The 1,153,433-nt window shown below is 41.7% G+C and overlaps 3 protein-coding genes and 2 long non-coding RNA genes across 11 annotated transcripts in view; 3 read left to right on the top strand and 2 right to left on the bottom strand.

Moving 5' to 3' along the window:
* The window catches only part of LOC138848771 (uncharacterized), a 16,174-nt gene extending 5,127 nt beyond the window's left edge, over positions 1-11,047 (bottom strand). The window contains exons 1-2 of the long non-coding RNA XR_011386835.1: positions 10,934-11,047; positions 1-1,332 (exon numbers count right to left, since the gene is read on the bottom strand). The exon at positions 1-1,332 is cut by the window's left edge and continues 5,127 nt beyond it. This is a non-coding gene — a long non-coding RNA (uncharacterized lncRNA). The remainder of the gene's footprint in view (positions 1,333-10,933) is intronic.
* Positions 11,048-287,489: 276,442 nt separating this feature from the next.
* LOC138848774 (uncharacterized) lies at positions 287,490-419,801 on the bottom strand. 2 transcript variants are annotated; one of them, XR_011386839.1, is made up of 4 exons: positions 419,678-419,801; positions 419,126-419,177; positions 417,530-417,599; positions 287,490-287,628 (listed from the first exon to the last, which is right to left on the bottom strand). It is a non-coding gene; the product is annotated as an uncharacterized lncRNA (long non-coding RNA). The 2 variants fall into 2 exon arrangements; XR_011386838.1 differs by lacking the exon at positions 287,490-287,628 and adding an exon at positions 386,604-386,740.
* A 202-nt stretch (positions 419,802-420,003) lies between these two features.
* On the top strand, positions 420,004-481,114 carry BOD1L1 (biorientation of chromosomes in cell division 1 like 1). Of its 2 annotated transcripts, XM_051830055.2 has the most exons (27): positions 420,004-420,372; positions 427,300-427,424; positions 431,268-431,458; positions 432,639-433,253; positions 435,013-435,162; positions 437,898-438,064; positions 439,416-439,527; positions 440,083-440,221; positions 442,602-442,674; positions 444,971-451,055; positions 453,604-453,668; positions 455,431-455,515; positions 459,601-459,626; positions 460,802-460,862; positions 462,135-462,205; positions 464,133-464,205; positions 465,414-465,493; positions 466,823-466,904; positions 467,222-467,295; positions 468,561-468,636; positions 468,727-468,758; positions 469,780-469,825; positions 472,391-472,440; positions 472,536-472,620; positions 473,029-473,182; positions 476,046-476,186; positions 479,719-481,114. In XM_051830055.2, exons 1-27 carry the CDS (start codon positions 420,136-420,138, stop codon positions 479,834-479,836), a joined length of 9,213 nt encoding a protein of 3,070 aa, XP_051686015.1. In that variant the 5' UTR covers positions 420,004-420,135; the 3' UTR covers positions 479,837-481,114. The 2 variants fall into 2 exon arrangements, with proteins under 2 accessions (XP_051686015.1, XP_051686023.1); XM_051830063.2 differs by lacking the exon at positions 476,046-476,186.
* A 19,355-nt stretch (positions 481,115-500,469) lies between these two features.
* On the top strand, positions 500,470-504,406 carry NKX3-2 (NK3 homeobox 2). Its single transcript, XM_002709360.4, has 2 exons — positions 500,470-501,495; positions 502,736-504,406. The coding sequence occupies exons 1-2, from the start codon at positions 501,030-501,032 to the stop codon at positions 503,269-503,271; spliced, it is 1,002 nt and encodes a 333-aa protein (XP_002709406.1). The 5' UTR covers positions 500,470-501,029; the 3' UTR covers positions 503,272-504,406.
* Positions 504,407-550,596: 46,190 nt separating this feature from the next.
* On the top strand, positions 550,597-1,105,774 carry RAB28 (RAB28, member RAS oncogene family). 5 transcript variants are annotated; one of them, XR_007912998.2, is made up of 9 exons: positions 550,603-550,914; positions 555,273-555,369; positions 560,687-560,775; positions 579,898-580,027; positions 658,904-659,007; positions 669,886-669,963; positions 767,377-767,503; positions 1,105,318-1,105,443; positions 1,105,526-1,105,774. XR_007912998.2 is itself a non-coding variant. In XM_002709359.5 (8 exons), exons 1-7 carry the CDS (start codon positions 550,840-550,842, stop codon positions 680,191-680,193), a joined length of 663 nt encoding a protein of 220 aa, XP_002709405.1. In that variant the 5' UTR covers positions 550,597-550,839; the 3' UTR covers positions 680,194-680,198; positions 681,442-682,404. The 5 variants fall into 5 exon arrangements, 4 of the variants coding, with proteins under 4 accessions (XP_002709405.1, XP_051685996.1, XP_008272451.1 ...); XM_002709359.5 differs by lacking the exons at positions 767,377-767,503; positions 1,105,318-1,105,443; positions 1,105,526-1,105,774 and adding exons at positions 680,104-680,198; positions 681,442-682,404 and having other exon boundaries at positions 550,597-550,914; XM_051830036.1 differs by lacking the exons at positions 1,105,318-1,105,443; positions 1,105,526-1,105,774 and adding an exon at positions 893,547-893,566.
* Positions 1,105,775-1,153,433: the final 47,659 nt, after the last annotated feature.

Raw genomic sequence — 1,153,433 nt, 5'->3', positions numbered from 1 at the left:
TCTCCCAGCGCCATATTGTGGGAGAGCAGATGCATAGAATAAGTCTTAATTCGAGTAACTTAGTCTAGTCCGAGTTGCTCCCCACAACTAACACCAGGCGGCGTGGGGGTCTGCCGCCTCCTGCGACCCGCTGAGGCACAAAGCTGTCCGAATCCCAGGCTGATGGATGTGGAGCCCGAGAGGCCGGCAGGACCCACCCGCTGTGCGGCTCTGATGTCAGCACGCGGGTGACAGCGCCTCGGGGATCTGTTCCGCAGGTGTCCTTGGTCTTCCTAATCAGCGGCTTGGTCATCCTGGGCTACGCGGCCGCCTGCAGCGGCCAGGGCACCTACCAGGGCGTGGTGCGAGGGCCGTGCGGCCCCGCGGTCGGGAAGCTGTGCGAGGCCTGTTTCATCGCCAACCTGCTCATGATCTCCGTGGCCTTCCTCCGGGTGACCGGGGACCAGCTGGAGAAGTGTGAGTGCCTGTAGCCGGGGCCCCGAGGGCGAGTGGGAAGTGGAGTGCCAGGTGGAGCCCTAGGGGGCAGCCTGAGCTCCCAGCGGGGTGGGGGAGGATGGGAGTGACGCGAGGGCGTGGGAAAGGGCCCGCGACTGCGGCTGGCGTCTCGTGGAGAACCTGCTGCCCAGATGGGGAGGTGCAGCAGCTCCCGGGAGAGACCCAGTCACAGCTCTCCTGCTGGGACGGCGGGGCTGCCCTAGCTGCGCGAGGCCCGTGTGCACACGTTCCCCACACATGGCAAGTGTCGGCTGCGCTGTCTCTGATGCCTGGCGTGCAGGTTCTCGGTCGATGGCCGGTTTCCGAGATGCCTTCTTGGTCTCTGCTTGAATGGCCCGGTGGTCGGAGCGCAGGCAGTCTGAGACCTGGGCCCTGGCTGAGGAGGGAGCTGCACTAGCGGCCCACGGGCTTTACTGAGGAGGAGTTCCGGAGGCTGAACATCAACGCGGCCAAGTCCAGCTTCCTTCCCGAAGACGAGAAGCAGGAGCTTCTTGATCAGCTCTACAAAGCCTATGGGCTGCCCCCACCGGCCTCTGCGGGACAAGCAGGGCAGGACCCCTGAAGAGGCCACGGCACCTCTATGAGCTCCCACCCTGGGGGTGGGGTCTTCAGCAGCGACCCCGCCTCATTCCTTCCAGGAAGTCTATGAGTTCAAGGGCCAGCTGCCAAGGCTCCGGATGCCAGTGCCCGCTTCGTGCACACACATACCTCGGCGTGGCTGCATCTCTCCTTGGATCGTCCTGGGCTGGGGACCAGGGCTCTTGCCAGTGGCGGGGATGGAAGCGCTGCCCAAGGCAACTCAGGCTGACACCTGGTACTCAATAAAGGGGCCGGTGGCTGGAAAAAAAAAAAAAAAAAAAAGCTATGCCACAGCACCAGCCTCACACAATTATTTTCAAAACAGGAGGTAAGTCCACCAAAATTTGGGTTATGTTAGAATTATCCAGAGAAATAGGACTAATGTTAATATGTTGAGGGGTAGAGGGAAGAGAGAGAGAGAGAGGTATTACTGTAAGGAATTGTTTCACAGAATAATGTACAATGGTGATTCTAGATTTGTAGTGCAGGCTCAAGGCTCAGGAAATTAATGCTGTAGTTCCAGTCTGAAGGCTAACAGCTGGGGACCCAAGAAAGCTAAGGGTATAGTGGAGGTCCAGAGGCCACCTCACCTGCAGGGAATTCTCTCTTGCTCAGGGAGGCTGAATTTTTTGGTTCTAGTTGGGACTTAAGGTAACTGGATTAGCCTACTTCTATTACAGAGGTTATCTGCTTTGCTTACTGCCTATTTAAATATTAACTTCATAAACGATAATAATAATGTTTGATGAACTATCTGGGCATCTTGTAGCCTAGCCATGTTGACACATAAAATTAAGCACCATAGGGACTTACAATATAAATGAGCTAATTGGCTAGGGAAATGTTGTGGTTCAGTGGGTTAAGCCAACACTTGGGACACACACATCCCATACAGGAAGGGCTGGGATCAAGTCCCTCATTTCCTTCCAATTCATTTTCTTTCTAAGGTACATTCTGAGATGCAGCAAATGATGGCCAAGTACTTGGGCGCCTGTCATCAGTGCGGGAGACCAAGATGAACTTCATAGCTTCTGACTTGGGCCTGGCTGAGCCCCACTGTTGCAGACATTTGAAGAGTAATCCAGAAGATTCTCCCTGTGTGTGTGTGTGTGTGTGTGTGTGTTTCCCTTTCAAATTATAAACTTGAAAAAAAAAGGCTCCGAGGAAGATTACCAAGTCAGGGAGGCAGGGCAGGTAAGACATAAAGAGTATATGGAAGGCAAATGTAAGATACAGAAAGTGTGTGTATGTGTGTGTGCACACGCATGTGCGTTGGTGCTTCTCTTAAGGTATTACATATTATCAAGAAGCTAATGCTGAGGGCCAATGTTGTGGTATAGGGGATAAAGCCACCACCTGGGACATTAGCATCCCATATGGGCACCAGTTTGAGTCCCAGCTTCTCCATTTCTGGTCTAGCTCCCCGTTATTGTGCCTGGGAAAGCAGCAAAAGATGGACAAAGTTCCTGGGCCCTTGCACCCACTTGAGAGACCCAGAAGTTCCTGGCTCCTGGCTTTGCTGACACATCTCTGGTTGTTGTGGCCATTTGAGGAGTGAACCAGAGGATGGAAAAGCTCTGTGTGTGTGTGTGTGTGTGTCTCCCTCTCTGTATGTAACTCTTCCTTTCAAATAAATAAGTAAATCTTAAAAAAAAAAAAAGTTTAATGCTCTCTCAACTGAGATGAAAGTTTCCAAAGAATTGCAATCACAAATGAATCCAGCGGAATCTTCCACTCAATGCAGAAATACTACCTACTAATTGCACAGTTCCTAGCTCCTTCCAAATATCTATAGTAAACAGTAAGAACAATGTACCAAGGAGCCATCTCGGGCCAACTTTGAGTAGTACTAGTTAATAAAAACTTTTTTTTGAAAGACAGAGTTAGACAGTGAGAGAGAGAGAGAGACAGAGAGAAAGGTCTTCCTTTTCCTTTGGTTCACCCCTCAAATGGCTGCTATGGCTGGCACGCTGAGCCGATTCAAAGCCAGGAGCCAGGTGCTTCCTCCTGGTCTCCCATGCAGGTGCAGGGCCCAAGGACTTGGGTCATCCTCCACTGCCTTCCTGTGCCACAGCAGAGAGCTGGACTGGAAGAGGAGCAACTGGGACAGAATCAGATGCCCCAACCAGGACTAGAACCCGGGGTGCCAGCACCGCAGGCAGAGGATTAGCCTATTGAGCCAGGGCGCCAGCCAATAAAAACTTGTTTTGAACGTTGAATGCAGCTCTACTTTTATGTGATTTCTACTTTTATCTGTCTTCTAGTACCATGAAATGCTTGTTCATTTAATGAATAAATATTGCTCTCCATAGCTCCTTTGAGCCCCTTTCCACAAACAACTACTGTTATTTTCATTCTCTTCCTTCAGCACTACAGTCACCCAGTCCGCCATCCTCCAGGCTCATCTCCACTCTTCCTTACTGATCACTTCAAGGAACAAAAGTGCAGAGTCCATAGTTACACAGGAAACTGTGTAGAGAGGCTCAAGGAAACATCATTAGAGGAAGCAATGACCTGAATAGGTCTTGCTCAGAAATACTCTCCCAACTAGAAAGGACTGACAGAAGGAGGACTGAGATGTAGGAAGATGGCAACCCCTTGGGAAGGAGCCTCATTCCTACCAAAATGTCTTTTATAACAGGGCTTTAGGATAATTATGAATAGTTTTTGAGGGCTGCTGAAGCCTATCTAACAGGCATGTTGTAAGGATTAGTGGCATGTCAAATGGGACACACAAAGAACTGTATCCAACATGAAGAAACCACAAATAAATGTTAAAGAAAAGCAAATGAGAGAGAAAATATAGATGTCCACCAGCCACAGGCAATACCATGTCTGGTTTCACTTACACTGGTCTTTGCTCTTCATAGAGACTGTCACCAAATAATGATGAATGTTTATGTTGCTTCCTATTTGTTAAATCTCTTCCTATGGCATTAGTTTTTCCGGTCTTCCCCTTTCTTTCTCCTTTATTCCTCTCTGTAAATATTCACTCAGTATCAACCATACACCAAGTACTGTGTAAGGTCATGGTGAGGTCCAAAGGGACTTGAGTAATGAACAATGAATTCTTAAAAACCTGGAGAGCAAATGAGAGTAAAAGGTAGGATGTGATAAACTGGAAGGAGTTTATTCTTTTACTGACACGTGATAAATCAAACTCAACAAACAGAAGGAGTGTTCTTTATATCTGAAAGCATGGTTGTAGTCACATTTTACACCCTTTCAAACATAAAGGGAAAGATTTGAAGGTTTTTTATGAAGTCAGAGAAATAGAGAAATTTTTTGTAGTAAATTTATTGGCACATAAATTTATAAAATCATCTGGAAAATGTAGTTGGCTTAACAATAATATTTATTATGTCACAATTCCTGGGTCCTCTGGCCCAGAGTCTCTCACAGACTTCAATCAAAGTGATGAGCTGGGCTCCATTCCTGATGTGGCTCGACTGGGGAAGTGTCTGCTTCCAAGCTCACTCACACGACTTGAAAAGGACTCAGTTCCTTGTGAGATGCATTCCTGAGGATCTCAATTCCTGGCTTACTGTAGGCCAAAGGCCCCTTCTCATGCATCTCTCAGTGTGGCTGCTGGCTTTTTCTGGACAAGAAGGTAGGGGAATTCTGGCGAGATGCAACCATACATGTTTTGGTTGGAGCAAGTCACTAGGTCAAGCCCACACTCAAGGGAATGAACTACATAAGTACAAGAATATCAAGACATGGAGATCATTCAAGGCCATTTTAGAAATTTGCCGACTACAGTCCACTGAAAAGCACCATATGAGAGCAAGTACTTACTTCCTGTTGTAAGACTGCCTGATGGCATTTTCCATGGAAATCAAGAGTAACTTCCATGATTTTTCTATCCCTCTCATATTCTTGCTCTGACTCTCTGTATTCTCTTTAAGAAGTAGAGAGATATTTTAAAATGTAAGTATCTGGCATCTAAAATCAGAAATGCATTTAACTTCAATGGCTTATATCTTGAAGATATGGATTGCAGACACAGCATGTACTTATTTGACCATAAATTTATGGTTTTCCTAGTTTCTTTCTTCTACAATTATCATGGAATTCAGAGATTCCAGAAACAAATAAGAAAAAACAGAAACTTTCCAAAATCATCACATATACACACACACACACACACACACACACTTAAGGAGATTTATTACAGATATATATTATATGTATAAAGATAGATACGGGCTGGCACTGTGGCGCAGAGTGTTAAAGCCCTGGCCTGAAGCACCGGCATCCCATATGGCGCCAGTTCTAGTCCCAGCTGCTCCTCTTCTGACCGAGCTCTCTACTATGGTCTGGGATAGCAGTAGAAGATAGCCCAAGTCCTTGCGCCCCTGCACCCACATGGGAGACCCGGAAGAAGCTCCTGGATCCTGGCTTCAGATCAGCGCAGCTCCAGCCATTTTGGCCTTTTGGAGAGTGAACCATCGGATGGAAGATCTCTCTCTCTCTGTCTCTACCTCTCTCTGTAACTCTGTCCTTCAAATAAATAAAATAAATCTTTAAAAAATAAATAAAGACAACTAGAAAGATAGATAAATATCAGGTGGTGGTGGTAAAGAATTGGTAGCAATTAGTAAGGCACGAACTTTTAAATAAAATCATTTTCCCTACACTTCAGCTTTCTAGAAATCAGGCATTTTAAACATTTAAAAAGATCTCAGGTCTTTGCTGTGGCATAGTAGGCTAGACTTCTGCCTGCGATGCCAGCATCCCATGTGGGTGCTGTTCAAGTCCACCTGCTCCTCTTCCGACCCAGCTGCCTACTATGACCTGGGAAGAGAGTGGACGATGTCCGGGTGCTTGGGCCCCTGCACCCGCATTGGAAACTGGAGGAAGCTCCTGGCTTCTGGCTTCAGATCTCAGCCCAGATCTGGCCATTGCAGCTGTCTGGGGAATGAGCCAGTGGATGGAAGACCTTTCTCTCTGTCGCTCCCTCTCTCTCTCTGTGACACTACCTCTCAAATAAATAAATAATATTTTAAAATAAAATCAGATCTCGATAATGTATAAATAAGAAATTGATAGGATCTGGCCAGCGTCCCGGCTCAATAGGCTAATCCTCCGCCTGCGGCACCAGCACCACAGGTTCTAGTCCCGGTCAGGGCGCCGGATTCTGTCCCAGTTGCCCATCTTCTAGGCCAGCTCTCCGCTGTGGCCGGGAGTACAGTCCTTGGGCCCTGCACCCCAGGGAGACCAGGAGTAGCACCTAGCTCCTGGCTTTGGATCAGCGCAGCGTGTTGACCGCAGCGCGCCGGCCACGGCGCGCCAGCTGGGGCAGCCATTGGAGGGTGAACCAATGGCAAAAGGAAGACCTTTCTCTCTGTCTCTCTCTCTCACTGTCCACTCTGCCTGTCAAAAAAATAAAATAAAATAAAATAAAGAAATTGATATGATCTTAAATCACTGTTTGGATTTGGTGGAATACAAAATAAAGGATGAATTGAAATCTGAGACCAAAAGTTTAGAATGTGTCAACTGTCATGTGAATAAATTTTGAATTTATTTGGATGATGATGAAATATCACTGAAGAATTTGAGACTTCTGAGACTAATAGAATGGATGGGAGAGAGATGAATGAGAATAGAGACAGAGGGATCAATTGAGATGGCTTCCATTTAATTAGGACCAGAAGAAAGGAAGGTGCATGTTATACTCTAGTCATTGTAAAGGAATTTTTATATAGTAAGCTATCTCTTCCTCAATAACCCTATGAGGTTGACTCAATTATTATAATCTTCACATTTTACAGATGAGATTTTAAAAACAAAACATAAAAAGTTAAGTAGTTTCCTCAAGTAATAAGGCTAATAATGATAGATTCAGAATTCCAACTCTAGAACCTGCACTCTTTGCCTAATTCTATGAACCACACTAGGCAGCCCAATTCTAGAAATCACAGTCTTTGCCACTAACCCATGGTAAGTTCTAGCAGTGACAATGAAAATGAGACAGAACATAGAGACTGGTTAAGACACAAGCATGCAAAAGGGGATCTTGGTTGAATCTCATGTTTCTAGGATAGATGTCTTAGAGAATTTTGGTGTTTCATTACCTAAGAGACTATAGGGAAGGAAAAGACTTTGCTAGGTACATAAGAAGGAAATAAAACATTTAGTCTGGAAATTCGAGTCGCCTTCAAGACATGAGGTAGAGATGTTGAAAAAGGAAGCTTGGTATACAAAACTAGGCATCTAGAGTGATTCCACCTCAAAATAATACCTGATCAGAACGGCATAAATTGGCTAGCTACTCCTCAACACTGTTCTTTCATCCTGGGCACACTCTAGACTACATTTTCAGGATTCTTCCCTCTGGATTCATATTGGCCCTGTGACTAAATGATAGCCATTAGCATAAGAGCAGAAGTGACAGGTACATCTTCAGAGCTGACACATGAAAACTCTCCCTCTAGGCCGGCGCCCCGGCTCAAAAGGCTAATCCTCCGCCTAGCAGCGCTGGCACACAGGGTTCTAGTCCCGGTCGGGGTGCCGGATTATTTCCCAGTTGCCCCTCTTCCAGGCCAGCTCTCTGCTGTGGCCCAGAAGGGCAGTGGAGGATAGCCCAAGTGCTTGGGCCCTGCACCCCATGGGAGACCAGGAGAAGTACCTGGCTCCTGCCATTGAATTAGCGTGGTGCGCTGGCCGCAGCGCACCAGCCATGGCGGCCATTGAAGGGTGAACCAATGGCAAAAGGAAGACCTTTCTCTCTCTCTCTCTCACTATCCACTCTGCCTGTCAAAAAAAAAAAAAAAAAAAAAGGAAAAAAAAAAAAAAAAGAAAAAAAAAAAAAGAAAACTCTCCCTTATCAGATCCTCAATACACCTTCTAAGGTAAACATGGAGGCAGAATGTCAAAGATGGTAGACACTCAAGATGAGTGATCCATGACTTACCACATGGAGGAGAGTCATCACTCAGTTAGGGATAATTAGGGATGCTAGACTGTATATTTTATGGAAGTGAGAAGTAAACTTTTTTCTTGAGATTTGGGTTCTGTCTCTTCAACTAGTGCCAGCCTAACAACAACAAAAAGTATCACTGAGGCAGAATGTAAACAGAAAATTTGTAAACATGTCTGGACTCACTGACATATAAAGAATGTGAAGTGAGAATTATTTTGCTTTATATGGAACTGGATTCCAAGCAAGTCGACAAAGAGCTAGAGAAGTCTCATGTGCAGAGGCCAGGTAAGTTCCTAGGTTGGTCCACGCAAGTGTAATACCCTAGCGAATTTATCACAGTTCATTGTCTGGCCTTCAAATCCACAAGCAAAAGCTCTTGACGTGTGTTAGAACTGAAATTCCAACTGTTCTGTCAGAATCCAGAGCCTGATGGGTCATCTTATCTTGGTGCCTGTTTTTGAATCTTATAAATAAATCTTTTTGTTCTGAATGAATTCTTGCCAAGTAATCTTTTGAATATGATGCAGTTCTACTTAGCAAGTCTATATAGAGAGAAAGTGCTGATAATCATATATCAGTGTGTTCTATAGCATGGTTATAGTCCTCTTTGTGAACAAATGAGCATCAGGTTGATAACACTGACATCATGGTTTATGTACATATTTTATGGCAACAATGAATGCATCTTGTAGCTTTGGTGTGAGAATAAACTGAAATTCTATATGTAAAAACACCCAGCCAAAGGCTGATGAAGGGCATTGTTGCAAGTTAAATTGCTGCTTGGGACATTCCTTGCATTCCTTATTAGAGTGACTGAGATCAAGTTCAGCCTCCACTCCCAATCCAGCTCCCTGTTAATATGCCTTGGAAGCAGCAGAAGATGGATCAAGAACTTGTGCCCCTGCAACCCACATGAGAGACTTGACTGGAGTTTTTGACTTCTGGCTTCTGCCTGGCCCAGTCCCAGCTGTTTTGGCCAATTGGGGTTGAACTAGATTGAAGATCTTTCTGTTTCTGTCTGTCTATCTCATTCTCTCTCTCTCTCTCTCTCTCTCTCTCTCTCTCTCTCATTCTGCCTTTCAAATAAAAAATAAACATTCCTTAAAAGTCTGGTGAAAAATATTTATTAACATTTATCAGCCAATATTAAGATGATAACTAATATCATTATTTTTTACCCATCTCCCCAAGGTACATGTGTAGGACCTCATTATCCTCCAATGAAGACCAGACTTTACTAGGATCTTCTAAACGTGTGTGCCTCCTTTATGATGGACATATTTCTTCTTAGGTATGCTAATAATTTTAGCCAATGTCAAGGAGAGTGACTTGCATGAAAAACTCTGCAGCCATAAAAAATTATACAAATGTATATTTGTTATTTTAAACTAACATTTTTGTACTGTGGAAGAATTATCTTCTGCTCTTAATTATGATATAATTCTCTAATATTTCAGTTAAATGAACATGAATTTCATAATCCAAATTAATAAGAAAAATAAACTCTGATCTGTATTTATTGGGACAGTTGGGAGCTGATAATGTGTGTTTCTAAGAAACTTGGTATATAAATAGAATACACAGCAAAGACTGTGAACTATCACTTTACCTGGAAACTATTCAACGGAAATATTAATACATAATAAGACATTGTTCGTGATAGGCATTGGGTTTTGCAACTCAAGTTTAATTTTTCCTTGTCACGATCCTATGACATTCATTCAATCATTACCTCAAATTTATGAATGATGTATCTGGGAGCACAGAGAAGTTGGGTACACTCACAGCTCACCAGTGGCAACAGCTGTCTGAGATCAGAACTCACCCAATGCCCCCATGCTGCTGACTTCTCAGTAAGGAACTGGTGATATATTGTAAGTCACATGGTCAATTTAAAACTGTCATCAATTTTATTCCCAACCTTCTTTAGTCTGGCTTCATCTTTGAAATGGACAACCATAGCTTTAGAAGTAGGAAAAGAAAGACAAAGGGAATGATGAAGAAAAGCTAAAAGAATAGGAGGAAAGACTTGCAGAGCTGTCTGATTTTTCAGAAAGAAAAGACCCCCTTTAGTCTCCAGTAGTCACACTACTCTTATGTTGTCAACTGGAAGCATTCCTTACGTTTCATGGAAGTACAAAAAAGGACAAATAAGTGAAAGGCAAAATTTGCAGACCTGAGAGCTGCTATGAATTAGGTGAAATAACTTTCCCCATTGAAATGCCAACACAATTTTTTCATTAGTTATTCATAAAATATTTGTTGAGGCCAGGAAATAGAAAGAAGAGAGACCTTTGAGAGGCTCCCTGCCCTTTGCAGAAACTCAGATATCTCTGTGGGATGTGGACAGTCACAGAAGTGTGTGCAAAGGGGAAATAGAACAGAAGAGGAGGAACACAAAGAAAGGGGCCCTAGGACATCCTCAGGAAAGACTGCAACATCTGAAGAAGATCTGAAATGAACCAGGATTTCAGCAAGAGGCACAGATCTCTACTCCAGGAGAGCTATGAACTGAAACATCAAAGAGCATGCCAGTTACATACCACACAGAAAGAAGGCAAATGTGTCAGAAATTCAAGTAACCCCACCTGGAATGTTAACTGACTATTCCAAGATGAGTCATTTAAATCATTGCAAAATTTACCCTCCCAGGCAGTAAAATGAGAATCATAATTCCATATATTATATGATTATTCTGAAGGATAAATGCGCATATGTGAATTGTCCATGAAATTACAGCAATAATTCTGATTGCATATCCCTCACACAATATATGCTGGACACGCATCCTGGCTGAGACCCACAATGCAGCTATGAGTAGCAGTACCTCAGCTGGCACAGAGGATGCTGAAATTGCCTGTCAAAGAAGCTGATCTCTGGCTTTGCAGGTGAAAAGCTAAGAAAGGCCGCAGAAGGTCAGCAAGGTGTTACCTGGGACTCTCATTCTCCAGCAAACTCTCTCAGAGGCAGAGCCATAAATCAACCCCAGCCTGGAAAACTTGCTGTTTAGGAGCCTGGAGGCTGCTTTTTCTCTTTGCAAGCCAGTTTACCCCGTGGACATGGCAATAAGTTACTGATTTCTATTGGTGTGGGGCCAGTTCTTATGACCTTTCACACAGCAGGGGGCACTGGCCTGGAGGAGATTGTGCATCGATGGGAGAAATTCTGGGCCAAGATGCAGGAAATGAGTTCAAATAAATAACCTCCAGAGTTCCGCTTTCTCCTTTGGGATAGAAATCCAAGCAACCTTAGCCTGGTGCTGTCTGGACCTTGCACTCTTCCTGGCCCTGTCTCCAACCTCGCCCTTTCACACCATCCTGCTGAAATGACTTTCAGGTCCTCACACATCTACCTCGCTTTCACACTTCCAAATATTTGCGTGCATGGAACACCTCCCTCTGTTCAACACTTCAGTTAATTAAATTCCGTGTGCCCTTCCAAAAAGCACTTGGCTCAAACTTAATCTCGCCTCCAGGAAGTTTCCATGGCCATTCCCTGGCCACTTGGATGTGGATGCCACAGCTCTCGGCTTCATAATCACTCCACAAATATTAGGCCATCACATCACTGACAAGCCCTGCATAGTTGTGGTTCTCTGTGGGTATTAACTCTCATATCATATCATTGTCTTACAATCACATGTCTGTCTGCCTTTCTCACTTCAATATATGTTCCTTGATGGCAGGAATCAGGTGCTGTTCATCTCAGTGACTTCCGTTACCCATAGAATGCATGAAATATATTTTTGCCAACTGCATAAAGGGATAGATAGAAGGAAAGAAGGGAGGGAAAGAAGTAAAGGGTCAGAGGGCAAAAGAAAGGCAGGGAGAGAAGAGGTAAGGAGAGGAAGGGGGAAGAAGAAGGAAGGAGGGTGGGCACCGTGGCATAGCAGGTAAAGCCACCGCCTGCAGTTCTGGCATCCCACATGGGCGCTGGCTCAAGCTCCAGCTGCTCCACTTCCACTCCAGATCCCTGATAATGCATCTGGGAAAGCAACAGAAGATGGCCCAAATGTTTGGGCCTCTGCACCCACGTGGGAGACCCGGAAGAAGCTCCTGGCTCCTGGCTCCTGGCTCCTGGCTTCGGATAGCTCATCCCCAGCTGTTATGGCCGTTTGGAGAATAAACCAGTGGATGGAGGGTCTCTATCTCTCTCTCTCCCCCTCTCTCTCCCCCACACACTCTGTAACTCTGCATTTCAAATTATATATATGTGTGCGTGTATATACATTATATACATTATATATAATGCCTCTTATGTATATATACATAATATATATTATGTATGTTATATATAATGTATATATAATGCCTCTTTATATATATATACACTATTTATACATATATAAAATGCCTCTTTCTCCAAATCTCTATCTCCCCCCTCCTCCTTCCAGCTGCCAACATGAGAGTTTTATTTGATTTTCCTGTCTGTCTCTTCTTATTGGAATAATCTACAACTTGCATATGGGTGATACTGCACTGAGCTTTCTAGAGCTTATTGTTTGCTCTAAACAGACACCTTTGTAGACACCTTTTGGTAGGATATTATAGAGAGTGCAGTTTGTACCTCTCCAGACATCTGTTTAATCCCGCTCTGCTACTTAAAATCTCTGTGATGTTAGTAAAGTTATCTTGCATATGTGCCTCACTTTTCTCATCAAACAATATTTATTACACCCACTTTGAAAGTAAGAATAGAGGATATGAGGAATGTTTGAGATGTAGGGGGACTTTTATTAGGACGAAAAACCATCCACAGATCTGTCCACTCACGGAGTTATTATGAAGTTTTTTTCTCAATTTCTTCACTTCTTGACAACTTAAGGAAGTTTTATAAGTAAACATTGTAAAAATGTCTCCTGTTTCTTGCCATCACACACCTAGGAAACTAATAAAATTAAACCCACGCTTTACTCAACTTATGACTCCCTTAGCTTTAATATTTCCTGCTAAATGGATCTTTTAAAAGTCCTTGGGAAAAATATTTGTATTAAATATGCCAAGAAAATAAACATAAATCTACAAAATAACAAGAGTAAATTCAAATTAGTGAGAAAAACATCAACTTCAACATAAACAAACAGGCAATGCGCATTCAATTCATGCAAGAGGACAGGTAATCAGCAGTGAGTTCCCTCCAATCTTCCTTAAAAACTTAGTTCCACTTTCCCTCACTTTCTGACCTTTAGAAACATTTAATTTCTCGCAATCTCAGTTTCTCCATGCATAAAATAGATTCCACAGTAATATCCTCATGAGAGAGTTGTGGGGAGGATTAAATAATTCATATTATACCCATGACCAACTGCCTCACTTCTATGAAAAAGCTACCATTTATTGGACATATACTACAATCTGGACTCTATCATTTATTGGACATATACTACAATCTGGACAGTTGATCATACTAAATGTCCAATTATAGCTTTTGATTTTTTGTAGAAATGGTAAAGTTTCCTCATATTCAAAAATAGTGTGGTGGTTGTTTTATATGTTAACTTGGCAGATTACTTAATGCCTAGGTAGTTCTTAAATCATTATTGCTGAGTTTGTCTATGAGGATGTTTCAAGAAGAGATTCAGCACTTAAATCAGTAAACCGAGTAGAACAGATGTGTTCTTACCAATGTGTATGGGTATCATGTAAGCCCTGGAGAGCTCAGATAGAACAGAAAGTGGAAGAATGGTGAATTCACACTCTCCCCTCTTGAGCTAGGACATTCATCTTCAGTCTTCTACACAAAGACATGGGAGCCTCTGGTTTTTGAAATGTTGTACTCAGACTCAGTTACACCATCTCCGAATTTCTGTAGCTTGTAGACAGCATAACTAGGGCCTTCTAGCCCCTGTGATACCATAATAAATCTCCTATAGAAGAATACTTTTAAAACATTACAAAAAATGGAACTAAAAATAAGTTTAATATTGGGATGGCAATATCTGCTTTTTTCACTTTCCAGTTTCAATAAATGATGGGTTTTTAATTGGATTTCCTCATTTTAGTTGTTAAGCCCCTTGAGCCACTGTATGGAAAGATCAATGAGGCAGAAAATCAACAAAGAAACAACAGAGCTCTTTGACACCATGGACCAATGGTCCTAAATGATATCTACAAAGCTGTTCATCCCACAGTTGCAGAATACACATTCTTCTCAAAAGTGCATGGAACTTTATCTAGGATATATCATATGCTAAGCTATAAAGCAAGTCTCAGCAAATTCAAAAAATAGGAAGCATATATGAAAGCATATCATATATCTGTTCTAACTACAATACAATGAAGCTGGACATTAACAACTCAAGAATCTCTAGAACCTCCGCAGATATGTGGAGATTGAACAACATACTCCTGAATGAACAGTGGGTCACAGAAGAAATGAAAAGAGAAATCCAGAAGTTTCTAAAAATTAATGAAACTGAAATCAAACACAAAACATCAGAGAAATGAAGAGGTAGTTTTTTGAAAAAATGAACAAAATGGATATACCACTGGCAAAAAAAGAGGGGGGAGCCCCAAACTAATAAATTAAGAAATGAAAAGGGAAATGTAACAACAGATACTACAGGAATAAAAATAATCATTAGTGCCAGGGATTCCAATACAATCCCATCAAGATTGCATGTACCAATGCCACCTCACTAGTCCAAATGATCAATTTCAATTCACAATTGATCAAATTGATAGGTCTAAGAGTCAAAAGGATCACACAAACAAGACTAGTGTCTATGAATACTAACTGATAGAATAAAAAAGGGAGAGAACGATCCAACATGGGAAGTGGGATACACAGCAGACCCATAGAATGGCAGATGTCCTAAAGAGCACTCTGGCCTCAGAAATCAGTCCTTAAGGCACTCGGATCTGGCTGAAGAGCCCGTGAGAGTATTTTAGGCATGGGAAGCCAAGATATTCTGGCAAAAAAATAAAAAAAAACCAACCACCTAAATGAAAGATCTCTGCAAGTGAGATCCCTGTAGAAAGAATGGACCAGCAAAGAAGGAGGTACCTTTCTCTGAAGGGAGAACTTCCACTTTGACTATGACCTTGTCTAAATAAGATCGAAGTCAGCGAACTCAAAAGGCTTCCATAGCCTTGGAAACTCATGACTAGAGCCTAGGGAGATTTCTGATGCCATAAACAAGAGTGTCAAATTGTTAAATCAACAATAAGAGTCACTGTGTACTTACTCCTTATGTGGGATCTCTGTCCTTAATGTGTTGTCCAATGTGAAGTAATGCTATAACTAATACTGAAACAGTATTTTACACTTTATGTTCTATGTGGGTGCAAACTGATGAAATCTTTACTTAATATATACTCAATCAATCTTCTGCATATAAAGAGAATTGAAAATGAATCTTTATGTGAATGGAATGGGAGAGGGAGCGGGAGATGGGAGGGTTGCGGGTGGGAGGGAAGTTATGGGGGGGGGGAGCCATTGTAATCTATCAACTGTACTTTGGAAAATTATATTTACTAAATAAAAGTTTAAAAAAAAAAGAAAGAAAGTGCTGGTTCAACACAGACCTTTTCTGGGCAAAAGCAGAAAATGCTTAACACTGCTAAGTTTTTTTGTAACCACATTCTTTGACATTGAATTACATGCAGAGTCATTTCATTTTGTGTAGGGCAAATTATTCTGATAACAACATGATTACAATTAAATATGTATACTGAACGAAAAAAAAAGGAATGACCAGGAAGAGATGCATGCCAATAAACCTGGAAACCTAAAAGTAATGGACAAAACATTGAAGAAGAAAAATAGTTAAGACATGGAAGCAATCCAGATATCAATCAGCTAAAGACTGGATAAAGAAATTTTGGTATATATAGGCTATGGAGTACTCACAGAAGTAAAAAAGTGAAGTCATGTTGTTTGCAACAAAATGGATGAAACTGGAAACCATTATACTTAATAAAATAAACCAGTCCCCAAAAGACAAACACCACATATTTTCCCTGATCTGTGATAACTGAGTACCTATCTATTAGAGTGAAATTGACTTGTAGAGATTCTATGATTTTTAACAGCCCTTGTCTCAAATGTTGAGGAACAGTGCTTTTTTTATATATACACTATTTGTTGAACTCTTTACTTACTGTAGGGTTAATCATATGAATATAAAGTTAACTGATAATACATATTTGTAAAAATTAAGAATGGTGCTGGCACCGCGGCTCAATAGGCTAATCCTCCACCTAGTGGCGCCGGCACACCAGGTTCTAGTCCAGGTTGGGGCGCCAGATTCTGTCCTGGTTGCTCCTCTTCCAGGCCAGCTCTCTGCTGTGGCCCGGGAGTGCAATGGAGGATGGCCCAAGTGCTTGGGCCCTGCACCCCATGGGAGACCAGGAGAAGCACCTGGCTCCTGCCTTCGGATCAGCACGTGTGCGCCGGCCACAGCGCGCCAGCCGTGGCGGCCATTGGAGGGTGAACCAATGGCAAAAGGAAGACCTTTCTCTCGGTCTCTCTCTCTCACTATCCACTCTGCCTGTCAAAAAAATGTTAATATTGGTAACAGGAGAATAAGGAGAAATAAGGGTGAGAACATGGATGTGAGGAAGGGTAGGGTGGGAAGTGTCACTATGTTCGTGATTCTGTATATAGGAAATCCATGAAATTTGCATGCCTTAAGTAAAATTTTAAAATAATAAAAAGGGAAAACAAAAAGAAGCTAAGTTTGTCATAAAAATATATGAAGTGCCTGAATAGTTTTCTCATAATATACATTTTCCATAAAATTTTTGAAATCCCTTGTCTATCTATCATACATACACATCTTTATTTGGTTTCTCTGGAGAATCCCAAATGATACAGATAAATAACATAAAATAATAGTGAGATGACATTGATATTAACTACATTAGCAAAAATTTTTTAAAGTGATGATACTTGGGGCCAGCATTGTGGCACAGTGGGTTAACCCACTGTCTGCAATGCTGGCATCCCATATGAGTGTTGTTCAAGTCACAGTTATTCTACTTCTGATCCACCTTGCTGCTAATGCACCTGGGAAAGCAATGGAAAATGGCCCAATTCTTGGGCCTTTGCATTCACTTGGGAGACCCAAATGGAGTTCCAGGCTCCTGGCTTTAGCCTAGCCCAACCCTTGCCATTGTGGTCCTTTGGGGTGTAAACCAGCAGATGGAAGATATCTCTCTGTCTCTCTCTATCTCTATCTCTCCTTCAAATAAATAATCTTAAAAAAGAATGATTTTACCCTTTGCTGATAGTGTTTGGGAAACCATTCTGCTTATAGTTTTTTGAGAAAAGGACAAATGACTATTAGAGTTATGCAGAAAATATAAGAAATACTTATAACTGTTTATCAGAAATGTACTTCTCATTATGTATCCCAAAACACAATTGTCTAGCTCTCCTGAGGACTCTAGAGTGGCTTCAAATCATCGTTCAAAGGCAGCAATCCAAAAGGAAAAAGGTTTCAAATAAAATGAATTCTAATTAAGCAATAACTGACATAAAATTGAAAAATGCAGGTAGCCTAAATATCTAACAGAGTGCAAAGATTTTTTAAAATAGATCATTCACTTTAAAAATGCTTTGTGATTTAAAAAAAAATCACTAAGAAGAGTTCATTCTAACACAAAAATTGAAATAGCTGGAGGAGGAGTAGAAGAAAGCTAATGTTTTAACATTTATTGCTGATTATTTGTCATACATTGAGCTGAGCACAAATATGAAGCAGGGGGAACACTGTGTTATCCACTACATGCATTAAACAGAATTTAATACACTATCTGTGTATCCATCAGCATTATAACTCCAACCAAACTCTTCATATTCATGGTCAAGGATGATAAGAAATCTTTTAAAAATTTTTAAACTTTATTTCCTGACATAGAAAGGTGAATTATTTTCTTTATTTCTTCAATTTCTTTTTTGTTTCTTTGGTATTGGTTTTGTTATAAAAGAAAATTATACCCTGTTCTGAGAAAAAATTTGTAATAAAACACCATAATTTCCAGTCTGAAAGAGTGCAACCTAAGGGTTTTCCAGTTTCCAAAAAATGTTTCATACACAGATTGTTGAAAATAAATTATTTCATATTAAACCTTCCTTTTGTTGTTGTTATTTTTTAATTAATAGAAATAGACCAAATCCCAGGCTCCAAATGGAGGCTAAGAAAAATCCCCCAGATTCTACTCTCTTCCAACTGATTCCACAGTTAAGAGGGTTCCTTTTAAAATACAAGGGTACATCAAAAAGTTCATGAAAGGTAATTAAAAGAATCAGCATATTTTGTTGTAATTTTTTTCATAACAGATGGAAAATGCATATTATGAACGAATGCACAGATTTCAAATTTTTGGTACTAAAACTCATAATATTAATTCCATTATTCCATGAACTCTTTGAAGGACACTCCTGTAAACAGGATGATGCCACTCCCCTGACAGAAGCCATAAGTAACAGCAACAGTCATGTATAAAGTTTTTACTATGGATCAGATACAGTTCTAGGACCTTGACCTGTATTAGCATTTTAATCACTTTAACTGTTCTCTCCTCTAATTTATTTTTTAGTTGACAACCAAAAATTGTAGATGTTTATGATACATGTTTTTAAATATGTATACATTGTGAAATGGCTAAATCAACTTAATTAACATATGCACCTCTTCACATACTTACTTTTTGTAGTAAAAACACTTAAAATCTACTCTCAAAAGCTTTCAATAATATAATACATGGTGACCGGCTATATTTGCCATGATATATCTGTTCAATTTATTCCTCTTCTCTGGCTGAAATCCTGTACTCTTTGACCAGCATATCTGATCTCTCTCTTCCCACTCACATTCCCTGTAAACTACCACTCTTCTCTCTGATTCTGAGAGTTCACCTTTTTCGGATTTCACATATATGTGAAACCACGCAGTTAAGTGCCAGATTCACTTAACTTAAAATAATGTCCTCCAGTTTCAGCCATGTTATTGCAAATGGCCAAAATGTGTTCTTTTTAAAGTATCTTGATATACATTTCACTTATACACTGATGAACATTTATGCTGATTCCATCCTTTGGTTATTGTGAGTAGTGCTACAGTGAACATGGATGTGCAACTATCTTTTCAGCATTTGCATTCTTTTTTTTATTATTATTTTTTGCCAGACAGAGTTAGACAGTGAGAGAGAGAGAGTTATAGACAGTGAGAGAGAGACAGAGAGAAAGGTCTTCCTTCCGTTGGTTCACTCCCCTAATGGCCGCCACGGCCGGCGCTGTGCCAATCCAAAGCCAGGAGCCGGGTACTTCCTCCCAGTCTCCCATGCAGGTGCAGGGACCCAAGCACTTGGGCCATCCTCCGCTGCCTTCCCGGGCCACAGCAGAGAGCTGGACTGGAAGAGGAGCAACCGGGACTAGCACGCGGTGCTCCAACTGGGACTAGAACCTGGGGTACCAGCGCCACAGGTGGAGGATTAGCCAAGTGAGCCATGGTGCCAGCCAGTATTTGCATTCTATTCCCCGTGGATATATAGCCAGTAGTGGGATTACTGGGTCACCTTGCAGTTCTATTTTTAACTTTTTGAGAGGCCTCCATACCATATTCAATAGGGCCTCCACTGATTTATTTATTTATTTGTGCACCAACAGTGCACAAAGATTTTACCTTCTCCATGTTCAACCAATATGTCATCGTCTGTCTTTTATAACTGCAATTTTAATGGATGTGAGGTGACATTCATTGTGGTATTAATTTGCATTTTCCTGATGATTAGTGATAGTAATTTTTTTCTTTACCTATTAGTCACTTCTTGTATTTCTTGTCTTTTGGTTGTTTGCTCACTTTTTAAGTTGGATTATTTGTTTTTATTTTTCTGCTATTAGTTTCTTATATATTTTGAATATTATTAGATCAGTGTTTTCTCCCATTCTATAAATTGTTTCTTCATCCTATTGTTTCCTGACTTCAAAATACATTACAAAGCTACAGTAAATATAACAGTATAATAATGGCATAAAAAATAGACCAGTGGAACAGCACAGAGGCCAAAAATAAATCTAACCCTTTATGATCAACTGTCTTTTGATAAAGCTGTCAAACACACACCATATCTTCAAAAATAGTGAGGGGACAATTAGCCATCCATATACAGAATAAAAACTTAAATCTGTGGTTCACACCACACAAGATTATCCACTTAAAAAGAGCTAAGACATAAATATAACACCTGAAATTGTAAACATGCTAGAAGAAAACTTACAGGGAGGCTGGCACCGTGGCTCAATAGGCTAATCCTCTTCCTTGTGGCGCCGGCACACCCAGTTCTAGTCCCGGTCAGGGCACCGGATTCTGTCCCTGTTGCCCCCCTTCCAGGCCAGCTCTCTGCTATGGCCCGGGAGTGCAGTGGAGGATGGCCCAAGTACTTGGGCCCTGCACCCAAATGGGAGACCAGGAGAAGCACCTGGCTCCTGCCTTCGGAACAGCGTGATGCACCGGCCACAGCGCACCGGCCGTGGCAGCCATTGGAGGGTGAACCAACGGCAAAAGGAAGACCTTTCTCTCTGTCTCTCTCTCTCTCTCTCACTGTCTACTCTGCCTGTCAAAAATAAAATAAATAAATAAATTAAAAAAAAAACTTAGAGGGAAAGATCTATAACATTGGTCTGTGTAATGACATTTTTTTGGCTATTACTGCAAAAACACAGACAACAAAAGATAAATGGGATAAATGTGCATCTGTACAACCAAGTAACAAACAGCCTATTAACTCTTTTAATCTTTACACAACCCAAAATGGCAGATACCATCATTACCACATTATTACATTTCAGAAAATAAGACATAAAGAGGTTAAAAAATTGACACAAAATCAACCAAATAATCTTGCCAGGTATGGAATTCTAAATATACAAAGGACAGCTAAGTTTGAGAGACTCAGACTGAAATTCAGAGATTGCTAGTAAGGGAAAGGCCATGAGCAGAGCTGTGTAGAAAGGCACATTGTACCATCGGTGGTTGGTAGACAGGTATTAAAGGACTGAAACATCCGTTATGAGATGCATTCAGGAGGCCTACTTTCCCACGTACCAGAAATAATTTTCTACTGTTCTCATTTTTAAAGTGTCTTTAGGCTGGCGCGGCGGCTCACTAGGCTAATCCTCCGCCTAGCGGCGCCGGCACACCGGGTTCTAGTCCCGGTCGGGGCGCCGGATTCTGTCCCGGTTGCCCCTCTTCCAGGCCAGCCCTCTGCTGTGGCCAGGGAGTGCAGTGGAGGATGGCCCAGGTGCTTGGGCCCTGCACCCCATGGGAGACCAGGAAAAGCACCTGGCTCCTGGCTCCTGCCATCGGATCAGCGCGGTGCGCCGGCCGCAGCGCGCCAGCCGCGGCGGCCATTGGAGGGTGAACCAACGGCAAAGGAAGACCTTTCTCTCTGTCTCTCTCTCTCACTGTCCACTCTGCCTGTCAAAAAAAAAAAAAAAAAAAAAAAAAAAAAAAAAGAAATAAAGTGTCTTTAAAAATAAATCTGTTAATAAGATGGATAAGGAGAAAGGTCAACTTGACGCTAACTTCCACAGAAGCTATATGTGTATAATTTTCAAGAGGCTGCACCCACATTTATGGATAAGAAATTTTGTGGTACTAGTTCTGGGAATTACTTCTGTTTACTGAAACATGATAATTGGCAAAGGAGCATTGCATGAAAGCTGCTCTAAACAGGACTGTCAGGGGAACAGCCCTTGCAATTATGGCTTTTGTAGATAAAGGGTACATACTCAAAGACGCCATTGTGAAAATTCAGATGAAGGGGTTGACTTAGTGAAATAATAACTGTTAATTTCTATTTTCCTCTGTCTGCATGAATGAGGCATTTCATTAAGTCAAATTACCTTCACTAACTCCCACATATGCCAATCACGCGTATGCACACGTGTGCATGCCCACACACACACACACACAGAGCCTTTTTATATGTCTATTTTCACAGCTGCTCATTTAGAAGAGTATTTACACACAAAATAAATCCATTTCTACCTGGAAAGAACTATACTATACTTCCTTTCATCCCACACCCCCACCATTGTGTAGTATTAACTAGTTTCTTAATTAAGAGCCTATTCTGTGTTACATTGTGGTGTGATTTAGATCGGTATGAATTCCATTCCTGGCTCCATCAAAGGGAGGCATGCTCACCCTGGTCCTCAGTCCCTCACCATACAGCTGGAATAATAACATGGAAAGGAACAGAAATTGGTTATAAGGACTGCGCAACTCTCACCTCAAGGATGGAGATTTTCACATTTACAGCTGCTTGAATGAAGAGATCATATCTTCTGGCTTGGAGACTGGCTTGGCTACAACACCTGCTCCTGCGGAAGATTTTCTTCTGGACTGCACATTTGTTTAGCCAGTCAGCCTTAGCACGTTCCTGAAAAGAGCACCTGTTAAAATTGCCAGATTCTGAGCCCCGAGGGCTGAACACAGACCAAGAAGTCTTCTGCGAGCCCTCAAATCTCTTTCTCAGAAATGGAACTAGCGAGAGAGTTGGGTCATACCTTGGGTGCATCATTAAGGGGTTACCACCCGCTCCCAGGTCCTTCCATGTTGTACTATGAGTATCCTCAGTCACCTTACTTTACTCCCAGTCATGGCCTTTCTGCGGACCATGGAATTTCTACTCTTGGGTTGTGTTTCTCGCTGCCGCACTGACTGCTGTGGGGGAACACACTGCTGTGTACCACTTTCCTCTGTAGTGTTCTTCCTCATTCCCAAACGGTTCAGCTGAACTTCTAGCAGTTTATTTTATTATTATTATTATTATTATTTTGACAGGCAGAGTGGACAGTGAGAGAGAGAGACAGAGAGAATGGTCTTCCTTTTGCTGTTGGTTCACCCTCCAATGGCCGCCGCGGCAAGCGCGCTGCAACCAGCGCACCGCGCTGATCCGATGGCAGGAGCCAGGTACTTATCCTGGTCTCCCATGGGGTGCAGGGCCCAAGCACCTGGGCCATCCTCCACTGCACTCCCTGGCCACAGCAGAGAGCTGGCCTGGAAGAGGGGCAACCGGGACAGAATCCGGTGCGCCGACCGGGACTAGAACCCGGTGTGCCGGTGCCGCAAGGCGGAGCATTAGCCTAGTGAGCCGCGGCGCCGGCCTACTTCTAGCAGTTTAATGTACATCTTAAGCAAATTTCTTGTCTTCTCTTTCACTATTAGAGCTTTCAGTGTTTTCTAGATATGAGGGTCTTCCTTTGTTTTGATTGATGACTTCAGAGCTTTCTGGGGGCAACATAAACTTCTAACTAGTCTGGAAGATAGACATCAGATCAAGCTCAGTGTTAGGGTAATTTTTCTGAAACATTTTTCCTCATCACAGCTATTCCCTGGGCCAGCTGTCTAATACATGCATTCTCAATGGTGGCAATATTTCAAGGGTGTCAATATCCTCAAGGAAAATGTTTAGACATTTTTTACTTTCTTGACCCATGGTATTTTAGCACCACATATGTACTACGTACCAGTTTATGTTGTCAGAAAGAGATGAACTTTGGAGGGTTATAAACTATTGTAATATTTAATCTTTTACCCTCACCACTCCATGTATCACCCTTAGGGGTGATGTTACCACATAGAGAATACCTGAAAAATGGAACTGAGCCGGGGAGATGATACTCAGACAGACAATATGCTGTTGGGATCCTCGTAAGAGATTCTCTTGGCTGACCACGGGTTTAGTGATCAGCTTCAATAGGTCTGGAGAAACTCAGCACTCAAGAAGGTATGAGGAAGATCATGGGGTCTTCACTTTCTGCCACTTTCCACCAGTCTCAAAGTCCCATGTGGGTTTCCCTGGTTTCTCTCTCCATAGGTCAAAAGGATTGTTCAGTAAGCGTTGCTCTACATTTTTCTCTTGATGTAGCTAAACTATTAAGAAAGTTGGGAATTCATTCTCCCATTTGCTTTATTCCTGGATCTGATGTGAGATGATGATTTCACATGCCTAAGTCTGTTAAGTGAACCTAAATAAAATGTCCTAAAGTTTAGAATTAAGGCAGAGAACATTAGCAAAGCTCACTTGGCTGTAGATCTAAAAGCGCATTTGTCAATAATTTACTAGTAGTGAAACCACCAATTTGGTCTCCATGTTTCCCATGCCTTATTTTTGTCACTTAATTCTAAATATAAGAGAGGAAAAAAAGGCTGTTATTTGTCTGTCCTCTAACACTAACACAGTTTCATTGTGTTGGCTGTTAGCCTCTAAAATTAAACACATCATGGGTTTAATCATTACATATTTTCTGAATAATTAATGGATAGTTGATGAATCAAATATTTCTGTGAATGTTGAACTATCATTAAAAAGTATTTAATCCAACCTTGGCCTGAGTTAAATTTGATGCATGTGGTTGAATATGTCATTTTCACTGCTCGGGTCCTTGGATTCTACATGTGAGACATGAAGAGGTCATGTCTGTGTCTTCTGAAGGCGAATTCAGCTTTGCCATTCTAGGATACTGGGACATGGCTGTGTAGATAAGAAATGAACACAATGTTCAAAGATATGAAGTGTCGGGCAAGGAAAGGATTCTACGGCATGTCCATGGTCCCGAATCATAATTGGTCATTAGAGCAATATTGTTTTGTCTCAGCCTCTCAGAACCTGAGTCACAGTCTTTCAAACTTCCCTGGAATCCTGACAGAACTAAGTTAAGAGAACAGGGTTGGAGGGAAAAGATGAATGAGAGAGGGAAGGATGGAGAGAGAAAGAGGATTAGGTAGATACAGAGATGATCAGAGAGAGGGAAGCAGTGAGATATAGGGAGTCAGACATGAAAAGAAACAGAGTTGGAGAGAGAGAGATTGAGGAAGAGAGAATCACAGAGAAACCAAGAAATATCAAACAGACTCACACAAGAAACAGGAAGGGACAAAAAGAAGGAAGAGACAGAAAGTCAAAACTGGAAAGAACGAGAAGTAAAAAAAGAGCCGCAGAAAGAATCAGAGAGACAGAAACAAAGGGGCCCAGAGGTGGATGCAAACGGAAAGAAGGGCTCAGGAGTTGCTGATGAGACATAACCACACAGATTTCCAGGGAGGAAATACACAAGACATTGTTTCAAATCTGTTCAAATGACCACCCTTACCAAGATTTTCCCATTAGGTACACTGCTTGGATGGGGTGGAGGCCTTGGCTCCTTCCTGTCTCTCTCCTTCTCCAGGGCTCTGCTTATGTACAACAGACAAAGTTATTTGAGTCCTGGGTGTCATTAAATGCTCTCTTGCCTTCATTTACAGTGTGCTGGAACATGATGTTCCTCCGGATATTGCGTGTGGGAGAGTCCCCGCAGCTAAAAATAGCAGGGACTGCCAGCCATCCTCTTGAAACCGTGGCACAGCCAAGAGTGGGAGCGTATTCACACTTGAAACTCATGAGTTTGCAACTTCTACTTGATAGGCTCAATATGCCAACACCAAACAAATCCACCCTAGCTCAAAAGCGTTCTTGTCCCAGGCTGGCTTCTCAGAAAGCAGTTGCTTAAGTATGAAACTCAGAGCCTGGTGAAGATTCCACACACTGCAGGTTTTTACAGACTTGTAGATTCCATTCAAAGTTCCCAGGAGTTCTTTGAGAGTGGGTGGGTTTCTTCTTTCATCTTGACTTCTCCAGACTTCAGAGGTTCACAATTTGAAGAGCAGGATAAATTGATGGCCTCAGGCTGTGATTCAGCATAAGCATCAGAGCAAGCACTGCTTTTCGTTGTTTGCTTTTTTCCCCATGTTCTTTTCCAAACTTTCCTTTCCATTCAGGCATTCAGGCATCCATACTCTTATAGGGTGTGTGTAGCTCCAAACCACCTTCTATGTTTTGACTTGTACAGACCTGTGTATCTGTGAATAGATTGTACTTCTCTGCATGAACTGTCGCAATCTTGCAAAAGCAGTACTGCTGTAAGCATTATACTTTACATGGAATACATTGTATATCAGTAATAAAAGTGCCCAGCAGGGACCTGACACTTAGTAGGTGCTCAATGAATATTGTGAAGACAGTAATGAGTTTGTGCTTTCATTTTCTCACTCTTTCTTGAAACAACAAATGGCCAGTGAGTGGGGTCACATGGAGAGCTTCAGGGTTTCCTACAACAAGCAAGAACATGCATATTCCCTTCTGCCTTTCTGTGAGTATGCCCATAGAAGACTTGGATCACGCGGGGAACTCCCAGGATAAAGTGGAAGAGCTACTTGAATTGGAATTGGAATCTGGAGACCTGGATAAGAACGCTTGAGTCGGCACATTTGTAACTTGAGAGATCTCAATTTCATCTTCTCTAGAGTAGCAGTAACAAAATCTACCTTCCTTAACTCTCAAGAGAGTCAAATGAGCTAACACTGGGAAAGATTTTAATAAATGGTAAGAATTTAATCCTCTACATTTATTTTAGGTTTCTTTATTATCATTAACTCAGAGGCAAATTGAAATTAGTTCATTTTAAGCTCCACAGAGAAGAGTGTCTGGCTACATAATCGACTCTTAATCAATATTTATTGAATGGGAAATGGTCCTGATCCCCTCCCTGTCTCTCTCTCTTCTACCTCTGCCTTCTGCTGGCTTCCTGATTTTCCACTTTGTCTTTTTTTCTCAGTCCACACCCTGACTCCTTGGCCTAGAGGACAAAGAGTTGCCACTTTTATCAACATCTCACTGCTCCATTAGACAAGGATAGTACTTAACCTCTGAGCTCATCAACGTCACTGTCTCTGGAACTGCTAGGATTTTGACCACAATAACTTCCTTACTTCAAACTCATATCTTCACATGAAATCAATGCTGCACTCCAAAAAGAATAATCTCTGCTCAACCAGCCATGAAAAAAGAAGAAATTTCTAACCTACATCGATAGCAGAGAATCATTTTGTCCCTGGCATCTTGGAGAAGGAGTGAGAGGCTGGCACCAACAGGGAGGGATGCAGTTGAAGTCACTTGATAAGTCTCCATGCTGTGTGAATAGTGTCCATTCCAGTCCTTTTGAACTCACACTTGGAGCTCAGAAGTCACTGTGTGATGGCCGGCGCTGTGGCTCAATAGGCTAATCCTCCCTCCGCCTGCGGCACCGGATTCTGTCCCGGTTGCTCCTCTTCCAGTCCAGCTCTCTGATATGGCCCGGGAGTGCAGTGGAGGATGGCCCAGGTCCTTGGGCCCTGCACCCGCATGGGAGACCAGGATAAGCCCCTGGCTCCTGGTTTCGGATCAGCAAGGTGCGCTGGCCACAGCGCGCCGGCCACAGTGACCATTGGAGGGTGAACCAACGGCAAAGGAAGACCTTTCTCTCTGTCTCTCTCTCACTGTCCACTCTGCCTGTCAAAAAAAAAAAAAAGTCACTGTGTGAAACTAATACCAGCAATGCGCTACCTGTAAGGATGAGGAGACCTTCTGAATATCTGCAACATTCCTAAGGAAAAGTGGCATTGGTTTTGTTTTCTCTGAGTACTTTTCATGCTACACCCTAAGAATAAAAGCAGCTTCAAAATTCAGGGTACATTTAAGTCCAAATTTTCAAACCTTTGCTGTTAATCCTTTTTTAATTGGCATGGAATGCATTCCCAATTATTAATGGAAAGTGTACTTTTTGGAGTTTAATTAAATGCTCAAATCACATTTCTACCATTAAAAATGTTTTTTTCCTAATGAGCTGTTTACTCTGCTGATAACTATAGAGTAGACGACGAACGAAGAGATTCAAAAACAGCTCCAAATACTCACAAAGAAATAGCTTTGCTATTGATAAAAATAATAACCTCATGTACAGCAGGGGGTGGTAAGAAAGCCTAAATTTATTGCTGCTGTGTTGAATGCGCAAATGTCACTTCCTTAAAGAGGGAAAATTAGTTTTTAAGCCTGGTTTAGCAGCCAAAATCTCTGGCTGTCTGCATAATATTGGATTTTTCAAGGCTTCTATGATGCCCTGGGGTGGGGTGTTTTGCATGCAAATTGCAAATTATATAAGGCTGAAGAAATTATATAAGGGAAAAATGAAGACTGAGTTCTCATCCTTTTTCTTCATTCCCTTTTCAACCTTTCTGGTCCTTCAACATCAACTACTGTTTATTGGGCACTTGTCTCGCAGGTACTCTTACATCATTTAGAACCCAGGACAAGGTTTCACAAGAAGCAGAGCTATCCAGTTTCTGTCAGTGAATAAACTGAGGCCCAGAGAGTTTAGACTCAGCCACTCACAAGGAAGAGGCTTTGCTCATTGCTCTACAAGGGGCTTCTCAGACTTGGGCATGGATCAGACTCCCCAGGAGACCTTATTAAAATTCAGATTGCCCAGCCCCACCCAGGCTGTACGCTTCAATATGTCCCAGGTGCATCCCAAAAGTGTGCATTTCCAACATGCTCCCAGGTCATGCCACTACTGCCAGTCAGAGGACTACATTTTGGAAATCACTGCTGTACATTTTTCTGCCTTTTCCTCCAATTCTTAGATCTTTGATCTATAGGGGTTTCCAAGATGTCATTTCATCCATGACTTTGGTCTCAGATTGATAACATATCCGTCATGTATATTTTATGTAAGTCATTAGAGAATCGTTCAGGGCAGTGGAGGGAGGGAATGTCTTTCCCAGAGCCAGGTGGGAAGGACCAAGTTATTCTCATTTCTCACCAGGGTGAAGGTTATCAAGCAGGACACATTTAAAGCATGGATTCACCTCAGTATCTAATTGTACACTCTGTTCCTGTCCTGTGGGCCAGTCCTCAACTGGAAGCAAGCTGCTTATTAGAGCCAGTCCCTATCAGACGCCAAGATCAAGACACATCACTGATGATGGAGGCCGAAGGCAAGAAGAATTCCTGAGTTAGGCGAATTCCTGAGTTAGGCGTGGGCCTCAACTTCTCCAAGGCCTCAGCCCCTCCAGAAGAGGCCATGTGGGTGACTCACAGTCATGATGACAGTCCATCAGGGCTGAAAGGAGCCATCATCACTTCATTTTATACTTGTATATACTTCTTGCAATACCTTGTGAACTAATTCTTTAGTAATACAATAACATTGCTTTCCTTGTATATTTGCATGTACAAAAAAAGTGAATAGAACAAAGGGCTTAGATGTGTCAATGTAAACATTTAAAATAAGATGACTTGTGTACCCCTGTTGTCACATTTCTTCACTTACATCAATTTAAATGGACTGTCAGACGAGTGGCCTGAGCCCTTTCACTCTGCATTTGAGAGACTCTGACCATGGTACCTGCAAGTGCACAGAAGCAGTACTTCACAAAACAGCATTTGCCAAAGCACAAATCTGAGGAGAGTTTCAGGGAGCTCCTGGGCATGTGTTTAGCCTGCCCCTCTCTGGGACAGCCCCACTCTACTGAGAGAATCAGGAGGAACAGGACCTCTGCATTGCCTGACGAAGAAAGCAGGGAGCCCCAGCTACCATTCTCCTGAAATCTGTGCTCCACACTGTGCCAGGATTTCTGCAGTAAAACCAACATCTGAGCATTTCCTGCCCCTGTAGGATCCTGTATTGGGACACTGATCCGGCATAAAGCTTCATCCCTGGGCACAGCTTTCAAGTCCAAGTATACCCACAGGCAAGAGCTGAGGCCAGGTTTCTCATCAAATTGTCATTGATTGACAGCACTGGATTTGATTGGAAGCCATCTCTAGGTTTTTATGAAAAGATACAGTGTATAAAGTCAGAGGGAAGGAGGAAAACAGCATTACCTTTTAAGATTCCACCTACATTGTTTGGATAGGATGACAAGGAGGAAGGGGGCAGTTCAAATCTAATCACCATGGAAACATAGGTGCTTTTCTCTGCATCGTACACTTTTAATAAAGCCCCAATACATGTCTTTCTCACTGAATTTAAACTTGCACATTTAAATAAAATCTAATCCCTAGACCTAAGGTTGCTCAGTCTGGAACATGAGCCACATAGAAACCAGAGGAATAAGGGCATTTTTCAGAAAACACACAGCTGGGAAGGTCCAAATCTGGCATAGGCCCTAGTTCACTCATGTTTTAAAGGCTGTCCTCTCTATTTTTTTAAGATTTATTCATTTAGTTGAAAGACAGAGTTCACTTCCCAGATGGCCACAATGGACAGGGCTTGGCCTGGCCAAAGGCAGGAGCCAGGAGCTTCTTCCAGGTCTCCCACATGGCTACAGGGGCCCAAGCACTTGGTCCATGTTCTGCTGCTTTCCCAAACACATTATTAGGGAGCTGGATCAGAAGTGGAGCAGCTAGGACTTGAACGGGCACTCACATGGGATGCCAGCACAGCAGGCGGTGGCCTTACTACCACTGCACCACAGCGCCAGCTCCAAGGCTTTGCTCCTTAATCCTCATCACCTGTGTACATGGGCTGCACAGGAGACAATCCTGTCAAGTGTATCCAGAAAGCCATAATCTTGGACTACGCTTCCCAGGTTCACAGCAAGACTGGCACCCTGAACTCACTGTTGAACACAGGCAATCTTTTCTTATAGTTTAGGCTTCAGACTCCTTAACCTCTAGTATCTTTCCAGCTCAGAAATTCTGATTCAATAATAAAACATTCATCTTTCTTCATCCTTTCAGCCTTCACAGTTGGAATATAAGGAAAATATATTGATTTTTTAAATTAACTCTTGCAAACCTAAAGTAATACTTAATTCTAATTTATTTCCACCTCTCTGCTGTTCTCCTTCATGTTCTTCCTCTGTCTGCTCTTCATTTTCCTGCATCTGGCTCCTCTTTTCCATTCCCCCTCCTTTCCCTTCCACAGACAGCCAGCATCTTCTGTCGCTCCCTGCTACCAGATGGCTGTGGACAGAAAAACTTGGGCAAATGTCACAAGTCTGCCAGGTGGCAGCAGGGCCAGCTTGGACTGGAGTGGATGATTTCTCTCATAGTTCTTGAGACTGCAAGTCCAAGATCAAGGTGCTGTCAGTGTTGCTTCCTGGTGAACCCTTCTCTCTTCCTACATGGTAGGCTGCTGCTGCCTATTCACTGTGTCTTCACGGGGCTGTTCCCCTGTACCCTGAGGTTAGCGGAGTCTACAGTGTCTTCCTGTTTTTATCAGAACACTGATTTTGGTGCTGATGTTGTTGCACAGTGGGTAAAGTTGCTGCATACAATGCCAGCATCCAATATAGGCACTAATTCAAGTCTCAGCATCTCTGCTTCTGATCTAGCTCTCTGCTATTGTGCCTGGGAAAGCAGCAGAAGATGGCCCAAGTGCTTGGGCCCCGGAACCCACGTGGGAAATCTGGATGGAGTTACAGGCTCCTGGCTTTGGCCTAGACCAGCCTCATATATCAAAGCTGTTTGGGGAGTGAACCAGAGTATGGAAGATTCTCTGTCTCTCTCCCTCTCTCTCTCTCTCTCTCCATCCCTCTATCCCTCTCTCTGTTTCTTCTCCTCTCTCTGTAGTCTGTCTTTCAAATAAATAATTTTTTTAAAAAAGAGCATTGGTCATATCAGATTAGGATTCCACCCTCTTGATATCACTTAACCTTTGCTATTTTCTTAAGCTCTGTATCTCAAAACATGGTCACAGTGGTTAGGACTTCAACATATGAATGTGGGCAAGGGTATTCAGTTCCATCCGTGGGAGTTATCCACATCAAATCATGGATCCCTATGGGCCTCTCATCTCACATATAAAATGGGAAATTTGGGTCAAATGCTCTTATTCATAGGCCAGAGAGCAATGTGCATCTGTGAATGGTAAATCCTATCACAGAAAATAAATCACATTGGGTTGTGCTTTGCACATGACAGCATGAAGGGAACAGAATGGTTTTCCTGTCATGGGCCTGAGATACTCTGAGGCACAACCTGGTAAAATCCTGAGATTGGCAGGCAGAAGCTTAAAGGAGAGTACAAGGACCAGTGAAGATACAGTTATGGAACAAATTAACTAAAAACTTAAAAAAAACTGCATGCTGAAGTGAATTTTACTGCTTTCAATAAATTCAAATTTTTTGGCAGAATTCAATTCCTTATGATTATATGATTGATGCCCCATTATCTTGTTCTTTTCTGTCTTCCAGGACAGTGAGAAAAACATCTCTTTGATGTTTGGTCTTCTTTTTAAAGAATTCATCCATTGAATTATTCCATGACCACCCAAGGTAATATTCCACTTGATTCAAAGAGAGCCAACTAGTAACCTGTTCACAGGACAACTATGCCATCATCCTTCCAGATCCAGTCAGATTTCAGGGGAACTTCTCCATCTGCAGTGCAACAATATGACGGCAAAGGAGATGGAGAATTTTATACTGACAATAAAATGCCCTGGACTAAAAGAAACGCAAGCACTTTTGTTCCCAGTTCATTAACCAGAGTAGATACATGACCCATCCAACCATATGACAACCAGGAAGTAGCAAGATAAACCTGGAAATATTTGACAGCCAACTCAAAAGACTATTACAAAGAGTACAAAGTTTGTCTTTCACTTCTGGATCCCTAGAACTTACTGAAACATTATCAATAAATGTGGACGTCCAAAAAGAACCCTTCCAACGACCTTCTTTTCCTCCCTTCTATCCTGAAAGTTGGAAAAACATCAGTTCCTTCACCCATGTTTTTGTGATTGTTTTGTATTTATTAATGGCCTGAAAAAAGCATGGTTACTGCAATCAAGGAAAACAAACACACATTTTAGACATAAAAAAGTATAAAATATTCCAGTGCTACTATGATAAAGTGAAACCATGGATTTCTAGTATGTATGTGACACCTAAAATATTCTCTTTAGTTAGTCCTTTGAGTCTTTGGGTCCTGTCCCTTTGCCTACGTGTTATTTTCTAATAATCCTTAAAAAAAAGAGAGATATTAAAGTAGAGTTTAAAATTAGGTGTGGCGTAAGTTGAACACTCATAGCAACAATTTTCATTTGCCATATAAGAAAATCCCCTTGGTAAAACAAGTTCAGAGCATTCCCTACATTTTAGTAGTTTTTAATCTTGCTGTCAGCATGATTCAGACAAACTTCAGAGCAATACTGCACAAACAGCTCATTCAAACAGCCATAGCCTGGAATGATGCATTTGGGAGGAACAATGAGCAGACTGAGGCTGCATTAGTCTTTTCTAAAACCTCTGATTTAAAATAGAACATTGTAGTTAATCCACCTATTTTTGTGCCAAAAATGTGTCTAACTAAACTTCATCAGTGACTTCAGTTTGATTATTCACATAGAGTTAGAAATTTTAAACACAGTTGTCAGATTAACAAATTTTAACACCCTGTAGAATCAAACAAAGTTCAGTAACAGGAAAGCAGAGACATAAAAAGTTATCCTCTCTACTACAAATAGCCAAGGGTCCGGTCTGTCATTGGAGAAGTCCAATTCCTGTTCCATAAATAGGCATGAAGATGATAACAAGTGCTACTGAGAAGACCTGGATGGCTAGGGCCATGCCCTTGGTACCAAGGCTGCAGACATCAGTGTCAAATCCAAAGTTCTGGATGACACTAGTTCAAGGGTACTTAGGTATTTGAATTTTAAGACTTAGAGACCTCAGATTTGGTTTAAGGGAAGTAGGGAGAGAGGAGTCAGGTCAATAAAAAGTAAGGCGTCTGAGTGAGAAACACAGGCCAGGCTTATATGACATGCACATAAAAGCCCCAGAGTAGGTTCTCACTTATCACTCCATGTAGCAAGGCCAAACCAGTTGTAGGTAGGCTAGAGTGTCTAATCTAGCAGATGTAGACAAAGGAGGACAGATTGACACAGACAAAAACCAGTCCATTTTGGAGCAGGATCCAATAATTTGACAAAGAACCAGGAAGGCAGTCAACAGCTGAGTACATAAGGAAGACAAACAAAATGACACAAGGACCCTATGATATTAAGAGGAAATACAACCAGGTACGCTACAGGAATTAGTGTCCACGTGGAAATAAATCCAATAAAGTCTGAGGATGGAACCCCATAGATGCACAGGAAACAAACGAACATGGTGGTGTTGGGGATAGCAAATTAGATGAGAGAGGAAGATGTGGGGGATCCTCAGAGTATGGCAGGCTCTCCATGCATGCACAGAGTACATGCTCAATAAATATTTTTAATAAAAGATAGCCAGGAGGATCCAAGATGGCTGGATAGGATCTAGCCAGGAGGATCCAAGATGGCTGGATAGGATATAGCCAGGAGGATCCAAGATGGCTGGATAGGATATAGCCACACTAACATAAACTGCACTGGATATGAAATGAACTAACGGAGGACTACACTTCCAGGGGTCTGGCTAACAGAAGCGTTCTGTGAAGAAGAGAAAAACAACAACAAAAGCTCCATGGGACAAGAGAAGAGAAGCTAGAGACACCGCTGCAGTCAGCCATGGGGCACTGCCAGCCGCTGCTGTGAGCCGCCATCCTGCCACCTCACAGTGGGAAGGAGTCACTGCGTGCCCCGCCGCTGACAGTGTTAGCTCAGAGGGAATTCCACAGTCACCCACCGACTTCTACCTCAGCCTGGAGAGCTGCCTTGGACCTGAGAAACAGCTGGGCTTGGAGCAGTGAAGCCAGGTTGCGTTCCTTCCCCTCCCCCACTGCAAAGAGCATCGAACTCAGCGTTGAAAAGCTACACAGCATCTCTCTATTCTGCTCTTACCAGCATCATAGTCAGAGTAAGCGCAATGTGCGGGGCAAAGGACAGATCCCTGCATCCCAGAACTGCGATAGTTCTGGGGAATTGGCTCCTGAGCTATACTCACACATTCTGTGTGAGCCTGGGGGATTCACCTAAGCTGCTGGGGCTAACACCAGAAGCAGCTCATAAAAAATCCACCCCCTGGATCATGTGCACCCTGTGACTATGGGGGCCTTGCACGCTGTAACTGTGGGAATTCCGCGGCTGCACGATAAGGCAAGGCTGTAGCTGGATCGCTCAGCAGCCACTGGGTCAGGCACCAGGGGCTTAGAGCTCTTTGATTGCTTGGGGTGGGTCGTTGCAGAGGGATCTGTGCTCACTCTGAGCACTGCACAGATCCTTTGTGAAGTTCATGTGGCAGCTCAGGTGAGTGTTGCACCCACAGCAGGCTAATCCCTTGCACTGATCACCTTTCAACTGAAGAGGTAAGGATTGGATTAAGCCAACAGTGGTGATCATACCCTACTCCCTGCTGACAACAGAGGAGATCTACCATGCCCAATTTGGGTTTCACCCTGGATACTCACCCCACCTGGAGCACTGACCAGAGATCCCTGGCCACATCCAATACACACCTTTGGGTGTTCACGAAAGAGCAGACACTCCGCTAGCCCCGGAGTTATGATCCAAAGATAAAATCCATCACAGGAAAAATCAAAAAGTGTTTCCACAAATGCCTAAAATTAAATGCAGAAATTCGAGAAACAGACTAAGGAAGGCAACATAAATCGCAAAAGATTACAACAACATGTTCATTTTTAGAGTGTGGTTAAAGCCCTGGCCTGAAGTGCTGGCATCCCATATGGGCACCAGGTTCTAGTCCTGGTTGCTCCTCTTCCAGTCCAGCTCTCTGCTGTGGCTCGGGAAGGCAGTGGAGGATGGCCCAAGTGCTTGGGCCCCTGCACTCTCGTGGGAGACCAAGAGGAAGCAACTGACTCCTGGCTTCAGATCAGTGTAGTTCTGGCCATGGCAGACATTTTTGGGGGGAGGGTGAACCAATGGAAGGAAGACCTTTCTCTCTGTCTCTCTCTCTCACTGTCTAACTCTATCTGTCAAACAAACAAACAAAAAAGAAATATTAGAAATGAACAATGCAATATGTCAAATAAAAAAGTACAATGAAAAGCCTTAACAACAGACTTGGTGAAGCAGAAGAAATAATATCTGAGCTAGAAGATAAATATTTGGAAATATCAATCAGACCAAAAGAAGAACAAGGAGGAGGAGGAAGAGGAAGACGAGAAGGAGGTGGAGGAGGAGGAGGAAGAGGAAGAGAAAGAAGAGGAAGAAGAAGGAGGAGGAGGATAGAAGGAGAAGAAATTAGAAAACTTGAAAACAAAGTTTGAATTTATGGTATACTTTCAAACGGCCCAACTTAGGGGTCTTAGGAGGTCCTAAATGTGTGGAAAGAGAGAACGGATTAGACGGCCTATTCAGTGAAATAATTACAGAAAACCCCCCTAATTTGGAGAAAGACAGGATGTCTCCTTACAGACATGACCAGAAAAGATCTTCACCATGACACATTGTAGTCAAACTTTCAACAGTAAAACATGAAGATTCTAAAATGTGCAAAATAGAAAAGCCAGATTACTTTCAGAGGATCTCCAATTCGAGTCACAGAAGATTACTCATAAGAAATCCTACAACATAGGAAAGAATAGAGAAATAGAATCCAAGTATTAAAAGAAAAAATTGTCAACTCAGAATACTATTCACTGCAAGGCTCTCACTTATGAATGAAAGTGAAATAAAGACACTCTATAACAAACAGAAATTGAATTTGTCACCACATGTCCAGCCTTATAAATGATGCTTAACAATGTACTGCACACACAGAAGCACAGAAAGTTAGTCATCATTATGGCACAATGTGAAGGCAAAAAATTTCCCAGTAAAGGTACAAAGGAAAAATGGAGCAAACTATAGGAATATTTATGGAAACATGGCAGGGCCAAGTCATTACTTATCAATCAATACTAACATTGAATATAAATGGCCTAATTCTCCAATTAAAAAACAGAAACTGGCAGAATGGATTTAAAAATAAGACCCAAATAGTGAGGGCGCGCACCAATAGTCCGGGAAAATTTAGTTTAATAAAAGGGGAGTTACGGTAGCCTCAGAAAAAAGAACCAGGAAAATATTGCAGAGGAAACTCTTCTGGATCCAGTGGCCGTGAATCGGAGGACCTACTGGGAGAACAAGGTCGCCCACCGTGCAGAAGCCGAGCCGCGGGACCGAGCCGCGGGACCGAGCCGCGGAAGCCGAGCCGCGGGACCGAGCTGCGCAAGCTGCAGGCTCTGCACACCAGTGCTCGAAGGGGAGTGAGTGCCACACAGACAACAGCGGGGAGACTTGGGACGTCCAGGGCTCCGAGTCCACACATCGGTGCTGGAAGGGGAGCGGACCTGCGTGGAAAGTGTGGGAGCCCACAGTTTGGGACACCAGCGGCAGACTCAACACACCAGCGCTGGAACGTGAGGTGAGCCGAACCTCAATAGCCCAAGACACCGGCAGGCAAGCAGAGAGAGGAGACTAGAGGGAACGACCCCGGGGGGGGGGGGGGAACTTCACCAGGCTACCTGGAAGAGAGAGAGAGGAAAAAAAAAAAGGTGACTGGTACGGACACGGGTTTCTCTCTCTCCGCTCACCTCTCAAGGGCGAGCAAGACAAAGAGCAGGCGCCATCTTGGACATACGTCATAAGCAGAGCGACCTCAGGTCTGCACCGGCCCTGAGCCTAGCAGAAAAACCTGACTCTGGGCGGGGCGAATTAACAGGAGATTAGGACCTAGTAAATTTGTGGTGCTACTGAACTGAGACTGTGAAAAAAGAGACGGTGGGGGAAAGAACTCACGGAATTCACGTGAGCACTCTCCAGAGACGCTACAATTCCGTAACTTTGGCAACCCAGTGGGAGACTGAAGGAGAATTTGAGCCCACTCTGAGGGCCAAACAGATTCCCTGTGTGGTCCTTGGGAAAGAGCTTCTGATCTCTGGCTCCTGCGGGTATATCATTTGCCTGCTAACTACCTCCAACGTCGTTCAGCTGTGCAGAATAACTTCCCTTTTGAATCAAAAAAAGAGAGAGAGAGAGAGAGAGAGGTTTACCATGCCTAACCTGGGAGTGTCACCTTTGGCACACCAAACAGAGCTCTCAGGCCACACCCATCTCAAGCCCTAAGGCTCCATCAAAAACAGATAGTCCACTTAATCTAGAGTCATAGTATAACAAGAAAAAGCACCACAGTGAAGAAACCAAATATCTCCAATATGCCAAATAACAAATGCAAAAACCAAGGTAATAAAAACAAGGAAGTCACCATGAAGCCCTCAAATGAAAAAGACACCCCAATTCAAGATTATGAGGATGATGACATAGAAGAAATGCAAGAAGCAGACCTCAAAAAATTGATAAGAACATTAAGAAGTTCTCAAAAACAAATTCTTGAACTACAGAAATCCTTAATGGACAAGATAGAAAATCTCTCTCGTGAAAATGAAATATTAAGGAGGAATCAAAATGAAACGAAACAACTAGTACAACAGGAAACTGGGATAGTGACTGAAGTAAAGAATTAAATAGATCAAATGAAAAACACAATAGAGAGCCTTACAAACAGAATGGGTGAAGCAGAAGAGAGAATATCGGACTTAGAAGACAGAAAACAGGAAAGGATACAGTCAAACCAAAGAAAAGAAGAGGAAATTAGAAATCTAAAACATATTGTCGGGAATCTTCAAGATACTATTAAAAAACCCAACATTCGGGTTCTAGGAGTTCCTGAAGGCATGGAGAGGGAGAAAGGATTAGAAGGCCTTTTTAGTGAGATATTAGCAGAAAATTTCCCAGGTTTGGAGAAGGACAGAGAAATACTAGTACAGGAAGCTCACAGAACCCCTAATAACCACGACCAAAAGAGATCCTCACCACGACACGTTGTAATTAAACTCTCCACAGTGAAACATAAAGAAAAGATCCTAAAATGTGCAAGAGAGAAACGTCAGATTACTCTCAGAGGATCTCCAATTAGACTCACAGCTGACTTCTCATCAGAATCCCTACAAGCTAGGAGGGAATGGCGAGATATAGCCCAGGTATTAAGAGAAAACAACTGCTAGCCCAGAATATTATATCCTGCAAAGCTATCATTTGTGAATGAAGGTGAAATAAAGACTTTTCATAACAAACAGAAATTGAAAGAATTTGTTGCCACTCGACCAGCCCTGCAAAAGATGCTTAAAGATGTGTTACACACAGAAACAAAGAAACACGGTCATCAATATGAAAGAAGGTAAAGGAAGGAAACCAAGGAAGGAAACCTCACAGCAAAAGATCACAGGGAATTCAAAGCATATATTAGAACTTCTCTTTGGCAAATGGCAGGGCAAAGTTACCACTTATCATTAGTCACATTGAACGTGAATGGCCTGAACTGTCCAGTTAAAAGACACCAATTGGCTGATTGGGTTAAGGAACAAAACCCATCTATTTGCTGCTTACAAGAAACACATCTTTCCAACAAAGATCCATACAGACTGAAAGTGAAAGGCTGGAAAAAGATATATCATGCCAACAGAAATGAAAAAAAGAGCGGGCGTAGCCATCTTAATACCAGACTCCATAAACTTTACCACAAAAACCGTTAAGAGAGACAAAGAGGGACACTACATAATGATTAAGGGATCAATTCAACAGGAAGATATAACGATTATCAATGTATATGCACCTAACTACAGGGCACCGGTTTATCTAAAAGATTTGTTAACGGACTTAAAGGGAGACTTAGACCCCAATACAATAGTACTGGGGGACTTCAATACTCCACTCTCAGAAATAGACAGATCAATAGGACAGAAGATCAACAAGGATACAGTAGATTTAAACGACACTATAGCCCAAATGGATCTAACAGATATATACAGAACTTTCAATCCTACAGCTAAAGATTTTACATTCTTCTCAGCAGTACATGGAACCTTCTCTAGGATTGACCACATACTAGGCCATAAAGCAAGTCTCAGCAAATTCAAAAGAATTAGAATCATACCATGCAGCTTCTCAGACCATAAAGGAATGAAGTTGGAAATTAGCAACTCAGGAATCCCTAGAGCATACGCAAACACATGGAGATTGAACAACATGCTCCTGAATGAACAATGGGTCATAGAAGAAATCAAAAGAAAAATCAAAAACTTTCTGGAAGTAAATGAGGATAACAGCACAACATATCAAAACTTATGGGATACAGCAAAAGCAGTGTTAAGAGGGAAGTTTATATCAATAGGTGCCTACATCAAGAAATTGGAAAGGCACCACATAGATGAGCTTTCAATTCACCTCAAGGATCTAGAAAACCTACAGCAAACCAGACCCAAATCTAGTAGGAGAAGAGAAATAATTAAAATCAGAGAAGAAATTAACAGGATTGAATCAAGAAAAACATTACAAAAAATCAGCCAAACGAGGAGCTGGTTTTTTGAAAAAATAAACAAAATTGACACCCCATTGGCCCAACTAACTAAAAAAAGAAGAGAAAAGACCCAAATCAATAAAATCAGAGATGAAAAAGGAAACGTAACAACAGACACCACAGAAATAAAAAGAATCATCAGAAATTACTACAAGGACTTGTATGCCAGTAAACAGGGAAACCTATCAGAAATGGATAGATTCCTGGACACATGCAACCTACCTAAATTGAACCAGGAAGACATCGAAAACCTAAACAGACCCATAACTGAGACAGAAATTCATACAGTAATAAAGGCCCTCCCAACAAAGAAAAGTCCAGGACCAGATGGATTCACTGCTGAATTCTACCAGACATTTAAAGAAGAACTAACTCTAATTCTTCTCAAACTATTCAGAACAATCGAAGAAGAGGGAATCCTCCCAAATTCTTTCTATGAAGCCAGCATCACCTTAATTCCTAAGCCAGAAAAAGATGCAGCACTGAAAGAGAATTACAGACCAATATCCTTGATGAACATAGATGCAAAAATCCTCAATAAAATTTTCGCCAATAGAATGCAACAACACATCAGAAAGATCATCCACCCAGACCAAGTGGGATTTATCCCTGGTATGCAGGGATGGTTTAATGTGCGCAAGACAATCAATGTGATACACCACATTAACAGACTGCAGAAGAAAAACCATATGATTATATCAATAGATGCCGAGAAAGCATTTGATAAAAAACAACACCCGTTCATGATGAAAACTCTAAGCAAACTGGGTTTGGAAGGAACATTCCTCAATACAATCAAAGCAATCTATGAAAAACCCACAGCCAACATCCTATTGAATGGGGAAAAGCTGGAAGCATTTCCACTGAGATCTGGTACCAGACAGGGATGTCCACTCTCACCACTGCTATTCAATATAGTGCTGGAGGTTCTAGCCAGAGCTATTAGGCAAGAAAAAGAAATTAAAGGGATACAAATTGGGAAGGAAGAACTCAAACTACCCCTCTTTGCAGATGACATGATTCTTTATTTAGGGGACCCAAAGAACTCTACTAAGAGACTATTGGAACTCATAGAAGAGTTTAGCAAAGTAGCAGGGTATAAAATCAATGCACAAAAATCAACAGCCTTTGTATACACAGACAATGCCATGGCTGAGGAAGAACTTCTAAGATCAATCCCATTCACAATAGCTACAAAAACAATCAAATACCTTGGAATAAACTTAACCAAGGACATTAAAGATCTCTGCGATGAAAATTACAAAACCTTAAAGAAAGAAATAGAAGAGGATACCAAGAAATGGAAAAATCTTCCATGCTCATGGATTGGAAGAATCAATATCATCAAAATGTCCATTCTCCCAAAAGCAATTTATAAATTCAATGCAATACCAATCAAGATACTGAAGACCTTCTTCTCAGATCTGGAAAAAATGGTGCTGAAATTTATATGGAGTCACAAGAGACCTCGAATAGCTAAAGCAATCTTGTACAACAAAAACAAAGCCGGAGGCATCACAATACCAGATTTCAGGACATACTCCAGGGCAGTTGTAATCAAAACAGCATGGTACTGATACAGAAACAGATGGATAGACCAATGGAACAGAATTGAAACACCAGAAATCAACCCAAACATCTACAGCCAACTTATATTTGATCAAGGATCTAAAACTAATTCCTGGAGCAAGGACAGTCTATTCAATAAATGGTGCTGGGAAAATTGGATTTCCACGTGCAGAAGCATGAAGCAAGACCCCTACCTTACACCTTACACAAAAATCCACTCAACATGGATTAAAGACCTAAATCTACGACCTGACACCATCAAGTTACTAGAGAACATTGGAGAAACCCTTCAAGATATTGGCACAGGCAAAGAGTTTCTGGAAAAGACCCGGGAGGCACAGACAGTCAAAGCCAAAATCAACTATTGGGATTGCATCAAATTGAGAAGTTTCTGTACTGCAAAAGAAACAGGAGAGTGAAGAGACAACTGACAGAATGGGAAAAAATATTTGCAGACTATGCAACAGATAAAGGGTTAATAATCAGAATCTACAAAGAGATCAAGAAACTCCACAAAAACAAAACCAACAACCCACTTAAGAGATGGGCCAAGGACCTCAATAGACATTTTTCAAGAGAGGAAATCCAAATGGCCAACAGGCACATGAAAAAATGTTCAAGGTCACTAGCAATCAGGGAAATGCAAATCAAAACCACAATGAGGTTTCACCTCACCCCGGTTAGAATGGCTCACATTCAGAAATCTACCAACAACAGATGCTGGAGAGGATGTGGGGAAAAAGGGACACTAACCCACTGTTGGTGGGAATGCAAACTGGTCAAGCCACTATGGAAGTCAGTCTGGAGATCCCTCAAAAACCTGAAGATAACCCTACCGTTCGACCCAGCCATCCCATTCCTTGGAATTTACCCAAAGGAATTTAAATTGGCAAACAAAAAAGCGGTCTGCAGCCTAATGTTTATTGCAGCTCAATTCACAATAGCTAAGACCTGGAACCAACCTAAATGCCCATCAACGGTAGACTGGATAAAGAAATTATGGGATATGTACTCTTTAGAATACTATACCGCAGTAAGAAACAATGAAATCCAGTCATTTGCAACAAATTGGAGGAATCTGGAACACATCATGCTGAGTGAAATAAGCCAGTCCCAAAGGGACAAATACCATATGCACTCCCTGATCGGTGACAACTGATTGAACACCAAAAAGGAAACCTCCTGAAGTGAAATGGACACTATGGGAAATGGTGACTTGATCAGCATAGCCCTGTTAATGAACAACTTAATACATTATCCCTCTTAGTAGTTTTTTTGTCTGTTCTACTTAATATGACTGGTTTAATTCTGTAATTAATACACAGTTATTCTTAAGTGTTAAAAATTAACTGAAATGTGATCCCTGTTAAACATAAGAGTGGGAATAAGAGAGGGAAGAGATGTATAATATGGGACATGCTCAAGCTGACTTGCCCCAAATGGTAGAGTTAAAAACATACCAGGGGATTCCAATTCAATCCCATCAGGGTGGCATGTACCAATGCCATCTCACTATTCCAAGTGATCAATTTCAGTTCACAATTGATCATAATGAAAGGACTAAGAGTCAAAGGGAGCACATAAACAAGTCTAGTACCTGCTAACACTAACCGATGGAATAAATAAAGGGGAGAGTGATCCAACATGGGAAGTGAGATACTCAGCAGACTCATAGAATGGCAGATGTCCTAAATAACACTCTGGCCTCAGAATCAGTCCTAAAGGCATTCGGATCTGGCTGGAAAGCCCATGAGAGTATTTCAGGCATGGAAAGCCAAGACACTCTGGCGAAAGATCTCTGTGAGTGAGATCCCAGTGGAAAGAACAGGTCTTCAAAGAAGGAGGTACCTTTCTCTGAAGGGAGGAGAGAACCTCCACTTTGACTATGACCTTGTCTAAACAAGATAAGAATCGGAGAACTCAGAGGGCTTCCATAGCCTTGGAAACTCATGACTGGAGCATAGGGAGACTACTGATGCCATAGACAGGAGTGTCAATTGGTAAAGTCAACAACAGGAGTCACTGTGCACTTACTCCTCATGTAGGATCTCTGTCCTTAATGTGCTGTGTATTGAGATTTAATGCTATAACGAGTACTCAAACAATATATTTCACTTTGTGTTTCTATGGGGGTGCAAACTGTTGAAATCTTTACTTAATGTATACTAAACTGATCCTCTGTAAAAAAAAAAAAAAAAAAAAAAAAAGAAAAGAAAAGAAATTCTCAACTCCCAACTTGACTCTCACTGGGATTAAACATGACAATAGGTCTGATCTGATTTCATCATCATTTAAAAAAATCATCTATTATTTTTCACTTTATGTTTCTGTGTGGGAGCAAACTGTTGAAATCCTTACTTAATGTATACTAAGCTGATCTTCTGTATATTAAGATAATCGAAAATGAATCTTGATGTGAATGGAAGGGGAGAGGGAGTGGGAAAGGGGAGGGTAGTGGGTGGGAGGGACGGTATGTGGGGGAAGCCATTGTAATCCATAAATCGTACTTTGGAAATTTATATTCATTAAATAAAAGTTAAAAAAAAATAAAAATAAGACCCAACTATTTCCTGCCTACAAGATATGCACCTCACCAGACACACACATATTGAAATTGAAAGGATGGAAAAGACATTCCATGCTAATGTAAAGCAAAAATGAGGAGGTATAATTATCTTAAAAGCAGACAAAGAAGACTTTAACAACAACAAAAAAACTGTTACAAGAGACAAAGAAGGGCACTATGTAATGATTAAGGAATTAATTCAACAGGAAGATGTGATGACAATAAATGTATATTGCACCCAATTACAGGGCACCTGGCTATTTAAAAGCAATGTTAACAGGTCTAAAGGGAGACATAGACTCCAGTACAATAGTACTGGGGGACTTCAACACCCCACTTTAATCAATGGACAGATCAACTAGACAGAAAATCAGCAAAGAAATAATAAAGCTAATCAACACAGTGGACCAAAAGGATCTTACAGATATCTACAGAACATTTCATTCCACAGTTGCAGAATATGCATTATTTTCATCAGTGCATGGAACTTTCTCTAGGATTGACTATAAGCTATGCCATAAAGGAAGTCTCAATGAAATAAAAAAAAATAGAAATCATATAATACATCTTTTCTGACCACAATAAAATGTAGTTGAAATGTAACAACTCTGAATCTATAGAAAATAGGCAAACACATGGATATTGGAAAACATGCTCATTAATGAACAGTGGCTCATAGAACAAGTCAAAAGAGAAATACTAAATTCCTGGAAACAAGTTAAGTTTACAAAACAACATATCAAAACTTGTGGGATATAGCAAGAGCAGTGTCAAGAGGGACGTTTATAGCAATTAGCACTTACATCAAGAAATTAGAAAGGCATCATGCATCTCAAGACCTAGGAAAACAACCACAAACCAAACCCAAAATTAGTAGCAGAGAAACAATTAAAATTAAAGAAGAATAGACAAAATTGAAACCAAAAAACTACAAAACATCAGTGAAATGAAGAGCTGATTTGTTGAAGAAATAAACAAAATTGATATAATACTGTTTCAACTAACCTACAAAATGGGAAAAACCCAAATTAATAAAATTAGAGATGAAAATGGAGCTACAACAATAGGTACCACAGAAATAAAAACAATTATCAAGAATTATCTCTAAAAAGTCGTATGCCAACAAACTGGAAAACCTGGAAGAAATGGATAGATTCCTGGACACACAATCTACCAAAATTGTGTCAAGAAGACACAAAACCTAAACACACCAATAACCAAGATGGAGATTTAATCTGTATTAAGACTCTCCCAACAAACAAAAGCCCTGGACTGGATGGTCTCACTGCTGAATTCTATCAGACTTTTAAAGAACTATTTCCACTTCTTCTCATGCTATTCAAAACAATTCAAAGGAGAGAATCCTCCCAAACTCCCTCCGCAAGATCTGGATCACCTTAATTCTAAAACCAGCAAAAGATACAACAAAAGAACTACAGACCAATATCCCTGATGAACATAGATGCAAAAATCTTCAACAAAATACTAGCTAATCGAATCCAACAACATATCAGAAAGACCATTGATCCAGACCAAGTGGGATTCCACTTAAAGACTACTGGAACTCATGAAAGAGTCTGGTAAAGTTGCAGGATATAAAATTAACACACAAAAAATAGCTCTTGTATACACATACAATGCCATGGCTGATAAAAAACTTTCTAAGATAAATCTCATTCACAATAGCTACCAAAAAAAAAACTGTCTTGCGTAAATTTAACCAATAAGAGAAAGTTCTCTACAATAAAAATGGCAAAACATTAAAGAAAAAATACAATAAAATGCAAAATTGAAAAAATATCCATATTCATAAATTGGAAGAATTAATATCAAAGAAGTGTCCACATTATGAAAGCAATTTACACATTCAATGTGATTGCAATCAAAATACCAAAGATGTTCTTCTCATATCTAGAAAAAATGATGCGAACATTCACAGGGGAACACAAGAGACCCCTAATAGTTCAAGCATTCCTCAATAACAAAAACAAAGTTGGAGGCATCACAAACCCAGATTTCAAGACAAACTACAGTTACAGTGAAAAAACCTGAGACTGTCACAAAAATAGACATGCAGATCTTTGGAACAGAATAGAAACTCCAGAAATCACTGCACGTATCTATAAGCAACTAATCTGACAAATCAGCTCTTAAGGCATTCAGATCCAGCTGAAAAGCCCATGAGAGTATTTTAGGCATGGAAATCCAAGACACTCTGGCAAAAAAAAAAAAAAAAAAAAAAAAAAAAAAAACCAAAAAATGACCTAAATGAAAGATCTCTGCGAGTGAGATTCCACTAGAAAGAACAGGTCATCACAGAAGGAGGTACCTTTTTCTGAAGGGAGGAGAGAACTTCCACTCTGACTACGACCTTGTCTAAATATGATCAGAGTCAGCAAACTCAAAAGGCCTCCATAGCCTTGGCAACTCATGACAAGACCCAAAGGTGATTACTGATGCCATAAACAAGAGTGTCAATTTGTTAAGTCAACAACAGGAGTCACTGTGCACTTACTCCTCATGTAGGATCTCTGTCCTTAATGTGCTGTACATTGTGATTTAATGCTATAACTAGTACTCAAAAAGTATTTTTCACTTTGTGTTTCTGTGTGGGTGCAAACTGTTGAAATCTTTACTTAATATATGCTAAACTGATCTTCTGTATATAAAGAGAATCGAAAATGAATCTTGATGTGAATGGAAGGGGAGAGGGAGTGGGAAAGGGGAGGGTTGCAGGCAGGAGGGAAGTTATGGGAGGGGGAAGCCATTGTAATCCATAAGCAGTACTTTGGAAATTTATATTCATTAAATAAAAAGAGCTAAAATAAATCTCTGGATAAAAGACAGTCTGTTTAACAAATTGTATTGGGAAAATCAATTTTCATATGCAGAAGTATGAAACGAGACCCCTACCTTACACTTTATACAAAAGTCAACTGAAAATGGATCAAGGATAAATCTCCTGCCTGATACCGTCAGATTACTATAGGAAAACTTTGGGGAGATTGCAATACAATCATATAGGCAAAGTCTCAGAAAAGTCCCCAGAAACACAGGCAATCAAATCAAAACTAGACAAATGTACTTACATCAAGCTGATGATCTTCTTCCCTGCTAAGGAAACACTCAGCAAAGTGAAGTGGCAACTGACAGAATGGGAGAAAATGTTTGCAAACTATGCAACTGATAAAGGATAAATATCCAGAATTCATACAAAGCTCAAGCAATTCAACAACAGCAAAACAATCTAGTTAAGAAATGGGCAAAGGACTTGAACAGGCATTTTTCAAAAGCAGAAATTCAAATTGCAAACACACGCATGAAAAAATGATCAGCATCACTAGCTATCAGGGAAATGCAAATCAAAACCACAGTGAGGTTTTACCTCACCCCAGTTAGAATGGCCCTCATACAGAAATCAACAAACAGGGGTTGGTGCTATGGCGTAGTGAATAAAGCTGCAGCCTACAGTGATTGGTATTCCATATGGGCACCAGTTCAAGTCCCAGCTGCTCCACTTCTGATCTGGCTCCCTGCTAATGTGCCTGTGAAAGCAGTGAAAGATGCCCAAGTCCTTGGGCCCTTGCACCTGCATGGGAGACCCAGAAAAAGCTCCTGACTACTGGCTTTGGATTAACCCAGCTCCAGCCATTTAGGGAGGGAACCAGTGGTTAGAAGATATCTCTCTCTCTCTCCTCTCTCTCTCTCTCTCTGTCTCTGTCTCATTCTCTCTCTCTCTCTGCCTTTCTAGAAGTCTGCCTATCAATTAAATAAATATTTTTTTTAAAAGAAATCAACAAGCCGGCGCCGTGGCTCAATAGGCTAATCCTCCACCTTGCGGCACCGGCACACCGGGTTCTAGTCCCGGTCGGGGCGCTGGATTCTGTCCCGGTTGCCCCTCTTCCAGGCCAGCTCTCTGCTATGGCCAGGGAGTGCAGTGGAGGATGGCCCAGGTGCTTGGGCCCTGCACCCCATGGGAGACCAGGAAAAGCACCTGGATCCTGGCTCCTGCCATCGGATCAGCGCGGTGCGCCGGCTGCAGCGGCGGCCATTGGAGGGTGATCCAACGGCAAAGGAAGACCTTTCTCTCTGTCTCTCTCTCTCACTGTCCACTCTGCCTGTCAAAAAAAAAAAAAAAGAAATCAACAAATAATAAATGTTGGTGAGGATATGTGGAGAAAAATTTACCCTAACCCATTGTTGGAGGGAATGTAAACTAATACAGTTATTGTGGAAGACAGTACAGAGATACCTCAGAAATCTGAATATACACCTACCATATAACCCAGCCATCCCACTTCTGGGAATTTACCCAAACAAAATGAAATCAGCATATGAAAAAGTTACAGTACCCCCATGTTTATTGCAGTTCAATTCATAATAGCTAATATACAGAATCCACCCAAATACCCATGAACTGAAGACTGGATAAAGAAATTGTGATACATAATATGAAATACTACTCAGCCATAAAAAGTAATGAAATCCTATGTTTCGCAACAAAATGGATGCAAATAGCAACCATTAAACTTAGTGCAATAAGCCAGTACAGTCCCAAAAAGACAAATACCATATGTTTTCCCTGACCTGTGGTAACTAATAGAGTACCAAAAATGTAATGTATAAGAATGAAATATGAACTTGACACTCAAATCTGAAGATTGTTATAGCCCTTGTCTCTACATTGAGGAATAGTGTTTTTTTTTTCTTCTTACTATATGTTGAATCCTTTAATTAGTGTAGGGTTTACCTTATGAGTATAAAGTAAACTGAAAGTAGGTCATTGTAAAAAATTAAGATATGGAACAAAGAGGAAGGATAAGGAAGGTGGGAGCATGGGTGGGAGGGAAAGTAAAATGGGGAGTATCACTATGTTCTTAAATCTGTATTTATAAAATACATGAAATTTGTTCACCTAAAATATTTTTAAAATTAATTAAAAGAAACAAAAAATAATAAGTGAGGTCTCCTAAGGGCACAGTGCAAAGAAGGAAAAAGAAAACCAAGGTCTGAATCTTAGAGGAAGATGAGTCCATAACAGAAAATGAAGGTGTTCCAAGCTGGCAGGGGAGGAATTGTGCAGCATAACATTCAAAGAGTTTACTACATTTTAGGTTTTTTTAAAGATGTATTTATTTATTTGAAAGTCAAAGTTACACAGAGAGAGAAGAGACAGAGAGAGAGACAGAGAGAGAGAGGTCTTCCATCCGATGGTTCACTTCCCAATTGGCCGCAACGGCTGGACCTGTGCTGATCCAAAGCCAGGAGACAGGAGCTTCCTCCGGGTCTCCCACTTGGGTGCAGGGGCCAAGCACTTGGGCCATCTTCTATTGCTTTCCCAGGCCATAGCAGAGAGCTGGATCAGAAGTGGAGCAGCCAAGAATTGAACAAGCACCCATATGGGATGCCAGCACTTCAGGTCAGGGCATTAACCCACTGCGCCACAGCGCCAGCCCCTACATTTTAGATTAAAAACAAACAGCCGGCGCTGCGGCCCAATAGGCTATCTATCCTCCACCTGCGGCGCTGGCACACCGGGTTCTAGTCCTGATCGGGCGCTGGATTCTGTCCCGGTTGCCCCTCTTCAGGCCAGCTCTCTGCTGTGGCCAGGGAGTGCAGTGGAGGATGGCCCAAGTCCTTGGGCCCTGCACCCCATGGGAGACCAGGAGAAGTACCTGGCTCCTGCCATCGGATCAGCATGGTGCACCAGCCGCAGCGCACCGGTGGCCATTGGAGGGTGAACCTGTCTCTCTCTCTCACTGTCCACTCTGCCTGTCAAAAAAAAAAAAAAAAAAAAAAAAAAAAAAAAAAAAAAAAAAAAGGGCCGGCGCCGCGGCTCACTAGGCTAATCCTCCACCTTGCGGCGCCGGCACACCGGGTTCTAGTCCCGGTCGGGGCGCTGGATTCTGTCCCGGTTGCCCCTCTTCCAGGCCAGCTCTCTGCTGTGGCCAGGGAGTGCAGTGGAGGATGGCCCAGGTGCTTGGGCCCTGCACCCCATGGGAGACCAGGAGAAGCACCTGGCTCCTGGCTTCCAATCGGCGCAGCGCGCCAGCCGTGGCGGCCATTGGAGGGTGAACCAACGGCAAAGGAATACCTTTCTCTCTGTCTCTCTCTCTCTCTCTCTCTCACTGTCCACTCTGCCTGACAAAAAAAAAAAAAAAGCAAAAAAGCAGTGTCTGCTTCCTACAAGCAACAGAAGTACACTAAGTTGAGCATGGACTCCCTCCTGGGTGAATGTTCCACAGAAATGGCTACATCAGACAACGACAAAAATACTCATGGTAATGTTAGTCCTAATAACAAAGTACACATCAATAATAGAAAAGAAGACACATTGCAAAAGATCCCTGAATGCCAGCCTCCCATAAGGTACCAGTTCAAGTCCCAGCTGTTCCACTTCTGATCCAGATCTCTGCTAATGCACCTGGGAAAGTGGAAGATGGTCCAAGTCCTTGGGCCACTGCTCCCATGTGGAAGACCTGGCAGAAGCTCCTAGCTCCTGGCTTCAGATCAGCCCAGGTCTGGTCACTGCGGCCATTTGGGGGGGGGGGGTGAACCAGGAGATGGAAGATCTCTCTCTCTGTCTCTCTCTCTCTCTCTCTCACACACACACACACACACACTGCCTCTAACTCCGACTTTCAAATAAATAAATAAATCTTTTAAAAAAAAGGTGGGGGGGGGCGGCGTCTGAGACTGCACATCCTAAAAAGGGCATCCATGTTCCCAGCACTGCTGGATTCCCAGTAGAAAACCTCCGAAGCAGCAGCAATGTCTTGATTCAGCAGGGTGGTACAGGCATGGTGGACCAGCAAGAGCTTGAGCAACTATGGGCTAGACAGTTCTGGTGGTACTTGACAGGTGTTTTCTTGCAGGAATGATCTCCACAATGTTGAAAGGAAAGACCTTTCATTCTTATTCCCTTGTAAATAATCCATCCTTTACCAAAAACAGGCCATATACAATTTCTTTTGTTCTCAGTTATCAAATGTTTCCAGGGATCTCAGATGCGAGTTTGTCAATCATCATCGCCAGTAGAATTCAAACCCACATCTGATGTTGACCCTTAAACCTCAATTTAATTTACTTCTATTTTACTAATTGCTAATTCAGAAGCAAAACAAGCAAACTGTTATTAACTCCCTGTGATGGACATGGTGGTGCAAGAGGTTAAGCAGCTTCCTGGAATACCTGCATCCCAGAGCGGAGTGTTGGGGTGAATTCTGGCTACTCTGTTTCTGGTCCGGCTTCCTACTAATGAATTCTGGAAGGCAGAAGGTGATGGTTCAAGTGCTTGGGCCCCGCCCATTGTGGCTATTGCAGCTATCTGGGGAGTGAACCAGCTGATTGAAGATCTCTCTCCCTTTCTATCACTCTCACTCCATTCCTCTGCCTTTCATGTAGATTTGAACAAACTTTAAAAAAAAAGAACTCCTCATGTTCAGACTATTTTTAAAGCCCTGGGCCATGTGACCCAATATGAGGGAGAAGAAGGGAGCTCTGGATAGGAACATGAAATGAACTAAATCTATAAGAGAGAATCTGGGCCATATAAAAATTGTCATTTAAACCATCAAGCCCTATAGAGATAAAGCCACCTTAGATCCCATTTGAACCAGTATTGATATCTTAGGGGAATTATCTGAAGTTGGTTTGGGGTGATGGAGGACTACTTTTAGCAACAATAGTTGTAGATACAAAGATGAGATTATAGAATCCAACACCGCAGCACTAACCAAGTACTTATCCATAAATACTAGCAAATTCTTACACACAGTACTGCAAAGAGTAGTGCAAAACAAAAATAGAATTCAAGAAGCATGGAGTTTAGTAAAGCAAACTAAATTTTCTTGAATTCCCAACTTTACTATCTACAACTAAAATCTGGGACCAGTAAAAGCTTTGTATAAACATGGTTAGTTGAAAAGCAATTTGGCTGTGATTTCAAAGCCTTGATTCATTGATGAGAAAATTACTACATCTAAGAAAGACTGGATTACAGGTGTCTCCTTTTTGCTGATGTCCTTGATCTACATTTCTTGGCTCTTCCCCCAGCACTCACATACCTGACTTGCACTCCAGCCGTAAGGAACTGTGGCTTGATGAATAAACCACCCTCTCATCCTAGCTCCTTTGCTTATGCTGCTCTTGATTTTCTAGTCCTTGTGCCTGGACTACTCGAGTGTCCCTCCAAACTCAGTCTGAGAGTTTTCTAATTTAAATTTCCTGATCCTCCAGAATATTGACGAGTCTCTTCTAGAGGGTTTTGTCACTACTCTCTGAACATATTTCCATCCTTGATTATTGATGTTTATCTGTCTTGCCCACATGGAGTTGTGAGCTCTTCAAGGGCCTAGACTGTAAAAACATTTCAAGCCACAATGTTAAGAATAACATCTGACTCATTAGTAAATGCACAGTGAATATTTTTGGGATATGACCAATTTTTGAACAGGATATTGCTTCTAAACTTATGCAGATGATTAGTTCCCAATGTCATAAATCAACTGTCTTAAAATGATGGATCCAGTTATGGTTTTAGGAGTCCTTAGGTCACTGGAGATGTACCATTGGAAGGTGGTAGTCTCATGAACAGACTGGTTAGGAAGCCTGAATAGGGTCTAGCCACACTGGGCTTCCTGGCTCACTGTGTGACACTTTCATGCATGCTGTGCCGTCCTCTGGCATAACTTATGGTTCCACCAATGAGACCCGCTGGGGTTCACAAAAGATCTCAAAAAGTGGGATCCAAAGTAGACCTCTTTCTCTCCTAAGTAGCTTAGGTATTTCACTGTAAAAATAAAAAGCTGGCTAGCATAATATCTAAATAAAAGAATAAATAAAAATTCACTGAAGAGGAGTTCCTAAAATCCTTCATATTACAGTTGTAGGAAAATGTTTTAGTGACCTTTGGATTTGTTCTGATCATTATCTCATTCATGCTTTAAATGTGCACACAGTTCCTCAAAGTTGTCATTATGGACCTAAAGCTTCATTTCCTATGAAAACCAAAAGGAAGAATAGATTGACCACAATACTTTTGTTTGTTAAGACCACATTTGTTATTCATAGATATACTTTCTTCCTATGAGTTTTTGTTTTCTTTCAACTATGATACAAATCATAATTAGAACCTGAGATCTTCCAAATTACAAACGATATGGATCAGTAAGGTTGAACCCCAACAAGCAGAGGAAGAGAATTCAACTGCTGAGGACACTGCCCTAAGAGGTAAATCTAGCTTTTCACAATTCCTGTGTTGCTATATAATTGGAACTTTCTGAAGCTGTGTATAAGCAATTAAGAAGCAGAAAAAAAAAATGCTATGCTGTGTACAACTTCTGCAAGGTTCTTCCAACCATTTCTTCATCAAAGAGTCCACTGCCTTTGGGGTCTAGCCAATCTTGCACACACCCCAGGAGACATAAGTTTCATCATGGAATCAGTCAATAATGCGTCCCAAGGTTCAGAACCTCAATCTATACCCAAGGTCCAAGGAACAATTTCCTGTGACTCTCACGACTTCCATTTACTTTTGAGTTGGGAATCAGAGAACTAAGTTCAAGCTCTTTCTAAACTTATGTTCTCAGAATAATTTTCTGTCACATACAGATCCACTGTCTAAATGCTTTCTTTAAAATAATGCTTTCTTCTACTGTTAAATTTTGAAATGTGAAAGGTTATTTCCTAATTAGCGAAACCATTAGAATGATACAGCTGAGAAAATAACACAGAAGGGAAGAAAACCTCAATAATTTTCTTTTTTCTCACAGAAAATCACCTTCATATTTATGTTTGACTAACACTTAAATGAGAATGAGTTTGCATCTATGATCTCACTCCCTCTGGAGCAAGAGAGTAGGAAATAGATTATAAAATATATCCACAAAAGTAATAGCGATGCAGTGTGTTTAAGTAGATTTCAGAATTAGTAACATGCTTTCACATTTTCTTTTCATTGGCCTTCCACAACAGTCATATAGGAACTGGCAAGGCAGGTAAGCAAAATAACTTCCTGGAAAGAGCTTTAAGATTAGTCTAGCTTGATCAGCCCTCACCCTGACTGTTGATGAGCAACTTAATATGTTATCCCTCTTAGTATTTTTTTTTGTTTGTTCTACTTAATACTTTTGGTTGAATACTGTAATCAATACACAATTCTTCTTAAGTGCTGAAACTTAACTGAAAAGTGATCGCTGTTAAATATAAGAGTGGGAATAAGAGAGGGAAGAGATGTGCAATTCGGGACATGCTCAAGCTGACTTACCTCAAACGGTAGAGTTAGAAACATACCACGGGATTCCAATTCAATCCCATCAAGGTGGTATGTACCAATGCTATCTCACTAGTCCCAGTGATCAATTTCAGTTCACAATTCATCATAATGATAGGACTAAGAACCAAAGGGATCACATAAACAAGACTAGTGTCTGCAAATACTAGCTGATAGAATAAAAAAGGGAGAGAATGATCCAACATGGGAAGTGAGATACACAGCAGACCCATAGAATGGCAGATGTCCTAAACAGCACTCTGGCCTCATAATCAGCCCTTAAGGCATGCGGATCCAGCTGAAAAGCCCATGAGAGTATTTCAGGCATGGAAAGCCAAGACACTCTGGGGGAAAAAAAAAAAAAAAAAACTAAATGAAAGATCTCCATGAGTGAGATCCCAGTGGAAAGAACGGGTCATCCAAGAAGGAGGTACCTTTCTCTGAAGGGAGGAGAGAACTTCCACTTTGACCATGGCCTTGTCTAAATATGATCAGTCGGTGAACTCAGGGGGCTTCCATAGCCTTGGCAGCTCATGACAAGAGCCTAGGGTGATTACTGAGGCCCCTAAACAAGAGTGTCAACTTGTTAAGCCAACCACAGGAGTCACTGTGCACTTACTCCTCATGTAGGATCTCTGTCCTTAGTGTGCTGTACATTGAGATTTAATGCTATAACTAGTACTGAAACAGTATTTTTCACTTTATGTTTCTGTGTGGGAGCAAACTGTTGAAATCTTTACTTAATGTATGCTAAACTGATCTTTATATAAAGAGAATCGAAAATGAATCATAATGTGAATGGAAGGGGAGAGGGAGTGGGATAGGAGAGGGTTGCGGGTGGGAGGGAAGTTATGGGGGGGGAACCATTGTAATCCATAAGCTGTACTTTGGAAATTTATATTCATTAAATAAAAGTTAAAAAAAAAAAGTGTGGTAGTATTCCTTAGCTTTGTGATCTTTATCTGGTGATTAACATGCCATGAATTTGCTTATAACTAAGATAAAGACATGAATTTTATTTTTGCATCATGTGCTCATAAGCATTTACTGAATATCTAACATGTCACAGGTGCCCATATGGATTTCAGGCTACAGGTTATATATGATGAAAAGTGAGAAAAAAAACACTTTCATAAAACTAATATGGATAGTAAATGAATTAACCTACGTGAAATGCCCATTATATGATAGTTTCTCATTAAACATGATGATTCCCTACAACTCTATTTTATAGTTGAAGGTACTAAATCCAAAATAGCTGCATGATTTTTTTTCTTTTTCACTTAGTAGTAAAGTGACCAAAAAAAGTACTTTAAACTAGAAATGTCAGTACTGGCATAGAAGTGAAACATCAGCCAGGGTTTCATAAGATTTCCTAAGGATGTAACTAGTGGTCATTCACACACAGTTCCTATTCCTAGTGGGGAAAGGGAAGGGTGTGGGGCAAGAGGTCTGCCCAACAAAAGCTGTAGTTGTAGAAAACACAACTTTGCCAAAGGCCTTCTGAAGCAGGAAGGATTCAGAAAGAACGAAGCCTTAAGACACACTCTCCTCATCTCCAATCTCCTACTGCCAACTCCCATTGATCAAACTTAACAAAACCCACAGAGCAAGGGATCCCTGGAACTGCAACCCATAGAACTCTGCCTCATAAACTGCAGAAAAGTATTGAGGAAGGAAGAATCTGTTTTTCTGCCCCAGTAATCCATGCCCTTTTGAGTGCTAACAACATTGATCCTCTCTCAAATCCCTCTCAGTACTGACATGTGACTTAGAATCCACAATCCATGATCTGCATTAAGTTATTTGGGTGCAGTCTGTAGTGTAAGAGAACCATAAATTAAGTCAGTTATCTGTTCCCCAACACACAGTTGGGACACAGAACAAGATAATTATAATGAATACATTTTAAAAGGAGAGGACACAAGGGACCTAGTAGTCACTTGTCCATAGCAGTTCTGAAATCTGGTGAGGCACATGTCAAGACTTGCATTCTAGGATCAGGGGATTTTTCTTGTGTCTTACTGTGCCATCACTTTGAGCTCAACTGGTTTAGAGTTCTCAGTTCTCAAGGGCTAATGCCTCTATCAGAGACTGTATCTACAGCAGCATTCAAGAGGAAGCTGAGACTGGTACCAGGACACTGGGTTCTTCTTACCAATGAAACTATGTGTACAAAAGGAAGATGTTAATCAGACTAGAGTGACTGATCCTATCATAAGGACACTAGCTAACAATAATTTAACACAGGGAGGAGTATGTCTGGAACAGAAACTCTTTTGGGGTGCTTCCTATACTACTGTTTCCTGTGATAAAAGTTAACGTGTGTTGGAGGGGGAGGAGTGGGCAGTGACTAAGAGGCCACTTGAAAAATCCACCTCCAGTGTCAGCATGCATGGGCTTGAATCCTGACTCTGCATCTGGTCCCAGTTAAGCTGCTACTTAAGACAGCAGCATCCCATATCAGAGTGTTGGTTCAAGATCTGGCTGTTCTACTTCTAATCCAGCACCCTGCTAATGTGCCTGGGAAAGCAACAAGTGATGGCTCAGATACTTAGGCCCCTGCCACGCCTGTGGGAGTTCCAGATGAAATTCTTGGTCCCTGGCTTCAGGATGCCCAGTCCTGGCTATTGTGGCCATTTGGGGAATGCAACAGCAGGTAGACTATTTCTCTATATCACTCTCTGTCCCTTCATTCTCGGTCACTCAGCCTTTCAAATAAAATAAATAAATAATCTTAAGAAAATTATGAGAGGCTGGTGCTGTGGTGCAGTAGGTTAATGCCCCAGCCTGCAATGCCAGCATCCCATATGGGCGCCAGTTCAAGTCCTGGCCGCTCCACTTCGATTCAGCTCTCTGCTGTGGCATGGGAAAGCAGTAGAAGGTGGCCCAAGTGCTTGGGCCCCTGCTACAGCGTGGGAGACCCAGAGGAAGCTCCCAGCTCCTGGCTTCAGATCAGCTCAGCTCGAGCCATTGCAGTCATTTGAGGAGTGAACCAGCAGATGGAAGGCATCTCCCTCCCTCTCTCTCTCTCTCTCTCTCTCTCTCTGTAACTCTGTCCTTCAAATGAATATAAAATAAATAAATCTTAAAAAAAAAAGACTGAGCACTTTATCCAGGATAAACAAAGGATAGAGTTTTGTACATCTGATTTTGAGGATTACTTAACTGTAATAGCGATAGCTCCATGTCCTAAAGTAGGAACATAATTTCGCTTTTAAGTATCAATAGGTTAATTAAATACTTGATATTAGTAATGACAGATGTTAATAACTAAATATTTTAAACAGCTAATATCTAAATATACATTAAAGTACTGTCTTTCTGACTGGTGGCCTAAGAAACTAGATTTATTAATGGTTACTACAAATCTTAAAGGATCTTTTGTTCCATAACTTAATGATGGTTCTCGTTGAGAAATGTGTGTGTGTGTGTGTGTGTGTACTAGTGCACTTGCATCACAAAATCTGACATACAGCAGTGGTCAATAAATGTTTTGAATTGAATTGAGTTGATTGATTGATAATATTTTAAGTTCAAGAAAAGAGTGGAATGTTCATCAGATTTGGATTCAAGGTACATCATGTATCAATTCCAGGCCAACTGTTAAAGCACTAATCAGATACACTATAGTGATTAAACAAATGCACTATACAGACAGATGGTTTGGGTTTAATTCTTACATTATCTCTTTACCAGGTTTTTTTCGAATGGGGCAAGTCTCTCTGCATGTTCTGTCCCACTTCCTAATCTATATAAATATGATAATAATTTATTCATCTCTAAAGCTGTCATGGGGGTTGAATGATTTAGATCCCAAAAGTGTTCAGAATAGTGCCCTGCATGTGGTGAGTGTCCACACCTGTGTATATTTTAAATCATATAATAATCCTCAGTCTCAATTTCTTCATTTATAAAAATGATAATCATTATACAACCTCCTACAGCTATCAAAAATGCACAAACAGTAAATGCAGAAACGGCTATGGCCGGCACTGCGGCGTAGCAGGTAAAGCTGCCGCCTGCAGTGCCGGCATCCCATTTAGGCGCCAGTTTGAGTCCTGGCTGCTCCACTTCCAATCTAGCTCTCTGCTATGGCATGGGAAAACAGTAGAAGATAGCCCAAGTCCTTGGGTCCCTGCACCCACATGGGAGATCCGGAGGAAGCTCCTGGCTCCTGGCTTCAGATTGTCTCAACTCCGGCCATTGTGGCCATATGGGAAGTGAACCAGCGGATGGAAGACCGCTCTCTCTCTGCCTCTCCTTCTCTTTCTGTGTAACTCTGACTTTCAAGTAAAATAATAAATAAATCTTAAAAAAAAAGAAAGGTCTTAGCACAAAGTAGCTCACAAGAGATTTTTAATTATTTTCCCTCTCAACTTTCCTCTCTGCTCCACTTCTTCCACTCATCAACATACACCTTGCAGCATTTTGGCCACACAAAAAAGGAAAGTCTATACATATTAAGGTTATCTTAAGGATAAACTGAGAAAAAAATAAATATATGTGCATATATATATGTACACATAGACACATGCAAGGGTACTTCCAAAAGTTTGTGGAAATGGAATTAAAAGATGATTTTATGTTGGTGCAAAACTGTGAAAGCCATGCATATAAGGATTATTCAAAAAGATCATGGAAAATGTGTAGTGGGAAAAAACATGGATATTAGAAGCCAAGTTCTGATCATGTCACTCATCCGTTCCAAGCTCCTCAGGGTCTTCACTTTGGATAAGAGTAGGACGTACAGTCCTCAAAGATTGTCTTCTATAGCCTTCTGCAATCTGGAAAATTGTCAGCCCTTGTTCCAAGCATTTCTGCATAAAAACTGAAATATCTGTTATTCTCCAAATGTGGGCTGGACTCCACAAGATTGCTCTGAATTTTCCCCCCCTCTAGAAAATCTACTATTTGAATTCTTGTCAATATCACAGTTAGAAGATTCAAGTTTCCATTTATTTGTTCCCATTGTGCTTGGCTCATGCCACTATTCTAAAAGGAATTATACTCTATCTGGGATTAAAACGTAAAGAGATATTTCCCCCTAGTTATTGAACTATTCCTTGAGAGTGATCATGATAATATTTCACTCATTTGCATACATTATGTTTAATAAATATTTCTTCTATGAATTGATAAATGAATGAATGGTCTTGAAGAGAAATATCCTGTATAATAAATAGGTTTGTTTGGGGGGTGAAAATTTAAAATCATAAATTAAACAATTTAGGAATTTGTTTTTAAAAAGCTAAGGTCTAATATGTTTTCCCCATTCTGGGGTACCTAATACTACCTAAAATGTAATCTATTGGAGTGAAATTGACATTTTGAGATGTGATAATCATTTACAGCCCTTGTCTCTACTGTTAAGGGACAGTGTGTTTTTTCTTCATACTATTTATTGAAGTCTTTACCTAGTATAGGGGTACTCTATGAATGTAAAGTAAACTGAAAATAGATCTTTGCAAAAATTATGAGTGGTAATAGAAGAAGGAGGAGGAAGAAGGGTGAGAGTGCAGGTGGGAGAGTAGGGTGGGAAGTATCACCATATTCCTAAATCTGTATACATGAAATTTGTATACCTTAAATAAAATTTTAAATAAATAAATAAATAAAAACATATTTGCAATAAAATTTCTCAAACAACTAAAAAAGATAAGCGCTAGAGCCTGTACCAAATGCAATCAAAGGCAAAGGAATGCAATTGAAAAAAATAACTGATAAAGCAAAAGCTTTAAATTTGTTTTTAGATTTTCCAGTTGCAACTTGACTATTATGGACAGATAGATAAACAATCACTGTCAACCTTGATAAGGAGTAAAGGCTGGCTAAATATAGCAATCTTAACGGGATTACACTATGTAAACAGTATTGATTTTTTTTTGTTTATATTAGAGTAAATCACCATAAGAAAATAGCCTTCCAAGTCAATGGTTCTAATTTAAAGCCTAATTATTTTAATTATTCCCCAAAGCAACCACATTCTATTCTATTCCAGTATCCTAGGAAAGTGCACTGCGCCTGTGTGCATGCACATTGCACTAGAATTCCAAACTAAACCACTAAAGGTTGCAGCTCATCATCCTCTGCTTATGGGATCCCTATTAAGATCGAACCTCTGTGTTCTCACAGAAGCACCTCCTCAGCTTCTCTTTGGGAACACTTCCTGTCACTACCACAGGTTGGACTCAACATCTGCACTAGTGTCATCATTTGTTCAAATGAGGCACCACAACAGCAACAGGCCTGTACAAACTGTATGGCATATTGAGGAACCCCAGCTTGAGTTTAAATTGGGACAGATATGCATGAGCTGATGGGTGTACTGAAAGAAACCAACCACCAGACAGATATTTTCACTTAAGCATTTGGGGGCAGGGCCAAGAGAGAATGTCCTTTGTAATCAATTATTCGTCACATGACCTTATGCATTTGTGCCAGTCTTACAAACAGAGTGATTACCCACAATGAGCCCCTGAGACCAGGGATAGCATTATCACGGAGGTACCTAGTGGAGGTGATGTGAGTGAGGCCTCCATGTGGAACTCAAGGTGCTCTGATGCCTGAGGCAGGATCAAGTGCTCCCTTCTGAACTCTCATAAAGCTCAGCTCACAGCTTTGGGAGAGGCGGCAGCTTGCTGGAGTCCTCAGCTGTAGCAGGGTGAAGTGAGGCCCCTTTGCTTTCTCCAGAGCCAGCATTAACAATAAGCAACCAAAGCAGATGAATAAGAAAAGAAGAGCCAGAGAGCTCTAATGACACAAAATTCTGAGGTCCCGAGAATGCACAGGTGACTGAAAGTCATTACCTCCACAATAACTTCAGTTTTATTTACATGAATCCTGCAGAAATTCTTCACATAGGAGGAGTTGGGGGCTGGTGTTGTGGCTCAGCAGGTTAAGCTTCGGACTGCAATGCTGGCACCCCGTATGAGCACTGTTTGAATCCCAGACACTCAATGTCTTATCCATCTCCCTGCTAATGTGTCTAGGAAAGCAGTGCAAGATGGCTGGAGTCAGTAGGCGCTGCCACACATGTGGGAGAAATGGATGGAGCTCCAGGCTCTTGGGTTCAGCTTGGCCCAGCCCTGACTGTTAAACTATTTGATGAGTAAACCAGTAGATAGAAAATCTTTTTCTCTCTCTCCCTCTCTCTGTAACTCTTTGAAAAACAAAATTTTTTTAAAAAGAGCAGTTGAGGCCGGCTCCATGGCTCAATAGGCTAATCCTCCACCTGCGGCGCCAGCACACAGGGTTCTAGTCCCGGTCAGGGCGCCAGATTCTGTCCCAGTTGCTCCTCTTCCAGGCCAGCTCTCTGCTGTGGCCCGGGAGTGCAGTGGAGGATGGCCCAAGTGCTTGGGTCCTGCACCCCATGGGAGACCAAGATAAACACCTGGCTCCTGGCTTCGGATCAGCACGGTGTGCCGGCCCCAGCACGCTGGCAGCAGCGGCCAATGGGGGGTGAACCAACAGAAAAAGAAGACCTTTCTCTCTGTCTCTCTCTCTCACTGTCCACTCTGCCTGTCAAAAAAAAAAAAAAAAAAAAAAAAAAAAAAAAAAAAAGAATAGTTCAAGTAAACCTTGTTCTGAAGAAGATAAAAGAAATATTCCCTTATTTGTTTCAAGGGCATTTGGAACACTGGAGTTGGAATTTTAAGCAGCACTGAGGAAGACAGTGAGGAAAGTTACAAGGATAGTCCAGCCAGTTAGGCTGCAGGAAGAATTCCTAGTGTTCAAAGTTAACCAAAAAGCAGGAAAGCTTCCTTGGGCAGTAGCAGGCTCACTCTTCCCAGGTTCATGTAAGTGAAGAGGTACATCCATCAACAATGTTGAGCTAAACTTTAGGTCAGGTTGAAAACAACTAGGTGTTGTACGGAAGTAGAAGAGACTAAAATTGTATGATATCAAAAAGGAGAAATAAGAATAGTCAGTTGAAGCTACTTTTTCTCATTAGAAAGAACTTACTGCCAATACAGCAGGTGGTCCCACAAATTGATAAAATGGCTCTTTGTCACCAGAGAGGCCCAAGCACAGTTTAGCTGACTATATAATATAGTTGCTTTGCTCTGGATAAAATTAGAAAAATACCTATGTGCATATTCAAATATTTTCTCAAAAGCTAAACTTTCTCATCAAGCAGAACTACTTATTAGGTGCTACTAATAAGACTTACATCATAATTACTATATAAATATACTAATTTCTCTCTTATAATTCTATGATATAAGTACTCGTATTATTACTATTCCCATTTTACAGAGAAATTAAGTAACTTGCCCTAGCTCTCAAAGCCAATACCAACATCCTGCCCAGCAGTCCCGGGCACACTCTCCTTGCTCTGAATTACCACATTGACTAGCAAGTAGGATAGGGAATCAGAGCTCACTCATTCAACCTTGATAATCTTGAAGTAACAACAACATCCTCCCAACAACCTTGAGGTACCTCCAAATTTCCAAAGCACTGTACAGCACAATTGGGAAAAATCACTGAACTAAAAGGACTATAAAGTCTTTTCTAATTCTACTTTCTTTCTATGTGGTGAAAATCCTGGATGTGCAGCTCAGAGGACATGGGCTCTGTTAAGTGAAATGAATTTATTCTCCTCTGTATCAGAACACGTGTCCCAGGAGGGGTAGTCCCTCAACAGAGAGCAGGCTTTGGCCTGGTTACAGAGAGCGCCACATTCATTGCACATGGCCCTTCTATTCATGGCTTTCCAACAAATATGAACAGATCTCACAGAAAAAGCTCTCTTTGTCTTTTGGAACACATGAGCAAAAAGGAAGGAAGGGAGGCAGGCAGGGAGGGAATGAGGGAAGGACAAAAGAGAGGAAGGGGAAAAGAGGCAGGAGGATGGAGGGAGGGAGGGGGAGGAGGAAGAAGAAGGAAGGAGAAGAAGAAAGGAAGGGAGGGATGGGGGAAGGGGGTAGGATAGAGAAGGGAAAGAGAGGGAGAGCACAAAGAAAGACAAAACATAATGATGTGAGCTTCTGAATGTTAAATGCCAGCTCCCCTAAGTGGGTAGAGAAAGCAGACTTCCCTTACATAACACTCTTAACCAGAATAGTTGGTCCCCTTATTCTACTCTCTCTTCTGTCATTTGCCAGAACTGGAAAGACACATGAGCCAAGGATCTTAAAAAGAATCCAAACTTTATTCCAAAGCCACCATATGCTAGGTTTGAAACCAAACTCTCTAGCATATGTGCCCAACAGCAACTGAATTCAAACAATTACACGGAAGCATCAGACACAGAATGGTTTCATGCATTTGTCTTCAGCAATGTCTAAGCTTTGAAAATCCAGCCAGCTTTCCTTGGTCCTCCTTAGGGCAGTTCTCAGTTCATGGACCCTGGGGCTACAATGCTTTAAACTCTCCAGGAATTTCTTACAAATTAATACAACACACCCACTCTACCAATAATAAACACATTAGAGAAAACAACGCAGGTCTGATAGCTGAAAGCAGGGGATTTCAAAGACTATCAGATAGCTTCATATTTCAAATGAGGATATTAAACTCCTAGGGAACAGACATGATCAGCACTTGCACTCTTGGTCTCTAATTCAGTGTTTGGGTAGATTTTTCTCCCCCTCATTTTTCCAAGTTACATAGAAGTTTTTCCAGAACACTGCAAGTCTCCTATTTTCTTTAATCCCTCCATCTCTTATAAGCTCACAAAAGATTTAGTTAATGTTGCTGATTAGCCTTATGTTCAATCTACTTTGAGATAAGACAAAAACTTACAACTGGTCCATTTGCTCTGAGATGGATTTTATCGTAAAGGAATATCTAATGATTGTTCATTTTTGGTTACCAATTCTGTTAAAGGTCGAAAAACTTTCCCAAGATAAACAGGAAATTCTCTGTCCTGCCTACTCCACGGAGGTGGAAAGGGGGACTGATGCCTGCTTACATTTACTCGGCAAGCAGCTCCAGGCAGAGCTGACTATCCTCTCCCTACCCGTGGGCTTCTGATGCACACTCTCTCTCCCTCCCTCTCATGTTCTAATGCTCTGTTCTCTGTCTCCATATCCATAGTTTACTGGTATAAATATTTCAATTCATATTGGAACAGAAGGGTGGATTTAGGCTTTCAGTGTGCATGTGTGTGTTTGTGTATATGTATGTGTATGTGTGTTTCTTAACACCTAAACCCTCTTTTCAGATGAACTGATGTATAGAATTTACAATGATGTTGATAGAGATACAACTGATAATAATAACAGAAAAGACTCACACAGTTTTCGATCAGTTTTTCCAGTGCTTTTCCAAATACAACCAAGGTAACTGTGAAAAATGATGTGTTTATAAAATAAATAATGGCACTACCCATTTTAATCCATATAGTTAGAAAAATATCCATGAATTCTATTGATATGATAAATGAAGCACACATAAATATGTAAATGTGGGATAAGAGATAGAATTTCAGTTTAACAATGTAGATAGTAAGAGGTAAATCTAGAATCACCACTACACAAATACAAGGCAAAAATGAATCAGACATGGTACACAATTCACAGTCTGAAATATGAGGAGAAAAAGGATTTGCCAAATCTCAGTGTCTTGTCCAAGAAATTTGTTCACAACAAAGGGAAATATAAGAACTTTACAATAGAGAAACTTGGCAAACAGCTTAAACAATGAAGCAGCCAGAGTAGGCACTACCAGTGACAAGATATATCAATATCATGCACCCTGGATATGGCCTGCTGAGAAGGATGCCACGTTGTGTTTGTGGCATTCTCAGCAAATATACAGAACTTCAGCCCAATACATTGCACAAAACCAAGTTGTGGGACATTTTACAAAGTAGTTGACCATTACCCTTTACAAATGTCAAGATAGGGAAAGACAAGGAAAGAATGAAAAACTGTAACAGACTAGAGGTAACTAAGGAGCAGAGACATCTAATTGCCTTGGAATATCCTGAACTGAGTCCTAGCATAAATATATTATTTAAAAATTCAGTGACTGTTGATAAAAGTCCATAATTTATTTAATAATATTCTATCAATGTTGAGTTCTAGTCTTGATCATTGCACCAAGTCATATAGGATGCTTATATTAAGGAAAACAGGGTAAGGTATATAAAAAGAAGCGCCTATACCACTTCTGCAATTTTTCTCTATATCTAAAATTATGTTAAAATGGAACATTCATTGTTTTTGTAAAGCATGCAACTTTAATTTCCATTCTGCTCTTTTATCTTGCATGCATTATCTGGTACCACTGTCCTGTGGTGGAATAAGGCCATGCCAAGATGGCCACTGGCAAGTGAGCATCAATTACTCAGGAAATGGCTTCAGAACCCACCTGGCAAAGGAGCCTGCCTGGCAACAGGCAGTAATTGGTTACGGCATAAAACACCCCTTGACTGGATTGGCTGCCTCGGCTATATAAGCTTCTGCACCAACTGGAATAAACAAGTCTGCGAGCTGCTCACCTCTAGCCCACTTTCACCCAACTCCCAGTGACTGTGTTGTGACTCTGTGCCTCTTTCCCCCACTGCGCTTCTCCTCCTCAGAACAAATCCACAGCAACACTGGCCCTTGTCATAATATTAATAAAATGATAAACAAACCCAACATGGATTCCCTGGAGAATTAAAAACAAAAAGTAGGGGCTGACACTGTGCAATAGTGGCTAAAGCCTTCACCTGTGGTGCCAGCATCCCATATGGGCACCAGTTCAAGTCCTGGCTGCTCCTCCTCTGATCCAGCTCTCTGTGATGGCCTGAGAAAGCAGTAGAAGATGGCCCAAGTGCTTGGGCCCCTGCACCCACGTGGGAGACCCAGAAGAAGCTCCTGGCTTCTGGCTTCCTATTGGCCCATCTCCAGCCTCTGCAGCCGTTTGGAAAGTGAACCAGCGGATGAAAGACCTCTCTTTGTTGCTGCCTCTCTCTGTCTGTAACTCTACCTCTCAAAATAAATAATAAAACATTTTTTAAAAAGAACAAAAAGTAATAATAAAGAATATCAATGGGTAGGTTCTTGTTACAACAGTTAAGACCCAACCCACCCTGCTTTGGATACCTGCATTGCATATTAGAGTGCCTGGTTCAAGTCGGGGCTCCACTGCTTCCGATCTAGCTTCCTGTTAATGTGCACCCTGGGAGATAGCAAATGATGGCTCAAGTAGTTTGGTCCCTGTCACGCATGTAGGAGAGTCAGACTGAATTCTTATCTCCTGATTTCAGCCTGCCCCTACCCTGTCTGTTGTGAGCATTTGGAGAGGAAGCCAGCAAATGAAAGTTATCTTTCTTTTACTTCTCCATGTCTCTGACCCCACCACCTATCTCCCTTCCTCCCTCCCTTCTTCTCTCCCTTTCTATCTCTTTCAAATAAAGTGAAAAGAAATAATAATTTTCAATGTCAATGTCAAAAAGAGTCATTCAAATTGTTCACTCAAATTGCCATGAAGGAAAATGAAATAAGTATACACTATCCTCTAAGCCTCAGTTTCTACATCAATATAATTACAGCACCAATGTCTGTATGCAAAGCAAGAATTTAATCTTGATAAATAAGTTGTGCTTTGGAATTTGGTGTTTTCTATAACATTTGTTTGCTTCTGGAAATAACTATAAGGGCATTTTAACTGTTCATCCACTAAACCTCTTTTTTTATTATTATGCATTGACTTCATCAGCAACACTCTTTACCAACAATATTTTCCAGGAATATAATCCTTGTGTTGGCAAGAGTCATCATTTCCAGAAAGATGGAGTAGCACATGCAGATGGGTTGTTTCTATGATAAGCTACATTTAGGACCACTTTGTATAAAGAGGTTTTATGCATGCATAACGGAAACTGAACTGCAAGTTCTTAGAAAGAGCCCCAGAATATCCCATAAGGACTGAAAACCTTATGATTACTGTGTTCAATGAGTGCCTGATAGATCCCAGAGACATGCTGGATGTTTGACTATTATTATTATAGTTATTATCATATGCACCTTTGAGATAGCTGTCATTGTACCCTTTTTAAAAAGAGAGAGAATGTTGAGATTCAGTTTTTACATAACTAATATGTGGTAGGCACCAAGAGATAAACCCTACTATCTCTGTTTGCAAAGCCACACAAATCTCTTCCTTGTAAGAGGAATCCCAAGACATCAAGAGTCTCATTAGAGAAGACTTGATCATGTGAAAGCCTTAAAAATATCCAGAGACCTCCTATATGAAAATAAGGATTTTTTTTGTCCTGGATGTGACATAATTATCAGAGCACTGGCTGTTCTCTAGCTATTGTGCCAATGAGCAGTTCTTCTTCCTGTCCAGGAAATCCCAAGTGATCAAGAAAGCAAATAAAACTAGCCTTGCAGGAGGTGACATTTGAGCACAGTTTTGAGAAATGGGTTAAACAGCCAGAAAAGAATTTTCCTGCAGAGAAAACAACACATACAAAGGTGCTGAGGCATGAGTGGGAAAGAATTGCAAATAGAATAATATGAATAGAGTTAATGGACACCTTAAATAGTGATGATACACACATGAGAAACAGAAAGAGCCCAATCACAAATTGTATCTTCCTAGAACTTGTAATCTAAACAGCAAGACTTCTACATACAAAGCAGATGATTTAAAATGAGCAGTAGAACCCATTTCCTGATGTACTACAAATGGCCTTTTAGGCATTTTCCTCCTCCTGAACCTCTTAGCCCATTTCCACCTTTACACCACAAAGAAACTCATTTTCAAAAACAAAAGAAAAAATAAAATCTGCTTACCTGTTATTATTGGTTTAAAAACCCATGGTTGTGTGAGCATTTTGCCAAGTAGTGAATACACCAGTTAAGATGCCCATGACCCACATCAGAATACCTGGGTTTTATGCCAGTTCCAGTTCCTGATTCCATCTTTCTGCTACTGCAGCCCCTGGAAGGCATCAGTGATGGTTTATAAAGGGTTTTTGTGGGAAACCTGGATTGAGATTCCAGCTCTTGGCTTCAACCCAACCTTGCCATTACAAACATTTGGGGAGTGGACCAGTGAATGAGAACACTACTTCTCTGTCTTTTTCATTCTCTTCTCTCCTCTCTCTCTCTCTCTCTCTTTCACATAAATAAATATTTTTAAAACCCAATAGTATATTTTCTATTTCTAAGTGAAAATAGCATCTAAAAGTGTTATTAAATCTTATTAAATCTCTTAATATAGGAGCCTGATTCAGATGAGATTTGCCAATTTTTTCTTGTGAGAGAAGACTACTAGGGCATCATACCCATGTGTTGTGTCACCTTCATCAGTGACAGAGCATCAAGCTGTTGGAAATGGGATTGCTATTTATCACAGACTACTCTGTCTTAGGCACTAAACATAATAACCGAATATTAGCTGAATGTTCTCTGCCATGTACAAGGCTAACTGCTCACAAGGATGTCCACACTTAATCTTCATAACTACCTCAAGAAGGTTCTAGAGTTATCATAATCCATTTCAAAGAAGAAAATGAGGCATATAATGGTTAAATAACCTGGACAAGGAAACTCATGAGTAAGCAGTAGAACCAAGAATTTATCTCAAGTGTATCTACCATCATAGCTGCTTGTGTAATCCATTTGAAAGGTTATGATGTTGTTAATGATTATGTGGAGGCAGAGGTGTGATGTTTGCCTTCCCAGACCTCATCCATTCTCTACAAAATTAAAGATGAATTATTACAAATGGGCTTTACTACAGCCCCCATTCAATTGTGTTATGGGTACAAAATGTGATCAGTTAGGGGCATCCATGAGTAAAGTTTTCAAAGTACAGAACATGGTGCAGCTCATTTTCCTGGTGGGAAGAGGCCATAAGAATCTGTCTGGTTGTATAAATCCTGAGACTTCATGTTGGACAGGAAAGTTAGATCTCCTGCCTCCCAAAGCTATGTCAGGACATGTACTGTGGGGAAGCCAACTAAATACAGAACGAAAGAAACATTTCAGGTGAAAACCTTAGTTCTGTTTATCTTCCATAGACTGTCCTACCTTCACATGCTTGTACCCATCCAATGTTGTCTTAATATTTTCAGAGTTTGAGAAACTTGTTTATGATAGATAGCAGGTTAGCAGCTGATCAAGTGCTCCAAAAGGTTTTTCTAGTTCCTTGTCCAGTATTCTAATGTTTCTGCCCCCCTGGTTGAATCTCAAATCAGATTCCTAGGGCATCTTACCAGATAATTGCTTGAAATAGTTCCATAAAGCAGGGTTGATACAATGGGTTAGCAAGTTTTTGGATCATATAGAGCAGACTTTGACAATCCACAGTGCTAAACATAGAGGTGTGACCATGAACTGGGGTGACTTGAAGACAGACTGTGAAGCAGCACTGTCCAGTTGCTTTGCACACAACATTTGTGAAATGCTGTGTTGAACGGAGTTCTTGGTTACAAACAGCAGAGCCTGACTCTGGAGAAGTGAAAATAGTGTATTGAATTTAAGCCAGTCTCCAACCTCATCTCCTTTGGCTCAGATTGGGACCAAAAATGGCAGCTACCATTGATGTAAACCTTTTTATCCTCCAAAGCATGGCCACAGAGATCCAGCTGTGGGATTAAAAGTCCTGAGTTCCAGGAACATCTTGGTCACTAATCAATTGTCTTGGAAATTATTTAATCTCTCTCGAGTTTACACTCTGCACTTGCAGGTAGAGATAGCAAACCCCAATCTGTCCTTGCAAAGGGTTGCTGTGAAAAGCAAGGGGAATGGATATTTAAATGGTCTCTAAAATCCTCATATGCTGTAAAATACTAAACCCTAATGTTTCGTCACTACTGGAAGGTGATACAGCACATGGAAAAATAGTCTCTTTAAACATATGAGCTGAGGGCCAAACACTGTCCCTGCTTGTTACCACTTCATTAACTTTGAAACAGCCTGACTGACTCCTTTATAACTTGAAGCTAAGAATGTGTATCTCACAGAATGGATGTAAAAAAATCAAGGTGATGCAATATGCAATGCAAAGTGCCTGAAAGAAGAAAATGGCAGATAAGGATAATCAACATAAGTGCTTACAATAATATATATCACACTCCTCTCCCCTTAGCTCACCGATCCATACTAACCTTCTCACCATCACAATGAATCATGTATGATTTCAAAACACCTCTTGAATTATTGTTTGGAACTGCTAATTAAAACTTCGTTTACATTTTTGTCTCTGTTGTTGTTGACAGGCCATTTCTAATCATCTCTCTGACTGAGCTCACTTTAACTCCAGCCAAGAAAGCTCACAATCTTTCAAAAATCTCTGCCCTCCCGTGTGTCAGCTGCAGCAATCAAGTGATTCCCGAGGATTCTGAGTACTTGCTGAAGCGTAAGGCATCCGACCTTGTCAGAAGCCCCTGGGCTTTTGCAGCACTTCTGCTTGTCTCTGCACGCAGCCCTCAGTGGAAAAGTACTGCCCAGACCTTGTGAATTATTAATCTCTTCATGAAATCAAATACCCACTAGATAAAAAGAAGTCAGGCCCCACAGTGAGGATCCGAGGGAAAAACCAAGAGCCAGTGATATACTTTTGACCACAATCAGGATTTCCCCTCCAGGGTAAAGGACAATGTCACTCATTCTCGGCTCCCTCCTGCTTAAAACTCTCTAGAGGCACTAAGTTAAAACACTTCTGCTTTCTTTGTGGGACTGGTATGTAACAGAAGGCATTAAATGACCCCCAACCTTCAGTCGATAATGCCACCCAACTTTAAATGAGTTTATGTTTTGAGTTCAGGGGAACTGGAGCATAAAAAGGGTCCAAGGTCTTTCTGCTTTCCCATCATGGACCGTGCACTGAATCTGGCAAGATCAAAACCCACTGGCGGGTAGAAAGCTATTGACATGGAAAATTCCAGTAGTGAAAGGTCCGGAGAAAACGCATCTGTCATATTCCACGTTACTTGGCAAGGCTTTGAACAAAGTTCTTGGTAAGGATAACCTCTGAAACAATGGATTTATTTTTAAGACAGAGAGAAAATAGCATGATAGAATGATCATAGCTCAAGAGATCTGAACTCTGGAATGTGGAGCTTTCTTTCAAAAGTACTTGCTGAACACAGAAACACTGGAATATACAGATAGACCTCCCCACCCCCAGTGAGAAACAATCTACCATTTATGCAAAGCCTGGTACCCATCAGGTACTTTGTCAGGTGATTTATTCATCATATTTAATTTACCCTCACAACAACTAAAGAATATATGAAAGTTTCCCCCTTTTGTTTTTGGGGAAATTGATGTTTATTAAGATATGCATTGACCAAGCTCACCAGAACTGAAATTCAAAGCCAGGTTTATCTGGACTCAAAACACTTAAGAAACATGTAATTTAGCAGAAGCATCCAATGAGCAGAGTCAATGCCAAAGCAATGCGTATTTAGCAAGACATAATTAAACATGTAATAACCAGAGAGCTGTGCAATCAAAAGAAGTGGGAAGGTAGCCGGATGACCAACTGCACCAGATTGTCCATAACTGGGGGATTTCTTCAGATGCATTTTTTTAGTTCTAAAATTAGAGCAGTTTGGGATAAACTGAGACAATTGTCTTAGGAGTAAGTAAGGGTCAAGAACTGACAGGCAGTTTGTATGAAAGAGAAAAGTCTGGTCTTTGTCCTATGAAGAAGAAGATGATTGATCTGGAGAGAAGATTTTTCCAGAAAGGAGGGAATGGTAGAGAGAAAGAGAGCTCTGGCTGTTGCATCAGTAGTGAGCTGGAGTTGGTGAGATGGGCATCTTAGAGACCTGGAATGAACAAAGATTGCGAACAGGGATATAAAGGAAGAAAATGAAAAAAAACGATACTTTGAAGTTCTAAGACTGTGATTCTAAGATTTGATATTCCCAGTAAAATATAAATAGTGCAGAAGTCTAAACTACACATGGATGAAATAGACTAGAATATTTAATATAATATATAACATCTATCTATTATGGGTTTAATTTTGCCTTCTCTCCACCCCACTAAAAGATACATGCTTAAGTCCTAACACTCAGCACCTCAGAATGTGACCTTATTTGAAAATAGGGTTCTTACAGTTGTAGTTATTTAAGATGAGGTCAAATCAGCATAGAGTGGATCCCCAACCCAGTAGCACTAGTGTTATTATGACAACCATATGAAGACAGAGACTCATAGGCAAAAACTCCATGTGGTGATGAAGGCAGAAACTGCAGTGGTGTAGTCACAGCCAAGGAATGCCAAAGGTTTCCAGAAAGCCAGCAGAAGTTAGGAAGAGGAATGAGTCTTCTATGCGTTTTGGAAGAAACGTGGCCTTGCCAACATCTTGATAAAGGACTTTGAGCCTCCAGAGGTATACAATAAGAAATTTCTATTGTCTTAATACAACCATTTTATACTTTAGGGCAGCCCTGGAAATTGCTATACTGGACAAAGTACTTTCAACCTAGGTTTTTCTTCAAACAGACAGGACAGAGACAGGGCATAACATAAATACCCTTCTGAGAAACTTCTGAGAAGCAGGCATAAACCAAGTACTCTCTGGGGACTCTTCAGTGAAACATCACAACAGTCCTATAAAAATGCAGGTCACAGGTGACAAACAGAGGCTGCTGCCACCCGTACACAGGCAGGAACAGCTGACCCAGGGCTTCACTCATGACTCTCTGACATTAAACAAACTCTTAGCCTCTCTTCCCTTGGATTTCCTCAAATGAGTGGCAAGGAAGCCAAGGCAGAAGGCAAGATAAAACTGAAAACTGGCAGAGCCCAGAGCAGTTTACAAACACGAGAAAACACAACCTTGAGGGTTCTGCGATAGGAATGCAGGCAGAAAGAAGAAAGGCTTCTTGCCTCTGCGGTTCTGAGTCACTACAATGTGCTTGGTGTCCTTATCCACAGGACTTCTCTTTGAGCTCTGCCACACTGGGGCGGGGGTGAAGGAGGCTCAGAGAGACTTGAGAGTGAGGAAATCTTCAGAAGCCTCCGGGGCCTTACAGGGAAGACACTTTCTGAAGTTAATTGCTTTCTGGATGAACATCTGATTAGAAATATCATTTGTAAGCTCCACCTGCCACGGATGTCTTCTGTTTCTAAAATGAATGTTCAAAGAATGTTAAAATCCTAATATATATCTTCATCTACCATGAAAAACAGAATGACGACTATTTTGAGCCTAAGGAAGGCGGGATCTAGTCACGGAATTCATCATTATCCTTATGCAATCTAGGAGAACTGGGAACAGATTGGATGAGAAATCTCAAAGGAAAACATGCTGCCTGCAGAGTTAGCCTGAGTCATTGCTCCAAGTGAGAAGCTGGGTTTAAATCAGGAATCATATTTAACATTTCAACCACGGGCCCCTCACTCAGACAATGAGTCTGTTATCTTCAGAAATGAACTAGTAGATTTCTGACTGTGTGTTAGATGTATGTACGTATTGCAATATTCACCATCTAGTGGAAAGGCACAGGGGTCTGTGGCCAGGAAAGCAGGTTCCAATCTCCACTATGTGACGTAGGTAAGTCACTTTCCTCTTTGTCTCAGTTTCCTCATCCATGAAATGGAACTTTTTTTACTCATGTGTGATTACCACCTCATTGCTTTCCCTTCCCTGTCACTCCCTGCATCTTCTCACTTCCATTCCTGTCAACTCCACATTTCTACTGTTGTGATGAAGATGTAAGTCCAGCTCTTGGTGAATGGACTCAGACAGGACACAGGAAAGCCCCCACAATCTAGTGCTGAGCCCTAAATGAGTACATGGGAAGACAGCAGGGTATTAAGAGTTGGCTTTTTGAAACTTCATTCATTCATTCATGCATGCATGCATTCCTTTCACTGAGCACCAACTACGTGTCTCAATGCAGTGCTAAACTTCAGGCTAAGAGAATAAAATATCATCGCTGGCCACTGGGAACCATAGTCCTGGTAAAGAGAGAGAAATAGGTAGTTAATTATAACTGAATGTGATAGACAAGAAAACACTCAAGGTATTACGGAATCACGGCTTAGTGGGCTTCATACTATCCTATTAAGTTATGAAAAGCTTCCCAGAAGGGGCTGGAGAAGAGTGTAGAAAGAATATTCTAGAAATAAAGAGTCAAGAGCATAGACAAATGTTTATGTAGTGAAGCATATCTTCAATTCAAAGTTTTAAGGCTTGTGGCTGCATCAGGGAACAAAGGGTCAAAGGACAGAAACCCTGATGAACTTTTAAGAAAATGATTGATTTATCATTCATGATCTGCAAGCTGAGATGAGAGGGTTGTAAGCTCTATGCCAGTGCTGTGTATCTACTGTGAGTTATAATTCCATGTCCCCAAGCATGAAAGGCATCACTTGAAAGAATGATGAGAGCCACGTGTGAAGCTCCAGAAAAGCTGAACCAAAGTGCAGGAACTACAGAGAAGCAGAATGTTTGATAGCCAGTGTTGTTAAATTAGCAGTTAAGACACTGGTTAGAATGCTGGGTTGGATCCCCAGCTGCTCCTGACTCTGACTTCCTGCTAATGCACACCCCTGGAAACTGTATCAAAGCTCAAGCACTTGGGTTCCTGCCACTCACGTGGGAGGCCTGGATTGAGTTTCTAGATCCCAGCTTCTGCTCCTTCATCATCAGTCATTCAGGGAGCAGTCTAGAAAATGGAAGCCCTCTCAATCAATCAAGTAATCAATATCCCTCCCTCTCAAATAAATAAATATATATGTTATTTTAAATGGAAGAGGACATTCTGGGGCCACAGTAAATTCCCCTCTATTGACTGTTCTACTACTAGTTGCTCAACAAGTTCTACAGTTGGACAACATAAGCTTTAACGCTACTGCGAAACCAGTGAGGCTTAATTTATGTTCATGTTTCCTCCTGGTGGGCATCAGCTGAGTCATCTATAAAAGAGCACGTGAGAACAAACTGGTGTTATTTTTGAGAGTTTTCACCAGCAACCCTTTTTAATAATTCCTTTCTTTCCCTAGTAGTCCACCATCAGCCGGTCTTTTGAAATTTTCTATCCATTAGACAACTTTTGTTTATCAAACAATGTTAAACTTCATATTTGAGCTGGACAAACCAAACAACAGTACAGTGATTTGATAAGTATTTCTGGACATGGAAAATACCTTCAAGTCTACCAACTAGGAACTCAAGATTGGAAACATCCAAATAAAACAATCTCCAGTGTCCCCTCTAATAATGAATCTGTGGCTCTAGGGCTAGAATTATAAAAAAAAAAAAAAAAAAAGATGGAGTGAAATTGGATCCTTACAAGCTTCTTAAGACGTATTCAGAGAAAAGAAAGCAAAGGTGAATTCATACTACAGTGGGAAAGGGAAGCCTTTAAGAAAGAATCTGTGGAAACAGTCTAGTGTGTTTAAGAAGCATGAAGTACTCTGGGTAGAGCATGGGCTGTATGAATGTGCAGCTCTGGGTTAGAGTCAGGTGCTGCTATTCACAGACTTTGGTTAAAGGACAAGCACTTTACCACTCAGAAATTTGTTTCCTCCTCTGCATTTTGGGTCAATGATCCTTAACGTGAAAGTGCCGTTGCAAAGATTAAATGAAACAGTCTAAGTAAAGCAACTAACTATGCCTGCTATGCAGTATGTTTGCAAAGAACAGTAGTGATTACAACAAAGACAGCAGTGCTTTAATCTGAAGGTTTGGATGCCAAGGAGAAGTTTAATTTGTTTACTGTGAGGAAAGATACAAGTCTTTATTGCTCTAATGACAGTTAGATGACTTTAGAAGCTGCCTAGGGATAGTATGCCATTGTCATTGTAGATAATAAACGCAGAAGTGAGAGGAGAATTAATGAGGAAACCAGACAAATCCAAAATGCTGGACCATCATCCGTCTGCACTGCATCAATGCAGGGGAAGGAAAGGATGACGTAAGTGTTTATTTCTAACTCTCCCTTTCTGAGAATGCTGAGTGTTTTCAGTCTGGCTACTGCTAGAACAGCTCCCAACACACCTGGACTCCAAACAGCACTCTTCTTAAATCTGTGTGTTTTATTATTGCTATTGGCTTGGATTCCTAAAGCAGCTATGTGCTTGATTATGTTCTTGGTACATGAGTAGGAAAATAATAGCATTATACTTCCCAAGAACCAGCAAATATGACAGAGAGTATCCTCCAAAGAGTTAAACCAGAAAATCAGTATAGTTACAATGAGATGGGCAGTCACTTCTCGAGTTGGCCCTGAGCCAGAATGATGAGGGCTAACCTCAAATGAAGATATTAAACCATTTAGATGAAAGTGGTTTTTTTGTTTAAAAGGAAGATGACTGGCATGGAAATACAGAAACTAAGAACCACAAAGGCAGTGGGCTCAGTGTGATACAAGCCTGTCCAAGGTCATGTGTCTTACACGATATGCTGGGATCTATAGTGACTGCTAATCACCTTGAGAACAAATCCCTAAACTGCTTGCTGGGTCCCTGAAACTCACATGAGTGAACTTCAATACATCTCATTCCCACCCCTCTCAGTTCCACTTTAAACCTGGTCATATTGCTGCTTTTAAAATGGCTAAATTTTTGTTCTGGGATTTTCTTTTTCCAAATTTTACATGGCTTCCCCTAACCTGACCCCTTACTTCATTGCTCAAATTTAAGTTAGCCTTCCCTGACTATGTATTTAAAATCCACCAAACAGAGGGCCTGAGACAAAGGATGGGTTTGCAACTTGTGAAATGACCAGGCATTTTTCTGAGACTCTTGAACAAGAGAGCCAACAAATACCATTTCTGGGATGGCTGGTTGCTAAAGTTGAGAGAGAAGTACTCTGCACAGCATAAAACTGGAGAAGTATTCTGCCTCAGTGAAGGCAATGCTGTAGTAATAGCTCCTGGATCAGGAAGAAATCATCCAGGAGAAGCTTATTTTTTTTCAGAGAAGCTTTCAAAGTCATGAGTCTAGCTTGCCAAAGCAAGTGAATACTTTGTAGGATACTCACTTGCTTTGTCTTTTAAATGCATGTAGCAAAAAACTTTAAATTGGTTTTCCCCTAATCCTCAATTTGTGAGATCTTGATCTTACCAATGGATGTTTATGAAATCATTGACCTTGAAGAAGAGCAGTGGGGGCCGGCGCCGCGGCTCACTAGGCTAATCCTCTGCCTTGCAGGGCCGGCACACCGGGTTCTAGTCCTGGTCAGGGCGTCATATTCTGTCCCGGTTGCTCCTCTTCCAGGCCAGCTCTCTGCTGTGGCCAGGGAGTGCAGTGGAGGATGGCCCAAGTGCTTGGGCCCTGCACCCCATGGGAGACCAGGAGAAGTACCTGGCTCCTGCCATCGGATCAGCGCGGTGCGCTGGCCGCAGCACGCCGGCTGCAGCGGCCATTGGAGGGTGAACCAATGGCAAAGGAAGACCTTTCTCTCTGTCTCTGTCTCTCACTGTCCACTCTGCCTGTCAAAAAAAAAAAAAAAAAAAAAGCAGTGGCTCTGTTTCATTTCCATTCAGCAAAAGCATCCCAAATCGGAGAGTGCAGATACCACACTATTCCAAGATGCCACTTTACTCCCAAATCCAGTAAATGCTCTTTTGTCTGATTTCATTCTCACCAAGCAAGAATCTGATCATAACTTGACCACCCATGTAAGCCTGTTAGGAAAAGAGAGAACTAGACACGTGGACAATGAAACTTGTGCTTTCATGTGTGTATGTTTGTGCTTTTAGTACCACAGCAAGAAACTGCCCTGCAGACTCTGGTGGGGCAGGGAACTTCAGGTCTTTGGGTCCTTACATTAGGGAAGAATGGAAATAGAGAGTGGAGTAACAACTTTTGATTTCAGCAGTTGGGACCTTCTCATGAGCATCTGGTTCTAACATGGGAGAAATGTGAAGAATATCCTCCCAATACTCCATAGTTATCCTGGAAATGGCTTTGTTGGAAGAAAAAGAATGCATAATGAAAAAAAAAGTCATAAGCTAGGTATTACAGATCTCACTTGATAATTGAATGAGGTAAGTTTCAGAAAGTGCTTACAACCATGAGGCCAGTAGAAGATAGGTCTGAAATTGAAATTTGAGTCTTCAAGTATAAAGCTGTTTTGACAAGACCAAGTCACTCTGCAGCCATGAGAGTGCTTAAATATTACACAAAGTTATAATCCATGTACTATTTCAAACATGACCACCTTCAGCATGAAGCAACTCATCTTAGGTTCCAGTGACCAATGTCCAATCCTGAAGATTCTAATTGTTCTTAGGCAGAGCTAAGCACTTACCCAGGCTTTCTTGTGGCAGGTGCTTATGGGTTCTACCAGTGTGAATGGAACTGCAAGGAGCATGGAAAGCTGCACCAAGAGAAGAGGCTTCAATTAAGACAGACATGGAAAACAAAGAAAGGAAAGGTGTAGTTATTTGAAACAGGCTGTGGACAAGATTAAGAAATAGCAAGCTGCTTACTCTACTTAAAGAATAAGGCAGATGGACGACGCTGCAGCTCACTAGGCTAATCCTCAGCCTACGGTGCCGGCACCCCAGGTTCTAGTCCCAGTCGGGGTGCCGGAGTCTGTCCCAGTTGCTCCTCTTCCAATCCAGCTCTCTGCTATGGCCCAGGAGTGCAGTGGAGGATGGCCCAGGTGCTTGGGCCCTGCACCCTCATAGGAGACCAGGAGGAAGCAACTGGCTCCTGGCTTCGGATCAACGTGGTGCGCCAGCAGCAGCGGCCACTGGGGGGTGACCCAATGGAAAAGGAAGACCTTTCTGTCTCTCTCTCTCACTGTTCACTCTGCCTGTCAAAATAATAATAATAATAATAATAAGGTAGAGTTTCCAGGGGGAAGTGAAGGAGAAAATGATGACCACCTCAGGAATGAAAACAGAATGATGAATCATTGAGAGTCCAGGTACACTCCAGAGAGAAGAGAGGAGCTAACCACCAAGAACCAAACTCAAACAACTTGGAAGTTCTAGTACCTTATTTGCTTCCTCTCTGCTGGCATTCTCAGTATTTCCATCATTTCAAAATATTTACCTCATAAGAGAGCCTAAGGGCTTATCTTGAGCAGCACAAACACAAGGAGCTAAAGAGACTCCTACTGATTGTGAAAGTAAAGCAGTGAGTGGAAGCCGTTTGAAGCAGATCAGGAAGGCACATTATCTCTGGGGCTGGGACCTGCAATAAGCAGCCTAAAAGAGCACAGGAAGGAGATCTGACTTGAGAACGAGCCCTGGAATATTCAGTAGATGGGCAAAGGAGCTCCCAGATACTAAAAAGAACTCTTGCCAGTACACCTCCTAGGACCACCGGAGAGCTCAAAGGAGATAAAATGTACAGAATCACTACCCATGTGTTCCGATGAGATTCTCTCCTGAGCTCTGGGCTGGGGCCTTGGGAATCCTGCCACTGAACTCCTACCTCTGAATGCCTGTGCTCTGTTTTTTAACCCAGCCTTCCGAAAGACTTTCATCTGTGTTTCTGGGCTCAGCCTATTGCTGTAGCACAGCCTCATTGGCTGTGTAATGAGTCTATTGAGGTCTCAGAGTGTCCTGAAGGAAACCTCTGGCCTGCTGCTTCCTCTTTAAGGAGGAGGGCTTGGAATCTAAGTCCGCATTAAGTATGAATCAAGCCTTGTGTTTGTGTCTGGTGTGCACATGCGTGAAATCCACCTCCATATCACTTGTTCCTGGAGGGGATTTTCTGTCTGTATTACACCTGCAGAACACCATCCTCTCTTCTCTGGCAAGCCTGGATATTATGATTAATATTTTAAGCCTCCCAGGTTCCGCTTTCCCTACTTTCAAAAGTGCCTGAATGTTGAACTTTTAAAAAATGTATTTATCTCCCATCCAGACTGCTGAGGAGGAATTGCAAGTAGAAGGCACAGCCACAGGGGCCTCAACAAATCCAGGCAAATCTTCAAATTGCTTCTGCAGTCATCGGGGTTTTCTTTCATTAGCATCTCAGATGCTACTTCTCTCCTGCTGACCTTCATTTTGCAAGAGAAGGGAGAACGGTTTTAAGAGGGCATTATATCTTTTCCTTCCAAAATGTAGACTTGAAATGGATGGCCAGTGTTCTCAGCTCAGTTCAGAGAAAAATGCATCTGTCTTCCCCTCCAGTCAGGACACCACCATCTCCCTCAGCTCAGCCCCCAGGAGATGATTCTGACTTCTCACTCTCCTAAGCTCCCTCCCCCTGTCCAAGAAGCACGGAAGCAGCTTCCCCTACGAGGCTTCTTGCATTCACCTCACGGATGGCTGCAGTCACCTGGTTATCTCCCAATCTGCAGCCTGCTTACAGCACGGCTCCTTTGCCCAGGAAGCAGAAGGAGCCTTAGATATGAAAGCAGGGAGAACTGACTACACCCCAGCATCTGGAACCCGACTGCTTATGTTCAAATTCAGCTCCAACACTAATTCCTGACTAATTGCAGTCCTAGGAGATTGAGGCAAGCACCCTAATAACTAAGCTTTGGTTTCTTTACCTAGAAAGCCAGTTATGGTAGTAATAGTCAACAAACAATAAAGAGTAAATAAGTACTAAATGAGAGTACAGGGAAGACTCACACATCACAAAACACATGCACTATATTACACAAATCTATGGTGTGCATCTATTACATAAGTTACTGGAGTTAGGAACTCTGTGGTGCACAAAATTACTCTTTAAGTTTCCTTCCATCTCTAAATCCACAAGTGTTGATCCCAATAATAGAGCACTACTTATTGAGCAAGCATGTCTGTGTTGGGCAGTAGAGACACAAAGAATGAGCAGCAGTGTTTGATTTTGTGGTGTTCGCTTGTTCTGAGTTACACAAACCCACAGTTTCAAGAAAAGCTCTGGTCGTGACCTCCACTTGGCCAGTAGCCAGGAGAACGGAAGCGCTTCCTTCTCGGGGGTGAAGTACGCTGTGTCATTGCCACAAATACTGAATGCTTGCAGCCAAAAACTCTATTGTTACAGCATGTACTTCTTCCCCCACCGGCCTCTACTGAACACCACTTGCCTTGGTTGGGTTGAATCAGACATCTCTAGGTGTTAACAATGTATTCTGTTGTATTGGAAGGTTGAGAGGTGTAAATAGCAGGTTATGTCCTCCTTCAAAGAGCAGTGCTACAGAGTAGAATAATGACAGGACTTGTAAGCCCAGAACCCAGTGCCCATCGTGACACTGACTCTATACATTTTGGCAACGTGTTTTACCCATTTGAGCCCATGACCTCACTGGTAAACGTGGAGCTAATTCCATCTGCTTATCAACAGTATTCTGAGAAATAAATGAGGCAATGTGTATGAAAATATGTTTCTAAAGTATAAACCTTTTAACATTAGTTTCAGAGCAGGGCACAAAGAGGAAGCTAAAGAAAATTGGGGGAAAGCACAAAATAAAAAAGGAGTGAAATGAAAGATCTCTGCCAGTGAGATCCCAGTGGAAAGAATGAGCCATCAAAGAAGGAGGTACCTTTCTCTGAAGGGAAGAGAGAACTTCCACTTTGACTATGACCTTGTCTAAATAAGATTGAAGTTGGTGAACTCAAAAGGCTTCCATAGCCTTGGCAACTCATGACAAGAGCCTAGGGTGATTACTGACGCCATAAACAAGAGTGTCAATTGTTAAGTCAACAACAGGAGTCACTGTGCACTTACTCCTCATGTAGGATCTCTGTCCCTTAATGTATTGTACAATGTGAATTAATACTATAACTAATACTCAAACAGTACTTTACACTTGGTGTTTTTGTGTGGGTGCAAACTGTTGAAATTTTTACTTAATATATACTAAATTGATCTTCTGTATATAAAGATAATTGAAAATGAATCTTGATGTGAATGGAATGGGAGAGGGAGCGGGAGATGGGAGGGTTGTGGGTGGGAGGGAAGTTATGGGGGGGGGGACCACTCTAATCCAAAAGCTGCACTTTGGGAATTTATATCTATTAAATAAATGTTAAAATTTAAAAAAAAAGGAGTGAAGATAGAAAGAAAGACAAAATACCCTGTGGTAGTTTTAAAAACAACAAAATAGAGAAACAACTGTACATCTCAAGCAGGAAAAGAGCACAGACGAGTAATGTAATCAGGTTTTCGTTTACTACTTGTTTCTTAATATAGTGACTAGTTAAGGTGGATTTGGGATGGTGAATACCTGACTTAAAGAAACTAGCTAAATACTCATCATAATAGCCAATAATATTAAACAAAAATATAGTGGGACAAGAATAAAGAGAAACACCCTCTAGGAAGAAGCTTTCACGAATAACTTCCGGATTTCCCACTGGCACGGCTGCATGGGTTAGGCATAATTTGAGTGGAATAGGAAATGTTCAGGAAAAGAAGGTTTAGGGAGGAAATAATGAATGCTGCTCTGGGCATTTTGTGATGCTGTTGGGCAGCCAGCTAAAGAAGTCAGCAGGCAGCTGCATGCAGCAGTCTGAAGCTGATAAACACAAATGGTGAATTGATAGGAAGGAAATGACAGAGGTAAAGCCCCCGGTAATTGTGTAAGGTAAGAATCATGAAAACGAGTTGAAGACAGAGCCCTGAAGAACTTCAAGATGTTTACATTCTTACAAAAAGTTACTGGTCAAAGGTATTGTGTTCATGTGCAATTGTTAATTATAGCTTAGAAGCACCAGTTCTGAGCCAGACTGAGTGGGCTCTAATCCCAGCTCCACCATTTATCGGTTTGAGCAATCAGTTCACTCTCTGAACCTCAGCTCTCCCATATGTAACATAGGAATATAATAGGAAGTACCTGTCATGAGGACCAAATGAGATAATGATGGTGAAGTGGTTAGCCCTGTGCTATTTCTTATACGTGCACACATAAATATTGAGTCAGTGTTAGATGTTTAGGGAACTTTGGGGGAAAGATTCTACTGGTTTGTATTTTAAGATCTCTGTTCTCTGAATGTGAATTGTTTGCCAGACCCCCAGTGGAGGAAAGGACCACAGAAAGAGTCTATGCTAATTCCTTCCAAGTGAGTCATACAGCTCCCAGCAACCTCCTCCCTTTTCCCATCCTTCATCCCACATTCTCCATGCAAGGGTTTACAGTGTTCTTGGTCTCTGTGTGTGCTGCTTTTAAGGCTCCTGGTGATATCATGCAGAGCTGCAGGTAAGAGTGTCTGCTGCCCATCATTAGGGGGTCTCTACCTAGATGCCCATCAGAATCCTGATCCTAGAGAACTAAACTGTCAGACCCTTCCATCCAGACCACTCAGCCTCTACAATCTCTGCTATGTTCATCTCTGAGCCAGCTGCCATTTCCTGCAAGCAATGGTCACATTGTCATTATCTGTGATTCCCAACACCTCCAGGATTGGAGGATTCATTTATTCATTCATTCATTCATGCATGCAAAGAAACTATTTGAGTTTCCGTTATGAGACAGACACTGAGAGGCGTTAGAGATAGTGAGGTGGATAAAATTTGCCCTTAATAGTTTATCATACGATAATCAGCAAGATACATAAGTAAAGTAATAAGATAATTCCAAAGTGTTCTGTAGAGTGAATGTCTGTGCCTTCGTGAATCATATACTGAAACAAAAATCTCAAATGTGATAGAAGCAAAGTATGGACACTTAGATTAGGTAACACTCTTATGAATGGGACAGTTAACTTTCTAAAAGAGACCCTAGAGACCTCCCATTCCCTCTGCTCACATGAGGAGACAACATGACAACAACTGATCATGAACCAGAAAATGGACCCTCATGAAACAATGAGTCTGCCAACTTGATCTTGGACTTTTCCAGCCTGCAGAACTGTGAACCACAGATTTCCATTGTTTATAAGCCACCCAGTCTATGGTAGCTTGTTAGTCACTCAGATGGATTAGCACAATAGCGACAAATGTGATGAAGAAAACAAATGAGCGATGTGAGAGCATTGGCTAAGTCTGACATGCATCTTTGACACAGTGACATTTAACTGAAACCTGGACCTTAAAATGTGAGTAGAGGGTGGGGATAAAGACTAGATTTTCTTATCTGAGCAATTATCAAAACCAGGCACGTTGCTGGATATCTTCCTGCATTTAGACCTCTCATTTGCAACTCTCTTTTTTTCCATTTTGATTTACACACCCCCAACAAAAGAAATGGTCTCCTCTCCCTTTCCTGTGAGCTACAGAGAAGAGGATGCTCTGAATTAGGTGATAGATTTTTCTGTTTCTGCCATTCTAGGTGCCTCCACATTTCAAGGTGTTTGATGAGTGAGAACACGAGTTTCAAAAAAACTACCAAATAGAACATGAACTAGATGAATTTCTTCCTCTAAACTAAAATCCACAGTAGCAGCAACTAGTTAGAAATAACCTAATAACCTCTCAGATCTGTGCCTGGATTGACAGTTTGCAAAGTGCCTTTGTAGACTTGAGTACACTTTAGTCCCACAAACACTGTGTAAAAATAGCACTTTATCTGATTTACAGGTGAGGAAGCTGATGCCTGGAGAAGTCATGTAACTTTCCAAGTATATACTTGCAAGTGCTGAAAGTAAGATCTGAAGCCATTGCCCAACTCCCTTTGGATCTGCTTTCTATCATTGCTATCCCATGGCTTCTGATACAGTCCTGGGTTCATTTATGACACGGAATCTGCCTTACCTGGCTACCATTGGCTCTTATTCATCTGTAGTATTCCCCACACTAGAGTGAAAATTGACAGCACTGCTTTTCTGGCTCACTCAATGTGCTGAACGCTGAGCTGAGCTTATTTTTCCACATCTCTAGAGTATATATGATAGGAACCTGCCCAGTCTACTTCTACCGAATGCCTCTACTCTTCTAGAAACTCTTCCTAATATTTCTTTCCTGCCTCAAAGTGCATGAAGCTGAGCTCCATAAAGCTGGTTCTGTGTGCCCCTCCCAGCACTGGTCTGGAGAATGCCGCAGCCATGCTACTGGTGCTGGCATTGCCACTGTTGCGACCTCCTACTTCATGCCCCACCCCCAGGTGCCATGGCATCAGTGCAAGTTATCCTGTGGTGGGTAGAATCCTGTTTCTTTCTTATATTACTTCATTTAGGCCTCCTATAAGCTCTCTGACACGATCCCACTCTCAGCATCTCCATATGATACATGAGCAAGCAAAGACTCAATGAAGTTAAAACATTTACTCAAATTCACACAATAAGTAAGCAGTAGATTGTAGATTTAAACCCACGACTATCTGAAAACCAAGTCCACATGCTTAACCCCTATAATCATATGATACTGTGTTTTATAGCAAAAAAATTAATGTCTTGGCTTCATCCTTCTGCAAACTTGGAATTTCCTAAATAATAAGAGTAATAAATACTATGAGAGTATTTTGCTATTCATTACAAATTCCTTTGGCCACACCTGAATTTAATTAGGCATTTTTTAGAATGTCCCTAGACAAACACTGGATGGGGGCTAGTGGCCAGAGGAACCACCATGTAATTAAAAGATCAGAATTTGGCCTTACCCCCTGACATTAGAGGAGGGAAGAGTGGATGGAGGTTGAGTAGACCACTAATCACCAATGATTTAATCAACCATGCCTACATAATACAACATTTATAAACACAACATGAGTAGGTTCAAAGAGCATCCAGGTTGTTGTACAGTTGGAGGTGATGGGAGGGGGGTAGAGACAGCATCGATGTTCCATGTACATTCTTTTTGTTTTTTTTTTTTAAAGATTAATTTGTTTGAAAGTCAGAGTTACACAGAGAGAGAAGGAGAGGCAGAGAGAGAAAGCGTCTTCCATCCACTGGGTTCACTCCCCAGTTGGCTGCAACAGCTAGAGTTTTGCCGATCTGAAGCCAGGAACCAGGAGGTTCTCCCAGGTCTCCCACATTGGTGCAGGGCCCAAGGACTTGGGCCATCTTATTCTGTTTTCCCAGGCTATAGCAGAAATCTGGAATGGAAGTGGAGCAGCCAGGACTTGAATCGGCGCCCATATGGGATACCAGCGCTGCTGGCAGCAGTTTTACCCACTATGCCACAGCGTCAGCCCCTCCATGCACATTTTCTATCCTTAGCCTGTACCTCTCTTTCATTTGGCAATTTCTGTATTGTATCTTTTTATAATAGACTGGTAACGTAGGAACAGACATTCAGCTTAGCTGTTAAGACTTCATTGAAGATGCCCATCTCCCATAATGGAATCCCCGGTTTCAATGCCTGTTTCTGGCTCAAGACTCCAACTTCCTGCTAGTGCAGACCCTGGGAGACAGCAGTAATGGCTCAACTAATTGGGTCCCTGCCCAATGTGGGAGACCTACATTGAGTTCCTGGCTCCAGGCTTCAGCCCAGCTCAGGCCCAGCCATTGTTGGCATTTGGGGAGTAAGACAGCAGATGGGCACTTTCTCCAACTGTATCTGTTCTTTGAATGAATGAATAAAAATGTAAAAAGATAAATAAATAAGCTGATAACCCAGTAAGTGAGCTGTTTCTGTGACTTCTGGGAACCATTCTAGCAAATGATAGAACCTGAGGAATGAGTCATAGAAGCTTATATTTGGTAACCAAGTCAGACAGACGTTGTGGGTTACCTGAGGACCCACCCCTTAAAATTGGTGTTTGAAGTGGGTGCAGCCTTGTAGGATTGATCTCTTAATCTGTAAGATCTGATGTCCAGGTAGATAGCATCAAAACTGAGTTAAATCATAGGACTGTTAAGAAATGGAGAATCCCTTGGTACAGAAAAAAAAAAAAAAAAAAAAAAAAAAAACATATTTGTTGACCAGAAGTAAAGTTGTAATTATGGGAAAGAAACAGTGTTTGTTTCCTTTGCCACTCCTTTAAAGGAAAGCATTCATTTCAGCGGATGGATGTGGCCATATGTGCTAATCCGTAGACACAGAAGTTTCTGGTCTCCAGCTTCTGTTTAATCTTCTCAGCAGTGTCAAGTACACGATACATTTAAAAAGTGGTCAAAATGGTGAATTTTTTTTTTATTTTTTGACAGGCAGAGTGGACAGTGAGAGAGAGAGAGAGAGACAGAGAGAAAGGTCTGCCTTTTGCCGTTGGTTCACCCTCCAATGGCCGCTGCAGCCGGCGCGCTGCAGCCGGCGCACCGCGCTGATCCAATGGCAGGAGCCAGGTACTTCTCCTGGTCTCCCATGGGGTGCAGGGCCCAAGCACTTGGGCCATCCTCCACTGCACTCCCTGGCCACAGCAGAGAGCTGGCCTGGAAGAGGGGCAACCGGGACAGAATCCAGCGCCCCAACCGGGACTAGAACCTGGTGTCCCGGTGCCACAAGGCGGAGGATTAGCCTAGTGAGCCAAGGCACCGGCCAAAATGGTGAATTTTATATTGAATATTTATAGCAATTAATAATAAAATTAAAACATAAACATAAAAACCTAGGTTCTTACATCATCCCCAGCTCTGTGGCATGGACCCTATTACCTCCTTATGGTTTGGTGTGTCTTCATTTCTCCTGTTTCTGTTTTATATTCTTTTCTTTTATATGTTGATGGGGTAAAATGTGATGCTGTGATACACATTATACTTGGTGAAATCTTCTAACTCTAGTTCCTAAAGGTGTAGAAGAAGTACTTCTTCCTGTCTGCATAATCCTTCCTTGCCCTTTCAAATAGGAGAATTTATCCTCCCTGCATTTCCCACTTCCCACTTTCCATCAGGAAGTGAGACTTCCCTTCTTAGAGGGATAGATAGTGGGTCTCTCATCCTCTTCTGGCTCACCCTTTCTGTTACCATAACTCTATCTCCGTCTTCTCTAACTTGAACTTCATCTCCCATCGGGTCACACATAAGATATCCCCTACATCTTACTTCTTGGGTTATGATTTTTCCAGGTTCTACACTGGTTGGATTTGTCCACTTCAGCCATGGTATCAAGCTCTGTTGTCTGACTCAAGTTCGACCAGCAATAAAATTGACTTCCTTATAATCACTATCCTGCTCTTAGGGCTATTTTTCAATTGGTTAAAAACCTATAGAAGGGCATTGCTGATTAATTAGTGCCTTCAAACTAAACCCAAAGGTCCAAAGACAGTGTCTTCTTGTTTCGTGTCAACCTTGAATAACATGGTCCCCACAAACTGTAGTATGTGTGTTTTACATATTATTCAGTAATTGTGCAGGTGGTTGTTCACAATGTGAGCATGATTTGAAGACAGCATCTCAGTGCTACCATTTTAGGGCCCCCTCACAGCACTAAGCTCTGTATCAGGTGCAGAGTAGAGCTTGTGCCTGTTGATTGACTGATGGTCATTAGAACCCAAAAGAGAAATGACTCTAAACACTGACTATTTGAGTCATTCTTGGCTTGATCAGATGTCACCCTGGGTTTATGAAAGCATGATAAGGACAGAAAGAGTTGGGGACTGAAATATTCATCTAAATTTGACGGATTTCAATATCAAACATGTGACAAATTGTCCACCATTCTCAGTCCTCATTTTCGTATCTGTAAAATCAGTCTGCAGTAATGTCTAAGCTCCCTTCTACTCATACACTAACTTAATTGTATGATTCAATTGTATTTAAGTCTAGTATTTAAGAGATTAACACAGAGACATTGCACCCTTTCTTTCCCACTAACTCCTGTCTGCAGAAGTATCCAGAAAGTATTTTCTTTTTTGTAGGTCTGTGAAGGACCCATCACTCCATCAGGCTGTTGATCCATGATATCAAACTCCTGTCCAATTATTCCCCCAGTGGCTTTTTAAATCAATATGGAATGGTCCTGACCCAGTGTGAAGGAGGTTGAAATTGACAGCATAAGTGTGCCAGTGGAAGGTGGCCTGAGGAGTGCTCTTGATTATCAAAACAAGCAAAGATGTTCCTTTCACCAAGCTATCAAAAATAAATGTAAGCCAGGGTTGTTTTTGAAGAAATACCATCCAGCTCTAACCTGTTCATCCTCACATTCCACTGCCCTTCCCTGGCTTGGCTGCTCACCGCAGGCAGATTAAGCTGCCGTGGGTTATAAGCTGTCAGGCTCTGTATTTAAATATTCTCACCAAGCTCAGTTCAAGGTCCAGGTCAGTCCATGGTATTAAGTTAAGTACATTGGGAAATACATTATCTTTTGGGTCACAGGGGTACAATTCAGTGAACAGCAACAGGATTTCCTGGTTGATAGATGATTCCACAAGAGGCTATAACTTGCCTGCCCTAGAAATAATAGCAATAATCCCCTACATTCATATTCCGCGTTGGAGCCTGTGGAGGGTTTTCACATCCATTATCTCTTAGGACTTTCTCAGGGGAGTCAGCCCAGTGCAGGAGAGAGGGCAGAGCACAAGCAGCCAGTGAGACATAAGCTCCATATGGATAAGTCACATTGCCTCCAGAGCAGTCTGAGTTCATTAACTATGTTCAGGAATGGCAGTGGTTTCTGCCTTGTAGAGGAATCATGGAGATCCAATGAGGTGATATGCAGGTACATTTTAAAAACTACCATGGAAAAGAACCTATCAGAAGTGCTCTACAGGAGCAAAATGTTAAAAAATCATAAAAATAAGCCCTAATTTACCTGCCAAAAATATTTTTTAAAAAACCTAGCAGAGCTAAAAATCAAATTTTTCTTATGATTGGTATTCATTCAGTGGGTACATCTGCATGATACTTGTTAAAGCTCAATCTCTAGCTTCTATGGAACTTGGAAAAGTAAGAGGTATATATGTACAGAGATGCAGCTACAGCTGTGACTTTAATGGAGAGGAAAGGTCTAGCAGACGTTGAATAACAATGAAGACAACTGACAGGATGCCAATAAGGGGATCCAGAGGAAAAAGATTATACTGGATTGTGTTACTGATGCAAAAGAGCTATCAATGATCAGTGTTCCACAATGCAGCAGCTTCTAAACTTACCTTCTACCTAATCCTGACTACCACTCCACAGGTATTGTCATCATGATCACTGTCACCCACATTTTAGGGAAGAGATAATTGAGGCTTAGGAAGATTAAGTCTGGTGTCCAACACTAATAAGTTCTCTGAGCATGAGCTCACAATATGTGTCTGAACCCCATCCTAAAGGTATTGTCTGCTGACTTGTTCTATGCAGTTTTCTTTCCAAGCAAGCAGAGAATAGAAGAGTGCTATGGTTAAAACCATAGGCTCCCCACCCCCTGAGCCCCCAATCCAGTAGTTAATTTCCCAGAGTGTCACTAATATCACTAAGGGGATGAAAACTTAACCCAATTATGGAGTTTAAAGGAGGGTCTTTGGGATTCAATTTGATTGGATGGGGTCATTAGGGTGAGGCTCATGATTCAATCTTCCTCATTTTATAGGAGACTACATAGGCATAGAAAGTCACACATATTCCTTGTGTTTTACCAAGTGAAGCTCTGCACCACCTCAGAACTCGGCCAGCACAGACACCATCAGCAGAGGCCAAACCAATAGGCCCACCTGGTTTTGGACAGTGAACCTCCACAATCATGAGCCAAAATAAATCCCTTTTAAAGTCAGACTGCTTAAGTATTTTGTTATAGGTTGAAAAATTAATGTACACCAAAATAATTTTTTGGACCCTTATGACCCAGAGACAGAAAATATGAAGAAACTAGTTTCAGGAGAAGGTCACAACAGGGATAAACTATAAATAAGTATCTTTGGAGATACTGAGGAGTCCATTCTGGCTAGAGAGGTCTATGGCAATGAGCTACTCATTACCAGAATTTCTGACAGCATTTTGAGTCCAAGCTTCCTAGATCTAGACTGAATACACGGGTAACTTCTTAAGAGTCTCTCATCGCCAGAGCCGTGGCTCACTAGGCTAATCCTCCACCTGTGGTGCTGGCACCCAGGGTTCTAGTCCCGGTTGGGGTGCCGGATTCTGTCCCGGTTGCTCCTCTTCCAGTCCAGCTCTCTGCTGTGGCCTGGGAAGGCAGTGGAAGATGGCCCAAGTGCTTAGGCCCCTGCACCCTCATGGGAGACCAGGAGGAAGCATCTGTCTCCTGGCTTCAGATCAGCACAGTGCCTGGCCGTAGCAGCCATTTGGGGAGGTGAACCAATGGAAGGAAGACCTTTCTCTTTGTCTCTCTCTCTGTCTAACTCTACCTGTCAAATAAATAAAAAAAGAGTCTCTCCTCAAAGAACATGCAACCTTTTGTCTCTGCAGATCTCTGTGCAATTGTTTCAATAGCTCTATTGGTTCCACTGCCTCCAAATCTGCTCCAGGCTGAGCCTCAATGCAGGTTGGAACCATATATAGAGTAAGCACTTGATTATTCATTTCATGGTGACTGAGACCATTCTACACTTCAGGAGTACTCTGGTTTGGTTTCTATCTTCACCTTGAGGGTGGAGTAGCAAGCTCATATCCCAGTGGTAGCAGGCCCAGGATCCCCCACTGAAAAATGTGAAGTAGGAGAAGTTCCTAGCCAACATCTTGTCGCTTGTAGAAGTGAAATCTTGGAGATCAGGACAGGAGGGTGCTCTAGACACACAAAGTTTTGCTATTAGCTACAATGTTGTGCTGAGCCTCTTAGGAAAAAAAAAAGACCCAATGTTATCTTGTCCTAAGAATAGAAAGATGAAATTTTCTATTATACTTCATAAACTTGGCAATAGACTGTCTTCTAAGCTCGAGTGAGAGAAGAGAAAGTTCAAGGATAAATGTATGCTCATGCACACTCAGGTCCATGGTGTGTTTCTGTGTGTGCCTTATGAGTGTATATGTTAAAAAGAAAAGCTCCCAGAGTGCTTGCCATCACTGTCTGCAACACCTGCATTACTTTGTGAGTTACCTCAATAGCACCATCAAGGAAGCTAGAGTGAATTCAGTCTTTAAATGGCTACTCGCAGAAGGCAACTCTTGAGATGTCTGATGTCCCTCCCACGAAAGAACCACAAAGGCCAGACCATGTTCAATGGGAAGGGCTTCAGACTTCTCTCCTCAATCAGAGAAATGTCAAAAATTGGAGGAACGGTGCTTTTTTTTCTTCTTCTTCTTACTGTCTGTTGAACTCTTTACTCGGTGCAGAGTTAATCTTATGAGTATGAAGTAAACTGAAAGTAGATCATTGTAAAAATTAAGTGAGGAAATAAGAGAGGAAGGAGGAGAAAGGGTGAGGGCACGGATGGGAGGGAGGGTAGGGCGGGAAATATCGCTATGTTCCTTAACGTGTACATGTGAGTTACGTGAAGTTTGGGATTAAACTTAAAATTAAATAAATAGATTTTTAAAGTGTAGACATTTTAAAATCACTGCAATTTATTCTCTGACTGCACACATCACACTATTCAAATTTCCACATGAAAATCGCCCTCATCCTCTCCTAAGACTCCTCCTATTATTATTGCAACAGGCTCAAGCTCCAAGCTCAGGATCTAATCACCAAATTTCTCTAAAATGTAAATGACACTTTCCCCAACTATCTCATATGACTATGCTAATGATCATGTTAAATATATATATATATATATATATGGCCACATACACAATTTATACCATGCATAAAATCATGAAGCCTTTTACAAAGGGGAAGTACAAATTATACATAGACCACCTCCATTCATGTAATTTTCATGTCTCCTTCCAAGTAATTAATTTTATGGAAATTTGCAATCCTATTTCAACTGCTTGCTCCCCTCCCTGCACAGGCAAATCACATCCCTAGTGCTCTTGGGAATATTGGGCAAACACTCTCACCACAAATTATGCTAAGTTAAATTAACATTAAACATTGTATGACAAATGCATCAACCAAAAGATGTTTATAGGTGCTGAGATTTGCTGAGCTACCTCCGAATGCTAATATCTTTAACCTTAATCATTGATTTCTTGTTCTGAGATGGCATTTAAGACATTCAAATGTGCCTTGAGGTGGGGATTTGGTGCAGGAGTTAAGATGTTGCTTTAAAGTAAACAAATACATCTTCAGAGAAAAAAAACACTGCTTGAGATGCCTGTATCCCACATTGGAAACCCTGGGTTCAAGTCCTAGTTTCACTTCCTACTCAGCTTCCTGCGAATGCACACCCTGGGAGGCAGTAGGTGATGGCACAAATACTTGGGTCCCTGCCACTCACACAGAAGACCCAGATTAAATTCTGATTCCTGGACTCATCCTGACCCAGCCCTGGATTTGTAGACATTTGGAGAGTGAACCAGTAGATGGAAGATTTATCAATCTATCTACACACCTTTCTATCTATCATTTCTATATCTCTCTGCTTTTCAAACAAAATAATTAAACAGAAAATTGATTTAGAAATGACTCTGCTTCTGAGTTAGCCCTCCAAGCACTTCGGGAACTTTATTACATTTTGCCGAGTTGAAGCAGTAGTCAAGGAAACATCTCCTATGGAACAAAATGGCTGATTATTTCCTCCAACATCTATCCCTTTGTCTTTTTTTTTAATGATTTATTTATTTGCTTGAGAGGCAGAGTTCCAGACAATGAGAGGGAGAGACAGAGATGTCTTCCATCCACTGGTTTACTCCCTAAATGGCTGCAATGGCCAGAGCTGGGCAAATCTAAGGCCAGGAGCCAGGAGCTTCTTCTAGGTCTCCTATGTGGGTGAAGGGGCCCAAGCACTTGGGCCATCTTCCACTGCTTTCTCAGGCCATCAACAGGGAGCCAGATTGGAAGTGGAACAGATGGGACTCGAACTGGCACCCAAATGGGATGCAGGCACTGCAGGCAGACACTAACCTACTATACCACAATGCCAGCCCCTCTCCTTTTCTTCTAAATAATAAAGATTTTAGCTGGATACACCAAGACCATTCAGTTATAAGAGTTTGTTTCCTAAATTCTCTTGAAGCAAAGTATATCTATGTGACTATATTCCGATCAATAATGTATGAATGTAAATAATGTATGAATGGAAGTTCTGAGTTAGAAGTTTTGGATCAATCTTTGACATATAATGAGTGTACACACTCTTTCTCTTCTCTTCTTCTTAATGGCTGGAATATGGGTATCATAGTGGGAACTACAGTAGCCACATTAGATCACAAGGTAAAAACTGCATATTGAAGATGGTAGTGTATATAGGTCTATTTTCCATTGCTATAACAAAATACCTGATGCTGTTATATATCAGGGAAATAATTTATTTGGCTCACAGTTCTGGAGATTCAACAGCATGACGCCAACATCTACTGGCCTCTGGCTTGGATCCCTTTGGTTGTGTCACATCACAGTCAATGATATCATGGTAGAAGCATTTGTGAGAGGGTGAATTCCCATGGCAAGACAAGAGGCCAGAAACAGGGAGAAGCAGTCTTGCTCTGTTATAACCACCCATCAAGAGAACTAACCAGCTCCCAAAGAACTTCCTTCATCTCTTCTGAATGCAACGTCCCCAATAATCTAAGCACCTCCCACAGGACTCCACCTCTTAAAGGTTCCACCACCTCCCAACATTGACACACTGGGGACCAGGCTTCCAACATACGGGAGACAAACTCAAACCATATACAAACCATAACCAGCAGCACTAGGAGAGTCCATCTCAGCTTGATTTGCTATGATAGACTGCTTATATTCATATACTTAGATAGTTATCTAAAAGATAAAGCAGCAAAGAGTACATGAACTGAGACACTCTCAGACCCGGGCTCATATCACGACACAAACAGGCCCAGCATGGTCCCTACTTTGAATCCTTGTACTATGACCTATTACCATCCTGCCCTGCAGGAAGTCATGAATCACCTACTGGCTGCTGCCTGCACGATGCATACTTCACCTGACCCACCTCTGCCACAAATCTCTCATATCCCCTAGAGAGACTTAACACTCTCTGTTGATAAATACTTTGCTTCTAGTCTCTGCAGGCCTCTAATTCCTCCAAGGACCTATTGGCAAAAATATTTACAACTGGAAAGTTCCAGGCAATGAGCAATCAGAATGGATGCCATGATAAACTACCAGCTCAGCCACTGTCCTCCACAGGAGTACAGCCACCCGATGCATACCTGCTGGCCCCTGCAGATGTTCTCTCCTGCTTTCCATCCAGTTCAGCTTGCCAGCCCCATCCCTCTACATATTCCAACACTGTAGCAGAGACTTGCTATAAACAGAAAAAAAGGAGACATTGCAATTAAACAATTGATATCGTCCCTAATATCAAAGGGTTTTTGACCTTAGAGAGGATTCAAAGGGCAGGAAATCTCTTCTGGATTTTCATATAAATCCATGGAGTCTGCAGGTGCATCTTAGCATGACTGCATGCAGGCTTGTTACAGACCACTGAGTATTCCCCTTGCAATCTTGGTTTTAAATTCTGCCTTAGAATGCACCAGAAAATCACCCTGTGGCCAAAAGCAATCTTGCAATTAGCAAAATACTTCAATATTCAAGTGGGAGTAGTGTTTGCACAAATGAAGCACATTGATATGCCAAGCAGAGATAGTAACAGACAAACAAGGAGACCAGCTTTGTCAGAAATGGTGATTTCAGCCTCAGTGTCAGGACAGCTGTTTTGAGTCCCTCAGTTCACTCCAACTAAGTATTTACCAACTGCTTTTCCCACTGCAGGTGCTGAATCCACCAGGTGTTAGGCAAGGGTGACTGAGATGAGGTCCCAGCTATGAATCCCAGCAGATGGGTAAACAAAAATGTCTATCATTCTGTGAAATTCCCACGATGGGAGATGTGTAGGCAATTTCAGGGGGACAAAGATGAGATGGTGATCACCTCTTCCTGGCCCCCGGCTTCTTAGAAACAGCCAAGAAGGCGGCACTCGAGTCAGCTCCTAAAGGATGAATCGAGGCCCGGGAGTGCAGTGGAGGATGGCCCAAGTGCATGGGCCCTGCACCGCATGGGAGACCAGGAGAAGCACCTGGCTCCTGCCATTGCATCAGCGCGGTGCGCAGGCCACAGCGCACCGGCTGCAGCGGACATTGAGGGGTGAACCAACGGAAAAAGGAAGACCTTTCTCTCTGTCTCTCTCTCTCTCACTGTCCACTCTACCTATAAAAATAAATAAATAAATAAAATTTTAAAAAGTATGAATCAGGGTGCACCAGGCAGGCAAAGCATGGGAAGCACCAGGTGAGGGGACCACAGAGGTAAAGATGACACAAACAGGAAAAGGCCAGGTGTAGGGGAGGAGACCCTGTAGGTGTGGTTCTCCAAGAGGATTAAAGAAACTACCATGCCATCAAGCACCAAGGATACATCAAATGTTTAGGGGAGAAGCTGGGCTTTAAGACTTTGTGAAAAACTCTCCATGGGGTGCTAGTGTGCAACCAGGGTTTAAACCAAGGTCAGTGGTGTGTGTGTGTGTGTGTGTGTGTGTGAAGAACACTTAAGATCTGCTCTCTTAGCAAATTTCAAGTAGAGCATGTATTTTTACTAATTATTTTCACCAGACTGTACGTTAAGTCTTCAGAACCTATCCGTCTTGTTACTGAAGGTCTGTCCTCTTTGACGAACATCTCCCTTTTCCTCCTAAACCAAGTAAATACTATTCTACTCTTCAATTTTATGAGTTTGACTTTTTAGATTCTGCATACAAGTGAGATCATGTAATATTTGTCTTACTGTGTTTGGCTTCATTCACTGAGCATAATGTGCTCCGGGTTCATCCACTCTGTTCCATATAGAAAATAGCTGGCCTGTATGTATATATGTATGTATGTGTGTGCGTATACACACAAAAGTGCATAAGGTAGGGTCCAGGGGACACCAGATGGGAACATCCAGTTGTCCCTCTCAGGAGAGTCATGGAGACTGCACTTGTTTCTCCCAGCATCTTAAAAACATATAATATTTATGTATAGATTATACCTAAATAAAGCTCAAAAACAAAAAAAACAAGATCAAGAAAGGCTCTGGAAATCATCCTGAGGAACAATGCTGCCCTTCAGGCAGTGGCACTCCCAGGTAAACCTGTCTCCCTCATCAGCAAATATTAGAAGGTAAAACTCTGTGCAGGGTTGTGTGGTATCATGCTGCCTGTGGATAGCAGACGGTGGCTGAATCATTCATTTCTTGAGGGAAAAAATGAGTTTTCTCAGTTATACATGAAGACAAATTTCCCTTACCCCAAGCCTTGTGAAACTGCCTTATTCTAGCAGTGAAATCTATACATTTTAGACTGGCCTAAAATGTACATTTTCCTGCTATATATTAGTCAATTCTTTATCCTCTCCTAAGATGGCAGAGTTCCTGTGGATGAGAGCCATTAAAATGCACAGCTGGCATGCCTCTCAGAGAACTTACTCTGTGTGCGTGTAGCTTAGCATGGGGGCTAGAGTAATTGCTATTTGCATGATCTCAGGAGATAGAGCCTAGAATTCATTGCAGATGTAGAATGAGGGCTGGGACTAGAAAGCCTCTTTTGCTTTTATCCTAGGTCTGGTCCGACTTCAAGAGGGACCAAGAACAAGAACGCAGTGGAAGCAAGAACCAAAACGTGGAATTGAACTCAGAACCTCCATCTCAACCGCTATGCTTACCCTTTCCACTTTCTCTGAGAAAACTGACACAACAGTGGGCATACAGCAAAAAAAAAAGATGGGAGTGAGGAGGGTTGAAGAGTGAGGAGGGTTGAAGAGAAGAGATAGAGAAGAAAGGAAAGCAGGAGAATGCAAGAGAGGGAGACACTGCAAAGATGGTTTATTTCACAAAAAATTCCACTTTGCTCTTGGAGTATGTATGTGCCAGGACAGAAGGTATTCAGGGCTGAGTCCCAGGCTGTACCCTGATGCTTACTGGGCAAAGCAAGGAAGGAAGGAAGGTGTACTGCCTGCTGGGCTCACGCTCCCTTCCCATTTGGAAAGTCACTTCCATCCCATACCTACGTCCCACTCTTGGCCACTTCCTCCAGTGCTTCCTACTTTCACTTTTGGAGGGAATGCCTCCCAGTTAGTCCTCCACTGATCCTCGCCCCAGTGTGGCAGAGAGGAGCTGTAGGAACACAGGCACTCAGGCAGTCCCCAAGGCCATCCTCAAAGCAGCTAGGCTCACAGTTGTGGTCTGTCACAGAGGAAAGGTTACAGATGGAAATCAGTCCCATCAAAAGGTGAGTATGGCAGGGTCCAGGGAGACTGGGAACTTCCAGTTGTTCCTCCCAGGGTCTTCCCAGAGTCCCTCTCAGAGTCATGGAGACTAAACTTGTTTCTCCTAGCGATGGTGTATTGCAACACGCATTACAACTGAAAACCAAGGAAGGAAGTTTGTCTAAACCTTGGTGTCGAGGATTTTTTGTCGGGAATGGTGTCGTAGGTCTGACTTGCTGCCCACAGGACTTCCCTTAGTCTTCAGACTCTCAGGAGGTCAAGTGGATACTGCATGGCCCACAACCCCCATGATAAATCACATTGTTAGCACACAGAGGACATTCCCAGGACTTAGATGTTATCCCCCAAGGAGCCAGCCAAGGACCAAAGCTTTCTTTGCCCAAGGTTAATCCTTAAAGCACAGAATGGATTCCTTCCTGGAGCTGAGTCCGAAGAGCTTACAGCCTACTGCTACTGCTTCTTGGCTCAGTGGCCAGAGCAAGTTCCCCCCAGCTCTCTGGGCCTCCTCTGTTTCAGTTGTCTAACACATGGAAAACACTTCAGCTAACTGTTGAGAAGCCAGATGTCACCAGCATATTATACACCATAAAAGTAGTAACAAATGGTTACACTGTGCCTCAATCCAAAATAAACTGGAGGTTATTATTGGTGGGGGGGAAGGCATAGAAATTGCTATATCTGAGGTGTGTGCTTCAACTGAGAGAAATACCATTCCCATAGGAATAAGCATTTCATTCAACAGGCATTTGTGGGGTAGCCATAGGGACCAAGTACTGGAGAGGCAGAGATGAGAGGGATACATACATTTCTGAAAATGTTGCTATGATTTTGGAACCAGTATATGGAAGACTGTTGGCATACACATTTGTTCAGGTCCAAGGATGGGGGAAGCCACAAGTCCCCCAAACTTCCCAAAACCCAGTCAGCTTCTCTCAACAGACATACCTCTTTGTTGGGCCTAGTATGCTGAAATCATCTATCAGATACCAATGCTATTTAGCCCTTTAACTACAGCTTTTTAAAGTTACCCTACACAATGTAACATCATTATATACTCTCACTTTCTGATGTGGTTAGCATATTGCTATCACTTGGCATATGTCAACAGGGAATCAGACAAGTTGGGAGAGGCATTTTAAACACACCTTGCTCCATTGCATATGTTTTGAAGGCTTCTGAGTTATAAACTTAAAAGTAGAACTTTTTCAGCACCAGCACTGTGGCATAGTGGGTAAAGCCACCACCTGCAGTGCCAGCATCCCATATGAGCACCAATTCAAGTCCCAGCTGCTCCACTTCTGATATAGTTCTCTGCTATGGCCTGGGAAAGGAAAGATGGCCCAAGTGCTTGGGCCCCTGCACCCAAGTGGCGGACCTGGAAGAAGCGCTCAGCTCCTGGCTTTGGATAGACTCAGTTGCAGCCATTGTGGCCATCTGGGGAATGAACCAGCGGATTGAAGATCGCTCTCTCTCTCTCTCTCTCTCTCTCTCTGCCTCTGCCTATCTGTAACTCTGCCTTTCAAATAAAATAAATAAATCTTTTTTAAAAAGTAGAATTTTTTCTCCAGTGTTTTATATTTCATTAAACTCCCCTGTGTATTTCATTAAACTCCCAGTGTTCTATATTTCATCACTACTCCCCTGTGGTACTTATTCATGGATCCAGTGAATTTTTACTGAGCATATACTATGTGATATCAGGATTGTAGGCAGTAGTAAAAAGATCAATGAACAAACAGAGGTTTAAAATACCTGCCTTTGTGGAACTTACACTCTACTGGCTTTGGAAGTTATGAACTAAGCACCAGTCACTGTGAGACTCTTGACCAAACCCCTCTGCGCCTGTTTCATCACTTTGAAATGGAGCTAATAATACCAGTCTCCTAAGGTTATTGTACAATAAGCTAAGATACCACCATTAAACATCGAGAACAATTTTGGCTTACAGAAACCACCAGAAGTATCTTTCAGTCCTCTTTCCATTCTGTCATTCACCTGCAGGACACCGTGCTATCTCGGTCATAAAACCAAGGGAAGATAAAGGCACTAGTAGGTGGTAGAATAATTAGAGGCAATGCATGCTTATAATTAACAAACTCAAAACCAACTCTGGGATGAATATTTAGCCTAGCAGTTAAGATATCAGTTAAGATGCCCACATCTCATATAGGAATGCTTGGGTTCAAGCTGTCTGCAGCTCCTGACCTCCAACCTCTTGCCAATGCCAACTATGAGAGGCAGCCATGGTTGTTCAAGTATTTATGTCCCTGAAACACATAAGGGAGACCTGGATTGAGTTTTTACTTCCCAGCTTTGGGCCTGCCTATCCCCTAGCCATTGAAGGCCTCTGAGGAATGAACTCAAATTTGCTGATGGAAGCACTTTCTCTCTCTCTCTTTTTCTCTTTCCCTCTCTCCCTTAAAATATATACTAATTCTTTTTACAAAATAGGATCAAACTCTGGCATTTTAGCCAGATTACCTCTTACTTTATATTTCCCACATACAACCCACACTAATTTAAAGAAGACGCTATGACCCAAAGGGAAGTATGCCAGGCCTTGGTCAAGAGACCTGATTTTAGTCTTAGCTCCTCACACAACAGCATCTCACTCACTACGTGTCTGAATTTGCTAAACTGCAAAACGATGGCCTGACTTGCTCAGTGTTCTCAATCTGGGCTACGTATTCCCATTCCTTAGGGAACTCTTATAACAAATGGCTGTCCAGAAAATTCAGTCAGAATCCCTGGAGGGATTTTGTAGTGGTCCCATTGCTGTGAAATCTGTACTGAGAAACCTGGACTCCATTTTCAGCTGTAATATCCTAGGACTGAACTTGTAACTCAAAGGCCTGCAGAGGCCTAGCAGGTCATGTAAGTTCATGAAGCCAGGTTGACCCATCTTCCAGAGATGAGGGTGGTGAGGGCACTGCAGACAGGTGTACCTCGTTGGTAAGGACAGCAGGAGGATCACTGATGCACTGACTCCCTGTGGAAGGGGGCTGAGGTTCAGGGTTGCAGATATTTCTCCATAAAAAAAGAAGCTTAAGATTCTGGGTGTGTGTGTGTGTGTGTGTGTGTGCGTCCAAGAATGTGTATGCACCCACACAAAGTCTCCAAAAGGTAAAGCGGTGGCCGAAGTGCTGACCATGGGTGCTGACTCCCATTGTCCAAGACTTGGAACACAAAGGCCAAGGCAAAAATTAGGCTTTAGAGATCCCTATTCTTTATTCCTATTACCTTTATTTCCTTGCTGACCCCCCTCCAAGAACTATTTTAGATATTTACTCCCTGTCAGCATCCAGTAAATTATTTTTGTTTGGTAATTATAAATTTCCAAAGTACAGTTTATGGATTACATTGGCTTCCCCCCCCCATAATTTCCCTCCCACTCGCACCCCTCCCATCTCCGTTCCCTCTCCCATTCCATTCACATCAAGATTCATTTTCAATTATCTTTATATACAGAAGATCAATTCAGTATATATTAAGTAAACATTTCATCAGTTTGCACCAACACAGAAACACAAAGTGTAAAAATACTGTTTCAGTACTAGTTATAGCATTACTTCACATTAGACAACACAGTAAGGACAGATCCCACATGAGAAGTAAGTACACAGTGACTCCGGTTTTTCACTTAACAATTTGACACTCTTGTTTATGGCATCAGTAATCTCCCTAGGCTCTAGTCATGAGTTGCCGAGCCTATGGAAGCTTTTTGGGTTCGCCAACTTCAATCTTATTCCGACAGGGTCATAGTCAAGGTGGAAGTTCTCTCCTCCCTTCAGAGAAAGGTACCTCCTTCTTTGATGACCCGTTCTTTCCAATGGGATCTCACGCACAGAGATCTTTCATTTAGGTCTTCTTTTTTATTTTCCCAGAGTGTCTTGGCTTTCCATGCCTGTAATACTCTCATGGGCTCTTCAGCAAGAATCGAATGCCTTAAGGGCTGATTCTGAGGCCAGAGTGCTATTTAGGACATCTGCCATTCTATGAGTCTGCTGTGTATCCCACTTCCCATGTTGGATCATTCTCTCCCTTTTTGATTCTATCAGTTAGTATTAGCAGACACTAGTCTTGTTTGTGTGATCCCTTTGACTCTTAGACCTATCAGTGTGATCAACTGTGAACTGAAATTGATCACTTGGACTAGTGAGATGGCATTGGTACATGCCACCTTGATGGGATTGTATTGGGGTCCCCTGGCATGATTCTAACTCCACCATTTGGGGCATGTCCGATTGAGCATGTCCCAAAGTGTACATCTCCTCCCTCTCTTATTCCCACTCTTATATTTAACAGGGATCACTTTTCAGTTAAAATTTAAACACCTAAGAATAATTGTGTGTTAATTACAGAGTTCAACCAATAGTACTAGAACAAAAAAATACTAAAATGGATATAGTATTACATTGTACATCAACAGTCAGAACAAGAGCTCATCAAGTCACTGTTTCTCATAGTGTCCATTTCAGTTTGACAGGTTTCTGCTTTGGTGCTCAGCTAGTTGTTGCCGATCAGGGAGAACATATGATATTTGTCCCTTTGGGACTGGCTTATTTCACTCAGCATGATGTTTTCCAGATTCCTCCATTTTGTTGCAAATGACCGGGTTTCATTGTTTTTGACTGCTATATAGTATTCTAGAGTACATGTCCCATAATTTCTTTATCCAGTCTACTGTTGATGGGCATTTGGGTTGGTTCCAGGTCTTAGCTATTGTGAATTGAGCTGCAATAAACATGGAGGTGCAGACAGCTTTTTTGTTTGTCAATTTAATTTCCTTTGGGTAAATTCCAATAGTGGGATGGCGGGGTTGTATGGTAGGGTTACATTCAGGTTTCTGAGGAATCTCCAGACTGACGTCCATAGTGGCTTAACCAGTTTGCATTCCCACCAATAGTGGGTTAGTGTCCCTTTTTCCCCACATCCTCTCCAGCATCTGTTGCTGGTAGATTTCTGAATGTGAGCCATTCTAACTGGGGTGAGGTGAAATCTCATTGTGGTTTTGATTTGCATTTCCCTGATTGCTAGTGATCTTGAACATTTGTTCATGTTTCTGTTGGCCATTTTGAGATCCTCTTCTGAAAAATGTCTGTTGAGGTCCTTGGCCCATCTCTTAAGTGGGTTGTTTGTTTTGATGTTGTGGAGTTTCTTGATTTCTTGGTAGATTCTGGTTATCAACCCTTTATCAGTTGCAAAGTGCAAATATGTTTCCCATTCTGTCGGTGAAGAGGCCTTCACTTTCCTGAGTATTTCTTTTGAAGTACAGAAACTTTTCAATTTGATGCAATCCCAAATGTTAATTTTGGCTTGGACTGCCTGTGCTTCTGGGGTCTTTTCCAAGAAGTCTTTGCCAGTACCTATATCTTGCAGGGTTTCTCCAATATTCTCTAATATTCTCTAATAATTTGATAGTGTCAGTCATAGATTTAGATCTTTAATCCATGTTGAGTGAATTTTTGTGTAAGGTGAAAGGTAGGGGTCTTGCTTCATGATTCTGCACGTGGAAATCCAATTTTCCCAGCACCATTTATTGAATAGACTGACCTTGCTCCAGGAATTGGTTTTGGATCCTTGATCAAATATAAGTTGGCTGTAGATGTTTCGATTGATTTCTGGTGTTTCTATTCTGTTCCATTGGTCTATCCATCTGTTTCTGTACCAGTACCATGCTGTTTTGATTACAACTGCCCTGTAGCATGTCCTGAAATCTGGTATTGTGATGCCTCCGGCTTTGTTTTTGTTGTACAAGATTGCTTTAGCTATTCGAGGTCTCCTGTGCCTCCATATGAATTTCAGCACCATTTTTTCCAGATCTGAGAAGAAGGTCTTCGGTATTTTGATTGGTATTTCATTGAATGTATAAATTGCTTTTGGGAGAATGGGTATTTTGATGATATTGATTCTTCCAATCCATGAGCATGGAAGATTTTTCCATTTCTTGGTATCCTCTTCTATTTCTTTCTTTAAGGTTTTGTAATTCTCATCGTAGAGACCTTAACATCCTTGGTTAAGTTTATTCCAAGGTATTTGATTGTTTTTGTAGCTATTGTGAATGGGATTGATCTTAGAAGTTCTTCCTCAGCCATGGCATTGCCTGTGTATACAAAGGCTGTTGATTTTTGTGCACTGATTTTATACCCTGCTACTTTGTCAAACTCTTCTATGAGTTCCAATAGTCTCTTAGTAGAGTTCTTTGGGTCCCCTAAATAAAGAATCATATCATCTGCAAAGAGGGATAGTTTGAGTTCTTCCTTCCCAATTTGTATCCCTTTAATTTCTTTTTCTTGCCTAATAGCTCTGGCTAAAACTTCCAGAACTATATTGAATAGCAGTGGTGAGAGTGGGCATCCATGTCTGGTACCAGATCTCAGTGGAAATGCTTCCAACTTTTCCCCATTCAATAGGATGTTGGCCGTGGGTTTTTCATAAATGGCTTTGATTGTATTGAGGAATGTTCCTTCCATACCCAGTTTGCTTAGAGTTTTCATCATGAACGGGTGTTGTATTTTATCAAATGTTTATCTTCGTCTATTGAGATAATCATATGGTTTTTCTTTTGCAGTCTGTTAATGGGTGTGTCACATTGATTGTCTTGCGCACATTAAACCATCCCTGCATACCAGGGATAAATCCCACTTGGTCTGGGTGGATGATCTTTCTGATGTGTTGTTGCATTCTATTGGAGAGAATTGTATTGAGGATTTTTGCATCTATGTTCATCAGGGAAATTGGTCTGTAATTCTCTTTCAATGCTGCATCTTTTTCCAGCTTAGGAATTAAGGTGATGCTGGCTTCATAAAAAGAATTTGGGAAGATTCCCTCTTTTTCGATTGTTCTGAATAGTTTGAGAAAAAATGGGATTAGTTCTTCTTTAAATGTCTGGTGGAATTCAGCAGTGAATCCATCTGGTCCTGGGCTTTTCTTTGTTGGGAGGGCCTTTATTACTGTTTCAATTTCTGTCTCAGTTATGGGTCTGTTTAGGTTTTCGATGTCTTCCTGGTTCAATTTAGGTAGTTTACAGATTGCATGTGTTTAGGAATCTATCCATTTCTGATAGGTTTCCCTGTTTGCTGGCATACAAGTCCTTGTAGTAATTTCTGATGATTCTTTTTATTTCTGTGGTGTCTGTTGTTATGTTTCCTTTTTCATCTCTGATTTCATTGATTTGGGTCTTTTCTCTTCTTTTTTTAGTTAGTTGGGCCAATAGCATGTCAACTTTGTTTATTTTTTCAAAAACCAGCTCCTCGTTTGGCTGATTTTTTGTAATGTTTTTTTGGATTCATTCCTGTTGATTTCATCTCTGATATTAATTATTTCCCTTCTCCTACTAGATTTGGGTCTGGTTTGCTGCAGATTTTCTAGATCCTTGAGATGCAGTGAAAGCTCATCTATTTGGTGCCTTTCCAATTTCTTGATGTAGGCACCTATTGATATAAACTTTCCTCTTAACACTGCTTTTGCTGTATCCCATAAGTTTTGGTATGTTGTGAAATTATCCCCCATTTACTTCCAGAAAATTTTTTATTTCTCTTTTAATTTCTTCTATGGCCCATTGTTCATTCAGGAGAATGTTGCTCAATCTCCCTGTGTTTGCAGATGTTCTAGGGATTCCTGAATTGCTAATTTCCAACTTCATTCCTTTATGGTCTGAGAAGCTGCATGGTATGATTCTAATTCTTTTGAATTTGCTGAGACTTGCTTTATGGCCTAGTATGTGGTCAATCCTAGAGAAGGTTCCATGTACTGCTGAGAAGAATGTAAATGCTTTATGTGTAGGATGAAAATTTCTGTAGATATCTGTTAGATCCATTTGGGCTATAGTGTCGTTTAAGTCTACTGTCTCCTTGTTGATCTTCTGTCCTGTTGATCTGTCTATTTCTGAGAGTGGAGTATTGAAGTCCCCCAGTACTATTGTATTGGGGTCTAAGTCTCCCTTTAAGTCCCTTAACAAATCTTTTAAATAAACCGGTGCCCTGTAATTAGGTGCATATACATTGATAATCGTTATATCTTCCTGTTGAATTGATCCCTTAATCATTATATAGTGCCCCTCTTTGTCTCTCCTAACAGTTTTTGTGTTAAAGTTTATATTGTCTGATATTAAGATGGCTACGCCCACTCTTTTTTCATTTCTGTTGGCATGGTATATCTTTTTCCAACCTTTCACTTTCAGTCTATATACATCTTTGTTGGAAAGATGTGTTTCTTGTAAGCAGCAAATAGATGGGTTTTGTTCCTTAACCCAATCAGCCAATCGGTGTCTTTTACCTGGACAGTTCAGGCCATTAACGTTCAATGTGACTATTGATAAGTGGTAACTTTGCCCTGCCATTTGCCAAAGATAAGTTCTAATATATGCTTTGAATTCCCTGTGATCTTTTGCTGTGAGGTTTCCTTCCTTTACCTTCTTTCACATTGATGGCCGTGTTTCTGTGTTTCTGTGTGCAACACATCTTTAAGCATCTTTTGCAGGGCTGGACGTGTGGTGACAAATTCTTTCAATTTCTGTTTGCTGTGAAAGGTCTTTATTTCACCTTCATTCAAAAATGAGAGCTTTTCAGGATATAATATTCTGGGCTGGCAGTTTTTCTTAGTACCTTGGCTATGTCTCGCCATTCTCTTCTAGCTTGTAGGGTTTCTGATGAGAAATCTGCTGTGAGTCTAATTGGAGATCCTCTGAGTTTAATCTGACGTTTCCCTCTTGCACATTTTAGGATCTTTTCTTTATGTTTCACTGTGGTGAGTTTGATTACAACGTGTCGTGGTGAGGATCTCTTTTGGTCATGTTTATTAGGGGTTCTATGAGCTTCCTGTACTAGGATGTCTCTGTCCTTCTCCAAACCTGGGAAATTTTCTGCTAGTATCTCACTAAAAAGGCCTTCTAATCCTTTCTCCCTCTCCATGCCTTCAGGAACTCCTAGAACCCGAATGTTGGGTTTTTTAATAGTATCCTGTTGATTCCCGACAATATGTTTTAGATTTCTAATTTCCTCTTCTTTTCTTTGGTTTGACTGTATACTTTCCTGTTCTCTGTCTTCTAAGTCCGATATTCTCTCTTCTGCTTCACCCATTCTGTTTGTAAGGCTCTCTACTGTGTTTGTCATTTGATCTATTGAATTCTTCACTTCATTATGATTTCTCGTCACTATCACAGTTTCCTGTTCTACTAGTTGTTTCATTTCATTTTGATTCCTCCTTAATATTTCATTTTCGTGTGATAGATTTTCTATCTTGTCCATTAAGGATTTCTGTTCATGAATTTGTTTTTAAGAACCTCTTAATGTTCTTATCAATTTTTTGAGATCTGCTTCTTGCATTTCTTCTATCTCATCATCTTCATAATCTTGAATTGGGGTGTCTTTTTCATTTGGGGGCATCATAGTGTCTTCCTTGTTCTTGTTACCTTGGTTTTTGCATTTGTTGTTTGGCATATTCTTTGGTTTCCTCGGTGTGGTGTTTTTTCTCGTTATACTGTGACTCTAGATTAAATGGACTGCTGCTTTTGATGGCTCCTTAGAGGCTGTGATGGGTGTGGCCAGAGAGCTCTGTTTGGTTCTTCAGGGTTAAGGGTGTGCCAAAGGTGACTCACCCAGATTGTTCTCTCGCTCGCTCTCTCTCTCTCTCTCTCTTTTTTTTTTTTTTTTTTTTTTGACTTAGTTGGGAAGTAATTCCACACAGCTGAGTGGAATTGAGCGTAGTTGATGTATGAAATCTGGCCACTGTGGGTATTCGTCTGCTCTACCCCTGGGACCACACAAAGAGTTCATGCAGCCCTCACTGTAGTCTCAAATTTCTCCGCAGTCTCTCACGGGGTTGCCAAGGTTACCAAGTTTGTGTACTCAGTGAGTTCTCTCACCCCCCCCGTCAGATTTTCACAGTCTCAGTTCGTTAGCTCCACACTTTCACTAGGCCCTAACCTCCTGTTATTTCTCCCCACCCGAGTAAGGTTTTTCTGCTTGGCTAATGGCGGGCGCCGCTTTACATACGGAAAATGGCGCTTACTCTTTGTCTTGCTCGGCTTTGTAAGGTGAGTGGAGAGAGAGGCTAATGTCCGTGCCAGTTCCCCTTATTTACTCATTTTTTTCTCTCCTCCAGTCAGCCTGATGAACTTTCCCCAGTGGGGCTTCAGGCCTCGTTCCCTCTAGGCTCTTTCTGCCTTTCCCCGCCAATGTCTCGGGTTACCAAGGTTTTTGTCTCACCTCCCCTTCCGCAGCTGGGCTTCCATGCAGTGGGTGACCTTGCTCTCCTCGTAGGTCCTCCATGTCATATCCACTAGATCCGGAAGAGTTTCCTCTGCAATTTTTTCCTGAGCCTTTTCCTGAGGCTACAGTAACTCCACTTCTATTAAACTATCTTTTCCCAGACTATCAGTGCGCGCCCTCACTATTCCGCCATCTTGGCTCCGCCTCAAAGTTGGTCAGCATCCAGTAAATTTTAATATCAAGAGATGCTATGTATTAATTAAAGTATCCTATGTGCTTTATTTATATAAAAAGTGCTATTATTTCACACATATACACACATGCACTGCCAAGGGTCAACTTCTGCAATCTTGTTTGTGTTGAAAATGCATGGCTTCAGAAAGGAGCTGAGAACTCCCAGGCTGTCTCCAGAGCTTGTGTAAGTTTGACCTGGCTATAAGTTCCCCATTATGTCCACTTCCATTTTTGACACCCTGTCCCCACTTGCTCATAGCCAGAGATCAGAAAGGAAGCAAAAGTCCCCAACTCATCTCAACTGGGCACAATCCTGAAATGCCACTCTAGTTACTTCCACGTGACCCTTGAGCATGGCCACAATGTCTCTGGGCCTACCTCCCAACTCAACCTCTCCTCTGGCCCATGCCTGCTTCATTCTTCTCCCTCCCACAGATGTGGACCCCAAGAATCCCCTACATCAATATCCTACACACAGGACTCCATTGTCAGTATCTGCTTCCCAGGAAACCAGAACTACCACAAGTGATCATCCAAAGGTGATGCAGTGTTATGGTTGGCATTGTTATGGCTGGCAAAGGATGAACCACTGGCACAGAAAGCTATCAACTGAGTTTGCAGCTCGGATTTCAGGTAGTCTGGTTCATACCAGCAAGACAGCAGATTTCCTGGTAACACTCAAATATGAAAGTGATCACTCGAGGAAGCGCTCACAATTCTGAGCCAACCAGAGACCTGGACTCGGATGATGCTCCTATTCAGGTACTTCTGTCTTTTTGTTTCTGTAATCTATCCAGCCCTTTCTGATTCTGGTTGGAGAAAGTGGGCCTACCTCCTTCACACCTCATGCTGCCTTGGTTCTCCAAGGCCTTAGGCTGTGGAACCATGTCTCCCCTCCCTGACACTGAGTAATGTACAAAGAAAACAGACTTATTGGGCTGAAAATTCTGGAATCAGGGAAGTCCCAAATGGGGCAGCTGCCTCCATCAAAGGCTTTATGCTGCATCATAAGATGCAAACAGCAACCCATGGCAAGAGTGCATTTGAGAGTGATGGATACAGGAGAGAGAGGGTTTGTGCAGTAGAAGAAGAAAGAGTGAGCTGAGAAAGCTGAACTCAGTTTCCAACATCTCTCTGTGGAGTCTCAACTCACGCCCAAGAGACAGGCATTAATCCTTTTGGAGGGGGGAGCCCCCACGACCTAAGTATCTCCCCACCTCTGAAGAGTTCCACCACCTCCCTGTTCCTTGGGAACCAGGCTTCCAGCATATGAACCTTTAGGGGATAACCAAACCCATACCCCTGAGTAGACAATTCCCCTCACTTCTTGACCAAAGAGATTTCAGGCCTTTGATGCAACCCTCCCCAGCTCAGTGTCTATTGCCTTGTGTGGTTGTCCATTCCCATACCCTTCTCAGGAGGCCGGCCTCCAAAGAAACATGCTGTGCTCAATCAATCCCAGAGATCATGAGTACTGGTGGGCGGGTGTTGTCCTACCTAGGCCATCTCTCATCTGACCTGCTATTTTCTGTCTGCCATGCCAGCCCTACTCAGAAACACTTTGATTAAAGTACAGGACAGGGGCTGGTGCTGTGGTGCACTAGGTTAATCCTCCACCTGCAGTGCCAGCATCCCATATGAGCACCAGTTCTAGTCCCAGTTGCTCCTCTTCAGTCCAGCTCTCTGCTGTGGCCTGGGAAAGCAGTAGAGGATGGCCCAGGTTCTTCGGCCCTTGCACCTGCATGGGAGACCAGGAAGAAGCACCTGGCTCCTGGCTTCGGATTGGCACAGCTCTGGCCATTGCAGCCATTTGGGGAAAGAACCAACGGAAGGAAGACCTTTCTTCCTGTCTCTCACTGTCTGTAACTCTACCTGTCAAATAAATAAATAAAATCTTAAAAAAAAAAAGTGCAGGACAGAATATGAGCCACTTTAACATTTAGAGTTTTTCTGCCAAACTCACTACTTTTTGACTGCGATGTTCCTTGAACTTGAACTTTTAATTTTTAAGCAGGCACCCAGCATGTGGATATATTATTTTATTCCTATTGTGTCTGTCAGGGGCTTTTTAAAAAAGCAGCAGGGAAGACCAAATCATAGGCTTAACTTTGAAAAGGGTCATGCAAATGGCTCATTGACACATCTCCCAGGCCATCAGAGCTGGGAGTCCAGCTCCAACAGAGCCTGAAAATGAAATGTCCAGCACTCCAGGTCTGGGGCTGTGAGCTACCTCTTCCCCCGAGCTTGGTAATCAAGTCACTCCGTAAGCCAAGCCTCTGTCTTTCTATACCAATTTGCTCATCCTGAGGATAAGGAAGGAGAAGAAACATTTCAGCCCCTGATTCCCTCCAGGTGTGACTGTTGATAACACTCCTGGCCCGGATTTAACAACGTGGGCTGTCCATTATTCACTGGCACTCATTATACATCTGTGGTTATGGTGCCCAGGAATGAAAAGGAAGGCTGCATTTTGCAAACACACTGGCATTAGTTTCACTTTTGCTGTGTCCTTTGCAAATTTATTAATTTCTTGAGAATAATTTATCTTCTATATACTCATATATTAATAATATCTGAGATTTTATGTGTGGCATTGAAAAGATTAAATAAGCTAATGCATGCAAACTGTCTAGAAATGTCTTATTGACTGATAGCTCTAGGAGTGGAGGTGATGGAGCTGGTGTTAAAATGACATAGAAATAATGAGGTGTTTGAGTTCTTTTTCCCCCTTAGACAGCAAGTCTTTTTTAAATCCTTGGATCTTGTTTGACCCCAGGGAATGAGGCCAACCTAAAAGCAAACTTGTCCATAAGCCCTCCCTTTGGGATTACAGTTTTCCTGTTGAGTCAGCCCTAGGACTCTGGTTCCTGTTTCCTATTGCCTTATGAGGACCTACAAAATTACCGGACGTTTCCGAGAAGGAAGTAGTCCAAACAGCATCCAGAGATTCAACCTAAAATACTCCCATAATGTCATGAAAGCACCTTACAAAATCTGTCAGACACAAAAAATAGCAAAGAGCTCCACTCCTTTTTGGCTCCTGGAAGGGTTCTGTCTCTCCTCTGGGTCTGAGTTTGTAGATAATCATTCTATCTCCTCTGGATATTGTTAACATTGCTTGGTCTGAAAGCAACAAACAAAACATTAATGAGACCCTATTGCTCCCAGTGCCAGCCAGTCCCCATCATTCACAGTCTGATGTGTAACTCATAAGAAAACCATATGGGGTTAGGATTATTATTATTCTCATCCCAATTTCCATATTGAAAAAAAAAACAAGACTCAGAGTCACAAAGTAAATACCTCCCAAGGGGATGTCAAAATGTTTATTCCAATCTCAGCCCTTAATTTAAAATCCAATATTCTTTCTGTGATATCACATTGCTTCCCAATCTTGTTTCTCTCAAATCTCTTTCACATTGTTTTCACAGGGCTTGAAAGTAGAAAGCCCTGCATGGTGCAATAGATGGGCATTATCACATGCCAGATAGGAAATTCGTTGTTAAGAATTGCCAAAAAATATAGTACTTTTTCAAGACAGGACAGGTACAAAGTTTACAAAAGGAGAAAAAAAGGTTAATTAAAAGGCAAATGAGTTTTGTTTCCTTGTCAAAACATAGCCTCACCTCTTTCCAACCTTTTGACCTCATATCCTTTACCAGCACTTGGATTCCTACTTCATTCCTTTGGTTATCTATCTCTCTTCTCCTCCTCTCCCAAGTCTTAATTAAGTTACAAGCATCAGATACCCAACTCAGAATAAAAGCAGTGAAAATGGAATGCCTTAGCTCACACAACTAGGAAGTTTTGGCATGGAGAGGACCTGGGATCTGTCTTTTTCCTATTGTCTCATCTCGTCCTGGAATCATCTGCTGAAAGATTCTACTCATATTCCTACCTGCATAGCTCAACCCACACCTTCCTAATTTTGCAAAGCCAGTGGAAAAAGTACTCTGCTCATCAGGTCTCGTGCACACAACTAGAGCTACCCACCTGCAGCCAATCATTCTACCCAGACAGAGAAACATGCTCTCTCTTTACCTGGGAGAAAGGACAGGATTATTTCTACATGCCATCAATATCATGTGGATTGAAGGAGAGGTTCACTGAAGAAATAGAAGAAAAGATTGGAAAGCAGGCTGAATACACACCATAATGTGACTAACACTGTCTGTCTCAGTAATAAAATAGGACAGTTTCTAGATCTGCCCACCTTATCTAACTGCCCTGAAATTCTCAAAGATGTTATCATGGGTGAGATATAGAAATGTTTTCTCTGAAGTGCCAAGTAGTCTAGATGATATTCTGGCACCATTCTATTCCCTGGGTGTTCTTCCTGGCCTACCAATCCTCTGTGCTAGGTGTCAACACTTGTAAGCCTTATTCCTACAGTCCTTAAGTAAGGTGTTACCAGGTAATTATTACCCCTTATTGGACTCCAATGTCAGTCTACAGGATATGGGTTCTGTGGTGTCCTGCTGCTTACACATGAAACTGACAGAGAGGGATATATCTTTAATTTTTATTTGAAAAAAAATGTAAGACATATAAATATTGTTCATGTTTATGGGGTACATTGTCATGTTTTACTACATGTATACATTATGCAATGTCCAATCAGGGCAAATGTATTTATCCTTCATGCATTTTATATTTCTTTAGAGTGAAAATATCCTAAAATCCTCTCTTTTTTAATAGAGCAATGTACAGTAAATTAGCATTATATGTCTTTATCCTACTATGCAATAGAACTCCAGAATTCTTACTCCTCTCTATCCCGTAGAGAGCTTTCTTGATGGTAAGCAATAACCACACCATGTTGCTCTGGCCTCTGTTTCATCTTCTGTTTTAAACTAATCACAAAGTGTTTGGCTTACCATTTAAGTCACCTGTTAAAGTGCCTGTGTTTGAATTCTGTCTCCACTCATAAATCCATCTTCCTGTTAATGTAGACTCTGAGAGGCAGCAGTGATGACTTAAGTAATTAGGTTTCTGACACCATGTGGTGACCTGGATTGAGTTCCCATCTCCTGGCTTTGGTGTGGTCCAGCCCCAGCTGTTGTGGGCATCTGGAAGTGAATCAGCAGATGGAAGATCTATGTCTGTCTGTCTGTCTTTCTCTCTCTCATGAATTTTTTTAAAATTTCATTTTAAAAACAATATGAAGGTAGAAAGACTCCAGTTTCATTGCTAGTCCCCAAAACTTCCACTGTATTTCCAGGAAACCTTGTCCCTGCTTTCCCAAATAGGCAGGTCCACTACATTGGGATACTGCATTGAGGAACATCAAGGGGCAACCACATTGAGCCAGAATTTCTGGGGGTTTTCTTAGTGTCAAGATTGTACTGAGCTTTTCAAACCCAAATCAACTCTTCAATGTTATAAAGGCTCCAGGCTTCCATTCAAGTCAGTTTTCCAAACACTTACTGCACCTGGGTAAATAACTAAAGTCTAATTTTTCTGGATCATGAGTTTTATGTTATTAGTGTTGGAAGCTCAAAGACATCTCCAAAATCGGTGCAGAGGGGAGGTCAAAGAAATACCTCTTTGGACACTGTGCCAGTTGAATGCTCATTTCCATACCAATGTTGGCCATGCAAAAGCTCCAGCGACATCATCCAATATATGCAAATACACGTTGGGAAAATGGAAATGTATGTAAATGACACAGAGGTTACGTTGGCCTATTAACATCACAAATCCCCATTTACAGCCCACTTTTAATTTAAGTGATCTTTCTGTTAGGGGGACCACTTATGAAGTTAATCTGGAGTGAAATCACAGCATGTCAATTAGAATGGTGTGACAGCAAGACCACCATCAACTGGTAACTCCTAGCAGATGTCTTGATTAGGCTTCTCAGTGGCAGACTGACCGACAACACTGTGAAAGTCATTTTCAAGTTTGCATCGGAGGCCTCTCTTCTCCTTCAAACTCTTTCCCTTTTTCTCTTTTCTGTTTAAATCCTAGCTATTAAGAGGTTTCCCCTTTGTGCATTTTCCCCAAAACCTTGATTCTTTTTCTCTTTTCTTTTTACTGTGAGTAAAAGTGTTCCAGGAAGAATAGTCCAACCCTTGGGGTTGGGGGCACTATAAACCTTAATTTGAAGTTTTTTGTTTTGTATTAAATATTTCTTTGAAATTTGTGTTTTCTTCCTTCAAGATAGCCAGGCTTATTTTCCTGTAAAAATGTTTGGTTTTTTTTTAAGTTGTATGCTATCCACAACAACCAGAGCTATGCTATCCTGTGTCGCCAACTGCTCTTGGCTCACGACATACAAGGAGTGTTGGGGACAGGCTTCACAGAGCTCAAACGGAAAGTGCAGCTTTAATGTAAAGAAAGTTTTGAACCATTCAAACCCGAGTTCAAAACCAGACACAGCTGTTTTTTAATAGTAGTTGTTCAAGTTTCCTTTTCTTTAAAAAAATGTAATTTCTCTGTAGAAATAAATACTTTGTGATTAAGAAATGCCTTAGCAAATTTAAGTGCTATCAAATAAAGTAAGTATTTTATTTTTTCTCTTGGAGAAGGCAGAATGAAATGCCATGTTTAGACTCTCATGAGAAATGTAGGATAGAAGTATCTCCTGTCACAGACCAGGGGTCAGAAAATATTTACTGCAAAGCATTGGTAGTGAATATTTTTAGCTCAGCAGACCATACTATCTTTGTTGCAACTACTCAATTCTGCCATGTATCACAAAAATAGCCATAGACAATGTTAAATGAATGGGTGCAGATCATTGGTTCCAATAAATCTCAAATTACAAAAAGGGGTGGCAAGTTGGATTTAGCCATTATAGAGTAGTCAGACCACTGTGTAAACTACTCAACTGTTACAACCTTGACATAACGTTAGGGATACTTAAACTGCTGCTTTTAACTTTTGAAGTTAAGAAAACAGACAAAATTAATTTAAGTTTAAAAATATGTCAATGAAAGCACAATCCAAAGCATGTAGCAGATGATCGCCAGATTTTGATGACAAGTAAGATGATATGCAGCCTCCCGACTAAAAAACTGATCACCAAACATGTTGTATTGGCCTCGGCCATGGCTAGTGTAAGGATTCAGGGATATCTGTGGATGAAAGATTCACACAACATAGGCTCATCTAATGGCAAGGAGAGACAGTTGGTCAGGCAAAGGCTTGGCACGCCCATGACCTTGGCTAGGTCACTAATTCATTCTCCCCTACAGAAGATGCTAATGATAATAGAATATGACTGTTTCTCCTGTGTCCTGAGATAGAGGTAGAAAATGCTATATCAGGAGAAAAAGCAACGGTCTTAACCTCCCTATAGTGGCAAAGGGTCCAATATAAACCACATGCAGCTACACGCTGAAACAGAAAGTGTAAACTTTGGAGACCGAGATCCAAATTCAAATGTCAGTTTTGTCACTGGATTTTTTTTTCTTTTTGACAGGCAGAGTTAGACAGTGAGAGAGACAGAGAGAAAGGTCTTCCTTCCATTGGTTCACCCCCCAACTGGGTTGATTTTTTCAAACCCCGCAAACTTCCATTTTCATGAGTTGGGCATGCCAGCTGACAACGGAGAGGCACACCATGAGCTCCACAATGTTCACTTTCCTACTTCTGCATCCCTTTCCCCAACAAGGCTCAAAGTGAGACCTCTGCACTGCTCTCAGCCAGACACCCGTTTCCCCTGTTAATAAAGGAGAGTTCATGGCTCCTGCCCAGATGTGGAATCACACTATTGCTCTCATGCCTACTGTCTCTCGCTCCTTTTGTTACTGTGCCATTTTACCTTGAATTGTTAGCTAGGGCTCTGTGCCTTCCTTCCTCTCCCACTTTGCTTTAAAGTCATGATCAATTCTTCTCAAACATGATTGTCATAATCATAGCCGACTATCACAGAAACACCTCCCTCACCATAATGCACTGCTTCAAGTCTAGCTCTGTGTTTACAATTGTTGATTTTCTTTATCCTGCTGTAGCCAGCACTTAAGACCCTCATTGCTACATGTTTGCATTTCTATCTGTGTAAGTGTCTCATTGGTCTACTTAAAGGCACATACACATACACACATATATCCTTCATCTAATTATCAGAGACTTGGTTTGGAAAATAAAATATTACATGTTAAATAAGTAATCAGCAAACAAGATTTGAGGGAAGTGAGTTAATATATTAAATATATTAAGAAATTGCAACATTTTCAAGCATAGTGGAAAGTAGATTTTAGTAGTAGCCTCTTGACATTTTAAATTCTAATTGTTTCTAATCTATTCATTAAAGCAAATCAAATAAGACTTGCTTTAGAATTTTTGCCTCTCCTAGTTCATTTACAGCACAAGATAAAAGCTTGCTGTCTGAGAACACATGTTCAAGGTTGATAACATATGAGATCATCAAAAAGTTTGTGAAAATACATATTATGAAAAAAACTATGCATGGTTTTTCAAAAATGTTTTAACCAAAATAAATCTATCTTTCAATTTCATTTTCCATAAATTTTTGGAAGCCCCCTTCAAACACATTGACCATCCCTAATCCAAAATCTAAAATTCCCAAATACTAAAACTTTTGAGCACTGACATGATGCTCAAAAATTTCACTTTCAGATTAAGGATGATCAACCAGTCAGGTATATGCAAATTTTCTCAAATACTCACACCTCAGAAATTGGGAACACTTCGGTTCAAAGCATTTCCAGTAAGGTACACTCAGGCTGCACAAGCATGCTATGGTATGCATACTTGTCTCCTCAAAAACTCATGTTGAAATGTAGTTACCATTGCAGTAATGCTGGGAAATGAGGCCTAAAAAGAAGTCCCTAGGTCATGAGGGCACCCTCCTCAGGAATAAGGGTTTGATGCTGCTCCTGCAGGAGTGGGGGGGTTATCAGGAGACTGAGTTTGTGATAAAAGTAGGTCTGGTACCTCCCTAATCCCTCTCACTCCTGCCATATGGCGCCTTTGGCCATAACTGACACAGATAAAGGCCCTCCACAAATGTGACCAGTCAGGCTTGGACTTCCCAGCCACTAAAACCATGGGTGATAGATTCATTTTGCTTATAAAGGTTTGTGACTTTGGGTGACTGCAACAGAAAACAAACTAAAATAAAGCATAAATTTGAACATATTGATCTAAAAGCCTAATGTACAAAAGAGAATTCCTCAGCTAGGATGTGAGCTTAGTTGACTAAACATTCAAATTGAATATTTGAAGGTTCACACTTGTGCTCAGAAATACCTAGGATATGTGTCAGTATCCACTGAATCTGTTTTTAACGATTTGTTTGTTTATTTATTTATTTATTTGAAAGGCAGAGACAGAGAGATCATCTTCCATCTGCTGGTTCACTCTCCAAATGGCCACAAGGGCCAAAGCTGGGCAGATGTGAAGCCAGGAGCCAGGAGCTTTTTCTGGGTCTCGCTGTAGGTGCAGGGACCCAAGTACTTGGGCCATCTGCGGCTGCTTTCCCAGGCACATTAGCAGGGAGCCAGATGTGAAGTAGTGCAGCCGGGACTCAAACCTGAGCTACACGCTGCAGCTTTACCCACTTTGCCACAGTGCCGGCCCTGCACTCAATTCTTAGAAATGATTATTATCCTGAGCAGAACTGGAAACAACTGTAGCTGAGCAAACCTCAACAAAACAGCCCCTTCTAGTCCTGCTGCCTCAACTCAATCCTTCTCTCAGACATTCTTCCTGGGGCTAGAATTATCCTTATAAATGTCCAATCTGATCTTGTTATTTCCAGAAATAATATACTTCAATGGACTTAATTATAGGCAGCAAAACATTCATACTGCTTGGAATGATTATATAAAGCATCATTATCCCAGCCCATATTTCTAACCTCACTTCCTTTATGGGTAGAGTTGCCAGACTTAGCACAACAGAAAGAGTCTGATTAACAATGTTTTGTACATGTCTGTCCCATGTAACATGTGGGCATACTTTAAAATTGCTCTTTATTCATTGAAATTCAAATGGAATTAGGTGTACTGCATTTTACCTATAATCCAGCCAGACTAAACGCTCTTACAGTTTCCTAAACACACTCTTCTTTCTCCATTATGAGTTTGTGAGAGTAGAATCTCGCACCCAATTCCACATCTTTGATGTTGATCTCTAATAAGAAGTTGTTGAAGGAAGAAAGAGAGGGAAGGAAGGAAACGTGGGGCGAGGGAGGGAAAACACAAACGTGACAGAGTTGAATTTTACTCAGAGGAGGAGGTACTTTGTGTCCCTTTTGTTGAGCTTCTGAGGCTTCGCCAACACGCACCTTGAAATGCATTCGGTAGGGGCAGGTGTTTCGACTGGTGGCTAAGCCCCTCCTTAAGACGCCTCCAATCCATATTGGAGTGTCTGAGTTCTAGTCCCAGCTCTGCTCCTGGGTCTGGCTTCCTGCTAATGCATACCCTGGGAGGCTACAAGTGATGGCTCAATAGTTTGGGACCCACTACCCACATTGGAGATCTAATGGAGTTTCCAGGTCATTGCTTTCTTCTGGTTCCTCCTGGCTATTTGGGGGATTTCAAGAGTGAAGCAGCAGATGAGAACTAACTCTTTATCTCTCACTCTATTTCTCTTCCCTTGTCTCTCAGAAAAAAAAATCTTATTGAGGGGCTGGCATTGTGGTGTAGTGGGTAAAACTGCTGCCTATAATGCCAGCATCACATATGGGCACCTGTTCGTGTCCCGGCTGCTCCACTTCCAGTTCAGTTCTCTGCTAACATCCTGGGGAAAGCAGCAGCAGATGACAGAAATGCCTGGGCCCCTGCTGCTCATGTGGGAGATCTGGAAGAAGCTTCTGGCTGCTGGCTTTGGGCAGGCCCAACCCCAGTCACTGTGCCCGTCTGGGGAGTAAACTAGCAGATGGAAGTTCTCTTCCTCTCTGTCTCTCCTTCTCTGTAACTCTGTCTTTCAAATAAATAAATACATAAATAAGTAAATCTTTTTAAAAAATCTTATTGAATCCACACTTTGTAGCATTTCAAACTGTTCTTCATAGTTAAAAATAGCAAGACTCATTACAGTCTATGAATAAAGAAGAAAGAAGCCATCCTTCTTTCACTGGCCCCTACCCCCTGCATTTAAAGGTACATGTCCATGAAGCTCAGCAAAAGAAACGCTTGACCCCATCAAAAGGGTCAGGAAAGAATATCCAGGGAAGTTTACAAGTAGAACATTTTTACCTTACGGAGACTATAACCCTGTCAGATTTAAATATACATATTCTCTCTCCCTCACCCCAATTTTTCCCTCTCCTTTTCTCCCTGCATTTCTTCCTTCTTCCTCTTTATTTCTTCAACAACTACTTATTTTCTGTCAACAAAAGCAATTCCTACTCTTCTGGCATAGTTTCTTGTAGTCTGAATAATGTGTATGTTTCTAATTTCGATATGGCATGTTAAACTTAAACATGGCTATTTTTAGAACCAAGTCATTTCTTTCTGTAATTTTTAAGACTTTTTAAAAACAATTATAATCAAGCATATAACTAATGATAAGCAGAAATAGTTACTTTTATTTATAACTTTCACTTTTTCTATGTATTTTAATGTGCTTGAAATAATGGCATGCACAATGTTTTTAAGCATAAAGAACTCAGACATGTTCATAATTTCTACATGGAAGATAAAATTAAGAATGGCTTAATGACAGATAATATCTGCCAGTGGGTGGTTTATTTTGAAAAACTCAGGCTCTTCCTGGGTTTCACAAAAATTTTAAGGATGCAGAAAATGCCACAATTCTGTGGTACTGGAAATTGTCATATGTCACTCTCTGCAAGCACCGCTTTTGTAGAGAAGAAAGTGGATTGTTTTTCTTTATTAATTTTTCTGAGTGATATCTTCAAACACTTTGAATTTTAGCAAGCATTACCAAGTGCTTGAACAGGATAGTCAGAATTATTATTTAAAATGGATATCAGCCATGCACGCAGATCCCATCTGAATGGTGAAATAGAAGATTCCGTAAAGTTGCCCTGGAGAGTGGGAGGAAGAGAACAGTGATGGCATTCCACCAGGGCCACGCCTCTCCCACGGGCACACAACTCTGCACCACAATTGCACACTGAGAGTGGTCCCAGTTCAGAGAAGGACCCCCCAGGTCCTGTCCTTTCTCATTCTTGGTCTTTCCATTTGCGGTTTATACTTGCGACATGGAATATGACTTCAAATCATTCCCTGCCCTTCACCTTCCCCAGCTGGTAGATGGGAAGTCAATTGAGTCAGCTTATCAGAGAATGACTTTTTCATTCAGAAGTCTACTTGGAGTTAAATTCTTGTTGCACAATATTACTGTTCCACTTAAGGATCCTGCAGATGCAATTCCATTCAAAGAGATTCAGGGTTGCGGAAGGAAAGCCTTCTTGAGTTCCACTGCTTTCTAAGTAACTGGTAGACAGGGAAGGAAGGGGGTTGTTCTGAGTCGTTTGTTTTATTTATGCCTGTCTGTTTCCTTGTGGGTTTCTTTTGTCCTTACCTTTAGATCAAACTTTACACCAGAGTAATTCAACATCAAAAAATAGCCTAGCAAAAGCTACTTGAAAATAATATGACAAAACTAAGAACATCCACAGCATCATTGTTCATAGTCAAAAAGAGAAATAAATGTGTATTAATGATGGGATGAATTATAGCAGGTCTACACAAAAACACTCTTTTAAGCACTTTCAAATCTTGCATAAAGTCTCATGCCCTAACAAGAAGAAACAATTACAGTGTATTGCTAAATGAAAAAAAACAAGCTCCAGACCTGTTTTCTGTGATTCTATTTTTGTCTAGAAAACTAACATATATTTACAAGTGCTAGTAAATGCAGAGAGAAAATCATCAAGGCTGTTCAGGAGCTATTAACACTTTTACCTCTGGAGAACAAGATAGATGAGGCAAGGAGAAACTTTTATTGTATTATACCCTTCTGGGGTGTGCAAATATTTCATCATTTTTGTAATTAAAAAGGAAAAGCATGTACAATTGTGTGTCTCACTCATATTTTTGTTCATGTTTGTTGCTTGTTTTGCTGAAATTACTTCTGTTTTTAAGAACCAATTCGGACATATACACATGAGTCTTTCTTCAGTAGCAAATTTTTACTAAGTGTGTCATTATTGTTTTTTCTTCCTCAAGTAGAAACACTTGGGATTCCTGAATTAAAGCTTTTGACTCACTCATTTTTGCAAACATGCTCTCTCACCAATTTTGTCTATGTTCCACACTTTCTAAAAGAGTTGCAAAATTTGTCCCTTATATCACAATTTGATATTCCATAATCTTAGTTATGTTCTTGCCTGCTTCATAATGCTAACATAATTCTGCTGTTGCATTTTAATTTCCTAGAAAAATTTCCTAATTTTACACAGTTCCTTCTACATGTCACATTGTTCTTTTTTGTGACATTCATCCTACTTCAAAGATACTTTTGTATTCCATCCTAACATGCCAAATTATTTCCTAAAAAAAAAAATAGAAATCCAGGACCAGCATTATGACATAGCCCAGTGGCACCAGCTTTCTATCTGGGTGCTTGCTCCTATCCTGGCTGCTCCACTTCTGATCCAAATCCATAGACAAGTATTTGGCCCCTGCTACCCACATGGGAGGTTCAAATAAAGCTCCTGGCTTCCGCCTGGCCCAGCACTGACTGTTGCAGCCATCTGGGGAGTGAACCAGCAGATTAAAGATCTCTCTCTCTCTCTCTCTCTCTCTCTCCATCTCTCCCTGTCTCTCTATAACTCTGATTTTCAAAATAAATAAGTGAAACCTTAGAAAGAATTTCCTTCATCAGGTAATTGCCAAGGGCTCGCTCTGCCTATGAGTTCCCATGAAAATCTTTGATAGCCATTTCAGTAGACCAAAATGGAATTCTGTCTAATTATTTCTGGTTTTCTGACAATGTGAACATTTGATAAATATGGAAGTAACCATCAGCCATGTCACCCTGCCAACACACACACATACACACACACACACACACACACACACAACCTTCCTAGTCCTCCCTCAAACAATGTACAGGAACTACCCTTTTCTGTGTCATGAAGACACTCCAATCTTAGCCACGTCAGAAAAATGGCTGTCACTGAAGAAATAAAATAAATATTGAAGGGCCAAGGGATCACAACTCTGCCTCTTATAAAATGGAAAATCCACCCAGGATTTCTACAAAGAATGAGGAAAGGAAACACCACCTGCCCAGAGGAGGAACAGGAGTTCTCAGACTGCTTGAAGTGGTTAGCACCATTTTTAAAGTAAAATTGGGCCAACACTATAAAACGAATATAACACAAATACAACTAAAATCCAGTTTTTCAGTTTCATTTGAACCATAGAAATATTCAGCAAGTCCATTTCTGCACTTTTGCAGATAATAATAGAGTGTTGAGTAAAGCAAACCCTCTCCAGTTTCCTTCTCTAATTTTTCAATCCCTTAGATGTTTGAGCTTTCATCCTTGGTATAAACTTATACTTGCTTTCTGTGACCACCCTAAAAAATCATCTACAAACTCAGTATCTTAAAACAATGGAAATGTATTCCCTTGTAACTCCAGAGGTCAAAAATCTAAAACCGAGTAGTCAATAGGTCCTTACTTCCTCTGAAGTCTCCAGGGTCAAATCCTTCCTTGGCTCTCTAGGTTCCAGCAACTCCTAAAATTCATTGATTTGTGGCCATATGACCCCAATGTCTGCTTCTGTATTCACATGGCCATCTTCTCTCTGTCTTTGCATGTGCTTTTGTGTCTCTTATGAGCATACTCTCATTGGATTTAGGACTCACCTTAATCCATTATGATCTCATTGTGATCATTTTGGGGGGTTAGTGGTCCATTGGTACTTTTTATTATTAACTTATACATGAAAATTGTACACCAAAAAAGGGAAAGATATTCCTTGCTCATAGATTAGAAGAATTAATATAATTGAGAGTTTATTTGGAGGTTCTAGCAGGGGAGTGCAGCTACTCGTTTACCCTTGACTGAAGACCAGTCCTCCTCTAGTGGGAAAGGTCATCCTCTTCAACTGAGCACGCAGCTTCACGAGGGATGCACATGGGGTGGTGAGGGAGGAAGCCGACACCCCCCTAGACAGATCAGTCGAATCAACACTGGTGATCAATGGGGTGACAAATGTCACAGCCAGATTGCACTCACATCCAGAATTAATATAATTGAAATGTCTATACTATCTAAAACAATCTATGGATTCAATGAAATATCTATCAAAATGCCAAAGATATTCTTTACAGAATTAGAATAAAATTCATGTGAAATCAGAAATAGACACAGTTATCACTAACAAAACAAAAAAATGAAAAAAATCATGCTACAGGCATCACAATATCTGCGTTCCAAGCATCCTACAAAGTTACAGTGAATAAAGCAGCATAATACTGACATAAAAACCACACATAGGTCAATGGAACGGAACAGAGGGCCAAGAAATTAATCCATGTATATGCAGACAAATTATTTTTGACGAAACTGCTCAGGCCATACATTGGAGAAAAGATGATCTTCAGCTGATAGCACTGGCAAAATGGGATGGATGTATGTAGCAGAATAAAATTAGATTAGTTAGATCTTTACCTCTCACAATATACAAAACTCAATTCTGATCAACTCAAGATGGATCAAAGACCTACATTTAACAGCTGAGACTATGAAGTTGTTAGAATAAAATGCAGAGGAAGCACTTCAAGACATTGGTGTAGATGGGTTATGACTTCTTGAATAAAATCCTCCAAAGCACAGGCAACAAAAGCGAATGTGCAGAACCTTCTACACATTAAGGGAAACCATCAGTAGCATGAAGAGAAATCTGACAGAATGGGAAAAAATATTTGCAAGCTACTTGTCTGACAAAGGATTAATATCTAGAACATATCAGCAACTCAAAAAATTCAGCAACAACAACAACAACAAAAACAAGAAATGCAGTTAAGAAATGGACAAAGGATCTCGATAGACAATTCTCAAAAGAAGAAATACAAGTGGCTGACAAATATATATACATATATATATATATATATATATATAAATAAAACTGCTCAACCTCACTAGCCATCAAGAAAATGCAAACCAAAACCGCAACGAGATATCAGCTCACCCATATCAGAATGGCTGTTATCCAAAAGATGGAGATTAACGTATGCTGGCAAGAATGTAGAGAAAGGGGAGCTCTCATACACTGTTGGTGGGAATTTGAATTAGTCCAGATGATGCTACGATACAGGTATATTGGGAATATTCAAAGTAGGGCAAACATATCTATCCTTTATTAGTTATACCTTCAGAGAAAACTGATTTCTAAGTAAGGTTACATGCTGAGGTTCTGAGTGCACATGAATTTCTACCAGTGAGTTCAATCAGGATTGTGCCTCCCAAGGGATATACAATCCAGGGAGTACACAGTGAAAGAAGGATAGTGGTCCCTTCTTCCTATTTCCCATAGAACATCTCCTCCTCAGCAAAACACCATACCCATGGAATGCACTTCTCTGTTGGCATTAAGGTTAGCAGAAAGTCCTTGCAGCTCTGTCCTTCAGTGCATTGACATCCAAGTTTATGACCGTGTTTGGAGTTTACATCTTCTTCTAAGCCTCCATGGGCACTTTACTGCACATTACGGAGAAGCTGTCCCAGAGGCTGTTAGCAGACGCCATTTTAAACTGGCAGTCAATGAATCAAGTTTATAAGCTGCAATTTAGACAACAAGGAAAGGATGAAGCTTTTCCCCCTTCAAGTAAATTCCTCATTTCCTCCGCACTCCCTCAGCTCCAACTCCTCCTCTCAAACCATCAATCAGTCCAATGGGTGACTTGAGAGTGACATGCGAAGAAAGATGGAGTTGCCATGTGAATCCAGAGCAACAGATTTGATGAGACTGAGTGAGACATCACACCCCAGCTGCCGAGATCCTCTGATGCTGAGCTCTGGAGACTGCATTTGTTAGTGCTGATTAAATAATGAAAACAGTTTCAGGTTAGGAAATGTTAGTAATCAGTACAACACAATAGCTATTGTCACTGATTTGTATATTTAATGAGAAAAACTAATTACTAGATATTCATTACTATATTATGGTTAATATAGTTTAACAAATGTGGGGAATGAATGCCTTTTTAAAACAAAAGGAAGTCTTACTCCTAGGAAGATGACAGGGAGGGGAACAGAAGAAAGAGAAAATACTTAAAATTTCCAAAGCTCAACTGTGGAAACTGAGGTATATAGCAGCAGAATGACTCACCCGAAGTCACTCAGTTAACTGGTAATAAAAATAGAGCTATAACCCAGGCATTCAGACTTCCAATTCACTATTGTATCTAGAAATAACTCAGTTAAATCATTTTAAGTAAGTTGAGAATACTTCCTTTTCTATATTAATTCCATTAATTCATATATTACTTTGTAATTTCCAAGCATTCTGTTAAAATTTTTAGAAGATGCATGCTTTGATCCCCCCCCACCCCCAGTAATCCTCTGATATGGAAACAGGAGGTGTTACTCTGCCATGCTATAGGGAAGGAAATGGAACATCGAACTTGCTACCTTGACACACTCATTTGGTGGACACTACTCACCTATCCTGGATTCAGCCCTCAGAAACCAAAACAGGTTGTGCAATCCAGAGAAAGAGCTACAATTGACTGGTTAACAGTCTAAGGAGCAGAACACCAGTGGATCCGAGGGGACAGGGAAGCAGAGGAGAAGTGGGTGAAGAGAAAGTAGAAATTGGAGGAGGCTTTGTGCTTGAGCTGAAACTAAGGAGCAGATGCTCGCCAGGTGGAGAGCATGAGAACTGACGCTCCAGCTGGAGGAAGAGAACTACCAAGGTCAGAGGACAGAGACGTGTGACACAGCAGAGTCTCACGGGACATCTGGGAGCGGCATGAGCAAGGGAGATCTTGGAAGACATGGACATGATATTCTTGAGGCTCTTCTATGCGAAGGTGAATTCAGATCCCACCTACTGGGCAGGCAAGCTGGTGAGAGGTTTTGAGAGAGTGTGGGTCTTCTCTGAAGGGAGAGGAAAACATCCTCTTTGCTTATGGCTGTGTCCAAATAATGATGGAGTCTATGGTCACAAAAGGCCTCCATAGCCCTGGCAGCTCACGACAAGAGCCTCAGTTGATCACTGATGTCATGAAAAAAGAGTGTTAATTGTTAAAGGAACAACAGTAGTCAATGTGCACTTGCTCCCCAGGTAGGACCTCTATCCACATTGAATTGCAATATGAGAATCAATAGCAAATTCTCTCCCCAAACTGTACTCTATAGATTGTGTGTGGACGTGGGGGCAAATTGTTGAACTCTATGATTAGTATAGAGATGGTCCTCTATATATAAAGTCATACTAAAAATGATCTATAACGAAGAAGGAGATGGGAGAGGGAATGGAAGGTGTGAAGGGAACGGGGTGGGGGGGCATGAGAGAAAGAACCACTATATTCCTAAACTTTTATCTATGTAAAGTGCATACGTTAAATAAAAATAATAATAATTAAAAAAAAAAGAGAGAGTGAGGCCGGCGCCCTGACTCACTTGGTTAATCCTCCACCTGCGGTGCCAGCATCCCATATGGGCACTGGGTCCTAGTCCCGGTTGCTCCTCTTCCAGTCCAGCTCTCTGCTGTGGCCCAGGAGGGCACTGGAGGATGGCTCAACTGCTTGGGCCCCTGTACCCACATGGGAGACCAGGAGGAAGCACCTGGCTCCCGGCTTTGGATTGGTGCAGTGCCGGCCGTGGAGGCTACTTGGGGGTTAAACCAATGGAGGGAAGATCTTTCTCTCTGTCTCTCTCTCACACTGTCTGTAATTTTACCTGTTAAATAAATTTTAAAAATAAAAAAATTTAAAAAAAATTAAAAAAAGAGAGAATGTGATGACCATGGAAGACAGTTTGGAGATTCCTCAAGAACCTGAATATAGCCCTACCACATGATCCACCTATCCCACTCCTCAGAATTTACCCAAAGGAAATTAAATTGGCAAATAAAATAGCTACCTGCACCTCAATGTTTATTGCAGCTCAATTCACAATAGCTAAGATATGGGATCAACTTAAATGCCCATCAACAGAAGACTGGATAAAGAAATTATGGGATTTGTACTCTATAGAATACTATACAGCAGTAAAAAGCAATGAAATCCGCTAACTTGCAACAAAATGGAGGAATCTGGAAAACATCATGCTGAGTGACATAAGCCAGTCCCAAATGGACAAATATCATCTGTTCTCCCTGATCAGTGACAACTAACTGAGCACCTAAAAGGAAACCTATAGAAGTGAAACTTACACTATAAGAAACAATGACTTGATCAGCCCTTGTCCTGACTGTCGAGGAACAGTTTACTAATTTATACTTTTTAGTATTTTCTTGTTCTACGTCATACCATTGGTTAAACTCTTTAATTAACACATAATTATTCTTAGGTGTTTAAACTTAACTTAAAATTGACCCCTGTTAAAAATAAGAGTGGGAATAATAGAGGGAGGAGATGCACAGTTTGGCACATGCTCACTCGGACTTACCTCTAATGGTAGAGCTAGAAACGTGCCAGGGGATTCCAAATCCCATTAAGGTGGCAGGTACCAATGCCATCTTACTAGTCAAAGTGATCAGTTTTGGTTCATAATTGATCATAAAGATAGGATTAAGTGTCAAAAGGGTCACATAAACAAGACTAGTGTCTGCTAATACTAACTGATAGAATCAAAAAGGGAGAGAACGATCCAACATGGGAAGTGGGATACACAGCAGACTCACAGAATGGCAGATGCCCTAAACAGCACTCTGGCCTCAGAATCAGCCCTTAAGGCATTCGGATCCAGCGAAAAAGCCCATGAGAGTTTCTCAGGCATGGAAAACCAAGACACTGGCAAAAAAAAAAAAACCACCTAAATGAAAGATATCTGTGAGTGAGATCCCAGCAGAAAGAACAGCCCATCAAAGAAGGAGCTACCTTTCTCTGAAGGGAGGAGAGAACTTCCACTTTGATTATGGCCTTGTCTAAATAAGATCAGAGTTGGTGAACTCAAGAGGCTTCCATAGCCTTGGCAGCTCATGACAAGAGCCTCGGGTGATTACTGACACCATAAATAAGAGTGTCAATTGTTAAATCAACAACGGGAGTCACTGTGCACTTACTCCCCACATAGGAGCTCAGTGTAATGTGTTGTACTATGTGAATTAACGGTAAAACTAGTATTCAAACAGTACTTTATACTTTGTGTGTCTGTGTGGGTGCAAACTGTTGAAATCTTTACTTAGTATATAATAAGTTGATCTTCTGTATTAAAAATAATTAAAAATGAATCTTGATGAAGAATGGGATGGGAGAGGGAGTAGGAGATGGGATGGTTGCAGGTGGGAGAGTGGTTATGGGGGGAAAAACTGCTATAATCCAAAATTTATATTTATTAAATAAAAATTTTAAACATATACATACAGTACATATATATATATATATATATATCATGGAATAAAAAAAAGAGAACATTATAATGTTAAATAAAAAAAAAGAGAGAGTGTGTGACAAGATCAGATTGTGATTTATAAAAATAAGTCTGCAGGGCCGGTGCTGTGGCATAGTAGGTAAAGCCACGGCCTGCAGTGCCGGCAACCCATATGGGTGCTGGTTGAGTCTCTGCTGCTCCACTTCCGATCCAGCTCTCTGCTATGGACTGGAAAAGCAGTGGAAGATGGCCCAAGTCCTTGGGCTCCTGTACCCATGTGGGAGACCTGGAAGAAGCTCCTGGCTCCTGGCTTCAGATCAATCCAGCTCTGGCCATTGTAGCCATTTGGGAAGTGAACCAGTGAATAGAAGACTTTCTCCCTCTCTCTGTTTCTCTGTCTCTCTGTTTCTCTCTCTCTCTCTCTCTCTCTCTCTCTCTCTCTGCCTCTGCCTCTCTGTAGCTTTGCCTTTCAAGTAAATAAATGAATCTTTACAAAAAAGTCTGCAAAGTAATGCCTTTCAATTCAAATATCCCACAGACTTAGGCAGACAACAAAAAAAAGTGTTTAAAGAATATTGTAAGAGAGAGGGCAAGATTATGACAAACTAAAGTGAAATGATGCATCTGAGCTAAAAGGAATGGCTACTGTTCAGCATCGCCCTGTTGTTGCTTGGTGTCAGCCTGTGTGGTCAGCTCATTCAGATTTTCAAAAAGGAACAGAGAATATGGATTTTTATGTGAAGTCATCTTAGTTTTCAATTTTGACATCTTATTCCACAATGTTATAAACAAGAAAGAAAAATGAAATTCATCTGCAGATACATTCAACCAACAAACAACAATTTTTTCATTTGACTTGGATACAATACAAAAGTCTAGAGGAAGGGAAATCAGTCAGAAATCTATTTCAAAAGTGTAAATCTAAGGCAAGGCAGTAAGGAATGGAAAGAATGGAGAGAGTGATTATTAAAAGACAGAATCAAAAAGCAGGGGTCATGGGGCAGTGGGTTAAGCCGCTGCTTGGGACTCCTGCATCCCGTATTAAAGTGCCAGGATTTGAGTCCCACATTCACTTCCAATTCAGCTTACTGCTAATGTGCCTCATGGGATGTAGCAGGTGATGGCTCCAGTACTTGAGTTCCTGCCGCTCATGTGGGAGATCTAGGTAGAGTTCCTAGCTCCTGTCTTTCTCCTAACACAGCCCTGGCTGATGCAAGCATTTGGTGAGTAAAACAATACATGAAATATTTTCCCACTCACAGGATTTCTTACTCTTCTCTCTCTCTCTCTCCCATCCCCCACCTGCCCCATTTGTTCTCTCACTATGCTTTTTATGTTTTTTTAAATTTTTATTTATTTGACAGGTAGAGTTATAGACAGTGAGAGAGAGAGACAGAGAGAAAGGTCTTCCTTCAGTTGGTTCACCCCCAAGATGGCCACCATGGCCGGGGCTGTGCCGATCCGAAGCCAGGAGCTAGGTGCTTCCTCCTGGTCTCCCATGCGGGTGCAGGACCCAAGCACTTGGGCCATCCTCCACTGCCCTTCCGGGCGACAGCAAAGAGCTGGACTGGAAGAGGAGCAACCAGGACTAGAACTAGGCACCCATATGGGATGCTGGCACCACAGGCAGAGGATTAAGCAAGTGAGCCACGGCGCCAGCCCCCAACTATGCTTTTTAAAACAATAAGAATAAATAAACATTAAAAATAGAATCAAAATCTCCACCAAGTGTTAGATGGAGCCACTTGGCCAGGCATTTGTACTCCGGGCTGTGATTTGGTCTCTTATTGTCATGAGTGTGGGGTGGTTTCTACATTTTTGTTTTTAACATGGAAAGGAGACACAAAGATTGGATTCTAAAACACAACCTTCCAATACCATACAAAATTGTCTTCCTCAAAGCCTTTCAAGTACAGAATGGTGCTGAGCGACTCTGGTTTGGGTCCAGAGTCAAATTGAGAAAGAAGACAAGAGTTCTCTTTGCTTCTCTGCTTCAGCCCCTGAAGTATTAAGTTAACAGTGAATATTCTTGACCATTAAAAAAAATGGTTTGTCTCCTTTCCCTAACTATGCTGTCTCTCTGATTTAAGTACTTTTCACCTGTGAATGGTTACTCCTAAACCATATTCAGTCCTATAAAAGGCACTAAATTAAAGACTGCTGCTTTGGCTCTGTTTTAGTGAAGTGATTTCCAAAAGTGATTCAGATTAATCCTCCCTTACAGAACCAGTGAAATTCACCTCAAATGTCACCTGTTTACTGTGATTTCCCCTAAAATCCACCTCCTCAGCTTAGGTGGCCCATGTCCCAGGAAACCAGAAGGCTCCACACTAGCCCCAGATTGGACCAGTGCTCCTTGACTGTGTAAATCACCATCATCTGTCACCATTTAACTGACTTCCACTTCTGAAAACCTATGATACATGCTTCACTTAGCAGCCAGAATAGTCTTCTTAAAAAATTAATCAGATCACATCACCATCATTGCCCAACTGAAATTATCCACTGGACTTCCTTCTCAGTCAGAATAAAATCTAATTGACTTTACATGATTTACCAAACCCTGAATTGTCTAATTCTATCTACAGCATCAGCCACTCTTGTCCACTTCTTTTTTTTTTTTGACAGGCAGAGTGGACAGTGAGAGAGACAGAGAGAAAGGTCTTCCTTTGCCGTTGGTTCACCCTCCAATGGCCACCGCAGCCGGCGCGCTGCAGCCGGCGCACCGCACTGATCCGATGGCAGGAGCCAGGTACTTCTCCTGGTCTCCCATGGGGTGCAGGGCCCAAGCACTTGGGCCATCCTCCACTGCACTCCCTGGCCACAGCAGAGAGCTGGCCTGGAAGAAGGGGCAACTGGGACAGAATCTGGTACCCCGATGGGGACTAGAACCCGGTGTGCCGGCGCTGCAAGGCAGAGGATTAGCCTAGTGAGCCGCGGCACTGGCTCTTGTCCACTTCTAATTTCATTCAAATCACAATGACCTTATGCGGGACCTTCAGATATCACCACAGGGCCTTTTCACTTGCTCTCTGCATCTCGTTTTTCAACGAACATTAACCAAGATACATTAATTGTGTTTCCCGGACTCTGGGCTGTATTCTGGGGCCAAATTCTATATAAAGAACATTTTCAAGAAATCCTGCAGTCCAGTGAAAGATGAAGGTGAAAACAGAAATCAGTGCTGTGATAGACATGTGTACAGGGCTCCGGGAGAAGCTTACTCAGCCAAGCTTTTCTCACCCTTCTGATCTTGGGTTAAATGTCATCTCTGCAGATAGGCCACCCCCCACCCCTCACCCAAATGCCAACTCTCCAGTGTTACTTCCTTTACAGCTGGATTTCTTGGTTTACATTTGTGGCAGCAATTGGAATCTCCTTGCAGATCTGCAAATGCAAGAACATAGTTGTCCAAGAGTGCCTGCTGTTGCTTCTGCAATCCCTCCACACACACGATCTGACACCACACTTCCTGTGGGCTGTTCCTACCTGCTGACTAAGTACAGCAGGGACACTAAGGCTGCCCATGTATAGTGGAAATGGGATCCTGTGATGGACAGCACTGACTTGGGGACGCCCGCCCTGGTCAGCTTCGCTGAAACTTTAGTAGGCTTCACAGCAGTCGGAGATTTTTGCCACCCGCCCTTGTTTCTTCACCTCTTTCCTCCATGGATGCAAACCAGCATGGAAGTCTGACAGCTCCATCAGACTCTCCAGCATCCTCCCAGAGTTCCCTCCCACATCTGTCTTACATCTGATTTCCCAGAACCCAAATTAACACAATATTTATCGGAATCCCTTTGTCTATCTCTGTGTTTTTTTCTCATTGTTGATTAAGTCTTTCTAATAAACTCTTATCTCCTTCAGGCAAAAAGTCTTGTCAGGCTTATTCACTGGCATGTTCACAGCACCCAGGACCATGCTGGCATAGCACAGGTGTTCATCAATATTTATCTGCTCGAGTAATACTCTCCTGGAACCCTGTACATATGTCTATCACTGCATGGATGTATTATATTAGAATTACTGGCGTTTCCATCTTCATCTCTCACTGGACTGCAGGATTTCTTGTAAGCATTCCTTGTATAGCAGTGGATCCCAGTATATAACCCAGAACCTGGGACACACAATTAATTTACCTCAATCAACATTGATTGAATTGAGATGCAACTGCCTCCTTCTTTGCTTACTCCCTCATAATCTAAACGCCCCTCACATTCCAGACAGCACAGTAGTATTCTTATCCACCCTCCATAATACAATCTACCTGCCCCAAGCAGTTCTTCCTCCTATGTTCTACACCTCTGTGAATGCACTCAACAAGCATTATCCCAGATTCCCCTGAATTCTTTCACTCTGTCACTCATTCTACCTCCTTCCAGCATTGCAGGGCTCCCAAATGATCACCAGGCCTCTCCTATTCACCTCCTAAACACCTATACATTTAATGTCTTTGTCTCCATTCTATTGTCTCTACTCTGATCTAAGCCACTATCATCTTTTGTATGACCAACTCAAGACAGCCTCTTCATAGATTCCTCTTCCTCCACGTTTGCATTCTTCTCATTCATTCCCCTCCCAGAAGTCAACTGTCCTTCCTAAAATGTATTCTTCTCAGTTTGTACCCTGCTTAAAGTCCTCCAAGTCTCACTGGATTGGTGAGGAGGCCTCTCTGTGCCTTCTGTCCAGAAGCACCCACCCTTTCCTGGGTCCACCCTCACTGCATACACACTCCCTCATCTTATAGCTGCAGGGAGTAATTTTCTGTGTCCCAAATACACATCCCTCTTCACTGGACAACTGTGTTCCCTAATCGCCCCAGTCTCCATCATGCTAACTCCTGCTGTTGTCACTTCCTCCAAGAAGCCATCTGCAGACAAGTCCAGTCTAGATAAAACTATTTTCCTTTAAATTTCTAAGGGAATCCAAACTATTTCCATGATGATTTTTATTGCACTGGCTTATTCAGTTGTCTGTCCCCTACCTAACTGTGTGACCCTTGCTTCTAAAACAAAGATTTGACAAAGTCAGTCCATTGCATTCAGGCTTTTAAGGATCCCCTCATTATCTTCAGATATAGGAGTATCCAAGTCCATCTCTAGCCCCGTTTCTCCATGCCCCCATAAACTCTCACCATTCCTAGCCACAAACAGCCTCACCCATATGGCACCAGCTCACATTCTTAGCACACCCTGCTTCTTTTGCCTGAACGACCTTTCCTCCCGTTCCTTCTGGTCAACTAGCCTCTGTCCTTCAGTACCCACCTTGAGTATCCTCTCTTCCATGAAGTCTTTCTGGTCTCTCTTTTATAGGAAGAATTGATCGCCTCTTCCACTGTGGCCCCATGGTATCTGTACAACATTCTATTATTTGCTTCATGGTATATCTATATGTTTTTCAAGGGTAGGGACAAGGTCTTATTCATCATTCTTTCTCCAGTGCCTGCTATGTACAGAAAAGGTGTTCAATACATATTCATTAAATGAACAAATGAATAAACAACTCTAGCTGTTCTTTGGGGACCTACAAAGTTCACCTCTGCAGTTATTGTCCCTTCTATGAACATCAAAAATCAGATGGCCTTATTTTCCAAGCACTGTACAGACATAACTATGCAATCTTTCTTAGTAAGTTCTAAGCATTTGAGGAGCAGGGACAAAGCCTTACAATTTCTTTGTCTCTCCCTCCATGCCTTGCTCATAGAAGGAGTGCAATATACTTCTGCTGATTGATTGTTATTGCTAGATCTACTATTCTTTTTTGATTCTTCAACTTATTGAAAAAATTTAAAAGGAAATCTTTCTCAGAAATCTAATAACTAAAATCACAAAATGTTCTTTTCTAAAAATAACACATCCCCAAAACACTCAAGGCAGAGCACATGTTTTCTCCTCTCCCATTAATGAGAGAAAGATGCTACTTCTTCCGTTTTAATTTTCCCTGCATCATGTCTGTGTTGCCTGGAGATGTGTGGCTGTTGTTTCAAGAAGGATCAAATGACAACGGAAGATGGATGGTCTCCCTGATTAAAAGGTGGCACTCACATACATCAGCTTCCTTCAAATCCAAGAAGGGGAGGGTGGTTTCACAGCTGGTGCCTGCTTCGAGGACATGCATCCCTGGGACCAGCTGAGGCTGACATTCGCTTAAGACCCCTAGTGCACTGTCACTTAAAGCCAAATCAAAGCCTCCATAAAGGGCTGAGAATTTGTCACTGATTGACTCAGGGAGCATCCTTTGAGAGACAAAGAATTTGCATAGCACATTCAGACTGACTTGCTTCCAAATCCCAGCTCTGACAGCTACAAGGTGTATGACCCTGGCCAAGTTCCATTGTCTCTCCAAACTTCAGTGATGTCATTTGGAGAATGGGGATGATAAGATCACACCTAATACAGTTACTGACGTGATGGAAGGAGATAATCCAATGTGTTTAGCTCACCTGTCATTTAGCACTCATTAACAGGAGCTTGTTGTCATCAAATAGCCAGAACCACTTCTGCATTGAGAGCCACATGTTGTTGAACACGTAGTCAGCTACAGCCTGTGCTTGTGGTCTCTGTATCAATTTCTTTACTTATAAATAAAATCACAGCTCTTCAAACAAATATTTTCCTCACCTGATAGTTAGAAAGCTTCATTTCCAGTTTACCCAATACCACAAAATTACAGACCAGCCCTTTGTGAAAGAATTAATTTCCCCTTTTCACATTCTTATGCCTCTGTTTTCTATCTGAGCAAGGATAAGAGGTCATCAGGATCCTGAGCCCCATCCAGCTCCCACAAATTCCACAGTGACTTACGGCTTGGGGCAGACTGGCAAATCAATTCTTACAAATAGGTAAAGACAGTTTAGGTGTTAGCCCCTCAGATATTCCCACTCCACAGCAGAATTCCCACTCCAGAGCAGAAAACTCTTCCCACCATCAATGCCAACAGGAGACAGCTGGCTTCTGCACACACACCATATTCTTTTTCCCAAGAACAACACTTGCCTTCAGTTTCCACTGACAAAAAGGATGGCCATGCCCTGTCTCATCTCCACTGGACTCAACCAGTAGATAAAGGGTGACAGTCACTGGCCCGTCTCCCCATAACAAATCTAAGCTTTCCTTCTTCCCTCCCACTTAATATTCCCATCTATCCAGCACTGTGGGCTATTAATGTTCCTCATTCAATCCTAAATCCATTAAGTCAGCTTCCTCCTGAGAGAACTATGTAAGAGCTACAAAAGGCCTTGAGTTACCTTTAGAGGCCATCATAATGTATCCAACACTAGCTCTATGGCTGTGATCTTGTACAGCTGAAGGTGAGGGACCCAGCAGTGTCTCAAGCAGTTTATGTGCCAAGGGCCCTAAAGAAACGGATCCGAACATACTCTCCCTTTGGAGCCAGGGCCGAAGTGGAAATCCCAACAACCCTCTCCAGTGAACAGAAAGAGACACCAGCTTACTCCAATGAGGACATGGTGCCTTTGGCCCCTGGAACCTTACGGCCTCAGTAGGAAGACAGCAGCAACAGATAGGCTAGTCAGGCAGGTCTAAGATATAAAATCAAAGTCCCTACCCAGCCTGCAGAGACAAGAAAGGGGAGGGGATGGGGTTTCACTCAGCACCCAACAGACTGAGCGAGACACCTAAGGTGGCTTCCTGCCACAGGTAAGCAGGGGCTGCCTGCATCAGACCAAAAAAACCACTGCACAAATTTGGTTTCTATAGAACCACTGGTGGCATTTCCTGCCCTGTCTACCCATGGGATGTATCTGGGACTTGTTAAATACATTTTGGTACAATGTTGAACAAATGTACAACATAGCTTTCTGAGGGTTGCTAGACTAGGGACTACTGTCCCTACCCAGCATACTGTCACTTCTGAACTAGATAAAATTGTGTCTGACAAAGAGGTACATTCAATTCTTAACCTCTAATATCTGTGGATGTGACCTTATTTGGATATAGAGTCTTGTAGATGTAAGTAAGAGGAAAACATACTAGATTAAGATGTCCAATGATATGTGTTCATATAAGAAGGGGAAAATTTAGACAGAAATGCAAAGACACACACAGCAAAAAGAAAATCATGTGACAGTGGAGGAAGAGACTGGAACTATATACCTACAAGCCAAGGAAACCAAGGACTGCTGGCCACCACCAGGAGCATGGAAGAAGCATGAAGAAGCCATCTCTTGAGTTTTTGAAGAGAATGCAGCCCTGCCTTTAAAAAAAAAAGATTTATTTATTTATTTGAAAGTCAGAGTTACACAGAGAGAGGAGGCAGAGAGAGAGAGAGAGGTCTTCCATCCGATGGTTCACTCCCCAGATGGCCACAGTGGCCGGAGCTGTGCTAATCCAAAGCCAGAAGCCAGGAGCTTCTTCTTGGTCTCCCACGTGGGTGCACCGGCCCAAGGACTTGGGCAATCTTCTACTGCTTTCCCAGGCCATAACAGAGAGATGGATCGGAAGTGGAGCAGCTGGGTCTCGAACCAGCGCCCATATGGGATGCCAGCGCTTCAGACCAGGGAGTGCCACAGTGCTGGCCCCAGTCCTGCCTTAATACCTTAATTTCAAGCTTTTGACATCTATAACTGTGAGAGAGTAAACTTCTGTTTGTTTGTTTCTTGATACCTTCTAACTTAATGGTAATTTTTTGTGGCTGTCTCAGCAAACTAATACAGTACTTACTCCTATCCCCTTTCAAAGAGCTAAGTACCATCCAGCCATGATTTGTGCTGCTCTCAGTTCTCTTCCTGATGTTGGAATCTTCGAGCAATCATGAACACAAAACTCAATGGCACATGGCTGCTGGAAAATTCAGCTAAAATGCTGGAGGCTCCACAGGACCTCTCTTTCAAGCAATACATGAAAGAAGAGAGAGGATAGAAACCATGGGCTCCTGGAGTCTCTTTTCTAGAATGTGGAAAAGTACATTTTTCCCTAATATTTTTGTAAAAAAATGTATTTTTGTAAGCAGGCAAATTTCCCAACAATGAACTGTATTTCAGACATAACATTCTCTAGATGCATAAATAGCTCATTCTTTTTCAGTACAATAACCAATCACCATGGTCTGTTAATCTCATCTGCTTCTCAGGAGAAGAGAAAACCAGCTCATGTAAGTGACAGAAGGTCTCACTACCTCCCTTCTCTGAAAAACTGATTTGTTTACAGGGGCCTGCCTTGCAAGATCCTGGAAACGTCCTAAGAGGAGAACAGTTCCTTTTTGTCTTTAATCTATGGCATCCAGTGTTGGGTATGTCTTGTAGACACGGAGAAAATCAGGGATTGGAGGGGTGAAAGCAGAAGAGTCCTTCCAACTGGCAGGATCTGAAACTCAAAGGTCACCTGCTCCATCCTCTCCCACGAAAGTCAGTGAAGACATGGGAAGACGCTTCCTCTGAACTTATACATCATTTCACATTAATTAAAGGTCAAATCGCCCTTACAGCTCATCCATATCAAATCACCCATACAGCTCATCCTAACCAGCTGATGTTTAAAAATTCTTTCCCTTCGAGGAGACAAGGTAAGATGAGAACAGATATTGTCCACATCTACTTATTTCCAGCACATTTACTGTCAATAAACACTCTTGCAGTGTCTTCTGCTCTCTTAGGTCTCTGAAGAGCGCTTTGCTGCCTCTCTACACCGTCTGTATGCTTCCTTCCCAACAGGATTCCTGGAGGTCCCCCAAATTCCCTCTAAATAGCTCTCCTGGCACTCATCCTGCTGAGAATGACACCTGCGGAGTGGGATGTAGCCCCCTATCCTGACTGCAACCAGAGTCTCTGCTTGGTGATGGAAGGGGGCTTCGAGAGAGTAGCTTGGGTCCTCCAAAGCAGCGCACCTTGGAAAAAGCTTTCTTCCAGCCGGGCAAGCAGTGAGACTCGAGGAACTGTCCAGAAGTGAAGTCCTCTTTCATTGTGCCATTTAGATTTTCCAGAGAATATCAGCCTAATAGAATTGACTGAGTCATCTTTAGGCAAATATTTTATACTGGCTTGGCTAAACTAGTAGCAATTAAAGGACAGGGAACCAAGAACTGAAAAGAGAAAAGAAAAGAATGCAGAAATTCTATAAATAAGCAGCAGCTCTAGAAATTTAGCCTCAGGAAGGAGCAAGGAACCGCATTTCTATCTCCTGAAAGAAGCCTGGATGTGAATAGGGGCCAGGGGTGACATTAATAAAGATCGCAATGTACACGCACATCACACACACTTGCACAAAGCTTTTCCTAACTCAAACACCCAGATTGCTTGGATCTCTGAAGTCCAGAAGGCAAGGGTCAGCCCAGTGACTTGGCAAGGAAGCAGGAGCATTGAGACTGGAGGAAATGTAAATGGAACCACTGAGAGCAAGTGAGAGCGTCACTGAAGATCCCCACCACTCTGCATCACACTGTCACCATGAGGGTGACATCAAGGCGCCAGGGAGGGCTGGGAAGGCCATTTCTGAATGACCTTCATCTAGGTCAGTTCATCTACTAAATGTGTTGAAAGGGCAACTTTCTTACCTATTAAAAGAATTTTCGTTGGATTGCATGAGACAAAGGTTGCTAGAGGCCAAACAGATTATCCTAGTTGGGATGAGAATTCAGATTATCATAGTTCTCCCTCAACTACTGAAGGTGCAGGGCTTGCTAACAGGAGGAAATGGGGCAACAACAAGTTGAAGTGTGTGCTGGGTGGATCAAGGTGTGTATAGAACCGAACACCTGAAGAGCAGGTGGTCTTATTATGCAATTTCAGGTAAAATAGTATTTATTGAAATTGAGAAGAATTTCTCTTGAGTCTCTAGAAGAGCATTCAGTGAAAACTTGAGATTCATGGTGGGGGAGGTAAAAAATGCCCTTAAAGGGGAATCAGAACTGTATTCATCTTCCATGTATGGCAAAGTATGTTCCTGCACAAGCAAAGGTCTCTGTGCCTATTTGTCCTAACTATAACAGTGTGTGTGTGTGTGTGTGTGTGTGTGTGTGTGTGTGCAAGGTCCTGCTTTATGCTAGTGCAATACTTTGGAAAAATTAAATTTCCTTCATCAACATACTGACATTCCCCACTCTCTGCAGCCTGGGGGAGCACTTGGAGGCGTCATCCTGACTCCCAGGTCTGGCAAGGAGTACTTTCCTCCATACCCGCCTTTACAGGTTACCTCAGGAAAGTTACTCACCCTCTCTGGGCCTCACTTTCTTTATTTGCAGCAGTAACTACCTTCAGGGTTGGCACAAGAATCTAGGAAGGTTCTTCATGTAAATCGTTTCGCACAGGCACCAAGTCCTGAAAAGGGCTAAACAAATGTTCTTCTTGCAACAAGTATCTTCATTCTTGTTATGATCATGGCAGCGATTACTCTCCTGGCATTTTATGTTTCCATATCACCACATGTTCCACCAGATTGGAGTTGTCTGTTTACTTTCTGGAATCTCTCACTAAATGCAGAACTATATGAAATCAGGGACTGGACTGTCTCATTCTTCACTGTTCCCCAGTTCTCTTCTGAACACATGGCTCATGTACATCAGGTGCTCAGTCCTTGCCCTGTGTTCTAAATGAAGGGTTTAAAATAGTTCCTCTCAACCATGGCTGCACATCTGAGTCACCTAGGTATGTTTTAAAATCTTGATATTCAGCTTCATCTCTTAAATTCTGATTTAAGCATTCAAGGTTGTGGTCCTGGCCTTCACAGCTTTTAAAGACTCCCCAGGACCTGCTGCTCTCTGAATTCAGTTCATTGGAATATAGTCTCCAAGATCAGCCAGGCCAGTGGTGGCTTTCTCTGTTACAGCAAAGCCATTATTTTCCACAACAAAATACTGGGTAGGAACCTATTATAGACAAGAGACTGAAGCTGCATCCCTTTGGTAGAGGTGAGGACGAAGGTCTCCAAAGCTCTCCCTCCAGCTGCATGGCCATGGGGACACAATGAGAAGGTCTCCCCTAAGTCCTGAGTGGCATCTTCTCACTGAACAATGCTGTAAGCCTAGCTGACTCCCCATGGGACCATAACCATCCTCGCCCTTACCCTGGCTGAATACAGATCACAACTGTGGGTTTTATTTTAGCAGGATTCAGGCACTATCAGCTCTCAGTGAAGAAGCCTTCCCAGGCCTTGCAAGAGGCAAGAGAGAAAACAATGCCTAAAATATATAAATAATTCAAGTCCAAGTTTATTCACGATGCTGTGTTTTCTCCAGGCAGTGGTTTGTATAATCTCTTACACTGGCAGTCAGGCTGCCTCTGTCGCATTTATTACTGCAGACAACCCGTTAGAAGCTGTTTTGATTTATGCATGTGCATTCTATTATGGAGGTAAGTTTATAGCACACTGTGGTTTCTACTGCTGATATCATAGGAGGAGAAAAAAAAGACTATGGAGGAAAGAGCAGGGGTAGTTATTTCTGTCAGTTCAGAGGGCAGCAAAGGAAATGGGTTTACAACCTTTAATAAAATATTTGATGGGTTCCAGGGAACACAGATAGCACAAACACTCATGTGCAACAGTGTATGTTTATTATATCATTATATCTGCATTGGACAACAAATGTTTATCAAGCATCTACTAAGTGCCAGCTTGCTCTCCTAGGTCATGGAGACACATTGACGAATCTATCACAGAGTCTCTGCCCTTTTTTTTTGTCTCTGCTCTTTTCATATACTCTTACAAACAGGCTCCCAGTGAAAATGATGCTACCACTATCTTTGGCTCCTTAGTAACATTTAGCACAGGTCTGACACATGGAGCACACTCAAAATATGTTGAGTGAATGAGTGAATCCAAGGTGAGAAGTAAGTAACGTTACATGGCCAGGTCATTTTTCATTTACCTCTCTTTACAACAAAACTAGATAAGAAAAACCACACAATAGGCAGTGTAGTATAGTGGCTAAAGCCACTCCCTGCAACGCCAGCATCCCATGTGGGCATCAGTTTGTGTCCTGGCTGCTCCACTTCCAATACAGCTCTCTGCTAATGGTCTGAGAAAAGCAGAGGAAGATGGCCTAAGTGTTTGGGCCTCAGCCACCCACATTGAGGATCTAGAAGAAGCTCCTGGCTTCAGCCTGGCCCAGTCCTGGCTGTTGCAGCAATCTGTGGAGTAAACAGCAGATAGAATATCTCTTTCCCTCTCTGTTTCTCCCTGTCTCTCTGCAGTTCTGACTTTCAAATAAATAAATAAACCTAAAAAGAAAAACTACACAAAACTTCATGCAACAATAAGAATTTATTATCTGTATTAAGCATTTATCTGGGATGAATCTAGGATGTATCCAGATAGACCAGCTTATCTTTTCTGATCTCAATCATACAGCGCAGAAATTGCTCATTGTTGTCCACTGATCAGATCAGGCCTCTGCTGGGTCAAATGGGGTGAATCAGCCCTGCTCCATGTCCTTCTCATCCCCCAAGAAGCTACAACCCAGCATGTCCTTATGGCCATGACAGAGAACAGAGAGGAAGTAGAAAAAGACAATCCTCTTGAGATCTAGACCCGGGGCTGGAAAACTCTTACTTCTTACGTGTTCTACTTGCTGAAAGAAGTCAGAAATCCTGCCCAGATTTAAGATATGCATAAAGGATTCCATCTTTAGTGAGAGGATCTGCAAAGTCATATAGCAGAAGATAAAGTTAAAGGGATTGAAATCCACCATTGCAATCTGCCACAGGCATGCAGCAAATTAGCAGAACATTGTAATTGAAACCAACATCTCCCTTAAGTCTACTACCTTTTCTATTATCCAGGAATACTTATACCTGGCCATGAAACAATGTATTTGGTGAATTAAAGAAGGATGGAAGTGTGTGTGAAAAGAATTCAGTGCGTCCTAACTGTCCTCCCCTCTTTAAATCCTGAAGTCTTCACCAAGGCCACACCTAGAGTGGACATCTGTCTCCTATCCCTTACACTATTTCTTCCTAATCCTTTCTTAACCCATCCCCTTAGGACACAGGACATGCTTATAGTAAAATATGATAAATATGTATCCACCATGTCTTGAGAGCTGACCACATGCCAGGACCTTTGCTAAAGAAATTTGCACGTATTATCTGACTTTTTAAAAAACTTTGTTCTTCCGAATCCAGGGTCCATGCTATGCTTTGCTAGGACTTCCCTTCCTTAAACCTGGAGAGTCTACTTCACTACACTCTGCCATTCACCTTGGGAAATGATGACCACTTTCTCACAGCAAAAGGGTCATGATCTTCTGCCCTGCCTCCTCTTATCACACAGAAGAAAGGAAGGATCAAAGCTCCCACAACATCTTAGATTATTTTCCTCAAGGAACAAAGAATTGAGTGATGGAAGAGAAAAGTTATTGAGCTCTTATTTTGTACAATTTCTACCAGCTCCCACCAGAACATCTGGAGCTTTGTTAGAGCAAATGCAAATGAGACTATAGATTGCAATCCTCTTCGGATCACTTACATTCAACATAGCACATGCTATAATTTGCTCACACTAGGACCAAAAATTCTTGCAATTCCTGTTGTTGAAAGGAGCCTGGTTCTATGCCACAAGGAAATTATGAGAATCCTATTGACACTCTTGCAAAAGCATCAATTCCCTACAGCAGCAGCTTGATGTGCACCAACGGGGGAGTGTTTCTGTGGTGAGGAATGGTAGCTCATCCCAAAATTAAACTCTGCAAGAACACTGCATTCCCCATACACTGATTGTCCAATCCAGGCCTAAACTCTTCAACGTAGTGTCCAGTCTCCCTCCTCACTTCCATTTGACATTTACTCTCAAAGAACAAGGACCAAATGGAAACCTACCACTTGCTCCAATGGTTTGCAAGCCTGCAGAACACTGGTGAAAGCTGGATTTGACACCATAACTCAGATTTGACATCCTGGGATGAGCAAGCTCAGAAATGCTGTAGAAGAAAAAAGCTATACAGCTAGTCACCAACTAGACTCTTGGCATATTTAGCTAGATGATTGTATTGGTGAGAATGACAGGCCTGCTTAGTGGGCATAAACTTACTTTGGTAAAGGACAGAGTCCCCACTAGTGGATGCTTGCTACCTTGGAGAAAGAATGAAGGAAGCCTGCTATGTAAGCACAAAGAAGGTTGGGGACTGGGATCCTGTCTTTAAGGCACAGTGATATCATGCACTAATAAATATATCTCTGTGAGGGTCAGCCCCAGATCACTCAGGCTGTCAATCCCCCCTCCCTTGAGACAGTGTGAGTGCCAGGGTGGGAAGAGGAACACAAGCTTCCTCTTGGCATTCACTACATGGGGTAGATGGCAGAAGTCACCTAATCTTTAGGTGCTGCATATGAAGAACAGACATCTGCATGTCTCATCTCAACAAAGCCAAGCAGAGATTGATATCTTTGAGCACTAGTCAAAAACTCAGCAGAGCATATTAGAAAGTGGACAGGAAGATGCTAAAAAGATTGAGAGAGTGAGCCGATTTGCTGTAACCTTTGCCTCGTGGGAAGCCACCCTGTCTCCCAGGCACAGCTGCAATGTAGGGGGGCAGCATGTGTGCATGAGACAATTCAGAGGCACAGCCAAAGGAGCAGATGCTAAATGCATCCTCAGAACAAGGCAGTAGCTGAGGTGTGAGCCAAACGGGAGGCACAGGACCAGAAAAGGGAGGGAGGAGACCACCAGAGAGGACAAAAGGGAGGCAGTGGTGGGGACTCACTTGACACTGGCCATCTTCCCTTGCAGGTGGACTTCTGTCTCTCTGAGAGGGCTCAGGCCAGGGTGGGATGGACAGATTCCAAGGGAGGCTTAATGGCTTGCTCATTTTGGTTTCTTTGTTCTCTAAAGGCACGTACAGCCACATTAGTATGCTCAGCAAAGGGCCTCTCTTTGTTGTGGCAGGTGCTGCAGGAATTCAGAACAGCTGATGTTTCATAAAATCATGAGCCTGCAGAGAGCCCTGGGAGGTCAGAAAACCCAAGCCCCTGCCCCCCACATCTGGTCTGTTGGTGCAATGGTGCGGCAGCTCAGAAGTATTCTAAAATCATGTTTATTGTACTTCATCTTCTTATTTGAAGAGGGATACACTTTCACTGGAGGAAAATTGGAGCATGCAATAAAGCAGAGAGAAGAAAGCAAAAACAATTTCTAATCTTACCACCCACTGAAAGCCACTGTTAACATTTCAGTAGATGACCTACAGTGTTCTTGCTCTCTCACTCTCTATCTATCCCTTCCCCTACTATGGGTTATGAGTGTGAGATGTGTGTATGTGTGTGATTAACAAATGCACAAATGATAAATGAGACTTCTCCTATTACTCCAGAATTTAAAATGGCACTCACCCAACAGGAGTAAAAGAGCCATTTGGGTATTTATAACATCATTTGTGCACCATACAAAATTATCCACTTGAAAATTAGCCTGCTGTAGATTCATTGAATTTCAAGTCCCACTTGCAGTTGCCTTTGCACTGTCTGGCCAAATGATTTTGTGGGTCTTATATGGTCTGGGGGCCGGACTTTCCCCACCCCTGCATGTAAACAATGAGACATTAAGTACCATGCATTCTAAATGCAAACATCTTGCTCAAGGGTTGCCAAGAGGTGTCTGATTCAGGAACTCCACTTCTGGGTATTTATCCAAAGGAACTGAAATCAATATCCAGTTCACTGAAGTATTATAATATACTAGACATGGAAACGATCTAAATATTCATTGATGGCTGCATGGGTAAGAAATGGTGGAATATGCATACAGCGGAATATGATTCAGCCTTTGCAAAGAAGGAAACTGCCATTTGTGACAACATGGATAGACCTGTAAAGCATTATACCACATGAAATAAGCAGGCCCAGAAAGATAAATGCTAAAGATGGCACTCTTATATGGAATCTAAAATAGTCATAGTAACCAAGAATAAAACAGTGATTGCCAGAGGCTGAAAGAAGAAATGGAAAGATGTTGGCCAAAGGGAACAACATTTCAGATGTGCAAGAGATATAAGTTATGGGGGCCAGTGCTGAGGCAAAAGGTTAAGGCCACCGCCTGCAGTGCTGGCATCCCACATGGGCACCAGTTCATATCCTGGCTGCTCTGCTTCAGATCTAGCTCTCTGCTATGGCCTGGGAAAGTATTAGAATTTGGTCCAAGTCCTTGGGCCCCTGCACCCTCATAGGAGAACCGGAGAAAGCTCCTGGCTCCTGGCACCTGGCTTTGGATTAGCCCAGCTCTGGCCATTTGGGAAATGAACCAGTAGATAGAAGACCTCTCTCCCTCCTCCCTCCTCCTCTGCCTCTGCTTCTCTGCCTTTAAAATAAATAAATCTTTTTTAAAAAGAAAAGAAATATAAGTTCTGAATCTCTTTCAGATACAGCACAGTGTCTGTAGCTAACAATACTGAACTAAATTCTTCAAAACAGCTAAGAGAGTAGATCTGATGCCAAGTCCTGCACTATCAAAAAATGCTTATATCAATAGTAATAACAAAGGGAGCAAGAGGAAACTTTGGCCTTGATGGTGGTGACCTCTTTACAGGTATATACTTACCAAGTTGTATACATTCAATGTGTACAGGTTTTTACATGGCAATTATGGCAGAGTACGTGGTTTTCTAAAAAATGGCTGTGCTTTCAACCACCATCCAGCAATAGCACAGCCCACACGTCCCTCTGTAAGGAAGATTTGAGAGATGAGAAAGAGGCGATGTGTATTGACTGAGGACAAATGCTGGGCGTCAGCTTATCTGAGAGTTAAGCAGGGAGTCTCCGAGATTTGTCTCACAGACATTGAGAGCCCTCTCACAAAGGGAACACTGACTCATTTCCTGGCTGGGCACCTAAGCAGACAGTGGCTTTGTTGATTTGCTCTGCTCCCCCCTAGGCTGGAAACACACACACACACACACACACACACATGTAATAAATATTCATATACTTTTTTAAAAAAAAATCCTGACAAAGTAAGCTGCATCCACAAGGAACTTTATATTTTCACACCCCAATTTCCCTCTCTGATCTTGTGACCCTCCCTTCTCATCACCCGCCTGAAATCTCAGGCAATCCGCATCATTGCTCCACTCACTTTCACATATAACAGAATTCAGGTGAGCTCAGAGTCTGTTGTCCCATTGGACACCCCTCCCCTCCCCACAGTCCTCACCTGCCTCACGCTAGAGAACAGAGTGAGGAAGGGCACAGTGCTTTCCAGCTCAGTGTCTCCACTCTGATTTGCATCCAGAATCACATCGTTTCTCACTTTTCTGTTTAGGACTCTCATGAGATTACAGGATGTATTGACTTTGTAATATCTCAGCTTAGCTAAATGAGGACTCAGTTCCCAGAGGTTCAACTCTGTGAGTTCCCATGTTGGAGATCCTACAACAAAAAGCAAACATGAGTCATAGAAGTATCCAGGGAAGCAGCAATCACTTTTCACACCTTCAGTCTTGGTGTAAGGTGTGTAGAGTAGCAGACACTCGGGCAGGGCATACACATTGTCACTGATATGCCAAATCGTCTTGCTGGTACGGAGCAGCACCTAAGCTCATAGCTCCTCTAGCACTCTCTGTGTTTATTCCTTCAGCTTCTCCAGGTCCTGGGTCAGGTGCATGTGTAGTTCCGTGGCAAAGGATACCAGTTTCCCCTTCAGGTTATCACATCTTCAAGGTTCAGGGTAGTAGGAGAAAAAGGTTCCAGACCATTCTTGTGAAATCCAGTGTTATCCTTGCTCTCTACACTTCCTGCCCATCTATTCCCCAAAAGCTGACCTTGGTGATCTCAGGCCCAGCACTAGACACAGAGTATAGCCTTCTATGGATCCTCCACCTGCTTCCACAACAGCGTAAGATTTAACCCCTCATTCTACCTCTCACAGTGGTTCTGCTTCTCCATTGGCCTTGGCACTCAGTGACTCCACAGACTGATCATCAGGTGTGACTGTCTAAGCCACTGACTTCCTATTCACTTCTGTTTTGTCTCATTTAGTCACCTCATCTATCCAGGAAATCCTCTTCTCCAAAATCCTATCAGGTAGCCCATGGCTAATTCTCTTCCATAGGGTTCACTTCCAGACGACTAGGAGCACACACGCGTTTATATCCACCAAATTCTTCAACTACATTCTATTCTAAAGCAGTCCTGGATAAATATTTTCAACCCTAGATAAGGTACCAGTACATGTGTTCCCCAACTGCCAAGGTAAACATATCAAGTTGTCCAGCTGGTTTTCTTTGGCAAATCATTGTTGTTTAGCAATGACACCCTCCTGACAAGGTAGAGGTTATTTTTCCACCCAAGTTAATGTTGAGGTAGTCCCTGTGACATGCTTTGGCCAAAATGATATTGGTAAAGAGAGCACTGTGATGATTCTCTACAAAGATTTTTAAAAGATAGCATATTTTTCCACTAATTCTCTCATTTCTGTCATCATCATAAAAACAAGATCCCTAGAAACCTCTGGTTCAGAATGAGACACACAATAGACATATGCCCAACGTGTAGCTAGCAACAAGCCTAATCAAACCAGTTTGAAATGCAGCTGCACGGAAGAGCACAGCTTAGATCATCCAAATTGTAGTCAACCTACAAACACTTATTGTTAAAAACTAGTGAGACCTGGAAGATTGTTATAGCATTACTATGATGACAGCTGACTAGTACACTTAATTTATAGTGAGGAAGAAGAATTTTCCCCCAATAATTCTCTCCAAAGCACTTTCTCACATATCAATCCATCTAACACTCCTTAACATCCTTTAAAGAAAAAAGTGATGAGTGAATGCCAAGAAATTCAGCTCTATGTCCCTTACGAGTGCCTCACTGATGACTTGGCACATCATTTGCATAATCTAGAACATCCAAGCACTTATTGCTTAGTTTGAGAACTGAAGTGAAACCTGAGATAATAGAACAAGGCTCATTTACTGTTCTATTTAAACATACATGCACACCATGTGGATCAGACTGTACATATAATTTGCAACCTGCTTTCTTTCATTTAAAAGCATATTTTAACAGCTTTCTATGTCAATTGTATCTGTTTTTATATAATCACTTAGAAAAAAAATCAAGTATATATGAGCATCAGTGGAATAAGAGGAGTGGCAGGATGGCACCACTGGGCCTTCTCCCACCTGATCGTATAGTTTACCTGGTCATTCTGAATGCTCTGGTAAACTGGCAGAGCCTCAGTGCCACCCAGTGAGGCCACATGTCTAGCAAGGACTGGAGCTGTGCTACTTTTGGACTCTTTTTGTATTCCCTTTGTGGCTAAGACTATTTCGGCATGTACACATACTAAGCAAATAAGTGAAATAAGCCAGTCCCAAAAAGTCAAATATATGTTCTCTCTGATATGTGGAAGTTAATATAGAATATAAAAATGTGTAAGACTGAAACTGACATCTTATGATTTGATTCTTGTTAGTAGCCCTTGTCTATATTCCTATGGAACAGTGATCTTTCTACTTTTTACTTGTTGAACAGGGTGGGTATGCAGTGGGCAGGCATATAGGTTAAAATCGATTAGGGTTGTGAGCTGGAAGACCACGCCTTCACCACGCCCCGTGTGTCCTCATCCCCCTACCTGGCCACACCTGGGTGCCCACCAGCCAATCAGGTTGATTAACCACTCCTCTTTGGAAGTGGGTTAAAAGCCTAGGGCACAGTGTGCCCCGCGGTTCTTTTTCCCTGGCCTCTTGCTAGGAAGGGGCTTGCTGTAGCCCTGTGCCTCCAGGGCGTATGGCCTTCAGGCCATGTGCTCTAGGCTTCCTGGCCTACATGCTCTTCCACCTGGCTGGTTCCTGGTGCTTGGTATGAATCCCTAATTACCTCTCACTCTCCTATGCATCTTTCTCACTAAATAAAAGCTTAAAACGTACCATGCTGCCTCATTTATCTGTGCCGGTATTTAGAATTCTTCCCTAAATATTAGGCAAGAACCCTCTTGGGCTTATTAATATCGGGGATTTAGTAATAAGCCCATGGTGAAATCGTAAGGCACCTCAAATTCCGGTAGTGCATGTGGCACACCGGATAGCATTTCTAGGGAACTTTAAGGGGCCACAATTCAGTGTAAATTTTAGGGGGTCTTGTCCGATTTCAGACAGGGTTGTATTAAGCCTGTGATTATAAAGTAAACTAAAAGTATATTATTGCAAAAAATTAAAGAATAAAGAAAGGAAGGAAGAAGGGGAACTGAAGGAGGGATGGAAGTATGCTTATCTTCTTAGAATTATATCTATGAAATATATGAATCTGTTCTCTTTATATTAATAAAAAATTTTAAAAAGAAATGAATTCTATTAAATTCAGTTGAATAAATACATTGACTTGAGCCACAGAGTAAAAAAATAGAAAGCTGCTACAGGAACCAGGGTGACTCCAACGTGAATGCTCCACCAAAAAAAAAAAAAAAAAAAAAAAAAAGTGGCACAAGAAGTTTCTAAGCATAATTTTTTTCTTTTACTTTAAACAAAACATAGAAGTTGGTCAAGAAAAGCTTTCTCCAAATGTTTAGAGGTTTCTCCTCTTATCCCATGCCAGGCAAAGGATCTAAAAAGCTCTAAAGAGATCTTCAATAGAAAAAAAGTTATGATACATGGTTTCTTTTGCTGAAAGAACGAAGTTAATCTTGATCTTTAACGAACATGATAAATGCAGTTGCAATAATCTTTTCATTGTTCCAATATTTTCCCTCCTTTTTCATTCTACCACTCCAAAGAAAAGCATTTGCCTTGCTTTTTCCCCCAAATATCCGGTCTCCCTACCTTTGTCCTTGATTTTGTTCCAACTCTGCAGGGGTATTCAGGAGCATCTACATGAAAATGCATGGCTATTCTCAAAGGATTTCTTCTAAGCCTACGTATAATTGGCCATAAAGCATCCCAGAACTCTCTTGAGTGAATGTTAATAAGCATAATATGGGTAGAATTAATGGCCTCTCATGCTTACCTTTCAACACTAATCTTCAGAAACAGTCATAGGGAAGCACAAAGCTCCCCTCAACAGCTACTACACGATTATGGGAATGTTAATAATAATTGCTAACAAATGATCGACTACATAAGCTGGACATGGTACTATCATTTAACTCATGCCCAATAACACTCTATGAGAGATGCTGTTAGTATCTATACTTACAACCAAATAAATGGAATCAGCAGGGTATGCCAACTTCCTTAGGGCCCCAATATGGGAAGTGAGGGAGCCAACTATCCTGCTTTTGCTCCTGACTCCAAGATCCACACTCACATTTTTTGCCTCAAACTCTCTCTCCCAGAGACAGAGAGAAAATATGAGCTATTATTAATTAAGCACTAATTTGCCTGTAGCTTATAGATACAGTGAATATGAATTTATTTCACACTAGCATCCAGGAAATGCTGCATCATTTTATTTATCTGAATCTAATAAGTCTACCTGTGAGCCCCCAGTTAGAACAGAGTGGTAGGAAGTCCAAAACGCCATCAATATTGGGGGCTGCTCTTATCTAGTGTTGAACAAGTACTAAACCATACTTCTGGCCTAGAACATATGGGGATGAGCCCAGAGTCATGATTTTGCCTACGTTACCCCTAAACTCTATGGCCCAGTGCCTGGAATATGTGGATTTGTAACTGGCCACATCCAAGCTAGGAGAATACACACAAATATAGCCAAAGTATCTACCTTTTTTTCCAAATCCTCAACCCCTTTTCTCCTCAAAGTCAGAGAAGGGGCCAACAATGGCCAACAACAGTGTGTGAGCCAGTGTTTGGGAGTCATTCTGGAGTTGGTGCTTAGGAACCACTACCTTCTGCCATGGTGACCTGATAGAACTCTCTCAGGAGGCTGAACATACCAACGAATCCCAGTCTGCCATGGAGAGGAAAGAAAAATATGTGCTGAGCAGCTACACCTTGCTGGACACTACCACACCCTGCTTTAATTCCCCTACCCAAGTGAAAGGTAAAAATTATCATAATTAGTAATTAAGAAAAATAAATTATCATAGAAGCTTTTTTTAAAGGATTTACTTTATTTATTTGAAAGAATTAGAGAGAGAGGTAGAACTAGAGAGAGAGGTCTTCCATCTGCTGGCTCACTCCCCAAATGACTGCAATAGCCAGAGCTGAGCTGATCTGAAGCCAGGATCCTGCAGCCAGGAGCTTCTTCTGGGTCTCCCACACAGGTACAGGGGCCGGAATGACTTGAGATATCTTCTACTGCTTTCCCAGGCCATAGCAGAAAGCTGGATCGGAAATGGAGCAGCCGGGATTTGAACCAGTGCCCATGTGGGATGTAGACCGGAGCTTTAACCTGCTGCGCCACAGCACTGGCCCCAGAGAAGCTTTTTAAATTGTTTATTTATTTATGTTATCCACTTGAAAGAAAAGTTTTCATCTTCTAGTTTCCTCCCTAAATTCTTGTAACAGCTGGTGCTGGGCCAAGCCAAAGCCAAGAACTCGGAACTCAATCCAGGTTTTCCATGTGAGCAACAAGGACCCAACCACTTGAAGTATCACCTGCTGTGCCCCATGGTGTGCATCAGTAGGAAACTGGATCTGGAGCAGAGTCAGGATTCTAACCTAGGCATGTTAATAAGGGATGAGAGTGTCCCAAGCTTTAGCTTAACCACTGTGCCAAACACATACCCCTAGAGAAATATCTTTAAAGTCCCCAAATTATTCCACTAACACACTCTTTGGAGATAACTTAATAATAATTATAATTTCTTGAACTCTCACTCTGTAGCAAGGCACTGCACACAACACTTCATATCCATTAGTTCCCATAATAGCTCGGTAACCTATTTCATAATTCCCACCTCAGAGATGACAACCTCTGAGCTCAGAAAAGCCAAATCCTTTGCCCAAGGCCATACATCTGGGGCATGATGGAGCCTGGAACCTCTGAATCCTGATTCTTAAACATGGCATAGCACAATCCCTCCCTACACATTTAAAACAGAGGTGCAGCCCCTACAGGTCTGGGACTGTGAGAAAGAAAATGGGTAAAATAGGCAGAGAGAAGAGCCAGGAATGCCAGCTGGTGTTTCTGATGTTCCCTTGGCCTTACTGCTGAGTACTTTGCAGGAGTGAGTCACAGGACAGAAGTGCAGAGGTCTTGACTGCTTGGCTTTGCAAACCCTACATTGTAGAATGAGAATAATTATTAGTCATCTGTTGAACCCTGTGAGGATGGTAGCTTAGTCACTCAATCAGTATTATAGATCATGCATTCCTAAGCCTCTGGGTAGAGCCGCAAGCCACCTACAGAATCTTTAATCAACTTCCCAGACTCCCTGGGCTGGGATGGGGTGGGAGAGGCACTGCAAACAGCCTCTCCAGAAACTACACAGCCTTCTTATTAAGAGACAGATACATTTTGTCAATAGCATTGTGGGAGTCAGTCAGCAAAATGACTGCTTTCAACAATTTCTGCTTTCAACAACCCACATTCTCTTCAAATTGCCTTCCCAGCAAGATAAGTCACTCTAAGTAGTTTTAAGTTCCCCTTAGGGAGCAAGAGGTTCATCTCAACTCTGGTGAGCATTTAGGAGAGATGCTATAAACGTAAGAAAGATAGAAGAACAAACCACAGCAGGCATGTACATGGGTAAAGGTGCTGAAGTCTAACAAAAATTATATGAACACACACTTACACACATCTCTTAACTAACTTCATGGAAAATGGGAGTTTTGGCCATCTGGTGAGCCATTCATTCATTTGGTTTCTCATTTTGAATTCTAAGTGTGGAGCTACTGAAATGAGTAAGACGGAGTTGGTATTATTGGGGACTCCAAATTTAGTAGGGATACAGACAATACTTATACAATAAAATCAAAGAATCCATTGTGATAGCTCTCATGAAAGACCACTCCAGTCAGGTGGAAGTGGTAGGAAGAGGATCAGAAAGACTTTCTCAAGGATATAAGAGCAAAGCCAAATCTTTCTCAAATCATGAACCACACAAAGCACTCACTACTAATGTGACACCTTGACATTCCAGATCAGCTGAGTCCATGCTCGCTGTTTCACTCACATATTGCATCCGTAAGATGCTTTGAGCATTAAATAACAGAAAACCAACCACCAATTCACTTGAACAACAAATAAGAAATATCTCGTACAGCTGTTGTTAAGTTTAATTAAAAGAAATGAAAAGCTCGCAAGAAAAAAATAGTTCAGAGAGCCTTTAGAGGTAGTTTATCGACAAAAAGACATGATTCCAGACAGTTTTTCCATTATTCTACTCTGAAATCTTCAACAAATTTTCATAACTCCCTTCTGTATCACAAGATTGCTGCTATAGTTTCAGGCATCGCATGTAGACAATACAATATCCAGCAAAAGATGCAACTGTCTTTATAAATAAGCAAATCATTCCCAGAAGCCCCCTAACAGGTTTCTCTTCATATCCTATTGGTCAAATTAGGACATTATGAATAGAGGCTCTTCCCTTTACCCAGCCAACCAAAGGAAGACTTGGAAAACACAGAGGGAGGAACATTGGTTGAGTTGCTGGTTCATTTTGTTGGTATATTGGATGTGGGATATATGAGGAAGAAACATACTAAGTCTCATGCAAAACAAACTCTTGTCATCAGAAATTCTGATTCAGCCCTATCTCTGAATTGAGTGACTGGCATATCATTCTGTGATTGGGACTCCTACAAATGCTAATGTTGGTACAACAGAATATTTATGCTAAAAATGACATAGACACACTGATTGTAGAGGGCTATAAACAGCTTTTTCATTTACAGACTCTGTGCTTTGTGCACTTGCTGCCTCCTCTGTGAAATGGTCTTCCTACCTGCAGCTTGGGGCAATATCACATGCTTCCCTAGGGTCCCTCCAGCTCTGAACGTCATGTTTCTTCCTGGCCCCATCAGCCATGATTTTTTTCTGCATACATGATGCAGGTTCATAATGCTCCTTGTCACCAACAACTCATGATGGTTCATCTTTTCGTATTTTAACAAAGTAACTAGAATATGGATTCTTTAGTCCACAGGACAGATACCAAACTGCTGACATTCAAAAAAAAAGGAGGGGCCAGCGCCCTGGCTCACTTGGTTAATCCTTTGCCTGCAGCCCCGGCATCCCATATGGGTGCTGAGTTCTAGTCCTGGTTGCTCCTCTTCCAGTCCAGCTCTCTGCTGTGGCCCAGGAGAGCAATGGAGGATGGCCCAAGTGTTTGGAATCCTGCACCCCATGGGAGACCAGGAGAAGCACCTGGCTCCTGGCTTCGATCAGTGCAGTGCTGGCCGTAGTGGCCATTTGGGGAGTGAACCAATAGAAGGAAGACCTTTCTCTCTGTCTCTCTCTCACTGTCTATGACTCTACCTGTCAAATAAAAAATAAAAAAAGGAAGGAAGGAAGGAAGGAAGGAAGGAAGGAAGGAAGGAAAAAGGAAATGAAGTGAGGGAGGGAGAGAAAGGGAGGAAAGACAGAGGGAGGGAGGGAGACAGGAAAGGAAGGAGGAATGGAGGAAGGAAAGGGAAATTGGCTTAAGATGAAAAAATTCAAAGGCACATATGACTAATTTAGTAGTACCATTCTTGGAAATTTATCCTATAGAAATTATTTAAACTTGCAGAGAATCCATAAACACAAAATTCTCATCAAAATTTTATTTATCAGCATGAAAAGTGCAAAATATTTTTGTACCCAATTCTAAGGTCTTGTTTATATGAAGTGGTGTATATCCAATTGATGGATTACAATCATGAAGAATATCTTTGAAGACCTTATAACATGAAAAATATATCTTATAATATTCAGTGAAAACGTTACTAAATTTTATTCACAGTACAGTTATGTAAATCAAACAATTTAACTATTTAGAAGGCGAAGACATAAGACTGAAAGAAAAGAGACCCAACTGTGCATTATATTTGTTTTAGGAAGTTACTCAAAGGTCAATTCTTTTTCATTCTATTTTTTGCATTTTCTAAAATGTTTATAATTAATATGCATTGTTTTTATAAGAGAGAAAGAACAAAAATCGCTGATGGATTGTTTGATTGATTATCTTATTAACTCAATTCTACCTATAATTAATCCATATTATAGTTGGAAACAGCAGTAAATTCAGGTGTTAAAGAAGGAACCTCATGGACATAGCTTGGTATCCTAAATCTTGTTTCACCAGATTAAGTTTACTTCCCAATCCACACTTCTCTCTCTCCCTCTCTGTCTCTCTCTGTCTCTCTCTCTCTCTCGTTCAAAAGGCAATGTTGCACAACTCGTTGCAGAACACAGCTTGGCTCTGCTGCCCTCTGCTCTGCTATCCAATTTTGTGCCCCAGTGTTCCTTGCTTCTTTCCTTTCATACCTCTCTGGCAGCCAGTGTTGAAAAGCTCAACCCAAACATTTCAGATCTTCCTGCGTGGTCTTAGGCAAATTATTCTGCTTCCCATAGCTCCATTTTCCACAGCTCTAAAGAATAAAATTAATAATCTCCATCTTGCTTTTTCTCATTAATATTACACAAAAGGATCTGTTAAGTATCTGACACATAGTACACATACGCACACAAATCCAAGAGAACTTAAGAAGGTTAACAGAGAATGAAATCGAAAGACCCATATATTTTGGTGCCAAAATATTTAAATCTGTGCATAGATTTTTGTCCTAATATACATTTCGCATGAATTTTTTGAAGACCCTCATATAAATGGTAACTACAATTTTGTTTTCTCTAAGTCCTGCTACCCTTAACCTGTAGCTTGGTCGGTGTGTGATGCATTAAAAAAATCACTTAATTCATGTTCATTGGATTAATAGATGTCACGTGGCAGATGAGAACCTATGGCTGTATGATTTTAGATGACTTATCTTCACAAGAAAGCACAAAGTAAGGAAAGAGTTGAAACAGAGAACTTCCTTTTTACATAAAGAAAGAGCTTTATCAACTTTGATCAAAAAGGATCTTTGGAAAACTGCCTACAGGCATCTCTGTAAGTATTCACATACAAAGAAAAGAATATCAGAAAATAAGATGGAAAACTTTCTTATCCTTTTCCTCCCCACTCCCACACCAAGCCCCTATCTCAAAAGGAGAATTTTGTTGTGTTTATAAATGAGCTTTTGCGCTTTTTCAAAAGTCAGCTAGATACCAATGTGTCCCCACAGCTGAATAAGCACAATTAAGATGAAAGATGTGTCCTGGGGGCAGCAAAAACTGCGATCCAACTGCCCTCCAGCTTGTGTAACTTCTCTTGTTTGGTGAGAAGGGAGGGAGCTGAGTGTCTGCTAGCCTGCGTTATATGGATCAGCAGCCTCAAAGTTCAGGCAGCAACACTGGAGGACCTCACTGCATTGCATCTTGTTCACTCGGAAACTTCACGGTTACAAAGGTGGTTAAGGTCTTTTGGCTTAGCCGTCTAGAGAAACCAACCGGATCCACAGGCACAGAGAGTAAATCTCTTTCTCAGTCTTCAGAAGCTTGAAGCAACTCCATAGCATAAATAAACTTTCTTAAAATAAATACAAGTAAAATACTGTGTAAGCCACATCACCTTATTAGTAGATGCTTCCAAGAAAGGTGTCCAACAGTACAGTGAGTTGAGGTGAGATCCAAGAGCACTTTAACATTTGTGGAACATCTTTTGGTTTGGTGAAAAGAAGTGTACTTGATAAATTTGCCTCCAAATCCATTAAATTATTCATTCCATCCTTCAACAAACACTCAACGGTGAACTACTTTTCACTTGCCTTTTCATTTATTCATTCAACAAACATTTACTGAGCACAGAGTGGATACCATGTACTATCCTGAGTGTCATGAAGATTATAAATAATAAGTGCTTGTGTTTGCTGGATGATTATGGTATGCCGGAGATTGGCTGGGCTCACACAGATGATTAGTACTAGAGTCTAGATTGTATCTAGCCTAGAGCCTAACACCAGGTCTCATGCCTTTGACCTCATGCCATATAGATTCTTAAAGATGGAAGACTGATGTGAAGATCCAAATCCTGGCCTCAGGAAGCTTAGGTAGCAGCAGAGCTGAAGTGCCTTAAAAGAGGCTCGGGAGAAAGAATCACAGACATTAAGAGAAGGAAGACATAATATCTGATTCGCTGAAGAAGGAGTGAGGTTCTTTGGAAATGATGGAAGTTGAGATCACTCACAATACGGACAAGCAGAAGTGAGTAAGCATCACTGGGCAGAAAAGGGATTCTATGCTAAAGAAACAGAAAACTAAAAAAGAATGGATACAAGAGGTATAAAGGAGAGAGCTGGGAGCTTAGTTTGGTGGAGGATATATGTAGATGAAGAGCAATAGTCGGGGGGGGAGCTTGACTGGGAAGCTGAGGCAAGTATATAAGTTATATTAATTTTTAAAGATTTATTTATTTTATTTGAGAGGCAGAAGAGAAAGAGAGAGGTCTTCCATCCACTGGTTCACTCCCCAAATGGCCACAACAGCCAGAGCTAAGCCAGTCTGAAGCCAGGAACCTGGAGCTTCTGCCAGGTCTCCCACACAGGTGTAGGGGGCCAAGCACTTAAGCCATCTTCTGATGTTTTTCCAGTCCATAGCAGAGAGCTGGATTGGAAATAGAGCAGCAGGGACTCAAATTGACAACCATATGGGATGCTGGCACTGCAGGTGGTGGCTTTGCCTACTATGCCACAGTGCCGGCCCCAGTGATACTAATTTTTATGATTAGCTTCCCAAGTAATATTGATTCCAGTAAAATATATCCTGCAAGAAGTTGCTGGTACTCGTTGAGGCTATTTGCTTCATCAAAGTGAGTTGTAAGACATAGTTCCTGAGTGAGAAGGGTCTTCATCTGAAATTCTAGCTAACAAATTCCAGCAAGACAGTGATTGTGGACTCCAAATTATCTTTCCATCTCGGGAAAACGGCAGCTCTGTAAGTTTGGAAAAGAAATTTGAGGAAATGCTCCTCTTTCTCAATGAAAGATTTGCCTACAACATCAGTCCCAAGGTAAACGTTTATCGGGTTCATTTCTAGAGCAAAAAACAGCAAGTGTGCTGTACTCACAATGGGTATCCAGCTTACTCTCTTCTTGCTTTGTACACATGGGGCACTGTTTGACCCTTCCTAGAGTTTTTATGTGGGGACTAGTGGACACTGCTCAAAGTGTCAGAGTTTCCTTTATCAACGTACATGAAAGAACTGGCCTTTGAGTTTGTTCAACATGGGTCAGTCCCCAGTGGGCCCTGTGCTGTCCAGTTCATGCTCCCACTTTACAGGAGGAAAGGGGAATGCCAATGGTGGGGGAGTTGCACATCCATAATATGATCTACAACTGATGGTCAGCCTGTGTAAAGAAGACTGAAAGGTATAGACAGCAGAGGACGAGAGGTGTGTTTAAATATTTAAAATATGAACAAATATAAAGAAGGATTCCATGTGACTCTGAAGGACAGAAACTGATCAGTCAACTGAAATTGACCTGCATTGTGTACTAGGCAATGTGACAAATAATTATGCATATAATATAAATTCCCACAAAAAAAAAACAGAATATACTACAGACATTAAAATTCTCATTTTTCAGCCAAAAATCTCCGTTATCCAGGGGTATCAGATACAGTGGGAAACTCACTTGAGTTTCTAATAATTGATGGAGTTGGAACTTAAACCCACATCAGCTTAACTCTAATTTTGAGCTCCACAGGCTGCACTCTTATATATCATGCCTCAAGACTCCTTTCTGTTAATTACCAACGAGAACTGATAGGGATGAACTACAGGGAGACAAACCTTAGCTCAACATAAGTAACCCTGTCATTCTTCACTGAATGGCTTTGCGCAGGAATATATCTATTCTCTAGATTTTACGTTTCTCTTTGCAAAAAAGGGGGTACTACAAATCACCCTATTACACTACTTCTATCAGTAAATCTCTGTAATCTGTAAGATTCCATTGGATAAAGCATCCTAGTTCCCTTATGTGAGGCACTTACCATCCTAGTAGCTCTTTGTAACTATTAGACTCCGTTAGGAACAGCAGAACCCTCTCTACAAGATATTCACACACCTCCATTGTATGGTTCCTCCTCCCTCACCTTCCACCCACCTAAACTCCCATATTCTCTTCCAGCTCTACCAAACCCCCTGCTAGTCACCAAATGAATGGCCAGAACTCTTAGGCTTCACACTTTTTATTTCTCCACTTGGATGAAGCTGGTGTTTGGCCTTCCTATAAGCTGAAATTCTGAAATATGTATCAGTGTTTACTTGGCATCAATGGAGTTCAAATACTTTTCTATTCAATATAATGTTAAGTACATGGATTCTTTTTTAGGTCAGTAAATAGTGAGTCAATTATAACCACACCTTCTTCTTTAAGATCTTTCTAAAATTAGCACCTCTGCTGCAAGTATATTACTGATCAAGGAAACTAAACATGTTCTAGAGAAAATGGAGAAGGGCATTTACACCACATAGACCATTGCAAGTAATGGGAAATAGCTCCAGGCTACAAGGTTTTCCTCACAGACATCTCTTCTCAGTCAAAGCAATGCAGCATCTTCTTCCAGGTTGCCCCCTGGTCCCACTCCACAACACAGCTCTCCTGGTTCTGTTCCTTTCTAATGCAGAGCAATGAACTCTAACTTCTACCCCAAATGTGCCTTCCCTTTCTTCTTTATATATATATATATATATATATATATATATATATATGTATGTATATATTGACAGGCAGAGTGGACAGTGAGATAGAGAGACAGATATTTTTCGGGCACCAAAAGCTGCTGTATTAAAGCTGAAGATTGTGTTTATGACTGTCAAAAACGAATTCTAGTTTTTTATAATGTAGTAAATTCAGACTAAGGTTTTATTATATTCTTCAAGTAAGAGAGAGACCAGTTTACAATCCTTCAAAACGACAGGAACCATAGGTAAAACCTAGGTCAATTGACACCTTACTCCAATTTAATTTACAGGTATTTTGTGCCCTTCGTAGAGTAGAGCCTTGGTTAACTGCCCAACCGTCCTGTATGTTTGTTTGTATCTGCACCTGGGAAGATTCTGCTCTCACCACAGACTGAGATGAAGGAAGTACTGTTTCTCTGTGAATCCCATCCTGGTCATGCCTCATCCCTAACCACCCGCCAAGCCTCCCTTCATTGTTCTCCAATTTTCATACGAATTCAGAATCTAATAGTATCAGATGCAATTATTGTTATTTATCAATTTATCTGTCTCTCTTCCCCCACTAGACTGTAATAAAGATTTTGTCTAATCTATCTCTGCCTCTGCATAGTCCTAGAATGAAGACTGAAACACAGTCTGCTTTAAAGTGTTTGTTGTATTAAACTGAACAATTAAGTCTTTGTCTACCGTTATTTAAACACATGCATGTATTTAAATAAATATATGTGTGTGTATGTATGTATGCGTGGGTGTGTGTGTGGGTGTGTGTGTGTGTAGTTTCTCTCAAGGTCTTAATTCTAGGCCAACTTGATGCAAAATGACTTTGAAGGCAAAGCGTGCACAGTGTTCCCAGTGTGAACTAGAGGAAAGGAAGCTGGTCGTGACCCAATACTGAGCACAGAATTCTCTGTAGGTGGGAGAAATACGAAAGTGAGAAAATAGGAGGTGATTTGTAAGGGAAAATGAAGCACGCAGCAAGTTAAATTCCCCAAGGTTCCTAAACTGGTAGTTAATTGAATCCAGTGTTCCAAGACCTTAATTTCAAACAAGGTCTTTGGGAGAAACAGTAAGTCGCTCTCCCTCAGGCAAAATGAAAGCCTTTTTCCTTAACTCTGAGTCTTAACAAAGCTCCCACTTCTGCCTTAATCCTTGTGCACCAGTCTGAGGCCTCGCTGGGGAGCTTTGGAAGGCAATTTCTGAGCTTCACTTCCTCCTGTCTGTCCCACACCCCACCCAGTTTAGGTGTCCTGTCATTTAAAGCTGTCGGCATAAAAGCACCAAGTCACCGGCTCTGATTGCTCCTGAGCTGATCCAGGACAGAGGTGGTCCCAGTGCAGAGAGAGAGCAGGGACTAACTAACTGCGTTTCACTTCTGTGCAATGTAGCTTGCTTAATAGCTAAATACAAAGCACTCGGAGAGAGAGACAGTGTTCCTCTATGACAGGCTTCATCTCAGGTCAGAAAAGAGATAGGCCCCATTCTCGGAAACCAAGGCTCAGCAAACAATTCCTGGAATTTACGGCCTTTGCTTCCAGCCACTTCCCTTGTGTGACCTATAGCCCTTTACGTTTGAAATGCACCAGTGAGATGCACAGATTTAGGTAGTTGCCATGTAGAGAATAAGGAAGTAGCCTATGGGTGGTGACATGTGTACTTGTTTGTTAGAGAGTACAAAGTTGCTGGGGCAAGGGGAGAGGGGGTCTTTTGCCCCAACACCGCAGCTCCGCTATGTGTGTGGGTAAAGGCCCAGCCGGCTGGAATAAACCCTCTGCTTTTGCATCCGTGACTGCCATTCGTGTATTATTTGGGAATCAGGACACAACACCAGGTCTTGATTTGAACCCAGGGTCCAGAATCAATCTTTCATTGCAACTTCCTTTGACTGTACTATCATTCCTAAGGTGCCTTAGTGTAACCTCATTCATTCAAAGGTAGATATCTACTGAATGCTTACTACATGTTAAGGCTGAAAAATACACAGAAAAATAGTAATAATAATAATACGGTTTGGGGCATATTATACACTGTAATAAAAATTAGATAAGAAGACAAAAGTCTGCATCATTCTCTACATCATTTAATCCCCCACAAAACCCTGTGGGGTAGCTACTGTAGGATGCTCACTTCACAGATAAGCAAACAAGGGGCAGGAAGGAAATGACGTTCTGAGTAGATTAGGAATATCTGGTTGGCAAGGAACAGAAAAATCAACCCAACATGGCTCAAGAGATGTACTGATTTCTGACCAGGAACAAAAGAGGAAGCATTGCCGCAATTGAGGTTAGTGATTTTACACCTGCATTATTTCCTCTTTTTTTAAGATTTATTTATTCATTCATTTGAAAGTCAGAGTTACACAGAGCAAGAAGGAAAGGTCAAGAGAGAGAGAGAAAGAGAGAGAGGTTTTCTGTCTGCTGATTCACTCCCCAAATGGCTGCAACAGCCAGAACTGGCCAGGCTGAAGCCAGGAGCTTTTCCCAGCTCTCCCATGTGGGTGCAGGGGCCCAAGGACCTAGGCCATCTGCCACTGCTTTCCCAGTCCATAGCAGAGAGCTGGATTGGAAGTGGAGCAGCCAGGTCTCAAACTGGCACCCATATGGGATGATGGCACTGCAGGCAGCGGCTTTCCCTGCTACACCACAGCCCTGGCCCCTGACATAACCTTTTTAAAAATATTGTTTGATTTTGACCTTCCCGTTTAAATGGACAACTGGGGAGTCATAAATTCACCAATGCACCCTGGCCCCAGGTAAGCACAGATCATTCATAGGATCACAGCGTTCCTTGTTTTGAAAGAACTCACCAATGAGATGGAGATGCCATTTTCCAAAGTATGTAACCTGTTATACAGTGGCCTGTAGTCACAGTTCAGGGACACTATATGTAGTGCTAACACTCTCTTTACTTTTTGGACTTATGCATACTTACATTTCTTTGACAAAAATAACATAGTCAGATCTTCTATTGCATGTAACCTTTTCCACTTTGCAGAGTCATAAATATTTTCTAGTCCTTTTTCGGGGGGGGGGGGTGTTTGCAGTTATTTCATTTCTTTTCTTTTTTTTTTTTTTTTTTTTGACAGAGTTAGTGAGAGAGACAGAGAGAAAGGTCTTCCATTGGTTCACCCCCCAAATGGCTGCTATGGCCGGCGCTGCGCCGATCCGAAGCCAGGAGCCAGGTGCTTCCTCCTGGTCTCCCATGCAGGTGCAGGGGCCCAAGCACTTGGGCCATCCTCCACTGCCTTCCCGGGCCACAGCAGAGAACTGGAGTGGAAGAGGAGCAACCAGGAGTAGAACCCGGCGCCCATATGGGATGCCGGCACCGCTGGCAGAGGATTAACCTAGTGAGCCACTTTTGTTTAATAAATATAATTTTCAAAAGTACATCTTTTGGATTATAGCGGCTTTTCCCCCCATAACCTCCCTCCCACCCACATCTATCCCATCTCCCACTCCCTCTCCCATCCCACTTTTCACCAAGATTCATTTTCAATTATCTTTATACACAGAAGATCAACTTAGTATATACTAAGTAGATTTCAGCAGTTTGTACCCACAGATACACAGAGTATAAAGTATTGTTTGAGTACTAGTTTTACCGTTAATTCACATAAGACAACACATTAAGGACAGAGATCCTACACGGGAAGTAAGTGCACAGTGACTCCCATTGTTGATTTAACAATTGACACTCTTATTTCCAACTCCACACCCCGCCAGCCCTGGCCACTCACCATAGCCCTAAAGCCCAAGCCTCAGAGCTGCAGTGAGGCTACAGACATTCCGAAGGATTCATCCAGTAGCGTAATCTGAAGGAAGAGCCCAAGATCCGACTCTTTGCGCCTGTGTACGTTTCCTTGTGCTGCCATAACGAAGTGCCACAAAACTGATGGCTTACAACAACAGAAGTTTATTTTCTCACCATTCTGGAGGGTAGATATTCAGACTGAAGACATCAGTAAGGCCATATTTCCTCTGGTGGTTCTCTAAAAGGATATTTCCTAGCCTCTTCCCGGCTTCCAAGAGTTACGATCATTCCATGTTCCCTAGAGTGCCCTCATTCATTCAAAAGTATAGACCTACACTTTGCTGTTCCTTGCCTTGTAAATATACCATTCCCATCTTTCCAACTGTGCATGTGTGCATGTGTCGTGTGCCTCTCTGTCTCTTCTCTCTCTATAAAGACAAAAAATCATATTGGATTCAGGGCTCACCCTACTCTGTTACGACTTCATGTTAATCTGATTACATCTACAAAGATCCTCTTTTCAAATAAAGTCACAAGTCCCACAGTTGAGGACTGAACTTTTTCTGGGGTAAGGTGATTATACCTCCAGCATTTTCTTATTTTAAGACCAAGAAAATCTCTCCTGGAAGCTTCCTAGACAACTTACATCTCATTGGGCAGAAATGCATGTGCCCAACCTAAGTCAATTATTATCAGAGAGAATGGGTACAACTATGATCAGTTAGATTTATCAAGACCTGTCCCAGAGTTTGGGAGGATGGAATAATCTCCTCAAAGCTACACACCAATGGGACAGCAGAATACAAATCTGAACATCTTTAAGGAAGAAAAATTAGAGAAAATCTGACATCTCCAGGAAAAGCAATCAATACGTACCTGTGACACATGCCTCAAGCCCCACATGCCACTCAATTCTAGAGCCTGAGGTCTATGAATTCTCAAACCTCTATGTGGGCATCTATTATAGCACCATTCCTTATTTTCTGAAAGTCACTGTCCCTTGAGATTTACAGATATCTTCTCACTTAACCCACAACACAGTCCAAGAGGAACACACCATGATCAATTCTATTTTAGAAATGATAAAACATGAGGCATCAGGGTCGGCGCTGTGGCATAGTGGGTAAAGCCACTGCCTGCAGTGCCAGCACCCAATATGGGCGCCAGTTCAAGACCCAGCTGCTCCACTTCTTATCCAGCTCTCTGTTGTGGCCTGGGAAAGCAGTAGAAGATGGCTGAAGGCCTTGGGCCCCTGCACCTGTGTAGGAGACCCAGAAGAATCTCCTGGCTCCTGGCTTCAGATTGGTGCAGCTCCGGCTGTTGTGGCCAATTGGGGAGTGAACCAATGGATGGAAGACCTCTCTCTCTCTCTCTCTCTCTCTCTCTCTCTGCCTCTCCTTCTCTTGGTGTAACTCTGACTTTTAAATAAATAAATAGATCTTTAAAAAAAAACCTGAGGCATCAAGGTTTGGGGTACACAGCTCTTGGAGACAGATACTTATTAAATACAGCAGTCTACACCACCAGGCTATAAGTAACTCAAGGCAAGAGACTACATCAGACTCATTTTTGATTTTTGTGATCCCAAAACCTAGTGCCATGCCTAGTAGAAAAAAAAAAAAAAAAAAAAAAAAAAAAAAACAACTTGGTGAATGTTTGCTACATGAAAAACCTGGCCTTTTTAGGAGGATGCTTGAATTACAGGGTTTTTTTTTATTATTATTATTTTATTTATTTGAAAGGTAGAGTTACAGACAGGGAAAGGGAAAGTGAGACAGAGAGGTTTTCCATCCACTGGTTCACTCCCCAAATAGCCACAATGGCCAGAGCTGGGCCTATCCAAAGCCAGGTGCCAGGAGCTTCTCCCATATGGGTGTAGGGGCCCAGGTGCTTGGGCTTCCTTCTAGTGCTTTCCCAGGCCATAGCAGAGAGCTGGATCAAAAGAGGAGCAGCTGAGACTAGAAGCAGTGCCCATATGGGCTGCCAGCACCACAGGCAGAGGATTAACTTACTGCACCACAGCCCGGGCCCCTGAATTCCAGTTTCTGCAAAGCATTACTGTCAGTCATCAGGTCCATCATCATGAGTTCACATCCTTCTTTGGCCATCTAAATGGAGCTTTGTTCTTTTGATCACTAGAAATTAATTACAAGGTGAGGCCATTTGCTCATTTTGGGCTTTCTTGAGCCTAAAATACTTCACCTCTCTCAGAAATGAGCAGCTGGCTGTTTTTCTTGGGGAGTGAATGCTGCTGTGGTTTATTTATTTATTTTTTTATTTTTATTTTTTGACAGGCAGAGTGGACAGTGAGAGAGAGAGAGAGAGAGAGAGAGAGAAAGGTCTTCCTTTTTGCCGTTGGTTCACCCTCCAATGGCCACCGTGGCCGGCGCACTGCGGCCGGCGCACGGCGCTGATCCGATGGCAGGAGCCAGGTGCTTCTCCTGGTCTCCTATGGAGTGCAGGGCCCAAGGACTTGGGCCATCCTCCACTGCACTCCCTGGCCACAGCAGAGAGCTGGCCTGGAAGAGGGGCAACCGTGACAGAATCCGGTGCCCCGACCGGGACTAAAACCCAGTGTGCTGGCACCGCAAGGCGGAGGATTAGCCTAGTGAGCCACGGCGCTGGCCTGGATTATGTTTTAATCATCTTCATCTGTAAAACTTGAAGCTGGGAAATCAGGTCCTCCTAGGGTTTACTGTAGGTATACCATCTCTGTTTCTCTCCTTGTTTATATGCCTGTTTACATTTGAATATTTATAGATTTCAGTGGTGACAATGAAGTAGGGACAGTGAGTTCAAATTAAGCTTCTTCTGGATATTTTGCTTTAAAATTGCTTTCAAATTCACTATATTTATTTTGGGTTAGCACAGTGTCATAAGAGTACAGATTTTCCCAGTAGTAAATATCAAGAAATTGGAAAATGATAGGCTTATCCAAAGTTACTCAGCTAACTAGTGACAAATTCAGGCCTGAAGTCTGGCATTTAATTCCTATTTGGTGCCCTAGAACCTGGCAGCTCAGTATGCAGAACCTTTCAGCTCACTGTACTCACCTTCCCCAGTGGTGGGAGAATCTTTTTTTTTTTTTTCAGACAGGCAGAGTTAGGCAGTGAGAGAGAGAGACAGAAAGGTCTTCCTTTTCCGTTGGTTCACCCCCCCAAATGGCTGCTACGGCTGGCGCTGCACCAGTCCAAAGCCAGGAGCCAGGTGCTTCCTCCTGGTCTCCCATGCAGGTGCAGGGGCCCAAGCACTTGAGCCATCATCCACTGCCTTCCCCCGGCCACAGCAGAGAGCTGGACTGGAAGAGAATCAACAGGGAGTAGAACCCGGTGCCCTTATGGGATGCCGGCACCGCAGGCAGAGGATTAACCAAGTGAGCCACAGTGCCAGCCTGTGGGAGAATCCTAACTTAACAGCCATCCAAAGAAGATGAAACAGAACAGATTAAATTGTTAATTTTGATAAAAAATTATTTTTCTGTTTTAGAATAAGCTATAATTCAGCCACAAAGAATCAAGGATAACAAGAGAACATTTAAAAGCAAAGTTGCCCAAAAGACAATCGGTTGCTTTGAGAGACAATGAGCTGCCTATCATAGAAAATATTCAAGCACAGGCTAAATGAACTCCTTATGGCACTGTTCCAATCAGGCTTTGGAAAAGAATTAGCCTCAATCTCCAGGGAAATACTATATGCACAAAGGTAATTTGAGTTTGAGTTTGTGTGGAGGCCTTTTTCCTGACAATGAACATCAACAAACACTAAACTTTGAAGTAAAAGACATAACATCATTTACATTATCACGCACCCCTCAAAATTAAATACTTAGGTATGAGTCTAACAAAATAAGTGTAAGATCTATGTAGGGAAAACTACAAAATCCCTCTACAAAGAATAAAAAAGAAATCAAGGATCAAAATAAAGAAAGATTTCACCTTCAGGGAGACTCAGTATTGTTAAGGCATCTATTCTTCCCAACTTGATCTAAAGATTCATCACAATTGTACAGAAAATATCAACAAGTTACTATGGATCACAAAATAATCCACACACAATACTGAAGAAGAGCCACACGTGAGGACTGACAGTACATATCTTCAAGACTTATTATAAAGCTACAGAAAACAACTTACTACAGTTTTGGAAAAATAATTAGCAAGCAAACTAATTGAACAAGATAGACATCCCAGAAATGTACCCAAAAATCAGTCAACTGATTTTTGACCAAGGAGCAAAGGTTGTTTCGTGAAAAGTCATCTTTTCAATAGATGATGCTGGAACAATTGGACATGTACATGCAAAAATAAATGCAAGGGCACTTCAAAAAGTTCGTGGGAAATGGAATGAAAAGATAATTTTATTTTGGTGCCAAAATTGAAATCTATATACAGTTTCCTAATAATATTCATTTTCCATGAACATTTTGAAGATCCCTCCTATCTGGTTCACAAGCCTCATGCCTTTTACAGAAATTAACTCAAAATTGATCACAGATCTAGGTGTCAAATGCAATGCTACAATACTAGCATAGGAGAAAATCTAGGTGACTGCTCTACTTGAATATTATTTGGCTCCAAATCTACATAGAACTTTAAACATCAAATTTCATGGTACTAAAAGGATGGAAACTCAGTCCATTTATGGTGCTTAGGAGATGTGCCTAAAGTGAGGTCCCCAGGTCAAGTGGAGCATGTCCTCGGAAGGCAATTCTTGCAAAGAGGGTATAAAAGCCTGAACTGAATTGGGCCCCACATCTCCCACTCTTCTTCCTGACTCTGCATGGGCTCCTTCCTAGGCATGAGTTCTGCCATTGCCATCCACAGCTCCCTCCAGATTCCAAACCAGTGGGATCACCTGATCTTGTACTTGAACCTCTGAAACTCTGAGTTTAATAAACCTTTTCTCTTTACAAATTTCATTGTCTCGGTATTTAGTTGTAACAACAAAAAGCAGATGAACACAGAAACCTGGAGTCTGGTGATGACTTGGATAAAACTGCAACAGTATAATCAATGAAAGAACCAATTGACAAACTGGACTTCATTAACATTGAAAACTTTCTTTGGGCAGAGTTTGGCCTAGTGGTTAAGGCATCGCTTTAACATGGACCAGTCCAACAACTGTCTCACTGATGCTTTTGTCATGGCTGTGGCCAACCTGGTTATTATCATACCTTCATCTTCTCTATCCTGGGCCTCTGGGTTACAGGCATCACGCACTGCTGCAGTGAGAAGTAAGGCCAGCTCCTTGAGGGTCCCAGCCCTGGGGCGGTAACAAAACCCAGATACACAAACCTTAAAGGTTCTGCAAAGACCAGGTTTACTCATCTCAGCCTCAGCTGTACTTGCAATTCTTTACTTTCCTCTATAGATAAATATAGAGATAACATGTCTTTTTTAAAAATTTCCTATTACCTTTAGAGGCAGTTAAGAGCAAGATTAGACCCTAACTGGGGACATATCATCTCTCATCTGTAAAATTTTGTAAAAAATGATACCTACAGCCTATGGAAGTTGATATATATCTGTATATATCATATAGATATTGTAAAGGGCTTAAAACAGTTGCTGGCATGTTATTATTAGATCTTGACTATTAAAAACCAAGAAGTTATCTGTCAAGGGGATTGCCTAGGAAAGTGATCACTTAGGAATTATTGGGCATCTTGGTTTCATTTGTTTATCTAGTTTTGCTCCCAGCATTCTGAGGTAAGAATTGACAAATTAATATACTGAGCCCCTGCTATGGTCAATCACAAAAATAATATCTCACACAAACCACAGATTTAAATTTCTGTATATTTTTCTCGTTTGGCTCAGGAAGCCATAGAAGTAAATCTGGGGGCCGCCGCCATGGCACACTAGGTTAATCCTTCACCTGCGGCGCTGGCATCCCATATGGGCATCAGTTCTAGTCCCGGTTGCAACTCTTCCAGGCCAGCTCTCTGCTGTGGCCCGGGAGTGCAGTGGAGGATGGCCTAAGTGCTTGGGCCCTGCACCCGCATGGGAGACCAGGAGAAGCACCTGGCTCCCGGCTTCAGATCAGTGCAGCTGCAGCCGTTGCGGCCACTTGGGGAGTGAAACAACAGAAGTAAGACCTTTCTCTATGTCTCTCTCTCTCTCTCTCTCTCTTTCTCTCTCTCACTGTCTGTAACTCTGCCTGTCAAAAAAATAAATAAAATCTTCTTTTAAAAAAAATCACTTTAAAGGCCCACATTTCACATGAGATTGCCTGGATAAAAATCCTGGCTCTGCTTCTGATTCCAGCTTCTTCTTATGTCACCCCAGGAGACAGCAAGAGATGGTTTAAATGGTTTGGATCCCACTACCCACATGGGAAAACTGGATTATGTTCCTGGCCCCCAGCTTTGGGTATCCCCAATCCTGGCAATTATAGGCATTTTGGGGAGTCAATCAGTTAATGGGAATTCTTTCCCCCCTCCCTCGTGTGTGTGTGTGTCCCAAATAAAATAAAAATAAATTTCTGCTTTATAAAAAATACTCTTAAGAAAATAAAATGATGAACCACAGGGTAAGAAAAAAAAATCTACAAAACATCTATCTGATAAAGAAAGATTTATAGCCAAAATATACAAAGAGCCTTTAAGCTTTGATAATAAGAAAATAAACCACCCAATTTAAAATAAACAAAAGATCTAAACAGACATCTGACCAAAGAAAATGTTCACATAGCAAGTAAGTATATATTTTAAAAGTATATTAGGTCATAAATGAGAGCATCAGCAGAAGTATATAAGACAACTCAATATACTTATGAAAATGGCTAAAATTTCAAATGCTAACAGCACAACACAAAATGCTAGCAAGGGTGTGGGACAACAGGAACTCTAACTCATTTCTGGTAGAGACACAAATGGTACAATCACATAGGAAGACACGTTTCCAGTTTCTTACAAAACTAAAGATACTCTTACCACACAACTCAGCAGTCACGCTCCTAAGTGTTTTCTCAAATGCTCCGGAAACTTAAGTTTGTTCAAAAACATGTGCATGAATGTTGATAGCTTTATTCATAACTGCCAAAAGCTGGAAGCAACCACACTGTTTCCAGTCAGCGAGTAGATAAAGGGACTTGTGGCATCTATACAATGAATATTACACAATGATTAAAAGAAAAGACTCAGAAGACCCTCAAACACAAATTTTTAAGTACAAGAAGTGAGTTATAAAGTTTGTGATTGACTTTATGGCATACTGGAAAAGGCAAAATGAAATAGATAGTAAAAAGTTCAGAGGCTTCCAGGAGTTCAAGGGTAGGGGTAACACAGGCAGTGAAACTATCCTATGTGCAATGATGGAGACGTGACAATATGCATTGGCCAAAACTCACAGAACCACTCCACAGATAGTGAACCCTTGTGGAAACCACAGTTTTCAGTTAGTAATTGCAGTCACATGGGGTCCTCAGTTTTAAGAATTTAGCACTCTCATGAGAAATATCAGTAACCCTAAAGACACCGGAGAGGGAGAGGGTGGTGGGTGTGATCGAGGGTGCTCCAGCCGCAACTGCCTGCACACATTTGGAAAGCTTGACAGCCAGAAACATGTGCCTGGCACTTGAAAGCTGCCGGGAATTCTTCTGCTGCTTCTGATGGGGAGGCTTGAATCGCTCGATGAGGGAAGACAGAGCCTTTGCTTGTAGGAAAATGCTCGCAAGTCATTTTAATTAGACAGAGATAAAGGAAGATCCTCTCCTGAAACAGAGAGGCCCAAGACAACAATAAATCAGTCATGTCTGTGAGCTGTCGTTCTCTCCCACAGCCTCCAGACAGCCAAGGAGCCAAGGGCGGGGGACTAGGTTAGGAGAAATCTACTGATCCACTCCACTCCCCAAAAGGATGTTAAACTGGGCATGGCAGCTGGGAGACTGGCCAAGGCTAAGAAGGAAACAGTAGCATGGGGACCCCTGGGGAGGGTGTTGAGCTAAGGACACTAGAAGCAGCCATTTTGGTAATATTCCCCTGCACTGTAATTCCTTACTCAGGCCACAAGCCTTCAACAGTATTTTATAAATGGCACTGTAGTGAATTAAAGGTCAGACCTGGCTGGTTCATGTTTAAGGAAAAAGCAGTATGGAGGAAAACACTTGAGGAAGCCAGAGGCGACCTAGAAATTCTCAAGTTCCAGAAAGGAGCAAAGCTCTGTCATGAAGCAAGTGTTTGTATCCACCCCCTGTCTCCCCCTCCCCGCCAAAAAACTCATGCTGAAATCCTAAACTGCAAGATGATAATATAAGGAAGTGGAGCCTTCAGGAGGTGGCTAGGTGAGGCTCTCATACGTGGCATGTGTGCCCTTATGAGAGCCACCCCAGAGAACCCTCTCAACCTCTTTCCACCCATGAGGCACCATAAGAAGTCACGTGTAATGAAGAGGCTCTCACCAGAGCCCAAATCTGCTGGCACACGGATCTCAGCTGGCAGCCTCCCAAGCTAGGAGCCTTTTTTTTTTTTCTTTTATGGGCGATGACCTGCGGTGGCAGACACTGATGATCCCCCAAGGCCGGACTCTCAGACCTGCTCTAACGGACAGGCGTGGCATGGCCATTAATAGCAGAGGGCCCCTCTGCACTCAGAGAGACCTGGGTTCTTTCCAGCCACCGAACTGCCGGTGCCGACTTACCCAGTAAGACTTTCAATGGCTTAAATTGTAGTGGAAGTAACAAATACCCACATTTATCATACAGCAGCCTGGAGGAGGGCTGGGGAGAGAGTGAGACAGAAAGGGCTAGGGCCCAGGGGAGGCCTCTGCCCACGGGCCTGTTCCTCAAAGCTTGGTTCCTGCCCCCAGCACTGAGGGGGGGGCACCAGGACAGGCTGGAGGGTGCCCAGACTACCCTACTTTGTGGTGGCAGCCCTAACCAACAGACAGCCTGAGCTTAAGGAAGGCAGTTAGGTCTCTGCGGGTTCTGGAAAGGAGGAGAGGCACTGTGAGTGGAGGGGACAGGGGAGTCCTTGGCACACCCTGACAATGAGAGGATTGCTAGGGGAAGGGACACTGACCTGGCAGGGACCAAGGCGAGGAAACATGTCACAGAATGACCCATTCTGTAAAAAGGAAGCTCCATCTTCAAAGGTCATTTAACACTTTTTGGTCAGTTTGGTAATAAAAAAGGACCTTGTGAAAATTTTAGAACCAGTTTTCCATCCAGATGACCACATGCACACACGCATTCACTCACAAAAGGTCACACATCTCTATGCTTAACTCACTTTTACAAACGCTCACACACACACACACATTCTCACAAATATGCATAGAATCACACACACCACTCTCACACACATGTACACTCACTCCCACATTCTCACACACTCACACATGCTCTCATGAATGCACATATCACACACATACATACACCACTCTCGCACACCCACTCACAAACACCACTAAAACACACCACTCACAACCACACACTCTCATTCACACACAATTCACACATACACACACACACACACACTCTCTCTCACTCATGCACACAATCACACACACATAATCACACACTCTCCCTCATGCTCACACACACTCTCAGTCACACATTCACATGCTGCCTAGGTCTTGCTGTGCGGCCGCTCAAGGAATTCCAAAGTACATCTGGTTCACTCTGAAGTTATTTTTCCTTCCCAGGCTTGAACGTGAAATTGTGTTTTCATATTTCTTTCAGTCCAAGTCCTGTGGATCTGGTTAATAAGATTCAGACTTTCATTCTTTCCATCTCAGGAGCTGAAGAGAGAAATCTCCAGGGGTCAGCCCTGCTTGAATTCTCAGCAGATCCGACAATGGAAAAGTTCAAACATCATGGCCTCCAGTCATTTTCTAAAACAAACAAAACCAAAGCAGGCCTGGTAGGCTCTTTCATGACTTACATGACTAAAATCCTCTTCGTCTCATTTTTTCTTGATTTTTTTGTCCTCCCTCCTCCACACATTCTTCAAAAAACCCGTGAGTCATGTGTACACTTAGAACTCCACTGATGAGTTCCTGCATATCAGTGTGAAATGTCAGGAAGTAAATTAAGTTAAAGTCCTGGCTGGGAAGATAAGTAGAGGTGGAGAGCTGCAAGAGCTGCCTTTTGAGGTCTGCCTTCCCCAGAGGAGAGAAGTAGCGGGATTCTGGGGCAGCTATCAAAGACAAAGCTATGGTGGGGGCAGGAGGACTGTCAGAGAGGATGTGGGCGGGTGGGGCAGAGCCAAAGCCAGCAGCGGCTCCACTCAGGGTGGAGGGAGCTGAGGCAGGCAGCGATTCTGGGGTCTAGCGTGGCTGAGGCACAGTCTCTGCAGCCATTGCAGTGCTATTACTCAACACCGTGTGTTGCCCCACAACGGCCTTGCCTTACCTGAGAACGAGCTGTTTTCTGTTAATCCCATTTCCTTCGCAGTCATTTCAAGTGGAATCTGCCCACTCTCAATGCATCCCCCTCTGTGTTCCACAGAGCTGTGGTCAGCACACAGGCTCCCAGTGTCTCTGCCAATTGCATTATGCTCCTAACATCAAAGCCCCTCTCCTTTTTTGGCTCAGGTCCCCCAGCGACACCAGACTCTGTCTCCACCACTGTTATCACAAATCACCACTTAGTTATTACTCATCCTGGGATGGCCTCATGACAACAGCGATATCTCACCCACAGATTCCCTTGCATCCCGCATCACCACAAGTGGCTTCAATGTCCATCATAGTTCAGCTCTATCATGGCCAGACTCCCCCTTAACACCTCACCTCTCCTCACTTTGATTCAATTCAAATTCACTCATCTGCACTCATCAACCAACAGTAATGATCAATATCTGCCACCACTATGCTGTGTTCCAGGGGCTCTGAAACTGACATGAATGAAACCTTGGCCTTTTAAATATTTATAGACTAGAGAGACTGAGGGTTCAAAGGAGAGGGACACAAAGAAACTCAATCTGGTAGGAAGGATGGAACAGCAAGGATACCCTCAGCAGAAAGGCAGGATCTACAATGTTGAGAGGGTGAAGATTCTGTCAGGGCCATAGCAGAAGCCCATCAGCAACTAGAGGTGAAACAAGAGGTCTTCAATTCCAGTAGAAGGTAGGAGACTAGTATTAGCTATCTTATGTCTCATAAACTCTGTTGGGGCTTAAGTCCAGTTTTCAAATGATTATCAACCAGAAACCAGAGCAGAAAGCCAATCATAAATAAGGGATCTTAGTTATCAGTATAGCCTGGCATCTAAGGCTATGTTGGCTCCTGACAAGTGCTCAGAAGAGGTTGTCCAAACAGAACTCAACTATCATGAATGTGACAAGCATGATAAGGGATAGAGGAAAAGGCTACAGGACAACCGATGGGAAACAAAGCAGTAAGACTGATTACCTGTGTGGACACGGCTTTCAGGGCCACGTGTAGCTGAAACTTCAGGTGGGAGGTATGCCTAGGACAACCAAGGTGATCACAGCGTCAGCCTCGCTCTGAAACAGTGTGCAGCACACCAAGAAGAAGCTGCAACAGAATCAAATCCATCCTCCTTCTAAAGTCTCTTAGCCTTCTTTGATCGTGACTTCCTGAAATGTGGACCATACATTCTAGAACCGGGACCACCCTCCACAGCCTAGGCTGGCACCAGAGACCACAGACACACAGTCTTCAAAAGAGACCAGAGGAGTCAGGACTTTCCTATTATCCTTGAAATCCCAATAAAATTGAAATCTGTATAGACAAACCAAAGTATTCTCATTCTCTACTCAAATTACAACAGCCTCAGCGTGCTCACACTGGTCATGCAGAGCAGAAACTAGGATTGGAGGTTATGTGCGCATTTGATTAAATTCAAATGGGGAAGTGAATCAAATATTTATTATTAAGTAGAGTTTGCCTGACAAAATCTTTCAAAACATGTTGTATTTTGCGAGGAGTTAATAAAAGAGGCTTCTTGTGCAGAAAGGTTGGAAATCATTTGACAAGGAGCAAGAAAAAGCTTGTGTATTTCATCAGCTCATTATGTGGGGCCAGCGGCATTTCGTTCCCTGCCAGAGGAGGTGCCGGTGATGTGTGCTAATCCCAGGCTGTTATTTGGGACCACGTGGCCTTGGACAGGGGGAGCTGGCTTACAAATCAAGCATTTATCCTGCCTGCTTGGTACAAAGTGGATCAGAGGGCAACTAAAGAGTTAATAAGGGAGATCTCTGTTCAGAAGAATTGAGCTGTAATATTTGTCCATGATTCTCCACATTCTTTAGTAAGAGGCACAATATTTAGATACTAATAAGCCTGGTTTGAAACCAAGATCCCCCACTTATTATGTATATAACTTTGGACAAATGTATTACATGCAGTTGTAAGGGCCAAAAGTGCCAAGAAATAGTGGCTTTAAAAACTAGGATTTTTCTTGTTTAATAAGAAGTTGAAGGAAGACCTTTCTCTCTGTATCTCTCTCTCTCTCTAACTCTGCCTGTCCAAAAAAAAAAAAAAAGAAGAAGAAGAAGAAGAAGTTGGGTACAGTAATCACAGTAATCTTGAGATGTAACAGTTTCTTAAGGGTGACATAAAGGAATTGGGCTCCAGTGCAGTTTCTACTCCACCACCTGAACATGCACAAAAGTTCATCATCTTCGTGTCATGATCACTGCTACCCCTCCAGCCATTACATCCATATTCCTTCATGTAGGAAGGAGAATGAACAAAGATAAGAAAACATGTACCAACAGAATCTCTCTTTCTTTAATCAGGAGAACATTGGCTTACTTTGAAGCCTCATTCAGTGGCTTTCTATTTATCTTCATAGGCTCATTTCAAGGACAGTCTGAATTTTTAAAAAATTCATTGAAATTTAAAAAATTGTTAAGTATATAAATACAAATATTTCTTCAAATAGAAACAAACATTTTAAAATTTAAAAGTAGCAAATTCTATTGATGCTTATCAAATATATTTTAATTAGTTAAGTTGCTTTTGTTATAAACATAATTAAATTAAAAGTTAAATTAGTTGAAGAGATGAGGGCAGGCAGGGAAAGAAAGAAGGGAGTGAGGAAGGAGAATAAATGAGTGATGAAGGAAGAAAAGTAGGAAGGAAAATCTCATTTATGATTTTTGCAGTCCTGAAAATTTGTGATTAAAAGAAAAATTAGGCAAACCTTGATTCTGCCTTTTCTACATGTATCTGAAGGTATTCAAAGAATTAAGGAGGGAAATCTCTCTTTACAGAAGTGTTCCAACTTTTAAAAAATGAAGAAAGACAAAATTAGAAACTCAAATCTTAAAAACCTTAATCAAATTAATGGATCCAGGAGTGATCATGAATGGCTGCTAAAATCACAGAAAGAATCCTTTAGACATGAGAGAAAATGTTGCACCTTCTAAAGATCATAGTATTCTTTTTTTTTTATTTGACAGGTAGAGATATAGATAGTGAGAGAGAGAGAGAGAGAGAGAAAGGTCTTCCTTCCATTGGTTCACCCCCCAAATGGCTGCTATGGCTGGAAATGCACCAATCTGAAGCCAGGAGCCAGGTGCTTCTTCCTGGTCTCCCAAGCGGGTGCAGGAGCCCAAGGTCCTGGGCCATCCTCCACTGCCTTCCCGGGCCACAGCAGAGAGCTGGACTCGAAGAGGAGCAACTGGGAGTAGAACCTGGCACCCATATGGGATGCCAGCACCACAGGCGGAGGATTAACCAAGTGAGCCACGGTGTCGGCCCCTAGATCATAGTATTCTTGCCCAGAACGCCAACATGAATCTATCAAGCTTCAAGATCTAACTGTCAATATGTAGGAAATACAGGAGCAGGTTAATGGTACAGGGATTCAGTTAGCAAAATCCAGAGCATAGAAATGATTACAGCTCAAATAAGTAATTTTTTAAAACAAATAAATTGCAAAGAAGAAAGATGAACAGAGGGGAAATAAGAAGATTTTTTAAAAAAAACTTGAGCCACATCCAATCTTTGCAATGTATGAAAATTATTTGACTACTGTTAGAAAAAAGCTATTTAAAAAGTATAAGTGGAAAATGTGAATAGTGACTCAATTATTTCTTTATTGTAAATAACAATTTTAATTATTTAGGTATAGAAATAGTATCTATTTACTTAAAGAGTACTTACCTATGAAATACATGAAGAAATGCATATGAATTATATTGTACATTTTATGATGGCTGGGATCTGCTCCAATATAATCCAGCCAGAAGTGCCAAGTGGATGGAGGCACAGATAATATAAAATTGTCCCTGAGTTGATAATTGCTGAAACTAGATCATAGATACATAGGAATTTGTTATACTATTATTTCTGGTTTCTTTTTTGTAGGTTTAAGATCGTCCATAATTTTTAAAATATCACCCAACCTCAGAAAGAATAGCATTAGACAAAAATACCATTGAACTTAAAGTGAAGAAAAACCTTGTACGGCTACAATTTCTTCCCAGTGTCCTAGTGAGGAGTGATGAGCTGATATCAGAACTAGAGGACGGAAGGTCTCTTTGCCTATCCCAAATCAGTTTTGATAGCTTTAATGGAGGAGATCCAAGATGGTTGAAGAGGGAGAAGCTGCACTGGCCTTAACCACAGGATCCCAGAAAAACTAAAGAAAACTACATTCCCAGGGGACTGATGGCACAACATTTCCAGTGGACATTGGATAGACCAGAACAGAGACTCCGTGGAGCAACAAGGAGAGAGAGCAGACGAAGTACTGCCTGCTACGCTGTCAGCCACTCCTGTAGCCACGTAGCCAGATGCCAGCCAGCAAGCCCCATCGTGTCAGAGTAAGCTGAGAGGAGGCGGCCATGGCCCCCATCACTGGCAGCTTTAACAGAGAGGGAATTCCACGGTCCCCACGGGCATCAAGTTCAGCCTAGGGCGTGAGCAGGGGGTTCTGATAAATACTTTGCTCTAGGAAGGGAGGCCACATTGCCTGCCTTCCCACACTCAATTTGCTGTGGTGGAGATGGGGAACCGCAGATACAAACATTTTGGTAGTAATCTGTTCAGTCCAAAATCAGCAACATAGACAACTGCCAATGCTTGAAAAGTTTCTTTTTCTGCCCCCATCTCTTTTCCAAGCAATTCCAAGGGAATTGATATTAAATTAAAACAGACAACCTCCATTTTCTTTCAAGAGAGATTTATGACCACTGTCTACAGAGTTTCCAGCCATGAGATGAACTGTAAAGCAAAATGTTTTAAAATAATATATTTAAAGCAAAGCAATGTTATGTACAATTAATGTAAAAATGATCAGAAGTGATAGTTGCTGAGTAAAAGTAAAAGCAGAGACGAGGGAGCTATCAGAGTAACAGCATCTCAAGAAGCAGCAACCTGACAGCAAGAAGCACAAATCAACACAGCAATCAGGCATATTCATGACTTCATGACTCTCTGTTCTTAATCAGACATCTGCAAGCGGAGCTCAAGCCTCTTTGCCACTGGTCAGGGCAGGCCCTTAAGATTCCACCCTGATGCCCCTTCAGCCTCCGTGAGCTTCTCCTCACCCCACCCCAACACTCACTATTTCACCAACACCCCGAACCCCAGCCCAACCCCTCCCCTTATCCAGGACTTCTCCCTCTTCCTAGAATACCCATGACCTACCCTGGCTAGGGTAAAGCTTGCTAACGCTCAGTTTCCCACGCACATGCAAGGTCCTTGGAACCACCTCTCCCAGGGTGTTTTCCAACCAGATACAGGGCATTTTCCTCTGACTTCCAACAAAAGAGAAAGTAAAATTCTGCAGTAGCTCTCCAGCCAACCCGAAACAACCCCCGATCCCATTTACCCAAGGACACTGTGTCAGCACACTGTTTATTCCAGGTGCTGGGGAGATGACAGAGAACAAGACAGACCATCCCTGCGTTAAGAGGTACTCCAAAATCAGGGTTCTCAACCAGGGGCAATTCTTCCCCAGGGGACATTTGGCAATGTCTAGAAACATATTTTATTGTCATGTCTGGGAAGAGTGCTACTGGCATCTAGTGGGTAGATGCCAGGGCTGCTGTCATACAACCTAAAACTCACAGGACAGCCCCCACCACTAAGAATTAACTGGCCCCAAAATGTCAGCAGTGCCAAAGTTGAAAGGTTTGCACTAAATAGACAAATAAATAAATAGGATCATTTTAGGGACTAGTAAGAGCCATGACACAAATAAACAGGGGTATGTGCTGGAGTTGGGGGGAGGGATGGGGATGTCTCTCTAAATTTCAGCAAAACCTACTGGAGAGAAGAGTGAATGCTTTCTAACCCTGGGTGGAGCCTGCAGAAACTAAGACTGTAACAAGCCAGGCTGTCCAAGCACCTGCTGCTCAGTGGGTGTCATCTGCAATAACACCGTATGAAACTGAATTCTCACCTTGTGCTCAGGACTGGCTCAGAGATCCATTCTATTCACCATCTCACTGAACCCATCTCTTAATGTGAATTTCTCATTCTCCCAAATTGAAATTAACTTAGGAACATGGATGGGATTTTATTCTTCTTTAAAGAAATCTGCAAAGTCATGCACACAAATGAATGAATGAGAATGAATGATCTCTGCAGGGCAGGATGAGAAGTTCAGGAGCTGAGCTCTGCCTGCCCAAGGAGACTTAGGGTAGTCTATTGTGTCACAGGGTTGCTGTAGCAAAATGACACAAACTGGGTGGATTAAAACAGCAGAAGTTATTTTCTCACAGTTCTGGAGAGAAGTTCAAACTCAAGGTGTGACCAGGACCCTGCTCCTTTGGAGATTCTAGATAGAATTCTTCCTTGCATCTTGCAGCCTCCCACTGTGGCTCACAGTTTTCAACGTGCCTTGAATCCCAGCTGCATCTTGAATCCCAGAGCCTTTGCCTCTGTTGTCACATGGTCTTCCTCCTGTGTGTCTCTGCCTCTTCACATAAGTACACCTGTCATACTGGACAACAGCCCACCTTAAGGACCTTATCTCAGCCTGATTACATCTGCAAAGACCCTATTTTCAAATAAGGTCACATTTATGGATATCAGGAGTAATGACTTCAACATATAATTTTGGAGGACACAATTCTTCATCTAGTAGATAGAAGGGATGGGTTGGAAGGCCACTACCCTCTATACCAAAAGCAGTTCAGCAGCAGTGAGAGCCACACCAGCCAACCCCCACCCAAATAAAAGGGGCTGTGAAGCCCTTAATAAGATTAGAGCCGCTGCAGAGAGGAGGCAGTGCCAGAACTCTGGGTTCTATGGTCTTCATGGTGCAGCCTACTGGTGCAAGTAGAAGCCACAATTTCCTTGGCATTCATCTGTCTTCTCTGGTTCCTTACACAAGAAATGGAAGATGTCAATAAACCCTTCACTTTCCCAGGTCCATGCAGGGACTGAGCACCATCTCACACACTCATCTCATGTGAGCCATCCACTAACCTGTAAGAAGGCAGAACCAGGACCAAGGCCCCTCTCCCAAAGGTTCAGATGCCTCTTCCATCAGGTGTCAATTGCAGCACTTATCCTCACTTGCTGGGCTAGGAGCCCCTGACGCCATGGATGAAAAATATCTGACACATAGTGAGGTCTCAGTAATCTTTCATCAGTAAACCAGTAACCTTCTTAGCATTAATGTAACCTAAGTTTCTCCTTCTGAACACACAGTTTCCTCTACTTTTAAATACATGCCCAAGTCCTCATCCTCCATGTTTCTTTAGGAAAGACAGGGCCTTCCTCATGTCCATGCAACTTCCCTGGTTGAGAAGGAATTTTTGGGCTGTGTGTGTGTGTGTGTGCATTGTGTGTAGCCTCCTGGTAGTGGCCCGTCATCTCCAGTTCCAAGTACCTCCTCTCCAGTTCCTCCAGCCTAACTGGATATCTCATTGATGTTCTTGCTGGCTGATTTCTGGTCTGCCTCTACATTTCTTCAACTCAGACATGGACAGAGCCTCCCACCACCATCTCATTTCTAAAATCACCCAAACACAAAGCTGCCCTCCCAAGTAATCACTGTATTGGTGCCACAAAGCTATGACTCCAATCCTCCAAATGGCCCTCTCCCTACACCCCAATCACCAGGCTCCAAGCATCATCCTTATCCAGCTCTTTGACTTCAACCATCCAAGTTTCTAAGATACTCATGAAGTACCTGAAAAAAAAACTATTTTTTATTACAAAGAACAATTTTAGATCCCCTTGATCAATCTCTCTATCCCAAAGTAGGCCCAGGAGCCTTATCTTTTATAGTAAAAGGCTCATTGAATAATAAAAAAGCATGGATTCCACCATGGTCCTGAGAATGCAGAAATGACATGTTATATAAAGAGACTCTTTCTTCTCACCACGTATAGTAGATCCTTAATGCCTATTGGTTTCTCAAATGCAGACTGGGAAAGTATGGCCAGAGAGGTTAGTTGACTTGTCAAAGAACTGAGCGATTGAACATACGTGAAGCATTGACATATCTGTAGCAAAGGTCAGGAAAGTGGCTCCCCTGGACCAGAACCCAGAACCCAGAGCTGCTGACCAAGCGCCAGCTGGGCTCTGAGTGCCTGGAAATTTGAGGAGGAAACTTCCTTTCCTGAAAGGGCTAAAGCTCCCAGCTCATGGAGGAACTGCTGTGCCAAGAGCTGTCTCTTCCTGGTCTTGTGCTGTTCATCCACACGACATTGAGACTCCCACCTTAGACTCCCACCTTGAGTTCTACTTTTCTATGAACCACCTTTGAACTAAACTGCCTACTCATCACTGCTAACAGTTTTCACCACATGTGTTAGAATCCAGCAACAGAAGCAGACATTGGCCACCTAAGATTTAAGAGTTTTAAAGGATATTGACAACTAGTAGAATTTTAGGGAAAGCTGAAGGCCCAGGCTCGGAGATGCACAGCCAAGAGATATCCCTCAAAAAGTAGACTATGAAGGAACTCTGGAGCTTCGTGGTGAAATAGAGTGAAGGTGGAATTAGCTGAGAAGATGACAGCCTAGAAGACTGAGAACCAGGTGGGACCAAGAAAGAAGTGATGAGAGTCTGAACTAAGTCAGATGTTACCGAGATGGACAGACATGAACAGACTCAAAAGGCAGAGGCCTGCACTGTGGTGCAGCGGGTTAACTCCCTGGCCTAAAGCACTGGCATCCCAAATGGGCGCCGGTTCGAGTCCCGGCTGCTCCTCTTCCGATCCAGCTCTCTGCTATGGCCTGGGAAAGCAGTGGAAGATGGCCCAAGTCCTTGGGCCCCTGCACCCGCGTGGGAGACCTGGAAGAAGCTCCTGGCTCCTGGCTTCGGATTGGCATAGCTCCGGCCACTGTGGCCATCTGGGGAGTGACCAGCAGATGGAAGCCCTCTCTCTGTGTCTCTACCTCTCTCTGTAACTGTCTTTCAAATAAATAAAATAAATCTTTAAAAAAAAGGCAATTGGAAGGGCAAATTGACATTTACAGACTAATTAGATGGACTTAGGGAACAGAAGATTCTAAATGATGCTCTAGTGGCTAGCAAGGTAACGAGATGAATGTTGGTGCCACTGACAACAGAGAAGGCATCTGGAGAAACAGAGACGGAGCTGGCTGGCAGAAGGAGGGATGAGGGAAGTCCAGTGTATACTGGGGCATCAGTCCCTCCAAGGATGTCCATCAGTGAGTGGGCTGGGGCTAAAGGGACATTCCAGGAAGGAATCAGAACAAGTGTTTACAGACTGCCCAAGGAGAGATTATAGATAACAAAAATGAATCCCCCCTCCATGCCACTGTGGCTGGAAGTCTTTGACTCTGGTAAATCTTATTAAATCCCACACACACACACACACACACACAAAAAGAATCAAGGGCAGGGTTGCAGCAACAGACTTGTACTAGTCTGCTTGGGATTTCCTGGGTTTATAACTAAAAGTCTCTGGTCATAGAAAACCCCCCAGCCTTAGACAAGTCTGAATCTACCATGCAAGGCAGAAGAAATGACATGAGAGAAAGAGGATTTGCCCTGGTCTTCTAACTGGTTGGTTGCAAAATCATGGCTGGAACCTAGATTTCCTAACTTCCAAGCCATTGATTGCACTCTCGTCATCCTCTGCCAGACAAGAGCTAAACTGAATGAAAATATTAGAAAGGTATAAATGTCCAAATCCTAAATTCTTGACCCACTAGTTATAAGACTTTAGACAAGCTAATTATTCCCTCTGAACCTGAACTTCCTTACCTAAAAATCAAAAGCAATATACATATACTCTCTAATATCTGGATGAAATATAGAATCAAGTGAAAACAGATGTGGTAGGCATTTAGCAGTGGTTAGGCAATTCCTTGGGATGTGCATATCAGTATGCCTAAGTTTGAGTCCCAACTTTTCTACTACCTCCAACTTCCTGATGATGGGCATCCTTGGAGGCAGCAGGTTATGGCTCGAGTAGTTGTGGTCCCTGGCACCCATGTGAGAGACCTGGATTGAGTTCCTGCCTTCTGGCTTCAGCCTGGCCCAGTCCTGATAGTTGTGAGCACTGGGAGAATAAACCAGCAGGTGAGAGATTCATTCTCTCTCTCTCTCTCTCTCTCTCTCCCTCTCTCTCTCTCTCCCTCTCTCCCTCTCTCCCTCTCTCTCTCTCTCCTTTTAAAGTAAATAACAAATCTGAACAAAATAAAAATAAAAACACAGAGTCAGCCAAAAGCATGGATTCTGCCAGTAAGCTGACAAGAGCAGAAAAAAGCTATGGATAAGTGGGCCTCTACCCTGATTTTAAGATCAAATCCCAAATCTCAAGAGTGCTAAATCTCCCACAGCCCAGCCCTCACACTAGTCAGAAGACTTTAACCCTCGCGAAAGTGTCTTCACCAATCCTTTGGGGAAAAAATGGTCCCACTACAAAACTGTCTGGAGTAAAATATATTTCCTCCAGAAAATGCTGGTGGATTTATCACCACTGGGTCATTCATCTGTTAAAAAGCAGAATGGCATTTATTGCCAATTGCTGTGTATGGGAAAAAAGAAACGGAGAGCCTAATAAGCTTGGTTAATTTTTTTCTTTTATTGCTCCAGCAACTGCATTAAATACTCCATCTGCTTTTCTTACACACTTTGGAGACTATTCTGAACTTCCCAAGTACCACCCAGAAGGAGCCAGCCCACCATGTGCTGCTGCTTTAGGAAGAGGTTGTGAGAACCACCCAAGGAATCCTCCCTGCTGGGGTGGGGAGTGGAAGTGGGGAAGTGGGCCTTGGACCACTGAACAGTTCACAAAATCGAAGCTGTAACTTAAAAATCAGGGCCAGCTTCATGGTGCATTAGGTTAAACTGCCATTTGCAATACCAGCATCCCATATGGGAGCAACAGTTTGAGTCCCAGCTGTTCCATTTCCAATCCGACTTCCTGTTAATGTGCCCAGGAAGGCAGCAGAAGATGGCCCCAATCCTTGGGCCCCTGCCACTCACATGCGAGGCCAGGATGGAGTTCCAGAGTCCGGCCATCTGGGGAGGGAACCAGCAGATGGAAGAGCTCTCTCTCTCTCTCTCTTTCACTCTCTGTCACTCTGCCTTTCAAAGAAAATACAATATATCTTCTTAAGACAGTAAAATAAAAATAACGGTCTATCAGTAGATGGGTAAGTTATGTGCAGTGATGTGGCTAAAATGTTTAAAACTATGCCAGGTTTTCGCTGTTTTTAAGGCACGTAGAACAGCAGAGCCATGTTCCAAAGGTAAGGGCTGTGCAGTCAGATTGAGATCTTCAGCCCCAATAAACTTTTTTTAAAGATTTATTTATTTATTTGAAAGTCAGAGTTACACAAAGAGAGGAGAGACAGAGAGAGAGAGAGAGAGAGAGAGAGAGAGAGAGAGAAGTCCTCCATCCGATGGTTCACTTCCCAAATGGCCGCAATGGTTGGAGCTGTGCCAATCTGAAGCCAGGAGCCAGGAGCTTCTTCCAGGTCTCCTACACAGGTGCAGAGGCCCAAAGACTTGGGCCATCTTCTACTGTTTTCCCAGGCCATAGCAGGAAGCTGGATCAGAAGTGGAGCAGCCAGGTCTTGAACCGGTGCCTATATGGGATGCTGGCGCTTCAGGCCAGGGCATTAATCCACTACACCACAGCACCCCCCCCCCAATACACTTTAACTGCATGGATGCAGTGAAAATTTGGGAACACCTGAAAGACATATTCCAAGCTCATCACTCCATCCCATTGCATAACACACACACACACACCCTGATGCCCCCTGCAAATTTCACTTATTAACTGCGTAAGGAAGCAAGAGTATTTGCTATAGATCATACACTGCTCTCTCAGGGGCATGATGCTGAGCAAACAGCACCTCAAACACCTATTTTTCAAGCCCTTCTCTAAGATGTAAGTGACCTTCCTGGCCAAGGCTGTCCAAAAGAACTTCCAGAGTTGATAGGATTATTAATAATCTGCACCATTCAGTAGAGTGGCCATTTGCCATGTGTGGCAAATGTACACTTGAAATGGAGTTCAGGGTACTGGAGTACTGAATTTTAATTTTGTATAATTCTCTTTTTAAGATTATTTATTTAAAATGCAGAAATATAGAGAGAGAAGGGAGAGAGAGAGAGAGAATCTTCTATCTGCTGGTTCACTCCCCAATGGCCACAGTGGCCGGAGCTGGGCCAGGCTGAAGCCAGGAGCCAGGAGCTTCTTCCCAGTCTGACATGGGTGTGAAGTAGGCAGGCACACAGGCTAAAATTGATTAGATTTGTGAGCTGGAAGACCACGCCTTCGCCACGCCCCTATGTGACCTCACACCCTACCTGATACCCCCACCACACCCCCATGTGACATCAGGCTCTACCTGACCATACCTGAGCGCCCACCTGACCACAAGCCACTTCCCTGTGGAAGTGTCGCAAAAGGCTCGCTGGCGCTCTCTCTCTCTCTCTCTCTCTCTCTCTCTCTCTGCCTCTGCTTTGCTGCCAGTGATAAGCAGTGGATAGCAGCTCAAGGCGCTTGCTGCACGTGGCTTTGCCTGCTTTCTGAGTGGTATGGATGCTACCCTAGTTTCTGGACTTTCCCCTCTCTCCAACCTGAACTAAACCCTCACTTTCCTAGATACCTCTCGCACTAAATAAAAGCTTTAAACGTACCATGCTGCCTCGTTCGTCTGTGCCGGTATTTAGAATTCTTCTCTAAATATTATGCAAGAACCCTCCTGGGCTTACTAATATTGGGGATCTATTAGTAAGCATATGGAGAAATCATATGGCACCCCAAATTCCGGCAGCACATGTGACACCCCAGATAGCACTTCTGGGGAACTTTAAAGGGCCACATTTCTGTACAAATTTTAGGGGGTCATGTCTGATTTCAAGTGTACAGGCCCAAGCACTTGGGCCATCTTCTGCTGCTTTCCCAGGTGCATTAGCAAGGAACTGGATCAGAAGTAGAGCAGCTGTGACTTAAACTGGGGCCCATATGGGATGCCTATTAGCCATCACAAGGCACACCAAACACTGGAGTAAGAGACAGGGTTTATTGGTGAAAACTAGCAGACCTGAGGGAAGGGCAAAGAGGGAAAAGGGAGAGAAGAGTGTAAGAGAGAGAGAGAGAGAGACAAAGAGAAGAGAGACGAGAGGAGGAGAGGAGCCAAGAGAGCAGGAGAGAAGATCCAAGAGAGCACGTGTTCAGGAACAAGCCCTTTTAAAACTTTGCCCGAAGGCGGGCAGGGAAGCAGGAACAGCAAGAATCCCATTAGGATGTGGGTGGAGCTTGACAACAGCAGTTGGGCCATGTGGCCACCTGGCTTCCAGCAATGGCAATGGGGGCTAGAGCTTAGGATGTAAAGCAAGGTGTAGATCGCGCCACAGATAAAACTGCACAATGCCTGCACCGCAAACAGAGGCTTAACCTTCTATGCCACAGTGCCAGGCCCTGTATAATTAATAATGGCTAGTGGCTATCATATTAGCACAAACAAAGCCTGTTGGAGACCTTCACCCTTCACCTGGAAAGTGGTGATGCAAAATACATACTGTGTAAGGTTGTTTTGAGGATCACAGTGAAGCACTATAACTGACGGTCTGTGCCCCTCACCCTTTACCCAGTAAGTAGTCAGTTACCAAGAATACAATAAAATGGGACGCATCATGGATTCATCTTCACTTGGCCCTAGAGTCTGTGCTTCGAGGCATATTAACTGGGGGTGTCAGGCGACATAAGGACTCTGATCAGCACTTGTCCTGAGGCCATGGAAAAGTAATCCATCTTTTAGAGAATTTTTCCATTGGTGGCCAAGAATGTTCTGCATGAGGAAACCTATTAACTGCTTCATGCGAGTGAATATTTACAGGAAGGCAGAAAATGCTGACTTTAGCTAAGGAAAATGCTCCTCTATGGAGTTTTACGGCTGATTAATGCCCCAGAATTTCATTGAAGGGATTTATAGATAAAGGTTACTAACTAACTACTCAAGCATACTTTTAAACATATTTTCACAAACTTGATGCTCTGTTCAACATGTGGCATGAAGCTTCCAAGAGGCGAAAGGAGAGCTCTTCTACTGAACCATTGCATAAAATCAACACTCCATGGTTTTCAGCACTCAGAGGATTTCACAAAGTCTAAGACGCTCAGTCTCATGAGAACTTCCAGGGTCATCTCATCCCATGCCCTCCAGTGCTGACATCCACCCAACACACTGGTTCCAGCTGGAACAACTCCTGTGATGGGGGCTATCCCTGTGTCCTGAGGCAGCTCTTTTCATTTCAGGAACTTGCGCCATCATCAGAAAGAGCTTTCCTTAATAGTCAGGGATTCCAATGGAATTTGGGGTGTAAAATACTTGTTTTCTTCCCCAAAACTTTATCTTTAGCAAGAACACATAGGCTGCCCGCCTTCCTTTGGAAGCTCCAAATTTACTATGAGAATAGCAAGGAAGTTCCTCCAGAGCTCACAGCTTATTATGAAAACAAGTTATCTGCCCCACCCTTAGCAGGCCAGACAGGATGGAGAATTGTAAATGGGGTCTTTTGATGGTTTTTGTCTCCTCCTGGTAACCAATTGCCAATCTGATCCTTAAGCTTTTATTTCCTTCGAAATTGTACTTAAAGCCGACTGCCACCAGTCCCCTTTGGGTTTTCCTCTCTTGGAAGCCCCCCTCCATACCACTCTGGCTGGAGATCCTTTATTCTAATACTTTTTTTTTTTTTTGACAGGCTGAGTGGACAGTGAGAGAAAGAGAGAAAGGTCTTCCTTTGCCATTGGTTCACCCTCCAATGGCCGCCACAGCCAGCGTGCTGCTACCGGCGCACCGCGATGATCCGATGGCAGGAGCCAGGTACTTCTCCTGGTCTCCCATGGGGTGCAGGGCCCAAGGACTTGGGCCATCCTCCACTGCACTACCGGGCCACAGCAGAGAGCTGGACTGGAAGGGGGGCAACCAGGACAGAATCCGGCGCCCCGACCAGGACTAGAACCTGGTGTGCCGGCGCCGCAAGGCGGAGGATTAGCCTAGTGAGCCGCAGAGCCGGCCCTTTATTCTAATACTTTTAAATCTTAAAAAAAAAAAAAAAAAAAAAAAGAGCTTCCCATGGTACAGGATGCTCCAGTGAATACCATGGTATCTTAGGAGAGTTTGGGGCTCCGCTATTTTCAACTCTGTGAAACATCAAACATGGATTTTAAAGCTGTAATGCACTGTTGCTGGGAAGACTCAGCTAGCTGGAAAAGCAGAGTGGTATGATCTGTTCATTCCATCCCCTTCCTCTGGCTCTGCTTCCACAGCTCTGGTGTGCCCAGATGATTGATAATTTCTCTGCACCCATCCCCACAAGGGTAATAGTGGTAGCTGCAGCAGTGCAAGGAGTCCCACAACTACTGTGAGAACATTAATTTTACTGCTATCATTATCCCTAATTCCTCTTCCACAGACTTGTAAATATGTGAATGTGTGCCATGCCACTTAATCAAGCTCAGTAGCCTTATTTACTTCCTCATCTGTCATCTGTTAGAGGTTGCTGCACCTTATGGTCTCCATGATTGAACAAGAATGGCTTGGTGTGCCAATGGATGGCTGACCCATGGAACTGCAGCATTAATGATGTCTAGAAGTTGGCCATCACTCCAGCCTCACTTCCCATGACGGTAATGATATTGGTGCTGCCAGTGGTGACATCCCAACTAACATGATAGAATTGATTTTTGAGGCCAACTATCAAATACTTAGTGAAGAAAATTACATTTAATCTTCACAGCAATAGAATAAGGTAGATATTGTTATGATTACCTACATTTGATAGACAATTGAGCAGAGAAGTTAAATAATTTCCCCAATGAGAATACAAGTGAGCTGAAAATAATCTAGACAAATGAACCTCAGATTTTATGCTGTTTTCCTCTACCTAGTAGAACTGTTGGGAGTACAGGCTCTTGAAGCAGCCAGGAGGAGCTCATCAAAGGCAGAGAGACTGGCAAGAGATTATTATATAGTGACAGTCCCAGTGAAAGCAAAGAGACCTTGTGTTAGCCGTCACAAAACACACCGAACACTGGAGTAAGGAAAAGGGTTTATTGGGGAAAACTCAGTAGACCAGAGGGAAGGGGTGAAGAGGGAAAAAGAGAGAAGGAGACTGTAAGAGAGAGACACAGAGAGGAGAGAGAAGAGAGAGGAGAGGAGGAGAGGAGCCAAGAGAGAAGAACCAAGAGAGCATGTGTTCAGGAACAGGCCCTTTTAAAACTTTGCCCAAGGGCAGGCAGGGAAGCAGGAGCAGCGAATCCCATTAGGATGGGGGTGGAGCTTGACCACAGAGGTTGGGCCATGTGGCCACCTGGCTAAAACTGTGCCAGTTTCCTGACACCTTGAGCTGAAAGTGGAGAGAAAAAGGATAGGATTCATCAAACTTGAAAGACAGAATTCACAAGACTTGGTATTTTCTTGGATGTGGGATGGTTGAAACTTTCTCTAAAAGAAGGAAAGAGGAAAGAACAGTAAGACCAATGTCCATCAGAATTAACAATGAAGCTCTTGCAAATTTGCAAAATGCTAGAAAATAAAGTCAACGGACAAAACAATGTCAGTGCTTTTTAAAGAGGAAAGATAATCACCTTCATAATAATCAATTTGAAAAAAAGAATAAGTTTGGTCATTGGAATCACCAGAATGAATCATGCATGTGAAGATTCTTCCCAGAGACACAGCTTCAACCTCTCTATCTCCAACTTCTATAACATGCTTTTTCAGCTGACAGTCCTTTTGCTTTATAGAATGCTCCCTTCCAAATAAAGCTGCCATGTCTTCTGCTCCAGAGGCCTCTTTTTCTCACTTCTAAATCTGGTCCAGTCTTCTCCATTCCAGTTCAGGCTCCAGCATTTCATTTAGGTTTCTCAGAACCATGAATATACATCCTCATTCTGGGATTCTGCATTCTGTGTGTCTGTCCCAAATTCTTTAATCAGTTAGAGCAGCTATCATTTATTGAGTACCTACAAGGGCATAAGCAATGCTTGAGCACTTTGCATGTATCGAACATTTACTCTTTTCCTGACTCTGTGAGGCAGATGCTAGTACCATCGCCATTTTTACAGGCAGAAGCAGAAATCAAGGAACTTGCCAAGTGGGAAATAGTTAGGCCAAGATGTGAATGCCAGCAACTGGATGCCAGAATCTATAATTTAAAGTATTTTTAGTTCAGTTCTATAAGTCTTTATTGAGTTCCTGTTGTGTGCTGTTTTACCTGTGAGAGGCTATACTTTTTACTTTAAGGCAAAGTAATAATGCATCATAGTAAATCAGAACTCAGGTCAACTAATTGAGTTTCCAAATTATATAGGGTAGCTGATACTAAATGAGGACAATGAACTCTCTCATGTCACTCTATCATGACAAAGCCTGATTCAAACCTCGGTCTCGCACATCATTGCTCCTTCAAAGATAAGATGCAATACATGAAAACACTTTGTACCTTACTACAAATGTATGATACATTTATTATTGTTAATACTGTTGCTATCCCACTAGGACAAATGGTTTTCACACCATAGGTGGCTGACAGACATGTTTAGGCTATATAAAGTGGACTTAGGATATAATTTAAGACTCAAGGTCTTGGGTAAGAAAGACCTTTTTGGAAATATATATGAAAGACATTTTTGCAGGGCCAACATCCCATTAGTCCTTCAAATCATTAATCATATTTTGTGCTTAAAGTCAACCCAATGCCTTTGCCTGTAAACTCTTAATAGATTGGAAACAGGTGACCTTCCTCCCTGACTCTCCTTCAGGAGCCAAGTACTTGGGGAAAACTACAGTGGATTAGCTCCTCAGGCACAGGCCTGAAGTGCACCATGGAATCACGCAAGTGTGTCCTAGGAGCTCCTGCCTCACGCTAAAGAATCAGCAGAGAAACTAGACTAAAACTTCATAGAAACAGAAACCTGAGGTTCCCTGGGGCCTATGTGTGCAGTGAACAAACTGAGAGTTGAAGATGTGGAAATCAAACTCACATGATACAACTCCAAAATTCTGGAGCATTAATCAAATGTTTTTATGCTATTGTTACAGTTTCATCATGGCGGAAGAATAATCAATGGCAACTTCAAACTCAAATCTATGGAACCACTATCTTTTGTTCAGAATTGGACTGAGTGTCTTGAGATTCTGTAGAAATATTTGACATGATTTCTGCTGCTAAGAGTATCTATACCACCATTAACATGAGAAATGTTATGCAAAACATCTAAGGATCCTTTCAATTCTTGCGTGATTCTGATACATCTTGAACCTCAATCCCTCACTCCCCTGAAAAAATGGAGTAATATTAGTAACTAGTCATAAGACTGTTGTGTAGATCGAATGAGTTTGCGTATCTAAATCCTAAGTTCAGCATCAGGCATGTCATAAGCACTCTGATTGTTCATTACATCTCTATCTATTGGAAAACTACATCTGACAAAGAATCAATGTGCCCAGAGGCAGGGCAGGCAACAATGAGAGAGTAGGTCAGAAGCTGAAGACTGGTTGTACTGACATGCCAGATGGGGTACTTCTTCCCTTGGCTCCCTCAGGATTGCAAAAACAATCCTCCAGCTATTCTGGCAGTACTGGAAATGGGCAATCTACTCAAGCCGCATAGTATAGGTAGCTGTTTGGATGTAATAATCTGTTTTTAATCTTGTGTGTAAATGAATACAGAGGTTAGTCAGTGGGTGCATATTAATCTAAAATAAGTGAATACATTTGAATTAATCAGATCTTCAGTCTATGTAAATTGATGATTTATAATGATATTAGCACAAATTGCAACAATAAATCATCTTAAAATTAGATCCAGTGCTCCTTAAGGCTGCAAGGACTCTGGAGATTTGAACATAACTTTGAGACAAGTTTAACATGTAGATTAGTCTGGCTGTAGCTTGGCGGCAGAAGCAAGGTACAAGAACAGAGGGCAGTGTTGAACCACAGTCTATGAAGGGGTGATGGTAACAGGACCTGCCAGGTCATAAAAATAAGAAAAGAGCAAGATAAACTCAGTGAAACAAGACACATCATGCATTTCACGGGTCCTTTTCTGATTTCACACAGAAGACTTTGAACTTCACGTCTACAGGGATTAAATTAAGGCAGCTTGATGAGGAAGAAGGGTACAGGTTTTAACTGGCTCTTCCACTTGTTGGTAGTCTTGGGCAAAATAACTTTGCTACAGTTGGTGGTTTCATCTGAAAAATGTACTTTATCATCCCAAACTTGAATTAATGTTACAAGAATTAATAAGATTGGAAGTAAAGCGAAAATCTCAGTTCATGAAAAACCAACTAGCAAATAAGAGAATGGAGTCATACTGCCTGGTTACAAATCCTGGCATTACTATTTGATAGCTAGGAGATTATGGAAAAATTACTAAATCTCTCTGAGCTGCAGCTTTCTGCCTTATGAAAATAGGGATAAAAATAGCACTGCTCTCTTAGGGTTGGTGTGAGGATTAAATGCAAACTCACAGTCCCTTTAACTACAGAGAAACTTGGCAAGCACCAGCTATTAATGTAAATGTTTGTTGTTAATGTTATCTTGCTTCCTGGGTAGTGATATTGTAAAACTGGCTTACACAGAAGGAAAGGAAAGATGGAGGAACTAGGCAGAATCTACGAAGAAAAAAGAGGAGGAGGAAGAAAGCAACTCTGTGGGGGAGACAAATATGTGGCATCCAGGTCCCAGTTTCTTTCTCCTTTGTGCAAGAAGACATTGATAATCACACAGAGCACCTCCCCTGCTAATCCTAGATTTAACCTTGATTATTTTTGTCTTACATACAAAATTAAAGAACTACCTGTACAGAGGATTATCTGACAGCAAGGAACTGAACACTACTTTGCAAAATAAAGAATAAGGGGCCAGGAAATCTTTGAACTTGCTCTCCTGAGAGTGGGAACCGTGTAAAGAAAGATTGTGGTTTGTGATTAGCCTTAAAATGAATCAGAAAACTTGCCCTGGGTACAAACCTATAATTCTTTTTTTTTTTATTTAATGAACATAAATTTCCAAAGTACAGCTTATGGGATTACAATAACTCCCCCCCCCATAACTTCCCTCCCACTCACAACACTCCCCTCTCCCACTCCCTCTTCCCTTCCATTCACATCAAGATTAATTTTCAATTATCTTTATATACAGAAGATAAATTTAGCATATATTAAGTAAAGATTTCAACAGTTTGCACCCACACAGAAACACAAAGTGTAAAATACTATTTGAGTACTAGTTACAGCATTAATTAAACACCTAAGAGCAATTGTGTATTAATTACAGAGTTCAACCAATAGTTTTAAGTAGAACATAAAAAATGCTAAAAGGGTAACGTATTAAGCTTTTTTCTTTTTTTTGTTTGTTATATAGTTTTTTTTATTTAATAATGTGAATTTACAAAGTGCAACTTTTGTATTGTTGTGGCTCCCTCCCCCCAACCTCCCTCCCTCCCATGGCCCTCCCCTCTCCCTCTCCCACTCCCTCTCCCATCCCGCCCTTCATCGAGTTTCATTTTCAATTACCTTCATATACTGAAGATCAACTTAGTATATACTAAGCAAGGATTTCAACAGGCTGTACTCACACAACAGCACAAGGTATAGGGTATTGTTCGACTAGTAGCGTTGTTTTTAAGTTTCATAGTAAAACACATTAAGGACAGAGATCCTACATGGGGAGCATGTACCCAGTGACTCCCGTTGTTGATTTAACAATTGGCACTCTTATTTATGACAACAGCAATCACCCGAGACTCTTGCTATGAGCTGTCTAGGCTATGGAAGCCCCTTGAGTTCACTGACTCTGAACTTGTTTAGTCAAGGCCATATCACAGTGGAGGTTCCTTCCTCCCTTCAGAGAAAGGCTCCTCTCTCCTTGATGGCCTGATCCTTCTGCTGGGGTCTTGTTCACAAGGATCTTTCATTTAGATTGTTTTTTGCCACCGTGTCATGGCTTTCCATGCCTGTGAGACTCTCATGGACCTTTTAGCCAGATCCGAATGTCCCAAGGGACAAACCTATAATTCTTAGCCATAACTGCTTAGAAATAAAAGTGCCAAGGCTCTGGGATCAACTCAGAATTTTTGATTATCTGACCAATGACATCATTTTGGAACCTTCAGAAGAAAATCCCACAGTGGATATAAAACCCTGTTTCACAATGATCATGAGTAGAAGAAATAGATAAAAAATAAACTGTGGCAAGAAGTTATCATGGGGCCGGCACTGTAGCATAGAGGGTAAAGCTGCCACCTGCAGTACCAGAATCCCATATGGGCACCAGTTCAAGTCCCAGCTGTTCCATTTCTGATCTAGCTCTCTGTTATGGCCTGGGAAAGCAGTAGAAGATGACCCAAGTCTTTGTGCCCCTGCACCCTCATGGGAAACCCAGAAGAAGCTTCTGGCTCCTGGCTTCAGATCAGCTCAGCTCGGGCAGTTACAGGCACTTGGGAAGTAAACCAACAGATGAAAGACCTCTCTCTCTCTCTCTCTCTTCCTCTGCCTTTCCCTCTCTCTCTCTCTCTCTCTCTCTGCCTCTGCCTCACTGTAACTCTTTCAAGTAAATAAATAAAATCTTTTTAAAAAAGTTATCATTAACTACAAATATGTGACCCAGAAGAAAATAATGTCCATAACAAAGTGGTTAGTTTTTCTATATCCCAAACCCTTGGGAGAATTGCTTCAGTATCTTCTTCCATAACATCTGCACAAATTCACTGTGTACAGACAGTTCTCTGACCTTATATATAAAACAAAAATGATCAAGGTCAAGGGTAGGGGTAGCAGGTATGTAGTTATCAATGTTATTTTCTTAGTAATGGTAGTGTCTGTCATTCATAAGCCCCTCAGACCACACCTGAATTTCTGCTAACTGATGACTAAGGATGGAGGCTGGTCTTATTGAAAAGACCAACATTTTGATTATAGGGTGGGGCTTTTGAGCCACACAATATACCAGCCAAGAGAGGGAAGGGGGTTGGAGGTTGAGTTTAAACAAGTGGCAGTGATTCAGTCAATCTTGCTGAAGTAGTGAATCTCCAGTAAAAACTGTGAACATGAAAGCTTTTTGGAGTTTCCTAGTTGTTGAACACACTGATACTCAGTCTAGAGAATCTGTAAGGTGTCAGTCATACCAATATAGCATACAATTTAAAATCTGAGCTCTGATGTTACAAAAGGAAATTAGTTATGCATTAAACTTTACAATGAGTGAGCTACTCTTCATTACCTGTGTACACTTTAGAAAGCCCATTTCCTCTTTTTTTTTTTTTTTTTTTTTTTTTTTTTTTTGACAGGCAGAGTAGACAGTGAGAGAGAGAGAGACAGAGAGAAAGGTCTTCCTTTGCCGTTGGTTCATCCCTCAATGGCCACTGCGGCTGGTGCGCTATGGCCGGCGCACCACGCTGATCCGAAGCCAGGAGCCAGGTGCCTCTCCTGGTCTCCCATGCGGATGCAGGGCCCAAGGACTTGGGCCATCTTCCACTGCACTCCTGGGCCACAGCAGAGAGCTGGACTGGAAGGGGAGCAACCGGGACAGAATCCAGCGCCCCAGTGGGGACTAGAACCCAGTGTGCCGGCACCGCAGGCAGAGGATTAGCCTATTGAGCCGCGGCATTGGCCCCATTTTTCTCTTATAAGTGAAAATTTTCTTCTCTTTCTCTCTCTATCTCATCACTACTCTTTATTTTAATTACATGTTGATTGAATATGTTAATTGTACAAACTTTCTTGGTAATTCAATCTAAAACAAACAAACAAACAAACAAACAAAAAACTGCGCACTTATATCTGCCTCAAGTTTCCCCTATAGCAACTAACACTAATAAGCCTATCAGAGCCGTGAAGCCCTCTGACTCCCATATCAGACAGACATCAGGTAGAAAGAACCTAGTTCTAAATCAACCTCCAAGACTCAACTGAGCCACTCTGGTGTCTTTTCTCTCCAGTGGCGCTAAGGGGTCTTCATACAGAGATGGTAAAGAACTGGGCTATTTTGGAATCAACCATAACAGCCAACACTTTTTCAGTATCAATAATATGCTAGAATTGTTGTCAAGTAATTTTCTGGTATTAATATAAAGCAGTGTTATTAGGATTTTGCAGACCAAGACACTTGGGCTTAGACAACCTAAGTAAATTGCCAAAGTTTGGACAACTAATGAGATAAATAGAACCTGAGTTTCAAACAAAAATCACTTGACTTTAGACCTTATGCTCTTAATCCAAAATTATATAGATTTAATTGCTCATATTCTATTTTTTTAACTTTTATTTAATGAATATAAATTTCCAAAGTACAGCTTTTGGATTACAGTGGCTTTTCCCCCCATAACCTCCCATCCACCCACAACCCTCCCCTCTCCCACTACCTCTCCCCTTCTATTCACATCAAGATTCATTTTCAATTATCTTTATATACAGAAGATAAATTTAGCATATATTAAGTAAAGATTTAAACAGTTTACAACCACACAGAAACACAAAGTGAAAACTACTGTTTGAGTACTAGTTATAGCATTAATTCACATTGAACAACACATTAAGGACAGGGATCCTACATAAGGAGTAAGTACATTGTTGACGTAACAAATTGACACTCTTGTTTATGGCATCAGTAATCACCCTAGGCTCTAGTCATGAGTTGCCAAGGCTATAGAGGCCTTTTGAGTTCACCGACTCCAATTTTATTTAGACAAGGTCATGTTCAAAGTGGAAGTTCTCTCCTCCCTTCTTTGATGACCTGTTCTTTCCACTGGGATCTCACTCACAGAGATCTTTCATATAGGTTTTTTGTTTTTTTTTTTTTTCCAGAGTGTCTTGGCTTTCCATTCCTAAAATACTCTCATGGGCTCTTCAGCCACATCTGAATGCCTTAAGGGCTGATTCTGAGGCCAGAGTGCTGTTTAGGACATCTGCCATTCTGAGTCTGCTGTGTATCTCGCTTCCCATGTTGGATTGTTCTCTCCCTTTATTATCTTTCAGTTAGTATTTGCAGACAGTAGTCTTGTTTATGTGCTCCCTTTGACTCTTAGTCCTATCATTATGATTGTGAACAGAAATTGATCACTTTGACTAGTGAGATGTCATTGGTATATGCCACCTTGATGAGATTGAATTGGAATCCCCTGGCACATTTCTAACTCTACCACTTGGGGCAAGTCTCATTGAGCATGTACCAAATTGTATATCTCCTCCCTCTCATTCCCACTCTTATTTTTAACAGGGATCACTTTTCAGTTAAAATTTAAACACTTAAGAATAATTGTGTATTAATTACAGAATTCAACCAATAGTATTAAGTAGAACAACAAAAATACTAAAAGGGATAAAGTATTAAGTTGTTCATCAACAGTCAGGACAAGGGCTGATCAAGTCACTGTTTCTCATCGTGTCCATTTCACTTCAACAGGTTTCCCCTTTGGTGCTTGGTTAGTTGTCAACAATGGGAGAACATATGATATTTATCTCTTTGGGACTGGCTTATTTCACTCAGCATGATGTTTTCCAGATTTCTCCATTTTGTTGCAATTGACCAGACTTCATTGTTTTTTCCTGCTGTGTAGTACTCTATAGAGTACATGTCCCATAATTTCTTTATCCAGTCTACTGTTGATGGGCATTTGGGTTGGTTCCAGATCTTAGCTATTGTGAATTGAGCTGCAATAAACATTAAGGTGCAGACAGCTTTTTTATTTGCCAATTTAATTTCCTTTGGGTAAATTCCAAGGAGTGGGATGTCTGGGTTGTATGGTAGGGTTATATTCAGGTTTCTGAGGAATCTCCAGACTGACTTCCATAGTGGCTTTACCAATTTGCATTCCCACCAACGGTGGGTTAGTGTCCCTTTTTCCCCACATCCTCACCAGCATCTGTTGTTGGTAGATTTCTGTATGTGATAATTGCTCATATTCTGATAAGCTAGAAAGTTAGCCAAATCTCAGTCATGAGGCATTTGACATTGAGATGCACAATTATTCTGTAATATAATTCTCCTTAGGCTACAGAATTGGTTATATTTATCCAAACGGCTTGATTTTGAATTCTAATTCAACCACTTATTAAATGTGGTTAGCTGGGGTCTGTCACTTCACCATTCTATCTTAATTTTCTCATGTATAAAAGGGAATAAAGCTAAAATATCTACTTTAAAGATGTATTGTATAAATTAAATGATGAAATAATTAGTAATTACTATAATTATACATATATATGTATATATGTAAGACTTATATGAATGGCTAATATTTAATTAGAGATTCTTATGTGCCAAGCACTATTCAAGCTATTTTTCATAAATTATCTCATTTAATTCTCACAAGGGCCTATGGAGATATACCATTGTTCTTTCAGTTTACATACAAGCAGACTGGAATAGTAACAGTTTAATCAACTTTCCTTAGCTTGCAGAGCTAATGAATGGCAGATTTAGGATTTAATGGGGCAATTTGCTTCCAGATATCTACCTCTCCATCAAGAAAGGTCTGATTGCCAACAGCAATGATGTTTTGTGTGGTTGATGTTGTATTTTTCCAGGGAAGTTCCTCAAGGATGGTGTCCTCGTCAGTGCTCAATCTCATGGTTCATTGGCCCCTTGTTAGTGAAAGAACAATCAGAACAGGGTAAGGAGCTTGAGGACTCTCATTTCCTAAGGAGGAGAGCTCCTACCCAGGCTGTTTCTCTCACTGCAGATCAGAAACAAACAACTCTCAAGAGACCACTTGTGAGGCCCTAAACTGGGTCTTCTGGCAGGGAGCTGAGGAGGCACTCAACACACTGTCATGTCCCTGAAGTATTCGCTGCTTCTACAAAAATTGATCTGAATGAGTTCGAACAAATAAACTGAGTTGGTAGAAGCAAAAAAATAGTCAATATGGATGTAGAATAGTGATTATTAGAAAATGAGAAAGGGGAATAGAGGGATGTTGGATAACAGGTACCAAAACACAGATAGAAGGAACTTGTCTATGAGTTATATACAGCACAACAGGATAGCTGTTGTACACAATAACCTATCATATATTTCATGAATAAGAGAAGACAGGAGCTCAAAGCTCTAAAGTATTATATTCTGTAAGTAAGAACAAGGAAAAGGATATGCTAATTACATTGGCTTGATCAGTACATGCTGTGTACATGTGTCAAAAAAATCACACTGTACTCCATAAATATATACAATCTTATATGCCCATCAAAAATGAAAAGGAAGACAATATCAATACCTTTTACCAATAAGTTTAAAAGCTTAGAATGCATAGGCAAACTCATTAAAGGTACAGTTTACCAAAACTGGCATTGAAACAAATAAAACATTTGAATATTCTTTCATCTATTAAAGGAATTTAATCTAAAAGTAAAAAACTTTCTACAAAAAAAAAAAAAAAACCACTTCAGTCCAAGAGAACATAAATAAGGAGTTCCAAATATAAAAATAAAATACAATGCTAAACTTGCACCATGTCTTTCCAGGAATAGAAAAGTGATACTTATGTTATCATATTGTCATAACCTCAATCCTAAAATCTGTCAATGAAATTACACAGTGTTCATACACACACAAACACATACACACACAGACAGGTCACTTGTCACATACTGAGAAAGGCATCATGAGACAATTTCATCCTCATCAGAGAGTGTATTTAACTAAACTAGATGATGTAGCCTATTATACACCTAGGATATATTGTATACACTATTTAGGCTACAAAACAGGGCAGTATGTTACTATACTGAATATTGAAGGCAACTATAACACAATAGTATATGTAACTAATTTGCATTTTTTGAAAACTACTTATATGTGTGAATTTGAAAAAGGTTCACACTACAATAAACTTATCTTTCAATTCACTTTTCCATGAACTTTTTAAAATCCCTCACATATTCCTTATTACTCTACTTTTTCACAGCAAACACTAACTACTTCATATCGATGGGGATTTTTTAAAAATAAAGTTTATGAAAAGCATTTTGGGAGAGTAAGGGCTTGAAGCAAATTATAAGTGAAATAACGCCATGGCATGGAGAAATATTTTGTATAAAAATGATTTGAATTTGATCCTTGTACCTGGGCACAGGAAGGGAGAGCGGAATCTAAGTCTGCAAGATACTCAGCAGGGCCCACAGCTCTCAGCCAGCCAGAGAAACCCCAGTAGCAAAATGACGTATTTTATTTTATTTTATTTTATTTTATTTTTTTTTTTTTTTTGACAGGCAGAGTGGACAGAGAGAGAGACAGAGAGAGAAAGGTCTTCCTTTTGCCGTTGGTTCACCCTCCAATGGCCGCCGCTGCAGCCGGCGCACCGCGCTGATCCTGGCAGGAGCCAGGAGCCAGGTGCTTTTCCTGGTCTCCCATGGGGTGCAGGGCCCAAGCACCTGGGCCATCCTCCACTGCACTCCCTGGCCATAGCAGAGAGCTGGCCTGGAAGAGGGGCAACCGGGACAGAATCCGGCGCCCCGACCGGGACTAGAACCCGGTGTGCCGGCGCCGCAAGGTGGAGGATTAGCCTATTGAGCCACGGCGCCGGCCGAAAATGACGTATTTTAACCCAATACCCCAAGCTAAAGGTTGTGCTCCAGTCTTCTATCGCTCTTCTTCTCTGCCCTGTTTCCAACTCCTTCCTCTATGCTGCATCTTAGTCAACTTCATTTCCCTCCCAGATCTCCTGTGTTTTGCCCCTCAGGAGTAAAATACATTCTGCCATATTACTTTCAATTACCATTTAATAATTTATGAAATTACTAAGCATCATACCTGCAGTATTTCAGTCAGGCCCCATTACATTGTAATGAGGTTTGATTTAACATGGTCATTATAAATGCTGCTAAAGGTTAATCGGGGAAAAAAAAGTTTCATTTCAATGCCTTTGACTTCAATCATTTAGGAATAAAATAAGCATCTGTCAGTAAGCATAGGCCCTCCTTTTCTTGTAACAGTGTGGGATTATTCCCCTCACAAAAATTTAGAGGAATATAAAGCATCATGATCTGGCAGAAAGTCAACCTGTGAGCGGCGTGGCTTACAGCAAAACTTCCCAAGGACTGTACCCCAGACATTTCAGGAAGAATAACTACTTGTTGAGCAAGACTGTCTTTCCGGAAGCAGAATGCAGTGCATTCCTGATCTTCACCCACTAAACGGCTACAGCCTCCCAACCATGGCTGCGACCAAAAATAGCCTCGCAAATTTTCAAATGTCCTCTGGGGGGCAGCACTCTTCCCAGTTTGTTACTACTGGTTTAAAACATTGAGCACTGATTTAAAGTCTTGTTTATGCTAAATCAATTTTTCTGTTGTTGCAACAGAAGAAAAGCTAACTGTGATCTCAACCATCCTTTAAGGAGAGTGGATACTCTGTTTTCGGGGCCCCTTTGATAATGTGCTGGGGCCAGCATAGACCATCTCCCAAGAGTTGATTGTGCACATCTATTCCCAGCTTTACTTTCAGTGACCTCTTGTTGATGGTTTGAAATTGACCATTGTAGGGCTGGCACTGAGGCTCAGTAGGCTAATCCTCCACCTTGCGGCGCCAGGACACCGGATTCTAGTCCCAGTCCGGGCACCGGATTCTGTCCCGGTTGCTCCTCTTCCTGTCCAGCTCTCTGCTGTGGCCAGGGAGTGCAGTGGAGGATGGCCCAAGTGCTTGGGCCCTGCACCCCATGGGAGACCAGGATAAGTACCTGGCTCCTGCCATCGGATCAGCGCAGTGCGCCGGCCACAGCGCGCCGGCTGCGGCGGCCATTGGAGGGTGAACCAATGGCAAAAGGAAGACATCTCTCTCTGTCTCTCTCTCTCACTGTCCACTCTGCCTGTCAAAAAAAAAAAAAAAAAGAAAGAAATTGACCATTGTAGAAATTTTGGGAGAGCCAGTTGTCAGTCATTCACTGTTGCTCTTTATGGATGTGATTTAAAAAGTTACATCCACAGGTGTATCAGGACAGATAAGAACACATGCAGGACAGTGTGATCACAACTCAACTAGGAAGCCAGAGAGAGACTGGATGGAGCCAGGCTCAGGCTTTTAGAACAATGCTCTCATGAGAAATAACCAAGGCCCCATAAGAAATACCATCTTTTAAAGATTTATTTATTTGAGAGGCAAAGTTATAGACAGAGCGAGAGAGAGACAGAGAGAGAAAGGTCTTCCTTCTACTGCTTCACACCCGAAATGTCTACAATGGTCAGAGCTGTATCAACCAAAAACCAGGAACCAGGAGCTTCTTCCAGTTCTCCCACCTGGGCCTCAAGCACTTGAGCCATCACCCACTGCTTTCCCAGGTCATCAGCAGGGAGCTGGATTGGAAGTGGAACAGCCAGGACAGGAACCAGCACCCATTTGGGGTGCCCATGCTGCAGGCAGAGGCTTAACCTACTATTGCACAGTACCGGCCTGAGAAATAGCTTAATCCCTTTCAAGGTCATGCCCCCAGTGGATGCACCACCTCCTAAAGGCCCACCACCTCCCAATATCACCACTCTGTGGACCAGCACATGGCCTCTTGTGGTACAAATCACATCCAATCCATAGCACAGGCAGGCTTGAATTCTTCCACATTATGAAAAGAGTTTGTAGATCTTAAGGAAACAATGGAAAAATATAGATTTGAAAGCAGGGATTGAGGAAAGGAATAATGTATAGAAAATTACAGCCTTACTCTGTTGGGAACACCAATCTTCAACAAGTTCTTCTTAACTAAAAATAAATGGTTGAATTCTAGCTGAATATGAGTCGATTTGCTCATTTAACAAATATTTCTTGGGCACTCACCAAGTGTCAAGTACCATTATTGGCACTAAATAGACACATTCAGACTGTACACAAAACTGCAGAAATTTGAGACAGAGGGGAACTATGGGAGGTAAATTCCAGAGAATATAAACTCTGTGGTGGATAATTCTAAACATTTCCTAGGAATCAGTGGCGTTCTAAGAAAATTTTTCATGGATATGAAAAAGTAAGGCATGAAATTTCATATGGAAAAGGTGAATTCTTCTGAGACTTAGTGAAGGTGAAGAATCCAATTTCTTGATTTCTGAAACTGAATTGCTTCTGTTCCCTCCATACTTAAAATAGTATCCCTTTGCTCTTAATCCCGGCACTTGGGAGACACTGATCTCAGGGGAATACCTGGATAGGGAAGAGTCTAGAGGCCATGTAACATGAATATGCTGCCCTTGGAGAAGCTCTGGGGAACATGATATCTGTCTTCAAATGTTTGACAGCTGTCAGATTAAAGATAAATTAGATGTTTCCTCTCTACCTCTAAGGATAAGAATAAAACCATTGAACAGAAATAACAGAGTGGCAGATTCAGTCTCAGTAAGAGAAAAACTTTCTAGCAGTCAAGCTGACTGGCATAAGAGAAACTATATGGCACCTCTACTACACTATGCCAATAAGAGAAAATCCCAGAAACTTTATGGCCTCTGGTGTCTTCCCATGACCCTTATGGTTCCTGTGTGATATACTGGCTCCAACACCTTCCATTCCTGCTTTACATTTAATGTTCAACAAAGACTGCACTGCTTGTAGTCTGACACATATGAAGCTTTGTATTCTCTCAGTGCCTTGCTTTGGTCTGAAATGTTCTCTTTTCTCCTTATGATTGATTGCTATTCCTCTTGTGCCTCAAGACTGCCAATACCTTTAAAGCACTGATTGGGCATGCCCCTCTTCTCTGCCCCCATAGCAACCTCTCGACCTCTGCATCCTTGCCTTCTGTACACACACAAATAAAGTTTCTGAGAATGTTTCTATTACAGCAGTGGTCAAAAATAGTTGCATGTTCTCATCTCATTTGAGTTCTTCAAGGAATAGTCTTTATTAAAATAGGCACATGCAAAATGCACTAAGGCAGCCTTTAGTAACACTCCCAGATAGACAGGCGTCTTCCAGAGCAACTGAACCTGAGTTAGGAAACACACAGAACTGCCTACTGAGACATGTATTTCACACGTCTTTAAATTCTGTGGCTGGGTGGGTATTGAGGCATAGTGAGTTAAGCCACCACTTGGAATATCCATGTCCCATATCAAAAGTAGAGTTCAAGTCCCAGCCTACTCTGCTTCTCATTCAGCTAATGCACCTGGGAAACATAAAATTATGGCTCAAGTATTTGAGTTCTTACCACCCATGTAGGAGATCCAAATGGAGTTCTTGTCCCCTGATTTCAGCCTGGCCCTGTCCCGATTGCAAAGATTCTCTCTCTCTCTCTCTCTCTCTCTCTCTGTGTGTGTGTGTGTGTGTGTGTGTGTGTGTGATGCTGCCTTTCAAACAAAAAAATAAATATTTAAATTCTATGGCTGGGGGAAAAAGTGATGGCTTCAAATATGAACCCCAATTCAAACTCATGAGAATGGATACTTCAAATTGCAATTGTTGGCTTAAAATTGATTTACTCTTCATAAGAACAACTTTTAAACATAGTTGAGAAACATTCTTAATCAGCACTCAGTAAGATGAGCTGGTTCTATTAAACTTACCTGATTCCTTCCTTCTCTCTCCTAAGTTAGTGAATTGGTGAAAGGCAGAGAACTTGAATGCTACGTTCATGCCTATATCTCCCCTAACGGAGCTGGGGAGGATGGAATTCAAGTAACTGGCCTGTGACCCATTTCTCTCCCAGTCATCAGGACAACACGTAGGGAAAGAAAAAGGAAGAAATTCAATTTAATCTACTATGAACATGCTGTACCTTCTGGCAAATTAAGTTATGCTTCGTTGAAGAGGACAATTATTTATGGAATATTCTTAACAAGATGTCCCCAACTTAGCATCATTTGTGGTAGGCAGCTTAGAATCTGTGGGTATATGAGGCTTACCTTCCCACAGCATGCTGTATACAATACACAACTGTCTGCGGTATCATATGGAGATGCTTCTGAACACAAATGCTCTCACAGAGACAGTAACCATAATCTTCCTTTGCAGACTTTCTGTATTTTGCTAGGCTGAGTGTTCCATATGTGATGCCGGAAGGAAACGCCTGAAAAGTCACAAAGAATGTCCCAGACTTCTCCTTTATTCACCTATGCCACTTTATTTTAAGTATCCATGAAAATATTGGTAGGACTTAATATTGGGTAAAATCTCTGATTTATATAAATCTGATGGGACAATCCAATCTTATATTAGCTCACTAGTAGAGTACCTGCGTCAATAAGCATTGGTTAAACCAAATACTCCTTGGAGCCGGCACTGTGACGTAGCAGGTAAAACCTCCACCTGCAGTGTTGGCATCCCATATGGGTGCTGGTTCGAGACCCAGGTGCTTCACTTCTGATCCAGCTCTCTGCTACAGCCTGGGAAAGCAGTGGAAGATTGACCAAGGCCTTGAGGCACTGCACTCACATGCGAAGACCCAGAGGAAGCTCCTGGCTCCTGGCTTCAGATCAGCACAGCTCCAGCTGTTGCAGCCAATTGGGGAGTGAACCAGTGGATGGAAGACCTCTCTCTCTCTCTCTCTCTCTCTGCCTCTACTTTTTCTCCCTGTATAACTCTGACTTTCCAATAAATAAGTAAATCTTTAAACAAAATACCCAGATAGAATGTGCCTTTTTGTGAGTTAGTGTTCATTGCTAGAATTATTACAACTAAAGCTTGAAACAATCTTTCATGTTTCTACCATACCATGTAGCATGGTTCTATGTTTGAGGGTAGTTTAAACTACACTAAACTTTAAAGGCCTCTAACATTAACATTCAATGGCATAATAATTAATCTTTAAGGTTTCACTCTCACTCACCCCAGCCTCAACTCAGACCCAAGTTAAACGTTAGGAAAACTATAACAACACAAAACTCAATTTACCTGGTTCCTGTTACTGCAGTGTGTTCTGTGAGATAGACCCCAAAATGGCTGACTCTTAATAGCCATTTTAAGATATTTTTAATATAATGTTTTTACAATCCTTATAATAATCATGTGATGTTATGAAGAGGAGAAGATTCTAATTATTTGGGAAACAGAAAATGAAATTTTTCCAAGCTCATACAGCTAATGTTTGCTAGAAGTGAGCCTTAAACACAAGTCTTTGGCCTCTAGAAGAGATGCTTTTTCCATTATACCTACTGCTTTTGCTGAGCAAGGGCCCAAAGCCACGCCTGGGGTGGCCAATAAGTACAACAGAGTGCAGGGAGCTGCAAGTGCAATGAGAGGGGCACAAGGCCCCAGGAATCAGACGCACCTCCTTCAAGCCATCACATCCTTGGGACCTGTGAACTCTTGGCCTATTATGGAAGACATTCTTCCATTGTCTTGCAGAATCACTCCTAGCTTTCTGTTAAAATGATTGTTTTACTAATCTCCTTATCAATCCATCATTTGTTGACACCTTTCATGTCCTTTTCCAAAATATTTTCTCATTATTTAACATAAGGATAGGCTAAGAAGTTCTTAAATCTTAATTCTGCCAACTTTTTGGTTAATATTTCTATGTTTAAATTATTTCTGCCTTCTTGCATTTTGCTATAACAGTCAATAGGAATCAAGCCACTCCTCCAAAACTTTGCTTAGCAATTTCCCAAGCTAAAAATCCAATTTCACTGCTTGTATATTCTGCCTTCCATGAAACACTAGGACATACATAAACATAATTTGTTAGGTCCATGTGTGTGAAAGGAGCCAAACAAGAAGTTCATATGGGAAGAAACAGAGCAGCCTTTGTAGCTTGCTTTGGAAGCAGCCCACCCACCGTTTATACAACAAAAAGTACTGCCCCTTGTAGGAGGGTCCCAGCCTTCCTCCCAGAGACATCCCAGGAGAAACTTCTTAGACTTGTGCTCTAAGGGTTATTTTATCTGATTATACTGTGTAATAAAGCCTTAGTATTAATTTCTTGCCCAGTAAGCCTTTTGCCCCATTAATACCCCAAAAGAAGAGGGAGAGGGAAGGAAAGAAAGCAGGAAGTGGTCCCCACACCCATATAAACCTCAATCTAAATGTAGACTGGGCATTTGGTTTCTTTGCTAAGTTGCTCATTAGTCCTTTCAGTATGCCATCTCATTAAACTTTGCTAGCTCGCTTACCACTACTCTCTGTCTGATATCTGAAATTTGTTACTTACAGGAGGACAAGAGCTTCTATTCCAGCCATCTCTAGTTCAAACACACACACACACACATACACACACACACACACAAAGCCTTTTTTTTTTTTTTGCTACTTTGTAAAAAGAATGGCCTTCCTTCCCACTGTCCAATAACATGTTCCTCATTCCAGCTGAGACCTAATCTGAATGGTCTTTACTATCCATATTCCTACTAACATTCTGTCCAGGATTATTTAGATATTCTTGAAGAACATTGAGGCCCTTTATATGTCCTCTCCTTCTGGGCCCTCACCAGAATCCTAACCAGCCATTCATGGCAATATAGTCTTTTGCCAGCATAAACTTCAAAACTCATCTAGTCTCTACCCATCATCCAATTCCAAAATAGCATCTTATTCTCAGTACCAATTCTGTCTTAGTCAGTTTGAGTTGCTGTTGAAAAAAGAAAGAAAGAAAACATCTAATGTGATCTGGGTGCCTGAATAAAGGTGAGGAGCTGAGAGTCGAACTCATGTATGATTTTAAAACTCCATACTAGTTATTATAAGAATGTTATAAAATAGGAAAAAATCTAACTCCCTGTCTCCCTGTCTCCTTGAGATATTTACAGCCTTATGAACATGTAGGGCTTTTAATATGTGATATGTGTTATCTAAAAGTTTTTCTATCTTGGAAGTAAGGAATATGATTATGGGTTCTAAATAATGTTTAAATCAAAGCTAAAAGGAACTTCTCCATTTAACTCATGCAGAAATCACTCCTTAATTAGAAAGCCAATGAAGCTATGATCACAACTAAATTCCAAAAATATAACACAGATACAAAGATAGGCATATTGCAGATGGTCTTTAATCCTTGGGTTTATTAATAATTAAATTTTGTTAGACTCTAAGTAGGGCAATAATTGAATGACTTTGATTTTTTTCCAAGATCCATGCAACTGTACCAAGTGTTTGCTAGACAAATTTTAACCAAAGTTTTACGGTCTTCATCAGTGAACTACAGATTAAAATATCTGTTGGATTTTCTATGAAAAAAAGAATTCCATCTCTCCACTAAGATCTAATCTTGCTTTCTCCCTGGATACAAAGCAAATCTGAATTTCCCAGGCTCTTTTGAAATTCAGTATGGTCTCATGACTGGGTTTTGAGTCTATGGATTGTAGATGGAAGTGGTATGTGCTATGTCAAGACTCGACCCATAAAAATGTCCAGACTCTTCCATATTCTTCTCCTTCCCATGAGTAGAAGGCTATAATGAAATTAAGGTTGCCTTGGAAGGCAATGTTTTCAAGAAGAAGGAGCTGTTGTCACCCTGAATCCCAAAAAGACTACATAGAGCAGAAATTTTCTCCTTACCACCAACCACCAACCACCTCTGCTATCCTAGAATATCCCTGCTAGGCTCTTAGGTAAAAAGAAAACAAGTCTTTCTTATGTTTGAGTTACACATTTTAGGCTTCTTTCATGCAGCAATTTATCCCACATAACCTAATATAAATGATATTACTCTGCTCGTATAGATTTTTCAGTATCATTATTCTATAGTCAGCTCCCTAGCAGTTTAATATTTGTGACATATGTCAACTTCAAAGTCAACCTGTTTATTTAAATAATAAGTTACTCACAATAGTAAAACTCTTTCTGTACTACCACTCTACAATTTCTCTTAAACTATAACTTCTACCATGTTAATTCTAAATCAAGAAAATTCAGTGGTTCCTAACACTAGCTATAGCAACTTTGGATAAACAAATTGGTTGAATCCTGTGGAAAGAGGCAGTGTATAGAATCGGTTGATTCAGCCAAGCAAACTGAGATCTGGAGAGGTAGATAATACTGTATATAGGAGCCCATCCTTTTTAGTCTGTCTAGCTTTATAGTGCATTCTTAGAGAAAGAAGCACTACTGAAATTTTAAAATTATGGTAATTTGGAACGCCAATGGGTATGGATTTCTAGCCTCTGCTACTATAATCTACTCCAAATACCACTTTCACATTACACTTTGTAAAACATTATTTTATTCTGCTGGTCCCAAACTCAAGAACTTCAAGTGTCCATTCCATAATCTAGCCCTACTCTGCCCTGAATCTTACTTGCCACCATTCCCCTCAGTTTCATCTTTATTTTTACCACACCCCATAAATCTTAATAGCAAGCACTTCCCTAGTACTCCACATTCACCAATCTCAGTTCTTATTGCCCTTGGAATACCTGAAATGCACTCTTCTCTATTCCTCTGTCCCATCTGAGTCACATTTAGGTCTATTCCACCTGTATCATCATGGTAGCTTATGCTAAAATCTCCAGACCACAACAATTTCTGAAATTTGTGGTTCTTCAAGTGAACTCTACCTGACAGATACATCATTGTTCTCTACTTGGTTTCACATTTTTCCCCTTCAGAATTGTCTATTCTGGATTTTGAATTCTACAAGAGAAAATTCTCCACACTACAGGATATCAAAGTTATCAAGGGAGTGATATTCAAGTTATATCAAGGGAAAATCAAGTTATCAAGAGAGTGAGATTCTAGTACTAGCCCTTTTACTGACTGAACTTAGGAATGTTACTTGAAATCTCAGGTCCTCAGAGAAGTGAATTCTAATGAACTATTCAACTATGGCTTGCAGTAGGTATACTGACTGATTGAGCCTCTGCTGAATGTCAAGTGTGATTCTAGGTTCTAAGGGTTCCCTAACAGCTGTCATGATCTAGATGAAGTTTCTTTAGGGAAGTAGTAAGTTCCCCTCTTATTGATAGCATCCAAACAGAAGTTAAAAGAGGTATTAGTGCAATTATGTTGTATCAATGATTCCTATAGCCAGAATAGACTTCAATAATCCTGTCAGTGATTAGGGTTCTACTCAGCTTTCCTATACTCTGGAGTTCTGACCAATAAGATATAGACACAAGGGCCAGTTCTCAAATAGGAAGGAAGCTATCGATTCATGTATTGTGGTAGTAATTCCAAGCAACTACCACAAACTATGACAGGACAGATGCTTAAACTACAAGAACATTCCATTCTCAAGTTTTAGAGGCTTAAGTCCAAGATCAAGGTGCTGACAGATTTCAGTCCTGGTAAGGGGCTTCCTCCTGGCTTGCAGATGGGCATAATCTCCTCTCACCACGGAGAAAAAGAAAACTTTCTTCTTTCTTCTTATTCTTATAAGAGCTTGAATCCCATCCTAGGAGTCCCTGCCTCATAATTACTTTCCAATTACTTTCCTAATTACTTTCCAATGCCACCACCTCCAAATACTATAGAACTGGGAATTGAGGTTCTAACAAAGGAATTAGCATGGGCAATAAAATCAGTTCATAGCATGCATTGATTAATTAACACAAATAAGTTATTATTGCATTATGTATTGTTAGAATTATATATAATTAAACGCAAATACAAAAATTAATAGCCATGAATATATCAGAGATCTGATAAAACACGGACATGTCTGGTCTTAAGACCACCCTTCCCACCTAGCAAACATATCATGATAGAGATGCATGGGGCAGGTGCAGAGTAGGAGGCAAGCCTGGAGAGCAGAGATTGGATGATCCTTCCCAACCAGCTGCCTGTGCAGGGCCAGTCTCCTCATACCTGCAGCCTTCTAGTCAGGTACAGAATAGAGAGACAGAGACCTGTGGTACCGCTCCATGGAGAAATTGCTTCTACTACCTAGTCTAGACCCAGAAAGGCACCCCCAATCCATCGAGTCATGCCTTCTCTCCTGGCATGGAGGCACAGTGTCCCATGTGTTCCTTCTCCCTGGGGTCACAGGAGACAGGGAGAGGTCACTCCCAGAAGTGTGCGGCATGAAATTTTCTTCTAACGTCTACACAGTTTATTCAAGTGTTTGAAGACCTTTGTATTAAAGTGCATATGGTGCAACACAAGATATTCATAGCACTTCCCCAACACTGCTATATTCCATTTTTCCCTTTTCATGATGACCCCCTTTAGAAATGTCCCAAAATCTTATTTTTTGCCAATTTTAGTCATAGGATACTTTTTATAATGTAAATTTTGTTTTATTGTTTATAAATTACAGTTATAAATAATTATAGTTCACTCAAAAAAGAGTGCTAAAATATAATAATAAGTTTTCCTCTACAGTAGAATCTAGCAAAACAGAGAGCCTTTAGAACCCTTCAAACCATCATACCATCTACATGCCAAAATGTGAGCCCCACATAGAAAGGTGCCTCCATTACTATACACAGTTCATAGATACGGTCCCAAACGACATAAAGGAACCTTCCTGAAGCTATTCTGTCTTCATAACTCATTTAGCATCTGGTCTTATCCTATGCAGTTCTCTGTTTCTAACTTCACACCTAATGCCATATAGTTCTGAATCTCCTGCCACCTCTGCCACCCAGAGCTTGTAAAACACCCCTCACCCAGACCCAGCACTCTCAGTCACAAATGTCTTCCATCACCCTGTCCTATACTTGAGAGAGGCTCCCACTATGTGAACCAGGTCAAGTCTGCTGGCCTCATCATTGCTAAACAGTCAAGGAGTGAGAAATAACTAGACCTTAAGCCGCCTTTTTATTTAAAATGCAAACAATAATAGCAATGTAAACATTTACATTAACTACTTGCTATGAGCTAATCTCATACTAATGAATTCATGTGCATTATGTTCTTTGAACGACACAGTCTCTAAGGTAAATACTTCTATTATCAGCCCTATTTTATAATCAGAAAACTAGGGTTCTGAGAGGTTGTGATTTGGGCCAAGGGACCACAGCAAATAAGGGACATTATAGCCTGAATTTATCCCATGTCTTCTGACTTTAGACCCCAAGCCTTACTCCTTTGGCTAAGGTGGATGCTAATCCCTCCCTTGGCTCCTCACCTTTGCTAAGGTGGTGATATGACTTCACAATGTAGTTTAAGCCATGCCTGAAGAATTTTGAAACCCTCTCCTTCCTGATCTGCCATTGATTCTGAGTTTTTGTTCTCCTTCAAATACTGGACTGTGTCTTTGCACATCAAATGGGCATAGCCCAGAAGTGGTAGAGGGGCAGTTTCTGGCTCCAAAGTTTGGGGGACCCTCTACAAGTCATGCAACCTCTATGATTTTTACCTTCTCATCTACAAAATGGGCACAACTCCACCAGCTTCAGCCTTCCCAGCCAGTTTTCCAGAACTGCACGGTGGGGGTCCATCCAGATACTGCACACAAGAGCGTCATGAAGAAGCAAAACAACCAAACCAAGACACAGTGCTCAAGGCCCTCAGTCTTTCTTCTAGTGGGCACCAGAACCACATGGACAGCTTGTGAGACTCGGCTTTTCTCCAGGAGCTGGAGAGTGAATAAAAGTTTCTCCCAGGTTCCTGGCTACTGTGACTGCAGCTGGTCCCTGGACCACATTTTGAGAACTACCATCCTATCCTACCCCTGCCCTGGACAGACTGTCCCAGGTGTTTTCCCAAAGCTTCCACAGTCATCTCCGCTCTATGCTAAGGAGGTGATGGTGCAGGCTGAATTTCAGTCCCCATTGGTTATTTCAGGAGCATCATAAACACAAAAAGGAAATTGCCCTTTCTTTCTCAGGGAAGTTACTTACACCCTATCAGGCTCTTGATGGGATAGTAGGGGATGGGGGAACGATGCTAACCTGGAGGGCTCTAAGAGGACCGTGCACAAAGGAGGAAGAGATGGTCAAGTGGCACCCCAGCAGGCTGCAGGCAGGAAGAATCATGAGTCAAAGTCAAAGCCATGCTGTCTGCTGAGACAGTGTTGGGACAGAGCAGATCCCAAGGCTATGGTTAGCAGTTCTGTGAGAGGCCCTCTTATCCACAAGAAGAAATGCACGCAGTGTACTCTGGGTAAACCTCTGGGGAGTAGAGTAGCCCAGCTCTCCTGACAGGCTGATGGGAGATTTTCCTTCTCATGGCAAGCGAGCCATTCTCCCCTGATGCTTTCTTGAGTGTGGCTGTGGCTGATAACAGTGTAATTTCCCTTGGAAAATGTCCTTTCCTTCTCTCTCTTTCATTCACCATACTATACCCCCTAATGGAGAGAGATACAGACAGAGAGAAAAATGAAAAGCAATCTTCCACAATGTTCTTTAGCTGTCTCATGCTGATGAGTCTAGCGTACTAAGTAAGAGTCCAGGTGTAGCCTCTCACCTGCCGCAGTCACCTGCCCACATGTAGGATGCTGTGGCCACTAACGACAAAGGCACCTGGGCAGCCTTTTTCACCCTGTTGGGCACCAAACTGCCATAATCGCGGGTAAAGTCCCTTTTCCCCATAGTTGTAGCACACCAGTCAGTGGGGCAGAAACACCCTGAAGTCACCTAGAGGCAGTGGCTGGCCCCCATATCTCTGTGGGAAAGGGTAAGGTGCAGGTCCTTCTGCCCCTGCCCCATCTTCTTGATATTCTGCCTGTGAAGTTCTCCCAAGTATTCCTCCACCCCCATCCCTGGTCACAGAACAGTCTGGTCTCCTCAGATATGCAAGTGACTCATTTTCCATCCATCAGAGATGAGACTTAAATAAATAAAAAGGTACTTCGTGGGGCGGCTGGGCCTAATGATAAGCAATTATAGGAAGCCAAATGAAGGCAGTGCGTTGTGCTGGGCCTGTGAAATTGGTTAAGCAAAAAGAATAATGGCCCGTTTCAGTGATTCATCCCTTCGCTCATTTCAGAGGGAGCATTGTCTCAGTTAAGTGATGCAATTAATATGAAAATGAGGGAATCATTGTTTAAGGAGATGAGGATAGAGTGGGGAGGGGGCCAGGATGCCACAGTGGGGAAGAATGAGGACCACTGAGATGGAAATTTGCATAGGTCAGTAGCAATGTGATGTCTTAAAACGCATTCAAAGCTTAGCTTGCATTGTAATACCTTGCCATTAAATTCTCATTATGGTGACCAGTGTCCAACACAATTCAATTTTTCAGAATGTTAATGATAAAAAGTTAATTATGCTAAGGTGAAAACCTTTTGTACTGGGCCCTAGAATAACACACAGAAAGGGCACTGTGAGTCACTTCAGACACTGCAGGTAAAGTCAGGGAGGCTTAATCTACTGTTTTATTAACCATAACATGATTTGCAGGTTGATTTTTTTGTGAGCATTGCAGATCTTTTGTAACGAAGTCAAGAGTGATAAATAGGGTGTTTGTGTCTCTCCACTTTATTTTCTTCCTAGGCTCTCTGACGGTGTTTTTCCACTCAGTAGTTTCTGAACTCTATCCAGTTGATATCTGTGGACAAGGGATAGGAAGAGAACAGGGAACTTGTGGGGATCAAGAACCATCTGGCTGGCTTCTGGTGGTGTCCCTGGGCATAGTGTTCCATACTGCAGAACACCATGCAGAGGGGACTGGGCAGGATCCAGATCCTGCCCAGGATCATGTCTAACTTCTCTCACTTCTCTGCTCTGTGTCCTTGAGCCAGTTCCCCAACCATGCAGAAGTTCAACACCATTTCACAAAACTACAACACCACATTCCTTACAGGAATTGTTGTGAGGACTTTGTATCAGCATAGTACATTGTAGCCAGTTCCCCAACCATGCAGAAGTTCAACACCATTTCACAAAACTACAACACCACATTCCTTACAGGAATTGTTGTGAGGACTTTGTGTCAGCATAGTACACTGTAGCACACTACAGTGACTTAGTGAGACTAAGTCAAAGCTGGTTAAGCTGACTCTTGTGATGCTGGTATCCTATATCTGACCGCCAGTTGGAGTCTCAGATGCTCTGCTTCTAATCCAGTTCTCTGTTAAAGTATCTGGGAAGGCAGTGGAGGATGTCCAAGTGCTTAGGCCCCTACCACCCACAGCAGAGACCTGGATGGAGTTCCAGGCTCCTGGCAGCCATTGTGACCATTTTAGGAGTGAACCAAGATCTCTCTCTCTCTCTCTCTCTCTCTCTCTCTCTGTTTCTCTCTCATGCTGCCTTTCAAATAAATAAATAAATGTCTTTTAGAAAGGAAACAGTATAGTATTTGCATATAACCTTTGTATGTACACCCTTCTGTATTCTTCAAATCATCTCTATATTGCTTACAACACCTAACACAATATAAACACTATGTAAATACACTGTATTACTTGGGGAATAACGACAAGGGAAAGTCTGGATGTGTTCAGCACAGGTGATTTCTTCCCCCCTCCCCGATATTTTCTATTCAAAATTGGTTGAATCCAAGGATGCATAACCATTGCATACGCAGGGCCAAATGCACTGTGTTTCACACCAGGTTGGGGGAAGAGGAAACTGTTATCAATGTCATCATTATTATGGTGCTAGCAAATACTTTCATCCATAGGGGATATGCAATGTCTCATTTTCCTTTCCATGCTAAATCTCTATTTCATTTTTTAAGAATTATTTTATTTATTTGAAATACAGAGTTACAGAGAGAGGTAGAGACAGAGAGAGAGGGCTTCCATCTGCTGGTTCACTCCCTAGATGGCCACAATGGCCAGAGCTGCACCAATCTGAAGCCAGGAGACAGGAGCTTCTTCTGGGTCCCCCATGTAGGTGCAGGGGCCCAAGGACTTGGGCCATCTTTCACTGCTATCCCAGGCCACAGCAGAGAGCTGGATCAGAAGAGGAGCAGCCGGGTCTCAAACCGGTGCCCAAATGGGATGCCAGCACTTCAGGCCAGGGCTTTAACCTGCTGCTGCTTTCTTTATAAACCAGAGGGTGAATCTTAATTTTTAGAGTCCAACAAGATAGAAAAGTAACAAAGATTGATGGTTTCCTCAATCCCACTCAACACTGGAAACCCCCAAAATCTCATATTCTAGCATAAGAACCGAGAGAATGCAAAGCAAAAGGGTTTAGGTCCTCTACAGGTGTAGTCGAAGGGCAGACAGAAAGCATCCCAGAGAAGACGTCCAGAGCAAACCACTGCAAGCCCACAGGCAGTAGAGTAGCATCAGAACAGCACCCTGGCAGGCTGAAAGAGTAGTCGTAGTCAGAGTGCTAACAATGACAGCAGTGCTCATCGTAAAGGGAGATGTGCTCCTTGACATTATTTTTGGACTTTTGATAGTGCAACTGACCTCCACAGTCACCCACACTAAGTACAACAAAGCAAGGGTTATATTGCTGCTTCCTTAGGAGAAAAGCACCATTTATAATTCTGATACTTGATGAGTATACAAAAGACTCCAAGATGCCTACCCTGGTGTACTGTTTTATCTATCTCTGAGGTGAAATATTTAATACTACGAAGCAACATTCCCAGCAGATCTTATTCTGAATATACTCAGATGAGGTTACATGCAGTTGGCTACATTGTGTTTGGACATCAGGAAAATGCCAGGACCTGGATAACAATAGATCAAAGAGAGAAGGAAGGAATATGAAAGTAGAGTGAAAAAAAGATTCTTTACACAGGAGGAAGAAGGTGTGTTCAACAAATAGGCAGTTTGGGGACATGCTGAGAATAAATAAGGAGATATGCGAACATGGTACCAGTAAAAAAAAAAAAAAAAACAAGACACAGGAAACCAAAAGCATGGCTGGGGGACCATCAGAGAATAGAGAAAAGTCAATACAGGAAGAACACAGGAATCAAAGCCTCCTGCCCTGGTCTGGAAGCACCTTTGTGTTTCCTGCAGGGACAATAAACACCCATGAATTCGCTTGACAGCTTCAGAAACTCATGACTAAGGGAATTACCCAAAAATAGTAGTCCCTCTCTTATGAATGAATCTAGGCCACCTTCAGCCAACTTGACTCATTTTATGGATCAAACACTCTGAACGATCCACAACATTCTAACATTCTACCCCCGTTGCTCCTGTGCACGACTTAGCATACAAATCACTTGGGAAGCCAGCGAAAGTGAATATTCCCAGATGGAAGTTCCAGAGTCACACCACAGGAATCAGTATTTTCAGTAAGTACTCCACAAGGAGAAGAAGATACCTGTAGGACACAAGCAGTTTGAAGAATGGCTGTTCTATAGAGAACAAAGCAGTTTATTTCTCCACAAGTCCAATACTAAGTGTACGCTCTTGACTGTTAACTTGCCTGAAATTTTGGCCTTTTCTATCAACAAATGTATTGGTTAAATAAGTGTCAATTGAGCAAATAGATTTTTGGCATTTCAATGAAATACCTAAGACTAGCTACTTGTGATGGAAGAAAGTTTGTTTTGTCTCATGGTTTAAAAGATTCACCGTCCATCAGCAGGTGGGCTCCCCCAGTTGGGCTATCTGGTGTGTGTGGAGGAATAATCACATAGGGAGCCAGGAGGCAGAGAAAGCAGCTAGATCCAACTTGGCTTTACAGCCAAACTTTCCCAAGAACTACCTTCTGAGACATGCTCCACAGTGATCCAAACCTACCTCCAAAACATCCTAATTTCATTAAGTTCCAATCTTTCATAGTACCATTGGTTTATGACTTTGGGATTCAAACCCTGCATGAGTTCAGGAGCCATGTCTCATTCAAATTATAATCTTGATGGTACACAATGAGCATAAGTGAAAAATGACACCTCAAAGACTTGAAAATGTAGGCTAGTAAGGGCCTGGACAGTACAAAGCAAGCAAAACAAGCCCTGTAAAGATGCATAGAAATAGAGAAGAAAGGGGCTGTTGATTTTGAAATCCAAGATCAAGGAAGACTTCATAAAGGAGATTGCATTTGAACTGAGCCTTTAAGAATGATCAGAAGATAAATAACAGTTAAAAAGGAAAAAAAAATACTCCGTGCTGAAGGACTGGTACAAGCAAATGCAGGGAGAGCTAATAAAGTGGAAGGCATACTTGGCTAATGATAACTATTCCAGTACTAGAACATCTAGGATGCACCACCTGGGACAGATTATCAAAGGCCTTGAGCATCTTATGAGGATATTGGACTATTTTCGATAGGCTGTATAGAGACATTAAAGATTTTTAAGGATGAAAGAGACATATTTTAAACCTTATTTTAGGAAGATGATTCTACCACAGTATGAATCAAAAGTTAAATAGACAAAGGACTAGATGTGGGAACACCATTTTGCTGTTATTATAGTGATGCAAAAGGCCCAAACTAGGACAAGAGTACTGGGGGAGGGAATGTGACAACTCCAAGTCCAGTTATTCCACTTAGCATATGCATGACCTTGGTCAAAGGAGTTAAACGCTCAGTCTCAAGTCTCTCCTTCTGTAAAACGAGGTTAATTTATCTGCTAGGTCTCCTTCCCAGAATTATTATGGGATATGGAATTATGGAAATCATGCAAAGTATGCTATAACTATAAGGAATATTGAGATTAGTGAGGATGATGTGGTGTCTACCAAAGGCAGGGCAAGTTTTGGAGACAACTGTGAGATCAGCAAAGCTGGGGGAGGAAGGCCAATTTGACCCTTGGGTAAAGTTCTTTCACTCCCAGGCTGCTTGAAGCTCTTATTAGGATGCTTCACACACAATTCAGACAAACCCTAAAGCAACTGCCCCAGATTTTTCTTAGCTGTTTTTGACTTCATGCTAGCCTTTTAGAACACTAGTGTATCTCAGATCACAGGTTTTCCCAACAGGCACATATTTCAACAGCTGGGCACATTTAGAAAGTAGCAGAAAAATCCACATCTTACCTAAAGCTTAATGTCTACAGGCAAATGAGTGGATGGTACAGATTTCCTTATTAAGCAAATGAGTCATCTTCCCTGACAGGAGAAAAGGAGTTGGTACAAAATATAGATCCTTGGGGACAGACTTGAGGTATTATACTGAATGTATATTTCATCCTTTTCTGCCAGGCAAAGGTGGCTGTAGGAGATAGCATTATTCAGCCTTTAAATGAGGTACCTGGCTTCAGCATGAGACTTTCAAGGTCTTAAGCAGGAAGCTTCATGGAATTCTCCACCCGCATTTGATTCATCTTTTCTTTCTCGTCTTTCCCCAAGACGCTCCCCCAATCCTTCTCCAAAGTTCCAATCTCGATGACCCATTTGCACATAAACATCTTGCAGAAATCTCAGGTTCCAAACATCCCAAACCATGATTTTTTTCATCCCAAACCTTCTTCTCTTCCTGTTGGAGCTCTGAAAGGTCCACCAGCAACCCACTCCCCCAGATCAGAGTTTACCTCTGCCTTCTGTGCTTATGCTCAAACTCCACCTGGCATCAGATCACGACAGTTCCTGAGGCTGATCCCAAGGCTGCATGGACAACGGGAGTCATGTCTAAACCAAGACTGAGGAGTCGTGACTCCCATCCCATTACCCTTTTCCTGCCATGGCCCAGAAACTTCTGGCTAACCTCAGTGTGAAGAGAAAGGTCAAGAAGGAACAAACTGGGCTCTGACCAGCCCTGAATCAGGACATGATACTAAAACTGAGAATGCAAAGTAGCCAGGCAGTGGTCTAGTGACTTACTGAGAGACCAGAAGGGTAGGATATTATTTAGGATCCTTATATTCCCCGACAATGATATTTGATGGACTTATAACCAGTTATAAGCTCCCTGCCTTGTGCTCTGCATTGTTAATTGTACTTACTCAGTTTTACAGTTGCTAAATTATAATAAATGCTATAGCTGTAGAAGAAAAGGAAGGATTTATGTGTGTTCTATTCTAGGCTGTGCAATATAAAGTGACATTTGAAGCGTTAAAAGCACTCGTGAGAAAGCCAACACTATTCTCCCTCACTCACAGTCCTCAGTTCTCTGGATGAGAGATCCTTGGCTAAGGAGAAAGCCAGGACACCCATCTCATTCTGCAACAAGTGTGACAGAGTTCCAATGTGCTGCTAAAGCAGTTTATGAGTGTAGGACAGATCAAAATGGTTTTCTCAGCCACCTCAAGGAGTCCTAGTTCTTCCTAGCTACTCAAACCCTACTAAGAGAGACCTACCTTCAAAGACCAAAATCATCATCATCATCATCATCACCATCACTTTTCTCCAACATGCTATGTGATTTTTGAGAGTTATAGCCTCAAACATCCATTTTCTGATATGTGACATGCGAGTTATAACAAATCCTACCTCCATAACACAGGGCCTCACCAACAGGAAGCACTCAATTCACAGTAGCTCTTGGTGGCACTAACCAAGTACGTCAAGCCAAACATTACCCCAATTCAAATCACCTACCAACCAAAGGACTGCTACTGAAGTCCAATTTCTGTCTTTCAGGAAAGTCTCATCCATTTGTATTAGGATAGGAGAGTGAAAAAAACCAAGACATTTGCTCCTCAGAGAGAAACCTCCCCACTGCATACAGGAAATTATCCTTGCATTGCCAGCCCCAGGAGAGCCAATCGTCCCTCCAATAATGATGCTGCTATAAACAGATAAGCACAGCATGTATGCACACAGACAATAACACTGAAAAAATGTCTTGGGAGCTATAAGAATCTTCCTCATGAGAGATCCTGTACTTTCGTTTTAGAAGAAACAGATCAGACATTTCAGCTAAGGGGTGAAGTCACGAGAATTATGATAAACTAAAAATAGATACTTTCTTGGGTGCCTTCTAAAGAATATGGATTTTTTTATTATCATTTGATTTATTTACATAAGGGGAACAAATTTCATATATACAGTTCTAAGAACATAATGATACTTCCCATCCTACTCTCCCTCCCTCCCTCACTTGTGATTATAAAGTAAATTAAAAGTATGCAATTGCAAAAATTAAAAGAAAAATAAGAAAGGAAGCAGGAGGGGGGAAGAAGATGGATTTTTATTTTTTTTTAAGATTTGTTTATTTTAAAGGCAGAGTTACAGAGAGACAGAGGGAGTAACGGAGAGAGAGAGAGAAAGAGAAAGAGATCTTCCATCCACAGGTTCACTCCCCAAATAGCCACAACAGCCAAGGCTGAGCCAGGCCAAAGCCAGAAGCCAGAAGCTTCTTCCAGGTTTCCCAAGTGAGTGGCAGGGACCCAAGCACTTGGGCCATCTTCAGCTGCTTTTCAGGCACATGAGCAGGGAGTTGGATAGGGAGTGGAGCAGCCAGGGCACAAACCAGAACCTGCATGGGATGCTGGCACTGCAACGCTAGCCCCAGAAGATGGATCTTTAAAGAGCAAAAGAGGAGAAGGGAGGGGAGGAGAACAGGGGAGGGGAAGGGAAGAAAAGAAAAAGTAAGCAAATGGAAGGACAGATCTTCTAGCCAGAGGAGCTTTGTTATGTTGAATTCCTAGTTGCTCTTGGCCCCATAGATCAGGCAACACAATCTGGGAAGGAAGAACTTAGCTGCTTAGTAGAGATTAAGTTGGAGTTTCTTCAAAGAAAACCCAGGAAGAAGCACTGAGGTTTCGCCCTGGATGGTGAGCAGAGCAGGAGGCCCACAGGTGGTGGGCATTCAGAGGATGTGAGTGCCTCTAGTATTTCAACACCCTGGTCCAGTCACTGCTTATATCTGCCTGCAGTTCCTACCAGTGAACAATGTAGAGGAGAGGGACTAAAGTGAAATCTACAAAATACGCAATGAGGTTAAGTTAAAGCAAGTTTAATAAGGTCTTTTCATTTTAAGTGATCAATAACAATTGATAAACTAATACTTTGATTGTTCATCCATTCTAAAACACACACATGTTTTCTATTTTGCTGTCTCTGAAGTCACAGTATTCTTAAAACAGAGGACATGTTAGTGTTCACTGGAAATACTACGGTTTTCCCTCTTTCTTGGAGATAAGGGGAAGAATCAAGTGTCTTACAATCAGTGGTGTCTCAAACTCAATTACATGTGGTGGGTGCTTCGATAGCCATGCCAGTGACTTCAACTCTCCAAACCATATTTCACATGTCCCGGAGTCATCACAGTCCTTAGGATTGAGGTGTTGGGTTCCAGGACAGCAAAGTCAGGATCTATCAATTCTTCTTAACTGACATCTCTCAGGGTTCAGAAAGTTTCTTATCTAATCTCTTTCATGTAATAGAATGTAGCAAAAAGTCAAACGTGATTTTACCTGACACATTTGCCACAGCTGATTAGCCAATAACAATGTACTTGTACAATTTCTTATGCTGTAAATATTTTTAATTGTCCCACCCTCTTTTTTTATTTTTTATTTTTTATTTTTTTGACAGGCAGAGTGGACAGTGAGAGAGAGAGACAGAGAGGAAGGTCTTCCTTTGCCATTGGTTCACCCTCCAATGGCTGCCGCAGCCTGCGCTGCAGCCGGCGCACCGCGCTGATCCGATGGCAGGAGCCAGGTACTTATCCTGGTCTCCCATGGGGTGCAGGGCCCAAGGACTTGGGCCATCCTCCACTGCATTCCCTGGCCACAGCAGAGAGCTGGCCTGGAAGAGGGGCAACCGAGACAGAATCCGGTGCCCCGACCGGGACTAGAACCCGGTGTGCCGGCACTGCAAGGAGGATTAGCTTAGTGAGCCGCTGCACCGGCCCAGAATTGTCCCACCCTCTTATCACCAAGGCAATTCAGAGCACTATACCTCTGTACACAAAGACTTTCATATCCCATTAGATTATGTCCTCCCTCTGAGAGACTCATTGTCCATTCTACCCATTTGATTAAGTCTAGGAGAAAGGAAATTTACATGATTTTGATTCCACATTTTTTTCAAAGAAGAAACTCAAGTTTCAATTTTAAAGATTCATTTATTTGAGAGGCAGAGTTAAACACAGAAAGAGAGAGACAGAGATCTTCCATCTGCTAGTTCACTCCCCAGATGGCCACAACAGCTGGAGCTGAGCTGATCCAAAGCCAGGAGCTTCTTCCTGGTCTCCCAAGTGGGTTCAGGCACCCAAGCATCTGGGCCATCTTCCACTGCTTTCCCAGGCCATCAGCTGAGAGCTGGATCGGATGAGAAACAGCTAGGACATATGGGATGCTGATACCACAAGCAGAGGCATAAGATACTATGTCACAGCTCTGGCCCAAAATTCAAGTTTTCTAACTCCATTTTATCTTAGTGGAGATTCTGCCTAGCAAAATATTCAATACAAGGTCTTTAGTAGTATGGTAAGCATGGCACAATGAGATCCTTACTCAATGATGCTATAGGTCCTTTGTATAAATTCACACAGATTAACACATACACACATGCATTACACATACACATGCACACACATGCTTGATATAAAAGATCATAATTTTTTGGGTGGGAGGGTGTTGTGGTATAGCCGAAAAGCTGCCACCTGCAACAACAGCATTCCATATGAGCACCAGTTGTTATGCCAGGTGCTCCACTTCCAATCCAGCCCCCTGCTAATGACCTGGGAGAACCATCAGAAGATGGCCCAAGTCCTTGGGCTCCTGCTACCCACATGGGAGACCTGGAAGAAGCTCTTGGCTCCTGGTTTTGGTCTGGCCCAGCTCTAGCCTTTGTAGCCATCTGGGGAGTGGACGAGATAATGGAAGAACTCTCTCTCTCTCTTCATCTCTCCCTCTCTCTGTAACTTTTTCAAATAAATAAATAAATCTATTTGAAAACAATCATGATTTTGTATCTAGGTAGACGTGGAATCAAACTCTCAGTGTGTGTGATTGAGGGAATAGCTGGCATCCGTATTGCATAAGCATCAACCAGAAGTTCAAGAAGATGTAACGCATGGATGAAGGAGGCTACCTGGACCTTGTTGTTTAAGTGAATGAAATAAAACTGGCAGCACAGGAACACACGGACCACTTGCTGTGTGCCGACACTCACAGCCGATATCACCAACACTCCTGACACTCCTTCCAAGGAGGTTCTGCTGTCCAAGAGGTCAGGTGCCCAGTGTCATGAGATCGGCAAACACCAGGGCTGAGATTCGGTGCCAGGACCATCCACTGCCAAAGCCCTGGCTCTGTGTTTTCTGCTAAGCTGCCTCCCACTGCCAGGCTTTGTCTTCACTTCCCACCCTGACTGAGCTCTCCAGCTTGCTGGCTTGAGCACTGCTTCTGAGAATGAACTAGCAGCACTGGGATCTCCAGGTGATGAGTCACCTTCCCGCTTCCCATCTGACCTTGTGTTCTCCACTCAAGGCTGACAGGTAGCGGCAGTCCTCCCTTCTGAAAATGTCACTGAGCCATCGACGCAGAGAAAAGGCGATGCTGACATTCTGCTTTTCCTGTGACTCCCAGGAGAACATTTAATCCCTGTGACCTTGTGGCTATTTAAAAAGAGCCGATCACCAGACCTTGTCAGTCAGTGACAGCCAGCATTTTGTCTAATGAGCCTGAGGGTGCGCACGGCTTGCAGTGGGAAAGGGTAACATCTGGCCCGTGTTTAAAAAGCAAGTGGGATTTCTCAGTGAGTACTATTCATCAACAGTCCTCCAAGGCACATTTTCCCTGTGTTGTTGTTTATAGGCTAAACAGATCCCAAGCACAGATATTCGAAATCTACATTGTCCTAATGATGAGCTAGCGAGATTTCTACCAAAGAACTGGAAGACCCTCTCTCAATTTTATGTTTCTGACATCAAAAATTAAATATTGCAGTATCATTAAGAAATATTTTTAAAAGCCATCAACATTATTACCACATTTTTTTATATTTGTTTGCATTTGTTTACATCATTCAATCCTATCCTCTCAAAATCATTCCCATTTTAGAGATGGAAAAACTGAAACTAAGAGAGCCAGGACTGGGCTGTACTGAGAATTGTGTGTCACCTGCCTGTGATGAGGGTATGTTAGAAACAGAGTTTATAGACACTGGAAATTGTTGTTAAAATGCATTAACATTGCATTTTCCAGTAATTTATTTTTACTGCATTTCACCAAAATATCCACCCACAGTGGATTGGAAATTAAAGCATGGTGTGTCCATCACCACGGATGGTTTCAGAAGCACTGTTTCAGAAATACTGTCACTATATAATGAGAGTCAAATGGGTGGGATGAAAATGGATTCCAATGTTTCTAAGTTGATGTTAAATGATTATTCACCAAACTGGTTTAGGTCCAGCATGGCTACTGCTCCCAGTCTTCTATGTTATTTGAAGTTCTAAAAATGTGTTAGCTCCATAAGGGTGGTGTCTTTTTTATTACCACGTCTCCATTGAAACAGTACCCAAAACTAAGTAGGTGCTTAAAAAACATTATTAGGTCCTTGGGGGGAAGATGGCGGAATAGAGAGGGAGGGAGCACAGCGAAGGTCCACTAAGGGAAGGTTCAAAGAGGGATGAAAATTTGTAGTTTTTAAGCCCTTCCTCAAACTGGGGTGTTGGGGTGGACACGCGGGGAGGACGCGGACGCCTGGGACTCAGGACACCAGCAGGAGCGTGTACGCACCAGCGCTGGAGGCCGAGGTGAGACGGGGCACTCGCCCAGCACCGCGGCACAGCTGCCGCCGCCCCTCCCCCAACACATCCTGGGACGGACACTGGGACATGCACGACTGAGTGGGAGAGGAAATAGAGAACGGGAACAGAGTGAGTGGCGCAGGCGGTGAGAGTGCACGATTCAGGGACACTAATTGAGAGACTGAGTAAGCCAGTGTCTCTTGGCGCCTCCCCGGAGCCCCGGCGGGCGGGAAGCAGCCATTTTGTTTGTTTACATTCGGGCTTAAAGGAGACCTATCTTTGCCTCCACACTAACCTTCGGAGGCGGAGCCCAAAGGTGGAGCTGAGGGTGCTCTAGGGAGGGCAGCCCAAAGTCCTGAGACCCGACTACTCAAGTTACTGAATAACGCCTCCTGGTGGGGAAAAAGCACAGGATCCAGAGCTGCAGTGGGCAGAGAGCAGCCACCCTGTCTGTTTACCTGCGGGCTGTGTAGAGCAGCCTGGTTACACTAAATATTGGTAGAGACTCACAGCAGCCTATAGTAGAGGGAAATCAACCTGAAAAATCACCCAGACAGAATGCCAAAAAACAAAACCAAAAACCAAAAAAACATAGAAGATAATATAAATTTGCCAATGGAGCAGGCTAAACCAACAGAGGCAGAAGAAGAAGAAGTTGAAAACATGCCAGAAAAAGAATTCAGAAAATTAATAATCAGAATACTTAGAAATAATGAGAAACAGTGTCAAGAGCTGAATGAAAAACAAGCCCAAGGATTAGAGATCTTAAAGAGAAGCCAGAATGAGATACTAGAACTGAAAAACTCAATTGACCATATAAAAAACACCGTGGAATCCCTCGGAAATCGAACAGATGAAATAGAAGACCGAATATCAGAATTCGAAGACAAACTTCCAGAAATAATACAGTCAGTTCAATCGCAGGAAGAAGAAATTAAAAAATTAAAAAACACGGTCGGAGACCTACAAGATTCAATCAAACGGTGTAATGTTCGGATAATAGGAGTCCCTGAGGGGGTGGAAAGAGAGAATGGATTAGACGGTGTCTTCAACAAAATAATATCAGAAAACTTTAAACAAAGGCAGCTGGATAACAACACACAAATACAACAGATAACCAGGACCCCAAACAGAGTAGACCAGAAGAGAAATTCACCACGACACATTGTGGCAACACTCAGTTCAGTGACACACAAAGAACAAATCCTAAAATGTGCCAGAGAAAAGCGACAAATCACATTCAGGGGTAAGTCAATCAGACTCACCCCAGACTTCTCATCGCAAACACTACAGGCAAGGAGACAATGGCATGATATATTCCAAGTGTTAAAAGACAAACAATGCCAACCTAGAATACTATATCCTGCAAAGCTATCATTTGTGAATGAAGGGGAAATAAAGATCTTCCACGACAAACAGAAACTGAAAGAATTTGTATCCACGCGTCCAACCCTACAACACTTGCTCAAAGACGTGCTGCACACAGAAATACAAAAACAAGAACTTCACTGCAAAAAAAAAGCGAATGTAGAGTAACCCACAAACAAAGTTCAAAATACATAAACAGCTCGTTACAGGAAACATGAAGGGAAAAAGACAGTACTTAACAGTAATCACATTGAATGTGAATGGTCTTAATTCCACGACAAAGAGGCACAGACTAGCAGATTGGATAAAACAAGAGGATCCAACTATATGCTGCCTTCAGGAGACACACCTCATCAGCAAAGATGCACGCAGACTGAAAGTGAAAGGATGGAAAAAGATACTCCAAGCTAATGGAAATCAAAAAAGAGCTGGTGTGGCCATCCTAATATCAGACAAAATAGACTTTAACATAAAAACTATTAAAAGAGACAGAGAAGGGCACTATATAATGATTAAAGGATCTATCCAACAGGAAGACATTACTATTATAAATGTATACGCACCTAATTACAGGGCGCCTGGCTACCTGAAAGAATTACTAAAGGATTTAAAGGGAGATATAGACTCAAATACAATAGTAACAGGGGACTTCAACACCCCACTCTCACCAATGGACAGATCAACCAGACAGAAATTCAACAAGGAAACAACTGAGCTAATTGACGCCATAGACCAAATAGACCTAATAGATATCTTCAGAACCCTCCACCCCACAGACACAGAGTTCACGTATTTCTCCCCAGTACATGGAACATTCTCTAGGATTGACCATATACTAGGCCATAAAGGGAGCCTCAACAAGTTCAAAAAAATTGAAACTATACCATGCAGCTTCTCAGACCATAGTGCAGTGAAACTTGAAATCAACAACCCAAGAATCTCTACACCATATGCAAATATATGGAGAATGGACAACATGATCCTAAATGAACAGTGGGTCATCGAAGAAATTAAAAGAGAAATCAAAAGATTTCTAGAAACAAATGAAAATGATAACACAACCTATCAAAACCTGTGGGACACAGCAAAAGCAGTGCTAAGAGGAAAGTTTATAGCAATTAGTGCCTACATCAAGAAGCTGGAAAGGAACCAAACAAATGAACTCTCTATGCACCTCAAGGAACTAGAAAAACAGCAGCAAATCAAGCCCAAATCCAAAAGGAGGAAAGAAATACTAAAGATCAGAGAAGAAATAAACAGAATTGAAACCAAAAAAAACAATACAAAAGATCAACAAAACCAGGAGCTGGTTCTTTGAAAAAATAAACAAAATTGACACACCATTGGCCCAACTAACCAAAAAAAGGAGAGAGAAGACCCAAATCTGTAAAATCAAAGATAGTAATGGAAATGTAACAACTGACACAATAGAAATAAAAAGAATCATCAGAAACTACTACAAAGAGATGTATGCTAACAAATTGGGGAACCTGGAAGAAATGGATAGATTCCTGGACAAATGCAACCTTCCTAAACTGAGCCGTGAAGATATAGAAAATCTAAACAGACCCATAACCATGGAAGAAATAGAATCAGTAATAAACGCACTACCGAAAAAGAAGAGCCCAGGACCGGATGGCTTCACTGCCGAATTTTACCAGGCATTTAGAGAACAACTAACCCCAGTTCTTCTCAAATTATTCCAAACGATTGAAAGAGAGGGAATCCTCCCAAATTCCTTCTACGAAGCCAATATCACCTTAATTCCTAAGCCCGGAAAAGACACAGCAGAGAAAGAAAACTACAGACCTATCTCCCTGATGAACATAGATTCAAAAATACTCAATAAAATTCTGGCAAACCGAATCCAACTACACATCAGAAAGATCATTCACCCGGACCAAGTGGGATTTATCCCTGGTATGCAGGGATGGTTCAATATTCGAAAGTCAATCAACGTAATCCAGCACATTAACAAATTGAGAAACAAAAATTATATGGTTATCTCAATAGATGCAGAGAAAGCATTTGACAAAATACAACACCCCTTCATGATGAAAACCCTAAGCAAATTGGGGTTAGAAGGAACATTCCTCAACACAATTAAGGCAATCTATGATAAACCAAAGGCCAGCATCATATTGAATGGGGAAAAGTTGGAGGCATTTCCATTGAGAACTGGCACCAGACAGGGATGCCCACTCTCACCATTGCTATTCAATATAGTCCTAGAAGTCTTAGCCAGAGCCATCAGGCAAGAAAAAGAAATAAAAGGGATACAAATGGGAAAGGAGGAAGTCAAACTATCCCTGTTTGCAGATGACATGATACTATATATAGAGGACCCAATAAACTCCTATAAGAGGCTACTGAAACTCATAGAAGAGTTTGGTAAAGTAGCAGGATACAAAGTCAACGCTCAGAAATCAACAGCCTTTGTATACACAGACAATGCCAGGGCCGAGGAAGAACTACTAAGATCAATCCCATTCACAATAGCCACAAAAACAATAAAGTACCTTGGAATAAATTTAACCAAGGAGGTCAAAGACCTCTATGATGAAAATTACAAAACACTAAAGAAAGAAATAGAAGACGACAGAAAAAAATGGAAAAACCTGCCATGCTCATGGATTGGAAGAATCAATATCATCAAAATGTCCATTCTCCCAAAAGCAATTTACAAGTTCAATGCAATACCAATCAAAATACCAAAGTCATTCTTCAAAGACCTAGAAAAAACGATGCTGAAATTCATATGGAGAAACAGGAGACCCAGAATAGCTAAAGCAATCCTTTACAATAAAAACAAGGCCGGAGGCATCACAATTCCAGACTTCAAAGCATACTACAGGGCAGTTATAATCAAAACAGCCTGGTACTGGTACAAAAACAGATGGATAGACCAATGGAACAGAATAGAATCACCGGAGATCAATCCAAACATCTATAACCAACTCATATATGACAAAGGACCTAAAACCAACCCCTGGAACAAGGACAGCCTCTTCAACAAATGGTGCTGGGAAAACTGGATGTCCACATGCCGCAGTATGAAGCAAGACCCCTACCTTACACCTTATACAAAAATCCACTCAACATGGATCAAAGAACTAGAGTTGCGGCACGACACCATGAAACTAATTGAGAGCATAGGGGAAACCCTCCAAGATATCGGAATAGGCGAAGAATTCCTGGAGAAGACCCCACAGGCACGGGTAATCAAAGATAAAATAAACAAATGGGATTACCTAAAATTGAAGAGTTTCTTAACAGCAAAGGAAACAGTCAGGAAAGCGAAGAGGCAACCAACAGAATGGGAGACGTTATTCGCAAACTACACAACAGATAAAGGATTAACAACTAGAATCTACACAATGATCAAAAAACACCACAGAATCAAAACAAACAACCCAATAAAAAAATGGGCCAAGGACCTTAACAGGCATTTTTCAAAAGAGGAAATCCAAATGGCCAACAGGCACATGAAAAAATGCTCAGGATCCCTAGCCATCAGGGAAATGCAGATCAAAACCACAATGAGATACCACCTCACTCCGGTTAGATTGGCTTACATACAGAAATCAACCAACAACAGATGCTGGCGAGGATGTGGAGAAAAGGGGACACTAATCCACTGTTGGTGGGAATGCAAGCTGGTAAAGCCACTATGGAAGACAGTCTGGAGAGTCCTCAGAAACCTGAACATAGCACTACCACAGGACCCAGCCATCCCACTCCTTGGAATATACCCAAATGGAATTAAAGGGGTGAAAAAAGCCATTTGCACCTCAATATTTGTTGCAGCTCAATTCGCAATAGCTAAGACATGGAATCAACCTAAATGTCCATCAACGGATGACTGGATAAAGAAACTATGGGATATGTACTCTATGGAACACTATACAGCAGTAAAAAACAACGAAATCCGGGCATTCACAACAAAATGGAGGAAGCTGGAAAACATCATGCTGAGTGAAATAAGCCAGTCCAAAAGGGATAAATATCACATGTTCTCCCTGATTGATGGCAACTAAACGAGCACCTAAAATGATACCCATTGAAGTGAAATGGACACTATGAGAGACAATGACATGAGCAGCCCTTGTCTAGACTGTTGAGGAAAAACTTACTATTTTGTTCCTTTAGTATTTTTGTTGTTGTTGTTGTTGCTCGGTATGCTCTACACAAGACCACTGGTTGAACTCTGCAATCAATGCACAACCATTCTTAAGCGTTTAAAAATTAATAGGAAATTGATCTCTGTGGAACATGGGAGTGGGAATAAGAGAGGGAGGAGATATATAGGACGGCACATACTCAATCAGACCTACCTCCAATGGTGGAACTGGAAATGTGCCAGGGGATTTCAACTCAATCTTACCAAGGAGGCAGGCACCAATGCCAGCACACTTGGTAAAGAGACAAATATAAATACACAACTGATCCAAGAGATAGGGTAAGTGTCGAAGAGAGTACACAAATAAGACCAGTGTAAGCAAATAATGAAAGATAGAATCAAAAGGGTTGAGAATGATCCTGCGGGGGAAGCAGGTCACACAGCAGACTCATAGAATGGCAAATGCCCAAAACAGCACTCCTGCCTCAGAATCAACCCTTGGGACATTCGGATCTGACTAAAAGGTCCATGAGAGTCTCGCAGGCATGGAAAGCCATGACACGGTGGCAAAAAAAACAATCTAAATGAAGGATCCTGGCGAACAACACTCCAGCAGAAGGATCAGGCCATCAAGGAGAGAGGCGCCTTTCTCTGAAGGGAGGAAGGAACCTCCACTGTGATATGGCCTTGACTAAACAAATACAGAGTTGGTGAACTCAAGGGGCCTCCATAGCCTAGACAGCTCATAGCAAGAGTCTCGGGTGATTGCTGACGTCATAAATAAGAGTGCCAATTGTTAAATCAACAACGGAGTCACTGGGTTCATGCTCCCCTCGCAGGATCTCTGTCCTTAATATGTTTATCTATGAAACTCAAAAACAACACTACTAGTCGAACAATACCCTATACCTGGTTCGGTTGTGTGAGTGCAACCTGTTGAAATCCCTGCTTAGTATAGACTAAATTGATCTTCGGTATATGAAGGTAACCGAAAATGAAACGTGATGAAGGGGGGAGAGGGGAGAGGAAGTGGGTGAGGGGAGGGCCATGGGAGGGAGGGAGGTTGGGGGGAAGCCACAACAATGCAAAAGATGCATTTTATATTCTACTTAAAACTATTGGTTGAGCTATGTAATTAATACACAATTACTCTTAGGTGTTTAATTAATGCTATAACTAGTACTCAAATAGTATTTTACACTTTATGTTTCTGTGTGGGAGCAAAATGTGGTAATCTTTACTTAACATACGCTAAATTGATCTTCTGTATATAAAGATAATTGAAAATTAATTGTGATGTGAAAGGGAAGGGAAGAGGGAGTGGGAGAGGGGAGCATTGTGGATGGGAGGGAAGACACGGGCGGGGGGGGGGGGGGAGGCTATTGTGGTCCATAAGCTGTACTTTGGAAATTTATGCTCATTAAATAAATTAAAAAAAAAAAAAACATTATTAGGTACGTGAGCAAATGAACAACTTCTGATGAGCAGACATTGAAGATTTTACCTATGTCAAAGGCTCAAAATTCCTGTGAGCTCACATTTTCATAAGAAAGAAAAATAGAAAAAACGGCAGGATGATTAAGATTGCAAAAGTACTAATGAAGGGCTGAAGCTGGGTGTGGTAAACCAAAAAATAACTACCCCCAAAGATGTCCACGTCTTATTCCCCAGACCCCAAAAATAGGATATAGGGCAAAGGAGACATAAGTTTGAGGACGGTATTAACACTGCTGAGCATTTGATCTTGACACGGGAGGTTATCCAGAGTTGTCCGGAGAGGCCCAGTATAACCAAAAGAGTCCCTAAAAGCAGAAGAACGGAATAGGAGTTTTAGCCTAGTGGTTATGATACTCACATCCCATGTCAAACTGCTGCATTCAATTCCCGGCTCTGGCTTCCGACTCCAGCTTCTCACCAATGCAGACCCTGGGAGACAGTGGTAATGACTCAAGTGACTGGGTTCCTGTCATGCGTGTGGGATACCTGGATTGAGTCCCTGGCTTCTGGCTTTAGCTAATCTCAGCACTGATCATTACAAGTATTTGGGTGGGATATCTCTGTCTCTGTCTCTCAAATACATAAAAATTATAAATATTTTTTAAGAGGAAGAGGGAGGCAAAGTCCAAGGGAGACATGACTACAGAGAAAAGACTGGAGATGCAAGGAAGATGGAGGGAGAATCCATGAGCCAAGCGATCCAAGCAGCCTCTGGGAATTGAAAGGGTAAGAAAATAGATTCTCCATTAAAAAAGGCAATGCAGTTCCTGAAACCTTGATTTTAGCCTGGTGAGGCCCATGTTGGACTTTTTACTTAATACTATCGGTTAAACTCTTTAATTAACACACAATTATTCTTAGGTGTTTAAATTTAACTGAAAAGTGAACCCTGTTAAATATAAGAGTGGGAATAAGAGAGGGAGGAGATGTACAGTTCGTCCGTCACATGCTAACTCGGACTTACCCCTAATGCTAGAGCTACAAATGTGCCAGAGGATTGCAAAGCCCATTAAGGTGGCAGGTACCGATGCCATCTTACTAGTCAAAGAGATCAGTTTAAGTTCATAATTGATCATAAAGATATGATTAAGTGTCAAAGCGATCACATAAACAAGACTAGTGTCTGCTAACACTAACTGATAGAATTAAAAAGGAGAGAATGATCCAACATGGAAAACAGGATACATAGCAGACTCATAGAATGGCAGAGGCCCTAAACAGCATTCTGGCCTCAGAATGAGCCCTTATGGCATTTAGATCCGGCTAAAAATCCCATAATAGTTTCTCAGGCATGGGAAGCCAAGACACTGTGGCAAAAATAAATAAATAAATAAACCTAAATGAAAGTTCTCTGTGAGTGAGATCCCAGTGGAAAGAATGGCCATGAAAGAAGGAGGTACCTTTCTCTGAAGGGAGGAGAGAACTTCCACTTTGGTTATGGCCTTGTCTAAATAAGATCAGAGTTGGTGAACTCAAGGGGCTTCTATAGCCTTGGCAGCTCATGACAAGAGCCTCGGGTGATTACTGGCATCATAAATAAGAGTGTCAATTGTTCAATCAACAACAGGAGTCACTGTGCACTTACTCCCCATGTAGGATCTCTGTCCTTAATGTGTTGTAATATGCAAATTAACGGTATAACTAGTACTCAAACAGTACTTTGTACTTTGTGTTTCTGTGTGGGTGCGAACTGTTGAAATCTTTACTTAGTATATACTAAGTTGATCTTCTGTATATAAAGATAATTGAAAATTAATCTTGATGAAGAATGGGATGGGAGAGGGAGTGGAAGATGGGATGGTTGCAGGTGGGAAAGAGGTTATGGGGGAAGAGCCACTATAATCCAACAGTTGTACTTTGGAAATTTATATTTATTAAATAAAAGTTTAAAAAAGAAAATAAAACAAGTTTGTGTTAATTTGAACATGACGTTGTTTGTAGTAATTCAGCCATAGAAAACTCAAATGCTGAATGATAATAGAAGAGGTAAGACAAAGGCTCCTATAGTGGTCTCTAAAATATGACAGTTCAGTAAAATAATTAAATAAACATAGGGTGGGGAGTATCACTATGTTCCTACATCTGTATATATGAAATACATGAAATTTGTATACCTTAAGTAAAATTAAGAAAAGAAAAGAAAAAAAGAAACACAAGAGCCAACCTCAATGGTACTGAGAAAGGATTCCTGACTGAAAACAGAAGTAGAAATTACTGCACGATGAAGGACTTCTTGACATATTCCAGGAACAGAAAGAAGACCTGAAAGGCTGAGTTAAGGGAGAGAGAAAGAGAGAGGGAGAGAGAGAGAGATGACTGCACCGTTTTACAGTATTAGTAGCAGTGTAGGAGGGTTCTAACTTTTCCACATCCTTACCAACACTTGTTATGCGCCATCTTTTTTTTATTTTATTTAATAAATATAAATTTCCAAAGTACAACTTTTAGATTATAGTGGCTTTTTACCCCTATAACCTCCCTCCCACCTGCAACCATCCCATCTCCCACTCTCTCTCACATCCCATTCTTCATCAAGATTCATTTTCAATTTTCTTTATAATCAGAAGATCAACTTAGTATATACTAAGTAAAGATTTCAACAGTTCGCACCCACACAGAAACACAAAGTACAAAGTACTGTTTGAGTACTAGTTTTACCGTTAATTCGCATAGTACAACACATTAAGGACAGAGATCCTACATGGGGAGTAAGTGCACAGTGACTCCCGTTGTTGATTGAACAATTGACACTCTTATTTATGATGCCAGTAATCACCCAAGGCTCTTGTCATGAGCTTCCAAGGCTATAGAAGCCTCTGAGTTCACCAGATCTTTTTTATTACAATCATTCTCATGGATGTGAAGTAGTATTTCATTGTGGTTTGATTTCTATTTGCCTAATGATTCAGGATGTCGAGCATAATTTCTTTTTTTTTTTTAAAGATTTATTGATTTACTTGAAAGTCAGAGTTACACAGAGAGAGGAGAGGCAGAGAGAGAGAGAGAGAGAGAGAGAGAGACTGGTCTTCCATCAGCTGGTTCCCTCCCCAATTGGCCGCAATGGCCAGAGCTTTGCCAATCTGAAGCCAGGAGCTTCTTCCAGGTCTCCCACATGGGTGCAGGGGACCAAGTACTTGGGCCATCTTCCACTGCTTTCCCAGGCCATAGCAGAGAGCTGGATTGGAAGTGGAGAAGTCGGGGCTAGAATGGGTCCCCATATGGGATGCCGGCACTGCAGGTAGTGGCTTTACCCAATATGCAGAGCATTTGCCCCTGGAGCATCTTTTCATATGCTTATTAGCTATTGCTATGTCTTCTTTGGAGAAATATCTATTCAAATTCTTTTCCCAGTTTTTTATTGAATTATTTGCCATGTTGTTATCACTCTGTGAGTACTACTATCTATGTATTCTAGTTACCAGTCCATTATCAAATATATGACTTGCACATATTTTCTCCCCTGCATTTGGGTTGTCTTTCTATTTTCTGGGTGGTATTCTTCGAGGCACAAATTTTTTTTTTAATTTCAGTGAAATCCAACTCAACAATATTATCTTTCATCACTTGCCATTTTAATACAATATCTAAGAAATCATTACATAAACCAAGATCATGCAAATCTATACTAATCTTTCCCTCTAGAAGTTTAATAGTTTTAGCCTATACATTCAAGTATATGATCTACCCTGAGTTAATATTTGCATATGGTATGAGGTAAATCTCCAATTATATTCTTTGGCACATGGATATGCAGTTCCAACATTGGTGAAGAGATAGATAACATCTTAATGCCATTAAGTCAGAATCAATAACACCATTCTGAGTCATATCAGAGCATGAAACAAAACAATAAACCAATAATACTGTGTTTCAGTAATGTAAGTTCTTTCTAATGTGGCCTTAAGATCTCTTTCTGGGGGCTAGTGCTGTGACGCAGCAGGTAATGCCCTTGCCTGAAGTGCCAGCATCCCATATGGGTGCTGGTTCAAGACCCAGCTGCTCCTCTTCCGATTCAGCTCTCTACTACAGCCTGGGAAAGCAGTGGAAGATGGCCCAAGTCCTAGGACCCCTGTACCCATGTGGGAGACCCAGAAGAAGCTCCTGGCTCTTGGCTTTGGATCAGCACAGCTCCGGCATTGCTGCCATCTGAGGAGTGAACCAGCAGATGGAAGAGCTCTCTGTCTCTACCTCTCTCTGCAACTCTTTCAAATAAATAAAATAAATCTTAAAAAATATAAGATCTCTTTCTGAAGAGTGTATGGTCTTGCCCTGGTGGGGCTCCAGTGGAAATATTCATGGATGGTTACACTGTTCCATTCACGGATACTGCTTTATCCTAGTCAGCAGCCTAATGTCTAAGTGTCCGACTCATAACCAGGTGTCCTTAACACAGGACACTTGTTTATTCTGGCAGTGTCCTTGTGGCTCTTGTTTGACTCATACTGAGTTGGTTCCTAACAAGATAGCCACTTTTTCGGAGAGTCCTGATTAGGAAAGAAGTTAGAATCAGAGATATGAGTCTGGTGGTACAGAGAGGAATCACCACACAGGGCATGTGAAACAACAAGGAATATTTCACTACTTACAGATCTCAGAAGAAGGCAGCACGTTTCACAGGGCCTGTAAGAATGGGGGAACCATTGGGATGCATGTACTTAGCCAGCAGGTGAGAAAAGGGTGGGAAGACCTGTGGACCAAAGCCTTTATTGGGGTGCAAGGAGTTATTCAAGCAGGTTCTCCACGGTGGGTTTAAAGGAAGCCAGCACAGTTCCAGAGGTTCACACTATGACTGACCGATGGTCACTGTGGCATGTCTGTACAATCCATGCAGGGCACAAGGGTCATAGAATGTTCTGTGTACGTTGTGTCTGTCCCACTGGGAGGCAGGTATATCTAGATTGAGCACACTGAGTAACTGGCAGGGTGTGCAGAACTAGAAACTGTGTCAAGGGTGACTCAGCCCAACTTCTCATATGAAAAAGTTGAACTTATGTTTAAAATGGACGCCCAGAAAACAAAATTATAAAAAATTTACTGCATATTGATTCAACTTCATGTAAAATTTTGAATGCTTTTACATTGGGCTTTTGCATTAACCTGAATTATTTAATATTGCATTAAAACATTATTTATCCTGGTTACTGAGTTTTTGGAACACTTTTACTCTTTTCATCTAAGGCAGATATCTACTCATCTCACCCTACTCACAACCCTGCTGACTCCTTTGCTTAGCACACCATGCATTCCAAACCCTCACTCCACTAACCACTCCAGCCTACCTGTCAACCCAGCATGCCTCAGCATTTACCACTTTACCAAACAACACAGATTTATTCACATTTCCCTGTATACCTCATACTGTGTCAAGTGTCTGTCATTTGGATCACATACTCAACTTGGTCTGGAATATAATTTTTTTTTGCCCATTTCCTTCCCATCCTACAAGATTAGGCATCAACTTGTCCAGAAAGACTTCCTTACATCTCCAGTTTGAGATGGGTACGCCTCATCTATGCTCCCAAATACCCTGCTTGTCTGCAACAAAGCTTTACCGCACTGTAAAACGAGTATTTATCACTTGTCTTCTCTGCCTCTGGATTGGAGCTCTTTGCCCCTTTATCCACCTGGACATATTTTCAGGTCCCAAAACAGTGCATAGAACATGGCAGATGAGTACACAGATGTTTAACAGTTCATCTAGATGGGAGTATGACTGAGAGAAAGCAGCCCCATTTTCCTAAAGTGAACGGAGAGGATTGCTCACAGAATCTTCATGGGAATGTGATATGAGCTAAATGTCTAGACTTTGTTGGAGTTCCTGGGACAAAAGCAACCTCCCAAGACCTCATTAGAGGGACAGCCCCAGGAATAGAAGGGTAATAGAGCAATTTAATAACTGGAACTGGTGCTAGAGGCTCACAGGTAAGGCAGGGAAACAGCTCAACAGGGAGCAAAACATTTGGGAAAATCCCCCACTGGTCACACTTTATTAATTCACTTACCAGTCAGCCCATCAACATTCATGGTGCATATTTTGGACACTGGGCTGGACCCAAAATTTAGGAGAGAAAGATCATAACCTTGCCCTACATAAACTTGTGGTGAATTAAATTGCTGCAAATTTATTGTGGGCAAGGTGGCCTTTCAAGAAAACAGAAGTGGTGATGACAAAGTTGGGCCCTCAATAGTCTTGCTTTATTCTTCCATCTACCCTTCAACTCTACTCCCCACCTTTTCCCTTTCTGCTGTATCCCAGGGGGCTAAAGCCCTTGAATCTCACCATTGGGCTTCTCTGACCACTGACTTCCACCTTCATTTGGTCAATGCTGTCCACCAGCAAGGGAATGGGAAGAGGAAAGTAAATGTGTAGCAGCTATTACTATTGTTTTGGGGTTCTCAATAGCCAGTTTTGTCCTAAGTGAAAAGATCTCTTAAGAGGCCTGTTCCAAGGCCAGTGTTGTGGTGCAGCAGGTTAAGTAAACCACTATCTGCAATGCAGGTATCCCATACGTATGCTGATTAGAGTCTTGGCTGCTCCACTTCCAATCCATCTCCTTGCTAATGTTTCTGGGAACACATCAGAAGATGGCCCAAGTCCTTGGGCTCCTGCACCCACATGGGAGACCTGGAAGAGGCTCTGGCTCCTGGCTTCAGTCTGGCCTGGCTCTGGCTGTTGTGGCCATTTGGAGAGTGAACCAGCAGATGGATGATTGCTCTCTCTCTTATTGGGCCTTTCAAATAAATAAAATAAATCTTTTTTTTAAAAAAAAAGGTCTGTTCTACTCAGCCCCCACTCTTGCCTGGTTATTCCCTCTCCAGCCTGGGCCTACAGTCGTCACTCAATCTCATGGTCGTCTGACATTGTACCATTCTTTGTGGTTTCCCTTTCTGCTCCCATCTTTGTGAATAGTCTTTTATTAAATTCTTCTCAAATTATCCAAATATGAATGTACCATCTGTTTCTCAACTGGGACCTTGTCTGATACAAGGAGCTCCTAGGAAAGATGTGAAAGGAAACTGATAAACAGGGGATGAAAGGAAGAATCTCTTTGGATACATGAGTGAATACATTCGGCTGCCCGTTGGGAAAGAGGGAAGTGGGAAAAAGTCAAAGCCAGCTGCCATGGGTTTGTTGGCATTTGTGCCCAGGAGGCTGGCATTTTGCAGAGGGCTGAATAAGACCAGAAACCTCAGGAAAGAGTCAGCTGATGCACCTCAAGTATGAAAAGGAAAGGGAAATGAGATTGTTCCTCAAGAGTGTCAATATATATCAACAAAGAAAATGAAACAAACTGAACTCAGCCAAGTAATTTTAATGGAATGAAATGGTTTCTGGAACTATAAATGTCACCGGACACCTGACATAGCTACAAGTTCTCTTGGTATTTCCAGGTGGGAATATCCACCTTATAGAGAGGCTTTCATCGAGCTCTTATCTAGGATTGCACTCACGAGACTCCAGTCCCTCTTTTCAATTACATCTCCTTCAAACTCCTTAAAATGTTATGTTGTTTCTGCTGTTTTTGCCATCAAGGGGAAAGAAGGAAGGAAGAAAAACAGGGAAGGAAGGCAGGCAGGAAGGATGATTGGATGGAGGGAAAAAGGGAGGGAGGGAGGGAGAAATAGAATTTCATTATATTCTTAACATGGTATCTATGAACTACATTGAATCTGTTCTCTTTGTATTAATATCACAGTAACACAAAAAAATAAATAAATTAAATATAGATGCTAATCAGGTACAGAGCATTTAACAAGCTGATTTCATGTTGAAAACTGGCACTGGGGTATCTATTATTGTCCCCATCTTCTGTATGCCTTGATAGCATGGGTCAGGGAGGATGGAACACTTTGAGCATCTAAACCCAGAAAGCTATGGTCAAACCTTTGGCTTGGGAAGAAGTTCTGGAGGCTTCTAGGCAGCCCCCACCCACCAGTCCCTGGAAACACACAGACCCCCTGGACCTCTGTGGACTAGGCTGCCCACTGAAATAATTACAGTTTGAGCAGCCCTTGTGCCAATCTTAAATTGTCCCTTTCTTGAACAATGAATTGCTTGACCAAACTTCATGATTTTACTTTCATTCATCCACTTTCTAAAATATTATTTACTAATTTTTAATGAACAAAAGAAGTCATGTACATATTATTTTGAAATATGTATGCTTTGTGAAATGGTTGAATTAAAGCTAAACAACATATGTGTTACCTCACATACTTACCATTCTTTGTGGTGAGATACTGTAATCCATTTTCAGTTTCATAAGCTGACACTGGCTCATTGTTCTTCTTGACTGATTCTGTTAGTTACTGTATTTGCTACCTGTCAGACTACAGCAATTGGCAAATCTGATAAGCAGGTGTGACCCAAGTGACTGATAAAAATGTTAAATAGACAGGCTGAGGAGTTGTTCAGTCCCATCTGGTTATTCTCCTTTTAAAACTCACTTGTTCTTTTCTCTTTAATTGCAGAACCCAAACTGCAAGCTCCGTGGCAGGCTTGGTCTCAACCGTGCATGAGAGACCACAGTTCTTACCCCTCCATCATTCAAATCTCTGCTTCTGACAACATAGGCTGAGATCTAAATATTCCCCCAGAACTTTACAGCGCATGTTACTGTCAGGTAAATCATCTCAATCATTTTTTTTTTTTTATTCTGGAGATACTAAGCCACATGCACCCACCATACTAGTTTTCTTTTGGACCTGAGTATAGGACAGTTGGGTCCCATTCAGTTCTGCCTCATGCTCAGATGACTATTGAGATCCATGAGGCTCCTTTAACAAGGGATCAGACACAACCTCACATTACCTGACTTATCTAGCTCTCTGGCACTGTCCTTTCCTACTTCTATCTTAACACATTGATTGAAGCAGCATAAACAGCTTCTGGATTTCCCCGAGAGAGACACTGCATAAGGAGCAATGTCTTCAGCATGGGAAATTTCAGACTAACAGCAATGTCCACATCCCTGAGCCACTCATACTCAGGCAAATATCCCCAAAACAGAGGCTTCAGCTGGGGCATAGCAGAGGCATAGTGGAGGCATAAGTGAGCAAGACCCATGGCATATGTGTTTTGGAGTAAGAGAAGAAAGGACTAGTAGAGAGATTATCTGTGAGAGCTGCAGAAGAGAGGAAAAGTGAAATATGATGTGTAGAGTGTGGTTCTGAGTGACTGAGTAAAGGGTTTCATTTCTCAAGACGGGGGCGCACTCCTGGGGCAGGTTTGTAAGCAAAGTGCAATAGGATGCTGAGGAGTTTATCTTGCCCTAGTATGCAGATGTTAGCAGTACAAAGATGCTTTTATTATCCCCAATTTACTGATGAGAAAACAGGTTCAGCAGATTAGAAAAGCAGGACTTATTTCCAAACCAGGCCAGATCCACTTCACTTCACTATACCTCCCCACCGCAGAGGTGAAGCAAGTAGCAAATGGGGACGGCAGGCTGTCAACCCGTCATGATCACTAAGCAAGGACCTTATCTGAACCCACAGAATCTAGGGAATGCATGAGGTGTGCCCATCTCTGTCTGGCAGCTGGGTGCACTGCAAGCCCAGGTTGGTTACATTTCCCAAGTCAAGCCACCAGTTCACACCATCATCTCTAGGTCACTTCCATTGCCTTTGCTACCTAATTTATGTCTGTGAAGACAAAATGGGTGCACAGGCTCCCACACATCCTGGGGCAGGTGCACAATTTACAGAGCACTGCTCGGCCTCCTGTGAAGGACAAACAACAGGGTTTGAGCACCTGCCAAAGTCGAGGAGGGCAGCTTGAATACAGAAACGCAGCTCCGTCCAAGAGCATGTCTGAGAAGCAAAGGCATCCACTGACTCCTGAATTCTCAAGGCCAGATAAATACAAAGGAAGATAATGTGATGGTCAGGCTGCCTGGTGTAGGAGAAAGAGCCACTAAAGGAGGGTTGTATAAGTAGCATTTATATTGGAAGCCTGAGGAGAATGTTATCAATGCCACCCTCTTCCTGATTATTGACATCCTGAGACCCAATCAATCTTGTCCTTTGAAAAGCAGCATTGCCTCTGGCAAGAAACATATTTAACAAATACCTAAGCATGTGAAGGCAGGAAATAACAATATGGATTTGTGGAAAGAATCAGAGGAAATGCACTTTCCTTGGCCTGTAATGACTTCTCTCCAACCTCACACACTTAAGTTCCTGCTCCTTTTTCAAGAACATTTCAAGGATTCCCTCTTCCAGGAAGCCCTCCTTCATTCCCTCAGACAGAGCAGCCTTCCATCTCTGAATATTGTCTTGTTATCTCCTACACTGGCTCTTGAGCTCCTGGGTGACAGAGACTCTTTCACTCTACTGATCTATTAAATTCTTTATTTTTAATATTTCATTTTGATTTCTCTTTAAAATCTTAATTTCATGGAAAATATTTTCATTCATGTCATGTATGGATTTCTTTAATTTGTGGATTTGCTTCTGATTACTTCTATATAATCCTAATATCAATTTTTTTGAATTCCATTTCCAGCATTTCTTCATTCTATTCATCTTCACCTTCTAGTATTGAAGTCTTGTTGTGTTCCTTTGGGGGTGTCAAGTTGTCTTCCATATTCTTTTTTTTTTGTGACAGGCTGAGTTAGAGAGAGAGAGAGACAGAGAGAAAGGTCTTCCTTCCATTGGTTCACCCCACAAATGGCTGCTACAGCTGGCACGCTGTGGCCGGTACACTGTGCCAGTCCTAAGCCAGGAGCCAGGTTCTTCCTCCTGGTCTCCCATGTGGGTGCAGGGCCCAAGCACTTGGGCCATCCTCCACTGTCTTCCCAGGCCACAGCAGAGAGCTGGACTGGAAGAGGAGCAACCAGGACAGAACCAGCGCCCCAACGGGGACTAGAATCCGGGGTGCCAGCACTGCAGGTGGAGGATTAGCCAAGTGAGCCACAGTGCCAGCCTCCATACTCTTGTTTATTGAATTTCTGTATTTATTTGTGGGCATTTTTGGAGATAATTGTTGGGGTTTTTTTTTTCTCCCACTCTGATGGCTTTTATCTTGGACTTCTTCTGTGGCTTAGTGGAGTGTCTCCTCTTTCAGTGAATACCTAGAAGTGTGTTCTGGGTGTGGCCAGAGAGCTCCGTTTAGTGCTCCAAGGTGAGGGGAGTGTCTAAAATGTCACCCAAGCTGGGCATGGTAAATCTCCTCTTTTTTTTTTTTTTTTTAAATCAGAGTGGAGGGTTTGATCAACTCTGTTGGTGTAGTCTCATGCTCACCATCTCTACTCCAATGAGAACAATGCCTGAGTGCTAGCCTCACTGGGTGAAATATTCCTCTGGGCTATCACAAAAACCACACAAATGATCTGTACAGTCTTCAGCGTGAGCACATCCTGCAGCAGTGATCCTCACCAAGCAATCAGGGAGGCCTGAATGTGTGGATCTGCCCAGAAACCCTGCCGCACCCTGCACTCTCCCATGCAAGCATGGTGTTTTCACAGTCCCAGCACACAAGTTATGAGTGCCCAACCTCCTGTCAATCCTTCTAGCCAGATTCAAGTGTCTTCTCTCAGCTGGTTACTGGTTGTGCCCACAAGCTGGCACATCTGTTACATAGGTCCAAAATTTCACCCACCCTCTCTCAGCTAGTTATAGGATGCTGGTGCTAAAGCAATTTTGTACAACAAAAACAAAGCTGGAGGCATCACAATACCAGATTTCAGGACATACTACTTTCCATGCAACTTCCCACAAGCACTAGGTCATATACAAGTCCAGCTCACACTTGAGTTACTTGCACTTCATCCTAGATACAATGGCAGCTAGAATTTTAATAGCATTTACTGTATTTCTGTGACTTTTCTAAATATCTTACATTTTATCTTCAAAACAATCTATGATGTTCCAGTAGACTTCCTTTTTTTTTTTTCATGAGAAACTGAGGCACACAGATATCCTTTGAATGAAGATTGGGCATGCTATACTGTGTTCAGAAGAGTTCACACCATTGTGAAAATAAATATATCATCCTAAGGGTTTTGTCTTTCCCAATTTTGGATATCAAGGGAGAGAAAGGTTCTGATATCAAGAACTTATACCTTATAAGACCAGGTTTAAATCAACAGAATAAAGGAATGCTCCTCCTTCTCTGAGCTCTCTGTCTTTAATTAAAATACTGATGGATCTAAACAGATTGGAAAAAAGTAGGAGAAATTGGCCCTTGCATTAGGAAAGTGTGCAAAGATGGAGCCAAGGCAGAGAGAAATCCTGTATGGAATTTAGGGCTTGTTGGGCTGCAGATATTTTGTGGAAAAAAAAAGAGGCATTCTCTAGAGCTAATTCCCTTCTGTTAGCTGAGATCCCAGTTAGTCATTCTTCCCTGTCTCATTTGTACCATAGGGAATGAAGGAGTGGATTTAGATACACTCTAGAAACCTGTGTAAAAGCAAAATTTATAATCTCCAAAGCCAGCAATAATGAAAGGTCAAAATGGAAGGTGTGTCTCAAGGGTAAGACAGAACCCTCCCTCAACTTTGAGGAGCTTCTCCATCCATTGCTATCGAAAGTGAATGAGGATTAGATTCCATCAAAGGATCTGGTACATTTCTTTACCTGTCCAAAGGTGACTGTCTCCCATAGGTTGGTGAAAAATGGAGATTCTTTTCAGCCAAATTTGAAGGCTACAGTGGGTCAGATAGTTGGGGTCCCAAGAGAAGGAAGGCAAATAAATTAAACTCCTTCATCTGGAAAATAAATACCAAATGGCAAGTGACAGTGTACACTGCCTGAGTGACTAGAGGAGGCTTAGTTCTTTAATTATTGCCTCATGTTTCCCTGTGGAGATAAAGAGCAAGTTGGTGGAGAGAGATAATCAGGACACAAAATGCTCCATCTCCTCAGTTTATTTTACTTGCTAAAATAATAATAATAATAATAATAATAATAATAAATTTCCTTTAAGTATCCAGTTGTGGTTTTGTTTAAAAGGAGGGGGAGGGAGAATAGAGACAATATTTTTATCTTTACTTCTGTTCACAACAGATCCACAGAGATTTAATAATCATTCAGTGTGAGATTGTGTTCAATACTGTGGCTATCAAGCCCAATGGCATGCAGTCTGCTCCAAAAGAACTATACCTGTCTTCCCTTCAACATTTCCACAACACACATTCACACACTTTTAAAACATTTTATATCTCAAATGAATTTTTAGATGCCTTCATATACCATATCCAGCATTAAGAGTCTATGATTTCACCAAAATTCACCTGTGTTCTTTTGGAAGGTTATGTCTAGCAATCTTCTGTGTTTACAATGGGAAAATGTATTTATTAAGAAGTAGTTTGTCTACCTATTTTCTATTTAAAGTTTCCAACAAGAATTTCTTTCAGGAAATAACCTAAGTGCTTACACTGAGTCAATAAAAAGTAAGTCCAAAATGTATAAATTCATTCAATAATCATTTATATAGTAAGTGTCTGCTATGCGCCCGGCATTATTTGGCACAATAGGAATATCACAGTAAGCAAAATGTTTTAAAAATTCCCAACCCCTATTTAGCAAAAATTCTAATGCAAAAGTGAAGTCAAAATAAAATTTACTGGACCGGTGCCACGGCTCAATAGGCTAATCCTCCGCCTGCGGTGCTGGCACACCAGGTTCTAGTCCCAGTCAGGGCACCGGATTCTGTCCCGGTCGCTCCTCTTCCAGGCCAGCTCTCTGCTGTGGCCAGGGAAGGCAGTGGAGGATGGCCCAAGTGCTTGGGTCCTGCACCCGCATGGGAGAACAGGATAATTACCTGGCTCCTGGCTTTGGATCAGCGTGGTGCGCTGGCCGCAGCGACAATTGGGGGGAGAACCAATGGCAAAGGAAGACCTTTCTCTCTGTCTCTCTCTCTCTCACTGTCCACTCTGCCTGTCAAAAATAAAATAAAATAAAATTCACCAAAAAAAAGAAGAGTAATTATATTGTACATCACACGATTGCAACTGCTACAGGGAGAAGTAAAACCAGAGAAAAGAGGTTGCTCTAAGGATATGTGGGGGAACGATAGGGGCGAGCTATAACTGACAGTGGTCAGCCTGGGATTCATGGAGAAGGTGCTGGTTCAAGGAGAGCGTGATCCAGATGGATATCATTCAAAGGTGAGCATTCTAAGCAAGGATTGGACTACCAAAACCTGCCTAAAGCACCTGGAGGGACAGTCAGTCAGTGGAGCCAGATAAGCTCCAAGCAGAGAGTTGTATGTAAGGTGGAGCTGCTGAGGGAAAGATGCTGCAGGGTATGCTGGAAGGACATCCGAGGGAAATGGAGCGCCTTGGAGGGTTTTAAACCATGGAGTGGCATGATAAGGAAAATGTCATCCTTCCTAGCCTGTGTACTTTTATTTAGCCCACCTATAGGGCATCCAGGAGGCTTCGCAGAATATTGAAAACACATGAAGTGGCCTCTAGTACCCCCTCTAGGCAACAGGAAATGATCCAAGAACCCAAGATTGGTGCCAGTATTCATTTCACAAAGGAGAAAATGAAAATCTAGAATGGGCAATAGACCAGTTTATGGCCATCTTAAGAGTTAGGCATAAGCCCCAGATTGGACACAGGGCTCCTTTCCCATGCTTTGAGCCACTAACCAAAGTGAGCATACAAGAAGAAAACACTTTTGGGTGTATGAATTTTAATTCTTCAGTTCTCCATTGTGGACCAAGCACGGTATTCAATGCTTCACCAGCATGACTGCCATCATTCAGAGGTTGATCTTCCTGATGCATACAAAAGGGATTGAGACCCCCAGGTTTGCTGCACACAACAAGTATACAAGAGAACCAGGGTTCAGACTCAGGCTCTCCACCCAATTTAACAGGGTTCATAAAAGGACTGGACCCAACCTCTTACGTTTTATATTTCTGCATCACGACACTCAGCATCCCTCCTTTCTTATGACTCTTGCTGACTCTTCCTCAAAAGCTTTTGCATAAAATCGAGTTAGAAATTAATGTCATCATCTGAAAGACTTGCTAGACGGACCTCAATCAGCTTTTTATAACAGATGGGAAATGATCGTTTCCAAGGCCCTGCTCAAGGCAACCCGTGCTGGGAAGCTTTGTCTGCTGCCCTCCTCAAGGGCAAGAAATTGTTCCCAATTCTAAGCCATCATAGCTGTGAGTGCGCAGTGATAACAATCTTCCTTTACAGAGCCCTTGCTGTGGGCCAGGCACTTCAAATTGATCATCTCTAACCTTCTCAGCAACCCCTTGAGGCAAGGGCAAGCATTATCTCTCCTACAAATGAGTAAGTTCATGGAGTCTCAAGGAAGTTCGATAATTTGCCCAATGTCCCACAGCTATGAAGTGACAAAACTTCACTCCAAACAGCATTGCAAGCTCCTTCTGTTGTGCTGACAGCAGAACACCTTAACTGTGACGTAAGTGCCAGGAAAGCAAGAAGTACCTCTCTCTCAGTCACCCAGAACCCCCAACACCTGGGCCCCACAGGGGATGCTCTGTGAATTTGCTGAATGAATGAATGACCTCCCTGCTAAGGTTCACATTCCTAATCCCTGAAACATTGATTCTGCCTAAAGGTTGAACTACATAACAAAGGAAGAAGTGCTTATGAGTGACAAATGCCTAATGGTTATTGCAAATTTGAGAAGCTATGATTTGACCTTCTGTTGCTGTTATGTCCATGCCTTTCCTCTCCTAAGAACCTGCAAATAAGTGACGATCTTTGGTGAAATATGGTGTCACTCTGCAGTCTGATGAATAGCAATAAAGAAGTTTTTTCTTGGGAGAAATGATATGAAAGGAATACAAGAATTGAACCAGAATAAGTGTGCAACCCTTGAAGAGCTCTGTGTGTCCTATTATATCTGGCCCTTTAAAAAAAAGTGATTGTTTTCAATAGCCTAAACTCCTCTCCAAGTTCAGGATGTTAGCCCTACAGATCTTTCTCCTTCAGTTCCAGTGTCAGCTGGCTGGCAAAAAACAACTATAAAAATCAATATGCTACCTGCTGGATGGGGAGAGACTGCACAACAGAGGATAATGTCCCCCAGGAAGAGAGGAGAGGAGATAAAGGGGATTGATCGAGGGCATTTTAGGGCAGTCCTTTCAGTACAGCCAGGGAGGGCTCCAAGCCTGCAGGAGGGTAGGCTGCCATTCTAGCAGCATATGACCCCTGGGAGGGCTTTCTCCCAGAAGACTTTGGACTGATGAGTCTGCCAGGGCTAGTCTTTGAGACTCCAATTGCCTTCCTGTCATATCCATCCCCCGCTCTTGGCCCGCTTTCCTCTCCAAAATCATATTGCCAGCTTCCACATTTTCTCTGAATTATCTCTCTGAAAACCTGTTTGTGCAGAGGGACCCAGAATTCTCAGTCCCCACCCACCAACCACCCTTCAGTACTCCTGCAAAGGACAAGCACAGGTTCCACTGCTGCCTCCTGCAGGTAAATATGGGGAACTCAGAGCAGTCCCCACTCTCCAAGGTTTCTGTCTGTGGAGCTGCACCTGCTGGGTGCCTCTGGCTGCTGTTCCACATTGAATCTCTGCAGCACCCTTTGTACGCCACATCTTCTCCCCTCTGGAGCCATCTTCGCTGAATTTCAATTGTTTATCTCCTCTAACTAGGTTTTTTTTTTAACATATGCCCAGGATTTGTATTAACCGGGTATGCTAGCACATGCACAGAAATGACCATCGTAAAGAGACTCATTTACCCAAAATCACACAAATGGGGCAAGAGGCAGAAAGGGGAGGGGGAGCTGTGGGCAAGAGCCCTTTGCATGGTTTCCACAGGGACAGGTGAGGCAGATGAGCTGGTTTTAATCATTTCAGCAGACAGGCTGTCCCCAGTTCTCTGTACCTGGGCCTGTGTGATTACCACAGAGGAACAGTGACCGGAGAAAGGAGACAGTGGGAGGGATGGCTCAGGATTGGTGATTTGCATCTGAAAGAACTGCTCACAGCCAGTGGTTTGTTATCTTTTTTTTAAAAGATTTTATTTATTTATTTGACAAGTAGAGTTACAAACAGTGAGAGAGAGACAGAGAAAGGTTTTCCTTCCATTGGTTCACTCCCCAGATGGCTGCAAAGGCCGGAGCTACGCCGATCTGAAGCCAGGAGGCAGGTGCTTCCTCCAGGTCTCCCATGTGGGTGCAGGGGCCCAAGCAGTTGGGACATCCTCCACTGCCTTCCCAGGCCACAGAAAAGAGCTGGACTGGAAGAGGAGCAACCGGGACTAGAACCGATGCCCATATGGGATGCCGGCACCGCAAGCGGAGGATTAACCTAGTGCACCATAGTGCTGGTCCCTTGTTTGTTGTCTTTAGGAATTAGCAAGTCCTAGAAGGGGCAGTCTCACCAGGATCAACAAGATCCTAAGATGGAAAAATACAGAAAAAAAAGACCAATCAATAAAACCCCACACACTCTCAAGAGCATCCTAGAAAGGCCAGTGTCAGACACGTGAGCACCTTAGTGTAGCAAATTTTTAAATATCTGCACAACATTAACCTACACAAAATGCTTACAGTGGTGGCAGAGAAGCCTCTTCTTCCAGGAAGCCCTCCTTTACAAACTCTTCCTTGCCTCATTGGTGCTGAATGAGCTGCTCCTTTCTCAGAGTACCCTGCCAGTGTTTCTAACTAGCACTTAGTCCAGGTGGTTTAAGAACCGTGACAGGGCTGGTGCTGTGGTGTAGCAGGTAAAAGCCGTCGCCTGCAGTGCCAGCATCCCATAGGGGTGCTGGTTCAGGTCCCAGCTGCTCCACTTCCAATCCAGCTCTCGGCTATGGCCTGGGAAAGCACTAGAGGAAAGCCCAAGTCACTGGGTCCCTGTACCTGCGTGGGAGACCCCAGGGGAGGCTCCTGGCTCCTGGCTTCATATTGGCCCAGCTCCAGTTGTTGCTGAAATTTGGAGAGTGAACCAATGGATGGAAGACCTCTCTCTCTCTATCTCTCTCTGTCTCTGCCTCTCCATAACTTTTTCTTTCAAATAAATAAATAAATAAATCCTTAATATAATAATAAAAAATAAAGCCACTACCCTGCAGTGCTGGCTCATTCAAGTCCTACTGCTCCACTTCCCCTGGCTGCTGCAACCGGGAAAGCAGCAGAAGACGGCTCAAGTGCTTGAGCTTCTGCCACCCATGAGGGAGACCAGGAAGAAGCCCCTGGGTTCAGATGGGCCTAGTTCAGGCCAGTGTAGCCATTTGGGGAATGAACCAGTGGGTGGAAGGTCTCTCTATATGGCTCTCCCTTTCTCTTTCTCTGTAACACATAAATAAATAAATAAATACATACATACATACATACATGCATCTTAGAAGAAGAAGCAGCAGCAGCAGCTGCTGCCAGTGACTTGTGGGTTACCACATTTGATCAGAATGTCCTCAAAGGCAAGACCAGAAGCTGACATGGTAACCAGAATACTGAGGATTTGTAATGAACATGAACCGTGTTCAAGGAAAATTAGCTAGGAACCCTTGTTCCAAGACTCAGGGCTGAATGCTGAGGTCAGATCAGGACCACTGCTAGCCCGTATAGTCTCTCTGTGTGAATTAGAAAAGAATTTGTCTTCTTCAAATTAAAAAAGAGAGCTAGTCATTTGGCACTTTGGTTAAGACAGTGCTTAGGATGCCAACATCCATACTGGAGTGCCTGGTTCAAATCCAGGCTCTTCTACTTCTGACCCAGCTTCCTGCTAACAGGTACACTTGGAGGCAGCAAATGACAGCTCAGCTTCTTGGGTCCCTGCCAGCCATGTAGGAAATCTGGATTGCACTCCAGGCTTCTGGATTAAGTCTAGCCCAGTCCTGGGTATCATGGGCATCTGAGGAATAAATCAGCAGATAGAAGATCTCTTTCTTTCTCTCCCCCCCTCTCTGTTTCTCTCTTTTTCTTTCTCTTTCTCTCCTCATCTTAAGCAAGATGAAAATACAGATTTTAATAAAGAAACTACTACTACTGGACAATTGTAGAAGCCTGACTCTGCTCGGTAGAGCTTTCTAGAGCACGTTGGTAAAGCTGTCTGTACACAACCACCCTCTCTCACATAGCCTTTGGATACATGCTCTGTTTCCTCATTTGTAGCTTGGAGGAGGAATGCCTACTCTATAGCCTTCGTGTAAGAAGTAAATAAAGTGACATCTGTAATGCCCCTGGAACAAGCAGGTAGTAACAGAAATAGTAACAGTTATGATTGTTTCTGTCATCAGGGGCCCAAAACTCGTCTCTTCTTTGCAAGTATTCTGTTAGCTACTTACTGTGGAAACCTTCACCACCAATATACCTAGCTTGCCACGGGACAGATCTACTTCTCTAACCCAAGTGCACGACAATCAGTGAAAACTTCTCACCATCAAACCAGTCCTTTGAACCCACCGTTGCTGGGGGCTTTACCCATGGGGTTGGGGTTCAGAGCCAGAAGAACAATCTCTGTCCTGGGAATTGCCCTTCACTGTTGGGTAGATGCTTCCTGAGACCCTGGAGCCATGCACCCACTGTACAGAGCCCAGAGGACAAAGAGCAACCAGACCCACTCAGCATCCCTGTACACTTTGCTCGGGTGACAGGAAGAAAGCGCCAGCTAGGTGGGAAAAACAAGAGGAATTCATTTGGGCATGATTCTGCAGGCCAGCAATGCAAACTCAAGACATCAGTAGTACTGCACTTGCTTGGAAGTCTCTGGGGAATGACCCTTCTCCTCTCCTCCTGGCTTCACTGGTTGCATCGAATCTTCGGCATCCCTTGGCTTGCAGTTGCCTCCACCCAGTTCCTGCCTGCATCCTCACATGGCCTGCATGTCTGTGTCTTTAAGCCTCCACACTGTGTTCTCATCTCTGTGGCTCTGTGTGAATTTCCCTCTTCTGTTAGCACACTAGCCACTGGGTTTTGGCCTTCCCTTATCAAGGATGAACTCTTATGGTGGGAACTTGATCACTCCTGCAAAGGTCCTATTGACAAATAGGATTATCTTCACAGGTGCTGGGGGTTAGACCTTCATGTATTTGGGGGAAACACAAATAAAAACACAATTGTCCCCCAAGACTTATTCTTCAGCTAATCAGAAGAGGAAGACATATCTATAAACAACCTGAAATACTTCTTTTTTAAGACCAATATTTGGAGAGAGTTTTGGTACAAAAATCTTAATAAGTTATTAAAAATGCTATGTATTTTGTCTGACTTCTTCCTTACCTCTGCACCCTCTCTTGGGTCAGATGTACTTTCAGCCATGGCTAGCAGAAGCAGCTCTGTGTTCATAGAGACTGCTAATGAAGGTCACAGTGAAAATCATGACAAAGAGCTAATTATGTCTCAAATCTTGCCAGTAATGCTCAGAAAAGAAACATCAATTCTGTTTTATAAAAGCATCTCAAATAAGTGCAGTGTAGGGAAACCAAAAGTCCACTTACAAAACAACTAGAAATGCAAACATTAAACTACACTGCAGTGACTGTCACGGACAAGGCAATGTGTTTGTCATCTTGGTTACCTTTGCTTTGAGCAAGCACATGGACAGACCACATTTCACAGCCTTCATCACCGTGAGGTGAAACTATAGCAGCAAGTTTGTATAAAAAACTGTGGGTGGACGTGATACACACCTCATTCACGCCCAGCTCCTGAGCACTCTTTCATGACCTTTCACCTCTGATCTGTACAGAGGACCCTGGGGAGGACCAAAAAGTCCCCAGGAAATGGCAAGTCCACTCTAGGGAAAAGGCCTGTGTCCTTCAGTGACTGCTGAAACACAGCAGATCGATGGTTACAGACAGAGGCCTACACTGATTGGAACTGTGTCAGGAAAAAAACCCTTATGGGATGAACCATTGGGAGAGGAGAGTTACTTTTCTGAGAGGACTTCAAAATGGCCATGGGAAAGCAGAATTTAAGATGTTTATTTAGGTGCAAAAAAGTTAAAAATCCATGCATAGTTTTTTCATGATATGCACTTCCCATGACCTTTTACATAACCCTCATTTGCATGGATTTCAAAAATTTTTGCACCAAATAAACATCTTTTTATTCCATTTTTCCACAAACATTTAGAAGTACAATGAAAGACTCATTAGCACCAGCTGGAGAATTGTGGCCTCCCTAGAAGAGACAGTGGTGTGGGATGAAGTCAAAGGATGGAGTTAATTGGAGGAAAGAAGGCCGTGGCTGTGGAGTTCATGCTTACATTTTGATGTGGACCAGATGTAGGCCTAATGCTCAGGAGCCACTTCAGAGAGACTGGGAAGTTAGAAGCTGATGGTGGGAGATAAAAGGGAAACAGTTCACTCCAATGGGGCAGTGGTGCAGGTGGAATGGGCAGGAAGTATCCTCAGACAGATAAGGAGAGAGCGAGCCTATGTCCTAGAAAAGGGAACGTGAGCAGAGAAATTGAGATTTAAGGCAACAGGCAAGAAAGAGCAATTGGAGATGACTGAGTAAGTGAACAACCTCATACTAGCAGTGCATAAAAAAGACTGAAGTGCAAACGGACTTGAGGCAGATGGAGGTGAGAAATGCAATTAGGAGGCTATTGCAATGGTACCCCTAAGGCTAAGGTGCAGGGGTAGAGGAAGGCACCAGGGGAGATAACATCGATAGTAGCTTTGTGTTGGGACACATATGGGGTGTCAGGTAATTTATAGACATTACATAACTTAATCTTCAAAACAGGGGCTATGGCCCTACTGGACAATTGAGGAAACTGAGACATAAATAGATTTATAAGGCTACTACATGAGAAAATACCTGAGCTGGGACTTAAACTCAGGCATTTGATTGCACAGCCACTCTCATAGTCACTATGTGGAGATAAAGGTGGTTCCAAAAGACCTTCAGGGATCCTAACAGATTGATCCCATTTACACCTTTCTCAACTTACCACCCACCCTACACCCCTCCTTCCTGTTCCCACAGGACAATGTGAGCTTGAGTGACAATTTCTGAATCATCCCTATTACCCTCAAAGCATCTGCCTATGATCACATAATATATCCTTTTCAGCAAATGCTAAAAATGCAGTAAAAATGTAAATTCCTTCCTGGCCAGGCTGCTCAAGGCCAGAAGCACAGGTGCACCATTAACTCTGAGCAGTGCCTTGACAGGAGCACGGATTTCAGGTACAAAGCATCTCCAGGGAATACGCTGCTCTCAAGTGAGAGGGAAATGGGAAGTCCTGCTACTGTGGTCAAATAGGGAGCAAATAATTTAGAAATTTAGTTCAGAGTTCTCCCTGGGTTATATTTCTCAGACCTAGCTGCAATGTCAAAAATCACCTGAAGAGCATCTAAAAATATAGCTATACCCAAGACTCATTCCAGACCAGGCAAATCAGAATTTTGGGGATTGAGGGGCTAGTGTTGTGGGGCAATGGGTTAAGCTGCCTCTTGTGGTACCAGCATCCCATATCAGAGTGTGTTCAAGTCCCAGCCATTCCACTTCTGATCCAGCTCCCTGTTAACATAGCTGGGAAAGCAGTGGACGATGGTCCAAGTGCTTGGACCCCTGCCACCTACATAGCAGACCCAGGCTCCTAGCTTTGACCTGACCCAGCTCTAATGGCTGCAGCCATTTGGGGAGTGAACCAGCAGATGAAAGATCTGTATATGATGTGTGTGAGTGTGTGTGTGACCATATGTTTAGAGCTCTTCCTTGGAATTCTAAAGCAGAGTGAGAGGTGAGAGGCTTTGAACTTTGGGCAACATTGAGCTGTTTTCCATGGCTCATTCCACAATATCAATTTAGGCAAAGTATACTGAGCATTTCTCTGTGCTAAAAACTATTGTGTTAAGGAGAGACTGAGGTAAATAGCATGATCTTACCCTTAAGGGTTGTACCAAGGAATTAATGAAGTCATGGAGTTTTAGAGTTGGGTAAGTGTTAGGACAAAGTTGAGCACAGAACGCCATGGAGACATGAAATGGGACACCAGTCTGGGGATCAGAAAGGGCTTTGAATAAGAATCAACTCCTGAACTATGTATCAAAAGAGGGACCGGACAGGCACGTGGCCTAGCAGTTAAGATGCTGATTAGAATGAGTGCATCCCACAATTGGAGGACTTGGATTTGATCTCCGGTTCCCTCTCCTGACTTCAACTTTCTGTTAGTGCAAACTCTATGAGGCAACAGTGATGGTTCAAGAGACTGGGCTCCTGCCACTTACATGGGAGACCTTCAACCCCCAGCTGTTTGGGCATTTGACATAGGGAATGAAGCAGTAGCTAGGATATGTCTCTCTCTCTCTTGCTCACTCTTTCTCTGCCTCTCAAATAAATAAATACTTTTAAAAAAAAGGAATAAAAATAAACCAGTAAACATAGTCTTTGAAAATTGGTTATTATGCAAAAAAGTCTGAATTTCAATTTTTGACATCAAAATGAACTCAAGTTTTAATTCCATTTTCCATAAATCTTCTGAGAACAGCTCATGCGAAAGAGAGGTAGGAGAGTCCACATAAAGCACTGAGCAGCCTAAAGACAGTCAGGCCAGCAGAAGCACTTACTGCATATGAGAAGACTGCACACTGTGGAAGGCAGGGGTGTCCCTTAGGAACCAGATGTAGCAAGGTGAGCCGGGTTTCTGCTGGAGGGTGGCCAGCACCTTTGACATAGTGTCAGGGATCAAGAAATCCAAGTGGGAAGACTTATGTTGTTATTCTCTACATATTTATTATACCAATAGCTATCATTTAGTTCCCACTTAGCATGCATCAGACTCCTTTCTGAGCACTTCATCTTCATAAATTCAGTCATTCAAAATGCATTTATTGGCTATCTACTGCTGTGGGCCACAACCTCTTGTAGGTACAGATAAAACAGCAGTGAAAAATTGAAAGTCTCTCTCCTGGTAGGGTTTACATTTCAGTGGAAAAGAAACAACTGTCAAAATAAATATAATAGTGACTTAAATGCTGATGGGTATAATTGCAAAACCAAAAGAGAGAAAGAGAATAGGGGGTATGGAGGTGCATGGGCTTTGATGTGTCAACTTGTCAAAGCTACCATCCTGTTTCCCCATGAAGCATTAATCCAGATGTTACCATCAAAGTGAGTTGTAGATATGATTGAAGTCCAAAACACCTCAATTGACTTTAAGTAAAGGGTGCATCCTAGCTGGTCAGTGTAGAATGCATACAATCAGTTGAAAGGCCTTAAGAATAGAGCTAAGGTTCCTTGATAAAGAAGAAATTCCACCAATGGACTGCAGCACTTGCCTGCTGTTTTTGAGTTTCAGCCTCCAGTTTCTTATTGCTACCTGGTAAATTTGCCAGCTTACATAACCAGACCCACAATTGCATAAGCCAATTCCTTCAATAAATCTCTTCATGTGCTCATGTTTCCCATGTTGAATCTGACTGATTTAGGGGGAAGTTGTCATTGAAAATAGGGGAGTCCAGATGGACCTCACTGAGAAGATCTGAGGAAATCCCTAAAGGAGATAAATAAATGAATGAGTGAGTGAACAAATGTCATGCAGACATGAGGGAATGAGTGGAAAGACAAAGCAGCAAGTGCGTCATTCCATTTATTACTCTAGACAGGGCAGGTGTTTAGGTTGTCAGTTAAGACCCCTCAGAACCACATCAGAGTGCCTTGGTTCTATTCCAAGTTCTAGCTCTTGATTCCAGCTTCTGATTAACACAGGAAGGAAGCAGTGATGGTTCAACTACTGGATTCCTGCCACCCATGTGAGAGACTTAGATTGAGTCCTGCTTCAGCCTGGCCAATCTTGGCCATTGCAAGCACTTGAGAATTTGAGGAGTGAACCAGTAGATGGGATCAAGTGCTCGCTCACTCTCTCTCTCTCTTTCTCTCTCTCCCAACCCAAATAATTTTTGAAGAAGATTTATTTTATTTATTTGAAAGGCAGAGTGACAGAGAGAGAAAGGGAGAGGCCTTCCATCCGCTGGTTACTCCCCAAATGACTGCAATGGCTAGGGCTGAGCCAGGCAAATCCAGGAGCCAGAAGCTTCTTCCAGGTCTCCCACATGGGTGCAGGGGCCTAAGGACCTGGGCCATCCTCCGCTGCTTTCCCAGGTGCATTAGCAGGGAGCTGGATCAGAAATGGAGCAGCCAGGACTCAAACTGGCATCCATACCAGGTGTCAGTGCTGCAGCTTGACCCACTACACCACAACGCGGGCCCCTCAAATAATTTTTAAAGCCCTCATTACAACATTAAGAAGAGGGAACTAGCATTATTGTCAAGAATTGTGATATTTTTGCCAGCTAACAAATCAACCTGCCACATAGAGATGCTGGCAGAATATGTGAGACTGCTGGGTCAGAAGTAAAGGGGGTTATTACTCATGGCGCAGCATTCAGCGTGAGCTTCATGTCCACATCATTTCTTCCTGCTCCCCACCAAATCCCACAGCGACAATAATGCAGGTGTGCTCATGTTAGGACTATGCACACTGTGTCCCAGCTAGGAAATCGGAGTTTAGGAAAGCTCACATTTTTATAATGAAAAAACTGGAAAATCCATCCAACCTTTGCCCCAGGAGACTTTATTACATAAGTCAAGAAACAAACCTTCCCTCTCTACTTCCAAGAGATTCTATGCTTTCCAGGCTGTTTGCTACACAATTGCATGTGTACCTGAAAAAGAGGTCTAGAAAGAAAGCTGTTCACAAGACTGACAAAAACATGAGTGACCGTTGGGGAATTATCTCCCATATCGCAGATGAGAAAAGTAAGACACAAACAGGATAATCTGCCTGCACTACACAACTACTGAAATCATCTGACTTCTCGTCACTCAGACCAAACACCATAAGCCCAGAGACATCTTTGGTAAACCCCTAGATATCCAGAGCCTAGAAAATTGTCAGGCACTTAAGTCAGCACTTCCAAAATAGGTACCGAATGAATAGAAAAATATCTGCAAGTGTTCATGTACAACACAGAACACAGTAAGAGTGATCTTTGCTTCCATGAAACAGAGTTCATACAGAAAGTCTGGTATTAGAAAAATGTTTAAATAAATTATTATATCATCACAATTGTGATAAATCTTTAAAGGAGCATCTAAGAGCATGTGTGTATGTGTGTGTGTGTGTGTAACTCAACCATATGCCCACATCCCTCAGAACCGTTAGTGTCAAGAAGAAATGAAATCAGCTATGTATAATTGACCAGGAAAAGACAGCAAAACAGGCAGAAATGCAACAAATCATCCACAGATTACTTGGTGCCATCAAATTTACTTTCTTACTTGTTTCTCATCACACCTTTGTGACATAAGCATATTTATAGGGTGGGAATTATCTCTGTTTCACATCTGGGAAACTGAGGTTTTGAGAAATGCTGTCATGGTTATTTGCATTCACAGCCAGGTTGGCACCTGGACACACTCTGAGAGACTGGACTTTAGATACAAGCAGTAACAGCTTCTGTAAGTCTCTGGCTGGAAAATGTCTGTCTTCCGCTCTGCCTGAACTCTCTTAAAGGAAAAAAAGATCCTTTTACTCTGTTTAAGGATGATGTCTACACTCCAAGTGGTCATTTTTATAATGTCCTTCTTTAAACTTATTTGTAGAAACACATGAATTACAGGGTTTTCTTTTCCATCCTAAGAACAGAGGCATATTTGATGAGTGAAAGGTCACTTTAGCATAAGAAAAGTGAACTTAGTACTACCATAGTTATACCCAATACAGAGCTGTTTACATTACATGAAAACTGCAAGCTCTGTGATCTTAAGAAGTCTTTGGACTTCCTGAGCCACTGTCTCCCCATTCTCTAAAGGGAGAACTTGAAGTAAACCTCTAAGCTCCCTTTCTGCTCTATTATTCTTTCACAAATGAAAGGAAGCCCTTGAAAACCTTATTTGTCCGTGTTTGCTAAATGTTCTCCCTTCTTTCCAATATTCGTGTGACAGCCATATAAAATATTACTCTCTACAATAGGCCAGACCACTAAAGGGAAAAGGACTTTGTACTTCCTGGCATCACTACTATGAATTCTTTATAGTGATACAGCTTTTGTAATACAAGGAACTGTTAAATTCAAGAACATTTTAACAAAATAATTGTCATGAAATAAGAGGATCAATGATCAGTGAGATGAGCTAGGGCAGAGAGAGGGAGAGGATACATCATGCAGGGTCTTACAGACTGTGATTAAAATGTGGATATTACACTACAAACCATTGGAAGCACATGTGAAGTATTTAAATTCTGCTTTCCATTGAACTCTGCATTATAAACACTATTTTGGTTGCTTCAGTTGGGGAGTGACTGAGCTGAAGGAAGTGCTGGAATCCATGTTGGAAGAGGTAGAAAAAGTCTTTGGGGACAAATGCATGGAGTCTGCTTGTGTGGATCAACCTGACAAGAATCCTTAGAATAAGGGGTGAGCATTTGGCACAGCAGTTAAGACACAATTAGGATGTCTGAATCCCATATCAGAGTGCCTGGCTTCAAGTCCTAGCTCTTCTCCCAATTCCAGCTTCCTGCTAATGTGTACCCTGGGAGGCAGCAAGTGATGGATCAAGTATTTGAGTCCCTGGTACCTACATGGCAGAGTTTGATTGAGTTCCTGACTCTTGACTGCAGCCTGATCCAGCCCAGGTGTTGTGAACATCTGAAGAGTGAATCAACAGATGGAAGATCTCTCTCTTTCTCCCTCTCTCTCTCTCTCTTTCAAATAAATAAAAATGAATTAATTAATTTGTTTACCTTTTTTAAAAGAATTCTGAGAATGTATGGCGATGCCTACGCAGCAACAAGAGAGTCAAGAGATGTTTGAAAGTTCCTGGGAAATATCCAAACCTAAATGACAGATTGAGGAAATACAGAAAGGCAGAAATGCATAACAGAGTAGAAGCCAATGGAAGAGATCAGATCTAGGAATGAAATTCAGAGCAAATGTGGTAAGATTTGCCTGTGATCAGAAGAGCACAGCAAAATGAAGATGAGAACAGATGGGGGTGAGAATTATTTGTTGATCTACCAGGAGGGAAGGGGCTTCATCTTTCCCATATGTAGAGTTGTAGACATTCACCACCCTAATTAATCCAGGGAGAAGCCTGGGATCCTTATCTCACTATGCATATAAGGAAACTGAAGTTCAAATTGATTTAAGTGATCTGTATGAAATCTTACAAAATGTTAATAATAGAACCATTATCCAAATCCAAGTATTTAGTCTCTAAACACAGCTTCTTTCCTCCTTCTCATCCTTTCCTCTTCCTCCCCCTCCTCCTCCTCTTTTTGTTGTTATCTCTCTCTCCCTCTGTCTCTATCTCTCTCATAATCCCCTCCCTCTCTCTCTCTCTCTCTCTTTCTCTTTCCCTTTCCCTCTGTCTTCTCGTTCTTTCTTCCTGCCCTCTTCCCTGCTGTTTCTTTTTTGAATGCTGGTCAGGCCCTTTAGCAAATCAATCTTGGAATTAGTGTACTGAAACCCTTTGGCACACACTTCTCAGCCTAGATTTTATATGCTATCAAAAGGCAGATTTGCTAGCAGATGAAACTGAAGACATCTTGAGGCTTATGCCTCAGTTGTTTGTAGTTAGGAACCTCTCAAGTCTTTGATTTTAAAATATGTTTCCTTTTTTTATTTTCATTTTGTTGACAATTTCTATTTAAACCGTTTTCCCTCTGATTGCTCCAGAATAACTACTTTGGAGGTTAAAGAATGCATTTGCCAAGGCAGGAACATAATTGGAACTTCCTGAGTTCAAGGCTTTACCCTCATCTACAAACTTTTCTATATTTGAATTCACTTATACTTGACATCTCTAGGGTTTGGATTTTTTCCCCCCAAAGGCCATGTTTTAGAAATTTAATCTCCAATGCAACAGTGTTGAGCACTGGGGCTAGTAAGAGGTGATTAGGTCATGAGGGCTCTGCCTTCAGAATGCATTAATGTTGTTCTCGTGGGGGAAGGTTAGTTATTCCAAGACTGGGCTTGTTATAAAGGAGAGTTCTACGCCCCTCTTATTCTTTCCCTCTCACCTTCTCTTGATCTTCCACCTTCCAACACAGGATGATGAAGCATGAAAGCCCTTACCAGATGTAGGCATCATGCTCTTAAACTTCCCAAACTCCAAAACCCTGAGCCAAATGAATTTCAACTCATTCAAAATTACCCAGTCACAGGTACTCTGCTTTCATAACACAAAATGGACTAGGCATCAAAATCACATTCTTTTTCTAAGAAAAGGGATTTCAAATAACCTTTACGAAAGGATCATAAGCAATGGGCATTAATTCATCCAAAAGTCTTTCAAAATAAGTAAGAACATATAAATTAATAAACATCTAAATGGATAAGAATCATTTAGCTTACACATTAACAGAAATCTTCCAGAAAATAAACAAAAGGTTTAAAAGCTATAATACACCAAGTTCCAACTACCTCATTAGAATAAAATAATATAGAAGCCCAATTCACTTTGGATGCTTAAGTGGAAACCTTTGGTACAAATAAATTATTTCTGTAAAAATATATCTGCTTCATTGCACTAAATACTACTTGTGAGGCCCAAAATGTTAATGATGCTCTCAGCCACATCTAATAACACGCATGAAAATCACAGTGTTGTTTAAATAAAAATGGAGAACTATTACCAGTGCTGAAAACTGCACAATGGAAGGGAAAGAACAAGAGGTAGGTCAGCTTTGGGTGCAGGTTCCAGCACACCACATTTCAGCTACGTGACTTTGTGTACTTTGAATGTCATCAGTAATGTGGCTTTGTGCACATGATTTGACATCAATGAATCCATTTCCTCACTTTCTAAATAAGGGGGATGAATATAATAAACTCTACCTTAGGACCATAGGAGGGTCATGTAACAGTGACCAACCTGGTGAATGTCATCCAGTAAGCACTACACATTATTTCTCCCAAACCTTTACCCTTTCTGCATCCTTGTATTGCTGCTCAATCAACTTTGAACTCATAAGCATTCTGCAAGGTGAAGCACCTGACTTGGGAAGGCTGCATTTCCTATTGTCCCATTGTTTTCCTATGCCCCAGTCCCATCTTCAGGTGCCTACATTTGAATCACAAAATCACATACAACATGGAGAGAACTCAGAGCTGGTACTGTTATTTGTTTGTTGGGGGGTTTTTTACTGACGAGGAGACTAGATTCCAAATAAGAAGAGCTATCAGCTCAATGGCCCTTGTCTAATTAGCATAATTTCTTAATGCTATATTCCCATGACTAAACATGAGGTGAAGACGACATATTGTGAAATGTACAGTACGTCCTCTGTTACTTAGGCAAGTTCACAGGGACAGAGCAGGTAATGATTAGAGAGCTCACTTGGTAGAAAACAGCCAATATCTGATCATCATTCAATGCTTATTTAATTTCCCTCCAGCACAAAACACTGCTGGAGGTGCTGAACTGAGCAGCTTAAAATAAGCATAGTCATAAGTCCAGGAGATCTGACAAATATCTAATCATTAAAATACCAATGAGGATGTGTGATGCAGCAAAGTCAACACGACTCATTGAAAAAGGAAAATAGAATGTTACTGTAAACAGTATATACAATACTTGTCTTCTTTAAGAAAAAAAATAACTTTAATCCTGAGCTCAACAAGATTAAAGTTATGTGTACCTAGTTCTATACAGAGTGTTGTAGATGAATAAAAGGAAGACAAAGTTGTATAGCATTGCCAGTGACTTCAAGGACTTTATGATCAGTTGAAAAGATAAAACACAGCCTTGAAAACCAGTTAATGATGCAATAGATACTAAAAATATGGTTGCCGAAGTGAACTGAGTGGGAAGCTGCATGGTTAGTCAATCAACAAGCAATAAACTTTTTAGCAGCTAAAGCATGCAAGGCACAATATTAATTCTAGAAATAAAAGAATGAAAAAGTGTTACCTTTGTCTTCAAGGTGATGACACTATGTTGAGAGATGCAGATAAACAGACAATTGCACTAAAATAGAGGCTACAATAATAGAAATGCATACACTGCATTGTGATAGGCACAAAAAGAGTGGCGCCTACCATCAAGTGGGGGGCCAACTCTGAAAAGTCTCATGAAAGAAATATGACACTAAATAGCAAACATAATATATTGAAAGACCTCAGATAAGAGTGAGAGCCTTCCATATGTGGAAGTTCACAGGAGTTTAGAAGAGTCAGCTTGTCGGATTTGAAAGGCCACTCTTCTAGGGAGAAAATGTTTGAGGATTTGGTTGGCTGGTTGTGTTCGAGAAAATTTCAAAATCTTGCCTTCACATATATAAAAAAAATGCAGAATAAGACAAAGTATAGACTTTATACCATAAACTATAGGGTAGAGAAGAATGGATGACAGAACTGCTTTCCCACTGTAATGGAGACAAAAGTCTAATAATTTGGAAGGAAGAGATAGATGTTATGTGTAGACCCCAAATCAGAATCAAGAATAAGAACACTGACATCAGCAACAGATACCAACTCCGAAAGTAGAAGACAGCAAACAAAAAGGCACAGGAACCATTAGGTACCCTCCCACCAACCCCAGGAGACACATTGCTCCCCTTGGAAATCAAGATCAGCCTGAAAGAGAGTGGGAGGAAGAGTCTTAAATTGACCAAGCTGACATTCTGAAATGACCAAGTTCAAATCCGGAAGCAAGCAAGTTGCCATGAAATCCCAAGAGATGTGTTTCCACCCTAAACAGAAACAGGGGTTCCTGATAAAATTGGAAATAAAGATACAGGATTATTGAAGAGTATGGAGGAAGGAGAGTTACATTCATGCACATCTGAGTGATGCAAGTTGACCCTGGTCAGGGCTCTCTAAGTAGAGAGGTGCCCATGATACAAATATAGTGTATGCTTAAATCACTTTGATATTACCAGAGCATCAGATCTGGTGTGAGACATCAGGAGAGGTATGAGAGGTGCCAGTAAAGGAGTTCGAACTTTGCTTTCTTTGAGAACACTTCACAAGTGGCTGTTTATACATGGGGTTCAAGGGAATTAAAATCCAGGCAGAGGGATAGGCATTTGAAGTAGCAACTAAGATGCCACTTAGACACTTAGAATGCTTGCATCCTAAACTGGAGCATCTCTGGGTTCCAGTCCTGGTGTCATTTCTTATTACAGCTTCCTGATAATGCACACCCTGGGAGGCAGTAGGTGATGGCTCAAGTTATTGAATCTTTGCCACCACATTGAGACCCAGATTGATTTCTTAGTTCCCAGCTTCAGCCTGGCCCAAGACTAACTATTGCAACTCAGGAGTCAAACAGAAATCCTCTCTCTCTCTCTCTCTCTCTCTCTCTCTCTCTCAAATAAAAACAGGGAAAATTATTTTAAGAGCCCATGTACAGAACCTCTTTGGGGAGGAAGTGAAATGTACACTGAGCTTTCATTGTGTCAACAAAGGAACAGAGTAGGAAGTTCATGCAGAAATGTCCCAGAAGGAAGGAAGCTACAGGATGACCAGTCAGGACATCAAAGAGGGGAGTAAAGGAAAGGGATGCAGTGTTTGCCAAAAGCTTAATCTAGGATCCATAAAAACACCGTTCATGTCCAGACTGACAAACTCCTGCTTCTGTAGGTGAAGTTTTATTGAAATAGAGTCATGTCCATCCATTTCCATATTGTCTGTGGCCACTTTCACTGGAAGGGCAGAGTAGAAAAGGCATAGCAGAGACCAAAAGTCTTGAAAAGTGGAAGATACTTGCTATGTGGCCCTTGACAGAAAACATTCACAGCCTTCTATTTTAGATCCACCATTTCAAAGATCACATGTCAACTTTGCTACCTGATCTTTGGATTTTGAGAACATAAGTCCATGGTAAAAATCAGGTAGAAAGGTGGAGTGGATAAATGGATGTGTCAACAATAGGGAGATCAAGATCCAGGGATCTACACAGACAGATGAGCAGACCTGGCTTTAAGAATCTGTATTAACTTTTATGAGTATAAGAAATTGAATAATATGATCTAGAATTTATGGTTTTTATGGACATCAGATCTTGATATGAGGCTAAAAGATGTATCTAGTTTTAAAATTTAGCTTATTTCAAAGATATTAAATCTTGGTGCCGGAGCTGTGGCACAGCGGGTTAATGCCCTGGCATGAAGCGCCGACATCCCTTATGGGTGCCAGTTCAAGACCTGGCTGCTCCACTTCCGATCCATCTCTCTGCTATGGCCTGGGAAAGCAGTAGAAGATGGCCCAAGTCCTTGGGCCCCTGTACCCACATGGAAGATCTGGAAGAAGCTCCTGTCTCCTGGCTTCGGATTGGCACAGTTCTGGCTGTTACAGCCAATTGGGGAGTGAACCATCGGTTGGAAGACCTCTCTCTCTGCCTCTCCTCTCTCTGTGTAACTCTGTCTTTCAAATAAATAAATAAATAAATCTTTTTTAAAAAAAAACTAAAGTGTTATTTGAAAAAGTAGCTTTAAAAAAAGATATCTTAAAATGCTATAGACCCTTGGAAAACCCAGTGATGGTAGCTCTAGAATAACACAAATCTGAGGAAACATCCATGATTTGGGACTTAATTAAACCATAGAACGTACATGGCACATCTTCCTGAATTATCTATTTTACTAGAGAAGTGTGGCAAAGCCTTACTTTTATACTGAAACATATAGGGGTACAACAATGAGTAAAATATAAAGTTGTATGAACTTTGAACTTAAAACAGAAGACTTCAAGTGAAGTCTGAGCTATTCCCCCAGATCCTATCAGCCCTCCTGTCCAGGATAAGAGTGAACTATAATTTCTGTAAATCTCCTCTTTGGACCCTTTCCTCATAAGGCTATGCTTTCACCACTCACCTCCACTATAGCCAGAGTCCCACCTCTGAGCTTTACTTTCATCTTGTGCCCCAAGGAGTTAAGAGCAGACACAAGATCCAGTCTAACAAAACACACTGCTGCTTTTGAAGTGCATCCTATTAGAGGTTTTGGTGTATCATCCAGAGATTAGCTTGAATGTGTTTGCATGCAAAGCCTCATGTGGAAATTTCCACATGGGGAAAATCTTACCTGCCTTGAGGGACTGGTGTGTTCCTTTCTGAGCCTAAAATGTGTGATGAACATTAACATGCTGGTACACATCACATTACATGTGACCTTACAAGTCAACACAAGCACAACCCACTCTTCTCATTTTCCCCTTTGTTGCCTGATGCCTAAATGCCTCTAATGACCCTGACAACCCATAGTACCTTGAGTACCTTACTCCAGGTACTTAGTAGACTGTGTTGACACTGAGGGATACTCACCCAATACCTACCCCAATTTTATTAAGGTATCCACCCCAGTATTGGCCTTAGATCCTGATTAGTCTAACAGTACCTGTAACTCTCCTGACTGCTAATTTCTCAAGTGGAGGGCAAGGGACCTAAGTAGGTGACATCAATATTCTTGGGGAAGGGATTTCTCTCCCCTTCCAGGGTACCCAATCCTTCCTTCTTCTCTTTTCTTCTTTTTCCTCTCTCTTTCCTCTTCCTCCTCCTCCTACACCCCCCTTTTCTCTTCCTTTGTCTGCCTCTCTCTCCCTCCCTCTCTCCCTCTCTCTCAAAATGACCATGGAAGAATGAACTTACAGGGAGCCAACTAGGTGAGTGCGTGCACACACACACACACATGCTGTTACATACAAGAAAGGAAAACAAAAGAATCACAGAAAAGAGGCCCAGAACCCACTTTAGTTTTGACCTTTCCAGCCAATGAGTTAATATTTTTTGTTGTTTAACCACATTGAGTTGGAGTTTTCGTTACGGCCATCAGGACTTTCACTGGAACAAAAACTCCTAATAAACATCTCTCATGTACGCTAATGCCATTAAAATTTCCTAAAAAACTACCTTAAGGGAAGTACTCTGTCACAGTAGGCTAAGCCTCCACCTGAGAGACCAACATCCTATATGGGCACCAGTTCATATCCCAGCTGCTCCTCTTCCAATCCAGCTCTCTCCTTATGGCCTGGGAAAGCAGTAGAAGATGGTTCAAGTGCTTGGGCCCCTCTACCTGTGTGGGAGACCCGGAAGAAGCTCTTGGCTCTGGCTTTGGATTGGTCAAGCTCCAGCCATTGTGGCCATTTGGGGAGTGAACCAGCTGATGAAAAACATTTCTTTCTCTCCCTCTATCTGTAACTCTACCTCTTAAATAAACAAAATCTTTAAAAAAAATCTTCTGCATATCATATCATATCCCCTGAGACAGACATTTTTGCGGACCGTGCTTCCATCATAACCAATTCTTCATTCCTATCCCCAGTTTGCCTGAACCAGCCCAAAGCTCCCAAAAGACTGATATTGGAGAATACAAGTACATGCATGCTGGTGTATGCACCAGAAGAAATGAAAATCACCCCTTATCTAAACTAAAAATATTTCATTTGTTGGTCTTGTTTGGGTGCTAAAAATTGTTAGACTGGGGCCAGTACTGTGGCCCAGCGGGTTAACGCCCTGGCCTGAGCGCCAGCATCCCATATGGACACCAGTTTGAGACCTGGCTGCTCCACTTCCGATCCAGCTCTCTGCTATGGCCTTGGAAAGCAGTGGAAGATGGCCCAAGTCCTTGGGCCCCTGCACTCACGTGGGAGACTTGGAAGAAGCTCCTGACTCCTGGCTTCAGAACAGTGCAACTCCGGCCATAGTGAACCAGCCGATGGAAGACCTCTCTTTCTCTCTCTCTCTCTCTCTGCCTCTCCTCTCTGTGTAACTCTGACTTTCAAATACATGAATAAATTTTAAAAAAATTGTTGTTGGATCAAATGAATGAATGTTTCTGTAATAGGAGCATTTTAAGGACTCAGTGGTCATGAGGAGGCAGTTAGCACTTTGGTGTTTCCATCTTCATACAGCGGTGGGATGAACCTGCTGCTATTCAGTTCTCTTCCATGTCCTCCAGACAGGAGGACCTCGTCACAAGCCACCCAGGAGGAAGCCAGTGTGCCAGGGATGGGACACGGGCTTACAGACTGAAAGAAAAGAGGAAAGGGACTAGAAGCAGGGTTATTTTCACCTGAAAAAGGACACATTCTAAGATCAGAGCATCAGTGTGAGAAAGCTGTGCTCAGGGGACCACAGGAAGGAAAAGGAGGGAAAATCAATTCCAGGGACGTCCTTTGATGAGGAGCATTGGGAGCTTCTGGGAGTGCAGTCCCTGAGATCAAAGCAGAGGCCTGAAGAAGGGCCGAGTCTCCATGAAAGGCAGCTGCATTGTCAGGGATTAAGAGCTGGACTGAGATTCAGAATGTGTGGATATAAATTCTGAGTTTACCACTTAGTTGCCCTGTGATCTTAGACAAGTGTCCTTAGCTAAGCCTTTAATAAGTCTTGGTTTCCTAATCTATAGAAGTCATGGTGGGGTTTGAACAATACGCATGAACTGTCTTTGTGATTAAGTCACAATCCGCAAATGTTAGCAGGTCCAGTGCAGAAGCAGCCAAGACAGTGACCCGGATTTGGCCCCTGGGTCAAGACTGTGGGTCCTTCTGTTAGTCTCTAATCCCTCCAATGTGCCCTCCAGCTGTCCCTCTCAGGCCTCACTGGTTGACCTTCACAGCCTCATCTCTGTGTTCCCTCTGTCTTCCTTGATTTTAATTTCTGTCACATTTCACTTAGTCTCTTTCTTATTTATGAATAAGTGCTCTCTCCTGAGCTCCCCATGGGCAGCAAGATGAGGCCCAGGCCCAGGTTTCACTCACAGATGTCACCACAATGGTTCTTGTGATGACTTTGGACGATGGTAAGGCCCTAAGAGTGGTGTCTACTTTTGTTGGTTTTCAGAACCTATCTAGAGAGAATATTGCACTTCAACTTCACTTGAGGGGGCTGAATGTTATTACAAAGACAATCAGGGGAGATAGGAGTCAGAAACAATAGGAACACATCCATGTGTGAGACCCTAGTGGGTAAATGCCCAAAGAATAAATTTATTCAAAGGAAGCCCTTAGTTGCTTGAGTTACCACATAGTCACATTTCTCACACTAAATACTGCCCTAAAAATCTACTTTGTCTCCCACTGAGATCAAAAGGTCTTGGGAAGGCAGAAAATCAAGTGATTTTGTGATCATTCTTCTACCACTCACAAGCTCTCCAGCCACATGAAAATTATTTGACATCTGTGAGTTTGTTTTCTTACCTGTAAAATGGGGATACCAAAAACATCTCCTTCCTAGAGTTCTCGTGAGGATTAAGTGAAATGGAGCGCGTAGAGATCTTGGTACAGAGCTGATTGAGAGAACACACACAGTGCCTGTCAGGGAGCTACCATCACCAGCATTGCTATGTCTGGAGCTACTGATGGTGCCAGGCATGAGGCTTTGTTAGGAGCCTTTGATGAGCACTTTGGCATCTTCAACCCTGCCATCCAGTTTCCTGGGCAGGTTCTCCCAGCAGTCACTGATTATTCACCCTCACTTCTATGATAATGATATTGAATTTACCCACTACTGCCAGCCTCCTCCTGCTGGGGTCAGCCGTGGAATTAATTAATGACTCAAGCAGACAATTTCTCTATCTCATAGGAGCCTCCTGAATGGAAATTTGAATAAAGGTGAGATCTTCAGGCCCAAGGTTGACAGCCACTGATCCCTTTTTCAGATCTTGTTTTCTTAGGGCTACTTCTGCATATTGTTGCCTTTTTGATCAAATTACCAGCACATTGAGGGTAGCACTTACCCAGCAATTTTCCTCTCCAAAGCAATGTAAAAGTCCCAAGTCCATCTGTCTGTTCAGTGAATATTCCATCTTTAATAAAAACAAGTTTCAGGCACCAACTTCAAAAGCTGATGCAGGCAAAACTCCTCCCGGGAAGCAGGTGCACCCCATGCATATTAATGTGTAAAAATCAGAACTGGGAGGCAGGGAGGAGACTTCAAAGGCTCGGGATGTGCTGTCAGAAGATAAAGATTCCCTTTGGAGATCCTGACTTTGGGCAAGTGATTCAACCTCTGAGTCTCAGTTGCCTGATGTGTGAAATGGGGATGATAAATATGCCTCACTTATATCACAGTTTGTTGGGAGGATTAAGTGAGATATTAGCTGGGAAAATGATTTATTATAATATGTGGGTGATAAGCATTCATCATTACTTTCCAAAGGGATCATTTTTATCCAAATATTGGCCCTTGTCAATAAACCCAGAGGTGTGTCTCTTCCACTTCTCAACCAAAATGTTTCCAAGGTCCCTGCTGCTTCAAAGAAAAAGGAGAAGGGAAAACTGTGTCATTGCACATTTACTAAGCAGAAATCATAATTGACTTTGATCACAGACTGAATTCTGCACTATGCTGAAGAACTTACATAATCCTCAGAGCAGCTCCCGGAGACAGGCCATATTATCATCTCCATTTTACAGATGAGGGAGCTGAGGCACGAACGGGTTTAATGCCTTGCCTGTGTTTATTCAGTTAGGAGAGGAAGAGCCAATTTTCTTAACCAACAGTTCTCAATATCTGATCCAGGAATCACCAGGGATATTTCAGGGAAGTAAGTGAGACCAACACTATTTTCATCATAATACTAAATCGTTATTTGCCTTTTTTCCCTCTCATTCTCTAACAAGCATACCCTGAGGTTATCCAGAGCCTCAATGACATGTGATATTGCAACAGACTGCACAAAGAAGAAACACATAGGAAAATCCTCCTGTCTTCATTTACCTTATTACTTGCTGTAGGGGGCAGGCATTGGGCACCATGGTTAACATGCCTCTTGGGGGTGCCCACATTCCACATGGCAGTACCTAGGTATGAATCCCAGCTCCACTCCTGATCCCAAGCTTCCTGTTAATGTGCACCCTGGGAGACAACAGGTGATGTCTTAAACACTTGAGTCCTTGTCACCCATGAGGAGACCCAGACTGGCTTTTGGGCTCCTGGATTTGGCCTGGCTCAGGCCCAACAGTCATGGGTATTTGGGGAGTGAACAAGTAGATGCGAGAGTTCTGTCTGTCTGTCTCTCTACATTTTAAATAAATAAATAAAATAAAAATTTTAAGCATTACTTATTTTATCATGCAGTGCATTTGACTGTTATTTTTAATGGATTAATACTTTCTAAAATTCCACTTTAATTTTTAATATGGCAAAGTATCAAAATATCCAGAATTGTAATAACTGTAAACAGAAGTTCTTTGAGGTTCTCAAAATGGTTTAAGGGCTTATAGTGACCTTGACAGTTAAATGTTCAACAGTGACTGCCCTAAGCTACATGCAGCAGCTATATTACTACTGCTAATCTTTCATGAACAAACTAGAAATAAGGAGAAATAGAGTTAGCATCACAATAATAAACTAAAAATGATAATATAGATGACTAATTATTAATCCTTACAACAGCTGTATTATTATGTCCAAGTTTTTGATAAAGAAATTGCAGTTTAAAGAAGTTTAGTGAGTTATTCAAGTCACAGCTCATAATAAAAGGTTTCAATAAATAAGAATAATGAGGCCTAGAAGTGACTCATAGTCTAATTTTTTCAATTTATTGTTACTCTCCTACACTTAAATGCTGCCAGACAATTCTACTGGTATAAAACTCAGCAACTAAATTATATATTTAAAAGACCACAGAAACTACAGTTCACAAAATTCTTTTTCTATATATTTATTTATTTACTGGAGACATAGAGTTACAGACAGACAGAGGGAGAGACAGAGAGAGAGGTCCTCTATTTACTGGTTCACTCCCCAAACAGCCGCAATTGCCGGAGCTTTGTCAGGAACAAGAACTTCTTCCTGGTCTCCCACATGGGTGCTGGGGCCCAGGCACTCAGGCCATACTCTACTACCTCCCCAGACCATAGCAGAGAGCTGAATCGAAAGAGGAGCAGCCAGGACTAGAACTGGTGCCATGTGGGAGGCCAGCGCTGCAGGCGGAGGATTAACCTACTTCATCACAGCACCAGCCACTCACAAAATTCTAAAAAGTTGCTTTTAATGGCCGGCGCCGTGGCTCAATAGGCTAATCCTCCGCCTTGCGGCGCCGGCACCCCGGGTTCTAGTCCCAGTCAGGGCACCAGATTCTGTCCCGGTTGCCCCTCTTCCAGGCCAGCTCTCTGCTATGGCCCAGGAGTGCAGTGGAGGATGGCCCAAGTGCTTGGGCCCTGCACCCTCATGGGAGACCAGGAGAAGCACCTGACTCCTGCCTTTGGATCAGCACAATGTGCTGGCTATGGCGGCCATTGGAGGGTGAACCAACGGCAAAAAGGAAAACCTTTCTCTCTGTCTCTCTCTCTCTCACTGTCCACTCTGCCTGTCAAAAAAAAAAAAAAAAAAAAAAAAAAGTTGCTTTTAAGGTCAAAAGATGCAGGGGATTAAGCCACCACCTGCAGTGCCAGAATCCCATATAAACAAACACTTGTTCTAGTCCTGGCTGCTCCATTTCTGATTCAGCTCCCTGCTAATGCACCGGGGAAGGCAGGAGAAGAAGGCCCAAGTGCTTGGGCCCTGCCACAAAACTTGGAAACCTAACCAGATAGAGTTCCGGGGTCACAGCTTCAGCCTGGCCCACTCCTGGCTGATGTGGCCATTTGGAGAGTAAACCAGTAGATGGAAAATCTCTCTCTCTCTCTAACTCTGACTTTCAAATAAATAAGTAAATCTTTTTTAAAAAAAATTCTTTTAAATCGCTTCTTTTAGGATCTACATTGTGTTAAAGATTGCACACATTGTTTCTGACTACCCTAAGAGAGGGTCCCACCAAATTCCCTACAAAATGAAGATCAGATGCCATCCCCACGGTGAACCTGATGTTTTGCCACTGCAGAATATAGGCAACACTGTCCCTTCCCCACCATCCCTCCCCTGCACTCGAAGTTCCAATTCTTCTAGGAGTCCAAGGGTATTTGTCACTGGTCATGATAATTTTGCTCAACTTGATGAATGGCTAGTCCTGAGGAAGTCAGGTGACCCAGTCCCAGCAGATACCATGGAAAGCCACTCAGTTGGACTTTCAAGAAACCACTAATTTCAGTGGGAGAAAAAGTAGATTTGAGCTATAATGTTTTTCCTACTTGCAATACAACAAATACCTAGAGGTTTGAAGTTTTCTTGAAACAATGAGGACACTATGGGAAGAAAAAGAAGAAAAGGATTTATAGTATCTTCATACTATAGAATCAGAACCAGCAAGTGAGACAAATAAAACTCCTATTTCTTTAATTACCTTCATTTTGTTACTTGAAGCTCAGTGTACTGCCAAATGATAAAAAAGGTTTTCCAGAAACTACAGGAATATTTCCACATACAGCAGAAATATCTTTGCCAAAAATAGATCCAGACATGACAGATGTTAGAATTAGAAGACAACACTTTGAAGTAGCTAATATAAACATGTTCATGGACTTACAAGAAAATATTAAAATGACATGGAGAGAAATTAAAATGAATTAAGAAAAACTAAAGTACAATGCTGAAATAAACATAGAAGTACAGATGTCTCTTTGACATATTGATTTTATTTTCTTTGGATATGTACATAGTATCAGGATTGCTGATTCCGATGGCAGTCCTATTTCTAACACTTTCAGAAACCTCCATACTGTTCTCCATAATGGCTGTACTAATTTACATTAGCACCAATTCCCCCACATTTTTGACCTCAAAAATGTAAATTTTATGAGTCAATTTGAAAAATGAATATACATATTTTAAAAAGATGAAGAAAATGTTGGTGTTTGCCCTAGTGATTAGGATGATGGTTATGCCTGCATCCCTTATTAGAATACCTGGGTTTGATTTCTGCCTCTGGCTCCTGACTCCAGCTTCCTAATGATGCAAAGACCCTGGGAGACGGTGGTGATGGTGCAAGAAATTGTGTTCCTGATACCCATGTGAATGACATGAATTGAGTTCCTGGCTTCTGACTACAACCTGGCCCAGCCCTAACTGTTGTAGGCATTTGGGGAGTGAACTAGAGGATAGGGGCTCTCTCTGTCTCTGTATCTCTCTGTCTCTCAAATAAAAAAATGAATTAATAAATAAACAATTAAAAAAAGAACAAAAGGAGCCTTCTATAACTGGATAAAAACAATATTGGAAATAAAAAATGTACTGCATATTAGATTTTTTTCTGAAAATTAGTTACAGGAACTACCCATATTTAACCACAACCACATATTTAATACAACCAGAGTATAAAAAATGGAGAGGGAAGAGAAGAACGTTTAAAGAAATGGCTGAAACTGAATTCAAACCTGATTTAAAAAAAAAATAAGTACAGTCAGTCAAAAAGATCAAGGAGTATGTGGCAAAATAAAAACAAAGAAGACCATACCAAGGCATATGATAATCAAACTGCTAAAAAATAGTGATAAAGAGAAAAATCCTAAAAGAAGCTATAAGCAAAACTGCCACATTATTTTCAGAAAAACAAAGTTGAAACTGACTACGGTTAGAATGGCTCACATTCAGAAATCTACCAACAACAGATACTGGAGAGGATGTGGGGAAAAAGGGACACTAACCCACTATTGGTGGGAATGCAAACTGGTTAAGCCACTATGGAAGTCAGTCTGCAGATTCCTCAGAAACCTGAATATAACCCTACCATTCAACCCAGCCATCCCACTCCTCGGAATTTACCCAAAGGAAATTAAATTGGCAAACAAAAAAGCAGTCTGCACATTAATGTTTATTGCAGCTCAATTCACAATAGCTAAGACCTGGAACCAACCCAAATGCCCATCAACAGTAGACTGGATAAAGAAACTATGGGACAGGTACTCTATAGAATACTATACAGCAGTCAAAAACAACGAAACCCAGTCATTTGCAACAAGATGGAGGAATTTGGAAAACATCATGCTGAGTGAATTAAGCCAGTCCCAAAGGGACAAATATCATATGTTCTCCCTGATCGGTGACAACTAACTGAGCACCAAAGGGGAAACTTGTTGAAGTGAAATGGACACTATGAGAAACAGTGACTTGATCAGCTCTTGTCCTGACTGTTGATGTACAATGTAATACTTAATCCATTTTAGTATTTTTTTTTTGTTCTAGTACCATTGGTTGGACTCTGTAATTAACACACAATTATTCTTAGGTGTTTAAATTTTAACTGAAAAGTGACCCCTGTTAGGAATTTGGAAAACATTATCCTGAGTGAAATAAGCCAATCCCAAAGGGACAAATACCACTTGTTCTCCTTGATAGGTGACAACTAACCGAGCACCAAAAAGGAAACCTGTTAAAGTGAAATGAACACTATGAGAAACGGTGACTTGATCAGCCCTCACCCTGACTGTTGATGAGCAGCTTAATATGTTATCCCTCTTAGTATTTTTTGTGTTTGTTCTACTTAATACTTTTGGTTGAATACTGTAACCAATACACAATTCTTCTTCAGTGCTGAAACTTAACTGAAAAGTGTTTGCTGTTAAATATGAGTGGGAATAAGAGAGGGAAGAGATGTGCAATTTGGGACATGCTCAAGCTGACTTACCTCAAACAGTAGAGTTAGAAACATACCAGGGGATTCGAATTCAATCCCATCGAGGTGGCATGTACCAATGCCATCTCACTAGTCCCAGTGATCAATTTCTGTTCACAATTGATCATAATGATAGGACTAAGAACCAAAGGGATCACATAAACAAGAATAGTGTCTGCAAATACTAGCTGATAGAATCAAAAAGGGAGAGAATGATCCAACATGGGAAGTGAGATACACAGCAGACCCATAGAATGGCAAATGTCCTAACAGCACTCTGGCCTCATAATCAGCCCTAAAGGCATGCGGATCCAGCTGAAATGCCCATGAGAGTATTTCAGGAATGGAAAGCCAAGACACTCTGGGGGAAAAAAAAAAAACCTAAATGAAAGATCTCCGCGAGTGAGATCCCAGTGGAAAGAACGGGTCATCCAAGAAGGAGGTACCTTTCTCTGAAGGGAGGAAAGAACTTCCACTTTGACCATGGCCTTGTCTAAAAATGATCAGAGTCGGTGAACTCAGGGGGCTTCCATAGCCTTGGCAGCTCATGACAAGAGCCTAGGGTGATTACTGATGCCATAAACAAGAGTGTCAATTTGTTAAGTCAACAACAGGAGTCACTGTGCACTTACTCCTCATGTAGGATCTTTGTCCTTAGTGTGCTGTACATTGAGATTTAATGCTATAACTAGTACTCAAACAGTATTTTTCACTTTATGTTTCTGTGTGGGAGCAAACTGTTGAAATCTTTACTTAATGTATGCTAAACTGATCTGTATATAAAGAGAATCAAAAATGAATCTTGATGTGAATGGAAGGGGAGAGGGAGTGAATAAGGGGAGGGTTGTGGGTTGGAGGGACGTTATGGGGGGGAAGCCATTGTAATCAATATTCTGTACTTCGGAAATTTATATTCATTAAATAAAAGTTTAAAAAAAAGAAACTGACTAATAATTTAATATCATAAGCAATGCAAGACAAAAAAACAATAAAATATTTTAACGTGCTGGAAGAATAAAATATATTATTCTATACCCAGTGAAAATATCTTTGAAAAATAAAGAGTGATACACAGCAGACTCATAGAATGGCAGATGTCCTAAATAGCACTCTGGCCTCAGAATCAGCCTTAAGACGTTTGGATCTGGCTGAAGAGCCCATGAGAGTATTTTAGGCATGGAAAGCCAAGACACTCTGGGAAAAAAAAAAAAAGAAGACCTAAATGAAAGATCTCTGTGAATGAGATCCCAGAGGAAAGAACGGGCCATCAAAGAAGGAGGTACCTTTCTCTGAAGAGAGGAGAGAACTTCCACTTTGACTATGACCCTGTCAGAATAAGATCGAAGTCGGTGAACTCAAAAGGCTTCCATAGCCTTGCCAACTCATGACTAGAGCCTAGGGAGATTACTGATGCCATAAACAAGAGTGTCAAATTGTTAAGTCAACAACAGGAGTCACTGTGTACTTACTCCTCATGTGGGATCTGTCCTTAATGTGTTGTCCAATGTGAAGTAATGCTATAACTAGGACTGAAACAGTATTTTACACTTTGTGTTTCTGTTTGGGTGCAAACTGATGAAATCTTACTTAATATATACTAAATCAATCTTCTGTATATAAAGATAATTGAAAATGAATCTTGCTGTGAATGGAATGGGAGAGGGAGCAGGAGATGGGAGGTGTGCGAGTGGGAGGGAAATTATGGGGGGGAAAGCCAATGTAATCCATAAACTGTACTTTGGAAATTTATATTTACTAAATAAAAAAGCAATACACAGGGAAAAAAAAGAAAAATAAAGAGTGATTGAAAATGTTTTCAGATAAGCAAAAATTTTTTAAAGAAAAATATTATGAGATATCCATAATATACTAAAGGAAGTTCTTCAAATAAAATAAAAGTGATACCAAATGTTAACATGGGCTTACTCAAAAAGAAAATTGGGAGAGTTTAAATTATAAATGTCTGTATAAAGGAAAAAAGGTTTTTCCTTGAATTTCAAATCCTTGAAAACAAATAGTATGAATGATGTATCACAGAGTTTATAATATGCATTTTAATAGTAGTATATCCTGGGAGTGAACAGAAGTAGACTGTTACAAAAAATCTTAAAATCATAAAAGAATATATACAACAGAAATACTCATACTAGGGAAACTGGAGTGAGTAAATTAATAACAGACAAAAAGTTCAGCTATTGTGAATTGAGCTGCAATAAACATTAGGCTGCAGACCACTTTTCAGGAAAAGGAATTGGACAGTCCTTGTGATAAAGAGGGACATTTCATAATAACAAAAGTCTCAATTTATCAAGACCAAAAAATCCTAAATGCACAGGCATGTAGTAGAGAGAGCATCAAAATACATGAAATAAAAGCTGATTGAACTGAAAGGAGAAATGGGCAGATTCTCAATTATAGCTGGAAATTTCTTCTGGTAGTTGAAAAATTAGAATAGGCTCATAGAAGACTTAACATTTCCCTTCACCTTGATCTAATTGACAGGTACACAAGCAACAAATGCAAGCAACAAAACAACAAAATCAAAACAACAAAAGAATATAGTAATTTTCAAGTGCATATGGAAAATTAGCTAAGCTATACAATATGCTAGATATATCTTATTTTTAAAAAACAATATATTTCAAAGGGTAAGAATCATACAATCCATTTTCTGATTACAACTCAAAGGAGCTAAAAATCAAAAAGCAGAAAGATACCAAGAAAAATCCCAAATAAACTGGAAGAAGCAATTCAGTGCAACATAATCCATTTTTCAAGGAAAATTAAAAAATATAGTCAGTCCTTGATATCCATAGGGAATTGGCTTCAGGTCCCCCCTGGATACCAAAATCTATAGATGCTCAAATTGCTTGTATAAAGGGATGTATTTGCTATAACCTGTGCAAATCTTCCTGTACACTTTAAATCATATCTATATTACTTAGGATACCTAACACAATGCAAATGTTACATAAATAGTTGTTATAGTGTATTGTTTAGGGAAGAATAATGATAAAAATCTGTAAATGGTATAGATGCAATGTACTTTTAAAAATATTTTCAATCATCATGAAGGCAGCACCTGCAAGCACCTGCATATACAGAGGGAACTGATTTCAGAATGAATGAAACAGCCTGCATCAAAACTTATGGGATACAAATAAAGCCATACTTAGAGGAAATTTTATAACCGTAAATGCTCCCCCTGACAATTTTTAATGTTCAAAATCAATTATCTTAGCTTCTATCTCAAGAAGCTAGAAAAATAAGAACTAAAATCCAAAGTACAAAAAATAAGTAATAAAAGGTATAAATCAATGAAATAAAAAGCACACAAACAATAAAGAGAAATCAATGAAACCAGAAGTTGGTTGTTTTTTAAAAGATCAATATAAAGGATAAACCTCTAGCTAGATTGATCAAGAAAAAAAGACCAAAATATCAAAATAAAATATCACTGCATATTCTCTGGAAACTAAAACACACAGTATCATAACCTTATTAGTGACAAATACAACAAATTTGACATTGTGGTTGAAACAAATTCATCAAAAGACCACACCCAACAAGAAGTTTACCAAACCTGACATAAGAATAAAAACAAAATCAAAATAACTAAATATCTCTTAAAGGCTATAAGTTTTAATTAAAACCATTGGGTAAGGATGTCCTCCAGATTCAGACAACTTCACTAGTGAATTCTACCGAGCATTTTGAAAATACTACCAATCTAACTCCAACACTTTCGACAAAAAGAGTAAAAGGGATTACATTTCAACTCGTCTATTTTTTTTAATTTTTTTAACTTTTATTTAATGAATATAAATTTCCAAAGTACAGCTTATGGATTACAATGGCTTCCCCCCCCATAACTTCCCTTCCACCCGCAACCCTCCCATTTCCCGCTCCCTCTCCCCTTCCATTTACATCAAGATTCATTTTCAATTCTCTTTATATACAGAATATCAGTTTATCATACATTAAGTAAAGATTTCAACAGTTTGCACCCACATAGAAACACAAAGTGAAAAATACTGTTTCAGTACTAGTTATAGCATTAAATCACAATGTATAGCACATTAAGGACAGAGATCCTACATGAGGAGTAAGTGCACAGTGACTCCTGTTGTTGACTTAACAAATTGACACTCTTGTTTATGGCATCAGTAATCACCCTAGGCTCTTGTCATGAGTTGGCAAGGCTATGGAAGCCTTTTGAGTTCACCGACCAATTTCTGTTCACAATTGATCATAATGATAGGACTAAGAGTCAAAGGGATCACATAAACAAGACTAGTGTGTGCAAATACGAACCGATAGAATAAAAAAGGGAGAGAACGATCCAACATGGGAAGCGAGATACACAGCAGACTCATAGAATGGCAGATGTCCTAAACAGCACTCTGGCCTCAGAATCAGCCCTTAAGGCATGCGGATCCAGCTGAAAAGCCCATGAGAGTATTTCAGGCATGGAAAGCCAAGACACTCTGTGAAAAAAAAAAAAAAATGACCTAAATGAAAGATCTCGGTGAGTGAGATCCCAGTGGAAAGAATGGGTCATCAAAGAAGGAGGTACCTTTCTCTGAAGGGAGGAGAGAACTTCCAATTCATCTATTGAGGGGAGCGTTACTCTGAGAAAACTGCTGTTTCATAAACAGAGATGCAGCAATCCTTTATAAAATGTGTGCAAATGAGATATCACAAGAATCTCAAAGCGTAATCCAAAATAAACAAGGACAAAGAAAGTTAGAAAATACAGTCACCCTTTGGTCTCTACAGAGGATTGGTTCCTGGGCCCCCTCACATACCAAATTCTGTGAATACTCAAGTCCCTTACATAAAATGGCACAGCTGTTTGCCTACAACTTATGCACATCCTTCTGTAATACTTTAAATCATTTCTGGAACACTTACAATGTCTTGCACAACATAAAGTCTGTGTAAATAGTTGTTATATTGTATTATTTAGGGAGGAAAGACCAAAAACTCTGTGAATAGTCGATATAGATTCTAACAACATACAAAAAGAATTTTACAACATGATTTATCCAAGAAATTAAAAAATGGCTCAGTATAAGAAAATCAATCAACATAATTTGCCCTATTAATGAACGAGAATGAAAGCCACATGGTCATTTCAATACAGTGGGAGTTGACAAAATCCAACATTCTTTCATGATTGAAAATAAAAGCTCTTAGGGGGCCAGCACTGTGTACATTGACTTGAGCTGCCACCTGCAGCACCAGCATCCCATATTGTCGCTCCCCCTCTTCGCGGAGGAACGACACTGGACCCTGTGCTGTTCTTTTGTCTGCTCGGCCCTTCCCGGGTTGGCTGCCGATCCTTCCACCTCCGTGGAAGGGCGATTCCCCCTGCCACTTTCCCCACTTCCACGGGGGAGCGGCACACCGCTGGCCGGCTCTCTCGGGGGCTGCTCAGATGTTATCCGGATGTTCCCCTTAGATGTTCCTGGTGCATATTGTCTCTCTCCTCCTTTATAGTCCTCTTCCACCAATCCCAACTCTGCTACCCACACGCCGAGCACACTGCTCTCCTCCAATCAGGAGCAGGTCCTGCAGTTTATTGGTTGAACTGGAGGCAGCTGCGTAGAAGCTGTTTACTCCTCTCCCAGCGCCATATTGTGGGAGAGCAGATGCATAGAATTAGTCTTAATTCGAGTAACAGTCTAGTCCGAGTTGCTCCCCACACCATATGAGTCCTAACTGCTCCACTTTTGATCCAGCTCCCTGCTGATGTGCCTGGGAAAGCATTGGAGGACCACCCAAGTGCTTGGGCCCCTGTACCCACATGGGAGACCTGGAAGAAGTTCCTGGCTTCTAGCTTCAGCCGTTGTAGCCATTTCAGGAATGAACCAGTGGATGGAAGATCTCTCTCTCACTCTCTCTCTCTCTCTGTGTAATTATGACTTATAAATAAATAAAATAAATATTAAAAAGGAAAGATTATTTTTTTGACAGGCAGAGTGGACAGTGAGAGAGAGAGACAGAGAGAAAGGTTTTCCTTTTGCCATTTGTTCACCCTCCAATGGTCGCTGCGGCTGGCGCACCGCACCTATACGAAGGTAGGAGCCAGGTACTTATCCTGGTCTGCTATGGGGTGCAGGGCCCAAGGACTCGGGCCATCGTCCACTGCACTCCCTGGCCACAGCAGAGAGCTGGCCTGGAAGAGGGGCAACCAGGACAGAATCCGGTACCCCAACCAGGACTAGAACCCAGTGTGCCGGCGCTGCAAGGCAGAGGATTAGCCTACTGAGCCACGGCGCCGGCCAGGAAAGATTATTTTTTAAAAAAGGAAAGAAAAGAGCTCAACAAACAAAGAATAAAAAGAAATGACATCAACCTGATCAAAGGCATCCATGAAAAACACACATCATCTAACATCACACTGAATAGTGAGACTTAGGGCCCTTTCCTACAAGAACAGGAATAACACACGTATGTTCAGTTCTCCCGCTTTCATTTTAGCATTGTCCTGAGGCACTACCAGAAAAATTAAGCAAGAACAGAAATAAAAGACATCCAGAATAAAAAAGAAATAAAACTATCTCTCTTCACAGATGACATCATTGTGTATAGAGAAAATCATAAGAAATCCATAAAGAAACTATTTGAACTAATGAGTTCAGCATGGTTGCATAATATAAAGCCATTTATTAACAAAGCCTGGGATGGCTAGAAATATTGTCTCACCTTAGGAAAACTATCCAACCTCATGGTGTCTCTGCGTCTTCATCAGTAAAATGAGACTTTACCTGCTTCCCTGGCTTAGGTGGGAGCAACAAGATGATACATGCAGAAGTTCCTGATTCAGTGCCTGATTTATCATAAATTCCCAAAACCTTTAAATCCTCCTTACATTTATCATCAGGCTCATTGCTTTGCCTATTTAAGATGAGGATTAATATTAGCACTTTTATGATATGCAACAGACTAGAATAGCTGGGTTATCTCACATTTATACATCAAGATAAAATAAACTAATCTAAAATAGTCCATCACTGAATATCTAGCTGAACTAGATGAGAGTGGATATTGCATTTTAAGTCTTATCCTCTTTCCTGTCCCCACCTCCACGTGGTCCTCACCACACTCCACTAAAGAATCCAATTAAACATCCTCAGCCCCAAATTTTGAGGATAACAAGGTGAAGGAAGGAGGACAAACATAAAGGATAAAGGAATTTTAAGCTCTACAATCTGCTCCCATTAACAGCACTCACTGTACTCTAATACCCAGGAGAACAGAGCTGCTGCCATCAATTAGGCTTCCTCTTCTCCAAGAAAAAAGGAAGAAAACGAACGAACGAATGGAGGGAAGGGGGGAGGTCGGGTAAAGGAAGAAGGAAAAGGAGGGAACCAAGGGAGAAAACCTGATTTTAAAAGAGAAAACTTGGGCCTGCACTGTGGCACAGTGGGCTAAGCCTCTGCCTGTGGCACTGACATCCCATATGGGTACCAGTTCATGGCCCAGGTGTTCCTCTTCCAATCCAGCTCCCTGATATGGCATGGGAAAGCAGCAGAAGATGGTCCAAGTGCTTGGGTTCCTGCACCCACATGGGAGACCTGGAAGAAGCTCTTGGCTTCTGGCCCAGCCATGGCCATTGCAGCCATTTGGGGAGTGGATGGAAGACCTTTCTCTCTGATTGTAACTCTGCCTGTCAGATAAATTGTAAATAATAAAGTAAAAAATAAAAGAAACCTCCACAACATGGGTCAAAAAGAAAATGGAGCTTGGGGCTGGCACAGTGGGTTAATGCCTTGGTCTGAAGCACTGGCATCCCATATGGGTGCCGGTTCGAGACCTGGCTGCTCCACTTTCAATCCAGCTCTCTGCTATGGCCTGGGAAAACAGTAGAAGATGGCCCAAGGCTTTGGGCCTCTGCACCCAAGTGGGAGACCCAAAAGAAGCTTCTGGCTTCTGGCTTCGGATCGGCGCAGTTCCGGCCATTGTGGCCAATTGGGGAGTGAACTGGCGGATGGAAGACTCCCCTCCCCCACCTCTCCTCTCTCTGTAACTCTGACTTTCAAATAAATAAATAAATCTTAAAAAAAGAAAGAAAATGGAGCTTAAACTCACACAAAGGGGCCAGAGGCACAGGTACAGTATGGCATTATTGGAGAAACCGAGAAGAATGATATCAAGGGTCTCTTCCCTCTGTTTTCTTCCAAGCCCTAGGTTCTCTTTTTATTTTTTTTATTTAGTAAATATAAATTTCCAAAGTACAGCTTATGGATTACAATAGCTTCCCCCCCCCCCATAATTTCCCTCCCACTTGCACCCCTCCCATCTCCCACTCCCTCTCCCATTCCATTCACATCAAGATTCATTTTCAATTATCTTTATATACAGAATATCGATTTAGTATATATTAAGTAAAGATTTCATTAGTTTGCACTCACACAGAAGCACAAAGTGTAAAATACTGTTTCAGTCCTAGTTATAGTATTACTTCACATTGGACTCCCACATGAGAAGTAAGTACACAGTGACTCCTGTTGTTGACTTAACAATTTGACATTCTTGTTTATGGTGTCAGTAATCTCCCTAGGCTCTAGTCCTAAATAGCACTCTGGCCTCAGAATCAGCCCTTAAGGCATTCAGATAAGGTTCTCTTTCATCTGCATCACCCACTAACATCTAAAGGATCACACAGGATTAGAAGACAGAGGCACAGGAAAGAACAGAGCAGCCTGAGCTATCCTCAACTTAAAGTCTCATATTGAAGGGTCTCAGCTACCTCATATGACCAACCCAACTCTCAGAGAGATTTGGGACCAAAACTCAAACTAATGACAATTGTGTATTTTACTAGGATGCCTCCAGCTATAGGTTCAATTGGATCCTCCTTAAAATATTAATAACCTGACTCCCAGTACCTCTGAAAGTGACCTTATTTGGAAATAAGTTTTGGCAGATGATTAAGTTAAGATGAGACCATTAGGATGGGCCCTAATCCAGTATGACTGATACCCATATAAAAAAGAGAAATTGAGACAGATATGGACATTCATGCAGGGAGAACACTTTGTGAAGATAAAGGCAGAAATCAAGGTGCTATTTCCACAAGCTGAGGAATACCACAGATTGTCAGCACACCACCATCAATGAGAAGAAAGGCATGGAGCAAATGCTCTCTCACAGCCCTGAGAAGACACCAACCCTGCTGACACCCCTAATCTCCATTCTGTGAGACCATCAGTTTCTGTTGCTGAAGTCATGCAATGTGGAGTGACTTCTTCCAGAAGCAAGAGGAAAATAATACACATTTTGTGGTTAGCAAGACAAGAATTGTATAAAAACCGCATGCATTGCTCAGAAATTACGGCTGGGTGTCTGAACCCCTTCTTTTCCGACTTGGGGATGGTGCTGTGGTGGAGTGGGTAAAGCCACCACAGTGCCGGCATCCCATACGGGCACCAGTTGGAGTCTCAGTTGCTCCGTTTTTGATATAGATCACTGCTAATGTGCCTGGGAATGTAGCAAAAGATGACCCCTGTACCCATTTGGGCCCCTGCACCCACATGGGAGACTTGGAAGAAGCTCCTGGACCCTGGATTTGTATCAGCCCAGCTCTACGGATGGAATCTCTCTCTCTCTCCTTGTCTATTTGTAACTCTGCCTTTCAAATAAATAAATAAATCTTTTAAAAAATCCTGTGTATGAAGGTAGTTGTGAATGTGCTAAGCATCCAAATCCCGTTTCAGTCACTGTGGCTATGTCTATGTGACAGCAAACACTTGACAGGGAGTAGTCATGTCTAGTGCCATGCATGCTGGTGTTCCACTTTCCTTTGGGTGTTGGCCCTACATCTTCCTTTCCAGTCTCAGTGGAGGGGCACCACCTCTGCAGCAAGCATCAAGCAGACAGTGGGGTCTACACTGTGGGGGTGCACTGGTTGTTTCACTAATGTAAGAGTCACTGGCCCCCCAACCCCATAGCACAGTCACTTTCCAAATCCCAAATGTTTGCTTCTTGCCCAACTTAGAGAGGATCTCAAGACCCTTCAGTGGAGGCCATGGAGTTCTCACCCTGCCCAGCTGTGTAGACAAACACCATAGTGGGGGTGGGACCAAGACTATTACTGCTACTTGGAAATACCTGCCTCTTGCAGATCCAGCTTTAATCTTCTTCTGACATCCTAGTACTGGCAGATCCTGCAGAAAGTAGATATCAGAGTTACTACTGTGAGGAGACAAAATAATGAGAACAGTTCTACCAAAGATAATGAAATATCACATAATGTCTGCATTTTACCATTGAGTTAAATGCATCCTTAGAAAACTGAATGTAATAAAATCTCAAGACATTTTTGGAAATTATTATGCTTCTAGTAACTTTGTGTGAATTTTTATACAAAGACTGCTCTATGAGTTATATAAAATGTTACAAAAAAGGAAAAAAATAATAATAATATTCTGGGGCCTGGTACTATGGCACAGCAAGCTAAGCTGGCATCCCACATCAGAGTGCCAGTGCAAGCTCCAGCTGCTCCACTTCTGATCCAGTTCCCTACTCATGTGCCTGGAAAAGCAGTTGAGGATGGTCCAAGTGTGTTGGCCCCTGTCACCCATGTGGCATACCTGAATGGATCTCTGAACTCCTGGTTTAAGCCTGGGCCAGCCCTGGCCATTGACCATTTACAGAGTGAACCAGTGGATGGAAGATGGTAGACTTTTCTCTTTCCTTCTCTCTCTCTCTCTCTCTCCCTCTCTCTCTCTATATATATATACAATATGTATATAATTTGTGTGTGATATAGATATGTATATATAGAGGGATTTCTCTGCCTTTCACGTAAAGAAATAAATCTTACAAATCAAAAACAGGCCGGCACCGCGGCTCAGTAGGCTAATCCTCCACTTAGTGGCGCCGGCACACCGGGTTCTAGTCCAGGTCGGGGCGCCGGATTCTGTCCTGGTTGCCCCTCTTCCAGGTCAGCTCTCTGCTGTGGCCCGGAAAGGCAGCGAGGATGGCCCAAGTGCTTGGGCCCTGCACCCCATGGGAGACCAGGAGAAGCACCTGGCTCCTGGCTTCGGATCAGCGCGGTGTGCCGGCCGCAGCGCGCCAGCCGTGGCGGCCATTGGAGGGTGAACCAATGGCAAAAGGAAGACCTTTCTCTCTGTCTCTCTCTCTCACTGTCCACTCTGACTGTCAAAAAAAATAATAATAATATTCTGATCCACCTATCTCTCCTCTTTGAACCTGGACCAGCTCCCTCAATCCCCATCCTGAGAGGCATTCACATCTCAGAGAGGGATGTGAACTCCAGTGGTTCAACTCAAGTCCTGTTCTCTGAGGTCAGCCGGTCCCTAGCTGTCACCTGGGTCCTTCCACTCTCCAGCGTGGTGACTTTGAATAGCCCTTTCTGTCTCTGTTTCTAGTATAGTAGGGCCTGTTTCACGGTTTCTTCAGGATGCACAGCAGTATCTGAGGCACAGCTGGTGCTCGTTGAGTGTGTGTTTAACACATGCTTCAGTGAGCCAGAACTCTTCTGCACAATCCATTACCAATTCCTTCTCCATGCTCTCATTGCCCTTATCTAAGGGCGTAGCCCAGTATCTCAGTTTTAGGATTTCTTTTTGATACTCCTATTTGGAAAAACCTTTATCTTGCCCTTCTGACTTTGAATTATTACCTACCACACTGTTCCTCCTTACATGGCATTTGGGGGGTTCTGACTTCTCCTATGCCTGGCACCAACCTAAAACACTTCCTCTGGACCTGCCCAGAGTCCCTCTGCGAAGCTTCTAAGGGAGAGATTCTGATGATGCTGATGTACTGCCCAGCCCTACTCAGGGAAGCCTAGCCACCATGGAAAATGCCATCAGAACAGTCATGTAAATACTGTCTGTGGAGGTGGGCCCAGAAAATGGAAAGATGAGTAGATGTGCATGCTGGTAGGTTTGTAGCAAGTGGATTATATAATCCATTTCACTAACTAATCTGAGGTTCAGAACTTCTGACGCTGGTCAGAGCATAACAAGCCTTGGATCAAAGTGTTCCAATTGTCATGCTTTGGCAAGCACATTGCAGAGATGTAATTGTGCATCAGCCTGCTTTGATGAGCCAGAGGCTGCACCTCCCTCGCCAAAGGCCTTGTCAGAGCAGATAACGGACGAACTCCTGTAGACCGGGGCTGTATGAGTCACCTTGGGGAAATCAAGACCCCAGCTGCTGAAAGGAACAATTTCAAAACTGAGAGTTGGCTGGAGACAATTTTGTGCACAACAGAAAGAATCTGTGCCTGTTCAGAGCAAATCAGAGCTTTGTGCGAGCCTGCCTAGGCTGTCCCCAGCTGGAGGAGACTACCCCACATGGCACATTTAGAAATGTCTGGAGACACACTGGTTTGTCACAACTGGGAATAGGCGTGTTATTGGAACCTAGTGGGTAGAAGCCTGAATGCTGCTCAACCATGCACAGAGGAGCCCTGCAGAGCAGCTGATGCAGCCTGCAGTGTCAGCAGCACTGCCGTTGGGAAACCGTCCTAGAAGGAAGCACCACATGATTTACAAAGCTGGCAAGAGGCAGGTGCTCCTAACTTCCCATCACCAGGCACCAGTCTGACTGGTTATCTCTTTATCTGGGAGTGCCATTAATTAAGAGAACGGACCTCTGCGTTTTAATCAAAGCTACTTCACTGGCCAGCACGGGCAACTATAAACTGGGTCTGGTCATATAACTTGCCTGGCCAAGTTGTTGAAAGACTAAGTGGACAATAAGAAATAGTGCAAGTAAAGTGCTTCATCAAGGACCCAGCAATTAACGAAGTTAACTTTGACTTTGCTCACTCACTGCTTTACTTTATTTATTGCTATTTTTAGGATTTTCACTGTTTTTGCCATTCTCCTAGCTGGGAAGCCATCCTCCCTGCACCCACCCACCTGTGATCCTTCACTTATACCCTCCAAGTTCAGTTTCAATGTCATTTCCTCCAGAAAACTCCCCAGACCTGCAAATAGGGGTCACTTGGACCCTGTTATGAGTTCACCGGCATGTCATTCACCACTGTGTTCACTAATTGCCTCATTAATCTGCCAGCTCCTACATGACAGAGACACATCCTACCACCTGTGTGCCCTCATTCCATTCACAGTGAATATTTCTTAAATATTCTTAATCTGTCTTTATCACAGTTGTTATCATATCTTATATCAGATGGTGTAAGGGTTGTCCTTTACTCATTTGGTTTGTTGCATAAACATTGGCCCCTCCAATAGTCTGAGTTCCTCTCTGGAAGTAAATGTCTCATAGGAGTTGACGATGGGTCCAAGGATCTGCAAAGACTTCCTACCAGATGGGGCTGGGTAGCAAGAATTCCAGAATAGATACTCTGATGAGAAGGAATGAAGACCCTTACCCTCATAGTTTTGGATACAGTATGACAGTCTCAGGAAGTCATTCCATGCAGCCTAAAACTTTTATGGGCTCTGCATTAAAGACAGTTGCAATTTCTGGACCTCATGTCCTTTCTACTTAACTGTCTACCTATGGAAAGGAATAAGAAATCTGCTACCCATCTTACAAACACAGAATTAACCTCTGTGCCCAATGATAAAGCTTCGGGATGGAATGGCAAGGAACCAATGTTTCCTCTGGACAAGCTGATAGTTTTCCAACTCCTTCATCATCCTATAAAGAAGATGTTCCATAACAAAAATTCTCAAATTTTCAAAATGAGAAATTCTAAAAAACAAAAGTGAAATGAAGCAAATGCTGCTGATTATCTGGAGTTAGTGTTTAATATTCAGAGAAAATAATTATTCCATTGACTTTCAAAGCAACCGTCATCAAACTTGTAGGGTGTGGGTGTAGACATCATAACGAGCAAATGGAGCCAACACTGGCACAAAGGAATGTGGGGGTTCAAAGAGGAGCTTGGGAAGCAGAGTGAGGAGAAGCTTTCTGAAAAGGGTATGACTACCACTGTTCTTTGTTCATTTTCAAAATTTTTTATTGGGGGAAATTACATTTAAAAGGATAGAGAGACTAATGTAAGAAAAATATATGCACATTTCCAGCTTTCAATAGTTATCAATTCATGTTGAATCTTGTTTTATTAATCTCCTCTCCATTCTCTTATCCCATAAATTTTTGAAGTATATAAGGCATAGTGTTTCACTTATAAACATTTCAGTACATGTCCCTCAATGAGAGGACCAGTATTTCATGTGAGAGACACAGACAAACAGAGAGCCAGAGACAGAGCTCCCATCCACTGGTTCATTCCCCAGATATAACAGTTCCAACAGGGGCCGCAGCCAGGAACCAGAAACTCAATCCAGGTCTCCCACGTGGATGACAGAGACACAATTACTTGAGCCATCCTTGCTACCTCCCAGGATCTCCACTGGCAAGAAGCTGGAATGAGAGCTGCAGCTATGCCTTGAACCCCAGTATTAATAAAAAATGCAGGCATCTTAGACACTAGGCCAAGTGCCCACGAGAAGAGGGCTTTTTAAAAAAAGAATATTCACAGTACCATTATTATTTCTAAAAAGTTAATGCTATGTGAGTTCATTTTTTGTCACTGTAGTGAAATATCTGATACTGGGTGATTATCAAGAAAATAGGTTTATTTCATTCCCGGTTATGGAAGCTCAAAGACAAGGGGCCTGATCTGGTGAGAACCTCATGGCAGAAGACAATGGGAGGGGCATGTGTGAGCAGGAGAGATCACATGGTGAGGCAGGAAGACGGCGAGCAATTCAGGGGCGAGGCTCTGTCTTCTCCCAGATAACTCTCTTGAGAATTAACTTAAGGGTCCCATGAACTTTCTTAGTCCTTCCCAGGGGCATGGCCCCAGTGACCTAAGCAATTCCCACTAGGCCTTGCTTCATAAAGTTATCACCCACCACTGTACTGTCACAAGGGGAACAAAACTTACAACTCATGAGACTTTGGGAGACAAATCACATCCACCTCACAGCATGATAACTCCACCTTATTATCAAATATCCAGTCTGTTCAAAGTTGCTTGCCTTATTGCAATAGTGTCTCTTAATTTTTATAGGTTCCCTCAAGAAGCCTTTTGTTTTCCCTTATAATTTATTTGTTAAAGTAATGTGCAGTTTTTGGGTAGAGTTTGCCACATTCTGGATTTTGCCAAGTGCATGGCCTGGTGTTGTTTAATGTGTTCCTCTATCCATTGTGTTTCCTAGAAACTGTTAAGCATACTTATAGAACTGATTACATTGTTTCATTTTTGTCAATGTTTGTTATGGTGAGCTTCCTAAAGGAATCACCTGATATCTGATTACCCCCATTCACATGGTGATTGATCAATGGGTTTCAGTGTTGGCAGTTTCATATCATTCATAAGGTTTCATACAAGCATTTTCACCTATTATTATTGATGATTATTATCTGTACTTGTATCTATTATTTCATTAGGAGTTTCAAAGTAGCAACATTACAATTCAAATTTTCCTCCTTAATTTATCATCAAGAATGCTTTTATAGGCTGGCGCCACGGCTCACTAGGCTAATCCTCCGCCTGTGGCACCAGTACTCCGGGTTCTAGTCCCGGTCGGGGCGCTGGTTCTGTCCCAGTTGCTCCTCTTCCAGTCCAGCTCTCTGCTGTGGCCCGGGAAGGCAGTGGAGGATGGCCCAGGTGCTTGGGCCCTACACTCGCATGGGAGACCAGGAGGAAGCACCTGGCTCCTGGCTTCGGATCGGCGCAGCACCAGCTGTAGCGGCCATTTGGGGGTGAACCAACGGAATGAAGATCTTTCTCTATGTCTCTCTCTCTCACTGTCTAACTCTGCCAGTCAAAAAAAAAAAAAAAGACTGCTTTTATAAAGAAAAACTTCCTGAGGTAGGCATTTACTTTAGCAATTACGATGCCATTTAGGATACCCAAGACCACACCAGAGTCCCAGCGTTTGAGTCCCAGCTCCAGGTGCAGCTCCTGATTCCAGCTTCCTGCTACTACAGGCTCTGTGGAGCAGCAGTGGTGGCTCAAGTAGCTGATTCTTGCCATCTACACGGGAGACCTAGATCTAGTTTACTCCTAGTTTTAGCACAGGTCGTTCTCCACCATTGCTGATATTTAGGGAGTGAATCAGCAGGCGGGCTCTTGTTTCTCTCTCTCTCTTCTCTCTCTTTCTTTTTCTACAACACAGTAAACACATAAAATTGAAAAAAACAATGTTCCCACACAAACTATTTGGTTGCCCCGAAGTAAAGTTTTCCCAGAAAAGACAGGGAGGATGCTTCATCGTCCCTTTGTCTCTCAGTAATTGATAGGATTCCTAGAATCCTCTAAAAGAACCCTTTTTTCTTTGGTTAAAATATTATCATGAGCTCTAAGATTTTTAAAATATTTGATATATTTCAATAGAGTAAAGCTATTATTCTTTTTTAAGTTTAAATGTTCCATCGTTAGCACTGAAAGAAATTTCACATTGCTCCTGAATCAATTTAACACAGATCCAATGGCTTTGGATAGCTTCCTTGTTTCTGTGACCAGATATTCCAGACTCACCTTACTCAACTCCTGTCCCACATCTACAATCATCCGTTCTCCAAAGAAGCCCGTTCTTTAGTAAGAAATCGTATTGGATGCCACACAACTTGGATGTGAGGGATCTTCATTGCTCTTGATTTGATTCTTATTCCCTGGAATTTTTCAGGGAATAGAACTATTTTTTTTCTTTTTAACAGAAAATATAGCAGGGATTCATTCTATTTGTATCAATTCTTAACAACATTGGAATTATTATTTATTCAGTGCGTATGTGTGTATATTTCTGTGTACATACATATTTCTGTTTCTATGTGACAACAGGGACATGGCAGAGAAGTGCATTCAATAGCTTTTCATCACTATGAAAATAACGAAAGCAGCCTACTTTATAAACAAAGAGGTCTGTTTTGGCTCATGGTTTCAAAGGATCACAGCCCAAGCTCAGGTGTTCCCCACTAGTTCTTGTGATGTTGCTCTTGCTAGTAGAGTCCTAAAGTGGCACAGAGCATCATATGGAAATAGACAGGGGGTGTGCAGTAAAGTCTTTCTTTATAAAGAAAGTCCACAGATGTCAATCACAGGGGCTCCACCCTAAGAACCTAATCAAATTTAATCACTTCCCAAAGGCCCTACACCTAGATTAAGTTTCCATCCTTTCAGTATCATTAAGATTTTTAAGGACTAAATTCCTGCATGATGGAAGTGGGCCAGCAATAGGAGAGATACTTACAGAGGAGACCTGGAGAAAGAACAAGGAAAGTGAGAGATAGAAGAGATTCAAGGAGCTAGGAAACCTTCACATAGAATACTCTTTGGATCCAAAACTGTGGGACTTGTGCACAAGACATAAAGATCAGTTTTAAAGATTTATTTTATTTATTTTGAAAGGCAGAGAGATGGAGAGAGGCAAAGATGGAGAAAAGGGGATCTTCCATCCATTGCTTCACTGTCTAAATGACAGCAGTGGTCAGGGCTAGGCCAAGCCATTGTCAGGAGCCTGGAACTCCTCCCAGGTCTCCCACATGAGTGCAGGTTTCCAAGTACTTGGACCATCTTCCTTTGCTTTCCCAGGCACATTAGCAGCAAGATGAATCAAAAGAAAAGCAGCCATGACTTGAATCAGTGCTCCAATATTAGATCCAGCATCACAGGCAGAAGTTTAACCCACTGTGCCATGACTCCAGACCAAGGTAAAGATGTTTAAATACCAGTTAACAACTTCCTGACAATCATAAACTATTACCACATTCCTTGGCTACCCCCCCCCAAAACAGTAGACCTTTGTATAGCATGATATGTACTAAGCATTGATCTAAGTGGTTACTGTATAATCTCATTGGATCTCACAACAACATTCAGAGATAGGTGTTATTATTTCCATCTTATAAAAGAGAAAATGGAAGGAAGTACAGAGTGGTTAAGTCACTTTCTGCAGGTGAAATTATTAGTGAATAGCAGAACCAAGATCCAACCGCCCAGGCATCTTGGCTTTAGAGTCTTACCACAACTTGGATTTTCCAGTGCTCCCCTTTCCCAAATCATGTATGTGTGAGGTGTGTGTGTGTGAGAGAGAGAGAGAGAGAATATCTGCATATCTTCATATCCTCTCAGGATAGGATATTAAAGAAAAATATGAAGATATGTAGATATTAACACAGACACATGCACACCTCACACATACATGATTTGGGAAAGGGGAGCACTGGAAGACCCAAGTCACAAATATCTCATTGTAAAATGGGATTAGGAAATCCATGAGGTTTCTACACAAATCAACACCACTTAGAATTGTAGAAAAACATATGAAGAATGAAGACTAGAACTAAAACTTTCCATTGAAATAGATAAATGACAGATAGAGAGATAATAGAGAGATAAATAGATGTATACTTCGAAATGTTCATAGAAAATGAATATTATAAAAAGACCTGACATGGATTTCAAGCATTTTTTGCACCAAAATAAAATTATATTTTAATTCTATTCCCCCGTAAACATTTATGAAGTACCTTTGTAAATAGTTATAGAGATACGTACATAATTTACTTATTCTTCCAACCATCTATTCATTCACTCTTCATTCCACAATGTAGACACTGAGTTGGGCTAAATCAGTAACTTTGCAATACCACTTGCCTAGGAAATCCATGAATTCAGAATCATGTAGTCCAAAATTTTGCAATGCCACTAGCTTTAAGGAACTCCATGTGACAGAGACAATGGGTAACTTGTCTTGAATATGGGACCCAGGCTGTCCCCTCTCAAGATATACCACTAGTGGTATCTGTAAGGCTTTCCTTATAAACAAAGAATTCAATACAATTTTCTCACTACAATGAGCTGAAAATAGTCCATTTGAACCAAGTCATCTCAACCTAATGGGTGAGGGGAGGAAATCCCTAATGCAAGCCAGAGCAGGTGCAGGAAGCCATCCACTTCCTTCCTTCTTCCCAAAAGACCAGTCATCACAGCTTCACAGTCAGGATGCCGGCAAAGCAGGGCCTACAGCTGGGCAGCCCTTGTGCCAAGAGTGTGTAAACCCAAATGGAAGCTGGAAGGAAAAGGAAGGCAGCCCTAGCACATCAATCCTCCTACTTGCTCCCCATTGGAGTTGGATCTGGGGAAAGCAGACGTAAAAACATCACCAGCTGGTGTGTTTCCTGCCAGGGACACCAGCCACAGCCTTGCTTGCCCCTAGACACACGAGTACAGCAAACAGCATCCATCTGTAGCTCTGCTCCTTTTGTTTCCCAGAGATCCTAGGTAGCAGATAAGAACAAATCAGTGTTTTGGAGGCCCAACAGGTCCTGACTGCTGCTTCAGTGCCACAGAGAAGATAAACAAGGGACTGACAGTCAACAGCTGAAGCCTCATTACACCTGTAGATCCAACTAGGAAATAAAGGAATGCTCCTCTGGCACCATTCCCACCGTGTCTGCCCTCAGCAGCTCCCTCACCTGCTTCCCTGCTCACACTGGTGCTGACAGCAGCTCGCACAGGTCAGCTGAGCTTCCAGGACAAAGAGGATGTTCCTGGCAAGGAAAGGCCAAGACAGACCAAGCTTGCCTAGCAGAGCTAGAGGCAGACTGAGAAAGACTCTCCCATGCTGCCTTGAGCTCTCATCCTTGTTAAGTTCTGTGGTTTCTTTGACCCTTCATCTCACTCTGAGGAACCGCACTCTCTTATCTGATCTTTACTAGCCCATCATGAAACGGGCAACAAGAAAGACAGGTGACGTGACAGAATTATCTTCTTTTTACAATTCATCCATGCCTCATGTCTCTTTGTGTCTCTCTTCTCCTATGTTCACATACTGTCAGCCTCTTGGCATGCCAAAACCACTTTTCCTGCAGTTCTCCAAGGATTACAAATAGCAAGGTAAAAGAGAATCACAATGCGTGCCCTACCTACTGCACCCAACTCAACTGAGCAAGCCTTTTAAAGCACCAATCCAAGTGCAAAGCAAAATGAAGAACGGGGATCAGCCTGTCCTCAGACCAACTGAGAATTAGATATATTCACAGACGTGAAGAATCCAATGCATTCACCAGTCATTCATGGTCACTCATGCTGCAAGCACTTACTAGCATCTCTCATTTTTTTTATTCATTTGACAGATAGAGTTAGACAGTGAGAGAGACAGAGAGAAAGGTCTTCCTTCTGTTGCTTCACTCCCCAAATGGCCACTAGAGCCGGAGCTACGCCAATCCAAAGCCAGGAGCTAGGAGCTTCCTCCTGGTCTCCCGTGCCAGGGCAGGGGCTCAAGCACTTGAGCCATCCTCCACTGCCTTCCTGGGCCACATCAGAGAGCTGGACTGGAAGAGGAGCAACTGGGACCAGAACCTGGTGCCCACATGGGATGCTGGTGCTGCAGGCAGAGGATTAACCAAGTGAGCCACGGCACTGGCCCCCACTAGCATACCTTATTAAAAAGAGAAATCTTGGGGCCAGCACTGTAGCATAGCAGGTAAAGCCGCCATCTGCAGTACCAGCATCCCATATGGGTGCTGGTTCGAGTCCCAGCTGTTCAACTTCCTATCCAGCTCTCTGCTATGGTCTGGGAAAGCAGTAGAAGATGGCCCAAATCTTTGGGACCCTGCATCCCTGTGGGAGACCCAGAGGAAGCTCCAGGCTCCTGGCTTCAGATTGGCTCAGCTCCGGCTGTTACAGCCATTTGGTGAGTGAACCAGTGGATGGGAGACATCTCTCTCTCTCTCTCTCTCTCTCTCTCTCTCTCTCTTTCTCTCTCTCCCTCCCTCCCTCTCTGTAACTCTGCCTTTCAAATAAATAAACAAATATTTATAAACAAGAGAGAGAAATCCTGAGGTGCAGCAGTCTAAGCTGTCATTTGCAACATCAGTATCCCATATCAAAGAGCTGATTTGAGTCTTGGATGCCCCAGCAGATGATAGTCCAAGTTCTTGGGACCCTGTCACCCATGTAAGAGACCCTGATGGAGCTCCAGGCTCCTGGCTTTGTTTGGCCCAGACTTAACCAATGAAGTCATTTGGAGTATAAACCAGCAGATGCAGGATCTTTCTCTCTCTCTTTCTCCCTCTATGACTGCTTTCAAATAAGTAAATAAATAAATAAATAAATAAGAGAAATATTTTTAAGGAAAAATAATTCTCTATTGTGGCACCAATGAAGAAATGAAGATAGGTAAATTTGTTACTAACATGAAAATTTGGATTTGATATTGATCCAATATACATCAAGTATTGTTCCAATATATACAAAGTACTTTTATATAGAGCTGCATATTATATCATGTGAGGGACATAGAATTATTAAGTTATTGATTGAGTTCTTAAGATATATAAAAATCCAGTGGAGAAACATACACCAATAACACTAATATCAAAACTGGGTATGCTCAAGAATAGGGGAGAAGAGACAGCTGTAATTTACTGAACTGCTACTATGTCCCTGGTACTTTACATATTTGATTTGTAAGGTGTTCTTCAGCAATATTTACTGGCCACATAATTTATGCTATGGAGCTAGTGATGTGGTCTTAAGAGGGATGCAATGTGATGAAAATTAGTCCTGAGGGAAGTGTAGAGCAGAGAAGCCATCTAACCCCAATTTAGGGGATTAAATAAGACTTCCAAAAAAAAGAGACTTTGAAGCTGAGACCTGAAGAATGAGTCACCCAAACAAATCATAGCCAAAGATGTGCTAAGTCCCAAAGGCATGAGAGTTTAAGGTCATCCCTTAATAAAAGAAGAAGATGAAGTTCAAAGGTTATGTAGCTTCCCTAAGCTCAAACAGCTGATGAGTGACACAATGGGATTTGGATCTGGTCTGAGTTCCTTCTACCTATAAAGGTTAATAACAGAAGGAGAGAAATGGATTTCTGTTAGGGAGAACAGGGAAGGCTTTGATAAATTGGGTTTTGAAATACAGGGCAGAGGTAGAAGGAAGTGGACTTAAAAGGAGAGGTGACTGACAAGCAAAGGGAGTCTCATCCGCCCAGGGAATCATGGTTTGACTAGAATGTGGCATGATCTAAGGGTTGGGATGAAGTGTCTTGGAAGATTGTTGGAAAGAAATATTTTAGACAGAAAGATCCATCAGTCAAGTGGAAGATACTTAATTCCCACCAGCAGGATCACTAAGTCCATACGCAGCTGGACATTTTAAGTGGCAGGCAAAAGGCGAAGGTAAAATGCTGAGGACTGCAGTATAAGGCCAGAGGAGCCCTGTCATGGGAGGCTGTCTTAGTTCATCCTCTGTTGCTGTAATGGAATATCGTGCACTGGGTAGTTTATAAATAACAGAGACTGTTCGCATCTATTGTTCAGGAGACTGGAGAGTATGAGTGTGGCACTGGTCTCTGGAGAGGGCCTCCTGGTACATCGCCAAATGGTGGAGGGCATCCATCACCTTATAGAGAAAAAGAACGCTGGTTTGTGTCTTTCTTCCTCTTCTTATAAACCCAATAATAACCTTATGACCTTACCTAACCCTAATCACCTTCCAATGGCCGCATCTTCAAATACCATTAGCATATGAATTTGGGGAGCAAGTTTGCAATATGAACTTTCAGAGGACAGATTCAAACCATAGCAGGAGCATCCCTCTTATCTGAGGTGAATAACCACAGAAATTAAAATGTGTCCAAGGAAAGAGTGCATATAGTCCACTCTCAGGGTGCTGAGAGCTAATAGTAGACTATCACTCCAGAATGACTTGCAATGGTCCACATATTAGCCTGCCCCTCCTTCTTTCCTTCCTGTGTTCCATTCTTCCCTTCCTTCACACCAAAAGCATATTTGTATCTTGTTGCTTCTTGGGAAAAACAAAGCCATTTGAATAAGAGTTTTACAACAAAGTCATCAAGAAAACATATTTCAGGGTCCGGCATTGTGGCATAGTGGGTAAAGAGGCCATCTGCAATGCCGGTATCCTATATGGGTGCTGGTTCATATGTGAGATGTTCTAATTTATATGGGACAGTCTGCTAATGGCCTAGGATAAATAGCACAGAAGATTATCCAAGGGTTTCAGCCTCTACCACCCACATGGGAGACCTGGACTTCTTGGAAAAGACCTTGGAGGCACAGGCAGTCAAAGCCAAAATTAACAATTGGGATTACATCAAATTGAGAAGTTTCTGTACTACAAAAGAAAGAGTCATGAAAGTGAAGAAGCAACTGACAGAATGGAAAAAAAAAATTGCAAACTATGCAACTGATAAAGGGTTGATAACCAGAATCTACAAAGAGATCAAGAAACTCCACAACATCAAAACAAACAACCCACTTAAGAGATGGGCCAAGGACCTCAATAGACATTTTTCAAAAGAGCAAATCCAAATGGCCACCAGCACATGAAAAAATGTTCAGGATCACTAGCAATCAGGGAAATGCAAATCAAAACCACAATGAGGTTTCATCTCACCCTGGTTAGAATGGCTCACATTCAGAAATCTACCAACAACAGATGCTGGCGAGGATGTGGGGAAAAGGGACACTAACTCACTGTTGGTGGGAAAGCAAACTGGTCAAGCCACTATGGAAGTCAGTTTGGAGATTCCTCAGAAACCTGAATATAACCCTACCATACAACCCAACCATCCCACTCCTTGGAATTTACCCAGAGGAAATTAAACTGGCAAATAATAGAGCTGTCTGCACATTAATGTTTATTGCAGCTCAATTCACAATAGCTAAGACCTGGAACCAACCTAAATGCCCATCAACAGTAGACTGAATAAAGAAATTATGGGACATGTACTCTATAGAATACTATACAGCAGTCAAAAACAATGAAACCCAGTCATTTGCAACAAAATGGAGGAATCTGGAACACATCATGCTGAGTGAAATAAGCCAGTCCCAAAGGGACAAATATCGTATGTTCTCCCTGATTGGTGACAACCGAGCACCAAAAAGGAAACCTGTTGAAGTGAAATGGACACTACAAGAAACAATGACTTGATCAGCCTTTGTCCTGACTGTTGATGAACAACTTAATACTTGACCCCTTTGAGTATTTTTTTGTTCTACTTAATATATCGGTTGAACTATTTAATTAACACAATTATTCTTAGGTGTTTAAATTTAACTTAAAATTGATCCCTGTTCAATATAAGAGTGGGAATAAGAGAGGGAGGAGACATACAATTTGGGACATGCTCAATCAGAACTACCCCTAACGGTAGAGTTAGAAACGTGCCAGGGGATTCCAATACAATCCCACCAAGGTGGCATGTACCAATGCCATCTCACTAGTCAAAGTGATCAGTTTCAGTTCACAATTGATCATAATGATAGGACTAAGAGTCAAAGGGATCACATAAACAAGAATAGTGTCTGCTAATACTAACTGATAGAATTAAAAAGGAGAAAAATGATCCAACATGGGAAGTGGGATACACAGCAGACTCATAGAATTGCAGATGTTCTAAACAGCACTCTGGCCTCAGAATCAGCCCTTAAGACGTTCGGATCTGGCTGAAGAGCCCATGAGAGTATTTTAGGCATGGAAAGCCAAGACACTCTGGGGGAAAAAAATGCCCTAAATGAAAGATCTCTGTGAGTGAGATCACAGAGGAAAGAACGGGCCATCAAAGAAGGAGGTATCTTTCTCTGAAGGGAGGAGAGAACTTCCACTTTGACTATGGCCTTGTCTAAATAAGATCAAAGTTGGCATACTCAAAAAGCTTCCATAGCCTTGGCAACTAATGACAAGAGCCTTGGGTGATTACTGACACCATAAACAAGAGTGCCAATTGTTAAGTCAACAACAGGAGTCACTGTGCACTTACTTCCCATGTAGGAGCTCTGTCCCCATGTAGGATCTTTGTCCTTAATGTGTTGTACAATGTGAATTAACGGTATAACTAGTATTCAAACAGTACTTTATATTTTGTGTTTTTGTGTGGGTGCAAACTGCTGAAATCTTTACTTAGTATATACTAAATTGATCTTCTGTATACAAAGATAATTGAAAATGAATCTTGATGTGAATGGAATGGGAGAGGGAGCAGGAGATGGGATGATTGTGGGTGGGAGGGAGGTTATGGGGGGAAAAAGCCACTGTAATCCAAAAGCTGTACTTTGGAAATTTTTTATTAAATAAAAGTTTAAAAAAGAAGCTCCTGGCTCCTGGCCCCTGGCTTTGGCCTGGGTTAGCCCTTTCCAGGTGGCCATCTGGGGAGTGAACCATGGATTGAAGCTGTCTCTCCAACTCTCACTCTCTGTTACCCTTAATTTCAAATAAACTTTAAAAATGTTTTTTAAAAAAAAAGAAAAAGAAAACATTGTTTTAGAACATGTGTTGTATTTCTAATGATTTTGTCTGACTACCAAATATCAAATAATAAATTAATGAAAACATTTAAACTCATTGCTTCAAATTCAGCAAACTAATTAATGAGAGAATTCTTAATAATACAAGGAAGGAGTTTGTTTTTGTTCCCTGTTATGATCTGTTGTTGTCTCATTTTTATAATCTTTAGCAAAATCAAGTTTCATGTGAAAGAAAAGTTGCAGGTAGCCCAAAACCACTGATAGGAAGGTAAGAATCCAGGAGGCTCAATGGCAGAGCAAGAATTGTTAGCAGTGACAAACCAACCCTCCTCAATAGCAGAATAATGGAATTTTGCATGGCCTGGCCTTTGGACTTGGCAGACCCATGGATCCCACCAAGCTCTATGATCTTGGTAAGTTATTTCTTTTTTTTTCTTTCAACTTCAGGTTTTTCTTTAACTTTTATTTAATGAATATAAATTTCCAAAGTACAGCTTATGGATTACAATGGCTCCCCCCCCCATAACTTCCCTCCCACCCACAACCCTCCCCTTTCCCTCTTCCTCCCCCCTTCCATTCACATCAAGATTCATTTTTGATTCTCTTTATATACAGAAGATCAGTTTAGCATATATTAAGTAAAGATTTCAACAGTTTGCACCCACATAGAAACACAAAGTAAAAAATACTGTTTGAGTACTAGTTATAGCATTAAATCACAATGTACAGCACATTAAGGACAGAGATCCTACATGAGGAGTAAGTGCACAGTGACTCCTGTTGTTGACTTAACAAATTGACACTCTTGTTTATGGCCTCAGTAATCACCCTAGGTTCTTGTCATGAGTCGCCAAGGCTATGGAAGCCTTTTGAGTTCACCAACTCTAATCATATTTAGACAAGGTCATAGTCATAGTGGAAGTTCTCTCCTCCCTTCAGAGAAAGGTACCTCCTTCTTTGATGACCTGTTCTTTTCACTGGGATCTCACTCGCAGAGATCTTTCATGTAGGGTGTTTTTTGTTTGTTTGTTTGTTTTGTTTTGTTTTGTTTTGTTTTTTGCCAGAGTGTTTTGGCTTTTCATGCCTATAATACTCTCACGGGCTTTTCAGCCAGATCCGCATGCCTTAAGGGCTGATTCTGAGGCCAGAGTGCTGTTCAGGATATTTCTATCTTGGTGTCATCAAAAGATGGTAATCCTGCTTCATATTCTCTTTGCAAAATTGTTGTAAGTATTAAATAAGATGGTGTATAGAAATCCCTAGCTCAGAGCCTGCAACATGATGGTGTTCAACAATAGAGCCCTCCCCCATAGTCTCCCTCCCACATTCATTTTCCCTCCCTCTACAGGATTTGATATGTATCTATGTTACATGACATTTATAACACTGCATTTTAATGTTCTGATAACTGGTCTATCTGTCCCACTAGATATGAGCCATTTGAGAATACAAATCAAGTCATACATTTACATCTGCTAATGATGTAGTGACTAGTAATTGCTCAACTAGTCATTTCTCATGATTGTGTTTAAAAGCTCTATTCAGTTAAGTATTTAAAACTGATTCATGACCCAATGTATAACTTGGTGATAAACGCTGTGGAACAGACTTATTGGAAGTGTTAAAGTTCACAGGGTAAGAAAAGTATGAGGCAGAGACCATCAGGGAGTTCTGTGGAGGAGGCAAGACCTAAAAGGGGGCTGGAAGACAGAGCAGTCCTCAGTGGAATGATGGACATCACTTTACAAACAATAAAAATGAGTGGAAGTGTAGAAGCAGAGTTGACCATGTCACATTTAAGAGACAGGAAGACTACTGATACAGTATGATGTGTTCAGAGCCAAGCAAGATTGTTTGCACTTGATGTAGTGGGGATAGAGAACCATGAAGGGTGTACCAGGAAGGAAGTGACTTGATGTTACTGATATTTAAACAAGGCCAACGGATTTAAAACCTCCAATATTGAAGAAAGGACATTCCTTGAAAAGATTTGGACTTTCAGGGCTGGCACTGTGGCATAGTGGGTAAAGCTGCTACCTGCAATGCCGGCATCCCATATAGGCCAGTTCAAGTCCCAGCTGCTCCACTTCTAATCCAGCTCTGCTATGGCCTGGGAAAGCAGTAGAAGATGGCCCTAGTCCTTGGGTATGCACCTGCATGGGAGACCCGGAGGAAGCTCCTAGCTCCTGGCTTTGGGTCAGCTCAGCTCCGGCTGCATCATCTGGGGAGTGAACCAGTGGATGGAAGTCCTCTCTCTCTCTCTGTCTCTCTCTCTCTGCCCTGCCTCTCTATAATTCTGACTTTCAAATAAATAAATAAAATCTTATAAAAAAAAAAAGATTTGGACTGTGCCTGGTATTGTTGGGGAAAGAAGCTCATGGACAGGAAGTGAGAGTATCAAAGTGTGCTGCACAAAAGGTTAGTTAGTCCTGGGAGGTCAGTTCCCATCGCAGTGGAGCTGTGTTCCCAGAGAGAGACTGAGCCAAGGGTCACCGAGTACTAACCACCCATCCCTGTGTCTTGGTGGATCAGGCAGTCGAGAGGCAGTGCTGAGAAGCGTCACTAATGAGTTCAATGGCAGCCTAGAAGGATGCTGTTCTGGAGCTTGGGTCTTTACAAAAAAGAATGACCAGGAGGTGGAGCCAAGATGGCGGAATAGTGAGGGCACGCACCGATAGTCCGGGAAAATTTAGTTTAATAAAAGGGGAGTTACGGTAGCCTCAGAAAAAAGAACCAGGAAAATATTGCAGAGGAAACTCTTCTAGATCGAGTGGCCGTGAATCCGAGGACCTACTGGGAGAACAAGGTCGCCCACCGCGCGGATTAAAGACCTAAATCTACGACCTGACACCATCAAGTTACTAGAGAACATTGGAGAAACCCTTCAAGATATTGGCACAGGAAAAGAGTTTCTGGAAAAGACCCGGGAGGCACAGGCAGTCAAAGCCAAAATCAACTATTGGGATTGCATCAAATTGAGAAGTTTCTGTACTGCAAAAGAAACAGTCAGGAGAGTGAAGAGACAACCGACAGAATGGGAAAAAATATTTGCAAACTATGCAACAGATAAAGGGTTAATAACCAGAATCTACAAAGAGATCAAGAAACTCCACAAAAACAAAACCAACAACCCACTTAAGAGATGGGCCAAGGACCTCAATAGACATTTTTCAAAAGAGGAAATCCAAATGGCCACCAGCACATGAAAAAATGTTCAAGGTCATTAGCAATCAGGGAAATGCAAATCAAAACCACAATGAGGTTTCACCTCACCCCGGTTAGAATGGCTCACATGCAGAAATCTACCAACAACAGATGCTGGCGAGGATGTGGGGGAAAAGGGACACTAACCCACTGTTGGTGGGAATGCAAACTGGTCAAGCCACTATGGAAGTCAGTCTGCAGATTCCTCAGAAACCTGAAGATAACCCTACCGTTCGACCCATTCATCCCACTCCTTGGAATTTACCCAAAGGAATTTAAATTGGCAAACAAAAAAGCAGTCTGCAGCCTAATGTTTATTGCAGCTCAATTCACAATAGCTAAGACCTGGAACCAACCTAAATGCCCATCAACAGTAGACTGGATAAAGAAATTATGGGATATGTACTCTTTAGAATACTATAAGGCAGTAAGAAACAACGAAATCCAGTCATTTGCAACAAAATGGAGGAATCTGGAACACATCATGCTGAGTGAAATAAGCCAGTCCCAAAGGGACAAATACCATATGTTCTCCCTGATCGGTGACAACTGACTGAACACCAAAAAGGAAACCTCCTGAAGTGAAACGGACACTATGGGAAACGGTGACTTGATCAGCATAGCCCTGACTGTTAATGAACAACTTAATACATTATCCCTCTTAGTAGTTTTTTTTGTCTGTTCTACTTAATATGACTGGTTTAATTCTGTAATTAATACACAGTTATTCTTAAGTGTTAAAAATTAACTGAAATGTAAGCCGGCGCCGTGGCTCACTAGGCTAATCCTTCACCTTGCGGCGCCGGCACACCGGGTTCTAGTCCCGGTTGGGGCGCCGGATTCTGTCCCGGTTGCCCCTCTTCCAGGCCAGCTCTCTGCTGTGGCCAGGGAGTGCAGTGGAGGATGGCCCAGGTGCTTGGGCCCTGCACCCCATGGGAGACCAGGAAAAGCACCTGGCTCCTGGCTCCTGCCACCAGATCAGCGCGGTGCGCCAGCCGCAGCGCGCCGGCCGCGGCGGCCATTGGAGGGTGAACCAACGGCAAAGGAAGACCTTTCTCTCTGTCTCTCTCTCTCACTGTCCACTCTGCCTGTCCAAAAAAAAAAAAAAAAAAAGTTCCAGACAGGAAATATTTAAAAAAAAAAAATTTAACTGAAATGTGATCCCTGTTAAAAATAAGAGTGGGAATAAGAGAGGGAAGAGATGTATAATATGGGACATGCTCAAGCTGACTTGCCCCAAATGGTAGAGTTAGAAACATAACAGGGGATTCCAATTCAATCCCATCAAGGTGGCATGTACCAATGCCATCTCACTATTCCAAGTGATCAATTTCAGTTCACAATTGATCATAATGAAAGGACTAAGAGTCAAAGGGAGCACATAAACAAGTCTAGTACTTGCTAACACTAACCGATAGAATTAATAAAGGGGAGAGTGATCCAACATGGGAAGTGAGATACTCAGCAGACTCATAGAATGGCAGATGTCCTAAATAGCACTCTGGCCTCAGAATCAGCCCTAAAGGCATTCGGATCTGGCTGAAAAGCCCATGAGAGTATTTCAGGCATGGAAAGCCAAGACACTCTGGCAAAAGATCTCTGCGAGTGAGATCCCAGTGGAAAGAACAGGTCTTCAAAGAAGGAGGTACCTTTCTCTGAAGGGAGGAGAGAACCTCCACTTTGACTATGACCTTGTCTAAACAAGATAAGAATCGGAGAACTCAGAGGGCTTCCATAGCCTTGGAAACTCATGACTGGAGCATAGGGAGACTACTGATGCCATAGACAGGAGTGTCAATTGGTAAAGTCAACAACAGGAGTCACGGTGCACTTACTCCTCATGTAGGATCTCTGTCCTTAATGTGCTGTGTATTGAGATTTAATGCTATAACGAGTACTCAAACAATATATTTCACTTTGTGTTTCTATGGGGGTGCAAACTGTTGAAATCTTTACTTAATGTATACTAAACTGATCCTCTGTAAAAAAAAAAAAAAAAAAAAAAAAAAAAAGAAAGAAATTATCAACTCCCAACTTGACTCTCACTGGGATTAAACATGATAATAGGTCTGATCTGATTTCATCATCATTTAAAAAAATCATCTATTATTTTTCACTTTATGTTTCTGTGTGGGAGCAAACTGTTGAAATCCTCACTTAATGTATACTAAGCTGATCTTCTGTATATTAAGATAATCGAAAATGAATCTTGATGTGAATGGAAGGGGAGAGGGAGTGGGAAAGGGGAGGGTAGTGGGTGGGAGGGATGGTATGGGGGGGAAGCCATTGTAATCCATAAATCGTACTTTGGAAATTTATATTCATTAAATAAAAGTTAAAAAAAAATTTTAAAAAATAAAATAAAATAAAATAATACCAAATGTTGTAATGGATGGAACTGTTTGGGAAACAATTTGAGTTCCACTGAGCACGTTTGGATAAACTATGGCCTCAGCTTACAATATACATTCTCAGATTGTCTTTCTAGAAAACCCTTATTTATGCTTTAAAACCCTAGATATCATCCACTTCCTGAAACCTCCTCATCTTATCAGATGCAAAATTCAATCAGCTCTTCTTTTGTGCTACCTGTACAAAATTATGTCATCTGTGTTTATATTTCTCAGCTTAGGAACCCCTAGGAAGCAAGAAATGTTTCTTCTCCCTGCCCCAGTGCTTAACACATGACAATAATGTACTTAATAAATGCGATCCCATTCTCCCACATCCTTTTGTGTACCACTGTGTCCTCCATGGCAGTGACAGGTTGTGGTGTGGCACTTTCACCTAGGAAGCACCAGGCACTGCTTCGTTTCTTGCTCTTTCAGCTTCTCGTATTTCAGCACTCACTGCATTGATGCATTTTCATGGGATTCAACCCAAAAGCCAAATCAAACAATCAAGGAAACCAGTGCAGATTTGGAATGGAAAATCAATCAAAAATATCTCACTCTTGAGTAATTTCAAATTGCAAAGCCAGTTTTTATTTTAAACTGACATTGAATTCTTAACTCTACTGATCCCTGTGGAGATATTTGCCACGCATGACTTGGGTGAAGGTGACTGCCTACAACAGATTAAGAGGTTCATTTGGTGTTTGGCAGCTTCCTGACCTATGCCTCCTGTCCCTCATTCACTAGGGACTTTGTATTGAGTGGCAGATGCAGACAAAGCAACAGTGACTTGGTTGTGCTGCAGCTGCAGCCTGTGTCATTTGGCTACGTTTACAGTCATCCCAGCTGCAGTCAGTCAGAAGATACCACACATGGGGAACAATAGTTGCTTTTCCAAGCCAATATGTGAGGGCATAATAAAAAGAAGATTACAGAAGAAGCAGTGAGGTAGATCTCCATCTCCACTACTGTGCAGCACTGTAAAATTCCCTTAATAAAATGACCTTCCTGGACCTCACTATCCTTGACTGGAGAGCAATACCCACCTGCCTATTTCCCCAGGATGAGAAGAGGTATTAAGGATTAACTGGAATGGTGAATTTCAACTCCAAGTTTCTATACAAACACTAGTAATAGCCAGCATTTTTTAACATTTTATATGTGCTAGAAATTATTCTAAATGCTTATATTTGTTTTAATTTAATCATACCAGCAATCCTATGATCTCAATAATATTAGTCCCATTTTAAATTTTAAAGTACTTGCTTAGGTGACAAAGCCAGAAATGCAAAATGTAATATCTGAGTCCAGGCTGATAACCACAGTTATACACTGAACATTTAAGGAATTGTTCTTCTATTGCTTTAGATTTGCTTTACAGGCTATACAGCAGACTCATAGAACGACAAACGCCCTATACAGAACTCTGAACTCAGAATCAGCCATTAAGTCATTTTGATCTGGCTGAAAAGCTCCCGAGAGAATTTCAGGCATGGAAAGCAAAGACACAGTGGCAAAAAATGATCTACATGAAGGATCTCTGTGAATGAGATCCCAGTGGAAAGAAGGGGCCATCAAAGAAGGATATACTTTTCTCTGAAGGGAGGAGAGAATTTCCACATTGTGTATGGCCCTGTCTAAATATGGATGGAGTTTGTGGACTCAAAAGGCTTCCATTCAGGATACACAGCACACTCATAGGATGGCAGATGCCCTAAACAGCATTCTGGCCTCAGAATCAGCCCTTAAGGCATTCAGATCCAGCTAAGAAGCCCATAGGAGTTTCTCAGGCATGAAAAGCCAAGACACTGTGGCAAAAAATGACCTAAATGAAAGATCTCTGTGAGTTGAGATCCCAGGGAAAGAAAGGGCCATCAAAGAAGGAGGTACCTTTCTCTGAAGGGAGGAGAGAAGTTCCACATTTATTATGGCCTTGTCTAAAAAAGGTCAGAGCTTGTGAATTCAAGAGACTCTCATAGCCTTGGCAGCTCATGACAAGAGCATTGAGTGATTACTGACGCCATAAACAAGAGTGTCAATTGTTAAATCTACAACGGAAGTCACTGTGCACTTACTCCCCATGTAGGAGCTCTGTCCTTAATGTGTTGTACTATGCGAATTAATGGTAAAACTAGTACTCAAACAGTACTTTATACTTTGTGTATCTGTTGGGTGCAAACTGTTTAAATCTTTACTTAGTATATACTAAGTTGATCTTCTGTATATAAAGACAATTGAAAATGAATCTTGATGAAGAATGGGATGGGAGAGGGAGTGGGAGATGGGATGGTTGCAGGTGGGAGGGAGGTTATGGGGGGAAGAACTGCTATAATCCAAAAGTTATACTTTCAAAAATTATATTTATTAAATAAAAGTTTTTTAAAAAGGCTCCATAGTCTTGGAAGCTCATGACAAGAGCCTTGGGTGATCACTGACATCATAAATAAGAGTTTCAATTGTTAAATCAATAACAGGAGTCACTGTGCACTTACTTCCCATGTAGGACCTCTGTGTCTAATGAGTTGTACTATGAGAATTAACAGTAAAACTTGTCTTCAAACAGTACTTTATATTTTGTATGTCTGTGTGGGTGTGAACTGTTGAAATCTTTACTTAGCATAGAGTTGATCTTCTGTATATAAAGATAATTAAAAATGAATCTCAATGAAGAATGGGTTGGGAGAGGGAGTAGGATGTGGGATGGGGTGGGAGTGGGAGGGCGGGTACTGGGGGAAGAACTGCTATGTTTCTAAAGCTGTACCTATGAAATTTGTATTCATTAAATAAAAGATTTCTTAAAAAAAAGATTTGCTTTAATAATATCCATCACATGAAGAAATCAGTACTTTGCCCATGCCTCTATAAAAGCACTTTCCACTGTGTTAAAATTTGTTTTTATATGCCTGTCTCCTCCATTATGCTGTGAGTTCCTTGAGAGTGGGAACAATGTTATGCTTATCTGTAGTAGTTCCAATGCTGCATACAGGATCTGGCATATTGTAGGTGGACACATCACTCTCTAGAGATGTGTGTTGGATATATAGATACGAGGAAGAGAAAGAGTAAAAGGTAAGTAGATAAAATAGATGGATGGATAGATGGATAGATGAATAGATACAACAATGAAATAGTTGTATGGCCAGTTGGGTGGGTAAGTAGGTAGAGGGATGAGTGGATGGTTGGGTACATTTGTGGATGGGTCGGTTAGTAGGTGATAGATGGAAGGATGGGTGAGTGGGTAGGTTCAGGGATAAGGTGGATGGGTATACGCGGGTGGATGAGTAGTAGAGGGCATGTTAATGTATTGGTAGGTGGGAAGATGAATAGAAGGATGAGTAGGTGGGTGAGTTGATGATTAGATGAATCACAATTCTGAGTTATAGTCATTTCTATATTTATTTTGAGATTACAGTTGTATTTATTTTTTACCCTCACTGAGTTTGCCAATCATCTTAAATTTTTTTTCTCTCTTAAATTGTTCAAAACCAATTTACTATCTCACAGTTCAAAAAATCCATAAATTTTAAAAGAACACAGGAATGGTGTTGATTCAGTAACAGAGAAAGGACTGATGGGCTGATTTTAATTTTTTTCCTGCATTTTAGGTATATCTATGTTTGACTTCTCTTAGCACTTCGAGAATGAGAACTGTATTTTGAACTGTTTTGACTCCGTGACATATTTGCTACAACACAGAAACAGACAAGCAATAAATGTCAAGTCAAACTAGTGAGTCAGCCAGGCCCCTAGCCCCCGCATGTGCCCTCTTTTCCCACCACACCCAGCAGGCATTTCCTGTGTATGCTCTTTCCCTCCTTTCTAGAGAGAATGTGCTGGCAGTCAGTCATTCTCTAGTGCAAACATAAGCAGTATATGAACTTGACCTTGACTTTTATATTTCAAGATTTTCCTTTCTAATAGAATAATTCTTGACTTGAGGCATCACCAAATCGCCCTTTTGGGAAGCATCCCAGAGAGTTGCTCCAAAAACTCCAGTCTGCCAAAATAAAGTACAATAGATCTGGAAATGGAATGGTTTAAAAAAAAGTGTGTAGATCTCCATTTTTTCCACCAGCATAAGCTTATCTTTGTTTTCATTTCTCCATGAGCTTTTTTTCAATAAAATTACATATTTTAGGATTTTTTCTTTATTTTTAATTTTCAACAGATTCAATATAATTCACAGACACAACTCCAAGAATATAATGATACTCCTCTCCTACCTTTCTCCCTCCTACGTTTCAGTTCTCTCCCTCCCTCCTTCCCTACTTCTCTCTTTCCATTCCTCTTCCTCCAGTCTTTGAGAAAACACACTTCCAATTCACATCACAGTAAAAAGGCTCAATGCTTCACCAAACAACCTGTTCAATAAGCAAAAAGCCCCCAGTCTAGTGGGAATACACTCAAGAGCTATAATCAACAATGGAATGGAAAAACAACAATTTCACCCATATACAGCAAACTTTAGAGCAATCACAGATCACCAAAACTATAGTAGTAAAACCTTCTCAGACACTGGCTTGAAAAAGGCACAAAACAAAGTTCCACAAAACTGATACACATAGGCATTTCTTCTTTTTGTTTTTGTTTTTTTTTACTTTTTTAATTTTAGTGCTCACATATAAAGGAGAACATTTGACATTTGTCTTCTTATTTCACTCAACACAATGTCCTTCAGCTGCATCAATTTTTATGTGAATGATAGAATTTCATTCTTTTTTAGAGCTGAGTAGTATTCCATTGTGTGTATATACCACATTTTCTTTATCCATTCATCTAATGATTGCCACCTTGGCTGATTCCATATTTTGGCTATTATGAACAGTGCTGCTATAAATATGATGAATCAGGTATCTCTTTGATATATTGTGTTCATGTCTTTTAGGTATATACTCAATAGTGGGATTGCTGCATCATATGGCAAGTCTATTCGTAGTTTGTTAAGAAACTCCACATTGGTTTCCATGGTGACTGCACTAATTTACATTCCTACCAACAGTTTGTGTTACTCTTTCTGTACTTCCTTGCTCTGTTATGCACTGTCTTTTTGATTTTAGCCATGCTGACAGAGTAAGGTGATATCTCATTGTGGTTTTGATTTGTATTCCCCTGATGGCCACTGATGTTGGGCATTTTTTTCATATATTTGTCAGCCATTTATGTTTCTTCTTTTGAGAACTGTCTGTTGAGATTCTTTGCTCATTTCTTAACCATATTGTTTGTCTCTGTTGAGTTTTTTAAGGTGTTGATACCTTCTGGATATTAATCTTTTGTCGGATAGGTAGCTTGAGTATATTTTTCCCTATTCTGTTGGATGTCTCATTCTATTGACAATTTCCTTTGATATACAGAAGTGTCTGAGTTTGATATTATCCCAATTGTTTATTTTTGCTTTTGTTGCCTTTCTTTTGGGGGTCCTGTCCAAGCCATCCCCTGCATGAATGTCTTAGAGTGCTTCTCCTATATTTTCTTCCGGTAACTTAATAGTGTCAGATCTTAAATTCGAGCCTTTGGTCCATCATGAGTTTATTTTTGTATATGATGATAGGTGTGGCTCTAATTTCATTGTTCTACATACATACATCCAGCTTTGCCAGCACCATTTGTTAGAGAGGTTATCCTTACTCCCAAGTATGATTTGAGTACTTTTGCCAAAAGTCAGTTGTTTCTTTGTACATGGATTAATTTATGGGGTTTCTGTTCTGTACCACTGACCTATGTGTCATTTTTTATGCCAGCACCATGCTGTTTTAATTACTGTAGCTTCACAGTATGTTTTGAAGTCAGGTATGTGATGCAACCAGTTTAATTGTTCTTGCTCAGGATCACCTTGGCTATTCTGGGTCCTATGTGACCCCATATAAATTTTAGAATTGTTTTTTCTAATTCTGTAAAGAATGTCATTGTTATTTTCATAGAGATTGCATTGAATCTGTAGACTGCTTTAGGTGGCATAGACATTTTAATGATATTGACCCTTCCAATCCATGAGTAAGGAATATCTTTCCCTATTTTGTGAACTTAATGATTTCTTTCATCAAGGCTTGATCATTTTAACTGTAGAGATCTTTCACTTTTTTGGTTAAATTTAGTCCTAAATATTTCATTTTTGTGGCTATTGTTAATGGAATTTCTTTCTTGATTTCCAGTGAGTTTATCATTACCATTTTAAAAAGCTACTTTTTTGTACATTTATTTCATAACTTGCAATTTTGCTGAGTTGGTGTATCAGTTTTAAAAACTTTTTGGTGGGGATCAGCGCTGTGGCATAGCAGGTAAAACCTCCATCTGTAGTGCCAATATCCTATGTGGGCATCAATTCAAGTCCTGACTGCTCCACTTCTGATCGAGGTCCCTGCTAATGTGCCTGGGAAAGCAGTGGACCATGGCCCAAGTGCTTGGGTCCCTGCACCCATGTGGAAGACCCGGAAGAAGCTCCTAGCTCCTGGCTTCAGACCAGCCCAGCTCTGATCATTGCAGTTGTTTGAGGAGTGAACCAGCAGATGGAAGACCTCTCCTCTCTCTCTCTCCCTCTCTCTCTCTAGCTCTGCCTTTTGAATAAATAAATAAATCTTTAAAAAAAAAAAAAAGCTTTTTGGTGGAGTGTTTAGGCTTTTTCATGTACAAAATCATATCATCTGAAAACATGTAGAATTTTACTTCCTCTTTTCCAATTTTGATGCCCTTTATTTCTGTTCTGTAACTGTTCTTGCTAAAATTTCCAGTACTATATTGAATAAGAGCGGTGAAAGTGGACATCCTTATCTTGTTCCAAATTTGAAGGGAAATACTTGTGGCTTTTTCCCATTCAGTATAATGTTGGCTGTTGGTTTCCCATATATAGCTTTTATAATTTTGAGGAATGTTCCTTCTATACCTGATTTGTTGAGTTTTTTTTTTATCACGAAGGGGAGTTTAAACTTATCAAATGCTTTCTCTGCATCTACTGAGATGACAATATGGTTTTTCATTCTATTGACATGATTTATGATGTTTATTGATTTGCAAATGTGGAACCATCCTTGAATTTCTAGGTTAAATCCCACTTGATCATGATGTATGATCTTTTTAATGTGGTTTTAGATTTGATTTGCTAGTATTTTACTGAGAATCTTTGCATCTATGTTCATTAAGGATATAGGTGTGCAGTTTTTGTGCTGTGTCTTTGGTTTTGGTATCAGAGTAAAGCTGGCCTCATTAAAAAAGAATAAATTTATCTTTTAATTCTATTTTTACACATTGTTTCATTTTTTAAGTTGAAAGACACAGAGACAGAGACATATAAAGAGATCTTCCATCCACTGGTCTACTCCCCAAAATGCCTACAATACCCAGGGCTGGGGCAGGCTGAAGCCAAGAGCTTGGAACCCAATCCATGTCTCCCACATGGGTGGCAGGGACACACTAATCGAGGCATCATCTGTTGCCTCTCAGTATGAATTAGCAGGAATATGGATCAGAAGCAGAGGAGCCAGGACTCAAGCCAGCGACTCTGACATGAGATGTGGGCGTCCCAAGTGGTGATTTAACTACTGTGCCACTCACTTGAACTTCTTTTTGAGAGGGAGAAAAGAGAGTGCACACTCCAATTCTGTCTCCCAATATCCATAATAGCAAAACCAAACCAGAGCTGAAGACAGGAGCCAAGAATTCAATCCAAATCTCCCACATGGGTGGCAAGGACCCAATTATATGAGCCATCACCACTGCCTTCCAAAATCTACATTATTGGGAATCTAGAACCAAGAGGCAGAGCCAGGCATCAAACCCAGGTATTCCTATGTGGGTCACAGGCATCCCAACCAGTGTCTAAACCACTAGGCTAAATTCTGGCCCTCTGTAAACTTTTGAAGTAGCTTAGTATGACCCTGAAGATGAAGCTTCAAACTTCTCATGAGAAGACCAGGCTCCTTTTTTCCTTTCTCTTTTGTCGTCTTCTATTGAGACGCCTGGTGCTAAACCTTATTATCCTCAGTTTCTTCCAAGGGTAGAAAGGGTAGAGGGAGAAAACAAGGCTACCGGTGCAGAATGGGAGGGAAGAACAGTAGAAGAAGCCAGATAAATAAATTACTTTTATTTACTAATGTCCCAGTCATATTTTTCCTTTTTAACTTACATATAGTAATTGTGCATCTTTATGCAATATCAGGTGATAATTCAATACATGTATACAATGTGTAATGATCACTATGAGTAATTAGCATTTCCATTACATCATTGCTCTGTGTTTGGAATCTTCAAACTCCTTTCCTCCAGTTCTTTATGAATGGCTGCGACAGCCAGATCTGAGCCAGGTGGAAGCCAGAAACTAGGAACTCCCTCCTGGTCTCCCACGTGAGTGGCAGGGGCCCAAGCATTTGAGCCATCCTCTGCTGCTTTGCCAGGCACATTAATAGGGAGCTGGATCAGAAGTTAAACAGCTGGGACACAAACTGGCACTCATATGGGCTGGCAGTGTTGCTAGCTGCGGCTTACCCTGCTGCATCAGAGTGGCTATATGCTGCACATCGATGCTGAGTCTGAGACTCATGGAACAGTATTTCCAGCTTACCACCTGCTGCTACCTTTTAACGTCTGCCATGGGTGGCACCAGAGGGAAATTGAGAGGGTAGAGGGAAAGAAGGCAATGCTTCTTCCTGTTTTATCTTTCTTCTTGTGTCCCACAAGCAAAAACGTATTCCCCAAGCACCTTCAGACAGTACCAGCTCCCATTGCTAGTTTTTTTCTCACATTCTCAAGATTAGCCTCATTACGGTCTCTCAGAGGCAAAGCACCAGCACCACAGACCTGAGGCCTGGGCCTCTCCTCTAGCTTCTGGGTTCTGATATCCCCAACCTCCCTTCCCCAGTTACTATCCCAGTGTTACCTCAGCATTTCTTTTTGACCATTTTAGTTAACCACTCCCTAGTTAACTGATTCTGCATGTTAAGTTCTCCTTATTAAAATATAAGTGGGGCCAGCGCCGTGGCTCACTTGGTTAATCCTCCGCCTGTGGCGCTGGCATCCTGGTTGCTCCTCTTCCAGTCCAGCTCTCTGCTATGGCCTGGGAGGGCAGTGGAGGATGGCCCAAGTGCTTGGGCCCTGCACCCACATGAGAGACTGGAAGGAAGTACCTGGCTCCTGGTTTCAGATCGGCGTAGCACCAGCCATAGCGGCCATTAGGGGAATGAACCAACGGAAAGAAGACCTTTCTCTGTCTCTCTCTCTCTCACTGTCTAACTCTGCCTGGTAAAAAAATAATATAATAACAAAATATGAGTTAGAGCTTCGGCCTTCCTGAATAAACCCAGATATGCAGCTTACTATGTGCTCTGCAAAGCTTTTTACATGTACAGCTGTGCACCACATAGTGACAGTTCAGCCAACAACAGGCTGCACATATTGTGGTAGTCCCACAAGATCATGTTGCCCACTGATGTCCTAGCCATTTTAATTAATTTTTGTGAGCATACTCTATGATGTGTGCACAACAATGAAGTCTCCATGACAATGAGTGCCCCAAATCATATCCCTGTGGTTAAGTCATGCATGACTGTAGTTGTATTTGCTCTTTACAGAAACCCTACAGAGAGGTAATCCTAAGACACAGAGAGAGTAAGTTCTTACTCAAGCTCATACAAGCTTGTATTGGCATGCCAAAATCTTCTAACCTCAATGCAGTCTTGTCTAAAAACATCTATTTGCGTGAAACCACTAGTTCTTAGAGTGAATTTATATCCTAGGTGCCAGGGCCCTTTTTAGAAACACAGCTGTTTACAAAGCTGCCTGAACAAAGGAATGCAGCATTCTCCCCTCTACCCACAGATGGCAATCAGGTGTAGGTCCATTGCCAATGGATGACTACAAAATAAGAGTGAGACACAAGTGTCTGGAGACCACTTAAGAACAACACAGTTATTTCCCACCTACACAGCTACAAGGAATCAAATTCCAACTGAGAAACGATTATGTCTTTCCCCAGAGTTTCTGATGAAAAAAGAAAATAATGCCCATTGCGTTGGCTGGAAGCCACCCAGACCATAATGTTTTCTTTTTCCTCATGATAGATAGCACATCTTCTCTTCCCTGCTGTCAGTCTCTCTTCTTTTTGTGCATCTCTGTAACTCATGGTCTCCTTTAGCCACTCTGTTCCTTTATTATTTCATCTTCCCTTCTCTCTGTTATATAAGAAAAATAAAGTCCTAGACACAGCTAAATCTTTTGAGAGAGAGATTCAGTCAACTTTTTGAACTTTACACACACAAAAAAAATATATTCCCAATATCAACTTTCTCATCTAAAAGTTACCTGTAATCAACCTCCTGAAACCCCAGTAATTCCTCCTATCTGGTTTGCTGGTGATTGAAAGAATTGTGCTGGGTGTGAAATGACAAAGTTACTCTCAGGCAGAGCTATGTCCCTTGAGAGGTTTGTTGTGAATTTCCTTGACAGAATGAACTATGATGAGCCACAGATTGTTTTTTACTATGTTGTATGTCATTTCCATTTTTAAAGATTAAATAATAATAGTAATACATCTCACATGTCTCTCTCTATTAGCTTGCTATTATATTTCTTTTGAAATTCAACCATCATTTCTTTTTAAGAATTTTATTTAAGGTATACAAATTTAATGTATTTCATATATACAGAATCAGGAACATAGTGATACTTTCCACCCTACCCTCCCTCCCACACACACTCCCATCCTTCTCTTCCTCCTTCTCCTACTCCCATTCTTATTTTTTACAAAGATCTATCTTCTGTTAACTTAATATTCATAGGATTAACCCTACATTAAGTAGAGTTCAACAAACAGTATGAAGAAAATAGAAAATAACAACAAAAAACACTTTTCCTCAACAATCGAGACAAGGGCTGTTCAAAGTCATCACATTTCAAAGTGTCAGTTTCGCTTCTATAGAATACCTTTTGGGTACTCTATTAGTTACCACAGATCAGGGAAAACATATAGTATTTGTCTTTTTGAACTGGCTTATTTCACTAAGTATAATGGTCTCCAGTTGCATCCATTTTGTTGCAAACAACAGGATTTCATTTTTTTACTACTATGTAGTATGGTGTATATACACCATAATTTCTTTATCTAGTCTTCAGTTGATGGACATCTGGGTTGATGCCATATCTTAGGTACTGTGAAATGAGCCACAATAAACATGGGACACAGATCACTCTTTCATTTGCTGGTGTCTTTTGGTTTGGAAAGATTTCCAGTAATGAGATGGCAGAGTCATAAGGTAAGTCTATATTCAGATTTCTGAGGCATCTCTATACTATCTTCCACGGTGGCTGCACTAGTTTGCTTGCCCACAACAGTGGATTAGGGTATCTTTTTCCCTACATTCTCACCAGCGTTTATTGTTTTTTGATTTTTGTATGAGAACCATTCTAGCAGGAGTGAGGTAAAACCTCATTGTAGTTTTGATTGGCCTTTTCCTGATGGCTAGTGATCCTGAGCATTTTTTCATGTGTCTGTTGGCCATTTGAATTTCCTCTTTTGAAAAATGCATGTTCAAGTCCTTTTCCCCTTTCAGAACTGACTTTTTCATTTTGTTGTTGTTGAGTTTCTTGAGCTTTTTATAGGTTCTGGATATTAATCCTTTATCAGTTGCATAGTCAGCCATCATTTTTAACCATGCTGAAATTCTTAAATGTGGCATTTTAGTTAATATGATTTTTTCTAAGTGTAGTCCAAGAAACACCAATTTTAGGTTGTGGCCCACTGATATCCTTATGAAGGTAGAAAACAGTACCAAAATTTTTCTTGAAGGAGCCTATAATAAGCTAGCAATCTGTCATATCTCAGTGGGTACCCGCTGTTGTCAGGTCCATTCTGAGAGGGTCTTGTCAATAACACCAGCTAAATTACAGTTAACTCCCTATCAATGCAGAGGACATCTAGAGCCCTATGAAGGATGCAGAGGAGCCAGAGCGCTGGCATAGTAGGCTAAGCTGCTGCTCCTGGCACCAGAATCCCATATGGGCGCCAGTTCATATCCTGGCTGCTCCTCTTCTGATACAGCTCTCTGCCTGGGATGGCAGTAGAAGCTGGCCCAACTGGTTAGGCCCCTGTACATGCATGGGAACCCCGGAAGAAGCTCCTGGCTCCTGGCTTCAGATCAGCTCAGCTCCAGCCTTTGTGGCCATTTGGGAATGAACTAGTGGATGAAAGACCTTTATCTCTGTCTCTCCCTCTCTCTATCTGTAACTCTACCTCTCAAGTAAATAAATAAATTCTTTTAAAAAATAAAACAATGCAGAGAGCCCAATATAACGGAAATAACATCAACTTAGAAGTGAAGCCCAGGTCTGTACTTTGCTTAGCCACTCAGGGTTTCATCTATCTCATTTTATAAAATGTATATCATTCCTACTTCCTGGAGTTAGTATGAGGGAGTCATTAACAATGATAATACACACAATAATGACAATCATAGCATTAGATACACCTGGTGAGCACATTTTGTCCATACTCCTTTTCCTCACATTGGGTATTATTTGGCACTTCTTATCTTACATATGAGGAAACTGAATCTTAGCTACCTAATTAAGTTTCCCAAGGTTCCAGAAACAGTAGGAAATCAAACCAAGTTTGAGCCCAGTTATCTAATCCCAAAGTAACAGTTTTTCTGCACACCATGCTGCTATCCATCAAACGAGTAGATGCATAACAGACAGGCAGAATGGTGATCAACACGAAGCCTTTCTCCAGGGTTCCTTGAATTATATCATATATCCCCTTTAACATGACATACATGGCAAGGAAAGGATATGGAAGAGAAGTTTGAGTACAATGTCAATATCAGGGAGACAGTTTCATACAATGTGGGGAGTTGGAGTCTCCAGAAAGATTTTGGTTAAAAAAATAGTCTGAATCTTTACTTAATGTATACTAAACTGATCTTCTGTATATAAAGAAAATTGAAAATGAATCTTGATACGAATGGAAGGGGAGAGAGAGTGGGAAAGGGGAGTGTTGCAGGTGGGAGGGAAGTCATTGGTGGGGGAAGCCAATGTAATCCATAAGGTGTACTTTGGAAATCTATATTAATTAAATAAAAGTTAAAAAAATAGTCTGCTCTCACTTATCAGCATGCAGCACCCAAGTACATCTTGGTACAGTGCTATGGTGTTGCAGTTTGAGAATGTCAATGTATGCTTTCTTACCCTGAAGATTCTGGTCCACTGGGAAGTAGAATCAGGAAGTAGGCAGAAATTATAATACAGTATTAGCTTTGTTGCTGTTAAAGCTGCGTTGTAGAATGCTGTTTGAACCCAAAGTCAAAATGGGCTTTTAAAATTACTTACCCCCTTCTATCTCCCACATTCCCCAAGATTCTATTGCCAGCTAGAAATGAGATTAGACTGCACAAGAATAATTTTCAAAACTTCAAACTTGATGCTAATTTTTCCTTAAAAGGGAAGAAATTTTGTGGAATTTACTATTGTATGAGCCAAGATAGCTCCAATGGAAAGGGGAGATTTTCCCTCTATTTATAGTAATACAATATTATAATATGTGTACAGACCTATTTATTAAGGCAAAGAAGTGTCCTTTATTTGGGGAACGTTGTAACTAAATAGACTTACCTAGGAAGGTAACTTCCATTTGTAACATTGTTTCAATGGGAAAATATATCCCACCTTCCAAACAACCCACTCTGCCAAGGTTGGAAATTCAATCCATGTATCAGTATAAATAAAGCACAATATCTTCAGAGTACATACTATCTCTTAAGACAGGACAGCTTCAAAATTCTCACTTTTAAATGAAACAAAACTAAGCCCAATGCTAAATTCTAGGGACCATGATAATGATGAGGAAACATCCAAATCCTGTTGAATCGTTTCCCCTTTGTCATCTTCTCTGTATATAACAGCTTCTACTTATGCTGTCTTCTTTCCAAAAACCCAATCGTTTAGGATGCATTCTGTTAGTGCACTGTGAAGCTAAGTGCTTACAAAAGCCAGGGAGAGAATTTACCAAGTAATTCCCCCAAAGAGCTAATTTACTATGCTCTACTTTCAGAGATCAGCATCCTTATTTTGGCTCACTGCAGAATGCCTTTCATTTATTTCTGCCTCACTTGTGTACACGAGAAACTTGTCTCAGTTTGCAATTTGATTGCCTTAACTGAACAACTCTTCATTCAATTGAGAATCCACACAGTTCCAGGATCTATCTTAGTAATTGGCAATACTGTTTCTGCTTGTTGATTTCAAAATCCTTGTAGATGATCCACCCAATACCCTGAATTCTTTGACTTTCTCCCTTATAATAATTGTGTCCTCCAGCCCTTCAGCTTCACGAGGATCCAGTCCTTGGATCTTTTACCTAAAATATCTTATTTTTTTTTTATTTGACAGGTAGAGTCATAGACAGTGAGAGAGAGAGACAGAGAGAAAGGTCTTCCTTCTGTTGGTTCACTCCCCAGATGGCCGCCACAGCCGGCGTTGTGCCCTTCCGAAGCCAGGAGCCAGGTGCTTCTTCCTAGTCTCCCACGTGGGTGCAGGGGCCCAAGCACTTGGGCATCCTCCACTCCCTCCTGGGCCACAGCAGAGAGCTGGAACAGGAAGAGGAACAACCGGGACTAGAACTGGTGCCTATATGGGATGCCAGCACCACAGGCAGAGGATTAACTAAGTGAGCCATGGTGCCAACCCCCAAAATATCTTATTTTTAAAAAGATTTATTTATTTATATGAGAGGTAGCGTTACTGGGTGGGGGAGTGAGACAAATAGAGAGGCTTCCATCTGCTAGTCCACTCCCCAAATGGCCACAATGGCTGGAGCTAGGTCGATCTGAAGCCAGGAGCCAGGAGCTTCTTCTGGGTCTTCCATGTGGGTGCAGGGGCCCAAGCACTTGGGCCATCTTCCACTGCTTTCTCAGGCCCTCGCAGAGAGCTGGATTGCAAGAAAACCAGTCAGGCCACAGTTGGCACACATATGGGATGCCAGCATCACAGGGGTAGGCTTAACCTACTATGCCACAGTGCCAGCCCTACATTACCTTATTTGTACTTATTCCAATCTCATGACTTCAAATATTCAAAGACTCAGTTATAACTTCTGTAATTTATCCTTTTATTAGTTTAGGGCATTATAACAATTTGGCCTTAAATTGTGTTGTGGATGGGTTGCGTCATCTTCTCTGTAAACATATTGTCATGAAATATGTATCTTTTTTCATGTTTAACATGCTCCTGTTTTTTTTTTAACTTTTATTTAATGAATATAAATTTCCAAAGTACAGCTTATGGATTATAATGGCTTCCCCCCACCCATAACTTCCCTCCCACCCACAACCCTCCCCTCTCCCACTCCCTCTCCCTTTCCAATGAAATATGTATTATAAACACAGGCATGAGACAGTAAATCATTGCCTTTGGACAACTTAATCTAGCTCACCAAGACCTAGGATCCCTCTAAACTACTATTTTGTTATTCATATGTTATCAGTATCAAAACTAGTTATAGGAGTAAGCGTTTGATCTAGTAGTTAAAACAATGATAAAGATGCCCAGGTTCCATATTGAAGCACCTGGGTTTGACTCCCAGCTCCAGCTCCTGATTCCAGCTTCCTATCAGTGCAGAGTCTGGGAGACAGTAGCAGTGGCTCAAGCAATTATGTTTCTGCCACTCATGTGGTAGACCTGAATTAGGTCCTCAGCTCCCAGCTTGGGAGCCTTGACTTCTGCAAGCATTTGGAGTGTGATCCACCAGATGAGAGCTCTTTTTCTGTGTCTATCTGTCTCTCTCTTTCTGTCTCTCTGATTCTCAAACAGTTATAATTTCTCACAAACTCACTAATTTATTTCTTCTGTCTAGATCTATTTATCTAGACCAGAGTCTCTCGATATTTTTTAATCCAAGACTCGTTTTGACTAACATCCCCCCTTCTCTCTCTCTCTCTCTCTCTCTCTCTCTCACACACACACACACACACACACACAATTTTGATGAGGAAGCTCCTCCTCTTCCCAACAGAAGGCTCACTCCTTCTCATCACAGCACTAGATTATGGCTGCTTGAAGGACCCAACACTGATATTTCCCTATACCCATCTCCTCTCCCCACAGACCTAGAACAGGACTGAACACTTAATAAACACTTGATTTATTTCTTCCAGTTGATTTAATAAAGCAGGAGAAAATATTGGCTGAAGTTAATATTAACTTGCTCAAATTTCTGATTCACTGTTTTCCAATCTCCAGAGGAAATATTTGTCCTAACACTTCCCACCACTCAACTATAGAAGCAAAGAGCCCTAAGAATCCTTTTGCAGTATAAATATCTTCACATTAAATGCAGTTTTGCAGAAACAAGTTAACTGACTAGAAATGTTCAGGAAGGTTGTATTAAATGTTTTCATAACAGAGGTTTATAAGGCATCTTTATGGGTGAAAAAGGTTAATGTTTATTGCCTCAGGTATGTGTAATTTACATAATTTATCTCAATACTCCCAACACCTTCTTTAGATAGCTATTATTATCCCCATTACACAGATGAAAAAAATCAATGAAGAATGATTATTGAGTGGCTTAAAACTGAAGGTCATATCCCACCAAGTAGTTAAGCCCAAGTATCTGAAGCCTGAGTCCAGTGTAATGTCTGTTATGTACAAACTATTGGCAACTGTGGAAAGGCTACATGGTCTGGAACTATCACTTGATCTCTTTGGTCTTCAGCTTTCCCATATGTAAAACAGGGAATATAATACTATTGGCAGCATAGAATATGCAGATCACAAGAGTCACTGCAAACAAGCTGTTTAAGCCAGCATCTGGCGTATAGTTAAAACAGAAGGACAAATTGGTCATCACACATCTTGGCCTCTATTGTTTTCTGCAGAAGGCATTTCCATGTTCTCAGGACAGCAAGGAGATACTTCATACATTCATGGGACATTGAGCTCCGACAATGATGGGAAAGCAGCAAGTAAACAGCCTGTGACCAGGCGTCCGCTGTAACAAGCTGCTTTAGATTCCCCATGAAAAGGGCTTTCCACGTGTGGTGATATCCAATGCCTACTTCCATAACCCATTTATTATTCTAACTTCTAAAAGTGTGCTCCCAGCACCAGAGGCCTTGAAAACCCACAGAGTGAAACCCCAGCCTTGAGCTATCACAAAAGCAAGACTTAACCGTCAGGATTCACATCCAACCTTGATTCTGGGGAAATCAAAGAATTGGAGGTATCTTTGTGATTGTATTGCAACAAAACCACCTCTATGTTGTTGAGGAGGAGACTGAGGCTCTGAGAGGGGAAGTGCTAGTATCTCAAGCCATCCCCTCAACACCTCTGTGAGTTGAGAGCACCCTCTTCATCTTACATAACTCCCTGCTTCCTGGTACGTACCCTGTGTTCCAACTAGTTCAAATGTGTGAGCCCCCAAACAGGCCACATCCTCACCCCCATGCCCCTCTTTCTTGCATGCACTATCAGCACAGAATACTTCTGTTTTTAGTGTCTACCACGCTATCTGCAACTCATCTTTCCAGCTCAACTCCAGCCCCACTTAATTCTCACCTGAATTCTAGCAACAATCTCAGCTGATCTTGCTGCTTCTGTGCTAGTCTTCCTGGCTTCCAGAATCTTGTAGTTTAATACAAACTAGATTATGACACTCTTCTGCTTAAAGTCTCCAGTGGCTTCCAGACACACTTCAGATAAAACTCAAACAAGATTCCACAGGACCTGGGACTGTCTACTTCTCTGCCTTTACTTTGTACCACCCCCATGTTCCATCCACAAGCGCTTTTCTTCTGTTCCACAAACATGCAAGGTCATGCCAGGGACACTGGGGACTTTGCCTCTGATTCTCTTAGCTGGAAACCCTTCCCTAGGTCTTCAATATATCAGATGGAACCCTCTTCTTGTCATTCAATCTTCAGCCAAATGTCCCTGTTTCAGATTCTTCCCATCACCACGTAGTTATTTTAACCTCCCTTTACCCTGAGTACTTCTGTTGTAAATATTTTCAACTCTTTGAATTTGTTATGCTGGCACATTTACTGCCTGTCCTTCCCCTCATTTGGTAGAAAATCTCTGCTCTATTTGGGAAGGAATATGGTCTTGTTTGCTGATAATCTTCAGAATCTAGCAAGTGCCTACATGGAGTTGGTGATAAATATTTACTAAATTACGGGAGAAACCACATGCAACCCAACAGGGCAACCCCTAAAAGTATTTTTTGCTTCTAAGATTTACTTATTTGTTTACTTATTCATTTACTTAAGAAGAGAGTGGCAGAAAGACAGATGGACACACACACACATCAGAGGGGGGGGGGGGATTTTCCATTCATTGGTTCATGCCCCAAATGGCCACAATGGCCAGGGTTGGCCTAGGCTGAAACCAGGAACTAGGAATTCCATCTGGCTCTCCTACATGGTTGGCAGGGGCCCGAGCACTTAAACCATCATCTACTGCTTTCCCAGGCATGCTATCAGGGAGCTGAATTGGAAGCAGAGCAGTCAGGACTCCAACTGATGCTCTGATGTAGTATTCCCATGTTGCAAGCAGCTTAGCCCACTGTGCATAACAGCCCTCCACCAAGGTGCTACTAAAACGGCAGTTAATATGTTTTCCAGTTTCCCTCTAATCCCCTGGGATCTACCGTCAGCTGTGGTTGCACGTAGTAGTCCCCAAACATTGGTGTCATAATATGCTCATCAATCTCCTGCAACGCTTGTCTTGAAATGACTCACAGGTCTCCCTATTATATTTTATCTGAGTATTTGCTTAGAATCTGCTTGCCACACTGGGATTTAAGCTCAAAAACTGCACAGATGAAATCTTGCTTTTGGTAAAAGATGCTGATGATCCCAATATCAATGTGTCCCATGTCCTCTTGTATTGACAAAGCAAAGCCCTCATCTAAGTTGGGAAGGGAACAGCCCCCTGGGCAGGGAGTCAGGGATCTCAGGGTCTCTTTTGCCCTCAGGGGTAACTAGGATGTTCATTCCATGTCTCATCTACCTTATCTTCTAAAGTGCATTGGATGCTCTCTGAGGTTCCACCAATGCTAGATTTAACATTAATCCTTCAGGAAACACAAACACCTGAGCCACGCCTTGGTGCGGCACTGTCAAGGTGCTATAAAGACAGCCTTGGAAAACACAATAACCACCTCTCTGCCTTTAGGGATTGTACATGATTCTCTAGAGCAAAAACTATTTAATTCCCAAAAGGTTTCATTTTTCCTATGGAATGTTTTAAATATGAGAGAATTTCTTATATCTTCCACTCTAGGGCGAGACTTCTAATATTTATCTTCCAGCCTCACACTCTTCTTCCTGCCAGGAATAAAAGAAGCCCCACCCGCTGTGTTGTCTCCTGTCCCAGCCAGGTGTTAATCCACCCAGTGTTTGGGCTTCTCTGTGTTCTTTCCTTTCCTCCAAACACCCCAAACTAGTGAGGGGAGGAGCCAACAGCACAAGTGAAGCTGCCATGTGTCACTTAAGAAACTATATGGTGTAGGGCCCAGGACCTGAATTAATGCTCACTCTGCCACCCTCTTGACAGGAGGTCTCATAACCTCCCTGGCCCTGGTTTCCTGGTCCATAAAATAGAATGTGGACAGGCACTGGGCATGCAGTTAAGACATAGCTTAGAACACCGACATCCCATACTGGAGTGCATAGATTCAAGTCCCAGCCTCACTTCAGATTTCAGCTTCCTGGGAGGTACCAGAGATGACTTAAGTACCCGGGTTCCTATTAACCATATGGGATCCCCAGATTGAGTTCCAGTCTCCTGGTTTCAACCTGGCCCAACCCTGGCTATTACAGGCATATGAGGCGTGAAGGAGCAGATGAAAGATTTGTCTGTTTATCTACCTATCTCCATCCCTATCTGTCTGCCTTTCAAATCAAATGAAAACCAATAAATAAAAAAGTTTTTAAATTGGATGTGGTGGCTATGAGAATGTACCTCTGAGACCACTTCAAGTAGAGGAACTGACAGGGGCCACAGCCTTGCCATCTGCAGTCTATCACCAATTTGCACCACCAGCAATTCAAGTCTGAGTGTGGCAAGGGCATGTCTGGGAAAGGCAGGCTCGTGTCTTGGCAATGTGGGACTCCTCTGACCACTAACTTTAGCCTACAGACTCTCCATTTGCTTTGATGAAACTTTCTTCAAATGGCATAGTTGCCTAATACTTTTCCCACTCACACATTTTTCCTCATGTGCTCATGGTCTAGTGGTTTCCCCAGCCTCTGCTTCTCCTTCCTCATTTTCTCTCAGGAACAGTTTGCCTAATCAATCTGCACTAACTACAGGCAGACAGAGATGTCCATCAACTGATTCACTCCCTAAATACTTGGAAAATCCAGGACAGAGCTAGGCAAGCCAGGAGCCCAGAATTCAATCTCATTCTCCATGTGGGTGGCAGGAAACCAACTACCTGAACCGTCATCTGCTGCCTCCCAGAACATGCATTATCATCAGATTGGAAACAGAGAAGCCACGACCCGAGTCAGGCACTGTGATATGGGATGCAGGAGACTCAAACAGCATCTTAATTGTTGCACCAAAAGCCAATTCCTTATACTAACCATGCCACTTGAGTCCCACATTGCCAATACACTAACATATCACACTAACTTCTTGAATTAACACACCGAGACAAGATTTTTTATCTTCCCTTCTCTGTGTTGTTGTGAAAATGTCAGTGAAAATGTTTTATAAATTATAAAGCGTTAGATGAAGGAGACAGTGTCATTTAGTCACTTAAGAAACATGTGCTGTGAACTGGGCCCTAGAAAAAGGATCTGGAGACAGAGGAATGATGATGCCCTCTGCAGGCAGCTGCAGGCTGCAGGGACCCTCCAGATACCTCATGGCCTTGCCCTCAGATAACAATATCTTAGATCATCGTTGTGGAGGGGAAACGGCGGGGTTGGGGGAGAGGAACACTGAGTAAGAGGAAGATGAAGGAAAGAGGGAAGAAGGCAGCAGCCATCATGGCAAGGGACTGTGAGTGTTAGATGGTGGCTACACAAGTGTAGGTGAGAGTTTTCTACACTGGGCTCAAATGCAGTAGGGTGCTGTACTCCTGCCGGAGCCCTGCAGCTTGGCTTGTTGAGATGCAGTGGCTGTAGTGCTTCTTCAACTCTTGTCACCATTTTGTGGCCCAGAATATCCAGCTGGAGAATTTTCCGGAATCGAAACGATTATAAAGCCCAAGCAGATGGAGAGCTGATTGCAGTGGACACAAAAGGCTGCTCACAGTTTCCATTTGTAGACAAAACCATTATTTTTAACAGATCGCTGCCAGAGTTTGATGAATCTGGTACTCTTTGCACCCTGTGCTTTGCAGAAAGCCCTGTGGCTCTAGCAAACAGTTGCAGAAAGCTATTTTTATACATTTGTTTATGTTGAAGGCATCGGCTCAGAGAATTTCATATTCACTTATGGTTAATCTCTAAACTGCTATTAATGAACAGTTCCCAACCCTGAAAATTGGACTTCAGTATAAATGACGGTGTGATCATCTTTTATTTAAAATATTACTGCACCCCATCCTTCTATGTCAAGGCCCAGCTTGTTTATGGGAGGGCTTGATTACATAATTACATATTAGAAATCATTTGTAAGGAAAATTGATTGGTGTATTTACAGCAAGGATCTCACCAGAAATAACCCTGTCTCAAGCTGCAGAAGCAAAGCACCAGGTTGAAAATGGCACAACAACTTCAGGAGGTTGTCACCACCCTGTTTATTTTTCATCACAGGAAGGATTAATTGCCCGTAGGGCAATGAGGGACAAAACTGTCAGCTTTGAACAACTGTGCTCCACAAATCAAGTTTTAGATTGCATAATGGGCTACTGTAAGGAGTGTTCAACAAATATCTCTAAGATGCATGTTTAAGCTCCAACCATGCTAGTAACTTGTATGCAACCTGCTTGCCCTCTTTAGACCTGCATCCTATATCAGCAAGTAGGAATGTAACTGTGGGTTCCTAAGGGTAAAACATGAACAGTGTCCCCCAAAGGGGCATGGGCTGTGAATAGAATTTCAAGGCACAGATGAACATCACTCGAGACTGGGTAACTGATGGATTATAGGTGGCTGACTATCACTTGGCAGTCCCTCCCTGATGCTGATAAGAGCACTGAGAGAGAGGCCACTCAGCTTCTAGACAGTCCCAGCATTCATGGGCTGTGGCTCACTGCTCCTACCATGCTTCCTGTCTGCATCTTCCTCTCTTCAATTTGTGGCCTCTTCTTTGATTTTTCATTATTTCTCACAACCAGAAACTTTGTTTTACAAAAAAGCAAGACCAAGTCTTTCTGTGGCATGTATTTGCAGCCTTTGTTCCTAGTCCTGCAGAAGACGATTTGTGTCTTTTTTGTGAGTTGAGAATGAGGAAAGCCACAGGACCAGTCCATGGAAACAAAATAATAGTAATAATAACAACAATAATAGTGAACCCTGTTATTCCAACAGCATTGGAAGAATTTCTCTTTTGAGAAACAAATTGCATAAATAGAGGAGTGTCATAAATATTGAAATGCTTATTTAATTTTAAAAGATTTTTAATTAACTTTTACTTTGCTTTTTTTCTCATTCCTGGAGTTATTCAGATTCATCATGTGAAAGAAAGGAAATGCATATGAACAAAAGAGTAAGAAGAGGAGGAGAGGACAAAAGGAAGGAAGGAAGAAAAGAATAAAAGAGAGGGAGGAAAGATATAATCATCCCTAATCCATCTTCACAATCCCCACACCCAAAAGAGAACAATCATTAGCATTTTAGAACAACTTCTTACTTTCTTTTCTGAAGAGTATAATGTAAATTTCAAGAATGGAATCACACTGCACATATTTGCACCACTAGCTGCACTTCTATTGAAGTGAAATGGACACTATGAGAGACAATGACATGAGCAGCCCTTGTCTAGACTGTTGAGGAAAAACTTACTATTTTGTTCCTTTAGTATTTTTGTTGTTGTTGTTGTTGCTCAGTATGCTCTACACAAGACCACTGGTTGAACTCTGCAATCAATGCACAACCATTCTTAAGCGTTTAAAAATTAACAGGAAATTGATCTCTGTGGAACATGGGAGTGGGAATAAGAGAGGGAGGAGATATATAGGACGGCACATACTCACTCAGACCTACCTCCAATGGTGGAACTGGAAATGTGCCAGGGGATTTCAACTCAACCTTACCAAGGAGGCAGGTACCAATGCCAGCACACTTGGTAAAGAGACAAATATAAATACACAACTGATCCAAAAGATAGGGTAAGTGTCGAAGAGATTACACAAATAAGACCAGTGTAAGCAAATAATGAAAGATAGAATCAAAAGGGTTGAGAATGATCCTGCGGGGGAAGCAGGTCACACAGCAGACTCATAGAATGGCAAATGCCCAAAACAGCACTCCTGCCTCAGAATCAACCCTTGGGACATTCGGATCTGACTAAAAGGTCCATGAGAGTCTCGCAGGCATGGAAAGCCATGACACGGTGGCAAAAAACAATCTAAATGAAGGATCCTGGTGAACAACACCCCAGCAGAAGGATCAGGCCATCAAGGAGAGAGGCGCCTTTCTCTGAAGGGAGGAAGGAACCTCCACTGTGATACGGCCTTGACTAAACAAATTCAGAGCTGGTGAACTCAAGGGGCTTCCATAGCCTAGACAGCTCATATCAAGAGTCTCGGGTGATTGCTGACGTCATAAATAAGAGTGCCAATTGTTAAATCAACAACGGGGGTCACTGGGTTCATGCTCCCCCCGCAGGATCTCTGTCCTTAGTATGTTTATCTATGAAACTCAAAAACAACACTACTAGTCGAACAATACCCTATACCTGGTTTGGTTGTGTGAGTGCAACCTGTTGAAATCCCTGCTTAGTATATACTAAATTGATCTTCGGTATATGAAGGTAACTGAAAATGAAACGTGATGAAGGGCGGGATGGGAGAGGAAGTGGGTGAGGGGAGGGCCACGGGAGGGAGGGAGGTCGGGGGGAAGCCACAACAATACAAAAGATGCATTTTATATTCTACTTAAAACTATTGGTTGAGCTCTGTAATTAATACACAATTACTCTTAGGTGTTTAATCAATGCTATAACTAGTACTCAAATAGTATTTTACACTTTGTGTTTCTGTGTAGGAGCAAAATGTGGTAATCTTTACTTAACATGCGCTAAATTGATCTTCTGTATATAAAGATAATTGAAAATTAATCGTGATGTGAAGGGGAAGGGGAGAGGGAGTGGGAGAGGGGAGCGTTGTGGATGGGAGGGAAGACACGGCGGAGGGGCGGAGGCTATTATGGTCCATAAGCTGTACTTTGGAAATTTATGCTCATTAAATAAATTTAAAAAAAAAAAGATTCATTCATTTATTCTGAGAGTTACAGAGTGGGGGAGGGGGGCAGAGAGAGGGATCCTCCATCCACTGGTCCACTTCCCAGCTGGCTGCAATGGCCAACACTGGGACAGGCCAAAGCCAAGATCCAGGAGCCTCCCCTAGGACCCCTGCATGAGTTGCAGGGGCCCAAGCACTCAGGCCATCCTCTGCTGCCTTCCCAGGACACTGGAAGGGAAGTGGAGCAGCTGGGACATGCACCAGCACCCATATGGGATGCCAGTGTCACAGGCGGCAGCTTTACCCGCTATGTCACAACACCAGCCTCCACAAAACACATTTCTAATCTGTCACATTGCCCATATTAGAACCCCAGTGTCCCCTTTCCTTGATAAGAGAAAGCCCTGATTCTTTTTGTTTCCTCCAGAGAAATCTTTTATTTAATGAATATAAAGTTCATGCATTTCTTAAGTACAACTTTACGAATATGATGCTTCCCACCATGCCCACCCTCCCACTCACACTACCACCCCTCTTCCTCCCTCTCCTATTCCCAGTCTTATTTTATACTAAGATCTATTTTCAATTAAGTTTATGCACAAACGATTGTCTATAGTAAGAAAAGAGTTCATCAATTTGTATGAAAAAAGAAGAAAAAAAAGAAGAAAACTGTTTCTCAACAGTTCAGACAAGGGCTGTTCAAAGTCATTGCATCTCGTGGCTGGCACTGTGGCATAGCAGGTAAAGCCGCTGCTGCACCATATGGGTACCAGTTCGAGTCCCAACTGCTCCACCTCCAATCCAGCTCTCTGCTATGGCCTGGAAAAGCAGTGGAGGATGGCTCAGGTGCCCAAACCCCTGCACCCACATGGGAGACCTGGAGGAACCTCCTGTCTCCTGGCTTCAGATTGGTGTGGCTCCAGCAGTTGCAGCCATTTGGGGAGTGAACTGGCAGATGGAAGACCCCTCTTACTTTCTCTCTCTCTCTCTCTGCCTCTGCCTCTCTGCAACTCTGCCTTTCAAATAAAATAAATAAATATTTTTAAAAGACCAAAAAAAAAGTCATTGCATCTTGAAGTTAATTTCACTTCTTTTTTTTTAAAAAAAACTTACTTAACTTTAAAGAAGCACCCAAGAATGATACTTCTTTTGTGAGCACTTAGACATAACTGTAGCTTATGAAACATAAGAGTATCCTCCACTTAATACATTAAAAGAAAGTAAATCTTTGGGAACAATTTTAGTCATTAATTAAAGAGGCACCTAAGAAAACAAGTAATGGAGTTGGACACTTTGGCCTAAATAAAATTTATGAGAAATAAGTATATCCTCCACTTAGTACACTAAAATGGAATAAATCTTTGAAAACAAGTTGTATTGCTAACTCTCCTCTCTGAGGGCAGAGGTCCTGCATGGGAGGTTAGTGCACAGTGACTCTTGTTATTAATTTAACAATTAACACTTTTACGTATGACCTCAGTGATCACCCAGGACCCTTGACATGAGCTGATTAGGACATAGAAGCCTTTAGAATACAGATTCATGCATTTTGTTGCAAATGACCAGATTTTTTTTTGCCCCTGTGTATTATTCCATAATTTCTTTGTCAAGTCTGATCTACCTATCTTTCTCATTCTGTATGCTTATTACCAGCAGAGTCTGGAATGAAGGAAACTGAACAAATGGTCATAGGATGGGATTTTCAAAGCTACAACAGTCATATACAATATTGGTGCTTAATAAATGTTTGTGAATTGAATTGTATTAGATTGAATTGAACTGAACTGAACTGGCCTTGTGATGTCCAACAGTAGAATTGGATAAATCGCTACCTCTTTACTTCCAGTTTTAACCTTAATGATCTTACTGATGTCCAATGATGAATGAGCACAGCACCAAGTTTCCCCTTCATCACCTCCCAAACTGAAAATGCTGACACTTTTTGTGCCCTGTTGATTCTTCTCCTTCTTACAAAGAACAAGGTCAGATGCGATTTACTCGCAGTGGTTGTATTGATCTTCATTTTAAAATGCAATTGGATCTTCCTCTTGCAGGTAAGTTGTCATTGACTTTTACTTGGAAAGACAGATACTGACCATGCAGGAAGCGGAGACTCAGTATTCAGTTGTGACCAGCCCAGTAAGCTGAGATTTTTATGCACTCGGAACTAACTTTCATTCTGGGCTCTTTCATGTCATTGCCAATGCACAGATTTGCACCATGAGAAAAGGGATATTAAATTATTTCAACTTTCATATGAAATAAAATCTGCATCATTTTCAAGCTCATTATTTTTATTATAAGCCATATATGTAAGCACAACAAAGAACAGTGAGGACAAGCGCTATCTGAACAATCAAACCCAGGTGGAGTAAACTACCTTGGAGCAAGGCTGTTCAGTTTTAAATTAAAGTACATTCATAAGCATTATCTTTGAGAATATCTTTTCAAGAGCAATATATTCATCTTTTCTCACAGAAGGAGAACCCAAGACTCAGAGGCAAAAAGGACTAAATTAGGATGGCAGATTACAGGGTGATATTTTGCGCTAGACTAGGGAAAAACAGTAAGGAAAGAACTGTGGGAAGTGCACTCTCAGGAGAACTGGAGAGAAAACTGCACTGGAGGTCCTACAAGAGGAAGAGGAATGCCACGGACCTGTGTGGAGAGCACGGATGCACAGCATGACGTGAACACAGCTGCAGCAGCCAAGAGCCAGAGTGGACGGCAGTTTGGAGATGGAGGTGAGGCCTGACTGAAGCAACCTGTGGTGATACAGCTGGAGGGAGGACATGGCGGAGTCCAGACTGCAGCCCTGAGGCCTGGCGGTTGCTAACACTTGGCCATGGACCCAGTGGAAGTAGAGGGGCACATTTATCTCACCTCTACTCCCCCACAACAGCTGCCAGGCTGAGAAAGGCTGGGCACCACTTTGGGTTTCGGTGGAAACCTTTGTGCACACACACACACACAGCAACTGGCTGAAACAGATCATCTTCTCAGCAATGCTGGCAGCAGTGGCTGGCAGGGAGCAGCATTTGGCCAGTGGCCCTTGTATACACATGTGACCCAAAGATTCTAGCAGAGAGAACAGTCCACACTGACTCTGAGCCTGCTGAGAAATGGCTGGGCAACTGTGTAGGACAGTGAGGCACCTGCAGCTTCCCAGGATCAAGACACCTAGGTGGAACTGTCTCGGGGAACACCTGCCTCTCTGCTGACTGGATAGGCTGGCAGTAGAGAGAGAAAACTCTGGACCCAGCGACTGCAGGAGCCTTGTGTGCTGAAACAACAGGGACTCAGTGGTTACATGAGAAGGTACAGGGTGTACCTGGGTATTGAGATCTACCACACCCAATTTGGGTTTTACCCTGAATACTCAACCCAGGACACTGACCAGAGCTGGACCACTGTTCCAGCTGGAACACTGACCAGAGATCCCTGGCCATGCCCACCACACACCCCTTGGTATTCACCAAAGTGCAGACATTCCATTAAGCCACAGAGCTGTAGCTGAAAGATAAAAACCATCAGAGGAAAAAAAATCAACTCCATAAATGTATAAAAACAAAGAAATTTAAGAAACAAGACTAAGGAAGACACCATGACCCCCCTCCCTCAAGGAACACAACAACATTTCAATATTAGAATGCAAAGATGAAGAGATTAAAAAAATGCCAGAAATGGAATCTAAAAAATTAATCACTGGATTACACAAAAGCAATCATAAGTAAATACATGAACTAAAGAAAACCATAAATTACATGAATAAAAATTTTTCCCATAAAATTTAAATTTTAAAAAATCAAAATGAAATATTAGAAATGAAGAATGCAATAGATCAAATAAAAATGAGTTGGAAAGCCTTAATAGCAAACAAAAATAGAAGGTGAAGTCAGAAAATCTCCCAGTAAAAGTACAAAAGAAATCCAAAGCAAACAATGGGAATATTTATGGAAAAATGGCAGGACCAAGTTCTTACTTATCAATAGTCACTTTGAATGTAAATTGCCCCAACTCTCCAGTTAAAAGATAAATACTGGCTGAATGAATTAAAAAATATGACCCATCTATTTGCCCTTCAGTGGTTAAATAAACTGTGGTACACTGATACCATGGCATACTACTTAGCAATAAAAATGAATGAGCTATTACCACACACAGCAACCCAGATGACTCTTCATAGCATTACACTGAGTGAAAAAGTCAATCCCAAAAGGTTGAACACTGTGTTATACCATTTATATAATATTCTTTAAATGATAAAATTATAGAAATGGAGAACATGTTAGTGATTGTCAGGATTTCTGTCAAAGTAGTAGAGAAATGAGTGTGACTATAAAAGATGAACAGGAAGAATCCTTGTGATGGAATATTCTATACCCATGACAATCTTAGTTGTGGTGTCGTACTATAATTTTGCAAGATAATAACATTGGGGGAAGGTGAGAAAAATCATAACAGAATCTTTCCATGAATTTCTTAGAACTGAACATGAATCAAAAATTATCTCAAATTAGAATGTCTAATTTTAAAAGTAGAACTTGGAAAAGAAGCCTGAAAACAGAATAGTAATCTGGAGGATGTCAAAGGGCTTAGCCTTCTGCTGATGATATAGACCACTTCTTGCCACCTCTACATCAATTTAGTTTTCTCTAAATGAAACCAATGGATGAAACAACGCTGCTTTTGCCTTTTAACAACACACAGAATGTCAATGGTTTATACTTGTTTCTTTTGCCCACTTTACTCCTTTATTCACTGTTCTCCCAGTAAGCTTCACCTTTGACTAGAGAAAAAATTTGTGTATCTCCTGCATAACACATTACCTACACACACCAAGTACAATCGATCGTTTCCCTCTTGCACCACCTCTCTGTGCTTCTAGATGTGTGTTATCTTTTGATGATGTCTTACATCACGTCTCTGTTCTCCCCTTACTTGTCCCAAGAGAGGATTTTTTAATATCAACCAATAAAATCTCTTTAAAGAGGTGATGGATGTGGTCTGCACACTATTCAGATTCCCTTTATCAAGAAAATTGCACATTCCTCCTCTGCCCATCCTCCAATGCTGAGAGTTTTGTTGTTGACAGCTTGCAGGTGAGTCTTTCTCCCTGTCACGCTTGGCAGAGGTGAGTGTCTTGCCATGAATTAGTCCTCTCTCAAGAACCTCAGGAAATGTGGGAGTACAAAGACAATTGTACAATGTACAATTCTAAAGGGTCATCTGAGCTCTAAAACTCTCTATGGGATCATCTGAGACCTCTATTACAAGTGTGCTGACTTCTCCCTATGGCCAATTTTGCTTTTCTCATTTCCTATCTGGTGGTGTTGCAAAAATCACTCTTCGATAAACTCCCTACTCATAAAACTGTACCCTAGACTATTTTCCAGGGAACCCAAGCCAAGACAGTTAGCTCTATTAGTGATCTAAAGAAGAGATTCTAAATGGAATCTTGGGTCTGGATCACTTGTCAGTTGAATGAAAATGAGGACTCCACAACAATTGGTAGATGAAGCACTAATAGCCTTCAGTAATAGCTACAATTGTGACTATTTTCACTGTTGGAAAACTGAGATGGAACACTGGTGAATGGGAATAAACTAACAGGGCCAGTATCTCAAGTGTTGTAGATGTTCAGGAAAATCAATAATTTCAAGGACTGTGAAAGTGGATGGCTTTTTCTGGGAATTACTGATGCATTGGAAAAATATAATGAAAGATCAAATATGATAAATCAAAAATTAAATCAAAGTGCAAAAGCCAGAAAGCCTCCTTAGCAGTATGTATAGAAACTACTCACCTTCTACAGCCAGAGAAAAGGATAAAACCAATGATCAGACCCAGGATTTAAATAGAGTGGTAATGGAGTCTCCCCCCACCTCAAAAAAAAAAAAAAAAAAAAGACTGAATTCTCAACCCTGACAAATCTGCTTCAGCAAGGCCAGAGTTCTGATTAAAAAGGAGATGCTGATGGAGACAGGTGTCAATGCACTCACACATCTTGAATCCCTAGGGTCCCCTGACCCCTCTTTGCCTGAAGAAGTTGCCCATTACTCCATGTTAGAGCCTAAGGCTCCTTCTCTCGCTTAAAAATTATGCAAAATGGAAAGCTAAGACACTGTGGCAAAAAATGTCCTACATGAAGGACCTCTGTGGGTGAGACCCCGGTGGAAAGTAGTGGTCAAGAAAGAAGGATGTATTTTTCTCTTAAGGGAGAAGAGAACTTCCACTTTGCTTTTGACCTTGTCTAAATACTGGAGGAATTTGTGCATTCAGAAGGCTTCCATAGCCTTGGCAGCGCATGTCAAAAGCCTCAGGTGATCACGGACATCATACTTAATAGAGTGTTAATTGTTAAATTAATAGTAGGAATTACTGTGTACTAACTTCCCCTGAAGGAGCTCTGTCCTCAAAGAGCTGGATTATGAGAGTTAATAGTAAAACTTGTTCTCAAAGATTTACTTTGTTTTAATGTATTAAGTGGAGAATAATTCTTATGTCTCATAAGCTACGGTTATGCCTGTGTGCTTGCAAAAGATGTATCATTCATGAGTTCTTCTTCAAAGTTAATTAAGTTTCTCAAAAAAAAGAATGATTTTATATATATATATATTAAAAACCTTACAAAGGGTTACTTTTATTGAATTAAAAAGTTTTTTTTTTCCTTATTGTAAAAATAATCCTTCCAGTGTTCTATTGCACAATAGGGTAACAATAGTTAACAACAACATATTGTATATTTCTAAATAGCTAGAAGAGAACCATATACGGACTAAGAAATTAGCCAAGAGGAAACTTAAAGCATCCCATGACCACAAGGTTCTGGAAAATGAGAGGAATTTTAAAGAAGCAATCTGATGCTTACACTCTGTTGGACAAGTTTAGGTTAGAGCACACAATAACAAGCCAGAGGTAGTAAAAACTCCTGGAGATGCTTTAGAGAAACTTTCCTTATACGGCATTTAAAATAAACCAACTGAATGACTAATTTGATACTGTGATATATTAAGATAATCAGCTTCCCTGATTCTGAGGCTTTGGGACACAGACTGAGCCACACTTCAGGCATTCCAGAGTCTCCAGGGTGCAGACAGCCTGGCAGGGCACTTCTCAACCTCCATAATCACGTGGGCCACCTCTCCTAATAGATCCCTTCTCATATTTCAGCTGATATAGATATATTCTATTGATTCTTTTTCTCTGCAGAACACTGACCAATATACAGCATCTCTTTCTTTTGGTGGCTCCTAAGTTACATCCTTTAGAATAAATCAGTAATGGCAAGCAAGGTGCTTTCCTGAACTCTGTGAACCATTCTAATAAATTATAAACCCGAGAAAGGGGCCATAGGAACTTCCAACTGTATAGCCAGACATTTGTGACCAGTGTCTGAAATGAGGGCAGTCTTGTACAACTTATCCTCTGTGACCCCTTAACAATGGGGTATGCACTAAAATCTGGATTGTATCGGAATTGAATTAATCATTGGACACCTAGTTGGCATCTAGAAAGTTAGAGAATTGATCAGTGTGGGGGAAAAGTTTAGTGTCAAAAAATTTATGAGTGAAAACAAGATATCAGTAACTATGTAATTTAGGTTATTAAACTAAATTAATTAATTAGCTTTGATGTTAAATAATACAGAAATAAGGGGCCAACACTGTGGCATAGCAGGTAAGTCCACTGCCTGCAGTGCCAGCATCCCATATGGGCACCAGTTTGAGTCCCAGCTGCTCTAATTCTGATCCAGATTCTGCTATGGCCTGGGAAAGCAGTGGAAGATGGACCAGAAGAATCTTTTGGCTCCTGGCTTCAGATCAGCCCAGCTTCAGCTACTGCAGCCATTTGGGGAGTGAACCAGCAGATGGAAGACCTCTCTCTCTCTCCCCCTACCTCTGCCTCTATCTGTAACTCTGCTCTCAAATAAAATAAATCTTTTTTAAAAAAAATGATAATATAGAAATAAAGATTGTAACATGAGACAAGGAATGCATTTACTCTAACACAATAGGAGGAAGATTCATATGTTACCTCTCAGAATCTTACACTACTTGTACTACTTAAATGCTTCACCATGAAAATTTTATTACACTATTTTTAAATAGAAATATTAATTTTTAAAAAAAGAACCAATATATCTGAACTTGTAATTAAAGACTAAAATTTTGAGTATCCTTGGGAAATAATTAGACTGAGCAAACTGATTTCAAGAAATCAAGTAACCAGCTGCCACTATCCTTGATAGATAAGCATTGTCTATAAGAATTATTGCTACTCAACATGACCACTGAGAATCACAGAATGAAACAAGAGAAGGTCTTGAAGCCAGTGCCATGGATCAATAGGCTAATCCTCCACCTTGCGGCGCCGGCACACTGGGTTCTAGTTCCGGTCGGGGCACCGGATTCTGTCCCAGTTGCCCCTCTTCCACGCCAGCTCTCTGCTGTGGCCCGGGAGTGCAGTGGAAGATGGCCCAAGTACTTGGGCCCTGCACCCGCATGGGAGACCAGGAGAAACACCTGGCTCCTGCTTCGGATCAGCGTGATGCGCTGGCCACAGCGTTCTGGCTGCAGCGGCCATTGGAGGGTGAACCAACAGCAAAAGGAAGACCTTTCTCTCTGTCTCTCTCACTATCCACTCTGCCTGTCCAAAAAGAAAAAAAAGAGAAGGTCTTGGCCATATTCTATGACGCACAATGGTCTGACGAACACAAAGCTCTCACATGACAGTGTCTCCATCTGGAAACACGATGTGGATGACTATCTCATGATGTAATATGGACTATTTCCAAATTTTCATCAATAATGGGGAAATAGTGTTTCTTCAAAAAGAGAGATGATATTGGCAGTTTTACAAAATCCAACCAGGTGACATTGTGGAGAATGTCATCTTCTTTCAGAGTCCTGATTACAATAAAAATGGAATTTGAAAAGGGTTATGATTCACAGAACCAATGAACTTACTATGCCATGCTTATTGGTTAAGTCTCCAAACAGGATCAGCAAGGGGTAGCAGAAATGCCAACAAATTTAGGATCACAAGAGCTAGCAAGTCTCAAGTACACTAAATAACATTTCATTAAGTCACTCATTTCAATCCTCAATTTTTCCCATCTACCAAAAAAGTAAAAGATGATAACAAAATTTCAGTTTAGGTAACTTAGGTATTAATTAGGAAAAAAAGTCCAAAATTCATGACCACCTACAGAATGAGTCAGATCACAAACACACAGACACACACACTTTGCAACAGAATGTTGCAGTACTTTTAGACTCCATAAAATATGCTTACGGACTCTGGATGAAATTCTCTGCCTAACATCATATCATTTTATTGGATAATCAATGAAATGCATTGATCATAACAACATATTGATACTTCCAAGTAGCAAATGACACATTATAAACTCTTACCATTTGTTACCCCTTAGGGATCAACCATCTCCTCATTTTATATACCCAAATAACTGCTAGTCAAACATCATCTTCCCTAGTATACATTGCTGATAAAGGTAGAGTCTGGATTTGAATTCAAATCTGTTCAGCTACAAATCTATTTATTTTCAATGTCTTCTTTCCATCTCACCCTCAGTATACTCTGTCAAATTTCTATCTAATTAAATTGAGTTGCAATGCAAAATCTCAAAAGGAACAATTTTCACGTACTCCCATACTTATAGTAAAAGTAATGCCCCTCCTTTTTTCATTGAGTGAGGGAAGTGATTTTGACTAATCACGGATGATGCTCATGGACAAGGAGAGATCTTACATCTTAGAAGGATATTTCTGTTGGCAGTATAGAGGAGGATTTAAAAGAGTAGAGTTGAAAAGTTGAACTGCACAATAAAACTGGATGACAATATGTCAAGCATTGTAGGTTTTAGAGTAGGAGGCAAGTGGTGAGGAAACGTAAGAATGAAAAAATTACAGTCCCTGGGGCCATCACTGTGGCATAGCGGATAAAGCCACCACCTGCAGTGCCGGCATCTCATATGGGCACCAGTTCAAGTTCCAGCTGCTCCACTTCCTATCTGTCTCTCTGCTATGACCTGGGAAAGCAGTAGAAGATGGCCTAAGTCCTTGGGCCCCTGCACCCTCAGGGGAGACCTAAAAATCTCCTGGCTTTGGATTGATGCAGCTCCAGCCATTGCAGCCAATAGGGAAGTGAACCAGAGGATGAAAGACCTCTCTCTCTCTCTCTCTCTCTCTGCCTCTCCTTCTCTCTGTGTGTAACTCTTTCAAATAAATAAATAAATCTTTATAAATAAATAAATGGCAATCCCTAACTTCAAGGTATCTGCTGAATGGCAATGGAAAGATGTATACAAGACAATAAACAAATCATAATTGTTATAAATTAGGTATATGTCACTAATTAATATACAAACAAAAACATTTTTATTTCATTGTTATTAATATAAAGAGAACAGAGTTTATGCGTTCCATAGATACAGTTCCAAGACAATCACATTTCCCTCATTCCCTTACTCCCCTCCCCCAATTCCACTTCCTCACTCTTGTCTCCTCAGTTTTTGCAAGGACATAATTTCAATCCACTCTATATTCACAGGCTTAATTCACCATTAATCATAATATTCAACAAGTAAAAAGTAGGAAGACCACAGTTCCACAGACACATAAACAATGGCTAAAAATGACAATCGTGTCCCTAAGTGACTGTTCCATACCTACACATTTTTGGTATTCTATATTAACTGTCACATATCAAAGAAAACACATTTATCTTTTTGAGACTGACTTATTTCACTAAGCATAATGATTTCCATTTCATCCATTTTGTTGCAAAAGATTTGGCTTCATTTTTTTTGGCTGAGCAATATTCCATAGTGTATATATACCACATTTTTTTAAATCCAGTCATTCCTTGATGGACATCTGGATTTATTCCATATCTTGGCTATTGTGATTTAGGCTGCAATAAACATAGGGGTAGAAATAACTCTTTCTTACGCTGATTTCATTTCATTTGAGTAAATACCCAGGAGTGGGATGGCTGGGTCATATGGTAAATCTATTTTTAGATATCTGAGGAATCACCATACTGTCTTTCATAATGGTTGTACCCAGTCTATATTCCCACCAACAGTGGATTAGGGTACCTTTCCCCCACATTCTCACCAGCATTTATTAGTTTTTGATTTTTGGATGATAGCCATTCTAACTGGGGTAAGGTGAAACTAACTGTGGCTTTTATTTGGATTTCCCTGATGGCAAGTGATTCCGAGCATTTTTTCATATGTCCGTTGGCCATTTGTATTTCATCTTTTGAAAATTGCCTGCTCATTTCCTTTGCCCATTTCTTAACCAGATTATTTGTTTTATTGTTGCTGGGTTTCTTGAGTGCTTTGTAGATTCGGGATATTAATCCTTTATTAGTTGCATAGTTTGAAAATATTTTCTCCCATTCTATTGGTTACCTCTTCACCTTGTTGTTTCTTTTGCAGTGCAGAAATTCCTTAGCTTGATATAATCCCATGTGTTGATATTTATCTTTATTGCTTGTGGTTCTGGTGCCTTTTCCAAGAAGTCTTTACCTATGCCAATGTTTTACAGAGTCTCCCCAATGTTTTCCTCTAGTAACTTGATGGTATCAGGTTCATCAAATAAGCATCTTTGATCCATTTTGAGTGGATTTTTCTATAAGGTGTAAAGTAAGGCTCATTCCATATTTCTGCATGTATAGATAAAATTTTCCCAGCACTATTTGTTGAACAGACTATCCTTTCTCCAGGGATTGATTTCAGTTTGTTTGTCAAAGATTAGTTGGTTGTAGGTATGTGGATTAATTTCTGGGGTTTCTATTCTGATCCACTGGTCTACATGTCTATCTTTTGTCAGTACCAGGCTGCTTTGATTATAACTGTCCTCTAGTATGTCTTGAAATCTGGTAGTGTGATGCCTCTAGCTTTGTTTTTGTTGTTTAAAATTGCTTTAGCTATTTGGGGTCTCTTGTATTTTCATATGAATTTTAGCATCATTTTTTTTAGATCTAAGAAGAATGTCATTGACATTTTGATTGGGATGACATTGAATCTGTAAATTGCTTTTGGTCGTATGGACATTTTCATGATATTAATTCTTCCAAACCATGAACATGGAATGGAGATTTTTCTTTTTTGTGTTTTCTTATATTTCTTTAATGTTTTGTAATTTTCATTGTAGAAGTCTTTCACATCACTGGCTAAAGCTGTTCCAAGGTATTTAAATTTTTTGTAGCTATTGTGTATGAACTGATCTTAGAAGATCTTTCTCAGTTATGACATTGCCTGTGTATATAAATGCTATTGACTTTTGTGTGTTGATTTCACATCCTGCAACTCTACCTAACTCTCTTATGAGTTCCAATAATTTCTTAGTGGAGTCTCTTGGTTCTCCTATACATAGAATCATGTCCTTTGCAAACAGGGATAATTTGACTACCTCCTTTCCAATTTGTATCTCTCACACAAAGATGGAAATGGTTAATATGTAAAACACCTTCAGTTAATCTCAAATTATGAAATTATGAAAAAATACATATGAATTTCAAAAACTTTTGCACCACAATAGACATAATATTTTAATTTCATATTTTCATGAAGTGTTTGAAGTTTCCTGGTATTTCACTTTTCATACTTTTCCTTCCTTGTGCTCTGCCAATATCCTACAGCAAAGTAAAAGGTAAAGAGAACAAGGCTCTGTGATAGATGGATGGCATATTGTTATGTCATACATTTAGCATATCTCCTCAATCCATACCTCCAGGAGACATCATTGATTAATTATATCCCTCTGTGCGTTCCAAATGTGAGCTCAGATACCTTCTCAACAAGATATCACAGGAATCTACCACAAGTTGATTGAGCTGGCTTCCAAGTTAAAATCTATGTGCCTCCCCAGAGAACTGGACTTAAATAGGCAGCTGTTTGAAGATGACTACATTGGAAGGGGAAAGAAGACAGATTTCCCCTCTTTTGTTTCAGCTGGCATTGTAATAAGTAGTCACAAATTAGAACATGATTTAGGAATATCTGTCTGTCAGAAATTAGAAAAAAGTCTCCTTTCTCTATCCCAGATGGAACTACTAAGTAAATATCCATATAGAACCTCATGGGCACTTTCAGTGGCTTTGTCACTATGAATTGAACCCAAAGACTAACGGCTTATGAAACTATTTGGTTACTCGAGGGCAACTAGGTATAAGAACAAAAAGAGGTGGGTGGGGCATTGTGCTGGCAGCCTGTATCAGAGTACCAGAGTTCAAATCTTGGCTATGCAGCTTCTGATCCAGCCCCGTTAATGTGCCTGGGAAGACAGCAGAAAATAAGCCACCCATATGGGGATCCAAATAGAGTTCCTAGCTCCTGGCCTTGTGTTAACAGCCCAAACGTCACAGCCATTTGGGGAGCAAATCAACGGATAGAAGATCTCTCTGTCCCGTCTGTCCCTCTCTCTTTGTCACACTGCCTTCCAAATTTAAAAAAGGGGAGGGAATGATCTTGGCACTAAAGATGACTCAAACAAACCCACTTTAAAGTCTCTTTGCCCTTGTTCCAGAGGGAATCGTAGATTTTTTAAATTGTATGAGTGTAAGGCAAAGGAGCGGGGGGCACTGTTAATGGTTTCTCTCAGGCTACACTACCCTCTAGGAATCACCAGGAATATTTTCCCAGAGAAGGGGAAAATTCCATTTTGCCACTTCCAGGAGCTGCATGTGTAATCCTGCTAGGAATTCTATGAAGTCGGCAGAAGGATTCCCATTTAACAGGTGAGAGGAACCAGAGAGAAGTCTACTTCAGTCATCTTCCCAGAGATGCTGAACTGGGTGGCAGGACCAGGGTATGATGCTAGATCCATCCACTGGCAAGTGTATGCCCGGCTAATGACATCATTTCTTTTGTACCTAGAACAATACGTTGGTGATTCCCATCAGGGAGGCCTCTCTGAATGCTGGGCCATGAAAAGGAGACCAACCAGTGGTTGGTAGTTGGTGACTTTGTGAGGGAAAGGAAAGGGGAAACCCAAGATTCAGCTTCAAGAACAAGTACTTGTCAGCTCCCAGTTCTGGTGAAGGCCAAGGTGCTCTTTATTCACTTTCACCCTCGAAGACCTACATTCTGATTCATTGTGTTTCTGGACCAGTCACATCTAATGTTGGCTTTCTTTTACAACACAGGGCCAAACAACTCTTTGTGGCAGAACAGAAGTTGCAGCCAATATAATCCTATTTGGTTAATACCCTTATCTGCATGGCTAGCAAGGCCTTCCTGAAAGGACTGATGACTGGCCATGTGCCATCACACCCTTCTATGGACAATAGTTAAGCTAAAATGAAATGAAAGAAAATACAGGAATTTTCTTATTTACCTATCATCCACCCCTTGTCAAAAACAGACTTTGGTCCAGATAGAAAATGGTATCAGCTGGAATAGCATGAAAATTGGAATATATTCCATGGTTTTGAGTTATAGAGAATCCAGGGCAGGTGATTTATGCCTAAATCATTGATGAGGTTTCAAGCAGAAAAGAATTTGAGGGGAAGTAAATTAATCAACCCAGTACAACAAGAAGTGTTGATTCCTTTCTTTGTAATGGCAGGAAATGGAGAGATGATGAGGCTCACAATGTGTATTAAAGTCAGGTTTCTTAAACATTATTGACAGGTCAACGAATTCTTCAACTCTAGTGCCTTCTTGGAGACATCTTGTCACTCAGTGCTGCATACTTTGTGGTACCTGAAACAATCACCCCAATTTGATATCCCAGGAATGATTCTGGCAGTGTCTTGTCTTGCGTTTGCTGCAGAAATATGTACTCTGCCAGGAACACCCTGGGGTTCTAGGATAAACAAATCTCACACACTCTTTATTATATCAATTGCCTTAACTAGACTCTAAGTGCCTCCAGGGCAGAAACCCCATCTGATTAAAGACTGATGTTGAGCTCCCTCTCAGCAAGTGCTCACCAGCCATTTTTGGATTAAATACATGAAAAACTACCAATAACAGAAAGATGCTAACATTCCTGAGAATTCGCCATGTTCTAGGCAACATCTAACAAAAACCTAATGAAAGCCTCATTATGTTATTTTCAAATATTTTGATAGGCACATTTTTTAAAAAGTAAAAAGAGCAGGTAAAACAAATAATTTTATCTACCCAATATATCTAAAATATTATAATTTCAATTTAATATATTCAAAACACTGTGGTTTCAATATTTGTTTAATTCTTAATGAGACATTTTGCATTCTGTTTTTCATACCAAGAGTTAAAAATCCAGTATCTTATATTTATAGTAGATGCCAATTTATCACATTTTAAGTGCTAGTAGCTACATGTGTCTACTGATTACCACATCAGACAGTGAAGTCCTCAGCAATATAAATACTTCATATTTAAACATCATGCCAATCTATAAGATAATATTATTACATATATATATGTCTCCATCTTTCAGATGAAGAAATTGAGGTAGAGAGAGGTTGTACAATTTACTCAATATAACAGAACTAATTATTGCCAAAACAAGGATTCAAATGTAAGCATTTTTATAGGACCCATGCTCTAAACTGCTGTATTATATTGTATTTTGCCACCCTACTGGGTAGGTGGATGGGGAGATGAATATAAAGTTCTTTTGATGTTATTCCTTATATTTTAGATTCTTTATTCACTTCTCTCTGGTCCTTCCCCTCCAACACACACAAACATACACTGTTGCATTTGACCAACATTTTTCAACCATCTTCAATATACTTTCCACTAAATTGCATCAGAACACCTACACCTCTCAGTTCCCCAGACCCTACCCTTACATAATTCTTTTTTATTATGTCAAGAGGGGCTCAGCAATTATGCTAGATTGGAATTTTGATGCCTATTAAAGCAGTGTTCAGAACCTTGGCAAATATTAGGTCACCTAGAGTTTTTAAAACACCATGTCTGCTGACATCATAAATAAATGTGTAAATTGTTAAATCAACAACAGGAGTCACTGTGCAATAGTTCTCCATGTAGGACCTCTGTCCTTAACGTGTTGTACTATGTGAATTAATGGTAAAACTAATCTTCAAACAGTACTTTATACTTTGTGTGTCTGTATGGGTGCAAAATGTTGAAATCTTTACTCAGTATACAGTTGATCTTCTTTATATAAAGATAATTAAAAATGAATCTTAATGAAGAATGGGATTGGAGAAGCAGTAGGATATGGGATGGTTTGTCAGTGGGAGGGGGATTATAGGGGGAAGAATTGCTATAATCCAAAAGTTGTACTTGTGAAATTTATATTTATTAAATAAAAGTTTTCTATTTAAAAAAAACACCATGTCTGGACTGCATCCACAAAAATCCTCATAGAACTGATCTGGGATGGGACCTGAGCACCAATAGTTTTAAATACAGAACCGAGGTTCAAAATCCAGCACTGGAGTTTGAGGTCCACTATCAGCCATGTTTTTCTGCTCCTGGCCAGTTTGACTAATTATGGATGATAATGTTTAGAAGAATCTAGAGGAATGAATTTAAAGCTGTGGAGCTCCCAGTGTCCAGCTAGTCAATCGGTACAACATACCAAACTGAAAGTAACAAACCTTTACTCACTTACTACAGCACTTTGGGCAAGAGGCAGAAAGAGGTGCTGGCTCCTTGGTATCCACTTTTGCCTCTCAGATTGGCACTGGGCAATGGTCAGATAGATGCAATATTGATGGGGTAAATTATGTCACCACTGAGGAGCACTGAACACAAGGCTCCTACCTCCCATGGACATATCATCTGGGCAGAGAGGGGGCAGGGCTAGGAGTAGAAGGATAGTGAGTGGGCTCATCCTCAGTCAAGGCTCTGATAAAAAGGCTTCTAAATGCTGGTGCCTGTCTTGGAATGCATATTTGTGAATGAGCACGGCTGGCCCTGGATGCTGAGTCCTTGACTTTATCTCCCTGAAAAACAACTGCAATGCATGGGCTATGCATCAAGCCTGATGTGGGGAGGGTAGCCTCCCACCGAGAGGCTGCCAAGAAATTTTGTATTGCCTGTGGTTGGGTCTAAGATCACCCAGGACACTGACCTGGAGAAGGTTCCCTCAAAAATATCTATCATGTTTATAACTGTGTTGGGAATCGTGAGTCATCTGTGCAGCCTCAATTCTCTAATTGAGTCTGTTCTGAAAGGCAAGCCAGCCCCTGACTGCAGTGGCTGGGTGAAGCTCAACACCAGTGACCCACTTCAAGACCCTGCTTGCTTTCAGGCATGGAAAGCCAAGACGCTGTGGCAAATAATGTCCTACATGAAGGATCTCTGTGAGTGAGACCCCAGTGGAAAGAAGTGGTCATCAAAGAAGGATATACTTTTCTCTGAAGAAAGGAGAGAACTTCCACTTTACTTATGGCCTTGTCTAAATACTGACGGAGCTTGTGGATTCAAAAGGCTTCCATAGTCTTAGCAGCTCATGTCAAGAGCCTCGAATGATCACTGACATCATACACAAGAGTGTTAATTGTTAAATTAACAACAGGAGTCACTGTGCACTTACTTCCCATGTAAGACTTCTGTCCTCAATGAGTTGCATTATGAGAGTTAATTATAAAACTAGTTCTCAAACAGTTTGTGTGTGTATGTGTGTGTGTGAGTATGTGTGTGTAAATTATTGAGATCTTTACTTAGTATAGAGTTGGTCTTCTGTGTATAAAGTTAATTGAAAATGAATCTTAATGGAGAATTGGACTGGAAAGGGGAGAGGAAGGAGGAGGTGGGGTGGGAGTTGGGGTGGGAGTGTGGGTATGGTGGGAAGAATCACTATATTCCTAAAGTTGTACTTATGAAATGCATGAAGTTTATATTCCTTAAATAAAATGTATTTGGGAAAAATAAATAAATAAACAAAATTTAAAAATAATGTTTGGGGGCTGGTGCTATGGCTCAGCATGTTAAGCCGTGGTCTGCAATGCTGGCATCCCATATGGGTGCCTGTTCAAGTCCCACTGCTCCACTTTCAATCCAGCTCCTTGCTAATGTGCCTGGGAAAGCAGTGGCAGATGGCCCATTTCCCCAGGTCCCTACCACCTACATGGGGGACCTGGAAGAAGCTCCTGGCTCCTGGCTTCAGCCTGGCCCAGCCTAGGTCATTGTGGTCATTTGGAGAGTGAACCAGCATATGGAAAATCTCTCAGTCTCTCCTTCTCTCTCTGTAACTCTGCCTTTCAAATCAATAAATCTTTTAAAAAAAATAACCTGCTTGCCTTCAAAAGGGACTTCTTCACTACATGCTTCCTTCAATAATCGGGACTCTCAGTTCTTCCACCTTCTCCAAATACTCAATAGGGCTTCTCTTTTCAGTTAAAAATGGCAGAAACCCAATTTAAACCAGATTAAGTCACAAAGGAAGTTCTCTTCTCAAGGAACCAAGCGATCAGATTAAAGACAGGGTTGACTCTAAACATGCTCAAACAGATACAAAGATTCAAAAACATCACAAGGAATTTTTCTTTCTGAAATACTTTTGTTTAGTTTTCTGTGATGGGGGCTTCAGCTTCAGTAGGTTCTTTCTGGAAGGCATCAAAGACAACCATCAGCAGCCCAGGTTCAAACTTTCTCACAGCTAGCAGTCTTCGGAAAGAGTGCTGATCTTTATCCACCAGGGACAACAGCAAATCCAAATGCCATAATTGGCTTTTTGAGGGTCACATGACCATCCCTAGACCAATCATAGTGGAAGGTGGAGAGAGTCACATCATTTCCTATCCCACCAGAAACACATAGAGAGAAGGAGGAGAGTTCCCAGAAGAGATACAGAGGATAGAAAAGGATCAACTGAAAAGCATGCTCTTAAAACTGAATATGGGCCGGCGCCACGGCTCAATAGGCTAATCCTCCACTTGCAGCACACCGGGTTCTAGTCCCGGTCGGGGCGCCGGATTCTGTCCCAGTTGCCCCTCTTCCAGGCCAGCTCTCTGCTGTGGCCCGGGAGTGCAGTGAAGGATGGCCCAAGTTCTTGGGTCTTGCACCCCATGGGAGACCAGGATAAGCACCTGGCTCCTAGCTTCAGATCAGCACAGTGCGCCGGCTGCGGCGGCCATTGGAGGGTGAACCAACAGCAAAAGGAAGACCTTTCTCTCTGTTTCTCTCTCTCTCTCTCACTGTCCACTCTGCCTGTCAAAAAAAAAAAACTGAATATGAGGAAATAACTGAAAACTTGGTGGTTCCTGTAGACTTTTAAATTTTTATTTATTTATTTGAAATGCAGAGAAACACAGACAAACTTATAGAAAGGTCTCCCATCCTCTGGTTCATTCTTCAAATTCTCTCTTCAGCTGGGACTGGGCCAGGACAAACCCAGGAGGTGGGAACACAATCTGGTCCTACCATAAGGGTGGCAGGAATCCAATTACTTGATCCACTATCTGCCACCTCCTAGGATGTGCATTAACAGGAAACTGAAATCAAGAATGGAGCTGGGGCTCAAACCCAGTTGCTCCAATTTGGCATACAGGTGTCTCAACCAGTGTCAACCGCTGCACTGAATGCTAGCCCCTGAAAGCTTGCTTTTTAAAAAGCTGCAGTATTTGCAGATTCTGTGTTCTTGAAGAACATAAGCCACTGCAAAAAAAAAAAAAAAAAAAAAAAAAAAAAAAAAAAAAAAAAAAAACCTGTTCGCCATTACAGAATATTTTAATGGGGTTAAATTCATTTATTCAAAATTTCTGAGAAGAAAGAGGAATTTCTTGTTTAGGACTCACTAAAGATGTAGGCCTTATGTCTGTAATTTTACAGAAATTGTCTCCCAGAAGCCCCAGAAACACCATCAGGCATGCTGGGAAAACTGGAGCCCAAAACCCAGAGCTAGCAGGTAGCATAATAGTTCTTGCACACTAAATCCATTCTCTTAAAAAAACTTGGTATTGCAAACTGTGTTTGCACAACACACTCACGTCTGTTATCTCATAGAATTATCTGACTAATCAAGGAAACAAGTCAGGCACTATGAACATCATACCAGTCACTCAGGAGAGAGTACACAACATTCCTGGCTCCTGTTTTCCAATGGTTTCTCATGGAAATAAACAACATGCTTTCTATGTAGCTTCCCTCATTCCCCACTTATCTCCCCTGGAATCTCCCTGGAGGACCTAGGAGACCTTCTGCATTCCTACACAACTAGTGTTCAACTTGCCTATAAGACCAACTGACTTCATAATAGCACTTGGTGCTTCCATTTTGCTTCTATTCCTCAAGGGAGGAAATATTGGGAAATGGAAAGAATTTGGTCTGTATAATCAAAGAAATGGCTTGAATCTTGTTGAGTATAATTTTAAGCACATAGCAGGTGTAATGATATGTTCTTTCCTTCCCCCAACAGGACAGTCAAATCCAGAGGCAATGTAGTGAGAGGAAACTTGAACTAGAAGCCAGGAAATTTGTATGCAGTCCTTACTCTGCCACTAATTTACTCTGTGACCTTGTTAAGGTAACATAGCCTCAACATTCCTTGGCTCCCTCATTCTTCAATTGAGAATAATGATGCCAGTCTAGCTTACTTCTAGCCTATCATGAGGAGTAAACAAATGAATGTTCATGAATTCAGGATGAAAAGTATAAAGAGCTACGCAAATATTAGGGCTCACCTTAGACTATACTCCTCATCAATAATCTCCAGGACAGCCTTGGGCGATCATAAAGGCTTCAGAAAGAAATGCAGAGTGACCATCACATTTTACAAGGTCACTGTGGTGCTGTGGGCATTGACAAGCCTGAAGAACAGGGAGGTTAAACACCAAGGAAATTCTTCATGCTACAGATTCTTGTCAGCAGAACTGAGCAGAACGCCAAGTCACAGACGGTTCTCTGAAAGCCTGATTAACTCCCTGATCAACGCTTTGAAGTAATTTAGAGGAGTCATTGCAAACCATGGACTCTTCAGAGTTTGACTAGAAAGAAAACCTCAGAAGTCATAAATCTAAATACTTCATTTTCCAGTTGAGGAAACTTAAGCCCAGATTCAGAGTTAAATTCAAAGCCATATTTCTTTCTACTATGCAAGCATTTCCTTGTGAAAGAAATAAGGAATGAAGATTCTCCAAGTCTCAGAATACCTTGTTTAAGCAGGGCTGTACTGCATAAAGTCCCTAGGGGTTGCACATCCACAGGATTTAGAAATTTGGAAGAAAAGTGGGCAGTTACATAGAGAGCATAATCTATAAAATTAGCACAGCATTGAGGCACTTCAAATGAAAGTCACCACAAAAAATGTCCATCTTAAATTAAGGGAATAGCATATTTCACATTATAGTACATCTTGCAAGGCTTCCATTAAATTTCAAAGCTGCCCTGTTTGGTTAAAAAGAACTTTGATTTTTCTGAAATGATCAACTCCAGGGCTTTAAAATTCCAAAGATATTTTTAATATAGTCATGCAAGTTTTCTCACAGAAGAGATGCCACAAGAAGGAAGGAAGACAGAGAAAGTAGGTCTTAACTCAGTAAGAAGCTGAGAGTCATGTTTTTCTTTCTTGGTTGAAATATTATGTTTTCAGATGCTAAGAAGGGGGTGTTCACCCAAACAAATGTAGCTGGCAGAGGGCAAGCTATAAAATCTGTGTGCATACAACAGTGGAATGATGGAGTTAAGCCACCCTTTTCCTATCTACAAGGCAAACACTTCCAACACCAGCCAACAAGACCTGGGCAGTGGGAAATATGCCCCAAATATACACAAATGAGGTGCCCTTGGATACCTTCTGTCATGATTTGAACTGTGTCCCTATAAAAAGACATAACTGAAATCCTAACTACTAGTCCCCTATAATGTGTCTCTATTTGGAAATAAGGTCATTGCAGAGGTAATGAATTAAGATGAGGTCAATGGGGCTGGCGCCATGGCGTAGCGGGTAAAGCCACTGCCTTTAGTGCCATCATCCACTATGGGGGCTGGTTCAAGTCCTGGCTGCTCCACTCCCAATCCAGCTCTCTTCCACGGCCTGGGAAAGCAGTAGAAGATGTCCCAAGTGTTTGGCCCACTGCAGCCATGTGGTAGACCCGGAAGAAGCTCCTGGCTACTGGCTTCCAATCAGCAAAGTACCAGCCATTGTGGCCATTGGGTAGTGAACCATCGGATGGAAGACCTCTCTCTCTCTCTCTCTCTCTCTCTCTCCCTGCCTCTGCCTCTGCCTCTCTGTAACTCTGACTTTCAAATAAAATAAATAAATCTTAAAAGAAAAAAAGATGAGGTCAAACCAGAATGGAGCAAACTCTTAATGTAATATGACTGATGTCCTTTGTCCTTATAAAAAGAGACAGCAATTCTCGTGAAGACATCCATGAGACTATAGAAGCAGACATCAAGGTGATGCAGTTGCAAGCCAGGACATGCTCAGCGTTACTGGCAACAGCAGAAGCCAAGGAAAAAGAATGGGACAAGTTTTCCCCTGCAGACTTCAGAGGGGACAATGATGTTGCTGGCATCTTGCTTTCAGATTTACAGTTTCCAGAATCATGAGAGAACAGAATGCTCTTATTTGAAGCCACCCTGTCTGGGATCTTTGTTATGGAGGCTTTAGGAAAATAATACTTTCCAAAGGAAGTACAAAGGGGAAGAATACAAGCTGCACTCATACCCAGGTTGGTCACAGGACTGCAGGAAGAATGAAGCAGGATGGCCACCTCTGCTGACCTGGCATCATAAAAATAATTAGTACATTGCCACAAGGTGCTCCTGGAAGGTGATTCAGACACTACTGCTGTTCAGCCAGAAAGAACAGCACAGAGTGGCCAGCCAAGCTGCTAACGCATCGCTTTGCAAGGAAACTACTGTGTTTATGAGCAGATATTACTCCAAATTGTTCTCCACAGCTCAGAACTGCTTTACTGCACATGGTAAACCTATATTTGGTTCACAGAGAATAGCCTCAGGTGTGGAATGAAGGTCAAGTCAGTTCAGCTGAGTGGATGTGACAGCTACAATGTGGTTCCAAAATCCCAGGCCAGTCAATCTGCCCACCTGGAACCACGAAGCTCCATGGCGCAGCTGCCCAGAGGCAGACCATTGTCCAGGAAGCCAGTGTGCAGAAGCCAGGCCCTCAAAGTCAGTAACTGGAACTCCACATGCCTACAAGCATGGAGAGAGTAAAAAGTTATTTGCCTGGCTCGAAATATCAAGATAAGACTCTAAAACTTGAAATCCAGCTCCACACCAAACTCTACTAATTAAAGACTCTGTTTCCTTAATTTAAATCCAGGAATTTTTGTTTCATCTATATTAGCTAGCTATGTGCATAAAGGATCCCACATGACTATCATTCTCCTTTTCATTTTCTGTTCCTTACTATGAAGGTAGCATTGGCCTTGAATGTAGGAAGGAGAGGGCAAGACAAATGGGGCAAACGATGGTCCTGGCTACCACTTGTGAACTGCTCTGACACTCCAGAGAGCTTGTCAAATGCTTCAGATGCATTATGTTTTTCAACCCTAGCCCAGGCCTATCATCCAGGGCTGATTATAACCCCAGAATTACAGAGGAAGAAATGGAAGCTCAGGTAACTTACAAAAATTATCTGTCCAGAGTCACACAGCAAGTTAGAGTAAGGAAACATCTTATTGGCCCTCAAATCCACACTTCCCCACTGTGCTGCCTACATGTCCAAAAAAATGCCAAGAAAAAAGGGGGGAAGGGAGTGAGGGAGAGAGGGATGTAGAGCAAAAGAGAAAGAATTAAAAAAAATAGAAACCACAAACAGGGTTGCTGAGCACAGCCCGTGGGGTCCAGGTGGTAATATAAGGCAGGCAACACAAACCATCAGCTTTAAAATGAGTTTGGTGGCAAAGGGGGGAAGCATAGAACAGAGCAGATCCTGCCCCGGGTGTGGGAACAGGAGAAGGGCAAAGGAAGTCACTAGATAACAATGCTAATTAAATCAGCACAATCTGAGTCTAGAACTCCCTTGTGAGGGTCTGTGACTTAGGGAGAGAAAAATCAAGTGAGAGCTTTGAACAAAGAGCAAGTCATTTAGGATTGTTAGAGATCGCTCCTGTCCCCTTTGGGACATACAAAATATCCCCCTCGCCTGTTTTTAAATAAAAAATGAGGAACTTATGTCATAAATGGATAAGCAAATTATGATATACCCATAGATCAGACATGTATGCCCCATTTCAGAATAATTTCAAGATAATGCTAGCAAGAGAATGTTAAGCATAGAAAACGGGTTTCACATGACAATAGATCTGATCTGATTTCATCATCATTTAAAAAATCATCTATTATTTTTCACTTTATGTTTCTGTGGGAGCAAACTGTTGAAATCTTTACTTAATGTATGCTAAACTGATCTTCTATATATAAAGAGAATCGAAAATGAATCTTTATGTGAATGGAAGGGGAGAGGGAATGGGAAAGGAGAGGGTTGAGGGTGGGAGGGACGTTATGGGGGGGAAGCATTGTTTTTTTTTTTGTTGTTGTTGTTGTTGTTTTTTATCTTTTATTTAATGAATATAAATTTCCAAAGTACGACTCATGGGTTACAATGGCTTCCCCCCCATACCGTCCCTCCCACCCACAACCCTCCCCTTTCCCACTCCCTCTCCCCTTCCATTCACATCAAGATTCATTTTCGATTATCTTAATATACAGAAGATCAGCTTAGTATACCTTAAGTAAGGATTTCAACAGTTTGCTCCCACACAGAAACATAAAGTGAAAAATATTAGATGATTTTTTTAAATGATGATGAAATCAGATCAGACCTATTGTCATGTTTAATCCCAGTGAGAGTCAAGTTGGGAATTGATAATTTCTTTTTTTTTTTTTTTTTTTACAGAAGATCAGTTTAGTGTACATTAAGTAAAGATTTCAATCGTTTGCACCCCCATAGAAACACAAAGTGAAATATACTGTTTGAGTACTCGTTATAGCATTAAGCCTCAGTGTACAGCACATTAAGGACAGAGATCCTACATGAGGAGTAAGTGCACAGTGACTCCTGTTGTTGACTTTACAAATTGACACTCCCGTTTATGGCATCAGTAATCTCCCTATGCACCAGTCATGAGTTTCCAAGGCTATGGAAGCCCCTTGAGTTCTCCGACTCTTATCTTGTTTAGACACGGTCATAGTCAAAGTGGAGGTTCTCTCCTCCCTTCAGAGAAAGGCACCTGGGGGGAAGCCATTGTAATCCATAAGTTGTACTTTGGAAATTTATATTCATTAAATAAAAGTTAAAAAAAAAAAGAAAACGGGTTTCAAATGTTCCTCCACAATAGAATACTGCTTCGTTAAAATAAAGGTAATTTCTGTTAGTTCAAATGGAGAAGAGATTAGAGGAGAATATATCCAAATTGTCCATAGTGGTTATCTCAGAAATAGTTTTTTTTAACAGAAAGCTTTTTAAATATTTTTTAAAATTTTTATATCTTTTTAAAAATATGGATTAAATATATTTAATATATTTTAAATACATTTTACAAGGTAAAACTTTATAGCATAAAATGGTGATCAGTATTTTAAAATATTTTTGGAAAATACTAAGTCAGAATCTTGAGTGGTGAATGCAAGAGCTGTGTTCCCATTCTGTCTCTGCTTCAAAACCCTTCCCCACCAATGCCTTGGTTTCCTCATCCATAAAATGCAGGTCTTGCTCTTAATATCTAGGGTTGAGTATTTCCATTACATAAGCGGCCAAATAGTGACTGTGAGAGGAAGAAGTGCAGAAGGAATTGTAGGGTGAAGGAGTAGGAAGAAATCCAATAGAGAAGAATAAAGAGGAAGCTAAGAAGGGAGGGATCCAGGCAGACGGTTGTAAGCTCAGAGATTTAGATGACTTAGTGACTGCTTGGTGTCCATCAGGGCACAGCCCTTTGTACCTTCGATTATTCACAGGTACTCATCTGCTTTAATTATTAAACCTTTAAACTTCTCATTGAGCGGTTTCCCCACACAAGTCCACCAGGATAGACATTAATCTCTATGCTAAAGCAGGAGTGACCATAGGAATGTGAGGAAATCTAACTGAAATCTTTACCTAGTGCCTTCGGCCAGAAATGACTCACCCTTGAAATAAAGCAATTATTTGCGTTATCTACCCACTTCACCTTTAGCCCTTGGTTTATGTGGAAAACAATTTAGTTGAAAATGGTACTGATTAACTTCATTCCAACAAACACTGCCAGGTCCTTTCTCTCCAGACCCTCAAGCACTAAGGTCTTGTGGACAAAACCTTCCTCCTCTTCAAACTGACAGTCCAGGTACTCAATATTCCTAGAGGCACAAAGTGGGAAACAGATGTTTCTACTCCGCTATCACAATTGGGATCTTCATTTTCTGCCTCTCACGTCCCCCACAGAATCCAGCTGTTTGAAACACAGAACATACTCAATCATTCACTCTAGGACAATCATAGTGTGGTTTTTTTTTGTTTGTTTTTTTTTTTTTTTTTTTTTTTGACAGGCAGAGTGGACAGTGAGAGAGAGAGACAGAGAGAAAGGTCTTCCTTTGCCGTTGGTTCACCCTCCAATGGCCGCCGCAGCCGGCGCGCTGCGGCCAGCGCACCGCGCTGATCCAATGGCAGGAGCCAGGATCCAGGTGCTTTTCCTGGTCTCCCATGGGGTGCAGGGCCCAAGCACCTGGGCCATCCTCCACTGCACTCCCTGGCCACAGCAGAGAGCTGGCCTGGAAGAGGGGCAACCGGGACAGAATCCAGCGCCCCGACAGGGACTAGAACCCGGTGTGCCGGCGCCGCAAGGCGGAGGATTAGCCTAGTGAGCCGCGGCGCCGGCCCACTCTAGGACAATCATAGTGTTTGAAGCCTAGAATACTTCATAGGAAACCGCAAGGCCATCAGAATCAGGGAATAAGGTGTCCAGATCTTTAGTTAGGAAGCATAGGAGGGCTGGACTGCTGTATGATCAGGAGAGCATTTTCAATTCCTTACTTGAACAGGCCACTTTAGAGTCTACAACCATACCCTGGAGTGCAGAACTGCAATGTTTTCCTAAATTTACAAGGACCATGCAGATTTACACGTTGTATTCAAGAGGCTTAAATTTGAATTCCCTTCTGGTATAATTATGCCTACTTCTGTAGGAGACATTGAAGTGGTTGAGAAAACTGCCTCTCAGGCCAGATTGCCTGTGTTCAGATTCTGACTCTGGCTTATACTAGTGTCTTAGCCTCTCTGTGCCTCAATTTCCTCTCTGCTAAATATGAATGATGGAATGATAAGGCTATCATGAAATTCAAATAAGCTCTTTACCTAGTCTCTGACACAATTCCTGAAATTATTTTAAAGGAAAAGGAGTAATTACTAACCCTTTATTTGATAACAGATATGCCCAGTGGTCTGAATATTTATGTCTCCCTGCCCAAAATTCTTACGTTGAAATCCCAACTCCAATTTGACAGTATTTAGAGGTGGAATATTTAAGTGGTGGTAAGATATGAGGGCAGAGCTGTAATGAACTGGAATTACAAAATAAGCCGAAGGGAACTTGTTCACCCCTTCCACCAAGTCATGATTTCAGCAGTCTGAAATCCGGAAGAGGGGACTCATCAGAATTTGACTATGCATATTTTGGACTTTGAAGCCTCCAGAACTGAAAGAAATAAAATTCTGGTTTTTTTTTTTTATAAGCTGCAAGGTTTATGGAATTTTGTGATAGCAGCCCAAATGACTGAAGGCAATGTGCTCATAACTTAGCCCTCTTCCTGGTTTCTCAAGAATACTTTTCAGGCTAGTCAGCTGTTTGTTATTTGCATCAGAAGATGCCTGAGCCCTAATGCCTTTGAAAAGGAGAATGGACACGTGAAGCACATTCATACAATGAAAAACTATTCAACAACTTAAAAAAATAACTACTGCTACATGCAACAATAGGGCTGAACTCACACAAATATGGTACTACATGACACAAGCCAGGTACAAAATGCAACAGAATATCTGTTCCCATCAAATGCAATTCAGTAAAAAGCAACATTAATCAGGGTTGACTGAAGTAAAGAACCATGGGGACTTGGGTGACCAACTGTTCCAAGGACTCTCTCAGTTTGGGAACTAAAAGTTCCACACTCCAGGAAATCCCTCAGTCTCAGGCAACCCAGTATCAGGCAAACTGTGACGATGGCTAACTTAGAGATTGTAGTAGAAGAGGAGGCTGGAGACCAGGAAGGGTCTCAGGGGAGTCACGGATGCAGGACAACTGGAAATATAGAACTTGATTAAGGAGCTGGTTGGATGCTGTACACATGTGTAAAATTCACTACAACTGCATTAAAAAGATTTGGTCACTCCTTCAAGCTGTGGGTCTGGTCCCAGCAATCCCAGGACTGACATATTCCAGTGCCTCATGGATGTTAAGTTGCTACTGGGACAGTAGCAAATAGAAGAATAACATATCTTCTCCTTTGCTTCTATACCACTTAGGTTATTTTGATTGAGGGACTAATGTCAATCAAATGCATCCGTCACAGGCATTCAATTTAGTGAGCTTTGACAATTGCAGGATCCCATATAATTTCCACAGAAACAAGACGCAGAATGTTTTTCATCCCCTCAGGGTTCCCTTTGCTGGTGTATCTGTTCTCATCACTGTGAAAAGCCAACGAAGGTTTATCTGTTCAATTCCTTTATGTGGATGGGGTCAGATTCCTAGCTGGTAGGTAAATTGCCTTCCTGTAAGGGACTTCTCCAACTCCAGCTATAAGCTCAAACAGTGCCTTGTAATTTTCTATCTAAAACCAAGCAAACTCCATTCCAATTCTGTCTGTCCCTGAACTATTGAGTTTTATCTCTCCAGGCTCTGTTGACCTTCTGAGAGTTTTTATATGTTTTCTTATATCTTTTTCCTCCACTTATTTATTGAAGTACCAGTTTCTCAGAATAGAATGTGTAGGTCCTTTTATAGCTTGTACAGCAACTTATATATTGGGTATCTGATGAGAGGACTGTAAACTTGGAAAATTGTAGTTCTACTGCTTGATACCTGCTGTAGTATTTTTGGGTCCGATTCCCTATCCTATCATAGATTATTAATGTTTGTACCTTAAAATTCATAGTTCTTGACCAATGGCATGTATTATATGCCCTATATAACATTTCCATACTATTCTAAACTTGTATCAAATTCATTAACATGGATAAAGGAGAAATGCTTTTTAGAAATGTTAACGAAAATTAAGGTAGAATTTACATATGATACAGTGGATGGATGTTAAAGGTATACTTCAATGAACTTTGTAAATGTATATACCCATGTCAGTCAAGGCATAGACCATCTCATCATTCCAGAAAGTTTCATCTTGCCCATTCCAGTCAGTTGCATCCCAAGAGACAACAATAGTTCTAGTCTCTATTCCCACAGTTCTGTTTAACTCAATCTACAAAACATGTAAGCGAAATCATATAATATGTCTTCTTTTGTCTCTAGTATTACTCATGCAACATAATTTTTCTGCTCCCCCCAAAGAAAGCTTTAATTTAGGAATACAAACTTCATGCATTTCATAAGTACAAACTTTAGGAATATAGTGATTCTTCCCATCATTCCCGCCCTCTCACCCACACGCCATCCCTCCTCCTCTTCCCTCTCCCATTCCCAGTCCCAGCGTCCACTAAGATCCATTTTCAATGAACTTTATACACAGAAGACCAACTCTATACTAAGCAAGGAGTTCAACAATTTGCACAAAAAAAACTTGTTCCTCAACAGTCAAGATAAGGGCTGTTCAAAGTCATTGCATCTCAAAGTTAATTTCACTTTTTTTTAAGAAACTTAATTAACTTTAAAGAAGCACCCAAGAATGATTCATCTTTTGTGAGCACTTAGACATAACTATAACTTAAGGGACATATGAATATTCTCCACCTAATATATTAAAAGAAAGTAAGTTCTTGAGAACAAGTTGTATCATTAATTAAGGAAGCACCTAAAAAAAAAACAAGCAATGGAGCTGGACACTCAGGCATAACTAAAACTTATGTGACATAAAAATATCCTCTACTTAATGCACTAAAACAAAATAAATCTTTGAGAACAAATTTTACTGTTAACTCTCATAATAAAACTCTTTGAGGACAGAGGTCCTGCATGAGAAATTAGTTCACAGTGACTCCTATTGTTAATTTAACAATTAACACTCTTATCAACATAATGTTTCTTAAGATTAATCTATGTTGTTTAGTGTATCAACAATTTGTTACTTTATATTGCTGAGTAGTATTCCATTATTCGAATATACAATTTGTTTATTCTTCTTTAGATAGCTCTTCTGATTGCTTTCCGTTTACAGCCATTATTAATAAAGCTGCTATAAACATTATTATAAAAATGTGCATTATAAAATTATTTATAATAGCAAAGAACTATAAATGACTTAAGTATCCAACATTAAGGAATTGGTTAAACTAGTACTAAAATAATAGCCTGAAAAAAACTATGTAATCATTCAAAATTAAATTTTCTTCTTTTTTTTTTTTTTTAATTTTATTTGACAGGTAGAGTTACAGACAGTGTGAGAGAGAGAGCAGGGAGAGAAAGGTCTTCCTTCCATTGGTTCACTCCCCAAATGGCCGCCACAGCCGGTGCTGCACCAATCCAAACCCAGGAGCCAGGCGCTTCCTCCCAGTCTCCTACACAGGTGCAGGGGCCCAAACACCTGGGCCATCCTCCACTGCCATCCTGGGCCACAGCAGAGAGCCGGACTGGAAGAGGAGCAACCAGGACTAGAACCCAGTGCCCATGTGGGATGCCAGCACCACAGGCGGAGGATTAACCAAGTGAGCCACGGCACCAGCTCCTCAAAATTACATTTTCTAAGAATTTGTTATGGGATAGAAATGTTTATAATAGAAAGTTAAGGGGGAAAGTACAGTGTAAAATTATTTTTGGATGATATTCTCAACATACATAAATTCATAAGTATTTTAATGAAAATGCACAACTAATGGGAAAAAAATAAATGCAGCCAGAAAAGAATTATAACCTGGTTTCCACTATTAATAAGCAGAGCCATTTTTCCAGATGATGAAGAACACGCCAGGTTCTGTTGTTCTGGATATTTGTCAATCTCTGTGCCTGAGCAGGTTAAAAATAAATCATTCCCGGGTATTTCCATGTGCTCGCCAAGTGACTTAGCATAAATGTGAAAGACACCCATACTAATTTATCCAAAAAGGAGGGAGACACAGACAAGAGTGTGATGAAAAGATACGTGAAAATCTGTCCATCTCACTCCAACTTTGATACGATTTCTTCATTCAGACTCTCATTAGTTTTTGCCCTTCTAACTGGTCCTTGCCATCAATCTCATCACACCTCCAGCCTCCATACCACTGACAATGTGATCTCTCTCCACCATTCTCTGGTCAGGGAACCTACTATGTGAGCCTGAGATGGCTTCCTCATCTCTGCAGGATGATTCCCACACTCAAATACGCCAACCACAGGTTTCCCTGAGCAGCATCTATCTCTCCACCCAAGTGCTCCCTGCTGTCAGTCTGCACATCATGCCTTGGACAACTCGAGGTCTGCAGATCTTACATTTGCAGCTGCTTTTCCCTCTGCCTGAAATTTGTTTCATTACCTATCCTTCTAGTTAATTCCATATCACCATGGATTAGCTTAAACATCACCTCTTCCAAACTCTGCAAACAACTGTGAGTAAGCAGCTCATGTCTCCTCGTCTTGTACCTCTGCAGTCCTCTGCCAAAGCGTCTTCAGTGCTTCTGTGTCCTCCAGATCCAGAGGGCATCATTCACAACTGTCCCGCACCCTCCTAAAGTCCCACATGGCAAACTTTTCACTTACGGACATGCTCATAAGTGAAGCCCTCTCCTTTGCCTGTATGTCTTCTCTGGATCTGATCCTCCTTTTGCCCCGTCAAGCTAATACCATTTGCAAACTCTATGCTTTGGAATTTAAATGTTTTCATTTTTCCGGTAGTTCTTAAGTTAAACTTCCCCTGGGCCAGTGCCACTGATTTCACTGGAGCCATATCCAACGAGGACAGACAGCACTGTCATACGGATGATCTGAGCCTCAGTTCTTCCATCAGAGGAAAATAGAGTAGGTTCCCAAAAAGGTCTGGGGGCAGCAGACATTTAACCTAGTGGTTAAAATGCCCTTGTACCATTTTGGAATACCTGTGTTCAATTCCCAGCTCTGGGTCCTGACTGAAACTTCCTGATTGGATTCCAGCCCCCCACATGGGAGATCTTGATTGAGTTCCCAACTCCCACTTCCATCCCAGGACCAGCCCTGACCATTACAGACTTTTGGGGAGCGAAGCAATCTATGGGAGCTCTTCTTGTGTGTCTCTGTGTGTGTCTATCTGTCCCTGTGTGTGTGTGTGTGTGTGTGTGTAACTTGAATAAGTAAAAAAAAAAAAAAATGTTTAAAGAAGGTTTGGGAGCCAGCATCCCATGTCAGAATTCTGGTTGGAGTCCTAACTCTTGCACTCCTGATCCAGTTTCCTACTAATGTGCCTGGAAGGAGGCAGATGTTGGCGCAAATTTTTGGGCCCCTGTCACCATGTGAGAGACTAGGATAGACTCCTAGCTCCCAATGTCTACCTGGCCAAGATCCTGCTGTTGCAGGCCTTTAAGGAGTAAACTAGCAGGTGAAAGTATCTCTATCCCTCTCTTCTCTTTTTGTGTTATTCTGCCTTTCAAATAAATAAATAACAAATTTCTTTAAAAAAGAAGGGTTTGGCATAGTATGTCTTCAGCACTGCCATCCTGTAGGAAGGGCCACTGTTTCTACTTCTTTAAAACTTCTCCCTCTCCCCAAATTGTCTAAGTTATATGTATATATAATAGTTACATAATGCATTTGAGGTGAATGTATTTATAAGTTAATTACTGATTTGGAACTAAAAAAAACATTTTTAATTGAGAGGCATTCATTCTTAAGGTCACAAACAAAAATTTAAGCAAAAGTTTATCTATGCATAAGTTATTTGTGTTGAGATTATTTTTAGCACAATTTCTAAAAACCTGAGAAAAGTTGCTAAACAAAAACCTAGAAGAATCAATCACATTATTACCCATTTTTGTGCCAAAAATGAACAGACACAATCCTTCTGGTAGGAACAATCTCTGCCAGATTAGGTTGTAATTTTTCTTAGATTTGGTGCTGCAGAAACCAATCTAGTTCCAGAGACATAAGGACAATAGTCTCCCAAAATCTTAAATGAAAAGCAGAAGGCCCATAGGACAGAGGAGGATGGGAGAGCTGGTTAGAAGGAAACTTGGGCCTTTTGCCACTGGATGTAGAAAGGCGTCATCTTGCACTCTCGACCTTACTCCTGCAGCAACCCTGAGGCTGAGGCTTTCTGGGACAGCCCACAGCCCAGGAGAATCAATCTGCCTCACTGAATTTTTCTTCATTTGAAAAATAAATAAATAAACTTTCCCTTGTGAAACCAAATAACTTGTCTCTTGCTTTGGAGTTCACATACTGCCAGTTAATCAGAGGTGGCTAAGATGTCTGCCCCTGGATCCTTGCTTGGTCAAGCTTCAGATCATATTTGGTTCTTAATCTTTCATCATAAATTTGTTCTTCTGGCCTTTTAATCACTCTTATTACTTTGTTCTGAACTGGTTCCAGGGTAATAAATCAATTAAGAAATGTTTACAAAGTGCTTTAAGTGATAACAGGGAAGAAGGAAGGAGGGAAATATCATTATAGTCTTAGAATTGTATCTACAAACTATTCTGAATCTGTTAAAAACTAGTTTAAACATTTTATAAAGGGAAAAAATATGTGGGTAAAAGCAGTACAATATAGAACTAGAGCAAATCATTCAAAAGTTAATTTGGGGAGCAGGTGCTGGCCATCGGTTAAGAAGTTCATGTTCCCAGTGCCTGGGGTTTGAGTCCTGGCTCCACTACCAATTCTAGCCTCCTTCTATTGCACTCTCTGCAAGGCAGTGGCTATGGCTCAAGTAACTGGATTCCTGCCACCCATATGAGAGACTTGGATTGGATTATTGGTTTTCAGTTGTCACCTGGCGCAGCCCTAGCATTGTGGATATTTGGGGAGTGAATCAAAAGACAGAAGTGCTACTCTCTCTCTCCCCCTCCCTCTCTCCCTCCTTCCTTCACTTCCTCACTCCCTTTGCTTCTCAAATAAATGAAACTTTTTAAATGAATTTGGCACTCCAGATGTGATCTTTGTATGCATGGGGTTTTTTCCCGATAAATTGTACACTAGTCTTACTGATGTGGATTAACCCATTTCTCCTTTGATATTTCTTTTATTTTGTAGAAGCAAAAGCAAAATATATTTCTTTAAGATTGTTGTTTAGGGCCAGCGCCGTGGCTCAATAGGCTAATCCTCTGCTTGCAGCGCCAACACTGGGTTCTAGTTCCAGTTGGGGCGCCAGATTCTGTCCCGGTTGCCCCTCTTCCAGGCAAGCTCTCTGTTATGGCCCAGGAGTGCAGTGGAGGATGGCCCAAGTCCTTGGGCCCTGCACCTGCATGGGAGACCAGGAGAAGCACCTGGCTGCTGGCTTCGGATCAGTGCAGTGTGCCGGCTGTGCACCAGCCGCAGCGGCCACTAGAGGGTGAACCAACAGCAAAAGGAAGACCTTTCTCTCTGTCTCTCTCTCTCTCTCTCACTGTCCACTCTGCCTGTCAAAAAAAAAAAAAAAGAAGAAGATTCTTGTTCAGGCTGAAGGATAAGGACAGTCTTATTTTTATAGCAGAGGAGATTGAATTTGATAAAAGAACTTTATGATGTCCAAAAGAAGAGAACAAAGAAATTTTCAGTGAAAGGAGACTGTGGAGTTTCCACTGATGGAGATTTTCAGGAAAACAAACAAGCAAATAAATAAATAAATAAAATTGAATCCTCCTGAATTTTAAGATCAAGGACGACAAATAGACTTCAACTTAAGAGCCGATTCTAATCAACGGGTATTGTGTGCCCGTTAAACTGCTTTTTCAAAGACTTTGGATGCTGTGTTCTCACTCAGTGTGAAAGCATCACGATCAGTTAACAATGTCCTGAGAATGAAGGAGGCAGTTGGAGCCATGCATGTCGCCTCTTTGCCATTAGACATTAGACAACCTGAAGGCAAAACATATAGGTAATAGTCTGGCACAAAGAAGGCATTTCTCTGCTCAAAAAGATTCCAGATTTTGATTAAAACAACCTCACAGTATGCTCTACATTCAGTACAGGATAGTAGCCTGTCAGCCAATATTAGCTGCCTGCCTACTCTCTGAAGAGAGCTATGTTAAGCTCTTGAAAGTGAGAACAGAATAGTTTGCAACTGTTCTTACCCTATATTTACAAGTGTTTGCCTTGAGTTCTCTTAGTCTAAACTCATGAATTTTTCAACAAGTATTGTGCCTACAAAGTGCCAGGTTACACACTATGAGCTGGATATAACTGATAATGTGATATATATGATCCTTGACTCCTGAAGTTTAGATCTTCATGAAAGACAAGAGGTAGGTAGGGACTCCCTTTTAAATATGAGAATACTAGTAGTCAAGATGTGTATGTCCCATATCAAAGTACCTGGATTCAATTTTTGCCTCTAACTCCTAACTCCAGCTTCCTGCTAATACACACCCTAGGAGGCAATGTTGATGGCTCAAGCAGCTGCATGCCTGTCTCCCAAGTGGAAGATCTAGATGAGTTCCCAGCTCCTAGTTTTGGCTTCAGCCCAGCCCTGGCCATTTTGAGCATTTGGAAAGCAAACCAACAAATGGGAGCTCTCTCTCCTCCTCTCTCTCATAATAAATAATTTTAATTAAAATAAGTAAATAAATATGAGAAATTCATTCTTAATTATGTATATAACTTACCAGTGAGGAAAAATAACACATGCAAAAACAAACGCTCCCGCCAAAGGCTCCTGGTATAATTGCTCTTTCTGGCTTACTTTTGGGCTCCACTTCATTGTTTCTTGTAACCCCTTATCTCAGACCGGCAGCCTCCTGATTCTACCAATGATCTGCTTATCTCCTGGATGCTGTTGACCTCTGGGGCTCCATCTAATGCGTGAGGACTTCCTAAAGATGTCCTCCATCCCATAGGCCCTGGTAACTCATTCAGAGACTGGCACCCTGAGTCTGAAATAGAGAAGAGGGCTTCATAAATAATCTAGAAGCAAGCCAGACTTTCATGGTAGATAAACTTTACTGAGGTGGAGAAGACAGGGAAAAGGCACTGCAGGTAGAGGAAGAAGAAATAGCCTTGAACAGCCTGACGAGGCAGAACGCCATAAAAGGAGTGAGTTCAGGGAATAATGGGAAGATAGGCTTTGTTAATCCAAAGGAAATCCAAAATATTTATTTAAAGTTCATGTACCAAGTACTTTCCGGAGAATCATTTCGCTCATTAATCCTTATGACAATCCTCTTTCTACATAAGGTAAATAATACTCCTCATAATCAAGTGAGTGGCAGGCTAGTCAGGTGCAAGGTCATAGGCCAATAAGTGCCAGAGGAAGAATTCTTGCTCAAGTCTTTCTATCTCTACACCAACAGCTCCCTCTGCTCAGAACAAGCACAGAGGGATATGCGTATCTACTCAATACACAAGAGAATAAAATTTGTGGAAAAAGTAAAAATAGGGTCGGAGGAAAAAAAAGACAATCTTTACTAATTTGGCAACACTGCTTTTACCTGCCTTTGCCTGGTGTGCTGAGAGAAGATTCTGGGAGCAGACTTTTGTCGACAAATCCAAACTTTCTATTTGCCAGTGTAAAGAATATCCCAGATTGCTTCTACTTTGAGGGATGTTAAAGACCTGGTGATGGGTTCCTCATAGCTCCTCTATTTTCTCCTGCTGCATTTTTTGTATAGCTATATTTCCCCTATTCCTTTGTCTTTTTATGAAAATACAGCTTGTTGACTTCTTAATATCCACAGCCTCTCCTTAATCCTTGTTACAGACTCTCAAACTCATTCACTTACATCCACTCTACTCAGTAAAGCCAAGTGCATCATAGAAGACAGGATGTACTCGTAGCCTCAGCAGGTGACTACTGCTTGATCTAAGCCAAGTATGGTAGTTCTATTGTCATTAGCAGTACCAACTTGAGCATGATCACATAATACAGTCAGGTCAATGAAACATGCACGTTAATCTGCTGGGAAAATTCTAGCACAGAGCTCTTCACTCCTGAGGGGATACACAGAAAAAATGGTCTCAGCTTCCACTGGATATTATTCTATTTGTGATTCCTGGAACTGTGGCAGCCATGTTGGAAAGATAAGGGGACCAGGGTGAGGATAGATCATCCTTGTCAACGTGACAGTGTTGCTCTTGTCTGGTGTGTGAAGTGTTAAGAAGAGGCTCACTGCTGATTCACTGTGTGTCAAAAGTTTTCCTTAGGTGGTCCTGCAGCTAAGAACTTCTGAAGCAGAATATGGGCTACAGAAGAATGAGACAGAAGGAACACAATGTGAACATTATTAAATGGGCACTATGAAATATCCACTGAAAGAGGAAAAAATAATGGAATTTTTAAATTTGGGGGGTGTTAAATGTTGCGCCTTGGATAAAACACCATTCAGAAACTGGGACACAGAGATTATAGCTTTAATAGCATTAAAGCCAGTCAAAAGGGAATGAGTCACAGCCTGGGACACAGCTGTTATTTGCATATTTGTTGATTTTGTGTAAAGCCTTCACTCTAGAACAGAGGTCAGTGAACTAGTTCCATAGGGCCAAATCAAGCTCACTGCTTGTTTTTGAAAATAGTTTTATTACAACACTGTTAAACTCCTTTTGTTTACCTATTGTCTGGTTCTGAATTGGTAGCAGGAACAAAAATGAGGACAGCTGTCCCAAAACAGCCAGGACCTGATTAATAACTGACAGTTTATCTCATTTTTCTTCCTGCTTCCAACTTAGAAACACAAAAGGTCAAATACACACCCCTGACCAATCACACAGGATGTCTTATCTCCAGCCACTCCAGGCTAACAGTTTCCAGTCAGAGCAAGCCTGTAGGTTTCCCTTTTTTCTATTATGAAGCTTTCCCACTCATCTGACTGCCTTTGAGTCTCTGCTGAAACACAAGTGACAGTGGTTGAATTCCTTGAAACAGAAAGCTCTGAAGAAATGGGCTTTGCTTGTTCTCATTTGTTTGGTTTTCGTTTATGTCTATAGACCTGGGAGTTAAAGGATCTGAATCCTAATCCTGGGTCTGCCACACATTCCATATGTGACATTGAAAAACTCAATACCTGTTTTAAAACAATTATAGGGCCAGACATTGGAGTGGCAGCTAAGATGCCACTTGGAGTGCCCATATCCCGTACTGGAGTGCTGGGGTCCAGTTTTGGCTTTGCTCCATGCTAAGGAACACCCTGAGCACCAGCAGGTGATTACTCAGGTGGTTAGGTCCCTGCCACCTACAAGTGAGAGGGACCAGCTAGAGCTCCAGGCTCCTGGCTTCAGTCTCACCCAGTCCCAGCTGTTGTAGGAACTTGCACAGCAACCCAGCAGATGGGAGATATCTGTGTTTCTCTTTTTCTCTCTCTCTCTTCCCCTCTCCCGCTACCACCTCTCTCTCTCTCTCTCTGCCTTTCAACCACATTGGATTTTTTTTTAATAGTAGAGAGCATCCTTGAACATACTAATTTGGGGCCACTTATGCTGCAATGGCGATATTATTGCCATACCTGAACAATGAGTAAGCACAGAGGCAGCTCTGAGAAAGAAGCAATGGATGCATGGGACTCATATATCTAGTGAATGCCTACTATTGTTTAGCTAATAATTAATTATCTTTGACCACATTTAATAATGTCATTAAGACAATATTTCCCCTAAATCCACAAATTTCCTTCCCAAGCAAAGCTTTAAGCTACTCATTTCAAAATATGGACAAGTATTTCTTTGAAAATTCAAATTCAATTTCAGAAATGGCTCATCTGTTAAGGTAATGTTTTAATGGATCTGGATTCAAACAGAGCCCTTGACTTAAGCTCTCTTTTCTAAGGTTTCCATTAGTGAAATGATTTGAGCTGTTACAAAACACAGTCTAGTTTGTTCCAAGGATGCTTAGAGATTTCCACTAATGATCCACTTCTGAATGTTCTGAATGTCTTTCATCTTTTATAGAATACTTACTTGACTTATGTTGTGCAAAATAAAACACAAGTTGTACAGAACTTTCACTTTTAGTCTCACCAAGTGCTGTAAGTAATGCAGCTGTACTGGACAGCTCTACTGTCTATGCGCATTCAATAAATGTCCTTGTGTAAGTCCTTAAAATGTATATTGTTAAGGGACAGGCATGGTTGTACTGCAGGCTAAGTTTCTGCTTGGGATGCCCACTTCTCATACTGGAGTGCCTGTTCAGGTCCCAGCACCTCCACTACAGGTCCAGCTTTCTGCTAGTGCATCTGTGGAGTTATCAAATGATGGCTCAAGTGCTGGGGCTCCTACCATCCACATAGGTAACCATATGAAGTTCTTGGCTCCTAGCTTCAGCTGGCGGTTGCAGGCATTAGGAGAATAAACCATAGAAGATAACTCTCCCTCATTCTCTCTCTTTCCAGCTTTCAAGTAGATAAAAATCAATGAATATGTACACATTTTTAATGATAATTTTTAAAACAGTCCTTTTTTATTTAATAAATGTGAATTTACAAAGTGCAACTTTTGTATTACTGCGGCTTCCTCCCCCCACAACCTCCCTCCCTCCTGCAGCCCTCCCCTCTCCCACTCCCTCTCCCATCCCACTCTTCATCGAGTTTCATTTTTAATTACCTTCATATACTGAAGATCAACTTAGTATATACTAAGCAAGGATTTCAACACACTGCACTCACACAACCACACAAGGTATAGAGTATTGTTCAACTAATAGTGTTATCTTTAACTCTCATAGTAAAACACGTTAAGGACAGAGATCCTATGTGGGGAGCATGTACCCAGTGATTCCTGTTGTTGATTTAACAATTGGCACTCTTATTTATGACATCAGCAATCACCCGAGGCTCTTGCCATGAGCTGTGTAGGCTATGGAAGCCCCTTGAGTTTACCAACTCTGAACTTGTTTAGTCAAGGCCATATCACAGTGGAGGTTCCTTCCTCCCTTCAGAGAAAGGCACCTCCCTCCTTGATGGCCCGTTCCTTCCACTGGGGTCTTGTTCACCAGGATCTTTCATTTAGGTTGTTTTTGCCACCGTGTCTTGGCTTTCCATGCCTGTGAGACTCTCATGGCCCTTTTAGCCAGATCCGAATGCCCCAACGGTTGATTCTGAGGCTGGAGTGCTGTTTGGGGTGTTTGCCATTCTATGAGTCTGCTGTGTGTCCTGCTTCCCCCGCAGAATCATTCTCTCCCTTTTAATTCTATCCTTCATTATTTGCAGACACTGGTCTTATTTGCGAAATCTCTTTGACACTTACCCTATCTTTTTGATCGGTTATGTACTTATACTTATCACTTTACCAAGTGAGCTGGCATTGGTACATGCCTCTTTGGTAAGATTGAGTTGAAATCCCCTGGCACATTTCTAGCTCTACCATTGGAGGTGAGTCCGAGTGAGCATGTGCCAACCTGTATATCCCTCCCTCTCTTATTCCCATTCTTATATTTAACAGGGACCACTTTTCTAAAACAGTCCTTTAAAGCTTTAGGTTTCATGTGCAAAAAAAAAGTAATTTTAGGTGATTTTTTTCTTTTGATTTTCAGCTCTAATGCAAAGCTAATGTAAAATTGACAGGATCCCAGACTTTCCTTCTTTGCATAAGTTGAAAAGGACATTGGACAGTGCTGGGAGTCCTGGTTTCCAGTCTGGAACTCACACCTGACTATCTTAGTAAGCCCCAGAAAATAACATCACCATTTTGGAACCTTATTTCTTTTTCATACGCTAAGGTTAGATGCAAACTAAAAGTCTATGGTCAATTAGCTCCATGAATTTTAAGTACAAGTGAAAAATGACATTGTCCTGATGCTCACTGAATGGCTTCCATTTTGGAAAAGGCCTAAGCTTGTGGAATTTCAATAAGATTCACTTCAAGCAAGGAGCATTGAATTCAGAGTAGAATCTAGAAAGTCTTTGTTTTTCCTTTTTTTATTTTTTGGTTCAATTTTTTATTATAATTATTTTAATTAACTTCCCTGCAGGTGGCATTCCTGTCGTGTGACAGGTAAAGTCTACATTCCTGTTTCAGGTCCTTGCCTTCTACCTAGAGAATCCTTCAAAGTATAGACACATATACATTACACAGGGTAATAAAGTTTATTTAAAAGGTATGAGAAGCATGCACACACATGGCCATAGTTGAAAAGTGGAGTGGGCCAGAAAGGGAGACATATGGGGCAGGGAAATTCAGAGGCAGTGCTTCAGCACTCTGTCTCATTAAGTGCCCTAGCTCGTCCTTCTCTGCCAGAGAGAGAGCCCCTCCCATCTGCCAACCTCTTCTGAGGTTGGAAGGGGAGTAGTTACATGGTACCTCCCCCAGCTCCCAGGTGAAGGAAGATACCAACAGGTAGGCAGATAGGATTACATAGGATGGAGGAGGTGTGGATTTCAGTTCATGGTCCTCATCTACCTGCCTTATCCCACATCATTCTCAGACTCAACAATGTTTTATAAACATCATCAGCAAAGACCATCATGATTCAATGATTTTAAAGCTCATTGAGGGGATAGTCTTGACTCGGCCATTCATTAAGCAAGAACTGAGTTCAGTGTTGGGAAATGGAGTAAGACACAGCCCCACCAGAGTCCACAGGAATGGGAGAGAAGTGATTTGCAAATGAATAGACCACTGATGTGTGATCTTGCTGGAAAAGAAGAGGGTATAGTCTTGCTATTATCAGAGGCAGGGCAGTAGTTACCAGCAAGAAGCCTATATTCCTGGATTCCTACATTCAAATTCCCACTCTGCCTCTGTGTGATTTTTGAGAGCTATCTAAATACCCTATGTAGATTTTTCTTATCTGTAAAGCAAGGATAGGGGCCGGCACTATGGCATAGCGGGTAAAGCCGCCGCCTGCAGGCTGGCATCCCATATGGGCGCCGGTTCGAGTCCTGGCTGCTCCACTTCCTATACAGCTATGGCCTGGGATAGCAGTAGAGAATGGCCTAGGTCCTTGGGCAACCTGCACCTGCATGGGGAGACCCAGAAGAAGCTCCTGGCTGCTGGCTTTGGATCAGCACATCTCTGACCGTTGCAACCAGTTGAGAAGTGAACCAACAGTTAGAAGACCTCTCTCTCTCTCTTTCTCTGTCTGTCTCTCCTTCTCTCTGTGTGTAACTTTGACTTTCAAATAAATAAATTAATTAAAAAAAAGGATAATAGTAGAATCTACTTCATGGAACTTTCAGAGGATTAAATAGTCAACATATGTAAACCACTTCATACAGTGCCCATAAAATTCTCAAGTATTAGTCTTTTAATAATATTTGTTTATTCATTTATTCATTCATTCATTTGAAAGGCAGAGTGATGGGGGGAGAGAGAGAGAGAGAGAGAGAGAGAGAGATCTTTCATCTGCTGACTCACTCCCCAAATGTCCACATCAGGCCTGGGCCAGACAGAATCCAGGAGCTAAGAACTCCATCTGAGTCTCTGGATGGCAGGAGCAGTGGCAGAAACTCCAGTAGTTTGAGCCACTAACTACTGTTTTCCAGGCTCATTAGCAGAAAGCTGGATCAGAAGCAGAATATCCGGGACTTGAACTGGCACTCTGATATGGGATGCTAAAACTGCTGTACCACAATGCCTGCCCCAAGAATTAATAATTCTTAACTATCTATTGAGCATTGTCTGAACAATAATCGTCACTGAGGTAGGTGTCCTTATTCCCATTTTACAAACAAAGTAAAACTTGAACACCTTAGACAATCCCATGATTCATATTGGTCAGCTTGCGTCTTTCCTCGAGTGTTAGTGCTAAAATGTATACTGTACAATATCTGGAGATTATGAAGACAATGCATACCTTTGTTTTATTTTACCATTGTATGCTACTATTTCACATTATAATCCTTGGCTTTACATTTCCTAAGGTATAGTTATTGGAGAGCTATACTTTCAAAATAAAAGCAATGCAAATATTTTTGCTTCCTACAATAGAAATAACAAAACACTAGGAGGTTTACCTAACTGTGCAACAGTCTAAATTAATAATGAGGAAACAAAACAGCTGCCATTTATATGAGGATATAACAAGCATAAATAACGGAACATGCGAATCACAACCAACAGACTGCCCTGAAGAACAGCGTCTGAAGATCCTTTTTGGGAATACTCACTGCCTGGATGTAGCCATGCTCTGAGTTTTGTGGGGTTGCCCTGACTTCTAGCTGAACCCCGATTCCAGCTTCTACAAATTCCACAACTGGAGAATTTAAATGTTTAAATGCCAAAATTGAATATCCCTTCATGATTCACTTAAAAAACAGAAGTGCATGGCATTCATTTGTGGCAAAGGAGGAAGGAAAAGAAGGCAAAAAGGCCAACAGAATTTTGTATCATCCACCAATATGAACTGAAGAAAAAATGCTCTTTTTCTGGTTTAATTTTTCAAAGTCCAGGGTACAAACCTGATTATGTTTGTCTTTTCTTCAGTGGTGTTCATAAACTGTGTGAGGCCATGGTCACACCAAATGGTGAAATCCCATCTGACTTTATCTTAAGATTCCTGTCACTTCCACTTCACTGACCATTGAGCAGCTCCTAACTGGGGTCAGAGTGGAAGTTCCTCTTTCATGGTCCCCTCTGGGGTGATAGTGTCAGTAAAGTAAGACAAAGGCATGTCCTGCCTTTCCACTATCACCAGGTAAAACTTGCAGCAGGTGTCTGGAGTCTTGAAGTGAGTCCTTGTTAGTGCAGTATCCTACCACTGAGCTACTTTGGGACCTGCGCAAGAAAGACACCAGCCCATTCAGAGGTGCTCACCACTCTTGTTACACCGTTAAGAGCTTCTGTGTATCCTGATTTGTGTACTAGCCAAAGCTCTGTTGTCACATTCCCTGTCTACTCCCTCCAGTTTCTATGAGTTTGCCTGGTCTGTCTCTTTTGGCTGTTAATACAAATAATCTCCCCAAGTAATAGATATATCCCTTTGTGTTAGTTCATATCAATATTAATTCCAGCCTAATTCTTGGCAACTCCAAAATAGCATGCCTACCATCTTCTGCCATTAGTTTATTTTATTTCTTATGCTGTGCTCATTTGTATGAAGAATCTGAGACCATAATTCTGATCCTCCTCTAAAATTGTTGTTTGTTATAAGTCCCCGGACACATTCTGCACTTCCATCCTTCTCTCTTGTCAGACTTACTAGTATCCAAAGCAATTATTTTCATTAATGTTCCTCCCTACCCATCTGCATTAGATCCCTAGGGCTGTTGAAAGGAAGTTCTACAAGCCTGGAGGCTTAAAATGACAAAAAAAAAAAATTGTTGTCTCACAGTTCTGGATGCAGGAGTGTAAATGAGGGTACCAGCTAGTTTGAGTCCTTCTTCAGGCTCTGAGAGACAATCACTTTCACACCCAGGCTTCTGATAGCTGCCAGAACTCTTTGGTGCTGCTTGGCTCACAGATGCACCCCTCCAATCCCTGACTGCCCCCTCATACATTGTTCACTTTGTGTCTTTGTGTCTTCACAGAGCCTTCTTATGCGTACACCAGTCATAGGACCCAGGGCTACCCTAACTTTATTAGTTTCTAGTTCTTAATGAACTTAATCTGCAAAGACCTTATTTCCAAATAAATCACATTCACAGGAACAAGGAGTAAGACTCCAATATATCTTCTGGGTAGATATTCAACCCGCAACACAGCCATATTCACTTCAGTTTCCTGCATTTTTGATCAGCTGAACTTCAGAAAAAATAACTTGTTCTTCATCACCATCTCCTCCTTTACTCAGAATGTGACACGCCCCACTGTCACAGCCAGCCTTCCCCTTCACACACCTACCTCTCCATTCCAAGATCAAAGTGTTTTTTTTTTCAGAAGAGACAATGAAAACCAACTTGTGCACTCAATTTCTCCAGTTTTCTGGAGACCCTTCCCTGAAGGTGCTAGTCCTCCACATGTAATTAGAAGCAACTGATAATAAGTAAGTCATAATCCATTTTCTGTTGCCATAACTGAATACCACAACCAGAGTAATTTATAAAGAATAAGTTTATTTGGTTCAAACTCTGGAGGCTGGGAAGTCCAAGGGCAACAGCTTCTGGCCAGGCTTTAGCCATTCATGAGAGTGAGTCCTTCATGACCTAAATACCTCTCAGTAGGCTCCACCTCTCAACACTATTTGATTAGGGGTTAAGTTTCCAATGCATGAGCTTTGGGCAACACATTCAAACAATCGCAGTGTAGTAAGTTCTTGGTCACCCCCAGATATACCCATTATGAAAAAGACATGCTCCATTTAGTCAGGGTGAGTGGTAAGAATGAAGACTTAATTGGGCAGACCTGGACATAGATAAATCTTTTTCTGTACTACCAATGGTGTAAACTTAAATGAGATACCAAGCCTCATTTTTGCCTCAGATTTCACACTCACAAAATGCAGTGACTGACAATACCACTCACAAGATTGTTGTGAAAGTTAAGATTATGTGAAATGCTTAGTGTGATATATTTTATGGGCTGAATTGTGTGCCTCCCACAAATTCCTACGTGGAAGTCTTCACTCCAACACTTCAGACTATGAAAGAAGTGATTAGGTTATAATGAGGCTGTTAGCGTCAATCCTAATCCAACCTGGTTAGTATCTATATAAGAAGAAGAAATTTGAACACACAGGAAACCCAGGGGTGTCCACACAGAGGGAAGAGCATGTGAGGACATAAAGAGAAGGCAGCTATCTAAAAGTCAAAGAGAGAAGCCTCATGAGAAGTCAGACTTGACTCTGCCTTAGTCTGGCCTTGTCACCTCCAGAATTATCAACAAATAAATTTCTGTTGTTTTAGCCACCCCATCTGTCTTCTTTGATATAGCAGCTTTTGTTACCAGAAAACTAACACAGGGTACAATACCTAAAAATGCTGGATTGCATCAACTATTATTGTTTTGAGTACTAAGATTAGAACTTTTGCTGGACCTGTACCTCCCAAGATGGCAGCCATTGGCCACACATGCATACCATACACTTGACAGGTAAATACTGATAAAGAATGGGATGGAAGAGGGAGTACGAGATGGGATGGTTTGCGGGTGGGAGGGTGGTTATAAGGGGAAAAACCACCATAATCCAAAAGTTGTACTTTCGAAATTTGTGGAAGGAAGGAAGGAAGGAAGGAAGGAAGGAAGGAAGGAAGGAAGGAAGGAAAATACTGTTACATGTAAAGTCCATAAAGGATTTCAAAGGCTTAACATAAACATGTAAATAATCTCATTCATAGCTTTTTTGGCTATGAATGTACTTTGTGTACACTGAGCTAAATTGGATATATTATTAAAAGGAATCCCATGTGGTTCTTTTTTTCTAGTGGGGTTAATAGAACATCTGAAATGGCTGGAGTGGCTGGCATCCTATTTCCGATAAGCAGCACTGCTCTAAAGTCTTTAGTGGAAGTGATCCACAGCTCCACTCTTGACCCCAGGGCCAACAACAATGTTCTCTTCTCTGCAGTTCTTGGAAAACCTCCCTCTTGTACCAAATATGGTGAAAGGTGCAGAAGCAGTGATATTTAAGACATTCAGAGATGAAACACAGCTCCTGCACTGACTTGTCATACGATCTGAAAATAGTAACACAACTTCTCTGAGCCTCCAGGTTCCCCTCCTATAAGTGAGAAGATGCACACTACTTCAAAGGTGAAGACACATGCGAAGTTTTCATACTGTCCCTGGCACACAGTGGGTGCAGGCTATAGGATAAATGCTTTCATTCTCATGAAATTTGTATGTTGAAATCTTAACCCCAATGTGATGGTATTAGGAGGTAGGATCATTAAGAGAGGATAAGAGCCTCATGAATTATATTAGTGCCTTTTATGAAAGAACCCAGAGGGCTCCTTCACCTCTTCTACCATGTAAAGTTAGAGAAGGAATTCATCACGCATGAACCTTGAAGCGGGCCTTTCCCAGACACCAAACCTGCCAGCACACTGTCCTGGACTTCCCAGCTTCTAGAACAGCGACATGTGCATTTCTATTGTTTATAAGCCAACCGTCCTATTGTATTCTTATCATCCTGCACAGGCTAAAACAGTGTGCAATAAAAGTTGGCTCCTATTGCTAACCTCCTGAGACACAAAAGGTCCCTTTATGCTCTGTGACAATGCATCAGGTAAAAACTCCTCCTGATGAGATCAGGTAGAAAGACAAGGAGAGGCCCATGCTCTGAACATAGACCTCAAGCTTATCTGAAACCTCACTGGGCTCCATTGCTTTACTGTGACCTTTTTCACTTATCTTAGCTCAGGTGGTTCTGGTCTTTGAGCTGTACTTCCTTCTTCCATCAGAATCCAAACATTTTCAAGACTTGGCTAAAATTCTACCACCTTGATGAAAACTTCCACTGGGAATCATCTACCCTTTCTTGCCACAACCCATGATCCAGAAGCAGAGTCCAGATCTCCCTCAATTTGCTTTCCATGTGTTGCTGAGCAGAGCCCAGCAGATAAAAATCTTCGTGGGATGAAGTAAAGTGAACGTAAAACTGCAGCCTGGAGTTCAGATGGAAGTATGCCAAGACATTGTCTGCTTAGGAAATGGCTTTACATTTGAAAATTTGGCAAAATCAAAACAGGAAATCCTTACAACTTGAATTTCAAATTCAATTATGTTCATAGGAATGAAACTCTCCCAACTCTTCCAAGAAACATCTTCCAGGCATCCTGGGGAAAAGGCACCTCCACCAGTGACCCAATCCTCAGTCTCTTCTGAGTGAGGAAGAAATCAACTAGTACTTGAGAGGAATCATGGGGGCAACCAGAGCCTTGGTAATGTCTGAGGAGCTAGAGATCCAGAGCTGAAATTGTTTCCAACAGCAATTCAGACAAAAACTAAAGAAATGTTAGGTTTTGTCAGAAACAAGCTGTGAGTCTCCAAAATTCAGCAGGTACTGCTCACAAGCATACACTGAGGTCCTGGGGACCCAACCTAAAGGCGGGAAGACACTGTGCATCATGGATAAGAGCTAGTTCCCATAACTACATGGCCTGCACTCAAATCTCAGCCCCAATGTTTACAGACTGTGAAAACTTGGACAAGTTACTCTTTCTGGACCTGTTTCCGTTTGCCCATAAATAGAGTCTTACAAATGAATATTAACTGTCATTTTCATGTACTAGACATTATGTCAAATGTGTTTCATGCACTGCATGACGGGATTAAAGAAGTTAATGTATATAAAGTGCCTGATTCAGAACCTGGTTGCTGTGGTCTATGTTTATGTCCTAAAATTGTGTTGAAATTCTAGCCTCCAAGAGTGTTAGGAAGTGGTGTTTCTGTAAGGTGTTTAGACTGCAGGGAAGTCCTCATACTGGGATTAGTGCCCTTACATAAGGGGCCCAAGAGAGGTCCCCACTTCTCCCACATGAGGATTTAGTGAGAAGCCACCATCTTATGAACCAGAGAGCAGCCCTTATCAGCCACCAAATCTGATGGCACCTTGATCATGGGCTTTCCACCCTCCTGAAATTTAAAAAATGAATTTATAAGCTATGCAATTTGTGGTATTTTCAGAACCAACGGCAAAAGGAAGACCTTTCTCTCTGTCTCTCTCTCTCACTGTCCACTCTGCCTGTCAAAAAATAAATAAAAAATTAGCACCGTGAAGTAAGGTGTTGCTATAACAAACACCTACTAATATGGAAGCAGCTTTAGAACTGGTATGGGTAGATGCTAAAGAACTTTGGAGGTACATGCTAACAATCACACTTCTATGAGCAGACTGTGAAATGTGACTTTTTAAAAGGGTACAGAAAGAAAAGGGGAATACTATAAGAGAGCTTGAAACTTCTTAAAGAATACTGAAGTGGTCATGAACAGAATGTTGGTGGAAATATGTACAGTAAGGGCCATTGTGATGAAGTTTCAAACATAAATGAGAAATCTGCTATTGGAAACTGGAGTAAAAGCTAGTTGTCTTGTAAAATGGCAAAGAACTTGGCTGAACTGTGCTTGTGTCCTTTTTATGGAAGTAGAAAGTATGAATGAAGGAATTTCTCAAAAAAAAAAAAAGGTGAAAGTGCAGCATGGCTCTCTCTTGCATGCTCATGGTAAATACAAAAAGATAAAAATGGTTTAAAGATAGGGAATCAGAACTTAAAGATGTGAAAAATTCAGTCTATCCATATTGGGAAAAAAACAAGTGTATTCAAGAAAAAGCAGAGGTTGCCCCAAGTGATCTTTTGATAAAAAGATTCCTATAGATTGTCTAGGACTTGTTGTCAAGTCAATGGGCGAGTAACCCTGTACACATTCCAAAAGTCATTAGGGCTGCCCCTACTCTTAGGCTCAGAGTTCCAGGGCCTGGAGGACAGAATAATTTCAAAGACAAGGCTGCAGGCACCCATAGGACATTGGTACTGGCTTTCTGACACCTCCTTACATTGCAGCACAGTACTCCTCAGCCACAGCATTTATGGTTCCATTTGACCCACATTTGATACAGGCCATAGTGGCCACTCATTAGAAGGCTCAGATAATAAACCTTGGCAATATTCATGAGGTGCCATTTCTGCCAGCACCCAAAGTGCCTGAGCCATGGGGCATAGCCCCTTCAACCTGGATTATCAGGAGTGCAACTTCTTAGGGCCTCAGGCACGTTACCCACAGCAGGGCTCCCTAAAGCAATGGAGGCAGGACCTAGAGGCAAAGCCTTGAACCAAAGATTACTCACAGGTCTGAAGTTATCTCCCTTTTGGGATGCTTGTCCTTGCCTATCTCACCATCATGTTATGAAAATGCATAAGCTTGAGGCTAGCACTGTGGCATAGTGGGTAAAGCCGTCACCTACTAGCCGGCATTCCATATGAGCACCAATTCAACTCCCAGCTGCTCCACTTCCAATCTAGCTCTCTGTTATGGCCTGGGAAAGCAGTAGAGATGGCCCAAGTCCTTAAGCCCCTGAACCCACGTGGGAAGACCCTGAGGAAGCTTCTGCTCCTGGCTTCAGATCAGAGCAGCTCCAGCTATTGCAGCCAACTGGGGACTGAACCAGCAGATGGAAGACCTCTCTCTCTCTGCCTCTCCTTCTCTCTGTGTAACTCTTTCAAATAAATAAATAAATCTTAAAAAAAAGAATGCATAAGCTGATTGATTTCATAGGCTCACAACTGGAGAGAAATATGTCTCAGAATGAACTGTATCTTGAGTCTCATTCGTATTTCATATCTAAATAATATCACATTTAGATAAAGCTTTTGACTTAGACTTTACAGTTGATATTGAAATGAGACTGTTGGGGCTACTGGGTAGAATTAATGTGGTTTGCATGTGAGAATGACATGAATTTTGGGGAATCAGGGCTGAATGCTATGGCCTGAATATACCCTCCCAAAATTCATATATTGAAATTCTAGGCTCCCAAGGTGATGGTATTAGGAGGTGGTACCTTTGAGAGTTGATACTGAGTCATGGGGAAAGAACTCTTACAAATGGGATTAATAACCTTATAAAAGAGGCCCAGGAGAGACCCTTGGTCCCTTCTACTGTGTGAGGACACAGTAAGAAGGTGTCATCAAAGAGGCCCACAACAGACATTGAAACTACCAGAACCTTTTTCTTGGTCTTTTTAGTCTCTAACTGTGAGAATGAATTTCTGTTGTTTATAGTTACCCAATCTAGGTATTTTGGTATAGCAGCCTGAACAAATTAGACATTGGCATAGTGTACATTATAACAAGTCATGTGATCCACATCAGATTGCCTGGGTTTGATTCCTGGCTCTGGTTCCTGACTCCAACTTCCTGCCAAAGCTGACCCTGGGAGGCAGCAGTGATGGTGCAAGTAACTGTACTCCTACCACCCACACAGGACACTCGGACAGTATCCCCAGCTCCTGACTCTGGTGCCAGCCCAGTGCTGGCTGATGCAGATTTGTGAGGAGTGAAACCAGCAGACAGGAGGGCTCTCTCGCTTGCTCTTTGCCTGTCTCTCCCTCTCTCCCTCTCTGCTTCTCTCAAAAAGACAAAAAATTTTAAAAAGGTAATTGTGGTTGTGGCCTTGTTTTTGTTGTTAAGAAAGACATCTTGGGGCCAGCATTGTGGTATAGCAGGTAAAGCCACCACCTATGACACCAACATCCCATATAGGCACTAGTTCAAGTCCTGGGTACTCTACTTCAGATCCAGCTTCTACTAATGGCCTGGGAAAAGCAGTGGAGGACAGCCCAAGTGCCTGCACCCCTGCACTCATGTGGGAGACCTACAAGAAGTTCCTGGCTCCAGGCTTCAGCCTGACCCAGCCCCAGCCACTGAGGCCATCTGGGTAGTAAACTAACAGATAGAAGATCTCTCTTTCTGTCTCCTCCTCTCTCTCTGTAACTCTTGACTTTCAAATAAATAAATCTTCAAAAAAAAAAAAAAAGACATTGCCATAGTCTGTGGACATATGGTTAACAAGTTTTCATTATCAGAAAGCTGAAGCATCAGCTTTGTCCTTGACCAACCGTATGACCTTTGCTAACCTTCTGAGGCATCTAGCCTCTGTTTCTCTGATCTCTCAAACATGCATAACAAGCTTTGTATTACAAGGTTGCTGGTGACCTCCTGTGGAATACTGAATGTGAAAGGCTGTGAAACTTGCTGTGTTGTGTGTGCGTATGAATGAGATTCTTCTCATTTCTGCCTCCATCAGAGTGAACAGCACGACTTAATGTTTAAAAGAAGAGAAGAAATATCCCCTGCCTCCCTAGGGGTAAAAACACTGTCACATCATATGCAGGAGGTCCAAGCCTTGTACCCTTCAAAATCAGGGGACACCAATAAGCTGCATCCTAGGAAGGTCAACACAGAAGTAAGTAGACCAGATGTATTTAGCCAAATTGTCACCTCTAGGAGCTGTCACGCCACTCTGGCTTTGTGGAAAGCATCTAGGTAGAAGGTAGCTGTAATACAACAAAAACATTGTGGCCTTCACCAAACAATGGTGGGTGAGGGTAGGGCAAGCCAAAGGCAAAGCATGGGTTCTAGAGACACATAAAAGTACACACATCTGGCCCCTGCTTAAATGTCACCTCCCATGGTTCTTCTTTCTTAACCATGCTGTTTACAATAATTCACCCTTACTGGTAAATTTCTAGCTTTCTTTCTCATTTTCTTTGTATAAGAGGTAATAATTATGCAGATCTTGTAGTATGGAGTAGGAATTAAATGCATGATACAGCTAAATGTTTAGAACAGCATGCTGTATATAGTATTCAATAAATATTGGCTAGTATTGTTGAATTACTATTTCATTCTAGCATTAATAAAATTCTGAGAGTGTTTTCTTGGTTATCTATTTACATAGTTGCTATCTGACTAGATTTTTAACCTCTATAAGAAAAGGCTTAGGTTACATCTTCACTAATCACTTAATACATATCAACTAGTTGGATGAATGAGTGATTCAATGAATGAAGAAAGCAGAGGGCAACCACCCTACTCAATAGACTGCTTGTCTCCTGTATCCCAAGAGTAGGATACAGTATCACTGGGATGCAGTTACTTATCAGAATTTTAGGCATGAAGAAATAGTGACATTGATAAAACTGAGTGATTTGTCCACACAAGAATGGGGATAAGCAGAAGATTAACACTGAACCAAAAGCTGACTCCACGCCAAACACTAGGTGCTCATTGATGTACCCAGCCTTCTGGTCATTCATTCCACAAATATGCATTAAGTTCCTGCTCTGAACCATCTATTTGGCTCCCCAGCCCTGACCTCTAATCCTGAATCGCATCCCACTATATTGCAATATCAGTAAATCCATAAGAAAGCAAGACTTGAAGCAGACCTCACAGTGAGGAAACCGCATGTAACCGACCCCCACTGGCAGGCCCAAGGCCCTGGGTCTTTCCTCCCTCTGACACTTGATTTCCTCTTGGATAACTATCATAGCCAGAAAGAAATTATCCTCAAGGCCAGGATATCTGGGTCCAAGCGCAGCTTGCAGCTTTGTTTGTTCCGGTGAGGGTGTGATAATCGCCACCACAACCAAGATTTGCTGTCCATGACTTACCATTCATTTCCTAATCAGTCATCACATTCTGATCTAGTTTAATGCTGACCCATCGTATTCCATGCCACATTCCACAGCAGAAGCTGCTGCTTTTATTGTGGGAAAGCAATCAGCTCTCTGCAGACCACATGGGAACTAAGGATTTTCTCCCTTGTTACATAGCAGTTACCATTTTGTTCAAAGCTTGTTTCCCTCCTCTTCTGTGCTCTATCCCTCCACGGTACCAAGAAGACCTCAGTTACTTGAAGACTGAAGTAGCTCAATATCTAGGCTACTATCCAGCTTAGTGCACTGCCCTTTTTCCCTCACCCACCTTAAAATCACTCCCCATCACCACCACCACACACACAGCACAAGGCAAGCATGTACGTGAACATGTGACCTTAGACAGTTCACATCTTTCTAAGCTTCCATTTCATCAACTGTAAAAGGAGGGCTCAATTATCCCTTTCTATTCAAAACTGCACAATTCCAACTTCTCCATAGAGTTGGAATTATAAAATGTCCACTACAGGCTCCCCATTTTTCAATCATTTTAGTGCCATTGATGTGGGCAAGGGGTGTACTAATTTTCACTCCAGACTCTTATCTTGCACAAAAACAAGCATTCTAAGTGCTGACATGCATAATGTGTACAAAGTGATAACAAATTTTATTCAAAAGCTGAAGAAGTGAACACACCTATACACGTGAATATGGGTTGCCCCACATGGAGAAATACCCTTCATGAATGGGCAGTGGGCCAGAACATCACCTAAAAGGAGGAGGGGCGGGGAAGGAAGGAGAGGGCCCCTGAACAGTTCCTCCAGCCAGGTCTACAGTGGAAGAGAGAGGAAGAAAGACAGAGAAAGAGCTTCTCCCAGTTGTTGGCCTCCTTTATGAGGTGGGGAGTGGAAGCCACCTGGTGAATTAAATGGAGCCTCTACAAGTTTCATGTGGAGCTCAATATCCACATTTTCATGGCTTCCCCCGACAGGTCCGATGAAGCAGATGCATCCCTGGAAAGAAGAAGTTTTGGTTGATAAGTAGGATAGAATTACATGGGGGCTTGTGGCTTCCAGCTCAGCAGAACTAACTAGCTGCCTGACTATCCCGCTTAACCATTGGCATCATTTTTGTCACTTCTCCATGCCACTATCTTATTAATGACTCAACTATTTTTCTTTACATTGACTTTTTTAAAACTTAAATACATATATTTAAAAGATACTCTTTTTTTTTTTTTTTTTTTTTGGACAGGCAGAGTGGACGGTGAGAGAGAGAGACAGAGACAGAGAGAAAGGTCTTCCTTTACCGTTGGTTCACCCTCCAATGGCCGCTGTGGCCGGCGCACCACGCTGATCTGAAGCCAGGAGCCAGGTGCTTCTCCTGGTCTCCCATGCGGGTGCAGGGCCCAAGAACTTGGGCCATCCTCCACTGCACTCCCGGGCCACAGCAGAGAGCTGGAGTGGAAGAGGGGCAACCGGGGCAGAATCCAGTACCCCGACCGGGACTAGAACCCCGGGGTGCTGGCGCCGCAGGTGGAGGATTAGCCCTATTGAGCCGCAGCACCGGCCAAAGATACTTTTCTCAAGGGGCCAGCTCCATGGCTCACTTGGTTAATCCTCTGCCTGTGGCGCCAGCATCCCATATGGGTGCTGGGTTCTAGTCCTGGTTGCTCCTCTTCCAGTCTAGCTCTCTGCTGTGGCCCGGGAGGGCAGAGGAGGATGGCTCAAGTGCTTGGGCCCCTGCACCCACATGGGAGACCAGGAAGAAGTGTCTGGCTCCTGGCTTCGGATCGGCACAGCACCAGCCATAGCGGCCATTTGAGGAGTGAACCAATGGAAAAGGAAGACCTTTCTCTCTCTCTCTCTCTCTCTCTCTCTCTCTCTAACTCTACCTGTCAAATAAATTTAAAAATAAACAAATAAAATACACTTTCCTCACCACCATAAACAGAAAACAGTAATTATTTGCCATAAAAATAATCACCCCTAGAGGAAAATAAAACAGCATCAAGTAATTCTGGGTGGCATCGCAGGCCTGCCCAAGGATGCAGGTGGCTGTGGGTCCCTCTGTTGAAATGGTGGCATAGCAAGAGTTAAGACATGCTGACGTCCTACTAGCATCAAAGGAGACCCTACTCAGAATTGAAAGGGGCCACAGTCTGGCAAGGGGCATCACTGTTATTTAATAAAGAACCTGGTGCCACCCAAGATCATCCCCAAGAAATGCCTTTATTATGGTTCTTGAGTCTGTCTTGTAATTAGTTTATCCAATGCCCCAAATTGCCACTGCTGACTTTTTTCCATCATCTTCACCTGCAGGCATTACCAGGAAGATAGGATGAAAAAAACAGCAATACCCAGAAACACACAAACTCACAGCACAAAATGCTTCAAACCAGTTTCTTGATCAGCATAGTGCCTTCCCAGGCACTTCCCCAAGTCTGCATCTCTAGGAATCTCTGACCTTGAGCTGTTCCTGTGTTGCTGCCTTTTCCATCAGAACTGCTACACTTATAGAACAATGGTCAGCTTCCACTGAGCATTTGGGGAGCTCTTGAAACAGCTTTTCTTTCTTACATTTCTCTCTCTGTAGGCACAGTGTGGAGTGGGGAGCAGGTGCTATGCCCTTGTAAGAAAGCAGGTCTAAAGACTGGTTGGTGGAAAGAAACTGTCTTCTGATTATTTAGTGTGGTGTAGGGAGGAAATGTTTAGATGTTTCAGCCTTGAATGCAATCTGGCTTCCAACTTCAATTCTATCATTTTCTAGCAACGTGAAGCTGTGCAAGTTGTTCAGTCCCTTGAAGCTTAGCAAAATGGCTCTAGTGACACACACTTCGCCATGGTGTTGTGAGGACAGAAGGAGTTACAGCAGGCACAGTGCCAGGTGCATAGATAAACACTCAGCCAATGCTATGCCTCTTCCTCTTTTGCCTTTTTTCTACTTTGGCAGGTCCAAAATCCACTCTTTTTGTTTGTTTGGTTGGTTGTTTGTTTTGCCTTCCAAATTTTGAGTCTCATCTGCAAAATGGAAAACTAAGCTGTGAATTTCCATAATTTGAGTTTTGTTTTCTGTGACTTGATGATGGCAAGTGATGTATGGGAACTGAGTGGAATGACAAGGAGGGACAGAGAGAAGAGGGAAGAAGGACTTTACATCAGCAAACTCAATAATCAGCTCCTTTTGAAAAATCATTAGCAGCCTGCTGGAGGCTTCAAGTCCCCTAAAGATCTTTGAGATGAGAGAGTAAAAATGTGAATCTAGAAAATGTGGTGTATTTTGTACATAGGTTTAAATTAGAGGATTCTTTGTTGGTTTTGCATATAAAGTTGGGAAGATAAAACTGCAAAGAAAAACAGTAAAACACCTCCCCCTGCTGCTTGGATGGTGAATAGCAGCATAGATACAGAAAATCTCCCAAGAGTGTTAAAAAAAATCATACCCAAATGACCCAAATGTTTGCAAAACATTCATAATGTACAGGTATTTGAATTTTGTGGCATGCACTTTTACATCTGAAAGGTAGTAAAAATGATCACAGAATATTATTACAATGATTAAGCTCTTCACTGAGCATTTTATTGTTTATTTCTTTATGGGAGCAGGAAATATATCAACTTGATGCTAAAATAATATAAAATTACAAATCAAAAAGTCTTATTTCTGTCCTCCTTACCTGTTTTTGTTTTCTGTAAATACAAGCCAATGAGACTATGTAATCCCCTTTTCTCCCTCTTACATGAGTTAGCTACTCAGTACTGTTCTAAATATCACTACAACATACCTTAGATCTTTCCATTCCAAGAAAGAACACACACCTTTGTTCTTTCTTCACTGAATGTACTAAATGAGGAAAGATTTGAGAAACCATTGTGTTTTGCAAACTGTAAATTATTTAAACATACAAATAATCTCCTTTGGTCCACATTACCCACAAATACTGCCCACTGACCCACTGCAATCATCTTATCTATGCCTTTATTTTTTCCTGGTGTTCCTGCTGAGTAGAATCTCTCAGCTTGGCATCCATCATGCTCTACAGCAGAGGAGAGCTTTATCAAACTTTAGAGGCTGCTGTTCAGAATTAAACATGCTTATGCCATCGAGATTTCTAATGCAAGTCTCGGGGTGAAAGAAAAGCTTTTTGCTTCCACTGAAATGTTCTCCTAAAGAGCAAAATGGAAGATAGACGCCACTGCCTTTTTTGTTGGTTGGATAAGACAGCCATTGGCACCTCTTGAAAACAACAGGTCTGCCAACTTTTGATGGAAGCCAGGTTTCGCTGATTGTATTTGAGAGAGTTAGAAAACTGTCTTCCAATGCAGACAGCAAGCCAGCAAGACCATCAAGGGCAAAGAAAAATCCAATTATCCATAGCAAACACCGACTGTACAATTAAATTACACCAGTCTGGAAAACGTTTGATCTTCTGTGACAGACTTTTCCAAAAAATTCACTCTGAATCAGTCTGGGTCATTCACTGGCAACCAGCCAACCAGTTCTCTTCTAGCACCTGCATTCTCCAATGCATCTATGGCATATTTGCCTTTGCCCCCACACATCCCCTGACCCATCCCAGAGGTCACCAGCAGCTAGAGGAGAGAGCTTGAATGCACACAGGATTTTTACCAGAAAGAAACTGCCTGAGGGCAGTTTCTGGCCACAGAAGTCCACTCTGCACAGTCCAGGTATGGAAGTCAGAAGTGTCAAGGACCACCATTGTGGTACAGTGGATTAAGTTGCCACCTCTGATGCCAGCATCCCTTATAAGCACCAATTCTATCCTTAGGTGCTCCACTTCCAATACAGCTACATGCTAATGAGCCTGAGGAAGCAGAAGATGTCCAAGTACCTGGGTCCCTGCATCCTCATGGGACATGTGGATGGAGTTCCAGGCTCCTGGCTTCTGCCTGCCCAACCCTGGTGGTTGTAGCCATATGGGGAGTGAACCGGTGGATGAAAGATTCCTTCTCTTTCTCTCTCCCTCTCTCTCTTTCTCTCTCCATCTCTTTCTTTCTCTCTCCCCTCTCTCTCTCTCTCTCTGAAATTCTGCCTTTCAAATAAGAAAAATAAATCTTTATTTTAAAAAAAAGTACCAAGGAATTAAGGTTCCCAAGACCAAGCCTCAGGCAATGAGTGATGGATAAACACCCTGCTCCCTGGTTTGCTGGTTGCTGAAGCAACGCTCAAGACTGGGTACCCAGGCTCCCAGAGGGAGGCCAGTGCTGTTGGATCCCCAGTGCTCACTATAGGAACCCGTTCCTTAGTATGCTGCTGACAGCTTTTCTCCCCTCCCCGTTCTCTAAGCATCTTCCTTGGTTCCCTTCCTAGGAAGGCCTTGGTCCAATTAAGAGACAGAAGCGACACAGCAAGTTAAATAGGAGAAGTTTAATGCCAAGAATCATTACCTATAACAAAAAGTAACTTTATAAGGAAACTCTACAAAGCACCTTAGGGCTCAGAAAAAGACAAATTTGAGAAGGATTCAGACTTCCCGGGGAAACGTGCGGTCCACTCCTCTGAGGAGCAGAGAAGTCAGCTGCTTTGTCCAGGTTAGAAGATTGCTGAGAACTAGAATTCTAGAACTGCTGAGAACACTGGGTCCTGCCAAAGGAGCGGCCACTCAGTGTGGGGCCCTTCAAGCCAAGTGCAGCTGTGACGTAGGGCAGCAGCCTGCAAAGGCAGGCTGGCCGGAGAGCCAGCGAGCCGAGCCGTGCTAGGGGTCAATGGTGAGCACGAGCCCTTCGGAGCTCACAAGCCGTTCTGGGTGCTCTGCGGCCGGTGGCGAGGAGGCTGCCCAGAGGTTATCACAGGGCCGAGGCCGCGCAGTTACAGAAGGAGCCGGTGGCCAGAGCACTCCTGTTCCTCGCTCCCCACCTGTACCGCTGAGCCCGGTTCTGCAGGGAAACCGCGGGGACCCTGCTGCAGCTACAACGGCCTCCAGCGCCCTCTACTGAGAACGCTGAGAGAAGACACGCCGTGCTCTAAGGGACTCCCTTATCACAGAGCATGCGTTGAAGAATTCAGTCGGGGCCGAAAGGGTTCGGTAACAAATACACCTCCCAAATATACCTTGTGCGCTCAAACTCGGGTCCGCTTTGGAAAGCACGCAGATCAAAACGGTGCCCCTCAGACCTGACGGAGGGGCTCCAGTGGTCCCACGTTCGCATCGATGTTAGTAAATCAGGCCACCCACAGTGTATCTGATACGGGATTAAGTGCTCAAAAAGAGTCCTCTCTCTTCTTCCTTTTTCTAGCCAAATTCCTTCTTTCTTTCGGTAAATAAGAGTCGAAGAAGGCAGGTGCTCTGAGTTATTCTGTTTAAGTTATTTTGACCTTGAATGTAGCCTAGGTCCCGGAGGGGTTGGGAGAGGGTATGCTATTACATGAACACTTAGCCCTAGAAAGGGACTGTCTGAAGCATTGGAAGCAAAGGGGCAACTAGTGCTCCTTCTGCAGAGAAAAGCTCAAAGGGAGAAGTTCTCCAGTAATATATGAGAATTCCTGTTGTCACATAATAAGCTTTAAAGGGGAATAAACGCTGTGGCAGTAGGTACCATTTATCGAGAGTTTGTTACTGGACAAAAGGGATTCATTGCCTTGGGTGTCACCAATTAATCAGCCTCAAGTGTTTGTTGCACAGAGGAAAGCTTCATACATGTGACAGTGAAGGTAGAGTCCCCTAAAACAGCGTTTCCCTGAGAAGCAGTTTGCCAGGGCTTTTATAGTCAGAGTTAGGGCAGTGTCCAACAAGTAGCATGTGAAGGATGGGGAAGACCCATTCTGCTCATACCTGCAAACATACATCTTCATATGTTGTATGTCTGGAAATGACAGCAAAGTCTTCCCTTAGGTGGAGAATTTGGAATTACAACGAGGAGAGTTCAGCTTCAGTCATAAGGATCTAACTCAAGCTGGTTTTTTGCAGCTTCGACTGCTCCTTCTCTGTGGTGGTCTGGCTGCCTCTGATGGCAATGTCACTCTCTGAGCATCCTTTGAAAAACAAGCTCAAAACAGTGTGGATTCTCTGCCCTTGCTCCAGGACCTCTCCCTCCCCTTTTTGCCTAAATCCCACACTACTGGATACAAGTCCAGTACGTGCCAGGAATTCAGAGTCACAATTTCTCTTACTCTTCACAGTTCTTTGAGGTATGACAGTCCCCTGCCATCTGCAGGAATGTGTTCCAAGACCCCCAGTGGAAACTACAGATAGGACCAAATCCTAGACACACTTTTCCTTTCTGAGTACATAGCTATGATAAAGTTTAATTTATAAATCAAGCACATGAAGGGATTAACAATAACTAATGATAAAATAGGGCAATGATAACAGTATGCTATAATAAACTTCTTTAAAATTTATGAATTGTTTCTTAATTTTTACAAAGATCTATTTTAAGTTTGCTTTATACTTGTAAGATTAACCCTACACTAAGTAAAGAGTTCAACAAATAGTATGAAAAAAAACTCTTCCTTAAGTCAAGACAAGGGCTGTAAACAACCATCAAGCCTCCAAGTGTCAATGTAACTCCTATAGATTACCCTTTAGTTACTCCATTAGTTACCACTGATAAGTCAACACCCTACTTTCAACAATGGACAGCTCAGCTACACACACAAAAAAAATCAACAAAGAAACAACAGAGCTAATCTACACTAATGACCAAATAGGTCTAATTGATATCTACAGAACCTTTCATCCCACAGTTGCAGAATACACATTCTTTTCATCAATGCATGAAACTTTCCCTACAATAGACCATATGCTAGGCCATAAAACAAGTCTCAGCAAATTAAAAAAAAAAAAAAACTGAAATCATACCATGTATCTTTTCTGATCACAATGGAGTGAAGCTATAAATGAACAACTAAGAAACTCTAGAGCTGGCACTGTGGGGTAGCAGGTAAAGCTGCATGTGGCCTGAAATGCCAGCATCCCATATGGGCACCCGCTTCGTGTCCTCACTGCTCCATTTCTAATCCAGCTCCCCGATAATGACCTGGGAAAACCAGCGCAAGATGGCTCAAGTGCTTGGGCCCCTGCCAACAATGTGGGAAACCAAGAAGCTCCTGGCTTCAGCCTGGCCCACCCCTGGCCATTGTGGCCATCTGGGGAATGAACTAGAAGATGAAGATTCCTCTCTCTCTCTCTCTCTCTCTCTCTCTCTCTTTCTCTCTGTCTCTACCTCTGAATTTCAAGTAACTATATCAATCTAAAAAAAAAAAAAGAAGAAGAAAAAGAAAAAAAGATAGAAAATATTCAAACACATGGAAACTTAACAATATATTCCTGAATGAAAAGTGGGTCATAGAAGAAATCAAAAGGGAAATAAAAAAATCAACATATCAAAATTTATGATATGGCAAAAGTAATGTTAAGAGGAAAGTTTATAGCAATAATTGCTTATATCAATAAATTGGAAAGACATCAAATAAATGATCTAATGATGTATCTCAAGGATCTAGAAAAACAAGAACAAACCAAATCCAAAATTAATAGGAGGAAAGAAATAATTAAAATTAGAAAGGAAATAAACAAAATTGAAACCAAACCAAAGATACAAAAGATCAGTGAAATGAATGAAGAGCTGGTATTTTGAAAAAATATACAAAAGTGATACACCATTGGCACAAATAACCAATAAAAAGTGAAGACCCAAATTAATAAATCAGAAATGAAAAAGGAGATGTTACAACAGATACCACAGAAACAAAAAGAATCATCAGGAACAAGCAGCTATATGCCAACAAATTAGAAAATCTAGAAGAAATGGATATATTTCTGGACATATACAATTTACCAAAATTGAGTATGAAGACAAAAAAGAACCTAAGAAGACCAATAATCAAGACAGAGATTGACCTGAAGTACGCTTCCATTTTTATCCTCTCATTCCAGCCAGGAGGCAAACATCTACTTTTGTTACCAGTTTGCTTATTAATAATCCAAAGTATTAATAACCTGTGTGGGCTCTTGCCTCATATTCAGAGAAGAATTCTGAATACTAGCACAAATAAACCAGACAGCATAAGTTTTAAGGATTTTATTCAGTGAGAGAAATGCATAGGAGAGTGAGGGCTCTAACTAAAAGAGAAAGGGAAATCTGGATTCAAACCGAGCACCTGGAGCCAGCCATGTGAAGGAGTATGCAGTCCAGGAAGCATGGAGCAAGTGGCCTGAAGGCCATGTACCAAGAAGGCTCAGGGCAGCAAGGGTCTGCAATGGCAAAAAGAGCAAAAAAAAAAAAGAAAAAAAAAATGCTGGGCCTACTGTGTTTCAGGCCTTTAATCCACTTCCAAAGGGGAGTGGTTAATTAGCGTGATTGGCAGGTGGGTGTACAGGTGTGGCTAGGTAGGGGGGATGAGATCACACAGGGGCAAGGTGAAGGTGTGATCTTTCAGCTTACAAATCTGATCCATTTTATTCTATATGCCTGCCTACAACACTTTGAGATCTCTTTTGACCCCTGAGCTTACAGAAGAATGCCTCATCTTCTCTGCACTACCATAAGCCCTTCTTACAGTTTAGATTATAGAGAAGTTAGCCTAAGTGAGTTGTAAAACGTGCCAGGCTCTCTACCATGACTCCCATCTCAGAACTCCTCTCCTAATGTGCTCCAATATGCATTAAATTCTTTTCCAGAGTATCACAGGGTCTTTGGGTCTATTTAGTGAGTCACCAGGGCCCTTCTGTTATCTTTTTTTTTTTTTTTTTTTTTGACAGGCAGAGTGGACAGTGAGAGAGACAGAGAGAAAGGGCTTCCTTTTGCCGTTGGTTCACCCTCCAATGGTCGCCGCGGCCAGCGTGCTGCCGCCGGCATACCGTGCTGATCCGATGGCAGGAGCCAGGTGCTTCTCCTGGTCTCCCATGGGGTGCAGGGCCCAAGCACTTGGGCCATCCTCCACTGCACTCCCTGGCCACAGCAGAGAGCTGGCCTGGAAGAGGGGCAACCGGGACAGAATCCGGCGCCCCGACAGGGACTAGAACACAGTGTGCTGGCGCCGCAGGCGGAGGATTAGCCTAGTGAGCTGCGGCGCCAGCCCTGTTATCTCTTTGACTACAGTTGAGGCCTTTAATCCTGGTGGAAGACAGTTTTTATCAGGTGACCATTGCCTCCATTGTTTTAATTTTGCCCAGAGGTTTCCAGGCAAGAATCTAGGCCAAATAAACTCAGATGCTATTGAATACTTCTTGAGATGCCTCCCAACCTAACCCCCATCCCTAAGGCTGGTTTGACTGACACTTCCAGTATTGACCTTTGGTTTTAGGGCCTAAGGTTTTTGTCTCTTTGCAGGGCCTCCAGTTTTTCTCTCCACCCTGCTGCTTCATGGGCTCTTACAGGAGCTTCCTTGTATGTCTTGCCTTTTATTCTGCCTCCTATCAGATTCTCCTCCTCAGGAATCTCTGGAGGGGTGCCCACCTGCTCTGGTGGATGCCCTCTCCCATTACACCCAACATAATGGTGAACAATCCCCAGTGGACTTCTTGTCCCTGGCATAATGGTCCCTAGCCCACAGGCACCCTTGAGACCCATATCGCAGCTGAACCTGTTTCAGAGGCAGTCCCAAGTAGCTGACTGCTGACTAGGCATCCTTGGCCTCAGATGTTTCTTCTTTGGGTAAAAAGAAAAGTAGACTCAAATTCAATTAGAATCTAAAAAGAAGTCTTTGGTAAATAACAATCTCATGCATGACAATTTGGTTCATTTGTAACTGGACATTGGGTTTAAAGAAATTTGCCTTTGAAACCCGGTCATTTACAACAAGATGGAGGAATTTGGAAAACATCATGCTGAGTGAATTAAGCCAGTCCCAAAGGGACAAATATCATATGTTCTCCCTGATTGGCGACAACTAACTGAGCACCAAAGGGGAAACTTGTTGAAGTGAAATGGACACTATGAGAAACAGTGACTTGAACAGCTCTTGTCCTGACGGTTGACATACAATGTAATACTTTATCCATTTTAGTAGTTTTTTTTGTTCTAGTACCATTGGTTGAACTCTGTAATTAACACACAATTGTTCTTAGGTGTTTAAATTTTAACTGAAAAGTGATCCCTGTTAGGAATTTGGAAAACACGCCGGCGCCGTGGCTCAATAGGCTAATCCTCCACCTTGCGGCGCCGGCACACAGGGTTCTAGTCCCGGTCGGGGCGCCGGATTCTGTCCCGGTTGCCCCTCTTCCAGGCCAGCTCTCTGCTGTGGCCAGGGAGTGCAGTGGAGGATGGCCCAAGTGCTTGGGCCCTGCACCCCATGGGAGACCAGGAAAAGCACCTGGATCCTGGCTCCTGCCATCGGATCAGCACGGTGCGCCGGCTGCAGCGGCGCCCATTGGAGGGTGAACCAACGGCAAAGGAAGACCTTTCTCTCTCTGTCTCTCTCTCTCACTGTCCACTCTGCCTGTCAAAAACTAAAAAAAAAAAAAAAAAGGAATTTGGAAAACATTATGCTGAGTGAAATAAGCCAATCCCAAAGGGACAAATACCACTTGTTCTCCTTGATAGGTGACAACTAACTGAGCACCAAAAAGGAAACCTGTTAAAGTGAAAGGAACACTATGAGAAACGGTGACTTGATCAGCCCTCACCCTGACAGTTGATGAGCAACTTCATATGTTATCCCTCTTGGTATTTTTTTTTGTTTGTTCTACTTAATACTTTTGGTTGAATACTGTAATCAATACACAATTATTATTAAGTGCTGAAACTTAACTGAAAAGTGATCGCTGTTAAATATAAGAGTGGGAATAAGAGAGGGAAGAGATGTGCAATTCGGGACATGCTCAAGCTGACTTACCTCAAATGGTAGAGTTAGAAACATACCAGGGGATTCCAATTCAATCCCATCAAGGTGGCATGTACCAATGCCATCTCACTAGTCCCAGTGATCAATTTCTGTTCACAATTGATCATAATGATAGGACTAAGAACCAAAGGGATCACATAAACAAAAATAGTGTCTGCAAATGCTAGCTGATAGAATCAAAAAGGGAGAGAATGATACAACATGGGAAGTGAGATACACAGCAGCCCCATAGAATGGCAGATGTCCTAAACAGCACTCTGGCCTCAGAATCAGCCCTTAAGGCATGCGGATCTGGCTGAAATGCCTATGAGAGTATTTCAGGCATGGAAAGCCAAGACACTCTGGGGAAAAAAAAAAAAAAACTAAATGAAAGATCTCCGCCAGTGAGATCCCAGTGGAAAGAACGGGTCATCAAAGGAGGTACCTTTCTCTGAAGGGAGGAGAGAACTTCCACTTTGACCATGGCCTTGTCTAAATATGATCAGTCGGTGAACTCTGGGGGCTTCCATAGCCTTGGCAGCTCATGACAAGAGCCTAGGGTGATTACTGAGGCCATAAACAAGAGTGTCAATTTGTTAAGTCAACAACAGGAGTCACTGTGCACTTACTCCTCATGTAGGATCTTTGTCCTTAGTGTGCTGTACATTGAGATCTAATGCTATAACTAGTACTGAAACAGTATTTTTCACTTTATGTTTCTGTGTGGGAGCAAACTGTTGAAATCTTTACTTAATGTATGCTAAACTGATCTTCTGTATATAAAGAGAAACGAAAATGAATCTTGATGTGAATGGAAGAGGAGAGGGAGTGGGAAAGGGGAGGGTTGCAGGTGGGAGGGACATTATGGGGGGAAGCCATTATAATCCATAAACTGTACTTTGGAAATTTATATTCATTAAATAAAAGTTAAAAAAAAAAAAAGAAATTTGCCTTTTGAATCTAGCAAGATGACTGCCTTTAAAAAATATTGTTTTGTAACTCACCAAACTTGTTTTACAACTTGGTTTAAAAGGTTTCTGATAGCAATGGATAATCAATGCTTGTTATGGCCCCCCTAAGGTGGACTTTGCAATCTCTGGTTTAATGTCACTGATTTATAGCTAGAGTTTTATAAAAAGGAGTAGTATTCCATATAAATATAATTTTGACCTTAATTCAGATACAGATATGATATAATATCAGCATCTTAAGTCATCTAGGAGTAATTGCTAACTGTAAATTGGGTAAAGCAAATCAGATAAATGTGTCTAAATATAAACTTTGGTACTCTTAGCACCTTACATTCTATGGAAAAACTATATGGATTTGCTAACATGTTTTCATAAATGTCCATGAAAGTAGTTCGACATCACTTGAAAGTAACTAAGGTTGGGGGCTGGCGCTGTGGCACAGTGGGTTGACACCCTGGCCTGAGGTGCCGGCATCCCATATGGGGGCCGGTTTGAGATCCGCCTGCTCCACTTCTAATCCAGCTCTCTGTTATGGCCTGGGAAATCAGTGGAAGATAGCCCAAGACCTTGGGCCCCTGCACCCACAAGGGAGACCCAGAAGAAGCTCCTGGCTCCTGGCTCTTGGCTCCTGGCTTCGGACCAGTGCAACTCCAACCATTTTGGCCAACTGGGGAGTGAACCAGCAGGTGGAAGACCTCCTTCTCAATGTCTCTCTGCCCCTCCTCTCTCTGTGTGTAACTCTGACTTTCAAATAAATAAATAAATCTTTAAAAAAGAAAAAGAAAAAAAGAAAGTAACTAAGGTTGAAATATGATGTGTTATTTAGAAAATGTCTTAATTTGGAAATTTTGACATAGAACTAGACTCTGATTCTTTGTTAAAACAATCAGGTTTTTACAATGCATATATGTTAGTAAATACTTTGAAATAGTCTTAAAAATCTGTTTATTTTTTTTTATTTTTTTATTTTATTTTTTTTAATCTTTTATTTAATGAATATAAATTTCCAAAGTACGACTCATGGGTTACAATGGCTTCCCCCCCCATACCGTCCCTCCCACCCACAACCCTCCCCTTTCCCACTCCCTCTCCCCTTCCATTCACATCAAGATTCATTTTCGATTATCTTAATATACAGAAGATCAGCTTAGTATACCTTAAGTAAGTATTTCAACAGTTTGCTCCCACACAGAAACATAAAGTGAAAAATAATAGATGATTTTTTTTAAATGATGATGAAATCAGATCAGACCTATTGTCATGTTTAATCCCAGTGAGAGTCAAGTTGGGAATTGATAATTTCTTTCTTTCTTTCTTTCTTTTTTTTTTTTTTTTACAGAAGATCAGTTTAGTGTACATTAAGTAAAGATTTCAGTCGTTTGCACCCCCATAGAAACACAAAGTGAAATATACTGTTTGAGTACTCGTTATAGCATTAAGCCTCAGTGTACAGCACGTTAAGGACCGAGATCCTACATGAGGAGTAAGTGCACAGTGACTCCTCTTGTTGACTTTACCAATTGACACTCCTGTTTATGGCATCAGTAATCTCCCTATGCACCAGTTATGAGTTTCCAAGGCTATGGAAGCCCCTTGAGTTCTCCGACTCTTATCTTGTTTAGACACGGTCATAGTCAAAGTGGAGGTTCTCTCCTCCCTTCAGAGAAAGGCACCTCCCTCTTTGAAGACCTGTTCTTTCCACTGGGATCTCACTCACAGAGATCTTTTTGCCAGAGTGTCTTGGCTTTCCATGCCTGAAATACTCTCATGGGCTTTTCAGCCAGATCCGAGTGCCTTTAGGGCTGATTCTGAGGCCAGAGTGCTATTTAGGACATCCGCCATTCTATGAGTCTGCTGAGTATCTCACTTCCCATGTTGGATCACTCTCCCCTTTATTTATTCTATCGGTTGGTGTTAGCAGATACTAGACTTGTTTATGTGCTCCCTTTGACTCTTAGTCCTTTCATTATGATCAATTGTGAACTGAAATTGATCACTGGGACTAGTGAGATGGCATTGGCACATGCCACCTTGATGGGATTGAATTGGAATCCCCTGGTATGTTTCCAACTCTACCAATTGGGGCAAGTCAGCCCGAGCATGCCCCAAATTATACATCTCTTCCCTCTCTTATTCCCACTCTTATGTTTAACAGGGATCACATTTCAGTTAATTTTCAACACTTAAGAATAACTGTGTGATAATTACAGAATTAAACCAGTCATATTAAGTAGAACAGACAAAAAAAAATACTATGAGGGATAATGTATTAAGTTGTCCATTAGCAGTCAGGGCTATGCTGATCTCCTTTTTAATAGTTTTGTTTAATTGGTGACTCTGTCAGTTTTCTAGCCAGCTCCGATAGCTATTTTCTCTTCCCTCTGTTAAAATTATTCCAAGGTATGGGATAATTCCATGTGCTAATTTAAGATTTTTATTTGCGATTCTTGGGATGACCAAAAAAAATTTGTGTTCTATTGAAGTAGTCTATTGTGTCCTCTTAATGTCTCTGTTAAGTTCTAATTGTTTAAAAATAGCTGAGTTGTTTATTAAGAGTTATGGTTTGTTTGAATATATACTCATCCTAAAGCATTTGAATAATCATGTTACAGTGATCAAATCTGGTCTATACTATGTCATGATGTTAAGAGATTGTACTTCAACTAGATATTTTAAGCCTTCTTGGCATCCTTGACAGGCATTCAAAAAATCAAAGTTCCAAATTCTTTGGATTTTGATATTTTTAATAGGTCCCTGGAAATATCAAAGGATATGTCTCTCATCTTGTAGAGACACCAACTAATAAGGCTATTTGGATTATATTAAAGGTATTGTAAAGCTGTGGAGTGGTGCTAAATTTTGTTATAAAAATGTCCAAAAGGTAATAAGTCTAATGATCTTGTGTTTTTATCAGACATGATGGTTATCTCAATGAGAAAGGCTCAGAGGACTAAAAGGGTTAAATGTTTTATAAAATCCTATTGGTGCTTTCAAAATACTGTGTGGAATAAGCAAGTGTGTCTTCTTGTTGGTTAATGAGTTTATAATGTTAAACATGGCTATTTGAAGCCTTTGTCATCCACAGTTTTATACTCTCTAAACCCTAAAAATCAGATTTACTGCTCATGAAGTTAAAACATTATTGGTTCTGTGTTTAAATGTGTCCTCTTTTAAGTTCCAAAGCACCTCTTTTTCCCCGACCTCTATTGTATTCAATACTTTGGGACAGTTCTGCAAGCAGATAAAGCCAATAATGTACAAAAGGTTCCAACTTAGAGCAATTCAAGTTACTAAGAGCAGGAAGTAATTCTAATCAATTGATGGCAATAAAAAAAAAGCTAAAGATTTTAAGAAATTATTACTGACACTGCTTTATTGTTCTATCTTATATGGTATGTTACACATATATACATATTGTATGTATACATTAGAAAATTTATTAAGAGCTCTGCTTTGTCTTATAGATGAAATATTGCTCATAAATTTAAACTGCCAAGTTAATCAAAGATAACTTTTTGGTTCATTTGACCTAAATCTCTGTACCAGATGTTTTAAATTTGTTGACCTGTTTGTACTTGGGTTTGCTGGTCAAATAAGTTACACATGTGTTAGATATGTAAGCAATGTTTCCAAATATGTGTACTCTTGCCTTGAAAATTATAGGAGGCATTGGACTTTCTGGTAAATGTCTTCATTTAAGTTGTTATTTAATAGTTAAAATTGTTTGCTAAGTTTCCATTTGATATTGTTATTGTCAGTAAGTGATCTTGGAAGCCTGAACTTGTTCCCTCATTCCTCTATTCTCTTCAAGATGGGAAACTGACTCTATTCTGAAGGACTCACCAGGATGTACAGTTTGATCTTTAGACCTCATAAAAGGGATGGCTAACCCTTTTCTGTAAAAACAGCATAGCCAAAATGAGAGCTTAAATTATGATTTCATGGCTAGATTTACTTTGCCATGGGCATGATAAACAGGCAAAACCTCCCTTTTCAAACCAAATAAAGGGAGAGAGAGTTTTAAAGTGAGGACATATCTTTCCTCATGGGCATTGTCAATGTCAAAGAAAAAACACAATCAGAACATGCCTGTGACTATAGATTTCTAGTTTAGGCCACCAAAGATTAGAGATGGGACTTGAGCAGACCTTTGCTTGTATCCTCGTGAAGGTTTTAACAAAAACCAGGAGAAAGAGAAGGCTGGGCAGCAAAAGCAATATAACGACAGGTGACAGGCCAATTAATGGCTGCTTTATACAGGGATCTGCCATCAAGGAGACCCAGCATTGTTTTTTTTTTAACTTTTATTTAATAAATATAAATTTCCAAAGTACAACTTTTGGATTATAGCGGCTTTTTACCCCAATAACCTCCCTCCCATCCGCAACCATCCCATCTCCCACTCCCTCTCCCATTCCATTCACATCAAGATTCATTTTCAATTATCTTTATATACAGAAGATCAATTTAGTATATATTAAGTAAAGATTTCAACAGTTTGCACCCAACACAGAAACACAAAGTGTAAAGTACTGTTTGAATACTAGTTATACCATTAATTCTCATAGTACAACACATTAAGAACAGAGGTCCTACATGGGGAGTAAGTGCACAGTGACTCCTGTTATTGATTTAACAATTGACACTCTTATTTATGACGTCAGTAATCACCCATGGCTCTTGTTGTGAGCTGCCAAGACTGTGGAAGCCTCTTGAGTTCCCTAACTCTGATCTTATTTAGACAAGGTCATAGTCAAAGTGGAAGTTCTCTCCTCCCTTCAGAGAAAGGTACCTCCTTCTTTGATGGCCCATTCTTTCCGCTGAGATCTCGCTCACAGAGATCTTTCATTTAGGGCATTTTTTTTTTTTGCCACAGTGTCTTAGCTTTCCACCAGCATTGGTTTTTACTGTGGAAAGCCAGGGCTTCACCAGAAGTCAGCTTATGAAGAGCCCTGGCAGCTCTGCCAGCCAAGAGTTGGGTCACTGGAAATGGAACTGCCCTAGAGTTGAAGGACTTCCAGGTTAGAGCCACAGATCTTATTGGCTCTAAGCTGAAAAGCCCTTCACTCAGCCCAGCTTCCAAAGTAACCACTAGTATTGAGGGGATGGCCAAGTAGGGTCAGCAACATTGCAAGCATAACTGTAAATTTCCTGTTAGGGATGCCACCTGCCTTTACCTAGCCAGCTCTCCTCCCAGGCCAGCTAGGCAATGGAAGTCAACAGGGTTTTTCCCTAATGAGGTTCACACCTCCCTTGTGATGTACTCCACATGAATAGACAGATAGGCCTGGGCCTCAAAACTGGCAAGGCCTTTAAGTCCGCCTGATTATTATCAAGCCTCTGCTGTCAGTTTCGATTTGCCTCTCAATGAGAAAACTGCTTCATGGTTTAGACAGCACCTTTCTTAGGGCCTCTAATAATGGCTCTGTCCTTGGTTTTAGATCCTTTGAGTTTAAACTGCTTGCTAAATTTGTTTTCTCCAGACTTGAAAAAGTAAAATTCTAGGTGGCCACACACATGAAACCTTGGATAACAGTAGTTTCTGCAGGCTGGTGCTTCATCCCCCTGGCGAAGCCACCTCCTGCTGAGAAGCCAGAGTATATAAGGAGCTCAAACAACTCAATAGCAAACAACAAACAAAAATAATTAATTTTAAAAATGGCAGATCTAAATATATTTCTCAAAGGAAGACACACAAATGGAAAACAGATACATGAAAAGATCCTCTACATCACTAATATCAGGGAAATGCAAATCAAAACCACAATGAGATATCACCTCACTCCAGTAAGATTGGCTGTTAATGAAAAGACAAAAATTGGCAGGGCTATGGAGAAATGGGAACCCTTGGACTCTGTTGGTTAGAATGTAAATTTGTATAGTTATTATGGAATATATTGTGGAGATTCCTCAAAAACATTATGAAGATTCCTCAAAACCCTAAAAACAGAATTACCATGTGATCCAACAATCCCACTCCTAGGTATCTATCCAAGGAAAATTAAATCAGTCTGTCAAAAAGACATCTACACACCCATGTATATTGCAGCACTATTCACAATAGCCAAGAGAAACAAGCTAAGTGTCCATCTGCTGATGAATGAATAAAGAAAAGGTAGTGCATACACATAATGGAATGCCACTCAGATATAGAAATCATTTGCAACAATATGCATGGAACTGGAGGTCATTATGGTAAGTGAAATAAGCCAAGCAAAGAAAGACAAGTACATCCCAACCTATGTCACTCACATGTGGAATCTAAGGTTGATCTTGGGGGTGAGCATTTGGCATAGTGGTTAAGACACTGCTTGGGATGCCCACACCCCATGTGAAACTATTTGGTTTCAAGTCCTGTTTCCAAACCTAGTCCCAGTTTCCGGTGAAGGCACACCCTGGAAGGCAGCAGGAGACAGCCCAAGTCGTTGGGTCCCTGTCAATCACATGGGAAACCCGGACTGAGTTCTGATTTCTGGCTTCAGCCTGGCTCAGCCATGACTATTAAAGTCATTTGGGGAGTGAACAATTGGGTGGGATGTCTCTGTTTTTCTCTCTCTTCCTTCCAAATAAATTATAAAAAATGATACTTTTTAAAAGATCCCTGGAGCCAGCGCTGTGGCATAGCTGGTAAAGCCACCGCCTGCAGTGCCAGTATCCCATATGGGCACCGGTTAGAGTCCTGGCTGCTCCACTTCCAACCCAGCTCTCTGCTATCACCTGGGAAAGTAGAAGATGACCCAAGTCTTTGGGCCCCTGCACCCACGTGGGAGACCTGGAAAAAGGTCCTGGCTTCTGGTTTCGCATCAGCACAACTCTGGCTGTGGTGGCCAACTGAGGAGTGAACCATCAGATGGAAGACCTCTCTCTCACTTTCTCTCTCTCTGCCTCTATATCTCTGTAACTCTGCTTTTCAAATAAAATGAATTTTTAAAATAAAGGGAATTACCTTCTTAAAAAAAAAGATCCCATGGAAGTTAAAAGTATTTAATGGTGGTTGCTGGAAGCTGGAAGGAGTAGGGCAGAGGAAGAATGGATAGGTACTAATCACACTTAGCTAAAAATAAGAAGTCCTGGTGTTCTATTGAAAAATAGGGTGAGTATAGATGTTGATTATATACTAAATATTTTTATTTAAAAAAAAAACTATGGGAGAAGATTTTTAAGGTTTTACAATAAAGAAATATTAAGTATTTGAAGAGATAGAAATGTTTACTCTGATTGGGTATTATGCAGTACATACAAGTATAGAAGCAGCACACGATACTCCATAAAGATGTATAATTTTTATGTGTCAGTTTAAAAAATATAGCCAGTTCAGCTCGCTCCCTCTTGTTTGCCTACTCTCTCACAATCTCTTGCTGCCTTGCCTTCTTCCATGGGATGCAGCTCAAAGTCCCTCACGAGATGCCAGCATCTTGATATTGGACTTCCAGCCTCCAGAGCTATAAAAAATAAATGTCTTTCTTTTTATAAATTCCCCTATCTGTGGTCTTCTGTTATAGCAACACAAAAAGGAGTAAGACACTCCATTTCCTCATTTGTAAGAAGAGGATCATGTGAAGCAGGTGCACTGCTGCACTGCTCACCAACCCCTCTTAGCCCAGTGAGTCAGAACTCCCAAGCGCACTGCAAATCTCGTGAGGTGAATCTCATGACTTGCAGATAGGCAACAAGGGACAGCAGAAGCCCGGTCCCCCGGTCCTTGCAAGCTGGTCAACCTGCCGGGTTCAGCACAGCTGTCTGGGGAGGATGGAGTCTCATCTGTGCATGCTCTATTTTCACTGTAGCTGAGGTGTAAGACAGGAGCCCGCTCTGGGTGTGATTCCCAGAGTCATATGACACACTGGGCTGGACAGTGTGGACCTGAAGAACACGGTGCTTCTTGGAGGAAAGAAAGGCAAGGACAGAGGACTGGAACAGAGCTCAGGCTGTTCTCGCATCTTGCTCTTATCTGGTGATGTTGCCTCTCCCAGCGCATTCTACAGTTACTAGTGAGAACTACAAGCAGGAAAGGGAGGAGAACTCGATTAGTACAAGGTCACTTACAGAACTGTCCTACAAATAATAGTGCAGTCCTCCCAGGTTTGCAGAGGATTCAGAACATAACACGTGAAAAGTGCCTACCACCGTCCTTACCCCAGTAGCTATTCATTGTGCAAAGATAGATTTCAAACTCTATCAGCTTCAGCTTCCCCAAAGCAGGGCTTTTACCAGTGAGGGCAGATATGTGACATTTAAGTTCCCCACCACTCCTCCTGAGCCTTGGAGGATGGAGCCAATCAGCTCTGACACTGTTCCCTGCTGACCCTTAAAATCCATCTCAACCCAGTATTCCTTGAGGATGCACTGTCCCAGAAGAGCCAGAAGAAAACTGATTTTGCTATTCTTTTTTTTTTTTTTTTTTTTTGACAGGCAGAGTGGACAGTGAGAGAGAGAGACAGAGAGAAAGGTCTTCCTTTTCCGTTGGTTCACCCTCCAATGGCCGCCACAGCTGGTGCGCTGCGGCTGGCGCACCACGCTGATCCGAAGCCAGGTGCCAGGTGCTTCTCCTGGTCTCCCATGGGGTGCAGGGCCCAAGGACTTGGGCCATCCTCCACTGCACTCCTGGGCCATAGCAGAGAGCTGGCTGGGAGAGGGGCAACCGGGACAGAATCCAGCGCCCCAACCAGGACTAGAACCCGGTGTGCTGGCGCCGCAGGCAGAAGATTAGCCTATTGAGCCATGGCACCGGCCTTGATTTGCCATTCTGACCTATGTTGTATTCATTTTTGCCATGTCTGTGGTACCTAGTGCAAGAACTTAGGCTTATAAAAATTTTTAAACAACTGATATTTATTTAGTATATAAAATTCAACACACTCAGAGTATAGATTTTTTTTTATATAGTGCTGTTCAAATCCTCACAAAAATAGCCTGTGGAAAAACAGAGCATAAACCTTTCACCCACTGAATATTTGTATTGAATTATCACATACTGTATCCCATGAATATGCAAAATTAAAATAATTTAACACAAATTTCTTGTTGAGCAATAAAATAAAGTGAGGTCCAAGTGTATTTAAGTATGAAATATCAATCCATGCATCATAGATGCTAAGTCAAGTTCAAATCCATGTCTGGTTGTCCCAAAATCCACAGTCCATCCACCATAGCATGCCAACTCATCTACTATAGATACCCACTGTATGTCTGATGTTGGAAAATATGTATGTAATACCTAGTGCTTTCTCTCAAAAATTATGGACAAATCATCAAGAATCCAGAACAGGAAAATTAGCTATGTAGTATCCTAGTAAGAGTGAGCTTAAGAGAACATAGGAAAGATTTCATGCCAAGAAGTAAATAAAAATAAGTCGTCTGATAGTTAAACAAGGAGCAAGAAAGAATCAACCACCTGGGAAATGGACAATTTACTGGCTGTTAATTCTGCAGATTTACTTTTTCAAACATGAGCACATTGGGTATTCTGCTAATGGAGCTGACAGCACCTTCTCTGATCCCAAGTGAAGTGCGGATACATGCCATCTGCAGAGCCTTGCTTTTCTTGCCCTCACACTGGTTTGCTTTCTGCTGGTTCCATGCACCTCATCACAAATTGGGGGTGAGTAAACAGAACCGTCCCCTGACTGAGGACAAAGGACCTGGATCACATACCTTGTGCATGTCAAGGTCACTGTTCTGAACACATTGTAACATCCTCTGACCTGGGGAGGAAGTGACCCAGAGAAGAAATAAGAGGAAGGACAGTGAGGAGGAAGGATGCTACAATCCCAGAGCCAGCAGGGTTTGCAGAGGTCGTCTCTCCCATTTCCCAACCACAGTCATGCTGGCCATATTCTTATCCCATCTGTACTCTTCCTTCAAATAAGCCCATTAAATTTAAATTAAGCCTTATCTTAAACAATATGAATGAAATCATACATTTGATTGCTATACTTTTTCCTAATAAATATTAAATATGATAATTATGAAAACTAAAATGCTTACACATGTGCCACATATCAGCCTGTATCTTTCCACAGAGACATGCACCACACATTGAGCAATACCAGTTAAGTTCATGGGATCCTAGGCTTTTTATCTTTAGCAGTGGAAATGCAGTGGTAATGGGGGTTTTAAAGAAACCCCAGTGTAGTGAAAAGATCAGCTGCTTTGATGAAAACTGAACAGGGTGGCTTGGAAATCTGGCTTCTCAGCATCAACATTGCTGGCCACCCTTCCCTAATCCCCTAGAGCTCCCTTGCCTCAGGACTCAACAAGAAGCATTTAGATCTTGGTTCTAGCCCCACCTATTGTTTTACAGGAGAACAAACTAAGGCACAATGACAAGAAATGACAGGAAGAGGGTGCACATAGTTATTGCAGAAATGCAGGGTCTCTGATGTATACCTGCAGACCTGGCCCTACCCTGGGCTCTGGAAAACCTTTAAAAGGGGCCAAATTATGGCATATTTTCTCCTGTCCTCTCCCTCCACACTTGTTGGCTTGGAGGAACATTTGAGATGAGACAAGACAAAAATCAGTGGCTTAGGAAAGAAAGCAATGAGTTGGCCTGAGTACTACGTGGTCTTCAAGATCTTTGGACTGAGGCTAGAAGACCAATGCATGGAAACCTCAAGAGTACTGACAATTCAAGTGCATCTGGGCCATCTGGTTCCCTCTGTTCTCCCTTAAAGGACATTTCAATTGGTGGAACCTTGTAGAAACACACTCACAAACCCGAATTCTACTCCAGAGGCACTGAAGAATACTTTGAGATCATTCCCATACCTCTCTTTCCTCACCTGCAGTTCCCCTCTCACCCCACTCTGTCCAGTCACACCCCTCCAGCATTCCTTCTCAGGATCTTACCCTCCCAGGTAAAGCAGAAGATTCACTGCATGGATCAAGTGAGTTAGCAATTCTAACCCTCAGGTTTACTTGTTGGTAGAATGGAGATGGAAATAACTCTGCCAAAGAAGTTCGTCAGCCGAACTGAGCAGGAACATTTATCCACATTATATTTCAAGCTCATTAGCAAGGGAAAAGACTTCTGAAAAAACAAGCTCAAAGATTTTCTTTGGGGAGGAAGGCAAAATTCACTTAACACTATTGAACTAGAGTTTTAATAGAGGAATCAGAATGTCTGGCTTCAAGATTACTAAGATAGCAAAAGGCATAAAGATCATTGTGCCTTTGAACCTGTAGGACCTCTCTCCCTCCCTCCCTCCCTCCCTCCCTCCCTCCCTCTCTCTCTCTCTCTCTCTCTCTCTCTCTCACACACACACACACACACATACACACACCACCCTAAAGTGTATTCCTTTGGCAGATTCTCAGCTGCCTTTCAGACTTATCTGAACAGCCGCCCTTCCCTGAAAAGAAGCTACACCTATAAAGAAAATCTACATTAGTTTAGTAGACAGTCAACAGATACAAACAGGCTTTTCTATCTGATATCCTCAATTTTGCCTTGTAAAGACCTTTTAACAGGAAAAGAGAGATTGGAGGTCTGATAACTGCCCCAGTTCAGAGATTTCCACAGGTAGCTATGACCTGGGAGACTTTTTTTTTTTTTTTTTTTTTTAAGATTTATTGACTTAGGAGGCAGAGTCACAGAGAGGAAGAGAAGGTGAGACATCTTCCTCTGCTGAAATAGCCAGGGCTGGGTTAGGCAAAAGCCAGGAGCCTGGAACTCCATCTGAGCTTCCCTTTGGGGTGGCAGGGACCCAAGTAGTTGAGTCACCTGATCTTGTGTCTTCTAGGAGCATTAGCAAAAAGATGAATCAGGACCAGAGGCAGGACTTGATCCCAAGTCCTCTGATAAGCAATGCCAGAGTCCTAATCCACTATACCACAGTGCCTGCTCCCTGGGAGACTTCTATCTGCATAACAAGGCAATTCCTGCTCATTGTGCAGCTCTGTCCCTCAAGCTTCCACATTCTGCCACTAACTCTCTCCCCTTGAAGCAGGAACCCCTATCCCTTTTTTTAGCTCTGTATACACATCAACAGTCTAGCCTTCCTGTGAGACTTACTATATGTCTGTGTCCCCTTGTTTACATACACACTAGTACATGTATTGGTTTTCTTTCTATTGATTTATCATTTGTTTTACATTATAGAGTAAAATTATCAAAACATCAGAAGGAAAAGAATACATTAAAAACTTTTGGCAACCATAATAGGACAGTGGTGGAAGTCTAACTTTTGTCTTATTTTTTTTCAAAGTAGGTTGACATGAAAGATTTTTGTGCAAACTAGTTCATCTGGTTATAGCAATACAGGTCTATTTTGGTGTGAGTGCTCTTGGTTGATTATTGTTTTCCACTCAGGGATGGTCTCTCTCCTTTGTATCTTCTGTGTAGTTTTCTATACGGAGAGCCACAGGACAAGAGCAGCTGGCATAACGTCACAGTTTGACTGGATGAGTTCCCCTTTTTGTTGTGCTGTATGCCTGAGAGCCTGATTTTGGGAGTTTTGAGATCTCTCTCGTCTCTGCTACCTGGGGGGCCCAGGTGCTGGTGTGCCATGCAGAAAAATGTAAAAGGCTGGGACCACATGGCACTAAAGTTCCAAGCAGCGCTCTTTATCCTAACAGGGTCAGGACTTCATAGAGTTTGACTTTGTGGTCTTAATCTTCATGCTTTCTGTTAAGCTGTCTGTTCAAGTACAATATTTTGGATCATGGGGGCTGCCTCTTCCATGCCTACCTCTTGCTTTTATGGTAAAGGTTTACCCTAAGCCTGGAAAGTTATTATCTGGCATTTTCTTAAAAAGACTTAGTAAATGAAGTCACTGTTGAATTAAATATATATATATATACATATGCATATGTTTATATATATATATATATATATACATACATACATACATGGAGAGAGAGTCTTTTAAAATAGCAGAAATTCAAATTATGTTCAACCAACAAGAATCATGGGTATTAGTTCCCCAACCATGGTTACCCGAATCTTACCTCTTAATGATGTTCTCTTACTCTCGCCACAGAAAGAATGATGAAAAGCAGTTAAAAATGGGGCAGCTGTTTGGCCTAGTGGATGTCAGTTAAGATGCCTACAATTCCAACCAGAGTGCCTGGGTTCAGCTCCTGGCTGTATCTCTCAATTCCAGCTTCCTACCAATGCATATCTTGGGAGGCAGCAGGTGATGGCTCCAGTAACTGTGTCCTTGTCACCCATATTAGATACCCAGATTGAGTTCCTGGCTCCTGGCTTCAGCCTACCCCAGGCCTAGACCTTGCGGGTATTTAGGAAGTGAACTCACTGATGGGAGCTCTGCCTGTCTATCTCCCGCCTCTCAAATAAATGTTTAAAAAATTTAAACACAAACTCCTTACTGAAACTCAGAAAAGTACAGCTGTCAGTTTAGTATTTACAGTATAAAACAATTACTTTATTGATGAGGATTTTTATTCAATTTCCTTTTAAGAAATAGCATATCAATAATGTTTTAAAATTTTTATTAATATAAAGAGAACAGAGGCCAGCACCGCGGCTCAATAGGCTAATCCTCTGCCTGTGGTGCTGGCACACCGGGTTCTAGTCCCAGTCGGGGCACTGGATTCTGTCCCAGTTGCCCCTCTTCCACTCCAGCTCTCTGCTGTGGCCAGGGAGTGCAGTGGAGAATGGCCCAAGTCCTTGGGCCCTGCACCCCATGGGAGACCAGGAGAAGCACCTGAATCCTGGCTTCAGATCAGCGAGGTGTGCCAGCCGCAGCGGCCATTGGAGAGTGAACCAATGGAAAAGGAAGACCTTTCTCTCTGTCTCTCTCTCTCCCTGTCCATTCTGCCTGTCAAAACAAAACAAAACAAAACAAAAACAGATTTCTGTTTGTTAATATAAACAGAACAGATTTTATTTCAGCAACAATTCTAAGATAACCATACTCCCCTCTTTCTCTTTCTCTCTCCCTCAAGCCCCCTCTCTTCTTTAACTTTTGCAAAAACATAATTTCAATTTTTTACTTTATTTACTTGACAGATAGAGTTAGACAGTGAGACAGAGAAAGGTCTTCCTTCCATTGGTTCACCCCCAAAATGGCCGCTACAGCTGGCACTGCACTGATCCGAAGCCAGGAGCCAGGTGCTTCCTCCTGGTCTCCCATGTGGGTGCAGGGGCCTAAGCACTTGGGCCATCCTCCATTGCACTCCTGGGCCACAGCAGAGAGCTGGCCTGGAAGAGGAGCAACTGGGACAGAATCTGGTGCCCATATGGGATGCCGGCGCTGCAGGTGGAGGATTAACCAAGTGAACCACGGTGCTGGCCCCCCAATTTACTTTATAATCATAGGCTTAATACACCACTAACTATAATATTCAACAAGTAAAAAGTAGAAAGACCATCATTCCTCAGGAATATTGACAAGGGCTAAAAACAACAATCAAATCCTAAGATGTCTGTTCCATTCTTACATATTTTTTGTATTCTATACTAACTACAACATATCAGAGAAAACGTGATATTTGTTTTTTGGGGCCTTTTGCAACAAAGTGAATGCAACTGGAAACCATTAGGCTTAGTGAAATAAGCTAGTTCCAAAAAGACAAATAGCATATATTCTTCCTAACTAATTCTGCTGCCTCTAAGGCAAAGGGTTCAACTCCATGGAAATTGTTCTTACATCAGATATTTTCAGTATGAAAGTTCTTGCTTTTGAAGAATGACCCATTTGACTTGAAAAAAGACAACATGGTAAGGTTTTTTTGTTTTGTTTTGTTTTGTTTGTTTTGCAGGCAGAATGGACAGAAAGACAGAGAGAAAGGTCTTCTTTTGCCATTGGTTCACCCTCCAATGCTGGTGCACTGCACTGATCTGAAGCCAGGAGTCAGGTGCTTCTCCTGGTCTCCCATGAGGGTGCAGGGCCCAAGCACTTGGGCCATACTCCACTGCACTCCCTGGCCACAGCAGAGAGCTGGCCTGGAAGAGGGGGAACCGGGACAGAATCCGGCGCCCCGACCGGGACTAGAACCCGGTGTGCCAGCGCCGCAGGTGGAGGATTAGCCTAGTGAGCCACGGCACTGGCCAACAAGGTAAGGTTTTGATGCATGCCAATGTGGTTGGTAGGAAATACCCAGCATAGGCTCACGTCCTTTAAGAGGTGGTAAACACTGATGAATGCTGATATTCATTAGTCTCCCTTCACACTGAAGCATTTCTCATACCATAACAATGCACATTCCATGCTAAACAGGGCTCTCAGGATGTTTTCTGGAATTTGTTTCACACAACCAAGTGATGAGTAGGGACAAACATTAACTGGGTCTCAGGAATTGCGGAATGCAGATAGGGTATTTGCAGTCTGCTTCCCATCTTTGCTTTACTCTGCGATTGGTATTTTTTTCTTGAAGACTGGCTCGCTCACATGACAGAAGATCTAGTTGCTGACTACTGTAGACTTCTGCCCACAGCATGGCAGGGAAAGACAGCAGTTCTCTGTAGAAATCCTAAGGAAAAATCCTAATTGGTCAAGCCTGGATCAGGTGTTCATCTACGGATTATCCCTTGATGTCAATAAACTTGTCTTTTCCTCCTTTTATACAAGAAACTAGTGTTGCTAGTATAATCACCAGAACTTGAATGAAAAATATGGTCAAAATATTAGATGCTACCTGAGATAAACCAGGTAGTCACTCAGAGTAGCCCCAATTTGTTGACCACAGTATGGAGCCCAGTCTTCACATTTGCAAGATGAGAGGTGATTATCAGTACAAAAAGAATGGTTCTGGACCCCAGGTGGCTCCATAATTAATCAAGCTCTTAAAGTCTTTATGCACACAAAAAAATCATTCATAGGGAAAAATATAACCAAGTAGACAGCTTCCTCTATTTACAGACCAGAACTCTTTCTTTCTACAGGCAAATCGAAATGTGAGCCTAGATGGAAGCCAAAAGTTACATAGTGGTCACAGAATCAGAAGAGGAATAAAGCAAATGATTTTAATCACTAGCAAATACATACTCTCCACAGAGAAAAGTCAATTCTAAGTACTCTGGATCCCTCTGGATGCCATTCCAGCCACCTAACCTCTGAGAAAATTCTTTCTTCAAATGATGAAACCTTTACTTAGGTACACATTTTTGTTGTTGTTGTTACTGTCACTATTTGGCCATTCCTCCCAGAATTTCTACCTAGATGACCTGGATTGGATTTAGGATAACATCATTTTATTTCTACTGATCTCCTTTCAATTTCTAATTCTGCTAATTTCATTCTTGGAAATGTATCTTATAGTTCTCAGGGCACTCTGTGAAATCTAGAATATTTAGGAAACACAAACATTAAAGCTATTTTTAAAATAAAAACAGGGGCAGGATTGTGGCTTACTGAGCCAAACTGCTGCCTGCAACACCAGCAACCCATATGGATGCCGGTTGGATTCCTGGCCCCTCCACTTCCAATCCAGCTCCCTGCTAATGCTCTTGAGAAATCAGCAGAAGACAGCCCAAGTACTTGGGCCCCTGTACCCACATGGGAGACTGGGATGAACCTCCTGGCTCCTAGCTTCATCCTGGACCAGCCCTTGCCATTATAACTGTGACCTTCAAATAAACAAATCTTTAAAAATTTTTGAAAATAAAATAAAAACAATTTTCTTTAAAACCAACTCTTCTCTATACAGTTTATTGCCATCTTTTATATGCATATAAGGGCACATATTTTATTTCGTGCCATCTGTAATACTGCCATCCCAATTTCCAAAATAGCCAGAGCTCAGTAACACAAACACTGGTTACCTAACCTCCTAATAAATCTTATTTTGGTATATCTGATAGCTGTCACTATTGAGAGTGCAAATCTTGACAGCCAAGACATACAAAAAATGTAAGGTTACTTGCATGAAAGGAATATCCTCATATTAAAAAAAAAAAAAAACTCAAACTAAGAGCATAGAATACAAATATTATAAGACACAATCTCTTAAGGGAATTATAAATGGCCATCAGGGTTCTGCAAACACTGAAGAAAAAATTCGTATTTGGAACACAATCTCAGCATATCAGTCACCTCTGCCAAACCGAGGGACAATTTCTGTGCAAAGTAGCAATTCTGCAAGAGTATTAATGAACAATTTAAAATTAATTAATAGGATATATCACAAAATATTGCTAACAGAAATAAAATACATTAAATGATCATTTATTAAACACACTGTACATACATAACACACACGAGAAATCCTGATTATATTCTCCTTCACAGCATGACTAGAAACTGTAACAAATGCAAACTCTGACCCTTTTACTGAATTCTGTTCTTCCCTTACCATAGAAAGCTGCTTTTCCCTCCTTGTCCAAATTCCACTCATTCTTTTTGATTTTTTTCATTCTTTTTCATTTTAATTTTTTTTTAATTTTTACTTATTTTCATTTATTTGAAGGCAGAGAGAGAGAGCAAGCAATGGACAGACAGGCAGCGAAAGATGTTCCATCCAGTGGTTCAATCCTCATATGCTTGCCACAGCCAAGACTGGACCAGGCTAAAGCCAGGAGCCCAGAATTCAATCCACATGTCCCATGTGGGTGGCAGGAACCCAACTATTTGAGCCATCACCTGCTGCTTCCCATGGTGTGCATCAGCAGGAAGCTGGAACCAGGAAGCAGAACCAGGACAAACACATGCACTCTAGCACGGGATGTGGATGTCCTAAGCAGTGTCTTGACCACTGTGTCAAATGACTGTGCCCCCCCCATTCTTTTTTTTTTTTTAATTTGGCAGATACAGTTAGATAGTGAGAGAGAGAGAGACAGAGAAAGGTCTTCCTCCCATTGGTTCACCCCCAAAATGGCCACCATGGCCAGAGCTACACCGATCCGAAGCCACACCAATCCAAAGCCAGGAGCCAGGTGCTTCCTCCTGGTCTCCCATGCGGGTGCAGGGGCCTAAGCACTTGGGCCATCCTCCACTGCCCTCCCAGGCCACAGCAGAGAGCTGGACTGGAAGAGGAGGAACCAAGACTAGAACCTGGGGCCCATATGGGATGCTGGCGCTGCAGGCAGAAGATTAACCAAGTGAGCCATGGTGCCGGCCCCTCCCCCCCAATTCTTAATTGATTTCATCTAGGCAACACATTATAAATAATTATAATTTACATGACCTGGCATATTCCTCCCAAAAACTTGAAAATTAGGTATTATCTCTATTGATCAGAAAAGCAATTTGTTATCCGGTGAAAGGCAGATATTCTCAAATACAGGCTTCCAAACTCATCTTCCTTCCTCTCAACAGCTAAGACTAAGTCCCCTTTTTGAATTCCGCATCTCCTTAGTTTAACAAACTAAGCGCCACTTTCAATATACCCCTACTCTCAGGCACTCACAGACGAATGTCCCCAATTGCCTTTCTCCCTCATTTTACCATCCCCTACACTTCTTTGTCCTGACCCCAGAGAAAGTGGCAATTCTTTGAAGTTCTTGCAGGAGAAAAATCAGTCCTGCTTCTCATATTAACATTGTGTAATTTTCCCAATCACCATTTTTATCTTCATAGGTTGTTTTACATCACAACAGAAATAGAAAAATAGTTGCAACAATGAAGTTTGCTTTGATAAGGCAAATAGCACATAATGTCCTCTCCCTCTCTTCTTATGGAAAACACTAGTGATGCTTTCAGCTCTCTCTGTTATCACTGGGAAAAAAAGAAAAGAAAAGAAAGAAGAAAAAGACTTTCAAAGATTCTACTGGACTCTTTTTATGTTGATAATTATTTAAGAAATGACAGGCATCAGCCTTTTGCTTATGAAAAACCTATGCAGGTGGAGGATGCTATGGGGATACAAAGCAAAGGATGCAAACAACTACCCAATAATTAGATGGCCTCCCCAGGCTAAGGTCACTGGGGTCTGACTTTTCACTGTATAAACACCAAGAAGCAGGGTTTGGAGGACTGCCCAGGCTGGACTGTGGGAAAGAGAGGAAATCCCAGAATCCAACCACTGGCAGGAATCTGATGCCCAGGGATACCAAAGGCTACCAGGAATGAATGCCACACACTAACCCATCATTGCTCTCCTCACTCCCGAAGAGTAAAGTTTCTCTAACCATCATCTTACCGTAGACTTGGTGAGCAAGATGAGACTCAATCACGTTCAAGGAGAAAGCAGTTGACCTTCATGGCATGTCCTGAATTCAGACATACATACAGCGGGGTAAGGGGTAGTGACAATTTGGGGGGAAAGACCTCACCTCTTCTATGTCCTAACCATTGTCAAAAATAGTATTACTCTCTAGAGAGAAAATCAGGAGGAGAGAATAAAGCAAAGAAATTTGCATTGCTTAAAATAGCTTTTATAAATGTCTGGGTTTTTTCTCCCTAGGTATTTGCAGCAATCATCCCTAGGACTTGTCTTCCAATGGAAACAAAGCTCCTTTGAACAGCTAAAGCAGCACACATCAGTGACCTGGATTCTTTTCAATGTATCTTCATTGTTCTTGAAGGCTACAAAATTCAAGTTACATTGTATCCAGCATAATGTGTGTAACTAATGTAACTTGAGCTGATGGATACATATCATGCCCTTTCTTTTAGATTCACTGTTGTGTTATTCAGTAAGAGTGATACATTTCAGAAAACAAATTGTACATTTAAAGTATATACCCTTACTACATTTTAGAAAATATTTTAAAATGTCTATATACTTTTCACAAAAATTATTAGCCACTGAACAAATTCTTTTCAGCAGCAAACACCACATTGCCTCATTAATTTTTAAAAATTTGATCACTGTTCAATTAAATTTGCGGTTATGTATAAGAATCATATAGATGATTCTTATTTACTACCAAAAAAACTGAATAAAAATTTGATAAATACATCCATATATAAAGAATAAATGCTATGCCTTTTCTCATACACTTAACATAAATATAGCAACACACTGTAGTGCATTTTTGGTAATTAAGTAAAAGGAAACATGTTGGAATCTTGTTGTCAAAAATAATTTTGATAGAAAATGCATAAAACAGCTATATTTTACATGATTTTATTCTTGACTGCTTTTAGTAATGTCTTTTACAATTCATCTATGACTTTTTCTCTGCAAACTTCATTATCCTCAAAACACATGACACTTAATTTCAATTAAAACGATGAAGGCAAACTGGTGGAAAGAAAGCATGGTATGGCCAATTTAAAAGGAAATTTATTAAGCTATACGATAAAGATTTTTCCATATTTGACATCTTCACCATAAATAAACTAAATCTGCAGCCACAAAGTATTAACAAAAACATAATTTAACCACCCAATAACAAAAAGCATCTTTCTTAACCAAAACGAAAGCCTATTTTGTACATTTCTCAGAAACTGAAAACAATGAAAGAAAAAAAACAACTAGGTAAACAAATCCTTTGGCAACCCAGGTGGTTTTCAATTCTCTCCTGTGAATAAAATTGGAGAACTAACAGTATGGGGCAGGGAACATCTGGTCCTGGAGATGAATAAGGCCCACGACACCACAAGAGGGACTACAAAGTCCATAGTGTCCATCTAGCAGGCTTATGTTTAAGTTGGTAATTTTGTCTGATTTGCGAATATTATAAATATCCAAACGGCCCTTGCAGAAAAAAGGTTTCCCACCCTAAAAAGAACAGTAAAGTCATAGATCATCAAAATTTTTTGAGATCATGAATTCAACGAAAAACCTCACCATTGCCAGGTGCAGTACAGGACGTATGAACAAGGTTTCTCAAAGCATGCATCTATGAAAATTAGACCAAGGAACAGAATCGGTGTTTAATTCTTCGAAGACATTTCATCTTTATTTATGAATTTAAAAGCAGCAACCCATTTCACTGATTGATTGCATTTTCCAATAAAAATCTGCATTTCATTTAAAAATTTTTGAAAATTTGTTAACAGTTACACTGCCTTGATTGGCCTTTAAAAATCAGGCAACTTAAATCTTTCTGTCTCAGTTCCCTGAATTGAAACTGGAGTCAGACCTAATGTTTTTCCACGGACAAGAACGCCACACCTGGCACCTGTCGTTACCATGGTAACCAACACCGCCGCCCTCGACACTAAAACCCTGTGTATTTGTCTTCGGCAAAAGGGGTTGGAGGAATCCGGGTCTAGTCACAGGCACACCCGGATCCTCACCCGCGACGCTAAGGGGAAAGCCAGCGTACGGGGGATGGGAATCCCAGGGCTACCCTTTGGGAAGGGTACTGGGTTGGAAGAGTTAAGTACTTCCACGCACGCTTCGCACAGTGAATGTCTACCGGTCTCTAGAGCTTCAGGCCTGCACGCCGCGCCTCGCGGGCCCCTGGGTGTCTGGTCGAACACCTTCCCATGCCACACACCGCCTCGGAGTCCGAGCCGGGGTCCCTTCCTGGTCCGGACCCGGCAGCCGGCGGCCCCTCGGCCTTCCCGAAGCCGCCGCTTCCGGCGCTGCCCGGCCTAAAGAGGGCGCCCGCACCCGGCGGCGGCAGCATTTGGCCCCTCGCGGCCCCCGTCCGCGGACTCTCGCTGCTAGTGTCACCGCCTTTTCCTCCCTTCCCCCGGTTCCCTTTCACTTCCGGGGTTGGTCTGGATCCGCTGGTTCCATAACAACATCCAGTTGGCTTCCTTCAGGCGGCGGGACTAGGGCAGCCGCCGCCGCCGCCTCCCCGGAGCTCCCGCCTGCTCGGGCCCTCGCGTTCCCCGGCCCAGGCCGCTATGGCTACCAACCCGCAGCCCCAGCCGCCGCCGCCGGCGCCGCCGCCTCCCCCGCCTCAGCCGCAGCCGCCGCCGCCGCCGCCGGGCCCGGGGACTGGCCCCGGCACGGGCGGGGCGGGTGGCGCGAGTGCCGGAGCCGGAGACCCTCAGCTCGTGGCGATGATCGTTAATCACCTCAAGAGCCAGGGTCTCTTCGACCAGTTCCGCAGGGACTGCCTGGCCGACGTGGACACCAAGGTTCGGGGCGCGCGCGGGGGCTGGGAGGCTGTGGGGAGCGGGAGGACCCCGAGGGCCGCCGTCTTGGACAGCGTCCCGCCTCCGTCGGCGGGCCGGCGGCGCCTGGACTTGGCCAGTGCCGGGGCCCGGGAGAGCGCCCCTCGCCCAGTTCCTTCTGCAGCCGCGCCCTCTGGGCTGCAGCTCTGTGCCACGCACGGTGCAGAGCGCGCGCGGCGTGTTCATTCATTCGCCTGCCCTTGCGCTGATTTAACCTGCTGCGGTCTGTTAGGTGCGTGCTGGGTGCCGGGCACCGCTTGGGCGCTGGAGCTGCACGAGTGCAGTGAGCAAGACTAAGTCATTGTTCTTTCGGGAGACTTGTTTGGAAACACTGATGTTAGCAGTGTGCAGTTTCGGATTCATTGTCATCGCGGATGGTTTTGTTACTTTGTATCCAAGTTCTTTTTCCCTTCTCTCCTGGAGTTCTCCGGGTGCCAGGTCTTTGTTCGGAGAGACCTTTAAGTGAGCACTGAAACAAGTGATTTGCAGTGGGTTTTGCTGGACATCGGGCGGCGAGGGCTCGAAGATGAAGACACAAACCTGGCCGTTAAAAAGTTGGGTCCGGAGATGGGGACTTTGGTTCCTAGTAGCGACTGCCTGATGTAGCTGCCTTAGGCCGAGAACTGAGCCACTCAGTGGGAAAGGAGGGGAAAGAAGAGCGAGCTCTGGGCAGTTAATGGAGAGGGGAAAGGACAGCAGAGGCATTCCCTGTCCAAAAAGAGGGGCAGGAGAGGAGAAGGGACGGCTTTGTATGGGACGTCAGAGGCATCAGCCTGAACAGGTGGACGTAGCTGATTTGGCAAGGGATGAGCAGTGCACACCAGGAAGGAGCGGTCAGGCAGCTGGGATGGCAAACTAGTGCGGGCAGGAGTTCTGGAAGCGCACAGCAGGGGAACGTTGGGCAAGCCGTCGATCCGGGAGAGGGGATGTAGGTTTTGTTTTGCTTTTCGACCTGCTTAGGTCCATCAGATTGGGGTTTTGATAGCGTGAGGACCAGGGCTTCCTGCTAGGGTGTTCGGCTCCTCTTAGAAGGCTTGCTTCTTTGAGAAAGCAGAGTCTTCCTGGGCTTTAAGGTGAACACACAGTCCCACCATCTCCTCTGGAAAAACTCTACTGAAACTTTGGGGACGTCTTCTCTTATAAGAACGCCAGTAGGTACGGGTCCACTAGTGGAAAGGTGCTTTCTCAGGGCCTTGGGGTTTCGCACCACAGAGAGTTCAGTCATTTGGGAGTGTTCATCTATGTAGGAAGAACAAGGGTACTGCCAGAAGTTTATGAAGCAATGGAATTACAAGTTTATTTTGGTGCTAAACATGTTCAAATCCATGCATAGCTTTTTCATAATACACATTTTCTATGAACCTTTTGAAGACCTGTTTTCTGTAGTTTTCTTATATAGGGAATTTTTAGGGGATATGCATAGCCACCTTTATTTTAAAAAAATAGTGTTCATTACCTGTTTTCAGTTGTTTTTTAATGGGAAAACATTAGACATGGTCAGGTAAATGTTACTCAAAGCTGATTATTTGCATCTAATAAGTAGAAATTTCACTTTCACTTTGCTGTTCTCATTATGAATACAAAAATATAAAACATGTGGCCTGGCGCTGAGGCGTAGCAGGTAAGGCTGCTGCGTGCAGTGCTGGCATCCCATATGGGCACTGGTTCGAGTCCCGGCTGCTCCACTTCCAATCCTGCTCTCTGCTATGGCCTGGAGAAGCAGCAGGAGATACCCTAAGTCCTTGTGCCCCTGCACCTGTGTAAGAGACCTGTAAGAAGCTCCTGACTCCTGGCCTCAGATCAGACCAGCTCTGGCCGTCACGGCCATTTGGCAGTGAACCAGTGGATGGAAGACTTCTCTCTCTGCCTCTCTGTAACTCTCTTTCAAATAAAATAAGTAAATCTTTAAAAAGAGAGAGAGAGAGAGAATAATCACCAAAAAAAGGTAAAATACTGATTGATGGGGGCTAGAGGGTTGGCGTAATATCTGAGACTCAAAAATTTTCCTTCATCCCATCTCTACTAAATATTGTTGTATGTCTAATATTCCTCAAGTCCTTTCAGAATTGAGTATTAAAACATTTCTTGTGGGGTGGGAATTTGACAGAGCAGTTAAGAGTCCACTTGGAATGGCTACATCCAATACCAAAGTGCCTGGATTTGAATATCAGCCTTACTTCTGATTCCAGCTTCCTGCTAATGCATACCCTGGGAGGCAGTAGGTGATATACCTCATGTAGTTGGGTCCCTACCACCCACATGGAAGACATAGATTGAGTTCAAGACTCCTGGCTTCAGCCTGGCCCAAGCCTGGCTGTTGCAGGCATTTGGGTAGTGAACAAATACATGGAAGGTTGATCTCTCTCTCTCTCTCTCTCTCATTCAAATAAATTCTTTAAATTGTCTTAATTAAATAAGACTTTTCTGGGGGGGGCAGTTACTTTGACAATCTAGTGAAATCCAAGAACTTCTATGAAGAAAAATGCATGTGTATATATTAAAATGCTCTTTTTAAAATTCAAAAAGTTTGACTATAAGCAGTTTCATGTGGTTCAACTTAATATATATAGTTTGGGGAAGTTCAGGGATCACAGAATAAGACACCCCACTTTTTTTTTTTAAGATTTATTGTTAATTTATTTGAAAGAGTGACAGAGAAGAGAGACTGAGATTTTCCATCCACTGGTTCACTCCCCAAATGGCCACAACAGTCGGAGCTGGACCAGACCAAAGCCAGGAGCCAGAAACTCCATCCAGGTCTCCCATTGTGAGTGGCAGGGGCCTACGTACTTAGACCATTATTCTCTGATTTCCCAGGCACATTAGCAGGGGCCTGGATCAGAAGTGGAGCAACCAATGGAACTGGCTCTCACGTAGGATATCAGCATCACAAGCAGTGGCCTAGCTTGCTGTGCCACAACGCTGGCCCCAAGAATCCCTGTTTTAATGTTTGAAGATAGAGAATAGTAGAACTTAAATGGCACCTTCTCCCAAGGCAGCTGTGACCAAAGTTCATCCCTGAATTATCAGCTGCTCACTTAAATGTTCCCATGATCTCAAAATCCCACTTCCATTTGCCTCTCTGTACTCTGCTTCTTTTGGCTCAAGACTACCTCCCTCCTCTGTCCCCTTCTTTTATTTCTTCTCTCTTATGTAGAAATTAGGTGGTTTAATTCAATTTAAAATACTTGTTTTTATACACCTTTTTCCTATTTTAGAAAAATAAGTTTGACAGTCTCCAAAAAAAATACAAAAGCAGAAGTTTTCTTCATCTGAGCTTAATATTCATGTCAGTGTTATGAATGGGCCAAGATAGAGATAAGATCATGCAAAGGAGCAACACATTAATGGAATCCTTGAGTCTCTTCTGCCTCTCATAGGGTAGTGCTTTTGACCACTGGACCTCAAAGACTCTTCTGATCTGCCTTCTGTTAAAAAGTCTCTCCTATAGCATATGGAGTTGTAGCAGTAACTGGATGATATTAGTCACATACATATCTAAGAATCAGGACATTTGATACCTGCCGGCTGTTCTCTAGCCCAGTGTGCTTAAATCAGAATGAGAAGTACCAGAGTCTACTGTTACTGCAAAAGACCAACCCCTGCCTCCTCAGTTGTCCTGAAGTCATTGGGGATTCTTTGTTTTTTATTTATTTATTTTTTTTTTGAGATTTATTTTTTTCATTTGAAAGAGTTACAAAGGGAGGTAGAGACAGAGAGAGAAGTCATCCACTGGTTCACTCCCCAGATGGCCGCCAATAGCCGGAGCTGCACTAATCTGAAGCTAGGAGCCAGGAGTTTTTCCAGGTCTCCCACATAGGTGCAGGGGCCCAAGGACCTAGGCAATCTATCACTGCTTTCCCAGGCCACAGCAGACAGCTGGATCAGAAGAGGAGCTGCCAGGACTTGAACCAGCACCCATATGAAATGCTGGAACTTCAGGCCAGGGCTTTAACCAACTGCACCACAGTGCCAACCCCAATAAATAGGTCTTAAAAAAAAAAAATTCTTGCTTCACTGTGCAGATTGGCAGCTAGAGATTGAGGAGGGAAGATCCAGAGGCCCCATCATTCTGTCTCAGGCAGGGAGCGTACCTGCCAAGTAAGTGTGACTCCCTTCTCCCCAAGTGAGAAAGCCCAGTGTTTGGATACTTTCTCAGTTAGACATGGCTTGTGGTTAGTTTATTCATCCAAAAGTTTTCATCAAACAAATCTTATGTACTAGGCAGGCACCATCTTAAGTGCCACAGTACTACGGAGCTTACGTCTTTGCAGAGGAAAGCAGAAATAAAGTGTGATGAGTTCTATGGGGAAAAAAACAGCAAGGTGTGGAGTAGAAAGGCCTAGAATTTTGTTTTGAGTAAGTTGTTGAGGGAATGCTTCAGCAGAATGATTCTGAGTCATCCCTGAAAGAATGGAGTAGCCAGTTCTCTCCAAGTTCAGAGCGTAGTGAGTACAGGAATACAGAAGACGAGAGTGATGGAAGATGAGATAGGAATGCCTTTCTTCCCTTCACAGATCTGGTAGGCCTCAATACCATAGATTTTGGCTTTTACTGGAACTGAGCAAACTTGACAGGTCTTGAGCAAAAGACAGACATGATCTGACTTCCATTTTAGATAGGTTTACCAGGGGCAGTTATTAATAGTGTCCCCTTTCTTGCTTAGTGGTGATCTGCTTTGGATAATAAATTATGCAGTTACCCTAATTTTAGAATATTTACTCTGACTACTCTGTTGGAAAGTAGACTTCAGATAGGCAAAGATAGAAGCAGGGAGGTCAGTTACTAAAATCTTGACTGAAGATGAGAATATCTTGGATTAGTGTGGAAGCAGTAAAGGTCATGGGAACTAGTCAGATTCCAGATGAATTGTGATACTAGTGCTGACAGAATTTGCTAGTGGTTTGGATGTGGGATAGAAGAGAAAGGGAAGAGTCAAGGATGGCTCCAAGGCTTCAGACAAAAGCACTGGAAAAGGAAGAAGGTTTGTATGTATTTTTCCTAGAATATGTCTTAGTGAATGCTCCATGACTATTTTTCTAGTCAGTGGACTTGTTACTGAAAGGAAAACTTGGAAAGAAGAAAAATTGCCTGTTGGGTAGTTCAAATATAAACTTGTTATGGGCAGACTAGGATGTTGATTGCATTGTGATGTTTGAGCCTAGTGTTTATTAGATTGGAAAATACCAGAAAGAAGAATTATGCTTTAGAATCACTGGGGAGGAAGAATTTGTTCTAATTCACATTGATTGTGATAAATGGGAAGGAACATGAGAAATGATCAGGAAACTTTTTTATGGGATATAAAATAGGTATCAACAAAGTCTGCAAATTGATGAAAGTCCATCTCATAATGATAAAACCTTTGTCATTCTATGTTGGATATAGTTACCTAGTTATCTGCCAGACCATGTGCTAGGCTGTGTGAAAACAAAGATTACACTTCAGTAGAGAAATAAATATCCCTCTCTCACAAATACAGTGCAGTGTGAGAATGCTCAAATGGTAGTATTATGGTGACAATAGGAACATGGAAGAAAGGTTCAGAAGCATACAGTGTGTTTCAGGATTACTTCACAGAGAGAATTCTGAAGCTGAGAAGTTTAACAGATGGACAAGTAGAGGAAATGGTAGCTGCATGAGAATTTGTTGCAAGAGTATAAAATTTGAAGCTCAAAGGGACAGATGGCAGAAGGTGAGGCTGTACCATTTTGCTTCAAGTCATTCGGGGACACCCAAATTCACATACATTAGAAGCCACGTGGAAGACAAACAGAACATGAGTGGTGGTGGAGGATCTCTAGGAACAGAGTGTAGTCCCCAGGGTGAGTGGTTACACATTCCTTCTAAGTAATGACTTTTAAGTAGAAATGACAAACTATGTGTCCTGAACCCCACGTATCAAGGGTTCTCAACCTCAGTTCTTTGCTGAGTTGGGGAGGAGATGTTCAGCAGCATCCCTGCCCTCTACCCACTAGATTCCAGTAGCAGTTCTCTCAATTATAACAACCCAAATGTCTCCAGACATTGCCAAATGTCCTCTGGGAGGTAGGGATGAAATCATTCCTGGTTGAGAACCATTGCCTTACAGCAGGTTTAATGCCTGGTTCAAATGAGTGTCACTTTCCCTGGGGTCCATGCCTTTCAGCCTATTTCTGCCTGCCCAATGCAGACTTTCATCACTCTGGTTATTGTGTACTTTCCTGCGTACATTCCTTTTTCACTGTGGGAGGATAAATTCAGAAAGCTTAGTTACCCTATCCCTCTGCTCATGTGTGCAATAGGTTCCCATTCTCTACCCCATAATTTCCTGCAGCTTGTCAGTGTCGGAAGCTTTCCAGCACCTGGCCCTAGGTCTCCTAGGTCTCCAATTTCATTTCTTTGCCTTTTTGTGTTCTCTTCTCCAACCAAATTGAACTGCCAGTTTGAGGAGTTCCCAAATGCTCCTGACCCTGCATGTTCTTATCCCCTTGGTCTTTGTTTATATTATTGGCTGTATCTGCAAGGGGTGGGGGGAGGCTTGTTCCCATTCTCCACTACATTGTTAAACTTCCAGTCAGATTTTTCCAGCTCAGATGCCACACTGACAATGAAGGCTTACTTCCTCAGCTCCTCTCCCTTTTGTTGCTCCAAATCGGGTAACAATAACATTTGTTTGTTTCTTATGTTATAGTCCTTTGTATTCCTTTGAAACATCTTGTTTCGGACAAAATATGCAGTACATTCCAATGAGATTAAGTTACAAACAGGATTGCCTAAACTGTGTTTCTTTGTTGCCACATTGATAGCATAAACAATATTAACACTGTTAAAGATACTCAAATCCTTGAGACTGTCCATGTTGTGTAACACTGGAGATTCTTAATATCAATGTTTGTTTGTTCTTTCTAGCCAGCCTATCAGAATCTGAGACAGCGTGTCGACAACTTTGTTGCAAACCACTTGGCAACTCATACCTGGAGTCCCCATCTCAATAAGAATCAACTAAGAAACAATATTAGACAACAAGTCCTGAAGTAAGTCTCAGAGTTAGAATTCCTAGACAGGTTTGAAAATGTCCCACCCACTTTGCCTGAAAGAAGAGACATTATCTAAAGTTAATTGACTTAATGCTGACAGTTTTAGAAGTTTTGGTGTAGCTACTTCATGTGCTGCAGTATAATTTTGGTTTGTGGCTATATTACTTTGCGTTTCCCTTATGAAATTTAATAACATTTTTTTCTATAGACCTCTGAAAATATTTGAAGGAAGGAAATAATGTGATTTTCACAATAACAAATCTAGATATGGTATTAATACATGGTAAATGCCATAATATCTTACACGATCACATTTACAGCTATATTCTTGACCCTAAAAGTGCAGGCTTTATTTTCTTATTCTGTAAAGAAAGACATTAAAAACCCTTGATTAGAGGCCATACCTTCTAATGCACTCCCCCTCTTTTTTTTATTCATTTTATTGTGCCTTTTAATTCTGTTAGTGATAATGTAAAAAGATCTGTCATAGTCATTATGAGTGAAATAAGATAAAGAGAATGAGAAGACCTGGAATATTTAGAGGCCTAAAGAAACTTGTATTTACCCCACCCCAGTCCCTAATTTGTAACTTATACTTGTTCTTGAATATAAATATTTGCCAAGACAAAAAGACTTTCTATTCCTGCTTCACTATTCAGAAAGGGTAACTAAGTTAATTAAAGAGCACCCAGTATTCCTGCTTTGAAAAATATTTATATTCAAGCACATCTTTGAGAACAAAATGAGGCTTTTAAATAGCTAAACCTATATTTTATACCTGCCACCTCTTAATTCCATCTTGTCCTCTAGGATCTTATGAGCGGATCTAGTGTGATAGTTCCAAGCCACAGGAAACCCAAATTAAAATTCATACTCTGACAAAAACACAGATCCATTTAGCCACAGGTAATACTGGAAACCATGAACTTGGTGAATAAGAGAAAAGAGAAATCAATAATAACTTTGTTGTCTGCGTTTTAAAGGATATGTGAGGAACCTGTAAAAGAGTCCAGGTGAGATCAAAAGATGCCATTAGAGGACTGCGTAATGATACCTGCTGGGAAAAAGTCATTGCTGTTTTCAGAAAAAGAAGAGACAGAAGAGGCCTATTGGTTGACAGTCCTGGAGAGTTACTTGTTTCCACGAAGTAATCAGGCGAACAGTGACCAGAGTGGAACAGGAATTGGGAGGGAGGGAAGGCTGAAGCAAGCTCACTGAGAGCACTACACCCCCCACACACATACACATTTGTACAGAGCCCTACTGATTATGTACAAAATGCTTTCTTTCAGCAGTTTACATACCTCCTCCCTTTCCAACAAATGATTTACATTATGTTAAAAGCACATTTTAGGGAATCTTGCACTCATTTTCTGCATACATTAAGGGTCTCAAATAGAAGGCATACTTTCTGGAATTTACATTTACTCTTGAACATAGGAAGTCCATAAGGTGAGGAAGCCTTCTTTATTACTTTACTTAAGGCAACTAAACTCGGTATTGCACGTGTGGAAATCAAGCACTTAAAATACTTATACTAGTATCAGACATTGTTGCAAAATCATGTTTGATGAATGGGAAGGGGTCTTTGTGACTATGTCAATGATTACATACAGGAGCACTGTTTCTGTAAGTAATAAGAAATCCTTTCCTTTAGAGACATTTTAAGAAGGAAAACAGCTGGATAATTTAGGTAGTCCTCTTTCTAGGACATCTCTAAATTTTCTTCCAGTTATACTATTTATTTTTAAATGAACTTTTTTTTTAAGTTCCATTATTAAAGTTTTGTGATGCTGATAGTAACAATATAAAGTTTCCTTAAAGAGATTGCTTTAGTTGTATTCAAACTGATGGCATAGAGATGGATACAGTGATTATAATTTAGAAGTTTTTCATACAAATATTCTGAGATATACTCAATTGATTCAGGTTGATCTAGTTGCAATTGCCATTTTTATAGGACAAAAGTGATCTAGTATCAGCAATGTCAGATTATTCAATTTAGTAATTAATCTGACTCAGCAGAAAGGAGAATTTTATTCTATTTGGGCATTCATTTGTACAACAGAATCTGAAAATTCTTTATAGTTTTGAATAATGATCTTAATAGAATTTGAAAGAAACGTAAGTAAATAACAAGGAAATGTCAGCTGATGACATTTTGGCTTTGCACTGGAGCCTAGAACTATGGCTTCCCTCCACTCTGGTGAGAAATCTATGGCCCTTCCGTAAGTCACTGAGGCCACTAAGAGCCATATGATCATTAGGGCTGGACTCCATTTTATTTAAGGTCAGAGCTGACCACCATGTGAGAGAGGACTAAAGAGCAGTATTTTCTTTGTTTACAGGACATTTGAGTAAGGGACATGGGCAATCAGAAAAAACCTGAAACAAGACATTCGGGGAGGGGTATTTTTTTCTTTTATAACTTTGTACTTATACCTTAAAAAACATTTTTAACATTGCTTCTCCTTATTCCTTTTTACCTATTACATTTAAAGGACACCTCTGTGATAAGATAAGAGTGGTTGTACGATTTGCTTTTCTTTTTAATCTTAGAACTTTGAAAAGCAGGTAACCTACTTTATGCTGTGTTGGCTCATTTTTCTCTATGTCCCACATAAGTGGAATTATAATATCTTAAGGTGGCAAGGTGCCTTAGGAAATAAAACTCTAATCCATCCTCTACTCTAGACAGAACGACACTTAAAAATAGCATTTGTAATGTGTAAAGGAAGGGGCTTCTCATGCATGCTCTGGAGAGACACTGAGGCCTGGAGGATGAAAATGACGAACACTCCATCTTCCAGCACTGTTGAGTACTTCGACTCCTCCAGTCTTTTCCTAGGCAGAAAGTGGATTGTTCTAAAGTAAATTTTCTTCTATTTTGCTTGGACTCCTGCTGTTCTGCAAAAGCACTTTGCACGGATTGATGGCCTCCTCACTGCTCTGTCTCTCATACGTGAAATGGGCACCTTTCTTCCCTCTCTTTTCTACGGGAATCAAGACACAGTTCAAATGTCTCTTCCTCTGTGATGCATTCCCAAATTATCTTACACATATCCAATCATGCCTTATTTCTCTCTTTTCCTGTAATTCACAGGGTATACTAGTGCCTGTCTTCTTGTAAATACAAAAAATTCTCTGTGTCTGCCTCTCTTCCCAGAAAAGGGACCAGGTCTGATTTGTAGCCGCGTAGAGGCCAGCATGGTGCTTTTATGTAGAAGATACTCATAACATGACTGTTAAATGAATAAATCATCTAGCTTTTATAGCAGGAAAATAATAAAAAGAAAGCCAGAAGTCTCAAGTTTTGTTTTCCTGAAGCTTTTTTTTTTTAATTTGATGAAATTATACTTTGTGTATGTCTGGCTTCATGGAGACTCTGATAGTTATAGAAGACTTGTTTTTCTGTTTAAAAGGAGAGTCCATAGATTTATTTTATGCCCAGACCTCAGCTTTTAGTCATAAATTTATTTCTACATGCCCTGGGCAGGGTAGGGGTGAGGTAAAGGTTGTCAATATACCTGGGCTCTAAATGATGTACTGTATCTAATTCTAAGGGTGTTTTTGATTTGTTTTATTTTGTCATTGTTAGGATTTCCACTAGTGACACGGTGGTAGAAATTTCATAGACTATTTTGTAGTACGGGGTATCTAAATGCCACTATAGTTTGAAACTTGTTTTCCTTTGCCTCCTTTTTCTGTATCCAGATGAATGGATTGAGGCAATTTAAGATTGAATATATATATACATGTAAAATACAGTTTTATTTAAAAGTACTGAATGCAAATAATATGAAATTGTGTCACCTTTCTATAAATTATCCTGTGTTTCAGATCAGGAATGTTGGAGTCTGGTATCGACAGAATTATTTCTCAGGTTGTGGACCCAAAGATCAACCACACATTCAGACCTCAGGTAGAGAAAGCTGTGCATGAGTTTTTGGCCACACTAAATCACAAAGAGGAAGCTAGTGGCAGCACATCGCCTGATGAGGAGAAACCAGACTCTTCCATCATTACACAAGGTGCTTTGCTTTTATTCTTTGTCAGTTTCATTGCTTTTCTTGAACTGAGTATCAGATTAGGGACATTTGATTCCTTTTGTTGTTGTTGTTGTTGTTGTTGTTGTTGTACTTACTTGAAAGATAGACAAATGCAGAGACAAAGAATTTCCATCCACCGGTTTACTCCAAAAATGCCCTCAAAAAGTAAGGGCTGGGCCAGGCCAAAGTCAAAAGCCTACAAACTCAATCCAGGTCTCCTGGATGGGTAGTAGTGACCCAATCACTCCAGCCATTACCCATTGTCTCCCAGGGTAGCAGGAAGCTGGATTGAAGAGAAGAACCAAGACTCAACCCCAGGTACTACAGCATGGGATGTAGGTGTCTCAAGCAATGGCCTAAACAGTGTGGCACAGGCCAGCCCCCATTTGATTCTTTAAAATATTTCTCTATTTGCCTATGTTAGTAAAATAGAATTTATGTCAATATCACCAGAATTTCACAACTAGCATGCTATTCCTCTTCTTTTAGATAAATACAAAATGATAAGCATTTTAGTAATGGTGAGAGAGGGAGCAACTGTAGGAGTATGTGTGTGTTATAGTAGAGAGAAAATATATTTCTTTTCCTGGGAATTAGACTATTCTCAGATTTGCATGGTAAGCTTCCTGCAGTATGACATTTGAGAGTGAAAGAATTCAAAGTGTATACTGGCACTGGTATTTAGAATGCTAGAGGTAAGCAAATGGTCTACACAGGATATGCATCATATGAAGATGACAGTAGCACACAGCATTGATTCAGCAGAAGTGTTTACCTTTTGTATAAATTTATTCTAAAATTTGTCTTTTCCGGGGCCAGCGTTGTGATATAGAGGTTAAAGCCGCTGCCTGCGACACTGGCATCCTGTATAGACGCCACTTGGAGTCCCAGCTGTTCCACTTTCAATCCAACTCCCTACTAATGCACCTGGGAAAACAGTGGGAGATGACCCACTTGGGAGGCCTGGAAGAAGCTCTTGGCTTCTGGCTTCACTCTGGCCCAGCCCTGGCCATTGCAGACATTTGGGGAGTGAACTAGCAGATAAAAGAGCTCACTCTCTCTGCTTCTCCCTCTCTGTCTCTCTCTCTCTCTCTAACTCTACTTTTCAAATAAATATTTTTAAAAATAAAATAATAAAATAAAATTTGTCTTTTCTTCTAAGGCATCCCTACTCCTGGGCCCAGTGCTAATGTAGCCAACGATGCCATGTCAATCTTGGAAACCATAAGCTCTCTTAACCAAGAAGCTAATGCTGCCAGGGCTTCGACAGAAACATCAAATGCCAAGACAAGTGAGAGAATATCCAAAAAAGTCCCATCTCAACCAAGTGCTGATGCTAGTGCTGACAAAGAGAGAACTTCAGAGGACATGGCTGATAAAGAAAAATCTACCCCCGACTCTGGAGGAGAAGGACTGGAAACGGCCTCAAAGTCTGAAGAATTTAGTGATCTCCCTTGTCCAGTGGAAGACATTAAGAATCACACAAAGGAGAATAATGGCTTAATTCTGCTAAGTAAAGACATTCAACAGGAAAGCAGTGACCAAAAAAATAAATCAACAGACAAGGGTGAAAAGAAACCAGAGATCAATGAAAAGGGAGAAAGAAAGAAAGAAAAGAAGGAAAAGACTGAAAAGAAAGTTGAATACTTGAAGAGGAGTGAAGATGCACAGAAAGGAAAAGATGAAAAACAAATGAAGGATAAAGAAGTAGAGAGTTCAAAACTTCCTTCAGAAAAGAATAGTAATAAAGCTAAAACTGTTGAAGGGACAAAGGAAGGTATGCAAAACCTTGCAAACATCAAGAACACTTTCAAGAATAGTGTGTCTGTCTGGGGAAAGAGAGAGTCTCAAATTTGCCTTCTAATCAATTTCTCCGATACTTTTATTTCAGAACTGAAAACTTACGTGCCCTTTGCTAAAAAAAAAAAAAAAAAAAAAAAAAGGCGTGAACTTTTTATGAGATATTTTCTTTGTTATTCAGATGTATGTATTAGAAGAGAAACTAATTTTATAATTTAAGTCTTGCAATGTATTCACCCACATTATTCCAGACAACTTAATCCATAGCTAAGCTTTAAAATACTAGGTAGTTTGAAGTGAAATGGACACTATGAGAAACAATGACCAGATCAGCCTTTGTCTTGACTGTTGAGGAACAACTTATTATTTTATTCCTTTTAGTATTTTTTTGTTTTTTGTTCTTAATACCATTGGTTGAACTCTGTAATTAATACACAATTATTAGGCGTTTAAAATTAACTGAAAAGTGATCTTTGTTAAATATAAGAGTGGGAATAAAAGAGGGAGGAGATATACAGTTTGGCACATGCTCACTCGGACTTACCTCCAGTGGTAGAGCTAGAAATGTGCCAGGGGATTCCAATTCAGTCTCATCAAGGAGGCTGTATCAATACCATCTTACTTGTTAAAGTGATCAGTTTAAGTACATAATTGATCAAAAAGATAGGTTAAGTGTTGAAGAGATTTCACAAATAAGACCAGTGTCTGCAAATAATGAAGGATAGAATTAAAAGGGAGAGAATGATCCTGCGGGGGAAGCAGGATACATAGCAGACTCATAGAATGGCAGATGCCCTAAACAGCACTCCTTGGGGCATTTGGATCTGGCTAAAAGGTCCATGAGAGTCTCACAGGCATGGAAAGCCAAGACACTGTGGCAAAAACAACCTGAATGAAAGATCTCGGTGAACAAGATCCCAGCAGAAAGAATGGGCCATCAAAGAAGGAGGCACCTTTCTCTGAAGGGAGGAAAGAACCTCCACTGTGATATGGCTTTGACTAAATAAGTTCAGAGTTGGTGAACTCAAGAGGTTTCCATAGCTTTGATAGCTCATGGCAAGAGCCTCGGGTGATTACTGATGTCGTAAATAAGTGTCAATTGTTAAATCAACAACGGGAGTCACTGTGCATCTGCTCCCCACGTAGGATCTCTGTCCTTAATGTGTTGTACTATGAGAATTAACAGTAAAACTACTAGTCTAACAGTACTCTATATCTTGTGCGGTTGTGTGGGTGCAGTCTGTTGAAATCTTTGCTTAGTATATACTAAGTTGATCTTCTGTATATAAAGATAATTGAAAATGAATCTTGATGAAGAGTGGGATGGAAGAGGGAGTGGGAGATGGGAGGGCTGCGGGTAGGAGGGAGGTTATGGGGGGAAAGCCACAATAATGCAAAAGTTGTACTTTGTACATTTACATTTATTAAATAAAAAAAGACCTATCAAGGTCTTGAAAAAAAAGAAAACCCAAATAAAATAAAATACTAGGTAGTAAATATTTCAGTAACTTACTTAAAATTTGCTTTTGTAAGTATCACATCATAAATTATAATTATTTTTACTGGAAATTAGTTTGCCTTTGTATTTTCTGGAAACAGCTCTACTTTATTTGATAGTTGGATTTCTTTGATGTATATTTAAAGCAGAAAAATTTTCATGTTATTTGGGAATTGGGCTCTAAGAATGGTTGTGTAACATTGTGATTGGTTTTCTGTGTTTTATTTTCTTGTCGAAGATTTCTCCTTTATAGATTCTGATGTGGATGGACTTACAGACATTACCGTTAGCTCTGTCCATACCAGTGACCTTTCATCTTTTGAAGAAGACACTGAAGAGGAAGTTGTGATGTCTGATAGCATGGAAGAAGGAGAGATTACATCAGATGGTAAAGCATTTTCCTTAATAATGCCTCTGTGAAGGTTCCCATTGGGTATTATTTGTGTGTTCTGATGGCTGTATCCTGAAAGACAGTGTGGAAGAGTGGCAAGACCATGGGACTTCATAGCTGGAAGATTTGTTTCTGAGTCCCAGCTCTGAAGTTATCTGTCTAAACATGTGTAGTAGGTTACTAAACCAAACAAGCCTTGATTGTCCATCTCTAACTCCGTTCCCTAGGATCATTATGAGATTTAGATGAGATAGTATGTATGGAGATGCTTTTATCTGTGTGTGTGTGTTTGTGTGTAATATATGGGGGAGGCACTACCTACACCCTCACCTCTAATTGTAAATTCAAGGTTTCTCAAAACCATCCTTAACTTCAGTCATTTGATGGACGGATTCACAGAACTTACTAGAAGCCGGGATACTCAACAGTTATGACCAATTACCGCTAAAGGGCACAGATTAAAATTAGCCAAGGGAACAGGCACATAGAGCAGAGTCCAGGAAATATGCAAACAGGGAGTTTCCGATTGTCCTCCCCTGTGGAGCTGTAGACAGTGCTACCTCCTTGACAATATGCACAGAGTATTGCCAATCAGGAAAGTTCACCAGAGCCTTGGTGTTCAAGGCCCCCACCCCGCCCCGGCATGTGGTCTTCAGTTGATTGCACCTGTGGCTGATCTCAGTCACTAGCATCTCTTCAGGTCAGGTTACTACTCTGTGACCCAAAGCTCCCACATTGTACATAACATTGGTAGACTATTTGGCTTGCTTCAGGACTGCTAAGCAAACAGAACAATTTCAGTCAGGCATGGAATGCCCAAGGCTTTAGAGAAATTAGGGGAAAGGATGGATTATTTATTATACAATTTATTTTTCAGCTAACCCTCAGTGAGGACTTACCATATTTCAGGCACTGTGCTAAGGGCTTTCTATGAAATAGTTCCTGGAATCTTCAGAGCAACTCTGGAAATACAGGCAAGGAAACAGTCATGTAGCTAGTGAGCATCAGTGCAGGTTTGAAGTATAAATCTGCTTCTAAGCAGAACCTTATGCTGCTCTTTATCATGTGATTAAATTCTGTTTATGACTTGGAAATGAAGACATTGAATTCTGTTTTCAATTATGTGGCATAGTATTGTAAAATTTACTGCTGGCTTTTGGATTGGCTACCTAGGGAGACGATCATAGAGAAGAAAAGGTAGAAACTGTTAATACCACAGTTGCATTTCTTGGGCTCTCCCATCTTTCAGCAGCAGCCCTCCCTACATTTCATGTCCGTCCTCATGAGGTGAAGTCCATTGCCTGAGTAGGAAGGATGCTTCTCATCCTCTGAGTGTGCTGCTTTTTCTACCCCAGTCAGAGTTCCCATTCTTGGTGCTTTAGCGGATCTTTTTAAAATTTTTCCTGGACAGGGCTAGATTTTGTGTATATGGGATCTGAAAAAGAAGATGGTTAAGAGTCCTAGGAAGTGAAAGCTTTTGCTGACTTTTTTCCCCTTTACTTCCTGCTATGTCAAAGGGAGACAAATTGCCTTCTTTAAGTAAAGAGATTTTAGTGTATACTTGGTGTAGAACCACTGCTGATTCCTACGAACTCTTTACTGAATGAGAAATTTGAAGGTTGTCATTAAAATCTCAGTTTTACTTTTACTTTAAAGTATGATTTCAAATGATGTTCTTTGACTTAAAAGGGGTAAAACATTTATATCAAGTCTATTGACAAGCAAATAAGAATTAACTGTTTTTGGTTGGTGCTGTAGCACAGCTGGTTAGGCTGCCACCTGTGACACTGGCATCCTATGTGGGTGCCAGTTCTAGTCTCAGCTGCTTTTCTTCCAAATCAGCTCCTTGATAATGTACTGGGAAAGCAGTAGGAGATGGCCCAAGAACTTAGGCCTCAGCACCCATGGGAGACCAAGATGGAGTTTCAGGCTCCTGGCTGGCTTTGGGCTGGCCCAGCTCCTGCTATTGCAGCCATTTGTGGGGTGAACCAGCAGATGGAAGATTGATCTCCCTCTCTTGCCCCATCCCTGTCTCCCCTTCTCTTCTCCACTCTGTCCACGTTAACTGCCTTTAAAATAACTAAATCTTTTAAAAAATAATTAGCTGTATGTTACGATAACATTGTTAAAAATTTGGGGTGGGGGGTGGGGAAAGCAATTAGGCTGAAAGGGCTCCAGCACCCTGGGTTCCTGTGTAAGTAAACTGGAACTCAATGTAAATTGAAAATAATTAAACAAAAGAAACTGAAGCTTAGCCAGTCAGAAACTGCCAGTTGTCCACCAGATCAGGCAGACACCTACCTGTAGCCAGTCCAATAATGTCTTGTCTTTACTTTCAGATCCTTTACTTTGCTTCCATGTTCCACCTGTTAAATCGCACTGCTCAAACTGCTAAAGCACAGCTTTCAGAATCTCTTCTGGTTCTGAGTGCTGCCATATTCATGAGTAATTCTCTGCTCGATAAAATGTTGAATTTATCAACATAAATATTAGGGCTAATTTTTCTTTGCCTTTTTCCTTTTTATGTGCAAGAAGCTTAATTGTTAAATAAAACATAAATGATAACTTTGTAAAATGTCAATTTCTGAATGTTCGCATAGTGGTATTTCCTCCTTTAGTCCTACATATATGCTTGTTCTATATTGATAATACTTTACTGCTTTTATAGAGCATAATGTTGATTTCATTGTTAATTCATAGAAGAACTCTTCTTTCTGTTGACTTTGTTCCAGATGAAGAAAAGAACACACAGAATAAAACAAAAACTCAAACTTGTGAGTCTAGTGAAGGAAAAGTAAAAAATGTACGGCATGCTTATGTTCACAAACCATATCTTTACTCGAAGTACTATAGTGATTCTGATGATGAACTCACTGTAGAACAACGGCGGCAGTCTATTGTAAGTCCCACTTGATCTGTTAGTTTAGTCTGCTATTGACAAACTTGAATAGTCTGTGTGCCAGGTACTGATGTGCATACAAAGCAAAGACACACAAGCTCTGCCTTCAGGAACTTTATCATTTAAGTAGGTAGAATGTGTTTACATTTGAGGTGAAGGTGTTTGTGTCATTGTGAATGGTAGTAAAAATCTGCTTACATAAATGTTTCATGGTATGGAAATGTTTACATCAATTATGAATCAAGTCACACAGATTTATATGCAGCCATTGTGGTAATATTAGAGGGAGTTTTGGGATCAGCGCTGTGGCCTAGTAGGCTAAGCCTCTGCCTGCACTTCTGGCATCCATATGGGCACTGGTTCTAGTCCCGCCTGCACCTCTTCTGATCCAGCTCTCTGATGATGACCTGGGAAAGCAGTGGAAGATGGCTCAAGTGTTTGGGCCCTTGCACCCACATGGAAGTCCTTAAAGAAGCTCCTGGCTCCTGGCTCCTGGCTTCAGTGGGCTCTGCTGCAGCCATTGCAACTATTTGAGGAGTGAACCAGCAGATGGAAAGCCTCTCTCTCTGTGTCTCCCTCTCTCTGTAACTGTACCTCTCAAATAAATAAGTAAAATCTTAAAAAAAAAAAATGAGAGAATATAGTCCACATATTCCTTTAACTTGAAAACACTTCCAGTTATCAGATATGAAATTGAATTAATAGCAACTTTTTAGGAAAAATTTCTACCTCCTTGTGTATATACATCAGTTTTAAAATGGCTTATAATTTCAGAAACATTAAGATGTAAAATGTTGTATGTCTCAAAGTGAGGAAATATTATTATATAGAAAAAATTATTTGAAGTAAGTCTACCAAAATGATAATAGAAGTGATTAGCATTCTTCCCAGGCTTACCTCTTGAAAATATTACTTGGTCAAGAGCTAAGCCCCCCCACCCACCCATATAGGACTTTTGGCACTTTAATGTTGAGCTCTAGGCTGGAAAGAGGTGGTAGGAGTAAGAGTGATTGTGAATTCTTTCTAGTTTAAAATAGAACAAAGTCCCAATACAAAACCTAAGATCCAAGACAGATTTGTTGTAGGACTAGTCTATCACTTGGATCTGAATTTCAACTTTAAAAATAACTAAAAAGTTATAGAGACCTACCTGCATACACTTGATGCTCATAATTATTTCCGTATTTATCTCATTTTTCTGGTGGCTTCCAAATGTGTGTAGTGTATACATAATTTTGTAGAGCTGATTAATTTTTAAGAGTATGGCAAGGGAAAACTGAAACTTTTCTTATTTTTTTGTAGAGTGTTTTACTTTTGCCTTATAATCTATTGGTGTATCTTGCGGTTTTAGGCTAAAGAAAAAGAAGAGAGACTTTTAAGAAGGCAAATTAATAGAGAGAAACTTGAAGAAAAACGGAAACAAAAAGCAGAAAAGACAAAGTCTTCAAAAGCTAAGAGTCAAGGTATAGCAGATGTTGACTTTCACTATTTTAAACCATCTTATGTACTCCATTATAATCTCTTACATTACCTCTAAGACATGAATACAACACAAAATGACCTATTCTCAATGTGGAAGATACTCTTTACTGGTGTGTTTAGCCATTTTTCTTTGTCATTATATTGCTATATTTAAGCATTCTTTCAATTAGCAGCTTATGCAACTCATGTGTGACCACTTTATTTTTAAGTAATGGTAGGATAAATTTGCATGGGAAAATAATTGTTAATGTGTGTCATCAAGCTGTGATGGTGATATTAATGGAATTAATGTATGCTTTGTGTTAACTACAATGACATACATTTATCTGGACTATTGAACAAAATTGAACTCTCTTTGGGCACTTATCCTGTGGAAAATAATTTCTCCATCTTTAATGCTGTGCTTATTCCAGTATAACTTAAGAATGTCAAAGCCATTTTCATTTTTACAATGATTGGAGAATCTGAATGAAAAATACCACACTATTTATAAAACTGTCTTCTGAAATACTGTCTATTGATTACTTCTTTCCTAGGCAAAAGTAGCATGGATGTAGAAGAATCCACAACAAAAAGTTCAGAACTTAAAGTCCCCAGAATTAAAGAAGTACTTAAAGAAAGGAAAGTTTTAGAGAAAAAAGTAGCCTTAAGCAAAAAAAGAAGAAAAGATTCAAGGTACATGTTTTATCTGGCCATGTTCCCATTGTAGCACCCTCTTGGCATACTTTCAGAAGAGAGGCATTGCAAATGGCTGTAAAGAATCAAGCTTCAACATGTATGTTATCTCATGTTTATGAAGGACCTTAAAGCTTCATTTTCAGTGTCATAATATGTTTTGTTAGTATCTGTAATGTTTCAAAGTACTAGTCTTAATCTTTTTTGGGGTCCCAGACCTTTTTTATAATTTGACGAAAGTTTTAGATCCTTTTCTCAGAAAAGTGTACATCCATAAGCCTAACAGTTATCCCTCGAGCTTGAGAGATTTATGGACCTCAGGAAGTATTCTGATCTGGTCCTGCAGTAGTCACTTACTTACAGTGATTGTGTCCATTCTCTAGTCTTTCCATGTATTGTTTTTTGTTTTTTTTTTTTGTTTTTTTTTTACCAATATTCTTGCTTTTCTCCCTAGCCAGAATCTGAGCCAGATTCTTTTTTTTTTTTTTTTTTTTAAGATTATTTATTTGAAAGAGTTACACAGAGAGAAGGAGAGGCAGAGAGAGAGAGGTCTTCCATCCAATGGTTCACTCCCCCAAATTGCCACAGTGGCCGGAGCTGCACCAATCTGAAGCCAGAAGCCAGGAGGTTCTTCTGGGTCTCCCATGAGGGTGCCGGGGCCAAAGGACATGGCCATCTTCTACTGCTTTCCCAGGCCATAGCAGAGAGCTGGATCGGAAGTATAGCAGCCGGGACTTAAACTGGCGCCCATATGGGATGCCAGCATTGCAGGCAACGACTTTACCCACTATGCCACAGCACCGGCCCCCCGATTCATTTTAAACACTGCTTTATCAGTTAATTCTGTAAGAATTAAAAAGCCAGATATACTCTTGAGAGTGGCTATGAAGTCACTTGAGCCATGGGCTACAATTTTACTGTTCCATCCAGTTGCAATTATGTAAACTAATAACAAACTGAAAGATAACTGGATCAGTAATTTGCAGAAGTCAGTGAAAGGAGTCAGCTCTGAAATTTATTATAATACTTCAGTTCCATTGATCACAATAAATAGAACTGTCCTATTTACTCAAAAGTGATAAAACTTAAAATGTAATTGTCTGGGGCCAGCGCTGTGGCACAGCAGGTAAAGTTGCCACCTACAGTGCCAGCATCTTGTATAGGCACCAGTTTGAGTCCTAGCTGATCCACTTCTGATCCAGCTCTTTGCTATGGCCTGGGAAAGCAGTGGAAGATGGCCCAAGTCTTTGGGTCCCTGCACCCACGTAGGAGACCTGGAAGAAGCTCCTGGCTCCTGGCTTCGGATGGGCTCAGCTCCGCCGATGTGGCCATCTAGAGATTGAACCAGCTGATGGAAGACCTCTCTCTCTCTCCCTCCCTCTCCCTCTCTCTCTGCCTCTGCCTCTCTGTAACTCTGCCTTTCAAACAAATAAATAAATCTTTTTTAAAAAAATGTAATTGTCACCCATAGAGTATTCATCTTTCTGCAACACATCTGTTTTTGTTTTAGCTTTGCTTTACTTTAGCATACAGCAGTTCATGCTACATTTGGGATTGTGTTTTCCTCTGTTGACAAAGAATGGAACTTTTTTTCTAATTTACTTATTTTTATTTATGGAAAGAGACTGAGAGAGAGAAAAATCTTCCATCCACTGGCTTACTCCCCAAATTCTTACAACAAAAAGGCTGGGCCAGGCCTAAGCCAAGAGTCCAGAATTCAATCCATGTCCCATATGTGGATGGCAGACCAAGTACTTGAGCTATCACCTGCTGCTTCTCAGGTGTGCATTAGCAGAGAGCTGGAATTAGAAGTGAATTCAGGACTCCAACCCAAGCACCTCGACATCAGATGGGGGGGGGGGGGCAAATGACATCTTAACTGCTGTACTGAATGGCTGCTCCAAGTATGAATTTTTTCTTTTTTTAGGATTTATTTACTTGTTTGAAAGGCAGGGTTATAAATATATATAGAGAAAATATCTTCTATCCACTGGTTCACAACCCAGGTGGTCACAAAAGCCAGAGCTGGGCCAGGCTAAAGCCAGAAGCCAGGAATTTTCATCCAGGTTTCCCACAAGTAGCAAGGGTCCAAGCACTTGGGCCATCTTGTGCTGCCCTCCCAGGCACATTAGCAGCAAGCTGAATGAGAAGCAGAGTTGCCAGGACACAGACTGGTGCTCTGATGCAGGACGCTGGCCTCACAAGTGGCAGCTTAACCCACTGTGCCACAATGCCAGCTCCAGGAATGGGATTTAGATTGAAATGCAGCAAGTCCATTTATTGATCAAGTATTTATAGTAAAGAAAGCCTTTTTTTTTTTTATCCTCCTGAGAAATTCTTACTTTTGGTTCAGAATTAATTTTGACTTTTCTACCCTTAGGAATGTGGAAGAAAGTTCCAAAAAGAAACAACAGCCTGAAGAAGATTCTAAAGAAACCGTCAAAACAAGTGAGGTGTGTATTAATAAAACTTTATTCAATTTTTTTAAGATACAGGCCATTTAGTTCTTCATAGTAAAACTGAAGGTGTACTTTGATTTTTTCCAAGTTAAAAAAAAGTCTTCACATTCAGCATTCTTAAATCCTTATCCTATTATGTCCTGAACGTGTCATTTTGGTGAGTTAGTTTATATGATATTCTATCTAAATAATAGCAACTTTTCTTCTCTTCTATCTACCTTCACTCATTTCTTATATTGGCAAAAATAAAATCACTCCACTATTAATAAATCATCCATTTTATTCTCTGATTCTTTGTCCACATTTGTACATAGTTTTTTGTAGCAGAAGTAATCTGGCAAAATGGTTTTGTTTTGTTTTGTTTTTTTTGTTTTTTTTTTTGTTTTTTGTTTTTTTTTTTTTTTTTTTGACAGGCAGAGTGGACAGTGAGAGAGAGAGACAGAGAGAAAGGTCTTCCTTTGCCGTTGGTTCACCCTCCAATGGCCGCTGCGGCCGGCGCACCGCGCTGATCCGATGGCAGGAGCCAGGTGCTTCTCCTGGTCTCCCATGGGGTGCAGGGCCCAAGCACTTGGGCCATCCTCCACTGCACTCCCTGGCCACAGCACAGAGCTGGACTGGAAGAGGGGCAACCAGGACAGAATCTGGCGCCCCGACCGGGACTAGAACCCAGTGTGCCAGCGCCGCAAGGCAGAGGATTAGCCTAGTGAGCTGCGGCACCGGCCCAAAATGTTTTTAATGTTTGATTCTTTTCATGTTACCTTGCAAGCTTCTTAATTGTCTAATGATTGGATCTTATTATTTTGAATGAATATATCATAGTTTATTTAAGAATTTCCTTATATTTGAGCACTTAGATTATATCCAAGAATTCATCATTTTAATTATGTGTGAAATGAATACATTTCTTCCTGCTTTTAGTACTATTTTCTTAGGACAAACTTTGGCCGTCACTGGGTTTAAATACTTACATACACAAGCTTATTTATAATTATATGATTGAAACATTTTAATATTTCCAGTGAGGAAAACTAATAATTTCATGATTTTTTTTTCCATATCTAATAAGTACTTTTAATTTTTAATCATAAATTAGAGGCATATTTGTAACCATATCCTGATGTTCTAATAGCACATTTTAAAATAATTACCTTTGTTTTATGATACATTTCCCAAGAAAAATTATCTTATAAATTTTATTTCTATTATTTTAAATTCATTGCTCATTATTTTAAAATTAGGTTGGTGCAGACTCCTGTTTGTCCTTTCTTTGAGGAATTTAATTTGAAGGTATTTATTAAAGTCTTGGAATGTCATCGTCCCTATATTAGAAGTACATTAATGTTAGTGTTGAAATTTAAGGAGGTGCAGTGTTAAGTTGACCCAGAACCACAAAGGTCTAACTGAAGACTTCAGCCCATTATTTGAAATATTATAGTTAGTAGTCAATGAGTATTGATGTGGATTTCATCAGCACATACTCATTAATTTTTTTTTTTTGACAGGCAGTTAGACAGAGAGAGAGAGAGAGAGAGAAAGGTCTTCCTTCCATTGGTTCACCCCCCAAATGGCGGCCACAACCAGCACTGCACCAGTCCGAAGCCAGGAGCCAGGAGCTTCCTCCTGGTCTCCCATTAATATTAATAACTACTCAGTGTTAAACCAATAGGGAAGGAGGAGGGCTCAGATGTTCTCTCAGTATCACCCCTTGAGTGCATACATATAAATACATACTAGATGGTACTGTTTCTGTTTTTGTGTTCATTTGAAACTTTTTAAGTAGAATATTATAAGGTAGCCTAAATTCATTACATTTTCATGAATGACTCAAGTTTCTGAATTAAAATATAGGAAACCTTTATTTGTATATAAAATGTTTTAGTTGTCTTCATTGTGATGTATTATGTTAATAGATTGAAAAAAGCTTTGGAATGTCATTCATTCCACTTAAATTTATTAATGACTACCAGGCATTAGTAGGCTCTAGCAATTTGGAGTTGAAGAGGCTGTCTAAATGCATGAGCAAATCTCAGAAAAAATAAATTCTGTACAGATGCCTGTAATATATAATGAATATATCTAAACTCAGTCCTAGCTTAGCTCTTTGTTACCTGAGCATCAAATTATTGAATCAGACTGAACTTGAGCTTTCTGATGCATAAAATTAAGTTAATGATACCTGCTGTAGGCAGCTTGTAAGGTGTAACACAGGTAGCAGCACTTAACATGTTAAATTTAAATCTAAAAAATTGGCTTTGTTGTTTCTCATATTTTAATCTTTATTTTGTCACAGCACTGTGAAAAGGAAAAGCTGTCTTCTTCAAAGGACCCAAAGCATGCTCATACAAAATGTGAACCAAGCAAACCTGCCCGGAGACTTTCAGAATGTTTACATTCAGCTGATGAAAACAAAAATGAATCCAAAACAGAAAGAGAACATAAAAGACGTACGTCTACCCCTGTTGTGCTTGAAGGGGCACAGGAAGAAACTGACACAAGAGATGGGAAAAGACAAGTAGAACGCTTAGAGAGTGGCCCAGAAGAACTCCAGAAGCAGAAAAGCCTACTGAAACATGAAAAGCATGTAAAAAAAGATGATTCTGAAACACCACATTTGAAAAGCTTGCCTAAGAAGGATGTGAAATCCTCCAAGGAAAGGCCTGAGAAAGAGAAAACTCTGTCAGAAGACAAAATGTCTACGAAACATAAGTATAAAGGTGATGGTGTACATAAAACAGGCGATGAGACTGAACTTCACTTCTCTGAGAAAGGTGTAAAAGTAGAGGAAAATATTCAAAAGCAAAGTCAGCAAACGAAGCTTTTTTCAGATGAGAAAACTGAACGGAAAAGTAAACATAGGAATGAGAGGAGGTTATCAATTTTAGGCAAAGATGGAAAGCCAGTTTCTGAATATCTTATAAAAACAGATGAGAATGTTCGTAAAGAAAGCAACAAAAAAGAGAGAAATGTGTTAGCCGAAAAAACTAAGGCAGAGCACAGATCAAGAAGATCAAGTGATTCTAGAATTCAGAAAGATTCTCCAAGCTCCAAACAACATGGTATCATGTTACAGAAACGAAGTGAAAGTTATTCAGAAGATAAGTGTGATACAGACTCTATTAATTTAGACAGTAATTTTAAACCAGAAGATGTTCACAAGGAGAAGCGTAGGACAAAGAGTTTCTTAGAAGAGAAACTTGGATTGAAGTCTAAATCAAAAAGTCAAGGCAAACAGTTAAAAGCTGTTGAAGCAGAATTACAAGAAAGTGTTGCAAAACAGTCTACCACTCCAAAACCAGATAAGGAGAAGAGCCCAGAAGAAAATGACTCAGACAAACAGCGCAGGTCAAAAGGTGAAGATAAACCTGTAGAAGAAACTAGTGTTGAACCTGTGTTAGAGAGTACTGCTTCATCAACACATAACACACAGAAAGATTCTAGTCATAGAGCCAAGTTACCCTTGGCAAAGGAGAAATATAAGGGTGATAAAGATTTGAGCTCATCCAGACTTGAAAGAAAGTTGTCAGACGGACACAAAAGCAGAAGCTTAAAGCATAGTAGTAAAGACATGAAAAAGAAGGAAGAAAATAAATCAGATGACAAGGATAGTAAAGAAGTTGATTGTAATCATGAAAAGCCCAGAGGAAATAGTTCAGTCATGGAAAAGAAATTAAGTAAAAAGTTGTATGAAAATCGAAGGGGAAGTTTATCACAAGAAGTGACCAAAGGAGAAGAAAAATTAAACACTTTGGGTACTTCCAGCACTCCCAGTAGTTCTTCCCTTCAGAGACCAAAAAAAAGTGGTGATAGCACGTTGATTCCTGAGCAGGAGCCAATGGACATTGATTTTGAGTCAACCGTTGAAAATATAATTGAAGTGTCTAAAACCCAAGACAGCACCACTAATGGTTCTCAACCAGACATTGACTCTGAAAATGTTATGAAACAAAAACCTACTGCCACAGTTCTAAAGGATGAACTAAGAACTTTAGCAGTAGACTCAAAGCCAGCAGCTCCATCCTGTAAATCAGGGCGTGGAACAGGATTTAGTAATTCTGAAAAGCATGCTGACCATAAAAGCACCCTGACCAAGAAAGTGCAGATCCAAAACACCCTGTCCAAACCAAACCTGGGAGAGAAGGAGCCCATTCCACAAGGAACTCATGAAGTGAATGTAGACTCTGAAACTAGTCACAGAATGCTACCTGATGCCCTGTCAGAAAATGATATGATACAAAAAAATTTGAAAAACACAACCACAGCCAAACCCACTGAAGAATGTATTGCTTTTGAACATTCCATAAATGTAGTTCCCTCACTGTCCTTAAGTTCAGGGACTGTTGCACCTCAGATAGAACCTCATGATTCAAATGTGATTCCTCTGGTTGAAAAAAGAACTGTTTTGGAATGTGGCACAGCCAGTACCTCCCTTATGCATCACTCTGCTGTCCCTAACCAAAGGCTGGCTGTTAAGGAATCAGAAGTCCCTAGAACAAGTGACAACAAAGAAGATGAAGATCTCACAGTTGTATCTCCAGCAAAAGCAAGCATGACTAATGAAAGACACATTCCAGAAGGTTACCAGGCTACTTTATTGGACAGTAAAGGAAAAATTAACCTGCTTCCTGCTAGCAAGGTAACAGACAGGCTTGTAGAAAATCAGAGCACTGGCACAGAAGGTGCCTTGATGGACATGACCAAGGAAGAGAGTGACATAAGTGCAGAACTCAGCTTAAAGCAGAGAGTTAGAGCTACAGTAGAAACTGACAAGAAGGATGGCCTTGCTGTTGATCATATGGTAAGCATGAATGCAGAAAAAGATGCTGAAATTGTTGAACATAATCAAGACTCAGGTGACATAAGCATTTCCATTGATGGTAATAAAAAGAATGAAAACAATGAGGTAGACACCAGTGCGCAAGGCGATGCTGCATCCTCTGTTTCACACCAAAGAAATGGAAAAACTGAGAATGTGGCAGCTGGGTCTGGTGGAGCAGAAAAGACTTCTGTTGCCACTAGCACTGATGGGAAGGACAGCAGTGTCACCTTAATCCCACTCAAGGCTGGGGATGCTACCACCACTTCTTCGGAAACAGGGGAGAGGGAGGTGGCCTTGCCTTGCACCAGCATTGAGGCAGACGAAGGCTTCACAGTAGGTGCAAGCCCAAGAAGCAGTCGTCTTCAGGGTGGGTCAGAAGCCAGCGAAAGCACCGTGTTTGCTGCAGCTGAAGAAGGTGGAGGTGTTGTCACAGAAGGATTAGCTGAAAGTGAGACTTTCCTCACAAGCACCAAGGAAGGGGAAAGTGGAGAGTGTGCTGTGGCAGAATCTGAAGATAGAGCAGCAGACCCAGTGGCTGCTCATACAGTTAAGACTGAAGCTAATGTGAGTAGAGTTGTGACAGAGGAAAAAGATGATGCTGTAACTAGTGCAGGCTCTGAAGAAAAGTGTGATGGTTCTTCAAGTAGAGACTCAGAAATAGTAGAAGGAACTGTTGTTTTTATTAGTGAAGTTGAAAGTGATGGAACAGTTACTAGTGCTGGGACAGAAGTAAGAGTGGGATCTGTAAGCAGTGAGGAGGTCGAAGAGTCCCAGGGAAATATGACAAGAACATGTCCCAAGAAAGAAACCGATGGCACTGTAACATGTACGGGAACAGAAGGCAGAAGTGATAACTTCGTCATCTATTCAGTAACAGGGGAAGGACCCCAAGAGGAGCGTGTGGTTACGGGTGCAGGTGTGATCCTAGCAGATAATGAAATGCCTCCTGGAACAAGCGCCACTCAAGATGGAGATGGCTCTGTGAATGATGGCACAGAAGGTGAGAGTGCAGTCACCAGCACAGGGATCACGGAAGAAGACGGAGAGGGGCCAGCAAGTTGCACAGGTTCAGAAGATAGCAGTGAAGGTTTTGCAATAAGTTCTGAATCAGAAGAAAGTGGAGAGAGTGCAATGAACAGCACAATAGCCAAAGAAGTCACTAATGTACAATTAGTTGCTGCTGGTCCGTGTGATGATGAGGGCATTGTGACCAGCACAGGTGCAAAAGAGGAAGATGATGAAGGGGAGGGTGTTGTGACTAGTACTGGAAGAGGTAATGAAATTGGCCATGCCTCAACTTGCACAGCGATTGGAGAAGAAAGTGAAGGGGTATTGATTTGTGAAAGTGCGGAAGGAGACAATCAGATGGGTCCTGTAGTAGAGAAAGTAGAAGCTGAAGCTGGAGCGGCCATCACGAATGCAAATGAAAGTAATGTTGATAGCATGAGTGGTGCTGAGAAGGAAATCAAAGACATAGAAATCTGCTCCAGTGCAAAAGGGATTGTGGAAAGCAGTGTGACCAGTGCAGTGGCAGGAAAGGGTGAAGTGGTGCCAATTCCAGAAGGTTGTGAGGATCCCATGACAAGTGCAGCTTCTGATCAAAGTGACAGTCAGCTCACCAAGAAAGAAAAGATTGAAGATACCACCATTTCCACTGGCATGGTGGGGGACAGTTACGATATTCTTGTATCTGGTGCAGTCCCAGAATGTGAAATTGGCCACACATCACCAAGTAGAAAAGATGAGAGTGTCATCACCTCTGTAGAAATTGAGGAGTGTGATGGCATCATGGCTACCACCGCCAGTGATGATGTTACCCCCCAAAATAGCCTGGCTGGAGGGGAAAGTCAAAGCAAAGGCTTGATGATTTCCACCAGTACAAGTGATTACACCCCTCAGTTAAGTGCAGTTACAGACATGGGTAAAGGTCACTCAGGTACTTTGAGAGCTGAAGAAAATATAGAAGGTAACAGAATAAACATGGAAGAATTTGAGGCACCTATGCCCAGTGCAGTTTCAGGAGATGAGAGCCAACTTGCTGCCAGCAGAAATGAGGAGAAAGATGAATGTGCCATGATTTCTACAAGCATCGAAGAAGAATTCGAAGTGCCTATTTCCAGTGCAACAACTATCAAAGGTGCTGAAAGTCAGCAGCCAGTGGCAGCAGCTGAAGAAAGAGCTAAGGGCCCAACCTCAGTGAGCACTGATGACTTTGAGGTTCCTATGCCCAGTGCACCCACAGAAGTTGAAAGTCTTCTTGCCTCAACCAGCAAGGAAGAAAAAGATGAATGTGCCCTCATTTCCACCAGCATAGCAGAAGAATGTGAGGCATCTATTTCTGGGGCAGTTGTTGAAGGTGAAAATGAGCAGTCCATTACCGACGGGAGTGCTGTCATCTCAACAAGCTCTGTGGAGGACTGTGAGGGTCCAGTGTCCAGCGCTGTCCCTCAGGAGGAAGTCCACCCCTTGGTCACACCAGCAGAAGAGATGAATGACTTAGCCATGATTTCCACAAGTACCTCTGAAGGCTGTGAAGCAGTCATGATTGGTGCTGCCACCCAGGATGAAGATCAGGCCATATCTGTAAGAGTAGAAGACTTGAGTGATGCTGCCATCATCTCTACCAGCACAGCAGAGTGTGTGCTGATGGTTGCCAGCCTAGACAGACACAAAGACAATCAGCTGGCTGCAAACAACCCAGGAGGAAACAATGACTTGTCAGCCACAACGGTGAGCAAATGTGAGGTTCCCATGCCCAGCCTCATTGCTGAGAATAACTGTCAGTGTCCTGGGCCATTTATGGGAAGCAAAGAAGTTGGCCCTGTGATGGCAGTAAGCACTGAGGGAGGGCACAGCAGACCATCAATCCATGAGCCTTCTGCAGGTCAAGGGCAGCCTGGTGCTGTTTGTACAGAAGAAGAAAGAGTGAGTAAGGACTGCCCTGACAAAGGACCATGTAGAGAACAAGAACAAAAGGAGAGTGCATTGTGCCTCATAGGTGCAGAAGAAAAGACTGTATTAGACAAAAGCCCAGAGGCAGGAACGGCAGCAGGCAGAAGCTCAGCTAGATATTCAGTAGGAAGGGGCTCAGAGAGGAGTGCTAACTTACCTGTCCATCGCAGAGGACTGCAACAGATGTCTGCCCAAACAGGTGATGACCCCTCTGTCAGTATTAACTGTTTGGCAGCAGAAAATACTGGTGCTCAAAAACCTGACAGCATGCCACCTGTCCAAGGCAGTGCCACAGAAGATGTCTCTGATCCTCCCGACCAGCAGGGGCCTGAGAATAGCTTGAAAACCACTACCACTGAACATATTACTGGCCAGGAGGTGAAGACTGCTGCTTCTCACATCGAGATACTTCCAGCTGCCTACCACATGGCTCCGACGGCTCCTAAGTGTGAGCAGGACTTGACTACAGAGAGTGGTCATAATGACAGATGGACAAGTCAGGCCTCTTCTGAGAAAGCAGAAGATGGTAATGGCACGAGGAAAGCATTCCGTGAGGAAGGACACCTTAACGTCACTGTTTCTTCTGAAGAGAGTTTAGGTGACATAGGTGAGAATCTGTTTCTAATTGCAAATTTTACAAAGATGATATAGTGGTGTAAGTAAGACAGTCTTCCCAAACAAGGTTTGGGTTCTAGAGTGATAGGTGAGTATCAATTTTTTCTTATAATTTTTCAAAATAGCTCTTACCAAATTTTAAGGTTGAGCTTCTTTGATATTTATGTTTAAAAGTTTGCAACCTTATACCCATTTTCTTATGTGCAAGGAGAGAAGAGACAGCAGACTGAAGCCCAGGAAATGACTGGCCACTTGTTATCTGGATGACTGGCAAGTCACTGAATCTCTGGGACCTTCAGGTTTCTTGTCAGTCAAGTTGAAGAATTCCTTACCACAGCCCTCTAAAATGAATATTTTCTTTTGCCCTCATTTTACAAATAAGGAAATAGGGTCAGAAAATTTAAGTAACTGTCATGGCACTTGGGTACCTGAGGTGGGAAAAAGTCTTAATTCCTGAGCCTCAGTTTTTAATTGTACAAAATAGGGATGATGAGGGACAGTTGTACAGAGACAAACATCATTTCTGCCCTCATTTGATTTACTATAGAATTGCAGTATGTATCAGTTCAGTCTGCTGGCTGCTTCTAATTAAGGGAGCACATTACTTTTTTTTAACTGAGTGTGTTATTCAGGTAAAATGAGTTAATTTCTGGTTTAGAATATGTTTGCAAGAGAAAGGGAACATATTCCCTTCTGACAGATTTCAGTGAGTTCTCATCTTTTAGAAACAGTTGATAACTTTCAAAGTTATAATCTCAGGCATTCATTATACCTTCCAAATTCAGGTGCTTTATACCAAGTACTAGGCTCTGGGCTATACAAGTATTAGGCTCTGGGGTGCAAGATAGTCAACATGGGGAGACAGCTGTGAATCCAGCCATGTATTGCACCCAGTTTGGGGGCAGTGCTGCTAGTGTGACAGGTGCTAAGGATGTGTGAAGCACAGAATGCTGTGACAACTTAAAGAGAGCACGTAGAAGGCTAATGCGCTGTGGTGTAGTAGATTAAGCCTCCGCCTGCAACAGTAGCATCCCATTTGGGCACTGGATGAGTTCTGGCTGCTCCACTTCCAATCCAGCTCCCTACTAATGGCCTTGGAAGGCAATAGAAGATGGCCCAAGTGCTTGGGCCCCTGCATCCACATGGGAGACCCGGAAGAAGCTCCTGCTCCTGGCTTCTACCTGTGTCCATCCCCAACTGTGGCAGCCATTTGGGAAGTAAACCAGTAGATGGAAGATCTTTCTCTCTGTGTTTATCTCTGTCTCTGTCTGTAATTCTGCCTTTAAGATAAATTTTTAAAAAGAGCACATAGGCTAAACTGGAAGAGGGCAGGGACGTTGATGCATTTTCCATTGTGGCTGAATAAATTGTGGCATTCTGAACTTTTAAAATGAAACAGATTAAGGATTGAAACAAGGATTGAAATAGTAGCTTTAAGGGTTGTGGTAAAGCAAGTCAAGGCACCTCTTGCATCAACAGCATCCCATGTAAGTGCCAATTCAAATGTCCACTATGCTGCTTCTGCTCCAGTTCCCTGCTTATGCGCCTGGGAAAGCCGTAGATGATGGCCCAAGTGCTTGGGCCCATCAACCATGTGGGAGACCCAGATGGATTTCTGGGTTCCTAGCTTCAGCCTGGTCCAACTCGAGCCCTTGCAGCCATTTCAGGAGTAAACCAAGGAAAGGGAAATCTCTCTCTTTCAAGTAAATAAATCTTTAAAAATTTTCCATTTTAAATTGAGTGAGTTGAATGCTTCAAAAGCTTTTCTAACTCAGTAATTGCTGCAGTTTATTTCTCTTCTCTGTCTTTACTCCCCACCCCCACCCCTCCCATCCCAACCCCACCCCGCCACACGCACACACACACCCTGCCCCTCGGAGCAAATCTAGAAGCAAGAAAGTGCCTGAAAAAGCCTGCAGATGGCTCAGAAAAATGAAGGAAAGCTTTTCTTTGGAGGTTTATGTAGGGCAGGTGAAGAAAACTGGAAAAGCTAAAGGCCACAGGAGGGAGGACAGGGAAGAAAAAGGAAAAGGCAGGGTCAGCGTAGAATTGAATCTCCTCCTGAAAAAAATCCATTTTCTTTTCATCTGCTTTACAGTTTTTAAACTTTATGGTCAATTTTGCTGTGTCAGCATGAAACAAATAAAGCAACTCCGTAAGTCACCTTCTTTGTTGAGAATGTACCTCAGTGACTCCAAATGTTTTCTTCTAGGGATGAGCTTGGTGGAGATCAGTGTAAAAAAATACTTGGAAATAAGATGTCTCCATAAATAGTATTTTATCATTCTTTCCAGGCAGCCATCTTGCTGTGCAAGCAAGAAACAGTTGCACTCCCCCAAATAAATAAATGATCCCTATCTTTCACCCAGATCCTATTTATTTAGCATATTACTTTTTATTGTTTTCTACTGACAACAGAATAAATCACCAAAGGAAGGTGGCATAGCATGCCAGATAACAATATTCTGTTACATTTTGATTTGGGATTTATTTTTTGCAAGCAAATTCTTAAGTTTTTTTAATGGTTTGAATTTCACTAGGCAAGGAAGAGTCTCCACTGAATGTTCTGAGAGAATTGGAACTGAAAACCAACTTAGAAACTGAGGTATGGCTGACAATTCAGTTACACAGAACTATAAGTGGTTAAGTACCATTTCACTCTGTATGCATATGTATTTATACACATACAAGAGAGCTTCAAAAAGTTCATGGAGGGACAGGTAGGTAAACCACTGCTTAGAATGCCTGCATCCTGCATCAGAGTGCCTGGGTTATAGAATCTGCTCTGCTTCTGATCCCAGCTTCCTGCTAATGCACACCCTGGGAAGCAGCAGGAAATGGCTCAAATACTTGGGTCCCTATGACTGACGTAAGAGACATAACTGAGTGCCAACTCCTGGTTTGGGCCTGGACCAGATCTAGTTATTTTGAGCATTTGGGGATTGCACAAGTAAAGTAGATAGTGTTTCTCCACCTCCCTCTTCAAATAAATAATTTTTTAAAAAAAATTTTTATTAAAAGTTTGTGGACAGCTGAAATTTAAAAATATTCAAATTCTCCATGAACTTTTTGAAACTCCCTCATATATATACTTTAGCTCCTAATTTCCTTGTACTAATGACTCTTACTATTGTTATTATATCCTGTGGTGGGGGGCTAAGAACCTCAGTAACTGTTGTGAATAATGACTTTATCAAATCAGTTTCTGAATTCTAGAAACCCAGGATCACCCTCAGATTCTCCTTATCATTGACATTTAATCATTGCCAATTCTTACAGTGTCCATTTCTAAAATACATGAATCCATCTGTTTCTACAGCTATCACCTCATCTAAACCACTACTTGAGTAGCATCCCATTAGAATTCTAGTTCTGCTGCAGCCCTTCTTCCAGAGTGCGATTCATACAGCCATGCAGGTCGTCTTTAAAAACATAAAACAAGTCCGCTGTCATTGCTGTGCTTCAGAGTTCCCGTGGCTTCCCATCACATTTAAAATAAACCTTGTTTTGGCCTGTGAGCCTTCCACAGTTTAGCCTCCATGCCTCCTTTCCGGCAGATTTCATGGCACCTTTTGTATATATGATGACAAGATAGCAGTGAGCCTGGGAGTTAGGAGCAGTGCAGTAGTACAGAAGTACAACTTGCCCAGCAAGAGCAATGGGTGGGTGGGAGAGCTTGCAAGGACAGTTAAGTCAATTAAGAAAGTAGAGGAGTTTACTAGAAGAAAAACAAAGCCTCCAGGCAAAGGGAGCAGTATGTTGACAGAGGGGCTGCAGTTGGTTCAAGAGAACTGTGATAAGAGTTAAGCCTGGAGCCAGCCTTGTAATGCAGTGGGTTAAGCATCTGCCTGTGACACCAGCATCCCCCATGAACACCGGTTCCAGTTCCTGCTGCTCCACTTCCAGTCCCCCCTGCTCCAGTTCCGATCCAGTTCCTTGCTAATGCACCTGGAAAAGCAGTTTAAGATGGCCCAAGTGCTCCCCCCCCCCCCGCCCGCCCGTATGGAAGACCCAGATGGAGTTCCAATTTCCTGGCTTCGGCCTGGCCCAGCCCTGGCTATTGTGGCCATTTGAGGAGTGAACGAACAGAAGATTTCCTCCCTCCCTCCCTCTCTCCCTCTCTTTCCCTCTCTCTCTCTCTCACTCTGCTTTTCAAATAAAATAAATAAATCTTCAAAAAAAGAAGAAGAATTAAACCTGGCAAGGGAATGGGACTCAGCAGGAGGAGCCATGTGTGTTGTGCTCAGTTGGAGTTTTATTTTTAAAAAATAGGAAAGCCAGTGATAGATAAGATATGAGGAAAGATTTAGTTTTCATTTTTATGGTAACTTCAGTTAACTTATTTTCCTGGTGTTTGGATTTTTTAGACATTTGTGCCTTCAGAAGAAGAGAAAAATCAGAACATTGTAGCACCAGTGGAAAGTACCTGCGAGGGAAAGCTAAGTGGAACAGGTAAGCTGCTTTTGGTGGTAATTTGCAATGCTTTTTCCTTGTATGTATTTTGTTTTGCATTGCACCTTAAAGTCATGAACAGATTCATAATAAAACAGGTACAGTAATCCTTCTCACTTTTAGATAGAATACTACTTTAACATATGCTTTTTCTCATTAAGTGTCAATCACTTCCATGTCGGGTAATCGTTTAAATCAGATGTATCCAAACAGTAGTGGCAAAGAAAGGTGTCTGGGAGCAGACACTTGCTCTATCCCCAACTTCCAGGCACTATCGTGGCTCTTTTCAAAAAGGCAGAGCTCGCCTGCGTCCCGTGTGTCCACTTGGGATTTGCTCTTGGCTCTTAGTTTCACACTTTGCCCCACTGGCTGCACTAAAATTGCTCTTACCTTGTTCAGCCTCCTCTCAGTCTCTTTATGCAACATTTGTCATTGTCAGCTGCAGATTTTTTAAGGACAGTCTCAATATCAGAATGAATTCAAGCCACAGCTCTCAAACTTTTTACTCTTAGAACCACTTTATACCCTCAAAAATTACTGAAGATCCCAAAGAGCTTTTGTTACGTGGATTGTACCTATGGACATTTACCAAATAATAAATTAAAAATAAGACAGTTAAAAAATGAACATTAACTCAATATATTTAACTCACTGTAAGATAACATAAATACTTTTCAGGAAAAATAGCTAGATTTTCCAAAACAAAAAAAATTAATGAAAAGTGACATTGTTTTATATTTTTGCAAATCTCTTTTAAGTCTGGTTTAGTAGAAAACAGCTAGTTACTCATATCTTTTGCCACATTTTAGTCTGTTGCTGGTTGTTTTTTTGAAGTATATGAAGAAAATACAACATTATAGATACTTGGTTATATTTTAATAGCTTTTTCATTAATTTTAGATTTATAATGTGGCCTCTGAAAAACTCCATTGTGTACTCATGAGTTCATAACATCTCAATATTTCTTAATTATTTTTTAATTTTAAATTATTAATTTTAAATTTACAAAACAAAAATTGTGAGGTATTACAACAAGTTCCTATATACCCCTCAGTACATTTCCCCATTAGCATTTTATATTTATATAACTAAAATTATTTATTTGTTTGTTTTATTTGAAAAGCAAAGAAAGAGATCTTTCATCTACCCGTTCATTGCACAAATGCCTGAAATAGCTAAGGCTGAGCTAGGCCAAATCCAGGAGCCCTGAACTCAATCCAGGATTCTCACATTGGTGGCAGGCACCCACTACTTGAGCCATTACCGTCTACCTTCCAGATAGCACATTAGCAGGAAGGTGGAATCAAAGTAGAGCTGGGACTTGACATGGGATGTAGGTGTCCTAAATGGTGTGTTAACCACTGTACCAAATACCAGCCCCATCTTGGTATTGATATGACATTAGTATAACCCTGCAGATCCCTGCTGAAAAACACTTTGAGGACCACTGGATTAGGCACTGGAAATAAGAAGAAATGTAACAGTGGAAAATTGTTCCTAGTTTGTACTCCAATCATTGTTTATTTTCTTCTGATTGACACATTAAGAAAAATAGTACTAGAAAATTTTAAGTACATGACCAAATTTAACCAGTTCTTTTTGTGTTTTAAAAAATCGAAATGTTCAGGCCAGCACCACGGCTCAATAGGCTAATGCTCCGCCTGCGGCGCCAGCACACTGGGTTCTAGTCCTGGTCGGGGCGCCAAATTCTGTCCCGGTTGCCCCTCTTCTAGTCCAGCTCTCTGCTGTGGCCCGGGAGTGCAGTGGAGGATGGCCCAAGTGCTTGGGCCTTGCACCCCATGGGAGACCAGGAGAGGCACCTGGCTCCTGGCTTCGGATCAGTGCGGTGCGCCGGCCACAGTGCACCGGCCGCGGCGGCCATTGGAGGATAAACCAATGGCAAAGGAAGACCTTTCTCCCTGTCTCTCTCTCTCACTGTCCACTCTGCCTGTCAGAAAAAAAAAAAAAAAAATTGAAATGTTCATACAAGTCAGGTTCATGCAATCAAGATGATTTTGTTTGCAGATAACAAAATCTATAAATATTTGCTTAAAGGGGAATTTCATAATTCACAAAATTAAAAATACAGATAAAGCATAATCCAAAAACATACTGATATCCCCAGTGATCCATATAGTAGAAGCTTAGTTTCTTTCTTTTAGTATAGATTTGTTTGAAGGTCAAATTTACAGAGAGAGAGGGAGAGAGAGATCTTCCATTCGGTGGTTCACTCCCCAAATGGTCACAACAGCCAGGGTTGGGCCAGGCTGAAGCCAGGAGCCTAGAACTGCATCCATATCTTCCACGTGGGTAACAGGCACATTAGCAGCGAGCTGGATCAGAACTGGAACAGCTGACTCTCAAACCAGTAGTTGTATGGGAAGCCAGTGTCACAGGCAGCAGTAACCCTCTGTGCCACAGTGCCAGCCCCAGAAACCCATTGTCCCCCCACACAAGTGATTACTTTCTCATTTGTGGCTTTTAGGAAAGTAGCTTTATCATATCATTTCTGGCCAAAATCTTGAGACCTACCGTTGATTTAGCTTAGGTATATGTGTCCACACTGAAGTACAGTGACAAGAAGAATATACTTTGCAGGTTTACTTTAATTAATTCAAGGTCTCTGTTCCTGGAACCATGTAGTGTCCTATACCACAGCGTGGGCTCTTGGAGAAACAGCCAGGAAGCCAGCTTTCATGTCTTCTATAGTCAGTTTGGCTCATTAAATTAGTCTCCTGACAAACATTAAGCCATATACTTACAGAGTACTAGGAAAAATCAAAATGGAAATACATCCCTCACTGAGATGGACTTGCAGATGAGTTTGGTGCTATAATAAAAGATGTGTCTTTTATGATACATATATGTCTATGGGGATCAGCCCCTGGGTAGCACCTGGAAGAAAACTTGTGTTTGCTAAACCAGTATCTCTCTCTTTCTCTCTCCTTGTTAGCTAAATAGTACTTTATAACACATTTTCCAGTTTTAGATCTTGTAGTAGTCTCCAGTTTTGTGTTATTATTAGAGCTGCAATAAACTTCTGTATATATCATTTTGTGTGTTTGCCTAAGCATTTCCAGAAAAAAGGAATTGGAATATCAAATTTTGAATTTTGATAACCCCTGTTGCTCAGAGCTAAATATTGAAGAATCAATAGAAATGCATTTAGGTGGACAAGGGGAAGAGAAGGGCAGTAGAGGTGTAGCACAATCAAATTCAAGGAGTATTATATATAAATCCTGACCCATGACTATCTCAGGAGATTATGGGGTAGCAGTTGGGAACCTTCTGAGACAGAGTCAACTGAAATGACCTCAAGAGCCTTGTAGGTAAAAGGATCAGATGGTTCTGGAAGACCACACCAAAACGGTAAGTCTTTTATGCTGACAGGAGAGACTCTAAAGATGACTAATTGATCCGAAGCTTGGACAGATGCATTAGTTAAAATGTGTATGTATGTTTCATAGTACAGATTATTAATTTCTCATTTGTTAATTGTCAAGAGGTAACACTTTTGGATTCCAAAGTCCTTTGTTCCCATAGTTACATTTCAGACTGCTTTGGTATGTTTAGGTACAATTCAGTAAGAAATCTACTTACGTAAAAGGAAGTTGTTTAAAAGAAAAATGTGTGTTCTGTCATTGTTGAGTAGAAACAGTAGACCCTGTACTTCAAGTTTCCAGAGAACATAAACAGACCATTGCTGTTTGAGGGGATAGGATCTAACTTCATTTGATGGCATTATTTCTAAATGAACCAGTGTCATACTGCAGCTTAACAGCTATCTTAAGATCTACACCTTTTTTCTAAGTTTCAGATCACCAACATAGTTAATCACTGTGGTAACTTAATGGACTGCTGCCATTAGTCTAAAAATATAGACACTGTCAATTTCTCTTTTTTTGGTAGTATAACAGAACACAGATTTTAGAAAATAGTCAGAATTTTATAATTCAGAAAGGCAGCTAGGCCACTTAAGTAGTTAACTAATGTTATTTAAATATCCTGAAAAATCTCTAGATTGTTTCTCTGCAGTTCAGAAACAATAGTGTTTCCTTATGTCTTATTTTTTTCTTTTTCAACAGCTGAACTACAGAGTGAATCACTTAATGTAAGTAACTAATGGTTTTGATTTTGTTGTTGAATGTTGTTTGGTGGTAGTGAATGCTTGTGAAACACTTGCAAATCACAAGCAGGCATAGACTTCCTGGTGTTTACTGGAGGAATCAGATGGGCTTTGCTTACTGTAAGGCAACTGTGGGATCGGAGTGCTTACCTCACCTCATGGAACCACCCCATTTTGTAACTGGAAACTCATATATAGTCTGCCAAACAACAAGGAAGAGAAAACCCCTTGATGTGGTTCAGGCTTGCCCTACAATACATTATAGAAGATATTAAGTGGGGCTGAGCTCTACAATCTGGTTCATCCCGCTTCCTTTCCCTGAGTGTTGCAGCAGCTGCATTTGCCCAGGATGAGCACAGCCCTCCTCTACAAATACGTGCAAAATTCTGTAGCTAGGACTTAGAATATTGGAGGATATTTTGAGACATTCACATCAGTTTAAAGAAAAAAGTTAGATTAACAAGATTTGTCAAGCAGGAAGTTTCATAACAAAATAAAATCATGAAAGCTCTTTAGATAAGAAAGGAATTCATATGGGGCCAGCACTTGGTGTAGCGGGTGAAGCTGCCGCCTGCCATGCCGGCATCCCATACGGTTGCTGGTTCGAGACCCGGCCGCTCAACTTCCAATCCAGCTCTCTGCTGTGGTCTTGGAAAGCAGTGGAAGATGGCCCAAGTCCTTGGGCCCCTGCACCTGCCTGGGAGACCCAGAAGAAGCTCCTGGCTCCTGGCTCCTGGCTTCAGATCGGCGCAGCTCCAGCAATTGTGGCAACTGGGGAGTTAACCAACAGATGGAAGACCCCCTCTCTCTCTCTGCCTCTCCTTCTCTGTCTGTGTAATTCTGACTTTCAAATAAATCAATCAATCAAAAAAAGAACTAATTCATAGAATTCAGAAAATTTTTCTCTTGTTAGTCTTTCACCATAACCATTTTAAAGACAAGATTATTCATTACAGTGTAATGATACTTGGTTAAACTGAAATTTTTTCAAAAGGAAGATGTCCTATGCTCTTGAGCCCCTGGGTGAAATGAAAAAGAACATATACTCAGTTTTTTTTTTTGGCATTTGCACAGTCAGATTATGAATACTGCTTTTTTCCCCCTACCTTTAAGCTTTTTGTGAGACTATCCATAAATAACCCTTTATATTGTATATTTAGGTCAAAAATTCAGGCTTAAGAACAAACGAAGATACGCATAGTAGATCTTACAACAAAGGAGGTAAGTTAATTATTTCAGAGCAGTAATTTTAATATTAGCTATAATTAATCATTTGTTGAGTGCCTTTGGTGTGACAGGCCTTACACTAATTACTTCACAAATTTTCATAACCCAGTAGAGTGAATGTTAATAGCATGACATGTATAGTGAAACTAAAATTGAGTGAGACTTGGTGACATGTTCAAAGCCATACAGCTTGTTTGTATCTCCTTGCCTTAAATATCTACTACAACTTTGCTAGAATCCTTACAGTGGACTCAATCCAGTACAAACACAAAACATAGTCCCCAGTGGTTTGTACCATAAAAAGGTAGAAGTTCAGTGCTGTGTGTTCCACTGTCATGTGTGTTAACTTCTGACAGGTTGACTCAATATGGTAGCTTGGGGACATTGCATTTTGTGGGCCTTCTCTTAGGAGTCTGGTCTCATTCCACGGACCTGTTCAGGCTGCCAGTGCCAGACAGATAATTCTGTTCTCAAACAGAATGCAGAAGTTTGCCTTTTATGCCACTCCAAAGGGAAGCCCTATTCTGCATTTGTTACATACAGTTCCATAAACAGTATGTAGCATTATGTTGCCTGTTTCAGGTAATTTGTATCATATCACATATGTTCTGAAATTTGTCCTATTGATTTCTATAATTCTAGTCATTTTATTTTAATTAGTGTTTAGTATCTGTTGTGTGAATATACCACCGTTACTACTTTTTGCTCCTTGTATTGGTAAACATTTAGAGTATTTATAGCTTTTCCCAGTTAAGTACATGTATAGTGTGTCTGTATCTCTAGATGTAAAATCATGCATCTTCAGCTTTACCCGTTGTGCCAGATTGTTCCCAAGTGACGTACTAATTGTCACTGCACTCCTTCTCCCATATTTGGTGTTTGTTAGACTTGTGAGTGCTTGTTAATCTGATGATTGTAATATGTGTTTCATTGCCTTCCTTGGATGTTTCTTAATGCTGTATTACTATTTGTGTTAGGGGAAGGGGCCTTGAAGTCTGCTATGTAAAAGCCAGTGTTATGACCCAGCACATGTTTCTTCCCTCCTTGAAGTCCCATTTATTAATGTATAAAAACAGAACTGACCTGACAGTGTTGTTGGGAGTACCCCATCAAAATTTATTTTGTGAACTATATACTGTAGTCCCTGGCACATTACTGGTACTTAAAATTACTGTCTGTCATCCCTACCTACACACCCCTAAAGTAAGCATGGAATGAAAGAATATTTTCTTTTTCTCTCTTTTCTTTTTTTTATGTACTACTCAGAGGCATCCTGTAGTAGAAAAGACAACACCGAAGCCATGAGAAGTCACAGTGTTGAAGCAAGTCCTAAAGAGGTACATTTATTAAAAACTTTTATTTAATGAATGCAAATTTCATAGGTACAACTTTAGGAATATAGTGGTTCTTCCCCGCATACCCACCTTCCCACCCCCACTCCTGTCCCAACTCCTACTCCCTCTTCCATCCCATTCTTCATTAAGATTCATTTTTAATTAACTTTATATACAGAAGACCAACTCTATACTAAGTAAAGATTTCAACAGTTTATACCCACCCCGACACACACAACATAAAAAGTACTGTTTGAGAACAAGTTTTGCAGTTAATTCTCATAGTACAACTCATTAAGGACAGAGGTCCTACATGGGGAATAAGTGCACAGTGACTTTTGTTGTCAGTGTAGCAATTAATGAAGAGGTACATTGTCATAGAAAACACAAGCATTTTCATATATTATCCATAATATTTTCACCTGTAAACAAAGAAAAGTTTTAAAAAGAGATGACTTCTTTATATAAATCATTAAAAGGAAAAATAAAGGGTCTGCATATCACTTATACCTGCTTAAGCTCTTGTGATGTTTAGGTAATTTAGAAGGTTCTAGAGTTACTTGGAAGTATCCATGTTGTAAATCAAAATGTTTTTCCATGTACTGCCTTTGCTTTTGAGTTTTTGTTTTTGTTTTTGACAGGCAGAGTGGACAATGAGAGAGAGAGACAGAGAGAAAGGTCTTCCTTTACCATTGGTTCACCCTCCAATGGCCACTGCAGCCACCGCGCTGCAGCCGGCGCACCGCGCTGATCCGAAGCCAGGAGCCAGGTGCTTCTCCTGGTCTCCCATGGGGTGCAGGGCCCAAGCACTTGGGCCATCCTCCACTGCACTCCCGGGCCACAGCAGAGAGCTGGACTGGAAGAGGGGCAACCAGGACACAATCCGGCACCCCGACCAGGACTAGAACCCGGTGTGCTGGCGTCGCAGGCGGAGGATTAGCCTATTGAGCCACGGCGCCGGCCGCTTTTGAGTTTAAGATTGATTCATTGACTTGAAATGCAGTTAGGGAGGGACAGACAGAGAGAGAATCTTCCATCTGATGATTCACTCCATAATGGCCACAGCTTGGCAGAGTGGGTAGCAACAGCCCAAGCACTTGAGCCATTTCCCAATGGTTTCCCAGGCACATTAACAGGGAGCTACATCAGAAGTGGAGCAGCCCGGACTGAAATGGCCCTCATATGGAATGCCAGCTGCACTACAATACCAGCCCCAAAAAGCCCGTGTTTAATGGACCACTAAGAAAGTAGCAAAAACACTATCAATTAAATCATCACATGCCTTTGATTATAAAGCCTAGCTTGATTTCAGGAATGGTAAAAGGAGAAATATTTTTTAGAACATATGGTGGGGCCAGCTGCCGCCTGCAGTGCTGGCATCCCTTATGGGTGCCAGTTCAAGTCTGGGCTGCTCCACTTCCAATCCAGCTCTCTGCTGTGGCCTGGGAAAGCAGTAGAAGATGGCCGCAAGTCCTTGGGCCCCTGCACCCATGTGGGAGATCCAGAAGAAGCCCCTAGCTACTGGCTTCCTATCAGTCCAGCTCCAGCCATTGTGGCCATTTGGGGAGTTAACCAGCAGATGGAAGACCTCTCTCTCTCTCTCTCTCTCTCTCTCTCTCTCTCTCTCTCTTTCTCTGCCTCTCCTTCTCTCTCTGTGTAATTCTTTCAAATAAATCTTTAAAAAAATGTTTCAGAGTTGTCAAATGGTATGTAGACAGAAATAAATTTGGATGTTTTATATGGATTTACATTCAAATAAAAATAAAAAACATAAGCTTATAAAATTAGTCTAATACAAATCCAGGCACCTTAGCAGTGTTAGTGTACATCAGTTTATTCCAAAGGCTAAAAGACCTAGTGTCATGGCCTCCCATTTCCATTCGTTTACATCTGATCCTGTCACCTTTAATATAGTCATTCTTAATTCCAGGATGAAGAGGAAGAAAGGCATATGCCGAAAAGAAAAAGAAAGAAGCATTATCCCCCTTCAGAAGATGAACTGGGTATTTAGAATATATGTGTTCCTGTTTAAAACATCTTTGAAAATTTAATTTCCCACCCTAAGAGCCAATAACAGAGGATTCTTGAGGATGGTAGCTGTTTACTTCACCGTTTTTGAGACTGATTTATTTCCAGCTGGCTTGGCACCTTTTGTGTGTTTTCTGAACCTCATTCTAGAAACTAGATTATTTCCCTTGAAAGACCCAACCTCTGGAACTCAGACCAATCCAGGCTTCTCTATGAGGTGGCCTGCATCTCAGCCAGGTGCCAGTGAGTCACAAGCAGGTGTCCTACATGAAAAGCTAGTGAAGCACTTTAGTCAGTGTTTTTCTAATTCTTCTGGGCTTCATACAGATTTCTCATGGTCTATAACAGTGCCATCCCATAGAACTTTCTGTAGAACTTTAGAAATGTTGTATTTGTATTTTGTCTAGTGTAGTAGCTATCAGTCACATGTGGCTGTTGAGCATATGAAAGTGGTCAGTGTGAATGGATGATTTGAGCTTTTAATTGTATATCATTTCAACTTCAGATTTCAATAGGCACATGTAACTGATAACTGCCATTACTGGACAGTGCAGGGACTTTCATACTTTAATACCTGACATAAAGTAGAAACTCAATAAATAATGAGAACATAAAAAGAATGAATAGCTAAATATTTTTGTTAAGAACATGTGATTATTTTACAATAATTTATTTTGGGGGTTCATACTACGTCCAGGGACTATCCATGATACTTAAACATACATTCCTATTTAACCTTCACAGTAATCCTTTGAGTTAGATATTGTCACCATTATACAAATAAAGAAATTAAGTTTCTGAGACATATGACTTCATCTCCACCAAGTAAATCTGATTCCAAAACCCGTGGTCTCAGTTACTAAGCTATACTTCTCAGGTGGTAATTCATCAAGAAATTGGAAGTCAAGTGTCTCTGGGAGCTCTGTGCACTAAGCCCTTTCCATGGAATTGCTCTTTTGTTGGTGTCATGTGAGAACTTGGGGAATTTTCTTTATTGATTGATTTTTGACAACACCAGAAACCAGCATTCAGATAAATATATCATGACATGATATATTTAGAATAACTTTGACTTCACTGTATCTCAATCCTAAGAAATAAGTCAAACTGTCTTAAAATAGAACTCTATATTTCATTTGTCATGTCGGTTTGTCCCTTTGTGATTCTATAAACTGATTCACAGATGATAATCCAGATGTCCCGGATTGCAGAACAGAAGCAGCACAGAGGCCGTGCTCTGAAACCGAGCCACAACACACGAAGGTATCTTTTCCTACATTTTAATTTAATTTTGAAGGTAACCTGTTTAAATAACTGAATAATTACTGTGATATATATTTTTCATTTTTGTGTCTTTTACTTGGTGTATCTCTAATAATAATCATATTATTATAAAAGGTAGGTGGTGTTTAGTCTCCCCTCAAAAACAGATGTACAAGACCAAATTAGTAATCTTTATTTAATATCACATTTAGCATTAACACCAAGAATAAAAATTTTGCAACAGTAGTTTGAGAGTGATTTTTAACATTCCTATTACAGATTTCTATGTAAAAATCATGTTTTATTTTATAAAAGCAGCTAAGTCATTTATCTACAATGTATATGGAGGAAAAATAAATTATATATGTCAAGGCTTTTAAAAAAGACCAAAATTAGATAGATAGAAAAATCCAGTAATTGGAAAAATAAAAGGGAATAAAAAGTGAGTTCCTTGCATGTCACCAGGATCTGATTAAAAATTGCTTAGGGGACGAAATGTTGGCTCTGAAAGAATCAGCTCAAAACCAGGAATGCCATCCTTCTAGTTGTTTGAAAACTTTTGGGCAGTGAATCTCTAGGCCTACCTATAAAACTGGTGAAAATGCTATGGCTGAAATGAGGGGGCACCAGAAATCAAGCCTGCTCTCAGCTTCCCCCAGCATGTACACACACACACTTAGCACTTGAAGAAGTTCTAGGATGAAAATCACATGCAGCATGAGTATCAGAGTTGATGATGTCAAAGCAACTAGTTTGCTCAGGAAAAGGCTCTTTGTCTCTCCTGAATGAGTTGAACTTTTATCCTCTAACTAGTATACCATGCTGGGTATTGGATGAGCCATAGAATGTGAAAAAAAATGGTGTCAAACCATTCTTTCTATATGCCTTTTATCTAAAAATCAAAATTCAAGCTCTTCTAATATGTAATAATATGAGTAGATTGGCCCTCACTGATAGCGAGCTCATCTCTGACATCATATGTCAGTCATGTGCTGTACTCACCTGTCTCAGTCTTGTCCTGTAGTACTTTCAAAGTACCTTAAGGAAATCTGGGAGTCCCAAGAAACAAAGGACTTGAGAGTGACCTCCTTACTTGTTTGATTGCTTTCAGCATTTTAGGATCCAGTAGATTTTACAGATGCTCTATTAAATGAATTGGCAGAGTCTGCTAACTTGGTTAGCAGCAACAGAGGTTATTTTTTAAAAACATTTTCCAACACACTATTCTAAAAGACAGCTATAAATTGTTTTTGAAATAGAAGATTAAGATAAGTGGAGGCAGGATTAATGTGAAAAAGAAACTTCTTGTCTTGTTCAATTTCTCTGTAGGAAGAAAACTCTGGAGATTTAGAATTCCCTAAGACAAGTTCTGAGACAAACAGCATGGCTTCAAGGCCTGTGGAAGAAAAGGGTGAGTGAGTCATCTGCCCAGAAAAATTGGGACTCCATCCTCATGGCAGTGGTACCTCTCACCATGCTTCACCAACTGGCACACCTCTCCCTGTACCTTGTGCTTCCAGCTAATAGGGCCTGAGAATCATTTTTAATAGATGGATCATACTCTACCCAAACTATGCTGCTTCTCATCCAACCAAATTCAGGTTTATTAACCTGGATGGTGGAGGCAGGCAAATGGAGTGTGTGTGCATGTGTGGCCATGACTGTGCAGTCCCTTGAGTAAGGCTGCCGTGGTCAGCTGCAGTGCTCTGAGCTCTGTCTTCTCTGCAGATGAATATAGTAGCAGTGAAGCTACTGGGGAAAAAACAGAGCAGCATGAAGAGGATAACAGTAAATCTCAGGAGGTAAGCACTGTCCACAGTTCTTTAAGAAATAAAACTAAGCCGGCGCCGCGCCTCACTAGGCTAATCCTCCGCCTTGCGGTGCTGGCACACCGAGTTCTAGTCCCGGTTGGGGCTCCGGATTCTGTCTCGGTTGCCCCTCTTCCAGGCCAGCTCTCTGCTGTGGCCCGGGAGTGCAGTGGAGGATGGCCCAGGTGCTTGGGCCCTGCACCCCATGGGAGACCAGGAGAAGCACCTGGCTCCAGCGTGGTGCGCCGGCCGCGGCAGCCATTGGAGGGTGAACCAATGGCAAAGGAAGACCTTTTTCTCTGTCTCTCTCTCTCACTGTCCACTCTGCCTGTAAAAAAAAAAGAAAGAAAGAAAGAAAACTAAATTAAATGTTCAGTTCTGTTACCTCTTAGAGGAGCTCTTTCTTTATTCAGTGCAGTGGGACACCATTTCATACAGAGCATTTTATCAGTGTCATTTTGATTAATTTTGTTCTCTTCATTTTGGTTTCATCAAAACATTTCTGTGAGACCTACTTTTGTCATGGCCAGACAGGCTCAGCCCGGTGCTCTACATCAGTGGCACAGTCAGGTTCTGGCCTGCAGCTTAGCACTGCCAGCCCAGTCACCAAGACCGAGCAGTGGACAGAAGGCTGCCTCAGCCAGGAAGAAATGGAAGTAGCAACAGGAGCAAGGACCCAAGAGGTCCCGTTTCATGAGGCAAGGGCACAGCTTCCTGGGAGGCTGCAGGAACACACAGCCTCACCCAGCCTTACCTGTCCAGGCCTGCTCACATTTGCAGGGTGCCCATGGGGCAGAGAATCACTAGACCAACAGAGTTTTGTCATTCAAGGGTCACAGTATATATATTGGCCAGATCTTCTGGATAACCATGCTGAGTTTACCAGTTGTTTAATAGAAATTCTGTGGACTCCTTTTTTTTTTTTAATAAGGAGTAACCTTTGGTCACATGTAAGTTAGACTAATCCCAACTGAAATAAACATGCGTATTTCCTGCAGAAGTAAAAGGTACCACTCATTGAGTGCTTCCAGCACCTCATTGTTTCATCCTGCTTTCAACTTCCTGAATTTATAAAGCAGGATTTCTCTGGTGAGAGAAAAACATAAAATGCTATACCCAGTCTATTTTCTAAGTGACAAAGCTGGAATTTGAGCCTCTTAGGGAATTCTAAATCTCATTTTGAGAAAACAAACTATTTGTATAATGGAGATTAAAATTACTGGTTTTATCGCTGATTTTCTTTTTAATTTCTTCCCTAGGAAGATCAGCCAATAATTATTAAAAGAAAGAGAGGAAGACCTCGTAAATACCCTGTAGAAACAGCATTCAAAATAAGTAAGTATTTGGTGTGTTTCCAGTTTACACACAAGAAATTTTCCTACTGATTTTCTAAGAGAGATTTTTCTTTTTTTTTTTTTTTTTTAGATGACACCAAAACAGATGCTGGCATAGTTACTGTAAGTAATTGTAAAAAATGAACAGCCTTCAAATATTTGCTCTTGACCTGGAAAGGGGATACTGTAATATATGGTATTTTGAACCACTTAAGCATTAGAAGAGACTTGATTAAATAAAACACTGAGTAACTATTAAAATGTTTTATTAGTAGTAAACAGAATTATATTAGTTCTTTAGTCTCATTCCATCCTTACTTATGAGATTGATTATATAAAAAATTGTCTGGGGGCCCACCTTCTTATGGTGATGCTGGGTTAAAATATAGAAACTTTCTGTGGCTTACGTGATTTTAGGATGGTAGCTTGTTTGTGAAGACCTCTGAGATGTTTTACTGCCTTATGTAAAGTTCCTTTTATACTAAAATATACCCTTATTTTAGTGCAAGAAATGCCTCAGTGATACTTTTTTTTTTCTTTTTGAGCATTCTTTTGCTTTGATTCTTAAGTATCTGCCCAGTGAGATCATGGTGTCAGGATTTTGTGGCACACATTTCAGTAACAGCATTGTAATGAGGACAGACATGTCCACTGACCTGACAAAACCATGTGGGATTCAAGACAGCTTTGCCACCTACTCCCGGATGTATCACTTGGGGTGTACCTCTTCAGCCTCTGGAGACTCAGTTTCCTTGGATCTAAAGTGGCATGACACAGATACAGTACTTGCTCATAGATTTATTATAAGACAACAATACCAGAGAACCACATATGAATGCATGTACTGGCCTGTAAAATGGTCAGCCACAGTGGGGAATGTTAACAGCAGTGGCCACGCTGCGTTGCCTGCAGTGCTCTGCCTCCAGCATCACAGCAGGGTGGGAAGAGGCTTGCTGGGAAGAGCCTGTGTTCAGAGACATCAGCATTCACACTCACTCGGCTTACATAAGTGACTGAAGGAAGCAGGTCCCAGACATTCTGCTTACATCATAAATAGCGGTCTCAACCTTCTTATGTTACTGACTGCCTTTCTACATGATGGTGATGAACTGCTGACTTCCATTTTTTGTTTGTTTAAACTTAGGTAGAACAATCTCCACCTAGCAGCAAACTGAAAGTAATGCCAACAGGTATGCATTGAGTCCTGGGCATTGAGATCCACAGCATTCCTCTAAGTGTGATTTAAGGAAGACATAGGAAACTGGCTTGGGAGAAGGATTTTAGACTTTAATTTTCTCATTAAAACGGATGGCCGCCTCGGTAAAAACAGCTGTCCTTACAGCCAAAGGAGACCTGATACCACTTCGCTCCTTCTGTGACCTGAGTCATTCTTGGCTGAAGTCTGAGACGCAAAATATGAAGGTGTGCAAGGAAATAACTTGCACCGCAGGATCCAAACCATAATGTGCTGGATGTGTTTAGGGAAGAAACAGACCAGCCTAAAGATTAGACACTGTTATCAAGAAGGTACAAATTTAGCTCAAAAGCCTGCTGTTCTCAGAGGAACAGTAACTTTGAAAGCAGCCTGCACAGTTTACACAGCCCAGGACTCAGGAGGTGAAATTGTTTTGGATTGTTTTTTGTTATCATTCCAAGGAGGAAAAAGTACTCCAAAGTGTTGATAATGATCAGTTGTGGGTGGTAGAATGATGGACGCATTCCATATTATTTGTTACTATTACATACATTGTCCCAAGTTTTTAAAATGTGTTTAAACTTCACGATTTGGAATTTTTTACGTGAAAGCAAGAATAGCCATTGGTGGGCTTTTAATAGGTTTACCTAAACAGAAGAGATGAATGTCTTGGGCAAGGATTTGGCCTAGGCATTAAGATGCCCACACAGAGTGCCTTGGATTCAATTCCCAGTTCCAACCCCTTCATCCAGCTTCCTTGCTGATGTAGATCTCAAGGCAGCAATGATGCTCCAGGTGATTGGGTTTCTGTCACCCCCTGTGGGAGACCTGGATTGAGATCTGGCTCCCAGCTTCAGTCCTGCCCAGGGCTATTGCAGGTGTTTGGATGAAACCAGCAGATGAGAGGAAAGCTCATGCACTTGTTCTCTCTCTCCCTCTCTTTCTCACCCTCTTTCTTTCTGCCTCTCAGATAAATAAATAATAAATATAAAAAAGTCAGGGAAAGTGTTGTTCCACAGCAGGTTAAACTGCTGCTTGGGACGGCTGCATCCCATATCAGAGTGCTAGTTTGAGTCCTGGTTCCTCCCTCCACTTAACAGTCTAGCTTCCTGCTAATACATCATAGGAGGAAGCAGATGATGGCTCATGTGCTTAGGTCCCTGCTGCCCACCCCAGAGACCTGGATATAGTTCCTGTCTCCTGTCTTTGGCCTGGCCCAGTCGTGGCTGGTGTGGCCATTTGGAGAGTAAACCAGCAGATGGAAGATATGTATTTCTCTCTCTTCTGTTGCTCTGCCTTTCAAGTACATAGAAATAAACACTTTTTTAAAAGGAAAAATAAACAACAATAATAACATATAAAAAGAAAAGATGAGTGTAACAACTATTTTCTGTGAAGTAGCATGATCATGTTTGGAAAATAAATATTATAATCAACAAGATAAAGCAAATATGTAGTATAAAATTTTTCCCCACATTTATCTGTGATCTCATTATCATACTTCAATTTTTTTTTCTCTTGGTAAATTAAGGCTTATTTTTAGAAAGGGGAGAGATACTGCTTGTGTTTTATTTTTAGCCAGTTTTATGTATAATTTTATAATGTTTTAAATCCAGGCAACAAGAAATCTTCTAACTTAAATACACTTTGGCAACTCCACCTTAAGCTGTATGATTGTTTTGGGGTTGTTTGACAGTGTTTTTCTACACTGGGTAACGTTGCCCAGATTAAGACAGACTTCCTTGTCCTTTCCATCTCCATTACTATTTGAACACACAGAAAAGGACAGCTACTACACTATTCATCACTAGTAAGAACTACTTTTGAGTTTTTGAGTGAATAACAAGCATAATTTTAGCTTCAAATAGTACATTTCACTAGCCTTCCCTTCTCTTACCAAGACACATTCTCTGCAAATTACAACATCTACAGAAAGCAAGCATGTAATAACAAATTTACACAGGTTTGTAATATTTATTTTTTAGTTAATAATGATGTAAGTATTTGGAGTCAAAAGAATGCCAACTGTCACTTCACGTGTTAGCTATGTGATTCTGAAAAAATTCCATAAATGAGTGCTCAGCCTGATTTTTCCAAATATAAACTGAGATTGTAATACTAAAGAACTATGTTGAGATTCAAAAGAAGTATCATCTTGACCTGCGGTTCCCTGCTGTGTCACAGGGGCTCCCCACATGCCCTTTTCTTACTCTTCTCTTTGGTTCAGAACATCTGAGTGAATAGACCATACAGGTGGTCGAACCCAACCCCTTGTCTTGTTGGTAAACAGTGCGTCTCACACACTTCAAACACTTTGCCCCAATCACATAGCTTAATTGTTGCAAAAATGAAACAAAAACCTCAGTTACTTGCTCTCCATTCTGGTGTGTTCTCTATTAGGTGTTTGATTCTCTTTGCTTGACTGATATAAAATAATGATAAATTATATAACAGTGCATTACTTAGGACTGGTACTTTGACAGATAAGAAGCCAGAGTCACTGTTAAAATTTGATTTTTGTAGTAATAAAGTATTAATTCAGGCTTCTCTTTTCTTAAAGATGAGTCCAATAAAGAAACAGCTAACCTGCAGGAAAGAAGTATAAGCATTGTAAGTTAATTTCCTTATCAAGATAAATTCTTCAGAAATGAACTTAATAACTGCTACACGGACCACCATTTTAACTTCATTTTTATTTCTTTTAGGATGATGGGGAAGAGAAAACAGTAGCAAGTGTTCGTCGGAGAGGAAGAAAGCCCAAACGTTCACTCACTCTGTCGGATGATGCTGGTATTCTTCTAGCATATTCTTAATTACAGTATTATTATTTCACCTTTGTAAGAGTTTTTCTTTGGATGAGGAAAAATCCAGTGGGTTGCAGCTAGTATTAATATTACATAAATATGTGTGAAATAGCTCTAATCCCATGTCAGAAATGGTACATCCCAGATGCTTTTCTGAGTACATGTGAATTTTTCATGAATGCTGGCTGTGAACTACATAAGTAAACTATCCCAAATGTGTTTGAGATTAAGTTAAACAGTTGTGAATTGCAAGTGCTGAAGCAAAAAGGAAGTGGAAAACCACTTCTTCTGCCTCCAAGTCCCTAATATCCCAAATTCTAAACTTTGTGACTCTCTCTTTTGGAAGCATCTTTTGGGCTTGTACAGTCCAGGTGTAACCTTTCTGTTTGAACAGAATCCTCAGAGCCAGAAAGAAAACGCCAGAAATCAGCTTCTGAAGGAACCGAGGACAAAAAGGACCAGGACTCTGATGAGGAAGAGGAAGAAGAAGAAGAGGAAGAGCCCTCGGGAGCCACCACGAGATCCACCACCAGATCTGAGGCTCAGAGGTAACCGGGGCACAGAGCACTGCCCAGGACCCTCACTGGCTTCTCTGTCAGAGAACAGCATCAGGTTTCATGGGATTTTCTGAGTCACTCATGCCACAGTGGAAGCTGTTTCATTTTATCTTCAGCAGAGGGTGCTTGCTATTGGCCCTCTGCCCTTTTGGTTCTTCCTGGAGAATCCATTTTCTTTGCCCCAAACCATTTTGGGGATCACTTCAAAGTCTTTGCCAGGCTTTAAGTGCATGTTTAGTGGAATCCATTCAATTTTTTTTTACAAAACTTTTAAAAAATGTATTAGAGAGCTAGCAAGCTCCCATCCACTGGTTCACTTCCCCAAAGGCCTGCAATGGTCAGAGCTGGGCTGGGCTGAGGCCAGAGCCAGGAGCTGGAAACACAATCCAGGTCTCCCAGGTGAGTATAAAGGATTCAGTAACTGGAGTCAAGAGCTGGAACCAAGAATCAAACCCAAGAACTCCAGTATGGGACACAGGTGCCTTAACTGCTAGGCTAAATGCCTACTACCACAAATATTTTGTGTGTCTGCTGTATCTCAGACATTATGCTGAGCACCATGAGGGACAGTAGTGAAATATAAAGTCCAGTCCTTACATGCAGCTTGCTTATCACTTGTAAGTGGGAGTCAGGCACATACATCATTGTCATCACACCTTTTCACCAGTGCCATATAACAGGTTGATAATTCAGAAATTGCCTGCCTTCATCACTTTTGACTTACGTAAATAATTTCATGTTTCCCAAATGTGTTCTCTCAAACCCTAGGATAGCCAGAAGCCTCTGGGAAGTAAAAAGAGTGCCATGGTCAAATGAGTTTGAGAATGCCTTGAAAAGTTCTAACAGAAACAAACCTGTTTAACTTTGTGAACAAGCATTATTTGCCTATGATACTCCCCTCGTCCTCTGCCACAAGCCCATGTCATCGTTACACCTGCTCCCATCAACCAGCGCTCTAATTTTGACTTGACTGTGTAGTCTCATTCTAATGGCTAATAATGTTTTCCAAAACAAGAAATTTTTATGGTGATTCACAAACTATTAATCTTGGTGGCATCTATTTCATTATCAGAAATTAGTCAAAAAGTTCTGGAACATTTATTTCAAGGACAGCAGTTACTAACACCTGTCACCATAATAAGGTAACAGTAATGCTGTCTTGCTTTTACAAAAAAAAAAAAAAAAGACTTAAAATCATCCTGTTTCTAATTCCTCCAAATTTACACATTGTTAGCTGTTTGTGCCATGGTTTGATTTCTCAAAGAATCAGATTTTAGAGCCAAAAGACTCAAGGAGCTCACATAGCTAAAGGTAAAGTAGTCTCATGTATTTTTGTTGGTGCAACTCAGATAAGGAAAAGTCACAGAATGAGGATTCCTGCTGACTGGAGAGGATAGGGTTCCAGAGGTCAACACCTCTCACCCAGGGTCAGCAAGTCCCACTAGTACCATAACCTCCTTCTTAGCACAGTCTTGGAAAGATCACCCATTATAGTAGGACTCAGCGTGGATTCCTCTAGCTGTCTTCCAGTATCAAAAAAATAGTTGTCACAGGTCAGGCATTGTGGTGTGATTCTTTAGGCCACCATTTGGGATACCCAATATTCCATATCAGAGTGCTGTTGGAATTCCAGCTATTCTACTTCCAATCCAGCTCCCTGTTAATGTGCCTGGGAAGCAGCAGGTTATGGCTCAAGTACATGAATTCCTGCCACCAAAATGGGAGACCCAGATGGAGTTCCTAGCTCCTGGCTTTGACTTGACCCCATCCCAGCTGTTGCAGCCGTTTGGAAAATAAAGCAAACAGCAAACATATATTCTGTCTGTCTGTCTCTCCTTTTCAAATAAATAAATAGACACCAGATTTGCCTTTTAAAATTCTTTAAAAATAAGTCCTGTTTGACTCACATAGTTCTAGTCACCTGGATTATCAATGCTCTTTCTTAATGTACTTTAGGAACTTTGGATTTAGAAATGAATCCTTTACTCTTTTGCTTAGATTCCTTGACATTAGTTGAATGGATCCAGTGTACTGGTATCTTCATAATGGCACATTCTCAGAGTTGGATGAATACTCAGTGGTGGTGGTCATCTAGTACTATAGGCCCATCAGCACCTGAACCACTATATATGCTCTTGCATGTACCTTAGGAGCAGGGAGAGCCACCTCCTTGCAGTCTCCTTTGTTTGGAAACAGCTAGTCCCCCTCTAGCTTCCTCTCTTGCTTCTAGTTCTACTCCTGGGGCCTTCTATATAATTTTCCTTTAAATATTAGAGGGCAGCTTCCAGGGCTTCCTTTCTTCTTCTGAGGCCCCTCATCACCCTTGTTTGTTCTCCTCAGTTTATCCTCCTTCAGAAGCAGAGTTCCACATCAGGTGTGGTCTGATGAATTCAGAAGAGGACTGTCTCACTTTATTTTCTGGATACTCTTCTCTAATATGCATTCGAATCACTATGTGGCCTCTGATTGAACCAAACCCTAGCTGAACAAGTCTTTTTTCTTAGAATTTTTACTTCTCTTATCTGTTTTCTTGTAACTACTAGGATCTTAACATTCAGCTTTTTGAATTATATTTTCGTTGATCTCAGCCCTTTATTCGACTCAGATGAGCTCTTTTGGGATCTTTGTTTCATTAGGTAATATATTTCCTCTTTTTCTCAGTCATTATAAAATATGCACAGTAAAAACAGGTAAAATTATATGAGCAAAGTTAGTTGTGGATGACATAAATATCTGTTTATTAGCTAAGGTCAGTTTCCTGCTTAGTCCCCATGCTCTGACTTGCCCTGGAGGAACCTCAGGGACTGGAGTCTTCAGTGCTACCATTGCCCAGTGTCTCTATAATCTGTTTCAGAAAGCATCATAGTGAGCCATCGCCACGTGCAGGATCCAAACTTGGCAACCCAGAAACAGTTTCTCCTAGAAATCGCCAAAAATTAGCAAAAGAGAAGTTATCTACCAGCGAAAAAGTTAGTAAATCTCCCCCATTAGGAAGGTAAGTCCCTATTTACACCTCAAGTCATGTTTAACCCCCTGAGACTCTTTGGTACGGTAATGCTTTCTTCCTCATTTCCTTTAAGATTTTTCTGTCACCAAGTAACTGTCTTTGGGGATCACTGTTTTCCAAGAGGAATAAGAAGGATTGCAAAAGGTGACTCAGTGGCCTTCCCACATGGCCCAGTGACACAGGCTTGTCCTTGAACATCTGCAAGCCTCATCTGCCAACTCTTGTCCACCAGGACTAAAGGAAGGCCTGTTTCTTCCTGAGCAGTCACAGGTCTGAATGCTCGGTCAGGTCAGGGCAACATGGTAAAGCGTATAATACCAAGAATCTTTTTGGTGTAGCCACAGCATTGGAGAGAGAATCAGGTAAAGGAAAGCACCCTGAGTCAGACACCACCTCTGCCAGCTTGCACCTTCCACTGCTCCCTGGGTGTGCTGAGTCCTACCTTGCCTTTGCTGTGCTAGTGGGTCATGCCGTCCCCATGGACCTACCCTCTTAGTATCCACCTTCTTTAGGATGCTGCCCCACCTGCTTCTGCCCATTCTCATCTCTCCTTCCTATTGCACTTCTGGTCAGTTCTGAGCAGCTGAGAATGGCATATGCTGTTGGTTTAGGTATATTGGTTCTGTTTTCCTCTGTGAGCTAGAAGATTCTCCCTTAAGATCAGAAACTGGTCTTTCTCTCTATACACAATAGCATTCAAAAATAAAAGACTCTTCACTGTATACAGCAACTGTTCTGAAATCTCTTACCCCACTCTGATCTTCACAGCATACTTGAAATACACTGTCATCTCCGTGTCAGAGAAAGGAAAGCAAGCCAAAGTACTAGGCACTGTAGACTCTCTGATTTAATCTTTATTAGGTGAAATGTAGTATGTGTTGTTTATGGGTGAGAGGAAGGATTTCAGGAAGGTCTGGATGCAGACCGCTCAAAACTGAACATGCAGAAGAGTCATCTAAGGCTCTTAGGAAAATGCAGATTTTGAATCTGTAGGTCTGGGGTGTGTCTGAGAGTCTGCTTATCTAACAGACGTCCAGGAGGAAAGAAAGGGCTGGGATCTACCACGCTTCCTCCACAGGAAGAAGCAGGCCAACTCAGAGCTGCTGTGCTCTGCCATATGGCTTCTGATGCACACAGCCCCACAGTGTAGGTATCCCCTGAAACAGGTTATTAACTAACACTGCTTTTTGGCCATTCTCAACACAAACATGGATAACAGTGTGCCAAAACCACATTATCTGCAACAGTATTCAACACATCTGAGTTTACTTACTTTTTTTTTTTTATCAAAGAAACAATAGGCAAAAGATGTCTTCATGTCATTAAAGTACCATTTCTCTTTCTCCTACAGTTCTCATTTTCCAGGTCTTCATTCAATTGATATAACATTAACTGCTTGCTTACCATGTGTTAGGCATTGCTCTGAGCACTGGAGTTGAAAAAATAAGTAAATCTAAGCAACTGCCCTGAAGAAACTCTTGTCTAGTGAGGAAGAAATGTGTGTATCAGACCTTCAAATTTTTTAACAGTAACCCACAATAAGAATATATCTTATGATATAACTTGTCACATTCTTGTTATTGTAACTGAAACAAAATTGTCACGAGTCAAATTTAAAATGTTGCTAAGTGGTATTTTCTTTTTCTCTTTTTTTAAAATTGTTGTTTATTTTGGGAATAAAGAAAGAGAGAGAGCAAACTAGCTCCCATATTTAGGTTCCTCCCAAAATGCCTGTGATAGCTTTGAACTAGGCTGGGCCAAGGCTAAAGCCAGGAGCTAGCCAGAGGGGCGTGGGGCTGAGGGAGGATTGTAGGGGTTGTGAGAGGGGGCCCAGGTCTCACACATGGATGGCAGGAACCAGTTTACTTGAGCTATTACTGCTGCTTCCACCCAGGGTGTACATTAGCATGGTGAACCCTTGTGTTCTATTAATATGTTGTTTTAAAATACTAACTGTAGGGGCCTGTGTTGGTGCGGTAGGTTAAGCTACTGCCTACAATGCCAGCATCCCACATGAGTGCCAGTTCAAGTCCTAGCTGCTCCACTTCTGATATACCTCCCTGCTAATGCACCTGGGAAGGCAGCAGAAGATGGCCCAAGTGCTTGGGTCCATGCCACCCATTTGGGAGACCAGGATGATGTTCCAGGCTTCTGGCTTCAGCCTGGCCCAGCCCTAGCCATTGCAGCCATTCAGAAAGTGAAGCAGTAGATGGACAATCTCTCTCTCTCTCTCTCTCTCTCTCTCTCTCTGTCCTTCCCTCTCTCTGTAACTCTGGCTTTCAAATAAATAAATAAATATTTTAAAATAAGTTAATTGAAATAAAAGACAGTAACCTGGAGTTTGAAAAGACACATGGGTAAAGTACATGATGAAAATTGAAAGTGCAATGCAGTTTCTGAGGAGAGTTTATTAAGGAAGTTGATCAGATGCCTGGTGATGTCAAAGCACAAAAAAAATCACATTTTAAAGCACAAACAAGTAAAAAGACATCATATGTTTGAGAATGAAATTACTTTGGGGGCCAGCACTGTGGCATAGTGGAGAAAGCTGCCACTTGCAGTGCCGGCATCCCATATGGGTGCCGGTTCAAGTCCTGGCTGCTCCACTTCCCATCCAGCTCCCTGCTAATGTGCCTGGGAAAGCAGTAGAGGATGGCTGAGTCCTTGAGCTCCTACACCCACATGGGAGACCTGGAAGAGGCTCCTGGCTCCTGGCTTCACATCAGTCCAGCTCCGGCCATTGCAGCCATTTGGGGAGTGAACCAGTGAATGGAAGATCTCTTTTGCTGTCTCTGCCTTGCAAATAAATAAATAAATATAAAAGAAAGAAAGAAAGAAAAGAAAATACTTTGGCAGGCCTATAATCAAGAATGGTGCAAAAGCAGAGGGCCCATTATAAAGAACTCTGCGTACCATGCTCCAGGTGGCTTTATCCCAAAGCACCAGCTGGGAGGTACTTCTGTCTCTAGAACAATAGCATGATCGGTCGGAGTTTGAAAACAGGGATAGGCTGGTGACAGGAAGTTTGGTTAGAATGTTCTCCTAAAATTCTGATGCCTTTTCCAACATTGCCAGTTATTTTCTATAATATTGCACCACAAAACATTATTTTGCACTAGGTTTCAATTCTGTGTTCTTGGTGTTTTAACTTTGGACAGTGTGGTAGGACTAGCAGTCAACTTTGGACAGTTTTGGTAGGATTAGCAGTTGATTTAATTTTATAGATAGACGAGTTAGAAACCCAAAAAGGAAGTTGACTTGACCAAGGTACACACTTAGAGGTGGAAGAGCTGAAACCGGAGCACAAGCTTCCAAACTCCTCCTCCTGAACTCTGTGTTCATTTATGAGATTGTCAGAAGATAACCAGTTGGCGGCTCGAGCTCCTTTTCCTGTATAAATGTTTCTGGGGTTTTCTCTAGGCTGTTGGGTTCAAAACTCGTCCATGGTTTAAGGAACTCCCAAATTATTTGAAACAGCTGCTTTTAACTCTTACCATTGTCTTGATTTTCGTTAATGCAGATCAAAGACACAGCTCTCTCCTTCTACGAAACGCAAGAGAGAAGTCAGCCCTCCTGGGGCCCGAACAAGAGGCCAGCAGAGAGTGGAGGAAGCCCCTGTGAAAAAGGCAAAGCGATAATCCCGGCCACCAGTGCCCCTGGTTTGTCAGGAAACAGAATCGAGAGAAAAGAGATGAGCCTCAGTGGCCATAGGCTTTTATTTTGTCAACCTGAAAAAGTATATGCATGTGCTGTAAGTTCCTAGGTGCGAGCTTTTTCTTGTTATGTTTTAAACAGCTTTATAAACTACTGTTCATAGAAGATTATGTACATTTATTTCAGATAAAGGAAAATAAGTTTACTTTGTATCTGAACTCAAAACAAAGTAGTTGTATATTTTAACATTTGAAATTGGGATTTCCCAATGTGACGCATCACTAATGCAAACCCTTCCAGCCCATGGGACACCAGGCTGCCTACTGGTAATCTGTGTATAGTATATAAACATGTAAAAATAGGTTGTATTTTACTCTATGTATGATGCTAATCAATGAACACTTTATTTATTTTACAGAGAAAACTTATCTGTGAACTTTACTATATATCTGTTTATTTTATTTTATTATTTTTTTTAATAAAGAGGGGTTTTAAATGCTATGCAGTCATTAGTTGAAAATTTTTTAGGATTCTGCCTGCCCTGTAACTATCTAAATATGACCTGGCAGGAAATATAGAAACTCTCGCATGTATTCAAGTAAAGTAGGTTAGCTTAAGAAAGGGTCTCTGTTGCTTTTGCGTTCACAGTTGTGACTCTGTTTTTTAAGAATGTAACTTGTTTTTAGATTATACTTGCATCTGTGACTTCACCACCAGTCCCATTGACATAGGGGCTCTGATTCAGGCAACATGACACCATGTCACCTGCAACAGAATCCTGTACTGGCATCCCTTCCTCTCCTCTGTGCTATTACTACGCCTTTCTCCATATTTCCATACTGCCTGTTTCAGTGAAGAGAAATGCATTGAAGATTCGGTCGCTCCTGTCTATCCAGCTTCAGGATTTTATGTTGTTTTATACACAATTATTTCAGGATAGAAACTGGCTTTATTGCCAAGTTCTTTTTTAAACATATTTTAACTCCCATATGAGCAAACTGTCCAACTTAAGTTTTTCATAAAATTCAACTTTTCTTACAGTCGAATTTGTCTCTTGCAATGATGTGATAAGTTGCCAAATAATTGAGATTACTTTAAAATGTTTTGTTCATAATCTTGTTTTATAATTAAAATTTACATTCAATGTGTGTGTGGGGTTTTTTTTTTTTTTTTGACTCTTAATGTAAGGTGGCTATTTCTGTCATTTTACATGGTTTCTTAATGAGATTTTTATATATAAAATTATAAAATGTTTCCCAAAACTTAAGTTGTAAGAATTTTTTTTTCTGTATTTTAAAATTTCTTCCCATGCAACCATTTCTTCTAAGTAACTGATATTAAATATATTGTTTCATTTTCACATTCCAATATGAGTCAGCAATGGCCTCTCTCTTGGTAGAATTGGATTTTAGATCCAGAAGGGATCTTAGAGACCAGGAACATGAGAGTTTCTTAGTTTTAATTATTTATATTTGTCTTATTATTTATATGTGATTTGTCTTAAAAGTCAGCCAAGGCTAGAAGCCAGGAACGATTCCAAGGCTCCTGACTCCTTGATAGTGATCTTCCCATAGGTTTGTTGGAGGTTGGTTCACCAGAAGCGCATATCTGGAAATGCATTTTCAGGGTAAGACCAGTGACGCAATGAAGTTGAGCAAGGCCTGCTCTGGCCATGGCCTTGTAAGGACCATCAGACTGTTAGGAAATGCTGCCTAAGTCTTAGTAAGAATGGGATTTAAACAGTGGAGCTGTAAAAAATTTTCTGGTGGGGATGTCAAGTAGACCACTTGGTAGTTTCCAGTGATTTGGGAAGCCAAGTAGAGAGGATGCCATCCGTAGGGGGCGGTAGAGACATGGAGCAGTTCTTGATCAGCACCATGATCAGATGCGACTAGGCATCTAGTAGAAGGAAGTTACGGGTGTGAAGCATCCTACAATACCCAGGACAGTCTCCAACTCGAGGGAAAATGTCCAGCTCCAAAACCAGTATTTTCCCCCAAAAGGCCCCCTGAGAACCACTTGTATATCTTTTCCAAATTTGACATTCCCCGATCTCAGGTTAATTGCCACCAGCGCCACCTCACCACTTCTCCAGGAACAGTCTGAACCATAGTCTGTGAGCTTTTCCCATCACAGAGCTGACGTACGGCTGGGATGATCAAGCAAGACTTACGCAGAGTAGCAAAACAACCTGTGACTGAGGGCCCCGTGGCTCACAAAAGATGGCAGATTGCTCAACACTCGAGGTGGTAATCCACAGCAGTCCTTCCTCTTCAAGGTTGTTCCACTTCACCTCTTCAACAGTAGAACCCACTAAGGCTTGCTATAACCACCCCAATAGCAATGGCCACAGTCTTCCAACAAAGGTTTCATGGGGAGTGAATGGCAGCAGTGAGACAGAACTCTCGTCTTTCAGTTCCCTGGCCAGGGTTCTTTTTACTAAAGCCCACGGCAGGAGGTCATTGACCCTTCAGAATGTGTCCATTGCTGGCTTTCTGTCCTTAGAGCCATAACAGAGCAAAACTCTCCCAAGCATGTCTGCAAATGGTAAAACCTAACTGGGGAGATAGTTCTAACTGGAAGAAATGCTGAAGAAGTTAGATTTTTTTAGTTTTTGTTTAATTTTTTATGGTTCACCTTTTGTGCAAGAGCACCTCATATCTCCCAAAATTACTGCCTTGCCATCTCAGCGTGATTAAATCAAGAACAGACGTTTGTGCCTTTCTCACAGGAAGAAGACAGTTTTGTAGCCAACAACTTTCTCCACTGAAAATGCTATGCTGAGAAAATATGTATTTGTTGAGCTCTTGCTATATGCACAACACTAGGGACACAAATATGAACCCAAGTCTCAAGATGGCACTGCCACATGAAGCAAACAGTTGGGCTGTACAGAAAGTGATGTTAAATCAGAATACAGGGTGGCAGGAGACGAATTGCCATCCTGAGGAGCAGGGCAAAGGATTAACTCCTGGCAGACCAAGGGAGTTGTTTGGGGTTTGGTTTTGTTTGATTTTCTTCCTTTTAAGTATAAAATAGAATTTCAAGTGAGTGTAGAACCTAGAGAAGAGCATTTTGGAAGCTGAGGGACAAGGAAGACTACGGGCATTGATGGGAGCCTCTGAGGCTAGTACCTGAGCGTTATATGGCTCTACATTATGCAAAGCACCCAGCTACCTCCAAGACATGCTTCTGCACAGTGTAGCCCTTCCTGGAGATTCACTGTGGACATTAAGAGACTGTGAGGGGCGGGCATTGTGGCACAGCAGATTAAACTACCTAGGACGCCGGCACCCCATATCAGAGTTCCTGGGAGCGAGGCCTGGCAGCTTCCTGCTAATGCACCTGGGAGGCACCGAATGTCTCAAGTACTGAGTCCCTGCCACTCACATGGGAGACCCAGATGAAGTTCTTGGCTTCTGGTTTTGGCGTGGCCTATCCCCAGCTGCTGCAGGCACTTGGGGAGTGAACCAGCAGGTGGAAGATCTCTCTCTAGCTCTCTAGCTCTTTCTCTTGCTCTCTTCCAAATAAGTAAAAGATAACAAATAAGTACAGAAAAATAAAATTGTGAGTGGACTGTGGATATGTAACCCAGATTTTTTCAAGGCTATGAACTTTAGAATCCCTGCTTCCTCCCTCTAGCAGAGAGAGAATTTTACAGTCAAGTAAATTGATGTTGCATAGAACTTCAAAAACCCTTAACTCAGGTTTCATAACAGCCCTTTAAGGAGTATCAGACCACTACCACCACTACCCCCATCTTATATTTGGGAGAACTGAAGCTCAGAATAGTTATAAATTTTAAAAACACAGGTCCAGTCATCTCCCCTTATCCTCAGTCTCACTCTCATGGTTTCAGCTATTCACGGTTAACCAAGACCTGAAATTATTACATGGAAAATTCTAGAAATAATTCAATAGTTTTAAATTGTACACCATTCTGAGTAACATGATGAAATATCAAGGTTCCTGCCCTATCCTACCAGGGCATGATTCATCCCTTTGTCAAGGTATGCACGCTGTGTAAATTGTCCTAATAGTCACTTAGTAGCCATCTTGGTTATTGGGTCAACTGCCATGGTACAGTGTCTGGAATACTGTGACGCACACATAAGCTTTTATCACAGCATACGGTTTTAACTGCTGTATTTTACTGGATATTGTCCATCTCCTGTGCCTGATTTATAAATTAAACTTCAGTATAAGTTTGTATGTATTAGAAAAGTCATGGTACTTATATGTGCTATGGTTTGAACATCTCCCCAAGGCTCTGTGTGCTGAATTTAAACCCCACTGTAAGGTGTTAAGAGGGCAGAAAATTAATCCGACCATGGTGTTTAGAGCTGGACACTTTGGGAGGTGATTAGGACAAGATAAGGTCATTAAGGTAGAGCCCTCATGATTGATTTTTGGCAGTTCTACAAGAGAGGCACAGACCCATCTCTTGGCATGGGCTGTCCTGCACTGTTTCAGGACCCTGCCCATGAGATGCCATCACCAGAAGAGGCCCCTAGATCTTGTACTTCAGAACAATGAACCAAATAATCTTTTTATTAAGTAACCTACTTCAGATATAGCAATGAAAAACTATTACAGTATATATAGGACAGTACTAGACAAGGTCTTGGGCATTCATTGGGGGTCTTGGAGTGTATCCACTGAGCATAAGGGGGAACGAGCCCTGGAATCAAGATCCTGTAGTCTTGCATGAGGGTTCCCTCCACTTGACCTTGCTGGTGCTCCCAGTGGGTGTAACTGGGCTGCAGCACTCCCTCAATGTTCTCTGAGCATTATACTTGACTTCTTTAGGCAAATGTTCTAAGACCTCAATGTTTCTAAGTAACAACACTTTATTATACAAATAATGTCTTGCTTTTGGAAAACCAGAAATTAATAGTATAGAAGGAAAAATCACTTGTAATTCCCAAAGTCAGCTGTTACCACTGTTAATAGTTTGATGTGTAGGCTGGCGCCACGGCTCACTAAGCTAATCCTCCGCCTTGCAGCGCCAGCTCACTGGGTTCTAGTCCCGGTCGGGGCGCCAGATTCTGTCCCCGTTGCCCCTCTTCCAGGCCAGCTCTCTGCTGTGGCCAGGTAGTGCAGTGGAGGATGGCCCAAGTCCTTGGGCCCTGCACCCCATGGGAGACCAGGATAAGTACCTGGCTCCTGCCATCGGATCAGCGCGGTGCGCCGGCCGCAGCATGCCAGCCGCGGCGGCCATTGGAGGGTGAACCAACGGCAAAGGAAGACCTTTCTCTCTGTCTCTCTCTCACTGTCCACTCTGCCTGTCAAAAAAAAAATAGTTTGATGTGTAATATTTTACTTAATAGATATAGATGTAAACTCATACACCATAATCTGTCAAATCTAAGAATCTCTTGACTATAAAATGTACCACTATTTTATATATTACTAAAATAAATGATAGTCTCAATGAGATGCATGACTCAATCATAACCCCTTGTTGCTTTCAAATGTCTTTCCTCAATTCAAGAGATGTGGTGATTTCTCCACCATCAACTGTATGAGATGGCATGTCTGAGACAATCCTTGCACACAGCTCAGGAACAAAATGTAACAGCCACCCCTACTTGTGGATATCTCCTTTCTTAGATCTTAGAGAGTACTTAGCTGTTGTTTTGCAAGAAAAATAGATCATGTATTACTCCAATACAGAATATATGACTCACTAGTACAAAATATGATTTTTGCCATCTGTTTTCTGTACCTTTTTGAGTACATAGTAATTGTTTTGGTGCCAAATCACAATGCAATCTTTTAAAGACATTTTAAATGCCATTTAAAATCAAAGGGTATAGAGGTTGGCATTAAGTGCAGTAATTAAGCCCTACTTGGTGTACCACATCCCATACTGAAGTGCCTGATTCAACTCCCAGCTCTACTTCCAATCCTAGCTTCCTGCGAAAGCATACTTTGGGAGGCAGGAGGTGATGGTTCAAGTATTGGGTTTCTTGCTACCCACATGGGAGCCCCAGATTCAGTTCTGGACTACTGGCTTCAGCATGCTTCACCCTGGCTGTTGAGGGCACTGGGAGAAGGAACTAGGAGATGAAGGTCTCCCTCCCTCACTCCCTCTCTCTCTCTCTACCTTTTAACTAAAAGGAAAATCAATCAATCAATAATTTTTATAACCAAAAAATATGTATAGCCAATGATACACATAATTCAGTTAAAATGACAATCGTATGAAGAGTCAGGAGCAAAATTACCATGTATGACAATATGATTAGCTATATTGGGACTGCCACTGTTTCAGTAGAAATTTTAAGAAGCTATTGAGCAAGTGACAATTATTCAGAGCTGTTAAAATGTGAAAAAGGGTGCCTTTGAATGAATAAAATATCTAGATAAATTTTATTTTTACAAAAATGAGATTTTGGGGGCCAGTATTACCGTGCAGGGGGTTAAGCTGCCACTTGCAATGCTGGTGTCCTGTGTCAAGAGTGCTGATTCAGTCCCCAGCTGCTACACTCCCATCTGCTAATGCACCTGAGAAAGTAGCAGATAATGGCCTAAATACTTTGGCCTCTGACACCAATCTAAGAGACCTGGATGGAGTTCTCGGCTCCTGGCTTCAACCTGGTCCAGCCATGTCAGTTGTGGATATTTGGGGAGTGAACCAGGGGATGGAAGATTCTCTCTTTGTCTCTCTCACACTCAGAAGTAAGAGAATTAATGTATCTTCAAACCCATACCCATATCCCACACTAGGATATATATGGCCAGCTTTCTGCTCCAGAACACAACCATTAAGGCAAGTGTATTCTGTTTTGCCAAGATAATGTTAAATTATTCCCCAAACACATGTACCTAGTTATCTTCTTATCCAGAGTGTTTAAGAATTTTTCTTCAACATTTAGTAATCTAAGATAAACACAATATGTAGTTTATCTTTTCATTGTCCTTATGGTACTTTGGTAAACTGGTTTTAACATTAATGTGCCTGATGCAAATTTGACTTTGTGATTAATTAGTTTTGTGTCTTAAGATGAAATAGTCTAAAAGTTCCAATGTTTGGCCTCCCTTGTAGCGCTTTGTTAGCACATGACCCCAGCAAAGACAGACACAAAGAAATCTTGGTCAAACTCTCCCAAGCACTTCTAGAGTTTAAGAGGTAGACCAAGGCCAAAGGCACCTTGCTGAAGACAATCCTCCACCTGCTTCCCAGCCTTTGCTCCAGAGGGGACTGGCTGCCATCTCCTCCGGGGTCTCCTCCCTTCATTCCGGGGTCTTTTCTCCTCATTTGGATCTCCTCATCCCAGTAGCCCACATCTGGCTCTTGATTGCTTACTCCCACATTTTCCTGAAGCAGCAGCATAGTATCCTGAGAATGTGTCTACACAATAACCCGAAGGAGCAAACGTCCAAGCAGACTCACGTGAATCAGAGCTCACACACAGCATGGAGCTTTCCTAGTCACTTCACAGGTATAATTAGCTGTGAGGCATCAGGTCTATGATGGCCCATCAACTTCCCAGGTCCTTTCTCATCAGGACATACACACGCCCAGGCTAACGCACAAGGTTTCTAAAAATGTCTGGAGCTCCATTACTTATACTGAAAGAAGTCACTTCTTTAAATATATATATATATTTAAAGACAGAGTGACAAAGAGGGAGAAAAGGAGAGAGACAGAGCTCTTCCCCATGCTAGTTTACCCCTCAAATGGCCACAATGACCAGGGCTGGGCCAGGCTGAAGCCAGGAGCCAGGAGCTTCTTCCAGGTCTCCCATGTGGGTGCAGGGGCCCAAGCACTTGGGCTATCCTCTGCTGCTTCCCCAGGCACATTAGCAAGGAGTTGGATCAGAAGTGGAGCAACCAGAACTTGAACCGGCATCCATATGGGATGCCCGCCCTGCAGGGCCTTGGCTAACTGGACGCACCACAGTGCTGTCACCTCTGTCACGGAGAATCTATTCAGGTGGTTACAAAGCTTGTGTGACTTTTTCCAGGGAGCCATGTCCCATAAGTCATGGGAGTTGCATGTGTCTATTTCATTGGTGCCATAAGCAATCCTGGAGGGACTACATCCTGCCAAAAGCACTCCATGAAAACTGACTCTCCCACTACAAAACACTCTCAGTCATTTGCCTGTAGGCTGATCACTTGTAAACTTACAAGGACCTGAAACCACAGGGCGCGTTTCTTTATAGGTACATCCCCAGGCATTGGAAGGAAAGCCTGATTCTAGCCATATTCTTCCTACCTCATTATAGGAAATCATTTTATATTAATTCCATAATTTTATTTTTTAAAGATTTATTTGTTTGAAAGTCAGAGTTACACAGAGAGAGGAGAGGCAGCGAGAAAGAGGTCTTCCATCCAATAGGTTCTCTCCCCAATTGGCCGCAACAGCTGAAACTGCACCAATCCGAAGCCAGGAGCCAGGAGCCTCCTCTGAGTCTCCCACGTGAGTGCAGGGGCCCAAGGACTTGGGCCATTCTCTACTGCTGTCCCAGGCCACAGCAGAGAGCTGGATCAGAAGAGGAGCAGCCAGGACTAGAACCAGCACCCATACTGGATGCAGGTGCTTCAGGCCAGGGTGTTAACCTGCTGAGCCACAGCACTGGCCTCAAATTCCATAATTTTAGACTGTGTTTCAGACATGATCCAGTGAGCTGTTAGAAACTCTTATACTCATTTTAAAAACAAATTAAATATTGGGAATTAGCTTAAAAACTGTATATATGAAATACATAAAATCTGTTCCCTTTATATAAATAAAATATTTTTTACAAAAGAACCAAAAAGCAAAAAGGTAACATGGATGTAACAGTAATTTCACAAAACAATTTCACTCTGGACTTGGGAAACAGAAAGACAAGATTGAAGCCCTAGAGAGGTAGGGCCGAGACTTTGGAGAAGGGGCCCTGCCCACTTGGAGCTGGGATCTCTGATAGAAAAGTGGCTTGTCCCGGAAGAGGAGGGGGAAACGGAGGCCACAGTCAGCTGACATCGCTGGGGTGGGTGAACAGCTGTTGCTGGAATGACATGAAGAAGAGGGGTCAGACACAAAGAAGCAGCTTCACCTCCAGACCCCCTTTGCTGCGCTGTGTTGCCAGAGTCTGGCAGAGAGCCGCTGGCCCAAGAGAAGCTAATCTGCTGAGGGTCCATGTGGACCCCAGGACGCGGTACAGAGGGTGGACTTGGTATTCAGCACATCCATCTCACCCTCCTCCACACGTTTACTCTTCAACACTCAGATTGTAGTCAAGGGGTTTCCCTTGGTCTCTAGCAAGCTCAGCAATGCACTTAAGCGTGCAACTCAGGAACGTAACACACTTGGCATGTGGGTGCTTAGCTGCAGTGGGGCCTGTACACATACACCCACGCTCAGCCTTCTAAAGTGGAAACCTCGAAGGGACTTTTCAGCTCCTCCAACGGAAGTCGCTGGTGTCTTCCTTCGCTCATGTTAAATCTCCCAAAGCAACAGCCTTCAGTGAACTCTCAGTAAATGCCATCTTTGTGATGTTTCTATAAAATGTTAACTTTTCAAAATGAGTTCGTCGCGACCCTCAGAGTTGTGTTTATTTGGGGAAACCAGTTTGTCAGTCTTCAACAAGTCTTACTTTAAATAGTCCAAATAATATTTTTCAGCCAAAAAAAAAGTTTCCAACAAGAATTTGCCTTTCATATTATATTAAAAGGTTTGTTTTGGGTCAGCCTGGTGCTGTTGTGCAGAAAGTTAAGGCTCCTCCTGCAGTGCCGGCATCCCATATAGGCACTGGTTCAAGTCCCAGCTGGCCCACTTCCAATCCAGTTCCCTGCTAATGGTCTGGGAAAGCAGTAGAGGATGGCACAAGTACTTGGGCCCATGTGGGAGTCCTAGAAGAAGTTCCCGGCTCCTAGCTTTGGATTGGCCCAGCCCCAGCCATTACAGCCACTTGGGGAGTAAACCAATGGATGGAAGATCTCTAAATCAATCTCTCTCTCTCTCTCTCTCTCTCTTTCTCCTTCTATCTGTAACCCTGTCCCTTAAATAAATAAATAAATCTTTTTTAAAAAGATTTATTTGGTCATTTGAAAGAATAATGCAGAGAGAGATGGAGTGATGGAGTGATGGAGAGAGAGAGAGAGAGCAAGAGAGAGAGAGCTCAATCTTTCATCTGCTGGTTCACTCCCTCAATGCCTGCAATGGCTGGGTCCGGACCAGGCCAAAGCCAGAAGCCAGAAACTCCATCCGGGTCTATCACATGGGTAGCAGGGGCCCAGGTCCGTGGGTTGTCTTCCCAGGCACATTGATAGGACACTGGATAGAAAGAAAAGCAGATGGGTCTTGCAGTGGCATTCCAACATGGCTTGCAGGTGACACAAGCAGTGGCTTAACCCTCTGTCGCCAAAGCTCCGGCCCTACCCTTCCTATGTTTGACTAATGTCTCCCTGTTTACCCTCAAACATCGCCATTAACTCTCTCCCAGTCACTTTTGGGTCCTTTAGCCTTTGACAAACTCCTTTCCCCAGTAGACACTGTTGGAGCTTAAAAGACGAGTTTCTATGTATAATTGATCATGTCAGAGTCTTAAAATTCAAGTCAGTGAAAGCTGTGTCTAAATAAATTTGCCCACCCTCCAGCCCCGGTCCCTACCTCCTTCTGCCCTGAGCATGGGTTGAGTCAAGAGAGAACTTAGACGGGGCCTTTGCTTGTCCTTTTGAAACCTCACTAATGACCCCTTCTGAATGAACACATGCCCCCTCCCAGTTCACCTGCGTCTGTGCCTCAGCTAGCTGCTCCCACTGACAGTTCCCAGGACAGCGCGGCCCATCTGTTCCTTGACATTCCATTAAGCCTGTGTGCTACCACAATATCCTGTTTTCCCCTTCCTGTTTCTAGCCACACTTACGCAGACAGAATGACAGAGTTCGCTGTAATTCCTGGACATAAATCTCTCCAGTGAGCTTTCTCCCCCACCTTAAGCCCCTGACTCTGAAAGCACAGCCCTCCAGCCCTTTTCCTTTCAAAAGCCCAGTCCAAAATATCCCATCAGGGAAATAAACCTCTCCAAGCTGGGTCTCAGCAGATGATTTAACAACAACAAAAGAAACTGAAATGTATTACTTGCACTAAAAGGCTGTAGAGCTGAAGAAGTGGTGAGCTAGCACAGGTTTCACTCAGCAAGCTGCTTCCACCAGGCATCCCTGGGGAATGGCTGTGTCCTGGGTGACCTGTGGCAAATCCTCTGGCCACTCCTTGCCTTAAGTTCCTCATCTGTAAATGGACATTCTGGTACCAGCCCTGCAGATGTCATAGGATTGTGTTGAGAATAAAATGAGACCCTCAATTCAATACATACTTGCTAACAGCCTCCTGTGTGCCCTAGGAACACACAGAGATTCGTTTGAAACTTGGTCTTTCTCTACCCAGCCTTCTCTCGGTGGGGGATTTCGGGCTGGACGTCTAGTGGGTGCTGCATGTAGAAAATGACCACCATACTCATGGCAAGGACTATGTTCTTTAGAGTTCCCACATCCCCAGGCAGACCACAGACTGTGGCCTCACATTTGTACAGATCAGATTCACCACAAATTTACCAAAGCAAGGGGTGGGCATTGAGGCACGAAGGTTAAGCTGCCACTCGGGACTTCTGCATCCTATATCAGACCGCTTAGCATCAAGACCTGGCTCCTCAACTCCTGATCCAACTTTCCCCTAACATGCCTGAGAGTCAGCATGCGACAGTACGTGGCCCCTGCCCTTCTGTCTTTGGCCTTGCCCAGTCCCAGCTACTGCGGGCATTTGAGTGGTGAAGAGTAGACTTAAGATTCTCTCTGTGGGGCTGGTGCTGTGACATAGTGGGTAAAGCTGCCACCTGCAGTGCCAGCATCCCATATAGGTGCCAGTCGATCCCGGCTGTTCCACTTCCAATCCAGCTCTCTGCTATGACCTGGGAAAGCAGTGAAAGATGGTCCAAGTCCTTGGGCCCTGCACCTGCATGGGAGACTAGAAGAAGCTCCTGGCTCCTGGCTTTGGATCGGCACAGCTCTGGCCATTGCAGTCATTTGGGGAGTGAACCAGTGGATGGAGGTACTCTCTGCATCTACCTCTGTAAGCTCTGCCTTTAAAATAAATCTTAAAAAAAGATTCTCTCTGTGTGTCTCTCCTCTCTCTGCGGCTCTCTTTAAATAAATAAAATGGATGCAATCAAGAATTCCAGATGGTGTTTCCTCTTCTGTCACAGATCCACAGCACCCTCTCACTCTGCCAAGTGTCACCAGAATAAAAACTACAGAAAGGGGCTGGTGCTATGGCATAGTGGCCTAAGCCTCTTCCTGTAGCACCCATATCCCATATGGGTGTCAGTTCTAGTTCTGGCTGTTCCTCCTCCAATCCAGCTCTCTGCTATGGCCTGGGAAAGCAGTGGAAGAGGGCCCGAGTTCTTGGGCCCCTGCACTCATGTGGGAGACCTGGAAGAAGCTCCTAGCTCCTCATTTTGGATTGGCATAGCTCCAGCCATTTTGGCCATCTAGGGAGTGAACTAGCAGATGGAAGACCTCTCTCTCTGTGTCTCTGCCTCTGCCTCTGCCTCTCTGTAACTCTGCCTTTCAAATAAATAAATAATAAATCTTTTTTTTTTTAAAGTGCTTAGACATTAGGGAAGAATCCATCCCCTGATGTGGCCATGAGGCCTTGTCACAAAAGACATGTCTAACCTGTGCCCCAGAGCCGTGGGAGAAGCAGTGCGGGCAGAAGCCAGTCAGTCCTAACACCAGAGCCAGCAGCTTCAGGTTAAAAACACAAACCATTTTGATTTGAATATGGTGGCAAAGTGTTTCCAAAAAGTCCAGCCACTTTCACTGAGTAAACCTCCTCTGATTCTGCCTCACTGAAAAGTCTTGGAAGTTTTTGGTATTGAGGAGATTCGTCCACACAGCTGCATGTAGTTGTAGAGTGGTCATGCTCACTCTCTGGCTTCTGTCTCTCCCTATTACCTCTCCCTCTCTTGTACACACTCCCACCCTTGTGATGCCCATCATCAGAGCAAAGGCAATGCTGGGTCATGCCCTTGAGCCTCCACAACCGTGAGCTAAGAAAGCCTCTTTTCCTTATAAAGTAGCTGGCCTCCAGGATTTCATTACAGTAACAGAAAATGGACCAGGCTGAACCAAGACCTTTCCCCCATGAAGTTACACAAATGGCCAATAAGCACATGAAAAGATGAGCAGATGCTCAGCACCCCAGCTACAAGGGAATGGCGAATGAGATGCCACCTCACAACCACTAGGATGGCTACTAACACAAAACCAGGAAATAACAAGTGTTGGAGGACATGAACAAACTGGAGGCCTTGTACACTGAGAGTTGGGATAAAAAATGGTGCAAACACTGTGAAAATAGATGCCACCTCCAGCCTTTCACCCCACCTCCGGTCCTACATAACCCAAGCCACCATCATCTCTTACTGACACTGTCATGCTAGCTTCTGGTACTTCTCCTGTTGTCACCCCACCCCCAAATCTTTCTGTCATAGAAAAGCCAATCTAACCTTGAAATGTAAATCGTATTCAGTGACCTTGTTGCCTAAAATCTTTCTTTTTTATATAGTTTTTTAATTTATTTTTTATTTATTTATTTGACAGGTAAAGCTGTAGACAGTGAGAGAGAGAGAGAGACAAAGGTCTTCTTTTCATTGGTTCACTCCCCAAATGGCTGCTAAGGCCGGCGCTGTGCTGATCCAAAGCCAGGAGCCAGGTGCCTCTTCTTGGTCTCGCATGCGGGTGCAGGGGCACAAGCACTTGAGCCATCCTCCACTGCCTTACGGGCCACAGCAGAGAGCTGGACTAGAAGAGAAGCAATCAGGACTAGAACCTGGTGCCCATATGGGATGCCAGCACCGCAGGCGGAGGATTAACCAAGTGAGCCACGGCACCAGCCCCAATCACATTCAGTGACCTTGTTGCCTAAAATCTTTCTATGCTTTCCATAATACTTAGGATCAAATTCATACTCCTTACTGTGGCTTACAAAACCCTGCTGGATCCGGTTACCTCTCAGATCTCAGCTCCTAGGCCTGTCCCTCCTCCACTGCACCCTATCACAGGAGCACACTGGGGGGCCTGTGAGCACAGTGTGCTGCTGTCACAGCCAGTTAGCTCAGTGGTGATACGAAGACCATAGCCTGGGTGTCTTATGTGACCAACATGCCTTTCCCATAGTCTGGAGGCTCAGAAGTCCAAGATCAAGATGCTGGCAGAGCCAGCCTGTTGTATCCTCACATGGCAGAGAGAAAGATAAGGAGAGAAAGGCAGCCAGACAGACAGGCACACACACACACACACACACACACAGAGAGAGAGAGAGAGAGAGAGAGAGAGAGAGAGAACAAGCTCTCTCCTGTCTCTTCCTACAGGGCACCAATCTCATTCATGAGGCTTCTACTTTCATCACATTGGGGGTTCTGATGTCAACATATGAATTTGGGGGCATATGCCAGTTACCTCTTTACTTGAAGTCTTTCTAGGACAAAATGTACCCCTCCAAAAACTTCCTACACATTTCCCTTTCTCCAAACATCACTAAGTCTGTCCTCACAAGGTATCTCTTGATATTTTGAATCTCACCCTGCATGAAGTACCTTCAAGTGTCACTCTGTTCTGATTTTCTGCATGGCCCAGATCACTGTCTGAGGTTGCCTCCACTGTTGTCTCCGGTCATTGGTCTCTTGATGGGATTCCTTCACCAGGCGTGCACCTGTTGAGAGTAGGATCTTACAAGGCCATCAGCTCCAGGATGTGGAGCAGTGTCTGGGAGAGAACAGTCACCAGTCAGCAAATTTCCCAAGGAGACCATGGCATAACGTGGTGAGGGCTCCCAGAGGAGCTTCCTAGAGACAGAAACATCCTCAATCCAACTAACAGAGTACCTGAAATGTGATGTATTGGAGTGACATAGGCATTTTGAGAATCTATGATTGTTTATAGCTCTTATCTCTTCCATTAGAGAACAGTGTTTGCTTTGTTTTCTTTCTCTTCAAACTATTTGTTCAACTCCTTTACATACAGTAGAACTAACTATATGATCATTAAGTATACTGAAACCAGATCATCATAAAAATTAAGAGTGGGAAGCTGAGAGGGAGGGGGGAGGAAAAGTTAGAGCATTGGTGGGAGGGAGGGTAGAGGGGGAAGTGCCACTAGTTCCTAAATCTGTGTATATGAAATATATTAAATTTGTATAACCTAAATAAAAAACTAATTAAAAATTAAAAGAAAAAAATTTTAAAGAAAAAATCATCAATCTAAGAAGAGTTTCTTTGTATTTCTTTTTATTTAACATTTATTTATTTGAAAGATAGAGTTACAGAGGCAGAGAGAGATCCTCCATCTGCTGGCTCACTCCCCAAATGGCTACAAAGGCCAGAGCTAGGCCAATGTGAAGCCAGGAGCCAGGAGCTTCTTCTGGGTCTCCCATATGAGTGCAGGGACCCAAGCACTTGGGCCATTTTCTACTGCTTTCCCGGGCCATAGCAGAGAACTGAATCAGAAGTTGAGCAGTCGAGTCTCGAACTGGTGCCCATATGGGATGCTGCCACTGCAGGCAGCAGCTTTACTTGCTACACCACAGAGCCCAACTCGAGTTTCTTCATATTTTACAGGCATCTGAGACCCAGCATCTATGACAATGTTCACATGGCAGCTTCCACTCTACCCACTGGACTTCCTCCTGAGCCCCCACAGTCCCCACTAGCACCACCTCCAATAACAGACAACCCACCTGAGGAAATAAAACTGCGGAGAACAGATTTTTTTAAAGATTCATGTCTCTATTTGAAAGGCAGAGTGACAGTGGGACACACACACACACCACAGCAGAGATGGGGTGGAGAAGGAGAGGGAGAGGAGAGAGAGAGGAGAGGGAGAATCTTCCATCTACTGTTTCACTCCCCTAAATGGCTGAATTGCTGCAACAAGCAGGTCTGTGCTAGGCAGAAGCCAAGAGCCTGGAACTCCATCCATGTCTCCCACATGGGTGCAGGGAAGCAAGCCCCTGGGCCATCTTCTGCTGCCTTTCCAGGCGCATTAGCAGAGAGCTGAGTGACAGGAGGAAAAGCAAGAACTGACAGTGCTCTGATGCGGGAAGCAGCAGCGGCTTAACCTGCCTTAACACAAGGCTGCCCTTCCCCATCACCTTTAAAAATATTTATCCATTCAATGGTGTGTGTGTGTGTGTGTGTGTGTGAGAGAGAGAGAGAGAGAGAGAGAGAGAGAGAGAGAGAGAGAAGAAGAAGAAGAAGAAGAAGAAGAAGAAGAAGAAGAAGGAGGAGGAGGAGGAGGAGGAGGAGGAGGAGGGGGGGGGGATTTGTTTGTAATGCTTGAAGTTTCTGATGCTAAGGGGGAAACACCTTGGTATCAGTGAATCTCGGGACAGCATTCCTGTGGCTCCCTAAATGACCATCCAGGGAGAGCCCAAGTGTGCCCCTCAGGACACGCAGCCCGCGGGGCCAGCCCACAGGGATCAGGGCGCGTCGGAGGAGGGCGGAAAGGCCCTGGCCCGGCCCCACTGCAATGGCCTCGCCCTAAAGCCGTCCCAGAGGGAGAGGATTCTTGGTAGGGGGAGGGGATGTCTGACTGTGCCTGGGTGAGCTTTGCAAACTAGAACATCTCCACTATAGGATATCACTCGCGGCGTGAGGTCGTGGAAACGCAAAGCCGCGTGCCAAAGCATCCGGTTTCGCGGAGCGGGTGTTGGGGCTCTAGCCACCCCAGGTCCCTTTCCCGCTGTCACGGTGCTGCGCGTCCTGACAGGCGCCCGCTAGGTGGCGCGCGCTCTCCACTGTGCCCGCGCGAGTACGGGAGCCGGTGCACTTATTTTTCATACTTGGAGAGGTGAACTCCTGCTCTGACTTTTCAAGAAAACGAAGCTCCAAAGGAAGCGTGTCTTCCGAGGGTAACCCTCCCTGTCTCGGAGTCGCGAACGTAAGGCGGTAGGTGAACTCGAGTTTCTGTCACCGCCCGTCTCCGTCTACACCAGGTTTAGCCCTTTGATGTTGCAAACGCAGTTCTTTCTTCACAAAGTGCTTTAGGTTCAGACCAGCCCTGGCGTGCCTCGTTTTCCAACGCACAGTAGAACGCAGTCTTCAGATGTGCTTGCCTGCTTGGTTTAATGCCCGTACATAGGAAAGCAGCTCTTTTTTTTTTTTTTTTTTTTTCAGACGAATGAGGGGGAGGATGATGGAGAACCATTAATCAGTGTAAACCCGAAGGTTAACGAACACAACCGATTGGAGTGGAAAATCCAGGGAGGTTGGCATCAAACAAACGCGGGTTTGAGTCCTGGCTTAGCTGCTTACTGATAACTCAGTTTCCCCGTCTGTGAAATCGGAATAAAGATCTTCACCCATGCCACTCTTTACCAAAGCCACAGTAGGCTTTGGCTCCTGGCACGCTGTGAACAATTTTTAAAACTAGCTTGGCCGGTAATGACGACGCTTCTCTCTCCTGCAGTCTGATCTAACTGCACCAGGTGCGTGATAAAGCCGGGGGCTGGGTGACTTGGGAAGGCAGGAGCCAGTGTCTGGGGGCAGACAGCCTGGCTTGACGCCTAGGATGCCCGGAGGGCTTGGTGCGCCCTCGGAAATCTGCGGAGGGGGGGACAGTCGATCCCAGAGAGCCCTCGGCCTGGGGGCCGCGGCTGCAGCCGCCCCCACCCCCTCCGCTTGCCCGTGCGGTCCAGCGGCAGCCTCAGGGGGCAGGGATCCAACCCCTCTTTTTGCAGCACTGGAAACTACGGAAGGCAGGTGGCTTCACTCAAGGTCACCGGCGTCTGAGAAACCAGCCCGCGTGGCCTCCTGTTGCAGGGCAGTGCCGAGTGCGGTCTCCTGCCGCCTCGGCCCGGGACGCAAGTGATGGGAGGCAGGGGCGCCGCGCGCTGTGGCCCCACGGCACGCCCTCCCTCGGACTCGGGATCCCCGAGAGCGCGGGAGCGTGCGCCGCAGCTCGTAACTCGCGCCCGAGGCCGGGGCTTCCCCTTCGCCTTCTTTTCGTCCCCGTCCCCGCCTCCGGCCCCGGGCTCTTCCACCCGCATCCCACTCTCCGCCCGCAACCTGGGCTTACCGCCCAGCCGTGCTCTGGGCCGGCTCCATTCCCGAGACCAGAGCGCGTGGCACGTAGGGGGCGCGCAGGAATCAACTTGTGGAGGAGAAGGAAAATGGAAAGGAGGCGAAGGGAGCGGGAAGGGAGAACGGAGGAGGACTGAGAGAAACGAGCAAAGCGAGGCGCGGAACGCAGGGAGCCGGGCGCCTCCTGGAAGCCTCGCGGGCGCCCTACCCTGCTCCCAGCTCCCGGGGCCCACTCAGGCCGGAGCGCTGAGCGGACGAAACGACGGGCGGGCGCCGTGGTCGGGCGGCCACGATCCCTGGAGCTCACGGGGGAGCTTGGAGTAGGGGGGACTCGGGCGCGCGCGCACGCAGACGCACCCCGGTCCCCATCGATCGCTGACCTTTCGAGACGCTGTGACCTGCTGAGCACTCGCCACGCACCCCTAAGCGCCGGCCTTGAATCTGGGTGGAGCTCGGGGTACCACCTCTGTTCGCTGTCTCCCGGAGCCTTTCGTTTGCACTCTACCCCTTCTAGTTGCAGTTCAACACCGATGTGTAAAGCGCCATCAAATCTTAGCCACGAAGATCCCGTAACAGCCGCGGTCGCCCAAGGGGCCGCCATGAGTCTCCGGGCGCCTGCTGGAAACAGGTCCAGGCTGGCCAGCACCCCCGCTCTCCCGGCACACAGAAAAACTCGAGGAAAAACCAACGAACTGTATATTTCCGTGCTGTGATGGCGAGGGGTACATCCTACTGGCATTGGGGACTCTTTAAAAAAAAAAAAACAACTTTTCTTGGTGGGGCAGCTACATGATATTTATTTTCAATTCAGTCCTTATAGAACCTCCCAGTTTAGTCTAGTACTGTCACTCAGCCTCCAAACATCTCTAACCTCTTGTGTATCTGAATTCACTCTTGCTTCTCCACCCCCCCAAGTCCAAACTCCACAAAGCAGCAGTTGAAGAGGAGGGTGTGCACACCGTCCACACCTGCCCACCCCCTATCTTCCAGGCAACCTCTGGCAGCCTCCTCCTCCATCGACCCCCAGAGAAAACCAGCGTCCACACGTGCTCCCAACGCCCTGCCTGGGGTGGGAGTGGAGTGAAGGTGGCGATTTCAGAAATAATGCTCAGAAGAGGTGCTTTTTTCCTGAAACCTCATCAGCGCTCTGTTCCTCTGCCTTCTGTTCGCCCCTTCACCTGGCCCTGCACTGACACCAAATTCAAGCACCTTTCCGTCCAAAGGATGCAACTGTAACGGCCTCCTCCTCGGATGGGAGTTTTTCCCCGGTGCACCACAGGGTCTGCACAGAGGGAGAACGCACGCAGTGTCTGCCATGCTGAGAAGCCTGGATGCAGCAAATCTGGTCTGAGGCTGAAAACTCGAGAGTCGTGGGAGTTATTTCCCATTGCAGGGCAGCACCAGTGCGACCAACAAGAAAGTGACTGAGGAAAGTGATATATAGTTTAATGACACCAAAAACACGAACCCCAGTGATTCACCAAATTAAAATCACGGTTCTTTAAACTTATTTAACGGTTCATGTTTCTGTACTCATGTGTGATGTTGAATTTTATGGAAGGCGGTAAAGTATGTTACTTGAGCGAATTTATTTAAAATAAACAGCATAAACAAACAACCTGTGTTTTGATATACCCACGATATTTCTGTGCCTTAGTTTGGTTCCGTCTATGCCATAAAACAACCTATTCCCTATATTCTCCAGGAGTATTAAATGCTGTCGGTTCTGGATCATGGCTATGGTAATTCCCAGGTATTCTTTTAAACAATCACATCTCTATTTCTAATCCAATCCAACTCAAAAATAACAGAATATTTGAAGAACTAGTTGCAAGCTGTTTTCCCCCTCCTGAATTCCAATTAAATCCGGTATTGACCGTCCAGGGCAAGGACCCTACAATCTCCAGGAGCTGCCGAGAGGACGCCTTCCAACGCCTCTCCTGACTTTGCTTCTAACTCTACCATGTTTTTCCTTTTAATTCCTCTGCAGAAACCGATTCAAATCAAAGACGGCGAGGAAGGAAACTATTTCTAGAGAGGTTTTAATGAATTCATTGTTTGCGCGAAGGGCAGTCGCGCATCTGAGGGGGGTGGTGTGGGGTGCGTTTTGTTTTTCGTGTTTGTGATGCTTCCCGGAGAACAGAAACTATGCGCGTGGCTTGTGGCATTGCACCGCCCTGAAGCTGCTGTGAAAGATGGTGACCGAATTTCTTATCGCTGTCTCCTAAAAGCTCTGGCCAGCGTGGGTGTGTGCGTGGAAGTAAACAGTGCGGCTTCCGGGCTGGTGAGCCCCTGGGTCGCTGGAGGATGCTCGCAGGACCAGGCTTAGCAGAGAAGGGGTTAAGTCAAACCCTGTCTCTCGCCGCGCAACGTGCCCAGTTTTGTCCGCTCAAGTCAACGTCGCCCAGCTGGAGCCAGCCAATGGACAGCCCCGAGCACCGGGGACGACCCAGAGCGGGGGTGTGGCCTGGAGCTGTCACTCAGCGGTGAGGAATGACACCGCGGCGGGAGGGGGCTACGGTGGAACGCTGGGGAAGGGAAGAGAAGAAACAGATAAAACGAGGGCAGGGGGTAAAAAGGTGCCCCGCGCCTCTCCGAGTCCTGTGCCGCCGCCGCCCAGGGTGGGCTCCGGAAGAGGCAGCGCTGCGGGGAAGAGCAAGGACGAGCCAGGGGCGAAATCTTGCAGGCGCGGAAGACACAGACAGAGGCGCAAAGAAAAAGTGACTCGGGCCGTGCGCCCCGGCGGCGCTCGGGAGGGGACCACGGCTGCGGAGGGGCCCCTGGCCAATTCTCCCCCACTTCCAGGGGAGGGCAGACCCCGGCCCGCCCCCGAGGGCGAGAGGCGATGAGATAATCCTGCTGAGCTGCGAAAGGAGAGCGTCTGGCGCTGGGTTGGGGGGGAGGGGGTCTCCAGGCGGGCCTCGCGGGCGGAGGTGTGAGGGTCCGCGCAGATTCTGGGCCGGAGGGGGCGGGGGCTGCAGGGCCGCGCAGGAGTGGGCTGCAAGGGCCTGGCGCGCCCAGCTCATTCGCACTCTCTGTCCGGCTCGGAGCTGCCCGGCGCCCCAGCGGCCCGCCCGCCCGGCCGCTCCGGCCCGCGGCGCAGATGGCTGTGCGCGGCGCCAACACCTTGACGCCCTTCTCCATCCAGGCGATCCTCAACAAGAAAGAGGAGCGTGGCGGGCTGGCCCCACCGGAGGGGCGCGCGGCGCCCGGGGGCACAGCGGTGGTGGTGGCCGCGGCGCCCGCTGTCTGCTGCTGGCGGCTCTTTGGGGATACGGACGCGGGTGCGCTGGGGGGCGCCGAGGACTCTCTGCTGGCGTCTCCTGCCGGGAGCAGAACAGCTGCGGGGCGGACTGCGGAGAGCCCGGGAGGCTGGGATTCGGACTCCGCGCTCAGCGAGGAGAACGAGGGCAGGCGGCGCTGCGCCGACGCGCCGGGGGCCAGCGGGGCCAGCCGCGCCGGGGGAACCCTGGGCCTCGGCCAGCCAGTCTGCGAGATGCGGGCCGCCAAGGACCTGGAGGAGGAAGCCGCGGGCCGGAGCGACAGCGAGATGTCGGCCAGCGTCTCAGGTCTGCTGTGGCTGCACTGGGAAGGGGGCTGGGCTGAGGGATCGACTAGGACCGTAACCACGGCGCGTCGGGTGGGCCTGCGCCCTGGGGCTTCGGGTTGGCCAAGTCCAGAAGTTCTGCGTTGTGGCGTGGGCTGCGAGAGGACTGCTGTACTCTGAGCCCTGCATCCTCGGGCAAGGCCTGAGGTGTCCCCCAGACCAGGTTGGGAGACAACCGCTGCACCCAGTGTTCCGGGATCTTTGCGTCCATAGCCAGTGCTTCGGGTGTGTCTGTCCCCGTGTCCCCAAAATATGCGAAAGGGAAGAGTGAGGGGTCCAGAGACCTCAGGGAGGCAATAACCTTGCCCTAGCCCCGACACCCTGTCGGATCCAGGTCCCGAGGGCCGCCCGTAGCTCTGGGATAGGTAGCTAAGGACATGTCAAGTGGGCCAGAGCAGAGCTGGGCTGCGGACCCAGGAGTCGGAGGCAAACTCCGCAGCCCGCTGCAGACAGCCGTCCTGACTTGGTCATCCTCGGCGCAGCCAGGAGAGGTCGCGTAGTGTGTGCTCTCGGATTGGGTGCACGCTGATGCAGGCCTCACGCTGACCCCAAGCAAGCCAGAGCAGGCACCTCGCTGATGGGCAGCTGCGGGAAGAGGCCGAGGGACTGGTGCCAGATCAGAAGTCGAGGACCAGGGCAGGGACCTCATCCCCACCTCCTTTCATTCCTCAACCCCAACCCTCCTCAGTTCCTTGCAAAGAGGGAGGGAAGTGCATAAGGCCTTGGCGCAGCCCCTTTTCGCTGTTCCTCGCGGCAGTCTCGGGCGCTTAGGCGCGGAAGACTGAAAACACCTGGCCCCGGGAATTGTCGTCCTACCTTTCCTTTACGTGTAGCCGACGTGCGTGTGCAGTTACCACGCGTGTGTGCAGGCGTGAGGATGCGGAAGCCTGGAGAACCCAAGCAGACGCAGAAAAGCCGCTTAGAAAGCCACAGTGTGGAGGCGGGGAGGGTTCGCAGTGCCGCAGGTTACTGCGGGGAAGCTTGGGCCCAGAGAGGGCAGGGAACTGATCCTAGGCCGCACCAGAGGAGTCTCGATGCGGGGAGCATGTGGGACAGGATTCTGACACCGGTATCCATCGTGCGGAGCCTCAGGGGCCAACTCCACCCCACCCCAGCTCTGGTGGCCCCTGCGGTTCAGACCCAACCTTACCTCCTGTGGGGCGCTGACAACCTTTTGTTTCTGTTCTCACCTCGGCCCACAGGTGACCACAGCCCGAGGGCGGAGGACGACGGTGTTGGCCCAGGAGTAGCACGCGTGCCGGAGCTCTGCAGCGGAGCAGGCGGCGGGGGAAGCGGCCCGCCGGCGGGCGGCGTGGAGGAGGAGGAGGAACCCGCGGCGCCCAAGCCGCGGAAGAAGCGCTCGAGGGCCGCCTTCTCCCACGCACAGGTGTTCGAGCTGGAGCGCCGTTTTAACCACCAGCGCTACCTGTCTGGGCCGGAGCGCGCCGACCTTGCCGCGTCGCTAAAGCTCACCGAGACGCAGGTGAAGATCTGGTTCCAGAACCGTCGCTATAAGACCAAGCGCCGGCAAATGGCTGCCGACCTGCTGGCCTCGGCGCCCGCCGCCAAGAAGGTGGCGGTCAAGGTGCTGGTACGCGACGACCAGAGACAGTACCTGCCCGGCGAGGTGCTGCGGCCACCCTCGCTTCTGCCACTGCAGCCCTCTTACTACTACCCTTACTACTGCCTCCCCGGCTGGGCGCTCTCCACGTGCGCAGCCGCTGCGGGCACTCAGTAAACCCGCCCCGAGGAGGCTGCGAAGGATCCCTGCGCCTCAGCTCCCGAAGGAGGCTGACAGCTCTGTAGGTCATCCTTTTTGAACAGAGGCGCCCCAACGAGGGAGCAAGAGGAGGACAAAAATCCAGCTCCGGCTCGGATGGCCACGACGTGTGCCCTGGCAGCCGCTGCGAGCCTGCCCGGAGGGAACGCCTTTTTTTTTTGCCTAACTTGAACAGAGAGGCACTCTGTCTACGGTCTCGGGACCCTGCTCGCCGCTCACCTGTCTGGAAGCCCCTGGACATTATTTATTTCGACGACAATGTTGGGTTTGCAGTTGGAGCGCGTCTGGCTGGGGATGGCGTTTTCCCCAGAGCCTAGAGGACTCCTGGAGACCACAGAGCCGAGCCCCCAGAATGCCGAGCCTGCCGGGAGCTTCGTGCGCTAGGCCGCACTAGTTCATGGTATCCATGCTACCAATCTATGTGTATCTACATATCTTTTAATTTTTGGAAATTGGATTTGTAACAAAGGGGTGCAAAATCCTGGCAGCCCCAGGCCAGGGGTTGATTTGAACTGAGAAGGGCTTTATTTTCGGGACCACCACACCCACCCCTTCCCAGTGCCAGAGTTCCAGAGGGGGCGCCCTGCTGGGTGCTGAATGTAAGGAAAGGCGCCTCCGAGCGCCAGGCCGGCCAGGGACCTCCCACACACACAAGTTCCCTCTCCAAAGTCCAGGCGAGGAGAGAGCACTCCCGGGCGCCCCTACTCAGAAATTCTTTCTTTTCATTTGTAAAGAAGATTAAGATTTGTAGCACTTTGCAGTTGTTTGTATTCAAATGACGGTTATTTTTGTATTCAATGTGAATATCTCTGGCCAGCGTTTCCACGGCGTCCCCCGCAGTGCCGCCGCCCTACCCTGTGTCCCTACCGGACACCCTCCCCAACTCCTGCACCCTGGCCGGCAACTGCCCTGGCCGCCCCTCACCTCCCCCTCAGACAGGTGATGATACCTGAAGTGCCAACCTCGCCGCTTTTTGCCTCCTTAAGGGCACTGTGCACTCAACTAGAGTATTAACTTTAAAAACATTTGTGAAATTTGGAAGCTCTATTCGCTGTATTTTTTCTTTAATTTATAAACTTTTAGTTGAATATGCCCTCCTGGACGCTGTGTTTTCTCTGAACCTCTCTGTCCGTCTGGCTTTGGGGGTACCAGGGACGCGGGCGTGAAATAGCTGGGGTTCATTTTCCCAACATGTTCTCTGCCTTGGGCTGAGGACGCCCTGCCGCTCGCTGGAAACAGCCCTGCAGCCTGCCCAGCCGGGAGCAGCTCGCGACTCGCGGCTCCGGACTCTGAGGAGCACAGGTGAATCCCCCTGACTCCAGGGGCAAACTCGGAGGATTCCCTTTTATCGCCGTCGGCATCGATTGCAGAATCTAGGAGACACCGGTTAAACACGCGTCTTGCATCCCCAATCCTAACGTTGCCGCTCCCCTCTCGCCTGCGTTCTCTCTCGCTCTCCCTCTCCTTTCGATTTTCCCTCCGATATCAGATCGCGATTTCGTTCCAACAATGGGCTACAAAGCTGCCCGCTGAAAAGCTGAAGCCACTGGGGGCACACCAGGCGCAAACGGCGCAACTGCCAGGGAGGGTCACCTGCGCGTTTGCCTCTGCGGGGCACAAAGGGCGCTTTCTCCGCTGTTCCACTGCTTCCAGAGCAGGCTTTTGATCCGCACCGAAGCCGCTGGACAGCAGAGGATGGGCCAGGCGCAGATTAATGACCCCCTGGACAGACGGGCAAGCCCCGCTGGCGTCCCAGGACTCCCCACATTGCCGCGGGTTCAGCGGAGCCAAATGCTCACCTCTGCGCACCGCTCGCGCCCGGGTCCCAGGCGAGCAAGGGTCAGTGAATGCCACGTTGCAAGCCCCGAGGCCTCGCTGAAACCCAGACCGTGGCTTCTTTCAGTTCCACCTGGAGCGGAGAGGCACATTCGCTTCTCCCCAGCCGCTACATTTCCAGCCTCCCGGGCTCAGGTCTCCTACCCCAGACACCTCGGCCAGGGGGACTAGCAAGTCCTAGACCCCGCGGGCTCAGCCCCGCTTCCGGAAACGGCGAAAGGCAAAGGCCTCGGGGTGTGCACCCCCACCCAGTCCAACCCGTTCCTTGTGGTGTCTGCGATCGCTGAGCTTTGTAAGACGTTTTTAAAGTCCCTTTTAATTTTAATCTCGAGTGCATTTTCCTGGTGGAAAGCTGAAACATTAGCCGCAATGCTAGAATCTCCTCCCTCCCTCTCCCCGGAGATCGCCACTAATTGAAGGTTTCTTGGGGCGGGGGCGTCGTTTCTTTCCCCAGCTGAAAATGGCAGTGGCTAGTTGCTGCGCCCTAGGGGGTCGTTTGTTCTCGGTCTTTGCGGATTTGGAGACGGGAGGACGGGGCAGTTCCTTCCAGCAGGAAAAAACGCACAGAAGTCGGGGTCGCACCCTCGGCCTCGGGCCCCTGCACTGCGGTCCCCCACCTTCGCGTGCGACCCGGGTTGGGCAGTACCGCTTCCCTCCCTCTCCGACCCGCGGGATCCCCGCCTGCGCGGGTTCCGTGGGGCTGGCTCCAGGTGCCTGGGGAAAATTACTCAAATGATTTCAGTTGGATCCGATTTGTGGCTGCTTGGTTGACGCAAAGGCTTTGAGATCTGATTCCGGGAGGCGGTCTCCGAGGCCAGCTCGGCCTCCGAGGATTTTCCACGGCCTTTCGCGACCCGAGACCGTGCCTTGACCGAGGTCTCTGGCCGCGTGGCTCTTGTTGGAAATTGGCAGTATTTCTTTCTTTGTTTCTTTTTCTATTTCTACTACCCTCACCGCTTCTTTAGATTTTTATGAAAGATGTGAAACAGTGTTCCCTGCGCGCTCTGCTCCAGCTCAAGGGAATCTTGTTTGACCTCCTGCCTGCGCCCCTGGGCTGCGCTGAGAACTCTCCGTCTTCCCGGCCTGGTGGCCCAGAGCCGCCTTTGCTTCTGCCTCAGTCCTTCCTGCGCTTAGCGAGTCTTGCCGCTAGCCTTGGGGACCCCCAGATCCGAGTCACCCAACTTACAGGCGGGTAAATCGAGGATGGACGAATGGGTGGGAAATGGGGTGGAACGGGTTGTTACCCAACACTGAAATTGGTCTTAAGGACTCAGGAGAACCCAGGAATCTGGCTCTGGGCAAGACATTTGGAATCAAACTGCTCACAAATGTCCCTGGTATGGTGTGTGTGTGTGTGTGTGTGTGTGTGTGTGTGTGTGTGAGAGAGAGAGAGAGAGAGAGAGAGAGAGAGAGAGAGAGAGAGAGATACCCAGGTCTATTGGTTTGCCTTATCCTGAGCTGCGACTCATTGCAAGAGATTAGGTTTGAGGGACCCTGGGATACCCAGAAAGTATTTTAGATGAGCAGGAAGCTGAAGTTGGAGTCTGTTTTAGAAAATAAATGGCTTCCAGTCTGGGAATTCTGGCACCGTTTGCTAAGCCCCTAAACCCAGAAAGGGGAAAGGGTGACAGTGAACCCGATTTCATTTGAAAAGCTCCCCAAAATGCATAAGCCGGCACCCCTGTGCCTCTGAACGGTGTCAGTGGCTGAACTCTCAGAAGATGGGCTCCTGCAAGGGTGGCCTGGGGCTTCTGAGGATGGCCCAGTGCCCTGGAGGGTCAGCCCAGAGGGAGAGGAGCTCCCAGCTAAGCCTGGCAAGGCCTTACAGAGCACCCAGGTCTGCAGACTTCCCGCCAAGTGAGGGTCCTGTGTTGCTAAGTCCTCAAACTGCCATCAGAACTCTCCTCTCTACATTTCAGTCTGTGCTGGGAAGGAAAATGTAGAATCCGGCCAACTGTGCATGAGCCCTGGGAAGACTCCGGCATTTCCTTGAAACCAGGAAATTGACGGAGGAGATAAAGTGGGCCCCAAAGGACAGATAGGGATGTCCTGGCAGCACTCTTTGCTGGTAGCCTCTTGCCGTGCCCCAGGCTACCGCTGAGGCACTGCAAAACTTCACCTTTGCAAGCCACCAACCTCAGCCTACAGCACATCCCAACTAGGTTCCACACAGAGCTGCACGGTGGTGACTGCCAGACAGCAAGTGCCAGAAAATGCTTCGAAGTGCAAAGAAGGGGTATTGGGGATTGTTGTCCCAGCTCAGGGCTGCAGGTTGCTGCGACTGGTGAAGTCCACATCCAGAGCTTCTACCAAAGCCCAACAGAGGCTCCTCATCTGAGGGAGACTGATAAAAACAACCAAACGGTATTTAGTAATAAGAAAACTCCATTGGGTTGTGTGCAACATTGTAGGCGAAGAAGCACTTCCAAGCTGTGACTGTCTGAGGTTCTCTCAAGCTGCCCCTAGCCTAGTTCAAAGAGGTGGTGTGAGCTGTCTGTTGTTTCGATATATATATATATATATATATATATATGACAGACAGAGTGGACAGTGAGAGAGAGAGAGAGACAGAAAGGTCTTCCTTTACCGTTGGTTCACCCTCTAATGGCCGCTGCAGCCAGCGTGCTGCGGCCGGCGCACCGCGCTGATCCAAAGCCAGAAGCCAGGTGCTTCTCTTGGTCTCCTATGTGGGTGCAGGACCCAAGGACTTGGGTCATCCTCCACTGCACTCCCGGGCCACAGCAGAGAAGCGAAGGCAGGACTGCTCAAAGCTCAGAAACAAACGTGTTTTAGGATTTGAGGTGCAGGATGACTTGTCCTGTAGCGTCGGCATTGCCGGGTTTGGCTGTGGATGGCTGGATCATCCAAGTGTGAATGCGCTTTGAAAAACCATTTACCACTGCACAACTGGTCTGAGCTTATTATTGTTATGCATTATTATTATTATCATTCATTTCTGGCTGATGCTGACTAGCCGACCTGAAACTTTGAACTCTTGGTCTGCTGAGCCTGGGGACTCTTGGATGGCCAGAAAGGTCTCTGCCAGTTTAAAAATCAAGAAATTTCAAGTCATATTGTACATGGTTACATCATCTAATAAATTTTTTTCTGTAGTCACACATAGGAGTTATTCAACACAAACTGGGTTGTTCAAATCATTAAAGCACTTATAAAATATTGATTCCCAGGGCCCTGCAAGCAGGGGTGGTCCCATGTAGGGTACAGGTTTATGGTGAACGATGAACTTTTTTCAAACCCATTGACCATATACCTGGGACTGCGCTTTTGTTAAGGAAAAGTCAAAGGGATGAAATTTGGGGGCCTTTGCAAGCATAAAGAACTGGGTAAATGGTCCCGCAGCCCCACACTCACGCACCCCGCCTGCCCAGAGTCCCTGCGTTGAGGTCGAGGCTTTTTGCTTTGAGGCCGGCGGGGAAAGGCAGGAATGTTGCTTCTGGCGCACCCGGAATCTGGTCACCGCGAACCGCACCTCTCAGTTCCTGTTGGAACCTCCAACTCAAGGTCACACACGGCGGCCCCCCGGAGACAGGGCGTCACCTCTGTGGGAGCCTCAGGTGAGGTCAGCTCAGTGCTGGGCTCAAACTTCTACTACAAGCTTGTGTAAACCTGCGCGGCCAGCTCTTCTGCCCTAGACCCGCTCTCGTCCGCACTTCCACCCGCAGGCACCCTAGTTCTCCGGCAGGCAGCCCCCGGTGCGGCCCGCGGCGCTGGTCTTCGTGCGCCCGCCCCAGGAGCCAAGGGCACTTCGGTCTCAACACCGACCGCAGTTCAGCTAGCGCCGGCGTCGACTTGGGCTGTGTCTGCAACGGCATCCTTGAGCTCCCACAGCGCGGCTCCAGCGCTGGATTCTGCGCGGGCCCGGGAGCCGCTCAGTCTCCATCCTCATCTGAGCCCCTTTCAGCTGCCACACTCAGGCCGCGGCGCTGAGCTGCTCTCCCCAGGACCTGGGCGTGCTCCCCAGCGGCACCGGGAGGATGAGCGAGTTGGGACTTCTCCGGGGCTTGAGCACCCCAGGGTGAGAGATGACGGAATAGGGTTCAAGGACACCAAAAGTAGATCCTTTAAAATAAGGCCTAAGGCAGCTCTCCCACTAAGTGTCGCTTAGGCAATTAACTCTCTCTGCGCCTCTATTGGGGAGGGTGCTGCTGGTGGTGGTGGTAAGACGGCAGGGTGCTGCTTGAGTTGCCCTCACTGCTGACTGGGAATGCAGGTGAAAGACAAAGCCTGTATGCTTTAAGTGATGAGCCAGACTCTTCCAGAGAAATTTGCTGTTTGCGGGGTGGAAGGTGGGGGGAGTGTGGGAGGGTGGTTTTGAGGGTTTGGGTCACCCCGAGCTGTGGCCTCGCAGGCCTACCCATGAAGGTAATTATCTCTGTTTCTTCAGCGGCCACCTTCCCGGCCCGGTGGTCAGCTGTTTTGGAAAATCCAGCTTTTTCTCGCCTGGAACCTCTCCCCATACACCGCACTCCAGACGGAGCAGACCTGAAGCTATTCCGCCTCTAAGGCCGCGCGGGACTCCGGAGAGTCCCCTGTCCTTGGAGGGAAACGGCGTTAAGAAAAAAAAAAAAAAAAGCCGCAAGTGCTTCTCGCCTGCGGTCCACCAGACAGCGAGGGTGGGCGGCGCGCTGTAAAATGAGAGCCAGGAAAGCCGCTCATTTTAATAAGCTTATTAACATTTTTGAATGGCTTCACTTGTGCGTGCCAAGGCCTCCCTGGGAGGTGCCGCAGAGCTGTGCGGCTGCGATTTCTTGAGCACAGACACCCACGAGCACAAGCGCGTGCGGGGTCCTGTGCTCTCTGCATTCTGGGGTTCTGGCGCGGCGCCACCTGCAGGGCCGCGCCCACAGCACACACCTTGGACTCGCGTGTGTCACCAGTCCAGCTGCCATGTGTGCTGCCCGCGGGACTGCAGCCACTGGAGGTTACAAGGGCCAAGTGGATCCAGAGGTCCCGGAGTGCTTGGATGACTTGGGAAGTGGCCCCGAATTGTCCCTGCAGTTTCGAGGGACATGGGCATGGGGATTTTCCGGGTCTACCTAAATTTTTACTTGTGTTTTGGAGAAGGGAGTAAACAGATTGATCCACTTAAGGATTTAAAAAGCAAGTAGTATAGAAGACTCTGCTTCTGTGCGCCTGATCGCTCGAATTCCTCCTGCCAAAGTCGAGCAGCGATTGGGCTTCCTCAGTGAGCGTCCCAGTCCCAGGGCAAGCCTGTCACCAGGGTGACTTCCCAGGGGCACCCCACACCCCGATTTTGAATTAGAAGTCCCACAGCCCCAGATCGCATCCTTAGGGCTCAGAGATAAGTGATACTGGGTGCAGTGTTTGCACTGACACTGATTCCCTTGCGAATTCTGGGGAGACAGAGCTAGGAACACATGCACTAGCGGCAGCTCCAGTGCCTACCTCCCTCTGCCGTCCAGCGGGGTACTGGAAAGATTCATGAACAAGGACCAGGGTCCTCTAGCTTTGTCGTGTCTGTTTATATCACATCTCTTCTCACCTGGAGCGCCAAGCTCTAGGTCTTACTCTTCATGCTGGGCGCAGGTCCTAGGGCAAACGTCAAGCGCCAGAACCCGCCTTGTTTTGAGGTCAAGTTCTCAGGCTTCAGAACTCTTTCCTGGCCTCTCCGCAACAGGCACGACCGCAAGCAAACCCCACAAAATATCCCATCATCATACTTGACCGTATTAAAATGTACATTAATCTCTTGACTAGCTAAGGGCTGAAGAAAACTAGAGCCCTGGAAAAACATTCTCCGTTTCAGGTTCATACAGAAAAACGGTCCAATTTCGAAATTGGACGGATGCTGTGGTGTGGAGAGAGCCAATTTGGCGGGCAGAGCGCAGAGACCTGGGCTGGGGTGCATGGAGGCGCGCTTGAAGGGGGAGCGATGGTGAGCCGGTGGCCTGACTGCAGGGACAGGCCTCTGCAGTCCCGAAAAGCGCCGTAGCTCACACCCCAGGGCCGGGTTGACTTGGCGACAACAACGAAGTAGTGTCCTAGTGCTGCATGCTGGCATTGCTGCTTCCCAGAGATAGCCCTCGCTCTCCGGATTCCTACTTCAGGGCCTGGGACGTGGTAAGTAAGCCATTCTAACATTTTGTAGAGCCAGATCCTTCTGGAAAACATTCTATCTTTAAAGAGGGGGTGCATTTTGCCATGTTCTTTGAAGTTCAGCAGGTAGTCTTGGTTCCTCCAAAAGTCACTGGAGCTGAGAAGCAGGTGACTTGTCCAAAATAGATCAGCTGGAATGAGTCAGCTGAGCCTTGTGGATTTGATGTGCATCTTCCTGCTACCCCAAGAGGGAGGGCAGTGAGAGTTTCTTCCTGAAACTCCATGGGAACAGTGTGAATTTGGAGTCAGACTTTTGTGAAGACCTAGCTCATACTACCCCACTGGGACAATGAATAAGTGCCTTCAGTAGAAATGGGGTATTGAAAATATTACATGCTCCTCGAGCAGTCAGAGCCACTAAGTGCTCTTCCTCTAACTGATAATAAGTTTTGCAAAGTTACACAAAAATATACGCCATTCAAAGAAAGATTTCATCTGGAGATGGTAAAGGGCGCACAGGAAGTGTTGAGTGATTAACAACCAAAAACAGTAAGAGCAGTCAGTCCCCATTGGAAACCTTGTAACCAACAGCATCCTTTGAAATTGCAATTGTGGTTTTGAAATAAATTCAGTAAATAGACTTTTCAGGCTTAGGAAAGAAATACATAAAGAGAGCCATTCATTCTCTAGTGCATTCTTTCTGTTGAGAAGAATCTGTGGGAGAATTCCTTCAAAACAGGTCTTTCCTACGATGTCTAATATTTATTTGGTTTACAATGGCCCTCCACTCAGCACTGCCCATTTGGGGGCATTTCCTGACCTTCAGATGAAGTCTCAAGGACAATGCAACCCCAACATGCACTGGGAAACAGTCATAGGGTACAGAGCAGAGAACAGGAATCCTATCTTTTCACAGGTGCTCGGCAAAGGGAAACCTCTTACAGAGCTCCAAAGGGAAGCCTAAGACATAGAGTTCTGTTTTTGTGTTAAAGAGAGAAGTCTTTGTTATCAAATGGCTGTCTTTCTCTCTCCCCTTCTTTCTTCCCTTGCTCGTTCATTAATTTGTTCACTATTATTCAGCAATATTTGCTGAACGCCTACTCTCTGCCAGAGAAATGAAGGAGCAAGGCCCCACCCTGGTGGAGTTGACCATTTAATGGAAGACAGGGATGGCAAAGCCAAAAGAAAAATAAAGCCACCCGCCCACTGCTTGTTGGCGTGTATCAGCACGGAGTATTATTTCCAAGGTTAGTCAAGGAAGGTCATTACAATATCAAAGATTTGTAGGAATGCTCTTGGTGCCTAGCACAGAGTATTAGTTCCAAGGTTAGTCAAGGAAGGTCATTACAACATCAAAGATTTATAGGAATGCTCTTGGTGCCTACTCATCACTGAGCAACATCGTTGGCTTTGTCTCCAACTGTCTGCCCTGGGTGAGGGGCAGAATCTATTCCAGGCTGCCTCTGATCCTCTTCTATATTCCTTCGTTTGCATCATTCTCTGAGCCTTCCCTACTCTGTGTATGTGAAAGGCAGGGCTGTGGGGGCACAGACTGGCCCCCAAGCTCTGTGTGCTCTGGCTGCTCCTCCATGACCTCATTTTTTTTTTTTTAATATCCTGGAGACCAGGGAGAGTCTAGGAGGCATTGAAATGACCACAGCCCCAGGACACAGGAGCCCTTGGGAGGCTGGCTCTAAGGTCAGGATCACTAGAGCTCAAGATGATAAAAAATGCTGAGAAGTTTTTGGAAGGGACGGGAGCAAGTTCTCCTTGTCCCTAGGCTGCAACTGTCCAAACCTATGGGAGCCAATCAAGGCACCCGAGCAACCAGTGCTTTATTTAGTATGTAATCTTTTTCCTGCCTGCAGTAACTTTTCCCTAAATTATTTAGTTCATTCCTCCCAGCTGCTCGAGTCCTATTACTGCACTTTGGGGATCAACCTTATGCTGTGGCTATTTCTGGCAGAGCTGGGGTTCAGACCTAGACTCTTTGACTCCAAACTACTCAGCACTGGCCACACTTGTTTTGGGTTCCCCATAGCATGGCCTGGAAGATCCCATTTACGGGGAAACTAAAAATAAGTCCAGGACAGAGTAAGTGACAAGATGAGGGCCAAGGCTTGGTCTGGCGCTAAGCTGTATGTGTTGTGTCCCTTAGCTCATTCCTTTCTCACAAGTTCCCTGAGAGGCAGATTTGCAGGCAGAAGGAAACCACAGAAGGCAAGGAGTGTTGACCGGCTTAGGTAGTGCAAGGCAGCTTGGTGTGAGAGCTTTGGCTCCAACTTCATCTCTTCCTGGCTTTAGACCCCTGCATTCCCTCCCATCTGGCTGTCAGTTTCTCCCTTGGAACAAGAAGACATACAGCAGGAGCTAGAGTCGGTACTGGGTACAAAACAAGCACTCAGAAGGTGACTAGTGTGCCCTGTGGGAACCTGCCTTTCTAGACCCCTGTCCAGGGTCTCCTCCCCTTCTTCCCCACCCACAAAAAGGGAAGCCTCTCCGGAACACACCCTGTTAGGGATAACTCAGGGGATATAAATAATTGCCCTTTTGTCAGCAGGAAGGACTGGGCAGTGACTGAAACTGAAGGCTTCTTGATCCAGGCTCCGTTTAACAAGTGCTGCTCCTGGTGACAGTGTGCACCCTGGTGGCATCATGGATCCTTGTAGGCAGATAACTGGGGCAGGACTGTGGGGAAGGCAGGGCGGTCCTTTTTCCTATCTGGGGTGATAAGCAAGTAGGATCAAGGCCTGGCAAGGCACATCAGATGCTCAGACATGCCCCTCCCCTTTGTTCAGCGATTCTAACTGCCTTGGTCAGGGCCCCTTCCACAAGCTTGTCAATTCCAGCCACTCAATCCCTCTCCCACCACAACCCACCTAGCATCTGGCCAGGGTCTCCAGCACAGAGCCAGGAGTTCCAAGAAGGGAGAGGGTGTGGCTAGGTCCCGAGGTCTCTCCCAGATCTGCACTAACCATCCGTGACATCATTAATCCTCATGGAATCCATAAAGAGGTTGGGATTATCCCTCTTGTACAGACTGGCAAGCAAAGTTCAGGGGGGATCAAGTGACTTGGACAGGGTCACACAGCTTAGAAGTGGTGAGCCGGGAATCCGGGGGTGGGGTGGAATCGGGGGTGGGGGACTTCAAAGCCTCCTGCTTGGCATGCCCACTCCTGGGGTGGGGCCTGGTGGTGGGAGAAACCCCTGAGGCCAGGGACCAGGGCCTTAATTCTCTGGGCAGTGTCCTTAGTCAGCCAGCACGGACCCTGGCTGCCTCCCCAGGGCCGCTGCTCGGTCTCCTGGAGGCGAGGCCTGTATATTTGTAGTTTGATTCCGCCCGTCAAGGCTAATTTCTCCCTACAACTTAATGGACTCAGCCTGACGGGCGTAATGATTCCTAATCACGAACATTATTTTTGCTACGCAGAGACATGTTCCAGTTGTTGTGACAGATCGCGTTTCAGCCATAATGACGGAAAATTACCATTTCTAATTCTCCGGTTTTTGACACCTAAACCCACAGACCATATGTGGCGGCGGGAACTCGGGACCAGGAGGTCCTCCCTGCGCGCTTCAGCGGAGCAGGACGGGGCTTCCACCCCTCAGCGCGCCCCAAGCGGGAGGGCTCCCGCATGCACTCGCCTGTGCTGACCCCTCCATCATCCCGCCTCCCTCCAACGTAGGGTGCCCCTTTCACCAATGGCGGAAAGGAGAACCCGGAAGGGCTCAGGGACTGGTGAGTCTTTAGGGACCCATTTCACAGATGAGGGCACTGAGGTAGAGAGAGAAGTACAACTTGTCCAAGACCTCAGGTGAACTCGGCTCGGAGTCATTCCTGGAGACCCCAGCGGCGACACTGGGGTGTCCTCCAGCCTAGGGGAGGGAGACCTACTTTATTTCTTTACGTGGGAGCCTCAAATCCAGAGGGCGACAAAGCTTCTCAGAAAGTACTGACAATAGGCGTGGGTTAACTGCAGGAATGTCTCTGAGGCCCAGAGACGTTAAGTGAGTTGCCCAAGGTCACAGCGCTGGTGCGGGATGAGAGTTGGGCCGGAATCTGAGCTCTCAGAGGCGTCGTGGACGGCCACCCCACCTCTGAGTTTTTGCCGCCACTTTAGATAACTGGGGTGCGGGGGTGGGGTAACTGTGCCTCGCAGGAGGAAACCCGTAACCGAGATCCGCACTTCGACCACCCTTAGAGACCCCTGGAATCCAGCGAGCACCACTATCTGCCAACATTACCCAGTTTGTTTTTCGGACAGAAGGTGAAGAAGAGAGCGAGCCCCTCCCGCCAAGGATTCATCTGCAAGCGGCGTGAACGCCTCATCAATGACCGACGCAAGTAGCGGGATGCTACTGATCTGTGCAGCGCAGTGAAAACTTCCACCTTCGGAAACGGCTGCGAGGTCGTTGTGCCGCCTGTCCAGGCGCCCCGAAGGCACCAGCCTGGGCTGGGACTCCACCTACTTCCGAGGTGGGCCAATCCTGGCGCTACTCAAACAGTGGCTGGCAGGGGACTGCTGCAGGTGTGCGGATCAAGCCAGGAACCAGGATCTGGGCCGCGAATTCCTCTAGAGTGCCGTGAATTTCCAGAGGTGGCTGTAGGCACGGAGTTCTGAGCCCAGAGCCCCGAGCCCGGAGCCCCGAGCCCCGAGCCCCGAGCCCCGAGCCCAGGGGGCGCGAGCGGGAGAGCCGCGGGCCCGGGCCGCCCACTCCACCCTTCGTTGGCGGACGCTACTTGCTTCTCAGCTCGTGTGTTGCGCGAAAGCAGCGTTGCCTTGGGAGAGTCTGCGAGACCAGGCGCTCACAGGGAAACTGAGAGCTGGAGAGGAGGAGTCACAGGCCTAGGAGGGAAAGTGCGGCCGCCCGTGCCGCGTCTCTCCATCCTGCAACAGCGTCCCTACTCCTAGCACCTCCCTCCCGCACCTGCCGCCACCCCCACTCCCGCCTGTGACACTGAGCTGGACGCCTCTTCTCTGCCCTCGAGGTCCGCTGGCGGTCACATAAGGTCACTGTCGTGGTCGCGACTGATCCAACGACTTCGCGCACTTCTAGGCAGAGGGTAGGGACAGAAAGTGGCCGAGGACTACCAGCCAGTGTAAATGCTGGGACATCTGACCTCTCTGTAACACCTACTCGGCCCCACACTGAAAGTCAGTCTGTATTACTTAAAAAGAAATGCCATAGGGAATACATTTCTAGATAAAAATAAGTTGGTGGTTCCCACCGAGGGAGGCTGAAGACATTTAACTCTCAGGACAGAGTAGGAGACGGTTTGAAAGAGAAGTGGGGTCACGTCATTGCAATTTTGAGTTTCAGGGTTTCCAGCTGCCTCCCTTAATGGAAGGATGATTGTGAAAGCCTTTGTGACAGGCAGAGTATGCAGAGAACCATCTGTGGATGTGGCTGTACCACCAGTAGCTATAAGATCTTGCCCAGAAGCAGCAGAGAGCAAACCCTGGCCATCCTGGTGTTCAGGTTCCAGGCACAAGTCGCAACCCTCAGACCTCTAAGAGTTGCCTTGGCTGCTCATCTGACCAGTTTGAAGACTGAGGCTTAGCCTGATGGAGTAATGGCCTTCCTCTTTTCATTGGGCTGCTTGAAGCTTTAGCTCCCAGAAAAGCTCCTTCAAAGAAGAGCAAAAGACATGTAGATGTGGTTCAAGGGCCTCTGAGCAAAGGGAGCCTACACTTTCACATCCACTGTACAATTATTTGTAGCTAGACAGCCTGGGGCATTCACCTCATCTTTTCTTTTACTGGTTGTATGATTGTGGGTCTCAGTTTTCTCATCTGCAAGTTGGGGGTAACAAAAGAGCCCATCCCATAATTGCTGTGCATTAAATGAGCTAAAAGTTGTCAATGGATAACAGTAAGTATTCAGTTACTGGTGCCTGGCCTTTAGCAAGCACTCAATACATTTTGAAGACAGGTCACTGGGGAAGGAATCTCTGATCTGTTGCATGGATTCAAACATATACGGAAGCCACAATGGTCCCATGGGAGCTGAAGGAGGCCTGCAGAGAAAGGCTCCAAGTGCTGCCTAGAATGGCAATGGGAGGGAGGCCTCTGCAGTCAGAGGTCTGGATGCTGATTTCAGCTCTGCCACTTATTAACAGGTAACCTGCAACTGATGGATCCGTATTTGCTTTGTGCTTCCATTTCTACAGTTGTATAATGAGTTCAATAATACGCCAGTGTCCTGAGACTTAGGAATATTAAATAAATATATGTAAAGCATGAAAACCAGCACCTGACACAAAGTGAGTGAAGTTTGCTTTAAAAGGAGATAGGTAAAGCATGTTTCCCAGTGCTGGACACTCAAAAGAGCTCACTACTATTGGGTCTTACTCCTTTTTAGCATATAAACTGCCTTAAAAGACACTACCAGTGCAGAGGAAGATGAGGGAATTGGTAGCTGCCCTGGCACACGGGTGTGATTGCTGAGAGACAAAGACTTCAGCACGGATCTGAGTTCAGAGCTGACAAGATGGCTCACTGCTGATGGAAGAGGGGTTGTCTTGCACCAGCCCCAGCCTCTCAACCAGTGGCTACCTGTCCAAGGAAGATGATTTCCACTTAACAGAGGTGGTTCCTGATCTGCTCTATGGGAACAGCGGCATTGGGCAGGGGTTCTGGCAGAGCGAGTATGCTCTTCATTAGGATTGAACAAGTGGTGTGATCTGCTGGGTGGAGGACTGCAGGACTTGTTTCTTCCTTTGCTGCCCTTTGCTGCCCAGCCACTCATAAAGAGCAAGGGCTAATTCCCTAGGTCTGGGTGCAGCAGACAGACTGGCTTCAAGTCTGAGAAACTGAGTGGGGCACCTGGTACTGCGTCCTTCATGAGATGCCCACAGAAGGACAGAATTGACTTTGGGTTCACAAACCCTTCTGGGAAAGCATTCCTGGCTACCTACTGCCTCTTCTAAGCCAGCACCCACTGCATGCCTGCCAGGTCCAGAAGGATACACTGGCCCAACACCTGTTGTGTAGACACAGCTTTAGATCGTGTAAAACGGTTGACAGTGTTCCTGCCATGCAACATTGAAAAAGTTAAGCCTTTATTAACTCCTAACAGAGCCCAAGCAGAACCTTTTGGGACGTACTCACAAGAAGGCTTGCAAAATATTTTCAAATATTCCCCAAAAAGCCTTTGTAGCACCTGTGGAGGGCACTTTTTGTCCATTTCACAGAAGGACATTCTGAGGCTGAGAGACCCATTCTGCTGGAGTTTCGATCTTTGAGGCTATCTTAGGAATTTAATTCGGAAAGTAACATGAGCAAGGGGCCTTTTTCTCTCTGCACTGGCGTTCGGGAGAGCTGGCAAGACCTTTGCGCTTGGCGGGACCTGAGGGCTCTTCTCGATCCCTCGATGTCCTCATGCTTAGTTAATTCTGGGCAGCCGGGTGTGCGCTGCTTGCGGAACTCAGTGCACAAGCGTAACCTTGGCTGTGACTTCGGAGGGGGGGACCGGGGACGAGAAGGTCTCTATGCTTTCCGCTTTTCCGCTCACTCACCGGGCAGTGGGTAAGGTCAAGCACGCGCAGGAACACCAACCTGCTGGCTCCTCAGCTCCTCACGTCCGTATCACGTTCCTTTGATCTTAAGGAAGGGTTGTTGGCCAGACTAGTGGGACACCATGCGCGGGCTGAAGCAGAGTGAGATGGCCATCGTCAAGCATTGGGTCCCCACTAGGCACCGTGGAAAGCTAACCCAGGTCCACAAGATAACTTTTCCCATCAGTGGTTTAGAGAGCCCGTGTTACAGTTGAGAGGACCAGGTACAACACAGTGGGTTTCTCCATGGTCCTTCAGCTCATCCAGTGATGGAACCTGAACTTGAGAGCTCGCGGCCCTAACCAAGCCTGTGCCCTGCCTCTCCTGTGTTCTCAGAGTCCGGGATGCTGCCTGCTCCCTGGTAGGCGTCCCTGAGTATTTGTGGGAAGAAGAGGGTATTGTTCTAGTGGTGAGTAATGGGGTGGCCTTCGGATCGGAGTGTTAAGGAGCCGGGGCTCGGAAGCAGCCAGTACTTTTCGTCTACGCAGGCGAAGTGGAGAGGATAGCGCACAGTTCCAGGGCTCCGTGCGGCTGGCGGCCCTGGGCCACCGCAAGTGGCGTCTCCGCGTTCACCCGAGACGCAGCGGGGAAGACGCGCGCCAGCGCAGCCTCAGGCCGCTTTCCTGCTTCTGCCCTTTGGAGACGCCGGGTTGGGAGTGGTTCCGCCCGCGCGCTCCGTGCCCTGGAGCGAGCAGTTTGCTTTCTGTGAGCTCAGCTATCCCGTCGACAACACTAGAACAATACCTGAGTATTTGTGGGAAGAAGAGGGCTTCTCTTCCCCAGACTCTGGACTCGCCCAGGACGCGGGAGACCGAGGCGTGTGAGCGCCGGGCGGCCGCAGCGATCCCGTGGGCGCCTCCCAGCACCGCGGGCGGAAAGGACTAAGTTACAAGGAACCCGCACCCCTGCCAGTGGCGGGAGTAGCCGGCGCAGGTGGAGTGGAACCCGGCGCGGGACTGAGGCGTGGCGAGGATCGAATGGAACCCGGTAGGGCTCGGAGGCGTGACGTGGTTTGGGCGGGATGGGGTCCAGGTTGAGCCGCGAGGTCTCCTACGGAGGCCACCTGGTCTTGGCGCTCAGCAAAGAACCAGGCCATTTCCCACCTCCCACCCCTGTGTGCAAGAGCGGCCTAGGGGTGGGGGTGGGAGGGCGCAGGCTGTCGGCGGCCTCTGCCCTCCTTTCCCACCCCGGTAACAACCGCAGCATTTCCTGGAAGCCGGCAGCCAGGAAGGGTAGGGTGGTGGGGGGCAAGGAGCTGGCTGGCAGCGTATCCCCCGAGTCCCCAGCCGCTCAGAGCCACTCCCCGCGTGAGGCTTTGGGTGCCTCTCCAAGCCAGAGCTGGTGGTGTCTACCTCGTTGCGAAGCAAAGGAGGGACAACGCGCTTCCAAAATGGGAAAGCTCCGGGCCGCCGGGGCCTAGCGAGCTTCAAACGTCAACTCGCATAAGACTCAGGGGGCGTGTGCTTGGCCTCCCTATGATGAAGGAGGGGCCCGGGGATCTGCATTTTCGCTCCTCACGTGGTCCTAGTACAGATCGTCCGTGAACCCCAAGCTGCTGAGCAAGAGGGCGGCCGTGGGAGGGAGTCTGGCCTCTGTTGGGTCCTGGGAGCCACCGGGCCAGGGGCTCTGGGAATGCAGGAAGGCGTGGGACCAGCACTCTGCATTGAAGGCCCCCCGCGCGGTCCGAGCCTCAAGGCGCCGCCTTGGATCCCCCTACCCCGATCCTGGCGCACTCAGCGCTGGGCCCACGAAGCCCTGGCGCCCCCAAGTCGGTCACAGCGGAAGGAAGCGCCAGGCGCCGCAGCTTTGCTAACGGCTCTGAGCGCTTCGCGAGCTTGCCGGCAGCCACCAACCCGGGTGCAGCCTTCGAGGACGCCGAGGCCCCTGGGAGGCGGTTACAGGGCGGCAGAGCTGGTAGTGGTGGTGGTGGTGGGGTCGAGATTTGCACCCCTGGGACCTTTCGGCGATTTGCCCGAAAGCACCGGAGCCAGGCTGCTGCGGACGCGCGCAGGCAACTCTCTCGCAGAGGTCCGAGGCGTCGCTTCCTGCCTGCGCGGGGGTCACGTCAGGCTTCCCAGCCCGTGGGTTTACGCCCGGCCGCGCTGCCAAGGAGCGCCACCTGCGGGGGCCTCTGGCGAGGGCCGAGCCGAAGCCACACCTGGAGCGCGCCCCTCCCCAGTTCCCTCTCAAAGCCTTTCCTTGCGCTTCTGAAATGGAGCGCGAGGCTGTGCCCCTCCTCCGGGCAGAAGCTAATGAAGTTGTCAGGGACTCACAAGCAGGCAGTGTTTGCTCGCCTTTACCTATCCAGGTGAATTATTTGCGGTGACTTCTAATTTCCTTCCCCAAAGAAAACCATGTCCTTCCATGTTTCCATCTTCCCTCCACCACCCCCCCCACCCCCCGCCTTTTAGCTTAAATGCTTATGAAAAATTGATGGAAAAACATCTTCAGTGGCCTTTGGCTTCTCCTAGAAAAACAGCCCAAACCCACTAGTAATAGTGAAAACTTTAAAATTCGACTCTCTACCCGAAGCGTCCCTAGTTTTCGAACTGAAACATGTTTGGACTACCAAATGTCAGACTTGATACCTGGCTGTCTTACTGCAGGGAATGCGCCGAAGCGTGACTGAAGATGTAAAATGTTAATTGCATGGAATTGGAACTCTGTCTTTTCTTTTGCTCAGCCGTCTATTGGATTGTGGAACGATCATGCCGTGATCGAAATTTTTGTGTCAGTGTATTGGCAGCTTCCAGGGAGAAAAAAAAAAAAAAAAGAAAAGTGGGGATATGGAACTTATGAAATTCTGTAAGAATACCATTAGAATTTTCCCTTATTTGTCGTTCCCCCTTGGTTTCTATTACATGAAATTCCATATAAAATATAAACTATTTATATAAAAGTTTGCAGACTATTAACCAAAAATACAGGGAATGAAACAATTAAGGAGCACATATCGACATATTAATTAGCCCACCTTGCACATGCAACTGCATGTTCTACATGGCATTTCTCATTACTACATGAGCTGTTAAATGTATAAAGTAGGTACATTTGTGGGCACATTAACACACTATGAGAACTTGAACTTGTTCATTTCCTGGCTTTTATGGGCCTGGTTGAGCTGTATGGGCGTGCTTTTCACAGGCTCATGTGCCCTGAACTCCCATTGACTCCTGGAGTCCCACCTCCACTGACAGAGGGAGGCAAGGAGAAAATAAAAAGCACAATGAAGGGTAAGCTGGCCAAATCTACGATGTCCATATGTGCATCCTCTAAGCGCATCCCATTATGGCCTTTACTTGGATTTCTATGCTTCCTTATTTTCAATCACAAAAAATAATTTTAATAGGATAATTAGATCCTTAGAAATAGATTGGCTCATAAGGAACAGATAACCCGACAAAGAGCTGAAACAATCATGGGTCCTGATGGGTGTTGCAATGCAACAGAATTAGTTTATGCTGCCTGTATTGGAAAAAAAATGTGCATATGCCTAATTTCCATCTTTTTAGTTTTTTAAAAAATAGGAATCTTGCAAAAATGTAGCTTATTTAAATCTGAAATTAGAATAAAGAGTAAGGCTTAGAATAATATTTGACAGTGAATTGTGTATGGATAAGTTGGTCTACTCAACATAAGCTGAAATAAATGTCAAATTCTACTTGGTTTACATCCAAGTGGTATAAAAATACTTATTTTTAAGATGACAAGGGAATTTGAAGGAGAAAAGAAAAACACTGTCATTTTAGTGTCCTGTTTATAGGAGCAGATAATCAGATATTTTGGAGAGAAAAATCTGTCTTGTGTGTGTGAAAGCCTCTCATGAGTGATTCAGGTTTCATGTTTTATCTGTTGAGTATAGGCAGATTATGGGTCAATTTACATCTGAATAAAATATTGACAGTTTAAAAAATGTCATTGGTTATTTTGGTCTAAATGGTCCAATTAATACCAAAAAAGCATCAAACAGAGCATAGAAATAAAAGCCATCATTATTGAGGGCCTGTCATTTGCTAGGCATCAAACATTATTTCATGTCTTCCTTATGAAAGTGCTTGATATTATCCCCACCCACCAGAGGAAGAAACCAAGCCTCAGAGAGAGCCCAGGTGACATGCTTGCAGTCACATAGAGGGTAAATTGTAAAGCTGGGACTGATTGACTTTCAGACCCAAACTTTAGCTGCATCCTTCCATCAATATGAATAGCCCTGTTTCACGGAACAGAACCATGAATTCACATAACTTTGTATTTAAAAAAAAGCTTACTAAATTAAAGTGATTCAAGTCGAAATGGTAGAGTTGGCTATGAACCTAGTCTTTGAGAAAAATTACCTGGCTTTCAGGAAAGCGGTCTTATTTGCTAGGCCTAACATGCTTTACTTTACTGTTCTGTTTTGAAATGTTATTTTTTGGAACAAAACCAGTGGTAAGGTTAGAAATGGAAATGCCAATATAAAGGACGAAAGGCTGGAACTTTTTCAAGCTGTAAACCAGCGGGAGTTCAATTGGGGGACCTCATGTGTGTATCAGTCTCCCATCAGACAATCCATAAGTCTGATGGGTTTTGTGTGGGCTCTCTGTTTGTTGAAAATATATTTTTCAAACATTTGTTTGTTAAAAAGTGTAATTCCAAGGGCCAAATTCCCTGGCTTGTGTACTGAAGATATTCAGCGTTTTGAGTGTTAAGAAGAGTGGCGAATTAATCCCTGAGAAAAATTCCTTCCATTTCCAAGTCTGCCAATGCAGGATTTTCAGAAAGGATAGTTGACCAAGGAAATTAAACTCTCTTTTACTATGCAGATGTTTAAGAGAGAGCATGTCCTTCAAAGCAAAGCTATGAAACAGAAAGATTTTTTTCTTCACTTTGAAATATATTTTGCTCTTGGTGTTGGTATCTAAACTAAGTTTCCTAAGAACGTTTTAGCTTCTTTATTCTCTGTTGCTGTGGGGTACTGATTATTTATAATCAAGGAACAACACTATGTAAAGGGAACTTAAAAGTTTGGCTACAATCTCCAATTCTCCACAACTGAAAAAAAAAAAAAAAAAGGTAAACTGGAATGAACATACATGCCACTGAAGGTTGGATTTTAAATTTGGTCCAGATGATCCCAATATTAAGAAATAGCAGAATTATTTTGTGGCTAAAACTTCTTGATTTAATAGTATCTATTGAAAATTAGGAATGCTGGTTGAGCAGGTTGGTATGCTGCCTTTTGAACAGGGAGCTAGCCATCGCTGCTGGCTTCCTTTTCATAGGCATGCTCTTGGAGTTGTTTTTCAGTGCTGAGAGAACTAATGAAGGCCAATTTAAAGCAATTTTCTTAAAGACTGCTGCTCAGCCCTGTCTGACTTGTAATTCCAACACTTATGGCAGGCAGGAGGGAGTAGCAAGATTTTAGTAAATACAATTATATTAATATCGTTGTTATTTTAGTTACTTAGAGTTTGGTTATCTTGAAGGTAACTAGTCAGATTAATAGAGAGTTGCCATGATATAGTCAATGCATACATTACACCAATAAACCTAGCACTGAAACAGACGTTGAAACTAAGTGTTTGAGAAAGGGTGAGTGTGAAAATAGTGTTTAGCCTGAGCTGATGAAGGAGAGCAAAAGGTCCTTTTTTTTTTAACTCTAAACTATGTAGTAGATGAGTCATTGGCATTTATTATAGTAGATGTATTACTTCTATATTTCCCATAACATTATTATAATTTTAGCATTTTTTGAGAGGTGAAATTATTTTATTCTGTTACTGATATTATTTTCATCCATATATTCTGAGCAGGGTGGACTTTTTTGGAATGCTCTTATTAACAGGGGAATCAAGTATCTCATATCGGATACATGAATATACATTGATTTACATAGAAGCTGGGGCAGTGAACTTTGCACAGTGAAAACTCACTGGGATCTCTCCAGCTCAATGACCTGATTATTGAGGGCAGAAAAAAAGCAAGGTGACTTTTATACATTCTTTTGTCATTTTGCAGCCTCTCAGCCATTTTCAGGTTTCACTTTTCATTCGAAAAACAAAATTTCACAGGCATTTTTTCCTCACATAATTTAATACTCTTTAAAAATGAGGCAAAAATTGCTTTTGAAAACTTAAGAATGGTACCTGTATGGATGAGCTTATTATTGCATGAGACTTAATTTGGGATAATATAAGATTTTATACCTTCTCTTTCCTTGAGACAAAATGAGAAAAATTTAGGGCAAAAGATGACAAAATGATTTCAAAGACAATGACTGAAAGGCAATCACACAAAATAGATTGTTGTTGTTGTTGTTGTTGTTGTTGTTCTTTCATTTTTAATCATGTCACCTTGTTCAGGAGAGTATAAGACATTCTATGAGGAAAATTTAAAGATATCTAATTTGCAATCAAAACTAATAGGTTGATATTTATAAATTCTTTTCCTGCTTTTGAGCAATAAAATGGAGATTATCTAATTCACCAAAGATGTTCTATGGGAGTTATCATTGAAAAGAAAGTGGATGATGAATGATATGTAAATTTGAATTTGAAGTACATTACTTAACCTCTTTCTTCTCAGAGTTTCAATTCATATCCACAATTGTGATTTGCCCTTTTGTGGGAATGCTGCATTATGGAAATCATATAAATGAATTTTTTAATGGAGCAACTTGAATACTTAAGGTTAAGTCAGTAATTTGTATGCTGTTCAAGAATTTAACTCTTCATATTTGAATCATGGCAAGGTATATCAGGTTGAATTTTCTACTTGGGGTCTTTATTTCCCAGTTTGTCTTTTGACAAAACAAGTGCATTCAAAAAATTAAAACCTTGAGCTTGGTATTCAAAGCTATGGTTATTAAGAAAAAATTGATATTTTACAAGTATAGTGAGTATTTTTTTTCTGATGTTCATTGGATAGTATTGAATTAACATTGATTGCAAACAATTTTAAGAGATTTTATTAAAGGCAGCTCTTATAAATCTGTGAGCACACATCCTCTCTATTAGAGTCTCTTTTTGTCTTTCCATTTACGTGGAGAATAAGGAAGTGTGTATAATTTATTACTAGTAAGGAGCTGAACGAATGGGCTTTCTCATATTTCCCCCTTGGAAGCCATTAGATAATCTGTTTTTGTAATACTGAGTCAAACATTTAGTTTAATATTCTTTTTCAGAACAGACCACATAATCATAGGATTATTAGACATCTCATAATTTTTAGAGGTGTCTTAAACCCATGCACTTTTATTTCTGTGCTGAGAGTTTCCTAAAGTTACAATCTTTAATTCTTGTACTCAAAAGCAAACAAACAAAAAAAATGTTACCCAAGATGCACATAAAACATGCATTAAAGGGGTTTCCTACTCTATGTTTTTTTATTATCCCTCTACCTTACCACCCACCAGTGTTGTGGATTTAAGAGAGTCGACATAATTGAGTAAGTAAATTACCAAAAACCTAGGCAGCTGCTACAGACACCTAGCAACAGGCTGTAGCTTGGTTCTAATGTTCTCGTATTAGCACATTAAAACAAGCAGAAAGGGGCTCTTAATTACCCCTTGCTTTATGGGAGCACAATAAATTCCTTTTGTTGACCTTACTGCAAACTCAATGGTGTTTTTGTGCAGTGTTGAATTAAGAGATATCAAAAGTCATAGATTGAAGGATTATTCTGAGTATTTAAGGAACGTGTAAGTAGGTAGTAATGAACCCCCAGCACAACCGAATCTGGTCCTCTGAATGCAAAAGTACCAGTTATTCAACATTTCAAACTGACAGCTTGTAAATGTAAATTTTATTAAATGCACAGCAATAAAAATTTGTAGGTTTCTGTCACTTTGAATTTTAGTGGCTCAAAATGAGGCCTCTAGCCTTTTAAATCACAGCAGGTAAAAGCAGAGCTCTCAAGCATTCAGCATTTAAAAAAATGGGAACCTTTTCAGGTTTCACTATGTCCATTGACTCACATAATATCCTTTGCAGGATTCAAGAATGGATGTGTTATGTCACTAACAGGCCTGCATTTTCCATTGCCTTTATATCACAGTTCACAAAATGTTTCTCATACAACCCTAGGGAGGAGAAAGAGTGGGAGGGGCAGAGAGGGAGAGATTTGAAAGAAAATGAAGAGATAAAGAAATAAATTCAGAAAGCAGTAAGAAATGGTATCATACAATATTTCACAACATAAATGAATTTATGCATTAAAAAATTAGTCAATCCCTTTCTCATGCAGATTGTAGAAAAACATAAGGCCCATTGAAATAATGTAAAATAGGCATAGAGAAAAACATTGTGAGAAACAACATCGATTACAATTTCATAAAGATTTCTACAATATAAAAAGAAAAGTAAAAACATGCATATATCAAGGCTCAGTTTATTAGCTAAATGATAATTGATTTTTCATTAAAGGAAAGTTCAATGCTAAATTTAAATAACAAGCATTTCCTATGTTCTCACTTGGCTTATGACAGAAGCGTTTCATTTCTGTATTTGTCTTATAGAGACACAGTTCAACTGATACCTGACAAATGTCACAGCTGAAACATAGTAATTGAATATGCAGTTTGTCCAGTGATATTACTTTACTTTGTTGAATATCAGTGCTATAAATGACTTTTCTGATGAGACTTAGGAGAAAGCGTTTGGCCACCTGCAGTTGTTAAATATCCCCCTGGCACTTTTTCTAAGAGGTGAAGTATTACCCCTTGTTTTGGCCACATTCCAGTTTGGGCTAATGGCATTCGTCCTCTCCAAGTTTTCCCTTACAGTTTTAATTGGATTTGACCCTTTTCTTCACTTTAAGGAGACTTCCCCCTGAAACATTCCCATTCTGGCAGAAAGAGAGGACAATCATCCTTTTCTTTGGCTAAATTTCTGGAGGATATTGCAATGTTCTGTGCATTGCCCCGCGAATTTCAACACTGTGCATGTGTATTACAGGGCTTCAAAATTCATAATTATAAATAGTATTTGATGTGTTGCATAGACTTTTCCTTCAAAAATATTTTGCTTTTAGGGTACTTTACAGGATGACTACAGACACTTAATGGCTCTTTTTTTTTTAATGCTGGAAATCAAAGAATACCTCACAATAATTTATACATCTCTGAGGACTATGGCTACTAAGATGATACTCACATTTAGGGGAACAACTTACTTTCCATATTATATAAGTCAAAGTCCAGTCTTAAAGACCAGTGTGGGTCACCCAACATCTACGTGAAGCAGTTACAAGTTCAGTGTTTTTTGCCATTGCTACATCTACTGAATTGAAATTCAAGTCTAGAAGACATACTTGTGAAATAGTTCTTAAGGTTTACTTAGTGAACATTTTTAAATTTGAGAGGCAGGCACTTTCAAGGATATTTCTATTCCTGATTTCTTACTTGTCACTTCTGGTTGAATCTGCTCCTTGGTCAATTCCTGTCTTGTCAGAATTGTCAATACCACTTGCCCTCTGTATCCACAGGTTCTGCATCCTCAGATTCAACCCACCTTGGATCAGAAATATTTGGAGGGGATGGCATTGTGACACAGCAGGTTAAGCTGTTATTTGTCATGCTGGGAGCCCATATAGAGTGCCAGTTCTAGTCCCAGCTACTCTGATTCTGATCCAGTTTCCTACTAATGTGCCTAGGAAGGTAGCAGTAGATGTTCCAAGTACTTGGGTCCCTGCTGCCCATGTGGGAAACCAGGATGGAGTTCTGGCTCCTGACTTTGGCCTGGCCCAGACTTGACTGTTGCTGGCGTTTGGGGAGGGAACCAGTGGTTGGAAGTTCTCTCTCGGTCTGTCTTTTCCTATCACTCAGCCTTCCAAATAAAGAAATAATTAAATGCTTTTTAAAAAAACTGGAAAAAAATGGCCATGTGCAGAATTTTTTTCTTGCCATTATTCCCTGAACAACTCATTAACATGACATTTACATTGTATTAGGTATTATAAGTAATATAGAGCTTCTTTCAAATACATAGGAGGATATGCGTAAGTTTTATGCAGATACTAAAATATTTTATATAAGGAACTTTGGTATCCTTGAGAAGGTCCTGGAGCAATCCACAGATACCGAGGGATGCAATACTTTGGTGGAGTGCTATTGGGGGTCATAGGCGGAGTCAAAACAGAGAAGCCCTTAAAGTCCCAGAATTTCAGAGCTTCCATTTTGTCATCTTATTTTTCCTCAATTTATTCTCAGATTATACAATTAATGTGTGATTATTACAAAATCATAAACTCTTTAATATGATGCAGTCCACTTTCTCCCCTTCCCTGCCTTTTCCTCACTCCAGTCCTAGACCCTTCACAGTGGGAAAAACTGAAGGTACTTTGATGTTCGTCCTTTCAGATGCAAATACATTCTCATAATTTTGTTTTTTGTAATTTACTTCACACATATGTGGAATCATAACATACTTCTTATGCAACTTCCCTTTCTGCCTTGAAATATTACTTACAATGCTTTCCATATCAGTACATGTAGACATGCTTAAGTCTTTTAAAATGGGACATGTAGTTCCAAACTATTCAGAACTACCTGCTCCACTACTGAACGTTTCATTATTAGAGTCATGTCCCTTGCATTACTGGGATTATTGCTCAGAACAAATACCTGCAGACTGTACTGTATGTATCTTAGTTTGTAATTGTAGCATTTAGGGCCCATAGGGATAAAATGATTTGACCAAGAACACACAGTATCAGCAAAACCAGGGCCAGCCAAAGATCAGGTCTTCTAACTTTTAGTTTACTGACTTTTCTGTTTGATCTCATGCACAATGGCTACTTAGGTGCCCTTCCCATAATCTTTTATAAATGGATATTGAAAATGTTCTCCTCCTCAGGGACTGGGGCATTAGCTGATAACTGACAGCTGCATCCTTTACTAAGAACTGTTCTTGGCTATAGGAAACTGCTTTGGCCAAGGTATACCCCCTACCAGAGGTTGTCCCATGATTAATGACTGATGCAGGAATAGACAGTTCCGGATCCATTTTTTCAACTTGGAGCAACTCTGAGGAGCCACCCCAACACCATAGCACTGTGGGATGGGCTGAGACCTCAGATGCCCTTCATTCAGGGTCAGCTTGTTACTTTGTCCAAGCCGGACTTCCTTCCCAGACTATCTGAGGGGCTCTCACCAATAACACCTCTGCAAATAATTCTCTGTCTCAGTCTGTTTTCAGTGTAGAGGTGGAATACACCTTCCCTTATTTCTTTCTAGATTCCTGGCTAAGGTCTCTATAACAAAAGACAGATTAACAAGAGAAAAACGATCAGAAGTCTGTTAATATTTATACTTCATATGTATCTGGGATACACTCGGGGCTGAGATGTGTCTGGAATTCAGGTTTAAATACCATCTTCTGCTAAGATAAAGGAAGAAGAATATGGAAAAGGCAAGTTATGGCAAGGTGACCAGGCAAAACAGAGTAAACAAGGTAAGGTTTGTTATATGGATTTAAATCCATGCCTTCTCTATTGAAGAATCTCTAGAGACTTAGGGTTATCATTCTCTTCCTGGTACAGAGATGGAAACACCTGAGCAACTTTGACTTCCTTTGTGGGAATACATTTTCTTCACAAAAAGATAAATCATACTGTGTTTTCAGAGCTTCTTCTGTGTGTGCTCTTTCTCAAAATAATCAGCTCAAAATAACTCATAAGCCAAAGAGGCATGAGTAGGGTGGCATATTCTGTTCTCTTGTGGTAATGTTTTTGGGTGGCATGTTCTGGTCTCCTATACCAGGAAACATAAATCAAGATACCACATGGCATCCCATACACCTTTCCCAGATGTGCATTTGGAAGTTTAGAGACAGAACACGAAATGGTGTTCAGAACTTGGGGTGTCAATGGAATGAGTGATTCTTGCAGACTTTAGAGTCAAGGTTAAGCGCTGACATAGACAGGACTGGAAGAAAAGGTGCAGAAAGGGAAGAAGGCATGAAAAGGGAGATACAGAGATGAAAGCAGCTGCTTCTAATCATTTTCAAGAAAAGAGAAGAGAAGCATCAGGGAAAAATAAGCAAATAGATACATTAGGGTGGAGAAATTATTTCACTAGAGTTCTTTTTTGGTATAATAATATCTTCTACGGAAAATGCAATAAGTTATGCTTTGCCATTCTGTACCCCAGATGTACAGTCTCCACCCCACCCCATATGTGGCGTAGGCAGCTTGCACCAACAGCACAGATAGGAGAGAGGGAACTGCAGGATAGAGACAGAGGGATATAATCTTCTAAAGAAAAGCAGGAAAAAGGAAGAAGAAGGCAGAGTAGTTGGGTGCTACAGGGAAGAACAGACAACAGGGAGAGACTCAGATTAGAAGGGGGGCTGAAAAATAACCATTTGTTGGACATTTTAAAGAATAAGAGGAGATTTGTTAGGTTGTTTCCAATAGAGTGTGCAGTTTAAACCATTTCCCCTCCCTGTTTCTCAACTCATTGTCCTTGCTATGTAGAACCCAACCCAGTGACCCTGCTCACCAGCTGCAGTTGATTAGACCTGGAACAGACCATAAACCAAACTGAGCTGTCAGTTCTCTTAATCAGTAGTTTGGAACTGGGGTTCATCCATAAAGAGAAAGTTCATCCTGCATGCAATTGGAATTGTAGTAATGTAAGCCTGGAAGTTGGGACATGGGTGTCTTCTAGGAACAAGGAACCAAAGAGTAGCAGGATACATGGAGTAAAATAACGTATGTGTATGTAGAAAAATTAATATGAAAGATAGAGTCTCTCTAGCATCCTTATGGATATCTAGTTCCTACTTAAATTGTCTTGTGAAGCTTAGCTTCCCTCTTGCTTTTTGGTTCTGTAGGACACTCCTGAATCCTGGCAATAAATTACTAAGTCTTACTCAACTTGTGTTCTGTTGCTTTAATGAAAAGGGGTTTTAACTTAGGATATTGGTACCAGGAATTATTATGCAAATTATATCCTATAAAGAAAACAGAATTGGCACAATTGGAGAGTGTGAAATGGGAGTGAATAATGAAGATTTCTTCAGAGTAGGAAAGGAAGACTCATTTTGTTTCTTGGGAGTGGGAAGAAGAAAAATTCCAAGGGAAATCACTTAATAATATCCTATATAGAACAACAAAAAGAAAAGGAATATTGAAAGAAAAATTCAATGTTTATTAAGTAAAACATATTAATAGAAGTGAGTTGACAAAAATATTAATGTCTTCAGATGAAGGAAATGTTAGGATGAAGTAAAACAAACTACATTTTAATATAATTAAGTATGAACACATACAAATGAAAAATCAAAAGGTAAAATGGTACATATAATATTTTTTGCTTAAAAAATGAAGGAGGGAGGAGGGTGCCTGGTATAGAAGTTAAGATGCTGGTTGGGACATATACAACCAAATTCAGAGTGCTGGCCCCTTTGCTTCCAATCCAGCTTCCTGCTAATGCACACTCTGGAGACAGCATATAATGGTTTACATACTTGGGTCTCTGCCACCTATGTGGGAGAACTAGATTGAGAGTGTGGCTCCTGCTTTAGGCTCCGGCTGGAGCCATTGTGGGCATCTAGGGAGTGAACCAGTGGATGCTAGTGCTCTCTCTGTATCTGTGTCTGTGTGTCTGTCTCTGTCTCTGAGCCTCTTGAATATGCAACCACTAAAGAGAAGCAAAACAAAACTACTACAATTGTAGTGATGAGAACTTTGGAAGAATGTGACCTTGTCCTTTTGGAGTTTACAATTTGAAAATGATATTGGGTATGACAGGCATTCTAGATAATAGAAAAATAAATTTAAAAAATTCAAGATAAGATGTGTATAATCCTGTAAAACTGAAAGAAAATTATTTTGAGGGGTAGGAATTCATCATGAAATTATAGAATGAAATTTTGGCACTTCAATTGTGAATAATGCTAAGGCTATGAAGGAATCCTTTTTTTTTTTAATTTGTCAGGCAGAGATATAGATAGTGAGAGAGAGAGACAGAGAGAAAGGTCTTCCTTCCGTTGGTTCACTCTCCAAATGGCTGCTACGGCCAGCACTGCACCGATCCCAAGCCAGGAGCCAGGTGCCTCTTCCTGGTCTCCCACATGGGTGAAGGAGCCCAAGCACTTGGGCCATCCTCCACTGCCCTGCCGGGCCACAGCAGAGAGCTGGACTGGAAGAGGAGCAACCGGGAGTAGAACCCGGTGCCCATATGGGATGCCTGTGCCGCAGACGGAGGATTAACCAAGTGAGCCACAGTGCCGGCCCCCCATTTTTGTTTTTTAAAAATTTTCTCATCATTTCTCATGTTAATGTGATATTAATACAAAGGGAACATATTCAGTGTGGTTCATACATTAAATTATAAGACTATAATGATACTTCCTCCCTCCTCCCCTCCCCCTTGTTTTCTTTCTTGAAAGAAACCATTTTTAAAATGAGAATTTGCACAAGAACTTTTGGAGTGCCTTAGAGAAAAAGAACTAATGAAACAAAAAGTGGTAGAGAGGACCCATAACCCAGGAGACATTGAAAATTGTAGGCACACAATCATCAGGATGTAAGAAAGGCTATAGGGTAGAAACATTTTTAACAGTTTAAAATGTCTCAAATTATATACTCAATCTCTTTGGATTTGCTCAAATAAGGAGAATAATTTTCATTCAATTATTGAACCATTGGAATTTATCTCAATGTATGGGTCTCATATATATCATCTCTTTATCTTCTTTTGCTGTATGGTCTAGATTTTAGCAATTCAAAAAACTACTTTTTTTAAAAAAGATTTATTTATTTATTTGAAAGTCAGGGTTACAGAGAGAGAAAGAGAGACAGAGAGATCTTCCATCTGCTGGTTCACTCCTCAAATGGCTACAATGACCAGGGCTTGGCCAGGCCAAAGCCAGGAGCCGAAGAGCTTCTTCCAGGTCTCCCACATGAGTAGCAGGGGCACAGGGACCTGGGCCATCTTATACTGCTTTCCTGGCACATTAGCAGGGAAATGTATTGGAAGTGGAACAACTGGGACTGTAACTGGTGCCAGGATGGCCTTTCACTATTATTCTTTAACTATGCATACACATATATAGGAACTTCAAGAAGTTTCTGGAAAATGGAATTTGGATACAAAATATGTTGAAAGCCATGCATAGTTTTTTCATAGTATCCATTTTCCATGAACTTTTGGAGGACCCCCACATAGATATATGTATTAATATATACCATTAGCTGTGTATGTTCCATTAAAAGTACCTCTTAAAAGTGATTTTTCAGGGGTGATGCTGCGTTAGAGCATGCTAAACCACTGCCTGCAATGGCAGCATAGAACTAGGACTAGAAAGAAGACTTTTTAATGTTGCATGATGTGAGAAAAATGCCTTCTATTCACACTATACTGCTCTAAGGTATTTCCGGTCTTTGTAATCTTGAAGAGTTAGATTCTTATATTTTCTTTTTTTTAAATTTATTATTTATTTTTATTTTTTAGACAGGCAGAGGGACAGTGAGAGAGAGAGACAGAGAGAAAGGTCTTCCTTTTGCCGTTGGCTCACCCTCCAATGGCCGGCGCGCTGTGGCCGGCACACCATGCTGATCCGAAGGCAGGAGCCAGGTGCTTCTCCTGGTCTCCCATGCAGGTGCAGGGCCCAAGCACTTGGGCCATCCTCCACTGCACTCTCTGGCCACAGCAGAGAGCTGGCCTGGAAGAGGGGCAACCAGGACAGAATCCGGTGCCCCGACCGGGACTAGAACCCAGTGTGCCGGCGCCACAAGGCAGAGGATTAGCCTATTGAGCCGTGGCGCCAGCCAAATTCTTATTTCAATATCTGGTAGCATTCGTGCCATAATTTTAGTTCTACTTATTCCTTTGATTTTCTGATTCATTCTTATTTGTATCTTGAATTCCCTTTTTTATATTTTATTTAATCTTGTATATTCTTAGTAGAGGAGTTTGCTTCAAATCCAAAGCTTTAGAGAACTATTTTAACTAGAGTCTGATTGATAAGTGTAGTATGTATCCTGAAAGATAGGTCCATGTCCTAACCTCTGGAGCTTGTGAACATGACCTTATCTGAAAATTCAGCTTTGCAGATGTAAGGTAGTTAAAAATCTCAGATCATCTCGAGATGATCTGAGTGAAGAGCAGCATTCAGGGAGAAGCAAAAAGTCACACGCAAATGAAGACTGAGGTTGGAATAATGCAGCCCTGTGCTGAGGAGTGCCCAGGGCCCCCAGAAGCCTGAGGAGGTGAGGAGGGATTTTCCCCTTGCGCCTTCAGAGAGAGAGAGTGGCTCTATTGATTTGAGTTTGAACTTGTCACCTCCAGAACTGCAGGAAAACACTTTTCTGTTGTTCTAAGCCACCAGGCTGATTTGCTATGGCAGCCCTGTATATTAGGCTTCTTTTTTGAGTCTGGCTACCTGTTCTTTCCCACTTATATGTATCAGACCCCTTCCGTGAGTCTGTTTCTTGTCTTTTAACTTGGAATAGAGATAAGCATCATCTCCTCACATGCTGAGTGTCCTTGCTCTCTGAAATGTTATTTTTCTTCCAGAAAGATTTGAAACTTTTTCTCAGATTAAAGAAAGGTGAAGGGACTGGTGGTTAAGCATCTACCTGCAGTACCAGTTCAAGTGCTCACAGCTCCACTTCTGATCCAGCTCCCTGCTGATGGCCTGGGAAAGCAGTAGAAGATGGCCCAAATGCTTGGACCCCTGCGCCATATGGGAGATCCCGAAGAAGCTCCTGTCCGCTGGCTTTAGATCAGCCCAGCTCTGGCAGCTGTTGCGGCCATTTAGGGAATGAACCAGCAGAAGACCTCTATCTCTGCCTCTCCTCTCACTGTAACTCTGCCTCTTAAATAAAATAAATAAATAAATCTTAAAAAAAAAAAAAGAAACGTGAAGTCATAGTGATCTCATGGAAAAGAACATTTACTTAGAGGCATTTATACTAGGGAAGTTAACATTATCTCATCATAAACACAAGTCATCTTCATATTTATATAATATTCTTTTTTTTTTTTTTTTTTTTGGTAAGGCAGAGTTACAGGGAGGGAGGGAGGGAGGGAGAGAGGGGAGAGAAAGAAGGAGAGAGAGAGGGAACATCTTCCTTCTGCTGGTTCACTCCTCAAATGGTTGCAGTGGCTGGAACTGAGGCAATCTGAAGTCAGGAGTCAGGAGCCTCTTCTGGGTCTCCCATATGGTGCAGGGACCCAAGCACTTGGGCCATCCTCCTCTGCTTTCCCCAGGCGCATTAGCAGGGAGCTGGCTCAGAAGTGGAGCAGCCAGGATTTGAACCATCTCTCATATGGGATGCCGGCAGCACAGGAGGCAGCTTTACCTGCTACCCCATAGCACCAGCCCCAACAACATTACTCTTATCAAATAAGAAAGAACCGCAACTTCACAGGGGGAATGAATACAAGTCTTTCACTATCCTGGAGGAATCAGGGATGGAGAATAAATTTATAAGTTATGGAAAGATACCTGAAATCTATAGAATTAGCTTGTCCTCTCTTCTTCATGTATTCCTCTGTGTGTGTATTTTAAAGTATCCTTATTTCCAAGATAAAAGATGTAACCTTCTCTAAATTTCCTGTATCTTAAGTTTCTTATCTGATATATCATTTTGCATTTAAAATTGTTTCCCTTAAAATGATCTTACCTGCAAAATCTCCAATAATATGGCTCCACTAACTATTAGTATAAGGCCATTCAGCAGCTCAGATATTAGCCATGGGGCAGGTGTCGTGGCAGAGTGGGTAAAGCTGCTGCTTGTGATGCTGACCTCTGAATAAGCACCTGTTTGTGTCCTTGCTGCTCCACTTCTAATCCAGCTTCATGCTAAAGGCCTGGGAAAAGCAGTGGAGGATGACCCCAATATGAAAAAAATAAAGTAGATGATGTGTAATGAGGCAACACATTTAAACATAAATAAATAAATAGGTTAGCAAAACATAGACCCTGAAAGAAGAGGTGGAAAAGCAGGGGTGGGGGAGACAAATCGGGAAATAAGGATATGTGGAAATGAGAAAAATAGATAGGAAAAAATAAACTACTTTTAAAATCCATTGTCATGGAGCAGCTTGGAATGCCTGCATCCCATATCAGAGTTCAGGTTCCAGTCTCAGCTAGTCTGCTTCCAGTCCAGCTTCCTGCTAATGCATTCCAAGAAGCAGCAGATAGTGGCTCAAGGACATGGGTCCCTGACACCCTCCTGGGAGACCCTGAAGGAGTTCATGGCTCCTGACTTCAGCCCGGCCCAGCCCAGGCTATTGTAGACATTTTGGGAGAGGATCAGCAGATGGATGACCCCTCATTTTTTTTTCTCTGTCTCTTTCTCTCTGTGGCTCTGCCTTTAAGCAGATGCAAATGAATAAACAACAACAACAAAAACATTGTCAGCTACTCAGGAAATATGGGTTATCTTGGTCTGAACTTTGATTAAATTTTTCCACCTAGAATTTAATGTCTATTAAATGGAATAAAGCATATGTTTGCTAATTACATTCCTCCACCCCATGGCATGTTCATGAAAATTATTTGAGGAGGGCTGGCGCTGTGGCTCACTAGGTTAATCCCCCGCCTGTGGCGCCGGCATCCCATATGGGCGCCGGGTTCTAGTCCTGGTTGCTCCTCTTTCAGTCCAGCTGTCTGCTGTGGCCCGGGATAGCAGTGGAGGATGGCCCAAGTGCTTGGGTCCCTGCACCCGCATGGGAGACCAGGAAGAAACTCCTGACTCCTGGCTCTGGCTTCGGATCAGGGCAGCTCTGGTCATTGCGGCCATTTGGAGAGTGAACCAACGGAAGGAAGACCTTTCTCTCTGTCTCTCTCTCACTGTCTGTAAACTCTACCTGTCAAAATAAATTAAATTAAAAAAATATTTGAGGATATATAACCAGAGAAGTATGAATATAAAGATAGTCAAAAAACATGGATTTAAATTCAGCTCTATACTAACTTAGAGACCTTCAGGTGGACATCAGAAATGCTACCCATAAAATGGAAATAAGAGTTAAATACCTCACAAGAGTACTTAGAATATCAAATCAAATTTTTAAATTTATTTGAAAGGCAGAGTTTACAGAGAGCAGGAGAAGGAGGAGGAGGAAGAGGAGTAGGAGAGGGAGAGAGATTTTCCATCCACTGGTTCACTCCCCAAATGGCTGCAATGGCCAGGCTGCAGCCAGGAACCTGGAGCCTTCTCCAGGTATTCCACATGGATGCCAGGGCCCAAGCACTTGGGCCATTCTCTGCTGCTGCCCCAGGGACATTAGCAGGGAGCTGGATGGGAAGTGGAGCAGCCGGGTCTCAAACTGGCACCCATATAGGATGCCAGCACTGCATGTTAGGCCACAGCACCTTCCCTGAATAGCAATTTTGAAATAGCTCAGTGTTTAGAAGTGAAATTGCCATAATGTAAGACAAAAATATCAGGATATTTTTTAAAAATAAAAGAGGAATTAAGAAACATGGAGTGTAAGATGAGAAGGTGTAACATACAGCTAGAGGTGGCAAAAAGGTGGGGGGTGGTGGTGGAGGAAGGGTAAGAGGCAATATTTCAAAGAGTGAAGTCCGAGGGTAGGATTTTCCAGAAATAGTAAAAGACATTGTGAAGATCACACGCAGACACTATGCCAAGCAAAATAATAAAAAGTGATGCTTAGATTCATTGTAGAAGCATTTCATAACCTCCCACAGATCAAAAAACTAAAATATTTTTCATTTTACATTTTGTGCCTGTATAAGCTAATCAGACTCAAACTAATTTTTTTATCACAACCAGGAAAAGTACAAAATAATAGCTTGTGCACTAATGATATATTTACTTGATATTTTTATAGTATTAGTGTTTTCCTTGTGTTGTTTGTTGTTTTTCTTTCTCCCTGTGCATCAGGCCAGTTCATTACTTGCTGGGAGTCATACCACAAAGCATTTTTGCCCACTATTTATGTTCTTTCCTTACTTAGGTAAAGTAAACCCTATACTTTCTCAGTGGGGTGAAGGTCAAGACTCTGAGGGGAGCCACTCTTTCCTAATTAGTTCCCCAGACTCCTCTTTTTCTCCCCTTTAAATGGCCACAACAGTCTAGAGAAATGTGTGGAGTCTAATCCCCTGATAAATGAATCCCTGATCAAGCAGCTGGTTTCCAGAAGGGACTCCTTGCTGTGCTGCAATTATGTTGAAACTGAACTCCAGTAGTTCAGGTCACAGCTGAAGTACTTGAGGGAAAATACCTATCTCTGAGCGCCAAGTATGACATGCTAAGCGAAGAGACTTCTGCTGCTCCCCTCCAAAGCCATAACCCAAAAGGTCAATATTCTTGTTAGTAAGTGAGAAAAATACTTGGTGATGTTAATGCATGTGAAGATCTCCTGCTGGGGACTCGCGGCAGGGCAAGACCCATGCTTTCAGAGTGGTGGCAATTTAAAACCATCCTGGAAATCTTGAAAATAGTTTTCATTAGCTAACGCACCGCATTTCCTTTAAAAATCTTTTTATTTACTTGAAAGTCAGAATGAGAGAGAGAGAGAGAGAGAGAATTTTTCAGCCACTGGTTCACTCACCAAATGGCTGCAATGGTTGGGGTTAGGTCAGGCCAAAGCCAGGAGCCAGGAGCTTCATCCAGGTCTCCCATATGCATGGCATATTCCTATTTTATTTGAAAGATAAAGAGAGGGAGAGAGAGAGAGAGAGAGAGAGAGAGAGGCAGAGAGACTGAGACAGAGAGACAGAGACAGATATCTTCCATCCCCTTGTTCATTCCCTAAATACCCACAACAACCAGAACTGGGCCAGACGAAAGCCAGGAGCCGTGAACTCAACCCTGGTCTCCCATACAAGTGGCAGGAACCCAAGTCCTTAACTATCATCTGCTTTCTACCAAGGTGTGCACTAGTAATGTTTGGGATGTGAGAGTCTCAAGTGGTGTCTTAACTGCCTCTATGAAATGATTTGTAAAATGCATTTTACAGTTATTAAATATCTATCCTCCTTAATTTTCTTGATTATTATGAGGATAAAATTAAATAAGTTATTATGAAGTTTCCCATGGGATGTCAGTTTTATAATGGGCACTCAAAAAAAGAGGAATTGGGAAAATATTTTGTCAAAGTAATGTAAGTTTAATCAAATGAAGTCATAATTCCTGTTGCATTCCCTACAGTGTGTATCAATCAGAATTCTCTAGAGAAATAGAACAATTGGGATGTGTGTGAACAGAGAAATTGATTTTAAAGAACGGCTTCATGTGATTATAGGTGCTGACTGGCTCATGTGATTTTAGGTCTGATTGGCCAGTTGGAAACTTAGGCAGGGCTTCTAGACTTTTGAGGTCATGAGGTAGATTTTTTTTCTTCTCCAGGAAATCTCAATTTTTGAAAATTAACCATCACAAGGTATGTAGTATTAATCCACAACTTGGTGTATACATGGCTATAATCAATGTTTTCTTAAATTCAGTTAATTTGCTTCAGGAAAAAAAAAATCACAGAATTTACATTTATCCATGTTTCATTAGGAAGTTTACTCTCTCTCCTTTCACAGAAAGATATTTGAAAAATATTGGCATTACTGGCTTCACTGTATAGCTTGCCTATGTGGTGACTGCTTTATAGACAAAGTTCATTTAAATGTTTGTGTTCTAATATGCTTAATTCAAAATGAGACACTTTGGTAACAGGCTTTAACATATATTTAGTCTTACGCTAAACACTGTATATGTAGGGTTAATAAGGTTTATAAAAGCCCTGTGAAGTAAACACTGCTACTACAATCTATTGTAGAGACAAGCAAATGAAACTCACAGAATTTGTTACTCTTTCAAGGTCATAAACATGCCTACAAGTGAATCAGAAATCACAGCTATTCAAATCTAGGCTACGACTTTAGTCACTAGGTTAGAGCAGCTCTTCTTATCATACTAACTGATTTTAGTAATACTGATTAAGGCACTGAGCAAGCTTCACACACGTGCGTATAAGACTGACCTCCACATATATGGAAGAAGAAATGGAGGAGCCCTTCTGTAATGAGGATTTACATTTGGAAATCAATTTCTTAATTACATGTAAGACTTCTTGTCTCCTGGATTTTTTTCTTTAGTTTTAAAGAAATGTTTCTGAAACCTTGTTTTCTGTACCCTTAGTTCTATAGGATATTAGTAAAAACGGTTCTTGATTTGGAAAATCCAAAACTTGCTTCACCAAAAATCTCTCTTTTCTTTTTTTTAAACTTTTATTTAGTAAATATAAATTTCCAAAGTACAGTTTATGGATTACAATGGCTCCCCCCCTCCCCCGATAACTTCCCTTCCACCTGCAACCCTCCCATCCCCCGCTCCCTCTCCCCTTCCATTCACATCAAGATTCATTTTCAATTCTCTTTATATACAGAAGATCAATTTAGTATATAAGTAAAGATTTCATCAGTTTGTACCCACACAGAACATAAAGTGTAAAATACTGTTTGAGTACTAGTTATAGCATTAATTCACATTGAACAACACATTAAGGACAGAGATCCTACATGATGAGTAAGTGCACAGTGACTCCTGTTGTTGACTTCACCAAAAATCTCTCATTTCAATACTGGATTGTACAATTTCCAAAGAGATTGTTTACTGAGTATTTCTCAGAGGATGTTATGCTCAAGTACACTGTCATTTTCTAGAAGTGGTGTAGCTATGGCTGTTTTCATAGTTTATATGAATAACAGCTCATGGGTCCCAATGAACTCACTATTGAGAAATGCCATGCCACGGTTAGGATAACACTTTACAATAGCATCTTGATTATCTGATGTCTGAAACCTAAATTTAACAACATAGACAAACTGCAAACCAGATATCACTGCTCAGGGCCATCACAGGTAAAGCAGTTATGCAACATAGGACAGCTGTATAAAACCACGTTCAAAAGGGATCAGATGAGTTATATCACATCTTGATGAATACTTACAATACTGCCATCCCATGGAATCTGGAAAAGCAGAGTTTCCCTAAAATCTCTGCATTCTCTATGCTGGTTTTTGATAATTTAGGGGAATTCAAGCCCTCAAAGCTCCTGCCATTAAGCGTCAAATAATATTTTGTATTTGAACCACAACTCCTATTTTTCAAACACACTTCCCTGCGTATTACCTGATTTGACCAAGGCAGCCTCGCTGGTGAGTTGTGATAGGTCTGGTTTTCACAGCTGTAGAGGTGATTTGAAAACTACTGCTCTACAATTTTTGGTTTTGTCTGGAGCTATGCTTTAGGAGTCAATGAAGCACATCCCTAAGCAATGAGGCAGAACTGTGGACAGCTGGGAAATTGCAGTTCACAAACCAGTCTGGGGTTTCTGTTACAGGCATGATTTTTTTTTTTCCTTTTCAAACAAAGGCTTTCAGATGATTATAAAGCTAACAGGTTTTCTATGTATTAGCAAAATATACTAATCACCTGACACAGTTCTCATCTGCCCACTATGAAAGGGATTGTTGGTAACTATTTGTCTTTTGTTATTGCTCACTCACTTTCTATCCTTTGTTTTCCAATTTCAAATCAACTTTATGTTCACCATAAAAGAAATTATGTAACACCAAAATGCACAACATGGAAAGGGATAGTTCTTTGTAATCTCACTGCTATTGATAGCTATTCATGGGGCTGGTGCTGTGGTACAGCAGGTTAACACCCTGGCCTGAAGCGCTGCCATCCCACATGGGCACTAGTTCGAGACCCGGCTGCTCCACTTCTGATTCAACTCTCCGCTATGGCCTGGGAAAGCAGTGGAAGATAGCCCAAGTCCTTGGGCCCCTGCAACCATGTGGGAGACCCGGAAGAAGCTCCTGGCTCCTGGCTTCGGACTGACACAGCTCTGTCCATTGCAGACAACTGGGGAGTGAATCATCGGATGGAAGACCTCTCTCTCTCTCTGTGCCTCTTGTCTCTCTGTGTAACTCTGACTTTCAAATAAATAAATCTTCAAAGCAAATACCTATTCATAATTCAGTTTATATTTTCTTCTAGATTTAATTTTACAGTGCATTTATTATCAACATATGTGTATATATTTATAATTTGAATATAAGACACAGAGAAAAGTGCATAAACCTGAAGTCTATACCTTAGTGAATTTAAGAAAGTAAACACACCCATGGGAGCACCACCTAAGTGAAAAAACAGAACACTACCAGTTCTCCAAAAGCTTCTCTCCCAGAGATAACAACTCTTATGACTTCTAATACCAGTGTTGTTGTTTTCTCAATGGTTCAATAAATGAGGCTGGTGCTGTAGCACAGCTGGTTAAACCACTGCTTGCAATGCAGCATCCCATATAATCACTGGTTCATGTCTCAGTTGCTTCACTTCTGATCCAGCTCCCTGCTATTGAGCCTGGAAAAGCATCTGAATATAGTCCAAGTACTTAGGCTCCTGCTACACGCGTGGGAACCCTAGATGCAGTTACCAGCTCCTGGCTTTGGCTTGTTCCAGCCATTGCAAAGAATTGGGGTGTGCTTTCATGATGAAAACTCTAAGCAAATTGGGTATAGAAGGAATATTCCTCACCACTATCAAGGCAATTTATTTTATTTAAAAAATTTTTTTGGCAGATAGAGTTAGACAGTGAGACAGAGAGAAATGTCTTCTTTCTGTTGGTTCACTCCCCAAATGGCCACAATGGGTGGAGTTACGCCAATCTGAAGCCAGGAGCCAGGTGTTTCCTCCTGGTCTCCCATGGGGGTGCAGAGGCCCAGGCACTTGGGCATCCTCCACTGCTATCCCGGGCCACAGCCGAGAGCTGGACTGGAAGAGGAGCAGCCGTGACTAGAACCTGGTGTCCATATGGGATGCCTGCACTGCAGGCGGAGAATTAACCAAGTGAGCCACAGCACAAGCCCCAATCAAGGCAATTTATGACAAACCAATGGTCAGCATCCTATTGAATGGGGAAAGGTTGGAAGCGTTCCCACTGAAATCTGGAACCAGAAAAGGATGCCCACTCTTGCCATTGCCATTCAACACAGTCCTGGAAGTTTTAGCCAGAGCAAAGAAAAAGAAATCAAAGGGATACAAATTGGGAAGGAGAAAATCAAACTATCCCTAATTGTAGATGACATGGTTCTATATATAGGGGATCAAAAAGATTCCACCAAGAGACTATTGGAACTCATAGAAGAGTTTGGTAAAGTAGCAGGATATAAAATCAATACACGAAATTCAACTGCCTTTGTACACACAGGCAATGCCATGGCTGAGAAAGAACTTTTTTTTTTTTTTTTTTTTTTTTTTTTTGCTAGGCAGCGTTAGACAGTGAGAGAGAGAGAGAGAGAGACAGAAAGAGAGAGTTATAGACAGTGAGAGAGAGACAGAGAGAAAGGTCTTCCTTCTGTTGGTTCACTCCCCTAATGGCTGCTATGGCTGACGCTGTGCCAATATGAAGCCAGGAGCCAGGTACTTCCTCCCGGTCTCCCATGTGGGTGCAGGGACCCAAGTACCTGGGCCATCCTCTGCTGCCTTTCCAGGCCACATCAGAGCTGGACTGGAAGAGGAGCAACCGGGACTAATACCTGGCGCCCCAACTGGGACTAGAACCTGGGGTGCCGGCACCGCAGGCGGAGGATTAGCTTAGTGAGCCACGGTGCTGGCCAAGAAAGAACTTCTACAATCAGTCCCATTCACAATAGCTACAAAAAAAAAAATCAAATACCTTGGCATAAATTTAACCAAAGATGTCAAAGATCTCTACGATGAGAATTATAAAACATCAAAGAAAGAAACAGAAGAAGACACACACACACAAAAAAAAAAAAAAAAATGGAAAAAACTTCCATGTTCATGGATTGGAAGAATCAGTATCATCAAAATGTCCATTCTTCCAAAAGCAATTTACAGATTCAATGTAACACCAATCAAAATACCAAAGACATTCTACTCAGATCTAGAAAAAATGATGCTGAAATTCATTTCGAAACACAGGAGACCTTGAATAGCTACAACAAAAAACAAAGCCAGAGGCATCACAATACGAGATTTCAAGACATAGGACAAGGCAGTTATAATCAAAACAGCCTGGTACTGGTACAAAAACAGGTGGATAGACCAATGGAACAGAACAGAAACATCAGAAATCAACCCAAGCATCTACAGCCAACTGACCAAGGAGCTAAAACCATTCCCCGGAGCAGGAACAGTCTATTCAACAAATTGTGCTGGGAAAACTGGATTTCCACATGCAGAAGTATGATGCAAGACCCCCTACCTAACACTTACGCACAAATCCACTCAACATGGATTAAAGACCTAAATCTATGACCCGATATTATCAAATTCCTAGAGAGGATTGAGGAAATCCTGCAAGACATTGGAAAAGGCAAAGAGTTTCTGGAAAAGACCCCAGAGGCAAAGGCAATCAAAGTTAAAATCAACAAATGGGATTACATAAATTGAGAAGCTTCTGTACCACAAAAGAAATAGTCAGAAAAGTGAAGAGGCAACTGCCTTATTTGGAGAAATTATTTGCAAACCATGCAACTGATAAAGGATTAATAACCAGAATATATAAAGTGATTAAAAAAACTCCACAACAACAAAACAAACAACCCAGTCAAGAAATGGGCAAAGGACTTAAACAGACATTTCTCAAAAGAGGAAATCCAAATGGCCAACAGACACATGAAAAAATGCTCAAGATCACAAGCAGTCAAGGAAATGCAAATCAAAACCACAATGAGGTTTCACCTTACCCCAGTTAGAATGGTTTTCACACAGAAATCAATAAACAACAAATGCTATCAAGGATGAGGGGGAAAAGGTACCCTAATCCACTGTTGGTGGGAATGCAAACTGGTAAAACCACTATGGAAGACAGTTTGGAGATTCCTCATAAATCTGAATACAGTCCTACCATACTACTTGGCCATCCCACTCCTCAGAATTTACCCAACGGAAATGAAATCAGCAAAGAAAAGAGTTATCTGCACCCCCATGTTTATTCCAGCTCAATTCACAATAGCTAAGACATGGAAGCAACCTAAATATCTGTGAACAGAAGACTGGATAAATAAATTATGGGATATGTACTCTATGGAATACTGCACAGCAGTAAAAAAACCTGACATCCAGTCATTTGCAACAAAATGGATGAATCTGAAAAACATTATACTTAGTGAAATAAGCCAGTCCCAAAGGGACAAATATCATATGTTCTCCTTGATCTGTGATAACTAACAGAGCATCTAAAAGGAAACCTGTAGAAGTGAAATTGACACAGTGAGAAACAATGACTTGAATAGCCCTTGTCTTGACTGTCAAGGAACAGTTTATTATTATTTTTTATTATTATTTTTATTTTTTCCACTTAATACCATTGGTTGGACTCTTTACTTATCATAGAATTAATCATAGGTGTATAAAGTCAATTGAAAATAGATCCCAGTTAAAAATAAGAGTGGGAGTAAGAGAGGGAGGAGATATACAGTTATGCACACATTCCATAGACTTACCCCTAAGGGTAAAGCTAAAAACTTGCCGTGGGACTCCAAATCCCAATAAACTGGGTGGTACTAATGCCATCTTACATGTTAAAGTGATCATATTAAGTGTGTAATTGATCATATAGATAGGATTAAGTGTTAAAGGGATCACATAAATAAGACCAATGTCTGACAATAACAATAGATGGAATTAAAAAGGAGAGAATGTTCCAACATGGGAAGCATCCACACAGCAGACTCATAGACTCATAGAATGACAAATGCCCAAAACAGCATTCTGACCTCAGAATCAGCCCTTAAGACACTCTGGACTGGCTGATAAGCATTTCAGGCATGGAATGGAAAGCCAAGACACAGTGGCCAAAAAAAAAAAAAAAGTCCTACATGAAGGATCTCTTTGATGAAGGATCTCTTTGAGCAAGGCCCCAGTGGAAAGAAGGGGCTATCAAAGAAGGATGTACTTTTCTCTGAAGGGAGGAGAGAACTTCCACTTTGCTTATGTCCTTGTCTAAATATTGAAGGTACTCAACCAGTGCCCATGTAGGATACCAGCACTGCAGGCAGGGGCTTTAATCTGCTGTGCCACAGCACTGGCCCCTAGCAAATTCTTGACATTTGGCAGCATTAGTTCTTCTACCTTATTCTGGAATACCTTGGATATTCTTGGATCTTTGCCTTCCATATGTGCAATTTCAAATCCCATGATAAGTCTTACTAGAATTGCATTAGTTTTGAAGATCATTTTATAGAATTGACATAGTTACATCTTTTCTCTATCCAAGAAAAGAAGACATCTATCCATTTATTTAGATGTCTATTTATTTAATTTCAATAATGTTCTAATGTTCCTCCATAAATACATCTATTTGTTTTAAGTTTAATTCATAGGTATTACATCATAGAATTGCAACTGTAAATAGTGTATTTTAAATAAATGTCAACTGATGATCCCTTTAGCGCTTGCCTCTCCCTTGCTTTTCCTTGCTACTTTTCAAGAGGATGTTGAGCATCATTTTGTCAACTAAAAGAAGTCGGGGTGGGGTTCAACTGAAAGTGAGCTTAAAATATTTATTTCTGCAGAAATGCCATTTTTTGTAATGTTGAACAAAATAATATGTGAAAAATTGAAATTTTAGTAGAGACCACTAACTACAGTAGATGAGCCACTCTACAAGTAAATAACCAGATGCAGATGTTTAAAAGGTATAGCCAACAACCAGTTCTGTTATTGCTGAGTGCCTCACCCATTTAAGGACTATAAAATGTAGATGAAAGATTATTTTTTGAGAGACAATGCTATTTGTAAAGAGTAGTTTCCTTTAGAGGAGTGGTGGTGAGTGCTAAGGGGCATTGTACCTCCAACCTAGAAACAACTCATATGTCCAAAAGGAGTAGAACAGATAAATTGTGGTAGATTAATGCAAAGGGATAGCATGAAGTAATTGAAAGCTATAAGCTAGTGCAGCAGTTAACACATGTATGATTCTCACTGACAGAATCTTAAGGGAAAGAAGTCAAGCACCAAGGAGTATGTTTTGTCTATAATCTAGTTATATGAATTTCAAAATTACATGAAACTAATTTAAGTACTAGAATTGTGACTACCCTTGAGGAAGTAGTGACTGAGAGGTAGCATGAAGTAGCCTGATGGAATTTTGACTGTATCTAGACTGGGGTGATGGTTACACACACACACACACACACACATGCACACACACACATTCATACAATGCATCTATGCAAACATACAACCAAGAAAGAAGAGAATTTTGGGGAGACAGGCTTTTTTGTCCTCTATGAGTTTCATAGAATAAATCCTGTTGATTATGTCTACATTTTTCTTTTTCTCTGCAGACATTCAGAAGTACATAAGCTGGGAACATGGCCTTACTCAATAGTATCTTATTGTTTCCCAAATCCACATTCTCACAAACTTTAGTCCAAGGATCTGCAACTTCAAATGTATAAAATATTGCAAAGAGATGAAGGAAACTGATGGGCAGCTATTGGATCTGCTAAGGAGATAGCAAAGACTGGTAGTTTCCTGATTGGTTATTATTTTCTCACATCCATTAGAGATAAATAATAATGGTCAGCTATTTCCTGTCGCTGTTGTAACAAGCTACCATAATCTTGGTGGCCTAAAACACTATTCTCTCACAGTTCAGGAGATTTCGCTGGACACAAATCAATGTGTCAGCAGCATTCGTTCTCTCTGAAAGCTCCAGGGAAGAATTTGTTCTTTGCCTCTTTCAGCTTCTAGTGGCTGCCAGCATTCCTTGGCTGTGACCACAATGCAATATCTAACTCCATGGCTTTCTTGCCTACTTCTTTTCTCTACTCTTATATAAGAATGCAGGTGCTTGCCTTGAGAGTCCACCAGGTAATTCAGGATTAACTCCCCATCCCAAGATCCTTGATTTAATAACATCTGAAATTTTTCCCCCCCAAATAGGGTAAATTCATTCCCAGGTTGCAAAAATTTGGATCCCATATCCTTGTGTGGCCATTATTCAGCCCACTCCGCCCCTCACCAGATTGTTAAATCCATGGAAGTTGAGTCCATGTATATTTTTTTGTCTTCAGTGCTTAGAGGAGTTGTGAATAAGAATGCACAGTGCAAAGTAGACATTCACTAAATATTTGTCAAATTAATCATTAAGTATTAATGAATCAATTTGAACGTCTTCTCTTAGAATGGGGAGTTTTTGTTTTACTCTAAAAGACATGCCTATTACCCTTTGCTGGAATTGAGTGAGAAACTTGGGCTCTTCCTCAGATTATTTTTTAATACTTATTTGAAAGGTAGAGTTAGCGAGCAAGAAATATCGATCTTCCATCTGCTGGTTCACTCCTCAAATGGCTGCAATAGCCAGGGCTGGGTCAGGCTGAAGCCAGCAGCCTAGAACTTCATCTGGGTTTCCCAGGCGGCTGGAAGGGGCCCAAGCACTTGAGCCATCTTCTGCTGCCTTCCTGGGTGCATCAGCAGGTAGCTGGATGGGAAGTGGAGATGCCAGCATGCAGGCAGTGGCTTAACCTACTGTGCCTTAATGCCAGCCCCAGAAAATTATCCTATCAGCCAGACCTGTCTATCCATAGTCCACGTAGCTTCATGAAAGAATAAACTTGAATGTGAATGTATTCAAGTACAGTTTGGATTCTAGTTTTCATGAACAACTCCAGTGATGTATAAAGACGGTGACGATGGTGGTGGTAAAACTGAGGACCGAACTGGAAACTAATCGTAATTCAGGTCCTGAGGACAGGTGAAGAGACACTCTGCCTGGCAGGCGTTTGTGATTAGGGCTGCTGTGCTGCCTCTGGTGATGGGCGCTTCTCACTGCACGGTTTTCCCGTTTGGATCCCCATAGTCTCTGTAGGCCTACTGTCTGGTGATTTGAGCTTCCTCACGTGTGAAATGCAGGACTTCTATGAGTAAAGGTGTCAATCCTGGTGAAATGAATAACAGTGAGACGTAGTGGGCGGGCATTTTTTATTGTAGCATTTCTCACTACACTGCAATTTTCAGTCACGTGATTTACTTTCCCTCCTGGGTTGAGATCATTCAAGGCAGCAGTTCTCAATTTTTCTTTTTTGGCTTCAGGACCCCTTTATACGCTTCAAGAATAACTATGGACTCCAAAGAGCTTCTGTTTATCTGGCTTACACCTACCACTGATCTATAGAATTGAGAAATGCTTCGTAACAGAGTAACAAGCACTTGCTCCCTTGGCTGTGATGACGTCAAACACACGTATCCTCCGGGAAAACGCAAACTTCCGAGAACATGGACGAGGAAAAGGCCAACGGGGCGTCTGTATTACCGTGAAGACTTAGTTTGATTTACTCGGGACCTCCCACTTGGGGAACCGCCGCCCTGGGGTACAGATCTTGCACCAGGAAACGGCGCGAGCTCCCACGACGAAACCTGGGACTTCAGAGGACAAAGTTAGCAGGGCCAGAGTCCGTCCCACGCTGGCCGCCTCGAGAGCCTGTCCCAGCCCCAGGCCCTTCCACGCGCGTCGCGAGCGCCCAGAGACAGGCCCCGCCCCGCCGCCTTCCCACCAGACTCTTGGCTTCCATGGCAACCCGGGCGCACATCCTGACGTCGCCCGTCCGCCCCTTCGGACTAAACCATTAGCTTCAGGGACCTTCTCCACGCGGGGAAGTAAGGGAATGTGAATGAACGCCTCCGAGAGAACTTTTGAGCCCATCTTGTCTACTTAATTTGAAGGATGCGCTCTCTTCTTTTCTTTTATCCAACTGCCCCTGCAAGGGCGGCGTAGTATCTCAACCATCTCGCTCCACACTCCCCCGCCTCCAGCCCCGGCCGGCTGGTGGTCCCTCTCGCCTGGGGGACTCGCGGTCGGAGCGGGTTGGCGCAGAGGCGGAGGCGCGCGCCCGGCGTGACGCGCAGGGGGCGGGGCCCCGCGCCGAGGGGCGGGGCGGCGGGTAATATGGCGCCCGGCGAGCGAGTCTCCCCGAATCCCTCCGGTGGCTGCTGAGACACCGGGGCGGGGAGTTCGGCCCCCACTGCCTGCCTTCCGCCTGTTCCCCGCCCCTGGAGGCCTCCTGCTTCCCTTCCTTCTTCCACCTCGGGGGGGCAGGCCTGGTTCCTGGGACACCATGTCCGACTCCGAGGAGGAGAGCCAGGACCGGCAGCTGAAAATCGTCGTGCTGGGGGACGGCACCTCCGGGAAGGTCAGTCCTCGAGCGGGCCCGCCGAACCAGGCCTGAAGGACCCCCGGCGCGGCCCCGGCGCACCCCCGGCGTCGCCTCGCTACCCCGAGTTCCGGGGCCGGTAGGCCGGGGCCCGTGTGTGGTCGTGGCCTGTGGGCAGACACGAAGTGCGCGCTTGGTTAAGGCCGACGAGAGCTGTCCAGCTCCCTCCTTAAAATAAATAAATAAATAAATAAATGAGTAAATAAACCAGCCCGTTTCCAACTCCCTGCCTGCATCTCGAACTCCTTCAAGGCGCGGGCCAGCCTCGCCTCGCCGGGAAGCTGTCCAGCTCCTCGCCTCTCGGACTGGCAGGCATCCGCCCAAGGCATCTCGCCTCCTCTTACTCCAAGTCGGGGTCACACCCTGCTCCTCCCCGCCCTTTCCCGTTTCTGGTGCCTCCCCGTGCACAGAGCTTGGCTCTGGAATCAGATTCCCCGGGTGCGAACGAGGAGCTCCGGCACTTAGCTGGTTGGGTCACTGGAGGGCGGCTCGCTAAGCTGTTTGTGCGCCATGTGTGAGATGGATATTGATAGGGGTCACCGCGAAGGGTGCAATGTGCAAATACACATTCCGTGTGCAAATACACACACAGGGCTTTCAGGACTCGGTGTGCACTCGGTGAAGCCGCAGCTGCTGGTACCTGTTCAGCACAGCACCTGTCCGACGAGCACTTGTTGAGCCCTTGGTGTGGACAGGGTGAGGGCAGAGCGCAGGGCGAAGCTGGAGCTGTGACGCAGAGAGCCCTGTCTTGCAGTCTCACCTCCCCTCGGTGCAGGGCGGATGAATGAGAGCGTGAGAATCTCCCGCAGTCGCTCAGCCCCCTGGGCGCGGGTGCCTGGCCCGAGGTTAGGGGACTCCTGCAACGGAATGACTGTGGCCCCACACCTGCCTGGGGAGAGAGGGTCTGCAGGCTCTCCAAGGAGGCTGTGCCTGGGGCGCCTGCACACCTGTCGCGTCTGTCGAAGGCGCCAACCCTTTTTCTGGGGATGTTGCAAACGTGTGCCTCCCTTCTGCCCAGCCGCCCTCAGAAACGCAAGTGCTTATTTCCGCCAGGTTCCTGTCGCCTGGGTGCTGGTGTAGTTTGCACACGGTTTCTGTGGTGACGGCTTCTGTGCATCCTCGCGAGCAGTTGGCGCTGCACAGTGGCTCCTGCCTTTGGTTCTGAAATTTGAGTTCCTAAAGCCCCGGGAAAGATGCCATTCGCGTGCACAACTGGGAGCATGCGGTGAATTCCTGCCCTCCTGGGTAGGTTGTTATCGATTTTGTTGCTGAGGAAAACAACTTACTATGCTGGCATTCCCTTTAAACGTATTGGAGAAGAAAAGAACTTGGGGTCGTTTTATGAGTTTTTGTACACAGACTTTTTGAATGAACAAATTGTTGCAGGTAAATCAGCACTGTCTCTAAGAGCTTCAGTAAAAAAGATAGTTTTTTTTAACAGTTTTCTCATCATTTAGATTTTTCTTTTGAAAACCGCCTAAATCTTATTGCATCAATTCATAACTGAGCTCATTTCTAATTTAAAACTATGACCTTCTATGACACATGCATGTGTTCAAAAAACCTCAAAAGTGTCCATTATCCTACATGCTTCCATAATTCTTTAAACTTTTGTTCATTTTTCTTCCAATATTTATTGCATATGTATTAGTTGAACTTTGTTCATAATTTTGTAACCAGGTTTTTATTTAAACTATCATGCATGTTTCCCCCTGTTGCTAATTTAATATGAATAATCATGATTTTTCATCTCAGTTTACAATCCTGACCAACATACTAATTTTTCCAGTATTGAATTAAGACTGTCATTTTCATTCATAGAATAATAGTTCTTTTTTAATGGTGTTTTGAGTTGATCTTCATCTTAATTAAATATTCTACTTCAAAGCTGTAACATCTTTTTCTGCTGGAAATTTCCTAACACAAGTATCTGAAACTTAACCTTCCATTATTCCTTATTGTGCATTTTTCCCCATATGCTATTCAGGTTGCAAATTATTGGCAGCCACAAACCTTCCTATTCTGTTTTCTTTGCTGTCCTTTTATGAACTCAGTCTCTTCTTCATCCCTGTTTGTATTCAAATATAACGTTTGGTCAGTTTTTTAGCATTAGTTTTTCCTACTACCTCTAACTCTGGGCATTTTTATACACACTGACAGAGGAATAGAATACAGCATTGAGATAACCACTAACAGTTTCTCCAAGAGAAATCTAGCTCCTCCCTCTGTTAACACATGTTTCTATTTCATCTTTACTCTGATTCAGTACAGATTTTCCTAGGGTTTTTGAGGCACAGTATTGTTTTTTGGTTGTCTTTTTAATGTAAATGAATTATGATTAAAAAGTGTTAGCACTTTTCCAAGCAAAAAACATACAGATAAAAATGGTTTAGATGAGGAAGCTGATTGTTCACTTCATAAATCTTTAAGAAGGTTATTTATGCAGTGACTTGTGAGAAATTAATTGCATGTGAAAGATGGCATGAAGTCTAGATAATTGAAGAGGAAGTGCTTCCCATTGATTAAATTGATTCTCTGTTTAATTTTTACAGCCAGATGTCAGGAGATGATATAATAAAAACCTATTGAATGCTTTGTGTGTTCTCGATGAGTTATACTTTTGACAGCTTATACTCTGTTCCAGTTGAAAATCCTAGTTTTCTGTTTGCTTCAAAAGTGTGAGGGCAGGGCTTTCAGAATCTAGAAGTCTTACTTCCAAGAAAGGAAATGTTCTGGAATTTTTCTGAATATTCGTTGATATGAAAGTAGTGAACTTTGATAATCTTAAATGAAAGAGAAAAAAACCTCAAATTACATTATGCTGATTTTGCATATGCCATTTTGTCTTTGACTTTTAAGTATTTCAGTTATTCATAAGACTGTATTAAACATTCTGAAATACTTGTAATAGTATAAGTGATGGTAGTTATTTTTGTGTAGAACTCTTAGCCTCTTCACAGATATTTTGTACTCTTAAGTTAAACAATCTCATTGGCAGAGTTAAGTCTAATGAAAACAAAAAAGCCTTTAAAAAGAATGCTTACCTTTTTCTTCTGATCTCTCAAGTTTGATATTGTTACATGTTTCAAGGATGTAACAGATGTAGGGAGATTTTTCCTAAATGTCTAGTGGTACATCTTTCCTATGTTATTGTTCAATAAATACTTCACCAAGTATCTCAGAAATTCATTGTAGACATTAAGTATTTATCAGATTTGGTGTGTACACAAATTGCCATTTGTGTGAAAAGTCTAGTTCTTGAATAAAATGAATTTTATGTCATGTTGTTAAAGGGAATTGAAATTTGGCCAAGTTTTCTTTTGCATGGCTGTGCGACCATTATAATTAACTATAATAAACTACCTTGAACATTTTATCTTTGCATTATTTTGATATTTGACATCTAATTTTAATTTTTAAAATGAAGAAAGCCTATTTTTCTCTAAATTTGGGAGTATTTCTTGAAGGCAAAGCTTAATGAGCTGTGTTTCTCTGATCTTGGGGGATGTTTACAAATAAGAATAGTGCATTTAAAATGTTTAAGATGTCTTTGAGTTATTTGAATTTTTACCAGAATGATTTATTATTCTGTTACTTGGATAAGACATAGTACTCTAAAAGAAAGCTCCAGACTTTTTGAATAAAACTTAGTTTTTATTTTAAAAACAAGTAGATGTATATCTATTCTGGTTATAATATGTTGTGACTTTTTGTGTATGATTCTTTGATGAAAATGTTTATTTGTCTGCTCTATATTAATTTTAAAAATACTTCTTTGCTTAAAATCTACGTATTATTAGAGTCGTACTATAGGATCCTTTTCATTTAACGTATTTAATATAGAGAATAGTTAGATACTTAAGATGCTTTTCTTGTGAGAAAAAAGCAGAGAAATTATATAAGCAGGTTTTTCTCTCCAATTAGTGTTGCATATTATTAGCTGAGGGCATAGCTACTTTCAGAATATTTAACCTCAAAAATGAAACTTAGGTCTCTTTTTTATTGAAATGATATAAGATTCAGATCTTTGGCCATGCTTTAGTTTTTTTCCATTGATAGTTCTCAAATTGTAATTTCCAGCAAGAAGTAACTTCATTATCAGGGGACTTAAAAAGATCTGATTAGTCTGTTGTCTCCACTAATAGCTGCTGGCAAGTGAAATTTACCTATTGGTGTTAAGTCCCACCTCCCGTGTTACTGATTTAGAACTGCTTTAAATTGCTTGTTGGATTAACTGGGGTATAAATGTTAAGATTATTTAGGATTTAATAGTGATCTTATGTTTGCATTTCTTAAACCAAGGGACTAATTTTAGTATTCTATGTATAATTTTTTAGACCTCCTTAGCTACCTGTTTTGCTCAAGAAACTTTTGGGAAACAGTACAAACAAACTATAGGACTGGACTTCTTTTTGAGAAGGATAACATTGCCAGGTAAGAGACTAGAAATTCTTAATATAGAAGATTGTACAAATCTTACAATAAGAGGCATAAGGCAGAAATGTCAAATTTTGAGGCTCTTTTCTTCCTGAAAATTTATGTAATCATTCAATCTATTTTGAGGAGGTTAGTGTTCGTCAGCATCTACCATGAAGGCCTATTGTCTGTGGGTGTAAGAAAAAGTTTATGCATGTCCCCACTCCTTTCCTGTTGTTGGCCACTATACATTTTTGGAACATAAACAATAGTTGCTTATAAAATTCTAAAAAACTTTAAAAAGATTAAACACTATCCATTTGCCAACATACATTGTATTAACTAAATATGAGAAGATTGGGAAGGATTATTTTTAAAAAAGTTATTTTGATTAGCCTCTGCTTCAGGGTTTTGTTCGAATGTTGGAACAGAAGCATAATGTAGCTATGGAACTTCTGTGCTCTAATATGTGAATGCTGTTTTATGCAAGGCAGCATGAAATTGCTGGCATTTAATAGACCACTAAAATTTAGGGTCCCTAGGCACTCATAAAAATACAGTTTGAGCATTCAAGATGTTTCAGTTCACCATGCAAAGAAACTATTTAGATGCCAGTTGCAGCACATTTTGTGGGAAATACAGGGAAATAATAACAAAAAAAGAGTGGCTTATGTTTTAAGTTAGCTCTGAACAATGAGGCTTTAAAATGTTCTTTCCATTCAACTTTAGTGGTTAAAGTATATGTTTAAAGTATTTTGTTAAAAGCAGTTTTATCTTGATTGACTTTATAAACCATCACTCCTCTCTTCTGTGTGGATACACATTTGAATAGAATAGTTGCAAGTGTAATGTCAGATTCATGCCCTGGAACATGAATGATCTAGTAGGACAGGGTTTGATAAATTCAAGTACTGTTGAAATATGTTATTCTCTCAGTCACCCTATTAGACAGCTCCTCATGAAAGTCTTTGAGCAGCTGATGTGGAGACTCTGCATTGCTAGAGTTATTCTTCGTATCTCACTACCAATAAACAGAGTTTGTCATGCTTTGTATTTGGCTAATAAAATGTAGCTTAGAAGATAAAGCATGAGAAAAAAAGAAGTCTGATTTTTCTGTTACCAAGTTATTGTTTAGCAAGAGGTTTAGTGAGAAACATGTATTCTCTTTTATTTATATTTTCTCTTAATATATTCAAAAGTTAAAATCTCATTTTTATTGTTCTCTTATGGCTGGGATAATACTACATTCAGAATATTTGCAACAGTGACTAGCAGAACGCATGTAGAAAGCACACAGTACGCATGCTGAAAACTTAATTGGCAACAGTGTTTTCAGAGATTCACACAGAGAATCTCAGCATAGTGTTTAGTTATTATCATTTTGTTCTGATGACTAATAAGCAAAACACCAAGCTTTTGTCTCATTGTTTGATTTCTCTAATTTTTTAGTTGAAAGATTTAAATAAAGGAACAAACACTTACCCAAATATTAAAAATGTAGAATGGTTTTGGTCATTCTATATATGTGATATTTGTGATGATTTCCAACCTGTTGCACAGTACCATTAATTTAAACATTTTGATAACTTTGTTAAAATATTTGTTGTTCTTGAAATACAGATTTATAGTATAATATTTTAGACTTAAAAAGTACTTAGGTTAAAAAATGACATTAGGAACTGTATTTTCCTAATGAATATATATACATATATATAGAATCTGTATTTTAATTTTCCTGATTAAGCTTTTATTTTGATGGGCAGAGTTCCAGAAAGAAAATTCTATGTTTTTTAAAAGAACTTTATGCTACTTAATGGGCTTAGAATTTTGTAGAAATTTCAATATTAAAACTTGTTTTAATGTATCTTGATTTTATATCACTAATAAGTATACTACGAAATGAGATTCATCCTATATCCTTTATATACTTTAACCCTAATTTAATTAATTATAAATGTCAAATGTAGGATGAGTAATATTTGTGTCATTTACTAAATAAAACATCACAGGCTGGAGTATTCAAATTATAGTAAAACAGTATATAGATCAATCTAATATTTGTTATTAGTCTAGTAAGTCTACTGACCAGTCATATTGTTAGGGGTGTAAGCGTACTGTTCCTCTATTCACATTCTCTTCATGCAAGTTTTCAAGGTCATTACTTTGCAAATACTCATCCATTTTAGTGTATTTCATGATCCGGTATGCTGTATAGTCTGGATGCAACCACTGTGCAGATTTTACTGCTTAAAATAGTGTATCTGTTAGTCAGAGATTCTGCTGATAGAGCTTCTTAAGAGCCTTAGTCAAAATACTTTCAGGAAGCTTGTGGGTACAGTCCAGTAAACAGCGTTCTACTGTGAAAAGGATTTCTAAGTCTTTAGTTCAAGAAGTGGGCAGACTTGTGTTTTTAGTTCCATCTTGACTATGCAGCACTTTAAGTAAGGTTAACCAAGGCACCAAGTGTACTTTTACAAGGTCACTGTTGAATCCTCCTGGTGGCTTTGATTCATACCAAAGCAACTTACCTGTATTTTGCCACCTCATTTATTTTATTTTTTCTCCTGGTTACATGTCATTTCTTAGAGAGGAACAGGAATTTAATAGCATTTTGCATTTGGGATTAGATTGCTGACAATTTCCTTAAAGTTCTTTATTAGTAAGAAATTTATATTAGATTCTAGATTTAAAAAAATGATGATTACTTGAATAGTTTGTAGAGATTTACAGGTATGTCATTTTGGAGATAAGTGAGGATCCTTCATATGTTGACACCTATAAAAACAAAAATGAGTATTGATTTGAATCACATCTTTTCAAGTAGGGAATTGCCATTTTATTTTTACCATTTTATTTTTAGTTTTATGTGTTCATAAACCTAAACTTCAAATTTAGGAGTTAAAATATATTTCTAAGTATATGAAATAATTATAGTTATATCATTTATTGGAGCTATAATAATTGGGTTTTTTTGGCTAGCATTCTATATTAATGGATTTTCAGTAATGCATAGCTTTTTATTTTTAAGTCATTAGAATCAGTGAATTTAAAAAAAACCAGGCAAACGACAGCAAAAAAGTACCCTTAGTACATGAATATAAACCTTTTACATGGGAGATAATTGAGTAGATGATTTAGAATCTTGGAATTATTGTTGTCAGAATTTGCAAACATGTAATGAAGATTATGTTTTCAAAGTTATAGTGTTAACAAATATCTAATTCAGATAGGATTAGAATGTCAGAATTTAAAGAAAAAAAAGGAAAGGAAGAAAGATTTGTATTCCTTAATATGAGGTTAAGTGATAAGGGATTATTATTTAGCTTGAAAAATAGGGTTAATTATATTTTAATAATTATTAAGTATTGCCTAAAATCTTAGTCTGTAAAAGTTGACATTGTTAGGTACTTTCTTTTGAAATAACAAATGACTGAGGAATTTTGCAAATAAAATGAATATCTTGGGACTTTTGAAGCTATATTTTATATATCTTGTGATGACTAGCTTTTTCTCACCTGCTTAATTAGCAATGATATTATAGGAGAATGATTTCAGCTTTGAATCTTAAGAAATAGAGGTTTTATGAAGTTGAGTTTATACAAATTGTGGGACAAATTGTAGTCTGTGACCTTTTGGTATTCGTATTCATAGGGCTTTAAGAACCTTTCAGTAATTACTGTGAAAGCGTTGAAAGTGTGCGGCTGCGGGAATGATGGCAAGTGATAAACTTCAGTAGCTCTCATTAATGCTAATGGAAGTTCTTCATGGAAATGCTGTGCTCAGTGGCAGATGAAACATACATCCAAACAATGGAAAGATTGTAATACAAACCCACCCCAATTTGCTGGTTTAATCCAGTGTTGTATTTTCAGTTGCATATTTAAATAATGTGACTAACATTATCTGATTTTAGTGTTTTATGTTGGTGATAAAATTCATGTCTTTAAGCCGGTGCCGCGGCTCACTAGGCTAATCCTCCGCCTTGCGGCACCAGTGCACCGGGTTCTAGTCCCGGTTGGGGCGCTGGATTCTGTCCCAGTTGCCCCTCTTCCAGGCCAGCTCTCTGCTGTGGCCAGGGAGTGCAGTGAAGGATGGCCCAAGTGCTTGGGCCCTGCACCCCATGGGAGACCAAGATAAGTACCTGGCTCCTGCCATCGGATCAGCGCGGTGCGCCGGCTGCGGCGGCCATTGGAGGGTGAACCAACGGCAAAGGAAGACCTTTCTCTCTGTCTCTCTCTCTCACTGTCCATTCTGCCTGTCCAAAAAAAAAAAAAAAAAAAAAATTCATGTCTTTATAATACTTTGTTTTAATGAGATCATTGTTTCAGTTCTGAGTTTTTATTTTGAATTTTTCCAATTTGCTGATCATTCAGAAGGTCAGAAGGTACCAATTGATATTTTGTAGAAAACTACATAATTTTGTGATCAGAAATAGTTTGAAATATTAAACTAAAAACATCTTTGACTTTTGTACCTCAATCACTAGTTGCATTGATAAAACAATAGCTTATTTCATGAATTTTTCTGTGAAATAAATAAATTTTGTAATATGCACAAAATAATTTTAAAGACTGCCTTTTGGTATGTTAGAATGCTTTTATAATGCTTGTCTGGGGAGGATGACTTTGAAATGCTATTTTATGAAGGCTTTGAAGCATATATAATTTGTTTCATTGGAAATGACTTTGAACAGCTTTGAGTGCATCACAATATTTAGTGACTCACTGGGCATGTATTCTATATTGGTTTGAATAGGGAAATCACATGTGTATATATTATATAGGTTAAGTTTGGAAATATTTGATTTTTGATTATATTTAACATTACATTTGATAACTGACTTTCAAACTAAAAAAGACATTTATTTGAGTTAAAATTATGGATGCATTTTTATAGTTTATTCTGTGAGCTTTAGAATCCAGAGGGTTTAGAACCCATAGCAATATTCAGATATGATTGGGTGAGTTAAGTAAGGCTTCAATATTTATATTTGAAGTTTATTTGCTACTGTATACAATATGCTTTATTGTTCTGTCCTTTTAGAAAAAAATTTTAAGGCTAAAGTTTATAAATGAGAGATACTTTATTTTCTTCTGTTTTGAAGGTGATTGTAAATGTAACTATGGAAATGGAGTAAAATGATAAATGTGTATTTCCTGCTGTAATTTCTTTTGACAATATTATTTTCTTGATTGCAAATATCAGACCATATGAACTTGCAGAATAAAAGTTAAATTGTATTCACAGTTTATCATTCTGACAGTATTCTATGAAAAAATATTCATTTATTACATTGTTCCTTAACATTTTTTTGTATTCTTATTTTTTATTCTAGGAAACTTGAATGTTACTGTTCAAGTTTGGGATATAGGAGGGCAGACGATAGGAGGCAAGATGTTGGATAAATATATCTATGGAGCACAGGTATGACATGAATTCTATGATTATTCCAGTGTTGAAAATACTCCCCTTATAAACATACATGCAGATATACACGTTAACTAAATCTAACTTGATTTTTTATATGATACATAGAGACTCTACTTTAGATTTGAGCTATTTTTTTTAAAGATTTACTTATTTTATTTGAAAGGCAGAGTTACAGAGAGGCAGAGACAGAGAAAGAGAGGTCTTACATCCGCTGGTTCACTCCCCAAATGGCCACATTGGCCAGAGCTCAGCTGACCCGAAGCCAGGAGCTTCTTCTGGGTCTCCTACATGGGTGCAAAGGCCCAAGCACTTGGGCCATCCTCTACTGCTTTCCCAGGCCATAGCAGACAGCTGGATCGGATGTGGAGCATCCAGGACTTGAACCAGCACCCATATGGGATGCCAGCACTGCAGGTGGCGGCTTTACCTGCTACACCACGGAGCCGTCCCCTGTGTTAGTATTTTAACTTCACACTCCCTGAATTATGTTTGGTATGTTTTGGGTGACAGAACTGGTTTCACTGACTGATGAGAGTTGGAAAACTCTTCACAGCTTTCATATGTGTTTATGCTACTGGTTGCATTGTCAGCAGTTGAATAAATCCAGGGATAAATGGCATTTGGTATTAACTGATTTGGTTACAGTGACTGCTTTCATTTAAACCGACTGAGGGGGTGGGCTCTGAGATTGAGGGGGTTAAGCTGCTGCTTGGGACACCTGTATCTCATACTGGAATGCCAGATCAAGTCCTTCCTCTGCTTCCTATCCAGCTTTGCGCTGATGCATCCTAAGGGGGCAGCAGATGATAGGTTAAGTATTTGGGTCCCTGTAACCCATAGGAGTTTCCTGAATGGAGTTCTGGGTTCCTGGATTCTGCTTGACCCAATGCTGGCTGTTGTAGCCATTTGGGAAAAGAACCAGCAAATGGAAGATCTCCCACTCCTGTCCCAACTCTTTCTCTCCCTTCCAAATAAGTAAAAATATAAATAAACATTAAAAAAATACTGACTAGAAATATTAAAGGAGAAAACTTTAATTTCATTTTTGCTTACAAGAATCAAAACTAGGGCAGGTGTTGTGGGTTCAGTGGATTAAGCTGCCACTGAATGGTAGTCCTGGCTGCTCCACTTCTGATCCAGCTTCCTGCTAATGTGTCTGAGAAGGCCATAGAAGATGGCACAAGCACTTGTGCCCCTGCCATGCATGTGGGAGATCCAGATGGAGTTCCTGGCTCCTGGCTTTGGCTTGGCCTCCCCTGGTGCTTGCAGCCACTGGGGCGTGAACCAGTGGATGGAGAATTTCTTTTTCTGTCTCTCCCTCTCTCTCTGTTACTCTGCCTTTCACAAAAAACCACAAAACTGTATCTACAATATGGATGAAATATGCATTTGTCTAAATAGTTATACTTTTTTCAGATTTAATGTCAGTATTTTATATCACAACTGACTATATAAGATATAATATATACAGCCAGAAATATGATAAATACATAAAAGTCCTCTGGTAACAAGAGCTTATAAAGACATAATTTATACATTTTTAAATAAAATTATTAGAAATAGAAAAGATGCACAGTAATAATATACTTTAAACATTAATTCTCTATGAACACATACAGTGAAGCATAATAATTTCCTTTTTCATGCTGTGGCAGATTGCTTTTGATTAACACAGACTTTAGAAATACAGCAATGCCGTAGCAGGTAAAGCTGCTCCCTGCAACGCTGGCATCCCATACAGGCGCCGGTTCAAGTCCTGTATGGATCCACTTCCAATCCAGGTCCCTGCTAATGCTCCTGGAAAGGCAGCATTAGATGGTCCAAATACTTGGGCCCCTGCTACCCACATGGGAGATCTGGAAGAAGCTGCTGGCTCCTGGCTTTGGCCTGGCCGAGCCCCAGCTGATATGGCTATCCAGGGAGTGAACCCGCAGATGGAAGATCTCTCTCTTTGTCTCTCCCTTTCTCTCTGTATCTCTGACTTTCAAATAGTTAAATAAATCTTAAAAGAAAAAGAAATACGGTAATGCCAGTAAATGTAATCATCTATTAAGGCACATAGCCTTAACATGAAATGTTAAGCCTGAAAATGAAACTTTGGACTGCTTAGTGTGCTATGTAGGTAAAGCTTAATGATACACCATTTCTTTATATTTGATTAATTTTGTGATTAAAGTAGAAGTGTCACTTGGTTGTGGAGCTATGTTTCTCATGAAATTGAATCCATAGCACAGAGTTGAAGAATGTTAAGTATTCTACTTTACAAAGTTTGGTTCTTGACAAATACCATTGTTATTAATTTTGGAATGAAAATAGATTCTGATACACTTTGTAAAATATTAAGAGAAGGATAAACAAAGCTAATGTGGTTGTGGGTCATGTACAAAGTTTCCAGAGTTTTGTATTGCTGCATTATTCGTTGTCTCCTGTACAATGTTTCTATGTTTATCATTTTCATTTGTGATCAAATGATATAATATTTTATGAGTTTTGTTTTTCTCTTAACAAGTAAATCTCATATTTTTGTGTGTTACTTTTGTTGTTTAATTTTCACCAGTTTAAAGTGGATACTAAAAATAAAGAAAACTTGCCATGCAGAGATTTATAGGAAATTCCAGTCCTTGTTTTATTCATGTTTTGGGTAAAATGAGATTTAAAAATAACACTATCTGTATTCTTCTCATGATAAAATCTGTCTTCAAGGTCATATATAAGAATTTAAAAAAATTAAAATTAGATTAACTTCTAGTGATATTTGATTCTGCATGTGGCTAATAGGTATAACAAAAGTTTGTGGAGAACAGAAGGACTTTATGCATCTCAGTGTAACAGTCATCTAAAATTCAATGAATATATTTTTTCACTTAAAAGTTAGGGAAATATAATGCTCATGAATTGGATTTTGTTAATTCTACCTAACTTCATGTTATTGAAAATTATTATTTAACTTATTTAGAATTTCTTACTATTAAATAGAAATTAATATTGATGTGAAAATCACATAATAAAATATTAGCTATTCCAAAGCAAATAAACAATGGCATTTAGTACATTCAAAAATTGTTTAACCATTCCCTTAAATTAGTTTTTGACAGTTGCCTATAGTCAGAAGACATTAATTAGAAAATGTATAGCAGTTTCAAGAATTTCCATCTTTTTTGAGAGTACTTGTATTCAGTAAAATGTTTCTATTCTTTTCTAATGTTCTTCAATTTGAGGGGGTGGATAAAGTGAATGTTATATTTCTTTTTAGAACTTGTCTTAGAAGGTTTCCATTTTGAATGTGCGTGTTGACTTTTTTGCTGATGTTTTATATTATTTATACTTTAATATCTGTGACTGTTATAACAATAAATGCTATTTTATTAAATGACAATGTAGTACAGCATTTCTTTTTTTTTCTTTTTATTGATAAGATGGTATTTTTAAGAAATTCATGAATGTTTTCATGAATTTGTCCTGAGAAACTGGAATTTTGAGATGATAAAATGACTTGTAATAAATTGATGATGACAGAGTAACTTCTCTGCTTTCTAGAGATTCCAGATTAAGTGATAATGAAATACATTTACTAGTAGTCTTTTTTGTTAAAATATATGTAAATTTGATATCCAGACCAGAGAAGCTCTGATTTATTCTTTTTTTTTTTATCTTTTATTTAATGAATATAAATTTCCAAAGTACGACTCATGGGTTACAATGGCTTCCCCCCCCATACCATCCCTCCCACCCAAAACCCTCCCCTTTCCCACTCCCTCTCCCCTTCCATTCACATCAAGATTCATTTTCTGATTTATTCTTTACTACCATAAATTGGGAAAAATGTTACTTTTCAAAAAGATTCTAATAGCATTTTAATATACTTATAACTTTAGATTCCAAAATCAAAATTAATCCTCAAGGTTGATCCATATTGTTTCTAGAGTTGTAGATGGTTTGTATTGCTCATTTCGTGAATATTTTGGATTTTGATACACATGCTTCAGTCCAGAAATCTTTTACAGGTAATGTTTTGAGGATATCAGTTTAATGTGTTAATTAGGGTTCTGTTTTAGGTTCTCCAACTACTATATTTTGTGTAGAAATAATTATTTGATACATCTCTGTGCTATTAAACTTGTGAATTTGTTTATTTAAAGCATTTCTTAACATCCAGGAAGAAACTTGTTTGTAGGCTGGGAGTTAGCTTGTATCCAAATAAAAATGATTATTTTATCCTCTTCCCTCCCCTTCCCCCATCACAGTAACATTAAGCTTCAGCAATAGTCTATTGAATAATGTTTGTTGAAACCAAATTGAATTGACACCCAAAAAAGAATTAGTGAGGTATTTTAGCAAGAAGTAGTTCTAAGAATTGAAATATGTCCCAGTTAAATTCCCAGATTTTAAATTAACTTAAAAATTTCTAGGAGTCTTCAGAAAGATGTTATAGGCTATTTTTCATAGTGGTTAGAAGCAAACACACAGTACATAGTGTTTAGTGCCCTGTAACCTGTGGCTAACAGAGGCTAATAACAAACCTCAGAGAAGGACTGGATGTTTCATTTTTGTAGCTCTTTCCGTCCTGGAATCTAAGTGGTTTGCAAACACTGCCCCACTGAGCATAAACTCAATGAAATGTAGTCATTTGTGAGGTAGAACACAACTACTATTGTGGGCCAGTACCCCACACAGATGAGCCTGCCTGTTAACCACCAACTAAAGAGTTTGGTGCCTGTATGACAACTGGAGGGAGAGCTCATTTCAAAACTGGACTCCCTGACACACTTTCATATCTTTTACTATGAATATTTTAGTTGTATATATGCAAGCTTATATATTATATATTATTATATTTAAGGGCCCCATTACATTAGTATCTGTTATGTTATACTTAGCAAGGCATAAGTTATAGCTATTATATAATCTTCCTGATTTAATTAATTTCCATAAATGAAACTAAATGCTGAATTATATTATTTTACAGATCAGAGAAAAAGGAAAATAACTTGTACTTTTGAAATAGGTGAACCCTCTTTCAGGTTAAGTAATATGTGTGTGCTGTTTAACTTAACTCTTGTTAAAATGTAGAAACAAATCTGCTCACTATATTATAAGACTGTTTCTTGTTGTCTGTGATAGTTTTTTCCTTCAAAACTGCTACTAGTTATTACTTTGAAAATTGTATCCATTTGATTTGCTGATAAATCCTGTGTGCTTAATAGATATGTTGGTAAGTGAAATAGGTGGAAACAAAAGTTCTGTTAAAAAGTAACCTTATATAATATTAAAAGTCTTGAGATTTACAAAGGGAAAATATGGTAATATTTTAGAATTGGTGGTAGTACCTTCATGGGAATGTGAAGTTAAGGCATTAAAAAGTAGAAACATTTTTGATGAAGGATTTGAAGATATAGAAAGATTCATTAAATTTGAAATTCGATTTCCAAAAGTCATGTAAAAAGGTCTGGGAGGAGGAGGAAGAGTTTGAGGGCAAATTGAAAAGAGGAAGCATAGGGTGATATGGAGACATGGGGAGAGAGAAATGGCTGATAGGTAGATGTTAACAAAAGTTATCTAAGACATGAGACAGTGATGGGTTTAGATGGTCACACGATTGCCAAAAAAATTAGAATTAGTAGTGCCCAACTAGATTTTCTGACTTAATGCTGGGGCTGAGATGTGTTATGTTTCTGATGGAGTTGTAGTTTTGTGTGGCTAGGAAGGGTCATTTACTGTCCTGGAAGGAATCAGAAGAGTTCTGGATTGGGGCCTGCATCTTGGTGCAGTCAGTTAAGCTGCCGGCTGTTACACTGGCATCCTGTATGAGTGCCAGTTGGAGTCCCAGCTGTTCTACCTCTAATCCAGCTCCCTGCTAATGCACCTGGGAAACCAGCAGTAGAAGGCCCAAGTGCTTGGTCTCCTGCCATCTGTGCAGTAGACTCGGGTGGATTTCCTGGCTCCTGGATTTGGCTTGGCTCAGCCCTGGCTGTTGCATCTATCTGGGGAGTGAGACAGTGCATGAAAGATCTCTCTCTCTCTCTGTCTCTCCCTTTCTCTCTGTAACTCTGCCTTTCAAATAAATAAAATAAAATAAATTCAAATAAAATAAATTCAAATAAATAAAACGAGTTCTGGATTGACTCTCTTGGTAAGAGAGTCAGGACTTGAAGGTGCTTGTATTATATATGGTTCCCGTGTGTGTGTGTGTGTGTGTGTATGTGTGTAGCTATAGGCCCTAGCAGTCATAGTTTTAGTAATGTGTGTCTTTCAAATAATTGGTTCATTTCACTTATACTACCAAATTTGTGGCTATTAAGTTGTTCTTATGTTTTTAATGTTTGTGAGGTAATGATGACTCTTCATTCATTTCTGATACTGGTAAGGTTGTAAGGTTTTGTTGATTTTCTCCTTTTCAATTTCATTGATTTCTAAGTTTTGTTATTATTCTTGATGGCTTTAGACTGAAATTGCTCTTTTTAGTTTCTTACAGTTGAGGCTTAGATTTTTGATCTTCCTTCTTTTCTAATATGTATGCATTCAATGCTAAATATTTTTCTCTAAGACTGCTTTTACTGTATCCTGCAAGTTTTGATTGGTTATGTTTTTATTAGTTAATAATGTTTTAGGGGCTGGTGCTGTGGCGTAGCGAGTAAAGCCACTGCCTGTAGTGCTGGCATCCCATGTGGGCACTGGTTTGAGACCCAGCTGTTCCACCTTCCATCTGGCTCTCTGCTATGGCCTGGGAAAGCAGTTGAAGTTGTGCCTGAGTGCTTGTGCCCCTGAACCCTGGTAGGAGACCTGGAAGAAGCTCCTGGCTTGTGGCTTCGGATCGATGTTCAGATTGACGCAGCTCCGGCTATTGCGGCCATCTAGGGAGTGAACCAATGGATGGAAGACCTCTCTCTCTCTCTCTCTCTCTGCCCCTGCCCCTGCCCCTACCCCTGCCTCTCTATAACTCTGCCTTTCAAATAAGTAAATAAATCTTTAAAAAATGTTTTAAAATTCCTTTTGAGACTACTTCTTTAATCATCATGTATTATTCAGAAGTATATTATTTAATATCAAAATGTTTTGTTTTTTTTCCAACTGTCTTTCTGTTATTGATTTCTAGTTTAATTCCATTGTAGTTTAGAAAAAGTATTGTCAATACTTTTATAGCCCAGAATGTTATATCTTCATGAATAAAGAGTTTGAGAAGAGTATCATTCTGATGTTGAATAGAATATTCTGTAAATGTCAATTAGATGAAGTTGATTGTTAGTGCTGTTCAGGTTAATCTGTTTGCTTTATGTGTCTATTAATGGGAAAAGGTTGTTAAAATCTCCAACTGTAGTAGTAGAGCTGAGGATTTGGAACTCACTGCATTTCTATCAGTTTTGGCCTTGTATACTTTGGTGCTCTGTTGTTAGCTGCATATGCATTGGTGATTATTATATCTTCTTGAAGAACTGATCTCATTATTTTGGGAAAGCTTTTATTTAATATAAATTTCTTAGGTACAGCTTTTGGAATATAGCGGTTCTTACCCCCATATCCACCCCCCAACTCCTGTCCCACCTCCTACTCCCTCTCCCATCCCACTCTTCATTAAGATTCATTTTTAATTATATACAGAAGATCAACTCTATACTAAGTAAAGATTTCAACAGTTTGCACCCACACAGACACACAAAAGTATAAAGTACTGTTTGAAGACAAGTTTTACCACTAATTCTCATGGTACAATTCATTAAGGACAGAGGTCCTGCATATGGAGCAAGTGCACAGTAACTCCTGTTGTTGATTTAACAAGTCTGAGGTGATACTACATTGTGGTTTGAATTTTTATTTATCTGATGATCATTGATGTTGAGTAGTTTTTCATGTAACTCTTGGCCACTTGTGTGGCTTCTTTTGAAAAATGTCTCCAAGTCTCTTGCCCATTTCTTTTTAACAGATTTATTTATTTGAAAAGTAGAGTAAGAGAGAGAGCAAGAGATACAGAGAAAGTATGTATGTATGTATGTATGTATGGTTTACTTCCAAATGGCTGTAACAGCTGGGGCTGGGCCAGGCTTGAAGCCAAGAACCAGGAACTCCATTTGGGTCTCCACTCAAATACTTAAGCCATTGCCTTCTGCTTCCCAGGCACTTCAGCAGGGAGTCACGGTGGAAGCAGAATAGCTGGGATTCAAAATCAGTGCTCTGTCAGTGATGTGGGCATCCCAGGTGGTGGATTAACTTGCTGTGCCACAATGCCCGCACCTTTGTCCATTTTTGAATTTTTTTCTTTTCTAGCTAGTGAGTTGTTTTATGTTCACAATGTCCACAAGCTTACCCAGGTTTTAATTGGGTATTTTGTTTGAGTTCTTTGTATATTTTGAATATTAGTCTGTTATACCGTGTTTGGTTTATAGATATATTCTCCCTGTCTATAGGTTGTCCTGTCTTATGCAAAGGTGTCTTAGTTTGTACTATTTATATACTTTTACTTTTGGGGTCAAATCCAAAATTGTGGGGCTGGCGCTGTGGCACAGCAGGTTAAAGCCCTGGCCTGAAGCGCTGGCATCCCAAATGGGCACTGGTTCTAGTCCCAGCTGCTCCTCTTCCAAACCAGCTCTCTGCTATGGCCTGGGAAAGCAGTAGAAGATGGCCCAAGTCCTTGGGCCCCTGCATCCATGTGAGAGACCCAGAAGAAGCTCCTGACTTCAGATTGGTGCAGCTCCAGCCGTTGCAGCCATTTGGGGAGTGAGAGTGAACCAGTGGATGGAAGACCTCTCTCTCTGTCTCTACCTCTCTCTGTAACTCTCTTTCAAATAAATAAAATAAATCTTTAAAAAAAATCCAAAATTGCTCAGATCAGTGTTCAGTAGTTTTATCCCCCCCCCCCCTTTTTTTTCTACTAGTTTTATAGTCTTGGGTCTTCTGTTAGAGTTTGTAGTCAATGTTGAGTTGAGTTCTAAAAGGATATGAGGTAGGGGTATCTAGTTTCATTCTTTGGCAAGCAGATATACAATTTTCCCAATACCATTTATTGAAGAGTGTCATTTTGTATTCTTGGCACCTTTGTCAAAAATCAGTTGGACATTGGTGTGGGTGTTGTGGCATAATGGTTAAGCTGCCACTTGTGACACTGGCATCCCATATGGGTGTGAATTTGAGTCCTAGCTGCTCCGCTTCCGATCTAGCTCTCTGCTAATGTGCCTGAGAAAGCAGCGGAAGATGTCGCAGTCCTTGGGCCCCTGCGCCCATATGGGAAAACTGGTTGAAGCTCCTGGCTCCTGGCTTCAGCAGGCCCAGTCCTAGGTGTTGGGGCTATTTGGGTAGTGAATCAGCAGATGGAAGACCTCTCTCTCTCTCTCTCTGTAACTCCACCTTTTAAATAAATAAGTCTTAAAATCAGTTGGACATCCTTGTACATGTGTGATTAGTTTGAGTTTTCTGTTGATCAATGTGTCTTTTGTGGGGGCGGTATTATGCCATTTCAATTATAGCTATTTAGTATGGTTTGAAATCAGGCAGTACGATGCCTCAAACTTTGTTGTTTTTGCTCACAGTAGCATTGGTTGTTTGGGATTTTTTTCTTTCATATGTAAAAGTCAGTTTTTGGCCCATTTTATTTTACTTCTCCCTGAAGAACCTCTGTGAATATTTCTTCCAGAGTAGGTCTTCTGGCGATTAATTACCTTAGTTTCTGTTTTTCTGAGATGAATTACCTTAGTGTTTTTTTTTCTGAAAAAGTCTTTTATTTTCTCCTTCACTTTAGAAAGTAGTTTTGCTGGAAAGTCATATTCTAGGTTGATTTGTTTTGTTTTGATAATGCTTCAAATATTCCATTCTCCTCTTTTTTGCATGGTTTCTGTGAGAAATTCTCTGTAGTTTTTCTTTGATAGATAAGGTTCCCTCCCCTGCCCCCACGTCTTTTAAGATTTTCTCTTGTGCAGTTTGAATATATAATATGCCTAGGTGTATAGAGTATTCAGTATTTTTGCTCAGTGGTTTGGTGTCTGTAATGAATTTTGGCAATTTCTTGGTTATTATTACTTCAGATATTTCTTAAGCTTTTCTGGATTCCAGTTATACATATGATGTACCACTGTTCTTTGGTGATGATCTGTTTTATTCATTATCTTTTCTTTTTGCATTTTGGACAGTAATTTCCATTGACCTGTCTTCAAGGTTATTGAGTATTTACTGTGTCCAGTCTACTAATGTTCCCAACAATGGCATTCTTCATTTCTGTTACAGTGTTTTCAGGTCCACGTTTCCTTTTTATTATTTCTTAGAATTTCTATTTCTTTTCTTACATCATCTAGCCGTTCTTGCGTGCTATTGATATTTTCATTAGGGTCCTTGAAATATTCATAATTCTTTTAAATTCCTTATTTAGTAATTGTAAAACCTGTGTCCTATCTGAATCTCATCCTGATACTTACTTTTTCTCTTCAAACTGCCTTTTGGAATGGTTTGGTAGTTTTCTCTTGAAAGCTGGACATTTTGTATTGATTATTCATAATTCAGATAGACCTTTGTTATATATGAATGTTAGCCATCACAAAACACACTGGACACTGGAGTAAGGGAAAGGGTTTATTGGGGAATACCCTACAGACCAGAGTGAAGGGGTGGCAAAGGAAAAGAGAGAGAAAGAGAATATAAGAGACAAACAGAGAGGAGAGGAGCTAGCAAGGAGAGAAGATAGAGCAGAGCCGAGGAGAGAGGAGAGCAGAGCCAAGAGAGAAGAACCAAGAGCCAAGAGAAACCAATAGAGCGCAGGAGAGAAGGACTGAGAGAGCATGTGTTCAGGAACAGGCCCTTTTAAAACTTTGCCCGGGGGCGGGCAGGGAAGCAGGAGCAGCAAATCCCCTTAGGATGGGGGTGGAGCCTGGCTCAGGTAGCTGGGCCATGTGGCCACCTGGCTAAAACTGCACCAGTTTCCAAACAACCTTTACCATGAGGTTTCATGTTGGTTTGACCAGGGTTATGCTGCATTTAATGTTTGCTGTAACTGTAGGTGCTAGAGGCATCAAGTTTTTCTCACGTCTTTGTATTTTTTCTTCTTATCTTTTCTGGGTATCTTAAAGAACCCTTCATTAATTGAAGTCTGTGTCTTGCAGCTCTTACTGCTGTAATCCATGGAACCCTCTTAGTGCTGTGGTAAAGTATAGAAAGGGGAAACATTCTATAATGTTACAGTATAGGCTCAGTCCTTTAGTGGACCTGTGTTGGCTGTATTGTGAATTTCACAAGTGTTTCTCTTAGCTCCTCCTAGTTACATGCGAAAGAATGACTAGAAGGGGCTTGAGTTAGGAATTTTCCTTCCCCTTGTGGGATGTAAGGCTCTGATTATACTTTTCCCCCACTGGAGAGTACGCCTTTATTATGAATAAAGATCTGGGTATATTTTGCAGGACTTACTTTCCCCCTTCCTTTGTGAGAGATGGTTTTTCTTGGCTCTTTAACATGAAGATCTGGTGTTCCGGAGATAAAAATCCACAGGTGTTACTCTGATCAAGCTTGACCACAGTGAGCCTTCATCAGTTCATCACAATCACCAATTAGGCTTTCCTAACCTTAGTAGAGATTGCTGCTTCAGGAAAGTAGGTCTTGGCTGAGACTATGGATTTTCCTGTCTCTGTTATTTAAGGTGGTGATTTGCTCTACAATCTGTTCTCTGATAAGTCCAAGAAAAGTCACTGATTTTCAGTTTGTTCAGCATTTTTTTTAGAAAGGCAGGTGTGATGACTTCCAAGTTCTTTACATGTTAGAGGTGAAACTGAAAAGTCCTACATAGAGTTCCTTTTGTTATTTTGATATTTTTGATTGTTTCACTTTTCCTTCACAGATTTTTACCCCAATGGTGAAAGTCAAAACTGATACTGACATTGGGAATGACCCCCTAAAGTCTATATGAAAATGTGGCCCCTTAAAGTTCCCCAGAAGCACCATCTGGGGTGCCATACGACATTACCAAATGCTTATTAATAAATCCCCAATATTATTAAGTCTGAGAGCGTTCTTGCCTAATATTTAGAGAAGAATTCTAAATACCAGCACAGGTAAACAAGGCACCATGGTACATTTTAGGCTTTTATTTAGTGCGAAAGGTGCATAAGGAAAGTGAGGGCTTTAGTTCAGTTTAAAGAGAGAGGAAAATCTGGAAACCAGGGTAGCGAGCATACCAAGCAGAGAGCAGGCCAAAAGCCGCGTGCAGCAAGCGCCTTGAGCTGCTGTCCACCGCTTAACACCGACAGCAAAGCAGAGGCAGAGAGCCTTTTGGGATGTTCCTTACCTTTTATATATTTTTCACAGGGGAGTGGCTTGTGGGCAGGTGGGCATTCAGGTATGGTCAGGTAGAGCATGATGTCACATGGGGGCATGGTGATGGGATCAGGTAGGGTGTGAGGTCACACAGGGGCGTGGCAAAGGCGTGGTCTTCCAGCTCACAAACCTAATTGGTTTTAGCCTATCTACTTCATTCCCCCCTCAGAGACTCCAGACCTTAATCTTAAGGGGATGTTGTTGGGCGTCGAGTCACCTTCTGTAGCTGCTTCCTGCTTATTAGGGGCACAGACCCTGCCTGTTTTCAGTCCCAAAGTCTCTGCCTATCTCATCTAATTAATTCGTTTCACGAGTTGGAGCTCTTTCAGTCACTGCCGTAGTCTGTGTCCCCTGCATGGTCATCATTATTCTCAGAAGTTGCTGGGTTCTAAAATATATAAGTTTGTCAATCACCCTGAGCAAGATTGGAATAACCCCAAGTGCAGCTGGTGTGCCCCTTAAAATGGAAAAAACATGTCTAGTCATCTCCCAGACAGTAGGTGGTGAGAGATTACCCCTATGCAAATTATAAAACCATTTAGCTTGAGCATAGAGGGCTTTGATGTTCTCTTCTGTGAACATAATATTATTTGAGTAAAGGTGGCAGATCCAGTTGAGCACTGCACACATGCCCCCTTGTTCTATTAACATGAACTCTAGGGCCTGTTGTCCATAACTACCCTGATAGGGAGTCTACTGAAACCAGAGCTTGCTGTAGAAGCCGTCCTGAAGACAGGCAGAGTTAGAGAGAGAGAGAGGACAGAGAGAAAGGTCTTCCTTCCATTGCTTCATTCCCCAAATGGCCGCTATAGCCGGTGCACTGTGCCAATCCGAAGCCAGGAGCCAGGTGCTTCCTCCTGGTCTCCCATTAGGGTGCAGGGCCCAAGCACTTGGACCATCTTCCACTGCCTTCCCGGGCCACAGCAGAGAGCTGGACTGGAAGAGGAGCAACTGGGACTAGAACCCGGAGTGCCGGCGGAGGGTTAGCCTAGTGAGCCATGGTGCCGGCCAATGTCAGGTTCTTAAAGTCAGTTTCCTGAAACTCTTCTGGGCTGTCACTCTTTACTGCTGAGGAACCTACTAAGGAGTCCTGCCAATAATAGCACCCAGAAAGAATCAAAAGAGGTATGTACATCAGGTGGGCACTGAATTGCAGCATTTCGACATGGCTAGGACAAGAGTTCTACTTATCTTTCTCCTTTTGAAGAGGCATTTTTGATCTTCAGTTGGCTCACAGGAATAAGCAGATGTATCTGTTGGATCCACCTGTGGAGACTCAAGAGGTAGAGGTTTAATCCTCGAGAAGTGTACCCAGCTTGGAACTTCCTGTAATTTTACTGCAGTAGGCATGTTCAGCAGTACTCAGTGGGGCCCCTTCCACTGGGGCTGTAGCTGGTCTGAGGGAGACCCTTCCTTCCAGGTCTTTTATAAGACCAAGTCCCCTGGGGAGACAGGCTGCTCATGAGCCTCAGGGCCTGGCGCCGGAAGGACCTTGTTGCCATACTTTACCAGAGCCTTTTGTATCTGGCCTAAGTTGATAATGTACTTTATTTGATCTTGTACCTCTGAATCAAAGAGGATGTCGGAGGTGAGCAAGGCCTTCCATGGAGCATCTCACAGGGGCTAAGCTTTAAGGCAGTTTTAGGTGCTCTTTTCACCCTGAGAAGAGCAGTTGGCAACAGTTTGAGCGACGTTTCTGAGGTCTCCTGGCAAAGCTTGGCCAGAATTCTTTTACGGCTATGATTAGCCTTTTCAGCTTTACCTGATGACTGAGGCCTCCAAGAAGTATGGAGGTGGTAAGAAACTCCTAGAGCAGTGGCTTCCTGCTGGGTTATTTTAGATATAAATGAAGGTCCATTGTCACTTTGGAGTGACCATGGGAGTCCATGTGGGGAGCAACTCAGACTAGACTGTTACTGGAATTAAGACTTATTCTATGCATCTGCTCTCCCACAATATGGCGCTGGGAGAGAAGAAAACAGCTTCTACACAGCTGCCTCCAGTTCAGCCAATAAACTGTAGGACTTGCTCCTGATTGGAGGAGAGCAGCGTACTCGGCGTGTGGGCAGCCGAGTTAGGATTGGCGGAGGAGGACTATAAAGGAGGAGAGAGACGGCATGCACCAGGAACATCTAAGGGGAACATCTGAAAGAACACCTGTGCAGCCCCCGAGAGAGCCGGCCGGCGGTGTGCTGCTCCCCTGCGGAAGTGGGGAAAGCAGCCAGGGGGAACCGCCCTTCCACGGAGGTGGAAGGGACAGTAGCCAACCCGGGAAGAACCAGCAGCAAACCCGGGGAGGGCCGAGCAGACGAAAGAACAGCGCAGGGTCCTGTGTCGTTCCTCCACGAAGACGGGGAGCGACATAATGGTGCCGTGACTCGGATATGAAGCCTAGGCAGGGCTTAGTGTCGTTCCTCCACGAAGAGGGGGAGCGACAGTCCAAAGCGTGGCACGATGTCTTTCTGCACAGGAGTCAACAATGGATGTGGCCTTACGTGGCCAAGGTAATTTTGTAAGCATAGTGGGCAACAGCGAGCTACTTCCTTTATGACAGTATTTAGTCCTTTTCCTCCAAAAGCTCAGGACACTAGTTGTACTAAAGCGTCTTCCCAAGTGGGTAGAGTTGTGTATCTCCTTAATAATTTTCCATTGAGTGGCCATTAGGAGCATAATTCTATGATTTAACATCCACCATCTTTACATCTTTATGATGTAAAGACAAAATAATAGTTTATATGTTACATGGAACTGAGATTTTGAACAGAGATATTTGGGTTCATGGATAGCTACAGCAGTTACTAGGAGTTTATCCTTCTGTCTTCTATTACAGGTCCTGAAAGATTCACATCAATCACTGACTGAAACATATTGGGACAACATTGGTCTAGATCAGGGATTGGAAAGCTTTTCTTGTAAAGAACTAGATAATACATATTTTAGGCCTCATAGGCCAGACTATCTTTTTGCAACTACTCAAGTGCAGTGGAAACGCAAAAGCCACCACTGATAATGTTTGAAACTTGATTGTGACTGTTTCATTAAAAGTTTATCTACAAATACAGGTGTCAGCTAGATTTTTTTCATGGGCCATTGTTTGCCAACTTCTAATCTAGAGCAGTGATTTTTAGTTTTTGATCCATATCTTTGGTTTAATACTGATGTTTAATAAATGTGACCATGTTTTACTTGCATGTATTTTATTACATCAGATATTGTTTCACGTTGTGATAGAGATTTATATATTAAGAAGGTTTCAAAAATCTTAAGGTTTAGGCTTCAGAGGTATAACCTTTATTTATGAGTGTAACACTCTTAAAATTACCCTGAAAATGTGATTCTTGTTCACTCAGGATAACAAAAAAATCCCCTGTAAATGTAATATTTTAATTAAAATACAAACCAATTTTTATTATTTTGTTTTATCATATAGGCATGCCAACTTTTTTTTTTGACAGGCGGAGTGGATAGTGAGAGAGAGACAGAGAGAAAGGTCTTCCTTTTGCCGTTGGTTCACCCTCCAATGGCCGCCACATCTGGTGTGCTGCGGCCGGTGCACCACGCTGATCCGAAGGCAGGAGCCAGGTGCTTCCTCCTGGTCTCCCATGGGGTGCAGGGCCCAAGCACTTGGGCCATCCTCCACTGCCTTCCCAGGCTGCAGCAGAGAGCTGGCCTGGAAGAGGAGCAACCGGGAAAGAATCCAGCGCCCCGACCGGGACTAGAACCCGGTGTGCTGGTGCCACTAGGTGGAGGATTAGCCTATTGAGCCGCGGTGCCGGCCATAGATAATAGAAGTATTAGCCAAGATTAAAATCAATAGATGGCAGGGCTAGCATTAGAATCCAGCAGTCACTTGATTTCTAGGGTAGAGAATATATAATACCCCCCACGGCAGCTATATTGAAGATCAGTCTTCTTTAGAGGATTGGTTTTGGAGCTTTATTTTTTTTTTCCCTCTCCAAATAAACCTTTTAGGAATATAGTGATTCTTCCCACCATACCCACCCTCCCACCTCTCCTCCTCCCTCTCCCATTCCCAATCCCATTCTCCACTAAGATCTGTTTTCAATTAACTTTATACACAGAAGACCAACTCTAATAAGTAAAGAATTCAACAATTTGCTCGAGAAAAAAAAAATCTTTCTCAACAGTCAAGACAAGAGCTGTTCAAAATCATTGCACCTTTTTATTTTTTTTTTTAAAGATTATTTATTTATTTGAAAGAGTTACACAGAGAGAGAAGGAGAGGCAGAGAAACAGAGAGAGAGAGGTCTTCTGTCTGCTGGCTCACTCCCCAGATGGCTGAAACTCCCAGAGCTGCACCAATCCAAAGCCAGGAGCCAAGAACCTCTTCCGGGTCTCCCATGTGGGTACAGGGGCCCAAGTTGGGCCGCCATCTACTGCTTTTCCAGGCCATAGCAGAGAGCTGGATCGGAAGTGGAGCAGCCTGGTCTCAAACCGGCACCCATAATGGATGCCAGCATTGCAGTCGGTGGCTTTAAAATCGGAGAAGACCCCCTAAAATACACACTGAAATGTGGCCCCTTAAAATTCCTTAGAAATGCTACCCGGGGTGCCACATGTGCTACCGGAATTTGGGGTGCTATATGATTTCACCACGGGCTTATTACTAAATCCCCAATATTAATAAGCCCAAGAAGGCTCTTGCCTAATATTTAGAAAAGAATTATAAATACTGGCATAGATAAACGAAGCAGCATGGTACATTTTAAGCTTTTATTTAGTGAGAAAGATGCATAGGAAAGTGAGAGCTTTATTTAAGAGCGAGAGGTGAATAGGGGTTCATACCAAGCACCAGGAACCAGCCACATGGAAGAGCATCTAGGCCTGTATCTGGGCCAGGAAGCCTAGAGCACATGGCCCGAAGACCATGAGCCCTGGAGGTGCACGGGGCTACAGCAAGTCCCCTCCTTTTGAAGTATCCTATAGATTTCTAAGTTACTGAAATGAATCAAATGATTTTGCTTAAAAATTGTATAATATTTAAATTGAAAGGGATCTTAGAGACTAACTCAAAGATCTAACTTTGCCAACAAGGAACTTGAGACCCAGAGAAGTCAAGTGACTTGGGGGCCACTATGATCTCATAAAACACTGTAGTTTGGAAGGTCAGTTCAGTAGTATGTTAGAGCTGCTTATTCTAGCTTCAGAGTTAATTGTTGAATTTTTAATAATTTTTGTGAGTAGGTTATTTAATATATTCATGATTAAAATTTTATATAAACTTATAAATTACTTATAAAACAAAGATATATGCTCAAAATGCATCCCTGATTATTTTACTATATACTTCTGTTGCCTATGCTCGTGAGGTCGTTTGTCTTTATACCTGTGGAGGTTCTATTTAATGGCATCCTGTCTAACTCCATGCTAAATGATGTTACATTGATATCTTAAAAAGTAAATAGAGGAGTATTTACACCATGGAAATTGGCAGACATTACCACTAATATTTCCAACTCTATTCCTGGAGCCCCAAGCCAATTGATTGATACTCAGCAGCATATCACTGGATATAACTACTGTGCTGCTTACATTTCTGTTTATGTGTCTGATTTTGCTGAAAGACTGAGTTCCTTGAGGTTTGGAACTTAATATCCTTAGCACCCTGCACATGCTTGGTGTGTTGTTAGCAGACAAATATTTTTAGTTATTTAGTCCTTGATTTATATCTTGGCTCCATCACTTAAACTACCAATATTACTTTGGTTATTTTAACTTCTATTAGTAAAATGATAATAATACCAACCTTTCTTGATTATTGGGAGATTTAATGAAAAGACCTAGAAAGTGTCTGATACATAGTAGGCACAAAAAAAGTGGTTGACTTTTATTATGCTATCCCAAGAAGTAGGCATAAATGCAATTAAGTTCCAGGCTTACTGTGTATGCAGAGCTTTGTATTAAGTGTTTAACCACAAACTGGATGAGAATCAAGAATGTGGTGCTGTTATTTTTGTGTGTGTATATACTTCTCTTCCTTCCCACACAAAATAATGGGATAAATTAAAAGAAAATGATATATAAGAGGCAGGAAGCAATCCTTCTGTTATATTTGGCTTTTCTCTGACTCTTATTACCGTATCATGTCCAGTTTTACATTGTTCATTTTAAAGAGGATGTCAGAAAACTGTATTTAGTGTGTCCTGGGAAGAAGCAACAACTATGATTAAAGGGATAGAAAATAGGCCCTTGGAGGCAAGTTTAAGGAACTGAGTTATTCACTCTGGAAAGGAGATGGTAAGTGAGTTTCTTAACTATCTTCAAATATATGAAGGGTTACTATAAGGAGGATACTCTTCAAGTTGTCTGTGAATGCACAGAGGACGAAAAGAGGAAATTGACATTTCATTTAAAGAAAATTATGTTAAACACTGAAATTGACTATCAAGGGATATCATGGAATCTTCATTTCTGAAAATATTTAAAAAGAGTAGCAGCAGATGTTTATTTATTGAAAGGTTTATGAAGGTGAGAGGATTGTGGAGTTTGCAACCCTTTCTACTTCTGTGAAACAATTTTCTTATATTTACTTAATTTACTAAGCATATCCCAGATATCTTACTAGGAAACCACTTAAAATTTTGATAGAGTTAAACCTTAGCATACAATTTATCTTAATTGCTGTGTTTATCTTGGATAAAAACATTCAATATTTTTTGACTGGTATAACTAACTTAAATTGAAGTCCATTTATATATAAAATACTCCATATTTTTATTTTTGCCCTCGACAAGTCTGAAACATTACTCAGAGTATTAGCTACTAATTTTTTAAGTAATGTATTACAAATATTCTGTAACTCTTTTGTGGCAGGGAATCCTGTTGGTATATGATATTACAAATTATCAAAGTTTTGAGAATTTAGAAGATTGGTATGCTGTGGTGAAGAAAGTGAATGAGGAGTCAGAAACTCAGCCACTGGTTGCCTTGGTAGGCAATAAAAGTAAGTTATTAAATACTTATTTACTTATTTGCTGTTATGGGTGAATGTTTGTATATACCCCCTTCCCCTAATTCCTTGCCCCTATTCATATAGTGTAGCTCTAGTCCCTGGTGTCCCAGTTTTTGGAGGTGGGGCTTTTGGGAGATAATTAGGTAATGATAGTGGAGTCTTCATGAATGCATTAATAACTAATAAGAGACATGAGAAAGAAGATCTTTCTATCCCCGTCATGTGGGGATACAACAAGAAGGTCACAATCTGCAAATCAGGAAGAGGCTGCGCACTAGACACTGAATGTACCAGCATCTTGATCTTGGACTTCCTTATCTTCAGAACTGTGGAAAAAAATAATGCTTGTTGTTTGGGCCTGAACTGAGAGCTTATTTTGTTTTAACAGCCTGACCTGAGAGCTTACTGGTATATTTGTATATCCTGTCGTTTTATTCCTGAAAAAAAAAAAAAAAAAGATTTGCTATTTAGGAGCAACTTTTCTGGGTTGAGTAAAGTGTTTGAGTAGAAAATTCCTAAGGGTGTGTCCAGTCTTTACAATAACTGTTTTGATGCGTGGTCTGTCATTAACTGCTCTGCTGCTTTGGCCAATTCCTGTGACGGTAGGTAAGATCAGTTCTGACTGTGTACTTTGGCTTCCTGTGGTCTAAGGAAACAGTGTGAACTATTAAGAACAGCAACACAGCTGCAGATTTTATGATGTTGCATTGCAGCTTCAGCTCTCTCCCAGAGGTTTTGAGAGATACATCTCATTAAATGATCCCTTATTTTAAGGAAGGAGGCAGTGTCTGGTTGGGATTTTATATGCATTGTATCTTGTTCCCATTACTTGTCAACTTTTTTTTTTCTGCACTTTTGGGTTTGGTATGAAATATAGACACTTTCTTTGGGAAAGAATATATTATGTTAGGGAGAGTAACAGTTGTAGGATATAGATTTCTGACATCTGTTTCTTGGGCTATACATATATAAAAATCATAAAACCAAATTCAGTACAGGACTGTTAGGTTCACTATTATTTGCACTATGGAAACAGAAAAGGAGACATTAATAAGATTTTTTTAAAATACATGAAATATTATGATATGACCTGAGCTGCTCTGACTTACTTGATATCAGGAAAAGAGAAAATGAATTTAATGTATACCATGGAGGATTTAGGTCAGGAACTGTTTTCTGACTGTAAGCATTGTTAAATCAATACCCATGTTCATTACCAAGAGAATCATCTTCTCTAGAAGTCTTTAAAGACACAATATTTTTTTCTGTATGATTATTTAGGAAATAGTGCTTCCTAAAGGACAATACCAGGATTTCAGCATCACATGGTTTTGTGCACTGAGATGAACATTTATGAAATCCAAGCCTTAATTTAAAACAGTTATATAACAGGTGTGAATGCCATTTTTCTGAAGCATTAAAAATAAATAAACATTATATACTCTCCAGAGTACAGCATTACATATCAAAAAATGGTATGAGTATGAGTAGAAATTGGCATGGTATGAGTAGAAGAAAAATGGCATGGTATGAGTAGAAATTGTGGTTTCTTTTAAAGCTTTAGTTAAATTGTACTCATCTATTATGTATGTAGTTCTTTAAAACTGAATCAAATGCTTTTAAGTTCTTTGAAATACCCTTTTCTAAATTGTAAGTTTTGATTAGCATAGATTCTATTTCAGGGTGCAGCTTTTTATTTTAGGAGATCATTTCTTAGTCTGTTTTCATGTTACCAGAATACTTATTTATATTATGGGTGAATTTGTGCTTAATTGGAGGTTTCCTATCACCTATGGAAAATTATAGAGTAGTGGAGGGAAGGGGTTGGGATTTGTTTTCATTTCTTTCTGGATATGCAACCACCATCTGAGATAATGGTGTAGGGGTACATAATTATATACATTCTGTTATGTGTTTATCTTATCCTGTGAGGCATCCACCATTGGTCACTGTCAAAGACAGGATATCAGACTAGATGGGCTTATTGGACTGGGCTGGTGGTGCCATGCCCAGATTTCAAAAACAAATATTTATATAAGTTGCTTGAATTTGTATAAAAAATTAATGCAGTGTTATGTTTGAGATTCAGTAGTGTAAAAATAAGAGATTTTTCACATTTGGCATACCTACAACTCCTTTCTTGTATAAATTTATAATACTTTCTTTCAGAATGAGATCATATAGCCAGTATATGATCACATACAATCTTATATATTTAGAAACAAGAGATTATAGATGAATATTTTCCTGTAAATTATTTACTACATAATCTGTCACTGGCCCAGTTTCATATGGTCATGTAATGAAAGATCCTTTTGCAGTTAAGCCTATTAGGACTTTATCTCTTGAGTCTCGTGGATCTTTTATGATTTGTGTTTCCAAGTTGTTGATACATTAGTAAAGTAGTATGTACTCATTTGTTTTTGAGGGAATTAATTAAACAGCAGTAAGATTTACAAAGTCTTTACACACTGGTTAAAGGCAAAGCAAACGTAATAGAAAGTACATGTTAAGCTTGATCATTATACTCATTACCTAAACATTTTGCTCATTATCTAAACATTATCTAAACTTGTGCTTCAATATGCTGTTTTTACTCATCATTATATCTTATACTTGCATTTTAAACAGAAAGCCGATATTGAAAAGAAATATGTATAGTCTCTGAAAACATTAGCGGCTATAGTAGTTTTTAGTCAAAATTAGTAGGAGTGTGTGGATTTCATAGATAATAAAAGATTATAATTAGGAAGTTATATGATTGCTTATTCAACTATAGTAAACTGTCAAAAATTTGATAGTTTGATAGTATGAAAAGATGAATTATGAGTTTAGTTTTGTGAAGAATTGTTTTATTGTGTCTAAATATAGAGAACATTAATGAAGTAGCCAGTAAAGAATTTGCTTTAATTAGATGAATATGGTGATTGTCTTTAGTACATTAATTATTTCAATATGTGATGTTAAAAATTATATGATAATTAAGATAATTTATTTTACTGTATATTCTATTCTGAAAGGCTACCAGACACCAGTTAGTGTTATCTCTTTGTACTATTTAAAATGTTACATGAAATATTGAGTAATGGTTAATATCATAGGGCTTTGACATAATAAATTTTGCCTACAGGCTTGACTTTATGTAACAGCAGCATGACATCAGACATGTTAACTCACATCTTTAAATCTCAATTTCCCTCATTGGGAAATATGATGAATAGATTCTGTCTAATGAAGTTGGTTTAAAGAGTGAGACATCGCTTGAAAAGCATAGAACATTTGTCTTATGCATTGTGAGTGCTTAATAACTGTTAGGGTTTTTTAATTTTTTTTTTAAAAAGATTTATTTATTTATTTATTTATTTGAAAAGCAGAGTTACAGAGAGGCAGAGGCAGAGGCAGGGGCAGAGAGATGTACTATCTGCTCATTTACTCCCCAGATGGCTGCAACAACCAGGTCTGGGCCTGGCAAAAGCCAAGAGCCTGGAACTCTATCCTGGTCTCCCATGTGGGTGTAGGCTGAAAGTATTTGGGCCATCTTCTGCTGCCTTTCCAGGAGCAGTGGTAAGAAACTGGATTGAAATGGAGCAGCTGGGACTCTGATATGGGATTCAGGTGTCACAAGTAGCAGCTTAATCTGCTGCTCCAGAACACCAGCCTCTAATTTTTTTTTCTGTGCTATCTTAAAGTTTTCTGAAAATTTCACTGCCTTTCTTTGCTTTCTGGTTGCGGAGATTAGTAATTATGGTATGTCCAAGTCTTCATACAAGGCTATAATTTCACTTAGTGAAGTAAAAAGTAAATTTCTAGTAGGTAAACTTCTAAAAGGGAAAGAGGGTGAATTATTTACTTATTCTATGCATATCATAGAAGCCCAGCTGACATTTAGTGATTTCTGCAGCCCCCTGTAGAATTGAGATATCTGAAAGACCACTGAGCACCACATAAGCACCTGGAAACAATTATGTTGCCATATAAGGCAACTTCTGCAAGGCAGAGCCAAATCCACCAGACCTAATACCTATTTTCCTGGCTGTGAAAGTCTTGCTCTTCTAGCATTGGAGCACTCTCACTTGATTACAGCCTGCACTGCAGTGCCTAAGAGTTTTAAAATTTATGTCCACCTAAGGCCTTATCATGGGTGGACCTAGGCTATGGCATAACATATCACCATCACTTCTCAGGTAACTATTGCAGTAATCTCCTAACTGGGTCTTCCTGCTCCTAGCTGTGCTCTCCAGATCATAATATATGATTATGCTGAAAATTTTTTTGATACTTTATCATCATCCTCAGAATGAAATTCCAACTCTCTATCCAGGTTTATTAAGCTCTATGTAATCTGGGTCTTACCTGCCTTTTAGACCTCATCATACTTCTTTGTGCACTGTATGTTTTTCTGTTCCTAAAACATTTCAAGTTCATTTGTACCATAGAGTTTCTTCTGTTTGAAGTGCTTTCCCCTCCGATGTTTGCTTTTGACTAGCTCCATGTTTGTTATTTTCTGCTCATCTTAAATGTCGTCTCTCCTTGACTACTCAATCTAAAGGAACTATTTGGTCCTTTCCTGTCAGGTCATGTTTCAGTTATCTGAGTAGTGTCATTGCCATCTGATATTGTTTCTTACCTGTTTTTACACATTAAAATCTAAGGTCTATATGTAAGCTAGGGACCTTATCATTTAGAGTGGTGCCTGAATGAGTGAATTCCAGATGAATAAATAAAAGCATTTTCATGAGGACTCTGTTGAAATTAGAAGTGTTTATGGCCCATAATGTGTTATTATCATAATGTGTTTTCTTAATGAGGAAAAAAGTATGTATGTAGATATAAGGACTCTGTTAGATCATCTTTGGGCCTACTGAATTCCATTCTAATGAATGTCAGAATGAGTTCTTAGGAAATGCATTCTTTTGTGTATGCTGGATCATGTTGGAAATAAAATGTCATAGATTTTTTATGTTAAGTTAAATATATAAGATTTAGGAGTTTGCTGATTTTTCCAAACTTGTGATTTTTATATAAAATTAGAAATATACACCTTTGACTTTTTGTTTACAGTATTTTTTGTGTTCACTTAAATCATGATTGCACTGAAGTACAATTTAAATTTTTTCAGTGTTTCAGGCAAGTGTATAAATTTAAATGAAAATTCAGGAACATTCTTTTTATTTCCAATTCAATCTGTGTTTTATAGCCACATGGCATTTTAATTTGTCATTTTGTTATTTTTCTATCTTTAATCTGTTATGCTTTTCTACTATCTGATCCATCAGCTAGTTTCTCTCTTGACTAGCTAACATTCTCAGTTGGATAGATTGTAAACAGAATTAACAGGGGTTGCATAGGAGCTGCCCTCTTTCTGATTTATAGCTTCTTAGTTAGTGGAGGGTGGTGGTTATCAGTAACTTGTATTGGGGGTAGGAATTATCACGCTCCAGTATAGAGTGGATGGATGAATGATTTCTACTCTTAAAGATATTAACCAGATCCTTTCCCAAATAAAGACTAATAACTCAGATTTTTAAACAATCTTCATGACAGATGAGGGCATAGAGAAGAGTGCATCAACACTAATTAACAATGTTGAGTGTATATTCTTCTTAACAGTGATTGATTGTTCTTGGAGTACTATCTCTGTGCAGGAAGTGATGTTTTACATTGGGAAGTTTAAAGGTTACATTTTAATGTACCCTGTAAGTTGTGTTCCCTGAACTCAGTAGAAATGTATTAGTAAAACAAGTAAATTTTAAGTTGAAAATTTTACTGATGCTCTCAGTAAAATTATCACAAGGCTTTTAAAAGAGTACTCCCCCCCGCCCCTGCTTCCCCTCCAGTAATATTGGAGTATAAGAAATGGTAATGCATCTAGTTTGAAAAATTACATTGGAATGTACGTGAAAGTACTTGCCTTTGTTGTTGTGGGGAGCAACTGGGAGCAACTCGGACTAGACTAAGTTACTGGAATTAAGACTTATTCTATGCATCTGCTTTCCCACAATATGGCGCTGAGAAGGGAAACAGCTTCTACACAGCTGCCTCCAGTTCAACCAATAAACTGTGGGACCTGCTCCTGATTGGAGGAGAGCAGCGTACTCGGCGTGTGGGTAGCAGAGTTGGGATTGGTGGAAGAGGACTATAAAGGAGGAGAGAGACGGCATGCACCAGGAACATCTAAGGGGAACACCTGTGCAGCCCCCGAGAGAGCCGGCCGGCGGTGTGCCGCTCCCCCGCGGAAGTGGGGAATGTGGCAGGGGGAACCGCCCTTCCACGGAGGTGGAAGGGACGGTAGCCAACCCGGGAAGAACCAGCAGCAAACCCGGGAAGGGCCGAGCAGACGAAAGAACAGCGCAGGGTCCTGTGTCGTTCCTCCACGAAGAGGGGGAGCAACAGTTGTGGCTTGTTTGAGTCTTCAGAAATTCTAATTTTATCTAGAAATGTGAAATTATTAAATAGGTAACACTTCATTTGATTCTTATTTTGAATAATTCTTATCAATTTGTATAACATTTATCTGCTATATTGTTACACCAAAGTGAAAAAATCATTATTACCAATTTATTTAAGATTTATTTATTTATTTATTTGACAGGTAGAGTTACAGACAGTGAGAGAGAGAGACAGAGAGAAAGGTCTTCCAGTGGCCGCAACGGCCAGAGCTGCGCCAATCTGAAGCTAGGAGCCAGGTACTTTCTCCTGGTCTCCCATGCAGGTGCAGGAGCCCAAGCACTTGGGCCATCCTCCACTGCCCTCCCGGGCCACAGCAGAGAGCTAGACTGGAAGAGGAGCAACTGGGACTAGAACCCGGCACCCATGTGGGATACCAGTGCCACAGGCGGAGGATTAACCTAGTACGCCACGGCGCTGGCCCCTATTACCAATTTATTTAACAGAGTTGAAGCAGGCATTTCGCCTAGCTATTAAGATACCTGCATCCCAATGTTGGCATACCTCATTTTGATTTCTGGCTCTGGGTCTTGACTCCAGCTTCCTACCAATGTAGACCCTGGGCGGCAGTGGCAATAGCTCAAGTAATTGGCTTCTGCCATTCATGTGGGTGACCTGGATTGTACTTCTGGCTCTCAGCTTCAGCCTTGACCCAGACTTAGCCATTGTGAGCATTTGGGGAGTGAAATAGCTGAAGGGAGCATTTTCTTTATACATATCTCTTGCCTCTGAACATCTAAAATTAATTTAAAAAGAGGGAGGTCTATGCTTTCATTTCTCCTTATTTTTTCTTTTTCTTTTACTTTTTTATGCCTCGACTTATAACATTTTCAAGTAGAGTTGTGATTATTTTCTTACTGGAAGATACTGACAAATTGCTAGATACTTAGTGAGAAAAAAAATACACACACACACACACACACAGCTGTTCTTTTACATGATAGTTCCCACTCTTACTGTACTGTTAGCATATATTACAGCACTTCAAATTTAATTGGTTGAGTAGTATCTCCCAATCAAATAAATAAGCTTGTCTTCAGATTGGGGTTGTGATAGACAATTATTGGAGAAGAAAATGTCAGAGGCCGGCATTGTTGCAGTGGGTTAAGCTGCCCTCTGATGCCAGCATCCCGTATCACAGCACTGGTTTGAGTCCAGCTGCTCAGCTTCTTCTTCTTCTTTCTTTATAAAGATTTATTTATTGGAAAGGTGGGGTTACAGAGAGAGAGAGAGGTCAAGACAGAGAAAGTCTTACATCCACTGGTTCACTTCCCATATGGCTGCAATTGGCAGGGCTGGGCCAGGCTGAAGCCAGGAGAAAAAGCTTCACCCTGGTCTCTCACCAGCTTTGCCACAGCTGCTCAGCTTCTGATCCAGCTCTCTGCTAATGCATCTGGAAAAGCAGCAGAAGATAGCCCAAGTGCTTAGACCCCTGTCACCCACATGGGAGACGTGGGTGGAGGTCTGAGCTCCTGGTTTTGGCCTGGCCCAGTTGCAGACATCTTGGGAGTGAACCGGCCAGTGGAGGGTCTCTCTCCCTTCTCCCCTCTCTCAACCTCTTTCTCTTTAACTATGCCTTTAAATAAATAAACTAATCTTTTTTAAAAAGCTTTATTTATTTGAAAGGCAGAAATCAAGAAGGAGAGAGAGAGAGAGAGAGAATGAGAATCTTCCATCTACTGGTTCATTCTCCAAATGGCTGCAACCGCTGGGCCTGGCCAAGCCAGGCCAAAGCCAGGAGCCAGGAGCCAGGTGCTTCTTCCAGGTCTCCCACATGCATGCAGGGGCCCAAGGAGTTGGGCCATCTTCCACTGCTTTCCTAGATGCATTAGCAGGGAGCTGGATCGGAAGTGGTTCAGCCAGGACTCGAACCAGTGCCCATATGGGATGCCAGCACTGCAGATGGAGCCTTAAACTTCTATACCACAGCACTGGTCCCACAAACAAACCTTAAAAAAAAGAAGAAAATGTCAAGAAATATTTTTCACCTGAAAGTTGTTGCAGTGATGTTACTTCATTATTTCAGTTACTTTTTTTTTTCCAGTTACTTTTTAAAATATCCTACCTAAAACACTTTTGTTGGTGCTATAATTTATATAGCTTTAGAAGTATTGTGTTTTTTGTAGCTTTGTTTTCTTGATATTTTGGGGAAATTATATAATCTGCCTTATTTTATGATAAATATCTGATAATAAATTTTAGAAGAAATTATTAAATATTAAGCTGATATTTAATGAGAGCTGGAAACAGATTTCTTTGCTAAAAGGAGGTTTAAAATTTTCATTAATATATCAACCTCTTTGAAATAATACTTTAATTCATATGAGCAGTGTTTGAGGACAACATATAATTTATTCAAAATTTTATTTATTTTTTTTCATTTTATTAGAAAGGCAGAGAGACAGAAACAGAGATCCTGCATCTGCTGGTTCACTCCCCAAATGCCTGCAACAGCTGGGACTGGGGGCCAGGCTAATGTCAGGAGCGTCCTGTATCTCAATGTCTGAGTTTGAACTCCAGCTTTTTTTCAGTTCCAGCTTCCTGCTCCTGCGCATTCTGCGAGGCAGCAGGTGATGGCTCAAATAGGTGGGTTGCTGCCACCCATGTGGGAGACCCGGATTGAGTTCTCCACTCCTGGGCATTTAAGGAGTGAAGCAGCTGCTAAGAGTTCTCTCTCTTTGTCTGTATATCTTTACCTCTCAAATACACTGAAAACATAAACATTAAAAATAAAGTTCAGTTTTGAACATACTAAATTGAGGTGCTTAGGTATTTATCTGGAGATGTTAACAGACAAATTAATGTGGGATTCAGGATCAAGATGTAGTCTTGGGGCTGGCACTGTGGCATAGTGGGTAAAACTGCCACCTGCAGTGCCAGCACCCCATATGGTTGCCGGTTTGAGTCCTGGCTGCTCCACCTCCAATACAGCTTTCTGCTGTGGCCTGGGAAAGCAGTAGAAGATGGCCCAAGCCCTTGGGCCCCTGCACCCATGTGGGAGACCTGGAAGAAGTTCCTGGCTCCTGGCTTTGGATCAGCACAGCTCCGGCCGTTACAATCGGGAAGTGAACCAGCAGATGGAAGACTTCTCTCTCTCTGTGTAACTACGATTTGCAAGTAAATAAATAAATAAAACTTAAAAAAAATGATTGTAATGACAAAAAGTTTTTAAAAAATGTAGTCTTTGGAGACCAAGTTTGTGGTGTGTTGGGCTGAGCCTCTCCTGTGGTGCCAGCATCCTGTCTGTGTGCCAGTTTGAGTGCTAGCTGCTCTACTTCTGACTCAGCTGCATGCTGATGCACTCAGGAAGTAATCTTGTGTTTTGCAACAGAATGGATGCAACCGGAAACTTATACTTAGTGAAATAAGCCAGTCCCAAAAAGGTAAACAAGTAGAGTACCTAAAATGTAATATATTGGAGTGAAATGGACATTTTGAGATTCAGTGACAACTTATACTCCTTGTCTCTTCTGTTGAGAAACAGTGTTTTTTTTTTTCTTTCTTCATACTGTTTGTTGAGCTCTTTTACTTAGTGTAGGGTTAACTTTATGATCATTAAGTAAACTGAAAGTAGATCTTTGTAAAAATTAAGAGTGAGAATGGGATAGGGAGGAGGAAGAGTTGGAGCATGGACAGGAGGGATGGGAAGTATCACTATGTTCCTAAGCCTGTATATGAAATACATGAAATTTGTATAGCTTAAACAAAATTTTTTAAAAAATTAAATTTCTGATAATTTGTGTAACAAATATTTATTAAGCATATTCCATGTACCAGTGACTGATTTAGATAATAGAGCAACAGCAGTGAACAAAGCAGACAACTCCTGCTTTCAGGGTGCTTGAATTACATAATACCACTGCATAACTCCAACGGAAAAACACTTCAGTTTATAAAAGGTGACTTGTTCAGAAGAATCACAAGGTTTAAAAAGCAAGAAGCTAGTTAAGAATTATTTTAAATGAATAAGAAATATCTATCTAGTATCTCTCCCAGTCTATTTTTCTAATATACCTAAGACCATGCTGACGTTGTTGTATAGTGGGTTAAGCTGCCATCTGTGATGCCAGAATCCCATATTGGCCCAGTTCAAGTTCCACATGATCCCCTTCTGATCCAGCTCTCTGCTCTTAGCCTGGAAAAGCAGTAGAAGATAGCCCAAATGCCTGGGCCCCAGGACCCACATGGGAGACCCAGATAAAGCTCCTGGCGCCTGCCTCAGCCTGGCCCAGCCTAGGCCATTGCAGCCGTTTAGGGAGTGAACCAGTGGATAGAAGAGCTCACTATCCCTCCTCCTCTCTCTGTAACTTTTTCAAATAAATAAATAAATCTTTTAAAAAGACTTACCTCAGACCCTCTATAAAAAATTTAGCAGCCAAGAAAGTTCTCAGAGATCCTTCATATTCTACTTTTTACTTAATCAGAATCAATACAATAAACTACAGAGTAAGAAACAGAAATGACTTACTGAAGACATCTAAGAATAAAAGTTCAAAAGTTTTAAAGGCATGCATTTTTATATCATGAGGTTTGGTGTTCCCCTCTCCTCATGACCCACATAATTCCCATGAACACAAAGATGCTGTATCTTCATCCTTTAAAAACAAAACCAAAAAGAGCTCAGCTGCTACCCTGTGTTATCGACTGGCTACTTTTCACAGCAGCATTGCATCTGTACTCGTAGGTTGCCTCTATTCATTGTCTGTGGTGATTTCCTTCCCTTCTCCCTTGAACCCACTCGACTTTTCACCCCTGTCACTCCAATGAACCTGAATACCAAGGTCACTATCAATTCTCCTACAGTGCCTAACCTAGTAACTACTCAGTACTCATGTGCTGCTCACTTCCTTCTTAAAACACTCTTACATTAGGCTTCCAGACATTTCACTCTCATGATTTTCCTTGTAAAGTCTGCTGGCCATTGTTCAACTTCTTTGCTGACCTCTCTTCTTTCCTCCATAAAGCATAAGCATATTCCTAGGCTTAATCTTTGGACCCCTTGTTTTTAAATATGCACACTTTTGATAAAATTTATTCATTCTCATGGCTTTCTCTATCAACATGCTGCTGATTTACCAACTTTTTCTATAGACTACATCTTTGTAAAAAATTTTTGTTTTACTTATTTGAAAGGCAGAGTTACAGAGAAATGGAGAGAGGGAGAGAAGGACAGAGGGAGAGAGAGAGAGGGAGAACACTTCCATCCATTGGTTCACTCCCCAAAGGCTACAACAGTTAGGGATGGGCCAGGCTGAAGCCAGGAGCCAGGAACTCATCTGGGTCCTCAATGTGTGCATACATGCCCAAGGACTTAGGCCATCTTCCACTGCTTTCCTGGGTGCATCAGAAGTATAGCAGCTGGTACTCGAATTGGTACCTGTATAGGATGCTGGCATCACAGGCAGAGGCTTAACCCACTATACCACAATGTTGGTCTCTAAAGAATACATCCTGATCCTGAATTCCACATTAATTTATCTGTTTACTAAACATCTCCAGATAAATACCTAAGCACCTCAATTTAGTATGTTCAAAACTGAACTTTATTTTTAATGTTTATATTTTTAGTGTATTAAAGAGGTAAAGACAGAGACAGAGACAGAGAACTTTATACCTCAATTTTCTTATTTGTAAAGTGGAACTAATAATAGTACTACCTCATAAGGAGGTTATTGTAAAAATTAAATGTATATCCTAGAACCTTCTCTATTATATAGTACTGTTATGTGTATTGGTTGTTGTTTTTGCATTTTGGGGCACTGTATTCTGTCCTGGTGGCTCCTCTTCCAGTCCAGCTCTCCGCTGTGGCCTGGGAAGGCAGTGGAGGGTGGCCCAAGTGCTTGGGCCCTGCACCTGCATGGGAGGCCAGGAGGAAGCACCTGGCTCCTGGCTTCAACTTGGCGCAGCGCGCTGGCCACAGTGCACCAGCCGTAGCGGCCATTTTGGGGGTGAACCAACGGAAAAGGAAGACCTTTCTCTTTCTCTCTCTCTCTCTAACTCTGCCTGTCAAAATAAATAAATAAATAAATGTCTTCTACTTAAATTAATTAGAGGAGGTCCTGTGGTCCTGCTAAATACATTTTCAAATGTAAGTGTTTAAAAATAAAACTTCAGGCTGGCGCCGCGGCTCACTAGGCTTATCCTCCACCTTGCGGCGCCGGCACACTGGGTTCTAGTCCCGGTCGGGGCGCCGGATTCTGTCCCAGTTGCCCCTCTTCCAGGCCAGCTCTGTGCTGCAGCCTGGGAAGGCAGTGGAGGATGGCCCAAGTGCTTGGGCCCTGCACCCCATGGGAGACCAGGAGAAGCACCTGGCTCCTGCCCTCGGATCAGCACGGTGCGCTGGCCGCAGCGGCCATTGGAGGGTGAACCAACGGCAAAGGAAGACCTTCCTCTCTGTCTCTCTCTCTCTCACTGTCCACTCTGCCTGTCAAAAAAAAAAAAAAACCTTCAAAAATTTTGTGAAATATCTTTGAAATATGTAAATAATTATTAAAACTTCAGTTGTAATTAATGTTTGGAAATCAAACCTTTTAAGCTATAATTTAGGAGTATTTTTTTGAAAGATTGTTTAATTTCAGTTGTTGGAGGTGATATAATTTTGATGTTCAGTCTGAATGGTGAAAGCTGTTGTACTCTTGCCATGAATTTTTATCTCAAGTTTATTTTGCCATGTAGACATATGTCTAATGAAAAAAAAGATGCTGCATAAACCATCATTTGAGTTTGAATGTGCTTCTGTTTTTGGTTGAGGAATAAATGTTATTTCTGGCTGTGTCCTTCATCTTTAGCTCTTCTTACAACAAATGGAAAGTCCTTAATTTTACCTAAGGGAATAGTTAATCCACAGTGGACATATGGTAGACAAAAGCTGTGTCTAGTAAATGAAATAAAATTATAAATGGTAAACATGTGAATGCTTACAAAGTCTGACAGCTATGAAAGATAGAGTATTTGAGATCTGTAAATTTTGTGTGCAGGACAATTCTTTTTTTGGCATGTTTGTATGATATATATATTATATATAAACATACTATATATACATAAATTTGATTAAAAGGTAGGTCTCATGTAATATATTGTATTTGTCTTTTTTACTGGTCATTAAGTTTTGTGATATGACTTGATGTCAACAATAGAGGGTGATGATCTCTCATTTTTGGAAAGTTACTGCTCTTTTGATTAGGGGCAGTTAATTAGCATTAACCCAGAACACTCTTGGTCTTTATGGATTTGAGCATTATATGTGGTTCCACTGCTCCAGCAAAAGGTTAAGTATTAATGGAAAATGGTCACAGCCCTTTTACTTAAAGAAAACATGTTACTTGTAAGTTTTCGTTTGATTTTACTTTTACAGTTACATTGAATGTCTTCATTCATCTAGCCATCCATAAAGCAAATATTGTTGCACATGCAATGAATAATAAGTCTTTTTTTAGGACTACTTGTGTGGTATGTCACAGATCATTAACTGCAAGTAACCAGCTGACTTGAGGGAAGGCTGGAAGCATCATTATAGTAAAATAAGCTTTTATTTAGGTATCACTGCAACATATTGATTTATAGAAATGTCACCAATTGCTACTGTGAAAATATATTCCCATTATCATTCAAGAAATTCTAGAAATTAACTACTGTAGATTATAAATATATTGCTAGCAATGGAAAAATAAGAGTAAATATTGTGGTCTGTATTTTATCTGATAATTACTTTAAAATTATTAGGTGATTACACTAAATGCAGTGATTCTTTAGATTGCTTTCAACTATATCATGATTCTATATATGCTTTAAATTAGTGGCGTATTCTGAATTCTTCCTAATTTGAAATACCCTTAAATTAAGTGGAATAAAAAAGTCATGGCAAACTTAGATGTAATTATTTAACACAGTGTATAAAGCAATAAGTTCTCCCTGTGAGTATATGACTGCTTCCTAAGCAGACGTGTCATGAATCCTGCCTTCAAAAAACTTTAGGTCTTTTTGTTCATTAGATATTGTGTTTATTTTGCACAACAGATGTTAAGTCTACAAAAGAAAGACAGCACTTCATTTAGGCTATTTTGTCACAAGGAGAAAAATTATCAGGTAAACCTTAAGAGGAATGTAGAACTCAAAACATGGTCTTAGCAATATTAGTACTGAATTTTGGGTACATAAGTGAAATGATTGAATTTCAGAGAAAATATTACATTTTAAAATAAATTCTGATTAGAACTAGACAGAAGTCTTGAATTTTTCTTAAGTGTTTGATCCATGCCTGATATCTTCTGTTTTTAAATAGCTTTAATATGAGCTCTTCTGTTAATTTTTATTTTATATTTATTATTATATTATATATTATATTACATAATATTATATTTTCAATATATTATATATTATATTATAATATGATATATTATATTACACATTATTATAATATAATATATATTATATAATATTATTATACTTTATTATTTAATATTTTATTTATCCATTTATCAGGTGATAGACATTTGGTTCATTCCCACTTTTTGGCTATTAAGAGAAATGTTGCTTTGAACATTTGTGTATATGTATTTGTATGGACATAGGTTTTCATTTCTCTTTTGAAGATACCTAGGAATGGAATTGCTGGGCCGTGTGGCAATTCTATTTGATTGTTGGAGAAACTGCCCAACTATAACTACTTGAGGAATTGCAAAGCCATTTTCCAGAGCAGCTGCATCACTTTATATTTCTACCAGCAATGTGTGAGGTTGCAGTTTTCCCACATCCTCACCAGCACTCATTATTTTTATTTTTTATTATAATCATCCTAGTATATGTGAAGTAATATCTCATTATAGTTTTGATTTACATTTCCGTACTGATTAATGATTTGACTATGTTTTATTGTACTTAATAGATATTTTTATTTATTTTTACCTCCCCCCTCAAGAAACCTTTTATTTAAGGAATACAGATTTCATGCATTTCATAAGTACAACTTCAAGAATATAGTGATTCTTCCCACCATACCTGCTCTCCCACCCACTCTCCTACCCTTCCTCCTCCTCCCTCTCCCATTCCCAGTCCCATTCTCCACTGAGATTGATTTTCGATTAACTTTATACATAGAAGACCAACTCTATACTAAGTAAAGAGTTCAACAATTTGCATGGTAACCCCTCCCCCAAAAAGAAAAACAAACACTGTTCCTCAACAGTTGAGGCAAGGGCTGTTCAAATCATTGCATCTTGAAGTTAATTTCATTTCTTTTTCTTTTTTTAGAAGCTTAATTAACTTTAAAGAAGCACCCAAGAATGATACATCTTTTGGGAGCACTTAGACATAGTTATAATACAACTCTTTGAGGACAGACGTCCTGCATGGGAAGTTAGTGCACAGTGACGCTTGTTGTTAATTAAACAATTAACACTCTTACATATGACATTAGTGATCACCTGAGGCTCTAGACATGAGCTGCCTAGGCTGTGGAAGCCTTTTGAATCCACAAATTCTATCAGTATTTAGACAAGGCCATAAACAAAATGGAAATTCTCTCCTCCCTTCAGAGAGAAAAGTACTTCATTCTTTGATGAACACTTCTTTCCACTGGAGTCTCACCCACCTAGATCCTTCATGTAGGACAATTTTTGCCTCAGTGTCTTGGCTTTCCATGCCTGAAATGCTCTCATGGGCTTTTCAGCCAGAATGCCTTAAGAATGGATTCTGAGGTCAGAATGCTCTTAATAGATAGTTGTGTGTCTGTTTTAGAGAAGTGCATATTCAGATATTTTGTCCATTTTTGAATTGGATTTCTTTATTTTTATTCAGATTTATTTATTGGGGCTGGTGTTGTGGTAAAGCCTCTACTTGTGAAGCCAGCATCCCCATATGGGTGCTGGTTCATGTCCCAGCTGCTCCATTTCCAGATCCAGCTCCCTGCTAATGCATCTGGGAAAGTGGAGCAGTTGGAACTCAAACCGGCGCCCGTATGGGATGCCGGTGCTTCCGGCCAGGGCGTTAACCCGCTGTGCCACAGCGCTGGCCCCAACTATAGGTGTCTTTGAATTTACTTTTTTTTTTAAAGATTTATTTATTTGAGAGGTCGAGTTACAGAGGCGGAGAGGGAGAGGGAGAGAGAGAGAGAGAGAGAGAGAGCGAGGTCTTCCATTTGCTGGTTCACTTCCAAAATGGCTGCAACTGAGCTGGGCCAATAGGAAGTCAGGAACCTGGAGTTTCTTCCGAGTCTCCCATGTGAGTGTAGGGGCCTAAGGACTTGTGCCATCCTCTATTGCCTTCCTGGGCCATAACAGAGAGCCGGACTAGAAGTGGAGCAGCTGGGACTAGAACTGGCGCCCATATGGCATGCCAGCACTGCAGGGGGTGTCTTTACCTGCTATGCCACCGCTCTAGCCCATTGAGTTTATTTTATTTGGAATTCATTTAGGATTTTTCATCAAATTTGCAATGCTTTGGCCATAATTTATTGAAATGATCTTTTTGCATTTTTCTGTCCTCTTCTGAAGAGGAATAACTGGCAATATCCTGCAGTTCTCTTAGTCTTTGTTCATTTCCTATATTATATATTTTTCTCCTTATAATGGATAATCTCCATTGATCGATTGTTAAATGTGCTAATTGAACCAGATGCTGATTCCCTCTAGTGAATTTTTCATTTAAAAGTCCATAATGGTTAATTCCATGAATTTTGTCATTTCTGTTTGGTATGTGATTTTTAACCCTGATTATTGTTCATATTTTGTTTCTTTAAATGTGTAATGCTGTTTTATTGAGTCTTGGACATTTCACATTCTTGTGTCTGGATTTTTAACTTTTTTTTTTTGGTACTTTGACAGGCACTTAAAATTTTTTTGTGGTTTGACAAGGCTTGTTTTTATGCTTTGTTAAAGTGGCTATCCTCTAGGGCTAGGTTAGCCCCTTTCCAAAGGTGTTAATCTTTTTTATTCTCCATTGAGTACCCTGGGCATTCAATGAGTGCCTTCTTCTCTTACAGCTGAGTTTGTCCCAGGTGTTTGCATTCGGGGAGTGTTTCTGGTTGCAGCTTCTTGATTCTTTTTTGCCCAGCCTCATGGAGTTTTGTCTTGTACATGTGCAGCTTAGTAGTCAAGAAAGAATGAAAGAAACTTTTATAAAGATTTTAGGACACAGGGCAGATGTTGTGGTACAGAGCGTTAAGCTGCCGTTTGGAATACCTGCATTCCATATTAGAGTGCTGGTTTGGGTCCTGGCTCCTCAGTGCTTCTGCAAGTATCCTGGTAATGTGCTTTGGATACAGTACACGAGAGCCCAGGTATTGACAGGAGAGACCCAGATGCAGTTCCTGGCTTCTGGCTTCAGCTTGGCCTACCCTAGTCTGTTGTAGGCATCAACAGAGGGAAAATCTTTCTCTCTCTCTCCCTCTCTCACTTGCACTCTACCTTTCAAATAAACAAACCTTTAAAAAATATGTTAGGACTCTTTTTCCTCTTAGATCTCCCAGATATTTCTGCTGATTTGAATTATTGTTTACCACTTAAGAAGTTCACTATACTCTGCTTAGGTTCTCCATCTCTTTAGTTGGGTCTGGAAAGTACCTCTGTGTAGAAAGTCAGAATCATTATAAAGCTTACTTTTTTTTTTTTTTTTGGTCAGGAATCATATCCTCATCCTGCCTGGTGTTCACATCCTGAAAACAATTGCTTTGTAATATTTTGTCTAGCTTTCTAGTTGTTTATGGCAGGAGGAAAACCTTCTACTGTTTCTGTCCTCAAATAAATAAGTAAAATTTAAATAAACTACTGAAAGCTGTGGTTTAAGCCTTTTGAAGTATTCAAATATTTTGTATCTTCAAAATGTTTTATTTAAATTTGCATAAAATATAGATAATATTTACAATATTTTTCATTAAATGATTTTATGAAGACAATTTCCAACTTAGAAATGATTATAAAAACAGAAATAGGTCCGTTCATTTTAGAGTATCATGTCTATGGGGAATTTTATACTTTTGGATCATGAGACATTTCTTATACCATATACATCCTGATTTGATACAAAGTAAGGAGGAAAAGGAAGATTTTAAAGAGAATAAAAAACCCACACAAAGGTGGACATTTAGCCTAGGATTAAGATGTCTTTATTTATTTATTTTTATTTGACAGTTATAGACAGTGAGAGAGAGAGAGACAGAGAGAAAGGTCTTCCTTCCGTTGGTTCACTCCCCAAATGGCCACTACGGCCAGCGCTGTGCTGATCCGAAGCCAGGAGCCAGGTGCTTCTTCTTGGTCTCCCATGTGGGTCCAGGGGCCTAAACACTTGGACCATCCTCCACTGCTCTCCCTGGCCACAGCAGAGAGCTGGAGTGGAAGAGGAGCAACCCATATGGGATGCCAGCGCTACAGGCGGAGGATTAACCAAGTAAGCCACGGCACCGGCCCAAGTTGTCTTTTTAAAATTAGGATAAACAAATTTCATATATACAGATTACAATATTTAATATATTCAGATTTAGGAACACAGTGATACTTCCTACACTACCCTCCCTCCTGCCCGTGCACCCACCCTTCCTCCTACTTCCCCTCCTGTTCCCTTTCTTAATTTTTACAATGATCTACTTTTGGTTTGCTTTATACTCATAAGATTAACCATATACTAAGTAAAGAGTTCAAAAAATAGTAAGAAGAAAAAAAAACACTGTTACTTATCAGTAGAGACAAAGGCTGTAAACAATCATAGAATCTCAAAATGTCAGTTTCACTCCTATACATTACATTTTTTGGTACTTTATTAGTTATCACAGATCAGGGAAGACATATGATGTTTATCTTTTTGGGACTGGCTTATTTTCCTGAGCATAATGGTTTCCAGTTGCATCCATTTTGTTGCAAAATACAGGGTTTTGTTCTTTTTTATGACTGAGTAGTATTCCATACTTGCTACCTACCTACCTACCTACCTATCACAGTTTCTTTATACAATCATCAGTTGATGGACATCTGGGTTATCCCATATCTTAACTGTTATGAGTTGAGCTGTAATAAACATAGGGATGCACAGAAAACTTTTATCATATGCTGATTTTATTTCATTGGGGGTAAGGTCTCAGGAGTGGGATAGCTGGGTTTTATGGTTTGTCTATTGTTAGCTTTCTGAGGTTATCTCTATAGTGTCTTCCACAATGACTATACTAGTTTACATTCCCATCAAGGGTGGATTAGGGTACTCTTTCCCTCACATCCTCTCAAGCATTTATTGATTTCTGGATGGGAACCATTCTAACTGGGGTGAGGTGAAACCTCACAGTGGTTTTTATTTGCATATCCCTGATGGCTAGTGATCCTGAACATTTTTCATGTGTCTGTTGGCCATTTGAATTTCCTCTTTTGAAAAATGCAAATTCAAGCCCTTGCCCATTTCTTAACTGCATTATTATCTTGTTGTTGAATTTCTTAAGCTCTTTATACATTCTGGATATTAATCCTTTTCAGTTTCATAGTTTGGAAATATTTTCTTCCATTCTGTCAGTTGCCTCTTCACTTTGCTGAATGTTTCTTTTGCAGTGCAGAAGCTTCTCAGCTTTATGTAATCCCATTTGTCTATTTTGTCTTCAAAAAGTCTGCCTATGTCAGTGTCTTGCAGAGTTTCCCCAATGTTCTCCTCTAGTAATTTGATGGTATCAGGTCATAGATTGAGATTCTTGATCCATTTTGCATGGATTTTTGTATGAAGTGTATGTTAGGGGTCTTGTTTCATACTTCTACATGCAGAGATCCAGTTTTACCAGCACCATTTGTTGAAGAGACTGTCCTTTCTCCAGGTATTGATTTTAGCTCTTTTGTCAAAGATTAGTTGATTGTAGATGTATGGATTGATTTCTGGAGTTTCTGTTCTGTTCCATTGGTCTACGTATCTTCTTGTGCCAGTACCAGGCTCTTTTGATTATAATTTCTCTATAGTATGTCTTGAAATCCTGTATTGTTATGAGTCTGGCTTTGTTTTTGTTGTATAAGATTGCTTTAGCTATTCGTGGGCTCTTGTGTTTCCATGTGAATTTTATCATCATTTTTGGTACATTTGTGAAGAATGTCATTTGCATTTTGAATGGGATTGCATTTAATCTGTAAATTGCTTTTAGTAATATGGACATTTTGATGATATTAATTCTTCCAATCCATGAATATGGAAGATTTGTCCATTTTTTGGTGTCTTCTATTTCTTTCTTTAACATTTTGTGATTTTCATCATAGAGATCCTTCACCTCCTCCAAGACATTTAATTTTTTTGTAGTTATTGTGAATGGGATTTGTCTTAGACATTATTTCTCAGCCATGAATTGTCTGTGTATAAAATGCTATTTTTGTGTGTTAGTTTGTATGCTGAAACTTTACCAAACTCTTTTATGAGTTTCAGTAGCTTCTTTATTGAAGTCTTTTGGTTCCCCTATAAATCAAATCATGTCATCTGCAAATGGGGATAGTTTGACTTCCTCCTTTCCAATGTGTATCCACTTGATTTTTTTTTTCTTGTCTAATGGCTCTAAGACTTGAAAGAATATATTGAATAGCAATGGTGGGCATCCTTGTCTGGTTCCTTATTTTAGTGGGAATGCTTCCAACTTTTCCCTATTCAATAAGATTCTGGTTGTGGGTTTGTCATGAATTGCCTTGATTGAATTGGGGAATGTTCCTTCTTTACCCATTTTGGTTAAGTTTTTCATCATGAAACGATGTTGTATTTTATGTAATGCTTTCTGTGCATCTATTGAGATAATCATATGGTTTTTGTCCTTCAGTTTGTTAATGTGATGTTTCACCTTTGTTAATTTGCGTATGTTGAGCTATCCTTCATACCAGGGATAAAATCCACTTTTGGTGAATGATCTTTCTGATGTTTTATTAGCTAGTATTTTCTTGAGGATTTTTGTATCTATGTTTGTTAGGGATATTGGTCTGTACTTCTCTTTCTTTCTTGTATCATTTTCTAATTTTGGAATTATGGTGATGCTGTCCTCATAGAAGGAATTTGGGAGAACTCCCTCCGTTTTAATAGTTTTGAATAGCTTGAGAAACACTGGAAATAATCCTTCTTTAAAAGTCTGGTATAATTCAGCAGTGGAGCCATGTGATCCAAGGCTTTTCTTTGTTGGGAAGGTCTTTATTACTGATCAGTCTCCATCTTGGTTATTGGTCTATCTATGTTTTCTATGTTTTTATGACTCAGTTTTTGTAGATTGTATGTGTTCAGGAATCTGTTTCTTCTAGATTTTCCAATTTTTTGTCAAGTAGTTTTTTGTAGTAATTATTGATTTTTTAAAATTTTTTTGGTATTTGCTTCATTTCCTTTTTCATCTCTGATTTTATTATTTTGGGTCTTCGCCCTCTTTTTTTGGGTTAGTTGGGCCAATGGCATAGCAATTTTGTGTATTTTTTTCAATAAATCAGCTCTTCATGTCACTGATATTTTGTATTATTTTTGTTCCAATTTTGTTTATTTAGTTCACTTTAGTATCCTGGGTTGGCTTTTTTTTTCTTTTAGGACTTGAGGTATGGCTCTCCATTCTCTCCTAGCCTGTAGAGTTTCAGATGAGAAGTCATCTGTGAGACTAATTTGAGATCCTCTGAAAGTAATCTGGTGTTTCTCTTGTGCACATTTTTTAGAATATTTTCTTTATCCTTTACTGTGTGTGTGTTTTTTTTAAAGATTTACTTATTTATCTGAAAGTTAAAGTTACACAGAGAGAGGAGAAGCAGAGAGAGAGAGAGAGGTCTTCCATCCGATGGTTCACTTCCCAGTTGGCCACAGTGGCTGAGCTGTGCCAATCTGAAGCCAGGAGCCAGGAGCTTCCTCTGGGTCTCCCACGTGGGTGTAGGGGCCCAAGGACTTGGGCTATCTTCTACTGCTTTCTCAGGCCATTAGCAGAGAGCTGGATTGGAAGTGGAGCAGCCATGTCTCCAACTGGTGCTCATGCCAGTGCTTCAGACCAGGGCGTTAACCCACTGCGCCATAGCGCCTGCTATCCTTTACTGTTGAAAGCTTGGCTGCAGTGTGTTATGGCGAAGATTTTTTCTCGTCATGTCTGTTAGGAGTTCTGTGTGGCTTGTGTACTTGGATGTCCCTTTCTTCTTCCAAATTAGGGAAGTTTTCTTTATTTACTGAACTGAATAGGCCTTCTAATCCATTCTCTCTTTCCACACTTCCAGGAACCTCTAAGATCCATATGTTGCATCATTTGATAGTATCCCATAAATCTCCAACACTGTTTTTAACTTTTCTAATTTCTTCTTCTTCTTTTTTTATTTTTGGTCTGTCAGGTATTTCTGAAGATTTGTCGTCTAGCTTGGATATTCTTTCTTATGCCTCACCAAGTCTGTTGTTAAGACTTTCTACTGTATTTTTCATTTTACATGTTGAATTCTTCATTTCTAGTCTTTCAATTTGATTTCGCTTCGGTATCTCAATTTTATGGGAAAATTTTCATATATGTCATGTATGGATTTCTTTAACTGGTAAATTTACTTCTCATTGTTTCTGAGTAATTCTATGATCATTCTTTTGAATTCCTTTTCAGACATTTCTTCAATCTCTTTGCCTTCATATTCTAATATTGAAGTGTTGTGTTCCTTTGGTGGGGGGGTCATGTTGTCTGCCTTATTCTTGAATTTCTGTGTTTATTTTTGGGCATTTATGGAAATACTTGTTGGTTTTCTCCTTTGATGTGTTGTGGCTTAGTAGAGTGTCTGCTCTTTCAGTGAATATCCAAAGTTATGTACTGGGTATGGCCAAGGTCAGTATACCAGGGTGAGGTGGATATACAGGGTGACAAACAAGTTGATTGTGGTGGATATCCTTTATTGTCAGCAAGGGGAGGTTATGATCACCTCTGTTGGTGTAATCACACTCTCACCTCCTCTCTTCCAAGGTGATCAATGCCCAGGGTTACCCATAGTGGGTGCACCACTCATCTTTGCTGCTGCATGAACTGTACAAAGGATCTGTGCAGTCCTCAGTGTGAGCACAGATAGTGCTGTAATGACTACCCTAGGCAGTCAGGGTGCTCTGAGCCTCTGGTGCTGGACTCAGTGATTGCCCAGTGACCCAGCTACCCCCTGTACCCTCTCATGCAGTCCCAGTGTTCTCAGCATGCAAGGCTTCCACAGTCATGGGATGCAGAGGCTCCTTTGTGCCCTGCTGGCCTGTCCCATCAACAGAGAGAGCAGAGATGTTCCCAGAGCCAGCTGCCTGTGGGTGCTTTGCCTTGGCAGTTTGAGCCCCAAGCCTGTGATATGTTGAGAAGATGGCGGCACCTCACAGACCTATATGGGTACCCATCCCTCTTTCACCCCTCCCAGCCAGACTCCATGTTAGTGAGGAACACAGATTTTCTCTGGTAAAATCCCTTGATCACATGCACACACAAGAGTTGCTATAGCCTCTACTGGTATCAAAATAGCACCTTCTCCTTGCCTGGCACCTTTGTAGGGCTGTGGGGAGAAAGAAATGTGCATTTCTTTTGCTGGGTTAGGCTGGTACCCTGCTCCCCATTAGGGCTGCAGGCTGGACTCAAAGGTAGTGCGGTTCACAAGGCTCTCTGTCTGGCAGTATCACCAGTGGCATGGGCTGCTACAGTCCACTCTCACCTTGCTCTCTAAAGCCGCTCTCCTCTAGCTCTTGGCTGGGGGGGGGGGGTTGTATGTGGTGTCTGTACTCTTTGCTACGAATCTGTGCTTTCCGTGCTGATCCACGGCATCCTTCTTCCTTTTTTAGAATGTCCACTGCAAATAGCTCTCCAGCTCTCCCTTGGGAATGCACTTCCTCTGCTTTTTAATCCTGCTATTTTTTGATTAAGATGTCCACATTCCATATCAGAGCACCTGGGTTTGATGCTTGTCTCTGGCTCTTGATTACGACTCCATCTTCCTGTAGGTGCAGACATTAAGAGGCAGCAGTGATGGTTCAAGTAACTAGGCTCCTGCTGAACATATAGAAGACTTGGATTATTTTACCAGTTGTTGGCTTTGGCCTATCCAAGCCCAGCTCCTTCACTGTGGTCATTTGAGGAGTGAACTAGTGGATGGAGCTCACTCCTTTTCTTTTTCTGCTTCTCAAATAAAAACCAATAAAATTAAAAAGCAACAAAAATAATGTACCAAAACATGTCTTAAGGGACCAGCTTTGAAAATACAACTCTTCTAAAGTACATGTTGTGGCCTTTAAACTAAGTTAAACTATAACATAGGGTGGAATGAAAATATTAGTTATAATCTTGAGAATAGAATTACCAAGAGTAAAATTATGTTAAAATATTTGAAGGGTCCACCAAATGTTTTGTTTGAGCCTGTTGAATAACATCTCATCAGTATAGTAAGATAGTACATTTACTAAGCAATCATCTGTTGGGGGCCTTTTGTATCCAGGAAACATGATAAAAACTGAGAATTCAAAAAGAATAGGACATAGTCTCTACCCTTAAGGACTTGATAGTTGTCATAGTAAAGCCATAAAATTTTTAGGATGGTTGGATTTACATGATTAAAAGTGGAAAATGTCCAGTTTGTGGATGGACATGCAGGCGGAAGATTGGCTATTAAGTTGAGATCAGCATAAACGGGAAGTTACATTTAAATATGTAAATATTGTCAAACAAAAGCCCAAGTCATAGACATGGCTGAAGCATTTCTTTTTTTCCCTCCTGGTTCTCATTGTATCAGTGTCTTCCTTCCTGGTCCTCTCAAGTGATTCTTTTTAAGGTGCATCCTCATTAGTGCATAACTCCTAGCAGAGTCTATCAGACTAGGGGGTAGGGTGAATTCTGCTGTGTACCAACTTCCCCAGTAAGGCGTTTGTATTGACTTTTTATGCAAGTCTCACAGGAATGTCAGAAAATGAAGGTTAAGATATTAATGTGACATTTTAAATCCCATCTTGCCTTTAACTTCGGTTTTAATTTTTTCCTTTTTTATTTCATTGCTATAATACAAGCAAGTGTTGAATGAGAATGGAAGGGAGGGGGTAGAACCTCAAATTGCTAATCCTATAAGGATAATCACTTGTGTATTGATTATAATTATTGCTGCTCCAAAGTGTGGTTACTGTCCTGTCGTATTTTTATTGCCAGGATCTATAAAAGCCAAAGATTTTGCTGGAGGTTTCAAGTTTCTGTTAATTCTCCCTTCTTACTTGCATGTGCATACATGAAAGCATGCAAACACACACACACAACACACTGCTTTAATGCAAATCTTGAGTCATTTGCATGATTCTAGAGATTGAATTTGCTATGCTGGGATTTCACAGAAAGATATGTATTAAATTACTGTGAAGGATTTCAGGCATACCACATTTGTTGACTTAGTTTTATGCAGGATTCAGTTCTTAATTTTACAGTGATTTAAAGGGGCTTATTTAATTCCATTATCAATTGCCTGCTTGCTGATCTTTCTAGTAAAATTAATATTGTAACTTAAAAGAATGCTTTAAAGTATTATATCTTGGCTTACTTGTAGAACATGTCAAAGAGTGTTTCTTGTTTGGTTTGGGTACCAAGAGTATAATATTCTGAAAGCTAGGTGAAAGGAATGTTCCAAGAAGCGAGAAATCAGTTATCTTCAATGTTGCTGATGGGAAAACAAAAGAGGATCAGTAATTTACCAAGGCACTTTGCAGCAATTTGTTGTTTGTTACTATAAGAGCTATTTTGATAAAGCAGTTAAAACAAAAACCAGATTGGAAACAGTAAGCATAAATGATTATTCTGAGGATTTTGCTACAAGGAAAGAAAGGAAAGAGGAGGAGGATCAAGAGAGTTTTTTTTTTTTTAAAGATTTATTTTATTTATTTGAAAGAGTTATATAGAGAGGTAGAGACAGAGAGAGAGGTGTTCCATCCAATGGTTCACTCCCCAGATGGCCGCAATGGCTAGAGCTGACCCAATCCGAAGCCAGGAGCCAGGAGCTTCTTCCGGGTCTCCCACGTGGGTGCAGGGGCCCAAGGACTTGGCCATCTTCTGCTGCTTTCCCAGGCCATAGCAGAGAGCTAGATTGGAAGAGGAGCAGCTAGTTCCAGAACCGGCGCCCATGTGGGATGCCGGCACTTCAGGCCAGGGCTTTAACCCACTGCGCCACAGCACCGGCTCCTTGTTTTGTTTTTATTCAGTTGAAATTGAGAAATGTATGTGGTGAGAGAAACTTGGCTAAACTGGAAATAGATTTCCCCAAATTTCCTTCTTGGCATTGTATAAATTAACACTGATCACAGAGATATTTTTAAAAATATTTGGAAGGAGGAACTGAAGTGTTAGGCATATCTGTTGGCTCTCTGATGGTCAGTGCTAATTACTGGGCAGTGTAGCAGCTCTCAGACCTTGTTGTTGACTTGATAGCTCACCTTGTAGGTGTAAGAGAGCATGTAGACAAGCGGTGCTGCCGACTCCTACCAGATCTCCCCTTTCAGCTTCCCTGAGTACTTGTGCTTGTGGAGCCCTATGATAAAGGGATAAGCTTTTTTTTTTTTCCTTTTTTTTTATTTAGTAAATATAAATTTCCAAAGTACAGTTTATGGATTACAATGGCTCCCTCCCCCCCATAATTTCCCTCCCCCTCGCAGCCCTCCCATCTCCTGCTCCCTCTCCCATTCCATTCACATCAAGATTCATTTTCAATTATCTTTATATACAGAAGATCAATTTAGTATATATTAAGTAAAGATTTCATCAGTTTGCACCCACACAGAAACACAAAGTGTAAAATACTGTTTCAGCACTGGTTACAGCATTACTTCACATTGGACAACACATTAAGGACAGATCCCACATGAGAAGTAAGTACACAGTGACTCCTGTTGTTGACTTAACAATTTGACACTCTTGTTTATGGTGTCAGTAATCTCCCTAGGCTCTAGTCTTGAGTTGCCAAGGCTATGGAAGCCTTTTGAGTTTGCCGATTTCAGTCTTATTCCAACAGGATCATAGTCAAAATGGAAGTTCTCTCCTCCCTTCAGAGAAGGGATAAACTTTTTTTCCTAGGTCACCCTTGGCATTAGGAGTGGAGCTGGTGAGAGAGAAGTGTGAGTTTCAATTTGTCATTACTAGGGCCTGCTGTCCTCACAGGTGCTAGTTTTTTCTTGGAGACTGCAGTTGTCATTATTGGTTCCAGCATACCCTTGCAGGTTCCAGTTTGCTCTTCTCCCTCACTCTCTTCTCCTGACTACTGCTCAGTCAGTGACAAGTGCTCAAGAAGAACAGATGCAGGGGCAACAGTCTGTACCCCCTTCTCTGCTGGTTGTCATAGGTGTGGAAGGTTTGACTGCCATCATAAATCCTCCATCTTTATCTGTCATGGTGGTTCTGCTTCTTTGGTAAAATTCTAATTGATCCACTCTATTTCCAGAGTTCATACTAGAAGTCTTTTATAGTGCATCACATATTAGGGACTTTCTACTGGCTCATTTAACTGCCAGAAATTTTCTTATACTCTTGGCGCTTTCTCCTCTCTGCCCCTTGGTTCCTGCTCCTCTCCCCTTTCCCCCTTTTGTATTCTCATTTTTAATGGTTCCTCTGGCTTATCAATAGTAATTTGAGCCTTAGGTAACAGTTTGGCTTAAAACATGTTACCCTGTTTGAATATTAATTTTTTAAGAAATATTTATTTATTTGAAAGGCAGAGTTACAGAGAGAGGGAAAAAGACAGAGAGAGTAAGTTTCCATCCTGATTCACTTCCTAAGTGGCTGCAATGGCCAGACATGGGCCAGGAGCCAGGAACTTCTATCTGTATCTCTCATGTTGGTTGCAGGGGCCCAAGTACCTGGGCCATCTTCTACTGCTTTCCCAGGTACTATAAGAAGGCGCTGGATCCAAAGTAGAGCAACTGGGACTCGAACTGCTATCCATATGGGATCCCTGGATTGTAGGGGTGGCTTAACCCACCCCACCATACCACAACACCAGCCCCTGAATATTAGTTTTTAGAACATCTAAATAGATGTAATTTTTTCTTTTGCAGAAAAATGGCTATTAATATTTTATTTCATCCCTCCAGCATTTTTTTGAACTTTTATTTAACAAATGTAAATTTCCAAAGTACAGCTTATGGATTACAGTGCCCCCCCCCCCATAACTTTCCTCCCACCAGCAACCCTCCCATGTCCCGCACCCTCTCCCCTTCCATTCACATCAAGATTCATTTTCAATTCTCTTTATATATAGAAGATCAATTTAGCATATATTAAGTAAAGATTTCAACAATTTGTACCCACACAGAAACACAAAGTATAAAGTATTGTTTGAGTACTAGTTATAGCATTAATTCATATTGTACAACACATTAAGGACAGAGATCCTACATGAGGAGTAAGTGCACAGTGACTCCTGTTGTTGACTTAACAATTTGACACTCTTGTTTATGGTGTCAGTAATCACCCTAGGCTTTTTTTTTTTTTTAATTTATTTAATGAATATAAATTTCCAAAGTACAGCTTATGGATTACAATGGCTTCCCCCCCATAACGTCTCTCCCACCCGCAACCCTCCCCTCTCCCACTCCCTCTCCCCTTCCATTCACATCAAGATTCATTTTCGATTCTCTTTATATACAGAAGATCAGTTTAGCATACATTAAGTAAAGATTTCAACAGTTTGCTCCCACACAGAAACATAAAGTGAAAAATAATAGATGATTTTTTAAATGATGATGAAATCAGATCAGACCTATTGTCATGTTTAATCCCAGTGAGAGTCAAGTTGGGAATTGATAATTTCTTCTTCTTCTTTTTTTTTAAACAGAAGATCAGTTTAGTATACATTAAGTAAAGATTTCAACAGTTTGCACCCCCATAGAAACACAAAGTGAAATATACTGTTTGAGTACTCATAGCATTAAATCTCAATGTACAGCACACTAAGGACAGAGATCCTACATGAGGAGTAAGTGCACAGTGACTCCTGTTGTTGATTTTACAAATTGACAGTCTTGGGCCGGCGCCGCGGCTCACTAGGCTAATCCTCCACCTTGCGGCGCCGGCACACCGTGTTCTAGTTCCGGTCGGGGCGCCGGATTCTGTCCCGGTTGCCCCTCTTCCAGGCCAGCCCTCTGCTGTGGCCAGGGAGTGCAGTGGAGGATGGCCCAGGTGCTTGGGCCCTGCACCCCATGGGAGACCAGGAAAAGCACCTGGCTCCTGGCTCCTGCCATCGGATCAGCGCGGTGCGCCGGCCGCAGCGCGCCGGCCGCGGCGGCCATTGGAGGGTGAACCAACGGCAAAAGGAAGACCTTTCTCTCTGTCTCTCTCTCTCTCTCTCTCACTGTCCACTCTGCCTGTCAAAAAAGAAAAAAAAATTGACAGTCTTGTTTATGGCCTCAGTAATCTCCCCATGCTCCAGTCATGAGTTTCCAAGGCTATGGAAGCCCCTTGAGTTCTCCGACTTTTATCTTGTTTAGACAAGGTCATAGTCAAAGTGGAGGTTCTCTCCTCCCTTCAGAGAAATGTACCTCCTTCTTTGAAGACCTGTTTCTTCCATTGGGATCTCACTCACAGAGATCTTGCATTTAGGTTTGTGGTGTGGTTTTTTTTTTTTTTTTTTTTTTTTTTTTTTTTTGCCAGAGTGTCTTGGCTTTCCATGCATGAAATACTCTCATGGGCTTTTCAGCCAGATCCGCATGCCTTAAGGGCTGATTCTGAGGCCAGAGTGCTGTTTAGGACATCCGCCATTCTATGAGTCTGCTGAGTATCTCGCTTCCCATGTTGGATCACTCTCCCCTTTATTTATTCTATCGGTTAGTATTAGCAGGTACTAGACTTGTTTATGTGCTCCCTTTGACTCTTAGTCCTTTCATTATGATCAATTGTGAGCTGAAATTGATCACTTGGACTAGTGAGATGGCATTGGTACATGCCACCTTGATGGGATTGAATTGGAATCCCCTGGTATGTTTCTAACTCTGCCATTTGGGGCAAGTCAGCCTGAGCATGTCCCAAATTGTACATCTCTTCCCTCTCTTATTCCCACTCTTATGTTTAACAGGGATCACATTTCAGTTAAATTTCAACACTTAAGAATAACTGTGTATTAATTACAGAATTAAACCAGTCATATTAAGTAGAACGGACAAAAAAAAACCTACTAAGAGGGATAGTGAATTAAGTTGTTCATTAACAGTTAGGGCTATGCTGATCAAGTCACCATTTCTCAGAGTGTCCATTTCTCCTTTTTGGTGTTCAGTCAGTTGTCACCAATCAGGGAGAACATATGGTATTTGTCCCTTTGGGACTGGCTTATTTCACTCAGTGTGATGTGTTCCAGATTCCTCCATTTTGTTGCAAATGACTGGATTTCATTGTTTCTTACTGCGGTATCGTATTCTAAAGAGTACATATCCCATAATTTCTTTATCCAGTCTACCGTTGATGGGCATTTAGGTTGGTTCCAGGTCTTGGCTATTGTGAATTGAGCTGCAATAAACATGAGGGTGCAGACCGCTTTTTTGTTTGCCAATTTAATTTCCTTTGGGTAAATTCCAAGGAGTGGGATGGCTGGGTCGAACGGTAGGGTTATATTCAGGTTTCTGAGGAATCTCCAGACTGACTTCCATAGTGGCTTAACCAATTTGCATTCCCACCAACAGTGGGTTAGTGTCCCTTTTTCCCACATCCTCGCCAGCATCTGTTGTTGGTAGATTTCTGAATGTGAGCCATTCTAACCGGGGTGAGGTTAAGCCTCATTGTGATTTTGATTTGCATTTCCCTGATTGCTAGTGACCTTGAACATTTTTTCATGTGCTGGTGGCCATTTGGATTTCCTCTTTTGAAAAATGTCTATTGAGGTCCTTGGCCCATCTCTTAAGTGGGTTGTTGGTTTTGTTTTTGTGGAGTTTCTTGATCTCTTTGTAGATTCTGGTTATTAACCCTTTATCTGTTGCATAGTTTGCAAATATTTTTTCCCATTCTGTTGGTTGTCTCTTCACTCTCCTGACTGTTTCTTTTGCAGTACAGAAACTTCTCAATTTGATGCAATCCCAATAGTTGATTTTGGCTTTGACTGCCTGTGCCTCCCGGGTCTTTTCCAGAAATTTTTTGCCTGTGCCAATATCTTGCAGGGTTTCTCCAATGTTCTCTAATAACTTGATGGTGTCAGGTCGTAGATTTAGGTCTTTAATCCACGTTGAGTGGATTTTTGTGTAAGGTGTAAGGTAGGGGTCTTGCTTCATGCTTCTGCACGTGGAAATCCAGTTTTCCCAGCACCATTTATTGAATAGACTGTCCTTGCTCCAGGAATTGGTTTTAGATCCTTGATCAAATATAAGTTGGCTGTAGATGTTTGGGTTGATTTCTGGTGTTTCAATTCTGTTCCATTGGTCTATCCATCTGTTTCTGTACCAGTACCATGCTGTTTTGATTACAACTGCCCTGTAGTATGTCCTGAAATCTGGTATTGTGATGCCTCCGACTTTGTTTTTGTTGTACAAGATTGCTTTAGCTATTCGAGGTCTCTTGTGCCTCCATATGAATTTCAGCACCATTTTTTCCAGATCTGAGAAGAATGTTTTGGTATCTTGATTGGGATTGCATTGAATCTATAAATTGCTTTTGGGAGAATAGAGATTTTGATGATGTTGATTCTTCCAATCCATGAGCATGGAAGATTTTTCCATTTTTTGGTATCCTCTTCTATTTCTTTCTTTAAGGTTTTGTAATTCTCATCGTAGAGATCTTTAATGTCCTTGGTTAAGTTTATTCCAAGGTATTTGATTGTTTTTGTAGCTATTGTGAATGGGATTGATCTTAGCCGTTCTTTCTCAGCCATGGCATGCTTGTGTATAGAAAGGCTGTTGATTTTTGTGCATTGATTTTATATCCTGCTACTTTGCCAAACTCCTCTATGAGTTCCAATAGTCTCTTAGTAGAGTTCTTTGGATCCCCTAAATAAAGAATCATATCATCTGCAAAGAGGGATAGTTTGACTTCTTCCTTCTCAATTTGTATTCCTTTAATTTCTTTTTCTTGTCTGATGGCTCTGGCTAAAACTTCCAGAACTATGTTAAATAGCAGTGGTGAGAGTGAGCATCCCTGCCCGGTGCCAGATTTCAGTGGAAATGCTTCCAACTTTTCCCCATTCAATAGGATGCTGGCCGTGGGCTTTTCATAAATTGCTTTGATTATATTGAGGAATGTTCCTTCTACACCCAATTTGCTTAGAGTTTTCATCATGAAAGTGTGTTGAATCTTATCGAATGCTTTCTCTGCATCTATTGAGATAATCATATGGTTTTTCTTCTGCAGTCTGTTAATGTGGTGAATCACATTGATTGATTTGCGAATGTTGAACCATCCCTGCAGACCAGGGATAAATCCCACTTGTTCTGGGTGGATGATTTTCCTGATGTGTTGTTGTATTCTATTGGCGAGAATTTTATTGAGGATTTTTGTGTCTATGTTCATCAGGGATATTGGTGTATAATTTTCTTTCAGTGCTGCATCTTTCTCTGGCTTAGGGATTAAGGTGATGCTGGCTTCATAGAAAGAATTTGGGAGGATTCTATCTTTTTTGATTGTTCTGAATAGTTTGAGAAGAAATGGAATCAGTTCTTCTTTAAATGTCTGGTAGAATTCAGCAGTGAATCCATCTGGTCCTGGGCTTTTCTTTGTTGGGAGGGCCTTTATTATGGTTTCAATTTCTGTTTCAGTTATGGGTCTATTTAGGTTTTCTATGTCTTCATGGTTCAATTTAGGTAGATTGCATGTGTCCAGGAATGTATCCATTTCGGATAGATTTTTTTGTTTGCTGGCATACAAGTCCTTGTAGTAATTTCTGATGATTCTTTTTATTTCTGTGGTGTCTGTTGTTACGTTTCCTTTTTCATCTCTGATTTTATTGATTTGGGTCTTTTCTTTTTTTAGTTAGTTGGGCCAATGGGGTGTCAATTTTGTTTATTTTTTCAAAAAACCAGCTCTTCGCTTGGCTGATTTTTTTGTAATTTTTTTTGGATTCAATCCTGTTAATTTCTTCTCTGATTTTAATTATTTCTCTTCTCCTACTAGATTTGGGTCTGGTTTGCTGCAAATTTTCTAGGTCCTTGAGATGCGCTGAAAGCTCATTTATTTGGTGCCTTTCCAATTTCTTGATATAGGCCCCTATTGCTATAAACTTGCCTCTCAATACTGCTTTTGCCGTATCCCATAAGTTTTGATATGTTGTGTTGTTATCCTCATTTACTTCCAGAAAGTTTCTGATTTCTCTTTTGATTTCTTGAATGACCCAGTGTTCATTCAGGAGCATGTTGTTCAGTCTCCATGTGTTTGCATACTTCCTGGGGTTTCCTGAGTTGCTAATTTCCAGCTTCATTCCACTGTGGTCTGAGAAGCTGCATGGTATGATTCTAATTCTTTTACATTTGCTGAGACTTGCTTTATGGCCTAGTATGTGATCAATCTAGAGAAGGTTCCATGCACTGCTGAGAAGAATGTAAAGTCTTTAGATGTAGGATTGAAAGTTCTGTAGATATCTGTTAAATCCATTTGGGCAATAGTGTCGATTAAATCTGCTGTTTCCTTGTTGATCTTCTGTCTGGATGATCTATCTATTTCTGAGAGTGGAGTATTGAAGTCCCCCAGTACTATTGTATTGGAATCTAAGTCTCCCTTTAAGTCCCTTAACATATCTTTTAAATAGACCAGTGCCCTGTAATTAGGTGCATATACATTTATAATAGTTACATCTTCCTGTTGAATTGAACCCTTCATCATTATATAGTGCCCCTCTTTGTCTCTCTTAACAGTTTTTGTATTAAAGTTTATTTTGTCTGATATCAATATGGCTACACCTGCTATTTTTTGGTTTTTGTTGGCATGGAATATCTTTTTCCAACCTTTCACTTTCAGTCTGCATGCATCTTTGTTAGAGAGATGTGTTTCTTGTAGGCAACAAATAGTTTGGTGTTGTTCCTTAAACCAGTCAGCCAGTCTGTGTCTTTTAACTGGGCAGTTCAGGCCATTCACGTTTAATGTGACTATTGATACATAGTGACTTTGCCCTGCCATTTTCCCGGAGATATTTTCTAGTATATGCTTTGAGCTTCCCATGCTCTTTTACTGGTAGGTGTTCTTCCTTTCCCTTCTTTCATATTGATGGCCGTGTTTCTGTGTTTCTGAGTGTAGCACATCTTTAAGTATCTTTTGCAGGGCTGGACGAGTGGCCACAAAGTCTTTCAATTTCTGTTTGCTATGAAAGGTCTTTATTTCACCTTCATTCACAAATGAGAGCTCAGCAGGATATAATATTCTGGGCTGGCAATTTTTCTCTCTTAGTACCTGTGCTATGTCTCGCCATTCCCTCCTAGCCTGTAGTGTTTCTGATGAGAAGTCAGCTGTGAGTCTGATTGGAGATCCTCTGAGAGTAATCTGACGTTTCTCTCTTGCACATTTTAGGATCTTTTCTTTATGTTTCACTGTGGTGAGTTTAATTACAACGTGTCGTGGTGAGGATCTCTTTTGGTCATGTTTACTGGGGGTTCTATGAGCTTCCTGTACTAGGATGTCTCTGTCCTTCTCCAAACCCAGAAAGTTCTCTGCTAGTATCTCACTAAAAAGGCCTTCTAATCCTTTCTCTCTCTCCATGCCTTCAGGAACTCCTAGAACCCGAATGTTGGTTTTTTAAATAGTATCCTGTAGATTCCCAACAATATTTTTTAGATTTCTAATTTCCTCTTCTTTTCTTTGGTTTGACTGTATCCTTTCCTGTTCTCTGTCTTCTAAGTCCGATATTCTCTCTTCTGCTTCACCCATTCTGCTTTTAAGGTTCTCTAATGTGTTTTCTCATTTGATCTATTGAGCTCTTCATTTCATTTTGATTTCTCTTCACTATCACACTTTCCTGTTCTACTAGTTTCTGCATTTCATTTTGATTCTTCCTTAAATTTTCATTTTCACGAGAGAGATTTTCAATCCTGTCCAATAAGGATTTCTGTAGTTCAAGGATTTGCTTTTGAAAACTTCTAAATGTTCTTATCATAAATTTTTTGAAATCTGTATCTTGCATTTCTTCTATCTCATCATCTTCATATTCTTGGCTTGGGGTGTTTTGTTTATTTGGAGGTGTCATAGTGTCATCGTTGATCTTGTTCCCTCAATTTCTTTTTTTTTTTTTTTTTTTTTTTTTTTTTTTTTGACAGGCAGAGTGGACAGTGAGAGAGAGAGACAGAGAGAAAGGTCTTCCTTTTGCCGCTGGTTCACTCTCCAATGGCCGCCGCTGCAGCCGGCGCACCGCGCTGATCCTGGCAGGAGCCAGGAGCCAGGTGCTTTTCCTGGTCTCCCATGGGGTGCAGGGCCCAAGCACCTGGGCCATCCTCCACTGCACTCCCTGGCCATAGCAGAGAGCTGGCCTGGAAGAGGGGCAACCGGGACAGAATCCGGCGCCCCAACCGGGACTAGAACCCGGTGTGCCGGCGCCGCAAGGTGGAGGATTAGCCTATTGAGCCACGGCGCCGGCTCCCTCAATTTCTGTGTTTATTGCTTGGCATGGTTAATTCTGTTTCCCTCACTGTGAGGTGGTGTTTTTTTTTTTTTTTTTATACTATGTCCGTGTTAAGTGGACTGCCTGCTGTTGGAGGAGCCTTGGAGGCTTGAGATGGGTGTGGCCTGAGAGCTCTGCTTGGTTCTTCAGGGTTACAGGTGTGCAAAGGTGACACCCTCAGGTTATGCATGGTAAATCTCTCTTTATTTATTTATTTATTCATTTATTTATTTTATTTTATTTTATTTTTTATTCAGGAGGTAAGTAATACTGCAAGACTGAGCAGAATGGATGGTATTTAGCTTCCGATCTCTGGCTTCTACCCAAAGAGTCTGTGCAGGCTCGGTTTCTCCTGCGGACTCCCACTGGGTTGCCTAGGCTACTGAATTGTAGCCTTAACTCTCCCCTTTTATTATGTATATCCCAGCTCTTTGTCTCTTGCTTGCCTTTGCAAGGTTGGCAGAGAGTGGAACTTGTCTGTACCAGTATGCCCCCACCTTTTTATTTATTTATTTATTTATTTATTTATTTATTTATTTATTTTTCCTTCTCTCCTGTAGTCAGTCTGTTGAACTTTCCCGCTTCAAAGCCCGCTTCCCTCTAAAATTCTGTCCGCCGTTTCCCCGCCAATGTCTCCGGTTACTGAGCTCACCTCTGCTTCCAGGGCCGATGTGTGGACTTGGAGCCCTGGGCGTCCCTTCTCTCCCCGTTGGTGTCTGTGTCACATCGACTCCCCTTCCTGCACTGGCGTTCAGACTCTGCGGCTCCCGCGGTTCGGCTTCCGCGCAGTGGGCGACCCTGCTCTCCCAGTAGGTCCTCTGAGTCACAGTGAATAGCTCCGGAGGAGTTTCCTCTGCAGTTTTTTCCTGATCCTTTTTCTGAGGCTACCGTAACTCTGCTTTTATTAAACTAAATTTTCCCGGACTATCAGTGCGCGCCCTCACTATTCCCAACCAATTCCACCCCAGGCTCTTGTCATGGGTTGCCAAGGCTATGGAAGCCTTTTGAGTTTGCCGACACTGATCTTATTTAGACAAGGTCGTAGGCAAAGTGCAAGTTCTCTCTTCCCTTCAGAGAAAGGTACCTCCTTCTTTGATGGCCCGTTCTTTCCACTGGGATCTTACTTGCAGAGATCTTTCATTTAGGTCCTTTTTTTTGCCAGAGTGTCTTGGCTTTCCATGTCTAAAATACTCTCATGGGCTCTTCAGCCAGATCCAAATGCCTTAAGGGCTGACACCTGCCATTCTATGAGTCTGCTGTGTATCCTGCTTCCCATGTTGGATAGTTCTCTCCTTTTTAATTCTATCAGTTAGTATTTGCAGACACTAGTCTTATTTAATAGATGTAATTTTTAAAAGACGCAGTAAGTATTTTCACCATAAAGACTGATTTAGGAAACCAGTAAGCTAGAGATTATAAAAATAAGCCATAGAAGATTTTGCATCTAAATGGCCTATAGTGAGACAAGTCAGCACTCTTGAAAGGCATTATTTTAAAGGCAGAGGTGGGAGACTGGAGAGAACTCTGCTATCCACTGATTTCATTCCCCAAATGCCTTTAATGACTGGGGTTGGACCAGGCTGAAACAGTGAGCTGGGACTCAGTGTACAGTCCTCACATGTGTGGCTGGCAGGAACCCAATTATCTGAGCCGTCACTGCCTTAGTGGGAAGCTGGGGTCAGCATCTAGAGCTGGGAATTGAGCCCAGGTACTCTGGCATGAGATGCGGAAGTCTTAGCAGGAGGCTGAGCAGCTACAGCAAATACTACCTCAGTGAGAGGTGTTTGACAACAGATGTTTAGACATATTTTCATGTTGTGTTATAGACATACAATGTAATACGAGGTGATCAGTTATAGAGTAATGTCCAATATTTTTCTTTCTGGCAACTTTTAAGTTTGAACACCTGTTTCAGTGACATGTGATTCTTCGTTGGAATTAGTTTCAGTATCTTTTGTTTTTAGCTGAATTTTTGCTTTTTGCTTTTTGGGGATGACCCTGATTTAGTGGAAATAGTTAGAATTATTTGTACATATAGAGGTCAATTAATGCAACCTCCGGGCCCAAATGGGATTTTACTATAATACTTTACTTTTTTACTGAGATGTGATCATTTCTTTTCAAGACTTATTTATTTGAAAGTCAGAATTACACAGAGAGAGGAGATGCAGAGAGAGAGAGAGAGAGAGGTCTTCCATCCGATGGTTCACTCCCCAGATGGCCACAGTGGCCAGAGCGCGCTGATCCAAAGCCAGGAGCCAGGAGCTTCTTCTGGACCCAACGTGGGTGCAGGGGCCCAAGGACTTGGACCATCCTCTCACTGCTTTCCCAGGCCCTAGCAGAGAGTGGAGCAGCCAGGTCTCGAACTGGCGCCCGTTTGGGATGCCGGCACTTCAGGCCAGGGCATTAACCCCCTGCGCCATAACGCTGGCCCTGAGGCATTAACATTTAAAAGACAGTGTGGGGCCAGGCCTAGTGGTAGATACTTTGGGATGCCCTCATCCAGCATCAAAGTGCCTGAGTTCAACTCTGGGCTCTGCTGCTGCTTCAAGCTTCTTGCTAATGCAAACCCTGTGAGGCAGCAGATGATGGCTCGTATTTGGTTCCCTGCTACCCATCTGGGAGACCTAGTTTGAATTCTGGGCACTTGGCTTTGATTTGGCCCAGCCCCAGTCATTGGCATTTTGGGAGTTAACCAGCAGAGGAGAGGTCTGTCTGTCTGCCTTTCAAGTAAAGACAGGATATTAAAGGTGCTGGCACTGTGGTGCAGCAGGTTAAGCCATGGTCTCAGTGCTGGAATCCCATATGGGCACTGGTTCAGGTCCTGGCTGCTCCACTTCTGATCCAGCTCTCTGCTCAAGTGCCTGGGAAAACAGTAGAAGATGGCCCAAGTCTTTGGGCTTCTGTACCCATGTGGGAGACCCGAAAGAAATTCCTGGTGTCAGCCTGGCCTAGCTCTAGTTGTTTTGGCCATTTGGGGACTGAACCAGTGGATGGAAAATCTCTCTCTTTCTCTCTGTAACACTTTTTTTTTTTTTTTTTGACAGGCAGAGTGGACAGTGAGAGAGAGAGACAGAGAGAGAGGTCTTCCTTTTGCCGTTGGTTCACCCTCCAATGGCCGCCGCGGCCGGAGCACTGTGGCCGGTGCACCGTGCTGATCCGATGGCAGGAGCCAGGTACTTATCTTGGTCTCCCATGGGGTGCAGGGCCCAAGCACTTGGGCCATCCTTCACTGCACTCCCTGGCCACAGCAGAGAGCTGGCCTGGAAGAGGGGCAACTGGGACAGAATCCGGCGCCCCGACCGGGACTAGAACCCGGTGTGCCAGCACCGCAAGGCAGAGGATTAGCCTAGTGAGCCGCGGCGCCAGCATAACACTTTCAAATAAGTAAATAAATAAATCTTAAAAATGATTTAAATACTAGGAACCGGCCCTGTATCGTAGCAGCTAAAGCCACCTCTGCAGTGCTGGCATCCCATATGGGTGCCATATCAAGTCCCAGCTACTCTACACTTCTGATCCAGCTCTCTGCTATGGCCTGGGAAAGCAGCAGAAGATGGCCCAAGTCCTTGGGCTCCTATAAGCACCTGGGAGACCTGGACGAAGCTCCAGGTTCTTGGCTTTGGAACAGCCAGCTCTGGCTGTTGTGGCCATTTGGGGGAGTGAACCAGCAGATGTAAGATCTCTCTTTGTCTCTCTCTCTGCCCTTGCTTCTGTAACTCTACCTTTCAAATAAATAAATAAATCTTTTTAAAAAAAATACTAAAAAGCTAATGTAAATAATTACTGAAAAAATTAATTTCAAATGGGGAGGGCCAAAAATTTATTATTGAATTTTAATCAAATATATAAATTATAATTATTGAAATATTAAATTTTAATTAAACCATTGAATTTTTATAAAAATATTAAATATTGATGGAAAACTATAACTTTTAAGAGTCTGTCATTAATGCTTGTTTAAAATATTTTTATTTCTATGTATGTGTATCTGATATTGAAGTATTAGCATAACAGATTACTTAAAATATATCACTATATATCACTTGTGTAATACATTGTAAGGCACTGATGAGTGAAAATTATTCTTGAATTATTTTGTAATATATTTTGAGATTTAAAAGTAGAGTGGTCATTCCATATTTGGTTATAAAATCTGGAAAATGAAGAAACCAATGTATTAAAAATTTCATTCATAGTTATATATCACAGAACTAACCATTTATTAATATAAGAGTGTATTCTTTCCATCTTTTCCCATATATAATTTTTGTTTTCACTTAAAATTTTTAGCTCATAGTTTTTCTTGGTATGTAGAATTTTTGTAAAGCTTTGCTTTAAAGAACTACCTAAAATTTCCATTGTTTGGCTTTCTCATAGTTTTCTGACTTTCTGTTTGTACAAAGGGGAAAAATAAACCAGGAATCAGTCTGTCTTCAGTGAATAATAGATGTCAGTAAATGGAGAGCCTGAGAGAATTGGGAATGAGAAATTCTTATTAGTGTTGTAACCTGAAAGTCTTTAATGCTTATTTGTTCCCCATTCTCTAGTACAGTTTTCCTTGGTTCTTCAAATACTGAGTATTCTGAACAAGGAGAATGAGAGTACAGTTGTTCCTCCTTCATTGCTTTCCCATGAATATGATATTTATTAACATATTCATGAATTTTATCTATAAATACTGATCATATTTCTGACATATAATGGGAAAGGAGCTTCTCAGCTTTACTGATTTAAAGATTTTGTCTTGCAATCATCATTAAAAAGGATTCTAGTGTATGACAGTCTCAGGAGCATTTATTAGTATAGGAACAGTTACCTGCCCAAAGAACTGTGATATTCAAGTGGGTTTTCTGTAGTCTGACATGTGGTCTGATAGCTTTCATTTGCTTCTTTTAGAAGTATGTATGTTTATTGTTTTAGTTTCATAGAACGTATTACATCATGTTTATTGTTTTAGCTTCATAGAACGTATTACTCCCATGAGGTACAGTTCCGGGGCTTAATTTTTAAATAAGAGGCACCATGTGCTATATTTTAATGTATTTCAGAGTTTTAGTGTATCATTTAGTAATATACTAGCAAGATAAAGACTGAGTTATAAGTCAGATATTCTTGGACTAGAATTTGGGCTATGTGTATTTGTCAGTTCCTAAGTCAGAAAGTTTTCAGTCTTCCTAGCAAAAGCCATGTACTTCTCAATAGAGATATAAATTCTCATGTGGAGCCAGAGATACATTCTTTAGAATTTGTATTTATTTTCTTTTTATTTGAAAGAGAGACAGATATCCCATCTACTGGGTTACTCCCCAAATGCCTGTAACAGCCAGGGGCAGGCTAGACTGAAGCCAGAAGCCAAGAGCCAGACTTGGGTCTCATACATGAATTGTAGGGACCTAACTGCTTGAGCCATCATCAGCTGACTGTCAGGATGACAAGAAGCTGGACTGGAAGCAGAGCACCTGGGATTCCAACCAAGCACTCATACATGGGATTGCTGATGTCCCAAGCAGCGGTTTAGCTGCTGCATCAAACACTCTCCCCTGAGACAGAGCTATTTTGTACAAAAATGCTGAAATTTTCAGAAATGAATACCTGAAAGTGACACTTAAAATATCTTCAGGGATGATTCTTAAATTTTATTTTAAAATTTTTTGTAAGTTTAAGTTTTTAAAATTTTTTTTAAATTAAAGTATCATATATTTCATATATTCAGATTTAAGAGCATAATACTTCCCACCCTATCCTCCCTCCCACCCATGCTCCTGCCCTCTCTCCTACTTCCTTTCTTATTTTTTCTTTTAATTTTTTACATTGACATATTTGCAGCTTATTTTATAATCACAAGCTTACCCTTCACCAAATAAAGATATCAACAAGTAGTAAGTAGAAAAAAACTCACTCTTCTTTAAGACTATACACAAAGGCTGTAAAAAAAATCAAATCTCAGAATGTCAGTTTTACTCATATACATTACATTACCATTTAAGTTTATCCAAAAAAATGTACAGTGGTCAGTTTGGTCTTGACAACAGCAAAATAGAATGGCAAGTATTTGAAAACAAGCAAAATAAGGTTGCTAATATTAAAACTTATCAGCTGAATTTGTCCATTTTGGTTTCTGTGAAAATATTTTTTAGTTTAAAAATGGACACCAAAGTTGGTATAATTTTGTTTCCTTCCTCATTCCAACTTCTTCCCTACCATTGCCATTTATATCCATAAACTTATAATTTGATATGCTAATATATTGGACTGCAAACTGAGTTCTTTTCAGGGGAAATGTTTTAAATTTGAGGTTCTTTTTTCTCTTTCTTTAGGCTCTCCCCCCCCACTTTTTTTTTTTTTAAGATTCATGTATTTATTTATTTGAAAAGCAGAGTTACAGAGAGAGAGAGAGAGAGAGAGAGAGAGAGAGGGAGAGAGAGAGATGTTCAAACTACTGTTGCTGCAATGGCTGGGACTAGATCTGGCTAAAACCAGGAACCAGGAGCCAAGAGTTTCATCCAGGTCTCCACATGGGTACAGGGGCCCATGGATTTGGGCCATCTTCCAATGCTTTCCTAGCAACATTAGCAGGGAGCTGGATTGGAAGTAGAGCAGCTGGAACTTGAACCGGCACCCATGTGGATGCTGGCACCGCAGACAGCAGCAGGTTAAGCCGCTCCTCACTTCTTGTTGAAACACTAAAGTTTACTGATCACCATTGTATGTTTTGATAAGAGTTGGGTAAAAAATAATTAAATTTTATATTTAGTGTTACAAACGAATATATTTTGCCTTTTTCAGAAGAGGTTTTCTGTTATTACTTGTGCCTTTTCCTTAAGTGGATTCATTTTTTTTTTTTTAAATGAGGCCTTTTTTTGATAATTGTTTTATTATTTAGTTATTTCTTAGCTTATTGATGTATTGGGCCAGGGTCATCTTCTGAGAGTTTGTTACATTACAATTTAATATTAAAATCTAATGGATATGCAGGAGTGTGCAGTAAAGACAAGAATGATAAAAAGGTGGTTGAAGAATGAAAGAAGTTACAGAAGTTAGGAAATAGTCTTGAATAGAAAGAGAAATAACCATATTTTACCCCAGCTGGAGCAAAGGATTCAAGGCAGGAAGAAATGAGAAACAGTTACAGTTATTTTAAGGAGTTTGGATTTTAACATAAGAACTATAGAAAGCCACTAAAAGTTTTTCAGTAGAGGAGCGATTTGAGCAGTAGAGCAAAAATCAGAAAACTATAGCTTACAAGCTGTTTTTGTATGGCCCACTGTTTAACAGTGGTTTTTACCTTTTTAGATGGTTAGGAAAAAGTTAAAACAGGAATAATACTTTCATTTTACCTGAAAATTATATTGGTATAAAATTTCAGTGTCTGTAAATAATTTTTTAAGAACACAGTCGTACTTACCTGTTTATATCTTGTCTGTGACTGTTTTTTCACTATAGTGGCTGAGTTGAATAGTTACTTCAAAGAATGTATGATATGTATTTATATGATATATAATGCCTAAAATATTTACTGTCTTCCATTTAACAGAAAATGTTTGCTAATACCTGGCTTAAATATATGAATTAAAGGGCCAGTGCTTTGAGATTTCAGTATGCATCTCAATTACTGGTAGAACATGTAGAAGATAACTAGTAGGGATTTAGAAGGCATGGACAGGCTGGCGCCGCGGCTCACTAGGCTAATCCTCCACCTTGCACACCGGATTCTAGTCCCGGTCGGGGTGCCGGATTCTGTCCCGGTTGCCCCTCTTCCAGGCCAGCTCTCTGCTGTGGCCAGGGAGTGCAGTGGAGGATGGCCCAAGTGCTTGGGCCCTGCACCCCATGGGAGACCAGGAGAAGCACCTGGCTCCTGCCATCGGATCAGCGCGGTGCGCCGGCTGCAGCGGCCATTGGAGGGTGAACCAATGGCAAAAAGGAAGACCTTTCTCTCTGTCTCTCTCTCTGTCTCTCTCACTGCCCACTCTGCCTGTCAAAAAAATTTAAAAAAAAAAAAAAAAAAAAGAAGGCATGGACAACATCAACCAGCTAGACTTTACTGACATTTATAGAACAAGCCATCTGACAACAGGAGAATACATGTTGTTTTGAGTATACAATGGGACATATACCATGATTGAACATATTCTGGACTACAAAAAGAGATTTAGCAATTTTAAGAGAATTGAATGAATTCTAGGACATAATAGAATTGAAATAGAAATTAGTAACATAAAAGTATTTGTAATATCCCCAAATATTTGGAAATTGAGCAACTCCTAAGTCAATGAGGAAATCACAAAACAATAGAGCTATTTTGAATTGAACAAAAATGGAAACATCACATATGAAGATCTGTGATATGCAGCTGAAGCAGTGTTCAGGAGGATATATGTTACTTCTTAAATGCTTATATTTGAAAAGAGGAAAGTTCTCAAAAATTCGATGATCTAAGCTTCTACCTTAAGAAAATAGACAATGAAAGGTAAATTAAACCCAAAGTAAGTAGAAGAAATGAAAAAGTAAAGGTTAAGTGTATAAACAAAAAAGTAGAGAATCAATAAAACTAAATGCTGGTCCTTTGGAAAGATGAATAAAATCGATAAACTTTTAGCCAAACTGAAAAAATGAAAAAAGGAGATGATACAAGTTACACTAACAGGCCTAAAGGAGGAAATCACTATAAATCCTTCAGGCATTAAAAAGAGTAAGGGTGTATTCCAAAAAATTTCACGTTCATTACTTTGGCAATTTAGGTTATGTGAACAAATCTAATTAAAGATATAAATTACCAAAGTTTACTAAAGAAGAAATAGGTATTATTATCTGGATACTAACAGTTACAAAAAAATGATATTTAGAGGCTAGCGCCATGGTATCATAGGCTAAGCCTCTGCCTGTGGCACTGACATCCCAAATGGGCACCAGTTTGTGTCTGTTGATTCTTTTCTGATCCAGCTCTCTGCTTATGGCCTAGGAAAGCAGTGGAAGATGGAGCAAGTGCTTGGGCCCCTGCACCTGTGTGGGAGACCTGGAAGAAGTTTCTGGCTTCTGGCTTCAGATTGTTTCAGCTCCGGCCATTGCAGTCCTTTTTTGGGTGGGACAGCAGACGCAAGACATTTCTGTCTGTCTCTCCCTCTGTCTGTAACTCTGCCTTTCAAATAAGCGAATCTTTAAAAAAATTGGATTCATAATTTAAAATGTTCTCACAAAGAAAGCAACAGGTCTGGATGCTTTTTGTTTTTGTTTTCTTTTTAATGTATATTTTCATTTTGAAAAGCAGAGAGAGAGAGAGAGAGAGAGAGAGAGAGAGAGAAAGAGAGTTTCCATACGCTGATTTACTTCCCAAATGACCTGCAACAACCAGGGCAAGACCAGACCAAAGCCAGGAGCTGGGCACTCATTCATTCTAGGTCTCCAACATGGATGTCAGGGACCCAAGTACTTAAGCCATCATCTGCTGCATCCCAGAGTGTGCTTTAGCAGGAAGCTAGATCAGAAGCAGACTCCACCAGACACTCTCGATGTTAGATGTGAGTGTCCCAAGTAGTATTGTAATCCTTTTGCCAAATGCCCACCCCAGGGCTAGATGTATTTCCTCTTCTGACAAACATGTGTGGAAGAACCAATACCAATTGCATGCAAACTCTTCCAGAAAACCAAAGATGATAGAATACTTCCCAACTCATTTTATGATAGTAATGTGATAATTAATCTGATATTAAAAAGCAGATAAAGATATTATAAGAAAAATGTACACCAATATCCTTCATGATTATAGAAAAAAATCCTTTTTTATTTTTATTTTTTAGGATTTATTTTATTTGAAAGGCAGAGTTACACACACACACACACACACACACACACAGAGACAGAGATTCCATCTGCTGATTTATTCCCCAGATGGCTGCAGTGACCCGGGCCTGGTCAGACCGAGTCCAGGAGCTTCTTTGGGGTTTCCCACATGGGTGGCATCCTCCGCTGCTTTCTCAGGTGCATTAGCAGGAAACTGGATCAGAAGGGAGCAGCTGGGACTCGAACCAATGCCCATGTGGGATGCCAGCATTGCAGGTAGCCGTTTAACTTGTTACACTATAATACCAGCCCAGAAAAAAAAAATTCTTAACAGTATATTCACAAATTACATCTAGAAATATTTTGAAAAGATGCTACTTTATGACCAGGTGGGATTTAACTTGAAAATGCAAGTCTTGTTTAATCTTTGAAATCAATTGATGTAGTTGACTGCATCCATAGGTTAAAGAAGAAAAGCCATGTGATGATCCCAATAGATGTATAAATGGTTTTGATAAGATTGAATATTTATCCATAGTTTAACAAATCAACAGACTAAGAATAAGAAAAAACTTCTTTAACTTACTAAATAGCATAGTTGAAAAATAGGTTAATTATCATAATTACTGATGAAATAGTTAATGCTTTCTACTTAAGAGCAGATATAAGACAAGATGCTCTACATTCATTACTCCTATTCAACACTATTCTTAAGGTCCTAGTTATTACAAAATAACAAGAAAATGATATCTAAGGCTTACAGATTAAAAAGAGAAAAATAAAACTATTGGCTTCTCAGATGACATGAATAGCTACATGGAAATCCTGTATTGAGGAAATTATACAGCTTTAATATAAGGCATAAAAGCAAGACCTAAATGAAAGGCAGAAAATCCCATGTTCAAGTATATAAATTTATAGACTCAGTATTATGAAGTTATATCTGTTATCAGATTAATTCATACATTCAGTGTGATGTCAATCAAAAAAGACCTAATGGTGTTAGTGTGTGTAGTGGTTAAGCAATTTGATTCTAAAATGTATATGTAAGAGTAATGGGTCATAGAAAGCCAGTATGCTGCTAAAATATGGGTGAAGAGTATTTGCCACAGCAGTTACCAAAACTCATAAATAGTTTGTTATAAAGGCAGTATGGAATTTGCCTGAAGAAACAATTGAGGTACTGGAAACAAATCTTCACATAAATGGAATTTAATATTATTATAGTGGAAGTAGTATTGAAGATCTTTGGGAAAGAAGAGAATATTTCATAGTATTCCTGGGACAGTTTATTTTTATGTAGAAAAAGAAAATGGGTCCCCATATACAACATAGACAAAAGTAAGTGGATTAGAGGCTGTGATGTTAATGGTACAACTTATTAGAAGAAAAAAATAGGCCAGCGCCACGGCTCAATAGGCTAATCCTCCGCCTGCGGCGCCGGCACACCGGGTTCTAGTCCTGGTTGGGGTGCTGGATTCTGTCCCGGTTGCTCCTCTTCCAGTCCAGCTCTCTGCTGTGGCCCGGGAGTGCAGTGGAGGCTGGCCCAACTCTTTGGGCCGTGCACCAGCATGGGAGACCAGGAGAAGCACCTGGCTCCTGGCTTCGGATCAGCGTGGTGCGTTGGCCACTGTGTGCCGGCCACAGTGGCCATTGGAGGGTGAACCAACGGAAAAGGAAGACCTTTCTCTCTGTCTCTCTCTCACTGTCCACTCTGTCTGTCAAAAAAAAAAAAAAAGTAGAAAATAAAAGAGTATCTTTCCTATATTGGGGTGGGGGACGATTTCTTAAACAAAATATAATTGCTAATTTAAATATTCAATATATTGGGGATGACATTGTATTGTAGTGGGTTAAGCTGTTGCCTGCAATCCTAGCATCCCTTATGGGGGTTGGTTCAAGTCTTGGCTGCTCCACTTCCAGTCCATCTCTCTGCTAATGTACCTGGGAGAGAGTGGAAGATAGCCCAAGTGCTTATGCACCTGTGCCCATGTGGGAGACCTGGATTAAGCTCCTGGCTCCTGGCTTCCATCTGGCCCAGCCTAACCATTGTAGCCATTTGGGGAGTGAACTAGTGGATGAAAGACCTTTCTCTCTGTCTCTCCCTTTCTCTGTAATTCTGCCTCTCAAATAAATAAATGAATAAATATTTATAGGAAAAAGATTTATTTATTTATTTGAGAGGCAGAGTTACTGAGAGGCAGAGAGAGAGAGAGAGAGAGAGAGAGAGAGACAGAGACAGAGAGGTCTTCCTAGTTCACTCCCCAAGTGGCCGCAGAGCCAGGAGCCAGGAGCTTCTTCTGGGTCTCCCACGTGGGTGCAGGGGCCCAAGGACTTGGACCATCTTCTAATAATAAATAAATAAATCTTAAAAAAAAACAAACATAAAGCAAAAATAGGAATTTCATGGAAGAAGAAAAACATATGGCCAAAAACATTTGAAAATAAATGCAATCTCATTGATTCTTCAAAGAAATACAAAATGAAACCACACTGAGAGATCTAGATTTACTAGATTAGTACAAATCAATAAGCCCAAGAATAAATGAGATGCAATGTGAAACTACAGAAAATCAAATTTACTACCCTATGGATTATAAGTTGGTACAACTACTTTGAAAATACTTTGATGTTATTCTGTATAGTTGAACATTCATAGACTGTGAATCAGCAGTTCTGCCATATTGTATATCTTAAATCACTAGCCATGTTTTTCAGGGACATGTTCTAGGAATATTCATGAGTTTATTGTTAATAGTAGCTAACAAGTGGAAGTAACTGTGCAGCCTGATGAGAAAAGATACGTAGTTGTAGTAGATTCATTAACATAACAAATATATAGATTTTAGTAGATTTATGCAAAATAGTAAAAACGAGTAAACTGTACTTCATTGGAATGACATGGATGAACCAATACTATGTGAAAAATGCCAGTCTGAGTAGACTTCAAATGTGAAGAGAAAGTAGTATGGTACTGAAGAACACACACTCTGGAGCTAGACTGCTTGGGGATTGAATTCAGTAATTACTAGGTGTGTGACTAGGTGCATAAGTCATTTATCCTCCATGGTTTTCAGTATTTTCAGCTGTCAAATAATGGTTGTTACAAGGATGAAAAAACTTAATGTATCTAAAGTGCCTATAAAACTGTGTACTGTGCTATACAGGTATTATTCTTGCTACTCTTTAAGTTCTAATGCTACTGTGGCAATTTTTGGTTTACTTTTTTCATTATTTTAAATCATTGCTCCTCTCCCAGTAGATCTAATATATGGTCATTGCTGGTTAAAAAATAAAGAAGAATGAAATACCATAATATAATTTCTAGTTAAAGCAGTTCTTACTGTGTCTTCTCTACTTTGCAGGATGCCAGAGTATGCTAGGGTCTAGCAAGACAAATTCATTTTTTCATGCAAATCTATGTATAAACTATGTAAATGAATTTGGGCCTTATTGCTGTTTACCTGTTACACAGAACTTTGCAAATAAACCTATGTAATATTGTGCCAGAATGAAGATTTCTGGTAAGATTCTTAAGGGAAAGACCCCAAACGTGAATTAAAATAAGGAAAGGCAGTTCATTAATTTCCAGTTACTTTAGCCTTTTGGTATGTGGGAAATGAATATACTGATTTATACACAAGTGTTAGAGAAGGAGCAAAAGTTGTAGCAAATACACATGTGAAAAATTGTTTTATTAGATAGTATTATGCCCTCATTTATTTTTTTAAGATTTCTTTGTGTATTTTGAAGGCTAAGCAATTGGATGAGGGTGGGCAGAAAGAGGTAGCAAGAGAGCTAGCAAGCCATCTTTCATCTACTTGTTCACTCCCCAATGGATACAACCACCTTGTCTGGATCAGGCCACAGGCATGAGCCACAACCCCATCCTCGTCTTCCACATAGGTGACAGGGGTCCAAATACTCGTGCCATTCTCTGCTGACTTCTCAAGTGCATCTGTAGGAAGCTGGATAGGAAGTGGAGCAGTGGGGCCTTGAACCATCACTCTGACATGGGATGCTGGTATCTGAAAGGTTACTTAACCGCTGTGCCACAATGGCAACCCTTTATTATTTTGCCATAATGGCAAACCATTATTTCGGGGCTGGCACTGTGGTGCAGAGGGTTAAAGCCCTGGCCTGAAGCACCGGCATCCCACATGGGCTCCAGTTCTAGTCCCAGCTGCTCCTCTTCCAATCCAGCTCTCTGCTATGGCCTGGGAAAGCAGTGAAGATGGCCCAAGTCCTTGGGCCCCTGCACCCATGTGGGAGACCTGGAAGAAGCTCCTAGATCTTGGCTTCAGATCAGCTCAGCTCCAGCCATTGTGGCCATCTGGGGAGTGAACCATCAGATGGAAGATCTCTCTCTCTCTGTCTCTACCTCTCCCTGTAACTCTGTCTTTCAAATAAATAAAATAAATCTTTTAAAAAAATTATTTCATTTTAAGCTTAACTTAGCAGAGAAATAATTATGCATTACCCAGCACCAAAAGAAATTTAGATAATCTAATTAATGATACTGAATAAGTTGAGAAAATAATAAGAATTCTTATGTATTTCCCTCTCTATGTGCTTTTTCCCCAAAGAAACCTTTAATTTAATGAGTACAAATTTCATAAGTACAACTTTGGGAATATAGTGATTCTTCCCACCATACCCACCCCCCCTCTCCTCCCATTGCCATTGTGAGTCTCATTCTCTATTAAGATTCATTTTCAATTAACTTTATACACAGAAGACCAACTCTATACTAAGTAAAGATTTCAACAGTTTGCACACACACACACAGTTTGAAAACAAGTTTTACGATTAATTCTCATAATACAACTCATTGAGGACAGAAGTCCTGCATGGGAAGTAAGTGCACAGTGGCTCCTATTATTAATTTAACAATTAACAGTCTTATGTATGATGTCAGAGATCACCTTGAGACTCTTGACATGAGCTGCCAAGGCTATGGAATCGCTTTGACTCCACAATATCCTTTAATATTTAGACAAGGGCATAGCAAGGTGGAAGTTCCCTCCTCCCTTCAGAGAAAGTACATCCTTCTTTGATGACTTCTTCTTTCCACTGGGATCTCACTCAAAGAGTTCCTTCATGTGGGACATTTTTTTGCCACAATGTCTTGGCTTTCCATGCCTGAAATGCTCTTGGGAGCTTTTCAGCCAGACCAGAATGCCTTAGGGGCTGATTTTGAGGTCAGAGTGCTATTTACAGCGATTCTCATTCTATGAGTCTGCTGTGTGGACTGCTTCCCATGTTGGAACATTTGCTTCTTTTTAATTCTATCTATCATTACCAGACACTTGATATTATTTGTATGATCCCTTTAACACTTAATCCTATCAATATGATCACTTTTAACACTTAATATGATCACTTTAACACTTAAGATGGCATTTTTACCACCCCACTTAATGGGATTTGGGGTCCAATGGCAAGTTTTTGAACTGTACCCTTAGAAGTAAGTCTGTAGGAATGTATTCAGAACTATATGGCTTTACAGCAACAACATTCTTCCTCCCTCTCTTATTTCCACTCTTATTTTTGACTGGAATCTATTTTCAATTTACTTCATACACACATTTTTAACTCTATGTTAAGTAAAGACTTCAACCAATAGTATTAAAATAAAAAAAAAAAAAAGGAAACTGTACCTTGACAGTAAAGACAAGGGCGGGCTGTTAAGTCACTGTTTCTCAAAGTGACAATTTCACTTCTACTGATTTCCTTTTAGGTGCTCTATTAGTTACCACAGATCAGGGAGAACATATGGTATTTGTCCTTCTAGCATTGGTTTATTTCACTAAGTATGGTGTTTTCCAAAATCAGGCATTTTGCTGCAAATGACTGAATATCATTTTTTTCTTTTTAACTGCTGTGTTGGATTCCATAAAGTATATATCACATGATTTCTTTATCCAGTCTTCTATTGACGGGCATTTAGGTTGATTCTATGTCTTAGCTATTGTGCATTGAGCTGCAATAAACATAGAGGTGCAGATAGCTCTTTTATTTGCTGATTTCACTTCCCTTGGGTAAATTCCAAGGAGTGGGATGGCTGGGTTGTAAGGTAGGACTACATTCAGATTTCTGCGTTATCTCCAAACTGTCTTCCATAATAATTTTACCAGTTTACTTTCCTACAAACAGTGCATAAGGGTAATGTTTTTCCCCACATCCTTGCCAGCATTTGTTGGTTGTTAATTTCTGTATGAAAGCCATTCTAACCAGGGTGAGATGAAACCTAATAGTGGTTTTGATTTGAATTTCCCTGATGGCTAGTGATCCTGGACATTTTTCGTGTGTCTGTTGGCCATTTGGATTTCTTTTTTTGAAAGATGTCTGTTACAAAGTCCTTGGCCCATTTCTTACCTGGTTATTTGTTTTGTTGTTGTGGAATTTCCTTATCTCTTTATATATTCTGATTATTAATCCTTTTTAAGAAAGCTTTTATTTAATAAATACAAATTTCATAGGTACAGCTTTAGGAATATAGTGGTTCATCCCCCCATACCCACCCTCCCACCCGCACTCCCATCCCACCTCCTGTGCCCTCTTCCATCCCATTTTTCATTAAGATTCATTTTTAATTATATTTATATACAGAAGACGAACTCTGTATTAAGTATAAAGATTTCAACAGTTTGTACCCACACAGACACACAAAGTATAAAGTACTGTTTGAAGACAAGTTTTACCATTAATTCTCATAGTACAGCTCATTAAAGACAGCAGTCCTACATGGGGAGTAAGTGCACAGTGACTCCTGTTGTTGATTTAACAATTGACACCCTTATTTATGATGACAGTGATCACCTGAGGCTCTTGTCATGAGCTCCCAAGGCTGTGGAAGCCTTTTGAGTCCACAAACCTCGTCAGTATTTAGACAGGACCATAAGCAAAGTGGAAGTTCTCTCCTCCCTTCAGAGAAAAGTACCTCCTTCTTTGATGACCCCTTTTATTCACTGGGATCTCACTCACAGAGATCCTTCATGTAGATCATTTTTTTTTTTAAACCACAGTTTCTTAGCTTTCCATGCCCGAAATACTCTCATGGCCTTTTCAGCCAGACCAGAATGCCTTAAGTGCTGATTCTGAGGTCAGAGTGCTGTTTAGGGCACTTGTCATTCTATGAGTCTGCTTCCCATTTTGGATCATTCTCTCCTGTTGAATTTTGTGCATTCGTTTTATATCCTGCTACTTTACCAAACTCTTCTATGAGTTCCAATAGTCTCTTAGTGGAGTATTTTGGATCACCTATGTATAGAATCATGTCATCTGCAAATAGGAATAGTTTGACTTTCTCCTTTCCAATTTGTATCCCTTTGATTTCTTTTTGTTGCCTAATGGCTCTGGCTAAAACTTCCAGGACTATATTGAATAGCAATGGTGATAGTGGGCATACTTGTCTGGTTCTGGATCTCAGTGGGTTTAAGAATTAAGTTGATGCTGGCTTCATAGAAAGAATTTGGGAAGAATACTTCCCTTTCAATTGTTTTGAATAACTTGAGAAGAATTGGAGTTAGTTCTTTAAATGTTGTAGAATTCAGCAGTGAAGTCATCTGGTCCTGGGCTCAATTCTTTGTTGGGAGGGTCTTTATAACTGATTCAATTTCCATCATAGTTATTGGTCTATTTAGGTATTCTGTGTCTTTCTGGCTCAGTTTTGGTAGGTTTTATGTGTCCAGGAATCTATCCATTTCTTCTAGGTTTTTCAGTTTCTTGGCATACAGCTCTATGTAGTAATTTCTAATGATTCTTTTTATTTCTGTAGTGCTTTGTTACATTTCCTTTTTCATGTCTAATTTTATTTATTTGGGTCTTTTCCCTCTTTTTTGGTTAGTTGGGCCAACAGTGTGTCAGTTTTGTTTATTTTTTCAAAAAAACCAGCTTTTCATTTAGCTGATCTTTTTTTTTTTGTTTGTTTTTTTTTTTTTTTTGATCTTTTGGTTTTGATTCTATTTATTTTTTTTTAAACTTTTATTTAATGCATATAATTTTCCAAAGTACGACTTATGGATTACAATGGCTTCCCCCCCATACCGTCCCTCCCACCCACAACCCTCCCCTTTCCCACTCCCTCTCCCCTTCCATTCACATCAAGATTCATTTTCGATTATCTTAATATACAGAAGATCAGCTTAGTATACATTAAGTATGGATTTCAACAGTTTGCTCCCACACAGAAACATAAAGTGAAAAATAATAGATGATTTTTTTTTTAAATGATGATGAAATCAGAGCAGACCTATTGTCATGTTTAATCCCAGTGAGAGTCAAGTTGGGAATTGATAATTTCTTTTCTTTTTTTTTTTTTTTTTTTTTTACAGAAGATCAGTTTAGTATGCGTTAAGTAAGGATTTCAACAGTTTGCACCCCCATAGAAACACAAAGTGAAATATATTGTTTGAGTACTTGTTATAGCATTAAATCTCAATGTACAGCACATTAAGGATAGAGATCCTACATGAGGAGTAAGTGCACAGTGACTCCTGTTGTTGACTTTACCAATTGACACTCCTGTCTATGGCATCAGTAATCTCCCTATGCTCCTTTTTTTAAAAATTTTTTTTGCATTCAATTTTGTTGATTTCTGCTCTACTTTTAAGTATTTATTTTCTCATGGTTTTGGGTTTGGTTTGCTGTTGTTTTTCTAGATCTTTGATATGCATTGATAGCTCTTTTATTTGGTACTTTTCCAATTTCTTGATGTAGGCATCAATTACTATAAACTTTCCTCTTAACACCTCTTTTGCTGTATTGCTTAAGTTTTGATATGTTATGTTGTCATTCATCTTCATTTGTTTCCTTAAATTTTTTGATTTCTCTTTTGATTTCTTCTATGATCCACTGTGCATTCAGGGGCATGTTATTCAGTCTGCATGTGTTTGCATATGTTTTACAGATTCCTCAATTGCTGATTTCCAGCTTCATTACATTTTTGTCTGAGAAGATGCATGGTATGATTTTGATTATATAATGTCCTTCTTTGTCTCTTTTAATAGTTTTTATGTTAAAGTCTATTTTTTTTTATATTAGGGTGGCCACATCAGTTCTTTTTTGGTTTCTATTGACATGGATTTTGTTTTTCCATCCTTTTGCTTTCAGTCTGTGTGCATCTTTTTGTTAAGATGTGTTTCTTTTAGGCAGCAAATAAATGAGTTTTATTTTTAATCCATTCAGCCAGTCTATGTCTTTTAACTACAGAGTTTATGACCATTTACATTCATATTGTTAACTACCAACTCTTTGCCCTGCCATATTTCCATTAATAGTCCTGATTTTTTGCTTTGGGTTTCCTCTGTACTTTTACTGGTTCATTTCTGCATTCATCTTCTTCTGTAGAGATTTTCTGATTTCTGTGTTTCTGTGTGTAGCACATCCTTGAGCATCTTTTGTAGGGCTGGGTAGATTCTTTCAGTTTCTTTTTGTTGTGGAAGGTCTTTATTTCTCCTTCATTCATAAATTAGAGCTTTTTGGTAGAGTATTCTAGGTTGACAGTTTTTTTTTCTCTTAGGACTTGGAATATATCTCACCGTTCTCTCCTTGCCTATAGGGTTTCTGATGAGAAGTCCAGTGAGTCTAACTGGGGTTCCTGTGAATGTGATTTGGCATCTCTCTAGAGCACATGTTAAGACCTTTCTTTATGTTTTACTGTGGAGAGTTTTACTGTAATGTGTTATAGTGAAGATCTTTTCTGGTTGTGTCTATTGGGAGTTCTGTGTAGTTCCTGTACTTGGATATCTCTTTCTTTCTCCAGATTGGGGAACTTTTCTGTTACTATTTCATGAAGAAGGACTTCTAATCCTTTCTCTCTGTCCATGCCTTCTGGAACTCCTAATATCTGTATGTTGGGTCATTTGATAGTATCTTGTAGATCTTCAACAGTGTTTTTTAGTTTTCTAATTTCTTTTTTTTTTGTCTGACTGTAATATTTCCAGAAATTTGTCTTCTGATACTCTTTCTTCTGTCTCACCTATTCTGTTGTTGAGGCTTTCCACTGCATTTTTTATTTGCTCTATTGAATTTTTCATTTCTAGTATTTCATTCTGACTTCTCTTTTATATTTCAGTTTCTTGGGAGAACTTTTCATTTATATCATGAATTTGCTTCTGGGTAATCTGATGATTAATTTTCTGAATTCCATTTCTGGCTTATCTACTGTCTCTTCATCCTTATGTTCTATTATTGAAGAGTTGTAGTGTTCCTTTGGGGGGCTCATAATGTCTTCCTCATTCTTATTTAGGATTTTTCCTTTGTTTTTTGGCATTTGTGTATTTTTTCTTTTTTTTTCTGGTTTCTTTTCTTATTAATTTGTTCTTTGTGATTTAGTGGGACATGTATACTTTCAGTGACTTCCATGTGGTTGTGCTGGATGTGGCCTCAGTTCTGTGTTCAGTATTCCAGGATGAAGGAAGTATCCAATGTAAGGCCTCAGTGGGGTTTTGTAGCTTTCCTCTGGTTTTTTGGTTGGAGGAGGATGTTCACTTCTGTTGGTGTGACCCACCCTTTTCCTCACAGTTGCAGTATGCCCTGGTGTTAATCTCTAATGTATTCAGGGTTATATCACCCTGCTTAATGAACTGCACCTCTAATCTATGGAGATTTTCTTGTGGTGAGGTTTCCCTCTATTATTATTTTTTTTTTTTGACAGGCAGAGTTAGTGAGAAAGAGAGACAGAGAGAAAGGTCTTCTTTCCTTTGGTTCACTCCCCAAATGGCTGCTTTGGCCGGCACGCTGCGCCGATCCAAAGCCAGGAGCCAGGTGCTTCCTCCTGGTCTCCCATGTGGTGCAGGGCCCAAGCACCTGGGCCATCCTCCACTGCCTTCCTGGGCCACAGCAGAGAGCTGGACTGGAAGAGGAGCAACCGGGACAGAATCCAGCGCCCCGACTGGGACTAGAACACCGGGATGCTGGCGCCTCAGGCAGAAGATTAGCCTAGTGAGCTGCTATGTGTCTGTGCATTGCAAGTGGGAGCACGGAGACCCGCTACTGGATCCCGGCTCATTTCTAGATGGTGGATGGAGCGGGCTTCAGGTTTTTTTTTTTTTTTTTTTTTTTTTTTTTTTTTTTTTTTTTTTGACAGGCAGAGTGGACAGTGAGAGAGAGAGACAGAGAAAAAGGTCTTCCTTTGCCATTGGTTCACCTTCGAATGGCCACCGTGGCCGGCGCACCACGCTGATCCGATGGCAGGAGCCAGGTGCTTCTCCTGGTCTCCCATGGGGTGCAGGGCCCAAGCACTTGGGCCATCCTCTACCGCATTCCCTGGCCACAGCAGAGAGCTGGCCTGGAAGAGGGGCAACCGGGACAGAATCCGGCGCCCCGACCGGGACTAGAACCTGGTGTGCCGGTGCTGCAAGGCCGAGGATTAGCCTAGTGAGCCGCGGCGCCAGCCTTCAGGTTTCTATATTAAGGACTTCTCCTTGTTGTACAGCTTGGGTGGTAGGCAAGAAATTCTTCTGAAATGTTGTGATCTTTGTTCCTGGATTGGGGAGTATTGTGAGGTAGCCTCCACAATTCATTGGCGTGTGCGCAGGGTTGGGGGCAAAGGCTGCAGTCCTCTGCTTATGTTAAAAAATGTAAACAAGCAAAATGTCTTCACCCTGCAGACCACACGTTGGCGTGGTGGTGGGAGGGAGGTGGGCAAGGGGGTCCCCAACTTCTCTCTTTGTTCCTCTTTACCTTCTCTTTTTTCCCACGTGGAACTTCAAAAGCAGTTCACCAAGCTCTCCCTCCCACTGCTGTTTGCAGCTTGTGGACTTGCGATTTCTCCTCTCGTCTGGTCTCCTGGGGGCAGGTGCCCACTTCCCCCGTCTGAGCCTCAGCCGCTTCCCTTTCTTATTTGCTCTTTCAGGCGAACCTGCCTAGTCTCTGTTGTCTCCTGAGCTTCCCGTCACAAATTTCCCGTGGCTCTATCTCCGGCATGTATCTTCTCTCCGTTTTTTACTATGTATTTTGCCCTGTGTGACTTGGATCATCCTGTTGCTATAATGCCATCTTGGGACGTCCCTCTCTATGTCTTGATTGTGGCTACTGTTGATGTTTTGGTTACACCATAGAGTTAAGCATATTTATTCATTGTTATACTCTGAGAATCCTTATATGTCAGGTTGTAGATGTGTTTGTGATTGTTATACAAACACAGTGTAAATAGATTAGGCCAGTCTTATAACAGTATGCATAATTATAAAGTGTTAGAGAATTTCTAGAAGCAAGGAAATTAACAATTTAATACTTGACAGAGTCAGGTAATAAGTAATTGAAGAGAAAACAAATAGACTTATGATACAAATGACTTTAAAAAGTTCGTGGAATGTGGAATTAGAAAATAAATGTACGAAAATATAAACTGTATTTTTCAACCTAGCACTATCAAATTTAAGATATTTTTGTAGACAATGGCACCAACAAGAAATGAAGGGCTGGGAATTACTCATGCTAATGTAGTATTTTTCTACATTGTTAACAGAAGAAAAATTAGTTTCTTTAAAGATTTGTTAAGATTGGGAAGTGAAAAGAAGTCATAAGGAATCTGTTATATTAGAAAATTATTTGTCTCTCCAACCTATGCAGATGTTTAAATCCCAGAGTTTCATGTTACTGGTTAATGGATTATTAATGGCTAATGGATTAAGGGTGGAAAATGTAATGCAAGTGTGGTGCTACAGGTAGGGCCTTTGGAAAGTGATTAGATGGTTTAGGTTTCTGTGGTGGAACACCCATGGACAATCATGGTGGCTTTATAGAGACGCATAGACATTGAGGATGAGCATGCTCCCCATCTTTGTCTACCTCCTGCTGCGCCATGTGATCCTCCCTCTGCACCTTATTCTGACATCCGTCACTCTCATTAGACACACATCCAATGGAGCCACCTGATCATGGACTGAGACTTTCAAAAACTCTGAGCAAAATAAACCTTTTCTGTTATAAATTAACAATCAGGTATTTTAATTATAGTAATGAAAAGCTAATAGCCAAATAGGACTGTGGTGGATGCTTAATGATTTCCTATCAAACACTCCTCATACTGCCCTTGTTTGATGAGAAGAATGAAAAGGACTCCCTGGTGATTCTTTCCTGGGCATTTTACTGTGAAACTTAATGCAACTTTTTCAAAACACTCTCATAATAAATATATGTTATTATTCTTTGCCCCTCCAGAAATTCAACAAGCAAAATACTTTGAGTGTCCTAAAAAACTTTTCTCATGACCTATTCTCTTGACTAGTCTGCTTTTGCTCTTACTGGACCACTTCCACTTCTTGATAGCCACTGCTTTGATTGTGCTTTGTCGCCATGTTTCGTCTCTTACAGTTCTTCAAAGAAATGCTTCAGGATCTTGAACCCACTTATTAAAAATTGCCTTTGAGATCTCTGCTATCGTCTGCAGCTAATGTGAGCACAACAGTTTTGGCACTCATTGAGTAGAAAGCTTGCTGCACTTTAAATTTTGTCGGAATTGTATAAGCAGAAACATTTGAGCTGTCTGTGGTGTTGGCTATTTTTTCTGCTGTTGATGAGTTCCTCAGTCAGGGCATAAACATGGTTTTTTTTTCCCCTCAGAAATTGCTGTGAAGGGTCTGCTGCTGTGGAGTTCACCCCTTCTGAAAATGAGTTATCCATTTATAGAAGTGCTGCTTGCATAGAGCATCGTCTCTGTCAGCGTTTCATAAAACATTAGTGTCTTCAGCATTATTCTATCCAAGCTTCACCATTAATTTGATATTTGTTCTTGCTTTAATGTTAGCAGAATTCATGTCACTCAATAGTGGCTCTTTTTAAACTGATACCTTCTTAGTGTCTCTGGATCTTCTTAAGACATATTATAACAAGTGATTGTGTTTATTTTGGTTCCCCAAAATTTTTAGTGTCTGGCATTGTGGCACAGTGTAAGCTACAACCTGTGATACTTGCATACCATATTAGAGTGCCAGTTTGAGACCAAGGTACCCTGCTTCTGATATGACTCCCTTTTGATGTGCCTGGGAGGGCAGTGGAGGATGGTCCAAGGCTTGGGCCCCTGCCACCCATGTGTGAGACCCAGATGGACTTTCTGGCTCCTGGCTTCAGTCTGGCCCAGTCCAGTGGCCCCCAGTTGCTGTGGCCACTTGAAAATGAACCAGCAGATGGAAGATCTCCGTCTCTCTCTCTCTGTCTCTGTATTTCTCTGTCACCCTGCCTTTCAAATAAATTTAAAAAAATTCTGAAATTCATGCATAGTTTTTTTCATAATACATGTTTGTTGAACTTTCTGAAGATTTTTCCGATAGGTGTCTCAAAAGAATATGATGAAATGATTAAAAGATTAATTGAGGTCATTGGGAAAATGAAAGCTACAAAACTGATCTTTCCCTATCATCATATGAAGAATTAGATTTGAAGAAAAGGATATCATTATTATTGTAATTTTAGTGGGAATTTTCATTATAGTGAGATACACATTTAGAAAAATTTGTAAGATACAGTTTTTGGGATAACATATTTTAAAATTGCATTACAGTATAAAGGCTTAATACTTCACCAAAAAAAAAAAAAAAAGGAAAAGAAAAGAAAACAATGGAGAAAGGATGAGGAAATGAGGGAGGGAGGGAGGAAGGGAATATCATTATATTCTTAAAATTGTATCTGCAAATCACATTGAATCTGTTAAAAAAGTAATTAAAAATTAAAATAAATAATGTAGTTTAAAGAATAACTATTTTAAGATTAGGAAATGGATCATTGCCATCTCCAAAGAAGCCCAGTAGGTGCCTTTTTCCATTCCTTTTCTATGAAAACTAGCGTACAGGAAAAATGTTAGATCTTATTGAGTTCTTTAGATTTACATTAGAAATTAGTTTCTTTGATGACACCTTTTTCTCTCTATTTTTGGAACCCAGTGATTTTCAGGTAGTTAAAGTTTTTTAAAAATTGGTTTAAGAATCTGTAGTCAAAGTCATGTTCTGGTAATTTTTTATTTTCTTGCATTAGCCATTCTTCTAATACGGCATGATTTACTGTGTCATCATAGAAAGACAACATTAGAGAGTGTACATGGCAGGGTAAAATTAAACACATGCTCACAATCAAATTAATGTATTTCATCTGTCTTCAACTAATAACAGTCTGTCATGTTATCTATCTGAGTAGGGGCATAAACAGTTTATTTTGTGTTTGGAGTAACTTCCTGGAGGTAGTTAATGTGACAAGTAGTTTGTTTGAATTGAGTATAACCAGATCAACACTCTAGATGTTTCCTTGATAACCTAAAAATTACTGTGAAAATCTGTACAAGTGCTATATTTATATTTTGCTTTTCCTTCTTTTAAGTTAGTGACTTTTTTTTTACAATCATTTCAGTGAGAATATTCTTTTCCTGCCATCATATATGGACTGAACAGCAAAAATGGTTTATACTTTTAATGATCTCTTTCTATTGACAGGGAGTAGTTATTAATAATGTAACTAATTAGCATATAATACTTTCAACTTTTAAAAAAACATGAAATAACAGTTTGAATGGAAAAATCCTTCATTTTATAACATCATTGAAACATTCATATAACATTATATATTACAGTTTTATAACATTATTGAAACATTCATATAACATCTTATTGAAAAATAAGTATTTGGGAAAATAGAAACATTGTAAAGTTGTCAGGCCAAGTTAAAATAAAAACAGCAATTACTGTAAAGTGTTTCAGAATTTTAAAATTTCACTTAAAATTTAACATCATTTAGTCAGATCAGTAGTTCTGATTATAATACCACTTGATATTTCTTGTTTTTAAAAGCTATTGATTATGCTTAATACCATACCTTTGAAGATTATTCTGTCCATTAACAGTAATCTTATAGGCAGATGCAGTGAAAATTCTGAATGCCAGTAAATAAATAGGACTTCAAATGAGAAATTGTTACATATTTGCCTTATTAGCATTAGTGTGTTTTAAAGTCAAAATATATACATAATTTCAATCACATGTAAATAAAAATTTAATACATTATTAGGGGAATACTATGTGTCATGTTTGGGCTAATCATGATGGATCATTTTTAAACATGTAATTTCGCAACTTGTATGTACAGCTGCAAGTACTTTGTAAAGAACTTTATATAATCAAGTGCTAAGGCAAAGCATATCTTACATTTTTCTCTAAAACTTACAGCCTTTGTTATGATTCATTATTAATTAGTACTTTTTAAATACTAACAAGTAAATAGCCAGCTATATAATAGTTCAATTTTTAAATAAAAATTGACCTATTTTTATTTTGACCATCAAAATTCTTTTATTATTTTATTGAAATTCTAAATAAAAGATTGTTAATCATTGCCAAAACTGATGTTCTGTTCTTTTCTTTTCTTTCTTTTTTTTTTTTTTTTTTTTTTTACTTGAGTGGGATTTTATTCAGATAGGATGGTTCTAATTCTGGTGTACCAATGAATGGCATTGGGACTTTGGTTCAGTCTCTCTGAATGTAAGTTTTATCATGTGTGGAATTAGATTGCTCACTTCTTTGAAAAGGTTGTTATGAGGTCTTAAAGAATTTTGTAAATTGTTACACAGAGTTTAGATTTCAGACATATTATGATTTCTCTGTTTCTGTTTTTGGCCTCTGTTGTCCTTTCTGCATGTAGCAGCCAGTGTAATTTTTTAGAATGCAAAAATGATGTTGGACTGTTGGCTTCCTATTGCTGTGTTTGAGTTAATATCCTCATTATACAATACTGTCTCTGTTCTGGCTCATTATGCTTCTTAGCTTTCTTCAGTTGTACTCACCTTTTTCTTCTTCCAGATTTTTTGCCTTGTCCCAGTTGCTGAAACATTTTTTCCCCTTTTTAACTGGTTTAGCACATATTTTTTTAAGATTTATTTATTTATATATTTGAAAACAGAGTTACAGAGAGGTAGAGGCAGAGAGAGAGAGAGAGAGGTCTTCCACCCACTGGTTCACTCCGCAGATGGCCATAATAGCCAAAGTTGCCCCGATCCCAAGCCAGGAGCCAGGAGCTTCCTCTGGGTCTCCTGCATGGGTGCAGGAACCCAATGACATGGATCATCTTCTTTTACTGCTTTCCCAGGCCCCAGCAGAGAGCTATATCAGAATTGGAGCAGCCGGGACTCAAACTGTGCCCACATGGGATGCCAGCACTGCAGACAGCGGCTTTACCTGCTAAGCCACAGCACTGGCACCTTGGCACATTGTTATACTTTAGGTCTTAGATCAAAGTCTTGCATTGGCTGGTTACTTTATATATAAAATTGTCATAATTTCTATCATGGTGTCTATCCCTCTCTTCTTGTCTGTTACTCCCTAAGTATGGTCACCTTTTTGCCTACCCATTACAGAGTACTGTAATTGAAATTACCTCATTTGTTTATGAGTTTACTTGTTTATCCTTATTTCTTTATCATTAATGTGAGGGTAAAGATAATGTCTATTTCATTCCCCAGTGTATTGCTTGTGCTTATTATAAGCACAGTATTTGACATAATGGGTACACATATATATTGAATAAATTAAAGGTATTGCTTTCCCCCTTTTAAAGAAATGCATGAACTATCATTTTCATTATTGTTACTTGTAATTTTTTTTATAGAATACAGTTAATCTGAATCATCTTTAGGTTGATTAATGTGTAGGACAGTAGTGACTTTCAGATGGAATAAAAATTAGCCTCATGTGTATAGGACTTGGCATTTTCTTTTTTAAAGTTATGATATAGATAATGGTAATACATTTCTGTCTAAACAGAAGAAAGTCCCATTTATAAAATTTGTAGGAATGCAACATTTTTATCATATATAATTGCTTTTGAATAGTTTTGAATTTAGAAAAAAGTTGTCATTCTGCATAGTCAATGTAATCCAACAGGGGAAAATTAAAGTTTTGTCAACCACAGGATTTCCTTTCTGTGTCTTTATTTTTTTGCTCAGGCAGACTTGAATGAGGGAGTTAAGATCGGTAAAAAATGTGGCTGTGTTGCGGGTGGGAGGGAAGTTATGGGAGGAGGAAGCCATTGTAATCCATAAGCTATACTTTGGAAATTTATATTCATTAAATAAAAGTTAAAAAAAATGTGGCTATGTAGATGATTACCTGTGTGCATAAACAATTCTTAGCATCATATACTAGATTCTCATGTCCAGGCCCTGCTGATTTAAATAGCTCTCAATATAATTCCTATTTTCTTTAAGTGTAAGTTTTTAAACTTCTCAATCTGTCTCCTGTCACTCCCACAAGCACAGTGTTGCCTTTCCTGATCTCAAAGATTGATTTTCTCCTACTATGTTCAGTTTACCATTATGCCTGAAGGTAGACTTGGTTACCTTCTTGTATGACACTGTATCAAATTTCCAAATCAGTCTCCTTCATCTTCACCAAAAATCTTTAGATTTGAATATCAAGCTATCAGCCATAAAGAGTATTCTTTTTAAAAATAATTAACTAATTAATTTGAAAGTTTGAAAGAAACATAGAGACAGAGATTTTCCTTCTGCTTTGTTCACTCCCCAAATGCTTACAAAAGTTGGGGATGGGTCAAGCGGAAGGTAAGAGGCTGGAATTCAGTCTGGGTCTCCCATGTGGGACGCAGGGATCCAAGTATTTGAACCGTCCCCTACCACCTTCCATGGTGTGTGTGTTACCATGGGGACTAGAATCAAAAGTGGACCTGGGTTTTGAACCAAGTACTCCATTATAGGATGCAAGTATCCCAAGTGGCATCTGCTGCACCACACATCCACTCTAGATTGTTCTTCTAATACCTTGCTCTCTCAGTTTTTTGAATTCTTTACTTCCAGTCATCTTGCTTTTTCACTCCTCAGACTATCACAGTTATTTCCAAGACCTAGTTAATAGGTTACCCTTTCTGTAACACCAGTGTCAATTTCATGTACCTCAATCTCTGTTTATTGTGTCCTGTTTAGCTTACTTTTCTGGTATTCAAACTCCGATTTTTATACACAGACAAGACCTTAAAATTAGTTTAATCATTTTTCCATTTCTTTAGTGCTTTTCTTACCCAATTTGTATTTTATGCTATATTATTATAATCTCTCCTTATTTTAATAGCTTCAACTTACTTGTTTATTTTATCAGTTATTGTACATGATCAGGAAAACCCTACCCTGCTTAAATGCAAATCTTTATCTGCCCAGCACCCTTACCCCATGGAGTTGAATTTGGCTGGAGAATTCCTCCGGCAAATTGCATCTCATTTTTCCCCATTGTGCAGTATTTATTAACTGGTTAACAATTCAATGCTGTATGTTAGATGTCTAGAATTTACTCATAACTGAAAGTTTGTACTATTTTGACCAACATCTTCTCATTTACCTACCCTCTCCCTTCAGTACCTGACAACCACTGTTCCACTCTGTTTCTCTAAGTTTGACTTTTTTTTTAATGCATCTCATTTTTAAAAAAGATTTATTTATTTATTTGAAAGGCAGAGTTACAGAGATGCAGAGGCAGAGAGAGAGAGTCTTCCATCCACTGATTCACTCCCCAGATGGCCACAATGGCTGGAGCTATGCCAACCTGAAGCCAGGAGACGGGCACTTCCTCTAGTTCTCCCACATTGGTTCAGGGGCCCAAGGACTTAGGCCATCTGCTATTGCTTTCCCAGGCCACAGCAGAGAGCTGGATTGGAAGTGGAACAGCTGGGACTTGAACTGGCACCCATATGGGATGCTTGCACTGTAGGCTGTGGCTTTACCCGCTACACTACAGTGCTGCCCCTTCTCCATAAACTTTGTGAAGATCCCTAGTGTGTGTTTGTGGTATTTTTCACTGAGTAATAGTGAAAGGAGTACCCAAGATTAATAAAATGGTTATCTATCTGGGGAGCAAGAAAAGATCAAGGGGATAAGGATAGGAGCCAGTGTTTTAAGCATATCTTGTTTAATAAGTTTTAGCTTAATGCATCTGATTTTAAATCTATTTAAATCCAGACTAGCTATCTTCAAGTTATCTCTCTGTATCTTTCACATATCCTTTAAGATCATTTGAATATCCCATCCAATTTTTCCTTTAAAATTTTATTTAAAAATTTGTTTATTTGAATGGCAGAATATGTTTCTGTCTCTCTCAAACACACACACACACACACACACAGAGAGAAAGAGGGAGAGAGAGAGAGGGAGACAGAGAGAGAGAGAGAGAGAATATCTTTCATCCACTCACCAAATACTTGCAAAATCTATGGCTGGGCCACTCTGAAGCCAGGAGCCAGGAACTACATCCTGGTCTCCCACATGTGCAACAGAGACCCGAGTACTTGAACCATCATCTAGTATCTTCCATGATGACCATTAGCTAGAACCTGGATTGGAAGCAGAGGTGGGGCTTAGTCCCAGGCACTCTGATATGGGATATTGGTGTCCCAAGTGGGACCTGTCCCCAAAATTTTATTTTCATGTTAAAATGTATTTGTGATGTGCTTGGGTCAAAAGTTTAACTTCTGTGTCCACTCTTGTTTTAAAGGAAAAATTTTCACTTGTCACCTTAAATTTATTTTATTTACAATTGACACATAATAACTGTACATGTTTATGGAGTGCAGGGTACTAATTCAATACATGTATGCATTTTATGATCAAATCTGTATTCATAGCATATTACCTCAAACACTTGTCATTCTGTTTTCATGAGAATATTAAAAATCCTCTTTCTAGCTGTCCTGAAATATACATTATTTATTATCAGCCATAGTCATTTACTATGAAATAGAACAGTGGAACTCATTCTTCCTACCTAACGATAACTTTTTACCCTTTGACCATCTTTTCTCTTATCCCCTCTTCCTCACCTTTCTTCAACCTCTGGTAGCAACCGCTGTTATGTTCTTTTCCTTCCATGAGATAAACTTCTATACATTTCACATAAATGACATCATGTAGCATTGTGTCCTGTGCCTGAGTTTTTTCACTTAATGTCTTTCAGATCCATCCATATTGCCATAAATTACAGAACCCATCCTTTTTTTTTTTTTTTTTTTTGACAGGCAGAGTGGGCAGTGAGAGAGAGAGACAGAGAGAAAGGTCTTCCTTTGCCGTTGGTTCACTCTCCAATGGCCGCCGCGGCCGGCGCACCATGCTGATCCGAAGGCAGGAGCCAGGTGCTTCTCCTGGTCTCCCATGGGGTGCAGGGTCCAAGCACTTGGGCCATCCTCCACTGCACTCCCTGGCCACAGCAGAGAGCTGGCCTGGAAGAGGGGCAACAGGGATAGAATCCGGCGCCCTGACCAGGACTAGAACCCAGTGTGCCGGTTCCGTAAGGCGGAGGATTAGCCTAGTGAGCCACGGTGCCGGCCAGAACCCATCCTTTTTTATAAATGAAAATATGTCATTGTTTATGTATGTCACACTTTATCCATCTATCCATCCATTGATGAACATGTAGGTTGATTCCATCGCTTGGCTATTGTGAATATTACCACAACAAACATGGGAGTACAGGTATTTCTTTGAAAGACTGATATAATTTCCTTTGGGTTTTTAATTTTTTTTTGAGACTTCCATACTGTTTTCCATAATTTACATTCTTGCCAACATTGTATAAGAATTCTCCTTGAAGTACCATTATATTCTTAGCATTGTATCTTTGAAGTACATGAGATCTGTTCTATTACTAAATAAATTACTTTTTTTTAACTTTTATTTAATGAATATAAATTTCCAAAGTACAACTTATGGATTACAATGGCTTCCCCCCCATAACGTCCCTCTGACCCGCAACCCTCCCCTTTCCCACTCCCTCTCCCCTTCCATTCACATCAAGATTCATTTTCGATTCTCTTTATATACAGAAGATCAGTTTAGCATACATTAAGTAAAGATTTCAACAGTTTGCTCCCACACAGAAACATAAAGTGAAAAAGAGATCCTACATGAGGAGTAAGTGCACAGTGACTCCTGTTGTTGACTTAACAAATTGACACTCTTGTTTATGGCATCAGTAATCACCCTAGGCTCTTGTCATGAGCTGCCAAGGCTATGGAAGCCCCCTGAGTTCACTGACTCTGATCATATTTAGACAAGGCCATGGTCAAAGTGGAAGTTCTCTCCTCCCTTCAGAGAAACGTACCTCCTTCTTTGATGACCCGTTCTTTCCACTGGGAAAATACTAAGAGGGATAACATATTAAGCTGCTCATCAACAGTCAGGGTGAGGGCTGATCAAGTCGCCGTTTCTCATAGTGTTCATTTCACTTTAACAGGTTTCCTTTTTGGTGCTCAGTTAGTTGTCACCGATCAGGGAGAACATATGGTATTTGTCCCTTTGGGATTGGCTTATTTCACTCAGCATAATGTTTTCCAAATTCCTAACAGGGATCACTTTTCAGTTAAAATTTAAACACCTAAGAATAATTGTGTGTTAATTACAGAGTTCAACCAATGGTACTAGAACAAAAAAAATACTAAAATGGATAAAGTATTACATTGTACATCAACCGTCAGGACAAGAGCTGATCAAGTCACTGTTTCTCATAGTGTCCATTTCACTTCAACAAGTTTCCCCTTTGGTACTCAGTTAGTTGTTGCCGATCAGGGAGAACATATGATGTTTGTCCCTTTGGGACTGGCTTAATTCACTCAGCATGATGTTTTCCAAATTCCTCCATCTTGTTGCAAATGACCGGGTTTCATTGTTTTTGACTGCTGTATAGTATTCAATAGAGTACATGTCCCATAATTTGTTTATCCAGTCTACTGTTGATGGGCATTTGGGTTGGTTCCAGGTCTTAGCTATTGTGAGTTGAGCTGCAATAAACATGAGGGTGCAGACTTCTTTTTTGTTTGCCAATTTAATTTCCTTTGGGTAAATTCCAAGGAGTGGGATGGCTGGGTTGAATGGTAAGGTTATATTCAGGTTTCTGAGGAATCTCTAGACTGACTTCCAAAGTGGCTTAACCAATTTGCATTCCCACCAACAGTGGGTTAGTGTCCCTTTTTCCCCACATCCTCTCCAGCATCTATTGTTGGTAGATTTCTGAATGTGAGCCATTCTAACTGGGGTGAGGTGAAACCTCATTGTGGTTTTGATTTGCATTTCCCTGATTGTTAGTGATCTTGAACATTTTTTCATGTGTCTGTTGGCCCTTTGGATTTCCTCTTTTGAAAAATGTCTATTGAGGTCCTTGGCCCATCTCTTAAGTGGGTTGGTTGTTTTGTTTTTGTGGAGTTTCTTGATTTCTTTGTAGATTCTGGTTATTAACCCTTTATCAGTTGCATAGTTTGTGAATATATTTTTCCATTCTGTCGGTTGTCTCTTCACTTTCCTGAGTATTTCTTTTGCAGTACAGAAACTTCTCAATTTGATGCAATCCCAAATGTTAATTTTGGCCTTGACTGCCTGTGCTTCTGGGGTGTTTTCCAAGAAGTCATTGCCGGTACCTATATCTTGCAGGGTTTTTCCAATGCTCTCTAATAATTTGATGGTGTCGGTTCTTAGATTTAAGTCTTTAATCCATGTTGAGTGAATTTTTGTGTAAGGTGAAAGGTAGGGGTCTTGCTTCATGATTCTGCACATGGAAATCCAATTTTCCCAGCTCCCATATTCTTTCTATGAAGCCAGCATCACCTTAATTCCTAAGCCAGAAAAAGATGCAGCATTGAAAGAGAACTACAGACCAATATCCCTGATGAACACAGATGCAAAAATCCTCAATAAAATTCTCGCCAATAGAATGCAACAACACATCAGAAAGATCATCCACCCAGACCAAGTGGGATTTATCGCTGGTATGCAGGGATGGTTTAATGTGCGCAAAACAATCAATGTGATACACCACATTAACAGACTGCAGAAGAAAAACCATATGATTATCTCAATAGACGCCGAGAAAGCATTTGATAAAATACAACAACACCCTTTCATGATGAAAACTCTAAGCAAACTGGGTATGGAAAAAACATTCCTCAATACAATCAAAGCAATCTATGAAAAACCCACAGCCAACATCCTATTGAATGGGGAAAAGTTGGAAGCATTTCCACTGAGATCTGGTGCCAGACAGGGATGCCCACTCTCACCACTGCTATTCAATATAGTTCTAGAAGTTCTAGCCAGAGCTATTAGGCAAGAAAAAGAAATTAAAGGGATACAAATTGGGAAGGAAGAAAAACTATCCCTCTTTGCAGACGATATGATTCTTTATTTAGGGTACCCAAAGAACTCTACTAATAGATTATTGGAACTCATAGAAGATTTTGGCAAAGTAGCAGGGTATAAAATCAATGCACAAAAATCAACAGCCTTTGTATACACAGGCAATGCCACGGCTGAGGAAGAACTTCTAAGATCAATCCCATTCTAGCTACAAAAACAATCAAATACCTTGGAATAAATTTAACCAAGGACATTAAGGATCTCTACTATGAAAATTAAAAAACCTTAAAGAAAGAAATAGAAGAGGATACCAAGAAATGGAAAAATCTTCCATGCTCATGGACTGGAAGAATCAATATTATCAAAATGTCCATTCTCCCAAAAGCAATTTACATATTAAATGCAATACCAATCAAGATACTGAAGACCTTCTTCTCAGATCTGGAAAAAATGGTGCTGAAATTCATATGGAGACACAGGAGACCTCAAATAGCTAAAGCAATCTTGTACAACAAAAACAAAGCTGGAGGCATCACAATACCAGATTTCAGGACATGCTACAGGGCAGTTGTAATCAAAACAGCATGGAACTGGTACAGAAACAGATGGATAGACCAATGGAACAGAATAGAAACACCAGAAATCAATCCAAACATCTACAGCCAACTCATATTTGATCAAGGATCCAAAACCAATCCCTGGAGTAAATAAATTACTTTTAAAAAGAATGCTCCTTGGAAAGCCAAGACACCCTGGGGAAAAAAAAAAAAGACCTAAATGGAAGATCTCTGTGAGTGAGATCCCAGTGGAAAGAATGGGGCCATGAAAGAAGGAGGTCCCTTTCTCTGAAGGGAGGAGAGAACTTCCACTTTGACTATGACCCTGTCGGAATAAGATTGAAGTCAGCGAATTCAAAAGGCTTCCATATCCTTGGCAACTCATGGCTAGAGCCTAGGGAGATTACTGATGCCATAAACAAGAGTGTCGAATTGTTAAGTCAACAACAGGAGTCACTGTGTACTTACTTCTCATGTGGGATCTGTGCTTAGTGTGTTGTCCAATGTGAAGTAATACTATAACTAGTACTGAAACAGTATTTTACACTTTGTGTTTCTGTGTGGGTGCAAACTGATGAAATCTTTACTTAATATATACTGAATTGATCTTCTGTATATAAAGGTAATTGAAAATGAATCTTGATGTGAATGGAATGGGAGAGGGAGCGGGAGATGGGAGGGGTGTGAGTGGGAGGGAAATTATGGGGGGAGGAAGCCATTGCAATCCATTAACTGTACTTTGAAAATTTATATTTACTAAATAAAAAAATTAAAAAAATAAGAATGCTCCTTCCTCCATATCCTTGCCAGCATTTGCTACTTTTGTCTTTTTGATAGTAGCCATTCTGTCTAGGTGAGGCATTTCCCTGGTGATTGATAGTGTTGTTATTGAAGGAATACAAACTTCATGTATTTCGTAAGTACAACTTTAGGAATATAGGGATTTTTCTCACCATACCCACCTGCCCACCCACACTCCTACCTCTCCTCCTCCTCCCTCTCCCATTCTCCACTAAGGTCCATTTTCTTTTCTTTTCTTTTCTTTTCTTTTCTTTTCTTTTCTTTTCTTTTCTTTTCTTTTCTTTTCTTTTCTTTTCCTTTTTAAGATTTATTTTATTTATTTGAAATAGTTATACAGAGAGAGAATGAGAGGCAGCAAGAGAAAGAGAGAAGTCTTCCATTTGCTGGTTCACTGCCCAATTGGCTACAACAGCTGGAGCCACGCTGATCCTAAGCCAGGAGCCAGGAGCCAGAAGCTTCTCCTGGGTCTCCCACATGGGTGCAGGGGCCCAAGCACTTGGGCCATCTTCTATTGCTTTCCCAGGCCTTAGCAGAGAGCTGTATTGGAAGTGGAGCAGCTGGGACTCAAACCAGCACCCATATGGGCTGCTGGCACTGCAGGCGGCAGCTTTATCCACTACACCACAGTGTTGGCCTGTAAGATCCATTTTAAATTAACTTTATACACAAAAGACTAACTCTATACAAAGTAAAGAATTCGATAATTTGCATGAAAAACAAAAACAAAAACAAAACTGTTCCCCAACAGTCAGACTAGGGCTGTTCAGAGTCATTGCATCTTGTAAACTATTCATTTTTTAAAGAATTTATCCCACTTTGCAGCATCTCCCATGCTACCAGTTTGGTTCAGAGTACCATCAAGTTTTTCCTAGATCTTTATAGTAGCCTCCTCACTGGAATCTGCTTTATATTTGGTACTATGTTGTTTATTTTCAAGAAAGTAGCCAAAATGAATCTTAAAGGGAAATCGATTTGAATTTTCTTTTTTTTTTTTCCTCTTTGCTGAACATTCTCCAGTGACTTCCCATCTCTCTTGCAGTGGCTTATGTATGCTGTGTCTTCTGGTTTTATTCCTGTGACCTCATTTTATACTGTTTCCCTTCTCTTGCAGATTCTTTCCTGTCTTTCTGGACTCTTGATTTTTCTTTGAATCTGTTAAGTACAGTTTGCTTTTGGGTCTTTGTGCTTGCAGTTCCCTCATCTTAAAAGGCATTTCTCCCTGATTTCCTTCCTCACTACACTTCATAAGGTTTCTGACCTGTCTGTTTAAAATAGTACTTCCCTTCACTTATCCTTTATTTTTCTCTATAAGATCAATAGGAATTTACCATACTCTGTATTTTACTTTTTTTTCCTCTTTATTAAAATAGAAGCTTAAGGTGAGTATTTTGCGTGCATCCCATATTGGAGTGCCTGGGTTGAGCACCCACCTCTGCCTCCTTACTGTGGCTTGCTGCTAATGCAGACCATGGCCGCGGTGGCGATGGCTCTAGTCCTTGGATTCCTGCCACTCTTGTGTGAGATGTGGATTGTGATCAACTTCCTGCTTTGGCCTCAGTCAAGCCTGGCTTTTGCATTCAGGGAGTTAACTAGTAAATTAGTGTTCCCCCTGTCTGTCTGTCTCTCTCCCTCTTTCTCCTTTCTGTTTCTCTCTCTCAAATTATTTCTTTTACAAATGTAAGCTCAATTGTTAAATCTTCAACACCATGGACAGTACCTAGCCGTAATAGACACTCAAATATTTGTTGAATGAATGGTCAATAAAGCAATTATGTCTTAAAGTTATTAAGCACATGTTTAAGCCTGGTGTAGTATTGTGAAGTAAAAGAAATTTTGTGTGTACATTATTAATTCCTTATCTTTCATTAGGATGTACAGAAAAATAGTCTTCAATGTTTTGCTTTTTAAATTTCATTTTTGTGATTTTTTTCTTATTTTCTGAGAAATGAGTACATACTACTGTTACCAAATTCTAATTCCACTTTGAAAAAGAAAATGCAAGACTAGAAAAATTATGTGGTTAACTCAGAAACCTAAAGAAATTAAAATTTGCTGCATAGAACCTTCTGAGTTTGATATCTCTTTTGTCTGCTTTTACTTCCGTTGCCCATGCTTTTGGGGTTATATCTACCAAATCATTGCCTACACCAATGTCTTGAAGTTTTCCCCTATTTTCTTCTGGCATTTTCATGGGTTTAGATCTTATTTAGGTCTTGAGTTGATTTTTGTATATGGTGTAAGTTAGGGATCCAATTTCTTTCTTTCTTTCTTTCCTTCCTTCCTTCTTTCCTTCTTTCCTTTCTTCTTTTCTTTCTTTCCTTCCTTCTTTCCTTCCTTCCTTCTTTCCTTCCTTCTTTCTTTCCTTCTTTCTTTCCTTCTTTCCTTCCTTCTTTCTTTCTTTCCTTCCTTCCTTCCTTCCTTCCTTCTTTCTTTCTTTCTTTCTTTCTTTCTTTCTTTCTTTCTTTCTTTCTTTCTTTCTTTCTTTCTTTCTTTCTTCCTTCCTTCCTTCCTTCCTTCCTTCCTTCCTTCCTTCCTTCCTTCCTTCCTTCCTTCCTTCCTTCCTTTCTTCCTTTCTTCCTTTCTTCCTTTCTTCCTTTCTTCCTTTCTTCCTTTCCTTCTTTCTTTCCTTCCTTCTTTCCTTCCTTCTTTCCTTCCTTCTTTCCTTCCTTCTTTCCTTCCTTCTTTCCTTCTTTCCTTCCTTCTTTCCTTCCTTCTTTCCTTCTTTCTTCATGTGACTTCCAGTTTTGCCAGCACCATTGATTGAAAAGACTATTCTTTCTCCAGTGTATATTCCTGTCACCATTGTCAAAGAGCAGTTGGCTTTATGTGTGTGGAATAATTTCTGGGCTCTATTCTGTTCCATTGATCTAGGCATCAGTTTTTAAACCAATGTCAGCTGTTTTAATTACTATGGTTTTTTTTTTTAAAGATTTATTTATTTATTGAGAGGCAGAGTTATAGAGATTAGGAGAGAGAGAGAGGTCTTTCATCTGATGGCTCACTCTCCAAATGGCCACAACAGCCAGAAATGAGCTGATCTGCAGCCAGGAGCCAGGAGCTTCTTCTGGGTCTCCCACGTGGGTGCAGGGACCCAAGCACTTGGACAGTCTTATACTCCTCTCCCAGGCCATAGCAGAGAGCTGGATCGGAAGTGGAACAGCAGGACATGAACCAGCACCCATATGGAATGCCAGCACCGCAAGTGGAAGCTTAGCCCACTACACCACAGCACCAGCCCCACCATAGTTTTTCAGTATGCTTTGAAGTCAGATGTTGTGATGCCTCCAGCTAGATTTTCTTCTTTTATTGCTCAGGATCACTTTGGCTGTTTTTGTTCTTTTGTGGTTCTATAGGAATTTGAGGATTTTTAAATATCATCAGTATTTTGATGGGGATTGCATAGAATCTGTAGGATCCTTTAGGTAATATGGACATTTTAGTGATACTAATTCTTCCAATCCATGAACAAGGAATATCTTTCCATTTTGTTTTTTCCTTGATTCTTCCATCATTGTCTTTTAAATTTCATTATAGAGAATTTTCTCTTCCTTGATTAAATTTATTCTGTGGTTATGTGAGTGGCATTTTTTTCTTGATTCTCTTTCAGCAAGATAATTTTTCAGGTATAAAAATGCTGCCTTTTTGTATGTTGATTTTATATCCTGTGACATTACTGAGTGGTTTATCAGCTTCTAACAGCTTGTTGGTGGAATAAAATCATGTCAACTGAAAACATGAATACTTTGACTTCTCTTTTCCAAAAAATTCTGATGTTTATTTATTTCTTTTCTTCCCTAATTGCTTTTGCTAATAATTCCAATACTGTATTGAATAAGAGTGGTAAAAGTGGACAACCTTGTTTTCTAGATCTGAGAAAATGCTTTCAGCTTTTCCCTGTTCAGTATGATATTGGTTATAGTTTTATAGCTAGCCTTTGTAATTTTGAAGTATATTCCTTCTGTACCTAATTTTTGAGAGTTTTTATCGTGAAAGAATGTTGAATCTTACCAAATGCTGTCTGTGCATCTACTGAAGTGATCATATTTTTTTTTCTTCATTCTGTTAATGTGACATGATGTTTATTGATTTGCAAATGTTGAGCCACTCTTGCATCCCTGGGATAAATCCCATTTGATCATGATGTATGATCTTTTTAATGTAGTTTTCTATTTGTTTTGTTAATAATTTTTTGCATTTGTGATCATCAAGGATATCAGTCTGTAGTTTTTGACTTGTGACTGTATTTGGTTTTGGACCTTATAAAAAAAGTTTGGCAGAGTTCCAGTCTTTTCAGTATTTTAGCACATGTTGAAAAGCATTGGAGTTCGTTAATCTAAATGTTTTGTAGAATTCAGTTATAAAGCCGTCAGATCCTGGACTTTCTTTGATGGGAGACTTTTAATTACTGCTTTGAAGTCAGGTATTGTGATGCCTCCAGCTTTTCTTTTTTCTTTTTTGCTCAGATTACTTTGGCTATTTGGATTCCATATGGATTCTAGGATTGTTTTTTCTATTTCAATAAAGATAGTCATTGGCATTTTGATGAGGACTGCATGGAATCTATGGATTGCTTGGAATACTATGAATATTTTAACAGTATCAATGCTTCCAATCAATGAATGCAGAATGTCTTTCCATTTTTTGTGGATGAACCTCAGTGGTTCATCAGTGTTTTATAGATTTCATTTAGAAATCTTTCACTTTGGGGCTGGTGCTGTGGTGCAGCAGGCTAACGCCCTGGCCTGAAGTGCCAGCATCCCATATAGGTACTGATTCTAGTCCTGGCTACTCCTCTTCCAATCCAGCTCTCTGCTATGGCCTGGGAAAGCAGTAGAAGATGGCCCAAGTCTTTGGGCCCCTGCACCCATGTGGGAGACCCGGAAGAAGCTCCTGGCTCCTGGCTTCGGATTGGCCTAGCTCTGGCTGTTGCGGCCATCTGGGGAGTGAACCATTGGATGGAAGACCTCTCTCTCTCTGCTCTCTTCTCTCTGTGTAACTCTCTGACTTCCAAATAAATAAATAAATAAAAAAATCTTAAAAAAAAGAAATATTTCACTTCTTATGGTTAAATTCATTCCTAAATGTTTTATTTTATTTTATTCTATTTGGTGCTATTGTGAATAAAATTGTTTTGTTGATTTTCCTTTCAACAAGATTGTTACTGATAAGTAAAAATGTTGCTCTTTGTTTGTTGATTTTGTATCCTACTGATTTACTGAATTGATTGGTAAGTTCTAACAATTTGTTGGAGTGTCTAGATTTTTTCATATATAAAATCATATCACATAAAAACATGTATATTTTGTCTTTCTCCTTTCCAGTTTGGATGCTGTTTATTTTTCTCCTTTCTAATTGTTCTTGCTAATCCTTCTTGTACTGTATTGAAAAAGAGTAGTGAAAGTGGACATCCTGGTTTTATTCCAGATTTTTCTGCTTTTCCCCATTCAGTATAATATTAGCTATAGGTTTGTTATATATAGGCTTTATAATTTTGAGGTTTTTTTTTAAACATTTATTTATTTATTTGAAAGAATTACACACACACACACACACACACAGAGAGAGAGAGAGAGAGCGAGGTCTTCCATTTGCTGGTTCACTCCCCAATTGGTGGCAATGGCCACAGCCACGCTGATCCTAAGCCAGGAGCCAGGAGCTTCTTCTGGGTCTCCCATGCAGGTGAAGGGACCCAAGGAATTGGGCTGTCTTCTACTGCTTTCCCAGGCCTTAGCAGAGAGCTGGATTGGAAGTGGAGCAGCCAGGACTTGAACCAGTGCCCATATGGGATGTCAGCACTGCAGGTGGCAGCTTTACCTGCTATGCCACAGTGCTGGCCCCATATGTTTCTTCTATACCTAATTTTTTGAGAGTTTTATAATGAAAATATATTGAATCTTATCAAATGCTTTTTCTGCATCTATTGAGATGATCATATGGTTTAGTTCTTCATATTGTTGATGTGATATGTTTATTGATTTATGAATAGTGAACCACTCTTATATCCCTGAGAAAAATCCCACTTGATCATCACATGTGATTTTTGTTTTGCTGTTGAATTAAGTTTGCTAATTTTTTTGAGAATTTTATATCTGTATTCATCAAGTTTATGGGTCTATAGTTGTCTATCTTTTTTTTAGTCTAATGAGTTTTCCATTATATTTAACTTGACATATATTTATCTTCCAACTTTTGACAGTTTGACTGTAATAGGCCTTCAAAAAAGTCTTTTTGGTTGAGAATCTTTGGGATTCTTTGAATGTCCAGTATCTACATTTCATTATCACTTTGTAGAGACAGAAAGTTTTCAGCTATTATTTCATTAAATGTGTTGACAATGCCTTTTTCCTTCTCCTCTCCGTCAGGTATTCCCCATAATATGAATGTTTTTTCATTTAATGGTGTCTCATGCCTCATTGGCTTTCTTCATTCTTTTAAATTCTTTCTTATTTATTTTTGTCTGACTGGGTTATTTCAAAAGACTTGTCCCCAAGATCAGAGTTCTGTTCTTTTGTGGAAGCTCTCTATTTTATTTTTTTTTCTTTATTTCATTGATTAAAATTTTCAGTTTCGGGGCCAGCGCCGTGGCTCCTTTGATTAATCCTCCGTCTGTGGCGCTGGCATCCCATACGGGCACCGGGTTTTAGTCTTGGCTGCTTCTTTTCCAGTACAGCTCTCTGCTGTGGCCCGGGAGTGCAGTGGAGGATGGCCCAAGTGCTTGGGCCCTGCACCCACGTGGGAGACCAGGAGGAAGTACCTGGCTCCTGGCTTGGGATCGGCACAGCGCCGGCCGTGGCGGCCGTTTGGGGAGTGAACCAATGGAAGGAAGACCTTTCTCTCTTTCTCTCTGTCTCTCTCTCTCACTGTCTAACTCTACCTGTCAAATAAATAAATAGAAAAAAAATTTAAAAATTTTTTCAGTTTCAAGATTTCTCAATTCTTTTTAATGATTTTTTTATCTTGAATTTTTCATTAATATTGTGAATTGTTTTCTTCTTTTTTTCAGTTGTCTATCTGTAGTCATTTGCATTAGTTGAGTTTCTTTATAATCAATATTTTGAATTCTTTTTCAGGCATTTTATAGATTTCTTCCAAATCAGCATCTATTTTTGGAAGACTGTGGTTTCCCCTAAATGTGTCATTTCCTTTCTTTGTTTTCTGTGTCACTTTATTGATGGCTTTACATCTGATTGAAAAGCTTCTTCTTTTTTATGAAGTAGTTTTCACTGGGAAAACCTTTTCACTTAGATGGGATGTGCAGTATCAGTTGGGTAGTTGGTTTGGCTTTGGTTTTGGGTGAACCTAAAAGTGTAGCTGCCATGTGATTTTTTTCAGCTGTAATAAATGTCAGCAATGTGTGTTAGTGTCCCATGTGTCTGCGGCAGTTCATTTAGGTAATGGTTTGATTTTGTAGTGGATAAAGCTTCCAGAGATATGTTGCTTCAGGGCTCAGAGTTGAGTGTCAGTCAGAATGGGGACTGTGATGACAGTAGCTTTGTTCTTGATACTACTGTGGGACACAGTGGGGAGTATCCTCAGACCCTGCTGAGTGATCATGAGTGACGCTGGTGCTTGCACATCGATAGTTGTAGCCTTAAAACTGTGGGATATAGATGGAATCTTCCCCAGTTCCTGTTGGGTGGGCAGGGTTGTTGTCATTGAAAATGTTTTGAATGATTCTAATATATAACTTTCTCCTTTTTTTAACACCTTTTAGTTGACTTGGAGCATATGCGAACAGTGAAATCTGAAAAACACTTACGGTTTTGCCAGGAAAATGGTTTTAGTAGCCACTTTGTCTCAGCCAAGACAGGAGACTCTGTAAGTAAAATAATGATTACTGCATATTGTAAGTTCATATTAAGATATTTATGTACATTCATAGGAAGTATACTTCTATTACTTTTGAAGCAAATTTATTCCTAGTGAGGATATAAGATACCTTAGGTATAATGGGTTAATTCTGCTTATATTACTTTTCTAAGTCATTTAGCATAATTTTATGACTGTTTTAAGGAATTTAAAAGAGCATAGAATTAAAAAGAATAAAAGTTACCCATAACTTTAGTATTCCAAGATGACAATTCATGGCATGATTCCTTTTAATTATACTTTTAAGACTTTATTTGTTTGTTTATTTGAAAGGCAAAGTTACAAAGAGAGGAACACACACACACACACACACAGAGAGAGAGAGAGAGAGAGAGAGAGAGAGAGAGGTCTCATATACACTGGTTCACTCCTTAAGTGACCACAATGGCCAGAGCTGGACCAATCCAAAGCCAGGAGCCTGGAGCTTCTTCTGGGTCTCCCACATAGGTTCAGGGACCCAAGGACTAGTGCCATCTTCTGCTGCTTTGCCAGGCCATAGCAGAGAGCTGGATTGGAAGGGGAGCAACCAGGACTCGAACTGGTGCCCAAATGGGATGCCAGCACTGCAGATGGCACCTTTACCTCCTCTGCCACAGTGCCGGCCCCCAATTATCTTTTTCTGATGTTCACAACCTCCTATCAAATTATATTTATTATTGTGACAGGTACCATACTGCTCTGATTGTTTCTATTTTATAGGTGAATGTTATGGAGGTCATGTAGCAGAGTCCATGTTGCAAAGGTAGTTAGTGGTAGAAATAGAATTTGTGAACCAACTAGTGGACTTCCAGGGGTTACCATCTTAACTACAATAAATATTTACTTAAAACAATTAATATCATATTTTTCACTTTTTAAAAAATTTATTTTATTTATTTGAAAGACAAAGTGACAGGGTGGTGGGGGCTGAGAGAGAGACAGAGAGAGAAAGAGAGAGAGAGAGAGATTCTCCATCTGCTGATTCATTCTCTGGATGGCTACAACCACTGAGACTGGGCCAGGTCAAAGTAAGGAGCCAGGAACTTCATCCAGGTCTCCCACGTTGGTGACAGGGGCCCAAGCTCTTGGGCCGTCATCTGCTGCCTTCCCAGGTGCATTAGTAGGGAGCTGGATCAGAAGTGGTGCAGCTGGAACTCAAACCAGCACTCCAGTATGGGATGCTGGAGTCACAGGCAGCAGCTTAACCTGCTGCACCATAGTGCTGGCTCCAAGATCATAATATTTAAGTAATTTTGTGTTTTATTTTGGTATTTTTATCTGTAGAAAAATATAAAAAATCCCATGTCACTTATTTTTTTTTATCTTTTATTTAATGAATATAAATTTCCAAAGTACGACTCATGGGTTACAATGGCTTTCCCCCCCATACCGTCCCTCCCACCCACAACCCTCCCCTTTCCCACTCCCTCTCCCCTTCCATTCACATCAAGATTCATTTTCGATTATCTTAATATACAGAAGATCAGCTTAGTATACCTTAAGTAAGGATTTCAACAGTTTGTTCCCACACAGAAACATAAAGTGAAAAATAATAGATGATTTTTTTTAAATGATGATGAAATCAGATCAGACCTATTGTCATGTTTAATACCAGTGAGAGTCAAGTTGGGAATTGATAATTTCTTTTTTTTTTTTTTTTTTACAGAAGATCAGTTTAGTGTACATTAAGTAAAGATTTCAATCGTTTGCACCCCCATAGAAACACAAAGTGAAATATACTGTTTGAGTACTCGTTGTAGCATTAAGCCTCAGTGTACAGCACATTAAGGACAGAGATCCTACATGAGGAGTAAGTGCACAGTGACTCCTGTTGTTGACTTTACAAATTGACACTCCTGTTTATGGCATCAATAATCTCCCTATGCACCAGTCATGAGTTTCCAAGGCTATGGAAGCCCCTTGAGTTCTCCGACTCTTATCTTGTTTAGACAAGGTCATAGTCAAAGTGGAGGTTCTCTCCTCCCTTCAGAGAAAGGCACCTCCCTCTTTGAAGACCTGTTCTTTCCACTGGGATCTCACTCACAGAGATCTTTTTGCCAGAGTGCCTTGGCTTTCCATGCCTGAAATACTCTCATGGGCTTTTCAGCCAGATCCGAGTGCCTTTAGGGCTGATTCTGAGGCCAGAGTGCTATTTAGGACATCCGCCATTCTATGAGTCTGCTGAGTATCTCACTTCCCATGTTGGATCACGCTCCCCTTTATTTATTCTATCGGTTAGTGTTAGCAGATACTAGACTTGTTTATGTGCTCCCTTTGACTCTTAGTCCTTTCATTATGATCAATTGTGAACTGAAATTGATCACTTGGAATAGTGAGATGGCATTGGCACATGCCACCTTGATGGGATTGAATTGGAATCCCCTGGTATGTTTCCAACTCTACCAATTGGGGCAAGTCAGCCCGAGCATGCCCCAAATTATACATCTCTTCCCTCTCTTATTCCCACTTTTATGTTTAACAGGGATCACATTTCAGTTAATTTTCAACACTTAAGTATAACTGTGTGATAATTACAGAATTAAACCAGTCATATTAAGTAGAACAGACAAAAAAAAAATACTATGAGGGATAATGTATTAAGTTGTCCATTAGCAGTCAGGGCTATGCTGATCAAGTCACCATTTCTCATAATGTCCTTTTCACTTTAGGAGGTTTCCTTTTTGGTGTTCAGTCAGTTGTCACCGATCAGGGAGAACATATGGTATTTGTCCCTTTGGGACTGGCTTACTTCACTCAGCATGATGTGTTCCAGATTCCTCCATTTTGTTGCAAATATCTGGATTTTGTTGTTTCTTACTGCGGTATAGTATTCTAAAGAATACATATCCCATAATTTCTTTATCCAGTCTACCATTGATGGGCATTTAGGTTGGTTCCAGGTCTTGGCTATTGTGAATTGTGCTGCAATAAACATTAGGGTGCAGACCACTTTTTTCTTTATCAATTTAAACTCCTTTGGGTAAATTCCAAGGAGTGGGATGGCTGGGTCGAACGGTAGGGTTATCTTCAGGTTTCTGAGGAATCTCCAGACTGACTTCCATAGTGGCTTGACCAGTTTGCATTCCCACCAACAGTGGGTTAGTGTCCCTTTTTCCCCACATCCTCGCCAGCATCTGTTGTTGGTAGATTTCTGCATGTGAGCCATTCTAACCGGGGTGAGGTGAAACCTCATTGTGCTTTTGATTTGCATTTCCCTGATTGCTAATGACCTTGAACATTTTTTCATGTGCCTGTTGGCCATTTGGATTTCCTCTTTTGAAAAATGTCTATTGAAGTCCTTGGCCCATCTCTTAAGTGGGTTGTTGGTTTTGTTTTTGTGGAGTTTCTTGATCTCTTTGTAGATTCTGGTTATTAACCCTTTATCTGTTGCATAGTTTGCAAATATTTTTTCCCATTCTGTTGGTTGTCTCTTCACTCTCCTGACTGTTTCTTTTGCAGTACAGAAACTTCTCAATTTGATGCAATCCCAATAGTTGATTTTGGCTTTGCCATGTCACTTATTATTAAATAGGTTCAATAATCTATTAATATCCAAAAATATATTTAACCATGTCCCTGTTGTTGAACACATAAGTTGTTTCTAACTTTTGAACATAATTTTCTAATATAAAAGTTTCTCCATAAACTTTTAAGGTTTTTATTATTTCCTTTAGGTAGATTTCTTGGGAGAGGACTGAAACATACTGTTAAATTACCACATGAGAGGCTAAACCAATTTAAACTTTGACCGGTACTGTATGATTGCCATGTCACTATAACCTTTTAAATATTTAGTATTTACTTATTTTTAAATCTTTTTCATATTGATAGGCAAAAAAGGGTAATTCACTATTTTCATTTGTAATATTTTGAGTTGTAATTGTGGCTGACATTAGAAAACTTTCATTAGCTGTTCATTTTCTGCTTATGACCAGTTTATAATTTTTCATTGCTATTTCAAAAATTCTATGAACAATTTTATATTAGAGATAACAGCTGTAAGTCAGAGTTTTTGCAGATATTCTCTCCTGCCCAGTTTTTTTTTGACAGTTAATTTTCTTGTCATTTTTTTCAACCAAAGAAGTTTGAAATCTTTCTCTGGTTTCATCTTTTTTTATGTTTTTCTTTCAATATAGCCTTTATAGCTTTTATACCTTTGATAAACATTAAGTAATAAAAACAGTGCTAAATCTTTTTTGGTGATCAGACCCATTTAAAAATTTGGCCTTCTTGAATCCTTTCACCCATGATACTGTGAAGATGAGCACATAACCACATAGCATTTTTTTTTTTTTTTGACAGGCAGAGAGTGGACAGTGAGAGAGAGAGACAGAGAGAAAGGGCTTCCTTTTGCCGTTGGTTCACCCTCCAATGGCCGCCACGGCTGGCACACTGCGCTGATCCGAAGGCAGGAGCCAGGTACTTATCCTGGTCTCCCATGGGGTGCAGGGCCCAAGCACTTGGGCCATCCTCCACTGCACTCCCTGGCCACAGCAGAGAGCTGGCCTGGAAGAGGGGCAACCGGGACAGAATCCAGCACCCCGACCAGGACTAGAACCCGGTGTGCTGGCGCCGCAAGGCGGAGGATTAGCCTAGTGAGCCACGGCGCCGGCCACCACATAGCATTTTAATGAATACCATACCAGTGTCTCTTGATAAACTCCTCTATGAATTGATTTGGCATCTACCCTCACTCTTACTCTTACCTACCTTACTCTTCCTAAGGTCTTTTAACATTTTAGAATTGTTCTAACTTCCAATGTTTGTGTTTAGCTTAGTATTTTTGCTTGTGTACTAATGTTGAACCACTATTAAAAAGCCTATTTTTTTCTTTTGAAATACTACTTTGAAATGGTTGTTCTTTGAAATGAAATTATTTTAATACGTGTAGTCTCCTCCAACTTCAGGTTACTTCCCTCTTTACTTGAGGAATTGAGCTCCTGTGTTACTATCCTTTCTCCAATACTACTATCACATTCTCAGTTATTTTCGTGTCTTTGTCCTCAATTATACCTCATTGATTCACTCCCATGCATACCACAGATCTTATTACAAATCACTGTAACCTCTTCTTATCTCAACATCAGATATCTTAATCACTGACAATCAACTGTCCTCCTTTTTTTCTAGCTCACAGCATGAATGTTCTAGCCCAATCATTCTTCAACCCTACAAGCCTTTGATGCTAACACCTTTTCAAAATCCCTACCCTCCTTTCAGTTTTTATTTCCCCTCTCCCCGTGACCAGACAAAATTATTGCCATGTACTCCCAATACCCTTTCTCCTTTTTGCTTGTCAGACTCATTTGGCTAAACCTTAATTCTTCTTTAAACCAAGCCTTGACTTTTCTTGGGCTGCACCATAAACATGACTAGAGGCATGCTAGAACTTTGAATTCACAATACTAACCTCAAGGGGACTCCTAATGTTGTTCAGTAATTATTGCATGTATCCCTAGTCCTTTTATGTCTTCCCCTTATCTGAATTTCATAGCTACTCTTGTCTCTTCAAATGTTCAAAATGTTCTCCTCCATTCCCTCTACTGATGACTGTGCTTGCTATTTTATAAGAAATTTGAAACAAAAAGAGATCTTAGAAATAGGATTAAGTGTCTGGTAATAATAATAGAAGTAAAAAGGCGTGAATGCTCCAACATGGGAATCAGTCCATTCAGCAGACTTATAGAAAGACAGTAGGTTAAAGTAGCACCCTGACCTCAGAATCAGCCCTTAAGGCATTCTTGTCTGGCTTAAAAGCCCTTGAGAGCATTTCAGGCATGGAAAGCCAAGGCACTGTGGCAAAAAATGTCCTACATGAAGGACCTCTGTGGGTGAGACCCCAGTGGAAAGAAGTGGTCATCAAAGAAGGAGGTCTTTTTCTCTGAAGGAAGGACAGAACTTCCACTTTGCTTATGGCCTTGTCTAAGTATTGAAGGAGTTTGTGGGTTCAAAAGGCTTCCATAGCCTAGGCAGCTCATGTCAAGAGCCTTGTGTGATCACTGACGTCATACATTAGAGTGTTAATTGTTACATTAACAGTAGGAGTCACTGTGCACTTACTTCCCATGCAGGACTTCTTTACTCAAATAGTAATGAGAATTCACAGTAAAACATGCTCTCAAAGATTTATTTCATTTTAGTGTATAAGATGGAGGATATTCTTATGTCTCATAAGTTTTAGATAAGCCTAAGTGCCCAGCTCCATTGCTTGTTTCCTTAGTGCTTCTTCAATTAATAATAAAACTTGTTCTCAAAGGAAAAAAGGGTATATTATCACAAAAATTAAAAAGAAAAAAAAGAAGTCGGAGAAAGGGTGGAAGTTGGGAGGGAGGGAGGGAGGGAGGGAGGGAGGATGGGGTGAGAACTGTCATTATGTTCTTAAAACTGTATGTGGGACCAATGCCGTGGCTCACTTGGCTAATCCTCCGCCTGCAGCGCCGGCACCCCGGGTTCTAGTTCTGGTTGGGGCACCGGGTACTAGTCCCAGTCGCTCCTCTTCCATTCCAGCTCTCTATTGTAACCCAGGAGGGCAAAGGAGGATGGCCCCAAGTGCTTGGGTTCCTGTACCCGCATGGGAGACCGGGAGGAAGTACCAGACTCCTGGCTTCAGATTGGCACAGCACTGGCCGCATTGACCATTAGGGGAGTGAACCAACAGAAGGAAGACCTTTCTCTCTCTCTCTCTCTCTCTCACTGTCTAACTCTGCTTGGCAAAAACAAAGAAACAAAAAACTGTATGTGGGGCCAGCGCTGTGGCACAGCAGGTTAAAGCTCTGGCCTGAAGCACCAGCATCCCATGTAGGTGTCAGTTCTAGTCCCGGCTGCTCATCTTCTGATCCAGCTCTCTGCTATGGCCTGGGATAGCATTGGAAGATGGCCCAGGTCCTTGGTCCCCTGCACTGGCATGGGAGACCCAGAAGAAGCTCCTGGCTTCTGGCTTCAGATCAGTGCAGCTCTGGCCGTTGCAGCCATCTGGGGAGTGAACTAGCGGATGGAAGATATCTCTCTCTGTCTCTACCTCTCTCTGTAACTCTTTCAAATAAATTTTAAAAATCTTTAAAAAAAACCTGTATGTATGAGATACATGAAATTTGTTCCATTTCTTTAAATTTAAAAAGAAAAGAAATTTGGCCGGCACCGCGGCTCACTAGGCTAATCCTCCGCCTTGCGGCGCCAGCACACTAGGTTCTAGTCCCGGTTGGGGCGCCAGATTCTGTCCTGGTTGCCCCTTTTCCAGGCCAGCTCTCTGTTGTGGCCAGGGAGTGCAGTGGAGGATGGCCCAAGTGCTTGGGCCCTGCACCCCATGGGAGACCAGGATAAGTACCTGGCTCCTGCCATCCGATCAGCGTGGTGCGGCAGCTGCAGCGCGCCGGCCGTGGCGGCCATTGGAGAGTGAATCAACGGCAAAGGAAGCCCTTTCTCTCTGTCTCTCTCTCTCACTATCCACTCTGCCTGTCGAAAGAAAGGAAAGGAAAGGAAAGGAAAAAGGAAAGGAAAAAGGAAAGGAAAAAGGAAAGGAAAAAGGAAAGGAAAAAGGAAAGGAAAAAGGAAAGGAAAAAGGAAAGGAAGGGAAAGGAAGGGAAAGGAGGGGAAAGGAGGGGAAAGGGGAAAAAGGAAAAAGGAAAAAGGAAAAAGGAAAGGAAGGAAGAAAGGAAGAGGAAAAGGAAATTTGAAACAAGTTCCACATACTCCTGCCACTACATCTACACTCTTCCCCATCCCTCATGTCTGTTCCGGTCTTCTGTCTGTGCTGTGGTTACAATGGAAACTGTGCCAGGGCCAACTGCTGTATTGTGCACTAGCCCCATTTTGCTTTACCTGATCAAGAATATTGCTTTATGAATTCTGTCTTTCCTGCATCATCATTATTCCCTGTCTACTGGATTAGTCTATCATCATATAAAATACTATGATTTATCCTAAAAACAAACAAAAAAGCTCTTGATCTCACATCTTTCTGTAGCTATTGCTTTATTTCTTTCTTATGCTTTCCTTTTTTTTTTTTTTTTAACTTTTATTTAGTGAATATAAATTTCCAAAGTACAACTTATGGATTACAATGGCTTCTCCCCCATAACGTCCCTCTGACCCGCAACCCTCCCCTTTCCCGCTCCCTCTCCCCTTCCATTCACATCAAGATTCATTTTCGATTCTCTTTATATACAGAAGATCAGTTTAGCATACATTAAGTAAAGATTTCAACAGTTTGCTCCCACACAGAAACATAAAGTGAAAAATACTGTTTCAGTACTAGTTGTAGCATTAAATCTCAATGTACAGCACACTAAGGACAGAGATCCTACATGAGGAGTAAGTGCACAGTGACTCCTGTTGTTGACTTAACAAATTGACACTCTTGTTTATGGCATCAGTAATCACCCTAGGCTCTTGTCATGAGCTGCCAAGGCTATGGAAGCCCCCTGAGTTCACCGACTCTGATCATATTTAGACAAGGCCATGGTCAAAGTGGAAGTTCTCTTTTCCCTTCAGAGAAAGGTACCTCCTTCTTTGATGACCCGTTCTTTCCACTGGGATCTCACTTGCGGAGATCTTTCATTTAGGTCCCCCCCCCCCCCCCCAGAGTGTCTTGGCTTTCCATGCCTGAAATACTCTCATGGGCATTTCAGCCGGATCCTCATGCCTTAAGGGCTGATTCTGAGGCCAGAGTGCTGTTTAGGACATCTGCCATTCTATGGGTCTGCTGTGTATCTCACTTCCCATGTTGGATCATTCTCTCCCTTTTTTATTCTATCAGCTAGTATTTGCAGACACTAGTCTTGTTTATGTGATCCCTTTGGTTCTTAGTCCTATCATTATGATCAATTGTGAACAGAAATTGATCACTGGGACTAGTGAGATGACATTGGTACATGCCATCTTGATGGGATTGAATTGGAATCCCCTGGTATGTTTCTAACTCTACCGTTTGGGGCAAGTCAGCTTGAGCATGTCCCGAATTGCACATCTCTTCCCTCTCTTGTTCCAGTAATATTTCAAAGAGATTTTTCTGGTTCCTCTGTATCGAGTTTCTCTTGCACAGTTCAAGTGAACTTTTGCCCCCAGTATTTCATGTAACCAGTTGTTATCAGTGACTTTCTTTTGCTGAATCCAGTGGTCAGTTCCTAGTCCTCATCTGACTTGACATAGAAGCAGCATATAAAATAGCTGGTCATTCTCTCCTCTTTGAAATACTTCCTTCCCTTAGCATCTAGAATCCTGTGCTTCCTGGCTTTTCTCCTAACTAACTGCTCTTGCAATGCATTGTGCTGATTCTTTCTTATCTCTCCAGCCTCTAAGTACTGGAGGGCTCTAGTGCTCAGTCCTTGGATATTTCTTTTTCTAAACTTAACTCTGTTGATGACTTGTTTTAGTTCCATTGTTTTGCCCACACCTCTTCCTGGAATTCCAGATTCAAATATCCAGCTCCTTGCTCAGCATATCCACTTAGATATCTGATAGGCTGCACAGTTTAACATTTCTAGAGTTGGCTCTTAATATTCCCTTCCCAAATTTCTTCCAGAATTCTGCACTTCAATTAATGGCAGATCTAGTGTAGTAGCTGTTCAGCAGGAAAATTTTGTAGTCAATCTTGTTTCCTCTCTTTTTCTTCCACCTCACATCTATCACCAATTTCTTTTGGATCTACTTTCAAAATATATCCAGTATTTGTTGACTATTTCTTACCATTTCCACTGTCACCACTATGATTTCAGCTTCCCTAATTTTCTTATGCTAGTCTCCTTGCTTATTTTTCTTTTTGTGCGCATGATCTTCAATAGTGAAAGCACAGTGCAAGAACCAGATTGGCCCTGTTAAAATAAAAGTCACTTCAGACCACCTTCCCATGGCTTCCATTTTATTCAGAATAAATGCAGAAGTCCTTAGAATAGCCCACCAGATCCTACTTATTTGTACCCTCTTCTCTGTGCTTATCTTCTTTTGTAATTCTTTCCAGTTCTTCTGCAAACATTGCCTATTAGTGAACTAAATATATACTCATGCTTTTTGAGACAAGAATATCCATTCAGGGCTTTCTTAATTAGAATTAAAAGTAAAGTTGTGATAAATATTCAGTGAGTAATTATGAGATGACAAGTGACAGGAATATGGTAGGACATTTAAAAGGAAAATATAATTATTACTATAGTAAATGCCAGGTTTGGAGCTCCGGGAATGATAGTGGTCATGGCATCAGCTAACTATTCTCAAATGTGAAATGCTGTTTATAGAAAAGTATTTGTAGATTTTTGTTTAACTATGATGTAATGTATTGCTCCTTTACTCTGAACTGATAAAATATAGTTAAGGGTATCAAATTGTTTTACTCAAGATATGAAGAACTTATTGAAATTGATGAGAGCCACAAAAATTATTAAGTGGTTAGAAAATAAGACCTCTTAAAGATAGATTAAAGCTAGATCAAAAGATCAGTGTAGAACTGTCAGTGAAAAATCAGAATAGTATAGATTAATTTGTTTTCATTTTCTTCAAGAATTATAAGAACTTGTTATGCTAGTAGATGTGTTTGTTATTGTTCTTGTTTTGGTTACAGTGGTAGCTCTAATTTTCATATTGAATCATTTAAAAATACATGTTTTTAGGGACAAATATAAGTTTAGACCAATTCAATGTATTATATGGATTTTCAAATTATTGTTTAATCATTAAAACATTTTTATTACAATTAAAATGTTGCTAGATTTGACAAATAAAACTATTTTTGGAATCATCTGTTGAATCATAGTTTTGTAATTTTTGCTGTTTATCATTTTTTAAAAAGTTCAATTTAGTTAAAGCTTACTTAAGCATGCCTGTTTTAAATCATTTAAACCTGTTTTTGTTATGTAGGTCTTCCTGTGTTTTCAGAAAGTTGCTGCTGAAATCCTTGGAATCAAATTAAACAAAGCAGAAATAGAACAGTCACAGGTGATCATCTTGAACTTTATATTTTAAAAATTAATGGATTTCTTATAAGGCATTAATTTTTACCCACTATCCTTATCTATTTATGCTATCTATATCTAAACGTAGATATAGATACCCCTAAAAACCTTTGAAATAGATTATATGAATCACTGTTCATTGCAGAATATGGAGACTATTACGTTTCTGCCAACTTGTGGTACCCTTAAAACTTCATTTTGTCCTTCTGTTGGGAAAAAGAGAAGATTAGCATAATAAGTGTTATCAGTTGTTAGTTACTGGGTCAACTTGTTGACCATACTGTTTTGTCTGGTACTTCTTTATTTAAGTTCTTTCAGGTCTGTCTGTTCATCTTTAAAATATCCTCCACTGTAATGATACAAGTTCTTGATAATATTTTGTAAATTTAATAGTACTAATTATTGAGCATTTCTGTATTTTTTCACTATTCCTAAAATATCTCTTAGACCAAGAAATAAACATGAACACCAGCAGTCAAGAACTTAAAAATATTATTATAATTGCTCTCATTATATATATTTGATAGAATGAGAGGTCAGATTAAGAGGTGATATAGTTTAAAAATAAACTTCAGAAGCTGTGTGGTTAGTAGCAAAAGCTTCCAAAAGGCTTCCATAGCCTCGGCAGCTCTGGTCAAGATCATCGGTAATCACTGATGTGTTCAGAGTCACTGTGTACTCACTTCCCATGCAGGACCTCTGTCTTCAAAGAGCTGTATTATGAGACTAAATAGTAAGACTTAGTCTCAGTTACTTCGTTTTAGTGTATTAAGTGGAGGATATTCTTATTTTACACAAATTATAGTTATGTCTAAATGCTTGGAAAAGATGTATCATTCTTGGGTTCCTCTTTAAAGATAATTAAGTTTCAGGAAAAAAAAGTGAAATTACCATCAAAATGCAATGACTTTGAACAGCAGTTGTCTGGACTTCTGAGAAACAGCTTTTATTCTTGTGCTTTTTTATGTTTTTTGTTTGTTTTGATTTGGTTTTCTTTCTTTCTTTTTCTTTTTCTCTCTCATACAAAATGCTGAACTCTTTACCTAGAATAGAGTTAATCTTCTGTGTATAAAGGTAAATGAAAATAGATCTTAGTAAAAAACAAGACTGGGAAAAGGAGGGGGAAGAGTAAGAGGGGTGGGAGTATTGTGAGAGGGCGGATATGGTGGGAAGAATTACTGTTTTCCTAATGTTGTACTTATGAAATGCATGCAAATAAAAAAAAGAGAAAGAAGCAAAAACTAATTACATTTTCTTTGTATTTTCTCCATTCACCCTATGCAACTGAAAGATGTAATTATCTTTTCCCATTCCTGAATTTTTCTTAAATTCTTTCAGAGTTAATTCATTGTCTTTGTGTATATGTGTGTGTGTAATTAGATTCAATACCAATTGAAAATTGTTATATGATGGGACTGTTTCTAGAACATGATTAAAATATTTGGAACTCTAGAAATTTGCTACTAATCTCATCCCTGAAAGACACTTATTTCAGCAATTTCTATGGCTAGGTATAATGATAAGATATTTTGTACTCTCTTAGATACATCAAAAAATAGTTACTTGATTTGGCTTTGGGGATTATACAAGAAAGAGGAATCACCCTGCTTTGCTTGCTCAAAGACTTCACTGAAGCTCCTAGGTCAAGTACTCCTCTGCTTTGTAGCTTCTCTTTCTAAATTACATTTGTTTCTGGTTAACTGGAGAATGCATGAGTGATTATCAAGCAATCATACATGATTTTTTGATCATATCTTATATATTCAGTATAGTAGTGGGTTTTAAAAACACTTAAAAGAGTTTAAAATGTAGCCCTGCCTTCAGTGAAGAAAATTAATCTGCTATTGGCTAGCACTTTGTTATAATTTCTTTGTTTTAACTTTTTTAATCCTCATAATAACTTTGTGGAACAGGTAGCATGACATTTCATCATTTTGCTCTCAAAAGTATTTCAGGCATGGAAAGCCAAGACACTCTGGGAAAAAACAAACAAACAAACAAACAAACAAAACAAGCTTAAATGAAAGAGCTCCACAAGTGAGATCCCAGTGGAAAGAACGGGTCATCAAAGAAGGAGGTACCTTTCTCTGAAGGGAGGAGAGAACTTCTACTTTGACCATGGCCTTGTCTAAATATGATCAGAGTCGGTGAACTCAGGGGGCTTCCATAGCCTTGGCAGCTCATGACAAGAGCCTAGGGTGATTACTGATGCCATAAACAAGAGTGTCAATTTGTTAAGTCAACAACAGGAGTCACTGTGCACTTACTCCTCATGTAGGATCTCTGTCCTTAGTGTGCTGTACATTGAGATTTAATGCTATAACTAGTACTGAAACAGTATTTTCACTTTATGTTTCTGTGTGGGAGCAAACTGTTGAAATCTTTACTTAATGTATGCTAAACTGATCTTCTGTATATAAAGAGAATCGAAAATGAATCTTGATGTGAATGGAAGGGGAGAGGGAGCAGAAAAGGGAAAGGTTGTGGGTCAGAGGGACGTTATGGGGGAGAAGCCATTGTAATCCATAAGTTGTACTTTGGAAATTTATATTCACTAAATAAAAGTTAAAAAAAATAAAAAATAAAAAAATATACTGTGAAGAGGCTAACTCATTTGATCATTTTTTTAAACTTTTATTTAATAAATATAAATTTCCAAAGTACAACTTCTGGATTATAGCGGCTTTTTACCCCAATTACCTCCCTCCCATCCACAACCATCCCATCTCCCATTCCCTCTCCCATCCCATTCACATCAAGATTCATTTTTAATTATCTTTATATACAGAAGATCAATTTAGTATATACTAAGTAAAGATTTCAACAGTTTGCACCCACACAGAAGCACAAAGTGTAAAGTACTGTTGGAGTACTAGTTATACCATTCATTCACATAGTACAACACATTAAGAACAGAGATCCTACATGGGAGTAAGTGCACAGTGACTCCTGTTGTTGATTTAACAATTGACACTTATTTATGATGTCAGTAACACCTGAGGCTCTTGTCATGAGCTGCCAAGGCTATGGAAGCATTTGTGTTTGCTGACACCGATCTTATTTAAACAAGGCCATTGTCAAAGTGGAAGTTCTCTCCTCCCTTCAGAGAAAGGTACCTCCTTCTTTGATGGCCTGTTCTTTCCCCTGGGATCTCATGTACAGAGATTTTCATTTAGGTTTTTTTTTTTTTTTTTTTGCTAGAGTGTCTTGGCTTTCCATGCCTGAAATACTCTCATGGGCTTTTTAGCCAGTTCCAAATGCCTTAACGGCTGATTCTGAGGCCAGAGTGCAAATCATTTGATCATTAACCCATGGTTAGGCAATGGTAAAGCCAGGATTTGACCCCAGGTCTGGCTGTCATTTGTGTTTCTGTTGTTGCCACTCTACTATATTGGGGGAAAGTGTACTGGGAAGTTTGGAATGGGAAGGAAGACAGTCCCTGAAAAGGGAACTGGCATGAAAAGTTAACCTGAGTAAAAAGCTTGGGTTGTATTTGGAAACAGAAGAACAATTTGGTTGAAGTAATACATGTGTGTGTCAGAGAATAAAGTGATTTATGAAGGCCAAGTTGATGAATTTTATCTAGACAGTGGGAGCTCATTTGTAGGCAGAGAAATAAATGAAAGTAGTCTTTTGACAGCATTAATCTAATGGGATATTTTTGTGTGTGGTTGAATGGGAAGGATATTGAAGCAAGGATTTTATTATCGTGTGATAAGGACCAGTGTGAAGGTAGAAGGGAAAGGATGGAAGGATATAGGAGATGTTTCAAGGAAGAATCAGTAGGGCGTGTGGGGTGGTTGTATAAGGAAGAGACGAAGTCCAAAATAACAAAGGTATCTTGTCTGGAGGAATGTAGAAAGGTGCAGCCCAGTGACTGATAGCTCTTCATTAAGGGGAAGGCTTGCCAATGCTTTACTAGCCACATGGTATACTGAGAAGAACTCCACCCTGCCTAAGCTGTAAGGTGCTCATGTGCAGGAAGACTTTGGGAGAGAAGGAGGAATTGGGATACTTACGAAAGGCAAAAATTGGGAGAAGTTTTCTTACTCCCTTTTGTTGCAACACCAACAAAGTGACTATCTTGACTTCAGAGATAGGTTTAACATACAGTCATATTTTAACTAAAGAGATGTTTGGTGTATTCACTACAAAGATCTCTACTTGCATCCTCTACCTTGCTTAATATGCTTTGAGGTTTAATTCTATCTTTAGTTTGTTGGTGGAGCTTACTTCATTCATTTCAGGTGAATTCAAACAGTTGGAGCCCTTGTTATGCTTGTCAGAATTCTTTGTGTATATCAGGAGGCTCATTATCCTTGTTTGAACTTGATGAATTTGGTACTTTTGCCAACTAAATTATTGATTTCATAGTTGACACTTCTCAATGGAAACATTTTTGAAAGTTCATTTAAAAGACTAGGAAGTTCAGATTATATAATATTTTAACAATGCTATTAATATATGTAACATGTTTTCTGTGTTTTTTTTATGACATTTGAAAGATTACTGAGGGAATTCGAGATTATGCTTAGAAGTACTTGTACTGCATTATAGAGAAAAAGTTATGTCAGACTCGCCAGTCATATAGAAATGGACACTGAAGTGATTAGTTTGTAATATAATTATGTGTAGTGAGGTTTTAGTTTTAGTTCCATTCGCAGATTGTTTAAAGATATCTCTGTTTTAGTTCTAACCTGGATTGTATCTATTTGGGAGTCTTATAAATGAGTTATCAGAGCATTTGCAAGCTTTGCAAGGAAGAGAAGCAAAAGTGAACACAGTTTATTAATACAGCAAATGTATTTTGAGTGTCTGCTGTATGCCAGTGATCAAACTAGAATCTTGGGATACAGAGATGAATATTATAAAGTCTCTATCATCAAGGAGCTCTCAGAAAAATGGAACAGGCTCACTTTTAAACAAGTTTAATGAAATGCAGTTTTTATAGGTCCCAGTTTAGTTAATAGTTGTATTTGCGTTATTTTTCTAGCTTTAGGAAAAAAATAAATTCACAGCTGCTATTCCCCATGAAATTCAGCATTCAGCTGTTTAATAACACAGTAGATAATCTGTAAAGAAAATGCATAGTCTTGGGGCCAACACTGGCATAGGGAGTAAAGCTGCCACCTGCGGTGCCAGCATCCTGTAAGGGCACCAGTCCTGGCTGTTCACTTCCAGCTTAGCTCCCTGCTGATGTGCCTAGGAAAGCAGCAGAGGATGGCCCAAGTCTTTGGGCCCTCTGCACCCACGTGGGAGACCCAGAGGAAGCTCCTGGGTTTGAGTTGACCCAGCTCAGGCCATTGTGGCCCTTGGGATGTGAACCAGTGGGTGTAAGATTCTGTCTGTGGCTCTGTGTCTCAAATAAATAAATATATCTTTTTTTAAATGTATAATCTTACATCTTGTCTCTTTCAGACTTAATGACAAGAACATTTTACTACATATGTTTGGTATTAAGAGTTCTTAATACATTTTTAACTTTTATTTAATGAATATAAGTTTCATGAGTACATCTTTAGAATATAGTGATTCTTCCCACCATACCTGCCCCCCCCACTCCCTTCCCACCTCTTCCTCCTTCTCCCATTCCCAGTCCCATTCTCCATTAAGATTCATTTTCAATTAACTTTATACACAGAAGACCAACTCTACATTAAGTACAGATTACAACTATTTGCACACCTGTACACACGAAGTTCTTAATACATTTTAAACCTAAACATTTTTACATTGGTTTATGAATTTCTATTTGATTTGAACAAGATATGCATTGTTTCTGTTTTATTTATTATTTATTAGTTATTTGAGAGAGACAGAGAGGAAAGCTTCCATTTGCTGATTTGTTGCACAAATGCCTGCAATGGCTGAGGCTGGACCATGGTTAAAGCCAGGAGCCAGGATTGCCATCCAGGTGTCCTACGTGAGTGATGGGAATCCACTTGCTTGAGTCATCACTCCTGCCTCTCCCTGTCTACATTAGTAGAAGCTGGAATCAGGAGCTAGAGCCAAAAATTGAATCTAGGTACTCTGGTAAGGGATTTGAGTGTCTTAATTGGCATCTTTTTTTTTTTTAAACTTTAATTTAGTAAATATAAATTTCCAAAGTACAACTTATGGATTATAGCGGCTTTTCCCCCCCATAACCCCCTCCTACCTCCAACCATCCCATCTCCCACTCTCTCTCCATCTCATTCTCCATCAAGATTCATTTTCAATTATCTTTATATACAGAAGATCAATTTAGTATATATTAAGTAAAGATTTCAGCAGTTTGCACCCACACAGAACACAAAGTGTAAAATACTGTTTCAGTACTAGTTACAGCATTAATTCACATTGGACAACACATTAAGCACAGAGATCCCACATGAGGAGTAAGTACACAGTGACTCCTGTTGTTGACTTAACAATTTGACACTCTTGTTTATGGCATCAGTAATCTCCCTAGGCTCTAGCCATGAGTTGCCAAGGCTATGGAAGCCTGTTGAGTTCGCCAACTTCGATCTTATTTAGACAAGGTCATAGTCAAAGTGGAAGTTCTCTCCTCCCATCAGAGAAAGGGACCTCCTTCTTTGATGGCCTGTTCTTTCTTTCTACTGGGATCTCACTTGCAGAGATCTTTCATTTAAGTCCTTAAGTCTTCTTTTTTTTTTTTTTTTTTGCCAGAGTGTCTTGGCTTTCCATGCCTAAAATACCCTCTTGGGCTCTTCAGCCAGATCCAAATGCTTTACGGGCTGATTCTGAGGCCAGAGTGCTGTTTAGGACATCTGCCATTCTATGAGTCTGCTGTGTATCCCGCTTCCCATGTTGGATCGTTCTCTCCCTTTTTGATTCTATCAGTTAGTATTAGCAGACACTAGTCTTGTTTGTGTGATCCCTTTGACTCTTAGACCTATCAGTGTGATCAATTGTGAACTGAAATTGATCACTTGGACTAGTGAGATGGCATTGGTACATGCCACCTTGATGGGATTGTATTGAAATCCCCTGGCACATTTCTAACTCCACCAATTGGGGCAAGTCCGATTGAGCATGTCCCAAAGTGTACATCTCCTCCCTCTCTTATTCCCACTCTTATATTTAACAGGGATCACTTTTCAGTTAAATTTAAACACCTAAGAATCATTGTGTGTTAATTACAGAGTTGTCTTAATTGGCATCTTAACTACTAGGCTAAATGCATGGCCCTGTGTTCCTCCTCCCTCCCCTCTGCCTCCCTCCCCCTTCTGCACTCCCCCCTCCCTCCCTCCTTCCCCCCTTCCTCCCTTCCTTCCTTCCCTCCCTCCCTCTCTCACTGTCTAACTCTGTCAAATAAAAAATAAAAAAAGAAGAATGCATGGAGACTGCAATAACTTGTCCAATGTTTTGAATGTTCCTGGCAACATATTTAATGGCCCAGTACACAGAAGAAAAGCAGAAAAGCAGTGTTTTTTTTTTTTTTTTGTTATTCCTGTGTGCACAGTACTGTGATTATTTTAAAACATTTATTTTATTTATTTGAAGGACAGAGTTAACAGAGAGGCAGAGGCAGAGAGAGAAGGGGAGAGAGACAGAGAGGTCTTCCATCTGCTGGTTCACTCCCCAGAAAGGCTGCAGTGGCTGGAGATACACTGATCCAAAACCAGGACCCAGGAGCTTCTTCTGGGTCTCCCACACAGTGGGCAGGGACCCAAGGAATTGGGCCATCTTCCACAGCTTCCCTGTTTCATAGCAGAGAGCCAGATTGGAAGTGGAGCATCAGGGACTCAAACTGGCACCCATATGGGATGCCAGCAGCTTTACCCATTCTCCACACGCCGGCCCCAGTATGTGCTTTTAACATACTATATTCAAACTTTAAATCATAAACCTTTTTGCACTTCGGATGTATACCAACCAGAAATTCTTTATTGATTTTCATGCTAGACTCTTAGGCATGGAAGATATCAAACATCATTTTTTTTATTTGTGTGTATCTCCTAAATGATATCAAACATTATCTAAATGTTTACAATACCTAGAATACTAATTGACTTTGAATGAATGATAGTGACAAATGTTTAAGCTTCAAGATGTGTTTACTCCATTTCCTGGACATGACAAAATGTGACTTTTGCAATGATAAATATGTCACTACCATGTGGATTAAGATGCAGTTGCACAATTGACCAAATTTTATCTTTAGCACTTCCCCATGAGTGCATCAGTGCTCCTTGTAGCTTTTACCCAATCCTTTTGTGCTTTTCTGTTACTTTTGTGCTTCTGCTCTACCTGGCTACCACTTCCATTTCTAGGTAGCTTACAAATACTCTTTGATAGAATAGAAATTAAACTAGTATTCACCCAAAGGATCCTTTCCTGTTAAGACCACTTCATTACTTTCATTGCATTTTCTATTAGAAGAAAACTATTGAGTCTCAGTTCTGTGTCGAAGAATAAAGGTTGCTGTTTTGTAAGTAACGTTTTCTTTGAAAACATCATTAAACAGCTCATAAGCAAGCTGACTATTGTGAAACTACCCTCCATGAAATTTATGACATGGAAATTATGTCTTTCTACTTGAAGAAAGCAGTTTTGAATCTTCAGAGGCCTTGGTCATATCTGCCAGTTTAGAAACACTGTGCAAAACTTTATGTCAAATAGTCCAGCCCTCCAAGAAAGATGCTGCCTTGTTAATTAAACTCAAGTCATTTGTGTTAGTTGGTACTTTGGTCAGAATGTCTTGAGCACAGGTCAGTAACCTGACTGTGTTTAAGTAGTAGGGTTTAAACCAATGTTGTGTTGGATTAATGAGCTGCTTTACTGATTATGAAAATCCTTTCTCTTCATTGTAACCCAGTAGTTTGGCATGAAACAATTAAGTTTGTGGAAGTCAAATAATGATGTACAATGTTTCACTGACATAACCCCTCATACCTCATTTGACAGGTGGTAATGCTTCTGTTGATAGTATCAGGCTGAGTGCCTAGTAAATCATGAGTCTTGTACTAAAAGTTAATACTGCTTGATAGAGAACTAATATATCTCTGTACCTTTGCATCCTATTCAGTTACTCTCATTTGTCTATTGAATATTTATTTATGAATGCCATCACAAATAATAGCCCATGTTCAGATATTTTCTGTTTTTAAGTTAATAGGTGCTATTATGAAAGAAGATTTTTCTGAAATAAGATATTTATGTTCATATGGAAAAACAAGGATAGTTTCCAATCTAAAAAAACAAAGGGAGTATGTTATCTCTATCATGCCTTTTCATTCCAAGAAAAATTATAGCAATTAAAATCTAACAATGTATTTTTGATTATTTAGAAAAACTCTTTAGATATGAAAACAACAGCTGTTTTGCTTAAATGTTATATTCATGAATTTTTGTACATGGCCCACAACTATGTTTGAACTTATTCACTTTATATGGAATATGGAAGTTAGGTTGGGAAGAATGAGGGAGTGAACATCAAAAAGAAGTCTTTGAACCAGTAATAAATATTATTAAATATAAAAATTATAAATGGCACATGGCTTCCTCTGATTTCTTCCTTCTCTGCACCTTTAAAGATAATTAATTACTTGTCTCCCTGTGTTCCCACACATCTGTTCTACTAGTAAAGCAGCTAACTTGTATACGTGTTTTGTTGTATGTCTGTGTTTCTTTTCCCATTAGGTCTGCAGCAATTTGTGAGGAGGTCCTGTGTAATTCACTGGTGCATTCCTGATTTAGAGTGCCTGGCACATATTTGGTCATCAGTATTATTTGTCAAAGGAATTGGAATGAATGCATTTCCTGTATTTAGCATAAAAAAGCCTCATAATTCTTCACAGTCCTCTGAAATGTTGTGCATTAATGTCATGTATAATTGTGATGTTGAAAATAGATCTCAGGCTGTGTAGAAAATTCAGTGGACATTTATATTTTAATAATAGAGTCGTAAAGAATGATGTTTCTCGAGTCTGTTCCTTTTCTTCCCTTTTGTATGCATACGTTCTGCTGTTTCTTTTGTGATATGCTTGAATTTGTGTATTAATTTTCTTTTTCTATTTTGGTTTTCCCTTCTATTTTCAGTCGTTGAACAAACTTTCCATTTATTCTTTTTTTTTAATTCTTTCTTCTTCATCTTGTTTATGTTGTACGGAATTGACAGCATATTGTCAGGGCAGAAATAGTGAAGTACCCGGAAGAAGATAATCGACATACCACCTCTGCTCAGAGTAGAATCTGTTCAGTACAGTAGCGCAGGTATTAATGGATAAATTACTGCCATTTTTGGGAAGGGGAGGGGAGAACTAGTGAATACTGTCTTGTTCTTTAATCTTTATGAATAGGGAAATTCAGATGATTGTACATTATTGGAAATTAATATTACATAATTCCTGTTTTACAACTTTGAAAATTGGTCCTTTGCCAGGAAACTTATGGATTAAACAAGAAATTGAGAACAAATTAAAATAACTTTTCAGTTACTTTTAAACATATTTGTCTTTATGGTTGTATTTATTATATATACAGTGAAGTAGAGAATTAAGGTAGTTATTTCATTTTTCATTCCCTTCCACTTTTTATGAAATATCCAGGTAATTGGGAGAATATATTTAAAATTGTCCTTGACATACCCTTCTTTGGCTGCTTATAGATGCAGATTTAGGAAAAAGAGTTGAAAAAAGTAAAAAATTTGCTTTAATTTAAATTGTTACTTAGTGGTGAATATTAGGGTATGTTGCTAAATTAATTGTTTCACATACTCCCTTAACTGTGGGTTAGAGGGAAAGAAAAGAGTTAAAAGTGTCTTTTGGCTTAAATTATTTTAGAAATATGAAATATTTCTAAATTTCTTGCTATTTTATTGGAGTTGTTATTCATAACACAATAGTGAGCTATTTGGAAGAAAGAGATTTGGGAGGAAAGTTTTAAAAACTGGAAAAGTTTTTAAAATGGAGTTGCCTTCAAAATTTCTGCTTTATATGTGAGTCCTCCTAAACATATGTCTTTTACTAACTCATACTCTGCTGTAGACATACGAATGAAAGTTATGACTGAGTATAATGGCTTATGGGAATACTAATGCATAATGACAGTGTTACTTTGAAATAATGAGGTCTTGGCTATGAGTTAAATGTGTGTGAATAATTTAATTCTTTTGCTTTAAATTACAATGCATTTAATTTTTCATATTTGTTCATCTTTTTTTAATAAAACTTGTAATAACCTCAAGTCAGTGTCATAAAACTAGAAAAAAACTCAATGACTGAGTTGCCATTGCGTCTTTAAAGCAAACAAACAAACAAAACTAAACAAAAAGAAACAAAAAAACCCAACTTCCCATTAGTTTGTTTTGGTTGATTCTTTTAGTGTCAACTCCTGCTTCATTTATGATGTCTGTCATCAGGAGTTCACCAAAGTTCAGACAATAAAAATATACTTGAAGGAGCTCTTTCTAAATGTTCTGATGTCCTGATAATAACTGTGCTTTCTTTTATGACAGAGGGTGGTGAAGGCAGATATTGTAAACTACAACCAGGAACCCATGTCAAGGACTATTCACCCGCCTAGAAGCTCTATGTGTGCAGTTCAATGAGCACATTTTTCTTTTCTATTGATAGTTTTGGCTGCCCTTCACCTCTGATGGGGCCCAAGACTTCAAGGAACTTGCTTTTATCAGTGACCATCTCTGTAGTTCAGTTCACACTTTCCTCCCAACTTGCTTCATCAGTAAGTGTTGCCGCACAGCCGCAGGCAGCTCTCTGGACTGGAAAGAATTCAACTTCAGGACCACACACTTTGAATTCAAAATGGAAAGCCCATTCTCTGGAATTTAGACTGCTTCATTGAAAAAGAATGGTATTGGTTCTTGTTATATCTCTAGTTTTATCCCCCCCGCCCCCCGGTATAAAACAGTTTTTTAACTAAATATGAAAACTGTCCAAGTCTTGATCATCAGTCTGGATTTTGCCACAGTATAGATACATTCTCTTATTGGGACTTAAATATCTCAAAGTGTATGTTAAAGTGCAAACATTGAAACAAGTAATATATTTTATCTACAGATAATTAAGAAGGCATTCTTTTGCTGTCAGTTGTGAGTAAAAATATATAAAGCTGTATCTAACAGAAAATGCTTAAAAAGAGACTGTAATAGAAATATTTTTTCATTTAAAAAAAAGAGCCTAAATGGTTTATATTGTAGTTTGTAACTCACAAAGTATTGAGTGTTTGATATTGTATTTTATTACTGTATCATGGTCGTTGTGTATTGTAGAATACTCAGGTTAGATGGCTTTATGAATTTTGGTCAATGTTCAGGTGATGTGCCACATGGACTTTTTCTCCTACAAACCACAGAAGAACACTCCCAGAGTGAGTTACAACGTACTGTTGGATCATTGTGGATCAGACTGTACCTGATGTTCAGATGTTTTTCTGTTGCAAATAAATCTATTTAAATTAATTTTGGGATGAATTTTCTTTAAGCCTTCTTCCTTTTTGGTACAGAAAAACAAAGTGGATTCAGTTGCACAATCAGTGATCCTCTAAAGTGAGCATATAGTCAGTCACTTGCAGTTGTTATTTTACTGGGACAGTTAAAGTCCACACTCCACAGCCTGCCATTCCAGGGTCTACATAGCAGCTTTAACCTTTCTTTCTACCTTTTTGCTTGCCACTCTTACCTGGTGCAAATTGAGCTGGGGACGCATCCTGTCGGCTTTTCTTTATACGCAAGTACCTGTACTGGGGATCCTCCCATCCCCAAAATGTCCATCTCCTGATGCCAGCCCTTAGGCACCATGAGGGCAGGGTTCTGTTTGTCTCGGTCATTGCTGTGTTTTTATCTTAAGGCACAGTGCCTGGCCTGATGGATGCTCTGTCTTTGCTATCTTGACGCAGGAACAAATGCTGCCCCTCCACAAAGCCTGTCCCCGTCTCCACAGCTGACAGGTCCACATCAGTACCTCTTGGATGGTCACACCCCTGTGTGCTGTGAATCAGCTTTTTATGTCCCTGCCTCTTAACGGTTAACAAGCCATGAACTCAGTGAAGGGCAGCTGTGAGTCTCCTCTCATGTCTTCTAGAGTGCCTAACACGGTGCCTGTGGAGATTTTGTCACAAGTGTGTGCAGGAATTCTGGACACAGAATTTTACAGCTATGAGAGATTTTTAGAATTCTTGTTATTTCCCATTCTTTATGTGCCTAAGTAAACTTAAGTGTGGAGAGATTAACATGCTAGAGGTTCTGGAATCTGAGTTAAGATCTGATAGACCCCATCTCTAGGCCAAGAAATTTTTTTTTTTTTTTTTTAGTTAAAAAGGATTTAAGAGATTGTGACAGTACTCATTAGGTAGCTGGCCCAACCTCTTTCTAGTTTGATTTCCATACTTTTCATTTTATAACAATCTAGCAGCCTGTTATCACTTCAGGGTGGTAAGTCCTTCCCTTCAACATCTTCCTGAAGTATGCAGGTCAGTTGGCTAGGGCCTTGGGATAGTGTGAAGTGAGCACATGAAATCGCAACCCTCAAGGATGCCGTAGTCAAGTAGGAGAGATATTTGTTGTTTCTGCTGTTATTTTAAAAGCCTACTATTAAACTTCCCTGAAGGTATACATTCAGTAAGGGACAAACTATGCTCTTTTGGTCATTTTTGTGTTGTGTTTTGCTCTTTATTTATCTTTAAGATTTTTATTTATTTATTTGAGAGGCAGAGTTACAGATAGAGACAGACAGAGAGGTCTTCCATCTGCTCTCTGGTTCACTCCCCAGCTAGCCACAATGGCCGGAGCTGAGCCGATCCAAAGCCAGGAGCCAGGAGCTTCTTCTGGGTCGCCCACAGTGGTGCAGGGGTCCATGCACTTGGGCCATCTTCTGCTTTCCCAGGCCATAGCAGAGAGATGGATCAGAAGAGGAGCAGCCAGGACTCAAGCTGGTACCCATATGGGATTCTGGCACCACAGGCAGAGGCTTAGCCCACTATACCACAGTGCCAGCCATTGTATTGTTATTACATCTGTGAAAACTTGAGGATTTTCAAGTGTTTTGTTTCCAGTACAGTTTCTGTAGTACTGTAAAATATGGTTTACATACAAGTGACTGCACAAGCTAAGTGTCTCTGGCAATCAGAGGAGGCAGAGAGAAACTGAAAAAGATCCATGATGAGATGAAGATTCTTGTTAAGCACTGAATGGGACTGAGCAGGGGACCGAGGGAGAGAAAGGCTGTTGTACATATGCACATTGCTTGGCATTTGTGACATGAACTGTTTAATTCCACACCAGTCTCTGAGAGATGAGTAATGCATTGTCCACTCTCACAGAAGAAATCAGAGCTTAGAGGAAGTGATTATAGGGTCCCTCCTTCAAGGTGACAAGCTACTGAAATGGTAGAGCCAGGAGTCACACAAAATGCTTCTGAATCAGAGTACTTGAGGCTGGTGGGGGGTTTAAGCTGCTTTCCATTGTGAAGATCACACAATTGACATCCTACCTGGGAATTGAAAGTGTTTGTGTTAGGCCGGCGCCGTGGCTCAATAGGCTAATCCTCCACCTTGCGGCGCCGGCACACCGGGTTCTAGTCCCGGTCGGGGCGCCGGATTCTGTCCCGGTTGCCCCTCTTCCAGGCCAGCTCTCTGCTATGGCCAGGGAGTGCAGTGGAGGATGGCCCAGGTGCTTGGGCCCTGCACCCCATGGGAGACCAGGAGAAGCACCTGGATCCTGGCTCCTGCCATCGGATCAGCGTGGTGCACCGGCTGCAGCGGCGGCCATTGGAGGGTGAACCAACGGCAAGGGAAGACCTTTCTCTCTCTGTCTCTCTCTCTCACTGTCCACTCTGCCTGTCAAAAAAAAAAAAAGTGTTTGTGTTTAATTTTTTTTAAGAGATTTATTTATTTATTTATTTGAAAGTCAGAGAGACAAGGAGAGGCAGAAAGAGAGGTCTCCATCTGCTGGTTCACACCCCAGATGGCTGCAATGGCTGGAGCTGCACTGATCTGAAGCCTGGAGCCAGGAGCCAGGAGCCTCCTCCATGTCTCCCTCATGGGTGCAGGGGCCCAAGGTCTTGGGGCCATCTTCTGCTGCTTTCCCAGACCTTAGCAGAGAGCTGAATCGGAAGTGGAGCAGCCAGATCTCCAACCAGCACCCCTTTGGAATGCCAGCACTGCAGGTGGCAGCTTTACCTGCTACACACAGTGTCGGCCCCTGTGTTTAAGTTATTTTGAGAAGTGGCAATGCACCTGTGCTGGCCCGTGCACCCTCACTCTAAGTACCTTGACTGGCAGAATGTGCACAAAACGGCTGTTGTAGGTTGTGAGTAAGTTTGTGCTGTGGTTACCAGGGTAAAAACAGGACTCATTTGCCACCCTCCCCCACCCCCTGCCTTCAGTATCATTGGTTTTCTGTGTGTCCCAGCTAAAAGTGACCTTTTGACTCGATGAAAACAGGCATAATGAACATGTAGTAGAGCATATGGCCAAAGATTTCTGAATTCCATATGACAGTTTTCTCCATACCTTGGGTTTTATTTTTGAAACAGAAACGTAGGGTTCATGCTTATTTTACTTTGACTGTTACCTCTCCTATCTACAGTTTTTAATTTAAAAAATTACAAGTCTTTCCATCTAGTTTTAGGCACTTTTGTCTCCTGAAGACACATGCTATAAAGTTTCAAACACATTGTGGTCACTTCTGCTTATTGAGCTTTCGAAAAACACAAAAGTCTTCCACCAGAACTGGTCATTGGATGCTGCCTTTCAAGTGCACCCTCTATTATGTGTGGCAAACCGCTCTGGAGTGGTTTTTGGAGTGGTCCAAGTAACTCCTGTGACTGCTTTATTATTCCAAGAGGAGGTAAGCCAGGGCTCTTTAAAGTTGATCACTGAAACAATGTGATGGATCATAGTAATTGGTGTGGCGTTTAAAAATAGAAGGTCTTCTGGCTTTAACCCCTGCTAGTGATTGCTGTAAATTGTAGCTGGAGGTCCTGAGCAACAATTGCAACATTGAAAGGACACTGGAGTGCAGACCTGTTAGGCATTGTGGTACACATCTATGTCGCCACTCCTCCCAGGGTCAGTTTCCTTTCTTCTTGATGGAACACTCCTGTATTTTCAGCCACTCATCACTCGAGAAGTGGATCCTAACTGGTTTGAACTCATTAGGGTGTTAATCCCCCTTTACCTCAGTAGTTGCTCAGAATCTGGCTGACAACTCCATCAGAGCTAATGGAACTAGAGGGGACATTTACTGAGATGTTCTGAAAAACAAAAGCTATTCCTAGAATACTTTCTGTCCACTGGATTGGAATGAGAAAGGATAGAGCTCTGAGTGACATTGACAGTCATCTTGAGGCTACAGTGGGGGAGCCCAAGGGTTGGCTGATGCCATAGGAGCAGGAGAGGAAAGTCAAGAAAGTCTGAGTCGCTGTCATTGTGTGAGTTCCAGGTCAGGCCTTGCCCCGCCATGTTCAACATCATGATGTCAATTTCCCTGTATCATTTAGGCTAATGTCATTTTTTAAAAAAAAATTATTTCTTATGTAAGCAACTATTATGTACCAAGACCTTTGCTTGCCAGAGAAGATGAAGATGATCTGAGTTTTACCCTTAGTCTAGGCATGCACATAACTAAGAATGTTAAATGCTTCACATTGTTAAGTGTTTCAATAGGCCTATAACATATTATAAAATGATGTGGCTTAGCCTCAAGTCTGGGGGGGGATGGACTGTAGATAACAGGAAATAGGGTCAACGGTGTAAGGTGATTACCCTCAAAAGTAAAGAAAAATTAGCCTACATAAACACACACACGCACACACACACACAAAACTGTTTCCTTCTGAGGAGGTGTGCACATGAATTACCTGGCAAATACTGAGTCAGTATGTTTGGGGTGGATTTGAAGTTGTTTTTATATCAGCTCCCAAGTGATGCTAATGCTGTTGGGTTTTGGATTACTCTTAGAATTACAATGGATTAGGCCATGCCTGCAGTATCTCCCCCCTATGGATGCCTGCCATGAAGAGAGAACAGGTCACAGTCATGATGACGATGATGATGAGGGGATTCAAGTTCCCTGAAACCACTGAGGTAGACTACGCCTGCCATGGAAAAGTGAAGGCATCAGAGAGACTCTAATGGTAGTCTTCAAATAGATGCCAAAGCCTGCTCTAGAAAAAGATGATGTTTGTACTATAGACCCCATAGTACTCCAGAAATAAGATGCATAGATAGAAGCTATGGGAAGGAGACTTTGATTCAGCCTGACAATGAGCCAGGAAAGGTAGATGGTCTGGAAAGGAGATTTCTATCCAGCCTAAGAAAATCTTGCAAACATTTCTTCCCAAAGATTGGGAAGCAATCCCAAAGAGATTGCTACTATAAGATGTTGTATCATGGTGGAGAGTAGCAAACCCACATGTCTCCTGGACTATGGAGGTGAAAAGATCAGCAGTTCAGATTGTAAGACAGTAGGGAGTAGGGAGTAGTGGTGACTGATGACTTGGGAAGCATTTGTCCTGTTGAAAGACATTCTAATCCGATGTTTAAAGTTACATTGGGAAACTAAAACCTGTTAAGGTTAGGGCCACTCCTACACTTGATCTTACCCAAAAGGCCGAGAAGTGATTAGGGCCACTCCTAACCCATGCAGAAAAACTTTTTGCCAGTTAGAAAAAAATGTGGTCCCTTTCTTCAGTCATCTTACCTCTTTTAGAAAATTGCCTTTTCAGGAGGAGGGTTGGTGGCATTTGGCACAGTGACTACGGTGCTGCTTGGGCTCCTGCATCCAGTATCGGAGTGCCTGGATTGGTGTTTTGGCTTTACTCCTATTCCAGCTTCCTACTAATGGACACACTGGAAGGCAGAAGGTGATGGCTCAAGTAGTAGGGCCCCTGCCTACTCACATTGGGGGAGACCTAGGTTGAGATCCTGGTTTTGGCCTGATGTGGGCATTAGGGCAGCGAACCAGCAGATGGAGAATCTCTCTGACTATGTCTCTGTCTCTCTGTCTTTCAAGTAAATTTAAAACAATTGTTTAAAAATGAACAAAAAAAGACTTGCTATTTTATTAGAATAAGACATTTCCCTGTCCTGGAAAATATATGATAAATCTTTAACATTAGTTGTGTCAACAGGAGCCATATGGATACTCTGAATTTGGCCCCCTGGGGACCAGATTAAAACCCTAAACCTTAATCTCTGGATGTAAAGCTGATGAAATTAGGGGAAAAAATTATTTGGCAAACTCTTTTTTTTTTTTTTTTTCAGAGTGCAGGATCATAATGTTAAGAGTAGGCCCTAGGGAAGCAGATCAGTTGGCAGGGTACCATGCAGTTCTAGGCATCAGAGAATCCACCTGTGGCAAATATGGTGTGCAGGGTTCTGGGAGCTGGTCAGTTCTACCTGAACAGGTTGAGGAGGTGGTCAGAACAGATCTGATGGGTGAAGGTCCTGGACCTAATAGCCTTGAATGACACTCTCCCCCACATAACGTCTTCACCCCTGGGAAGTGATCCTTTTAATAGAGCAGGGCTGATGGGCTGAGCACAGAATGGTGTCCACTCAATTTTGTTTAGCCCTTTCCACACTGGAGAACTAGGGCAAGAGGAAGGGCAGACTATTGTTTTTAAGTCTGGCTTCCAGTGATACTGAGTGTTCAAGTCTCCCACACTGTACATTGATGCAGTCAGGGCTGTAGGCTGACCTGAGGGAGGCTGATGTCCTTGGCACTGCCCATACACCAGCTCAGTTATGAGTTTCCCTCTTCTCCACTTTTCCACTCGACCCACTAATCCTTAGTTAACCTGGAACCCCAGGGTGCACGTGGATGGGATTCCTAGCTGCCTGGTCTCTGCAACCCCTTCTCCTTTTGCAACACTGCTGCCTGCATCTCTATGCCTGGATTGCTCCAATAGCTGCTTCCTTCAGAGACCTTCAGTCTGCTGTGCACACAGATGTGAGAATGAACTTGACGCGTGGGTTTCAAGTAAGTTACTCATTCAGAACCCCTCAGTGGCGGTAGCCATTTCCATCAAAGTAAAATGAATTCCCCAGCTTGACTTTTTTTTTTTTTGAAGATTTATTTATTTATTTGAAAGTGTTTTACTGGGAGGGGGTGGTTTCCATCCGCTGGTTCACTCCAATTGGCCGCAACAGCTGGAGCTGTGCCAATCCAAAGCCAGGAACCAGGAGCTTCTTCCAGATCTCCCATGTGGGTGCAGGGGTCCAAGGACTTGGGCCATCTTCTACTGCTTTCCCAGGCCATAAGCAGAGAGCTGGATCGGAAGTGGAACAGCCAGGACTCAAACCCACACCCATATGGTATGCCGGCACTGCAGGTGGCGGCTTTACCCACTACGCCACAGCACCAGCCCCCAGCTTGACGTTTTATTCTCTAACAGCTTCCTTGCCCTTCCTTTTAAAACATCTGTTCAGTTCTGGTGAGCACTTTGTTTTACCCATTGGTTCATCACTTCTGTGTCTTTACTGGGATTTATTCTAGGGAAAGAGGGACCCTGAAGAGGCCGGTTGGGAAACCAATTCGATTTTTTGGCTCAGAAACCGATTGCATGGCTAGTCAACCCACTTAACCTCTCCGGGCTGCTTGCTCACCTGAAAGACCACAGGATAAGAGCAGTATAGGGATGTGGAGCCCATTTGTTGAGTGTGTCATATGTGCACTTGATCATCCCTGTGACTTAGTACAGGAATAGTGCAGGTGTGCTGCAGTCTTTGTAAGCAAGCTCTCATCTGATGTATGTGGCAGTCATTCTTCCAGGTGGCCCCTGCCTTTCACACCCTTGTATTCTCCCCCACGTGAAAGCAGAGTTGTGACCCATAGAAAACTGCAGACATGATGTGTGATTTCCAGGGTGAGCCTGTAAGAAGCATTGCAGCTTGTACCTTCATCCTTTAATTTGTTCCCTCTGGGAGAAGCCAGGAACCATCCCATGAGGACACTCCAGTAGCAGTGTGGACGGGGCCTTGTAGAGAAGACATCCTGCATGGCCAGCACCAACTTGCCAGCTCTTAGTGACAGCCAGCTTGGAAGCACATCCTCTAGCACAGCCAGGTCTTCCGTTGACTACAGTCCTGCCTCTGACTGCACCTTCATGGAAGATGTCACACCGGACGCACCCGGCTGAGCTGCCCCCAAGTTCCCCAGAAACTGTGAAAGATAGTGAATGATGGTTATTGTTTTAAGCCCCTAAGTCTTGGGGCAATTTGCTTCAAAGTAACAGGTAAGTAATATACTGGGTGAATGTATTACCTCTGATGGATGAGGAAACTGAGGCCCTCACGTGGTTTACTAACTCATCCAAGCTTATACTGCTAGTGAGTGATGGGGCAGGGCTGAACGTCCAGACCACCTGGCCCAGAAACGTGACTTCTCGCCCATCATGCCACCCTTCATGCCCTCTTCACTCTGGTGTCTCTGTGCCTGATCCAGAGGAGCTACTTATAGACAGTTTCAAATGAATGAGCCAAAACTCTTTATGATTAAATGTAGAAATCAATTATAGAAGTGTATGTTTATGAGGGAACACATAAAATAAAGAATGAATGTTTGCAATCTCTTTTAATAATAACCAGGTTGGAATTACTTATTGCTTAGGACTAATTTCTCCAAATTTTTTAATCCCCAAATAAAACCCTATAATTTTTTTCATTTATCTGAGGGTACTTCAATAAGTTAATGGAAAAAATGGGATTAAAACATAAATTTATTTTGGGGCAAAATGTTTGAAGTGTATAGTTTTTTCATAATATGCATTCTCATGAACTTTTTGAAGAACCTTTATATAGTTATTGTAAAATAATGCAGAGAAAAATAAACCAAAATCACATTTTGGTGAGAAATCGTCTTCCAGGTGTCTCTCAATGCATATATGCATATCCAGAAGCTATACATACATACAAGTTGCATTCCATCAAGGGACTAATTCCAAACTTTACTTTCTTGCTCAGTGATACAGAAGACATTTTCCTGTAACTGGAGCATAAGTGCACATCATTGGTTTTGACTCCATAGTTTCAAATGTACGGTTGCATGGTAGTTTATGTCATCTTGTCTCCTTCTGTGTACATTTATGACCCCCAAGTCTTCACTATTATTGTTAACTATGCTGTTTTGAACACTGAACATCCTATGTATATCTTTCTGTATTTGTTTGCCTTTATATATTTACCCTAGGATAAATTCCTAGAAGGAGAATGGCTAGTTCCAAAGATTATTTTGAAGTTATTTTGTGTTTTCATAAATTTTGCCAAACTATGCTTCAGAAATATGGTCCTAATTTATCTTGCTAATCACAAATGAAAGTGTCCACTTGCCCATGACCTCGCCAACACCAGAAACAGTAAATTTCGTCTGTAAATTTAGTGGGTGTGCTGACTGCCTAATCTACACAGCATGATGAGGGCTGATTTCCATCAGTAATCGTGAACAAAGGCAGGTAAAACCTCTGCACAATGTGAAGATCTGTGCCTACGGGGAGTTTTCCTGGTGCCTCTATTTTGGTCCTCAGATATTTTAGTAATGTCAGATTGTTTCTCATATATCCGGTAAATATCCTTAGAAACCTTTCATATGACCTTGAGTTGTATAATGTCACATCACACAAGTGGCTCATTAAAACAAAAGTAAGCCAACTGCCTTAGAGGGAGGCTTTGTTTTCCTGATTTTTCTCTCCTTCCCTCTGCAGCCTGCTGGATGACAGTTACCCCACCTGCACCCCTCGCTTGCACAGCATATCTCCTGCTCTCACAGCCACACCAGTGCCATTTGGCAGCCCCTAGAGGTCACTTCTTCCATTATCCTTCAGACCATGAACTCTCTGAGGCCTAGAATCTGGTGCAGCTTGAATGAATGGAAACTATATGGGAGGGTGTCACGAGTAACTAGTGAACCACAGTGAGCCGGGCAGAGCTCTGCCTTGGTGACTCTAGGCTGAAGGACTAAGCAACATTGCCTTAGCCACTAACCAGCTGTGTGACCCTGGGCAAATTCCTCCACCTGTGAGACTCTCTTTACTTGCATTGAGTCTGTTGGGTACCATCCGTGCTTCCTGGAGTTTGGTTGAGCAGCAGAATCATCTGGGAATCTTGGAACTTAGCAATTCTGGGGCCCAGCCTAGATGCAGGGCCCTGGATTCTGTTTGGAAACCACAGCCTCTGTGTCACTACCTCTGCTTTATTTGACCGGAATCTGTGAGCCTCAGTTGGCTAATCTGTAAGGTGGGGATGATAACCAGGATGACTGCCCTGAGAACTTCGTGGGCTGAGATGAGACTAAATCTGGAGAAGGCCCTCAAAAACGTAATTCCAAAAATGGGTAGGAGCCATTGGTCTTTTGTGTCCGCCTTTCTCAGTGTCGCTGGCAGTGCCATTTTGCTTAACCAACCCTTACAAGACGAATGGGTGTCCCTTTGATTATGAACGGGAAGTTCCCTCCAGGGGCCCTATCTTTTGCTTCTTCCACAAACAGCAGTCAGATTCCCTTGAAACCCCCTCATTTGTTCCAATCCACTGTAACCCACGCATGGAAGATTCTTTCTTTCCAGCTTCCCAAGACCCTTGGCTTTTGAGCCAACTTAACCCTTTCCTCTCACTCCACCACACCCCTGATTCTGTCCCTTACTCCAACCCTCTGTCTTTTTCTCAAATTTGTTTTCCGATCTGGCCAGGGGCCCACTAACAGATTGGCTGGCTGCCTCGTGTTGGGTCAGGGGGTGAAAATGATGTTGTGAAAAGCTGCCAGAAAGCTGAGCAAACCAAGATGTGGGTGCTGTCTCATTACTGTGGTGCTGTCTCTGCAGGCCCACCCCTGAAGGCAGTTGAGGATGATGAACCAATGAGGGAAGATAGAGGGAAGGGACCAAGGGTTTATCGAGTAGCTACTATGCACCAGGTACCATGGTACACATTTTTAATATTTTTTTGCAACAGCCAAGCTTATAGAGCACTAACTCTAGCATGGCATTTGCATAGGCTGTCTGAGTTAATCCACATCCCAGGCCTGCAGGGGAATTGTCATTCTCATCTTACTGATCATACACTTGGAGGAATGAAATGTCTTTTCCAAGGTCGCAGGGTCAGCAAAAGGCAGAACCGTAGTTTGAACCCTACCCTTACCAACTTGAGTCTGTCCATCCTGACAGGAGTGGTGCTTATTCAGGCTCCATATTTAGCACTTAAATTTCCAGGGAAATACTTGAACCTAGAATGGGACTTCTTTTAAGGTTTTGGAGCCAAAATTATTTTTAATTTTATGGCTAGGAAAAATGTAAACTTACATTTTCAGCAGACCAGAGATGATAAAGTATGCATTTGTCAAATAAAATTCTCTGCTATGATAAAGTAAATCGTTCTTTGGCCTTGTAAAAAATTAGGCCTCACTTGAACTGTTTTCACTTCAGCCTCTGCTAATATTTCTGTTATCTCCATTAGGGATTATAATGATAAATGCCTTTTTTTCGCATCGTTAAGCACTTCAGTGAATGTGTGAACACACAGAGCTGTGTAAGTCACTGAGAAATGAAACAACATGGTCTCCTGAAAAGAAGAACTGTATTTGAGAGCCTGGCAGATTGAGGTTAGCATCCTGGTTCTGCCACTCACAAGCTATGCAACCCTGGTCAAATTCCTTAGCTTCTCTGGGTCTCAGTTTCTTAATGTGCAAAACATGGATACCAATACTTTTCTCACTGAGTAATTTTGAGGATGGAGTGAGATGGCACACTTGTAGCACTTTACTTTGCCCAGTCTCTAATACTAAATGATAAATTCCACAGTTGTTACTGGACTAGCTCTCAATGTTACTAGCTATTTAATGGCAATACCCAGGGCTCACTGCACTTAAAGGCCTTTGGGTGGCAGGATTAAGTCCAGGCCTTCTGGTGGGTCTTAGCAGCTGATCTATGTGGTTAGAAATAACTCAGGCAGTAGGTGGCAGAAACTCATTAGTGGAAATACATGGGTATTTTACAATGTTTGTGAGAAAATGAAATTTAAAAAGATAAGTTTATTTTGGTGCAAAAGGAGTTCACAAAACTTTTTCAAATTTATTTTTTATTATTTATTTTAGGCTTACAAAAAATTGTGATGAGTTACCATATACCCATCACCCCATTTTTACTATTAACATATTAGTGTCTTTGTCACAATTAATGCACCACAGTCAACCTTCCCAGTTTTTTAATCCAAATTCCTTTTATCCCTCTCACCCCTCCCAGCTTCTAATAATCAACATCCTGTGCTCAGATTGAGGTTTAAAAAATAATTTATTTAACTCCCACATATAAGGGAGAACATGTGGTATTTGTCTTCCTGTGTTTGACTTACTTCGCTCAATATGTTGTCATCCAGTTCCATCCATTTTGGTTCAAATGACAGGATTTCTTTTTTTATGCATGAATAGTATTCCACTGTGTATACACATGCCATATTTTCTTTATCCATTGATCTGATGATGGACACCTGGGTTGATTCCAAATTTTGGCCACTGTGAACACATGGTGGTGCAGGTATCTTTTGATACAATGTGTTTATGTCTTTTGGGTACCCAGAAGTGGGATTGCTGGATCATACGGCAGGTTTATTTCCAGTTTTCTAAGAAATCTTCAGACTGTTTTCCACTGTGGTTGTGCTAATTTACATTCCCAGCAGCAGTATGTGAGAGTCCCCCCTTTTTCACATCCTCACCAGCATTTGTCACTCTTTGACTTTTGGATTTTTGCAATTGTGACAGGAATGAGGTGATATCTCATTGCACTTTTGATTTGCATTCCCTGGATAGCTAGTGATGTGAAACATTTTTTCATATATTTGTTGGCCATTTGTAGTTCTTTTGAGAACTATTCAGATCCTTTCCCTATTTCTTAACAGGATTGGGTTTTGTTGTTGTTGTTACTGAGGTTTCTTGAATGGATGTAGTCTGGATATTAATCCTTTGTACGATAAGTAACCTGAAAATATTTTCTTCCATCTGTCAGATGTCTTTTCACGGGGCTGGGGTTGTGGCATAGCAGGTTAAACCACCGCCTGCAACGTGGGCATCCCATTTGGGTGAGGTTCAAGTCCTGGCTGCTCCACTTCTGATCCAACTTCCTGCTAATGTGCCTGGGAAAGCATTGGATTGCCACCCACATGGGAGACCTAGAAGAAGCTCTTGGCTCCTTGCTTCGGACCTGCCCAGCTCTAGGTGTTGTGGCCATCTGGGGAATGAACCAGCAAAATAAATAAATAGATATTCAAGAAAAGATGTCTCTTCACTCTGTTGATTATTTCCTTTGCTGTTCAGAGTCTTCTAAGTTTGATATAACCCCATTTATCTATTTTTGCTTTTATTGCTGGTATTTTTAGGGTTGTATCCAAGAAGTTATCACCTTCTTGAATGTCTTGAAGTGTTTCCTTTATGTTTTCTTCTAGCAGTTTTATAGTTTCAGGTCTCACATTTGGGACCTTGATCTATCTTGAGTTGATTTTTGTATGTGGTGACAGGTGGGGGTCTAATTTCATTTTTCGGCATATGTGCATCCAGTTTTTTCCAGCACCATTTACTGAAAAGACTATCCCTTCTTCAATGTATATTATCACTTTTGTCAAAAGTCACTTAGCTTTATGTATGTGGATTTCTGGGCTCTGTTCTGAGATTAGTTTCTATTCTCCATTCACATTGATCTGTGTGCCAGTTTTTATGCCAGTACATGCTGTTTTAGCCACTACAGCTTTGAAGTATGCTTTGAAATCAAGTATTGTGTTGCCTTCACCATGATTTTTTTTTTCCTTCAGGATTACTTTGGCTGTTCTGGGTCTTTTGTGGTTCCATGTGAGTTTTAGGATTTGTTCTCTAATTCTGTAGAATGTCACTGGCATTTTAATAGGAATTGCATTGAAGTTGTAGATCGCTTTAAGTAATATAGACTCTCAAATGATATTAATTTTTCAAATACATGAACAAGGAATATCTTTCTACTTTTTGTGTACTTGATGAATTCTTTCAGTAGTGTTTTGTAATTTTCATTGTAGAGATATTTCACGTCTTTGATTAAATTTATTCTTAAAGATTTGATTTTTGTAGCTATTGTGGAAAACTTACCTTTTAATTCCATTTTCTCAAACTTTTTGAAGTATCTTTTTTTTTTAATCTACTGAGATCCTTTTGGTTGCAAGTAACAAAATATCCAACTTAACGTGCCTTGAACGATTTAAGAATATTAATCACATCTGACCAGACTCTTGGGGCAAGGTGAATTCAAAGTTGTTTAATTAAGTTGCTCCAAGATGCCGCAAAGTTCCCAGATTATTTCCCTTCTCCCCTATTACTATAAGTTACATGGGCTCTGTCGCAGTCCCACAATGGCTCCAATAACTCCAGGCATCACATCTTTGTATCATAATAGTCAAAGGTCACGGAGAGTAAAGAGGGCTGATTGTATTCTCTTGTCTCTTTTAAAGAAAGAGGAAAGGTCCTCCCATTTGTAAGCATCACCTTGATAAGCTCTTTTTTTTTTTTTTTTTTGACAGGCAGAGTGGACAGTGAGAGAGAGAGAGAGACAGAGAGAAAGGTCTTCCTTTGCCGTTGGTTCACCCTCCAATGGCCACCGCGGCCGGCGCACCGGTGCACCGCGCTGATCTGAAGCCAGGAGCCAGGTGCTTCTTCTGGTCTCCCATGGGGTGCAGGGCCCAAGCACTTGGGCCATCCTCTACTGCACTCCCGGGCCACAGCAGAGAGCTGGCCTGGAAGAGGGGCAACCGGGACAGAATTCGGCGCCCCGACCAGGACTAGAACCCTGTGTGCCGGCACCACAAGGCTGAGGATTAGCCTAGTGAGCCGTGGCGCCAGCCTTGATAAGCTCTTTATGTTGTATACAACCTAGGAAAATGAATGGTAATCCACCACTGCCCTGGAATCAATGTCCCCACCCATGCTTGTCCACATAAACTCCCGTTCCAGCTCAGCTCAGCCCAACCCAGCCCCGTTCATGTGGATCCCGGCAAGCTGCGCTCGCTGCTGCTCTGCCTGTGGAGGAGCAGGAGGGGGCCTCTGGCCTGGAGTGGGGGCTGCAGTAATCCCAGCTTACTGCCTGCATGAACACTGTGGCCATGAACTGCAAAGTCAAGCAGCTGTGGACGTGGATCTTGGTTCTCAAGCTCAATGCTGCATGGTTGGCAAGTTAATGAGTCACATCTCATATGCATGTAAGCCCTGTAATTTAGCTCCAAGCACTTGGTAACACCGAGTCAAAGGGAGTGAGACTGCTATAAATAAGGTGGGTGACTTTGCCTGCCAGTCTCTTTAGTGAACACACACCCTGGAGTGAGAGGTGGAGATGCTTGTTCTGCCCAGCTCTCGTTCCTTGAGCATCTTGTGAATGAGGTGTGATTCGGGTGTTTTGGACTATAGGCCCCTTTTGACCTTGCTTGCTAACTTCACTATCCAAACTTGGTGTAAGAGGAGACTTCATTCTCCCTGGCAATTTGTGGGTGATATTATGCCATTCTCCCACTGCCTCCACCCTCCCACCCCCACCCCCACCCCCACCCCGACCCTGCCTCAGTGTTAGAGTTTGTAAAGGAAGATCTTGTTCTTCAATCTTTCGGTTCCCTTGTTAACTTTCTCTCCCAAAACTAGCACACAGCCCTACACTTAATAAACATTGTAATTAACACTTGGTGCCAATAGTGTATCTGCGCGTCCACCTCACCCTTAAATGGAAGCAGAGACAGGAACAGTTACTTAGCTTAGGGGTGAATCCTGAATTAAGTAATTTGGGATTACTGAATTTAAGAATGGAATAGAAAAGACAGAAGGAGACAGAGTTTTGGTGATATTCAAATCCCTGTGTTCCTACGGGTCCTGGAGTCCAAATACATATCTATCCTTGAGTTCTGTGAGTCCTAGCAGCTGTCTGAGAAACTCATGGGCTTGCCTAAGCTAGATCAAGGTGGGTTTCAGTCCCTGTAATTCAATTAGACCTGAACCACACAATAATTTGGTTTAGAAAGTGGCCCCATATCTCTTGGATCAAGGGTTCAAGATAGGCAGAGAGTCTCACAAAATGAATCCTGTTGAGTGGTACCATGGTGGCTGCAAAGCTGCAGCAGTTAAGTTGGTTGCTATAATGCTGGGCCACCAGTGCTTGGGCTGCACCTGAAAGATGCATATGCGTACACTATTGTACATCCCTCAGACCTAGCAGTTAGGATGCACCTGTTATATGTGCACAGTTAGAACCACAGACTCAGATGGAATGTAAACTATTAGTGTTGCTTTACTGAGAAGACTTGTATGTCAAGGCTAAAACACCAAACAAGTGTGCTTTTGGGAAATGCCTCAACTTCAATGCTTTGCTTCATTACAAAACTTGGGGCACAGTGTTCACATTCTACTGCTTCTGGAAAATATTTTGGGAGTCATTGTGGGTCTCAGTGTTAGAAGAACTATATTCTAGATTGCTTTGTGATTATGGACAATTGGCTGCGTCTTTCCAGGGCCCCACTGCCTGGTTTGTAAAATGAAGACCTACAGTCAGGAAAAGAACATGTTTTGTCTTACCATTTGCTCCTACTCTGACCCACTAGCTCCACTTCTACCTTCCTGGCCAAATCACCACATAATGTTCAGCACAAAGCTCAGGAGTAAAAGAAAGACCTTTATTTTTCTACAGTGAACTTAAACTTTGTCTCAAGCTCCTCTTACACCTGAGTGGTCTGTCTCCTCCTTCTCCAAGGCCATGAACACATTCTGGAAGCTTTGTAAGGAGGTTGATACATCTGATCTTTACTGTCCTACATCCTCACCAGCATCCACAGTGACAGCCCATAATACCCTGTCTTGTCTTCAGTCACTGGTCTCACTGGGTTGCCATGCAGATGTTTCATTGTCATGTGCAGTTCTGCCTTCTACACTTGGACCACTTTTGTGTGCATGAGTGTCATTATGATGCTAACAAGGCAGAGTATGACACAAGGAAATCAATGGGTTGTCTCAGCCCTGATTTCTGAAACATCCCCACAACACCTTATCTATTTTGAAACTTGCTGCAAATCTGGGAGTGATTCAGGCGAAGAAGGATAGATTTCTCCTTCTTTCAGATCCAACAAGGTGACCCTAGCATTATTTGTCTACTTGGGACCCGTCCCAGAGAAAAAACTCAAAGTTTGTACTTTGGAGACATCCCAGATCTGTGCACTCCTCCCTTTCCTCCTGATTCACCGTAATTCCCTGAATTGGGGAACTTTTATCATGCAAGCATGCATGAGTGTATGATTTTTCTCGGTCCTTTTTACTTTCCCCTGAATCTGGTCTCTGAATCCTATTGCTTCCTCTCGATCCTATTGCTTCCTTTAAGATCTAGGATCTTAAAACTAAAAGCCTAGAAAGATACTTTCTTTTTCTTTGTCATTTGTTTCACATAACTCTCTGAAGTAATGAGCACAGGCTGGTGTTACAGTTGGTGGAATGTAAAGAAGGAAGACAAATGTGTGAAAAGGAATACCAGACCAAAGACCCAGTTAATATTTCAAAACATTATTCCATAACACAACAGAATGATATGTGATCTGCCTCTGATGGAAGTATTAGTCACCTTTCTCAACTGCAAACATCGGAATTCACTCTAAGTGGTTTAAACAGAAAAGGCATTAATTAGTGCCTTGGAAGAGCCAGACAGCCATGCTCAGGGATGATGCAAGTCACGCTCTTAGAGGTTTGCAGATGCAATCTCGTTGTGTCCTGGCCCAGATTCCACTGCTGCCACCAATCATGACTGTGGGCAGTATTGCTAAGATTTTTACCGCGCTGCTGGAAATATCTCTGCCACATGCTGCTGTTCTCCCCACGAAATTCACTCTGCTTGGCACCCCCTTCCTCACATTGTTCCCTTCTCTGGAGAGAAGGGACATTTTTGACCAACAGAACTGAGGTTACATGCTCATCTCCTACTGCAAGTAAGCCTGGGAAGGTAGGCTCTCTATCTTTGAGCTCATAATGTAGGAGATTTCCAGAAAGTAACAAGAGTCTCAAAGATGATGAGCGACCTTCATAACAGATGTCACGATGCTCTTTGCATCCAGACTCAAGGATTTGATCCGCTCTGGGAATGTTCCTCTACATTTTCTGCTTTCCTCTCCAGTGTATCAGTCTTTTGGTCTTACACCGCAGGATCCACTCTCCTCCTCCCCATCCTCCTTCTCTTACTTGTTTTTCTACTTTTTTTTTTTTTAAGATTTATTCATTTATTTATTTGAGAGGCAGAGTTACAGACAGAGAGAGGGAGAGACAGAGAGGTCTTCCATGCACTGGTTCACTCCCCAGATAGCCGCAACAGTCAAAGCTGGGACGATCTGAAGTCAGGAGTTTCTTCTGAGTCTCCCACCTGGGTGCAGGGGCCCAAGAATTTGGGCCATCTTCTGCTGCTTTCCCAGGAGCATTAGCAGAGCTGGGTTGGAAGAGGAGCAGCCAGGACATGATTCAGTGCCCATGTGGGATGCCAGCACGGCAGGCACAGGCTTAGCCGCCTATGCCACAGCACTGGCTCCTCTACTTAAAGGTATAGAGAGAGGGAGACAAAAACAGCCACAGAGATATCTTCCTTCCAGTGGTTCACTCCCTAAATGCCCACAGCAGCCAGGGCTGGGCCATACCAAAGTCAAGAGCCTGGAACTCAATCCAGGTTTCCAAAGTGGGTGGCAAGGACCTAGCTAGTTGAGGCATTGCCCACTACCTTCCAGGGTATGCATTAGTGGGAGGCTGGATTGGAAGTGGAGCTGGGACTTTAACCCATGCACTCCAACATGGGATGTGGACACACTAACAACATCTTAACCTCAGCACCAAATGGCCACCCACGTCCACCTCTCACTGCTCTCTGATTAGATCTGTAGCCCTTTGGCAAGTTAGTATAGTCAGTGAATTGACTCTAAAGCAAAAGATAACTTGTGAAAAGCTTGGAACACCTGATAACTCTGCAGGCAAAATGTGCTCAATGCCTGAACCGCTTCTGTAAAGACAGACAGTATTATCTGTTCATTGTTCCTTCCTTGTGCTGGTACTTTTATGATAGTAACTACTGATTAAACATGGCTTACTTCTTTTTTTAGGCACTTAGAATAATTACAAAGGTATTAAGTAATATTATACCAAGTTTGCACATGACAGAATTCAGAAAAAACATTTGTAAATGACTATATCCAAATGCAAACCCAAGGCTGCTAAGTTCTAAAGTCAAGATTGATACAGATGTATGTATGTAATAAAATATGCGCATACACATGTGGTCCTTTTATGTAATTCTCAAAAGTCAATGAAGTAGCTTCATTACCCCCATTTTACAGATGTAGAGACTGAAGCTGCACTTTCATTACTACCCTTGCTTACCCAGAAGAAGGGCTGGGTATTCAAATACAGCTCTGCCTCATCCTCAGCCGTCTTGATTATTTTCAGGATTAGGCGAGACTTCAGGCGAAATGTCAAATGGAACATGTGCTGACCTCAGGGCTGGCTGGCACCTCGTCACCTGCCCTGTGGTGAGGACAGAGACTTTGCTGTGAGTTGGCCACAGCTCTCTGGACGCCAGCCGAGAGCCTGCACTCACTCCAGGCACAGCCTTCACGAAGTCCAGAGGAAGGGCTGTGAAGAGAAAGGTGAAGAGGAAGTGAGGGCGGGAAACAAAGGCACCATCTGTGCCACTGGAAGGTGGGAAACAGATTTCTAGCAGAGCATGATTCCTGAATAAATTAACAGCAAAATGAGAATTATTGCCACTGGAAAAAGTTATCATTAATTCAGTACAATTTTAGCACACATTTAAAATTAACTAATTTTAAAGATTTATTTATTTTAAAGATTATTTATTTGAAAGTCAGAATTACACAGAGAGAGGAGAGGCAGAGAGAGAGAGAGAGAGAGAGAGGTCTTCCATCCGCTGGTTCACTCTCCAATTGGCCGAAACAGCCAGAGCTGCGCTTATCCGAAGCCAGGAGCCAGGAGCCTCTTCTGGGTCTCCCATCCGAGTGCAGGGGCCCAAGGAGTTGGGCCATCTTCTATTGCTTTCCCAGGCCACAGCAGAGAGCTGGATTGGAAGTGGAGCAGCCGGGATTTGAACCAGTTCCCATATGGGATGCCGGTGCTGCAGGCCAGGGCATTAACCTGCTGCGCCACAGCACCGGCCCCTATTTATTTATTTGTAAGGCAGAGTTTGAGAGAGAAAGAGAGAGAGAGAGAGAGAGATCTTCCATGCATGGTTTATTCACCAAATGGATACAACATCCAGGGCTGGCCAGGCTGAAGCCAGGAGGCAAGAACTCCATCAGGGTCTCCCACGTGGGTGGCAGGAACCCAAGAACCTGGGACATCTTTTGCCACTTCCCCAGAGTCATTAGCAGGAGTTGAATCAGAAACAGAGTAGCTGAAACAAGCACCCATTTGGGACCCCAGCATAATCCTCTGTGCCACAATGCTGGACTCCTAACATACAATTTTTTTTTTAAAACAAAGACTTTATTTATTTGAAAGAGTTAACAGAGAGAGGTCTTCCATCCACTGGTTCACTCCTCAAATGGCCACAAGAGCTGAAGCTGAGCCAATCTGAAGCCAGGAGCCAGGAGCTTCTTCCAGATCTTCCATGTGGATGCAGAGTCTCAAGGACTTCGGCCATCCTCAGCTGCTTTCCTAGATGCATTATCAGGGAGCTGGATGGGAAGTGGAGCAGCCAGGAATCGAACTGGCACTATAGGCAGGGGCTTTAAGCCACTGCGCCACAGTGCCAGCACCCTAACATACATTTTTTAAAAATTAAAAATAAATTTAATAAAATTGTAGAAAAGAAAGAATCAAGTACTAGAAGAACTCACAAAAATTTCTATACCTTAACATGATCTTGGTTGGTATTAATATTTTATTCTAGAACTTTTTATAAAGTTTCTTTAACAAATAACAAACTCAGGCCGGCACCACGGCTCACTAGGCTAATCCTTCGCCTGCGGCGCCGGCACACCGGGTTCTAGTCCTGGTTGGGGCACCGGATTCTGTCCCGGTTGCTCCTCCTCCAGTCCAGCTCTCTGCTGTGGCCCCGGGAGTACAGTGGAGGATGGCCCAAGTGCTTGGGCCCTGCACCCCATGGGAGACCAGGAGGAAGAACCTGGCTCCTGGCTTCGGATCAGCCCAGCGCACTTGCCGCAACTTGCCAGCCGTAGTGGCCACTTTGGGGGTGAACCAATGGCAAAAAGGAAGACCTTTGTCTCTGACTCTCTCTCCCACTGTCTAACTCTGCCTGTCAAAAAATTAAAAAAAAAAAAAACTCATGTTTTTGTAGTCTTTCATACTTTTTCATCTAGCATCCTTTTTAATAATTTTTCTCATATGGTCACAGAATTTCCTGTCATATTTTATGATTATAAAACATTTCCTTGGGTTGATAAGCCATAATTATACAATCATTCCCTACTTTAGGACCTAGAGAGTTGCCCCATGCTCTGCACTTACCTGGTCTGTATTTTCTCACACTCTGAAAGGAGGCTGCATCATTTATCCTGTCTCCGGCCATGCTCTCCACTTGTGTTGGTCTCCTGTGCGTGAAAATCCTGCGGCGTCTTCTAGAGCAGTTAGTCCCATCTCTGTAGTATATTTAACCTCTAACATTTCTGACTATGTGTAAATCTGTCCTGTCCTAAAACATTACTCCTTTGACCTACTAGCCCCTGGATCCCTGTCCTTACCCCTGTTAAACCTCAGGGTATTCTGCCCTCCCCTCCCCCCCCCCCCCCCCATCCTGGCAGAATTGCTCTTGCAAAGGCAGAGGGCTCCCATAGGCCTTTCTCAGGGTGTATCTCAGGACTCGGCTTCTCCATCTTATGATATTACTCTTCCCTCGCTCGCCCTGCCCCGGCTCCTGCTGCCCCTTCAAACTCTTGATGTCTTCCGTCTCCATCTCTGCACTTCTCTGTCTTGTCAATCCCTTACACGTGTGTCCTCCCAAGTATACCATTCCTGGCCCCCTCCTGGCCCCTTCCCTTCTCTCTCTACAGACTCTTTCTCTGGAGTTTTGTTCATTCTCTGTTTTAACCACTCTCAGTCTACCAGCCAGGGTTCTCCAAGAGACAGAACAGTAGGATAACAGATACGTAAGAGGAAACTCACTATGGGAATTGGCTCACACAGTTATGGAGACCAAGAAGTTCCAAAATGTTTTATTTTCAAGATGGTAAACCAAGAAAGTCAACAGCATGATTCAGTCTGAGACCAAAGGAACTAGGCCATTCAGCTCCTGGTGTCCACAGGCCCAAGAACCAGGAGCACTGATGTCTGAGGGCAGAAGATGAATGTCTCAGCTTAAGATAGAGCAAATTCACTCTTCCTCCACCTTTTTGATCTATTAGATCATTGACAACCTGGATGGCGCCCACCCACAGTGGTGAGGGTGGGTATTCTTTACTCAGTCTACTGACTCAAATGCTAACCTCTTACCATGTCTTACCAGCCATGGGGGTATCCATGAACTCTAATTGGCACATAAAATTTACCGTCACACTAAGTTGCTAACTCTGCTATTTCTGCCTCTACCCCTCTCCCAAGACTTATCCTCTCGTTATAAAAGCTTCTCACAAGCCATTTGTGCTCCAGTGTTTTCTCCAGATTGGATTAAAATATGGGTCAAGTGTGATCCTCCATGAAGACCCATTCTTCCATTTGCTGTTGGGATCTCCACTTGGGTGACAGACATGACTTACACTGAATTCACTCTAACTCCTCTCCCAGACCTGCTCTTCCACCTGTGGTTAATTAGTGGTGCCACCTGCCATCGGGTTGTCCAATCCAGAAACTCAGAGGCTATCCTAGCTTAGCCCCTAAGCTAGCTTCTGTGATTCTATTAATGAGTGTTTCTGAGCCTGCGTGATAACCCTTACCCCCTCCTCTTACCACAGCTCTCTCCTTGGCCCTCGTCTCCTATCTATTCTTTTGCAATAACTTCTTAGTGGATCTCAGAGCCTCCCAGGTAGTTCTTAAACACAAACAGGCTATGGAACCCCTGACTTTCTTACTGCAGATGGGATAAATGCTGGGTACCTTCACGTGATTTTCAGGTCCCTTACTGGTCCTGGCCTCTGCTTACCCCATTAGCTGTTTTTCTGCCATCTTGTGTCTTTTACCCTTCAATCTTTCTAACACTGACCTGCTTATAGTTTGACTGCCATATTGCTTAGTGATCCCCTACGCTGCTTTCTAACTTATCCAGTTCCAGTTTTTCTTTATGCCTAACCTCAACTTCCCCTGCAGAAAGTTTTGCCTGATCTCTCCCCCCACCCACCTCTCTGCACTTAGTGGCTCCCAGGTTCTGTAGGATCCCAGCAGCCTGTACATGTCTTTTTCACTACACATATCACATTGTTTATCTATTCACATGTCTGTCTTCCTTAGGAATTCAAATAAATGTTGAATAAATTAAAAATTCCATATCTGTGCCTAGCAGTTCTATGTGAGTTGCTGATCACTCCAGTTTTGAATAATTTATGGGGTTTCTCATTGTAAAACTGGTGGGGAAACGTGTCTCCAGGGTTGTTCAAGGTTCCCTAAATGAACAAAGACTGGGGATTTCACCTTTGACCTGCTGACCTCCCCTCCTAAGCACTGACTTTGAGACCACAGCAAAGCTCCCAGAATTTCAAGGCACTGGACTCTCTGCTCCACAGATTAATTTTAGAGTCATTGAAATTCTGCCAGCTCTGGAGGGAATGATTGGGAGCCAGGCTGACAACCAGCAAGGGAGGAAATTGCTCTCCGTCTATTTCAAGATGAGAGAGTTGTGACCACGGTGCCTCCCCCAGCGATGCTGTTCGAAAAAACATAAATTTAATACTTTTTTGAAACTCAATCTTCTAACCATAAGTGTTTCAGGGCTTGCTTTGATGTTCAGGAAAAGCAGCCTGGTGCCAATGTCATTTGCACATATGGCGAAGACGCCGCCTTGCACATGAGCTGGGCAGTTGGGCCCGATTTGCTGGAAGAGCCACCTTTTGCTTAAGGGACTGGACAGATATGAACTCCATGCTTGCCTTGTTCGAAACACACTGTGTGGCTGCAGAACAAGCAGAGATTTTGGATTCAGATAGAAGTGTGTTCAGATCCTTTCTTGGACCTTCACTGGACACAAGCCACTGAGTGTTGGTTTCCTTACCTGTGAAATGGGTTATAATACCTAACTATTTAATACCGTAGAAAGGTTATAATACCTATACATATAATTTGAGTTGTCAAGAAGTTGTGACTTATCTTATGACAAATAGAGTGCTCAGTAAGAAGAGTCTAAAAATCATTATAGATGCATCAATTAGGGATGTTTTTGGCTGCAGAAACACAAAACCAGTGGCAGGCCAGTCGATGTTTAAAAAAGAACTATCTAGGGTCTGGAGGAAAATAAAGTCCTGATTTGTAGTGTTTGTGGACTCCCAAGCTGTAAATGCTTATGTCATGGCCGATTTCAAGCTCTCAGTGCAATGTCACTGAGTGTGGAGTTGGGAAGCCCCATAGTACCTAGAGTAATATACACCTCAGTGTAGAGTAATGGAGTTGAGAGATGCATTTTTTCCTTTCTATTCTCAGATTTAACCAACTGTGAACTGAAAATATTTGAAAAAAAAAAATGGGGTATGTACTGAACCTTACAGATTTTTTTCTAGCCATTCTTCAGCAAATGACACAACAACCTTGTATTGGCTTTTAAAACTGATCTACAGATGATTTAGAATATACATGAAGAGGTGCATAGGTTGTATGCAAATATGAGGCCATTTTACATGAGAGACTTAAAGCATCCTGGGATTTCAGTATCCTGAGAGCAATCCTTGTTGATACTCGTGGATGACTGTGTGTGGGATCTCTGCCCACTCTGACAAAATAGATGCAGAGACAATAGTGCACTTGGTGAAATATCCAGCAATATTTTAGCTCTACTTTATTTAATCACAAGGTTCTACACATATCACTTTGTTTTTAATAATCTCTGGGTTTAACAAATGACTCACAAAAGTTCTTGAAAAGTTGAGCGCTTCCTCTTACAAGGTGGTGTGAGTCAGTTCCGACACACCACTGCACAAACCCCTGCTGTAGTGACTCAATAATAGCATGCGTTATTTGTTTCCTGCAACAAGAAGTTCAGGGGTGGGTAGCTTAGGCATGACATTCAGTTAAGCCAGACTCCTTCTGCTCGGACGTCCTGACCACCAGGGCTTCCCCCTCACAGCCACTGCTATCCTTCTAGACTCCATGTGCACATCCCATGCAGCAAGAGGAGATGAGAAAAAGGATGTTCTGTGTTTATTTGGAGAGACAGTGTGTTGGTTTTCAGTTGTTGCTGTAACAAATTACTACAAAACTCAACAGTGGCTAAAAGCACAAAATTTGTTATCTGACCGTGCAGGAGGGCACAAGTCCAGAGGTGCTGCCACTGAACTGAAGTCAAGGTCAGTCCATCGGTGCTCCTTTGGGGAGACTGTAAGGCAGAATATTTTGCTTTTCTTGTCTTTACCACTTTCTAGAGGCTTCCCACACTGCTTTGCCTAGGGACTTCTTGTTTCTTCAAAGCCCCAGTAACCGACTGAGTCTTTGTCACATCACATACTTTGACTCCGCTCTTCTTGTCAGATCTTCTCTGATTTTCCTGACTTTCACTCAGAAGAACCCTGGTGATTGCACTGGGCCCACAGGGATGATAACTCAGGACAATGCTCCACCTCAGAATCCTTACTTTAATACCACTTGCAAAGTCCTTTGTGCCAAGGAAGGTGACATTCACAGGCCCTGGGATTAGGATGTGAACAACATTGGGAGTTATTCTGCCTACTGAAGACACCCTCCCCAGTGACTTGTTTCCTCAGTCTCCGGCTGGAGCTGAACTGTTACAAGGAACTGCATAGGAGTCTGAGAGATCAAGTTGTGTTTTTTTTTCCTTAAGATTTATTTATTTTATTATTTGAAAGGTAGAGTTATAGAGAGGCAGAGGCAGAGACAGAGAGAGATCTTCCATCTGCTGGTTCACTCCCAAATGACTGCAACAGTTGGAGTTGGGCTGATTCGAAGCCAGGAGCCTGAAGCTTCTTCTGGGTCTTCCACAAGGGTGTAGGAGCCCAAGGACTTGGGCCATCTTCTACTGCTTTCCCAGGCCATAGCAGAGAGCTGGATCAGAAGTGGAGCAGCCAGGACTCGAACCAGTACCCATATGGGATGCCAGCACTGCAGGAGGCAGTTTTACCCACTATGAGACTGCGCCGGACCTGAGATCAAGTTTTAACCTTTAGAGCAATACAGAAAGTATAGATGAGAGAGTAGGGGCTGAAAGTGACAGTTGGGCCAACCACCCAATAGTGTCTGCCACATTGGGAAAAAATAAATACCCAACTAGGTCTGTACCTCACCATCTGGTGACACCATACTTAATGGAGTTATTTTTAGAAAACAGACTGTTACCTAAATTAACTATTGATGGGCTTGCTAAATAAAAGGTGTGGGCTCACACATTTCCTTCCTAGTTTCCTCTCCTGTTCCATTGTGGGCTTACCTCAAGTTCCCAGCCTCCCTTCCGTTGCATAGTAGACCAAAGAAATGAGTTTCTATGCTTACTTTTGTGTCTGTCACAGGGTGGGTGAGAGGCTGTCCACCATTGTTTTCAAATTATGGAGGAAGGAAGAAGACACAGCATTTTGGTCAGTTGTCCTCATTGATTCACAGTTAATCATATTAGAACATGTGTTCCCCGTGACTTTTCAGTCCATTTTTCACTCAGTTAGACACTGTGAAGTGGGTTAAGTGTTCAGGCAATCAGAGGCCTAAATCTGATAGCCAGAACCTTGCCTGGAGGAGTAGAGTTACCTGTGTTGGAAGAAGCACTTCAGCGGCAGGTTGACAAGATCGCTTCCCACTGACTTTGCCGTGGTACGTGAATTTTCTCACAAGACAGGAACTATGACATAGAAGAGTTTGTAATTGGAAGACTGCTTGATTCCCAAGTTGGCCACTCTGAGAACAGAAGCCCAGAGGTGGTGTAAGTATCCAACAGGTAAGAGATGGAACTTGGAACAAGACAAAGCCTCGTGAAATTTCACATTCTAGAAAGTATTGAAGATATCTACTCTACCACTCAAAGTCCTTTTTATAAGGTCAGATATTTCAGAATTTACTACCCGCAGAAGTTTTCTTCCCTTAGAAACTCACAGGCTGCTGCTTTTTGACAAGGAATGCTGGGGCTGCACATTGCTCTCCTGGCAGCTTCACTCTCCCAGTGAGGTCAGCATTCACGGTTTATATATTTTTGTCCTTTCTTCTTCCATCTGGAAATTTTCTTCTTTTTACTAATCTTTACATATATGAGTATATGTACTCTGTTGAATCTTATGGGCACACAGTTGACAAGATAATAAACTTGAAGACTAAAAAAATGGGCAAACCAGAGAAAAATGAAATTTTTAGCAGTGTGAGTGTAAGGTAAGTGAGGCTGTTCAAAGAATCAGGAAACTGGGAATCCACACTCAAAAGGAGGATGAGCCTCAGAATGCAGGAGGTGATTCCTGATGTCTCTTTATCATCTCGAGGTTAGAGGCCATCTGGAAAGGACTTTCAGGGAAGAGAGATTATAGACCAAGAGTGTCCCCTGTGACACGTGAGCCTCTGTGAACACAGCTTCACAGGTGTATGGAGTAAACCACATGTGCTGTGTCTATGAATTCAGTGTCTCTGAGATAGAACTGAGAGGGCTGACAAGTCGGTGGATGTGACACCTGCCCCCTGAAGTAGGCTCTGAGTTACTCAAGACAACAGGGGCTTAAAGTTTTGACACTGATGTCCAATTTTTCTTTGTCCCTTCCTGTTCTCTGCCACATGGTAGTAGCTTGAGTTGCCAGAACCATGTGCATCCACTTAGTCACATCTGCAAATGAGAGCCTTCGAAGTGTAAACTTTATCCATCATGGCGATTTAAGTCATGTCTTGGTGACAGGGCATTCATCTTTGTGAGTGTAGAGTTTGGAAGCACTAAAGATTCTCAACCCATATATATATATATATTAGCATATGATATATATATTAGCATATGATCATTATTCAAAGATAGTTGGAAGCATGAAAGAGGCAGATATTTATAAAAATTGTGGTAAAATATACATGCAGTGCACAATTACAACCATTTGTAAAGCATAGAGGTCAGTGGCACTAAGTATGTTCAAATTGCTGTCAACGATCACAACCATCCATCAGCAGAATGCTTTCAGCTTCCCAAGAGGCAACTCTGTTTGCCCATTAAAAAATATTCTCCATTTTTCTCCCCTAGACCCTGGCAAGCACCATTCTATGCCTTTACTCTGTGAATTGAATGACTCTGGATACCTTATGTAAGTGAAATCACACAATATTTGCCCCTTTGTGTCTGGTTTGTTTCACTCAGCACAACCTCTTCCAGGTTTACCTGTGTTGTTATTGTGTCAGACTTCATTCCTCTTTATGGCTGAATGATACTCCATCGTATTTATTTATATATCATATGTTTAACCAATCATTTGCTGTAAGGTAATATCTCTTTCTGTTTTTTTTCTTTGCTTTTAAATTAGCCCATAAAGTTGTATGTACTTAACATATACAATGTGATGTTTTGAAGTATACACATTGTAGACTGATTAAATCTAACTACTTAACAAATGTACTACCTCACATCATTACTGTCACTTTTTTGATGAGAACACTTAACATTCATTCTCTCTGCATTTTTCAATAGTACAACACACTGTCATTGACTATAGTCATATTGTGCAATAGGTCTCTTAAACTTATTATTCCTATCTAGCTGTAATTCTATATAGATTTAATCACCACACCTTCCTCCTCTCCCCAGTCTCTTGTAACCACCATTCTATTCTCTATTTCTGTGAGATCAACTTGCTTAGATTCCACATGTGAGTGAGATCATGTGGTATTTGTCTTTGATGCCTGGCTTATTGAGTGTAGTATCTTCCAGGTTCATTTACGTTATTGTAAGTGACAGAATTTTACTCTTTTTTATTGGTTGAATAGTTTTCCATTGTGTTTTCTTTATCCACTCCTCTGTTGATGGACATTTAGGCTGTTTCCATGTCTTGGACATTGTGAATAGTGCTGCAAGGAACATGGGAGTACACCTACTCCTTGAAATACTGATTTCATTTCCTTTGGATATGTACCAAGTAGTGGGAATGCTGGATTATCTCATTGTTGTTTTGACTTGTGTTTTCCTAATGCTTGGTGATGTCATGCATCTTTTTTTTGTATTTACTGGCCATTTGTATGATTTCTTTGGAGAAATATCTATCCATGTCCTTTGCTCATACTTAATTGGGTTGTTTGTCTTGTGTTGTTGTGTTATATAAAGTGCAGATTTTTGCAGTACAGATCAGGTTACAGTGATAATCATGACCTTCAGGGTATTTAATCAGCAGCAAATAGGCTTGCTCACCCTGCCTCATTTCATGCCCAAGGTTTTAAGGTATCATTTACATCAATTTGGGCCTGGAATATTCCAACCTCATTTCATCACCTTGACAGTCACTGGGTGTTTTAGTACAAAGGCATTTATGCACACAGAGTAGCATCTGTTGGGAAATAGGGAATCCAGAGAGAGGAGGCTTGGAAATCTGGCAGCTGGTCTCAGTTTGAGTCTCTAATGTCGATTTGGGCAGAGGGCCTGAAATGCTAGAACCCAACCCAAGATTTCCATGTTCTCATTATCTTCCAACCACTGTTGGGCAAAGCTCCACTTGGCCCACCTTGTTGGCACTTCTGCTCCCCAGGCTGTGCCCTGGTGAGGGAAAACAGAGACGCTCTCTGTATGCTGTGGAATATGGAAAGTAAAGCAGCTTTGCCTGACCGGGGGAAACTCTCCACTTCCGCAAGTACCCCTCAAAGGCTTCCAAATGGTTCTGAGAATCTCAAGGAGCAGCTACATCTGTGTGCTCTAGGATCTCCTCTCCTTAGAGCTGTACAGCCTCAGCTCTGTTCCTTTGTCACTCCTGATTTCTGGAACTGTGGGCCACAGGCAGCGGCTACTGAGTATTCTTGACAGCTGCTGAGCCCCGCCAGTGCCCGCATCAAGGCTCTTGGCTTTAAGGCTGTGGACAACCGGTACTTAACCTGTCTCCTCCTTCTAACTTGTATTTGCTCCTTTATGGCAGTTTCCTTACGGCAGGTCAGGCCTGACACTTATGTATAGGACCCAGGCGCTGCCTGACTGATAGTGTGAGATGTTCCCTAGACTGTCCTACTGATGTGAACTTGTTGTTCTCTGGTCAAACTGTTACAGAACAGAACATTTTCTTTAAGCTTTTTACTACCAGGACACTCTTATTTTCCTCCTTTATTAGAGAAATTTCCTTTTGGGAGCCCAGTGCTTCTCTATCATTGCCAGCTGTGAGTCCATCTCAGGGTGGGCACTGATGAGACTCACACAGGGAATAACACAGTCTTCTAGCTTCAGTTATTCATCCACTCATTTTCCTCTAGAGATAACTCCAGCACAAAGGCATTTCCATGTTTCAGGTGGCAAGATCTATATTCTACCATGTAGTTTGCCATTTTATCTGAGGACATTTTGCTCTGTTTCTCTGTTTTTAAAGAGATTGTGTGTGTGTGTGTGTGTGTGTGTGTGTGTAGGTAGATGATACACAGACAGATAGATGAATACACTCTTTTCCCAACCCTCCTAGGGAGATACTAAGCCTAAAGAAGTTGATTCTTGCTGGAATAACTAAAAGAACAATCACAGAAGGGTAATGTGATACATTTATTATTCTGCTAGACTCCTCTTCATACTATTTTAGCAAACTCCTTGCATGGAAAAGAAACCAAAGTTAGTCTGTGTAACAACTGGGACTTACAAAAAAGGGGTGATAAAAATGCTTTGCTCGTAGAAGAAGTGATTCATATTTTTTCACTTGCCTTTAATTGTGCTATCAAAAACAGGAGGAGCCCTTGTGGTTAACTGAACAAATCTATTAGTGAAAGGACCCTTAGCAATCTGTTCAAACTTTTCATTATACAAATAGGGAAATTTTTCAGATGGGGAAAACAACAGACTCCAACTCGAATCATAAGAACCATGCATCATTTGTTCTTCGTCTTGGCCAAATAACTGGACAGGTGGTTCTGAATCACAGTCATCATCCTCAGACGGCTAAAGGCTGCTCCTGAGTAGCCGTGGATCATGGTATTTACCTTCCCAAGAGCTGACCCTTTAACACATAACAGAACCTCCATGGATAGGAAAAATACGTTTTTTGATGGTAAAATCATCTTGACTGTAACATGATCTAAGAAACTTGATGGACAAGAGCTCTTAATTGAAGGGCCTAAGAAGGACTTCAGCTTCTGATATTATATGCAACAACCTCTTGAAGTTGTATGAGTTGTTTTATGATGGGTAGCTATGTTCAGTTCCTTTAGGGAGAAGGTCTGTTTGGTGCTGACCTTCCTTGCTTGGGTAAGAAAACTCTGAACTTGCATGAGATCTATTGGTTTATTTTCTAGCAGCTCACACCTAGGACCCTAACAAGATCCAGAGGGACTGACGTGGTTCTCTCTCTCTCTCTCTCTCTCTCTCTCTCTCTCTCTCAACTCCGCCTGTCTTTGACTTCATTTTGATTTGGTATTCTTTTTGTGGAAAAAAAGGTCACCCCAGATGAGTTCATCCTCACACCTCCCAGTGATAAGAAAATGACTCTCCAACCTCCGCAAAGGCAGACAGAGACAACCCTCGAATTAACCAGGACCAGGACATTGGGCCATTCTGGTCCATGGACCTGTGTCACCTTTGCATCTCATCCCCATCATGTAGAAGCATGTAGAGTCAGGGAGGTGTTTCCTAAAGGCCCCAGGAGAAGGAGACTGACAGAGCGCATGGAGCAGATGAAGCTGTAGCAAACAGGCTGCAGTATAGTCCGCAGTTCTCAGAGTATCTAGGATCAGAAAGGTTAAGAAAATTGCTCTTGGGAGCAAGGGCTGTAGCTACTCTCCCACTAGGTCACACTAAGCATTTTCTATCCAAACTCAGAAAGGTAGACTGCTTGGTTTTTACACAAAAACACATTTTTGCTTCATTAACACAAGTGTGTGTGTGTGTGTGTGTGTGTGTTTTGACAGGCAGAGTTAGACAGTGAGAGACAGAGAGACAGAGAGAAATGTCTTCCTTCTGTTGGTTCACCCCCCAAATGGCCACTAAGGCCAGCACGGTGTGGCCAGCACGCTGCACAGATCTGAAGCCAGGAGCCAGGTGCTTCTCCTGGTCTCCCATGGGGTGCAGGGCCCAAGCACTTGGGCCATCCTCCACTGCCTTCCCGGGCCACAGCAGAGAGCTGGACTGGAAGAGGAGCAACTGGGACAGAATCCGGCGCCCCAACTGGGACTAGAACCTGGGGTGCCGGCGCCATAGGCAGAGGATTAGCCTAGCGAGCCGCGGTGCCAGCCAACGCAAGTGTGTTTTGAATACTCTACAATATATTACAATGTAATATGTTTGTGGTTTCACTTTTCAATGAGGAGGACACTGTGTTAGTTTAGTTTGCATAGTCCACTGATGGAGGTATTGTTAATTTATTTGGAATAAATGAAAACAATTCTTTTCTTTGTGGAGGATATTTTACATGCAATCCAATTTAATTATGGCTTCCTGTCTGTGATTTGGCTTCTCTGAATGATTGCCACAGTTTCCATCATCAGAACTCAGGAGAGTCCTAATCCAGGCAGATCTCAGGTTTACAGTTGATGGTTCTCTGCTTCAATCTTGGTGTCAAGGGTTTCGACTCTAGCAGTGCAGGCACCAGGGGCTTAAAGCCTGTAGAGTTACATGGACCCTCGGTTTGTTTTGTTTTCCTCCTTTTGGAATTAAAGGAAGTTTGGGGCCATTTTAAAGGGAGGAGTAATCTTTGCCAAGACTGATAGAAAAAGTCACCACATGGGAATAGACAGTGGATAATGTTTTGTGCCCTCCGCTTTCATTGCTATCAGTAAGAGAATCTGTTCCAATGCTTCATTGAGGCTCTTCCTATTGAGAAAGGCTTCGACCCCCAGGGCAATCTGTGTGTGAAGTTAAATGGGATAGGGTGGTAATGGAGCTGTAAGAAGGAGAAGCAAAGCAGGAAAAAACCATGAGTGCCAGGTGTGCTGGTTCCAGTATTCCTCAAGACAGGCAGGATGAATTTTTGAGCCTTTGCAGGAGGCCAAGGAATCACTCGAATCCACAGTGAATGTGTGTGTGTGTGTGAGAGAGAGAGAGAGAGAGAGAGAGAAAGAGAGGAGAGAGAGGAGAGAGAGGGGAGAGAGGGGAGGGGGGTAAAAAAGGGAGGGGAGAGGGAGGGAGAGGAAGGGAGAAGGATGGAGAGGAAGGGAGAGGGATGGAGAGGAAGGGAGAGGGAGAGAATTGCAACCAGTTCTTTTTTTCTTTTGTGGGCAACAAGGGAAGACCAGGTGTCCTGTATTCTTTCACACCAGCGGAGCCCTTGATGTATGTGACCTCTTTCAGCCTCAGCACCACTTCCCAAACAGCAGGTGTTTTTACTTAGAGGCACTACTTTGAATGTAAAATTAAGCAAGTGAGTGTGAGTATGTTAAAGTTTCTACCTGGCATGTCCAATGTCCCAGCCTCAAGCAGAGGGAGTGGTTGCATTAAAATCCTGGGGTAGGCTTTTGCATTAGGAAAAAATATTCAGTGTAACAATTTTATTTTTGGAAAATGAGGATGAACTACTTTTGTATAATCTATACCATAGCGGGAGAAAGGTAAAATCTCTTTGGCTGCTGGAAGTATAATTTGTATAACAAGAGCTAACAGGTCTTGGGGGTTTGCTGTGATCTAGGCACTGCCATGACCATCTGATCATGGTGCTCTTGTTGCCATTTATCAGGTGAGGAAACAGCACTTTGGAGAAGTCAAAGAACTTGTTTAAGTCTTAGGCACTTACTGTTCCCTCTTTCGGGGCACCCTTCACTCATGTATTCACATACACAGCTGATGTCGATGTAGCTTGCTGTCTTTGCTCATTTATCACCTGGTAAGAGAGAGCTTCTCTGGTGACCTTATTTAACATAATATCTTTGACGGAAAATTCTCTGCAGTTCATCCCCCGCTGAAAATTTATACATCTATATCTGTTCACTACCTGTCTTCCTCAACTGAATCACCGGCCAGTGCATCCGTAGCTTGCCACATCATTCCAAGAGCCTTCCTGGGGCCTTCCAACTAGAATACCTGCCAGGATCCTTCGATTCCTCCACCTGCCTGTTAATTCTCAATATTGGAGTCAGAGAGTTACTTTCAAATGTAAATTTTCCTTTTTCTTTTTTTTAAAAAAGGAAAGGAGGGAGGGAAGGAGGAAGGAAGGAAGGATGGAAGGAAAGAAGGGAGGGAGGGAGAGAGGAAGGAAGGGAGGGAGGAAGGAAGGAAGGAAGGAAGAAAGAAAATTTCATGACAACAGAAGTTTAAAGGCATTTTATTTTTAATTGACAAGTGACTATTTTACATATTTTGGGGATAGAATGTGTTGTTTCAATGTACATATACATTGTGGGATAATTAAATCAAGTTAACTAATATGTCCATCACCTGACCTACATTTTCATTTTTTGTTATAAGAACATTTAAAAATTTAGCCTTTTAGCAACTTTAAGCATGTAATACATCGTTATTGACTATAATCACCGTACTGTGCAGTACATTGTTAAAATGTATTCCTCTGGGCACTTTGTTTCTTGCTCTAATCCTCAGTGTCTAGAACAACTCTGTGAACATATTGGTGAATGAATGAGTGAGTGAATGAATAAAGTGCACTCCAGACTTAATGTTGTCAGATCCCACTCTTACAACACTGGGTTTTAGAGGTGATTTCAAGAGTCTTTCCTGGGCTGTGCCTCATTAGTGGCAGGACGAAGTATGAGGGTTCCCGTGTGCTTTTGAGCCTTATTTTAATCTGCTAACTTATTTCTTATCTAAGGGAGCAGAGATTGAAAGGGGATGAAAACGCTCACAGATACAGAGCATCCAGCAGCCTGCAGCCCTCTGGCATTCGTTCCCTTTCTTCTGCTTCCCCTCTCTGTCTTCCTTTCTCAATGATCCTGGAGCTAGGAGGGCCAGCAATTCCAGGTGTTCCGGCCCCTTTCACAGTGAATGCTATCAGTTGAGTCTTGCATATGAAAGTCTTGCGTATTGCAAAGTGGCAGCCAGAGTGGACCTGACAGTGTGAAGCAGCTTGGAGGAGTGGAGGGCAAGTAAGCTACTGCTAGTCAGCGCTGGACTTCTCCTGACCTCCCTTGAGGTTCATCTTCCTCCACTTCCCATTACCTCCCAAAGGTATTTGCGCCAGACGTTGTCAGGTGTACAGGCCAAGTTGTGAACTGTACAGAGTTGTCTGTGCCATGTCCACATACTTTAGGTGCTGGGGACAAGGACCCTTTGAAAAAAAGTTTCTTAAAATGCCAGCCTCAAAGTTAAATCTCGACTTTGATGAACCTCAGGTTTTTGATAGAAAGTGAGTACAAACGAGTTCAGTGAATCGTTGGAGGTCACACACCCAGCGAGTAGTACAGAGACTTCCAGCCAGGATTCAGAGCCTGCATGCTTAACTACCAAAAGAAGGAGCAATGAAATTCTCTGGAATTCCACTGAGAGGCTTCATGGATGCCTCTCCGGTGGAGAGAATGTGGCAGTTAAGGTTGTGACCAGAAAGGATGACTAGTGCTGGACAAGTAGAGAGGACAGAAGGAAGGGCACTTCAGAGATGTGTCCAGCAAAACTTCTGCAGTGCTGGAAGTGTTAAATATCTGTGCCATCCCCTAGGAGAGCAAACACCTGTGCCTACTGAACTCTTGAGATGAGGCTCCCACAGCGGAGGGAATCAACTTCTGATTTTGTCTAGCTTTAATTAAGTTAAATGTCAGTAGCCCCCTATGATTAGTGGTAACCTTATCAGTCATTGTAGCCCCAGGGAGTTCCAGTGTTGTGATCACTGAACCATAGGGCGCTGTAAGCCCTTTAGGAGCAGGTGCCAATGGGCTGACAGAAAGACAGGAAGAGACCTCAAGGAGGTGGCCTGATGGTTGTCGGTGATGACTGTCCCAAGAGGAATCTGAGCTCTATTTCGAAGGCAACAAATGGTTAGAATTCTGGATCTGGAAAATATCCTGATAAGCCATGTGCTTCATGAAGGAACGGAGTAGGATGATAGATGAATAGGTTGGTACCCAGAAGGCCACTCTTAAAACCATTTATTTGGAATTCTTTATGAAGGATTTTAGGATTCTTTTTAAAAAACTATTATATGAACCAGCAGGAAAGTCATTAGTAAATAGATTAATTAAAGTTCTGTTTTAAATTCTTTTTGGCTTTATACCTTATTTGCTTGGCTGTAATTACAACTTTAAATTCTTACAGTCTGCTTGTCAAAAATAAGCAGCGGCCAGCGCCAAGGCTCACTAGGCTAATCCTCCGCCTGTGGCGCCGGCACCCCGGGTTCTACTCCCGGTTGGGGGCGCCGGATTCTGTCCCGGTTGCCCCTCTTCCAGTCCAGCACTCTGCTGTGGCCCAGGAGTGCAGTGGAGGATGGCCCAGATCCTTGGGCCCTGCACACGCATGGAGACCAGGAGAAGCACCTGGCTCCTGGCTTTGGATCGGCTCAATGCACCAGCCGTAGTGGCCACTTGGGGGGTGAACCAACGGAAAAAGGAAGACCTTTCTCTCTGTCTCTCTCTCTCTCTCTCACTGTCTAACTCTGCCTGTCAAAAAAAAAAAAAAAAAAAAAAAAGTAACCAGCTTGAGCAGGCTTACTCAAAGATGGGTCATTATGAGAAAGACACCAAGGGAACTCCTGGGATCCAAGAGTAGTGGGCTTCTGGAGGGACTGGAACCAAGGCCTGAAAATGAGCAGCAACCCTAGAAGACCCCCCCCGCCCCCACTTCTGCTTCTCCATACATTGGCTTGTTCTATGTGTACTGCTTGCTCAGGTTCTTTTGACCACACTGGAAAAATTCTGGCCATTTCAAAGTAGGTCCGGGGTTAACAGCATGCAAATACTAATAGCCTATTTCAGAATCCTCATTCAAAAGCAAGGTGCTTAGATCGGGTGTCTGCTTTTTTCCAGAAACCACAGCCAGAGAGTAAAATCAGACAGCATGTGTGGTGGCAGGAACAGCCAGGTAGAAATAGAAAGTCTCAGAGACAGAGATGTTGGGAAGAATAATAAAGAGTGGCCATCACCATTCATTTTTACTGTTCTCATGTGAAAATGTTGACTGAGCTTGGGTCCTAGTTGAGAAATGCAGAACTGACAGGCGTTAATGCCTACCATAAACACAGACCAGAGTTCAGACATTAGAGTTGGCAGTCAGAATGTAAACAGAGCCCTGGCTGGTCAGCATAGCTAATTGTTCTTTCCTGCTGAACTCATTAGCTTCTTCTAGGCCCACCTTTTCTAGCATGTGCTCCGGTCTTAGAAACAGCAATTCCCCCTGGTTGGGATAAAGACTGCTCCTTTAATTCTGTAAGTTACATGGAAGGGATCAGGATCTTCAGTGGTGCAGTGTAGTAAGACCTGAGAAGATGTATTCTTTGAAATGTAATGGAAGACATGTAGAAATTAATTCCATATGTTGATACTTTATGATTATATTATTGACTAGGTTTTTTTGAAAAAATGTGTAGTAATTAATTATATAGTAATGCTAGTGAATGCAAAAAGCTATTCAAAGCAAAGTTTGGAGAGTGTCATGACCATTCTGGAGTCAAAATATTTTAAAATCTCAAGTTATTGTGGGATGCACAATCAGCTATCTTGGACATGTCCTAATCCTTTAGGGTAGTGAGTGATGGAAGTGCTACATTTCCCACTTGTAGAGTTAATGATGCATCTTTTTTTTTTTTGGTTTCTATCAAAATGTAGATTTTGCAGGATGTGGGCTCTCAAAGTACAAAGTCAAGGTGGTGAGGAGCAGGGACAAGGAACAAACCTCAAGGGTGAAGAGCCAGCACTTTATACTCCACCATATTCACATCAAGGTTGCATATACCTGGCTTTAGAATGATTCTCATCGCAGCCTGTATCTGGGTTCATTTACTCATTCTGCAGATGTTTCTTGAGCATCTCACTGACTTTGAGATTCTCACTGACTTTGTGCGTTCATTTCCATGTGTTGTCACAACGAGAGAAGCAAAACAATAAACTATGAGCAGAAAGAATAGGCAGATGATGCAGAAGGTTAAACAAGATGTGGGAGAAAAAGTAGGGCAAGATTAGGGCATCAGGCATTCTCCTGGTGGAGGAGTGACGGGGTTGCCTTTTAAATAGAGCCACCAGGGTAGGCTTACTAAGGTGACATTTGACCAAATATTTAAAGGAGTTGAAGGAGGGGTGACTTGGGTATCTGTATAAGAACATTGCAGGCAGCAGGGAGAGCTCAGCAATGGACCTGATGGGGGGGGGGGGGGAGTGAATCCTCAAGTGACAGCCAGGAGGCAGCTGGAATCCCAGAAGCCACAGAAGTCATACGATGGGTGGGAACTGCAGGAGAGGGGCAAGTGGTACCGTGATTTTGAGGCTGCTGAATGGTCTTTGACTTTTTACTCTGAGTGAAATGGAAAGCCAGGGAAAGGCTATGGGCATCAGAGTGCCATGATCTAACCTCTCAGATTGTTGGAGGTGTATTTTATACAGTCTACAGACATCTTTGATATCATGAGAGTGTAGATGTTATTTAATCTTCTGTTATAGTCAGCCTCTTCGACATCACCGTGGTGGGAGGGGAAGGGCACCACCTTGTTACTCCCATCTGGGGGTGGAAGTCTAGGTCCCCCAAGAGGCCTCTGCTGACACTACCCTGGCTGAGAGACACAGGAGGGCTTCACGTTTCCTGCCAATCAGAGGGCTTCTACTGGCACTGCAGGAAGTGGCATTATCACCAGTGGGCAGTGATGGAAGAAGTCCTGGCCTCCTTACCACCAGGTAGGGGGCAAAAGTTCGGGCTCCTAGAGCTCATAACTGCCTGCAAGGGATGAGCATCTCCATTCTCCACCTGCTGGAGATGCCTTTTAACTGGCGAGGTGGGAATCTGGACTCTATTCTGCCTCTGCTGGTGGTGCTAGAAGTGGGGCTGCATTTTATTTGTTCTCTGTTTGGCTGAATTAGAGGAGTTATTGCTTAAAATTTCCTGTCACTTTAGCTTTCTCTGACTTGATCCTTGGCTGGATTTTTGCCTGTACCTCTCTGGTTGAGTTATTGACTTTTCCATTACCAAGTGTAGGAAATATGAGACAGGAGAGAAAACCTAGGGAACTCACTGATGCATCATTCCCGGGGTCTGCCTTCTTTTCCCCACTTTTCAGAGTGTTCTTATATTTTTATAGATATAATATTCAGAGCTTTCATCTGTATTTAGGGGGAAGAATAGGGAAAATTATATCTACTGATTTTTAAAAAAGATTTATTTATTTGAAAGGCAGAGTTACACTGAGACAGAAATAGATGCAGAGAGAGAGAGAGAGAGAGAGAGAGAGAGATATGTCTTCCATCTGCTGGTTCACATCAGATGTCCACCATGGCCTGAGCTGTGCCGATCCGAAGCCAGGAGCCAGGAGGTTCTTCTGGGTATCCCACATTGGGTAAAGGGGCCCAAACACCTGGGCCATCTTCCACCGCTTTCCCAGGCCATAACAGAGAGCTGGATTGGAAATGGAGCAGCTGGGACTTGAACTGGTGCCCATATGGGATGCTGGCACTGCGGGCAGCAGCTTTACCTGCTACACCACAGCACCAGCCCCAACATCTACTGATTTTAAGGGAATCATTTAACATATTCATTTAGTGCCACAAATTTTTCTGTAAGGTCTATTTGGTTGAGACTTTGATTTTTTCCATCTTTCTTTAAATTATCATTAAATCTGTGGATTATCTAGAGATAATTTAAAGAGTTGAGTATTTTGTTATTTATTTCTAAAGTAATTGCTCTGGCCAGCGCCGCAGCTCAATAGGCTAATCCTCCGCCTACGGCACTGGCACACGGGGTTCTAGTCCCAGTCAGAGCGCCGGATTTTGTCCCGGTCACTCTTCTTCCTGTCCAGCTCTCTGCTGTGGCCTGGGAGTGCAGTGGAGGATGGCCCAGGTGCTTGGGCCCTGCACCTGCATGGGAGACCAGTAGAAGCACCTGGCTCCTGGCTTTGGAGCAGCGCAGTGCGCCAGCCACAGCACGCTGGCCGCAGCGGCCATTGGGGGGTGAACCAACGGCAAAAGGAAGACCTTTCTCTCTGTCTCTCTCTCTCTCACTGTCCACTCTGCTTGTCAAAAAAATATAAAGTAATTGCTCTGATTTCATGACCTTATTCCTTCTGAATACTGAGCCTTGTTCTATGCCCAGCATATGATCTGTTGTAGTCAATGTTCTGTGTGTAGTTGAAAAGTATGCAAATTCTGATGCCATTGAAGTGTCAAGGAGGTGAACAGTGAGTGTTATCTAACAAATTTAACTTTCAAGTTGAATTTCAAGGCACTTGTATGAGGAAGGGCTGGTTGTTACACAAGAATTATTGGAGGCAGTTTGCAAAGCAGTTGAGGGGGTTTCAGGCCTCTTTAATGCATCACTCCTTAGTTGCAAGAAGCTCTCTCTACAAGTGCCCCATTGCCTAACACTCCCGCTGCCTGGCCAACAGGAGTTCAAGAACTTAGCTCACTGCCAGGCTTCCCGTGTGACCACTCAGCTGGATACCTTCCTTGTCACCTACCCTGCTCAGAGACCACTGTCCTTCCTTTGTAAAAGCTCACAGGTCTCTACGCCCTCTTTCTCTGTCCTCTGGGTCATTGCCTAAGGCTCTTTTTTCTGCCTGGAGGGGCTTCCTCACCAGAAAACACTTCATTTTTCAAAAGCCTGCTTGTGAGAGCCTTCTGTGATGTTCCCTCTGTAGCATGAATCTTACTTATATCTTATTTATAAATATTTATATATATTTATATATATTATATATTGTTGCTCCCTGTCTTCGTGGAGGAACGACACAGGACCCTGCGCTGTTCTTTCGTCTGCTCGGCCCTCCCCGGGTTTGCTGCTGGTCCTTCCCGGGTTGGCTACCGTCCCTTCCACCTCCGTGGAAGGGCGGTTCCCCCTGCCACATTCCCCACTTCCGCGGGGGAGCGGCACACCGCCGGCCGGCTCTCTCGGGGGCTGCACAGGTGTTCCCCTTAGATGTTCCCCTTAGATGTTCCTCTTAGATGTTCCTGGTGCATGCCGTCTCTCTCCTCCTTTATAGTCCTCCTCCGCCAATCCTAACTCGGCTGCCCACACGCCGAGTACGCTGCTCTCCTCCAATCAGGAGCAGGTCCTGCAGCTTGTCAAGTTGGTGAGAGGCAGCTGGGTAGAAGCTGTTTTCTCCTCTCCCAGCGCCATATTGTGGGAGAGCAGATGCATAGAATAAGTCTTAATTCCAGTAACTCAGTCCAGGCCGGGTTGCTCCCCACAATATATTATAGTTATCTTATTTATAAATATCCCGCTGCAGAACTTCAGTAGATCAGCCAGTAACATCTCCACCATGTGCTGGGTACCAGGCCAGAAGCAACGACTCACAGGTGAGTGATACACATCTCCACCCTGAAGAAGAGTGTAGCCTGGCCCTCTGTACTATAATTGAAGTCTTTGGACACATAGCTGTCTCCTGCTAGACTGTTTTCTGCTATGCCTCAAGTGAACACGAGTATGCCTCCTAGAGTTTCCGTTCTGAGCATCCAGCATCAGACATGACTCATAAAAGGGGTTTTGCTTGACAAATGAAGCAATGCTAAAAGTAGTGCCTTTAAAAAAAATATGTATGTACTTACTCGAAAGGCAGAATCACAGAGAGGAAGAGGCAGAAGGAGAGAGAGAGAGAGAGAGAGAGAGAGAGAGAGAGAAATATCTTCCATCTGATGGTTCACTCCCCATATGGCTGTGATGGCTGCAGCTGAGCCAGTTCAAAGCTGGGAGCCAGGAGCCAGGAGCCAGGAGCCAGGAGCTTCTTCCACGTCTTCCATGTGGGTGCAGGGGCCCAAGCACTTGAGCCACCTTCCACTGCTTTCCCAGGCACATTAGCAGGGAGCTGGATCAGAAGTGGAGCAGCTGGAAGTTGAACCAGCATCCCTATGGGATGCCGGCACTGCAGTCTGTGGCTTAACCTGCTATGCCACAGCACCGGCCCTGGAGTAGTGCTTTCACTCTAGGAGTTTGTGACTAGCAGCACAGGATTTGGGTTCCTTGGATGTGACGAAACTCCAGCCTCACTGCTGAACCCCAGGAATTAGAAATACTGCCTTCATGTTCTGGAATTATGCATTACAGGAACTTATCTCAGAGATCACTTAGCTAATCCAGTATTTTCAAAAATGTGCATATGGTGGGATAATGGAATACTAGGTAATTTTTGGTAGTATATGGATACTTTTTAATAGCTATATATTTTGAATTCATATTGGAAAAATATAGAGAGCATACCCATGGTTTCTTGGATGTTATTGTTTAACAAGAATTTACATATGAAAGCAAACAATAATTTTTTTAAGAATAAGTAATATAAAGCAATGGTAAAAATCAAGAAGGTGCAACATGAATGAGAAAAGCTTACTTGTTTTACAGACCAAGACAAGTAACAGCTCTGCTCAAGGTCCCACAGCTTGGAATTCAGTCTCTGACCACAGCGCCCTGGTCTCCAGTTAGAGAACTTTCTGGGTTGTGTTCCTAGTTCCAGGTGGCTATAGAGAGCGACAGAATGGAGAGGAGGAATTTGGGTTTGGGCACCAGGTGGCCCATTTGGAGTTGCGGATGAGTGTGGGAAAGAGAGGAAACCAACGGGAACAGAGAGGTCTGGGTGTGATAATGAGCCTTCAGTTCAGTCTGGGCTGCTGGCGGCGGTGGGTGGCCTCGGCCCTGGTTAAAGCTCCTCTCTGCAGGGGCAGCGTGGATGCTTTGCTTGACGAGAGACTGCTGGCCTTAGCTGCGTATTGATGCCAGTGGACCCTGGTACCCGAGAAGGACCAAGTAAGGGAATTTTTTTCCATTCATGTCCAGACAGTGTCTCTTTTTAATGTTGTTACACCATGTAATACTCTTTGGTGCCTTTGGATTGGAGGCATGTTTTCATCCTGCTGGGGAAATTTTTCTTTGAGGGTTGGATTGGAAGGGGTAGAAGAAAAGAATCCCTCTTTCCCTCTATGTGCTATACCCCACTTCACCCCTGCCAAAAACTGCCATGAGGAACCACCTTGGCTCTACCCAGACTGATTTCTTAAGAGAAGTGTGACTTCATCTGTAGAAGCATGTGTGAGCCATCTTTGTGCTGAAGTCGGCTGACTTTCCTTGGAGTCAGTGTTGTCTTGGGTTCCTTGATTTCCTTGGAAGAATGTTTTCTTGAGTGGTTACATCTCTCCAGCCGGATTCAATGTAGAAAAACCTGCCCTCCAGGTTCTCAGCAGGGAGGACTTGTTTTTCATTTGTTCAACAAACACGTAGTGAACACCTGTGTGTCAGGTGCAATCATGGATCCCGGAGATATGATGGAGAAGAAGCAAGTCCCCTTCGAGTCTAAAGGGGAGATGCCAACAGAAGAGTGAACATGTGAATAAAGCAGATGCAGACTGTAGTTGGCACAATGAGGGTGAGCTGTTGGAGATGAGCTATGGAAAGTCAGAGAGGTACCCTAGGGTAGGGCAGACCCAGAGAAGTGACTAGGCTGTGCCCTGCAGAATAGAAAGATGGCAGACACAAGAAAGGCATGAGCAAGTGGAAAGGTTTGGGGCAAGAGAGCAACAGATACCTTTCCTGAAGGCTGGTGTGAGTGCAATAGTGGGAAGGGGAACTTGGGGAGGCAGGCGGGAGCCACATGTTGCTGGTACGAATAGCGATGGAAAGAGGGTTGGGTTTCTTGGAAGAGCAGTGAGAACCCACTGAAAAGCTCAGCACCAGTGGCCAAGGTCAGTGCTCCTGAAGGAGGAGGTGAGCCTCCTAGTCCCACTGGGGCTGATTCAACCCAAGACATCAGAAAGACGGGGTTGAGGGCATGTCTCCCCACCCTATCTTACTGGTTCTGTGTTATCCTTCCATCTTTTATAGTCTTGTAGACTTCACTGTGGATAATGAGTCTGGTTGAAGGTACAACATTTTATTTGAAATAACTCCAGGGAGAGGTTTCCTATACAACCAACTCCAAGAAAACTGTTTCATCTTCTGCGGACTAAGGTGTGCTCTTTCTGGCAGAGGGATGGCAGAGCTGCCTCTGCTTTCCCTTGCCCTTTGGTTGCCAGGGTGCTCAGGGTAGAATATCCACCCTCTCCTCCCAAATACTGATGATGTCGTGTTAATGACTCAGATGTTCCATTTATCATTCTTGATGTTGATTTCCACTTGAAAAAAATATAGCCTTTCTGGTTTGATTTTTTTCAAATACTCCTGATATTGGAACAGGTGTAGATTTAAAAACTGCCTACTTCCCCTTAATCAATATGCTCTCTTGCTGTGGCCCAGACTAGAATTCTTCCTACTCTCTGGCTTACCAAACTCCCATCCGCTGAGTCCTAGGGAGGTTTTTTGTTTTTTTTTTTTTTTATTTGCTGAGCATAAATTTCCAAAGTACAGCTTATGGATTACAATAGCTTCCTCCCCCCCGTAACTTCCCTCCCACCCACAACGCTCCCTTCTCCCACTCCCTCTCCCCTTCACATTAAGATTAATTTTCAATTATCTTTATATACAGAAGATCAATTTAGCGTATATTAAGTAAAGATTTCCACATTTTGCTCCCACACAGAAACACAAAGTGTAAAATACTATTTGAGTACTAGTTATAGCATTAATTAAACACCTAAGAGTAATTGTGTATTAATTACAGAGTTCAACCAATAGTTTTAAGTAGAATATAAAATGCAACTTTTGTATTGTTGTGGCTTCCCCACCCCCCACAATCTCCCTCCCTCCCGTGGCCCTCCCCTCACCTACTCCCTCTCCCATCCCGCCCTTCATCACGTTTCATTTTCAATTACCTTCATATACTGAAGATCAACTTAGTATATACTAAGCAGGGATTTCAACAGGCTGCACTCACACAACCGAACCAGGTATAGGGTATTGTTCGACTAGTAGTGTTGTTTTTGAGTTTCATAGTTAAACACATTAAGGACAGAGATCCTGCATGGGGAGCATGAACCCAGTGACTCCCGTTGTTGATTTAACAGTTGGCACTCTTATTTATGATGTCAGCAATCACCCGAGACTCTTGCTACGAGCTGTCTAGGCTATGGAAGCCCCTTGAGTTCACCGACTCTGAACTTGTTTAGTCAAGGCCGTATCACAGTGGAGGTTCCTTCCTCCCTTCAGAGAAAGGCGCCTCTCTCCTTGATGGCCTGATCCTTCTGCTGGGGTCTTGTTCACCAGGATCTTTCATTTAGATTGTTTTTTGCCACCGTGTCATGGCTTTCCATGCCTGTGAGACTCTCATGGACTTTTTAGTCAGATCCGAATGTCCCAAGGGTTGATTCTGAGGCAGGAGTGCTGTTTAGAGCATTTGCCATTCTATGAGTCTGCTGTGTGTCCTGCTTCCCCCGCAGGATCATTCTCTCCCTTTTCATTCTATTTTTCATTATTTGCAGACACTGGTCTTATTTGTGAAATCTCTTCGACACTTACCCTATCTTTTTGATCAGTTTTGTATTTATACTTATCACTTTACCAAGTGTGCTGGCATTGGTACCTGCCTCCTTGGTAAGGTTGAGTTGAAATCCCCTGGCACATTTCTAGTTCCACCATTGGAGGTAGGTCTGAGTGAGTATGTGCCGTCCTATATATCTCCTCCCTCTCTTATTCCCACTCCTATGTTTCACATAGATCAATTTTCTGTTAATTTTTAAACACTTAAGAATGGTTGTGCATTGATTGCAGAGTTCAACCAGTGGTCTTGTGTAGAGCAAACCGAGCAACAACAACAACAACAACAATACTAAAGGAACAAAATAGTAAGTTGTTCCTCAACAGTCTAGACAAGGGCTGCTCATGTCATTGTCTCTCATAGTGTCCATTTCACTTCAATGGGTATCATTTTAGGTGCTTATTTAGTTGTCATCGATCAGGGAGAACATGTGATATTTGTCCCTTTTGGACTGGCTTATTTCACTCAGCATGATGTTTTCCAGCTGAGTCCTAGGGAGGTTTTGCATCCTCCAAGAGCTCCTTCAGATTGCTGTCCCCTTCGCAGCCCTGCTGCTCTTCAGTGGAGCACCATGCTGCTCAGTCCTAGAGAATACCCTGGCTTTCGTGGTTCTCAAATCATTTTTGTATGTCAATCTTCTCTAGCTAATTATATTTTTGGAGTCAGGGACTGAATTTAATATAACCACCTCCAACTGATTACCTAGTTAGTGCCCAGTATTTATGTTGCTTCCTTACAACTCATCTACAAAGACGAGTTAATTTGTACTTTTTAGATGAGAAACTGAGGCTTACACCTTGACTCTAAATATGGCCATAGTTCTTGTGGGAAGAGCCAGGATTCACACACTGGCTGACTCCAAAGCTCATTTCTTTGGGTCACACTAATCCTTACTTTTCTGAGCTCGTGGTGGGCTGCCAAATGGAGCTGCTTCTCAGGTCAGCATGGGACTAACTTACTCTCTGCAGTTTGAAATTCTCCCATCAGAGAGTAGATTTTCATGTAGGTCATGAAACTGGATTTTAATGCACATAGTTCTCTATAAATCAAATTCAATACTTTAACATAGAGTGATCAGTCATATTTGGTGTCTGATTTAGGGGAAGTGGAGAACACACTGCCCTTGCTGAAGTGGCAGAGAGATAGGAAGGGATAGAAGATGCTGTTCAAGATGCAAGTGATTTTTTTTTTTAAATTTATTTATTTGAGAGGCAAGTTACAAACAGAAACAGAGAGGAAGGTCTTCCATCTGCTGGTTCACTCCCCAAATGGCTGCAACAGCTGGAGCTGGGCTGATCCAAAGCCAGGAGCCAGGAGCTTCTTCTAGGTCTCCCACATGGGTGTAGGGGCCCAAAGACTTGGGCTATCTTCTACTGCTTTCCCAGGTGCATTAGCAGGGAGCTGGATTAGAAGAAGAGCAGCTGGGACATGAACCAGTGCCCATATGGGATGCTGGTGCCAAAGGCAGAGGCTTAGCTTACTATACAACAGCACTGGCCCCACAAGTTGGATAAAGAGCTAGGCCACTATACCCAGACAGGGATGAGTGAGAAAGAGTAGTGGAGGGGCTGGCACTGTGGCATAGCTGCCGCCTGCAGCTTTACCCGCTGCTCCACTTCTGATCCAGCTCTGCTGTGGCTGGGGAAAGCAGTAGAAGATGGTACAGGCGCTTGGGGCCCTGTACCCATGTGGGAGACCTGGAGGAGGCTCCTGACTCCTGGCTTCGGATCGGCACAGCTCCAGCCATTGCAGACATCTGGGGAATGAACCAGCGATGGAAGACTTTCTCTCTCTCTCTCTCTCTCTCTCTCTCTCTCTCTCTCTCTCTTTCTCTCTCTCTCTGTATGTGTGTGTGGTGCACGTCTCTGTAACTCTGCCTTTCAAATAAATAAATAAATCTTTAAAAAAAAAGAGAAAGAGTAGTGGGTAGTGAGGATGGAGATGAGGGGCAGAGGGAACGGTGCCTGATAGGCACTTGTAAGAAACTTGGTTTTTACAGTGGCTAAAGCCTTGGATGGAGCAGGAACATGATGGCGCTTTGCCTTCCCAGATTCTCTGTGGCTGCCTAGTTGAGAACGCACAAATTGGGGGCAGGGTGCTGTGAACCAAATTGTATCCCTACACAAATTCATAGGTTGAAGCCCTGACCCTGGGTATGATGGTATTTGGAGATGGGCCTTTGAGAGGTAATTAGGATTAGATGAGAACAGGAGAGTGGAGCTCCCTTGGTGGGATTACTGCTCGTATAAGGAAAGGAAGAGACAACACAGCTGTGAGGGCACAGGAAGAAGGTGGCTGTCTTCAAACCAGGATGCAAATCCTCACCAGGAACCCAATCTGTTGGTATCTTGATCTTCAACTTCCCAGCCTCCAGAGCTGTTAGAAATGAAATGCTGGTTGTCTGGGCCTCCCAGACTGTTGTGCTGTGTTACAGCAGACTAAGACAATTACAAGCAAGGAAATTGTGGAGAGAAAAAGGATGGAGAAACAGGGTGTAGCAGGAGAGATGGCAAGAGGTTGGTTTCTAGGTATATTGGTGGGAATATTGTGACTATAACAAAGCAAATTAAGGATGATTTAGAGGGTTTGGGCTGATAATGCAGAAGAATCATGCAGACATCAGGGTGGGTGTTTTGGGGAAACAATAGTATCTCTTTTATGGGTGTCAGTTTCTGTATCTCTCAGCCATTATAAGCAGAACTCTCCAGTAGGCTAGAGCTGTCTTAGTTCAGGGTTCAGGGAAGCTGCTCTGGATTGCAGATTCCAGCAACAGCATTTGAGGGATGTGTACCCTCTGAGCCTGTAGAATGGGCATAAGGGGACCCTTACTCATTCAGACAGAAGATAGGAAGACAGATGGATGTTACAGCGCTTGAGAAGGTTGTGCACTGTGCAGACAGGGAAGGTTGTCACTTCTCCACCTGACCACTTCCCAGCTCAGGCTTGGGGAGAAGTTTCAGGCTGGGCTTTGCAAAGTGCATCCCATGTTCTCCCTACATTGGAATTATTCACCACAAGAAATGCAGATTCTTGGCCCATTTAGACCTACAGAGTCATAGTTGCTGAACCTGGTGCTCGGGTATTCATTTTTCCACCTTTCCCCTGGCTAATTTTCATGCATCTGAGAGCCTGAGAATTACAGGATTAGGGAAAACATCCTAATCAAGATGGGGACACCTTAGGTTGTCTAAAGTTTTATTTCAGAGTCTGACAGAGAATTTCTTTGAGGAATGAACATACTTTGAGAATGACTGGTGTTCTCTACTGTGTAGAGGGTGAAGATTAAGGCAGAAATGGCTGGGGACATTGGTGGAGATAACTTCTGTGTGGGGGCACTGAAGTGGATATTGTTCAGGCAGGGGTCAACCTGAGGGGACCAGGTGTGGGTAAACCAGTGCAGACCAGTGCCTTGGTGAAGTCTACAAATTCAAATCCAACTGAAAAAGTCAGCACGAGGCTGAACACTGGGTGGCCAGTATTGACGTGGAGCAAGAAAGGGAAATCAGGAACAAAGTGAAAGAGTCACCAAGAGGAGTCTCACTCAGGGAGTGGCTTGGAGGGAGGGCAGCTGGTGGCACTTGTACTGGCCTCCATTGACAAGGTGTGTGTGGTGGGTCAGGCTGGTTTAAGGATAGACATGGAAGGTCTCAGAGGCCAAGCTCCACATATGGATCAGCCCAGCATGATTGAACTAGAGATACAACTTTGCTTCCAATCACTCCTGTCCAGCCCCCGTCCTGGGAAGGAGGCCCAGTGGCTGTGATCTCCTGCAAGACCAGCCTCTCTTTGTTCTCACCAGTCCTTGCCCTCTCCCTACTGAGTCCTCGCCCACCACGTAGGTGGCAGTTGGTCCATAATGGACATGTTTTTATTATAGTAATGGTACCACTTTCTGCAGAAAAGAGCAATGCAATTTTCTTAATGAAAGTCATGTGTCGAGACAGGGTTGGATGGGAACTTCTGGGTCTGGTTTGGCCCAGGCTCAAAACCTTCCGGGAAAACACAAACTTTCAGGGCCACACCCAGAAAGTCCCATTTACCTCTGTCAGGCCCAGCTGCTTTGCATTAGAGAAATAATAATAGTCTTCTCTGAGTGCCCTGTCATAAATATAAAATGTATAATAAAATGGTTATTAGAAAGTAATCAATGGTACTTATGTTTTCTTTTGTGAGACACGGGTGGTGAATTCGCACATAATCCCATCAGCAGCTGCATCTGCAGGGAGTCTTTTCTGTGTGACCTCCCTAACCAGGCCCCTTTGCTCCCTGGCCTGTGGGAGGTCAGAAAACAGGACACTGGAGTGTTCCTCTTATGCCAGGAAAACATCTCTGATGATCTTCACACTTGAGAGGAGCCACACGATGACTCCAGTGTTCACTTAGGGAAAAAGCCGCATGGATTTAATGGCTTTAAGACTGGGATTAAAAGAAGTCATGTTGATAAAGGACTTAAGTCCAATGTGTTTCACACTGATGGGGTTTATTTCCCCTTTCCTCACTTCCCTGTCTAGTGTTGTTTGAATATTTCAGGGCCACTTGGAGAATGTTGGGAAAAGTAAGGGCAGTTTGCAAGGAAGTTAGGACCTTCTGCAGCCAGGAAGCCCACGTGGTTTTTCTTTTTCCTTTTTCCTTTCAAAGCATCAGTTGTAGATCTCACAGGATTGAAAACTCTATCAAACAAGACAGTCTGTGGAAGCCAACAGGGCCTGCCTTGGTATATGTTTGGTATGTGTTACTTCGTAAAACTGTGTTAGACTTTTAATTTTTTATTTAAAAATGGTATTTGTCTTATTATCAAGTTGCAAAATTCTTAGAAATTAGAACCATGTATTTTTTCCCACTTCAGTCATTTTCAGTACCCAATACAGTATGGGGTGCATAGTAGAGATTAATAAATATTTATTGTGACTGGTTGGTAATGACAATATCCATTTTCATTGTTCATATACTTTTATTTAGTTCAGCAAACCTTTATTGATGTGCACTGGGCTGGATTCAAGAGAAACTCTTTTAATGAGAGGAGTTAGCTTCTTTTAAGAACTTATTTCAGGCTTGGACAATAAGAGAATTAACTCTGTAATCTTCATAACGGTCCTACAGCTGCCTCTGATTCCTTGACTAAGGAATGAAGGTGGTGTGACCCTGGCACTAAGCTTGTAATCCAATGTCTGCTGAGCAGCTGGGGTCTAGTTGTTCCTCTCATCCATGGGAGCTGGGAGCGGGGTGGATGAATAAGTACATGTGTCTGCAGGATGAGATTCAGTGGGGTGCAATGCTGGAGAGGTGGCCAGGGCCAGATTCTGAGAACCCAAAATGCTGAGGGACTCAGAACATCGAGTCACTGGCCTCTGGAAATTCTATAGAATGAGACTGACAGCCTTGGGAGATCCCTTCTTTCTCTGCTAACGATGAGTTCTGTTCCTCCCTCTGAAGTCAAGGCAAGCTGCCGGGGCATCCTTGTGGAGTCAGGGGCTGTCAGAGCTGCCTGCCTTGGGAGCATGGCCAGACTTCCACCCAGTGCACTAGTCCTTGGAGAAAGCCATCCACCTGTACATGCTCTGTGTTGCAGACCTCACTGCTTCACCGAATGGCCCATTCCATTGTTGGCAGCTGCAGTACTGGACTGAAATCATTTTCTCTCAACACTGATGTGATGGTGTTCTGCGTTTTCCTTATGTCAGTTCTTTCTATGTTCCTTGGAGAATCTTTTCTCCAAGACAACATTTACAGATCCATTTCTCACAGGACGTGGTTTCTAGACTCCAATTGTTCATTCATTCATTCAAAAATCAAACCCTGGGCTCATGCTGCGAAGGTAGAGATGTCTTAAACTATGGTCCTGCCCTCAAAGTGTTTGCAATATTGAGGTGAGAGAGAGAGACCTAAAGGAAAGAAGCCATAGGCAGTGTGATGGGAGCTAGGATGGCTGTCCGAGCCAGTTCCTCCAGGGCCACAGATGAGATAACTCATCCCCTAGGGGTGTCTGTGCTTCCCTCCTGACTCTGTCCCCATTCTTCCCTCTAAAAAGCTCTCCATGGAGGTTGTGAAAGTTATTCAGAATGAAAATGCAGCTGAATGGGTGGGCTTTGGCTGTGTGGTTAAGATACCACTTGAGATTCTCACATCTCATATTGAAGTATCTGGGTTCAAATGCCAGCTCCATTCATGATTTTGATTTCCTGCTAATGCACACCCTGGGAGGCAGAGATGACAACTCAAGTAGTCAGATCTCTGCCACTTGAATTGAGTTTCCAGCTCCTGGCATTTGGAGAGTGAACCAGCAGATGGGAGCCGTCTCTCTTTTTCTCTCTGTCTCTGAAAGAAAAGAAAAGAAAAGAAAAGAAAAGAAAAAAAAAGAAAAAAATGGAGTTGCTTATGTCAAATCCTAATGAAAAGACAGAAAGAAAGAATGAAAGCTGATAAGTTATGAAGGAGGGGGCTTCATGATCATGTGCTAGATAACAACAGCTGTCACAAAAGACCCTGCTGGAAACTTACACAGAAAAGCTGCTGCTGCTGCTGCTGCTGCTGCTGCTGTTTCTTCTTCTTCTTCTTCTTCTTCTTCTTCTTCTTCTTCTTCTTCTTCTTCTTCTTCTTCTTCTTCTTCTTCAGATTTTTTTTATGTGTTTGAAAAGCAGAGTTGCAGAGGCAGAGGAAGAGAGAGAGAGAGGTCTTTCCTCTGTTGGTTTACTCCCCAAATGGCTGCAATGGCCAGAGCTGGGCCAATCCAAAGCCAAAAGCCTGGAGCTGGAGCTTCCTCCAGGTCTCCCATGTGGGTTCAGGGACCCAAGCAATGGGCCATCTGCTGCTGCTTTCCAAGGCTAGGGAAGAGAGCTTGATTGGAAGTGGAACAGCCGAGACTGAACCTGGTTTCCATATGGGATGGATGCCTGCACTACAGGCGGCAGTTTTACCTGAAATGCCACAGTGCCAGCCCCACTTTATCTTTTTTTTTAAAAATATTTATTTTAGTTATTTGAAAGGCAGAATGATAGAAAGAGATATGGAGAAAGATATCTTTCATCTTCTGATTCACTGCTGAAATGGCTGGGACAACCAGGGCTGGGCGAGGCAGAAGACAGGAGCCTGGGACTCCATCGAGATCTCACACAGGTAGCCGGGGCCCAAAGACCTGGGCCATTCTCTGCTGCTTTCCCAGGTGCATTAGCAGGGAGCTGAATTGGAAACGGAGCACCAGGACTTGAACCAGCACTCACATGGGATGCCAGCATTGCAGGCAGCTTAACCTGCTATGTCACAATGCCAGCACTAGAAGAGACTTCTGTGAGTCATCTATTCAGTAACTGTCTGTACAACCTTCAAATACCACCTTTGTCATTGATCCTTATAGATGAAGAAAATTGCTTCACAATAACTTACATACATTTCCTCATTTTGCCTTTAAAAATTTAGCTTATCATGGTATGTCTATTCCCATTGCAATGTCCATTCTTGAGTCAACTCATTACCCTTGGAGATTTTCCCCTCATTTGTTATTAAGGTTGACCATGTCATTACAAAAGCCAGTGGCTTAAATAAACACAAAGGTGCAAATTAGCTCCAAAAGCTCTCTTCCAGGGCAGGCATTGTGTGTAGGCAGTTCAGCCACTACCTGGGACACCTGCATCCCCTATCAGAGTGCCTGGGGAAGAGACCCAGATGCAGTTGTGGATCCTGGTTTTCTCCTGGCCCAGCCATGGCTGTTGTGACCATTTAGGGGAATGAACCAGAGGAAGGAAGATCTCTCTTCTTCCTTTTCTCCCCCTTTGACTTTCAAATAAATTAGTATGTCTTCAAGAAAACATTAAAAGGAGGTATCTCTGGGAACAGAGAGCCTCCCCACCCTCACTAGACAGTCAGTTATGCCATCATAGTCTAGTAGTTTTCCACCAGAGATGGAATCAAGTTATCCTCCATTGTATCTCCAGGCTCTGAAGGAGCACTTGACTTAGCGTTCATGTTCAGTATCTGCTTAGTGATTAGACAAATACTCTCTATTGCAGGCCAGAATATTCTTCCTCAAACTACATCCATGTAAAGGTTTGCTTTAGAATGTTTACTTTGAGGAGATGGCGCTATGGCGAAGCAAGTAAAGCTGCTACCTGCAATGCTGGCATCCCCATATGGGCACCAGTTCATGGGCAGGCTGCTCCACTTCTGATCTTGATCCTTGCTAATGGCTTATGTAAAGCACTGGAAGATGGCCCAAGCATTTGGGCCCCTGCCACCCACAGGGGAGACCTGGATGAGGTTCCTGGCTCCTCACTCCAGCCTGGCCCAGCCCTATCTATTGTGGCCATCTGGGGAGTGAACCAGTGGATAGAAGATCTCTCTGTCCCTGTCTCTCCCTCTCTCCATGTAACTCTGACTTTCAAAATAGGTAAATAAATCTGAAAACATAAAAAGAATGCTAACTTTGAAATCCAGGTCAGTTATTCAGAATCCAACTCAATTGAGTATCCATTTATTGAGCAACTACAATGTCCCAGGCACTGTGGTGGGTCTCGGGATTTCAGCCAAGGACACACAGACTTAGGCAGCTCGTAGGGATGAAGGTAGGAGGAAGAAGTGGGAGGAGGAATGGGATAGAAGCAATGTAAGAATTGTATAGCATTGTTATTGTACAATGCACAAAGTGCTGGCCCAGGACCAGAAGAGAGCAACTAACCCTCTGGTAGGAGGGAATGGGTCGGGTAGTGAGCTGCATCTTAGCCCCAGCTCTCTTGGATGGAGGTGAGACTTCTTTTAGCACTTTGAAGAAAAGAAGTAAAACCTTGAATTAGACCATTTTAGAACAAAAGAGGATTGATTCCAGGGCCCCAACAGATCATGAATTCTGTAAGGCTCGATTTGCATATATAAGATAGCATAGTAGTTGTGCATATCCTGTGCATCATCCTCCCGCGTACTTTGATTTGTCTCTAGATTAGTAATAACAGCTGATAGCATGTAAATGCTTTGTCGGTCATTGCTGCACTACATTGTTTAGGGACCTGCATAAAAGATGTCTCTGGGCCCGCATTTTGGTATAGTGGGTTAAGTTGTGTTTGGGATATGGCATCCCATGTAAGTGTAGGTTCATGTCCCAGTTGCTCCACTTCCTATCCAGCTCCATACTAATGTGCCTGGGAAAGCAGTTGAGGATGGCCCAAGTGCCTGGGTTCCTGCACCCGCCTGGGAGACCCAGAGGAAGCTCCTGGCTCCTGGAATCCCTTGCGGTCATTGAGGAATGAACCAGAGGATGGAAGATCTCTCTCTGTATTCCCCCTCCCCCATAACTCTGCCTTTCAAATGAATAAATACATCTTTTTAAAAAAGAAAGAGGAAAGAAGTCTTCACATTCAGTATGTAGTTTTGAGGGGAATATTTTTGATCCATGGTCGGTTGGATCCGCGGATGTGGAAGGCATGGCTAAGAAAGGTTGACTGTGTAAGAAACATGGAGCACACTGAATTGCCAACTTTCTTTTAGTAGCAGAAACTTCTACTTAAATATTTTTTTTAAAAAGATTTATTTATTTATCTGAAAGTCAGAGTTACAGAGAGAGAGAGGGAGAGAGAGATCTTCCATCCGCTGGTCCACTCCCCAACTGGCTGCAACAGCCAGAGCTGTACCAATCTGAAGCCAGGAGCCAGGATCTTCTTCTGGGTCTCCCATGTGGGTGCAGGGGCCCAAGGACTTGGGCAATCCTTCACTGCTTTACCAGGCTACAGCAGAGAGCGCCCACATGGGATGCTGGCAATGGAGACAGTGGCCTTACCTACTACGCCACAACAACAGCCCCATTCTACTTAAATCTTACCACGGCACCTTGTAAAATGGATCCAACCGGAGTTTCTTCGAGCACTGTAAAACCAACACCTAGGACCAGTCTCCCATTTTCCATGTGCAGAAAACCAGAGGCACAGCTCCCGGTTGCAAGTGGCAGAGTGCAATGGCCTTGGGGTCTGGTCCCAGGCCTGGCTGTGCACTGAGCACTGGCTGTTTGGGTTCAGAGACTGCCCCAGCCCCACTGAGATTAACCATCAGGTGGGGGAAGCAATTACATTTTGCACAGGCGAGATCTGCTCGTCCCATTCTCCCTCCCTGCAGGCTATGTCAAAACACGAGGGCAGGATCCTGCTTCTTTTCAGATTTTAAAAACATACAGTGGACTTGTGTTTACAATAGTGAGGAGGAGAATGACGCGGAGCCGCTGAGCACACCACCCCTGCAAAGAGGCACCCGGTCTCACCGGGACTCTCTCCTTCTGAGGCTGTGGGGCTCTCCGGGGCGCCAATTCAGAGAGCCAGCCTTGCCAGGGGATGTCTCGGAGCTTCGGGGCTTAAACAACGTCACACGTTGTGCAAACAAGCAGCACCAACAATGATCTGCCCCTTGGACCAGATCCCCTTCTGTCTGGATCTCTCAGCCTGGGATTTCTGCAGCTGGGAAAACAGACTAGGCATCCAGACTCCAGCTCCGGGCCTCTTTTTCTGCTTCTGTGGGCTTTTAGGTGGGCTTCTGAGCTTTCTTGGCCTCAGCTTCCTTATCTGAAAGATGACAAGGTAGCATTGAGCTCAACCCCCACTTCCATGGTGTGTGTGTGTGTGTGCATGTGTGCGTATATGTGTGTGTGTGTGTGTGTTGCAGTGAAATTTCTTTTTGAAATAGAATCTCCCAGGCAAATCCAATATATAAAACCAAGGAGAGCCAAGACATTCTGATGAGGGCGGGAGCAGAGAACCTATTGACCAGAGCAGGCCTCCTGTTCTGGGGTCTCTCAGAGATCTCTGTGTATCCACATGGTCCTGAGAGTGTGGGCTGGATACCACTTGACCCTTCAGGTCTTTTTTGATGACCTATGACCCCATAAATATACTGAAAATGCCGAGTCACAGTTGTGACTAGAGAGAGAGAGAGAGGGAGGGAGAGATTACAGATCACACCAGAGCATGTTCTTTTGCATTGACCAAGATGTATTTTTAATATATTTTTACTTGATCATAAAGATCAAGTAAATATTTTTTACTTGATCATCTAAGATCATACTCATGTCTTAGATATGAGATTACTAAAAAATTAAAGATCATCTCAAATTTTGTTCCTCTGAATTGAACATCTGTTGAAAAATGACTCTGCTACCCACAGAACACTCCAGGTTGAAGGAGCACAGCTCAGAGGGCCCAGCAGTGTGGTGCAGTAGGTTAAGCCACCGCCTAGGATATCAACATTTATTTTGGAGCACCAATTCCAGTCCTGGCTATTCTGCTGTCTAGGGAAACAGAAGAAGATGCCCCAAGTACTTGGCGCCATATGGGGCCTGGCTCAGCCCCAGGCATTCCTGTCATTTGAGGGAGTGAATCACTGGATAGATGATCTCTTTCTCTTCCTCTCTCTGTCGCTCTGTCTTCTGAGCGGCTGGCAAGTAAAGCCATGGCCTCTGGTGGTGGCATCCATTATGGGTGCTGGTTTGAATCCCAGTTACTCCATTTCCCAAAAGGGAAAAACAGCAGAAGGTGGTCTAAGTGCTTGGTCCTCTGCCACAGACAGAGGAGCCCTGGAAGAAGCTCCTGACTCCTGGCTGCAAGCTGACCCAGCCCCAGCCATTGTGGCCATCTTCAGATTAAACCAGTGAATGGAAGATATCTCTTTATGTTTCTCCCTCTCTCCATGTAACTCTAAGTTTCAAATAAATAAATACAGCTCTAAAAACATCTTATAAAAAACAGCACAGTTCCAAGGACAAATGAGTGGGTGCAGGTGGCTTTGCTGGTTGGGAAATGATCTTAGTAACTCTCATCTTTGTATCCTGTAGCAGTGAATAAGTCATGTCTGTGTACTGTAAGCCATGTGATTCTCAAAACCAGAGGGAAAAGGAAATGAGATGAGAAGTGTGTCAGAGAGGCAGAGAAGATGCCCAGGATTGCACAGCAAAGAGAGGGAGGAGCCGAGGAGCCAGGAGTGGAACCCTCTGCCGGCTTCCGCCTGAGAAAACCAGAGCTTGGATCGTTACCACTTCAGTTCCTTTTCTTTCTCTTCATTTCTTGTTTGCCTTTGCTTCAATGCTGTGCAGGAGCTTTGAGTCTGCACCCTGGCCTCCGATGGCCATTCCCACCCCGGATTCACTCCTGTGCTAATTCCTTCTCCCCTTCCCAGTTCCCCAGCTCCCATCTCAGAGAGCAAGAATCCAGGAGGCAGTGACTTGGGTAGTCACATTCTCCACAGGGAGGTTGGTGAATGTGGTCCCCAGCAGCAGCAAGAGGGCCTCATTTGTTGCGGCATCCTGTAGGGCAGGGCATTTAAATCCAAGAACTACACTTCCCAGACTCCTTTACAGCTAGAGCTCTGGGTATGACTTAGGTTCCCATCATAGATGCACTTGCTTGAGGGTTAGAAGGTGAAAGTGAAGCAGAAGCTCCCTGTAGTTGACAGCAGATCAAGTGCACAACAATCAGGCTTTCTGTGGCTGTTTGAAGTTTACAAATAGGGCCTTCAAGGTCATTTCCTCAAGCAGCCATCCTCCGCCACGCCCAGGGGCTCATTGTTTCCTCAGTGTCTGTGCTGTAAAATGTAAGAAGCAGCCCTACTTCCTGGGTTTTGTAAGAAAAGATTTGTAAAATTTTATTTAAATCATACAAGTTTCATGTATATGGATTTAGGAACATAGTGATAGTGAACGTAGTGAACCCTACCCTCTCTCCCACCCATGCTCCAACCCTTCTTCCTTCCCCCTCTCCCATTCTCACTTAGTTTTTACAAATATCTACTTTCAGTTTACGTAAACTAATAAAGTACCTAAAATGTAATGTATTGGAGTCAAATGGACATTTTGAGATTTGATGATTATTTACAGCCCTTGTCTCTTCCATTGAGGAACAGTTTTTCTCTTCATACTAATTGTTGAACTCTTTTACTTAGTGTAGGATTAACTTTATGATCATTAGGTAAGCTGAAAAGATTTTTTAAAAATTTATCTGAAAGGTAAAATTACGCAGGGAGAGGGAGAGTAGAAGAGAGACAGAGATCTTCCATCTGCTGGTTCACTCCCCAAATGGCCATAACAGGTGAGACTAGACCAGGTGAAAGCCAGGAGCCTGGAACTCCATCTGAGGTTCCCATTGCATGGCAGGGGCCCAAGCACTTGGGCCACTTTTTGCTGCCTTCCCAGGAACACTAGCAGGGATCTGGATGGGCAATGCAGAGGCAGATAGATCTCCATTTCCGTTTCTTCCTCTGTTCCAGGCCTTGACACATTACCTGGAGAGAGATACGTTTCCTGCCTTGAAGGAATCTTTTTTTTAAAATAAAGATTTATATATTTATTTGAAAAGCAGAGAGAGAGAGAGAGAGAGAGAGAGAGAGAGAGAAAATCTTCCATCCTCTGATTCACTACCCAAATGGCCTCAACAGCCAGAGCTAAGGTGATTAGAAGCCAGGAGCCAGTAGCTTCTTCCAGGTCTGCCATGTGGGTGCAGGAGCCCAAGCGCTTGGGCCATCTTCTGCTGCTTTCCCAGGCCATCAGCAGGGACTGAATTGAAAGTGAAGCAGCCAGGACTTGAACCAGCACCCATATGGGACGCTGGAGTCACAGGCATTGGCTTTACTCACTGTGCTACAGTGCTGGCCCCTGAAGGAATGTTAATGCCAGGACTAGAACAGTAGTACCACAGAACACCTGTTACTGTTTCCTCAGATTCTATGGTTCCAAGTGTACCATTTGGGAAGATTACCCAACAGTATTATTACCGGAGAGAATCTTGAAAATCTTTGAGTTCACATTCCCCCTTGTTTGGGAGACTGAGGGCCAAAGAAGGAAAAATGGCCCTCCTAAAATTATCTAGCAAGTGACTTCCTGAAGAATCTTGCTCTCCTATTAGGGTCAGGAAGCAAAGTTGCTCTATCTCTCTGAGCTTCAGTTTCTCTGTCTATAAATTGGCTATAGTAATGCCTGTCCTTTCTACTGCATGTGAGATAAGTAGCAATAAAATATTAGTTGTGAAAGTGGTTTGGGATTATATATGTATATATATGAAATAATATAAAATAATATATGTATATACATATATATGCACATATCCATGGGGGGAGAGACAGCAGGGAGAGAGAGAGAGATCCATATACATGTTTGTAAAGGTTTTATATGAAGGTAACACATTACTGATCAGTATTTGTTAATGAGTTGGTTACCTCAGTGTTTATTGAGCATGAGCTGTATGCCAGCCACCCTGCTCACTGCTGGGCAGGCCATGGGGATCCACACAGACACAGGGCTGCTTGTGGAGCTGACAATCTGAATGAGTTGGAGCTGGGAGACAGCAGGGAGATGCACAGAGAACAGACGATGAACAGGAGAGCACTGGAGAGTGCCAAGTACTCTGAGGTAAAGCAGGGTGTGGCAACCAAAGGTGATGGGTCTGTTTTAGACTCAGTGGTCATGGTAGCCTTTCTGAGAAGCAGACCCTGCCTTGACCTTGGATGACTGGAGGAAGTAGGTGGGAGCGTTTGGGAGAGAGCAGTGCAGGCAGGTGGAGCAGAGGGCTTAGGTGAGGCGGGAGCAGTAGAGCTGAGGTCCCACAAGGAGGGAGGCCTGCACCCCTGGAGGCCATAGAGCCCAGGGCAAGCTGCGTGGAGGTGGGCAAATGAGCTGCTGTTTGGAGATTTGAGTCTTAACCTTGGCTCTGTCACAAGTAGCTGGGTCACTGGTTACACAGTATCATAGTCATGGCCTCAATGTCCCTGTCCATCAAATGGGAACATAAATCCTGCCCTTACCCAGAGGTACAGTGAATGGGTGACCTGCCCTCAAAGAGCTCTGCTCCTAAGCACAGTGATAAAACCCAATCTGTCTCTGGCCTCGTCTGCAGGGATGAGGGACTCCCAGACCATCCAACCGCACACACAATGCAAGTGCTGTGCTGGCCCCATGGACAGCAGGCGCGGGAAAGAGGGTCTGCTTTTTCTTCTCGTGGACCCGAGCCTTCAAGCCTTTGGACTGAGTGCCAACAATAATTCATCAGGAACGCTTTACAACTCAGCATCACAAAACCTGTTAGGAGACAGATCACCCACAGGACGGCCTTTGGGAAGGAAACACGCTCGGGGCTGGTGACCTCCAGATGATTAATGATTTTTAACAGGGTGAACTCTGTCCTCTGCCTCCCGTGTGCTGCCTGTGCACACCCCCTCACTCAGCTTGTTTAAAGGGGGAGGACTGAGGGCGAGGGACGCTTGAAGGCAAAGTCCACCAATCAGAAGAAAAATGCGAGAATAGGAGCCCTGTGTCTGAAAGGCAGAAATGTCTTATTATTTTACATTTATGATTTGTGAACACAGCAATGAAAGTTTTCTACTGAAACATGTGCAATGTGCTTCTTAACTCTCAATGAACTCATTCCAGTCACTCATTTTACACAGTGCCCTGCACGGTCAGCTCTTGTTCTTACCATCACCTTTCCCTCTTCATGGACCCGAACTCTGACAGTTTGAAATACGGAATAGATCCAAAAAGGAAATACTGATTCTGTTTTTTGATTTCCAAAGTCATAGGAACTTAATTTTTATATTGTCAGAACAAAAAGGACAGCATGACATATGCTGCTTTAGCAAACCAGTTATTGAAAGAGAAATTTCTTTTTATAAAAGATTTAAAAAAAATTTTATTTGAAAATCAGAATGATGGACTTAGAAAGAGACAAAGAGAGAGGAAGAGAGAGGGCGACATCTTCATCTGCTGGTTTACTCCCCAAATGGCACAATGGCTCTGACTGGGCCAGGTCGAAGCCAGGAGGGCAGAGCTCCATCTGGGTCTTCCACATGAGTGACGGGGGCCCAGGGACGTAGGCCATTCTCATTGCCTCCCCAGGCCCATTAGCAAGGAACTGGATCAAAAGTGGAGAAGCTGCAACTGGAACCCGCACTCCATATGGGATACTGGTATTGTAGGCGGCAGCTTGGCTCACTGTGTCACAGTGTTGGCTCTGAAAGAGAAGTTTCTTATCTTTCCCTATCCCTTCCTTTAGTCTCACACCCTGAAATCAGTGCACCCGAGGGGCACTGTCTTCACCTTATACTAGGGCCACGCCTGCACACATGAGCCTGCAGAACACAGGTGCTCAGCTGCAAATTGAGAGTGAAGACAGCCTTTCCAGTTTTGTGGGAAAAGTCAACTTACCATGATGGAGACGATAGCTAGTCCTTGTTGACTCCAGTCATGTGTTGTTTAATAACATGGACCCGTCTTGAGAAAGGCATTGTTAGAGAATTTCCTTGTCATGGGAACATCGTGGAGTGACGCACACAACCTGGAGTGTGCAGTTCAATCATTCCAAGTGGCTTCTTGATGAAGTCAAGAGACGTGGTAGACAGGAGATACATGAGGCTGCTGTTGTCTAACTTGGTGTTCTGTCTTACGGTAATTTTTAGAAAGATTTATTTATTTGAGGGGCCAGCACTGTGGTGCAGTGGGTTAAGCTGCTGTCCGCAGTGCCTGCGTCCCATAGGGTGCCAGTTTGATTCTGGCTGCTCCATTTCTAATCTAGCTCCTTGCTAATGTACCTGGGAAAGCAGTGGAAGATGGCCCAAGTGCTTGGGCCCCTGCACCCATGTGGAAGACCTAGAAGAAGCTCCTGGCTCCTGGCTTCATCTGGACCAACCCTGGTCAAATGGCCATTTGGGTAGTGAACCAGTGGATAGAAGATCTTTCTCTCCCCATCCCCCTCTCTCTCCCTGTTGTTCCTTCCCTCTCTTACTCAGAATTTCAAATGAATAAGTAAATCTTTTTAAAAAAGGAAGAAGAAGGCAGAGTGACAGAAATAAAGAGATGAACACAGAGAGATCATCCACCTTCTGGTTCACTCGCCGAATGCCTGCAACAGCCAAGGCTGGGCAAGCTGAAGCCAGAAGACAGGAATTTCACCTGGGACTCCCTTGTGGGCGCAGGGGTCCAAGTACTTGGGCCATCTTCTGTTGCCTTCTCAGGCACATTAGCAGGGAGCTGTATCAGAAGCAGAGTAGCCAGAACTCAGAACGACACTTGGATATGGGATGGTGTCAAATGTCGCAGTTTAATTCACTGTACCACAATCCCAGCCCCATAAGCATTCTTAAAATAAGTGGACATATACTCTAAGATAGTGATAAAAAGCATAGCATAATAAATACATAAACTAGTAAATAGTTGTTTATCATCATGATCAAGTATTATGTACCATTCATAGTTGTGCTGTACTTTATGATTGGCAATATTTATGTTTATACCAGTGTCACCACAAACGTGAGTAATGCATTGAGCTATGACATTAAGATGGCTGAAAAGTCAGTAGGTGATAAGAATATTTAAGCTCCGTTATAACCTTATGGAATTACTGTTTTATATGCATCTTGTTATTGATCATATGACTGGATTTAGGTTTTCTGTTCTAGTCCATTACCAGCGTTCTTTAATCCTCATGACAACCTCTGGTGGTGCTTACAAATATCACCCCCGCTTTACAGATAAGGAGAGACCTAAAGGGCAGCTTGGAAGGGCTAGAACCAGATCTGGAATCTGGGATGTCTCAGTCCTTGCCCCTCAGCTCTATTGGATGAACTTTTGGAATTTTAAGCCTTTCTCTTATAATCTTTCCAAAAACTTTGTTGGCCTCTCACAATGTCTGTTTGCAAGTCCTTACAGACAGCAAAATAAATGAGAAAATAGCAACTGACAAATTAAGGCTGCAGGTCCTATTCCCCCTGCTCCTTGTGACAGCTACTTCCTCTATGGTGGCCTTGTTCTGGCTGAGGCTTAACGTCAAGAACACGTATATTTTTCTGCTCCCAAACACTTCCAAAATTTCATTAATTACTTCTTGGTATCTTGCCTGACTTTCAGCTGCTTTAGTAACAAGTTTGAGAGCCACTCAACTTGATCCTGAGGCCTTGTATGATGTGTGCAAAACTCACTCATCAGAATGTATCTTGTCATTGTTTTATAAAAGCAGCCAAGATACCAATGTATAGCTAAACATTTATCAGCACATGCTCTAGAATTAGGGCTTGTTACAATTATGCCTCTTCTGCATAGCAATTGTGGGATTCTGGGCCTCAGTTTCCTCCTTCATAAACTTGGAATAATAGCACCACCTACTTTACAGAGTTGGAATCAGGATCGCTTGAGATAATATCTGTACACAGAAATGTTACCATAATCCCTGGTATGCACTAAGGATTTAAATCATAATAGCTGCTGCTAATAAAAAAGTAATTAACTCTCTTCCACATATTCATTTGGAAATATCATCATCAGAAGTTTTAAAACATTACCTCTTTTTTTTTTTTTTTTGGCAGGCAGAGTGGACAGTGAGAGAGAGAGACAGAGAGAAAGGTCTTCCTTTGCCATTGGTTCACCCTCCAATGGCCGCCGCGGCAGGCGCGCTGTGACCGGCGCACCGCGCTGATCCAAAGCCAGGAGCCAGGTGCTTCTCCTGGTCTCCCATGGGGTGCAGGGCCCAAGCACTTGGGCCATCCTCCACTGCACTCCCTGGCCACAGCAGAGAGCTGGCCTGGAAGAGGGGCAACCCGGGCAGTAGCCGGCGCCCCCGACCGGGACTAGAACCTGGTGTGCCGGCGCCGCAAGGCGGAGGACTAGCCTAGTGAGCCGCGGCGCCGGCAAAACATTATCTCTTTAAATTTTGGATTAACAGACAACATTCTGCGCATTTTTACAGAGTACAGTGCATTGTTTCAACCCATATACTACTGTGAACTAAATAATTAGCCTTTCCATTTTGGTATCTTTTCCGTGTGTTTGGAGCCTACCAGCTTTCTCTTCCAGTTCTTTATTCAGCATAGACTATATTATTGTGGACTGTTGTCACCCCAGTGTGCTGGGAACATCAGAACCTGTTCCTTCACCTGGCAGGTACTCGTTAGCCAACCTTTCTCCATGCTCTCCCCAGCACTTTCTTGCCTGTACTGTCATTATTTAAACTATATTTCCTTTTTAAACTTCCACATATGAGAGAAAACGTGATATTTATCTATTTGTGTCTGGACTATTTTACTTAATATCATGATCTCCAATCCTTCAATTTTGTGACAAATGTCAGGAATTCAGTTTTTAGGTGGCTAAATACTATTACATTGTGCATATCATTCTTCATTCATTCATTCATTGATGGACACAAAGGTAGATTTCCTATCTTGGCTATTGTGGGTAGCTCTGCATTATCAAAACTTTATTAATCATTTCCCATTAGCCTTGGTTAACATAACACAGCCTTTAAAAGATTTTACAGGTTGGGCCTGTGCTGTGGCTCACTTGGTTAATCCCCTGCCTGCGGTGTTGTCTTCCCATATGGGCGCTAGGTTCCAGTCCAGGTTGCTCCTCTTCCAGTCCAGCTCTCTGCTGTGGCCTGGGAGGGCAGTGGAGGATGGCCCAAGTGCTTGGGCCCCTGCACTTGCATGGGAGACCAGGAGGAAGTACCTGGCTCCTGGCTTTGGATCGGTACAGCGCCGGCTGTAGCAGCCATTTGGGGAGTGAACCAGTGGATGGAAGACCTTTCTCTCTCTCACACTGTCTATAACTCTACCTGTAAAAAAAAAAAGATTTCACAGGTCATGCTGTGAGTTGGCACATATCAGGAAAGAAGATAAGGAAAAACACGAGTGGACAACATGTGAAAAAGATTATCTATACAGTTTTTAATTGAGGAGTCCGAAGCAAAGACAGAGAATGGCACAGATTGTCCCTTCTAGCCTCAGAAGGAATCCATCCTGCTGACTTCTGATGGTTCTCTCCAGACATTGTCCAGATTCTGTCCAATGAGTCATGTGAGGTGGGGACCTTAGCTTATTTGGTGAATTGTGTTTGTTCTAAACTTATCTTTCATTTTAAATATTTATTTATTTGAAAGGAAGAGAGGAGAAAGAGTGAGAGAAGAGATGAGATGGGTAGAAGATAGATAGATAGATAGATACATATATCCTTTATCTGCTGGTTCATGTCCCAAATGCCCACAACAGCCAGGGCTGAACCGAACCAAAGCCAGAAGCCTAGAACTCAATCTGGGTCTCTCATGTGGGTAGCAGGGACTCTAGTACGTGCACTATCACTGTTAACTCCCGGGATCTGAATTAGTAGGACGCTGGAATGGAGAATCGAGCTGGGACTTGAACCGAGGTACTCCAATATGGGATGCAGGCATCCCAAGCTGTGGCTTAATCATTGTGTCAAATGCTTGCCTTTACATTTCTTTGTTCTATGAAAGCTTTGCTAGACTAAACTATCCTTTGGAGGATGCTGAAGTTGAACTTACGTGTCAGGCATGCCCACTGTGTCTTACTGGAGTAAGGGCCTGGGACACATGACAGTTTTGTTTTAGATTCTATTGGTTTTACAGAACTGGACCACTCTCTTAATGTGAGATTTATTTTAAGGAATTCATGAAGGACAGAATTTCAAGAGATTTCAAGTTTAGCCAAGTAAGTGAGATGTTCTGATTGCACAGTCTTGTCAGTAAAGACATTTGAGCCTGCACTGTAATATATATGTATATACTTAGTTATACATTATATACACAAAGATAGCTATCATAATGTACAAATAAAGCTGTATCAGTAACTAATATCTCAAGGCACAATATCCTTGAGTGAGGGTCATCATTGGTGATAGAGGACCTAACTCTATGTTTCAAGTAGTCATTGCAGTAGTTTTTGGAGGCTGTTAATAGCAAAGTACTGTATGGTGGGTGGCTTACACAGCAAAAATGTATTCTTTCACAATTCTGGAGACCAGAACTCTGAAGTCAAGATTGAGTGGACGGGGTTGGTTCCTTCTGAATGCTGTGAGGGAGGATCTGTTCCGTGTCTTCATCGTAGCTTCTCCCATCATTGCTTGGTTTGCACATGGCCCTTTTGTCTCTGTGTCTTCCCATCATTGTCTCTCCATGCATGACCAGCCCTGGGTCCAAATTTCCCCTTTTGGCAATGACTCCAGCCATATTGGATGAGGACCCACTCAAATGATCTTATTTGAACTTTACCTTCGTAAAAACCCTATTTACAAATATGGTCATATTATGTGGGTTTGGGAATTAGGACTTCAACATGTCACAGTTATCTTTCAAATGTTTGGCCAACTAACTCTCTGTTATCTCCTAATGTTGTAGTTGCTTTTCCCCGTGTAAAGTGGCTCATGCAGAGTCTGTACTAGGAGCAAGAAGTGCGGTGTGTCTCTGGTTTCCTATTGCATGCTTGTGCTTGTAGTAGTATTGGTGTGCACTTTCTTTGCAGGAGGCACAGAAGTGTTCAAGAACAGTTTGTGAGGGGTTGCTAAGCTATCACTAGATAATATAATCTGCACACCACTTAGCTGTGCACTTCCAGATCACAATCCTGCAAGAAGATGTATGAGTGAAGGTGAGGTGCTGGGAAACACCCTCTGCCTCTTAGATTCGTCTCATTCCTACATTCTAGAACTTTACATGCTGTGGCCAACAGGAACAATCAAACAGAGCTAAAGTGTAATTTTTCTTTGACTTTGAGGTAAGATGGAAAAGAAATTGAAATTCACTGGCTGCATTCCTCATAGGCAGGAATGAGGAGTTTCAGGAATAGCAAAAGAGAAGTTGATGGTCCTACTAGAGCTCAGATAGTTCCCGGGACCACAAATGCAGGAGTGTGGTTGCAGAAGTCCAGGTTTGGGAGAGTTTGCCTCCTCCCTATCTGTCTCATTTGTTCTTCTCTTTCTGCTTACAATTGGCCTCTCTCTCTCCTCTCTATCAACCCTTTCCTTAGCTTCTTCTCCATTGTTAATTTGGCTCACATGTAGCTCCTTATGCGTCTCCATGGCTAGGAGTGCAGAGCTGTGACCCTGGGCAATGATGTGGCCTATTGGAGCCTCACTTTCCTCCTGTGTGGAAAAGGGAGATTAACTCCATGAGACCCTGGGTGCTTCCCAGGAGCAGCATTCTCCGCTATCTTTGTTGTATTTATTCCCTCACAGAAGTATTACTGCCTAGAAGAGGTCAGTGGCTTGAAGCTTTGTCTTGAGTTGGAATCAAATCCAATTAGAAACAAGCAGAACCTGGGAAGAGCAGATGTCCTTTGAGGCTTAGTTTATGTCAGACCAAAAAGGCCACTGAAAATCCAAAGATAGATTCATTGCTCAGCTATCCATTATGCTAGATGTCCACACAGCCCCTAAATTCTGTTGCATCTGTCGTAAGGCTTTGCTTCAGTTCTAAAGTAGAACCTGAGATAAGATGCTGGGGACAGAATGTTGATTTTGGAGGTGATCTCAGAAAGTAAGAGAGAGAGGGACAGGGAAGGAAGCAAAGCCAGCGTACAGATCCATGCTCAGAGTCACCACTGTAGGGCACAGGGACTGGATTCCAGCAGCACCTCTGGGAAGTGCACAGAATGACTCCCAGCTCTGCTCACCTGAGAGATAGGGCTGGGACCTATTTGCTGGGGTGAGCATTGCCCATGGAGTGGGCCTTCAATCTCTAAGCACCTCCATTGAGCTCCCTAACAAAGGAAAAGGCTGTGAGGGTGAAATGCAGACAGACTGACTCTGCTGGTGGGGTAGGGAATGAGCGGGAATTGTCCACCACAGGTGCAGCTGTTATCAAGGTGAGGGGACTGAACACAGGCACCAGAGGCTCTGTCAGAGAAGTCTCCCCGGTCCATCTCTTTTTGTCACTCTGCTGCTTGGTTTGGTTTTCATCTTATACCTCTATGTCTCTCTGCAAGACTTAGTGTATTCTATTGGCCTCTGTCCTTTACCAAACTCACCAGGTGTGCTGAATTGAGGGAATGGATGATGGTTACCTGGGGGGATTTTCGAGGAGTACAACAGAAGAGCTGTGTGACTGTAAGCCCCGTAACTCAGGGCCTTGTTTTTCTCATATTGAGGCACACAATCTGCTAAATTCTCTCTCAGCTCCCGTATTCTGATTTACAACTGTTTTGGATTTCATAAAACCTCTCTAATCTTACATCCCACTGATTTATTTTCCTTGTCTCTTTTCAATCCATCAGGAGCTTTTAAGAAAAAACGGCTATAGCAGGGACCCTAAGCTGTCAGAGAATGTTCTGTGACATTAAACAACAATGATATGTAAACTCTTTGGTATTTTATAGGCGGTGAATATTCAGCCTATGCAAATGGAAACACTGAGGGAAATTGGTGGATAAGCTCCTTGATGGTGTTGTTTATCACTTGGAAACACTGAAAGCCCAACACGCAGGGAACGGGTTGGTAAATTTCTGATGTATGAATTAATTACAACAGATATTCCTCACCCAGTGCCAGTGTGTATCTTAGTTGTGATTCAGAAAATCTTCCAGCACTGCGACACTCACTATGTATAGGTACCCTCCTCTCTGAACCAACTCTGCTATCTCACCCATTCCCTTGTTAATGAGCTAAGTAAATCTTTGAGGCCTGCTCACTGTAAAATAAATAAATAAAATGAACATTCCTGACAGTGCTGGGCATGTCCTAGGAGTCACCTAGCACAGCTCCCCTTTCAGGCCTTATGGTTCAGTGAGGGTAGCATCAAGTGAACAGACACAAATGTAGCAGGAGGGCAGGTGTGGGAGGTTATGGGACACATGAAGACATCAGGGCAGGGGAGGCAGGGCTTGTGAGGCCAGGGAAGATTTCCAGGTTAAAGCATGAGTGTTGCTTAGACTAGGAGGCTAAGGTGAACTCACGCCAGAGGCAGACGTGAGCTTATGCTTTTGGGAAACAGAAAGAGCCCGAATTGGCTGTTGTTTCGGAATGGGAAGTGATGGTGCTAAGCCACATCAGGACACCGGGAGTCCCCCTGTGAGAAATGGGGAACCACTGAAGATCTCCTGTGCTTTTTCCTTTCCCATGAGGAGTGAGAATCACGTTAGTGGAAAAACAGCAAACACAAAGGAAAATCAATGTGACAGAACACTGAATCAACATGAGGTGGTGCAATTTTGTATCTAGTGTGATTTTATCTGTCCCAAGACAAAAAAACCAACCAACCAAAGAAAAACACGTGGGAAACAGACTGGAAGAAACTGGTAAATGGCAGCGTAGCAGCCACTTCTGGTGCTGTGGCAATGAGTGTCTTTCCTTCCCATGTCTTTACCCCTTCTTACACTATCTACCTTTTCTACTGTGAGCACATATGATTTTGGCCATCAGAAAGATGAAAAGATAAGCATTGTCCACATGTTTTGTGGGGCTTCAGGGTGCCTTGTTTTGAAAGGACACTGAGGCCGGCGCCGCGGCTCACTTGGCTAATCCTCCGCCTGCGGCACCGGCACCCTGGGTTCTAGTCCTGGTCGGGGTACCGGATTCTGGCCTGGTTGCCCCTCTTCCAGGCCAGCTCTCTGCTGTGGCCTGGGAGTGTAGTGGAGGATGGCCCAAGTCCTTGGGCCCTGCACCCCACGGGAGACCAGGAGAAGCACCCGGCTCTTGGCTTCAGATCTGCGTGGTGTGCTGGCTGCAGCGGCTATTGGAGGGTGAACCAACAGCAAAGGAAGACCTTTCTCTCTGTCTCTCTCTCTCACTGTCCACTCTGCCTGTCAAAAAAAAAAAAAAAAAAAAAAAAAAAAAAAGACACTGAGCTGATTTCTTCAGGGGAAGGCAAGCATGTGCCTTCCCTCTTTCATGCCCTCCTGGGGCGTGCCCAGTCCCTGACGAAGGACAATGGATATTTCGAATGACCGGCGAGAAGTGGTCCTGGGGAGAGGCGGAACTCGGGCAAGATGAGGTCGCCGTGTCAGTGTCAGTGAATGCCGCTGTGGAGAGGATGGAAGAGGGAGGGAAGAGCTGATAGAATCGGGGGCAGGCAGAGACATGACAGGACACAGGTGTAGGAGAGGGACCAAGAGAAAGGCACAAAACAGCCGAGAGGCAGAGCATCAAGATGTGCATGTCAGCATGTGTACATTTCTGTGTATTAATTATATCTCAATAAAGCCAAAAAGGGAGCAGAGACCAACATGTAACATGCAAAAATATAAAACTGTGGAGAGATGTGAGAAAGTCTATAATCTTGGATTTTTGATTTGTTTAAAAATACAACACCAAAAGTGCAGTCCATGGGAGGAAAAAATTGGTAGGTTGAACTGTATTAAAAAGAAAAACTGCTTGGGGGTGGGGAGAAAGAGAGAGAGAGAGAGAGAGAGAGAGAGAGAGAGAGATTAGCAGGAGAGAAGGACAGTGAAAGAGAGAGATGGATTATCAGAGGGAGGATGCAAGACCATGGAGAAAGAGACAAAGGCAGAAGGACGGAAGGAGGCATCAGCAGGATTGGAGCTGAGCGGCAGACTGAGGCTAGGGAGGAGATCCACAGATACAGAGACAGGGCAACCCAGTGCCAACAAGCCAGAGAGAGAGAGAGAAGGATGCCCAGACACAGAGGGGCCACAGAGACTCAGACAGAGGTGACGGCTGGCAAAAGGGGCAGAGGCTGCATGACAGGGAGAGGCCCTGGGCGAGACCTATTTGTTCCCACTGTGTCCGAAGGGCAGATCTGAGACACAATATTGCAGCCACGCAAGTGTGTGACAGGCTTGAAAAGGCTTGTTGCTTTCCTAATTACATTCCAGGAAGTTTATATTAGAAAAAGATAAAAAATATTTTTTTAACTTTTATTTAATAAATATAAATTTCCAAAGTACAGCTTATGGATTACAATGGCTTCCCCCCCATAACGTCCCTCCCACCCACACCCCTCCCATCTCCCACTCCCTCTCCCATTCCATTCACATCAAGATTCATTTTCAATTACCTTTATATATAGAAGATCAATTTATTATATATTAAATAAAGATTTCAACAGTTTGCACTCCCATAGAAACACAAAGTGTAAAGAGCTGTTTGAGTACTAGTTATAGCGTTAATTCACATAGTACAACACATTAAGGACAGAGATCCTACATGGGGAATAAGTGCACAGTGACTCCCGTTGTTGACTTAACAATTGACACTCTTGTTTATGGCGTCAGTAATCTCCCTAGGCTCTTTTCATGAGTTGCCAAGGCTATGGAAGCCTTTTGAGTTTTCCAACTCCGATCTTATTTAGACAAGGTCATAGTCAAAGTGGAAGTTCTCTCCTCCCTTCAGAGCAAGGTACCTCCTTCTTTATGTCCCATTCTTTCCACTGGGATCTCATTCACAGAGATCTTTCATTTAGGTTTTTTTTTTTCGAAAAATAATTTCTATAGGATTTATTATTTGTGATAAATTCATGAGTTCCTCCTGTAGCTAATACTTTTCACCACTGCTTCACTCAATGAACTAGCTATTGTTACAGCTCGTACCCATTTTACTTATGAGGAAACTGAGGTGCAGCGAGGTTAAGCACCTTGTCCAGGTGGAATAACTGGCCAGCAGCTGAGCAGTGTGAAAATTCAAGCCATCTGGTTTCCTCACTGAGGGCACAGATGGCCATTCCGTGGTCCCTCAGTCCCTGATCAAGCCTTTAAGGAGCTGGGTATTTAGGGAAATATGAAAACAGTTTACTGCATCAGCAGGCATTAGGAGCCATGTGTATGCAAAGGTATTGGGATGGGGGTGATGCAGTGATCACCAGGACTTGATTTCTGCCTTCAGAAAGCTTACATTTTATTTGGAAAGACTAAACAGAAACACAGACACTGACCCAGCTGTCCCCTGGGACTGTAGGTAGCCATAGTTCCAAACCTGAACTCTTGGTGTGGGGAACAAACAACGTCATTTTTCTCTTGATACCCTGTTTCTGCTACTGCAATTCCATCTTGGATTGGTGCTGGGCCAGTTGGAAAATGGACTTTGGTCCCCTTTCCATTTTATTTATCCAAATTACACATAATGGTAGATGTTACCAGTTTCACCATTAGAGTTTAGGAACTATGATGAAGACTGGAGAGTAAAGAGCAAGACTCTCATCTCCCAGAGCTTCGTTTTCCACACCTTGCAGCCTTCCATCTTAGGCTTGATGTTTTCCAAGTCCCTGCAGCAGGCTGTGTGTCCTGTGAAGCTTGCCCTCACTTGGCTGCCTGGCCTTTCCCAGCTTTCCTAAAATTGGGCAGGCACATTTTCTCATATTCCATGACTCCTTGAATCAACCAGAGACTTCCAAAGCACCGCTTTTGAGTTCTCTGTTATGCAGAAGCCAAAGAGGAGGTGGATGGGAGCTATCAGGTGGGATGCCTGGAGGAGGTGGCCCTGGAAGTGGGCTCCTGGAGAGACCCACAGGTCTCAGAAGGGAGATGGGATGAGTTCCTTAGGATGTGTAGGTTGCTGGGAAATCCCCCACCCAGCCCCTGCTCTCTGCATCCGTTGGACTCTGACAGCAGACTAAGAGCTGTGGCTTTTACTGAGCCTTGGCTAGAGACCCCTCTCTCCTTGAGCATTTGGCAAGGAATGGCGCCAGGTGGCAACAAAGCTGGCCCGGGTCCATTTGGGGAGTCTGGGTTTTCTCCTCAAGTGTTTACTTTCACTTTCAGGACTAAGAAATTAGCCTCTTCCCAGACAAGACACAAAGGCAAAGGTGCTTGTTTTACATCTGTTTCCTGCTCGCTTTCAGTGTAGCTCCTCCTTGTACACAACCAGCGGTGTAATGTTTACCAAGTGCAACAATGCGTGCAGCCTCCAAGGAAAAGCAGCGGCGTGGCCCCCCAGCTCCGGGGCCTCCCGGGGGACCCTGGAAGTCCTTGGGCACGTCTGCTTTCTGTGTGCAGCCCGGGTGAACTTTTCATTACCATGTGTGGAAAATGTCCCAGAAATGTGTTCGGAGGCTTTCCAGGGACTTCTGCTAACACAGGTGTTACATCTTCTGGCTTGGGCCAAATCCACAAGTTTACATTCTTATTTTTCAGTCATTCATTTTGATATATGGTGAAATATTCACCAGTCATAAGTGAATTTTTAAAATAAGACCCGAGAAAAGAGGGGGAGGAGAAGCACATATAGGCAAGCGCGCCGGGTAGAGACCCAACACCTGGCCCCGGGGGCTTCCCTAGCCTCCATCTACGTAAACGACTCAGGCAGTTCCAGCCACTGAACCTCCATCTCCACCTTGGAAAACGGGGTCTTCTAATCCTCTCTCATACACTTCCCAGCGTGACTGCACCCTGATAGACTTGACATTGCTCTCCATATGGTGTACCTAGGCACTCCCTGTGTAGGGTAGCTGGAAACTCTAGCTCCCCTGCCATGGAACCCTACCTCTTTAAGGCTGGTTGGATACCCCCACCTTTCCAGGGTGCACCTGTTGCTTTGGGAACCAGGGCGCATGCTCAGGCCCCCCCCTGAGTTGTGCAGCCAATCGGGTCACCACCCGCTTCCTTATAAAAAGTGCTGGAAGGTAGCAGAGGGCGTGCTTTCCGGCGTTCTGGTTTTTGCTGTTTCCGCCTCAGGCCGGTTTCGGGCAGACCTTCCCTGCTCTCTCGCGGGTACTGTTTCCAGTTTTTCTTTTTCTCTTAGGCCCACTCATGCTGGGTATTCCTCTTTGTAGGGCAGCTCGCATTTGTGCGTGAACGTATGCTTATTTCCTCGCTGCTGTGGGAATCCTGTTCCTATTTGCGCGGGATACTAATCCCTACTTAGTGTTTTTACCACAGCAAGGACAAAACCCTGGATGGGAAATTAATCGAGTGCTTGCCCGTGTCGCCTTGAGAACTAACACACGAGACAGATAGAGCTGTTTGCCTAGGCAGTATGGGGCGTGTTTCGTGGGTAACTGAGGTTGGTCCTTCCAACAACCCTGGCAGGTTGGCTCTGTTAGTCCCACTTACAGGTGAGGAAGCTGAAACTTAATGAGGTTAAATAAATGACCTAAGATCGCAGATCACGTGGAGAGAACCAGAGCTTTCTAACTCTTAGCGGTTTATTCCTCCTTTCTCTTCGTCTTCTTCTTGCTCTTCCTTCTCCCCCTCCCTCCCTTTCTTTTCCTCCCCCACCATCTCCTTTTCCTTCCTCAGTTTTTCTCTTTCCTCCTGCCTTTCTTCTTTTTCCCTTGGAACGTGACCTGTGGGAGTCATTAGGGTTGTCGTCCCAAGGATGTCTTCCCATGACGAGTTGGTACTTCCCTGCCCTTTCTGAGATCATCCATAGGCATGAGACCTGCTTTGGGCAGCGGAATATGAATGGGAGTGGCATGTGTCCTCTCTGGGTAGAAACCAGAAGCCAAGAAGAAATATAATGCACGATCTTTCGCATTCTCTTTCCACATTTGTGAGCATGCAACTGATAGTAATATTCATCAGCTCAGACGGGTTAGGTGATGAGTATTACAGAGCCTGCCCCTTCCCCCTTCACATCTGCCAACACTGGAGGTATGCACAAGGGTCACATGCGTGTCAGTGTGTGCTTGTTTAAATGTCTGAATTTTGAGCTGTGTTACTGCAGCGTAATTGAGGCTGTTCTGATACAAGAAGCAAACTGTGCAAGCGTTAACAGAAAAAGATTATAACACTGTGTGGGTCCCCAAATTTTGGATCTGTCAATTTATGTGATGACCTTGGGCATCTCAGTTAAATTGGAAAACAAGGTGAGAGGGTGGAATGACTTTTTTTTTTTTAAGATTTATATTGTTCATTAGGAAGGCCGAGTTAGGGAGAGCCAGCTCTCTGGTTCACTCCCCAGATGGCCATTGCCGGGCCAGATCAAAGCCAGGAGCTTGTTTCAGGTCTCCTTTGTGGGTGCAGGGGCTCAGGCACTTGGACCATCTTCCACTGCTTTCCCAGGCCACTAGTAGAGCTGGATCAGAGGTGGAGCAGCCACGTCTCGAATGGTGCTCATTATGGGATGCCAGCGTCACAGGCAGTGATTTTACCCCCTATGTCAAGCGCAGGCCCCTAATTGATACTTCTTAATATTCAAGAGACAGAGCTCTTGGAAATCCTGTTCTTCCAGCAGGACTCAGGAAATACGTTATGCTCTGTTAAGTGTCATACGATGAAGTCACAGGAGGCAAGTTATTTCCACATTTAAGAACAAATTTTTAGAGAAACATGTTCCATGATTTTTTTGTATATTTGATTTCCCCTCGCCTAACTACACTACCTACAAAAATAGTAAGATTTTATTCTTTTAAAATAGTTTTTTCACTGGAATATCCGTCCAGCTCTAAGAAATAGTTTTCTGTGAATGTATGGCTCAGGAATTCCTGGACTACTTATTGACTTCCCATTTCTCTATTGCTATGAAGCCCTGGAATTCTATACCTATGAACCTTGCTCATTTCCTGACATCCTTATGGCACTCCTTTTTGACCAAAGAGTGCCACTTTGGTAACAAGGTGGTAGGTAGCAAAGATAACGGAATCTGGAGGCTTCAAAATGATAACGATAAAGATTCAGAAACTGGGAGGAAAGCTACAGTGCAGTTAGGCAGATTAGATGAGGAGACAGTTGCAATGCCAGCTGGGCTGGACATTGCTGGTTCTAGGTCTCTGCAAGTCTCTTAGGTTGGCCCATTTCTGTTACAATGACCATTGTCAACTCTTTTTCCTTAACCTCCCAAATAGTGTCTCTGTTGCACAGGGCTGGGACTGAGATGAGTCAAGGTAGACACCCAGGATAAAACATTTAAGGAAGCACTCAGTGTCAGGTGTTGATTCCATATTGCGATTCCTGTAGCAGAGGTGCCTCCTTAAATGTTTCACGCTGGGTGCCTCCCATGCCTCCCCTTAGTTCTGGCTCAGCTGCTGCCAGGCCCAGTCTTCTCCACACCTGAGCCACACTGATGATTATGGAGTGTGAGTTGATTATGTTGCTTCAAAACCCTTAAATGTTCACTACCTTCAGGATGAAGTTTCACTGCCTTGTTCATCAGTTCATTGAGACTTTGATAGAATCCTTCATTTATTCAACACATACAGAGCCAGGCACTGGGTGCAGGGGATAGAATAATAATCCACACCAGAAATGTTTCCTGTCTTCTGGCTGCTGGAATTTGAGTAGAGAAGGTAGACACAACATTGTGAACAATCAGGAATACAAAGAGATCATAAATTCTGATAAAACTTAGAGAAGAAACAAAGGCTGGGTATAGAGAGGGAGAGAGCAGGGTGCTTTGGTTGGAATGTTGGTTCCCTCCAAAACTCACATGGAAATTTAATTGCCACTGTGACAGTACCAGGAGGTGAGTCTTTTAAGTGGTGTTTAGGCATGGGGCTCCACCTGCATGAATGGACTAATGCCCTGCTGCAGGAGCGGTTCTGTTCTTAGTGTGCTGGGCTCACATCCTCTTCCATCCTCTCCTGCTTGCTCTCTTTTTCCTTTCTGACATGCTATGACACAGCAAGGTGGCCCTTGCCACGTGCTGTCAATTTTGATATTGGACTTAACTAGCTTTTAGAATTGTGAACCAATACATACCTGTTCCTTGTAGGTTAACTTAGTTTAGGGCATTCTGTTACAGAAACATCAAATGGATTAAGACACAGGGCATACATCGGATGGAGTAAAAATGGCCTCCTTGTGGAGGTGACAGTTAAAACAGAGAAACCAGTTCTTGAAGTACCGGGGAGAATGCATTCCAGGCAGAGGGAACGGTATGTGGGGAGACTATGAGGCAGGAGGACACTTTGCATACTCAAGGAAGAGAATATCAGTGCATTTGCTGTGTGGTAGGAAGGAGGAAGTGGTAGTAAAGGCCATGCCACCATGAAATACCTTGGTGGTCACAGAAAGAGCTTCAGATTTTACACAAAGCTTAGTGACAAGATGTTGAAGAACCTTATGCAGAGGGGTAGCATGATGAGATTAATATTTGTAGAGCCTAGTGTGGAAGAGGCATTGGACTGAACGGGGAAGACCAGTGAGAGGTCATAGTGATGTTCAAGGTCAGAGATGCTGATGATGTGGGCTGGGCAAAGGCAGTGAGAACAGATGACAGGTGATATACATTAGGGTGAAACGATGGGCGGATGTTGATTATTTGGATGGGGAGGGATTGGTGAAGGAATGAGAAGGATCATGGGTCCCTTGTAATAGATGTGGGAGCTCCAGACTGAGGAAAAGGGAACTGGGGAGTGAGAGGGAGGGACAGGGTCCATGGTTAGGCAATAAGTCAACAAGACTCTTCCAGACATTCTGTTTGAGGTGATGATTAGACAACCGAGTGAAATTGTCAGACAACTCAAGCCTAGGGAATAAAAAGGCTGGGAGTATGAACTTGGGCATCAGCAGCTTACTGACAGATGACATTTAAGGTCTTATACTGGTTTCTGCTTCCCACTAAGATGGAGTTACAGGAACTAGATTTATCCTTCTTTATCCTATACATGAGACAATGATAACTGGCAGACTATAAGAAACAGTTCTCATACATGAAACATTAGACAGTGCAAGGCAGTGCTCCCTAAGGGTGGGAAACGAGGAGCTGGGCTTTAGTTATCCTCTCTTCCCATCTAGAGAGAGTTTCTAGGATGGGGTACAGGGATGGGGCAGCCGGGCAGGGTCCGGTGATCTCCCTCTTTGAGGTGAAAGAGCTGGGAGTCCTGGAATGCCGAGGGGAGTAGAACTTGTGCTGAAGGGAAGAGGGCTGCGCTGGGGGAAGGGTTGAAGATCTGCCCTTGACCCAGTTGGCCTCTTGGCTGCCTCTATATCCAGCTGACCCAGGCAGTAGTTTGAGATCTGCTTCAGCTCTGGGCAGCAGTCACAGATTTCTTAGCATCTCATGGGTGGGAGATTCCTGCTCAGCTCCAAGTGCCTGGTGCCAGTCCCCAACATGCTCCACAGGCCTCTTCTCATCTCAGCTGTGAACTCCTGACCACCCTGCCAATTTCTGGCCAGGGACCTGCAGGCTTCCCTTCCTTCCCACTTCTTTCTGGGAGTTTCTCATCATCTATGTGACCTTAGTAGACCCCTCTTGATATATGAATATGGTTTTATGTGTCTCTCATCTTATATCGTACTGCTGTTTTTATGTTTAGAGAAGGATGACTGCTTAAATGACTGGAAAGTAATAGAACAACCTTAGTTTTTGTCTTCCTGGACTGTACAGCAGTTCCAATTCTTTCTTTTTTTTTTTTTTTTTTTTTTTTTTTGACAGGCAGAGTGGACAGTGAGAGAGAGACAGAGAGAAAGGTCTTCCTTTTGCCGTTGGTTCACCCTCCAATGGCCGCTGTGGCTCGCACACCGCACTGATCCAAAGGCAGGATCCAGGTACTTATCCTGGCCTCCCATGGGGTGCAGGGCCCAAGCACTTGGGCCATCCTCCACTGCACTCCCGGGCCACAGCAGAGAGCTGGCCTGGAAGAGGAGCAACTGGGACAGAATCCGGCGCCCCGACCGAGACAAGAACCCGGTGTGCCGGCGCCGCAAGGCGGAGGATTAGCATAGTGAGCCGCGGTGCCAGCCCCGATCCTTTCTTGACACAGTCTTCCTTTGGCTTTTATGATACCATTTCTCTCCTGCCTCTGGCCCTCTCAGTCCCGAAGTGAAATGTTCCAATGATCCACCCTTGACAATGGTGTCTCATTGAATTCCATGGCCACAGGTACTGTATCATTGCTGCTGACTCCAGCCTAGGCTACTCCACTTTCTTGCCTGCTACGCAGTCTCAGTTCAACATGTCTAAGATCATACTCTATAGAACCTTCTCTCCAAAACTTTCTATTAGTGTGGTCAATGGTTCCCTCTAAAGGTATATATTTAATCCAGAAACCTAATTTCTACCATAGATTCCTTCTTTGTGAAAATAAATCTGGCATTTCTCCATTTCATCAGTGTGGCACCTATAATTCACATAGATTTTGGCCTTTTGGCTTTTGTCTTGATGTGAGTCTTGGATTGTAGTCATAGAAAAAGAAATGGCAGTCTGGAAACCAACAATAAAAAAAAAATTGAAATAATCAAACATTTATGGAGTCTTCTGAGGAACCAGAAAGATCTTATTCATATTGCATGGTAAACCCTGAAATGTGCTTTTCTCATCTCCCCTGCTGCTAGCTCATTCTCCTTTGTCTCTCTCCCTGCCCCACCTATTTTATACCTGAAAAGCTTCTTTCTTCTTTTTCCTTAAAGCTCCAAAACTCTCCAATCCCAGCATGCTACTGTCTTCAAACCCAAAGATTTTTTTTTATTTTTTTATTTTTATTTATTTTTATTTTTTGACAGAGTGGACAGTGAGAGAGAGAGACAGAGAGAAAGGTCTTCCTTTTGCTGTTGGTTCACCCTCCAATGGCTGCTGCGGCCGGCGCACCGCGATGATCCGATGGCAGGAGCCAGGAGCCAGGTGCTTTTCCTGGTCTCCCATGGGGTGCAGGCCCAAGCACCTGGGCCATCCTCCACTGCACTCCCTGGCCACAGCAGAGAGCTGGCCTGGAAGAGGGGCAACCGGGACAGAATCCGGCGCCCCAATTGGGACTAGAACCTGGTGTGCCGGCGCCACTAGGCGGAGGATTAGCCTAGTGAACCCAAAGATTTTTATTTCCTTTTTTTTGTTGTTGTTTCATGACTTGTTCTGGAATCTTTATGGTATAGATCAATCCCATAACCTTCTGCACCTGTCGGATTTTCCCCTAACTCCTGCATCTTGTAGCACCGTAAGAGACTGAGGATAGAGTAGATTCACAGGCATGTCCTTGGAAAGGAGGAAAGGTATTGAAGAGGAAGAATGCATTTGTTTCAAACTTAATATTTTCTTCATTTACTGCTAAAACTCACTTAAATTTCTTTCACATACACTCTCTTCTTTCCTCTCCTGCTGTAACAATCATACCCCAGTGTCGTCAACTGAAGGGACTGAGAGTCTCCCCAAATTGTAAGCAAACAAGCAAGATGCCAATTTTGTGGCTGCTGGTAAAAGACATGTGACCCGCAAGTGAAAGGCAAAGGACAACTTACCGCCCACAGCAGTGGCAGTCCCCAGGGTATCAGCATTGTTGTGCCATTTTCCTGAGACACCTGTCCCATTGGCTAGTGCAAAGAGCCAGGACACACTGCACACAATGAATTGCATTACAAGAGAAGCATCTGGAGCTTGGGGAACCACAGCCTCTTATAATGAACAGTAAGTTTGGCTCTTTGACCCTATATCCTCCACAACTAAGCAAACTGCCCATTTGTTTTGAAGGGACCGTGTCTTCTCTTCTAGTACTCTTTGATATATAGTGATTTTTGAAAAGAGATTCTGGGAGAGAGGGAAGACAGTGCCTCATTCACAAGACATGTAGAAACATAAGAGATCCATGGAGAGTTTTTCTCCCACAGCTCTTCTAATAATCAATATTTATTGTTAGAATATTACAAAATAAGCTCAACTGTCCAACTTGTTACTGGTCTTATTCTCTTCCAACTCATGTTCCATGTGCTTTGAGGATAATCTTTCATAATGCAAATAGGCTCATGCAGCTACCATTGCTTACAATTATTCAATGACTGCTTATTTTCCAGATAATTTTCTTCGTGTGCCACATGAAACATTTTTTTTTCTTGATTTGGCTTTCTTCTGTGCTTTTTGGCCTTTCTTCCAGCCTATGCTGAAAAGGTTTTGTACTTTAAAAAATGATTATAATGTTGTATTTGAAATTTTAATAACTTCTGGAGCACCTCTACATGGAAAGCAGTTTATAAGTACCGGACCTGAAATGACCTACTTTAATGAAGATTCAAATTCTGTTTGTACTGTGTGAGAATTTGAGTGTTTTACTGTGTGTGTTACTGGCAGACAAAGGGAATTTAAAAAGAATTCTTCTGTAAGCTCAACAAATAGAAGTAAATGCTCTATTTCTTCACATTTTTTTCTACAAGTATCTAGGCCTTGCATAGATCAACTGTAGCTGAACTTGTTTCCTGTCTAACAATGACCTCTTGCTCTGATTTGCAACTAGGGTTTAAAACCCCCTCTCTCAAGTTCACACAACTGTCCCTTCAGGGGCTTTGCATTTTCTCCTAGTCTGAGCTCTTTTAGACAAATGTCAGTTTTTTGGTCATTAGCCTTGTGAGAATTCCTGGAAATAAATAAACAAGTTGGAGAAGGAAACCCACTCTGGGAGTAGAGAATATGAGTCAATGCCATTGTTGGGGGTTGGGGAGACAATGAACTTTTGGCTTATACCTTGAGTCTTTAGCTTGAGACTTGAGGCTGGGAGGGGTCTGGGAGCACCGCTTTCTGGCATCTACCCTAGAACAAAAGTCTATGCCAGGAATGGGCTCATGAAGCAAAGTTTATGAGGACTTCCAATGATAATTGAAATATATAGGCAATTATTTTATACTGACTTGAAACTTATCAAATTGATAGTGAATTACAATCTTTTCTTTTTTAAACTTTTATTTATGAATATAAATTTCCAAAGTACAGCTTATGGATTACAATGGCTTCCCCCTCATAACGTCCCTCCCACCCGCAACCCTCCCCTTTCCCACTCCCTCTCCCCTTCCATTCACATCAAGATTCATTTTCGTTTCTCTTTATATACAGAAGATCAGTTGAGCATACATTAAGTAAAGATTTCAACAGTTTGCTCCCACACAGAAACATAGTGAAAAATACTGTTTGAGTACTAGTTATAGCATTAAATCTCAATGTACAGCACACTAAGGACAAAGATCCTACATGAGGAGTAAGTGCACAGTGACTCCTGTTGTTGACTTGACAAATTGACACTCTTGTTTATGGCATCAGTAATCACCCTGGGCTCTTCTCATGAGCTGCCAAGGCTATGGAAGCCTTTTGAGTTCACCGACTCTTATCTTATTTAGACAAGGTCATAGTCAAAGTGGAAGTTCTCTCCTCCCTTCAGAGAAAGGTACCTCCTTCTTTGATGACCCATTCTTTCCACTGGGATCTCACTCGTGGAGATCTTTCATTTAGGTTTTTTTTTTTTTCCCCCAGAGTGTCTTGGCTTTCCATGCCTGAAATACTCCCATGGGCTTTTCAGCCAGATCCGCATGCCTTAAGGGCTGATTCTGAGGCCAGAGTGCTGTTTAGGACATCCATTCTATGGGTCTGCTGTGTATCTCACTTCCCATGTTGCATCATTCTCTCCCTTTTTTATTCTATCAGTTAGTATTTGCAGACACTAGTCTTGTTTATGTGATCCCTTTGGCTCTTGGTCCTATCATTATGATCAGTTGTGAACAGAAATTGATCACTGGGACTAGTGAGATGGCATTGGTACATGCTACCTTGATGGGATTGAATTGGAATCCCCTGGTATGTTTCTAACTCTACCGTTTGAGGTAAGTCAGCTTGAGCATGTCCTGAATTGCACCTCTCTTCCCTCTCTTATTCCCACTCTTATATTTAACAGTGATCACTTTTCAGTTAAGTTTCAGCACTTAAGAAGAATTGTGTATTGATTACAGTATTCAACCAAAAGTATTAAGTAGAACAAACAAAAAATACTTTTCTATAAATGCCTCAGAAGAAACCAAGGCCTTCGCCAAACTGGGTCTGACTATGCTGCCTCCTCATTTCCAACTATAACCCATCAAGGACTCACCATTGGATGAGTCACTTTCTGAGCCTCAGCTTCTTATCCATAAGATGGGAGTAATAATGCAACGGAATTGTTGTGAAGATTGAAATAAACAACATTGTGTGGGAGAGTATTTTAGGCTTAAAATGCTATAAAAACTAAGAATTTGTATTCTTTGGCTCCTGAAGTCCAAACATTCTAACCCATGCTACTCTGACTCTACCATATTTATATGCACAGAGCTAAATTCTTGAGCATTTCATGAACTTTTTTTTCATCAAATATGGGGAGATGATCAAAGGGGACAAATTTTCACTTCGTGGATCTGGAGACCTATTGTACAACACAGTAACTCTAATTGAAAATAATGCCTCATATGCTTCAAAACTGCCAAGAGTAGATTTTAAATGTTCTCATTAAAAAATGAGTATGTGAGGCAATAGATATCTTAATCAAATTGATGAATCATTCTGCACTGAATACCTGCATGAGCACTTCAGAAACATTGTGGAAAATTAGAAGACAAGTTTATCTGTGGTACAACAGTTCTTGAAATTCATGTGTAATTTCTCATAATATGCATTTTCATGATCAGGTGGAAAATCCCCCTGTATATCAAAATATCAAGCTGTATACCAGTTTTTCATCTGTTAATCAAAACAATAAAATTTTTAAAAACAATAAAAATAATAAAATTTTTACTACTTTTAAAAGCTAAAGTGATAGGTGGTATGAATTTTAGTTCTTACTCTGCAGTTGTGTGAACTTTAGCAAGTGACTTTCTAGGCTATGATATCCTTGAAGGCATCACCCACTTTTATTCCCAAATTTCTGACAGTGTGTGGCTGTGTATGTTGTCAGCAAATGTTTAGGAAAAAAAAGAATGGGCTTCAGCTTCATCTTTAAGGAATGAGAGTGGGGCTAAATTAGAGTTCTACTGAGCAAGGTTGGTGACTCACTTGGTAGATTGTGAAATGGATTTTGTGGGCTGTAACTAGCATTTGGAAATGCAGCAGAGAACAGAGTAAACAAGTCAACTACAGATAATAAGGTAGATATTCCTTTGTGAAATCTGTTTCGTGTGTGTGTAGTAAATATAGAAGTTAAAATATATTTTTCTTTCCATTCATCACGGCCAAAAATAAAAAACAGTAGACTAGACCTCCCATCTCTAATGTCACATTGTGGTGCCTATTATCATTACATAGTCCTTTATGTTTGGCTCATACTTTACATTTTACGAAGACTGTTGACACCATTCTTTCATATGCTCCTCATCAGAACCCAGCATGGGAAGGGGTATGTGATCATTGTTCCTATTCTTGTACTATCCACTCTTTCTTTTATAGAATGGGCTGTTTTTGTTTGGAGGAACTTTAAAATATGGCCTGGGAAGGGTGGGGTGGCTGGACCAGAGATATTCTTAGGAGAGATGGAGCAGGTCACTTTTTTAAGATTTATTTATTTGAAAGGCAGAGTTACAGAAAGCAGAGAGAGAGGTCTTTCATCTGCTGGTTCACTCCTCAGATGGCCACAATGGCTGGAGCTGGGCTGATCTGAAGCCAGGAGCTTCCTCCGGGTCTCCCACATAAGTGTAGGGCCCAAACACTTGGACCATCTTCTGCTTTCCCAGGCCATAGCAGAGAGCTGGATCGAAAGTGGAGCAGCTGGGAAAGTTGAACTGATGCCCGTTTGGGATGCCAGCACTACAGGCGGCAGCTTTATCTGCTAAGCTGCAGAACCCACTCAGCCTCTGTCTTTGGATGGGAGGTGTTGCAGGAGGCAGGTTTGTGTATGGAAAGAGGTCTGTGAGGTTGCCTCGAGGAGGAGGGAGTCGGTGAGTGAGAACACAGGCTCTTCCGTGGGACGCTGCTGTGCACCGTGAACTCTGACATCTTTCTGGAGACTTTCCTAAAGTCATGAACTTCTGGCTATACCTGGATTTCTTGTTGAGGCTGGCACAGAAGCCGACTGCTGCATCACTTGGTAGGCAAAGTCAAAGCACAAGTAGCTCACATGGGTGAAGCAGCAGCAAGGGTTTGGCTTTATCCCCAATGCAGAGACTGAAGGTCAGGGAGGCTTTATGATAGTCTATCAGTAAGAAGCCGAGTAATTGACAGAACCAGATGGAAGTACGAGGTCACTCAAGTCCATTCCTGTTTTGTTTTTTAAGGATATGTCTCTGTCTCCCTGCCACGGCACTATTCTGTGGAGGCTCAGATGTGGTATTGGCTATGCTGGGCCACATGAGTGGGCTGAAAATGGTCCACACACGAGTGGGCAGAGGATAGTCAACAAGAAAGCCACAGGCTGCCTCAAACAGGGAACAAACATCTCTCTCTCGCTCTTTTTTACAGTTCAGGAAATATCACAGAGTTGTTGATGTATGCACACTGGGGTGGAATTTTCTGCCAGTGCTGGGAACAGGACATCCATATTCTTCTCACTGCTACACCACAGGGATAAACAGAAGTCAGGTTACAGGTAAGTACGGCTTTTGAAGGGTGTCTACTGAATGATAATGTGTATTCTTGAAATTTGTTTTTACAAGGAGCAGTGCTTAAAATATTAGGAAAGCAGTGGTACGAACCATAAAATACAGTAAGAAAAAAAGACCAAAAGGAAAAAATCCTAAGTAATTGCAGACAGAGAAACAGAATTCTCATCAATGAGGCATGTTAATCCCAGAGTAAAGAAATGTGTTATTGTGTAGACTGTTGAACACAGACTGTGGTGGGACAATGAGAAGACTAGAGACTAACACAGTAACTGGGTGGCAAAAAAGATCCATGGTCAGAACAGGACCCTGTCAGAGACAGGGCTCATGCCAGCCTCCCCTGTTTTATGTTGACTTTTCAGTCTGGGGTTTGGGGAAATCAGTGTCAGAACTTCTAATGTGACTTTGTTGAGTGACTTCTGCCTCTCTGCCTTGGTAGACTTCAATCAGTTTCCCCTAAGACACTCCTCTTCTGTTCCTCCCATCATATCTCATTGAACTGAAAATTACTACCTGTAAAAGAGTTATTACTAATGGGATGGTGGCACAAAAGTCCATGTGCTTCTGTGGTGTAGGTTTCATTTTATAGCTCATGTGGAGAAACCTGTGTAGAGTTCTTTCTTGTGGGTTCAGTTATTCTCAGTCACTGATCAGGTATACAGATCTTGGCTGACTGCTGGAATTGTCTTGTCTCCAGCATGGGCAAACCAGGTAAGCACTTCTCCTGGTAGAATCGCACCTGAGCAAGGACAACTGCCATGGCTGTGCTCTACGTATTACAAAAACACCTTTGTAAACCCACCAAAAGCTACTCAGATGTAATTGGAAATTATTTCTTTCCAGTCCCAACAGGCTTTTGCACTCAATAAGTCACTGCATTCACAGTGGTCTCTATAGAATTCTCCATACCCCATTTATGAGTATGTAACTTGGTACAGCTTTTGGTGCCTTTGTCTATGTGTAAAAAGCTCAACGGGAGTATACAAGCCTTTCCTCCATCCCCAGAATAATCCTCACCAACCCTTGAGACTTGGGTTGGAACTCTGTCTACACTACAGCCTACCTGTTTCTGAACTTCACAGTACCCATACAGCAGAGGTAGGGTCATGCTCATTTAACAGGTGAGGAAACTGAGGCTTGTCACTTGTCCAAAGATTTTAACTGAGGCCCAGTGGCCCCTGGAATGCCCTGTACCATTTAGACTGTCGGCCTCATGAAGTCACAGGTGAGATCTACCTGGGGCACTGCTGCAACTTCAGAACATAGTACATGAAGCCCTGCCTCGTCATGCCAGTGGACCAAAAGAATGACAGAACAAATGAATGATTTAGTGGGGATCAGCTGCTGTGTTCAAATGCCCTTGCATCTAGCCCAGTGGCTTGCATGGGGTAATGCTTGGTGGGTATTTCCTGTAAGGATGGGGTGAGTGGATGGATGGATGGGTGAGTGGGAGACTTCATGAACATCTGGCATGGGGCCCAGAGGTCCTGTGCTCATTTATTTGGGCTCACCTTGGGTTCTGGGGACAAGGACACATCTTTGGTCCTTTGCTGACTCTTCCGGATGTGCTAGTGGAAGCCTGGTCATGGTGCTCATACTTGGGGCAGCAGGAACACTCACCTGTCAGAAACACCCTTCCTCTACAGAAAGCAGGCCTGGAATGTGACTGAGCCTCCCAGGAGCACACCCCCCATCTCTTTGGGGCCATATATGGGAATCTCCTACCCCACAAGCCAGCAATAAAATGTCCGCTCACCCCGCCCCCTGAGATGCCGCGTCTCAGGGCCCTGGTCTCTGAGGCCTGGCTCTTATTTATTGCCAGGCTGCTTCAGAACGTCCCAGAACCCAGGGAGGCCTCGCTGCTCCACTCTGGGTCTTCAGAGGACTGTTGATACTTGATCTCCTGTCCCAATTAATCAGCTGCTCTGTGCACAGAGCTGTTTGCCTCTTCGTGGTGGGAATGCTCTCCTTGCTAGGACTCTGCCACTTCCACGCCAGGGGATAAGAAAAGATCCACTCTGCTTTTGTCCTGTCTGTTCTTCCCGTCTGGAACAAGTTCATTTTCTTCAAAAAAGAACAGCCGCCGAGTTTGGATCCACTCCCACTGCCTAGGGTTTGGCCTGGACTCTTCCACTTTCTGGCCAGTTGATGACTCAGTTTCTTTGACTGTAAAACGAGGACCCCCAAGACCTGTCCTGCCTGCCAGGCTAGATGTCGGTTTTGGCTTGAATTATTCCTGCTTCCAGAACACAGTCTAAAAGTGTCTTGTTTATTTAAATAAGCTTTTTTTTTTTTTTTTGGTGGTGGTCATTTCCCATTTTCTACTTAAAGCATACTCCAGGTTAATTAAAAGGAAGCCAATAAAAAACAAAGCAAAACAAATAATTGATGCTAACAACAGATTGATGTTTACAATAGTTGCCCACTGCCAAAACATTTTCAGAAAGCATTCCCCAAGGTCCTTTTCTCAGTCTTAATGTTTTGAGGGAGGGGTGAGAGAGAATTCACACCAGTTACACCTACTATGTGCTGACCAAACGAGTGCACAAGCTTGCTCTTAGCCCTCAGAGGAATGCCTTGGGTAGCACAAGGGTCTTGTAATGTAGTAAAAGAAACTAATGCTTGAGGAAGCAAATAAGTTACTGGATTTCATGCTTTTAATGCATGTCAGTGTGGGGTGCACCCACACCCTCCTAGCTTTTATCTCTGCCTCATCCATCTCCCCAGAAAGTGGTCTAGAGAACACATTTATGGACCCATGTGGCAAATGCCCTGAACCTGTGCCTCAGGGAATCTTGGATACAAAAGTATGAAGTTTTGAAATATGTGAGGCTATGACTTACCATGTTGCCCAAAAGGAGGAATTTCTGCATGTTTTCAAAGAAGGTGATAAGAATGTACACACATGTGTAAGCTCTGTTAATAGAATTAATATAAATCAATGTTAAAGGATATTAAACTAGTACCATAATATCTCATTTAATCCTCGCAATACTCTTCCCCGTTGGAAATTCCTTTTTATGATTTTCACTTTTATCATGATTTTCAAGCACATATAAAAGTAAAACCAGTATAGGAAACTGCTATGCTTTGCTCATTTTGGTAAGCTGTATGATCAATTTTCCACTTTCACCTTTTCTGCTTATTTTAAAGTATAGTTGACGTGAGATTTTTTTTACCTGTAAGTATTCTAGTATGCATCTCTAAGAAGTAAGGGATTCTCCAGTACAACTAAAACACCATTAGGACATATCAGAAAACTCCTCATATTAGGATGAGGAAACATGTTTATGGATGCATGAAGTAGATGCCTGAGACAAGTAGGAGATACATGGGGCCCTGGAGCACAGCCTCTGGTATTTTCCCTTATCCTGCTGTGTGGTGAGCTGAGGGATTCCAGGTTTGGAGGATGGATTCTCTTAACGCTTAGTCAGTAGGAGCTGGAGCTAACGTAGCGAGAATGTGAGCTGACTGCCACTCCAGATCACACCTGTATTTGGAGCCTTGCACTTTTCATCCCCTTCACACATATGACACCATGCAAAGTGTAGACACTTTTAGAGATGGAGAACCTCCATGGAGTCTACTTCAAACTTGAAAGTTTTCTTTTTTTAAAAATTTTTTCACAGGCAGAGTGAGAGAGTAAGAGTGAGAGAGAGATCTTTTTCCGTTTTTCACCCCCCCCCCCCCCCCCCGCAGTGGCTGCTACAGCCGGCGCGCTGTGCTGATCCAAAGCCAGGAGCCAGGTGATTCTTCCTGGTCTCCCATGCAGGTGCAGGGCCCAAGCACCTGGGCCATCCTCCACTGCCTTCCCAGGCCACAGCAGAGAGCTGGACTGGAAGAGGAGCAACCAGGACAGAATCTGGTGCCCTGACCGGGACTAGAACCCAGGGTGCTGGCGCCGCAGGTGGAAGATTAACCTATTGAGCTGCAGCACTGGCCAAACTTGAAAGTTTTAAAGACTCCTGTTTAAAAAATTCTACTTCATAATTTCTGTATATTAATATGTATTAATACATTCATCTAAGCAATACCTGTTGAAAAGAAACTATGCTCAATCATCCATATACATCAGTGAAAAAGTAGGCCTAAAAGGTAGAATGTTCTTACCATGAGGCTGTAGTTCCCAAGAAGCAGGTAGTGTCCAAGGACCTTACATGGTGATGCACAGTATTTGTATGTTAGCTGCTAGTGGCTCTCAGTCTGGTTTGTAAAGAGTCCCTGTGTGCTGGATGTTAGTAGGACTTCCAAAATGGATGAGGTAGGTTCCTGGGCTCTGGAGAAAGCAGATGTGTAGCAAACTATTATGCCATGTTGTGTCTCCCATGTTCATGACCTTTATTCTGTACTCCAGAAGGATCTAATGTCATTCATTTATTCATTCAACACGTATCTTAATGCTGCAAATGATGAACGGATAGACTGAGCCCCTGTTCTTGGGAAGCCTACTACCACCATGGAATCATAATGATCCCTTTTATGGAATGTATGTTTGCCCAGTGGCAAATAGTTTCAACATGCATTTACCTGCACATCTAATTTTTATACAACATTCCATGAACTAGGCAAAGCAAGTCTTTTTATAAGAGGCAAGTTGAAATGTTGTGAAATTAAAAGGCATACAGATACATTCTTTAAAAAAGTTAGACATTTCATGTATTTCATATATTCAGGAACATAGTGATACTTTCCTTCCTGCCGTCCCTCTCACCCATGCTATCACCTTTCTTCCTCCTCCTTCTCCTATTGCTATTTTTATAAAGGTCTATTTTCAGTTAACTTTACTTAACATAGGGTTAATCATGACTATAAAGAGTTCAACAAATAGTATGAAGAAAAATCCACCACAGTTCCTCAACAGTCAAGACAAAGGCTGTTAAAGAGCATCGTATCTGAAAGTGTCAGACCTAGATTTTTAAGCAAGGCCTTGGCCTTCTCCAGTACATGAACACACGTTACTGAAGTACTGGACTGTGTGCAGCATTAGGATCTGCTCTGGGAGAATGAAAAAGAAGGCTCCTGCACACCCAGAGTCCTGACTCCTTCCCTGAGTGGAAGTCTCTTAATAAAGCCGAGAGAGGGCATCTCAAACTCTTCCTCTTCTGTTCCCTCCATCTCTTCTTTCCCTACTTCCCCCTTCTCATTGAAGAGTGCTACAGTCCCCACCATTCCCCAAAGCTGCAGGATTATTCTTGGTTTCTCTTTATCACACACCTCTCTGCTCTTGTTTTCTGAGTGTTTCCAGTTCTATCCATCTCCATCATGACCTTCGTGGTCAGATCACCCCTTCCTTGCACCTGTACCTTTGCATTTCTTTCAAAAAGATGTCTTGTTCCATCCTTGCCTTTCAAAAAGCAGACTGAGGCAACTTTGAAACAACTTGAATCATGAAGCTGCTTTGGTTAATATGCTCTAAAACATTGCCATTTGAACAAAATCCTACTTCTTCCTTTGGCCTACCAGGCACTTCATGGTCTGGCTCTGTTTGTTTCCCTTCATCTCCTATTGCCTCTTCTTATCTTGAGAAACCAACAACACTCTTATCTAGCCATGGTGCTGATTTTTCCATTCCATGAGTATTCCAAACTAACTTACTTTTTAGTGCCTCAGCACCAGCTGTTCCCCTTGCCTGAGGTGCTCTTTCTCTCGATTTTCATATTGGGTAGGACTTTCTAATCAGTTGGTTCTCAGATTAAACATCAGTTTCCCCAGGATAGCCTTTGACTACCATACTTAAGTGACTCAAGATACTTTGTCAAACCAGTGGTTCTGCAGTGGACCTATCACTACCTGATATTCCTTCATGTGTGTTGCTTACCTACTATTGCATGTCTTGCCCATTAGGAAGTATGCTCCAATGGACCAAGAATACTGTCCATGTTCTCTATTTTTGTGCCCTCAATGTTCAACACTAGTAAGTGCCCAATATTTCTTCTTTGAAGGAATTGAAGTCAGGACTGTTGCTGTCTAACTGAATAAACTTTACCAGCTTACTGCTCGAAGCAGTTGGCTGTAGAATGTGACCAAGTGAGAGACCATGGTGATAAATCTATGGGCCTGGCAAAGGGGTATGGCTGCAAGGTCTAAGTGCTAATCTTTCAAGTAAGGGGAGCTGTGAACCCTGTGATTGCTCTCTGGGCAAGCCTTGTCTCTCAGAGGCTCTTAGGTAATAAATATTCTGCAAGGACCCATTTCAGTCCCAGTGGTTTAATGTTTTGCTACCTCACATCCATGTAGTAGCCCTGTTCCATGGAACATGACCACTTTATGGTAGAGATAAGAAAATGATACTAGGAAAAGTGAGTTAACTTGTGTGAGGAAAGCCAGAGCTGGGTCACAAAGCCAGGGCCATTTAACTTGGGAGTCGTCTTCCTGCTCTACCACCAAAGCCAAAAGGCTCACTTGAGAGTATGGCATCCTCAAGATTAAGGAGATAAATCTTGCAGGTAACCAGGAAAGGCGCAGCAAAGCTGAGTGACTGATGTTCAGACCCTTGGTGTGAGTGGAGGCATGATCGGAGACAGCCCTCTGAGTGTTTTCATTAAAAAAGAGCAATTTCACTACAGGATTTGGAAGGACCTTCCTCAGAGAGCCCAATTACAGGGGCGCCACATTCAAAATGCAAGAATGCCTGATTTGTGCCTTTTTAAACAGTAAAAGGAGCTCTGAAGCATATTAAATTTTTATGAGGTGTGTTGCTGACTAAAAATTTTTTTGAGCAAATAATCATACAAAAAGAGTAGACCACATACTTAAAATTAAAACCTCCAAATAAGAAAAATATTTATTAAATAAACTTACACCAAGCCACAGTGACCTTTCGAATGGGCTTTCTCCCTGAAATACTGAGCCAGTCCTGCTCTTGGAATAATTTTAATCAAGGATCTGATGGGTCATTATTAGGGAACACAACATGGGATGTGTGGCCTATCGTGTAGTGAAAGAATCCTAAGCTAAGAGCGAGAAGGTCTGATGTATGTAATCCTATCATGTACTGTATGGCCTTGGGAAGTCAGGAGACTTCTCTGGGCTACGGTTTCCCCTTCTTAAAATGAGACACTGGAATATCCTTCTGTTTCTTCTTAAGGTGATCATGAAAAGATAATGAACATCTAAGCTGGTCATGAAAATCAGTGACTAATGGATGTGAAAACACTTTGAGAGGTGTGAAACATATAGTTAACAGAGCTCATTTTTCCAGTAGCACTAATACAATTTATTGCAATGCCCAAGAGACAAAAGCTTTTTATTCTTAGAAACCTTTTCTTTTGTCCTTTCCATGTAACCCATTTCTAAGAACTTATAAGAGTTCACTTTAAAATATAGAACATTTGTTTTTATGGCCTGTGCCATGATTCTTGTCCATTCCTGGGGCCTAGCTATTTATCAGATTTCTAACTTTTTTTTAAGATTTATTTTCAATAGTCTGAATTAGAGGGAGAGATGGAGAGAGCGATCCTCCATCTGCTGTTTCTCTCACCAAGATGGCTGCAATGACCTGTGCTGGGCCAAGCTGAAGCCAAGAGCTGCTTCTGGATCTCCCAGGTGGGTGTCAGGGGCCCAAACACTGGGGCCATCTGCTGCTGCTTTTCCCAGGCCATTAGCAGGGAGCTGGAATGGAAGTGGAGCATGAACCAGAGGTGATATGGGATGCTGGCATTGCAGCTGGTGGCTTCACCCAATCTGCCACAACGCTGGCCCCTTCATTGCATTTCTAAAAATTTGTCTTGCCTGCAGTTTGTCCCCCCCACCCCCCCCAGGGAATCGTGCTATCTTTATGTCATTGTTTGGTTCAACAATATTCCATGACTCTCCACTAACCATTAAAACAACCCAATTACCATGTGAACTTCCTATATGATCTCCTTTGTTTTCCATCATTTGGTCTGACTCCACTCTAGCAGCATGGGACTGGGTATTTAACTTCTGTATACCCATTGTATTTTTCTACTGCTATAGTATGAATGCGTCTTGTCACCCCCCAAAATATGTGTTAAATGCTAAGAACTAAGATGATGGTATTAGGAGATGGGGTCTTGGGTGGTGGTTGGGGGTGGTAACTGGACCACAGTAGACTAGGAGCTGTTATGAATAGTAGTAGTACCCTATATAAAGGACCCTAGAAAACTGCCTTCAACTGCTTGGACACAGTAAGAAGGAACCATGTATGAAAAGAAAGCAGGACTTCATCAGAAACATTATCCTGGTGCTTTGATTTTGGACTTTCCAGCCTCCAGAATGGTGAGCAATAAGTTTGTTGTTCAGTCTATGGCATTTGTTTTTATAGTAACCTGAATGGACTGACACCCACCTACTAATCTTTGCGTTTGCTGCTTCTCTTCTTGGGAATGCTCTTTCATTTCAAATTTCTAACTCGGGCTGTACGGCAAAACCTAAGGCTGCAGTTCTTCTTTAGATTACTTTGTGAGTCTGATAACTTATAATTCCGCATTTTCTAAATTGGGCCTCATTTATCTAATCCATTGAGAAGTTGGGCAATCAGAATGTTCCTGTTTCCCCCAATTTTTATGATATCTTTTAAGTCTCTGACACAGAGCTCATTAATAAATGTGTTTTACACTGACACTCAAAACACAAACACAAAATATGCAATACAGGAAACAAAAATTATCCTTATTAAGTGTAATATACTCTGTTTTTTTATTATGTTCTAGTCCTACAATATACTATGTTGATTTCACAATCTCCCAATGGGTTGTAACCTGTAGTTTGAAAGCTACTGATTGGTAGTCTTAATTTTGACATTCAAAGCTCTTGACATTCAAAGCTAGGCTTTTGGAACTGAAAATTTCTCAGTCAAGTGTTCATATTGCAATTGCAAGCCTTGGCTTTCAAGACCATATTTTATGCTATGAGTTGGTAAAATTTAAATTAAAATTTAATTTAGAAGCTCCACTACTTTGATCACCTCTTGCAGCAGTGGATGCTACTGATTCAGGAAAGCAAAGCTTCCATTGTTTTATCAGAATTTCTATTTGTCACATACTCGTTAATACTGGGATTTGTGACAGTCCCATGAAAAGCATCTCTCTTCTTTGACTAGATTATAAACTAATAAGAAGTAGGAATTGGGTGGAACAAAGTCCAAATATCACTTACATTCTTGGCCACATGGTTTAGGTGTGAGAGCCCAGTGGGCTTGCTGAAGTGTCTATTGTGAATGAGGTCTATAACACAAGGCATGGGTATTGCAGGAGAATCCAGCCTCGTCCCCCTCTAACCCCTGCCCCAACCAGATTTCTTGTTCCAGTGGGACTTTCAAATTGGACTTTCAATTTCTAATTGTCTGAAATAACCACCCCTAGAGTTCTCCCACCTTTGGCATTTCTTTATATGTGATATAATGAAAATATTTATTTCAGCAAAATAGGACATTCCTGTTACTTCTGGCCCAGAGCCTCAAAAACTCAGGCTGAGAAATCAGTTGTCAACTTTTGAATATTGCTTATTGCTATCTTGAATGGAAAATCAAACTTTTTCTTGATTAACCCAATATGATTATTCTGTCTTTATGAATTCTGAATCATTTACTTGATATCTTATTTAGGAAATATTTTTTTTAAAGATTTTATTTATTTGAGAGGTAGAGTTACAGACAGTGAGAGGGAGAGACAGAGAAAGGTGTTTAGTCTGTTGGCTCACTCCCTAAATGGCCGCAACCGCCAGAGTCTGCAGATCCAGAGCCAGGAGCTTCTTCCCTGTCTCCCATATGGGTGCAGGGGCTCAAGGGCTTGGTCTATCTACTACTGCTTTCCCAGGCCACAGCAAAGAGCTGGATTGGAAGTGGAGCAGCCGGGTCTCGAATCAGTGCCCATATGGGATGCCAGCGCTTCAGGCCAGGGCATTAACCCGCTACACCACGGTGCTGGCCCTGGGAAATATTTACTAATTAATTAGAGGTATGTTAAATAGAGGGGTAATTTCCCTAAAACCACCCTGAGAAGCGAATTCTCAAACCCTTATCTTGACCACCTATGGTTGGAGACTTTAATTAAAGTCCTTTCCTTCTCATGGAAAAATCTCAAATTTTTCTTCTTTTGCTTTCTTCATCTCTTTAGTTTTTTTAAAAAATCTTTCTCATCCTTGATTCTGATTTTTAAATCTAACAGCATCTTTTAAAATCTCATCATTAAGCCACTCCCTACCATTAAGTACAAATAACCACTCCTTATCTCTAATTTCAGTGACACCATGCCAACCTGGCTTTCCATTTTATGTCATGAGCCATTCTTCATAATCAGTTGCCTGTTAGTAAATGTTGGTAAACCTTAGAGGTTTGTCCTTTGCCTGATTTTCTCTTTGCATTTTACTCATTCTTCCGAAACTGTAAGCTGATGACTAGTAAGTTTACATCTCTGTCTAGTATCTCAGTAAAGTTTAGAATCAAACACCGAAGCACCTGGATTTTCACTTTGGTGCCTCACAGACTCTCAGATCTACCACATCTTTTTTTTTTTTTAATATTTACTTATTTTTTTGAAAGTCAGGGTTACACAGAGAGAGGTCTTCCACCTGCTGGTTCACTTCTCAATTGGCCGCAATGGCTGGAGCTGTGCGATCCAAAGCCAGGAGCCAGGGGTTTCTTCCGGGTCTCCTACTTGGTTGCTGGGGACCAAGGAATCTGGGCCATCTTCTGCTTTCCCAGGCAATAGCAGAGTGCTGGATTGGAAGTGGAGCAGCCAGGACTCAAACAGGTGCCTATATGGGATGCCAGCACTGCAGGCAGTGGCTTTTACCCGCTATGCCACAGCACCGGCCCCAAACTACCACATCTTAGTAGAGTCATCTTTGTTTCTCTTTAGCATTTGCTGTTCTATGTACCCTGTCTCAGTGAAATGTATGTGGAAGGCAAGGACTTATCCTGTGTTATTTCCCTCTCCTCTCATTTTATCACTTAAGCATTTTCAGTCAAAATCTATCTATCAAATTATCTACTTTCTAGCAAACCTATTGACATCATCCCAATTCAGAGTCTCATCATATCTCTCTCTCTCTCTCTCTCTCTCTCTTTTGACAGGCAGAGTGGACAGTGAGAGAGAGAGACAGAAAGGTCTTACTTTTCTGTTGGTTCACCCCTCAATGGCCGCTGCAGCCGGCGCATTGCGGCCAGTGCAATGCGCCAATCTGAAGCCAGGAGCCAGGTGCTTCTCCTGGTCTCCCATGTGGGTGCAGGGCCCAAGGACTTGGGCCATCCTCCACTGCACTCCCAGGCCACAGCAGAGAGCTGGACAGGAAGAAGAGCAACCGGGACAGAATCTGGCACCCCTACTGGGACCAGAACCTGGTGTGTGGGCGCCACAGGTGGAGGATTAGCCTATTGAGCTGTGGCGCCAGCTGACTCATCATCTCTTGCTTAGAATATATCAATGGCCTTTCTGTTGTTTTTAAGCCACCAGTCTATGGCATTCTTTTACAGTAGCCTGACACCTACCTAGTAATCCTTTTGTTTGCTACTGCTTTTCCCTGGGATGCTCTCTTTTCTCCCAAATGTCCCCTCACATAGAGAGAAGGTAACTCTTGGGAGTCCTTTTCTGAAAGGGCATTAATGTTATTCATGATAATTCCACCACTATGACCTAATTATTATTTGTGTCATGTTAACCAGAGGCTAAGTTCTATAAATAGCATGTTAGTGCTCCTAATAGAAACCCAGCACATTTCTTTTTAGTCCATTCACAGGAATTTAAAAAGTTACTGCTATTGTAAAAGGGCTATTTTTATATAAATCTTATAATTTAGTACTTAGATATACAGAAAAATTATTTTAAAATACAAATGGGTATACTTCAAAGTATTAATAGAAAATGGGATTAAAATATATTTGCAAAAACACCTTGAAATTTATAGTTTTTTAAAAATATTTGTTTGAAAGTCAGAGTTACACAGAGAGGAGAGGCAGAGAGAGAGGTCTTCCATCTGATGGTTCACTCCCCAGTTGGCCGCAACGGCTGGAGCTGTGCTGATCCAAAGCCAGAAGCCAGGAGCTTCTTCTGGGTGTGTCCCACGTGGGTACAGGGGCCCAAGGACTTGAGCCATTTTCCACTGCTTTTCCCAGGCCATAGCAGAGAGCTGGATTGGAAGTGGAGCAGCCGAGCCTCAAACTGGCGGCCATATGGGATGCCGGTGCTTCAGGTCAGGGCGTTAATCTGCTGCGCCACAGCGCCGACCCCTCATAGTTTTTTTAACGTACATTTTTCATGAACTTTTTGAAGACCCCTTGTGTTTTCAAATGAGTTATGTTATTGAATTTTTTTTTCATTATGGGGTGGGCATTTTGCATGGTGGTGAGGACACCATTAGGATACTCATGTCTCACAATGAAGTACCCGGATTTGAGGCCTGCTTAGGCTGCGAATTCCCACTTCCTGCTTACATGAACCTTGGAAAGCAGTAGTGATGGTTCAAGTAGTTGGGTCTCTGCCATCTATTTGGAAAACATAGGTTGAGTTCCTGGTTCCTGGCTTTGGCCTCCAGGCCAATGAGGACACTTGGGAGCTTTGTCTCTGTTTCTCAAATAAAAATTAAAGGAAGATTTTCATTCAATATTTTTGGCTTGTTTTCAATGATATACTACCCAGATAGGATTTTTTCCTGTTTTTAACATTCATAAGTCTTTCTTACTTCTTTATCTTCCTGCATTGTCTGAAAGTTCCACAAACCTGGTAAATAAAAATAGGGGTCCCTATTTTTCTTGTCTTACAGATTTTAATACACATTCATCTGGTGTCTCACATTTAGAGATCATTCTGCTAATCAATTTTAAGGTTAATAACCCTCGATTTGTTTTAGAAGCATTCATTTTTACTAAGTCTTAAAATAATTTTAATTTATTGTATATTGTTTAAGAATTTATTAAAATGTGTGGTTTTATTCTGTTGGTTCATTGGTGTGATGAATTACATATTAACAGCATGCTGTTGGAAGTAGTATGTGGATTTGCAGTAACACTAGGTAACAATTAGTTTGAGAAGCGAGAAGTATCTGAATCCTATCTCAATGTCATTGCCATCCTCCTAATGATGTTTTTTAAGGAAAAACAGGCACAGGGGATTATGATGAGGAAGATCATATTCCAATCTAAAGAGTTCTGGAAGGTAAGGATGTGTTTCAAAGAACAACAGTTTTTCCTAGTTTGTCTTCACGCTAAAGTAGATGCTGGTAGCTGTTATTTTAATTTCATTGTACCCAGCACCCAACCTACATCTCAGATCTTCACATTCCAACTCCATGAGAAGAAAATATAAGAGAGAGAGGATGGATTGTGTTACCTGAAGAAAGACTTAATTTAGCTTGTGACTTCCATTGCGTACATAGAAAGGAATAAAATAGAAATCATATCGATTTGAAAGGTTTCTCTACATTGACAGTGTTACTTTATAAAATCCTTGAACAAAGTCCTGCTGGTTTTTAAATATATCTCCAGAATCTAATGTTTCAGTACCCCCGCTGCTCCATGATGATCCTGGCTACCACACACTCCTGTCTGGATGAGAACAGAAGCTTCCAAAGTGCTTGAATGCTTTTGTCTTCACATTTCTACTCGGTATCCATAGCATTTCTTTTAAATGAAAAAAGTCATATTGTGCCATTAATTTGCTCAAAACTCCTCCAGTGTCTCCCATCTCACTTCTGGTAATCCGAAGTCCTTCCAGTGATCCACTTCCTGCACCCTCATTGCCTTTCTACTTTCATCTCCTCCTGCTTTTTCCTGGACCACTACAGCTGCATGAAGTGGTTTGAGCATGCTAGGTATACTTTCTTTTTTTTTTTAAAAAAAATTTATTTATTTAAAAAAGAGTTACAGGGAGACAGAGAAGTCTTCCATCAGCTGGTTTACTTCTATATGGATGCAACAGCCAGAGCTGAGCTGATCCAAAGCCAGGAGCTTCTTCTGGGTTTCCTACGTGGTGCAGAGACCCAACGACCTGGGCCCTTTTCTGTTGCTTTCCCAGGCCATAGCAAAGAGCTGGATCGGAAGTGGAACAGCCGGGACTTGAACCAGCTCCCATATGGGATGCTGGTGCTGCAGGCCAGGGCTTTAACCCACTGTGCCACAGTGCTAGCCCCGCTAGGTACACTTTCACCTCAGTGTCTTTTCCCCAGCACTGGGTAGTTTTCTCACATGCCTGTGGTGATCAGTACTGTGTTTGGTAGTCAAGGTAGAACCTTTGAAGAGCTCCAGTTTTCTTTGCCCTCCTTGGTACTTTTAAATCAAAACTTTAGGTGCCTTGGTCTCTACAGACTCTGAACATCATCTTCTTAAATCAGAGTATGCTGGGTTCTGCCTGTCTTCCTTCTTCCTGCACCCCAGTCTGGAAACTCTTTCCAAACAGTAAGCTGACTCAGCGTTTTCTCTCTCTCAGGGATCACTGTCATTCATCACCAGTGACTTGAAAACCATTGTTTTATATACCGTGTCCAAATTCTTAGTTGTTTTAAGTGGAAGGGTAAATCTGGTTCCTGTTACTCCATCTTGGCTGGAAGCAGAACCTCTCAGCACTTCTAATTCCCTTTCCGACTTTAGTTTTTCTCTATAGCACTTATCAACATCTGACATATTCTCTATGTTTCCTATTTATTTACTTATTATCTGTCTTCACTCCCACTAGAATTTAAATCTACAAGGGATCTGTGTCTGTGGATATATTTTTGGACCCAGATGAGGAACTGGCACATTATACGTACTCAATGGTCATTTGTTAATTAAAGGAATGCAATATCGGGAAGAATTTCCCCAAGATCATCAGACTGTTGCTCTACTTCTACAGGAAATCCCCAGGGTCTGTGTCTGTGGGCTGGATACTCAGTGGCAAGAGTCTATCACCTCAGTCAACACTCCACTTTGCGGAACACTTTCTCGTTCCTCTTGCCATCTCCCATAAAGGACTTTGCTTACCCAACACTCTTGAGCTGGATCACATCTCCGAGAAGCAAGGATGGAAGGTTTAATGTTTCTTTTCAAAATATAATCATTTTACAACCAAGCATGTATGTGTATGCATTTCTTCTCTGCACCCATCTCTAAGCAGCTGCTACTTAATCCCCATCTCTTTCTTTGTATAAAGCATGAATGTAGAAGCCTTTTTAGCTCATAAGGGTGGAAGTTCAGGTGGGAATGAATCCAAGGGAAACTTTGGACTCACTCAGCAGGGGTGGGCCAGCTAAATAACAGCACCTTTTCCCACAGACTTCCCCTTGTCATAGTTCTGTGCAAGGGTTTCCCTTCTGTCAACTGGTCCACCCAGCAGTTACTCACTTTGAGGAACCCAAGTTAAGTATATAAGTGTGTGTGTGTATGTATGTGTGTGTGCACACATGTGCGCATGCACATGTTCATTGGAATGTAGGGAGGTTTCTGTGACAATTTTTATCTTTTACTTTCTATCTGGCTTTTATTTTTGTTTCTATCTTCATTTCATTTTAATTTTCATTTTGGTCCCAGGACTTTGTATGGGATCTTTCCTCTCATGCTTTATTGGCTTATTGCCATACTTTAGGTCTCAGCTCAAAATTTTTTATTAAAACTTTTCTTTCCAAAAGGAATAATGAAGGTTTCTCCTGTTTCCAACATTCCATTTACTCCCCACATTGCGATTACAGCATCCTATCTTTTCTAGTTTGTTTACTTGGTTGTTATTGTTTTTCTCTGTGGGGTACACAGGGAGAAGGTTTTTGCCAGCCTTGTTCACATTTTCTTTTGTGCCTTGCAAAGGGCTTGATACAAAGTAGGTGCTTAGAAAATACGTAATGCATTTGTTAATTGATTCACTAGGTGAACAAGGGACAAGAATACTAATGAGAGAGTGAAGAATTTTTTTTTGAAAGATTTTATTTATTTGAGAGAGAGTTACAGAGGGAGAGACAGACAGGTCTTCCATCCACTGGTTTACTCCCCAAATGGCTGTAATGGCTGGAGCTGAGCCAATCTGAAGCCAGGAGCCAGTGGCTTCTTTTGGGTCTCCTGTGCTGGTATAGGGGCCCAATCACTTGAGACATTTTCCACTGCTTTCCCAGGCCTTAACCAGAGAGCTGGATCAAAAGAGGAGTAGCCGGGAGAGGAGTCAAGATGGCGGAATAGGAAGGGAGCACACTGATAGTCCGGGGAGAGATAGTTTAATAAAAGTGGAGATACTGCAGGTTCAAGGAAGAGTAGGGGAGGAAACAGCAGAAGAAACTCTTCCAGAACGTGTGATTCACAGTGGGAGCCCACAGTTCCGGACACCAGCGGCAGACTCAACACACCAGCGCTGGAACGCGAGGTGAGCCGAACCTCAATAGCCCGAGACACCGGCAGGCAAGCGGAGAGAGGAGACTAGAGGGAACGACCCCCCCCCCCGGGGGGGGGGGGAGTTCACCAGGCTAACTGGAAGAGAGAGAGAGAACTGGTACGGACACGGGTTTCTCTCTCTCCGCTCACCTCTCAAGGGCGAGCAAGACAAAGAGCAGGCGCCATCTTGGACATACGTCATAAGCAGAGCGACCTCAGGTCTGCACCGGCCCTGAGCCTAGCAGAAAAACCTGACTCTGGGCGGGGCAAATTAACAGGAGATTAGGACCTAGTAAATTTGTGGTGCTACTGAACTGAGACTGTGAAAAAAGAGACGGTGGGGGAGAGAACTCACGGAATTCACGTGAGTACTCTCCAGAGATGCTACAATTCTGTAACTTTGGCAACCCAGTGGGAGACTGAAGGAGAATTTGAGCCCACTCTGAGGGCCGAACAGATTCCCTGTGTGGTCCTTGGGAAAGAGCTTCCGATCTCTGGCTCCTGTGGGTATATCATTTGCCTGCTAACTACCTCCAACTTCGTTCAGCTGTGCAGAATAACTTCCCTTTTGAATCAAAAAAAAAAAAAAAGAAAGAGAGAGAGAGAGGTTTACCACGCCTAACCTGGGAGTGTCACCTTTGGCACACCAAACAGAGCTCTCAGGCCACACCCATCTCAAGCCCTAAGGCTCCATCAAAAACAGATAGTCCACTTAATCTAGAGTCATAGTATAACAAGAAAAAGCACCACAGTGAAGAAACCAAATATCTCCAATATGCCAAATAACAAACGCAAAAACCGAGGTAATAAAAACAAGGAAGCCAGCATGACGCCCTCAAATGAAAAAGACACCCCAATTCAAGATTATGAAGATGATGACATAGAAGAAATGCAAGAAGCAGATCTCAAAAAATTGATAAGAACATTAAGAAGTTCTCAAAAACAAATTCTTGAACTACACAAATCCTTACTGGACAAGATAGAAAATCTCTCTCGTGAAAATGAAATATTAAGGAGGAATCAAAATGAAACGAAACAACTAGTACAACAGGAAACTGGGATAGTGACTGAAGTGAAGAATTCAATAGATCAAATGAAAAACACAATAGAGAGCCTTACAAACAGAATGGGTGAAGCAGAAGAGAGAATATCGGACTTAGAAGACAGAGAACAGGAAAGGATACAGTCAGACCAAAGAAAAGAAGAGGAAATTAGAAATCTAAAACATATTGTCGGGAATCTTCAGGATACTATTAAAAAACCCAACATTCGGGTTCTAGGAGTTCCTGAAGGCATGGAGAGGGAGAAAGGATTAGAAGGCCTTTTTAGTGAGATATTAGCAGAAAATTTCCCAGGTTTGGAGAAGGACAGAGACATCCTAGTACAGGAAGCTCACAGAACCCCTAATAAATACGACCAAAAGAGATCCTCACCACAACATGTTGTAATTAAACTCTCCACAGTGAAACATAAAGAAAAGATCCTAAAGTGTGCAAGAGAGAAACGTCAGATTACTCTCAGAGGATCTCCAATCAGACTCACAGCTGACTTCTCATCAGAAACTCTACAAGCTAGGAGGGAATGGCAAGATATAGCCCAGGTACTAAGAGAGAAAAACTGCCAGCCCAGAATATTATATCCTGCAAAGCTATCATTTGTGAATGAAGGTGAAATAAAGACTTTTCATAGCAAACAGAAATTGAAAGAATTTGTTGCCACTTGTCCAGCCCTGCAAAAGATGCTTAAAGATGTGTTACACACAGAAACACAGAAACACGGTCATCAATATGAAAGAAGGTAAAGGAAGGAAACCAAGGAAGGAAAGCTCACAGCAAAAGATCACAGGGAATTCAAAGCATATATTAGAACTTATCTTTGGCAAATGGCAGGGCAAAGTTACCACTTATCATTAGTCACATTGAACGTGAATGGCCTGAACTGTCCAGTTAAAAGACACCGTTTGGCTGATTGGGTTAAGGAACAAAACCCATCTATTTGCTGCTTACAAGAAACACATCTTTCCAACAAAGATCCATACAGACTGAAAGTGAAAGGCTGGAAAAATATATACCATGCCAACAGAAATGAAAAAAGAGCGGGCGTAGCCATCTTAATATCAGACAACATAAACTTTACCACAAAAACTGTTAAGAGAGACAAAGAGGGACACTACATAATGATTAAGGGATCAATTCAACAGGAAGATATAACAATTATCAATGTATATGCACCTAACTACAGGGCACCGGTTTATCTAAAAGATTTGTTAATGGACTTAAAGGGAGACTTAGACCCCAATACAATAGTACTGGGGGACTTCAATACCCCACTCAAAGAAATAGACAGATCAATAGGACAGAAGATCAACAAGGATACAGTAGATTTAAACGACACTATAGCCCAAATGGATCTAACAGATATATACAGAACTTTCAATCCTACAGCTAAAGATTTTACATTCTTCTCAGCAGTACATGGAACCTTCTCTAGGATTTACCACATACTAGGCCATAAAGCAAGTCTCAGCAAATTCAAAAGAGTTAGAATCATACCATGCAGCTTCTCAGACCATAAAGGAATGAAGTTGGAAATTAGCAACTCAGGAATCCCTAGAGCATACGCAAACACATGGAGATTGAACAACATGCTCCTGAATGAACAATGGGTCATAGAAGAAATCAAAAGAGAAATCAAAAACTTTCTGGAAGTAAATGAGGATAACAGCACAACATACCAAAACTTATGGGACGCAGCAAAAGCAGTGTTAAGAGGGAAGTTTATATCAATAGGTGCCTACATCAAGAAATTGGAAAGGCACCAAATAGATGAGCTTTCAATTCACCTCAAGGATCTAGAAAACCTACAGCAAACCAGACCCAAATCTAGCAGGAGAAGAGAAATAATTAAAATCAGAGAAGAAATCAACAGGATTGAATCAAGAAAAACATTACAAAAAATCAGCCAAACGAGGAGCTGGTTTTTTGAAAAAATAAACAAAATTGACACCCCATTGGCCCAACTAACTAAAAAAAGAAAAGACCCAAATCAATAAAATCAGAGATGAAAAAGGAAATGTAACAACAGACACCACAGAAATAAAAAGAATCATCAGAAATTACTACAAGGACTTGTATGCCAGCAAACAGGGAAACCTATCAGAAATGGATAGATTCCTGGACACATGCAACCTACCTAAATTGAACCAGGAAGACATTGAAAACCTAAACAGACCCATAACTGAGACAGAAATTGAAACAGTAATAAAGGCCCTCCCAACAAAGAAAAGCCCAGGACCAGATGGATTCACTGCTGAATTCTACCAGACATTTAAAGAAGAACTAACTACGATTCTTCTCAAACTATTCAGAACAATCGAAGAAGAGGGAGTCCTCCCAAATTCTTTCTATGAAGCCAGCATCACCTTAATTCCTAAGCCGGAAAAAGATGCAGCACTGAAAGAGAATTACAGACCAATATCCCTGATGAACATAGATGCAAAAATCCTCAATAAAATTCTCGCCAATAGAATGCAACAACACATCAGAAAGATCATCCACCCAGACCAAGTGGGATTTATCCCTGGTATGCAGGTATGGTTTAATGTGCACAAGACAATCAATGTGATACACCACATTAACAGACTGCAGAAGAAAAACCATATGATTATCTCACTAGATGCCGAGAAAGCATTTGATAAAATACAACACCCGTTCATGATGAAAACTCTAAGCAAACTGGGTTTGGAAGGAACATTCCTCAATACAATCAAAGCAATCTATGAAAAACCCACAGCCAACATCCTATTGAATGGGGAAAAGTTGGAAGCATTTCCACTGAGATCTGGTACCAGACAGGGATGTCCACTCTCACCACTGCTATTCAATATAGTTCTGGAGGTTCTAGCCAGAGCTATTAGGCAAGAAAAAGAAATTAAAGGGATACAAATTAGGAAGGAAGAACTCAAACTATCCCTCTTTGCAGATGACATGATTCTTTCTTTAGGGGACGCAAAGAACTCTACTAAGAGACTATTGGAACTCATAGAAGATTTTGGCAAAGTAGCAGGATATAAAATCAATGCACAAAAATCAACAGCCTTTGTATACACAGACAATGCCCTGGCTGAGGAAGAACTTCTAAGATCAATCCCATTCACAATAGCTACAAAAACAATCAAATACCTTGGAATAAACTTAACCAAGGACATTAAAAATCTCTACGATAAAAATTACAAAACCTTAAAGAAAGAGATAGAAGAGAATACCAAGAAATGGAAAAATCTTCCATGCTCATGGATTGGAAGAATCAATATCATCAAAATGTCCATTCTGCCAAAAGCAATTTACAGATTCAATGCAATACCAATCAAAATACCGAAGACCTTCTCAGATCTGGAAAAAATGGTGCTGAAATTTATATGGAGACACAGGAGACCTCGAATAGCTAAAGCAATCTTGTACAACAAAAACAAAGCCGGAGGCATCACAATACCAGATTTCAGGACATACTACAGGGCAGTTGTGATCAAAACAGCATGTTACTGGTACAGAAACAGATGGATAGACCAATGGAATAGAATTGAAACACCAGAAATCAACCCAAACATCTACAGCCAACTTATATTTGATCAAGGATCTAAAACCAATTCCTGGAGCAAGGACAGTCTATTCAATAAATGGTGCTGGGAAAATTGGATTTCCACGTGCAGAATCATGAAGCAAGACCCTAACCTTTCACCTTACACAAAAATCCACTCAACATGGGTTAAAGACCTAAATCTACGTCCTGACACCATCAAGTTACTAGAGAACATTGGAGAAACCCTTCAAGATATTGGCACAGGCAAAGAATTTCTGGAAAAGACCCGGGAGGCACAGGCAGTCAAAGCCAAAATCAACTATTGGGATTGCATCAAATTGAGAAGTTTCTGTACTGCAAAAGAAACAGTCAGGAGAGTGAAGAGACAACCGACAGAATGGGAAAAAATATTTGCAAACTATGCAACAGATAAAGGGTTAATAACCAGAATCTACAAAGAGATCAAGAAACTCCACAAAAACAAAACCAACAACCCACTTAAGAGATGGGCCAAGGACCTCAATAGACATTTTTCAAAAGAGGAAATCCAAATGGCCAACAGGCACATGAAAAATGTTCAAGGTCATTAGCAATCAGGGAAATGCAAAACAAAACCACAATGAGGTTTCACCTCACCCCGATTAGAATGGCTCACATGCAGAAATCTACCAACAACAGATGCTGGCGAGGATGTGGGGAAAAAGGGACACTAACCCACTGTTGGTGGGAATGCAAACTGGTCAAGCCACTATGGAAGTCAGTCTGGAGATTCCTCAGAAACCTGAAGATAACCCTACCGTTCGACCCAGCCATCCCACTCCTTGGAATTTACCCAAAGGAATTTTTTTTTTTTTTTTGACAGGCATAGTGGACAGTGAGAGAGAGAGACAGAGAGAAAGGTCTTCCTTTGCCGTTGGTTCACCCTCCAATGGCCGCCGCGGCCGGCGCGCTGCGGCCGGCGCACCGCACCGATCCGATGGCAGGAGCCAGGAGCCAGGTGCTTTTCCTGGTCTCCCATGGGGTGCAGGGCCCAAGCACCTGGGCCATCCTCCACTGCACTCCCGGGCCACAGCAGAGAGCTGGCCTGGAAGAGGGGCAACCGGGACAGAATCCGGCGCCCCGACCGGGACTAGAACCCGGTGTGCCGGCGCCGCTAGGCGGAGGATTAGCCTAGTGAGCCGCGGCGCCGGCCCCCAAAGGAATTTAAATTGGCAAACAAAAAAGCGGTTTGCACCCTAATGTTTATTGCAGCAGAATTCACAATAGCTAAGACCTGGAACCAACCTAAATGCCCGTCAACGATAGAGTGGATAAAGAAATTATGGGATATGTACTCTTTAGAATACTATACCGCAGTAAGAAACAACGAAATCCAGTCATTTGCAACAAAATGGAGGAATCTGGAACACATCATGCTGAGTGAAATAAGCCAGTCCCAAAGGGACAAATACCATATGTTCTCCCTGATTGGTGACAACTGACTGAACACCAAAAAGGAAACCTGTTTAAGTGAAATGGACACTATGGGAAACAGTGACTTGATCAGCATAGCCCTGACTGTTAATGAGCAACTTAATACATTATCTCTCTTGGTAGTTTTTTTGTTTGTTCTACTTAATATGACTGGTTTAATTCTGTAATTAATACACAGTTATTCTTAAGTGTTGAAAATTAACTGAAATGTGATCCCTGTTAAACATAAGAGTGGGAATAAGAGAGGGAAGAGATGTATAATTTGGGACATGCTCAAGCTGACTTGCCCCAAATGGTAGAGTTAGAAACATACCAGGGGATTCCAATTCAATCCCATCAAGGTGGCATGTACCAATGCCATCTCACTATTCCAAGTGATCAATTTCAGTTCACAATTGATCATAATGAAAGGACTAAGAGTCAAAGGGAGCACATAAACATGTCTAGTGCCTGCTAACACTAACCGATAGAATAAATAAAAGGGAGAGTGATCCAACACGGGAAGCGAGATACTCAGCAGACTCATAGAATGGCAGATGTCCTAAATAGCACTCTGGCCTCAGAATCAGTCCTAAAGGCATTCCCTCCGATCTGGCTGAAAAGCCCATGAGAGTATTTCAGGCATGGAAAGCCAAGACACTCTGGCAAAAGATCTCTGCGAGTGAGATCCCAGTGGAAAGAACAGGTCTTCAAAGAAGGAGGTACCTTTCTCTGAAGGGAGGAGAGAACCTCCACTTTGACTATGACCTTGTCTAAACAAGATAAGAATCGGAGAACTCAGAGGGCTTCCATAGCCTTGGAAACTCATGACTGGAGCATAGGGAGATTACTGATGCCATAGACAGGAGTGTCAATTGGTAAAGTCAACAACAGGAGTCACTGTGCACTTACTCCTCATGTAGGATCTCTGTCCTTAATGTGCTGTGTATTGAGATTTAATGCTATAACGAGTACTCAAACAGTATATTTCACTTTGTGTTTCTATGGGGGTGCAAACTGTTGAAATCTTTACTTAATGTATACTAAACTGATCCTCTGTAAAAAAAAAAAAAAAAAAAAAAAAGAAATTATCAACTCCCAACTTGACTCTCACTGGGATTAAACATGACAATAGGTCTGATCTGATTTCATCATCATTTAAAAAAATCATCTATTATTTTTCACTTTATGTTTCTGTGTGGGAGCAAACTGTTGAAATCCTTACTTAATATATACTAAGCTGATCTTCTGTATATTAAGATAATCGAAAATGAATCTTGAAGTGAATGGAAGGGGAGAGGGAGTGGGAAAGGGTAGGGTTGTGGGTGGGAGGGACGGTATGGGGCGGAAGCCATTGTAATCCATAAATCGTACTTTGGAAATTTATATTCATTAAATAAAAGTTAAAAAAAAAATAAAAACAAAAACAAAAAAACAAAAGAGGAGTAGCCGGGACATGAACTGGTGCCCATTTGGGATGCCAGCCCCGAGGTGAATTTTCATAGAATTGGCTATTTATTTATTGTGGCTGGGTTAAGAGTTACAGGGGCAGTAGGATTTATCTCCAAAAACTTATGCACAAGTTTAAACTCTGAACTCTTAATGCTAATAACTTATGAATTAAGGCTGTAGACTTGATCCAACTACAGAGTCTAAGATGGGTCTGGTAGGAGGACTTTGGGTCATTGAGGGCATATCCTCAGAGGTTGTTTCTTATGAGAGAGTTGATTATTTGAGTTCTAGTTCTGTTTAGCTGCTATCTGTATTTCCTTTTTAAAAATGGTGTACAGTAGTTTTTTTTGAGATTGATTTATTTTATAGGCAGAATTACAGGGGGAGAGGCTTCCATCTGCTGGCTCACTCCCCAAATGGCTGCAAAGGCCAGAGCTGGACTGATCCAGAGCCAGGATCCTCCTTAGGATCTCCCACGTGAGTGCAGAGGCCCAAGCACTTGGGCCGTACTCCACTGCTTTCTCTGGCTACCAGCAGGAAGCTGGATCAGAAGTGGAGCAGCTGAGACTTGAACTGGTGCCCAAATGGGATGCCAGTGCCACAGGTGGAGGCTTAACTCACTATGCCACAGCACTGGTACCTATACTTTCTTACTCACCACGTCATCCTTCTTCCACATACACCATGATCAGCTTCTACTTAACTGCTGCCCAATCCTAAACCCGTAACATCCAAACTGTAAGCTGAGATAAACCTTTCCTTCCCAAGACTTCCTCTCAAGAACTTAAGTTGAAGTAATGAAAAACAGACCAATAAGTGTTCAATCAGGGCCAAATCAGTAGGGCCTCATATGCCCTGCCATAGTACTGACCAGAACTTGTCCTGAAAGTGGTATGGATCATAGGGAAGACACAGTAGAACTTATGTTTAAAATTGGGCAATTTGGCTGTGGGGTGATGAATGGATTAGAATAGGATAAGACAGTGCACTGGGACTGGATTGGACACTGTTGAAATAATCAGGGTAACAGATCATAAAACCCAAGTACAGCCAATGACAGTATGATGTTTGAAAGACCTGATATAGGGAAAAAAGTCATCATTGAAGGTGAGTAATAAGGGAACTGGAATGGAAAGGAGTAGGATGAGCATCCAGAATCCTAAATCAGTCAAGAAGAGGGAAGAAACATAAAATGAGTGTTCTGGGCCTCAGAGAACAAGGTGGAGTAAGGACCTCTGAAGAGCCTCTCCTCCATAAAAGCAAGGAGAACATTGTCAGAACCTCTCAGAATCAATTCTGTCAAAACAAAGCAAATGCTTGTAGAAATTCAATGCACATTTTTTCAAGAAAAATAGCTGAATCTTGATATGAAAAATTAGTATGAATAGTGATTTTAATTTTCCCTGTTCTTATTTCTAGCTCCATGATAACTTTGAAAATCTTAAATAAAGTTTTTCAATAAACTTTAAATAAACATAGTTACAATATGAAATTGCACACATGCATGAGGTACTCTGTGATGTTTTGTTACATGTACATATTGTATATGTCCTAACAGGGTAAATATGTTTATTGTTTCAGGCATTCAGTGTTTCTTTATAGTAAAATAATTCAAAATCCTGTCTTCTAGATTTTAAATGAGAGAAATGTACAATACATTAACATTATGTAGAGTCACTCACCTGTACAATAGAACCTCAGAACTTCATACATACACCTATCTGTTGTCTGATACCCTTGTTTAAACTTTCCTCATTCTTCCTCCATATATACCTCCCCTGCCTCTGGTAACCACCATTATATTTTTAACTTCTATGACAGCACCTATTTTGTAGAGTTCACGTATGAGTGAGATCATGGGATATTTGTCTACTTGGCTTATTGCACTTAGCATAATTTCTAGTTTGATCCATGTTGTTGTAAATGACAAAATTTTATCCTTTTTTATGGCTGAGTAATATCTTATGTACTTCATTTTCTTTATTCATTCATGGGTGAATGGCCACTTAGATTTTTTCCATTTCTTGGCTTTTGTGAATGCTATTGTAAACGTGGAGGTTCAGATATCTTTTGACAGATGGATTTCATTTCCATGACCCAGTAGTGGGATTGTTGGATCTTGCAGCAGTTTACTTTTAGTTTTTTTTTATTTTTATTTTTATTTATTTGAAAGACAGAGTTACAGAGAGGTAGAGACAGAGATGTCTTCCATCTGCTGTTTCACTCCCCAGATGCTGCGATGGCCGGAACTGTGCCGATCTGAAGCCAGGAGCCAGGAGCTTCTTCCAGGTCTCCCACATGGGTGCAGGGGCCCAAGGACTTGGGCCATCTTCTACTATCCCAGGCCATAGCAGAGAGCTGGATCGGAAGAGGAGCAACTGGGACAGAATCTGGCACCCCAACTGGGACTAGTACCCGGGGTGCCAGTGCGGCAGGCGGAGGATTAGCCAAGTGAGCAGTGGCGCTGGCCAATTAACACTCTTATGTATGATATTGGTGATGCTGAGGCTCTTGACGTGAGCTGTCTAGGCTCATGTCAAGCCTTTTGAATCCACAGACTCCATCAGTATTTAGACAAGGCCATAAGCAAAGTGGAAATTCTTTCCTCCCTTCAGAGCAAAGTACATCCTTCTTTGACCACTTCTTTCTCTTGGGGTCATAACAGAAATACTTCATTTGGGACACTTTTTGCCACAGTGTTTTGGCTTTCAATGCCTGAGACGTTCTCATGGGTTTTTCAGCCAGACAAGAATACCTTAAGGGCTAATTCTGAGGTCAGAGTGTTATTTGAAGTGATTGTCATTCTATGAGTCTGATGTAGAAACTGCTTCCCATGTTGTATATTGCTCATTTTAAAATTAGATTGTATTGCTATTGAATTGAATTTTAAAAAATATTTTCTGGATATTAACCCCTTACCAGAAACAGAGATCTCATATATTCTTTTTGCATTCTATAGGTTTCTTTCATTCTATTTCCTTTTGCTGTGCAGAAGCTATTTAGCTTGATTAAATTCCATTTGTCTATTTTTCTTTTTTTTTTCCTATGCCATTGGGGTCTGATCCAGAAAATCCTGCCATTCAAGAATCCTAAGGTGTTTCCCCTATGTTTTATTCTAGTAGTTTAGTAGTTTTAAAGTTTCAGTTTTCACTTTTATCTTTAGTCAATTTTGGATTGTTTTTGGACCTAGTGCAAGAGAGGGATCTCATTTTATTCTTCTGTATGTTGATATCTATTTTTCCCTGTACCATTAATTTAATAGGCTATCTTTTTTTCAGTGCATGTTCTTAGCAGTTTGGTTGAAGATCATTTTACTGTACATATATAGTTTTACTTTTATTAGTCTCTATTCTGTTTCACCAGTCTATGTGTCTGTCTTTATACAATATCAGTTTGTTTTAATTACTATAATTTTTTTTTTATTTTTTGACAGGCAGAGTGGACAGTGAGAGAGACAGAGAGAAAGATCTTCCTTTACCGTTGGATCACCCTCTGATGTCTGCTATGGTTGGCGCACTGCGCTGATCCGAAGCCAGGAGCCAGGTGCTTCTCCTGGTCTCACATGCGGGTGCAGGGCCCAAGCACTTGGGCCATCCTCCACTGCACTCCCGGGCCATAGCAGAGAGCTGGCCTGGAAGAGGGGCAACCGGGACAGAATCTGGTGCCCCGACTGGGACTAGAACCCGGTGTGCTGGTGCCGCAGGCGGAGGATTAGCCTAGTGAGCCGCGGCGCTGGCCTTAATTACTATAATTTTGAATGTATTTAAATTCAGGTAGAGTGATGCCTTCTGCTTTGTTCATTTTTCTCAAGATTGCTTTGGCTTTCTGGAGTCTTCTGTGGTTCCACAATTTCTAGTAGTATTTTTTCATGTTCTGTGAAGAATGTCATTGGATTTTGATAGGTATTGGATTGAATATATAACTAACTTAGGTAGTATGTGCATTTCAATGGTATTGAACCTTCCAACCCGTGAACATGGGATATATTCCGATTTGTGTCCTTTCCATGTCTTTTATTAATGATTTACATCTCCATTGTAGAGATTGTTCACCTCTTTAGTTAAATTTATTTCTAGGTAGCTTATTCTTTTGCAACTGTTGGAAATATTATTGCTTTCTTGAAATTTTTCTTAATTTTTTAACTTTTATTTAATACATATAAATTTTGAAAGTACAACTTTGGATTATAGCTGCTTTTTCCCCATAACCACCCTCCCACCTGCAACCATCCCATCTCCCACTCCCTCTCCCATCCCATTCTTCATCAATATTCATTTTCAATTATCTTTATATACAGAAGATCTACTTAGTATATACTAAGTAAAGATTTCAACAGTTTGCACCGAAACAGAAACACAAAGTATAGAGTACTGTTTGAGTACTAGTAAAATTCACATAGTACAACACATTAAGGACAGAGATCCTACATGGGGAGTAAATGCAGTGACTCCTGTTGTTGATTAACAATTGACACTCTTGTTTATGGTGTCAGTAATCACCCAAGGCTGTTGTCATGAGTTTCCAAGGCTCTTGAGTTCACCAACTCTGATCTTATTTAGACAGGGCCATGGTCAAAGTGGAAGTTCTCTCCTCCCTTCAGAGAAAGGTACCTCCTTTTTGATGGCCCGTTCTTTCCACTGGGATCTCACTCGCAGAGATCTTTCATTTAGGGCATTTATTTTATTTTTTGCCAGAGTGTCTTGGCTTTCCATGCCTGAAATACTCTCATGGACTTTTCAGCCAGATCCAAATGCTTTAAGGGCTGATTCTGAGGCCAGAGTGCTGTTTAGGACATCTGCCATTCTATGAGTCTGCTGTGTATCCCACTTCCCATGTTGGATCATTTTTCTCCTTTTTAATTCTATCAGTTAGTATTAGCAGATACTAGTCTTGTTTATGTGATCCCTTTGGTTCTTAGTCCTATCATTATGATCAATTGTGAACTGAAATTGATCACTTTGACTAGTGAGATGGCATTGGTACATGCTACCTTTTGGGATTGAATTGGAATCCATAGCACGTTTCTAACTCTACCATTAGGGGTAAGTCCAAGTGAACATGTGCCAAACTGTACATCTTCTCCCTCTCTTATTCCCACTCTTATATTTAACAGGGATCACTTTTCACTTAAATTTAAACACCTAAGATTAATTTTTAATTAAAGAGTTCAACCAATGGTATTAAGTAGAACCAAAAAAATACTAAAAGGAATAAAGTATTGTACATCAACAGTCAGGACAAGGGCTGATCAAGTCATTGTTTCTCATAGTGTCCATTTCACTTCAGCAGGTTTCCTTTAGGTGCTCGGTTAGTTGTCACCAATCAGGGAGAACATATGATATTTGTCCCTTTGGGACTGGCTTATTTCACTCAGCATGATGTTTTCCAGATCCTCCATTTTGTTGCAAATGACCAGATTTTAAAAGGCAGAGTTAGAGATCTTCCATCTGCTCATTCACTCCCCAAATGGCCGCAAAAGCTGGAGCTGAGCCAGGCAGAAGCCAGGAGCTTCATCCAGGTCTCCCACATGGGTGCAGGGCCTACGGACTGGGCCATCTTCCACTGCTTTCCCAGGTGCATTAACTGGGAGCTGGATTGGAAGCGGAGCAGCCAGGACTTGAACTGGTGCCTATATGGGATAATGGCACTGCAGGTAGTGGCTTTACCTGCAGCACCACAGCACTGGCCCTGTCCCCCATTTTTTTTTTCCAGCTAATTCACTGTTGGGGTATAAGCATGGTACTGATTTGTACGTTGATTTTGTACCCTGCAATTTTGCTGCATTTGTTTATAATAGATTTTCATTGAAGTCATTGACATTTTCTGTATATGAGATCCTATGCCATCTGTAGTAACAAATTTGACTTCTTCTTTTCAACTGGGCTATCTTTTCTTGCTTTCTCTTGTGTAATTGTTCTAGATAGGACTTCCAGGACTTTATTGAATAAAAGTGGTGAAAATGAGCATCTTAGAAAATCTTCACCTTTTCCCAATTTAACTTGATGTTAGCTGTTGCCTTTTTTTTATGTTGAGATATGTTCTTCCTATATCTATTCATTTTTTTTTGTCCTGAATGGATGTTGAATTTTATAAATGCCTTTTCTGCATCTTCTGAGATGATTGAATGACTTTTGTTCTTCATTCTGCTTAAGTGCTGTATCACATTTGTTTATTTGACAAAAATTTAATAATTCTTGTATCCCTGGGATGAATATCTCCTGATTCATGGTGGATGAGCTTTTTCATGTGGTGGTAGATTTGTTTTGTTAATATTTTGTTGTGGATTTTTGCATCTGTGCTTATCAACGATATTGAATGTAACTTTTTTTTTTTTTTGTCCTTGTTTGGTTTTAGTATCAAGGTAATTTTGGCCTAAGAATGAATTTGGAAAAATTCCCTTCTCTTATACTTTTAGAAATACTGCAAGTTGGGTTGCTCTGAATTCTTTAAGTATTTGGTAGGATTCAGCAGTGAAGCCATATGTTCCTGGGATTTTCTTTGATGGTAGATTTTTTTTTTCCTCATCAAGGCTTGTTTATTGAACAAATCCAGTAGTATTTAAACATGACCAGTTGTTTACAAGAAGGAGCACAAAAGATTTACATATCAAAAAGGCTTTTAAGGTTACAATAAAACACTTAGGTGATAAATGCAGGTTTCAGGTGTGACTGATTATCTATATTATCTCTTGTGAGAGGTTTAGATTTTTTAAATTACTGATTAAATCTTGCAACTCGTGATTGGCCCCTTTAGGCATTCTCTTTCCTCTTGATTCAATCTTGGTATGGTATCTGTTACTCAGCCACCACTTTTGTTTCTTACTGATAATAATTTTAATCACAGTGAAAATTAAAAACTGACAGCCAGGGAAAATCAAGTTGGAAAACTTTTAAAGTCATAGATTCAGAGGATTATCATTATTTGACCTATATTGTGGACCCTTGAAATACCCCATTCTCATGGCTTCCTAATTTAACTGAGTCAGAATTCACATGGTGTGCCCTTAAGGGCATTTATTGAAAACAATCAAGTTCCATTGGTGCTCGAGGTAGTGAAGAACAGTTGGGAAAAATAATAGCCTAAAAGGAAAAGCTGGAGAATGACATGTATGTATGGGGCTCTGAAGAGCTTTGACATATTCCTGAGAACCTGGAAGGCCATGTACATGCTTTGGGAAGTATGGATTTTTCAGAAAAAAGCTGAGAGAACTCTAAGCTAGCACCGAAGCTTGACATTGAGATTGTTTTCAGAAGGGAACTAAAGGCAAAGGTAGAATTTTTATCTAGCTAAGTGTTGAATGCAGGCTCAGTTTGCACATAAAACCCCTTGTCAAAGACAAGATATATAATGAAATTTATGTCCGATTTTTAGTTAATCACTAAGTTAATAAACCAGAGACTCTCATGTTGACACTTGACCAAGAATACAGGTGTAGGTGTGTGTGTGTATATATATATATATGTGTGTGTGTGTGTGTGTGTGTGTGTGTGTGTATATAACCAGTTAGGAAAGTCACTAAGAAAACAACAATCATAATAATAATAATTTCTAATCTTGGGGGGGAAACTATAGGATTACCATGTTATTTAAAATGTTCAATTTTTAAGAAAATTATTTATTTATTTGAAAGGCTAAATTAGAGGGAAAGACAGACTGAGATCTTCCATCTGCTGGTTCACACCCTGATAGCTACAACAGCCAGGAAGCCAGGATCTTCATTTGGGTCTCCTACGAGGGTGGCAGGGGTCCAAGTGCTTGTGTCATCTTCAGCTGCTTTCCCATGCACATTAACTGGGAGGTGAATTGTTGGGACTCAAACTGGTTCGAATATGTGATGCTGGCAGTGCCATAGGGATCCCCCCAAAGTGTTAATTTTTTTAAATAAATTTATTTATTTGAAAGGCAGAACTACAGAGACTGGGGAGAGGGGGGGGATCAATCTTCCAACTACTGGTTCACTCCCCAAATGCCCCAATGGCTGGGGCTATACCATGCTTGAAGCTGGAGCCTGGAACTCCAAATGGGTGACAGGGGCCCAAGCACTTGGGCCATCTTCTGCTGCTTTTCCAGGTGCATTAGCAGGGAGCTGGATTGGAAGTGGAGCAGCTGGATCTTGAACCAGTGCCCATATGAGCATTGCAGGTGGTAGCTTAACCCATTGTACCACAAACTGGCCCCTAATGTTCAGTTTTTATAAAAAATTATAAGATACATGATGAAACATAAGAATTTGATTCTTACATAGGAAGAGAGGAGTCCTTATAAATGGGTAGGAGTTAGTCTAGTGGTTAAAATGCCCACAGCCCATATCGAGGTATTTGGGTTTGATACCTGACTCTGGCACTTGATTCCAGCTTCCTGCTAATGCAGAACCTAGGAGGTAATGGTTATATATTTCTGCCACTTATATGGGAAACCTGCATTCACTTCTCAGTTTCTGGCTTTGACTTGGTCCAGCTCTAACCAATGCAGGCATTGGAGGAGTGAACCAGTAGATAGGAACTATTACTGCCTCAAAAAAAGTATCTGAGAGAGCTTAGATATTGAGCTTACTAGATAAGTATTATATTCACTTATTTGAAAGGTAGATTGACTGAGAGGGACACACACACACACACACACACATCCCTACTTTTAACTTGCTGATTTACTTCCCAAATACCTGCAGTTTTCCAGGCTGTGCCAGGTCAAAGCCAAGAACTCCATATGAGTCTCTCTCATCCATTTTAGGAGCCCAAGTTTTTGGGCCATCGTTGCTACCTCACACATGCATTATCAGGATATGGGATAGGAAGTGGAGGTGGGACTTGATTCCAGACACCCTAATATGCGATATGGGGTTCCAAGTGGTGGCTTAACTGTGTCTTCACAATGCCTGCCTCTACATACTTTAAATCAGCTATTTTAACCATATTCAAAGAGCAAAGGAAAGGCATGTATAAAGAACTAAAGGAAAGTATGAGGATGATGGCTCAGCAAGCTGAGAATATCAGTAATGGGTAAAAATAATAAAATGTAATAGAAATCCTGAAGATAAAAAGTGCAATAACTGAAACAAAATCTTCCCCAAGGAGCTCTTGAACAGGGAGCAGGAATACACAAATTTGGTATGTAATTAAAATTATCTGGTCTGAGATACAAAAAAATGAAGAAAAATAAACAGAGCCTGAGAAACCTGTGGAACATCATCAAGCATGCTGAAATACATGTAACAGGAGTCTCCAGTGAGGTGATGGTAGTGGAGGGAGGAAGAGGAGAGAGACTATCAGAGAAGAAAGGGAGAGGCAGAAAGAATATTTGGAGACACAGTGATTGAAAACTTCCAAAATCAGTGTCACGTACAAGAATCTCTAAGAATTCTGAATAGGAGTAGCGCAGAGATTCACACTTAGACAAATTACAATCAAAGACAAAGAATCTTGAAAGCAGCAAGAACAAAATGAACGTACCAAGAACCCTCACTGAGATTAACAGCTGATTTCTCCCTAGAAATCCTAGAATCCAGAGGAGCTGGATGACGTTTTCAAGGTGCTGAAATAAAATGCTATAAACCAAGAACTTTATATCCGACACAAACCCCCTTCAAAAACAAGAGTGAAATTAAGACATTATAAGCTAAACAAAAACAAAAAATTTGTCATTGGCAGACCTGTTGTCCAACAAATATGAAGCAGGTCTGTTAGTCTAAAATAGAAGACAGCAGGAAGTGTGTCTGCATGAGGAATAAAGAACATGAATAGAAGTAACTATATAAGTGAATATAGGAGACAAATATAAATATAGTTTTGGATTATACCTATTTTTACCTATTTGATTTAAAAGACAATTGCATAAAATGTATTTATAAATATGTGTTGATGGTCATACAAAATATGAAGAGTGCTTGTGTGACAATAACAGCAGAAAGGAGATGTTAGATAGCAGAGTGTTTTTTTTTAACTTTTATTTAATGAATATAAATTTCCAAAGTACAGCTTATGGATTACAATGGCTTCCCCCCCATAACTTCCCTCCCGCCCGCAATCCTCCCCTTTCCCTCTCCCTCTCCCCTTCCATTCACATCAAGATTCATTTTCGTTTCTCTTTATATACAGAAGATCAGTTTAGCATATATTAAGTAAGGATTTCAACAGTTTGAATCCACATAGAAACACAAAGTGAAAAATACTGTTTGAGTACTAGTTACAGCATTAAATCACAATGTACAGCACATTAAGGACAGATATCCTACATGAGGAGTAAGTGCACAGTGACTCCTGTTGTTGACTTTACAAATTGACACTCTTGTTTATGGCATCAGTAATCACCCTAGGCTCTTGTCATGAGTTGCCAAGGCTATGGAAGCCTTTTGAGTTCACCGACTCTGATCATATTTAGACAAGGTCGTAGTCAAAGTGGAAGTTCTCTCCTCCCTTCAGAGAAAGGTACCTCCTTCTTTGATGACCCGTTCTTTCCACTGGGATCTCACTCGCAGAGATCTTTCATTTAGGTCATTTTTTTTTGACAGAGTGTCTTGGCTTTCCATGCCTGAAATATTCTCATGGGCTTTTCAGCTGGATCCGCATGCCTTAAGGGCTGATTCTGAGGCCAGAGTGCTATTTAGGACATCTGCCATTCTATGAGTCTGCTGTGTATCTCGCTTCCCATGTTGGATTGTTCTCTCCCTTTATTATTCTATCAGTTAGTATTTGCAGACACTAGTCTTGTTTATGTGATCCCTTTGACTCTTAGTCCTATCGTTATGATCAATTGTGAACAGAAATTGATCACTTGGACTAGTGAGATGGCATTGATACATGCCACCTTGATGGGATTGAATTGGAATCCCCTGGTATGTTTCTAACTCTACTGTTTGGGGCAAGTCAGCTTGAGCATGTCCCAAATCGTACCTCTCTTCCCTCTCTTATTCCCACTCTTATATTTAACAGGGATCACTTTTCAGTTAAGTTTCAACACTTAAGAATGACTGTGTATTAATTGCAGAATTCAACTAATAGTATTAAGTAGAACAAACAAAAAAATGCTAAGAGGGATAACGTATTAAATTGTTTATCAACAGTCAGGGCAAGGGCTGATCAAGTCACTGTTTCTCTTAGTGTTCATTTCTCTTTAACAGGTTTCCTTTTTGGTGCGCGGTTAGTTGTCACCGATCAGGGAGAACATATGATATTTGTCCCTTTGGGACTGGCTTATTTCACTCGGCATAATGTTTTCCAGATTCCTCCATTTTGTTGCAAATGACCGGATTTCATTGTTTTTTTTTTTTTTACTGCTGTATAGTATTCTATAGAGTACATATCCCATAATTTCTTTATCCAGTCTACTGTTGATGGGCATTTAGGTTGATTCCAGGTCTTAGCTATTGTGAATTGAGCTGCAATAAACATTAAGGTGCAGACCGTTTTTTTTTTTGCCTATTTGATTTCCTTTGGGTAAATTCCAAGGAGTGGTATGGCTGGGTTGAATGGTAGGGTTATATTCAGGTTTCTGAGGAATCTCCAGACAGACTTCCATAGTGGCTTAACCAGTTTGCATTCCCACCAACAGTGGGTTAGTGTCCCTTTTCCCCCACATCCTTGCCAGCATCTGTTGTTGGTAGATTTCTTTCTTTTTTTTTCTTTTTCTTTTTCTTTTTTTTGACAGGCAGAGTGGACAGTGAGAGAGAGACAGACAGAGAGAAAGGTCTTCCTTTTGCCGTTGGTTCACCCTCCAATGGCTGCCGTGGCCGGTGTGCTGCGGCCGGCGCACGGCGCTGCTGATGGCAGGAGCCAGGTACTTATCCTGGTCTCCCATTGGGTGCAGGGCCCAAGCACTTGGGCCATCCTCCACTGCACTCCCTGGCCAGAGCAGAGAGTTGGCCTGGAAGAGGGAGGGGCAACCGGGACAGAATCTGGCGCCCCTACCGGGACTAGAACCCAGTGTGCTGGCGCCGCAAGGCGGAGGATTAGCCTAGTGAGCCGTGGCACCCGCCAGTTGGTAGATTTCTGAATGTAAGCCATTCTCACTGGGGTGAGGTGGAACCTCATTGTGGTTTTGATTTGCATTTCCCTGATTGCTAGTGATCTTGAACATTTTTTCATGTGCCTGTGGCCTTTTGGATTTCCTTTTTTGAAAAATGTCTAGTGAGGTCCTTGGCCCATCTCTTAAGTGGGTTGTTTGTTTTGTTGTTGTGGAGTTTCTTGATCTCTTTGTAGATTCTGGTTATTAATCCTTTATCAGTTGCATAGTTTGTGAATATTTTTTCCATTCTGTTGGTTGCCTCTTCACTCTCCTGAATGTTTTGCAGTACAGAAACTTCTCAATTTGATGCAATCCCAAATGTTAATTTTGGCTTTGCCTGCACCTCCAGGGTTTTTTCTAGGAAATCTTTGCCAGTGCCAATATCTTGCAGGGTTTCTCCAATGTTCTCTAATAATTTGATGATGTTGGGTCGTAGATTTAGATCTTTAATCCATGTTGAGTGGATTTTTGTGTAAGGTGTAAGGTAGGGGTCTTTTTTCATGCTTCTGCACGTGGAAATCCAGTTTTCCCAGCACCATTTATTGAATAGACTGTCCTTGCTCCAGGAATTGGTTTTAGATCCTTGATCAAATATAAGTTGGTTGTAGATGTTTGGATTGATTTTTGGTGTTTCTATTCTGTTCCATTGGTCTATCCATCTGTTTCTGTACCTGTACCATGCTGTTTTGATTACAACAGATAGCAGAGTTTTACATATTAGTGAAATTAATCTTATTTATATTGTTATAAATTAAAATGTATATTGTAATATAGAACACCCTTTAATATGACTAAAAAAAATAGAAGAAGAACCAAAGAGATTAAAATAGAAGACTAAAAAGTACCTATTTAACACAAAGGAGTCAAAGAAACTGATAGAGAAACCAGCATAGATATATGGAAAACAAGGAGCAATATGGCAGACATAAATCCCACCTTATCAGTAATCACATTAAGTATTAATGTAATAAATGCTCCAATAAAAAGGCAGAGATAGGTGGAATAGATGAAAAATTCATCCAAATATATGGTGTCTAAAATAGATAAATTTAAAGATACACAGAAATTGATGGTAACAACTAAAAGTTATGCCATGCAAATTGCAACCAAAAGAGAGCTGAGTAGCTATATTGATATAAGATAAAATGGGCTGTAAATATCAATGTTACAAAGGACAAACAAGGGCATTATATATGTTAAGAGTCAATTTACCAAGTAGCTACACCAATTATAAACATAGAATTAAAGCAAATTTAACAAGAGTGTTTCTAAAATGCATGGAGCAAAAACTGATATTATTGAGTTGCCTGTTTCTTCCTCAATTCTAATAGTTGGGGACTTCTTTACCTCAATGTGGATAACAAATAGAACAACTGGGAGTAAAGTCAACGAGGAAAGAGAATACTGGCTTAATATTATAAACCAGGTAGTTCTAGGAGACATCTACAGAACACCTCACTCAACAGTAGAATAAAATGTGTGATGTTATAGATGCAGGTAGGAAAGTTTTTAGGAGCTGGGTTTGGGAATAATCAGTGAGAACAAAGAAGTCAGATTTAAACTGAAGGTCCTGTGAAAAGGAAAGTGAGGTCACATTTTTGTGCCCTTTAAACCTCACAAACACTCAGCCAAGTTTTGTGACATTTGATCTTTGTTACCAGGATATAAGTCCCACTTGGTCACATAAGTGGTGGTCTTTTCTTCTTCCTTACAGATAAACTCTATGTTTGTTTATTTTTAAGTATTTATTTATTTGAAAGGCAAAGTTACAGAGAGGCTGAGGGAGGGAGGGAGAGAGTGGGGAATGTCTTCCATCTGCTGGTTTACTTCCCAAATAGCTGCAACACCCGGAGCTGGGCTGGTCCGAAGCCAGGAGCTTCTTCCAGGTCTCCCATGTAGGTGTAGGACCCCAGGACTTGGGACATCTTCTACTGCTTTCTCAGGCCCTACCAGAAAGCTGAATTGGAAGTGGAGCAGCCGGACCTCGAACTGGCACCCATATGGGATGCTGGCACTGCAGGCAGCAGCATTACCTGCTATGTTACAGCACCAGCCTCAACTCTGATGTTTAACACATTCTGTACTCATCTTCAGTCTCACCAAGCAGTAAGCTTGCTAAAGTGTTGAGACTTTGGGAGACTGACATAATAGAGATAGGAGCATGGCAGAAATTAGGGGCCAACTCTGAAGAGAATGGCCCCTGAATGAGCTGTCAGAATGGTGCATTCTTAGGGTGCAGACCGCTTTTTTGTTTGCCAATTTAAATTCCTTTGGGTAAATTCCAAGGAGTGGGATGGCTGGGTCGAACGGTAGGGTTATCTTCAGGTTTCTGAGGAATCTCCAGACTGACTTCCATAGTGGCTTGACCAGTTTGCATTCCCACCAACAGTGGGTTAGTGTCCCTTTTTCCCCACATCCTCGCCAGCATCTGTTGTTGGTAGATTTCTGCATGTGAGCCATTCTAACCGGGGTGAGGTGAAACCTCATTGTGGTTTTGATTTGCATTTCCCTGATTGCTAATGACCTTGAACATTTTTTCATGTGCCTGTTGGCCATTTGGATTTCCTCTTTTGAAAAATGTCTATTGAGGTCCTTGGCCCATCTCTTAAGTGGGTTGTTGGTTTTGTTTTTGTGGAGTTTCTTGATCTCTTTGTAGATTCTGGTTATTAACCCTTTGTCTGTTGCATAGTTTGCAAATATTTTTTCCCATTCTGTCGGTTGTCTTTTCACTCTCCTCACTGTTTCTTTTGCAGCACAGAAACTTCTCAATTTGATGCAATCCCAATAGTTGATTTTGGCTTTGACTGCCTGTGCCTCCCGGGTCTTTTCCAGAAATTCTTTGCCTGTGCCAATATCTTGAAGGGTTTCTCCAATGTTCTCTAGTAACTTGATGGTGTCAGGTCGTAGATTTAGGTCTTTAATCCATGTGGAGTGGATTTTTGTGTAAGGTGTAAGGTAGGGGTCTTGCTTCATGATTCTGCACGTGGAAATCCAATTTTCCCAGCACCATTTATTGAATAGACTGTCCTTGCTCCAGGAATTAGTTTTAGATCCTTGATCAAATATAAGTTGGCTGTAGATGTTTGGGTTGATTTCTGGTGTTTCAATTCTGTTCCATTGGTCTATCCATCTGTTTCTGTACCAGTACCATGCTGTTTTAATTACAACTGCCCTGTAGTATGTCCTGAAATCTGGTATTGTGATGCCTCCGGCTTTGTTTTTGTTGTACAAGATTGCTTTAGCTATTCGAGGTCTCTTGTGCCTCCATATAAATTTCAGCACCATTTTTTCCAGATCTGAGAAGAAGGTCTTCGGTATCTTGATTGGTATTGCATTGAATCTGTAAATTGCTTTTGGGAGAATGGACATTTTGATGATATTGATTCTTCCAATCCATGAGCATGGAAGATTTTTCCATTTCTTGGTATCCTCTTCTATTTCTTTCTTTAAGGTATTGTAATTTTCATCGTAGAGATCTTTAACGTCTTTGGTTAAGTTTATTCCAAGGTATTTGATTGTTTTTGTAGCTATTGTGAATGGGATTGCAGCTCAATTCACAATAGCTAAGACCTGGAACCAACCTAAATGCCCATCAACGATAAACTGGATAAAGAAATTATGGGATATGTACTCTTTAGAATACTATACCGCAGTAAGAAACAACGAAATCCAGTCATTTGCAACAAAATGGAGGAATCTGGAACACATCATGCTGAGTGAAATAAGCCAGTCCCAAAGGGACAAATACCATATGTTCTCCCTGATCGGTGACGACTGACTGAACACCAAGAGGGAAACCTGTTGGAGTGAGGTGGACACTATGGGAAATGGTGGCTTGATCAGCATAGCCCTGACTGTTAATGAACAACTTAATACATTATCCCTCTTAGTAGTTTTTTTTATCTGTTCTACTTAATATGACTGGTTTAGATCTGTAATTGATGCACAGTTATTCGTAAGTGTTGAAAATTAACTGAAATGTGATCCCTGTTGAACATGGTGGTGGGAATCGGAGAGGGAAGAGATGTATAATTTGGGACATGCTCAGGCTGACTTGCCCCAAGTGGTGGAGTTGGAAGCATACCAGGGGATTCCAATTCAATCCCATCGAGGTGGCATGTACCAATGCCATCTCACTGTTCCAGGTGATCAGTTTCAGTTCACAGTTGGTCATGGTGAAGGGACTGGGAGTCAAAGGGAGCACATAGACAAGTCTAGTACCTGCTAACGCTAACTGATGGAGTAAATAAAGGGGAGAGTGATCCAACATGGGAAGTGAGAATCTCAGCAGACTCATAGAATGGCAGATGTCCTAAATAGCACTCTGGCCTCAGAATCAGCCCTAAAGGCATTCGGAGCTGGCTGAAAAGCTCATGAGAGTATTTCAGGCATGGAAAGCCAAGACACTCTGGCAAAAGATCTCTGTGAGTGAGATCCCAGTGGAAAGAACAGGCCATCAAAGAAGGAGGTACCTTTCTCTGAAGGGAGGAGAGAACCTCCACTTTGACTATGAGCTTGTCTAAACAAGATAAGAATCGGAGAACTCAGAGGGCTTCCATAGCCTTGGAAACTCATGACTGGAGCATAGGGAGATTACTGATGCCATAGACAGGAGTGTCAATTGGTAAAGTCAACAACAGGAGTCACTGTGCACTTACTCCTCATGTAGGATCTCTATCCTTAATGTGCTGTACATTGAGATTTAATGCTATAACGAGTACTCAAACAATATATTTCACTTTTTGTTTCTATGGGGGTGCAAACTGTTGAAATCCTTACTTAATGCATACTAAACTGATCCTCTGTAAATTTCTTTTTTTTTTTTTTTTTTTTTTTTATCAATTCCCAACTTGACTCTCACTGGGATTAAACATGACAATAGGTCTGCTCTGATTTCATCATCATTTTAAAAAATCATCTATTATTTTTCACTTTATGTTTCTGTGTGGGAGCAAACTGTTGAAATCCATACTTAATGTATACTAAGCTGATCTTCTGTATATTAAGATAATCGAAAATGAATCTTGATGTGAATGGAAGGGGAGAGGGAGTGGGAAAGGGGAGGGTTGTGGGTGGGAGGGACGGTATGGGGGGAAAGCCATTGTAATCCATAAGTCGTACTTTGGAAATTTATATGCATTAAATAAAAGTTTAAAAAAAAAAAAAAAGAATGGTGCATTCTAAATAACTTGGCTTGGAGTTAAAGCATGGGTACTCTATCATTTCAACATAGAGGTCTTCTATAGCAATATCCTTTCTGGAGAGTTCTGTTAGAATGGCAAAGTGTTCTTTGGCTTATAGAACAGATGTATTTATGGATCTGATTCTTCCATGTGTCCATATCGCATAGCCTCTTTAAGACTTTACATCTTTACCTGTAATAATCATGTTAATATTGTAGGGTTGCTGTCAGAATTAAATAAAAATGACACCTCTTTCACCCAATACGTTGTGGGTAAGGAGTTACTATCCAGCACTGGCTAGCTTAAATATTCTTCACAGGAACTAGACCTCATTGGACTGGGATATATAGCTCTGTCCAGGGGAAATCATTCTTTTAATTTAGGTGGATTATTTTTTGGAGAGTTATTGCACTGGATCAAACTGTATTAAAAAAGAAATCCCATTGTCCCAATGGCTCCCTGAAGACTCATTCCTACTTGCGAAGGTAGTCTCTGGATCAGAGGCATGAAATGGTTAAACAGGAAAAACTCTGACCTGCTCCACAGAGGGTGAATGTTTATTAATATTACACAGGAAATATCAAGTCACCCTGCTTCCAGCAAATCCATTTGTGTGTGGGACCCCTCACTCTACTGTTTTACAAAGAGTTGTCAGATGTGAAACTGGCCTTTTATTGCAGGAACGAAGAATCTTAGGGAAGAGCACAAGCAGAAGCAGAAAATACGACCTTGACTCAGGAAAGGAAGTGGCAGATCTTGAGGGAGAAGACTTGTGTGGGGCCCAAGGGGGTTAACCTAGTGCAGACGAGGAAGAATCCAGAGTGGACCAGAGCAGCGAGTTGTTCGTTATTATGTCCAGCTCAGGCCTTGCACTGCCTAGCAAGGGAAAACTACGAACGCTTGTGTCCTGTGAAAGCAAACTTAGATCGTCTCTTGAGACAACTCAGCTAGTTTTCATTTTAATGCACTGAGTTCAGTCCTTTTCACTGAACTTGGTTGTTACAGGGTTGTGAGTTAAAGACCGGCAGGTCTTGTTCTGTAGAGGTACGAGAGCTGCTTGGGCAGAGCCTTCTATTTCGGCAGAGTGCCCCAAGTGAGCAAAAGCAGGTGGGTAGCAGCTTTCTGAATACTCGTATAGCTGTTTTATTTCTGCTTAGTGACAGCAGAGGGCTCATGCTCCTGCACAACCCGCGGCTCCTCCATTGTGAAATGAGAAACCTGGGCAGAAGATCTTTTAAGGTAGCCCTGGTTTCAGGAGGCTCTGATTCTATCACAATCCTGACGTAGACTCCTCATCCCTGCCCAGTAGTGCATCTGGGTATTGAGAAACGCGGTGTGAAGTGTGTTCTTCCATCCTGGGAAGGGACCTTGAACAGCTTCCTGGTGACCTCATACAGCCTGGCCTCAGAGACGAGTAAGGCATGAAAGGCGATAGGAGTAAGGTTTACATTGATATATTAGGTGAGGGTTACTGGCCACAGCCCTCTCTTTCAGAGGGGTTAGATGCTGCTAGAAGGTATTTTACCAGTTGCAATGTATGTATGTGAGAAGGAGCCTCCCATTGGGAACTTTTCCAAAGTCTAATAAAGCTGTGCTTTGCTTCCTCTGACCTTGGCCCAGCGACAGGTAAGTCCCACAACTTCTACCACCTTATAAACACTGAGATGGGCTATGAGAAAGGACTATAGAGGCTCTATTTAGAGGCTTAGGTCAGCAAGTAGGCAGAAAAATGTCAAAACCGCTAATCTAATTTATTGATGGCCTTAATGGGAGTGTATAGGAAAAAATTCTGCCTTGCACTGCATGTGTTGCTCCAGCACCTTTGTTTTGAGTGCCCTAAAGTTATGGAATTGCCGTGAACATGCAGAGTTACTGCCAGATGTGGGCAAGGGGCAGGAAAGGGAAGAAAGCATAGGAGAGCTCTGGTGAGGGGCAACTCTCTGTTCCTTTGCTTTTTCTTTTCCTCCCTTCGTCCCTCTCGTCCTTCTTCTTACCCTCCTCCCTTCAGTTTTCCTTTCTTCCTGTGCTTGTGTGCCACATGCCTCAGTTTCCCCATGGATATAAATGGTCAGCCACCACCAGGATCTAGTCCTGGCCGTGGTACTCAAGTAGTTGTGTGACCAGGGGTGTGCTCCCTTCTCTCCCAGGACTAATAATAAGAGTGGGTGGTAATAAAAGATCTTTTACATTTTCTCTGAAATTCCTATTTTTTTCACACTGAGCCTAGCCTGGCATGCTTGGGAACTCCAATGAAGGTTTGTTGAATAAACAAATAGAGTATGGTGCCCTTGTGGGTCACAGGAAAGGTGTGAAGTGCTCATAGCGCAGAGCTGTGGGGCAGCCTCCCTCGTGGTGTTTCCTTAAGGTTTTTGGTCTGTTTTCAGGGGCATTCTTCCCTCAGGGTGATGACGAAGAAGGAGGTGGGAGGGGAGCTAGTTCTGAATCATGGAAATGAACAAACTGAAATCAGATCTCTGCCAGGTGTGGAGTTGCTCCTGGGTGTCAGGCTGTAGAGTTGGGTCACCTACCAGCTGCAATGCTGCACAGGTTGTATTTTTTTCCTTGTAACATTTGGTAGAACATTTCAGGCTGGGCTAGGGGGAGGGGGGGGGAAGATTATCTGAACCAGATGTTTGGGGGCCATCTCTGACACAAGTGAGGAATTAGTTTTAAGTGATTATCCATGTGACCAATCTGGGAAGACTCACCTCTCTGGGGTGGGGAAGTAGTGCTTGGCTATCTGTACCCTAACTGGAGAAGAAGCAAGAGATGTTGAGGGCTATGTGCGTGAATGTTCCTGTGCGGGGAAATTAATTGCAGCACAGAATTCATGAGAAAAGTAAGAATGGCTGCTTGAGGTGCCTGGGCAGATGGGTTTGAGCAGAATCTGGAGAGCCCTAGAGGCCACATGATCGAGGAATTACAAACTATTCCTGTGTGTTCTGACGGCACAGATTTAGAGGAAAGTCACTCTCAGGGGAAGAAGGGTTGGCTTCGAGTGTCTTGCAACCAACCATTGTGGGTCATACTTGACACTGAACATACTAGCCTTGGCATGCACTAGGTGGTAGTTGAAGGGCAGATGCCCTGCCATCCTTAGGCCTGTACATATCCCCATAATCCTTGGTTCTGTGTCACCTTCAATTTGTGCATAGGCTCCAGGCAGAGGGATGAGAGTACTCTATTGACTGATAGGAGCCTCATCATATAAACAGGGGCTCAGAATGGAAATTACATTGAATTCTAAGAAAGAAATGTACATTTCTTGCCTCTATGAATTCATATCCTGTGGTTTGCATCTGCCACCAAAATGAGAAAAAATGAAGTGACATATTTGCAGGGGATGAAGAGTTCCAGTGGGGGTGTCTCAGGACACCAAAGGTGAGGATTCTCTGGGGAAGGAAGACTTCATAGACTAAGCAAAGATGAAGATGGGATTGTAAATTGGTATAGCATTATGGAAAAGTATGGAGTTTCCTCAAGAAACTAAAAATAGAGCTAATTTATTATCTAGCACTCCAATATTGAATATATACCTAAAGGAAATAAGTATGCCTAGAAGATACCTACAGTGCTACATTTAGTGTAGCACTATTTATAATAGCCAAGACATGGAATCACTGAAGTGTCCATCAGCAGATGAATGGATAAGGAAAATATGATATATACAAAGTTACTTCAAAAAATTAATGGAAAATTAGAAGTTAAATGTATTTTATGCTGGTGAGAATGTGGGGGGTGGGAAATTAGTACAACCATTGTAGAAGACAGTATAGAGGTTCTTCAAAAATCTGAAAATTGGTCTAAATTATCCAGCGCTCCTACTCCTGGGAATTTACCCAAACAAAATGAAATCAGCATATGAAAGAGTTATCCGTACCTTCATGTTTCTAGCAGTTCAACTCACAGTGGCTCAGATACGGAATCAACCCTGATGTCTATCAATTGATGGCCAGATAAAGAAATTGTGGTGTGTATATATATACATGATGGGATACTACTCAGCCATAAAAAAGAATGAAATCCTGTCTTTCGCAACAAAATGGATGCAGTGAAGACCATTATGCTTAGTGAAATAAGCCAGACCCTAAAAGACAAATCACATGTTTTCTCCGATTTGTAGTGGCTAATCTACAGAGTACAAAAGTGCAATTTGTAATAGTGAAATTGACATTTTGAGATTTGACCCTTGTTTGTTGACCTTGTTTCTACGCCTCTGGAACACTGGTCTTTCTACTTTCTCCTTACTGAATTCTTTAGAGGAGACTTGAGTCTGTGACTATAAAGTAAATTGGAAGTATGTTATTGCAAAAATATAAATGGCAAAAAAGAGGGAGGAAGGTGGGAAGTGTCATTATGGGCTTAAGATTGTATGTAACTGTATATATGATACATATGAAATCTGTTTCCTTTAAAGAAATGAAAATAAGCTTATCTTGGTGCAAAGACTTTTGAAATCCAAAAATTCAAAAAATTCATGGAAAATGAGTATTAGGAAAAATCTACGTATGATTTCAATTTTTTTTCATCAAAAGTAAATTCTTCATTATAGTTTTCCATAGTCTTTTGTGATCTATCCTTATGTATACACTGGAGTAGCATTTAGCCTCTCTTCCTGGCATGCAGACGGCAGTCTCCCCAGTGTGGACTCATGTGGCCTTTCCTCACTGACTGAGGGGAAAAGACTGATGCTTCTTCCTCTTGAACAAGGACATTGATCGTACTGGCTCAGGGCTGTGCCATGATAACCTTGTTTAATTTCAATTACTTTCAGTAAAGGCCTTATCTCCCAACAGTCATCCTGGGGGGTAGGGCTTCAACATATGAATTGTGGGGGGGGATGCACGCTTGCCTTCCAGGGTACCTGCCTCTGTCTGTGCCCACGACGCAGGGAACCAAAGTCTGGGCAGGGAGAGAACATTTCTCCTCCACCCTCCAACAGCACCACCTGTTTGCCAGCATGGCCACCTTGGTTTCTTTATCAAGATTAAAGCTGTTTTTGGACCTTTCTCTGTGTAAAGCATTATGTGAAATCCTTAATGTGTGTTTTAACCATTTCAAATCTTACACCAAGAACACCACTGTCCCTCATATCCCACAGGTGAGGAGAATGAGACGTAAGACAATTAAGAATGTTGAGGATCATATGACACTAGTTTCTCACCAGACCTTGTTCGAGGCCTGGTATGTGGGTTAGGGCATTTAATCTCCACAATCATTCTAGTGAATTAAGCAGTATTGCAGCATTCAGAAATGAGAACAAAGGAGGGTTGCATGTTCTTTAAAATCACAATCGATGCTGTTGAATGAGTCCACTGTGGTAGGTAGAATAATTGCTCCCTAAATAAGTCCATTTCCGGATTCCAGGATCTTTTGAACTTGATATTCACATGTTAGAAAGGACTTTGCAGCTGTAATGAAGGTTGTAGGATTTGAGAGAGGGAGTTTATCCTGGACTGTCAGGGTGGGCAAAGTCTGATCACCAAGATCCTAAAGGCTGAGCCTTCTTCAGCTGCTGTCTCCAGCTGCAGCAGCACAAGGGGAGGGCGGGATTTGAAGAGTGAGGGGATTTGACCTCAGTTGCTCAAGAAAGTCACAGGAAGGCAGAATACTGAATGCAAGCAGCCTCTGGGCAGAGGCCACCCCATGACTGCCAGCAAGGAAACAGGAACCGCAGGTCCACAACCACGTTCAATGCGGCTCGGAAGTGCATCTTTGCAGAGTCTCCTGATGATTTCAGCTGGCTGACACCTTGGTCTTGGGAAACCTGGATCAGAGAAACCAAATGAGTGGACAGAGACTTCTGAATTACAGAGCTATGAGGTAATAAATTTGGGTTGTTTTAACCCACATATTTTTAGTACTTGTTTCAGCACCAAGAGAAGGCTAATACTCACACCACAGAATTTTCCAGGGCCAGTGCTGTGAGAACATTAAACTATGACAGAAATGTTTTATTCTACCCTCTCCAATGCAATAACCCTTGCTACAGTTGGCCACTGAGCACTCAAATGTGACTATGGGGATGTTGTTGGACTGAAAGCTGTTAGGACAGCTGCGTTCCATATTGGAGTGCCTGCGTTAAGTCCTGATTCTGCATTCCAATTCTAGCTTCCTGCTAATGTAGACCCTTGGAGGCAGCAGGGATGGCTCAAGTATTTGGGTCCCTGCCATTCATGTGAGAGACATGGATTAAGTTCCAAGCTTCTAGCTTCAGCCTTAGCTATTGTAGGCATTTGAGAAATGAACCAGCAGGTGAGAGCTCTGTCTCTGTCTCTCAAATTAAAAAAAAAAATTAGCCATGGGAGTGAGACTTTTTTTTTTTAAATATCTTTTTATTTGAAAGGCAGAGCTACAGATGGGAGATACAGATCTTCCATCCATTGGTTCACTCCCCAAATGGTTGCAATAGCTAGGGTTGGACCAGGCTGAAGCCAAGAGCTTCATCTGGGTCTCCTATGTGGGTATGGGGATCCAAGCACTTGGACCATCTTCCACTACTTTCTCAGGCAAATTAGCAGGGAGCTGGATTGGAAGTGGAGCAGCTGGGCTCAACCAGTGCCCATAAGGGATGCCAGCATTGCAGGCGTCGGCTTAACCCGCTATATGACAATGCTGACACCTTAATTTTTATCATTTGTGAATAAATTCCATGTCCATTCAAGGCTAGTTGCTACCACATTTAAGCTCTCACCTGGTGTCTTCGTTTTACTTCCTCTTTACTATTGAATGTGGCCTGTAGTTCTATATTGCTCATCAATGTGTGGGTTTTTGTCTGGAAGATATGCAAATGCTTGTCTGTTGGAAGTATACATCCAAAGGATATGGATTTATTTTATTTTTAAAGATTTACTTATTTGAAAGATGGAGTTACAGAGAGAAGTAGAGCCAGAGAGAGAGAGAGAGAGAGAAAGGTCTTCCATCTGCTTTTTCACTCTCCAAATGACTGCAATGGCTGGAGCTGGGCTGATCTGAAGCTAGGAGACAGGAATTTCTCTCTCTCTCTCTCTCTCTTTTGCTTTCTTTCTTTCTTTCTTTCTCTTCCCTTCCCCTTCCCCCTCTCTCCCTTTCCCCTCCCTCCCTCCCTTCCCCCTCCCCCCCTTCTCTCCTTTCCTTTCCGTTCTGTTAGACAGTGAGAGAGACAGACAGAGAGAAAAGTCTTCCTTCCATTGGTTCACTCCCCAAATGGTTGCCATGGCCAGAGCTACACTGATCTGAAGCCAGGAGCCAGGTGCTTCCTCCTGGTCTCCCATGCCGGTGCAGGGGCCCAAGCACCTGCGCCATCCTTCACTGCCTTCCTGGGCCACAGCAGAGAGCTGGACTGGAAGAGGAGCAACCGGGACTAGAACCTGGTGCCCATATGGGATGCTGGCGCCACAGGCGGAGGATTAACCAAGTGAGCCATGGCTCTGGCCCTGGAGACAGGAATTTCTTCTGGGCCTCCCACGCAGATGCAGGGGCCCAAGGACTTGGGCCACCTTCTGCTTTCCCAGGCCATGGCAGAGAGCTGGATTGGAAGTGGAGCAGCCGGGACTCAAACTGGTGCCCATTTGGGATGCTGGTTTTGCAGGCCTGCTTCTCCACAGTGCCAACCCCCAGGATATAGATTTATTGTCTGTAGGACCTTAGCCACTTTTGAATGGAATATAGAAATCTGGATTTGATATTTTCATGCCTATAAAATCTCAGTCCCTCAAATGCTCTTTGAACTATTTTTACCAGCTGTTTATTCCCTATTTAATAAGCTAAATAAAGCTTTGACAGCTTTGCACTCTATGTATGCCTTTTATTTCAGTTTTTGAAAATTATGCCATTACTAGATAGTGTTAATTGCCCCTACTTTACAAATAGTGATATTTAGGCACAGAAATATAGTTTGTCCAAGGTCAAACAGCTGGTAAGAGATACAACCAGTATGACTCTGGAGGGCACACTTATAATGAATGCATGGATATATCTTGGTTTTGAACATTGATTAAACAGCACACTGTTAGTCCCTGAGAGGTTATACTCTCTGGAGCCTACTGCAGGGGGGCCCTGAAAACAACATCATAAGTAGAGAGATGCCCCGCTTTGTGGGTGCTGACAAGTGCACAGGGTCTAGGGCATGTGTCTGAAGGCTGTGCCAAGCGCAAACTGAGGCTAGTTCCCAGTGGCTTGGTCCAGAGTTTAGCTATCTTGGCTTGGTTTCTGTTGAAGAAGATGTCCAAACTCATGACAAGAGCCTAGGGTGATTACTGATGCCATAAACAAGAGTGTCAATTTGTTAAGTCAACCACAGGAGTCACTGTGCACTTACTCCTCATGTAGGATCTCTGTCCTTAATGTGCTGTACATCGTGATTTAATGCTATAACTAGTACTCAAACAGTATTTTTCACTTTGTGTTTCTGTGTGGGTGCAAACTGTTGAAATCTTTACTTAATATATGCTAAACTGATCTGTATATAAAGATAATTGAAAATGAATCTTGATGTGAACGGAAGGGGAGAGAGAGCGGGAGAGGGGAGGGTTGCGGCTGGGAGCGAAGTTATGGGGGGGAAGACATTGTAATCCATAAGCTGTACTCTGGAAATTTATATTCATTAAATAAAAGTTAAAAAAAAAAGAAGATGCCCAGAGAAGGCACCACAGCTGTCCCTGAGTGATGTAGCCAGTTTTCCACCTCAGAAGTATCTGGAACTTGTCCTGTGTAGAGTTACACCCAATAACTGTTGGAGAAAGGACTTCCTGCCTCCCAGAGTGATATTGTAAAGTGAGAGAGGTTTTGTTTCTCTGGGAGGCGGCAGACGTATGCATGGGCGACTTGATCTGGCGCTGTAGCCGTGTATCTGGAGAGGAGAGATGCTCTGCTCCCTACGCTCTGCCTGCCTTTGGGCTTCCTCAGACTTCCACGCTGCTGTAAGCCAGAATCACTGGGTGATATATGAGAACTCTGTCCTTTCTCTTTGGGGCTTCTAATACTCGAGTCTGACCACTGTCAGACTTGCCTGACCTTAAAAAGAAAAGTGATTTGTTAAGATAATGGACTTATAGCACTCGCTCACTCACTCACTCACTCGCTCACTCATTTCTTTTTCTTTTTCTTTTTTTTTTTGGATTTTATTTACTTATTTGAGAGGTAGGTAGAGTTACAGACAGTGAGAGGGAGAGACAGAGACAGACAGGTCCTCCGTCCGCTGGTTCACTCTCCAGATGGCCTCATCAGCCGGAGCTGTGCCGATCTGAGGCCAGGAGCTTTTTCCCAGTCTCCCATGTGGGTGCAGGCATCTTCTGCTTCTCTTCCAGGCCATAGCAGGGAGCTGGATTGGAAGAGGAGCAGCCAGGATTAGAACCAGTGCCTACATGGGATGCGGGTGCCGCAGGCAGAGGATTAACGTGCGCCACGGTGCCGGCCCCTCATTCATTCATTTCTAACTGGCAATAAAACATTACATATTTTTATGTGACTTTTAAAAAATATTTATTTGAAAGAGTTACAGAGAGACAGAGGCAGAGAGAGCGAGAGAGAGAGAAATTGAGGTCTTCCATTCGCTGGTTGGTTCACTCCCCAGATGGCTGCAACAGCTGGAGCTGCGCTGATCTGGGCCAGGAGCCAGGAGCTTCTTCCGGTCTCCCACGTGGGTGCAGGGGCCAGAAACTTGGGCCATCTTATACTGCTTTCCCAGGCCATAGCAAAGAGCTGGAGCTGAAGTGGAACAGCTGGGACTAGAACCGGCGCCCATATGGGATGCCAGCCCTACAGGTGGCAGCTTTACCTGCTACGCAACAGCGTCAGCCCTGTGATGTTTTGATATGTGTATACATTGTATAATGATTAAACCAAGTTAATTAACATATCTGTCTCCTTACATACCTATTATTTTGTGATGAGACTATTTAAAATCTTTTATTTGCAGTTTCTAGGCTGGCGCCGTGGCTCAATAGGCTAATCCTCTACTTTGCGGCGCCGGCACACCGGGTTCTAGTCCCGGTCGGGGCGCCGGATTCTGTCCTGGTTGCCCCTCTTCCAGGCCAGCTCTCTGCTGTGGCCAGGGAGTGCAGTGGAGGATGGCCCAGGTGCTTGGGCCCTGCACCCCATGGGAGACCAGGAAAAGCACCTGGATCCTGGCTCCTGCCATTGGATCAGCACGGTGCGCCGGCTGCAGCGGCGGCCATTGGAGGGTGAACCAACGGCAAAGGAAGACCTTTCTCTCTCTGTCTCTCTCTCTCACTGTCCACTCTGCCTGTCAAAAATAAAAAAAATAAAATAAAAAAAATCTTTTATTTGCAGTTTCCAAGAACATGACACATTATTATTAATTATAGTCACCATACTGTCCAACAGCTCTCCGGAACCTTTTTATCTTTCTAACTAAAACTTCATACTCTTAGACTAACATCTCTCTATTTCTTTTTCCACGGCTCCCTGGCAACCACCATTCTGCTCTCTCCTTCTCTGAGTTCAATTGGTTTAGATTCCACATATGAGATCATGCAATATTTGTCTTTTTTTTACTTGGCATAATGTCCTGGATGACAGCATTTTCTTCTTTCATAAGGTTTTGTAGTATCCATTTGTGTGTCTGTATCCCATTTTCTTTGTCTATTCATCTGGTGATAGACACTTAGGCTATTGTACCTAATACTGCAATGAGTATGGGAATGCATATGTCTCTTAGATATACTGAATCTATTTTCTTTAATATACAACAATAAAGTGCATTGATGGATTGCATAATAACTCTAGCTTAATTTTTTGAGAAATATCCATAGAGTTTTCCATAATGGATATTTTAATTTACCTTCTCCAAAAGTATACAGAGTTTCCTCTTTCTCTTGCAAACACTGGCCATCTTTAGACTGATGAAAGTCCTAGCAGATGTGAAGTGATATCTCTTAATTTCTATTTGCGTTTCCCTGAACATTTTTGTATTGAATCCAAAACAATTTCAACATTTTTGTCCACATGCCTGTTGGCCATTTTTTATATGGGTTTCCTTTGAGAAATGTGTATTTAGGTCTGTTGCCCACTTTTCAATTGAGTTATTTGTTTTCTTATTATTGAGTTAGTTTGAGGTCCTAATATATTTTGGATATCAATTCCTGGTCACGTGCATAGATTGCAAAGATTTTCTTCTACTCTATGTGTTGTGTGTTCATTCTGTTGATTGTTCCTTTCACTGTGTGGGAGGTTTTTAGTTTGATGGAATCTAATTGGTCTATTTTTGTTTCTGTTGCCTGTTAATTGGATTATATCCAAAAATCTTTCCCCAGACCAATATCAGAAGGATTTCTGTGTTTTTTTTTCTAGTACTTTTACAATTTCACAACTTATATTAAATTCTTTAATCCATTTTGTGTTGAGTTGCGTGTAGTGTGAGATAAGGTCCAGTTTCCCAACACCGTTTACTGAAGACACTGTCCTTTCCGCAGTGTGTGTTCTTGGCACACAGTAAGAACTGTTGAAAATCAGTTGACCATAAATGTGTGAATTTATTTTGGAGGTCTCTGTTCTGTTCCCTTGGTCTATGTATCTGCTTTTATGCCACTGCTGTGCTGTTTGGATTACAGTAGCTTTGAGATCAGATAGTTGGATTATTCCAAATTTGTTCCTTTTTCTCAAGATTTTTTGGTTCCATACAAATTCTAGGATTGTTTATGTGGAAAATTTCATTGGGATTTTGATAGGAATTGCATTGAATTTGCAGATCACATTGACATATACATTTTGCAAAGATCAAAAATATTTTATGATTATGACATGTCAATGAGAATAGCTGCTGTTTATTTAGCTTATATCAGGTGATAAGCATGTGACTGACATTTTGTATACACTGTTTTACTTATCAGAATGACCCTAAAATATGTTCCCCATTTTATAGATATTGAAATAGCCCTATAGGACTTGATGTAGTAACGGGTACAGAATGCATTTTTTGCTGTATGATCAAAGTCTATCTATTCTATGCATTTAATAATTATAAATTAAACTTAAGAATAGTGTCTTTTTTTTTAAGAAAAAAGATTTTTTTTTTGGAAAGCAGAGTTACATATTGGGGGATGGGTGGAAGAGAAAGAGAAATTGATCTTCCATCCTTTGGTTCACTCCCCAAATGATTGTATCTGCTGGGGTTGATCCAGACCTGAGTGAAGAGCCTAGAACTCTGTGTATCCCATGTGGATGACAGGGGCCCAAACATTTGGCCCGTTTTCTGCTGCTTTCCCAGGTGTATTATTAGGGAGCTGTATTGGAAGTGGAATAGCTGGGACTTGAACCAGTAAACATGCGTGATGCTGACATCTCAGGCAGTGGCTTAACCCTCTGTGGCACAATGCTGGCCTCAGGGACAGTGCCTTTCAACTTTATGTCCTTAACACCTAATGTAATGTCTCAGTATGTTGGTGTTTCTTAGTGTTTGTTAAATAAATGCTTAGTGTTTGAAAAAGTATGTGACTCATCCATTCTTCCATTATTCTGTAAGTATTTATTGGGCCCTGAATGTGTGCTGGATGCCTGTGTTATTGTTAGAAACTATGGGGTGATGATTGGTGGTACAGTGGGTTAAACTGCCATGTGGGACACCCATATCCCATATTGGAATGTTGATTATAGTCCCAGCTGCATGATTTCTGATCCAATCTCCTGCTAATGGGTGACAACAGGTGCTACAAGTGCTTGGGCCCCAGTCATCCACGTGGGAGACTCAGAGTTCCGGGCTCTTGTCTTCGGCCTAGCCTTGCTCTGACCATTGTGGGAATTTGGGGAGTGAACCAAAGGATGGAAAATCTCTCTTCATATCTATGTCTCTCTCTTTCTTTTATTCTGCTTCCAAGTGGATGTAAAATAAATTAAAATTAAAAAAAAAACTATACATACAAAATGAAGATGTGACAACTGCCTCTGAGGAACTCATGGTCTGGGAGTAAGAGTGAGAGTTTGTTTTTGAGAGCCTATCAGTTTACTAATTCTGATTAGCTAATTTATATGAATGGCAATTGTCAGTGCACCGGTAATTCAGTAATTTGACTGGGAGGGGGAGGAAGGGAAAAGGAGAGAGACATCACGTTTGTTGGCTAACTACTCAAATGCAATGCCTGCAACAGCCAGGGCTGGACCAGGACAAAATCAGAAGCCAGAACTCTAATTCTGATTTGTCAGATGGGTGGTAGGGCCCAAGTACTTGAACCATCATTTTTTTTTTTTGTAGTTCATATTTTTTTATTTTTTATTTAGTAAATATAAATTTTCAAAGTACAGTTAATGGATTACAATGGCTTCCCCCCCATAATTTCCCTCCCACTCACACCCCTCCCATCTCCCGCTCCCTCTCCCATTCAATTCACATCAAGATACATTTTCAATTATCTTTATATACAGAAGATCAATTCAGTATATATTAAGTAAATATTTCATCAGTTTGCACCCACACAGAAACACAAAGTGTAAAAATACTGTTTCAGTACTAGTTATAGCATTACTTCACATTGGACAACACAGTAAGGACAGATCCCACATGAGAAGTAAGTACACAGTGACTCCTGTTGTTGACTTAACACTTTGACACTCTTGTTTATGGCATCAATAATCTCCCTAGGCTCTAGTCAGGAGTTGCCAAGGCTATGGAAGCATTTTGAGTTCTCCGACTTCGATCTTATTCCGATAGGGTCATAGTCAAAGTGGAAGTTCTCTCCTCCCTTCAGAGAAAGGTACCTCCTTCTTTGATGGCCTATTCTTTCCACTGGGATCTCACTCTCAGAGATCTTCCATTTAGGTCTTCTTTTTTTTTTTTCCAGGGTATCTTGGCTTTCCATGCCTAAAATACTCTCATAGGGCTCTTCAGCCATATCTGAATGCCTTAAGGGCTGATTCTGAGGCCAGAGTGCTATTTAGGACATTTGCCATTCTATGAGTCAACAGTGTATCCCGCTTCCCATGTTGGATTGTTCTCTCCCTTTTTGATTCTATCAGCTAGTATTAGCAGACACTAGTCTAGTTTGTGTGATCCCTTTGACTCTTAGACCTATCAGTGTGATCAATTGTAAACTGAAATTGATCACTTAGACTAGTGAGATGGCATTGGTACATGCCACCTTGATGGGATTGTATTGGGATACCCTGGCATGATTCTAACTCCACCATTTGGGGCAAGTCTGATTGAGCATGTCCCAAATTGTACATCTCCTCCCTCTCTTGTTCTCACTGTTATATTTAACAGGGATCACTTTTCAGTTAAAATTTAAACACCTAAGAATAATTGTGTGTTAATCACAGAGTTCAACCAATAGTACTAGAACAAAACAAAGAGAAAATACTAAAATGGATAAAGTATTACATTGTACATCAACAGTCAGGACAAGATCTGATCAAGTCACTGTTAATCATAGTGTCCATTTCACTTCAACAGATTTCCCCTTTGGTGCTCAGTTATTTGTCGCTGATCAGGGAGAACATATATTTGTCCTTTTGGGACTGGCTTAATTCACTCAGCATGATGTTTTCCAGATTCCTCCATCTTGTTGCAAATGACTGGATTTCGTTGTTTTTGATTGCTATATAGTATTCTATAGAGTACATGTCCCATAATTTCTTTATCCAGTCTACTGTTGATGGGCATTTGGGTTGGTTCCAGGTCTTAGCTATTGTGAATTGAGCTGCAATAAACATTAATGTGCAGACAGCTTGTTTGTTTGCCAATTTAATTTCCTTTGGGTAAATTCCAAGGAGTGGTATGGCTGGGTTGAATGGTAGGATTATCTTCAGGTTTCTGAGGAATCTCCAGACTGACTTCCATAGTGGCTTGACCAGTTTGCATTCCCACCAGCAGTGGGTTAGTGTCCCTTTTTCCCCACATCCTCGCCAGCATCTGTTGTTGGTAGATTTCTGAATGTGAGCCATTCTAACCGGGGTGAGGTGAAACCTCATTGTGGTTTTGATTTGCATTTCCCTGATTGCTAGCGACCTTGAACATTTTTTCATGTGCCTGTTGGCCATTTGGATTTCCTCTTTTGAAAAATGTCTATTGAGGTCCTTGGCCCATCTCTTAAGTGGGTTGTTGGTTTTGTTTTTGTGGAGTTTCTTGATTTATTTGTAGATTCTGGTTATCAACCCTTTATCTGTTGCATAGTTTGTGAATATTTTTTCCCATTCTGTTGGTGGCCTCTTCCCTTTCCTGACTCTTTCTTTTGCAGCACAGAAACGTCTCAATTTGATGCAATCCCAAATGTTAATTTTGTCTTTGACTGCCTGTGCTTCTGGGGTGTTTTCCAAGAAGTCATTGCCGGTACCTATATCTTGCAGGGTTTCTCAAATGCGCTCTAATAATTTGATGGTGTCGGGTCATAGATTTAAGTCTTTAATCCATGTTGAGTGAATTTTTGTGTAAGGTGAAAGATAGGGGTCTTGCTTCATGATTCTGCACGTGGAAATCCAATTTTCCCAGCACCATTTATTGAATAGACTGTCCTTACTCCAGGAACTGGTTTTGGATCCTTGATCAAATATAAGTTGGCTGTAGATGTTTGGATTGATTTCTGGTGTTTCTATTCTGTTCCATTGGTCTATCCATCTGTTTCTGTACCAGTACCATGCTGTTTTGATTACAACTGCCCTGTAGTATGTCCTGAAATCTGGTATTGTGATGCCTCCGGCTTTGTTTTTGTTGTACAAGATTGCTTTAGCTATTCGAGGTCTCCTGTGTCTCCATATGAATTTCAGCACCATTTTTTCCAGATCTGAGAAGAAGGTCTTCGGTATTTTGATTGGTATTGCATTGAATCTGTAAATTGCTTTTGGCAGAATGGACATTTTGATGATATTGATTCTTCAAATCCACGAGCATGGAAGATTTTTCCATTTTTTGGTATCCTCTTCTATTTCTTTCTTTAAGGTTTTGTAATTGTCATTGTAGAGATTTTTGATGTCCTTGGTTAAGTTTATTCCAAGGTATTTGATTGTTTTTGTAGCTATTGTGAATGGGATTGATCTTAGAAGTTCTTCCTCAGCCGTGGCATTGCCTGTGTATACAAAGGCTGTTGATTTTTGTGCATTGATTTTATATCCTGCCACTTTGCCAAACTCTTCTATGAGTTCAATAGTCTCTTAGTAGAGTTCTTTGGATCCCCTAAATAAAGAATCATATCATTTGCAAAGAGGGATAGTTTGAGTTCTTCCTTCCCAATTTGTATCCCTTTAATTTCTTTTTCTTGCCTAATATCTCTGGCTAAAACTTCCAGAACTATATTGAATAGAAGTGGTGAGAGTGGGCATCCCTGTCTAATACCAGATCTCAGTGGAAATGCTTCCAACTTTTCCCCATTCAATAGGATGTTGGCCATGGGTTTTTCATAGATTGCTTTGATTGTATTGAGGAATGTTCCTTCTATACCCAGTTTGCTTAGAGTTTTCATCATGAACGGGTGTTGTATTTTATCGAATGCTTTCTCTGCATCTATTGAGATAATCATATGGTTTTTCTTCTGCAGTATGTTAATGTGGTGTATCATGTTGATTGTTTTGTGCACATTGAACCATCCCTGCATACCATGGATAAATCCCACTTGGTCTGGGTGGATGATCTTTCTGATGTGTTGTTGCATTCTATTGTCAGAATTTTATTGAGGATTTTTGCATCTATGTTCGTCAGGGAGATTGGTCTGTAATTCTCTTTCAATGCTGCATCTTTTTCTGGCTTAGGAATTAAGGTGATGCTGGTTTCATAGAAAGAATTTGGGAGGATTCCCTCTTCTTCGATTGTTCTGAATAGTTTGAGAAGAATCGTAGTTAGTTCTTCTTTAAATGTCTGGTAGAATTCCGCAGTGAATCCATCTGGTCCTGGGCTTTTTTTTTTGTTGGGAGTGCCTTTATTACTGTTTCAATTTCTGTCTCAGTTATGGGTCTGTTTAGGTTTTCGATGTCTTCCTGGTTCAATTTAGGTAGGTTGCATGTGTCCAGGAATCTATCCATTTCTGATAGGTTTCCCTGTTTGCTGGCATACAAGTCCTTGTAGTAATTTCTGATGATTCTTTTTATTTCTGTGGTGTGTGTTGTTACGTTTCCTTTTTCATCTCTGATTTTATTGATTTGGGTCTTTTCTTTTTTTAGTTAGTTGGGCCAATGTGGTGTCAATTTTATTTTTTCAAAAAACCAGCTCCTTGTTTGGCTGATTTTTTGTAATGTTTTTTTGGATTCAATCCTGTTGATTTCTTCTCTGATTTTAATTATTTTTCTTTTCCTACTAGATTTGGGTCTGGTTTGCTGCAGATTTTCTAGATCCTTGAGATGCATTGAAAGCTCATCTATTTGGTGTGAATCATCATCTTTTATCTACCCAGTGTATACATTAGCAGGAAGCTGGATCAAAAGTATAGCTGGGATACTAACCAGGAACTCCAAAATGGGATGTAAGCTTCCCAAAGTGTGTCTTAATCTCTGTGCCAAATGCCCACCAAAAAAGGCTGCCTTTCTAACCTTCTGAGTGATGTCCAGATGCTCTGTGGCTCAAAAGCTTTAGGAATTAAAGTGACGCAATTTCAGCTTACATACTGTGCAAATTGCAATGTTCCCTGCTCCTTTGTTGAAAAAGATAAAAATGTGAGACTTGGGTTGGAAGCCCTAGTTGAAACACCATGATATCACTTTTTAGACTGAGCTAAAAGTAGCATTAGACAGTTAAGGGTCATGGAAAAAGTAGCAGAGGATGATCCAAATATTAGGGTCCCTGCCACTCATGTGGGAGACCCAGATGAAGCTCCTGGCTTCAGCCTATCTCAGCCCTGGCCATCTGGGGAGTGAACCAGCTGATGGAAGATCTGGTCCTCTCTTTACTTTGCTGCTCCTAGTGTAACTTTGACTTTCAAAATAAATAAACCTTTTTAAAGAAAGGGATCTAAGGTCCAAGTTTTTGTCAGTTTTGCTAAGCTAAATTTTTGGTACTGTGCTGTTAGAAATCTTTCTCTGTTGTGTGTGTCATCAGCTGTGCTTCTCATATCCCCTGTTTTCCCTCTTCCTACCACCCTTCTCCATCACCAGAGGAGCCCATTGGCTTCTGACAGACACCTATTAGTCTAACAATGTTAGGACCCTTGTGGCTTGGTTTCATGCTCAACATCTGGCTGGTACCCATTTTCAGAGTAAATATACCATTTAATTTTTGCTAAATTTTTTTCAGATGAAAATGAAAATTACAATGGGAAATTGTGGCTGGCAAGGGAAAAGAGCCATTTTGGGTAATATCTTTCATAATTGGAGTAATTTTGACAAACTCAGACATTGTAGAATTCCCACATGTCCCATCCCAACAGGTCAGGGAAGAGAGGGCTTGACAATGCTGAAGCCCAACCAATCTCTCCTCTCTGGATGACAGAAAAAAAGTTGACTCTCATAACAGTGCAGCTTACTGCTCTCAAAAAACATGTTTAATTCTACTCCTGGTGAGCAGTTAGAAGTTTAATGGCTTACACCAGGAACTGGCATAGTGCTGGGGCTGGGAGTTGGGCATGATTTTCACTCACAGCTTTGGCTTGGTTTCTATACTGTTGTGAAATATGTACTCTATTCTCTGTCCAGGACAAATTGATCAATAATTTAGATTTAAAGTAGAAAGAATAGATATATTTTTCTTTCCTGTTGGGTTTTTTTCCCTTTAGGATATTGGGTTACACTGTGTTTTGTGACATGGATGATTGTCAGTTCTCTTCTGATATCAGAGACCTTTTGTGTTGTTGGGTGCATGTGTGAACATGTAGACATGCCCCCTTACCAGCTGCTGTTCTGTTGGGACTGTGTGGCCTTTCAGTGAACTTAGGTTTCAAATACGTTGCGTGGACACTTGTCTTAGAGTGCAAAGTATTGTTGATAGAGTTGCTCGACCCCCAAAGAGGGTGGTTTATGTGAGCAAAGGCATTGGAGTTAGGTAGAACTGCATTTGGAGGCCAGCTTTCTTGCTGCTGAATTATATGGGACAAGGCTACTGTGAGGCAATGGAGATGTGGGCTGTAAATTTTAAGGTTACCTACACTCAGGTGATGACCCTGAACTTGGGCAACCCTGAGAGTGAGTACCTCCTTAAATTTTGCATTCAGGTGCCTTGCTTTCCATAGTCTAGTCTGGCTTCAGACTGTGACCTTGGACAAGTCAATCGCTTCTGAGTTTGTATTCTCGTCTGTAAGATAGGGCTATTATGAACCATCTCATGGGATTACCATAATCTTAAATGAAGGTGAGTTTTTAAATTTCTTGATACAATGCCTGGGACTGTGGCCAATAAATGGTAGCTGTGATAATTTTAATTAATCCATTGTTGGGCATCTTGTCTAACCCTCCTTTAGGATAGCTAGAGTTAATCTCTTTTGTTCTTAGGAGAGGAAAATGAAGGGATATTTAGAATGCTTGCATTTAGAGAATTTCTTCTATTGAGTTATTTCTTCTCTAGGAAATAATTTATGTTAAATCTAGTTTCATAAATTTCAGTTTCTTACAGTTAAAGTATAAAGTGCTGCACCAGCAAACCCAGGAATGAAATCTGTATGTATATGGTTACAGGCAGGGCAGAGCCAGAGGCTCTCCTGAGAGCAAGCACTTCATTTTCAGGAGATCAGGAGACCGAATGTCTCACCCAGAGAGTGAAGCACCCCTCAGTTGGGGCTGGATATGCAAAGTGCCTGCTCTCCCCGTGGTTCAGAGTGGAGCCAGGGGGCATCATCACCGGCTCCCATCCATCCTGCCCTGTCACTGTGATCGCTCACTTACACACACTCACAACAGCTTAAATTTCTACTTGAGCAGCCATGCACTTTTTTTCTACTTCTTGTTCCCTTCTGCTTTTTTCTTTTCTTCTATTCTTTTTTTTTTTTTTCCTGTTGGTGGGAAGCTGACCAAGGCATTCATGGTGGGGATGAGGAGCGAAATCTGTTTGAAGCTTGGTGTGGTAAGATGAGAAGCACCAAGGGACTTGATTCTCCTAATGGATATTCTTGCCATATTGACCTGAAGTAAAAAAAAAAAAAAAAAAAGAAGCTTTAAGGTTTTTTTAAACTCCCACTTTTTTACATCATTAACTAGATAAAAACCAGATAGTGTGGAGTCCACTAGAAAGCCTCTGACTTCTTTTGCATAGTTTCAGACTTTTTTTGCTAAGAGACAATAACAAAGATTGCATTATATTTTTTGACCTTTATTTCTACCTAAATGTTTCTACCATCAACGTAGGAGTTCTTGATCTCAGTTACTTTATCTGTACAATAGGGGACTTAATTTCTGGACCAGATTTTTATAGATTGAACCAATTCTGAGGCCATTGTATATATGTGTGTACGTGATTATGTGTATGTGCATGTGTAAAAACAGTCTCTTAAACCTGGAGGCTACAGTAAGTCTATGTTTATTGCTTGATTCACAAGCTATATAGTTAATTTTAGGCTAATCATTTTTACTGACAATTTTACCCCTCTCTAATTCTGTTCATATGACATACTTTGCTAATCAATCCATATGTTTTTTCTAAGCCCGAATTCTTGCTTTCTGGAGCCATAGTTAACCTTTAAAAATTGATCAGAGTTGCTGTATAATGGGACGGACCCTCTTGGCTATTCTGAACCCAGTGGAGGGGAAAAAGGAAAGGAGGAGACTTCTTGACATGGAGAAATTTAGAAGCTAGTTTGATAGGCAAGACCTACATGAGGTGGTGACTTGAGCAGGAGCCAAAGAAATGTATAACAAATGTGTAAAGACTTGGGAGATTGTGATGGTGTATGGCCTTGTCTAAATACTGACAGAGATTATAGATTCAAAAGACTTCCATAGCCTTGACAGCTCATGTCAAGAGCCTCGGGTGATCATTGATGTCATACATAAGAGTGTTGATTGTTAAATTAACATCAGGAGTCACTGTGCACTTACTTCCCATGCAGGACTTCTGTCCTCAATGAGTTGTATTATGAGAATTAACTGTAAAACTTGTTCTCAGTTTTTTTTTGTGTGTATGCAAATTGTTGAAATCTTTACTTAGTATAGAGTTGGTCTTCTTTGTATAAAGTTAATTGAAAATGAATCTTAATGGAGAATGGGACTGGGAATAGGAGAGGGAGGAGGAGGTGTGGTGGGAGGGCGGGTATGGTGGGAAGGATCACTATATTCCTAAAGTTGTACTTATGAAATTTGTACTCATTAAATAAAAGGTTTCTTTGGGGGAGGGGGGAAGAAATCTACAGAAATTCAAAGAACAGAGCCAGTGCTGTGGTGTAATAGGTTAAGCCTCAGCCGGTGGTGCCGGCATCCCATATGGGCCCCAGTTTGAGTTCCAGCTGCTCCAATTCCAATCCAACTCCTTGATAATGGCCTGGGAAAGCAATGGAAGATGGCCCAAGTGCTTGGGCCCCGGGACCCACATGGGAGACCCAGAAGAATTTCCTGGCTTTGGATTGGCTCAGCTCTGGATGTTGTGGCCATTTGGGGTGTGAACAAGCAGATGGAAGACCTCTCTCTCTGTCTCTCCTTCTCTCTGTCTGTAACTCTGCTTCTCAAATATTTTTTAAAAATTCAGAGAAAGTCCACTTGACCTGGAGGACATCACTTAGGTGGCCAGCTGAACTGGACTCCTTCAGGTAGTAGATGAAGTCCCAGGCAGGACAACTATTTCAGGAAGAATCTGTGGTGGGGATGAGCAAGGAGTAGGCAATACATTACATGTGTTAGATTGCACTATTTGAATAAATGTTATGTATTAAAAGAATATTGTAGATTTATTCTCAAGTGCTCATTTAAATGTAACCTAAATATAAGCTTATGTGAGCTTCTGGTCAGCTATACAGATGGATTTCTGTAGGTGGAAACCTGGTACAGAATCATATGATGCAAAGTGTGGGGAGCAACTGGGAGCAACTCGGACTAGACTAAGTTACTGGAATTAAGACTTATTCTATGCATCTGCTCTCCCACAATATGGCGCTGAGAAGGGAGAAACAGCTTCTACACAGCTGCCTCCAGTTCAACCAATAAGCAGCAGAACCTGCTCCTGATTGGAGGAAAGCAGCGTACTCGGCGTGTGGGTAGCAGAGTTGGGATTGGCGGAAGAGGACTATAAAGGAGGAGAGAGACAACATGCACCGGGAACATCTAAGGGGAACACCTGTGCAGCCCCCGAGAGAGCCGGCCGGTGGTGTGCCGCTCCCCCGCGGAAGTGGGGAAAAGTGGCAGGGGGAACCGCCCTTCCACGGAGGTGGAAGGGACAGTAGCCAACCCGGGAAGAACCAGCAGCAAACCCGGGGAGGGCCGAGCAGACGAAAGAACAACGCAGGGTCCTGTGTCATTCCTCCATGAAGAGGGGGAGCGACACAAAGGGCTGTGGTCCTTGCATTAGAAAGAAAAAGGAAACTGGGAAGATATGAGGTGACTTTAAGCATCAGACACTGTCCTGGGCAGTTTATGTATGCCTTTTAATTGATCAATCCACTCATCAAGTATTTGACCTCTTAATATATTAAGAGTCCTGCGTCAAGTGCAGGGACACCAAGAGAAATGAGATAGAGGCTTTTTTATCCTAAGACCATCTCGGCTGAGAAAGGTGGAAAGACTGAAGCAGATGACGACTTGTAATACTTAGATTTCACTTACCTGTCACTGGAATGTCAGAAATCTGAAGGGTGCGTTATGAAAAGATAACCTCTCATGCTCTCACCAGATCTGTTACTATCCTCATTTTACAGGTGAGGAAACCTACGCTCTGAGACTTGGTAATGGTCTAAGGTCCTATGTTCATCCATGACAGCTAGAAATCAACTCTCCACCTGAAGTGTGTTCTGAAAGTAGATTTCTTAAACCTCAAGAAAGGCTTGAATTCATGCCTACTTTGTGGTTAGCAAGCCAAGATAACTCAAGCGTACCGTTCTGTAGTTTTCCTCTCATATGCTAAGGATCTGTGATGTGGTAGTATCCAATAATGTGAGATGACTTTCTTGTTCTCTCAGATTTGACCTCAGTTTAGCACTGATATTGGAGAGATACTATGAACCATCCTTCCTCTTCTACAGATATCTTTTTAACTGAATACTTTACAGGTACATCTCATATAGTTGTTGTTGAGAGGTTCATTCCAGGCTCATTCATCTTCTAGGCTTGCTGTACTGGTGTGCAAATTGGAGTAAAAGACACCTGGTTATTGGTCTGGAACATTAAGAGAAGCAATTTTAACATTTAATAAATATAAATTTCCAAAGTACAACTTTTGGATTATAGCGGCTTCCCCCCCACTATAACCCCCTCCTACCCGCAACCATCCCATCTCCCACTCTCTCTCCATCTCATTCTCCATCAAGATTCATTTTCAATTATCTTTATATACAGAAGATCTACTTAGTATATATTAAGTAAAGATTTCAACAGTTTGTATCCACACAGAAACACAAAGTATAGAGTACTGTTTGAGTAGTAGTTTTACCGTTAATTCACATAGTGCAACACATTAAGGACAGAGATCCTACATGGGGAGTAAGTGCACAGTGACTCCTGTTGTTGATTTAACAATTGACACTCTTATTTATGACGTCAGTAATCACCGGAGGCTCTTGTCATGAGCTGCCAAGGCCATGGAAGCCTCTTGAGTTCACTAACTCCGATCTTATTTAGACAGGACTGTAGTCAAAGTGAAAGTCCTCTCCTCCCTTCAGAGAAAGGTACCTCCTTCTTTGGCCCATTCTTTCCACTGGAATCTCACTCACAGAGATCTTTCATTTAGGGCATTTTTTTTTTTTTTTTGCCAGAGTGTCTTGGCTTTCCATGCCTGAAATACTCTCATGGGCTTTTTAGCCAGATCCGAATGCCTTAAGGGCTGATTCTGAGGCCAGAGTGCTGTTTAGGATATCTGCCATTCTATGAGTCTTCCCATGTTGGATCATTCTCTCCTTTTTAATTCTATCAGTATTAGCAGACACTAGTCTTGTTTATGTGATCCCTTTGACTCTTAATCCTATCGTTATGATCAATTATGAACTGGAAGTGATCACTTGGACTAGTGAGATGGCATTGGTACATGCCACCTTGATGGGATTGAATTGGAATCCCCTGGCAGGTTTCTAACTCTACCATTAGGGGTAAGTCCAAGTGAACATGTGCCGAACTGTACATCTCCTCCCTCTCTTATTCCCACTCCTATATTTAATGGGGATCACTTTTCAGTTAAATTTAAATGCCAAAGAATAATTGTGTGTTAATTAAAGAGGAGAAACAATTTTAAGTGTTAGGAGCTATAGTGTCATCAACCTATGTTTCTCTTTCTCATTTTTCTGTTTTGGCTTGGGGTTTGTTGTTTAACTGTGTTTAACTGGAAGCTTTTGTTTTAAAACTGGGTGTCTGAGCTTTGATAAATGCAGTTTTTTTAATTTTTATTTTTATTTGTTATGAAAGAGCAGTATATGCCTCAGGTGGCTCAGATCAATGATCCAGAACTTTCTCTCAGGATTCAGGTTGTAATTGGGGCCACAGATTAACTTTAAAAATGGTCAGAAACCATTTCACTTGTAAATAGAACAAATTAAATTCAATACATTGAATTCATAGGAAGCTTAAATCATATCCTTTTTAAAAAAGATTTTATTTATTTATTTGAAAGAGTTAGAAAGGGAGAGACAGAGAAATCTTCCGTTTGTTGTTTCACTCCCCAAATGGTTGCAAAGGCTGGAGTAGGGCCATACCAAAGCCAGGAACCAGGCGCTGCTTCTAGTTTTCCCAAGTGGTTGCAGGGGCCCAAGTACTTGGACTATCCCCTCCACTGTTTTCCCAAGTACATTAGCAGGGAGCTGGATTGGAAGTGAAGCAGCGAAGAGTTGAACCAGAGCCCATATAGGATGCTGGTGTCACAGGCAGTGGCTTAACCCAGTTTGCCACAGTGTTAGCCCGTAAATCAAATTCTTGAAACAACAAAGATTTGTCTGTGTTCTAGCTGAAAGCTAACTTATGCAAAGGTTTGTGTGGAGACAGTCCCAGTGGGCAGGAACTTGAAATAGAACACAAATCACTGCTTTAACCAAGAAGCATAACAGACTGCCTTTTTGAGCCATTTGGAAAAAAGAACATGTACTCATTTTCTGATCTCTCTGATAGATATTTCTGCAAATAGTGCTTGGGATGGACAAGTGAAAACTTTGGTTCATAAGGAATCGACCCCATGAAACATGAGTTTCATATTAGGTTGGCCTAAATACATGTCAGAATCTCTGCAAAATCTTTACAAAAGGAGCACAGGGCTTCCCTAGAAATATCAGAGGTCTCGGGCCGGCGCCGCGGCTCACTAGGCTAATCCTCCGCCTAGCGGCGCCGGCACACCGGGTTCTAGTCCCGGTCGGGGCGCCGGATTCTGTCCCGGTTGCCCCTCTTCCAGGCCAGCCCTCTGCTGTGGCCAGGGAGTGCAGTGGAGGATGGCCCAGGTGCTTGGGCCCTGCACCCCATGGGAGACCAGGAAAAGCACCTGGCTCCTGGCTCCTGCCATCGGATCAGCGCGGTGCGCCGGCCGCAGCGCGCCGGCCGCGGCGGCCATTGGAGGGTGAACCAACGGCAAAGGAAGACCTTTCTCTCTGTCTCTCTCTCTCACTGTCCACTCTGCCTGTCAAAAAAAAAAAAAAAGAAATATCAGAGGTCTCATATCTGACCTGTGTTCTATTCCCCTTCTTGTTTCCTCCATCCCTTCGCAGAAGACAAAGTTAAAGAAATTGAGCCTCTTCAACATTTGCTATGTTTATTCTTATTCAAATATAGTATATTCATTGTCTCCCTCCCTCCCTCTGTCCCTCTCTCTGTCTCTGTCTCTCTCTTGATTTGACCAGGATAAAAATGTCAGTTCATTTCAAAGGGTGAGTAGGTGGCTATATGTGCCAGTGTGGTGTTGTGAAAGAATAAGAATGGCTTTGGGTGTGAGCCAGGCCTAATGTCATGGCTCCTCTACTAGCTGTGGGGACCTTCAGCTATGGAGTCTTCAGCGTGCTACCTGATATCTCTATAGCACATCTGAGAAATGGAAAAGATAAAAAAATTAGTTGATAGATTTGTTGTGAGAAGTAAATGATACCAGGAACTAGGTAATCTTGGATTACGTCTCCCAGTTTCCCCAGTCCCAAATGTTGGGAGGGCTGACTACAGTACAAGTATGGCAGGAAAAGGCCACTCTGGGACGTGGGCACATGGTAGAATTAGCCTAACTAAACCCCTTGTGATTGGGTCAGGGGGCACCTGTGGGTTTTGAGCGAAAGGGCTGTTTTTACCCTTTCTGTGATGGCAGAGTTAATTGCTATAGAAGGCCTTCTGGAGCTATTTTCTTGATACCTGTGACTTTTGGGGTGGTAAAGTTGCTCCAGTAGCTTGGTCCCTAGAGTGACTCTGAAGAGCTGAGCCCCCATGTGACCTTTGATAGAAATACTGTGGGATCAAAGGCACTTCTATGCTGCTTTATATCACTGATGTTTTGAAGTTGGTTGTTACCACAGCAGAACCTAGCTTATTCCTGCTGACACAATGCATCTTTTTTATTTTTATTTTTATTTTTTGACAGGCAAAGTGGACAGTGAGAGAGAGAGAGACAGAGAGAAAGATCTTCCTTTGCCGTTGGTTCACCCTCCAATGGCCACCGCGGCCGGCGCGCTGCGGCCAGCGCACCGCGCTGATCCGAAGGCAGGAGCCAGGCACCTCTCCTGGTCTCCCACGGGGTGCAGGGCCCAAGCACCTGGGCCATCCTCCACTGCACTCCCTGGCCACAGCAGAGAGCTGGCCTGGAAGAGGGGCAACTGGGACAGAATCCGCGCCCCGACCAGGACTAGAACCCGGTGTGCCGGCGCCGCAAGGCAGAGGATTAGCCTAGTGAGCCGCGGCGCTGGCCTTACACAATGCATCTTTAGATTACTGTTCCTCCTACCCATTTTAAACATTTTTATTTATTTATTTGAAAGGTAGAGTGGCAGAGGAAGAGAGAGAGAAGTCCTCCATCCACTGGTTCACTTCCCAAATGGCCACAATGGCTGGAGCTGGGCCAATCTGGAACCAGGGGCCAGGAGCTTCTTCCATGCCTCCTACATGGGTGCATGGGCCCCAAGGATTTGGGCCATTATCTACTGCTTTCCCAGGCCATAGAAGAGAGCTGGATTAGAAGTGCAGCAGCCAGGACTCAAACCATTGCCTATATGGGATGCTGGCACTGCAGAGAGTGGCTTAACCCCCTAGGCCAGAACACTGGTCCCTCCCCCATGCTTTTTTTTTTAATGATTTATTTATTTGAAAGGCAGAATTAGAATGTGTGTTTCCCTTCTTTGAGATCATGTATATTCATGGTAAGGCCACATCCACTGTCTTTCAAGCATCTATTACCAAATTCTGCATTTGCATTTGGAGTAGTAGAGTGACTGATCTGACAATGACATGCCTGAGAGGAACCCTTCTCAATAGTGAAATCCTTTCAGATAAACAAGGAAAAATTGTTTTAGTATGACTATATTTCAGATATTTTGCAGGATATATTCTAAAAGTTACCCATATTCTTTGAGATCGAAATTTATGCTTCTGTTTGTTAAATCTTGAAATACCAATCTCAGATGATTTTTGAATTCCAGTCATGGGTGAAAGTTCCAGCCAGATTCCTCAAAAATGTGTGCCCTCTACATAAGGAAGTGGGGCAGCAGAGAGAGACATATTTGGTGGAGGTGTGTTACATAAACCATGCAGGGCTTGCAATAGCCTGGTCCATCTTGTGGTGAGAGAGAGGGAATCCCATCAGTTGCTTGCAGGCTTTCGGCTGAATGCCTATTGTGTTAAATGTGTTTCATAGCTAATGGTTTTCTGCTTTCTTACCTTCCTTTCATTTGGAGAAAAATATCTTTGTCAATGACCGGGGCTAATATTAATCATGACATGGTTTATTTATCTGTACACTGCATTTTAAATTTAATTTGATAGTTGGACTATAGTTATTTCATGAAAAAACATCATCCCAATGTTTTCTCTTGGGTTTTCAGATGGTATATAATAAATTAAACATTCACATAAGCCTTGTTGACACAAAGGGGAAGTCTCTGACTCAAAAGACCCCAAACTGAGAAAATGAGGCTTAAGATGAACGGGGGTGTCTCTCTCCCTGTTATCACAGGCAGGTCTCCTGTGGCTATTTATTGCTGATGGGTGAAAACATTCATGCTCCAGCCTGGTCACCCTCATCCACCTACCAGGAAGCCCATCTATAACATATATATATATCTCAGATGTTTCCTGCGTAGAACATTTATCCTTTTAATACTTGACCTACAGCACAGATGTGTGATGACTCTCATCTATAATGTGTTCAGGCTTCATAGACTTTTCTTTGCTCCAGTGGAAAATATTTTAATGGACTTTCCTTGGATTTGTGAAAATGCTCCACTTTTGAGGGAAAGTTCTAGAAGTGTCTATCTCCTTACATTTTCCTTACTATAAGGAAGTTGGGTTGTGATCATCATTCAGTTTACTAAACTTTGGCTGAATAAGTATTTATTGAATATCTTACAGTTTCAGTCCCTTTGAGAAGAAAGTGGGAACGATACGGCACTTGTATTCCACAGATAATGATTAGAATCAGGTTTCAGACACATTTCACTCTCATACTTGCTAACTTCAGGGTGCAAAATAGTGTATCAATCCTAGTCCTAAAACTCAAATATTAATACTGAATCAATACAGATTCTAATGATAATACGTGCACTAATCCTAATACTGATGATGACAGCAATTCCCATTGTAATACTAATTCTAATACTGTTTGTTAGTCATGGTTGTCCAGAGAAGCAGAACCCATCGGATGGGTATATATAGAGAAAAAGATTCATTTAAAGGCATTGGTTCACACAGTTGTGGAGACTGGCAAATCTAAAATGTAGACTGCTGGTGGAGGGAAGAGTTCATACTGCGGTTCAAGTCTGAAGGCCGATAGGCTGGAGGCCTGAGGAAGAGCTGATGTTGTAGAATAAATCCAAACCATCTGCTGGCAAAAACCCTCTTGCTGGGAGGAGGTCAGTCTTTTATCTTTTGATCTTCAACTGATTTGATAAGGCCCATCTATATTGTGGAGGTAATTTTTTTTCTACTTATTTGAGAGGCAGAGTTACAGACAGAGTTCTTCCTTCTGTTGGTTCACTCCCCAGATGGCCACAATGGCCAAAGCTGCACCGTTGGGAAACACATTCTAATTCTGCATTTCAAATAAATAAATCTTAAAAAAAATGGGGAGGGACCAGTGTTGTAGCCTAGGGAGTTAAGCTGCTGTCTGCAGTGCCAGCATCCCATATAGAAAACGATTTGAGTCCTGGCTGCTCTACTTCTAATCCAGCTCTCTTCTAGCCTGGGAAAGAGCTAGAGGACTTGGGCCATCTTCTGCTTTCCCAGGCCACAGAGAGAGCTGGATTGGAAGAGGGGCAGCCGGGACTAGAACCAGTGCCCATATGGGATGCCAGCGATGCAGGCGGAGGATTAACTTGCTGTGCCATGGTTCTTCGGAGTCTACTAATGTAAATGCTAATTTCAGCCAAAGACACCTTAGAAACATCCAGAATAATGTGGATCATATGTATAGACATTGTTACCCAGCCAAAGTGACAGAATTAACCATCACATTGGTACTGATACTAATATAAAAATAGTGTATTAACATGTTGTCAGGTGGGTTTCCACCAGAGAAATACAGCCAATAGGAGATGTATGTATTCATCACACACATACGTATTTTGTATATATAATATACATGTAGGGGACTGGTGCTGTGGTGTAGTAGGTTAGGCATCGCCTGTGGTGCTGGCATGCCATGTGGGTGCCAGTTCGAGTCCTAGCTGTTCTACTTCACATCCCTCTCCTTGCTGATGGCCTAGGAGGGCAGTGGAGGATGGCCCAAGTGCTTGGGCCCTTGCACCCTGATGGGAGACCTGGAGGAAGCTCCTGGCTTCGAGTCGGCTTAGCTCTGGTGGTTGCGGCCATTTGGGGAGTGAACCAGTAGATAGAGGGCTCTCTGACTCTCCCTCTCTCTGCCTATAACTCTGCCTCTCAAGTAAATAAATAAGTATTTGTATATGTATGTATATATAGAAATGCATGTATTCACACATGTATGTTGAAAGGCAGAGGGGGTATATTTACTACAAAGAATTGGCTTATAAGGTTTTGAATTTGGGCTGTCCAGGTCTGAAATCTATAGGCAGTCAGATACAATAACCTGGAACTCTTAGATAGAAGAAGACACTGCAGGCTATAGGTAGATATTTTTCTTCTTTTGAGAAATCTCAGTTCTTAATATCTTACAGCAGACAAAATCAGGTCCACCAAGACTATACAGGACTCATTTATTTAAAAGCAGCTGATTGTAGAGTTTAGTCACATCTGCAAAACACCTTCACAGCAATACCTAGCTTAGTGTTTGGCTATTTGTGTCCTACAGCCTAGTCAGGTTGACACATAAACTGACCAGCGTGATCCTATCCAGCAGTAAGCACAGTGCTTGGCACATGTTAAATGTCAGTCATTTCTAGCTAGGGTGGTGAGGTACCACACCATACTGTATATCTTGATTTTTAGGAAGTGAATGATATAGCAGAGAAACTGGTTAGACTCAAGTAATTTTGTGATTAGGCAAAAAATAAACCAACAGTTTACCTTCATTGAACATCAGAATGTACCAGTCACAGTATTAAGAGGTCCACATGTTTCCACGTTTAATTTTCCATATAACTCTAAGATGAATGATATGATTTTTATTTTGCAGGAAAGAAGTGGAGGTACAGACCGTTCGAGTTATTTGCCTAAGATCAAATAGCTAAGCAGTCCCTGAGCTGAGACACTCAATTGGGATGAGCGGGCAGTCTTAGCCAGAACAGAAACAAACAAAGCAAGTTTGGTGAGAAGGAAGCACATAACATGCCCAGAGGAGGCAAAGGTGGGGACATTTGTGTTGGAGGTGGCATCAGGCCAGGCCTGTTGGGGAAGGACTTGGGCAGGTAGAACTGAGAATGAAGGGTGAGGAACAGCAGGGACCAGGGAGGAAAGACCTGGAGAGAAGATAGTTGTGTGAGGCACACAGGGCTTCAGTGGCATTGTCCTCCTTGACGCAAGGTGTGAGATGAGGCTGGGTGTAGGGACAGGGCAAGAGCAGGTAGGTGCTCCACACTAACAGAAAACACTTTTTCGTTCTCAAAGAAGCACCACAGAGCCGAATTTGGCATCTGGTTAACAATGGGGCCATGGGAGAAGCCCCTGTAGAACCAGGAACCCAGGATTCAGAAGCCTCAGTGGCACTGTCAGTGAAGGTTAGCAGTAATGTGGAAGAGACAGTGAGGAAGAAATTGGCGAAATTGGCGAAGGCCATTTCATGCAGCCTGTAGATTTTGTGGCTCATTTATAGGAAAGTGAGCTTGTGTGACGTGCTCGTGTAACTTTCAGGACACGTTCTTATTGTTTTCTTAAGTCCCTAAGCTGTAAGGAAAATCACAGGGAAATGGAGTATCTGAAAGCTGCTAGGCCAATTTGGCCGAGGCAGATTTTTGGGTGCAAAATTTATAAAATGCCTTGAAAGTATTTTCCACGGCACATTCGGTGACTTCACTCAGCCTCGCTTAAATGGTCTATTTTGGTTTTGAGTTCATAAAGCCCCTCTCTCCCCCTCGTTTTCCCTGTTCAGGTCCACGTCCAGATAAAACAGCTAACTCAAATATGGTGTAAAAATACAAGTCCCTTTTAGGCTGGTCTTTCATGCTGCGCCCCAAAGTGTGCCTGGGTGTTGAAAGTGAAAAGAGGTATGGCTGGGGGAAGGGTGTTTTTCCAGCCCAGCTTATGACAGCGGGCACTTTCTCGAGCTGGTAGTGAGAGCAATCGCCCTGCTGGCGCGGTGGAAGTCATTCAGGATGATGTCCGCATGCAGTGGTCGGTTGAAAGCTGGAAAAGCTGCCAAAGTCAGCAGCTGGAGTAAGTAGAGTAAATCAAGTTAAGAGGGAACGGGACAAGATTTTGGAAAAGGAAAGAATACATGGGTCAAACCATTAACCAGACCTGCAGGGTTAAGATGATGAGATATAAATTGACTGGTATTTCCTGGGTTTGGAAAAGGAAGTCTGGATGGGATTTATATCTGGTCCTCTGCTCTTCATGCTCTCTGGTACCTCCCTTCGCTGCCTGCCTGCCTGCCTCATGGGCCTCAGGTGTGGGGCATTTTAGACCAGGATGGGGTGCAAGCCAGAAAGCTCTGGGTTTTGCAGCTATAAATACATTTATCCAACCCGTCATCCTCAATTAGTACTGGAGTGCCCATAATGCAATGCTCTTCATACAGGCTGCACCCAAGACTGCACAGGGCTCTCAAACCTCTCCTTGCTGGGATTTTTCAGCATTTTCCCTTCACTTTCTGGCATCTGTGAGCAGGGCCCTGTCCCCATGGGAACCGTGACAGTGATGGTGGTCACAAGCTTTACTGAAAAGGGGCCTGCAGCTCCAGGCAAGTGCAGAGCTTGCTCTGGTCCCAGCTGGATTGTGCGCTCCTTCCCTGGCTTTGTTGACTCAAATGTTGACAGAGGAGCCTTGCTCTCGTCTTGGTTGTCCTGAAAGAGCAATTTTTATACCATTTGTTGTTGTTTTTCACTTTTCAGCCGTCCCGCGAGAGAGGCATTTGTAATTATTTGCTCCATTTTACAGATGAGAAGACTGAGACGCAGGGTGTTTAAGTGGTTTCACCTTGGCCACACAAGCTGTGTTCAGCAGGGGCAGGAATGCAAGGTTGATGCAGTTATCCCCATCTTACAGATAAAGAAGCTGAGGCTCAGAGCAGCTAACAAAATAATGCAACTTAAGGCATTCGGATCTGGCTAAAAAGCCCATGAGAGTATTTCAGGCATGGAAAGCCAAGACACTCAAAAAAAAAAAAAAAAAAAAAAAAAAAAAGCCCTAAATGAAAGACCTGTGAGTGAGATCCCAGTGAAAAGAACGGGCCATCAAAGGAGGAGGTACCTTTCTCTGAAGGGAGGAGAGGACTTTCACTTTGACTACAGTCCTGTCTAAATAAGATCGGAGTTAGTGAACTCAAGAGGCTTCCATAGCCTTGGCAGCTCATGACAAGAGCCTCGGGTGATTACTGACACCATAAACAAGAGTGTCAAATTATTAAGTCAACAACAGGAGTCACTGTGCACTTACTCCCCATGTAGGATCTCTGTCCTTAATGTGTTGCACTATGTGAATTAACGGTAAAACTACTACTCAAACAGTACTTTATACTTTGTGTTTCTGTGTGGGTGCAAACTATTGAATTCTTTACTTAGTATATACTAAATTGATCTTCTGTATATAAAGATAATTGAAAATGAATCTTGATGTGAATGGGATGGGAGAGGGAGTGGGAGATGGGATGGTTGTGGGTGGGAGGGAGGTTATGGGGGGAAAAAGCCACTGTAATCCAAAAGTTGTACTTTGGAAATTTATATTTATTAAGTAAAAGTTAAAAAAACCCAAATAACGCAAAGACAAATAATTAATGTTAATGCTAGATCTTTTTATTTTAAGATTTATTTATATATTTGAAAAGCAGAGTTAGAGAGGCAGAGGCAGATAGAGAGAAGTCTTCCATCTGCTGATTCACTCCCCAAATGGCCACCATGGTTGGAGCGAGGCTGATCCAAAGCCAGGAGCCTGGAGCTTCTTCCAGGTCTCCCATGTGGGTATGAGGGCCCAAGGACTTGGGCCATTTTCTACTGCTCTCCCAGGCCACAGCAGAGAACTGGATCAGAATGGAGCAGCCTGGACTTGAACTGGTGCTCATATGGGATGCCAGCACTGCAGGCGGCGGCTTTACCCACTATGCCACAGCATTGGCCCCAGTGACAGATCCTAGTCACAGGTCTTAACTGCACCTGCTCTGACGTTCTGTCTTCTTGCTGCTCTTCTCTAGAAAATGCCCGGTGAGGGCTTGATAACTGGAGACGACAGATGCTGCCTGCCCCGCCCCTGCCCAAACCCACGTTCCTGGAATTGCTCTAGCTCTACTTCTCTTGACCTTTCTGTCCATTTGTCCATGGATCAATCCGTTCACCCACTCGGTCATTACCAAAGGCTAATTGTGTCAGGGTGCTGGGAACACACTGTGGAAAGTCTCCAGCTCTAGCAGCCGTGCTGGCGTCCTGCCTTTTCTTATTATCTCCATGGCTGCTCCTTTGACGATCATGTCAGCACTGCAGCCTAGAAGCTCTTCTCTCCTCTCGAAGATGCCATCTGACCCCAAGGTCTCATCAGCTTTTATTAAAAAATTATTCATTTGTAAGACTGATAGAGTGAGGGAGGGAAGAAAGGGGAGAGAGACCGACAGATATCTTCCATCTGCTGGTTTACTCCCACAAATGACCGTGATGGCCAGGGCTGGTCCATTCTGAAACCAGGAGGCAGAAACATTCTGCCTCCCACGTGGACTGGAAGCACAGCTGCCAGATCTCCCGCCAATGCTCCTCTCTGGGATGCCAGTGTTGTAGGTGGCAGCTTAGCTCTCTGAGCCACAACACTGATCCTGAGACCTCATCATCTTATTAATAGCCTCCTAGTGGTCTTTTCTTGTGTTAATGCATCCACACTCTAAAGAACCTAGAGCAGGTTTATTTTTCTTTTTTAACTATCAGACCACTTCACTTCCTTGCTTCAAATCTCCCAATGCTTTTTAGATACACTTTGAAAAACAACGAACCCTTTACTTTGATGATTGAAATCTTTCTTAATCTGGCTCCACCACTTGTTTTTGATCTCATTTCCTAAAAGTGACACTCACACACTCCCTCCCAGAGCTCTATTTATGCAAGCTTTACTCCTGTTCTCCTACTCCAAGGTCATTCTAGCCTCTGAGCCTTGGCCCTAACCAGCCCCTGCCTGGAAAGTGTTTCCTTGCTGTCCTGGGGCTGGCTTTTTCACATCATTCTTGTCTGAGCTCCAGTGTGGACTCCTTCTGGAAGTGAATCCTCCTACACAAAGGAGTTGCCCCATCTTTTGAATTCCTGTGTTTTACTTATGTGGCATCAGGGATCGCTCTCTTATACTGTTTATGATTTATTTATTTTCTTTCTCTGCTCATCAGACTACAACTCCATGAGGACCTCTCTTCTCCCGGAGTCATTCTTCTTCACCATTGTATTTTGATACTTAAAAGAGAGCTTGCCTGGAGTAGGCACTCAGGAAGCACTTATTGAACAAATAATATGGGTAGATGTGATCCCTGCCTTTATAGAGTTTACAATCTAGAGGGAGAGATTAAGAAATCTGTATATTTATTCATATTACTAGAGGCTAGTGAGCTCTTTCCCTACTACTGCAATTAGCTGAACTTTTTCTCCATGGTCCATGTTCCAAGTGCCCTTTGCCCACATTTCAGAAGAAAAGGATGAGAGCGTAGCTATTCAACAAATTCTTTTTTTTAAATTATTAGAGAGGGAGAGAGTAAGTGAGAGACAGCGCACATACTCCCATCTGCTGATTCACTCCCCAAATGCTGGCAACAGCCCAGGCTGGGCGAGGACAAACCTGAGAGCTGGAATTAAATCCAGGTCTTCCACATGGGTGGCAGGGAATCAACTACTTGTGGTATCCCCTGCTGCTTCCAAAGTTTGCACTGGCAAAAATACAGAATCTAGAATGTCAAATTTAGGTACTCCGATAAGGGATGGGGGCATCCCAGGTGGTTTCCTAGCCACTATGCCAAGTATCTGCCTCTCTACAAATCTTTTGGAAGCTCAGTCATTGTGAAAGACTTGGGGGATGGTAACAATTAGAATGAACTCAATGTATCATCCCAGTTCTACAGGAACTTAAGAACACAGAGCTTTATACCTTTGTAGTTTGCACCTAAAAGTCCTGGTTCTGCCTGTTGGAGTCTTGCAACCTTTTCTCCGTGCAGCCATTTGAACTAATTTTTTCAGTTTATTTTCAACATTTTGTAAAATATAACCACACATAGATAAGAATATAAATTTACCTATAATCCCCATCCAATAGAGATAAGGCTATTAATACATATTGGTATTCTTCCTGTACTTTCTTTTTTTTGACAGGCAGAGTTAGACAGTGAGAGAGACAGAGAGAAAGGTCTTCCTTCCATTAGTTCACCCCCAAATGGCCGCTACGGCCGGCATGCTGCACCATTCGGGAGCCAGGAGCCAGGTGCTTCCTCCTGGTCTCCCATGCGGGTGCAGGGCCCAAGCACTTGGGCCATCCTCCACTGCACTCCCGGGCCACAGCAGAGAGCTGGACTGGAAGAGGAGCAACCGGGACAGAATCTGGCGCCCCAACTGAGACTAGAACCTGGGGTGCCGGCGCCACAGGCAGAGGATTAACCTAGTGAGCCTCTGCGCTGGCCTTTCCTGTACTTTTGATATGCAATCTGTAAATCCATCTATCTCTGACCCTTTGGAATTTTTCACAAATTTGGGATCAGGGAATGTGTACAAAGTGTCATGTTGACTGAGCAGGAGAAATCAATGAGAAGAGACTAGAAGAAGATGAGGGCTCTGAATGGGCAAGCCAAGCTAACGTAGGGTGTTGTAAGCACAGTGAAAAATCCGTGCAATGGAAAGACATTAGAGAATGTCAAGAAAAGGAGTATCATAATGTGATTTACGTGATGGACAGCCCACTCCTATGCTCTCTCCACAATGGAGACAGGAGGTTGGTTAGAGGCTGCTGCAGTGATCGAGGTGAGAGATGAGGAGGGCGCAGGAAGGACAGTGGACAAAAGTGGCAAAGTGTAAAGGACTGGCTACTGGGCTGGATATTGAGATAAAGGGATTCTTTGTTGCTAATGGTAAACGAGCCTTGCGTGTAATGATGGTCTAAGTGTCTTAACTGCTTTAACAATTGAATCTGATTGTAAGACAGATTTAAAGATATTACAAAGATTTACAAACTTAACAGAAAGGCTAGAAACTCAGCTACAGTAGTATGATATATTACTGTGATTAATTACTTTCATAAGAAGACCTGATGACTATTTGATCACTTCATTTCAAGAAGGGGGAGGTGTGTGGGTGTCAGTAAGTTTCCTTTTGTCCAAATAAGCATGATTAACTTTAATTATGGCTGCCTTTGGAGGACTGTACAGGTTTTTTAGTGTGTTTCAAAATATTTCACTTAGACATTTTGGAAAAACATACATCCCTATTCATAGCAATGGTTACTGTTCTGATTTACAAGTTCTGTTCCACTGTAAATCATTCAAAACTCAAAAATTAAATTTTATGGCATAACACTTTGATGGCTCTATGCCTGAGCAAAGGGCAGGAGGAATGCAATTTTTCTTACTGCCAATTATGATTGGACTTTTTTTCATTATGTCTTTTTCTTTTTTCCTTTTTTTTTTTAAAGTATAGCAGATGGTTCAAGTCCCATATGTGTATGTGGAACAAGGGAGGTAAACTAATGCTTTGTGAAGAAAAACATTCAAAACTTGACTTTTAAAAAATGGTATGCTTTTCATCATTGGTTCAATCTTATTTAGCTGTAGAGTTATGTATCCTAAGCATACTAAAAGTTTAATATACATTCCCATGTCTGAAGCATAGATGGATGTCTGTGGGGCAAGGCCACTTAATTGCCTTGGGTGCAAACATGAATTATGCAGTTATACCTGTTTGAGCAGGAGTGGGTCTTTATGCAAGCAGGCTTGCTGTTTCCTGACACTGCTGGGCCCTCTTTCCTATGTGCTTTCCCTTCTTCACAGGAGGATGGGATTAGTTTGATTTCCTCTTGGGGGGGTGGGTGGGAAGGAAGGCAGCCACATCTATTGAGTAAATGCTGTGTCCAGCGCTAGGGCAGGCTGAATCTTCCCTCCCTCCCCCTCGCTGCCCCGTCCTGGGATGTGGGCCTTAAGAGTGTTAGTTTTGCAGATAATACCACAGAGTCAAACAGTTTCAGAGACTTAGAAAGTGCTCTGGCTGAAATGTTTGTGTATTACATAAATTCCATATCTTGAAATCTCAACCCTGAAGGTATTAGGAGGTAAGACATTCTGGTAGGTGATTAGGTCATGCGGGTGGAGCCCTTAGAAACAGGATTAGTGTCCTTGAAAGAGGCCCCAGAGCTCTCTCGTCCCACTCACTGTGGGAGGACACAGTGAGAAGGCACTGCATGTGGAGAGGCAGGCCCTTAGGGGATACTGAATCTGCTGGTACCTTGATCCTAGGCTTCTCAGCCTCCAGAACTGTGCTTGATAAATCCCTGTTGTTTGTAAGACCCTCAGTCTATGCTGTTGGTACAGCAGCCTGAGCTAAAAATCTACATTGTGGAATCAGGACTTGAACTCAGACCCATCGGGTGCCACCCTGTGCTGTTTCCTCTTCCCTGTGCTAAGACTTGGAACGTGGCTCCTGTGGCCTCTGTTCCCACTCTCAGCTGAAAACAAGCCCTTGTTCTTGCCAGTGGACCTGACATAATGCTGGAGGATTTCTGTCTTTGAAGAGCTTTAGTCTTCTTATTTGTTATCCACGTGGAAAGAAAAGGAAAACTGGGGAGAGATGGTAACAGTAAGCATTCCCTGAACATCATGTTAGGGGCTTCCCTGGGTTACTTCTGAGCTGTGCCTGCCTGCAGAGGCTTGGTACACTCTGGTCTGAGGGAGCACTAAATGCAAAGAAAATGTGGTGATTCTGCCACAGAAGCTGAGAGCAAGGAAAACAGAGCAGTTCATTCTTCCAGGGCCTGGGGAAGGGAGCTTCATGCAGAATGTGGCATGTGTGGACAGGGATTTGGAGGTGAGTAATAGAGTCAGGCTATGATGACTAAGTCCAGGCTCAGTGGCAAGCACAAGGTTAGCTTGCCCCTGAGTGGTTGTGGGCATGTGTGTTTATTCTCTTGTCCCTAGCCCCTTTTCTAGGGAGAAGATTCTAGCATGTCCTGTCCCACAACAGAGGTAAGCCAGAACCAGGAGACTGAGCCTGGGATTCTGTCCTGAGGGGATACAGAGGTCTAGGGAAGCATGTTCATCTCCTGAACATTTAAATCAGCTGCAGGACCATCTGCGCCTTAGCTGCTGGGCTGAGTGGGTGACCACTCTTAAGTCACTAAGCCTTGAAAATTTGTAGATCATTTATTGTAACTTAGAACCATTGTAAATGTGTTTTGTGAGGTCTGATTACATAACATTTTAATTATTTAATTTTTTAAAAGAAAGTTTATTTTTGGGTGGGGGAAACCCAACAGGCTGGATGGAGAGTGCGAGAGAGGGCAAAGAGGGAAAGGGGTCAAGAGAGGGAGCGAGTGAGAACATGTGCGGGGAAGCAGGTCCTATTACCTTGCAAAGGGTGGGGAAGTGGAGCAGCGAATCCCAATAGGATGAGGGTGGAGCTGATGCTTGTGCATAACGTTATATTTAATATTGATACGAATCAGCATATTTTACATTAAGATCATCATTATCACAAGAATAGCACATTTGTTACACTGTATAGCACATCCCATGAAGCACACTTTTATGATGGTTTCTCCAAGGCAACCACAGACCCCTTTGTTTACAACCATCTTTGTTCAAAAAATAATTTTCAAATATTAGACAACACTGCTAGAGACAATAAACTCAAAATGAATGGAAAAATTTAGAACGAAAGAGAATAAAAGAAGATGTTATCAGGAATGGGGTTGGTATGGAAAAGTTGTCCTTTAGGATACCATGTGACCTGAGAGAGGTTACATTTTAGGCTCTAAATTATGGTAGATTTTCTCCTGCTGGTTGCTCTACATGACATTTATCACCCTGAGAATGCTACTTTCCACATATGTTCCTCAGTACGGTGCCTGGTGGGCAGGGCCCATGGTGCGATCATCTGTGTACTGAATGCCAGATGCCTTAAAGTGATTAAAAGAATGACCAGATGGATAAATAGGTGATTTTGACAACACAATTAAAGTTGATCCTGTTTACGGGTAAATAAGCAGGGGGTGGATCCAGGTCAGAAGCAAAGCCAATTGGATACCTAGTTCAAGTGTTTTATCCTGATCCTGGTGCTCATTTTTGTCCTTGTCCAGCCTTTGCAAATTCTGCAAATGTTGAGGAATGAAGTGTTAGATCAGGCTAAGCAAGCCTTCGCACATGTCTGCATTGGGCTGAAATGTGCATCATGAGACATGCAGCCCTTTGATATTTTCATTTCCTTTTCTCTGTTTCTTTTCTTAGAACTGAGACGTTGGTTTCCCCTAGCCTTTGTTCTTTTTCCATAATCACAGCAATGCCTAATGGCTTTCCCTAATGACCATCACACCAAATAACAGATATTAAAGAGGTAATATCAGTGAGTATATGAATCATGTGGTATTTATGCAGAGTCTTCCAGAACACATGTCACAGAGTTCTGCAAACTATTAAGGCTCTCTGGTGTAGTTATTATCTTTTAAGTCAGTCTTTGTGGCCTATTTTGACTTGTATGACTAGAAACACCCTTATACAATAAGTATCTTAATGCAACAGCCAGTGGCGGCCCACATATTGCAAGTACTCTCAGTCTCACTGTGTTTGATTCTTCCAAGAAAATCTAGACTCAGAGCATATGAATCAAAAGTTATTTTCCACAAGCAGAAAGCACAGTAGAACTTTTAACCTTTGCTTTGTACAGTCCAAGCAAGGAGCGTATCCATCTTTTTGTGTTCTTAATGCAAATGAAGTATTTATTTTATGGGAACTATTAAATGAGTTTCCTATGTAGTGCAGTTTGTAGAACACAGACCAACTATGTTACATAAAACAGACATACTTCCATCCCAGGGCAATCTCTGGTCTTCTCAATTTTCTTCTCACCTTCTGAGCTTTGATCTTGATGGAGTGATGCTTTTGCCTCTAGCTGGAAAATTCATAAATCTGAGAGGAGGAAGAGGTTGACTTCTTGGCTCCTCTCTCTTAGATGCTCATGCTCAATTTATCAAAGACCTTCTCTCTCAGAACATGCCTGTAACACCTCAACATCCTTGTAACATTTCTGTGAGCTTCCTCCTCTGGCTGTTTGGTTTTTAAAGGCTGGCGCAGCTTCCAGAGTGGGAGATGTTGATGGAGTTATGGGATCCTTCTAGGAGGCTTAAGTTTTGCCACAGTGTATGTTGAGCTAAGAGCAGAGTGTATTGTTTTTTTAAGAAGGAGACACTTGTAGCTGAGATGGGGCAGAATTAGTGGGTGGACTTGTGTTTTCATCAGTAGGCTCACTTTCAGACAGGTGTCCTCATATCAGTGTAGTCCTATGGCAAGGACTCATAGAATCCTGACTCTGGACTTTTATCTTTGAGTTTCAAATTTCTCTCAAAACCCACTATAGTTTTGATCCCTGGAATTTATAATAAACAAGATAATCTTTCTGAGCTTCCAACTTTCCAGGAAGGTCAGTAACACCCTCCTAAGTCAGATATTTTGTAAAAACACTCCAATTTTCTCCTTCTCCTCATTTAACTGAACTACTTCTTCTAGGCTTGAAGTTTCATCTGCTCCAGCTTGCTTAGCTTTAGTATCTCCCTAATTCTTTACCAGGCTGCTTTGGCATGGTATAACAGGTGCAGTTTTGAAGATACACAATTTCACTTCTAATTTTGGTTTAGTTACTTAATAGCCTTGTAGTTTTAAATGAATTACTTAATAGTCTATTTTTTTATCTATAAGTCTTTGGCTGGGTAACTATGTCAACTAAATGAGATAGTACTTGAAAGGACTAGTACATAGCAGGCATTTGATGAATGCTGTTTTTGTTTACTATGATATTGAAGGAAGGGTTTGAATGAGAGGAAAATCGTGGTCAGGTTTTTGTTCAGAAGCATCACCCTGGCTGTGGTGTCACATGTGCATTGGAGTGGTGTATTTGTTACCTACTACTTCAACAAATGATAACTTCGTGATTTAAAACAACAAGGATCTATTACCTCATAGTTTCTGTGGATCAGGAATGTCTTCGATGGGTCCTCAGAGTTGCTCATGAGGCTGCAAAGAATCACCCAGGGGTGGAGCATCAACTTGATGTAGGTAAGGAGGTAGCTAGCTAGGAGGAGCTGAGGTCACCAGCACCCCTCTACAGCCCCACTTGTGCTGCAGTCCTGACTGCACCACTCCCAAGCCCCCTCCCCCTTTTCCATGCAGTGTAAAACTGTGGTTTCCAGGGTTTTGCTACTCAGAACTGGAGCTGCCAAAAGTAACCAATATGAGTGCTGGCTGCATTCCCATGATGAACTTTAGCTCATTATTATAAGGTAATTGTAATAAAATTACCACGGCTGACCCACCTATGTTATGTCGTGCACCAGATGCCATAACACCTCAAAGATTTCCAAAATAGGGTGAGGAAATGCCAATATTCAAGCCTTGTCCCAAACTCCTCCCCTTATGAATATTCAATTAAACCACACTCAAGACATGGCTCCCATGCCTCTAGGTCCTGAACCATGTTGAGAACATCTCTTTCTTGAGTGTGAACTTCTTTTTTTTTTAAGATGTATTTATTTGAAAGGCAGAGATACAGAGAGGGAAGGAGAGAGAGCTTCCATCTGCTGTTCACTCTCCAAGTGGTCCCAACGGCCTGGGGCTATGCCAAGCTAAAGCCAGGAGCCAGATCCTTGGCTGCTTTCCCAAGAGCATTAGCAAGGAGTTGGATTGGAAGCAGAGCAGTGCCCATATGGGATTCTGGTGTTATAGGTGGTGGATTAACCCACTGTGTCACACTCCTTTGAGTGTGTACTTTTGCTTTGCATGCAAATAAATCTTGCTTCTCTGCTGATTTTACCTATTTCTCATCCTTGAATTCCTCCTGGCTTTGGAGACAAGAACTTGGACCAAGCCACCCCATGACAGTCTGAAAACTCAACTGACAGTCCACTCTCATGCTTATGTTACTGTTGGCAGGGTTTTATTCTTAGCAATTTGTTGACTTTGGGACATCAATTCCCTGCTGGCTTTCAGCTGGAAGCCACCCTCTGTTCCTTGCCATAGAGCCTTCTTTCTAGGGCAACTTAAACATTTGATTTACCAATGGTATCAAAACCAGAAAAGAGGAGCGCCTACCAGCAAAGTGGAAGTCAGAACCTCATGTACCCTATTTAAAGAAGTGCTATCCCATCTCTTTTGCTGTATTCTATTGGTTAGAAGTATGTCACTAAAGAAGATGAGATTACAGAGAAGGAGAAGATGTCACTACCTCATAGTCTGTCCTTCAAGAGGGCTTGCGATAGAGGTAGAGAGTAAAGTTGAAAAACTGTTGAGCAGTCTAGGTAAGAAATGGCAGTCAGAATGAGGGTACTGACAGTCCAAGTACTGGGAAGTGTGCATATCTAGTATCTGGTTAGGAGATAAGATGGGAATGGTTAAGCAGGGAAGATAGTTTCTAGGTTGCTGGCTTACTCACCTGGGGATAACAGGTGATGAGAATCTCTGAGGAGATCCAAGGAGGTTGAAAGTAGGGTGCAAAAATAATGAGTTTAATTTTAGTCATGTGCTTTATTTTCAATCTGTATTTATTTGAAAGGCAACGAAGATCTCTCTCTCTCTCTCACACACACACACACACACACACAGGAGATAGAATAGAATTTTTCATCTGCTCATTTACTTCCCAAATGCTCACAGTAGCTGGCATTGGGCTGGGCCAAGCCAGAAGCCCAACATTTAATCCTGGTTTTCCATCATGTATCATTTGCTGCACCCTTAGGGTGCCTATTAGCAGGAAGCTTGACTGCGAGTGGAGCTGGGACTTGAACTAGGCACTGTGATGTGGGATGTGTGCATCCCAAGCAGGGACTTAACTGCTGTGCCCAATGTCTGCCCTTAGTCATGCGTTTTAGAGACTTCTGATCATCTTTGTGCAAGGATGACTGCTTTGGTGTTTGAGTACACTGATTTGAGTTTTAGCCATTTCAAAATTAATTTCTAAAATTAATATGGAATAAAAATACATATAGTTTAAGTAGTTTATAAGCAAGGGCAGGTAGTGGAAATTTATAAGATCTTGCGTAATCTTCAAGTTCTGAGAATCTGTGATACCAGACAGACTTTTCCCTTCTCTATGTAGTCTAGTGACAAATAAAGCTCAATGTGTGTGACTTCGAATGTCTCCATCTCTCCATTACTCCTGTAACTCTAAGGAGACAGTAATTTACTTGAGAGGAGATTTGGAACTCTTGCCGTCCCCACTCTGGACTCTGTGGTTTCCTGATCCAACTTTATTATTAGTTCTTAGATTCACCCTTTCATAAGGATTCAGAACCTCTACGTGTAGCTCTGATGGACAGGGCTTATTCCTCTATTACTATTTCAGCATATCATTCAGCTATTGCTATACAAAAAGAAACAAAATCTCAGTGACAAAGAAAATTCACCATTTGTTTACTGTGTCTGCAAGTCAGTTGGAGATTGGCTAGTCTAGTTGGTTTGGCTAATTGGTGATAGGCTACAGACTGAGATAAGTTTTGTTCTATATATCTTTCATCCTCATTGGATCAGGAAGGCAACCATAGTCTATTTTTGTCATTGTGATAGGAGAGGCTTATAAAGATGCACAATAATTTTAAAGCACATTAAATATATATTATATATATTAAAGATTTATTTATTTGAAAGGCAGAGTTAGAGGAGCAGAGGCAGAGAGAGAGAGAGAGAGAGAGAGAGAGAGAGAGAGGTCTTCCAACTGTTGGTTCACTCCCCAAATGGCTGCAATGATCAGAGCCGTGCCTATCTGAAGCCAGGAGCTTCTTCTGGGTCTCCCACATGGGTGCAAGGGCCCAAGGACTTGGGGCATTGTCGCTCCCCGTCTTCATGGGGGAACGACACAGGACCCTGTGCTGTTCTTTTGTCTGCTCGGCCCTCCCCGGGTTTGCTGCTGGTTTTTCCCGGGTTGGCTACCGTCCCTTCCACCTCCGTGGAAGGGCGGTTCCCCCTGCCACATTCCCCACTTCCGCAGGGGAGTGGCACACCGCCGGCCGGCTCTTCTCGGGGGCTGCACAGGTGTTCCCTCAGATGTTCCCCTTAGATGTTCCTGGTGCATGCCGTCTCTCTCCTCCTTTATAGTCCTCCTCCGCCAATCCCAACTCGGCTGCCCACATGCTGAGTACGCTGCTCTCCTCCAATTAGTAGCAAGTCCTACAGTTTATTGGTTGAACTGGAGGCAGCTGTGCGGAAGCTGTTTACTTCTCTCCCAGCGCCATATTGTGGGAGAGCAGATGCATAGAATAAGTCTTAATTCCAGTAACTTAGTCCAGTCCGGTTTGCTCCCCACAGATCCCCCTTTCTTTTTATTTTTGGCGTTGATACGCGCCTGTCTTCGGTGTCCCGCGGCACACACTCTGCTCTACTTGCTAGAGTTGCCACAGGTTCTTACAAGTCCTATCAATCAGGCAAACCGAATCCGGGTCCTCTCTTCGCCATGTTGTGAGGAGGTTTTTAGGCGCTGATGCGTGCCTGTGTTCGGTGACCTGCGGCTCATACTTTGGTCGAGCCGCCTGCTGGCGCTTACCGCCTTACTAATCAGGCAGACCGAATCCAAGCTTTCTCATTGCCATGTTGTGGGGTGACTTATTGGTGTTGATAACGTGCCTGTCTTCGGTGACCTGTGGCGCATAAGCTGCTAGCCGCCCGCAGGTGCTCACCGCCTCCCTAATCAGGCAGACCGAATCCAAGCCTTCTAATTGCAGTATTGTGGGGAGGCCTTTCTGATGTTAATTCGTGCCTGTCTTCGGTGACCTGCAGCGCATAAGCTGCTAGCTGCCGCAGGTGCTCATCGCCTCACTAATCGGGCAGACCGAATCCAAGCTTTCTCATTGCCATGTTGTGGGGAGGCCTTTCTATTTCTCTATTTCTCTATCTCTGGGCATTCCTATTTCTCCCATTTTACTTCTATCTTCCAGCATTCCAATTTCTCTCATTTTACTTCTAAACTTCTGTTTCTCTTATCCCTGCGGCTTCCCGGCGCCCGCCCCGCGGCAGCTTCACGGCTCTGCGCGGCTTCCTGGCGCCTCGCCCCGCCGGCGGGCTCCCGGCTCTGCGCGGCTCGGCTTCGCGCGCACGCTCCGCGGTCTCCACGCACTTCGCGCCCGCACCACGGCCTCGCGCCAGCCCCGCGTTCCCTATCTATTCACGCCCCGTGCTCTCTCTGCACGCGGCGGCTTCCGCGAATGTTTCCACCACCACCGGCATTCAGTCCAAGTTCCCCGGACTAACCTGGCGAATTCCAACCTGGCGGCCCACGTCTCTGCTTCCAGATCTTCGCCTCTTGCTCCCCGGGGTGACTTGAAGAATTCCAAGGTGGCTTACGTTTCCGCCTCGGCCTGCACTCGCGGCTTCATCCTCCCTAACATTTTTCTCTACCCGGTATGTTTCCCTAAGTTTTCTTCCAACAATATTCCTCCCTCATTTCTCCTGGCTTCTCCCCACAGTCCGTATCCGAGTCTAAGTTTCTTCTAGGTTTCACTTTCACTTTCAACCTGCAGTCCGTATCTAAGTCTAAGTTTCTTCTTGCTTTCACTTTAAATCCTAACTTCTTTCCCACGGTCCATATCCGAGTCCAAGCCTCCTCCAGGTTTCACTTTCACTTTCAATCTCCTAGCTTCCCCGCCATAGTCTGCATCCGAGTCTATGAAAGCTTTCACTTTCGCTTTCAATCCTAACTTCTTTCCCACAGTCCATATCCGAGTCTATGCCTAGGCTTTCAATAACTTCTTCCGGCACCTTTTCCGTCCAGCTTTTCCCTAGGCTGTTTGCTAGTCTCTCTCTCCGATATTTTCCCTAGGCTGTTTGCTAATCTCTCTCTCCGATATTTTCCCAGTTCTTCCCGTTTCTTCCCTCCTGAGTTTCCTATCCGTCCTAGGTTTCCTAATCCGAGTCACGGCACCATTATGTCGCTCCCCGTCTTCATGGGGGAACGACACAGGACCCTGCGCTGTTCTTTTGTCTGCTCGGCCCTCCCCGGGTTTGCTGCTGGTTTTTCCCGGGTTGGCTACCGTCCCTTCCACCTCCGTGGAAGGGCGGTTCCCCCTGCCACATTCCCCACTTCCTCAGGGGAGCGGCACACCGCCGGCCGGCTCTTCTCGGGGGCTGCACAGGTGTTCCCTCAGATGTTCCCCTTAGATGTTCCTGGTGCATGCCGTCTCTCTCCTCCTTTATAGTCCTCCTCCGCCAATCCCAACTCGGCTGCCCACACGCCGAGTACGCTGCTCTCCTCCAATTAGTAGCAAGTCCTACAGTTTATTGGTTGAACTGGAGGCAGCTGTGCGGAAGCTGTTTACTTCTCTCCCAGCGCCATATTGTGGGAGAGCAGATGCATAGAATAAGTCTTAATTCCAGTAACTCAGTCTAGTCCGGTTTGCTCCCCACAGGGCATCTTCTACTGCTTTCCCAGACCATAGCAGAGAGCTGGATTAGAAGTGGAGCAGCTGGACTTGAAGTGGCACCCATATGGGATGCTGGCACTGCAGGTGGCAGCCTTACCCACTATGCCACAGCACTGGCCCCTAAAATATACATTTTATAAGCCCTTGTTTGTATCACTACTGCTGACATTGCATTAATAAAGGAAAGTCATCATAGAGACAAGTATGAGATTATCATTAGTTTGTGAACAACTTTCTACATTGTGAGAAATCACTTAAATGCTTTGAGAGGATCACCTGAGGGAATTAGCTTACACTTTTTAGGGTCATGAGCATAAATTCTATTTGTAGGTACTAACTCGGTATACTAGTCTTGGTTCAACTGGAGAGGCAGAGCTAAGAGGAGGTGTGCATTAAGAGATCTACTCTGAGGACTTCACTTATATGACTGCGGGGCTGGTTAGGCAAGTCTGAAATCCACAGGGCAGGCCATTGGGCAGGATGGGATAGAACTCGCAGGCAGAGCTGGTACTGCAAGTGGACTTTCCTCATCCCAGGGAAGCCTCAGCTCTGCTCTTGAGACTTTTCAACTGTTTTGAATTGGACTCATTGACTGCATAGGCTGGTCTTCCTTAAAGTCCACAGATAGATGGTCATCATGTGTAGGAGACACCTTTCCAGCAAAACCTAGCTCACTGTTTGATGGAGCAATGAGACTGTAGCCTGAACATGTTGGTATCTAAATGAGTAAGTGAGGGGTCCTCTGGTTCCCTACCTGTGAAAATGGAAATGATAAAATCTATCTCACAGAGTTAACAAAGGCTAATTGAGAACTTTCTTCTTCCATTTCTTGTTCTATTCCTTCTTCAAGTTTTTGTGCTAAGTGAAACCTACCCATTGCCAGCGAGTTCTCATTTTTTAGTGATGGCGTTCTGTCAACTACTGGTGCTGGCCTTTCTATGCTAATGGGGGTGGAATTCACATGTCTGTTGAACGTTTTGCTATTTACTAGTGTTATGATTTGAATGATTATCTCTCCAACACATACATGAGTTTAGTCCCCAAAGTCTTGTATTAACTCCACAAGGAGGGTGAAAAGTTAGAACAGTTATGGTGTTTAAAGGTGGGGCCTTTAGGAACTGACTAGATTGGATTAGTTCTTAGGGTAGAGCCCTCATGGTTGAATGCTGATGGTTTTATAGAAGATATAAGGAGACCAAGTTGATACAGAAAAACATGCATACATCCTATCTATTGTCATCTGTTGCCCTGTGCCATCTCAGGACTTTACTACCAGGAGCACCATACCAGGGGCTGATGTTGTGGCTCAGCAGGTTGACTGACCACTGTGACACTGGCATCCATCTTGGAGTGCCTGTCAAGTCCCAGCTTCTGACCCAGCTAATTTTCCTTGGAAAGCAGCAGTTATAGCCCAAGAAGTAGGGCCCCTGTCACCCACATGGGAGACTCAGATGGAGTTTTTGGATCCTGGCTTCGGCCTGAGACCTGACTGTTTCAGCCATTTTGAGAGTGAACCAGGGGATGGAAGATCTCTCTCTTTCTGTCTCAGTCTCTCTCCCCAACCCTACCACTCTGCCTTTTAAATAAGTAAATAAATCTTTTATAAAAAATACTATCACTACAGACCTAATCAGTGGAGCCCAATTCATCTTGGACCATGAATCTATAGGTCCATGAGTCTACATAAGCTTCTTTCCTTTATAAAGTTAGCTGTATCAGGTATTACATTGTAGTGATGCAACTAGTATCCAAGTCATTCAGAATTGCTCCATATGTCTAGATCCAAAAATTGCTTTATATCTAAGTAAAATATTTCACCACAGTTTGGTCAATTTACTGATATAGATTGCCACTTGTGTGTGTTTGTATATGAGTCTGTGTGTGTGTATTATATACATTTTATCAGTAATTCAAGCTATTTCATAAAACACAAAGTTGTGTTTCTGATCATTAGAATCCCACCCAGATAGTGGCTGTGGAAGAGGATGAAGATCAAAGAGAGTCAAAGAGGCTATAAATTTTGGAATTTCTCTAGGGTCTTAAAAGTGGCCAGCGGAGTCAGGTTGTGAATATCAGATGTGGCCAGCTTGTGAGCTATAATTTCCTTTTTGCACAAATGATGACATTGACCAAGGTGAACATAACACTTTGCTGTCCTATCTGGTGGACCTTTGATAGAGAAAGGAACCGCTATCAACAGTCATTCCAGGACAGTTGCCCTCAGCCAGCTCTGTCCAGGTTACTGGGTTCTGTGGTCACCTTTTTTTTTTTTAACTTTTATTTAATGAATATAAATTTCCAAAGTACGACTTATGGATTACAATGGCTTCCCCCCATACCGTCCCTCCCACCCACAACCCTCCCTTTTCCTACTCCCTCTCCCCTTCCATTCACATCAAGATTCATTTTCGATTATTTTAATAAACAGAAGATCAGCTTAGTATACATTAAGTAAGGATTTCAACAGTTTGCTCCCACACAGAAACATAAAGTGAAAAATAATAGATGATTTTTTTTAAATGATGATGAAATCAGATCAGACCTATTGTTATCTTTAATCCCAGTGAGAGTCAAGTTGGGAATTGATAATTTCTTTTTTTTTTTTTTTTTTTTTTTTACAGAAGATCAGTTTAGTATGCATTAAGTAAAGATTTCAACAGTTTGCATCCACATAGAAACACAAAGTGAAATATATTGTTTGAGTACTCGTTATAGCATTAAATCTCAATGCACAGCACATTAAGGACAGAGATCCTACATGAGGAGTAAGTGCACAGTGACTCCTGTTGTTGACTTTACCAATTGACACTCCTGACTATGGCATCAGTAATCTCCCTATGCTCCAGTCATGAGTTTCCAAGGCTATGGAAGCCCTCTGAGTTCTCCGACTCTTATCTTGTTTAGACAAAGTCATAGTCAAAGTGGAGGTTCTCTCCTCCCTTCAGAGAAAGGTACCTCCTTCTTTGATGACCTGTTCTTTCCACTGGGATCTCACTCACAGAGATCTTTTGCCAGAGTGTCTTGGCTTTCCATGCCTGAAATACTCTCATGGGCTTTTCAGCCAGATCGGAGGGAATGCCTTTAGGGCTGATTCTGAGGCCAGAGTGCTATTTAGGACATCTGCCATTCTATGAGTCTGCTGAGTATCTCACTTCCCATGTTGGATCACTCTCTCCTTTATTTATTCTATCGGCTAGTGTTAGCAGGTACTAGACTTGTTTATGTGCTCCCTTTGACTCTTAGTCCTTTCATTATGATCAATTGTGAACTGAAATTGATCACTTGGACTAGTGAGATGGCATTGGTACATGCCACCTTGATGGGATTGAATTGGAATCCCCTGGTATGTTTCTAACTCTACCATTTAGGGCAAGTCAGCTTGAGCATGTCCCAAATTATACATCTCTTCCCTCTCTTATTCCCACTCTTATGTTTAACAGGGATCACATTTCAGTTAATTTTCAACACTTAAGAATAACTGTGTATTAATTACAGAATTAAACCAGTCATATTAAGTAGAACAGATAAAAAAAAACTACTAAGAGGGATAATGTATTAAGTTGTTCATTAACAGTCAGGGCTATGCTGATCAAGTCACCGTTTCCCATGTGTCCATTTCACTTCAACAGGTTTCCTTTTTGGTGTTCAGTCAGTTGTCACCGATCAGGGAGAACATATGGTATTTGTCCCTTTGGGACTGGCTTATTTCACTCAGCATGATGTGTTCCAGATTCCTCCATTTTGTTGCAAATGACTGGATTTCGTTGTTTCTTACTGCGGTATAGTATTCTAAAGAGTACATATCCCATAATTTCTTTATCCAGTCTATCGTTGATGGGCATTTAGGTTGGTTCCAGGTCTTAGCTATTGTGAATTGAGCTGCAATAAACATTAGGGTGCAGACTGCTTTTTTGTTTGCCAATTTAAATTCCTTTGGGTAAATTCCAAGGAGTGGGATGGCTGGGTCGAACGGTAGGGTTATCTTCAGGTTTCTGAGGAATCTCCAGACTGACTTCCATAGTGGCTTGACCAGTTTGCATTCCCACCAACAGTGGGTTAGTGTCCCTTTTCCCCCACATCCTCGCCAGCATCTGTTGTTGGTAGCTTTCTGCATGTGAGCCATTCTAACCGGGGTGAGGTGAAACCTCATTGTGGTTTTGATTTTCATTTCCCTGATTGCTAATGACCTTGAACATTTTTTCATGTGTCTGTTGGCCATTTGGATTTCCTCTTTTGAAAAATGTCTATTGAGGTCCTTGGCCCATCTCATAAGTGGGTTGTTGGTTTTGTTTTTGTGGAGTTTCTTGATCTCTTTGTAGATTCTGGTTATTAACCCTTTATCTGTTGCATAGTTTGCAAATATTTTTTCTCATTCTGTCGGTTGTCTCTTCACTCTCCTGACTGTTTCTTTTGCAGTACAGAAACTTCTCAATTTGATGCAATCCCAATAGTTGATTTTGGCTTTGACTGCCTGTGCCTCCCGGGTCTTTTCCAGAAATTCTTTGCCTGTGCCTATATCTTGAAGGGTTTCTCCAATGTTCTCTAGTAACTTGATGGTGTCAGGTCATAGATTTAGGTCTTTAATCCATGTTGAGTGGATTTTTGTGTAAGGTGTAAGGTAGGGGTCTTGTTTCATGATTCTGCAGGTGGAAATCCAATTTTCCCAGCACCATTTATCGAATAGACTGTCCTTGCTCCAGGAATTAGTTTTAGATCCTTGATCAAATATCAGTTGGCTGTAGATGTTTGGGTTGATTTCTGGTGTTTCAATTCTGTTCCATTGGTCTATCCATCTGTTTCTGTACCAGTACCATGCTGTTTTGATTACAACTGCCCTGTAGTATGTCCTGAAATCTGGTATTGTGATGCCTCTGGCTTTGTTTTGTTGTACAAGATTGCTTTAGCCATTCGAGGTCTCTTGTGCCTCCATATGAATTTCAGCAATGTGGTCACCTTTTTAAAGATTTGTTTATTTGAAAGTCAGAGTTACCCAGAGAGAGGAGAGGCAGAGAGAGAGAGAGAGAGAGAGAGAGGTCCTCCATCTGATGGTTCACTCCCCAGTTGGCCGCAACTGCCGGAGCTACGCCTATCTGAAGCCAGGAGCCAGGAGCTTCCTCCAGGTCTTCCTCGTGGGTGCAGGGGCCCAAGGATGTGGGCCATCCTCTACTGCTTTTCCAGGCCACAGAGGACAGCTGGATTGGAAGAGGAGCAGCTGGGACTCGAACTGGCATCCGTATGGGATGCTGGCGCTTCAGGCCAGGGTGTTAAGCCTCTGCGCCACAGCGCCGGCCCCTCTGTGGTCATCTTAACATTGGATATGCTCTATGAATCCATGAATCTCAAGGAAGATGAACAATTACTAAGCACCTTCCACATGCAAGTCCCTCACTTATCTAATTTCTACACTCACAGTACATTAAAATGATCTGTTTGGAATTTGCTTCTCCCACTAGTCTGTGCATACCTCAAGCTGAGGCTGCATCGTACTCTCCACAGTGCTTGGCATAGGACGGTCTTTGAGTCATTGTGTGCTCAACTCTCTTAGTTGTCACATGACCTTTTAATAGGTTGACACGTCTCCTCCCTAGGGATGAGGGAAAACGAGGCTTGCAGGGGTTCCCACCCCAGGGCTGAGCTGCCGTTTTCTGGGCCCTAGGCCTGGGCTTCTTTCACAGGCACATGTTAGTTCTGATTGATATTAAAGGTCAGGCAAGGTCCTTTATAGGCCACGGGAAGTGAAGCTTAGTTCTTGCCAGGGGAGTTATTATGGCTGGTATCACAGGGTTTACAGGCCCTGGGAACCAAGTCATGGGGTTTTGGGGTTTAAATGGAGGCAATTCATGGGCTCCAGAAGACCTGTAATGTTTATAAGAATTGTACCGTTAACTCTCAAGTGCCTCACTTCAAGCCTTGGGTTTGTAGTTCCTGTAAGATCCAGTGAGTGTCACGCTCCAGTTTCTGGGAGAGACCAGAGAATTGTGTAAAGCTCCATTGCTGGGCTTAAAACAGAACTGTCTGGTTACTTTGGAAATGTAGAAAATGACCTTTATTTCTAAGGTTATTCTAGTTCTTAAACTAAAACTGTTTCAAACAGATACAAAGAATTTAGAAAATTACAGTAGACAATACATTTTCTGGAGCATAAATGGAAGCATCAGATGCTTAGTAGGAATCAGTCTGGAATTGTAGCTTTATATTTACATGGCAAAATCCTGTGTGTATATGTTTCTGTGTGTGTTATGTATGTATGTGAGAGTTTGTATGTGAATGTACTTGTGTCTGTTAAGTATATGTGAATATGTGTGCATGTCTGAGTGTGTGTTTGTGAGGGTATGTATATATATGTATGTATATGCATGTACACATGTGCATGCATATTTAAGAATGTTTATATTTGTATTGAATGTATGCATGTTAATATATTCCTGTATATATGTGTATGGATGTGTTCTGTGAATATGTATCATCCATGTGGAGAGTGTAGGCATATGTGAGTATATTTGTGTATGAATATGTATAGTCATGTATGTTAGTGCATGTATACATTGTATGTGTGTGTTACTTTCACTTGAAGAAATCCTCCATAAGAAGTAACAAGTCATCTTCTGTTTTTCCTTTAAAAGTTGACCATGTATTGAGAATGCCTGTTTTACCCACACCATCCCCAATAATAGATATTCTCAAACTTTAGTATTTTAAAAATTATTTATTTATTTTAGAGGCAGAGAGACAAAGATAGACACACACACACATGCGCGCACACACACACAGAGCGAGAGAACGAGTACACCACTGGTTCATTCCACAAATGCTTACAATGGTTTGGACTGGGCCAGGCCAGACTAGACTTTGGGAAATGGGAATCCAATCCAGCCATTCCACATGGGTGTTGAGAATCCAACTAGTTGTATCTTCAGGCCTTCACTGCTTCCCAAGGTCTTTACTACCAGGAAGCTGGAGTCAAAGAACTGGATTTGGGTACTGAACCTAGGTGCTCTGATGTGGGACACAGGAACCTTACCTGATATCTCAATTGGTAGGCTAAATGCCTACCCAAAGTTGACACTTTGAATGAGGGAAGACAGCTATGGAAAGAGATTTATCAAGCTCAAAACAAGTATGATGTGTACAAAGAACTTTAATGAAGGACAGTGTGGCTGGAACCAGTGTTCCAGATCGGGTAGAGGGAACTGAGATCAGAGGGGTGGGTGGGCTCAGATCATATTTGATCCCATAGGCCACTGAACGGACTTAGATTTGCACCTGGAGGATTTTGAGCAGAGAAGTTACATATTCTGGCTTACACCTTAAACATATGATCTTGGCCTTTTAGGAAGCCTAGATGGGAAACAAGAAGGCAGCAATGAGACTTCTGCAGGAGTAGATGCAGAATGTGACAAGCTTGATGATGGTGGGAAAGGGTGGATTTGCTTTCTACCTTGGAGGTAGGAGACTAAGCTGATGTGTTAGATGTGAGGGGTTAAGCAAGGTGAATAAAGATCATGCCAAGGTTTTGGTCATGGGAGCAAGAGAGTTGATGACATCCTTGGCAGATAGGGAGACATAGGATGACATCCTTAGAGATAGGGAGTTTTTAGGTGGTGGAGGGTGTGGTGTGATGGTGGAAGTCAAGAATTGTTCACCCGTGTTAACTTCAAGAAACATGTTTTTCTTCTCCCTTACCCCTTCCCTTGTTTTGTTCCCAGCCTAACCTGTTTCCTTCTTTATCTCCTTTCTTCCCTTCCTTGAGGGATCAGTCACCATAGCAAGTACTAGTGATACAGAGTAGAGGGGACAGAATTGAATTGTTGCTCTTAGGTAACTTATATGCTAATGGGAAAAGTAGATGCATGGACAGTTATGAGGTACTAAGGCATGTGCTTTAATGAAGGTTGGCCATATTGCCATAGAAAGGGGAGAAAGTATCTAGCTTTAGCATCTTTAGAGGATTCCATCAAGAAATAATATTTATTGAGCTATCTGAGCTCTCCTCTCCCATCTGTACCCAAATCTATTCTTTTTTTTTAATGTTTAGCTATTAACCTAGAAGGTAGTCATTGTTCTTTGGTTATATAGCACACTCTTGTATTTCCTGGATTGAGATGCTGGTTCCTTGCTGGCTCCTTTCCTGGCTGTACTTTCTATTGGATTCAGAGGAACAGGCAGCTGCATCTGACCTCTGGTTCTCACCTTTCAATATATGGTTCTTTGATTTGGCCTTAATTAGTGCTGAGCTGATGGGCAAGTCGTGTCTTGAGTTGGAGAAGGCTTTGTAGAGGAAGTGAGTCTTGAAGAATGAGCATAAGTCAGATACATAAAGGAAAGTCCTTATTTTTGTTTGGGCCTCCTGCTAGGTGGATGAAAAGCATGTGTCATTTCTCCTCTAAGACAGTCTCTCCTCACCAGTTGTTAGTGAGGGAAAACCTATGAAAGCTGTAAGAAGACAAAATGGTATAACCTGCTAGGTTTTGCTTTGAAGTGATAACAAAGATGCACTCATATTTCCTTTTCTTAGGAACTCCAAATCCAGTAGAAGGAGCTTCCATGTAGAGTGTTGTCCAGTGACTTATGAGATTTGCTGTAGTGGTGGTATTTACCTCATGCCTGGCATGTTAGCATCCTGCAGAGGAACAAAACCAGAAGGATACATACAGATGTGTAGAGGAGATGCACTGTGGGCATTGGCTCACACAATTAAGGAGGCTGAGAAGTCTTATGCTGTGCTGTCTGCAAGCTAGAGATGCATGAAAGACAATAGTGCCATTGGGACTCAGCCCAAGAGATTGAGAACCAGAGTTGGAGCTGGTGTGGTAGTAGTGGCGTGATGGGGAGGCACTGATATGAGTCCTAGTGTCTGAAGACCTGAGAATCAAGAGCTGTGATGTCAGAAGTCAGGAGATGTCTCAGTTCAAGAAGAGAGAGCAAATTTGCCCTTCTGCTCCCTTTCTGTTTGGGTTCTCAATGGATTGAATAGTGCCCAACCACAGTGGTAAGGGTGGGTTATTTTTACTCAGTCTGCTGATTCAAAGGCTAATAATCTCTTCTGGAAATACCCTCACAGACACACCCAAGCATAATATATTTTTATTTTTTTTAACCTATTTGGACTTATTTAATTCAGTTGAGCTGACCCGTCAAATTTACCATCACAGCTGTTCTCATGGTAGAAAAAAGGACTAAGTGTCTTGGGACCTTCTGAGGAAGATATCATAGAGGAGCCAGTAATTAGGTTGGACATCAAAGGAAGAGAGTCTACCAGGTAGAGATGAGGGAAGGAGATGATGATTCCAGGCAGAGAAAACAGCAGGTAGAAAGGCACAGAGCCCTGGAAATCTGCTTTTAGCATTGGAAGAAGGCAGACAAAGAGAGAAGGTGAAGGCGTTGGGCTATGGTGCTGAGCAAAGTTGAAAGTGATAGGTTGGTTAGACATTTGCCATGGCTGGGAATAAAGACTATACTGATTTAAAAAATCACGGGACTTGTTCAAAGCATTTCTCTGGGAAGAAAGGGATGAAATTAAGCCATGGAAATTTTTGGCCAAGTAATGAAAGCACATTTTCCAAAAGAGCTGTTAATTTGACGGTGGAATGAGTCACAGCCCATGGGCTGGGCTGTAAGTCCCATCAGCTGAATTACTAAAAACTTAACTGGACAATAAAAAAATGTATGGGTAGGGCAAATATCCCTGCAAGATTAGGCCAAAGAGATGCCGTGTCCCTGTTTGAACTTTTCCTTTGTATTTGCATGCCAAATCTGGATGGAAAATTACTTGGTACCTCAGATCATGAGAATAATGGGCCCAGATTATTTCAGGATGGTTCACCTTCCCCATTTCACTTGTTTTTAGAGTCAAATTCATTGAATGGTGACCAGACTTCCTATAATGATATTATGGCAGGTCTGGCATTTGCTGTTGATTCTTGGAAAACAAAAAGTTTTTCATTTAATTTCAACTTTGAATTTCCCAACTTATAGGAAAATTTGATACCGTGTAATATCAAAAGTCTGCTATTGGAGCTTATGCAATAGAAGTGTCCAGAAGTGTTGTTTAAAAAATAGAAACCTAGACATTGTTTCTCATAGTGTCCATTTCACTTCAACAGGTTTCCTTTTAAGTGCTCAGTTAGTTGTCACCGATCAGGGAGAACATATGGTATTTGTCCCTTTGGGACTGGCTTATTTCACTGAGCATGATGTGTTCCAGATTCCTCCATTTTGTTGCAAATGACCGGATTTCATTGTTTTTACTGCTGTATAGTATTCTATAGAGTACATGTCCCATAATTTCTTATGCAGTCTACTGTTGATGGGCATTTAGATTGATTTCAGGTCTTAGCTATTGTGAATTGAGCTGCAATAAACATTGAAGTGTGGACAGCTCTTTTATTTGCCAATTTAATTTCCTTTGGGTAAATTCCAAGGAGTGGGATGGCTGGGTTGTATGGTAGGGTTATCTTCAGGTTTCTGAGGAATCTCCAAACTGACTTCCATAGTGGCTTTACCAGTTTGCATTCCCACCAACAGTGGGAATCTATTGTGGGAATTGCCAGCATCTGTTGTTGGTAGGTATCTTTATGTGAGCCATTCTAACCAGGGTGAGGTGAAACCTCACTGTGGTTTTGATTTGCATTTCCCTGATGGCTAGTGATCCAGAACATTTTTTCATGTGTCTGTTGGCCATTTGGATTTCTTCTTTTGAAAAATGTCTATTGAGGTCCCTGGCCCATCGCTTAAGTGGGTTGTTTATTTTGTTGCTGTGGAGTTTCTTGATCTCTTTGTAGATTCTGGTTATTAATCCTTTATCTGTTGCATAGTTTGCAAATATTTTTTCCCATTCTGTCGGTTGCCTCTTCCCTTTCCTGACTGTTTTTTTGCAGTACAGAAACTTCTCAATTTAATGTAATCCCAATTGTTAATTTTGGCTTTGACTGCCTGTGCCTCTAGGGTCTTTTCCAAGAAGTCTTTGCCTGTGCCTATATCTTGTACGGTTTCTCCAATGTTCTCTAATAATAAATAAAGATTTAGATCTTTAATCCATGTTGAGTGGATTTTTGTGTAAGGTGTAAGGTGCTGATCTTGCTTCATGCTTCTGCATGTGGAAATTCCATAGCCTTGGCAGCTCATGACAAGAGCCTCGGGTGATTATTGACGTCATAAATAAGAGTGTCAATTGTTAAATCAACAACAGGAGTCACTGTGCACCTACTCTCCATGTAGGATCTCTGTCCTTAATGTGTTGTACTATGTGAATTAATGATAAAACTACTACTAAAACAGTACTGTATACTTTGTGTTTCTGTGTGAGTGTAGTCTGTTGAAATATTTACTTAGTATATACTAAATTGATCTTCTGTATATAAAGATAATTGAAAATGAATCTTGATGAAGAGTGGGAGATGGGATAGTTGTGTGTGGGAGGGAGGTTATGCAGGGAAGAGCCACTATAACTCAAAAGTTGTACTTTGGAAATTTATATTTATTAAATAAAAGTTGAAAAAACAAAATATAAACCTGAGTGCTAGTGGTGTGGTGCTGTGGGTTAAACTGCTGCTTGTAAGGGTAGCATCCATATTGGAGTGCTGGTTTGAGTCCTGGTTGCTCTGCTTCTGATGCAGCTTCCTGCTGGTGCACCTGGAAGGGCAATAGAAGATGGCCACATATCTGGGGCTCTGCCATCAATGTGGGAGACCAGGATTTAGTTCTTGGTTGTTGGCTTTGGCCTGGCCCAGACGGGGCTGTTGTTGCCATTTGGGGAGTGAATCAATGTGTGGAAAATTCCTTGTCTCTTTCTCTTTGCTCTTCCAACTAACTAAATCTTAAAACAAGAAAATGGTAGAAAACTGGTTTTATAAGCATTCATCTGGAGAAACACGGCAACCATCTACTATCTCCTCCTCTATTTTTTGGGTTAAAAAGGAAAAATGAGATGTAGTCTCCACATCTTGATAAACTATGAAGTGCTTGGTTGAACACAAATACTCTTTACTTCTCAACTCAACTCTCCCTCCCCAGGAAGCCTTTCTTGTATCCCTGGTTTAGGGAAGATAGAAAACTGGCAGCAAAAATTGCGCTCACCCAGGGAATTCATTCCAGCTTACAAGTGAGCATGCACTGATGTGACTGTCTCAGTAGTAGCTGTCTTCCCTGTGAGTTCTGCAAGCTTCTCATATGGCGAAAGTCTCGTAAGCATCCTTGACTCTGAATAAGGATGAGCACTCTGGGGTTCCCATTGTGACTTCCTTATCAGGTATCTGTCATGGAGCTTCCTGGTGTCTTCTGAATGGGCCACTTCAGTGCCTTGAAGTTGTGCTCACAACTCCAAGTGTTTCACACTTCTCCAAGTGGGCCTGAGGACTTCTCAGGCCATGAGCTTTTTTTTTTTTTTTTTAAATTTTCTTTTATTTGGAAGATAGAGTTGCAGAGAGAGGTAGAGCCAGAGAGAGAGGTCTTCCATTCCGTTGGTTCACTCCCCAAATGACTGCAATGGCCAGAGCTGAGCTAATCCGAAGCCAGGAGCCAGGATCTTCCTCTGGGTCCCCCATGCAGGGGTCCAAGATTTTGGGCCATCTTCTGCTTTCCCAGGTCGTAGCATAGAGCTGGATCAGAAGAGGAGCAGCTGGGACTTGAACTGGTGCCCATATGGGATGCCGGCACTACAGGCTGGGGCTCTAACCTGTTGCACCACAGCACCAGCCCCAATGGGCTCTTGATCCTCATCTGGACTCTTCCTTTCTGCCCAACTTCCTACCTGCTTGCAGCAACTGAGTTTCTCTAGTCTATATTTTTTCTTCCTCTGTGTTGCCTGCATTTCTTTTTAAGGTTTCATTTGCTTTACATGGCTACTCTAACAACTTGCCACTAACTGTGGCTTGAAACAACAGAAATTTGAACACCATCCACTGCCTTCCCAGGAATATTAGCAGGAAGCTGGATTGGAAGTTGAGCAGCCAGGACTTGAACCAGCTTGGATGATGGCATTGGAAGCAGTGACTTAACATCCTGTGTGACAATGCCACCCCTTGGTGTTATTTTAAAATTGGATAAAAAATTTCTTTTGAATACCAGATTCAAGGAACTGGGCCTTTAGGATCAGGCAGACCCTTTTCCCAAGCCAGAAGAGGGGGTCTTTCAAAGAGTTTGTATATTACAGTAAGTTCCAGGTAGGCCATGTACTTGTCCATTTATAAAATTGTGAAGAAATGAGAAGGAAATAGGTCTCTAATCTCTACATGCTGAATACTTTTCAAAGGAAAAAAATCAGTGGGTGGAATTGCAAATATTAAAGGATGTGTTTTATAACAACATATTTAAATTTCACTATGTTAAAAATATATTAAATGCACATAATGAAGTAGGAAAATATTTGCAAAAATTATTAGAGTTTTGATATCTTTGATAGAGTTAATATTGCCCTTTTTACTCCTTTCTCTAATGAAGAATAAACATAGCATTAATTAAACAATATCATTCCCTCAATAAATTCAAATAAACACAGCAGTGGGAAGAAAAATATTTTTCTTAAAAGGTAGTAACAAAAAGAGCTATCTTTCATTTAAAAAATCGGTAACTCATTTAGGATCATTTAGTTCTGAAAAGCTAGGTATAAAAATTTTTTTGTAAATAAATTTTTATTGGAACCTAGTGATGTACATTTATTTACATATTGTCTGTGGCTGCTTTCATACTGTAGTGGAATAGTTGAATGGTTTTAGCCAAGCTTATATGGCTGACAAAGCCTAAAATGTTTACTATATGGTCCCGTGCCAAAAAAGATTGCTGACCCTTAACCCAGACCAACTCTCTATTTTTATAAACAAAGAAACTAAAATCTGGAGAGATTAGATACTTTTTAAAAATAATTTTACGTATTTGACATTACCTCTACAATGAAATGACAGTGCTTTTTAAACCTAAGACATTAAGAGCCTTTGTATGAAGATTCTCTGATCACTACCTCTATCCCAACTACCTCCTCTATCTGCGTTTCTTATCAAATCCTCTACACTGAATTGAAATTAGTCTTTGTGACAAAACTCCATTTATTGCTTCTTGAAATTCAGTCAATTGATGGTAGTAAGCAGGAGAGTTTTTGGTTCCGATATGATAGTGACTGAGGTCAAGGACACCAGGAGACTAACTTGGAGTGGAGACCTCCAGGATGGCCCACTCTATCACTAGCATTTGGGCTGGTTTTGGATGTGAGCTTGGTGATAGCTTTTGGTGCGATGGGGGTTGAGGTGTCTCCTTCATGCAGGCCTCTCTATGAAACTGCTTAGACTTAGGCTCACACATTCTTGTGGAGGGTAACAGATGGGAACTCTCTAAATGTGTGAACGTAGAAATGGTAGGGCTCTCAATGCTTAGCCTTGTAAGTTACTGTATTAGTCAAGATTCTAGAGAAAAGTAGAACTAACAGGATGTATATGTGTGCATACTCGCTTGTACACACACAGATTCAAAAATTCATGAAACATACCTTATCTTTTAATTCCATTTTTCTTAAACTTCTAGAATAGATACCAATATGCACACAGATACCCCTCAATGAATGATGGCATTATATCCTGATAAAACAAGGAAAGTGAGATATTGTCATAGATCAAAGAGACTAAGGAGAAAGACTAAATACATGTATTTCCTGAATTCATTATAAGTTGAAAATATTACATGTCAGAATGCATTTCATCCACCTAAACTCTGAACATCTTAGCTTAGCCCTAGCCTAACTTAAACATGCTCTGAACAACTTCACTAGCTTATTTTTGGGAAAAATCATCTAACAAAAAGCTTATTTTTATAATGAAGTATTTTATATCTCTTGTAATTTGTTAAGTACCTTATTAAAAGTGAAAACAGAAGTCATGTGGGTATGCTTTTGCACCATTGTAAAGTTGAGAATTTTAAAGTTAAACCATGGCAAGTTGAGAATCTTCTATATATACACAGATGTTGTATTGGATTTGTTATGGTGAATTTGCTCACATGCCAATAGAAGCAGATAGGTGGACTGAAGAACTGGGAGAGCTGGTATGTCATTCCAGTTGGAAACCTTTCACGCTGGAGATGCAGGAAGAGTTGATATTTCAGTTAGAGTTTAAAGGAAGAAAAAAAAGCCAATATCTCAGCTTGAAGGCAATATCCAGCTTGGGCGGGAGAATTCCTCTCACTGGAAGGAGAGTCAGACTTTGTTCTTTTCAGGGCCTCAACAGATTGGATAAGGTTCCCCCACTTATGGAGGAGGACTCATTTACCCTGTTTGATACTGCAAGTATTAAACTCATCCAGTAATTTACAACCAGAATAATATTAACCAAATGTCTGGTCACTCTGTTGCCCAGTCAAGTTGGCATTGTGTTAACCATCAGAGTGTGTGGATTCACTTCTGCATTCTTCTAGTCACAGTTGATGTGAGCCAGGACTCGAAGGACTCTGTTTCTCAGAGCCTGTGTGTGTTGCCCTGGAGAGGAAATGATATCTCCATGAAGGATAGAAGATTGCATATTCCTATCCCTCCTTGATAGGATCCATTTTAATAAAACTTCATGAAGATTATGACTTTAGTCATAGTTTCAGAACCCACGTGGGTTATAGGAAACTCTATTAGTTTTGGATTCTCCAATTCTTACTTCTCTTTAGGATCTACACCTTTGTATCCAGCTATATCACCTCTGCATTTGTCTTTATTTGCTGCTTCTCCAATCCCATCTCAGTGTTATCATCTTAACAGTAATTTACCTGGTTATACATTTTTTAAAATAAAGATGGCTCTAAAAGCTGGTGCTTTTTTTTTTTTTAGATTTATGTATTTGTTTGGAAGTCAGAGTTACACAGAGAGAGGAGAGGGAGAGAGAAGAGAGGGAGAGAGGGAGAGAGAGCTTCCATCTGATGGTTCATTCCCCAGTTGGCCACAACCGCAGGAGCTGTGCTGATCCGAAGCCAGGAGCCTCTTCTGGGTCTCTCACGTGGGTGCAGGGGCCCAAGGACTAGGGCCCTCTTCTACTGCTTTCCTAGGCTATAGCAGAGAGCTGGACTGGAGTGGAGCAGTTGTTCTTGAACCGGTGCCCATATGGGTTGCTGGTGCTTCAGGCCAGGGCATTAACCCACTGTGCCACAGCGCTGGCACTGGTTATACATGTTAATAGATTTGGTACTTTCTCTTATTTCTTGTCTGGTTACTTCCTTTTTTACCTTGAATAGTTTGAAGTAAATTTTTACATTTTTGAGTAATTTATAAAAATAATTTGCAAGGATAGTACAGAGTTATTGTACAATTTTAACCCACTTTTTCCAATTTCTAACGTTTGGCCATTGTACATCTGTCAGGAATGAATAATTCACATTGGTATAATACTACTGACCACATGTTAGATTTTATATAGAGTTAACTAGTTTTTCCATGGTGTCTTCTTTCGTATTGCAGGATCAAATTCAGGAAATAAATGTATTTAGTCATTTCTCCTTAGTCCCTTTTGAACTATGACAATCTCTCACTTTCCTTGTTTTATATGAACTGACAGCTTAACACATTTTTAAAAAGTATTTTGTAGGATATCCCTCAGTTGGGAATTCTATGATACTTTCCCCCGTGATTGTATTGGAGTTTTGTGTATATTGAAGAATTATGTGGAAGTTCCCTTCTATTCTGGTATCAGGAAGTACATGAATCAGGATACTTAGCACTAGTGATATTAACCATCATCATTTGGTTAAGGAAGTTTCTTCTGGGCTTCTTTTCTATAGATTTATCCCTCTCGATCCTCTGTTTCTTGGAAGTGAGTCAGTAAGTCCGGTCCACACTCAAAGGGAAGGGAATTAAGCTCTATCTCCTTGGAAGGGTGTATATGATTGAGAATCCCATTGTAGGGAAGATTCCATGTAATATATGTATGGTCACTTAAATCAAGGGCAATTCAAGGTAGGGGCATGTATAAAGTGGGTAATCATAATAGTGATGTGCAGAACAAAATGAGGTCTGCTTTTTTGAACCTGTACAATATTTATACACCTTTTCCTCACCTGGGCCAATGGCATGGGTGACATCTTTGGAATTTATGAAAATATCATATACTGGCTTGATGAAGATTATTTTTGGTATCTTGAGGTCCCCAAGTAAGCTGCCTAAAACTAGACTTTTTACCAAGAAAAAAGACCATAGCATGAAAAGTACAATTGCCAGTGTCTCCGTGGAAACCGGAGTACAAAGGGGCTGTTTGCCTGGAGAGGTATGTTTATTTTATTTTATTTTTTTTAAACTATCAAGAATAACCCTTTGAGATGTGACATTCTGTTTTCACAAGCACACTCAAGGTGTCAGACAGAGCCCAATTTTATATTCCTTGAAAATAGAGTGTGCTGTAGTGTTTGCTGGACTTTTCAACATGTCACTTTCAACCAATTTTATGTACAAATGGGTTACAGTCCCAAGAAAATATTCAGAAAAAGAGGAAACTGTTTCAAAAAGGAGTTTTAAGTATTATTACATTGAAAGCCAGCTAGAGTAGAAAACCTTCCTGCCCAGACTCTAACCTTCTTGAAGACCAAGGTACCAGAGTATTTGTATAAAACAGGAGAGTCCCATCTTTACCAACCATATGGCCGAAGGGAGCTGCTTGTTAAATTGGCCATTCATCTCCCTTCCTTTAAAATTGTGCTGGCTTTGGTGACATGATTGTGGAGCCACTTTCAAAGGCACTCTTGGTTTCCTGCCCTCTGTGGTATGTGTTTCAATTCTCTCTTCAATATGGCTCCAGGATGCACTTGCTTACCCCAAGACCAGATCTTCAGACCTGGGGAGAATTTATTACATGAGATTTATTGAGAAACATTGGATTACAGGAGTCATTTCCATCGTTAAAATAATATATTCATTTAGAGTACCGAAGGCTGGCTTCTTAGATCTGTCATTTTAAAATATGTCCCCTCTCGCACGGATGCAGCTTTGATGCAACCACGTCTGAGCAACAGCCTTTCAAGGTTGTGGCAAGACAAGAAGTGGGGATAATTTAAGGTGACGGGTCCAATTTTAAAACAGAAGCCCAGTGTTTCTTATTTTGAGGACCAGGCTCAAACTGAGGTATTTTGCAGCCTCTAGACTTTCTTAGGGTTTCTCAAGTTTTACTCTCTGCTCCCAGGAAAATGGGACTTTCCACCAAGAGCACAGATAAAATCTGGGTCCCGAGCAGATTTCAGAGACGTAATCAAGGGATACTGTGTGAATTAAGTGAAGTTTCTGTTACTCCCTGTTCTTGCAGACTCTTTTCATATTGCAAATATTATGTACACCTATATTCTATACACAAATAATTTGTACTGCAAAAAGAAATATTCCTGCCATTTTCTCTTGCTATGTTATTGAAGCAAGGATCATAACGGGAAGCACAAGGCTGCCTCTTGGAGACACTGTGACCCTGTGAGAGGAATCCTTTCCTTCCTGTGCATTTTTCTCTTGCTCTTCCTTCCATGGACACCTGATGCAGTTCACTGAAGAGTGGCCCCCCACATATTGAAATTGTGACCCCTAGTACCTGTGAATAGGACTTTATTTGGAATATGGACCTTCGTAGATCCAAGTAAGTGAGATGAGATGGTCCTGGATTAACCAAGTGAGCTCTAAAGCCAGTCCACATGTCCTTATAAGACAGAGGAGAAGAACCCATAGATACAGAGGAGAAGGCCAGGGGAAGATCCGTGGGGAGGTGGAGGCACAGATTGGAGTTATGCATCCGCAAGCCAAGCAGGCATAGCGAGGATTTTCCCTTCAACTTCCATGAGGAAGTTAACACTTCCAACACCTTCATTTCAGACTCTGCTTCCAGAACTAATTTCTGTTGTTCTTAGCCACCAAGTTGGGTCTGGCTCCTGTAGGGGATGCATGTGCCTGTTTTCTCCACATCATTCTTGTTACTCTTGCTCCTTGGGAAGACTGTTTTAGGCCTTCATTTGTGCTTAGCATGGTGTAGGCCCTGGGACTATAAACACCAATTAGGCAAGCTGGTGACTTTGAGGAGTGTGTACTCTGGGAATGGTGGAAGAGTAGGATGTGTCTGTCAGCCCCAGTAAGCAATGCTAGATGCTTGTAGGTCCCAAGATTGATTAGTGTCTTCACATCTCTGTACTTTTCTTGTGACAGCTTTTCAACCTCAGTACCACTGACACTGAGATTGATAAATTTGTGTTGCTGGGGCTGTCTTATGCATTGTAGGTGGTTTTGCTGCAACTAAGGCCTCCACCCTCCTTGCATTGTGACAATGCAAAATGTATCTAGACATTGCCAAATTTGGGGGAGGAGAATTTTCCATGGATGTGAATCACAGTGTATGTCATTTCTCTGCCTGGAATATCCCTAGCCCTTGACCATTTGCAATCTCGTGAAGTCTTTCTTGGTTCTCAAATCTGGATGCTCCTTCTGTTTCATTCCTGTAGCACCTGGTATAAAACTCAGTTAAAGCAATGGCCATACCTGTTTTGCATTTTTCTGCCTGAGCTTCTGCCTTCCTGCAGAAGTTAGCTTTGCAAGAAGAGTGTGTCTTTGCATCTTTGTTTTTTTCCTGCTTCAAATGTTTATTGTAATAAGAAGGAAAGACCTACTGGGGTCACAACATGAGGCCTACAAAGGAGACAGATGTGCAAGGCACAGCAACTGAACATTTTACTACTAGAAAGAGCTCTGTCCCCATACCTAAGTGTAGCCTCCTGCTGAGCTGGGCTGGGCCTTGTGTGGACCACAATGACTTCTTTTGTGCTCCTGGCCTGGAGCCAGCAATTTGAGCAGCCTGAGCAACTTCTGATTCACTTCTCCCCCAGCCAACATTCCCCAATCTTGTTCTGTGGCTTAGCACTCCCTTGAGATGGTCCTTGAAGGAAGGGTCTTCATGGTCATTGACATTTAGGAAACTTTGCCTCCTAGATTTCCCTTCAGAATTTCATGATATACATTGGTATAGACTAAATATTGAGGAGGGAAACTTGTTTCATATTATTTAGATACATTTTCAAAACATAATGGACCATGGAATCTAAAACAGTTGAGAAATTTGTAGTGTCCTAAAGCATGACTTAGGAAATATTAGCTTAAATCCATATCCTAAGTTTATTTAAGGTAGCAGTTGTACAGTGATCTACATTATTTTTTTTTGTCTTAATATCTAGGAATCAATAGTTTTCACATAAACATAGGTTTTGAGATTTCTTAATTTTTCTTTTCCTATTTGGCATGGATTGATTGGAAACTGAATAATATGTTTTCAGTATACACATAGAAGTGCCTTCCAGAGCACCTAAAGCCTCACCATCCCCTTTTGACTCACCAACATGTACCTGTAATTAAATTCCCTCATCTTGCTTTCCCTGTAAATATAGGAATCTTCCTTTCAACAATGGGAATAGGGAGAGTAAGGCTTGGAAGCTTTGTTTTCAGAACAAAATGGAAGCAGACATCTTTCATGCCTTCTGTGGAGACAAGAGGTGAAGGAGAAAGAAGCCCTCCGAAAATTTCCTCAGCTGAAAGAAGAACCTCATTCCCTCAGGCCTGCCACTGCATCTCTCCCAGAAGTAGGCCACTCTCCCATGTCCTGCCAGGGTGTCCTTCACAGAAGCAGCTTTGGGCCCATTTAATAGATAGCTGGTGAGGAGGCCTTCCTTCTGCCGAACAGAATAGAATGGGCTGGTCACAGGCCTAGAACTGCAGAGTGTGTGGCAAGACCCATTAAGAAGTTGGGATGCATATGTCAATGTGGCTAACTACAATATTCGTTTCACTGTGTAACCAGAACATCACGTGGCACCTTAAATACATAAGGGAACAAACAGGAAAGTTATTCACAGCCCTGGGGAGATGGGATGAAGATTTGGCAATAGATACACTAAGAGAAATGAAAGACACAAAGAATTTCACAGATGCAGGCACACTGGATTGGAAAGACGTTAGTTGCTCCTTCCTGATATTTAAAACTTGGACAGATTTTATTTATTTTTTTCACATTAAGTTGTAATGGTAGTGAGACAACCACAAAGACCTAAACCAAAGTGGGGGAGTGGCAGGCACCAAGGAGTGGCTGGGTAGGAGGGGTCCTCTGAACAAAGACTCATCTTATGTGTGACTCTAAGCTAGCTGTGCCCAGGCACTACAGTGACTTAGGCCCTGTGTTGTTGAGTGGGCACTTGTGTACTGAGGACAGTGATGGTGTATTCTTCCTCCTTCATCCAGTCTCTATGAAATTGTTCACTCTCCCCCCTCCAAGAGTTACCGTAGCTCCTCAATGTGACCAGTGCAATTAAAACGTCATTCAGACACCCAAGGCTCTGGGTTTAAAGGACCTCAAATAAGACCTCATGGGCCCTTTAGGGAATGAGATAACATTGTTATTGGTGTGAAAGGAGGGTGAGGGAGCACAGGGTCAAGGTCTGACCTAAGGAAGATAAATCTCGCTGAGCCGAGGAGAGGCCTGGCCATCTCCCTGTGATGGGGACTTTATATACAGGATCTGACTCGAGATTCATTAAACTTCCCATTTTAGCCCCCAGTGCCCAGGAAGGCAGATCTGTGCAACCTCACATTCCAGGAAGTAAACGTAGCATCGCAGGCCAATGAAATTGACTGGGCTGACAGGAACATACAAGCAGCCAGGATGTCGGCTCTGCCCCCATCCCCTGCCGTGTTTATTTAGGAGTGGAGGTCCATTAAGTGCTCTGCGATGGCCTTCTGATAACACCCCCACCTTTGGAGGGCCAGCCAGAGCTGGCTGTCTGCCCTCAAATGTGACAGCTGACAGTTTTGGATACACTTAGAGATGGACTTGTCCACCACAGTGCAGAGGACAGAAACCACACATTTTAAAGTTACGGCCTCTCCCGCTCATGCTGAGGAACAAGCGGTTTTTTCAGGCTCTCAGTTTATGTGGAAGGTCTCTTTCCGCTGTCAGAATATTGTAAAACCTGGAGCTAGAGACTGGGAACTGGTGAGAGCAAGGTTTCGGCAAATATTTATTGGATGTGTAAGGAAAACACACATGATGAAATGCATGAGCGGTATCAATAGTGTAAATTTTGAGGGGCGTGGAAGTGGTGCAGAAACCCCAAATTCTTTACCCTCTTGAACTTGGATTCCTAGCAGCCAATTCTCCAAAGTGTTGGAGAGTGAATTGTGGCTTTTATACCCACCTCCTAAGTCATGTTTCTGTTAGGTCTTTGCAAGCATCTAATGCCTTCCCACCCCAACTCACCTTTGTGCTTTGTGTTTATTGTCTCCTGTCCTTCACACTGTTAAAAATGATCTAGCTGTTCTTTTAAATCATTGATTTATTTATCCAATATTAACTGACTCTCTGGCACTTTCCTAGTGCCCGGGATACTGCAGTAAACAACCAGGAAAATCACTAGCTCTTGTGCAGTTGACATCTGAGTAGAGCAGGGAGAGAGATGATGTATAAGTAAATAAGTCACTGAAGATGATAACTTCTGAGACAGATACTTGCTATGAATGCAATGAAGCGTGGAGATATGAAGGAGGATAGTGGTGGAGGTCTCACCCAGGAGGGAACCGTGGGCTGAGGTGGGGTGGGAAAGAGGAGGCCATGTGGCTTGGAGAAGTGTGCTTCCCTTTGGAGAGGTCGCGAGTGTTATGGGCACAAAGAGGGTTGAGAAATATTGGGAGCCTGGGAGTCAGGGATGAGCCATAGGAACAGATAAACAGTGTATAAAACAGTGTAGCAGATAAAGCGAAATAACTCGAGATCCAAAGAGTGCAAGGCTTTGAAGGTCATGGTTAAAAGACTGCATTTTGTTCAAAGTACATTGGAAAGTCATTTGGAAGGTTTACACATGGTGGGAGATGATCAGATGTGTATATTAAATCAGTAGTGCATCTCTGTTCATTTTAGGGCCTAATTCAAATATAGCCTGAGCTATGAAAATTTGTAGGTGGAATGAATCACTCCTGAGGCCTTGGTTTCACAGTGTGACTGTAGCTGGGTTAGAGTCAGAGTCTCCAGTCCCACTGCTGGTGAGTTCACAGAGGGTAGGAATCAAAGCCCCAGATAACTTTGCTTCTCTACGGTTACTTTGCACACAGTGCCTAGCCAAGAAGTGTGTACTGCGTTGACCTTAATGGTAAGCTCCTGGAGGTTAGGAACATTTGTGTGTGTGTGTGTGTGTGTGTGTGTGTGTGTGTGTTTTGTAAAATTCTAAAGGGCCCTTAAGGAAAGTTCTTTGATGATGAATAGGGCTCCTAGTTCAGGGGTTGAGGGGCGTGAGTCAAGCATCACACAGGTGCCTCCTTCCAAGTTGGGAGCTAATTGGTGTTAACTGAGAGAATATATTCAAATTACTTCTTTGGTCAGTTAGTTTCTTACAGATGATTTTAGTGTATTTCTCAAATGTGTCAGTGTTTAGGCAATGAAATAAAGATTAAAAGCCCAGACTCCATGTTGTGGGTCCCAGCAATAACAGACATTTTAAAGGCTGCTCTCTCAACTTCAAAATTCACCATATTACATTCTTGGGAGTACGATTTCAGCTTCTTTACGTTTATGACACAAATGGAGCCATTCGCCCTCACTGCAGTCTATAAAGGCAAGACTCACTAGGAGGAAATTTCCTTTATCATTAATAGGCCACACTCACATGATAAAAACGTCTCCACTCCTCCCACCTCCTTCCCCAAGCTTCGATTCTCATTTTAAGCAGTTCCCACATAGACTATTTATCTTCCACGTTTTCCCAACTCTCAATGGCACCATTATATCCTTTATTTGGAATCATAAAACTTTGAGAATAAAAAAGGAGCAAATTAATCCTCCCAGGGGGAAAAAGGAAGACGGGTTCTGCCAGCTTTTAAATTGTAGGATTGGACTGGCCTCGAAACACAGTTTTCTTTTTCAACAACTTAGCCGGTAGGGGGAAATGAATGGTTATGACAGAGAATCCTGAAATAAAATGCAGAATTATGCAAACGTGTTAAAAACTGACATCTCGAAAGAAAAAAACTGTTGAAAGCCTGAGGAATAAACAATGCGGGCTAGAATGGGAAACTTTCGAAGCTACAAATGGGTTACTCTGCTTTTATTATTCACAGCGGAAAAATAACCTCGATCATGATGTGAAAACCACAATTTCCTTTATTTGTGGATCATGCCAGATTAAAAAGCATTCAGGGAGGAGGGACGGCTGGGAGAACCGAGCTCCATCTGAAGAGGCGAGGCCTCTGGGTCCAGGATCCTGTCTGGGATCCTGGATTGCTCCCTCCCATTGCATAAGTCACTTAACCTTCTGGTGACTTCTTTCCCATCAGCAGGCTGGGATTAAGGAGCTGGCCTTGCCTCTGAGGGCCAAGAGCTAGATTTCCTAAGTGCCAATTGGACAACAGCCTTTGCCATTTCAATTTGTTCTAAGGAGTCTCAAGGTTGTTGTGAAAACAAAGGATAGAAGTCAGTTCACAAAGCTGGCTGCCTTCAGAACACCAAGGAGGACACGCAGGGCCACAGAGCGTCTCAGGCAAGCTGCAGGCATGCCGCTCTGGAAGTAGACTCCACTGCTAGTAAAGCCTTTATGATTTGACTTTATTCATTCCTTATTAGTTTTTAAATTGTGAAGTGCCGTCCCTGGGTAATCAGTGGATGTTGTGTTCTCATAAAGTAAAATGAAAATCACTGAGTTGAGAAACCATATACAGGCAGAATATTAAAGTTTGAAGGATCTTGGTGATCATCTGGTCCAGCACTTCATTTTGCAGGAGGAACCTGAAGATGCAGAGAGCTTAAATGACCTACCTCTGTTCCTGGAAGCATAGGACCCATGGCTGTTGCCAGCTTTGAAATATGATTTGACTGTGGTTTAATTAATCCAATAATGGACCAGGAATCTCCCAAGGAGGCTGACAATACTGGAAGTTTTTACATAACAGTCAATTTGACAGTGGACTAGAGTGATTCTGGTGCAATGTTGCATAATGTCTTTTATTCTGAAAATAAGTATTCAGAATCTTAAAGGAGGCACCTTTTTTTTTTTTTTTTAAATGATAGAGACATAGCTATTGACTGCAGTGTTTAAAATGAAATCATTTTGAGGTTTAAAATGTCCCTCTCCTCTTCCTTCCTTTCTTCTCCCACCTCCCTTTTAAAAAGAATTACTTTGAAGAGAAGTTCTGGAGAGAAAGTAAAGCAAATCTGGGCATCAGTGACCAAGCATTAGAGAAAAACTGAGAACGTGGAGGGAGTCACCTGGTACATAGGAAAAAGCTCCCTGTGATTTACTCTGACTTGCTAATTTTCAGAAGGAAATTAATAAAATTGATTCCAGCAAAAACTCTAAGTGGACAAATAGAAGAAAAACAGATCAAGAGTTGTGGATATTTAGGGCAGAGAGAAAGTTCTTAGAGAAATCTTTCCCTCAGGGAGAAATAAATATTTAGGAGAAATCACTAACTCTCAGGGTTGTTAAAGCAAGGATCACTCATGGGGTAGATGCAAACCCTCCCACCAACTGTTAATTCCATTCCTAGACTTGGTGGCAATAACGTGATTAGTTATTGTGGGTTCTGGAAGAAAGCAGGCCTTTGGCAATAAAGCCTTGGAAATATGTATTTTTAAGTACTATAAAAGATGTGGAAAGCAACTTTTCTTTTCATCCTGGGGACTAGAAATAATACACCTGCAAGGACAGATGAGTGGCACAATGTTGGCACTCAATGGGGCATTAAACATTTTGCACCACATTTATAGGGTTTTCCTGTCATTAATTCTAGGTAAAATAAACTCTTAAAAATGTTTTGTTGTGTTTTTGGACCGCGTTTACTCTTCACCAACCCGCTTTTCTTTGTCCTTTTTTCTGCCAGATTTTTGTGTCTAGTATGTTTTCTTGTGTCCGTCATGCTCTTGGCTGCATTCCGAACTGGCCTCCCTCTACCTCTGAGGCCTTTTTTTCCTCTTCCCCCTCCCCCCTAGCATTTTTTCTTTCAGCTCTGCTGCACATGTTCAGACCCATGGCGGGGTCGGATGTGGTTGGTTCGGCTGGCCGGAGTCACTGTGGTTTGCCTGTGGCGCCCTAGGATTGGCAAGGTCTTGGGTAAACGGTCTAGGAGCTGCAAAGATTGGGGCCACCTGAACCTCTCCGTTGCTAGAGTATCCAGTCTACAATTGATTGTGATGGCAAGGCCTTGCATTTCTTCCTAGTTTAATTTGTGGACTTCCTCTTTAATTTTGTCTGCCTCCTTTCAAACTATTTCCTTCCCTATGAGCTGTACACATGCTTTCCTTTTTAAACTTGGTCAGATTTGCAGTGAATGGAGAAAGGGTGGAGTTTGAGGAGGAACAAAGAAATGGAGTCAAAATACCTGGGTTATTTGCCTCAGTTCTACCACTTACCCATTGAGGTGTGATATTGGAGCAAATATTAAACTCTGATGTTTCCTGCGAGAGTCGGATAAGATCATTGAGTCTCCACTTGAGTTGTATAATATAGCTGAATTCTGAAGGCAGGATAAGGAAAGGAGCAAGAGAGAAAGCAACAGGAAAGAAGCCTGGCAGACCACACTGTCATGATGACATGGAACAAAGACTGGAAAGGGTGGAGTTTGTCTTAAGGATCTAAGGCCTGGGGCTCACAAAGTGTGCTTCAAGGACTAGCTTTTGGAGACTCCTTGGAGCTCCTGTGAAAAGCTGATCAGTTAACTCAATAAATAAATATGGGATGCCCGTGCAATGCCAGGCTCTCTTTGAGGAACTTGGCCGATAGCAGCAACAGAAATACACATCCCTGTGCTGCGAAGCTTAACCACAGAGACTATTTCAGGTGGTTATAAAGCGAGGGAGGAATTGGAGGTGCAGCTGTCTCACACAACGTGACCAGAGAAGGCGCTCTCAGACAGTGGCGTTGGAGTTGGAGAATGGCATGAAGCGATGAAAGGAACTATGTGGATGGTTAGGCAAGGGGAGAGCTGGTGCTAAGGCCTTGAGGTGAGGAGTAAGTTTGAGGAAGAGAAGATACGGCCAGTGTGGCACAGGGGCGGAGGACTCCTGGGCTCTTCTACTAGATCTGTCACTGTATCTAGAGGACCTCAGGTGGAATAGAGTTTGGGTCCTCAAGAGGTGCTCCAGTCATTTCTCCTGCCCATTCAATCCTTGGCCCAAAGGCAGGTGACTGGGTGGTGGTCGCTGGCTCTTCTGGCCCTGGACCCTTTGGGCCTGTCAGGCCAGTCACTGAACATGCATTTGAAGACATCCTCCACAACTTTCAGTGTTGGCCTCGCTGGAAACGTGTTCTGGAAGTGTGAGGCCAATTTCAGCTTTGACGCTCAGTATAGATTCTCAGGCTGGATTTCAGGAACATCCAGGTTTCATTGTTGAACTGAACCGATCTAATCTGATGGAATTGTAGTCTCTACTGGTTTCAGGTGATGGGTGCTCCTGGGACTTAGCCACTGCTCAGAGGACTTTGAAGTGTGGCAGTTCATCTTCACATCTTTGTTAAGACCCTTCCCTGTCTCGGGAAATGAATCCCTCTTAGTTACGCGCCTGACTAGCAAGGATTTGCGGAAAAGCACCTGAGGAACATCAAGGATCCTAATTTAATAGGCCCCTCACTGGCGGGTTATAGATAAGGTCAGTTTAGCTACTGTTTATGGTCAGAACCTTCTGGTAATGACTTGCCCACTTTTGTGTGAGTGGTCTTGTTCTCAAGACCTCCAATGTAGAGACCACACTGCTTGCTGGACACACACCTGTCTCGTGGATCCCCACGCAGCAAATGTCTCCCAGATGCACCAGCCGCCCCTCTGCTCACTAAGCATGATTGGGCAGCTGTGATATCATCTCTGGGCTTTGATTCACAAAGTGTCTCGGCTGGAAATCCACTTCTCACTTCACCCCAGATGTCCCTGATGGCTAGTGATCCTGAACATTTTTTCATGTGCCTGTTGGCCATTTATATTTCCTCTTTTGAAAAATGACTATTGAGGTCTTTGGCCCATCTCTTTCATGGCTTGTTTTGTTGTTGTTGTTGTGGAGTTTCTTGATCTCTTTGTAGATTCTGGTTATTAATCCTTTATTTTCAAACTATGCAACAGATATTTTTTTCCTATTCTGTTGGTTGCCTCTTCACTTTCCTGACTGTTTAATTCTGTCTTTCAAATAAATAAATCTTAAAAAAAAATAATAATGCATGTTTAAGTCCCTTGCCCATCTTTTCTGGGCAGCTTGTTTTGTTGTAGAATTTCTTGAACTCTTTGTATATTCTGGATGTTAACCCTTTATCTGTTGTGCAGTTTGCAAATATTTTCTCCCATTCTGTCAGTTGCCTCTTCATTTTGCTGAGTGTTTCTTTTGCAGCACTGAGGCTTCTCAGCTTGATGTAATCCCATTTGTTAATTTTTGCTTTAAGTGTGCTGCTGGGGTCTTTTCCAAGAAGTCTTTGCCTATGCTAATGTCTTGTAGTTTCTCCCATGTTCTTTAATAATTTGATGGTATCGGGTTGTAGATTTAGGTCTTTGATCCATTTTGAGTGGATCTTTGAATAGGGTGTAAGGTGAGTATGTAATTTCGTACTTCATGTGGAGATCCAGTTTTCCCAGCAAGCAGCATTTGTTAAAGAGACTGTCCCTGCTCCACAGACTGATTTTAGCTCCTTTGTCAAAGATAAGTTGGCTGTGGATGCATGGATTGATTTCTGGAGTTTCTATTCTGTTCCAATTGTCTATAAGTCTGTTTTTGTGTCAGTACCAGGCTATTTTGATTATAATTGTCCTGTAGTATGTCTTGAAATCAGGTATTGTGATTCCTCCAGCTTTGTTTTTATTATATAAGATGGCTTAAGCTATTTGGGATCTCTTTTTTCCATATGAATTTCAGCATAGTTTTCTCTAGATCTGCAAAGAATGTCGTTGGTATTTTGATTGGTATCACATTGAATCTGTAAATAGCTTTTGGTAGTATGGACATCTTATGAAGATGATTCTTCTAATCCATGAGTATTGGAGATTTTTTAATTTTTAATGTCTTCTATTTCTTTCTGTAGTGTTCTGTCATTTTCATCATAGAGATCTTTGCCATCCTTTGTTAAATTTATTCCAAGGTATTTGATTCTTTTTGGAGCTATTGTGAATGGTGCTGAAATAAAAAGTTCTTTCTCAGCTGTGACATTGTCTGTGTATACAAAGGCTATTGATTTTTCTGTGTTGATTTTATATCCTGTGACTTTACCAAACTCTTCTATGAATTCCAATAATCTATCAGTGGAGTTTTTTTGCATCCCTATATATAGGATCATGTCATCTGCAAATAAACACAGATTGACTTTCTCTTTTCTAATTTGTATCCCTTTAATTTCTTTTTCTTGCTTGATGGCTCTAGCTAAAACTTTCAGGACTAAATTAAATAGCAATGGTGAGAGTGGGCATCCTTGTCTGGTTTCAGATCTTAGGAGGAATGCTGCCAGCCTTTTTCCATTCAATAGGATGCTTGCCATGGGTTTGTCATATATTGCCTTGATTATATTGAGGAATGCTCCTTCTATACCCATTTTACTTAAGGTTTTATCATGAAAGGATGTTATATTTTGTCAAATGCTTTCTCTGCATCTATTGAGATAATCATAATTTTTATTCTTCAATTTGTTAATGTGGTGTATCAGATTGATTGACTTGTTAATATTGAAATGTCTCTACATATTGGGAATAAATCCCACTTGGTCAGGGTGAATGATCTTCCTAATGTGTGGATTCGATTAGCTAATAGTTTGTTAAGGGTTTTTACATCTGTGTTCATCAGGGATATTAGTCTATAGTTCTCTTTGTTGCATCTTTTCTAGTGCTGGCACTGTGGTGTAGAGGGTAAAGCTGCCACCTGTATTGCCAGCATCCCATATAGGTGCCAGCTCAAGTCCTAGCTGCTCCACTTCTGATCCAGCTCTTTCTTATGGCCTGGGAAGGCAGCAGAAGATGGCCCAAGTGCTTGGGCCCCTGCATCTGCATGGTAGACCTGGAAGAAGTTCCTGGCTTTGGATTGGTGCAGCTCCTGCCATTGTGGCCATTGTGGCCATTGTGGCCTTTGTGGCCTTTGTGGCCACTGGGCGAGTGAATCAGTGGATGGAAGACTTCATTCTGTGTCTCTCTCTGCCTCTGCCTCTCTGTGACTCTGCCTTTCAAATAAATAAATCTTAAAAAAAATATGATGCAGGCCTCATAGAAGGAGTTTGGGATGATTCCCTCCTCTTGGATTGTTTTGAATAGCTGGAGAAGAATTGGAATTAGTTCTTTAAATGTCTGGTAGAATTCAGCAGTGAAGCCGTCCAGTTATGGACTTTTCTTTGTTGGGAGAGTCTTTATTACTGATTCAGTATCCTTCTTGGTTATTGGTCTGTTTATGTTTTCTGTATCTTCATGACTCAATTTTGATAGATTGTACCTATCTAGGAATCTATCCACTTCTTCCAGGTTTTCTAATTTGTTGGCATACAGCTTTTTGTAATAATTTCTGATGATTCTTTTTATTTCTGTGGTATCTGTTGTTAAATTTCATTTTTCATCTCTGATTTCATTGATCTTGGTCTTTTTTCTTTATTTTTTTTTGTGCCAATGGTGTATCAATTTTGTTTACTTTTTCAAAGAACCAGCTTTCCATTTCACTGATGTTTTGTATTGATTTTTTTGGTTTCACTTTTGTTTATTCGCTAATTATTTGTTTCCTCCTACTAGTTTTGGGTTTGGTTTGTTGTTGATATTCTAGGTTCTTGAGATGCATTGATAGCTCATTTATTTGGTAGCTTTCTAGTTTTTTCATGTAGGCACCGATTGCTAAAAATTTGCTGTTAACACTGCTTTTGCTGTATCCCATAGGTTTTAATATGATGTATTGTCATCTTCATTTTTTTCAGAAATTTTTATTTCTCTTTTGGTTAGTTCAGGAGCATGTTGTTCAGCCTCCATGTGTTTGCATATGTTCTAGAGAATGAGTTGTTGATTTCCATCCTTATTCCATTGTGGTCAGAGAAGGTACATGAAGTGATTTTGATTTTTTTGATTTACTGAGACTTGCCTTGTGGCCTAGCATATGGTCTCTCCTAGAGAAAGTTTCATTCACTGACAAGAGGAATGTGTATTCTGCTACTGTGGTGTGAAAGGTTCTGTAGATATCCAGTAGGTCCATTTGGTCTGTAGTGTTAACTCTGTTATTAATCAACTTAGTAGTTTTCTGTCTGGTTGATCTGTCCATTGCTGTAAGTGGAGTATTGAAGTCCCCCACTACTGTTGTATTAGAGTCTATGTCTCCCTTTAGGTCCATTAACATTTCTTTTAAGTAGTCAGGCACCCTGTAATTGGGTGCATATACGTTTATTATAGTCAGGCCTTTATGACTATAATAAATTATCCCTTAATCATTACATAATGCTCTTCTTCATCTCTTTTAACAGTTTTTAATGTTAAAGTTTATTTTGTTTGGTATTAGGATGGCAATACCAGCTCTTTTTTGGTTTCTGTTAGTATGGACTATCTTTTTCCATCATTTCACTTTCAGTCTGAGTGTATCTTTGTTGGTGAGATGTGTTTCTTGTTAGCAGCAAATAGATGGGTCTTGTTTTTTAATCCATTGACCCAGTCTGTACTGAGAATTGAGGCCATTTACATTCAAGTGACTATTGATAAGTAACAACTTGCCCCTGCCATTTTTTCCATAAATATGCCTGTTGTTTATTTTGGATTTGTTTTGTACTTATATTGGGATGTTTTCTGCCTTCTCTAATTCTTTAATAATGATGGCTATCTTTCTGTGTTTCTGTGTTTATCACATCCTTAAGAATTTTTTGTAAGGCTACATGAGTGTTGACAAATTCTTTCAATCTCTCTTTGTTATGGAAGGTCTTTATTTTACCTTCATTGATAAATTCAGGCTTTGTGGGGTACAGTATCCTGGGTCGACAGCTTTTTCTTTTAAGACTTGGACTGTAACTCGCTGTTCCCTTCTAGCCTGTAGCATTTCTTACTTTTTTTTTTTTTGATTTATTTATTTACTTGAAAGTCAGAGTTACACAAAGAGAGAAGGAGAGGTAGAGAGAGAAGTTGCCCATCCACTGGTTCACTCCCCAGATGGCTGCAACTGATGGAGCTGTGCCAATCCGAAGCCAGGAGCCAGAAGTTTCCTCTGGATCACCCACATGGGTGCAGGGGCCCAAAGACTTGGGCCATCTTCCACTGCTTTTCCAGACCATAGCAGAGAGCTGGAGCTGAAGTGGAGCAGCTGAGTGTCAAACCAGCACCCATATGGGATGCCAGCACTACACGCAGCAGTAATTTGGCATTTCTCTGGTGCACATTTTAGAATCTTTGTGTTTTACTATGTAAAATTTGACTATAATGCGCCATGATGAAGATATTTTCTGGTCATGTCTATTAGGAGTTCTGTGTGCTTCCCTTACTTGAACATTCCTGTCTTTTTCCAACTTGGGGAAGATTTATGTAATTATTTCACTAAATAGCCTTTCTTTTCCCTTCTCTTTTTCCGCTCCTTCAGGAACTTGTGAGACCTCTATGTTGGGTTGTTTGATTGTATCCCATAGATCTCCAACACTGTTTTTAAGTTTTCTATTCTTCTTCTTTTTCTTCTTCATATTCTTTTTTGTCTGACTGTAAGATTTCCAAAGATTTGTCTTCTAGTTTGGATATTCTTTCTTCTGCCTCATCAAGTCTTCTGTTAAGGCTTCCCACTGGAATTTTGATTTGATTTATTGAATTCTTCATTTCTCATATTTCATTTTGATTTTTCTTTAAATTCTCAATTTCTGGGAAAATTTTTCATTTGTTATATGTGGTTTCCTATTGTTAGTGGATTTACTTTAGATTTTTTTGAGTAATCCTATGATTAATTTTCTAAATCCCATTTCTGACTTTTCTTCAATCTCTATCTTTGCATTCTAATATTGAAATGCTGTTATGTTCCTCTGGGGGAGGGGGTCATGGTGTCTTCCCTATTCTTGTTTCTTGAATTTCGGCTCTTATTTTTCAGCATTGTGGAGTTGATTTTTAATTTTTTTCTTCTGATGGCTTTTATCTTTGGGGCTATGCTTCTGTGGCTTAGTGGAATGTCTGCACTTTCAATGAATACCAGTAGATGTGTTGTGGGTGTGGCCAGGGGGCTCTGGTCAATGCTCTAAGGTGGGGTGAGTTTCCAGGGTAACACCCAATTTGGGCTTAGTAGAACTCAATATCCAGCTATACCTTACACCTTCTCATGTAGCCACGAAGTCCCCAAGGTCTCAGCACACAGGATTCCCACAGTTGCTGAGTCCAGAGGGCGCTGCTGGCACAGGGCCCCTCTCCCGTTCATGGTTGCCCAGTCACCTCCCAGCCAAGCTCTGAGTCAGTGGGGGCTGTGGGCTGTTACTTCCACTTGAAGCTCTGGATCACATGAGCACACTACAGCCACTGGCCAAATGCCTGCTTGCCACTGCCACCAGCACCACATTCAGGCATTGCTTCTCAGTGAGCTGTTATGTGCATGCCTGCAGGCTTCTGTAGCTGTTGGCCTATTGCAAAATAATGCCTGTCCTTACTCTGTTCTATTTTGGAGGAATTGGTTTGAATGGAACATCCCTTTCCACTTCCACTGGGCCCACAGGGCAGGGCCAGCAACTGCCAGCTCTCAGGGCTCCAGTCTAGACCCACACCATTCTCTCTCTCTGGCTGTATCCCCACTGATTGGTGCAGATCAGCCCCTCCTCCATCTCTAAGATGCCAAGGGCTCCGGCTCTCCGCTGCTGCAGCTGTGCAGGCTGCACACATCAGCACTCACCACGCATGTTCACGCTGTTTCACCTCCTCCTGGGGGGCTTCCCCAGGTTGTTTTCTTTCCAATTCTCCATCGAGAGTGTACGTCCTACACTTTTCTTCTCACTGTTTATCCCAGCCCTTCAAGCCTGTTGCTCCCTAATCCGCCTCTCTTTGATCTCTCCAAATATCTTCATTATTCAATAGCTATAATAAGTAAGAGGAGAGCTGAGTTACAGCTATGAGAGCTGAAATTAAGGAGTCAGGAATATTTTTTGTCCTTTGTTTCATCCTCCCTCGTCTTTACATTCTTCATCTACAAAATGAGCATCAAAGTTTGTACCTGTTAGGATGAGATATAAAGTCCCAAAACATATCATTGTGACAATGAGATACACACTCCCTGATGTTTATTGCAGCACCATCTATAATAGCTAAGATATGGAATCAACCAAGGCATTCATTGTCAGATTAATGAATAAAGAAAATATAATATAAATTCACAATGGAATACCATTCAGTCATAAAAAGAATGAAATTCCGTTATTTGCAGTAAACTGGATTCAACTGGAGGACATCATATTGCGTAAAATGTCAGACACAGAAAACCAAATACTGCATGTTCTCCTTCATAGATGGGAGCTAATAAACCCCTCAGTCTGAACAAAGAATATTGATTACTAGAGACTAGAACACAGAATATTGATTACTATTACTACTAGGGGTAGGATGGATAGAGAAATTTTAGGCAAGAGTGAGGAAACTGGGTGTGGTAAATTAGTTGTACAAATATGTTGATGTGAGATGTTAATAGCAGAAACTGGAAGTGAGGTATCTGGGAACTCTGTACTACTTCACAATTTTTGTAAATTTAAAATTTATTCTGAAATAGTTTTTTTAACTTTTATTTAATTAATATAAATTTCCAAAGTACAGAATATGGATTACAATGGCTTCCCCCCCATAACGTCCCTCCCACCCGCAACCCTCCCCTTTCCCACTCCCTCTCCCCTTCCATTCACATCAAGATTCATTTTCGTTTCTCTTTATATACAGAAGATCAGTTTAGCATACATTAAGTAAAGATTTCAACAGTTTGCTCCCACACAGAAACATAAAGTGAAAAATACTGTTTGAGTACTAGTTATAGCATTAAATCTCAATGTACAGCACACTAAGGACAGAGATCCTACATGGGGAGTAAGTGCACAGTGACTCCTGTTGTTGACTTAATAAATTGACACTCTTGTTTATGGCATCCGTAATCACCCTAGGCTCTTGTCATGAGCTGCCAAGGCTATGGAAGCCCCCTGAGTTCACTGACTCTGATCATATTTAGACAAGGCCATGGTCAAAGTGGAAGTTCTCTCCTCCCTTCAGAGAAAGGTACCTCCTTCTTTGATGACCCGTTCTTTCCACTGGGATCTCACTCGTGGAGATCTTTCATTTAGGTTTTTTTTTTTCCCCAGAGTGTCTTGGCTTTCCATGCCTAAAATACTCTCATGGGCTTTTCATCCAGATCTGCATGCCTTAAGGGCTGATTCTGAGGCCAGAGTGCTATTTAGGACATCTGCCATTCTATGGGTCTGCTGTGTATTTCACTTCCCATGTTGGATCGTTCTCTCCCTTTTTCATTCTATCAGCTAGTATTTGCAGACACTATTCTTGTTTATGTGATCCCTTTGGCTCTTAGTCCTATCATTATGATCAATTGTGAACAGAAATTGATCACCGGGACTAGTGAGATGGCATTGGTACATGCCACCTCGATGGGATTGAATTCAAATCCCCTGGTATGTTTCTAACTCTACCGTTTGAGGTAAGTCAGCTTGAGTATGTCCCGAATTGCACATCTCTTCCCTCTCTTATTCCCACTCTTACATTTAACAGCTATCACTTTTCAGTTAAGTTTCAGCACTTAAGAAGAATTGTGTATTGATTACAGTATTCAACCAAAAGTATTAAGTAGAACAAACAAAAAATATTAAGAGGGATAACATATTAAGTTGTTCATCAACAGTCAGGGCGAGGGCTTCAGTATCAACTCCAAGAGGGGTAGTCTGCAATGCATCTTGGTATTTGGTCCCCCAGATATCCTCAGCCTCACCTCCTGCACCTTCTCTCCACAGTGTAACTCATTCAAGTTATGTTGCACAGTTTGCTACTGAGCATGCAGATGCTCTCACAGGGCTGTGCTTTTCTGAACAGGTGATAGAAGGGGTCTTCAAAAATTCATGGAAAATGCAATGAAGAAATGAGCTTATTTTGGTACATTTCTAAAATAGATAATTTTTCCATGAACTTTTTTATTTAAAAAATATTTATTGGAAAGACACACACACACACACACACACACACACACACATATACACACATGTCCACACAGCAACCATCCAACGGTTCTCTCCCCAGGTTTACACAACAGGTGAGCCTGGGCTGGGGCCAAACCCAGGAGCTGCAAACATAACACAGGTCACAAGGGTGGCAAGAACCCAATGGCTTGAACCATCACCACTGCCTCCTAAGGTCTGCATTGGCAGGAAAGTGGAGTCAGGAAATAGAGCCAGGAATTGAACTCACACACCTTAATATTGAGATATTGGCATCTCAACCTCTAAGCTAAATGTCCTCTCCTTTCCATTTTGAAGACTCTTTCTGTATATTCTCAGTTGTGAAAATTTACCTTCGGTCTCTCTCTTCCTAATAATTCTCCCAACAGCATTTTCATACCATTTTTCTCCTTGAACCCTTTCTGGTATTCCTAGGTGGAGCAAGCTGCTGTTTCGTATGTCCAGGAGCACTTTAGAGAGGACCTTGTGTAAAATACCAGAATAGGATGAAGTAGAAATCACATGTGATTCCAAGAGGGACAGAGTTGACCATGAATCCTGGCTCTGGTACTCACAGATTCCTTAGCCATGGTCTGGCTATCTTTTGGGTCTAAATTCCTGCCCCTTTCAACCTCTATAGTTGGTGACAATAATGCCTCATTGAGCATTGTGGGGATAATGGAGGCGTTGTGAGGAGGGGAGCTGATCTCTGCCTTGCACTTGTACTTTTTCACTTGGCTTCCCCTTTTTGTTTTTCTTGGTATGCCTGGCTCCATCAAGATAGCTGATTAGTATGTTTGTATCTTCTACAACATGCAGTGAACACTCACTTCTCAGAAGCAATACAGCATAGTGGCCTGGAGCAAGGATCCCGATACCATACTGTCTGGGCAAAGCCTGGGTCTACCACTTCTCAGTGATGTGGACATGGGGAAATTTCTGTCTCTGTGACTTGGTTTTCTCACCTGTCAAATGGGACTACTAATACTTGCTGCCTTGTGAGGATATTATGAGGTTTGCATAAGGGCCTGGCCATAGTAAGCCCCCATTGATGTTGGCTATTATTAGTAGTAGGTCAGGAACTGTTTATTGAGAGCCAATGAATAGAGTTCAGTGTGTGGTGGTTTCAGGAAGTCTAACATGAAATTGTTTATTTGGTCCAGAATGTCTGTTTCTTGACCCAAGTATAATTAGTTTCTATTAGTAGGTTATTATTAAGTTGAGAGGGATTACTTTCTTGTGATGACTAGTGTCTTGAAATATTGAAAGTTAAATGCTATGGATGCTCCTCACATCAAAATGGAAACTATTTTGTTGGTTTTAGTAACATGGATAAGTTCTAAGGTGATGAGCTGGTCAAAAGTAGAGGCTTTCCTGTAAAGCAGTGACCAGAAATATCTGGGCCGTGGTCTCTGGGGAATGTTTAGAAACATTCTCCTCAATCCTTAACTCTCTCACCCCAAAGGAATCCATGCTGCCGGGTCTTTGTTGGGGACATCCAAATAGATGGTAAAAGTCCTGAGGGGAGAGGCCTATCTTATTTCCCTTTATCCCATTCAGCTTCTGGAAAAATCCACCTGGTCACCTTACTAAAAAAAACAAAAACAAAAACAAAAACAAAAAAACAAAAAAACAAACCGGTAAGATAACAAAAATGTGAAGTTTTCTTTTTTTCTCCAGTATAGAATTCACTCTGAAATTTCCGTTTGATCATTACTGGACCCTGAGGAAAGCACCAGTGCTGTTGCAGGCACACAGCACTGACCACGAGGTTTTAAAACAGTGTGAGTACTTCAGAAAGTTTTTGGAAAATGGAATTAAAAGATAAATTTATTTTGGCTTAAAAATGTGAAATCTGTGCATATAAGGGGCCTTAAAAGTTTATGGAAAATGTGCATTGTGAAAACACTATGCATGGATTTCAAAATATGAAGTGGTGGGCATCCATTAGGATGATAATGGGTGAACTCTGAATGCACGCACTGTGCTGGCATTTGGCACAGTGCCTTAGAAGAAGCTTCACATTAATTAGCATAGCAGTCCCCAGGACCAAGGATGTTTACTATCCTCATGGTAGGTGAGGAACATGGCACCCCTTGCCACAGGTGTAACTACCAGGATCAGGGCTGGAGCTCAGGCTGTTGGTGTTCCATGAATCTATGAATAATCATTGGTTGGTGACAAAGAGCCGTATAAGAATGGGGATTTTCAGGAAGGATTAATAGGTGACTTTCCCCATATGTCAAAAAGAACATTCACCTCTTCTCCTCTACTTCTTTCTCTCTTCCTGCCTCCCTTTCCCCCCACACTTCTTTAGTCAAATTTTCTAGGATTAATTTGCACTTCTACTTTGTGCCTATTATAATTATTAGATAATTATTCACTTAGTTGTTTAAGGGTTGTCTTTAAACTGTAAGACTCAGAAGAACAGGGCTGCCTCTTTATATTTAGCCTGAGTTCAGAGTTCATCTAGTCCAGGAAATTAGGCTGATGAAAGAATGTTTGCTAGAAGCATGAGACAGTGAGCACCTACTATGTGCCTCACAGTGGGGAAGATAAAGAAAGATGGCAACATTTTTATTCAACCCCGGACCTCTCTACTTACAGATTTTCTTTATTTCCTTCTTTCTTTTAAGATTTATTTGTTTACCAGCGCCGTGGCTCAATAGGCTAATCTGCTACCTGCGGCACCAGCACACTGGGTTCTAGTCCCAGTCGGGGTGCCGGATTCTGTCCCGGTTGCCTCTTTTCCAGGCCAGCTCTCTGCTGTGGCCTGGGAGTGCAGTGGAGGATGGCCCAGGTCCTTGGGCCCTGCCCCCCCTGGGAGACCAGGAGGAAGCACCTGGCTCCTGCCTTCAGATCAGCGTGGTGCTCTGGCCGCGGCGGCCATTAGAGAAAGGAAGACCTTTCTCTCTTTCTCTCTCTCTCTCTCACTGTCCACTCTGCCTGTCAAAAAAAAAAAAAAAAAAAAGATTTATTTGTTTGTTTATTTGAAAGGCAGAGTTACAGAGAGGGAGAGACAGAGGCAGAGAGAGAAGTCTTCCATCCATTGGTTTACTCCCCAAATGGTCATAACAACTAGTGCTGCGCCAGACCAAAGCTAAGAGCTGAGAGCTGCATCCTGATCTCCTGTGTGAGTGCAGGGGCCCAAGCACTTGGGCCATCTTCAGCTGCTTTTCCAGGTGCATTAGTGTGGAGCTGGATTGGAAGTGGAGCAGCCAGGACTAGAACTGGCTCCATATGGGATGCTGGTATTGCAGACAAAAGCTTAACCCGCTAGGTGACAGCACCAACCCCTCACACATTTTTTAATTATATACTTTTCCAATGGTAGGTGGTGGTGAGCAAGTGAGCATGTCTCACTGAACCATGGGGGTCAGGTATGTTCTAAAGGATACTTTCTGGGGGCTTGTGTTGCAAACATTTGGGGATTGAACAAGCAGATGGACGGTCACCGTTTTTTCTCTTTCTGTAACTCTACCTTTCAAATAAATAAATCTTAAAAAAAAAAATACATTATAGGGGATGGCGTTGTGGCATAGTGGGTAAAGCCACCAGCTTCAGTGTTGACATCCCATATGGACACTGGTTTGAGTCCTGGATGCTCCACTTCTGATCTAGCTCTCTGCTATGGCCTAGTAAGATAGTAGAAAAATGGGCCAAGTGCTTGGACCCCTGCACACATGTGGGAGGCCTGGAAGAAGCTCCAGGCTCTTGGCTTTGGAATCTTCCCAGCTCTGCTCCTTGTGGCCATTTAGGGAGTGAACCAACAGATGGAAGACCTCCCCCCCGCTCCCCCTGCCTCTGCCTCTGCCTCTGCCTCTCAAATAAATACATCTTTAAAAAATACGTTGTGGTGGAATGGAAGTCATATTTGATGAATGTTAAAATCCCTTATGTGCACCTGTTCACTAGTTTGTTCATTCCTTCAGTCACCGTTATAGACAATCATTACTTCCATGAATGTTTACTGAGCACTATGCTAGTTGCTGGTGAGACTATTGTGAATAAAAGCTGTTCATTTGGTGGGAAAAACATATTAGTTGTCATTTGCCGGGTACCTCTTCTGAACTGTAAACTATTTTTACCTTGTCTCTGATCCAACTTGCAGGTTATTTTCTGTGGATGAGAAAATAGGCTCAAAGAAGTTGAATAATCTGACTAAGGCTACATAGATATCTAGGGGCTGGCTGAAAAGAATTCAAACTGAAGATTAAGATTTTGGATCTTTATGAGAACAAAAGAAAGTGCAACTTCAGGGTGGGTGGCATATTTGTAGAACTTTTGGAGCTATTTAAGAAACACATCTACTTATCTGTGCCAAATATGCCTTTTAAGAAGTGGCATTGGGGCCAGCGCTCACTTGGTTAATCCTCCGGCTGTGGTGCCGGCATCCCATATGGGCGCCAAGTAGTCCCGGTTGCTTCTCTTCTTGTCCAGCTCTCTGCTGTGGCCCTGGAAGGCAGGGGAGGATGGCCCAAGTGCTTGGGCCCTGCACCCACATGGGAGACCAGGAGGAAACACCTGGCTCCTGGCTTTGGATCAGTGTAGCTCTGGCCATAGTGGCCATTTTGGGGGTGAACCAACGGAAGGAAGACCTTTCTCTCTCACTGTCTATAACTCTGTCAAATAAATAAAAATAAATAAATAAAAAATAGAAAAAAAGTTTTTAAAAAAAGAAGCAGCATTGATATGTGGAGCTCTAATTCCACCCATAAGAAGGTGACATTGTAGAAGGGGATAAATGTAGGCATGCTGAAGGCAGGAGGTAACACTAAGATAGTCTGAGAAGGAGCAGGAGGCCCATAGATATGTGGGGATTAAGGCAAAGGAAAATCTCACCTGTGAATCTTTCTTAAAAATTATTTTGAAGGACAAAGTGTAGTATGTTTCTTCTGAGGTTGCTACACTGAAAATCCACCCTCTCTATCCTGTCAACCCCTTAAGTCCCAATGCTGGATGATGTTCTACCTGGCCTCAAATGAAGAACTTTTTAGAACTGTTATTTTTGTTATTTTCTTTTAAAGATTTATTTATTTATTTGAAAGGCAGAGTTAGAGGCAGAGGGAAAGAGAGAGAGACAGACACTTCCATTGGGTGGTTCACTCCCCAGATGGCTGCGTGGCTGGAGCTGCACCAATCCAAAGCCAGGAGCCAGGATCTTCTTCTGAGTCTCCCACATGGGTGCATGGGCCATCTTCTATTGCTTTTCCACGTCATAGCAGAGAGCTGGATTGGAAGTGAAGCAGTCGGTACTCGAATTGGTGCCCATATGGGATGCTGGCCCTGCAGGTGGTGGCTTTACCTGCTATGCCACAGCGTTGGCCCCAGAACTGTTTTTTTTTTTTTTTTTAACTACGTTTAGACAATGGCTAGCCATCATGATTGAAAATTCAACCAACTAAGTTAGCTCTCAATGAGGAAATAAGTACATGTGGCAACCAGAGCATGGTTTTCATGCAAAGAATCCTGATTTCTGGCCTCAGTATGTCCTGGTTGTGGGATTTGGGGGCTGGTCTAATTGGGTCATTTTTAATAGAATATTAGGCAGTGGAAGGCTTGGAGACAACAGACACTGATTTCTCATGGTCTTGAGACTGGGAAGTTTGAGATCAAGGTGTCAGCAGATTAAGTGTCTGGTGATGGCCTGCTTTCTGGCTCACAGATGATATTTTCTTGCTGCGTACTCATGTGGTAGACAGGGCAAGGCTGTTCCCTGGGGCCTCATTTATAAGGGCACTACTACGGTTTGAATGTCTTCTCTAAAACTTACATTGAAATTTAACTGCCATTGTAATAGTATTAAGAGTTGGGACCATTAAAAGGCAATTAGGTTAAGAGGACTCTGCCCTTGTGAATGGATCAATGTCATCATCCCGAGAGTGGACTACTTATCCTAAGAGCAGAAAGCGTTGCTGTAAAACTGGATCTGTCCCGCGGTCTTTTCCATGTGATTGCTTTGGGTAACAATTGAGGTCTGAGGTGGGATAATAAACTAGAGATTGGAGAAATCCCCACCCCATTCCTGCTTGAATCTAACTGTTCTGCTCTTGTTTGCCTTTTTAATTTATTATTTAATAAATATAAATTTTGAAAGTATAACTTTTGGGCTGGTGCTGTGGCTCATTAGGCTAATCCTCCATCTGCGGTGCTGGCACCCTGGGTTCTAGTCCTGGTTGGGACGCTGGTTCTGCCCCGGTTGCTCCTCTTTCAGTCCAGCTCTCTGCTGTGGTCCTGGAAGGCAGGGGAGGATGGCCCAAGTGCTTGGGCCCTGTACCTGCATGGGAGACCAGGAGGAAGCACCTGGCTCCTGGCTTCGGATTGGCACAGCGCACCGGCCATAGCAGCCATTTGGGGGTGAACCAACGGAAGGAAGACCTTTCTCTTGGTCTCTCTCTCTTTCTGTCTAACTCTGCCTGTAAAAAAAAAAAAAAAAGTACAACTTCTGGATTATAGCGGTTTCCCCCCCATAACTTCCCTCCCACCCTCAAATCATCCCATCTCCTACTCCCTCTCCCATCCCATTCTTCATTAAGATTCATTTTTAATTATCTTTATATACAGAAGATCAACTTGGTATATACTAAGTAAAGATGTCAACAGATTGCACCTACACAGACACACAAAGTATAAAGTACTGTTTGAAGACTAGTTTTACCATTAATTGGCATAGTGCAACACATTAAGAGATCCTACATGGAGAGTAAGTGCACAGTGACTCCTGTTGTTGATTTAACAATTGACACTCTTATTTATGACGTCAGTAATCACCCAAAGCTCTTGTCATAAGCTGCCAAGGCTATGGAAGCCTCTTGAGTTTACAAACTCTGACGTTATTTAGACAAAGCCATAGTCAAAGTGGAAATTTTCTCCTCTCTTCATAGAAAGTTATCTCCTTCTTTGATGGCCTGTTCTTTCCGCTGGGATCTCACTCACAGGTTATCTCACTCACTCACAGGTTATCTTTCATTTAGAGGGAGGAGACGTATAGTTTGGCACATGCTCACTTGGACTTACCCTTAATGGTAGAGCTAGAAACATGCCATGGGACTCCAAATTTCATTAAGTTGGCAGGTACCAATGCCATCTTACTAGTTAAAGTGATCAGTTTAAATTCAAAATTGATCATAAAGATAGGATTAAGTGTCAAAGGATCCCATAAATAAGACCAGTGTCTGCTAATAATAACTGATAGAATTAAAAAGGAGAGAATGACCCAACATGGAAAGTGGGATACATAGCAGACTCATAGAATGACAAATGCCCTAAACAGCATTCTGGCCTCAGAATCAGCCCTTAAGGCATTTGGATCTGGCTAAAAAGCCCATGAGAGTTTCTCAGGTGTGGAAAGCCAAGACACTGTAGCAAAAAATGCCCTAAATGAAAGATCTCTGAGTGAGATCCCCGTTGTTGCCTTTTCTATTGGAATCTTGCTTAAGGTTTTATCTGAACAAAGGTTTCTCTTCTTTAAATGAGATGCACTAGGACCCAGTAATGATAGCACTTCTAAGTAACTTTCTAGGGGGTCCTGGCCACCAACTGTGTCTTTGGCTTAGGCTTTTGCACTATACTTGGAGGTTCAGTGATTTTGGACACCTGTGAGTCTGTTCATGAAATTCTGAGAACTGGGATTTGGCTTGAGTTTAGGGCTCTGGCGCTATCATTGTGGACTAGGGCTTGAGCCCTGGGCCTTCCAGAGATTGTAACTTTCTGAGGGATGCAGAGGAAGTTTAGCAAGTCATTAAGGAAAAGGCTGGTGAGCAGTGCGTGATCTGTGGCTAAAATAGGCTTATTTGCATGACCAGTGGTTGAAACAGGATCCTGCCTGTAGCCTCCCATTAAATGGCTCAAAGCCAGCTCCTCGAAATCTGTCTCAAAAGCTTCTAGGCCTCCATGCATCATAATTACTGGAGCAACTGCACATTATGTAGTTCAGAGACACCAAAGGGAAAAAAACATATAAAAATAAAAAGGATGTAGCCAGAGAAAGACGTCCTTTGTGGCTTCTCTGACAGATGAAGACTGGAAAGTGCTATTCTAAACATCATGTAAAGAGATATTACTCAGTAGAGTTCAGTGGTTAGGGTTGGCATGCATGACTTTTCTGAATATAATTTTCTTTGTTCTCAAATTATTTTTTAAAAAAATTTTGATTAACCTGTAATACTTGTGCATTTTTATTGCATGTAGTGTAATATGTCAATACATATACATAATATATATCAGTCGAACCAGGCAGCTGAACTTCTCATTTGTTTCTTTTATTTGTGTTTAGGGCCTATTAGCTTCTATCTTCCATTTGTTCATACAGTATACAATATGTTGTTATAATGCATAGTTGCCCCATTGTGCTATGAAACACTAGAGCCTGTTGCCTCCATGTAACTGTGTTCTGGTACCTGCATTCCAACCCCCATCTATCTCCCCTTGCCTGACCCCCTCCAAGCCTCAAGTAATCTTTTCTTAATTCAGATAAAAAAATACTTAAACATATGAGGGAGAATATATGATATTTGTCCATCTGCATCTAGTTTATTTCACTTAACACAATGGTCTACTATTTTATTTTGCTGTGAATATCAGAATTCCATTCTTTTTCATGGATGAATTACATTTCTTTATATGTACCATATTTTCTCTATCCATCTATTGATGATCACGTGGATTGACTATATCTTAGCTGTTGTGACAAGTGCTGCAATGAACATGAGAATGCAGATATATCTATTTTCATATGCTGATTTTATTTCTTCCAGATATATACCTAGAAATGAGATAGCTGAGTCATATGGTGGATATATTTTTATTTTTTGAAGAAATTGCATATTTTCTCTATAATGGCTGTACTAATTTGCATTCCTACTAACTGTGTATAAGGATTCCATTTTCTCCATATCCTTGCTGGCACGTTTTTTCTGTGTTTTTGGTAATATCCATTCTAAGTGGAGTGAGAAGATACTTCACTGTGGTTTAATTTGCATTCCCCTAGTGATATTGAGCATTTTTCATGTATTTGTTGGCCGTTTGTATTTCTTCTGAGAAACATGTGTCCAGATACTTTGCTGTTTTCTTAACTGGATTGTTTTTGAAGTTTTTGAGTTCCTTGTATATTGAAGATATTAATACTTTTTCAGATGCATAGTTTGCAAATATTTTCTCCCATCTTACCAGTTGTTTCTTCACTCTGTTGAATGTTTCTTAGTTTGGTATAAACCCATTTGTCTATTTTTGCTTTTGTTGTCTGAGCTTTGGGGGACTTATATAAAAAATCTTTTGCATTGCTAATGTCTTGAAATGTTTCTCCTAAGTTTCCTTCTAGTAATTTCATAGTTTCAAGTCTTACACTTAACTCTGATCCATTTTGAGTTGCATTTTGTGTAGGGTGAGTCTGTTCAACTCTCAGTCAGAGAAACAGAGCTCCTATACCATTTCATTCTCAAAATGCCCACAGTAGCTTGGGGCAGCACTGGTATCATAGCCAAGAGCCAGGATCTCAATCTAGATCTCCCTCTTAGATGGTATAGACACAATTATGTAAGTCATCATCTGTCGTCAGTGTCTACATTGATAGGAAACTAGAATTGAGAGCCAGAACAAAGAATCAAATTCAGGCACGCCAATGTGAGATGTGGATATTTTAATTGATGTTTTGAATGCTAGCCCAAATGCCTGTTGCTCAATTGTATTTTTTGACTTTATGAGTTATTCATTTTCAAAATTTGTTTGGTTCTATATTAAGATCTCAATCTCTTTGACAAATTATCATTCATAGCATGCATTGCTTTCCTGATTTTGTTCAATGTCCATATTCTCTCATATTGCTTTGAGTACTTTTATAACTAACTGAGCACCAAAAAGGAAACCTGTTAAAGTGAAATGAACATTCTTCCAAATTCTTTATCAAGCCTTCATAAGTCTCATTTTCACTGAATCTGTCACTAAAATATCATTGTGTTCTTATGAAAGCATCACAGGGCCTTGCTTAGTGATAGTTTCTCTGTTTCTACATTGATATTTGTGCTTTGGGCAGATTAGTTGTTTCTGTCAATTCATGGTAAAAAGGCTTTTTCCTGATGATGTATCTTTGGGTGTCAGCTTGGTAGGCCATTTTGTCTTTATTTCCTTGGCTGCCATAATATAGTCCCCTCATGTCTTCTGCAATGGATGACAGCAACAATGGGAGTATGGGAGCATGCCTCTCAGTTGTAGGAGGTGTGCATGAGTCTTGGTAACAATCTGTGTTGCGAGATCCAGGGTGGTGTGTATGTGTGTGCTAGCCTTCAGTCCACTGTAGCTGGTGTTGTAGGTATACTGACTTGGAGACCTGGAAGGATCACTCAAGTGCCAGCATTGGTAAGGGTGTATAGTAGGGGTCATGGTATCACCAGTCCAAAGTCCAACAGGGTGCAGAAATCTGAACCCCAGGTTTCTATGCACTATCATGGCACATACCTACTTTTTTTTTCCTCAAGAAGACAAAACTCCTGCCTGAGGGTTGGGGGAGCAATGGAATGAACAATAGTATGGTCACCTAGAGCATCATGCTAGGTCATCTCTGGAGCTCCCAGCCTGCAAAGACCAACATAGCGTGGGGTATGGTCAAGGCCCACTTTTCGAGGGACTGCCTGCTGCTGAAATGGGCTTGTGGAGCCACTGCAACAAACCACAGGTGATGCTGGCTAGGATATGTCTCATTGACTGATGCCATGAATCTCCAGCAGCGACCAGTGATTGTTCAGGACCTCCATCCACAGGCACTGGCCTAGGGACAGGGAACATTTTCCCAGAAATAGTTGTACCAGACTCAATACACAGTCCTGTGCTCCTTTGGTACCCTGCTTCCTAGTGGCTGAAGTGTTGCTCCTTGCTGTCTGGCCACAGTTAGGGGAGGGATTATGAGGCTGTCTCTTGGCCATCTAGGCTAACAGTAAGCTCTGTTGTACATAGCAACTGGGGTTTTTTGCCATGTTGAGGATGCACGCCAAGCCCATAAGAAGCAAGATGTGATGGAGACTGAAACTTACCTATCCTACCAGCCCACAGGTCTCTGCCTGATTGCAGGGCAGGTCTTGAGGTTGTCTGTGAGTACTGGCCTGGAGATAGGGCCTCTGGTCTCGCTATTGTGGCAGATGTCACTACAGTAAGACTGGCACTGAAATTCAAGCAAGGGCCCAGAACTCACTTTATTATTCCTTGGCGTCTGCCTGGTACCGGGGGAGGGGTGGTAGGGACAGTCCCTAAGCTTCCCAGGCTGCACAGTCACCAGGTTCTGTGCAGTCTTGGGTTTACACCAGGCCTGAGTGATGCTACTGTGATATAGGCCCAAATGAGTCCATCTACTGGGGCTCAGGTCTCTGCCTAATGCCAGAGCAGATCTAGAAGCTGCACCTGTGAAGACAGAGCCCTTTAAGCTTTATTTGGTGCTAGGTCTCGTCATGGCAAACCTGACACTGAGCTTCAAGGTAAAACTCTAAGTTCACTTTCTACTCCCTAGCTGCTGGAGTCTGGTTTCACTTTTTGCCCAACTTTGGAGGGATGATGCCGGCAATCCCTTGGCCACATAAGGAAGAAACAAAGAAACAAAGGCTCAGTCTGCTGTTACTGGCCTGGGGCAGAGGCTGTGGGGTTCTATCAGATTCCAGGTTTCACCACAGCAGGCCTATTCCTAGATTTCAAGTCTAAGGTCTGGAGCTTATTCCTTCTACCCCCACCATGTAGGAGGTCTTTCTCTTCATGCTGTGCTACTTGGAGTTGGGGAAGGGGTGTTGTCGCTCCCCCTCTTCATGGAGGAACGACACAGGACCCTGCGCTGTTCTTTTGTCTGCTCGGCCCTCCCCGGGTTTGCTGCTGGTTCTTCCTGGGTTGGCTACCGTCCCTTCCACCTCCGTGGAAGGGCAGTTCCCCCTAGCTACTTTCCCCACTTCCGCGGGGGAGTGGCACACCGCCGGCCAGCTCTCTCGGGGGCTGCTCAGGTGTTCCTTCAGGTAGATGTTCCTGGTGCATGTTGTCTCTCTCCTCCTTTATAGTCCTCTTCCACCAATCCCAACTCTGCTACCCACACGCCGAGTATGCTGCTCTCCTCCAATCAGGAGCAGGTCCTGCTGTTTATTGGTTGAACTGGAGGCAGCTGTGTAGAAGTTGTTTCCTCCCTTCTCAGTGCCGTATTGTGGGAGAGCAGATGCATAGAATAAGTCTTAATTCCAGTAACTTAGTCTAGTCCGAGTTGCTCCCAGTTGCTCCCCACAGGGTGTTGTAGCAACTCTTTCCTTCCTGCCCTATTTTCTTACTATACTAAAACTAGGTGCTGTGGTCTCTCACCTGGCTTCCCTGTTTTTTGTTAAGGTGACTTGGTATTTGGATAGGTGTTCAAATTGGTGTCTTTGTTGGTACACACTGGCTTGAATGTGTTACTCAGCCATCCCCATCTCAGTTTCTTCATCTGTAGAATGGAGATAATTATTGTATATATTTCACAAATGGTTAACATTTTGCATGACAGAATATCCATATGACATTTAGTGTTGAGACTGCTACAAAGAAATTATATGCATATTTTATCTATTATTTGGTCTTCTGGAGCTTCAATCTTTTGAATTCTAATGATGGTAAAGATAATGGATGAAGGTGCCACTGACTTCTGTGCCCGAGAGACAGTTGCTGTATATAAGTCTGAATGTGTGCTCATGCATACAGGAAATTCTCATATGTTGCAGAGAAATCATGGAAATGTACGTATTTAAATTCTTCATACCTTTTCTAATCACACCGAAGGGATAAGGAAAATCTCTCAGGAGTTCACACATGCATTCCTGCCTAACATCAAACTCTTGTTTATTTAAAGAATCCTTATTGAGTGTCTACTCCATGCCAGGCATCATGCAACTGCTGAGGGTAGTTATGGGATTCCTTACACAGTGGTTTTCTGTGACACCTGGATAGACATCTATACAATAAGTACTTCCTTAATGTCTATTGTGTGTCTACTATTATTCTAGATATAAAGAAAACAAAGAAAGCTGGGGCCCTATTAGGAGGCATGAGTTGTAGTGCAGCAACAGTGTATTATTCGGTCTTTCAACACTCTAGTGAAATACCTAAGGCAACTAACTTCATAAAGAGGTTCATTCCAAGACTAGGTGTCCGCAGTGATTTGGCCTCTGTCAGGGAAGTGGATGGTAATGGCAGAGGATGGGTCACATGGTGAGCCACAAAGCAGAATAGGTGAGTCGAGACTATCACAACAACCCTGGTGGGAGAACTCAAATGGACACAAAAACTGCCTTCCTAAGGGATGCCCCAGTGACTTGAGGACCTTTTACTAGTCTCCCCATGCTAATAGATTCACTGCCTCCCAAGAGGGCTACCCTGGGGACCAGGCCTTACGGAGACAACCAAATTAATATCCAAACCACACCAGTTAAATCACTAAGAGCAGCTCACCAAGAGCTCCACCTTGATATAACATGCAAGGACTCCCACAGATGATTCTTCCAGATAAAAAAGGTTTGTTTGTTTATTTATTTATTTATTTTTTGACAGACAGAGTGGATAGTGAGAGAGAGAGAGAGACAGACAGAGAGAGAGGTCTTCCCTTTGCCACTGGTTCACCCTCCAATGGCCGCCACGGCTGGCGCGCTGCAGCCGGCACACCGTGCTGATCCGAAGGCAGGAGCCAGGAGCTTCTCCTGGTCTCCCATGGGGTGCAGGGCCCAAGCACGTGGGCCATCCTCCACTGCCTTCCTGGGCCACAGCAGAGAGTTGGCCTGAAAGAGGAGCAACCGGGAAAGAATCTGGCGCCCCCACCGGGACTAGAACCCTGTGTGCCGGAGCTGCTAGGTGGAGGATTAGCCTAGTGAGCCACGGTGCCGGCCAAAAGGTTTATTCTAAGAGGGACTTGGCAGGTGTAACGTCAGAAATATAAAATGCTAGCAGATTGTAAATATGAATCGCTGTCAAAGGTTTTTCTATCAGTTAGGAAAAAGTCAAATTTATCAGGTCCCCTAGTTACCCAAATTTCTTAGCCAACTTCTTGTCTAGTTCCTAGAAGAGGAAATGACTATATTCATGCTACACAAAAGGGGTCTGAGATGCACAGGGAATTCACAATACTTGCTCTGGTAGCATTGGGCTTCCTCAACAGTGTTGAGAGTCCAGGCAGGGGGTGCAGGCAGCAGCAGTTTAGGGGGCTTCTAGGAGGAGCCTGGCTTCTCACAGCCTCACTGAGAGAAAATGATACTCCCTAGCCGCTCATATTCTTGCTTTCCTACTTCTATCCTCAGGAGGAATTTAGAATCTCTTTTGAGTCATCGCTCTTTGGTGGCCAATAACCTTTTCTCTGGCGGCTGTTTCTGCTTCGGTCGCCTCTTTCCCAGCTGCCTTCTCGGCTGTAGCTCAATAGATCATTTCTCTCCCCGCCTCATCCATTTAGATAGAGTCCTTCTCTCCCACTGTGTCTATTTTTTATTTTCCAAAAGCCCTGTGTGCTAGAATTTTAATACTGGAGCCTGTTTCCCGGTTGGGTCTTGTCTCAGCTAGCTAATGATATCATGTTTCTTTTAAACACATGGCCAGTGGTTCATTCTCTTCCACATTTGGATGCTGTTTATAGCTTCTGTGAGGGAAAGGTTAATTTCCCTTCTTGGTGTCTGATTTTCTTCTTTTGAGACATAAATAGCTGGCTTGGTTTTTGTCAGAGTCAGATGACTCTGTGTTGACCTGAACTCATAGAGCCTCTGAATAATGTTCAATAGTGCTTGACCAACAATGTGGTGAGCAGGCTTTGCAGTGATGCCGCCTATTTATTTTGGCTTTCAAGTCCTATTGTGTCTACCTCCATGAAAATCTTTTGTCTGTGCCCTCTTTTCCGTATCCCCGTGACTGCCTTCTCCTTGCGGGCCTCTGTGCCTTTCTTTTAGGCAACCACGGTGGCTTTGGTCTCCTTGCTGCGGTTCTTTGCCTGTGTTCTGCTTTCTCATCCATTTCTGCCAGGTAAATCTTCTATAAGGACGATTCTGATCCTCTCACATATCTGCTGAAAAACTACTCATGACTTCCCATTCCCTACAAAATAAAGTCCAAGCTCCATATCGAGATTTTCAGTTCAACATTGAGATTTCCATGGGATTTTCTAAGTCTCTTACCCAAGCGGAATATCATCAAGGCCCTCCACAGTGTACTCTTAGCCCCTTGCCACATATGGTTCAAGCATTCACTCTGCCCAAGATGTCTTCTCTCTTCCTCTGTATCTCTTCATAGCTTTGATGTGCTTCAAGGCTTGATTCAACCGAGTACCTCCAGCAATGTCCGATTTTCTCCAGGCTACCTTCATGCTTCTGGTGTCTGTCTTGTTTGAATCACATCAAAGTGACTGCAGCAGTGCTTCCTAGTGAGCTGGTCTCTAATTTCATGCATGAGCCGCAAAATCTACTGAATACAATCTTTCTCCTGTTGATCCAACTGCAACTGTTGAATTGGGATTATAACTTGGCCAGTTATAATTAAACTGGGTACTGAAACTTCTCTCCTAGATCCTTGTGGCCTGGAAATCAGTAAAAGATTGTGGTGGGCTAGGTAGTATCTCAGAAAAGCTGTATTCATTCTAATGTGAGCCTGATGAAGGCAGGCCCATGCATGCATGTTGGCCCACATCCTCACGTTACCACTAACTCTTCACTCAAAACTGTGGCACCACACACACGCAGATGTTATATAATCCCCTCTCCTCCCTACAGTCTAAACTAGGCATTTATGAACACAGTCTGTGCTTCATTGACACTCCCCAAGATTTACTGTTTCCTTCTTTGGCACTTTCATACTTCTGCCATCAGCCCACTTCCTAACCACTTCCTAAATGTGTCCCTTAACTCATTGCACATGGTGTCGATGTCCATATCCCTTCATTGCTCAAGAACTGCCACGATTCAGGAGACCTTCTATATTTATACATGTGAGCACTTCGACCCCTGGATCTCTCAGCTCCTTGTTCTTTTCACCCCAGTGGCTTCTCTACCAGCCACTTCATTCACCAACTCTGATGGCCATATCCTGAATTTGGTTATATTCTGAGAATGCTCCACCTTGAAAGTTACAATATTCACGCTTCCCATACTCTGACTACAGCTTTCCCTTCTTTCCTACTCACTCACTCTCAACTTTCTGGCTCCTCAACTTTAACTTCCAATTCATTGATCTCTTTTGTCCTCTAATATCTGCAGCTTTTGTCTCTGCTCTCATCCTATTCAAATAGAGTCCATTGTCCATCACTTCAACAACCTGTTCAGTATAATGCCATTGACTTGTTGTCTTTCTGTCACACACACATCACAAACCAAACCTGAGTGCTTCTAATAATTGGCACCCCTGCCCAGGCTGATGAATTACAGACTATAGATTGAGGTCACTATCAGTTGATACACTTGAACCTCAACAGATGACTCAATGCTACCCAGAAACTATAAGCTACTTTGCTTTTCAGATTTCTTTTCTGTTTTCCATTAGGTATTTCAAATTTTCTATTTATGTATTTCTTTTTATTAATTTGGAAGGCAGAATAAGAAAGACAATGAGATCTTTAATGCATTGGTGCAGTCCTCAAATGCCTGCAACAGTTGGGGCTGGGTCAGGTTCAAGTCAGGAACCTGGAATTCAATCCAGGTCTTCCAAGTGAATGGCATGGATCCAAGTACTTGAGCTGTCACCCACTGTCTCCCAGGGTACACATTGGCAGGAAGCTGGATCAAAATCAGAGGCGGGACTTGGACCCAGGCACTGAGATATAGGACATGAGAGTCCAAGTGTCATCTTAATCACTGTGCCAGTTGCCCACCACCATTTTCTTCTCTTCTCAAACCTCCACTTCCACCTGTTCTCTCATGTTTCGTGCATAAGGAGATCCCCATAGGTCTCTCTTCATTTCCAGTTGTGAAACCTATTAACTGTCATGTGCCCTTGCCCTTCCTTTCCTCTCTAAAGTCTTCTCACCTGGTTCTCCTGGTGCACGTACAGCCTTGTTGTTTCACTTACTCCTTCTCTGACAGTTTCTTCACCATCTCCTTTCCTTGACCAATACGTCGTACCAGCATTTAAAAAATAAATATTAATTTATTTCCCATCATTAAAGAAAACAAATGATTTCCTAGTCCTGTATCCCATTCTACCTATCCCCTCAGCCAAAGGGTGTGGAATCAAACTGCTTTGCTTGGGGGACAAGTTAAACACAAATGGAACATGTGGTGCCAGGGTTGAGGTTTGAGAGAGGAGGCTGTAGTCTGATGCTTAGCAAATATTGGTTAAGCTGCACTGAATGAGCAATGGTTTATTAGAAGGCAACATTTTAAGTTAATAGGCTGAGGATTTGGTAACAGCATAGATATGACACCAAAACTAATTTTCTAGCTAGGGAAAGTGATCATTATTACCTGAGAGATGAGGGTCCAGGATAGATGCTGACTGAACCAGCTCATTCTTGAATGTATGTTCCAAATCCCATGCTTTCTGACATTTTCTCTGTCACTACAATGGTCCGACTCATTATCATTCCTTTCCTGGGTTATTTTGTTAGCCTCCTACTTGGTCTTCCTGGTGACATTCTTTCTTCCTTTTGGTTAATCCATCTTTTAAAATATATCCTGTCCCGGCGACTTCTCTGGCCCCTGCTCTGTTGCTCTGTTGGGACTGGTGAACCTCGCCCGGGAGAGGAACCCCAATAAAAGCCTGTGAATGATTTGTCTGCCTGGGAAGATTTGTTATGCGCCGGACACCTTACAGATGGTGCTGAAACCTGGGAGCTGAGGTTTAGAGCCTCCCCTTTCTGGGTTCGAGGCCCCCTTGCTCATTGAACCTGTCTGGTGCCCCAGGCTAACTATGGACCACGCTCGACCAACTGTAAGTAACTCCTCCCTTGCTCTCCCTCCCTCCTCTGGGTTGGCGCAGTCTCTGCAAACTCTGGCTAGCTCTTGGTCCGGACAGACACCTCCAAATTGTGAGCACGTGGCCTCTGTTCTCTGCTGTTTAGCCTCCCAGCGGCTTGTGGAGATGTCCCACCGCTGGCTTGGCCCCGTAGAGGACTGACCTCTAATCCGTCTACTGAAGTCTGGGACAGGGGATGCCTTGATCGAATTTCAGTAGATCCGGGCTACCGGGGAGACGATGGGATCTGGCCAATCCTGAGGGTGGGACTCAAAATGCCCTCTGGCCTGCCTCCTAAAGAACTTGAAGAAACTGGAACTGGCCCAGGACCTACAGCGTAAATGCCTAATCTTTACTCCACCCAGGCATGGCCTAATTACCTTGAGAATTTCTGCCTCAGGGAAAGAAAATGGTCAGAGGTCCCATATGTCCAGGCTTTCTGTAACCTCCACTCCCGTCCTACTCCCTTCTCTCCTACTTTCCTCTCTGCCTGCTCCATGGCCCAGGTCTTGCTGGCCAAGATCGGGCTCCCACCTGCTAAGGACGCCTCTTCTGTGTTACTGCCAAACTCTTGACTCTCCACCTTTTCTGACCCTCCTGAGTTCCTGGGGACCCCACAGCTAGCCAGGAACCTCCAGCCCCCATATGCGCATTCTTCTGCCCTGCCGCACCCCATGTCCTGCCTCTCCCCACCACCATTGCTGGAAGCCAGGTATCCACGTGGCACAACCACCAGTGTCAAGCTCCACCCCGATCTAAATGGGATTCGCTGCTCCTGCTTCCCTGGCCGTCCTCCAGCAAAGTTTTAAAAGGACCTGTTCCTGAACACGTGGCTCTCTAGCCTCCTCCTCTGGTTTCCTTTCTTTGAATCTAGGAAGATGACTACCTTTGAAAATATTGCTTTATAACTTGCTGAGCTTATTTTTGCAATTTATTTTAACAGGTTTCCGGGTAATCAGTACTCAATGAAACAATGGGTAATTAGTACTTGTTTTAGATGAATGCAATTTTAATTTTAATTGAATTCAAGTAGAGATATGTCATATCAGCATCTTAAGTCATTTAGGTGTAACTGCTAATTTATTGTAAACTCTTGTATACTCAGCATGTTAAATTTGTGTTAAAAATGTTATAGAAATAAATGTGCATTTGGTAAGGAAGGTTAAAAGGAAAGAGTTATTTTGAATAAAGAAAGGACAAAGTTTGTAAGATTGACTTCATCCTGGTGGCTAGTTTACTCTAGACTGGAATGGAAATGATGGAATGTTTCATGTAAGTTGAAGAGGGTGTGTGGAAGTCACAGAAAGTTATGAAAGAAAGAAATCTTGGATCTTAATGAGAAAGCCACAGAGGCCTAAAGAGTTAAATGTTCTGTAAAATCCTACAGATGCTTTCAAAAATGCTATGTGAAGTAAGCAAGTGCCTCTTGTTGAGTTTATAATGAGTTTATAATTTTAAACGTGGCAACTGAAAGTCTTTGTCATCCACAGTTTTATATATCAGATTTGCTGTTCATAAAAGTAAAGCGTTGTTGGTTCTATGCTTAGCTGTCCTCCTATAGGTTCTGATGGACTTTTTCCAGCCACTTCTATTGTATTCAGTACTTTGGGATGGCGCTGTAAACAGATGAAGCCAATAATGTACTACAGGTACCAACTGAGAGAAAGTATGGTTAACTGAGGTTACTAAGAGCAGAAAGTAATTCGAATCAATTGGTAAATTCAAAAACAGTTAAAGAGTTTAAAAAGCTAGTATTGAAACTGCTATATTTGGCCGGCGCCGCGGCTCACTAGGCTAATCCTCTGCCTTGCGGCACTGGCACACCAGGTTCTAGTCCCGGTCGGGGGGCCGGATTCTGTCCCAGTTGCCCCTCTTCCAGGCCAGCTCTCTGCTATGGCCAGGGAGTGCAGTGGAGGATGGCCCAAGTGCTTGGGCCCTTGCACCCCATGGGAGACCAGGAGAAGTACCTGGCTCCTGCCATCGGATCAGCGTGGTGCGCCGGCCACAGCACGCTGGCCGTGGCGGCCATTGGAAGGTGAACCAAAGGCAAAGGAAGACCTTTCTCTCTGTCTCTCTCTCACTGTCCACTCTGCCTGTCAAAAAAAATAAATAAATCTTAACAAAGATAGCAGTTTCTTTTTTTTATCTGATGATTTAAACTGCTTTCTAAATTTTCATTTGATATTGCTATTGTCAATAAGTGATCTGGGACTTGAGCACCCCCTTGACTTGCATCCTTTGGTCTGCTTTAACGAAAATCAGGAGGAAAAGAAAGCTGGACATCAGAAATGGAAAGATAGCTGGCAGTCTATTAATGGCTGTTCTGTACTGTGATCTGCCCTCAAGTAGACCCAACAGGCCAATCCACTGCAGTGGCTTTCCGTGTGGTAAGCGTGGGCTTCAGCAGAAGTCAGCTTGTGAAGAGCCCTGGCAGCTCTGCCAGCCAAGAGTTGGATCACTGGAAATGGACCTGCCCTGGAGTCGAAGGACTTCAGGTCAGAGCCACAGATCTCATTGGCTCTAAGCTGAAAAGCCCTTCACTCAGCCCAGCTTCCAAAGTGACTACCACAGCTGAGGAGATGGCCAAGTAGGGTCAGCAACACTGCAGGAAGAGCTGTAAATTTCCTGCTAGAGATGCCACCTGCCTTTACCTGGCCAGCTCTCCTCCCAGGCCAGCTAGGTAATGGAAGTCAACAGGGTGCCTTCCCCAAGCAGGTTCATACCTCCCTTAGGATGTACCCTATGTGAAGAGATAGGTCTGGGCCTCTTAACATACAAGGCCTAAAGCCCACCAGATTATTATCAAGTCCCTTCTCTCAGGTTCTATTTGCCTCTCAATCAGAAAACTTAGTTGACTCTACTCCCAACCTGTGTGTATTGGTGGTCCTCTCCTCCACTTAATTTGTATGATTATTCAGAATTTCTCTACAGACAAACCCCTCTACCTGCAAAAGTTGAGTGGCCTTTCTCCTGGTCTTGGCTGGGATCAGATTTAAACCACATCCATCAAACAATCCTCACAAGGGTCCAGAGACCCCCCCTCATTTCCTCTCTTCTATGAAATCCTTTTATTACCTGGTTAATGCCACTCTTAGGATCATTGGTTGCTATTCTCACCCTGACTTGTTTACTACAGTGTTTGTTTAAGTGTTTACAGCAGGTGATAATGGAATGAACCAAGGCCTTCAGCAACTAGGCAGTCAATCAGATGCTTCTCCATCCATACATGCCTGTCCCTGTGGAGCCCCAAGATACCCCCAGTGGGCCCCTGTAGATGATGTCCTGAGTCAGCAGGAAGTAGCTAGAGAGACTCATTGTCGCCCCCTTTCCTATCATCAAAAGGTCAGGATGGTAGCTTTGGGACCCACAAGGAGGGAAGGCCTACACTTCCGGGAATAGAGAGGCCTACTTCCGGGGAAAAAAGTCCTTGTCAAGGTCCCTGCGGGTGCCTAAAGGTCAACCAATGAGGATCAGACCCGCCTCAACCTTTAACCCCCATGCCCTGAATCTATAAAAGGAGCTCTCCCAATCTCTGACGCGCGACTTCCCCGGCCCCCGCTCTATTGCTCTGTTGGGACCAGTGAACCTCGCCGGGGAGAGGAACCCCAATAAAAGCCTGTGAATGAATTGAAAAAAATATATATATCCTGTCCCATCTCTTCTTGCTCCAAACTCTCCCCTGGAGGCCAGTTTTCCTTAGGGATGAAGTCAGATTCTTCCCAAGGTCTGCACTCACAAACCCTAAGATGTTATCATTTCTTAGTCTCTGCCTACTCTGTTGGCTCTGACCAGACTTTCATGGTGCTTCATAAATGCAGCAGACATTCTTCTGGCTGGGACTTTGTATTTCCTACCATCTAGGCAGGCCAGTTCCTTCGCTGTTTCTGTGGTTGCTCTTTCACTTCCTTTAAGTCTCTGCTCATGTGTCACTTTGCTGTTGAGTCCTCTCTTGGGCACACTCCACATTCCCTGTTGCTCTGCTAGCCTTTATTTTTCTCCTAGCACTTACCGCCATCCAGTAAGTAAGTTTTCACTTATATATTTTCTGTGTCTTCCTATTATAGTAAACTCTGCACTTCCTATTATAGTAAACTCTGTCAGTGTCTTGGTCTGGTTTGCTTTCTAATGTATTTCCTTGAACATAGTAGTTGCTCAGTAAATAACAAGTGAAAGAATAATGGGTAGAACCTGGCCCTAACTATCTACATATGTTAATTTAACAAATATTTATTAAGCATCTCCTATATGTTAGCAGATATTTACTAACACCTTTGAGGGGCTGTTCAATCAATAAGCCACAAAAACCATGAGTCTTTCAATGACATCAAAGGAAGATTTCAATGACACAGATGCCGTATTTCAAAACCCATGGCTTGGTATCCCCATTCCGAATCACAAATCACAGGGCTGATTAAAAGCTAAATTAGTCCCAAGTAGAGGCCACAGAGTGAGCAGGCATTCACATCATCCTGCTCTGCTTGGCTCAAACAGGACTTGCTAGCAGTCGGCAGCTGGGAAGGACATTAAGACAATCTAGACCTAGGCCCTTATTTTACAAACGGGGAAACTGAGGCCCAAGAGGGAGGAATTTGCCTGAGATCATCGGAATCCCTGGGCCCTGTTTCATGGGCTGGGCATGGATCCTCCCACCATACCACACTGCCTCTCTTCACCACTCCTTCCTTTGATCCCCTCCTTACAATGTCCTCCTCTTCTCTTGACAGTCAGAACCTTGTTAGGGAGCCGGGCTATGTGTGCTATGAAAAGGAACTTTATAGCTGTGTGCTGTTATGATCATATTTGGGGGGCGGGGTGGCGAGCTCAAGGGAAGGAGCCAGGCAGACTTGCCTGCATGGCTGCTCTGTATTTTAATGGGATTCCTGCTGGTCACACCCTCTCCAGGGCTCCCTCACCCCGAGGGCCACATCGCGGTCACTGAGCAGTCAGGGAAATGAAAACAGTAATCTAAGAGCCTGGAGCTGAGCAGAAGGGAAGACCCCTCCCACCGAAGGCCAGTGTTCAGATAAGCAAAGGAAGGGAGAAAGCCCGAGTAAGGACAGCCGGGGCCTCCAAAAGGAGAGGTAGAAAAAGCTGTTTTTCATGGAGGAACCCAGACTAGAGCCCAGCACCCACATGTGGGCAATTTGAACCTCCACGCTTTAGCTAACTTCTGAAATGTGATAGGAGAAGCAGGGTGAAAAAGAACCCACGGTGCGACAAGGTCAGCTTGGCTACTTATAAAGCATTTGTCCTCATTACTCCTAGAGGTAGGGCTTTAAAAAGCTGAGCTACAGGAAGAGTTTGAACATTCTATGAAAAAATATTAGAGTCCTAAAATAAAAATATCAGTAATCAACACTTATTGGGTACCTGTTATGTGTCAGGCACTAGGGTAATGCCTGGCATTCATGGTCTGATTCCATCCTTCAGCCTTGAAAGGGGGGTGCTCTCATTGGCCCTTTACTATAGATCAGGAAACTTTCACAAGTTTAATAGTTTGCTTCACGTCACAGAGTTAATCCATGTTGGCATCTTGAATCTGGTGAGTTGGTTTTATTTATTTGAAAAAAGTTTTGGGGCTGGTGTTGTGGTCTAATGGGTTAAGCCACCGCCTGCAATGCTGGCATCCCATATGGGTGTCAGTTCAAGTCCCTGAGGCTCTTCTTCTGATCCAGTTCCCTGGTAATGTACCTGGGAAAACAGTGGAAGATGCCCCAAGTTTTTGGGCCCCTCTACCTATGTGGGAGACCAGGATGAAGCTCCTGGTTTTGGCCTGGTCCTGTCCTGGCTGTTGCTGCCATTTAGGGAGTGAACCAGAGGATGGAAAATCTCTCTGTAACTCTGCTTTTCAAATAAATAGAATCTTTAAAAAAGTTCTAAAAAATTATTTTTTTTGTTTCTTTGAGAGAAAGAAAGAGGGCGAGAGACAATGAGACACAGGGAGAGAGAAGGAGACAAAATGAGCATGTACTTTCATTTGCTGGTGGGGCAGAGGAGAAAGAGACTATCTTCTGTTTGTTGGTTCACTCAGAGACAGCGAGAGGTGTCTTCCATGTGCTGGCTTGCTGAGAGAGAGAGAGAGATCTTACGTTTGCTGGCTCACTTCCCAAGTGCTTGCAACATATAGAAATAGGCCAGGCTGAATCCAGGAGCTGTGGACTCTACCTGTTTCTCCCATGTGCATGGCAGGGATCCAACTCCTTGAGCCATCACCTGATGTTGCCTGAGGATGAGCATTAACAGGAAGCTTAAATTGGGATCCGAGCTGAGACTTGAACCCAAGTACTCTTGATATTTATGCTGGTGTCTTAACTGGTAGCCCAAAGTGCCTGGCCCTGGTGATGTGATTTTAGATACCACCAGTCTATAGTCTATAACACTATTGCTATATTTTCAGACACTGTGCTGGGCTCTGGGGTTAAAGCACATGGAGGGAATAAGGCTGATGCGTCTCCCATCCTCCAAATATGCTAACATAGCCAGCTGTTAAGTTGTAGAGCTGAGGCCAAAGATGAAGGCAGCTTGAGCCTAAACATTTATGCACTTCTCATTTTCTCTCAGAATTCTTCTGTCCTGCACAACACAGATTTTCCTTTGCATTGTTGGCCTGGAAGCCACTCAGGTGTACTCCAGTCAGTTGACACCCCCAACAGGTTTCTGAGCAACCTGGCATGTATGTGCTCTTTATTCTGTCTTGAAAAATCCTCCCACCTTTCTCCTCCCACCTCCTGGAGGGCAATTCCAGGACCAGTAGAGCTTTGTGTGATTATCCTAAGTCCAGCTTAGCCCTAGCTGGGAGCATGGTCAACACATTCTCTCAGACAATGAAGGAGGCAGAATAGTCGATTACATAATTTGGTATATGCTTACAGAGGAGTAAATGTGACTGTGTGTGGAAATGCCTTTTTAATTATTACTATTTTCTCATATAAGACATAAGAAAGTGGATTGGGGCTGGTGCCGCGGCTCATTAGGCTAATCCTCCGCCTTGCGGCACCAGCACACCGGGTTCTAGTCCCAGTCGGGGCACCGGATTCTGTCCCAGTTACCCCTCTTCCAGGCCAGCTCTCTGCTGTGGCCAGGGAGTGCAGTGGAGGATGGCCCAAGTGCTTGGGCCCTGCACCCCAGGGGAGACCAAGATAAGCACCTGGCTCCTGCCTTCGGATCAGCGCGGTGCGTCGGCCGCAGCATGCCGGCCGTGGCGGCCATTAGAGGATGAACCAATGGCAAAGGAAGACCTTTCTGTCTCTCTCTCTCACTGTCCACTCTGCCTGTCAAAGGAGAAAAAAATAAATAAAAGTCGATTGGAGTGATGAGAGAGATGGAAGTTTGAGGGACTTCAGAAGGGAAGACCAGGTATGCAGTGTTGTTTTGGAAAACAGAAAAATGGAGGGTGGAGGGAAGAGTCCTGGGCTTCCAGATAACAACAAAGGAATCCTGAGAATGGCTGTCACACATTTCAAACAAGAGTCTCACTCTATGTTTCTCTCTAGCCACAGTCAACTGCCCAGGTGCAGAAGCAGGATTCGGTCCAATTGGGGCTTGGTGTTATACTCTAGGTGAGTACAATACAGGAGGAAAAAGTGAAGAGGCTCAGTGCTTCTGCCTTTGGACTGTAAGTTAGGCAAGGAGGGGACTTAGGAAAATGTGAGGAATCATTGGAGGAAGGGTACTAGAGGCAGTGAGCTGAGGGATGTGGTGGGGCAGGGAGAACCTGCAACTAGGAAGGGGCTGTAGGCACTGGCATGATAGGGTCTCATATTTGACCATAGAGAGGTGGCCAAGGCAGATGGAAGACAAGATCATGGAGGAATAGAGGCCCAGAAACTGAACGGCCAGGTTATTAGAAAGGTTTCTTGTGACAGTAATGCTGGAAAGAGAGAGAGTAAGTCTGAAGCCAACCTTAGGAAAGAAACCCAGTGGTTTTCAAATAACCACCATGAAAGGGGTAGGGGAGATGGTGTGTGCTGATGGAAACACTCGCAGGCAGCAGTGGGATTTAGGGAGGAGGAAGAGACCATGGTTGGAAGTAACAATGAGGAACAAAGTGGACCCCTACTCACCCGCCAGCCCTGGATGGTTTGGTAAAGAAACAGCCACTACTGCAGACCACAGGGAAAACAGTGTCCTTTGGAGAGTATGGAATAAAGGAGGTGTGGAATGCTCAGAGAAGAGGCTCAGTTACAGGAGCTCTTGCTGATGGTGGACTGTGACTCTGTAGAACTAAATTCTAGCATGATGTCTGCCAGGGCTGGCACCCAGCTGACGGTACAAGGAAGAAGGCAGTCATTGTAGGGATACTTTGAGTCCCTGGCCTTTGCATTTCATCCCTAGTTCATCACTTACCAGATGGGCAAGTGGGTAAATGAGTGAGTGAGCAGATGGGCTGGCTCAGAACCTGGTGGAGCTACAGCTGTGTGTGTGCTCATCTGTCTGCACCTACGGAAGGCTGGACCATCAAACACAGCTTTTTCTACCTGACACTCAAGGTCCTTCATATTCAAACCCATTCCAACCCATCCTATCTTATTTCCTGTTATTCCTAAATCTGAATTCTCCACCTGACAGTTTGGGCTCCTAGCTGTCCCATTCAAACACTGTGCTCATTCCTGACTCTTGGTCGCAGCTCAGGAATTTCCTGCAGCCAGAATGGCCTGTTCTGATCTCCTTTCTCCAGCCAGCTCTTTCCTGTCCTTGAAGGCGAAAGCAAATCATATTGTCCATGAAACCGCTCCTGATGTGAAAAACTGGCCCTTCTCAGATTTTCTACAAGTCTTATGGAATGCACTACACATCAGAGAGTGAGCTATGTCTTTTTTATTATTTGTTATTTTAAAGAGAAGATTAGCCTTGCTTTTCTAGACACATATGGAGTCTCTTAGGGGAGGGAGTGTCTTCTGATGTGTATAGTCCCTTTCTTGCAGTCTGTCTCCCTTTGCCAGGCTCAGAATCCTGTGGGCTCTGTGTGTTGTTTCAATGTCTTCTACCAGATCTCTCTTTATCCTCTCATTAACCTGAGCCTCCTGGTTTCTTCCATACCCCAGGGCCTCCCTGCAACTACTGTAGGCTCTCCTCTATCTTTGCTGGTCTGGTTTGTCTTGCTTCACCAGAGTGGGGTGCTTAACAGTTTCATTTGGGATCCTCTTCTTCCCTCTCTTTGTACCTTCTCCAGAGTGTCACAGCCATTCTGAAATCTTTATCAGTCACCTTTTTTGCAGCAGCTTTGAAATTTGTCTTTTTTTCTTAAAGATTTTATTTATTTGAAAGGTAGAGTTACAGACAGTGAGGGAGACAGACAGAGAGAAAGGTCTTCCTTCCATTGGTTCACTTTCCAAATGGCCACAACGGCTGGAGCTGTGCCGATCCAAAGCCAGGAGCCAGGTACTTCTTCCTGGTCTCCCACATGGGTGCAGGGGCCCAAGCACTTGGGCCATCTTCTGCTATCGCAGGCCATAGCAGAGAGCTGCACTGAAAGAGGAGCAACCAGGACTAGAACCGGCACCTGTATGGGATGCTGATGCCGCAAGTGGAGGATTAACCCAGTGCGCCATGGCTCTGGCCCTGAAATTTATCTGTCAACCTGGCTACATCCCCATAGACTAGTTATTCTGTAGCTATGTACTGTCTATTTCCACATGGGTGATTCTCCAATTCCACACACTTAAACTCTGTCTTCTATTGATATGATTATACTGGCCGGCGCCGCGGCTCACTAGGCTAATCCTCCGCCTTGCGGCGCCGGCACACCGGGTTCTAGTCCCGGTCGGGGCACCGGATTCCGTCCCGGTTGCCCCTCTTCCAGGCCAGCTCTCTGCTGTGGCCAGGGAGTGCAGTGGAGGATGGCCCAAGTACTTGGGTCCTGCACCCGCATGGGAGACCAGGATAAGTACCTGGCTCCTGCCATTGGATCAGCGTGGTGCGCCGGCCGCAGCGTGCCAGCCACGGCGGCCATTGGAGGGTGAACCAATGGCAAAAGAAGACCTTTCTCTCTGTCTCTCTCTCTCACTGTCCACTCTGCCTGTCAAAAAACAAACAAACAAAAAAGATGATTATACCTGTGTGTTTTCGTTAAATGCTTTGTCAAAATGTACAAGAACCTTCATATTTTGCCTCCATTTATCTCTCCTGCTTTTTTTTTTTTTAAGATTTATTAATTTATTTGAAAGTCAGAGTTACAGAGAGAAAGAAAGGCAGAAAGAGAGAGGTCTTCATCTGCTGGTTTACTCCCCAGTTGGCTTCAACAGCTGCAGCTCTCTGCTATGGCCTGGGATAGCAGTAGCCAATCGAAGCCAGGAGCCAGGAGCTTCTTCCGGGTCTTCCATGTGGGTTCAGGGGCCCAAGCACTTGGGCAATCTTCTACTGCTTTCCCAGACCATAGCAGAGAGCTGGATTGGAAGTGGAGCAGCCGGGACTCGAACCGGCGCCCATATGGGTTGCTGGCGTTGCAGACCACAGCTTTATCCACTACGCCACAGTGCTGGCCCTCCCCTGCTTCCTTTCTGTTGACTACACGTGTTAAAATCTCCACATTACCCAAATATGGCATCCTAGTTCAAGTCTCCATGTTTTTTTTTCCGGCCAGTTGGGTGCTACTTTCCCCTTCTTCGTTGAGGGGAGCTTTTACATCCCACCTTACCCAATATCATGAAACTTCTGGGGGTTTGTTCTTCTCAGGGTTGCACATTGCTACATCTGCATTCAGTTTGTGTGCTGCTGTATAGTAACTACCACACATATCCTGTTGTATTCATTTGCATCACTGTCAGTCTACACAGAATTTAAGCTCTTTGTTCAATATTCTCTGATGTAACATCTGGTGATAACAGGTGCTCATTTATTGTATTATGACTAAATAAAGAATTAACAAATGAATACATTCTCCCTAACCTAGGCATTAAACTTCAAGTTCAGATTTCCCCTTCTCCTGTCCTTTTCCTGTTTTCTCTGGTTCTTTTAATAATTAAAAATGTCCCTGTCGAATTCCTTGCCTTCACATCCAGACAATTATAGAACAATACCCATTGCCTGTGCTCTCAATTCACATTCTCCCTTCCTTTCTGTGCATGGCAGTAGTCCCATGGCATAGGCTTTGAAAGCCCATTCACTGCTACATTCAGAATCCATCCGTGGCTCCTCTTTGTTCAAAGAACAAAGTCCTGAGCTCAGTCTTCAATATTTTCTATGATCTGGAAACAAGCTCTTACTGCCACAGTATGCCCTTATGGTTTCCTTGAATGCCTTAAAAAGTTTATTAATTATTTGAAAGAGTTATGGAGAGGGAGGGAGAGGAAGGGAAAGAGAGGGAGGGGGAGAGGGGGAGAAGGGAGAGGGGGAGGGAATGAATCTTCTAGCCACTAATTCATCTCTGAGATGACTGTAATGGCCAGGGCTGGGCCAGGCCAAAGCCAGGAGCCTCTTCCAGGTCTCCTACATGGGTGTCAGGAGCCCAAACACTTGGGCCATCCTCTGCTGCTTTTCCTAGGCTGTTAGTAAGGAGCTGGATGGGAAGTGGAGCAGCCAGGACATGAACTGGTACCCATATTGTGTGCTGGTATTGCAGGCAGCAGCTTTACCCACTATGCCACAACTCTGGCTCTCCATTGAACTCTTGAATAAGACTTGTGTCTCAGTTACAAAATACACTTTCCTTTCCACCACAGCATTTATATTTTAAAGAATCCAAATATTTATTGAATTTCCACCATTGCAGATTTCAATGTATTTATTTTCTTAATCCTCAAAACAATATTTTTATTGAGTAATATTCTCCCCATTGTTTTATATGAGAAATCTAATTATTGGATAAATTAGGTAACTAGACCAAGATTGTACATATTTTGCAAACGTTAAAGTTCTTTACTGGTGCCTTTTAGGAAGAATTAATTTTTCTTGTGCATGTGTCTTACTTCCCCACCTTATTTTAAGTTATTTTGGAATAAGCATCATTATTGACTATGTACTCCTGCTGATTTGTGGAAGAGAGATGAGGAACTCCTGCTGACGTTCTGAGTTCAGTGGACTGCAGGCCAAGCTGCAAGTTCAAAATGGACCTCTGTCAAGCAGTCTTTATTACACGAAGCAAATTAAATGACAAGAAGAGGCCTCAAACTAATTATGACATCTAGCTTGAAATTGCTGGTCTCACTTGTTAAACATTAATTCCTTATCCTTTCCCAGGATCTTGGGCTTTTATATACTTTCTCAGGTGGTGCAACTTGATGACTGATCAACTGGGTTACCCCTCTGAACATTTGAGATTTATTAGGTGCAGGGCAGTATTTCAGCTACAGTTTAATTGTGTTAACTGCAAATGCAATTAATTGTGTCACCTTGGGGGAAGAATTTCACAGCTATATTTAGGGGAGGGTGGTAAGTCCCTTATTAAAGTAGTATGTGTTGAAAATCTCAAGAGAAAACCCAGATTCTATGATTTTTGTGAGGCTTGACTACATCCATCTTTTTTTCCCTTTTCCTTGATTGCTGTTCATCAGGGCAACTGGTAGCTGCTTGCTTGTTGCAGTTCAATTTGGGGAATATTAGCAAGTGTGAGTCATTTTACTCCTGTAATACCAGCTGTCAAAATTAATACCCCATGCGCCCCACCAAACATAGGCATACCTGTTTTCCTGACTGAATTCGCTGGAGTTAGGAGCTCTTCATCATCGTGGGTACCCAGGCTCCCTGCCCAATGCTGGTCTCTTCGGGAAGGTTTCAAATGGCCTTTCCTGCTTCCCGCCTTAGCTTGACTCCTGCCTGTAGTCACCCTGGGTCCTCACATAATAAATCACTTTAACCTGTTTCTAAAACAAGGTCAGATTGTGCTGTGATTTCTAAGAAAGGGTTTAAAAATCTCTATTTAGATGCAATTCTCATGGCAGACTCTATGGCCGTAGAAAAAAAACAGTCAGAGGGTCCTGGGTGGGAGGGGTGTGTGTGTGTGTGTGTGTGTGTGTGTGTTTGATGGACAGGGAGGAGGTGGGCATCGGTGGGGAGAACGACCTCTTGCTTTGGCCAAAGAATCTTCGCAATGTTTGAGTGGACATCCATGCCAGAAACACTGGGGGCGTTTAACATATCAAACGCAAATACAAATGACACGCAGATGGCTCACTTGTGAGGCAGCCTTGTGCACTTTTGGGAATCCTCCATGCCTGCGGTTTTCCGAAATATTATAAGTAGATACTCCTGATTAAGCCCGCTGTTTTCCTCTCTGCAGCGTTGCCTTTCAGTCTCCCCATCCAGCCTGGCTCGAAGACCCAAGCCCTATCAGCAAAATCAAAGGCCAGCCCCCAACTCAAGAATCATTGGGATTTTCTGTGGTGCAATTAAGCACAGGCAGTGCCCCACAGCCACGGAGGCGCTGTTTATTCAGCGAAAGTGCTCTGTAATTTATTTAAAATAATCCATCTTTCACAAATAAAGGGACCATTGATGCCCCCGCGCCCCCCCAGCAGGCCTCTGCTGAAAGGCCTCCTCTCCATGATCTGTTTTGCTGGTCATAGCTAAAATCCCTGACAAAAGTGATTCGCGACTTTTTATTGTTGTTGGAGGGGGGCTTTTTTCTCTTAGCTCTCACTTTTTTGGTGGGGAGGGGCTCTTTTAGGTCTCACTTTTTTCATAAAATCGAGATTTTACTAAGCCTGCTTGTTTCCTTTCACATCAATAATCAGATGCGCCCACTCCCCCACCCCATTTTTTTTTAAACACAGATTGGCCATTAAAAATGATTAATGCCAGCCAATTTGATAATCGCCGAGTGGAAGGTGCCAGCCATTTTGGGATTTAGAGCAGCCTCAGAACCAGTTGCTTTATAGCCCTTGGCTAATGAGGAATCACATTAGGCTTTTTACTGTATATGAATTGATTAGCTGAAAATGAGATTACGTCGATGGCCCGACACCCATGACAAAGAGCTCTTTCTTTCCCTGCACTTTCCAGTGCCAGGACGCCATTTGAACTTGAAAATTTTCCTTTCTTCTGGCTTTCCAGAAAAATGTTGGATGAGCCCAGGTGTGACTTCTGCAGAACTGGAGTTATCTGTGAAAACCTGCAAAACAAAGAAGCAAAATGGTGGTGGTGACAATGACGAGCAGCATCTGGGGTGGTGAATCTGATCCTTCCAGGCAGTGGGCAAAGGGAGAACATGGAGTCAGTCATATTGGCCTGAACTGGAAGCTGGTCTCTGTCACTCACTTGTTTTGACTTGAGGTCAACTGCATAACCTTTCCGAGATTTACTTGCCCTGTGTATACAATGTGGATAATAACACATATTTTATGATCTACTTATGATAACATAAACCCTAAATAAATAGAACGTTTAGCACAGGGTCCACCACATAGTAGGCCCTTACAAGTCTGCTTTTCTTTCCTTTGCCCCCCCCTTCTTTTTCCTTCTTCCCTCCCTTCAAGTAGCTTCCTTCCTTTCATTTTTCATTTTTCCTTCCATCCCTCCTGTCCCTGTACCCTCCTCTGTCACTCTTAGAAAGGAATAGGACCTGGAACTGGTGGTGGATATATCAGCATTCTACCCTGAAATACCCATCCAGTTTGGGCCAAGACGTGAGAGGCTCCATAGCTATTCTGTAGGGATTGGAAAACAGGACAACATTGTCCTCACCCCCACTCCCATTGTATTTATATGATCCATCAGCTAGTGCTATGGACTGAATATCTGTGTGGTTCCCAAATTAATATTTTGAAAACCCAATCCCCAGTGTGGGGGAGATGGGGCCTTTGAGAGGTCATTAGGTCCTGAGGGATGAGCCTCATGAATGGGCTTAGTTCCTTAATGAAGAGACACCAGAGAGCTCTGTTTCTGTTCTCTCCATTGCCCTGTTGGGACCCAACAGGAAGAGGGCTATCTGTAAATCAGAAGGAGCACCATCACCAGAACCCCACCCTGTTGGCAGCCTGATCTTGGGCTTCATCGTCTCTGGACAAGTGTCTGTGGTTAGCTGCCCAGCCAGTGGTGATCCCTTATAGCTGCCCAGACTAAGACAGCTTGGGATGCTCTTTCCATTTCTAAATGGTTCAAAGACAAATCAAGAATTTTCAAAGATGAAATACGTGAAATGCCATCACAGACTGGCTTTCATGGATGAACACTTGCAATCAGTTTAGATTGTAGGGAAGACTAACTTTGACTCCTGGTTAAGCAAAATGTTACTTTTCAAAAGAAGGTTAAGGGGCTGGCACCTGCAGTGCTGGTATCCCATATGGGTGCTGGTTCAAGTCCCAGCTGCTCCACTTTTGATCCAGCTCTTTGTCGTTGCCTGGGAAAGCAGTAGAAGATGGCCCAAGTCCTTGGGCCCCTGCACCCTCATGGGAAACTCGGAAGAAGCTCCTGAATCCTGTCTTCAGATAGGCCCATCTCCAGCCGTTGCAGCTGACTGGGAAGTGAACCAGTGGATGGAAGACTTCTCTTTCTATGCCTCTGCCTCTCTATAACTCTGCCTTTCAAATAGATAAATCTAAAAAATAAAGATTAAGTTTCTTTCCTCAAAAATCAATACAAAAATGCTCAATTTCTGTTATACTGTATTTTGATTGTTTTCCTTTAAAAATGACTGGAAACTTGTATTCTTTCTGCAAAATACAGTTATGGCTCATGTGTTTGGGATACTCATATCAGGTATCCAGATTGAGTTCATAGCTCCTGGCTTTGGCCCTGCCCAACCCTGGCTGTTGTGGACATTTGGGGAGTAAACCAGTGGGTAGAAAGCTCTCTCTGTCTCTCCTTCTTTCAGATAAAATAAGTAATTAAAAGTAGTTGTTGCAAGATGAATGTGCTGCAGTGACAGAATCATCAATTTCTCTCCTTTCTCATATAGCATGGGAATAGCGGGTAGAAGGCACTGGGGAATTGATTTTTGATGAGTTGGCAGGCATAGAGTTCTTCAGGGAGACATCAGATTTTCTTTGGCATTGTTTGTTCTCTTTTTGTATTTCTCTATAGCAAGCAAGAGCATTCTGCCTGTCAGCTTCTGTGCATCTCTGAAAATTGATGGCTATTTTGTCTAGTGTTTGCACACCACTGCTGATAGTACCAAATGCCTCTGTCAGTTTCTTTGCTATGAAACTTCTTTGTGCTTTGGGTATAACTTTCCACTCTGCTTTAATGTCTTTACTTCTGTCTTCTTTCACTTTATCAACTTCTCATTGGAAAGCACTTGATCCTCAATGCTGACAAAACTCATGAATGTCTGCTTAATTAGTATAGAATTTCAGCTGTTTCCCAAGCCCTAATATCTTGTTATGACTATTTTATCAGCTGCAGAATCCTTGCTAAAGCCTTTGAATGAATTCACTTGTCTTTAAATCTTTGGAATGCCATTCATGCATTACTGGATGAGTTCTTCTCATGTTGCAGTGATGTTCCAGGTAGCAGTGAAAATGTCGAAACCTCCCAAAACTCTTGAGTGTTCAGCAAGATTCAGTCACTTCGACCACCTGTGCAAATGCTTTATGTAAATAGTGCGCTCTGAATGCAGCTCTGGCCCCTTGATCCATTGATTGAACCAGAGTGGTTGTGTTTTGTGGCAAACACAACCTCTACATCAGGATGCATGTTGTAGATGTACCTTGGAGCATTGTCTGAGATCAGGTGAAGCCTGAATGGGATGTTGTCTTGCCTGTAGTATTCATTTGCCTTTGGAATAAAGCAGTAAAAAAACAGTGTTCAAAAAATGCTGATGTCTTCTAGGCCTTGATGTTATGAAAATAATAAAAATATATGCTCCAATGCTCTAGGATTCCCTGAATGGTAGATTAGGAAAATCTTTAATTTGAACTTTGTACTATTTCTGCCCCAAAGCAGCATGACACAGTCTCGTAATTTCTTGGATTTTGGCATTGTCATGTACTGCTGATTAGTGTACGTATGTGCCAGCATTCTCCCAGAACATTAAATATTTATTGCATTAAATGTTATTCCTGGAAAATATTTTTGATCCATAATTATTCCATACAGCTCTTCCTTAAAAGCTTTAGTACCTTCAGAATTGGCACTTGCTGCCCAACTGCTGACCATCACATTTTAAGAAGTATTATGTCTTGGAAGCTTTGGAACCAACCCATAACTTGCTGTATTCATCTGGGTTTGCACAGATTTTGAGCAAGCTCTTCTGGTAAGTTAAAAAGACTTCCCTGCCTTAGTCTGGATCATGAATAGGCTAAGCCATGCATGCTTCTGTATCTGGTCTTCTGTCCACATGACAAATATTTTTTCCATGTCATCAACTGGCCCATCTCTTGTCTTTGTGATTACAGTGGATTTAACTGATACTAATGATTTCACTACATCACTGATTCACTTCCTATCATTTAATGTCGCTCCCCCTCTTCGTGGAGGAACGACACAGGACCCTGCGCTGTTCTTTCGTCTGCTTGGCCCTCCCCGGGTTTGCTGCTGGTTCTTCCCGGGTTGGCTACTATCCCTTCCACCTCCGTGGAAGGGCAGTTCCCCCTGGCCACATTCCCCACTTCCGCAGGGGAGCGGCACACCGCCGGCCGGCTCGTCTCGGGGGCTGCACAGGTGTTCCCCTTAGATGTTCCTGGTGCATGTTGTCTCTCTCCTCCTTTATAGTCCTCCTCCGCCAATCCCAACTCGGCTGCCCACACGCCGAGTACGCTGCTCTCCTCCAATCAGGAGCAAGTCCTACAGTTTATCAGTTGAACTGGAGGCAGCTGTGCGGAAGCTGTTTACTTCTCTCCCAGCGCCATATTGTGGGAGAGCAGATGCATAGAATAAGTCCTAATTCCAGTAACTCAGTCCAGTCCGGATTGCTCCCCACATTTAAGATGGTTGAAATTGTCAACTATAAAAGTCCTAACACAAATACCATGACCATTGCTGTTTTGCTGCCTTTGCTCTGAGCAATTATCTTCAATTTCATCTCCAGAATATTGCTTTTCGCTTGTTCTCACTAGGAGTAGGAGACAAAGATGGGCATGTTATAAACATCATGGGAGGTGAAATAAAATGCAGTATTAAAAAATTGCTGTCAAAACAGTGTTCGCTATCCATTGTTTGCCCTGGTGATCTCATGGCAGACAGGGAGCTGTGGTGAGTGCAGCTGTCCAACATTGAAGGAGAGCCTTGTACTTCATAATGCTCACCCAGGAGAAGATCAGAATTCAACTTTGATTGGGTATTGCTTTCATACCATCATTAACTTGGGGAGAATAAAACCCTAAGTCAAGCAACCACAAGTCAGGAATTATCTGTAATTCTGTTGTTCTGGTTCCGCTGCAGTATGTTGGCTGAAGCCCTAGGATGAAACCTGAAACCACATGAGATGACAGTGGGACCCATAGGGTCTGATGAGTGCACATGAACTGTAAGAGCAAGGGATAGGTATAGGGTGAGATCTGTGCTTTCAAACTTACCAGTTTCTTGACAGTATAATATGCTGTGGCTAGTTGTTGGAGATGACAGAAAATCAAACACAACTCCTGGTCTCAAGAAAACTGTTGTCCACTAAAGAAGAAAAATATGCAGGCAAGCTAGAGCAAAGCAGTGCCACAGAGGCAGTGAGGGGTGGAGACCCAGGGGCAGTGGGTCACCTCTAGGGAGGGGTGAGTATGGGATAGGGTTATTCTGCAAAAGTGGGTAGTGGACAAAGTGGGCTGGGGTCAAGGGTAGGGTCCAGAACAGGGTCTCAGAATAGTATGCCACGGACTTAGACTTGGTTTTGGTGTGCCAAGGGGAGCCACTTCAGCAGGAGCAAGAAATAGGTTTCCTAGGAAAGGGTTCACTGGAGATTTTAGGCCTGGAGGCTGTCTGGGTTTGGTAAGCTTACTGGAGAGGGCTCGGTAGTTGAGTCATTCAGCAGTTGTTGGAGAGAATACATCTCCACATTGTTTAGGCCTGTGTTCCCTAGGGTGTCTGCTGTGGTGGAATGAGAAGGCCATGCCAAGATGGCCCCTGGCAACAGAAACTGCCTGGCAACAGACCATGATTGGATGGTTTTGGAACCCACATGACAGCAGAGCCTGCCTGGCAACAGGGTGTGATTGGTTAGGGCATAGACTGCCCTTTGATCGGATTGGCTGCCTTGGCTATATAAGCTGCTGTAGCAACTGAAATAAACGAGTCTGCAGGCTGCTTGCCTCAGGCCTGCTTTCACCAGACTCCCGGGGTCTGTGTGGTGACTCCGTGCCTCTTGCCCCTACCACACTCCTCTTAGAACGAATCCACCTCAACATCATCCAATCTTCATCTGCTATCTGAGGTTAAGACTTTTGTCTGATAACTCATCAGAATCTGCTGAAATAAACTACTTTACAAGTCATGATAAGTAAGGTTAATTTTAAGGAACTTTGAAGTAGGGAATGAGGTAGGTAGCTTCTAAAATGACTCCCATGATCCCAACCTCCTGGGATTCACGCTCTCTGTAATCACCTTCCTTCAAGTGGAGCCTGGACCTGTTGACTCACCTCTACCAATGGACTATGGTGGAAGGGATGGGATATCACTTCCAAGACCTCGTAGAAGAAAACTGCTTTCCATTTTGAATGCCTGCTACCAATCTCACCTTCTCAGCCCTCCCTCAGAGGATGCAAGCGGTTGTGTTGTGAATAGCCATAAGTTAGGCCCACATGGCAAGGACTATCAGGGAGGCATCAGCGATCCTGGAAGCAGACCCTTCCCTAAGATGATGCAAACCCTGGCCAACCATTGACTGTGGCCCCTGAGAGACCATGAGCAGAAGACTAGCTAAGCTGCACTGGGATTCAAGACCACAAAAGTGTTAGATGGTCCAAGTTGTTTAAGCTTCTAAATTTTGGAATACTTTGTCATGAAATAGTATGTAACTAATGTAATGAAAGAAAGAATTTTCTCTTTTCCTCTATCCATTCTTTTTAAAAGTTATTTACTTATGCAAAAGGTGGAGGGGAAGGGAGATAGAGAATGCACTTCCATGTGCTGGTTCACTCCCTGAATGCCCACAGCAGGGCCAGACTGAAGCCAGCAGCCAAGAATTCAATATAGGTCTGTCATGTGGATGGCAGTAAAGTTACTGCTTGAGCTGTCACCTGCTGCCTCTCAAAATTGCATTTTCAGGAAGCTATAATTGGGTGCCGAGTTGAGACTTGAACACAGGCACTTTGATATGGATGCAGGTGTCTTAAGCAGCATCTTCACTACTAGGCAAATGCCCGCTTCCTTTCTTCTGTCTCTTCTGAATCCTATGATCTGGATCACTTTGTGTGATGCATATGAGGAAGAGACACATCACCTGGGGGAGTGTGCAGAGGTCCTAAACTAGCCATTGCCTTACTAGTGCAGGTCAAGCTTGTTTTATTCATTATGCTCCTGAAAATGTTCAAGTAAAAGCATGGAACTGAGTGCTAGAAGAGAAAGAGACAGAGTCCCACTAGAATTGAAGTTGTCAGGTACAAGAGGAATTCTCAAGAGGGTGTAGGTGGCTGAATACAAAATCGGGTATTGCAGGTGGGTGACTGGCTGCTGAGGGATAAGGAACCCATGTCCCTAAAATATAGCAAAGACACTTCACTGTGTGTGGTTATAGAGTCCAGCTAAGAAAGTAATGTTAATGATGATGTGGATAGGTCCAGGAATTAGTACAGTGTAGTGATTAAGAACCCAGACTATGGAGCCAATCTGCCTGTATTCAAATTTGAGCCAGCCATCTACAAACTATGTAGACCTGTACAGGTTATGTCATCATACGTAATTTCTCCATACCTCAGTTGTTCACCTATAAAATGGGGATGTTGATAATAGAGTTATAATGGGGGCTAAATAAGCTAATCTGAAACATGCTTTGCATAGCACTTAGCTTGTGGTAATCTTGAAGCACTAATGATGGTATTATTTTTACCATCATATTAACTGAATTAAAATTGTGGCTGAGGCCAGATATACGGCTATAGACAAGTTATCAGATTTCTCTCCTAAAAACAAAGGAATAACAATAGTTTCTTTCATAAGTTTGTTGTGAATTTGACCAAAACATGCAAATAAATGAGCGTTGAAAGGTTAATGGAAATACATATTTTAAAAAAATGGTTCATGGATTTCAAATTTTTTATGAGCTTATCTTTTACTTCATTCTTCAATGTTCTTAGCCCCTGGTAAGCTTTGGTAGAGATTGTCTAACATATTGTCCTTTTGTCTTGTTTCGTAAAAGATTTTAGCTCTTATGTCCATCTCTGGGTGTCATAAATTTGAATTTGCTAGGTATAAATTGACTTTAGAATCAGCTTCATTGAAACACTTCTGTTCTAGAAAGGAAGATGTCCTAGCTCATTCCAGAAGGGTCTTCTTAAATAATATGTGTTTCAGTTAAAAAATGGTGTTGACAGGCCATAGGTGGTTGTGAGAAGTTTGGGTTCTGCAGTCTTGATTTTTTTTCTTTACCTAACATGAGCTGGTGAGTGTTGGGAAATCACTTGCCTTCCAATCCTCGGTTTGCTTTTATATAAAATTACAATGCCTCTTGCAAAGCATTGTCAGGAGGATGAGACAAAGTAAAGTATTGGATACTCTCTTCTAAATGCATGTAATAGTTCAAATGGACTGTCATTCATTTTCTTTCCACAGGTGTCTTTGATGTCCATTTCCACTGCCTGCTTTTCCTCCATTTGGTACTATAACTGTTGTAAGCATTTGTGAATTTTGCCAGTTAATTAGTTTCATGCAGTGTTGCTGGGTGGCTTAATTCCCTTTCCTAGCACTCCTGAGACTATATGAAATACAAGACAAGCATTCTTACCATAAAATTATATTGAGGAATTTAATGAACAGAAAATGCCATACACCATCTGTATCAAAATTAAGTAGTAGCTTAAATATAGACGCAGCATTCCTGAGCCACCTCATTCTGTAAAACATGTTCTCTGTGCTGGCCCGAGACTCTTGGAGGTGTGAGATGTTTTCTGGTGTTGGCTGTGTAGCTTCTCTGTTCTCAGACAACATTGCTGAATAAAGGGACTTTGGCCTCTCCTAGCCCATACTTGTAGTGGGTTAAGCTCAAAGGCTCATGTCCATTACTCGAGTTCAAATGTCAACTCCAGTCCCAACCAGGCCACATTACTATAACCATGCTTCTTTCTCCTTCATTAAGATGGCTTCATTAGCCAAGATAATTAATTCCGGTAGCTATCACAGAACAAATGTCAGTGGCTTGGCTCTCTTATACCCTTTCTCACTTTACTTTCTGCTGGAGAATGTGAAAGGTGGTGAATGGTGGTCACTGAGGAGCCACACCTGGAAATGGGTGTATCACTTCTGCCTACGTTATGTCAGCCAGGATCCAGGCATAGGGCTTCATTTTGAAGCAACAGGAGTATTTTGGGCAAGTGGTCTTGTGTGTTGCAGGAAAATGCAGCAATGAGGTGACCTCATGACATTGTCTCTGCTACAGGGAGGACAACAGTTCTGTCTCCTGGGGAGGCTGTGAAGATTCATGGGTACATCCACAGAGCACTGCTAGTGTGCAGTGTGTCTTCAGTATGTGACTGATTACCGTTAGGCTTACACTGGTGCTCAGCATTACCACTGATGTGGTCTCATAGTCCTTTTCTGTGAATAGTGTTGACAGAAAATCCTGGCAGAAGCAGGAGACAGTTTTCTTGGAATCACCGTCTCAAACGACTGTCAGATCATCTCCTGGATACGTAGCTAGGCTTTGCCCAAGTTACCCCTTTTTTTGTAATTTGCACCTCTTATCATTAGTTTAGGCTGCTTGTTTTGGATTTAGGAAATGGATAATTCTATGCTCACTTCCTATTGATATCATGGGCATGGAGAGGAAAAGGGGACCTTAACTGGCTTTCAGGAAGGAGAAATTACCAAGTTACTTCGTTTCCATATTTCTCTGTGTTTTGAAGTTTATTTCCTATCTCCATAGGGTTATTTGTGCTCTAGTTTTCCTGCCAAAGTTTAGGCTATGTAGCTTCTTCATTAGTTCATTAAAAAGGAACTTAAGTAATATCTGTTAGGCTGTAGGAATTGCTGGGAAATATATCCATGAGCAAAAGATAAAAAAAAAATCCCCATCCTCATAGATCTTGCATTCTGATCTGACTGTGTCACGAATGGGGTGGGTATTGACGAGAAATGTAAATACAAGTATAATAATCCTACATCTGATAGCTGTCAATGCCATGGAAAAAAGACAGACACTGAGGGCAAGAACTGCAAGATGTGCTAGAGTTGAGGAAAGCTATTTGTGTGTGTGTGTGTGTGTGTGTGAATTGACTATTTCTTAAGGAATTTTTATGTTTGCAGTTGAAGTGAATAGAAAGTATTGGGAGGACCCAATACTCCATTCTTCCCTTGAATACAGTTATTCCTATGATTGACACCTTGCATTAGTGAGCTACCTGTGATCCAGCTGATGAACTGACTGATACCCTTTATTAACTAATGTACATAATTTAGAGTAAGCCTCTTGGGTTGTACAGTTCTTCGTATGAGCTGTAGGCTTAGCAAGGGTAGTGTAATAGATACCTCTTGTACCTGGCATCCTCTTCACTTTGATTTTTGCTCCGCCTGGCTGAGCTGTGGCTTTTCTGCCGGCCACTCAGGACTCCTAACAGGCACACCTCAGCTACTTTGCTGGAGGAACTTGCAAGCATGATGCACAAGGGTGCTCAGCTTACCACCACAAAACCCTCAGCTGATGGACGCAGGGATCTGGAGCATTCCACCCTGACACTCAGAGGGGTTCCGGAGGGTTCACATAGGTACTTGTATCCCTGCTGCTCTCCTTGCATCCCTGCTAGTCCAGGGCACAGTGCTTGTGATCATGCATCAGAATGAACTGCTTGCAATGAAGCCCTTGTCTGAGCTTCTGCTCTTTGGGGCACTTTGGCTAAATCAGTTCCCTTTCTTATCTGTAGACTGGAGATGATAAGGACACTCTGCTCCTGGGACTGAGCACTCAGCTTGTTCAGCTAAATTTAGACCAGTGTCAGATTAATAACAAGCCATTCTTAAATATTGATTATCCCATATATTTCCATCAATGTTATTGTCTGTGGGGCATGTCCATGTTCACTGTTTCGGTTTAGCTTCTCACTATTCCTGTGAAATAGGTCATGATCATTATTCTATTTTTGCAGATGATGAAACTGAATGTAGTCATAGGGAGTGACTTGGGCAAGGTTATGTGATCAAGAAACAAATCAGACCTCATAGATAGCTCAAACCATAGAGTTGACGGGTTGAAAGGGGTGATGTTCTCACTGAACACAGGATGATAGAGACACAGAGAGGCCAAGAGATTTTTCAGGGTTACACAGGTGAAATCCAAGGCCTTTGAGCTTTCAGTGTGGTGCTCTGTTAGGGTGGGGGATAATAAAGATGCTGCCCCAGTACCCCAGCTGGACCTCAGGTTGTGCTGCTGCCCTGTCCTCCTGTCTCAGTGCATATCACTGCTGTTCTCTCCTTTGTTAGTATTTCCAAGCAATGTATTCAACCTTTTATAAAAAGAAAATAACTGCCTTTTTAAAAATTGGTTTCCAGTGACTCATTTAGGAGGAAATATGCTTACAAACCAGGATATTGGTAGATTGAACAATTTGAGCTGCTTGTTTTACTCCTGGATTTAGATCCTGTGACGTTTCTGCCTGGATAGCCCAGGGCACTGTTTTCATTTCTTCCGCACCCCCATCAGAGGTGGTAGGGACTAATGTTCCCTCACCCCTGGATGCCACAGCACAGATTGAAGGGGACCCAAGCTGACCATATCTTTGGTGTTTCAAGACGTTCAGTTTCCATTTTTGTTTAGTCACTGGGCTTTTTTGTGATCTTTGGTGACTGAAATCAATAGATGAAGAGCCTTGGATGCTGCCAAAAGCTGTGTGGCAAAGGCTCTGTGTGAGTTCCCCTCCCCCTGCCAGTGCGCTCCATTCCTAACTGTGGGCCCCTCCCTCCTGTGCTCAGCCTACCAACTGCTGCAGCAAGGCCCAGGAAGGCCCACCTGACTCACGAGACCCAAGAGTCATGAGTGTTAGCTGTTGGTAGGAACAACTGACCTCTCAGGGGGTCAGAAGGAAGTGTTAAATTTTTGTCTTTCGTTTATTGCTCCATTATTCTGAGAGATAAAAAAGAATCAATAGTCTGAGTTCTAGAAATCATTTGTTAATTTTTATAATGTGATAATAAATAACCCTTATATAGGGTTTACATGGATCAAGACTTCTTCTAAGCACTATATACAAAATACATCATTTAGCCCTTTCTGCAACCCTAGGAGGCTGCATCTATCACCGTCATTGTCATCTTCATCATTTAACAGACAATTAAACAGAAATGCAGAAAGCAAATGAACATGCTCAAGGTCACCCTAGTAAGTAAGTAACGTTCTGGGATTTAAATTCAGGCTGGCTCGAGTACCTATGCTCTAAACTTTTAGGTAACAAATTAGAAAGGAAAAGAATCATTACAGTCAACCTCTCACTTACTCATGTAGAGCAGAGAGGAGAATTGATTTTCTGGAAAATCACCCAGCAAATTAGTGGCTGCTGAATTCCCATTTGAAGTTCCTTTCTGCTCTGCAGAGTGAATTGCTGCCCCTGAAGTTTAGGGAGAAGCCCTAATACATGAGGCATCAGGGACTGAAACAGTGCTTGAATGACTTTTTTTTTGGTGGGGGGGATAGGGTAAGTAACCTGCTTCAAAAGGCATGAAGGTGGTGGTGGAGCCACTGGGGAATATGTGTGTGGGGGGAAAAAGGATGCCGAATTTAGAAATCGTGTTGCATTAGGCACTGGCCAAGCTCCAGCTATTTTTATTCATTATTATTATTTTTATGGGAAAAGGAACCTGCAATAGTTTAGGCTCGGCTATTTGCCTCTAGGCGTTGGTTTGTCGAATTTGGATCCCACGCAGTTCGGCTCAGTGGGTGTTCATGGGTGTGTGTATGTGTGCCCGTGCGGTTGAGAGAGCATGGCCGTGTGCTCAGGTGTTTGCTTGTGCCCTTCTCTGTGTGTGTCCATGGTGCTGGCATTGAAGGCACCCATCCTAGGGCTTACTTACTAGTTCATACCTCCAACCCACCTCCCTAATGTGTCAAGAATTATAAATTAATCACCTGGCTGGTTTGCACTGAACTTGCTAGTGTTTATGAAAGGGAATTCATTGGATATGCCTGTTAATGGAACACGTGTAATAATACTAAAGCCTGTGATTAAAAAGAAATTTAAAGCCCACGAGTTTTTAATAGAAAAACATGTCATTTGAGTGTTTATTTGCTGGTGTAAAATGGGTGATTTTTAAGGAGTGGGGGGATTGCCTATTTTAATTTTAGGAGAACCATACTATTCACACTGAAAGTTGGCAATGCACTTGCCAAAACCCTTTTAGATTGTGTTTAGGGGTCTCTTTCAATAACGTCAAAGCTGTTTATAGCTTCATTCTGTGATGGAAAATAATACTGCAGAACAGTTCTGCTCATAGGTTTCATAATACATCCCTGCATCAAAAATTGGTTTCATACCTATCACGTGCCAAGCGCAGGGCTAAGCTGGAATTCAGAGATGAATTCAGAGGGTCCTCAAGTACTCTTGGTTCTCAAAAGGGCCACAGTTCGATGAAAGGCAGACATGTGAAGAAGTAACCCTAATATTTGCTGTGATGGAATTGTGAGAAGGGCCATGGGGTATGTCAGGGTGAGTGAGAGAGTTTCCTGAGTAGGCAGGATTTTATTGAAGCTTATCCAGTTAATTTTGATAGGGAAGACCATTCATGTTGCCAATTCATGGGGTCTTTGGATCAAGATGTGTTTTGGAGAACTATAAGCATTTTTCTGCTTTTGTGGAGTGTCGGTTACCTAAAAGTTTATGGCTTTAATTCACTCATATTTCCTTCGAATCATTCAGTTGCAGGAGAATGCTGTTCTTGCTTACTGTGTACATTTGGAAATATGTATTCATGCAAATATACACACAAGCATGCCTGTGTACGTACTTGATATTCCCTGGTAAAGTATGGAACCTTGATTTTCTCATATTTTAGTGAGATTTAATCATCTACATTATTTTATAGTGAGGTGTAGAAAGTCTTGCATGTAAAATGAAGCTAGTTGATTTTGGCTTTTCAGAAGTTTGTCTGTGGGTTTTTAAAAAATCTTTCTGTTTTCCAGGGAAAGTTTGCATAATTCCTCCACAAATCCTATTTATCTTTCTAAATGGCAAGGAGAACAAACTGCTTTGGGTTTCATAGAGCTGGACGACATTGCAAAATCTCTACACGTTCTCCAGACATCTGAGTAGAGGTTTAGGGATTTGAGATGTCTTTAAGAGAAAAATTGTTTTAGTATCACCTTTTATTTTTAGCCTTGCTGGTAGATTTTAGAAAAGTAAAAAATGAGACCCTGTGTATTTGCACGGTCTAAACTTCAAGCAAATATGCATTCATTAATTGCTCATTCACTGACTGTTGGTGGAACACTCTTAGAATTAAAGGGAAGCATGAGATGACATCCATCCAATCTCTGCTCAAAAGAGATTTGTGAGCTGTTTAGGGAGAGGACAAATAAAATGGCTGAGGGGTATGGTGCAGGTTCTCATGGAAAAAGTATTGAAATAGAAATGGTATGAGCTGAATTCTTAAAAAAACAAATTATTTATTTGGAACATGGAGAGGTAGGGAGAGATGGAAGAGGGTGGGGAGAGAGAGAGACTGGCAGAGACAGATTGAGAGAGAGATCTTCCATCCACTGGTTCACTTCACAGGTGGCTACAGTAGCTAAGACTGAGCCAGGCTGAAGCCAGGAGCCATGATCTTCATGTGGGACTCCTGTGTGGGTGGCAGGGGCCCCAGCACTTGGGCCATCTTCCTCTGCCTTTCCCAGGCTATTTTAAGGGAGCTGGATTGGAAGTGAAGCAGCCAGGAAAAAGTGTCCGTATGGAATGCTGGTGGTGGTTTTACATGCTCAGCCACAGCGCCATCCCCATGAGCTGAATCTTGAAGTAGGAAGGCGGAAACAGAGAGAAGGACATTCCAGCAGAGAAATAATTACTGCCCAGGATGTGAGATGAGACTGAGCAGCCACCTGAGTCTGGAGGATGGTGCAAGTCAGACTGAGCTGTAAGCCCCCAAGTCCGCTGCTTGCTAGACATTGATGTGATAGATAAAATGGAGAAGGGGAAGATCCCCACAATGGCTCAAACATGAACATCTCTGATTCAAAAAGTGAAGAAATGTGTAGCCCATAGCATGATGCAGTCCTGATAGTCTGGATTCTCAAAGAGGCGGGGGAGGTTTGGAGTTTAAACCCTCATGGGTAATTGGGACTAAGCCACCCTAATGCTTCCTGGATCACAACTTCTCAACAGTGCTGGGATGTGGTTCTCCCTGCTTGTGAGAAAACTGCTGCTTTTGATTTGAATTAAGCTATACAACTTCCAGAAACATGCCAAGAAAATCTCCCAGCTCAATGTCTGGGAGTGTTTCTGGGAACAAGAGCTTCTAATTTCCAATAGAAGACCTATTTATGGGCCAGGGCTTCAAGGGACCCAAATAAAAACAAAGATATGGAAGAGTAAATGAAGGCATAAACAATTCACTCCTATCTACTGAGAGAGAAACAGCAACTCCTTCCATTTAAATGAGCTTACAAACCAGTGTCACAAAGCAAATGAAAATATTGAAAGGCAGTCCGTATATTCATGGTTGGAAACAGTATGGTACATGAAATAAAAACAAAACAGTTAAAAAAACTTTTGCAATAGATAAGGGAAATCAGGAATACATAAAGGAATAGATTATGATGACAGGCTATTAGTTAACAAGAACATGTGTATATTTAAACTCAAAAATTGGAAACTGAAAATGTAGTCATCAAAATAAAACACTCAGTGGAATAAACTTCTGAATGGACAAGGTAAAACAAATAGATAGTTTGAAGATACATATGTTCACCTTGATGTAAACACTATACAATGTATCTAGTCATCATTTTGTACCCTATAAATATGTACAAATTTTATTTATCAGCTAAAAATTTTTAAATACTGGGGGGGAGGGAAGGCTATCTAGCTGATTCTCCTGAGGTATGGGAACTCTAACTATTTTAATTTCCCCTAGCTAGCAATGCAAAAATCAAGATTCGGGGATCCATTTGGGTCTCTAGTGGTAAAAATATAACACCAAGTTAAAAATCTTTGATTAGAATATTCAAAGAAACCAAGCATCAAAAAGGAAACCTGGTGAAGTGAAATGGACACTATGAGAAACAATGACTTGATCAGCCCTTGTCATCACTGTTGATGTACAATTTAATACTTTATCCTTTTTAGTATTTTTTTGTTCTACTTAATACTATTGGTTGAACTCTGTAATTAACACACAATTATTATTAGGTGTTTAAAGTTAAATGAAAAGTGATCTCTGTTAAATATAAGAGTGGGAATAAGAGAGGGAGGAGATGTACAATTTGGGACATGCTCAAGCTGACTTGTCCCAAATGGTGGAGTTAGAAACGTGTCAGCGGATTCCAATACAATCCCATCAAGGTTGCATATACCAATGCCATCTCACTAGTCCAAGTGATCAATTTCTTTTCACAATAGATCATAATGATAGGTCTAAGAGTCAAAAGGATCACACAAACGAGACTAGTGTCTGCTAATACTAACTGATAGAATAAAAAAGGGAGAGAACTCTCCAACATGGGAAGTAGGATACACAGCAGACTCATAGAATGGCAGATATCCTAAACAGCACTCTGACCTCAGAATCAGCCCTTAAGGCATTTGGATCTGGCTGAAGAGCCCATGAGAGTATTTCAGGCATGGAAAGCCAAGACACTCTGGCAAAAAAATAAAAAAAAATAAAAAAACCTAAATGAAAGATCTCTGTGAGTGAGATCCCAGTGGAAAGAACGGGCCATCAAGGAAGGAGGTACCTTTCTCTGAAGGGAGGTGAGAACTTCCACTTTGACTATGACCTTGTCTAAATAAGATAAGAGTCGGAGAACTCAAAAGGCTTCCATAGCCTTGGAAACTCATGACTGGAGCATAGGGAGATTACTGATGCCATAAACAAGAGTGTCAATTTGTAAAGTCAGCAACAGGAGTCACTGTGCACTTACTCCTCATGTAGGATCTCTGTCCTTAATGTGTAGTTCAATGTGAATTAATGCTATGACTAGTGCTCACACAGTATTTTGCACTTTGTGTTCTGTGTGGGAGCAAACTGTTGAAATCTTTACTTAATAGATACTAAATTGATATTCTGTATATAAAGAGAATCGAAAATGAATCTTGATGTGAATGGAATGGGAGAGGGAGCAGGAGATGGGAGGGTTGCAGGTGGGAGGGAAGTTATGGGGAGGAAAAGCCATTGTAAACCATAAACTGTACTTTGGAAATTTATATTTACTAAATAAAAGTTAAAAAAAAGGAATAAAAGAATGTTCAAAGAGATAACAGATGGGAATGTCTTAGCTTACACTATCATGGAATTAAAGAATACTTTTTATCGTTAGCTTAAATAGTGAATTCAACTTTAAGATTCTATATATCATAAAGAGAAGATTAGTAAAAGAATGTTAATTTTCTCCAAAATGTTTAATAAAATTGCATGTACTATCAGAAAAAAACAAATCAATAGGAAGATAATACTGTTTTAAGTATTGGCTATAAAAATAAAAATTATGAAATTAGTAAGTAAGATATTTTTGAGGATATAATGGTTGTAAACTTCTAACAGTAAAGAAAAACAGAATCAAGTCAGATCAATAAAATAAGGCCAAACTTCAAAGTATCATAATAAAATTGTAGAGCATTAACTTCAGAAAAACAAACCTTGAAACTAAAAGTTGACTAACAACAAAATGATCATAAATATACCAACAGTGATTTCTCCTTGTCAAATAGATGTTAAAAGGAAGTAGAGGAATACCATCAAAATAATAACTGTCAATTTATATTTTGTATCCTGGTAACCACCATTCCAGAGGGATGGTGAAAGAATGACAAAGATAAGCAAATATAGCCTCCACAGTTCTCAAAGAAGTAATGAGGGATGCACTGAAAAAAAGAAGAAAAGTAAACCAGGGAGGAAGGAATAGATGCAAGTGAAAATCGGGAACACAGAAGTTAATGGAATATCTAATATTTAATGAAGATGAAAATGCAGAAAAAAGAAAATTTTAAGAACTAAATATATAGATATAAAAAGAAAAGAGAAACAATTTATTTGCTTATTTATGTAAAATCATTATTTTTTTTTTTTAACTTTTATTTAATGAATATACGTTTCCAAAGTACGAATAATGGATTACTATGGCTTCCCCCCCATACCGTCCCTCCCACCCACAACCCTCCCCTTTCCCACTCCCTCTCCCCTTCCATTCACATCAAGATTCATTTTCGATTATCTTAATATACAGAAGATCAGCTTAGTATACATTAAGTAAGGATTTCAACAGTTTGCTCCCACACAGAAACATAAAGTGAAAAATAATAGATGATTTTTTTTAATGATGATGAAATCAGATCAGACCTATTGTCATGTTTAATCCCAGTGAGAGTCATTATTTAAGACAAGTATTTTTGTTTTATTGAGAAATGGATGTTTAAAAAAATTATTTATTTGAAAGGTATACAGAGAAGGAGATTCAGAGAGAGAGAGAGAGAGAGAGGGAGGGAGGGAGGGAGAGAGAGGGAGAGGTGTCTTCCATCTGCTGGTTCACTCCCCAGTTGGCTGCAGTGTCTGGAGCTGGGCCAATCAGGGCTAGGAGCTTCTTCCAGGTCTCCCACATGGGTGCAGGACCCCAAGGACTTGGGCCATCTTCTTTCCCAGGCCATAGCAGAGAGCTGGATCGGAAGTGGAACAGCAGGGACTCAAACTGGTGTCCATATGGGATGCTGGCACTGCAACTGGTGGCTTTACCCACTATGCTACAGTGCTGGCCCTGATGGTGGATTGTTTTTCCACTGGTTTACTCCCCAGATGGCTGTAACAGCCATACCTGGGCAAGACGGAGCCTAGAACTCCATCCAGGTCTCCCACATGAGTGACAGGGATTTAAGCACTCAAGTCATCATTTGTTGCCTTCCAGGATGGAAACAGAGTAGCAAGACTGACCCAGGGATTTTGGTATGGAATGTGGGCATGCCTAGTGGAGACTTAAACCACAGTTCCAAATGCCCACCCCAGATACTGGACTTTAAATGGGGAGTTGAAATATAATAAATTCCTTGACTTGGCTAGGATCTAGAAAGAGTAATTTTAGACTTGCTAGAAAATTACAAAAATTTAATAGTAAGCACCAAAATAGAAACATAATTATAGATGTTAAGAAGGGAAGATGGTTGGGTACAAAAGGGCTTCAATTATATCTGTATTATTTTACTTCACATTGACAAATGGAGCAGATTTTAAGATGTGTTCCATCTAGGTAATGGCTTCAAAGGTATTGTTATTTTCAGTTGGTTTAAGTATTCCACACGTTACACTGATGTGAGGACCACATGGGAATAGTCTCTTTGTTTTCACTGTTTCCTAAAAGTTACTTTAAGCCATGGTGGAATTTCCGTAGGATCCTTCATCTATGCCAGTCTGCCTCATTCACTTCTGACAGGTCTCCATCACCCAGAGGAGAAAATAAAAATTGTTCTTTTCATGCCTTGAATCAGCCAGGTTCTAAATAAAGCCTTAGCTTTTATAAGAATCTAAAGAAGAATTTACATGGTAATTGTCCTCAATGTCCTTTGTTTTTACTGGTTGATAAACCAGAAAGATTGAAAACCCAGTGTTCTTTGCATTTCCTGTGTGGGTGTCTTGCCACAAAATTGATTTAATAAATGCACAAACAAAAGGAAGGCTGCTGGATTTGACAAAAACTAGTTCTCCATGATGTTCAGTTCTGTGTTTCTGTGCCTTCATATATCCCATCACTCCTAACCCATAGAAATGACCTTTGTTTCCTGGGAAAATGCCTCTTCTCACTCTTTATAGTCTCAGTAGACTAGAAGCTTTGTTAGGGCAGGGTTCTTTTCTGTCTCTTTCAGTGCTGATGCCCATCACCTCTTGCAATTATCAAATAAACACATGTTCTTATGAGTATAGAGTAGTAGTTATCACCTCTTATGAAAAGATTTATTTGTATTTATTTGAAAGGCAGAAAGAGAGGCAGAAACAGAGAGCAAGCTCCCATCTACTGGTTCACTTCCCAAGTGCTCACAATGGTGAGGACTGAGCCATGGCCGCAGTTATGAGTCAAGAATGGAATACAGATCTCGTATCTGAGTGTTGAGTGTCTAAAATTCAACTACTTGATTTACTGCAGCTGCCTTCCAGGGTTTGGTTAATCATGAAAATTGTTTTATAACATTGTACCTAATACATATGTTTTCATGGCTGAGATTAGTATATTGAAGTGTAAGTAATTGTCTCCTTCATTAAATGTTAATTCTTTGGGAACCAAGTTCATACCTTTTTATCTCTATGTCTTTAACTTGTTCACTGCATAGAACAGAGCAAACCTTTCAAATGTACTGGTTGAACTGAACTAAGTCCATTTGCAAGCAGTGTTTTCTGTGTTGCATGCAACACTCAAAATCCTCAGTATGGAGCTTCTGTTCTCCAAAGGACAATGAAGAGTGACTCCATCAACCAGTTAAATCTTTAGCCACTTCTGAGGGAGCCTGGGATTAGTTAAGAGGAGTGCCTAGGAAATGTTAAGATAGTGTAGCGTGTCGGGGGAGGGATCTATAGTGAACCTCGACTACTACCCAACTACCCAGGTCAGTGACCAATGACTCATCTGGAGACCAGTGCAAGCCCAGCCTTCCTGCAGAGAGGACTCCCATGCTCTCTCAGTCCCCTACTGCTGCCATCTGTTGATAATTACTGTCCAGTCTCTGCTGAGAACGTGTGATATTTAATATTTCCTTACCACTTGAACAAACATGTGGCAATAACGGTGAGGTACTTGGCCACAGGAGTAGAAAGATGTATTTGCATGAAAGAGTCAGTGTACACCTTGGGCCAGAAAAACAACTGCCTTCTCTTTGCAAAGTTACGAGAAGTCCCCATGGTTGAGAACCTGGAAAATAGGTACATTGACTTAGGTAGTATTTTTGGAAGAAAACTCTTAAAATCCAAAATATCAAGAAGATTGGAAAACAAAGCAGAATGACCCCTTTTTACAATTGATGAGATTTTTCTCTTAATGAGCAACTTGAAATTCTCCCAGGTAGGCTTTATGCATTTTTAGAGAAAGTCAGGGCTCTTGCCAAGTAGCTAAGAAAGAAAAAAAGCATTTTGTAAACTTGAAAACGAGTGCTGCTGATCAAAAGCCATTTCCCACTACCCTATATCCTTTAGAGGGGAGGGGAGAAGAGGTTTCTAGTTTCATTTGCAGGTGGGGAAGTTCAGTTTCCTGTTGAAGAATAACAAGCAGATTCGACAGGGACAAACTCTCTGCTCTGCTTTACACGTACAATTAACTCTAGATTACTGATGTGACTGGAAATAGACTGTTCTGATTCATTAAGCATTTATATCTGCGGCACAGTCAAGTGGGATCACAGATGGCCACCTCTAGTGATTTGGCTCCTGGAGTTGTGGAATGAGGCAGAAGTTGGCATTGTTGCTAGCACCAGAAGAGAAAATCAGTTTTTCTGTATTCTTAGGAGAACGTGATACATGCATGATTGCTTTTTTGAAAAAAAAATTTATTTATTCACTTTTATTTATTTAAAAGGCAGAGAGAGAGAGAGGGAGAGAGAATAAGACTGAGAATCTTCCATCTGCTGGTTTATTCCCCCAAATGTCCACAGCAGCAGCCAGGTCAGTGAGGCTGGAGCCAGGAGCCAGGAATTCTGTCTGGTTTCCCATGTACATGGCAGGGACTCAGATACATGAGCCATCATCTGCTGCCTTCCAGGAGCCTTAGCAGGAAGCTGGATCAGAAGTGGAAGACAAGACTCAATCCCAGGCTCTCCAGTATGGAATGAAGGCATCCCAAGCAGTGGTTTAACACATTCTGAAACAACATTCACACCATGAATGCTTTATGCTTCTCAGTATTTATTATGAAAATGTGTAGACATATAGAAAAGTAGAAATTTAGAAGAAACACAGTATGTCTATACTTGGACTCTATCATTAATATTTTGTTCTACTTGCTTTATCACATTTCTTTACATTTACCCATCCCTACCTTATATTTTTAATCAACCCATATAATTGTCCTTTGATACACTTAAAAATATGTTGCAGGAAGTCATGAATACCTTTACCATCTACTGTCATCCAATGTTATTTTATTTTTATTAGTTACTTTAGATTCTTCCACAAAGCCTGTTCTGGATATTTGTAGCAGGTATTGCATTAGGAAGTTGGGATTCTGTGCACAAATGTAAGAGTTACTGGCTGCTTGGGAGAAATAAGCTGAAAAACAACAAAAACAAGTGTATATGTAATTATACATCATGAGCTTCTGCTCATTCATGAAAAGGAAAAACAGAATGAAATGGCATCTCCATGAGAGCCTCTTTCTCTTCTTTCCACCATTGTCCACACTGCCACCAACATGAGATCCTAGAACACTGCTTGGGTAGTATAATTGACTCCCTATAGGCTGCAGGATAAAGCCTATGGCCAAGACACTACATACTTTCCTGACATGGCTAGAAATATTTATGGGCTCCCTATAATAAGCAGGGTACACTGGAAGGGACATTGTGCATATTAGAATAAGCACATCCTGGGTCCCTAGGCTTGAAAAGTGTATAGTCAGGTTGAGGAAATAGTTACCAGTAGGATGCTCCAAATTCTATGTGAGCATAAAGCAGGAGAACCCATGCCACTAACTGTTTAGAATTTCCTAGAGCACACATTATGAAGTTAAGAAGGTAGGTAGTGAGCAGGCTCAAGGGCGGGCTTACAGGGGGACTGAATATTGGAGAAAGAGGATGAGTTTGTCCATAAGGAAGGAGGAAGCAGTTGGAAATACAGAGCAAAGGATAGATTGGAGAGTGACAGGATGGGCCACATTGTAAGCAAGAAAAGTGAGTGTCCCACAGTAATCTGGGTAAGACAAGCTGATGTCACAGGTCTTAAAGATAGGGAAAGAAACTCATTTAGAGAAAGTTTAGGGCTGATGCCGCGGCTCACTTGGCTAATCCTCCACCTGCGGCACCGGCACCCTGGGTTCTAGTCCCCATTGGGGTGCTGGATTCTGTCCTGGTTGCTCCTCTTCCAGTCCAGCTCTCTGCTGTGGCCCAGGAGGGCAGTGGAGGATGGCCCAAGTGCTTGGACCCTTCACCCGCATGAGAGACCAGGAGGAAACACCTGGCTCCTGGCTTTGGATTGGCACAGCGCGCCAACCGCAGAGGCCATTTTGGGGGTGAACCAATGGAAAGGAAGACCTTTCTCTCTGTCTCTCTGTCTCTCTCACTGTCTAAATCTGCCTATCAAAAAAAAAACTTAAAAAAAGAGAAAGTTTAGGAGGTAAACTCAGAAATATTTAAAGAATGGAATGAATAAGCACAGAGCAAAGGAAGGCCAAAAAAGAATCCCAATTTTCTGTTTTGGAAAATGGGTGGTGGTTGCATCCAGTGAGTAAGATTTAGGATGTTAAAAGAGGGGAAGATATGAATTAAGTTTTGGATTTTTAAAGTGCTAGAAGTCTTTTAGGAGGTGCTGAGAGCATGGTGAACGTGGGATTCTGAAGCTCAAGAGAATTTGTACATCTAGGTGGATGCTAGTTTAAAAGAAATACAAAAGTGAATGGGGCACTAGGATGTATCCCACTGGAGGGGTGAGGGGGTTGGAGTAATTTTATACCAGTTCTCCTTAGTCATTGGTTGACTGCTTCTGGGGAGTAGGTTATACATCTGTCCTGTTCAGTATTCAACGGAAGATAAAAGGTTCAAATTCTTTGATTTTGCTGAGTTAATTTTCTCGAAGCTAGCTCTGCTGATTTCTATTTCAGCTGTCTTTACTCTGCATTCGTCTCCACTCCATTCTCAGTGGCGCACTGTCCATCCATCTGTTCATCCAGTATGCAGTCGTAAGCTCAACAAGCATTTATGCCACCTCCCATGTGTCAGGAAGCACTAGGTGCTGTCTCTCAGGGTGCTTGGAATCCAATCTTTCACATAAGCATCCTTATGCAACCTCAGCTTCATTCACTTTCCATCGTTTTCACTTCCTGAAAGGGGGGTTGTGTTTAAATTAGAGGAAGAGCTGAAGAATAGAGAAACCAGGACACCTCCCAAAGGTCCCAGGAGCTTGAATGACATGGTGTTGAGGTGATGGGTAAAATGATCACTCTCAGAGAGAATGCACTACTTCACCTTTTGTGAAACTATAAGGAGTTCCTTGTCTGTGTTTGCAAAAGGAAAATTCATGTTTCCTATGGCCTTTAACTCCTAATCTTTACTGGTTACAAGAGAGTCTTCCAAGCAGTCAAGTGCTTAATAAATATTATATCGTTTGCTAATGGCAATGCTTTCTGTGATTCTTGAGGGTGATATTTCCTTCTGAATGTGCTAGCCTGGTTCAACCAATCTGCTGTGTGTAATTTCACCTTTCATTGTGTTGGTTGAGATGTCTCAGGGGCACCTTCAGCACAGGCTGAGGAACGGCTCTGAAATGCAGAAGGAAACGAGTCTGCCGGATGTGTTAATAGTTTTTGTCTGTGCTGACTTCCTCTGTGTTGTAGGAATGTAACAAATACCAAGGGCTCCGCTATGTTAAGTAAATGTTTGCGTGCATGCTCGCTGTGAAGATGTGTGATGCTTGGAGGGCCGGTGGGAGCATTTCCCTGTGCACTTTGTTTTTATACCCTTTTCTGTGCACTTCTGGTCAGTTCTGGGCTCACTCATTTCTCATCCAAATTTAACTTCTGAGAAATGGTTCAGTTGGATAAATGACAAATTGTATGAGTATCTTTTTCTAATTTGTTTCTGCTCCTGGCTGAATGTCAGTCCTGTGCAGTTGTTATCTGTGAGGTGCATAGGCAGGGTGTTGAGTAGCATAAGCCTACTAAGGACTCAAATAGAATGTACTTAGAATCTTGTTTCTGCCACTAGCTCTTCCCTTTGAGTCGTTTCCTAATCAGACACACAGGGTTAGAAGAGCAGATGAGGGCACTACCTGTACCAGGTATAAGTGCTCAGAACTCCCTGAAATCCTTCTTCCTTTCCTTATTTCTCTCTTCCTTCTTTCCAGTATGTGTTGAATCTTAATTTTTTCTTTCGGGTCAACTTTATGAGCTTTCAAATTCATGCAAAAAAAATTCATCTTAAAACAAAACCAGAGGGGGCTGGCTCTGTGGCATAGTCTAAGCTTCAGGCACTGGCATCTCGTAGGCGCCAGTTTGTGTCCTGGCTTCTCTCCTTCTGATCCAGCTCACTGCTGTGGCCTGGGAAAGCAGTAGAAGATGGCCCAAGAGCTTGGGTCTCTGCATCCATGTGGGAGACCCAGAAGGAGCTCTTGGCTTCAGATCACCTCGGCTCCAGCTGTTGTGGCCATTTGTGTAGTGAACCAGAGGATGGAAGACCTTTCTCTGTTTTTCCCCTCTCTCTCTCTGTGACTCTACCTTTCAAATAAATAAAACCTTAAAAGAACAAGAAAAACAAACTGTTTGACCCTGTATCTTCTATTTTAGTTAGCTTATGCCATGATAGTCAACTTCCTTATATTTTTATCTATACTTGTAATCTATAATTCCTCATTCCCCATGCATTCTTTCACTGCCTTCATCCTGGATGGCTTCATCCCTTGCAATTCCATTGAAAATGCTCTTGAGGTAGAAATATGCTCCCAGAGGAAATATTTCTGGTAGATCAATTAACCATCATGCTTCACTTTTGTGTTGATAAAATTTTATATTTATAGGTTCTTATGTTCTGATCTTGTTCTCAGAAGAAAAATTAGTATTTGCAGGATAGCTTGCAAGTAATTTGGGTTAATATTTGTCTCAAGTGAGCAATTAATTTTTCTATAATATTGCACCTGTGAGAATATCATAATCATGGTTAATGGGGAAATAAGTAATCCTGCTTCCACACTCAGCTATGCTTTTTATATAAAAATAATTGAAGGATCTAATTGCACATGTCACATTAGCATAAGCTAGTTTTAAGAAGGACATCAAATTTAAAACAAGATATAAAAAAAACTTTTTAAACATTTATTTTATTTATTTGAAAGAGTTCCATCTGCTGATGCAGTACCCAGATGGCCACAATAGCCAGGGCTGGGCCAGGCTGAATCTCGGAGCTTCTTTTGGGTCTCCTGTGTGGGTGGTAGGGGCCCAAGCACTTGGGCCATCTGCCGCTGCTTTCTCAAGTGCATTAACAGGGAGCTGGATTGGAACTGGTGCCTGTATGGGTTGTGGGAGGCATTACCAGCTACGTCACAACACTGGACCCAGAAAAACACTTTTATAAAATTATGAATTATTTTTATTGATAATTTAGTATTCTCTATCATTGTTTAGTCTGAATTAGGTTTTAAGTCTGACTTAATTATTAACTATGAATGTTTCCTTCGACCATCACAGATTATGTAGTTATTGGTGAAAGTTCTTCTTGTATATATAAACATATTTCTTTATAGGCAAGACTTTTTTGAGTACATCACAGAGGTTAATAAGGATAAATTGATGGTGCATCAGGTGTATTTTCTCCCTGATCTGTGTCTGAGTTCAGCTCCCCTTGAATCTAAGCAGAAGAGCTGTAATTGGTTTCTTTTTTATTTATTTATTTATTTATTTATTTATTTATTTATTTATTTATTTTTGACAGGCAGAGTGGACAGTGAGAGAGAGAGACAGAGAGAAAGGTCTTCCTTTGCCGTTGGTTCACCCTCCAATGGCTGCCGCGGCCGGCGTGCTGTGGCCGGCACACCGCGCTAGTCTGATGGCAGGAGCCAGTTACTTATCCTGGTCTCCCATGGGGTGCAGGGCCCAGGCACTTGGACCATCCTCCACTGCACTCCCTGGCCACAGCAGAGAGCTGGCCTGGAAGAGGGGCAACCGGGACAGAATCCGGCACCCCGACAGGGACTAGAACCCGGTGTGCCGGCGCCGCAAGGTGGAGGATTAGCCTAGTGAGCCACAGCGCCGGCCTAATTGGTTTCTTAACAGCATTCAGTCATTTTCTTACATTCTCCTCATGTTCTGTAAGATCATTGTTCCTAATCATTCTTTGGCTTTATGTTTTTTTTTTTTTTTATAAGATTTATTTACTTATTTGAAAGGCTGAGTTACAGAGGCACAGAGAGAGGGAGAGAGGTCTTCCATTCGCTGGTTTACTTCCCAAATGGCTGCAATAACCAGGGCTGGGTCAGGCTGAAGTCAGAAGCCTGTAGCTTCTTCCAGGTCTCCCACGTGGGTGCAGGGGCCCGTGGACTTGGGCCATCTTCTACTGCTTTTCCAGGCTATGGCAGAGAGCTGGATCAGAAGTAGAGCAGCCGGGATTCGAACCAGTGCACATATGGAATGCTGGCACTACAGGTAGCAGCTTTACCTGCTATGCTACAGTGCCAACTGGCTTTATGGTTTTTTAGATGCATTGTAGTTATTTGAACAAAATAATAAAATAATTTGGTGATGCAAGGAGCTAAATAGGACAAGAATAATGCAACCCCTCCCCCAACAACACCCCCCCACCCCCTGCCCCGCCACTGGACTCCACTTCCGGAGCAGGAGGTCTTGTCATTGTCTTGTTCCTTTGGACATTGTCCTCCATGTTTTGAGATAATGTGCTCACCCTACTATTTTTGAAATTGTCATATTTGAGCCTTTCTGACAGATTTCTTACCCTGGAAGATGAGGATTGAGTTTTCTTGTCACCATTGGCCAACATGTATATTGTTTACCAAGCTGCAACCACAACTTTGCGTTAAGTTAGGTTGAACCTGATGAAGCTGGCATTGTTCTTGGTGAAATGCTTAAATTCTTTTTCGTCTTCATGTGTGTGCGCAGCTCTGAGGGGCCTTGGGGCTGCCAATTCTTGAACCTGTGGAAGTGCTGAAGGGCAAACCAGATAGCTGTCACCCCCCTGGTTTGTTTTAGGTCAGTTACACCTGTCCTTTGTTTCTCAACTCCCCAAATTCTGTGACTACTCTCTTCTGTTTGATCTCTTTGTTTTTGATGTTTTATGTCTTAAAACACTCCCGTTTTGGTACTTTAGGAAGATTTTCAGGTGTAGTGAGGCTAAAATGTGTTCTCAGTTTGCAATTGACACTTGAAGTTACATATTACTTCTCACTCCCTGGCCAGGGTAGAGAAAATTAAAGGGCGGTGTGCTGTTGCTGAGATTCAGAGTCATTGTCTATTAATATTTACTTTTTATCACCTAAGAAGCTCCATATTTGAGTTGGACATTTATTTTTAAAAAATCTTAGCTTATTTATTAAATAATGAACTTTAAAATATAATCTGAACACCTCCAAATAGTTCCTAAACATTCACCAAGTATAAAACCATGTGATATGGCCAGAAAAATTGGTCTGTAAAGTAAAAAGGAGTAATGGACCAATATAATGATATAAGAGGTTTTACTAATTTCTGCATTACCACATTTCACATACCCAGATGCAAACAAATCATCCATTATGTAACTATGTGATGACCGACTTGGGTTCTGATTCACTAGCCAGCCTGGAAAAAGGATATTTTATGTTGATTAAGTGCTTTGTTAGTGTGAATTTGTGATTTTCCTCTCACTGGAGGTCTTTAAATTAAAACAATGTCATCTCTCACTGAGTTTAGTATGGCCCAGCTTTAGTATGGGCTGCTTACAATGGAATAGCATTTATTTCATCCTAACATTATGTAGGTGCCATTGGCATAGCATTTATTTCATCCTAACGTTATGTAGGTGCCATGGTAATTGGGGATAGGTCGGCTCAAGGGACAAAAAAAGCAGTATTTTCTCAGCTGTGATTGCTAATCTTAACAGGACTCAATCTAGTAAATGATACTTTCTCTATTAAAAATAACTTTCCAGTGAGAAAAATTAGGATACAGTTTGTATACATAGTTGATGGATATAACACATGATAGAATTTAAAGAAAAATTAGTCTATCGTTTATAATAAAATACGAAAGTAGAGATATATATGTTTATTAAGTAATCAACTTGACTATTTTTAATGTTATTAATCACTGTACACTGTACTTTGAAAAAATATTTTCTTGGGGGGTGGGAATGTGGGTGGGGGGTCTGGTATGTTGGGAAGAATCACTGTGTTCCTAAAGTTTTACTTGTGAAATGCATGAAGTTTGTATTCCTTAAGTAAAAGGTTTCTGGGGGGAAAAGAGTGTGTTGAGGGGCCAGTGTTGTGGCATAGCAGGTAGAGCCATAGCCTTTTTGCCGGCTTCCCATATAGAGGCCATTTCAAGTCCCAGCTGCTCCACTTCCAGTCCATCTCCCTGGTAATGTGCCTGGGAAAGCAGTGAAAGATGACCAAAGTGTGTGGGTCACCCACATGGGAGACCCAGATAAGCTTCTGGCTCGGCTTCAGTGTAGCCCAGCCCCAGCTATTGCGGGCGTTTGGGGAGTCAATCAACAGATGGAAGATCTCTGTTTCTGTCCTCCTCTCTCTAACTCTGACTTTCAAATAAATAAATACATCTTTAAAAAAAGAGAAAAAAAGTGGACAATGACAAAGGGAGTATGAGATACATCTTCAATTCACTGGTTTACACCTCAAATGGCTGCAATGGCCAGAGCAGATCCAGGCCAAAGCCAGGAGCTTCGTCAGTTCTCCTGTATAGATGATGGGGGCCCAAGAACTTGGGCTGTCTTCCATTGCTTTCCAACATGCACTAGCAGGAAGCTTGATTGGAAACAGAGCAGCCAGGACATGAAATAACGTTCCAATATGGGATTCCAGTGTTGCAAATGGCAGCTTACCTCGCTGTGCTATGATGCCAGCTGCCAACTGCCCTTCCCCAATTTTCCACTTAAAAATAGTAATGACAAAATGTCATAATTTTACAGCTGTTCTCACCTGACTCAGGTCCTGATCTCCAGGAAATAGGCCCTGAGACTCTGATTGGCATGTAGATGGTTTTCTGGGGAATCTGAGGGAGTTGAGGAGGAGCGATTGAGAAGGAGAAGTTGGGATGAGACACAGTTACAATAAAGGTCCCAGGTCATTTAGTGGGGTTCTGGGAGTGGGTGGCTATTGATGTAGCTGCACCTGGTGAAAGCAAATGATTGGATGATGACTGTCCCAGAGGAGGGATGACAGCTGGGTTAAGGAGACTGCCTCCCACCCATGGCTATGAGATCTTAGAACCAGCGCCTTTCTACTTGAAGACAGCATCCAGCAGGCACACAACCCCTCCATTTCTGTGTGTGCAGCATTTCCAGTTGATAGATGTTAACTCACTACAGTTTTCATATTTTGCTGCGTTTTTGTCCAATTCTAAGTCAATCTACTTATTCTAAAAGGGTGGTTCATTTCACTTTCGTCAAGAACACATGATTATAATATTGCTTATACTCCTTTGAAAAGAAATCTCACAGGAAAGCCACAAAATAAAGGAAATGAACTATTTGTAAATGAATGTGTGTAATCTTTTAGTGTTTGGTGGAAAATAAGTCATTGTTTCTGGGATTCCTGATGCATTTTTGAAGAGACAAAGTTTTGGGACTGATCTATTGGAGAGAGCCTGTTGTTGGAATCATATGTATCTAAATTCAGACTTGCACAATTACTGGCTGTGTGACTTTGGCAAGTCACATAACTGTTTTGAGCCTCAATTTTCTAAACATAAAATAAAACACTTATTCCAAGGTCCCTCTGGACGTCAGGACCTCCTGATTTATGGGGAAATGGAGCCAGTGCTGCCAGTAGATTGAATCTAAGAACTAACATAGGCTTGACCAATTTCCTGACTGTCTGTCAATAGAATTAACTTATCATCAGCGTTTCTTTCACGAGGCAACTCTCACACCAGGGGTGCCCTTGGGAGGTGGTGAAACGTGACTTCATGTCAGGGCTTCTCTGTGGCCAAGTCTGCCTTAGGAAAGGCTTAATTCTTTGGCTGAACCTGAAGTAGGGAGCAATGGAGAGACCAGAGAGCAGCCCAAACAGGTGCCCTCAGCAGGAGGTACACCTTCAGAGCGAAGGTCCAGATTGCCTTTCAGCATAGGGATTTGTGTAATTGGGTCGCCGTTTGCCCAGCACACACCCACGCTGCTTGTCTCTGCTGAGTGGCTGCCTTGCTCCATGGGTTTGGAAACATAGGCGGCTTTAATTAAGACGGAGGGGCTGTCCACAGGGAGGTGTTGGAATCCGTTCAGCTCCTGAGCTCAGCAAGCATGACTCATCCCTCTCCCCCGACCCGGCCGTCACTTTGAGACTTGAATCCCTGCCATCAGGCTCCCTCACACATATACTTGCCTTTTTCCCCCTTTCCATTTCTAATTGAGAGAAGATATGCTTTATTTGAAGTGAGAATCCCCCTGTGTCTATGAATGTCCTCCACTCCTGCAAATTACTGTAGAGGGAATAATAATTCACACAGTGCAGACAGGAGGCAGTTTAGTGATCTCATAGCAGAGTCTGCCGGGCAAAGCAGGGGGCAGGGGGATTGGGAGAACTTGGTTGCAGATCACATATTGCCGAACTGTATAAACTTTCTTCTCCACTTCCATAGCAGGGAGAGTGTCCTGCATACTCCATATCCCTGGGTACAGGACATGATCTGTAGGAAAGGTGTTGCAGCCCATGGAAATCCAGGCTCAATCAATCTGTCAACAAAATCAATGGGATGTGTATTGAACACCTGATATACGAGTGAGGGAAAAATAATATACATTGAGATTCATTATTTTTAAATACACTTTCAAGCATTCAGAGAGGAAAAAGAATTTGGCTACTTAAAAACCTGGCAGGGTTGAGAATATGGAACTGGTTGGAAGCCTGCTCATGTGTGTGTGGTGAAAGGACAGCTTAAGCTTCCCCACCACTAAGGTAGCATTTCATTTAGTCATTCATGTACTCCTAGACTACTGAACCTGCAGATAGGTATCTGTATCATTCTGTCTCTTCCCTAAAAACCTCCTTCAGCTCTGGAGCTCCAGCTTGTCCTCAGTCCCCTGCTTTACCACTTTTCCTGGCTTTGTACCACAGAGACAAAAGAGGCTAGAAGGCAGGCATTTCTCATCATGAAAACTCCTACTGACTAATCCTTTGTGTCGCTCCCCCTCTTCGTGGAGGAACGACACAGGACCCTGCACTGTTCTTTCGTCTGCTCGGCCCTCCCCGGGTTTGCTGCCGGTTCTTCCCGGGTTGGCTACTATCCCTTCCACCTCCGTGGAAGGGCAGTTCCCCCTGGCCACATTCCCCACTTCCGCAGGGGAGCGGCACACCGCCGGCCGGCTCGTCTCGGGGGCTGCACAGGTGTTCCTTCAGCTAGATGTTCCCCTTAGATGTTCCCCATAGATGTTCCTGGTGCATGCCGTCTCTCTCCTCCTTTATAGTCCTCCTCCGCCAATCCCAACTCGGCTGCCCACACACCGAGTACGCTGCTCTCCTTCAATCAGGAACAGGTCCTGCAGCTTGTCAAGTTGGTGAGAGGCAGCTGGGTAGAAGCTGTTGCCTCCTCTCCCAGCGCCATATTGTGGGAGAGCAGATGCATAGAATAAGTCTTAATTCCAGTAACTTAGTCTAGTCCGAATTGCTCCCCACAGATCTCCCTTTCTTTTTATTTTTTGGCGTTGATACGTGCCTGTCTTCGGTGTCCCGCGGCACACACTCTGCTCTACTTGCTAGAGTTGCCACAGGTTCTTACAAGTCCTATCAATCAGGCAAACCGAATCCGGGTCCTCTCTTCGCCATGTTGTGAGGAGGTTTTTAGGCGCTGATGCATGCCTGTCTTCGGTGACCTGCAGCTCATACTCTGGTCGAGCTGCCTGCTGGTGCTTACCGCCTTAATCAGGCAGACCGAATCCAAGCCTCCTAATTGTTGTATTGTGGGGAAGCCTTACTGATGTTAATTCGTGCCTGTCTTCGGTGACCTGCGGCGCATAAGCTGCTAGCCGTCGCAGGTGCTCATCGCCTCACTTAATTAGGCAGACCGAATCCAAGCTTTCTCATTGCCATGTTGAGGGGAGGCCTTTCTATTTCTCTATTTCTCTATCTCCGGGCATTCCTATTTCTCCCATTTTACTTCTATCTTCCAGCATTCCTATTTCTCTCATTTTACTTCTAAACTTCTGTTTCTCTTATCCCCGCGGTTTCCCGCTGCCCGCCCCGAGGCTGCTTCTCGGCGGCTTCCCGGCTGAGCCGCTTCAGCCCGCGCCTCTCTCATCTGCGCAGCTTCCCGGCTTTGCGCGGCTTGGCTTCGCGCGCTCCGCGGTCTCCACGCCCTTCGCGTCTGCACCACAGCCTCGCGCCAGCCCCGTTCCCTATCTATTCACGCCCCGTGCTCTCTCTGCACGCGGCGGCTTCTGCGAGTAACACAGCGTAGCTTACGTGTCCGCCACTAGCATTCAATCTAAGTTCCCTGGGCTAGCCTGGTGAATTCAACCCAGCATATGTCTCCGCCCCACGGTTTGGCTTCCCGTCCTTTGCTCCCCGGGCTAATCAGACGGATCCCAATCTGGCTTATGTTTCAGCTTCTGGTTTCAACTTTTCGCCCCCTATTCCCGGGCTAACTTGAGAATCCCAAAGTGGCTTTCGTGTCCGCCTTGGCCTGCCCCCCACGGCTTCAATTTCCCTAACATTTTTCTCTACCCGGTATGTTTCCTCAAGCTTTCCTCCAACAATACTCCTCCCTCATTTCTCCTGGCCTCTCCCCACAGTCCGCGTCTGAGTCTGTTTGTTCTAGCTTTCACTTTCGCTTTCGACCTTAGAGATTTCTCCCAGCTTCCCCCCGTAGTCCGTATCCGAGTCTATGCCTAGGCTTTCAATAGCTTCTTCCGGCACCTTTTTCGTCCGGCTTTTCCCTAGGCTGTTTGCTAGTCTCTCTCTCCGGTATTTTCCTGCTTCTTCCCGTTTCTTCCCTCCTAAGTTTGCTATCCGTCCTAGGTTTCCTATCCGAGTCACGGCACCATTATGTCGCTCCCCCTCTTCGTGGAGGAACGACACTAAACCCTGCCTAGGCTTCATATCCGAGTCACGGCACCACTATGTCGCTCCCCCTCTTCGTGGAGGAACGACACAGGACCCTGCACTGTTCTTTCGTCTGCTCGGCCCTCCCCGGGTTTGCTGCCGGTTCTTCCCGGGTTGGCTACTATCCCTTCCACCTCCGTGGAAGGGCAGTTCCCCCTGGCCACATTCCCCACTTCCGCAGGGGAGCGGCACACCGCCGGCCGGCTCGTCTCGGGGGCTGCACAGGTGTTCCTTCAGCTAGATGTTCCCCTTAGATGTTCCCCATAGATGTTCCTGGTGCATGCCGTCTCTCTCCTCCTTTATAGTCCTCCTCCGCCAATCCCAACTCGGCTGCCCACACGCCGAGTACGCTGCTCTCCTTCAATCAGGAACAGGTCCTGCAGCTTGTCAAGTTGGTGAGAGGCAGCTGGGTAGAAGCTGTTGCCTCCTCTCCCAGCGCCATATTGTGGGAGAGCAGATGCATAGAATAAGTCTTAATTCCAGTAACTTAGTCTAGTCCGAATTGCTCCCCACACTTTGTTCTTTGGTTTGAAAGTAAAGGTGTTTTTTCCTCTTGGCTAGAGCTAATTCCTTCATTCAAGACTAATGGCTTACTTTGTGTGGCCCAGGACGAGATGAAAATACTGATTGATTGGGGAGACCATTCTCCCTCTCCAATGGTACCACTGTCTCAATCCATGTGGTCAGGTAGCTCTGAAGTGATAGCAACCAGTGCAGAGGGGTGTGTTCAGTACTTGGGTTGGAGATGGGTGTGAGACCTTCACTGCACAGCCCAGTGAGCAAGGCTTAGTACTTTCCTGCCTGAGTCAGAGTTGGCCACTGTCAGGCCTGGTCCAAGACACTGAATTTGAATCCCTCCATGCCCAGGCATACACAAGGACAAGAAGTTGAGAGCAAATTGGGCTTCCTTCTACCATTGCAACATGGCCCCTGGCTTGAGTAGAGGGTGGAAAGAATAGGGGACTCAGGACTCCAACAAGCATCTAAGAACATATCCCAGGGAATTGAGAGGTGGGGCCACTTGTTTTCCAAGGCTCCATGCCTCAATACATATTCCATTGTCACATCGTAACTTAAATACAAGACAGAAAAGATAGAATGAATTAGCATTTTGAGATAGCAATCACAAAGTGTTAAATCAAGTGTAGTGCCTCTGCACAAGGTACTCTGGGATATTGCATAAGTTATCTATCTACAAGCTGGTTCTGACGCTACCTCTTCTCTGGAGACCATTCCCTCATATTCTCCAAGTGGTCACTGTGTCAATGATTTCCTCTCTTGTACTTCAGTTCATCTCTATCCACAGATGCTTTACCCTTAGAGTACATGTTAAAATTCTACCTATTTTTAACCCTCAATCTGATTTTCTCTTTTGGTGCTGTCTTGTCTCTTCATAGGTATATTTCTTGAGAGGATTCTGCCCTTAGTCACTGTATCTGCTGCTTCATATCTCATTACCTGTGGTTGCTTTCAAAGAGACAAACTTGTCTCTTCACTAAATCTCCCCTTGTGAAAGCTTTCACCAAATCCCTGCTCATGGTCAACTCTTCTGGATTTGTTTGTTTAGTTTATTCTTTAGGTTCCTGTGTCTTTGAGGGTTCTTTCTGGATCTTAATCTATTCTATCTGAATATTTGGCTGTGATAACAATTCCCAGTTTGCATCTTTTGCTTGGCTATCGACATCACACTCAAATTTCCAGCTATCAAGGAATACCTTGATGTCTGAGATTCACCAAAAATGCTTATGTTCAAAATGAATTCATCATTTTTTAAAAAAAAATTTGTTTTCAACTATCTTTATTGTTTTTCAATTATGATTCCACTCTAGACCCTTTTCTTAAGTTGTTACCACTATGGATAATAATAGTATTAACAAATATTTACTGAAGGGTTGTTGATCAGACATTGTGTAGAAACCTTACTTTATTGAACACACTCTTATCTAAGCATTTACTATATGACAGATATTGTCCTAAGCACTTAACATGCTAATTAAAAAAATTCTTGCAATAAACCATTAGGATAGACATTTCTGTTCTCTTTTACAGATAATAAAATTTAAGCATAGAAATAATGTGAAATGTCAAGATTTATATAGTAAGGAATATTGTGGACTTGAAACCATGTTCTCCTTTTCCACATCTCCATATCTTAAGTACATGGAGTGTTCTAGGTAGTTCATTCTCCAACTGATAAAATCCAGTCAGTTACCAAATATGAGAAACTCTTTACAAATATCTCTTGAAGCTTTCATGTTTTTCATCCATTGCCACTTCTGATATTGCAGACCTCGCTGTTGCTCACCTGGTGTGTTTTGCCCATCTTCAACTGATTTCTTAGTGTTTCCATTCCTCCAACGCAGCACCATTCTGTGATCAGAATACACCTTCTGAAATGCAGATATGATCAAGTAACCCTGCTATTTAAAGCCTTCCTTTAGTGCTTAGTAAGCAGATGTGTGCTTAGTCCTTTTGAAGCAACTCTAGTGTCTCTAATGTTTGTGGTCCAAGTTAATTAATTTAAAATCATTGATTCTGAGACATAATCTAAAGGTCTTGTTATTGCAAATAAGACTATTGGTGGACTGGCTTCCATCTCTCACTTATCATTACCTTCTCTCATTCCTCCAGGGTGAGTGATCTAGGAAGAAATAAGTCACATGCAAATTTTGCTCATCTCATGAGTGAGAAATATGGAGAAATATGAATCAAGTAGGAGAAATCTTAATCAAATATAAAAACATATAAGAAAGAATATGGTACTAAGCTATGTATAGTGAAATGAGCTACAGACAAGTACTCTTACATTTAGTTAAGAATTCTTTTTTTTTTTTTATTTTTTTGACAGGCAGAGTGGACAGTGAGAGAGAGAGACAGAGAGAAAGGTCTTCCTTTGCCATTGGTTCACCCTCCAGTGGCCGCCACGGCCGGCACGCTGAGGCCGGCGCACCGCGCTGATCCGATGGCAGGAGCCAGGTGCTTCTCCTGGTCTCCCATGCAGGTGCAGGGCCCAAGCACTTGGGCCATCCTCCACTGCACTCCCTGGCCACAGCAGAGAGCTGACCTGGAAGAGGGGCAACTGGGACAGAATAGGGCACCCCGACTGGGACTAGAACCTGGTGTGCCGGCGCCGCAAGGCGGAGGATTAGCCTAGTGAGCCGCGGCGCCGGCTCACATGTATTTCTGTACTACTGCAAATTAGTTAATATGTTACTAAATACTGTAATAGAGAAGACCCTATGTATCAATATGCTAATCCAATACAATTGTATTTCCCTTTTATGTAAAGTTCAGGTAGGCGTTTCTGATTGGAGGCTTTCTCTCTTACCAGCAATCGTTCAGCGACTTTTAACATCCTGTGGTTCTGCCACCTGTAACTCATGGCTTCTAAGAGTGTTGGCTTACAGACAAGAGCTGGAGGATCTTCCAGGTATCATTTTATATGTGGACCTGGAAGTAGCCACAACACTTTCTCTCTTAGTCCATTATCTAGAACTTAGTTGTAAGTTAACAGATGTAAATAATGTAGTAATATAGTCACAATCAATTCTAAGAAAGTCTGGGCAGTGTAGCATGATTGAGGCCTCAGAAGGAGAAGGACTTTTTAAAAAATTTTTCCTTTCTAGAAACATTTAATTGTACATAATTATGGAGTATAGTATGATGAGTTGATACCTGTTAATATACTGTGTTATGGTCAAATCAGGGCAATAAACATGCTCATCTTTTAAAATATTTATCATTTTTTTGTGCTGAGACTCTTTGAATTTGTCTTCTAGTTCTTTCACTCTACTATATTGTAGAAGATTAGAATTTATTCCTATTTTCTAACTGTATTTTGGTACTCATTATGCAACCTCCCCACTACCCTTCCTGCCTCTAATAACATCTATTCTGCTCTCTACTTCTATAAGAACAAGTCTGTCAGTTTCCATACATGAATGAACATGAAGTACTTGTCTGTACCTGGCTTATTTCATTTAACAAAATGAAAAACATGGGTTGAATAATTTTCTAGCAGTCTTTTCTCAAATAGAAATAATTCTATTTGTCAATTGTTAAGTCAACAAGAGTCACTGTGCACTTACTCCTCATGTAGGATCTCTGTCCTTAATGTGTTGTACAATATAAATTAATGCTATAACTAGTACTCAAACAGTACTTTACACTTTGTGTTTCTGTGTGGGTGCAAACTGTTGAAATATTTGCTTAATATATACTAAATTGATCTTCTGTATATAAAGAGAATTGAAAATGAATCTTGATGTGAATGGAATGGGAGAGGGAGCAGGAGATGAGAGGGTTGTGGGTGGGAGGGATGTTATGGGGGGAAAAAGCCACTGTAATCCAAAAGCTGTACTTTGGAAGTTTATGTTTATTAAATAAAAGTTAAAAAAGAATAAAAACTAAAAATCAGAACTCTCAAAAACTGCAATATGGATGAGGCTGGGTGTGCTGCAAGTGTTTAGAGAGCTCATCACTTAAAGTAAGTGGTTGGTTTGGCTCGTGGCCACTGTTCTTTGAATTAGCTTTGACCCTTAACAGCTTCGTTGACTGACTGGCTAGCATGCAACACCATTCAGCTCATGCCTGAGATTTACAAGAGAAGAAAACTGGCCTCTCCTGTTTGTGAATACCAACATTGACTCTTGGAACCAAGAAAATGTTTTGTTAGGCTATTTCTCTTTCTCACAATATCCCATTGAGGGTCATGGGTTCCTGAGGTGTGAAAATAAGTGGGAAAATTCAGAATTTGGCTAAAATGTACTCGCTGGATTCTGAACATACATCTGCCTCATAGAAGCCAAGAACATGTTTATCAATGCACAGAGAAAAGTTTCAAGCTTCCTGTATAATGGCTTCTCGATGTGATATATGTATATTGAGTGCCCTGCTGTGACTAAGAGCTATCTAAAAAAGAAAAAATTATAGCCACCTCCTGAAGCATGTATAAATTGCTTTTTTAGACCCTATAAAATTTTAGCTAGCACCAAACATAGAACTTCATTCATCATCCTACAAGTGAGGACTGCCAAGGGAAGCCAGTTCTTCCTGAGCCGAAAGTGGCAACACTCCAGGATTGGCAGAAATCAAATGAATCATTTCCTGCTTTTAGTTTTAGATAAATAATCAGAAAAGATTGTCTAGATTATGATCCAAAAGCCATTTTTCATAGCTCCGAGGACCTGGAATTCTTAAGAACTTCATGAGGAATCCCCCATTTTGGAATTATTTTATTGAACGATACTGAAGAGATGATAGATAAATCTACAAAATACAGGGTGCATTTTAATACAACATAGGCTGATGAAACTCAGTGTGATGAGTGTAATATCAGGCATGTCTTTTGTATTTCTGTATGTTGCTTCTTTGACATCTGTGCCTTGTTGACACTGGAAGGATTGCACTGCCCACAGTTAGCTGTGAGCAATAGTGAGTAAGTAGCTTGCTCAGGAAGGTGGCTACCTTTGATATGGAGACCAACCAATCCAGAGTTCACATCCCCAAACACCATCTGTAGGGCACTCTTATCCTCCAGGCCACTATCAATCTATGCAAATCATCTGAGGACCAGGTACAGACAACCTGGGGAAGCCCCTAAGCTCCAGAGGCTGCAGAAATTATTCAAACTAGCCAGTCCTTGTCCCATTATCCTATTTCACCCATTCCTTCTACAGTAGAGGCTCTCAGGCTCTTATTCACATTTCTCCCCCATACCTTTAACTTCTTGATCCACCCTGGTACTTCCCTACATGACCATTCATGCCATGAAATTCCCCATACCACTTTGGGATCTATGAGCATGACAAAATCTTTTCAATGACATTCATCTTTCAACAGTTGGCCTTGGTATCCCTGAATAATTGTAAAACATACATTTTGAAATAATGAGGAATGGCCGGCGCCGCAGCTCACTTGGCTAATCCTCGGCCTGTGGTGCTGGCACCCAAGGTTCTAGTCCCGGTTGGGGCACCAGATTCTGTCCCGGTTGCTCCTCTTCAGTTCAGCTCTCTGCTGTGGCCCAGGAAGGCAGTGGAGGATGGCCCAAGTGCTTGGGCCCTGCACTCGCATGGGAGACCAGGAGGAAGCACCTGGCTCCTGGCTTCGGATTGGCACAGCGCACCGGCCGTGGCGGCCATTTAGGGGGTGAACAAACAGAAAGAGGAAGACCTTTCTCTCTCTCTCTCTCTCTCTCTCTCTCTGTCTAACTGGGAGCAAGAACATGAAAATAAGAATCAAGGATGTGGATTTCAGTCTCTTTTTCTTCCGTTACTCTCCTGGGTATCCCGATACAAGGATCCTAACTTTTCTGGGTCTCAGTTTTCTTGTCCCTATAATGAAGCAGCTGATTTCTGTAGATGAATTCTAAAATTTCTTCAATGTTCAAATTCTATGAGTTTATTCTATTAGCATGTAATAGGCTTTTAATCACACACACATATCCAAATACAGTGATTTCTTCATCAAGCATTTAAATGGCATCTGTTCTTTCTTCACCAAGCTAGACATGAGGGTTACAAAGATTTATTGAAAAAATTTCCTGTTTTCAACCATACAGTTTTGCTTTTACATCTATGATGCTTCCTGCAAAGTCCCAAGGAACAACTCTGCTAGTTATCCTGGAAGCACTGCTATGCTGCAGAGGCACTAGGAAGCACTCAGGTTAAAAGATGAACCATAAGCTGAGAAAATACAGAATTATCACTGAATACACAGGTTAGAAACGATGATGAGATACTTCCTAATTCCCCATCCCACTGCATGTGCAGACACTTGTAAACTGCATGCTTGAGAAAGAGAATAGGTCACCTGGCCTCAGAGGTTGCACATTGCTTAGGTTCTTCCTAAACTTACGTCTTATACTGGAAGCTCCTTAACAAATGGTTCCTTTTTTTTTTTTTTTTTTTTTTTTTTTTTTTTTTTTGACAGAGTGGACAGTGAGAGAGAGACAGAGATAAAGGTCTTCCTTTTCCGTCGGTTCACCCCCACAATGGCCACTGCGGCCGGCGCGCTGCGGCCGGTGCACCACGCTGATCTGAAGCCAGGAGCCAGGTGCTTCCTCCTGGTCTCCCATGCGAGTGCAGGGCCCAAGCACTTGGGCCATCCTCTACTGCCTTCCTGGGCCACAGCAGAGGGCTGGACTGGAAGAGGAGCAACCGGGACAGAATCCGGCGCCCCAACCGGGACTAGAACCTGGGGTGCTGGCGCCACAGGTGGAGGATTAGCCTATTGAGCTGTGGCGCCGGCCAAAATGATTCTTTTTTTTTTTTTAAAAAAGATTTATTTAGTATTTTGAAAGGCAGAGTTACAGAGAAACAGAGGCAGACAGAGATAGAGAGGTCGTCCATCCCCTGGTTCACTCCCCAAATGGCCGCAATGACCAGAGCTGGGCCCATCTGAAGCCAGGAACCCAGAGCTGCTTCTGGCTTTCCCATGCAGGTGCAGGGGCCCGAGGTCTTGGGCCATCTTCTACCGCTTCCCTAGGCCATAGCAGAGAGCTGGATTGGAAGTGGAGCAGTAGGCATTTGAACCGATGCCCATATGGGATGCTGGCACCACAGGCAGTGGCCTTACCCGCTATGCCACAGTAATGGCCCCAACAATTGATTCTTTATTATTACACTTACTGTTCACCCTAGGGGAGCTTGGTGGTAACTTCTGTTTTGCTATGTCTGCAACAGAGTCTTAATGCTCTCAACACTGTAGTGGAGGTGGTCTTCTGAACTCCAGTTTTGAGAGTCTTTATCCAATACCTGACTTTCTGTTTTCTTTATTTTCTGTGGTCTTCCTCTGGCATTGACCACAGTTAAAACTTTCTGCTGCTGCCTTACTGGGGTCTCATTGTTCCCTCCTTCCAGGTACGCTTTCCTATGTTTGCAGCAGGGAGAATATTTTCAAAAAATATTAAAACAAGGTATTTTTCCTTCCTCATAAACTATGTTGCCTAGCAGTTTCCTCCACTCAATGAATCAATACCATTCATTGCTTTGGGGAGATTGTGGCTACCAACTAGAACAAAGAATTCATTGCTTAATGTTGAGTTTCGTACTAGATGTTTTAAAAGCCCACAGAGAGATAATAGTCCTGACAGCCTACTTTTCATGGAGAGACTTTTTTCTTTACTTTAAATTCCCTGAATTTCCATATAAAAAAATAAGGCTGTGTATCTGAGCTAGATTTTCCCTTTGCCACGATGGAAAGAAGACAAGGGAGAGTATGTGAGTTTATTTCCCAGAGCAAAGCGGGGAAACCATGCTGCTGTAAGGAGGAGAGTCAGATGGTGAAGATCAGGGTATTCCTTAGGGCTCCTAGAACATATGCTAGACGTGGTGCTGATAGGGTGAGGAAGAAGCCGGGAAGGAGGACAACCAGCCTTAATTTCTTTTTGAAATTCGGTGGAAAGAATGTCCAAGAATCAGAAAAGGTAACAGAAAGTAAAGGAGGATTTTGATTGAGGCTGAAGAGGAATTCTATACTGACATCTCCAATTTGCCTCAAAATGGTAAGTGCCATGGAAGGCATATACATGTTCCAAGGTGACCCTGTGTAGGACAAGGAATGTAGGGAGAAGTGGGAGACTCAAGGGGTTCAAGAATCGTGGGTTTCAGGGCCACTGTAGAAGTTGCAGGATAGAAAATTTCAAAGAACCTGCAGTCAATGCAGGGACTAGGACCAGTCACTACATGCACGAGGCCTGCAACGGCAGAGACAGGGAGCCCATCCATTAGGGAAGGATGGCTGAGCTTCTGGAGCAATCTCTGAGGGGAGCAACAGATATCTCCTCTGCAGAAGCTCAGAGAGCAGAGAGAGGAATCAGAACTTACCATGGCCTAGAACCAAGGTACGAACTACCCTTAATCAGGGTTCAGAGGGAGCCAGCAAAGAAGGATGGCCCAGATATCCTGCTCCGTTTCCACACTATTACAAGATTTCTTCTGTTGTCCAGCGATCGGGAGAGATGGAAGCCAAGGAGCTCTGGGAAGAAGCACTAAAAATTAAATATTTACCTTGAGGAGTTCTAGTTTATCCACATATTAGTCTTATGTTCATTAACTGGCTGTCTTGTATAACACAAAAGCTTTTAAAAATATCTTGTGAAATAGATAAGAGTCTTAAAATATGTATGGAATAAAGAGTGTCTAACCTAGTGGTTGAGGGATCTGTCCTGCATCAGAGTGCTTGCGTTAGATTCCTGGCCCAGCTCCTTAACGATAGCTTCCTGCTAATGAGACTCTAGGAGACAGTGGTGATGGTACAGACATTGGCTTTCTGCCTCTTAAGTGGGAGAATGGGAAACCTCTGCCCAAGCCCTAACCATTGTGGACATTTGGGTAGTGAACCTGTGGTGGTGAGCTCTCTCCACTCTGTCTCTCTCCTTCTCCTCCCCTCTCCCACTTTCTCCCTTCTTCTCTCCCTCCATACCTCTCAAATAAATTAAAATCTGTTCTCAGTCACAGAGCTAATTCATCATGAAATGAGAGTAGACTCAGATCCTGAAATAGGCAAGAGGAGGTTAGGAATGTTTCTATTACATAGACTTCATCTGAAATATTGTGCAGATTCATTTTAGTTATAGCAGATCTCTCCTCTATCATAAGATTTTATTATCTTCATAAGATTATTCTTAGAAGATTTTATGAATTATTACAAGTCATAGTATCCCCAGCACAGCTTTAATCCTTAGAGAATTCTAGACGCATTAATCACAGTGGTTTTCAAAATGTGATCCCCAGAGAGCAGAATCACCTGGGAACGCATTAGACACTAAAATTTTGGAGTTTGGGGACCTCACTCTAGAATTCCTGAATCAGAAAATTCTCCAGTTGATTCTGATGTGCAAAGATGTTAAAATAAATCTACTTGTTAATCAGCAATATGTCTAAAACAAAACCTATTTCTTCTTGCTAAGGCTCATAAGTAAAATTTGTAAAGAAATTTTCAATAGACATATGACTGCCTGTTAAATTGGGTAGATTAAGGAGCATTTCTGTGTCCATCTCTGTCCTAAAAACAACTGAAACCATAAAAGAAGGTCAAATGGAAGTAATATACACCAAGTGGGAGCACACGTGCTGGATGCTAGGAAGTGTGGACTAGGTCAGGGAAGGTACTCCACTAAGATACATTTACTTTTTTTTTTTTTTTTTGACAGGCAGAGTGGACAGTGAGAGAGAGAGACAGAGAGAAAGGTCTTCCTTTACCGTTGTTTCACCCCTCAATGGCTGCTGTGGCCAGCACACTGTGGCCGGTGTACCGCGCTGATCCGAAGCCAGGAGCCGGGTGCTTCTCCTGGTCTCCCATGTGGGTGCGGGGACCAAGCACTTGGGCCATCCTCCACTGCCTTCCTGGGCCACAGCAGAGAGCTGGCCTGGAAGAGGATTAACTGGGACAGAATCCGGCGCCCCAACCGGGACTAGAACCTGAGGTGCCGGTGCTGCAAGCAGAGGATTAGCCTATTGAGCCACGGTGCTGGCCATACATTTACTTTTATACTTTGGGCAAGACACAGATTTCTCTAGAGGTTTTTGTCAAAGTCTTGGAAAATCCAACCAGTGATTTTCTTATTAGTGGTATAAGGGTTGTGGATGGAGAAGTCCTCTGTTTGACACTGATATAACAGCAAGGAAATGGACAAAAGCCTAGGAGCTCCAACTCTAGTAGGAAAGGGGAACAAAATGAATCAATAGATACTATGAAATATCAGAAGATAATAACTGTGAGAGCAAAGTAAATCAGGGAAGGGAGATAGAGTATTAGGGGAGAAGTGTTACCAAATTTTACAAGGGGTTATCGGTGCTTACTAAGGAGAAATTATTTGAACAAAGACTAGAAAAATTATGAGCAGCTGAGCCATGCGGACATCTGGGCAATGGGCATATCAGAGAAACGAAGAGCAGATGCAGAGGGCCTGAGGCGGGAATGTGCCTAGTGTGTCAGATGCTGCAGAGTGGTGTGGCCAGGAGGCGTGCGTGAGGAGGAAAGAGTTGGGGAAAGTGACAGAAATGGCAGAAGCAGCGTGCTGTAGACTGTGGTTAACTGTAAAGGCTTTGGTACTTCTTGAATTAACTTGGTCTGTCAGGTGATTTCTGAGCAGAGAGAGACATGGCATAGCTGTTACAATGAAAGGAATCTGTTCAGATGGACTTGGAGGCCAGCGCAGCGATCCAGGGCAGAGACTAGGATGTCAGAGCTACAGGTGACAAGGAATTCGATTCTTCATATTCAGTCTTGTCTCAGAATACAGCAGTCAACTTGTCACCAGGAAATCTCATTTTCTGACTTTTTGAAGCTGCTACTATAATAACATTTTCACTTAAAAATGAACGAAGCATGCTGTAAGTAGCACTATTGCAACACTTCACTTATAGGCAAAGAAATATTTTACAAGTCACTTGGACCTACAGTCTAGTCAGACAATATCATGTGGAAGACAGAGAACTGTACCTCCTGTTTGAGTTGATAATACTTTGTGATTGCGAGTAGTCTTTTGTATGCATGCTCTGTTTGCAAGTGTTTCTAGGAAACTTCAAACTAACTTAACTTGGAAGACATTATTCTGTTCCATAAGCTTTCCCATAGAGACATTTAAGTGTCAGACCATCAAAAAGTTGAAAAATTAATGAAGAAAATGAGGCCAAAGCAAAAAGGAACTTTTAAAAGTATGACACCCCTGCACCTCATTCATGTACTGCCATATACCTCTCTTCCTACGTTGGCAAGTTTAATAAGCTGTGCTTCCTTTACATTTTTATCTACAACTACAATTATTTGTTCTCAAATATAATTTCTTAATTATATAAACATTTTCATTATTTTATATAAGCATTTTTCATTAATAAATTTTAAACTATTTTCTGTTCATTTGAAAGGCAGAGGGAGAGGACAGAGAGAGAAAGCATGTGCTCCCATTTGCTGGTTCCCTCTCCATATGTCCACAAAGGTAGGAGTTTGATCAAGGGTAGGCCAGGGCTTGAGCCAGCTGGCCTGGGAATACAATCCAGGCCTCCCACGTGGGAGGTAGACATACAATTATTTGAGACATCACTGATGCCTCCCAAAGCCTGCACTGGCAGGAAGCTAGAGTCAAGAGCTGGAACCAGGAACTAAACCCAGGTACTCTGATATGGGACATAGCATTTTTACTCGTAGGCTAAATATTCACTCCCATTGATGTCTTCTTTGCTTTGTAAAAATCAATTAATTATTTGGTTATCTTGGCTTGGGATAGCATGTGTTATAACTTGTTAAAATTAATGGACACTGAAAAAAAAATAGTAAGATTCCTGTCTTAGTCAATCTGAAAATTCCTATCTCTCTGAAAATGCTGTGAACTCTGTGGGTCATAAACAACTGAAATTTATTTCACAGAGTCCCAAAGGCTAGAAAGAACAAGACCAAGGCACGAGCAGGTTTGGGGTCTGGTGACTGCATCTTTTCTGGTTCATAAGTGCTGCCTTCCTACTGTGTCCTCATACGGTGAAAGAGGCAAAGCAGCTCTTTTAGGGGTAATAATCAAGTTCAAAGGGGTATAAATCCCCTACCTTCATGACCTAATCACCCCCTAATGCCCCACTTTTAATAGTATCAATTTGGGCACAAAGGTTTCAGTACAGGAATCTGACAGAGGCAGGAGTGGACATATGTTCAGACAGTTTTTAAGCACAAATTAACATTTAAAAAAAAGCTTCTGTAGTAGTCCTTGTTTGTGTATGTGCAGAACTGTGTCTCCTAATCATATGAAGCCCTAGTGATGATGCTTGTAGACATACCTCTGGAGGTAATTAGATAACGTCAGGGTGATGGAGGGCCCATGTTGAGAACTGTGCTGCTGTCTCAAAGGAACATCAGAAAGGTTCCTCTTCTCACTGAGCAAGGCCCTATGAGCACACAATGAACAGTCAGGAAGACACCCCATACCAGAAACAGAATGTGCTGGTGTTTTGATATTGGACTTTCAAAGCCATGACAGCTTCAGAACTGTTGAGAAAATAAATGTCTACAGCCACCCAGGCAATGGTATTTTGTTGTGGCAGCCTATGTCGACTAGAACAACCCCAGTCTATTTACCAAACACAGTCCTGCTCATATATACCCTGTAATTTTTGCTCCTGTGCTGAGAACGCATCTAATTCAATTATTCACCTCTCCTGAAGTTTCCTCAAATACCATTTGAAAAAGATTTCTTTACTTACTTGAACATCAGAGTTACACAGAGAGAGAAGGAGAGGTGCAGAGAGAGAGAGGTCTTCCATCTGCTGGTTCACTCCCCAATTCTGCAACTGATGGAGCTGTGCTGATGCGAAGCCAGGAACCAGGAGCCTCCTATGGGTCTCTTATGTGGGTGCAGGGACCCAAGATCTTGGGCCATCTTCCACTGCTTTCCCAGGCCACAGCAGAGAGCTGGATCAGAAGTGGGGCAGCTGAGACTTGAACTGGCACCCATATGGGATGTCAGCACTGCAGGCAGCAGCTTTACCTGCTACATCACAGCGCCGGCCACCAAATACCATATTTTTAAGTGTGCTTCCCTACTCATCCATTTAAAATTGCTGTTCCCTCACTATGTCACACTCCTGCATCCTCTATAACCCTTGCCTGTTTATTTTCCTCAAAGCATATAAAGTTTCTAATATCCTGTACAGTTTACTTATTTAATTTGTGTTGTCTATCTCTTCACATTAGATTGTAAACTTCGTGAGGACAGGAGGGTTTTTTTGCTGTTAGCTTTCTGTGACATCTACAGTGCCGCCAGGGGTACTTTGAACATAACAGGCCCTCAGTAAATATTTGCTGAGTCAATGAATGAAGTCAGAAAATTTTTACTATTTGACATTATGTCTGAATTAGAAATAAACATTCAAATATTCACACTGTTGTCAATGCCACTGTTGAATTTGGTTTCTCTTCTTGGGTCCTGAAGTTTTCCTTGCCTTTGCAGCTAAGTCTTCTAGGTATGATTTTTAGGTTCAGCCCACCTAACTTTTTAAGGCTGTATATTAAGACAGTATAATATGTGGTTCCTGTAGAGAGTTCTCATTAGAGAGAGTATCCAGGGTTCAGGTGATTCCAATTCCATTTTAATCTGTGGTTCTTTCTTGTAATTCCAAACTTGAGGTTGACTTTGGAACATCATCTTTTCTGAGTTCCCACAATATTTGCTCTAGACTAATGAAAAAATGAATGATCATAAATATAATTACCCTGAAGGCCTGAGGATATTTTTGGTATACTTGGAAGGAAGATGGGCTTAAAAGAAAAGCAATTGACTGTAGAAGGCCTTTGTATTTTTCTCTGTTGGAGTTCAGATTAACAAAAATAAATAGCATTTCTTATCCTCAGTTGGGTTCTGAACAAATGGAGAAATAAAAAATAAGGAAAGTGGTAATATGGACCAAAATATCACTTTAACTCCTGCTATGCGTCAAGGAAAGAGCTGAAGTGTGCGGGCCAAAGGGCCTGTGTCCAGAATAAAGTGGACACTAACACACTACCGCTACTTAGGGCTTAGGGAGTTTCAGTTCAGACAGCAGGAGTGGGAATCCCGTGATGACGACAGAGACTCTGTTTCCCCCTAGCCAGCTCCACAGGAGGGAAAATCTGGAATCCAGGTGTGTACTCAAGGAATGTCGATGATTTTTTTTTGTGGAGAGAGCATTTTCCAAACTTATCTGTTCATGTGATCTTTGTCATTTAGGGTATTGTGGGACCACATTTGAGAAATGTGACTTTTCTCAAATCCCATGAAACAACACAAGCATTGGTTCTCTTGGAGCAGTTATTGATTCCTCTCACTGTTAAGCATGTAACAAATCCCCATATTATGCTAGTTACTGTGCTAGACCTTGGGAAAATAAGAATAAAAGAGAGGCAGGCATTGCTTTTGAAGCATCTGTCTTGTAAGTGAGTGAGATGAATACATGTATTCTTTTTTATAAGATTTATTTTATTTATTTGAAAGAGTTACACAGAGAGAAGGAGAGGCAGAGGGGTGGTGAGGGGGAGGTCTTCCATCTGCTGGTTCACTCCCCAGATGGCTGCAATGGCCAGAGCTGCACCAATCTGAAGCCAGAAGCTTCTTCTGGGTCTCCAATGCAGGTGCTGGAGGCCAAGGACTTGGGCCATCTTCTACTGCTTTCCCAGGCCATAGCAGAGAGCTGGAAAGGAAGAGAAGCAGCCGGGACTAGAATTGGTGCCCATATGGGATGCCGGTGCTTCAGGCCAGGGCTTTAACCCACTGCGCCACAGCACCGCCCCTACATGTATTCTTGATACCACATGCAGATGTAGTTAGCAAAGATATTACTGTGCACTGTGAAGCATGCACCTTAACTTCATCTCATTGTGTAGATGACTTGAACAAGTACGAGGGTCATTTCTTTCAAATTTAAAAAAAATGCTTTTTAAAATTTGAAATGCAGACCAAGACACACCCACAACCACACCCACACCCAGACCCACACACACACACAATCTTCCATATGCTTATTCAGTCCTCAAATGCCCACAACAGTCAGTGTCGCTCCCCCTCTTCGTGGAGGAACGACACAGGACCCTGCGCTGTTCTTTTGTCTGCTCGGCCCTCCCCGGGTTTGCTGCTGGTTCTTCCCGGGTTGGCTACCGACCCTTCCACCTCCGTGGAAGGGCGGTTCCCCCTAGCCACTTTCCCCACTTCCGCGGGGGAGCGGCACACCGCCGGCCGGCTCTCTCGGGGGCTGCTCAGGTGTTCCTTCAGATAGATGTTCCCCTTAGATGTTCCTGGTGCATGTTGTCTCTCTCCTCCTTTATAGTCCTCATCCACCAATCCCAACTCTGCTACCCACACGCCGAGTACGCTGCTCTCCTCCAATCAGGAGCAGGTCCTACAGTTTATTGGTTGAACTGGAGGCAGCTGTGTAGAAGCTGTTTCTCCCTTCTCAGCGCCATATTGTGGGAGAGCAGATGCATAGAATAAGTCTTAATTCCAGTAACTTAGTCTAGTCCGAGTTGCTCCCAGTTGCTCCCCACAGATCCCCCTTTGTTTTTATTTTTGGCGTTGATACGCGCCTGTCTTCGGTGCCCCGCGGCACACACTCTGCTCTGCTTGCTAGAGTTGCCCACAGGTGCTTACAAGTCCTATCAATCAGGCAAACCGAATCCAGGCCCTCTCTTCGCCATGTTGTGAGGAGGTTTTTAGGCGCTGATGCGTGCCTGTGTTCGGTGACCTGCAGCGCATGCTCTACTCTGCTAGAACTGCCTGCAGGTGCTTATAAGCCCTACCAATCAGGCAGACCGAATCCAAGCCCTCTCACTGCCATCTTGTGGGGAGACTTATTGGTGTTGATAACGTGCCTGTCTTCGGTGACCTGCAGCCGCCCACAGGTGCTTATCGTCTCCCTAATCAGGCAGACCGAATCCAAGCTCTCTCATTGCTGTGTTGTGGGGAGGCCTTATTTTTCTCTATTTCTCTATCTCCGGGCATTCCTATTTCTCCCATTTTACTTCTATCTGCCAGCATTCCTATTTCTCTCATTTTACTTCTATACTTCTGTTTCTCTTATCCCTGTGGCATCCTGGCGCCCGCCCCGAGGCTGCTTCCCGGCTCTGCGCGGCTTCCCTAACATTTTTCTCTACCCGGTATCTTTCCTAACTTTTCTTCCAACAATATTCCCCTCTCATTTCTCCTGGCTTCTCCCCACAGTCCATATCCGAGTCTAAGTTTCTTCTAGGTTTCACTTTTTCTTTCAACCTGCAGTCCGTATTTAAGTTTCTTCTTGCTTTCACTTTAAATCCTAACTTCTTTCCCACAGTCCGTATCCGAGTCTATGCCTAGGCTTTCAATAGCTTCTTCCGGCACCTTTTCCGTCCGGCTTTTCCCTAGGCTCTTTGCTAGTCTCTCTCTCCGGTATTTTCCCACTTCTTCCCATTTCTTCCCTCCTAGGTTTCCTATCCGAGTCACGGCACCATTATGTCGCTCCCCCTCTTCATGGAGGAACGACACAGGACCCTGCGTTGTTCTTTTGTCTGCTCGGCCCTTCCTGGGTTTGCTGCTGGTTCTTCCTGGGTTGGCTACTGTCCCTCCACCTCCGTGGAGGGGCGGTGTCCCCTGCCACTTTCCCCACTTCCGCAGGGGAGCGGCACACCGCCGGCCGGCTCTTTCGGGGGCTGCTCGGATGTTCCTCAGGTGTTCCTTCAGATAGATGTTCCCCTTAGATGTTCCTGGTGCATGTTGTCTCTCTCCTCCTTTATAGTCCTCATCCACCAATCCCAACTCTGCTACCCACACGCCGAGTACGCTGCTCTCCTCCAATCAGGAGCAGGTCCTACAGTTTATTGGTTGAACTGGAGGCAGCTGTGTAGAAGCTGTTTCTCCCTTCTCAGCGCCATATTGTGGGAGAGCAGATGCATAGAATAAGTCTTAATTCCAGTAACTTAGTCTAGTCCAAGTTGCTCCCAGTTGCTCCCCACATGAACCCTTTACTCTGATATGGGATATAGGTGTCTCCACAAATTTCTTGAGTTTGTTTCTGAATATGATCTTGAATCCGAATTCTAGGTATTTAGCTATACCAGTGAGTTGTCTTTTACTTACTTAATATTTTTCCAGGGGCCGATGGTGTGGCATAGTGGGTAAAGCCTTTGCCTGTAGCGCTGGCATCCAATATGGACACTGGTTCAAGACCCGGCTGCTCCACTTCTGATTCAGCTCTCTGCTATGGCCTGGGAAAGCGGTAGAAAATGGCCCAATTCCTTGGGCCCCTGCACCTGCGTGGGAGACCCGGGGGAAGTTCCTGGCTCCTGGCTTCAGATCGGCACAGCTCTGGTCGTTGGCACCATCTGGGGAGTGAACCATTGGATGGAAGACCTCTCTCTCTCTCTCTCTCTCTCTCTCTGCCTCTCCTTCTCTGTGTAACTCTGACTTTCAAGTAAATAAATAAATCTTTAAAAAAATTAATATTTTTTCTAGATTAAAAGTAAATAGGTGGAAACAAGAAGTCATGACTAGGCTCTTTTACAACCTTGTGGGCCTTAGTCACATGGAGTAAACAAAGGGATCTGAGTTCAAATCTCAGTGTCACTTAAAACCATTGACGAGACCTTGGAAAAGCCACTTTCCCTACTCTTAAATTTTACTTGTTCATCTCTGAGATGGGGATAATTATCATATACGCCTTCTTCTTAACGTCTTGGAAGGCAGGAGAGAGAATGGAGTGAAAGCCATCTGTCAACTGCACAATGGAATGAATTATTTGACTACAGTGTTAATTTTCTGGGACTGTCTGGGAAGTGGTCTCAGGCTTATTTCTACCTTTATTCTGAAATGTAATACAATCTGGAAATATGAGAGTGTTTAAAAAAGTTCATGGAAAATAGAATTAAATGATAAGTTTATTTTGGTGCAAAGATTGAAATGTGCATATGAGGAGTTCAGAAATTCACAGAAAATACATATTATGAAAAAATGGCAAAAATGGCATGGACAGTGTCCAGATGGTACTGACCTCAACCATCTTTCATTTTCTCTTTTAAACTTTGGGGTAAGGTCTGTGGCTCTTAATGAGTCACCTTTAATATGTGAATTATTTAAAAAGCATAGAGAGGGTTATGCTAAGCTCCTGTGAGAAAATTCTTTTTTTTCCATGCCCAGTCTCACAACATCAATTTTTATTTAAATGTATTAATACTTTAAAAATGGACTAAAAAGGCTTCTTGAAGGGGAGATATTTTACCCAAAATATCAGCATGAAGAGATTTTTATGGCTGGTTTAAAAGCTCCTTAAATTAGGGGGTTGTAATGGAAAGTCTGACAGGCTCAAATAAGGCAGGTCAAAAATATATTCTTAACACTTAACACATACTGTACATGAAATATATTTTTAACATGCTATATGTTTATTACAGATTAAATACTTAAAAATGGAAAAACAGCCCAAATGTTCCTTAAATATTTGCTTAATATAGTCAGAACACATTGAGAATTGTAAGCGTGAAGAGTACATGTTAAGTGTTTAACTAACATCAATTGCAATAAAATGTTTCACTTGAAATGTTAAGCAAGTGATAAAAATGTCATATGAGACGACAGATTGCAGCTTCACTCAAAGTTCTCTCTAATTAAGGTGAAGTGATAGACACTTGATTAGTTAAATGTCTTGAACTTGAGAATAGCGTGATCTGATTTGTGCCTGGATCCCTTTTCCCACTTAGCTGATGGGTTGAGGATATCAAAAATATCAGTTTTCTCAAGAAATTGCCTCCTTCTTGAAGACCTTCCTATTGTCCAAAAATGTAGGATTCATCAATCCAATTAAGTTCTTTTTATTTTTTAATAATGTCTAAGGCTTCAGTGATTTCTGACTAAAGCCATTAACTAGGGAAATCATTTATATTTTCAAAAAAATTTAGGTGCACCTCATTCCTTCATTTTATATGCCATATATTTTATAATATGGGAGTGCCAACTCTATCATTAATAGCCGTGTGACATGGGGCATATTACTTAATTTCATGGTACCCCAATTTCATCTGATAAAGCTGAGATGACAGAAGACCTAGTTATTGGACTGTTACGAGGATTAAGTGAGAATGTGTAATGTACTTAGAATGGATCCAAGCACACAGTGTTAGTTCAACATTTAACACATACTTTTTACTCTTAACATTTGTAATATATTTTGAATGTATTAGGCAAATATTTAAGAAACATTTTTCCATTCATTTTAAAGTACTTAGCACTTAATAATCATATATTAAAATACTTTAAAATTATTTATTTGAAAAGGCAGAGAGACAGTGAGAAGGAGATAGGTAGGTAGATAGATAGCTAGTGATCTTCCATCCGCTAGTTTACTCTCCAGAAGCTTGCAATAACTGGGGCTGGGCTAGGCCTAACCCAGGAACCAGGAACTCTGTCCAGGTCTCCCACATGGATGGCAGGAACCCAAGTACCTGGTTCATCTTTTGCTGCCTTCCCAGGTGCATTATCGAGAAGCTGAATTTGATGCAGAGGAACCCAGACTGGAACTGGCACTCTAGTATGGGATGAGGACTTCACAAGTTGTGGCTCAACCCACTGTGCCATAATGTCTGCCTCTCAAATACTTTTTTTTTTTTAATATTTGTTTATTTGAAAGAGGTACACACAGAGAGAAGGAGAGGCAGAGAGAGGGGGAGGGGGGAGAGGGGGAGAGGGAGGTGTTCTATCCTCTGGTTCACTCCCCAATTGGCTAGAACAGTTGGAGCTGTGCCAATCCGAAGCCAGGTGCTTCTTCCAGATCTCCCACGTGTGTGCAGGGCCCAAGTTCTTGGGCCATCGTTTTACCGCTTTCCCAGGCCATAGCAGAGAGCTGGATTGGAAGTGGAGCAACTGGGATTCAAACCAGCACCCATATGGGATGCCGGCAGTGCAGGCAGTAGCTTTATCTGCTACGCCACAGCACTGGCCCCTCAAATACTTTTTAATATATGATAAATATTAAGTACTTTTACAACTGTTTTGAGATTTAAAGGTTCAGTTCATCTTTCCTACTGGACAGTGATTTTCATGATGACTTTTTTTTTAAACTATTACCATAGGCTCAATAATTCTTTACCAAATAAAAAAATGAATAAATGAACAAGTGGATGCAGTCACTCCACCAGATGAATGTTTGATTCATTTGTATGATTAAGTTATTTTCATTTTTTGATGATTTGTAGAATTTCAAAAATTTCTGATGACATGCCATTAATTAATTCCTAAATTGTATTCCTACATTGCAAAATACTTTCCTTTTGAACCAAAACTGAATTTCAGTTAATATTATTGATAAACTAACTTCTCGAGCACAGCAAAAGGAAATGAGCTTTGGCAACTGCTGCAAATATTGGGAATATATTTTCTAATCCTATGACCCTACCAGTTCTATAAACTTCACTGTGCCTTAATTTTCTTATCTGCATAGTAGGAACAATAATATGTAGTTCACAGCCTCAGTGAGTTAACGTTTGGAAAATGCTTGGAACAGTACTTGGCACCTAGTAGACTATCAGTAAATGCAGGTTACTGTTACTATCTTGTTATATTTTAATAAAATAATTACTGTAACTATATAATAATTATATGTTAAGTATATTGCTACTTAGTGTTGTTGCTATTATTTAGCACACTGAAGATATTCTTGTAGGGAGCAACTCGGACTAGACTAAGTTACTGGAATTAAGACTTATTCTATGCATCTGCTCTCCCACAATATGGCGCTGAGAAGGGAGAAACAACTTCTACACAGCTGCCTCCAGTTCAACCAATAAACTGTAGGACCTGCTCCTGATTGGAGGAGAGCAGCGTACTCGGCATGTGGGTAGCAGAGTTGGGATTGGTGGATGAGGACTATAAAGGAGGAGAGAGACAACATGCACCAGGAACATCTAAGGGGAACATCTATCTGAAGGAACACCTGAGCAGCCCCCGAGAGAGCCGGCCGGCGGTGTGCCGCTCCCCCGCGGAAGTGGGGAAAGTGGCCAGGGGGAACCGCCCCTCCACGGAGGTGGAAGGGACGGTAGCCAACCCAGGAAGAACCAGCAGCAAACCCGGGGAGGGCTGAGCAGACAAAAGAACAGCGCAGGGTCCTGTGTCGTTCCTCCACGAAGACGGGGAGTGACATAATGGTGCCGTGACTCGGATATGAAGCCTAGGCAGGTTTAGTGTCGTTCCTCCATGAAGAGGGGGAGCGACAATTCTGTGTTTGATATTGTTTATTTTCATTCTTGTTTTCCATTTCTATCTTTTTCACTAAACTGGAAGAAGAGGGATACTATGGTTTAGTACCATTGCAACTCCCCAGAATTCCTCCCCATGATTCTGACTGGCGTAAGTTTGTGAAATATGGACTACTTTCCCCTGTGTCTCCCACCACTGAGATAAATATTGCCACAGAATAAGACAGGGAACTGTCACAAATAAGAACAGACATTACCAAGCAGCCAGGGTGTCAACTTCTTAGATGAAAAAAGCTTCTTAATATTACTGATCAAAAATTCCCCTCCTCCTTTTTAAAAGAAAATATTGGTGGCTTAAAAAATGAAGCAAGTAATTGAGTCCAGCTGGCTCAGTTGCCAACAAAGTCTGTCTCCTAGAGCCAGTGTGGCACAGGGCACTTGGAAATTAATGGTGTGGAATTAATTTGAAGTTTACAGCATTTTTGCACACAAGTGCTTTTAACACTAATCTAAAATCTGGAGATTGTTGGTATTGCTTCTGACTTCATCCTTCTATCTCTGATAGGCCCATTATTACATTTAGAAAAATTTGGGGGGTTTACCTTCATTCTTTATAAATTATCACAGCTTATAATTGAATCCTTTTTTAATCAAATTCCTGTTATTATTTAGCTTTAAGAAGACTTGTTGTCCCTTCATGTCATTAGCCAAAATATGTTAGTGATTTCTATTACTGTGAGCAAAGTAAGTAATACAGTTTCTGAAATCTGGCTATCAATACCACCAAATGGCCTGCTTTTAAGCTAAGTGTAGGGAAGGAAATGGACTTATTGAATTGTAGGCGCTTTACCTAGTACACTCTTGATAAAACTTATGAAAGTGCTATAGGACACCATACACATACCACAGATTTTTTAAAAATAACAGTTTTACTGAGATGTAATCATATACTATAAAATTTACCCTTTTTATAAGGTATCAAATTCAGGGATTGTTAGTAGATTCACAGAATTGTGCAACCATTACATTATCTAATTTCAGAATATTTTCATCACCCCCAGGAATGATAATATCTATTAACAGTCATTCCTCACTATATCTAGGGCAACCACTTATTTATTTTCCACTTCTATAGATTTGGCTACAGATTTTGGACATTTTGTATGATAAAATTGTACAAAATATTTTTTTGGTTTCTTTCACTGTACTTACAGTTTCTGAAATTCATCCAAGTTGTAGCATGTGTCAGTAAATCAATCCTTTTGTTATGGTATAGCCATACAGTGGAATATTACTTATTTTCTTTACCCACTTATCAGTTGATCAGAATTCGAGTTGTTCTGTTATTTTGGCCATTGTAAATGGTGCTACTATGAGCATTTGTGTGTAAGCTTTTGTGTTGACATATGCTTTTATTTCTCCTGAGTAAATACTTAGAAGTGGAATTACTGGGTCATGTGTTAGCTATAGGTTTCTCCATTTTAGGAAATGCCCAACTATTTTCTACAGTGAATCACATGTCACAGATTATATTTTAATTATTTTTTGTCTTTTTATTGCTTAAAGTGAGGATCAAAAGGGAAAAGAATGAAAACCTGGCTCTGATTTCTAGAGCAGAAGGGTTTATTAGATTCACTAATGTGGTAGATAACAGAAGAGGTAGAACTAGCTTCCATTGTAGGTAAGGGTGAATCAACAAATTCTGGTGAGGATGTGGGGAAAAAGGTACCCTCATCCACTGTTAATGGGAATGTAAATTGGTTCAGCCATTGTGGAAGACAGTATGATGAGTATACCTCAGAAATTGAATATAGACCTACCATGTGATCCAGCCATCCCACTCCTGGGTATTTACCCAAATTAAATGAGATCAGCATGTTAAAGAGTTATCTGTACCCCCATGTTTATTGCAGCTCAACTTAAAATAGCTAAGATATGAAATGAACCTAGGTGATGATCAACTGATGACTGGATAAAGAAAATATACATACATATTTTATGTATACACATACATACATACTAACTGTGGAATATGTACACCATAAAAAGGATGAAATCCTATATTTTACAACAAAATGAATCCAACTGGAAACCATTATACTTAATGAAATAAGCCAGTTGAAAAAGACAAATAACATATTTTCTCTGATATGTGGTAACTAATAGAGCACAAAAAATGTATATTAGTGAAATTGATATTTTGAGAATTGATTATTTTTTACAACCCTTGTCTATGGTTGTGGAACAGTGTTTTTTTTTTTCCATTTTTGTTGAATTTTTAAAGATCTATTTATTTATTTGACAGGTATAGTTAACAGACAGAGAGAGAGAGACAGAAAAGTCTTCCTTTCATTGGTTCACTCTCCAGATGGCTGCAATGGCCAGAGCTGTGCCAATCTGAAGCCAGGAGCCAGGGGTTTCTTCCTGGTCTCCCATGCAGGTGCAGGGGCCCAAGCACTTGGGCCATCCTCCATTGCCTTCCCAGGCCACAGAAGAGAGCTGGACTGGAAGAGGAGCAGCTGGGACTAGAACTGGCACCCATATGGGATGCCAGCACCACAGGTGGAGGATTAACCTAGTGCACCACAGCACTTGCCCTGTTGAATTCTTTACTTAGTAGAGGGTTAATCTTATGATTATACAATAAACTGGAAGTATTTTGTAAAAATTAAAACAATAAGAAAGGATGAGAGAGGGTGGGTGCAAGAGTGGGAGGGAGAATAGATCTGTATATAAGAAATACATGAAATTTGTTCACCATATATGAATAAAATTTGTTTAAAAAATAGCTTCTTGGCTACCAGGAAGTGAAAGAAATCTGAGCTTTAGTGAGAAGAGGAAGACTCATTGCCCTTTAGGCATAGTTCTGGTGATAGGATAAGCTGAAGTTTAGGTGGTTTAATCCTAGATAGTGTAGGACAACTCAATAGCAGGTCTATCTGCTGCTGTTTTGAATCTGGTGCCTGTAGGAGGATATGGGAATAACAGGTCCTATAGCTCCCTCCACATTTGGAGTTTTGGAATAGTGCCAAGAATACCTGGTTGTAAGACATTTCTGACCAATTTTTATTGTCTCTTATAGAAGACATGCAGTTGGAAGATACTATTAAAACGGAGGGTCCCATTTGTTGGCAAGGTTTCCCCATTCTCTAGCTTATATTGTGGCCATACAGGATTATGGAAGAAAATAGTCCTGACTTGTTTAGAACATCCAGTTTAAAGTATTCTCTATCTTTAAGGAGACAACCAGTGAGTAAGTCCAGAAAGTGAGTTACCCATGGTTGAAAAAGCTTCTCAGTGATGTAGAGAGAAAAAAAGATAGGGCAAGAATGGGTCATGGCTACACACACACACACACACACACACACAAAAAGAGTGGGTCATGGCTCCATGAGAGCCTTTGGTGGACTAGGGTTAGGGTTAGGGTTAGGGTTAGGGTTGGATCTAGTGTCCCAGGATCTTACCTACTTCCTCAGTGCTCTATGCATCATCAGGGGCCATTTTGTCAACTGATTTGGGCCTGAGATACTAGATCTTGAGTTTTCAGATTCTTCATTTTGCTCAGGTGTCTGTGTCCCTTGGATCTTTCTGTGAGGAGAGTAGTGTATGAGGATGATCTCAAGGGATCTTAGTCCTCAATGTTAGTACTTTAGCAAGGTGGTAGTTTTCTTGCTGCTTCAGATCTAGCTTGTAGTATATCAATATGATAAAGTGATCCTGAAAGCTATTATTTGAATGGAGGATAGAGGCTCCTCTATTAAAGAGTGGAGGAACTCTTGAATAGCGTATTCCTGGAGTATCTTGCCAATCATGTCCTAGGGCTACCTCCATATACCTCATTCTGCACAGTGCCATGGATATGTTAAAAATGATGGACAAAGCAGAAAATCAGCAAAGGATGAGGGATTATTGAATTTGTGAGAATGTGAGAGTGACCATATGCTAAAGCATTTTCCATAAAGACAATAAAAATCCTAAGCATCCAGAAAATGGCAGAATTTATTTTCTATTTATAGGCAGAGGATTAATGCATGTAGAACAAAACCTTATTCATAAAGGTGGTAAAATATGCTATAGGCCACTCATCCTGACAGAGTAAAAATGCTTGAAGTTTAGAAGGAATAAACAACAGGGGCTGGCTTTGTGGTACAACAAGTTAAGCTGCCACTTACATTGTTGGCACCTGTTATTGGAGAGCTGTTTCGAGTTTAGGTGCTCTACTTCTGATCCATGTTCCTATTAACCTGGGAAGGCAGTGGAGATTTCTCAAATACTTGGGTCCCTGACACCCTTGAAGGGACATCAGGATAGAGTTCCTGACTCCTGGCTTCACCCGAGACAAACGCTGGCTGTTTCAGCCATTTGAGGAGTGAATCAGCAGATGGAAGATCTCTTTGTCTGTTTCTATTCCTTTGTTTTGCTTTGTCTTTCAAACAAATCTTTAAAAAAAACTCCATAAGCAAAAGAAAGGTCAGGTAATGTAGAATGTCCATGGCCAGATAGCAGTAGAAACAAGGAGACACTGTGGTCACTGTGTGAGTTGAGAGGAGGTCCCGACCACTGTTATACAGCATCTTCATAAAGGACCTGATGGTATTCCATCTGTATCATGTTGACGCTCAACCTTCCCACTGTCACCTGTCACTGGAGGGAGCAGAAAGTTGTGTTAAGAGGAGTTAGTCTATATCAGGTGTGAATGTAATGAAGTCAGAGAAAAAGAGAATGAAGCCAAGACTCAAGTACTTGAGTGTGAGAGTCAGGAGGAAGACACAGACCAATTTCTGCATGGACTCTGAGCTCCCTGTTGGCTGGCTCAACAAAAATGTTGTAGGTTGGCCAAGTCCAGGTTCTTATTTCTGATGCAAAAAAAAAAAAAAAAAAAAATTAAGGACAAGTTGTAGAGGAGTAAGATTAGTTTACATGCAAAGTGAAAATACACATTTGAGAGGGAGTGCAGGCATGCTCAAATGTGTCCTGCAAAATGTGGCCATCTCCTTATGTAATCTGGGGGCATAGAAGTGGTATATTTTGGGTGTAATTAAATATCAATAGGGAGTGCAGTTTGGGGGCTGAACTTGAGTACTACCCATTTCCCTGCCCCTTTTTTTGAAGTCTTGGGAGTGTCATTATGGGAACAGGAGTGTCAGCCATGGTAATTTTATTATAATATTACAATTAGCTCCAGATCATTGTAGGGATACAGTCAGCAGCCATGTTGGTCATTTTTGGCTACCAGCAGTTCTAGGAAGTAGTTTCCCATGCAGTTTCCCACACCATGGGTGGGCAGTTTGGGTAGAATAGGAAGGGTCATGGGGAGGGGCTAGTGACCTTAGTTGCTGCTATTAGCTATTTCCTTGCCTACATCAATAGTGCTAGGTTCTGTTAACTTCAAAGGTTGGCTGTGCTGCAATCCCACATTATCTCCAGGTTCTTTTTCATTCCAGTGAGAGGAATTTGACCAGAGTTTCTGATGTTCTAATTGCAGAGTGATTCCCTTGTGTGTTCAGCTATTCTTTGCTAGTGTTAAGTTGGGAAGTGCTGAGTGCAAGAATACAAATTGGGTTTTTTACTCTCAGATTTCTCAAGTCTTTCATATCAAGTTATCTTAACATTAATGAGAAACAAGTAGTACATTTATCTATGGGATTCTCTCATACCTCCTTCCACCTTTGTGTGTATGTGTGTGGCATCTAATAACATCCACTGTGAATGCAGTTTTAGGATAGATATTCTCAACTTCTTGAAGAACTTTTGATTGGCTCCTTATAGCTCTGGAGTTTGTTGACTTGAATTGTGGTAAAAGAACAAATTAAGGTCAAATCTTATAATAGCAAATATTGTTAGAGAAATATTACCATAGCAAAAATATTTTAAAGACCTGGCCATAAGCCTAGAGTAATAAAGGCTTGCTGATTTCTTTAGACTAAAAAGCAATGTTCCAAATAGTTTAGTACAACAAATCCTTCTGCCTCATTTTCACAATGTTAGGGGGGAGTAAAAACTAGTTAAGTATTGTGTGGGTTTACTTGTCCAATGAATATTCACTGACTGTACCCCAAATACTGTAGTGCCCTGTGAAGGATACCAAAGCATGTCCTGGCCAGGATTCCAGATTTTGAGGTATTTGAAATTTGCTGGCAGGAAGGGACAGATGTAGAATAGTAGAGTTAATGAAAGAGCAAAGAGTAAAATTGTCTCCATGCCAGACATGGAATAAAAATTCAAGAAATTATCGAAGACAATAAATTAAAGGCTATTATATAAGATGGTTGGGGCATTGGGTCCAAATAATCCGATTATGAGCTTTCTGAGGTCAGTGCTGATGTAGCTGCTGTCCCCTCTGTGTTTGCCCTTGACTCCGGCAGAGATGGGCTGGAGGGAGACAGCACTGTGCTTATTTTGCTCCACCCTTGCTCCTCTGCCTTCTGCCATCTGGGGCTCTTCATGGCTGAGTCTGCCGATGGTCCCATTGAAGGCACAGTTCTGTCTGAACTCTGACGAAGCTCCTTTACCTCCTGCTTCCTTCAGGTCCAGGGAAACTAAGGATGTGGGCCCTCTCACAGAAGGGCCTGCGTCCTGGCACCACAAATCTGCTATTTCAACCTTTCTAACATACTTTAAAATATATGTAACATACTTTAAAATTTTACGGAAAGGATCAGATGAGATGATATGTGAAAAGCTCTGAGTTAGAAGCCTGTCCATGAGGGCCAGTTGCTTCTACTATTACATCACATGTTTTTCTAAAAATGCATTTGGGGTGATCAAGGGAGGAAGAGGGGAGAGAGAGAGAGAAGAAGGAGGAGGAGGGAGGGGGAGGGGGCAAGAGGGAGGGGGAGGGGAGAGACCCCCCTCTCTTCTACTGGTTTGTTCTCCAGATGCATACAATTACTGAAGAAACTCGGTCCAGGCATCCCATATGGATGGCAGTGACCCACATACTTCAGCCGTCATCTGCCGCCTCCCAGTGCACACATGAATTGGAAGCCAAAATCAGGAGCAGAGATGAGACTTGAACCCAGGTATTCTGATATGGGATGTGAATATTCCAAGCAGGGCCCTAACCATTAGAACAAATCCACTCCATATCATTAGGCTATATCTTTTGTTTTTAAATAATAATAAAGCAGGTATTCATTGAGTGTTTACTATCTAGGCTATATCTTGACAGCCCATGATGAATGCTGGGCACTCCTCTCCTATCCACCTGCTGTGCCAGAGCTGGAGTCATCACCCTGGCACCTCTGAATCAGAGCCTTCTCCTTGTGGTAGGGTCATTCCTTGTTGGGTTTCTTTTTGTGGTTACCTTGCTGGGATTGCAGCTCCTCCAGCCTATGTTTTGTGGCCAAGTCTGAATTTAGAGCAAGTATATTAGGCAGGACACTTTGGTTACAAGTGACAGAAACCCTCAAAATAATTTAATAAAATGCTAATATTAATAATGTTCCTGCTGTTGCTACTGCTGATACTAACAGGAAATTGTAGACTCATAAAATTGAAATCTAGACTCATGAAACTAGAAAATCATGGCTGCATTGGGGGATGAAAATTACATCAGGATGTCTGTATCTCTCCACTTCTCAGTTCTGCTTTTGTGTGTGTGTGTGTAGACTTGTTGCTTAGACTTATTTTTTCCCTTGTGACAACAAAGATAATTTCTCTTATATGCAAGCTTACAAGGTATCAACCAATAGTAATTCCAGAAAAGAGCATGTGGCTCTTTATTAACCTCCATGTGTGTGAATTTCCTGTAACTATACAACTTGCATCATCCTGGACCGGATATTCTTCCAAGCCTAAGAAAATCATAGCTATACCACCTGTGCAAGGGAAGGAGAAGGCACATGATTGGCAGCCCTGTTAGTATCACACTGATACGGGAAAGGGGAGCTTCCTAAACAAAGTAGAATAGGACAAAGTAATACCATGTCATCTAGCTTCTGCAGTGAATGGCAGTTCAAAATCTCTGGCTTTCTGGGGATTAGAATGAACTGAATTCTGTAATAGTCATGCACTTTGGATGTCATGATTTGAGTGTGTCTGGCTGACTTTGCCAGTTTGGATGTGTATCTTTCTGGGAAGAGGCTCCATAGCTTTCACTGAGGACCAAATATGTGAAAGAAACATTGCCCTAGAAGATAATTCTCTATATACATTCATTAATACTCTGTGCCAAGTTGATTCCAAGGCATTGAAGTGCAACACTGGCCTGGTGAGATTTCCTTTCTGACGAGGGAAGTTGGTCCCGTGCTTCTGACATCTAATGGAAGACTTGAGGCAAAGTTAGATTTAGGGAGGCAGAAGGGAATTTGCCTCAAAGTTCAAAAGCCCAGTGGATGTGGAGAGGGGAGGAAGTGATGGTAGAAAAGAGTAGCAGGTAGATTTTGGTCTTATTGTGGGCAGACTTGAATGCAACACAAAGGGCTGCTAAGATCACAGGGATGCCAGTGCTGTAAAAGTCCTGAGACATCACATAAAAAGAAATCAGGTTGCAAAACTTAGGACCCACTGGGCTGCAAAGAGGAAAAAAAAAACCAGAATTCTTGTATCCTCCAGCCCCGCTCTTTCTCTGCCATGTGATATTGTATTAACTCTCTTGACAAAGGTGGCCATGTCAGATGCCCTAAACAGCACTCTGGCCTCAGAATCAGCCCTTAAGGCATTCAGAGCTGGCTAAAAAGCTCAGGCATGGGAAACCAAGATACTGTGGCAAAAAAAAAAAAAAGACCTAAATGAAAGGTCTTTTTGAGTGACATCGCAGTGGAAAGAACGGGCCATCAAAGAAGGAGGTACCTTTTTCTGAAGGGAGGAGAGAACTTCCACTTTGATTATGGCCTTGTCTAAATAAGGTTGGAGTTTGTGAATTCAAGATGCTTCCATAGCCTTGGCAGCTCATGACAAGAGCCTCGGGTGATTACTGACATCATAAATAAGAGTGTCAATTGTTCAATCAACAACAGGAGTCACTGTGCACCTACTCCCCATGTAGGATCTCTATCCTTAATTGTTGTACTATGCGAATTAACGGTAAAAGTACTACTCAAACAGTACTCTACACTTTGTGTGTCTGTGTGGGTGCAGTCTGTTAAAATCTCTACTTAGTATATACTAAGTTGATCTTCTGTATATAAAGATAATTGAAAATGAATCTTCATGAAGAATGGGATGGGAGAGGGAGTAGGAGATGAGATGGTTGTGTGTGGGAGGGAGGTTACGGGGGGAAAAGCTGCTATAATCCAAAAATTGTACTTTGAAATTTTATATTTATTAAATAAAAGTTAACTCAAAAAAGAAGGTGGCCATGTGTGCCTGGTGCATCACTCATTCTTCACTTATCCTTATATTTACCTCCCTCTGTGTGTCAGCCCCAGAACAGGTGGTTTTAGCAGAGGCAAAGGAGCCAGCAGTGAAGGCTTTGGAAGTCACTGAGAAGCTGACCAAGAACAAGGCTGAACTGCCATCTCCTAGCTTCCCTCTCAGGTCCCTTATATTAGTTGGTTTCTTGCTGCTGCACAGACCACTAGGGAATTTATAATGAATAGATGTGTGTTGAGTCACAGCTCTGGAGGCTGGGAAATCCAGAATCAGTGCAAACATCCAGCAAGGACCTTCTTGCTGTGTTATCCCATGGTGGTACCTGGAAGGGAAAGAGGCAGGGAGGCGGGAGCAGGGCATGTGTAACAAACTAGTTCCTGCACTAATGAATTCACTCCCCTAATAATGACTCTAATTCATTCATGGGGGTAGAGCTCTCCTGGCATAATCACCTATTAATGTTGTTACAATAGCAATTTAATTTCAATAAGAGTTTGGTAGGGAACAAATATTCAAACCATCTGGCCAACCTCCCCAGTGTTTCTCCTATCGAGGGACTTTCTCTAAACATATTTCTTCCAGGGTATTCTAAGAGGGTCAGAAATAAACTGCACTTCTGATGGTCCTGGTTTTGTTCCAAATGAGAATGCTTGCTGTAGAGAAATGCAGATGCCTTCTGCATGTCAATGCCAAAAAGGTACTCTGGAGGACTAGTAATTCTGTAGGTCCAATGCACCACTGCTAATCCTTCCATTGAAATTCAATCCAACTCAATCAAAGCATCATGGCAGCCTCCACAAGGGCACAGGTGCCCTGGCTGTGAATGATTCCTCAGTGTACAGCTGACCACACACGTGCTTAAAAATGAAAGCAGTCCAACGGCAATGGAGCAATTCAATAGTACCAACTTGCATTTAGGGATCAATCTTCCTTTAAGGTTAAATTTTGGCTGGGTTGATGATGAGCTCTGACTGAGCTGTAAGCTCTCTCTTTACTCTTCTTGGTGTCTTAATGGTGTCTGTTTCTCTCTCCCTTTCCTTTGCTTCCTCTTCCTCTCCCATTCTCCCTCTCCCTCTTTCCCTCCTTCCCTCCCTCCATCTCCCTCTCCCTGTCCTTCCTCCATCCCCCTCTCCCTCTCCTCCTCTCCCCCCCTCCCCCTCTCCCCCCCTCCCCCTCTCCCCCTCCCTCTCCCTCTCCCCTCTCCCTCCCCCTCCCCTTCTCTCCCCCCCCCTCTCCTTAAAGTGTCTGTGTGCCTGAGTCATCAATGGTGGAAGAATGACACACTGTATAAATTCTCTCTGCCTATTGTTTTCAAGAGGCCATATACCATGCTGGTGTCTGCACCAAGGCTAATTGCATTAAACCTCTATCTCTTCTATAAGTAATGACTCACTTATCACAGAGCAAAAGTACCATTGCTTACCTGAAAATCGGGTCCTGATATTTACCCTTGCTTATCTCATCTCCTGGGTCCTATCGTTTCTACCATACTAGGTCTTTTCTGTCTCCATCCTGGAATCAGAGTCTAACTTCAGGATTTCCTCTCCATCTCTTACAGTCTTTTCCATTGACCATGATCTCATGTGTTGTGCTTGTTCTAGTCCTAGAATCTTTTCTGAAGTTTCTGTAATTCTGCACTGTCTAGAATGTACTGATCCATACTGCTGGTGAAGAACCTTAGAAGTCAAACCAAGATGGAGTGAACTAAGCCAATATCATTAAAAACAAGAAGTTACCTTTGCCCCAAATAAAATTAAAGTTTAAAAATTACAGCCCTAAACTTTTTCCCCCAAAGCTAAAATTAGGTGCAGCTATAAAAATAAGGGACCCTATGCTTAGCTAGCTGCGACACTTGTGCCTGGCTGTGCTAAGACCTAACCCAGTTTGTATGCCTCCTAATACTCAAATAATGGTGTGGGAAGCAGGACGCTGCTCTCCCACCAGGGGAACAAAGGGAGCAACATTGTCCCCCTCAGGGTGAACAAGATGGCACTGGCAGGGAAAGGAACTACTAAAGAAGTAAACAACAAAATGGCGATGAGGTGCTGCCTCCCATGTGATCCCGTAGATGATTGGGTAGAAGACACATGCCCTTCACATGATCAGCTCGCGGATTGGACTGCTGTGTGCATGGACTCTATAGTGCTTTTGATTGGTCGCTACAGGTATATAAACCGTGTGGCTTTGTGCTGGGGGCGCTCTCTGGACTCCCGAGTTCAGGAGGCCCGTCTGCGCAGACGCCGAATAAATCCTCTTGCTTTTGCATCAGTTGGTCTGGACTCTGAGTCTTTGGGGTGTGCCTCTCGAAGTGTTAGCATCCTCACTCTGAGGGTCTAACACTGGATTAGTTTTACTATGTTTGAGAGAGAGCCTTGCTTGCAGCTGAGTGTAAGATCCTGAGTCAGGTACTATTTATATAAGAAACTAATATTTATTATCACTTTAATTGATTATTAAAATATTCTATTTATCAGAATATATTCTCACTTGTCTCATGTATTGTTGGTATTCAGTTACTATGTAATAATAATCAGCCCCAAATGAGTTTCTGTGACTTGATCAAAAACCCACAAAGCTAAAAACTCACTTTGAGGGCTGTGTTGATGTCATGACTCTGTGGTCCACAGCTTTGGGCTTGTGGCTGGGCTGGATGAAAAATAGCAAGTTTCTATGTATTTACAATGCCATTGTTCTTCCAGAAAAGCCCTTTCAGCCTCTTGGCTGCCCCCAGAGTTCTACCTGTCTTTCAAGATAGCCTAAGGATCATGTCAATATTTCTTTTACTCCCTGAAGGATAATTCCCCCATTGTTTACCTGTTGTTATGTGCAATTTTTATGAGATACTGACTGAAACTCCCAGGGCAACTGGAACATTGTTTACCATTATGTTCTCTATACCCACTAGACACCTGGCATAAAAATCAGCACAAGTGTTAGGAAAGAGTATAATATGCTGGGTAACAAACAGCCCCAAATTTCTGTGATTTATAACAGTTTTTTTCAAATTTTTTTTAATTAACTTATTTGACAGATAAAGTTAGACAGTGAGGGAGAGAGACAGAGAGAAAGGTCTTCCTTCCATTGGTTCACTCTCCAAATGGCTGCAATGGGCGGAGCTGCTCGGATCTGAAGCTAGGAGTCAGGTGCTTCCTCCTGGTCTCCCACCATGGTGCAGGCACTCAAGCACCTGGGCCATCCTCCACTGCCTTCCCAGGCCACAGCAGAGAGCTGGACTGGAAGAGGAGCAACCGGAGCTAGAACCTGGCACCCATATGGGATGCCGGCACTGCAGGTGGAGGATTAACCAAGTGAGCCATGGTGCCGGCCCCAATTTTTTTATTCACTCTCAATAACATGCCATGAGTGACAGCAAGAGGCTCTTCCACACAGTTAGAGATTCAGGCTGAGGGCACTTTGGCACCTTCTAGTGCTAAATTTGGAATTCATAAACTCAGTGCTTTGCCAGTGGGAGAAAGGGGCTTAAGATTCATGCATTGCCTTTTCATGGTCCCAAAATGGGAGTGATCACATTAGTTCCAGCCTTTTTTCATTGGTCATAACTAGGTTCATGAGAGTGCCCTACAGCAAGGAGGATTGGAAATACAGAGGAAACTTCATAGTTGTTGAACATTACTGTCTCTTCTACAGCTTTCAGTAGATGTTTGTTGAATGCATGAATGGGGCATTGTGACTAAATGGAAAGTCAGGCCAGGCTAGATGGTGCAGATACAGGCGTGGAAGGGTCGCTTAAACTCTTGGAGTCTGGTGGAGACAGGGGGCGGCAGAAGCCCTCCCAAGAGGAAGAAACCCTCTGCCCAGGAGGAAATGGCGAATGCTGTGGAAGAGACAGGCCCCAGGAAGGTCCCCAAGAAAAAGAGGAAATTGTCCGCCAAGGAGGAAGGGGGCAGCGGCCCTGAGGAGGCCACCCCCAGCAAGAGCAGTGCCAAAAAAAAAAAAAAAAAAAAGCTCCATAAAGCATCCCAGGAAGACTGAAGACTGACAAGCACGGACATTCCCTGCACCTGCGAGGGGTACCCTTTCCCGCCCTGTGTCCTTGCCCCAATAAAAACATCACAAAATAAAAACAAAACAAAACAAACAAACAAACAAAAAAAACTCTTGGAGTCTTGACTCCCTCTGAGTAGTGTGGGAAAAATAACTACCGCATCCTCAGCTTTGGTTTGAATAGAAAAGGTGATTAATGCAAGGTAATTAGCACGGCCACTCGTGTCTGACACATTCTCCCTTCCCTTTACCTCTGTTCAGTCTCCTCTTTCCTCTTCTGTGCCCAGGAAGGTTGGCTGTCATTGCTGCTCCCCTCAAGGTCCTTTATTTTCTGCATTCTGGTAGGGTTCAGCTAGAAGGAAGTAGGGAATTATGGGGGAGAGAAGAGGTGGTGGTTTATGTGTTCATTTCCCTCCGTGATTCAGGGTACGTGTGGCAGTGACAGGCAGCCCCCCTTTTTAGGATTCTGGTCTTGAATAACTCTTGTAACATAGTTTCTGTTTTTGCCACTTCAAGCCCACAGTGGCTCTAGTTTGCTGCCACTGCTAGTCTCTGGCTGCTGCAGCCTGTGGGGGTTTCGGCCCTGTCCACAACTCCAAATTGTCTCTTCTTTAAAGTCTGCTAACAAATCCCACTGAGCCTGCAGTCTGTGTCTGCCATGAACCTACTGATTCTTTATAAATCTAGACTCTGCGCCCCTTGGAGGCATAGGCGGTGACTCATTTTTCTTTCTAATCCCAAACCCAGCATGGTACCCAGGGTAGGGTATACATACCTTTTATTTAAAAAATGCTGTCATTAAATGGAAAACTAATAAGTAATGGTCCTGACTAATATTTGTTGAGTGTTCCTATGTTCCAGGAATTATACAACTCACATATGATTCCCACCATACATGAAGTACACCATCACTGTCCCTCATTTCAGATGGTGATATTTAGTTCCAGGGAGGTTGTGTTATGTGCCTTGCGTGATCTAGTTCAAAAGTGGTAGATTTGAGACTTGAACTCCAGGTCTTTTGCTCACACCCACTATCCTGAGTTAGTTGCTAGCTCTTGAAGGTTAAAAATGTTACGGCAGCACCTCCGGGTTTCCAAGGTCTTTTGGGCAGAGAGCACAAAGAATTATATTGATAATCACTCAGAAAGCTTAGAAAATAAGGCCACATATGTTCCTTGTGAGGTTCTAGGTCTGTGGGTTAGTGACATGCAAGTTCATTTTCAGTGAAAGTACCAGATGTATTTGCCTGAGGCCTTTCTTTGCCTTCTCCAAGCTGCTCTCTGGTTAATGAGCCTGTTGTGGGTGGGGTGTGGGTGACAGCCCATGATGGATGCTTGTGTCTATAGCTTTCCTGGGTTGGGGCTAAGGTTAGAGGGTGGTCATTACACCTGAGAAGAGAGAACTAATGAGAGCTACCTGCATGCTTAGGAATAGAGATGCAACCTGGAGACTGAGAAAATGCTTTGTAACACCCCTTCCCCAACCTGAAATTTGCCCTTTGTTGCTCAAGGGACTGTCCCAAAACCTCTTCTCACATCTCTCACTGTCTCACTTCTCATTTTCAGCTTCCATGAGAAATAGGTGATCCCCTTTCTTCCTGTCCCTTGAGTTTCCTCTAAATACCCCAATCGGAACTGCTATTACTGTGTGACATACATCCTGCCCCTGCTCCTCTTCTGCTCCACACTGGGACCCTACAAAGCAAAGGACTTTATTTTTTATCACTACTGCCTGGCACCCATCAATCTTAACCCCATCTGCTGATGAGATCCTCAAGACTTGTCCACTGTTCGCCAAATTAGCTCTTAGTGAAGTAGGATGGATGAAGTAGGATATCTGCTACCAAGTACTGAAACTACCTCTCTGGAAACTCATTTGTTTTATAAAAGTAATCATTTTGAGTTATTTTTTGTTCTTTGTTTTATGTGATAACTGCACTGTTTTGAAGGAAACATGATAGGTGTTCTGAAACTGAACATTAACTTTGGGTCTTTCATAATATCTTCTCATCTGACATTAAGTTATATGGTATAATCAGAGGCTAGTGCAGCTATGTGGAAAAGTTGTTACCAAAGCAGTCTTGTCCAGAACTGGTTGATATGTCAGGAGGTACTTGTGTGTCTGAGTGTATGTGTGTGTGCATGTGCATGTGTGTGTGTGAGAGAGGGTGGGGAGGGAAGAGAGAAACACTTTTTGCTATCTTCCTAATTGATAAAAATGTAAGTTAGCAGAAAAAAAGCAAGGCGAGAAAAGTTATATACTGTCAGATACATAAATTATGAAATATGTCATTGTTTTCTTTTTCATGGTTATAGAAAAACAGCAGTTGTTTCATCAAAACAGAAAAAAGACAAAAATGAAAAGTAAGTTTGTGTAGGAGTCATCCAATGCCTGAAGTTTTTAAAGAATCCTGTTCTAATGCTAATTTAGTATGTAGAACTACACTACCTAAGAACCTTCTTGGCTCCCTAAGCAACTAAATAATGAAACCTGACAATGCAAATAAACTGTTAGGTCATCTGTAGAGCACCATCCATTCATTCAACAACTAGATGTTGCATGTTTACACTGTGATAAGTGCAACATGAAACTAGAGATGTATTGGTAAAGAATACAGTTTAGTCTAATCAGACAAGCAATAACTATGAAAGGCCTGTGAATTTGGTCTCATACCACAGAAGACAGAGAACTGAAGCAAGGCACAATGATAGTATGCCAAGAGGGTGTGGCTTAATAACTAGGTTGAACCCCCACCCCCATATATGAATTTTTAAAGCCTCCACTTGCTTTCTTTTTGGCCACAACTTCATTCTGAAGGGTTTGTCCAAGGAGGGAGCCAGAAGAGTTAAGGAGCAAATGGGAGTCTCACCAAGCAGCAGAAGCAGGAGCCAGGGAACAGTATCCAGTTGCAGTTCTTAGGGTCTGCAGAGGATAAGAGCTGCAAGAAATGAGTTGTATTAGTCAATTTTCTGCTGCTATAATAAAACACTTGAGACTGGGCACTTATACAGAAAATAGCAGGCTGAGAGTCCAAGGTCAGGCAGCCCCATCTTTTCTTGCCTCTATTAAGGGCACTTTGGCTATGTCATAAATTGGCAGATGGAGCAGAAGCATGTGTACAAAGGAGAGCTCCCACAGCCAGACGGGAAGCAAGAGAGATCCAGGAGTTAGGCTAGCTCTTTTGTAACCACTCACTCTTGCAAAAATGAACACAGCCTGTAAGACCTGCATTAATCCTTTCTAAGGGTGGGGCCCACAGTGATAGGCTTCTACCTCTTAAAGTTTCTACCAACTATCACAGTGGTAATGGTAAACCAGAGGCAAAGTGACTTTGGTTCTTTATCTCATGTGCAAGAAGAATTTCCATGCAGACAAGGCAGAAAGCAAAGCAAGATTTATTTAAGTCACAAACCTCTCACTGCAGTAGCCAGGAGGAGGGTTCCAAGAGAGGTGGACCACTGAAACTGTTTGGAGTCTTTTAAACACATTTTTTTTTTTTTGAAAAATCCAGAATAGCAGTTAATCAGAGGACAGGATCAAAACCCATCAAAAGATTTATAATCTCATCTGTCCTGTCTACCTTGCTTATGACAAGACAAAAAAGAAAATCAGAAGGTTGGGACCCATGACTTCTTTCTGTTTTCATGGTAAACTGAAAACTCAGAAAGGTGGAATCACTACTTCTGTGCTATTTTCTTGATAAAACTGGAAATTCGGAAGGAGGGGGATAGGCACTTCTGTCTTGTTAAAGGTAGCTTTTGGGGGAAGCAAGCATTTTGCACCCTCTTAGACAGATTTCCCTATCCTCATTCTGACCTGGACCAACCCAACTGCCTATTGACGCATCTGCCTCCTCACAACAGTACCACACTGGGGACTCAGCTTCTCATACCATATTCAAACCATGGCACAAATCAAAGATGACTCAATCCATAAAGCTGGAACAGGGCCCTGGCTAGAAGGTAGTTCTGAGGATGAAGTGCTAGGTGGACCTTGCTCAGAAGGGACCACTCTAAGGAGGGACCTGTAGTTTCTGGGAATAGCTCTCAATGGTGTTTGGGCATCAGACTAGCTATAATGTGAGTTATTTTTTGGGATTTCCTTCTATGCTAGGTCCACAGATATGAGCTATCTTTTCCATTCAACGTAAGGCTGTAGGCTTGGAGTGAGTCTAGTGGATCTCAGAATGTGCAGTGTCTTACTCTGCTCTTTTCATCCCTTTACATTTCTTTGTTTACAAGCTTACTGAGAATCAGGAAAAATTGGACGGCAGTCTTGGTTCTGTTTCACGAAGGCTTGAATTTAAGCTTGCATACTACAGTTCAGGCATCTTTGTCCCTTCTCTTATAAGCACACATTATTTAAATGAGCATGTCCAACATTTGGGACCATTTGATTCTGACTTTCTCAGCCTCAATGGAGTACCTGGAAAAGAATCTTTTTTTGGGTCAGTCTTGTTGGCAAGGCTGGGATGTGAGGGTTCAGAGCATGGTGTCTAGAGCCTCATTATCACTGAAGACCAGTTCTGTTGGCAGGGAATGTTCTGTTTATTTTCCAACGACTAGGTTTGAATGATTCCCTTCCGCTGTTGAACCAGTTCCCTGAAGTTGCATGATAGATTTTAAGAAGGCCTACTATTCATCCAACATCTGTTTCTCTGATTTTCCAGGCTCCTTGTTGTTTTGAAGTGCTCAGAATCAATGTTTTAAGTGCATGTGGGCATAATATTCAGTATATTAATACACACTGGAGACAGTTTTGCCTACTAGAAAGCCAGGTACTACAGGGTTATAAAAGTCATTTGATACCTTGTAAAGCCCAAGACACCTCGCCAATGCCTAGGCCCTGTTTCTTGATGTAGTCAGGTGATAACACGTGTACACTTGTACAGCCTTCTCCAGCAAGTGCCAAAAGTTCATGCTAAGTACTACATAAATTATCACCTAATTAAGTACTGTTATGGTTTGGATTGGGGGGAAGTGTAAACTCGATTCTCCTTAGAGAGCAATATGCAGAAATATGATGTGGAATTAATTGTATGGGGCCAGGTCAAAGATCAAAGTACATGTGGAATTGCCTTTGCAAAGGGAGAATTTGAATAGGATTTTTGTTGGCATCTCAATAATTTTATTTTTTATTATTTGACTCCTGACAGCCTCTCCCTGCCTCTTCCATCTCTAGGTCTATGTAAATGGGTTCACCAGGCATTTCCCCAACCCCCTTCCCTTCTGCAGCCTCTATCTACCCCAGTTCTTTGTTTTAATAAGAATGGAAGCAGGAAAGATTAAACTAGACAACATGACCCTGGGTTTGAATACTGGCTGTACTAATTATTGACTGACTCCTGGAGACTCAGTATCCTCATGTTATTAAGTAGTAATAATAATAGTTCCCATATTATCAGGTTGTAGAGAAATGAGATAATTCCTATGATACACAGGGATCATAAAGCATTAGTTTTTTTAAATATTTATTTATTTATTTGAAAGAGTTATACAGAGAGAGGAGAGGCAGAGAGAGAGAGATCTTCCATCCAATGGTTCACTCCCCAGTTGGCTGCAATGGCTGGAGCTGCGCCGATCTGAAACCAGAAGCCAGAAGCCAGGAGCCTCCTCCGGGTCTTTCACATGGGTGCAGGGGCCCAAGGACTTGGGCCATCTTCTACTGCTTTCCCAGGCCATAGCAGAGAGCTGGGTCGGAGGAGGAACAGCTAGGACTAGAACTTATGCCCATATGGGATGCTGGCACTTCAGGCCAGGGCGTTAACAAACGCTACACCACAGCACCAGCCCCAACATCATCACTCTAAAATGAGATGCTTCTATGTGCTGACACTGTACTATTCTTTACTACCTCATTTAATCTTCATAACAACTCAGAATTATAAATATTCATTAGTCCCATTATACCAAAGTGTAGGCTTGGATCAAATAAGATTCTAGATTACCAAGGGAGAGAACCAGAATCTGAACCCAGGTCCAACTGACTTCTTCAAACCTTTCTTTTCAATCATAAAGACACAACACAGTGTAGTTATAGTGAAAAGCCACTCAGTGGAGTCAGGAATCCTGCAACTAATCTCAATGTGTTATTGGCTTTGGAAAGCCTATTTTGACTCTAACCTCATTATCAATAAGACAGGGGAGTTGAGTAGCAAATTTCTGACACATCCTCTGACAATAGTTAATATTCTGTGGCCTCCAGCTATTGTGTTCTTCCCCCAGATTTCTGGCAGAAACATATTTTTATCTCTACCATACCCTGCCACTCTCCCTATCCCCCCCTCTTTTTTTAACTTTTATTTAATGAATATAAAGTTCCAAAGTACAGCTTATGGATTACAATGGCTTCCCCCCCATAACGTCCCTCCCACCAGCAACCCTCCCCTTTCCCGCTTCCTCTCCCCTTCCATTCACATCAAGATTCATTTTCAATTCTCTTGCCTATTTTATTTCTGGAAATGACAGAGGCAAAGAACTCAGAATGATGAAGCATTATCCATCTTAATCTGGGAGTTTCTACCTATTCTTCACTAGGGTTATTGTTCAACTTAAGGGACTCAGTTGAAGACATTAATTCAAGAGATTATTGAGCATTCCATGTGTACCAAGTATACTATATGCTAGTTTCTGTAGCTGCAAATTTTCTGAGCTTGAACCTCTCCTCTGATCTTCTTCTTGGAACCAGATGTTTACTTTGATCCTGTTGGAAGCTGTCCTTGCCTCCCCAGCTGGCCGAATTTGTTCCATTGAACTGCATTATTTATCTGACCAGCTGTGTGGCAAAATGAATGAGAACAAAGTCTCTGGGGCTCAGCTGTGTGTTACTGGGCAGGTTAATTCACCCACCTCTCCCAATATGCTTGAACTCAGTTTTGTTATCTGTATAATGAGGCTTCCAATAGCACTCGTTTTTGTAGGCACTCATCAGTTCGCTCTCAGATTCAGTGCTTACCTTTCCTCTGTAAGTTTAATTTCCAAGCTACCTTGCCTCTCAGTTGTGTTCAATAAGTGGTAGTAGCAGGAGACTGAAGGGCCAAGGGATGGAGAATTGAAGTGATCCAGGGTTATTTCTTCATGGTCCAACCCTTGTAGGGAAAACTCCATTGTTATTCTTGTATCTTCTATCTTGACTTCTGCCTGAGTTCTGTTTTTTTTGTTGTTGTTTTCAAATTATTTGAAAGGAAGAGTTAGGGAGGGAGAGGAGAGAGGGGAGGGGGAGGGGAGAAGGGATATTTTCCATCTGCTGGTTCACTCCCTAATGTGCTGGGCCAGGCCAAAGCCAGGAGCCAGGAACTTCTTCCTGGTCTCCCATGTGGGTGACAGGGTCCATCTTCAGCTTTCCCAAATGCATTAGCAAGGAGCTGGATAGGAAATGGAGCAGCTAGAACTCAAATCAGCATATGGTTGCTGGTATTGCAGGCATTGATTTAACCCTTTATGCCACAGTGCTAGCCCCTGGGTTCAGTTTTTACTATCTCATTCCTGTGTCCCCTCAACATATATCCCTCTTGGGACTGGTGTTGTGGCATAGTAGGTAAATCTGCCACCTGTGACACTGGTGTCCCATTTGGGCACCAGTTCATGGCCGGGCTCCTCCACTTCCAATCCAGTTGCCTGCTTATGTCCTGGGAAAAGCAATGGAAGATGGCCCAAGTGTTTGAGCCCCTGCACCCACATGGGAAACTCAGATGAAGCTCCTGGCTTTAGTCTGGCCCAGATATGGACATTGCGACCATTTGGAAAGTGAATCAGTGGATGGAAGAGATCTCTCTAAAATGCTTTCAAAATAAATAAATAAATATTTAAAAAAAACCCCATATCTCCCTCTGGATGTGGTGGTATCTGCTTATTTTTAAAAATATTTATTTAGAGCCGGCGCCGTGGCTCAATAGGCTAATCCTCCACCTTGCGGCGCCGGCACACCGGGTTCTAGTCCCGGTCGGGGCGCCGGATTCTGTCCCGGTTGCCCCTCTTCCAGGCCAGCTCTCTGCTATGGCCAGGGAGTGCAGTGGAGGATGGCCCAGGTGCTTGGGCCCTGCACCCCATGGGAGACCAGGAAAAAGCACCTGGATCCTGGCTCCTGCCATTGGATCAGCGCGGTGCGCCGGCTGCAGCGGCGGCCATTGGAGGGTGAACCAACGGCAAGGGAAGACCTTTCTCTCTCTGTCTCTCTCTCTCACTGTCCACTCTGCCTATCAAAAAAAAAAAAAACAACATTAAAAAAAATATTTATTTATTTATTTGGAAGTCAGAGTTACACGGAAAGAGAAGGAGAGGCAGAGAGAGAGAGGTCTTCCATCTGCTGGTTCACTCCCCTATTGGCTGCAAGGACCGGAGCTGTGCTGATCCGAAGCCAGGAACCTCATCCGGGTCTCCCATGCGGGTGCAGGGGCCCAAGGTCTTGGCCATACTCCACTGCTTTCCCAGGTCACAGTAGAGAGCTGGATCAGAAGTGGAGCAGCCGGGCCTCAAACCAGCACCCATATGGGATGCTGGCACCACAGGCAGTGGCTTAACCTGCTGCGCCACAGCACCGGCCCCAGTGGTAGTGTCTTCATGCATTTGATAGCCTTTCAGTTTCTTTACTATCCTCCATTTGGTTACTCAGCCTTCCCACTACCTCTCTAACTAGGTTCTATATTAAATTCTTTCTACTGGACTCTCTGGGATGGATTCTGTTTTCTTAATTAATTAAGGGTTTGTGAGACTCCACTGAATTTAAACATATAAAGCTCTTTAGGCAGCTCCTAGAATATGGTAAGGTTATTTTATTTTATTACAGAATGTTTATTTGTTACATATCTCTTCTGTGAAGTCCCTAAGTAAGGACAAAGCTGGCCTTGCATTTGTCTCCATATTTCCTGCCTGTACTATAACACCTGAGAGTTGATCAGACCTCCTGTCAAGGCCAATGACTGTGCCTCCATTCAGAGTTCCCTTCCCCAGTTGCCCATCACCCCCACTTCCTGTCTTTCCAAGGACTGAATTCTTCCCTGGAATCTCAGCCTGGCAGTCTGCAAGGGTGGTAGTCTGCACCTGCCAGCATGGATGTGCAAAACTCTGACTCTACTTCATTGCATTCTCTCCACTCCCAGACACCTCAGCTGTGTGCCCATGCAGGCTTACGGATGGTGGGCACCACCCTCTGCTTGGTGTGATGCTTTGGTGTCATCCTCCTTGTTGGGACTGTCCCTAATATACCTGTAAATGGATAGACAACCGAGCTCTGGAGTCCCCTGAGTCCTTCAGCAATTAGATATGAAGGACTCACATTCAAGTGTAATTTCTCACAATTAACTCTGTTCTCTTTGAAAAGTGGTATTTTCTCTTTTCTTTTGATTTCATATATCTTTTAAAATACTTAGATTTTCTCCAAGCATTGTCAAGCTTTAAATATCCATGTAATGTGGACTATTGATGAAACACAAATACTTTAAGCAGAAGAGTAAAACTTCCATTAGCAGAGCCAATTCATTTGCAATTGTACTTTAACAGAGTTTGATATTTCCATACTTTCTGTAGAAGGAGACAAAGGACAAGGAGTCTCTGTTAATGGCAATGGTCATTTATTACACTTGTGCTGTGACCCAGGTACTCCATGAAATGCCCAAGACACTCACATGGGTCAGAAATGAATTAAAGTGTTAAGGAGGCAACAGTCCAGAGAAAAGATATAAATCTCTACCATTACGACAAATAGGAAACCATGTTCATGCAAAATGTGTTTTTTGAGCACAGAGGGGGAATAATAATTCCCCTGGAGTGGAGAATTAGGGAATTTGAGAATGCTTGAAAGAGATGATGATTGAGTTGATAGCAGAGAAATTTTTAGAGCTAAACTTCAAGTACCTGATGTCTAAGGTTTCTTTAATTCTAGACTTCTCTGATTTGGTTACAGCCTCTGATATGTTTCAGTTACGTGTTTGTACAAAGAGAATTGCTATTTTAATAAGGACTTTGGAAGTTTGCATTGTTCGGGGTTAATAAAACAATTATAGTTTGCTTCATATATTTTACTGATAATATTACTTAAACTACTATTATAATTGTAACTATTGGCCGGCGCCGCGGCTCAGTAGGCTAATCCTCCACCTTGTGGCGCCGGCACACTGGGTTCTAGTCCTGGTCGGGGCGCTGGATTCTGTCCCGGTTGCCCCTCTTCCAGGCCAGCTCTCTGCTGTGGCCAGGGAGTGCAGAGGAGGATGGCCCAAGTGCTTGGGCCCTGCACCCACATGAGGGACCAGGAGAAGCACCTGGCTTCTGCCATCGGATCAGTGCGGTGCGCCAGCCGCAGCGCACAAACCACGGCGGCCATTGGAGGGTGAACCAATGGCAAAGGAAGACCTTTCTCTCTGTCTCTCTCTCTCACTGTCCACTCTACCTGTCAAAAAAAAAAATAATTGTAACTATTGATACTGTATCTGCTTCTACCATTATTACTGCCTTCATTATTAGTACTACATTCTACTAGTATTATGACTGCTACTATTACTACATACCCCTTAATATTTAAGCTCTTTACATATTTAAGATAGGAGATTGTATCAGTTTTTAAGATTGTCAAGAGTATTGATAAAAAAAGGTGCTTACCAGAAAAGCTCAGTTAATGAAATTACCCAATTTTAAAGTAATCAGATAATTAAAGTTCTGATTATCAGTGGGTGTCCTCTGCTACCTTTCCTTATCATTCCTGCAAGCGTTATTTCATGCATGATGATGACCTGCCCTCATCAAAATTAGATCAATAACTAGTTCTCTATCTTTCCAAGCTGTTGTTTTTAATATTTATTTATTTGAAAGGCAGAGTTAGAGAGAAGAAAGGGGAAGAGAGAGAGAGAGAGAGAGAGAGAGAGAGAGAGAGAGGACATTGCTGGGCTCATCTGAAGCCAGGAGCTTCTGCCACGTCTCCCACACAGGTGCAGGGGTCGAAACAACTGGGTTGTTCTTCACTGCTTTCCCAGGCCATTAGCAAGGAACTGGATCAGAAGTGGAGCAGCCAGGACTTGAACTGGCACCTATATGGGATGCTGGCTGTGCAGGTACCAAACAGGCCATAGTGCCAGCCCTACCAAGCTGTTTTATATAGCCTTTTGTATACTAAATAATGTCCCATGTCTTACTACATAGCAGAGGATAAGTGATGTGTGCACAATTCTCTCCAGTACTGAAAGTTTCTAAGAGTCTCCTTCAAATGTAATTTAATACCTTGCAGTTCAAAGTCTCTCTGCCTCTTCTCTCAAATGAAAACTCCCTTTTTTCCTTCTCTTGTCAAACTGGGACACTGTTTTTATTGTACACTTTTGTGGGGTATAGTGTGATATTTTATTGTATTGTATGCAGTGGATAATGGAGGGTGGAGTTGGCACTTTCATTAAGCAATAAAAAATTGTTGATTAATATGTAATAATAGCACATGTCTGGGGCACAGTAATGAGTGTATGTTGTATAGTAGGCAAATCAGGGCGATCAATATCTCTATCTCCCTGTCATCACCCCATGTTCAGGGGCATCCTTTATGTTCAATATGAAGATCTTTTTATCTGAAAACCACTTTGTCATTAGCTTGAGATTTGAGGTAGTTGTCACATTTGCATTCCCAGAGCACACTGTGCTCCCTGTTATCAGTTTTAATAGGTTCAGTGCAGTAAATAATATGATTTATGATATATTATTATATGCACTTTGTTGATCCCTCTGTACTCTGAATTCTTTGGGAGAAAGGCATTTTTCTTCTTGGCACTAAATATGCCACTTGGTAGACAATGGAACTGATCAGTATTTGTGGAATGAATAGTGAATGAATATACAAATTTAGATCCAGGAACATGTGTGCGGGGATAAAAGTCACTTTCCCAGTCTGAATGCTTCTATGAACAGAATTCCTCCGCTTGCATTGTACTTTTTTTTCATCTTCAAATTCAGCTCCTTCTAAAAAAATGTATGTATATGAGCCAGTCTGACTTATAGACAATGATGGCCTCAGCGACAGCAGTGGAACTGTTTCACTCAGTTTGGCAGAGCAAGAAGAAAGAGATTAGAGAACACACCAAACATCAGCAGCTCAGCTGAGGGAGCTGTAGTCTTTATTTCTAGTCCAAGAACTGGACAAGTCCTCAGGGTGGGAAGAACATAACATCGGGCAGTAATTTTGTGTGAGACTCTGAGCTGGCAACACTAGTGAGAAAGGGTCCTGCTCAAGTTTGAATGGCGGGAGTTCAGGAAAGGGCCTGTGAGGCTGAGTCTGTTGTAAATGTCTCTCTGCTTGAATCATCGTGGTACCAGCTCCTTCAAGGTCTTGATGGCTTGGACAGTTTCCTCTCTCTGGAGTAAAGTGTGTACATTGGCCAGGGAAGGCTCGGCAATAGCAATCCTGGCTGAAATGACTTGTAGAGGAATGTTATAGTTAATTGGGCAAGCTAGTTTGAAAGAAGTGACTGAGAAGAACAGGACATTGCCTTCTTTTATCCAGAAGCCATATTTTGGGTTGTCTAATGAAGTTTGGACTGAGGTGCAAAGTCTAGAAGAAATCTCAGCCCATTACAGGAAAATGAAAACTGGGAGGGAGTATTGAGGTTCAAAGAGATGGCGAAGATCAGTAAGTACACACCCTTCTCTTGCTCTGGCTCCCTTATGCGGGTTGTGAAATAAGACAAAAGAGTGAGGCAAATAATAAAAAAAAATCACCTCTTGATTGCTAAGGGTAAGAATTGAAAAACATAGCTTAGCCAGTCAAAAAGACTGTCCAAGTCATAGGCAATATGAAGAGTAGTAAAGGAGGCACATGCTCTGTAGCTACTTCCTCCCGGGAGGAAGGGGAGAAGCAGGAACTGGTCTAGGCATGCGTCCTTTTCTTTTCTTTTTTTTTGCTTTCAAACTTTTATTTAATGAATATAAATTTACAAAGTACAGCTTATGGGTTACAATGGCTTACCCCCCCATAACGTCCCTCCCACCTGCAACCCTCCCCTTTCCCACTCCCTCTCCCCTTCCATTCACATCAAGATTCATTTTCGATTCTCTTTATATACAGAAGATCAGTTTAGCATACATTAAGTAAAGATTTCAACAGTTTGCTCCCTCACAGAAACATAAAGTGAAAAATACTGTTTGAGTACTAGTTATAGCATTAAATCTCAATGTACAGCACACTAAGGACAGAGATCCTACATGAGGAGTAAGTGCACAGTGACTCCTGTTGTTGACTTTACCAATTGACACTCTTGTTTATGGCATCAGTAATCACCCATGGCTCTTGTCATGAGCTGCCAAGGCTATGGAAGCCCCCTGAGTTCACTGACTCTGATCATATTTAGACAAGGCCATGGTCAAAGTGGAAGTTCTCTCCTCCCTTCAGAGAAAGGTACCTCCTTCTTTGATGACCCATTCTTTCCACTGGGATCTCACTCGCAGAGATCTTTCATTTAGGTTTTTTTTTTTTTCCCCCAGAGTGTCTTGGCTTTCCATGCCTGAAATACTCCCATGGGCTTTTCAGCCAGATCCGCATGCCTTAAGGGCTGATTCTGAGGCCAGAGTGCTGTTTAGGACATCTGCCATTCTATGGGTCTGCTGTGTATCTCACTTCCCATGTTGGATCATTCTCTCCCTTTTTTATTCTATCAGCTAGTATTTGCAGACACTATTTTTGTTTATGTGCTCCCTCTGGCTCTTAGTCCTATCCTTATGATCAATTGTGAACAGAAATTGTTCACTGGGACTAGTGAGATGGCATTGGTACATGCCACCTTGATGGGATTGAATTGGAATCCCCTGGTATGTTTCTAACTCTACTGTTTGAGGTAAGTCAGCTTGAGCATGTCCCGAATTGCACATCTCTTCCCTCTCTTATTCCCACTCTTACATTTAACAGTGATCACTTTTCAGTTAAGTTTCAGCACTTAAGAAGAATTGTGTATTGATTACAGTATTCAACCAAAAGTATTAAGTAGAACAAACAAAAAAAATACTAAGAGGGATAACATATCAAGTTGCTCATCAACAGTCAGGGTGAGGGCTGATCAAGTCACCGTTTCTCATAGCGTTCATTTCACTTTAACAGGTTTCCTTTTTGGTGCTCAGTTAGTTGTCACCTATCAAGGAGAACAAGTGGTATTTGTCCCTTTGGGACTGGCTTATTTCACTCAGCATAATGTTCTCCAAATTCCTAACAGGGATCACTTTTCAGTTAAAATTTAAACACCTAAGAATAATTGTGTGTTAATTACAATTTTCAACCAATGGTACTAGAACAAAAAAAAATACTAAAATGGATAAAGTATTACATTGTACATCAACCGTCAGGACAAGAGCTGATCAAGTCAGTGTTTCTCATAGTGTCCATTTCATTTCAACGAGTTTGTATTTTCTTTAAAACTCAATCATTAGTTATGTCTTTCTCCTTCTGTAAGGGTGTCATAGTGAAAGGGCAGTGAGATCAAGAATATTATGTTGATGGGCATCTTTTCATGTGGGAGGAAAGATGGAGAATGGGGAAGAAGCTTGATCCTCCTACCCTGTCACAAGGCCAAACACTGTCCATGTGTCTCACATTGTGTTTACATGATATGACATGCCCCTTGCCCTGCCAAAACCCAGTATGTGCTTGGTATGATTCACAGCCTTAGACTCAGGATCCAGATAATCTGAGTTCTTCTTCTCTCAGGAAACTAAGAGTAATTATGACAGCTAATGTTGAGTGAGTACAAAGTCTGCTTTTCAGGTACTAAAGCATATTCATAAAATTGCCATTTTGAATAAGTAATATGCCTTTCTACTTTATAAATAATAAAAATTGAGATACAGACATATTAGAAAACTCTTCTAAAGTCTCTTTCCTAGTAAGTAATGGAGCTAAAATGTAAACCTCCATAGTTAGGCTTAAGTTTGCAAGCCTTTAACTATTTGGTGTATTGCCTTTCATGGATTGCTAACTTGAGTAATGCTAGGGAATTGCTATACCCTGAAAACACACCTGTGATTTGGTTTAGTTCTCCAGGTCATAGACAGTCTGCTACTGACACTTCAAAACCCATGTCTTCATTCTGGTCTCCAGACTCCCCTGCCTCTTCATACCAGCTTGACTGGTACTTTCTTGGTGCCACCATTGTTCTTGCCCTCATTTCTGTTATAGCACTTATGTTCCTCCAGTTCACTTTTTATTAGTAAGATGTAATATATATTATTGAATTATAATTTATACTCAAGGAAAATAAATATTTTAAATGTGAATTTTAGTTTGTTTCGACAAGTACATGCAATATTTACCTATAGCCCACATCCTTGTAATCTAGCAAACATTTCTATCACCCCAGGACATTCCCTCATGCCCCTTCCAGTCAATTCACTCCGTTCTGATTTCTTTTACTTTATTTATTTGTTGACTTAGCTTTGTGTAGAGCTTCATATAAATGGAATCATAGTGTATGCACCCTTGTGTGCTTGTTTTTATTTCACTCAGCATAGAGATCTGGAGATTCATCCATTATTCAGTTGTTTGTTTCTTTTATTCATGAGTAGTAGTCCATTATATAATTGCATTGAAATTTGTTGAATGGATGTTGTGATACTTGTTTATTCTTCTGTTGGCATTTTTGCACTTCTTTTTTTCAATTTTATGCTTTCATGAATGAAAAGCTCGGAACCTTCTTGTGCAAATATTTTTAAGGACATAAGAAGTTAAGTTTTTATTCCACTTAGGTAAATACAGAGATGTGAAATTCATGGATCATAGGGTGGAAGTATATTTATCTTTACAGGAAACTTCCTAACCACTTTTCACACTGGTACCATTTTACGTAGTCACCAACAGTGTTTTAGAGTTCCAGTTGCTCTTAACCATCAACTCTTGTTATTGCATTCCGTTTGCATCACCCCATACATTTCTTCAAAGTTCAGTAAATAAATATCTGTATCAAATGAAGGTACTTGAACAGTTTGTGAAAAATAAACTTCTTAAACATTTTATTATTTTTGTACAAAACTATTTTGAAATACTTGCATGGTTTTCTCATGTATTTTTAGTGAACTTTTTTTTTTTTTTTTTTGACAGGCAGAGTGGTCAGTGAGAGAGAGACAGAGAGAAAGGTCTTCCTTTGCCGTTGGTTCACCCTTCAATGGCCGCCGCGGCCAGCGCACTCCGGCCGGCGCACTGCGCTGATCTGATGGCTGGAGCCAGGTGCTTCTCCTGGTCTCCCATGGGGTGCAGGGCCCAAGCACTTGGGCCATCCTCCACTGCACTCCCTGGCCACAGCAGAGGGCTGGCCTGGAAGAGGGGCAACCGGGACAGAATCCGGCGCCCTGACCGGGACTAGAACCCGGTGTGCCGGCGCCGCTAGGCGGAGGATTAGCCTAGTGAGCCGAGGCGCCGTCCTTTTAGTGAACTTTTTGAAGATCCATTATATATATGGTTTTCAAAATTTTTTGTACCAAAATAAATTTACCTTCTGTTTTCCATGTACATTTTGAAATATTATCCTACAGTTAGTATTGCTATTTCTTCTTGATGAATTGGCCATGCTATTTTAAAATATCTTTTTGTTTATGGTACTTCTGCTGTTCTGTAGTCTATTTTATATAATGTTAATGTAGACATTTTATTTTCCTATAATAATATTCATATGATGTACATTTTTACATTTTTTATCTGTAATACATCTGCCTCTCATTGTAAAGCCCACGTAAAAAATAGAGCATGTTGTTGAGTCTTGATTTCTTTTAAAATATTCAGAGTGATAATTTCTGCTACTAATGGGTATTTTTAGTCTATTTACAATGCTGTTGTATCTTACAATTTTGCTGTTTTATTCTTTTTGTCTACTAAGAGATGGACACAAGTGAATTTATACTTCCTCCCTTCATTTGTGCTGTTTTCTTTATATTCACCTTTACATATGCTATTTTTCTTTTATAATTTTAATAAATTAAGAAATAACTGTTATATTTATATATTCACCATTTTTGATGCTCTTGTGTGCATTCATGTGCATGCATTCACAAACATGTATAGATTGGAATATTCATCTAGTATAAATTCCCTTTAGCCTGAGTACTTCCTTTATTATTTCTTTTTTTTTTTGCAAAATGTTTAATTCATTTTAATTTTTGATGATAACATTTTAAGTATATAATACAGTATTGTTAATGTTAGACAACTATGATACCACAGATCTCTAAAAATTATTCCTCTTGTATAATTGAACCTTTTTATCCATTGCACAACTCCTCATTTCCAACTCCCCCCAACCCTTAGCAATCACCATTCCATTCTCTGTCTCTGAGTTTGACTGGTTTAGATATCTCATGTGAGTGGAAGAATGCAGAATCTATCCTTCAGTGACTGGCTTATTTCACTAATCATAATGTTCTCTAGATTCATATTTATTGTCATTATATGGCAAAATCTTATTTTGAAGGTTAAATTATAATCCATTATATGTATGTAATGCATTTTCTTTACTCATTCCTCTGTTGTCATACACTTAGATTGATTCTCTACCTTGACAATGGTGAAAAGAAATACAAGAGGCCGGCGCCGCGGCTCAATAGGCTAATCCTCCGCCTTGTGGCGCTGGCACACCGGGTTCTAGTCCTGGTCGGGGTGCCGGATTCTGTCCCAGTTGCCCCTCTTCTAGGCCAGCTCTCTGCTGTGGCCAGGGAGTGCAGTGGAGGATGGCCCAAGTGCTTGGGCCCTGCACCCCATGGGAGACCAGGACAAGTACCTGGCTCCTGCCATCGGATCAGCGCGGTGCGCCGGCCGCAGCACGCCGGCCGCAGCGGCCATTGTGGGGTGAACCAAAGGCAAAAGGAAGACCTTTCTCTCTGTCTCTCTCTCACTGTCCACTCTGCCTGTCAAAAAATAAAAAAAAAAGAAATACGAGAACATAATTTTCCCCCTAGAAACCTTTTATTTAAAGAATACAAACTTTATACATTTCAGTATTACAACTTTAGAAACATGGTGATTCTTTGAAATGTACCTGCACTCCCACCCTATCTCCCACCCTTCTATTGCCATTCTTATTTTTTAATAAGATCTATTTTCAGTTAACTTTATGCACATATGATTAACTTAAGAGTTCAATGTAGTATGAAAAAAAAAACTGTTCCTCAATAGTCCAAACACGGGTTGTTCAAAGTCATTGCTTCTCAAAGTGTCAATTTCACTTCTATAGATTAATTTTCAGGTTCTCTTTAAATTATCATAGGTCAGGGAGAACATATTTGTCCTTTTGGGACTGTCTTATTTCACTAAGCCCGATGTTTTCCAGTTTCATCCATTTTTGTTGCAAATGACCAGATTTCATTTTTTTTTAACCGCTGTATCCCATAATTTCTTTATCCAGTCTTTGATTCACAGGCATTTGTGTTGATTCTATATCTTAGCTATTGTGAATTGAGCTGCAATAAACATGGGGGTACAGATAACTCTTTAATTTGCTGATTTCATTTCCCTTGGGTAAATTGCCAAGAGTGGGATGGCTGGATCATATGGTAGGTCTATATTCAGATTTCTGAGGTATCTCCATATTGTCTTCCGAAGTGGCTGCACCAGTTTACATTCCCACCAACAGTGGATTAGGGTAGCTTTTTCCACACAACCTGGCCAGCATTTATTGTTTGTTGATTTCTGTATGAAAGCCATTCTAATGAGGGTGAAATGAAACCTCATTGTGGATTTGATTTGCATTTCCCTGACAGCTAGAGATGCTGAGCATTTTTTCCTGTCTGATGGCCATTTAGATTGCCTCTTTTGAAAAATGCATGTTTAAATCTTTTGCCCATTTATTAATTGGGTTGTTTCTTCTGTTGTTGTTGAGGTTCTTGATCACTTTATACATTCTGATTATTCTTTATCAGTTTCATAGTTTGCAAATAATTTTTCCCATTCTGTCAGTTGCCTCTTCACTTTCTTGAGTGTTTCTTTTGACATACAGAAACTTATCAATTTGATGTAATCCCATTTGTCAATTTTGGCTTTGGTTGCCTGTGCCTTTGGGGTCTTTCCCAGGAACTCTTTGCCTATGCCATTGTTTTGAAGGGCTTCCCTAATGTTCTCTAGTAATTTTATGGTATCAGGTCATAGATTTAGGTCTTTAGTGCATTTGGAATGGATTTTTGTGTAAGGTGTAAGGTAGGGGTCTTGTTTTATGCTTCCGAATGTGGAGATCCAGTTTTCCCAGCACCATTTTTTGAAGAGACTGTCCTTGCTCCAGGGATTAATTTAAGTTCCTGTGTCAAAGATAAGTTGTTTGTAGATGCATAGTGTTTCTGTTCTTTTCCATTGGTGTATCCATCTGTTTTTGTACCAGTACCAGACTGTTTTGATTATAACTGCTCTGTGGTATGTCTTGAAATCAGGTATTATGATGCCTCCTGCTTTGTTTTTGTTGTATATGATTGCTTTAGCTATTCAGGGTTTCCTGTGTTTCCATATGAATTTCAGCAATATTTTTTCTATATCTGAGAATAATGTCCTTTGTATTTTGATTGGTACTGTACTGAACCTGTAAATTGCTTTCAATAATATGGATATTTTGATTATATAGATTCTAATAATCCATGACCATGGAATATTTTTCCATTTTTTTGCTATCTTCTATTTCTTTCTTTAATGTTTTATAATTCTCATCTTAGAGAACTTTGACATCCTTGGTTAAATTTATTTCAAGGCCTTTGGTCTATAGTATCGCTTAACTCTGTTGTTTCCTTGCTGATTCTCTGGTTGATTTGCCCATTGCTGAAAGTGGGATATAGAAGTCCCCCATTACTGTTGTATTGGAGTCTTGTCTTTCTTTAAATTCATTAACATTTCTTTTAAATATCCTGGTGCCCTATAATTCGGTGCATATATATTTATGATAGTCACATCTTCCTGTTGAATTGATCCCTTAGTCTTTACATAGCCTATATTATCTGATATCAGGATGCCTACACCAGCTCTTTTTTGGTTTCTTTTTGCATGGAATATCTTTTTTTTTTTTTTTTTTTGACAGGCAGAGTGGACAGTGAGAGAGAGAGACAGAGAGAAAGGTCTTCCTTTGCCGTTGGTTCACCCTCCAATGGCCGCCGCGGCCAGCGCGCTGCGGCCGGCGCACCGCGCTGATCCGATGGCAGGAGCCAGGAGCCAGGTGCTTTTCCTGGTCTCCCATGGGGTGCAGGGCCCAAGCACCTGGGCCATCCTCCACTGCACTCCCTGGCCACAGCAGAGGGCTGGCCTGGAAGAGGGGCACCGGGACAGAATCCGGCGCCCCGACCGGGACTAGAACCCGGTGTGCCGGCGCCGCTAGGCGGAGGATTAGCCTAGTGAGCCGCGGCGCCGGCCTGCATGGAATATCTTTTTCCATCCTTTCACTTTCAGTCTTTGTGTTTCTTTATTGGTAAGATGTGTTTCTTGTAGGCAGTAAATGGATGGGTTTTGTTTTTTCATCCATTTTGCCAGTCTATATCTTTTTTAAAAAACTTTTATTTAATAAATATAATTTCCAAAGTACAAGTTTTGAATTATAGTAGTTTTTCCCCCTATAATCTCCCTCCACTCGCAACCATCCCATCTCCCACTCCTTCTCCCATCCCATTCTTCATCAAGATTCATTTTCAGTTATCTTTATATACAGAAGATCAACTTAGTATATACTAAGTAAAGATTTCAACAGACTGCACCCACAAAGACACACAAAGTGTAGAGTACTGTTTGGGTAGCAGTTTTACCGTTAATTCACATAGTACAACACATCAAGGACAGAGGTCCAAAATGGGGAGTAGGTGCACAGTGACTCCTGTTGTTGACTGAACAATTGACACTCTTATTTATGATGTCAGTAATCACCCGAGGCTCTTGTCATGAGCTGCCAAGGCTATGGAAGCATCTTGAGTTCACCAACTCCGATCTTGTTTAGACAAGGCCATAGTCAAAGTGGAAGTTCTCTCCACCCTTCAGAGAAAGTTACCTCCTTCTTTGATGGCCCATTCTTTCCACTGGAATGTCACTCAAAAAGACCTTTCATTTAGGTCATATTTTTTTTTTCCCCCCAGTGTCTTGGCTTTCCATGCCTGCGAAGCTCTCATGGGGTTTTTAGCCTGATCCAAATGCCCTAAGGGCTGATTCTGAGGCCAGAGTCCTATTTAGGGCATTTGCCATTCTATGAGTCTGCTGTGTAACCTGCTTCCCATGTTGGATCATTCTCTCCTTCTTAATTCTATCAATTATTATTTGTAGACACTGGTCTTATTTATGTAGTCCCTTTGACACGTAATCCTGCCTTTTTATCAATTATGAACTTAAACTGATCACTTTAACAAGTAAGATGGCATTGGTACATGCCACCTTGATGGGACTGAATTGGAATCCCCTGGCACATTTCTAGCTCTACCATTAGAAGTAAGTCTGAGTGAGCATGTGCCGAACTGTACATCTCTTTCCTTTCTTATTCCCACTCTTATATTTAACAGGGATCACTTTTCAGTTAAATTTAAATGACTAAGAATAATTGTGTGTTAATTAAAGAGTTCAACAAATGGTATTAAGTAGAACAAAAAAAATACTAAAAGGAATAAAGTAGTAAGTTGTTCCTTGACAGGCAGGACAAGGGCTGATCAAGTCATTGTTTCTCATAGTGTCCATTTCACTTCAACAGGTTTCTTTTTTGGTGCTCAGTTAGTTGTCACCGATCAGAGAGAACATATGATATTTGTCCCTCTGGGACTGGCTTAATTCACTCAGCATGATGTTTTCCAGGTTCCTCCATTTTGTTGCAAATGACCAGATTTCATTTTTTTTTTACCGCTGTATAGTATTCTATAGAGTACATGTCCCATAATTTCTTTATCCAGTCTACTGTTGATGGGTATTTAGGTTGATTCCATGTCTTAGCTATTGTGAATTGAGCTGCAATAAACATTGAGGTGCAGACAACACTTTTATTTGCCAATTTAATTTCCTTTGGGTAAATTCCAAGGAGTGGGATGGCTGGGTTGAATGGTAGGGTTATATTCAGGTTTCTGAGGAATCTCCAGACTGACTTCCATAGTGGCTTTACCAGTTTGCATTTCCACCAACAGTGGGTTAGTGTCCCTTTTCCCCCACATCCTCGCCAGCATCTATTGTTGGTAGATTTCTGTATATGAGCCATTCTAACTGGGGTGAGGTGAAACCTCATTGTGGTTTTGATTTACATTTCCCTGATGGCTAGTGATCCTGAACATTTTTTCATGTGTCTGTTGGCCATTTGGATTTCCTCTTTTGAAAAATGTCTTTTGAAAAAGGTCCTTGGCCCATCTCTTTTTTTTTTTTTTTTTTTGACAGGCAGAGTGGACAGTGAGAGAGAGAGACAGAGAGAAAGGTCTTCCTTTTGCCGTAGGTTCACCCTCCAATGGCCGCCGCGGCCGGCGCGCTGCGGCCGGCGCACCGCGCTGATCCGATGGCAGGAGCCAGGAGCCAGGTGCTTTTCCTGGTCTCCCATGGGGTGCAGGGTCCAAGCACCTGGGCCATCCTCCACTGCACTCCCTGGCCACAGCAGAGGGCTAGCCTGGAAGAGGGGCAACCGGGACAGAATCCGGCGCCCTGACCGGGACTAGAACCCGGTGTGCTGGCGCCGCTAGGTGGAGGATTAGCCTATTGAGCCGCGGCGCCGGCTTGGCCCATCTCTTAAGTGGGTTGTTTTTTTTTTTTTTTTTTTTTTTTTTTTTTTGTGGAGTTTCTTGATCTCTTTGTAGATTCTGGTTATCAATCCTTTATCTGTAGCATAATTTGTGAATATTTTTTCCCATTCTGTCGGTTGTCTCTTCACTCTCCTGACTGTTTTGCAGTACAGAAACTTCTCAATTTGATGTAATCCCAAATGTTAATTTTGGCTTTGACTGCCTGTGCCACCAGGGTCTTTTCCAAGAAGTCTTTGCCTGTGCCAATATCTTGCAGGGTTTCTCCAATGTTCTCTAATGATTTGATGGTGTTGGGTCATAGATTTAGATCTTTAATCCATGTTGAGTGGATTTTTGTGTAAGGTGAAAGGTAGGGGTCTTGCTTCATGCTTCTGCACATGGAAATGCAGTTTTCCCAGCACCATTTGTTGTCATTGCTCCAGGAATTGGTTTTAGATCCTTGATCAAATATATGTTGGCTGTAGATGTTTGGATTGATTTCTGGTGTTTCTATTCTGTTCCGTTGGTCTATCCATCTGTTTCTGTACCAGCACCATGTCGTTTTGATTACAACTGCCCTGTAGTATGTCCTGAAATCTGGTATTGTGATGCCTCTGGCTTTGTTTCTGTTGTACAAGATTTCTTTAGCTATTCGAGGTCTCTTGTGTCTCCATACAAATTTCAGCATCATTTTTTCTAGATCTGAGAAGAATGTCTTTGATATTTTTGTTGGTATTGCATTGAATGTATAAATTGCTTTTGGGAGAATGGACATTTTGATGATATTGATTCTTCCAAAGCATGAGCATAGAAGATTTTTCCATTTTTTGGTATCCTCTTCTATTTCTTTCTTTAAGACTTTGTAATTCTCATTGTAGAGATCTTCAACGTCCTTGGTTACATTTATTCCAAAGTATTTGATTGTTTTTGTAGCTATTGTGAATGGGATCGATCTTAGCAGTTCTTCCTCAGCCATGGCATTGTCTGTGTATACAAAGGCTGTTGATTTTTGTGCATTGATTTTATATCCCGCTACTTTGCCAAACTCTTCTTTGAGTTCCAATAGTCTCTTAGTAGAGTTCTTTGGATCCCCTAAATAAAGAATCATATCATCTGCAAAGAGGGATAGTTTGAGTTCTTCCTTCCCAATTTGTATCCTTTTAATTTCTTTTTCTTGCCTAATGGCTCTGGCTAAAACTTCCAGTACTATTTGAATAGCAATGGTGAGAGTGGGCATCCCTGTGCCAGTCTGTATCTTTACTGGAGCGTTTATGGCATTTATATTCAAGGTGACTATTGATATGTAATGACTTTGTTCTGCCATTTTCCCAAAAATATTCCTATTGTTTACTTTGGATTTCCTTGGTACTTGTACTGGGAGATTTTCTGCTTTCACTTTTCATAGTGCTGACAATGTTTCTGTGTTTCTGTTTGTAGCACATACTTAAGCATCTTTTATAAGGCTGGATGAATGGTGATAAATTCTTTCCATTTCTTTCTGTTATGGATGATCTTCATTTCACTTTCATTCATAAATGAGAACTTTGCAGGGTACAGTATTCTGGGTTGACAGCTTTTTTCTCTTATGACTTAGACTATATCTCACCATTCTCTCCTAGCCTTAGGGTTTCTGATGAGAATTTAGCTGTGAATCTAATTGGAGATCTTGTGAACGTAATCTGGGATTTCTCTCATGCACATTTTAGAGTATTTTCTTTATGTTTTACTGTGGAGAATTTAACAACAATGTGTTGTGTCAAAGATCTTTTCTGGTCATGTCTAGTAGTTCTATGTGCTTGCTGTAGTTTGACATCCCTCTCTTTAGGGAAATTAGGGAAGTTTGCTGTAATTATTTCACTGAAAAGGCCTTCTAATCCATTCTCTTCCTACATCTTCAGGAACTCCTAAGACCCATATATTGGATATATGTATCCCATATATCCATTCATCTCCAACACTGCTTTTTAGTTTTCTAATTTACTCTTCTTCTTCTTCTTTTTTTTTTTTTTTTTTTGGTCTGACTGTAAACTTTCCAGCGATTTGTTTTCTAACTGAAATATACTTTCTTCTACTTCACTGAGTCTGTGTTAAGGCTTTCCATCACACTTTTTATTTGTTCTATTGAATTCTTCATTTCTAAGATTTCATTTTGATTTCTCTTTATGATCCCAATTTCATATTAGAAATTTTCATTCATGTCACATGCAGATTTCATTAGTTCATGCATTTGCTTCTGATTACTTTTAAGTAATCCTATGATCAATTTGAATTCCATTTCTGGTATTTCTTCAGTCTGAATTTTCATCTTCACATTCTAGTATTGAAGTGTTGAGTTCTTTTGGGGGTGTCATGTTGTCTTCCTTTTCCTTGTTTCTTCAATTGCTGTACTTATTATCTGGCATCTGTGGAGATACTTGTTGGTTTCTTTGCTGTTTTGTTTTTTCCCTGTAATGTCTTTTATCTTTTGACAATTCATCTGTGGCTTAGTGGAATGTCTGCTTTTTTAGTGAATACCTAAAGGTGTGTGGTAGGTGTGGTCAGGAAGTTCTGTTCAGTGTTCCAGGGTGAATGGAGTGTCCAAGGTGACACCTAGGTTGGGCGTAGTAAATCTTTTTTTTTTTTTTTAAATCAGAGGGGTTTGTTTTGCTCACCTCCTTTCCTCATAGAAGACCAGTGCCTGAGCAGTAGTCCCAGTGGGTATAATATTTGTCCACACTGCCACAGAGCCACAAGAAGGATTTGTGCAGTCCTTGGTGTAAGCACAGGTCTTGCAGCAATGACCCTCTGCAGAGAATCAGGGAGCCCCAAGCATGTGGAGCCCTCCACAGTGACTGCCCAAGTCCTAGGCACATGCTATGCACTTCCATGCAGCCATAGTGTTTTTACAGTCTTAGCACATAAGCCTCCCATAGTCACAAGCACCCAGCCTCCTGTCAGTTCTTCCAGCCAGACTCAGGTGTCTATGCTTGGCTGGTTGCTAGGTGCACAGACACAAGCTGGTACAGCTGTTAGGTATGTCCCAAGTGGCATTTGCTCTCTCTTGTCTCATTATAGGATGTCAGAACAGGGTGACAGGGGAAAGAGAAACATACCCTCTTTTCTTCTTTAGTTTGGCAGGTATTCTGTCCCCCACAGGGCTCCAAGCTGGACTCATGCCAGGCTCTTCCAGCAGCATTATTGTCAGTGGCTTGGGCTGCTGCAGTCTGGTCTCACCTCCCTCTCCAGAGCTGGTGCTGAGTCTCTTGACTGCTGTGGTTCTGAGTTGCATCCACACCCTCCTTGTAGGTCCACAATGTCCCTGTAATTTGTATGGAGTTTCCTCTGCCATTTTCTCCCTGACTCTTCCCTGAGCCTGCATTTTCTTTACTTGTTGTAAGCTATCTTCCCCTAGCCTAGAGAAGTAAGCTCCCTGCCTATCCCAGCATCTTGACTCTCCCCACAAGAACATATTTCATGTATCACATGGTGAGAGTCAGCCTGTCGCCATCCTGCTCAGGAGGACAGCCTGGGGGTACATCTGGACTCAGAAGGAACATTGAATATGAAGCTCATCCTGAGGCATAGAACACGAGGGAGGCAGCTAGCTGTAGCAGAGGCACTGCCTGTGTCAGAGGACTTGTAATCGGACTGAAGCTTCCAAGCAGCCCTCAAGGCACCCACGAGAAAACATTATCCTTTGCGCTTTTGCCTAGGGCCTGAGGACATAAAGCCATGTACTCAAGCAAAACTTCCTTTGCTCTCCTCTTTTTCTTGCTGGTACTCTCTCTTTGATCATGTGGTTAGAACAGAAGCTAGTGAGTGAGGGCTGAGATTGAAGAACAAGAAGATGCACCATTATCTGAGGAAAGCTGTACACCTAGCCCTAGACGAGCATTGGGCAGTAGGAGAAGTGTAGTTGTGAATGAAGATTGACAGGTGCCTTGGCCAAGCTTGATGAAGACTGTGTTTTGTGACGATACAACTGGAGAACCAAAAGAGTGAAATGAAAGTCGTGACTTCTGACTCTTTCTTAAAATTTTCTCTTCTAATTTGGATACCAAGAAATGGAAAAATCTTCCATGCTCATGGATTGGAAGAATCAATATCATCAAAATGTCCATTCTCCCAAAAGCAATTTATAGATTCAATGCAATACCAATCAAGATACCGAAGACCTTCTTCTCAGATCTGGAAAAAATGGTGCTGAAATTTATATGGAGGCACAAGAGACCTCGAATAGCTAAAGCAATCTTGTACAACAAAAACAAAGCCGGAGGCATCACAATACCAGATTTCAGGACATACTACAGGGCAGTTGTAATCAAAACAGCATGGTACTGGTACAGAAACAGATGGATAGACCAATGGAACAGAATTGAAACACCAGAAATCAACCCAAACATCTACAGCCAACTTATATTTGATCAAGGATCTAAAACTAATTCCTGGAGCAAGGACAGTCTATTCAATAAATGGTGCTGGGAAAATTGGATTTCCACATGCAGAATCATGAAGCAAGACCCCTACCTTACACCTTACACAAAAATCCACTCAACATGGATTAAAGACCTAAATCTACGACCTGACACCATCAAGTTACTAGAGAACATTGGAGAAACCCTTCAAGATATTGGCACAGGCAAAGAGTTTCTGGAAAAGACCCGGGAGGCACAGGCAGTCAAAGCCAAAATTAACTATTGGGATTGCATCAAATTGAGAAGTTTCTGTACTGCAAAAGAAACAGTCAGGAGAGTGAAGAGACAACCGACAGAATGGGAAAAAATATTTGCAAACTATGCAACAGATAAAGGGTTAATAACCAGAATCTACAAAGAGATCAAGAAACTCCACAAAAACAAAACCAACAACCCAATTAGGAGATGGGCCAAGGACCTCAATAGACATTTTTCAAAAGAGGAAATCCAAATGGCCAACAGGCACATGAAAAAATGTTCAAGGTCATTAGCAATCAGAGAAATGCAAATCAAAACCACAATGAGGTTCCACCTCACCCCGGTTAGAATGGCTCACATTCAGAAATCTACCAACAACAGATGCTGGCGAGGATGTGGGGAAAAAGGGACACTAGCCCACTGTTGGTGGGAATGCAGACTGGTCAAGCCACTATGGAGGTCAGTCTGGAGATTCCTCAGAAACCTGAAGATAGCCCTACCGTTCGACCCAGCCATCCCACTCCTTGGAATTTACCCAAAGGAATTTAAATTGGCAAACAAAAAAGCGGTCTGCACCCTAATGTTTATTGCAGCTCAATTCACAATAGCTAAGACCTGGAACCAACCTAAATGCCCATCAACGGTAGACTGGATAAAGAAATTATGGGATATGTACTCTTTAGAATACTATACCGCAGTAAGAAACAACGAAATCCAGTCATTTGCAACAAAATGGAGGAATCTGGAACACATCATGCTGAGTGAAATAAGCCAGTCCCAAAGGGACAAATACCATATGTTCTCCCTGATCGGTGACAACTGACTGAACACCAAAAAGGAAACCTGTTGAAGTGGAATGGACACTATGGGAAACGGTGACCTGATCAGCATAGCCCTGACTGTTAATGAACAACTTAATACATTATCCCTCTTAGTAGTTTTTTTGTCTGTTCTACTTAATATGACCGGTTTAATTCTGTAATTAATCCACAGTTATTCTTAAGTGTTGAAACTTAACTGAAATGTGATCCCTGTTAAACATAAGAGTAGGAATAAGAGAGGGAAGAGATATATAATTTGGGACATGCTCAAGCTGACTTGCCCCAAATGGTAGAGTTAGAAACATACCAGGGGACTCCAATTTAATCCCATCAAGGTGGCATGTACCAATGCCATCTCACTAGTCCAAGTGATCAATTTCAGTTCACAATTGATCATAATGAAAGGACTACGAGTCAAAGGGAGCACATAAGCAAGTCTAGTACCTGCTAACACTAACCGATAGAATAAATAAAGGGGAGAGTGATCCAACATGGGAAGTGAGATACTCAGCAGACTCATAGAATGGCAGATGTCCTAAATAGCACTCTGGCCTCAGAATCAGCCCTAAAGGCATTCAGATCTGGCTGAAAAGCCCATGAGAGTATTTCAGGCATGGAAAGCCAAGACACTCTGGCAAAAGATCTCTGTGAGTGAGATCTCAGTGGAAAGAACAGGTCATCAAAGAAGGAGGTACCTTTCTCTGAAGGGAGGAGAGAACCTCCACTTTGACTATGACCTTGTCTAAACAAGATAAGAGTCGGAGAACTCAGAGGGCTTCCATAGCCTTGGAAACTCATGACTGGAGCATAGGGAGATTACTGATGCCATAGACAGGAGTGTCAATTTGTAAAGTCAACAACAGGAGTCACTGTGCACTTACTCCTCATGTAGGATCTCTGTCCTTAATGTGCTGTGCATTGAGATTTAATGCTATAACGAGTACTCAAATAATATATTTCACTTTGTGTTTCTATGGGGGTGCAAACTGTTGAAATCTTTACTTAATGCATACTAAACTGATCCTCTGTAAAAAAAAAAAAAAAAAAAAAAAAAAGAAACTATCAACTCCCAACTTGACTCTCACTGGGATTAAACATGACAATAGGTCTGATCTGATTTCATCATCATTAAAAAAAAATCATCTATTATTTTTCACTTTATGTTTCTGTGTGGGAGCAAACTGTTGAAATACTTACTTAAGGTATACTAAGCTGATCTTCTGTATATTAAGATAATCGAAAATGAATCTTGATGTGAATGGAAGGGGAGAGGGAGTGGGAAAGGGGAGGGTTGTGGGTGGGAGGGATGGTATGGGGGGGAAGCCATAGTAATCCATTATTCGTGCTTTGGAAACGTATATTCATTAAATAAAAGTTAAAAAAAAATTTCTCTTCTAATTTGAAAAATCCAATAAAAGACAAATTCAATATAATTAAAAAAATCACATCTGATGAGTTCTGTTTGTCTAGTTTACTGGCTGCACTTTGACAAGGCTCTTCAGTTACTAATGGTGATTTCAAGTATTTCTTCTTCAATTTGTAGACCAGAGGGGTTCTGTCAATATCCATAGTTCAAGACAAATTCAAAGCTGATTGTAACTGAGAGGTCAAAGATTTTATAATCTTTGCCGAAGCTGTCATGAGACTCAAGTCTGGTTGTTGAAGAATCAATTTCTCTGCCCAAAGACCTTTTTTTTTTTTTTTTTTTTTTCTCTGACAGGCAGAGTTAGACAGTGAGAGAGAGACAGAGAGAAAGGTCTTCCTTCCATTGGTTCACCCCCCAAATGGCTGCTACGGCCAGCGCGTTGTGCCTATCCGAAGCCAGGAGCCAGGTGCTTCCTCCTGGTCTCCCACAAGGGTGCAGGGCGCAAGCACTTGAGTCTTCCTCCACTGCCTTCCCAGGCCACAGCAGAGAGCTGGACTGGAAGAGGAGCAACAGGGCTGGGACAGAATCTGATGCCCCAACAGGGACTAGAACCTGGGGTGCCGGCGCCACAAGCAGAGGATTAGCCTAGTGAGCTGCGGCGCCGGCCTGCCTGCCCAAAGACCTTTGATCAGAGATTTTGGGAGGGATTATTGTGTTGGTTTGGAGGTGGTATGAGCATTCAGTTAAGTGCTTGAAAGTTTTTTTGGTGTTGAAACTTTTTTTCCTCAAGAACAGGGATGGGAAATTGGAGCAGTAACTAAAAAGTTCACTAATGATGATGGACATGTAGGCATGAGAGCTACTCTAGGTGCTATTTTTGGTGGCTCCTGTTGCATAAACTGCCTCTTGACTATTTCTTGGGCACATCTCCCTAGTTCCACTGGGAAAGACAAACAACACTAAAACTAAAGAAAGTTCCACAGCTGACTCTACGGTATTAGAATTATCACCCAACAAAATTACTATCTTCAGCCAAAGGACACCTTGTCACACTGTGAGAGCAAGTGTTGGCCCAAGGTGTCCTGGGGAAAAAGAGAAGCCTGTCTAGACAGATTGGAACCTCTCGTGTGCCTGATTAAACAGTCCCTCTTCACATTGCCAGAGCTGTTTGAAAAGTTTGCTTGTTTGTTAATTACTGTGGAACATCCTTTAATGAGGTGTCCTGCACTTCATCCCCTTCCATGGATTCACGGGCATTGGGAACTCCCTAGGGAGTAAATATCCTAGGCCTGTAAGTTTCCAGAAAAGGAAAACTGAAGCTCAGAGATGAAATAATAAAACCGAGCAATGAGTAGGTGGTAATGACAGCATTAGGATCCAGGTTTCTAACATCTGGTTTAGAGCTTGTTCCTCCACACCAGTCTGCCTGTTGTGTAGAAAGACAATGTGGCTATCCCCAAAGATGCTTCTGGGAAGACTCCTTGTGATTCACATGAATATCTAATTTATTAAAATTCTTCTTTTATTCATTTATATCTTTTTAAAAAAGATTTACTTATTTATTTGAAAGTTGGAGTTGGAGGGAGAGGGAGAAAGAGAGATTGAGATTGAGATAGAGAGATTGTGATTCCACCTGCTGGTTCATTCTCCAAATGGCCACAACTGCTGGAGTTGAGTTGGTCAGAATCTAGGAGTTTCTTCTATGTCTCTCATGTGGGTGTAGGGTCCCAAGGACCTGGACAATCTTCTGCTGCTTTTCCAGGTATGTTAGCAGGATGCTAGATTGGAAGTGGAGCAGCTGGGACTCAGACCGGCACCCATATAGGATGCTGGCACTGCAGGCAGTGTCCTTACCCCTAAGCCACAGCACTGGCCCCTATTTATGTCTTTGGTATGGCTCTTTTAATAGTGTAATGCCCTAGAATGTAATGATACAAACTGGACTTGGATTCACCTAGAAGCAGAGACAAGGATTTGAGTACACATAGTTTATTTTGCAGGTGATCTTTGGGAGAACTGATATGACAGTTGGGAGATGTTAGGGAAGACAAGGAAATAAAGAAAGGGTATCCATTTGAAAGGTAACTGCTATGGGAAACTGAGGCTCTGTTTCCTTGGGGAATTCTAAGGGGACATGGCCACTCTATTACAGAATTGTATTTTCAGAAGGATGGAAGTTAGGGTAATTATCTTCCAATTACCATCTGCTTTTGATGTGAGCCGTTCCTCAGGGACGTCCGCTCTAGATCTTCCTATCTCCATGCTTAGATCCAGCTCTTGGGCAGAAAGTAACTGATGTTTGTAGTAGTCTCCATGGGCTTGTTCAGAAACGGAGAATGGATGAAGTACAGAAAGTGTCTGATACAGTGTTACTATTTATCAGTCTTTTCCAGCTTAGAATAAACTAGACTGAATGTTTCCCATGGGCTATCTAATTGATGGTAGATCAGTAAAGAGAATGTTAGATTTGTTTGGGTGGGAGCCTTGTGGTAAAGAGTTTGGGTCAAAAGAACGCCATCTAGGGAAGAGCAGGGTCCTAGATCTGGAGATGTGTTTGCAGTGCAGGATTCTGAAAGTCTGGGTCTTCATAGGTTGCTTGGCACATCTTCATAGGATTACTGACAGCAGTCTTCAGTGACCAGCATCCTCACTACCCTCCTCCCAGCTTCTCACCTCACCTTCAGTTGTAGAAAAAATGTGAGAAATTGGAATCAGACACCACAAATTTCAGTTTAATTTATATTATGTCAATATAATAAAATCTAAGCTAAAGATATCCATGCAATTAATTTTATTTCAGTGATTCAATTCAACATAAGAGTTTATTGATTATCTCTACTATGCTCAATAAGTTTTCCACCTATGACTTCCTTTTAGCAGGGAGCTGGATCGGAAGTGGAGCAGCTGGGTTTTGAACTGACACTCATATGGAATGCTAGCATTGCCTGCAGTGGCTTAACCCGCTATGCCACAGTTCCAGCCCAGTTCTGAGGTCTTACTCAATGCCTGTTAATTAATAAGTCATTGGGAAAGACAACTGCATTGTCAGCCTAGTCTTACCTAGTCAATGTATTTCTCTTTATTATGTGAGGGATAAATGAAATCATAGATTGGAAAACATTTTATAACCCAGAAAACACTTATATTTATCTTAAAAACATCTAATGTGTACCAGGTACTGGTGTATATCACACATGGTATAGATAATAGATGCAGGATACATGGTAATGAAAAACACTGATCCTGTCTTGCATAGAGTTTATGGTCTGGAAATACTCATTGGTATTGCTACTACTTACATCACAGCATGGAAGACATAAAAATAGGTCACATACTATCTCTGTTTTTATGGAGCCTACAATCTATGGAAGAGGAGGGGAAATTAATGAAAATAACAAAGCAGTATATATGGTTCTAGCATAGTGCAAAGATACATAAAGAATTGCTTAAAAAATGTGTAGCCTTTCAGTACTATAAACTGGAGAAAATCTGGTGTGAGAGACATGGCTGGAATTCCACACAAGCTTCCTTGGATCTCCAGTACTGACAGTTTACTCCTCTCTCCTAGCTTCTGTGCTCTTTGCCTCTGAAGTGTTGCACCTGTGTCTCTTCTTTGGCAGCCTGCCCTTGGCTCTGCCCACACTTGCAGACAGCTGGAAGTACCTGGGACTTTACATCCTTGGGGCAGCTCTTAATGAATGACTAATTAGCATAGGAGTATGAAACCTCAGCTCTCTTGCCTAGGGTTGATACAAACTTGGAGGCATAATTTAAGGGCTCTGCAGTGGGATTAAGCTGAAGTTACCTTCTCTGGGACTTTGCCTGGAATCACACCCTTGCCTGGCTTCTTCTCCTACTGTTGTGCTTCCCCCACTCTTCCTGGTGACTCTGGGCACACTTCCTTAGTAAACTGCTTACACACATATTCTTGTCTCAGATTCTTCTCTTGGGGAATGCAATCAAAGAAAGGGCGTTTCAGGTGGAATTAATAGCCTAGGGGAAATTTCGCATTTAGGAAGATGAAGGAGAGTGGGGAAAAAGGAGTCTCATTTTTGGATTTATGGTTTTTGGGTAGAAATTGCAAATTTGGCTTTGAAACATTACCAAATCCATTCTTTGATAAACATTTATTGGGAAATTCTTATGTGCCAAGCACTGGTTTTAGTTCTTTGGGGTATGTGAGTGGAAAAAAAATGAAAACTCCTGCCGTGGTGGAACTTCTATTCCAATGGAGAGGAAAGAAAATGAGGAATGGATATGTTATGTAAGTATGTTTTATATAGTGTGTCAGGAGATAAGTTTGCATGAATAATGTGGGTGATTATTGATTTCATATACTTTGGGAAAATTTTTTCCAAAGAGTCTTTGTAAAGTGATTTGTGATCTTGGGGTAGAGTTTCAGTAATGACTCTTGGAGAAATTATTTTAATATTGGGAAGAAGATTAGTGTATTTCTAATGTATTATTGTTTAACAAATATCTCCAGACTTAGCAGCTTCAAAGAATGTTGATCATCTTATGGTTTTTGTGGGTAAATGGATTTAGATGAGACTTAGCTGGCTTCCTCAGCTTAGGCTTTTGCACAGGCTACAGTCAAGGTGTTGGCTGGGACTGCAGTCACTGCAAAACTTGACTGGGAGAGGATCCAAACCCACTGACTCCCCTTCTGTTCAAGTCTTCACTGAGTTTTGGCCATGTGATGCTAGTGAGATCTATCCCTAGAAACACGCACAATGTAGCAGATTCTATCAAGTAAGGATGCTAGGTGTGCATTGAGAGGAAGGGAGAGAGAGAGAGAAAGAAGATACAGTTATAGTCCTTTGTAAGTTGATCTCGGGAGTGATACCCCATAACTTTTGTCAATGCTGTTCAGTAAAAGCAAATAACTAGGTACCTCCATGCAAAAAAATCACTACCAGAAGGCAGGCATCACTGGGGGCCATTTTATAAGCTGCCTACAACAGTGATACTTTGCTTATATTCTGAACATAGAGCATTACTACAACCTTGTATGAAAAATGAGAAGTTATTTTTAAATTTTATTTGTTATACAAGTTTCATGTATTTCATATATACAGATTTAGGAACATAGTGGCGCTTCCCCCCAACCCTCCTTCTCACCTACACTTCAACCTTTCCTCCTCCTCCCTCTTAGATTCCCACTCTTAATTTCTACAATGATCTATTTTCAGTATACTTAATGATCATATAGTTAATTCTAACTAAGTAGAAGAGTTCAACAAATAGTATGAAGAGAAAAAACTAAAAACTGAACTATTCTTCAACAGAAGAGACAAGGCTATAAGCAATGATTCTCAAAAATGTCTATTTCACTCTAATATTTTACATTTCAGATACTCTATTAGTTACCTCAAATTAGGGAAAACATATGATATCTGTCTTTTTGTTCTGGCTTTGCAACAATATGGTTGCAACTGGAAACCTTTATACTTAATGAAATAAGCTAGCTCTTAAATGGGGACATTAATACAGATAATCCCCAACATTTCACTTGAAAGGGTCTTTCTGGAAGGTTACCCCAAATCAAACTCTTTGTCTTACACCGTGATAATACAAGATTCTAGAAAGCCCATTTAATTTTCCAAAATATGATTTTATCATACATATACTTCTTGGCATGTGCTACGTATGCATAGCTGTTTGTTTAATACACAATTTAAAGAGTATAAGTTCTTTTGGGAATTTCTGCATGTGGGCTGAGTTGAGTACTGTTCTTAAAATCAGAGGATAACAAAGTTTAGACTAAAAGTAGATTCCATCTTTCCTGATGAATATTGCTGTTCTTCCCTGGGATCTTCTGCCTCCCTGTCTTAATGAACTCAGATAAAGCTCTATTTCCTGCCTCTGCTGGATGGTTAGTTTGATAATGAACTCAGTGTGAGTTGTAGCATCAGGGATAGCATTGCTTTCAGCTATTAGGTGGGTAAAAAGAAGTGGGTTTAGATCATTTATTTCTATGGGGGTCTTATTTATAATAAAATAGTTGTAAAAGCCAGAGTTTAAAAATTAAAACTGTTAAATATGAGGCTTTCCTGAACTCCCAACATCCTGCATTCAGACACACAAAGGTTGAATGATGAAACTCACATTTTCCTGAGCCTCTTAAATGCTGGCTTATGTTCTTGCAATTTGGCTTTTCTCTGGTAGAGCCCTCCCTCATGGTGAAGATGGAGTATCATGGCCTATTGCTCTAGAATTTTTTGAAAGATTTATTTATTATTTATTATTTATTTGAAAGAGTTACACAGAGAGAGGAGAGGCAGAGAGAGAGAGAGGTCTTCCATCCACTGATTCACTCCCCAAATGGCTGCAACGGCTGACTGGAGCTGGGCCAATCTGAAACCAGGAGCCAGGAGCTCCATCTGGGTTTCCCATGCAGGTGCAAAGGCCCAAACAAGCACTTGGGCCATCTTCTACTGCTTTTCTAGGCCATAGCAGAGAGCTGGATTGGAAATGGAGCAGCTGGGACTTGAACTGGTGTGCATATGGGATGCTAGCACTGCAGGCAGCAGCTTTACCTGCTACGCCACAGCGCCAACCCCTCTAGAACTCTTGATTTGTTGTTATTATCTCAGTTTATTGCAATTTCCAACTTAAATATAATCCTCCCTGCTCACCTTGGATTTGCTGCAGATGAAATTGAACCTCATCAATCTCTGCATTGCCCTAGATCCCAGTAAAGAGTCCACATCTAATAATTAAAAAAAAAATTGCCGAATGACAATGAAAATCAAACACGTGTCTAAAATAGCTCTTTTCTACTTAGTTATTTTTTCAGATTGCAGATAAATATGCTTAACATAGAATATTTGGAAGGTACAGAAAAGCGGAAACATCACATTCTAGATAACTGAAATAAGAATTTTATTTTTCAACCAGCACTTTTTTAATATATAAAGTTATACTTTTCTTTCACACAACTTGCAATTTACATTTTTACATTTTAGAATTACTATTTTATATCCAATTTCTTTCATTTTCATCATAAATATTTCCCCATGGATATTGTAAAGTTAATGGAATGTCCCTTTTGTTTAAGTGTCTGCATACACCATTTTACTATGTGACTTGATCACCCAAGATTTGATTTTAAAGTTTCTTAGATCCATGGAGAAAAACATGTAGTTTCTCATTTTTTCCAATTTTTGTCTATTGCAGACAAAAATCCTATTTGTCTGTTGTGGGCAAAAAAACTGACCACACACATCTTTTCTATTCAAATATATCTTGAAAATAATAACTTAGTAAATAACATTAATAAGTCCACCATTAAATTTAGGGCATGATTCTGCTGTGGTTGATGATGATACAGAGGCCATAACTGGGAGGCGAGCACTGTGGTATAGTAGATTAAGCTTTTGCCTGCAGCACCAGCATCCCATATTGGCGCCAGTTCAAGTCTCAGCTGCTCTACTTCTGATCGAGCTCCCTGCTGATGGCCTGGGAAAGCAGTGAAAAATGACCCAAGTGCTTGGGCCCTTGTATCCATGTGGGAGACCTGGAAGAAGCTTCTGGCTCCTGTCTTCAGATCGGCCCAGCTCCAGCAATTTGGCCGTTTGGGTAGTGAACCAGTGGATGGAAGACCTCTGTCTCTGTCTTGCCTCTTTCTCTGTAACTCTGCTTCTGAAATAAGTAAATACATCTTTTTTAAAAAGGCCATAATGAGGTGACAGAGATACTAAGATTCCTTGCCAAATTGATACCAATCATTGATAATGGTTCTAATGACAATCTTGTTGAGCACACTTTGAATACTGTACCATAAGGTGATAATGTTAATTATAAGAACTAGTGTCATAATAGTACAGCTTTGGAATCTGAGATAAAGAGGTTAGAGAACTTTTCCAAAGTATACAGCTAGGAAATGGGAAAATCAAACTTCAAGTCTATATTTGAAAATTATTATATTCACTTAAATTATATTGCTCAGTCCAGTACCATCCATAGTGATGGGCTGGTGATGTGATTGCCAAAATCTGCTTCCTTCAGTCAAATCCACATTATAAACAACCAATGCAATACCTTTCACTGAACAACAAGTATATTCCATTCACTACATTCTATAAAGGAAGAGTTTGAAGAAAATCATTATTCCGAAAAGTCTGGGTACCAGGTTCTGCGTTTGCTTAGAACACCCAGGACTTTCAGACTTTCTAGTCTGTCATCTAGAAAATACTCTCAGGGTGAAACAACTGAGTTTATTTGAAAAAGCAAAATGCGGTCATTGGATGAACAAGGTGTTGGTGTCAAGAAACCAAAGTTTTATTTTAGCTATGACATATTGAATAAGCTACTTAATTTATTGTAATGCTGGTTTCTTCATTCATGAAATGGGGGCAGTAGTAGTTGTGAGAATCACTTACATTAACGAAGTCCTCTCCTAGGACTGTTGCACCATCTTAATGTTTATATTGGTGGTGGTCAAGACAAGCTAGGCCTTAGTGCTTTTGCATTTCTGTATTACTCCTACACCCTAAATCAAAGTGCCCAATCATAAAACTCAGCCATGTATTCACTAACACCACAGCTATCACTACCTCAAGAATTATAAAGTTAGTAAGAATTTTTAAAAATTTTGGAGCAGTGAGGGTGGTCAAATTTCATATGCTTTAGATGCGCATGTAGTGTAGACACTCCAGAAACTTGATAAAGCCTGAGGCAGGAGCTAAAGTGCCAATTCTTTATTTGGATGAGCAAGACCAGGGTTATAAAGGTGAGGGAAGAGAGGAAGTGAGGCAGAGAGAGCTGTAGGCAATGCCAACTTAATACATTGCATGCTGGCCACTGCCTTGTAGCAAGCAGCAGAGACCCAGGAGATTGATTGGCAGGTGTGCTGTACTCATTGGGAAGGAAAAATGGGAATAGAAAGAAGTCCAAAGAAAGGGAGATGAGGAAAGAGATTTGTATTCTAGGATCCCTCTGTTTTCAGTTGCCCAGTGATCAACGTTTGTACCAAGAAGTCACTAACTCATGCTCCCTCACCCGTATTTTCTTGTCTGGCTGTTGGTGGCTGATGTGATCCTATGCCTCAAGTGTAAAATGTTATCACAGTCCAGAGGTGGGAAAGCAACAGGTATACCTGGAGCCCTAAGAGAGAGAGGAAGAAAGGGTTTATGGGGGGAATCTGAGAATGTGTTCACAGCTTGTATTTATTTGTTATTTGTGTATATTTATTTGAAAGACACACTCACCCAGAGAAAGAGAGCATGCTTCTATCCATTGGTTCACTCCTCAAATGCCTGCAACAGCCAGGGCTGGGCCAGGATGAAACCAGGAGTCAGGATCTCAACCAGGGTCTCCCACTTGAGTGACAGAGACCCAAATGTTAAGGCATCACCTTCTGTCTCCCTGAGTATGCATTAGCAGGAAGTTGTCATTGAAAGCAGAAGTAGGGCTCAAACCCAGGTATTCTAAGCAATATCTTAATTGCTGCGCCAAATGTCCGTATCACATGGTTTGTAGTTACTGCAACATTTCTTTTGCCTAAACTCTTACTTGGTCATAAATGGAGTTATCTCTTTCCTCAAGGACCTTCCTTGTTGGCCAGAGCCTTGGCTTCCTCTCTGCTCTTTTCATTCGAGACCATAGTACATTCTGTTTCCTGTCTTATGCATGTCCCTCCTTCTTTGATGTTTGGGGATTGATGTATAGGGGTCTACTCTGCCTCTGATGGACTTTTAGGGTATTTTCCATAAATAAACTTTCCCCTCTAAGAGAAATGGAAAAACCCCTCAGCCATTAAGAATATACACTTATCCCTACCTCATCACCCAAGCCAGCTACCCTGAGCTAGTTTGCTTTGCAAATTTCCCTCTCTGCCCTACCTTTCCACTGGTAGAAATAACTTCATGTTGTCAAGTGCCTTTGAGGCACAGACTTTTTAGTGGAGGGATTGAGATTGAGAATTATTTTCCAACCTAACCTCCTCTTAATGAATAAACATTTGAAAGTAGCGGCCAGTTGAGGGGTAGTGTAAATGAAAGTAAATATCAGGGTGGGCAAGGAAAACACGGCCACACGAAGTGGAGAGGCAGGGAGCAGTGCCTAAGAAAGAATGTAAATCAAGGCTTTCTTTTTTCCCTTTTATGAGAGGCCACCCGGATGGTCAGGGTGCCGACACAGGCCATGATGTTGTGAAAAATAACAATGGAGACAGCAGGATGTCATAATACAAACACCATCTCCAACAGAAGGGAAGGCTGCCTAGAGTCTGTCCTCACACCCTGCCCGCTCCCCTGCCCAGGCCCCTCGCCATCCTCTTCCTCCTCCCCACACCCTCCCCGCTGCTGCCTTCTTCATATGATCCCAGTTGAGCCTGCATGGCCCCCAAACACCTGGTTGAATGATAAACATGAATGCCTGTGGTGGTCCTGTCAGCCCTAAGTCTTTGTAAAATAACTGCTGATGTACAGCTTGGGCTGGGATTGATTTCCCAGACTGCCTGCATCTTTGCAGTGATGGACGTTGAAGTCTGCCTAACTCTTCCTCTCTCCTCTGTGACTGTACGATCTTAAATAGGCTGGAGTTGTGAGGAACACATCTCAGTCCTACCCCTGGAGTCAGTTACAAATCAAACATGGTGTTTACAAACCCTTATATTTTGAAAAGAACACTTTGCAGTGATTAAATATTTATGCATGGCACACACTTGCAACCTTGATGATTTATTTGGAATTTATAACTTATAGTAAAATATAAATTCTTTCCCAGTATGATATTAAAATATGTTTAATATAAATATATGTATATATTTAGATATAATTTATTTTCTCTGTGTATAGAGTATCCAAGATGCTGGATTAAAAAAATCTGTTTTCCTGTGTATTTGTGTGTTTTTTTTTTTTAATGGTCTCCATAAATCCAGGGAGCTCTTGCTTACACCACTAGCCTCTTTCAATAGAAACATGTTTTCACTGGGATTTCCACGTTCATAATTATTCCTCTCATTTCTCTGCAGTGAGAAGACAAGCTGCTATTTCATTGCTTTGGAGAAGTTAATAATATGGTAGGCAAAACATCAGGAAAAATTATAATGAATGAAGCTATACAAATCGGAGGGAAACACATGTCAGTGTTCTAAAATGTTCCTGTCATAAATCCTGGAAATTTCACTATAGTCACAGACAAATAACTCCTTAACGCATAAACACCCAATTAATTAAGTGTAATGTGGTACGTAAGTTTGAATGAGTTCTAAATAGGAAAATGGTCAAATAATGGTACCTGAGACCACTGATGAATGGGTGTTCATCTCTGCTGTTCAAAATTTCTCAGTTGGTCTCAGTCTAAAGTCAGGCTCATCCACAGCACTCATGAAAATAAATACAACATATATAGTTTATAAAAGTAATATTATTGACTTCTTTTTAAGTACCTAATGGCTAAGCTTCACACCCAGAACTAAAGAGAGAGAAAAAAAAAGGATCTTTTCTCATCTTAGATTTCTATCTCTTGGGTGTCTCCAGAACAGTATTTCACAAGTTCTGTTTTCTCTATTATTTCCAATTTATGAAAGCCAGGGTTTTATTATCCTCCTGTTTCTCTTAAGTTTCTTGAACCACTTTTATATGGTACTTGTGGGGACACATCTGACCCGACTGATATTTTGTAATCCCTCAAAGCTACTTCTCAAATACAACACTGAAAATACTTCTAATAGAATGCAAAGATTTTCAGAAGTAAAAAGCCTTTTCTCATGCCAGGCTGAGACAGGTGGCCATTCTTTGGGTTTTTATCTCATCCCAAGCCTTTCACTCATATCTATCTATCTATCTATCTTTCTTTCTTTCTTTCTCTCTTTCTCTCTTTCTCTCTCTTTCTCTCTTTCTCTCTCTCTCTCTCTTTCTCTTTCTCTCTCTTTCTCTCTCTTTCTCTCTCTTTCTTTCTCTTTCTCTCTCTTTCTCTTTCTCTCTTTCTCTCTCTCTCTTTCTCTTTCTTTCTCTCTTTCTTTCTTTCTCTCTTTCTTTCTTTCTTTCTTTCTTTCTTTCTTTGCACAGGCAGAGTGGATAGTGAGAGAGAGAGACAGAGAGAAAGGTCTTCCTTTTGCCGTTGGTTCACCCTCCAATGGCTGCCACGGCTGGTGCTCTGCGGCCAGTGCACTGCGCTGATCCGAAGGCAGGAGCCAGGTGCTTCTCCTGGTCTCCCATGGGGTGTAGGGCCCGAGCACTTGGGCCATCCTCCACTGCCTTCCTGGGCCACAGCAGAGAACTGGCCTGGAAGAGGGGCAACCGGGACAGAATCCGGCACCCTGACTGGGACTAGAACCCGCTGCTAGGTGGAGGATTAGCCTATTGAGCCGCGGCGCCGGCCACTCATATATTTCTACCTCTGTTCAAGTGTCAGTGGCTTGTTGTGGTCTATGCCTTCTGCATGTTCAAAGTTGTATCTGTTTCCTCTCTGTGATCTTAGTGGCCAGCCTTATGACATATAGCCTGCCACAGAACAGTGCTCTGTTCAATCCATGTACCTGTGTGTTCTCATTTGCTCATTCATTCACTCACTGATCATGTGCTGAGTGCCTGCCTGTTCCCTGTCTGGTACTAGACTAGACACTGGAGAACTGTGATGAAGCAGATGCAGAAGGATCCCTGAAACTTAGGGGCTGTGATGTTTTCTCATGTTTAGGCAAACTAAAACCAGTTTAATAAAAGGAAAACTCCTTGGATATTGCATCTTCAACATCAGGGAGACATAAACCCAAGTCAGAATGTGTGTCAATTTGTATATTAATTTTGGTGTCAGAACTGACTATTCCTAGTTCTTTTTCAGTGTTTTCCCCCCAAACAATGTGTTTAAATTTACTGTTTTTTTTTTAAGATTTATTTATTTATTTGAAAGAGTTACAGAGAGGCAGAGGCAGAGAGAAAGAGAGGTCTTCCATCTGCTGGTTCACTCCCCAAACGGCTGTAATGGCCAGAGCTAGGCCAATCCAAAGCTAGGAGCCAGGAGCTTCTTCCAGGTCTCCCACATGGGTGCAGGGGTCCAAGGACTTGGGCCATCTTCTGCTTTCCTAGGCCACAGCAGAGAGCTGGAAAGGAAGTAGAGCAGTGCGGACTTCAGTTGGTGCCCATATGGGATGCCAGCACTGCAGGCGGTGGATTTTCCTGCTATACTGCAGCACCAGCCCCTCTACTTGCTGTCTTTTAATTATGTGGCAAGTGTTTAAGAAACTTCACAATTCTCATGAAACAGATCAGAGGTATGGCAGGCCTCTTTAGGAGGAGTTGCTGAATCACTTTTCTTCTTACAGAAATCAGAAAAATCAGCCAACAGGCACATGAAAAAATGTTCAAGGTCACTAGCAATCAGGGAAATGCAAATCAAAACCACAATGAGGTTTCACCTCACCCCGGTTAGAATGGCTCACATTCAGAAATCTACCAACAATAGATGCTGGCGAGGATGTGGGGGAAAAGGGACACTAACCCACTGTTGGTGGGAATGCAAACTGGTAAAGCCACTATGGAAGTCAGTCTGGAGATTCCTCAGAAACCTGAATATAACCCTACCGTTCGACCCAGCCATCCCACTCCTTGGAATTTACCCAAAGGAATTTAAATTGGCAAACGAAAAAGCGGTCTGTACCCTAATGTTTATTGCAGCACAATTCACAATAGCCAAGACCTGGAACCAACCTAAATGCCCATCAACAGTAGACTGGATAAAGAAATTATGGGATGCGTACTCTTTAGAATACTATACCGCAGTAAGAAACAACAAAATCCAGTCATTTGCAACAAAATGGAGGAATCTGGAACACATCATGCTGAGTGAAATAAGCCAGTCCCAAAGGGACAAATACCATATGTTCTCCCTGATCGGTGACAACTGACTGAACACCAAAAAGGAAACCTCCTGAAGTGAAATGGACACTAAGGGAAACGGTGACTTGATCAGCATAGCCCTGACTGTTAATGAACAACTTAATACATTATCCCTCTTAGTAGTTGTTTTGTCTGTTCTACTTAATATTACTGGTTTAATTCTGTAATTAATACACAGTTATTCTTAAGTGTTGAAATTTAACTGAAATGTGATCCCTGTTAAACGTAAGAGTGGGAATAAGAGAGGGAAGAGATGTACAATTTGGGACATGCTCAAGCTGACTTGCCCCAAATGGTAGAGTTAGAAACATACCAGGGGACTCCAATTCAATCCCATCAAGGTGGCATGTACCAATGCCATCTCACTATTCCAAGTGATCAATTTCAGTTCACAATTGATCATAATGAAAGGACTAAGAGTCAAAGGGAGCACATAAACAAGTCTAGTACCTGCTAATACTAACTGATAGAATAAATAAAGGGGAGAGTGATCCAACATAGGGAGCGAGATACTCAGCAGACTCATAGAATGGCGGATGTCCTAACAGCACTCTGGCCTCAGAATCAGCCCTAAAGGCATTTTGATCTGGCCGAAAAGCCCATGAGAGTATTTCAGGCATGGAAAGCCAAGACACTCTGGCAAAAAAAAAAAAAAAAAAAAAAAAACAAAAAAAAAAACAAAACCTAAATGAAAGATCTCTATGAGTGAGATCCCAGTGGAAAGACCAGGTCTTCAAAGAAGGAGGTAACTTTCTCTGAAGGGAGGAGAGAACCTTCACTTTGACTATGACCTTGTCTAAACAAGATAAGAGTCGGAGAACTCAAGGGGCTTCCATAGCCTTGGAAACTCATGACTGGTGCATAGGGAGATTACTGATGCCATATGCAGGAGTGTTAATTTGTAAAGTCAACAACAGGAGTCACTGTGCACTTACTCCTCATGTAGGATCTCTGTCCTTAATGTGCTGTACATTGATACTTAATGCTATAACAAGTACTCAAACAGTATATTTCACTTTGTGTTTCTATGGGGGTGCAAACTGTTGAAATCTTTACTTAATGTATACTAAACTGATCTTCTGTAAAAAAAAAAAAGAAATTATTAATTCCCAACTTGACTCTCACTGGGATTAAATGTGACAATAGGTCTGATCTGATTTCATCATCATTTAAAAAATCATCTATTATTTTTCACTTTATGTTTCTGTGTGGGAGCAAACTGTTGAAATCTTTACTTAATGTATGCTAAACTGATCTTCTGTATATAAAGAGAATCGAAAATGAATCTTGATGTGAATGGAAGGGGAGAGGGAGTGGGAACGGGGAGGGTTGCGGGTGGGAGGGACATTATGGGGGGGAAGCCATTGTAATCCATATTCTGTACTTTGGAAATTTATATTCATTAAATAAAAGTTAAAAAAAAGGAATATTCAATATTGTCTTTATATTCTCAAGGGCAAAACATTGACTACTTTCAATGCAAATAAGTATAAAATGTAATATTTTTGAAAGAAAAAAATCTCTTGTAGTAGCTTCGTTAGCCATGTTTACTGTGTGATTTCAAGATTTTCTTCTTGTTTACATTTTTAAATAAATTTTAAAAATCAAAAAAAAAGAAATCAGAAAAATCAAATCTACTGTTACAGAGACATTGACTTGATCTTAATTTTGTTTCAACTTTTAAAACTAATGAGAAAAGTGAAAACTGTTGACATTAAGCTTAATGCATAATAAGGTATGGAAGCTTGACAGCTATAGAATAATTGTACATAAGATGGAATAAAGGAAGAGGGGTTTGTATGATTCAATTTTGGTGCACTAATAAAAGTAACCCAGATCTTAAAGGCTGTAAGAACTCACCTGTGTTTCTTACATGTTGACACCTTTGGGTCAATAGTCATCCAAGAACTGGAATGAAGAAGCAGTTTCAGTTTGGGACTTGTTGATTTTATGGCAGAGTGATGAGAGAACAAGAAAGCCTGAAGAATTAGATATAATGGCTTTTAACTTGTCAGTTTAGACACAACAGGTATCAAGTGAACTTCCAAGTGACATGGGGTTGGGGATGTCTAGTCTCCTACCAGAGGTACTGCATTCTGGCCTCAGGTGCAGATGCATAATATCCTACAGGAAGGAATGGGGAGAACATTTGATTGTTAGGAACAGCAGTTAAGTCCCCCTCAGAGGGACAGAATATGAGTTGGGGTGATGTAGCTTTTAACCTGCTTGTCCCCTCCCCTGAATAACATTAGCTTCTCTTTTTTTTTCCTTCCTTCCTTCCTTCCTTCTTTCCTTCCTTCCTTCCTTCCTTCCTTCCTTCCTTCCTTCCTTCCTTCCTTTCTTCCTTCCTTCCTTCCTTCCTTCCTTCCTCTTCGACAGACAGAGTTAGACAGTGAGAGAGAGAGACAGAGAGAAGGATCTTCCTTCCACTGGTTCACCCCTAAATGGCCGCTACAGCTGGCACTGCACAGATCTGAAGCCAGGAGCCAGGCAATTCTTCCTGGTCTCCCGTGCAGGTGCCCAAGCACTTGGGCCATCCTCCACTACCTTCCTGGGCCACAGCAGAGAGCTGGACTGGAAGAGGAGCAACTGGGACTAGAACCCTGCGCCCATATGGGGTGCCAGCACCACAGGCGGAGGATTAACCAAGTGAGCCATGGCACTGGCCCCAACATTAGCCTCTCTTTAATGTGGCAGAGTACCACTCATCTTGATTGCAAATATGTACATCTGAAGAGGCAGGGTTTGTCACTCACTCCTTGATGTGCTCATGGTCCTGACATCTCTTGTCCTCTCTGCAGAGTAATATCTGTGTCTCACTCATTTTGTTTCCCATGAGTCTAGAACTGACTCAGATACAATGCGTGGACCCTCCAGAAACCTTTTATGTGTAAGTATAGCCAGGATGTCTGTGATTAGGCAATGGCTTTAGCTGGTCATATTGTGGTGGAAGAGGGCAGAAACAAGGGCCAATATTTTCTAGTTCTGTTCACTAAGAAATTGTTTCCTTGTATTACTGTCTTCATGAAATCCTCCCCTTTACTAGTAATATCTGCAGTAGAGAAGCAGAAAATATTCTTTTGGCATATTTATGTGGTTCCAAGCTACTATCCAAATATGCAGAGGCATGCAGAGAAGAGTCAGGTCTTCTTGGGGTGAGATAGAACCCCAGAGGTCCTTCAGACATTGTGAAAAACTTGCTTGCATATGATAAAAACAAAACTGGTAAGAAGCAATGACTTTAGTAACGAACCTGGTGATATGGACTGAAACACTTTTTGGTAGGTGGAAGTAACATTTATTTCCTTCTGATATAAAATGAAAGAAGATGGAGGGGAAGGAGGAGAAGAGCAGAGCAGGAAGAGAAGGGATAGGAAAGATACTGTGTGGAAAGAGTTCTCAATGTCTGGTAACTTACCAGTCCCTGAGATGCGTTGTAGATACCAAGTATCTGAATGAGCATCTGTTCTGAATGACAGAGTTTTAAAACAGGAATCTAAGATTCTGTTTTCCAGATTCTTTAAATGCACAGTAGTTCATGACCTGTGTATTATTGGTCCCATGATTTGTTGACAATCTCCTGCTGAGTGCTGAAAACCAACCTCTGTCAACTATTAATTTCCTCACGTCACTGGTGTGTGCTCTTTAAAGGTGTGCCATTTTAGAATGAAGAAAGCAGGCAGGACAAAAGAGTCAAGCAGGTCAACGCAGAGAGGGAGGGAGCTCACCAACCGAGAGAGAAAGAGGAAAGAGGAATAGAGGGAAAGGGTCAAAGATGGAGATGCTGATTCTGAATTTGATGAACAAAGTTCTGAGTAATAAATGTGTGTCTGCTGTGCATGAAGGAGAGGAGAAGGAGGGTGGGAGAGGAAAATGAAGAAGAAGAGAGGGAGGAAAAAGGAGGAGGAGGAAAGGAAAGAGAGAGAAGTGAAAGAATACAACCAGCTCATGTTCTGACAATGATCCTTCCCAGATGTTAGGACAATGGAGGGAAGTCATCATCCATTTACCAAAGACTTTTTGCTTTCCAAATAATTTTCTAGGTGTTTTATGTCTATTATCTTACTGAATTTCTGTTTTCTGATGGAAGTATTATGACCTCTTAGAGGTGAAGAAATTGTGGCTTAGGGAATGCAAATAACATGATTGAGCTGACTGATAAAACTTAAACTCAGTTACAAGTCACTGTTCTCAGGCCAGCACCATGGCTCAATAGGCTAATCCTCCACCCGAAGCGCCGGCACACTGGGTTCTAGTCCCAGTTGGGGCGCCAGATTCTGTCCCTGTTGCTCCTCTTCCAGTCCAGCTTTCTGCTGTGGCCCGGGAGTGCTATGGAGGATGGCCCAAGTGCTTGGGCCCTGCATCCATATGGGAGACCAGGAGAAGCACCTGGCTCCTGGCTTCGGATCAGCACAGTGTGCTGGCCGCAGCGGCCATTGGGGGGTGAACCAATGGAAAAGGAAGACCTTTCTCTCTGTCTCTCTCTCTCACTGTCTACTCTGCCTGTAAAAAAAAAAAAAAAAAAAAAAAAAAAAAAAAAAAAAACACAAAAAACTGGACTTGCCATATTTTCTTTCCATAAGAATAGAGACCTAATAGGTAGGGAGGAGACCGTAAGTAAATGCTATTTTCTGCTTGTTTGCCTTTGGATACATTCTACAACCTCCCCTTAATCTGCTTTGTACATGGTGGTGACCTCTGCCGTTGGCAAGGCCAGGCTGCCTTATTGACTGCCCCTAAAGAGGCCCTTTCCAGAGACTGGAGAGCAGGGAAGGGAAAGAGCCTCTGTCTATGCATCAAGAAACATCTGCAGCTGTGGACATAGCTCCCTGCTGCTTCAGCCTCTGAGTGGGCAGCCTCTTCCTTTAGGATGGGTGCAGTACCTGAGCTCTGGGAGTTCTGCCTCCAGCATTTGACCCTCTGTCCCCAGAAGGGAGAGTGGCTTCCTGCTCTTGCTAACCCTTGGATAGTCTCACCATCTCCTTAGCCATCTAAGTGGTAAAACTAGTTCTGTATATTAAAATACCCTACTGTGCTTTCTGTACTAGCTCCCATTTTTCTGACAAGGCACAGATGGATATTCCATCCAAATGAGGTATCATAATAGAAGATTGGATTGGATTGGAGGTAGCTATATATTAGCTTTTGGGAGACCAGGAGGCATTTACTATACAAAGAAAAAAAGGACATATTAAGGAAAGCTAATAGTTGAAATATTTTAGCTTTTCTTTAGGGTTCGCTGGGTAAAATCGTTCATATAGGAAAGCTGGACCTTACATAGGTCCATGCCTATCACACATGTCTAATTATAGTTTGGATGTACTCTAGGTACACTAAGGGAGCCAAAACCCCCAGCAAGCAAGGGAAGGTGAACTCAGGGGACAATAAACAAATTTCCCTAATTGGAACAAAGAGAACAGCCAGAAACAGAAAAGGCACTTGAGTGAAAAAGGTTTTTGAAGGCCTGGGCCAACATTACTCCACTGTTTGTAATACTCTACTATTACTTTCAGAGGGTTTATTTATCTGCTATAATAATGACATGTTTATTTCTTTCTCCTTTGTTTAGCCAACATTTACTGAGCCCATTATTTGTATCAGGCTCCTTACTAGGTAGGGCACACCCTGGGGTGGAGAAGCAGCCCCTCCCCAACTGTCAGTGCTCAGAGCCCAGTGGGAGAGGAAAGAAGCAAAGGGAACGAGGAAATGCAGTGCAGGTCACCGGACTGCAGCATGGACATTCTGGAAAAGATATTGGCCTGCAAAGACTTCCTGGGTGGTTTTAAAGGTGTGCAAATGGAATTGGGAAGAATGGTGACTGTTCAAGGGTTAATAGAGAGGGAAGAATTAGGAATGAACACATTCTCAGGTTTCAGATTAAAACACTCCAGGAAGACAGTGCTCTGTGGTAATCCCAGGACAGATCTGGGTTGTTGAAACTCAGGCAAGGCCAGAATTCAAACCAATAGGAAAAATATTGGTGAATTATTTTTTTTCATCTTTAGATTATTTAAGACAAGGGGATAGAGATCCAAGAGCCATTGGCTTTTGTAGAGATGTGTATTATGTTCTGAAAGAGCAGTAGCTTCAGTATCTTACCTTATTGGGGTTGAAACTAGATTTTGCCACTTTTTTATTTTTTAATGTTTTAAAAACTTTTTTGCGATATAACTGTATATCACACAATTCAACCATCTGACATATACAATCCATCAGTTTTTATTTTGATCTGAGTGTTGTGTAATTGTCTTCACAGTATTTTAACACATTGTCATCACACCAAAGTGAAGCTCCATAGACACTGGTAGTCATTGCCCAGTTTTCTCCCAACCCCTTCCCACTTATCTTCCTTCTCTATTCCCTGCCTGTTGCAAAACTTATCTACTTTCTGTTTCTAATCATTTGCCTATCCTGATGCATATTTTTAAAAGATTTATTTATTTATTTGAGTTACACAGAGAGAAGGGGAGAGAGAGAGAGAGAGAATGAAAATGAATATCTTCCATCTGCTGGTTCACTCTGCAGATGGCTGCAACAGCTAGGTACGGGCTAGGATGTTCCTGGTGCATGTTGTCTCTCTCCTCCTTTATAGTCCTCTTCCACCAATCCCAACTCTGCTACCCACACGCCGAGTACACTGCTCTCCTCCAATCAGGAGCAGGTCCTACAGTTTGTTGGTTGAACTGGAGGCAGCTGTGTAGAAGCTGTTTCTCCCTTCTCAGCGCCATATTGTGGGAGAGCAGATGCATAGAATAAGTCTTAATTCGAGTAACAGTCTAGTCCGAGTTGCTCCCCACAGTGACCTTTGGTGTTCTCAAAGGTGGAGGGAATAAACCTCCCTTGTTTTGTGAAAGATGCACATCTTTCCTCCTTGTGAGAAGGTGTCTTAGGGAGAACCTCAATGGAAAATTTTGTATTTTATGTGGGAAAAAACAAAACAAAAACCAAAGGCTTTAGAGTGTGTCCCAGACACTCGGGCATAACTAGAAATTAAACACATTTTTTAGAAAGCTCAATTGACTCCTCAAACACTTGGGGGGTGTTTTCCGACATTTGGGGTTCTTGCATGTATAAAATATACAATGTTTTCATAATGCTGGTAATTTGGTGACAGATGCTGCTGAGGTTCAATATAATGGAGTATGTAAAAATGAGGAAGCAATTAAGGCATTTTTAGTTCCCTCTGAGGTTTGCAAAGATTGCTTAAATATAACTATCCAAAGCAACATACATTTTTTTTATCAAAGCCAAATTTAAATGTTATTTAATGTTCAACCTTTTGGCAAGGAAAAGATGTCAAGTTTTTCTTTTTCTTGTTATTATTAATTTAAACAAATGTTGCTTTGGATTGCTTTCCCTGTAGCAGAATGTTTGTGAGTCTCAGAGGAAACTCCAAGCATGCTTTTCCTTCTTGTACCATTCACGAAGCACACTGGCTCTGTAGTCAAAGGGAATGCTGTAGGTATCAAATGTTCAGCATAGTGCATGGCTTGGTCTTTTCCCACTCTCTTCTCCTTCATGTCTCTGCCATTTGGAATCCCACACACCTTTTTCCGTCCAGGTCAAAGACTTTGTAGTAGAAAAAGCCTACACTTTGTTGCCAGGGGTGGGTTGGTGGCGGGGGGGGGGGGGGAATCCAAAGATGATGCTTTTGGTCTCTAAACACAAGCACATTCTCCATTAAATTCCCATTGACTGGTTGCTTTAACTTAGAGAATCTCCCTCTTTCCTTCTAGTAAATGAAAATCATAGTACTTCCACATGGAGCAATCGGCTGGTGTTACTCCATCCCACTTCTATCCCTATTTCTTCTGGTACCAACACTCTGATTGTATTTGGATGAAGGAGACTTTCATTTCCTGGCCAAGAGGTGACCATATAACCCAGGGAAGCCAAGAGAAGGTGCTGTCCCTGGAATCTGGGCCCTGAGAGAGGGACACTGAGAACACCTGGAGCTCATTCCTACTGATTACTGTACATCTAGGTCATTAGGACATACCACTTCAGTTTTCAGAAACTGCCTTGGGTCTTTATGTAAATGTGTTGCCTTTTTATATTTTCTCTACAGTTTGGTGAACTACTCTCTGTGTTTCCAGTATTTTTTAGAATTATGCATAAGTGCTTTCAGTGCTTATAATCAAATACTTAAAATAGTAGAAATATTAGTTTCCTCATGCTTTTTGTTCCTCAAACCATAACTTGATGTGTTTCTCTTAGAGGGGTAAGCATGATTTTCTTCATGCCAGATAAAGTGGTTTGTGTCACTGGTAGTGATCTTTAGCTCATTGAAACTTGTGGGGAATTAGCTTATTACCCTGGCTCCTCTCTGGACCCTGTTCTTCCCTCCCCTGTGCCTGGTGGAAACCTCATCTTGGTGACTTGCTTATGCACATAGCTGTGCAACTCTGCTTATGGACTGTCTCTCCAACAAAATTTTCTCTGTATCAAATGTCTTGGGGGGATTCTTCATTAAGGCTAGGAGATCCTTATAATTGAAAACAAATCGAAGCAATACAAAATCTCATTTAAACTCAGTACTTTCTAAATTAATTTGTCTATAGAAATCCCTGCCTTTGGCATTTGTGGTGTGTGGCTACAGCTGAGCAGCAAGGAAGATGGGTCTGCTGACAATACATAGCCACAGACAGGGCATCTTGGGATCTTTCAGAGCATGGATTCTTTAGGCCAGTGGTTTTTCACCTCAGTTTCCTCATTAGAGATCACTTTATTCAACAACTATTTTGCACCAGGCCCTGTACTTGGGTCTTGGGGTAAAAGGCTGAGCGAAATGTGGTTTCTGCTCTTCGGTGATGAGCCAGACACACGAGGAAATTCAACAGAGTAAGGCAGGTGCTGTGACACAGCAGACACGGAGTGCAATGGGAGCACCGAGGAGGAAGTGGAGCCAGGATAGGGTAGTGAGGGAGGGTGTTGTGAATGGCACTACACCTGAGCTGGCTCCTGTGGGATGGCCAGGAATTGTTTTTTGTGATCACACAGAGGCTTCTTGACTTATGATAGAGTTACATCACACCAAACCTGGGGAACATTGAGATGATCTTAAGTAGAAAATGCATTGAGTGCACCTAACCTACTGTACAGTGTGGCTCAGCAACACAGAGTACCTTGGAGCATCTGTTGTTTCCCCTCATGATTGTGGGGTTGACTGGGGAGCTGCTGCCACTGTCAGCATCAGGAAGAAGGTCAAGAGAGGACGAGACCCATTAGCTCAGGAAAGGACCAAAATTCTAGGTCCATTTTATACTGAATGCCTATTACGTTGCATGTCATGCAGGTGGGTCAGATCATTGTAAGTCACGGGTGGTCTTCAGTGATATAGTCCTGGGTAACACAGCAAAGTGTTCACCCTGAGGGAGACCCTCTCTGTGTTTTTAGATTTTATCTTTACAGTTACCTCAATATTTTTTTTTTCATTTTCAATTCTCTTTATATACAGAAGATCAGTTTAGCATACATTAAGTAAAGATTTCAACAGTTTGCTCCAACACAGAAACATAAAGTGAAAAATAATAGATGATTTTTTAAATGATGATGAAATCAGATCAGACCTATTGTCACATTTAATCCCAGTGAGAGTCAAGTTGGGAATTGCTAATTTCTTCTTTTTTTTTTTTTAACAGAAGATCAGTTTACTATACATTAAGTAAAGATTTCAACAGTTTGCACCCCCATAGAAACACAAAGTGAAATATACTGTTTGAGTACTCAATATTAAGTAATGTTGGTATCCTTGTTTTACTCATGTGGAAACTGAGGCACAAGGAAAATTTTGTGCCTGAGCTTTATGCCTCCAAGTCCAAGACAGAGTTAAATATTTTCCCTTTCCTAGTGTTTCACATTCACCTTTACCCTGGAGTTGGCACTGTGGTTTTAAGTATTTTTTCCCTTTAGCAGAATGTGTGTAGTCTATTTTGACTATAGGAAGAACTCTACAAAGGAATAATCCTCATTTCTTTTAGCTTTTGCCATATTAAGAGCACTGCCTGGTACTTGTCAGTCTTTTCTTAACTCCTCATTTAGTTACTTTCAGTCTGGGGACAATCAATCTTATAGCAGAGTCATGTGTTTTATTTCCCAGTTTCTTATCAGGACATATTCTCTTTATTTGAAGATCCATCCTCATCAATACTCAGCAAGTTTCAGGTATTGCAGTAAGGGCCAGGTAAACATCTGTTAGAGAGCCTGGACAGACATGTGGTTGTCTAAAGGAACCTCACTCCAGTGAGAAAAGGAGCCTGGGCTCGAAGAAGAGAGATGTGAGGTTCTAGGGTAAAGGTGGCTTTAAAGCCCTCTGCGCCTGTCATATGGAATCTGTGGAGGTTGGGGCAGATCTAGCTTGAGTTCTGTCAGTCATGATGATTAGTATCCACATTTTAGATTTGTTTTTAGAGTTTTATTTATCTATTTGAAAGAGAAAGAGAGATCTTTCATTCACTGGTTCTTTACCCAAATAGCCAAGGATAGGCTAGGCTGAAGCCAGGAGCCAGAAGCTCCATCTGGGTCTCTCATGTGGGTGGCAGGGACCCAAGTTCTTCATCCATTATCTGCTGCCTCCCAGGATGCACAATAGCAGAGAACTGGATCTGCAGCAGAGCACTGGGTCTCAAACTAGAAACTCCAACACAGGATGCAGGTGTCTCAAGCAATGGCTTAACCCACTGTGATACAATGCCCAACCCCTTGTGTTCAGTTTTAATATTCAGTACTACAGACAATGATCCATACTTCCTTTAGAGATCAAAATCTAAAATATCTAAACTTTATTAAGTCTAAAGATCTATACTTAGTAATTGTGTTTTTTCACTAATTGCATTGCTTAACAAGAGGATGCTGAGATTGGGAAAAGCTAAATGGCTTTCCTGATCAAATGCTGGGATTTGATGATTTGTGATAACTTCTCTTTCCTGCTACAAATATCTATGCTGTGCAGCCTCTTATGTGACACATGTTCTGAAAACTCTAGCCAGAGAAGAACAGCTGAGGGCATAGTACAGAGGCGAAGCCATAGCCTAGGACAAGTTGGGAATGGGTTCTACATTTTTCTATGCTGTCTTCCTTTGATGTCTCAACTGGTTGGATATCAAGAAGCCCAGTTCTTAGGTTCTATAATTTTTAAAAATAAAAAGAAACATATTCAGATATTCTCTATTCCTCCCCAACGTTTTAGGTTTCTAATGCTCATAATGTGCTACAGTCTTGGATTGTAATTACCGAGATAAATGACAAACATATTTTTTAAAAATTGCACTCCCTGGCAGAGGAGAACTGACAGGCTGCTTTGGTCTATTTCCATGTGTCCTCGATGAGGTGCATTGGCAAGAACCTCTGATGAAACTTTCATTTCTCTTGAGCCCAGATCATAATTTGCTGCAAAATGCTTCTAAACTTTCCATATGGGTTTTCCATCTTTTACATATCTTCCTGGGGCCATAGAGGTCCAAGTCTAAAGCTGGAATTAGCATGTATACCTGAGCGTTTGATACTGCCATCATCACTGAATTAATAAGCATCTCCTTGTCCTTGATTTTTATCTTACTGATGAACTTGTTTTGAGTTTGTACACAAACACCCTTAAAAATCTAATGAGCCTAGAAAGTTGTGAAGGAAGTCAAGTTTGAAAGTACGGTTTCCTGAGTAACAGTGATTCACTGTTGAGTATCAGATGATGTTCTTCCACTCCGCCTGCTGGGTGAAACTTTAAAATGTCTCTGAAGAGACTTTACCCTGAAATATTTGATTTAATGATCACAGGTTTTGAAACAAAATGTACCTGCCTTTTCCTGGAAATCTCCCATGCTGAATTTCTTAGGCTGTAAGGGAGCAAACTTATAGAAAAGGTTGAGGTTTGCAACTCAACTCTTAAATCATCAGCTAAAGTGTCCAATAACCTCAGCCAAATATCTTTATTTCTGTTTTGCCAACTTTTTCAATTTAAAAATAACCCTTTATTTACCTGTTTCATAAAATGTAAAATGCAAATTCTCTTGCATTATATCACATTTATACACCTCACTAGGAGCAAGTGATCATTTAAATTTCATATTTTTTAAATAAAAATTTGAAGTTCTTATCTTCTTTTAATCACAATCTATTTCCTGGTGACAGAAAAAACTAATGCAACAAACATAGCTGATTTTATATAAACCCCAAGTTTCCTTTATGAAAAAGAAGATGAATGAAAGAGCAAATGATAGAGAAGCATTTTAGTTTGATTCCTCTCTTATGTTCCCTGTTCTGTGTTTACCTCCATTCCTTAGATCCTTTTAGTATTTGTATGTTCAGTGTGCTAAGATTTTAAATGTGTTGTTGATTGTACAATAGTGTGTGTATGTGTATGTGTGTGTGTGTGTGTGTGTGAGAGAGAGAGAGAGAGAGAGAGAGAGAGTGGGAGCAAGGGAGGGAGAGACCTGGGTGGGTTACATGAGTATATTTTTCTTACTGACTGCCCAGATTATTTGGCTAGTCCACCTGGCTAGAGGATTGTCTGTCTAATTGGGGTTAGTGAGATTTCTCATTGGAAAGCATTGTTAAGTCGGTCAAACTCAAAATGAGTGCACACATCATCCCATGGCTAGACTTCTAACACAGTTGTCTGCTTTCTGCTTATGGCCATCAAACCATCATCTATACTGGTGTTCCTCCAAGAACAATTTCCTTATGGAGTACCTCCTTTGGGTAACAGATAGAATCATTGTGTTTGTTATGGATTGGATTAAGTCTTCCTAAAATTTGTATGATAAAGTATATTCCCCAGCACCTCAGAATGGGATACAATCAAGCTAAAATGAGATCATTAGGGTGGAGCCCCCAATCCCAAATGACTGCTGTTTTTATACAAAGAAGAAACTTTGACACAGAGATACACACAGAAGAAGGATGACATAAGACGTGGGAAGAAGATAGTCTTTCAAGAACTAAGGAGAAAGGCCTGAAACAGTTTCCATTGCAGTCCTATGAAGGATTCAACCCTGCTGACACCTTCATTTTGGACCTCTGTCCTCCATAGTTGTGAGACGGTAAATTTCTGCTGTTGAAGCCACCAGGTGTGCCATACTTTGTGTGGCCGCTGTAGCAAACCAATACACTGTGGTTCTAGCTGATATATATTGAAATATATATTCCAGGTGATGACTGCACACATTCATTAGAATCATCAGATTGCCTGGAGTAGGGAGTAGTCAATGAACTTATTTTTTAATCAGTGGTAGCTGTAAAGGTAAATTCTGAATCATGAGGAGAATAACATTCCAAGCAGAAGGAATAGTAAGTACAAAGAAGAGGTATGTAGACTGGCATATTAAAGATGCAGATTAGGTTAAAGTCCCTGAAGAGGAGACTGCTACAAGACACCAGAGTAAGAGAGAGAAACTTGTTCAAAACCATGAAGCATCAGCTCAGGTGTTCCCCAGTATGACTAGTTTTAGTAAACTGCCGCGGTCTTGTCTGTGGCACAAATTATGTCCTGGACATTTTCCTAGGTTCCAGCCCCTGCTGCCATTGCGGGAAGCCAGATGACCAGATGGCCCAACCACAGGTGTCAGCTCCAGCCCCACCCTAATGGGATTCGATACTCCTAATTCCCTGCCCCCCTCAAAGGTATAATAAGACCTGCTTCCTGCACACATGCCTCCTCTAGATCTTTCTCTTGACCTCCTGCTACCTTCACCCTCTCCCCCAGCCCATCAGGTTTTCCCTACCTGACAATAAACTTTTCCTCTAACTCTGGTGTGTGGTGTGTTTTGTGGTGGTCTTACAACTAGTATCACCTTACACATAGAAGCCCTCTTCCTAGCATATTTTTATCTTATTGGCACATTTTGACAAAACATTTTACTTAGAATTGAAGGAACTTGGTTTTTGTTGTTGTTGTTGTTGAAGCCCCCTTACTTCCATATCTTGAATTCTGCTATCTCAAGTCCTGTAGGAGGTGAGAGGGAAGGGAATGGTCAGGTGGAAAGGGGTGATTCTTATATTAAACAAGAAATCTGAAGCTCAGAGCATTTAGACATGTTAGGCCTGGAATCCATAAATTCTGATCCTCAAATCAATAGTACTGTCCTTCCTGCCTCTCTCATAAATAAGCACAACACTAGAGATAGCTGAACATGATCTGCAACAGAAATATCCAGTGATTGGACTACTTACTCAGTGTTGCAACACCAGGGTGATTCATCCAAGGGAGGCTTCTTGTTCTACTATGAACTGAATATCTCCCTTCTCCTAAACCCACCTCTCTAGGACACCACTTTGTTCCTTTTTGCATGCATGTCTTATTTCCACCACAAGAGTAAACTGCATTCACTTAGTAGCTTTCCATATGGCCTGGATGCCTTACATAGAGTGTATGCCCAGTGAATTGATTTGTGTGGAAGATTCAATAAAAATATTTAAAACACTAGAAGTTCCACTCAGAGGTAGCTACTTAAGAGAAATGTTAACATGCTCACACACAAATTTGCAAATGACCCCAGAAACTTTATTCATTATGGTATCTATACTATAAGCAACTAAATGCTCATCACCTGCTGTGTTTACCAGGTGACAGATAAGATGTAATATATACATAAATAGAACAAAAATGTATGAACTACTGATGCATGCTACATATGGATAAGCCTAAAATTATTATATGAAGTAAAAGTAGTCTATAATAAGAGCAGATATATGATTCTATTAATATTAAGTGTCTAGAAAAGGAAAATTTAGGTATAAAATAGATTAGTAGGGATAGGACTGTGGTTGGGGATTATTATAGATGGGCATTTATTGGGGAAAAACATTCTAAAACTGATTTATTGTGATGGCTGTATATTTTGGTAAATTAACTAAAGGATCATTATATTGTGCACATGAAGTAGATGATTTTATAATATGCAAAATATGTCTCAATAAAGCTGTTAAAGGGTAAAAAATAGTACCTAAATAGGGATTATGATGAAGGTGATCCTAGAGTAGAATATAACTATCCCTACCATGTACTCACATAGTATAAAAATTCCAACACAGCACCCTGTTATTCTGGAACTTAAAAAGTTACAAAACAATCTTGTATTTCATATATTTGCATGCATGAGCAAACTTGTTTCTATTTTGTTTGGATGGGATAATATTAATATTCCCTTCTGTTAAAGAATAAAGACGTGTCTCACATGCACAAGTGATCTGTTGTTTTCCACTAGGCTATTCTTTTACAACTAAATGTTAGGGGCTGGCATTGTGGTGTAGTATTCCAAGTCTTCGCCTGCAACACTGGCATCCTATATTGGCATTGGTTTGAGTCCTAGCTGCTGCTCTCCTGATCTAGCTCTTTGCTTGTGGCCTGGGAAAGCAGTGGAAGATGGACCAAGTGCTTGAGCTCCTGCACCTATGTTTGAGACCCAGAAGAAGCTCCTGGCTTTGGATGGGCCCAGCTCTGACTGTTGCAGCTACTTGGGGAATAAACCAGCAGATGGAAGATTTCCCTCTCTGTCTGTAACTCTGCCTCTCAAATAAAATAAATAAAATATTTGTAAAAGAATATAGATTAAAAGAAAAAAAACTAAATGTTAAATCAATGAGACTTGATAGCACTTAAAAAGAGAGAGTGGTTAATTCTACCAATGAGAAGGCCTACAGGAGAAGTAGTATTGGAGCTGGCATCCTTGCTCTGAATTTATTTGTTGAGTGTTTTTATAGAGAAGACTGCATGTGGTATGCCATCTCTAGAAACAGCTCATTAGGATTTTGCATAATGGACGGTGAAGTAGTTTCGCAAAGGAAAACATAATTAGTCACTCCACTGAACCTGGATGACAGGATCCGTTTCCTAAAAGACAAGGCCATTCAAAATAGCATGAAGTTGTGCCCTTTTCTGGCAGAAAGGAGACTGCATATTTTCAGTGTAATGCATTTCAGTGATCCAAGGCAGCATTTTATTAGACTCCAAGAATTGCCCCCAAATCTACAAACCGTGTATCATATTAGATTTTAAGATATTCAGAAAAGGAAACTCTTGTAAGCCAACTGAAAAAAAATGTTCACTATTATCAGATTGAAGCAATTATTATTCATCAGAGTCAGCAGTGGTCTCTACCATGGTTTACTAGTAACCACCTGTGATATTTAAAGAACGCTTTGAGGAAGTTTGTGAGTCTGGCACACTTTGCTGAGTCACTCATTTTCAGTGCTGGATAGAGAGTCTATGCCTAGAAGGGTTTTTCTGGTCAAGACATGAGTTTGGTCTTTCCTCTTCATTGCTTATGCTAAGACCAACCACTTAATAAAATAGGTTAGAAAATTATTTTCACAATCAGATATTGAAGTGTTTATAAATATATATAAAGCACGCAATATACATTTATGTATTATATATATTTGTATCTGACAGTTGGGCTGCAAGTTCTGAAATGTTCATTATTACATAATCAGAATGCCACCTGTATCAAAGAAAATGCGGATGTCATGGAAAGCAAGAGCTGTTTTTATAGCTGGGTTTTAGAGATCTAAATCTAACCCCCTTATTGTGAGAATAGAACTAAGGCCTGGAGAAGCTGATGTTATCCTAAGACAATACACATCCCATTAGCAGAAAAACCAGCACTAATGTGAAATTTTTCAGACTTTCTGTCCAGTGCTTTTTCTACCACACGGAACAACCTTCATCTGTACTCTTCTTGTTGATCTTCCTCCAGTAAACATGGCAATGTCTTCTAATAAAACCAGTACCTATTAATCCATTCATTTGTACAAAGATATCTTAAATAGTGATTATGAGTCAGATGTTGTATTAGAGTCCGTTCATAGAAACTTTAAATTGCTAACAAAGGTAAGCACTTGTTCCTTGAAAATTACCTTGCCATAGGAGTTATTTGAACCGTTTGTTTCGTATATGATTCTCAAGGATGGATCTTTAGACTGAGCACAGAATTCACTCATGATTAAACAATGTCTAATGTTCTTTAAAGAAAGCTTACAGAAATTTCCTAAGTTTTACATTTTTTAATAATTTTACAAAGATTCCCAGAGCTGATGTAAATTCTTACCTGAAACATTCTTGTTAATAGCACTTTTTTGGTTGTTAAAACCTTTATTTTTCTTGGAAAAGACCCCAGAAGCACAGACAATCAAAGCCAAAATTGACAAGTGGGATTACATCAAGCTGAGAAGTTTCTGCACTGCAAAAGAAACACTCAGCAAAGCGAAGAGGCAACTGACAGAATGGGAGAAAATATTTGCAAACTATGCAACTGATCAAGGGTTAATATCCAGAATGTATAAAAAGCTCAAGAGAGGGGCTGGCACCGGGGCTCACTTGGTTAATCCTCTACCTGCGGCACCAGCATCCCATATGGGCACAGGGTTCTAGTCCCGGCTGCTCCTCCTCCAGCAGTCCAGCTCTCTGCTGTGGCCCAGGAAGGCAGTGGAGGATGGCCCAAGTGCTTGGGCCCTGCACCTGCTTGGAAGACCAGGAGGAAGCACCTGGTTCCTGGCTTCGGATCGGCGCAGCACCGACCGTAGCAGCCATTTGGAGGGTGAACCAACGGAAGGAAGACCTTTCTCTCTCTCTCTCTCTCACTGTCTATAACTCTACCTGTCAAAAAAAAAATAAATAAAAAAGCTCAAGAGATTCAACAGCAAAACGAACAGTTCTGTTAAGAAATGGGCAAAAGACTTAAATAGGCATTTTTCAAGACAGGAAATTCAAACAGCCAACAGACACATGAAAAAATGCTCAGGATATCTAGCCATCTGCAAATCAAAACCAAAATGAAGTTTTACCTCACCCCAGTTAGAATGAATTTCATACAGAAATCAACAAATGCTGGTGAGGTTGTGGGGAAAAAAGTACCCTAATCCACTGTTGGTGGGAATGTAGTAAACTGGTACAGCCACTGTGGAAGACAGTATGGAAATACCTTAGAAATCTGTTTATAGATCTACCATATGACCCAGCCATCTCACTCCTGGCAATTTACCCAAACAAAATCAGTATATGGAAGAGTAAGCTGTACCCCCATGTTTATAACAGCTCATTTCACAATAGCTAAATTATTGAATCAACTCAGATGTCAGCTGATGACTAGATAAAGAAATTACGGTATATGTACTATGGCATACTACTCAGCTGTAAAAAAAAAAATGAAATCCTATCTTTTGCAACAAAACAGATAACTGGGAGTCATTATAGTTAGTGAAATAAGCCAGTCCCCAAAAGATAGATATCACGTTTTCCCTAATCTGGGGTGACTAATAGATACCTAAAATGTAATGCATTGGAGTGAAATAGACATTTTGATAATCATTGATTGTTTACAGCCCTTGTCTTTATTGTTGAGGAACAATATTTTTTCTTCATATTATTTGTTGAACTCTTTACTTAGTGTAGGGTTAACCTTATGAGTATAAAGTAAACTGAAGATAGATCTTTGTAAAAAACAAAACAAAACAAAACAAAGCTTTTATTATTGAATAGCATGGCTAGAGTGGGAGAAAGTGCCCATGGCAGGGCACTGAAAAGACGGGTTACCTACAACCTCTTTACTAAAAACGTATTGATGGCTAGGGCCAGGGATTACTCATTTCTGAGTCACCCACAGTGGTCAGAGTGCCACAGATCTATAAAAGTTGACTCAAATAGAATCCAGAGTCCAGTGAAATAATGATTTCTGCAGGTGATTCCCCAGCATGGGTGCTCACTGGGATAATTTGTGACTTCAGGATTAGGAAATTGATTTGGAGGATAAATTTTGTACATATTTTTAAAATCAAGACAAAGTTGTCTCTAGAATGGTTTGCTTGAAGAAAATTGTTTTTATTTTAATCTTTTTAAAGTACTTGCAGCTTACTACCTAAACAAATTATAGAGAATAAATCCAGTGTCACTCAATAAATTATTTGTATTCACCTATATATACAGATACTCTGGGGCTCGTTGTAAGGGTTATTGTACTGGAGTCCAGGGACACATGGAATGAGAAATTAAACCAGGTCCCTGCTTACCTCTTCCCTACCTCTAGAGTTTGGTAGAGGAGATTAGCCTTATTCTGATAAATCATGTAAGAAAATGGAACACTACAATGATGCTATATTTTCTAATGAGTTCAAATTGCTCAGAGTCTCTGAAGAGTGCTGTGTAATAAGAGTGGTTGATGAAGGATTTGATTTGGTGAGGGATGTCAGAGGTGTCTTCTCTGAGGAAAGAATGACTGAATTGAGAAGTAGGAGTCACAGAGTTTGCAAAGATCCCATTGGGAGTAAGGCAAGTTCTCTTGAGCATGAATAGAATGACATAAGAACAAAAGATGGAACATCACAGGTCTTTTGTTTTTATTCAAAGAATTGGGGGGAAAGACTGGAGGATTTTAGTTTGTACATGGAATAAATGAAACAGGCTGCTTCCCAAAGAATTACAAGCATGACATCCCTGGATGTAGGTAAATCAATTAGAAGCTGAGTAGTTTAGGAGAGAGGTCATGGTCTTTTTTTTTTTTTTTTTTAAGATTTATTTGAAAGTCAGAGTTACACAAAGTGGAGAGGCAGAGAGAGAGAGAGAGAGAGAGAGGTTTTCCATCCAACAGTTCACTCCCCAATTGGCTGCAATGGCTGAAGCTGCATCGATCCAAAGCCAGGAGCTTCCTCCAGGTGTCCCGCTTGGGTACAGGGGCCCAAGCACTTGAGCCATCTTGTACTGCTTTCCCAGGCCATAGCAGAGAGCTGGATTGGTAGTGGAGCAGCTGGGTCTTGAACCAGCGCCCATATGGGATGCTGGTGCTTCAGGCCAGGGTGTTAACTAGCTGCACCACAGCGACAGGCCCGTGAGAGATCATGGTCTTAACAGGAGTAGATCTGGAGAAAAGTAGAAAGTGAAGAATGGTTTAAGAATGACTATACCAGGGGCAAGTAGTGGTGGGAATATGAATGGTGATGGGGAAGAAGGGATTTGAGATAAATCCTTCATTCCATTTTGTATGACTAGATGGGTTATAGCATTACTCATTGCCACTAAGATAGTGACAAATTTGAGGTGATGTATGAATCTGGCTTTAGACTTACTGAGTTGTGGTATCTGAGACATCTAGAGGTGATGACAGGCAGTTAAACACAGGGGACTCTAGATATGGGTAGGCTGTCCTCCCTAGGTAGATAACATAGTATCAGTAGACTGAGAGTTAGATCTTACATGTTTGCTCTGCAAAGAGACGAATCTCTATGTTCCTGGTGCCGAGACCAGAAACCTTGGGGAAACTTCTTATTGACCTTGTGTGGGTCAGATACCCATATATAGTCAAGACCTTTTGGGTAGGAATTAGATACAAATAGGGCGATGGAATAACTGGCAGCTTCCATGACTGTGATGTCCCTTTGGGAAAGGCAAGAATTTAGAGGAGGACATGGAAGGAAAGCAGATAGTCTCATACAATTTTATCACAACACTATGCTAATTAAATATATGAAATTAACTTTGAGTCAGACCTACTTTGTAAGAATTTCAGACATACGCAGGAGCTCTGAGATATGAGGAATGGGGGACAAGAGGTTGAAAATCAGTAAAGGCAGGATAGGGAAATATAAATGAATTTTCTGCCATGATTATTATATTACATGGTATTTTCATTATATTTTTATCATCCTGTGTACTTTAACACACTGTAAAATTACTAACATTTTGGGTCATTTGTTACTTATCCCTGTGTTTCACTGTTCAGAAAAATATGTCATATTATTGCTTCTCAAAAATTCTTGATGAGCTAATTATAGAATAAATGCATAAATAAATGCACACATGTAAACTGAGAATAATATGACTCTGAACTAACTCCTTAACCTTCCTAGACTTCAGTTTTCCATTTGTATAATGGATGTCTATAATGGATGTCTCTCGGTTTTCACATTCTAAATGTTCTATTAAACCATTTTGATTGAATGTTTAATTTTAATTATCTGCCCACATAATGCCAATTTTTTTTTTTTAAAGATTTATTTTATTTATTTGAAAGAGTTACAGAGAGAGGTAGAGACAGAGAAGTCTTCCATCCACTGGTTCATTCCCCAGATGGCCACAATGGCCAGAACTGTGTCGATCCAAAGCCAGGAGCCAGGAGCCTCTTCTGGGTCTCTAATGTGGGTGCTAGGGCCCAAGCACTTGGGTTGTTTTCTACTGCGTTACCAGGCCACAGCAGAGAGCTGGATCAGAAGAGGAGCAGCTGGGACTAGAACCAGCAGCCATATGGGATGTCGGCGCTTCAGGCCAGGGCTTTAACCCACTGTGCCACAGTGCCAGCCCCCATAATGTCAATTTGGTAATTTCAAATGCTGTTCGTGTTTTCTGTTTTCCTTTATATGGATATTGCTTCCTGAGGTAGTGAGTAAAGCCCACCAGCCTCATATTAGATGGAGTCCAAACCTGTTTTGTTCATTCTCTCTGTGCCTCTGGGAAATCCATTTAACATTTATAAACTTTAGTGGTATTTAAAAATTTCTAAAATAAGAATGCTAACATCTGAATTAGAAGGCTTTTATGATAGAGTGGGTTATGGACACTGAAACATAGAAGGCTTCAAAAGCATGTCTTGATTTCTTGGTGCCATTGTACTTTGTGTCTGGGTTGTTGTAATAAAAACATGTTCATCAATTTTTGTGAAATTAATCACAATTCTCTGTTTTACTTGCTCTGTGTACTTTTGGCTAATTCCAGTCAATTCTTCTTAATGTTTCCACAGAATATCAATATCCTACAAGCTAAACTGATAATCATTAATAATAGTGATACCTACCCAATTTTCTTTTTTTTTTCTTTTTTTAGACAGATAGAGTTAGACAATGAGAGAGAGACAGAGAGAAAGGTCTTCCTTCTGTTGGTTCACTCCCCAAGTGGTAGTAATGGCCAGAGCTGTGCCCATCCGAAGCCAGGAGCCAGGTGCTTCTTCCTGGTCTCCCATGCATCTACCCAATTTTCAAAGACATAAGGTACATTAAGGCTTTCCCCATTTTATTGAGGTTTGCTGATTAATAAAAATTTATGCATTTAAGGTATATGACATGTTTTTTGATATGTATGCATTGTGAAGTGACTGCCACAATCAAGCTAATAACATATCTATTACTTTGTATTGTTATTCTATTTATTTTGTGATGAGAACACTTGAGTGCTCTCAGCAGATTTCATGTATATAATATATTATTAACTATAATCACTATTCTATACATTGTCTTGAGAACTTTTTCATCTTATGACTGAGTTTGTATTCTTTGACTGATCCTCCTTCCTCCTTTCCTTAGTCTGTGATGGCCACCATTCTAATCTCTCTTATTATAAATTCAGCTTTAATTAGATTCTTCATGAAAATGTGATTATGCTGTATTTGACTTACATGTCTGGATTAATTAGCATAATTTCTTCCAAGTTTATCTAAATCAGAAATGACAGAATTTCTTTGGGTATAAAGACTGAAAAAATATAAAGGTACTTCAGAAAGTTTCTGGAAATGGGATTAAAATATAAGTTTATTTTGGCACAAAATATTTGCAATCCATTCATATGAGGGATCTTCAACAGGTTCATGGAAAATGTGCATTATGGAAAACTGTGCATTAGGTACACTCATATCCCACTGTATGTTTATGTTTGTGTCACTTTCTCTGTCCACTCATCTGCCAACATTTAGGTCATTTCCATATTTTGCCTTGTGTGAATAATGCTGAAGTGTACATGGGTGTGCAAATAACTCTCTGAAACACTGCTTTTTGTATCTTTTGCAAATATGTCCAGATGTGAGATTGCCGCATCATATGCTCTGAAGGATTTTCTATCCCATTTTCCTTGGTGACTGTAGCAACTTAGACTTCCACCAGCAGTGCACCAGAATCCACTCTTCATTATCTCCACTAACACATTATCACTTGTCCTTTTGATACTCGCCATTATAACAGGTGAGAAGTGGTGTCTTGATTGTGGGTTTGACTTATATTTCCATTATGAGTAGTGATATTGGACACCTTTTGATACACGTATTTTCCATTTGTATGCTACTTGGAAAAAAATTCACGTCCATTTAGGAAATTTCTTTTTTCAGACTCCATGATGTTTTATTTTGCTCTTTCCAATTTGATGCTAACTATCATAGGCATTTAGAGTTATACAAATGACACTTACAAAAAATAAAAGACCAGGACACCCAGAGTGTGATGTGGGTGGGGGGCTGGCAGGGTTGGGAGGGTTCTGGGAACTGGGGGTCCCTTCAGCTGGGCCCAGGACTCCTGGCTGATGGTGCCCCTGGTTTCACCTGATCTGGGAGATCCCAAGTTCTGGTAAGACTCGTGGAGCACCAATCCCAGCAGGGCTGGGGTTAGATGGGAAGGAGGGAGACAGAGGGAACAATGGGGAGGTGGAGGCAGCTGCCCAGGACTCCTTTTGGGCCACTCACTGCTATAGCTGGATTTGCCCAGACTGTCTCCAACAATCACATATCATTAAATAGAAAAAAAAAATACTGATTTGGTCATTTTCTGCTTCCAGTAAGACCAGGGTGAAAGGTAAGAGACAGGAGCCGGAGTGGGGGTGGGGTTTCCCCCATGCCTTCCCCAGCACTCACGGGAGCCAGGCTACACCTCTGCATTGGATTAGTTATGGGATTTTTGGTTATTGAGTTTTAAGAGTTCTTTATATAACTTGAATATTATTCATTTCATAGATATGATTTTCATTTAGGTTGATTTCATGTCTTAGCTATTGTGAATTGAGCTGCAATAAACATGCGGGTGCAGATAACTCTCTTGTTTACTGATGTCATTTCCCTTGGGTAAATGCCCAGGAGTGGGATGGCCAGGTCATATGGTAGGACTATATTCAAATATCTGAGGTATCTGCATACTGTCTTCCATAGTGGCTTTATTAGTTTACATTTCCACCAACAATGGATTAGGGTACCTTTTCCCCACATCCTCACCAGCATTTGTTGTTTGTTGATTTCTATATGAAGCCATTCTAACTGGGGGGAGGTGGAACCTCATTGTGGTTTTGATTTGCATTTCCCTGAAGGCTAGTGATCCCGAATATTTTTTCATGTGTCTGTTGGCCATTTAGATTTCCTCTTTTGAAAAATGTCTGTTTAACTCCTTGGCCCATCTCTTAACTGGGTTATGTTGTTTTGGAGTTTCTGGATCTCTTTATATATTCTGTTTATTAATCCCTTATCGGTTCTGTAGTTTGCAAATGATTTCTCTGATTCTGTCGATTGCCTCTTCACTTTCCTGAGTGTATCTTTTGCTGTACAGAAATTTCTCAATTTGATGTAATCCCATTTGTTAATTTTGGCTTTGACTGCCTGTACCTATGGGGTCTTTTCCAAGAACTCTTTGCCTATGCCAATGCCTTGAAGGGTTTCCCCAATGTTCTCTAATGATTTGATTTTGTCAGTTGTAGATTTAGATCTTTAATACATGTTGAGTGGACTTTTGTGTGAGGTATAAGGTAGGGGTCTTGCTTCATACTTCTGCATGTGGAAATCCAGTTTTCCCAGTACCATTTGTCGAAGAGACTACTTGCTCCTGCGATTGGAGCAAATATAAGTTGGTTGTAGATGTTTCGATTGATTTCTGGTGTTTCTATTCTGTTTCATTGGTTGATCCATCTATTTTTGTGCCAATACCAGACTGTTTTGATTATAAGTGCCTTGTAGTATGTCTTGAAATCTGGTATTGTGATGCCTCTGGCTTTGTTTTTGTATATAAGATTGCTTTAGCTCTTCAAGGTCTCCTGTGCCTCCATATGAATTTCAGCATCCTTTTTTTCTAGATCTGAGAAGAATGTCTTTGGTATTTTATTTGGTATCACAATGAATCTGTAAATTGCTTTTGGAAGAATGGACATTGTGATGATATTGATTCTTCCAATCCATGAACATGGAAGGTTTTTTCCATTTTTTGTATCTTCTTCTATTTCTTTCCTTAATGTTTTATAATTCTCATTGGAGAAATCTTTGACATCCTTGGTTAAATTTATTCCAAGGTATTTTTTGCAGCTGTTGTGAATAGGATTGATCTTAGAAGCTCAATCTCAGCCTTGGCATTGTCTGTGTATATAAAGGTTATTGATTTTTTGGTATTGACTTTATATCCTGCTACTTTACCAAACTCTTCTATGAGTTCCAGCAGTTTCTTAGTGGAGCTTTTTGGATGCCCTATGTATAGAATCATGTCATCTGCAAATAGGGATAGTTTGACTTCCTCCTTCCCAATTTATGTCCCTTTGATTTCTTTTTCTTGCCTTATGGCTCTGGCTAAAATGTCCAGGGCTCTATTGAATAGCATTAGCGAGAGTGGGCATCCTTGTCTGGTTCTAGATCTCAGTGGGCATGCTTCCAACTTTTCCCCAGTCAATAGGACGCTGGTTGTGGGCTTGTCATAAATTGCCTTGATGGTGTTGAGGAATGTTCCTTCTCTATGCAATTTGCTTAGTGTTTTCATCATGGAAGAATGTTGTATTTTAGCAAATGCTTTCTCTGTATCTAATGATATAATATGATTTTTGTCCTGCCATTTGTTAATGCAATGTACCACATTGATTGATTTGTGAATGTTGAACCATGCCTTTATACCAGGGATAATTCCCACTTGGTCTGGGTGGATGATCTTTCTCATGTGTTTTTGGATTCAATTGGCTAGAATTTTGTTGAGGATTTTTACATCTATGTTCATGAGGGAAATTGGTTTGCAGTTCTCTCTCTGTTGTGTCTTTTCCGGGTTTAGGAATTAAGGGATGCTGTCTTTATAGAAAGATTTTGGGAGGATTCTCTCCTTTTCAATTGTTCTGAATAACTTGAGAATAATTGGAGTTAGTTCTTTAAATGTCTGGTAGTATTCTGCAGTGATGCCATCTGGTCCTGGGCTTTTCTTTGTTGGGAGGGCCTTTATTACTGATTCAATTTCTGTCTTGATTATGGGTCTGTTTAGGTTTTCTATGTCTTCATGGCTCAATTTAGGTAGGTTTTATGTGTCCAGGAATCTATCTATTTGTGCTAGGTTTCCCAGTTTGTTGGAATACAGCTCTTTGTAGTAATTTCTGATGATTCTTTTTATTTCTGTGATGTCTGTTGTTACATTTCCTTTTTCATCTCTAATTTTATTGATTTGGTCTTCTCTCTCCTTTTTTTGGCTAGTTGGGCCAATGGTGTGTCAATTGGTTTATGTTTTCAAAAATCCAGCTCTTCATTTTGCTTATCTTTTGTATTTTTATTGATTTCTATTATGTTTATTTCTTCTCTAATTTTAATTATTTATTTTATCCTACTAGTTTTGGGTTTGATGTGATGTTTTCTAGATCCTTGAGATGCATTAATAGCTCATTTATTTGCTGCCTTTCCAATTTCTTCTTGTAGTCACCTATTGCTATAAATTTTCCTCTAAACACTGCTTTTGCTGTATCCCATAATATTTGATATGTTGTGTTGTCATCTTCATTTGTTTCCAGAAGCTTTTTGATTTCTCTTTTTACTTGTTCTATGACCCCCTTTTCATTCAGGAACATTTTGTTCAGTCTCCTTGTGTTTGCCTATGTTCTAGAGATTCTTGAGTTGCTGATTTCCAGTTTCACTGCATTGTGGTCTGAGAGGATGCATAATATGACCTAGATTTTTTTGAATTTGCTGAAACTGCTTTATGGCCTAGTATGTTGTCAATCCTAGAGAAAGTTCCACGCCCAGGTGAGAAAAATGTGTATTCTGCAACTGTAGGATGAAAAGTTCTGTAGATATGTGTTAGGTCCATTTGGTCTATAGTGTTGATTAAATAAGCTGTTTCCTTACTGAATTTCTATCTGATTGATCTATCCATTGCTGAAAGTGGGATATTGAAGTCCCCCATTACTATTGTATTGGATTCTATGTCTCCCTTTAGGTCCCTTAACATTTCTTTTAATAACTAAGTGCCCTGTTATTAGGTGCATATATGTTTATAATAGTTACATCTTCCTGTTGAATTGATCCCTTAATCATTATATAGTGCCTCTTGTTGTCCCTTTTAAGAGTTTTTGTGTTAAAGTATATTTTCTGATATTAGGATGTCTACACCAGCTCTTTTTTGGTTTCTGTTGGCATGGAATTTATGTTTCCATCCTTTCACTTTCAGTGTGCGTGCATCTTTGTTGGTGAGATGTTTCTTGTAGGCAGCAAATAGATGGGCTTTGTTTTTGATTCCATTCAGCCAGTTTGTGTCTTTTAACCGGAGAGTTGAAGCCATTTACATTCAAGGTTACTATTGATAAGTTATGATTTGGCTGTGCCATTTTCTCAAGAATATTTTTTACCTTGGATTTCCTTTGAACTTTTACTGTGAGATCTTTTTCTTTTACCTCTTTCGTAGTGATGATCATGTTTCTGTGTACAGCACATCCTTAAACATCTTCTGTAGGCCTGGATGGGTGGTGACAAATTCTTTCAATTTCTGTTTGTTATTGAAGGTCTTTATTTCACTTTCATTCATAAATGACAGCTTTGCAGGGTATTCTGGATTGACAGTTTTTTTCTCTTAAGACTCGCAATAGCTCTTGCCATTCTCTCATAGCCTGTGGGGTTTCTGATAAGTCCACTGTGAGTCTAATTGGAGATCTTCTGAAAGTAATCTGGCATTTCTCTCATGCACATATTAGAATATTTTCTCGGCCGGCACCGTGGCTCACTTGACTAATTCTCCACCTGCGGTGCCAGCACCCCGGGTTCTGGGCCTGGTTGGGGCACCGGATTCTGTCCCAGTAGCTCCTCTTCCAGTCTAGCTCTCTGCTGTGGCCCAGGAAGGCAGTGGAGATGGCCCAAGTGCTTGGGCCCTGCACTCAAATGGGAGACCAGGGGAGGCACCTGGTTCCTGGCTTCAGATTGGCGCAGTGTGCCGGCCGTAGCAGTCATTTGCCCAGGAAGGCAGTGGAGATGGCCCAAGTGCTTGGGCCCTGCACTCAAATGGGAGACCAGGGGAGGCACCTGGTTCCTGGCTTCAGATTGGCACAGTGTGCCGGCCGTAGCAGTCATTTGGTGGGTGAACCAATTGAAAGGAAGACCTTTCTCTCTGTCTCTATGTCTCTCTCTAGGCCTGTCAAAAAAAAAAAAAAAGAATCTTTTCTCTATATTTTACTGTGGTGAGTTTCATTACAAAGTGTCGTGGTGAATATCTTTACCTGTCATGTCTATTAGGAGTTCTATGTGCTTCCTGTACTTGGATGTCCCTTTCTTTCTCCAAATTAGGGAAGTTTTCTGTTATTATTTCACTAAAAAGGCCTTCTAAACATTTCTCTCTTTCCACGAATTCAGGGACTCGTATAACCTGTATGTTGGGTCATTTGATAGTATCCTGTAGTTTCCCTACAGTGTTTTTTAGTTTTCTAATTTCTTCTTGTTGTGTTTGGTTTAACTGTATAATTTCCTGTACTTTTTCTTCCATGTTTTACATTCTTTCTTCTGCTTCACTGATTCCGTTGTTAAGGCTTTCCACTGCATCTTTTTTGTTCTATTGAATTCTTCATTTCATTTTGATTTCTCTTTAAGATCTCAACTTCATGGGAGAAAGTTTCTTTCGTGTCCTAAACAGATTTCGTTAGTTCATGCATTTGCTGCTGGTTACTTCTGTGTAATCTTATGATCAACATTTTGAATTCCATTTCTTGCATTTCTTCCATCCCATCATCTTCACACTCTAGTATTGAAGTCCTGTGTTCTTTTTTGTGCGTCATGTTGACTTCCTTATCCTTGTTTCTTGTATTGTTGTGTTTGTTTTTTGTCATTTGTGGAGATACTCATTGATTTCTTCTTTGTGGAGATACTCATTGGTTTTTTTTTTTTTTTTTTTTTTTGTGTGTGTGTGTGTGTGTGTGTGGGTTGTGGGTTTCATCTTTGTACAATTCCTCTGTAGATAAGTGGAGTGTCTGCTTTTAGTGACTATCTGAAGACTTGCAGTGGGTGTGGCCAGGGGGCTCAGTTCAGTTCTCCAGGGAGAAAGGTGTGTTTAAGGTGACACACTCAGGTTTGGTGAGGTAAATCTCCTCTTTTTTATTTGTTTTTAATCAGAAGGGAAATTTATTCTGCTCAGCTGAGCTATTCTCAAAGGAGACCAGTGTCTGAGTGCTAGCCCTGGTGTTTATAATATTCATTTGCTCTGCCCCAGGGACCACACAAAGGATCTGTGCAGTCCTCAGTGTAAATTCAGATTCCCCAGCAATGTCCCTCACCAGGTAACCAGGAAGCCCTGAGTGTGTGGAGTCTCCCACAGTGACTGCCGAAAGTCCCAGCCACACCATAAGTCCTCCCACACAGCCTCAGCTTTTTTCACAGTCCTGGCACAGAAGCCTCCCACAGTCATGAGCTCCCAACCTCCTGATAGTTCTCCCCACCAGAATCTGGAGTCTCCACTCAGCTGGTCGCTGGGTGTGGACACGAGCTGGCACAGCTGTTATGTATGTCCAAAATGGTGCCTGCTCTATTGGCGTGTTACAGGATGCTGTTGTAAAATGATTGGCTAGAGAGAAATGTGTCCTTCCATTTTTTTTCCTCTAGTTTGGCAGGTACACTATGCCACACTGGGCTTCAAGTTGGATTCTCTGTAGGCTCTTCCTGCAGCTTCAGCACCAATGGCTTGGGCTGCGCCATCTGCTCTCTTCTCACTTTCCGACATTGGTGCATAGGCCCTAGGCTGCTAGAGTCCTAGTTTATGGGCATTCATGCCCTTTGTGTAGGTCCGCTGTGTCCCTCTAATTTGCAAAGAGTTTCCTGTGCCATTTTCTCCCTAACTCTTCCCTGAGACTGCACTCTCTCCACCTTTTTTTAAGCTATCTTCAAGACTAGAGCAGTAAGCTCCCTCCCTACTCCACCATCTTGGAACTCCCAATACATTTCTATAGATACAAATATGTGTAAGATTGGGTCATTCCTTTTGGGATAATACTACTCAGTATGTGGAGGAAAAATGGGTGCAAAATAATTTTTAAAGTGACAGTGGACCTATGCTGAATTTTAAAGACCAATCCAAATTAGGTAGATGAAGTGCAGTAGGGCATGCCAGTAAAGCAGTAAACAAGAGCAAGAGAGGGAGGTGACAGGCACTCTTTGTGGTCATGGTGGTAGCTTCGGGTCATAAGCATGTATTCATTTGTTACCAATAAAATTATAGTATTGTTGGTTTTCAGGTCAGATTCAGTAGACAATGGCATTCCTGAAGGAGCCCTAGGAAGGCAAGTGAGAATCATACGTTAAATCACCTCAGTTACGGATGAACTTATAAAACCCTCATGTGAGAAGTACCTGAGACTTTGGCATATTCTTTCTTTTTTTTAAGATTTATTTATTTATTTGAAATTCAGAGTTACACAGAGGGAGAAGGAGAGGCAGAAAGAGAGAGAGAGAGAGAGAGAGAGAGAGAGACAGAGACAGAGATCTTCCATCCACTGTTCACTCCCTAGATGGCCACAATGACCGGAGCTGCACTGATAGGAAGCCAGGAGCTAGGAGCTTCTTCCAGGTCTCCCACATGGGTGCAGGGGCCCAAGCACTTGGGCCATCTTCTACTGCTTTCCCAGGCCATAGCAGAGAGCTGGATTAGAAGTGGAGCAGCTGGGACTTGAACCAGTGCCTATATGGGATGCTGGCACTGCAGGAGGTGACTTTACCCGCTACGCCACAGCACCAGCCCTGGCATTTTCTTTTAAAACTTCACTTTTCTGCAGTATCTGAGTATCACTTTGATGCAACATGATGTCATCTAGATGTGTTATCCTTGGCAGTCTGTGTGCCTATTGTTAGTGTGAGCATTTGTGTCACCAGAAAGATTCCTATGATCTTTATTCTCTATTAATAATTCAAAATGAGGCAAAACATATGGAAACTTATGACAATGGCAGTGTTCCAAAATTGGATTGAAAACACAAAAAAGGGAATCTAGACTAGAACACGTTCCAGGAAAGTGTATAAACATTAATGTTTTAGTGAGTACTTATTGGTAGTTTCTCTGTGATAGGCCTTGTATTGTTTGATTCTCACCTCCATGCAGTGAGTACCTGTCCCCTTACCCTTTTAGAGAAGAAAACCTAGGCACTGAGAAAAGAGAAACAGTATACAGAGAAGCAAAGGAACCTGTTCTAAGTGGGTGGAGAGTACCTGTTGGAGCTGGGACTTGAATCCTGGCGCTCAGCTTCTGGGACCCATATTTTTTTATCCTTATTTTTATTTATTTATTTATTTTTTTGACAGGCAGAGTGGACAGTGAGAGAGAGAGAGAGAGAAAGGTCTTCCTTTGCCATTGGTTCACTCTCCAATGGCCGCCGTGGCCAGCGCTGTGGCCGGCGCACCGCGCTGATCCGATGGCAGGAGCCAGGTACTTCTCCTGGTCTCCCATGGGGTGCAGGGCCCAAGCACCTGGGCCATCCTCCACTGCACTCCCGGGCCACAGCAGAGGGCTGGCCTGGAAGAGGGGCAACCGGGACAGAATCCGGTGCCCCAACCGGGACTAGAACCCTGTGTGCCGGTGCTGCAAGGCGGAGGATTAGCCTAGTGAGCCACTGCGCCGGCTTTTTATCCTTATTTTTATACATTCACATTTTACACATTTTATTTGAGGACAATAATATTTTCTGCTTTCATTAATTAATTCACTTCATCGTTGCCTCAGCTTTTCTGGAATATTGCTCATGTCTCAGTCACTGAATTATATGTTGGACAAAGGGTAAGGCATACAGTTTCTTCTTGTGGAAGTCATTCTAGTTGGGGATTGTTTAAAAGCCTTTTTTTTGTTTTTACCAGTGTTAAGTTACCTGAGATGCACAGGTGGTCAGAGGATGGGATTTACTTCTATTTTGTAGAGTAAGAATTGAGGATGAATATGCCATGTGACTTCCTCAGAATAGTTTTTAGCACACGGTAATGTCAGAGCTAGGGCTCCAACCCAGCTTCTGTCACTAGGAATCAGTGTATTTGGATACTTCTAACAAATAAACTGGTAGTTGAGGCTCACATTTGAATTGTTGGATCATTTTGATTAAGTAACTTACTCAAATAAGTAACTTAATTCTGGAATGTCATTTTCCCTTATAAAAGTAAGATGCTAATGACATGATTTTAAGTCATTTTCTGATGTTATGTATTGAAATTACAGACCTACTAATTTTTCAAGATGGGGATATTGATGACTATTCAGTATGTGTTTTTGAAATGTTACACTATTAGCTCATTGATTTGGTTCACTTTAAAGTCAGTAAGAACATCTGCACTGAAAGCTAAGAAAAATGAGGTGAGTAACTCTTGGGATACAAGGATCTCAGCGTCTCATGCTTCTGATAGATGCAAATAGCTGCTTACACTTGGGATTAAGGTTTTGGCTCATTCTGGTATTGTGAGCTCTTAGATGGATGCCAGAAGATTTCATGAATGAGGACTGCGGTATCTTCAAGGGAAGGAGGTGTTCTTCCTGTAGAAAATTTTGGTTGAGAACAAACTTTCAACAGAGCCTAATGAAGTTCTGCTGCTCAGGTTGTTCTTATAACGTGTTTGAATCTTAGGGACTTAGGGACTACTCTTAAGAAAGTAAAGGATTTTATCCCTCTGTAACTAAATCTCTGAGGCATTTAAAAGCAAGGCAGTTTTGCTTTAGAATTTGCTGTCAGAGGGAAATATAAACAGGGAAAGTGTTCTAGTTGCTCACATTAAGACATTGTGGTAGGGCTCAAAATAATCTCTAGAAATATATGTATTGATCCTAATTACCAGAAATTATGAATGTTCAGAAGAGTTTTTTCGGATACAACTAAGTTAAGGATATTGTAGCGCAGAGATCATTTTGAGTTTTCAGATGGACCTAAAATCCTAAGACATTTGTCTTAGAATAGACACACAGAGGAGACGTTGATATGAAGATGAAGGAAGACATATAGGGCAAGGAAGCCAAATAATGCCAGAGCCACCAGAAGCTACACAGGCAATGAAGGATTCTCCTGAACAACCCTTGGTGAGAAGATAGCCGTCTGGACAACTTGATTTTGGACGTCTGCCCTCCAAAACTGTGACAAACGATGTTCTGGTTGTTTGAAGTCATTCAGTTTGTGGTCATTTGTCATAGCAGCAACAGGAAACCAACAAGCACATCAAGGTCTTAGAAGCATGTGGTGCCCAGCGGGCATGGCAGGACTCAGTAGTAAGTGTTACTTATTCAAGAAGACAATCATCTCCAAAGTGATGACTTCTTCGGTGGGTTTTTCAACACAATAGCAAACAGTGCTAGGAAACTGGAGCCCATCTTGATGTGGAAAGCAGAAGGAGCTCATTTTATTGTTATGATTATTTAAAAAATTTTTTTAACAGGCAGAGTTAGAGAGACAGACAGACAGGTCTTCCTTCCGTTGGTTCACCCCCCAAATGGCCGCCACGGCCAGCGCTGTACCGATTCAAAGCCAGGAGCTTCCTCCTGTTCTCCCATGCGGGTGCAGGGCCCAAGCACTTGGGCCATCCTCCACCGCCTTCCTGGGCCACAACAGAGAGCTGGACTGGAAGAGGAGCAACTGGGACAGAATCCGGCACCCCAACTGGGACTAGAACCTGGGGTGCCAGCACCACAGGCGGAGGATTAGCTAGTGAGCCGTGGCGCTGGCTGGAAGGAGCTCATTTTAAATGAGGACTATCATTGTGACCCAGGTTTTACTCAGGTATTGGCAAAGATTAGGAAACTGTGGATGACTTCTCTGGAGCACAAAGCAATGTGACCTGCAAACTGTGGTGCAATACAAATCACAGGCAATTAACACAAAAGATGAGTAAGCAACTCAAGATTCTTAATGTTAATGGTGTAATATTTAATCTCTTACTGGCAATAATTATGTGAAAGTCAACTTGTGCACTTAATTTTGTGCTGTGTTCTCTGGTTCATGTTTTCCAAGTTCTCTGGCTGGGGAAGAGACAGGTTGGAGGCACGTTGACTCTCAACTGCCTCCAGCTGAAAGTACTTTTGATTATTGTCCACTCACTAGAGCTTGTCAGATAGCCACAGATGAATTCCTAGGAGGCTGGGAAAGTGGGGGAAGTTATATATATTTGGTAGCACTAATGGTCTTTGCCATGTACAGGCTTGAGTTGTAAATATTGATTTATTTTCTACTTTAAGGCCTGGGCTATTTTTGGACATAAAATCACATTAACCAATGATTATTTCTTGACCCAATTGGTTCAAATATCAGTTTTTTCCATTAAGATTCAATCCATGGTCTCTCAGAGTTCCATAGGATAAATTTCAACATGTAGCTTTTAATTTTCTTAAATTTAATTAAATGTAAGGAAAATAATCAATGAACCTGTTTTTATAAAAAGAAATAAGATGGGCCGGTGCCACGGCTCAATAGACTAATCCTCTGCCTGTGGTGCTGGCACACGCGGTTCTAGTCCTGGTCGGAGCGCTGGATTCTGTCCCGGTTGCCCCTCTTCCAGGCCAGCTCTCTGCTGTGGCCTGGGAGTGTAGAGGAGGATGGCCCAAGTACTTGGGCCCTGCACCCGCATGGGAGACCAGGAAAAGCACCTGGCTCCTGGCTTTGGATCAGTGCGGTGCGCCGGCCGCAGCAGCCATTGGAGGGTGAACCAACAGAAAAAGGAAGACCTTTCTCTCTGTCTCTCTCTCTCTCTCTCTCACTGTCCACTCTGCCTGTCAAGAAAAAAAAAAAGATGAGAAATTTCTCGTGATTATTTTCTTTTTTAATTAGTTTTTAAAACAGATTTGGTGTAGTTCATAGATACAGTTCTATGAATATAATGATATTCCTTCCCATCCCCAACCCCTCCCTCCCTCCCTCCTTCCTTCCTTCTGCTTACCTGCCTTCCTTCCATCCTTCCTTCCTTTCTTAATATCTTTTAAATTTACCTTACAGGGAAAAGGCTTAATGCTTTACCACATAAGAAATTTAACAAGTAAAAATGGAAAAGACCCCAGTGTGATGGGAATGCAGGCAATATCTATAAATAATAATTGAATGTTAAAATGACCATTTCATCCATAAACAATAAGTTTTAAAGTAATCACAGATCATTAAAACTTAAGTAGCACAGCATTCTTTTTTTTTTTTTTTTTTAAAGAGTTATTTATTTGAAAGGCAGAATTACAGAGAGGGTAGAACAGATTCAGAGGCAGAGAGAGAAGGAGGAAGGGAAGGAGGAAGGAGCAAGGAAGAGAGGTCTTCCGTCTGCTAGTTCACTCTCCAAATGGCTACAACAGCCAGGGCTGGGTCAGGCCAAAGCCAGGAGCCAGGGGCTTCATCTGGGTCTCCCATGTAGGTATAGGGGCTCCAAGCACTTGAGCCATCTGCTGCTGCTTTCTCAGGCACACCAGCAGGGAGCTGGACTGGAAGTGGAGCAGGGGCCAGCTCTGTAGTGCAGTGGGTTAAAGCCCTGGCCTGAAGTGCTGGCATCCCATATGGGTACCAGTTCTAGCCCCAGCTGCTCCTCTTCTGATCCAGCTCTCTGCTATGGCCTGGGAGAGCAGTAGAAGATGCCCCGATTCCTTGGGCCACTACGCCCATGTGAGAGATCCAGAAGAATCTCCTGACTTCGGATCAGCTCAGCTTTGGCCATTGTGACCATCTGGGGAGTGAACCAGCAGATGGAAGACCTCTCTCTCTGTCTCTACCTCTCTCTGTAACTCTGTCTTTCAAATCAATCAATAAATAAAATAAATCTTTTTTTTTTTAAAAGGAAATGGAGCATCTGGGACTTGAACCAGTGCCTATAATAAGTTGCCAGTACTACAGGAGGCAACTTTACCTGCTATGCCACATCACATTCTTAACCATTGGTTTGACAAAGATATAAAACAAAGTTTTACAAAACCATTTGCAGCAGTGCTAATATAAACAGGCATTTCTTTTTAAATGCTTTTTATTTTTTCTTTTAGCTCTCACATGTAAGGGACAACATGTGATATTTGTCTTTCTGTATCTAGCTTATTTCATTAAATGTGGAATCCTCCAGTTGCATCCATTTTGATGCAAATGGTAGAAATTCATTCTTTGTTATCATTAAGATTCTATTGTGTGTATATACCACATTTTCTTTATCCATTCATTATTATAGACATCTTGGTTGATTTCTTATTTTTGCTATTGCAAACAGCGCTGCTATAAACATGGGGGTGCAGGTATCTCATTGATAGAATATGTTCACGTCTTCTGGTTATATACTCAGTAGTGTTATTGCTGAATCATATAGCAAGTCTGTTTTTAGTTTTTCGAAATAATTTCCATACTGTTTCCCACAGTAGCTGTACTAACTTAGATTCCCAAGAACAATGTATAGGTGTTTCCCTTTTTCTATATCCTTGCCAGCATTAGTTATTTTCTGTCTTTTGGATTTTAGCCATTCTCATAGGGGTGAGGCTATATCTCATTGTGGTTTTGATTTGCATTTCCCTGATGGCTAGTGATGTTGAGAATTTTTTTCTTACATTTGTTGGCCTTTGTATTTCTTTTGAGAACTCGCTTTTGAGATCCTTTGCCTATTTCTTTACTGGATTGTTTTTTTTTGTTTTGTTTTGTTTTTGTTGAGCTTTTTAGTTGCTGATATATTCTGGATATTAATCCTTTGTCACATAGATACTTTGCAAATACTTTTTCCCATTCTCTTAACTATATTGATTGTTTTATTTGCTGTTCAGAAGCTTCTGAGTTTGCTAAAATCCCATTTGTTTAGTTTTGCTTTTGTTGCCCATGTTTTGGGGGTCTTGTCCAAGAAGTCATCGCCTACAGTAATATCTTGGAGACTTTCCCCTACATATTATTCCAGCAACTTCATTGTCATTGGTCTTAAATTTAGGCCTTTGAATTGATCTTAATGAATTTTATAAGTGATTGGAGTTTGTGTTTAAAAGTGCTGTTTCTGCAGTCTCAGTAAACTTTCATAGATGAGATCATTTAATAGGATGGCATTATCAGGGATTGTAAGAACAGGGATGCTAGAAAAAAAATATGGCTTGTTCTTCATTTGCAGTAAATTCCACAGAGTAAGTACAGGGCTAGTCTAGTGAGGTCCTGGACATGCAAGTTTCCTCTCTATTACAAAGAAAAGGGAGAGAGAAATTACTTACTGCTGGATGAGGGTGTTGCTAGGAGCTTTGCATTTTGTTGTCTTATTTTGTGACCTCACTAATCCCATTTGGTGGATATCAGGGCTTCCAAATTGCAGCTGAGGAAACTGATCTACAAAGGTTGTCAATAAGCAGGGTCACACAGCTGGTATATAGAAGAGCAAGTGTTCAAAGTGGGTCTCTACATTTCATTTTCTCATTCTTTCCTCCTATAGCTCATGCCTCCCTTGTTAGAAAACCAATCTCTTATTCTTCATTGGTGGTGGGTACTGTTGGGAGAGTGAACTTGCTATTGTTTAAGCATTTTATGACTATAAAAATGGATCTCAGATCATAAGCTACAAAAATATCTATCCCCCTTGGGAGTGTCTTTTACAAATAATCTATTTGTTTTTGTCAAGGACAGGTTTTGGTTTCATGGGATATGACTTTGTTTTCAACAACTCATTAAAGAAAGATGACTTACTGCCCTGTTTTCTAAATCTAGTCACAGACCACAATCACTTGCAGGAAATGGAATGTTTACTTGAGTTTATTATACAAGGCTCTGGATATGAGCTGTGGGATTTTTACACCTCATAGCAACGGTATTGCAATTTATTTACAACTTCATGTTGGCAGCTGCACAAACTCTTATGAAAAAGGACAATCACACCTTGGGGACTAGTAATTATAGGCAAAGGTATAAATTGGGCAAAGCAGTGTAAGCATTTGGCACTTAAGTTGAAGAGAATAGAAATGGCTCTGGCAATTGGACAGAAAGCCAGTCTCTTGTTCGTTATGAGGCCATGAACTAATTAAACTGAACTTGTCAGAATAGACGGATGAATAGATTGAACTGGATTTTGGCACTGGCTGGTCCCATGCTCATGAAAACCAAGTTGTTTTAGTGATGTCATCATTTGGAACTTCTAACTATGATATCACATTTGACAGAATTAATGTGGAATTAATACCATATGTATAAGTATTAATAGGTATGGACTTTGAATACTGCTGTGACTATTTGAGGTTGATTTCCAGAGGAAAACAGATATGTCTTCCCAGAATTCCAGTTATCAGGTATCAGTTTGAAATTAGACATGGATCTCAACATTTTTATAAAAATTTCTCTAATGCAAATCCATATGTTTCTGGAACACAAGTCATAGGAACATGGGTTAAAACATGTTTTATTTGTACTAATATTAAACTTGAGGATAAGATTATTTGAAAATAAGTGCACATTTACCTTAAAAGGAAGTAACCAGAGAGTTTTTTCAATGAAATTTTCAGAATTTATGCAAAATTATAACAAAGCTCTTACTGATGAATGTACTGATTGTGGTTTCTATTTTTCTGACGAATTAGAATCTCCTCTGCTCACCCTTGCACTGTGTAGGTGACATCCATATTTTTATGTGCTTCATGATAGGACTTTTGAATCAAGAATGTTTTGCAGGATATTTTTTTGGAGTAAGATAATAGCTATTTAATACTTTCTATAGTCTAGGTAGTTTTCTTATTTCCTCGAATTGCTTACAGTTAAGTCACTGCATTTGCAGAGAACTGGGAAACCTCAAGCATTACTGCAATTGTCACCTTGCAACAACTTGGTGTGTATGAATTATTAGATAAAAAAAAGGCATGCCCAGAGAGCTCAAAAAGGATACCCTTAGTAAATAATGAAGCTAGGATTGATCCAGGACATCTTTTGAATAGTACAATACAACTAATTTAGCAGGATTTTCTGTGGGTCACTTTTCATGGTTTATTTCACTAATCCTCATAGTTAAAGAAACTGAAAGTCTGTGGGCTTCCATAACTGAGCATAGAACTCACATCTATCCAGTTCCAAATGCCAGACTTTTTGTAACAAGTTACCCTGACTGCTTCATTATTCCTGTCTTTTGCAGTTAAGAAGCAGGTAAATCAGATATAGAGGAAGTAGGTAAAACTTGTGTTTGTGGTAGGAAGACAACATGGTAGACTGAGAACTCTTGGTTCCAATCTTGGCCTGGCCACATCATCACTGCCTGCCTTTGCAAATTCTAAAACCTCCAAAGCATGTACCTTTTCTGGGATGTGAATGTCTCCTCATGGAAGTTCTTCCTGTGAAATCTAACAAACATAAGTAAGTGCTAAGAGATCCTGTTGAAATGTTTGTTGTAATTATTGAAGTGTTGTGAAGTTTCTCACTGGAGTAGGCTCATAGTCTTTATAGATGTAAATGAACATTCTTTAAAATAAACACTATTTCTGAGAAGATTAGCCACCCAGTGCAATATGATTATGAGGGGCAACCTCATAAAAATAGAAATAAGATGGAAAATGGAGCCCTCATAGCCCAGCAGCGTGGTCTTTGGGCTAAGAGTGTCCCACCAACTTTGCTGACCACTGGATGTGATTACTCAGGCAGGAAAATCAAAGTTTAGTTCTAAGCATTAATTTCCAGATGTGTGGGAAATAATACTTCACTCAGTGGTTGTATTAGTTTGCTAGTTTGTCCTAACAAAGTAGCATAAACTGGTAGCTTTAAGAACAACCATCTATTGTCTCATGACTTTGGAAGCTCAAAGCTCAAGATCTAGTTGTTCATAAGGTTGTTTTCTCCCAATAGCTGTGAGAGAACAGTTTCTGCACACCCCTTTCTCAAGTTTCTGGTAGTTTCTGGCAATATTTGGTGTTTCTTGGCTTGTAGAAGTATTACCCTGGTCTCTGACCTCATCTTCACACATCATTCTCCATGTGTTGCATATCTGTATCCAGATTTTCTCCTCCCCCTTTTTTCCTTAAAAGCACATAGGTCATATTAGATTAGACCTACCCTACTGGCCTCATCTTAAATTAATTGCATCTACAAAGGACTCCTGCCCAAATGAGATCACATTCTAGGTTCTTATAATTCAATGTAACATTCTAGGGGGAAATGGCTCAACTCATAATAGTTTATATACAAAAAATTGAGATGATGCACATAGACTGCCTAGTATTCTTGACTCCTGATTGCTGCTGTTTGCTGTTACGGCACAGCTCCTGTTGATTTGTAAGTAGGTAGGGAATGTGAAATTTAGAATTGATCTCTTTGTGGCTATGCACAGAAAATTTATCATCAAGACTGGAAGCTTGGAATTTATATTCATTAATTGTTGTTTTCTCACAGTTCCCTTGGACTTTTTACTTAGTTTGTGAACTTTTGCAGGAAGTCCAGCCCTTCAAACACACCAATATGTCCTGCTCAGCCACCTGCTTTGGATTCTAATCTTTCCTTCCAGACAACTCACAGGGGTTTTGTAACAGATGTGTAACACATTCCAGATTACCTTTTCATCATTTATATATATTTTTTAAAACCAACATGGAAAGTTTTCCCTAATGGATTATATACAAAAAAGCATATTAGTGTTTCATTAGAAAGAACAGCAAAGATGCATGAGAAATTAATAAGTATACATAAATGATAACACAGAAATAACCATTTATTAGACTCGGAATCTCATTTAGCCATGCAATATTTTGAGTTATTCACACAAAAATCCTGGATAGTAGTAGACAGCATCAGTTCCATTCTACATGTGAAGAAACTGAGACTTAGCGTGGATATACCATTTATGGTAAATTGCTGAAGCAGGCCATGCAATCACTTACGTTGTTGCAGTCCATGTACATTCCACAATCCAGTAGCAAAAAGAATGGAGTGAATGTCCTCTGGGTGGAAGAATCCCTGTTTCCCGTGACTGCATCTGTTAACTACTTTCATTCTGTTCATCAGCTGTTCATTACTACAACAACATACCTAAGACAAACTGCTTATGAAGGAAGGAGGCTTATTTAATCACTGTTTTTTAAGTAAACAGTATGTGATTTGGTGGCTCCATTGGTTTGGCCTCTGTGTGATGGTGTTCTTGCTGGCACAGTCCCACAGTGGCTCACAGCATCATATGGTGAAAGGGAATACTTGTGTCTGTTGGTGTCTCTCCTGAAGCTACCAGGATTTGACCACTGGCAACTCCACTCAACCTAATCCAAGTTCATCACTACCCAAATTCTGCACTTCTAAACACTACAATTGCATTAAGTTTCCATCCTTTTAATACCATTAACATAAGACTTTGGTAACAAAACCCTTGATGAGATTTTGAGGGACACCAAACTAATGGGCCTTTGGGGAGCACCTGAACAAATATGCAAACCATCAAGTCACGTAAGCTTTGCTGACTGGAAGAACTAACGCTGTAAGGATTGAACATGAGACCCCGCGATATAGGATTTATCTTGTGTTGGAGGTTCAGCACATTTTGTTGAAGAAATAAAACAATACATGCATGAATAAATGAGTGTATAAGACAAGACCAGGAAGGTTGTTGAGGACTAAACATGAGTTTATAAGCAAATGTTGGGACATATGACTTGGGACAACTGTTAGAATTAATTTTCAGTAATACTTCATGATATTAAAATGAAGAACCTATTATAGAAGAAACAAGTTCCAATTTTGAAGTTTTCTGGATCATTTGCTTAGGGTAAAGTTATATGCTAAAATGCTGTGCAGCATGTCTTATTGCTCTTCACAGCGACCTCATGAAGTAGATGTCATCACTCGGTTCCAACTTTTTCTACCAGAAGCCTACAGATCAAGAACAGAGAAGTAAAGAGGTTTGTCTAAGATTACCTGTTTGTACCTGTTCCAGAGCCAGATTCTGAACCCAGGAGAACTTGCTCCAAAGACTTCTCTCAATCCCCCTATTCATGGCCTTCCCAATGAAATATCTAAACTAGGCAAATCTAGAGAGACAAAAAAAGTTCATCAGTGCTTTCAGGAGCTGGGGTTAGTGTGTGGGGGAAGGGAGGTGACTGTTAATGGGTACAAAATTTCTTTTGGGAGTAATTAAAAATATTCTTAATTTGGCTATAAATATCACTAAGTTGCACACTTTTTATTTTAAAAATATGTATTTTATCTATTTGAAAGGCAGAGCAACAAAAAGATCGGAGGAGAGAGAGAACGAAATATTGATGGGTTTTCCATCCGCTGGTTCACTCCCCAGGAGCCACGAGCTTCTTCTGGGTCTCCCACATGACAGGGGCCCAAGTGCTTGGGCCATCTTCTGCTGCCTTCCCAGGAGCATTAGAAGGGAGCTGGATTGAAAGTGGAACAATGCAGGACTTGTACTGGGGCCCATTTGGGTTGCCAGCATTGCATGTGGAGTCTTAACCTTGTATGCCACAGTGCCAGTGCCAGCCCCCAAATTAACTTCTAATATTTTCCCACTAATTTTTTGAAGCACCCTTAAATGTATGTGCATATGTATGTGTGTACATAAAATATTTTTAGTATTAGCACCATATGTAATGAGATTTAGCACAAGGATTTGGTTACTACAATCACGATCTACCATTTGCATGCTGGGAGACTCAAAGTCTGTGGTTTAGTTCAGGAGCCTATGAACTGGAGACACAGTGGTGTAGATTCAGTGCTTTGGTTAAGAAAAGACCATCCATGCCATAGAACATCATTATGGTGCCATTCTTTGACATGAACTATACAACAAGCTGCCAGTTTTCAGTGTGAAAGATGATGCCTTTTCCAAATTAGGATTACCTCCAACTAGGTCTGGAATGCACGAAAGTCATGTAGTCCAAGATTTTATTCACTTGAAGGGGGGGATATTTTTGCTGGCCCTGTTCACCTTCTTCCATATGTTTTACAATGTGTGGAATTTTAATCAATATCAACCTGCTGCACTTTCAGAAGAGAGGCTTTGGAAATGCTTACTGCCCTTTTCTTTGAGTTGCCAGATAGCATTCAAGTCAGAGAGAAGACGAGCACTCCTTTCCTCACTGTTTGCCACATAGTAAATGAACACTAATTAAAGAGGGTCTTAAAGACTGAGACCTAAAGCTGATGCATGCATTGCCAAAAGCAAAGAAGGCAACTCTGCCATTGAAACAAAAGGCCTGCCCATAGGATGCGAGGATATGGCGCTGGTTATGAAGGGAATAGGGAGAATGGCAACCCAGAGTGCTTTGACAGTAAGAACAGACACAATGTAACATTGGCAGGGCTTGGGGGAAAGACAGGATCATAATTATAAAAGAAGGAATCTGAAAGAGCAGAAATGATCTAGAAGATACGTCATTTTTGGACTTGTTTTTAGCCTCCTGGTCAACCAAGCAATTGGTGACTTCCATCTTGGATCGTCCATTGCCCCTTATTCTGAAGTCCCCCCTTTCTCAGAAGGGAGCGTGTAGCAGCTTGATCTGATGCTCTGGCTATCCCTGATTCCTCTGAGGACTGACATTTTATCAGTTGTGATTCTTCCCTCCTGCGTGTGGAGGGGTATCTGTCAGATCAACAGTTCTTGCGTCTCAAATTTCCTCTCTGCTCCTCCTGAGGGTTTTCTGATTGTTGGGTTATTAAAGTAAAACTGGACATGCATAGCCTGGTTCTGTTCCTTCCCTCTTTTTCTGTTAAGCCAGATCACCACTGGGAGAACATACCCTCTCTGCTTCAAGCAGGGTAAGTTTTATAGGAACTTGCTTCTCACAAGGTGGTTCACCACAGCTTGTGGTGGATGTGTAAGGATATGCCATTCTAGGATTTATTGTGAGGAAGTCCAGTTTCTCATAACCTAGCCTTTGCGAGTAATAAAAGTTATATGTCATTTTATATTATTTAGAGTTGTTTTAAAACATGTATGGGAAATAGATGTGCTATTTGCTGGGGGTTCTGGGGAATACCTTTCCTGACTCCTCAGGCTTGGTCTGTCTCTTGCTTTAACCTTGCCCTTCTAGCCTCAGTACCTTCACTCCATACTGTCCCTTTCTGATCTACAACTGTGAAAAATAAGTTGAAGTGCACATTCTGAATAGTTGCTAATAGGCATGTAATCTTGATGCATTTGTTCATTATTTTTTAATTCTATACTTTATTGATATGGAAACTTATAAATCACCTATAGTACATTGTGTGCTAAGAACAGGAGATGAAGACATAGTCCCATTCCTCAAAGTCCTGCCATTCTAATAGGATGCATAGTCACCCGAAGAAATGATTATGCTAGGGTTGTAAGTTTAGTGATGAAAACATGAGAGACATATTATCAAAAGATACCTAGTCAAAATGCTATAACAAAGTGTGTCAGCCCCTCTTGAAAACACATTACCTTAAAGATATATGTCATGACCATTGCATATCATGGAAACCTTAATCTTGAAATGTATTTAAAGTATAATCAAAGCTAGAATGATTAAATGCTTCTTGAGGGTAAGGGTTTTTTATTTTTTTTAATTTATTTATTTGAAAGGTGGGTGGAAGGTGAGAGAGAAAGATTCATTTTCCATCTGCTTGTTCACTCCCCAAGTTCCTACAATGGTTGGTGCTGTACCAGGTCTAATCCAAGAAACAGGAACTCAATCTACCATCTCTCATGTGGGTGGCAGGGACCCAATTATCTGAGCTATTACCTGCTGCCTCCCAGGATGTGCAGCAGCTGGAGGCTCAAAGCAAGGGCAGAGCCATGGCATGAACCTAAGTACTTCAGTGTGGTAATTTGGTGTTGCAAGTGGTATCTCAAAACACTGCACCGAAGTCCACTGAAGGGTAAGGATTGTGTTTGATTATTTTTTGTATCCTTTCACCTTAGACTATCTGGTCATGGTAGATATTTAGTATACTGTTTGTTTCATCAATCCATCTATGTATTCCACAAATAGATTAATGTATCCTAGAAAGTACAGAGTGCATAATTACAAATAAAAATGACAGGATGTCTTTTCTGATGATCTTTGTATATTAATGCTAGAATTCTAGAATTCCTTTTATTTGAATTCATTTTCATCTTTAAGCATGTCTACTGAACACCTGTTGTTATAAATCATATACAATTTTTATGTTATACATGTCTTCTAGCATTATATGACTGTCACTTTTTGTAGAATATTTACATTTCCTCATAAACTCTTAGTTTTTCAATTCCTTTGATGTTACATTTCCTATACAAGTGGAGCAGGATAATGAACATCTGGTTTGGGCCCACAATAAGTAGAATTTATGCTAAAAGTCACTTGAAGAAAGTTAAAGCATTATATTTACCATTACTGAAAAGTATATTGAATTGCAATAGCACAAATATAAGTAATTACATTTAATTTACTATTAAGATTGATTCTAACAATCAATAACGATTAGCTTCCAAAAGTGCTGAATCCATATGCTCACTCGTATCTAGATAACAATTGCACATTCAGGAGGCTTGGTTCCCTAGACCACGTCACTGCCATATTTGAGGCTTTTATATTCTGTAACAGCCTCAATAACGACCCGAGCATATTCTGCAGAGTCCATGGTGCTTTCTGAGAGAGGACTCTGACCTTTCTCCATGAAAAGTCTCACTAAATGGGTTCTTCCTCCTTCTACCACACCCCACACTCTCCACCTCTCTATCCAAGTGCAGCGCTTAGATCCCGTTCTCCTTTGGGCCATTTCCAGGGAGTGAGCTGCTTCCAGTGGAGATAGCCAATATGGGTTCTAAGAAGAAAAGTCCTCTACTCCCTTCCTTTTACCCCCTAGTAAGTAGCAGAGGATGCTTTTTCAAATGCTATGGGAAACTCGGCATTATTATACCCCTCTTTTCTAGACAAAGAGGTCTTCTTGTAAACCTACCTTTCAGAGAGAAACCACTCTCAAAGATGGCAAGGACTATCCTGATAAAGTGAGGTCAGGGAGGAGGGTGAAAGAGGGAACTACTTAAGAAAAGAGAAGGTTGGTGCTGGCACAGAGGAGGGAGATGTATTCATCTGAGATAGGATGATGGTTGACAAGTGAAGATACAGAAATACGATGCAGAGAGACATGTTGAATATTAGTTTTTTTGTATAGACTATAGAAATCATAACGTAGGTCCATATGTATATCAACTACTGAAATAGTACTGTGTAACAAATCACTCCAAAAATCTCTGGCATACAACAGTAAATATTTATTTCTAACTCATCAAAGGATTGGATAACTGAGGATGGCCTTGACAGGCATTGACTGGGCTCTCTCTTCTTTCTGCAGTTTTGCTGGGTCTGCTCATGTATCCCTAGGTTGGTTCTACTTCACATGTCTTTCATTGTTTTCTGAGGCCAGTGGGCTATCTTGGGCATATCTTTTGGGACCAGTGTGCATGCCTTTTGCATGGATATGGCAGAGGTCAAAAGAAGCAATCCCAACTTTACAAGAGTCTTTTGCTTGTCTGCTTATATCACCCTCAGTAACATCACACTGCTGCAAAGTGAGTCCAGAGTTAGATACAGACTAAAGCATTCCATGGCATAGATTGGGGAGGAGTAGGGAGAATAGGGACTACTTTTTATTTTTTTTTAACTTTTATTTAATGAATATAAATTTCCAAAGTACAACTTATGGATTACAATGCCCCCCCCATAACTTCCTTCCCACCCGAAACTCTCCCCTTTCCCACTCTCTCTCCCCTTCCATTCACATCAAGATTTATTTTCAATTCTCTTTATATTTAATGCTATAACTAGTACTCAAACAGTATTTTTCACTTTGTGTTTCTATGTGGGTGCAAACTGTTGAAATCTTTACTTAATATATACTACACTGATATTCTGTATATAAAGAGAATAGGGACTATTATACTACTCTATCAGAAGATCATTCCCTTTTCTATAGCCTCTGTTCCCATTTCTAAAACTGTCTGCATATTTTGACATTTAAAAATGTATAACATGACTAGTGTGATATTATTATGATCTAAACATCCCCTGAGTAATCCTCCAGCCACTAATCAAAGAGCAAAGCAAAGAATGTTATATATGAAGAAGGTCTTAGACCATTTATTTCCATCAGTTTATGTTACAGGTTTGTGTCAAGGACAGGAGAGATGATTAGGGGAAAGCTGGAATTAGAAGCTGAATTCTAGTCCATTAAACTTTCCACTTTATTTTGGACTTCTTGCAGCTCTGTAATGGCAGAGAGAATTAAGACCCCATTTTACAGATTGTTAACTAAGGGATGAAGTTACATCCTTGAGGTCAGATAGCAATTCAGGGCTTCTCTATATTATTGAGCCAGTTGTGCATTCCATTTTCTCTCCTTCACCTTTGTACCCAACTAATTTGGAAAGAGGAAGAAGTGCATGTTCACTTGGAAGCCACAATGCTGTGAAATGGAGGTGTGATATAAAGCTTACAAATTAGATATTAGCTTGTAATGTGATCTGTGAGGAAAGCCGACCCGGCTGGGGCTGGCCTGTGCGAGGAGTCACTGCAGGAAGGGAATAATCCCCCTTTATATGGCACTGGTGAGACTGCACCTGGAAAACAGGCCCCTGTTCCAAGCTTTGGTACCCAGGCCATGTGGACAGGGAGAAAGAAACCAAATGATTCATCTATAGCTGGAGGAAATGACCTAGGGGAGAGAGATTAAAGAGCTTAATGAGCTTGCTTTCTTCCCCACAAAGGGACCCCTGATGGCTGAAGGCTCCATTTGGTTGGTCCACTGTATTGAGGTCTTTGGGTCCCTGAGGTTCAAGGCTTATGATACGTGGCTCTATCCTTCAGGGTCTATCTCATGTCCTCTACCTCTCCACCCCCCTTTAGGCTTCTTTGTCCTCTCTGGACTTGTCTATATTTTCAAAAGTGTTTCCTGTCTCAGAGTTTTCCTACAGATACCTCCTCTCGCCTGGAGACCGCCTCCTGCCTTCAGTTTGATATTCAACCTCAACGTCCCCTCTTTGGTGAGAATTCCCTGGCTTTCTGGCAGCATTAGGGGCTTTTGTTACCTGTTGCACTAACATCCGCACATCCTCTTGCTTCCTTTATCTCACAGTTATTGGCTTGCTCTGTGGTGGCACCAGAAGCTGCTTCTATTTTGTCTAGTCTTGCATTGCATTATGACCTTGGCTTCTTGCAGGGATAATAAAAATCTGTCAAGGGCATAAAGGACCATTAGCAGTCATACATGGGGGCTGTACTTGTGCTATGTCCCTGCATGGAACATGCTAGTCCTTTTCTTGACCTTACTGTCCAGGGGCAGTAACAAGAGTGCTGAACTAGGAAACAGAAATGTGGATTCTAGCCTGATTCTCTTATTAGCTATGAGATAGGAGGGAAAGTAATGAGCGCAATCTCCAAATCTATAAAATTGGGATACTAGTCCCTTTCCTGCAGGGTTGTGGAGAGGATCAAATGCAAAACTGCTTTATAATGATTGTGTGTTCACAAATCCAAAGCCAGTCTGACTTTCGCTCTTTAACAATCATGTTGCTCCTTCCCCTGTACTTTTCATTTTTCCTTAGGGATGTAGAATAATCACCTTTCCCCCATCCAGAGCTGCAAGAGGGAATGTAGGGCAGATGGAAGATGGTGAGGGTATGGTCAGCATGGACAGGGCTAGTCTCACCCTTATCACCCAGCACACTTGTGTGCCTCTGAGAAGCTGCTGCAGAAACCTCAGGCTCAGACCATTCAAAATCGAAAGCAGACCTGGGCTTCAACCATGGGAAGAAGCAATGCCCTTTACATCATCCTGGGGGAGAGATGGCAGGGAGGTTCTTCCTCATTGGATAGACACAACCTCTGAGGTACAGGAATCCCTAAGTGCTTAAGAGTGTAGAACCGTTAGCTCCATTTAATTAGACTTGTATTTTTTCAATAGGGTCTATGGGGAGCAAGGGTATCAAAATAAACAGCTTTTATTATTTTTGCATCTACAGCTTCTCACACATCTGGTAACTATACCTATCTCCCCCTCCTGCACCATGATAGCAGTGTTCAAGTATGAGTGCGTGATCATTTTATTTTGGAAAGCACACTGGACAGGTGAGGTTGGCTGACATAAAGACCTACATACTTGTTCTGCATCCAGGGATGTAGTTGAAAACTTGCATGGCTCTGAGTCATGCTACTAGGGAAAGTGCTGGTACCACCTCTAAGCAGTAAGGCAGTCAGTCTAAAATTGGCAGTTTCCTTATCTAGGGCATGGAGATGAGAATTGTGCTAACCTCTGAATTCTTATAAGGGTTACCTGAAGAGTGCACACAGTGCTGGTATGCAGTGATTAATCAATAGATGTTTGCTATTGTCATTTTGTAATCGCACTCAATCCTCATTTGTGGATTCCATGTTTGTGAATTCACCTGCTTGCTAGTTTATTGTACTCACCAAATAAATAGCCATTCAAGGACATATGTAGATTAGTGAGGAATTTGAGTCACTTGATATCCAGGTGAGGTTCACAAACCAAGCCATGCTGCATACTAGAATCATGTGTCTGGTTCACTATCAAGTGCTATATTTTTGCATTTTTGTGATTTTTGTTGTTGAAGCTGTCTAAATGGCTGAGAAGTACAGTGTTGAAATGCTGCCTAATATCTCGAAGCTCAGGAAGACTGATGTGAGAGAATACATGTAGTAGCTAAGCTTTGCTTAGGTACAAGCTGTAGTGCTATTGGTGACAAGTTCACTGGTAATGTGTGGTAGAATGAGAAGGCCGTGCCAAGATGACCACTGGCGAGTGTCAGTTACTCAGGAAATGGCTTCAGAATCCACCTGGCAAAGGAGCCTGGCTGGCAATAGGCAGTGATTGGTTATGGCATAAACCGCCCTTGACCAGATTGGCTGCCTTGGCTATAAAAGCTGCTGCACCAACTGAAATAAATGAGTCTGAGAGCTGCTCGCCTCTGGCCTGCTTTCACCCAACTCCCGGTGTCTGTGTGGTGACTCTGCGCCTCTTGCCCCCACTGCGCTTCTCCTCTCAGAACAAATCAACTTCAAATTTGGCGCCCAGCATGACAGAGAGAGACAGTGTGTCGGACTTGGTGAGGTCCCCCCTTGGTTTTGGCAAATAGGCCCCTCGGTGTTTTGTGTGCTGTTGGGTTCTGTTAGGGTGAGCACAGAACCCCGTCCTATGCCCCTTTCCCTGTCCTTGTCCTCTGTCAAAGTGACCCCAGGTTAGGCACACACCACCCAGAAGCGTACACCACTTCTCAGCTCCTCCTTTTATTTTCGGTTCGCCTAGCGAATTCATGTAAGGGACTGATCACTCCAGAATTTGGAACCAAATCATCTTCCCTCACTTCAGAGAGGTGACACTCCGAAGACACTGTGTGGGCATATGGCCTTGACCTAATGAATCAAGGAAGCCCCCCACTAAGCACAGGACATACTTACGATCTGATACACCACTGTCTGTTCGTCTAATGTAGGGAACCCCCTGCATAATGCCATCAGCAGCTGAGGTGCTAGGAATTTGTTTTGTTATGGCAGCAGTGCTGTGGGTGTCTTTTCTTTGGCTAGAGTTGGCGTGGTATGCCGCTCTTTAAGTGCTCAAACATGGGAAACATACCCCCCTCTCAGAAGCCCACACAGATTACCAAACATAATGAATCTATGAGCGGTAACAGCCTGTCTCTCCAGGCCTCTGTGCCTCACAGGTAACAGTTGATGACTTAGGGGGAGAGAGCTCCAACAGTGAAAATGACATGACAGCAGACAATATAGCAATGCCTACTCAGCCACCCCCCAAATACCCGTGGGATGAACTTAGATGACCTCAAGGCAATAACCCATGTGAGGTCATCCCACTCACACCCTGTGAGGATCCCCATATTTGTGGCAGTCCCCAGACACCCTAGGCTCTCAGGACAGCCTATAGAACCTATCCTACCTGCATGTTTGCTGTTAATTTTGGAGCAGACACAGAATTCAGGCCCTGGATTCCAATGCCTGTAAAAAGGCTTCTGCTAACCAAGGGCCGAGGATATGCTTGTGTCTTTCCAGAGAATGTGGGATAGCCCATTTGAGTACCAGCCAGAAACATCAAGCCTGCAACTGACAGTCAACCAGAACCAGCTGAACAAGACTGAGTGTCTGCCTTGTTAGTGAACACACCTGCTACCGATTGTCAAGCTGCTGCCCTATCATCCTGCCCTGAGAAACCACCCACAGCCACATCCGCTGCTGCTTTATACCCCACTTAGCTCCGGTCAGCCACTCAAACAGCCAACAGCCTGCGTGCAGTTACACCATTCCTGATTACCATTGTTCCCCATTCCTACTCCCATCTGAGCAAGCACTCCTGTGGTCTCCTGTTTTGAGTGCTGGTTAGTCAACGATGAGTAAGATCCCCTGGGGGACAACCTAAGACAGGCACAGCTGTCTGAGGAGACCACATGGAAATGGGGTCAACAATGGTATGGCCAAGAATCATGCCTCCCATTGCTCAAAAATAAACAAAAAGGGGAAATGTGGTGGAATGAGAAGGCCGTGCCAAGACGACTGCTGGCAAGCGAGTGTCAGTTACTCAGGAAGTGGCTTCGGAACCCACCTGGCAAAGGAGCCTGGCTGGCAATAGGCAGTGACTGGTTATGGCATAAACCGCCCCTTGACTGGATTGGCTGCCTTGGCTATACCAGCTGCTGCACCAACTGAGATAAACGAGTCTGCAAGCTGCTCGCCTCTGGCCCGCTTTCCCCCCTACTCCCGGTGTCTGTGTGGTGACTCCGCGCCTCTTGCCCCCCCGTGCTTCTCCTCTCAGAACAAGTCCACAGCAGCAGCAATGAAATAACCGTACAAATTAAATAAAATTTCCTTAAACAGAAACACATAACAAGCAAGGCTACTTGTTGATTGGTTGATAGAAATGTTGTGACCAGAGGCGTGAAGGAACTTAGACCTGTGTTTCCTATGGGAGCAAAAGTTCAATATTTGCTACTTCAGTCTTTGTGATGACTTCACAGGACTTAGCTGCCACAAATGAGAATCGACTATTTTGATAATTATCCTCCCAAGAATTTAGCAGATGGAGTTTGGAAGCATGAGGAGATGCATGTGTGTGCATGTGTGTAACTTCTGCCTAGATGTATGAATGATAGGAGGTAGAAGCTCACAAAAGGTGGCATAATGTGAAAAATTCTCTCTGAGGTTGGGAATGGTATCCACCTGAAGGGAAGAAGTATCATGTCTTGATAAGACAGAAATTGCTGAGATATGACTCATAGAAGTTCTTCCTTTTCCCCACTTGTGGGGAGAAATCATTCTAACTCTGCTGAAATAATTGTAGTTCTCTTGAAAACTAAATGTGTCAAGTAGGTTTGACATTAATGCAGTACTCGTGTCCTGCTGATTTTCTGATATTAATAGAGTCTGATTCACACAGATTGGATTAGGGAATTAAGGGAGGTGAAAGCTTGTTTTGCCTGAATATTATTAAATTGGCTTTAGCTCATAAGATGTGAAATCCTTGTCTTCATGTGACCTCTTTGTCACTTCCCAATTGGAGAAAGAAAACGACTTCGTGCTAAGCACCTTAATTTAGACCAAAGAACTTGCTTATTTCTTCAATCTCTTCAACAGAATGATATGAGGTTGTTTTCTGAAGACATTGGTAAAACTCTGCCAATTTCTGTCTAGGGACTGACTGTGCTGTCTAGGGACTGTGCTGTCTAAGACCCTAAAGTGATTTGGACATTTTAAGAGAAAGTATGACTCTTGATACCAGGAAGGTTTGGGATATCCACATTGCATGCCTCTAAGTGGTGCCACCTTAGTTATTTGCATATGCTATTTCATGAAATATAAATGATTGTGATCCTTGGACTTGAATCCAGCAAAAGGAATATAAATACTGGGATGCTACATTAATTTTAGTACAAGATTCCTCTCTCTTCTGCTTTCCTTTTAGTATCCATCTTTGCTTATTTTTCATTCATTCATTTTGTCTCTCCTCTGTAGATCATTTACTACTCAGAAGGGACTGTAAATTGCTAGTGTTGAAGGGGCAAAGTCCTACTCGCAAGACATAAGATTATTCAGTCTACTTATTTCTCTTGTCTCTATTAATATTCTTTAATTCAGCATTCTTCCCCTTCTATCTCATTTAATAACAACTTGCCAAGAGTCTATAGTGGGTTCCAGAAGATGAGCATCAAAGAATTAAAAGTCAATAATGGGAGCAGAAGTTTGGTACACAGTTAAGATGCCACTTGGAGTACTCACATCCCATATCAAATTTCCTGGGTTCATGTCCCTGCTCTACTTCCTATCGAGATTCCTGTTAAAGTGACTCTAGGAGGCAGAACATAATGGATGAATTGGTTAAGTCCTTGCTTGGGTGCCTGGATTGAGGTCTCAGCTCCTGACTTCGGCACAGTTCAGCTGTGGTGGACATTTGGGGAGTGAACCTGGAGATAAGCATTCTCTCTCTGTTGCTGTCACTTTTTAAATAAGTACAAGTAAATAAATAAAACATTCCCCCAAAAAATCAATAACAGCAGTCTCTACCTTCAGGTCATTTGTAGCCTGGTGAGTTTGTATCATATTCTGAGACTTCTCTTTAGTCTTAAGGATTATTCTTTATCTGAATTATTTTGTGATTATATCTTTATTTTTCTTTTTTTTTCTTCCCCCCATAACATCCCTCCCACCCGCAACCCTCCCCTTTCCCACTCCCTCTCCCCTTCCATTCACATCATGATTCATTTTCGATTCTCTTTATATACAGAAGATCAGTTTAGCATACATTAAAGATTTCAACAGTTTGCTCCCACACAGAAACATAAAGTGAAAAATACTGTTTGAGTACTAGTTATAGCATTAAATCTCAATGTACAGCACACTAAGGACAGAGATCCTACATGAGGAGTAAGTGCACAGTGACTCCTGTTGTAGTCTTAACAAATTGACACTCTTGTTTATGGCCTCAGTAATCACCCTAGGCTCTAGTCATGAGCTGCTATTTTTCTGTTTGTCTCTTGAGTTGTTTTCCTGCACTCACATGGAGGGCATGCAATTCTGCTTCCATGGTTTACATGGTTCACAATCAAACATGCTTTAATCCTGACCGCTGTCTCTGCCAATGTCTAGACAATTATTTTTATCTTTCTGTTGGGCATTTTCCCTTGGATAAGACCAGTGACTTATTACATGTTACATTTCTGAAGAAACAAATAAGAAAGGAGCATATTAGTTGAATGACAAACCAAGTTCATGACATATTGACTCTAAAGAACCATAGCAAACTTTCCAATCCAAGAGCTCTTGTGGCTATTTTTTTTTTTAACAAATGTTTCAGTTATGTAAGCACTTGAGAAACACTGAAAAACATGCATTAAAGTCACATTTTCTTAAAATGATGAACAATGGAATAATCACTTATGTTTTGTTTTGTTTTGTTTTGTTTTGTTTTGTTTTGTTTTCAGGCATAATCTAAAGCAGAGTGCCAGCGCCGTGGCTCAATAGGCTAATCCTCCGCCTAGTGGTGCCGGCACACCGGGTTCTAGTCCCGGTCAGGTCGCCGGATTCTGTCCCGGTTGCCCCTCTTCCAGGCCAGCTCTCTACTGTGGCCAGGGAGTGCAGTGGAGGATGGCCCAAGTGCTTGGGTCCTGCACCCCATGGGAGACCAGGAAAAGCACCTGGCTCCTGGCTTCAGATCAGCGCGGTGCACCAGCCACAGCGCGCCGGCCGCGGTGGCCATTGGAGGGTGAACCATTGGCAATGGAAGACCTTTCTCTCTCTCTGTCTCTCTCTCTCTCTCACTGTCCACTCTGCCTGTAAAAAAAAAAAATAAAGCAGAGAAGTAGATATATTTGAGAACAAACAACAATAAAATTTAACATGAAATTCCTTTCAAAATAAAAACAGAAATTTCAAAGTGAGTACACTAAAGTCTTCTATTGTATACTAAGTGTGTTTCTATAATCCCCCATCAGAGAGCTTATGGTAAGTGCTCCTGTTTGATCTGAAGCTCTCAAGTCAAAATCTTTAAACCCCATCCACTCACCATACACACCTGTTTTTCCTGCTCCTCTTAGAGTATTAGTTGATGGCATCATAAAAATAATGTATGCATAGTCTTTGAAAAACTGAATGTCAATAAGTAAAAAATTAACATTTTCTTATTCTCTATGCCTACCCACCTTCTTGAGACCCACACCATAATAGGATTATTTGTTTTTTATTCTCATTGTTGTTAAAATAATACTAGATAAGGATGTTATTACCTATTTCTTGATTTCTATGTTGACTCTTCGCTATAAAAGTATGGAGGACTGTGGAAACCCCCAGATTTATATTTGGTTGGGCAGGTGTGTGGGTCACCTGAGGACCTTCTTTGTGGCTGATGTCTGAATTGGAGCAGTCTGGTGGGCCTGAGCCTTAACTTGTGGGGTCTGTTCTAACAGTTAGTGTTGGAACTGAATTTTACAACACCTAGTTGGTGTGGGAGAAAAGAATCTCAATCATGCAGAGCTGAGAGGCAGGCTGAGATCTTCTCTTATTATTCTTGGGAACTAACACATTAGTAGCCCAGACTTTTCCCAGAAGCATGTATTCATTAATTTTTTTCAGAGAGCAAAGCTCATCCTATTTGGTGTCTGTGATATGCAGAATAGTGGTCTCCCAAAGATACCTGTTTCCTAATCCTGGACCTTGTGAGAAGATTATGTGGCATGAGACAATGTGGATATTAAGGATGCAGAAGGAATAGAGGTTGCTAATCTGCTGACCTTGAGATAAAGAGGAAAGTCATTATAAGAGATTTGAGGCTACTACATTATTGACTTTGAAGATGGAAGAAGGTACCAGGGTCACAAAATGTGGCCCCTGCAAACTGGGAAGGAGTAGCCTCTGCAAGGAATGCATTTTTATTGACACTTTGACTTTAGCTCACTGACACCCAGTTCAGATTTCTGATCGCCAGATCTGTAAAAGAATATTTTGTTTAAGATTTTATTTATTTATTGGAAAAGTAGAGTTACAGACAGAAGGAAAGACAGAGAGGTCTTCCATCTGCTGGTTCACTCCCCAAATGGTCACAATGGCTAGAACTGGGATGATCTAAAGCCGGGATCCAGGAGCTTCTTTCAGGTCTCCTGTGGGGAGCAACTGGGACTAGACTGTTACTCGAATTAAGACTTATTCTATGCATCTGCTCTCCCACAATATGGCGCTGGGAGAGGAGGAAACAGCTTCTACACAGCTGCCTCCAGTTCAACCAATAAACAGCAGGACCTGCTCCTGATTGGAGGAGAGCAGTGTACTCGGCGTGTGGGTAGCAGAGTTGGGATTGGTGGAAGAGGACTATAAAGGAGGAGAGAGACAACATGCACCAGGAACATCTATCTGAAGGAATACCTGAGCAGCCCCCGAGAGAGCCGGCCGGAGGTGTGCCGCTCCCCCGCGGAAGTAGGGAAAGTGGCAGGGGGAACCGCCCTTCCACGGAGGTGGAAGGGACGGTAGCCAACCCGGGAAGAACCAGAAACAAACCCGGGGAGGGCCGAGCAGACGAAAGAACAGCGCAGGGTCCTGTGTCATTCCTCCACGAAGAGGGGGAGCGACAGTCTCCTACATGCGTGCAGGGACCCAAACACTTGGGCCATCTTCTGCTTTCCTAGGCCATTAGCAGAGAGCTGGTTCAGAAGAGGAGAAGCTGGAACTCAAACCAGTGCCCTTATAGGATGCTGGTACTGCAGGCAGAAGCTTAGCCTACTTGGCCACAGTGCCAGCCTCAAGAATAACTTTTGTAATGTCAAGTCACCAAGAGGGTAAAATGCTTCCACAGATGCAGCATAGAATGCCCACATCCCACATCTGAGTACTTGGGTTCAAGTCATGGCTCTGCCTCTATTTTCAGCTCTCTGATATGCATACCCTAGGATATCACAGTGATGATTCAAGTACTTGGGTCCCTACTACCTATGTGGAAGACCCAGATTGAATTCTTGGTCCTCTGCTTGGCTTGGCTCAGCCAATGCTATTGTGGGCACTTAGGGAGAGAATCAGTGGGATGAAGATCTCTCTTTGTCTCTGACTCTTTTTTTTTTTAAAGATTTATTTATTTGAGAGAGTTACGAACAGAAGGAGAGATAGAGAGGTCTTCTATCTGCTGGTTCGCTCCCCAAATGGCTACACTGGCAAGAGCTGGGCTGATCCAAAGCCAGCAGCTTCATCCAGGTCTTGTGTGTGGGTGTGAGGGCCAATGCACTTGGACCATCTTCCACTGCTTTCTCAGGCCATTAGCAGAGAGATGAATCAGAAGCAGAGCAGCTGGGACTTTAACCAGTGCATATAGGGAATGCCAGCACTGCAGGCAGAGGCTTAACATACTGCCACACAGTGCCAGCTCCTCTGCTGCATCTCTAGCCCTGATTTCTCTGTCTTTTCTGACCTCTTAAAGTTCAAGGACCTCAGGGTTGAGATACAGGCACTTTTCCACCTTTCTTTCCTTATATTCACCCTACTTGTTCTCATGCATGCCTTTTTTGTTGTTTTTTAAGATTCATTTATTTCGAAGAGTTAGAGGGAGAGAGATCTAACATCCACTGGTTTTCTCCCTAGCTGGCACAATGGCCAGTGCTGGGCCTGGCCAAATTCAGGAGTCAGGAGTTTCTCTTCCAGGTCTCCCATGTGGGTGGCAGGGGCACAAGCACTTGGGCCATTTTCTGCTACTTTTCCCAGGCCAATAGAAGGGAGCTGGATTGGAAGTGGAGCAGCCAGGTTATGAACCCGTGTCCATATGGGCTGGTGGTGTCTCAGGCAGTGGCTTTTCCTGCTAAACCACATGCCTCGGTTTTAAGTGTGATCTTTGTACTAGTAACTTCAGAAAATTTCTCTTAAGCTGAGACACCATATGTACATTTAAAGAATTGTATATCCAACTGCCTATGTGATATCCCCCTGTATGTTTCACATCTGTCTCAAATTGAAATTTCTTCTAAAAAATTTTAAAATTTATTTATTTGAAGGGAACAGATTTCATGTATTCAAAATATACAGTTTTAAGGACATAATGATACTTCTCACCCTCCCTCTCTTCCTTGTTCCCATCCTTCCTTCTTCCTAATTTTTCTTTTAATTTTTGTGATGATGTTCTTTTAATATATACCCACAACTTAATCCTCCACTAAATTAAGAATTCAAGAAATAGCAAGTACAGGAAAACCATTGTTCTTTAGGAATGTAAAAGGGATGCTAAACCATAATCAAATCTCAAGATGTCAATTTCACTCATTTATTACTTTTTTTTTTGGTACTCTATATATTGGTTACCACAAATCAGAGAAAACATATTTGTCTTTTGGGGACTGGCTAATTTCACTAAGTATAGTGGTCTCCAGTTGCATCCATTTTGTTGCCAAAGACAGGATTTTATTTTTTATGACTGAGTAGTATTCTATCATACCACATTTTCTTTATCTAGTCATCAGCTGATGGACATCTGGGTTGATTCCATATCTTAGCTAGTGTAAATTGGGCTGCTATAAACATGAGGGCTCTTTCATATGCTTATTTCATTTCCTTTGGGAATATTCCCAGGAGTGGAATGGCTAGGTCATTTGGTAGATCTATGTTTAGATTTCTGAGAAATCTTCATACTGTTTTCTGTAATGGTTGTGCTAGTTTACATTCCCACCAATAGTGTATTAGGATGCCTTTTGGGGCAGGCATTTTGCCTAATAGTTATGACTGTGGTTGGGATGCCCACATCGCATATCAGTGTGCTTGGGTTTGAGTCCTGTCTCCACTCCCAATTCCAGCATACTGTTAATGTAGACCCTGGGAGGCAGCAGGTGATGGTTCAAGTACTTGGAGCCATGCTACCCATTTGCAGGACCTGGACTGAATTCCTGACCGAAATTTTCACCTAGACCATTCCCATCTGTTATGGGCATTTGAAGAGTAAATCAGAAAAATGGGTGCTCTGGCTGTTGTCTATCCCTCTGCCTGTCAAATAGTAAAGAAAAACAGTCAAATTCATGATTTTCCCTTGAATCTTGTAATTCTCACCTCAGTCATCTATAGCCACAGTATTGCTGCACACCAAACTACCCCTGAACGTAGTACTATTACACATTTATTCTGACGTGAACAGATCTGGATTGGGTGGGATTGTTCTGCCTCCAGCTTCAGGCCAAATAGTCTAACCTGCCTGTCCTCCCAGAGAATTTCTCATCCCAGGAAATGGATTTGCCAGGGATCTGGTTATGCAAGCCAGAATGATATTAACCTTCACTTTTTCCTGTTTCTTCACCCTGGTATCCATTCTATTAATCAGTCCTTCCTTCCATGTTTTGCCTCTGAAGGATACCTCAAATCTGTCTACTTTCTTCTCTCTCTTTCTTTACACTTCCTCCACTTATATTTGCAATCTTCATTTACTCAATGTTCATTAATCAAGCTACTGCGTGTCACATCTGGTATTTTTCTCATGGACCCTACATGAGGCTCCGCCTTTATTCTCCATCAGAAGTTAGAACTGTCATGCATGCTGCATCTCTTATTCAAAGACCCAGAAAATGCCAGTGAACGAGACAGACACAGACAACTCTTTGACCTCCTGGAACTTATAATCCAAGGAGGGGCACAAACATTTTATTTAGTTTTCCTGACTTTATTTTTATTCTACTTCAATGAAGTCAAATAAACCAATAGGTGATTCTCCTCTCTTGTTTAGAACTTTTAATAGCTTTGCATTGTAGATACACTAAATCCAGATTCCTTATTATGTCCTATCAAGCCCTTATAGCCTCTCCTTGTAACCAGAACAAATACATTTTTCTTTTCCTTTTCATATTCTGATAACTACTGAGCCTTTGACTAACTAGAGTGCTCAGTCAGATAAATAATGCTTACTTGTGAATTGCAGAAACTAGCCTATAGAAAACAGCAGAGGTTGCAAAGTAATCTGGCCTTCTTTGGTCAGAATGAATGTTGGCTTGAATTTATTGTAACAGAAGGCAAGGAGGATCAAATAAATAACGGTACAATAAGCATGGGCTCTAGGCTGAGTGGGTTTTGTCCTGATTAATGAAATACCAGAATCTCGTAACGCTGTTTTACTCATTCAGATCTCTCAAGTAACACTTGTAGCTGCTTAGTTGTTCAGAACATCCTGTTATTCCCTCGTGATAAGGTTCAAGCCATCAAGGAAGTTTCTCAAGGAATTGTGCTGATGTCTGAGATGCCCTGTTGTCAGACCTGCTACTGGCTTCAGCACCCGACTGTACTCGAGTACCCTTTGTACTCAAGTGTCCCAGACTGATCTCACTGAGCAGGATGGTAGTTTTTGACTCCCAATAACTGCTGTTGTCCTCATCTACAGGTAGAGTAAGCATTATCTGTCTCTTATCCTCAAACCTTGTCCTCATTATTCTGATTCAACACCATTGACAAAGTCTGGTTTCGGTAGCATCCTTCAGATACTCCCACCTTCATTTCAGTCTCTTTCTATTCCACATTCTGAGCTCCATTCACAGGAAGCTCCTTAACTTTCAAGTTTGTAGAAGACACCAGCCTCCTTTCCAGCTTAGAGACTAGCACATTCTGGTTTCCTGTCTACAATACTGTGTTCCTTGACCTTTATGGTATGTTTCAAATTTTCGCTCAAAACCCACTTTCTTAGTAGCTTTTCTAATGATGTTAACCAAGCCTTAGACAACTTATCTTTCTTGGAGTACTTTGTTCACCGCCCTTCAGTTGACTTTCAATGTGTGCACTCGTGTGTGTGTGTATGTATATGCATCTATTTACTTGTTTAATTAGTGTGTCTCTTCCAACTAGGTTATATGTAGGATTCATGCTTTTCTTTAATTCTTTTTATACTTTTTATAGTTCCTAGTGCAATATCAGGCATACAATGCACACCTGACAAATGCTTGTAGAATAAGTATATTCATATTCATTCATATTGTATTTAAGACATTGGTGGAAAGTCTAATGGGGAGATGTGAATATCATGGCCTAAAGTCCCAGTGATGTCTTCTTGGCATTCCTCAAACCACAAAATGTGGACTCACTGCTTGGCCTCATTAGAAGAAATTACTTAGTAATTAGGTAAACCTAGGACAGGTCAGGATGAGTGATTTACTTAATGCAGGAAAATCACTGTGCAATTGTATGAGGGCCAGTTTCACACTCAGGTCTGTCCACTGGAGGCCAGGTCTTCACTTTCAGTTCTCAATATAGGCCCCACAGGGGCAACTCAACTTTCCAACCCCATTGTGACCCACTCAACCAAGGGGGAGCTGGAAAGGGGGAGGCAGGCCAAGTCTGAGAGTTTCCAGGCCACTTTACATTTATGGTTTGGCTCAGGGTTCCTGCCTCCCCTACTCTTGCCCCTTGGGCTGCTGACCTACACAAAGTGCTCAATCTTTTCTTCTACTCAGAATGAACTAGTGACTTTTTGTTGTATTTTTCCATTTGGGGTCTTTGAAATCTGCAATGCTTTGCTTTTGTGGGTTTAGCATGACCTTTAATGTTCTCTTGGCAGATTTCTGTTATTGGAGGGGAAGGGATTTTTGATTTGTTAGAGAGAATGGAGTCTAAGCTTTGGACTTCAGACCCTTAAGCTTTCCGTTAAAAACAGAGAGATGACTAATAACTATTTAGTGTGTAATGATGGCTTAGCAGTATTTACCACTGATTTAGGCTCTCTGGCTCCATTACCTAGGATGTTTTCCTGACTTAAACATTTCTCAGTTCTTCAGCCAGCAGCTGTCCAAATTTTTTTAAGTCCCCAAACATCCAGAAATTATGATTTCACATTTCTAATAGGCTTTTTTCACTGTTCATCAAAAAGGCCTCCTGTGCCCTGCAGCGTGTATCCCCAAGTGAATTTAATACAAATCACAAGTAGAGAATACAAACAAAGGATAATGCCCAGATATTTCCTCATAGGATCCACACCCAACACTGCTAGCCCTGATTTCTGGCTGCATCTGAAACAGGTTGGTAAGGGTAATCCAGGAAAACAACACAAAAAACAGCAGCCCTTGGTGGGGTAGGAATGTATGATTCAGCCTCCTTCAAATTTATCAGCATCTTGAGTCTCCTACCTGGTAGGAGTAGAGAAAGCCATTGTAAGAACTCAAGGTAATTATTCCCTTATGGCAGTATTTCAAAGTAATGCCGTAGCATGGCAATCATTCATTAATTGAGACATTTGAGAAATATGAATTGGTTTGAGGGTGTAAAGACAACAGAGGCACAGTCACTGGCCTTAGTGGCACATGTATATTTGGTTTATATTTATAGTAAGGAAAGACAGCCAGGAGTGCAGAAAGCACTCATGGTGTAGGACTTTGGGTTTGCAATAATAATAATAACAACAATAAGCAATTTTCTAATCTCTATTGTTAGCAGAGGAGTTTCCATGGGATAAACACTATGTTAAGTGTTAATGGCTTTATGTGTACTTACTTAATTATCTTTAAAAATAGAAGGGATAGGTATTTTTAGAATCTCTACAACACAGAAAACTGAAGCTCAGAAGAATTTTTCAGTTACCTGGGGTCACAAAGCCCCATGTTGGTAGATTCTAACTTTGATCTTTCTTGCCCTTCCTGTGATCATATGCTGTTAGTCACATAGTAATAAAATTTTCGGGGGCGGGGGAGGGGTAGGTAGAAGTTGGGATTTTCAATGGACTTTATAACATTACCACTCTATGAATGTGATATACACAATGTAGGACTGTTGGTGGAGACTCTCAGAGATATTTGTTCTAGGATCAGGCCTATTGGCTATATAGTATGGAAGTTAGTGGTCTTAGCTTGGAGCTATCAGATTACGATTTTGGTCCTAATTCTGCCTCTTAATGGCTGCAAGATCTTGGTTTCTTCTTTCTTAAAATGAAAATTATCATAACAAATTTCACTGCTTTTGAGCACTGGGAAAAAGAAGCAATAAACAGAACATGTTTCATAAGCTATACTGAGCTTTGCAGTTGTAAGGAAATATCATTATTCCATTCAAATCAGACACTGTTTAATGTGCCTCTAGTTCAATGAACTAAAAAAAGAAAAATAAAGGAAAAACCACTGTTGTCCATCGACTTTTCTGAGCTGAGCAGTGAGCACAGAATTTTTTTTAAAATTTAATCATGGAGGGGCCAGAGCTGTGGCAAAGTGGGTACAACCACCACCTGCAGTGCTGGCATCCCATATGGGCACCAGTTCAAGTACTGGCTGCTCCACTTCTGATCTAGCTCTCTTCTATAGCCTGAGAAAGCAGTAGAAGATGACCCAAGTTCTTGGGCCCCTGCACCCATATAGAAGACCCAGAAGAAGCTCCTGGCTCCTGGCTTCTGATCAGCACAGCCCCAGCCATTGTGGCCATGTGGGGAGTGAACCAGCAGATGGAAGACCTCTCTCTCCCTGCCTCTGCCTCTCTGTAACTCTGCATTTCAAATAAATAAGTCTTTTAAAAGCTTTAATCCTGGAAATGAATACTTTAAGGTACATATTATTGCACCCATTTTACAGAAGCATGCAATGTTGTAGAAGCCAAGTGACTAGGTTTGGGAATGAGGGAGTAGGTAAGTTGGAATTCAAACTCAGGGCAGTCCGATTTCACAGTTGTCTTTTTTTCTTTTTAAAGACTTTTATTTATTTATTTGAGAGAGAGAGTTACAGAGAGAGGGGAGAGACAGAAAAAAGTCTTCCATCCGCTGGTTCACTCCCCAAATGGACACAATGGCTGGAGCTAGGCCTATCTGAAGCCAGAAGCCAGGAACTTCCTTTGGGTGCAGGGAGCAAAACATTTGGGCCGTCTTCCACTGCTTTCTCATGCCACAGCAGAGAGCTAGATCAGAAGAGGAACAGCTAGAACACAAACCAACGCCCATATGGGATGCCGGCACCACAGAGACTTAGCCTACTATGCCACAGTGCCAGTCCCCCTTTTTTTATATGCTGCTTTTCCAGGACAGATTAAATTAAAAATATAAACAAATGACAAAATGGAAACTGTATTGGAGATCATCTAATCTGTCAAAGATACCTGCTGATGTTCCAAAAAACGAATGAAATCTGAAAGCTTGTATTCAGTGATACAAGTCAAAAATCTCTTGTGTTCAAGTAGTAGAAACCCAGTAGAAGCTGGTTTCAACAGAAAAGGGCCTTCATTTGCCTTCCATAAATGACAAAGGAGTTTCAAGCATAGAAGAATCATAGACTTAAGTTCATATCATCAGGATATATTCTCTTCATCTCTAAACTCTGCTTGTATTTGTTTTGGCTTGCTCTCCTCCATATAATGCCTCATAACAGCTCCAGGCCTACATCATCCCACAGATAGTTCCAGGAGAAATCTACCTCCAACCTTTACCTAATTCTGACCAGCTTCATGTGGGTTGTGTATCATCATTAAGGCAATGAGTGTATTTGAGAAATGGACCATGTAGTTTGTTGAGGCTTGGCTTTCAAGTGCAATACAAAAGTATGAGTACCAAGTACATGGGAGAAATTGTCCCCAAAGGGAAATTTCAACTTCCATTTCTCAAATAATGAGGTGTGAATGGTGAACAAGGAAAAACAGCCGATGTCTCCTATAAAGATCCAAGCCGATTTGAAGAAGTCATCAAGTTGCTTCCTTGCTTGGCCTCTATTTTGAAATTTTCCCCTTGGCATCTCGGAAGTAGACTTCTTGCTCCTGTTTTGGGATAATCCCACTTGATGCCTCCACACTCACACACAGTGGGGGGTTGGTGTACCAAGCGTAAGATCCTTCACAGATAGTTTAGTGGGAAAACACAGCAGATATGTGCAAGGCTATGATACATTTTATACTTGCATTGGTGGAAATGGCTGTCACACACTTAGGTGATACAGAAGTTGAAGGAGAATGAGGATTCCTTTTGCTCGGACTATCTCTGTATATCTTCAGAAAGAAGCACTGATCCCATTTTCTCTCTTGGAGTTCCTCCTTAATATGAACTCTAGAGTTGTTTCCCGAAGGACCCCTGTAGAGAAATCAAGCTCAGATCTCTTTTTAGATTTCCAACCAAACTAAGACCAAGCACACTCATGCAGATTTTGTAGCATAGCACAACTAGTGATAGTAGAACTGAGTCCAGAACCACAAACTCTTGACATGACACCTGCTGAAGAATGGCTGGGTCATGCAGGGCCTCTGAAGTACATGGTCTATGAATAAGTGAGGGCCTGGCATCCAGCAAGGATGGTAATGTCTACTGAGGACTCCCATGTTCTTTCTTGGCCTTGAACTTTCCCATAAACACTTCAGTGCTGGAGAAATGGTTACAGATCCAGACCTCAATGTTTGTGCTCCTGTTCTGCCTTAGATTAAGTTAAATATTGTTTGTAGATAATACAGATAAATCGGCTCAACCATGAGCCTGCCTGGATGGCTAAAAGGATGCTGTTTATTTCTCTAAGGAGGTTTCTCATCTGGGTAAGAGGGCTGTTGGACTATTGCCTCATTTCACACACAGCCTTCCTATTTATTTCAGGGTTTGACTTCAGAGAATGCACTTAACTGGTCTGCCTGGTTGTCATCTGTCATGCTTCTATTGGACTCAAACACCCGCAGTGTCAATGAACTTGTCATCTCCCTCCTTCCTAAATCCCCCAGTGCCAAGGACAGTGCCAGCAGTCTGTGGATACTCCATCAGTTGAAAGTGAATTCAGTATATGAAAGAATGATTGATTAATTAGAATATTAGAAGAGGTTCTCAGGCTTCAAGTGTATGAAAGTGTAATAGATGAGTGACAGGGAACAGTTAGTCTCTGTGTCCATTCCAGGCAAAGAAAACAATGAAAAGAGTTACATAAAGCTATTGGAATGCAGATGAGCCATTAGGAAGGTTGAACTGGAAATGATTGTAAAACTCATAGAAATATATTTGGCTATAATAAGGGTATTAGATTTAAGAATCTGCTCTATGATTAGTGTGTGATAGTGTGAAAAACCATTGACCATTTTACCTTCGCTATAGAGTCTTGAGAATAGCTGAACCCTTCACATTGTTGTGAGACTGAAAATTAAGTAATATATGAAGATCCCAGCACAAAGTTTATATGTAATAGTTGTTTCACATGGTAGCTCTAATATTTCTCTCTCCTTTTTCACCATAACATTTAACTCTGTTCTCATTCAAATAAGTAAACTTATAATATCAGAACAACTTTGCCACAAGCGTCTCGGGGAGTCTGGCCAGCAGACTCAACCCAGGGCCCACGACGATGGTTTCTCGGGCGAAAAAAGAACGAATGGCGTTTATCGGTCTTCAGTAGACTTTTTATTAGAGAAAGTAGACGTGACAGAGGTAGAAAGGAAGGAGGAAAGGAGAGGAGAGAGAGCTTCCTCCTTACACCCACAACTTATATACAAAATGTGACCGATCAGAAGCAAGCTAGAGTCTATGCATCAGGCACACCAATCTGGTCTCTGTTCATGTGAAGGCCACGCGTCCTTCGGCCAATCAGGTGAGGTGTCACGCAGCAGGCAGGCAGGCAGGCAGACTCACTGCGGAGGGTCCTGGCACCATCTTGTTGTTTACTGCGACCTCGATCCCTCCTCCTCCGGAGAGCCCCGCCCGTTGGAAAGCCCCCGGTCAAAACCGAAAGTAAAAACCTCCGCCTAGCAATGCCACCGAGGACTATTCCCCGACACAACTTGTGGAGGCTTGGCTGCAAGGCCATAAAAGATGGGAGGGAGAAGATGATAAGGTTGGGAAGATACTAAGAAAGTTAAGGTTACAGAATTTCATGTGTTAATTTATGTGGCAATTAAAGGAGAAGAAAATGCAGTGCACTTCCTAGAGATGGGATGCACTGGGAAGAGGAATGACTTGTGACATAATCCAGGTGCACTGACAAAGCGATAATCATAAAGTCAAATCCAGGAGCTGCCTTCCCATGTGTGGGATCAAACCTCTTTAGGGTCACTTCTGTATACTGAATAACCTAAACTGGTTGTGAGAAGGACTTTTTCCTTCCCCTTGAAAAAAAGCTCAATTGTATTGATTTCCACGCCTGGCTGTGCTTCAGAATCACCTGAAATTCTGCTTCCTCAATACAATATTCAATATTCAATATATCTCTGCCCCCAGAGATTTTCATGCAGTGGTCTGGGATGACATATCAGAATATGCCTTGATAAGTAGGCTCTGAGGTGATGGGATTGCACAGATGGGACTGAGGACTTAAGATGAAGGAAATATCTCAGTTCATCACCAATGTTCTGTCAAAAATCCAAGACATGCTTTCCAACCTGTGAACTAAGAGGCACTGAAGGGCACTCAGAGTTTCCCATGATTTGTGCCTGTCCTTGCACCTGTCCTTTTGATTACTGAGTTGCTGGGTCGAACAACTTTCCATTTTCTTCAGTACCCAGTCTCAAGGTCTGGATTTCCTCAGTTCTTCTGAATTGCCACAGTACTTGTGTGGAAAATTAAAGGAGCTTGCCCAGTAATCATTTCCTGTAGGGCTGACACAGAATCAATCAGCAGCATCTCTTTTGCTCATCCCAGAACCTGAGAGGAAGTAAACACTCATGCTTATGCTCTTATTAAAACAAGAAATCTAAGCTGGAGTTCTCCATTTACCCAGTGTCCCATGTTTCCACAGCTGTAGTGCTAACCTATAAACCCATTCTCACTACTCACACCACCCTAGAGCATTCTGACTGTGTCTTCGTGGTAGATAATGAGGTCATCTATGATATCTGTCATATAAACCTTGATATTGGACACCCAAATAACACTAACCAGAATAGGTTGATAGATCAAATTGTGTCCTCTATCATTGCTTCCTTCGATTTGATTGAGCCCTGAATGTTGATCTGACAGAATTTGAGAACAACCTGGTACTCTATGCCCTCATCCACTTCTCTCTGGCCATCTCTGCCAAGAAAGCCTACCATGAACATAAACCAGGGACCATAAATGCTTCCTTAGAGCAATATCTAGGTGAAATGTGACCCTTCCCATGGTAAATACATGGTTTGCTGCCTGTTGTACCATAGTGATGTGGTCCTCAAATATATGCCATTGCTACCATCAGGATCATACGTACCATTCAATGTGTAGATTACTGTCCCACTGGCTCCAAGATTGGCATTAAATACATGGTAGAGACCTGGCCACGGTCCAGTGAGCTGTGTGCATGCTGAGAAACACCACAGCCATTGCCGAAGTGACCACAAATTTGACCTGATGCATGCAACCTTGCCTTTGTTCACTGGTACATGGTTGAGGGGATGCAGGAAGAGTTTTCTGAGACTTGTAAGGTCATGAATTCCCTAGAGGCTTATGAGGAGGTTGATATGGAATCTGTTGGAGGAGAGGATAAGGAAGAAGGGAGAATATTAGTGCATACTAGAAATGTCACAAAGGAACTACTTTTACAGGGAAGTTTTTCTTTTTTAATCATTGGAAACTTGGGGTCTGATTAATTTATATGTATGCTTTCATATGCAATTACTGATTTATTCTTTAAAACATGAATGCTCAGTCACACATCCAAGCTATTCATTTCTCTGATGGATTTTGAATCAAGTATTCCTTGTCTTAAATGGAAAAAAGAAACGCTTAAAATTTCTCTTCTCCCCACAAGGACTGATGATCATACTGAACCTCACAGAGTTCAGTACCATATTCAGTTAATTAAACACTAAATAGAGCCCTTATTTACATCTGGATTCTCTTCTATTCCCTTCACATGAATCTTCTTAACATACCATCTGCCTGCTTCTTGTACTACAGTAGAAGATTTTTGAGGGCAGAAGATTTATATGTTGAATGATATCTTTTTATATCAAGCACAGTAATTTGCAATAGATTTTTATCAAATGTATCCTGAATAAAGAAGTAGAGCATTTTCTTTTCTTAACAGCCTAACAGGTTGTTTTACAAATTAGAATGAAATTTCTAAGAGCACATGGATGAGCTCATACCTGTCTTGGCTTTCCCAGCGTGTGTACTTAGAGAAAATATACAATTAACATCCAGTGCTTACAAAATGCTGGTGAAATGGATAGAAGCACCTGGTTGACTTTTCTGCTTAGAAGTCATCAAAGATTGCAACTTTAAAAGTCAGCTGCATTCCAAAGGCTGCAACATATTTAATAATTGCTGTATCCTCAGTCTGCTCAACAAGTCATGATTTCCCCACTGGCCTCAGAGTACACGCCTGCTAACTGCAAGGGAAATGGTGGGCAGGATTTCAGGCTGCAGCTTGCTCTCTGCCAAGAAATTGCATGCAGCTGATGATTTGGGCTTAACTAAAGCCCATACCATCTTGGGTGGCACCTTTGCAGGTGCAGACTTTGAGTTACAACTTTCATAGACATACCGATCCCAACTTATACAAATGTTGCTTGTGAAAAATGATTCAATATTAAGCAAACAGGTATTCCTCAGTTACAGATTTTTTTTTCTCAAAATGTAGTTCTACTAGTCATTGCAAAGCAGTTTCCTCAGTAAAGTGTGACTTTCAAAATATTTACTCAGGTCTTGGTGACTTTATAAGATTAACCTGGCCCCTCAGATTCCTTTAGGCAGGCTCAGCCCTTCATACTAGCTTTTCTGGTCCATAGAGGCAAATGGCTTTGTCCTAGTCCAGGTAGAATCACTCATCCCATATCTTAGAACCTACAAACTATGATTTATGAGCAGTCAAGTGAGCACAACATTTCTCAAAATGATAAGATTATTATAATTAGCATTTTGATAGAATATCTAATATTAAACATGTATTTCAAAGTAAATATTGAGTATGCATTTTGGAATCATATTCTTTAGGTTTGAATCCTCAGTCTGCCATCTATTAACTCAGTGTTTCTCAGCCTCAACACTACTGACATTTTGGGCCATATAGTTATTTGTGGTAGGGGAGGGAGGTCTGTTGTATACTTTACAGGACATTTCAGACATCTCTGTCTTCTGTCTTCTACATACTACACCTGACTATTTAAGACAACTATAAATGCCCCTAGACTCTGTCAAGTTTCTTCTTTTGGAGTAAGCATGAGGTGGGATAAGAAATAGGTGATTGCCATAGTTTTTTCTTGCTAACACTAGTAAAGCAAGAATAAAGAGTTTAAGTTCTTTTCCTTAAATTTATCTAGGAAGTTGGAATCATAGTCAGAACTGGATCTAGATATTCTAGGGTGTTGAGTCACATCACTTACCTACATACCAGTCCCTGAGGTACCTTTATAATTTTTAATCATAGTATTCAGATAAGTAATTACTATTTAAAGCCTTAGTCTGAATATAATTTATGATTGCTTAAAATTATTGAATTTCTAATAATTTTAATTTGACTTTTCCATTAAATAGAGCCCATTCACAAACTGGCCAAGTTATCTCATTGGAAAGCCATCCATGGCCCAAGTAGAATGGCTGAATGAGATCTAAGCATGACTCTCACAAGGTGTATACTTCTGAAATTACAAGAAGTCTTAGGTATGTGTGTACTTTTACTAGGTTCCAAAATATTAATGTAGTATGCAAAGGGCTTTATCACCCACTTTTCTGTTTTCCACAGATTCACAGTAAAGAATCACTGTTCTGACCTGTTAAATTAGAATGAATAGCCAGCATGCTTTCAGAACTCTGCCATTAAGCATTAAAGTGAAGATACATCTTCTTTGGACTTCGACTTTTCCATCTGTGAATAGGGTGATTGAAGTAGTGATCTCTAAACCACATCATTCTTGCTTTCTATAGTTTAAAAGTTTATCACCCAAAAATATTACTTTATTAAGACTATATTATTAATGTCCCCAATTAATATGAGCCTAAATCTTCTCATTGTTTTTCAGTATTCTCACTTTCATCATCATAATAAGATTTTTTTTTTCTTTTAGATTTTGTTAGGAACAGAAAAATGCACACTTAAATTCTAGGTTGATGAACTGCTCTGCTATGATGGGACAGATAATTTAAGTGGATAGGACTTCAAAACCTTATAAAAAGAGTTGTCTGGTTTTATGCAGTAGATTTATGGACTGTTGGATATTAGTTTTGATTTTCAGCAGGAAATAAAGCAGTGGAGTTGATGTGACCGTCTGTCTCTGTTTCTTTTGTCCCAAAACACCTCTCTGAAGTTACCCAGTGGGAGAGAAAGGATGATGTTGAACATAATCCTGTTGCTTTGATTTGGGGAAAACTCATAAAACATGAATTTCCTGAATTTGGTGGTCCCATAGTACCCAATAATATAGAAAGCATTCCTTTTCCCCAAAGAGTAAGTGGTGCACACGAATTTTTAAAAAGAAGGAAAAATTCAAATCTCAGAGGCATGACATGTTAAGTTCACTGTTGAAAACTTAAGTGACAAAATAATTTTCTAAAGATCATGTGGTGAGACAATAACTAATTTCTCTTTAAGAATTAATTGTGGAGCTGGTTCTGTGGCACAGTGAGTTAATCCTCCACCTGTGGCGGCAGCATCCCAAATGGGCACAGGTTCTAGTCCTGGATGCTGCACTTCCTATCCACTTCTCTGCTATGACCTGGGAAAGCAGTGGAAGATGGCCCAAGTCCTTAGGCTCCTGCACCTGCATGGGAGATGGGGAAGAAGTTCCTGGCTCCTGGCTCTGGATTGGCTCAGCTCTGGTCATTGTGGCCATTTCAGGAGTGGGGGGTAGTGAACCAGAGGATTAGCAACCTTTCTCTCTGCCTCTGCCTCTCACTGTCTGTAATTCTACCTCTCAAATAAATAAATGCAATCTTTAAAAGAATTAATTGCTACTAGTACATTATCATTACCTATGACATGCTAGATTACAACAATGGCATATTATTTTTACTGTCACTAATTCTATCATAAAATTCAAACTGGAGAAACAAGAACACAATTCCCAAAGGCCTTTGGATCAGCACAGTGCGCTGGCCGCAACGCAGTGGCCATTGGAGGGTGAACCAATGGCAAAGGAAGACATTTCTCTCTGTCTCTCTCTCTCTCACTGTCCACTCTGCCTGTAAAAAAAAGAAAAAGGAAAATCTGAAATTGAAGTTTTATCTCAGAAATTGTTAACAAAACCAGAGACAATCCAGATACCAGAATCAAATATTTATTGAATAATAGACACTAAAAAGGAAAAAAAGAGGTACACTTAGTAGAAACTACAGGAAGGTATGTTTCATTTAAATGAAAAGAGGTTTTATGGAGGGTGAACCAACGGCAAAGGAAGACCTTTCTCTCTGTCTCTCTCTCTCACTGTCCACTCTGCCTGTCCAAAAACAAAACAAAACAAAACAAAACTTTGATTTAATGAATACAAATTTCATAGGTACAGCTTTGGCATATAGTGATTCTTTCTCCCATATCCACCCTCCCACCCCCAGTCCTGTCCTATGTCCTAACTCCCTCCCCATCCCATTCTTCATTAAGATAGATTTTTAATTAACTCTATATACAGAAAACCAACTCTATACTAAGTAAAGATTTCCACAGTAACCCACACTGACACACAAAGTATAAAAAAATAAACTGAAAACAAGTTTTACAGTTAATTCTTATAGTACAACTCATTAAGGACAGGAGTTCTTCATTGGGATTAAGTGTACAGTGACTCCTGTTGTTGATTTAACAATTGACACTTTTATTTATGACATCAGTGGTCATCCAAGGTTCCTGACATGAGCTGCGAAGGCTATGGAAGCCTTTTGAGTCCACAAACTAAGTCAGTATTTAGACAGGGCCATATGCAAAGTGGAAGTTCTTTCTTCCCTTTGGAGAAAAATACATCCTTTGATGGTCCCCTATTTACATCGGGGTCTCACTCACAGATATCCTTCTTGTAGGTCATTTTTTGCTACAGTGTCTTGGCTTTCCATGCCTGAAATGTTCTCATGGGCTTTCAGCCAGATACGAATGTCATAAGGGCTGATTCTGAGGTCAGGGTGTTGCTTAGGTCATTTGTCATTCTATGAGTGCTGTGTAGACTGCTACCCATGTTAGAACATTCTCTCTTTTTTGATTCTATCTATTATTATTAGCAGACACTTGGTCTTACTTATGTGATCCCTTTGACACTTAAATTATCTATATGATCAGTTACACATTTAATATGATCACTTTAACAGGTAAGATGGCATTAGTACCATCCAGCTTAATGGGATTTGGAGTCCCATTGCAAGTTTTTAGCTTTACCATTAGGGGGGAGTCTAAGAGAATGTAGAGCTCCTCCCTCTCTTATTCCCACTATTAATTTTTCTGGGATCTATTTTCAATTAGATTTATACACCTATGAATAATTCTGTGTTAAGTAAAGAGTTGGACCAATGGTATTAAGTAGAAAAAGAAAATAAAAAAAAAAAAAACTGTTCCTCAATAGTCAAGACAAGGGCTGATCAAGTCATTGCTTCTCATAGCGTCAATTTAATTTTAACAGGTTTTCTTTTAAGTGGTCTGTTAGTTGTCACATCTCATGGAGAATAAATGGTATTTGTCCATTTGGGACTGGCTTATTTCACTAAGTATGATATTTTCCAGATTGATCCATTTTGTTGGAAATGACTGGATTTTGTTTTGTTTTGTTTTGTTTTTTAACAAAATGTATGCATGTATGTATGTATGTAGTATTCCATAGAGTATGTATCCCATAATTTCTTTATCCAGTCTTCCATTGATGGGCATTTAGGTTGATTCCATGTCTTAGCTTTTGTGAATTGAGCTGCACTCAACATCGAGGTGCAGATAACTCTTTTGTTTACTGATTTCATTTCCCTCGGGTAAATTACAAGGAGTGGGATGGCTGGGTCATATGGCAGGACTATATTCAGATATCTAAGGTATCTCCAAACAGTCTTCCTTAGTGGTTTTACCAGTTTATATTCTCACCAACAGTGGATTAGGGTACCTTTTTCCCCCTGTCCTCACCAGCATTTGTTGTTTGTTGATTTCTGTATGAAAGCCATTCTAACTTGGGTGAGGTGAAACCTCATTGTGGTTTTGATTTCATTTCCCTGACAGCTAGTAATCCTGAGAATTTTTTAATGTGTCTGTTGGCCATTTGGATTTCCACTTTTGAAAAATGTCTGTTTAAACACTACTAGTCAAAAAATACTCTATACCTTTTGCGGTTGTGTGAGGGCAGCCTGTTGAAATCCTTGCTTAGTATATACTAAGTCGATCTTCTGTATATGAAGGTAACTGAAAATGAAAACTCGATGAAGGGCGGGATGAGAGAAAGAGTGGGAGAGGGGAGGACCACGGGAGGGAGGGAGGTTGGGGGGGGAAGCCACAACAATACAAAAGTTGCACTTTGTAAATTCACATTTATTAAATAATAAAAAAAGAAAAATATCTGTTTAAGTCCTTTGCCCATCTCTTAACTGGGTTCTTTGTTTTGTTGTTGTGGGGTTTCCTGATCTCTTTGTAGATTCTGGTTATTAATCCTTTATCAGTTGCATAGATGCAAATAATTTCTCCCATTCTGTCAGGTGCCTCTTAACTTTACTATTTCTTTTGCTGTATGGAAACTTCTCAATTTGAAGTAATCTCATTTGTTGATTTTGGCATTGACTGTGCCTCTGGGATCTTCTCCAAGAACTCTTTGCCTGTGCCAATGTCTTGCAGGATTTCTCCAGTGTTCTCTAATATTTTGCTGGTGTCGGGTCATAGATTTAGACCTTTAATCCATGTTGAGTAGATTTTTGTGTAGGGTGTAAGGTAGGGGTCTTGCTTCATACTTCTGCATGTGGAAATCCAGTTTTCCCAGAACCATTTGTTGAAGGGACTGTCCTTGCTCCAGGGATTGGTTTAAGTCCTTGGTCAAATATAAGTTAGATGTAGATGTTTCGATTGATTTCTGGCATTTCTGTTCTGTCCCATTGGCCTATCCATCTATTTTCTGTACTAGTACCAGGCTGTTTTGATTATAACTTCCCTGTATTATGTCCTGAAATCTGGTATTGTGATGCCTCTGGCTTTGTTTTTGTATATGAGATTGCTTTAGCTCTTCAAGTACTTCCTGTACTTCCATATGAATTTTGGCATCCTTTTTTCTAGATCTGAGAAGAATGTCTTTGGTATTTTGATTGGTATCACATTGAATCAGTAAATTGCTTTTGGAAGAATGGACATTGTGATGATATTGAATCTTCCAATTCATGGACATTGAAGATATTTCCATTTTTTGTATCTTCTATTTTTCTCTAATGTTTTCTAATTCTCATCATAGAGATCTTTGACATCCTTGGTTAAATTTATTCCAAGATATTTGGTTTTTAATAGCTTCTATGAATGGGATTGAACTTAGAAGTTCATTCTCAGCTGTGGCATTATTTTTGTACACAAAGGCTATTGATTTTTGTGTGTTGACTTTGTATCCTGCTGCTTTACCAAACTCGTATATGAGTTCCTGTAGTCTCTTAGCGGAGTTTTTTTGGATCCCCTATGTATAGAATCATGTCTTCTGCAAATAGGGATAGTTTGACTTTCTCCTTCTCGATTTGTATCCCTTTGATTTATTTTTCTTGCCTAATGGCTCTGGCTAAAACTTTCACGACTATATTGAATAGCAATGGTGAAAGTGGGCAACCCTGTCTGATACCGGATCACAGTGGGCATGCTTCCAATTTTTCTCCAGTCAATCAGACACTGGGTGTGGATTTGTTATAAATTGCATTGATTTTGTTGAGGAATGTTCCTTCATACCCAATTTGTGTAGAGTTTTCATCATGGAAGAGTGTTGTATTTTATCAAATGCTTTCTCTGCATCTATTGAGATAATCATATGGTTTTTGTCCTGCCATTTGTTAATGCAATGTATCACATTGATTGATTTGTTAATGTTGAACCATCCCTGCATACCAGGGATAAATTCCACTTGGTCTGGGTGGATGAACTTTCTGATGTGTTGTTGGATTTGATTGGCTCGAATTTTGTTGAGGATTTTTTCATCTATGTTCATCAGGGATATTGGTCTGTAATTTTCTTTCAATGCTGAATCTTTTTCAGGCTTAGGGATTAAGGTGATGCTGGCTTCGTCGAAAAATTTGGTAGGATTCCCTCTCTTTCAGTTGTTTTGAATAGCTTGAGAAGAATTGGAGTTAGTTCTTTAAATGTCTGGTAGAATTCAGCAGTGAAGCCATATGGTCCTGGGCTTTTCTTTCTTGGGAGAGCCTTATTACTGATTCAGTTTACGTCTTGGTTATGGGTCTGTTTAGGTTTTCTATGTCTTCATGGTTCAATTTAGTTGTGTGTGTCCAGGAATCTATCTATTTGTGCTAGGTTTCACATTTTGTTGGAATACAGCTCTTTGTAGTAATTTCTGATGATTCTTTTTACTTCTGTGGTGTCTGTTGTTACATTTCCTTTTTCATCTCTAATTTTATTGATTTGGGTCTTCTGTCTTGTTTTTTGATTAGTTGGGCCAATGGTATATCAATTTTGTTGATTTAAAAAAAATCAGCTCTTTGTTTTGCTGATATTTTGTATTTTTTGATTCAATTTTGCTGATTTCTTTCCTAATTTTAATTTTTTTCTTTTCTTCTAGTTTTGCGTTTGCTTTGCTGTTATTTTTCTAGAACCTTGAGATGCTTCATAGCTCATTTATTTGGTGCTTTTCCAATCTCTTGATAGGCACTGATTTTTATAAGCTTTGGTTTTAATACTACTTTTGCTGTATCCCATAAGTTTTGATATGTAGTGTTGTCATCTTCATTTTTTCCAGAAATCTTTTGATATCTCTTTTGATTTCTTCTGTGACCCACCATTCAGGAGCATTTGTTCAGTCTCCATGTGTTTGCATATGCTCTATAGATTCCTGAGTTGTTGATTTCCAGCTTCATTCCTCTGTGGTCTGAGATGATGCATGGCATGATTTTAATTTTTTAAAATATTTTTCTGAGGCCAGAGTGCTGTTTAGGACATCTGCCATTCTATGGGTCTGCTGTGTATCTCACTTCCCATGTTGGATCATTCTCTCCCTTTTTTATTCTATCAGCTAGTATTTGCAGACACTATTCTTGTTTATGTGATCCCTTTGATTCTTAGTCCCATCATTATGATCAACTGTGAACAGAAGTTGATCACTGGGACTAGTGAGATGGCATTGGTACATGCCACTTTGATGGGATTGAATTGGAATCCCCTGGTATGTTTCTAACTCTACCGTTTGAGGTAAGTCAGCTTGAGCATTTCGCGAATTGCACATCTCTTCCCTCTCTTATTCCCACTCTTATATTTGACAGTGATTACTTTTCAGTTAAGTTTCAGCACTTAAGAAGAATTGTGTATTGATTACAGTATTCAACCAAAAGTATTAAGTAGAACAAAAAAAAATACTAAGAGGGATAACATATTAAGGTGCTCATCAACAGTCAAGGTGAGGGCTGATCAAGTCACCGTTTCTCATAGTGTTCATTTCACTTTAACAGGTTTCCTTTTTGGTGCTCAGTTAGTTGTCACCTATCAAGGAGAACAAGTGATATTTGTCCCTTTGGGATTGGCTTATTTCACTCAGCATAATGTTCTCCAAATTCCTAACAGGGATCACTTTTCAGTTAAAATTTAAACACCTAAGAATAATTGTGTGTTAGTTACAGAGTTCAACCAATGGTACTAGAACAAAAAAAAATACTAAAATGGATAAAGTATTACATTGTACATCAACCGTCAGGACAAGAGGTGATCAGGTCACTGTTTCTCATAGTGTCCATTTCACTTCAACAAGTTTAAAGCCAAGACACCCTGGGGAAAAAAAAAAAAAAAAAACTAAATGAAAGATATCCGCGAGTGAGATCCCAGTGGAAAGAACAGGTCATCAAAGAAGGAGGTACCTTTCTCTGAAGGGAGGAGAGAACTTCCACTTTGACCATGGCCTTGTCTAAATATGATCAGAGTCGGTGAACTCAGGGGGCTTTCATAGCCTTGCCAACTCATGACAAGAGCCTAGGGTGATTACTGAGGCCATAAACAAGAGTGTCAATTTGTCAAGTCAACAACAGGAGTCACTGTGCACTTACTCCTCATGTAGGATCTTTGTCCTAAGTGTGCTGTACATTGAGATTTAATGCTATAACTAGTACTCAAACAGTATTTTTCACTTTATGTTTCTGTGTGGGAGCAAACTGTTGAAATCTTTACTTAATGTATGCTAAATTGATCTTCTGTATATAAAGAGAATCGAAAATGAATCATGATGTGAATGGAAGGGGAGAGGGAGTGGGAAAGGGGAGGGTTGCGGGTGGGAGGGACATTATGGGGGGGAAGCCATGGTAATCCATATTCTGTACTTTGGAAATTTATATTCATTAAATAAAAGTTAAAAAAATAAAAAAAATACTTTTCATTATTCAACAGTGGTATAGTGACCAGCCACTCTAGTTTGCTCAGTTCTGAATTGTATTTTCAGGTTGCAGTGTTTTCAGCTTGAAAAGTAGAAAAATTCTGTGAAACCAAACAATTTGACTACCTTGATTGAGAAAACTTTTGAAGTAGTAAGTGGCCCATAGTAGAAGTATTCAAATGGAAAAAATAGATCCTGACTTATCATCCTCTGGGATGTATTAGAGGAGATTTTGTTTGGTGGAAGTATAATCGCAGTAATCTCTGTAGAAACCATCCAAGTTCCAGACACTGAGAGTATCTATGAAGAAAAATGATCTTTGATAGATTGCACCTCATTGCTAAACCCTCTGGATTTAAAAATCCTCCCATATTCAGGCTCCATATTTACAACTCAAGTGACTTGAATCTTCTAAGAAGCTCCCTAATCCCTTAGGGGAAATTTCTGCAATAAAATCATCAGTCTAGAAAATATTTTAGGTAGAGGCAGACATCCAGCATTTTACGAGTAAAGCAAAGGATTTGGAATCAAAAGGCTTATGCTTCAGTCCTAAGTCTAGCACTCTCTTGATTTGGACAATTTGTTTAATTTTCCTGATCATTGGTCGTCTCAGCTCTGAAGTAATGATGATAATGTTTATGCTGCCTGTCTCTTGGGGCTGTTTGGAGGTTCATACAATCTAGTGTATTCCAAAGCATTACAAAGTGCAAAGCACACTCTTGTTCATTGAAGACATTTTTAACATGACTCTGCTTATTATCCTAAGCAGCTGACAATGATGGTACTGTGCTCACAATCCAAAAAAGTATATACAAGTTGCATATATACAAGTTGCATTATTTAAATAGATAAAATTGTGGTAAGAGAAGAATGCCATAATATACAGCAGATCAATCTTAATAGCAAGTGTTCTTGATTGGCTCTGGTTATAGTAATTCATAGAAACAGGTACCTTTCAGCTTGTGACTTGACTCTCATTAGGATTTCACTGCCATCCTTATCCAACTAGTAGTTCAGTGGAAACAGAATGTGGAGATAGTATACTTCTCCTTTTTAGAAATCTATGCCCAGAAATGATACCATTCAAGTTCACTGACATCTACTGGTATGAATTTAGTTGCTTAGCCAAATAATACAACGGGAATCTATGGATTGTAGCCAAGTGTACCAGAGCTCTCAGGAAGATCATAGGAAGTAGGACTTGTCAAATCAACATGAGCTGTGATGCTGACACAAATAGGTTTTATATTTCTACATTGAGATTCTCACTGCCATCCTGGGAATTTGAACATGAATATTAAATTTAATTAACAACAATCTCTACTTCAAAATTGTCATAGCTAAAACCATATCTGTAGCTCTGTTAGTCTGTTCTAGAATCTGAACTTAGTTCTTGATACCCATCTAGCCTAATTTTTTTTTACTATTTTATACTTTTTTATTTTAAAGGCCATCTTCCTTCTTTTGTTTTAAATTCTCACGTATTTTTTTAAACTTTTATTTAATAAATATAAATTTCAAAAGTACAATTTATAGATTACAATGGCTCCCCCCCATAGCTTCCCTCCAACCCACACCCTTCCCATCTCCCGCTCCCTCTCCCATTCCATTCACAGCAAGAATCATTTTTAATTGTCTTTATATACAGAAGATCAATTTAGTATATATTAAGTAAAGATTTCATCAGTTTGTACCCACACAGAACATAAAGTGTAAAATACTGTTTGAGTACTAGTTATAGCATTAATTCACATTGGACAACACATTAAGGACAGAGATGCCACATAAGGAGTAAGTACACAGTGACTCCTGTTGTTGACTTAACAGATTGACACTCTTGTTTATGGCGACAGAAATCTTCCTAGGCTCTAGTCATGAGTTTCCAAGGCTATGGCAGCCTCTTGAGTTCACTGACTTTGATCTTATTTAGACAAGGTCATAGTCAAAGTGGAAGTTCTCTCCTCCCTTCAGAGAAAGGTACCTCCTTCTTTGATGGCCCATTCTTTCCACTGGGATCTCACTCACAGAGATCTTTCATTTGGGTTTTTGTTTTTGGTTTTGGTTTTTTTGCCAGAGTGTCTTGGCTTTCCATGCCTAAAATACTCTCATGGGCTCTCTTCAGCCAGATCCAAATGCCTTAGGGGCTAATTCTGAGGACAGAGTGCTGTTTAGGGCATCTGCCATTCTAAGAGTCTGCTGTGTATCCCGCTTCCCATGTTCATCCAGCCTACTGTTCAAACATACATATGAGAAACAACTGGGAAATACCTAGATGAGACTAAGAATTAATTTCTATATCTTTGGACCTGTGGGTAGAATTCCCCATTGAAGAGCTGTAACTTTCTCCTTTTGACATGCCCTGCCACACAATATTTGACCTAACAGAATCTTAAGTCTACAGTTGACAACTAGTATTTTAAATCAATCTCAAGGGCTCCACAGAAGAACTACAAGGACATCCACAGGAATGGTTGGATTTGAGCCAGGCTGTGATGTTCCCTACTCACCCAATCCTGTCTCATGTGTCACCCAGAACACCTACTGAATCTTCCATCTGCTGGTTCACTACCCAAATGGCCTCAACAGCCAGCTGGGCCAAGCCTCTCCTGGGTCTCCTACGTGGATGCAGGGGCCCAAGCCTTGGGTTGTCCTTGACTGCTTTGCATCAGAAATGGAGCAGCTGTTATACGAACTGGCACCCATTTGGGCTGGTGGCATTGTAGACAGCAGCTGTACTCAGTATGCCACAATGCTGGCCTCATCAAGCTCTTTTTCTTTTATTGGGGACATTTCTACTTGAAAAATCCTATCTTTTACGTTGCAAAGGCTGAAAGCATTTTTTCTGACTGATCTGTACTATGGTTACATTTGCCTCATTAAATATAAAAAGTATCTTGCTCATAGAATCTGTGGAATTCTTCTCTTGAGACATAGGAGATTGAACTTGGTCCTCAAAAAAATGATTGTTGTGTTGGTAAGGGGGTGGACAGGATGACCTGGAAGGTCTACCTCAGCCCCAATTTTGATGATGTGATTCTAACCAGATGGGTCCCATGGCATATTAGACGTCTATTGATGCTACCTCTGTGCTTTTCATCCTGGGTTTATTCTCCTGGTAAATGTATATTTTCTTTGGCCAGGCTCTCCATTTGTGATGCACAGCATGTGCGTCACAAAAGCTCTTTGTGTCTCATATGGAACAGGCTGCAAAGCATTTGTGAGGGAACTGAGCAAATCAGATGTCTGCATCTACATTTTCATTTTCACATGGAAACCCTGCGATCCTTCACAGATTGCAGCTTTTAGTGTATTTTATTTATTTGAATATGGCCGAAGACATGACTTCTTAATGTTATGGTGTCATGTCTGTGTCTGAAGAAAAATAATAAACCATAGTACAATATCACACCAAGTATAGTTTTTCCTTAATAAGAGAGCAGAGTAGTTATTAAACAGTAATTTGGAGATGGTTGGACCATCATTAGATAAATATAGCTTTCTTAGAGATGAAATCTTTTATGACTTTAGCAATAATATTTTAGGTTTACATATTACTTGGAAGTATGCAGTATTTATACTTCTTTGTTTCTTTTTCATCTACTCATACTACACTGGGAATGAAGTAAAAAACAAGATGAAATCTATGGGTATTAATTACTGGGGGATTTCTCTGCTCATTTTGGGGAGTCATCAATACATGTCATAGTATCTCATTATGGGCCCTGCTGTGAGCTGAACTTGGACCCTGGCTATAGAGTTGAAAACATTTGTATTTAGAAATAACCATGCCAGCCAACACCAAACATCTTTAATATTAGGAAAATATGGATCTTTTCCATTTCTTTTCCCTTTGAGACACAACCCCTGATCATTTTGATTTGGCCTGTTCTTGTCATGGGGCTTGATGCTTCACAATTGCATTCAGGAGAAAATTCAAATCCTTAGCCTAACATATCAAATTTTTCTTTATTCCACTTCAAATGATCTTTTTTAGTCTCAATCAATCTTGATATTTCCGTTAAATATTAAGCTAAAAAATGTATAACCATTGGTCATTCATAAACACTTTCTAGCACATTCAAAGCTTTGGTCTACTTTCCTGTTTGTTAGGTTTTCTGTTCAACTCAGCTTCTCCTAGGAAACTTCTACTAAACTGTCAAAATACACCTTAAATGCCATTCTCCTTCATTCAAAACATTTATCATGGGCAGGAATTTGGTGTAGCAATGAACACATTGTGGGATACTCACATCCCATAGAGAGTGCTTGAGTTCAAGTTCTGACTCTGCTTCTTATTCCAGATTAAATTCTGAGCTCCCGACCCTGATATTTTTTTAGATTCATTTTATTTATTTGAGAGAGTTAGAGAGGAGGGGGAGGGAGAAGGAGAGTCTTCCATCTATTGGTTCACTCCCCAAATGGTCGCAATGGCCAAAGCTGAGCTGATCTAGAACCAGGAGCCAGAAGCTTCTTCCGCATCTCCCACATAGATGCAGGGGCCCAAGGACTTGGCCTTCCTCCACTGCTTTCCAAGGTGCATTAGCAGGGAGCTAGGTCAGAAGTGGAGCAGCTAGGACTCCAACCAGTGCCCATTTGGGATGCCAGAGCCATGGTCTAAGGCTTTAACCCACTGCACTGGAGTGTCGGCCCTCAGCCCTGGTTATTATGGGCATATTGGGAATGAACCAGAATGTTGAAAATCTCAATCCCTCTATTTCTGTCACTCTGCCTTTAAAATAAATTTAAAAAATTTTGTGGCATAATGGGCTAAGGCACCACCTGCAATGCCAGGATCTATACTGGTGGTGATTTGAGTCCCTGCTGTTCCATTTCACATCCAGCTCCCCACTAATGCTCCTGGGAAAGCTGCAGAAGATCACCCAGGCCCTTGGACCCCTGGACCCATGTGGGAGAACCTAAGAAAGATCCTGGCTCCTGGCCTTAGCCTTGCCCAGCCCTAGCTGTTATGGCCATTTGGGGGGAGTGAACCATAGGATGGAAAATCTCTATTTCTCCCTGTTTCTGTAACTCTGCCTTTCAAATAAATAAAATCTTTTAAAAAATCAGACAACTTGTATGTGTTAGATGCCAGGGATGTTTTGACCCAATTTTAATCCTGTAAGAAACATAAGAAACTCAGTAAGTAATAACAAAACAGGCACTTTATAATGGAAGTTATCCGGGATACTATGAGATTATAAAACACTGTAATATGGGTTTATACAATGCTGTCTCGATCTACTTTGAAGTCCTGGCTAGAGGCTGGTAGTTCCTTTTCTTGAGCAACTGATAAACTGTATATCTTTGGACACTTTCCACCCATATTAGTCAACCCCAGGACAGGTCCCAGGTAGTCAGGAAAAGCCCTGTGTCACAGAGCCTTCCGGAGTTACTTAAAGCAGTAAATCCTAAGGCTGATTATGATGTATCTATCCCAGTCCTTCATGGAAACCATGATAAAGGTGCTTGTCTACAGCTCCTAGTCTTCCTTGGGACTGATTCTCATGCTACCCAAAGTGGCACCAAGTCATGTGCAGTATTTTCCTTCAGGGAACTGTGAGTAATAAACTTGCAAAGCTGTTCCTGGTTTCTCTCTTGATCTGAGACTGGCTTTCTCTTACCTCCTTCAAGGTAATTTGGTTAAAATCTGCAGGAGCACTTAGCACAAACTGGAGAGATTTGAAATCTCTCTTTAAAGACAAGGAGGTTAAAGATTGATTGGTGAAGTGGTGTGAATGGGAATAGAAAGAGTAGTGCAGACGAAAGAAACAGGTGTGTGAAGATTAGAAGAAAGGTCTCTGTTGTGTTTGTGAGCTGAAAGAATTTCCTTGTGCCCAGAGGTGCAGTTTATTGGTGAGAGGAGAAAGGCTGAGATAGAGGCAAGTGGAGTCTAATCATGGATGGATTAGTAGTTCTTCCCTGAAAAACCGCCTGGTTTGAAAGTCCATCACAACAGGTGTGTAGTTCTGATTTGTGTTGTAGCACTTTTTGTCCTTCATAATGTTTAAACTCCCTAAAGTGAGGGACCACATCTGATTTGTCATTGTATCTCTAAAATCTGAGAGCTACATTTTGGGAATGGGAGTTTAAAGCTCTGCTGAATTGGATGTAATCAAACAGATAGATGGTGTCCCTGTTGATGATATTAGATAAGGGATGCTTAAAAAGAACTCAAAGAATAGCTTTCAGATTCCTGGAAAATGCACTGGCCTTGCCCTTTGAATGTGAAGCTTTGTTACAAATTTGGAGGGACATAATCTTTATGCAGGTTCTTGCTAATTAGTATATGATCTTAGAAATGTAGTATAATCTTTTCAGGCTTTATTTCCTCAACCATTAAATTGATATAATAATAGTTAGCTCAGTGGGACTTTTTTTCTTGGTGAAATTAGATAGAGAATGCCAAACACTAGCAGTGGCTAATCGTAGTAGGCATCTAGAAATACGTATTCCCTTACTTTCTTCTCCCCATTGTCACATACTCCTGCAATGCTCATAATAAGGATTTTAAAACTGCATTGAATGAAAATGCATATAGGAACAAACCCTCACACTAATGATAGAGTTGCTCAAAACTCCTTAAGAATTGTTGGCTTCAAACTGTAAGAGGACTGACAGGATTCCTTACCCAGCTTGTGTAATGTAGAGAGCAGAGAGGTCAAAAGATTCCAGTTTTCTCTACTGAAGTTGCCACCACAGGCCTGAATCCTTGATTCATTGCTCTCCTCTGCCAGACTGTAAACTCCTTGGGCCTGATTCCAGACTCCTCCTCTTTATTCCCTTGGGTTCTCACAGATCCTAGCACACAGTAAGCATTTAATAAATCCCAAATGGTGTATAGGTAATAGGATGAGTGAATGAATCTCCCTTTATTTTTGTCTATTTGTTTATTATTTACTTGAGAGGTGGAGAGATAGAGACAAATAGACAAAAAGACAGCTTCAGCTCCCGAGTTTACTCCCCAAGTAACTGCAGTGGCTGGGGCTGTTTTGTGACCAAAGATGGGAGCTGGGAACAGTCCAGAGCTCTCACTGGGGTGACAGCAACCACTTAGGCTATCACCACTACCTTGAAGGATCTACATTTGCAGGAAGCTAGAGTTGGGAGTGGAGCAAAGACTCAAACCTATGTACTCCAATATGGGTCTCCATTGTCTTAACTGGCATCTTAACAGCTATACTAAACAATGCTCTTATTTCTATCTTTTTGATAGTTGCGTATGTCTAATTCTACACCACGTTGTTTTTCTGTTGTGTAAAATTGATTGTAACTTGCTTATTTTTTGTTTAAATACTTTTTACCTAACTAATAACTACTGTTATCCCTTTTTAATTTTGGAGATAACATTTTTGTTATCATTATTGTCAAAGGCTTAATGCTCGACTAAATGAAGAGTTCAACAAATAGTAAAAAAGACTATAGTTCAGCAGGAATACAGACAAGGGCTGTAAACAATAATCAAAGGAAGAGATGTTCAACTCCACTCATATAAAATATATTTTAAAATAGCTGCAGATCATTAAAACTATAGTAGAGTGTATTTCTTAACAATTTGTTTGACAAATATTTAAACAAAGTTTGACAAAGCACTGTATTTGCAGCAAGATTGATACACACAGGCATTTCTCTTTTTTATTTGCTTTGTTTTTTTTTTAAGAATAATGTCCAAGAATTGTTACTTTTCCTCTCTATCTATCCTGAAAGAGGAAACTACCAGCAGGAGATTTAAGAATAGATAGCATGCTTTACTGGAACTGAACGTGATTTCTAGAAGTTGTTTAGACTAATAATATTCTTGTCATGGAGGTAGCAAACCATAAGAAGCAGTTGAGAAATGTGTGCCCCATTTCTTCTCTCTGTCTGGGGGCTGTAATATGCTCTCACAGTTTTTCACTTCTCTTGTGTTTGTATATTTCTAATAATTTTATATCCACCAGTGAAATAATCTCCCTTGGAAGTAATGGTGCCCATTACTGTACATTTAGTGCAATATCTGATTCATTTCTATCAGGGTATCTTTTATTATAAGGAAGGTTGAAATATCACTCTTTTAAGATTCTTTCCGGCCGGCGCCGCGGCTCACTAGGCTAATCCTCCGCCTAGCGGCGCCGGCACACCGGGTTCTAGTCCCGGTCGGGGCGCCGGATTCTGTCCCCGGTTGCCCCTCTTCCAGGCCAGCCCTCTGCTGTGGCCAGGGAGTGCAGTGGAGGATGGCCCAGGTGCTTGGACCCTGCACCCCATGGGAGACCAGGAAAAGCACCTGGCTCCTGGCTCCTGCCATCGGATCAGCGCGGTGCGCCGGCCGCAGCGCGCCAGCCGCGGCGGCCATTGGAGGGTGAACCAACGGCAAAGGAAGACCTTTCTCTCTGTCTCTCTCTCTCACTGTCCACTCTGCCTGTCAAAAAAAAAAAAAAAAAAAAAAAAAAAAAGATTCTTTCCATATATAGAATTTAAGCAATACTTGACTCTGAAGAGTGTGAACTGTTCGTATAGTTCTATTAGTCAAAAGCTGAATAACACCACATATAGGCATTCTGGAAAACATTTAAATAACTTCCTTCTAGTTATTTTTAGCAATAATGGAATTCAGCTCAGGAAGTTTATGTTAAATCAAATCTCACTGGAGTTGCAGCGAGCTTTTCCCTTTTCCTGATGGACAATAAAGTCATACCTTCTTTGAACTGAGTACATTTCATCTAAGAGGAAAATTCCATTTAATACAGATAGCAATCCAATGTATTCATTGTTTTAAGATGGGGCTACTTGGAAAAAATATGGCAATTTATATTTACAAATATTGTCTTTTTCTAGCCTTGAGGTACTTAAACTACTTAGGTTTTGATTTCTTAGTGATAACTCAGGAGTATTTTGGTTGGAAATTTTTAAAAGTTTTATTTTGTTTATTTATTTGAAAGGCAGAATTACAGAGAGAGGGTGGGATGGAGAGTGAGCGAGCTTCTATCCTCTGGCTTACCCCCCGAATGGCTATAATGGCTGGAACTGGACTGATCCAAACCCAGGAGCCAGGAGCTGCTTCTGGTTCTATGGTGCAGGGGCCCAAGGATTTGTGCAATCCTCTGTTGCTTTCCGAGGCACATTAGCATGGAGCTGGATCACAAGTAGAGCAGCTAGAACTCAAGCCGGCACCCTTATGGGATGCCTGCGTTGCAGGTGATGGCTTTACCTGTACACCATAACATTGGCTCTGGGAATTTTTTTTTATTGATATATTAAAAGCTGGTTTGGAAGGAGGTGCATTAATATTATTAGTCATATTATCGTTAGCACTTTTGCAAAAGATCATGAGTTTTTATAATGAGATCAGTTGTGAAAGCTGAATTAATTAAGATGCAGATGGAAGCTTTGCACTCCCAGGCTTACTAAATTGGAATGATAAATATAGTTCTGTCATAATTTGTTAAACACATCTTTTATTTCTGAGAATGAATAAGATATTGCTGAGTAGAGGAGAAGTATGGTGGGATGGAAAGAGACTAGAATGAGTTGTATGATTTTAAGTCTTAAAAATTTGTCATTCTATGATTTTTCTATATTAAATGAGAAAAACAATCTATTATTAATTCTACAATTTTAATATTAAGATCAAATGTGACAGTATATGAGGAGTAACAGGAAATTTGGAAGATAATCTGGGTTTAACTAGCCAGTGTGAAGGCAGGTATTTGGTACAGTGGTTGAGATGCCATTTGAGATTCCTGCTCCTCCTTCAAAATGTGGGGATTTGAGCCCCTGTCTCCACCTCTGATACCAGCTTCTTTGGAATCTGTACCCTGGGGAGCAGCAAATGCTGGCCCAAGCTATTGGGTCCCTGTCACATATGTGGGAGACATGAATTGAGTTCTGAGCTCCTGGCTTCAGAGTATCCCAGCCCTGGGTATTGCGAGCATTTGTGAGAGTGAAACAGAAGATAGATGATCTTTCTCTTTCAAATAAAATTAAAATTAAAACACAAACCTCATTACAAATCTACTCAGTATGAAATTAGGAGATATGTGGGAAATAAGGGCTGACTGAAGTAATATTCTTGAATGAGATTAATGAAGATTGAACTCTCTCCAGAGTGGGCTTCAGAATTTATGTGAGGTGGAGTCTTGGTGGGACAAATCTCTTGTAAAGGATACTTCAAACTGGGATGCCATGAATATATTTTGACTGGTTAACAAATGAAGTAGATGAAGTGAAGGGGGAGGGAGATGGTGGAGATTAAGGTGGTGATATTTCAGCCCCTTATCCATCTTGTGACAATTTTGATATTCTTGGATATTTTGAGACTTTGGAAATCTTGGAAGGGAAAATGGTGCAGCAGGGGATTCAAACCTTGCTTGATCATAGAAAGAACCTGCTGCAATTTCTAAAATTTCACAAACTCAACTCCATCCCAGACATATTCTCTCAAGATCCCCAGACAGTTGCCTGAAAACATGTGCTTTTATCAAATGCTACAGATGATTCTTTGAAGTAGAAATCCATGAGAAATAATAGATTACTAGGAATAGAGATCTTGAGCCCAATAGATCAAAATAAGTGTCTTCACCACTTAGTAGTTGTATGATTATCAGTAGATTATTTTCCATATGTCTAGAGTGGGAATCATAATGACCCCTTTCATACAGGATTGAACCAAACCATATCAAGCCATTGTGAAAACAGCCTAGTGTGTACAGTAGAAATAAATACATTATGTTCTTGTTTCCCTTCACTCTCCTATACCCAGGAACACAATATTTGTTTCCCATTTTCCTTCTTTTGATGATTGCTTTGTGATATTCCATAGCTTGTAGGAGTGCTGTGTTATTATTCTGCAGTAAATGTGGAGGCGTAGGCAGCGTTGGCCCACACAATGAGTGAAGTGGAAGTTCTCTGAGTTCATTACAATCTGCCTTACTCAAACATCCAGGCATCCTACCTTTGATGGGTTGTTTTGATAAGCAGAAAATATTTTAATATTAAATCCTGAAAAGTTCTGTCATAATAAAATAAACCAAAAAAATGGAAACCAAAGAGAAAAATATCTGCTCACCCCAATCCTTATCCCCCAATTCCTTTATAAAAGATTTGAACTGACAAAGAAAAAATTTTAGCCTCTGGAGAGGAATGCAGCAACAGGGATGACTATTTATGTGGTAGTGGAATAAAATAAATAGTTATTCTATTGGTAAGGTAATTTCTTAAGTGAAAAGCTCAGGTGTATACTCCATGAGCACCTGCTAAATGTCATTGTGTATAGGAGGCATTTCTAGATTATAGGGGTAGAGGATTAATTACACATAGCTTTTGTATTCAAAAATTTCAAAAACTAGTAGAGAAGACAGTGTGTAAAGATAGACATATTATAGGAATATGTTGTTTTAGTGGCATGAGTCACTTTAGCATTTCATTTCCATAGGTTCTTCTATCTCATTGTCTCAAAAACTTTGGAATTAAATCTTGAACCTAGATATGTTGCAATTATAATTAATATTCTTCTCATTCATCTCAATAATCCCATTGCAATTAGGTTACCATCCACATTGCTCACATTGTACCAAAATTCATAACAGTACTTAATTCAGTTTGCAAATTTATTTTACACAGCAGCCTCTGTTACTGATTTATTGCTTTCTGCCAGCCCTTATTAAATACTTGTTCATAAATAGATTGCAATAGTCTTTTATCCCCCAAGGGAAAATGAGGGATTAACATTTATTGAATGCAACCAAGTGCCAAGTTCATTACACTAGTTTTCCATACTCAAGGCTATAACAAGTTGTCTTCTAAGGACTAAGGAACAAGGAAAACAAGATTACCCTCTGAAGGCTAAACTACAAAGTCAGCATATGGTAGAGGAAATTAGCCTTCCATAAAAGAACCAGGCAAAAATAACAGTGTAAATGACTCAAGAAGTTATTCCAATATGGAAGTAGCTTTAGACTTAGGAAAGTCTGTGTTACACCTGTGTGATAAGGTCAAATCTTAGACAATGTTATTAATAGATACTAAGGTGGAAAAAGCATATACCCTGACAATAGTCAGAATAATACATTCAAAAAATATTGATAAAGACATAAACAATATGATCCAGCATTGCTTGGCTGACAAGGTGTCTTGGTCAACAGAAGTTGGGTAGCTTATTCTTAGCTTGCAAGATCCTCTCTATTTTGTAAACATCCATAAAATATCCTACAGGAGAGCTTTGCCCAAGATCATTACATTCCTATAATTTTAAGTTTCTACTCATCTAAATAATCTTATTAAGACAGTTTACTAAGGAGAATGACAGCATAAAGGATGCACTCATTTTGATTTTGAACATTTGATTCTTCAGATACATTTTTTCCCTTAAGACTCAATTATTCAATTAAATCCCAAGTTTTCAATTCTGAAAATATTTCATTGACATATATTTATTTTCAAATTACTGAAAGTAGTATATTTGTTGCTCAGTTTAAGTCTTATTTAACACACACACACACACACACATACATATAGTACTGGTACATATTGGTTAAAAATGTTACACTAGCACTCTGACCTCAGAATCAGTCCTTAAGGCATTTTTTTTTTTTTTTGGTCAAAATCCCAAGGGAGTATTTCAGGCATGGAATGCTAAGACACTATAGCAAAAAATGTTCCACGTGAAGGACTTCTGTGGGTAAGACCCCAGTGGAAAGTAGCAGCCACTGAAGAAGGAGGTACCTTTCTCTGAAGGGAGGAGAGAACTTCCACTTTGCTTATAGCCTTGTCGAGTTAGTGAATCCAAAGGGCTTCTATAGCCTAGGCAACTTATGTTAAGAGCTTTGGGTAATCATTGACATCATACATAGAGTGTTAATTGTTAAATAAACAATAGGAATCACTGTGCACTAACTTCCCATGCAGGACCTCTATCCAAAAAAGTTGTATTATGAGACTTAATAGGAAAATTTGTTCTCAAAGAATTACTTTCTTTTAGTGTATTAAGTGGAGGATATTCTTATGTCTCAAAAGTTATAGTTATGTCTAAGTGCTTGCAAAAGGTGTATCATTCTTAGGTTCTTCTTTAAAGATGATTTGGTTTCTAAAAGGAAAAAAGCGGGGGGGGGGGCAGTGCTCTGGCATAATGAATAAAGCCACTGCCTGCAGTGCTGGCATTCCATATGTTCCATATGGGCGTCAGTTCAAGTCCCAGCTGCTCCACTTCTGATCCAGCTCTCTGATATGGTCTGGGAAAGCAGTAGAAGATGACCCAAGTCCTTGGGCCCCAGCACCTGTGTGTGAGACCTGGAGGAAGCTCCTGGCTCCTGGCTTCAGATTGGTGCAGCTCTGGTCGTTGCAGCCATCGGGACGGCCAGCCGATGGAAGACCTCTCTCTCTTTCTCTGCCTCTGCCTCTCTGCAATTCTGCCTTTCAAATAAATGAGTAAATGTTAAAGAAAAGGAAGAAAAAGAAAAAGAAGGGAGAAAGAAATGGGAAAATAAGAAGAGAAAAAAAGGAGCGAAATTACCTTTGAGATGTAATAACTCTGAATAGCCCTTGTCTGGACTGTTGAGGAACAGTTGTTTTTTGTTTTTTTTTGTTTGTTTGTTTGTTTTTTTTTTTTCCTTTTTCTTTCTCATACAAAACGTTGACCTCTTTACCTGGAATAGAGTTAACCCTCTGTATATAAAGTTAAATGAAAATAGATATGAGTAAAAAAACAAGACAGAGAACAGGAGATGGAAGAGGAGGAAGGGTAAAAGTGCGTGTAAGAGGGCGAATGCAGTGGGAGGACTTATTATTTTCCTAATGTTGTATTTATGAAATGCATGCAAAGAAATAAAAATTTTAAAAACGTTACACCTACATCTACATCTTAGGTTCTAGAAGACGTAGCCTCAGTCTCCCATTCCATGATTCATATAAAAGTTTAATTCTTTTACTTATATATCTGTGAGTTCTCCCTGCTGGGGAAGAGAGATAAGCTTAGTTTTCTGGAGTCACATTTGACTCTAATTTGCTAGATTTGTTCACTTGGAGTCTTGTGTATGTCCCTTTATCTGTCCTCTCTGCAATTGATCTTGAAACTCTCTTTCCTTCATAATCATAAAACGATGTATAATATAGACTGTGCCAGAGTAGGCATGTGGAGTGTTACTTAAATTTGAGATACTGACACTTTGGGTCAGTGCAAATAGCTTGAAGTCAAGTCTTAGATAGTCTTGTTTCCTTCCACCATCCTAATAATCTCGTTCTCTGTCTACCATTATGCATTCTCTGCCCCTTTCTCTCAAAACTAACTTCTTTCTTTCCTTCCTACCTACCTACTAACCTACCTACACACATACATACCTGGAAATACACACACACACACACACACACACATATATTTTGTTTTCTTTTGAGGAGAATTTCATCTTTCTTCAACCCTTATTTCTTATTCAATGAACAGTTGGAAAGAATTATACAAGAGGACATTTTTAGATAAGTCTTTTTTGCAACTCAGTTTTGAGATTTTCAAGTTCAGCCTTTTTTTTTTAAAGATTATTTAGTTATTTATTTGAGAAGTAGGGTTACAGACAGAAAGAGAGACAGAAAGTTCTTCCATCTGCTGGTTCAGTCCCCAAATGGCCACAGTGGCCAGAATTGGGCCGATCTGAAGCCAGGAGCCAGGAGCCAGGAGCTTCTTCCAGGTTTCAACTTGGGTGCAGGGGCCCAAAGCACTTGGGTCATCTTCTGCTGCTTTTTCCAGGCCATAGCAGAGAGCTGGATTGGAAGAGGAGCAGCCAGGACACAGACTGGCATCCCTAGGGGATGCTGGCACCAGAGGCAGAGGCTGAGCATGCTATACCACAGTACCGGCCCCCAAGTTCAGATTTTTAGTTATGGTCGCATGTCTGTTGTCAGTGCCCCACTCCTGTGGCTTTTGTTTGCTTCTCAGAAACTGTTCACCTTCTGGCACAGTCAGACTGGATCACTAGGCCCTCAGATAGGGAACCTGTATCTGGGAGTTGAGTTCCTGCTCAGGCTTAGCTGGACTGTCTGCCATTCATAACACAGGCTCTCTTTTGGTCAAAATTCATTTTATTTATATTTTCAGTCATGGTTAAGGCTCTGGTTTCCAGGGAGAGTAGCATTGATAATGTCTTAAAATAATTGTAGCGTCTCTAGATGTTAGAAACTAGAAATATTCTCACTTTATAATTGATGGAATTGAGGTTTAGTAGAGTTTAGGATATTTATTTGCCCCAAACTACACAGTGTGTAACAGAGCTGTAATTTATATTCAGGTAAACTGTATCCTTGTGAAACGCCAATAAAGCTTTCATTTTATCGACAGCCATTTTCTATACCTGGCTGGGACAAATATTCATTAAAATAAAACACAAACCCTCTTTCACAAAATCCTCTCCGCAGCTCTGCGAAGATACGGCCCTAATGTGAAATCTTTAAAACTGCTGTTCTTCAAGAGTTCAAAAACTCACCCTTTGTCAGGAAGACCAACAAAGGTGCCTTTCATCTATTTCAGTTCCGGGATATATGATGCAAATACACTAAGCCCAGTTGTCCTGTTTTCCCAAAGTGAGTATAAGGTCAGGTACATGTGGTTATTTCAAATGAATTTGTCATAAAATAAAACATAATAGTTATGTGCACACGTATACAGCTCAACCCCAAGAGATCCACCGCAGCTGAACTTAAGCTTGCAAGAGCAGTTGGAGAAAACTGAGTTCAGTCTAGGAGTTAGGATGTCCAGAAGAGGGCCTCTGGCAGCATTTATTTAGCATGCTATAAACTGCTCTATTCAATTTTATCTGTGACTCTAGTTCCGAATGCAAATTATCATGATAAATATTCTAGCTACATCTGGGAGATAGGAATAATTACATATATTTAGGGACATGGTTAATATATTCTGCATTTCCAGAGAGTCACTCTCTGTATTGTAAGTTTGGTGCACATTCTAAAGCCAATAAATTTTTGAGGAATGAGGCTTTAGCTGGAAATTTTCAGGAAGGTTTATACCTTGTAGGAAAGGGAGGAAATGTAAATCCCATCCCCTATCTATAGGAGGACAGAGACACTATGCATAAAGCATCTTTATTTTATTCTTTATTGTATTTGGAAAACGGGGAGGGGGGAGTGAGAGAGAGAGAGAGATCCAGTTGCTGGTTCACTCCCTAAGTGACCACAATAGCTGGAGATGAGCAAGGCCTACACCAGAAGCAGGGAACTAAATCTGTGTCTTTCACATTGGTGGTAGGACCTAGCTACTTCATCCATCACCTACTGACTCCCAGAGTGCCCTTCATCAGGAAGCTGGCATTAGAAGTAGAACCCAGGCTCTCTGATAGCAAATGCAGACCTTCCACTCAGCATATTAACTGCTATGCTTCTCCTATTTTATTCTTTAGTAATCAGTTGAAATCAGACTCAATGAAGGCTTTGCTCACTGAAACTTCCCTTATATATCATGTATCCTTTCTGGTGTGGATCTTAAGAAAAACAGAATTATACACAGGAAGAGCAAAATAATTCTTAAAGGCAGAATAGATGTGAAGGCAGAGAAATGCAGTTATTGGAGGGGGTGACTCTTTTGAAGAGAATTAAGGAAAAGAGAGTGGATGATGGAGTTCTGGGGGAGAATAGAAGAGATAACAGGATAAAACTGTGGAGGCCTTGAATTCTTTGCCAGAGAACCTGGGCCTTATTCTGAATGTAACATATCGGGGTAAATTAGGAAAAATTCCTGTACAAAAAATTTTCTAACCAGATAGGCAGAATAAAAAATTAATCAATAATGATCAGTTAGGCATATAAAATTAATAGATTGAGGTTGAAAAAACATACAAAGAGACCTGGATCTACCTTAGACAAATCATCAATTCCTTCTGATGATAATAATAAGTACAATTCTGGGACCATTTGTTAAAAAACTAAACAATGGATTTCTAACATCCTGTCTATTGTTTGGCATGTAAGAGTTGCCCTAAAATGGCATCCTTTGCAGGATCTGGATAGTGGAATCAATGATTACAAGTATATGCAGGTGGACTAGGCAGTGTTGTGAGCACTTGAGATTTACCAAGGCAATGTTGTTGTGACAACAGTAACCTTAATAATACAGGCTACAATATGCTGACCACTTGTACCTGCTGGCTATTATTTAAACACTTTACATGTATGGTCCTCTTCATTTTTATGACAGTCTTGTGAAGTATACTTTAATATTCTCCTTTCATGATTTACAAAACTGTAGCACCAGGAGTTTAAGGGACTTGGCCAGTATCAATCGCCCAGAAAATGGCAGAGCCAGGATTCAATGCAGTCTGTCTCCATGCCAACATCACTAATACAGCCTTATACAAATTCACACCTTATAGTTCATATGTCTATAGTTTATATATGCCATGCAGTATATTTGACACCTTATAGTTTATCAATCTCTAGCAACGCATACAATGTATATATTTTGTTAGTACTGTTTAATATGCATTTCAGAATTTAAATGGAATTTTCTCTTGAGGTAAGCATGCATTTCTTCATTTGATAGTTGAATACAATGAACCCAGTCTGGCTAAATAACTTCCAAAGGCTACAAATCTAATAAGATATGGAGTTAGGTCAGGAAATTTGTTCTCCTCAATCGCAATTCAGAAGCGATTGTCTTACTTAGGGTTGGAGGGCACCTGGGAAATATGCTTTCTATCAAGGGAGTAAGCTTGCTCCCTGACCTGTGGTGGCACCTACTTATCATCAGAAACATTCATTTTGAACACTTGAGATTTCCTGATAAACCATTTTCACTGTAATCACAAAAAGATAGTAAGATAGCATTAGTTACGAATAATATTAGAATGGTATTATAGTTTGCTAGAAATTTCAAAGTGTCTCATTGAATCATTTTACTGCCTGCACAGACTCTCAATTTTAAAACTGGGTGGATTGTTCCAGAAACACATCTCTATAAATCAACAACTAAGATAAAAAAAAAAAAGTCCAATGCTACTACATGTTGATAGTTCTAGTAATTGCTTAGGTACATTCTTCGACTTTCTACTTCCTTAAAATGTGTTTGGCTTGATTATTACCTATTTAGTGTTTACATTCATTTCCATGTGCATCCCATCTGAAAGTGTTAGAGTTTCTGATTCTGGTATTTTGCTTTCCTGCCTGAGTTCTAGTTCAGTCCATACTTTGTCTCTTTTGACGCTCACATATCTTAAGAATAAAGTCCCTCATGCTCAAGCTGACTTACATCAAACGGTAGAGTTAGAAACATACCAGGGGATTCCAATTCAATCCCATGAAGATGGCATGTACCAATGCCATCTCACTAGTCCCAGTGATCAATTTCAGTTCACAATTGATCATAATGATAGGACTAAGAGCCAGAGGGAGCACATAAACAAGACTAGTGTCTGCAAATACTAGCTGATAGAATAAAAAAAGGGAGAGAACGATCCAACATGGGAAGTGAGATACACAGCAGACCCATAGAATGGCAGATGTCCTAGACAGCACTCTGACCTCAGAATCAGCCCTTGGGGCACGCGGATCTGGCTGAAAAGCCCATGAGAGTATTTCAGGCATGGAAAGCCAAGACACTCTGGCAAAACAAACAAACAAACAAACCTAAATGAAAGATCTCTGTGAGTGAGATCCCAGTGAAAAGAACAAGTCATCAAAGAAGGAGGTACCTTTCTCTGAAGGGAGGAGAGAACTTCCACTTTGACTATGACCTTGTCTGAATATGATCAGAGTCGGTGAAGTCAAGAGGCTTCCATAGCCTTGGCAACTCATGACAAGAGCCTAGGGTGATTACTGATGCCATAAACAAGAGTGTCAATTTGTTAGGTCAACAACGGGTGTCACTGTGCACTTGCTCCTCATGGAGGATCTCTGTCCTTAATGTGCTGTACATTGAAATTTAATGCTATAACTAGTACTCAAACAGTATTTTTCACTTTGTGTTTCTGTGTGGGTACAAACTTTTGAAATCTTTACTTAATATATGCTAAACTGATCTTCTATATATAAAGAGAATTGAAAATGAATCTTGATGTGAATGGAAGGGGGGAGGGAGAGGGAAAGGGGAGGGTTGCGGGTGGGAGGGAAGTTATGTGGGTGGAAGCCATTGTAATCCATAAGCTGTACTTTGGAAATTTATATTCATTAAATAAAAGTTAAAAAAAAAGAATAAAGTCCCTGAATCAGGCACCTTCTGTCCACAACTAGAGACTGATCAGTTCAGCATCAGCTCCAGTAAGGGACCAGCCTGTGGCGTCAGAACTTATGCATATGTATTTCCCAGGTGGAGAAACAGATTCAGAGAAGTCAAGCAACTTGTTGCAGGTTGCAGCAGACCCTAATTTTCTCTCCAAAGCCTTTTTCCTTTGTTCTTTGCCATAGGACTTTGATATTTAGCTGGGCATATGGTGTAAAACAAGAGCCTGTCTACCTTGCAGACACTTGTGATCATGTGACCAAGTTCTGATGAATGGGATGTAAGAGGAAGGTGGATGTGGCTACTTAGAGAACAGCTGTTCTCCCCTTCTGTCCTCTTTCTCCCTCATCGCCTCCTTTCTGATGGCTGAAGTTCAGGCACAATCTTTACACATGAATTAGAAACCACATATCATGGAACAATCTATGTAAAACAACAACAGCAACAGCAAAATAACAGTAAAATGTAAGGAGTCTAGGTTCTTTGTGATCATTCAGTCACCTTACCTGCCTTAAACTGCTTGCTTATGGACTCTGATATGTTAGAGATAACAGACAAGTGTTTCTTGTCTGAAACACTATAATTTTAGATGGTTTTGTCTCTCAGAGCTGACCTCAATACCAACTGATGTGAGATCACTGTTAGTGGACTTTCAGCATTTTTGACTCCAACTCCAGTTGTTTTGATTTTACTCTACACCAACTGGCACTTCCCTCTCCCTCGCTTTCAGGGCTCCTGTGAAAATGAAATAAGGAAACAGGTCAGAGAGGACTTTGTAAACTCTAAGGCCTCATTGACTCGCAGGAAAAAGCAGCATTTTGCACTTGCGGAGAACCTGGAAAAATACTTAATGTCTCAACTTGCTTGTTGGTTGACCAGGTAGGGAGGCAAAAAGCAAAAAGCCATGTTATGCTAAAGACCTGGATCCCAAATGAACCAGAAACTGCTTTGGCTAATTCTTGGGCCAAAAGGTGCCTTTCAAGTGGGGAAGGATGAGTTCCTCCTGAGCGCCCAGGACCTCAACTAGCTGCGGCTTTATGCTGCCCAAACTTTTGTGTAAATACCCCTACAGAGTAGGTAAAATAGGAAGGAATGTGGATCTGAATTTCACCAGTTGGGGTATTCTCTGTGTCCAACATCAGCTTATGAGGGAAATTGTATTAATAATAAGTCAAATTCCTAGTGTTGGAATTGAGTTGCTTCAAGAGTGGCCAGGTTCGCAGAAGCTTGTTTGCTTTATGAAGAGTGTTAGGGCAGTCTTTGCTGGCTAGAGGTCTCTTACCAAAGGCAGGTTTTCACACAGCACTTTTTCATATTTTCTGTCTTGAGCCAGACTCAAATACCAAGAAATCTCTCAGGGGTGTTTTTGCAAGTTCACTCTTTTTCTTTTTGCAGCTGGCAAAAGTAACAAAAGCCAACGCTTAGAAGGCGTGAATGTGCCCTGAACATGTTGTTGGGGCTACGTTGAATGGTGTTGGTTTCTATCCCAAACTGAACCATTGTTTTTGGGTTAGGTAGGAATTATTTTCTTCCATCATTTCATAATTCAGGACTGATGATAATGCATTGTGAAAAGATTTGGCAAAATATGGTGCAAGAGGCGGAGCAAAGAATGTAGTGACTAGAAGTGAGGGCATCATAATGATATTGATGTATAACACTCACTGAACATATTTAAGCAGCAGGTACTGTTGCTAGCATTTTATATACCTCATATTACTTAATCTTCCCCAAAAAGATATGTGCCAGAGTAATATGAAAAGTATTTTACAGCAAGTAGGGCACACCACCAAGCAATGAGAATGGATGTTTGCTCCAGTGCTGGCTCTGGGTCTTGGAAGCTTTCTCTCAAGCCAAGTATGAACCCTTCCCTGGATTTCAGAGAAAGATTGGATTGGGTAAGACAGAGTGACTACCTTTCCAATCATGTTCCTTCCTTCCCCTCTACTCCCCTCTAGTCTTATCCTTTCTCCCTTCTCTCTTTTGAATGAAGAGTTCTGGGGAGTTAGAGATGCCACAGACCACACCAACAGGAGCTTATAATGGTGATTTTAAAAGAATATGAAAGTAAGTTAAAACAAGTTTGATTCAAAGAGCAAGAAAGGGAGTACAAAAGGTGTATCAGGATTGTTTAGGTTAGCAGTTTCCAAACTTTGTGATCACAAGATTCCTTTTTGTCTTATTTTATTTAAGGTAAACCAATGTCATATATTTCATATGTGAAAATTTTGAAACATAAGGATACTTTTCAGCCTCCCCTCCCTCCCACCCGTACTCCCATCCTTCCTTCTCCTTCCTCTCAATTTTTATAGTGATGCGCTTTCAGTTTATTTTTTTTTCAATGCTTAACCTTTATTTTATGGAAGAGGTTTTAAAATCATAATATGCATGTATGTAGAATAATCACAAATGTTAAAACTGACGATCGGTACAGGGGTGTTGAATTGATAGCTTGCATACTATTAGTTATTGACATATTTTTATCATAGTAAATTATTGAAAATGTTCGAAGCAAAAAGAGAAGTTGTGTATCTGGAAAATTCAGTATGTAATAAATACTTCAAATTATAATTTATTCGTATCTAAAATGAATAGGTGGCCTCAGATCAAGTGTGCCATGTGCAGTTTTCCCCTGCATGAATGTTCCGTGAGACATCTTCTTGTCACTTGGGATACACAGATATTCCTTCATGGGCATCAAGAGCCTCCTGGAAACCTGCCTGAAAACCCACCAAACGCATCTGCAATTTACAGTCAGTTTACTTTTTACTCATAACCTTAACCCTACACTAAGTAAAGAGTTCAACAAATAGGAAGAAGGAGAAGGAGAAATGAAGAAAAAGAAGAACACTGTTCCTCAACAGTAGAAACAGGGCTATAAACAATCATTGAATTTCAAAATGTCAGTTTCACTCCTATACATTACATTTTTTGATAATCTATAGATATGGTATTTGTATTTTTGGGAATGCTTTATTTCACTAAGTTTAATGGTTTCCAGTTGCATCCATTTTGTTGCAAAAGACAGGATTTCATTCTTTTTTATGGTTGTATAATATTCCATTATATACACACAAACACACATATATATATATTTATCCAATCATCCAAAATTTATCCAATCATCAGTTGATAGACATCTGAGTTGATTCCACATCTTAGCTGTTGTGAATTGAGCTGCAATCAACATGGGGGTACAGATAACTCATGCGTATGCTGATTTCATTTCCTTTAGGTAAATTTCCAGGATGGGATTGCTAGGTCATATGGTATATCTATTTTTAGGTTTCTGATACTGAGAACCCACAGATGCTATTTATATTTACTTATTATATATTAAAACTGATAAAATTATAAAAGTTTATTAACATATATAACATTAAAATATATTATTTAATGTATACAAAATACATGTTTTACTAGAAATAAGTTTATCCAGTGCTGCAGCTCAATAGGATAATCCTCCACCTGCAGCGCCGGCACACCGGGTTCTAGTCCCGGTCAGGGTGCTGGGTTCTGTCCTGGTTGCCCCTCTTCCAGGCCAGCTCTCTGCTGTGGCCCGGGAGTGCAGTGGAGGATGGCCCATGTCCTTGGGCCCTGCACCCGCATGGGAGACCAGGAGAAGCACGTGGCTCCTGTCATAGGGTCAGTGTGGTGCGCTGGCCGCAGCGGCCATTGGAACCAATGGTAAAGGAAGACCTTTCTCTCTGTTTCTCTCTCTCTCTCTCTCTCTCTCACTGTCCACTCTGCCAGTCAAAAAAAAAAAAAAAAAGAGAAATTTCTCGTGATTATTTTCAATGTACAATGGTCATTTAAGAAATACTGCTTCATTGAATTACGCAGGTCCCCTTAGTTAATATTAAGGTTTGTGTTTGTTAATGTCACCACCAATCTCATCAAACAAGCCTGTAAATATTAAGAGGTTGTCAATCTCAAGGTTGTAGACATAAAGTTTTCAAAATTCTGGTATTCATCTGAGAGCTTGAATTGACAGTGAATGCTGTAATTTGTTTTCTTTGACAGCCTCACTTAATTCACTTTCGAGAAAATGTTTCCAAAGTATCCAAGTTTGAATAATCATAGTTTGTCAGTAATTCCTTCAAATTAAAATGGTAAAAAAACCCGACAAAACACAAAAAAATGCAGTTCACTTTACAACTCAAATAATTGCACCATGTTTGTCCTGCAGATAACCATCAGACTTAATTCTATTGTCAAGGCATTTCATGCATACTTTCCATTGCACCACATTAAATATGAAACCATAGCTATAATCAAGAGAGTCATAATTTAATAAAATGGGAGATTTTCAATGCTTTATTAAGTTTATTCTTCAGTTAAGCTAGCTTTTTCTCTTTAAAATGTTTCCTGCCAGTGTATATCGGTGAAAAATAGCCAAAGTTCAAAACTGCAGTTAAGACATTAATTTAGTCTTCATTATTTCAGCTATATCTTTAATTTAAGAAGTTACGCTGTCATTGGAAAGTGGCAGTGCTATAATTTCTTTTACTGACATTTCATTCAGCAGGTATTCATCAATGTCAATCTCTAAAAGGTTTTACTAAGCTCTTAGTTATTGAGTGCCCACCTTTAGGCAATGCAATACATACAATGCTTCAATGACTTTTTCATTTTAGTTTGAAAAGCTGTAACAATTATTTACATGATTTAATGAGCTCACAGAACCTTCCTGTAGAATATTCAATTTCTTTCTTAAACTCTAAATGTTTGATCTCAAATGGAATCTCAATTTAACTAGCATCATAGTACTGTTAAAATGCTGTATCGTATAGAATATAAAGTAAAATACCTTTTGGTCATGATCTAATTCATAATATTTTAGAACCAAACAAAGATGTCCACTCTTGTCACTTTTGTTCAGTGTAGTTCTAGAAGTTTTAGCAAGAACCGTGACAAGATAAAGAAATAAAGGGAAAACAAATTGGAAAGGAGGAAATAAAATATATCTTTGTTTGCAGATGACATGATTCTATATATTGGGAAACAAAAAGACTTAACCTAGAGACTATTAGAACTAATAAGAGAATTGAGCAATATTGCAGGATACAACATCTATACATAAAAATCAACATTTCTATACACCGACAATGACTTAAGGAGAAATTAAAAGAAATTAAAATTAAGAAGAAAGTAAAGAAGAATCCTATTTTCAGTGATCAAAAAAATCATAGACTTGGTATAAATTTAACTTAGGATATGGAAAATCTCTATAATGCACATTATAAAACACTAATGAAATGAATTGAAGAAGGTACACATAAATGGAAATAGCTCCCATATTCATGGCTTAGAAGAATTAATATTATCAAAATGTTACTACCCAAAACAGTCTGTGGATTCAACGCAATACCCCATGAAAATACTAATGACATTCTTCCCGGAATTATGAAAAACAACCATACAGTTTATATGGAGACACACAAAAAAACTCAATAGCCAAAGCAATCTTTAATAACAACAACAACAAATCTGTAGATTTTATAATACCAGATTTAAAGGCATATTATGAGACTATTATCAAAATAGCATAATAACAGCATAAAAAGAGCCATATAGAGCAATATATATATATACATATGTATATATGTTTGTATATATAAATAAATATATACAATGGAATTTTAAGAATTAAAACTTGGTCTACAAACAACTTATCTTTGATAAATGAGCTAAGAACCTGTGACAGTCTCTTCAAGAAATGGTGTGGGATTTCCGTTAACTAAGATCCCTACCTAACACCCTATGCAAGCATCAACTCAAAGTGGACAAAAAAATCTATATGTAAGACCTGAAACCATGAAATTACCAAGGGAATCATAGGGGAAACACTGTAAAGCATTGGCATAGGCAATGGCTTTTTGGATAAGACCTAATAGCACAGGTAATAAAGTAAAAGAGGATTATTTCAAAGTAATAAGCTTCTACACAGAGTGAAGATATAACGGAATGTGAGAAAATAGTTGCAGAATATATGTGATAAAAGATTTAATATCTGGATTCTATAAGGAGCTCAAGAAATTCAACAACCACAAAACAACCCATTGAAGAAAAGAGCAAAATATCTGAATAAAATAAACTCAGATAAAATTTTTCAAAAAGAAATACAAATGGCCAAAAAATACATGAAAAAAATGTATTGCTAGCCATAAGGGAAATGCATGTCAAAACTATAATAAAGTATCATCTTACTTTAGGTAGAATGAATATTAATCAAAAGTCAAAAAATAACAAATGCTGGTATGGATCTAGAGAAAAGGTAACCCTAATACACTGTTGATGTGAATACAAATTAGTGCAACCTTTATGGAAAACAATATGGAGATTCCTCAAAATATTAAAAAAAAATAGATCTACTATGTGACCCAGCTATCCCACTTCTGGGAATATATCAAAAGGAAATGAAGTCAGCATTTGAAAGGGAAATCTATACTGTCAACTATATGTCCATCAGCTGATGACTGGATAAAAAATATATAATATCATTCACCAAAAATAAGAATGGTACAGACATTTGCAACAAAACGAATGGAACTTAAGGTCATTATTTTAATTGAAATAAGTCAGACACAGAAACACAAGTTCCACATGTTTTCTTTCAAACATGGAAGTCCATATATGGAGAGAATATCTAAAAATCTGAAGAACCACATTATTTAGCTTACAGATATTTATAAATGTTTTCATCTGAATTATACCCCCTTATGATAATATACACTTATTTCCTCATTTTTCTGAGCCTTGTCATGAATTCCATGTTATATGATATTAAAATTCCTGCTTCTAGGAAAATAGTATGTATACATGTTACACATGAAGTGACTCTCGAAAATAATTTTACATATCAAAATTTGTTTCCAATTTCCTTGTTTTGTATTTGTCTCTTGCATTTGGGAGAGAACTCTCTGAAGTATCATTTTCTGTTTTTCAGCATATTTCTATATAGATGCTGCAGTTGTCGGTAAAGGAGCAAGTGTCCTGATCTCCTCTTTTAAGCCAATGCTCTATCCTAAAGAAAAGTATAACTAAGTACAACTAAATGTTCTCATTTTATGTTGGGATTTTATGTCATTATATAATTTTTTTGAAATTTTAAACATGATTTTTGAAAATAATGATGCTACAGAGATCATAACAGTTATAGCTGATGACAGCTAATGATAGCATAGTAGTTATTCTAGAATAAATCTGAATTAATCTCTAAAAAGAAATTCATTTGAGTACTTCAAAATATTCATGGAAAATAGTTTAAAATTATTTTGGTGTGGTACATTTATTTAAAAGTGTTCATAATATGATTTTGCACAAAGTTTCTGATAACCCTTCATATTCTCTGACACTACAATGTCATAAAATTACGTAATATACAAACATGCATTCAGTTAACTATCAGAATGGTGTCATAATCACATATCATGAAAAGTTTTGGAAAGATCACTGGACAGTCACAAAAACAAAGTAAAATAGTCAGCTAATTCAATATTACAAAAATAGTTTTGACACTGCAGATGCTCTGGAAGCATCTTTCAGATCATAAGAGTCTGCTTTGAGAGTTACTAGCTTAGAGTGTTTCAAGTATTTAAGGTCAAAGTATTTTTATAGACTAGAGGTAGCATGGTATGTGAATTAGTGTTATGAGTTACATTTTATTCCCCCAAGATACGCATTGGAAGTCCCAACTCCTGGTACCTAAGAATGTCACCTTATTTGGAAATGGGATCATTGCAGATTATTTAAGGGGAAATCACAATAGAGTAGGGTAAGCCTAGTTATCAGGACAAGACGAGTAGATGATCACACAGGGCAAAGATGGTCATGTAACAATGAGAGAGCAAATGGATAATGGCCAAATCATGCCAGTAGTAGCAAGAATCATCAGAAGCTAGGAGACTGGCAAGGAACAGACTCTCAGGATCCTCAGTAGGAACCCACCAACCTTACCTAAAACCTTGATTTTTGACTTCAAGTCTCCAGAGCTGCAAGAGTGTAAATCACTTCTTCAAAACCACCCAGTTTGTGGTGGCTTCTCTAACAGTACCAGGCAACTAATGTAGTTAGCTTATTCCAAGGAGCCATAGGTGAGATAGACAGTCAGGATATAGAAATCCATCCCCACGCATCAACAGTTCTTCACGGTTTCCCACCGTCAGGACCCCATGAAACAGTTTCACCCTTTAGAGTCCTGGATTGTTTCAAAGGAAAGACAGTCCTTCCTTGCTTTCAGAAACTTCAGTGAGCGCATTGATACCCTGATTCCTTCCTGGTTAGTATAGGACATAAGCATTGAAACTGGTGCATGTTTTGTCTCCGGCCAAGATTCAAAGCAGATATTCTCCATAATGATTATTCCATTTCTGCAATGGAAAAAAATTGACTTGGACTTCACTCTTACCCTGGAAACTTCATTCTGAAATCAGATGTCCTTGCCTTGGGGAATCTCCTTTCCATATTCTCTTTTGAAGCCTTTAGTATTTTGTGATGTCCAGTTTGACATTTTCAGATTTGGTTTTCTCTCCTGGGTCTGACATGCGTTGATTACATCAAAATTTCATAGATGCTACCTATCATTAAAGGGAAATGTGAAGGCAAATTACTCTTAGGAAAAGTGGGCTGCAGATTATCATGAGTTGGCTCTGTTTAATAGATAAGGAAACTGAGATGACAGATAAAGACAATTATATTGATTAATAATGGAGCACAAAGAGAAAAGAAGTATTAACCAGAAAAGCTTTGACTTCCAATCTCTGTTGCTTTAACTGGCAGCTTCGTCCCCTCCCCCACAAATAATCTCATTTCTGAGGAAGCTGCCTTCAACACCAGACCTCCCCATGACTTCAGCTGCAGAGGTTAGGAGCTTGCCCTGGCAACCCTGCAACAAAACACGGCCTTATGCCCCACTCCCTTCCCCTTGTTTAACTAATTCATGGTCACTACATGTGGGTTACCCTGGTGTTACTCTTTCGGTACAGACACAAACTATTTTGCCACAATTAATGTTTTGGTCAACAATGTGCAGACTTAAAGCCCTGAGTTATATGACTGGGCAAATAAAACCAGACCACAAAATTTTGTCTACTCTAGTTGGCTATGATTCACCCATGTGGGCAAGCCAGCCATCGCCCTGCTTTCTTAACAACCCTAGGAAAACTGGACTGTCATTTTATACACCTTTGTCCCTTTACACAGATGCAGAGTCAGTCTGCAGAAATTGTGAGGTTCAAATATTTAGTGTAATGCAGTGGAATAGTTTCAACAGGTAGAGATTAGTCAAGCACCCAAACTGAAAAACATTCACACACACGGCTTAGAAAAGTGTGCAGTTCTGGCTGTTATCACAGGGAGAGAGCAGTTTGAGAATCCACATTTACAGATCCCAAAAAAATTAGATGTAATAGGTCCCCCCTTTTTTGGAGGAGCTTAAACTGAAAAATAAAAAGTAGTGATTGTATGAATAAATATATTTCCTTAAATGATTTAGAAAGCTGTGTTTATTCATTTACCGACAGTGTTTAGGATATATACTAGCCAGTGTGTCTGCAGATATATTTATGTTGGACTGTTTGCCTTGGCTTCACCTCTGTAATAATTTATAACAGTTTCAATGTAAACCTAGCACTGCACAGGTCAGAAAGGTCTTGGATTTTAACCATCCTGGTTGTAGATAAACCCACAGCACCGGTTCCCACCACAGAGGCCCTGCTCATCCCTCACTATCAGGGCTGTAGAAATTTTTCACTTAGGGAAGTTTCATTGTTAAAGAATTTTAATTTATTTTCTTTCCTCACAGCTTTGTGTTCCTTTCCCAAAGAAGATTACACATACTTTTAAGACACAAAGCTTTCAATATTCTAATCAAATTAAAAATTATAGTCAATCATATTTTTAAAATTGTTGTAGATCATCCTTTAAAATTTGTTTATGTTCATTCATGTAATTGACAGTTACCGGCATAAAAATAACTTTTAAGTATTTTTCTTATTACATATCAAGTTCTTTCAGCTAATGAGAGTCATTGTATTTTAGGTTGTAGTTTGTTTTCAAAATTTTCTAGAGTTTGTAGGTACTTTCTGGATATTTTACTTTAGATTTTTATAAGTTTCTAGGAATGATATGCACAGACCCAATTTCAAAACATCTTTATTACTAATGTACTCATATTTCAGTTATGAACTTAGAAAAATATGTTTAATGAAACTTAACTTTTAGTTACCCATATAATATAATCATTACTATGTTGACCAAAAATAGTATTTTTCCTCAAGAAAGCAACTCAAACTTTTTAAATAGTTTACAACATGCATTTAAGAAGGCATGAACATTTTCAAGAGAGATCAAACTGACAGAGGAAAGACTACTCAGTGGTAAGCAGCCCGTATACAGTCCTGTGTCTTAGGATGAATAATCTCTACCAAAGATGTCTCGTAATTGGAGCATTGACATATACTTTACTCTGTAGTATATTGACAAAACTTATTGTATTCTGTTTGGCCATCACTGATTGTCCCTGTGTTCATTCATCTACATCTTTAGGAAATATTTATGAAGCATCCACTCTGGATTATGCCCTCTGGCAGTACTGACTGCCTCATTGATTTTGGAAAGTCTGTTGTTGTGACTTTGACTTTCCAGTCGATAACAATAACAATGAAGATCTGAGAGCTGACTTTAGTTTCTCAGTATCTACCCAGCTAGGACATGCTGGAGTCAAAACTTGAACAACTACATTCTGTCTATCTCCAGAACAATATCCAATGGCCGCAACACTAGATCTAGAATAAAATTGGTTAGGATGCAAATTCTGATGAGGCTGCTCACCAATACTGTGTACTGCTTTAGACTTCGTTTCCTCTTGTTTGTGTTTATATCGATTTCCTCCCCCACACACTTAAGATCCAGAGATCTGCTCTGAGGTAGACTGAGGCTGGGAACCCCTTCCCTGTGCATTAACCTTGAGAAATAAAAGGAGGCTCATGGTTACTAATTAAAATAATTAAAATGTTCCTTAGCAATATAAAACTTAAAAACAAATGAAAGTTATGTTGAATTAAAACATTAAATAACTTTGTAACTTGCAATAAAATTGAATTAAAGTAACAGACAATAATAATTTTATATCTTGAAAGATTTTTCTAATTTTGCTAATATTTCATACCTATATATGTATATAGATGTGTATATGTGCATAGATTTTATATATTTACAAATGTAGTATTAAATTTACACAAGTAGCATCATAGTAAATTATTAAATCATGATTTTTTTTGTTTGTTTGTTTGTTTTTAACTTTTATTTAATGAATATAAATTTCCAAAGTACGATTTATGGATTACAATGGCTTCCCCCACATACCGTCCCTTCCACCCACTACCCTCCCCTTTTCCACTCCCTCTCCCCTCCATTCACATCAAGATTCATTTTTGATTATCTTAATATACAGAAGATCAGCTTAGTATACATTAAGTAAGGATTTCAACAGTTTGCTCTCACACAGAAACATAAAGTGAAAAATAATAGATGATTTTCTTTAAATGATGATGAAATCAGATCAGACCTATTGTCATGTTTAATCCCAGTGAGAGTCAAGTTGGGAGTTGATAATTTCTTTTTTTTTTTTTAACAGAGGATCAGTTTAGTATACATTAAGTAAAGATTTCAACAGTTTGCACCCCCATAGAAACACAAAGTGAAATATATTGTTTGAGTACTCGTTATAGCATTAAATCTCAATGCACAGCACATTAAGGACAGAGATCCTACATGAGGAGTAAGTGCACAGTGACTCCTGTTGTTGACTTTACCAATTGACACTCCTGTCTATGGCATCAGTAGTCTCCCTATGCTCCAGTCATGAGTTTCCAAGGCTATGGAAGCCCTCTGAGTTCTCCGATTCTTATCTTGTTTAGACAAGGTCATAGTCAAAGTGGAGGTTCTCTCCTCCCTTCAGAGAAAGGTACCTCCTTCTTTGAAGACCTGTTCTTTCAACTGGGATCTCACTCGCAAAGATCTTTTGCCAGAGTGTCTTGGCTTTCCATGCCTGAAATACTCTCATGGGCTTTTCAGCCAGATCCGAATGCCTTTTTTTAATTTAATGTTTCAAGTCTACAATTTTAGTGACTGTATCATATTACATATGTAGAAACACTGTTATCAAGTCTTAGACTGATAAACATTTAGCTGCAGTAAATATCCTTGTACTTTTTCTCTTCTGTGATTAGTAGCATAGGAATAAATTCTAGAAACAAGACATCTGAGTGAAAGTGTATGACTCTCTCAAGTGTAATACAATGCAAACTGCTCTCTCGAGTTGTTGTGTGAATTTACATCACCAAAATGTGATCCTTGTTTTCTTAAATACACTGAGTTTCTTTACTTCTTAAAAAACCTTTGCCTAGGACAGACAGTTAGTATAAAGGTTAAGACATAAGTTAAGAAGCCCACAACCCACATTGGCATATGTGGGTTTAAATCCTGGCTCTGGATCCTGACTCCAACTCCCTGCCAAGACAGACCTTGGGAGGCAGTAGGTTATGGCTCAAGTTGCTGGATGCCTGGATTGAGTTGCCAGCCCCCAGCTTCAGCCCTGGCGATACGCTGGCCATTGCAGATGTTTGAGGAGTGAATCTGCTGATGGGAGCTCTTTCCCTCTCTCCGTTCTTCAATTAATTAATTCATTAAAACATTTTGCCAATCTAATAAGTTGGAAATTATAGCTTTTAAGAAGATTCATTCAGCCGGCACTGCGGCTCACTAGGCTAATCCTCCACCTGCGGTGCCGGCACCCCAGGTTCTAGTCCCGGTTGGGGTGCTGGATTCTGTCCCGGTTGTTTCTCTTCCAGTCCAGCTCTCTGCTGTGGCCAGGGAGTGCAGTGGAGGATGGCCCAAGTACTTGGGCCCTGCACCCGCATGGGAGACAAGGAAGAAGCACCTGGCTCCTGGCTTCGGATTGGCGCAGCACTGGTCGTAGCCACCATTTTGGGGGGTGAACCAACGGAAGGAAGAACTTTGTCTCTGTCTCTCTCTCTCACTGTCTAACTCTGCCTGTCCAAAAAAAAAAAAAAAAAAAAAAGATTCATTCATGACTATGTGAATGGATATTCTTTTAAAACATGCTTTTTATTGTAGAAAGCCTTCTAATTTACAGAAAAAAATGGAAAATTGTGAGGATAATAGGGAGTTCTGTGTACCTATTCTGTTGTTAACATCTGACATTACTTTTTTCCCCAAAGAAACCGTTAATTTAATGAGTACAAATTTCGTAAGTACAACTTTAGGAATATAGTGATTCTTCACATCATACCTGCCATCCCACCCCACCTCCACCCTACCTCCACCTCCTTCTCACATTCCCAGTTCAATTCTCCATTAAGAAGAAGAAGAAGAAAACATGTTCCTTGACAGTCAAGACAGTCAAGGACTGTTCAAATCATTGCTTCTCAAAGTGTCAATTTCACTTCTACAGATTTCCTTTTAGGTGCTCTATTAGTTATCACAGATCAGGGAGAACATATGATATTTGTCCCTTTGGGACTGGCTTATTTTTTTAAGATTTTATTTATTTGAAAGTCAGTTACACAGAGAAGGAGAGGCAGAGAGATAGACACAGAGAGAGAGATAGACAGAGAGAGAGAGAGGTAGGTCTTTCATCCACTGGTTCACTCCCCAACTGGACACAGTGGCCAGAGCTGCGTCGATCCGAAGCCAGGAGCCAAGAGCCTCCTCCAGGTCTTCCATGTGGGTGCAGGGGCCCAAGGACATGGGACATCTTCTGCTGCCTTCCCAGGCCCTAGCAGAGAGTTGCATCAGATGTGGAGCAGCTGGGACTCAAACCAGTGCCGATATGGGATGCCAGCACTGCAGGTGGAGGCTTTACCCATTCGCCACTGGCTTATATCATTAAGTGTGATGTTTTTCAGATTCTTCCATTTTGTTGCAAATGACTAGATTTCATTTTTTACCTCTGTGTAGTATTCCATAGAGTACTTAGCCCATACTTTCTTTTTCTTAGAGTTATTTTATTTATTTGAAATACACAGTTACAGAAAGAGGTAGAGACACAGACAGAGGTCTTCCATCCACTGGTTCACACTCCAGATGGCTGCAACGGCCGGAGCTTTGCTGATCTGAAGTCAGGAGCCAGGAGCTTCTTCCGAGCCTCCCTCATTGGTGCAGGGGCCCAAGGACTTGGGCCATCTTTTACTGCTTTTCCAGGCCATAGCAGAGAGCTGGGTCAGAAGAGAAGCAGCCAGGACTAGGACTGGCACCCATACGGGATGCTGGCACTTCGGGCTAGGGCTTTAACCTGTTGCACTACAGTGTCGGCCCCACATAACCCATAATTTCTTTATCCAGTCTTCAGTTGACAGGCATATAGGTTGATTCCATGTCTTAGCTATTGTGAATTGAGCTGCAATAAACATGAGGGTGCAAATAACTCTTTTATTTGCTGATTTCATTTCCCTTGGGTAAATTCCCAGGGATGGCTGGGTCATATGGTAGGTCTATATTCAGATTTCTGAGTTATCTCCAAACTAATTTCCATAGTGGTTTTACCAGTTTCCATTTCCACCCACAGTGGATTAGGGTACCTTTTTCCCCACATCCTTGCCAACATTTGTTGTTTGTTGATTTCTGTACGAAACTATTCTAACTAGGGTGAGGTGAAACCTCATTGTGGTTTTGATTTGCATTTCCCTGATGGTTAATGATCCTAAGCATTTTTTCCTTTGTTGGCCATTTTGAAAAATGTCTTTTTAAGTCCTTTGCCCATTTATTAACTGGGTTGTTTGTTTTGTTGTTGTGGAGTTTCTTGATCCCTTTATATATTATGGTTGTTAATCCTTTATCAGCTGCATGGTTTGCAAATAATTTCATGTCATCTGCAAATAGGCATAGTTTGACTTCCTCATTCCCAGCTAGAATCCCTTTGACTCATTTATTTATTTATTTATTTTTTGTCTAATGGCTCTGGCTAAAACTTCCAGAACTATATTGCATAGCAATGGCCAGAGTGGGCATCCTTGTTTGGTTCTAGATCTCAGTGGGAATGCTTGCAACTTTTCCCCATTCGATAGGATGCTGGTCATGGCCTTGTCATAAATTGCCTTGATTGTGTTGAGGAACGTTCATTCTATACCCAACTTGCTTAGACTTTTCATCATGAAAGGGTAATGTATTTTATGAGATGCTTTTTCTGCATCTATTGAGGTAATCATATGGGTTTTGTTCCTCAGTTTGTTAATGTGATGTATCACATTGATCAATTTGTGAATGTTGAGCCATCCTTGCATACCATAAATCCTACATGGTCTAGTTGAATGAACTTTCTGATGTTTTGTTGTATTCTATTGGCCAGAATTCTGTTGAGGATTTTTGTGTCTGTGTTTTTCAGGGAAATTGGTCTGTAGTTAACTTTTTCTGTTGTATCTTTTTCAGGTTTAAGAATTAAGATGATGCTTGCTTCATAAAAAGTATTTGGGAGGATTCTCTCCCTTTCAATTGTTTGAAATAATTTGAAAAGAAATAATTTGAAAACTGTCTATGTAGAGCATTTGGAGTTGTTTTGCATGGGAAACCTGTCTGTTCTCTTATTCTCTCCCCCTTCCCTCTCCCTCTCCCTCTCTTTCTCTTTTTTCCTTTCACTATGACTTCATAGGGTTATAATTTAATGCTACTTTATCTTCTTGCTCAAATTTTTCTGCCACGGATCATTGATAACTCTTTTACTCGGCTCCTATGTCACATTGATATGCACTCATCATTATAGCTTCCACGTCCTCCCCTTCCCTTCCCTTCCCTCCACTCTCTTACTTTGACTCTCTTCCATTCCCCCCTCCCCTCCTTTCCACTCCTCTTCTCGCCTCTCCCTTGTTTGAGCATTTTTCTCCCATCTGGATTTTTAAAGTAATATAAAGAGGACAGATTTCATATAGTTCATAGATATAATTCTAAGACTATAATGATACTCCCCTCCCTTCCCCTCTCCTTCCTTCCTTTTTTTTCTTTTTAAAATTTCCTTTATTATCACAAGCTTGATGCCCCACTAATTAAGGTGTTCAATAAATAAAAAGTAGAAATACCAGTGTTCATCAGGAATATAGACAAAGGCTCTAAACAATAATCAGATCTCAGGATGTCAATTTCATTCATATAAAAATTTTTGTATTGCATTTATTGACTACCACAAATCAGAGAAAATATGATATTTGTATTTTTGGGTCTGGCTTATTTCACTAAGTGTGATGATATCCTATTGCATCAATTTTGTTACAAAAGATAGGATTTCATTTTTTTTTATGGCTGAGTGGTGTTCCATCATGTATATGTACTACCTTTACTTTCTGGAACTACAATGGTGCTGTGGTTCTCCAGGCTTATCTTTTGTATTTCTTTCCCAGAATGAGTGTATTTTAGCAAGTGACCCTGGCATTATTGTTTTTTTTAAATAACTTTTTGTTATTTGTTTTTATTAATATATATGGAATAATTATGTTATTGAAAAGTTGTAATTTACTTGTTAAAAATATTGTTACGGCATTGGTGTTGGTGAGTAAGAAGAGAGGAAAAGGAAGAGAGAAAAAGAATATTTCTGCATTATATTCTTTTTTAAAAGATTTATTTATTTACTTTGAAAGGCAGAGTTACAGAGAGGCAGAGGCAGGGAAAGAGTGAAGAGAAGTCTCCCATCTGCTGATTTAATCCTCAAATGGCTACAATGGCCAGAGCTGAGCTGATCCAAAGCCAGGAGCCTGGAGCTTTGTCTGGGTCCCCCACACAGGTGCAGGGTCCCAAGGACTTGGGTCATCCTCTACTGCCTTCCCAAGCCATAGTAGAGAGCTGGATTGGAAGTGGAGCAGCTGGGACTCAAACTGGCCCCCACATGAGATGCCAGCACAGCAGGCAGCGGCTTTATCTGTGATTCCACAGCACTAGCGCCTCTGCATTATATTCTTAAATCAGTTATTAAACAGTTTCTTGCTTTTATCACAATACAAGTCATTGTTGGTTTCCTGCATTTATAAAGTCCTGATATTTTTCATTTATTCTCCATTGATATAATGAAAAGTACTGTACATTAACAGCATAGTTTTTTAGAACACCTCCTTTTTGACCAAATACTCTACTGGCTGTTTTACATATAGTATTTTTAAACCTCACAAGAACTTGAAAGGAATGTGTACAATTAGCTTTGTGATACAAATTAGAAAACCAGGTCTTGAAGAGGATATGTTGGCTAAGGTCAGACTCCTAAGAAGTTGCAGATTTGGGGTAAAAGCCTGTGACTATCCAAATGTTTGAAATCTTTGTCAAATAAATGGATAGAAACTACACACTACCATAGGTTTAATTATTTTGTGACTATTTTAAAATTTACTTTATATGAGTGAAGTTGAACATATTTTATTCAATTATTATTTATAGCCTTTGCCTATTTTCTTACTGGACTGTTATCTATTTACTTTCTCTTTGTTGAAATCTTTAGTAGAGACATTAAGTCTTTGAATATAATGTGAACTGAAAATGTTATTTCTCAAAAATAATAAATAAAATATTGAGTTGAAAAAATAACCAATAACTGACTGCAGTACCTATACTGTTTGTTCTTCTCCACACTTACCAGTTACCAGACAACATTTTTCTACTCTTCTTGACAAATTTTCTATCTGCATTAGTGTCAGGACATCAGTCATTGTCACTTGTTTAATTTACAAAATGTAAGAAATTGTAATTAATCTGCATTTGTTCATAGAAGCTGATCCAGTAGGAATGGTTGAGAATATGGTGGTGTTTGCCACAGAAATTTGACTTTGTATAATCGAGTAAACTGGTCACACACTGTGTATACTGCTGCTTCCTTGCCCAGTGCTGAGACTCAAGTTTATCAGGGGAAGGAGGGCGTTGGGAAAGGAAGAGCTGTGGGCCAGCTGTTGCCTCACAGTAGCAGGGCAAGCTAGCAGCTCAGCGACCGTCTGCAAGAGATAACAACAGCATCTCGTACTCTGCACTGACCAGCCAAGCCTGCAAAGGACATGGCTGTGGCTTCACTCTTGCCTTATACTCTAGCTCAAAACTCTCTTATGGCCCATCTTACCCCAGATTCTTAAAGATACGATTCTGGGCCAGCGTCGTGGCTCACTAGGCTAATCCTCCGCCTGCAGAACCAGTACCCCAGGTTCTAGTCCCAGTTGGAGTGCCGGATTCTGTCCCAGTTGCTCCTCTTCCAGGCCAGCTCTCTGCTGTGGCCAGGGAGTGCAGTGGAGGATGGCCCAAGTCCTTGAGCCCTGCACCCGCATGGGAGACCAGGATAAGCACCTGGCTCCTGGCTTTAGATCAGCACAGTGCTGGCCGTAGCAGCCATTTGGGGGTGAACCAACGGAAGGAAGACCTTTCTTTCTGTCTTTCTCTCTCTCACTGTCTAAACTCTGCCTAACAAAAAAAAAAAGAGAGAGAGAGAGATATGATTCTGTAAAATACCTCTCTGCTTAGCTAAGTTGACATAGAAATTCACCACAATTCCTGTCTTGTTTTTTGTTCTTTGGCTGAGATACTGTGGTGAAGTTCTTTCCTATCCATTTCTTTTCATTCTTACCAATAGAGCCTTGATTTTTGCTCATAGAAACAATGTTTGTAATTTAAAAAATAAAAATGAAACATGCAGGCTTCTTTGCAGATGACTGGGATTGGCAGTGGCAACGGGTGGTAATGGCAATGAGTTATAGTCCGTGAAATGCCACCAGGAGCCATTAGCAGAAATTCCAGTAGGTGTCTTTAAAGGGGACAGACTCAGATGACATGCACCTTTCTTAATTCTGTTTGGGAGACTGATGCAATGTTGGAGGTGAATCTGCCATTTTCAGCTTTTTTGCAAACTCACTGTGGCAAACATCGAAACAAAAGCCACACTGACAAGATGTTTCAGTGGGAAGGCCAAAGGATCCTCTGTTCTTGATATTTTAGAAGGGCCATTGAAAGAGCTAGCCAACCATGTGATGCCTACCTTTGTGCTTTGTGTAAAAATTAAAGCCTTTATTTAGCTAACTCACTATAGCTTTTTTTCTATAAAAAAAATGCCTCTTATACTTTACCTCACAGAAAAATCATTATAAACAGTGAAGCAAAACTAATATGTCATCACTTAGAGAATATTTGGAATGAGTGTACTCTACAGTGTTAGAAGCATTCTAAGTCGAGAAGAAGTAAAAAAAAACTTTTGTCTAATCTTTTTTATTTTTATTTATTTATTTTTTGACAGGCAGAGTGGACAGTCAGAGAGAGAGAGACAGAGAGAAAGGTCTTCCTTTGCTGTTGGTTCACCTTCCAATGGCCACCGCGGCCAGCACACTGCAGCCAGCACACCGCGCTGAGCTGATGGCAGGAGCCAGGTACTTATCCTGGTCTCCCATGGAGTGCAGGGCCCAAGGACTTGGGCCATCCTCCACTGCACTCCCTGGCCACAGCAGAGAGCTGGCCTGGAAGAGGGGCAACCGGGACAGAATCTGGCGCCCCAACCAGGACTAGAACCCAGTGTGCCAGCGCCGCAAGGCGGAGGATTAGGCTAGTGAGCTGCGGCACCGGCCTCTAATTAATCTTGAATAAGAAAGAAGTAGTAGAGATAAAGTTGGCATGCTCCCATAGGAAAATGAGATAATTTTTTAAAAAAGATTTATTTAGTTATTTGAAAGGAAGAATTGGGGAGAGCTTGGAAGTAGCTCCTCCTGCCCAATTCAATGTCTTGACTCAAACATCATGTTAGACCCTGGGCCAGTTCTCCCTCACTAAGTCATTTTTGTATTCCTGACCCTTTGAAATTTTATGAGAGAAATGTTTATTGATTTAGCCTTCTATGGTTTGGAGTAGTTTATTTCACATAACCAGATAATAAATACAAGTATGGATAAAAATAGATATATAGATGATAATAATATGGATTATTTAAAGCCATGTTGCTCCAAATTTGCTATGAGTAAAGCGATTGTAGTAAAAAGATTAGGGTTGTTTGTTGAGTATAGAGTTAGTATGGTAGAAATAAGTTGAAAAACAGAAGGAAAAAAAGAAAAAGATTGTTGAGAGTATATTTGTGGTTGCAAACCATACTTCTGAGATATCATCACATGGATGTGGAGGTGGAGTTTTGCATTGCAGATAGGGTGAAAGGCAGGCAGAAAATGCAAAGGGATTGAAGATATTAGTGAGAAAGAGTTGTTCTATAATTGACCATGGTACCCTACTTAACTTTTTCTGGGAATTTCTCGATAGCTGGCCATGTGTTCATCTTGTAAATGTTTGCTTCACTCTGACTCATGAATTTGGCATCAGCTGAACACTTGTCCTACCCTGAGGGCACCTTCTTACTTTTTGGTTCTTGTGCTTATCAGCCTGGGCTTATCACTGTTTCCTGAACTCACATTCTAACAGTGTGCTCCACAGTCCTGGGAGATCTGTAGGGCATGGACTGTTTTGCTAAGCTGAGATCCAGACAAGCTAAGTGATTAATCTAGAGTCTTACAGCTAACCAGTGGCAGAGCCAGACCTAACACTTGGAACCTCTGGCTCCTCAGTCTATGTCATGATGTATTTTTTTGTTGTTGTTAGGTTTCCTCATTCTGACTATAGGAGCCCAGACTCAACAGGTACGTTGGGAACAGGCCACTGAAAGATGAGCAAATTGAGCTGCATTTAGGACTTGTGCATCCTAATATCTTAAAATATTTTTCTAACATTTTGGGTTTGGCATAGCAAATTGCGCCAACATTCCTTTCCTTTCATTTTTAAACCCACATGTATTTTCAGGGAAATTAAGCTCATATGTTTCTGATTCATTTACTGTATAACTCATCAAAATATTGTTTTATAACGGTTCTTGGCAGTCCATGAAACCTTTTAAAATATAGACTTTTCTCTCCTTGCTACCATGGAAGCCATGTTTTACCAAGAGCACAGCACAGATTAACTCC

Source organism: Oryctolagus cuniculus, chromosome 2 (assembly GCF_964237555.1).
Source record: "Oryctolagus cuniculus chromosome 2, mOryCun1.1, whole genome shotgun sequence".
NCBI lineage: Eukaryota > Metazoa > Chordata > Mammalia > Lagomorpha > Leporidae > Oryctolagus > Oryctolagus cuniculus.
This window is presented reverse-complemented; position numbering and strand designations above follow the sequence as displayed.

Excerpts from the sequence above, each read along its gene's own strand:
- NKX3-2 (XM_002709360.4), top strand. The coding sequence starts at position 501,030 with ATGGCTGTGCGCGGCGCCAACACCTTGACGCCCTTCTCCATCCAGGCG. Across the intron at positions 501,496-502,735 it reads GATGTCGGCCAGCGTCTCAG|GTGACCACAGCCCGAGGGCG; the intron begins GTCTGCTGTGGC and ends CTCGGCCCACAG.
- BOD1L1 (XM_051830055.2), top strand. The coding sequence starts at position 420,136 with ATGGCTACCAACCCGCAGCCCCAGCCGCCGCCGCCGGCGCCGCCGCCT. Across the intron at positions 433,254-435,012 it reads TGTTGAAGGGACAAAGGAAG|ATTTCTCCTTTATAGATTCT; the intron begins GTATGCAAAACC and ends TTCTTGTCGAAG. Across the intron at positions 472,441-472,535 it reads AGGAAAGAAGTATAAGCATT|GATGATGGGGAAGAGAAAAC; the intron begins GTAAGTTAATTT and ends TATTTCTTTTAG.
- RAB28 (XM_051830036.1), top strand. The coding sequence starts at position 550,840 with ATGTCCGACTCCGAGGAGGAGAGCCAGGACCGGCAGCTGAAAATCGTC. Across the intron at positions 580,028-658,903 it reads TGCCTTGGTAGGCAATAAAA|TTGACTTGGAGCATATGCGA; the intron begins GTAAGTTATTAA and ends AACACCTTTTAG. Across the intron at positions 669,964-767,376 it reads CAGAAATAGAACAGTCACAG|TTCAGGAAATATCACAGAGT; the intron begins GTGATCATCTTG and ends TCTTTTTTACAG.